General features: G+C 43.0%; 2 protein-coding genes and 1 pseudogene across 2 annotated transcripts; all 3 read right to left on the reverse strand.

Annotated features, from left to right (window-relative positions):
- Nucleotides 1-38,608: 38,608 nt before the first annotated feature.
- LOC126419457 (tachykinin-like peptides receptor 99D) lies at nt 38,609-462,517 on the reverse strand. The gene is made up of 5 exons (XM_050086645.1): nt 462,359-462,517; nt 132,556-132,656; nt 125,004-125,094; nt 56,282-56,504; nt 38,609-39,751 (listed from the first exon to the last, which is right to left on the reverse strand). Exons 1-5 carry the CDS (start codon nt 462,515-462,517, stop codon nt 39,552-39,554), a joined length of 774 nt encoding a protein of 257 aa, XP_049942602.1. The 3' UTR covers nt 38,609-39,551.
- On the reverse strand, nt 121,677-121,794 carry LOC126420082 (5S ribosomal RNA; annotated as a pseudogene).
- An 80-nt stretch (nt 462,518-462,597) lies between the features above and the next one.
- LOC126419458 (neuropeptide Y receptor type 1-like) lies at nt 462,598-879,121 on the reverse strand. Its single transcript, XM_050086646.1, has 5 exons — nt 879,007-879,121; nt 834,287-834,486; nt 624,556-624,704; nt 490,003-490,121; nt 462,598-462,602 (listed from the first exon to the last, which is right to left on the reverse strand). The coding sequence occupies exons 1-5, from the start codon at nt 879,074-879,076 to the stop codon at nt 462,598-462,600; spliced, it is 543 nt and encodes a 180-aa protein (XP_049942603.1). The 5' UTR covers nt 879,077-879,121.
- Between the last annotated feature and the right edge of the window lie 274,312 nt (nt 879,122-1,153,433).

Here is a 1,153,433-nt window from a genome sequence, read left to right on the forward strand (position 1 = left end):
ACTGTTACACTGCCAGATGCTAAGTTTTGTTTGTTTGCAGATGATACAAACATTGCAATAAGTAGCAAGTTAAGTACAGATTCAGAAATTGCTGCTAATCAAATTTTCATTGACATTAAAAACCAGTTTAAAGCTAATTCACTGTCATTAAAGTTTGAGAAGATCCACTATATGAAGTTCAGAATCTGTAAGAGATCTATTTCCAGCATGTGTATAACATATGAAGACATGCAGACCAAAGAGGTTGACAGTGATAAATTTCTGGGACTACAACATGATAATAAATTCAGTTGGGAAGGACATACCACAGAACTGCTTAAGTGCCTAAACAAATCTGTATTTGCAGTGACAATGATACCAGATGTAGAAGATATATATATAAAAAACTTGCATACTTTGCTTACTTTCATTCTATTATGTCATATGGATCATATTCTGGGGCAACTCACCAAACCGAGCAAAAGTTTTTAGGGTGCAAAAGCATTTGGTGAGAATCATTTGTGGTGCAAAGTCAAGAACATCATGTAGAAACCTGTTCAAGGAACTTTGTATTCTAACCACTGCTTCTCAGTATATTTTTTCCTTAATGAAATCTGTTGCAAGTAATACATCTCTGTTTCCGACCAATAGCTCGATACATAGTATCAATACTAGGAATAAGAACAATCTACATAAAGACCTAAACTCACTTACCTTGGTCCAAAAAGGGGTCCAATATTCAGAATACACATTTTCAATTAATTGCCAGCAACCATTAAAAAACTTGGTTTCAGATAAAGCACAGTTTAAACAGAGTTCGAAAGACTTTTTGATAGGAAACTCCTACTTTACAGATGAATATCTTAACAGAATGTTAAGCCAGCTTAAGTAAAAATGTATGTTAGATTTCACTTTTGACAGCACTTGGTCACAACAGTCAAGATGCATAACCATGTTTCATTCTGACAGTGTTTTAACTCTGTAAATATTAACTGTTCCAGTCTACCACATTGCATTCACCTATTTCGATAATCTCCTGACAGGTGATCAGGGTACTAAGTATTATATTCAGAAGTTTTATGTTTTTATGGTATACTATCTGACATGTTCCACAGCCACGAGCATCATCTCATTTTTTGGGTCTGTGGAACGAAAACTGAATCTGATCTCACTATGGCATAGCTTAGTTATGAGCTATTCGGAAAGTAATTTACTGAGAAGTATTCCCATATGTAAGTAGTAAGTATGCAGCATATGACAGATGGGATTCTAGAAGGGTTGCTTGACTGAGAATGCTATTTGCACATTCACCCAACAAACATTACAAGCCCTAAATACTATGATATCGCCAGTTGGTATTTTTGTGACCATTTGAAGGCATTTGATTGTGCAGATCACATTAGACTCTTAGAAAAACTTAAGTTTTATGGAAGTGGGCTTTACACACAACTGGTTCGAATCATACTATTCAAACAAATAAAAAAAAAAAAAAAAAAAGCTGAATAATTCAGTGTTGGAAAGGTAGAAAATTTTAGTGACTGGGGAGAAATCACAAAGAGAGTGCCACAAGGTTCAATTTTGTGTCCATTCCTATTCTGTATAAATGTTCATGACCTTCCATTTAACATTCATCAACCAAACTTAGTACTTTTTGCAGATGATACAAGTGTTGTAATAAATTCTGTTGGAGAGAAAAAACAAAAGAGATTGTTAATAATACTTTTCAAAGAATTATTAAATAGTTCCTTGAAAATTGACTCTCCCTTAGTTTTGAGAAAACACACTATATTCATTTCTGTACCATACACTCATTTCAATACATTCTGATGAAAACTTGCACTGGAAGAAACATGTTACTGAACTCATCAAACAATTAAGTTCAACTACTTTCGCTCTTCATATTATTATTAATACTTTTGAAAACAAATGAATCAAATTCCCAACATATTTTACATATTTTTGCTCAATAATGCCTCAATGAATAATTTTCTCGAGTAACTCATTACTTAGAAAGAAAGTATCAATTACACAAACGCGAGCAACTCAGTATGTTTAACCCGCTGTCTTCATGTAGGTATCTATTCAAGGAGTTAGGCATTTTAACTGCACCATCATAGTACATATGTTTGCTAATAAAATTCATCATAAAAAATCCGTCACAGTTTGAAAAGAATACTGATTTCCACACCTACAATACTAGAGGATAAAATGTCCTTTATCGCCATTTATTAAAGCTGTCAGTGACTCAGACATAATTTCAATATGCAGCAACAAAAACTTTTTATCATTTGCCCAAAACGTAAAATATTCAACAGGTAGCAAAGCAAGTTAAAAATCTAACTGAAAATCATTTCTACCAGACAGCACCTTCTATTCTGTGGATGAATTTGTATTTAAAAACTGGTAGCCTCAAAAAGTAGTATTAAGTGTAGTGGCATGAGTAGTATTAAAAAATAATGTGTAAACAGCCTGTAGACTGACTCTTCCACATCACTTCAGTAAAAGAGTCTGTGGGAGTTCACTCTAGCAGGGTGCGACTGAACTGTGAAACATTATCGATATAGATGGTATATAATCTGGGAACAAAGAATAGTGATGTTTGTTATATCTTTAGTGTTTAAGCAATTTGGTTTTCAACTCACATGTTCTTAAATGAAGTTAAAATCTTCTGGGTTATGAGACCGCGTCATAGTTTCTTCAAACGATCTATGGAAGATGAAACTAACTAACTACTGTACCTGTTTCGCAAAATTTCGGGAGAAATGCCAGACGTCTACACCTTGGTCCCACAATATTTCGAGGCAGAGCTTTTTGGCCGTCTTCGGGTGAATACTGACAGGAAAGACACTGAGCTCACGTATTTAAGACGTCGCCAGCACGTGCATGGTGTGACCACTTGGCGTTGCGCATGTGCTGTCTGTCTGTAAGGCTGTGTGCTGCACCGCGCGCCCTGCATGGTGAAAGCTGACTTCATCGATATAAAATCGATTGTCTTCGTATGGTAAGCGACGCTGGCTAAGTAGAGCACCAAGTTTTTCAGTAATGAAATTCCATGCAGAATTTAACTGGTAACCGCCATCTCGATTAATAAGTGTATGTTTCCACTCATTAATTAATGAAGGAGCTCCAATTAAGATGCATGGGCCACAATTTTCATTTGGGTGTATTTAATCAAACGACAAGTGGAAATACAGTGTTGGGCAATAGTGGACTTACTGGCTTGGAGGAGGCGAGTGTGCCGCTGATGTTCTATTAGCTCTGTTGTCTATGCTGACAAACCAGAAATTTTGGAACTTTTGGAGGCGAATATTTGTCAGGCTGTTGGAGACATAATGTCACTGATACTGGTTAGAGTGATTTACAATTGGAGCCATTGTATGGGGGCAGTGTGTTCAAAGCTGTGGTGGATATTGATCAAATTTTGTTTAGAACCTAATTGCAATGTCTAAGCCTCAAAATAAAGCAAAATTTACTTCGATACATCGAAAGGTTTATTTTTATCTTTTCAGATTTTGAAAACTATCACTATTAATGAAAGACTATATTATTGTAATTCAATTTTTGTTCTTACAGTCATTAAAAAAACGAAGACTAAATGAAGTTTCCATCGATTGAAACTGAAAGATGTCATGCAACATACAGTCAGAACCAATGGTGAAAAAAAAAAAAAGAAAAAGAAAAACTGTGGAAAAAGATCAAAGGAAAGAAGAGCAGAAAAAAGTGATTAGCAGTTCAAATCTGATGCGGTGGACTACTAGAATAAGAAGTAGCGGCTCCAAAGCCTGAAAAAGTCGACAACAGCTGGGAGGGCGGTGTGCTGACTTCATGCTCCTCCGTACCGCACCTGCATGATGCCTCAATATAGAGGACAGGGCCCACAGGAAATACAGATCCCCCCCTCCACCCCCACAACAATCTCTTGACGTCACACTAGTCGCCTTGGCCGATATACATTGCAAATTCGTAGCTGCGTTCGGGACCAGGCAGGAAATAAGCAAGTCAACGAAGAGGTACCCAGTAAAATCCGTAACTCTGTCATATGTTATGGAGAGCATGAGTCTGTTTAAATGCGCTACTATGAAGTTTTAAAGTGATCTCAAATACATTTCTTTCATCGTGAGAATAAACCTGATGTAAACAACCACGGATGACTGGTCAGCAGCCGTAGCTCTCATACACTGTGGTTCCACTGTTGGAAGTAGGTCATTGTGAAATAATCTTAAAGACATTCGTATGTAATAAATATATACCAGTTATATGTGTAGCGTAATCGGTAGTGGCGTGCATCGATAATCGTGTATACGAGCAGCTGGTGGATCGAAACTCAGTGTGGTATATAACTATTTTTTTATTCGGTTTGAATACCTAAATAATTTAAATATGAAATTCATCAGCTGCATGTTAACTAACTTGTACTTAATCATAATTTTTCAAGAAAAATACGCGTATTCTAGGTTCTAATCACACGCAAAAATTCTGTTTCCATTGCAAGTATAGATTTCTAATTATCGACATTTTACAAAAGCTTCTAAAGATTGTTGAGGTTAAGATAACATTACACAAATTAAATTTTCTGGAGAAAAGTGAAAAATCAAATACTCTTTATTTGAACACACACACTGTTTTGTAGAACAGATGTGGTCTCACACAAGCCAGAGTGATAAGCATCGTAGAAAGATGGCAAACAAATCATTTTCATAGCACCAAGCACACCATAGAAATGCTGCATATTTCACATTTGACACTGTACCATTACAATATGAATCCAACAGAATTGATCTGGAGCCAAGTTAAGGGATTTGTCGCGAGAAATAACAAGACTGTTAAGTTGCCAGAGGTAGTGTAACTAACCATGCAGCTTTTTCACACGTCGCTGCAAAATGTTGTGGTACATAGAACGGCACGCGTAGTGAATGGAGCAAATGTGGTGCCTGGGTCGCTTCATGAATTCCGTTGTTGACCGACCCGTTATCAAGCAGGAGATGACAGTTCCAGAACTGTACTTCTCGGTTTTGGATAAGGGAGGAGCTAAGGGATTACCAGATGACTGTAATTAAAACCTCAGTGGCTTCGTTTTCAGCAACACGGTGAAATTCCTGCAGTACGCTTTTGCATCACACATAGCTCGCTCAGAAAAGTGACCCTGTGTTTACGTTAGGAATTTTCATCAATCTTGTTTGTAAGTAGAATACTACGTTAGTTGGGAACGAAAGCATTTTATGTTTTCCGTCTAGTCACCTAAGAAGCGTGCGGTAGTGCTGGAGTTTTGCCGAATATTATTTCATTCTGACTAAAAATTAAATGAAGTTCGAAGCTATATTGTTTGGCGGCTCATCTCTTTTACGACTGAACTGCAACTGCTCACATCATTGTAGTTCACTTGTACCGGCTGGCTGGCCAGTGCCGTCCAAGTTAAATGCGCCGTAAAGCTGTTGTCCTGATTTATCGTCCAGTCTATGTGCGTGTAACGCAGCATAAAACGAATCCTTATGATCGTACTTGACTGTACTGGACACAGCTTGGCTTCATCCCTACATGAAACGAAATCCAACGAGATTCAAGCAAATGCGGAAGAATACATGGTGTAATGTTTACATCAGGTTTATTCTTATGATGAACACAGCATAGCCTATTTTTCTTGTTTTGGTCTGTACTACCTCCTCCCAAAATATGGAAAGCAAAGAGTCTTTGTGGAAGAGGTTTCAAGAAGAAGACGTGCTCATAGCTCTTGAAAGTATGCATTTTAGAGTCCATGTTTACTAGACTTTTTTGCTTCGAATGATCGTGCCTGTGGTAACCCTTAACACTGATCATTACTCCTGGGATACTTTGTATAAATCAAGTGACAGAAGGGGGGCCCAACCTGAAGCTAATAGTGCGTTCCGTTTAGTTATTTTTAGCAAATCATACAACTTTCCCTTACCTTTCATAGTTGACCTTTTTATCTACAAGTTATAGAACTACACTGATTTGATATCTTCATGTAAATTTTGTACGAAGAGCGGAAGATTTCACTTCACTTCGACAGCATCGTTATTTGTGCCTCATATACAGCTGTAAACAGCAGACCTCTGATTTGTAGTAAATAACTCAACGATGAACTGGCAGCTGTGTTGAACAATCCGTCACTGGTCGCAACTGGATTGAATTACACAATGAGAACACACAAATAATATTCATTCTGAGTAAGTAAACATTATCTTTTTCCTGCTGCGAGTGTATTTCAGTTCGTTAACGAGAATGCTGAGATGTAAATTTCCTTTTCCCTGTATAATGTGTATGAAAGGTATCTGAGTGGGTGATATACAGGGTGAACGAGAACTCTACCGGCAAAAGTTTGGAGACTTTTCAATGGTGATGTCTCAGTTGTCAGGTGTAACGGAACCATGGTCCATGGTGTCTCTCTCGAGTGATGACGTAACTCTCTCCGCCTGAACAGGCCTTGGAACGCCCAACGGTACCACAGTCGAATATATTAGACTGTGACGGTACCCACTGGCCGCCGTGCCCTCCTCGGCCAATGGGCATCACCTGGCCATCATCAGTTTTCGTGGCCTGAGCCGCTACTTCTCATCAAGAAGCTCCTAATTGGTCCGCTTGCCAACAGCACTCGGCAGACCTGGATGTCACCCAACCAAGTGCTAGCCAACACCAACAGCACTTAACTTCAGTGACATGACAGGAACACTGAGGCAAGGCTCTTGGCAGAGTAATTGTGTAATTATGATTTATTCAACCTGTCACCTCAGTTACTTTAATTTATGGAAAAAGCCTATATTATGACAACATAGATCACACAATAATGTAACAATCCTCAAGCAGATGCAAAACTAGTGTAATGGGATTGCTGTCCATGGGAGAACATGCCAGCATACTTAGTGTCTTTGTGTAGTTCTTCCACCGCATTCAGTGTACACATACATAAGACGCATTTCGAGAAACTCTCCACCTGAAACCTATCAATACTGAAGTGTATCATTGAAAACCGAACGACTAAGTCAGAAAAAAGAGAAGAGAGGAGAGAGAGAGGGAGAGAGCGAGCAGGGCAGTATTGAAAGCAATTTACAGGTCAAGGAGTAGAGTGAGCTTTACTTTTGTCAACAAGTATCATGAGTGAATCGAACAAGTGTTTCCTACAAGACACAAACTGGTTGCCGTCAAAATTTTCACTGTTGTGCAGGTCTTTTCAATGGAATAGAGATACAAAGATAAACGGGGGCAGGAAATGAAATGCAGTTATTTGAAAAATTTAATATTATCAGCTTAAGCTGCTGGTAAAATAGTTTATTTATAGAACTAGAATCAGTCACCTGACTATCATCAGGTTAAAAAAAAGTATTCACAGCATTAGGTTAGGCGAAATATAAAATTGCTATCGTCCTGAATAATCTACTGAAAAGTAAATACTCTGTAACGAGCCACCGGAGACCAGGGGTCTCTTGTACCAAAATACTCAGAAAATATCCCTGAACAATCTTAAAAAATCTTTATGTGGAATTCTGGTCAACCCTGTATATTTATGCAACTGGGCATCTGCATTAATATAGGATAGGTCTAAAAAGTCGACTGACAAATTTCGTGTTCTTAGGTCAAGAACATAATCAGGATTTGAGCTAGGTAAAAGGAGGAAGGGGTGGGGGGTATTTCATGTTAATTTTATGGAGAATAGCGAAATAATTCTGGAAGTTCACAACAAAAATCTCTGGACTTGTTTGCTGCTAGCCAAAGTTTATTAAATATTGTCGTTTTCTTCAAACTCATGCGAAATTTAGCTGGGTGGTTACGTGCTTGCCTCTCGAGCAGTGGACCCGGGTTCGATTCCTGGCCGGGTTTGAGATTTTGTCCTTTCGTGGATTGGGTGTTGTGTTGTCCTCATCATCATTTCATCTTCATCACCGGCCAATGTGGCATCCACTGAAATAAGACTTACACTCCGCGGCCGAACTTCCCCGGATGTGGACTCCAGGCCAACAATGCCATACGCTTATTTCCATTTTTATGGGTGCTTGTTGGCGAGGATGGCTGAGAGTTTGAGAGTTGATTTTTCTTTTTTTTTCACCGAGGACAGCTGCACTTCATGCCTCTTTCTGTGTACGCCCTTGTTTCATATTCTTACGTTTTGATGAAAATCAACTCGAATCACCACCTATTACCTGAGAAGTTAGTTCTTGTACCTAAACAAAGGGAGACATTAGTTGAAAATTGCGATCATTATTACTACACTGAACAAAATACATGATTTTTTAAAAAATATTTCCCCTATTTTTACAAGTGAAAGTAACTTATTGGTCAAAATTTACCTATGAAATGTAACTTCTGTTTGTTTAACGTATTTGGATTTGTAACTGTAGCAGCAACAATTAGACCCACTCACCGCTGTTTTTGCTGACAAAGAAATGAGTAAAAATATATACTGAACGCTATGATCTCTCCTAAGACATTCCTAATGTATGAGAATAAATAAAGAGACAAACACAACCAATCAAACTTTGGTTGCCGGTCTCTATGGCCGAGCGATTCTAGGCGCTTCATTCCGGAACCGCGCTGCTACTACCGTCGCAGGTTCGAATCCTGCCTCGGGCATGAATGTGTGTGATGTCCTTACGTTGGTTAGGTTTAAGTAGTTCTAAGTCTAGGGGACTGATGATCTCAGGTGTTACGTCCCTTAGTGCTTAGGGCCATTTGAACCATTTTTTGAATCTTTGGTTATCAAACAATAAACTTGTTAGGTTATCGAGACTTTCTACTCGGAAAAAGTTTTTTTTTTTGGTGGAAATAATGCTGAGTATTTCTTTAATTGTGCCTTTGTAGCTTCTGAGCTTTTGCAATTTGTCACTTGTATTTCTGCACTCGTCAGAGTAAGTCCGATCCGTTATCAACCTGTGGAAGCCAGACTTCGTGGCCTTCAGATCGGAGGATTCATTTTTCCCTCGGTAACATTTAGTACCACTTCAGTTCTGTTTGTGAGATAACTTACCACCTTCGAGGTAAATGTGCGAGAAGTAATTTGAGTTGGAGCCCATCTAAACGCCCATCTCATGTGCAATAAGATATTATCAAGGCCAATTAAAAAGTTACCATTCGAAGGCCGTAGAGCCCAGAATCGGTATGCCAACCAGGCAAAATCACAGTGAGCACTGCGGCAATCATCCCACTTATGCACCATGTTGAAGAAACCCGTTTGGTAAAACACTGTGTCATGTTGCGCGAAGAAGTCCATGACTGCCTGCTGCACATCATCCCCTAACAGGAATCGTCGACTCTTCGAGGCCTTTTTTAAGGGACCGAAGGCGTGATAGTCACATGGGGAAAGATCAGGACTACAGAGGTGGTGCTCGAGTGCCGAACACTTGAGTTGGCATAACTTCTGTGTTAAGACATTTACGATAATAGGATGTGCGTTATCACGAAGCATCCCTTGGTGCACCATTCCACAACGATGTTTTTCGACAGAGATGCTGCCTCATACACATACTTCATTCCCCGATGGATGTCTATCAGTGTTTGTCCTTCGGTAGCCAAGGAGAGAATAATCGCACGTTGGTTCAGTATGTACTGCTTGCACGTTGGAAAGACAAGAATGCCACACTAATCCCTTGGCTACATGACAATGCTTATACACCCGCATCGGAGCCTCATCACGTTACACATACACTCAGTGCCGTCTTTAACCTACCGGAGACCCTGGGCGCATTAAGATAATGGTGCCCTTTGACCTTGACAGAGCACTGTTTTGTTAAAATAGGCAAATAGAGTAGATAAGCGAGGTTCTAGATATATTTTTATTTCTTTGCAATTACGTTAAATGAGCAGATGATGTAGTATAATCCACAAAAGTGACTTTTTTAACATTCACAGGTTAGTGCTTAAAAATCTATGTTGATCGAAGAGGTACCCTTCTAGATTTGAGATGGGAAAATTGTTAATCACTTCTTCAGAATCTATATCCTTGAGCATATCTCATTCCATGGACATCAGCGATAAACTGGTTAATCTCTCCTGAAGCATTGCACTTCTTAATTCATTTTTTATTCTTTTCAGTTTGGAGAAGGAGCGTTCCACATTGCAGTTGGTTACCATCATGCTTAAAAAGATTTCTACATTTAGAAATGAATGTTTGTTTTCTTTTAAAAGGTGATATATTTTCAATACACTATTAGTTCCAATTTTCAAGTATGCTGTTAAACGCAGACTTTCCGTTTCCAATTCATGCTCATTAACGCCTTCATAACAAATTTCAGCAAATTCTTTGCAACTTTGTCTCAGCTTTTCGGGATTCAGAGTTTTCAAGCGAAAAAATGAACCAAAACGTTGACTAGTATTCTCATAAGAAATTCAAATGGTTCAAATGACTCTGAGCACTATGGGACTTAACTTCTAAGGTCATCAGTCCCCTTGAACTTAGAACTACTTAAACCTAACTAACCTAAGGACATCACACACATCCATACCCGAGGCAGGATTCGAACATGCGACCGTAACGGTCGCGCGGCTCCAGACTGTAGCGCCTAGAACCGCTCGGCCACCTCGGCCGGCTTCTCATAACAACTTAATCACTGTTTTAGATGAACGCTCAAAGTATCAGTTATGGGAGGGAAGGTTTATACTTTGAATTTCTCTTTTCCATTCAGTTGGAGTGCCAGTGCAGAACCATCAAAACAATTCTCGCGTGAACTTCTGCGTTTTGTTCTTCGAGACAGGTCCTTGTAATCAGATTCCAGGTTTCTTTCTTTGGCAGACGATTCGAAGTCATCAAACTTATCCCTGATGTTAATGATAAAATCATCAAGTGAAATGAACCAATTAGTTGCAACGTGCAGTGTTATTGTTTCTTTCTGAAGATAATTACTTGGTTTGTCTATTTTTTCCGATATAGAGCTCCAAATTCCCTTCAATGTAATAGATTCTAGCATTCTCACTTTTCTGGACAGACTATGGGCTTCGTCTCTAGTTTCTCTTGCCTGTTTTGTGTCTTTTGCGATGCACATAAAAGTTTCCTAAATTTGTTTATGACCTTCACACAAAGCGCTTACTTCATCAGCTCGGGCTGACCAACTGGTTTATGAAAGACTTTTGGAAACTTTTTTTGAACCTAAATGTTCCGTCAATATATTCCATCGGTAGGTAGAACTCGACAAAAAGCTGTACACCTTCTGAACCATTTCAAAAACTTCGTTGCCTCTGGTATACACGCAGCAACTTGGACACCTACCAAGTTTAGTGACTGTCCCGCAAATGGTACAAAGGTTGGCAAATCCACGTTTCTCCATGATTCTTGCTTATAGACCAGTATACTTTCCCAACATTTATTTATTTACTCAAGAAGTTCCGTACGACCTAATTGAGGAGCAAATCTCCAAGGTCATAGAACGTGTCAGTACATGAAATTACAACATAAAAGTAATAACAGATAAAAATAAAATGTTTATGAACCCCAAAAAAAGTCAAGCCATAAGTTTAAGTAAGAATCAGCTTAATTTTTCAAGGAACTCCTCAACGGAATAAAAGGAGTAACCCCACATTTGAAGCATTGCCGTCGCTTTGTCCTCTGCAATCTTTTATGAGAATGTCATGATTCCCTAAAAAATTCAATTTGGTTTCCGCTAAATACTCAGATTTGTGGTTATTTAATAGGTAAAAATTTCGAGAACCTTTCAACAGGAACACAGTCTTTTATGTATCGAATTATAAAAGTTAACTGGTCAACATGAGACAGATCGTGGGTACTGCCAACGCTAACGGAAAAATATTTTGCTAATTTAACTTCATTCATAATTTTGTTTTAGGAACTATTTTCCTATTATGTCAGCAAACTCTGTACAGTTATTCGCTGATAAATAACAAATGTTACCTTTTCCAGGATTCTGAAATTTTTGTAAGTGATCTGCAAAAAATGGATCGAATCCACTCAATAATTCCACACATCCCAAATAATTTCCATTGTTGGGAGATCCTAGGATTTCACTGTCACCGCGAAATGAAAGCCCTCTCGATGCCAAAAATTTTACAACAGGCACGATCCGCGTAAGTACGTTTCTCCAGTAATACACTTCTTTTTGATGATGAGATAATAAGCCTATATCTATTCTACCAACCGCTTTACTTCGAGTCAGATAAGTCATCATAGATTGCTTATGTACTGGGCTATCTTCATGAGTTTCAATCATTCCATACACTCGGAGAGCATGTATTTATATCAGAAGGGTTAAATAATCTGCATGAAAAACAGAATACAGAGTTTTTGAAAGGCGAGTACAATAAACATTTTCTTTCGACAATTTCATTCCCCTTTAATTCGCGAATAAATAATGCTTTGTTGAAATTCACCGAGAGCTGGGACGAAACATAAACAGTGTCACGTGAGCGACTACGCTAGTTTCCAGAGAAAGCATTCGGTGTTCACGTGATACGTAGGGGTGTGGAAAATCCTTGGCGCACGCTTTGCAGCTGGCGGCGTTCGGCTGGCTGTCGAGCTGTCACGGCGGACCGTGAGAAATCTGGGCAACAATGTACGAAATACATTTAACAATAATGTTACAATAATGTTGAAATGAGTTCATTCTATCGAAGCAGATTTATTTTCATTGAGGTTGCTAACAAAACGCTCCATTCAAACACAATTAATTGTTAATTTTAATGACAATACCAGTAATAATAATGATAAAGGACGAAACAAGGTTCACTGTGTCGAACTTGAACTACTTTCATTGAGGTTTATAACAAACCGCTCCTCTCTCTCTCCTCTATAATGCAGTCTAATTTCCACATATGAGTTTCCATTTTTTCTACGACGTGGAGGACGCACTTGTTCCAATCCTCTGCAGTCACTGTTTTACTGCTTCTTGTAGCAGTACTTTAACTTCCGGCATTTTGTATGTTTTGTTTTTCGCTGCAACATAGCCTTTGATTCTGGCCCACACTAACTCGATGGCATTTAATACACAGTGGTATGGAGGAATTCTGAGAACAGTTTACCCAGGATTCTTCGCCATTTCATCGATTGCGTATTCGTTGTGCGCTGTTCTGTGATTTTTAACTATATCTAAAAGTTCTTTCTTCAACATACCGTCTTCGAAATCGATGTTTTTAGATTTTAGCCACTCTGATATTTCGTGCTTATTGGAATTCGCATTGGGAACTTTCCCTTTACCTGATGGGCCCTTGCTTCCGGTGGATAATCCGGACAGAAACGCTTGTTTTGAGGAATTTGTAGTGTCATCTACCCAGACGTAACTTCGGGTATGTCCTGCGTTCACCCACGTCTCGTCCAAATAGTAAATGGGTCTGCCTTCATCTTTCAACCGTTTAATGGTTCGAAGATAACGCCGCCTCCATAAAATGATGTCATCCCTGTCTATTAGCATGCTATCGCGCTCACGCCGGACATGTTTGTAATTCATTTCTCTCAATAACTTATAAAATGTAGTTCTCCGAAAATTGCCCAGGTCTGCATCTTCGTTCACAACTGTAAGCACTTTTTCAATTGTTGGGAATTCGTTACGAAAAAAAAAATCGTGTACTTTCCTTCGTATCGCACTTCTGTCGAAGTCATCAACACTTTCAGAAAGTTTCTGTCGTAATTTTCCTTTCTTGGGAGACTTCAAAGAGTGTGGCCTTGTACTCACTTATCACACGATACACTGAAGAACGTCCAATACCTGTAGCTGCAGCTTTTTTCGAAACAATGTCACTCATCGACTGCTCTGGATGTAACAATTCCGTTTTATACACATTAAGCACCATGTGCTTCTCAGAAGAACTTAATGATTTCTTCTTTGCTCGCTTCTTTGGTGGACTCAGATTTGACACGTCGACCTCTCTCGCTGAATCCGTGGATGACATAATGAGGACAGCCGTATGTGATGCTAATGAAATAGTGGATATAAAAAATAAGAAACCATGCGATTCTACTGGATGCGCACATAAACAGTGAATGCTCAGCATGACTACAAACACATATACTTACTCTAATAATCAACAACTAGTCTTTCAAGCGTCTTTACATATGAACTTAAGATATCCTGAAATCGCCGCTGTACAACACCCACTAACGAGCTCACACCTGCAACTGAGACGGCCACACTGATTGAGCGCCGCGCCTGCGAACCGCACAATGCATCGCTCATAAAGGACAAACGGTTGCACCCATCACATTCGAAAAAACTACAAAATTAAATTCAAATCTTTGTGAAACTTTTCTCGCTTACACCCCACAAAAAATTTTAAAGGGGAAAAGTTTGTCGCTTACAATATTTCGGATGATGATTTGGTAAAAGTTCTGCATCAGACGTGAGATTTTAATTTATTACTTCACTATTGCTGCCTCTATTGGGGAGAAAATTTGCACACGTCATCAACATATAGTATTGAAGGCAATTATAAAATTATTTTGCTGTGCGACATACAGTTTAGGACATATGGCGTGATAAATATAGAGTAACGCGAAAAAAAAAACTTTTCCTGAAAGCTTAAATATTTCTCCTTCTCAGTGACAATAAATTTTAATGTAATGTAAAAAAAGGTGTCGGAAGGTAGTTATAGGATCACTTTATCATGTTCAGGTGCCAAATTATAAAAAACACGACTTTCATTTTTTAATTTCTGACGCCCCTGCCTTGTACACCCCTCGACGGCAGCGCCGTGGTCACGCGCCTTACCGTGTTCACAGTACGTCTCTTGTTTCGGTGAATGGAGATAGTTACTGATTTATTACCATCTTTGTAGGTTCTGGATGCCTCGGAAAAGCCAGAATCTTTATTTTGAAAATATATAGGTTCCTTACGAATCAAAATTTCGCAATTTCTTTCTGTAAAATTTTCATGAAAATAATCAACAGGATCGTGTGATATTTCTTCTGGATTGGAAAACTGTTGTTCAACTGACACGGTTGTCGGTGTTGGTGAAGTCACCGAAGGTGTTGCACTTTCATCATAGGGACGGTTATTTTCTGATTCAATTTCTTTTCCTAGATTGGTAGGAATCTGAAATTGGTGTAGAACATGAACATTCAGAAATTCTCGTAGTTTGTGATCACGTAGAAGATTTATTATTTGACTTCCGCTTACATAAGTTGTTCCAGTAGTAGAAGTGAAATATGGTTTTAATTTTGGTAACTTTTCAGTTACTTCATTCCGATTTACAGCTTTTTTTCCTTTTTGCAAATCCACTAGGATATCACCGTTTCGACATTTTATATTATAATTCAGTATTTATCTTTACACCGAAAATAGTCGCTAACGCAAAACAAAAGAGGTAAACGACAATTTAATCAAAGATTACCTCAGAGCACAGTCAGTAACAACTACAAACAAACGTCACAACACTGCAGACAAATACAAGGAATTCCCGGTAATAAATATCAGTTATCGTTTGGTGATTTGACAGGAACGAGGGGGCCCCTATCGATCGCGGGCGGGCCTTTGGGTGCGAGCTCAGAGGGCCCAGTGCGAACGAGGAGACTGCATACACTGAAACAACGTCCTCAATCGAGAACTTTTTGATCGCGTCTTATACAAACAACTTCACTTGATGCAAGACATTCAACATATTTCGGCACCAGTCTCTCTTCCATTTACTTCAAGAATGACTGCATCGGATTCTTTGGAGTCTCCTAAATCAGAAGATATGGAGTCGTGTGAACGGAAAAGAGAACATTATCCGGAGAAGATTCTCGGAGCACAAGAACATTCTCTAACGAAGTTCTCGATTTCGTATGAATAAAAACTTCGAAGCATATTCTTTGACGTGGGAGTCCCTTCTCACTACCTCCCCTCCTTCTTGAAACGTTGTCGGTGTGTGTCGTCTGCCGCGTCCGGTACAGAATGCATGCGTAATGTTACATTTCATTCAACTCGCTCAAACAGGCAAACTATTCAGTGTGTAAATATGGAACTGGCATCAATATGTTCTGAAAGAGATGCATTACATTTCGGTTTTACTTTTATGTGCAGGAACAAATTTTAAAGACGATTACGGACAGTTTAAGAAAATGCATTTCCTTGTTATGTCACAGAATTTTCCACATGCGGGAAACTTTTTTGTTATTGAAGTTAGGTGAACACATTATGCAAACGAAATTTTGAGAGTAAATGACTTTTCATCTACTCCAAACCGGAACTCTGTCAAAGTTCTGTAACACGAGATAATTTTTGTTAAATACGACGCATGTCAAGTACATAAGTAGCCGCCCTTTGAGTTGGTTAGATCGCTAGGTCTGTAATAAACCAGTTATAAATTTTTCTCATCCGCCTACTTATATCTAACATTGTTGTTGTTGTGGTCTTCAGTCCTGAGACTGGTTTGATGCAGGTCTCCATGCTACTCTATCCTGTGCAAGCCTCTTCATCTCCCAGTACCTACGGCAACCTACATCCTTCTGAATCTGCTTAGTGTATTCATCTCTTGGTCTCCCTCTACGATTTTTACCCTCCACGCTGCCCTCCAATACTAAATTGGTGATCCCTTGATGCCTCAGAACATGTCCTACCAACCGATCCCTTCTTCTGGTCAAGTTGTGCCACAAACTTCTCTTCTCCCCAATCCTATTCAATACTTCCTCGTTAGTTATGTGATCTACCCATCTAATCTTCAGCATTCTTCTGTAGCACCACATTTCGAAAGCTTCTGCGCTCTTCTTGTCCAAACTATTTATCGTCCATGTTTGACTTCCATACATGGCTACACTCCATACAAATACTTTCAGAAATGACTTCCTGACACTTAAATCTATACTCGATGTTAACAAATTTCTCTTCTTCAGAAACGCTTTCCTTGCCATTGCCAGTCTACATTTTATATCCTCTCTACTTCGACCATCATCAGTTATTTTGCTCCCCAAACAACAAAACTCCTTTACTACTTTAAGTGTCTCATTTCCTAATCTAATTCCCTCAGCATCACCCGACTTAATTCGACTACATTCCATTATCCTCGTTTTGCTTTTGTTGATGTTCATCTTATATCCTCCTTTCAAGACACTGTCCATTCCATTCAACTGCTCTTCCAAGTCCTTTGCTGTCTCTTGACAGAATTACAATGTCATCGGCGAACCTCAAAGTTTTTATTTCTTCTCCATGGATTTTAATACCTACTCCGAATTTTTCTTTTGTTTCCTTTACTGCTTGCTCAATATACAGATTGAACAACATCGGGGAGAGACTACAACCCTGTCTTACTCCCTTCCCAACCACTGCTTCCCTTTCATGTCCATCGACTCTCTAACATAGCAAAGATTTATGCAGTTAGAAGACATAATGATGAACTTCTGGGAATGCCACTAACATAGTAGTCTGGTGTATATCTAAGTCTTCTCGTAAATCAGTCTGAAAATTTGGGCGAGGTAAATAGCAATAAAAATGTTTTAATTTTCATTTCGATTTAAAGATCACCCCTCTTCTTTCGAGATTTTCCGAAAGTAAGTTTTCTTGCAACGTATATCTCTTTTGTCTTCTAAGCAACATAAATTCTGCCATTACTACCAAAAATTCGGTAAAACGTAACGTCGACAGGGCTTACACAGCTCGAAGTATGCTACAGAGCTCACTTAAAAAATGGAGAATGTTCTCCGCTTGTGTGAAGCTAGGGTGACCAGATGCAATTGTTTAAAAAGGGGGACAAACAGCTTCAAAAAGGAGGGCAAAGGAAGAAAAACAGAGGACGCATCAAACGGGTCAACTGCAGATGGGGATACCACCCGTCAGCTTTAGACAAGTCACGTGACTGCCGGGAATTACCGGTAAAACTAGTAGTTAATTGTTACTGGTGGTCAGGTGGTGATTCCCAGAGCAATATTTTTTTATTTTAAATTGAAAACATTGACATTGTGGTGACAGTGTGGCATCAATTACTTTTATATTTACGTGCACTACAAGAAGTCAAGCCAATACAAAGCGAAGATACGAAACGAAACTTTTAAATAATCGATATCTGAATTCGCTTATAGGTCGATCAACGATAACATCGACGATCCTAGTGCCACCTACTAACACCGCCTTCGTGCGTTTTTATCACGAAGGCTGTGCCAACAGTTAAAGTATTTAAGAAAAGAGCAATAGAACGGGACGAATTGTAAATTTAACTGTATCACGCTCAACTTTGCGAAAAGCCGGACACTGTAAAAATCCACCCGGACCCCGGACAAAGAGCTAAAAAGGAGGACATGTCCGGATTAATCCGGACGTCTGGTCACCCTACGTGAAGCTCCTCTAGTTTTGTTCATACGAAATCGGGAATGTTCTTTGTTTTGAGCAACTTCCCATACTGAGAACATTCTCTGGTGATATATATTCACCAACTCACTTTATTCTTGCGAACCAGAGAATGTTCTCCAAAATTTCGAGTATAAAGCATATTCTCCGTGTTATTCTCACAACCCATTAGGTATGATCCAGTTCAACACAGCAGTCAAATACCAATGCAGGAGAATGTTTCAGAGAAGTACGATCAAGAGAAAAACAACAAATACGCCACTGACACAGTAGGCCCTTTCTACGCAGTTCTGGAAGTTGGTTGGTTGTTTCGGGGAAGGAGACCAGACAGCGAGGTCATCGGTCTCATCGGATTAGGGAAGCACGGGGAAGGAAGTCGGCCGTGCCCTTTGAAAGGAACCATCCCGGCATTTGCCTGGAGCGATTTAGGGAAATCACGGAAAACCTAAATCAGGATGGCCGGACGCGGGATTGAACCGTCGTCCTCCCGAATGCGAGTCCAGTGTCTAACCACTGCTCCACCTCGCTCGGTAGTTCTGGAAGGTTGCTAGTGCAATGCTGGCATCTTTCACCCCATGAATCTGGGTAAAATAATTTTCTCCGCTAACCAGACCTTCAACATCAAATCTCCAACATTACATACTGCGTTCTCATGCCTTACCTCTCATGTGACAGTATCACAGTGTTCTTTTTTTTTTTTTTTTTTTTTTTTTTTTTTTTTTTTTTTTTTTTTTTTTTTTCCACAGGTCAGCGCTTGTCCACACATGCACTTGCCTCTATGAACTGTCTGCACTATGTTGAGATACTCCAATGGCCAGTAAGATCCCTAGATCGGTTCCTGATAGAACATGTATGGGACATGCTCGGGCCTCAATCCCATGCCACTGGCATTATCCAGGATATCAGTTGCAATAATTGTGGTGCAGCTTGCTTCAGGAGAGAACAGAACGGTCTGATGACATTCTTCTCATCAGAATCAGTGGAAGCATCCAGACCAGAGAGGGTGCAACGTCAGACCGATAAGTGAGCTCATACTGGCAATTGTTTGTAAATTTGACTCGATTTTGTACTAACTAAAATAACATCACACACCATCTCAACTTGTGACGTTTCTTTCTTTTTCTCCTCCCATTCAGGGTGTAGTTCATAGGTGAACGGCCCGATATCAGTGTTCAACGGGTACAATATTTCGGCAAGGGTCCACGTTGTTGTCATCATGTGCGCTGACGAACTGATTGCCTAGGAGCTGGCACGTGGCTTTTATTTGCCCCCTCCCCCTCCCCCAACGAATTACCGATGCGTGCGCGGTCCGGGCCGAAGGGGCAATAGTGGGTCCAATTTGTCCTCTGCTCCTCTTCCTGCCGGCATGTTGTTCCGTCCATGGTTCGCTCCTACGGATGCTTGCTGGCAGCTTCTCTGCTGTTTCTCCGTTCTTCCCCAAAGTCAGTTAATTGTCCCGTCCCCAGAGTCAGTTAATTGTGGGATATCTTCTTCCTCTTCTTAATCAAATTGTGGCATCCCAGAACTTACTAATGATATAGCCATCATCACGACTGATCGGTTCCCCTACTGGAACCTCGGTAGATTCATTAATAACAGAGTCCCACAAGTTAGACGTCTGTGTCAGAACCTCAGCATGGCAGTAATCAATTCCGTATTATTGTGACAGACAATGTTCCGCGACTGCCGACTTGTTATGCTGCTGTAGTCCTTTGTGCCACTGACGATGATAATCGAGAGTACTCGCTGAGGGATCTATTTATGTCACGCCATATTGACAGGCTATATGAAAAGCCCCGGACTTTCGTAGTGTGTGGTAGTCCTTGACATTACCAAGTTTATGTGACCAGCTGTATCGTGGTATTATCTGCAAGATCACATTACTGCCAAGGATCGTGTGACCATTTGGGCTGATGATCATGTTCATCACATCATACAAATGTTGGATCCCCAATGGTGATACTGTGTTGCAAGACGGCAGGCCCCTGTTCACACAGCTTACATCGTTTTGGACTGATTTTGTGAACGCGAAAATGAATTGTCGCATCTCGCCAGAGCATCACAGTACCCAGATCTCGATATTATTGAGCCTCTGGGTACGTTTTTGGAGAGAAGAGTGCATGACTGCTGTCTACCGTCATCATTGTTGCCTGAACTTGCCACTATTTTGCAGTAAGATTGGCATAACACTCCGCTGGAAACCATAGAAGACTTGGATTTTCCATCCGAGACGACAGTAAGCAGTTCTGAATGCCGACAGCACCGTTTTAGGGATGGTAATTTGTTGTTTTTTTATTGTTTCCATATTCTGCTTCTCCACCTGTAGTAGCCTGTCCTGCTGCAGAGTCCACTGCTTCATTGTCTCCAATTCCACAATAACCTTTATCCAGCCGAAGACGATCTTGAAACGGTGTCATGTAGTGTCGGACCTATTGGAAAGGGGGGTAACAGGGGGACACTTGTCAAGGTGGACGTTCCGACTTCCTCGCCCCGAGAGCGCGTGTTCTCTAGCGGGGAGCTGGTATCACGTCTCTGCCCAAAACTACGAAATTTCTTACAGTTCTAATTGCTACGTAGTCCGCCAGTCGATCACAGCATGGGAGAACAGTGTTAAAATAAGTTGGTGACACTCTTACCCATTTTCTCTGAACTCTGGCCTCTACAGTTAGACACAAACACCAAATCAACACTGTCTCTATACGCGCGTGCGCGTGTATGAAATCGGGACTGCACTAGAATCTGCTTCAAATGTTTGATCAAGAGGACGAAACGTGTTCGTACTTTATAAGTAACCTATGTGCAATGTTGTCAAGGAGTCTTCAGATTTCATGGGACTGTTCTTAGATCATACTTGGGATGATTCATTGGATTCAAAGTGCATTGGTATGAAAATTATTTCAATGTTTTCAGACATTTTAAAATTGTGTAAAATTTCAGTTTCCTCAGCTCATTCATTAGTAGAAAAACTTTTACTAAAGCAGCAAGTAATACGTATCGTTTAACATTTATTAGTAACTAGAAACATATATTTTGTAATTTTCAAATTAAAAAATAGTCTGATACGATTTTCATACGTTATATCACGTTAGGGGTTATCTCTCTGTTCCCATATGACGTTTTCAGTTTTTCCTCAATTGGTTTATACAGTGATTCCAGTAGGAATGCTCGCGCTTCTTCATTTTTTTCTCAGTTTATTGGCTTCCGACTTGTGCCACCTCAGTAACGGAAAACCAATACGACATTGTATTGGAGGACATTTTCTTGTCAGCTACGTCGATGGGAACGTAAGGACAATACAACACCCAGTCCCGGAGCAGAGAAAATATCCGACGGCAGGAAGCGGAAAAAAAGAGGGTTAAGTACTGCGTGTATTTGCCCGAAATGATGTGGATGACGGACTAGACGCGACATTGTATCGTGTGAGTGATGAATCTGGATCCGATTTCTCTGAGAATGTGAGTAGGCAGACTAACTGCTACTGGCCCACCGGAAATCCTTTTACTGTATGTCAAATTCCTCTTCACGATGAAAGAAATAGAGTTTGGTGTATGGGATTTAGTAGCTAAATTATCAGTTCTATGTTATTTCTAGCCGCTCTCAATACAGATACTTATCTTCAAGTTTCAAGTACTTCCTGCTCTCAATCGAAGGAATACAAAAAGTAGTACAAGGTGTCTATAAAGACCCACTACAATTTAAAAAAAGAACAAGATCATAACCTGGAAGCTACTAGAGACGGAACATAGTGGTTTGTTGTAAAATGTTTAGCAGCTCTCGAATTTCAAATGTTCAAATGTGAGTGAAATCTTATGGGACTTAACTGCTAAGGTCATCAGTCCCTAAGCTTACACACTTCGTAATCTAAATTATCCTGAATGCCCGAGGGAGGACTCGAACCTCCGTCGGGACCAGCCGCGCTCTCGAAGCGTTTTTTCTTTGTCCTTTGTTTCAGATTTGGCTATGAGTGCATCAAAATGGTGACAGACCACGAGAAGGTGCCTTGTGTCACCTGGTATACACAGTACAAATTTATAAAATCGATTCTACGCAGTTATCGACTCCAGTACCAGAGGACATCAACGAAAAAAAAACAAGCATAATGAGGTGGTTCAGAAACAGGTAGTGTCAAAGACTTTCCTCCAAGTGGACGTCCCTCTGTGTCTGAAACAAGCGTTGACAGAGTATAAGCTGTGTTTCAGCGAAGGCCACCAGATGTCACTTTGTCGTGCATCTCGCAAAGTGCAGAAAACGAGATCAATTGTCCATAAAGTATTACATAAGGTGTTAAGGATTTTTGCGTAGAAAGTGAAAATGGACCAAGCACTGCAGCCAAACGATCGTCCTTTGCGGTACGCATACGCGTGTTCCATGCAAACCTCCACAGTTGCTGACAAAGATTATCTGAAAAAGGACTTCTTTTCAGATGAAGCGTCGTTCCGTATTTCTGGATATGTGAATCGCCACAACATCAGGATTTGGGACTCCGAAAACCCATACAACAACCGTGAATACATCCGTTATAGACGGAAGGTTAACGTTTGGTGTGCCCTAATGCACGATAGGATGGTAGGCCTACTTTTCTTCGCAGAGAAGACCGTAACGGGCAAAGTTTACTTGGACATTGTCGAACAGTTCCTGCTACCACAGATCGAAGATGTGCTGACAGTATAATGGTACAGCCCCACATTGGAATCTGAACGTGGAGGATATGCTGAATGACACATTTCTTGAGAGGTGGAGGATCACATCGATAGCCAACGCGATCTCACGATGTTACTTCATTAAGACTCCTCTTTGTTGGGTTTGGTCAAGGATCGCATGTACACGATAGCAGTCAGTGACATTGCTACCTCAGACGATGGAATGCTGATCCGTTCATGTGAATAGCTCGAATGTCGCCTTGACGTACTACGAACACACTGAAATTCTGGTGTAAGAGTGGATAAACTTTGAGAGCTGTTAAACGTGTTACTCTGTTTCACAGAGTTTCCAAGTTATGAATGGCTCTGAGCACTATAGGACTTAACTGCTGTGGTCATCAGTCCCCTAGAACTTAGAACTACTTAAACCTAACTAACCTAAGGACATCACACACATCCATGCCCGAGGCAGGATTCGAAGCTGCGACCGTAGCGGTCGCGCGGTTCAAGACTGTAGTGCCTAGAACCGCTCGGCCACTTCGGTCGGCCCAAGTTATGATTTTCTTGAAATGGTAGCGGAAGTTTATGGACGCCCTGTACTGCTTTTTATAGCAAGATGGAGGTATGGGTTACGCGTTTCGTCAATCGCTGTCTTCACAGAGGAATGCGCAAGAAGGAAGGTTTGTTCCCGCATAGTTTGTCATTTCTATCCACGGGGATATTTAAAAAGAAAACTCAATAGAAGTAGCCCTAAAACGATAGTATAACTGAGGGACAATATTCGCAACAGTATTGAGATAATCAGTATTACAGTTCGGCTTAAAGTGAGTCTGAATATGATTTCAGGGGCACAAAAATGCATTGATTCTGTCGTTGAATGGGCTTATTACTGATGCGGGGATGCTTTTCATCTTGGATATGCGGCTGCTGTATAAACGGCTGCGTGTAGATGATACCCTACGCACACCATCTGATCAAAAATGTCGAGACACATGATAGTGAACTTATGGAAGTGTACATCTATTGCCTATATGACGGCTTGAACTCTTCTGGGAACACTTTCAGTGAAGTGGATAAATGTCTGTGAACATATGGCAGCCCATTATTACTCAAGAGCCGAAACTAGTGAAGGTAGTGATGTTGGACGCTGGGGTCTAGTGCGAAGTCGACGTTATAACTCATCCCACAGGTGTTCCATTGGGTTCAGTTCAGGACTCTGGGCTGGCGGGTTCATTTCAGGCATGATAATGTCCACATAGCCTCGTAGATGCTTCTTTACAACAAGGTGTATTGTCATTCTGTTACAATCATTGACTCTGAACTGTTCTTCTGCTATACACAGAGTACAATGTTGTCAATTGTGTCCACACCCTTCTGCATCCTTCTGCATTTAGCGTTTTCTTAAGCGCTATAACGAGACCATACCCTGACTTAGAAAAACACCACTATTCCATAACGCTACCTCCTCCGTCCTTCGCTGTTGGCACTACACCTGACGGATGGCTACCTTCTCGAAAACACAAACCCTCCCTTCGGTTTTTTCCATGTGTGATGTGTGTAAAGGGTAAAGTTACGATCGAGACTTGGATCCAGCACTGCAGCGCCAGGACGAAATCAGGCAGACACCAAAGTCGATCTGTGAAAGCCAGTGGACTGTGTGGTCGGTTGCTTCGCAACGCCTCTGTGACGACAAGCTGCATATGCCGACGCCGGTCCATCTTTCAGGGAGTATTGCTGCCCGGTTACGACAACTAGGTCGTCGCCCGACTATTCGGCGTGACACATCACCACTGCCACCTGAGCCAGCCTCGCCTATTTACTTGACAGATGTGCTTACAATTACACCGTATCAGTATGGCTAACACACCCACACAGCTATGGTGTTGTTATGGTTAGCACAACTGCCCAGGAAGCAGGAGACCTTGGATCAAGTCCCAGCTGTGGCAAAAAAATTAAACCCGTTCTTCAGCTTCTGTCATTATCGAAGATAAAAATGAGACTCATATGTTCAAGTTTTGAACATGGCTGCGTGGGCAGCTACTGTTTACAAAGTAAAATTAAAGCAACAGCAGCCCTCGATCGCAACAAGAAGTCTTTTGACCTTGGTTTCGGCACTGCTATGAGTGCCCTCATCAGAAGTAAATCACTTAAACTGGCATGTCACGTATAAAACTAAATATCAAGCAATAAAGCGTGTAATGGTACTTGAATTACGTAACCATTACGGCAGCTCACCTGAACCTCTCGATACCAGCAATATTCTACTGTGTTTCTGTAAAGTAGTTGACATATTTCTGAGACAACATTCAGATTTGATTTCATTAATGTAGAGGTGCGTTGATACATCGATATGTTTATGTTGCAATGATATTATTCTTATGTGTATTCTTTCTTTTGTTACTATGATCTTCGACGTACTTGTAACTCTTGATTTTTGGGCGCGTAAGCGATTATTAGTTAGTTAGTAGTTAGAGAGTCGGACCTTGAGAAGGTCAAGTCTTGGACGTCATGTTGGAAAGAGGCATATTGTAGTTAGCTTATAAAATGTGAGGAACATGTTTTCAAGTACGTTTTGTGTTGTGATGTTTTGTGTGTTACGTGATATTGCAACAAAAGCAAAAAAAAAAAGGAAGTGTAACTTAAATTCGGAGTGCTGATTACTTTTTTACATCACCATTGTGATAACTTTCAAACGTTTAATCTTCAAGAATGGTTTGTGAAACACATCTATAAAAATTTTGAATATCGCATAATAAAACCTAGGCCTCTTTGCATCCGAGCTTGGAATCATCACCACCTAGATTTTCGACGATTGAGCCATGATTTTACAACGAGATCAATGTGGGAAACACGAAAAGATGAGTGCCTAGTTCATTCATTATTACATGAAATTACTTTATTAACTGTGCTCTAATGACACGTGCCACATAATAACTTTGTTGTTGCCCGAAAATGTAGTATTTAGCAGCGTGAGCAACACCACAATCACTATTAAATTTTGACCTTTGTTGTGGTAGGGTTGTTGGAAGCTTTAGTCACAGAATTTTGAAACAGAATACATGCGACCGTAGTTCGACAGGTGTGAACAGCACATAGTGGCTTGCCTTCTATGTGTTCTGTTTCAAAACTTTGTGACTAAAGCTTTATCGCTTGATATTCAGTTTTATACATGACATGCCAGTTTAAGCGTTTTACTCCTAATGGAGGCACTCATAACAGTGCCTAAACCTAGGTCAAAAGAATTCATTTTGGCGACCAAGGGCTGCTATTGCTTTAATTTTATTTAGACTCGTATGTCTCAAAGAAATTGTAATTCCATCAGATCATCATTTTATGTGATGTCGAGCCGATGTTCAGCGCCACGACGATGATGCGGAACCTGTCTGCCTGCCTCCTAAGCATCTGGACACCAGGGGCAGTCCCGCACGTTGCCACCTTCTCGCGAGTACGACGTGAGAGTCTAGCCATCTCTGCCCTCGTAGGGTATCAAAAGACCACTACGCTCTGGGCCCTCAAGCGAGACGCGGTCCGACGTCCCTGTGGCCGATGTCGGTGGTCACTCTTACTACTACTGGGAATAAGGAAACACGGAGGCAAGGCAGCTGCATGAGCTTCAGTAGCAGAACACTCAGTCAGGAGACGGAGGCCGCCATGATATTCTCCGCACCACCAATCGGTGACTGTAAACAAGCCTTAATAAAGGAGCCATTATAACCAACATCGCTCTTCAGCTGCACAATCCACACTTCCTCAACAGAGAAGCCTAGCCCATACTAAGCCATCCTAGACAGACCATTAGAATTGACTTCAGAATTGTGCCCTCCACCTCTACCCAGTTACATCTGAGTCACCAGTCCAAATCAGTCGTTTGCAGTCATCCTCTGTGTAACTTTTATTCATAAAAGTCGTTTGATGTTGCAAACTAAATCTATTTTGGTTTCCTGTCTTAAACTTCCTGTGTATGGTAGTCGTTCAAATGGCTCTGAGCACTATGGGACTTAACATCTGAGGTCATCAGTCCCCTAGCACTTAGAACTACTTAAACCTAACTAACCTAAGGACATCACACACATCCATACCCGAGGCAGGATTCGAACCTGCGACCGTAGCGGTCGCGCGGTTCCAGACTGAAGCGCCTAGAACCGCTCGGCCACACCGGCCGGCATGGTAGTCGTCCTGAACAATGTAAGTGAACGAAATGATATCTGATAAAGATGAGTCTCCAAACTATCTGAAACTTCGTAACTGTATCCCCGCATTGCAATTAGCTTCTACCAAATTTATTAGAAAATCAAAATTGTAAACTAAGGAAACGATCCCCCGTAATTCTGTATTACGTAGTGCAGTAAACAGTGCTACAATGTGTGATGTCCCACTACGTGACTTGAAATGTCAACATACAAGAGTAAAAGAATAAAGATGCTATATTAAATTACGAAACGTATTTTGAAAGAATAAATAACCCAAACTTACCGTAATAAAGGCTGTAATTTTAAGAACGAAAACTGACTAAACAAATTTTCAAACTGTATGAAACACACACGAAAGTAACACTACACTGTGAGAATAAAATCGTCTGCATAGGAAATGCGATCTGAAATGAACTTTACCTAGTTTGGCCTTGACATTAATTTTGAAATGCAACACGTAATTATGAATGATCCTGTTGACTATAATGTAAATGGTTGTAACAAATTTTCATGGCTTACCTGTGGCAACAGAAACTTATTACTGCTCGAAGTTATGAACATAAATATGTAGCGCAGCAGCAAATTGGCTCAATAAAAGAAAAGCCTCGCGCAATGCACTGTAAGGATATGAATCTATGCTAAGCGGACCATGCTTCCTTTTTAAGCAACTGTGTTCCGCGCAGTGCAATGCGACGACCCACATCAACAGAAAAATTAAGTTTTGTAAGGAGAAGGTGGTAGAATTTAAGTTTACTAAATGACTGAAAGGAGACTAACCTTTTTCAAAGAATCACATTGTAAACAATGAAACTCATTCTTTAGCTGCAACAATCATCTTTACAAAAATTACCTCTTAATAAAAAATAGGACTCTGCCATGAAGTTAGTAACTGAAGCAGTAAAAGCACGGTAAATCTATAACTCCTGAGTGCAAGTCAGGTAAACTAATTACTTTATCACATCTGAACAATGAAACTAACTAACCCGAACCAGTAAAGAAAAAGCCTATTAAAACGTTCCGTTTCCCAAGCACATAACACTCCAGCAATAACAGTACCTCTAAATCTTCACTTCTCAAATTAATCTTAACCGAACCATATTTCCGAAATTCCATATCCTCTGTATCTTTATGTCTGTGTTCACCAAGGTATTTCCAGACCGCCCAGTGGCATGACCAACACTCATCTCACTCACCAGTTTCCCTTAGAATGCTATCGCAACGACAATGCTACTAGCAATCAAAGATCACATTGCTTGTGGTCAGAATCTCTGGGGCGTAACATATCGACTATTGCAAACCTCTCTCTGAAAAATATCCAATATAGAGATATGAAGTATGACACATCGAATGAAAACAGATTTTACATCACAGCATACCAAATATAACCTAGAAGCCTTACACCTTTCCAGTGGCGTCGTTCTTTGCATCACCTCCAACGTTGTTTAGCACTGACTGTTGAAACCTGTGGCTTATGAGGGGCTGCTTTACCATTGTATCCCATTCTTTTTAACTCGCTACGCACAGTCATTGTGCTAACTGGACTTTGGACTGCACGAGTGATCCGTTCCGTTGTCTTCATGTGATTTTTTGCAACCACCCTACAAAATGTTTGAAGGTCTCTTTTTGTCAGTACCTGATATGCGCCTTGTCTCGCTTTAGCTGCTGCTGTTCCTTCGCGTTTTTACTTCATAATCACATAATCAGTACCTTCAGGTTGAAATGTCTCTGCTCTGATGGATTCTCAAATTTGATACTCAGGTGACATCCGATGAATAAAGAAATGAAATTATCTTGTGGCATTGGTGGCAGGGAGGCCCCATCTGGGGAAGTTCGGCTGCCGGGAACAAGACTTATTTCAGGTGACGTCAATTTGGGCGACTTGCGCTTCGGTGATGATAAGATGATAAGGACAACACAACACCCAGTCCACTGGCGAAAAAAAATCTCCATCACAGCCGGGATTCGAACCCGAGGCCGCTGCAAGGTAGGCAAGTACGCTACCACTTTTTTATTATTATTAGGAGAATGACTTGGTACTGCCAAGACACTTCAGTAGACGATAGTCAAATCATCATGTAATGTAAGCTGTAAATGGGATAAAAACATAATCAACAAACCACCACCAAGGTCTCGTGATATGTATCAACAATTTTTATAGACTTTTTTGTATTTTAGTAATTTTTTAAATTTCTTTTTTTTATATATTTTAGTTTTTACATAGAATCTAAAAGCAGGACAACGAAATCAAGTTAAATTCTAAACAGCAAATTAAGAAAAATTCTAATTTGTATGCGAGGATTGTATACGCTCATGTGTATGTCTACTACACCTACACACTTTTTACAATATAACTGCTGCAGTCTGGAACCGCGAGACCGCTACGGTCGCAGGTTCGAATCCTGCCTCGGGCATGGATGTGTGTGATGTCCTTAGGTTAGTTAGGTTTAACTAGTTCTAAGTTCTAGGGGACTAATGACCTGAGAAGTTGAGTCCCATAGTGCTCAGAGCCATTTGAACCATTTTTTACAATATAACTGAAGCGATGCTGAGTCAAAACAAAGCAAAACGAACAGTGAAACGAGTAGAGAACAAGCCGAAGCAAATTGGATGGGAACATACATATCAAAGGGAAACACTTGTCATCAGAAAAGTGAAATTAACCAACACCTTGCCGACGGAAGACAAAATTCAACATGACGGCGAAGAGGTCTCGATATCGAGGAATTCGCAAGCATGTCCAATAGGCCGTGATCATGTGCTGTGTAAAGTTAATGTGATCTTCCCCCTCATATTCGACAACATAATGAACGAACTATATGTACTTATACGGATATGGTGTCTGTTCTTTCGGACATGTCCGAAACAAAAGACACAATTGATGAGCTGCAGCGGTCTAGAACGAAATTAGAATTATGTATTAATACCTTCAGCTGCTGACGGGCGTTGATATATATCAACGGGGACAGGTGAAAATGTCTGCCCCGAGCGGGACTCGAACCCAGGATCTCCTGCTTACGTGGCAGACGCTCTCTATCTATCTGAACCACCGAGGGGACAGTGAATAGTGCGACTGCAGAGACTATGTCGCGCACGCCTCCCGCGAGACCCACATTCTCACCCTATATGTCCACACACTACATTCGTAGTGTCCCTACCCAACACATTCATTACTCGTGGAAGACATTCTTACTAAGTCCCGTAAGATTTCGAGTAATATGTATGCATCCGCACAGAAGGTCATGGCTCGTATTGCCAGAACTATATATACTTATATGGATATGGTGTCTGTTCTTTCGGACATATATACTTATATGGATATGGTGTCTGTTCTTCCGGACAGGCGTAAGCAGGAGATCCCGGGTTCGAGTCCTGGTCGGGGCACACATTTTCACCTGTTCCCGTTGATATATATCAACGCCCGTCAGCAGCTGAAGGTATTAATATATAACTCTAATTAATGAACGAAGTGTCCCAGCAACCACATAACGATATGGGATTTCAACCGTGGAAAGAAGGAAGAATCTGGGCCCAATATGATGTCCGTAATGTGTACAGTCTCAGAAGATTGAGTAACGAAGGCCAATTGTGTTCTAGTCCAAGACCAATTTGCCACATGGTCTCCATAAGTAAAGCGATGTCTTATCTGTAGATGTACAACGACTACATAAATCCGTGTCGCTAAACCCAATACGGAAAAGTCGCTCGTTCGTTGGAATCAAGTTATTTACTACCTTATACCACGAGGACGCTACGCGCATCAGCAAAATCGGAAGACTAAAATTGAACCAAAGTGTCGCCCAAGCCATGAGTGCGATTCTCTTTCAGCGAGGTTCGGGTAAGGGACTGCGTTCCAACTAGACTTTAGGAATTTCATGGTGAGGACGGGTCTCCGTATATTGTCAGCCCTTAAATAGCTCACCGCAAGATAGAAGTCACGAATGTTTTTTAGCTTATACTTTATGCGACCATCAATAGGGGGTTCAAGACTAGCAGGACGGACACAGAGAAATAAACGAGACGTAAATGTGCTAGTTTCTTGGTCCATCGTCAAAACAGTACGACGCACATATAGCATCTGTGTCTTCCTTCGTATATCAGTCAGGCCCAATCCCCCAAAGGAACGAGGCTTCGTGTTCACCTCATACCGTAAGTGAAATATATGTCTTTTCCATAAGAAAAGACCACACAATTGTTGTAGTTTCTTCGCCATCATCGAAGGAAGCGGATAAACTTGGGCCACATAGTAAGCTCTGCATAAGACATAAGTTTCCAATATTCGGACTTCCTGGAGCAGAGTAAGAGAACGCCTTTCGCTCTTTGAAGATTTTGCGTAGCGGACTTCCAGTTGAGCTTCGCCATTTTGAGTGAACAACGATCAATGTTGATGCCAAGAGAAATATGCCGATCCACTGCAGTAGCCCATGGAACAACCGCTTCATCAATACCTCGCAAGGTAAGAAGCCTGCATTTACTTTCACGAAGTAGTGCACCTGAACTCCGACAAAAATCATCGATTACAGGCTTCAGTCGAGGTTTCTCCTTAGAATTGCGAAATAGAACCATCATGTCATCCGCGTATGCACGAACAGCTGTAGTCCCGCCTGTAAGCGTCCAGCCTGTCAGCTGGGATGCTAGCATCCGAAGTAGGGGCTCCAGAGACAGCACAAAGTCATTGATAGTGGGCTTCCTTGAGGCACTCCCCTACGGATATTTATCGAGGGCGGCAATTGGCCATTAACAACCACGATGGCGAAATAGCCTAAAACAGATCTGACAGCAGTCGCCGTGTGTCAACATTAAAAACAAATGCCTCCAGAATCCGAAGCAAACGTCGTGATTAACACGATCAAATGCCTTATCTAAGTCTAGAAAAGCAAGTGCACAAGGGACGGACGTTACAGAAGCAGCCGAAACCACGTCACGACACTCGACTATAGGGGTAAGAATGGTGCGACCAGGTTGGTAGCTTTGATGTTTTGCAATCCTACTATTAACAGCCGTCGCCATAGTCTTATAATCAACGTTTAACAAAGTAACTGGGCGAAAGCTATCAGGGACAGCCGGTCCAGGGCTTTTCGGGCTTAAAACAATTTTTCCCTCTTTGAACGAGGTTGGCACTACTCTTCCCTGTAACACATCATTCAAAAGGGACGTAGCACCTAACAAAGGGCAAAAGCGCACGTAAAATTCCTTGAGAAGTCCATCCGGACCAGGGGACTTTTGAGAAGGCGATCCCACAAAAAGTTGGTAAACTTCCTCAGGCTGAAAGGCAACTAAAAGCGTTGCATTATGTTCAGGTGTCATTGTCGTGTCTAAGATGCTGACTAGTGGGCCGATTTCATTGGACTCATCGGCGTCGTAGATGTTTACGTGGTTCTGGTGTAAGATATGCACTATATCAGCTTTTGCAATTACTATACGTCCATCATCTGTCGTGTGAGAATGAATACAAGCGCGTTGGCGACGGATCTGATGCCGAAGCAAATGATATAATGAAGTCAGTTGCTCCGTCCCAAATAAACGCGGTTTGGATCGGAATTTCAAACCTTCCATTTGTATTCTCTTCAAGGTCAACAATTTTCCCTTTAAACGCCGAATATCCGAAATTCGCAGAGGGACGTGATCCGAAGCAGGATGGAATATTAATATTCAAAGGTTCTCCTAAAGTGTTGCGCTTTGGCAGCACAGAAAAGTATCAAAGTTTGTTGGGCCTCGGTTTCGCTAGCTGTGTCTATCAGTTAAGGATGGAAGAACACTTGCCAGTGATCGTAGAGTACGTTCCCACTGGTTCGTATCACGTCGTGGAGAGAAGGAGCTAGGTGAGCGACGTTTAACATCCACGGAGGGCGAAACAATTTGACTGGTTGCCGTCCAAGTTGAGAGTTGTAGTCACAGCAAAGTTATCCATAAAGGAAGCTGGGTTGACTTCAACATTAAGAATACTATTGCTCAGGCAGTCTGATAAGTAAAACCTATCTAACCTGCAACTAGAAGTCGCAGTAAAGTGGGTAAATTTAACGTCGGTTATTTACATTTCCGGACGTCTTGCAGGCGTAAGGAGCGGACCAATTCATGTAATTCACGAGGGAAATTAAAATTTGGAGATTGATCTGCAGGACGCAACACACAGTTAAAATCACCACCCTACAGAATACCCAGAGGACTCTTAACGCAATGATAAACAATTTCGTCTTTGTAAAAACGTGAACGATGTACTGTGCGACCAGTGTCAGAAGGGGCATATAAAAGAACTAAGGTAAGATTAAAAAGTGAACAACCTATGCCCTGCCAAGAGTCTAACATTTCCACTTCAGCAATAGGAATGAACTTCGCGCAAGAATAAGGCGGTCCCCGCAGAATATTCGGGTGCGACGTTAAAGATCATACGAAAACCTGGTAAGGAGAAATTCCTAAACAACACATCCTGTAAGAACACTATGTTCGCGCATGAATCATAAATAAACTGATGCAGCGCTGCTAATCGCAATTCTGATTCCACACGATTAACATTTAAGGAAAGAAACGTGTAGGCTTGGGTCATTGATCACAGCCATACAGGGATGTACGGAACGTATCGAGCAGAATTAGGGAGACAGCTGAGCGTCAAGGTCCATTGCGGAGTCCACAGATGAGTCAGAAATCTGGTGACGAGAATCCCCGTCATCGCAACCTTTTTTCTTAGATTTCTTACATGCCACCACACGGTCAGCTTGTACACGCTGTTTCTGTCGGCTACGTGGCATGGCGGCCTCTGCAGACGAAGGTGTGGGAGGGGTCATAGGCACAGCTACCTGCCCTGCAGAACAAGGGACATGTAATTCAGGTCCAGTCACTAAGGCGGAAGCATTCTGTGGAACTACCAATGCAACAGGTGATACTTATTCTTCTTGGGAGTTGCTGTAGGCGGCAAATTCGGGAAACCGTCGGCGACTGAAGACGAAGAAGCAGGAGGATATTGCGTTGCCTCAGATTGTAACGGAGGACACAAAGACCAAGTGGGGGATTCCGCTCCCTCTCCACACACAGGAGGCTCAGAACGAGCCACTTCGCGAGCAAGAGGAATGCTGGAGATAAATTCTTCGCCCCCCGCCGTACTATGGACGGGAGGTAACGTAGCATCGAGAGGAGCAGGGGACACGATAGATGCGGAGGTTGGGGAAGAAGGCACAGCCAAATCCTCACCCTCGCCATATTGAGTGCGACGTCGCTTGTTTGTCACTGTTACAGATACTCTCCTGGGAGAAACAGAATTCTGAACCGGTCGCGGAAATTCATTTATACGGTTATCAGAGCTGACTTTTTGTTCATTATGATCTCAAGTGGAAGGAACAAAGTCAGCAACAGTCAATTTGCAACGCTGCACTAATGACGGCTTTAATAAAAAAACCCTTCACAGGCAATTGCATAGCAAGCAGGTTCCCTCTTGACCAGTATATGGTAACCACACACTTGTAAATGTGACGGAATATTGCGTTTGACGTGCAATTCCACGGAACGAATTCCACTATAACACCGTGTTGAGTAGACCAACGTTTCACGACGAACGTTCTTCACGTTACCATAATGAGTCAATATGTCCTTTAGAAAATTGTCAACAACCTCCGGTGGGAGGCTGAACACTCGAACATTGGCGTAGTTAATTTCAGCATTTGCGAGTGACGGCGGTGGTCTCGCGGTTCTAGGCGCGCAGTCCGGAACCGCGCGACTGCTACGGTTGCAGGTTCGAATCCTGCCTCGGGCATGGATGTGTGTGATGTCCTTAGGTTAGTTAGGTTTAAGTAGTTCTAAGTTCTAGGGGACTGATGACCTTAGAAGTTAAGTCCCATAGTGCTCAGAGCCAGCCTGCGAGTGACGGCTCTAAGCACTATGGGACTTAACTTCTGAGGTCGTCAGTCCCCTAGAACTTAGAACTACTTAAACCTAACTAACCTAAGGACATCACACACATCCATGCCCGAGGCAGGATTCGAACCTGCGACAGTAGCGGTCGCGCGGTTCCAGACTGTAGCGCCTAGAACCGCTCGGCCACACCGGCCGCATCTGCGAGTGACTCCATACTAACTGAAGTATCGGGATGCCTGAATAGGTCTAGAGAACCATGTCGCGACAGTAATCTTTCAACGTAAAGAGGATCCATAAATTTCACGTAAAACGCGTACTCGTCTGCGTCAAAATAAGCTGTGTGGACTTGATCAGAGTTCACATGAATTGCATCGACAGGTCGATCGTGGATTTCTGGAGGCTCGGGATGCACATGTCTCGTTGTTTTATCGAAAGTAAAGCTCATAGTACCATTTCGTGGAATACACGTGGAAACCATGATGGCCAAAGCTGCAAGTAGATGAACACAAAGACAGTAAGGCGGAGCGGAGGCGCTACGACTCACTCGGCAGACAGAACAACACTAACGAGGATAACTTCACACAAGCGACGATGCGGCAAGTGAAATAAATAAGAACCTTCCCGCCCGGCGCTCGAAGCTGAACTGTGCAGCTAAGCAGGCAGACATCCGATGAATTGATCATTTTCGAAGTGACTGAGCTTGCCTGATCGACTCTCTTTTATTTTTTCCTTTATTGAATTTCGATTATTACCAAAATGTGCTGCAATTTAGAACAATTTCTAGCTCACACAGCTTTGAGTACTGATTAATACTGTGATTTTTGAGTGTTCTCATCGTGGTCGGCTGATGATAAGACTTGGTTTTGGGGAACTGGACTCTTGTTGTTGTTGTTGTTGTGGTCTTCAGTCCAGAGACTGGTTTGACGCAGATCTGCATGCTACTATATCCTGTGCAAGCTTCTTCATCTCGCAGTACCTACTGCAACCTACATCCTTCTAAATCTGCATAGTCTATTCATCTCTTGGTCTCCCTCCACGATTTTTACCCTCCACGCTGCCCTCCAATACTAAATTGGCGATCCCTTGATGTCTCGGAATATCCCTTTTTCTAGTCAAGTTGTGCCACAAATTTCTCTTCTCCCTAATTCTATTCAATACCTCCTCACTATTTATGTGATCTACCCATCTAATCTTCATCATTTTTCTGTAGCTCCACATTTCGAAAGATTCTATTCCCGTCCAAACTATTTATCGTCCATGTTTCACTTCCATACATGGCTACACTCCATACAAATACTTTCAGAAACGACTTCCTGATACTTAAATCTATATTCCATGTTAACAAATTTCTCTTCTTCAGAAACGCTTTCCTTGCCATTGCCAGTCTACATTTTATATCCTCTCTACTTCGACCATCATCAGTTATTTTGCTCCCCAAATAGCAAAACTCATTTACTACTTTAAGTGTCACATTTCCTAATCTAATTCCTTCAGTATCACCCGACTTAATTCGACTACATTCCATGATCCTCGTTTTGTTTTTGTTGGAACTGGGCTATCGTTTTCAAAACATTTCTGTGACTTACCTGACGGTCCTCTTCGGGTACTCCGAGCAGCGACTTATTTTATGCTTGCAGTTGGACGTCAGCCAGATTCACAAATACGGAACAAGCTGGAAGCCTAAATCTGAATGGAAGTTTATAGTAAATAACACGTTTAAGAATGACATCTTGGGTTGTCAGGTGTTCTGCCGGAGCAGCAACGCTCCAGTAGGTCGCAGGGAATGGGCGCGGACCACAGAGGAAGCGCCTGCAGCCGTTGGTGGAGGGGGAAGGCCATAGGCATAAATACTGGACCAGGTCCACTCGAGGAGCAGTCTCAAGTCGCACCTGATGAAGGTTACGAGCTACGTGACCGAAATATCGTGCAAGTACGACGCTGATATCCGGCAGAACACCCGACAACCCAAGATGTCATTAGATCGCCGGGAAAGCCTGAAGAGTTACAGGTTTAAGAATAATGCTGGGAGTTTTGGGACACCGTATACTCCAAAGTCATGAGCCATGTATATCGTGAGAGGGGTGGTTATTGCTACCTGCTAATGTATCTATCACGGCTGTTGTTTGTCTCCCTGTTTCAGGACGTAACTGATGAAAGTCACTATGTGTGTAATCCGCTGAAGAGCCAAAGAAACTGGTACACCTGGCTTATATCGTGTAGGGCCCCCGCGAGCACGCAGAAGTGCTGCAACACGACATGGCATGGAGTCGATAAATGTCCGAAGTAGTGCTGGAGGGAACTGACACCATGAATCCTAAAAGCCTGTTCATCAATCCGTAAGAGTAAGAGGGGAGGGGGGGAGATCTCTTCTGAACAGCACATTGCAAGGCATCTCATATATGCTGAATAAAGTTCATGTCTGGGGAGTTTGATGGCCAGCGGAAGTGTTTAAGATCAGAAGAGTGTTCCTGGAGCCCCTGTGTAATAATTCTGCACGTGTGGGGTGTCGAATTGTAATGCTCTAATTGCCCAAGTCCGTCTGAATGCAGAATGGACATGAATGGATGTAGGTGGTCGTACAGGATGATTTCGTACGTGTCACCTGTCGGTTGTATCTAGACGTATCAGGGATCCGATATCACTCCAACTGCACATGCTCCACACCATTGCAGATCCTCCACCAGCTTGAACAGTCCCCCGCTTACATGCAGGGTTCACGGATTCATTTGCTTGCCTCCATACCTTTGCATGTCCATTCGCTCAATACAATTTGAAACGAGACTCGCCCGCCCACGCAACATGTTTCCAGTCACCAACAGTTCAATGTCGGTGTTGACGGGCCCAGACTTTGTGTCGTGCACTCATCAAGGGTACACCCACGCATGCCTATACCAGTTTCCATGGCGCTTCAGTGTACGTGTGTTGTGCAAGAATGTCATACTTCTCATGATTTGTATCCTAGGTAGTATATAAATGTTCACACCTTGCAACTAGGGAATCGTATTTCAGAGAAAAATGTATCCAGACACTAATTACTTATGAATTTTTACATAAATTTGTTTTGGGGTCAGATCGTGTAGTTCAATTTTGAAAACATTTGGAGTTCAGACAACGGCTATGATATGCCACTGTTAAAATGAAACTATAGTATTGTGCTTAATTGGATACATCTTTATTGCAACAGTGAGAGAAATAGAATATCAATAAATATAAATTCATACAGATTGTGAAGAAAAGTACATTTATGTGCTCTTAAAACAGAACACTTACACCGTATTTAGAGATTTTAACATCAAGGGAGAACTCTGTGCGGCTCATGGTGTAACAGGTAGCCAATTAGTGTCAACAAGTACATGATTTTTCACAAGTGAAAAAGTTGTCACTGATACGTGCGTGGCACACTCCAATGAATCCTTTCTTCTCAGAGGTTTCATTTTCAGAAACTTCCTTGTAGGCTCGGAAAAAGTAGCATTTGAAACACTGTGCTGGTTACTGATCTGTGGTTGAGCTAAGGCCATTCTGTCCCTTTGACGTACAGAACTGCAGGCTTGTTCTGTGCGTCAAGGCGACATAGCCCATCAGTGACTGACTAGGACAGTTAAAGAAGAGTAATTGCTTCGGTACCCGACAATTTCACTCATAGACACTGATTAGCTTGTCAGCAAATGTTCACAAATTCATTAGGTCTACAATTCTGCTGTATAAATTTTAAGAATTGCGATACCTGAGAAGACCGGAGGACTAAGCAGCGAGTAATATCGAATAATTTACTATGGATAAATATCAAGAGATCCAGTTAACAATATTGTTCCCATCTGGCGAGAAGTATTTGATGATATTGTAACAATTTTAGGTTTCACTCATTCAGATGCACTGTGATTACAGCAACACGCGGCGAAAGGCCGTTAAAAATGATTTTCTGTTAAATGTAAAACAAACCAGTTTTGTTCGACGAATAGGTATGAGTCACTTCACAACGAAACAGTTTCGGCGACCTCGAGAGACTTGATGTAGTGAAATGCAGGACCTTTTTCAGTAGCGCGCAGGTAACTCTCTCTTAGTCGAATTTTTTTGGCTGCCATTGGAGGAATGAAAAAGTACACAGAATGTTCCTTATTTCTCAGGCCAAGATCACGAATCGTTAACTATATCGAAGTTCTCTCAAGAACCACTGGCAGCGTCTTCTTCCAGATTGCAGAAACAGTCCTGAGTAGAAGTGAAACAGATACAGATACGTAATCTAACACCCTGAATTCCACAGTGTGTCCATAATATCTATAAGAAAATTTTTGCGGAATTAGTTGTCGTCGAAGTATCTGTACTTTCTCACTACTTTTTTTGCCTCTACCCCTGGATGGCAACAACTTCCTTCATAGACTGTAGGACTGTCACGAGAAGATATTGTTTTGTTATTTTTTGTTAGTGAAAAACATGTCACTCTACCAGGTTCTGCAAACATATTGAACTCCTAGGAAAATCTCACATGCATCGTTGTGGCAGTTTCATATCTGTTTCGAGCTCCTCAGTATAGGATTGTTTCAGAACGCCTCTTGTCGGATACATTAAAGCACAAAATGTCCATTATGCACATCTCTTACCCAGCTCAGAGGACATCAAGCAGGCAACAAACAAATGCCAATACATCGACTCAGAGAAAGCAGAGAAAATCTTTAATGGTTTCGACAGCCAGTAGTCTATAAGGAGCACAGTTCCTCCATGCTGGAAGTGATGTCCTTTTTGGAAAGGACTCCAGCTGCGGGAAAGATGTACATTTCCGTGGTGGCTGGGCACGTGGGGACCTTCCCATGGCCATTGGCGACGTCCGCTATCCGTTCCAGCTTCTCCTGCCGATGGGGCAGCGACCTCTGTGTCGTCGCGGAGCGGAGCAGGCTGGCTGCGAAGACAGAGAGAGCTGTATTACGGCACCAACATCAAGCAGCTTACTGTTTATGGCGCAACATACACAAAACCACTCAGATATATAGGTACTGATGGGTCACTAATATTTCCAAAGTTGAGCAGTTTGGTTTGATGTAGCACAGGGTGGGAATTAACGAGCATTTCGCTCTCATTTAAGTACGAGGCATGTTTTTTAAGTAAGTACCGTTTTGAAATTAAAAAAAGACGTGCTAAGATATCTCAATAATTTTATTTTTACATGAAAGCCTGTATCTTAATCTACTGTTCTACATAATTTCCGTCATATTCAGGCACTTGTCATAACGTTGTACCAGTTTTTGAATACCCTCCTCATAGAAGTCTGCCGCCTGACTTGTTAACCACTGCATCAACACTGTTTTGACTTTGTCATCGTCTTGATGAAATTAAAAAAATAGCCCAGTTGCGCTAGTGCGCTACCAACGAAAGTAGGATTGTTGTTCTAAGTATAAACTGGCGGGAAATTCAGGATAACGCATTGTCATGCTGGCTGATTTGGAACACTGACTCTGGTTCTATGGTGTCACAATCAGGGACTTTGAATGTGAGCACCAGCCTAACTATGACACCTGAATGTAAAATGGCTGACGTGGAATTTAAGATGGCGATCGTACATGGTGACTGGGGCATACTGGTGCAGCTCTATTAGATCACTTTCCAGCTCAGACCTGTTGGGCTATTTACAACAGTGTAGAATTACGGCATACTAGCTCACTCTTCAGTTACTGGCCCAGTTCTACTCTTACGTCAGAATCCGAGATGGGTAACCCGGAATACAAGATGGTGATCTAACGTGGCGACCGCCGGCCGAAGTGGCCGTGCGGTTAAAGGCGCTGCAGTCTGGAACCGCAAGACCGCTACGGTCGCAGGTTCGAATCCTGCCTCGGGCATGGATGTTTGTGATGTCCTTAGGTTAGTTAGGTTTAACTAGTTCTAAGTTCTAGGGGACTAATGACCTCAGCAGTTGAGTCCCATAGTGCTCAGAGCCATTTGAACCATTTAACGTGGCGACCAGGCCATACCCTGACAGTAAGAGTACGACGTGATGTTATGCGATTCCTCACATAGCACGCCGTCTACTCTATATGATTATTCTCGGTCAACCATCATCATTCCTCACTCATGATCCAGTGGATATATCGCAGATCTCTGATACACTGTCCAGATTGAATTGAGATAGAATGCATTACCAATACTGTTTTTTAACATGAGAAATATCCAGCTGCAGCATTAGGGAGTCTGAAATATCAGCATATTAACACATTCATTGTCATGAAGATCAGATGAAATGATCAGAACAACAGAAACACCCAGCTCCCGAGCGAAAAATATCTCTGACCCATCTGGGAACCGAACCCAGGATTCCACGATCTAGAGGCGGCGATGTTAATCACCGTACCAGTGTTTAAAGATTCGAAAATATCTGGCAGATAAGCCAATGCAACATGAACACCAGGCTTTCTAAATTCCACATACAATTCAGTTTGTTTGTTATTTTCCAAAAACTGCATCACTTCGTCTCGAAGTTCAAATAATCATCCTAGCATATTTCCTTTTGAGAGCCAGCGTACTTCTGTATGAAATAAAAGTGGTTTATACTCTGCTCCCAAGTCTTCACAAAGAGCCATAAATAACCTGGAATTTTATGGCGCAACATACGCAAAACCACTCAGATATATAGGTACTGATGGGTCACTAATATTTCCAAAGTTGAGCAGTTTGGTTTGATGTAGCACAGGGTGTGAATTAACGAGCATTTCGCTCTCATTTAAGTACGAGGCATGTTTTTTAAGTAAGTACCGTTTTGAAAGTAAAAAAAGACGTGCTAAGATATCTCAATAATTTTATTTTTACATGAAAGCCTGTATCTTAATCTACTTTTCTACATAATTTCCGTCATATTCAGGCTCTTGTCATAACGTTGTACCAGTTTTTGAATACCCTCCTCATAGAAGTCTGCCGCCTGACTTGTTAACCACTGCATCACCACTGTTTTGACTTCGTCATCGTCTTGAAGACGCTGACCGCCCAGGTGTTTCTTCAAGTTCAGGAGCAGATGGTTGTCACCGGGCGCAAGATCGGGGCTGTACGGAGGATGATCTAGAGTTTCCCATCGAAAAGATGTGATGAGATCTTTGGTATGATTCGCCACATGCGGACGGGCATTGTCTTGCAGCAAAACGATGCCCTTGCTCAACTTCCATGGACTGTTGCTTTGATTCTGGTGTGACGTAGGCCACCCATATTTCTTTGCCCGTAACAATTTGGCTTAAGAAATCATCACCGTCATTGTGGTACCGCTCAAGGAAAATCAATGCACTGTCTAAACGTTTGGTTTTGTGCACATCCGTCAACATTTTCGGCACCCAACGTGCGCACAATTTTCAGTAATTCGATGGCTCGGTCACAATGCCATACAAAACACTACAGGAAACATTAGGAAAGTCATCCCGCAAGGAGGAAATCGTAAAGCGTCTGTTTTCTCTCACCTTACTGTCCACTTCCTGCACCAAACTTTCATTAACGACCGAAGGACGTCCACTCCGTTGTTCATCATGCACATTTGTGCGACCATCTTTAAATGCTCTCACCCACCATTCCAATCCTCATAATGTTTTCTCCGTAAACTGCACAGATCTCACGATGAATATCGATCGCTTTTTAGGCCTTTTGCACTAAGAAATCTTATAACAGCCCGTACTTCACAGTCGGCGGGACTCACAATTATCGAAGGCATCTTAAACACTCAAAACACAACGTAAACAAGGAAGAATCAGACTGTAATGGCGTCAGTGCGTAGATTAAGGTACAGGCTATCATGTAAAAATAAAATTTGTGAGATATCTTAGCACGTCTTTTTTTAATTTCAGAACGGTACTTACTTAAAAAACACGCCTCGTACATGGCCGAAAGAGTCAGCCTTCAGGAATTGTGAAACGAACCCTGTCATCCAGGACCGTGTGCCACAAAGACTGCAGATTCACCACGAGATGGGGAAACTCACAGGCGTCTATTGGCTATTGAGGCCTAAGCGCTGTAGTGTGTGAGTGTGACAGACAAGAACCCAGTAGAAACCGGTTGTGGCCAGAGAGACGTAGCAGTGTTAAATATGACGGACCTAAGATCGGCCATAAAGGGAAACATTTATGGAAACTATTTAATTCTGTAGTAATGCAGGGAATTAAGCCACAGTTATTTTAATCTACCATCCTTCACAAATTTTCATGCTGATCACAATAAAATTTGAACATTGATCATATCTATAATAGTTTAGGACTTACTGTTAAAGTGAAATTAATAAGTTTTGTAACAAAGACCTGAATGCTAAAATCTGAACACTTTGGTCGATCTTAACGATCGACTTTTCATATAGAAGCGCATTATTAAAATGACAAACGTTGTAGATACCAACTCTGTAACTTGATTTGTTTAAAAGATACAGTAAACTTAAATTATCAGTATTTTCAGTTAAGCATCGCATCATTTCCTCCACAAAAACACATTGAACGACGACAGCATGACATCTTATTGAGTCATTAGGTAATAGAATATTTGTTGTAAATTTTAGTGCATAATAGTTACTTTTGTACTTTATTTATCAGAAAGCATATGGCCGCAAGGCTACTGGCGGTGGCATTTAAAGCTAAGAAGGTAATTGTATTGGTTTTATGTAAAAGACTTAAACGTTTATTATTTAATGGCTGTTATTGTTAGTTTATTTAGAACGTGAAAATGGTCAAGCCTTGATTATTTAAACATGTTAAAATGTAAAATAATTTAGAATAAGCTGTAACCTATCAGATGCACGACTTCAGGAAAGGGAACTGCCCTAGTCAGTTGAGCGAGGATATTCGGCACGCGGGAAACGCGGCCGGGGACGGGCACAGGGCACGGGGCACAGGGCAGTGCTGGTGGAGACGCGAAAACGGACAGTTCGGCTGGAGACACCAAAGGGTACAGTGTAGATTGAGACGCGAAAGTGGACAGTTGGTCTTTAGGCAGCTACGAAGTGAAACGACTTAGAAAATTTCGCGTTGTGCGGTATTGAGGGATTTAGTCTCTGAGCGGTGAGCAGCCGCTCACCTAGTGTGTACTCTAACTTTTCGCGTAGATAACTTGTATTTCGAGATGAGATTGTGAGTGATCGAACTGTGTCAAATGGATATGCGCCCAAGTGTGACAATATCTCTAAATACCAACACTTTCGCTATTAGTTTGCTTTCTGAATAAACATTATTCTAACCAAATCGCAACTGTGTGGCCTACGTCATATAAGGGTCGTTAATTTAGTTCTCGGTATTATTATTACTGTTATTATATGTTAATTTAACTTCGCATTTCGCAAACTTGCCATCAGACAGACAATTTGTCACAAGTGTCTAATTTAGGGCGTGTAATGCGACACGTGCGGTTCAACTCCGAGACGAGTTTGAGCCAAGACATTTTTACGAAGAGGAACCGCATGTGAGCCCGAACATCTCTGGGATGTTAGCTCGCAAGGGGTTTGTATTAGGTTGGTGCATAAGTTCGCAGCGTTTATCCATAAGTTCAATAACCACAACTGATACACGTAACAGAGGCTTTAATCATCTGTAATATATTCTCCTTCACTGTTTACAACGGTCTGCCAATGCTGGCGTAACTTTTCGATTCCGCGACTGTAGAAACTATGTGGTTTTGAGGCGAAGAACTGGTCTAGCCATGGTCGGGACGTATTCTCATCCGGAAAGGATGTTCCTTCAAGGTTATTCGATGGAGATAGGGAAGATAAATGTCTGCGGGCGCAAACAACGTGAGTGCGGAATGACTCCTCTATACTGTTTCTTGTCAGACTAGCAAAATGCGGGAGGCCGTTATCGTTATTTCACGCAGTCTTCCTGGTAGTTGCTCTCGGATTGCGTGTGCAAGACTTCTCAGTTGTTAAGAAAAAACATGTCAGCAGTAATGGCTCAACCTCTGTAAAGCAACTTGTAATACAGCACACAGTCGCTATCCCACCAGATGCGTAACATTATGTTTTGTGGATGAGTGCAGATCCTTGTACGGGGAGTTGCTGCTTTATTTGCCGTCAACCATTCCTTTCTTTTCCTTATGTTAGCATAAACACACCATTTCCATTCACCAGTAACTATACAGGATAGAAATAGTCGGTGTTGTTCATGAGCCAGTTGATGACGAGCAAGCAGAGGCACAAATGGTCACCGACTGATGTTTGTGGCTTTGACTTAGAGCATGCGATATTCATACACCCGGTTTTTAAAGCTTCCATACTGCATGAAAATGTGACACGATGATGAAATGATAGCAGTTCATCACATTTGCCCATTCTCTCGTACGCTAATGTGGATCATTGTGGATTAAGGCTTTTACACGATCTTCGTCAGATCCCGAAGGTCTTCTTAAATGACCGAGCGAGGTGGCGCAGTGGTTAGCACACTGGACTCGCATTCGGGAGGACGACGATTCAATCCCGTCTCCGGCCATCCTGATTTAGGTTTTCAGTGATTTCCCTAAATCGTTTCAGGCAAATGCCGGGATGGTTCCTTTGAAAGGGCTCGGCCGATTTCCTTCCCAATCCTTCCCTAACTCGAGCTTGCGCTCCGTCTCTAATGACCTCGTTGTCGACGGGACGTTAAACACTAACCACCACCACCACCATCTCCTTACATGTGGAGGGTCACTAATGTCAAAACAATGCTTGTTAAAACGAGAAAACCCATTTTCTTGACGTGCTCTCTCCAGTCGCATTATCTCCATACACGGCGCAAATGTTTTTGGATGCCTCCGCTGCTGTCAACCCTTGAACTCAAACAGAAGAATGTGTCCGAAATGTTTCGATTTCTCCACTTGGCACTCCATTTTGTAGCGTCCACAGCTCCACTCACTATCTCCAAATGACAAAATGACAATATGCTAACTCAAATAACAATAGTTAACTACAAATAAAAAATGATATTCGATAAATAAATCCGTAGTTACAGGAAAACCAACATGCAAAAGAAAAAAGTTACAACCTTGTGCACCAACCTAATATTACACCTTTTTTTTAAAAAACGATTCAGCACGTAATTTATCAGAATCAGACGCTGTGTTGCTTGCAGATGAAATCATCCTTTTTATGTACAGAAAAAGTGTAACTCCTTCACAGAAAAAAAAATCTCTTGAGGTACGGACAATAGGGATAACTTCGTAGCACTTTCTTTCATTTTTTGAGAATACTGGACCCAAAATAAATTACACAACACAACAGACATTGTAGCATTATACATCAACAGTTACTGAGTTCCTGGGGAAGTGTAAATGTATGCTGTGTCCTATTAGAGTAAAATTTCAATTTTAAAACGAGTACAAATTTATAGTGTCATTCAGAGTAATTTTAGACCAATATTAAAAACATTTTTTCCCTATATCTGATGGTCACGGTAAATTTAGATCGTACCAGAAGGGAGTGAGGTGTTAGTAAGAAGTAAAAAGAAAGAGTTAATTCACTGTTAGAGGTTAACATTGAAATATCAAGATGTATGTGTTGACCTATCACTGTTCGACTTAAATCACTGTTGCCAGAAGCCCTCTTCACAGCTAACGCCTAATCGCAAGCCTAAAAGCTTGTAGGAACGTGGAAAGACAACTGAAATTGTAACTAAAACACCACAGAGGTTATCAAACTCTTGCTTTTAGTACAAAATAATGCAAGTAGATTGAGCAGTAGCCATTTGAAATAAAAGTAGTAAGTGGTACAAAGATATCTTGATTGATAAAAAGTTCCTCTGATTGGCTGTAACAAAAGACGTGGAAAGTAGGGCGAGAGACAATTGTGAGGATTTGAAAGCCAAGAAAAGTGCATGGACAATTGTAAGGATTTGAAAGCCAAGAAAAGTGCATGGACAAGCCATGAAGATATAAGAAAAAAATTCAAGAGAAATACAGCGCTAAGAATATTTAACATTGAGCCAATATCTTTCAGAAAATTGTGCTAAGCAAAATAGTGTAATAATTTTAAACTGGATTTTGAGCGGTCACGAAGGTAGCTCCCAGGTTTTGATTGTACTCTTCCCTACATTTACATTCAGTTCCAACTAGGGATCGGAATTTCTCTCTCGAGAGAGTCTCGAGACAAGTAAGGAAATTCTCGTTAAGCATTTCGGGAGAAAGTGATTAGTACAGCATTGTCATAGGCACGTAGATCGCAACCTGTTGTTAGTGTTAGAACTCCTATCTTGAGGCGTGGCAGTTAGACTATTCCGAACAACCACATTTTCGATTGATCTGGCCTGAGACACATGAGAAATAGCTTTGACTTTAAGTTAGTACGAACAAAATCTCAGCTTAAACTATCTTCAGGGACAAATGTATTTTCCATTGAATAAAGCAGTGTGTTTCTCTTCCCTGGAACGAAACGAAACGAAATAAACATTTGTTACTATTTAAATTTTTCTGTAATGTGGATCATGCGCTTCCTGAGTTCGCTACAACGTTGTACTTTGTTCTCCGCGAAATATTCGAAAGCCCTCGATTTCATTTGGTTGTCATATAAGCACTAAATGTGCTACCTCCGTTAGAATTAAATAAATGTTCGATGTCTCCCATTCTGTTGTAACCCTTCCGATTTGATGTCATTTCAACAACTTTAATGCCTTTCCTTATCAAACAGTTCATTTAGTTTCATTAGCTTAGGAGGCAGAGTCTTTTCTGCCATCAGGAATCCGATCTGGAACTACAACATTAGTAGGTAGCTATGGTATCTATTAGCCTATACCACCATTCAGCATAGTACCTACTATCTTACATACACTATTAAAAAAAAAAGACGCATCATGAAGGAGTTATTCAAATTGGTATCGACAAAAAATGCAAAACTGTGAACTCTGGCGGTCGATAGATGATTGTGTGACGCTGCAGTGTAATTTCATCGTGCAGCTGGCAAGAATAGTGAACAGGGGATGTGCCAATATGAGGGTATAAAGTCTTTGCTAATTTAATTCAGTGTATTCATTTGGACAGGAACTCTGCCTCGCGTGAGAGGACGTCTCGATGAGCTCAAAGAAGCCCGCTGAAGTAAATGGTGAATCGACCGACAAATGAATAGGGGCAGTGCCACTATTCCACCATGTTGACAGGAATGGGAGAACCTCGGCCGAACGTAGCGTCAAGAAGAAAGCGGTCGACCTAGAGAGACGACAGAACTTGAGGACCGTGCAAGCGTTAGAGAGACCTCAATGCCCCAGACTCACCATATCATAGATCAGACGTGCAAGTGGTGCTTCTGTGACCTCGAGGACCATTAAATGGCGGCTCACAGAAAGGGGCGCCGCATGCGCCGACTGCCGTCCACCTCTGTACACTAACAAGCCCGTTTGCAGCCGTGTCGGACTCACTCGGCCTGGGATCTTATTGACAAGAATAGAATTGTCTTCAATGATGAATCCCGTTTCTAATTGAGCTCTGATGTCCAGCGAGGATGAGCCTGGAGAACCCCGGACTGTGGCGGGACACTAGCCTGACTGTCGTCCACCATACGGCCCAACAACCAGAAGCGATGGTATGGGATGCCACTTCATTTCATAACACGACTCCTTTGGTTGCCCTCCGTGGCACCCTTACAGCACAGTGGCACGTCGACGATATCCTATGCCCCAATCTGTCGCCTCTAATGACAAGCCATCCTGGGCTTACATTTTAGCAAGATGATTCCCCAGAGTTTCTACTGCTTGTCTCTGTTCTTGCCAAACGCTACGTGGGCCAGCAAGGCCGCTGGATAACTCCACAACTGAGAACGTCCGAAGCATTATGGCAGGGCCCTCCAACCAGCTCGGTATTTTGACGATCTAAAGGACCATCTGGACAGAATTTGGCACGATATCCCTCAAGAGGACAGCCAACAACTCTAAGAGACAATGCCAAGTCGAATAGTTTCTTGAACATGGACCAGATGTGGACCAACACGTTATTGACTTGTTCAATTTTTGAATCTCTATCTCTTGAATAAATCATTCGATTTTCCTGACATTTTAATCTTCTGTTTGTCTGATTCTTCAGTTTCTCCTGGCGTATTTCTTGCTCGAACAGTCCACAGGTGTACTGCCGGTCCATAGTGTCCAACGGGCACAATATTTCAGCGATCAGACATGTCGCCATCGTCAGGTGCGCTGACGAGCTGAGCTCCTGAGGGCGGGCGGCCGTATTAAATCCCATCCCCTCGCGAGGCGTTCTCTCCGCGGTCCGCACCCGCGCGTCAGCAGTCGCCGAGACGCTGGCGTCGGCGTCTGTGGTGGCGTCGGTGTAATTGCCTCATCCGCCCTAGTCGCCCGTTCGTCTCCTTTGATGAGCGCCTTTTTAATTAGACTCAGTGCTGCTTCCCATGCCCTGCTGAGGTTGTAGCCGCAATCTCGGTTGATGAGTTTGTACCTGGTACGAATTTCGATAGCCTCTCTAACTACGCTGTCCCAGTATTTAGATGTCTGTGCTAAGACCCTGGTATGTTGGTAGTCCATTTTGTGATTTTCGGACAAACAGTGCTCTGTGACCGCCGATTTGTTGGGGTACCCAAGTAGAGTGTGCGTCTGATGTTTTCGGCAACGATATTCGAAGGTGCGCACTATCTGTCCAAGATAAGTCTTCCCACATTGACACAACAGACGGTTCCTACTCGGTGTCTCCTCGATATTCGTCCTATTTTCCCCGATAGTGCGCCAGTATACGGTATATAGGCAGTGGCTACCTCTTCCTCCGTGACTTCTTCCGTCTCCACGCGCTTTACTGTAGAGGTTGGGTGGAGAGCGCTTCTGATCTGCCATTCCGAGTAGCCGTTTTTCCGGAATACAGTTTTGAGGTGTTCCAGTTCTTGGGAGAGACTCTCTGTGTCAGAGATGGCGCGCGCCATGTGCACCAGTGTTTTTAGCACCCCATTCCTCTGCGCAGGGTGGTGGCAGCTATTTGGGTGCAAATACAGGTCTGTGTGTGTTTTCTTCCTGTACACCCCGTGACCAAGGGTGATATCCACTCTTATTTTGACCATGACGTCGGCGAGAACGCCTCGCGAGTGTAGGGTTTTAATACGGCCGCCCGCCCTCAGGAGCTCAGTTCGCCAGCGCACCGGACGATGGCAACATGTCTGATCGCCGAAATATTGTGCCCGTTGGACACTATGGACCGGCAGTACACCCGTGGACTGTTCGAGCATTTGTGTGTGTATATATGTACATCGCTTCTACCGATTTCAATCCCATTCGGATAATTCCTTCGTGGTGCGTCGTTTGTTCTTATCCCTCTTCTTCTTCTTCTTTTTGTCTTAGAGTATATTAACATGAGTGAAAGATTCGACTTAGATGAAATGAATTCTTTCTCCTGTGCTGTGTGGTGTTGCAGACATGCCAAAGTCCAGGCACACACTCTTCACTGTTGAAGACAAGCCCAAACCTAAGTTCATGGGTTATCCTTTCCCTCCAATGGGCAGGACGTCAAAGTGTCTTGTTCTTAGTTTGCTACGTAACCCTGACGTCAGCTGTGTGCTTAGCTATCGACGAGCGCATTAGGCATGCTTTGTTTTAAAAGCATCGAGAAATTCTCGATCCTCTTGGAGGATGCGCACTTACTTCCCTTCCCTAAATTTTAATTCTACATGAAGCTAATTGTTACCCTCCCCCAAAAAGATAGTCATGTTCTCGAGCGATGGATTCGAAATATAATCGGTCAAGATTGTTTCCCACACCGATCGCAGAGAACACAATGCTGCCCCAAGCACCTCGTGTCTTTTCAGCAATGGTTTTCCCAGATGAAAAATCTGTGGGACGTACTCAAGTGTCACTCGCTACGATGGGCGTTTCAGTTGAGATGGGAAGCAAAACAGGGAGCGTGACTCCTAATAGTCCTTAAGAACTATCAGCACGCTTCTAAGTTGTTTCCATCCACACTCCGATTTAAACTGCTCGTTATTTTCCGCTTGTTAAGTTACGCTAAAGCTGCTGCCCTGTCTGGGATACACGGGCGCAACGACTCACTTCAGACGTTCCTTTACGTATGTGTTTCCCACAGCAATGTTGGCGGCGCCCTCCTTGGGAACGCAAGGCGCTGTGTCGGCAGGTGCTTGAAAGAAGCAGGCTAACGACGTGATCTATAGTGGTTAACTTTCATTCAGTTCCTAATGTAACCAAATTCTCGCAATGTGCATATCTTCAGGGAGTTTTATTCAGTTTGTCATAACAGTAACTATTTGTTGCCACAAAAGCAAACTTTCTAGAGGACGGGATAGTAACCTCATTTTTTATAACAGAGTGGTATGGAGCTTTATCGAGAAGAATTACCTATGGCTTTTCTATACTTGAAAGACAAAATATTTTCAAACTAATTTAAAAATGTTTCGTTATTGATTTCTTTGTTGTACTCAAGACAATTTCTACCAATGAAAATCAGTTGACTGATGGGAATGAAAAAAAAAAAGGAATATAACCTTCTGTAACAATATAGTCAGCATTTACCGATAGTTAGGCGATCCAAACTGTGTTCTGGAAATTAATATCTTTCACTTCTCGTAATCACTATAGAGCTACATCACTCATCAACATTTTAGGACCAAAAATAATTTTGTGTTTGAAACCGAGACCTCTGAGAACGAATCGCAGTGTCATATAGTATCGATATACTGACTTGCACATTGTCAAGCTTAAGGTCGTTGAACGCCAACTAGGACAAGCCAAGATGAGAAATCAGAGACACAGTGCAGAGAGTAGGGAAAATGTCAGCTTTTAGGTTATCGGGGATAGACAGTAACACTAGAGCTCTGCGAATTGCGGACACTCTATGCAGCTGTCCCAGGGCAGAACTTTCACTTCACAGAATTAACTGGTAACTCCATGTATCGCCTAGACGCTGGGCAAGCCAAGATGGGAAATCAGAGACACAGTGCAGAGAGTAGGGAAAATGTCAGCGTTCAGGTTACCGGAGATAAACAGTAATCCTAGAGTTCTGCGGATTGCAGACACTCTAGGCAGTTGTCCCAGGGCAGAACTTTCACTTCACAGAATTAACTGGTAACTCCATGTATCGCCTAGACGCTGGGCGTCACAGTGGAAGGTGGTCACAAAAAGGCATGTCTTAGCAGAGGCAGCAAGATTGGTTCTTGCCCTCAGAACCACAACGTCAGTGCGTTTATACAGGTTAGAGTGTTGCAACAGCAGTCTCCACTCACGAGAGGCCTCAGGGCGGGCCCAAGTGAGGCAAAACATTGTTATCGCTAGCCATAGTGGGAGTGGCAGTGACGTTTACCTCTCAGCTGTACGCTATTGCTGTGAATCTTGGAGTTTGCTAATGTAAAGGTCAGAAACATGTCTACCTAACGGAATAGGAGCAGGGGAGGAATCTCCATGTTGTTGGCCAGAGGCGCCTTGAAGGTGCAGAGTTGCTCGTCAGCCTTGCTGAAGCCTGTAAAGTGGTGGAGGGCTGGCGGGCCGACTGCAGGAAGGGAGAAGTAGTGCGTTGCCACAACCCTATAAAAATCCACGTTTTTGAATTCAAGAGTTTTCAGGCAGATCGCTGAGGTGCAACCTTCATGTCACCCGTTGTCGGCCTTGGGTAAGCTCCGACAAGTCAGATTCTCTCACTTGGAGTACTGCTCTCAAATTTGTACCTTATAGCGCCGCTTGTGATTGCTATTTCTGTTAGTTCTCGCCCGACGGACTCGGACGCTGATGTGCAACCAGTTGCATCCTTTGCTTTTTGTTACGTTTAGAAGTAGCCTTCAATGTAGTGTTTAGTTTGATAAAAATATGGCGTTACTCAGATCTCGGAGTATCCCTAAGTCCCCTGCTGCGAATATTCTATAAAGTGCCAAAATTCGCGCCTGTCATAGGTGCCCAGTGACAGTTTTTGGCCCTGATGCACGCAATCAACCTGCCTTCACTAGAAGTTAGTCTTACTGAATTTGCTCCTAACCGAACGGTAGTTAGAGACTGATCTATAACCTCCAGTCTTACCTCTATTCTGTGTTAGGGCACGACAATAAGAACTGCCACAAAAAGTTCTGTTTCATGTGATGTGGTAAGAGACGTATTCTTCTGTACATGTGACGCCGAATCTTGTGTGTAATGATACAGATTTTCTGTATGCTTCTGAACACTTCTTTTATTGCCTGGTGGTAAAAGAGGATCAGTTCCAACTTGCATTTTTCCTTTGTATACGACGTATGATGAATATGAACTGACATGGTAACACTTCAAGCGCAATCACTTGTCTAGCTTTCTTCGTTTTTGCGTTTGGATATGAACTCCAGCTCTGTCTCTCCTCTTTCATATTCCATAAGGGAAAAAAAACAAGAATGACGGACCATGTAGGAATTATCCGAACGCAGCCTTATACGCCCGTTAGAGCTACCATGGTTGAAAATATACTTTGACATCTGCTAGTCGTCATGAATGGAATCTGTATTCTTAACGCTGCTTCCGAGTGTAATGGATAACCGTCAACAATCTTTAACAAAAATATTGACAGTTTTATTTCATGAAAATCTATTTGTAGTGTATTATCCACTAGCAGGCCTCAAGCAATGGTACGTCGTCTCGACTTTGACTTTCTTAAAATATTCCCTCAGTGACTGAAAATGGTCTTAGAACTCAAGCATTTACTAGCTCATTTTATAAACCAAGAGACTAGTGTGACTGAGTGGACAGGAAAAGTAATAGAAGTGTAAAAGTGATCTGAAACACCTTTGATAAACTTGTAAGTAATTTCAAAATGAAGGTATCAAGTGATTATAATTAAAAAGCAGCTACTCTCGGAGATCCAATGTGAGCTGTAATTATTGTGCTTCAACGAATCTTGGTAATTATCCTAATGTGTTAGCGTGGAATTGATTTACGCTGTGTAAAAAATTTGTTTCAATTTTTGCCCCAAGGAGTAACTCTGGCGATGAGACTAAGAGAAAAATGTATATAAATGTTCCCATATATAATGGATTAGGAATGGGATGTGGGCAGAAAATGTCAAACAAGTGATAAAGGCATGACATCGATTTCATTATTAATTGACACTTACAAAATTTACTCAGTCTGAGCACTGGAAACATTTACAACATGCTGCATCTGTGAAACGATATGATTAACAGTTGCTTGCAGCAGTGTTGCCGTACACTGTCCTTCAAATCAGAGACTGAACTAGTCCCTGGTAAATGCGTTCTTTTAGATACCCCCAGAGTCAAAAGTTATATGGATTTAGATCACGTGATATTGCAGGCCACACATTTGTAAAACCTCTGGAGATAACACATTCGAGGAAGGCTGCATTAAGCAGTTCTTTCACTGAGTGAGCGACACGAAGTGTTACCCCATCTTGCATTAAAACTGTGGTTTCCACAAAATTGCACTCTTCCAAAGAAGAAATCACATGCTGTACAAGGAAGGCTCGTTAACGTACAAACATCACAATACATCTGAAAAGTCCTCTGGGTGTATTCTCTTCAAAGAAGAATTGACTGAAATTAAAGGTACTTGTCAATCCACACCACACAGCCACATGCGGCGAGTGCACAACATGCAATTGAACAGTACCCCAAATTCGGCAGTTCCGTGTATTCACTGCATGCTACAGTGTGAAATGTGCCTCCTCACTGCACAGAATGCGGCCTGCCCACATGTCATCAACTTCGATACATACCAGAAACCAAGGAGCAAATTCAGAACATTGCTGCAGATTCTGAAGTTTCAGCTGCTGTGCCGTCTGGATCTTGTACTAGTACCAGTGCAAAATAGACCACAGAATTTTCTGTGCTGTTGATCCTGGGATAGACAATTCTCGTCACACTGCATGAGCACTAACACTACCTGGGGCACATTTTGCATGGTCGTTTACAGGTATAGCAACCCAGTCAATTAGTGGTTAGCACACTGGACTCACATTTGGGTGGACGACGGTTCAAACCCGCGCCTGGTCTCCTGATGTAGGTTTTCCGTGATTTCCCTAAATTGCTTCAGGCAAATGCTGGGATGGTTTCTTTGAAAGGGTTCAAATGGTTCAAATGGCTCTAAGCACTATGGGACTTAACATCTGAGGTCATCAGTCCCCTAGACTTAGAACTACTTAAACCTAACTAACCTAAGGACATCACACATATCCATGCCCGAGGCAGGATTCGAACCTGCGACTGTAGCAGCAGCGCGGTTCCAGACTGAAGCGCCTAGAACCGCTCGGTCACATCGACCAGCCTTTGAAAGGATGCAGCTGATTTCCTTCCCATCCTTGCCTAATACAATGGGACTGCTGACATCGCTGTTTAGTCCCCTTCCCCAAATAAAACAAAAAAATAAATTCCACTGGAATTGGACGCCGCCCTCTTTCAGGTGCAACACCAAGCTCATATGTAACTGCTGCCATTCACATAAAACAGTTTCATTAGCAGTGCATTGTCTCTCTTCTCGGTAGCCATACTGTTCAATCATGTTGTGGCTTGTCAAATGACAGCGTGGATGTTGTACCATCACAGAAACAGTGTACAGCGCCAGATTTGCACCGGCTGGGCACAACTGGAATGCTTTTTCCAGCATAAATCGGTTCTGCATTAATGCATTAGTGTTTGTACCAAATTTTGCTGCCATACGATGATTATAGCCCACACTAGACCTCTGTGAGTAACTGCACTTTAATTGTAATCATCCAGTATCAGTGTGACTGAGGATCTGTAATTTACTGGAAACTGTCTACAGTCCTGAAAAATAGATTTTAAATGAGAAAAAAACAACTTAGAATTACTATGAACAATAAAGGGATGTATGATAGCAGCTGCCAGGAGAAACAGGAAGACAAATAGATCAGGAAACAAACTGGAGTGGAATACATAAATATGACTGAACAGTCATGAAGTGGAGATGGACATGCAAGTGTGTTAGATCCTTCATCTTGAATTGGAGGAGAGAGTGGAAAGGGGAGGTAGTAGGGGAAGAGAGAGTGGAGGGGGTGACTTCAATCTTGACATTTTTGACAGTGCCGTAGACTTCGAATAGCACCAGTACTTGCCTCTGTCCCCTGCTTGTGTAGAAGACGAATAGATGGTAAAAGGAAGAAAGAAGCTCTCTGCTGAATTGAAATAGGTAACAGAAGAAGACCTCGTGACAGCATAATGAAAAGCAGCTAAACTGCAATGGACAACATGCAAGAGCAACATGGATGCATCAACTGAAGACTGTAATAGGTGGAAAATAAAAGAGGTCTTAAACAGACAGTGAATGTCAAATGGCACATGAAGTTGATCTAATAAATCTTAGAATGTAATGGAATAATGATAATAGAGGTTAGTTTATTGAATAATTTATTTTCGTAAGTGTAGTCTAATCGAAGCCCCTATTTTACCCTTTATTAATTGTCTTCCACCCCACCTCCCTCCCCATTCACCCTGCCAGAGAGTAATTTGCCACAGATGAAGGACCACTGCGCGACCTGCAGTTTGTATACCAAAAGAAAGGGCGATTTCGCCGGCTCCCTGGCAGCGGGCGCTCCGGGTTACCTTTGGCCAAGTTGGCGGTGTTGCCGCGGTGCACGCTGCGCCGCTCGGCGGGAGTGGCCGAGTAGGAGCGCCTCCAGTCGTAGCCGGAGCTGCGCAGCGAGCAGCGGCCGGTCGCTGCAGCCCCGTACGAGCGATCCAGCTCCAGAGACTCAGTCACTGGAGAGGACGACCAGCCACGGGACCGCCACGGGAAGCGCTGCCGGAACTCCCGCTTGAACTTCTCCTGCGAGTGCAAAAAGTTTGTTAGCACACAGTGTAACGATACACGTATGCCTACCGTTATCGTTCCATAAAAATCAGTTTTCGTTTCATGAGTTGGCAACGCGTGCGCTAAGCGCAGACGATCTGTCTGAACGTCAACGCGAAGACAGCGATGAGTTATGTGTAACCCTATGACGTCTGGCGGTAGCAGCACGAATTAAAAAGGCGCCATGTTATCTGAAATCATGTGCTAAGAACTCTTGTGACGGTGCTGACACCTAGCGCCAAGTTCTGAAACAAAAAATTAAAAGAATGGAATTAGGAAGACCTGATGGTGTCAAGAATGACACAAACTGTTACACCAGACAGAAAAATTTCTGTCACATAATTCGTGACTGAATTATTGGCCTTACAGAAAATCCCAAGAAGTCTGAAAAAACTTGGTCTGCTGAGAGGAAAAGAGCCTGTTCTGAGAGAATTAAAGTAGTATGGGCAGAAAGTATACGAAAAATCTGAAAATGTCCTATGTTGTACATCGCATGGACCTGTAGGGCCCAGACGTGAAAAATTATGAATATTATATTTCTGCAGAATATTTCAATTAAAAAGGCCAGTTGTTTATTTGGATGAAATGTTGATTCAACACTTTAAACTGTGACAGTGTATGAGGAATATTTTCAAAGTAAAAGTGTCAGCTAGTGTGTACTTATAGTAGTGTCTAGGGCATTGGCGTGTATACCCTATGTGATCAGAAGAATCTGGAAACCTATTAGCGGACATTAGTATTGGGTGTGTCCATTCTCATCTTTATGATGACTTGGTATTTCCTTTTCTATGTTTCTGGAGGAATGGAGCCCATTAATCCCCAAGAGCCGAAACCAAAGAAGATAGTCATGTTGGATGCTGGAGTCTGGAGTGAAGTCGACGTTCTAACTCATCCCATAGGCATTCCATTGGGTTCAGGTCAGGGATTTGGGCAAGCTAGTCCATTTAAAGATTGTTATTGTCCTTAAAGCATTGCCTCACAGATGCTGCTTTGTGACAGTAAGCATTGTCATGCTGATACAGGTGATCATCATCTAACAATCACTCCACTATATGCAGAGCACAATGGAGTAAAATGTGTTCCTATCCTTCCACATTTTGCGTTTTTTAATGGAATAAGGGATCCATACCCTAAGCACAAAATCACCTGCATACCATAACACCACCTATTGACACTACACATGATGGCAGGTAATGTTCTCCAGGCATTCACCAAACTCACACCCTTCTATTGGATTGCCACAGGATACACTGTGATTTATTTCTCCAAATGACTAGTGTCCAGACAGCCACTGTCCAGTGGCATCACTCTTTTCGCCATCTCAAGCGTTGCTTAACGTTGACTACAAATATGTGTCCCTTTTGAGGAGCTTCTCGACCATTGCACCCATTCTTTTTAACTCCCCCAAGCACAGTCACCGTGCTAGCTGGACTGCCGGTAGAACTTCGGAAATCACAAGTTACTTCTTCTGCTGATTTCACAAAATATTTTACAGAGACCCTCTGCAGTCCAGTCACTGTCTATCAGCACGTTAGATCTGCTTGGTCTTGGTTTAGCTGTGATTGTGTCTTCATGTCTACATTTCAATCACATCACCAACTGTCGACCTGGGCAGCTATAGAAGTGTTGAAATATCCCTGGTGGACTTGTTACTCAGGTGACATCCAGTGGCTAGTCCAAGTTCGAAGTCACTGAACTCTCCTGGCTGACTCACTGTGTTGTTGCTGCTTCTCTACTGACGGCACAATATGGCCTGCCTGCTTTTATACTAGCGGGTCCACTTCTCGTGATACCTAATGGTCAAAACTGCATTACATAGAGGTGTCCAGATACTTTCAATGAAATAGTGCATGTGTAGGGTGCTGCAATGCTCCACTTTTAAGAACACTGTGGAGTACACATTTGATACCTGTTCTCCCTTTTTCCCGGGTGTAGAACTCTTCTGGTACCCTGGGCAGTCTTCAGCTTGCATTGCCTGACCAGCATTTGACTGTGAGGCATCGGACTTTGAAGTGACAAATCACCACACTTTGGAGCTATAATGTTCACATCCAGTAACTGCTCATTATGTTTACCAAAATGCACTTTGTTACACGACAGTGCATGAAAACTGCCACACAAAATTTATAGTAAATTAGAATTTTAGTTGCATACAAGAAGAATTGCTGACTGGGCTCTATTTCGTCATATTGAGGTGGCTAGTGGTGAGCATTAACATACTTCTACAACAAATTAACATGAACCCTTGAATCTGTCTGCTGTAAAGACTACTGACCATAAAAACAAGTAAAACACTTAAAAACGCACTGTATGTATATACAATCAGTATCCATAAGGTAAGGCTCAATGTGCACTGTGCTGGCTGTTAATTTAGTTAAAAAACTGAAATACATTGTTTTCTGATATATTACATTATGCAAAAGGTGTCAAAAATTCACTTGGTTGCAATTTTTTTAAACCTGATAATTGTCAGGACACAATTTCAACAGCCTGTATCTGTTCTGTGAAAACGCTTGAATTTCATTACACATAAAGAGCCCTTCACTAACCTTAATCCCCACAGTGTCTGTGCTGTTCCATAGTGAAATTTGTGCATTACATTTTGAAGTCAACTTCTTGGCATACTTCACAGCTAGGTGATACTTTCATGTAACAAGCTGCTTAATTATAAATACGATTCCTTGGCATTTTTCGATGTAAACAGTTGTTTTTCAAATGGCATCAGCTCGCCTTTGAAACTGTACATTCTGGGAAACAGCTTCAGTTATGGGAAACATAAAATTGAATACACACATGGTTTGTGAATTAAAACACATAACATAATTCTGTTCAAATGGCTCTAAGCTCTATGGAACTTAACATCTGAGGTCATCAGTCCCCTAGACTTAGACCTACTTAAACCTAATTAACCTAAGGACATCACACACATCCAAGCCCAGGGCAGGAGTCGAACCTGCGACTGTAGCAGCGTGGTTCCGCACTGAAGCGCTTAGAACCGCTCGGCCACTGCGGCCGGCACAATTCCGTGAATGAACCAACAATTATTCAAGAATCACACATCAGGGTGGAGAGAGGCTGGCTTTACATAAAAAAGGAACAATTTTACTTTCGCTAATGGCTACATCGCAACATGTCTACTAAATTTCACAACACTCATAATAAAAATACTTAAATGTTCAGTCGTTTCAGTGGACTTCAAATTGGCATCAATTGTAAGTGCTATGCAATTTCCACAAAACTTTATTAGTTAAACATTTAGCTCCAGAAAGCAGCTTGCAACATATACAAGCTGCTGAATCCTTTGTATAAAATACCAGATACAACCAATTATAAGCCTTCCGATGTCCATATCACTGTTTCAATACTGGCTACATGTTACATTCCTAAACTCAGCCAAAAATTACTCTGTTCAGTCGAAAAATGTTCAAATGTGTGTGAATTCTTATGGGACTTAACTGCTAAGGTCATCAGTCCCTAAGCTTACACATTACTTAATCTACATTATCCTAAGAACAAACACACACATCCATGCCCGAGGGAGGACTCTAACCTCCGCTGGGACCAGCCGCACAGTCCATGACTGGAGCGCCCTAGACAGTTCGGCTAATCCCGCGCGGCTGCTCAGTCGACATATAGGTTTTACATAGATGTCTTCTTAACAAGTAGCATTTGTAATCCGAGGCACAGTAAAAAATGAGCATTTGAGTTCACAAGCTACTTCTGAACAAAACGTCTTAAGGCTTACTAATCAGAAATGCCGGATAGTATAGGGTACATTCCCTAACCGACGTAACAACTAGTATTTTATAGCCATTGTTCTCTCGTTAAATACATTAAGATTTTGACAACATTGTTTTGGGGTTAGCATCAGCTCACCATGCCTTTCTGTCTTCGGCCTTCTTCGCCACCAGTCATGGAATGGGGAGAAACTGTCGTATGTGGTAGGTCTTGGAAAAAATATACGTTTCATGAATGATATTCTCTGGACCTGAGCTATGCTACTTGATAATTTTCAATCAATGCGCCATTGATTTTCCTTGCCACCTGCAACCAATTTATTGCTATAAATTTTAAAAGAGACATTGTCAAATATATTCCCAGAGCCTTGTGTTCACTAACATGGTTCGTCCGCTTAATGCGCAAGCTAGCAAGCCACTTTATATTCAGTAATTTACTTTTGTTTTCACATACGTAGCATCGCACCTGATGTGAAACATATTTTGTAAATACCATCTGCGACTTCTCGAGTGATTACTCGTACATTGTCCGCGTAGGCATCTACCACTTTGTTCCTTGAATGGTAATGCCTGTCAACCTATGCTCTAGTTGTCTCAGGAAGGTTCCAGTATTACAATGAGGAACCAAAGAAACTGGTACACCTGCCTAATACCGTTTAGCGGCCCCACGAGCATGCAGAAGTGCCGCACCATGACATGGCATGGACTTGACTAATGTCTAAAGTAGTGCTGGAGGGAACTGACACCATGAATCCTGCAGGGCTTCCATAAATCCGTAAGAATATGAAGGTGTGGAGATGTCTTCTGAACAGCACGTTGCAAGGCTTCTAAGATATGCTCAGTAATGTTCATGTCTGTGGAGTTTGGTGGCCAGCAGAAGTGTTTAAACTCAGAAGAGTGTTCCTGGAGCCACTCTGTAGCAATTCTGGGCGTTTAGGGTGTCGCACTGTCATGCTGGAATTGCTCAAGTCTGTCTGAATGCACAATGGATATGAATGAATGCAGGTGATCAGACAGCATGCTTACATATCTCTGTATTTGAATACGCATGTCTATGTCAATTTCTTGCGGTTCTGTGTGTTACAAACAGCACCATTGATAAAGGCTTCCTAGGGTAAAGTCTCTTTTAATTTCAATTTGTTTTATCCATTGACAATTAACGGAGATTTGTGCAGTAACACCCATTGCCACATTCTTAATGATGTCGATGGTTTGTGGTAGGAAATCCATTCGGCGCATTGGCTTTGAAAAGCATCGGTGATTAATTTGATCAGATGCCTTATGGAAGTCAGTGAAAAGCAGTCCATATTTTGTATTAGTTGTCTATGTTAGCACAATGACATCGCAGTACAAAGCCGCAGTTTATAAAATAGTTCTCCTAAAAGCACTTGTCTGCTGCTGGGTCCAATGTTATTAAGAGAATTCAAGGGGCCATCCGTCAGGTTCTGGAGATTTCCTAGCAGGAGATCTTCGTATGATTTTCAACATCTCTTCCTTGGTTACTTCCGAAGAAATGTTCTCATCGTCATCTCGCGATTATCGTGGAAGATGTGTGCCAAAGAGCTCATCATATTCATCTTCGTTTGTTTGCCTAGATGCACACGCGTGTTCATAGTATGTACAGATTTCTTTAATTATCCCCTTCTGAGTAGTGATTATGGTACCATCATCGAGTTGAAGTTCATCGACGAAAATTATTCTTCTGTTCTTGGTATGACTGACAAGATGGTACCATGCAGCAGTCTCATCTTCAGTGACTGACTTTTCTTTGGATTTTATCTTTTATTCCTTTAGTCCCTTACATTTGAAACTTATTAACTGTGCTTTTATTTGCTTGATGTCTTTTAATCCTGTAGACAGAGTATGTATCTGATCATACGGGTCCCTTAGCACATTAGAGAAAAATTCAACAATGTATTTCCTTTGTCTGGTCTTATCAATATTAAAAGATATTAAAATTTTATTTAGCTTTGGTTTCAAACGTCGAGTCCACCATTCTAGCGTACCTGGATAACTGTTCAATTTACGGAGATACATTTCCCAAGCTCTGGTTAGGCCACCTTCTATATCTTTTACTGATAATAAAGATATATTTAGATTACACTGGCTCCTTACTCTTCAAATAGGTCCTGCTGCTAGATTTTCACAGGTTAGCAAAGCACTGTGGTCGGAAAAACCAACGTGAACTGTTTCTACTTTCAACACTTCGTCTTCTAAGTTTTCCAATATGTAAATTCTGTCAGTCGTACTGCAGGTATTTGCAACATTACGAGTGAAGTTCACTATTGTTGGGTATTTTATTTCTCACACAGTTTTTAGTTTTCGATCAACAACAGGGTCTCTAAAGTTTGTTGAGTAATTGAAGTTGTAAGTTTAATCTTGAAGAATGAATACACGACTGAAATCTCTCCCGGGTATGAGTTGCAGGGGTTTTTTCGTCATTAAATAGATTACGCTTTCTGTAAAGAACGTAGCTGTCGCAACTGGATAAGTACTGCCAGAAGGCGCATATAAATTGACAATAGAACTCCTGCTACATTAATTCCAATACATTGTTCGTTTCTAATTTATAAACGTTATGTACCGGAATGCTTTCTGTAACTAAAATGGCCGTGCCAACGCTCGTTACAATGGATATATTGTAAAAACCAACATAACCCAAAAAAATTAGTTGTGGTGTCACTATTTCCCGTAGGAGAGCAATGTGTGTACCCGACTCATACAGAAACTGTTTCAAAGCAGCTGTTTTTAGCTCCGACTGTATCCTATTGATGTTTAATGTGGTAATCCTATATGACTGTAACGTTTGAGAGTGACTATATTTTTTCTAGTCCATCATTTCATGCTATTTCATGCCCGATCCTTCCTGAGAATCTGAACCTTTGTTTTTATTCTTCTTACGGTTTGTGCTGACACTGGCCTTCTCCGAATGTCTGCTCCGCCCACTCTCTGAGCGGTTTTCCGCGGAGGGCGGCGTCGGTGAATTGAATGGCGGTCGTGTGCCAACATCTCGTCTGCCGAGCGCGGCATATAAGCAGTTTGCACAAATTCTTCTGATATTCGGCCACTTCTGCGCGCACTGTCGTTTGCTGTTTGTCTGTTGTTGCTCTAGAATTCTGCTTGTTCGTTGTGAGATTGAGGCGGAGGCTTCAGGGCTTATTGCGAGTTACTCGCTACCTCGTCATGTTTATTTTCAGTTCTAACCGCTGGCGAGTCTGTTTGCATCGACTAACATTGCTGTACTGCAGTGCGATGTTGTGACGTAAACAGGGCCCACGCACTGCCAGCTGCTGGCAACACTGCTGCTGTCTACAGAACGGAGCTGTGACGTCACCTCAAGCTGCTCAGTTGCCTGTGGCGCACTCGATTGCGCTGCTAATATACTGCACTCTGAATCTGTGCTTACAAAATTGTCTGAAATTATAGTTTCTAACGCTGTATTCTGAATGTCACCTACAGCATTCAGCGACCGGTTGATTTCCTCTTCATCTGTACTACTGCCGTCACAAGTTCGACATCTCTTGTCAGTGGCTATACTACTTTTAACAACCGGATTGTCTACAGTGTCTTTCCAAAGTAAAGATGGAAATGCTTCAAGACTGTTTTGTGGCCTCTCCTTCACATTTACATTAATGCTGAAACCCCCTCCATCTGAATTTTGGAAATTTGGAAACTTTGGAAATTTGTGGTAAGTTCCTATGGGACCAAAATGCTGAGGTCATCGGTCCCTAGGCTTACACACTACTTAATATAAGTTAAACTAATTTACGCTAAGGACAACACACCCATGCCCGAGACAGAACTCGATACTCCGACGGGGGAGGGGGGGGGGCGGAGCAGCGCGAACCGTGGCAAGGTGCCCAAGACCACGCGGCTACCCCGCGCGGCATCTGATTTTTGGTCACAAGTTCAGCCAAGGTTAATCTTCATGTTTCTGTAAATTGTTCTGCAATGCATACACCTTTTTGGACAGTTTTATCGGAGATGACCACTTCAGTTACCTACGCGACAAGTGAAAGACTCTTCCAGAGGTTGACTCTCCAACGTAAATCACGTGTGCCTCGTAACCACAAACCAAAGCATGAGATGGGATGATGTTTGTTTGACATGCATATCTACAGACTGGACACCACTAAAGCAGTGCAGCACAAGATATGTTTGCTTGGCCATCGTTAGTTACGAATTTGCTTGATGTCACCATACTTAGCTAATACGCCTTTTAAGTAGAATCTTTCTATGTGAGGAGGCAAATTAAATACTGTGTCCTGTTCCTAATCAACATCAGTATTTAAAATAATAACTGTACTCGCCTAATTGTCGCGATGGCGAAATTCAAATTTCTGTAAAATCCGTTCCAGCAGTATTGTTCCATGTCGTAATAAGCAGTGTACGACTGATACGAAGTAAAGCCAATTATATCAACAATCCAGCCATGAATTACCAGTGAAATTGGTTGAATATCACAGGTTACTTTGTCAAATCCAAATCTTTAGAGTAAGCTTCCAGGGAAACATGGTAACCACAGCAGTAGGTAACAGCGGCCAAAACACTTAACAACAAGGAAACTCAAGACTTTATCTCCACAATAGCAATTAAACACAACACTACAGCGCATCCGCTCTGCTCGGCCGCAAAAGACGCTGCCGGCGTAAACGAAACTTTTGTATTATCTACATATCGAAAGGCTATGAACGCAATGAAAACCGCTTAAAGCCAACTGTCTGTAATATTGTTTCTGAGTGTGAATCAAACTATGATTCCCTGTTTACATTGCGAAGAGTAGGTTGCAACTGATTACGCCGCGAAACCGGTTGTGTACCAATAAAAGAATAATTCTATCAGCTGTCAGTAGAAATCTTCTTAAGATCAATTTGTGAGGGATTCTCAGTGTCATTTGGACGCAATGAAATAATAGAAATAATTATAGAACTGGTCATCGGCATAGCTTAAATTGATAGTACAGTAATTTGATTGATAAGACACATCGTAATCCTGATACAGTGTTTGTTTGACGCCATTACAATGACGCCACAAGGCTCTAGGCACTCGAGCAAAAGCGGCAGCCTGAGATGAAGGGGACCGTAGTAGCAGTTGTGGGAGAATCCTTCGCACGCTAGAGACAGGTGTAGAAGCAAGCTCACTCTCACATGTGTGCGTGTTTTCAGAAGGTCGCTGTGTTTTTCCCTAACGTGAGGGTCGCAACCCTGACATTTCAGTATAAAAATTTCATTGCCTTGTGCAATTGGTTTTGTACTCAACAGTAATAAACAAAAATTGGTCATAGTTTTTGTCTGTTATTTGTAGAGGTAGCATCGCGTTGAATACATTATGGAACCGTGGACCTACAAACCGTAACAAGAACGACCACAAAATATGATTTACTTTGGTGTGGAGCCACAGTCATATCAAACGTTTTGAAATATATAAACGATATTTGACAGTACAACAGGTTTTATTCCATAATATAGATTTCGGCCTTAGACCATTATCAAGTACCAAAAACCATTAGACTAAAAGTCATCGTCAATTTTTTTTCTTTATTGTGATTTCATTCCCATGCGCCATGGACCGGCAACGGTGCAATTCGACGCGCTTTAGCCAAGAGATTAGGTAACATACCAAAGGAGAACATTACATTTATAAAATGCAAGGATGAAAGATGAAATGTACACATGAGAAGGGGAAGCGATTGGAGTAAAAATATACAAAAAAGGAGTAGTTGGACAAGGCACATTAACGTAAAATTTACATAGAGTTAAAATGGTGACATGAATAGCACAATTAAAAACGGCGTTCACAGTATGGGACTACGACACTGAACGCACACTACACTGATGTTACATACATGGCGATCACCCAGACGTAACAAACTAACTGCTGTAAAATTTGAAGGGCATACCAAGGGAGGGGAGGTAGGAGAGGAGGGAGAGAGGAAAGATAGATGGGATGTTGTCAGGGGAGGAGGGTTGGTTGGTTGGTTGGTTGGTTTGGGGAAGGAGACCAGACAGCGTGGTCATCGGTCTCATCGGATTAGGGAAGGATTGGGAAGGAAGTCGGCCGTGCCCTTTCAGAGGAACCATCCCGGCATTTGCCTGGAGTGATTTAGGGAAATCACGGAAAACCTAAATCAGGATGGCCGGACGCGGGATTGAACCGTCGTCCTCCCGAATGCGAGTCCAGTGTCTAACCACTGCGCCACCCCACTCGGTCAAGGGCAGAGGGGCAAGAAGGGGGTGAGGGGTGGAGTTGGTAGCACACCAAGGGGCAGGAGATTGGGAGGGAGCGCAAGGACTGGGAATGTTCAGGGGGATGAGGGAGAAAACAGCAGAAAGGGGAAAGGGAAGAGGAGGGAGCCCAATGGAGGAGGGGTGGGGGAGGGTCAGAGATGGAAGAAAGGATAAATATCAGGGTGAAGCACACCACCTGGGATGGGGAGATGGAAGTTTCATTGGGAGAGGAGGTGGAGGGTGTGGACATGGAGAGAGGGTGGGACACTTCAGTAAAGGAATGGCAGCAAGCTTGGAGTGGAGAGAAATGGAGACACCATGGGTGAGGCAGATTGAGATGGTGGTTGGTGTAGAGGATACAGATTTGTTCAAGGAAAAGGAGAAGATGTAGAAAGGGAATGAGGTCATAGAGGATCCTTGTGAAGGATGGGAGATGGATATGGAAAGCGAGGCAGAGCACTTGCCTTTCATGGATTTTGGAGGGCTTAATGGAATTTAGGAGAGGTCGAGATCAAAGCAACACTGATGTAACAGTAGAATGGACGAATGGAAGAGGGGGGTAAGTTGGATAGGGAGATGATAGGCGGTGAGGTAGAAATCATAGCGCCAGAAGGAGAGGGTTGTACATCCTATAATTACTGCCTGGGTTTTGGATGGATTGATTCGAAGGAGCCACTGGTTGCACCTAGTGGGAAACTGGTTTAGGTGGGTTTGGAGGGGGACCGTTGAAGGGTAGGATAGAGGGCGAGGAAGGTCGTGTCATCAGCATATTGAAGGAGATGGACGGGTGGGGGCGGTTTGGGCATATCAGTGGTGTACAGGAGATATAGGAGAGGAGAATGTACACAGCCCTGGGACACCTGCAGTAGGATAGAAAGAATGGGAATTGATATTATGAACAGTAAAATGCTTTTTTATTCCAATCACTGATCACAATTTGAATTCTTTAGACGATGACTGGCTTCAGTCTGTAATGACCATCCTCAGATCTTTTTTACACCATATCCTAAAGTGATACGTCCATAATGGCACCGTCAAAACATATAAATTTAATCAGCATAGCATGGTCACATAGATTTAAGATATGGTGTAGAATAGGCCACATCGTCCACATAGTGATTATTGCCAACTAGCTACTGAAGTAAACTAGCATCCAGAAACCTGTTTGCCTACACACTGAATAGTGACATAAGAAGGACAGTTGGAGAGGAAGGAGAGTGAGATGGATAAAGTTGATAGGAAGGGTGTAGGTCTGGAGCTTGAAAAGAAGCCCAGAATGCCATGCACAATCATAGGCGTTCTGGAGGCCAAGCAAAACAAAAACAGCAGAGTTATGGGAATTATGTTGGAGGAAGAGGTGGAGGGAGAGGAGATGGGTGAGGTTAAGGAGCTAGTCGTTGGGGAAAAAGAAGGGCGAAAACCACACTGGATAAGAGGGAGGAAGTGGTTTGGAGTTAGATGGTGACAGATGTGCGGGAGTGGATGGGTTCAAAGACCTTACTGAACATGGAGGTGAGGCAGGTGGAGTGATAGGATGAGGTGTCAGATGGCGGTTTGTTAGGTTTAAAGAACAAGCTGGCTGAAGTGTTCCACAGGTCAGGGTAAAAATCAATGGAGAGGATGCTGCTGTACGGGGTGGCAAGGGCCACAAGGAAGCAGAGAGGGCATTCCTCGAGTTCAGAGTAGGTAATGCAATCATGACAAATGGCAGTGTTGCATTTGGGGTGGAGGGTGAATTTAATGTTGTGTGCTGTGAGAGGAGTGTTGAATTCTGAGGGCAGTAACTGGTCCAAGTACAGGAAGCTGGGGCAAGTGGTGGGACAACAGTGTCAGTGTGGTCAAGGACATTGGGGAATAGGAAGTAATCAAAGTGATGGCCACTGGGTATGGAGAAGGCTTCAGGCTTTGGAGAAGTGGGAAGAAAAGTGGTTGACTTTACTAAGGTTGTCAGGGGATGGATCAGTGGGTAATATGGGGTGGCATGGCTACCAGTAAGGCGCTGGAATGAAGACCAGTACTTGGTGGGTTGACAGGGAGTGTGGTGTTGAGTTGTGTGTACGTATGGCGCCAGTCCCGGAGCATCTTTGCAGTCAGGAGGTTTCGAATGTGTCTTTGTAATTGCCAGTGGTGGAGGTAATCATGAAAATCTGTATATTTGGTTATACAGACCAAATTGGTCAAAAGTAAATGCGAGAACTTTTTTGTAATAGGTTAATTTACCGGCAATTAGTATTACTTATTCATCTGATATGGTTGTGGAATAAAATAGAAGACTAAAACACAGGTTTAAACCTCGCTACACTGTGTCTAAGCAGCTATGGCTGGCTGTGATTTGGTCTTCTATTTTACTCCACAACCATATCAAGTGAGTAAGTGACGCTAATTGGCAGTAAATTAGCCTATTACACAAATGTTCTCACATTTACTTTTGACAAAATTGGTTTATATAAGGGAAGATAAGCATTTTGACGCTGATATGAGTTTTACCCAAGACTAATGATTTTTGATACTTTTAACACTTCAAAATGATAACAGAATAACATTGTTATCTGATTATAATTATTCAGGCACATGTACATAATGTGGAATTGACCACTAGATACTGGACATCCTGTGGGTTTGGGTCCCACAACTTCCAAATCATATTTCTGCTGCCTGGGCTACACTCAAGGGCGAAAGTGAAGTTTTGGAAGCGCCCACCCCATACTCTTCGCCGTCCGTCGCTGTCTGCTGCCATATGCCTCTGCTGCCCAGTGCTCGCTGCCACTGCATCTCAATCCTCGTTCTCACCTTCGCCTGTTCTGTGTCATCTCGCTGTTCCTCACTACCCTACCTCTGTGACATCCATCTTCGGTAGGCCCAATACCATTTCGACACTCCTAGCACTACCATCATCTACACCTCCTCCTTATCTGCCCCAGATTCAATTCATGGAGTACCTCCTCCAAGCCCCCTCCTTATTCTCAGCTTCCTCTTATTACTGTTTTCCACCTTCATCTCCTCCCCCTTCTTGTATCCCCACATTTATCAGCCTACTCCTGCTACTACTACTGCTCCTGCTCCTGCTACTGCTCCTGGTCCTGCTCCTGCCATTCCTCCTCATCAGTGTCGCCCTCTCCCCAGTCGCCCTACAACCCCTGGCACAGTTCCTACCTCACATGATGTGCTGACACCACCTTCTGTTGGCACCTCCACACCCAGAGAAGGGCCTGCCTCTGGTCATTTCCCACTCCAGTCTATCGTCACCTTTTTCCAAGGCCACCCTCACTAAGAAACCTGTTAAATGACTTATTGTCGACCCCACTCCTGCACTCTCCACCAACCCCCACCCCTTCTGACCCCCATGGATACCACCCCTATTCCCATATCCCCACTCCCCACCAAGCACACCTTCATTCTCTTCCACCCTGACCCCAAGTTCCTTGATGCCTGTACCCACACCTTGGAAACCTGCAAATACTTCCCCAATACCCCATTTCCCAACTCATTCTCTGCAAGGACTCCATCCTTATCAATTCCCCAATCCCTCCCTCCACAATGACCTCCACAGAAATCTCTCTCATGTCAGCTTTGGCCCTCATGCCACTATTACACCCATCCTTACTCAATCTTGTCCCCAATAGCCCCAACCCACTCACTGTCTGCCAGCCCTCACTGCCATGATCATGAAGGCCAGCTCCATGGTCACAGAGGTGGAGGTGTTGGTGGAACTGAACGCCCACCCTGCCCTCAAAATCCATCTTGTCCACCATACCTACAACAACTCTGGTACCACCTTCCTTATGTGTGTCTTCATTGAAGCTCTCTCCTCTATAGACCACCTCCTCACCTAGGTAGCCTTTATTTATAACCGCTGCTACCCTGTTGACCCTTCACATTCCCCTTCCGAGTCCTACTGGTGCCAAAAGTGCCTGGTCTATTACGACCACCTTACCTCTGCCTGCGAAAATCCACCCACTGCCCCCACTGCCTCTCAATTTCTCAAACAGTGCCCCCCCTCCCAACTGCCGTGCAGGATAGCCATGTGGTCTGAGGTGCCTGGCCACAGTTTGCACAGCTCCCCCAATCAGAGGTTCGAGTCCTCCCTTGGGCATCGGTGTGTGTGTCTGTTGTCCTTAGCGTAAGTTAGTGTGAGTTAGATTAAGTACTATTTAAGCCTAGGAACTGATGACCTCAGCAATTTGGTCCCATAGAAACTTACCCCGAAATTCCAATTCCCCCCCCCCCCCCCCTTCAAATCAGAACTCACTGTCCCTGTTCATCCCATTGATCAACCCCTGCATTCCAACAATTTCCTCCACCCACCCCCCGCAGCTGAAGACATCATCTGGATCCTTATCATCCAAAACATTCAGCCCCTTCCAATGCCTACACACTCTCCAGCAGATCTCCCTCACCACCCATTGTGTTTTTCACCTGAACACCTACGCCACCTACTCCCATTACCAGCCCACTTCGTTTTTACCTGCCTCAACACCCTTGTCTAAGCCTTTCTCATCTCCCCTCCTTCCCCTTCTTCCCTATCTGTCCTGGCACGATGACAGTATTATCTTCTGTATCAAAACATTCGCTCCTTCGCTGCTGACAAGCCCCTCTTCATGTGTGCCCTGTCCCAGCACCATGTTGACACCTTCATCCTCAATGAAACCTTCATCCAACCTTACCACATTGTCCCCACTTCTTCATATGTCCTTCACTGTACTGATAATCCCTGCCCCTTAGCACGAGGTGGGGTTGCTGTTCACCACCTTAAGCATATCCTCATCTGGCCACAACCACTGTTCAATGATCCTACCAGGCACCTGATCCTCAGCGCCCTTTTCCCCATGCTCACCGCCATCTGCGCCATAATCTACGTCCATCCTGCTACTCCCATCCATTATGACTTCCTCTCCCATATTAACCACACCTTCTCCTCCTATGCAATCGCTGCTGACCTTTACATTCATAGATGCCACTCTGCCACCCTCGGAGGGGGGGGGGGGGGCATCAGATCCTTTACACACCCAAGGCGACTTGGTCCTGCTCCCTTAGCATACTTGTCCTGAAAGAAATACAGCTCCTGATGTTGTCCTTGCTTCTCCCAATCTCCTTGGCCACATTATTGCAGAAGTCCTTGATCCCATTGGCAGTGACCATGACCCAGTCCTTCTCACCATTTCCTTTGCCTCTCGCCCTCCCCCAGCTCTCTGCTATCGCCCCTCCCAAAATCATTCGTGGCTACTGCCATGCAGACTGGAATGCCTACCAGGAACCCATCAATACCCAGGTAGGAAGCTACCCCATCCCCTTCCACCATCCTGATGACATCACTGAGGCCTTGTCCATCCTCCAGAAGACCATCTCTGACGTTGTGGTGGCCCACATTTACACCAAACTTATTCACCCAAGCAATCATCCTCTCCCTCCACAGGGTGTATTCCTTCCCTGTGAATCCTGCCAGCTCTACTGTCCCTTCCTCCACACTTGTGACTGGGACAAACTCCTCCACCACTGCCAATTACAAAGATACATTCGAAACCTTCTGACGGCAAAGAAACGCCGGGACTGGTGCCATACATGCACACTGCTGAACGCCACCCTCCCTGTCAAGTCCTCCAAGTACTGGTCTGCCTTCCACCGCCTAACTGGCAGCCATCCCACCCCATATTACCCACTCCTCCATAACAACCAGCCCTTCCCTGATAACCTTAGTAAAGCCAACCATTTTGCTTCCCACCTCTTTGAAGCCTTCTCCATAACCAGTGACCATCACTTTGATTACTCCCTCTTCCACGATGTCCTTGACCGCACCAACACTGCAGTCCTGCCACTTGCTCCCAGCTCCAGGTACTTGGAATAGTAACTGCCCTCAGAATTAACACTCCTGTCACAGCACATGACATTAAACTCATCCTCTGCCCTAAACGCAACACTGCCACTTGTCACGATTGCATTACCTACCAGCACCTTGAGTAATGCCCTCCCTGCTTTCTCGCAGCCTTGCCACCCTGTACAGTACCATCCTCTTTACTGGCTTCTACCCTGACCTCTGGAAGACTTACTATATCCTGCTATTCCTTAAACCTAACAAACCATCTTCCAACACCTCCTCCTAACGCCCCATCTGCCTCACCTCTGTGTTCAACTAGGTCTTCGAATCCATCCTCTCCTGCTATATCCATCACCACCTAACTCAAAACCACTTCCTCCTTCTTACCCAATGTGGTCTTCAGCCCTTCTTCACTGAGGACTATCTCCTTAACCTCACCCATCTCCTCTACCACCAATATAACTCCCATCACTCAGCTGTTTTTGTTCCCCTTGGCCTCCAGAACGCCTATGACCATGTATGGCATTATGGGCTTCTTTTCAAACTCCAGACCTACACCCTTCCTATCAACTTTATCCATCTGACTCCTCCTTCCTCTCCCGCTGTCCTTCCTATGTCACTATTCATAATACCAATTCCTGTACCTTCTACCCTACTGCAGGTTTCCCAGGGGTGTGTCCTTTCTCCTCTCCTAATCTCCTGTACACCGCTTATACGCCCAAACCACCCCCACCCATCCATCTCCTTCAATATGCTGATGTCACCGCCTTCCTCACCCTCTCTTCTACTCTTCAACGCTCACAGCACTCCTTCCAATCCCACCTCAACCAGTTTACCACTAGGTGTAACCAGTGACTTCTTCAAACCAATCTTTTGAAAATTCATGCAATCATTATGGATATACAACCCCTGCATCAGGCTCTATGATATCTACCTCACTGTCTATGATCTCCCTATCCAACTTACCCCCACCTTGAAATACTGTCATCTCACCGGGGCTCCCCATATCCTTACCATCCAATGCAAAACTCACAGTAGACTCCCTCCAATTCCTCTTCCAAAGAAACTTCCAATGTCTCCCTGTCCCGAAGGATGTGCTCCGCCCAGATATTTATCCTTTCTTCCAACTGTGACCCTCCTCTTTCCCTCCCCTTCCCTTCGGCTCCATCTCCTTCCCCTTCCCCCTCTGCTGTTTTCTTCCTCCTCTCCCCTGTCCATTCCCAGTCCTTGTGCTCCCTCCCCATATCCTGACGCTTGGGGTGCTGCCAACTCCATCTCCATCCCCTTCTTGCCCCCCCCCCCTCCCCCATCTGTAAACAGCCCATCCCTCTTTCCTCACTCACTCCGACCTCCCCTCCCTTGGCAGGTCCTTCAAATTTTACTGCAGTTAGTTTGTTGTGTCTCGGTACTCACCATGTATGTAACATCAGTGTAGTGTGTGTTCAGTGTCTTAGTCCCATACTGTGAACGCCGTTTTTAATTGTACTATTCGTGTAGCCGTTTTAACTCTATGTGGATTTTATGTTAATGTGTCTTGTCCAACTACCCCATTTTTGTATACTTTTACTCCAATCGCTTCCCCCTTCTTGTGTGTACATTTCATCTTTTATCCTCACATTATATAAATGTAATGTTCTCCTTTGGTATGTTACGTAATCTCTTGGCTGAAGCGCGTCGAATTGCACCATTGCCAGTCCACCCTGCCCCCATGGGGCATGGGAATGAAATCACAATAAAGAAAAAAAATTGACGATGACTTTTAGTCTAATAGTTTTTGGTACTTGATAATGGTCTAAGGCCGAAATCTAGATTATGGAATAAAATCTGTTGTACTGTCAAATATCGTTTATTTATTTCAAAACGTTTGATATGACTGTGCCTCCACACCAAAGTAAATCATATTTTGTGGTCGTTCTTGTTAAGGTTTGTAGGTCCACGGTTCCATAATGTATTCAACGCGATGCTACCTCTACAAATAACAGACAAAAACTATGACCAATTTTTGTTTATTACTGTTGAGTACAAAACCCATTGCACAAGGCAATTAACTTTGTACTGAAATATCAGGGTTGCGACCTTCACGTTAAGGAAAAACAACACAGTGAATTTCTGAAAACATGCACACATGTGAGAGGGAGTTTGCTTCTACACCAGTCTCTAACGTGCGAAGAATTCTCCCACAACTGCTACTACGGCACCCTTCATCTGAGGCTGCCGCTTTTATCGTGGATGTTCTTCCTGCACTATTGAATGAAGTGGCACTACGATTTTGGTAAAAATGTATTTGCAATACGATTGAGCTCCAACTGATTTTAATGCTAATGAACCGTGCGGCACCGCCTGATCACCACATACAAAAATCGGTGGCCCTTTAAAAGGGAGATCTTTTGCCCTGACCACCACGGTCACCAGATGTTACATCTGTTGAAGAGTTTCTGCGAAGCACTCTGAAGACTATGCTGTACAACACGCCTGTAATATGAAGTGACACCTTTCTTTGAATTAGTCCTCTAACTTGTTAGATGTGTCCTGCCAAGATCTTTAGTAAGGCTCCAAAAAATGGTTCAAATGGCTCTGAGCACTATGGGACTTAACTTCTAAGGTCATCAGTCCCCTAGAACTTAGAACTACTTAAACCTAACTAACCTAAGGACATCAAACACAGCCATGCCCAAGGCAGGATTCGAACCTGCGACCGTAGCGGTCGCGCGGTTCCAAACTGTAGCACCTACAACCGCTCGGCCACCCCGGCCGGCTTTAGTAAGGCTCATTTGAAAGTGCTGTGTTAACAGTTACGACGAAAATAAATATAGCTGCTAATGATAACATCATGTGCATCAGGTGGGCGACAGAAAATGAGTGTCTGGGACGTGGAGAGTTCAACCTTCTATGGGATTATGCATTAAACTTCACAAAATGGACGTAGTCGACATTCAGAAATGTTAAAAACAAACCATTAACTTAGCACCATGAACACTGAACGAAAAATGGAGTGCCACACTGATCAGAAAGGTCCGCACCATCAAGATCGAAGGCGAACTCCTTGGGAGTTAGAAACCTTAGAAAACGTTAAGCTAGGTATCCACTGTTAAAGAATACGTGTAGAATCACATTGGTGTAAAGTGGTGATGAGAACTGATGGAATATGATGACATGCAACCGAATGCGAAATATTCTGTTGTGGAGCTTATCGTGGTATTGGATATCCTTTAAGGCGTAGCTGCAGATAGTGCGATAATGTTTTACAGGCACGGAGAAAAAAAAAACATCCAGAGGCCGAATTTCGTCAGTGGTTACAGGTAGTACGAATTGCAGTGTTACAAACTTTTCAGGAGGGATAATTTGCCCTAAGGGAGAATGATTTTTATACGCAAATCAAGCAAAAGCAAGTTATTTTGACCAGCTATTGACCAGAAGCAGTACTTACACCATAATTGTAGTTCTATTATGCCCATTTTCTGATTCTTGTTGTTGTTTTGGAAATATTCCCTAGTGCCCTTGCAAGATCATGCACGCGAGAAAAAATCGCAGGGAGCAGAGCACCTCCAGTTTCTCAAAGCACAATTACTAACTTTCCAATCAATTTACCATCCGAATTAACAGTCGGAACCATTGTATACGATTGTAAGGCATTGATGTTAGTTGATAATAGTTGATAATGATACAACTCCCTTGGTACGTCAAATTTGTCATGGATCAGTGGGGAATACAGGGCGGGATGGCTACCAGTATTGCGGTGGAAGGACATTTCATACGGAAGCACATCATTAAAATGATAAAACGTTGTAAATATCAACTCTGTAACTTTATTTGTTTAAATGATATAGTAAATTTAAATTATCAGTATTTACAGTTAAGCATCAGATCATCATTTCCTCCACACAAAACAAACTGAACGATGACAGCATGACGCCTTATTGAATCATTAGGTAATAGAATATTTGTTGTAAAGTTTAGTGCATAATACACTCCTGAAAAATTGAAATAAGAACACCGTGAATTCATTGTCCCAGGAAGGGGAAACTTTATTGACACATTCCTGGGGTCAGATATATCACATGATCACACTGACAGAACCACAGGCACATAGACACAGGCAACAGAGCATGCACAATGTCGGCACTAGTACAGTGTATATCCACCTTTCGCAGCAATGCAGGCTGCTATTCTCCCATGGAGACGATCGTAGAGATGCTGGATGTAGTCCTGTGGAACGGCTTGCCATGCCATTTCCACCTGGCGCCTCAGTTGGACCAGCGTTCGTGCTGGACGTGCAGACAGCGTGAGACGACGCTTCATCCAGTCCCAAACATGCTCAATGGGGGACAGATCCGGAGATCTTGCTGGCCAGGGTAGTTGACTTACACCTTCTAGAGCACGTTGGGTGGCACGGGATACATGCGGACGTGCATTGTCCTGTTGGAACAGCAAGTTCCCTTGCCGGTCTAGGAATGGCAGAACGATGGGTTCGATGACGATTTGGATGTACCGTGCACTATTCGGTGTCCCCTCGACGATCACCAGTGGTGTACGGCCAGTGTGGGAGATCGCTCCCCACACCATGATGCCGGGTGTTGGCCCTGTGTGCCTCCGTCGTATGCAGTCCTGATTGTGGCGCTCACCTGCACGGCGCCAAACACGCATACGACCATCATTGGCACCAAGGCAGAAGCGACTCTCATCGCTGAAGACGACACGTCTCCATTCGTCCCTCCATTCACGCCTGTCGCGACACCACTGGAGGCGGGCTGCACGATGTTGGGGCGTGAGCGGAAGACGGCCTAACGGTGTGCGGGACCGTAGCCCAGCTTCATGGAGACGGTTGCGAATGGTCCTCGCCGATACCCCAGGAGCAACAGTGTCCCTAATTTGCTGGGAAGTGGCGGTGCGGTCCCCTACGGCACTGCGTAGGATCCTACGGTCTTGGCGTGCATCCGTGCGTCGCTGCGGTCCGGTCCCAGGTCGACGGGCACGTGCACCTTCCGCCGACCACTGGCGACAACATCGATGTACTGTGGAGACCTCACGCCCCACGTGTTGAGCAATTCGGCGGTACGTCCACCCGGCCTCCCGCATGCCCACTATACGCCCTCGCTCAAAGTCCGTCAACTGCACATACGGTTCACGCCCACGCTGTCGCGGCATGCTACCAGTGTTAAAGACTGCGATGGAGCTCCGTATGCCACGGCAAACTGGCTGACACTGACGGCGGCGGTGCACAAATGCTGCGCAGCTAGCGCCATTCGACGGCCAACACCGCGGTTCCTGGTGTGTCCGCTGTGCCGTGCGTGTTATCATTGCTTGTACAGCCCTCTCGCAGTGTCCGGAGCAAGTATGGTGGGTCTGACACACCGGTGTCAATGTGTTCTTTTTTCCATTTCCAAGAGTGTAGTTACTTTTGTTCTTTATTTATTTATCAGAAAACACATTGGTGCAAGAATACTGGCCGTGACATTGAAAATTAAGAAGGAAATTGTATTGGTTTTGTGCAAAAGAATTTAACGTCTATTATGTAATGGATATTGTTGTTACTTTATTTAGAACGTGAAAGTGGTCAAGCTTTGATTACTTAAATATGTTAAAATGTAAATTAACGTAGAATAAGCTGTAGACAATCAGATGGACGGCTTCAGGAAAGGGAACTGCCCTAGTCAGTTGAGGGAGGATATTCGGCACGCGGGAAACGCGGCCGGGAATGGGCACAGGGCACGGGGCAGCGCTGGTGGAGACGCGAAAGCGGGCAGTTCGGCTGGAGACATAAAGGGTACAGTACAGATTGATACGCGAAAGCCGGCATTTGGTCTTTAGGGACCTACGAAGTGAAACGACTTAGAAAATTTCGCGCTGTGCGGTATCGCGGTGAGCAGCTGCGCGCCTAGTGTGAACTCCAACTTTTTGTGTAAATATCGAGGTGGAGTATTGGACTTGTTTCGCTATGAGATTGTTGATGATCGAACTGTGTCAAACACATGTGCACTCGAGTGTAATAGTAACTTTCGCTATTAGTTTTCTTTCTGAATAAACACTATTTTAACCAAATTGGAACTGTGTGGCCTACATCATTTGTGAGTCGTTCATTTACTTCGCGATATTATTTTTACGGTTATTATATGTTATATTAACTGTGTATTTCGCAAACTTGCCATCAGTCAGACATTTTAACCTAAGGGTCACAAGAGTCTAGTTTAGGCCGTGTAATGCGACATGTGCGGTCCAACCCCTAGACGAGTTTGAGCCAAGAGATTTCGACGAAGAGGAACCGCACTTGAGCCCGGACATCTTTGGCGTGTTAGCTCGCAATATATCATTTTCTAAAGGATTTTACATCGGCCATTGACGGTAGAAATTAGTTATTTCACAACTGCGGTTTCAGGCTCTGAACCATTTTCAAGTGCCACTCCAAAAGATTTTCCTTCAGCCCAATCAGACTTTAAAACCCTTCGAAATGTACACATGTCATTGTCAAAAATAAGCCTTTTCACTGCAGTAATACGATAACATCCATCGAGTGTGAAGCTCTGTACGTTGTGAAATGATGCAAATTACATGAAATGTTAGCAATGTTGAATATCCTTCTCATAAATCACTAAAAATGAGTGTTCTGTCACACATGACTGTGAAACACTGGCCATGAGAAATCATAGACAATATCTCAAGATTCTCAGAAATGGTGATGATTCCTGATCAGAAGGATACTACAGTAGCGCAGTCTTTATTTAACAATTGAATACTTAAATTTGGGGTACCTGATGCCTTAGTTACAAAACAGAGCACAAAATTTTGCGTCAGACTTGAAGAACCCCATACTTAGAAATTTTGAACAAATTCGTTCCCTCCACAGACTAATGGCAGAAAAGAACTACTGCAAAGAGTAATCTCTAAAATGTGAGTCATAATGTTAACAGCAGTCATAAAGAGTGGGATACAAATCTGCAGTACGTAGTTTGCACATACAGCTGTGAAGTGCATTCTGGTACAGGTCTCCCACCTGGCCTCCACAGTCGAGTACTGAATGCGACATACATTTCTGACGGGGACCCGGGTTCGACAACTGGTACTTTGAAGGATTTTTCCTTGATGAGAGGATTAGACTGGGAGAATCTCAGCCTTGTGAAGTCAGTTGTGGAGCTACCTGATTGAGAGGTAGCTGCTCCAAGGTTGAAAATTCGACAATGAATGGGAGTACAGTGTCTTGACACCATGCCCCTCCATACCGCATCCAGTGATGAATGGCTGAGGAGGACAGGGAGGTCGGTCGTCCATCGTGTGGTCCTCAGGGGCTGACTGTGGCGTTTCTTCTTCTTTTATTTCTGCTGCTACAACAGTTCTTGACATGACTGAAACTAGCAGAAAAAGAATTTCCTGTGGAGTTACGACACACAGTAGAGATGGTGGAGAAAAACTTAGCAATATTTTACTATGTAGCAAACGTAGAAATAAAATGTCAGAAAGAGATATTACCACCACGGCCTTATTTTCAAAAGAAAGGAACACACTGGATAAACTCAGTCTTTGAACCAGAAACTGTAATTATGAATTACTAGAGGGAATGAAAACCATAGGGCATGGTAAAGTTCGATTTAAGCGGTAGTGGTACTTTGGTGAACGACACGATTTGTGAGATAGTTCGGGCAAGTTTCTGCCTCCCAGCAACACTCGCGGGTGCGACTGTATTCCAGTTCACCACCCCGCATTGTATTGGCCAGAGAAACCATTTGAAGTACTGACATAGCAAAATGAACTTACCTTAACCACACCTTGAATTCTGACCCCATACATTCCTTAGAAACGCTGATGGCATCTCAACAGGGCAACATTTCCTTGAGGAAAATGTTGCAACATATTCAACAATACCAGAAGGACCAAGACTGAAATGTGGTAACTGTAAGATTTATGACCACTAGTCTTGTTGTGCTACTGATAGAAATTTGAGTACTGTACTTTTGTCTCTCAAGTAGAACTATTCATTAATTAATACAGCTCGTAAGAAAGGAAAATAGGGATAATGGAACATAACTGTAAAAACGAGTGAGCATGCCAGAGCTTCAGGATCATAGTATAAAGTTGAGAAACTATCTATGTAAGTCAGCTCCCACAGGCGACGAAGTTTTACACAATGTACAAATACAGAATTCGATTTATAAGATTAGTGTACAGAATCAGCAGAAGCAAAATTCACGACGAATGTTTCGAAACAAGAGAAGAGTGTTGCGTAGCAGAATAATTTTATTGTGCAGGTTTAAAATTTTGTTAAAGTGCTACAAGGCGATCTCAGAACAGAATATGTCAGCAGTGGGCTGATGTCCCAATTTGAAGTCAACAAGGTGTACTGCAAATGTAACAGACGACAGAATGAGGCAGATAGAAATGTAAATGCTGCAGTGCTACTTAACAGGGCACTGTGAGGTAACACTATGTAACATCACAACCCAGGTGCCACTACGAAATCAGACATCGACAGAAAAGAACTGAGCTCAGTGAACGAGAATTGTTATTGAATTAGCACAGTGAGGCAAAGAGCACTGACGTCTCTGATAAGTGAGGACAAATGCGCTCATATACGCAGAGCCTCCACGTCATAGGCAGGAACTCAGCCCTTTAAACAGAGAGACTTTCGGAGCTCACGAACACACTCTGTCGTGATGATATTCTGAATGTCTCGCTAGAACCAAGAAGAATGACTACTGAATTTCAGTGAAATCACGACAGGCTGATCGATGACTTGCTTGCTTGCTGATGTCAACACCATGAGGCAGCCAACTTGCTACGCGCCACAGCCGTGGTATGCCATTACTGTCTACTGAGTCATTGTGGATGAGAAGACTGGTGAGTGGTCAGCCCTCCTCAAAATGGCTCTATGGGCTCTAAGTACTATGGAACTTAACATCTGAGGTCATCAGTCCGTTAGAACTACTTAAACCTAAGTAACCTAAGGATATCACACACATCCATGCCCGAGGCAGGATTCGAACCTGCGACCGTAGCAGCAGCGCGGTTCTGGACTGAAGCGCCTAGAGCCGCTCGACCACAGCGGCCGGGTTAACCCCCCTCACTACTGGGTCATCGCAGATGATCTGCAAGCTGTCATCTTCCCACCGACTATGCGAGGAGCGTCTGTGCAGCCTTTTGGCTGACTCGAGAGCATCTGCTGCAGTCACTGCCGATCAACGGCGGTTGAAAGGGCCCAATCTTCACAACTACTTACATCCTGGATCACAGTCGACAGAACACCGGAGCGCACGTTGGGCAGTCTCCGAGAGTGCTGAGGTGAGAGCTGTACTAGGTCACTGAGCAATGTCAAGGTGGGCACCGCCTTCCTCACCCAACCGCAATAGCACGTGGGTGTGGCACTGACCTACCGTAGTGAAGTCACGACGTGCTGACAGGATGTCAGCACTCCTTTTTGGCACATGTGCTTGCGCCTGGCCGCTGCTCTAAACACACTAATGTCTTTGTACACTCTGTGTAATAAATAAATATTGATGTTGTGCTACTGTACAACTGTTGCATCCAGGCATGTACTGGACCTCTCATCCTCACTCTATGCTCGACCTCATGATCATGATCATACCACCGCACATGGGTCACAACACAGCGTTAAAACCAATTAAGCAGACCAGTGTAGCATTTAATTGGCTTCATACACGGATTAGACTATACCTGAACAAATGCGATCTTTGGCTTATACACTCAACTGATGTTGAAAATCGGTCGTAGTATTATTTCCGGTTTCTCCCCCGGAAGAGAAGAAACGTAATTATTTCACTTGATACCATTTACTTTCAACTACTATGCTTCAGTTAAGACGGCAACCATTTGATAAGTGTAATTCGATGTACCCCATTAGTCAAAAACTTCCGAGGCTCGATAATTAGAAGTAGAGGAAAGTTAAGAAGGTGGTTTTAATGCTTCTTGTGTTCTACAAAGTGTCCCCTCATTTTAACACAATGCACAGGACGTGCATACAACAATGTGAAACTGTCAGAGGGATTCTTCTTTGGGACGTCACTCAACTCGCACGTCACATTGGCTTGAATGTCGGTAACGTCTTCAAACATTGACCCTGTTTTTCAATCAAGTCTCGGCAGACGTCCGTGTACGTATTCTTTTGAGACTCAAGCTGCACACATTTCTCTTTTTGGAGACTTTGTGGCGAATGTCTTGAAGACTTGATTCAGATATGTTCGATTCATCTCTCCAGTGCGATTTATGACGCAGCTGCGTTGACACAGTACTGCTGCACCTAACACTGCCTGCTCGCAAATGATTGGTCGAAAGCACATCTGTAGTTTACGGCTGTTAGTTCAAACTGTCATCGTCATTACTGTGCTGAAGTGGCTATTATGCTAGGAATAAAATCAGTGTCGGAACTTTTTGGACAGACGATGTATTTTCAGTTTGTTAGATGGTTTTCTATAAAAGCAACACACATGGAAAGATACTATTATTACGAAGATTTCAGCTAGTTTTGATTACTAGGACACGTCTATTGGCATCAGAATCTTGTGTTTCAGGCTACTGTGATTTCTTTCTGTCCTGCTGCCATTTCTTTCTTGAGCGGGGCACACGGTACGTTCTCTCTCCCGCTGCACGTAACGCAGCAGTGTAGATTTAAGTCTTTGTGTTTTCGTGTTGAAACCGTTTATGCTTTAGGGAACCAGCCTGGAATTTTCCTACGCATATTCGCTCAAACAGACAAAAGCGACACTCAACTAGGGATAAGCGAAGTTGGGAAATCATGAATGCTGATTTCGATAACATCACCAACATCCGAATATCGACGACCGACAATAGTCTATCCCACAACTCTGACATATTTAACGTCTATTTTAAATCACGTACTCATAAAATGTAAAGAGCAACATACAAGTACTTATAATATTTATTAATCAATAATCACAGCAATATTTAACATCATATATTCTGCAACTTTTTGTCTACAACTGTAATGCTTTTGTTATCACCCGTTAGTAGGTACAGTAAGGATTGGGGTGTAAACTGATTGTGACTGTTCATTCCACATTTAACGTGATACGAAACTCTCCGTCGATTTATGCAAAGTCTTTCGTAACAATGTAAGTATTAAAAAATAGAATATAAAGTATCTACAACTCGTTGAGATTGCTAGAAGGCGAATATGATGTTCCTACACTTCCGTATTATATCGTAGTCATATTTAATGTTAACGCAGATAGTTTGAAATTGAAAGACCGTTAAAAGTCACTGCAGCCGGCATACTCAACTTGTGAGAACCAGCAAGTGTATTAATATTTAAGATAAGTCTCATTTACTGTTTCCTCATTGTTGTACATTTATAATTAGATTATATGTTTCGACCACTCAGGATCATCTGAAGAGCATGAGTGATCGTAAACTGTAAACTAAATAAAAAATGAGACAGAATAGTAAATGATTATTATTTTAAACTGTTGAAAGTGTTTATTATTCGTAATAAGAATGTTTCAAAATAACAAACAAAAATAGTAAAATTATTGAAGAACTGACGGAACACGAACATCTGAAAAACCTTAATTGTAAATATGTCGGTTTCCTTTACGTAAGTACTTAAATTTACACGGATAAAACCTGACCTTACGTCTCATAAACAAAAAAAAAAAAATGGTTCAAATGGCCCTGAGCACTATGGGACTCAACTGCTGAGGTCATTAGTCCCCTAGAACTTAGAACTAGTTAAACCTAACTAACCTAAGGACATCACAAACATCCATGCCCGAGGCAGGATTCGAACCTGCGACCGTAGCGGTCTTGCGGTTCCAGACTGCAGCGCCTTTAACCGCACGGCCACTTCGGCCGGCGGTCATAAACAGAAAATGTGCTTACATAATGCAAAGTATAACTGTGAGCAAATAAACAATAAAACAATACGCATTCATAAGACTTGGCACCATTCAAGCCTGAACTGAATGAATAATGAAAACCATTAGTCCACTCTTAACTATAACAACAGTCATCGATACCACCTTAGGAAGTTCAAAAATATTGCCTCACTCCCATGGCCACGTTTGACAAGTCAGTAATGTGTTACACTGATGTAATTACGAGACATTTTCATAAAAGTTTTGGATTGAATGACGAAAAGGTTATTGACAGTGGAAAAAAGAGGCCCGGTTAGTTTGCCAACATCGAAAATCGATACTCATTATCGATACAGAAGCACGAGTAATAACCTCCCAGCATCAATATTTTGTAAATGTCGTTGATCATCGAAAATCCATACATTCAACCATATAAATGCAGCAGGCTAACAGTTGCAGATCTTGTACGAGCATTCAGTTTCTCATCGTTTTGCATTGCCCCCTGACATCTTTAGGTGATTTGTAAAAAGTCAAAATTATTACCATGTACATCTGTGTTCCTCAGGTGCGAACAGATGACATTTTGAGAGGCAGGATACTTCCGGTACCACTACGAAATTCCTCCTTTCTCGTTTGAACCACGAGGGGTGCATGGGAAGAGCGAATGTCGTTAAACCACCGATGAAGTATAATCTATCTGATTTTAACATCATAGTCATTTTGTGAGGTGTATGCTGGAGGAAGTAATACACGGGTGTATTTTTGGAACACGTATTACGTTCGAGTATAATGACTTTTCTGGGGACTAGAAATCTACTCTGTAGGAATCAGCATGGGTTTCGAAAAAGACGATCGTGTGAAACTAAGCTCGCGCTATTTGTCCACGAGACTCAGAGGGCCATAAACAAGGGTTCCCAGATCGATGCCGTGTTTCTTGACTTCCGCAAGGCGTTCGATGCAATTACCCACAGTCGTTTAATGAACCAAGTAAGATCATATGGACTATCAGACCAATTGTTTGATAGGATTGAAGAGTTCCTAGATAACAGAACGCAGCATGTCATTCTCAATGGAGAGAAGTCTTCCGAAATAAGAGTGATTTCAGGTGTGCCGCAGGGGAGTGTCGTAGGACCGTTGTTATTCAAAATATATATAAATGACGTTGTGGATAACATCGGAAGATCACTGAGGCTTTTTGCGGATGATGTTATAGTATATCGAGAGGTTGTAACAATGGAAAATTTTACTGAAATTCAGGAGGATCTGCAACCAATTGATGCGTGGTGCAGGGAACGGAAATTGAATCTCAATGTAGACAATTGTAATGTGCTGCGAATACATAGAAAGAATATCATTTAGCTACAATATAGCAGGTTAGCAACTGGAAGCAGTTAATTCCATAAATTATCTGGGAGTAGGCATTAGGAGTAAGCTAAAATGGAATGACCATATAAAATTAATCTTCGGTAAAGCAGATGCCAAACTGAAATTCATTGGAAGAATCCTAAGGAAATGCACCCCGAAAACAAAGTAGGTTACAGTACACTTGTTCGCCCACTGCTTGACTACTGCTCACCGGTGTGGGTCCGTACCAGATAGGGTTGATAGAAGAGATAGAGTAGATCCAACGGAGAGCAGCGCTCTTCGATACAGGATCATTTAGTAATCGCGAAAGCGTTACGGAGATGATAGTTAAACTCCAGTGGAAGACTGCAAGAGAGACGCTCAGTAGCTCGGTACGGGCTTTCGATGAAGTTCCGACAACATACCTTCACCCAGGAGTCAAGCAGTGTATTGCTCCCTCCTACGCAGATCTCGCGAAGAAACCGTGAGGATAAAATCAGAGAGATTAGAGCCCACACAGAGGCATACCGACAATCTTTCTTTCCACGAACAATTCGAGACTGGAATAGAAGGGAGAACCGATAGAGGTACTCAGGGTACCCTCCGCCACACACCATCAGGTGACTTGCGGAGTATGGATGTAGATGTAGATGTGTATGTGAAAATTTAAGGAATGGAGTCGCGTGCTCCTCTCGGATGAGAGCAGATTCAGTCAGACTAGTGATTCCGGACGTACTCTCAAGTGACAAGAGTTGGGAACACGTAATGTACGCAGAAACATTGTCGAATACAGTCGTTTTGGTAGTTCATGTGTTCTGCTGTGGGGATGCATAATGTACATAGTGGCTTACAAATCTTTGACCAAGGTACACTCACCGGTGATCGTTATGGTGATATGGTACTGCTTTCCCGTGTGCGTCATTCCAGGCGTGCATTTGGCACTGACTTCAATTTTATGGATGACAATCGAACTGCGCAAATGGAGGAGCTCTTGGAACGACGGGATATAGGACGAATGGACGGGCCTGCCCATTCCTCTAATTACACCACGTCTAGCATGTGTGGGATGCGATGGAGGAGGCGAATTGCAGCACGTTCACATATACCAACGATCGACCACCAGTTGTCAACCGCTCTGTTGGAGGAATGGAACGCCCTCCTCAAGGACTCCTTACCAGTCTTGTGGCCAGCGCGGGAACAGATTCAGAGCATGCACTGCTGCCCGTGATGAACATATAGTCTATTAAGAACTATGTCCCGCCTTTTGTATTGTTCAAGGACTATCATAAATCGCTACGGCTTCAGTATAGTTATTGTCTTCGAGTAAACGTGTCATTTCTGTTAGTCATATAACATATTTCTTTCAGCTACGTTCTGTGGTATACTGTAACAATTCTTTCTACGTGTGGTCCAAGTGTAATCGAGATATGTTTCTTGGCAGTAAGACATCACGCTTTCGTATGTATGTTGTGGACGTCAGTTTATGTAACCCAACTCTTTCTGTAAAGGCCGTAGCGAGTATTTTTGTAAAAACACCTTTACGTGGTGCACAAGACCTCACTTTATCGTCTGCTGCTGAATTTTGATGTGTATGTCTATGACGGTCTCGCGTTTACTAACCGAATCCGTGACGAAAAATTTTGCTTTTCTGTCTCATATATTAATCCTACCAGTTGAGGACCCTGGCTGACAGCCGGCCGCGGTGGCCGAGCGGTTCTAAGCGCTTCAGTCCAGAACCGCGCGACTGCTACGGTCGCAGGTTCAAATCCTGCCTCGGGCATGGTTGTGTGTGATGTCCTTAGGTTAATTGGTTAATTAGGTTTAAGTAGTTCTAAGTTCTAGGGGACTGATGACCTCAGATGTTAAGTCCCGTAGTGCCCAGAGCCATTTGTACTCAGACTGACACTACTAAGAAATCGGACGACTGGTAGTTGTGTAACAATGAGTCTCAGGCTGGCATCCGATTTTCCTGCAATTAGTTTTACGTATTTGTTACATTTTAGCTCGCTGTGTGCCCATATTCATATTTATTGCACGAATGTTAGTGTCTCCTTTGATTGATGGGTAATCTTGTAATCGAACAGTTGTGATTTGAATTTCAAATCCGCAATAAAATATTTATTGGCAATGGTAGCCGGTTTCGGTCAAAACGTGACTGTCTTCATACCATATTAGAGCATGACGGAAGGCGGGGGTGGTGAACGGAGCTGGTCTCGTAGATCCACAAGCGTCAACTCGTCTCCTGGATTCACGAGACATGCTCCGGTCACCACCCACGCCTTCTGTCATGGTGCAACATGGTCCGAAGATGGTCACATTTTGACCGAAACAGGTTACCATTGCCAATAAATATTTTATTGCGGTCAATGCTGTTTTTAAATGAATTTTAAATCACTTTGAAAGGTGGCTTTCATTTGTGACATTCATTTTGCAGATTATTCTGCATGTTTGGAGTAAATAAACCCATATAATGGTTAATTAGTCTTATTAGGTGGATTAGAAAGAGAGATACGTGATGATTAGACACATGTCTGAAATAATACGGGCTTTGGTAATGATAATATTTAGTTGCATGCTGTAGGTGTAAGCAAAGTGGATTTGCCAGTGGAGGCGGGGAGGCGAAGGCTGGTGAGCGCCGGAAGAGCATTGTGCAGGGGCCGGGGGTCCCAGGGGATGCGGCCACTGACCTGCAAGCATCAAAAAGGAACGCCGCTGGCTGTCAGGTGAGAGAGAGGGGGGAAATGTCGAGCAGACAGGAGCGTCCAACGTACTCGCTGGCGCCGCCCGGTCGCGTGCTGTTTTAGTGGCAAATGGGCTAAGCTCTGGTTGGGCAGTTCATAAGAAAGTGCGGGAAACGCTGAGGGTCAACGCCCGCTGTTTGGACAGAGAAATTTTTGGATAGTTGGAGAAATTGTGTCATTCAGTGAGGGAGATGTGGGAGGCCTTTGCAGCGTCGGGATTGGCTGATTAGAGTTTGGCGGCAAGATTGTCTCAAGAGCATCGTGCAGAGAGCGACAGGGGGGAGTTCGTCTTGTGCCGTGAAAGCGGACAGACGCAAAGTTCGGTAGCTCTTAGATTCTGAATACTGTGCTGTATGATTTAGAATCTGCAGCTACAGTAGGACATCAGCGTCCACGATAGGCATTGCATTGAGTTCTAGTATAATTGTAGTAGATTCCGCCTTATAGGCTGGCAGTCACCATTGAACGTAGTCAACCGGTGCCACAGAGCTGCCATACTGCTATTGCACGCTAGTACAAGACACACTGGGCTGCACCTCAAAGGTTGTTGAGCCAGTCTTGAAAGCGTTGTATACCATTTAGAGGAAATATAGGGCTTGTGGTATTAGTAGTTTCTGAGTAGTTTATTTTGCTCAAGATATTTGAGAGACTTATCTTAATTCAGCGACTTCGCAGCTGCAGTCGTCGCCCCAGCAGGATCGACGGAGCCAGCACGCTGGTAGACGGTATTGTAAAACTTGCAGCAGCGGCAGTGAAGTTCAGAAATAGTTGTTGGATCGTGTTCTTGCCATCCACTGACCATCCGTGCAGTTTTGCTTACGATTCGTTATTGGTTATTTGTATTTTTGCATGTTGTTTGGTTTGTTTCTTGGTGGTGGTGTCCGAAGTGCGTATTATTTCAGACACAAAAGATATTATAGGAACGCAGTCAGATCGCATTTACCATTTGCTTATCCAGGGGCATAATTAAATCTAATTTCGCATCAACTTAACATTGAGATTATAGGAACGCAGTCAGATCGCATTTACCATTTGCTTATCCAGGGGCATAATTAAATCTAACTTCGCATCAACGTAGCATTAAGACCTGAGAGCCAATCTTACCGGTGTAGTATATCTAAGAACAGTGTACAATTTGTTTAGTTTGTTTTCATTCATGATTTGTTCAATATGATCTAATTTCTATCGTGAGATAATTTACCTTAAATACAAGTTATTTACAATATCGATTTTGATTCAGTATGTAACGCCGGAAATACATATTCTCCTATTTCCATCTATTGCACTGCAATTTTTTTTCCTTATTTTGTTACCTGAAGATATAACATTTCTGTGTCTTTGTATATTGTAATTGTTTTACTATTTGTATATATTTATGCATTTATGTCGATTTATAATTTTTTTTTGTGAATATTATTTGTATTTAGACGCTGGGTCTGGCCTAGGGAAAACTATGCTATCGAACGAATACATCGATAGGTCGTGTGGAGAACCCAAGTGTTTAGGATCTTTGGTAGTGTTAACTCTACCGCGTGGAGTTCGGGCAGAGCAGAGGGGTCTGGCTGGGGTAGTGCAGTGGAGCAGGTGTGTTGTGTGACGCTCTCGCGAGTTGCTGCGCTTTCGGGGTTGGGCAGCATGTAATTGCGCTCGACTTGCTATGATAGGAGCGCGGGCAGAGCAGAGGGGTCTGGCTGGGGTAGTGCAGTGGAGCAGGTGTGATGTGTGACGCTCCCGCGAGTTGCCGCGCTTTCGGGGTTGGGCAGCATGTAATTGCGCTCGACTTGCTATGATAGTTTCTGACACGGTGTCGCGGACGGGAAGCATTAGCTGGCGCACATCAAGAGCCCGTTTCGCCTGGTGACCGTGTCGAGAAGAAGGCGCGCCAACATCCAGCTTCTGCAACAGCGACGGCCGACAATGAGTGACTGTCGCCACCTCCTCGATCGACGGCTTCAAACCTTCAATCAACCAACAAGGAAGACTGGAAGCATGTAAAGTTTTAGAACTGTATGGCAAACCTCAGCTTTTAAAACTGTTCAAATCACAAAATTACAGCAACGTAGCATGAACCTTTGTTGCTCATTGTCCCAATTGCATTACCGAGCAGGGTCCCTTCCTTTTCCGGAATGAACCCGAGTGTCGTTGAAATTCAAACGCCAGCATCATTCGATTTCACTGCTTTAATTTCAAAGTTCAGTTAAGGTATTCATAGCTGGCTACATATTTAGATTACACAAGCACAAATTAAGAGTGCGAGTTTTGTTACCGTATATTAGCTTACCTGTGACTGCAGCTCAGCTTGGTACGTACTAAATTTTACTATTGTTAATTGTTCAGAATCATTTAATTCAAGTTCAAAGTTAAATCTCTTATTTCTAAATTGCGTAGATTCAAGTAGCTTTTGAAATGATTGTTGAGGTAGTCCAAGACTAACCGTATCATACTGAATTTCGATGTGCTTCAGAAAGAAAGCTCACTGTTAACTTCAGTCACTAAATTAACTTTCGATTTTCCGGTTTTATTAATTCTTTTGCTAAATTAAGTCAGAGTGTAGCGAAATTTATTACTTCCGACAAACTTTCAGTTTTCACACTACACGTGTCAACCTTCAGTTGCCACGTTTCTAGCGCTAATTATATGTGTAATAATCTTTCTTTTTCAGTTACTATAGTAATTGTCCTTAGGACTGGCGACCGTAATTTCCCTCAAATCTCAAATATCTAATTACCGCTAGTTAATTGTTAACGTAACGGCCGCACATTTACTTTCTTTATTAACTTTACCCGTTTTCAAAATTAATTTCCACCGGTTTCATTTGCATTTTTCCTTTCATTTAGATGTAACCCTTTCCTCCCTCTTTACCGACAAATTAACTTCGGTGACGATTGATTTTCCCAAATTTCCATTAGGTACACGCGGTTTAATTTTTCACTGTCATTAAGGTCGATAAGTGAGGGGGAGGTTACAAGTAGTAGGTGGTAGTTAGCCGATACCGTCACATAATAAATTTTACTAATGTTTAACTACGGCCACTACCCCCCAAAGGAACCCCTACAACTTTATCGAGAGAGTTTAGTTGATCTCTTAACAATTTTACCTGATTTGAAGTTGGAAATTTATGTTAGTTTCCAATAGTTTCAATTTCAAAACATATTTAACTTGTAACTGAATTTTGCTAATATTTCTGTTTAAATTGATTTCACTTAGGGATTTATTGGTATGTAGAAGCGTAATAATGTAATAGACGACTAATTACCGTATTGACAAAATTTCCTCCATTTCAACACTTTCAGATTTGAATAGAACACTAGTTTCTAGGTAGATGACTATGCCGTTCCAGTATTTTAACAGTCTCAGAAAAACTTAGTTTTCTAGGGTAATTTTTCTAACTCATGAAAGTCGAGCCACAAGAAAAGCGAATGCAATCAGTTATAAATGAAAAAGGAAAATACGTTAAACTTCTACACTGACGGCAAAAAGTCGCAACACCAAGGAGAAGTTGTGCGACATAAATGGAAGTTGGTAGGCGTGTTTCTACATCTGAAAGATGATGTCTAATCGTATTCAAATTTCGCGCCAGCACCTCCAGTATAAGGATGCAAATCAGGTTTGCTTTAAATATACGCTGTAACGGTCTTGAGCGTCAGACAATTTTGAGACTGGACTTCGTGAATCGATGTTAGTCAAAATGTCTTTAAAGTGACAAAGACTCTATTATCAGTACCTCAGTGAGTTTGAACGAGATCGTGTAATAGGGCTACGAGAAAGTAGATGTTTGTTCTGCGATAATGCAGAAAGACTTAGCAGGAATGTAGCCACTTTGCTAGATTGCGGTGGTCATGAGATTGTACGGACGCAAGAAGTCCGGACTCCGGCGCATCGTACTGCATCTGCAACAGCAATCTGAGCAGCAGTTGGCATCACATTGTCACAACGAAATGTTATAAATTGGTTACTTCAAAGTCAGCTCCGAGCCAGACGTCCTGTAGCGTGCATTCCACAGACCTCACACCACCGACATTTGCGACTTCAGTGGTGTGAAGCGAGAGCTCACTGGAGGGCAGGGTGGAGATCGGTTGTGTTTTCCGATGAAAACTTTTTCGGCCTCGGTGCAAGTGATGGCCGTATGTTCGCGAGGAGGCCAGTCGAGGGCCTCCAACCAACCTGTCTGCGTGCTAGACACACTGGACTGATACCTGGAGTTATGGTCTGGGCAGCGGTTTCATATCACAGTATATGACAGTATATCCCGTGGAATCCGACTGCAAGTCTTTACGTCAATCTGGTTATTCGACCTGCTGTGCTGCGATTAATGAACAGCATTCCAGGGGGTGTTTTCCAACGGGATAATGCTCGCCCACATACTGCTGTTGTAACCCCACTCGCTTTACAGAGAGTCGACATGCTGCGTTAGCTAGCTCGATCACCAGATCTGTCTCCAATCGAGTATGTATGGAACATCATCACATGACAACTCTAGCCTCACGCACTTCTAACTTTAATCGTCCTGTATTGACCGACCAAGTGCAACAGATATGTCTTCCAGCACCTCCACAACACAGTTCATGCACGTTTGTATGCTTGCATTCAACTTTCCGGCGGTTACACCGGTTATTAAAGTACCAGCATGTCACATTTTCAGTGGTTTACCTCACATATACTTTAACCAGTAATCTTGCAATGTTAATCACTGAAGTAGGTTATCTAGATAAATGTATTCCTGTAATTACATCACTGTGCATTATTTACTTTGAGTATTGCGACTTTTTTCTGTCAGTGTGTTACAGAGCTGGGCAAAGGTGAAAGTCTGATGAGTGTGCGAAAGTACAACACTGTCCCCTATATAAAGAAAGGCGCACAAGTGGTCACAGAGTTGTTTGACTCATGACAGCGCATCATCAGAAATGTCGAATAACTTGAATTGGCAGACTGTTGAAGATAGTTGCAAGTTACTTTGCGTGAACCTACTTACTAAATTCCAAGAATCAGTAGTCAGCGAAGAATCTAGAGATGTTCTTCAACAATTACATCTCCCACTTGTCGGGTTGGTGAAGGCAAAATTACATTACCTTCGGAAGTCACAGAGGCATTTAATCAGTCATACTTCTCTCATACTGTACACAACTGGAGCAGACAATAGCTTGTGGTAACAGACTAAGCACCCTCTACCATTCGTTTCACAGTCGTGAACAAATCCACAAGATTTCCAACTTTATCATCCACATAATTTATAAATATTTGGAACAGTAACGGCCCTGTAACATTGCATGACGTATGTCCCAACTAATTTTTGCTGTTTTCACTATGCTACGAGGATTGTATAGAGTTGTCACTGCTAGAAATCCCTTGATCCAACCACACACCTTGTTGGACAGGGGTAACAATGTTGTACCAAGGTTTAACGCCTGTGATGCCACCAGGCAAGCGCATATCAGTGCTTCGAAGATGTCTATCACACAGGGGACATTTTGTATAAGACAGACGACAATGCTCCGGCCGTCTGCAAGGAGGCAGCCCAAGAGGCTGTGGGCCACACAGACCTATTCTCTTCAGCAATACACATGATAAAAGACAGGCTCGGCTGCATCCTAGTGCCACATCAGATAAATCATAAAAAGACAATAAATCTCAGATCGATTCCACATTCCTAGATATCCAGAAGGCTTTCGATACCGTTCCTCACAAGCGACTATTAATCAAATTGCGTGCATGTGGAGCATCGTCTCAGTTGTGTGACTGGATTCGTGATTTCCTCTCAGAGAGGGCACAGTTCGTAGTGATGGACGGTAAATCATCGAGTAGAACAGAAGTGATATCAGGCGTTCCGCAAGGTAGTATCATAGGCCCTCTGCTGTTCCTGGTTTACATAAATGATCTAGATGATAATCTGGACAGCCCCCTTAGATTGTTTGTAGATGATGCTGTAATTTACCGTCTAGTAAAATCATCAGACCATCGATTTCAATAACAAACTGATGTAGAGAGAATTTCTATGTGGTGTGAAAAGTGGCAATTAGCACTAAACAAAGAAAAATGCGAGGTCATCCACACGGGTACTAAAAGAAATCCGATAAATTTTGGGTATACGATAAATCGCACAAATCTAAGGGCTGTCAATTCGACTAAATACCTAGGAATTACAATTAAGAGCAACTTAAATTGGAAAGACCACATAGATAATATTGTGGGGAAGGTGAAACAAAGACTGCGCTTTGTTGGCAGAATACTTAGAAGATGCGACAAACCCTCTAAAGAGACAGTCTACGTTACACTTGTCTGTCCTCTGCTGGAATATTGCTGCGCAGTGTGGGATCCTTACCAGGTAGGATTGACGGAGAACATCGAAAAAGTACAAAGAAGGGCAGCCGTTTCGTGTTATCGCGCAATAGGTGTGAGAGTGTCATCGATATGATACGCGAGCTGGGGTGGCAGTCACTGAAACAAAGGCGGTTTTCTTTGCGGCGAGATCTATTTACGAAATTTCAATCTCAAACTTTCTCTTCCGAATGCGAAAATATTTTGTTGACACCCACCTACGTAGGGAGAAATGATAATTATAATAAAATAAATCAGAGCTCGAACGGAATGATTTAGGTGTTCCTTTTTCCCAAGTGCCAATCGAAAGTGGAATGGTAGAGAAGTAGTATGAAAATGGTTCGACGAATCCTCTGCCAGGCACGTAAGTCTGAATTGCAGAGTAACCATGTAGATGTAGAAAACTTGGATGACTACAAAAAATTGCTGTAAATCAGATATGGGTAAAAGCCTAATGGACATATTAAACTAGGCACTATATCGCAAAGATTGTTTGAATGATTGTTGTTATTTCACACTGGGTTAAACTTACGTCAGAAGACCAAACAACACAGATTTATGTTCACTGAGAGCTTTAGCTAACATCAAATGAAAACAGCTTCAGTGCAAAAGACATGTTATTTACGAACATTGTACTAACTCTCGTATTTAATAGAGCGCTAGAGCTAGTAGTTTAATACAGGGATACCAAAAATGAGAACTTAATTTACAAGTGGCCTTTCTTTAGTCCAGAATGTAGTTTTGACATTGTACTTCGCAACCTGTCGCGTTTTGTCGTCCACAGATAATTTTTTTATGATTATTTAGCTATGGAAAATAAATTCTTATCTACCATGTCGTTTTTGTAAAGTTTTCATTTTACGAGATTATAAAACGAATTCCTACACCAAGCGATGTGTGTTAAGTAGACGTAACTCTCTGAATAAAAACTCTGTCTGAAGGCGGGGGTCAGCTGGTCGGTGTGATATCGAAAATGTATTGCTTTATTTACACGTTAAATGGTCGCATATTTTATGAATTACACATACGAAAAATTGGAGTTAACAGCAAATATGCGTCGTAAAATAAATTCTAGCAAGTTGTGTTGCAACTGCGTGAAAAGCCAGCGGGCATTGCTCCCTATCAGGGCTCAGGTAGCTGCCTCGTGATAATGTGGCTCGCTTTTCAGAAGATTAAGGGAAATTGTCGCGCGCTCTACGAAGATGTGCTGGATTTCACAGAATTTCCCTGGGGAAGGGGTTTAAAAATATAGCACACACGGTGCCCATCAGTCCCTGGTGAGGCTCAACGCAACGCATTTCACACGCACATGGAGAGAATCGTGTGGAATGGCGCGGAGGTCAATGCAGGTGTCGTGTCGACAGTCGCACAGTGATATTAAGCATTTCCCTTAGTATAACATTATGCGGGGCAGTTAATGAAGAAAAGCAAGGACGTTGGAAACCGGAGGAAGAAATTATTTAGTGTCTTGGAAGTATTTTTTAATTACTACAACTAATGCTGTATCGTAAGGAGTTTGAAGTAAACAGGCATATAAAGAATAAAAAAATATTCCTTTGAATCAGATAGTCACTTTGGAATAGACTATCGCAAACAATCACCATAAAAATCTGTCATACGGCTGCCAAACAACGAGACGTGGTAATAATAAGAGGGCTGTATAATTTACCTTTATTCAGTAGTGCGGAATAACAATCAGAAAGTTCTCCACTGGATGTTTTAAATTACTAGGGCCAAAATTATACAGCCAGCAGGGATTTTGGGCTGCGCATTATCATCACATAAGGAACCGTTGATAAGAAATTAATATTCTTGGATACCCGCAATTCTCCACCACTTTCAAAATAGAAGAGGACCTCATTTCCTCCATGCCGATAGAGATGCTGTAATTTGTTTCGGAATAAAACAGGTACTCTACATTCCAATGTCGAATAGGATTCAGAGAAACAGTCCGAGTTTTGGAAGCGCGTCTTCCTAGTACCAATCCTATTTCCCTGTTCCTATTATAGTGCAATTCCATATTGGTAGTATACCTGTGGTTTATATTCAACGATTCTGATGAATGACAATTGTAGCTACAGTCACTGTTTATTAGACGTCAATTAAACTCAACAAAACCTCGGGTCTGCACTATCACTTGTTACCATCTGCACCACTAACCGACTGACACGGAAAACCAGTTTCCAGGTTGCTGCTCTCTAAGGGCTTCGAAGAGAAACAAAAACTTGAGTTTCAGTGTGTCATATAATTACTAACCGAACTTAAAAATTTAAAATGCTGTCTTAATCATCTTATTAAGAGGTATATCTTACGTTAAAGGTATAACACTGTAAGTCGAGTACAACTATGAGAAACTGTATACGTCACTCACGGCGAGCACCTTAACCCAGAAAACATTCATCCAGTGTTTGAGAATGAGAGCACTTAGCGATTACCAACACACTCTACGCAATCTCAAACCAATTCGAAACTTTTTCTCGTCGACAACCACCGTAAAATAATGAAAGGAAAAAAGTTACCGCTTACTATATTTTCACTGTTCTCGCAGTAGAACTTTAGCATTAATCATGACGTTTCAGTTTATTATTTCTTTATCACTAATTCTTTTCGCTACACGTTTTGAGAACAGTATCTAAATGTACTACTTGCGAAATTATAACACTGTATGACACATAGTTCAATAGATGAGACGTCGTAATGATTGAGATGCGAGAAAAAATTGTTTTCCTTAAAATGGATTGCAAGTTACCGTACCATCCAGCGAATAATGCGAAACTAATTGAGCCAACATAATTAAGGTTTTGCGTCTTCAACCATAACAGTTTTACATAATTAACAGAAAATACATAACACATAATTCATTTTTAAAGTAATCAGACACCTCAAGCTGTTTTACATGCGAGAATTCGGTTCTTGAAAGAATCATGGGCAGCGGGTTACTGGTTTCAACACTACTTCATTTAGGTTACTACCATGCTGGAAATTGCCACATGAAGATTACGAAAGATTATAGACTGAAGCGCCAAAGAAACTGGTATAGGTATGCGTATTCAAATACAGAGGTTTGTAAACAGGCAGAATACGGAGCTACGGTCGGTAACGCCTTGGTAAGACAACAAGTGTCTGGCGCAGTTTTTAGATCGGTTACTGCCGCTACAATGGCAAGATTAAAGTGAGTTTGAACGGCTCACAAACGATGCGACACAGCACCCGCGAGGTAGCGATGAAGTGAGGATTTTCCCGTACGACCGTTTCACGAGCGTACCGTGAATATCAGGAATACGGTAAAACAAATCTCCGACACCACTGCGCCCGGAAAAAAATCCTGCAAGAACGGGACCAATGACGACTGAAGAAAATCGTTTGACGTGACAGAAGTGCAAACCTTCCACAGATTGCTGCAGATTTCAATGCTGGGCCATCAACAAGTGTCAGCGTGCGAACCATTCAAGGAAACACTATCGATATGGGCTTTCGGAGCCAAAGGCCCACTCGTGTACCCTTGATGACCGCACGACACAAAGCTGTACGCCTCAGCTGGGCGCGCCAACACTGACATTGGACTGTTGACGACTAGAAACATGTTGCCTGGTCGGACGAGTCTCGTTTCAATTTGTATCGAGTAGATGGGCGTGTACGGGTATGGAGACAATATCATGAACCCATGGAGCCTGGGCGTCAGAAGGGGACTGTTCAAGCTGGTGGAGGCTTTGTTTGTAATGGTATAGCAGGTGTGCAGTCTCAGGTGACTCGTACGTAAGCATCTTGTCTGATCACCTGAATCCATTCATGTCAATTGTGTATTCCGACGGACTTGGGCAATCCCAGTAGGGCAATGCGATTCCCCACACGTCCAGAATTGTTATAGAGTGGCTCCAGGAACACTCATCTGAGTTTAAACACTTCCGCTGGTCACCAAACTCCCAGATTTGAACATTATTGAGCATATCTAGGATGACCTGACGTGCTGTTCGTACGAGATCTCCACCCCCTTGTAGTCTTATGGATTTATGGACAGCCCTGCAGGATTCATAGGGTCAATTTCATCCAGCATTACCTCAGACATTAGGCGAGTCCATGCTGCGTCGTGTTGCTGCACTTCTGCGTGCTCCCGGGGGCTCTACACTATATTAGGCAGATGTACCAACTTTTGGCTCTTCAGTGTAAGAAACCTCTTTATAAGGTAATTTCTGTTTCTCATCCAGCCAATTTTATTAACTTGGATCTCTTATATCTGAACGCTTCTTATTAGTATGTTTTCCCTAAGTTATGTAAGATTCCTAGGCTCGTACGAGGCCGGTTGGGAAACATATTTCCACGCAAGCGACTTACCATTTAGTGCCCTCCCCCATTTTCCTCTCGCACACCTTCATCTGTGTCATTTTTCGCCATTAATTATGATACACAGAGTATACAAATTATGCCCTCTCAGCTTGACGCCCCAAGGAGCGACTTGCGTCGCTTGAGCCTTAAACCGGCCCAGTTTTTGTAGCGCTTCCACTGCTTAACTCCCGCCGACATTTAACTCACTTTTAAAATTCGCTAGTATTAAATAAATCGTTGTTTCACCCAACATTCTGCTTCTCTCACTACGAAAGGCAGGATCATTCAAGAACAAATGCAACACATTTTTTTTCGGAAAGCAGGTTGGTTTTCTTCAGGTTTCCACTACACCATATCATTCCCCACTCTTTTGGCTACAAAATCCTCTTTTCCAATACAATCTCCGTTCAATGCGTCGGTCTTACGCCACGTTGCTAGGAGGGTCTGTATGCCCGTTGGTATCACTCTCCTGGAGTACGTCGGAAAAAGCGTCTTGCTGCATCAATAACCTCCCCATCACCCACTTACTCCTTCCCGCGGAGTGCTTCCTTCATTAGGCCAAATAAATGGAGGTCGGAAGATCCTGGCTATAAGGTGGATGAGGGAGAACACTCAAATGACATATTGTTGGTTCGTGCCAGATGCGCAGACTTGGATGAGGCTTTGCGTTGTCTTGGAGAAGGAGAAGTTAGTTTGCATTTTTGTGGCAACTAACACGCTGAAGACGCTTCTTCCCATTTTCGAAGACAGCACAAAATACTTCGTTTATGATCGTTGCTCCAAGAAGAAGGACATCGAACAGAATAACCCCTACAGAGTCTCAGATGACCGTCGCCATTGCTTTACCGATTGAGGGTGCGGCTTTGACCTTTTACTTCGGAGGATAGGCGGTGTGGCACCACTCCATAGACAGCCGTTTTGTTTCCGGTTGAAAGTGATGAACCCATGTTTCATCGTCTGCGATGACAAAAAATTTTCACATTCAGCCTCGTAACGTGAAAGCAATTCCGCCCAAATGGTCCTTCGTTACTCTTTATTGTCGTTTAGTAGTCGGTGAGGAAAGCGGGCACCCACCTTTGAGTACCCCAACAAGTGGAAGAGTATATTAGCACTACCAACAGAGAAGCCCAGCTGAGCAGCGAGATGTTTCATTGTGATCCGTCAAACTCCTCGAACGAGGGTGTCCGCACGTTCCGGCACTGCAGCAGTCACAGTTCTGTGCGGCCGAAAAACATGCGGGAGGCCGGACAGGCTTGCGCGACCTTGTGATGACGGACGCCTCGCCCAACAGCAAATCGTGCTTTTGTTCAGTGCTAGACCTCCGTAGACTTTCTGTAATTGCATATGGATATCTGCGATGCTCTGGTTTTCCGCCAAAAGGAACTCATTGACAGCTCTCTACTTGGTACGCACCTCAGTTACAGACGCCAGTTTGAAGGCTACGTATAGCGCTGCCACCTACCGTAACTCCATGAAACTAAAGGGGCTGAGCAGATATATTCCGCGATATTCCGCAACAAATTCCACAGTTCTTTCAACCGAAATGAGCCGCGTAAAAATATGTATTGTACCTTCCTGTATAAGGGGCATGAAGAGCGTCACTTATAAAGTCCATTGCAATACAAAAAGAACTAAAAACATTGAAGTTCATAGCACAACAGAAAGATTTCATCCCCACAATGATGCTCAGACTATTTGAACAGTACACACAGCCAAAATTACACGACACGCATAGAGAAATAACGCTAAACAGAGAGGAACGAATCACAAGTAAACCAACTTACGTCAGAGCACCATACACTGGACAAATTTCTAAAAATCTTAACAATCTATTCACAAAAGCGAAAATGAAGTCATGGAGGTCATGGAGGCAGCAATGCTACAAAGCTTCTTCCAGAACGTGTCAAGAGATGAGAGATGCCCATAGAATCTGAAGGAGATTATGTACAAAGATGTTACTTGGCATTTACTTTTCCTAATAAAAGGCTTGTTTAAAAATGTTTTTCCTTTTATCTTGCCCTCGTAGAAGCTTTAAAGGAAATTGTTTAAATATGCTGGGCCGGCCGGGGTGGCCAAGCGGTTAAAGGCGCTACAGTCTGGAACCGCGCGACCGCTCCGGTCGCAGGTTCAAATCCTGCCTCGCGCATGGATGTGTGTGATGTCCTTAGGTTAGTTAGGTTTAAGAAGTTCTAAGTTCTATGGGACTGATGACCTTAGAAGTTAAGTCCCATAGTGCTCAGAGCCATTTTTTAAAAAATATGCTGGTGTCCAAAACAAAAGCAGAAAAGGAAATTTTGGGACTGGTTTATTTTTCCACAAACCTGTATAAACGAGTGATAGTAATACAGAACGTAAACAACTTCAAGATATATAACGGTAGACAAAAATGTTCTTATTTTTTCCAGCTCAACGGATTTGCACACACATTCAGATAACTGGTTAATGTACTCAGTATGGGATGTGACCACATCTGGTAGCAGTACAGGCCTGACAACAGCGGGGAATCCTGTGACAGATGTCATATATGTCATGTTGAGGCAATAACGCCATTCTTTCTGCAGAGCTGCTGGCAAGACTTGAAGAGGGATAGGAGGATGCTGACGTGATGCCACCCATTTCCCTCCTGCATCTCAGACATCCTCTATGGGATTAAAATGGGGCCGGCCGCAGTGGCCGTGCGGTTCTAGGCGCTGCAGTCCGGAACCGCAGGTTCGAATCCTGCCTCGGGCATGGATGTTTGTGATGTCCTTAGGTTAGTTAGGTTTAAGTAGTTCTAAGTTCTAGGGGACTGATGACCTAAGATGTTAAGTCCCATAGTGCTCAGAGCCATTTGAACCATTAAAATGGGGACAGTGAGCAGGCTACGCCGTGTGTGCAACATCTTACGTTTCCAGAAAACATCAACTACTCGTGATTTCGTCCATAGCATGGAACCTGGGGCCACAGCACCTTCCAACAAACGCATATGACGTCCCAAGATCTCATCACGATACCTGTCAGCAGTTAAACCTTGGCAATTCACCCGTACAATTTTATGAAGAGCTTTTTGAGTGGTCAACATAATCCCAGCCCACACCACTAGGAATCCTCCTCGATACCGGTCTGTTCTGCAATGTTCGGGTTCAGAAATCGTGTTCCGCGTTCCCTCCATTTGCGAATATGTCAAGAATCAATCCCAGGACTCATCTGTGAAAAGTGCATTGACCCACTGTTTGTTCGTCCTTGTGGCATGTTGACGACTCCACTCTAGATAGCCGGCCGCGGTGGTCTCGCGGTTCTAGGCGCTCAGTCCGGAACAGCGAGACTGCTACGGTCGCAGGTTCGAATCCTGCCTCGGTCATGGATGTATGTGAAGTCCTTAGGTTAGTTAGGTTTAAGTAGTTCTAAGTTCTATGGCACTGATGACCTTAGAAGTTAAGTCCCATAGTGCTCAGAGCCGTTTGAACCATTTGAACCACTCTAGATATTCCCTTCTGTGAAGATGCGTCAGAGGTACACACAGCAGGTCTCCGACAGTAAAAGCCACTCTGCCGAAGCCTTCCCTACGCCGTTTTCCTCGATACAACACGACCAGTGGATACTGGTAGGTCAGATGCCAGTTACCGTACAGCACTTAGGCGGTACCGTCGTACCCTTACAGCCAAATAAAGGTCCCCTCTTTCTGATGTCACACGTAGTCGGCCCTGGCCTGGCCGTCCGGATACAGTTTCGGCCTCTATAAACTGTCGCCACATCCGGAAAACAACAGAACGATTTACATTAAGCCATCGGGCCACATCAGTTTCCGACTACCCTGCCTCCATTGTTACTATGGCCTTCCACTACAGAGAGTCCGGTAGGTGTCTTCTCTGTACTGTACTGCACCGTTTGTGACTGTGTACACGGCGATGGTTGTTGTGAGCGTACCCGACAAACGCTATCCCGTTTGATAGTTGCTCCGGCGTCAGCGTTGGCGTTGTTGTCCGTGGACTGGGATGACTTCTTCCGTGCGGAACACGATCGCACGGACATCTGTTGACCGTTGGTACGATTATATCGAGAATTAGACACAGGACGGAGGGATAGCGGTGTGTTGCTTTAATTATGGACACAAGTGTACTTAGTTAAAATTATGTTTCTGCATTCTCCGAAACTCATATCTATATATGTATAAAAGGCAATATCCTGACTGACTGACTCGTTATCGCCCACCCCACACTGCTTAAGGATTGAAACTTGAAATTTGGAGAGGGTGTACGTCTTATACCGTAGGCATCGTTTAAGAAGGGAGTGTTCGAAATTTCACTTCAAAGGGCGTTAAATAGGGTGAAAATATCGCTATTAAGACAATTTTGAGGCTAGAATTAAGAGAACTGGTATTTGATTCCTTAATCATAAATGAAAAATATGTGTTTAAGCATTTTTGGGAATTCAACCAAGGCGGTAAAATAGTGAGTGATCTTTGAATATAAGTCGTTATTAAAGAACTACTAAAGCATTTTAAAGCTAAATCCATGAAAATTGGTTTTTAACTTCTCAGTCAGAAATAAAAAAAAGTGTTTCACTGTTTTTGGAAATTTGGCTTCTCAAGGGAGTGAAAAGGGGGACGAAAAATTTTGTGAAATTACCTAATTATGAATGCATTTTTAAAACTATATCTATGATAATTTGTTTCCGAATTCTCCACGGAGTGAAAAGGGGGACGAAAAATTTTGTGAAATTACTTAATTATGAATGCATTTTTAAAACTATATCTATGATAATTTGATTCCGAATTCTTTGTCGGGAATAAAAAAAATGCGTATTTCACTGTTTTTGGAGATTCAGCGTCCAAGTTAGTTATACAGTGTGTTTCAAAAAGTACTTTACAGTTTTGAAAATTCATAAAAATTAACTCACAGTACCTACACAGGTTACTGCAGTTGAAACGTCCCCTTTGAACAATTATACATGACTGTGCTTAAACTGACACACAATATTTTTAGCGCAACGCAATCTGACTCTCAAAAAATCCCTACGAAAGAATGGCCCTGACTAACATTAACCTATGCGTTTCACAAATCGCTTACTTCACAAAAATCTTGGTTACTCGAACTACTACAATACAGCAGGCGCCACTACTGCCAGCTAAATAAAAGATTCAAACTATGGAAGGCACTAACTACTGATGAGGATAGTTAGCAAATGAAAGATATTAATAGAGAACAAACAATGTATTTACCTTAATATCATCAAAAGTCATAATATAGTATATAGGAGTTCATAACATCCATTTTTACAAATATCAAAACTCCGCCATTTCTCTGTCCACATCCACCACTGCTGGCGGCTCACCTCCAACTGCGCAACGCTACGCGCTGTTCACATCCAGCTGCCGCTGCCCAACACTACAATGGCAGACAACAATGCAAACTAGCCACAGACTGCACACAGCACAGCCAGTGATTTTTTCATACAGAGGTGGCATTGCCAATAAAAAAAACCTAAACAGCCTACTTACACAGTGTCAATTTGTAGGGAAATACATCAAGTTTTGTCTCTCATAGTTAGGTAGTGTCGAATCGTATCGTAACGAGCGCTAGCGGCAGTTGCGTTAAAGATAGCTGCCTTCACTGGAACCGAGCGTACTAGCAGTGTGTTTTGGTTTGAAGAATCGAAGTCAGCGACAACAGTTCAGCGTAATTTCCTTACCAAGGACGCTAAAGATCCTCCTAGTAGGCCTACAATTTATAACTGGCATAAATGTTTTTTTGTACATGGAGCAAGAACAAATTGTACGGCGCCTTTTTTTTCCGGGAGAGTACCATCAACGGGATATTGTACCTTGATATGTTACAACAGTTTCCACAGATCGAGGAGGACGAAATGCTTACTCTTGCAATATGGTGCACCACGCCACTACGTAGCTGCCGCCTGCGATTTTCTGTGACCGCTCTCCAGCTGAATGGATTGGCCGTGATGCGCCCGTTGCACAGCCCCGACGTTCTCCAGACCTGACACCACTTGAATTTTTTTAAAATTGGGATTCATATCGTGTTTGTACCTCCTTTACCGGCTTCTCTTCCTGAACTTAGAACAAGAATTTACGCCGCCACTGAGCAAGTTGCACCTGCAACGCTAGAGCGAGTTTGGGAAGAAATTGACTTCCGGTGGGATATGTCCCGGGACAACGGAAGCCACACAAAACGTCTTTAGTTTAAGGTAAAAAACTTGATGTGTTTCCCTACAAAATAATACTAAACACTGCTCTATATCTTCTTTCAATAAATTTATATGAATTTTTAAATTTGTAATGTCGTTTTTGAAACACCCTGTATAGAGGATGAAATTTTTTAAGAATATATTCAGTTGTATTAAAACATTTTAGAGCTAAATCTAATGAAAACTGGTATTTCTCTTCTCGGTTCGATATAAAAAAGTGTGTGATAGGGGATGAAAACTTCTGTGTCAATATTAACAAAAGAACGCGAAAGGCATGACTAACAAAAACCTTCGGCCCCAACTACCAGAATAGCTTTTTGACGTTGGGTGAAGACTGTGCTCCTCTGGCCTCAATTAGAGTGAAAAGTTTAGAAGGAGTTGCAATTTGTAAACAACATATAAATTCGATTAAAGAAAAACAAGAAAAGAATAATCTGTTCAGATCACACCGTCTACGCTAGTGAATGTGCGGGCACTAAGCTAGAATGCATATATATTTCTCCAACGGAACATGAGATGACGATAGCTATGGAAAGCCTGAGTCTCGTAACGGACCTATGAATGAGGTCTCCTGCAAGGAAATTTACTGACCTCATTCCTTGTTTGTGAATGCCGTCATTTGCGAGCAGCGTAAGGCGGGAGGAGAAGTAATTAAGCCACCTGACAAAGGAAGGCCGGCACAGGAGAAAGAAGCCCCGCTGATCACAGGAAATCCCCAATAGCTGCTGTTGATTGCACGCCACGGGGCTGTACTGGCGTGCACCCCAGGCTATTGCCCTCCTTTGCCCATCGACCGTGAGACGACTTGAAGACCGTGGCAGAAAAACCTAAATAAAAGTGTAGACTGAGCTGGATTCCTATCATTAAGTGACACTCTTCCTCTTTAATATTACACACACGCTGAAACCGATTTTGAGGAGAAACGTTGACACGACTTTCAACGTACACAAATTAAAGTCATTAGCTGTCAGTGCACATTGGTTTATATCACTGAGACAAGGTGAAACTTTGTGCTGGACTGGGGATCGGACCCGGGTCTCTTGCTTACTAGGAAGATGCGCTGACCACTACGCCATCCAGAAACAGCAGTCACCACAAGAACATGAACTGCCCTAGCACGCCTCCCGTCAGACCCGAAATCTCTACTTATACCATACACTACTGATGTGCCTCTGCTCATTAGCCTCACTAATCGCGGCACCTCACTGATTCCCGTAAGAGTTTGAGCTTGCTGTGCATCTGCACTGAAGGAATCATTGACCATCGTCTCTGTAACTGTATATGACCTGTTCGATAGAACAAACGGCACAAATTTTCATCTTGCCTCATTGATGTAAATCAATGCCCACTGACAGCTGCCGGCCTGAGTGGCCGAGCGGTTCTAGGCGCTTCAGTCTGCAACCGCGCGAGCGCTGCGGTCACAGGTTCGAATCCTGCCTAGGGCATGGATGTGTGTGATGTCCTTAGGTTTGATAGGTTTAAGTAGGTCTAAGTTCTACGGGACTGATGACCTCAGATGTTAAGTCCCATAGTGCTCAGAGCCATTTGAACCAATTGAACCACTGACATCCAATGTCTTTTTTCCTTTGTGTCTTAATTTATAGTGGCTGCAGGATCAAAATGGTGTACACTGAAAGTCCGTATGTAGTGTCTGTTCTTTCGGACATACGGACTTACAGTGTATTAAAGGTAATTTCGGGAGTACCCCATAGGAGTTTTACAGAGTCGCCAGTGTTTACAATTTATGTTAATGATCTAGTCTATAGCGTTGGAGGCTTCTTGAGCATATTTGCGGACATGCTGTTGACCATAGTGAGGTTGCACTTCCGGAAGACGGTAGCGAAACGCAGGAAATGGTTCAAATGGCTCTAAGCACTATGGGACTTAACATCTGAGGTCATCAGTCCCCTAGACTTAGAACTACTTAAACCTAACTAACCTAAGGACATCACACACATCCATGCCCAAGGTAGGATTCGAACCTGCGACCGTAGCAGCAACGCGGTTCCGGACTGAAGCGGCTAGAACCGCTCAGCCACAGCGGCCGGCGAAACGCAGGAAGACACTTGGTGTAGGGATTGCCAGTTGACCCTGAAAGTAAATAAATATAAGGTATTGCACATACATGATCCACTTGTAAGCATATTGTCATATCGATGGCTTAGCTGTGGAGTATCTTTGCGGGCAGCCGCATCTGCAGAGTCGAGCGCGGGACACGGAACTGTTATGTTGTGTTGTGTGTAGCTCTGCATGTGAGAGGCATTGTTAGTGTGGAAGTTGAAGTGCTGCTACAAGTGCTATTACAGTAAAGAGATAAAATAAGCAAATGATTCAGAGGAAAGTGCGTCAAGAAGTAATTTAAATAATGTGCAGTGCTGCTGATAACGTATTTGTGTATCCTCTCGTTGCGTGTTGTACCGTACTGTATCAATCATCATCGCCATGTTCGGTCTCCCAGAATGAAGTAATGTAATAAAAAAAATTAGTTACCACAAAAGAGTGCAGTCAAGTGCCAGTGTCTTGTAGCGAGCGTGAGAACGTGCGTTCGGTCATCGAGTTCCGCATTATCAACAATCAGCCGCGCCGCGACGGTTAGGCGCACGCTCGTACAAGTGAGAACTGAGAACTGAATAATTAACTCTATAATCAGTGTTATATCATTACTAGTGTCAAGGACGACTGGTACCAAAAGAAATCTGTGTATGCGTGACGAGCGTAAGAACTCTCGTGCGATCATTCGGCTTCCGCATCATCAACAATCACCCGCGTCGTGTCGGTTACGCGGACTCTCGTCCGAGTGATATTCTGGACTGGTAATCATCCATTAATTGGGATAAAGACTTATGAATTAGAATGTAAACCGTGCAGCTTCGATTTTCTTTAATCGTCTCAGAATATAGTTCAAAATGGTTCAAATGGCTCTGAGCACTATGGGACTTAACATCTGATGTCGTCAGTCCCCTAGAACTTAGAACTACTTAAACCTAACTAACCTAAGGACATCACACGCATCCATGCCCGAGGCAAAGATTCGAACCTGTGACCGTAGCAGTCGCGCGGTTCCAGACTGAAGCGCATAGAACCGTTCGGCCACCGCGGCCGGCTCAGAATATAGTTTTTCATACCAGACGTCGGACAGTATTGTGTTTCAACGTTGAGTGGCGCCCCTAAGCCCGCTTGCATATTTTGATAGACAACTTCACGCAAGCCATCAGCAGTGTGCAGCAGAAAGTACGACCGCCGCGGGATTATCAGGTACGTGGTGTGGACAGGGTGCACGGTCAAGGAACGACAACCACTTTAAGTTACCACCCCACCCAATTGTACCCCCTGGCGTGTTACACATTCACATTAATGCGACCACCACCTACATTCGACGTCAACGTGCAATAACCACTCACAGACGGCATGTGGCAGCACTAGCAATGGAGGGTGTGTAAGGCGTGTCGGGAGGACGCGGAAGAGCAGTGCGGACGTTGTCGCAATGCAGAAACGGAGCTATTTGGCACGCAGAAAGGCTTGATCGCTGGCTTTGGGCCAAAGGTGGAAGAGTTTCCGAAATGGCTAAGTTCGTAAACTGGTCGCGTACCTTCTTCATTAATCTACAATACGCATGGCAAAATGGCGCTATCCAAAGCCGGCGCCGAAGCAACTGTGGAGCACCGCGGGCCGTAGATGACATGGGTGGACGTCGGCTGAAGAGATGTGTACGGACGAACTGACGTGCAACTGTTGAGCAACTGATCACCGAGATGTACCAATGGGCTACCAGCATCGAGTGTGCAGCAAACGTTGCTGCGTATGACGATCTGCAGATGGTGCCTGGTTCGTGCACCCATGCTGACTGCCGTTCGTAGGCGACGAGGGCTGGAAATTGCACGCCAATACCGCAACTGGACTGGGTGGTGACAGGTGGCCTTTTCAGATAAAATCATATTTTATTCCTCATCAGAAAGATGGCCATTGGCGTGTACGGCGTGAAACGTCTCAAAGCAAACACTCTGCAACAATCATCTGGAGGATCCAGGCCGGAGGAAGGATCATTATGGTCTGGGGACTGTTCATGGTATTCCCAGGGTGATGCCGTCATTCTGGAAGGCAAAATGGATCGACGCAAGAATGCATCTATTATTGGGAACCATGTCCACCACTAGTTTTTCCTCGGCACGATGGCGTCTATCAGGAGGACAAGACAAAAAATGGTTCAAATGGCTCTGAGCACTATGGGACTCAACTGCCGTGGTCATAAGTCCCCTAGAACTTAGAACTACTTAAACCTAACTAACCTAAGGACATCACACACATCCATGCCCGAGGCAGGATTCGAACCTGCGACCGGAGCAGTCGCACGGTTCCGGACTGCGCACCTAGAACCGCGAGACCACCGCGGCCGGCAGGACAAGACAATGTATGAGGTACACTGAGGTTGCAAATGTCATGTGATAACGATATGCACATGCAGCGTCTCATACAACCCGCATTGTAGGTGCATGGTTCTACATCTAAATCTTCATATGCTTGGATACTCTGCAAATCACATTTAAGTGACTGGCAGAGGGTTCATCGAACCAGCTTCATAGATCTCTATTATTCGAATTTAAGAGTACGAGGATGAGTTATCGTGTTCCACTGGACACGATACTCTCCAGATTTTAACCCAATCGAGAACCAGTGGGACCACCTCGATCCAGCTGTACACAAGGTGGATCCTTAACCGAGAAAACTAGCGCAGCTGGCCACGCCACCTAAGTCGGCGTGTTCCACATCAGTGTCGGTTCTGTCCAGAACCACAATGACTCTCTACCTGCACTTCTAGCAGCGATCCGCTCAGGTAGAGGTGGTTGTTCAGGCTTTTGACTGATGGCCGTATTAATGTGACTGGACACACTACTCTTAGGTTACACTATTGGCAACGAATCTCTGGAAAGAGTAACTGCCATAAGATATGTAGGAGTAGCCATCCAGAGGCACCTGACGTGGGATGACCACATAAAACAAACGGCGGAAAAAGCAGATGCCAGACTGAGAATCAGTGGGAGAATCTCAAGGAAACAGCAAGTGGCTTATAAAACACTCGACCGACCGATTCTTGAGTCTTGTTGATCGGTTTCAGGCTCTTAACAAATCTGACTAGTAGAGGAGATGAAGGACATCCAACGAAGAGTAGAGCGTTTCGTCACGGTTGGTCGCGAGAGCGTTACACAGGTGGTCAACAAACTCCAGTGACAGAAGATAGAAGAGAGTCGGTATGTACCACTAAGACGTTTGCAACTGTAATTATGAGAGAGTACGTTTCGAGAGGAGTCGGACAACACAATACTTCCTCCCACACGTATCTCGAGAAATGAGCACAACGAGAAAACTAGAGTTAATCATTCTTCCCATGCGCCATTCGTGAATGAAACAGGAAGGAGGGGAAAAGATAGAGGTAGCATTAGTACTCTCCAAAACACACCGTTTGGTGGCTTTTGGAGTACAGGTGCACTGTCTTACAGAAGGCACCGTCAGTATTGGAAGGGAAAGTTTGCGTGCTTCGATGATGTCGAGAGCTGCGTCGGCAGCAGCGTAGCTACCAGTAAGTCACCCAAGCAGGAGAGGTCTCGACACAGGAGTCGGACAGAGTGTGTCACACAACATAGGCTAAGGACAGACGTAGAGGAGCAGTGAAACCAGCTTCCCTAGGACGGACAATCCCGATGGAAAACATATCAAAAGGGAAGGAAGATCCCTTAAGAACGGGCTATCTACCTGGGAGGAGATACTCAGATTTAAAACGCAGTCCCCCAGGGTGGGCTTTGTAAGACAGGCTGGTTACCCAACCGTATATAAAAAAAACTACAACTCATAAGTTTCTAACGAATAAGATGCATAGTCCTCCAAGACTACGGCAAGGTCACCATAAAGCAAAATACGTTGATATTACGACATTCAATGTGAAAGGTACGTGGCACATAAGAGGGGGTTTTAGCACAAAGAAATCAGAGTTCATAGACACACCGAAACAACGAAGTATTATCGTAATAAGAGGAACAAAGGAGAAACAAAGGAGAAACTGAAAGGAATAAATATTTGGAGAATTACACACTAATTTACAGAGGTGTCGTACAAACTTAACGAGCAGCGAGTGGAGTACGTAGTTTTATAGATGAAAAATGCAAAAAGATAGTTTTTTACAACTATATAAATGGGAGGATAGTGCTACATAAATTATTCCAAGATTTTTCTGTTTTTTATTGACACTTTATTTATTCATTTAATGTCTATAACGACGAGCTGGTTTTGGTAATTTTGCCATTTTCAAGTGATTCTGCAATGATGGTACAACTGTTCTTAAAAATATACTATAAATGTTGCTTACGTCTCTAGCATAATATAGAAATATATGGCTTACTTTTATGTTGATAGTTACTTGTTTTACGCCTCATATGTTATGACGAATGTTACATATTTGATCCCCGAGAGTCTTTTTGAATTTCTCTCATTGCTATCGGTCATTTTTATAGTAGCATTTGTGTAGCACTTATGTACGTCAGGCAGTTTTCTCTAGTGATGCTTACATATTTTTAAAATGAATGTTATCTATGGAAAATCAGCTATAATAAGTACATTACAAAGCTAGTATAATTTTTCGTTTCTCGTACAAAGTTATTTGTCTTGAGTATTCTACGGTCTTTTACGTGTCGTGAAGAAAATTTACCCTTTTTCTTTTAGGGTGTCAATGAAGTTTTGTAGATACTTTGTATGCTTTAGATCTGTTTACTTATTTAGAATTTCGTTTGGGCACGCGTTTCTACGGGCGTAAATCTCCACTTCTTCCAGCATTTTAGTTGCATGTTCTTATGGTACCTTACGTAGAATTTTTACTACATTTTCTATTTCTTTCTGCTTTGTGTTTTCTGTTTTGAAGGCGCGTGTAAAATGTATACTGATTGTTGTGACAGTCCCGCTTGTGTTCCTTCACCCTTATTCTGACATTTGTACCTGTTTGTCCAATGTAGGGTCTGCTGCAGTCCTCACAAGAGTTTTTGTAAATTCTTGGATTTGAGAAGTTGGGATTTTTGCTCTTTTCCTGATTGTATTCTTTTTCAAATTATTATTGGTACGAAATGCTAGTTTCATTTTCGTCTTTTCGAACAGATCAATGTATGGCGCTCTGACGGAAGTTGGTTTATTTGTGATTCGTTCCTCTCTGTTTAGCGTTATTTCTCTATGCGTGTCATGTAATTTTGGCTGTGTGTACCGTTGTGGGTACGAAATCTTTCTCCTGTGCTATGAATTTCAATGTTTTTAGTTCTTTTTGTATTGCAATGGACTCTATATGTGACGATGTTCACGCTCCTTATAAACGAGGTTGCAATTCATATTTTTACTCGGCTAATTTAGGTTTAAAAAAAGGTGGAATTTGTTGCGGGATATCGCGGAAAGTACCTGCTTCAGCACCTTTAGTTTCATGAAGTTCCGGTAGGTGGCGGCTCTATGCGTAGCCTTCAAGATGGGTTCTGTAACTGAGGTGCGTACCAAGTAGAGAGCTGTCAGTGAGATTCTTTTCGCGGAAAACCGGAGCACTGCAGATATTCATAGGCAATTACACAAAGTCTACGGAGATGTTGTAGTAAACAGAAGCTCGGTGAGCTGTTGGGCGAGGCGTCCGTCATCACAAGGTCGCTCAAACCTGTCCGGCCTCCCGCATGCTTGTCGGCCGGACACAACTGTGACTGCTGCAGTGCTGGAACGTGCGGACACCCTCATTCGAGGTGGCTGCCGGATCACAATGAAACATCTCGCTGCTCAACTGGGCGACTCTTCCACTCTTTGGGGTACTCTAAGGTGTGTGCCCGCTGTGTTTCTCACCACCTACTAGACGACAAAAACGAGCAACGAAGGACCATCTGTGCGAAACAGCTTTCGCGTTACGAGGCTGAATGTGACAATTTTTTGTCGAACATCATCACAGAGGGCGAAACATGGGTTCATCACTTTCAACGTGAAACAAAACGGCAATCTATGGAGTGGTGCCACACCACCTCTCCTCCGAAGAAAAAGGTCAAAGCCGCACCCTCAATCGGTAAAGCAACGGCTACGGTCATTTGAGACTCTAAAGGGGTTATTGTGTTTGATGTCCTTCCTGTTGGCGCAACGATCAACAACGAAGTGTTTTGTGCTGTCTTCAGAAAAGGGAAGAAGCGTCTTCAGCGTGTTAGTTGCCACAAAAATGCAAACGAACTTCTCCTTCTCTAAGACAACGCAAGGCCACTCGCTATAGCCATGATCTTCCATCTTCCGACTTACATTTATTTGGCCTAATGAAGGAAGCACTCCGCGGGAAGGAGTAAGTGGGTGATGGGGAGGTTACTGATACGGCAAGACGTTGGCTGCGACGTGCTCCAGGAGAGTGATACCAACGGGCATACAGACCCTCCCAGTAAGATGGCGTAAGGCCGACGCATTGAATGGAGGTTGTGTTGGAAAACAGGCTTTTGTAGCCAGAAGAGTGGGGAATAATATGTTGTAATGAAAACCCGAAGAAAACAAACCTGCTTTCAGAAAAAAATGTGTTGAATTAGGTCTTGAATGACCCTCGTAACCCACCGTGGTGGTAACAACACTGAACACGAGCCACGCTAATGACCTATGGTCACCATCCCGCTTATTTTAACGCTAATTGTTTACATACCCGCTGATGGTGTGCACGTGTACGAAGTTTACTGACATCCGATTGCGTCTTCTGCGTGCTTCACAGTTGTTGTCAGGCTGTGTGCTATAGTACGTTACAGATGGCTTCTAACAAACTGATACCAGGACAGAGATTTTAAAGGATATAATTTTCCGCTTATTGTTGTTACAGACCGTATTTTGCTACTACAATGTCAACATTATGCCACTGTCAGGCATAAATGGTTCAAATGGGTCTGAGCATTATGGGACTTAACATCTGAGGTCATCAGTCCCCTAGAACTTACAAGTACTTAAACCTAACTAACGTAAGGACATCACACACATCCATGCCCCAGGCAGGATTCCAACCTGCGACAGTAGCGGTCGCGCGGTTCCAGCCTGAAGCGCCTAGAACCGCTCGGCCACACGTTAGGCATAAAAATTGGAAATTTGTGATAAGGTCTTATGGGACGAAACTGTTGAGGTCATCGGCACCTAAGCCTACACACTACTTAATGTAACTTAAACTAACTTACGCTATGGACAACACACACACAACCATGCCCGAGGGAGGACTCGAAGCTCCGACGGGAGGAGCCGCACGGACTGTGACAAGGCTCTTACACCACGCGGCTATCCCGCGTGGCTGCATAAATATTCAATATCGTGACATGGCACAGATACATGTTATAAGTAACAGCATTCTTGTACATATAACATTTATCTTGGGTCCTAACATGGCTTGCAATGTTTATGCCTCACGATTGCGTAATGCTGACACTATAGTAACAGAATAAAATATTCAACAGTCGTTAGTGTTCGTTAAATGAAATGGAAAATGTCCTTTAAACAATTCGTACAATTTGCGGGACAGTATTAGAAGTACAATGGCACAAAGTTTCTTAGTTATCACAAAACTAAACAAACTGAAGACGATGTTGGGATGCCCTTAGACAGCCACCTTTTTTGGCGAGGGTTTTCTTCCCTTAGCGCGCCTCACGCAACTTCAGTGAAAGGCCCTACTAAAGAATTCGATCTACGAGACAAAGGATTCGTGTCACTCAGTCAGATGCGTGAACATGTCGACAGTAACACACGGACGGAAAAAAATCGCAGTAGCAAAAAGCAGATGTGTGGCATAAACACAGATTGGTAGGCGTGTATCTACGTCTGAAAGATGATGTCTATTCACATTTCGCACCAGTCGTCTAAGAGTGGCGCTACTGGTGCCACTATGAGGATGCAAATCAGGTTTCCTTTAAGTACACGCTGTAGTTGTCGTGAACTTTAGTTACATTTGGGATTGGACGTTATGAGTGGATGTCAGTCAAGAATGCCTTTAAGACGAAAAAGACGTCATTATCAACACTTTACTGAGTTCGTATAGTGGTTACTTTTGCAGTGTTGTAGAAGAAGTTGGCAGGAATGTAGCCAACGTACATGAATGCTAGCAGCGGTGGTCACAAGAAGACAGTCTCAAGATGACCGGTATCAAAAAAATAGAAATAGAACTTAGAACTAGTTAAACCTAACTAACCTAAGGACATCACAAACATCCATGCCCGAGGCAGGATTCGAACCTGCGACCGTAGCGGTCTCGCGGTTCCAGACTGCAGCGCCTTTAACCGCACGGCCACTTCGGCCGGCTGACCGGTATCCAATCGGTTACATGGCGTTATCGAGTGGGAAGTCCATCGTGTTCAGTGTATGGCTATGGCGCATTATAATGCACCTGCAGCAGCAATTTGAGCAGTAGTTGGCACCACAGTGACACAAAGAACTGTTACAAATCGGTTATTGCACAGACAGCTCCGAGTAGCGGACATTCCGCTAACGTTAAATCACCACCATTTGCTACTTAGTGGTGTCAGGAGAGAGTACACTTTAAAGCAGGATAGAAGTATGCTGTTTCTTGATGAAAGAAGGTTCTGTGTCGGTGCCAGTGATCGCCGTGTGTTGGTTAGGAGGGGACCAGGTTGAGGACCTGCAACCAAACAGTCTGAGTATTTTCCAACAAGATAACACTCGCCCAATACCGCTATTGTAGCCCAACATGCCCTACAGATTGTTGATATGTTGCCTTTGCCTGCTCGATCACCGTCTCCAATCGAACACATATGGGACGTCACTTTAGTGAGATCCACGAACAGCATTAACCGTCCCTGCACTGACCGACCAAGTGCAACAGGCATGATACTCCATCGCACAAACTGACATCCGACACTTGTACAACACGAAGCATAAACGTTTGCATGCTTGCATTCAACATTCTTTCGCTTACACAGGTTATTAATGTACCAGTATTTCAACATTCTTTCGCTTACACAGGTTATTAATGTACCAGTATTTCACATATGCAATAGCTTATCTCGCGCTTGCATTAACCTGTGGTCTTGCATGGAAATCAGTCAAATGTGTTACGTAGACTCTCTTTTAATTACTGTTTGGCGTTGCGATTCTTTTCCGTCAGTGTTTTACAAAACACCAGTGAGGAAATCTTTAGTTGTGAGATTTGTCACTGTTAGGTGTCATGAGATACATTTCACTTTTAGACCTGATTGAGGAATTTAAACTACTGCTTGGTTGTCACTCGGTACTTTGATTTTGAGTAGGACGCGAGTCTGTTAGAACGACAGCCAGCAGGCAGCTGGCCTGGTCCTACTTGGGCGAACAGCAGGTGCTTTCTTTGCACGCACAATAAGCCAGTGCCCATTTTCCACCTGCCTACTGCTACGTACAGCACCTCAGTACCGGTACACCGTTAGGTAACCTCGGAGCACTGCGTGGTAATACAAAGCTATAAAGTACCCGTCTTAAAATCTGTCTCTCAATGTTGCCTTTGCCTCAATGTAATAATGGAAACCCAGGAGAAGCGCTACTAGTATTTTCAGTAGTAATATGTGCATATGATCGTTTTACTTTTTACGGTTCCGTACCTCAGTCGCTATAAACGGAGCCGTTATAAGACCACTCTGTTGTCCGTCTGTCTATCTGACAGTTAAGAACTCTTTTTCTCATGAAGGGGTAGATGTATCAAGTTCAAATTTATGTCTACGGTCTTTTGGAGGTATAAAAGACATGGGATTCTAAGTCAGTGCAATCAAAAGACACGGCCATTTATTTCACATCAGTCATCAGAACCTATGGCGTACTTCCTGTTGACCTGGAATCATGAAATTTGGTAAGAAGCAAGGTTTCACAGTACACGTAAAGGATAAAATCCGGAAATTCTTAATTTGTAATTACGTCACACGAAAAAAATATTTTTTTTTATTTGTCATCCGACTGTCTGTCTGTCCGTCTGTTAACACTCTTTTTTCTCAGGAACGAATTGCTGTTGTTGTGGTCTTCAGCACAGAGATTGGTTTGATGCAGCTTTCCATCTCTATCCTATGCAAGACTCTTCACCTCAGACTAACTACTGCAACCTACATCCTTCTGAATCTGCTTAATGTATTCATCTCTTGGTCTCCCTCTACGATTTTTACCGTACACGCTTCCCTTCAATACTAAGTTGGTGATCCCGTGATGCCTCAAAACATGTCCTAGCAACCGATCCTTTCTTCTAGTCAAGTTGCGCCACAAATTCCTCTTCTCCCTAACTCAATTCAGTACCTCCTCAATAGTTACGTGATCTACCAACCTAATTTTCAGCATTCTTCTGTAGCACTATGTTTCGAAAACTTCTATTCTTTGCTTGTCTAAACTATTTATAGTCCATGTTTCTCTTCCATACATAACTACACTCCGTAAAAATACTTTCAGTAAGGGCTTCCTGACGCTTAAATCTATACTCGATGTTAAATTCCTCTTCGTCAATAACGCTTTCCTTGCCATGGACAGTCTATGTTTTGTATCCTCTCTACTTCGACCATCATCAGTTATTTTCCTTCCCATAGAGCAAAACTCATTTGCTACGTTAAGTGTCTCATTTCCTAACCTAATTCCCTCAGCATCACCTGATTTAATTTGACTACATTCCATTATCCTCGTTTTACTTTTGTTGACGTTCATCCGGGTAGATATATCAAATTGAAATTTGTCACATACCAAAGTCTACAGTCTCTTGTCAGGGTAAAAAATGTAAGCTTTTAAGTCAAAGCAATAAAAGATGATATTATGTCATATATTGTGGTTCAGTCGTTTCACTGTGTTGTCCGTCTATCAGTCTACCCGATCGTTAAAAATCCTTTTTCTCAGGGACGGTTAGATAAATCAAGCTGAATTTTATGTCGCATACTGCGGTCTATAGTCCTTTGGTGCTGTAAAGAAGTTAAGCTTCTAAGTCAGCGCAATCAAATGATACGGCCATTTATGTCAAGTATTTTGATTCTTGCAAACTCGCTGCCCAAAACCTATAGGGAACTCCCCGCTGGTCTAGAATCATGAAATTTGGCAAGACGAAAGGCTTCACACCACAATAAAAGATTAAATTCGGGAATTGTAAATCTGTTACTATATTAGATGAAATGAAAAAAACTGTCATTTGTTATCAGACTGTCTATTAAGACCTCTTTTTTCAGGAACGAGTAAACGTATCAACTTCAGATTTATACCGCCTAGTAAAGTATACGATCCCTTGACGGTGCAAAAATTTTAAGTTTCTAAGTCAATGGAATCAAAAGATATGGTCGTTTATGTCACATATTCTGATAGTCGCAAATTCACCCATCAAAACCTATGTTGTACCTCCCCGTTGACCTGGAGCCATGAAATTTGGCAAGAAGCGAAATTTCACAATATAAGTAAGGGAATTAATCTGAAAATTGTTAACTTGTAATTATATGACAAGAAAAAAATATTTTTTTTAATTCGTTATCCGATAGTCAGCTTGTCTGCCTGTGAAGAACCTTTTTCTCAGGAATTATCATAGCAAATGCGAAATTACACAAAAAATTTGAGCTTAAAATTAAAACATTCTCGAAAATATTGGTATTCTTCGGTCCAACATCGTGCCCGAATCGACAGCGATAACAGGCAAAACTCGTCGGGATTTTCGATTCCCGTGATGGATGAATTGTCTATACACATAATTAAGTTTGTACGGAGCCCTCAGATAGCGAGTCATATTTATATCTATAAATAAAAAAAGTTTTTTTTAAAAAAAAACTGTGGTTCATGGTGTGGGTTCCTGTTGTCATGTCCTAGTTCATGAAGCACGGGCAACGTATGAGTGGCCAAGTAAGTGGTCCTGACAGTCGGGATACCAGTTACTTTGGAATAAGGCTGGGCATCTCGGACATATTCTGAGTCGTGGTCACCTTTGTGCTCAGACGGCAAAGACTACCAAATCCACCGGTTAGTCCCTCAGCCGTTAGGGGTAAAACTCAATGGGACCCGGGGCAAGTAAGGCTAGCAACCTGCTTCCCTGGTGCTTTAAATATGATGCTGACAACAATCAGAGCAAAATGCCTCGGACCTTTGGAGGTGAAGGAGTCCCACCTCCAATTGACAAACCAGGGACTCCTAAGATACGACTCGGTAAACGAATGGTAACGAGATGGGGAGCTATTAATATCAATGGTGGCTACTCTGGGAAGAAGGTAGAGCTGGCAGAGGTTGCAAGTAAGATGGGGTAGGACGTTTTAGCTGTTAGTGACATTCGGGTAAGGGGTGAGAAAGAAGAGGAAGTGGGAGAATACAAGGTCTACCTGTCAGGAGTCAAAACAGGAATAGCACAATGGGGTGTAGGGCTTTACATCAGGAAAGAAATGGAACCCAGCGTAGTTGCAATGAGGTTTGTAAACGAACAACTGATGTGGATGCATTTGACAGTGTCTAGCAAGAAAATTAGGATTGTGTCAGTATATTCGCATTCTGAAGGGACAGATCAAGATAAGATGGATAGTTTTTATGAAGCACTCAATGATGTAGTTGTTAGAGTAAAGGACAAGGACAGTGTTCTGCTCATGGGTGATTTTAATGCCAGGATTGGAAATCGAACAGAAGGATATGAAAAGGTTATGGCCCAATTTGGAGAAGATATGGAGGCCAACAGCAACGGGAAACAACTCTTGTATTTCTGTGCCAGTATGGGCTTAGTAACTACAGACTCCTTTTTCAAACGTAAGAACATTCACCGGTATACTTGGGAAGGCAGGGAAGCCAGATCTGTCACTGACTATATAATAACAGATCAGGAATTCAGGAAGGCTGTGAGGGACACACGTGTATTCAGGGGATTCTTTGATGACACTGATCACTATTTAATCTGCAGTGAAATTGGTATTGTGAGGCCGAAAGTGCAGGAGGTCAGGTCCATATGTAGGAGGATAAGAGTGGAGAAACTTTAGGATAAGGAAATCAGGCACAAGTACATAACAGTGATCTCAGAAAGGTACCAGTTAGTTGAATGTAGTCAAAGACATATGACCGGATTCCTAGGAGGAAGTTATTGTCTGTGATACGAGATTATGGAATAGGAGGCAAACTTTTGCAAGCAATTAAAGGTCTTTACATAGATAGCCCGGCAGCAGTTAGAGTTGACGGTAAATTGAGTTCATGGTTCAGATTAGTTTCAGGGGTAAAACAGGGCTGCAACCTGTCTCCGCTGTTGTTCATATTATTTATGGATCATATGTTGAAAACAATAGACTGGCTGGGTGAGATTAAGATATTTAACACAAAATAAGCAGTCTCGCATATGCGGATGACTTAGTTGTGATGGGAGAGTCGATTGAAAGTTTGCAAAGTAATATTTCAGAGCTAGATCAGAAATGTAAGGACTATGGTATGAAGATTAGCATCTCCAAAACAAAAGTAATGTCAGCGGGAAAGAGATATAAACGGATTGAGTGCCAAATAGAAGGAACAAAGTTAGAACAGGTGGACGGTTTCAAGTACATATGCATATTCTCACAGGATGGCAACATAGTGAAAGAACTGGAAGCGAGGTATAGCAAAGTTTATGCAGTGAGCGCTCAGCTACGATCTACTCTCTTCTGCAAGAAGGAAGTCAGTACCAAGACTAAGTTATCTGTGCACCGTTCAATCTTTCGACCAACTTTGTTGCATGGGAGCGAAAGCTGGGTGGATTCAGGTTACCTTATCAATAAGGTTGAGGTTACGGATATGAAAGTAGATAGGATGATTGCAAGTACTAGTAGATGGGAACAATGGCAGGAGGGTGTCCACAATGAGGAAACCAAAGAAAAACTGTGAACGAACTCTATAGATGTAGCAGTCAGGGCGAAGAGGCTTAGATGGTGGGGTCATGTTATACGCATGGGAGAAGCAAGGTTACCCAAGAGACTCATGGGTTCAGCAGTAGAGGGTAGGAGGAGTCGGGGTAGACCAAGGAGAAGGTACCTGGATTCGGTTAAGAATGCTTTTGAAGTAATAGGCTTAACATCAGAAGAGGCACCAATGTTAGCACTGAATAGGGGATCATGGAGGAATTTTATAAGGGGGACTATGCTCCAGACTGAGCACTGAAAGTCATAATCAGTCTTAAATGGTGATGATGATGATGATTTAAAAAAACTGTGTGCTGCCTCTTAAAAGCTCATGTGTTAAAACTGTTCTGAGATTAATCTTTTACAATGTTTGATGTTTTTTAAATACTCACGTGTTAAACTGCATAGTTACTTCAAAAATTGTTTGAAAGGGCCTTATGAGATTCCTTTTGCCGTGTTAACTGTAATTCATCTTGATTGTAACTATTTGGTTTTAAATTTTACCCTGTGTGTGTTTTAGAATACCTAATCTACGCTGAATGAAGGGTCAAGCGATGACTGGGCTAAATTCAAGCTGGTCACCTCATGCCAATGCCTAATTAATCAGCAAACTGACCTAAACCCCTTCCGAACAGGTCTGGGAAGGCCCAGCGGTATCGACCGGCCGCCGTATCAGACCACAGGCGTCACTGGATGCGGATATGGAGGGGCATGTGGTCAGCACACCGCTCTCCCGGCCATATGTCAGTTTACGAGACCGGTGCCGCTACTTCTCAATCAAGTAGTCCTCAGTTTGCCCCGCAAGGACTGAGTGAACCCCGCTTGCCAACAGCGCTCGGCAGACCGGATGGGCACCCATTAAAGTGCTAGCCCAGCCCGACAGCGTTTAACTTCGGTGATCTGACGGGAACCGGTGTTACCACTACGGCAAGGCCGTTGGCTGATTAATCACCAGATATACATATTTCCGCTCGCTACATTAGGACTTACGGCAACGGCCTTGCCGCAGTGGATACGCCGGTTCCCGTGAGATCACCGAAGTTAAGCGCTTTTGGGCGTGGCCGACACTTGGATGGGTGACCATCCACCAGGCATGCACTGTTACCATTTTTTCGGGGTGCACTCAGCCTCGTTATGCCAATTGAGGAGCTACTTGACCGAATAGTAGCGGCTTCGGTCACGAATACCATCATAACGACCAGGAGAGCTGTGTGCTGACCCCACGCCTCTCCTGTCCGCATCCTCCTCTGAGGATGACACTGCGGTCGGATGGTCCCGGTAGGCCACTCGTGGCCTGAAGACGGAGTACATTAGGATTTACCGTAATACTGATAGTCTTCATTTTCAAAATTTTATTAATATTGATTCTCTCACAGTTTACCGTATTCAAAGTTATATGTATCAAACTTTAAAACATTTTTTAAAAGTTAATGTTGTTTAAATGCCAATAAGTGAATAAATGTTGTTACCTCTTATTTTGGTTTTAGCTCTGTTGTGTCCGCCTGGTAGTCGATTCCACCGCACACCAGACAGGCCGTGCGGGTAGCCGCGCTACCAGGAAGACGTGCGTAAACTGCTCTCATAAACACCGAGATAATTTCCGTGTATGGCCTGGGCTGTTTACAACGGGGTTACACGTTGCCTTCACAGTTCCGAGGGCGCCAACCTCACCGAAAGGCAGCGTGTCTGTCGCAGCAGAGATTACAGTCGGCAGGGCACTGCTTTGCCACATACTCTTGCAGCACCAATCGGATATCCATCTGCTCCGACTATTTAGGCCATCGCCGTACCGTGTGAAGTCAGTCATGCCCTGCGCCTCAGGTAGGCAGTCCGAGCAGCTCCGTCCGGTGCATCAGCCGTTCATTTGCAGCGCTACAAGTTGGCGGTACCAGGAGTTTCGTCCGACGCCTGTAGACCTGGCCAAGACCGTCTTGACCTGCACCAGCAATACCGCAGCCATCACACACCGGCATCAACGGCCCAGTAACGCTCCAGGTCTTCACGCCGCCAGCTGCCGCTACTCTTAGGCTTCTTCGTGTACGTGCATCACAGACAACGTCACAGGTGAGGCACAGGGTGTTCCACACAAAACCGGTAGGCCTCACGCTCGATATTCAACTAATTAAAAGAGAATAGATAATAGTAGCGTTGAAAAAAACATGTAGTTATCCGTTTGTAAGAGATGTTGGAAGTGGTGGCCATAAGCATCCATATATCACAGACATCCTATGGTGACGTTATCAGTAACATGCTGTAATTCTGAAGGCGTGATGTTGTTAGTTTCTCTAGTAATGTTCCGTTTAAGATCATCTGTTGTACAAGGACAGCATACGCTTTGCTTTTTAGTGTGCTCCATAAATAAAAATCGCACGATGTTAAGTCCGGGTACCTTGGCGCCAAAGGCATTTACTGACAAGACGTCTTCAGAGAACGCGTTGGTGATGTGTGCCATACTTTGGTTGGATATGAGAGCGTTTGCTCCATCTTGTTGGAACGCTACACACAAATTGTCTGCATCTGTTAACTGTGCATAGAAAGAGTCAAAGATCTCTAGATACCTGGCATTGTTTAAGGTGTAATTGAAAAAAATATGGAACCAATAACGCGCATGCCGGACAATGCACACCAAACACCTATCTTTTCTGAGTGGAGAGATACTGCATGCATAATATGGGGGTTGTCCAGAGACCAATATCTGCAATTTTGGGAATTTACGTAACCTAACAAATGAAACCCAGTGTCATTTGACATGAAGTAAAGCAAGGGGTTAGCGTAACAGTAACTGACGTTAACAGCCAGCTAGAATAATGAACTCTTTCTTGCTGAACCTTAAATTTCGAATCCTGCACCAAACTCACACGACAGGCTACTAATTTCATATCTTTTAGTACACGATGACACGATGTACGAGTTACACCAACATGCTCAGAAAACCTGCTTACCGACTTGCGGCGACTTCTTGTAAAATCTATGCAAATTCTCTCCCTAGTTTCAGGGGCCCTGGCTTTCGGTCGTCTATTTCTCTGCACGTTTTGAACGGATTCTACAGCCTTCCACATCAAGTAATATCTTGAATAGTGTTGATCATGGGGAGTTTCCTATCGGGATACATTCCTTGATGGAGCCTGTCTTTATGTAACAATATCAATTCACTGTTCTAGTGCCAACTGTCCCATTTATGTAATAACTCAACAAGACGAGCTCTTCACAACAACTGACGCACGAAAACAGAGCTGAACTCAACTTTCCGATAAAATGCAATGTAGCCAACATTCGGAACAGTGTTGCCACTTCACAAGCAGTACGACTAGAAACGATTAACCGGTTCTTGAGGTTTACCGGTTTTATGTGGAACACCCATTATTTCTGTTGTATCTAGCTGCGTGGATATTCACCCAAGGACAATATAAGTGAGTTTCGTTTTCTAAATAAAGTTATTTTTTTAAAGTGTCTTCGATCACTGCTCAGGACGAACATGCTTTATGCACCTTATCATTCCCAGATCAATGTTACCTGCCATTTCAACACAATTTAACTACAAGAAGAGAGCGATTGATAGGACGTATCCGAAGGTAACGATAACTCCTCGATTTGATAAAGGAACAGAATGTGAGGGGTAATAATTGTCGAGGGAGTCCAAAGCTTGTATTCAATGAGTAGGTGGAAGTGGGATGCAGATTGCAGCAGTTATTCCAAAACGAAAAAGCTTGCACAGGGTAGACTAGCATGGAGAACAGCATGATGCCAGTCTTCGGACTGAAGACTAAAACAATTAAATAGACAGTCACAACTTTTGATTTACAATGGTTTATTTATATAAAATCAGCATGTAGGACCAACTATATATGCAGAAATATAGCAACTTCTGTTATTATCTAATATCTCTAGTCTTCCTATGCTTATTTCATCAGCATTTGTGCCAGTCAGTTGCAACCTGATGATAGCCTAAGCCGAATACTGGTTCACAAAAGAAGTCACTGTGGAGCTTAAGAAAGTAACTTTTTCATTTTGCGATAGTTATCATGTTCTTTCAAGTATCGGTAGCAAATTCAATTCACGTCATACTTTTGTGATTTCAGTGAATATATTTAGAGAAATAATTTAAGTAGACACACTTTAAATTTTATGTCTGTAAACAAATACGACTTACATTGTAAATTCCGTAGATAAACGGGTTGTAGCAGCTGTTGCTCATGGCCAACCAGTCGCAACAAAACCAAATGATGTTGATGTAGTGATATCTGAAAAATGAGAAATTTTGGTTTATCACGACATAAGAAACTACAAGTTAAAATAAGACAGTGTTCTACAACAAGTAAGCCTACAAACATTTTTAGCTTTTATAGAATCTCTGAAAATAACTGAAATAGTAACAGAAAATAATAGCTGGATAGTAACGAAAATATTCTCTATTTGAGCGAAATAATGCAGGTAATGAAAGACCTGTCTAAGAAATCGAAGATGATGATAAACATGTATCAAACAATAACTGCTGCTGTTTTAATAAATGAAATAGTGTTACAAGGGCATATAAGGGTATATACTCAATATCTGTAATAATGACATTAATTGGATTTGGGTGACTTATCTACACAAAGATATTATAATATCAAAACCAGTATAACAGCAAATCCATAACGTAAAATAAGGATAAAAATAAAGGAAATCACTGAGGATGCAGTAACAATGCTGGGTACGTTTGGGTCCATACGGGGAAACAGTGTTTTGCATAACAGGTGGATCTTACATCCAGTAATCAAAAACAGCATTTTACATATTGCACATAATACTGAAACAAAATTATAAGTGTACTTTGGCACTTCTGTGTCAAACAATTTGTGTTTGATTTTCGAAAAACTAGACTCGTGGGCTAACGATTTGGTCTAAATTAAAGCCACTTGGGGCATTATGATTTTGGAACAAGTATTATATGTCATTTATTTGGTACGTCTGACTGGGTGCGTTTGGAAATATTTACGGCAACGTTCACAACGCACTGAAAAGTAAGAGCAGACCGTAAGAAGGGTATATTTTTATACCATAATGACTCCCCCAACGCTTCTTCTTGGGAACGAATGCCGTGTGGCTATAACACGTATTTATCAAAGACAAAGAATAATTTCTGGGAAGAACTGGTCGTTACATCGTAAAGGGAGCTCTGCGCTAAGTGGTACTTGTGGAGTCAATCCGATATAGACAACAGTACACGGTACCACGTGAGTGCGGGAAAATTTACAGTGGCCAAACTATTCGTACCGTCAACGACAGGTGTATTGAACATCATCGCCATACGCGATTGTTTCAACCAGATAAATCTGCGGTGGCTGAGGATTGCTTTACAGAGGGACACAGGATGCTGTACAATGAGACACAAGTAGCTGCAAATGCTTCGCGGTACTGAGATTGTGTTTTAAAGGAATCTGTCGAAATTAGAAAAATGGCTCTGAGCACTATGGGACTTAACATCTGAGGTCATGAGTCCCCTAGAACTTAGAACTACTTAAACCTAACTAACCTAAGGACATCACACACATCCATGCCCGAGGCAGGATTCGAACCTGCGATCGTAGCTGTCGCGCGGTTCCAGACGGAAGCGCCTAGAACCGCTCGGCCACAATGGCCGGCTGTCGAAATTAGACTAGCAGATAATATCATTAATCGTGATAAAAGATACCCGCTAAGTAAAACGTGGAGTCCTGTTTTATCAGATATGAAGAAACAGCGGTATCTGACTCGTCGGCTATGAATAATCATTTGTAACGATGTATCGTTTTCAACAGTATTCACCGCCGGAGGCGCTGCAACTCTCTTTGCGCAAGGGGGCAGCAGGAATGATTGAGCGCATGCGCACTGTAATTAGCGCATGTGCAATTGTACTTCCGATGTACATAAAGGTGCAGTCATTTGCGAGTGAAATCAGTTATCGGCGAGAGCAGCGTAGCTTTTCTCATCTGATGATGGCAGTCATGTGGATCTCTGAAATATTGTGTTCAGATGACAGTTTGATCCGGCTGGAAACCCGAGAAGAATTTGAAACACTACGTGGTAGGTGACGCGCGACGGCCCTCGTTAATATTAACTTTAACGCAGCATGTAGAAAAGATATAAGACGACCTAGGAAGTCACCAACAGACTGTCTGTGTAGATGAAGTGCTTTCTACTGAGTTACGGTGCACTAGCACACTGTTTTGAGTAAGCGTAAGAAAGACTGCAACCTCGAACGGAACATTGCGCCATGCGAGTATGTTCATCGAAAACTGTGGACTAGGGGTCTGGAATTATGGTTTCATTTAGGTAAACTAGATGTAACTCCTAAAAGTATTTCTAGCAATGAAAATAGCTGTACTTAAAATGTGGTGACACCATACAAAAAATAAACATGTGTAACAATATAATTTATGTCTTCTAATGCCCTCACGTATGCATGAAAGATATCAAAGAAAAAAGATGTCTGAGCTGTTGCCAACGTGATTTATGATGTATTTGTAGACAGGTGTCGAAAAACGTATTGCATATGGAATAAATATGAAGAGAAACAGGATATTGTATCAACTGTAAAAAGGCACTGCGATTTTGTAATACCTAAAGTTATGTGAGCTGCGTTCAGTAAGTAATGCAACACATTTTTTTCTGAAAGCAGGTTGGTTCTGTTCAGGATTCCAATGCACTATAAAATTCCCCACGCCTTTGGCTACAAAAGCCTATTTTGCAACAGAATCTACATGGAATACGATGGCCTTACGCCACGCCATCTTTTTGGCAGGGCCTGTATGCCCGCCTCGACATGACTGGGTTTTTGTGTTGTCCTCATCGTTTCATCATCATTCATGAAAGTAAGGAGATTGGACTGAGAAAAGGTTGGGAATTTGTACAGGCGCTGATAACCGCGCAGTTGAGCGCCCCACAAACCAAACATCATCATCATCATCATCATCATGTATGTCCGCTTGGTACCACTCAACTGGTCGACGTCGGAGCCAATGCCTTGCTCCATCAATGACCTCTCCATTATCCAAGTACTGCTTAGCGCGGCGTGCAAACTTCATTGGGCCAAACAGCTGGAAGCTGGAAGGTGTGACATGCGGGCTGTAGGGTGGATGAGGAAGGAGTCCAATGAAGTGCTGTGAGCTCCTCTCAGCCGCGTAGACTTGAGCGAGGCCTTGCGTTACCACGGAGAAGGAGAATTTCGTTTGCATTTTTATGACGACGAACACACTGAAGTCGTTTCTTCAACTTCCTGAGGGTAGTACAATACACTTCAGCGTTTATCGTTGGACAGGAGGGAGGACGCCGTACAGACCGTCGCCATGACTTTACCGGCTGAAGATGCGGCTTTGAGCTTTTCCTTCGGAGGAGATTGCCGTTTTGTTTCCGGTTAGAAGTGATGGACCCATTTTTCATCACCGTGACGATGTTCGACAAAAGATTCTCACGATCAGCCTTGTATCGCGCAAATAATTCCACACATATGGTCCTTCGTTGCTCTTTATGGTCTGCAGCTAGGCGAAGAGAAACCCAGTTGGCAAGCACCTTTGAGTACCGCAACTGGTGGACGTGTGTGCCAGCACCACTGACACAGACGTCCAGTAGTCGTGCAACGAGGTGTGTGTGTGTGTGAGATCCGTCGGTCACCTCAACTGAGAGTGTCCACACGTTCCAACATTGCAGGAGTCACAGCTGTCTGCGACCGGTCGGCACGCGGGAGATCGGACAGGTTTGCGTGACCTTGTTGTGATGATGACAGGCGCTTCACCCAACGACTAACCGTGCTTCTGTTCACGGCAAGGTCCCCATAGAATTTCTGGAATCGCGTATCTATCTGCGATGCTCTTGTTTTGAGTCGAAAGAAACTCAGTGACAGCTCTCTCTTGGACCGCACCTCCGCCACAGATGTCATTTTTAAGGCTACGTGTTGCGCCGCCACCTATCGGAACTTCATAAAACGACAGAGGCTGGAGCGGAATATTCCACGATGTTTCACAACAAATTCGACATTTTTTCAACCGAATTTGGCTAAGAAAAAATATATGCTGCATTACGTATTGAACTTCCCTCCTGCTTATCTATGAATTATAGACATGCAAAATATTGTGCTGACTGTTACGTATTCCTGAACACCCAGTTTATTTAGTGGCTAAATTTCGGATATGTGCATAAGATACGTGCATAATGACAATAGTAATATTTTGAAGAAGCCACCCTGTATTAACTGTCATCAAATTTTATGAATAAACAACAAACCTAGAGTTTGTGTTGTTTCATTTTTTTAATCAAAGAATAAAATCGTATGCATTGTATATGGAATAAGACAACCACCTAAATGTGAGACATACTACATAAAATTTATATAGAATGTTCTGTTTTAAGCCTCAATGATTAGTGTACATGATTACTGTAAGTGTCCTAACTGTTCATGTCTTCCTTACTTCTGGTAGACAGGGCTGAAGAGAGATACGTTAAGTGGCAAGGTAAGCACATGACACCACCAGCACCAGCACGAAAAACAATGCTGACAATGAAATATGAGAATTGTTCCTTTGTTTGGAGCAATTATCAGTTTAAATTCGACCTACAGAGTTAATCAGCTCTGAAATATTTAATGCGAATTAAAACCTCGGAACACTCTCTTAACGGTACTTATGCACTGCTAAAAGAATTGCGGAAAGCTAGAATGATATTTCCACATTCTCTGTCAGGGTACTTTTATTTACATGACGGGTTTAGAGGTTTTAAATTCTATAATGTTTCGTCTGTAGCCAAAAATCGGACTTCGATCTGATAACAGTGCAGCTGGTCGTGCTTGTTGTATGTTACTACCATTTACACAAGTTTATACACGGGAAAGAATTGTACCTCTATCCTTTCATTGAAGTAAAACAAATTGTTACCAAGATTTGAGAATTACATGTCAAATGTCACATAGGAAAGTGATGGTTAATAGACCTAGTTGCGTTGCCTAAAACTAATACGTGACTCTTTTCGCTATCTAATTTTAAATGAAAACGTTGCTTCGAAAGAAAAGCAGTTCATACAATTTACTTCGTCTGCTGAGTTCGTAAATAACACACTTCCTTAGAATGGCTAGACCCAGCTATCCTCGTCCTAGCGGTTAAATTTAGTTCCCCTTTCACACTGAAGGTTGCCATTGCTGTATCGAATTTCCTAATTAACGTATCGCGCTATAAAAGTACACGATAATCTTGATAATTATTTAAGTATTAATATAGCCCACCGACGGGTTATTTATTAAAACTGATGATACTGATTTGACCACTGGTTTCGTTTGCAATTACGCGCACGCTTCACGAATGAACTGATTAAGCACTCACTGTTATCCTACCATTCGATTAGAAACTTTCAAACTGATAGTTCATCAACATGCGCAAACTGTTCACACACTCAAAGAGAGAAAGAAAGGAAGGAAGGAAGGAAGGAAGAAAGCAAGAAAGAAAGAAAGGATAAAAAGATAAAACCGCTACACCATGAAGAAATCATCCGAATGAGATGAAAATCGGTAGACGTGATGTATATGTAGAGACAGACTACTCATTATGATTGCAGAGAATTTGGATGATTTATTCAAGAGAAAAAGTACAAAATTGTTAAGGTTTTCATGGCCATTTGTTGACCAACTCCCTGTTGGTTTCTGTCTGTATTTCTTCGCCCGGAGTTTGTTTGATGTTTTTCTGACGTTTCGCCAGCATGAGTGGCTGGTATTGTCAAAGCTTCACCCTCCGTTGCTGGTGGTGGACTGGAGTCGAGTTCGTGGCCGCAGACTATATGTATCTGGCGCACCAACGTCCAAGGGCTTTCTGTGGTCATATTCGGTGCGGTTCACTTCTTGCTACTTGCAACGGTCCCTCGCTGCACAACGGGAATTCAGGATCCATTCGCTCTGAGGCTTTCTTCTTTCTCATGTTTGTATATTGCCGTCGCTTCTCTAAACAAGCGAGTGTGGTAGTTCTTCTCTACAGCCAGAACATCCGTGCCGGAAGTCAGAAAAAAACAACAGAAAAAGCTTCATAAATTGAGCACGCCAATAACGCGTTAGTCCACCTGTGACCCTCATGCAACCAGGTATTCGGGATGGTATTGATTGATAGAGTTGTTGGACTTCCTTCTGAGTCATATCGTGCCAAAGTCTCTCCAATTGGCACGTTGGATCGACAAAATTCCGAGCTGGTTGGAGGGCCCTGCCCATAGTGCTCCAGACGTTCTCAGTTAGGGGAAGATCAGACCTTGCTGGCCAAGGTAGGGCTTGGCAAGCACGAAGACAAGCAGTAGAAACTCTCACCGTGTGCGAGTGGACATTATTTTCCTAAAATGTAACGACTGCTACGGTCGCAGGTTCGAATCCTGCCTTGGGCATGGATGTGTGTGATGTCCTTAGGTTAGTTAGGTTTAAGTAGTTCTAAGTTCTGGGGGACTTATGACCACAGCAGTTGAGTCCCATAGTGCTCAGAGCCATTTGAACCATTTGAACCTAAAATGTAAAGTCAAAATGGCTTGCCATGAAGGACCCCAAGACGGGGCGTAGAAGATCGTCGACGTACCGCTGTGCTGCAAAGATGGCGCGGATGACAACCAAAGGGGTCTAACTACGAAAACAATAGGCACCTCAGGCCATCACTCCTCGCTTCGGGCCGTATGGAAGGCGACCATTAGGCTGGTATGCCACCGCAGTCGTCTCTGGTCCCTGTGACTCAATTCGAAGCGGTAGTCATACCTGAAGGTAATTCTACTGCAGTGAATGAGTTTCCAGGCCGAAGACATATTTAGAGACGTCCCAGATGGCGATGGGATACCAATCTGACTGTAGTCCGCCATACTGCCCAACAACCAGGATTGGCATTTTGGGATGCCATTTCATTGCATAGTCCGACCTCTCTGTTTGTCACCTGCGGCACTGTTACAGCACAGTGGTACATGACGATATTCTACGATCCGTTCTGTTGACCTTCATGGCAAGACATTCTAGGCTTACATTCCTGCAAGATAAGGCCGCCCGGATGCGGCGAGAGTTTGTACTGCTTGTCTTCGACCTTGGCCAGCAAGGACGCTGGATCTCTGCAACATTTGGGGTATTATGAGAGAGGCCTTCCAACCAGTTCGTTATTTTGGCGATCTAACGCTCCAATTGGACCGAATTTGGCACGATATCCCTCAGGAGAATGTGCAACAACTCTATCAATCAATGCGAATAACTGCTTCCCCTCCACCCCTCTCAGCTTGGCACACTAAACGGTGACTATTTCACTTAGGTCTTAAATTGGCACTCTATACGACTGTTCCACAGAAAACCTGAACAACGACTGCCCTTGCCCCGCATAAAGGGGTGCGAACAGTAGCATTGTTAACCAACCAGGAAGACAATGGCTTCTACTGAAAAGGCTCGCACAGTTCCAAATGTTGGAGAGAACCAGCGATGGGTAAGTGGTAAGACTGACTACGTCGTACTACTGTTGATAGCCGTGCCGCTTACATATATCTTTGATCACGGTTTCGCCGAAAGTAGACAATGCCCCAGCGAGTGGATTCCTTTTTCGACTACTTCCACTGAGAGTGCGAGTTATACTCATGTTTCTTCTTATTCTGCTAGAGCTAGTGTGATCAATTTTACAAATGTATTATTTGGTTTGGGTACGTCGAATGATATTGAAACAAGGGAGGTGTAGACGGCCACTGTGTAGGCGTGTACTCACTCGTTGATGTAGGGGAAGACGTCTTGGAGGACGTTGTAAGTCTGCAGTGGCAGCCAGCAGACTGCGAACAGCGTCACCACGATTACCAGCATCTTGATCACCTGCACAGTGGAGAGCACAGCACATCTACAATCATATTACATTAATAACTCTACTGTTGAACACCAGTAGACTCTATATGTTTAATGCCAAGTGATTAAGATTTCATTTCAGGGTTGTCAGTAGACCAAAATCATTATTAATACGTTAGTCAGGGCACATTACGTTCATATTGTAAAACTGTATCATGACTGAAACTGTGGACTTCTTAAGTCTTGACACACAGCTCGCATCAAAAATGTTCAAATGTGTGTGAAATCTTATGGGACTTAACTGCTAAGGTCATCAGTCCCTAAGCTTACACACTACTTAACCTAAATTATCCAAAGGACAAACACACACACCCATGCCCGAGGGAGGACTCGAACCTCCGACGGGACCAGCCGCACAGTCCATGACTGCAGCGCCCTAGACCGCTCGGCTAATCCCGCGCGGTACAGCTCGCATCAAAAGTAACTAGATTACATACTGAAATATAGCCGTAGGGATCTACATGAAGAAGTGGCAGACTTGAAAATTATCTTTCTTTCGAAAATTGATCAGCAGTTGAATTCATTTATCAACTACAACATATCAGAGATTTTTACTTTCTGAATTGTTGACATCAGTATTTGATATATGAATGTAGCTCTGCAGTCATACAGCTGTAATTTAAAAATATACCGCAACGTTGCGTCTATCGGTTGAAGGCTGGTTAATCAATCACGAGAAAAATTTGACGCAAGTAGAGAAAATAATGTAAATATCTGAACAGTCATGATCAATATTGCACTTAAGTAGATTCAGTACACTATAAACACACAACTTCCAGTATAATGGATACATAAAATTTGGGACGTGCACCAGCAAAATATGAGCACCCATACGGGGTTTGGGCAGAACTATGGAAACACCGCGAGAAGTGAATGCTCGTACGTAAATAGAGACCCTAGTCAAGCCTGAAGGTTGCGCTGTTGTACTTGACCACGAGAGGTACCTGTGCAATGTCCTCAACACATTACAAGTGTAAGTCGTGGTCAGAACGATGTTCTGTATAGTTATGAATACATTATGTCGAATCAAACAGATTTTGTGTGTGGGCACTCTTGGTACTCGTTTGGATTGTAATTCTGTAACCAAGGTAGTCGGAGTGTTTGGAATTTCTAGCGGATCAGTACGCTGATTTACACCGCATACAGGGAAAGTAATAGAGGAATGTCATTTGTTCGGACGAGTCCTGTTCCACAGTGCTTCCTGCTTCTGGGCGAGTTTACGTCTCAAGAATGAAACACGGCGAGGGCTCTTTGATGATTTGTGCAGCCATATCGTGTTATTCCATGGGCCTGATGGTTACTCTTCACGATTATGTAACCATTTCTGCTGATCGAGTCCACTCCTTCGTACAATGTTTGCTCTTCAAGGGTGATGCTGTGTTCCAAGAAGGCTGTTCAGACTTCTCGCAAATCTGGGACTGGTTTTGCGAGCACGAGGGTGAATAGTCGCTTCTTCCCGGGCCACTGCAATCACAAGCTCTCAGTATCTGTGGTCTGTTTTGGAGGGAGATGTGTGTGGTCGCTATCCGCTCCCATAATCGTATCTGAAACTTCACTATACTGCTGGAAGAATGATATAAGATTCCCTCGAAAACCTTGCAGAACTTGTATTTATCCGTTGCGGGACGACTGGAAGTTGTTTTGAATGCTCACGGTTTGCGACCCCGTATCAGCCATGGCAATGTGTTGTATTTTGGTGTTTCGATGTTTTTGTCCACCCAGTATCGTTATGGGCTTCAAATGCTCCTGGTCGCTGCACGAATGCGTATTATAAACGGCAGGACACGAGGGATTAAAAACTGATGCACATACGGTTTATTATATCTTAATATAATATCGGTTTGTTGGCATCTGCAAATATTGCTGAATTAAAGCTCCACGTCCGCAGCTCGTGGTCTAGTGCTAGCGTTGCTGCCTCTGGATCATGGGGTCCCAGGTTCGATTCCCGGCTGGGTCGGCGATTTTCTCTGCTCGGGGACTTGGTGTTTGTGTTGTACGCATCATTTCATCATCATTCGTGAAAATAGCTGTATAAGGAATGGAAATTTGTACGAGCGTTGACAACCGCGATGTTGAGCGCCGCCGGCCAGAGTGGCCGAGCGCTTTTAGGCGCTACAGTCTGGAACCGAGCGACCACAACGGTCGCAGGTTCGAATCCTGCCTCGGGCATGGATGTGTGTGATGTCCTTAGGTTGGTTGGGTTTAAGTAGTTCTAAGTTCTAGGGGACTGATGACCTCAGAAGTTAAGTCCCATAGTGCTTAGATCCATTTGATTTGTTGAGCGCCCTACAAACCAAATATCATCATCATCATCATCGCAAAGCTCTATCTTCAGGATACACACTTTTAAATGTGGTGGCTCTACTGTGGCCGTACGTGGGGAAGGTATTACTATTAAAAGAACGGTTTTGCGGCATCGGCCTCAGGAAGGAAGTCAAAATCAGCCATGGAATGTGCAGGCTAGATATCTACGTAGTTCTGGAGATTGACGCTTCAGTAACGTTTGTGCAGTGCATTACCGGTGGACGGGATTGCTAAATACGGTGGCACCAAGCAGAGTGTCCACAACTGACTACAAGACGGGAACCGAACTCCAGTCGTAAATGTGGTGTCACCGCCAGACACCACACTTGCTAGGTGGTAGCCTTTAAATCGGCCGCTGTCCGTTAGTATACGTCGGACCCGCGTGTCACCACTATCAGTGATTGCAGACCGAGCGCCGCCACACGGCAGGTCTAGAGAGACTCCCTAGCACTCGCCCCAGTTGTACAGCCGACTTTGCTAGCGATGGTTCACTGTATACATACGCCTCCAGCTACGTCATTTGCTACGACCTAGCAAGGCGCCATATTCAGTTACTATTGATAGTGATATTGTGAATCATGTACCGTCAAGAGCGACGTTCATCATTAATGGATTAAAGTTAAGCATCAAACTAATTACGTCCGCTTTCTGAATTATCATTCCTTGTCATGTTCCAGACCTCACGTCAGTATAGTTCTTCCCTCCTCACACCAGCCTGCGTGAGCTAAAACGGGTGCATTTCGGCCTCCTCTCGTAACACGGTGTTGGCTCTTCTGCCAACACAACAGTAATACTCCCAGCTGGATCGACAATGTGAACTACTAGCTCAGCCATTAGCAGTGTTCCATTAATGCCATACATTGGACCGGTACAGCCTCTGCACCATTCATCAGCCACATGTGTGGTATAGCTGCTACAGCGTCATCGAGCAGCGTTATCAGCTGGGTTAAAGCTGGTCTATCAGCAGTCAACGAAGTGGATTCACTGGTAACCATATCGTGGTAATCTTCGAGAGTCCTGGGTTCAACTTGAGGCGTCCCCATGTTTCTACCAACTGCCTTGTGTTTCGTGCAAAGTACGCCGATCCCGCTGTGTAAGCACACTTGATGTGGAGATGACACCTGACCTGAGTCAGCAAGGGTGCCGTCGCAGCTGTTGTACTGCCTCAGAATTTCGCTGCGTCAGCACACTCACTCCCTATCTGCCAGCCACGGGCACCTACTGAGCCACAGCCATCGACCTCTTTGTTGTTACTGAGAAGCACCCTCGTAGACGTCCCCCGCGGTGGTACAGATTCCATCCCATAGTTTCCCACACACGCCACTTTGGAATGGCCACCCCGCAACACTCGTATTAACTGGCTGTGACGCTGGTGTCAGCATAGTGGTCAATGCACGACACGACGACTACATTGGGAATAATGCGTCAAACGTCAATTCAGAATCAACTACAGGACTATTAAGTACCTTTTGTATTTTGGGAAAGTCCCTCCATTGTTTATTCTCAATGGATTGCGCTTGCAACATTCTGTTTTTGGCATATATGTCGTAAAAAATTGATGCACTCAGATTTTGATGACACCGTCTTTGTTTGATACGTCGTGCAATGAAAACAAGAACACCCTTGAAGGTCTGTTATTAAAATTTTCAATTGACGGTCTAGTTCCGTAACGTTATCAAAAACAAAATGCACCTAATTTTTTACGCGGAATACAGTTGTTGCACACCAGTTATAGGTTGTCTCGCTCAGGGTTAACATGGTGAATGCTACTTTATTTTCTCTCGCAGGTATTATTAACAGTGAGCATAACAGAAATAGAGAAAAGAAAGCTTTTAATAATTAGTTGAGACAATGATTGAACATAATTGGCAACCAGTCAGAGGAACGAAAAGATCAGAAGTAGTTGAAATTTGAGACTATAGTATGTGAAATTACTTTATCCATTATATTTCAATAAAAGTATTGAGAACGGTACGCGTCTTTTCATTTAGTATGTATAACATGGGTGCGAAACGTTATCCACAAAAAATTTGAGCTTTAGTGAATGTCCAGGGCTAGAGCTAGAGTTGTATGTGTATCATTTTCTAGTGGTTATCCATATTATCTATAGTCTACTGACGCTCCGTGCGAGGCAGCGCACCTTCCTGGAAGCGTCTACTAATATAATTTATTTACTATTTTCGTAGCGCTTTTTTGGCTATGAGACATACCTGTCTACAGCTGCATTGTCTTCTAATCTAAAAAAAAACAAAAAAAAACTGATAACGTTGTTTACAAATACGTTTAAATACATCGTGGCAGCCCTGCAACCAGGCGACTAGCGCGAGTTTTGGTGTTCTCATAAAGATAAGTCATTTTAGATTATAAAACATATAGATTAGTACTGATTACGTGGTAAATAGGTGTATTAGTGTGCCTTTTAAGTGTACCATTAAAAGTTTCATTTTTCTTTACGTAATAAAGCAGAAAACGCGAGAACACCGTACAGTCGTATTTTCTGTTTACGTTCTGCTGCAGCAAATCTATAGAATTTCGTTTAGTTGTTCCTTGCTCTCTCCAACAATTTAAATTAGCGTACGTCTTCATTATTTAACCAGCATTTCCGGAAAGTAGCGGGTAGGCATGGCCTTCACCTCAACAGGAAACGGAAGGGTAAATTGGCTGGGGAAATAGCAGGAAAGTTAAGGGGAGAGGCACTGTCATGAGTGGTAAAATACCAGTGATTATAGGGTTCAGAAAAGACCCTTTTTAGGGTAGGGAGGACAGAAAGAAAGCAAATTTTAAGAGAGGTTAGAACTGAGACAAACCTTAAGTTTGAGAAAGAAATCAAAAAACGTAATTCCAGCTTATTACATCAGCATAAACAGCTATTGGATAAGAATTTTCAACAGTCAGCAGATATTATAACTCTACCAAATTTTAACTCCGTCAATGTGAAATGTCAGCTATTTTTATTGCATCAAAATATTCGAGGACTGAGAAATAAAATTAATGAATTAATTAAATGCATAGATGAATTAGAGACTTCAAACCCAGCTGACATAATCTGCCTCTCTGAACATCATGTGACCACTGGTATAGAACTTTTAAGTCTTACAGGGTTTAGGTTAGCATCTCACTTTTGTAGATCAGAAATGGAGAAAGGAGGAGTTGCCACATTCATTAGGAACTGTCATAAATTTAAGAACATAGACATTCATAAATTTTGCCTAGAACAGCATATGGAAGCATGTGCAACAGAAATAGAATTTCACAAAAAATCCTTCATAATATTAAGTGTATATCGAGCACCTGCAGGTAACTTTAGTCTGTTTGTAAACCACCTTGAAGCTGTACTGGCCCATTTAACAACCAAAAACAAAGAAATAGTGGTTGCTGATGATTTCAGTGTCGATTTCCTTAAAGACTCTCCCAATAAGAACTTATTTGTGTTAGTAATACTATCATTCAACTTAATTCCCACTGTAAAGTTCCCGGCCGGCTAGAGTGGCCGTGCGGTTCTAGGCACTTCAGTCTGGAACCGAGCGACTGCTACGGTCGCAGGTTCGAATCCTGCCTCGGGCAAGGATGTGTGTGATGTCCTTAGGTTAGTTAGATTTAATTAGTTATGAGTTCTAGGCGGCTGATGACCTCAGAAGTTAAGTCGAAGTTAATACGCATAGTGCTCAGAGCCGTTTTTTTTGTAAAGTTCCCCACTAGGGTAGCCACTTGCTCACAAACAGCCATTGATAATGCCTTTATAGAAACGTTCAATGAACAAAATTATATTACAAAACCAATAGTCAATGGCCTCTCAGACCATGACATGCAGTTCCTTCTGTTAAATGTTAATACTGAACAGGATATAAAATCTGTTAAATCTGAGCTCAAGAGGGTAATCAATAAGCCAAAAATTGATTATTTTAGGACACTCCTCAGAGACATTCACTGGACTGATGTTTACAGTGCTCATGGCATCAATGAAAAATATAACGCTTTTGCTAATAAAGTGCTTACCTTATTCGAACACTGTTTTCCCCCAAAACTTACCAAGGTTAGAGCAAAGTCTACAAAAAAGCCATGGATTACTCGAGGAATAGGGTTATCTTGTAAAACAAAAAGAAAACTGTACCTGTCAATCCGATGTTGATGCAATAGGACATTACAAGAAATACTGAAAAATATTAAAGACTGTAATACAGATGTCAAAGCAAATATATTACAAGGAAAAGATAGTCATATCAGATAACAAAATAAAGACAATATGGGATATAGTGAAGGAGGAGACCGGTAGAACCAGACATGAAGAGGAACAAATAGCATTAAGAGTAAATGATACATTGGTGACTGATGTGTATAGTGTTGCAGAACTTTTTAATAAACATTTTATAACTGTCACTGAAAAGATGGGGTTGTCAGGTTCGGTAGATGCTGCTATGGAATACCTCAGACCAGAAATATCAAGCAACTTCCATAATATGAATTTGACCCTCACTTCCCCAACAGAAATAATGTCCATCATAAAATCTTTAAAATCAAAAACATCTAGTGGGTATGATGAAATATCAACTAAGTTAATTAAAGAATGTTATTCTGAGCTAAGTAACATATTAAGCTATCTGTGTAACCAGTCATTTATCAGTGGAATATTTCCTGAATGGCTGAAATACGCTGAAGTTAAGCCACTGTTTAAGAAGGGAGATAAAGAAATAGCATCAAATTTCCATCCAATTTCACTGTTGCCAGCATTCCCAAAAAGTTTCAAAAAATTAATGTACAGTTGGCTTTATAACCATCTTATCTCAAATAACATTCTGTCAAAGTCATAGTTTGGATTTATCAAAGGTTCTGATATTGAGAAGGCTATCTACACTTACAGTGAAAATGTGCTTAATTCATTAGACAAAAAATTTCAGGCAACTGGTATATTTTGTGATCTGTCAAAGGCATTTGACTATGTAAATCACAATATCCTTTTAAGTAAATTAGAGAATTATAGTGTAACAGGAAATGCTGCAAAATGGTTGAAATCCTATATCTCTGGCAGGAAACAAAGGGTGTTATTAGGAAAGAGACATGTATCAAGCTATCAGGCATCATCCAACTGGGAACTAATTACATGTGGGGTCCCACAAGGTTCCATTTTGGGATCTTACTTTTTCTTGTGTATATCAATGAGCTTTCATCAGTAACATTACCAGATGCCAAGTTCGTTTTGTTTGCCGATGATACAAACATTGCAATAAATAGCAAATCAAGCATAGCCTTAGAAAGATCAGCTAATAAAATATTTGTGGACATTAATCACTGGTTCCTAGCCAATTCTTCATCACCAAACTTTGAAAAAACACACTACATGCAGTTCAGAACTTGTAAGGGGTGTCCCATGAGTATATGTCTAACATACGATGACAAGAAGATAGAAGAAGTGGACAGTGTTAAATTTTTGGGATTACAGCTTGATAATAAATTCAACTGGGAGGAGCACACCACAGAACTGCTGAAGCGTCTTAACAAATCTTTGTTTGCAATACGAATTTTGTCAGACATAGAGGATATAAAAATGAAAAAGCTGGCATACTATGCTTACTTTCATTCCATAATGTCATATGGGATTATTTTTTGGGATAATTCATCAAGCCAAGCTAAAGTTTTCCGGGCACAAAAACCTGCAGTAAGAGTTATATGTGGTGTGAACTCAAGAACATCCTGCAGAAACCTGTTTAGGGAACTAGGGATAATAACTACTGCTTCACAATATATTTATTCCGTAATGAAATTTGTCATTAAAAATATATCACTTTTCAAACCAACAGCTCAATGCATGGAATCACTACTAGAAATAAGAATAATCTTCACAAGGATTTAAAGTCACTTAGTCTTGTACAAAATGGTGTGCATTATTCAGGAACACACATTTTCAATAACTTGCCAGCAGCCATAAAAAGCTTAACAACCAATGAAGTTCAGTTTAAGAGAAGCCTAAAGGATTTATTGGTGGCCAACTCCTTCTACTCCACTGATGAATTTCTCAGTAAAACCAACTGATATACATACATACATACATATATATATATATAAATATATAAGTACAATATAACTTCTGCGCAATTTCAGTGCAGTAATGTGTTCATTGTAAATGTGTGTGTGTGTGTGTGTGTGTGTGTGTAAGTACATTCTAACTTCTGCACCAGTTCAGTGTAGTAATGTGTTCATTGTAAATAAGTATTATAGTAGTTGTATTACATGTTTATTACCTTATAAATAAATAAAAAACTTTTTTATTTTAAAGTCAGTGCATTAGTATTTGTAAAATGACTTTCTTATAGTGTTCATTAAAAAATGACGATCATTCCACTTGGGACCTGTGGAATGGTACATTAGCTTATTTGTTTTAGTTGTAAATATTTGTCATATATTGTTGTTTTTCTGACATGTTCCACATCTTGGAGGCCCTCCTCACTACGGATCAATTGGAATGAAAGTAAATCTAATCTAATTTAATCTATAGCATTATCGAACTTCCTTGAGACACTTCTTATACTGTTTCACTTCTTGCAGTCTCTCTATTAAGAACTAAACATTTAGTTCTCTTACCTGAAAATACAATGCAATCCAACCTCTTTCGGAACTCCGTAAGCTCTTACTTTGTTTACCAGGTGACAATAAGCCATCATATGAAAGACTTCTGGGAAATGAAGACACACAGTATTTGGATCTTGTGAATAAATAGAGCAATATGAGCTTCGCATCGTCGGTGTCTTCTGGAATCATTATTGCTTGCCGCCAAGAAGTCCTTTGATATTGTCTTCCTGTCCGATCACAAAACGTGTTTCGTAGTTATACATAATTAAGTTGTCAAACAGCTTTTCAGGAATAGTGGCCTATTTCTGACTATTCAGTGGGCAATGCGCTTACGAAAACTCATAGATCGGAAATCTGTCCGATTCTGGTTACTTGGAGAAGCAGAGGTGCCCGACGGAAGGCCAGCAGAAAATTCCACGAAGATCAATAGTTGGAATTTCAATGTATTGTCTATTTCACATATCTTTACCGACGGGAAATACTAGAATTAGCTGCATTAGCTGTAGGGGCTCGAGGAGTAGGGGCATGATATTCCCGCCCTCAAGCGAGAGGGCACATTTTCAGATTTCGTCTTTCCCCATTTTGAAAGCAATTTCAGATTACAATTGTATATATTATTCATTTTGTTGTCAACACTAATTATTTGGCGTATTGTAACGCAAATTTACTTAAAATTATTGAAAATATATGTGGTAAAGAAAGAATATAGTAGGGACGTTGGCAATCGCTAACCAAAAATAATCTAGGCACGGTATTAACATCGTTGATACTCGTGTGCGCGCACACGACGAGTTGCAAGTTGACAGTGAGCGAGACCAGATATGGGTACTGGCGAAAGCACGTTCAAAGTTGTATGTGTGAGAACTTCGTGGTATGAATGTCGGGCAAGAAGTTATCAAGATACGAGCCATAGCGTGGGCCAAAGAGACATAATTATTTGGGAAGAGTTTCAAGAGTATTAACGGCGGAAGTGCACTACGTGGCTAAATATATTTAATTCTGCTCGTAAATGGAAAGAAAAGCCTGTTACCTAACAGTTATCGCTATCAAATCATTGCACCGTGTCTACGGCAACTCCACCTCAAAGTAAGACTTTTACATATTAGATATTTAGAAATGTAAAAGATTTGCCAACGCATTAGAGTCAGATCTGAACAATATATATATTTTGTTAACTTTAAATTTTGTCAGTCTGAATAATTATCCCAAATAATCATACCAATTGCTGGATCCTTTTTCCATCATTAAACTAACCGAGTGTCACTTAAACGAAAAGATTTCATTTTAAATTTATTATTCAGTCAGTCAACCAATCTTAAGTTTTGTTATATCAGTAAAAAGTGATACTTTACGATTTAAATGGCAGTGTTGATTAACTGTCGCAGATCTAACTACTTCCTTTATCTTTCATTGCCTTTCTTAATGACATACTGTAACTTACATCGGACGGAGAAAGCTAATGGGAATCTGAACACGACTGATAATTTACCCTGTATATCAACAAGCAGGTATTGTTAGACTCAATGAAATATTTTCACTACAATAGTTACTCGGCTAATGCTTGCAGCAATTATCTTTTTTTCCGAATGAGCCATCTCTATGTAAAATTGTCTTAAATCATTGTCTATTCTCAGTTACACATCAGGGGGCATTTCATTTCTCTGTGTGGTACGTCCGCTATCGAAGCTCCTCACTCTGTCACGATACAACACTCTCTCCGTCGCTCCAACTGCTTTCGACACTTTCACTCACCTGAGCTCTACTCAATAATACTACAACCCTCGGCAGCCAAAAAATATGTATTAATCATGCGATCGGCCGTGCAAAGATGCGCATAGTAACATTCCAAACAAAGAGTCAAATATCCCAAACAAACTATCATTTAGTATGACATATACGTATTTCATAACCATTTCACCTAACATGCACACTTTTCATTTTATGAAAGAGCTAAAGGGTGTGCATACTTTTACAGCTTTTACGCCAGCACCTTCTCCAGCCGGCTCCACAGCCTGCAGCCAGGCGAGCTGGAAGTCTGCCTTCCAAATTCCGCGGCCAAAGTTGGAAAGTGCACAGTCAGCACGGCGAAAGCCTGTACTCCGACACTGTAGTGAACATATTTACCACACCATAAGCACTGACGCTTGCTGTCTGGGCCACGTACATGGCCGGAAACGGCGCCTTTTCATGGCGACACAGGGGTGAGAGAGTATAAATTATAGCCACTGTGACCATTCAGTACCTCTTGTGACTGCTGCCCACACTGTGACATCCTTCACTGCAGTCGTCGGTCCAGCGTGGATGATCCACTCTCGTCTCCATCTAGCCGATGCCTCTGCGAGACACTGGTCTATGACTTGGTGATGTTGGCGCCTGAATGGCACCTTACACATGGGGCCTTCTGTTGGCTGACACAAATCGATTCCTGGGTGCCTCAGAATGGTCCTTGGTTCGTAGTCTGTGTTTGAGTGGCTCCTGCACCAGACCCACTGGAAGCAGCTGGCTGGACATTGCTTTACACCTGGCGGCGGGCCGCTGTGTGCCTGGGATAAGAAGGCCTGACGTAGGCGGCACTCACTGAGGTGCTGACACCGCTCGTCTGCTGTGACCGCCTTTCCAGCATGGCATCCTTGTTGCCACCTCACGTTGCTGCGTACTTCGCTGGGCAATCACCAACGCCCTAGGTCATCTCAGCACTGGGACGCAGTCTACAGTGGCTGTCTAAAACTTGCTGTTGTTACCATTGCATTTGTGATTCAACGACGGCCGAAGAACTGATCTTTTATGTCTGCTAACCAGCTAACCATACTGCAACCTCATCTTAACATATTACGAGATGTGTGGGATAAGTAACGAGAATGATTTTTTTATATACCGACGTTTTCTTTTTTTTTTCCAAACAACAATATTGTCTCCTTCAAAGTACTTCGCTTCGGCAGCTACACAATTGTTTGCAATGTTGATAGTAGCGCTGAGAGTTTTCTACAGGTATGGCCTTTAACATGCCGCTCACATTCCTTTGAATTTTTTCCAGTGTCCCAAAATGACGTCATTTTAGGACATTTTTCAATTTCGAGAAAAGAAAAAAATCACAAGAACTCAGCTCAGGTGAACAGGGGGGCTGTGGAACAACAGTAACGCCTTTTGAGTCAAATGATCCATGACTGAAGTGGCCGTGTGACATGGGGCGTTGTCATGATGCCGCATCCACTTGTCTGCAATGTCCGGTCTCACACTCACTCGATTCACCCTTTTCCTGAGCCTTTCGAGGACATCTTTGTAAAACACTTGGTTGAAGGTTAGTTCTTGTGGAACAATCTCTCCAGATCACGCACACGTTTGGCGTTTTCGTCAGTTTTTAAAGCAGAAGATCTCTCTCTGAGTGAAGTTCATCTTTAATGTGTTCTCGGCCTTGAAATGTTCAATTGTGCTCTTGATAAGGAATGCTCCCCATAGGTCTGTGTTGACTTTTCAAAGGTCACATTCGCGAATGCCCAAAGTTTAACACAAAATTTGATGACATAACGTTGCCCTAAATTCCACTGCTCCATTTTCGTAACACACACACACACACACACACACACACACACACACACACACACACAATACACCACTTATGACGCTCTCAAAAATCACATGATGGCTGTACGGAGATGAATCTCGGACTGAGCACGCAGAACGGATGAACACACCGATTTACATAAGTAAAATAACACAGCGTTCCCAAATCGTTCGCAGTGTTGACTATCTCATTAATTTTCTCACACAGCTCGTATTTATTTATTGAACCTGATCTGATTAGAGCCATCAGGTCCTTTCTTACATCGGTATCTTTTTTACGTCATAGTGACCTAAGAAATAACTGTCTTAATATGATAAATAGTACTGAAATGATTTTACTGTCTATAGTGACAATGTGATTAAATAATACTGACCATCAATTAATTCAGTTAATACTGGCAGTACTTATATTACTGCTGCTGCGACTAATAGTGATCTTAGTAATAATTTAATAACGATAATGGAAATGGAGATGCCGTGTGACTAGGGCCTCCCGTCGGGTAGACTGTTCGCCTGGTGCAAGTCTTTCGAGTTTACGCAACGTCGGCGACTTGCGTGTTGATGGCGATGAAACGATGATGATAAGGACAACACAACACACAGTCCCTGAATGCAGAAAATCCCCGACCCAGCCGGGAATCGAAGCCGGGCCGTTAGGTATGACATTCCGTGGCGCTGACCAGTCAGCTACCTGGGGCGGACAATAACGATAATAACGACAGTAATAATAATAATAATGATGGTAGCTGGTATAAAATAATTTATAGGTGTACAATATAGTTGTTGACTTATAAAGCCATTTTTGGGGAAAGGAAGTTTAGGAAGACTGCATCCACTGAGGCGAAATGGTAAAGATTTGATTGGAAAGAAGGATGTACAAGGGTAACGAATGCGAAGAGGGACAATGCTAATCATTATTGTTGCTTTAGTAGATGTGTCAGGCACTTTATTGTGAATAGCAGAGTGATCACGTAATCCACGTAGATGTGGTAACCAGTGCGCGTGGCTGATGCAGCGGTCAGCATATGTGCCTAGTGAGCAGGAGAAACGGGTTAGAATCTCTGTTCAGCACATATTTTGAAATTGCTCCATTCCTATAAATCAATGCCCACTGGCAGCTAATATCTTTAATTCCTTTGTGTCTTGATTCATCAAAACACTGCAACACCAATACATTGTTTGGTGTTAACTGCGCACCATTCACTACGCCACAATTAGAACCTCCCGCTGAAATGCCCACATCATTAAGTAGCAGTAAATTGCTGCTGTATCATCTTCGTGGGAGAGGGTATGCCCATTATGCTCCTCGCCTTCTTCCTTTCTATCTCACGCACTCTGCACGTCTACTGCGAGAAGAGCTCCTCGTCTTCTGTTTCCGAAGTCCGCTTCCAGAGGCTTTGAAGCTTAATTTTCAATCCGGGCAGGAAATCTGCTTTCTTAACTTGCGCTGCGACTTCGGGAAATCCTTTGCTCCGTGCCAGAGTCGTCGGGCATTTAATTAAGGAGTCCTTAAAGCAGTGGAAGGGCGCCAAAAGCCCGGAGAGCCTAACGAAGCGTGTAACGCCGGGGGACGGAGGAAACCTGCAGACCGAGTGGCGAAAAATACGGCCGCGGAGCCGGATGAATGGCCAACTCGGAAAAATAAACTTCACTCGGATGAGCCGCGGATCGTCAGCTGCGTCCAACATTCAGAGAGATCTGTTTGGCAAAGTACTCAATTCCTAATTCCTTTAAGTTCACTCCTGCTGCTGCTCTTTTAGACACTATGATCAACAGATTTCTGTATGAAGTAGAACCTTAAGAGATATCGAATGACACAGCGCACAGAAATTCCTTCTGTAGTATTCACCAACTGCTGTCGTGAACACTAATCTTCACTAGTGATATTGTTGGAAACATTTCCTTAAGTTTGTTTTTATTGAAGTTTGTGATACTAAATACCGTAATGAAAACATGGAAGTTAGCTATTTAAAGTCTTACTGTGTTCTATTTAGCCGGCCGGAGTGGCCGTGCTGTTCTAGGCCCTGCAGTCTGGAGCCGAGCGACCGCTACGGTCGCAGGTTCGAATCCTGCCTCGGGCATGGATGTGTGTGATGTCCTTAGGTTAGTTAGGTTTAATTAGTTCTAAGTTCTAGGCGACTGATGACCTCAGAAGTTAAGTCGCAGAGTGCTCAGAGCCATTTTCATGTTCTATTTATATTACTAGGCCGTGTTTATCAGCTACTGTCACTTATTGCTTATGAACTATTAGGAGTTCTTGTGAAAAGGAAGTACAAGTATCATTAGAATGATGTCCGCCCCCGGTAGCTGAGAGTGGTCAGCGTGACAGAATGTCAATCCTAAGGACCCGGGTTCGATTCCCGGCTGGGTCGGAGATTTTCTCCGCTCAGGGACTGGGTGTTGTGTTGTCCTAATCATCATCATTTCATCCCCATCGACGCGCAAGTCGCCGAAGTGGCGTCAAATCGAAAGACTTGCACCCGGCGAACGGCAGCCTTTAGTCACACGACATTCAATAGTAGAGAAGGTCGAAAGAGTGACAGGATTTTAAATTTAATCTTCAGTAATTGGTTGTTGTAATCGACAGCTTGCTAATAACTGCCCCCTCACAAGCACGTTCAGACTCTAAGATGACAGATCATTTCTGTACTGGGTCGTGCCCGTGGTCTATTGGGCCGACACGGTAGCTCAGCGTTTTCGGTGAGAGTATTGGCCACCCTGTGTGAAAAAAAAAATGAGTCTAGTTCTCATCGGTGGAATATAAAAGTTGTTGTGCGTCGTTCACACAGAACGACTGACGAAATGACAAAGAAGTAGATCGAAAGGGGGAAGAAAGTGGAAGCGGTTTTGACTACAGTCGACGAACGTCCTTTGTCTCTAGTTCGATTCCAGGCACTGCTTAAAATCATCAACAATTTCGGCCGAAGACATCCGGTACCAAGAGTAGCCTTCGTTCTGCCAACGAACTTTTCAAAGAAGGCGGAGAAGAAGGCAGAGTTTCAGGGCGACCTCTTGCGCTTGGGTTGGGAAACTGTCTCTAAGCCGGAACAATCAGCAGTGATCAACGGCATGACACACAAGACAATACAAGCTACTGCATTAAAAATAGGTGAGGTTTAACCATATGACGTGTAGCATGCAAATGGAAAAAAGGTCATGATGATCTTTCCACTGGCAAAAGGATATGTATTAGTCTTCCACTGGGATCACCGGGAGGGGTCTGCCAAACAGGAGGTAACCGTGAGAAAAAGTTTGAGTAACCAACATTTTAGAGTGGGATTGTTCTATTAGAATAGACGGCTACAACAACAACGATAACAATACTAGTTCACTACCGAGCAAGGTGGCGCAGTGGTTACACACTGGACTCGCATTCGGAAGGACGACTGTTCAATCCCGCGTCCGGCCATCCTGATTTAGGTTTTCCGTGATTTCCCTAAATCACTCCAGGCAAATGCCGGAATGGTTCCTCTGAAAGGGCACGGCCGACTTCCTTCCCCATCCTTCCCTAATCGGATGAGACCGATGACTACGCTGTCTGGTCTCCTTCCCCAAACCAACCAACCAACTAGTTCACTTAATTTTACAGGTCCGTACTGATCATACAAGTTTTTATACTTCACTATTAGCGGTTTCGGCTACTGCCATCTTCAGCACATAAAATATTCTAATGTAGCATCAACGTCAAGCTAAACATTTAGGTACATAATGAGCACATACTATGTACCTACATGTTTAGTTTGACATTGATACTACAACAGAATATTTTATGATCTGAAGAAATGGTTCAAATGACTCTAAGCACTATGGGACTTATCATCTGAGGTTATCAGTCCCCTAGACGTAGAACTACTTAAACCTAACTAACCTAAGGACATCACACACATCCATGCCTAAGGCAGGATTCGAGCCTGCGACCGTAGCACTGATCTGAAGATGGCAGTAACCGAAACCGGCAATAGTGAAGTGTAAATGTTTGTGTGATCAAGACGGACCTGTAAATTAAAGTGCCAAAAATATGATCACGGACTCATTTTCAGACTTTATGTCATCAATTGATAAATACTGGTTCAGATATACATGCCTACGTCACAAGGAAAGACGAGCTACAGAAAGTATATGAGAGTACTGAACGGGTAATTCAGTATGTAAAGGGAGACGAGAATCTAATAATCATGGGGGACCGGAACACGGTTGTAGGGGAAGGAATAGAAAAGGGGATTGCGGGAGAATATAGGCTAGGCAGTAGGAATGAAAGAGAAGTTAGAGTAATTGAGTTATGAAATAAATTTCAGATGGGAATAGCGAATACACCGTTAAAAGATCACTAGAGCGGGACGTATATTTAGAAAAGGTCGGAGACAGGAGAAGACACTAGAAGGATTTCATCTGGTCAGAAAGAGATTCCAAAATCAGATGTTGCATTGTAAGGCGTGCCAAGAAGCAGACATACAGGATGTTCCAAAATGATCTTCATAGCTTTGATCACGTATGTTTCAGAAATGAGGATAGATATTTGGAAAGTGTAGTTTTAGGGATAATGTTCATACACCTAAAGGTTTCTGTTTGTTTTGCAGGTTGGTTATTGACGAAAATGGCCACTCATCAGCAGATGGCACAGTATGTGGACTTGATGATACAAACCAAATCTGACAGCCAGATCCAGCGGCGCTTCAGGACACATTAGAGAAGCACACCACCATCACCACCAACCAACAGAGAGTGGTACACGAGGCTCACGGAATACGGAAGTGTCATTGAGAGGATGAGTTACGGGCGTCCGACTACGAGCACAGCAGATGTGGAACGGGTGTAACAGGCATTTATCCGGAGCCCATCCAAATCAATCCGATAAGCGACTCCACGGTTTCAGCTTCCACCAACTACGGTGTACAGGATGCTATACAAGAGACTAAAGTTTCGGCCTACAAGGTGCAGTTGCTGCATGCACTTAAGCCTGATGAAAGGCCAAAGCGAGATTCTGAGGCGCGTCGACGATGACCGAGACTATCTGAAAACTGTGATGTTTCCGGATGGAACTTTATTTCATATGTACCGGAAGGTAAACCGACACAATATGAGGATCTAGGCCTCTGAGAACCCTCACTTTAGCACTGACATTGTGTACGACAGTCCGAAGGTAAACGTGTGGTGGGACAGTTTTCCTTTGCAGGGGAGTCAATAATTTCGACAGCAGTGGCGGTTCGTGAATATACGAGTGTTGGAAGTTAAATAGTGGCAGCTATTTATTCACAACATATGCAAATGAGTAACATGTTTGCACCTGTTACTGCGTTGTGTAGAACCTGTTGCCAGCGATGTGGAAGGTCTGGTATACCGTTAGCAGAGCCTGTTCTGTTGATGGCGCGAATGGAGCGGTCTACTGCCTTTCGAATCTCTGGAACGGTTCTGAAGCGAATGCCACGAAGTGGTTCCTTCATCTTTGGAATTAAAAGGAAAGTCACAAGGACGTACGTCCGGGGAGTATGGTGGACGGTACAGTACTTCCCAGTCCCATCGACAGAAGAGAGCAGTCACAGCTTGCGCTGTATGCGCCCGCACATTGTCGTGAAAAATGATGGGTGGTTTGCACAGGAAGTGCCGCCGCTACTTTCGCAAAGCTGGTCGCAGGTGATGCTCCAAAAACGAACAGTAATACTGTGCATTGGCGGTCTGCCGTGGAGGAACGTAATGCGTTAGGATAACACCATCACAGTCGTACACGAGAATCACCATAACATTAGACCGCTCCATTCGCACCATCAACAGAACAGGCTCTGCTGACGGTGTACTACGCCTTCCACATCGCTGGCAACGGGTTCTACACAACGCTGCTGATTACTTTGAAGGACAGTAACAGGTGCAAACATGTAGCTCTTTTGTATCGGTTGTGAATAAATAGTTCACACTATTTAAGTTCCAACCCTTGTACATTCTGGGTGTTCACAAATTTTTAGATTCAGATAAATCTGAGAGTGTGTAATTAATAGCCTCTGGTGTATAACAGTTACTCTTATGAACACGTTTATACAACTACAGCCACTGCCAATAATAATAAAAATAGTAATAAAAAAATTCGTAACTTATTTGACAAAAGAAACAATTGTTTTTGGGGAATTTTGTTGTTTTGTATATAATTAAGTACATTTTAGGGCCATAACGAAATAACGTGTAAGCTTTTCGCAGCTCTCTGTTACACAGTTTTGCATAAGTGGGAGATTTCGTGCTGTTCCATTTTTTCAGACAAATGTACAAGGTCCCTAACAGATGTATTAGTTCAGGATTTTACTTCCGGCCTGAAAATCAGATATTCTTACGTTGCATTCACACAACAACTTGTGCTAACTGTTTACTTGCTTATTAAACGTTCGCTTGTAGTCACGATTGCCGGCCGCGGTGGCCGTGCGGTTCTGGCGCTGCAGTCCGGAACCGCGGCACTGCTACGGTCGCAGGTTCGAATCCTGCCTCGGGCATGGGCGTTTGTGATGTCCTTAGGTTAGTTAGGTTTAAGTAGTTCTAAGTTCTAGGGGACATATGACCTAAGATGTTGAGTCCCATAGTGCTCAGAGCCATTTGAACCATTTTGTAATCATGATTATTCGATTTCTCAATCAAAGGATGAGTTATCGCAGGGTCTGGTTCCTTCGTAGCTAACTTTTCGTCGTAATTTACTTTTCTGTTCCCAGAGTGAGATTTTCATCTTGCAGAGAAGTCTGCGCTGATATAAAACTTCCTGGCGGATTAAAGCTGTGTGCCGGACCGTGACTTTTAACTCGGGACATCAGTCTTTCCTGTTCTACCAAATGAGCTACCGAGGCACGGCTCACGACCCGTCCTCACAGCTTTACTTTTCTCTTAGCATTTAAAATAGATTCAACCCAGCTCATGTTTATACTGCACACGAAAGCCGATTCCCGCATAGTAAACAGCCAACTCCAAACACAAAGTGCGGTTTGTGGGGATGAATAAACTCAAGTAGTAATGTCTACCAACATGGTCACTTGACCAGAATACAGATGAGGCGCTGCGATCCACAAGGGACTAAAGCACGCCACCGTCGATCCCACATTTAAGTGATTATCAGAGAAACCAGCGATACAGCTTTTTGTGAATTTTTATATACAGGGTGAGTCGCGTAAGACGTAACACCTCCATTATTCCGCGGGAGATTGCACATATCGGCATGCGGTTTTCGGTGAATCATAGCCGACTATGGGGCACATACGTTGGTACATGCACAATAATCACAACGTTTATATTGACCGAGATAATGAGGCAAGTACATGTTTTTTAAATAGGCCGCTATACTCTTTTTACCATTATTTGAAAGCTCTGGAAAAGACGCGTATAGTGATGTAACGCATGTTGCTATTGTGACTCAAACATCGCTTAAAAGACGTTGGGAAGTATTGTACGATTGAAGGTCGAGGCGGTCGGAAGCGGCTGCAGACTGTAAACACGCCTCGCGCGACCCGCAGGCCGAGTTGCCGTGCTCTATGCAGCATGCACGGCCTACGCTACGTAGGTAAATCCTCATCCTCCCTCTTTTAAGGAAAGTTTGAATCACAATAGCAACATGCGTTACATCACTATATGCGTCTTTTCCAGAGCGTTCGAATGATGATAAAATAAGTATAGCGGGCCATTTAAGAAACATGTACTTGCCTCATTATCTCGGTCAATATAAACGTTGTGATAATTGTGCATATACCAACGTATGTGCCCCATAGTCCGCTATGATTCGCCGAAAACCGTATGCCGATACGTGCAATCGCCCCCGGAATAAAGGGGGTGTTACGTCTTACGCGACTCACCCTGTATACAGTGTCGGCTTACAGCACAGATAAGACTAACAGATATCAGAAGCATGAATAAATGTTACAATCTCACAATCACTGGTGATGTGCTTTAGGCTCATTTTATTCTCAGAGCCTCAAATGGATTACTGTATGATAAAATTCACAACTTCATATATAACTTATTCACAACCCCACAAATGGATTTACTGCCAGTACAACTTTAACATACACTGACGTCCGATCTAATTTTACTACATAGCGAGTGAATTAACATATCTGAGGAGTGTGCTATCATCTAACAGGATTTAGCGAACGGAGTAGAAAGTCTGCCGCAATGTGCTACCACCTGGTGGCAGTGACGTAGTTCAGTGGCAAAGACTAGCTACGCACATTGTGAACCGTGCACGTTCTTTATCAAATTCGTACGTATTTGGCCTGTAAGGCAATTACGACACCTGAGGTGCTCATGTGCAAAAGCTCCTTGAAACGTGCACAACTGATGCTGTGCTCGAGACACTGATGCCAAGTTTCATGGAGTCTAGAGGGAGCAGTACCGCGGTAGATTTAAGTGCCGCATCTTTCAGATTGCAGCATCTATGCTACGTTTAACAGAATTCAAGGAAAAATAACCAATAATTTCGAGAGTTCAGGTGCACACATGATCTTGTGCTCCTAGACAGCAGCTGCCGCTGCTCGACAGTTTATCTGAACATATCGCAACAGTTTGTATTTGCACAGTTCGAAGACTGTCAAACTGATATCATGCAGCAGCACGATGGTACCCCTCCACATTGGGACTCTAAAGATAGAGAGTCAATGTCTACTAGATCCCGGAGCAAGACTTGCAGAAGCTACGATGTCGCATCAGAGCAGCAGCTGCACACATTAATGAGAACGTATTGGGTCGGACATGGGAGGATGTGGAATATCGCGAAGAACTGGAATATTTCTTAGATATTCTGCGCACCACACCTGGAGCACGCGCTGAAATCTGTTAACGGCTACTAAGCCTTTCGGTGTGTGTGAACATTATGCCTCAATCTGCAACTTTTTACCTATCACCATTTCTAAAATATATGTGATCAAAACTGCAAAGATCATTATGATAAACCCTTAGGCTTGGATCACAATTTCGTAATGAAAAGTAAGCTAATGCTTAAGAGACTCTTCTGGTATAAACAGTGTGGAAAGTAGTGGGATACTAACGTCGTCATAATCATGAAACGAATTTCTTTTTTGAGGCCATAATTACTGTGACGCATATGGGAGGACGACGGTTCAATCCCGCGTCCGGCCATCCTGATTTCCCCAAATCGCTCCAGGCAAATGCCTGGGTGGTTCCTTTGAAAGGGCACGGCCGACTTCCTTCCCCGTCCTCCCCTAATCCAATGACACAGATGACCTCGCTGTCTGGTCTCCTCCCCCAAACAACCCAACCCAAGCCAATTACTGTGGTAAGAACATCTCAGTATACAATTCATTCGAAGATGAATAGACAACTTTAAAAAGTGTAGTCATATAATTTGACACACAAATGTAGGTACAAGGAAGGGAACTGTGAAGAAAACTTGGATAAGAGACAGGAATACAGAAATATAGGTCACTTAAGAATGAAACAAATAGGAAGTACAGTGAATTCACGCAGTAACGGGTGTAGGAAAAATACGAGGAAATTGAGAAAGAAATAGCAGTCGGAAGGACAGGTTCAGGATAAAGAAACATCAAGCAACCTTCAGCGAGATTTAAAGCGAGAGTAGTAACATTTAAAATATTGTGAGAAATCTATTTCTAAAAGCACAGGAGAGGGCGGGTATGTGAAAAGAGTACATCGAAGGCCTTCAGGAGGGGTAGGACTTGTTTAATGACGTGGTTGAAGAAGAAATGGGAGTCAGTATGGAAGACGTAGTCAGAATTCATCAGAGGTATGGAAGACTTGATATCAGATGAGGCAGAAAGTATAGGTCACATTCTTTCAGAATGTCAAAAATCATTGGGGAATGTGCCAACCTCACGAATATTTGAGTTGGTGCGCAGAAGCTATGAGACGAAACATACCATCAAACTTCCGAAAAATATCATTCACATAACCCCGAAAACATCAAGGGAAGATAAATGGGGGAACTACTTCACAATCAGCTTAACACTTCTTGCGTTTAATTTGCTGACAAGACTAATATACAGAAGAATGGAAAAGAAAGTTAGGATCTGTTGGATGACGATCAGATTGATTTTCGGAAACTTAAAGGCACCAGGGAAGCAGCTTTCACACTGTGATTGAAAATGGATGGGAGACTAAAGAAAAGACTGATGGCCATAGATGTTTAGTCCCATAGTGCTCAGAGCCATTTGAACTAAAGAAAATCAAAACACATTCATAGGATTTGTAGACTTAGAGAAAATATTCGACGATGTAAAAAGTGAAAGATGTCCGATAGTTTGGGAGAACAGAAGTAAACTATAGGAAAAATGGACTCGAAAGCAACGTGGTGCGGAAACTTGAACAGATGAAGCAGAGTACCAAGCCGCCGCCTGTTCGATTGACGATATCGATACGACGCCTTGGAGAACAACTTCGAGTTTTAGGCTTGAGTCAACCGACAGAACAGCGTATTGACAATCAGGCTGTCATACACATGAGGAAGGATACCTACGAAGGTGAAACAACAAGAGGCAAGAGTCATATTGAAATTTCATGAAAGTACATTCAACAACACATTACAAAGACTATTAAATTCATACGTTTTGAAAGCTCAAGTTAACTAACTTGATTCGTAAACTATTTGAAGAATTAAGAAGAGAAATAATTAAGGAGGAATGTTGAGAGATAATTCGTTTTCTTTATTCATGTTTTGTTATTATACGTCGTGCACGATGTTTTTGTATATATGTTCCTTACCTCTTCAGGTAGTGTTCTCATAATTACTCTCTGCTCCGTCAGTTAGTTATTCTTGTTAAGCGCATTGCGCTGGAATGGGGTCTATTAAAGTGTACTTTTCAAATCTTGCTGAAATGGTTACTTATCATTAGTCAGTCAAGTCCACCGCATAAATGACTTTGCAATCGAATTATTTTGGAACGTCAGGATCTTTCAACATCGATACTGCCTCATACTAAGATAACAACAAATATTCTTAACATTTGATAAATTTATGTTAAAAATAATATTGCACATTATGCTGGAAAGTTTTATACTTTTCAGATTTAATACTACATAATTAGTGCCAGTATACAATGCTCCCTACCGTTGCGCATCAAATATGTTAGTAATAAAATCGGCACTAAAACTAATCTTTTGTGTGAGTATGCTGTTTAAACACATTTATTGCTTGGCTACTTGAGCCGCTGTGTCACATAAGCATATAAACTGGAGTTATAAATTATTGATGAAACAATCAGAGATGATCAAGTATCAGTCAAACAGATTTATCCCTCTGAGGTCTTCATTCTCAGTTCCCCAATAATGCAATACCAATCGCCGTTATTTAGGTTTAATTTTTAAGCTACCAGTTTCGACGATACATTACGTCTTCAGGCCTATACAGTGAATGTTATAACAGGGCAATAAGTACATATTAAAATACAGAGCGAATTTTAATATGTACTTATTGCTCTGTTATAATAGAGCGTCAAGAAGAAGCAGTCGACCTACAGAGACGAAAGTATCGTCCTATCGCCAGCGGCACAAGCAGCCTGCCAAGCCGAGAGGGCACCAGGGACGCCCAGGTGAAAAATTTACGTATGTAATAATAAGTAGCGAAAACGACCCATTCCCACACTCACTAGATTTAGATTTATTTTTAATGGTCTTATCAAGAGCGCAAGGAGAGGCAACTAAATTGTGATGGAGTGAGGGAAAGTATGGGGGCACCAAACGACAAGTTTGTGTAGGGAAAGGGAGGCGGGGGTGGAATAACTACAACCGCTGAGGAAGCTGTGATCTCTACACAAGATATTTTTGCAAACATAGTTGGATTTTGTCGTGCATTTAATGATAGATGTAGGCCCCGTTGTGGGATGGTGGGTACTTCCGCTCGACTTGTACTGGCGCACGAAGAACAATTCCTGTGCTTCGGGACCACCATTTCTTGACCATTCAGCGCTGATGAAACTATGTCCCTAGTCTCACTTGCTTCAGAGTGTCCGTGGACTCTAGCCTACGTAACAGCAAATTCACGATGTTAAATTACGAACTTCGTCTAGAGTTTACAAGGGGTAGTAATAGTGTTATAATCATCACCTCGAAAAAGTAACGTTATTACTTTTTTATTTGTTTGCCGGTAGATGTCTCCAGTTCTGACACGCAGTGAATTCCTTGAGCCGTGATAGGAGCCAAACCTGATTGGTGCAGTCTATTGATGAACTGACGTAACGTACGGTGATTCGTTTAAAGGTGAACAAGAATACAACAATGAATGTTATTCTTTGACTTTGTCAATTGTGATATACATGATCTGTTGATTTAAAACAAGCGTAGATAAAAATCCTACGTCAAGATCTTAGATTTTCTTTAGTGATTATCGGTTTCGACTCATTGTCGAGCCATCTTCAGATCTAAAATGAAATATCGTAGTTGGTTACACGAGCTGACAACGTTCATCACTAATCAAACATTGTTACAGTGCCCATGTCGCCATACATGTGTACAAACGATCGACAGCAATGACAATTTAAACAACCAACTATGGTTTTTCATTTTAGATCTGAAGATAGCTCGTCAATAAGCTGAAAAGGACAATCAATAAAGAAACTTTGCGATCTTAACGTAGAATTTTTATCTACACATAGCAACAATGAAGCCTGAGTTGGCGGAAATGTACGGCAATAATACACCATCATACTGGACTGATGTTAGGTGGCGCTGACGCTTCCAGCGTTCTCAGACGAGTCTGAATTGGCAGACCATGTCTCTGTGAAGAACCGGGAATCGCAAGAGAAATGGAGACACTGTTCTTTGATTTTATCCATACTGGATGAGAGGTCGTGGTTATGCATGTCAATGTTAAAAAATATATCGGCTCAACCACTTGTTTATAGAGTAAAACACTAAGAGTGACGCGTTTCGGAAGTCAAGCTTCCGTCATCAGAATAATAAAAGGTAAAAGAACCTGTTAAAACTCGCTAAAATGGAACATTTACCAGGCACAATAAAATTGATAATAAAATTAAAACATCGTGGCTACTTCCCTTGTTGCAGCCGTGTCTTCCAAGGTGCATCTCCACATAGTCGTCAAAATATAAAAAACTCTAAAATGGTGTCGCCTATGGTGTTCAACATCTAACCACATGGCTCTCTCCTCTATCGTCGTAAACCGCCCGTGCGTCTTCGTTAATACTACACACCAAGTAGCCGAACACGACACTGAAACGCGAGTGAGCTCTTACTTTCGCAGTCCTTATGCGAATGTTACGTTGGTGACAGTAGAATCGTTCTACAGTCCTCTTCGATTTCCGATTCTCTAAATTTTATCAATAGTGTCCCGCGAAAATAACTTCTTCCCTCGAGGGATTCCCATTTGAGTTCCCGAAGCATCTCCGCAACACTTGCCCGTTGCTCGAACCTGCCGGTAACAAGTCTAGCAGACAGTCTACGAATTGCTTCCATGTCTTCCTTTAATCCGACCTGGTACATATCCAAAACACTCGAACAGTACTCATGAATAGGTAGTACTAGCGTCCTATGTGCCGTCTCCCTTACAAATGAACGACAGTTTCCCAAAACTCTCCCAATAAACCGAAGTCGACCACCCGCCTTTCCTACGACAACCATGTCGCTTAGCAATGTTAGGCTCAGATATTTAAACGACGTGGCTGTGTCAAGCAGGACACTACTAACACTGTATTCGAACACTGTGGGTTTGTTTTTCCTACTCGTCTGCAGGTAACTTACATTTTTCTATATTTCGTAACACCAACTAGAAATTTTGTCTGAGTCATCTTATATCCCCCTACAGTCGCCCATCTTCGACACCTTCCCGTACTCCACAGCAAACAACCGCAGACTGCTGCCCACCCTGTCCACCAGATCATTTAAGTATATTGAAAATAACAGCGGGTTTATCAGACTCTCCTGTGTCACTCGTCACGGCACCCTTGTCTCTGGTGAACACTCGCTGTCGTGAACAGCGTATTTGGTTCTGCTGTTTGCGAACGCTTGGAGCCACTCATATATCTGGGAACCTATTTCATATGCTCGTACCTTCGTCAACAGTCTGCAGTGGGGCGCCGTATCAAATGCTTTTCGGAAATATAGAAATATGAAATCTGCCGGTTGCCCCTCATTGACAGTTCGCATTTTATCATGTGAGAAAAGAGCTAGCAGTTTCACACGAGCGTCGTTTTCTAAAACCGTGCTGAATCGCGGACAGAAGCTTTCCGGTCTCAAGGAAATTTTCTAACTGTTCTATATTCGAACTCAGAATATGTTCAAGAATTGTGCAGCAAACCGATATTGGTCTGTAATTTCAGTTCGTGGGAGACTCTTGACAATCATTTTTAAGGAAAGCTGACATTTCGCTTTTCAGATTTTCTCTTTCCTTGATTACATGAGACTCTGCACAGTGGTGTAGATTCCATCTGTAGTCCTCCGATGTTGCAGCTCTTAACACGCTTTATATAGAGAAAGAAGAAACAAAACGTGCTGAGGATTTCCAATGATAACGTTCCTATTGCATGGAGCACATATCTACTCCCTATTTGCTTCAATATACCATAAAATGTCGTCTTTATTGAAACAGATATCAGTTCACTAACATTTACCCTATGATAAACGAGCGTTCGTGAAATTATTCTTTTGGAACGGATACATGAAGCATATTCAACGACTTGTGTACTTTTAAACCCATCGCACCTAATGTAGCGTGCAGGGGTTCTTCACATTGTCTTGTTAACGTCTAATTAAAAAGGCGAAGAATATTATTAATGTACTGAAAGGTGGTGTCGGTGTCTTGATACTTGAATGGTTGCTTAACAGGAGACACAAGTATTTAAATAGGACCTCCGTGTAATGGAGAACGGAAAAGCTGGGGATGAAAGCTTTCAAAACTGCGAATAGAAGATTACCTACTTTTTCGTTAGCTAAAATGTTTTTCTAATCAAGGAAACACTCGATTATGAGGGAAACCGACCGTGCATACGGGCTGTATTGAGAGTAAACACAAACTGAGTGCATCTGCTGCGTCTGTAAACGTTGTTTCAGACAACAACTGCCGCTTTTATCATCGCTCGTCCGACAAAACGAAATGTGAAGCGCGTTTGGGATTTTGCCCTCTCAAAAATTTAATCTCCCATCTGGTCTCGTTTTCATTCAATTTGCAGAAGTACGCCAGATCACTACGAATCCAAATTAATGGAACAAGGATGGTAGAGAACGTTACCTACCACTGTACCAAACTGGAGTCTGGTATTTTAAGCTAACGAAAATCAGTGGAAAATCACTGCGTAATCGACTGGCGTGAAAAGTTAACCAATTAATGAACTTGTAAAGGCTGCACGGAAATGCGTTAATTCATTCATCATGCTACGTAAATACCACTAAGACGGATATTGAATAGCACTAGGTGTTTGTTAGCAAAAAGAGGAGAAACTCTTACAAACTTAATATGTAGACTGCAGTAACAACAATCTATCACCATACTGTGAATTTTAAAATTTTCCTGGCGAACTGAATACTCGAAGAAAATTCGGGCTTAAAGCCAGTCGTCGTCAACTATACTCCACGATGTTTCGACTGGGTATCTGCCATTTGAGCCATAGAGGACTGACGAAAACGTCTTCCGTTCCGCACTGTAAGTAATCCACGCATGTGTCAAAATTATGTTGACAGACGGACCACATAACTCGGTGGCAGCGCCCTCGCTGGTGAAACTGCGGAACTTAGCTGTCCTCGGCGTTGCCGGTCGTCACGGCCGTTGGCGCACTCTGTCGTCTTTGGTTCAAGCAACTATTTGTCATTTCTTTCCCTGTTTCACTGAAAAATAGAGCGAGGGAAAAACGACTATCTATATGTTTGCGTATGAGTCCTTATTTCTCGTTATATTATCTTTGTGGGCCTTACACGCTGTTTATGTTGGCGGCAGAAGAATCGTTCAGCAGTCAACTTCAAGTGCCGATTCTCTAAATTTTCTCAACAGCGTTTCTCGGAAAGGACGCCACCTTCCCACCAGGGAAGTGGCAGGGAGATAGGGTCCCCACCCCAATTTCGATATAAAATTGATGTGAAGATTAATTAAATCGATCAATTAATAGCACCCCCCCCCCCCCCCCCCCCCCGACACCCAATTTGATCATCACAGCCTGTTTCATGCAGTCTACGCACATGTGAGGAGAAACACTATCAAATGGCTCAAATGGCTCTAAGCACTACGGGACTTAACATCTGAGGTCGTCAGTCCCCTAGGACTTAGAACTACTTAAACCTAACCAACCTAAGGACATCACACACATTCATGCCCAAGGCAGGATTCGAACCTGCGACCGTAGCGGTCACGCGGTTCCAGACTGAAGCGCCTAGAACCGCTCGGCCACAACGGCCGGCGAAACGCTACCATTTCGAGGTTCCGAAACAAGCTATAATTCAAGTGATGTGTACTTTATAATTAGAGGTTACGGGCTAGGAAATAACATAGGACTTGCGGTAACACCAGTTTTTAAATCCGCAATAACAAAAATAGTCATGATTCCACAAGAATAGACACAGCCGATTTCTATTAGTTTTAATTCCAAAACTAGTTTAGTTTGAGAGAAGCATATGCATCCAAACTTTCACCAATTATACCATACTTTGTAATAGGACCTTCTATAATACTTTATCACATCTCTCTCTCTTGTGATACATCAAAAAACAAATACCATCTGACTGTTGACATCGAACATATTACATATACATTTGGCGCTCCAGCGAAAAGTCGCTTCCACAGATCTGCACAAAGTTTTGTTGATTCACTGGAGGAAGACGATATCCAACAGACTATCAATCACAAGAGTGGGTTCCAGTATTGTTCCTTCATAAACAGTTCAATGTATTGTTGTTTTGGCTGTAACATATCCAAGCTGTGTATGACTACAGCTTTGTACATTGCCATACGGTTTTTCCTTCTACCATGATTTCGAGGTCTGTGTCATGTGCTAGATCTACAGTAATACGTTTGATCTACTGGATCTCACAGAAAGCTGCACATCACATGGTGTAAACTATACAACTCCCACAACACACAGGTTGGTAGAAATAAAACACAAAGACGATGTTTCTCATTGATAATCATGTGGAAGACATCACAAGATATGGAAATTGGAAGAGTTTGCGGCATTGTAGAGCGTTTCCAACAGCTATCCAAAGGTGATGGCCTGTATAGTTACTCTCATCTTCCACAGTGACAGTGTAGCAGATGTCTCAGTGTTCTGTTTTGAAGAGCATCATTTCCTCATTTTGCAGTCATGTACATGATTACTGTTGTGGTGTTGACCATCGCCGGAAGGCGCTGTTCACAATATGCATGCGGTAGTAGAAATAAATAAAGACACTGTTATCTTACTGGTGAAAAAAGTCCAGGGCGTCGCAGTATATGGAAATAAGATGAGTCTGCAGTGTTGAGGAACACTTCCAAAAAACTGTCTGAAAGTTATGACCTCTACATTTTATCCGTTGTTATACTATGACAAGTAACAAATATCCACCAAGGCTCTCTCCAGCTCAAACAAGTGATATCAGTTAATCATTATGTGGTAATCAACAGCGTACCAATGGATGGATGGGATGGCAAAGACACCTTTCGTATAGGACAATGTACTGTAATATGCACCACAGTTGACAGCATCACCAATTTTAGCAATTTTACCAGCTGTTCCATAATTTCAGCGTCAGTCCATGACACAGCAGATTGCTTCTCAATTTCTATATCATCGCTAAATCACCCCTACACTACTTTGCAAGTACTATATACTAGATCGCGAACACAAATAGATGATTCTGGAGTACGGGCATTTAGTCATATGCACCATATACTAGATTTCAAATGCTGATAAATGACAGTGGAGTACGTCCATTCAGCCATATACACCAAAGTATACCAGACAGCATCTTATACCGATGCAGTTAGGTTATCTACATATTTGTAGCACGTCGATCATAGTGCAGCAATTAAGATTGTGACTGGCCATCTTCCCATGTGTGAATGGGCGCCACAGAGTAATGTCGCATTCGTAGGATAAAGTCAGAAATTGACATATCCTCCCCACATCGTCCTTGACCAATCCTCCGAGCAACACGGTTACCAATATAATCTGCAAATGAACAGAAGTATGAAGATCCCACACCCACTACATTCCACGTCTCGTGAAAAAACAGGGCGAGCTGTTCCGTAGCTGCTGTTCAGCGAAGAATTTTCAGCACCAGTCTTACCAACGGCACCCATCCATATGCACAAGATCTCTCCAGATGTGTGCATGTCGAGGAGGGTAGCACCCTTTATCGGTGTATAGTAGACATGAGAGTGTTGCTGTGATATAACAGATGGTTAAGAAGAAACGTGAGCCGACCGTTGTGGCCGAGCGGTTCTAGGCGCTTCAGTCTGGAATCGCAAGACCACTACGGTCGCAAGTTCGAATCCTGCCTCGGACATGGATGTGTGTGATGTCCTTAGGTTAGTTAGGTTTAAGTAGTTCTAAGTTATAGGGGACGGATGACCACAGATGTTCAGTCCCATAGTGCTCAGAGCCATTTGAACCATATTAGACCTGTAAAATGCAACGCTCTTAATACTCCAATGCGGTATTCATTTCTCCAGCATCAGACATGCAAACACCCTGCAAGTATCCAACCCCAATCACTACGCCGACAAACTTTAAATTGATAAAACTACTTCCTTCTACACCATTCTGGTGTCCTAGAACGGTATCGTCAGTGTGTCCGCCACCGGTAGCTTAATGGTCAGCGTGACGGATTGTCACTCCTCTGGGCCCGGGTTCGATTCCCGGCTAGGTCGGGGAATTTTCTCCGCCCAGGGACTGGATGTTGTGCTGCCCTCATCATCATCGTATCATCCTCATCTACTACAGGTCGCCGAAGTGGTGTCAAATTGATAGACCAGCACCTGGCGAACGGTCCGTCCGACGGGGGGCCCTAGCCATACGATAAAATAAAATAAAATAAATAAATAAATCGTCAGTGTATGTCCGCTGCTCGATCTGCTTATAAATCTACTGGAACGAAGTCAAGAGGCTGCTGTTTTGTCTCTTAGGAAATTAATGGATTTTGTACGTCTTTTAAAGTCGGAAATGTACATACCCTAAATCACACTTCCCACGTCACACGCTTACTATTGCACTACTGGCCATTAAAATTGCTACACCAAGAAGAAATGCAGATGCTAAACGGGTATTCATTGGACAAATATATTATACTAGAACTGACATGTGATTACATTTTCACGCAATTTTGGTGCATAGATCCTGGGAAATCAGTATCCAGAACAACCACATCTGTCCGTAATAACGCCTTGATACGCCTGGGAATTGAGTCAAACAGAGCTTGGATGCCGTGTACTGGTACAGCTGCCCATGCAGCTTTAACACTATACCACAGTTCATCAAGAGTAGTGACTGGAGTATTGTGACGAGCCAGTTGCTCGGCCACCATTGACCAGACGTTTGCAATTGATGAGAGATCTGGAGAATGTGCTGGCCAGGGCAGCAGTCGAACATTTTCTGTATCTAGAAAGGCCCGTAAAAGACCTGCAATATGCGGTCGTGTATTATCCTGCTGAAATGTAGGGTTTCGCAGGGATCGAATGAAGGGTAGAGCCACGGGTCGTAACACATCTGAAATGTAACGTCCACTGTTCAAAGTGCCGTCAACCCGAACAAGAGGTGACCGAGACATGTAAGCAATGGCACCCCATACCATCACGGCGGGTGATACGCCAGTATGGCGATGACGAATACACGCTTCCAATGTGCGTTCACCGCGATGTCGCCAAACACGGATGCAACCATCATGATGCTGTAACCAGAAGCTGGATTCATCCGAAAAAATGACCTTTTGCCATTCGTGCACCCAGGTTCGTCGTTGAGTACACCATCGCAGGCGCTCCTGTCTGTGATGCAGCGTCAAGGGTAACCGCAGCCATGGGCTCCGAGCTGATAGTCCATGCTGCTGCTAACGTCGTCGAATTGTTCGTGCAGATGGTTGTTGTCTTGCAAACGTCCCCGTCTGTTGACTCAGGGATCGAGACGTGGCTGCACGATCCGTTACAGCCATGCGGATAAGATGCCTGTCATCTAGACTGCTAGTGGTACGAGGCCGTTGGGATCCAGCATGGCGTTCCGTATTACCCTCCTGAACCCACCGATTCCATATTCTGCTATCAGTCATTGGATCTTGAAGAACACGAACAGCAATGTCGCGATTCGATAAGCCGCAATCGCGATAGGCTACAATCCGATCTGTATCAAATTCGGAAACATGATGGTACGCATATCTCCTCCTTACACGAGGCATCACAACAACGTTTCACCAGGCAACGCCAGTCAACTGCTGTTTGTGTATGAGAAATCAGTTGGAAACTTTCCTCATGTCAGCACGTTGCAGGTGTCGCCACCGGCGCCATCCTTGTGTGAGTGCTCTGAAAAGCTAATCATTTGCATATCACAGCATCTTCTTGCAGTCTGTTAAATTTCGCGCTGTAGCACGTCATCTTAGTGGTGTAGCAATTTTATTGGCCAGTAGTGTAATATCAGTACTGGTTTCGACAGATGCGGCTATGTCTCACTAGGAAACAGAGCGAGGGAAAACCTACGGGACTATTTTTGATATCTGATACGTTCAGGTATCACCCACGCCCCGCTGCATAAAAATGCACACGAAGAAGGTGCTACTTCTTACGAGGGAGTAAGCACACGATCAGTAGCCAAAAGAGATGTAATAGTCTTACTGCTGTTTACAGTAGCACTACCACGGCTCTGGTAGGATTCCTCTTGCACAAAGAAGTCATGGTCTGATGTTAGGTAGTTTTTCTCATGTGTAGGAGAATATAGTAATTTCGTCCTAACAGAATGTGTCTTGAATACATACACCTTCCTCACACTATTAAATGTGTTATATGTGGCATCGGTCAACTCTCCTACAGAACACTCTTGGGAATGTTTTTATTCTGATAAACACATTGATTCTTCTCCCTAATAGTTATGGAATAATACTGCTTGCGAGAACCAACCGTAATTTGGTAATATCTGTATTCGACTTCGTGTATGAGAACACAGTTATGGATTGGGCACCTGTGTTTTTCCTGCTTTAATATAGCGCCTCTGTGTTATACTTATGTCGCCTCTGTTGAAGTATGTGACACAAAAACCGGAGTGGTTTACGTGGGAAGAGGAGTTAAAACTGAATGCAGCCAGAGAATAATTTTTATGCTATCCACAGTCTTAACTGCAGCACTTAAGACGCATGTTCAGTTAAATGGTTGTAGTGTTGTGACGCTACAACGCCGTCCTTGCTATGAATTTTTTCGCTTACTTAAAGCATGAAACTGTTTGTATACGATGTATTGTCTAGTGTAAATATGTATTGTAAATACTATGTTTAAATTGTGTAATATTTAACATTGGCAAGTCAGGGCATATTTAGTTAACGTTGAAGTCAGAGAGATTGTTTTGTACTTTATAATCGAAGTGTTGCAGTTACATTCCACCCGACAATAACACCAAGTAGGTTCCTTCCGATCCTTACCTTACTGAACCGAGTGTGTCATGCCATTATCAAGAGAACATATGTTAATTATCAAATGTGAAGTAGTAGCAGTGACGCCGTGCTCGGAGTAAGACGTACAGTCGAGTGCTGCTATTCCTAGCTGTGTTACATCTAACGGCTAGTGTGTGCATCTAAGTACGACAGGAAAGTAATGGTCGGCATATCTGGAAGCAAGGGCGGGCAAGTTATTATGGATTAATGGGCATGGTGCTGAAGAAACGAGGGCTTAAATGTGAAACGCACTGTGGGCTCAAGTCGAAACAGTAAAAGCCCGCTGCCACATTGTGTCGCCGCCGTGGACTTCCGTCGGTCCACCGACAACGAGGGAAGTAAGATCTGTGTAATTTTCGTAGGATAAAATTGTAGAAGGTTTGCCAGTGACTGTGCTTTTCTCTGAAGTTGAACAATTAATAACAAGCACTTTATAATCGAAGTATTGCAGTTACATTCCACCCGACAATAACAACAAGTAGGTTCCTTCCGATCCTTACCTTACTGAACCGAGTGTGTCATGCCATTATCAAGAGAAAATATATTAATTATCAAATTATTTGCATAGACGGTGAAGTGTAAATTTGAGACTGTTTTGAACGATTGGTTATCGTAGTTAATTGTTGCACTTAATACGCTTATGCCAACCGTAGTAACGTAATAATAGACTTAAGTAATAGATTTGATTATTAAGATCTATTTCAATGCATATTCAGCTGAAGTTAGTTCAAGGATATTTCATGAAACTATAAAGCTTATTCCACCTGGCAACCGCCCAATTAAAGAATTATTATCATTCAAAACATAGTTAATCAATTATTGGCAATATATTTCCTTATCAGTAGATTAAAATATGCAAAGTACTTAATTTTAGAGACAGATTGACAGTCCATTATTCAAAATCTGTGTTGTCAGCGTTGCACTTAGCTGACAAATTATGAACAAAATAATTATCAAAATACTTATTGAAAGTTAACCATTATGGTGTGCGTACTGTAAGAACTTCGGTACACACACCATCAGATTATTAGACTTGTCGCTCTAACGAAGTAGGCGAGTGTCAGCAATATGTCTCGTGGTCTTATCATGGAGTGTTTATCTTCTGCCGTTAGCTCAGACGATAAAAATGCCACTTGCATGCTTAGAGTAGCAGATTGACGGTGACCAACTTTAAACAGAACTTGATTAATTTTCACACACATTTATTAAAATAATAAAAATCATAGACATTACTTAACTTGATTCTGAATGATATTTACAATTGACAATCTGAAGTTCCTTTGGTCTTGGTACGTTATTCTTATTCATACATATTTCTGATACTTGACAAAGTGTCTATTCATTTATCTTCATGGCTATGTACAGGAATATGATAATCTTCTTAGGTGCAGACTGAAACTTGACTATTGACTGGTACAGACTAACGCAGACTGATGCAGACTAATGCAGACTGATGCAGACTGACTAATCAGAGGTCTGTACACTCGTTATAATACCTTGCGCATTCAGGTATCACTGCGCGAGTGTGATCTGAGAGGAGAAAAGGTTCTACGTTAGCAGCAATATCATTGGCTGCGTCACATATTAATACGTGGATCGGCGGAAGCAGAATTTGGTCCATCTCTAAGACAGCGCCATCTCGTTGTGCGGAGACGGACGAGCGCTGCGCCTGGGCTGTTGTGCTTAGCGGGGCGCGCTCTAGTGGGAAAGTTGTGTACGCGCTGACTACGCAGAACTATGTACACAACAACCATTAATGTTTAAGTGTAGTTAGATTGTTATGACATTATTTTATATGACTACTGAGCCTGACACAGCACTTGCATAAAAGTTCCCGTTCCACCTGCTGCGCTACAAACAGGTAAACTTTATTTTTGACACCATTATTCATGTACTCAACAGTACCGTCGCTCATCAGTTGAGCTGGCGACCGATTTTTTAATTGCTTTTACAACTTAATCATTTCTTTTGGAAAAATTTCCACTGTCAAACTTTATTTCCAAATTGTTTCCATCATTTCATTTACCGTCCGTTAGTGAATGAAATTACTAATTCAATAACGATCAAGTTATAACGTCTCCTGTTTCCCGCGGAATAATCATTATTTACTTCGGATTCGGATGCCTTACCCCAACACGGGTCAAAATTCAAAATTCACGGTCAGTGTTAACTTCGCAAATCCTGGGAAGCAGTGGGGAGATATAGTGTATCCACAAGCTGACAATGGGACGGACGCTACACTTGAGCGGTCTGGTTGTCAAACATTGAAACCACGTCGGTACAGTCCAGATTATCCACCGCGCGTTTTTCACATCTGTGGTAACCTGAAGAAAGACATGCGTGGACGTCAGTTTCAGTTGGAGGAGGGCCACGTGGAGTGGCCGAGCTGTTTGTGGCGCCCTGTAACGGACTGCACGGTCCCTCCAGCCAGAGGTTCGAGTCCTCCCTCAGGCATGTGTGTGTGTGTGTGTGTGTGTGTGTGTGTGTGAGTGTGTGCGTGTATGTTGTTCTTAGCATAAATTGGTTTAAGTTTGTTTAAAATGGTTCAAATGGCTCTGAGCACTATGGGACTCAACTGCTGTGGTCATCAGTCCCCTAGAACTTAGAACTACGTAAACCTAACTAACCTAAGGACATCACATACACCCATGCCTGAGGCAGGATTCGAACCTGCGACCGTAGCAGCAGCGCGGCTCCGGACTGGAGCGCCTAGAACTGCACGGCCACCGCGGCCGGCTTAAGTTAGTTTAAGCAGTGTGTAAATATAGGGACCAATGACATCGGAAGTTTGGTCCCTTAGGAATTCACACTCATTTCAACATTTTGAGTTGGAGGAGGAAGTGCAAGCGTGAGTGCGGTTGTCAAGCCGTCAGCAGACGTCTATCAGTGGGAAAAATATCTTAACGCATGTGGTTACCACTACTGAATGAAACGAAACCATGGTCCCGTTCTGGCAAGTGCTTGATTTTCGTTTGACTGTGGCTTGCATATCGACTTTAAAGGGGCATAGCATATCGCATATCTTGGAGGCAGGCAAGAGCACTGGTCTCAGTCCATGTCTCTTCAACACACGTCCTATCGTGCTGTATGATTTCCCAAAGTACGGAGGAAACGCAGTCGGCTTGGCCTCTGCAGCCGACATACGAGGTATGCTTCGTCAGTGGACATGAAAAAGTTAGCAATGACTCCCTTGTTGTAACCATTTTATCTGAACATGCGTCTTAAGTGCCGCAGTTAAGACTGTAGATAGTCATCGCCATAAATAATCTTTGGTGTGTGTACTGAAGTGCTCATGACCGCTTTCCTGTGCAAAGCGTAGGGTGAAAGCTATTTGCGTTCAAGTAAATAAATGTCAGTCTACGTTTGTTTCCTGTACTCTGGATGATCAATCCGGCCTCGTGTTTTCTGCTCAGCTAAAACAGTTGCCAACTCTCTCTATCTCCATCCAGATATAACACATGGTGGATCCACCTTCGAACCCTGTCCCAAATGTAGCGCATTGTCGATCCATATCTACGCTCCGTTCGAGATATAACACAGGATGGATCCAGGCCTTCTCTGGGTCATGGGAGCCATCCACGACACATGAATGGACATAGATATACAGAAAATGGAGCAAATGCATTGCGTCTGTAGAATATTTGGTTTAGAGTGACCGGACGGGTTCGAGTACTGTGCTGTCCTATACTGTCCAACTAATGTGCTGTTCTATCTTGTTCATAACACTCACAAAGGACTGTCTCCATGCTTCCAACGGACATCTAGCATACAAAATAGCGGAATTGGGATGATCATTTGCCGTCATCGTGGATCTTTACGAGGATAAAAGGGGTGTGATAGGCGCAGCAGGATGCCTTGATTTGTTTTTAGTAATGGAGAATCTAGACAATATCGTTTACGAAATATTGGTAACGTATCTTGCATCGAAGATGTTATGCTCTTTAGCAGGATGAATTTAAGTCTGCTTACATCCCCTATAGAATCGTTTGGCGAAGTGTTTTTCGCTATTTGCTAGGCTGTCGAAAATAACATCCAAGCGGTTGAAATCTAGACTTCATGGTTCGTAATATGCTTGCATAGTCTGTATATGCATGAATGTAGAGCTGTCAGTGGCAGACGGTTGCGGATCGAATGCATAACTTGTTAACTATTCGTCTATAAATTACGTTGGCGGGGTGCGCACTTTGCACCTACAGGGAAAGCGAACCTCTCACGTTCTAGAAGGGGACAGGTGACAATTATTGAACTGTAATAAAAAAAAACGTAAATTAGTTACAAACTACGGCGTGCACACACTTTATTGAACATGTAAACGTCACTATAGATATTCCGATTTAGGTTGTGACAAGTTCCATATGCCTGCCATCACTAACGATGATGTGGCGAAGACGAATAGCGAAATTCTGTATGACCCGCTGAAGCGTCGGAACATCGATGCTGTCAGTGATCTCCTAAATGGTTGTTTTCAGCTCAGCAATGGTTTTGGGGCCATTGCTGTACATCTTGTCTTTAATGTAGCCCCACAAACAAGAGGTGCATGTGTTCAGATCCGGAGAATATGGCGGCCAATCGAGGCCCATGTCAGTGGTCTCTGGGTACACCAGAGCCAGAATGCGGTCCCCAAAGTGTTCCTTCAGGACATCAGACACTCTCCTGCTTCGATGGGGTCGAGCTCGGTCTTTCACACATCTTGTCGAAATCAGGGACACTTTGGATAATGGGGATGAAATCATCGTCCAAAAACTTAATTGCACTGTCCGTTAGTCACCGTGCCATCAAGGAATATCGCACCGATTATTCCGTGACTGGACATTACACGCCACACAATCACCCGTTGAGAATGTAGAGACTACTCGATCGCGAAATGCTGATTCTCAAAAGAAATGGTCCAATAATACATGTCGAAACGTAAGCCGAATTTTTTTTACACACAGAGAAGTCTGCGAAAGATATGCACTTTAGCTGCTAAGAGGCTCTGGAAGTAATTTGTAAAAAATGTTGAAGTTACACACTTTTGCCGCGCGAAGGACAGCTTGTAACAGCGGTTTCTACAGCCATGACCGCCTAACGCGCGATTCGTCGAGTCACTCACATAACGCCGCGTAGCGGAATTATCCGGAGTTCACAGACATCAATTTTAAGCACCTAAAGCCTGGTTTACAATGAACCGAATGGAAGCAAACAAGTGGGAATGAGCATTTGCAGAAAATTCACTACCATTCGCTTGTATATGATGAGAATGGTTTATACTAGAGCGAACGGAAAAGAACACGATGTTGCAAATATTACCTATAAGGCTCTGTTATTAGTGTTTAGTTTTTGGAACTAATATTCGATATATAGGATACGAATCTATCTTGTTAGGGACACAATGCTAAACTTTGCTATTCCATGTGTATTATTGTGCATGGCGACCGCACTGTTCTTGGCTGAGTATAAAAGACGGCGCAGGGAAGGAAGAATTTGTTTGTTTCAATTTGTACGGAAACGTGACATGCGTGGAGATCGTGCACTTTACATGGAATTCCAGCTCCATCTCTCCTTAGCACTGGTCAAAAATTTTCCTTGTATGTCGGCTGCCATTTTTGTCTGGCGTCTCGTTACCATTGAGGGGAAATTTGTAAAGATAACACTGATTACAAACGTCGAGCATCATTTCAAGAGGTGCCACAGGTAGTGTTTCCACTATACATGTAAGGTCTAACGGACATATTATTTTTTGCTTTTTTTTTTCTAAAACAAGAATGATCTAGTGGCAAAGTGTTTACTTCATGAACCAGAGAGCGTGGAATCAAATCCCGTTCAGACCACAGCTTTTTCACTACAATTTTTAACTGAACGTTCACTTCACACAGATGTTGGAATGGTCACGAAAGACACGTGATTCGGATTCCACGTTAAACTGCAAGTCTCCATTTTCCGATTAGGTAACTGGGGAAGGTTAGGGACACACAAGTAGCTGCAGTGGCGTCCAGTTGAAAGACCTGCAACAGGCCTACCGGGTACACCAGACAGAATTTTCCATTGCTCGTGCTCGTTAGCCTGTTTGCTCCAGGGAAAACCTGCCTTAAGCTATACAAACATTTTTTTGAATAACTTCATATAGACAATTCAATTCTTGTACTTGTAATTCTGATAAAAGTGACCAGCAGAGAAAATAAAATCATGGCAGTGTTCGATGTCACAGATGACTTACATCATGAGGATTTGTAATTTGTTGAAATTAAATGTCTCTTACAGTACTACATTGTATAACAATCCCTGTAAGCCATTCTTTATACTAATGTTTGAATGCTATACATGCTAAAAATGTTCAAATGTGTATGAAATCTTATAGGACTTAACTGGTAAGGTTATCAGTCCCTAATCTCACACACTACTTAACCTAAATTATCCTAAGGACAAACATACACACGCATGCCCAAGGGAGGACTCGAACCTCCGTCAGGACAAGCCGCACAGTCCATGACTGCAGCACCTAATCGCTAATCCCACACGGTGTACATTTCAAAAAATGGCTCTGAGCACTATGGGACTTAACATCTGAGGTCATCAGTCCCCTAGAATTTAGAACTACTTAAACCTAACTAAACTAAGGACATCACACACATCCATGCCCGAGGCAGGATTCGAACCTGTGACCGTAGTGGTCGCGCAGTTCCATAAGGAAGTGCCTAGAACCGTTCGGCCACAGTGGCTGGCCTGTTGTACATTTGACTATCAGTTAACCAGTTCTTTGTTTATTCCCTGTAGTTGTCACTAAAATGCAAAGTGTCTGTTGAATGGCAAAAATAAACATTTTTCCTGCACGAGGCACACCGGACAATGGAAAAATTGATGCAGTCAGGCACTTCGCTGCAACCACTAATTTTGTTTATACAGAACTGGGATGGAGTTAGAAATGGTCCAGGCCGTTGTTCTGCATATTGCGCTGCATACCAGGCGTTTGACATGTTGGCCCCTATGCCTCTGTGAAATGGACTTTGAAGTAATTCATAAACGAGGGAAGAAACATTCCAACACAGATTGCCTTAGTCGAAAGGTAGCAGTATTAAAAGCAGTAGGTCACGATGCAGAAGAATGGCAAAAAGCAAAGGCTTCAGATGCAAATTTCAAAAGATATGCAACACAATGGCAGTTTTCCCTACAGGATGGGGTCCTGTGTCGAACAACTAGATTTGGGCCAAGAATCGTGGTTACCAATGCCTCTTACAGCAAGTCGTGCAAGAGGTCCATGATCAAGTCACAGTGATCAAAGAGTTACTGAAAGATGTGATGCTAAATGTTTCTAGTGGGAGACGAGAAAGCACAATGTAGCGCAATACGTGAGCTATTGCATAGCATGTGCCCAGCGAGCAGACTATTGCTGTCACTGTATACTGTTACAAAGACAGCTGGAAGCATTATACCCATTGCAACTAATAGGAATGAACATGTATGGTCCATTTAATAGAACAGCAGCTGGGGATAGGCACATACTAACGATTATAGGTCATTTCCTAAGATATCTAACCATGGTAAGTCTCCCTAATCAACAATCAAACACCATTGCATAGGCTGTGGATTTTAAAATTCGTCTTACCAAAAGCACTTATAATTGACCAATGTAGTAGCCTCATGTCCAATCTCAAGAAACAACTTTGCTGTTTGCTGAAAGTACGTTACTCCCACAGACAAATGGACAGACAAAAGCGGCCACCGCCCCATCAGGAAAATGCTTAGTTATTTTATCACTAACCAACATAATAACTAGGATATTGTCAATCCATACTGTGTAAGCACATACAATGCCAAAGAACACAAAGGAACAGGCATGTCACTATATGAAGATGTTTATGGAAGCCGGATGCTGTCACCATTTGATGTTATTAAGCCCAAAGAAGGAAAGAATGGAGAAGCAGTTAGGAAATTTGTTTGGATCATTAAAGATGTGTGGAAAAAAGTACAGAAAGCAAATACCAGAGCATTAGAACGGCAAGAGAATCCGTATCCGGATTTCAAAATTGGATAATGGGTTTTTCTATCCACTCCCTATGCTGCAAAAGGAAAGACGAAAAAATTTGTGACAAATTACCAGTGTCCCTACCAAGTTGTCAAAATCGTGTCACCAGTTAATGTCAAGTTACAGTTACCCACGGAAACAACTACTGTTCATACAAGACATCTGAAACTTGTTAAGGGAGTAATAGATGTAGTGCCACCGTCGGGAGCAAATACTGTTCTGAAGCATGCTGGGCCGCGGAAACGGATGGCTGCTGATCCACCAACACAGGACACTCACTAGGCCCCATATAACCTTCTGCCATGCGCAGTCAATTACGCGTCCACAATACAAAATCTACCATTCTAATGCAAATGCAAACAAGCTTTGTATACTACAGATTTTAGCGATAATGTACTAACAGCGAGTTGGGTACAGAGAGGGGAATTAGCAGAACACATGAAGGTAAATTCTGGGTCTTAAATAATAGGAAGTACTGACATATGATTAGACACTATGTGCTTCAATAAATATGTCATTCACCAGAATTTGATGGTAAAAGTATGTAGATAATTCAAAGGGCACAATATTTTTTCTTTTGCCATCAAATCACAATGCGCTTAGCAATACTACTTTCCATATTACAGGCACATTGTGTTCTCTCTCAGGTGTGAAATTTCCTTCACCCGCAATCATAACCAGTACAGACATTATCACCTCATCGTACCCACTAATTTACTGACCAGAAACATGTATGCAACTACTGGCTACTCAAAATTTGTCTTAACTAAACAACACCCTTGATTCCTCAACCATTCAATCATCAGATGTTCTTACCACTGCACAACAAGGCCAGATTGATTCCAACACTATGATGCAGAATATTGTACAATTGTAAAAGGATCATAAAACGCGAATTGTGTCATTGGGCTCAGGTATTTCTGGAACCTTCTTGTTCAGAATGTACTTTGTGCTGTTTTCCTGTGTATTGGACGAGAACAACATCATATCACAACATAAAATTCCAGCTGTATGGCTACAAAAATACTGAGCATACATGTGTATTACTAAAATATACACAGAGGTAATTGTTGCTTGCTACTTTATTGTGTTGTTACTGATCGTCATTCTACCACATTTCTAACATTATTTACAGAAGTTTTCTTAATGCTGATGTATTTCAAGTTATTATGGAATGAATGTATTATGTAATTTTCCTGACAGACTATGGTTGCCACTGTGTTTTTATTTCTTGTTTGTTAGTCATTTGTAGACGGACATAGGAGAAAATTAGATGGCGAATGTTTACGGACAGGGGATTATTTATGGTTGTGTATAATAATTATGTGCTGTTTATGGATGTTCAAAGCAGAGATTCGGCAGAAAAATATATAAAGACTTATTATAGGTTAAGTGAACACTTTAGAGACTTTGACATGTTAAGCCACAATATTTGGAAGTGGCAGCAATCGAAGAAGGAAAGGTAGCATGTGTGTTCACATTGGTCACGTTTCTGCCCAAAATGAGATGCATAAATCAATGATTGAAGAGTCACTCACCACCACAGAATCTTCGCAACACTGAATAAATATCTCTGACAAATGGGGATGAGTCAGTCCTTTGATGGGACAAAGGAGGCAAGAAGAAACTTTGCCTGGACGGATGGACCAATGGTTAGTCAGCGGATGTCGAACTTCACTACAAAGACTTAGCTGCTACGCTTCTCAACACAAGGAGATGTTGATACCATGCCAATAGGCCAATGCAGAAGATATCAGCCCAGATGTTACCAAAAAGACGTCCATGTGATACTTAACCAGGTGGCTGGTGAGGATGAAGGGACTGCTGTCTCACCAAATGGGTCACCTGTGAACCTAGAGGTTGATGAACTCCGCCACAAGACGCTGAGGGTCGCTGTTTCGATTGCAGGATGGAGCATTCCACACCTTGCCGAAGCTGCTTGTTAATAAAGCAACAAGCAAATTCACAAGGACAAGAATGCGCCATCACTGGAACTCTGCCACTCGGCTGCCACAAGGAACTGAGCAAGTTAAAACATATTTCATTACCCCGTTTGTTTAAAGGGTCTTATGTCTCAATAAATGACCGTTAGTAGAATCACCAATGTTTCTCTCACACCTCACCCACTGAGTCAAGAAAAGAACCCAATCCACTGTCTACAAAATGTCGCTTTCCCTCCCACCATCCCTGATAAAAAAATGACCTTTGCTCCCCTGTATCATTGACGCAAAATATCTTGTGTCACTAAACCCCAACCCCTTACAAAACTAAAAGAAAATGAACTGCTCATAATTTCATGGGAAGAGGACATTTATTATCATTATGATTGTGTTTTCCTAATTAACTGATGCTCCATTATAAGAGATGAGTTGACATCAAATACAGTTATTATAGTGAAGTGTTTTCACATTCAGAACAGCAGGCACTTGTGGGGTGATGTAGGGATGGAGCAGTGTGTGTGAGTCCACTGACACAGCTGTGCCCCAACCAGTGGGTGGAGTGTGGATTGGAGTGGTGTCACTACGTTTTAGACAAACAAACAAGGTATACTTGGGGTGGTCCACATTTATGTAATATATTTATATCTCATCACAGCTCTTGGACAAAGATATTCCCACATTTTTTTAAAATTCCCACCAAAATTCGAATTCCCCGCCGAAATTCGAAATTCCCGCCAAAATTCGAAATTCCTGCCAATAGTGTAGTTAGGGGATGGGTAGGTGGAGGAGTAGTAACGGGGAGGTTGCAGGGATCCATATGCCGACTGAGGAAAACACATAATGTCATCTGGGGGTAAGAGTGTAGTGGTGGTAATTAATTTATCAGTTTAATTATTTTGCATATGAATTTGATATCGAAATTGCACCAGAACTCCCATCTCCCTACTACTCAGGGTTTTCCAGTTGAGTTCCAGAAGTATCTACTTAACACATGTTGTTTGAACCTACTGGTAACAAATCTAGCAGCCCACCTCTGATTTGCTTGGATGTCTTTCTTCAATCCGACCTAGTATTGATCTGAAATACTCCAGAATTACCCAAGAACAAGTCGCATCAGTATCCTATATGTGATCTGCTTTATAGGTGAACCACCCTCTCCTAAAATTCTCCCAATAAACCGAAGTCGACCATTCGCTTTCCCTACCACAGTTCTTACATGCTCGTTCCATCTCTTATCGCTTTGCAACGTTACACCCGGATATTTAAACGACATGACTGTGTCAAGCAGAACACTAGTAGTACTTTATCCGAACATTACAGATTTGATCTTCCTATTCATCCACGTTAACTTACTTTTTTCCACATTTGGGGCTTGCTGTGATTCATCACACCAACTAGAAATTATGTCTAAGTCGTATCTTCCTACTCAACTTCGACACCTTACCGTACGCCACAGCATCATCAGCAAACAGCCGCAGATCGCTTCCCACCCTGTGCTCCAAATTGCGAGGTAACATCCCGAACATGTCCGGGTTCACATGTGGTTCCTCGTCGTCGAAATGTCTTGGCTCAAACTCAGCGGTTGAACCGCACATGTCGCATTACACGCCCTAAATTAGACACTTGTGACCCTTCGGTTAAATTGTCTGGCTGATGGCAAGTTTGCGAAATTGTATGAACCATTCAAAGTTAATATAATTTGTAATAACAGTAATAATAATATTGGGAACGCAATTAACGACCCATAAATGCCGTAGGCCACACAGTTGCGATTTGGTTAGAATAATGTTTACTCAGGAAACAAACTAATAGCGGAAGTGGTCGTATTTAGAGTTACTGCTGCACTCGAGCGCATATGCATTTGGCACAGTTCCATCAATCACCATCACATCGATAAAACACAAGTCCTGTACTCCACCTCGTTATTTACATGAAAAGTTAGAGTAACACCAGGCACGCGGTTGCTCACCGCTCAGAGACTAAGCTCCGCTACAGCACACAACGCGAAATTTTCTATGTCGCTTCACTTCCTAGCTTCCTGAAGACTGACTGTCCGCTTTCGCGTCTGGACCAGAAATGTCCGCTTTCACGTCTGCGCCAGCACCGTACCCTTTGGTGTCTAGACCAGCATTGATCCTCTGCCTGTCTCCGGCCGCGTCCCACGCGTGCTGAACATCGTCGCTCAACTGACTAGGGCAGCTCCCTTTCCTGAAACCCTTCATCTGATTGCCTACAGCCTATTCCACATTATTTTACATTTTAAATATTTAAATAATTAAAGCTTGATCACTTTCACGTTCTAAATAAAGTAACAATAATATCCAGTACATAAAAAACGTTAAATTCTTTTACATACCACCAATATAATGTCCTTCTTAACTTTGAACGTCACGGCCAGTAGCCTAGCACCTATGTGGTTGGTTGTTTGGGGGAGGAGACCAAACAGCGAGGTCATCGGTCTCATCGGATTAGGGAAGGACGCGGAAGGAAGTCGGCCGTGCCCTTTCAAAGGAACCATCCCGGCATTTGCCTGGAGCGATTTAGGGAAATCACGGAAAACCTAAATCAGGATGGCCGGACGCGGGATTGAATCGTTGTCCTCCCGAACGCGAGTCCAGTGTCTAACCACTACACCACCTCGCTCGGTGCACCTATGTGTTTTCTGATAAACAAATAAAGAACAAAAATAACGATTATGCACTAAACTTTACAACAAATATTCTATTACCTAATGATTCAATAAGGTGTCATGCTGTCATCGTTCAAAGTGTTTTGTGTGGAGGGAACGATGATCTAATGCCTAACTGTAAATACTGATAACTTAAATTTACTATATCTTTTAAACAGGTAAGCTGACAGAGTTGATATTTCCAACATTTGTCATTTTAATGATGCGCTTCTATATGAAATATCTATCGTTAAGATCGACCAAAGCGTTCAGATTTTAGCATGCAGGTTTTGTTACGAAACGTGTTAATTTCACCTTAACTAGTAAATCCTAAACTATTATAGATATCAACATTCAAGTTTTATTGGGATCACCATGAAAATTTATGAAGGATGGTAGATTAATATTACTGTGGCTTTATTCCCTGAATTACTACAGAATTAAATAGTTTTCGTAAATGTTTCCCTTTATCGCGATCTTAGGCCCGCCATATTTAACATTGCTATGCCTCCTTGGTCACAAACAGCTTCTACGGGGTTTCCGTATGACATAGGTTCTCGCCTGACTCACTCGCACACTATAGCGCTTAGGCCTCATTCAGCACAATAGACGTAAGTGAATTTCCCCATCTCATGACGAATCTGCGCTCTTTGTGGCACACGCTCCTGGACGACAGGGTTCGTTTCACAATTCCCGAGGGCTGACTCCTTCGGCCATATACTTAAATGAGAGCGAAATGCTCGTTAGCTCACAAAATCATTTGTGTATATGGGGAACAACAGCGGTCCTATCACATTTTCTTGGGGCAATCCTGACGATACCCTTGTCTCTGATGAACACTCGTCGTCGGGGACAACATAATCCAGCTGGTAGCCACTGTCGCAGTTCATTAGGTTTTCCGTCATGCGTGTTTCCACGGATTCTTTAATATTGGATTCCCAAATAGACATTGCTGTTGCCAAAGCCTTTTTTTTCGTCGTACTACATTGAACGTCCGGTAGAGATGCAATCTTCGGCAATAGCAGACTTGCTTGGTTGCAAAAAGCGAGTACAGTGTCAATTGTTGGGTACAGCGTTAATTGATTTTCCCCATTAGACTACATTCTGTGTACTATCAGAGGCCTGTTTACAAAACGAAAACTACTTACTATAAAGCAGAGGGTGAAAACACCGCTTCAGTTGTAAGTTACTTTATTTTCACACGACCGGTTTCGGACTGTTATAAGCCCATCCTCAGGTGTCGCGGCTGTGGTGTGGTCCCCGAGCGCCGCGTGTACCAGGCGCGGTGTGGTGCCTGTGAGCGCAGAACAGGGACTGCCTGTTCTGAATGGTTTGCACGCTGACACTTATTGATGGCCCAGCATTGAAATCTGTAGCAATTTGCGAATCGAGGCACTTCTGTCACCTTGAACAATTCTCTTCAGTCATCGTTGGTCCCGTTCTCGCAGGATCTTTTTAGGGTCGCAACGATGTAGGAGATTTGATGATTTGCCCGATTCCTGATATTCACGGTACACTCGTGAAATTCTCGTACGAGAAAATCCCCACTTCATCGCTACCTCGGAGATGCTATGTCCCATCGCTCGTGCGCCGTCTGCAACACCGTGTTCAACTCACTTAAATCTTGATAACCTGTCATTGTAGCAGTAGTATCCGATTTAACAACTGCACCAGACACTTGTTGCGTTATATAGGCGTTGCCGACAGCAGCGCCGTGTTGTTCTTGTTAACATATCTTCATATTTGAATACGCATACGTGCTAAACCAGTTCCTTTGGCGTTTCAGTGTATAACGAAAGCAACTTTTCAAATGGAAAATAATCCCATGCTGCTGAATATTATCCTTTTTTAGTATACTTCAAGTTAAGGAATGAAGCTTAATGTAATACGGAAGCCTTATTTTGTCAATAGAAATTATCGGCTTGTGAGCCTACGCTTTTGGAGGCGAAAATGCCAAGTTCAACGACTACATAAATGGGAAAGCAGAAGCTAACCGAAAGAAAATCGAAACGGAGAAATGGTGCAGACCAACGTCTTATGAGCATCAGAAGGCTTTGGCCAGACGCGCATCACATTCGCACTTCACATCGTTTTGTTTGTAACGTTGTAGCAGAATAGTCGAAAAGAAGCTAATTTTCGTAGCACAAAACTGCATTATTGCAGATGGAATGTGAAGAGGGAGAAATGAATTCAAAATCATTTATAAGAAAATCGACATTTGTGTAATCTATCAACATGATTGCCTTAATAATAATAAACATAATCTTCATGGTTCCATTCAAATAATAATTCCAATATTATCCTCCTATCTCTCCTCAGGAGACCAACACCTCCCAGACGAACCGACTTGTAGAGAAAAATCTGTTTTCGGAGATCTTTCGTCTTCAATGCGTAAAAGATGCACGCACGAGTTACTTTTTGTTGTTCTAGTTTTTCGTTCTTAGTAATTGTCATTAATTCCTTTACGGTGTTTTCGTTTGTTTCATTTAGAGATAAATTCAGCCTTTCTGGTTAGAAACTGCATTCTCGCTGTTTCAGTGCTTCTGTTTTTCTCTTTATTCGAATTCTTACAATCATACAACAGCAAAAGACCTATCATTACCTTGAAAAATATCATTTGAGTTTCCTTTCTCGTTTTGTAGGTAAACATTCTGTTTATAGAACTAGTCCTCAGTTAGAATTAATTTAATGGTTTTCTACGATTTTCATCTTGATCATAGGATATCAAACATTGACTTGGTTACGCAATACGAAACTTTAAACTTTTCCCTACTGTCAGATGACATTTGTTCCCTGCTCTGCATTTAGAATCTTATGCTGATGTTCCTCACAAAGGTTTCCTGACATTTCCCTGGTGAATTCTCTGAGGACTGCCAGCTGTGTTTAAAGGTCATGCACTTCTCTCGAATTAATGTGACGTCAAGTTACTGTTATAATAGAGGTCGGTCTAAAAAGCTCTTAAGAAAAAGTTTTTCTTTGATTTTATGTAATCTGGTCGACAAAGGAGGGAAACACGGAGGTCAAAGTTAATAGGAGAATACAATAATTGGAGTTTACAAATTCGGTTTCTGAAGCTCTGCAGAAAACCGAAGACAGACTGCACTGCACTGCAGCAACTGAAGGATTTTGGGAAAGTGAACAATATATTGTAGGGCAATGAATGATTAAGAACGCGTATAGGGATTGCTGCAGTGAAATGAGTTTTCCTCTGTAGTAATAGCTAATTTTCAAAATTTATCATGACAGCGTTGTCATGAACACAAGCGTAGCATCATTTGGTGTATCAGGTACTGTTTCCGACACAATCGTTACTAGAATTACTCTTCATGTCATTCGCGTTACCATATAGAGCTATTGCATAATCATTAGTTTGGTACAAATAGGGAACAGCTATCTTAAGTAGCGTACGGAATTAGATGTGTCATCCAAAGCTATCAGCTATGAGGGCGTGCTGAAAAATAATACCTCCAAAAATTTTCTGTGAAAACTATTAAAGTCTTTTCAATACAAGAAACGTTATTAACATTCTCTTAGGTTGGTGCATAAGTATGCAAGATTTTTGTTTTGTATGTTGGTATTCCGGTTGCTATGGGTTTATTTACCGATGGTCATTTTTTATTTATAGTTTATTGTTGCTATCTGAGTTGACGTATTGTCATTTGGAGATAGTGAGTGGAACTATGGACGCTAGAAAATGGAGTGTCAAGTGGAGAAATTGGAACGTTTCCGACATACTCCTCTGTTTGAGTTCAGGAGAGGGGCGGCAGCAGCGGGGCAAGCAGAAACACTGACGCCGTGTATGGGGATAACGCCACTGGACATAGTACGGCAAGAAAATGGTTTCCTTGTTTTAAGGAGAATCATTTTGACATTAGTGACTCTCCACGTTCATGAAGAACTGCGGGGTTTGATGAAGATCGTTTAAATGCATTAATCCGCAAAGATCCACGTCATTGTATTCGAGAAATGGCGAATGTGATGAACGGTCATCAGTCAACCACTGCGTGACATTTGCATTCACTTGGAAAGGTTCAAAAATCTGCTGTATGGGTACCGCATGCTCGAAGCCAAAATCACAAAAATCCGCGGGTGGGTATATATGCATCTCTGCTTGCTCGTGAACAATTGGCACGGGAACAACACGGACCACTGTTATCAGGTATCGTTAATGGTGACGAGAAACGGTGTCTTTATACTAAAATAAGGAAAATGAAAGAATGGATGAGCCCAAACAAAGCAGGAACTCGCTGTACAAAGACGTGCGTATCCACAAAAGACAATGTTACGCATCTGGTGGAACAGCGACGGTGTGGTGTGTTATGAATTGTTTCCCCGAGGTGTAACCATTTTCGCTGAAATTTCTTGTCAACAACTGAGACGTCTTGCAGAAGCAATCCAAGATCAACGACCTGAAAGACAGCGTAAACTGATGGTATTCCACGATAACGCCCGCCCGCATTCTGCTAGGCTGACAAAAAACGGTATGCAGAAGATGGGTTGGGAAGTCATACCACACTCACCTTATTTTCCTGATCTCACACCCTCGGTTTTCTCCATCGAGCGACCTTCAAGGAACTTCTGTCTCGGACGAAAATGGGGTCTGAACATGGATCGACGAGTTCTTCGCCTCAAAACCAAGTGATTTTTACAGTCGAGGAATTTAAAAGTCACCCCCAACGTTGGTAGACTGTTGTAAATAGTAAAGGAAAATATATTATTGATGACTAAAGTGTCTTAAGTGTATCTGTTGTGTTATTAAACTTATCGAAAAACGCTACGAACTTATGCACCAACCCAGCACCTTTATTCTTCGTGTCTACGCGTTTGCAGACTTCTGCCGCTAGGGGGCTCTGAATTGTACCGTGTAACATGGCGCTGTGTCGGTACATGAGGAACAACGTAATGTAACCAAGTTTCGAATTCGAAGAGTTTGTCCGCACATGGAGCACTGCCTCCTTCAGCATGACAATGCCAGACCACATACGAGTGCTGTGGCGTCCGCAACTATCCTACGTCTCGGGTTCACCGTTATCGATTATCCTCCATACAATCCCGACTTGGTACCATCCGATTTACGCCTGTTTCCGAAACTTAAAGAACGCATTTCAGGGCTTCACTCAGGCAATCATCGTAGTTAGTACAACTCACTCCTTCCCGCTCCTGGATTTCTCCCTTACCATCTGCACCCGTCCTGTCCGCCTCTCCCCCACCCTCACCTACCTTGGCCACACCATTGACTGTCACCTCACATGGATCCCTCATCTCTGCTCCATCCAGTCCAAAGCCCACAACTGCCTCTGACTCCGCAAACTCCTCTCTCGCCGGGCATGGGGGTTGCACCCCACCATCATCCTCCACACCTACAAATCGTTTATCTGTCCCATCCTCTGTTATGCCTGTCGCACCTGGATATCTCCCCCCCCCCCACCCAAATTCTATAAGTCCCTCCAGGTCCTCGAGCGCCATGCACTCCACCTTGCCTTCCGTGTACGCCTCCCATCCCCCACGCGGATCTTCTACAACCTCATTCCTTTTCCCCATCTGCTCCTAGTCCTCGAACATATCCACATACTCTACACCTCCCGCCGCCTTGATCCTTCTCTCCCCCTGGTTGCTCCTCTCCTCTCCAATCCCTGCCCTCTGCCTCGACTTCACTGTTGTGTCCCCCCCTACCTTCCATCAACTCCCCCTCCTGGATGATGCCCTCACTCCATTTATCCCTCCTATCAACTCTGATCCTCACCCCCCCCCCTCCTTTGTCCTTTGCCTACTCTCTCTTACCCCCCTTCCATCCTGTTTTCTCCCAGCCTAACCTCTGTCTGCCTCCCTTCTCCCCCCCCCCCCCCCCCCGAGTCCTTTTGTATTCCCCTCCTCTGCCTTCCCCCACTCCCTGTCGTGTCTGCCCAGCACTCCCCCCCGTTATGGGTTCTCGTCCTCCATTGGCCCCTTTCCCCCCTCCCGCCACTTCGTTTTTCCTCTCCTTCCCCCCTTTTCTTTCCCATCATCTGTCCAGGTTCCCCCCCCCCCCCATCTGCCCTCGGCTGTGGTATGTCATATTTGTGCCAACTTTTTAGTGCAGTGTTCAAGAGAATGTTCAGTGCTGTCACTGGACGTAAATTTTATATCTCTTGCGAACAGAAACCAGACTGTCGTCGTGTTTTTTAATTGTCTGTCTATTTTACCTGTCTGCTTCATATGTATTTTATTAGCACCATCAACCCTTCGTTTTATGTTTTAAGTTCCACGATTTTCCGCCATTTTACCATTTAAGTCACCGATTTTATCACTTGTTTTTATTATTTATTATCTTCACCTTTTTAAAACAAATTCCCACTTCGGGGGGGAATGGAAACTCAGTAAACAAAAAAAGAAGAAGAAGGGCTTCGCTTTGATAGTGATGAAGCTGTGCAAGCAGAAGTGAGATCGTGGTTTCGTCAACAAAGTCAAACTTTCTTCAGTGACGGTATTTCTCGGTAGGAGAAATGTGTTCCTCGCCACTGTAACTATTTTGAGAAATAAACGTGTAGACTTGAAGAATAACGATTCAGAATGTTAATAAGAATGAAAATGGGCTACTGCAAATACATGGCTCAAAGGTAAGGGAGCCCAATTCAATTGCAGCGTGTTATTTTTCTTCGCGAGTAAGCTATTAGTGAATGTAATCAAAATGTTAGTTACTATTTCTCGTGTATTTTGGGAGGTGCGAAAGAGATGGAACTTTGGTAATGTTACTCATTAGTGGGTGATTTTTGATCTTACAAGGGGAGGCCGCCAATTGTGAAATTCAGATTCGATTCATACTGCGCATAATAAAAGCTCATGGCAAGAGGTGTAATGTGGCAAAGCACCAAGATGCACTTCTCAGCCGTTGTCGAGAAAATCGACAGTTAAAAGAAACCGTTGCCGTGAAATACTCTCTACGATTAATAACGTTCTACAGCGTCGTGGTGCAGCGGTAAGCGCTCGGGTTCGTAATCCTAAGGTCGCCGGATCGAATCTCGCAACATGCAACCTTTTTTTTTTTTGTATTTGTTTTTTGTAATTCAAATATATATATATATAATTCCCGGCAATCAGTTGCAACAATTCTGCATATAATAAGTTGTTGAGAGTCGTTTGTCGTGGAAAATCTGGCGACTTCGAACGTCATTATGTTTTCCGTAAAGAAAGTTGTATTTCACAAATGTTATTAATTGTCTTCATAATGTGAATAGAGACCCCACGAACACAAATTTGCTGTGGCAGGTATGAAATATAAACTCCGTTACTCGCTCGTTGCACTTGAAGAACAGACGTTGAATGGGCCGAAACGAGCCGCCGCATAACCAGCGTAGTTGCCTGCTAACTTCGAAAGAAGGTAGATGCGGTCCCTGGCGCAACTTATAATATCGTCGAAAATCAGTGCGGACGGGAGAGCTTTGGTACACCCTGTTAAACAAACGGAAAAATGGAGGCGGTAGAATTGGAGAGCCGTCCGCCTTCACCAACATGCATAAGCAATTCATTAATATTTGAATTCCAATAAACTAATTATAAAAAAAATTTCATGGCGCGAGATTCGATCTGGCGACTTTAGGATTACGAACCCGAGCGTTTACCGCTGCACCACGACGCTGTAGAAAGTTGTTACTCGTAGAGAGTATTTCCCCGCAACGGTTTCATTTACCTGTTGATTTTCTCGACAACGGCTGAGAAGTGCATCTTGGTGTTTTGCCACATTACACCTCTGGCCATGAGCTTTTATTATGCGCAGTATGAATCGAATCTGAATTTCACAATTGGCGGCCTCCCCTTGTTAGTGTAGCTCCTCCTAGTTTGTAGTTTTTAATTTTCACCAATATACCAGTGAGCTTTAGACAGTTTTCGTTCTATGAAGGAGGATGGAAGAAACGCAGGGTATGTCTACTGTGAGGAAGTCAACCTTATGGATGTGTAGATTTTTCTCAGACCTCGCTTATAAAAGTGATCTAATTTAAGCATGAACGTCCGTTTAGAGTTGCACAGTGGATGCGAGAATCAACGCCTGCATTGCCATCTGTGGAGTATACACCACATACAAATATGGGTATTTCAGTATGTGTCGATACCTGGTACCTGAGAACCGCTTGCGCTATTGATCTGCAGGTGTAATGATTTCACGTACTCCGTACGTACTGTTTCACCAAAATATTGTGAATGAACTGGAAATCTCTAAACGAGTGTGTTATTTTTTTTCGGCAGAGTATTATCTCTGACATTTTTAAATGTGGAAAACAAGGACTCACTAGTTGACAGAAAGCAGTCCTTAATAACTGTGCCACAGTCAAATGGTTCATCAGCACTTCTGATACACGAAATGATGATACGTTTAATGAAAGACTTGTTGTATTGGCTTTACGGGAAACGACTGCTGCGGTCGTAATTTACTTTTAAGATTAGAAATTTTCCCCCTCCTCAACTCTCTACTAAGAGCTGCTTCCGATTCCAAGTCTTGGTGAACTGTTTTAAAATGGTGTTCAATATTTCCCTTTTTAAGTATGAATAAAGTAGCATTACATATCAAATGTATACACCTGTCTTTATCCATTGCAACAAAGAATGTTCTTAACACTCACCATGGAGGACGTATGTTTTCCTGTGTTTCACTGCTCTCATGTTTCACAAACACGTCTCTAAGTGAGAACTATAACTTGGCGCGTTAACTCCAGAGTTCTGTTAGGTAGCAATCAGTAGCGGCAAACGTGGCGCCGTAGTGGTTTGGAGATGTTCTTTGCTATCTGTGCAGGATGCTATTCGTCGGTGTTGACAGCGTTGTGTCTGAGCTGTGTCGTCACTATGGTGTATACTGTCGCGTTATTTTTATCGCGATTGTTTCGGTGATGAGTTATGAGGTGGCTATTTGACATTCAGTACAAGAGGTAACCTCAGTTTCGATAACACGAAGTATTTAACTGGCCATTACGTTCTCGTGCACGTTGTTGTTATGTGGAAGCTCGAAACCAGAGGTTTGTGTTGCATACTAGAAGCGGGGCTTGTTCGCACCACAGTGCATGCCGCACGTAGCCTTCCATGCAGCAAACCCTGAGGTCTATCCCCGCTCAGTGCAATCCCTGCTCACAACGCGGGTAGTTAAAAGTTTACGACTAGTAACATTTCCATGTAGGAAGAAAGACTGTTGCTTCGAGCGAGTGTTAAAGGGGGTAAACTGCAGAAGGAGGCAAAACAGACTGAGAGAATGTCGTTAGATTTACCCCATAAAAATACCATGCGAAACACTTACTGTCAACAAAATGGTATTTTACAAAAACAACTCATTTAAATAGATTTAGGACAAAGGTTTTGAAATATCCACTCATTAAGTCATGGCAATTGGCCGGTAGATCGCGATCAACGTGGTTGAACACCCCTGTTGTAAGTTAATTAAATACCTGTTATCTTTGCTAACTGCATTATCAGGCTCGGAAGTCGTTGTTGGAGAATGGATGAGCTTGGTGACACAAAACCGTATTTTGTGTTAGATTTCAATCCAAGGAATGATTTGCATCATAATAGAAATAGTGATCGCACTTCGTTGACATTATAAAATAAAGGTTTGAATTGTGTACGTTGAAATATGGTGGAAACAATGACGCGTGATCTATGTCTCACCAAACCAATCACTTCCAACTACTTTATCAGCTGAAAGACACAAAAAACTTCATAGTTTAGAGGAACGTAAGTTTATGTGCATAGCACATTCAAATGAAACATAATTAAGTTGCAACTGTTCCCGAGAGTACACTACTTACAGGACCCGATTGTTCAATGGCTGTGGACAAGAAGGCAAAAGAGAAGACAAACTCATAAAAAAAAGCTACAATCAAAAATTAAAGAAAAATGTATTATAAAATCTGTTTTATGTACAACATTTTGCATCTGGCTTTATCGAAATTTAGGAGTTTCTTCTACTACCGACGCAAAAAAAAGTAAATAAACGATAGTTAATGTTACATGTTATATAATGAGGCCGTTCAGTTAAAAGGAGTGTGTAACGGGACATCCTCCTCTAGCTTTAATTTTCCCCAACAGTAGTTGCCGATACCAGTATTATTTTTCGAAGTTTGGAGAGGTCAGTATTACCTGAGTTGCTTTTCTGAAATCTTTCATATAATTTTATACACAGTATGTTACATTTTATGCTAAAATTTATGAAAAGGAATTACTTTATAAAATATTTTAATTTCGATTTTATAATCGATACGTACTAGTTCTGAATGAACAGTTAAAATTAAATATTTGAAATTACGAATTATTTGCACACTTAAAGTTTTTATTATTAATTACCCAATCCTGTACTTTTTACTATGTTTACTTCTGGATTCATTTATGAAACAATAATCGAAATTGATAATGTAACTAAAACTAGTAGGAATTCATATGTTAAGAAAAATTGTAAACCGTTTGGAAAATTGTTATTTCCGTAGAGTGTGAGAGTCGTAAGCTTGCCCCTGATGTGATCGGACGTATTTTTGTATAATAGGTATAATAGGTGCGAACAATGTAATTTAGGAATTGTTAATGTGTAAAATCAAAATACTGTGTGATATACTAAAATGCGAGAAAATCGATGGAAAATATATTTACGTAAAAAATTCTGCAACAACAATCTTCCAATTTATTTAATTCAAAGCAATCGTGAGGACTTTATGTTAGATTTTAAGCTTCAAGAATCAGACCACTAGACAAAAAGAACTGAAGCCATCTCAAGATGACAAGCAAAGTAAACTTGAAAGTTTACTGTAATATTTGCTCCTCTCAAAAGTTCATAAAAGAATTTGCTTATTAATTACTTGTTCTAAGCATTGTATAATGTGGACAATAGATGGAAGAAGAAAGGAGGGGGAGGCGAGATTACAAGTGCAAGTTCCGCAAGATGTGCAGGAGAACGTCTGTGAAGTTTGGTAGGTACGTAATATGGCAGCAGAAGAAGTAAGGCTGTGAGGGCGGGCCGTGAGTCGTGTTTGGAAAGCTCAGTCGGAGCCAGCACGGCAGCTCCGCGTGTACGGTCAGAGGAATGGGCGCCCTACTAAATAGAAAAACTGAGTGAAGTTCTCATCAGCTGAATTTAAAAGATGTCATGGCGACATCCGCACGGAAACACTGGTGAAACTTGACGAAGAAATAGATTAAAGGAGAGAAGATAAAAAGTTCGTGGAACAATTGCCTGCGAAAGGTAAACGTCTCAGGTTCGAGTTTTACTCTGCCAGTAAGTTTCAGATCAACCAAGGTTTCTTAGTTCTACTCTCAAGCAGAATTCGATTATCACCATTAACTGGTTAAGGGCTGGTCACATGGCTACCAACAAATTAATAGTAATGGAACTGAAGTCCTATGCTTCTTTTCAATGCATATGTGCATTCCCTTCACGTGTTTAAGCCAAGTATTACGCATATTTATGGGATCGGGAATGCTCAGTAGCAGCCAGGCTACATGTACAGTCGCGCTCAAAAGTATCCGAACGACCTGAATTGCATTTCGCCTCATTCGAATGCAACCCACATAGCGCAGCTGTCTAGCAGGTCCTCTAATCGCCCCTCGGTACAGTCGTTTGACTATTGAAAATGGTTCCAGCAAGTCACCACTAGAAAACACTGCTCTGCATCGCAATAACTCAATATGTAAAGTAATACCAAGGTACTACAAATATCAGGCAACATCTTATCACAGATAAGACGGTTCTTCAGGCTTGTAAGCTCACATTTATTACAATAAGTGACATACATGAAATGTTACCACGCTCATTATTACGTCAGATAGGTAATTCACGTAGTAAGTTCGTCGTATTCATGCTTTCCTCTTCAATATAGCACACCGTACTTATTATTTAACACACAATGACTTTAAAAATTTAAGTTATTCACGAGCAGCTAGTTGAGAATATGTATGACCTTCAAATGACACGACGAACCGTCTCGTTCTGCATATGGATTCAAACCCAGGTTATCCAGACTAAGCAAAGACTTCGTGACTGACGGAAACTAACAGTCATTACTGACTAGGCATACAGAGAGTGATATACCTCGATTTTAGACAGTATCAGTTAGCAAATATCAACTTTAAATTACATAACGTAAACATTGTTAACGGACGCGAATTCCTACCCAGCATCTATTGTCCTTGTTAACGCACTTCGAGAGATGTTAAATATTGCTTCTTCACAAGTAACTTACTTAAAATGCCGTGAGGTAAAGCTTTATGTTGGACAGGGATTCGAACCCAGAACCTAATTGGATTGTCATCGAAGCACAATCAACTGTGACATATCGGATTTTCTCGGCAGTAGCTAGATGTTTTAACTGAAATGACGAGACGAAACATTAATTTTTTTTTCCAGGACTCCAATCTGGCACCTATCGCTGTTATATTCTAGAGTAAACGAACGTTAAAAATGGGTTTGTTACACCAGCAGCGACATGTGAGCATGTTTGAACTAGAAATAATATGACGAAGAGTTCAGTGCTGACTGGGAATCGAGCCTCACACATATCGTTGTTGACTGCACACAAAGAAACGTCAGCTACCGAAATTTTCTCCACCAGCAGCTCGGAATAACATCCTTGAATTTACAATGATTTCGCAAACAGTTCTGTATCTCACTGGGACTCAAAAACGTCAGATACCGTTAGTGTTGACAGCGAATGAAAATACATTAAAAATCAAAATTATTACCCACCAGCAGATAGGTGTTCTCATGCTAGAGCTTCATAATACATAATGAAAGCTTTAGTGCCAGGCCAGGATTCGAACCCTTTCACGCGCAATATGTGTTGATGTTGAGGAATCTGCAGTTTTGAACAAACAACAAATTGCAGTCGAGCTGTATTGTCACGAAGGGATCAAATTCCGCGTTAAGGGTGGTCTGAGTTGCATTCCCAAATTAGAACCAATTTTATCGACATACAGAAGCTCAAATAAAAGATGGAATAAGTGTCCTGTGACCCTACATAGCGTTTGTTTCGTCACTAGAAATAAATAACTAGTATAAGAAAGGTTACTGTGGATAGAGTTTCTACGTGTCGCGACTCCTGGCTTTATTGTGGTTCAACCTAACGACCTCTTGGTAGAGAAGGAATATCGCGTATAACATGAATGTCAGACCACAATGCCGTTATATCTTCTTTACTTGGCGTAGCCAGAAGAGAACAGAATCTGTCTCTCCTTATCAAAATTCATCAACAGAAGTTGCAATCGAACCCAGACCATAAGTATAAGAACCTACCATCAATCCAAGAGACCACCAAATTCTCTTTTCTATCACTCATTTTTCTAATATAACAATGTGGCGCCGCAGTGGATGACAAATCTGACACACAGACTCCCTGCAGTGGTTTGTAGCATGTTCAGTACATTCATTTACTTGATTGACCGAATCGCCATGAACTAGCTGCCTCGGCTACCCAGTGCATACATTCGACTCTATTTTGTAATCACCGAAGTGAAATCACGTAACTGACACCTACACAGAACTGCCAATAGTGTAGGCTGCCGAAATTGAAACAGGAAGTGTTCCTTTCGACTTGAGCTACTCTATTGCGCTATCTGTCTGTTAAAAACGTCGTGCAGCGCAAAAGAAAAGCTGTCAATGTCTGTCACTCAGAAGTCTAGATCCGGCCATATGCATTATTTCACCGCACTGTGCAATGCGCATGTTCTGGAGGAATTGTTGTTGGGTTCTGGAGGTGATGTAGCTATGTGTCAGATAGTAGCGTAACGGTAAGCATCGCGCACTGTTGACAAGAGGTCGCGAGTTAGGGTACATTCAGTGCTACATTTTTTTTAACGCCATACTGCTTTCTGCTGAAGTTACCGATCTAATGAAACTTTGAACATGATTCCCTTCACTTCTCAACCCAAAGTAGTCGCATGTGGAAAAAGGGCTAACTTCTGCGACGTTTTGTTCTTTTCAGGTTTAATAGATGGCCAAGCTGCAGATGCATCTCGACACTTTTGTATTTTGTATGGGGGGAGCGCATCGTGAGAAAATCAGCTAGAAAAGTATTTTCTACATTAGCTGTCGTGTGGCAGTGGTATTTTATTCTTCATAAAACCTTGTTAGATAGCTTTAACTCAGAACAAGTTTTCTACATGCATATAATCAATAATCTGCATGTGCATTGTCAGACTGTTGTAGATAACATCAGAGAATTCGCATATATCGTTGATGATTAATTTCTCTCTCATGGTAACTAATGTTTTCACAAAATTAAAAGAAACCGTACGAACATTGTGCATTGTATTACAAGAAATGAAATAAAACTACCCACGATAACCTTACGACGAAAGTCTGTTTCAATAAAACTGAGTATCTGTACACAAGCGTGCCTCTATCGTCACGAATTAGTAAAATCCTAATCACTTAGACTTCGATTGGGTCTGTGTTTCATTGGTATGCTGTGTCATACTCAAGTGGTATGCAAATGTAGCATTTCATAAATAAAGTTATGTATTCCTAGAAACCCAAAATTTGTTTGTCAGCAGCGGAAAGAGGCGTTACCTGTTGTGCAGCATTGTAAGTTTTTCACCATTGCACTATGAGCCGAAAGTATTTTCTTGCGATTTCCTTATCGATGTGTGATCCGACTGCTTGTAGCTCTTTCACAGAAGGGATAGAAACGTCAACAGTCAGCAAGACTGGAACCGCAAACCATAACAGACGCTTTCTCTCAGATTAGCACGTTTCCACAGAACTAGGGAAGAGGCATGTTTCTACGGCTCCTCTTACGAGACCAGTAGTGGCTAGAACTCGTAAACCGCTATTTAAAGGACGAGATCAGATGCGATTTTCACGTGCAACGACTTTCCTGGGCAGAAAACCGTAAATTTACAATCTATCGTACAGCTCAAGCGTTAATAGTAACTTAGATTATTCAATGGAAATGACAGGAAAAATCAAGCGAACTTTGTGGCTTAATTCCGTGCACCCCAGGAAGTAACTCGTCGATTACAGAGTTGCCAAATATACCTTGCCTTGTTGCCAAATCTCAGTTACATTACCAGCAGGAAGAAGACGAACCGATGTGATCCTACAGTGGGCTGGGAAGTGACCATAGCTGACGTCTCAAAGACGCGGCTGGTACGGCCTGGAATACGTAATCTGTCCGATTCACATTCCTGTAACTGGGTTTAGGGACTGGAGCGTAGTTACTAATAATACTCAGAACTGACTGCAAACTAAGCTTCATAAATCAGTAACTCTTACAGTTGTTTTTGTATATCTTTCGTAAGTGTACTCAAAACTAAGAAAATCGTTGATGAACGTTTTCGTGCCTCGCCGATAGACGATCACAACAAACAAATAAAAATTAAAAAAGACTGTGTACATGTGTGTGTGTGTGTGTGTGTGTGTGTGTGTGTGTGTGTGTGTGTGTGTGAGAGAGAGAGAGAGAGAGAGAGAGAAAAGAGAGAGTGAGTGAGGGTGAGATATAAAAATAAAAAGGAATGAGAGAGAGAGAGAGTAAAAAATTGTTGCAAATAAACTGAATCATGGTATGTAAAGAAACCTCCATTGAAATGAAACGTTCTACATCATTACGAAATGTCGTATTCATGATCTATGGAACAAGTATTAATCTAATCTAATCTAATCATATCATACTGCTGACTAGTCATGAAGAGGCACGAATTACAGAAATTTTCACAATATTAGTAACCAAATCTAAACTTAAAAAAAAGACGACAGTTTTGTAATAAACTGGGACTCCTGTAAAGACCCTTTCGTCCCTGTTAACTAACCACGAAAGATGTGTGATATAACTCCATTCAGAAGGAACGAAGTGTTCATGCATTTAAAGATGAAGCGCATGATGTGCAGTTCTGTGACAGAGATACGAACCCAGCACGCAATCGGATTTATAACTTAGTAAAATCAAATGTTACGTATCGGTTTTTCTTACCAACTGCTAGATGTTTGAATCTAAAATAAGGATACAAATTTTTGTGCCTGAGCGACAATCGAACCGCACACCAACCGTCCTTCTTTATCATCCACGAACATAGCTGAAGTAACACTTGCTTACTCACCAACAGTAAGATGTGTGCGTGTTTGACCAGCAATAACGACTCCTATTGCGATTGTTGGCAACACATGAACAGACATTAAAAATGCACGTCAATTTTCACTAGCAGACTGGTATGCACGTGACAGGGCTTGAAATGAAATTATGAATATTTTTGTACTGGATCAGGATTCGGACCCACATACTTACCTTTGGAGGAGACCTAGAGAAGATCGCAGTCTTGGGAAAAAGGAACGAAATGATTGAGCTATACTGTTCCAAGACATTCAGATCCTCGAAATATGAAATACGAATTCGAATCACAGTCCAGCACCAAATTTTTCAACGTCCTTAGTTCAATCAAGTACAAGAAAAATGGCTATGGTTTCATCAAATAAAATAAAATTTTGTAATGTAAATAAGTTTACCGGAGACAGTATTTCTATTTACCATGATTTCCGCCCATGTAATTTCCCAACGTAAACCGGCTCTGCCCAATTGGTAATGAAGGAACGTGATGTTTAATGCGGATTCTGGATTAAAACGTCTTTCTCTTGAGGTTGCCAGAGGTAAAATAAATCTGTTTGTGCCTCTTAAAAGTACATTCCTGAACCCACGCATTGCACCTGTGATTGTTCGTTTCACCAGACCATTGTGGCCACATTTCCCAGCCCCAGGAGTGTGCTGTAACGGATGATGTGCTTAGCTTACAAAATTAGTCACGGTGGAAAAAATGCGAGTCTATTAAATGGTTAAGTAGAAGCAATCTTCTGACGTGGTGTTATGCTATTCTCATGTCAGCAGAATGGAAAGACTCTTCTAGGCATCATAGCCTCCATGTAAAGCCATTTTGAAATATTCACTAATTCAGCAAATTTCTTAGTTCGAGAAAATCCACTGTGAAGTGTGAAGTTACCGGACAATTCGATTATTACCGTCATTGCTACTATCATTTTCTTCATACCGTTGCTGCAGCACATGTGCTTGAAGATCATTTAATGCCTTTTGATCATTATAGAAGTAGTTGCCCAAGAAGAGGTTATTTCCCTGTCTACGGAGTCCTTTTCATGTTAACATCAAACATCAGCAATTACTCGCAGATTACATTAAAACTAAAGTAATTGATGAAGACGTTACTTGATAACAAAATCGCGCTGCCTTTCTTAATTTACTTGCGCCTAGAAATGGCTGTCGAATACTGCCAAACCAAAAGCCAAGGGATCTTGCTGCCTTCCGTTTTACGTCGCTGACAGTTCTTCCACAAGATTTGGTCGACGTGACCTGTTTCAAGTTGTGTATGGCAGAGAATGTTTTTGAAAATCAATTGTTTCCCTTTGCAATAATTAGAAAGATTTTCGTTGTAAGCTATCGAAGTTCAAAATTTTCCCATTATTAGTTCAGATTTGATATTCACTTCTATAATGCAGGAAAGTATTTTACAGTTGCAAAACCCGTATCCGACTCATTGACCGTATACTTAGTCGCTGACCATAAATTCTAGCTCGGAGTGACACCAGTTTAAGCCACCTAATGTAGCGAAGACTGTTTGGCAGTGCTCTTTTTCACCGGAAAATATGCAATTCACTCGTTGGGCTCCAATAGTACACTGTAACAGTAATTTCTGTGTGTATGCAATGCATGCGGATTGTGGAATTTAGTGTTGCTCTCTCTTCCACTCCTGTATACAATATGCCTGACCTAAACGGGCCCTTTATCATTACAGGCCCTGGGCAGTAGAACATCATTCTGACAACAGTAATGTGCTTATACTGACAGCCTCACTGTTCGTTTTAGCTGATTTTGTAATCATTTAAATAGAACAACTTGACCTTCCAGTGGGAGACATTTCGTCCCCCATTTCCTTGTGTGAAATTTGTCAGTAATCTTTTTGCCTTCCAACCAACGAAATGCGGCAGAGTACAGCCAGTAAACGATTCACAAACCACGATGTAGTGCCGTTAAGACGATTTCTTTAAACATTGTCGTAGCTGAAGGAATTTAGTTTCTTCTTAAATCGTGTTATGCAGCAACGTTCACAGATATCTCAAATAGGAAAAGCTCTTTCTCCAGGTACGAAGGTTGTAAAACAAACTTCCCACAGTTTGTGTCAGGTCGATTTTTTCGTCTTATAATACTGCATGAGTATTTTGTCTAAGAGGTATCACAAGTAGCGTTCCTGTAGCTGTAGGAATCATTGGTTGAAAACGAGTTTAACACCAATCGGTACAGTACTGCCAAATATTCAAAATGATTATCAACCTATGTCTGAGTTCATCCACAAACTCGTATTTGAAATACGATAGCTAGAATGTGTATCCTTGTCTTCCTTGAGTGGGCATTGCACACACGTACACAATACTATGAATACTTCGAACGCTGTAGTTAACGTTGCTCTCATAATGAAATTTTCTTTTGTTAATTTTTCTGGGTGTTCAGCGTGGTGGTGGTGGTGGTTGTTGGGATGTTTAAGGTGGACTAAACAGCTAAGGTCATCAGTCCCCCAGTTCAGCGTGCAATATGTGTTGTAAATACAGTCTTAAACAAAAAAATTGTCCGTAAGTTGGACAATACAGTCGTGCTGCCATCAGAATTCTATGTCGGGCAATATGCTCGATCTGGCTACCTTGTAGACTGCGTCACTTCCTGGGGGAAGTCTTGAGTGCAGTCTGAGTGCATAATTTTCCACTGCGACTGTAGTCTTGAGGTAAAACGCAGGACTAGCTACTACGTCATCTGGCAACCGAGAACACACGTCGACATAGTTTTTATCACCCCTTTCCTCTCGGTGCTGAAGCTATGAGTGTATTTCAAGCGAATCTACAAAATATTTCGCTTTCTGTCACATTGGTAATAACAGTTTGGTTCAACAATATTTTAATGAGAGATTTCCTGGCCGACCATCCGCCTCTGAACACCGCATGCGTCTTGAATTCTCTGTGACCCGTTTGCTGCCTACCGGCGGGGGCTGAGGCACTGCTCTGCCTTCTGCCGGCAACGTCTGCTCCACTCCTCACTCTCGACGATGTGAAATGCTTTAAAGTTGTTGAGTGGTGACCCATAAAATCTGTCAACAATTTGTGTTTCACACTCTATTGCAACGGAGGCACAAAACCGTTTTTATTTGTTGAGTATTTTATTACACTAGTATTCAATACAGCAATGTGTCACAGATTTAATTTCATTGTGATCCAGTGTGCTATAATTAAAGTGTCATATCCTGTTCTTTTTCCTTTAACAAGAGATTCTTCAAATAATTTTTTTTCATGGATTCAAATGTGTTAGTCAAGGCACAGAGAGTAAATGTAGTGTAATGTGTTTGGTTCCTTTCTTTGATTCCCTCTGGTAAATGGATGCAAAACATAGTGACAATACCTTTCATAACCTACTACATAGCTACTCAGGCATATTGCTTGTTTTGAGGTCTATACATTAATTAATGGAGAAGTGAACGCTGTTCAGAAGTGATATTTAAAATATTCAATTGGATTTAAGGTGACAAAATTGCCCATATTTGAAGCTACCCAGAGGAAAAGTAAGTCGCTAGAGCCGCTGTTAGTAAATGTCTGCAGAGAGTTCCTAACTGCTACTGTGGAAATTTAGCATAGAGGCCCTACAGTAATCAACAGGTTCATTCCCTTCGTACTTATCAGCCTGGCATGGGAGTCTTATGTGAAGAACAAGATTGAAATTCGTATCGTTGACGGTCGATTCGAATTTCTTCAGAGACGCTTGTATTGTGAAGCAGCTTGACAGTCAGAAAGCCAAGATCTATGAGCATTAACATAACTTACTGGGTCGAGTTACCAAGAGGACTTGAAGTGTAAAGGTTTTTCTTCCGATTTCGTTATAGAATTTTTTCTGGAAATTCGTAGCCCCATAAAATAAATCAGAAAAAAAGCGCGCACACGCTGGCTCCTACCACGGTTAGAACTGACGATTCATTGAGCCATTGCGACACGAGACACGGGCTGTACCACGGGGCTACGGATACACTGCTGCAAGAACTCCACTCTCATCATGGTATTGGTCGCTCTGCCTCATAACAGATCGTGAAAGACAATAAAAGTTGTCACTTATGTGAAGAACAGCATTTCTTTAGCCAAAAGATAGAGTTTTCAGTCTCAGTTTCTTAGTTTACATGAGGATTATATAGCACGAGTCATTCAAATGGAAAGGGAATATCAAGCGAATTTAGCGAGTCAATTCAGTACCATACGTGGAATTGATTGCACTATCACAGTGTTGCCAAATGTTTGTGACGGTGTTGCCAATACTGTGCTGTACTAGGAACAGCTCTGTAGCGGTATGTGAGGAGAATCTCATGCTCATGTCATAGCAGGATACGGGGAGGAGGCGTGTGGTTTGGTTAATATGCAGCGTTTTCTCCTACCAGTTGTGTCAAACATTCAGGTGTATAATCTTCCATAACGATTACAGTTTCCCACAAAATATATACAAATAAAACACTTACCTTGTTACTTTGTGACAAAAGATTATTTCAGTACAATAAAAAGTTTTTGGAAATAAACTTTGCCCACCTGTCACAAAAAGTAAGATAACAAACACTATGCACCTCGAAATCGATTGCATCTATGTGCAGTCTTGTGATCATACAGGTAGAACTTCATGAATTAAACGAGAATGTAGAAAAATGTTGGAGCGAATGGATGCTGAAAGAAACACAGTTAACTAATTATTCTGTGCCATGTAATAATCAACACCATGACGACGGACAAATTGGCGTCTCAGTGTATTTTGATTATAATACGTTAGCCTTTTTGCGACCTCGTTCTAATACCTCGTGGGAGCAGGCATAATTTATTGCTTTTTGAACACCGAGCAGTAACACACAAAGATAGTAGATGGAAGGGAACAAAGAAACAATCAGACTCATGGGTGTGGATCCACTTCATCATTAGAAGACTAAACAAGAGGGAAACGTTATGAAAGCAATGCATACGCTGATTTGTATACATTATTTGCATAGATCGGAAGAAGAAAAAGCGCAGATCTGCACAGTGCGCGCATCTGCCCTTTAGTTTCTGTCCACACCCATGAGTCTGATTGTTTCTTTGTATCCTCCCAAATTAGATTTGAGAGCAACGACAGCTACAGCGTTCGAAGTATTCATAGTATTGAATACGTGCGTGTAAATGTCTTCCAATGCCCACTCAAAGAAGACAAAGACACATAGTCTAGCTATCGTATTATAAATACGCCTCAGTTTGTGGATGAACTCAGACATAGGTTGATAATATTTTGAATATTTGGCAGTACTGTACCGATTGGTGTTAAACTCGTTTTCAACCAATGATTCCTACAGCTACAGGAACGCTACTTGTGATACCTCTTAGACAAAATACTCATGCAGTGCTATAAGACGAAAAGATCGACCTGACACAAACTGTGGGAAGTTTGTTTTACAACCTTCGTACCTGGAGAAAGAGCTTTTCCTATTTGAGATATCTGTGAACGTTGCTGCATAACACGATTTAAGAAGAAACTGAATTCCTTCAGCTACGACAATGTTTAAAGAAATCGTCTTAACGGCACTACATCGTGGTTTGTGAATCGTTTACTGGCTGTACTCTGCCGCATTTCGTTGGTTGGAAGGCAAAAAGATTACTGACAAATTTCACACAAGGAAAAGGGGGACGAAATGTCTCCCACTGGAAGGTCAAGTTGTTCTATTTAAATAATTACAAAATCAGCTAAAACGAACAGTGAGGCTGTCAGTATAAGCACATTACTGTTGTCAGAATGATGTTCTACTGCCCAGGGCCTGTAATGATAAAGGGCCCGTTTAGGTCAGGCATATTGTATACAGGAGTGGAAGAGAGAGCAACACTAAATTCCACAATCCGCATGCATTGCATACACACAGAAATTACTGTTACAGTGTACTATTGGAGCCCAATGAGTGAATTGCATATTTTCCGGTGAAAAAGAGCACTGCCAAACAGTCTTCGCTACATTAGGTGGCTTAAACTGGTGTCACTCCGAGCTAGAATTTATGGTCAGCGACTAAGTATACGGTCAATGAGTCGGATACGGGTTTTGCAACTGTAAAATACTTTCCTGCATTATAGAAGTGAATATTAAATCTGAACTAATAATGGGAAAATTTTGAACTTGGATAGCATACAATGAAAGTCTTTCTGTTTATTGCATAGGGAAACAATTGATTTTCAAAAACATTCTCTGCCATACACAACTTGAAACAGGTCACGTCGACCAAATCCTGTGGAAGAACTGTCAGTGACGTATAACGGAAGGCAGTAAGATCCCTTGGCTTTTGGTTTGGCAGTATTCGACAGCCATTTATAGGCGCAAGTAAATTAAGAAAGGCAGCGCGATTTTGTTATCAAGTAACGTCTTCATCAATTACTTTAGTTTTAATGTAATCTGCGAGTAATTGCTGATGTTTGATGTTAACATGAAAGGGACTCCGTAGACAGGGAAATAACCTCTTCTTGGGCAACTACTTCTATAATGATCAAAAGGCATTAAATGATCTTCAAGCACATGTGCTGCAGCAACGGTATGAAGAAAATGATAGTAGCAATGACGGTAATAATCGAATTGTCCGTTAACTTCACACTTCACAGTGGATTTTCTCGAACTAAGAAATTTGCTGAATTAGTGAATATTTCAAAATGGCTTTACATGGAGGCTATGATGCCTAGAAGAGTCTTTCCATCCTGCTGACATGAGAATAGCATAACACCACGTCAGAAGATTGCTTCTACTTAACCATTTAATAGACTCGCATTTTTTCCACGGTGACTAATTTTGTAAGCTAAGCACATCATCCGTTACAGTACACTCCTGGGGCTGGGAAATGTGGCCACAATGGTCTGGTGAAACGAACTATCACAGGTGCAATGCGTGGGTACAGGAATGTACCATTAAGAGGCAGAAACAGATTTACTTTACCTCTGGCAACCTCAAGAGAAAGACGTTATAATCCAGAATCCGCATTAAACATCACGTTCCTTCATTACCAATTGGGCAGAGCCGGTTTACGTTGGCAAATGACAGAGGCGGAAATCATGGTAAACAGAAATACTGTCTCCAGTAAACTTACTTACATTACAAAATTTTATTTTATTTGATGAAACGATAGCCCTTTAAAGGAACAGGGCTCTTATTTTTCTTGTACTTGATTGAACTAGGGACGTTGAAAAATTTGGTGCTGGACTGTGATTCGAATTCGTATTTCATATTTCGAGGATCTGAATGTCTCGGAACAGTATAGCTCAATCATTTCGTTCCTTTTTCACAAGACTGCGATCTTCTCTAGGTGTCCTCCAAAGGTAAGTATGTGGGTCCGAATCCTGATCCAGTACAAAAATATTCATAATTTCATTTCAAGCCCTGTCACGTGCATACCAGTCTGCTAGTGAAAATTAACGTGCATTTTTAATGTCTGTTCATGTGTTGCCAACAATCGCAATAGGAGTCGTTATTGCTGGTCAAACACGCACACATCTTACTGTTGGTGAGTAAGCAAGTGTTACTTCAGCTATGTTCGTGGATGATAAAGAAGGACGGTTGGTGTGCGGTTCGATTGTCGCTCAGGCACAAAAATTTGTATCCTTATTTTAGATTCAAACATCTAGCAGTTGGTAAGAAAAACCGATACGTAACATTTGATTTTACTAAGTTATAAATCCGATTGCGTGCTGGGTTCGTATCTCCGTCACAGAACTACACATCATGCGCATCATCTTTAAATGCATGAACACTTCGTTCCTTCTGAATGGAGTTATATCACACATCTTTCGTGGTTAGTTAACAGGGACGAAAGGGTCTTTACAGGAGTCCCAGTTTATTACAAAACTGTCGTCTTTTTTTTAAGTTTAGATTTGGTTACTAATATTGTGAAAATTTCTGTAATTCGTGCCTCTTCATGACTAGTCAGCAATATGATATGATTAGATTAGATTAGATTAATACTTGTTCCATAGATCATGAATACGACATTTCGTAATGATGTAGAACGTTTCATTTTAATGAAAGATTTCTTTACATACCATGATTCAGTTTCTTTGCAACAATTTTTTACTCTCTCTCTCTCTCATTTTTTATTTTTATATCTCACCCTCACTCACTCTCTCTTCTCTCTCTCTCTCTCTCTCTCTCTCTCTCTCTCTCTCTCTCTCTCTCTCTCTCTCACACACACACACACACACACACACACACACACACACACACACACATGTACACAGTCTTTTTTAATTTTTATTTGTTTGTTGTGATCGTCTATCGGCGAGGCACGAAAACGTTCATCAACGATTTTCTTAGTTTTGAGTACACTTGCGAAAGATATACAAAAACAACTGTAAGAGTTACTGATTTATGAAGCTTAGTTTGCAGTCAGTTCTGAGTATTATTAGTAACTACCCTCCAGTCCCTAAACCCAGTTACAGAAATGTGAATCGGACAGATTACGTATTCCAAGCCGTACCAGCCGCGTCTTTGAGACGTCAGCTATGGTCACTTCCCAGCCCACTGTAGGATCACATCGGTTCGTCTTCTTCCTGCTGGTAATGTAACTGAGATTTGGCAACAAGGCAAGGTATATTTGGCAACTCTGTGATGGACGAGTTACTTCCTGGGGTGCACGGACTTAAGCCTCAAAGTTCACTTGATTTTTCCTGCCGTTTCCATTGAATAATCTGAGTTATTATTAACGCTTGAGCTGTAACAAAAGCTTGTAAATTTACGGTTTTCTTCCCAGGAAAGTCGTTGCACGTGAAAATCGCATCTAATCTCGCCCTTTAAATAGCGGTTTACGAGTTCTAGCCACTACTGGTCTCGTATGAGGAGACGTAGAAACATGCCGCTTCCCTAGTTCTGTGGAAACGTGCTAATCTGAGAGAAAGCGTCTGTTATGGTTTGCGGTTCCAGTCTTGCTGATTGTTGACGTTTTTATCCCTTCTGTGAAAGAGCTACAAGCAGTCGGATCACACATCGATAAGGAAATCGCAAGAAAATACTTTCGGCTCATAGTGCAATGGTGAAAAACTTACAATGCTGCACAACAGGTAACGCCTCTTTCCGCTGCTGACAAACAAATTTTGGGTTTCTAGGAATACATAACTTTATTTATGAAATGCCACATTTGCATACCACTTGAGTATGACACAGCATACCAATGAAACACAGACCCAATCGAAAGCTAAGTGATTAGTATTTTATTAATTCGTGCCAATAGAGGCACGCTTGTGTACAGATACTCAGTTTTATTGAAACAGACTTTCGTCGTAAGGTTATTGTGGGTAGTTCTATTTCATTTCTGATAATACAGTGCACAATTTTCGTACGGTTTCTTTTAGTTTGTGAAAACATTAGTTACCATGAGAGAGAAATTAATCATCAACGATATATGCTAATTCTCTGATGTTATCTATAACAGTCTGACAATGCACATGCAGTTTATTGATTACATGCATGTAGAAAACTTGTTCTGAGTTAAAGCTATCTAACAAGGTTTTATAAAGAATAAAATACCACTGCCACACGACAGCTAATGTAGAAAATACTTTTCTGGCCTATTTTGGCACGATGCGCTCCCCTCATACCTAATACAAAAGTGTCGAGATGCATCTGCAGCCTAGCCAGCTATTAAACCCGAAAAGAACAAAGCGTCGCAGAAGTTAGCCCTTTTTCCACATGCGACTATTTTGGGTTGATAAGTGAAGGGAATTATGTTCAAAGTTCCATTAGATCGGTAACTTCAGCAGAAAGCAGTATGGCGTTTAAAGAAATGTAGCAGTGAATGTACCCTAACTCGCGACGTCTTATCAACGGTGCGCGACGCTTACCGTTACGCTACTAGATGACACATAGCTACATCACCTCCGCATTGCACAGTGCGGTGAAATAATGCATATGGCCGGATCTAGACTTCTGAGAGACAGTCATTGTCTGCTTTTCTTGTGCACTGCACGACGTTTTTAACAAACAGATAGCGCAATAGAGTAGCTCAAGTCGAAAGGAACACTTCGTGTTTAAATTTCTGCATCCTATACTATTGGCAGTTCTGTGTAGGTGTCAGTTACGTGATTTCACTTCGGTGATTACAAAATAGAGTCGAATGTATGCACTGGGTGGCCGAGGCAGCTAGTTCATGGCGATTCGGTCAACCAAGTAAATAAATGTACTGAACATGCTGCAAACCCCTACAGGCAGTCTGTGTGTCAGAATTCTCATCCACTATGGCACAACATTGTTATAATAGAAAAATGAGTGATAGAGAAGAGAATTTGGTGGTCTCTTGGATTGATGGTAGGTCATATACTTATGGTCTGGGTTCGGTTGCAACTTCTGCTGATGATTTTTGATAAGGAGAGACAGATTCTGTTCTCTTCTGGCTACGCCAAGTACAGAAGATATAATGGCATTGTGGCCTGACATTCATGTTAAACATGACATTCCTTCTCTACCAAGCAGACGTTAGGATGAACCACAATAAAGTCAGGAGTCGCGGCACGTAGAAACTTTATCAACAGTAACCTTTCTTATTCTAGTTATTTATTTCTCGTGACGAAACAAACGCTATGTAGGGTCACAGGACACTTATTCCATCTTTTATTTGAGCTTCAGTATGTCGATAAAATTGGTTCTAATTTGGGAATGCAACTCAGACCACCCTTAACGCGGAATTTGATCCCTTCGTGACAATACAGCTCGACTGCAATTTGTTGTTTGTTCAAAACTGCAGATTCCTCAACATCAACACATATTGCGCATGAAAGGGTTCGGATCCTGGCCTGGCACTAAAGCTTTCATTATGTATTATGAAGCTCTAGCATGAGAACACCTATCTGCTGGTGGGTAATAATTTTGATTTTTAATGTATTTTCATTCGCTGTCAACACTAACGGTATCTGAAGTTTTTGAGTCCCAGTGAGATATAGAACTGTTTGCGAAATCATTGTAAATTCAAGGATGTTATTCCGAGCTGCTGGCGGAGAAAAATTCGGTAGCTGACGTTGCTTTGTGTGCAGTCAACAACGATATGCGTGAGGCTCGATTCCCAGTCAGCACTGAACTCTTCGTCATATTATTTCTAGTTCAAACATGCTCACATGTCGCTGCTGGTGTAACAAATCCATTTTTAACGTTCGTTTTCTCTAGAATATAACAGCGATAGGTGCCAGGTTGGAGTCCTGGAAAAAAATTAATGTTTCGTCTCGTCATTTCAGTTAAAACATCTAGCTACTGCCGAGAAAATCCGATATGTCACAGTTGATTGTGCTTCGATGACAATCCAATTAGGTTCTGGGTTCGAATCCCTGTCCAACATAAAGCTTTACCTCACGGCATTTTAAGCAAGTTACTTGTGAAGAAGCAATATTTAACATCTCTCGTAGTGCGTTAACAAGGACAATAGATGCTGGGTAGGAATTCGCGTCCGTTAACAATGTTTACGTTATATATGGTTCAAATGGCTCTGAGCACTATGGGACTCAACTGCTGGGGTCATTAGTCCCCTAGAACTTAGAACTAGTTAAACCTAACTAACCTAAGGACATCACAAACATCCATGCCCGAGGCAGGATTCGAACCTGCGACCGTAGCGGTCTTGCGGTTCCAGACTGCAGCGCCTTTAATACGTTATATAATTTAAAGTTGATATTAGCTAACTGATACTGTCTAAAATCGAGGTATATCACTCTCTGTATGCTTAGTCAGGAATGACTGTTAGTTTCCGTCAGTCACGAAGTCTTTGCTTAGTCTGGATGACCTGGGTTTGAATCCATATGCAGAACGAGACGGTTCGTCGTGTCATTTGAAGGTCATCCATATTCTCAACTAGCTGCTCGGAATAACTTAAATTTTTAAAGTCATTGTGTGTTAAATAATAAACACGGTATGTTATTTTGAAGAGGAAATCATGAATACGACGAACGTACTACGTGAATTACGTATCTGACGTAATAATGAGCGTGGTAACATTTCATGTATGTCATTTATTGTAATAAATGTGAGCTTACAAGCCTGGAGAACCGTCTTATCTGTGATAAGATGTTGCCTGATATTTGTAGTACCTTGGTATTACTTTACATCTTGAGTTATTGCGATGCAGAGCAGTGTTTTCTAGTGGTGACTTGCTGGAACCATTTTCAATAGTCAAACGACTGTACCGAGGGGCGATTAGAGGACCTGCTAGACAGCTGCGCTATGTGGGTTGCATTCGAATGAGGCAAAATGCAATTCTGGTCGTTCGGATACTTTTGAGCACGACTGTACATTTAACAATTAAGCGTCAGCTAGGTGCATTAGTGATGAAATCATAGGAGGCAATGTTGTGCAACCTTAGTGGGGACAAGATCCGACCATTTTGAAGTAGGATCTTACAATCTGAGACAGTGACCCGAGAAAAACTTCCGTCACAATGTCCGCTAACATGACTTCAGATCCGCCTGGCAACAGCGTTCTGAACGCCAATTGGCTGAAAGTTTGTGTAGGAAACGAGAGGACTGTCCTTATTTGCTGAGGGAGAAAGGGGGGGTCTCTCTTGTCCTTCGGGAAGACTGGGCGAGTTAGTAGCGAGGCGCTACTCAAAAAGCACGGTCGAGTAACCAGGGGCGGCGCTAAAAGAACGGTCGCGAGTAAATATTCCAGCTGTGAAACGTGAGATAAAGTGAAGGTTAGTTATCAGTGAATGCCACGTGTCGTGGACAGTGTGTATTACGATTATAGATGGTCAGAAAGGTATTACTGTGTAGCCAAGAGCCGTCATATTGGAAATTCAGTGAATCGTGTGCCAAAGTATTTTCTTTATTAAAGCGAGTGTAATACAATTCGTTGTTGACATTTATCAACTGGCATCCCGAAACACTCCACTTTAGAAGGATCACCTACAATGAACCTGGCGCCTGAGCTCTAGTACTGTGCGACGAGGGACGGACTACCGAAGCAGCAAGACACCAGGTTAGTGATACAGAAACCAGAGAAGAAAGGCAGAGTCGCTTTCTTCTCGCTACAGTGCCACTCAGGGCGTTGTATCTTGAAAGAGCATAGGGGAACCATGCGGGAGACCCGCACCGATATACTAGGCAAGGTCCTATTGGAGGTGGTTTGCCGTTGCCTTCCTCCGATCGTAATGGGGATGAATGACGATGATGACACGACAACATCCATTCGTCTTGGGGCAGGGGTTAATCCCTGACCCCCGCTAGGAATCGAAACCAGGACCATGTGCTCGGGAAGCGAGAACGCTATCTCGAGACCACGAGCGGCGGACCAACAAACTAAACCTTTACTAAATTTAATACTTCTCATTCCTGTTAGGTCTACGTCAGTCGAACAATAAAGCCTGTAAATCATTATTGTAAAAAGTATCTTCATGCTAATTTTTTATTTATCATGGTCCAGTAACGTTGATGTGACCACCGACCATCATCCACGTCAATGTGCAGTAACCATTCACTGACGAATCTGGCAGCACTAGCTGTGGAGGATACGTACAAAGCGCTTTGGAAGCAGGCGGAAAACAGCTCGAGCATTGTCGTAATGGGAAAACGGAGCGATTTATTTGATATCCAATAGGGGGCATGATTATTGGCTTTCGGGCCAAGGTTGGAAGCATTCCCGAAACGACTAAGTTTTTTAAACTGTTTGCGTGCCGCCGTAGTTAAAGTATTCCATGCGTGGCAAAATGCCACTACCCAAAAACGGTACCGAGGTAGCTGTGGTGCACTACTGTCAATAGATGACAGGTGCGAACGACAGCTGCGGAGATGGGTACGGGCGAACAGACGTGCAACTGTAGAGGAGGTGACCAGCCAGATGAATCAAGGGGATACCCGCAATGTCTCCTCAACAACCGCTCAGTGAACTTTGGAGGGTCTGGGCCTCTGCAGCAGGCAGGTGGTACATGCGCCCACACTGACTGCTGTTCATCGGCAACGAAAGCTGCAGTCTGTACTCCATTTCCACAACTGGACGTCCACTGAGTGTCAACAGGTGGCCTTTTCAGATGAATCTCTTTTCATGCTCCATCGGGGAGATAACCATTGGCCCTGCAACGATCGTTGTGAGACATCAGGTTGGAGGAGGGAGCGTATCGTCTGGATGGGAGTGTTTTCGTGGCATCTCTTTGGTGATCTCTTCGTTCTGGAAGCCACAGTGGATCAACACAAGCATACATCTAACGCATAAATTCGATTTTTTTTCTCGGCAGGATGGCATCTTCCTGCAGGACAATGCAACGTGTCACACAGGTCGCAGTGTACGTGCGTGATTTTAAGAGCGCCAGCATCAGTTTACCGTACTCCCCTGGCCATCGGACTGTCCGTATTTAAACCCATTCGAGAACGTGTGGAACGACCTCGACTGAGGTGTTCGCAGCGTGGATCATCCGAGAAACAGGTCGTAGCTGGCCGTGGCACAGGGGGCGCCTGCGCTCCACATCCCTATCGCCACATCCCTATCCAGAACCTCACGACACTCTTCCTACACATTCGCGCTGGTTAGGACAACACGACACCAGGTGGTAGTTGTTCAGGTTTCTGACATGTGCACATTCGTGTGACTCAACAGTGTAATCTGCTTTAGATGAAACATCATTGAATTTTGTTAGCATTCAGGGCTAGAAGCTGCCCAGCTATTAAATTTTTCTATGTGTTCTGTGTCCTGTTTGCGATAAAACTTCAGTTTAATCTCACTGCCTGTTTTCTTCGGATATGTGGGACATGGACGAAGCTATTTAGAATCAAAATAATAGTAATAACTGCTTGGTATGCGGTTGGTACTGGCTCTTTCGATGATATAACGGTATTCTAAATATGCATCTTCTTTTTACAAGCGTTCTCAAAAAATGAAAATCATGGTGGCGTGCCTGTCGACAGTGTTACGCATTTTAGAACGCATTCATATTAATATTTATATTTTTTATCGGTTTCGGTGGTATCAAACGGTCATTTTCAAAACAACACTCATCACTGAATCCCCGATCTCGTCGAGAACCTTGGTTTATCACCGAACAGTATCAAGATATCAGTGATACATATAACCGTCTGATAAATTCAGACCTGTCAAGACATATAATTATTATTGTGGGTACGTGTGGAAGGAAATAAAATTTTTATCTACAAATATAGTAACCATTGTTGACTAGAATTTCGTTATGATGTCGTAAATTTTATTTACTGTAAGAATTGTTTGGGACGTTTTACGCTTTTAACTGCGAGCAGCAACTAACAGGGGAGTGACATTACGGGTGCTCTCGCCAGCGCGTCCAGTACCGCGTATTACGCTTGCGCAAAGCAACGGAGGTCCCTTTGCCTGTGGGCACCAGGTTTAATTAACTGGGCTAAACAGTGTCTGCCCAAGATCCAGCTCTGACAGGGAGCAGCCTTGCTCCCTGGTAACAAAGGAGGTATAACATCAAACAAACCTGCCGGAGACATCTCAGATAAGCGGAAAGTGATCCTTCAAACTACAGAAGCTTCACTTGATTTGGATCAGTGGACAACTTTCGAGTACAGTTTATTCTTCTTTCCACATTATATCCGAGAATACAAATTTTTTTCTATATGTTTCAAATTTAAATTGTGTCAGATAAGGCCTGAATTGAATGAATGAGGAGACACGAACACAACGCTATGGAGTTTACAGCAAAAGTAATCGCACGACCAGCTGTTCATGTCAACTCGACTAGTGTAATATACACTCCTGGAAATTGAAATAAGAACACCGTGAATTCATTGTCCCAGGAAGGGGAAACTTTATTGACACATTCCTGGGGGCAACAGACCATGCACAATGTCGGCACTAGTACAGTGTATATCCACCTTTCGCAGCAATGCAGGCTGCTATTCTCCCATGGAGACGACCGTAGAGATGCTGGATGTAGTTCTGTGGAACGGCTTGCCATGCCATTTCCACCTGGCGCCTCAGTTGGACCAGCGTTCGTGCTGGAGGCGGGCTGCACGATGTTGGGGCGTGAGCGGAAGACGGCCTAACGGAGTGCGGGACCGTAGCCCAGCTTCATGGAGACGGTTGCGAATGGTCCTCGCCGATACCCCAGGAGCAACAGTGTCCCTAATTTGCTGGGAAGTGGCGGTGCGGTCCCCTACGGCACTGCGTAGGATCCTACGGTCTTGGCGTGCATCCGTGCGTCGCTGCGGTCCGGTCCCAGGTCGACGGGCACGTGCACCTTCCGCCGACCACTGGCGACAACATCGATGTACTGTGGATACCTCACGCCCCACGTGTTGAGCAATTCGGCCGTACGTCCACCCGGCCTCCCGCATGCCCACTATACGCCCTCGCTCAAAGTCCGTCAACTGCACATACGGTTCACGTCCACGCTGTCGCGGCATGCTACCAGTGTTAAAGACTGCGATGGAGCTCCGTATGCCACGGCAAACTGGCTGACACTGACGGCGGCGGTGCACAAATGCTGCGAAGCTAGCGCCATTCGACGGCCAACACCGCGGTTCCTGGTGTGTCCGCTGTGCCGTGCGTGTGATCATTGCTTGTACAGCCCTCTCGCAGTGTCCGGAGCAAGTATGGTGGGTCTGACACACCAGTGTCAATGTGTTCTTTTTTCCATTTCCAGGAGTGTACATAAGAACAGAAGGACTAGTTGAAGTGCAAGTGCACTAGGATTGACCTGGCTTCTGCGTATCTGTATGCACGTGAGAAGGTAAGCCTGGAAGGGAGGATTAAAGAAAACTAGGTTATTTTACAACTTGCATAAGACTGTGCTGTCTGTGATACTACTATTTACTCTGTTACCGGTTTCGATTCTAAACCATCATCAACCCAGAAAAATTATCACATGTCATACGTGCTCTGACGTAAGTTACCACTGAATGTGCCATCATATTTTAACTTGTTACAATTTTTAATTTTTATTGACAATTACGCTTTTCAGTGGTAACTTACGTCAGAAAATGTATGACATGTGATACATCTGTCAGAAGATTTTTTGCGTTGATGATGGTTTAGAACAGAAACCGGTAGCACAACAAATAACAGTACCACAGACAGCACAGTGTTATGTATTTTGTAAAATTTGTACGTGCTGCTGACCATCGCCTAAGCAAGAAAACTAGATAAGCTGCGTGACAGTTGTGGAGCTGCAGATCGTGTCCAACCTTTGAAACCTTAATAGCACTTAACGTACCGCAGCTGTGTGAAGCAATGTAAACAGCTTACTGGTGCGTATTTCCAGCCAGTGCAACGGGTATTTTGCGAATGACCACGCATGTATGACGCGTAGGGTCTTTTATTGTAAAAATTTTGCTGATTTGTGTTGAATCATTTTAGTAATAGTTCCACAATAGATATGGCCCCTGGTTCGAGTAATGTCAATATTTCTGATAGTGTGAAAGAGCAATAAATACGAAGTAAAAATCACAACCAAGTCTGGTGATTCAGTAGTCTGATGACCCACGACATAAAAAAAAAACCTTTGGTTGTATTTTGCCGTGTAACTCATACAAGTACACAAGCTTATCACCTAGATCTTTTATTTTGAAGACGTACTAGCTCTTCACAAAATTTCTAATAAGGTATAGAAATACCAGAGAAATAGCTGCAAATATTAAAGTTCGTTACATTGCCTTCTGACCAGAAATTAGAGATAATTGAACAATAATTTATGTTCTATTTTAACAAATAGAACATGGTCTAATAGTGTGTGCCGCTATAACTCCGCAATAAACCCCCACAACCCCTTGGTGAGTATAGCGTATGGTAGCCCTCCAACTTCCATCCATGAAGAAGGTTTCGATTTTGAACTGCAGTGGTTTGATTTAAAATATGGATGTCAAAATGTGGACTTCTTGTGGCAAATTGGTGAAGCAGCTGTGCCAAAGCGGCTGAATCTGTACCTGAATATTCTAGAATGTTGCAGACGGAGAAAGTTCGAGAATATTATAGAATTTTCCAGAATGTTGTAGAATGTTCCACGGTGTTCTAGAATCTCCTCAAATGTTCGTTATCCTGATGTGGTGGGCATGCAATACGGCTCAGGAGGATATTACAGGTAATGGCAAGATGCATGTGCCAATGTTTACTTTTGGAAATCGATTAGAAGTGATGGAGGAAAAGTAAACGTGTTAGGAAGTGAACTAAATTTAAGGGAAAGTTAATAGTTTAAGGTAGTGAACAGTGTATTAAGTGAAATTTCAGTATATTAACTAATACTAACATTTAACGGCATGCCAAAATGTAAAAGAGCAGGAGATGTTGCCAGTGGTGAATTGAAAAGAAGGATGCAGGAAGAACAGCGAACAAAAGTAACAGATGAGGACCGAGAAACACATTTAGCCTCGAAATTGAAGCGAATCAGTAGATCGAGAGTAAATTTAACAGATAGACACTGAAATGAAATTAGAGAACAGAATGGCGTGCGACATTTAGCAAACAGACAGAGAGAAACTGCTGAAGAAACAAGATTACGATATGAACTTAGCAGAGGTACAAAAGGCTGAATTTCATGAAAGACAACGATTGTAAACACGTGATCAAAATATTAATGTACGAGAAGTGCAAAGCAGCAGAATTTGAGTTTGACGTATGAAGCATTACGATAAAGGACAAGCGAAGCGTTTTCTCAATGAGTCAGAAATAAAATTATTTAATGGTATCATTCATGTAGAGTATGTAGGGGTAAAAGTACGGGTGAGGAAAAAAGCACGCACAACTTTTCAGATCCCACAGTAGGTCACCATTCTCCCATCAGACAGCGCATATGTCATCATTTCCTCAGTTATGTTCTGGAACCTCGAGTCAATCGGACGCTTACAGTTGTAGTAAATGCGCTATGTTACTTTCATACGTTTCCGATGCAGAATTTGTATATTTTTGATTGAGTGATAGGTGAACCTAAATCTATTTGAAAAATAAATTCGTTACCAGAACCGGCGGCTATTAAGCTTCCAGTATCCATCTTGATCTCCATGACTCCCACTTCACGTTCCCATGCGGTCCAACGTCTGGACTCTGTCACATCTGAGAGTCCTAAAAATCTTGGTTCTGCACGATTCGACGAGTCGGCCAAATGAAGACCCAAATAAGAGGCTGTGGAGAGTTTATGAGGTACTGATAACATTGACTCATACGAGTACGCAGCATCTCAGAGTCCCTCACAGTGATCACTCACAATCAGACGTTGTTGACGTCCCTTATATATTCTGCCAGGCCTGGTAATAACCCTAAACACGAACGAAATTAATGCATTCTGATGCCCGTTTTACTTACCGCAGAGAATTGAAGCTCTAATCATTTACATACCGGGTGGTCATAATTAAACTGCAGCTTCTCAGTGAGTTATCGTGTGGTAGGGAAACTTGGTAGACATGCTGATGTGTTAATGCGGAATCGATTTAAGTAGAAAAAAAAAATTAGTTCCAATTTTGATAACCAGGTGCAAATCTGGCGCTATACAGCACCTCATCGATGTCTATGGTGCTCAGTGAACAAACTGTGTAAGTGACTTTTAAAAATAAAATCAGCATGTAAATATTAAAATCAAATTACACCTTTCTCAATTGTTTGATATATTATCCGCCCACATCCTGTTCCTAACCCATTACATATAGAAACATGTCCATTCTTCTTTCTTGCATTCACAGCGCTAGATTTGCACCTGGTGAATCGATACTACGTTAACGCATTAGAATATCAACCAAGTTTCCCTGTCATACGATAATTACAGGTCACAGTGGACCTCTGGGAGTAGCAGGATTTTAATTATAAGTACCTGGCACTTACTGATGGTGTGCAGATGTACGAAATTACACTGACATGCTACTGTGTCTTCTGGATGCCTCACTTTTTCTGACAGGCAGTATAGGATAATACAAGCGTTAAATCAAGCACCGTCTTTATTTTCGTTACATAACACAATTCTTAAGAATTTGGAGTTTTATGCTAGTAAGAAAAACGCCATTCGTATTCATATAATTTTTCTGTTGCGGGGGTCTTTTTTCAAGTGCGTTTTATTATTTGAAGTATTTCCCGGAGACATCAAACTTTTGGAACAGCTTTTGTACTTCATTACTATCAGTTTATCGAAATAACGTCAAGTTTCACTTTTGGTAGGGGCTGTCCTAGCTGCTGATTCAATAATTCTTGCATTGAAACTGCTTTAAACAACCGAAAATAAGTAAGTCGAATCTTGAAAACAGGGGAATTCCAAATGAACGAACTGGAAACGAAATGTTGACAGTTTTAGTGAAGAGTTGCAATTTTTTTTCGTGCAGTCACTTCACACGCACACTACTCGTTCAGTTGTTGGCCCGTTGATGCTTGCGCGTTGTTATTGAGAATGGTAGAACATTGTAATGCGGCTAGCATTTTGGGAAAACAATAAATAATAGCATCATTAAACATGGTATTTAATATAAAGTCCTTAAATTACTGAAAGCATCAAGTGAAAAGTATGGATCGAGTTAAGAAAGTGTCGCTGTGAAGATGTCAAGTGACAACACACAACACCAAAAAGTATCAATAAATGTTCCGTCTCTGTACAGTCGCACTGTACGTGAAATTCATGAAGTATTAAAGTTAAAATATTACGAGACATTTACCTCCTCTGAAAGAGCAGGCATATGAAGTTGGAGCGAAATAAACACTTAGAGGCTGATTCTCTAACTAAAGTGATCAATGCATAATGAGATTCTCGTTTCCAATTCTTTACGTAAGAGATTATTTAATATTAACAAGACCTACGTAGCGAGGATCTACCAACATTTTAACTTCCTACAGGTCGTAAAATTATTTTCTGATGGTGCCCAGCAAACTTTTTTAATTTAACCCACCATTAAAGCGCGACCCTAAGGGGCTCTCAAAGCAGTTAGGAATATTAGAGGTGTAAGTCCAACAATTAAGGCTTTTTTCAGATTAAAAAGCAAAAATGAAGTATAGTATGTGGCTTTAATAGATGACTGCTCGCTGGAGTAGCTGCTCTCCGCCTAAATACACTTAATGAGATCTTCTCTCTCCCTCTTCCACTTACCGTCAACAGCACGAAAAGAAAAACGAAGAACTACACTCTTTTCAAACACGCTGAGTTGGAGAGATAATTTATAACTGCCTGTTACAGCGCCAGGCAGCAGCGAAGACCATCGATAGAGATGGTGGAGAAATTCGATGATTTGCGATGGCAGTTTTGGAGCGCTACCAAATCCTAGCTATTCGCTCATGATGCGTACTTTTACTTCTTGTTAACTTTCCTAACGTGGGTGGCGTGGCGTAGCTTTGCACAATGCATCGGTTCCGGAATTTCGAACCATCAGTCTCTCCCTCGGGAAAGGCAGCTAATATGTCAACAGGCAGCTGATGGGTCATATGATTTGTTTAAAATGACGACGAATGGTATTCTGCTGACAAACAGAGGAATGGACAAAACCTTTCTCTGGGTAGAATACAGTGCAACATTCATAAACAGCAGAGAAGAAATATGCGATCTCTGGAATGCGAATGGAACTAACACTGCAGTGCCTAGTCATATAAGTTTTAGATAAAATAATTTATCTGGATGGAGCGCAATTCTATAGGAATGTCACCAATAAAAATTCAAAAAAAATGGTTCAAATGGCTCTGAGCACTATGGGACTTAACTGCTACGGTCATCAGTCCCCTAGAACTTAGAACTACTTAAACCTAACTAACCTAAGGACAGCACACAACACCCAGCCATCACGAGGCAGAGAAAATCCCTGACCCCGCCGGGAATCGAACCCGGGAACCCGGGCGTGGGAAGCGAGAACGCGACCGCACGACCACGAGATGCGGGCAATAAAAATTCCATTGGTTGAACTTCTGTCCTCAAATAATTTGGTTGAAAAATTCCGGGACACAAGTCATGGTTTTAGGAACGTGTCCAAAAAGGAAAAATAATTATTTTTGCCGCAACATGCTGCGTCTCACTGATTACTTCTTCAGAGTCAGTCGTGGAGAATCGAAAGTCACATCCTTAACGGCAAAAAGGAATCGAGAATATTTGTGTGAAGGAATTCGTTAAAAAAAATTGTAGACGTTCAAATTTAATTGTGTTTTAAAATATTAAGAGATTTTAATAAGAGTAAAAAGATCATATTACCTTTACTCTACTGAATGTAACTACGTCCTCCCCTGGTAGCTGAGTGGTCAGTGCGACGGAATGCTATACCTAACGGGGCTCGGGTTCGATTCCCGGCTGGGTCGGAGATTTTCTCCGCTCAGGGACTGGGTGTTGTGCTGTTCTTATCATCATCATTTCATCCCCATCGACACACAAGTCGCCGAAGTGGCGTCAACTCGAAAGACTTGCACCAGGCGAACGGTCTACCTGACGGGCGGCCCTAGCCACACGGCAGTTTCATTTTCCAATGTGACCATAAAATCTGCCGAAGTAGATATTCCAGTCACGAATGTAGATATTTAGCGACTGAAAGAGGATTTCAGTCTGAATGGGAAACAACGTCCCCTGCGTGCTGCTTCCTTCGGCATTGTTGGCAATAAAACGGAAACTAAATGTCGCATACGGCTTTACTCTGAAAATGTTCGCTGGCTGCTCGAATCCGATTATGGCATTGTGAAATCGTTGTACGATTTTACTGTAAAATCGCATAATCGCATAATCCCCATGCAGAGTGTGTTAGTTTTTCCAATTTTTTCCCGATTTAGTAACAGTAATACGATCCTTTGATTCAGATGAACGCAGTCACATGAGAATGTAAATGTGATTGCGTTCAGGATATAACTTTTTTTAACCCAATGTAACAACGACGAGTATCTTCGTACGGTTATAACGTCGTATTTCACAGGAAGAAATCGTGTCATATATAATACTTCGTCGTTTCTCTATTTCATTTTGAAACATAGTGTATATCCAGTGAAAGAGCCAAAATTCTTATGACAGAATTTTTATTGGTCAGTATTGGTGACAGCGTGGACAGTACCGATCATTAACCTTTTTGAGTTACAGTGAGCTGTGGTGATTGGAACGGTAGTCGCCCAGTGATCCGAATACCGGGCGTGTTCTATGTGGCTCAGCTGTGGAGTATATTTAACCAAGAGAACTCTGCGGAAGGGGGAGTCCCAAAACTTGTCATGCTACTCACATGTACTGTATTCAGATGGTTATTTTCGTGTCCCTTCCAGAGACAAATTCTGATAGTAGTTTTCTTTTGTAGCTGTTTGCATTGAGCAAAGATAGACGAATGAGGAACTGCAGTAATTTTGATAGGATGAGCGCATGTGTTACATTCACTTCTGGTTATTAAGTTTTTCTTGGCCGAGGTACCACATTAAATTAAATTGTTTCATTGTAAAGTTTTTTTGACATATTATTTTAAATAGATTATTTCGTGTTTTTAAAAGTTTGGTTTTAAGAGTATCAGTGGATTTTACTAGATGGTTAGTTACAGAAAAATTATGCTTAGAACTGTTGTATTACGCCTACCTCCTCAGCCACAGTCCTTCCACTTAATGCTCTGTTACATTATGGTAGCAGAGAGCTTGGTTGTGGTGTGAGGTGTGGGCGTGGTACGAAGTGTTACTTTTTTTAAATGACAGTTCACTAAGATTGAACTGTCATATTTTGTAAAGCGGATAATACTTTGGTGTTGTATTGTTTCGGCAGCCAGTGAGGTGACTGGGATGTCGGAGTCACGGAAGGAGGAACTATTGCACGAAGTAAGTGTACGGGGTGCCGATACATCAGGCAGTGTGGCCGAGTTAGCGGGGCGGCTGAGAGAAGTTGTTGATCGTCCAGTTGTACCGCCACAGCTGGTGGAAAGCGAGGTTAGTGAAGCCGTATCCAGCATTAAGTGTGCGCTAGCCGAGTTACAGTCGGATCATAGATTGTATTGATAGGGCGCAGGATCTGTATATCGTGATCCCGTCCAACACCTTATACAGGGTGTTACAAAAAAGTACGGCCAAACTTTCAGGAAACATTCCTCACACAAAAAGAAAGAAAATATGTTATGTGGACATGTGTCCGGAAACGCTTACTTCCCATGTTAGAGCTCATTTTATTACTTCTCTTCAAATCACATTAATCATGGAATGGAAACACACAGCAACAGAACGTACCAGCGTGACTTCAAACACATTGTTACAGGAAATGCTCAAAATGTCCTCCGTTAGTGAGGATACATGCAGCCACCCTCCGTCGCATGGAACCCCTGATGGGCTGATGCAGCCCTGGAGAATGGCGTATTGTATCACAGCAGCCCACAATACAAGCACGAAGAGTCTCTGCATTTGGTACCGGGGTTGCGTAGACAAGAGCTTTCAAATGCGCCCATAAATGAAAGTCAAGAGGGTTGAGGTCAGGAGAGCATGGAGGCCATGGAATTGGTCCGCCTCTACCAATCCATCGGTCACCGAATCTGTTGTTGAGAAGCGTACGAACACTTCGACTGAAGTGTGCAGGATCTCCATCGCGCATGGACCACATGTTGTGTCGTACTTGTAAAGGCACATGTTGTAGCAGCACAGGTAGAGTATCCCGTATGAAATCATGATAACGTGCTCCATTGAGCATAGGTGGAAGAACATGGGGCCCAATCAAGACATCACCAACAATGCCTGCCCAAACGTTCACAGAAAATCTGTGTTGATGACGTGATTGCACAATTGCGTACGGGTTCTCGTCAGCCCACACATGTTGATTGTGAAAATTTACAATTTGATCACGTTGGAATGAAGCCTCATCCTTAAAGAGAACATTTGCACTGAAATGAGGATTGACACATTGTTGGATGAACCATTCACAGAAGTGTACCCGTGGAGGCCAATCAGCTGCTGATAGTGCCTGCACACGCTGTACATGGTACGGAAACAACTGGTTCTCCCGTAGCACTCTCCATACAGTGACGTTGTCAACGTTACCTTGTACAGCAGCAACTTCTCTGACGCTGACATTAGGATTATCGTCAACTGCACGAAGAATTGCCTCGTCCATTGTAGGTGTCCTCGTCGTTCTAGGTCTTCCCCAGTCGCGAGTCATAGGCTGGAATGTTCCGTGCTCCCTAAGACGCCGATCAATTGCTTCGAACGTCTTCCTGTCGGGACACCTTCGTTCTGGAAATCTGTCTCGATACAAACGTACCGCGCCACGGCTATTGCCCCGTGCTAATCCATACATCAAATGGGCATCTGCCAACTCCGCATTTGTAAACATTGCACTGACTGCAAAACCACGTTCGTGATGAACACTAACCTGTTGATGCTACGTACTGATGTGCTTAATGCTAGTACTGTAGAGCAATGAGTCGCATGTCAACACAAGCAGCGAAGTCAACATTACCTTTCTTCAATTGGGCCAACTGGCGGTGAATCGAGGAAGTGCAGTACATACCGACGAAACTAAAATGAGCTCTAACATGGAAATTAAGCGTTTCAGGACACATGTCCACATAACATATTTTCTTTATTTGTGTGTGAGGAATGTTTCCTGAAAGTTTGGCCGTACCTTTTTGTAACACCCCATATAAAGAATTGTCTGAATCATCTCAGCCTACCTTAGGAGAAGTTGCGAGCGAGGCCACTTCTATCCCTGATTACTGATATTTTCGTTAAGCTGCCCAACCCTTCAGAAAAATTAGTATGGTATGCAAAAATGATATCATTAGATTTAATTGATCAGGTACTTAGCGCTTTGCATTTTCTATCAAGATTACAGGATAGAGGGGAATTTTTTGCCTTGCCCGCTTGTCATGTTTATCCGTTATTGAGTCCAATAGTGAGTGGGCGTCTAGAACAACTGTTAATGGACGCTAGGCGTCGTGGGTTGTCATTTAGTGTATTTTGGGAGTTAATCTGCCATATTTGTCCCCCCGAGTGCGACGTGAAGCTATTGGTACGGGATATCTTGAAGTCCAGCACGATAAAGAGCCGTTAAAGAAGTATGTGAGAAGGGTAAAGGATAGTGCCAGAAACGTATGTCTTATAGTGAAGTGGAGATAGTCGAGAATATTCTCCAGGGGATGCGTCTTAGCGATCGTTGCGGGTTGCGGGGCTCTGTTTTGTGAACGCACACAGTTTTAGGCAATTAGATGAATTGATGAGTAGGGTACAAGTCCTCGTCTACGCCGACCAACAACGGGGTAAGGGAAAAGATTCTCAACAGCAAGAGCTGGATAATTGTAGCCTCATAAGACAGGCGGGTTCCATGAGAGAAAGTGCTTTGAGTGTAAGAGCAGTGGGCATGTTGTTAGGAACTGTCAGTAAGGTGTTTCAAGTGCAAGAAGAGGAGGCATATTGCCGAGAATCGCCCTTAAAAAGGGGAAGGACAAGAATTTATGACGGTATTGTAGGCGGGGATCGCGTGGTAGGGCGTTCTGAAGGGGAATTGCAGCGGTTCCCAGCGATAATTCCTTTTGTTTGCGCAGCACTAAATGAGGAACCTATTTGTGCTCTGCTGGACGCCGGTAGTTCCTCATCTTTAACGGATGAAAGATGGGTGTCCGCACACCGCGGACACTGCAAGTTGCCGAACTTACCAGACAAAATTGGCCATTGCCAGCTGGCCAACTCAGAGAAAATACAAATTTTGGAGACAATTAAGGTTAAAATCCGAATCGGCGACATTACGTGGAAATTTCCTCTCCACGTGGTGCGTAATTTGTCGGTACTGGCTATACTGGGTGTCGATTTTATCGGGGAGGTAGGTCTGGTGCCCCAGTAGGGTAGGAGGAAGTTTTATTTCGAGATTTCCAGGGAAAAGCCTTAAACGTTCTGTAAACAACGTGTCCATCGCCGGATTAGTGGTTCCAAACACTTAATGAACGCAGTGGAAACAGTTTTCGCGTATGACCTGGAACATTTGTTTCCAGAGTAGAGACAGCAGATTGTCGAGTTGTGTACAGAGTTCAGTGATGTGCTAACCGATCAGTTAGATGAGATGAATGAAGCAGAGTACAAGATCTTATTAACGAACAACGTTCCCGTAAGGTTCCCACCATATAAGTTATCCCTGCCTCATATGAAAGCATTAAGGGGAAACTATTCAGGAAACTTTGCAGGACGGAGTGATTAGACCATCTAAATCCCTGTACTCTTTACCTAAATTCGTGGTGCTCAAACCGCAGTAGGGAGTGCGTTCGGTGTTGGATTATTGGGATCTTAATGAAAAAATTGTGCTACAATCTATACCTCTCCCTGATTTGCATTCGTGTTTTCCTGGTTCAACAAGGCAAAGGTTTTTACTACCTTCAACTTGAACCAGGCATATTAAGTGCCTCTAGCGGAATTTCTTTTCTTTTTACTTTATTGTTATTTTGAAACCTGTACAACAGGCAGGCTGTCAGCAGCATTCGACGCTGCTCTTCAGCCATAGAAGTCACAATGAGAAAAAAACAGTAAGAATACACGTAAGTTCCAGAACGGTGGGCAATAAAACAGTAGACACATAAAGACAAACACGGAGCAGTTCACACTCAACGATAATCCACTCGGCAAACTTTAGAAACGACACACAAACACTGAAGATGGCGATGGCACAGGTGAACGATGGAGTGCGACGGTGAACACTGAACACTAAACACTAAACACGACGGCACACACGAGACACTGAGGGCGATGATCTTCGGCGCGCGAAAGTCCACGTAGCGTGTGCGAGTCCGGGGACCTGCCAAGAAAGGGGAGGGGGGGTGGGAGAGGGAGAGGGGAGAGCAGAGATGCCATGGGTAGAGGAGAGAGGAGGAAAGGATGAAGGGGGAGGGGAAGTCCGGGGGAAGAGGGATGGAGGAAGAGGGATGGGGGGAAAAGGAGAGAGAAGGGAGGGAGGGTGCCTAAAGGAAAGGACACCGGAAGTGGGGGGGGGGCAGGATCAAAGTTGATAGGAGGGGTAGATGGAGGGGAGGAGGACATCATCAAGGAGGGGGAGCTGGCGGAAGCCAACATGGGAGAGGGTAAGGAGGGTGGAGAGATGGAGGCTGGGTGGGACGTGGGAATACAGGCGCAGTAGCGGGCGGGGGTGGGAGAGGATGGGCGAGGGAAGCAGGTGAGGAGGATCGAGTTTGCGGGAGGTGTACAGGATCCGTATCCTTTCAAGGAAAAGGAGGAGGTGGGGGAACGGAATGAGATCGTACAGGATCCGCGTGGGGGAGGGTAGACAGATGCGAGGCGGAGAGCATGGCGTTCAAGGATTTGAAGGGATTTATAAAAGGTAGGGGGGGTGGAGATCCAGGCCAGATGGGCATAACAAAGGATAAGGCGGATGAGGGATTTATAGGTGTGGAGTGTGGTGGAGGGGTCCAGACCCGACGTACGGCCGGAAAGGAGCTTGAGGAGACGGAGTCGGGAACGTGCCTTGGCTTGGATTGTTCGGAGATGGGGAGTCCAGGAGAGGCGACTGTCGAGGGTGATGCCAAGGTACTTAAGGGTGGGAGTGAGGGCGATAGGACGGCCATAGATGGTGAGATAGAAATCAAGGAGGCGGAAGGAAGGGGTTGTTTTGCCTACAATGATCGCCTGGGTTTTGGAGGGATTGACCTTGAGCAACCACTGGTTGCACCAAGCAGTGAACTGGTCAAGATGGGATTGGAGGTGTTGGGAGCGCTGCAGGGTGGGGGCAATGGCAAGGAAGGCGGTGTCATCGGCAAACTGGAGAAGGTGGACGGGGGGGGGGGGGGGGTGACGGAGGCGGCATGTCCACCGTATACAAAAGGTACAGAAGGGGGGAGAGGACGGAGCCTTGGGGCACACCGGCGGAGGGGAAAAAGGTGTATGAATCCGTGTTATGGATGGTGACGTAGGAAGGACGGTGGGAGAGAAAGGAGCCGATCAGACGGACGTAGTTAATGAGAAGAACGAAGGTTTGGAGCTTGAAGAGGAGACTGGAGTGCGATACGCGGTCATAAGCACGTTCGAGGTCCAGGGAGAGGAAGATTGCGGAGCGACGGGAATTAAGCTGGTCGGAAAGGAGATGAGTGAGGTGAAGGAGAAGGTCGTCGGAAGAGAAGGACGGCCGACAGCCACACTGGGTAACGGGAAGGAGGCGGTGCTGGCGGAGATGCTGGTGGATGCGTCGGGTGAGGATAGATTCCAGGACCTTGCTGAAGACTCTAGCGGAAGATTCTAAACCGGTGACAGCTTTTGCGACCGACTGGTCACTTTGAGTACAATAGTTCCGTTTGGGTTATCGATAGGTGCAGCTGTGCTGTCCAGTATCCAGACTACTCTCAGGCCGGTGAGGCTAATGCATGGTCCAAGATTCAGAGGTGCCCAACTCCGGTGGACTTGGTATTCGTGGGGGAGGTATGATCGCCACATGTCCGACGCCTTTGAATCCGCGCGCAACCTTCCCGCGCCGGTAGTACAGTGTGGCGCGACCAGCGTCACTCAGGTGTCGCCCTCTGCCGACTGCCACGAGGGACGGCCGGAGCCAGCTTTGGGGAGAACGGTTGTAGCCCGGGAGCGAGACGGAGGAGCGTAGCCACAGACTGCGTCAACCTGTTACACGACGCATTCCGGACAGAAGATGCCTTTGGTCGGTATCGGTGACACCGTGGAGAGTACCGATCATTAACCTTTTTGAGTAACAGTGAGCTGTGATGATTGGAACGATAGTCTCCCAGGGTTCTGAATACCAGGCGTGTTCCAAGTGGCTCAGCTGCGGAGTACATGTAACTAAGAGAATTCTGCGGAAGGTGGAGTCCCAAAACTTGTCATGCTATTCATATGTACTGTATTCAGATGGTTATTTTCCTGTCCCTTCCAGAGACAAATTCTGATAGTTGTTTTCTTTTGTAACCGTTTGCATTGAGCAAAGATAGACGAATGAGGAAGTGCAGTAATTTTTGTGGGATGAGCGCATGTGTTATATTCAGTTCTGGTTTTACAGTTTTTCTTGGCGAAAGTACTACATTAAATTAAATTAAACGTTTCACTATAAAACGTTTTGACATATTGTTTTAAATTAGTTATGTCGTGTTTTTAAAAGTTTGGTTTAAAGAGTGTCAGTGGATTTTACTGGATGGGTAGTTACAATAAAATTTTGCTTAGAAATGTTGTATTACGCCTACCTCCCCACCCCCAGCCCTTCCACTTAATGCTCGGTTACACTTTGTCAGTTGTAAATTTCGAGATTATCAACATTTATTAAATTTCCCGTTTTATTATGTCGTCAAAAACTTGTGGATTTTCTTGATGAACCCAGTACTCAATGTTACTCAGTATTTCGTCTCCTGGAAAGGGGCGGGGGAGAGGAGGGGTGATAGGATATCTTAGATCTTAGATTCACTATAGACCGTGAACCACTGTATACTAAACTGACTTATGTGAGATGCCTGCTAAATATATACAAATTAATGTACTCATAGTTACATAACTATCGAGATCATATGTAGGGTAAATGTACCAAAGAGTGCGCACTCCCAAAGAGCGCAGCTTGTGTTCTTGACAGCTGACTAAACTGATCAGCTTGCCACTGACGTAGTTGTGCTCAGAGTAGTATCAGAAAGACCTCGTAGAAGTTGTGTGAAGCAGTCCTGTGTTTCGGAAGTGAAACGGGTAAGAACACTTTTCAGCTTTCTTGATGTAGTTGTGGCACCCTGTTGCGTAAGTTATACACTGAATATGCAAGCAATAGCCTTTAATTCTTGATTGCATTTCGATTTCTGGCTTGCAGTCTTGGAATCATTGTTTCTGTACGAAAGAGCGCGCATATAACGTCCGCAAAGAGGGCGTGCGTTCTCTTTAGAGCAAAACTGCAAATTTGTACCTCTTGTGCGTTGTGAAGTCAGAATAATAGGTTTTGTTCCTTAATGACTTCAGCTTAGGTTGCCACTGTTCTTAATACGAAAGTCTGCTTTAAGGAAAATACTCAAATCTGCGAGTAGAGAACATAGATTTTGGCGTTTCCAGAGGACTGGATCCAGTGAATTAAGTATGGAAGATGTTGGCACGAACAGTGCTCTTCATTTGAGGACAATATTGCGCTGATTTGTGACATTTGCTAAATGCATACACTTTTGGCATATTCTGCGTAATCTCAAGCACAGGTGTACTAAAGAGTGCGCATTTCCTATTTTTTGAATTTTTGAACTGTTCAGTGAAAGTATTACCTCTCTGCTCCTGTAGTTTCCTGAACAAGTAGATTTTATGTTAATATAAATCTAAAATGGTTTTGTTTTTCTGTTGATAACCCATATATTTAAGGTTATTCCTTCAATGCGCACTCTTAGATATGGTTCCCTTACATAGATTCCAAAAAAATAAATTAACAAGACAAATTAACTGAGTAAATCTACATTCAGGTAACATTTCCCCAAAACGGAGCCACATCTAGGCCATTGTCTGTGGCAAGCAATAGCTCTTGCTCTGAGCATGAAAGTGAGATGAGAGGGCATTCGCACATGTGGCCGACTGTCACACTCAAAACTGCTGTTCTGTTGTGAAGCCCTATGACTTAAGCGATGACTTCTGCCGACACCAGTTCTTATTTGGTTAAGGACCTCAAAACATCGTAATCTTCGTAGTAGCTTTAAGATGTTCACGTGGCTCCATCACGTCCTGGAGTTTAGATATCCATCACGAATAGCTTACCTTATCTGGAGGTACTTCCGAAGTCGTTGATGCCTGGAATAAATTTTTCCTTGATTTCAACCTTGACTGAGAGTTTTGGATGACCAAAAATAGGCGAGCTTCAACGCTCTCAGCTTTCAGTCGTTCTTGATCAGCAGCGACTTCTCGCCGAATACTTGGACGTGCAGTGCCAGGAAGACCGTATATCATTTCAACAGGGTTGAGTTTTAGGCATCCGCTGATTAGCCTACAATCTTCATTCAAGGCGTGGTCTACAGTCTTGATACAGGCTGACCTATGGCACACACGAGATGCATTTCTCCAGCAGAGTAGCACAGAGCCAATGTTGTGATTCTAAGAACTTGTAGTTACGCATCCCGACATGTTAACTTCCTCAGGATGTTATTTCTGGCATGAACTTCATGCTTCATGTTTCAGCAGAGCGTTCGAAATGTGAGGGAGCTATCGAGCGTTATTCGTATGTGCTTTGGAGTGAGAGTGCTCCACGAGGGTTCCATTCTAGTAGATGTAACTTCCTTGAACTCTCTTTCTTCCCGAAGTGAAACGCACAGTTCCTTCAGAGTGCTATCGGGGATAAATTCTACCTCTTCAAAGGTTGCTCCCTTGCAAGTTGGAGCAAAGTCGTCTGGTTAGATAAAACGTCTTGTGTTGTTGGGAAGCGGTTGGTCATCAGTGTGAATATAGAATAGTAATGGAGTCAGCACGCACCCTTGGGAAAATCCATTTTTCTGTATTCTCCATTTACTTTGTTGACCTTTGAAGTAAAAAAAAAAAAAAGCACCTGCGATTCTGTAGCAAGGCTAACGTCAATATGGTAAGTTTGGAGTCTTTTGTGAGAGTAATAATTCCCAGTGCGACTCTGGTGTTGCATCTGTTGAAGACACACACAATGTAGCCACACTCAACAAAATATTCATCACGCTAATACCGTCTAACACAGAATCTAGCCTTGATACTGACCTGAGTCCAGATAGGAAGAGAGTCCACCAGTTTCTACAGGTACGTCATACCCATCTGAAGCTACTCGTTGCTTATATTATTAGATTCCGAAAAGCTATTAAATTATAGGGACGTAGGCTGCTGTTTCACCTGATGTTCCGAACTATCCCTGACATTTCTCGTGGAATTAACATAGGATGATTTAGTGAGCCACTAGAGGTGCAGTAGGGTTGCTGAGTGTTCGTCAAACCAAAAATGTATGCGTACAACTCTGTGGAAACGGGTGTTGTCATCTTGGAAGAGGAGAGTACAAAATAGTCGTCACGGTACCATGAATGAGTGGGTCCGGGACCTTATCCGAAAAACGTTTCCTAAACATCACAAACTGCCTTGAGCCTGAATTACACCCTCCATGTAATGCGTGGTAAAGAGACTAAGAACGCTGCAAGCGAAACAAGACTAGCGGCGGAAGCCTATAGAGAGAAGAGAAAAAGAGCGGACAGGTTTTCTAGGTTGAAGAAAAAACAGTATGAAAAGATGAAGATAGAACAATTGCATGAAACGAGAGGTAATAATGAGATACTAAAATTCTGTGAAAGATCTGTAGAAATGAAGAAAGGGTTCCAACGGAGAGCAGCTTTATTTAAGGCTAAGTATGGAAACCTACTTGGAGATAAAAGCAAAGCTTCGGGAAGATGGCAAGAGCACTTTTCCGAATTATTTCACGGAAAGGAGGAGAGGGAACAGAGAGGGAACCTTGAATTAGGTAGAGAAACGGAGTTTCGAATTGGAATTAGAATCAGACTTAGAGGAAGTGATGATTGCAATTGAAAACTCAATGAACAGTAATGCAACGCGAGAAGACGACTTAGATGCCGAATTATTGAAATTCGGAGGAAAGAGGATGAAGGCGGCTGTTAATCAATTAATAAAGGAAATGTGGATGAAGGAAGAAATGCTAAAAGACTGGAACATGAGAACAATCTGCCCACTGAATAAGAAAGATTTTGTCAAAGATATTTAGGGTGGTGAGAGAGGAAGAATAAGGACAAACGCAGAACTAGAGACACTTCTTGGCCACATCAATATCGTACTAAAAATCAAGCAAGGATGAATAAGATGGACTGGACATGCACAGAGAATGCCAAAAACTCGAAGTGTTAAGTGTTTTTAGGAAACATCGAAGGGTGAAGACACGACCCAGGAAGGGGTGGGTGGAAGATGTGCAGGAGTTCCTCCGAGCAATGGGAGTGGGGGACTCGAGAAGGAAAGCGATGGACAGAAGAATGGAGGTAGGCGACAAAGGAGACCAAGGTTCTACAAGGACTGTAGTGCTCACCAGTAAGTACGTAATGCATAGTGAACGTCACTATGGGCAGTGGGTGCTTGCGGCACCTTGCATCATTTGAAAAGAAGCAAACTGCGATCTTCGGACCACACTATACGCCTCCAGTCAATATCTCTTCAGATATCGTGTTGTTCAGTTTATTGAAGAGGTACAGCTTCATAAGGCACTGTGAGCAAGACACCCGACTCAGAAAACAACCGTGGCAACCGATTCTCTTCAGTGTCTGTTACGAAACTGGTTGAGATTAACTTGCATTCACTGACAGCAGAAAATCCTGTCGGGATTGGACCCGATCTTCTTTGATATGGCGTGTCACTCGTCTTTGGCTCCTGTCAGAATCTTTTTCACGGCCGCTGTTGTTACGCCGCGTTACGTGGCTGCGAGTGCTACACCGTTACTCGTAGACACGTTGGGCACTTTGTATTGATACGTCAACAAATCGGGCAGCTTCGTTCATATATCCTTCGTTCCATTCCGTCACGTCTCCAAGTCGATCCATCTTATTTCGGTCATTCCACACACTATATTGGATCATGCTGCCGTAACTTAAGTCAGCAACAGAGGGTCACGTGACCGCCTGGTACCAGTTTTTCATCATCTACAGCGCTCCAAACTGACAGAACGTCCTTTTAAGACGGTGATTACTATTTCCGCCTAGAAAAAGGATAGCAACAACAGTAATTTTTCCTAAAAAATTATTATTTAAGCAACTAGACTCGACGCTTAGTTGGCGCTATCTTCAGGCTCCTATACGTAAAGCGAATGGAGACATCGCAGCACTGGCACACATAAAACAAATACCACATACAAGGGTCTTGCCATAAGTCGTGACAACTATGGTATAGCATGTGAAAATGTGGCGTCATTGTAATCGCAGTAAATACACTCGAACGCCCGCGGCAAACAGTACCGAAATCAACCAACACATTGCGATTGCATGCAAGATGGCTCGGTACCAGCGCCTGAAACATTCTGTGTAAGCTCGGCCATGCTACTACACTGAAACACCAAATAAAATTGGTATAGGGATGCAAATTCAAATACACAGATATGTAAACAGGCAGAATACGGCGCTGCGGTCGGTAACGCCTATATATAAGTGTGGCGCAGTTGTTAGCTCTGTTAACTGCTGCTACAGTGGCAGGTTATCAAGATTTAAGTGAGTCTGAACGTGGTGTTATAGCCGGCGCACGAGCGATGGGACACCGCATCTCCGAGGTAGCGATGAAGTGGGGTTTTTCGCGTACGACCAATTCACGGGTGTACCGTCAATATCAGGAATCCGGTAAAACATCAAGTCTCCGACATCGCTGCGGCTGGAAAAAGATCCTGCAAGAATGGGACCAACGATGACTGAAGAGAATCGTTCAACGCGACGGAAGTGCAATCCCTCCGCAAACTGCTACAGTTACATTGCTGTTCCAGCAACAATTGTCAGCGTGCGAACCATTCAACGAAACATCATCGATATGGGCTTTTAGAGCCGATGGTCCACTTATGTACCCTTGATGACTGCACAACACAAAGATTTAGGCCTCACCTGGGCCCGTCAACATCGACGTTGGACTGTTGATGACTGGAAACATGTTGCCTGGTCGGACGAGTCTTGTTTCAAATTGTATCGAGCGCATGGACGTTTAAGGGCATGGAGAAAACCTCAAGAATCCATGGAAATTGCATGTCAGCAGGGGATTGTTCAACATGGTGGAGGCTCTGTAACTGCGAGGGTTGTGTGCAGTTGGGGTGATGTGGCACTCCTGATACGTCTAGATACGACTCTGACAGGTGACACGCATGTAAGCATCCTGTCTGATCCCCTGCACCCATTGATGTCCACAGCGCATTCAGACAATTCCAGCGGGATAATGCGACACACCATACCGCCAGAATTGCTACAGAGTGGCTCCAGGAACACTCTTCTGAGTTTAATGACTTCCGCTGGCCACCAAACTCGCCAGACAAGAACATTATTGAACATGTTTGGAATACCTTGAAACGTACTGTTCAGAAGAGATTTCCACACCCTCGTACTCTTACGGATTTATGGACAGCCGTGCAAGATCCGTAGTACCAGATCCCTCCAAGACTACTTCAGACATTATTCGACTCCATGCCACGTCGTGTTGCGGCACTTCTGTGTGCTCACGGGGATCTTACGCGATATTAAGGCAGGTGTATCAGTTTCTTTGGCTCTTCAGTGTAGATGTATGCAGGCAGTGTGGAACCGCGAGAATATGTGAACATTGCCTTTCTCGGTGGTAGAAATTCTACTTGGTGTAACGTAGAACTAAGAGCAGCTGTGGGTGAGGGCGAAAACGTTCGGCACTGCTGCATAATGGAGCTATACTCCATGATAACGCTACACCATACAGTGGAGATGAGAAGAACTGTGTACAACGGTGGGGCTGGGAAGTTCTCCCGCACCCACCCTACTCACCACATACCAGCCCATGAGACCTCGACCTGACTCCACAACTGAAGAAATAATTTTGTGATAAGCTCTTTGCACTACAGGTGGTACACACTGATGGCAGTGCCACTGGCATACAACGCCTTGTACATCGTTGGCAACGCTGTTCTGAATCCACTGGGGGACTATTTTGAAGGACAATAGTTGGTTTTGGTTCGTTTTTATTCCATTTGTACTCGTCCACAATAAATTTACCCAGAATTCCAGTGCATGTGTTTCATTTCACACTCTGGCGCGACCTCCTGTACCGGAAACTTATTTTATGTTGGCATCCAGATACACACTGCCTTCCTGGTTCAACACACAACGTGGAAATCCATGTCGTCGCATTATCGTAAGACTTGTTAAATGGCCCTCATATACTGAACTGGATACTGTGGACGTCTCTTTATTCGGCGTCTACACTCCAAACGTACGACAACAACAATATAACAGCAACTGGTCTACGTGAGCCACTGTTTGCGTGTCTCGATTTGTTTTTCGTAGCCGGCTGTTGTAGCCGAGCGGTTCTAGACGCTTCAGTCAGGAACCGTGTGACCGCTACGGTCGCAGGTTCGAATCCTGCGTCGGACATGGATGTGTGTGACGTCCTTAGGTTAGTTAGGTTTAAGTAGTTCTAAGTTCTAGGGGACTGATGCCCTCAGATGTTATGTCCCATAGTGCTCAGAGCCATTTGAACCATTTGTTTTTCGCATGGGGCAATGAAGATGACACGTCGAAACTGGTTACTTAAACAATAAAACTTTTTGGGAGAATTACAGCTGTTGGTATCCTTTTACTATGAGTTATTGATCAGCCGCACTCTCGCATCCACACCTATTTGACGCATTTTTTTCCTCGTGATCTTATTAAACAACTTCTAAATACGAAAGTTGTCGTACACTGAGTAAGTCAGTACTCTCAGTATGCCAGTCTGTTTATTAGTAACTTCTATACAGTAACTAAGATGAAATTATAATTGAGTTAAATATTAAACTACGGGGAAGAAATTTCAAGGTATTCTATGTAAGTTATTCCTAACTATGGGGCAGAATGAGAAAAAGGTACAAACGTTAAAGGGTTTTAGGCGCACAGTTTTTTGCAGTTGAAGTATACCGAAACGTGGAACTAAACGATTATTTAAAATTTTTAACGAATTCGTAATGGTTTAGCCTATCACGTAAGAATTGTGAAAGACATATATTGTATGAATAAAAGTCTGTCGACTGTCTGTATTTCGGTCTACATTTCCGGTACATATTTCGACGTGCGAGCTCCGTTATTAAGGTTTTCAAGTGTTAAGCGAGGCTTTCCGCCGTGGTAGCCATACTTTCATATTGTAGCATAACTCGGGTGAAATTCCTGTACGTGATTTGATTTTCATCACACACGTATCAACATCCTTGTAAAATTACTCTGACTTTTCATCTGTAATAAACACGAATGCACAAGTAATATTTTTATCTGATTATCCCGAACGCTTTTAATTCTGATAGCTTTTGCATGTGAAATACGATATTTTGTATTTTCTTGATGTTATGTGGAACTATTATGCAGTTTTATGGTGTAAAGCCGGCCTCTGTGGCTGAGCGGTTCTAGGCGCTTCAGTCCGGAACCGCGCTGCTGCTGCGTTCGCGGGTTCGAATCCTGCCTCGGGCATGGATGTATGTGATATCCTTAGGTTAGTTAGGTTTAAGTAGTTCTACGTCTAGGGGACAGATGACCTCAGATGTTAAGTCCCATAGTAGTTAGAGCCATTTGAACTTTTTGTGGTATAAATTGGGGTGTTGCTGTTCTGTTTGTAGGAATCAAAAAGCGATCAAAGCAAAGCTCCGCTTTTCAACTGTGAAGGGCCTAACGGGACTGGCCGACTGCCGTGTCATCCTCTGCCAGTGGCGTCACTGGATATGGTATGGACAACGGCGAACCTCCTCTTCTCTTCATCACTTCCAGGAAAAGTATTGATTTTGTAATGTTCAGGCCAGCCTTTGAATTCAGTAAACTTGATTAACATAAATGTTTTGCGGATAGTTGGTTGGGTTGGGTTGTTTGGGGGTGGAGACCAGGCAGCGAGGTCATCGGTCTCATCGGATTAGGTAAGGACGGGGAGGGAAGTCGGCAGTGCCCTGTCAGAGGAACCATCCCGGCATTTGCCTGGAGCGATTTAGGGGAATCACGGAAAACCTAAATCAGGATAACAGGCCGCGGGATTGAACCGTCGTCCTCCTGAATGCGAGTCCAGTTTGCTATCCAATGCGCCACCTCGCTCGATATTTGCGGACAGTGAATTACCTAATGCATACTACCTGGGATTGGTTCTTTTTCCCGCATCCTGTATGGAAGTTTAGCGTAGCGTTAGCTGTGATTTCTGTTCTTTTTTGTTATTTCAGAATCGCATATGAACGATAAACGTAGTAATTTGGTATTAATCTTTAGCTTCAGAAAGTATCTGTTGTTAGTGTGTGTACAGAAGTATTTTTACCTGGAATTTTTTCCGTGATTACTTATTAGAAAGTGAAGAACAAGTAGTTTCCTGTGTAAAGGCAAACACTGAAGAGTCACTTTATTCAAAATTCTGCATGTCCTTCTTGGACTGGCGACCGTAGATTTGTTGCGCTCCTCCACATTTACATTACAGACTCGCACTCATATGTAATTTAGCTATTTTGTATTTCGGGTTCTATGACCCGAAGAAAGGTGCACATGGAGAAGGAGTACAGTGTCACTATAAAGTTGACAGCCGAGTGTACCGTTTCGAAAGATTTGTATATCTGTGAAGCCAATGGAACATTATCCCTCTCCACACGATAACATCTGGACAGCCAAAACGAACATATTCGACAATATTCCTGAGTACATTACGTGTTACCACCTCTCGCTATATGAGGGTGCGTCCAGCATTGTCGAACATGACTGTATTTGTGGTCCAAGTGTTATAGTGTAGGGAAGCAGCACGTCGAATGGGCGTATTGATCTCCAATCCTTGAACACGTACGCTCACCGTAAACGTTGTTATAGTACTGAAAGTGCATCTTTTCAGGAGTGCATTCAGTCGTGACTTCATTTTCACAGATGACAATGCGCGACCGCACCGAACAACACAGGTAGAGGAGCTCTTGAAACGAAAGGATATTCGGCAAATAGATTTGTCCGACTTAAATACCACCGAATACGTGAGGGATGAGTTGGAGAGATGAATTGGTGCACGGCCACATGCACCAACGACCATCCAGCAGTTGTCAAGAGCGCTGGTAGAGGAATGGGACGCCCTACCACGAGGACTTACTACCAACTTTGTGGCCAGTGTGGGAACACTTTGCACAGCATGCATTGCCGTCCTTCGTGATCACACTGCAAGTTACAAACCATGTCCCGCCTTTTGCTATTTCCAAGGGACCATCAAGAATCGCTGTGATGTCATGTTTGGGAAGGAACAAACGGTTTGTACCATTAAAGTTTGTGTTTTGCGATACAAGATATGCGGTTTGTGACACAATGTGTAGCAACGATGGCTGTATAATATAATATCTCCTAAAAAGTATGTAAAGGTAAAAGAAACACAACACTATTAGAGGACGCCTCGTGAAGATTAATAGTATCGAACGATCCACTGTCCGGTTGTACGTATTATTCTTTTCTGTACATTTTACCCGTTGTCGAACTAAACGTCTGTGCAGTTATCGAGGAAGTGGGAACCAGTTTAAAACGTCTTTCCAGAAGGTTGAAAAAAGCTGAAGAAAAGTGTTACTTCCTCGGGGCGTATTTATTTTGTTACGTTGAACAGAAGTACCAGAGTTCCTTCACACGAAGCGCTACGTTTCGAGAAGCTTTGAGAGTGGAAGTAGAAGTGCCTCCTCATCGACGGGTATTAAGCGAGACGAATCAAGCGTTATAATAAGATTGCGAACAGGAAATTTGAATCCTATACTGCAATGCGGTGCCGGTTATTGCGTTTCGAGAGCATCCGATGCGATATAGAAGTTGGCTCTGAGCTGCTTAATTGAGAAGCAATCTTCGGCATACTCAACTAGGGAATAAAGTTTCCCTCTCCCTCTCGGACTGGTGTCAAATAGCAGAGATAAAAATTCTGCTTCCGTAGCGTGTTTCAAGACTTCGCTGGCGTACACTGAGGGGCGATGGTCGCACATGCAAGATCGTTTTTTGTTGAAGAATGAATCATTTTTAATCTTTCGCGTGTGAGCTGCACCCATTACTATGGCGCGCTGGTCATCGTACGCAACTAGCCGTAGACAATTCTTAGTTACACCTTTTCTGAACTCTTTACTATTTTCATGTGACTTCGTGGATATAGCGTGGACTGAGAACTGTTTGCACACATCAGTAAGATTATGTGTATCATTCGGGCGATGAGCAATAGGAGAGCACCTCACCGTATCTATAGGAATACATTTCATAACACATTAAGGACCAGATATTTTTGCTACAACCTACCACAGCGGTCGGGTATTGCCTGATTTGTATGTAGAGAGCACAACTTAACTGTATTGCAGGCCCTCTAATCTCCTTTCGGTACGGCCGTTTGACTACAAAACGGTATTTTTCTGATATATGTTTCGTTTTCGCATGTAACTTTAAACAAATTTCCCTAACATCAACTTTGCACAGCTTCTATTTTACACTGTCAGTGTTTGAACATAAAATATTTCTCCACATCATGAAACAATAATTTTATATGCATTCGGAAAAGTGCCTCTTTTTATAAACTACGAAGGTTATTGGGAAAGTAAGGACCGATCGGTCGCGAAATAGCAACCATTCCGAAAATCAAAAATGTTTCATTTGCAACAGTTAGACATACCTAACAGCCACTTATTTACATAGTCACCTCTCCGACTTAGACATGCGTTATAGCATTGCACTAGGTTTCCAATACCCTCGTCAAAGAAGCCAGCCGCCTGTGCTTTCCGCCAATTCTCGGCGCTGGTCTACAGCCCGTTGTCTGAGCCTAAATATTGTCTTCGCAGCCGGCTGTTCATACAAGCAGGAACGTAATTCAAAGAGAGCTAGTTACAGGCTATATTGCAGGTGATCACTTTGTAGGGAAGCAACCTACTCACGCTGTAGTAAATTCACATCAGTTTCCGTTGTGTGCCAGCCAGTCTGCTGTAACTAGCTCTGACGTCATAAATGTTGCGCAATACCTTAAAAATCAAGCAAATGAACTAAAACTTTTCTAGCATGTCAGAAATAATACTAAATTAATGTGTGTTAAATATCAGTTCGATAACTTCAGCCATTTCCGAGATTTGGACGCTTTTCTGGAAAAATCATTGGCGCAACAGAAAAGAGCTAGAGACTTCAAAATTTATATTTAGATTCATCTTTCATAATGATTTAATAAAAACAGTACTTTGGATTTCACAAATTAAGACTTTAGTGGAAATTCATGATTTTCTGGTTTTCGTCTCAAAACTGAAGGAAGCAAGATAGATTAAGTAGGCTAGTAAATAAGGCTAGGATGTTTAGATTTAAATAGGTTGGAGGTCCGCTATGATTATGAAGATGTGTAAAGTTTCTTTTTAATACCTATAAAATTATAGCGATAGCGGATCTCAAAAGGAACAGTTCAGAGCTCATCTGCTGCGTGCAGTATAATTTAATTAATTCTCTCGCTCAAAGTATTTAACTTAGCCACGTCAAAATTTTATTATCAATACTTACCTGCGTGCTGAATGCACGTGTAAATTAAGAGCTTCTTCGGCCATCAGCAAAAGAAGCTATAAATTATTATGTAACTTGAAGTGGTGCGTTACTAGCCCAGCGGCTAGTCGAGAGAGCCGAAAAGATCAGGCGTTCCCTTCGCCGTCCGCACCGCGGCTTTTTATATAAGGACGCTACGCGAGGAAGGAAGGCCCCAGTTCTCTCCAGACGCTGAATGACACGCCATCTGTGTCGGTAGTCGCGTCGCATCAGTGTATCTGCTACAAACAGCCTCGGGTGCCGTATTAAGTTACTAGAGATACGCGGAACCATGAAAACATTTCATGTGAAGTGTTAATTCTGGAATGATTTTCATTATCTAGCTTCAGCTTGCGTATTGTCGTATTTTCACGCGCCGTCGCGGGACAGACATTCTACCAAATATTTAGCGTGGCGTTTGATGAAATATTTTCATCAAATTATGGCGAGCATTCTTTTTAATATTTAATTCGGACATTTATAGTTGCCTCAGCGCATTAGACTCTGAACTGCTCTGTTAGTTAGGTTGTAGGGATACTTGTGTTTTTTATCAGTGAATTTCAGAATATACTCAACTATTTTGGAAAACCGTTTTTGATTAGAAATCCCGGACAATCTCCTAGTTCCTCAGAGCTATAAGCTGCAGCTATAATGGTATCTCAATTGAAGTGGGCACTAGGATATCTATTTACTGGCTCCAAGTTTTATTAAATCACTTTCTGGGGGTCACGGAGTAAATAGAGAGCCAGTGTTGAGAACGGCAAAAGACAGCAATAACAACATTCTAAAAGCTAGAAACTGATTCAACACGCAAGTATATATACAGAAAATTATATTTTTACAAACTAACATCCGCCGCCCCACATATGGTGCATCGGCCGGGAAATCAATTAAGTGAAAGTGATTTTTAACTATTCGGATTCGCGAGTGAAATGCGACACGCAACTGAGTATAGAACAGTGAATGTGTTACGTGTGTATGTGGACGACGCAATTGGATTAACAACGCCTCTGGATTGACGGAGCTGGCACTGAGTCTAGCGGTGCTGCCGGCATCGCGAGAAGCCAGTCTCGCCGCACCGCAGTCGTCCGCTGGAGCAGCCGGTGCAGAGCCTGCAATTGCGGGCCACGCAAACACACAACAGCCGTCGGAGAGCCGTCTGCAGTTCAACGTGCCACGTCGCATCAGGAATCCTGGTTCGCCGCGCCGGCAACGCCATACGTCGTGCAGAAGGAACTAAGTTAAGTGAAAAGCTGTTAAAAATTTTACTAACCTGCACTAAAAGACTGTCGGCGATGGAACCGTCAAAAGAAACTGAGGTTAAACTTAAATCAGAACCTATGTCTGTTGAGGGAACTGTAAATCCAGACAACGGTTCAAGTGTAAATATGCTTGAAAGTAGTAATGTTAAAGTGAAATATGAAGTATTGTCTCCTGACAGTAGTGTGCGAAGGGGTAATGATTCAATAATAGAGACCCCTGTAGTAAAGCGGAAAGTAGAAATGGTAAATTTATTGGATGATAGTTTCTCTGATGAATTAAAAATGAAACAGTCTTCAGAGATGGTAAGAGTGTAAGAAGGAGAAGTTAGATATGACTAATCAATCAGAAGTTTCAGTTAGTTTTGATGATTCTGGTGTTGGAGCTAGTTTTTCGTCACCTGAGTGTGATAAAAAGCCAGCTCGTGAGCAACCCAAAGATGCTGGGGCTGTTGATTTAAATGTTATATTACAAGCAATAGCTGCCAGCAATGCTGAATTAAAGTCTGAAATGGTGGCCAGTCAAACAAATTTTAATAAACGGTTTGAGGCAATGGACAATAAATTAGAATCCAATAATGCTGAATTAAAGTATGAGATTATGGCCAGCCAAACTAATTTTAATAAACGATTGGAGGTAATGGACGATACCTTCAAGGCTGGTTGCAATAAGTTGAAAGAGGATCTAGACAGTTTGAATTGTAAAATTGATTGCAATCATGAGGATATTAAGAAAAAGGTTGCTCAACAGTTTTCTGAAATGTATAAAACAGTTAAATCCGAAGTTGCTGAGGTTCGCAAAGACTTCCAAATGGAAGATGCGAAGCTGGAGCACAAGTTAACAGAAAAGATCGAAGCGGAATCTGAACTGTGCTCAGATAGATTTAAAGATGTTAATATAAAAGTAAACATATGTCAAGCAGAAGTAAATGCAATCAAAACTGATACTACTCATATTGTACAAAGAGTAGATAATGTTGAAATGAAAGTAGAAAATATCAGTACTAACATTGCTAACATTGAGAGTAAAGTAGCTTCAGTAATTTCTGGTAATGGTAACATACAACAAGTGGTAGCTGCAAACGCCGCTTTTATCGGGTGTCGGCAGTTCTTGCGGTTTGATCCAGATAAAAATATCCACCCGCTAGATTTCTGGAACGATTTTGAAGATGTGATTCCACCAAATTGGTCTGAACGAGAGAAAATCTCGTTTATTAGAAGCCATTTAGCAGGTGACGCCATGCGTTGGTCAGCTGATGTTATGTTAAAGTGTAAAACATTAGCGGAATTTAAAACAGCTTTTATTAATGAGTATTGGTCTAGCAATAAGCAAAATGAAGTGTTGAGAGAATTTTGGAGTGGGAAACGCTTCAATGCAAGCAAGGAATCAATTAAAGAGTTTGCTAGGTCATGGATTTCACGTTTGTCACATTTGACGGAAAAGCTAAAACCAGAAATGATTATACTAGGTCTGGAAGCTAAACTGCCATGGTACTGGCAAACTAGAATTATATCAGCCCCTAGAGACAATCTGGATCGTTTCATTGAGTATTTGGAACGTGTAGAACGTGTTGCTGCCAATGAGGAGCAAGCACGTAATAACAGAAATGCCAATAACAATAATAGTAGTAATTTTAGGAACGAGCAAAATGGCAATGTAAACATCAGAACAGTAGGTGTTCGTAATCCTAAGAGAGATAGGAATTGGGGAAATAATTATCAGAACCAACAATGGCGTCCAAGGGATAATAATTTTGTTCCAAACAGAAATATGCATGTAAACAACAGTACGGAAAGTAATGCTGTGCCAGTCAACTATAATGAAAATAAAGGAAACAGTAGTAGGCCGAGGCAGGAAAACTAGTTCCCGTCTATGAGGACACTGGCGCTCACCAGGCGGTTACTTTTTCTAAGCCAGTAGTTACGGGAATTGGTAAGACAGATCAGGATACTCAAACTGAACAGATGGATGAAGTGTCGGTAGCATCTAAGGATACAACAGAAATATTAGATCACTCACAGTATTTGATAGATACCGTATTAGAGACGCTTTCTAAGTGGGAAGAGAAAGAGAAGGCGCAGCTGTGTAACGATAGGGACGAGCTACAAAATACTGAATTGACAGGTGAAGAAGCAGAAGAAATTCATGCTTATATTTACGATGAGGATGATGTGCTCTTATCTAAAGTGCCTGTGCAGGATATTGATAATGTACTAATAGATTTAGGACAGGAGATAAGTGAGAATGTAGAGGGTAGGCTGTCAAGGGTCGATGAACCCAGTAGCTGTGACCAGTTGTCACTTGAGAAGGAAACCGACGATAATGGTAAAAGTGGTTTAGCTGTAACTAGTATTATGCCCGGTCTGGAGGCGCAGAATCGCTCAGACTACAGTAATTTGGGTTATGTTCAGCAAAATAAATGTAATGAAGTCGTGCGGTGTTTCGATTTAAAATTAATAGACCGACTGGAAAAGGCAGCTGAAAATGTAATTCAGGAAACCCATACACCCTGTGACCTAAATGTAATGAAGACAGATGTTGATCACTTTAGTTGGAGACAAATCCAAAAGGAACTATTGGATGAATTTGAGGAACCACCTGTACAGCCTAGAATAAGCCACCCTATAATAATAGTGAATATGTTGGGTATCAATGTACGTTGTCTCTTAGACAGTGGAAGTGAGGTGAGTGCAATATCTCAGTCCTTCTTTGATGCATTACCTGGTAAAGACAAGCTTACAGTAATGAGGGTCTCAGGACTAAGAATAATTGGTGCTACTGGCAAGGTTTCAAAAACAGTAAAGCAAGAAGCTTTACTGCCCTTTAACATTAATGGTAATTTAATTGATCATCCATGTTTAATTGTAAACAATCTCAGTATTGAGGTTTTAATTGGCATAGATTTCTTGTCGAAATATCAGAGTGTTGTTGATTTTGAAAGAAGCCAGTTAAAAATGGTCTTGCCAATAACCGGAGTAATTATAGTACCTTTTAGTGATAAACATGTAGTAACTGATGATGGAACTTGGGAGCTGCCTATACGAGTTCTGAAAAATAGGAGGTATTGGGACGAGGATGTTAATCTTGGTAACAGTAAGCTGAACACAGAAGAAGAAGAAGAAGCAATTATTTTAGACAAAATAGAAGCTAAATTGCAGGAAATCGATAAGATTTCAGACAATCAAAAGGAAGAACTGAGACAGGTTCTAAAAAGGCATCATAAAGTATTTTCAGATCGACGTGGCGTGGTCAAAGGTAGTGAATGAATGCTGTAGGGAGGAGGTTGTTCTGTAACCTCTACACAGTGTGGCAGCTGTGCAGTCCCAGCTGTGTGAGATCTTCTTTCCCTTTCAGGTCTCACTCATTCTTCATCTTTCCTATCTACAAAAATTTCGACATCTTCTTCCAACACATAAAATTTTCCGGTATGGTTATCTTTACAGCATTTAACCAATGAATGCTGTAGGGAGGAGGTTGTTCGGTAACCTCTACACAGTGTGGCAGCTGTGCAGTCCCAGCTGTGTGAGATCTTCTTTCCTTTTCAGGTCTCACTCACTCTTCATCTTTTCTATCCACCTAAAATTTCTAACCCTTCTTTACAGCATTAAACCAATGAATGCTGTAGGGAGGAGGTTGTTCTGTAACCTCTACACAGTGTGGCAGCTGTGCAGTCCCAGCTGTGTGAGATCTTCTTTCCCTTTCAGGTCTCACTCATTCTTCCTCTTTCCTGTCCTAAAAAATTTCGACATTTTCTTTCCAAATACTAAATTTTCCAGTATAATTATCAATACAGCATTAAGCTAATGAATGCTGTAGGGAGGAGGTTGTTCTGTAACCTCTACACAGTGTGGCAGCTGTGCAGTCCCAGCTGTGTGAGATTTTCTTTCCTTTTCAGGTCTCACTCACTCTTCATCTTTTCTATCCACCTAAAATTTCTAACTCTTCTTTACAGCATTAAACTAATGAATGCTGTAGGGAGGAGGTTGTTCTGTAACCTCTACACAGTGTGGCAGCTGTGCAGTCCCAGCTGTGTGAGATCTTCTTTCCATTTCAGGTCTCACTCACTCTTCATCTTTTCTATCCACCTAAAATTTCTAACTCTTCTTTACAGCATTAAACTAATGAATACTGTAGGGAGGAGGTTGTTCTGTAACCTCTACACAGTGTGGCAGCTGTGCAGTCCCAGCTGTGTGAGATCTTCTTTCCTTTTCAGGTCTCACTCACTCTTCATCTTTTCTATCCACCTAAAATTTCTAACTCTTCTTTACAGCATTAAACCAATGAATGCTGTAGGGAGAAGGTTGTTCTGTAACCTCTACACAGTGTGGCAGCTGTGCAGTCCCAGCTGTGTGAGATCTTCTTTCCCTTTCAGGTCTCACTCATTCTTCCTCTTTCCTGTCCACAAAAATTTCGACCTCTTCTTTCCAGACATGAAAATTTTCTGTCATGGCTATCAAGCCATGAGTTATGTAACCATTCTATCTACCGATTAGTGACAAAAAAATACCTAATGTGACAAACCTAATATTGACAAACAATAGAGAAGTATGATGTAATTAAGATACAAATGTATTTGAGTAACAATTATGTATAGTACCCTGGTAATATAGTAAGTACAAAGTGTTGTTGTATTGGAAATGGTCCACCAACAGTAATTTAAAAAAGATATATGAATTCAAGTACAAGCAGCATCTGAAGTGGTAGTGAAACCTAGTGTATGCTGTAGAGCTAACTAATTAATAATAAAAGAGATTGCTTAGTGGTATGAAAAATATGCAGATAAGTTGTAAGATTAAACTCACCTGATGTAGCAAGGAAAGGCAGTGTAATAGAATTGAGCAGTGTTTGTGGTTGAGACGTGAAGGACACGTCCCTGAAGTATTTATAAGGTTGGAGCTGGCCATTATTTTAGTGTAGTGTGTGACAGGATACACCTACACGTATTGAGGTTATGAGTTGGAGGCGTGGATGCGACCATAGGTACCCTTATGTTAGATGAGACAGAGCAGCTCATGGTGTCCTATAGGTTTAAGGAATTTAGCATTACGCTCGTCTATAATTACTTGATGCACTTTAGTGGTAGGTCTGAGAGAAACTACCTGAGGTTTCAGCGTCCGATCGAGTGGAAATGGATTGCCACGTGAGTAAACTAATCAGCTGCAGTACACTATGAATATGAAATAAATGTGCTATCCTATGCTTTAAATATTAATAGAATGAGTGTTAAATAAGTACATACACTAGCAAAATAAATAAATAACATAGTGACAGATGTGAAATATTAGTTTAGCTCAACATAAATACACTTCAAAGTAAGTAAGTACCTAAGTGCAGATGTGGAACTGACAACAGCAGAGGACCAATAAGTGGATTTAGTAGTCAACTAAACGTAGTGTGTTTTGAACACTCACAACTGTACTATTACCAAAAGTTACTCACATGTACAAAGAAGCTGAGAAAACAACCACTAATCATACTCATACTATTTCTAAGAATAAGGTAATCAAAGAGGAGTCAGTTAAGTAAATAAAATGCAGATTTGTCAGGAATGTACCGAGCATTGGTTCAGTGTTCCGGCCCAGAAATAATAAATTGAGGTTAAATATGATTTATGATTGTATGCCTTAGGAGCATAAATTTTCTCTAATACGTGACAAACGGCGTTTTGAGCCATTTGTTTACCGATTTTATGACAATTAAGTAACCGCGAGAGAAATACTGAAAAAGTTCTGTTAACTTTGTTCCAGTAACATATTGGAAGAGAAAATGTATATATCCCCATTTCATTGTGACCCACCCTTAGATATTAAGTGAACAGAGTCTGAGGCACTCTTTTTGTTTGTTCTACAGGACAAACCAGATTATGGCAGCCTGGTAGCTGCGTGAAAGCGTGGAGTGACTTGGACACAACTCACAGTGACCCCTCCCCTTTCCCCCATGTAATTTAGAGAGAACGTGAAGGATGCACACCATAGCAACTTCCCCTCCTCTACCCTTGTGAATGGAAGTGTAGGACGCCAGCCTAAGCGGCTACAACCACGTGTGTAAAAATTATTTGTGAACTTTTCTTTCAGGTTTAGAAAAGACTGCTAAGAGATAATCATCTGTTTATGTATCATGTTATTTTCTTTGAATTTGTGTATGTAAAAATGTATTTAATGGATCTAAGATTTTCATAAATTTTCAATTTCTATGTGTTTGTTTGTCTAAGGCAATATGTATGCCAAAATATTTCATGACTTTGTTTTAAAAATTTGAGTAATGACATTGTTTAAAAAGGCAGTGAACATGCCTACAATTTAAATAATTAATGTAGGTAATAAGTTTTCTTTAATGTTTCTACAGGTTTATTTTTCAATTTTGATTTTTCATAGGGAGTTAAACTGTACTCTTGCTTCCCTTTTTGTAATTAAATTTTTTTTTCATTCATTAACATTCATAAAAAAAAAATTTAAGTAGAGGGTGATGTAGGGAAGCAACCTACTCACGCTGTAGTAAATTCACATCAGTTTCCGTTGTGTGCCAGCCAGTCTGCTGTAACTAGCTCTGACGTCATAAATGTTGCGCAATACCTTAAAAATCAAGCAAATGAACTAAAACTTTTCTAGCATGTCAGAAATAATACTAAATTAATGTGTGTTAAATATCAGTTCGATAACTTCAGCCATTTCCGAGATTTGGACGCTTTTCTGGAAAAATCATTGGCGCAACAGAAAAGAGCTAGAGACTTCAAAATTTATATTTAGATTCATCTTTCATAATGATTTAATAAAAACAGTACTTTGGATTTCACAAATTAAGACTTTAGTGGAAATTCATGATTTTCTGGTTTTCGTCTCAAAACTGAAGGAAGCAAGATAGATTAAGTAGGCTAGTAAATAAGGCTAGGATGTTTAGATTTAAATAGGTTGGAGGTCCGCTATGATTATGAAGATGTGTAAAGTTTCTTTTTAATACCTATAAAATTATAGCGATAGCGGATCTCAAAAGGAACAGTTCAGAGCTCATCTGCTGCGTGCAGTATAATTTAATTAATTCTCTCGCTCAAAGTATTTAACTTAGCCACGTCAAAATTTTATTATCAATACTTACCTGCGTGCTGAATGCACGTGTAAATTAAGAGCTTCTTCGGCCATCAGCAAAAGAAGCTATAAATTATTATGTAACTTGAAGTGGTGCGTTACTAGCCCAGCGGCTAGTCGAGAGAGCCGAAAAGATCAGGCGTTCCCTTCGCCGTCCGCACCGCGGCTTTTTATATAAGGACGCTACGCGAGGAAGGAAGGCCCCAGTTCTCTCCAGACGCTGAATGACACGCCATCTGTGTCGGTAGTCGCGTCGCATCAGTGTATCTGCTACAAACAGCCTCGGGTGCCGTATTAAGTTACTAGAGATACGCGGAACCATGAAAACATTTCATGTGAAGTGTTAATTCTGGAATGATTTTCATTATCTAGCTTCAGCTTGCGTATTGTCGTATTTTCACGCGCCGTCGCGGGACAGACATTCTACCAAATATTTAGCGTGGCGTTTGATGAAATATTTTCATCAAATTATGGCGAGCATTCTTTTTAATATTTAATTCGGACATTTATAGTTGCATCAGCGCATTAGACTCTGAACTGCTCTGTTAGTTAGGTTGTAGGGATACTTGTGTTTTTTATCAGTGAATTTCAGAATATACTCAACTATTTTGGAAAACCGTTTTTGATTAGAAATCCCGGACAATCTCCTAGTTCCTCAGAGCTATAAGCTGCAGCTATAATGGTATCTCAATTGAAGTGGGCACTAGGATATCTATTTACTGGCTCCAAGTTTTATTAAATCACTTTCTGGGGGTCACGGAGTAAATAGAGAGCCAGTGTTGAGAACGGCAAAAGACAGCAATAACAACATTCTAAAAGCTAGAAACTGATTCAACACGCAAGTATATATACAGAAAATTATATTTTTACAAACTAACATCCGCCGCCCCACAACTTACCGCCGAAAACGCTGCTGGAGCATCTTCATTGCCCCTGCAGGTGCGACCGAGAATTGTCTTGAAGAAGGAAACGCATGAGAAGTATGTTATGTGGGCTGCATTACATCAGGAGAAATATCTCATAGGGTTCTCATACTTGGCGGGAGACTATTGTTCTCTGTATCTTTACGTGCTCACTGCGCGCACAGAACCGAGAAAAACGACGTGAAGCGGTCGACGGGCATACTAGAGACCCTGCCCGGCACATTTATGCAAAGCCTCATAGGATTTTCACTGTGGGTTACATTTCGTGCCCGATCTGGCCTTACTTTCCAAACAGCCCCTGGATAATCGTTATGTAATTGTAAACTACATATAAAAATAATCGTCATACTCCACCATATTAGTGTAGACAGCAATAAATGCATTACATCCCACAAAGAAAGAATACGCCTGTATCTGCAGTGTCCATTTGTTGATCTGCTCCTTTGTTATAAAATTTACTACCATTACCATAGAGGTAGCACTGCATTGAGACATAAGGATTGTGAAAATATTGCCTCTCAGCCCCTTTCTTTGATTCATAAAGGACACTTTACCATTTACAGTTACTATTATTTCATATTCACGTAGTTTAAACATAGCTGCGCTACAGCAATGGTTTCACGTAAATCAGACTAAGAACAGCCGACCAGTTGCAAAGGATAAAGCAATCTTTACCTAGGTTTCAATAGATATAAATCTATCTTCTTCAGAAGATGCCTGGGGACAATGAACATCGTAATATATATTAAGGTATGAAACATGAGTCAAGAATAAAGTTTAACATATATTAGGAAAATATTGTATTACAAGATGTGAGAAAGATTCTTGGTACTTACAGTATTATAACAACATGAAGTGATATGTCCTTATCGTTTAGGCAAACATCTGCATAGTTACATTAATCATATAAAATATAGCCCTGACAACAGGGTTTGTCAAACAAATAAAATAGGTACATAGAAGTTGCAGAGCGCCTAAGCGACTAAGTAAAATCGGCCAGCGTAGTAGCACAGCGGCCAGGGCAGGTGGCGCTCATGTCGCGAACTATGTGCCGATAGGCGTACTGAAGTAACATTTGAAACATCAATTTTAAATGCGTTCTTAAATAGAGTGATAATAAATAAATTGGCAAGCATTTGACACTCGCGTTATGACATTGTGGGAGGTATAGGAACAATAACGTAGATATATACATCAAAAAGACAGGTGGCGCTTCCGCCGTGAGTTACATGCAGTGGTCTATATAGCCAAAATATAAAGTTATATTACCATATTAGTGAAGCCCATAGAACGTATATAAGTCAAACCATCAAGAACAATCAGTAATGGCTTTTAAGAAAATTACGAGACCTGGTCTACAATCCAGTTACTACGTAATATAGAATAAGAGAAAATTACATGGGGGCCGCTGTAGTGGCAGCCATATATCGTGAAAAGAACACATTATATAAACGATAGTAAACTGGAGGATTTGAAAGTGCATTATAGCTTCCTGAGGAAATAGACTACTGAGGTTACTAACACAGTACGGGTTTAAAGCCTTCCATAAATTGTTTACAAGCAAGGTTCAACTGATCATTCAGAATATTGCCGTCTTTGAGCTCTAGATGTTTAAAAATAAATAGCTCTTCCCACAGATCTAGTCTCCGTCCTTTGACCTGTCTATGTAGGATAACCGTGTCTTCTAACTGTTTAGGCGTATGGCCGGTTATCAAGAGGTGTTCAGCAAAGGTAGAGTTGCGAATATTCGTTCCTTTTTTACCTAACAGATGTTCTTTATATCGTGTTTTCACCGCTCTGCCGGTTTGACCAATATAATAAGAGGGGCAGTTATTACAGGTTAGCTTGTAAATACCTGAATTAGAAAACCAATCCCTGGCAATCTCTAATGACTGTACAAGATTTCTTTTTAAACTGTTATCTGTAGAAAAGGAGACGTTACAGTTATATTTTTTATTCAGAAGACGTTTAATCCTATACGATAAGTTACCCAGGAAAGGGATGGAAATAAATTTTTTAGTTTCTGTGGTATCCGTGGGGAGAATATTTCTCAAAGTCGAACATTTTTGGGAGATTTTCTTATTGAGCAGGTAATCAATCATATTCTGGTTGTACCCATTATTAACCGCAATCGCTTTGATGACATTCAATTCCTTTTTTTGATCCGCAGGTGATAAAGGAGTGGTTACCATTCGATGAATGGCGGAATGAAAAAATGCCAATTTATGAGCTTTTGGATGGGTTGAGTCAGCAGGAATGACATTATCAGAATATGTTTCCTTGCGGAAGATATTAAAATGGAAGGAATTATCTTCTATAGAAATTGTTAAATCGAGAAAATTAAGTTCGTGTTTATCATTTCTATGTACCTATTTTATTTGTTTGACAAACCCTGTTGTCAGGGCTATATTTTATATGATTAATGTAACTATGCAGATGTTTGCCTAAACGATAAGGACATATCACTTCATGTTGTTATAATACTGTAAGTACCAAGAATCTTTCTCACATCTTGTAATACAATATTTTCCTAATATATGTTAAACTTTATTCTTGACTCATGTTTCATACCTTAATATTTATTACGATGTTCATTGTCCCCAGGCATCTTCTGAAGAAGATAGATTTATATCTATTGAAACCTAGGTAAAGATTGCTTTATCCTTTGCAACTGGTCGGCTGTTCTTAGTCTGATATTCACGTAGATTAGAGTCCACAGCTACACAGATGTACCTAATATTTTCTTAATGTGTGGTACTGCATAAAACATGTCTCTGTAAGTATCGGATCCGTACAAAATTTAGTAATATACCTTGTTTCACTTCTTTTCCCGTGAGCAGCACAAGCACTGCTGGCTCTGGTAGAAAATTTGTTTCTATTGTTTGAAATACACAGGTTCACGCTGCTTCATGTCACTCGACAGTCCTCCAGCTGGATTTCCACGTGGTGTTTTTCCTGTTCCACTAGCGGGTGGGCTGCCATATCTCTGTGTCTGGAGGACCTTCATTATCACCATCGTTAATCCAGTATTTCGCCACCGAAAGGAGAAACTGCTTATATTTTTTTTCTCTGGATTCAGGGCACTGTAAATTCTAAACGAATTGAAGAGTCTACATATACATCTACATGGATACTCTGCAAATCACATTTAAGTGCCTGGCAGAGGGCTTATCGAACCACCCTCACAATTCTTTATTATTCCAATCCCGTGTAGCGCCCTGAAAGAACGAACATGTATATCTTTCCTTATGAGCTCTGATTTCCCTTATTTCATCACGGTGATTGTTTCCCTCTATGTACGTCAGCGTCAACAAAATTTTTTCGCACTCGGAGGAGAAAGTTGGTAACAGGAATATCGTGAGAAGATTCTTCCGCAACGAAAACCGCCTTTGTTGTAATGATGTCCGTCGCAAATCCTGTATCATTTCAGTGACACTCTCTCCCCTATTTCGCGATAACACAAAACGGTTTGCCCTTCTTTTAACTTTCGTGATTTGCTCCGTCAATCATATCTGGTAAGGATACCACACCACGCAACAGTATTCTGAAAGAGGACGGGAAAGAGCAATGTACTCGTAGGCAGTCTCCGTAGTAGATATGCTACATATTCTATGTGTCCTGCCAATAAAACGCTGTCTTTGGTTAGCCTTCACCACAACATTTTCCATGTGTTCCTTCCAATTTAAGTTGTTCGTAGTTGTAATTCCTAGGTATTTAGTTGAGTTTAGGCCTTTAGATTTGACTGATTTATCGTATTACCGAATTTTAACGGATTCCTTTTAGCACTCATGTGGATTCACACTTTTCGTTATTTAGGGTCATTTGCCAATTTTCGCACTATACAGATATTTTTTCTAAATCGTTTTGCAATTTGTCTTGATCTTCCGATGACTTTATTAGTCAATAAACGACAGCGTCATCTCCAAACAGCCGAAGATGGCTGCTCAGATTGTCTCCCAAAACGTTTATATAGATAAGGAACAGCAAAGGCGAACGCCAGAAATCACTTCTGTTTTACTCGATGACTTTCCGTCAGTTACTGGGAACTGTGACCCCTCTGACAGGAAATAACGAATCCAGTCACATAACTGAGACGATATTCCATAAGTATACAATTTCACTACAAGCTGCTTGTGTGGTACAGTGTCAAAAGCCTTTCGGATATCCAGAAATACAGAATAAATTTGAAATACTTTGTTTATAGCACTTCGTGCGAGTAAAGAGATAGTTGTGTTTCACAAGGGCAATGTTTACTAAATCTGTCGCAGAACCGCTTGAGCCTCTGATTCAGACCCTCCACTCGGCTTTGTACCAGAGGTCTGCAATCGGTCCTGTCGACTATATTGCACATAGCCAGCTCTACTTTCATCTCACAAGCAAGACTGGCAGCCTTTACCACTTCTGTTAGCCGCTCGAAACCAGAGAAAATCTCTTCCGATCCAAAGTGACACACAGTTTATTAGATGAAGAACAAGCTTTTTTCCTATTTCGCCGATTTCTTTAGAACATGACAGTAAGAAAGGTCCAGATCCGTACGATCAACTTCTTTCATGTGGGCATTGTACTGATTTCCACACAAAGGCTTCAATACATTATCTCGGGTTTTCAATTTTTTTCGCTTATTTGAGACTGAAACGTCACGAATAGTTTATATCATTCTGACATCCTGCTTGTCTTTCCATACGAGGAGAAGAATGTCACCTTTTCTACAGAACACTGTGTCACTTTAATTTATTCATGAAGATTTGGCTTTCAGACTATACGGAAGACGTATATTCACTCTAATAGTATCACAGACTCTGGTTTGGGTTTTCAGTCGTAATTCTGCAGTAATAGTACTGTTATAATAATTATTCCTGTAGATATGGTGCCACATACCAAGATGAGGGCCAAGAACTGACAGAAAAAATTCCTCCAATTCTTCCCTTAACCAGGGTAAATCTCAATACTGCAGATACATATTTTGTCACTCTCGTGCTCCATCCTGACAATAAACCCATACTTCATATTCTTTGCAAGATTGTACGTTCGAAACCTTGGATGTTCAATCCATGGAATCATCCCCTCGTACAAATATAACTGTTGCTTTGGTTTGTAAAGCGTCTTGAATTTATTTAGGAAATAATTCAGCACAGGTTGAACTTTGAAGAGTCTTCAGAGCTATTGTTCAAATTCGTGTTATCATTAAAGCGGCAGAATGTTCAAATCTGTGCAAATCTATCGCCGCTCATTATCTGTGAAAACATTAGGGTAGCTGTTCCAGGGTCTGTTAACAAATAATCTTTCCATCTGCCTTTTCTTTTCAGCCCCATTAGAGGAAATGAGCCAAGGAATTTCATCATGTCTCTTTGTGTAACAGGAGGCCACTTGAGTGCTTTTGGAGACGTTTTACTTTTAACTGAGATTTGGCCTTGATAGATGGAAAACTCCTTGCAAAACAATTCAAACCAGTAGTCACCAAACATGAAGCTAATCACAGAGACTACCGAGTCACATTGCGTTGGAAATGTGATGATCCCAAGATGAAACGCAAATGGTTGCAAGTGTGGTTGAACGTCAGTTTCGCACTAATCATTGTTATCATTATGGCACCACGAATCATTCATACGAACAGAATCACCATCACTACTATCGGTATCACTTGACAACACTGCCTCCTTACGCTTTTTTACAGGTTTAAAGAGTTCATTGTCACTGGATTCGTCCCCAGAACCATAAATACATTCCCTAAAACAACCATCCAGACTTGTAAACTCACTAGGAACACCTGAATACTTGGCGGAAACCTCCGAAAATATTTCCGAGTCATTCATTTCCTTTTGTTTGCTAACTATAAAATATCGAAATATACTCACGATGATAAATAAGCCGAAAATTCATGAAGGGAATCACGTGTGCTACGTTGCTTACAGATATAAACTAATCATACGAATTTTACAGGCAGCTTGTAACAAACACAAATTATGTCACGATGCGTATCCAAAAAAAGGTGCGAGAAAACTCGGGATCTGTTCTCATTGTAACAGTAGAAATTGATATCACCAGATGTATACCGACACTTTTTAGAAACAAGGTGTCCAACAAAAGCATACCGTTATTGACAGGTGTGATCTGAAAAGGTGCCGATGTCGAGAGGTTTAGTAACGCAGTCAGTCAGTACACACGGTGGGCACACAAAATAGCTTGACCCATATCTGCACGAACGATGCAGTCGGGGAGGAGACAAGAGTCGTGGTGGGAGCTCCACTGTGACTGCCACCACATGGTAGGGGAGCAACTGAAGCCTGCACACAAAGCGACTGCTTGTAAGTATCGAAAATATCATATTAACAGGCTATGACATTACGACCAATAATTTGATAAATGTAAACACTTGCGTTTTCCCCATGGCTTCATGTGCATATGCATTAGACATACATACTGAATACACCTCCTTCTCACCCTCTCTGTGTCCTCCTCTTTCTCCCTTTGTCTGTCCACCTCATCCTCCCATCTGTTTGCATCTATCTCCTCCTTCCCACCGCCTGTCTCTTCATCTCCACCACCCCATTTCATTGCGTATTTTCTCCATTCTCTCTCTCTGACCATATCTCCCCTCCCCTTCTCGTAATCATAGCCTCCTCCCCCGCCCTCTTTCTATGTCTTCCCCTCCTCCTTCTCCACCCGGCCACTAGCTCTCTAAACTTTCCACTTGCCTCATGCATCTCCCCCTCCTTCGCTCTAGCTGTCCATTTTGTCCTCCCCTCAGTCTCTTTCTCTCCTCGTGTACCCATCTCAAGCTGCACCCCAGTTCAATAAAGCTACCGATTTTGGGGTTGGAAATCATTTATTTGTCCCAGACATGCAGGCCGCCATGCAAATCAGGATCACATAGGAGTCTGATACTATACCATCACGACACAGCTGTCATGTAGAGCAGACTAATTTCTTCTGAGTTACAAAAAAAAAAAAAAAAAAAAAAAAAAAAAAAAAAAAAAAAAAAAAAAAAAAAAAAAAAAAAAAACCTTGCCCCTGAAATGTAGGTTGTCATGCATAGCAGGTTGATTTGACTAATATTATTCCCACACAACATGCTTGTCATTTGTCATGCAGGGTAGTCAAACACCAGGGGATGGAAAAAACACGTTTCTACCAATATGTCCGCTCGTAGTGTATCTAGGAGATTGTAAAACCACAGTCCTGATTCTTGTGATGCCTTCTGTTTCTGTGAAAAATTTGACTGATGTAGATACAGGGGTTTTGGAGGAGCTCCTGGGCATACACACGTACACTCTGCTTTATATTGTTGCACCAGGGATCAATATAGCAGACTAAATCCAAAAATTTGTCAAAATTCTTAACTGATGACACCAGAAGCCAAGACACCTGTGTCAATGACCACAAACTGCCAACTAGAAGGAAATTCTGAGCAGGAAAATGCAACTGCAGGTGACTGGCTACGTGCCCAGTCTGCAAGTGAAGCACTGTTGTGCCATAGCAACAACAGGTGTAACGTCCCCTTAGAAAAAAACTTTATAAGTGACAGTCTTGGAAAACCTCTATGTTATTTGCTTCTCAAACAGCTGAGCAAAACTGAACGTACTCAGGCAATTATCTCTTTACTTATTCTGACCAACACTGAACTGACACAATATTTTTAGCGCAACGCAATCTGACTTTCAATAATCCCTACAAAAGAATGGCCCTGACTAACAATAACCTGTACCTTTCATGGATCAGTTACCTCACAAAAATCTTCGTTACTCGAACTACCACAATACAGCGAGCGCCAATACTGCCAGCTAAATAAAAGATTCTAACTACTGAAGGCACTAAGTACTGATAGCCATAGTTAGCAAATGAAAGATTTTGATAGAGAACAAACAATGTATTTACCTTAATAATGTTCAACAGTCATCATGATATCCAGTATTACAAATTTACTCTTTGTGATGGACACACGTCCAGATCGTCCGCTCTCAAAATTCTGCCATCTCTCACCCCACATCCACCACTGCTGGCGGCTCACCTCCAACTGCGCACCGCTACGCGTTGTTCACATCCAACTGCCCACCACTACACTAGCAAATATTCCAACAATGCAAACCAGCCACATACTGCACACAGCACAGTCAGTGATTTGCATACAGAGCGCTATGTGGCGTTACCAACGTAAAAACCTAAACAGCCTACTTACACAGGTATCATCATACTGGTGACAGAGCAGAGTGACACAGGAAAACCTAATTACAACGCAACAGTAACTGTTCAGCCACTGCTTCAGGAGAAAAACGCATCTGAAAGATGAATTTACGAAAGTATGAAGCTGATCACGTGAGAAAACTAGTACACATGATGTCACTGCAACCCTCATCACAGCAGAGCACTTGGAACGCTCTTTATAAATACTATGCCATTCTTAACCTTAACTGCAGTTGTTTCAATCCCATGGTACAGAGGAGGCCATGTCAGTCTACCCTCTGTGCGTCTAACCATCTACAATTATCCATGGTGTCGTCTCCCTGCAGAGACTCCGCCACAATGGGCTGCAGCGCCGTCATTCGAGTAATCACTGATACAATGCAGAGACCGCCATCAGTCTGCTGTTCTACTGGAGGCTTGACCAGCAGGGTTGGGAAGCAGTATGCCATCCGCCATCGTGAGAAGGAGCCACTGCTACTGCTTGTGCATCCCTGTAGCCGACACTGATGTTATTGGCTTCTGTCTCCTAACTCGAAGCTGTGGGTTAGGCTCTACATGACAATGAACACTTCAGGCTGGCTAGAGTGCGTCTCTCATATGCAAGCTTCCTCAACGAGAGCGCTTTGGAGACCAGCCCGCAGAGTTGCAGTCCACTGCTGTTGAGAAAAGGCTGTGCTTGCTTGTGACTGGGGACCACAGACCGATCCGTGACGTAAAGGCCACCATACGAGCCTTCTGCAATGCATCACAACCGCCAGCGACGTGCACTCGCTTCTGCTGCCTGGGTCTGCAGGGGTCTGGGTTGGTTCAAATGGCTCTGAGCACTATGGGACTCAACTGCTGAGGTCATTAGTCCCCTAGAACTTAGAACTAGTTAAACCTAACTAACCTAAGGACATCACAAATATCCATGCCAGAGGCAGGATTCGAACCTGCGACCGTAGCGGTCTTGCGGTTCCAGACTGCAGCGCCTTTAACCGCACAGCCACTTCGGCCGGCAGGGGTCTGGGAATGGACCCTCATGACATATATATAAAATGTAAAACATTCAACGTTTCTCACTAGAGAACTGACAAAGAACTAGTCACACAAACAAAGGATCAACCAAAGCAAAATAAGTAATGGAGGCTTGGGCAGCATTAGTAGTTATATCTTCTCCTTCTTTCTCCATTCTCTTTATTGTGTGATTAGAATAGCTAGGGGTTCCTGTAAAGGTCTCGATCAGCTTTAATGATATGTTTGCTTCCTCCTGTCCCTCTTCAGACATAAATTTAATGGCACTACATATTATCACAGGTGGCTGATCATGAAGAACTTTCGCTGCACATAAGGCGCACATAGACGGTAGTGCCATAACATGTAGTAACAAGTTAACAACAACGATCAAAGAGTGAAAGCCGGCAGACGACAGTCAACTGAGGCGGCAACCCCTTCGGAACAACTGGAGGAATCACCCAGCACTCAGGACGAGAATGCGCTTCTGTGCATGGACCAAGTTACTTTTCGCAAGCTCTGCTATGGGCAGAGTGACGTAACTGTTTGGACAGTAAGTCCGGAGTTAAAAAAAACTGTGCCCTATAACCAGAAATCGCAGGCTCAGTGACCACTTATTTTCCCGTTTCGTTTAGAGATGACTGTTGTATAGCTTGTTAGCCAAGAATAATTTAGTTTTTCAAGTAATTAAACTCCAGGAATTGGCTTAGTTTTTGAGGATTTCACCAGTTTTTTCAGTCAACTAGAAAAACTACTAGAGAAAAATACGAGGTGTTTACGGTAGCAATTTGCATATGTGGAAAATTCCATACAGGGGTACGGTTCGGATATTTCGTTAAACTGTTCTTCTCCTGGTAACTGGTTGAGGCAAAGCATCATAACTATGATCAAACCAAACTTTGCATAGAATACAGCTTTACCTTACGAAGTTGATGCGGTCCGTTCTTCACCAAAATGGTAAAACTGGCTTGGTTCAAATGGCTCTGAGCACTATAGGACTTAAATTCTGAGGTCATCAGTCCCCTAGAACTGAGAACTACTTAAACGTAACTAACCTAAGGACATCACACACATCCATACCCGAGGCAGGATTCGAACCTGCGACCGTATCGGTCGCGCGGTTCCAGACTGTAGCGCCTAGAACCGCTCGGCCACCAAAATGGTAATGATATTACCCTACACACACACATACACACACGTGGGCGCGCACAAACACACGTGGAAGTATACGATTCGTGTTAGAAATATATCAACTGAAAATTATCTTGACCACTAATAGCTATCACTTTTGCAACAATTATTCGTAGTGACAAACTTCGACATGTGCCATCTCTTAGTACTGGAACAAAGTTCTTGGTCACATAATGAATATTTCTGTAAATGTGCGGAGTATATTAATTAATTTTAAAACTCCAAGGTACTTGATTATTTATTGGCGTTTAGATCATTCGACATTAGTCACATATGGTTCCATTCCTCGTTTGGGGAGCATTTACTTCGTTCTGGTACTAAGAAAACGCCTGTTTGATAATGATGTCCGCATCGAAATCGGTTAGTTACAACATTTTTAAGGAACTGAGGGAATTGATCACATTCAATTCATTTATCTAAGCTCTGGATCCATGCTATAATTAACTTTTCTGTGAATATTTGGTCTGGACCTGCTCGTATTTGTTTTCTAGGGCCAGTACGTTTGCCACAACGCTTACTTGTAGCAGCTTACCACCATTTTCTGTCTGCCACATTGCAAAACTGTTGGGCACAATGCTGGTAATTTGAGCGCAGAAGCCTCCAGTTGGAGCGCTACTACCATATTTCAGTTTTGATGCGAGAGCGCAGTTAGTTTTCGGTTGTGGGAAGCACTGGATGATCGAGTAGGACCTCTTGGTTGTTTAGTGCATTCATCTGCTTTGTCCCCAGTTTTATTGTCGTCTTTATGAGAATATCAGCGGTGCGGAGAACAGTGCCCAAATTACCACCAAAGCTGACCAGACCATACAATAAATCATGCTCTTCATGACTGAAATAGAAATTTTCCTCACTCGCGAAAGTTGGACAGTCATTGCTGGGAAGGGATCAGACGTACACGGTCCAGCCACATTAATGTAACTGCCGACTATGTTTAACGTCAACGTGCAATAACCACTAAAGGACAGCATGTGGCAGCGTTATTAGTGGAAATACATAAGGCGAGGGGCCGTCAAAAAAAAGTACGGTCGTTGTCATAATGCAAAAACGGAGCTATTTCTTTGACGTCCGAAAGAACATAATCGTTGGCTTCTGGGCCAAAGATGGAAGCGTTTCCGAATCGGGCAAGTTTGTAAATTGTTCGGGTGCCACCGTGGTTAATGTATAACGTGCAGAGCAAAATCTAAAACCGGCGCCGAGGCGACAGTGTTGCTCCAAGGGCCGTAGTGGCAGAGGCGACGTGTACGTGCGAATAGACGTGCAGCTGTTGAGCATCTTACCGCCCAGACGTACCAAGGGGCTACCAACAGTGTCTCCTCAGCAAGTGTTCAGCGAAAGATGTTGTGTTTGGACATCCACAGCAGGCGCTTGGTCCACGCACCCTTGCTGACTGCTGTTCATCGGCGGCGAAGAGTGGAATTTGCACGCCAACACTGCAACTGGACATTCAATGAGTGACACCATAGAGTTTTCTTTTTCCTTTCCTCGGGACGATGGTATCTACCAGCAGCATAATGCAACGTGCCACACAGATAGCAGTGTACACGCTTGGTTCGAAGAACACCAGGATGAGTATACCGTGTAAGGTGGCTATAATTTCGCACCTTACAAGCACTCATCCGCATACTTTGCCGTAAACTACAATCACAATTCGATACCATTTGATAGGTTGTACATCGTATATATGTATATATAAACGAGACTGACATTGTCACGTATGCCTTGTAAATAATTGCATGAAAGGTGGCGGAGTGTCTTTATTATCAGAACGGCATAATGAATGATTGTCTATACTAGTAGATGCTGGAACGGCGGTGGAAATGAAACGGCAGGCGGAACTCAAGCCCTGGGTGGAAGCCCCACACAGGTGTGGTGGTTCAGTTCCACACAGGAAGTGCCAAGACGGACAGTCACGACACCTGGGAGCAAAGACACAATACAGGGGCGACCGGCCGGTTTCGGCCACTATTGTAGTGGGACTCGAAGGATAACTGGACAATACTTCCGAACTCTGCAAATCTTGGACGTAGGAGAGGAACGAAGAATCAGCATCTCGGAAAACACGCAGGCTGGGTTATTTTCAAGAATTTTTTACTCAGAAGTGTACCATTGTATAAGTATAGGTATTTCCTCGAAAACTTCCCGCGCTGGACGACAAAAGACTAAAATATGGTTGGTCGGCTTTCGGAAGAATCTGTAGAGAGGGAGAATATTCCGTGATTTCGGGAATATGACTCGTTTTCGGAATTACGAGGGTGGGGAGCCGAGCCTTGCTGGGAGGCCAGCGGTAGGGAAACGAGGTCTTCCGTTGTGAGGGCCCGTGTGTGACGGTCGCTCGATATCAGCTTTGTTGGTACAGACGGACTTGCTGTCTTTGCTCTCAGGAGAGTTTATAGTTAGAACAGTTAGGCACTGTACTGTTGCGAACGTATACGATTCTGGACTTCATCTCTGGTTTGGAAGCCGTCGTTGCGTATGCTGCGTTCAGTAACTGAGAGCACTTCCTCTACCTATACTTACGTTGAGGCATTGTCTGAACTCTGTCCATGTGGTTGGGAGTTGGCGTTTCTCATCTGTAGAACACAGAGAGGAGAAGACAGTATTAGAGTATATTAGTCATGGGACTGCCGCTCTAGTGTTTGAAAGCGTTTATTTGTGGCTGGCGTTCTTCCGTCGTCATGTCGAGAACGAGAACCATCACTTCGACGCAACGGATGCAGTACATACGGTGATATCGCATATTGCTTCGGTTTATTAGGGCTATAAAAGCTAAACAGCTGTGATCACGTTAGTTTATTTCCACTGAGGTTCCACACCATCGTAGATCATCTTTGTAAGTAGTGTTTTCTAGTGTTTGGTACGTAGATGATATCAGTCATTTCGCAGTCATAATAAGGGGCAGAGTTGGGCAATTGATTAGTAATTTCACTTAGGAAATATAAACTTTATAATATAAAGGTTTTTTTTAACCTACAATAAATAATAAGCAGGAACAACGTTTATCATTTAGTAGGATTAGTTGCCTTCATCATTCATTTGTTTAGATTGTAATTTACAGAATTGAGAGATCCTAAGATCTGCTTCAGGGGGTAGTCAGACAGGGCCAAATCTTCATTTTAGCGTTTATTACTCTCCGTTGCGCACATTCATTTTACACCCACCTGGAGTAGCATCTTGCAACCGTACTCCCATGAGTACCAGACTCTTCGGACGTAAGCCCAGTCGAGAATCTGTGGAACGACCTCGATCTGGCTGTGCGTGCCATGGGTCCTCAACTGAGCAACTTAGCTCAGCTGACACGGCTGCAGTCGCCATGGCTCCCCATACCTGTCGGTGCCTTTCAGAAACTAAGTGACTCTGCTCCTGCACGTACGGGGGCGGTGCGCGTTGCAAAATGTGGTTATTCAGGCTTTCGACAGGTGGCCACACTAGTATGAATGGAGAGTGTGTGGTTCTCAGGGCCGGCCGGAGTGGCCGAGCGGTTCTAGGCGCTGCAGTCTGGAACCGCGTGACCGCTACGGTCGCAGGTTCGAATTCTGCCTCGGGCATGGATGTGTGTGTTGTTCTTAGGTTACTTAGGTTTATGTAGTTCTAAGTTCTAGGAGACTGATGACCTCAGCAGTTAAGTACCATAGTGCTCAGAGCCATATGAACCATTAATTCTCAGGAAAGTCTGAAAACCTATTTCATATTTACTCAAACATGACTTTAGTGCAATATATTTTGTATACCACTTTTGCTTTTAACTCTGACATCTATGGCCGTCCCAGGAACAGCTCGTCAATGACTGGTTGAAGAGAGTGTATCATTTAACAAAACAGGGTACTCTGTGTTTGGCTTACTGGTTTTCAAAGTTTGTCCCTAAGATTCAGAAGCATCCTGAATATGGAAACAGAACTATGTCTCACAGATATAGGGATGATTTACTACATTTATTGATGATAGTGTTCAAATGGCTCTGAGCACTATGGGACTTAACATCTATGATCATCAGTCCCCTAGAACTTAGAACTACTTAAACCTAACTAACCTAAGGACATCACACAACACCCAGTCATCAGATGATAGTGTAAAAAGAGGACTAATTTGCGAACTCAGATAGCTTCTTGCATGGACAGACAATATCAAAAGATAATAAAAGGGTATATGTGCTTCCCAGTCAGGAAAACTAACAGCCGGGAGAGCGGTGTGCTGACTACATCCATATCCGTATCCAGTGACATATATCGACCGTTGATGACACGGCGGTCGGTCGATACCGCTGGACATTCCGAGGCCAATTCGGACGGAGAGTGTATAGGTTTCTGCAGCTGGTGTCAATTTCATTAAAAACCTTCTGATGTACCGTCACGTTATCTTATAAGTTAAAATGTTAAAATACTAAAATAACCGACTATGTGTACTACCTGAGGAATGCCACTACCACACGACCGAAACGTCGGTTATTTAATTACATTAGTATTTTGAATATTTCATAAAACGACACAGCAGATGGATTTTACAGAAAACTGAAGGAGTAGGCCGTCGATTCTGATTACTCCGGAAGTACACCGAGTGCTCAAAAGCCTAAAGGCTGTCCACTGATTGCGCTTTGTGTGACATTAGAGTATTTATCCGCGATTCAATTGTAAATAATAATGTAACATAAATATGCTATTAGGAAACACTACTTGTGTCATAACAAAATGCCTTCTTCTTGTGCTGAATTGGGTTGCCCCCGTTTGTCTGACACATTCCGTGGATGTACAGGACCAACTGCTGTCCCATCTATCGTGTCGTCGTTGGGGTTGTCATTCCCTATGCGGTCGCCCATGTTTACAAAATGTAGTTGGTCTTTTAGGATCCATCTTTTCAGCACGATCCTTACAATTTCTTTGTCTTGTCTTCTCCAATTACTTGTGTTTTGTATACCACAACGCTGTCTTTTTGAAATTTTTGTTCTTCTGGTTCGCATGTTTGCTACTTTGATTTGTCTTCGTTCCTTCATATCCACTGCTGTTACTTTCGATCTTTTTTCGTTTCTACTTTAGTTTCCGCTGCACTTTTCAAAAGAGGAAGCACCATTGTTTTATATACACTTTGTGATCAAAAGTATCCGGACACCTGGCTGAAAATAACTTAGAAGTTCGTGGCGCTCTCCATCGGTAAGGCTGGAATTCAGTATGATGTTGGCACATCCTTATCCTTGATGGCAGCTTCCACTCCCGCAGGCACACGTTCAGTTACGTGCTGGAAGGTTTCTTGGCGAATGGCAGCACATTCTTCACAGAGTGCTGCACTGAGGAAAGGTATAGATGTCGGTCGGTGAGGACTGGCACGAAGTCGGCGTTCCAAAACATCCCAAAGGTGTTCTGTAGAATTCAGGTCAGGACTCTGTGCAGGTCAGTCTATCACAGGGATGTTATTGGTATGCAACCACTCCGCCACAGGCCGTCCTTTATGAACAGGTGCTCGATCGTGCTGAAAGATGCAATAGCCATCCCTGAATTGCTCTCAAACAGTGGGAAGCAAGAAGGTGCTTACTACATCAACAGGCTTGTGCTGTTATATTTCCATGCAAAACAAAAAGGGGTGCAAACCCCCTACACGAAAAAAACAACCACACCTTAACACCGCCGCCTCTGAATTGTAGTGTTGGCACTACACACGCTGGCAGATGACGTTCACCGGGCATTCGCCATGCTCACAACCTGTCATCGGATCGGCACATTGGGTACCGTGATTCGTGACTCGACCCAAGGTTTTTCCAATGTCCAATCGTCCAATGTTTACGCTCGTTACACCAAACGAGGCATCGTTTGGCATTTACCAGCGTGATGTGTGGCTTATGAGCCGCCGCTCGACCATGAAATCCAAGTTTTCTCACCTACCGCCTAACTGTCATAGTACTTTCAGTGTATCCTGATGCAGTTTGGAATTCCTGTGCGAAGGTCTGGATAGATGTCTGCCTACTACACATTAGGACCCTCTTCAACTGTCGGCGGTCAGTCAACAGACGAGGTCGGCCTGTACGCTTTTGTGATATACGTGTCCCTTCACGTTTCCATTTCACTATCACATCGGGGCCAGTGGACCTGGGCATGTTTAGGAGTGTGGACATCTCATGTACAGACGTATGACACAAATGACACTCAATCACCTGACCACGTTCGAAGTCAGTGAGTTCCGCGGAACGCCTCATTCTGCTCTCTCACAATGTCTACTGACTACTGAGTTCGCTGTTATGGAGTACCTGGCAGTAAGTGGCAGCACAATGCACCTAATATGAAAAACATATGTTTTTGGTTGTGTCAGGATACTTTTGATCACATAGTGTATATATTTATTTTCCCCTCAGCTGTCATAAATTTGTTTTTCAGGCATCCGGCTACCCTTACTGCTTTTGTCATAACAAAATGTGTATAGTTGAACCACTATCTTTCATTTTATAGGCCACTGATGACGCCTGCTTTTCACAGATGAAACATGTCTGCTTCAATGTGTGATAACTATAGAAAACTTCACAAGTCAAGATCGCCAAAAAAGAATTTTATTGGATGACCGATTTCGGAGCTCCGATGACGACGGTATAGTTCTGTCGAAGTCGGTCGTCCAATAAAAAGCTTTTCTAGCGATTTTGGCTTGTGAAGTTTTCTTCATTTATCAAAGAAAACAGAATAAACATTCGGTTGCGAAAGCCTGATTTCTTATATGTTTCTATCTGTGTGATAAACATAAAGCGATAATTAATGACAATATCGCGAGGGGGCAATAGGGAGCGACAAAGAAAAAAATAAGACTTTTATGTTAGTCGCGAGATCATGGAAAAAATGAAGTCCCATGCTTCTTTACAGAGCGTAGGGGAACGATGCGGGAGACCCGCACCGCCGTACTAGGCAAGGTCCTAATGAAGGTGGTTTGCCGTTGCCTTCCTCCGACCGTATGATGAGGAAGACGACACATCAACACCCAGTCATCTCGAGGCTGGTGAAAATTCCCGCTGGGAATCGAACCCGGGGGCCCGTGTTCGGGAAGCGAGAACGCTACCGCGATACCACGAGTATAATCTCGGTGACATATCACAACGCACTCTTCAGCCCTCCTAGGCTGTTGGTGGCAGCCTCCTGCGCCTCGCAGATGTGGCAAAAAATAGGCCGACCGGTGTTAGGCGAGCGGTCTCTGGTGGAGACGGTGATCGAAGCCCCTGGTAATGTAGCGGTTTGGCCCGCAGCCACGCGTCGTAAACGGCAGGTACGCCAAGACGCTGTGCCCCTGCGTGCCTTGCAGTTTTCTTGTGGCAAGCGTGAAGACACTCTCTTACAACAGCCGTTTCTTTATCCAAAGCTTTCTCACTCTCCCTTACTGCCTTTTGGTTTCAAAGTGTATCCTGTCAGAGTCACGACGATTACAGAAGTAGTGGTGAATGGAGTGATACAAAGGAATGGGTTATGTCTAGATATGTGATTCGCAGATTGTCTTCAAACCGGTACATCATCATCTCCTACCAGTATTCATTTTGTAATGCTAAAACACTGGCTGCTTGCTTGTTTCTTTTTGAAACGGCGTTTATTCCTGTTTACAGCGGTACAGAATAATCGATGTTATTTCGAAACTAAAGAATCTCATTCCTATGTCGGTCTCCATAAATGCTGCATTTCCGTGCAGTCAAGAGAAATACTAGAGATCTGACGCTTTATTGTTGGTTTCTTTGGACACCGGTAAACATCATGTCGATGTTTTGTGCAGTGTTTACGGGAAGTGTGTAATATGGCCTCATTTAAAGAAGAAATATAGAAAATATCGACTTACTGTAGCAGAAAGATATCACAAAATCCATAAGAATGATAGGAGAATATGTTTGAGAGATGCAGTAATGATGAGTGGTAGCCTGCATCGGCTTGCTAACACAGATGGAAGTTGCCTGACTTTGAAATTGCAGTGACAAGACTACCAAACTTCTATGCTTCGTTTTACGATCAATAGAATAAGCATCAACACAAGTTTCATTGGCGACGCCATTCGGTTATAGAAAAATGCAAAAAATATAGGCTGCAGGGGCGTAGTTTGTACAAACACTTTGCGGAGGAAATGTAAAAGTGGGTTGAGCTATCTTTGGATGCGTGCTTGGTGATTTCTGAAAGGTGTTGGATGTGAATCACCTTTCAAGTGCATTATTGAGTGCTTTTCTTTTTAGTCCACGTGAATGCTTTCCACGGGAAATGATTAATGTATTCATCGTAGAAAATTTAGCAATTCATGCATTTCTTGTCGGTATTTTAAGTATAATATGACTTTTTCTGAAATTTAACAAATCATTATTTCGGTATTAAAGAAATGTGCTCAAAGGTTAGCTTCGGGAGAGAAAAATAAGTAGTTCACTGAAAATTTCCATTTCTTGAAAATGCATCAATATGAAAATACTCTCTTCAATTGTCATTACATTTTTAGGTGTATGTTTCTCGAGTGTTTGCTTAGCATCGTTATTTGCTGACAAACCCAAATGCTGAATGGAGCATTTTAAGGGGACATGTGGTCAGAAATGAATACTTAGACTTTTTCATGCGCATGAACGGTTCATATCTTATAGCCTCAACTTTAAATAACAACAGCTATTAATGATTAAGACTGCGTCTTAAAGCATGCATTACAAATGCGTGTAAAATTTCACCACGCTCTCTCAAACATCTCCGTCGCCCACTGTACAACGATACAGTCAACCGGCACTGTACTAAGCAGTTCCTCTTCAGTATCTTGGGATTCATGCAGCAAAATTAACATTAATGAGACAGTAAAAAATTCAAGTCACGCAGTGGGTGGGGAGAGAATATCCCTTAGATTTAGATGCACACAGTGATTAATATCAAAGTGGGACAGCTTATACGCATCCTTTTGTGGACAAAAAAAGGTAGTCTTCAACAATTAAGGCAGCAAATGTAGAATGAACTCCACGTAGCGTGCACCATTCAAACTTGGTAGTAGCAAGTGAGGTCCTGTTAGGAGATCTGGTACAGTCCCAGCATGCAATTTCAGCGAGAAATATTGCTGGTGGTCTGCGATTTTCATCACTCCAGACATGGATATTACGCCGGCTGAAAGATGCGTCATCGGTATCCAGCGCTGCGCTAGATAAGTGAACTCTGACTTCAGAATCATATGACCTCACTTCTGGCATGCTTGTTTCTGAGAGGGGTGTGATCGCTGCTCAACAAGTACTCTACATACGGTATTCGTGTGCATTTCATGAAAAAATGATAGGTTATGTAGAACAATCTTGCCTACGTGGTGTAGCAATACTTCTCGTATTCTATTGTGGAGAACATTCTTTGACGAGAATCTTGGTCAGCTCTTCCTAAACTACCTCGTTTCTCCCAAGTTTCTATCCAGTTTCTATCCACAATGATAAATTTATTCCTGTTAGAACGACGTGTGCATCAAGTTCCTGCAACAAGTCCTGCTCCATCTTCGGCACTCCGAGATGAACTGTATACTTTGGTAAACATCACAATGGCAGGTCACAGGCCTTTAGTCTTTGAAGGTACGCTGCCTATGTCGCAACATAACACGGTTATTGCTGGTGGTCAAATTTATCAGCAGGTATAGCACGAAAATGAGCTCAGAGTGCACGAAATTTAGGGGTCAATCATCACACCCAACCTCAACACGCAACATCGTAACAATCTCAAAGGGATTAAAAATAAGCTGTGAGTCGTTGTGGAATAGAAAAGGAGGTTGCTGTAGCACACAAAGGAAAATTTAGAGGCTCAACTAAGTTTTGGAGCCAACGGCCTTGCCACAGTGGTAACACCGGTTCCCGTCAGATGTCCGGAGTTAAGCGATGTCAGCTGGGATAGGACTTGGGTGGGTGACCATCCGGTCTGGCGAGCGCTGTTGTCAAGCGGGATGCACTCAGCCCTTGTGAGGCAAACTGAGGAATACTTGATTCAGGAGTAGCGGGTCCGGTCTCGAAAACTGACCTACGGTCGGGAGAGCTGTGTGCTGACCGTATGCCCCTCCAGATCCGCATCCAGTGAGACTGTGGGCTGCGGATGACACAGAGGCCTGTCGGTTGCGTTGGGCCTTCATGGTCTGTTCAGGCGGAGTTTGGTTTAGTTTTAAGTGCGCTCTGGAACCTTATACTCATCATAATTCTTCTAATAGTCAAAGTACAGCCTTGACTAGATTCCAGGAATGGTAAGTTAACAATTTCGGAACAGCAAATTAGATGTCTTTCAGACATCATGAGAAGGACTGTTGACTATATTCAAAGCATAAGAGGACCATGTTTCAGTTCTTCATTTTCCATTGTTTCTGCTTCCCTCCGGTACTCCTTCATCTTTTCACGATGTTTCACATTCCTGTCATTGATCTACTTTTAACCCTTCTTTTTCCTTCAAACTTTCGTATCTTTCCAATTTTAATACTTTTATTCTAAAACTGTATCTATTGTTTCTGCTCCTCCTATGTCGTACCTTCGAAAACGTTGACCTCGTGTACCAGCTTACCGTTGAATTCTTGTTTCACAAAGGTGTTTTTTTAAGATTCGTTTGGTTTGTATATTGTCGTCAGTTCTGTAAAAGTGAATAAAGATACCCATTTTCCGCTTCACTACTGTCTCTGTCGCATTTTCCATGTATTCAAATACTTCAGCATTGTTTCTCAGTTTGTAGGAGTCTACTGTTTTTACACTGCGCAATACAAAATATGACTTTTTCGAAACGCAGTAAATGTCTCCCATTACGATGAGTAAGTTTGAAGTTTGACTCAAAGTTGGCTACAACCTTCCTATGTAATGATACAAACGTGTGGCGCCCTGCGACGTCATTGAAGGGCTCGGCGAAGCTCGACACAGCAACGTGTCGACATGTGTGGAAAAGGGACCACAGCTCAGAAGTTCATGCGAGGTGTAAGGTGGGTTAATGAAGTCACACTGGCAGCAAATTTCAGCGCAATCCTGCGCAAAGCCTTCGTGGGTGTACCGCACTATGGGAAGCTCGTCAGATCCTCTCATACGCACATTTCACCCTTCTTCTGACGCCTCTGCGATGGAGGTCAGGAATGTGACATCCAGCGTTGAAATCAAGCGGTTTTCTTATGGGTGGCTGAGGAAAACATTTAGTGAAAATCAGAACGCATCAATATTAGAATATGACGGAATTCTAACTGCTGGAAACATCGTGAGAGGAAATGCCTGATTCAAGATCTCATTTAAGGGAAACTGAACGGTGTTGCACGCTATCGAAGATGAAAAATCAAGTTATTGAATGATTCAAGAAAAGGGAGACAGTACCAAATGATGCATACAGCAGAAGATCAATAGAATTGGAGAAAGAATTTTAAAAAGTACGTCACTGAACTTGGTGATATAACTAACTGCCATACATTGACTAAACGTCTGTAAGTTACATCAAGTTGCTTAACACTGCACTATTGTTCAGGCGGGCCATAAATAATTTTTAAATTAGGAATTACTTGAAAAATGGAGAGACCACGGTTAGAAAATACCCCTTCCGTCTTCACTGGGTCTGAACAGTGGGTACGGCTACATGCTAGAAAATACTCTGAAACGTATTTTCTTTTTTCAAATTAATAAAGGCGTGGGATGGATACTCAGACTCGTCAGAGTTCGACCAAGTACAGCCTTTTCACATTGCATTGGCTGAGCACAATCGATGGAAGATCTCTGGAGATACTGAGTTACTCGTATGTAGTTCCAGCCCCTGCATGGAGTTCCTCAGCGCTTATTGGTGGAAAATATAGTTCAGGAGAAGATCTGTTTAACCTGTTTCGTAAAAGGAAAGGTGAAGCGAAAGGCTAGGTTAAGGTTTAGACAGCGCAGAATGCTCATCAAACGATGTTTTGATTCCTTTTTTTCTATGCCGGGATGTATCATATTCCTCCAATTTCCGTACGCTTTCAAGCACAAAGACAATTGGTAATACTCAACCATCTTTTCTTAGAGAGCACCTTTGAGCGACGTGTATAGGGAAGTCATCGCTATTAGAGGTACCAGGACGTCCTTCTTAACCAAGGTATTAAGAAATCGGCTGTTCCAGTCACGACTGATAAACAAAAACTATCAATGTGTGCTTGTCACAGAAACTAGAATTCCCGTGTGAGACCCGAGTTTCTCCCAGTGTATGCAATATTCAAGTAACTTACAGGTGCGCACCCTGTCACTTTCAAGGCAAGACGACAGCAAGTATGCACTCTGCACAGCGGAGAAGCGCTTTGCACTTACACAAGGCTTACTTGCTGCATTTTTGCCTAGTAAATAAGAGGGTGTGCACCTGTCGAAATACCAGCTGTTGTCGACGACATCATCTGGTTCCATTCCCGGATGTTATTTGAACAACAGAATTCACGTATTCACCAATATGATACGGTAGCAATAGGAAATTTTGCTTAGTTTTCTCGCTAGAATCTCAGTGTGAATGTAGCATTGCCTTTGAGCGGTGGCGGATTTCTCGCAATGTATCGATCCACTATTCATACCATCTTTGACGAACGTGTTGCCGTTGGAGCGCAGCGCCTTCTGGTGTGGCGGTTCCGGGCGTGGTGGCCGGTTTGATAGTAGTATGAGCTGAGGAACGAGGCTGTAACGAGCTTTCTGTGGGGGCCCTTTGCCGTCGTGTTACCCGTGTATGTTATCGAATACCGACATGGCTTGTGCTGTGATTTATGAGAAGGGTGCCGAGCTGTCAGGGCAGTGTTCACTGTCATTTTGGTTTGACTTCCTTCTGTTTGTTGGATATGGATGTCTTCACAGTATTCGAAGGGCAGTGTGATTCCAAGGTCTAGTAGACATTTTAAACTGATTCATTAGCTGATATCTCATTATAATTTGTTTTATACGTTAACCTTATGTATCCGTGGTTGTTGTGAACCTTTAGCCAGTGTTAAGCGCCGTATTACAGAAGAAATGTTCTTATGAATGTTGGCCATGTGCATTGGTATATGCGTTACATGTTCTTGTCCGCCTTCCCATAGCTCTTCTGGATTTTAAAATAAATGACTCATCATGTAAATTTCAACTGGAGACGCAGTGAAATGTTTAGTACTGGGTGGATATAACTAAACTTTCCCTATTTAACCAGTTGTAACACGGAAAGTAATTATCGTACAAGCACCAAACTGAGTAGCATTGATGTCTGGAGTATGTGGTGCGTGATTTCCATGCGTCACAGCACCAGCGTCCAGTCCCAACTATGGCCACAAGGTGTCGTGCTCAGTCATGGTAATTCACAGTCTCACACATCTGACCAGTCGCAGTGCAATTGTTGGCGTGTCAACATGAGCTTGGACAAAAAGAGCAGCCCATAATTGGTGAAGCTCTGTTATCAAAACAGCAGTAATGCTGCAGCTGCACTTCGAGAATATCGCCAGCTGTAAGGGCTCCGGAAGGATCGTCTTTCTCCATCTGCTGTGCAGCGCATGACGAAAAAGTTCAAATCAGCTGGAGAACCCGGCGTTGTTCCGGGAAGAGTTGAACATTCCGTGGTCCACTGCACGGAAGGTGCTTCGAACCATTCTCAAATGGTATCCCTACAAGATCCATATCATACTGCAGCTTGCACCACATGACGCACAACGACGTGTTGACTTCGCTCTCCGCTTTCTTGCAAGGATTGCAGTTGATTAGGGCTTTCTCTGGACCATCATAAAGACGGACGCCCATTTTTGTCTGACGGGTGAGATCAACACACAGAATTGCGGAGTGTGGGGATTTTCACCTTCAGTCACTATGCATGAAGTTCCTTTGTATGATGAACGTGTCACTGTATGGTGTAGCTTCACAGCTACGTTTATCATTGGCCCATTCTTCTTTGAACAGGTTGGCGCGCAAAGACCAAAGAAGTGCAGTGTGACTGGCCACTGTTATTGCTTCGCCAGCATGTCATACCCACACTACAGCAGATAGACGCATTGAACTCAACAGTTTTCATGCAAGATGGCGCCCCACAGCACATCACTCGTGAAGTTCACCGGTTTCTCCGAAACACATTTCGAAACGACCGAATTATCAGCCGATCGTTTCTAAATGCTTTCATGCACGATCACCTGATCTCACTCCCTGTGATTTCTGATTGTGGGGGCACCTGAAGGGTTTACCAGGGGAACATTCACACATGTGCTTACCTGAAGCGCAGCATATAAAGAGGGGCAGGCAGCATACCTATGAGCATGCTTCGTTCTGCTGTGCAGAATGCAATCCTGCGCTTTCAGACTCTTGTGGACACTGATGGGCGCCATATTGAGCCGTTTTTGTAGCAGTAATGGTATCGGTATGTAATGGTATGACGTACCCTAGCAACACATTAAAAGTGTTGTAATTGAATTGATTGTATATTATTTCTCTTCCCAATGTCTTTGATATTAATGCTTCCAAGTTTGTTTCTCGTACGGTAATTACTCTCCGTGTTATAACGTGTTAAATAGGGGAAGTTTAATTATAACTACCCGATACTGCCAGTTACGATTCCGTGTTAAAACGTGTTAAATAGGCAAAGTTCAATTGTAACCACCCGGTATTACCAGTTACCACGGATGATTAATTATATGTGTCAGAATGTGTGTCTTATTGGCCTATTTGTAATTTACTTTTGTGTTCTGATTTCTTTTAAGCTAACGCAAAAGGCCTATGTTGTCTAAGAAATTATATAATGCGTCTGTACTATTTAAGCGGCTCAGATAAATTTTATTCTGTTCCAGGAGGGATTTGTTTTCCCCGAGCTGCAATGGACTAATGTATGTACTGATGAGTTTTGAATGTTATGCGAGTGTACTTGTGACTGTTTCAATGGTTTCGTAGAAAGGAAAACTTTCCTGATTTTATTATCTTATTGCTGAAATGTATTTTTAAACATTTGTAGCTGGTTTCCTAAATCCTTTGGTTAACTTGTTAAGACGTTTAAGTTTTCCGTTTTCCTGGGTTTGATGACAGCTCAGATTAATTAATTGTACCTTAGGAGAATTTCTTTGATGCACAGCTGTGTGTTGGAATTATGTCTGGTTCAAAATGGCTCTGAGCACTTTGAGACTCAACTGCTGTGGTCATAAGTCCCCTACAACTTAGAACTACTTAAACCTAACTAACCTAAGGACATCACACACATCCATGCCCGAGGCAGGATTCGAACCTGCGACCGTAGCGGTCGCGCGGTTCCAGAATGTAGCGCCCAGAACCGCTCGGCCACTCCGGCCAGCGGAATCATGTATAATTAAAATTATTTGTGATGCAGGAAACTGCCGTTAATAATCAATTGTACTTCATTGCTGGTACGTGCTACCAAGGGTCGAGTCTACTTGATCACGCCTCGGTGTATTGCTTAGCCGGCTGTTTACGCCATTTGGAGTACATACGACCTGCAGCTCTCATCTCTGTCTTTTGCGATGTTTCCTCCAACCGCAGCCGCCCTACTTAGTGTTCCTGTTCAAGTTAAGTTTACACTTGGAATAATTATGAATTTGTATCCGTTAGCTCGTGGCCTTCAGCTTAAGCTAATTTTGATTTGCGTTGGAATCCCAGCATATAAATTAATCTGTTGTTACTTAATTATTCCCGTGTTATTGAAAAAAAGGTATTAAATCTTCAATTGATGTTTCTCCTATGTTTAAATTTATCTTGCCTACGTACTGGTGTTAAACTGTTTTTCATTATTTTTGAGTGTTGTTTTAGGTTTTTTTAATCAGTCAAATTTTAATCATGTTTTGTTCCCACCATTTTAAAATTAATGTTGATCTGGTCCGTTCGGGTACTGTTGTTTAGATTTACGTCTGCCTTTATTACGCCTTTGCCTTATTACATTCTATGCCTTATATAGGGCACGTCTTTGGCTTAAAGAATATTAAGTTTTTTGGGGGTTAAAATTAATCTTAAATTTTTCTGTAAATTACGTAAATTGGCATTGAATTTTAAATAAGTTTCTCATTTCTTGGCATTTCTATTAATTAAAAAAGTTTAATCGGCTGCTATGTGATTGAATCTGTGTAAAATAAATTTGGGTTCTACCAGCGAATGAAGTGTGTAAAATCGCCACTGGTCCAGCCCATCCCCATTTTCCATTCCGGCTGAATAAAGAGGCTGCAATTATCACCACGCCAGCCTTTCTCGGACTTGTGGATGATACGGAACTATATCGTATATTTGGCTGTCGTAACAAGAAAAACGTGTAGATGTTCAGTAAAACAAATAATGAGAAGGTTATGTCGAATCTGAGGCAGGAATTGTAATCATTCAGGCAGCGAATATATAGCGGAACAGTTGCTCAAGTTCAGACGTATACTCGACGAAGTTGAAGAAAATATGTACCTAGTAGAATAATGGTGGAGATCCCCCTTCGTACACAGAAAACGTTAGGAAACATATTACGAAATACCTCCTGTTGTACAAAACATACGAGACAAATCAAAAATCATCAGATAGAAGATGTCTCTACACGAACATCCACTTGAAGATGTATGAATTTTAACACACGTCACCATTTCAATATCGGGCTACAATTGAATTTTTAACGTGTATCTTGGATTACAATCTTGACAATGTGTGTGTTCGGGATTTGGTCGATAGTGCTGAAGGTATCAACAGCTACACTATATGATCAAAAGTATCCGGACACCCACAAAAAATACGTTTTTCATATTGTGCTGCCACCTACTGCCAGGACTCCATATCGGCGACCTCAGTAGTCACTAGACATCGTGAGATAGCAGAATCGGGCGCTCCGCGGAACTCACTGACTTCGAACGTCTCAGGTGATTGGGTGTCACTTGTGTCATACGTCTGTACACGAGATTTATACACTCCTAAACATCGCTAGGTCCACTGTTATCGATGTGATAGTGAAGTGGAAACATGAAGGGACACGTCCAGTACAAAAGCGTACAGACCGACCACGTCTGTTGACTGATCGCCGACAGTTGAAGAGGGTCGTAATGTGTAATAGGCAGACATCTATCCAGACCATCACACAGGAATTCCAGACTGCATCAGGATCCACTGAAAGTACTATGACAGTTAGGTGGCTGCTCATAAACCGAACATCGTGCCGGTAAATGCCAAACGACGCCTCGCTTGGTGTAAGGAGTGTAAACATTGGACGATTGAACAGTGGAAAAACGTTGTGTGGAGTGACGAATCATGGTGCACAATGTGGCGATCAGATGGCAGGGTTTGGTTATGGTGAATGCCCGGTGAACGTCATCTGCCAGCGTGTGTAGTGCCAAAAGTAAAATTCGGAGGCGGTGGTGCTATGGTGTGATCGTGTTTTTCATGGAGGGGGATTGCACCCCTTGCTGTTTTGCGTAGAACTATCACTGCACAGGCCTACATTGATATTTTAAGCACCTTCTTGCTTCCCACTGTTTAAGAGAAACTCTGCGATGACGGCTGCATCTTTTAACACTATCGAGCAGCTGTTCATAATGCACGGTCTGTGGCGGAGTGGTTACACGACAATAACATCCCTGTAATGGACTGTCCTGCACAGAGTCCTGACCTGAATTCTATAGAACACCTTTGGGATGGTTTCGAACGCCGACTTCGTGCCAGGCCTCACCGACCGACATCGATACCTCTCCTCAGTGCAGCACTCAGTGAAGAATAGGCTGCCATTCGCCAAGAAACCTTCCAGGACCTGATTGAACGTACGCCTGCGAGAGTGGAAACTGTCATCAAGAATAAGGGTGGCCCACCCCATATTGAATTCCAGTTTTGCCGATGGAGGGCGCCACGAACTTGTAAGTCATTTACAGCCAGGTGTCCGAACATTTCTGATATTCTGATTTCAGATCCCTGTTTGGATTACTTTTGTTTGTATCGAAACCCACTCCACACACACACTATAGCTTAACGTAATGACGCAATGGACTGCATTATAATGAGTTCTGTTAAATGATTGGAATTAAGCCGTTTGTTCATACGCAAACTGAATCACATGAACAATTTTGCAGAAATACGTTTTTATTGCTATAGGATCACTTTTACGCAAATTGACAAAAATAGTTCGCTTTCCCTATTCCTCTATAGAAAGGTAGAACGTCTAATACAAATCTGGATTCTTGTGTCTTATTTTTGAGTCTAATCTCGACTTGGAATTCTGCGGCTAAAGTATCACCAATGCAGCTGTAGAGAATTTCTTGATTTTCAAGCACCAGTACATGTACGCCTTCCACAAACAGTAAACGTTATCGCACAAGTCCAGTAAAATGTAAAGGGAATCGAGGACGTGAAATGTCATATCTCCCTGCATTAATATGACAGCGCGGAAAGTCGACACAGAAGAGCAGAAGCTGACATGATGGAACTATAAAGTTCTCGACGTACACCTTCTGCCATTTGAGACATTTTATTGGTCAGTTCATGTCGTAGGAGAATCGGATTAGATTACTTTCGAGATACATCGATGCATTTGCAAATAATTCTGTGCTCTTCATATTTATCCAGCAACTACCTTGAATCCTAAGGAATATATTCAGATTCATAACAATATACAGATAAGGCCCGTTCTCAAAAATTCGTCATGCCTGCAGGTATCGTGCACTGGACCGTTAATAAACCCACAAGCATCGGTAAAGTTTCTCATTAACACTAAGGCTCACAATTACACTAATTCATGGGCAGTTTTTTACGACCCCCTTTTTCTCATTTACAATCTTGCAAACGCTCGTTTGGTATGTAATCACCTGAACAGATAATGGAATTTTTAAAACTGTCATAATATCTCGTTTAGAGTTAGTTGTAAATTTAATGGAATCTCTATATTATGCATGGATATAAGAGCCTGAGGCTGGAAGTAAAATTTCTGACAACGTGAGCGCCCATAACCTAGAAGTTATGGCAGAGGAGCAGGTGGATGACGTAAAATTCATAGTAAATGCGAGAAGCCTCGATGGGCACATTTTGTGTTTTATCTTGTGAAAGAACTCAGACTCCACGTTTGTTGTCTGAAGTGCAGGTTTTAAACGGGATTCTCTTGATCTCCTCTACTGTTTCGAAAACATGCTAACTTAAAATATGCTTCTGTCAAGCGTGTGGATTGTGTCGCCTACTTATTGTGTTGTAGTATGCTTGTTAATTAATGAATTGTCAAGAAGTTAGCAGCTGTGGCTGGTGAAATGTGGTTTAAACGTGTCACGTTATATTATCTGAAATCATGACTTATGAGACACATTTTAGGCTCCATTCCATGGTTAAGTAGTGTAAATTAACATTTTTTATCTTTTTTCCTTTTTAGTGATTATTTAAGACTTGTTCTGAGCTTAAGAGAACAGTTTCTTGCCAAGATATTAATAACTTTATTAGCATTGTGACAACGTTACAGTTTGTGCAGCTCTCAGAATCTTCATTTTTCTCATTTTCATTTACTATCATAGTCGATTATATGTTCCTTTCAAATGTTAATAGTTTTTGCGCATACTATCTCCTGAAGGTGAAAGCTTTACTCCCATAAAATAATATTGGCGTTATAGCGCGTAGAATGATATAAGAGAATTTTGAAATTTTGCTGAGAGGTGCTAGTCGTCTATTTATTTTTATCTTTGTTGTTTTGTTCTCACTGAAGAAATCTAAGTACCTCATAGAGTCAACCATTTTGAAAGTCCATTCAAGAGTGCATTAATTACTTTTTTCCTCCTTATCACCAAATATCTTCTCATTAACACATTTTGTTTTCTCAGCAATTTTATAATTGTTTTGCATTGTTATGGCCCATCCTGGCCTGGAATTCCTGAATAATGCTATAACATTCACGGAAGTTTAATCTACTAATGTATACACCTGTGGCATACGTTTTTACAAATTCGCTATCAGTCTTCACTAAAATTATGTTAAAAAAATAAGGTAGTGAGTGAAGGCCAATATAGAGAAACTATGGGAAAATATAGATTAAGAAAAAGGAACAGATTAGGATATCTTTGTCCACATATGCATTCAACACATACACTGAACACAAACCCTCCTCCCACCCGTTGTGTCCACTTCTTCCTCCTTCTATCCATCCACTGCCCATATCTATCTCCTCCACCCCAATAGGTCTCTTTATTTCCTCCTCCTCCTCTCTATTTCTTCCACCCTCTCTATCTGACCATATCTTCTTTCCCTCTCCCTCTGATCGTATCCTCATCCCCTATCTCCTTCCAAATCTGATCACTGCCCCACTATAGCTTTTATCTGCCTCATGCATGTATCCTTCATTCCCTCTGTCTGTCCATTTGCTCCTCCCCCTCGCTTTCTCCATTCCCTCCTCCTCTTTCCATCTCAACTTGTTCCCTACTCATCAGCACATTAAGCCCCTGCAATATTTGTTCAACAAATCAGGCCGATAACAGTCAAACAACATGCCTGTTATGCAGGGCAGGCTACATGTTTAAGGCTTGAAAATCGTTTATTACCCCTGACATGAAGGCATCCATGCAAAGCGGTTTGATAAAGCAGACCAATAAACTCCAATAAAAAAACATGCATTATGCAGGGCAACCTGCATCATGGGGTCTAGAGGACCATTTCTTGCACCTGGCATATAGGCTGTCCTGCATAGCAAGCTGATTTGGTAGGTCAATACTGTTCCCACACAATTTGCTCATTGAGCAGGGCAGCATATACTCCAGGGGCTGGTGAGCACATGATTTGCCTAATCTCTGCTCCTATTGGAACTAGGATGATATAACCTGCATTGAGCTGATACTCGTTAGGTCTGCTGCTTATGTGCCAAATTTGGTTGAAATCGACACAGAGGTTTGGGAGGAGAGCCCAGACATAAACAGACATACAAATACACTCTGCTTTATGTAACAGATACATATTATATAATCAACACACAGGGAGAAGATGAACTTAGATTAGTCCAATTGACTCAAATAGATACCAGACTGACTTCATTTTGATAAAGGTAAGATGTAATATACAAGAAGAAAAGGAATTTGAGTATCTGTGAGGTGATAATCAGTAAAGCTTCAGTAAACGTAAAGCACCAGAAAGGCAGTTCTTATTTTGTGCTTGATAATGAAAGTAAGATTAAAGAAAAATTAAGAAAACCTCACAGAAAAGTGTTCAGCTATGTAAAAATGGTGCAAGTAGTTCGAAATCCTTGGAAAAGTACATATAAACTATTGGAAACGATGGGTGAAATGTGACAGGTGAATATAGGGCAGACCTATTTCTTAAGAAAAGAGATATTAAACCACCTTTCCTATAAGAGAGTAAAATATGAGAAATAATGAGAGAAATGACTGACACCTGTAAACTTATTGCATATTTATTCCACTCCTTTCTTGCTATTAATTGTGTCACTGGTTATAACAATTCGCAGCAACTTTCGTAATCTCTCCGGTTTCTAAAGGATGCAAGCTTGACTTTTTGGCTTTGTCATCAGGCATAGAGATCACTGGCCAGAGAAATCACTTGCAAAAGTTTGCACTGGGTCCAATGTTTTGCAGTGTCCATTGAACTTTGGCAGAATGCATGTAGAAGAGCGAGGCACGAAGACAAAGAATGAGCAGAGTAGTAAGCATTCTTAGCTTCACTGTGACCACTGAGGTCCAGGGCTGTTACAATGCTGAAGCTAGTTAGCGAGTAACTGGCCATTTTCCTGTCTTTTCTGAGTTCAGTTTGTTTAAGTTGTTCTCTACGATTATTTCTGATGTTTCACAATTTTTCTTCTCGTTGCGGACTGTCTACTGTTGGCACCACTTCTCCTCCCCCCTCCCTCCCTCCCTCCTACCTCTGTCGCCATCTACTACTGCCTTGACTTTCATATTCCATGCTTCCATTGTTTCTTCCACAACATTTCGCAAGATGCGTCTTAAGCGACTTCTTTTCTTTCGCTGGGATGGTATCTATCATAGTATCCTATTTGGTATGCTGTCTTCCTTCATTCTATTCACATGTCCAAACCACATCAGACATTTTCGTTGGTTGTCGTCACAGATATCCCTACCCATTTTCATCCTTTGTCAAACGGCGTCATTTCTTCTCGCATCCACCCCGCTACAGCTAGAGCTTCTTGTGTTTCTTGTTTCACAGAACAGACTTCATTACACTTGTTGCAGCTCTTCCTTTATTAATCCTACTGGTGCCTTGTTCATTAAATAATACGCCAAGATATTTTGCCTTTTCCATCTATCTCCGATTTATTTACTTCTTCCGTTCCTACAGTCAAGATCTCATACTTCAGTTTAATCTTCTGGCCTGCCTTATTGAATTGCTCTTTAAGTTTTCTTACCATACATCTCAGATCATCATCAATCTGCTATTCCAGTCTGGTCATATGTAAAGTACAGGCTAAATACATGCCGTCCTATACTGTCACGCCCATAGCCTGGCATTTTTTATGTCATACGCAAGACTGCTGCTATATACAGCCTAAATTATTGTCCGATGTCCCTTTGGGATTCCAACCATGTTTGTCCAGGGCGGATCTTTGTTATGTCATGCTGATTCAAGCAGGTTCTTACAGTGCTTCTTGCTTAAAGAATATTTTTCAAAACTTCCGATAATTTTCGAATTTAATTTTCATATCTAAGCCTATTTTTCTTTGTGATTGCTTGCACGTGATACCAGACAGTCATTTATATAGCTCATTGTGTTACTCAAACTCCACAGCGTTTTTTCTTTGATAAAAATTGCTTAGTGGTTTTCTCTAGCATTTCCGATTATTTGCGAATTTAATTTTCGTAATTAAGTCATTTTTTGTGATTGCTTTCAAGTGGTACCAGACAGTGTATCATACAGGTCATGGTGTTAAACAAGCCCCCATAGAGTTTTCTTCTCAACTTAAATTGATTAAATTCTGATCTGAAATTATTCCCATCAGTTTGCGTGTGTAATTGCTGCGTCTCTATCGAGGTTTTTTTGTCAGCCGAAACACACGGCACTAGATACACATTTGAAGATGGGGTTGCTTTTGCATACGGTCCTATTGCGCTTTTTTTCTCAACATTGTTTAAATTCTGTTGTAATTTCACTCCCGATCATTCGCGAACGAAAGTGACACGATTTAACGGACGTTCCTTTGTGAGGCCAGGCACATGAGGGCATCGATGCACGTCGCTACTCAAACTGATACTCTTGCGTATTTTCATTATCCAGGTATTACAATAAAATCAGTCATTTCCTCGCAAATACGCTAGACGACTGGGCATGCAACGATACTTTCACTATGCATGACCTTCTGTTCCACATACGGGTGATTTATTAGAGTTATTGGGAAATATGTTTTCTTGTGATCCTTGAGTATATGGCTTGAAAGTTGTGTTCCTGTGAATATGAACGGTGTTTACGTTATTCATATGAATGAATATTGAGATTATTTCGTCTCCATCCTTCTACTTAATACTTAGCGATAAAATTCCCTTTTCCTAACTGATCGTTATGAATAAAGGGAATGTGTTTAGAGGCAGACTCGCTATTCTTGTACATCATGGTCTATAATTAAAATAAATGTTCATTGTAGTTACGTACATGAGTAACAGTCCAGCGGGCATATACTTAGAAGTCCTGTGCACACTTTTCAATGGCTTTTTGTACAAGTAACATATAATACGCATAAGGACCAAGAAGGAATAATGAGGATGAAAGACCAAAGACGTAGTGCTCGGATTCAAAAGATTGTGGGACAGGAATACAGCCAGACTGTCATCAAAGAAGCATTGTTGGAAATCAGGAAGGGGAGACGGTTAAAACTGACAATGAAAGAACAACAGTGACAATATTCGCCGATATCACTGCTAATCTCAGCAAAAGTAGGGAAAATTATAAGACACGATGAAAGTAATGTACCGTGTTGTATTTTTACAAGGCACTGGAGATAAATGTGAAAAATTATGATGAGTTAATTGACAATAACTTAAGTTACCTAGCGTGTAAAATTACGTGACAATATGGTTCAAATGGTTCAAATGGCTCTGAGTACTATGGGACTTAACTTCACAGGTCATCAGTCCCCTAGAACTTAGAACTACTTAAACCTAACTAACCTAAGGACAACACAAACATCCATGCCCGAGGCAGGATTCGAACCTGCGACCGTAGCGGTCGCGCGGTTCCAGACTGTAGCGCCTAGAACCGCACGGCCACCCAAGCCGGCCTGACAATATGTTATCAAGAAATAAAAACAAGGATAGCTATTGCAAGAGAATTGTTTTACTAGAGGAGAAGTATTATCTATGAGCCATTAAATAAAGAGTTCATGAAAAGATTAGTCAAATGTTTTGTATGGAGCATTGCCCAATATGATACGGACACATGAACACTGGAATGAAGATAGGACGAGTGCTTACGTGCTTTCGAGATTCGGATCTGGAAAAAATGGAAGATGTTAAATGGATAGATATAATGATTGGGGTTGTGTCACACACGGCGAATGAGAAAGGCAAAAAATTCGAAACAATTAAGAAGAGAGACAAAAATTAGCTAGGACGCTGGATAAGAGGAATCAGCTTAAAGAGTAAGTACTAGAAGAAATGGAGGGTGGGAAGACTAGCAGAGGAAGAAGAAGATACTAGTTAATTGTGATCGAGACAAATGAGTCCCAAGCAGTTATGAAAAGGGTGACGGAAAAACGGGTGAACTGCAGAATACTGCACTTACAGCAATAACAGACCTTACTAATGAGTAGCACAGATCAATGTCGTCATTAACAGGTAGGTGAAATGCCGTCGCGTTGTCCCTGGTCCAGTGCACCTCTTAAAATTTTCAATATCTCCTATGAGTTTCATTTCAGAAGAAACTTTCTGCCAAGTAAATACATCAATAAATGAAAATTGATGACAGTTCCCTATATTATTCGTTAATTTCTATGTTTAATACTCATACGTTGCCAGTCATGTACAGTAAAGCCTGTTCAAAATAACAACACCAAGAAGGATTGTAAGGTATTTTATTTCACCGATTGTCAGCCGTACGAAAGATTACGGCTCTTGTCGGTTTTTTTTTTCTTTATTGATTTTCAATTCCCCCCGAAAGGGGCGGGCTGGCAGCAGCTTGCTACGCTGCTCTACAGCCTACAGACTTTTTTTAAAAAAAGGAAGAAGAAAGAAACAAGAAAAAACAGGCGATAAAATGGTGATTTAAAGTGGAAAATGGCGTAAAAATGCGGAAAGTTAAAACAGAAAGCAAAAGGGGATGGCAATGTTGATAAAATACACAGGAATCAGATAAGTAACATAGTAGACACACTCTGAAAAAACATAGCGACAGTCTGGTTTCTGTTCGCAAGATATAAAAAAAAAAAAAGATAAAAAAAAAAAATTCACACCCAGCGACAGTATGATGGCTGTTCGCTACACTTCCCAAAAGACACAACACATAACACTCACTGGAAAAACACACCGTAAAACACTGCACGAAAATGGCGGCACAAATATGGCACTCCCGATGGGGAGGGGGGGGGGGGGACCTGGAGAAGGGGGACAAACAAGGAGGGAGGAGAGGAAAAAACGAAAAGGGGGGAACCAAGGAAGGAGAAGAGGACTAATAAAGGGGGAGAAGGGCAGACGCAAGAGGGAAGGAGAGGAGGCAGAGGAGGGAAATATAAAAGGACTCGGGGGAGAGAAGGGGGCAAAGAGAGGGGAGGTGGGGAAGAAAGAGGATGGAAGGGGGGGAGAGGGAGCCCGGGAAAAGGACAGAGGGAAGGAGGGGGAGTGAGGATCAGAGTTGATATGAGGGATAAATGGAGGGAGAGAGGGCATCATCTGGGAGGGGGAGTTGATGGAAGCCACCTTGGGAAAGGAGATGAAGGGTGTAGAGATGGAGGGTAGGGGGGACACAATGGTGAAGACGTGGCAGGGGGTGGGGATCAGAGAGGAGAGGAGCAACCAGGGGGTGAGGGGGTTGAAGACGGCGGGAGGTGTAGAGAATGCGGATATGTTCGAGGAATAGGAGCAGATGGGGGAAAGGAATGAGATCATAGAGGATCCGCGTGGGGGACGGGAGGCGAATACGGAAGGCGAGGTGGAGTGCATGACGCTCAAGGATCTGGAGGGACTTACAGAATTTGGGGGGGGGCAGATATCCAGGCAGGACTGGCATAACATAGGATGGGGCGGATTAAGGATTTGTAGGTGTGGAGGATGGTAGAGGGGTGCAACCCCCATGTCTGGCCAAGAGGAGTTTGAGGAGTCGGAGGTGGTTGTGGGCTTTGGATTGGATGGAGTGGAGATGAGGGATCCAGGTGAGGTGACTGTCAACTCTTGTCGTTCCCATCTCTTTGTATGTATTCAAGTTGTCCTTCGAGTCACTGGCTTGTGGTTGTAAACTATTTTTGGTATTGTGTTATTTCCCATCCTATTTAAATGCTTCTTCCATTTCCATCTACAATCGAGGTGATCGACGGATCACAAACATCTCACTGCTCACTGGATATTTCTGTTTGTAGTGATGGCACACTCGTCCACAGTTTGGGGTGTGTTCGTCGCAACAAAAATGCATAATAACTTCTCCATGACAGTGTAAGGCCTCACACAAATCTGTGCATCCGAAAGGACCTCACAAAACTTCATTGGACTGTTCCTCCTCCTCCTCCTCCTCCTCCTCCTCCACCTTACAGCCGAGATCTCTCATTTTCTGACTTACATCTGTGTGGCCCAATGAAGGATGCGCTCTGCGGGAAGCAGTACATGGATAGTGGGGAGGTTATTGATGCAGCGAGATGTTGGCTCTGACGTTGACCAGGCGAGTGGTACCATGTCGGCATGCAGACCTTCATTTTAAGGTGGCACAAGGCCGTCGCTAGAAAAATACTTTTTGGAGCCAAGGGAGTGGGGAATAACGTAGCATATTAGAATCCTGTGTATACCCAACTTGCTTCCAGAAAAAAAACTGTTGCACTACTTGTTGATCACACCTCGAATTTTATCTCACTACAGTCTTTCAGCTTTTTGCTGTCTAGATAGTTTCTTACCTTATCTAGACAGGTGTATCCTGTGAGTGATGTAAGGAGTTCCACTTCTGCCTCCTCAGTAGGGCTATACTTTGTTTGGTAGCCACTTTTCTATAAAGAAGTACTGACATAATATAACTTTATAACACTGCAGTTATGTTTCTATTCTTTTCCTTTTCTTTTCAGGTTGCTTATAATTCTGCAAATAGCTTGTGATTTATTTATTATTAACTATTTTACGTTGTCACGATTATAACTAACCGTTTAAATGATTAAAATGGTAAAATTGTTCAACTGGCTTATTACGAAAAATAATTTTTCATCTAAATGGGGATTTTACTAATGAATTAATCACTTTAATTTTATTTGTTAACATGAGTTCGTTGCAGCCATAATAAATCTGTTGACATTTATGTGTAACGAATTTATTCGTCTACAATGAAAAGTTCATCAGCAAAGGTAATCACCTGTAACGTCTTCCTGTCTTCAGTTTCCACTCCTTCATGCTTGAAAAAATGTTTCCACATTTGTAGGGCGTCGTCCAGATATGTTGAAAATTCGGCTGTACCCCGTGCGACAACTTCATTCGTAATGATTAGAAATGAAAACATCAGAGCTGAGTTGGGAATTTGTTCGGTTAACGAACTGATAAAATAGGAGAGAGTAAAATGGCTACAACATACCGAAAGGATGCCAGAAGGAAGACTAACAAAACAAGTATTGAGTTACAAACACTTGAAAAACTAGGTAATGGAAGACCACGGAAAAGATGGCTAGACTGGGTTCGGAATATGCAAAAGGCGTATTACAAGAAGAACAATAAGCAAAAGGAGATAGCGGTCTTTCCTTGTGGCCGCGATGTAGCAGCCGTTGGTTTGAATCTGGAGAGAGAGAGAGAGAGAGAGAGAGAGAGAGAGAGAGAGGGGGAGAGAGAGAGAGACAGAGACAGAGACAGACAGACAGACTCTTCATCAGCAAAGAAACAACTTGACAATGCAATGTTTTACTTGCTACAGCAAGAGAAGTTTTTCCGATGCAGATGAGATCGCAGGGCCTACCAGAGATGAAAGGACGTTCACAAGCTATCTTATTTTCTTTTTTTTTTGTATGGTGACCGGGAAGAAGGACATACCGCCTTTGACACCTGTGCTTTATTAGCATGACCACATCTGAACCATGTTGTGGTAGTAATGTAAGGAACCACGTCAGGTGTCGACTATGAACATTCCCTAACGTTGAGGCATCCTCCTGCAAGATAAGTGTCACAATGTCAGTATCGTGTTACAGGGGTTTTAAGGAACACGATAGTGAATTCAAGTTGATATTTTGGCCACCACATTAACATGATAAGGATCCGATAGAACAGATCGTGGATGGTATCAGGCGCCAGTTCCGCACCCACTAACTGTCCTGAATTTAAGGAAATTGCCTAGCCTGTATGTAGACAACTGGTGCACACATCTTCGGAAATCTACCACGCACGAGTGGAGTCCATGGCACTTTGAATCGCTGTCGTATTGCGCTCCAAAAGTGGACCGTCTGCTTGCATTTAATTAATGCTTGTCGGTACAGGAAAATCGTACTTGAAACTATAGTAATTTCACTTCTCAAGTAAAATTATAAAAGTCCTTGTAATAACTATCGTCGACCAAATTTGCTATATGTTGGGTAAAAAAATATGTAGTTACAAATTATTATTAAACTGACAGTGTTTCGAGTGCTACAGTGCGGGCTGTATACATCGCACAGGAGGCTGAAAGACCATAGGCGCGTTGAGAAATCAGAGCGCCCGTGGAGTATGCTGAAGAAATAATGGTTTCACTTTCTGTCACCAGATGAAAATATGGTGCTGCAAACAGTCAGAACGTTGAATGCTGTTTTTCGCTGTGTTGATTTGTTTTCTGAAGTGGCTGTTGGTATAAGGGATTAAGTAGGTTGAAGTGGCTATTGAGATGAAAGACCGTGCACGGCTGGTAAACCTGCCTTATCAGAACGGCAGCAATAGCAGCGCTGCACTGCGGTAATATCGCCGACAAAAACAGCTGCAATGAGGCCTCATGCCAATAACTGGCCTTAAGAATATGATCAAGAAATTTGAAGAAACGGTTGAATTAGCAGGTGCGTCACTGAGAGGGAGGTGGCCCATTCCCGTGGCAGTTGTTGATGAAGTTGCTGTAACTACAGCTGACCGTGCAGCACATGTCTCAAATTCTGCAGCCAGTGCTCGAGCTGTATCTCGGGAATTGTCTTACCCCGGTCAACAGTTCAAAAGAATTTGCGGCACAATTTACACTGGCACCCCTACGAGATTCAGAATTTACACTTAATGAAACTCCAAAAGTTAGGCTACAGCGCCATGACTCTGCCCTTCGTTTATTGGCACTCATGAAAACGAATGACATGTGGTCAGGAAATATTTTTCGGACGGACGTCGCACGGTGCTGTGAATGGACAGCCTGTCGGATATGGGGTTCTACTTTGTCACATGTTGTGCAGGAAGATCCACTGCACTCAGATTTTGTAACTGTGTGGTGTGGTTTCACAAGCTCCTTCATTCTAGGTTCGTTTTTCTTCGAGGAGATGACACATCGTGGGCCTGTTAGGTGTACAGTGACACCTACAGCTTACAAGGACCTCCTTGTGCAACCTGTGATTCCAACTTTGCAAGAAGACAGCTGTGTCCACACCACTATTTCCATGCAAGATGGGGCAACACCACATGTCGCTTGCCCTATGAAAGATTTGCTTCGACAAACCTTCGGTAACAACTGCATCATCTCTAGTCAATTCGAAAATGTGTGGCCTTCCAGATCCCCCACCCTAAATCCATGTGATTTCCTTTTGTGGATATATCTAAAACATCGTGTCTATTGGAGATATAACATGCGACCATATCCTTATAAACGTGCCAGAATCACAGTTCCTATGTGTTTGATGGTTCCTTCATTTTTCCTGCACCCACACCACATCTGTTTGCTTACAGAGCCATATTTTCACCTGGTGGCAGAAAGTGGAACTATTATTTTTTCAGCATAAATTTGTGAGCGCCCTGATTAATGTACCTTTCTACGATGTTCGGCGTCCTGCGATGTATACAACCCGCACTGCAGCACTTGGCACAGTGTCAGTTTAATTATAACCTGGCATTTGGCGTAAAACAGATACTGGAAACGAGGGGAGAATTTAACGTAAGTACCTATATCGCCTCCTTTGACTGCAAAAGAAAAAAAAAGATACCGCGAACATTCGATTCACCCTACCCAAGACTTGAAACTATCTTTCAGGTTAAAACTGTGTCTGAACAAGACCTGAGATCAAGACCTTTGGCTTTCGAGGACAAGCGCTGAGCCGAATCAGCTACCCAAGCACGACTCACGATGCGTTCTCATAGGTTTACTTCCGCCAGTACCTCGTCTGCTACCTTGCAAACATCACAGAACTTCTCCTGCGACACTTGAAGGACTAGCACTCTTGGAAGAAAGGATACTGGGGACACATGCCTTAGCCAGAGACTGTGGGATGTTTCCAGAATGAAGTTTTCACTCTGCAGTGGAGTGTGCGCTGCTATAAAACTTCAGGGCAGATTAAATCGGTGTGCCACGTCGAGACTCGAAACTTGGGCCATTTACCTTCTGCAGGCAAGTGCTTTTCAGACTTAGTTGTCAAACCACGACACACGACCCGTCCTCACAGCTTTACTTTCGCCAATACCTCATCTCCTACGTTCTAAACTTCACAGAAGTATTCTTTCGAGCGTTAGGGGACTAGCACTCCCTGAAGAAAGGACATTGGGGAGAAGTGACAAAGCCACAGTCTGAGAGACGTTTCCAGAACGAATTTTACACTCTGCAGCAGAGTGTGAGTTAATATGAAACTTCCTAGCATATTAGAACTCAGTCTGTAGAGCACTTTCCCCCTGAAGGCAGAAATTCAGATTTTGAATCCACGTCCGCCACACAGTTTTATCTACCAAGAAGTTTCATAGCAGCACACACTCCGCTGGAGTGTGAAAATTTGATTCTAGAAACGTGCTCCAGGCTGTGGCTAAGCCGTGTCTCTGCAATATCCTTCTTTGCAGGAATGCTATTCCTGCAAGTTTTGCAAGAGAACTTCGGTGAATTTTGGAAGATAGGAGGTACTAGCAGAAGTACAGCTGTGAGAATGAGTCCTGAGAGTTGCTTGGTTGGCTCAGTCGATAGAGCACTTCTCTGCAAGAGGCAAAGTTCTTGAGTTCGAGATTCGGTCTGGCAGACGGTTTCAATATGCCACAGAGTGAATATTTCACTCTGGTACACAACGTCTGTAAGCAAAGACAAAAATTGTTTTTGACCGGAAACATAGTAGATCGTGAAACATTAAGTAATTAAGGAGTATGCCAAGGTTTCGGCCTCTCTCCAAAGCTCTTCAGTATGAAATAATTAGAAACTGGAAGGAACATATGCATCCTGGGATAAAACAGAATAATAATATGTACATTAACCCTGTTCTTTCTCCAGACGATCAATCTATCCCACAGGACGATAAAGATAAGGCTTTTAGGAGAATCTAGTAAGACACTGATTGCATACGTAAAGAGAGCGATCGTTATGAGGTAACGCCCATTAGGTACACCTAACGAACAGGTAACGCCAAGACGACCTTAAATGACCAAAGCTACTAGGGGAAACTTAACGTAGTCTACAGTTATTTATGATAGTCTACAGTAGCCTACTGTAGTTCTACAACTCTAAGCACAGTCGCTTTCGCAAATGTAGCTTGTGTTCCGCCTCTGAACACCTCACCACGGAGGGGACTTAAATGCCTCACCTTGCTTCCTATCTTCCACAGATGTGCGGGCGATGTGTTGCGGTCTCGGCTTAGCGGCGTCTTCGGACACATGACGCTTGCTATGATGGTGAGCAGAGTGTGACGTCGCCGGCTGCCTGCCTGGTCCCACTCGGGCGGCCGACTCGCCGGTGCACGCGTCGCTGCCGCTAACGATCCACTTTGACAGCGGCACGGAGGCGATCACCGAAGCGCGATATTGTGTGTCGCGTGTTCCATTACCAGGGGCATATCTCGCGTCACAAAATGCCAGTCCAGATAAGCGTCTAAAAAACGGTATATAGCCGTAATATGGACACGTGCCCAAAGTTTTGCTGATAGCACAGACTGTTGTCTTTCGGCTCTGACATGTAATCACCCAGCATTAAAATTTCCGAAGATAACATGACTCGGTTGAAATTGGAACATATTACGAAAACAAAAAAAAAAAAAAATCTTCCTCGCTCTTTGGAAAGTTGTGTCGACGCTGTCACTGAATTTTCGGGATGTTTCAAATGGTTCAAATGGCTCTAAGCACCATGGGACTTAACATTTGAGTTCATCAGTCCCCTAGACTTAGAACTACTTAAATCTAACTAACCTAAGGACATCACACACATCCTTGTCCGAGCCAGGATTCGAATCTGTGACCATAGCAACAGCGCGGTTCCGGACTGAAGCGCCTAGAACCACTCGGCCTGCTTTGAGTCTTCAAGCAACGATGCTGCCTGTCAGTATCTCTGCTTGAAGACGATAAGCAGGTGCAATGTCCACATACAAAACGCAATCAAACTGAAAGGCCGCTTATTTGAAATCCTGTGGTTTTCTCCCATCCCAATGCGGAAGGTCTAAATTTGGCCCAGACCTGCCTATAACCATTTTCTGTGATGGTGTCAAGGTGTGGTGCCATACAATGTGATTATCTGGCTGTGATATCCATGTGAGTTGTAAGATGGACTCAATGACACACAAGCACACAATTTACCCTTCTGGATAGCTACACACGTTAAAGTGCCACTTTCGGGATCAGCACTTGCAGTGACTGTGGTTCGAAACTGCCCAGCAGAATGATGATAACGCCTTGGATGCAGTTTTTCGACTGTTTCCCACATTTCACCAGGCAAATACTGGGCTGGTACCCCTGTCTGTCCTCAGGAACAAGGTACACAAACATACAGAAATGTTCTCAAAATTCTACATAGAATTTACTCTAGCCAAAGACAGGTCTGGTACACTGATTGCGTCCTGTGGAGTGGATAGGAGACTGCAGACCTTAACTGTTTAGTCTCCTTAAACCCATAATCAGCAGCAGCAGCACCAAATAGCATCAGAATATTGTCCAGTGCCACTGTGGACGTGTCAAGCCAAGGGAAGGTCGCCACACCTCCCCTTACCCACATCTCACCTCTTACCTTCACGACTCTGCGACAGGGGTCAGAAACGCGATGCCCATACTTGAAATCACACTGTTTGCTTATGGCTGGGTGAGGAACACTGCCAGAAAATCAGGCAACCCTCTCGACAATCCCGCCTACTGGCGGCATGCGAAATACGAGGGATGTCTAACGTGTTGCCTATCCGTCGTCAGGAGGGGACTGGTGGACAGATGTCTCTCTACAGACACTACTGTGCTTCAAAGAGGCCAATAAAGATACGTAGGTCACCCCGAGGCTATGACAAAGTGATAGGTCTTATACGGATATTTTGCCTTTTTATTCACACGTGTGGTAATGTCGACCCTCCCATTTCCCGCCTCGCGTGCAAAAGCCATAGGAGGTTGCAAAAAAGAAGCGATGAAAAAGCATTAACACACTTTTCTACTTCTAATCAAAGGGTTGATTTCATGTTCAATGGAGATGCAGCCCTGTGATGTTCCTAGAGACGTTTGGGGGTGTCGGCAGTGGCAAATACACTGCTGGCCATTAAAATCATTAAAATTGCTACACCAAGAAGAAATACAGATGATATATGGGTATTCATTGGACAAATATATTATACTAGAACTGACATGTGATTATATTTTCACACAATTTGGGTGCATAGATCCTGAGAAATCAGTACCCAGAACAACCACCTCTGGTCGTAACAACGGCCTTGATACTCCTGAGCATTGAGTCAGAGCTTGGATGGCGTCTCCAGGTACAGCTGCCCATGCAGCTTCAACACGACACCACAGTTCATCAAGAGTAGTGACTGGAGTATTGTGACGAGCGAGTTGCTCGGCCACCAATGACCAGACGTTTTCAATTGGTGAGAGATCTGGAGAATGTGCTGGCCAGGGCAGCAGTGGAATATTTTCTGTATCCAGAAAGGCCCGTGCAGGACCTGCAACATGCGGTTGTGCATTATGCTGCTGAAATGTAGGGTTTCGCAGGGATCGAAGAAAGGGTAGAGCCACGGATCGTAACACATCTGAAATGTAACGTCCACTATTCAAAATGCCGTCAATGCGAACAAGAGGTGATTGAGACGAGTAACCAATGGCACCCCATACCTTCACGCCGGGTGATACGCCAGTATGGCCATGACGAATACACGCTTCCAATGTGTGTTCACCGCGATGTCGCCAAACACGGTTGCGACCATCATGATGCTGCAAACAGAACCTGGATTCTTCCGAAAAAATGACGTTTTGCCATTTGTGCACTCAGGTTCGTCGTTGAGTACACCATCGCAGGCGCTCCTGTCTGTGATGCAGCGTCAAGGGTAACCGCAGCCATGGTCTCCGAGCTGATAGACCATGTTGCTGCAAACGTTGTCGAACTGTTCGTGCAGATGGTTGTTGTCTTGCAAACGTCCCCATGTGTTGACTCAGGGATCGAGACGTGGCTGCACGATCCGTTACAGCCATGCGGATAAGATGCCTGTCATCTCGACTGCTAGTGATATGAGGCCGTTGGGATCCAGCACGGCGTTCCGTATTACCGTCCTGAACCCACCGATTCCATATTCTGCTAGAAGTCAATGGATCTCGACCAACGTGAGCAGCAATGTTGCGATACTATGAACCGCAATCGCGATAGGCTACATCAAAATCGGAAACATGATGGTACCCATTACTCCTTCTTACGCGAGGCATCACAACAACGTTTCACCAGGCAACGCCGGTCAACTGCTGTTTGTGTATGAGGAATCGGTTGGAAACTTCCCTCATGTCAGCACGTTGTAGGTGTCGCCACCGGCGCCAACCTTGTGTGAATGCACTGGAAAGCTAATCATTTGGATATGACAGTATCTTCTTCCTGTCGGTTAAATTTCGCGTCTGTAGCACGTCATCTTCGTGGTGTAGCACTTTTAATGGCCAGTAGTGGGAGAATGTCGTCCTGTTGCAAGTCGCACTGCAGACTGTCTTTTTCGACCCCGAATTGTGTGAAAATGAAACACACAGGGGATGGGATGGTTTCATGCGCAACCTGAGGGCTTTTCGTGTTGATTCTGAGCAGTGTTGTGTCCGAAATACTGTCCTCGGCCACCCATAAGAGAAATGCGTGATTTCACTCCTGGGTGTCACAGCTCTGAACCCTGTCACATTCAAGGAATGGGATCTGCGTAAGGGGAGGTGGGACGACCTTTCCATGGTCTGGCGCGTCCTCGGTGGCGTTGGCAGAACTGTAATGATATTTAGCGCCAATGTGTCATTATTAACTCTACTTACACCTCATCCGAGCTTCATAGATCTGGCCTTCTTCTTTTTGCGCGTATCGATACCCTGCTGTCTGAAGCGTCTCTAGCACGAGGGTGATGGCACCAGTACAGTGTGTCACGCTTTTGCACCATTACAATGAAAGTTGTAGATTTCTTAGAGCCAAATTCATAACTTTTGCGTCGCAAAGGGTCAAAATGACGGGTTTTTTTTAAAAAAAGTGGTCTTTAATTTTATTGCGCATTGTATATGAGAGTTCTAGTTAATATGTATGCATTTATTACGATGCGAACATGCCAAAAGAGAGTTATTATTCGTGACATATATTTTTTGTATTTATTTATTTGTTTGTTTGACGAATTACATGATACAGGGTCTTTCAAAAAGATTCAGCCAATTTCACGCGACTGTATCTCCTACACGAATTAAGGCAGATACTTGGGGTGACCTTGAACTTACTTAAAGAACACAAAGTTCTTATTTTAATAAGAACCAATCAATTTTACAAGGGTTTATCTTTTTTGCAGCACTTATAACTTTGGGGTACTTCATATAGCTACATAATATGATAGTTTCCATTTACCTTTAACAAACGTTCAGTGTGCTCTCTTGAATCTTGTATAGTTTGAGACATGAACGTCGCCTCAAGCCCGCCAGGTACATATGGAATGTCTGACTCACGGTTGGCATGGCGAGTATATTGTGGACTACGTGCAGAACTCTGTCGAATACATTTTACATCTTAAACGAGCACTCGGTGGTGACCTGTGGATTTTCCTTTACATAAATGACTTACCTTGAAACTGCTGGTCCATTGTTGAATGTTTTGAGCTGTAGGAGACACGCTGTCTCACTGTCAATGAAAATCGCACAGTACACTTGCAACTTACTTGAACATGTTAAAACACAGAAAGTATAACGCTTTTTTGTTGCTGTGTTTTCGTCACTAGACCCGACGCAGATGGGGGAATATACAAGCGAGCGAGTTAGCAGCACCAAAAGTGTCTCCCACCGGCAACAACACGAACCAGCATCTTACAACTGGCGCCAAGGTGCACTTTTTATATCAACGCGTTAGTTAAAATCTATTAAAAGTTTATATCGTCGTTAATGTTGACTAGAATGAACGTTTCTGAGTTACTGTCCAGGAATATCAGTGCTACGTCGTCACAGTTAGTCAGAGGGCATTTCAATAGGTAAGTTTCACACTATTAAAGCAGGCGAAGTAACTTTTATTGAATACCGATCTACACTTTAGAGCGACACAGACATATGACACTATTTATCAATATAAAATGACACAAATATAATATGATACAAATAAGGTGTTTGGAAAATTCATTAAGTGGTTTTCTGCAAATGGGCTTGCTATAAACATTGAAAAACACAGTACATCCAATTTTTCTGCTGCAAAAAGTACAGTTCCTTCAATAAATATAACACATCAACAGAAGTCAGTAGACAGGGCAGAGCATACTAAGTGTTTGCGTGCACATATAAATGAGAACCTTAATTAGAAAATTCATATTTTGGAACTTCTAAAGCGACTAGGTTCAGCAACTTTTGCAATCAGAATAATTGCCAATGTTGAGGGTATAGAAATTAGTAAGCTAACATACTTTGCATAATTTCACTCTCTGATGTCATACGGAATAATATTTTGGGGTAACTCAACATTTAGACAAAAAGTATTCACTGCTCAAAAGAAAGTGGTTAGAATAATGTGTGGGGTTCATAGTCGCATATGTTGTAGTTATCTTTTTAAAAGAGTGGGAATTCTTACAACAGCCTCAAAGTACATTTACTCACTAATGAGGTTTGTTCTCAACAACACGGACCAGTTTAAAAACAACAGTGACATTCATGATTATAACACCAGAAAAAAGAAAGACTTACACTATTCTTTACTCAACTTATCTTTGGCGCAGAAATATGCTGCTATAAAAATTTTCAACAAATTACCAGATGAAATAAAATGTCTGACAGACAGCAGTAATAGCTTCAAAAATAAATTTAAAACATATCTCCTTGACAACTCCTTCTATACCATAGATAAATTCTTGAATAGGAATAAATAAAACTATACATGTAGTATACAGGGTGTTACGAAAAGGTACGGCCAAACTTTCAGGAAACATTCTTCACACACAAAGAAAGAAAATATGTTATGTGGACATGTGTCCGGAAACGCTTACTTTCCATGTTAGAACTCATTTTATTACTTCTCTTCAGATCACATTAATCATGGAATGGAAACACACAGCAACAGAACGTGCCAGCGTGACTTCAAACACTTTGTTACAGGAAATGTTCAAAATGTCCTCCTTTAGCGAGGATACATGCATCCACCCTCCGTCGCATGGAATCCCTGATGCGCTGATGCAGCCCTGGAGAATGGCATATTGTATCACAGCCGCCCACAATAAGAGCACGAAGAGTCTCTACATTTGGTACCGGGGTTGCGTAGACAAGAGCTTTGAAATGCCCCCATAAATGAAAGTCAAGAGGGTTGAGGTCAGGAGAGTGTGGAGGCCATGGAATTGGTCCGCCTCTACCAATCCATCGGTCACCGAATCTGTTGTTGAGAAGCGTACGAACACTTCGGCTGAAATGTGCAGGAGTTCCATCGTGCATGAACCACATGTTGTGTCGTACTTGCAAAGGCACATGTTCTAGCAGCACAGGTAGAGTATCCCGTATGAAATCATGATAACGTGCTCCATTGAGCGTAGGTGGACGAAACTAAAATGAGCTCTAACATGGAAATTAAGCGTTTCCGGACACATGTCCACATAACATCTTTTCTTTATTTGTGTGTGAGGAATGTTTCCTGAAAGTTTGGCCGTACCTTTTTGTAACACCCTGTATACATTTTGTGGCATTTAAGGGAATGGGGTAAATAATAGAAATAATAGTATTTAACTCTGTATTGTAATATATATATATTAAAAATATTGTTTCATATGTGCATTTCTTGTGCACTTGACACCTCCCACATCATAACGGCTACCGTAGCGTGCGATTGATCAATGGAACACGCAACCAACTAACTAACTAACTAGCTATCAAGTCTCTGTAAGCAACAGCTTGAACTTGCCACGAATCTTTCGTTTCCTTGGTCGTGCAGATACTTGATAACCACTGTGTGAACGTCGTCTTCGCTGGATAATCTCTTTCCCTTTGCAAAAACTGAAAATGGCACTGGAGAAAATTTGCAATTAATGGTTGTAAAACAGATTTTTTACCAGCCGCCTTTACTGCACTAATGTCTTTAAAATGACCGGTTTCATTTAAGCGTGAACCATCCTCATTCCTGACTGTATCGGTTGCAAGAATAACCCATACACTTACCAGCAAACAGATACACTCAGACCTGAGGAGGCTTCATCTTCTACCAAAAGTGGCCATTAAAAAAAAAAAATGCAGTCAAACAAACACCGTCCGCACAGGTCTTTAAGACACAACGGTATCGACCGGCCGCCGTGCCATCCTAAGCCATTAGGCGTCACCGGATGTGCATACGGAGGGCCATGTGGTCAGCAAACCACTCTCCCGGCAGTTGTCAGTTTTAGTTACCGGTGCCGCTACTTATCAATCAAGTAGATCCTCAACTGGCCTCACAAGGCTAGTGCAACCACCTGCCAACAGCGCTCGGAAGACCGGGACGGTGGCCCATCCAAACCAAGCCAGACAGCGCGTAACTTCCGTGATCTGACGGGAACCGGTGTTATCACTACGTCAAGGTCAATAAAAAAATCTATTGAATATAAGTGCAACAGCAGCAATAGTTTCTGTCACGCTTTCGTATGAAGCAGATGCACAACGATTGAAATTCACGATATCCATTTTTATGGCGCTGTACGATAAGTTCGTTTATTCTAAAGAATCGTATGGGGCCCAAAGATGGCCAAATGAATTGCCGAAACTAACTGCTTTGAGAATATCTTAAAGTTTATTGACACTGAAATGTGCCATTCTTGTTGTGCAATGGACTTAGTGTGGGACAGTACGTGTAACGTACCACCTGAAGCGCCTACGTGTAAGACAGCCATGGCAATATTCAGCCAGTTTCAAATTTCTAACTCTTAACTTTTTTACGAAATTATAAATGATCATTTGGCTGCAGTTCCTTCTCTAAATCCTCGCACAAACGAAAAAATGGCTGACATCGAAATAAGTGTCCAAGGCATAACAAAGCAACTGGAATCACTCAACAGAGGAAAGTCCACTGAACCTGACGGGATACCAATTCGATTCTACACAGAGTACGCGAAAGGACTTGCCCCCCTTCTAACAGCCGTGTACCGCAAGGCTTTAGAGGAACGGAAGGTTCCAAGTGATTGGAAAAGAGCACAGGTAGTCCCAGTCTTCAAGAACGGTCGTCGAGCAGATGAGCAAAACTATAGAGCTATATCTCTGACGTCGATCTGTTGTAGAATTTTAGAACATGTTTTTTGCTCGCGTATCATGTCGTTCCTGGAAACCCAGAATCTACTCTGTAGGAATCAACATGGATTCCGGAAACAGCGATCGTGTGAGACCCAACTCGCTTTATTTGTTCATGAGACGCAGAAAATATTAGATAAAAGCTCCCAGGTAGATGCTATTTTCCTTGACTTCCGGAAGGCATTCGATACAGTTCCGCACTGTCGCCTGATAAACAAAGCAAGAGCCTACGGAATAAACAGACCAGCTGTGTGGTTGGATTGAAGAGTTTTTAGCAAACAGAACACAGCATGTTGTTTTCAATGGAGAGACGTCTACAGACGTTAAAGTGACCTCTGGCGTGCCACAGGGGAGTGTTATGGGACCATTGCTTTTCACAATATATATAAATGACCTAGTAGATAGTGTCGGAAGTTCCATGCGGCTTTTCGCGGATGATGCTGCAGTATACAGAGAAGTTGCAGCATTAGAAAATTGTAGCGAAATGCAGGAAGATCTGCAGCGGATAGGCACTTGGTGCAGGGAGTGGCAACTGACCCTTAACATAGACAAATGTAATGTATTGCGAATACATAGAAAGAAGGATCCTTCATTGTATGATTATATGATAGCGGAACAAACACTGGTAGCAGTTACTTCTGTAAAATATCTGGGAGTATGCGTGCGGAACGATTTGAAGTGGAATGATCATATAAAATTAATTGTTGGTAAGGCGGGTACCAGGTTGAGATTCATTGGGAGAGTCCTTAGAAAATGTAGTCCACCAACAAAGGAGGTGGCTTACAAAACACTCGTTCGACCTATACTTGAGTATTGCTCATCAGTGTGGGATCCGTCACAGGGTTATTTGGTAACCGTGATAGCGTTACGGAGATGTTTAGCAAACTCAAGTGGCAGACTCTGCAAGAGAAGCGCTCTGCATCGCGGTGTAGCTTGCTCCCCAGGTTTCGAGAGGGTGCGCTTCTGGATGAGGTATCGAATATTTTGCTTCCCCCTACTTATACCTCCCGAGGAGATCACGAATGTAAAATTAGAGAGATTCGAGCGCGCACGGAGGCTTTCCGGCAGTCGTTCTTCCCGCGAACCATACGCGACTGGAACAGAAAAGGGAGGTAATGACAGTGGCACGTAAAGTGCCCTCCGCCACACACCGTTGGGTGGCTTGCGGAGTATAAATGTAGATGTAGATGCAGATGTAGACTTACGCAACTATTCTCAGATTTCTTGATGGGTTTATGAGCACGAAATTAACGATATTTAGTAATAGCTTATAGAAAAATAAAGCCTAACATCTCAAGAATACAAATTGGACCCACTCTCCACTGAAAAAAAAAAATTCGCAGTGATCTTTTCTGAACATTTTGCTACAAGGAACACCTGATTTCCCGTGGTTCATTAAGGTGTATATATTTAATTAGGATTCATTCGGTTTCTTAGCTAAATTACCTTTGTTTCTGTGATAATACTTTCAAGAAAAGTCACAATCCATGTAATATGATATCACCAAAACGTGTAACACAAAAGACAGATGAATGCAACATTCAGCAGGAGCAATTGCATCAAAATTCAACATAGCGTCGTTTTTCAGCTTTTCCATGTAGTACAGATACAAAGATAAACGGAGTACAAAATCAAACGAAATTATTCTACCGTGAGTACTCCGGAGATCACTTGTCCTTTATACCAAAACTAGTCGTTGACGAATAGTCGGCGTTGTCCAGGTATGAATTTATTCCAGTCTTCTATTAGTCCGTCTTCTCGTTGACCCTCTCTTTGTCCATCTCCCCTCCGCCTCCCCCTCATTCTCCGTCCATTTCCTTCTCTGCACCCTTTTCCTGTCCATCCTTCCACCGAGTGAGGTGGCTCAGTGATTAGCACACGGGACTCGTGTTCGGAACGAGGACGGTTTAATCCCGCGTCCGGCCATCCTGTTTTCGGTTTTCCGTGATTTCCCTAAACCGGGATCGTTCGTTTGACTTCCTTCCCCATTCTTCCCTAATCCTATGAGACCGATGACCTCGAATTTGGTCTCCTCCCCAAATCACCTCCCCTCCAACCTTCTATACCCTCTCTCCGTCCTTTCTCCTCCCCTTTCTATGATCATCTCCTCCTCTCCCCCTCTTTCAGTCTCCTCCCACCCCTATCTATCTCATTCTCCTTCTTACCCCTCCTCTCACAACGTTATCACTCAACTGGAGGTTGCTGGTCCTTACTCCGCACGGTATTTCTGTCCAGATAGTATTTGTGTACCAATTGTGGCTGAAATCGATCCGGGGATTTAAAAGTACCTTTTAAATGTGACCGCTCATGTGCACGGATCTCTCACATATTTCACATATTTTGAACATATTGAACACATAGTTCACAGATGTGTTCACGCATTTCACCTATATTTCTAGCGAATTTCGCCCTGCAGTTTCATTTTCACACAGCTCAGTATTTACGACGTCATAACTCCTGAATTATGTGTTGTAAAACTGTATAACTTTGCACGTACGTTCAGACATTCAGTAGTTTATTTGAATACTGTCTGCAAAATGTTTTGGAAATATAGCAAGTAGTAAAGAAGAAATAAATGATTAGGTCATGGGTGAAGTATCAGTTTTACTACACGAACAGCGAAAATTTAGTAAAGGATAAACCTTTTTCCTTTCATCATTTTGTGGAGTGTCAGCGAGAAAACACCTCCTAAAGGTTCGAAATTATGTGGGGTTGCAGGTCACTAGTTGCTCTCCTTTTTTAATACTGAATGAATATAGTCTGGTTATTTGCGTGTCGTGAGCTACGCTTCTTTTTTCACCCCTACCCCCACCTCCACCCCTTTGAGAGGTAGGTGGTTATTACCCCTACAGTGATTCTTTTCAGACACTAAGTGATATGCGTATCAAGTTCATTTGAAATCGATTCAGTGATTTAGAAGGAGATGTGGAACATTCATACGTACATACACTGAAGCACTGAAGAAACCAGTATAGGCATGTGTATTCAAATACTGAGATATATAAACAGCCAGAATACGACTCTGCGGTCGGCAATGGCTTTATAAGACAACAAGTGTCTGGCACAGATGTTAGATCGCTTACTGCTATTACAGAGACAGGTTATCAAGAATTAAGTGAGTTTGAACATGGTCGTATATCGGCGCACGAGCAATGGGACACATCACTCCGACAAGGGATAAAGTGGGTATTTTCCCGTCCGAACGTTTCATGAATGTTTCGTGAAAAAGACTACTGAAGACAATCGTGCAATGTGACAGAAGTGCAAATTTGAAAACTGCAGATTTCAGTGCTGGACTATCAACAAGCGTCAGTGTACGAACCATTCAACGAAACATCATCGATATGGACTTTCGGAGCCGAAGGCCCACTCACGTACCCTTGACGACTGAACGACACAAAACTTTACACCTCGCCTGGCCCAGTCAACACCGATACTGAACTATTGATGAAGGGAAAAATATTGCCTTGTCGGACCAGTCTCGTTTCAAATTGTATCGAGCGGATGGTCGTGTACGGGTATGGAGGCAACCTTATGAATCTATGACCATGCATGTCAGCAGGGGACTGTTCAAGCTTTAATATGGGCTCCTGATACATCTGATATGGGCCCCGACGGAGTCGGGCAATTCCAGCAGGTCAATGAAACCCCTCACTCGTCCAGAATTTCTCAGAGTGGCTCCGAGAAAACTCTTCTGAGTTTAAACACTTCCGCTGGTCACCAAACTCACCAGGCATGAACATTCTTGAGCATTTCGTGAATGCCTTACAACGTGCTGTTCAGAAGAGATCTTCACACCGTCGTACTCTTACGGATTAATAGACAGCGCTGAAGGATTCATGGTGTCCATTCCCTCCAGCACTACTTCATTCAGACGTAACCGAGTCCATGCCACGTCGTGTTGCGGCACTTCTGTGTGCTTGTGCGGGCCCTACACGGTATTAGGCAGGTGTACCAGTTTCTACGACTCCTCAGTGTATATACAATAACAAACACTGCGTCTTCATAGTATGAATGGATACTTAGAAAATACTCTTAATCACCCACTGAAATTTTGCTGGTAAATTTGTTCGCCCTCTATAAGCAGAATATTTCTGGATTACTTTCTTCTACTAGATCTCGTTTCCAAGTCTACAACACAGGTAGGGAAACATTTTAAAACATTTGAAAAAGGTGAGCTCGAGCTCTGTAGTCTGGAATAGTTCTATGAACAAAAGCGAAGAATGGGACACTGTGCGGAGGAACGCCGCTCGCGGTATGGGCGATACAAGACGTTACATTTACTTGATGTATAGTGGATGGAGATTGTGCTCTGCGGGCATCTTTGTGTTACTCGAGCGAAGTAGGTTACGAGCTGGTTTTGTAAAGCATATTGCAAGACTGGGTCCTCTAGAGGCGACAGACGAGAGAGTGCTTCCGATTTACATAACTACCGTTGATCAAATCTTGTCGGGCATCCATCCGGGTAGCTGCGTCGAATATCCGCGACGTTTCGATGAGTCGCGTATTTTCGACGCAACTACCCGGATGGAAGCCCTAGAAGATTTCATCAGCAGTATTCACAGGGAAAGCCTACATTCACATAACTACTGTTGATAGAATCTTTCTCTAGAGGGCCCTCTGTACGAGCATTAAAGGCATTCATCCAGTATAATAGCTTCTATCCATCAGTAACGTTATCCTAGGCGGAGAATTTCAAATTTATTTTCCAATATCTTGCCATTTGTTAATATTAATTTGTCCTCATGCAGCAAATTTCGTATGTTTTCTAAAATACTAAATATTTTTCTTTGGCATCGGTGACGCAAAAAAACATACAGTTTATTCTACTTTCTGCCTCACCATAGCGACGTATGAGAAATGAGGTTCTAAAGTAGGAAACTAAAGTAGAAAATAAGTTTGGAAATCACAATGAAATCCACAGTAACTGTGACAAAATTCACACTCTGTGTCATGTGCAGTAGCTGTACTCAAATAAAGGTACCTGCATGATAATGAGCAAATGTTACATAGTTTTCATTTATAGAATCGATGATACATTTGTGAAGCTAGACATATTTTTACTTCAATAAATTTGTGATAATTTTAATCACCACGTGCAATATTATCGGCGCAAGCTCGGAGTTCTCCATTCTCCCCTCCTCGTCTCTATTTTTTTCGTTTTTCAGTATGGCGAATCTTTGCTAATTCAATGCATGCCGTGTCTGGAATGCAGCCATAACCAGTTTCTCTCTTCTTCCATTATTTCGGCTTTGAAACAACCAGATATCTTCGAATGAGTCGCAAGCACACTCACCTGCCGTATAAGCCGGTGGATTTCGACGACATGCATGCAGCTGCGGGCAGTGGCAGCTGCAGAAACGCATCTCGGTCGCTAGAAATGCACACTATCTGATCAAAATTATTCAGTCACCTATTAGTGCATATTAATATGGAGTGCCGGCCGCTGTCAGCGAGCGGTTGAAGCCGCTTCAGTTCGGAACCGCGCTGCTGCTACGGTCGCAGGTTCGAATCCTGCCTCGTGCATGGCTGTGTGTGATGCCCTTAGGTTAGTTAGGTTTATGTGCGCTACTGGCCATTAAAATTGCTACACCACGAAGATGACGTGCTACAGACGCGAAATTTAACCGACAGGAAGCAGATACTGTCATATGCAAATGATTAGCTTTTCAGAGCATTCACACAAGGTTGGCGCTGGTGGCGACACCTACAACGTGCTGCCATGGGGAAAGTTTCCAACCGATTTCTCATACACAAACAGCAGTTGACCGGCGTTGCCTGGTGAAACGTTGTTGTGATGCCTCGTGTAAGGAGGAGAAATGCGTACCATCACGTTTCCGACTTTCATAAAGGTCGGATTGTAGCCTATCGCGATTGCGGTTTATCGTATCGCAACATTGCTGCTCGCGTTGGTCGAGATCCAATTACTGTTAGCAGAATATGGAATCAGTGGGCTCAGGAGGCTAATACGGAACGCCTCGTATCACTAGCAGTCGAGATGACAGGCATCTTATCCGCATGTCTGTAAAAGATCGTGCAGACACGCCTCGATCCCTGAGTCAACAGATGGGGACGTTTGCAAGACAACAACCATCTGCACGATCAGTTCGACGACGTTTGCAGCAACATAGACTATCAGCTTGGAGACCATGGCTGCGGTTACCCTTGCGCTGCAACACAGACAGGAGCGCCTGCGATGGTGTACTCAATGACGAACCTGGGTGCACGAATTGCAAAACGTCATTTTTTCGGATGTATCCGGGTTCTGTTTACAGCATCATGATGGTCGCATCTGTGTTTGGCGACATTCGTCATCGCCATACTGGCCTATCACCCGGCATGATGGTATGGGGTGCCATTGGTTACACATCTAGGTCACCTCTTGTTCACACTGACGACACTTTGAACAGTGGACGTTACATTTTAGATGTGTTACGACCCGTGGCTCTACCCTTCATTCGATCCCTGCGAAACCCTACATTTCAGCAGGATAATGCACGACCGCATGTTGCATGTCCTGTACAGGCCTTTCTAGATACAGAAAATATTCGACTGCTGCCCTGGCCATCACATTCTCCAGATCTCTCACCAATTGAAAACGTCTGGTCAATGGCGGCCGAGCAACTGGCTCGTCGCAATACGCCAGTCACTACTCTTGATATGGTGTCGAACCTGCATGGGCAGCTGTACCTGTACACGCCATCCAAGCTCTGTTTGACTCAATGCCCAGGCGCATCATGCAGTTATCACGGCCAGAGGTGGTTGTTCTGGGTACTGATTGCTCAGCATCTATACATCTAAATTGCGTGAAAATGTAATTACATGTCAGTTCTAGTATAATATATTTGTCCACTGAATACCCGTTTATCATCTGCATTTCTTCTTGGTGTAACAATTTTTATGGCCAGTAGTGTAGTTCTAAGTCTAGGGACTGATGACCTCAGGTGTTAAGTCCCATAGTGCTCAGAGCCAATTGAACCATTAATATGGATTGTGTCCACTCTTCAACTTTATGAAGGCTTGAGCTCTGCAGGGGGACACTTTGAATGACGTGCCTTAATGTTTTTGGAGGAGTGGGAGCACATTCTTGGCCAAGAGCCGAAACCAGTGACTGTAGTGATGTTGGACACTGGAGTCTGGGGCGAAGCTGGCCATCAGGCTCATGCAAAGATGTTCCAATGGACTGAGGTCGGGATTCTGGAGAGGCCAGTCCGTTTCAGGAATGTTATTGCCTGACACATGCTGCTTTATGACACAGTGCACTTTCAAACTGGTATAAACTATCACCGTTTGTGAACTGTTTCCATTCTGCATGCAGTACACAAGAGTGCAAAATGTGTTCATATTCATCCGCATCTAGAGTTTCCTTATGTGCCATATGGAGCTCACTTCTAACCACGGGAAAATCACTCATATCGTAGTATCACTCTTCTGTACTTCACTGTTGGCACTACATCTAAGTCTACGTCTACATCTATGTGATTACTCTGCTATTCACAATAAAGTGCCTGGCAGAGGGTTTAATGAACCACCTTCAAGCTGTCTCTCTACCGTTCCACTCTCGAAAGGCACGTGGGAAAAACGAGCAATTAAATTTTTCTGTGCGAGCCCTGATTTCTCTTATTTCATCGTGATGATCATTTCTCCCTATGTAGGTGGGTGCCAACAGAATTTTTTCGCAATCGGAGGAGAAAACTGGTGATTGAAATTTCATGAGACTATCCCGTCGTAACGAGAAACGCCTTTGTTTTAATGAGTGCCGCTCCATTACACGTATCATGTCTGTGACACTATCTCCCCTATTTTGCGATAATACAAAACGAGCTGCCCTTCTTTGTACTTTTTCGATGTCATCCGTCAGTCCCACCTGATGCTGATCCCACACCGCACAGCAATACACCAGAATAGAGCGGACAAGCGCGGCGTAAGCAATCACTTTATTAGACCTGTTGCACCTTGTAAGTGTTCTGCCAATGAATCGCAGTCTTGGGTTTGCTCTACGCACAATGTTATCTATGTGATCGTTCCAATTTAGGTTATTTGTAATTGTAATCCGCAAGTATTTAGCTGAATTTACTGCCTTCAGACTTGTATGACTTATCGCATAATCGAAATTTAGTGCTCTTGTGAATAATTTCACGCTTTTCTTTATTCAGGTTCAATTGCCACTTTACTCACCATACAAATATCTTATCTAATTCATTTTGCAAGTCGTTTTGATCATCTGATGACTTTACAAGACGGTAAATGACAGCATCATCTGCAAACAATCTAAGACGGCTACTCAGATTGTCTCCTATGTCTTTAATATACAGGGTGTTACAAAAAGGTACGGCCAAACCTTCAGGAAAGATTCCTCACACACAAATAAAGAAAATATGTTATGTGGACATGTGTCCGGAAACGCTTAATTTCCATGTTAGAGCTCATTTCAGTTTCGTCAGTATGTACTGTACTTCCTCGATTCACCGCCAGTTGGCCCAATTGAAGGAAGGTAATGTTGACTTCGGTGCTTCTGTTGACATGCGACTCATTGCTCTACAGTACTAGCATCAAGCACATCAGTACGTAACATCAACAGGTTAGTGTTGATCACGAACGTGGTTTTGCAGTCAATGCAATGTTTACAAATGCGGAGTTGGCAGATGCCCATTTGATGTATGGATTAGCACGGGGCAATAGCCTTGGTGCGGTATGTTTGTATCGAGACAGATTTACAGAACGAAGGTGTCCCGACAGGAAGACGTTCGAAGCAATTGACCGGCGTCTTAGGGAGCACGGAACATTCTAGCCTATGACTCGCGACTGGGGAAGACCTAAAAGGACGAGGACACCTGCAATGGACGAGGCAGTTCTTCGTGCAGTTGACGATAACCCTAATGTCAGCGTCAGAGAAGTTGCTGCTGTACATGGTAACGTTGACCACGTCACTGTATGGAGAGTGCTACGGGAGAACCAGTTGTTTCTGTACCATGTACAGCGTGTGCAGGCACTATCAGCAGCTGATTGGCCTCCACGGGTACAGTTCTGCGAATGGTTCATCCAACAATGTGTCAATCATCATTTCAATGCAAATGTTCTCTTTGCGGATGAGGCTTCATTCCAACGTGATCAAATTGTAAATTTTCACAATCAACATGTGTGTGGGCAGACGAGAATCCGTACGCCATTGTGCAATCACGTCATCAACACAGATTTTCTGTGAACGTTTGGGCAGGCATTGCTGGTGATGTCTTGATTGGGCCCCATGTTCTTCCACCTACGCTCAATGGAGCACGTTATCATGATTTCATACGGGATACTCTACCTGTGCTGCTAGAACATGTGCCTTTACAAGTACCGACACAACATGAGGTTCATGCACGATGGAGCTCTTGCACATTTCAGTCGAAGTGTTCGTACGCTTCTCAACAACAGATTCGGTGACCGATGGATTGGTAGAGGCGGACCAATTCCATGGCCTCCACGCTCTCCGGACCTTAACCCTCTTGACTTTCATTTATGGGGGCATTTGAAAGCTCTTGTCTACGCAACCCCGGTACCAAATGTAGAGACTCTTTGTGCTCATATTGTGGACGGCTGTGATACAATACGCCATTCTCCAGGGCTGCATCAGCGCATCAGGGATTCCATTCGACGGAGGGGGATGCATGTATCCTCGCTAACGGAGGACATTTTGAACATTTCCTGTAACAAAGTGATTGAAGTCACTCTGGTACATTCTGTTGCTGTGTGGTTCCATTCCATGATTAATGTGATCTGAAGAGAAGTAATAAAATGAGCTCTAACATGGAAAGTAAGTGTTTCCGGACACATGTCCACATAACATTCTTTGTGTCTGAGGAATGTTTCCTGAAAGTTTGGCCGTACCTTTTTGTACCACCCTGTAGATCAGGAGCAATAGAGGGCCTGTAACACTTCCTTGGGGAACGTCGGATATTACTTCTGTTTTACTCGATGACTTTCCGCCTATTACTATGAACTGTGACCTTTCTGACAGGAAATCACGAATCCGGTCGCACAACTGAGGCGATACTCCGTAGGCACGCAGTTTGGTTAGAAGACGCTTGTGAGGAACGGTGTCGAAAGCCTTCTGGAAATCTAAAAGTGTGGAATCAATTTGACATCCCCTGTCGATAGCACTTGTTACTTCTTGAGTATAAAGAGCTAGTTGTGTTTCACAAGAACGATATTTTCTGAATCCGTGCTGACTACGTGTCAATAAATCGTTTTCTTCGAGGTACTTCATAATGTTAGAATACAGTATACGTTCCAAAACCCTACTGCAAATCGACGTTAGTGATATAGGCCTGTAATTCAGCGGATAACTCCTACTTCCCTTTTTGGATATTGGTGTGACTTGAGCAATTTTCCAGTCTTTAGGTACGGATCTTTCTGTGAGCGAGTGGTTGTATATAATTGCTAAATATGGAGCTATTTTATCAGCAAACTCTGAGAGTATGCTGATGGAAGGTAACATTCTCGAGGTATCCGCCAAACGCAAATGCTGCCGTCGGATTGCTACAGCGTATAGCGTAATACACCACACCAAATAACTCGCTTCCAGTCATCCATCCACTGGTGGTGTCGCTCATTACACTGCTTCCAACATCGCTTGCTTTGATCACAGAAATATGTGGCTTATGAGTCGCTGTTCGACCGTTGCATCCCAATCTTTTTAATCATACGCGCACTCACTGCGCTAGTTAGACTGCTAGTAGAACTTTGGAATTCACGAGAAATTCCTTCCAATGGTGTCACGTGATTTTACAATCACCCCCCGCAATGTCTGACAGTCCCCATGCCTCAGTAGATGATGACTTCCTGAGTTTGGTTTAGCTCCATTTCTTTCCTCGCGTCTTTTAGAGTTGAAATGTCCCTGATGCTTTCGTTACTCAGTGACATCCAATGAACAGTCCACAGGAGAGGTCACTAAGCTCTCCTGACCCTCCCACTGTGCTGTTACTGCTTCTCTGCTGCCAACACAGTACTTCCCTCATCCTTTTATATTGGCCGGTGAGACTCTCGAGGCATCTGGTAGTCAATTCATACAGAGAGGTTACCCGATAAATTTGATATGATACTGTATGCTAACTTGAAGCCCTTAAGAACGGACGTCTTTGGTGATAAATTAGTATTACCCCACATCGACTTGGACGCTGTATCGTTGTGTATGAGAATTAAGTACCGTTAGCGACTGGACAAGTGTTTCCTCAAGTGCATCAAGGATCTGGAAATACATCCTCAAAGCATATTCACTTTTCACAACCTTAAAAATGGCTGACAGCAGCAAATGTAAATAAACTTTCAATAAATTATGTATATAGTCAGTTGTTTGCATATAGTTTAGTGTTGTTGTGGTCGTCAGTCGAGAGACTGGTTTGATGCAGCTCTCCACAATGGTTCAAACGGCTCTAAGCACTATAGGACTTAATATCTGAGGTCATCAGTCCCATAGACTTACAACTACTTAAACCTAACCTAAGAAAATCAGACATACATCCATGCCCGAGGCAGGATTCGAACCTGCGACCGTAGAAGTCGCGCGGTACAGCTCTCCATCCTACTCTATCTTTCGCAAGCTTCTTCATCTCCGAGTAACTACTGATATCTACATCCTTCTGAATGTGCTTAGTGTATTCATCTCTTGGTGTCCCTCTACGACTTTAACCATCCACACTGCCCTCCAACACTAAATTGGTGATCCCTTGACGCCTCAGAACATGCTGTACCAGCCGATGTCTTATTCTGGTCATGTTGTGATACAAATTCCTCTTCTCCCTAACTCTATTCAGTACCTCCTCATTAGTTATGTAATCTACCCATCTAATCTCCAACATTCTTCTGTAGCACCACATTTCGAAAGCTTCTATTCTTTTTCTTGTCTAAACTATTTATCCCCCCCCCCCCCCCTGTTTCATTTCCATACATGGCTACAATCCGTACAAATCCTTTAAGAAAATACTTTCTGACACTTAAATCTATACTCGATATTAACAAATATCTCTTCTTCAGAAACGCTTTCCTTGCCATTGCCAGTCTACATTTTATATCCTCTCTACTTCGACCATCATCAGTCTTTTTGCTTCCGAAACAGCAAAACTCATTTACTACTTTAAGAGTCTCATTTCCCAATCTAATTCGCTCAGCATCACCTGATTTCATTGCACTACATTCTATTATCCTCGTTTTGCTTTTGTTGACGTTCGTCTTATACCCTCCTTTCAACACAGTCCATTCCGTTCAACTGCTCTTCCAGGTACTTTGCTGTCTCTGACAGTATGGTGATTCCATCGGCAAACCTCAAAATTTTTATTTCTTCTCCATGGATTTTAATTCCAATTCCAAATTTTTCTTTTGGTCCCTTTACTACTCGCTCAATATGCAGATTGAATAACATCGGGGATAGGCTACAACCCTGTCTCACTCCCTTCCCAACCACTGCTTCCCTTTCATGCCCCTCGACTCTTATAACTGCCATCTGGTTTCTGTTCAAATAGTAAAAAGCCTTTCGCTCCCTGTACTTTACCCCTGCCACCTTCAGAATTTGAAAGAGAGTATTCCAGTCAACTTTGTCAAAAGCTTTCTGTAATTCTAGAAATGCTAGAAACGTAGGTTTGCCTTTCCTTAATCTGTCTTCTAAGACAATTCGTAGGGTCAGTACTGCCTCACATGTTCCAACATTTTTACGGAATCCGAACTGTTCTTCACCGAAGTCGGCTTTTACGTTTATCCATTCGTCTGTAAAGAATTCGTGTTAGTTTTTTTGGAGCCGTGATATATTAAAATGATATTTCGGTAATTTTCACACCTGTCAACACCTGATTTCTTTGGGTTTGGAATTATTATATTCTTCTTGAAGTCTGAGGGTATTTCGCCTGTCTCATACATATTGGTCACCAGATGGTAGAATTTTGTCACGACTGGCTCACCCAAGGCCGTCAGTAGTTCCAATAGAATGTTGTCTACTCCCGGGGCCTTGTTTCGACTTAGGTCTTTCAGTGCTCTGTCAAATTCTTCACACTGTATCGTATCTCCCATTTCATCTTCATCTACGTCCTCATCCATTTCCATAATGTTGCTCTGAATTACATCGCCTTATATACATCCTCTATATATTCCTTCCACCTTTCTGCTTTCCCTTTTTTGCTTGAAACTGGTTTTCCATCCGAGCTCTTGATATTCATATAAGTGAGTCTCTTTTCTCCAAAGGTTTCTTTAATTTTCCTGTGGGCAGTATCTACCTTACCCCCTAGTGATATATGCCTATACATCCTTACATTTGTCCTCTAGACATCCATACTTAGCCATTTTGCAGTTCCTGTCGATCTCATTTTTCAGACGTTTGTATTCCTTTTTGCCTGCTTCATTTACTGCATTTTTATATTTTCTCCTTTCATCAATTAAATTGAATATATCTTCTTTTACCCAGGGATGTCTACTAGCGCTCGTGTTTTTACCTATTTGATCCTCTACTGCCTTCACTACTTAATCTCTCAAAGCTAACGATTCTTCTTCTACTGTATTTCTTTCTCCCATTCTTATCAATCGTTCCTTAACGCTCTCTCTGAAACTCTTTACAACCTCTGGTTCTTTCAATTTATCCAAGTCCCATCTCGTTAAATTTCCACCTTTTTGGAGTTTCCTCAGTTTTAATCTACAGTTCATAACCAATAAATTATGGTCAGAGTCTACATATGCCCATGGAAATATCTTACAATTTAAAACCTGATTCCTAAGCATCTGTCTTTGCATTATGTAACGTAGCTGAAACATTCCAGTGTCTCCAGGTATCTTCCTCGTTTACAACCTTTTTTCATGATTCTTAGCTATGATTACGTTATCCTCTGTGCAAAATTCTACCAGGCGACTTCTCTTTCATTCCTTACCCCCATTCCATATTCACCTACTACTATTGCTTCTCTTCCTTTGCACTACTTTGGTAGGCGTAGGCTTCGTGTCTATCTTGGCTACAATAATGCGTTCACTATGCTGTTCGTAGTAGCTTACCAGCACTCCTATTTTTTTATTCGTTATTAAACCTACTCCTGCAGTACCACTATTTGATTTTGTATTTATAACCCTTTATTCACCTGACCTGAAGTCTTGTTCCTCCTGCCACCGAACTTCACTAATTCCCACTATATCTAACTTTAACCTATCCATTTCCCTTTTTAAATTTTCTAACCTACCTACCCGATTAAGGTATCTGACATTTCACCGTTCGATCCGTAGAACGCTAGTTTTGTTTCTCCTACTAACGATATCCTCCTGAGCAGTCCTCGCCCGGAGATGGGGGACTATTTTACCTTCGGAATATTTTACCCAAGAGGACGACACCATCATTTAACCGTACAGTAAAGCTGAAAGGCCTGGGGAAAAATTACGACTGTAGTTTCCCCTTGCTCCCAGCCATTCGCAGTACCACCACAGCAAGGCCATTTTGGTTAATGTTACAATGTCAGAACAGTCAGTCATCCAGACTGTTGCGCCTGCAACTACTGAAGAGGCTGCTGTCCCTCTTCAGGAACCACACGTTTTTCTGGCTTCTTAACATATACCCATCCGTTGTGATTGCACCTACGGTACGGCTATCTGTGGCAAGGTCCATGGGGGGGGGGGGGGGGGCAGAGTTTATTGTAATAAATCTTATTACAATCCATCATCCATTACCTTAGTTCTCCCCTGTAATTATATTTTATGCTTCATCCTTTTGAATACCTTATCATTCCTTTTCTTCGTAGTTCACATATTTTTCTTCCTCCTGGAACACATTTGAAAGATTCCATACACTGCTCTTCACATCTTCGTAATGTTACATTTATGACGGTACGTTTCATTCACGTTTTTCTCAACGCCTTGTCCAGTCTCCCAAAGAAAATTTTCTTTTCTTCAAAACGTTTTCTTGTGTTTTTGTATCCCATGTGCTTTACACTGTCTGCTTTGTAATTGCTCTTCAAATTTATATATTATTCTTTCTCTCGTTGGTATCATTATTACTTGGGTTATTTTCACTGTCACTTGCAAACCATGCCGTTCAAATTTCCTAAATTCTTTCAAACTGCTGAAGATTGTCTACAGATCTAGATGTAATAATGCTATATCATTAGCCACTCGTATGAATTTCATTCCGCTGTTTCTTTCTGAAAGTTCTTCAGAACATCAGCTAAATTTTTCTAGGAAAATCCACCGATTTAAAGCTCTATGTTTTATCTTACTCAGTTCTTACTGTTGTAACGTCATATTATGATATGTGACTCGGGAAAGTTTGTTGAAACTTGGAACTGAAAGAAACAATACTCTATAGCACTAGTAGTAGCTGTACATCCCTAGCCTGCAGAACTAGGGACCGATAACCATAGCAGTCTGGTCCCTTTAATCCCACAAACCAACCAACCTGCAGATATAGTTAGTGTGACTAACATATCTATTATATGTAACTTAAATTCTACAGTGTTCCTTTAGCCTTTAGTGAACTCTGTGAACTTAAGAGCCACATTTCGCTCACAGGAAGTTCCCATCACGGGCACAAACAGCTAGGCCGCCGGTGCTCAAAGTATTGGCCAGGATCCAAAGGGCAACGAACAACAGACTAACAGACTATCGCAGCTGTGTGGGCGTGTCCACCACTACTAAATTCTACGGCTGCTCGATCCAGAGTTAGGCTCCTTATTTACTCGCCGAAGTGCCCATTCCTTTACGGACGCGTACACAGGGCATTAAATTACGCTGGCCAGCGCGAAGGAGACCCCAGATGTTTTTCGCAGGCTGCTGTTTCTGTTCTTTTCCCCTCAACCTTACTTTTTAACACCTCCACCCCTCTCCTGCATCGACGAATTCTGTAAGGCGCGCAGAGAATAATTCCTGGGAGACAGTGCCCGCTGATAAGACTTGTTGTGCGGTATTCTTCATTTTTCTTCTCTTCTGCCTCCTCCTAGAAACAATTTCGGAACGTTATAAAACTTTCCCCCTACCTCCTGTCCCCATCCCGATTTTGTGTTAGGGTTATCAAGGTGACCCTGCATTGTAGATTTTGCATCTTTAATCACAGAAATGTTGAGAATTGGAGCAAGCAAAACTCGGTATGTGCGGTATACCACCTTAGTGTCATGGCTGAAATGTAAGAGCCTGAGGGAATCTGTTAATTGAAATGAAAAGTGTTCATTAATGGCTGCGTACTGATGATGAACAAAACATACAGGTACGTGTAATGGAATTGCAACTTGGATTTCGAAAATGAAGGTTTAACACTCGCTCTGTCGACCGGGAAAAAAAAGAGTTTTAATTTGCCAACATATTATTTATTTGTTAGTCCTTTGGCACGCCTGGAAAGGTATAATTTCCAGAGACAGTAGTAAACGAGGAACATTAGCAAGTTTAGAAGTATCATAAATTCATTTTGTTGGTATAACGCTGTGAAAATATGAACTTATAAAACTGGTGCTCTCATATCCAACAGAACCCAACAAATCTGACAGTGACGTATTATGTAACTACACTCCTGGAAATGGAAAAAAGAACACATTGACACCGGTGTGTCAGACCCACCATACTTGCTCCGGACACTGCGAGAGGGCTGTGCAAGCAATGATCACACGCACGGCACAGCGGACACACCAGGAACCGCTGTGTTGGCCGTCGAATGGCGCTAGCTGCGCAGCATTTGTGCACCGCCGCCGTCAGTGTCAGCCAGTTTGCCGTGGCATACGGAGCTCCATCGCAGTCTTTAACACTGGTAGCATGCCGCGACAGCGTGGACGTGAACCGTATGTGCAGTTGACGGACTTTGAGCGAGGGCGTATAGTGGGCATGCGGGAGGCCGGGTGGACGTACCGCCGAATTGCTCAACACGTGGGGCGTGAGGTCTCCACAGTACATCGATGTTGTCGCCAGTGGTCGGCGGAAGGTGCACGTGCCCGTCGACCTGGGACCGGACCGCAGCGACGCACGGATGCACGCCAAGACCGTAGGATCCTACGCAGTGCCGTAGGGGACCGCACCGCCACTTCCCAGCAAATTAGGGACACTGTTGCTCCTGGGGTATCGGCGAGGACCATTCGCAACCGTCTCCATGAAGCTGGGCTACGGTCCCTCACACCGTTAGGCCGTCTTCCGCTCACGCCCCAACATCGTGCAGCCCGCCTCCAGTGGTGTCGCGACAGGCGTGAATGGAGGGACGAATGGAGATGTGTTGTCTTCAGCGATGAGAGTCGCTTCTGCCTTGGTGCCAATGATGGTCGTATGCGTGTTTGGCGCCGTGCAGGTGAGCGCCACAATCAGGACTGCATACGACCGAGGCACACAGGGCCAACACCCGGCATCATGGTGTGGGGAGCGATCTCCTACACTGGCCGTACACCACTGGTGATCGTCGAGGGGACACTGAATAGTGCACGGTACATCCAAACCGTCATCGAACCCATCGTTCTACCATTCCTAGACCGGCAAGGGAACTTGCTGTTCCAACAGGACAATGCACGTCCGCATGTATCCCGTGCCACCCAACGTGCTCTAGAAGGTGTAAGTCAACTACCCTGGCCAGCAAGATCTCCGGATCTGACCCCCATTGAGCATGTTTGGGACTGGATGAAGCGTCGTCTCACGCGGTCTGCACGTCCAGCACGAACGCTGGTCCAACTGAGGCGCCAGGTGGAAATGGCATGGCAAGCCGTTCCACAGGACTACATCCAGCATCTCTACGATCGTCTCCATGGGAGAATAGCAGCCTGCATTGCTGCGAAAGGTGGATATACACTGTACTAGTGCCGACATTGTGCATGCTCTGTTGCCTGTGTCTATGTGCCTGTGGTTCTGTCAGTGTGATCATGTGATGTATCTGACCCCAGGAATGTGTCAATAAAGTTTCCCCTTCCTGGGACAATGAATTCACGGTGTTCTTATTTCAATTTCCAGGAGTGTACAATACTGGCCATTAAAATTGCTACATCACGAAGATGACGTGCTACAGGCGCGAAAATTAACCAACAGGAAGAAGATGCTGTGATATGCAAGTGATTAGCTTTTCAGTGCATTCACACAAGGTTGGCGCTGGTGGCGACACCTACAACGTGCTGACATGTGGAAAGTTTCCAACCGATTTCTCATACACAAACAGCAGTTGGCCGGCGTTGCCTGGTGAAACGTTGTGTGATGTCTCGTGTAAGGAGGAGAAATGCATACCATCACGTTTCCGACTTTGATAAAGGTCGGATTGTAGCCTATCGCGATTGTGGTTTATCGTATGCGACATTGCTGCTCGCATTGGTCGAGATCCAATGACTGTTAGCAGAATATGGAATCGGTGTGTTCAGGAGGGTAATACGGAACGCAGTGCTGGATCCCAACAGCCTCGTATCATTAACAGTGGAGATGACAGGCATCTTATTCGCATGGCTGTAACGAATCGTGCAGCCACGTCTCGATCCCTGAGTCAACAGACAGGGACGTGTGCAAGACAACAACCATCTGCACGATCAGTTCGACGACGTTTGCAGCAGCATGGACTATCAGCTCGGAGACCATGGCTGCGGTTACCCTCGACGCTGTATCACAGACAGGAGTGCCTGCGATGATGTACTCAACGACGAACCTGGGTGCACTAATGGCAAAACGTAATTTTTTCGGATGTATCCGGGTTCTGTTTACAGCATCATGATGGTCGCATCCACGTTTGGCGACGTCGCGGTGAACGCACATTGGAAGAGTGTATTCGTCATCGCCATACTGGCGTATCACCCGGCGTGATGGTATGGGGTGCCATTGGTTACACGTCTCGGTCACCTCTTGTTCGCATTGACGGCACTTTGAACAGTGGACGTTACATTTCAGATGTGTTACGACCCGTGGCTCTACCCTTCATTCGATCCCTGCGAAACCCTACGTTTCAGCAGGATAATGCACGACCGCATGTTGCTGGTCCTTTACGGGCCTTTCTGGATACAGAAAATGTTCGACTGCTGCCCTGGCCATCACATTCTCCATATCTCTCACCAATTGAAAACACCTGGTCAATGGTGGCCGAGCAACTGGCTCGTCACAATACGCCAGTCACTATTCTTGATGAACTGTGCTATGGTGTTGAAGCTTCATGGGCAGCTGTACCTGTACACGCCATCCAAGCTTTGTTTGACTCAATGCCCAGGCGTATCAAGGCCGTTATTACGGTCAGAGGTGGTTGTTCTGGGTACTGATTTCTCAGGATCTATGCACCCAAATTGCGTGAAAATGTAATCACATGTCAGTTGTAGTATAATATATTTGTCCAATGAATATCCGTCTATCATCTGCATTTCTTTTTGGTGTAGCAATTTTAATGGACAGTAGTGTACATACGAAAAACCTGCCATACAAAGCTCTTTTGAAATAGTGAGTGTAATTACACTAAATTTAACACTAAGAAATTAAACACGAAGTATGGACAAATGAAAAGGGTCAAACACATCAAGTAGTTGAGGAGACGAATCAACGTGGCTATAGAAAGAAGTACAGAAAGGTCGATAATAGAAACTTAAGAGAGCTTAAGAACGAATTGTGTGTGTCCACAAATACAAAGGTTAGACAGTACAACAGTGGTGATCTAACCTGTGTCTCTGTACTCGAGGAAAATTTTAAATATCGACAGAAAAAGCGATACGTAAAAAACCCAAAAGGACGAACGAAAGATTATGAGGAAATTCCTTGGCCCACAAAAAACGGAGGACGGATACAGACTGAAGTCCTGTCAAGCAACAGAAACATTGTCACACTTTGCAGCAAAATTAAAAACAATGATTATGAGAATCGTCGGAAAATTAAACATTATACAATGGATTCATCAAGTTTAAAAGGATCTCGAAAAAGCCGAGACAGAATCAGTGGCAGTAGCAGACAATAATCTGGCCAGTCAAAAGGTAAAATATTTATTAGTACAGCCAGAGAATGAGTCTCCAAAGAAAAAAAAAGAGAAATAAAAAAGGAACCAAATCGCTTGGAGCAATAAAAAGGTCCACGGAGAAAGATTGACACCCATATGGAAGATCTGAAAAACAAATCTAAAAGCACTACACGAACCAGTAGGGTCCATACGCAGACAATAATAATAATAATAATAATACAGGAAGAAATAATCAGAAGAGAAATTTTTAGTATAGGAGGTAATTCAAGTGCCCCTGCCTATGGATTTTATGCAATCCTCAATACCATCAAAAAGTATGTGCAAGATTTTCATATTCTCTCAGTCGCTATGTGCAAACTTTTAGTACAAGAGAAAAAGTGAACAGGATCTCTTTGTGGGAAATTTAATGTAGTAAAACTTGATAAGTTTTTGCTGGAGGCTATGGTTTTTGAAGATGTTGTGATTACATAAAATCCATAGGTAGGGACAGATGAGTCATCCTGTATATACGATTGACCAATTTTCTATGGGAAGGTAGCAGTATTAAATAGATGGGACAAAAGATAAACTGGGGCACCAGATTAATGCATTAAAACTGTGGTTCGTAACCTGAGGCTAGTGACACCCCGAGTAAATTAAGTTTTCTGAAGCCTAAAAACTAAAGGGTTTAATTGTTTCGGTCATGAAACTGAATTATTATTAAAATATCAGTACTATTACCACTCTCTCGTCTGTGGGACTGATTATGTAAGTTACCACGTTTTAAAATCAAATACTAGCATTAATGTATTATGCAGTGTGGTGGAGGCTATAGCTTGTCACACGGATATGCGAACATTATCTTCCTCACATATAAATAATATAGATGCACCTTGACGGCGAATAATGGTACTCTGAGAGCGTATGTACACTGCGTCCAAACTCTAGCAGAAATCAGTTGAAGCTGCGAACAATAAGCATAATAGAAAGAAGACGCTATGTGTGTAGTATGTAACAAATTGAGAACTTCAGTGGGATGGAAAGCGCGCTTGTATAGCTGGCGACCGCTCGCTTAGAGCGAGAAATCCGGGTTCGAGTCGCAGACTAGCACAAGTTTTCACTTGTCGCCGTTGGATTTATTTCAGTGCCCAAATGCGGCTGAGGTCTTAATTTCTCTTACTTTCTCACACAGTCCACCCACTTACGCACGTACCATACATGTATGATAGTAAAATTGTGATACATATCTCACATAGGTATGCTTAGATATCTCGTAAAAAGCGTTCTCCTTGTCATAGGTGGTTCGTGCAATAGACTACAAATAGCTTTCTTGTTTGCTTCGTAACAATAAATGAAATAATTCTTCATTTCAAAATTTAATTTGGCGCTATTGTTGATGTTAGTAGGGGGAGGGAGGGGGTGAGGCGTTAGGTACTATTTCGTACCTGATTGCTCTAAGGCGTAAGGTTCTCAGAAATGTTGGGAACAACTGCATTAAAAAAAAGAACCATCTACGAAAATAATAGTGTTTCATGATGAAAACCAACTAGGGAAATTACTTAGTGAATATTTAGTCACTGCACGGAATGGATTTGTACCCGTCGTCTTGGGGTAGCGTCTTTGATTCGTAATCAAAACGTCTTCGGTCCCGGGTTTGAATCCCGCCACTGTTTAAATTTTGATTAACAAACAGCATTGGCTTCCAAAAACTTCCGGCAGAAGAAGTCACTCAACCTCATTCTGCCAACGGCCTTGTCAAAGAGGGCTGAGGAGCGGACAGAGGTTCAGGGAACTCTCTTATCCTAGGGGTGGGAAACTGCCCCTAAAGGCGGAAGAATCAACGAAGATCAACGGCATGAGAATGCAGAACGCAAGGGAAACTACTGAATTAAAGACACGTAACGTGTATCCATAGGACATGTGACCTGTGATTGAAGAAGTGTCATTATCATCTCTCCATTGACAAAAGATTCAGGAATAGTCCCCTATTCGGATCTCTGGGAGGTGTCTGCCAAGAGGGAGGTTACCATGAGAAAATATTGAATAATCAACGGAAGAATAACGTTCTACGAGTCGGGGCGTGAAATGTCAGAAGCTTGAACATGGTAGGGACACTAGAAAACCTGGAAAGGGAAATGCAAAGGCTCAATCTTAATATAGTAGGGGTAAGTGAAGTGAAGTGGAAAGAGGACAAGGATTTCTGATCAGATGAGTATAGGGTAATATCAGCAGTATGAGGAAATGGTACATTACATCATGGTCAAACAGAAATTCCGAAATCAGGTACTGGATTGTAAGGCGTACCCAGGAGCCGATATAGACTCAGATCACAATATAGTAGTGATGAAGAATAGGCTGAAGTTGAAGACATTCGTCAAAAAGAATCAATACGCAAAGAAGTGGTATACGGAAGTGCTAAGAAACGACGAGATACGCTTGAAGATGTCTAAGGCTATAGATACAGCATCAAGGAATAGCTCAATATGCAGTACAGTTGAAGAGGAATGGACATCTTTAAAAATAACCACTGACGGATGGAGCAAGGACATCAAAAGCAGACTAGCAATGGCAAAAAGGGCGCTCCTGGCCAAGAGAAGTCTACTAATATCAAACATCGGCCTTAATTTGAGGAAGAAATTTCTGAGGATGTACGTCTGACGTACAGCATTGTATGGTAGTGAAACATGGACTATGCGAAAACCGGAACAGAAGAGAATCGAAACATTTGAGATGTGGTGCTACAGACGAATGTTGAAAATTAGGTGGACTGATAAGGTAAGGAATGACGAGGTTCTGTGCAGAATCAGAGAGGAATGGAATATGTGGAAAACACTGATAAGGAGAAGGGACAGGACGATAAGACACCTTTTAAGACAAGAGGTAATGACTTCTATGATAGTAGATGGGGTTGTAGAAGGCAAAAACTGTAGAGGAAGACAGAGATTGGAATACATCCAGCAAATAAGAGAGGGCTTAGGTTGCAGGTGCTGCTCTGAGATGAAGAGGAATTCGTGGCGGGCCGCATGAAACCAGTCTTATAAACAAAGCAGAAAAAATTCAGAGAACCGTAGCGAAAATTTAAATCCGTCGAATCGTAAATCTGAATAGGAATGTTACGAAAATCGCACGACCTAATTGAAATACGTGGACTGCTACACGGAACAGCAGCTGAACTCTAGCATCAGTCCATACAATGCAGATTGAACTATATGAAGCTACTGCGATTATTCGCCAGGTTATATACTGTTTCATTAATAATTAAGTAAACAGATCAGAGAAGAATTAGGTGTCCAGTATATTACGGGGAGATTATCAGTTGACTGAGTATCGCCGGCCGGTATGGCCGTGCGGTTCTAGGCGCTTCAGTCTGGAACCGCGTGACCGCTACGGTCGCAGGTTCGAATCCTGCCTCGTGCATGGATGTGTGTGATGTCCTTAGGTTAGTTGGGTTTAAGTAGTTCTAAGTTCTAGGGGACTGATGACCACAGATGTTAAGTCCTATAGTGCCCAGAGCCATTTGAACCATTTTTTGACTGAGTATCCAGCCAAAAATATTTTTCAGAAGCCTCATTTTACTGCCATGTCCGGTATCGGACCTTTACGCCCACCCTTGGTAGAATTTCTGAAATCGTTGGGGGGAGTGGCAACCAAGCGACACTTGCAGTTATTGCGCAGAACCTGGAGACATACCATCAGACATTCGGAAAACTCACAACCACACAATCGCGAAAATAGCAATGGCAGATAAGTGAGGGAACTACCGCACACCCAGCTTAACGGCTCATGTATCCAAGATGCTGACAAGAATAATATGCAAAAGAATGGAAAAGGAAACTGAAGGTCTGTTATCAGGCGGTAAGTCTGGCTTTCAGAAAGGTTAGTGCACCAGAGAGGCAATTCTGACGTTGCGACTGATGATGGTTCGAAATTCTGAGAAAAATAGGAGTAAGCTACAGGGAATGAAGGGCTATATACTTACAAGAACTAAGAGGGAACAATAAGCATGGAAGAACGAGAACATAGTGCTCCAATGAAAAAGGGTCTTAGTCGGGAAAACAGTCTTTCGCTTCTACTGCTCATTTCATACATCAAAAAACTAATGACAGAAGTAAAACAAAGATTCAAAAGCAGGATAAAAATTGTGGGTGAAAAGATACCAGTGATAAGATTCGTTGAACACTTTGCTATCGTCCGTAAAAGTCAACAATAATTACAGTACGTGCTGGACGCAATAAACAGTCTCAGGAATACACAATATGGATTTAGAGCGAACGGAAGAGAAAACGAAGGTGTTTAGGAATAGCAGAAATGACAGTAGTGATAAACTTAACAGCAGAATTGGGGACCACCAAGTAGACGAAATTAAGAAATTCTACAACTTTGGAAGCAAAATAATGCGAATACATGACGGCCGGGCAAGGAGGACTTAAAAAGTTGAGTAACACAGGCAAAGAAGGGTCTTCCTGGCCAAGTCAAGACTACTAGTATCAAACATCGGCTTTGATTTGAGGAAGAAATTTCTGAGAATGTACGTTTGGAGCACAGCATTGAATTATAGTTAATCACTGACTGTACGAAAACCGGGAAATCGGAAGAGAAGAGAATCGTAGCGTCTGACTACTGGATTGCCTTTGCGTGGGTGTCAGCAGCGACAAAACATTCAGGATTAGGAAGCGTATAAAACATAAAGCTTTCGTTTTTCTTATACAGGGTGTTACAAAAAGGTACGGCCAAACTTTCAGGAAACATTCCTCACACATAAATAAAGAAAAGATGTTATGTGGACATGTGCCTGGAAACGCTTAATTTCCATGTTAGAGCTCATTTTAGTTTCGTCAGTATGTACTGTTCTTCCTCGATTCACCGCCAGTTGGCCCAATTGGGTAATGTTGACTTCAGTGCTTGTGTTGACATGCGACTAATTGCTCTACAGTACTAGCAAAAGTACGTAGCATCAACAGGTCAGTGTTCATCACGAACGTGGTTTTGCAGTCAGTGCAATGTTTACAAATGCGGAGTTGGCAGGTGCCCATTTGATGTATGGATTAGCACGGGGCAATAGCCTTGGCGCGGTACGTTTGTATAGAGACAGATTTCCAGAACGAAGGTGTCCCGACAGGAAGACGTTCGAAGCAATTGATCGGTGTCTTAGGGAGCACGGAACATTCCAGCCTATGACTCGCGACTGGGGAAGACCTAGAACGACGAGGACACCTGCATCGGACGAGGCAATTCTTCGTGCAGTTGACGATAATCCTAATGTCAGCGTCAGAGAACTTGCTGCTGTACAAGGCAACGTTGACCACGTCACTGTATGGGGAGTGCTACGGGAGAACCAGTTGTTTCTGTACCATGTACAGCGTGTGCAGGCACTATCAGCAGCTGATTGGCCTCCACGGGTACAGTTCTGCGAATGGTTCATCCAACAATGTGTCAATCCTCATTTCAGTGCAAATGTTCTCTTTACGGATGAGGCTTCATTCCAACGTGATCAAATTGTAAATTTTCACAATCAACATGTGTGGGCAGACGAGAATCCGCACGCAATTGTGCAATCACATCATCAACACAGATTTTCTGTGAACGTTTGGGCAGGCATTGTTGGCGATGTCTTGATTGGGCCCCATGTTCTTCCACCTACGCTCAATGGAGCACGTTATCATGATTTCATACGGGATACTCTACCTGTGCTGCTAGAACATGTGCCTTTAGAAGTACGACACAACATGTGGTTCATGCACGATGGAGCTCCTGCACATTTCAGTCGAAGTGTTCGTACGCTTCTCAACAACAGATTCGGTGACCGATGGATTGGTAGAGGCGGACCAATTCCATGGCCTCCACGCTCTCCGGACCTCAACCCTCTTGACTTTCATTTATGGGGGCATTTGAAAGCTCTTGTCTACGCAACCCCGGTACCAAATGTAGAGACTCCTCGTGCTCATATTGTGGACGGCTGTGATACAATATGCCATTCTCCAGGGCTGCATTAGCGCATCAGGGATTCCATGCGACGGTGGGTGGATGCATGTATCCTCGCTAACGGAGGACATTTTGAACATTTCCTGTAACAAAGTGTTTGAAGTCACGCTGGTACGTTCTGTTGCTGTGTGTTTCCATTCCATGATTAATGTGATTTAAAGAGAAGTAATAAAATGAGCTCTAACATGGAAATTTTCTTTCTTTGTGTGTGAGGAATGTTTCCTGAAAGTTTGGCCATATCTTTTTGTAACACACTGTAGATCACTCCGGCTTTTCGCGGATGATGCTGTAGTATACAGAGAAGTTGCAGCATTAGAAAATTGTAGCGAAATGCAGGAAGATCTGCAGCGGATAGGCACTTGGTGCAGGGAGTGGCAACTGACCCTTAACATAGACAAATGTAATGTATTGCGAATACATAGAAAGAAGGATCCTTTATTGTATGATTATATGATAGCGGAACAAACACTGGTAGCAGTTACTTCTGTAAAATATCTGGGAGTATGCGTGCGGAACGATTTGAAGTGGAATGATCATATAAAATTAATTGTTGGTAAGGCGTGTACCAGGTTGAGATTCATTGGGAGAGTGCTTAGAAAATGTAGTCCATCAACAAAGGAGGTGGCTTACAAAACACTCGTTCGACCTATACTTGAGTATTGCTCATCAGTGTGGGATCCGTACCAGGTCGGGTTGACGGAAGAGATTGAGAAGATCCAAAGAAGAGCGGCGCGTTTCGTTACCGGGTTATTTGGTAACCGTGATAGCGTTACGGAGATGTTTAATAAACTCAAGTGGCAGACTCTGCAAGAGAGGCGCTCTGCATCGCGGTGTAACTTGCTCGCCAGGTTTCGAGAGGGTGCGTTTCTGGATGAGGTATCGAATATATTGCTTCCCCCTACTTATACCTCCCGAGGAGATCACGAATGTAAAATTAGAGAGATTAGAGCGCGCACGGAGGCTTTCAGACAGTCGTTCTTCCCGCGAACCATACGCGACTGGAACAGGAAAGGGAGGTAATGACAGTGGCACGTAAAGTGCCCTCCGCCACACACCGTTCGGTGGCTTGCGGAGTATCAATGTAGATGTAGATGTAGATGTAGATTAATGTCATGGGAAGATTTGAAAATGATACTCATACAAGGAATCCCCAAGACACCTTACAGAGCCCATGTGCAATAAATATGGCTAAATGCGATTATCTGGGCTCGAGAGGATTATTTCATGCATTTGTACACGAGAGACACATGGCGGTTTCACTGGCAGTATTTCACTGCCGTTAACTGCAGAATGTTTATCACCTTCGCAATACCTGTATTCTGACTATTTGAATGACTATGTCCGTTACTAACAATCCTACGTAATATGTTACGTTGGCTTATGACGCTTGATGAATTTTTTTCAACAATGAAGTTTGGAAAGGAGTGTAGATGCATTTTCAGAGCATTTATAAGCAAGAAAATGCAACCATCAATGTAGAACAACGCCAGCCGTTTGAGATACGATATTTTTGTGTTGGATTTCAGTCGGCAGTGTAAATATGAAATAATCATTGTAGTTTCATCTGGATGTCCTATTTATACACTGTTATTGTGTCTACACATCAGATCAACGCCGTTACAGCATACGTAGCTACTACCATTACTTACCCTCCAATCTATAAAGGTAATAACAATGTGTGCCGAATGGATTAGTGGTTAACGCACATGCCTAGCAAGCAGGAGATCCCAGGTTAGAGTCCCGATCCGGTGCACATTTTCACTCATCACCGCTGATTGCGCGTAACGTCCCGATGCAACTGACATCAGTAATCCATTTCCTTTCCTTTCTTTCCAACTTCACCTTCAATTTACGTATCACCACCTTGTCCGACGAGCTATGAAGTGCTGTGTGCATTACGCTATACCGTCACATAATTAACAAATAGGGAATATTCCTGGAAGAAAGTAATAGTAATTACATGTGGGGTCCCACAAGGTTCCATCTTAGGGCTCTTAATTTTTCTTGTCTATGTCAATGACCTTTCATCAGTAACATTACCAGATGCCAAGTTCGTTTTCTTTGTCGATGATACAAACATTACAATAAATAACAAATCAAGTTTAGTCTTAGAAAGATCGGCTAATAAAATATTTTTGGACATTAATCACTGGTTGTTAGCCAATTCTTTGTCACTAAACTTTGAAAAAACACACAACATGCATTTCAGAACTTGTAAGGGATGTCCTGCAAGTATATGCCTAACATATGATGACAAGCAGATAGAAGAAGTGGACAGTGTTAAATTCTTGGAATTACAGTTTGATAATAAATTCAGCTGGGAGGATCACACCACAGAACTGCTGAAGCGTCTAAACAAATCTCTATTTCCAATGCGAATTATGTCAGACATAGGGGATACAAAAATGAAAAAGCTGGCTTACTATGGTTACTTTCACTCCATAATGTCATATGGAATTATTTTTTGGGGCAATTCATCAATACAAGGTTATGTTTCCACATGCACAAAAACATGCAATAAGTGTTATATAAGGTGTGAACTCAAGAACATCCTGCAGAGACCTGTTTAGGGAACTAGGGATACTAACTACTGCTTCCCAATAAATTTATTCTGTAATGAAATTTGTTATTAAAAATACATCACTTTTTCAAACCAACAGCTCAGTTCATGGAATCAGGACTAGAAACAAGAGTGATCTTCACAAGGATTTAAAGTCACTTACCCTTGCGCAAAAAGGTGTGCATTATTCAGGAACACACATTTTCAGTAACTTGCCAGCATCCATAAAAGCTTAACAACCAATGAAATTCAGTTTAAGAGAAGCATAAAGGATTTATTGGTGACCAACTCCTTCTACTCCATTGATAAATTTCTCAGTAGAACCAACTGATTTTGTGTGTGCGCGTTGCTGTTGTTGTTGTTGTTGTTGTGGTCTTCAGTCCTGAGACTGGTTTGATGCAGCTCTCCATGCTACTCTATCCTGTGCAAGCTTCTTCATCTCCCAGTACCTACTGCAGCCTACATCCTTCTGAATCTGCTTAGTGTATTCATCTCTTGGTCTCCCTCTACGATTTTTACCCTCCACGCTGCCCTCCAATACTAAACTGGCGATCCCTCCATGTCTAAGAACATGTCCTACTAACCGATCCCTTCTTCTAGTCAAGTTGTGCCACAGGCTCCTCTTCTCCCCAGTTCTATTCAATACCTCCTCATTAGTTATGTGATCTACCCATCTAATCTTCAGCATTCTTCTGTAGCATCGCATTTCGAAAGCTTCTATTCTCTTCTTGTCTAAACTAGTTATCGTCCACGTTTCACTTCCATACATGGCTACACTCCATACAAATACTTTCAGAAACGACTTCCTGACGTTTAAATCTATACACGATGTGTGTGCGCGTATACAATGAATAAGCGCAATCTAACTTCTGCACATTTCAATGCAGTAATGTGTTCATTGTAATTAAGTATTGTAGTAGTTCTATTATATGTTTATTAGCTTATAAATAAAAATGCTTTTTTCTTTTTGATTTTGAATTCTGTGAATTAATGCGATCTAGTAAATGAATGTTATAAAATGATACTTTCATATAGCGTTCATTAAAAAAATGACGATCATTCACTTGGGACCTGTGGAGGGTACATTAGCTTATTTGTTTTAGTTGTAAATATTTGTCATGTATTATTGTTTTTCTGACATGTTCTACATCCTGGAGGACCTCCTCACTACAGATCATTTGGAATGAAAGTAAATCTAATCTAATGTGTATAAGTCGTTTAATAGATTTAAATATTATCCGCATTAATAGGCTGTTGCAACGTGATACACTTCAGTATTTTATTTCAGACAATTGATTCGTTATACTACTACGAAACTTCGTGTATAATGATGAAGTAGCTTGTTATGGTTTTTTGTGCTCTAAATATTATGTGTTTCAGGCATTTGTGAGCTCTATTCCTATGATTTACTGTAATTACGCTCATGCCATCTTCATAATATATCAGTCGATTACGTAAAAGCTTTTCGCGGTAGTGAAAGGGCTTCCGCACCTTACCTTTCCCCTTTAATAGTGGCTGTAAAGATTTTATACGGCGTGTTAAATTCTGCTATCATAAAGGTGCCTGCCATATACAGGGTAACGGTTAAGTCTATAGTCATATCAACTGCCTGGTGAGGGCCCCTTTCCAGTGTCTAAAGTACGCAGTCCGAGCGATATGTTGCAATATCATAAACACGTAGGGAGTGATGTTACTTAAACCAATGCTATAACATCAGATGTACTGTGGGTTCTGAACCTGTTAGTTTTTCTGATACCACTTGTCTCTTGGCTTTATTACTTGCCATTCTCTTCATTGCTCAACATCTGTTACATCCTCACCAATTATTAGTTTGTGCCATACACATTGTACATTATCTGGCCCCATACAAATTTTCTCACATGAGCTAATATTTTCTTCTTTTTAGGCTTGGAGTTTTGCATAAAACATTTCCCTCGTCTATTTAGTGAAGTCTAATTTTCGCTAGTGGACGCTTAAACACCATCCAGGAACCCATATTTAAAATGCTTGAGTTTAATTTTTATACTCTATTTAATTGCTCTGACGTTTAAATTTCATACACCCCTGTAGGGTTTTAAAAATTTATTGCTCAGTATAATGCAGATATTTTTTGGAGTTTGCTAGAGACAGAAAATTACTTTTTCGAGAACCGATACTATTTCTACTGTTTGTCAATATTTAGCAGAATTAGTGTACCAAACCATAGGGTCGCAAAATAGGTTTTGAACATCGCAATGCGTTAAGGGCTATAGTTAAAACTTATCTCCTTATGATAGGTAAGCCTTGCATCTATACAGTTACGTGGAGAACCTATTGTTGTTGCTGTGGTCTTCAGTCCAGAGACTGGTTTGAAGCAGCTCTCCATTCTAATCTCGCCTGTGGAAGCTTCATCTCCAAATAACTACTGCAACCTATATCCTTTCTAATCTGCTTAGTGTATTCATCTCTTGGTCTTCCTCTACGATTTTTACCCTCCACGCTGCACTCCAACACCAAAATGGTGATCTCTTGATGCCTTAGAACATGTCCTATCATCTGATCCCTTCTTCTAGTCAAGCTGTGCCACAAATTCCTCTTCTCCCCAATTCTATTATTTTACGTGAATCAGTATGACTTTGTGATTCTGTCTTTAAAACTTTGAGAAAAATGACGAAAATTATTGTTACCACCTGGTTTTTTAACCCGGTTCCATGAATTATGGACTATGAAATTAACTTAGGTCATCAGTTATTAGTCTTTTTCTTTTTTCCATACTAGCGTCCACTGTGCTTCTCTTTATCTTTACTGCATAGACCTATTAATGAAACATGACCATTAGGGTTTGCAAAAGTGAACAATCTAAGATTTAATAAAATGTTGCAAACAAATAATTATGCCTTTTCTGATACCCGCTTACTCTGTTATGATCGGTAAGAAGGCCAGGTGGAACGTTATTGGGCTGGCGCGAAGATGTCGTAGATAGCTGTTAGTTTTCCTTGTTACGTTGGTACGTGCTAACCAATAACTGCAACCAAGTGCCAATTTGATCTGTGAAATAGTTCTGTTTAAGTGGATTGTGTAGTCTTTCTGTTCATGATTCAGTTAATGGATACATCGTTATAACTTGACACCGTGAATTCACTGTTGTAGTTGGTTTAGTGTCAACAGAGCTTACACCAAAGTTGACGATGACTTGTAATTGGAGAAAAATGACGAAAATTATTGTTACCACCTGGTTTTTTAACCCGGTTCCATGAATTATGGACTATGAAATTAACTTAGGTCATCAGTTATTAGTCTTTTTCTTTTTTCCATACTAGCGTCCACTGTGCTTCTCTTTATCTTTACTGCATAGACCTATTAATGAAACATGACCATTAGGGTTTGCAAAAGTGAACAATCTAAGATTTAATAAAATGTTGCAAACAAATAATTATGCCTTTTCTGATACCCGCTTACTCTGTTATGATCGGTAAGAAGGCCAGGTGGAACGTTATTGGGCTGGCGCGAAGATGTCGTAGATAGCTGTTAGTTTTCCTTGTTACGTTGGTACGTGCTAACCAATAACTGCAACCAAGTGCCAATTTGATCTGTGAAATAGTTCTGTTTAAGTGGATTGTGTAGTCTTTCTGTTCATGATTCAGTTAATGGATACATCGTTATAACTTGACACCGTGAATTCACTGTTGTAGTTGGTTTAGTGTCAACAGAGCTTACACCAAAGTTGACGATGACTTGTAATTGGAGGACTCCTACTGTTTCAAAAGTTAAGAAATAAATGGTATGAATTCAAGCATGGGCTTTTGACGTTTACACAAGTAAACATCGTTACAAAGTTGCAACTACACGTGAAAACGTCAGGAAAGTGCACAAAATGGTAATGGGCGATCGGGATTTAAAGGTGCAAAATTATTGGAATGAGATAGGAACATATTACATGAAGAATTTACTACATAAATCTTTCTGCAAAATTTGGTACTACGTTTATTAGCTGATTCGAAAACTAAAACGAATGCTCTGACTGAGACCTGGATTCACTTCTGAAAAGCAGACACGAAACAGTAACCTAACCACTGAAAGAAAACCAGTGACCGTAGGTCAAACAATCGATTTCAACGTCCGGAGAAATGATTATCTATACGTTCCCTGCTACTAAAAGAGTTCCACCAACTGGATACATTACGAAGGGAAATATAACTCGTAACTCCTATGGAGGACATCTGAAGCAACTGGGAGACTTGCAAATGAAAAAGTCGTCTCGTATGAGAACAATGAACCTGTCCGTAAAACTCCTCGGGATTGGTGAAAGCTAGGGATTTAAAGTGCGAATTGTTATGCAAGATATAATTGTTATGCAAGTTATTCAGTATATTTGGATCCCTCCGATTTGAGTACAATTAAGTGATTATGGCAGCAACAGACGGATATGTTTCAGACCTGGGAGTATTTAATTTAATGATATCAGTTTTTTGAAAACGTTCCTATCCGCTGCTACTTTCTCTTTACTTTTGACCTTTTAATTTAAAAAAATTGTGATCCAGTTTTTATTTTTATTTTCCCGAAGGCAGCAAGAACTCTTTTTCGTTCTATTGTTATTATCCAATCTGTACGAATCTCTAAAAATATTAATTTTCTTTCCTTTGTTATTTCTGTTATATTTTTAGCTTTCTGATGTATTTTATCACTGCTTCTTAGCATAATTACTTCTTTGTTTATTACTGAGCAATAAACTTGTCTTACAATTATTTTATTGACTGTTATCAATTTCTCTAATTTATTATTAAATCTTAGGCATTTACCTTCATCAACACTTAAAGCTTTTCTTCTTTCTCTTTCAAAGAGTTGTAGTTTATGAAATGCCTCTGTCGTTTATTCTTTTATCTATGAGAGATCTATGAAGTTTTTCTCTCTCATAGAGCCAATAACTGTTTGTCATTTTCTATTCGTTCAATATCTATTACTATCAGTTTCGGAGCTTTCTTCTATCTTTGTTGGTTTCCTTGGAAATATTCCTGGATCAACTCTGTTTATGATCTTTCTCGTCAGAGAGATCGTCGGCACTCTGTATTAATAGTCTTTTTATTTCAAGTGCAAATAGTCGGTGAATGCAATACTGTAATATACAGTTCAGATTACTGATACTTTTCTCCAAAACCCAATTCAAGAGGACAGGAGATAAACGGTTGTTAAATACTAGAAAACCTGAGAGATCACAACGATTATCTTGTCCGATTCCCTCATTACTTTAAAATGACTTGGGCCCACGTTTTACAGATTACTTTTGCCTATTTCAATTTTTATGCAAAATTTCCTAATTACGCTAGCAAAAATTTGTCAGCGTAATATTTGTCTTTTTGAGAGCCAAAGATATTGTTTATTCAATGGAAAAATCAAGCAAAAATTAATAAACTCGATGGTTTCAATCGTCACTAGTCGCGTTTGTATCTTGTTTCTGCCTTGGCAATACAGTAACAGATCTTGCATTTTGAAAGACGTGCGGCGTCAAGATGGGTGATTTTGTGGTTAAGTAGCCAACATTTTCAAGTGAATCAAATCACGGTTACTTAATGTTGTGCATTACGAAACGTTACAACTATCTGTTAGTAACTGGAACGAGGCTGGAGATTTCAAACTGGACGTCTGTTCAGAGCAGATCCGGACTTTTCTGAATCAATTGATAATCGGTTCAAATGGCTCTGAGCACAATGGGACTTAACTTTTGAGATCATCAGTCCCAATTGATAATCGGTTCTGCAACACTATAAGTCAAATTCTTCAGACATCTTCCGGATTTTCCATGACACTTTCACTCCACTCATTGTTGTGTTGTAGGCCTTCAGATGTTGTACCTCTTCCACATTTACAGATCAGCGTATAAAAAATTGAAGAAAGATTTCTTTATCTCCGCCAGTCTGCTGGCGATATCTCCCTTTGCTTCTGCACGCTAATCTAATCTCAGTTCCAAGATAAAGTAAACGTAAAATCCGTTCACAGTTCCTGGCGGGCCCATAGGTACCGACCGGTCGCCGTGTCATCCTTTGCCAATGGACTGGTGGATGGGAGGGGGGGGGGGACTGGCGTCAGCACAGAATTCTTTCGTCCGTTATAGGTTTTCAGGATCTGGTGCCGCTACTGCTCAGTCAAGTAGCTCGTTAACTGGCATCACGTAGCTGAGTGTGCCCTACCATCAAGGAAAAATCCCTGGAGCTACCGGGAATCGAAGCCGCGTCCGCCGCATGCCAGAAGCAGCGCTGACCACTCAGATACTGAGGTTATCAGACTTTTCAGCTCTTTATTGCAGCTCCTGTTTCTTCCAAATCAATGTTCTTGCACTTTTGTACCCATGTGTAGGGCAGATCTTCTCTGTAGGAGGAGGGGTGATCAATCAGTAATGCAACACTTTTTTTCCTGGCCTGGTTTTGGTTGAAAAAATGTGGAATTTTTTCTACATCGAGGAATACTTCCGCTTCAGGCCTTATAATTTCATGAAGTTTCGATTGGTGGCGTCGCTCCAAATAGCCTTTAAAATGACGTCTGTTATGCAGGTGCGATTCAGGCAGAGAGCTGTCATTTAGTTTCTTTTGGCAGGAAACCAAAGCACCACAGATATTCATAGGCACTTACAGAATGTCTATGAAGACCTATCAGTGATCAACAGCACGGTGAGCTTTTGTGTGAGGTGTCTGTCATCGTCGCAACACGGTGGAGCAAGCCTGTCCTATCTCCGCACACCGGCCAGTCGCACACAGCCGTGCTATTCTCAGGCAACTGAAGAAACGGAATCAGCGTGTTCACTGCCAGAAAAATGCAAACGGACTTCTCCTCCTGCATGAGAACGCAAGGACTCACAGAGGTGTGCGCACCCGAGAACAGCTGGCAAAATTTCATTGGACTGTTCTTCCTCATCTGCCCTACAGCCTGAATCTCGCATCGGGTGGCGTGCGTCTATTTGGTCCATCGAAGCAGCATGTGGATGATGGAGCGGTTATTGATGCAGCAAGACGTTGAATGCGATGTGAATCAGTAGAGTGGTACCACGCTGGCATACAGGCTCTCCAACAAAGGTGGCGTAAGGCCATCGCACTGAACGGAGATTATGTTGAAAAACAGGAAAAACAGGGTCTTTTGGTCACAAGATGGTTGGTTGGTTGGTTGTTTGGGGAAGGAGACCAGACAGCGTGGTCATCGGTCTCATCGGTTTAGGGAAGGAAGTCGGCCGAGCCCTTTCAGAGGAACCATCCCGGCATTTGCCTGGAGTGATTTAGGAAAATCACGGAAAACCTAAATCAAGACGGCCGGACGCGGGATTGAACCGTCGTCCTCCCGAATGCGAGTCCAGTGTCTAACCACTGCGTCACCTCGCTCGGTGGTCACAAGAGTGGGGAATAATACGGTGAGTTGGAACCCTGATTAAACTAGGCCTGCTTTCAGAAAAACAGTTTTCCGTTTTCTGTTGAACGCTTCTCGTAGATTTTTCCATTTTATTTCCGCCAGTTATCTGCTCAGTCTTCTGAAATTAAAAGATCTTCTTACCTACATTTCACTGACAAACTTCTAATTTCTCGCTTATGTGGGAAATGCTCAGTCCATCCCTAATCTGCGTCATTTTTCCTTCGACCTTCTTCATTTCTTACGTGTCTATTTCATACATTCCTTCTTTGTCACTCGCTTCATATCAGCGCGAGCTTAGCCCCTAGGTTTCCATACCATGCCCTTGGATTTTTGTACTTCTTTCTTTCAGCAATAAATTTGCCTATGAGTTGGCTGTAGCTGTGGTGGTTTCTCTACCCTTATTTAGTACAAATTATTTCTCCTTTATTTAGGTTAGCAATTTTACTGCCAATATAGTCAAAGCCACTGGTCAGTTCCAGTTCGTATAATTCTTTTGCAAGTTGTGAATATCACACTTCCCCGGAGGATTCTGCATAACACATGAGTCGCAGGTGTGTAACTAAAAGTTTCCACCTGTAGGACGAATATTTGCCTTGGGACTTCCCTGGAAACGAATTGCCTTCATACGCACGTTAACAACTGTTTTGCAACTGTTGGTTGTCTGCTATTTGCAAATTCTGTAGAGAATTACTCCCTAAAGCCCCTTTACGTTCAATGGGCACTGCGTAGCGAAGTTAAATTCAGAAGTAAATTCATCGAGGCGTAGACGTGAATACAGCGTCACAGAGGAGCAGAAAATGCCAGAAACACGACGCCAGTAAAGTTACGTCATCAGACGGGGCTGGAGCTTATTGTGATGCTGCATCAGTGACAAGGAAATATAACAGGAGGGTGCTTGCGTACGACAGCACCGAGAGGAGGTTGGTAGGAGGTTCCACTGTGGTTCAGAGTACTTTATAAAGGGTCCGACGTCCAGGCTACGGAGATGGAAGCTAACTACATTTACGTAACCAGCTGTCTTCCTCATTATTTTAACAGCAGGTGATAAAAATAGGTAAATTTAACCATCTGGAATGATAAAGTTCATTGACTTTACTTCATGCAGTGTTAGTGTGTCAGTAGGAGAAGGGGTGTGAAATTAATCGCTAACAGCATAGAGAATCGCCATGTTTTTCTTTTGTGAAGTGAGGAGAACCGAGGAAAAGAAATGGTTCCGATTCGGGCAGTATTGTAGGTCTACGTTCGTCAGTAAATGCACCTACGTAATGTAGTGGGAATGCTCTTAACATAAGAATAACACAGTTAAATGCCTGAGATGTTTACCATAAAAATTTTGTTACTGACATGGCTTTCAAAATGGAAAAGTTATAGCGGTTAGTGGATCCTCGATGAGGTATCTTACATTGATGTGGTAACTACACAAACGCGAAAACTTGAAAAGACCAAAGGGAGCAAAATAAGCCATACAGGAAGTTAAGAAAGAGATCCAGAAGACTTGGAAGGCCTAAAATATCTTTTTTAAAAAGAACGTAAAAAAAGTGTTTGCTAATGTCCCTTGCTGCGTACCTACGGAAATATTTCAGTAAATGTGCGGTCGGCTCATCATATCTTGTGGAAGCGAAACGGCAAACTGGAAGAAAGAAACTAGATTCGTTTAAAACGTGACATAGCAGATAGTTGGTTAAAAAGAAGAAGAGATAGTAGGAAAAAAAAAAGTTCAAATGTGTGTGAAATCTTATGGGACTTAACTGCTAAGGTCATCAGCCACTAAGCTTACACACTACTTAACCTAAATTATCCTAAGGACAAACACGCACACCCATGCCCGAGGGAGGACTCGAACCTCCGCCGGGACCAGCCGCACAGTCCATGACTGCAGCACCTAAGACCGCTCGGCTAATCCCGCGCGGCTGAGAGATAGTAGAACAAACTAATCACAAGTTTATCGAAAACTTTCAGCGGCAGCGGCAGCGGGGAGAGTAAAAAGAACAGAAACTGCAGAGCATATCGAAGAGTATGTTACGAAGTACAAACATCTGCGGGCGTTGGATACAAAAGGATATGATGACTTTTGGCACATCATATTTTTTCGTTTCTGCAAATATGTTGGCGTCCAGTGCCCTCATATAACTTACATATGACAGTAATACTTATAGTTAATTACCAGAATTGCCGGCCGAAGTGGCCGTGCGGTTAAAGGCGCTGCAGTCTGGAACCGCAAGACCGCTACGGTCGCAGGTTCGAATCCTGCCTCGGGCATGGATGTTTGTGATGTCCTTAGGTTAGTTAGGTTTAACTAGTTCTAAGTTCTAGGGGACTAATGACCTCAGCAGTTGAGTCCCATAGTGCTCAGAGCCATTTGAACCAAATTACCAGAATTATGTTTTAAAGACTACGATTAGTAAAATGGTAACACAGCGTATTCCGAATCCCGTTTGTTATGATACTCCCATCGATGATGAAAGTAATTAAAAATGGAGTACAATCTTCGACAGGGAAAACTTATTTTGTCTGCAGGACCTGCAACGTATTCAAGGGTGGAAAAGCTCAAATTAACATGCATTGTAAGACAGTCTTCAATGCTCAATGAGATCCGCTTGTTGAAAGGTTAGTTATTAGGTGGAATAAGTGCGATTCAAACTACAACCGCATTACGTTCATCAAAGGAACGGCTCCAAGTTCAATCCAGACGTGAATGTAAGATGCCACATTGTCATGAATTAAGTAGTAGAACTGATTGAGTCTGAAAGTTAATAAGAAACCCTACTTTTTAACGAGAGTGAAGATTTAAATATTGAGTTGACGTGTCTCTCGAAGGCGACCGACAGAATATGATAAAGTAATGATGTATTACATCTAAAGGAGTATTTTTCCCTGATTTCAGCGAATCGATAGCAAATTGAATTAATAAAATACAAACTATCGTCAAGAAGGCGATTTCCATTAAAATCAAGTCTTCCTGTAATAAAAGCACACCATCACGTGTGGACAGACCTGCAAGGCGAAGTTGGAAAGTGGAAATTTGTGGTAAGATCTTAGGGGACCAAACAGCTGAGGTCATCGGTCCCTAAGCTTACACACTACTTAATCTAATTTAAACTAACTTACGCTAAGGGTGGCACAGACACCCATGCCCGAGGGAGTATTCGAACCTCCGACGGGAAACCCGCACGGACCGTGACAAGACGCCTGAGACCGCGTGGGTACCCCGCATGGCAAGGCAAAGTTGATGGTAAAATGTTGCTATAGTATAGCAACCTAATATCATCGATCGTTAATCTCAGAACTTGCAGTTAAGGCACAGAGCAGTTGGCCGTTTTTTGTTGCCATAGCCTAGCAACCTAATATCATCGATCGTTAATCTCAGAACTTGCAGCTAAGGCACAGAGCACTTGGCCTTCTTTTCTCAAGTCCAAAATCTTTCAATTGGATCCGAAAAGTGCACTCGCATAAAATTTTTAGCTGCTCTTAGGGAAAGGACATGCACTTCCGCGTTTGTTATAGTCTGGTTGCAGTTCACACGGACCTACAGTTTAGACGAAATGTCTGTAGATGTTCACCTGAGTGCTGAAGCTTCAAGAGGCCTAAGGAAGCTATGAGCTTTCAAAGAGAATTCATTAGGTCTTATTATTTTCGACGAGCTATCATTGTAATCATGTTATTGCCTTAAATTCATGGTAGTTGGCGTAGTAAAAAGAATCACGAGCAAAAATAATCGCGATACCTTAAAAGTACGATCTCCACCGACCCTCGAGGTCATCCATGCTGTCATTCAAGTTCAAAATGGCTCTGAGCACTATGGGACTCAACTGCTGTGGTCATAAGTCCCCTAGAACTTAGAACTACTTAAACCTAACTAACCTAAGGACATCACACACATCCATGCCCGAGGCAGGATTCGAACCTGCGACCGTAGTGGTCATGCGGTTCCAGACTGTAGCGCCTTTGACCGCTCGACCACTCCGGCCGGCTGTCAGTCAAGTACCGCTAGATATAATACCACCGTTTATAAACGTACAGTGCTATCGCAGCCCGTCTCAGAATCGATCGTTGCCTCTCTCTCGAGTGCGCGGTGTATGCGAGCGTACGCCATGAATACTGCGAGACGCGTAGTCCACAAAAATGCCAACTGTTGCGACAAAAACGGTTCAAACATACACCATTGATGTTGCATGTGTTATATCAGTGGTCAACAGCAAAAGCGTCTGTAATTATTATGAAAAGTATCCTTTCCGCATTCGTGTGTCGTGTTGTTGAGGTAACAATCTTCCGCGGCGAGAAAGCTACGAAATGAAAAAACGTGAACTTCATCAAAATTCAATGAACGCACTGTCTTAGAGAGACCTATAAACTGAATGCAGTTATAATTCACGACTGCAAGTACTCTCGATTCGTGTCACGAGACCAACAGGCAGCCGCGTCACGGAACGGTTTTGGTACGCTCATAAAAAAGGTCGATAGCATAATTCAGATATGAACTGAGAAACTGTGTCGCCTGTCAAAACAGAGCTAAATATCTGAACAGTGACTTTCAAAAAGTCGAGTTGGTGTGCCCGGATGTTGTGTACATAGTTCCGCATAGTCAGCGCGTACACAACTCTCCCAATAGAGCGCGCCCCGCTAAGCATAACAGCGCAGGCGCAGCGCTCGTCCGTCTCCGCACTACGAGATGGCGCTGTCTTAGAGACGGACCAAATTCTGCTTCCGCCGAACCGCGTATTAATATGTAATGCAGCCATAAGATTACTGATAACGTAGAAGATTTTCTCCTCGCGGTTCACACTCACGCAGTGATACCTGAACGCTCGAGGTATTATAACGAGTGTACAGACCTCCAATTAGTCAGTCTGCATTAGTCTGTAGTCAAGCTTCAGTCTGCGCATAATAAGATTATCATATTCCTGTGCATAGCCATGAAGAGAAATGTATAGACACTTTGTCATGTATCAGAGATATGTGAGAATAAGATTAACGTACCAAGACCAAAGGAACTTCAGATTGTCAATTGTAGATAGCATCCAGAACCAAGTTAAGTTATTTTTATGCTTGTTGTTATTTTAATAAATGTGTGTGAAAATTAATCAAGTTCTGTTTAAAGTTGGTCACCGTCAATCTGCTACTCTAAGCGTGCAAGTGGCATTTCTATCGTCTGACCTAATGGCAGAAGATAAACACGCCACGATAAGACCACAAGACATATTACTGACACTCGCCTACTTCGTTAGAGCGACAAGTCAAATAATCTGATGGTGTGTATACCGAAGGTCTTACTCCGAACAACATGACAATAGCTTTGTAATACATCACCAATAGGCCACTTTGGTTGAAGTGCTAATTATAAGTTACAGGGTGACAATTATTGAACTATATGGAAAAAAAAGTAAATTAGTTAAAGACTACGGCGTCACACTCTTTATTCAACATGTAAACATCGCTACAGATATTTCGATTCAGGTTATGACATATTCGATATGCCTGCCATCATTGGCGATGATGTGGTGCAGAGGAATAGCAAAATTCTGCACCACTCGCTGAAGCGTTGGAGCATTGATGCTGACAATGACTTCCTGAATGGCTGTTTTCAGCTCATAAATGGTTTTGGGGTTATTGCTGTAAACCCTGGCTTTCATTTAGCATCACAAAAAGGAGTCGCATGTGTTCATATCCTGAGAATATGGCTGCTAATCGAGGCCCATGCCAGTGGTCTCTGGGTACCCTAGAGCCAGAACGCGATCCCCAAAGTGCCCCTCCAGCACATCTAACACTTTCCTGTTTCGATGAGGTCGAGTTACGTCTTGCATGAACCACATGTCGAAATCATTGTCTCTTTGGATAAAGGGGATGAAATCATAAAATGTTCAAATGTGTGTGAAATCTTATGGGAGTTAACTGCTAAGGTCATCAGTCCCTAAGCTTACACACTACTTAACCTAAATTATCTGGCCGAGCGGTTCTAGGCGCTTCAGTCTGGAACCGCGCTACTGCTGCGGTCGCAGGTTCGAATCCTGCCTCGGGCATGGATATGTGTGATGTGCTTAGGTTAGTTAGGTTTAAGTAGTTCTAAGTTCTAGGGGGACTGATGACCTCAGCTGTTAAGTCCCATAGTGCTCAGAGCCATTTGAACCAGCCTAAATTATCCTAAGGACAAACACATACACCCATGCCCGAGGGAGGACTCGAACCTCCGACGGGACCAGCGGCAAATTCCATGACTGTAGCGCCTAAGACCGCTCGGCGAATCCCGCGCGGCGATGAAATCATCTTCCGGAACCATCACGTACCTTTTGGTAGTCACTGTGCCATCAAGCAATATCGTAAGTTTATTCCGTGACTGGACACTGCACACCACACAGTCACCAGTTGACGGTGAAGAGATCCTCGATCGCGAAATGTGATCTTATAGCGTGGGTGTATCCGGTTGTAAGCCATATTTGCGGGCGGCACTGCCGGCGGCAAGGTGCCGGACGCCTCCGGGTGTAACGGTCCAGAGAGACGCTGATGAACTGCGTCTTGTAAGGGATGGACGTGCAGTGTCACCGCGTACGTGATTGGAAGAGCGGTTGTGGTTCGGTCGGTGTTCGTATCGTCGTGCTGTAGTTGTGTGATGCGGCGTTGCAGGCATTCATTACGGACACGGCTTTATTTGCCACACCCAGAACATGTTCGAGGTTGTCCGTCGTAAATGACCACCGCACGGCAGCCGCCAATAGAAATGTTGTGCCGTTTGAGATCTATTCTGACTTGTCTCACACCATTAAGCACTGGACGCGTCGTTAACTGTTCCCTTGTCTCAGCCACTGACTTTGGACTTTTCTCTATGGGCTTAGCGCCGCCATGACTTCATCTTCATTCACCTCGAAAGGCAGTTCGAATACACGGATCGTTCGAAAGCTAAGTCCTGCATGGTCGACATATACAGGCCCGACGTTGCCGTCGGAGAGTCGAACGTTTAGTCCATGTCGCGTCCGTTGAATAATCTCGTTGCGGGCAGAGTTGGAAGTCATCTTAACATAAACGTCGCTGCTAATTATCGATGGGTGTATGCCGATGAGATCGTCATGGGGGATCTTCACATCTTCGCGTAGGAAGCGTTCGACGGTCAGTGCTTTGGGTGTCAGCATTCATTTGACAAGGTGAACTTAAGAGTTGGCCATTCAGAAAGTAAGGAACGATAGGTCCCGAAATGGAAACCACAGTGAAAATCAAAACTCTTTTATATGCAATAGTTAGCTACAACTTCCAGCCACTTATCTTCATAGTCGCCGATCCGAGTTAGACGTTTGTCGTAGTGTTGTACCAACTTTCCAATACCCTCGTTATACAAGGCAGTTGATAGTGCTTTCCGTCAATTCTCTACGCTGGCCTACAGCTCGGCCGGCCGGAATGGCCGAGCGGTTCTAGGCGCAACAGTCTGGAACCGCGCGACCGCTACGGTCGCAGGTTCGAATCCTACCCCTTGCATGGATGTGTGTGAGGTCCTTAGGTTAGTTGGGTTTAAGTAGTTCTAAGTTCTACGGGACTGATGACCTCAGAAGTTAAGTCCCATAGTGCTCAGAGCCATTTGAACCTATAGCTCGTTGTCTGCGCCAAAATGTTGTCGTCATAGCCAGCGGTTCATCTGAGCAGAGATGAAACTCAAAGGGAGACCAATACGAGCTGTGTTGTGGGTAATCAAGCATTTCCAATTGAAAACGATGCAGGAGCAATTTCATTCCCCGTTGTAGAATGCGGCTGAAAATTGTCTTGAAGAAGAGAACGCACGACAGTTATTTAATGTTGGCTGCATAGCTTCAGGCCAAATTTCTCACCATGCCATTGTACTTGGCGGGAGGCACTATTGTCCCTTTATCTTTATGTGCTCCCTGTGTGCTCAGAACTAAAAAGAACAACGTAACGCGATCGACGGGCATACTAGATACATTGCCCAATACACCTGTGCAAAACTTTATCGGACATTCCCTGTGGTTTTCATTTCGCTAGCGATCTTTCCTTACTTGCCGAATAACCCTCGTAGCTTGTTCGACTGAGAAGTTCGGTGACGGGGAAGTAAACAAACACTCCGTCTGAGCAGCGGCGTGGACGGCCGAGCGCGGTCCGCACTGCTGCCCTGCCGAAGGCAGGCTGTCCGACTGAGCCATCGAGGACGCAGAGGATAGTGCAACTGCAGGGACTTATCTCTGGCACGCTCCCCCTGAAAACCACATTTCCAACTCACTGTCCACACACTACATTTGTAGTGCCCGTGCCCACTAAACTCATTACTCGCGGCAATCAATCTACAGATTCCCGTAACAGCTTGAGCAATCTGAGTGCATCCGCACTGAAGAATATCACTGGCCGATAAGCATTATATATATATGAAGTTGGTATCTGTTCTTTTGGACATGGCCGAGGCTTGTGGATGGGAATGTGGAAACCATCGAGGATGCCGTCTGGTAACTGACATAAGGTCCTGACAAATTTCCGTCCACATTTGCGCCAGAAGGGAACGAAATACTCTAGTTGGAGGCCGTGCCCTGTTCGTAGAACCCGGATGGATAGCATCATGGACTTCGTCCTCTGTGACGTTAGCAACCAGATCTATCATCGTATCCACGGGAACCAAGTCAATGGAAGTCTGGAGATCGCCGTAATGTTGGCAGGGTAGTGACGTTGTTCAGAGCACAGCATAACATAATCTGCGTAAGAACATTAATCAAGGTCGTCTGATGGTGGCATCGCTCCACCGTGACATAATATGTAGATGGACCGTCTTGCACTAACCCATCGTGGGTGCGTGCCCTGACGATAGCTCCGTCAAGGTGACGGCGAGAGAGAGATGTGAGCTGCACCTTGGCATGATTCACCATCGCCTGGCACTCTGGCGAATACGACATCATAGTACATTCCCAGAGAATGGTGAAACAGAATTCCTGAGTCCGTCGCCGGCATGCCACAACCTCCCTTCCATAACCAATTAAGGACTTGTGGAGGGCACGCTTTGCACACAGCACCCACCAAGACGGGGCAAACTGATAGGCATCATGGCGTCGACGACAATCTGTCCTCGTGCCCTCGATGAGCTGCCGGTAGTCGAGTGAAGTAAAGTGGATTTGTTTAGTTCCAATGGTCCACGACCGCGCCACGCCCTTTTTCGACAGAGGCTGGCGGTGCAGATAAATGTGCCATGGTTAGAGAACGCAATGGGCCAGACTCCAGCGGCCTGCACCCTACTGACAATATCGCGGCAGGCGCGATCCAGTTGGCTGGAAGAATGGCTAGTCAAATGCGTAAACCCTAGACGATGGCCATGGACGTACTCCCAAGAATCCATTAGGCTGAGGTGCTGGAGTACTGTCGCTAGCGCCGCGTGTGGAGAGTGAAGTGGTAGTTGGTATTTCGGCGCGTGGGTACAACTGAAATCGCCTCCTATGATCAATGCATCCCGCCGACCCAGGAAGAGAGTCTGTCTCTGAGAAGAAGGTGGAACGTCCCTACCGCGGCGACCCGAATCAGATGGCGCATAGACATTGACGATCCCGACGCCACTGGACGTGAGAGCCATACCTCTGGCATCAGGGAGACAGGCAACTGCATCAGCGACGACACCGTCACGTAAGAGGATCACCATCCCGCAACCAGTAGAGGAAGCATGAGAAATATGTGCTGTAAAACCATGGGGAGCACAGAAAATTGCAACGTGCACCTCCTGAAGGAGAGGAACCTCAACATCTGCGGCATGTCATGCAGTAAAACCCGTTTGTGGCGTACGCAGATGATGTTGACATTGGCTGTGGCTATGGGATATGTGTGGAAAGCTGCCATCGCCAGGAGGATGGGCGATTCAAACACGGAAGAAACACAGAGAACTCCCTGTTAGGCCCCAATGGAAGGGCGCACCAGTGTGATGGGGAGGGAGCCGACGCCTCCAAGGGGGGGGGGGGGGAAATCTATCGCTCTGTAGACCTCCAGAATGTCATACTCAGTACCGATGTCCTCCGCGCAGGAGATAGACGTCTCACTGGGACGGTTCAGTGGAACATTGTCAGAGGCGCGCCCATAGGTACCGTCAGACACGGAAAGGGAGGCAACAGCGTCAGACGCAGGTGGGTTAAGGTCGGTGTCCCGAGGTGGACGCTGACTGGAGAAGGAGGCGCGGTAGGTCATCGCGCTGTCAGGTGTCAGGGCGTCCGAGTACAGCGCACATCAGTAGCAGGGTCGTCATCCTGTGCAGACATCCGATGGAGGCAGTCACCAGATCGGGTACGGCGTTGTCTCTGCCGTTCCCTCGGCGACTGTTGCTTCGAAACATTCTGTTCCGTTTCGCATGGCTGGCGGCTATTATCCGATATGTGGTCAAATGGCAGAAAAGCGGAGGCAGGTACAGCTCCATGACCAACAATCACGGAGTCGGGACTGGCAGCTTGTGCCTGTTGAATCTCATTATTCATTTGTATTGCCTCTAGCAGGAGTGTAGGAGAGACAGGCAAAACGTCCATCACGCCGTTGAGAGGAGTCGAGGCCGGTACCGACTGATTCAGAGGGAGCGCACCAGACAGCATCGCCACAGACGCGTTAAAATAGAGGTAATACAGCAGGCGGCATAGGAAGAGCGTCGTCTCCGATCAGCGTCTGAACCAGTCTACGTTGAAGACTTTCAGAGCGTCCAAACCAGGCGTGCAGCTTGGCATCGTACGTGACGACAGCCCTGCAGCCCCGGTACGTGACGACCAAGTAGGAAGGCACGTGATTCCGTAGTTCAATTTTTATCTTACAGACACCACTGAAGACATAACCCAACAGGGCAGCCGAAAGCGCTAATGCGCTCTTCCTGGGCTCAGGTGGGCGCGCCAGCACATTAACGAAGAGGGCCAGTATGCTGGCCCACCTGGATGTGGTTTTTAGGCTGTTTTCCACATCCCACTAGGTGAATACCGGTCTGGTCCCCATGTTCCATACGGCTCACAGACATTTGAACACATTCTCACTATTTCATGGCTTCCACCAGATGCAGACACCTGGGGTACACTACTTACGTCCCATGGGGTTCGGGGTGGCGTCAAGAAGGGCATCTGGCCACCGTTGTCCCTAACACTGCCAAATCCGTCCGTCCCGTGGCGCGGGACAAGGCCTAAAGAAAGAAAGACAGACAGCATACAGAGACCACTGAAGACACAGTATATTTCGAGCGTCTCCCACGATTCATCCACGTGACTGACGACGTTGGCGTAAGGTTTAATGGCGACCACCACAACATCCGACGGTACTTCAAACGGCAGTTCGAAAACCAGCAACTTTCAGAGGCCAAAACCAGCTTGATCAACCACGACAGTTCCCATACGTCTGTCAGAGTATCGGGACTTGAGATCGCTAGCGTGGTGCCGCTTTATGTTCACAGAATTACTGAAGATCGAAAAATGAATTACGGGAACATCTTGCGGCTGGAGACGCATTTTATCCCTTATAAAACGTTCCAGTGGAACAGTTAATTTAATTATGGCTTGGTAGTAAGAAAACGTCATGAAGGTCGATGAAGTCGGACTCCGAGACAAGCCGCTACGCTGAAATAAACGTGCGCTTGCTCGCAAGCATCATAACAGGCGAGACGCCAACACGGCATGCGCGCCTCACCGCAGCCAAAGGCTGACTGCCATTAGACCACATGCTCAGCTATGGAGGATGCTTTGTGATATTGGTCATTGTATTAAAGCAGATGACGGATCGTTGGATGATGATTAATGGGGTAGACAGTACATATATACGCTCAGGTGACAAAAGTCACGGAATAGTGATATGCACATATACAGGTGGCGACAGTATCGTATACACAGGATATAAAAGGGCGTGCATTTTCGGAGCTATCTTTTGTACTCAGGAGATTCATGTGACAAGGTTTCCGACGCGATAATGGCTGCACGACGGGAATAAACAGATTTTGAAAGCAGAGTGGTAGTTGGCGCTAGATGCATAGGACATTCTTTTTCGGAAATCGTTAGGGAATTCAATATTCCAAGATCCGCAGTGTCAAGAGTGTGCCGAGAATACCAGATTTCAGACATTAGATCTCACCATGGGCAACGCAATGGCCGATGGCATTCACTTAACGACTGAGAGCAGCAGCGTTTGCGTAGAGTTGTCAGGGCTAACAGACAAACAACGCGGCGTGAAATAACCGTAGAAATATATGTGAGGCATACTACGAACGCATCCGCTAGCAATGTGCGGCGCAATTTGTCGTTAATGGTCTATCGCAGCAGACGACAGAAGCGAGTGCCTTTGATAACAGCACGACATCGCTTGCAGCACCTCTCCTGGGTTCGTCGCCATGTCGTGCGGATGCACACGAAATTGCCTGAACTCTTACGGGACTCGGTGGATTGTCTGCCGCGAGTAATGGGTATAATGGCAGGGGCGCTACGAATGTAGTGTGTGGACTATAAGGTGAGAATGTGGGTCTCACCGTGGGGTGGGGGGGTGACGGTGATTTGATTGATAAGTCCCTGCAGTCACATTACACATTATCCTCGGTGGCTCAGATGGATAGAGAGTCTGCCATGTAAGCAGATCCCGGGTTCGAGTCCCGGTTGGGGCACACATTTTTAACTGTCTCCGTTGATGTATGACAACGCCTGTCAGCGGCTAATGGTATTGATTTAATTGTAATTTCACTGACTGGAATGGTTGTGTTCGACTACACGGGGACTATTTGCAGCGATTCACGGTCATGATCCCAAACAACGATGGAATGTTTTTGCATTACGCTGCACCATGTGAGCATAGAATTGTTTTTCACGGTTAGTTTGAAGAACATTTTGAGCAATTCGAGTGGATGGTTTGGTCACCCAACATGAATCTCACCTAACATTTGTGGGACGTAAGAGGACAGTTCGTGTACAAAATCCTGTCCGGCACTTATGACAGCTGTGGAGGATGCATGGATCAATATTTCTGCAGGGGACCTCCAACGACTTGATGAGTCCTTGCTGCGTCAAGCTGCTGCAATACACTTAGCAAAAGGTGACCCGACACCATATTAGGAGGTATCCTATGAGTTTTGTCACCTCAGTGTATATATACACTCCTGGAAATGGAAAAAAGAACACATTGACACCGGTGTGTCAGACCCACCATACTTGCTCCGGACACTGCGAGAGGGCTGTACAAGCAATGATCACACGCACGGCACAGCGGACACACCAGGAACCGCGGTGTTGGCCGTCGAATGGCGCTAGCTGCGCAGCATTTGTGCACCGCCGCCGTCAGTGTCAGCCAGTTTGCCGTGGCATACGGAGCTCCATCGCAGTCTTTAACACTGGTAGCATGCCGCGACAGCGTGAACGTGAACCGTATGTGCAGTTGACGGACTTTGAGCGAGGGCGTATAGTGGGCATGCGGGAGGCCGGGTGGACGTACCGCCGAATTGCTCAACACGTGGGGCGTGAGGTCTCCACAGTACATCGATGTTGTCGCCAGTGGTCGGCGGAAGGTGCACGTGCCCGTCGACCTAGGTCCGGACCGCAGCGACGCACGGATGCACGCCAAGACCGTAGGATCCTACGCAGTGCCGTAGGGGACCGCACCGCCACTTTCCAGCAAATTAGGGACACTGTTGCTCCTGGGGTATCGGCGAGGACCATTCGCAACCGTCTCCATGAAGCTGGGCTACGGTCCTGCACACCGTTAGGCCGTCTTCCGCTCACACCCCAACATCGTGCAGCCCGCCTCCAGTGGTGTCGCGACAGGCGTGAATGGAGGGACGAATGGAGACGTGTCGTCTTCAGCGATGAGAGTCGCTGCTGCCTTGGTGCCAATGATGGTCGTATGCGTGTTTGGCGCCGTGCAGGTGAGCGCCACAATCAGGACTGCATACGACCGAGGCACACAGGGCCAACACCCGGCATCATAGTGTGGGGAGCGATCTCCTACACTGGCCGTACACCACTGGTGATCGTCCAGGGGACACTGAATAGTGCACGGTACATCCCAACCGTCATCGAACCCATCGTTCTACCATTCCTAGACCGGCAAGGGAACTTGCTGTTCCAACAGGACAATGCACGTCCGCATGTATCCCGTGCCACCCAACGTGCTCTAGAAGGTGTAAGTCAACTACCCTGGCCAGCAAGATCTCCGGATCTGTTCCCCATTGAGCATGTTTGGGACTGGATGAAGCGTCGTCTCACGCGGTCTGCACGTCCAGCACGAACGCTGGTCCAACTGAGGCGCCAGGTGGAAATGGCACGGCAAGCCGTTCCACAGGACTACATCCAGCATCTCTACGATCGTCTCCATGGGAGAATAGCAGCCTGCATTGCTGCGAAAGGTGGATATACACTGTACTAGTGCCGACATTGTGCATGCTCTGTTGCCTGTGTCTATGTGCCTGTGGTTCTGTCAGTGTGATCATGTGATGTATCTGACCCCAGGAATGTGTCAATAAAGTTTCCCCTTCCTGGGACAATGAATTCACGGTGTTCTTATTTCAATTTCCAGGAGTGTAGTTGCAGGAAAGTAAAATTTTATAGTAGCAGTAAGTAGCGAACAGCCAACATTGTGTATATGATTATGTGGCCTATTTTGGTTAAGCAGATAATGAGGCATAGCTATGAAAAAATAAATAACTTTAAGAAATATGATTTACATGTCTAACGTACCTTAATTGCTGTCGAAATCATTCAAGTTCTAACTGTATAGTAGCTTGGTCTATACAAGACTAACATTCTCTTGGCTATCAGTATTTTTCAGAATGGGAGAGAGGACACCATTAAGAATACCTCTTGTTACAACCGACTGAAGCCAACAGTTAACTTGAAACGGCAAGGACTTGATGTAAAAATGTCTCTTGTAACGTTTTATTCAGCGTCGACGACACATAACCTTCAGTTCTTCACAGATGGTGGTAATATCTGCATTCTCGATGGATGGAAAACAGCGTTGAAGGAAGCAAAGCCAAAATTTAAATAGAGTACATGACTGGCATCGTATTCATTATGGTCATCCGTATGCAGGCTGTGGTCATTGTGTTAGCCGGCTATTCCTGGAAGAGGAAAGCGACCGGAATAGATCTGACCGACTGAGGCCGGATGAAGCCGACTGTGACGACGGGAAGTCGCTGCAGTATTAACGCCCCCGCAGTGCCGTCCGTTTCATGGCTGACAATGAGTGGTTGGCAGTCGTGCATTTTGTAAGGCCATCCAGTGTTCCAGCGGACTCCACAGCATAAAACATTTGTCAAACGAAATATCTCGCGGGAGTGAGCCACATTTAATTTACAGAGGTAAAATTAAATTAAATCCTAAGAAAGAAAACGACGAATTAAGTGATGTGACAACTCCGTTTAAAATTGGGAACGATTTACGCAAAAGGTAATATTGTCGAGTGAGAGTACAGACACTTTATTTGCTATACAAAACCTAAGGAAGTCGACAATTTAACGACAAACTTAGTGAATGACTTTGGAATAGCAGGGGTCAATGAATACAGCGTGCGATACCCATCTGTTTAAACTGCAAACAGTATTCGCTGTTGCGGGTAAGTGCAGTGCATACATTAGTTCTAATGGAACCAGTTTATGTTTTGATAAGTTGGTAAAATGCTTTTACATTGTACTTTCTTCTTACGTTTACCAGCGTAATGGAAGAGTGTTGTGTCACCTGGGAAATGGCAGATAAGATCTATTATGGTCTGGCACATGGAGAGAGCCTTCAAGCCCTTATCCTGTAAACTGAAAAATATCTAGAAAGCAGGGTACCATCTGTCTTTTTCAGAGACTAGCAGACTCGAACACCGAAACTCCAACAATTAAGGATCGTGGCATACTTGACACTATTCGCACTCCTGTTGTGGTGGAGGGATTAATGCGACGAATGGTAGGAGCACTTGGAAACAGCGTACGCAGAATTCCAGTATGTACTGGGGTTTAGTCATCCTGTAATCTGAACGATGCTGCATGGGCTCTTGCTATGGACATGGCATGTACAATGTGCCCTTTCCGTCACAATATCAGCCTGTCGGAGTGGAGTTCTGCCAATGACATCTGCAAAGATGTGTTGAAGATCCACTATTCACAACGAAGATACGAAGGTTGCCCAGAAAGTAATGTACTGCATTTTTTTTCTTCATCAATTCTTTATTGAACATAATGAGACTTACACACACGAAAGAACGGTGATTTATCTACATACCCTGTTTTTTCACGTAATTTCCATTCCGTTCTATGGCGTTTCTCCAGCGTGAAACAAGGGCAAGTATGCCTTGTCGGTACCACTCCTTGTCCTGGTGGCGGAGCATGTGATTCACTGTGTGAATCACCTCCTCACCATCGTCAAAATGTCTCCCAAGAATGACATCCCTTAACGGTTCAAACAAGTAGCAGTCCGGAGGGGCCAGGACAACGTTGTCACGTGTGACAGCCGTGGATGGTCTCCCCGACCACTGCAAATCGTGGAGCTGCGCCGAACCGTCTTCTGATAACTTCACCCTCCGTGCCCAGCGACTAACTGTACTTCTGTCGACAGCATGTGATCCATAGACCTAGCACAAGCGTTTCTGATTATTCCCCACAGTGTATTTCTCTGCAGTGAGAAATTCGGTGACGGCACGGTGCTTGTAATGTACATCACCTACAGACGCCATTTTCAAACTGTCCTTCAACTACGCTATTTGTCGGAAGTGACGGAAACTTAGCACGCTCACTCAGGAGACTTCAAATCATACATACGTAACGTTTCGCATTCGTGACATTGTTTTCGGATGAGAAAAAAATGCGGTGCATTACTTTTTGGGCAACCTTCGTACTTTTCACAGGCGACTCTGGTTGTGCATGAGATTCGCTTGTTAATTTTCATAACCTACCTGTGTATCCTAATGCAAATTGACGAGCAGTTGAAGCAGCTAGGCATCAACGACGAGTTTCAAGGAATGTGTGGGCTGGAATTATTGTTGATAGACTAACAGAACATTACGTACTACCAAGCAGGTTGTATGGGGAACGGTATCGTCAGTTTCTTTCAAACGACTTTCCTGTCCTGCTAGAGGTGGTACCATTCCAACAACAGTCGGAGATCTGGTTCATGCTGATACAGGACTAGCTCTTTTTCTCTGGAATGTTCAAGAGCACCTCACACGGACATTTAAAGAACAATGGATTGGTCGAGCGGGTCCAATGCGTTGGCCAGCTCGTTCCCTAGATCTTAATTCGTTGGATTTTTGGTTTTGTGGGAACACGAAATTTTTGGTGAATAAGTGCCCCATTAATAATAGGAACACGTCATCAATGCCTGCTAGCGATTCCGTGATCAATCTGGAGTCTTTCATAGAGCGCGTAATTCCCCAAGACGTCGGCAGAAACGTATCTTACTATAAATAGACTCCATATCGAGCATTTACATTGGCAATGAGTCACATGCGTAGGTCATAGGTAATTACAAGCAGGTTACAGTAGAAGCTTTACTCTTTCACAGTAACAGACTAATTTATTCTCATTTCTTTACTAACTTGTTTACTGCGTTCTGCAGGTCGTTTGTAATAGCCAAGAGCTTGCAGTAGAACAAATGTGTTTCACACCAGCGAAAATGAACGAATGTATATTGCTCTGACAGTACGCGTTATTAGAGCCCATGCTTACTGGACATTTTTGTCTTGCTTTAGTCAATACTACACTACTGGCCATTAAAATTGCTGCACCACGAAGATGACGTGCTACAGACGCGAAATTTAACCGACAGGGAAAAGATGCTGTGATACACAAATGATTAGCTTTTCAGAGCATTCACACAAGGTTGGCACCGGTGGCGACACCTACAACGTGCTGACATGACGAAAGTTTCTAACCGATTTCTCATACAAAAACAGCAGTTGACCGGCGTTGCATGATGAAAACTTGATGTGACGCCTAGTGTAAGGAGGAGAAATGCGTACCATCACGTTTCCGACTTTGATAAAGGTCGGATTGTAGCCTATCGCAATTGCGGTTTATCGTATCGCGATATTGCTGCTCGCGTTGGTCGAGATCCAATGAATGTTAGCAGAATATGGAATCGGTGGGTTCATGAGGGTAATACGGAACGCCGTGCTGGATCCCAACGGCCTCGTAACGCTAGCAGTCGAGATGACAGGCATCTTATCCGCATGGCTGTAACGGATCGTGCAGCCACGTCTCGATCCCTGAGTCAACAGATGGGGACGTTTGAAAGACAAAAACCATCTGCACGAACAGTTCGATGACGTTTGCAGCAGCATGGACTATCAGCTCGGAGACCATGGCTGCGGTTACCCTTGACGCTGCATCACAAAGGGAGCGCATGCGATGGTGTACTCAACGACGAACCTGGGTGCACGAATGGCAAAACGTCATTTTTTCGGATGAATCCAGAATCTATTTACAGCAGCATGATGGTCGCATCCGTATTTGGCAACATCGCGGTGAACGCACATTAGAAGCGTGTATTCGTCATGGCCATACTGGCGCATCACCCAGCGTGATGGTATGTGGTGCCATTGGTTACACGTCTCGGTCACGTCTTGTTCACTCTGACGGCACTTTGAACAGTGGACATTACATTTCAGATGTGTTACGACCCGTGGCTCTACCCTTCATTCGATCCCTGCGAAACCCTACATTTCAGTAGGATAATGCACGACCGCATGTTGCAGGTGCTGTAGGGCCTTTCTGGATACAAAAAGTGTTTGACTGCTGCCCTGGCCAGCACATTCTCCAGATCTCTCGCCAATTGAAAATGGTCAATGGTGGCCGAGCAAGTGGCTCGTCACAATACGCCAGTCACTGCTCTTGATGAACTGTGGTATCGTGTTGAAGCAGCATGGGCAGCTGTACTTGTACACGCCATCCAAGCTCTGTTTGACTCGATGCCCAGGCGTATCAAGGCCATTTTTACGGCCAGAGGTGGTTGTTGTGGGTACTGATTTCTCAGGATCTATTCACCCAAATTGCGTGAAAATGTAACCACATGTCAGTTATAGTATAATGTATTTGTCCAATGAGTACCCGATTGTCATCTGCATTTCGTTTTGGTGTAGCAATTTTAATGTCCAGTAGTGTATTTTCTCGTGTCGTTTCGAGATTGTGCTCCACCTCTAGTGATGTCGTTGTGACGTGATATTAAACACTAATCCTCCTTCCCTTTATCGAATCTTTTATGGCAACCAGCAATAAGATGATTACTTATACAATTTTAAATCTCTCGTTGGTATGGTTAATTCATCAAAATAATATAAAGCCAATATCAGTTAAATTAACTAAATTACTATCTGCGACTTTTGTGGCAGCAGGTAAGAACCTTGTGGAACAAAAAATGCCTCTCTCTCGGACCAGACATTACGCAGCTTTACTACAAAGCATCCGTGGACGACCGAGTACTCTCTTCGCACATGTCACAGAAAGTTTCCAGTCACCATGTTCCGCCTCCGCTTTAACCGCGGACGGTTTCGACTGCACCTATATCATCTTTGATTGCTTGACTCATTTCTATGCTACTGTGGCTCCGAGAATGACATCAAGCACATTATTTTCGGCTACCCAGTGCGATACTACACGACAGTCAGTTTCCTGCAGTGTTTAGTGCTTCAGGTGCAACAACTTTCCACTTGGGTCAAGACTACTCACAAGCAAGATGTGTCGCTGTATAAACGTACAGGGCGATCCGGCTGCCCCTACCGACGTCGTTTTATGCAACCCGCAATGTCATCTGACCTTCAAAAGACACCCGCGAGATAGTCATATTCTATCGCTTGCTATGCGCGAATTGATAGCCCCACAGAAAAAAGGAACAGAACCTTTTTGTAGGATATTTAATGTAGTTAAACTTTGCACCAGGATACATTATGGCTAGAGGCTCTAGTTTTCGAGATATTTAAGAAAAGTGTAGAAAAGTGACCTTCGAACACACGCCCACGCTGGCCCCTGTGGCTAAGCGGTTCTAGTAGCTTCAGTCCGGAACCGCGCTGCTGCTACGGTCGCAGGTTCGAATCCTGCCTCGGGCATGGCTGTGTCTGATATCCTTAGATCAGTTAGTTTCAAGAAGTTCTAAGTCTAGGGGACTGATGACCTCAGATGTTAAGTCCCCTAGTGCTTAGAGCCATTTGAACACACGCCCACACACACACACACACACACACACACACACACACTCACACACTCATCCGCCACCGGTTAGCATTTGTGGTATGTTGCTCATGACATTCCATTGCAGAAAAATTTGCGACTGCACTAATTATTTCCCACAATCGACTTTTCTTGGTTTCCACTGACAGGCCTTATTATTCCATCGGCTTACTCGAGCACATAGAAATTATAAAATTGAAGACTGGTAAATTTTACCTAACAATTTCTTGAATCTTAGCAGCATAAAGTAAAGAATTACATAGTTGTATTCGTCAGGCCTCATTACTACGAAACTACCGTGCTTGTAACAGTTGATTTTGGATTGAATTGCCAACGTAAATAGTTTTAGCGTAACGTTTACGAAAGTCATTTTTCTTTCATTACCATGAAGGGGCCGCTTAAATGAATAACATTAACGAAATAGCCAGCTATACTGGTGGCGTAATAACCAAATATATACTGATCAGAAAAGGTCGAATATCGCGAATAGTTCGTGTAGTCGGAGTCATTTAATTTCCTACACATCATTTATCAAAGGCTGTAACATGATCAGGAGTGGATAAAGTCTGAAGGCAACAAATAACGTGCAACATACTAGAAACACTAAGTGCTGAGGGGTGAATGTGGGAGTGGAGGTGCGCTTCAATGTCACTTTCGTACGTTTTTCTTGAATAACTTGAAAACCGTGGCCTCCAGCGAAAACGTATCCCAGGACAAAACTTAACCACATTTAATTTCATACAAATAGGTCCTGTTCATTATTTTCCGTAGGACTAATAGTCTGCGTATAGCGAGCGAAGGATATAAAAATCAAGCGCTTGGCTTTTGAAGACCAGATATAGAATTGCTGGTAGCGTCAAACCACATCGGTAGCGGCAACAACTAAATCACATCGTACATATAACTTTTAAGCGACTGTACTTATCATGACATAATATGTACGTTTAGATCCAGTGTTGATTATCTATGTGAGCCATGGGTGTGCCCATGTGTGTGTGAATCGATATGTCATTTAATTTGTTGCACATCATTTATCAAAGGCTGGAACATGATCAAGAGTGGATAAAGTCTGAAGGCAACAAACAAATAAAGATCGTCTGTAAAAAGTGAAGCTCCGTAATTAATGTTTTGTCTGTTAATAAATATGTTTACAGTTTGGTATACACCGAAGTTTTGGCGCCACGGAAACATAGCACAGTCGACAGAGGTGCGAGAACTTAATAACGCTTCACATTGATGAGAAGGGCTGCACCATCTCGTTTCGACATCTCTATCAGTGTGCTGCGGTATTGTGGCGTCAAGATTCCGACGCGTGCCATGACTGCAGCCAAACAAAAAAATTAATTACTTAACTCTATTCATTTCTAGGTAGTAACTGAAACATTTTGGCTATCCCTCATTTAGGTATGGACAATGAATCTCGTTCTTTCAGGCGGAATGTGCGCTATTTTGAAACGTCTTGTTATCTTAAAATTATGCAGGACCTGAACCAAGACCCTTGCCTTCCGAGGGCAGTTCTCTTGCCGCCAGAGCTATGCAGGTACAACCCATGACCCAACCTCACTGTGAGTCGTGCGCGCCTGGACTGTTCGCTCGACATGGTGCAACTACATACCTTGTCTACTGCGGATCCTCAATGTTTGGAAAGTGCCACGCAAACGAAAACAGATGTACGGGTGGGAATTTTAGAATGTATTGTGAAATGTAAGAATTGACAATCATGTGTGGGCGTATACATACGTGGCCTTGTGCACAAGGTGCTTGTTAACTTTAAATGTTTTATTTCTGACAAACTTTTGTATTAAGAGCCATATTTTATCCACCAAAACGACAACTTTGCATGAGGCTCTAACTCACAATGATCATGTTTAGTTGCAAAAACTTATGAAGACCAGAAGATGACAGTTATATATTTTCAGTTGTCAAAAATAAAGACAAATTTATGCGTTCCTGGCTATTGAATGTTTTTTTACCAAGCAAAACACATCGTTTCTTGTAATTTCTCAACATCAGAAAATTAAATCAAATATAATTTTCATTAGACTATAATTTCCTCCCCCCATGAACCATGGACCTTGCCGTTGGTGGGGAGGCTTGCGTGCCTCAGCGATACAGATAGCCGTACCGTAGGTGCAACCACAACGGAGGGGTATCTGTTGAGAGGCCAGACAAACGTGTGGTTCCTGAAGAGGGGCAGCAGCCTTTTCAGCAGTTGCAAGGGCAACAGTCTGGATGATTGACTGACCTGGCCTTGTAACAATAACCAAAACGGCCTTGCTGTGCTGGTACTGCGAACGGCTGAAAGCAAGGGGAAACTACGGCCGTAATTTTTCCCGAGGGCATGCAGCTTTACTGTATGATTAAATGATGGTGGCGCCCTCTTGGGTAAAATATTCCGGAGGTAAAATAGTCCCCCATTCGGATCTCCTGGTGGGGACTACTCAAGAGGATGTCGTTATCAGGTGAAAGAAAACTGGTGTTCTACGGATCGGAGCGTGGAATGTCAGATCACTGAATCGGGCAGGTAGGTTAGAAAATTTAAAAAGGGAAATGGATAGGTTAAAGTTAGATATAGTGGGAATTAGTGAAGTTCGGTGGCAGGAGGAACAAGACTTCTGGTCATGTGACTACATGGTTATAAACACAAAATCAAATAGGGGTAATGCTGGAGTAGGTTTAATAATGGATAGGAAAATAGGAATGCGAGTAAGCAACTACAAACAGCATAGTGAACGCATTATTGTGGCCAAGATAGATACGAAGCCCACACCTACTACAGTAGTACAAGTTTATATGCCAACTAGCTCTGCAGATGACGAAAAAATTGAAGAAATTTATGATGGAAATAAAAGAAATTATTCAGATAGTGAAGGGTGACGAAAATTTAATAGTCATGGGTGACTGGAATTCGGTAGTAGGAAAAGGGAGAGAAGGAAACGTAGCAGGTGAATATGGATTGGGGCTAAGAAATGAAAGAGGAAGCCGCCTGGTAGAATTTTGCGCAGAGCACAACTTAATCATAGCTAACACTTGGTTTAAGAATAATGAAAGATGGTTGTATACATGGAAGAACCCTGGAGATATTCAAAGGTATCAGATAGATTATATAATGGTAAGACAGAGATTTAGGAACCAGGTTTTAAATTGTAAGACATTTTCAGGGGCAGATGTGGACTCTGACCACAATCTATTGGTTATGACCTGTAGATTAAAACTGAAGAAACTGCAAAAAGGTGGGAATTTAAGGAGATGGGACCTGGATAAACTGAAAGAACCAGAGGTTGTACAGAGTTTCAGGGCGAGCATAAGGGAACAATTGACAGGAATGGGTGAAAGAAATACAGTAGAAGAACAATGGGTAGCTTTGAGGGATGAAGTAGCGAAGGCAGCAGAGGATCAAGTAGGTAAAAAGACGAGGGCTAGTAGAAATCCTTGGGTAACAGAAGAAATATTGAATTTAATTGATGACAGGAGAAAATATAAAAATGCAGTAAATGAAGCAGGCAAAAAGGAATACACATGTCTCAAAAATGAGATCGACAGGAGGTGCAAAATGGCTAAGCAGGGATGGCTAGAGGACAAATGTAAGGAAGTAGAGGCTTATCTCACGAGGGGTAAGATAGATACTGCCTACAGGAAAATTAAAGAGACCTTTGGAGATAAGAGAACCACTTGTATGAACATCAAGAGTTCAGATGGAAACCCAGTTCTAAGCAAAGAACGGAAAGCAGAAAGGTGGAAGGAGTATATAGAGGGTCTATACAAGGGCGATGTACTTGAGGACAATATTATGGAAATGGAAGAGGATGTAGATGAAGATGAAATGGGAGATACGATACTACGTGAAGAGTTTGACAGAGCACTGAAAGACCTGAGTCGAAACAAGGCCCCCGGAGTGGACAACATTCCATTGGAACTACTGACGGCCTTGGGAGAGTCAGTCCTGACAAAATTCTACCATCTGGTGAGCAAGATGTATGAGACAGGCGAAATACCCTCATACTTCAAGAAGAATATAATAATTCCAATCCCAAAGAAAGCAGGTGTTGACAGATGTGAAAATTACCGAACTATCAGTTTAATAAGCCACGGTTCCAAAATACTAACGCGTATTCTTTACAGACGAATGGAAAAACTGGTAGAAGCCGACCTCGGCGAAGATCAGTTTGGATTCCGCAGCAATGTTGGAACACGTGAGGCAATACTGACCCTACGACTTATCTTAGAAAATAGATTAAGGAAAGGCAAACCTACATTTCTAGCATTTGTAGACTTAGACAAAGCTTTTGACAATGTTGACTGGAATACTCTCTTTCAAATTCTAAAGGTGGCAGGGGTAAAATACAGGAAGCGAAAGGCTATTTACAATTTGTACAGAAACCAGATGGCAGTTATAAGAGTCGAGGGGCATGAAAGGGAAGCAGCGGTTGGGAAGGGCGTGAGACAGGGTTGTAGCCTGTCCCTGATGTTATTCAATCTGTGTATTGAGCAAGCAGTGAAGGAAACAAAAGAAAAATTCGGAGTAGGTATTAAAATCCATGGAGAAGAAATAAAAACTTTGAGGTTCGCCGATGACATTGTAATTCTGTCAGCTGTCAGAGACAGCAAAGTACTTGGAAGAGGATTTAAATGGAATGGACAGTGTCTTGAAAGGAGGATATAAGATGAATATCAACAAAAGCAAAACGAGGATAATGGAATGTAGTCGGATTAAGTCGGGTGATGCTGAGGGAATTAGATTAGGAAATGAGACACTTAAAGTAGTAAAGGAGCTTCGTTATTTGGGAAGAAAATAACTGATGATGGTCGAAGTAGAGAGGATATAAAATGTAGACTGGCACTGGCAAGGAAAGCGCTTCTGAAGAAGAGAAATTTGTTAACATCGAGTATAGATTTAAGTGTTAGGAAGCCCTTTCTGAAAGTATTTGTATGGAGTGTAGCCATGTATGGAAGTGAAACATGGACGATAAATAGTTTGGACAAGAAGAGAATAGAAGCTATCGAAATGTGGTGCTACAGAAGAATGCTGAAGATTAGATGAGTAGATCACATAACTAATGAGGAAGTATTGAATAGGATTGGGGAGAAGAGAAGTTTGTGGCACAACTTGACCAGAAGAAGGGATCGGTTGGTAGGACATGTTCTGAGGCATCAAGGGATCACCAATTTAGTATTGGAGGGCAGCGTGGAGGGTAAAAATCGTAGAGGGAGACCAAGAGATGAATACACTAAGCAGATTCAGAAGGACGTAGGTTGCAGTAGGTACTGGGAGATGAAGAAGCTTGCACAGGATAGAGTATCATGGAGAGCTGCATCAAACCAGTCTCAGGACTGAGGACCACAACAACAACAACAACAACAGACTATAAGTTATGAAACAGATAAAAATATCAAACGAAGAGTAGACATGAGTTTGTTCTAGGTACTGAAACTGTGTCCTTCCTGAGGAATATACGACTGTATTTTACCTAAATAATAGAACAGGCCTACACTCCCTCTCATTCTACAGGTATCATAAATACCGTATGTAGGGGAGAATGCTGCACCACGGAACATATGATACCTGGTCGATGCTTCAATCTAGTGTCTTGCTTTAGAATCACATGAGGGAATGCACGCCAAAAACCGCCGTAAGGAGATTCCGGTTTTTTTCTTTTTCTTTTTTTTTCTATTTTTTTTTTGTCCGCAGCTCGTGATCTAGTGGTGGTCAGAATAGAGTGAACGGATCAACGAAGAACCTGAACGGGTGTCATCGGACGTCCGTCCCAAACAAATTCAACGAACAATCGAACAATATTGAATAAAATGAGATCTATAAAAAAAAAAAAAAAAAGTGGCCAGCGTTGCTGCCTCTGGATCACAGGGTCCCGGTTTCGATTCCTGGCCGGGTTGCGGATTTTCTCTGCCCGAGGACTGGGTGTGTGTGTTGTTCTAATCATTACGCCACCATCATCATCATCATTCGTGGCAGTGGATATATTGGATTGGGTAAAAAAATTGGACAGTGTAAAAGTTGGGACTTTGTACGTGCACTGATGAACGCGCAAATGAGCGCCCCACAAACCAAACGCCATCATCATCTGTTGTTTTTGTTGTTGTGAAACATAAGGTGTTCAGTGAAGCTTGTGTAAATATCGCGGGTTCTGCATATTTAAGAGCCGCATAATGTATTAAAGCTATTCTGAAGGTACTGTTAATTCTTTGCAGACCTTCATGGTGACTAATATTCTGTATATTTTTGAAACTAGCTACACAACACTGGACGTTTATGCCACACTTCGCTGCCGTGCATCAAATGGCTCTGAGCACTATGGGACTCAACTGCTGTAGTTATCAGTCCCCTAGAACTTAGAACTACTTAAACCTAACTAACCTAAGGAGCGCCGAGAACCGCACGGCCACCGTGGCGGGCGCCGTGCATCATCTTGTGCCTTGAGACAAAAGGCAGTTAAAGATTTTCCTATCTTGAAAATGGAAATTTGAGTCAGTTGACAACGGCTTCTATTTCAAAAATCTTTTAACTTGTAGCTGTTTTCTGGTAACACTTAGTCTTGATTTGATTTCAGTTTTCCATTACTGATGGGTAGTAATAATGTAACACACAGGCCATTAAATACAGTATTTGCAAGATTTTAAATTTGAATAATATATTTCTTCCTAGGTATATGACCATGTTGCACCTTGGACCAGTTTTTCACGTTTGGGAAAACCTTAGTTTTCCGGAGTAATTTTTGTACTTTCGGAATAGGCTCCAGCAGACATAAAGTGAATGCTACCATTTCAAAACTGAGTAAAAACTATATTAAACTTCTCTTACAGGGGTGGCCAGAGGCGGAAGTCTGGAAAGTATTCCCAGGGAACAAAAATCTCCCCTGTAATTATAATACTGATATTATAACTACTCATTTCTAGCTGAGGATCTGTACAATGAAACAGAGTATATATTTCTAGCGTTTGCTAAAAGTCCTCGTAGACTTTTGCCCTGCTCAGACCATAATTTTGCTTTTGTATTAGAATTAGTGGGTGAGCAAAGATGTCTAGAGAAAAGTCTTACTATAAGAATGGACAGCTTGGAGGAACATGAGCTACAACATCGAGGAAGACGCAGATTGGCATTGGGACTAGGTATTCTGTGTAAATACTACAGTGACAGATGGTTCAAATGGCTCTAAGCACTATGGGACTTAACTTCTGAGGTAATCAGTCCTCTGGACTTAGAACTACTTAAACCAAACTAACCTAAGGGCATCACACACATCTATGCCCGAGGCAGGATTCGAACCTGCGACCGTAGCAGCCGCGTGGTTCCGAACTAAAGCGCCTAGAACCCCTCGGCCACAAAGGCCAGCACTACAGTGACAGACAGACGAAGATAGGATTACATGAAAAAGATGACTTCCAATAAATGTGACAGAAAGGATCCATTAAGCGATTCTTGAAAATCATTTACACACAGGGAACAGGTTGTTGAAATTTCCTGTCGCGTTATAGGTACGAACTGCTTTGCTTCGACAGGAAGAGGTAAAATGAGATGAAGAGGTCGACAAAGAAACACCGACGACTCCAGAAGACTTACTACATAACACAGGTCTATGCTGCGATAAATTCAGATGAAATTCGACGTGCATAATTTCCTGCCCAGAATCGGTTTATAACATGCGGAGAATCACTGAATACAAAAATTTGTTTCCACGGAAGTATGCCAATACAGCTACGCGGTTTGTTGCAAATGGTGGCTTAGTTCAATAAGCTTTTTATGTATACAGTTCCACATCTTTAGACGATTTTTTGTAAGTGGCAGTTTAATCTGTGTAGTTTTTATGCAGACACTTCTAGATGTGCTCTAATAGTGTCTAATTTTCCCTTCTCGCTCTTTCTTGTTAGAGGTACAATAATTTGGATGTGCGAAGGAAAGAACACAATTAGACGTGGAGTGACTGACGGCACTGTTCGTGTGTACAGATTTTCAATATTGTCCGCGGAAATTCACGGGTCGTCTTTCCAGAGAAACTGGCATACCTCAGCGCACTGTGGTGAAGATTTTACACAGACGGCTGCGTTTCCGTGCGTGAAAAGCACGACTCCTGCAACCTCTGCAGTCTCATGACAGATCCAGACGTGCTGTGTTTGCTGGGAACGTTAAGGAGCTAATCGATGCAGACAATGGTAACGAAGTTTGTTCATCCGATGAAGCGACTTTTCGCCTTTCAAGGAAAGTATACAGATGCTGTAGAGACAGTGACGGAAAATATGTCGGCAAAGACATGGAGGGAAACTGAGCATCGACTAGATGACCTACAGGCAACAAACAGAACTCATATGGAAGTGCATCCATAAAAAACTTCATCAGTTAAGTTACCATTTGTGGGAAAGACATAGCTGTACCTGGTGGTAGAATAATGTTTTTCAGCACTGTGATGTTTAAAGCTTTCCCGGCGTACTGATTGTTCCATAAAAACACGGCAGAACTGCCGGATGTCAGTAACGTCCTGCCACGATATTTCTGCGTAAATCAGGTGTTTACAAAATTCCGTGTGAATGCGGCAAATCATATATAGGGCAAACAACACGAACCGTGCAGGAGCGCATTGTGGAACACCAACGGCATACTCGCCTTCTCCAACCCACCAAGTCCGCAATCGCCGAACATTGTATTTCCACAGACCATTCCATGAATTACAACAACACAAAAATTTTGGCCCATACATCAAACTTTTGGAGCTCGGTTATCAATGAATCTGTGGATATAAGATTGTCTGACAACGAGACTCTCATCAATCGAGATAGTGGTTATCAGCTAAACTCTGCTTGGAATCCTGTTACAGAGAAACTTCGTAGTCGACGTAGCTATCTGCATAAAGATGAAAATCGACCTGGTATCGATACGGCAAGCTGTCACCGTGGAGGGCGCGGGGCGCAGCGCACGGAGTTGTTATGAGCGCGCACTCTGAGCAGCACATGCGCAATGTCACCTCAGTATGGCTTTAAATAGCAGAGCTCAGCACGTACTCGCCAGAACTACTAAAGTGGTACTTATCTGAAGATCGCCAGAAGACTCTGCGCTGAAATATCGTAGCAGGACATTACTGACATCCGGCAGTTCTCCCGTGTTTTTATGGAACAGCATTTTTCAGCACTGTTTGATCATGACTAACCCACATTATGTCGGCGAAGTCCTCTCGGAATGCTTTTTCCAATGGCATAGAAAAAGTATACAGTGGAAATAAAAAAAAATCGAGAAGAATTAGACGAATTACGACATTGTCCCCTATAACTTGTCGAAAATCGCTCCTCGAAGCGTCAACTCGTTCTGGACGTATTAGCTGTGTATCTCTGAATATGGTGTATGCTGAAACAAGGTTGCATAATTTTACTAGCCTAATTTGTTAATTTTAGCATTGTCGTGAACACTGCTTCAGAAGATTGTAAAATGAATTTTTTGCTTATAACTGAACATAAAGTGCAAAACCATCACGACAAGCTGAGCAGGCAGATAAGGCTACGGGCTATTGGATCCTTAAAAGTCTTGGAAGGCTCAGTTACTTCCTCTACAGGATGGCCAGCCGTCGAACTCAAGGCACCAGCCCGTCTCGCAGTATGTGTGGTTGTTCTCGGAGCAGTGAAGGCAGCGCAGTACCTCCTGTGAACTGCGTGCCGCTGGCTCCTGTGAGCCCGCCCCTGTGACTTATTCTTCCGGGCGCACTCAGGTGCACTGTACAAGCTCGTCTTCCCCCCCTCCCCCACCTTCGCCACTTGCTGTTTCTCTTTCTGCTCCCCGAGGCAGCGCCATCGATGGAAATGGAAAATGAAGCGAGCGAGGGAGTCCGACCTTTGATATACAGAGAAGATGCGTCGCCAGCTCTATAGCGTGAGCACGGTGCAGTTTCGAATATAGGCATGGATTCAAGAGGAGAATAGTGCTGGCGTGGAGTCATGACATCTCCCTTCCGCCCCAAAAAATGTTTAGTAGTAGCATATTTTTTTACATACACTACCTAACAAAAGAAGTGAGGCGCCCAGAAGACGTGATCGGATACCAGTGTACAAATACACAACATAGGCGGCTATGTCAATTAATAAGGTAGCAATTCTCTGTGATAGGTAGAATAACTACCATAGTACATCAGTGTTGTTCATAGTTAGTGTTGTTACCAGACCTGATGAGATATGTAAGGTGGCGCAAGCAACAACAAATGCAGAGCGATCGCTTTGAAGGATATGAGGATGCTGCATACTGATGTGAGACAGCGTTATCAGCACCTGACAGGGTTTAAAAAGGGCCTGATTTTGGATCTACATATGGCTGTCAGGTTCAATCGTGCACATTTTAGTTTTGTAGGACAGCAAGATATGACGCTGGCCCGAGGTTGGGCTGCTAGGGAAGATGAGGGCAAGCATACCGGTCGTCTAGGTTCCAATTGACAGTGTCAGACCGTCACAATGGAGATCAATGAAATATGCACCAAGCACATCGTAACACCACTACGTCTGTGCCTGCCACCCGAGAACAAGTGATGGACTCACAGAATTTTGCAAGTCATCCCACACCATTTATTACACACTAGCAGCAGCAGGATTAAGGAATTACCTCCCCAAGCGCTGGATGCCGTAAACACGAAAATGTAAATGGCTGTCTTTGAAGAGTTGTCGCGCCAGCGAAGCACTGACTGTTGATGAACGGCGTCGCTTTGTGCGCAGCGATGAATCGCGTTTCTGCACTTCCCCAAATGACCATCGCCGACAGGTAGGGGGGCGAGACGACTTGCGGAAAGGGCTCATTGTTACAATGCTTTGGAGAGGCACAACGGTGTCACTCCCTGTTTTCATTCGGTAGTGTGGGGAACCATTGGATATGACTCCAGGTCACGGCTGATAGTGACTGTGGGAAGTCTGGTAGTACAACGGTAAGGAACAAACATCAAGCGTTAACCTCCCATGGGACTGTCTGCGTAATTTTAAGGTTAGCCAGAAAGATCACCAGACCTGTTCCCGTCAGAACACGGCCAGTATCCAAGACATCCTGGACCAGTCGCTGTAGTTATGGGTCTTGCTGACATCAGTATTGGGTACGGCAGTTCTATGACACAAGTCTCAATCGAATTAGTCCATGCATACAGATCAGAGAGGGTGGAACATGAAACTAATAAGTGGGCCAATATTGACAAATTCTCTGTAAATTTGACTGTAGTTCCTCATCACTGAAATAACAATACATACCCTCTCGACCGGTGAAGTTTCATGTCGTTTCCTCCTCCCTTTCTGGGTTATTTTCTTTTTTTGCCAGGCAGTGCACATTAATTTACAAATTTCCTCAGCAAAATTTCAAATATTAAGGTATTGTTAAAAGTAAAAGTTTCGAAAATGGCGTGGAATTCCAGGATCTAGAATCCACGCTTAACTAACGATACTTCTCAAATGGTTCAAATGGCTCTGAGCACTATGGGACTCAACATCTGAGGTCATCAGTCCCCTAGAATTTAGAACTACTTACATCTAACTAACCTAAGGATATCACACACATCCATGCACGAGGCAGGATTCGAACCTGTGACCATAGCAGTCACGCGGTTCCGGACTGAACCGCCTAGAACCTCTCGGCCACCGCGGCCGCCTGATATTTCCCAGTTGCTCGCATTGCTTGAAGGCCTTCCTCGGGGTCGCGCTTGGCATTTACCCGATAACATTACAGTCAGGTTAAGGACGCATATGCACAGGCTGACCTCTCTGCTGTGATCAAGACATCCGATACGGTTCATAAATCCACAGATAGAACCGGGCAAACCAAAGTTGGTATAAGGAAAGACACAATGAGAAAGACCATCTTCCAAGAAAGAAAATGACAATAAGTCTGACTTCTCGATCGCAGGACGAAACTACTGAAAGAAGTAACACTGCCGTCATTTACATGCTCGTACAGCCATAGGTTGCAGACCAGTGTTCATGGTCGTAGTGCTTAGTGAAATACTGGTTATGCTCACTGTACACTTCCTTCTTCTATTGTGCAGATTATGACATTGTGGAAGTTGGAGAGTTTGATGTTATTATAGTTCTTAAATTAACGGCGTGATGACGGCGTGACGCATGTACTTCTCAAGCTTTCAGATGCACGCTTTTCAATGCAGCTGGCCGTCTTCTCAACAACCATTCAGCGAACATTTTTGCTTGTGGGCTACCGTAGTAGGCGCTTCGTTGACGCAACTTTGCTGACTGCTATTCATCGGCGGCGATGAGTAGAATTTGCCCATGAGCTGCACATTCCGTGAGGTGTCAGGTCAGAGGGGTGTTCTGAACACAATTTCGACACAAAGCAGCTCAATAGGCTGGGGAGTGGAAGGGGTTGGCAAGCAATAGAACAGTGCATCACCATTGACTAGACACTCATTTATTGAAACATAAGTCAGGTATTACCCAAAAGGAACAATCAGTACAAATTACAAAATAATATTCTTTTCCTTTAAGTCACTCAAACATTTAAACAGGCAAATAGCAATCATTTAACGGAAAGCCTTTTAAGAAAGCAAGATTAGAAAATTTGAATGATGAGTTAAAATCATATTTAAATAGGCTCTGACCGAGCACATATTTTAAGACGAAATACTTCCTTTAAGGAAGCAGCGATCAAAATTAATTACATAATCCTCAACAACCATATTACATCCAAGACATTTAAGATTAAACAGTAATATATAACATCAGAGAGCTGCAGTCCCAAGTTTTAAGCAGCACGTTTCAGATGGACTGCACTGCAACAGTACAATACAAGTCCCACGGAGGATCTCCCCACACAGGAAGTTATGGCCGCAATCGACAAAATATCAACATCATTCCATCTACAGGCCTAAAACAAACTAAAATTCCTCTTACGTTTGGTACAGTTAATTCCCTTTCAACATAACATACATCACAAGTCTAGCCCTAGGACAGCACTGACACTCCGCAATTTAGCACGCGAGAAACTATAGCGATGCACTCAACACGTATCCTTACAAAATCCAAGAACAGGGAGCTGGCTCCCCAATAGCGGAACATTTAACCACGCGCATCGTGCGGGTTTGCGGGATGCTGATCTCGCCCTTAACCTCAACACCAGTTCAAATACTAGTCAGCCTGCAATCTTGAACCACCATACACATTCCTTCAGTTACTGCATAGAAAGCCAATGTGATGGGCAAACAGACCAGCATATGATAAAGGCTTAAGCAATTTCCTTACTAGACAACCCTTATGAATAGTAGCCGTAATTTTTTTTTAAAGTGAGCACAGCCACAATCAAAAGACAAAACACGCAAATCATAAGGACAGTAGCACATAAGCAAGTAGCAATGGCAACTTCTGCTTTGATTGGCTACAAATCAGCACGTGATTTAACACACCAGAGAACAGTCTTTACAACATAACCATCAATGCAATAGCGAATTACTCACACGTGTACTCCTCCACGATTTCTATTCGCAAAGCCATAGACAACAGGTGGAGAACGTTTCACTTAGACCAACATAATGGTGCTCCCTCAGTTACCCCAAATAACTGACTCCCTTAGTTGCACAGGAAAGAACCAGACCTAATGAAACCACCACAGTTTTCGCCTCTAAATTGTCACAGTACAAGCGAGACTCAATCACAAATGCAATTTTACATCACCAGTTCCCGTATAGTCAATACAAGCGCCTGATTTTCACCCGTTTATAACGGCAGGCAGCAACATCGTACGGAAAAGAGCGTAGACACAAGCTCTTACCAATTCTCTTCTCCGAAAACAGTCACCGCAACTCTCGTGAACCACTGTGACATCCAATGCAAAAATCGTTACTCCTTCACACAAATTACAGGACGCCCGCTTCCCGCTGCTTGCTAGGGCGCCTTCCGTTCAGAGCCAACTTGTATATCTCCATGCGATAGGTCCGGTCCCACACTCGCTGCGTCAACCCGACAACTGTCTTCCACCACGTCCCGGAGCACCCCCCCACCCCCCACAGGACCTCCTCGTTACTCCTCGCGTAGGTCCCAGAGGGCGCTGCTTACCGCCCTGACCGTGGCAGGAAAGATAAACCACTAAAGTGGCACTATCGATATCAGCCGCCACGGCTCATTCCCCATCTCTGGAATGTTCCAGACAACAGCTTCTCCAGGCAACAAATGCACGACAGTTGCATGTCTGTTCGCCCTTACACATCTCCGCAGCTGTCGTCCACTCCTGTGATCTGTGGCCACTGTGGCTAAAGCATTCTGTGCTTGGCTTGGCAAAATGGCGCTGTGCAAAACCGACACAACGCAACTGTTGCGCACCTTGGGCCATAGATGACATGGGTGAAGAATGGCTGCAGAGATGTGTATGGGCGAACAGACGTCCAACTGTTGAGCAGATGACCACCCAGATCAACCAAGGGGCTACCAACAACGTCTCCTCAACAACTGTTCAGCGAACTTTGCTGTGTATGGGCCTCTGAAGTAGGCGCTTGGTCCACGCACCTTTGCTGACTACTGTTCGTCAGTGGCGAAGAGTGGAATTTGCACGCCAATACCACAACTGGACGTCCACCGAGTGGGAAAAGAAGGCTTTTTCAGATGTTCCTTTGGAATGTAGGCTACTGACGAGTACGGCGTGAAAAGTCTGAATGCAAATGCCCTGCAGCAGTCGACAGAAGGGTCCACGCCAGAAGGCATCCGCTCAGTGATCTCGTGATTCTGGAAGGCGCAATGGGTCAACAAAAGTATGCATCCAGCCTTGTGGACCACGTTCACTACATGCGTGGTAAGAAGAGAACCAGTGTGACTTTACCGTATTCCCCCGGTCACCAAACGCTCCGGATTAAAAAACCAATCCAAAATCTGTGGAGCCACCTCGACCGGGATGTTCGCGCCATGGCTCCTCAGCCGAAAAACCTAGGTCCAGTGATCACGGCACTGGAGCTGGCATGTCTCCAAATCCTTGTCGGTACCTCCCAGAATCTCACAGATTCTCTTCCTGCACGTCTCGCATCGGTCAGCGCATCAAAAGGTGGTAATTCAGGCTTTTAACAATTTTTCACATTAATGTGACAGGACTGTGTATTATAGTAATATCAGCGTTATCTGAATGTTCCGTCAGTGCTTGACAGGACATAGTAACAGAAAAAAGGGTGGTTTCGTAAGAGGTCAAAAACTGCGAAAAGTTAATGTAGAACTATGGTCTTTTCCGATTTCAGCTTATGTTAACAACAAAGGAAAGAGAACATGACTTCACAAAATGTAACTAGATACAGAAACACCGCAAGTTAATTGTGCGCCAATTTGACAAAGAAGTAGTGTTTTTAACCCATATATGCCAAAGTGTAAATACATGTTGATGGTGTTAGGACAGCAACCAGCCACAAATTTACTTTCAGTTCCTTTTTTCAAAGGGCACCGTTAGCGGTTTCGAATCGTTGTGATTCATCCTCAGATGGTTTACACGCTTTCTTTATGATACGTTGTGTGTTTTTTACAGATTAACTGTCCTAAAATTAAATAATACATAATTATAAACACGCCACACACAGATGGTAGCGTTACAGATTTTCGTTGCATGTGACTTACGTGAAAAGTCGGTTTGGAGTGTTTGTTTCCATAACATTTGTCCAAGAGATGTAAATGCATTCCCACTGCATTCTTATTGTTGCACACGTAAATTGTTCTCACTAAACACTTTAGATTTGTCACTGAGAAGATTTCTACCACGCACCACATGTTTTGATACATACAAAGAGCTTACAAACATATGAATATCACAGATGCTATGATATATCGTAACATTTGACGATGATGTCCTATGTTTGGAAAGGATCATATATTCATTTACGCAACTGTAATGCCTTTTACACTAGTACAGAGACATTGAATTTTTGAGTTGATATTTTTAAATTAATTATAAAGTTTTTTTTTATAGAGCTGTATAGGTAAAATAGCGAGAACAATTTACGGGTGCAACAGTAAGAACGCAGTGGGAATGCATTTACATCTGTTGGACGAATGTTATGGAAACAAACACTGCAAACCGACGTTTCACGTAAGTCACATGCAACGAAAATCTGTAACGCTACCATCTGTGTGTGGCGTGTTTATAATTATGTATTATTTATGTTTTAGGACAATTAATCCGTAAAAAACACACAACATGTCATAAAGAAAGCGTGTAAGCCGTCTGAGGATGAATCACAACGATTCGAAACAGGTAACGGTGCCCTTTGAATAAAGGAACTGAAAGTAAATTTGTGGCTGGTTGCTGTCCTAACACCACCAACATTTGTCTTCAAACAACAGCCACGGTCTCCATCATGTCATCATGTGAAAAATTGCAGAAATACTTGTATGTATGTGGTACCATATTTCCAGAACGATCACAAAAGATGCTTCATAAACAAAAGCAAAATGTGTCTGGTAAGAAATACTCTCTACTTGCACTAAACATTATAAAATTTCAATAATAATTCATCACAACAGCTGCTACAGAAGCTGACAATGAAAACAAATACATTTTTATTTGTTTCACCTATAAGCGTTCCAATGATGCTTCATCATCATCAGTGTATTCAATTTATATTTATCTCGGACAAAAAGTAAAATGGCACTTGGGAATACACGTACTTTCGGAATTGTGGCCGTAATATTCAAAATATCTCAAGAAAATTTAATACCTTACTAGCACATGCTGTTGTCCATGTAGCTCTCTGTTTTCTGCAAAGTAGCTGGTATTTCACTACAAGTTGCCACCTATAGTTAACAATGGTTTCTATAAGTACAGTACGTTGTACCAATTAAAATAAGACTATTCTTGTTTGGAATATTTTACGATTTGTTAAGTTGTTCTCACTACTACTATTTATTTCCCAATTTCTGCTGTCAACACTAGTATTTAAAAAGAGAGACAGAGAGACGGACACAAGTACAGATGCACCTCTGAAAGCCTGCAATCAAAACAAAGTTCGAACTCTCTCTCAGAACACATAATAGAGGTGGCGGAACAGTCGAATGTTTCGGAAACAGTGATGAGTCGTGTAGAGGCCTTCGCCTCTGTCGTATCTTTGACTCAGTAGTCTAGCAGGAGGTGCCATCGCGTCCCACTAGAGTTTTAGAGGCCCCTCTGCAGAGTTCGCCCTCAGTCTTGTGCAGTTTTTGTTTTTCTGGATGAACTACTGAGTTTAAATAAATAATTTGTTTCTTTGGAACAAATATTTCTTTGGCTGGCACTTCCATTCCCAGCTCCCCTGTTCCAACCTTTGAAGCGATACTATGCATGTTTACATGTATAGTTTCATAGTGTCTTGGCGAGGTGGAAACCACAAAATGCAAACAAGAGCCGGCCGTGGTGGTCTAGCGGTTCTAGGCACTCAGTCCGGACCGCGCAACTGCTACGGTCGCAGATTCGAATCCTGCCTCGGGCATGGATGTGTGTGATGTCCTTATGTAGTTAGGTTTAAGTAGTTGTAAGTTCTAGGGAACTGATGACCACAGATGTTAAGTCCCATAGTGCTCAGTGTCTTTTTTTTTGCAAACAAGAACACATTACCTACAGTTCCCATATCATGACCATCATGTTTTAACAACAGTTACATGAGCATCATGTTTTAACAACAGTTACAGTCACAAGTACAAAACGATAACTGTAACTAACCCGCCATACTGACTCCAAAAATTAACAAATAAATCGGAACAGCAAGATAAATGATGTCATCAAAGCACGAAATAACCTATAAGCCAATAGTTTCCATTTACTCCTAAATGTTTCGTTTCACACCAACCTAAGTACTTGGACAAATCATTATTGGTTGAAGATAACAAAACGATTTCGATTCGCAAAGCCATAGACAAAACGTGGAGAACGTATGACTTAGACCAATATAATGGTGCTCCCTCAGTTACCCCAAATAACTGACTCCTTTAGTTGCACAGCAAAGAACCAGACCTATTGAAACCACCACAGTTTTCGCCTCTAAATTGTCACAGTACAAGGGAGACTCAATCACAAATGTAATTTTACGCCACCAGTTCCCGTATAGTCAATACAAGCGCCTGATTTTCACCCGTTTATAACGGCAGGCAGCAACATAGTACGGAAAAGAGCGTAGACACAATCACTTACCAATTCTCTTCTCCGAAAACAGCCACCGAAACTCTCGGGAACCACTGGGACATCCAATGCAAAAATTGTTACTCCTTCACACAAATTACAGGACGCCCGCTTCCCGTTGCTTGCTACGGCGCCTTCCGTTCAGAGCCAATTTGTATATCTCCATACGATAGGTCCGGTCCCACACTCGCTGCGTCAACCCGACAACTGTCTTACACGTCGTCCCGGAGCACCCCCCCCCCCCCCCCCCCCCCCCCCCCCCGACATACTGACTGCAAAAATTAACAAATACATCGGAATAGCAAGATAAATGATGTCAACAAAGCGCGAAATAACCTATAAGCCAATAGTTTCCTTTTACTCCTAAATGTTTCGTTTCACGCAAACCTAAGTACTTAGACAAATCCTTATTGGTTGAAGATAACAAATTGTACTGAAAATCGGCTGTGGTGCAATATTCGCTGCACTGCAGGTGGCAGACAATGACATGGTAAGCAGCATGAGCTATTTGGAGATATATTATTATTAAAATATTTTGAAAATACTGACCTTGTGATGATGCCACCATTAAACGTGCCACAATTATTCTTCATAATAACAATTCTATGTGGTGTTTCTTTGTGTTGCAACAGTTATTTCCTGGGTTAAGGATGGGATTCAGTACATTGCAATAATAATTGGTACTTACCTTTTCATGATGGCTTCAGTGTCTTTATCTCTTCTCCTGCTTCTAAATAGTCTATAACCGGAGGTACTGGGTGTTAAATATTAACAGTATGTGAAGAATTAACATGTTCAGTTTACCAGAGCTATTTTCATTTGAGCGCACGTATTTTCATAAATACTGCGTAACCATCTTCAGAAAAACACAGACAAAATGTATGACTATCTTGCTCATACACTCCAAAACCTTTCATCGAAAATGTGTGATCGAAAAAGCAACATGAACCAAATTCTAAAAACGTCAACCACACTGGCGCCAGAAAGTTTTCTTTATACATTATACACCAAGGTTTCAGAACCTTGGCTAACTTCAATGCTAGTTAACTCAGAAATGGTACAACATTAAAATAACTTTCATTATTGAAACTGGTTTTCGGTTTTGATTTATGTATTATTTTCAGAAAATAATTATTTACGTGACGATTTATAGGCCTAATGGTGAATAACAAAAGTTGCAGATTTTGAAAACATTAAAAACATAAGCTTCTTGTTATTTTATAACTGATTCCATTATCGACAGTAAAATTATAAGTGGAGACAATTATTTTATTTACAGTTAATATTGAAAAATACTACTTATTTTGTCTAACATAGACTTGTTTTCAGACCCTATACTTTTAAAATTGTGACTATAAATTTTCATGGTGTAAGAAGAATACCCGATGATATCCTGAGATAGAAGTAGAAAAATATATTTAAAGAAAAATTGTACGTGACGTTTAGGTGATTTTATAAGCTTTCCTAGATAAGAAATAAATAAGTTACATAAAGTCAACTCATATCAGGCGAAAATTTAGAAGGTATCGAAAATTTCAATACTTGAGTAGAAGCTCCGAGGAGGCTAGATTCATTATATATAACCTCGATTCCAAGAGTACGTACAGGGTGGTCAGAACAGTCTGCAAAGCTTGTAAGCAAGGGCACCCATACCCAGGGTCAAGCGGGTCAGAACCCCCCCCCCCCCCCCTACCTCTCTGGAACGGAAACAAATGTAGTGTCGCTTCATTTCCGAGTTGATTACCACTGAAGTAAGCGTCAGGCCATCCCGCAGACAAATTCAAGAGACCCACAAGAGACGGTGTCGCCAAACGTGTTCTTTGTTTAGATTCCTAAAACCGAACAGGGAGAGCGATACAAAAATCGGACCTGGAACAGTAGTAAGGATCGAACACCAGCCAAGGGCTGAGCAGTATCGTGCGCTGTCATCACCGCTATGAGAACATCTGACCCTAATTATAGTCGGCGGGCTGATCGAATTTTCGCGCGCAATGTCTGGTTGGCTAACTTCAATGCTAGTTAACTCAGAAATGGTACAACATATCGAGTTTTTTCTTAACAGTTATTCCTCAGCACACTCCTACAAGCTTTTCAGACTGTTTCTCGTTATACATTATTACTCGCTGTATGTAAGATGTACCTTGATACACTGATGGGCAACGTACGATGGCCTATAAGGCTTCCTGAACTGAAATATGAGCCGTCGACAAGGGAGCACGTTGCTCGGTTTTCGCAGCAGCGCCCTTAATATCCCTGAGCGTCTGATACAGGACGCCACGATCGGCTTCCGCTATGCAATTCCGCCCGTCGTTCACGAGACAGCCACGTCGAGTGTTTCTGAACAGCTGTCTCTCCCGCAGATCCAAAGGGAAAGGGATCATTACCCCCGGCACTCAGATGGAACTCAATGCTTTCGTGGCCACTTTATGTAGGTTTACGTAGTACATCGATCATCCGAGGCTTCTGCGGAAGTCAATTTCTCTGTACTGAATGAAGATTTGGACTGACGAAGGAATGGAAAACGTGTCGTAGAAACAGTCAAGAAAGAAAAGGAATCATCGAGGCCATTGGGAGTATCCAAGCCCAGAAATAACCAAAAAGTGCTGTTATGTGCCGTTTTCAGAAACAGACATTAAAATGGATCGTAATATAGTGCTTTTCGCCACTGCTTATAAATTCTCATTCATGTGTGAATCAGAAGTAATGATATCAAGATTTAGAGTTTACACTTTTCGTTAGTTGCACAAGTAAAATGTTTCATTAGTATTTAAATATGTTGAAACGACTGAGATACTGTTGTAGAATTTTCTGAAATCGTTGTATTTCAGAAATTTTAATTATGCGAAGTGAATAGTTTTGACTGTGACAAACCAAATGAATATATTAGTTAATGTCTAACATTTCATACAAAAGGTTTTTTGACCTTCTATAAATTGTAATCACCATGGTATTTTAAATATCAGCAAAAACTCCTTCACAGTTCGCTATACAGGAGCAAATAACATTGGGAAAACGCGCACGTACTTTGTTCTTTTACTAATGACACAAGGGTTGCTACGACTGCACCACCTGCAAGAACTGACTGAGGGTAATGGCCACATTCCGTTCGTTTTCATTGGAGTCCTTGTCAGTTCCGAATGGAGTTATTATGACTTGCTCGAGACTGGACGTGTTTTTCATAGAAAGTTACCTACGATCGTTATTTATTCAAAAATGGGCTTTTTGTCTGCGTGCCCATCGTTCGTTTATATCAGGATGACCTGTTTCTGGCCATGTCACCCATCTCCAGAGCTCTTAAATGATAAAAATAAATTACAGTTTTCTAGAAAAATTTATCACTTTAACATACAAAGCGCAAGTCTCAGAAATAATTATAAATGCTTTCCAGATAACGTAGCCGTATCATATCGGAATGAAGGGTACATATAAAGCTTTGTAAAAAAGAAGAAATATAGTTATTCCAGGGTTATTTAAGCTAAACACATAAATGGGCCAACCAAAACGGAAGAAGGTTATTTGAACTCTGAAGGATATTCAGTCTTCTAATCATGTCAAGACATTAAAAATCATGAAAACAGGTGATATAGAGATCACCAGACACACTCATTGGTGAATTCCAAACTGACCATGGAGCAAGAAAACAGAAAAGTTGTAAACGTTCAAGTCAGGAAGGGTACGAACAGAAATTCAGACCATTACCGGACAAGAATAAAACAAGGTTTAAAATCTCAGAGGGTCGCGAGAAAGATGACACAAATCGCAAAATTTGACCCTAGCAGGATCCATATATCTTTCACGGCAGAACTAGACAAAGTCAAATAACTGACATAAACTCAAAGGCTACTGATCGAAACAGCACAAACACTAATTCCTCTGCAGAAAAAGAAAAATCAGCACACATTGTGGAACAATAGATGTTTCGGAAATGATTACATGACTGGACCGAAAGCTAATAATCATGGATTTTAGATGTCAGACAAACGATTCCATTTCATGTTTCCGACAAAGATTGAACTTTTCGCGTCCCCCCTCCCCCTTCCGACGTGTTTCGTATACACTTCTGTATGTGACATCATTGATCAGCTCAAGTACGGTCTGAAAACCTTGTCGAAAAAGGTACAAATACCAGGTGTATCGGTATGAAATGAGCGTTAAGATTCAAATGTGTCGATAGGGAACATTTGTTGTGAACGAGCCTTAATTTTTTTTTTGTTTGGTTGGCATAATATCTGTCAAAGATATTTAGTATATATCAAGTCATGGAACAAACAACATCATATGTTTTCATTGTGTTAACAATATCGAATTTTGTACCAGAAAGTGATGATTTGCGGAAAGAATTAATTTGTTGTTTTCATCTGAAAAAAGTGCTGCAGAGTCGCATCGAATGCTTGTCGAAGCATATGGTGATCATGCTCTATCAGAAGCAATATGCAAAAGATGGTTTCAACGATTCAGAAATAATGATTTTGATGTAAGAAATGAAGAACGTGGAAGACCACCAAAAAAGTTCGAAGACGCCGAAATGCAAGCAATATTGGATGAAGATGATAGTTTGGGTCAGAATCAAATGTCAACATTGCTAAATGTTGCACAACAAACAATTTCTGACCATTTGAAAGCTATGGGAAAGATCCAAAAGTGTGAAAAATGGGTGCCACATGAATTTAATGAAAGACAGATGGAAAATCGAAAAACCATTTGTCAAATTTCGCTTCAAAGACATGAAAGAAAACCAATTTTGCATCGAATTGTTACTGGCGATGAAAAATAGATTTATTTTAAGAATCGTAAACGGGAAAAATCATGGGTTAATCCGAGACAACCATCAACATCAAATGAAAAACCAGATCGATTCGGCAAGAAGACAATGCTCTGTGTTTGGTGGGACCAGAAAGGTGTGGTGTATCATGAGCTTCTAAAACCCGGTGAAACTGTGAATACTAATCGCTACAGACAAGAAATGATCAGTTTGAACTATGCATTGATCGAAAAAAGACCAGAATGTGCCAGAAGACATTGCAAAATAATTTCTTTACACGATAATACACCTGCGCAGAAGGCAAAACTGGTTCAGGATACAATCAAAGTACTTGGCTGGGAACTGCTACCCCACCCGCCGTATTCACCCGACTTGGACCCTTCCGACTACCATCTGTTTTCATCAATGGTGCACGCATTGGCTGAGAAACACTTCGATTCTACGAAGAATTCGAAAATTGGGTTTGCTTCAAAGGACGAACATTTCTATTGGCGTGGTGTTCACAAATTGCCAGAAAAGTGGTCAAAATGTATAGAAAGCAATGGCCAGTATTTTGAATAAAATGTTTTTACTTTTCAATTCAAAATTAGTGTTTCATTTTCACAAAAAAAAAAAAAACGCTCATTTCATACCGGTACACCTGGTATAAAAGACAAGAACATTTTCTTAAAACTGAATTTATTTTACTAACAGCAGGAGAAAAAGTCGATTATTGATAAGACGGGAAGTAGTCGTTCAGGTGGACCGTGACAAGTAGCTTCGAAAGAAAACGTTCTCTACCGCTAACCCCGCATGGAAGATAAAAAAGGAAGTGGATGCGGCCGCTGCCAATCACACAAAGGAGGGCGAGTCGGCCTTTGTTTCAGCCAGGAGAGGCGCAGGTCCGGGCCGCAGAAGAGCTGTCAATATCTGGCCTGTGAGGACGCCAGGCCGCCCGCCCGCTCCGTTCCATAACTTCCCGCAATATGTGCCCATCTGCCGGTACGCTCGCAACGGTCTCCCACAAAGACCCGGCAGGCGCCATCACAGTCGCGGAAGAAGAGAGACAAGAGCAGGAGGCCCACAAGAGCGGGAAAACCAAAAAGGGAACAAGTCCTGCCGGAGCCGCTGCGTAGGGGCTCTCGTTCCCCTGCTGGCGCAATACAAGCGCTACTTTACATCCGAAAGAGGTCCCGGCGGTATTGAGCGCTTGTCTACCTGGGCGTGAAGTTGATGCGTGGGACGACAGTGGGCGCGCAAATTTTTTATATGAGTAGTCCTAGCGGCGGGCGGCACCAGAGGGCTGCAAACCGCAGCACGCTCTGATAGCGTCATCACTTGCTCCAAGATAGGCCACTGAGCACTTGATCTCGCCGATACTTTGCTCCTGCTACTCATAATATCTTTCCAGCTTACGCTCCAATGTAACAAGCCTTTACTTTCTCTTGAAAGTGGTGTTTTGTCATCTCAGATCGGTATGACGGAGTGTCCGTGACCTGTGTTATGATATGACGAAGCTATAAAAATTTTATTGCTTATTACGTCTGAAAACTGCGAGGTCGTTAGGGAAATAGTCATGAAACAAGACACAGGAAACGTATAAATCTAGGGCTGATCTACACATCCCTCCCTTGTAAGTAAATACACTTACAGTCGAACAAGACCTTCATTGTACAATAAGATAATGATCGTTGAGTTTGGGCACTGTCCAAAGCGATAACACCAACGAGAACAACAAGCTTAGAATTGCTGTACGTTATATTTATTGTGGGTCGCCTAGCAATTGGAAAGTTGTTAGACAACTGAAAGGATCTTGTAATTTAAATGTAGTCTAAAAGATGCTCTACTTTTTGGAATCAGTACGGAAGTGGTTAACAGGGGCAAAGTTTTCTAAAAAAAAAAATGATTCAAATGGCTCTATCACTATGGGACTTAACATCTGAGGTCATCAGTCCCCTAGACTTAGAACTACTTAAACCTAACTAACCTAAGGACGTCACACACAGCCATACCCGAGGCAATATTCGAACCTGCGACCGTAGCAGCAGCACGGTTCCGGACTGAAGCGCCTAGAACCACTCGGTCACAGCGGCCGGCAAAGTTTTCTAAAAATTCTGACCGAATTCACACAAAACGGATCGCTGTGGAAAAGCACAAATTATACGGAAGATTGCGTGGAAAAAAAATGCAACACATTATCCTCATCTGGTAGCTCGTGAATTCAGCGTTAATGGGACGGAATCACAAATTATAGTCAAATGGGCAACTCAGGTTGCATCCAGAACAAGTAAGTAGTGTGTTGCTCAGAATACAGATCCTGCTACTGTAGACTGAGGAACTTACATTTATCCAAAATCATCAAAGTGTGCACACATCAGCGCCAGACGGTGTCCTGTGTGTTGTTCTTAGCATAAGTTAGTTTAAGTAGTGTGTACGTGTAGGGACCGATGACCTAAGCAGATTGGTCCCTTGTGAATTCACACACATTTGAACATACACAATTATGAATACACGTTAATTAACAGGGGTCACTGAGAATAGAATGTATCACCTACAGGAACAGACTGTAATGGCTAAATTACAAGAAGGCAACGCCCAATCACATGATGCTACCAATATTTGCGATTGTAACGGTGGAACAGGGAGACCTTAATGGATCATTTCTTCATTTGTCTGCGCCACTTAATGCATATGTAATCACTGTGAACAATAGACACTTACACTGCCAATGATGTTCAACAATAATTAGCTGAAAAATGTGGACCTACAATTGCATCACTGCCCATTTACAAGAAAGAGTGAACTGTTTCCTATCCTATTCAGACGTTAGACCAGTCAACGAAGGAAAATTAGAGGAAAACGTTCCTGTAGTCGCAGATTTGTGTGCAGTGGTAGGCGGGAGTGCCATGAACAATGAAAACCCTATTAAGAATCTTGACCGGGAGGGTTTAAGGAAGGAGGAGGAGGGGGCGTTTAAATGGAAGTTTTTTAAGGTTTACTTGAAAATTCGGAAACTAAGACATACGAAATTAAAGTACATTATCTTTCTTAAAAAGCAGGTCCCATTCATTTTTCCCTACAACTAATAGTTTCCAATTGCAGGACGTGGGAAAGTCGTCGAAGATTACTACAATATTGTTTTAATGGCATAACATTAATTTTTATTGTTAAAGGCAGCTGATTAAAAAAATAATATTAAAAGTGTTCACCAGATCTAAGTGCCCTGGTGCAGTTTGCTAGTTATTGGGAGCTCCAATGTTAGGCGCGTTATGGAGTCCGTTAGGAAGATAGAGTTCAGGGCTGGAAATAAAGCCAGCGGTGCACTCGGTAAGTCTGCCGAGGGAGGCCTCATCCAACAAGTGGAGGCGGCCTTGCCTGCAGGTTTCGAGCGTACAGGGTGCAGTCATCTGCAAGCTGTCGGCACCAACGACGCTAGTCACATGGGTTCTGTGGCCACCCTCAGTTCTTAAAGGCGGAGATGGTGAAGACTACTTGCCACACACGCGGGGGCAAGCAGAGCTCACAATTTGCAGCGTCATTCCCAGAATTTATCAGGGGCTTTGGAGCCGAGTGGAGCATCTCAATGAAAGGCTTCGTCGTCTCTGTGACGGTCCTGGGTGCAGATTTCTGGATCTGAGTTATCGGGTGGGGATGTGTAGGACTCCCTTTGACAGGCTATGGGTGCACTACACAAAGGAAGCAGGTACTCAGGTAGCAGAATACTTGTGGAGTACACATTGGCGGGGTTTAGGCTAGGCGGCAGTTTGAGGTACTCTCATGAACGCTCACCAGTTGATACGCATGTAAGGAAATCAGACCGCGTTCAGAGTAGAGATAGTTCGACTGTAAAAATTTTATCAGTAAATTGTCGCAGTATTCGTAACCAATTTCCCGCATTTTCTGCCCTCCAGAGACGTTCTCAGCCTCAAATGATTCTGGGGACTAAGATATGGCTAAAACTCGAAGTAAAAAGCTCTGAGATGTTTAGAGAGTATTGGAATGTTTATCTGTAAGACAGATTAGACGCAGTAGAAGGGGGAGTATTAATTGCAGTCGACAACCTCCACTGAGGTTGAAACGAAGTATGATAGTGAAGTTACCTGGTTGCACATAACAAGTCTACGTGAAAACCAGTTAACTGTTGGATGTTTTTACCGACCACCCGACTCCGCTGTGGCCGTTGCAGAGTCATTCAAAGAAAGTCTATGGTCATTTGTGCATAAATATCCAGGTCACCCAGTACGAATAGGTGGTGACTTTAACCTACAAAGTATCGATTGAATGTATGGATTCATTGCAGGGGGTACAGACACACAGTCTTGTGAAGTTCATTTGAACACGTTTCCGAAAAACTGTCTTGAGCGGCTAGTTCGGCAGCCAGCGCGCAATGGAATTCTCTTTGACCTTGTAGCTACAGACAAGCCGAACCTTATTGATGGCGTCAGTATAGAGAGGGGATAGTAGTCATGATACAACTATAGCGACTACGTATATGAGTTAATAAATCAGTCAAGAAGGCTAGAAAGAGCAGATAAGCAGTTGTTAACATCTCAGTTAGGCAATTAACTGCAATCTTTCAGTTCCACAATGATAGCCATAGAGAAATTATGGGCAAAGTTTAAACAGACTGTAAATCGTGCTTTGGACATGTGTGTGCCTAGTAGCTGGATTAAGGACGGAAAAGACCTACCGTGCTTTAATAACGAAATTCGGAAAATGGTGATTAAGGAAAGGCTCTTGCACTCTCGGTTCAAAAGAGGACGCTGAAATGACGACGGGCAAAGATTATTAGAGATTCGTGTGTTTGTGAAAACATATATGTGTGAAGCATACAACAGCTACCACCGTCATAACTTGGCTAAGTCGCCAGGCCCGGATGGAATCCAAATTCGGTTTTACAAAGAGTACTCTACGCCATTGGCCCCTTACTAGTTTGCATTTATCGCGAATCTCTCGACCGGCGCAAAGTGCCAAGCGACTGGAAAAAAGCGCAGGTGAATCCTGTATATGAGAAGTTGAAAAGAACGGACCCGCAAAGTTACAAACCAATATCCTTGACATCTATTTACTACAGAATTCTAGAGCATATTCCAATATTACACTTTTCCTAGAGACCGAAAAGCTCATCTCCATGAATCAGCACGGCTTTAGAAAGCATAATTCGCGTGAAACCCAGCTTTCTCTTTTCTCACATGATATACTACGATCTATGAATGGCGGGGAGGCAGTTTCATTCCATATTTCTAGATTTCTGAACAGAATTTGACACGGTATCCCACTGCAGACTGTTAACGAAGGTAAGCGCATGCGGAATAGGCTCCCAGATATGTGACCGGCTCGAAAACTTTTTAAGTAATCGAACCGATATGTTGTCATCGACGGTGAGTGTTCATCATGAAGAGGGGTGGTTGTGTCGTGTGACTAGAGCCTCCCGCCGGGTAGACCACTCGCCGGGTGCAAGTATTTCGATTTGAAGCCACTTCGGTGACTTGCGCGTCGAATGAAGAGGGTTAACATCAGGAGTGCCCCAGGAAGAGGTATTGGACCGTTGCTATTTTCTATATAAATAGATGACATGGCAGACAGGGTGGGCAGCAATTTGCGCTTGTTCGCTGATAATCCTGTACAGAAAGTTGTCGAAGATAAGTGACTGTAGGTTGATACAATATGACTTACACAAAATTTCTAGTTGGTGTGAGGAATGGTAGCTTTCTCTTAATGTAGAACAATGTAAGTTAATGCGGATGAGTAGGAAAAACAAACCCATAATGTTCGGATACAGCATTAGTAGTGTGCGTTTTGAAGCAGTCGTTTAAATATCTAGGAGCAACGTTGCGAAGCGATATGAAATGGAACGAACATGTGAGGAGTGTAGTAGGGAAGGCGAATAGTCGACTTTGGTTTATTGGCAGAATTTTGGGAAAGCGTGGTTCACCTGTAAAGGAGACCACGTATAGGACGCTAGTGCGACCTATTCTTGAGTACTGTTTGAGTATTTGGGATCCGTTCCAGATCGGATTGAACGAAGACCTCGAAGCAATGCAGGGGCGAGCTGCTAGGTTTGTTATCGTTAGGTTCGATCAGCATGCAAGTGTTATGGATATGCTTCGGGAGCTCAAGTGGGAGCCCCTGAGCGGAGGAAGACATTCATTTCGAAAACTACTACTGAGAAACTTTAGAGAACCTGCATTTGAATCTTACTGTAGCACGATCCTACAGCCACCAACGTACATTTCACTCAGGGACCACGAAGATAAGATACGAGAAATTAGGACTGATACGGAGGCATATAGACAGTCGTTTTTCCCTCGCTCTATCTGCGAGTGGAACTGGTAGTGTTGTTGTTGACATCGTAGGGTAGACAACTTTGAGAACAGGTGGTATGGACCAAAACAAGTTTAAAATGTCGGGTAAAGATGGGCTCTAAAATGCTTACCTTTAGAGCTACGAGCACTCTTTCACCTTCAATGCTGTGAAACATCTTTTCTATTGCAAAGTCTTCGGTTTCGATATTTTTTGAAAGAGGTAGTAAATGCATATCTTAAAACACCTATTTCTGACTGGAAAGGTACTCATAGCTCTTAAAGTATGCATTTTAGAGCCCATGTTTACCATAGATTTTTGTCTTGTTTTGGTCCATACTGCCACTTCTGAAAGTTGCCTACCCTACAATCTCAGCAACAATGGTACCGGTACATGTATTCCATCGTCAGAGTTATCAGAACGATTTTCGGTTATAAATTTCGACTCAGGCGTTTCCAGACCAGGGTCCCTTGAATCAGATTGAAACGTTTACCTTCCCTCATCATGCCTGAAAGTTTGTAATATCGTCAGGGAATCGTTCCGAATAGTGGTTGAATTTGGAATGTAGCCTTGTGTGTTGACAGAAGTTTTTGTGGGTTGACATTTGGAAGAGGAACGAGTGATCTTCCGACACTCTGTAGATTCCCTCTGGCTTGGTGGAGGAACCCATATCACTTAAGGATGCTAAAGAAACTTGGTAGAGAAAGCAATAAGAGTACGGATTTTCTTGTACATTTACACATGGAATACGGAAGAAATATGAAAAATACATAAAATATGAAAAAGAATTGGATGTGAAATGGGAACATATGATGTCTCTATTTACTAAAGTAGAGCGGTCTTTGACATACTTGCAGAAAGAAATTATGCTTTTGAAGGTGTTTAGCCCCAGCCTGAGTGGCCGAGCAGTTCTAGGCGCTACAGTATGGAACCGAATGACTGCTACGGCCGCAGGTTCGAATCCTGCCTCGGGCATGGATGTGTGTGTTGTCCTTAGGTTGGTTAGGTTTAAGTAGTTCTAAGTTCTAGGGGACTGATGACCTCAGAAGTTAAGTCCCATAGTGCTCCGAGCCATATGAACCATTTGAAGATGTTTACTACATGCACATTAGTTTACATGACACTCTGGACATAGAAGATAAGTATGAGTTTTGTATAATCTGTATAGTTTGTAATGATTTGGAGATATTTTGGTGGAGTTACGAAAAAACTCAAATCTGAAGGATGTGGTGTTTTTTTTTTTTTTTTTTCTTTAAAGTGAGACACCACTGACTCATAGATATTCTATACAGAGATAGATAATACCTAGATAGGTCAATATTTTTAACGTGATTACATCACAATCATTTCACTTCCTTCGCTAAAAGTGGCCAACATTATGGAATCATGACAGACAATAACATACCGGGACGGACTTTCGCAGGGTTAAAAAGATGCCATTTTATCACTTGCAGAATGCTATTGCTAAAACACTTGTTAACAAGCGCTTTTTGATGAGAGAACAGCACGTCCGAGGCATCTTGTACTGCACACTCTACTACACTAGTAGCGACCTGATCTTATATCGGAATGTGTCGTATGGAAAAGTACCTGATTTTCGTACGACACAAACCATCTGCAACATGACCTACAGAGATCAGCGTTAAATAATTGTGAGTTTAGTGTCAAAAGATAGACAGTACCTTCATTTGTCGTTGTAGGATGTCTCCCACAGGGTTAAAAACAACCTCTTATTCCCTGCAGAATACTCTTGGTTAAAATAAGCTATATCGTATGTAAATAAGTGCTTTCTGCGGTGGTAATAGCACACCAAAGGTAACTTGCATACTCTGATAAGCCGTATCTGAGCGCTTTGCATGCACGTATCAGTTATAATTGGCTACCTACACTGATTTATAGATACTCATATACAGTGGAAATAATCGGAATTTGCGGTAGAAGCTAGGAGCACCAGACATGCGTGAGAGGAATGACACATCGTATGTATACTTTAACTGGGGGAACATTCCAGATACGTTGTGTCACGACGAAACTAACATTTCCCTACACGGGGGCAGTACTGTGGTAGCGAGAGGCAGATTGCGTAAGAAGGAACAGACACCACGCATTCATGTATTCGATTCTCCTTAACGGAAATTAATCAACCACCTTGAGTGTGGATGCATCATAACGTCCGAGCTCCTGGAGGAGTCTCAATCTAGCGAGAATAAAAGACACGGACGGGGATTCTGCATAGGTGGCGCTAGGTGGGACTGTAGGTCGGTTGAAAGGCGTGCCGGGACAGTCCGCGCAATTGTTAAAAGCCTCTGTGTCCGGGTGGCGAAATGGTTAACACAACTTACTAGTAAGCAGCAGATCACGGGTTCTGATCTTGGTACGACACATTTTAATTCGTCACCGTCGATTCCGCAAAAAGTCCCTATGCAGACGACATCAGTAGTCCCTTTTCTTTCCTTTCTATCCTGTCTACTTTCACTTTAAATAATATGCATCACAGCTGTGAATTTCGCGTTGTGTGCTCTTCCAGAAATGCGCGAAAGAAGCGACACCATGCATTCGTACAACTAATTTCTCTAGCCATGACTCTCGAGGAAGTATGGGCTGCCATTCCTCTACAGACATTCAAACACGTCACTGCAATTTTCCCCAGCTGAGTGCTGACCGCCATGAAGTAGAAGGGTGGACACACCCTATATTAATGCTCACTAATAGATGTCGAGATACGTTTAATGGGATAGTGTATCAATGGAGTACTGCGTGTGGTTTCGCAACCTTCCACTATACACGCGCCAAGAGTGTCTGTACCTTGTACCTGGGTTCGATATTGTACCCTCTTTGTTGTGGGGGCATTTGAAAGTTATATTAAATCGAGGCTTGCTTCATGAAGTAATACATCTGGATTTCAACACGAGGCGAGTTGATGCAAGTATCAACGCCAAAGGAAAACATTTTCCAAACTTTCTTGTAAAAAAGAGTTTTTATGGTATTCTGATAAGGTTTGCTCCCGTAGAATTAATTTACTACAACGAATTATAGAAAATGCGATAAAGCGTTGAAGTAAAGTTCTCTTTATACAAGTCGCGAATTATCCGAACCACTCTGGTGACCATCCCGTCTGGCGTCGACGTTTTCCTCTTACAAACTGATAAAAATCACTTCCTGTAGGAGCCACTTCGTGAGGAAACGGGAAATGCTGCTAGCGGGGTGGTCGGTCGAAGGCGAGATGATGGAGTTGGCAGTGCATTACTGACTCAAGGGCTAACAAGCCTCCAGCGAATCCCTCCGGCTCCCTTCGGATTCGCCGTGTTCGATCGCCTTATTCGGCATGCTTTTAGACGCACGCTGTGTCAATACGGGAAGAAACTCAACAGGAAAGGAAATGGAAGCGCGGTTTCCTGACTTCTGCGTTCGCTGTAAAGTCCGCGAACTGATCAAACATCACAGTTTTATTCGTTGTTACTCTCAATAATATTTGAACAGCAGATGCGCATACAGTGCTCAGTTAATCCATCCTTTTTATTTCTTCACTCTTCAGTTTTATTTCTTTTTCAAAAGACATCTATTGAACTGGAAAACGTAATTACGCTACACTTCAGGAAGAGAAATTTTTACTCCCGCAATTCTTGTAATCTGCAAGTTTTGCACAAGTGTGTCCAGACTAAGGTTGCCAGATTAAAATGCAAAATTACCGAACATGGCCTGGCGAAAGGATTTGTTGTGCTGAGGGCGAAAACAATAAAACAGTAAGCATAAAAAATTGCGTTTATTCTTGCAAATTACAGCTTTAAAAAAATTTTTGCTACCTTTAATTTCAAAATTCAAATTACTCTGAGCTCTATGGGACTTAACATCTGAGGTCATCAGTCCGCTATAACTTAGAACTACTTAAACCTAACTAACCTAAGGACATCACAAACATCCATGCCCGAGGCAGGATTTGAACCTGCGACCGCAGCGGTCGCGCGGTTCCAGACTGAAGCGCCTAGAACCGCTCGGCCGCACCGGCCAGCTACCTTTAATTTCTTGGTAAAAGTTATTACATGTTACAAAGTTCAAATTACAACGAATATATATTTCTACTTTTACCATATCAACACTCAGTTTATATCTAACATCAGAACATAAAAGATCCATGTCCTACCTCACATGCCTTGCTGATGTAACCGCCATCACAGTTTTGATATTTTTTTGTTAGGCGTTTCGACTTCTTTTAAAAACTTTTTCGAGGGAAACGAGTTTGTGAACGTAGAAGTTTGACTTTGTATTTGTTCCAAGGTTCTATTCCGTATACGGATCTCTTCATATAAACTTTGTCGATGTCTTTTTCAATGCCAACCACTTTTGATGCGTGTACATGTTTTTCATACATCCACGTAACTGAAAATCTTAAAAGCACAATTTTCCTAGTCAGAACACCTTTTGAGATAATCTTCGGCTCTTTGGTAGGCTACGAGGGCTTCGTAGTTCGGTACCGAACAAAGGGCTGAAATAGTGACCTGCCCGGAAAAATAGAGGACCTGGCAACCTAGGTCAAGACACGTTAGCGTATTAGATTACTAATACAGGGTGACAATTATTGAATTATAAGAAAAAAATGTAAAATAGAAAGTACAGCATCTACACACATTATTCAACATGTAAACGTTATGAAGTATGCTATTTGAACGCAAGCCGTTCGGATGTAATGACGATTTTGCCCGCAGCTCGTGGTCGTGTGGTAGCGTTCTCGCTTCCCACGCCCGCGTTCCCGGGTTCGATTCCCGGCGGGGTCAGGGATTTTCTCTGCCTCGTGATGGCTGGGTGTTGTGTGATGTCCTTAGGTTAGTTAGGTTTAAGTAGTTCTAAGTTCTAGGGGACTGATGACCATAGATGTTAAGTCCCATAGTGCTCAGAGCCATGTAATGACGATTTTATTTCATGCAGTTCCATAACTGTCAACCTGTATCTCAGAGTGAGGATGTTTTGGATGGAAGTTGCGTAGAATATTGGTTGCATGTTCCAAAAAACGCAAACCTGGGTAAAAAATTACATACAGAGGTAAAAAAAGGAAGATGTGGAAATGCGTTGTCGGAGCTGGATACGTGGTTTCAGAAGCAGTCAGTCGTCAGACACTTCTAAAATACTTTCAGAGCGCAACAATTGCAAAATTAAACCAAAATGCGATACGTCAACGATAGAACATGAGTCAGTAATGTTTTGAGCGTAAATGCTCAAACGAGGGACTGGAAATCAGAGAGTACAGAGGGGATTAGGCATAATATTCGATCAGCGTCACCCCAGTACAACTTGCTATAGTCTGCTGGGTGAAGGAAAGGAGGTTGAAACAACGTATTATACGATTGGCAGGGAGCGAAACCCTTCACTTGTGACTGCAGCAACGCTGTAACGTTGCGCATCAACGTATTTTGAATTTCAGACAGTTGTTACACAAAGTAAGTGATAAATAGCAGCTATCTTTGATACTTTCCGTCCTTTTTTCGCATGAACGAAGAGTACCGTTTAAATTTCCCATTATTTTAACTTATTACGTATTGGGCGTATATTTCAATTGTTACATGTTATGTGTGGTGTCACCGCCAGACACCACACTTGCTAGGTGGTAGCTTAAATCGGCCGCGGTCCATTTAATACATGTCGGACCCGCGTGTCGCCACTGTGTGATCGCAGACCTAGCGCCACCACAAGGCAGGTCTCGAGATACGGACGAGCACTCGGCCCAGTTGTACGACGACATTGCTAGCGACAATACGGACGAAGCCTTCCTCTCATTTGCCGAGAGTCAGTTAGAATAGCCTTCTGCTAAGTCCATGGCTACGACCTAGCAAGGCGCCAATTGTAACAGTGCATGTATCTTACGACTCTCATTTGTATAGCCAAGAGAGATGTATCACAAGGAATAAATAAAGTTAAGTATATTCCAAAGCTACGTATTTTCTTGATAGCAGTCATAACGTATCTTGTTCCAGACTTGACGCCAGTCGGCGTGTGTGTACGCGTGCCTTTCTTTCGGCTACTTCAGTGTGGCGTAACAGTCTTGTTACGTCACAACATTATGAATGGCTGATTTCCACCATTTTGACATTTTACCTGACACAAGTGAGTATTTTCCTCAGTCTTGGGATTTTACATAGTACAAGTAGCCAATTTCGCCAGCTTGGACTATTTCTCGCTGGAGTTCCAGGAACGCAGCATGATGTGTAGTGTGGAGAGGCGGGAAGAAGAGGTAAATCTGTCAACACTGTAGACCAGGAACTTGCTTTTAACAACTCCCAGCCAATCTTTATCCTATCTGACCCTGGCCTTTGTTTGTAACAACTGTTTCTTTAACGGTCCTGAAGGAAATGTAGATTAATTTAGTGCCTAGACGGTATTAATATTTCAATAGCATACGTAAATTGCATCCTTTTACGTTATTAATATAAAAATGGATGTCATTCTTTGATTGAACCATCTGATATTACAGCCTCATACGATTAAATCAAGGGATCAACAAAAATGCGACATAAAAACCATTCCATGTACAGATGCAGAGGAAAAATTGCCGAGCGCTTTTGCGAAGCTCTCCAATATAGTGTCTGCCATCAGGTTTGGCGGGAACGCGATATACTCTGTCCACAGCTGATTTTAAGCCGGCCGAAGTGGCCGTGCGGTTAAAGGCGCTGCAGTCTGGAACCGCAAGACCGCTACGGTCGCAGGTTCGAATCCTGCCTCGGGCATGGATGTTTGTGATGTCCTTAGGTTAGTTAGGTTTAACTAGTTCTAAGTTCTAGGGGACTAATGACCTCAGCAGTTGAGTCCCATAGTGCTCAGAGCCATTTGAACCACCAGCTGATTTTAAACGACCAGTGGCTGAACTGTGACAGACAACGCGTTTTGTAGCGGTGAATATACACTAGTGTCCCAATCTAACCACAAGCTCTTGAAGTGCAATGCAAAACGGCGGTCAGCAACCTGCAGCTGAACTATTAATCACGCTCGCTTTGCACCCAGTTTTTAAAGCTGACTTGTACGAGGAAACTCAAGACGTAAGAAATTCATTTTCAGAGCTAAAATGGTAAAGATCTGAAAATGAAAAAAATTATCACCCAGCGATATTCGAATCCACATACTTTTACACCATCGACTGTGACGTTAGCACTGCACTATGAAAGAGCTTACAGATGTTTTTTAAATTTACTTATACAGGGTGAGTCAGGAGGAAAGATACATGCTTTGAGGCGTGATAGTAGTAGTGATTCTGAACAAAAAACGTCATATTGACATATGCACTATTGCGAACGGTTTCCGAGAGAGAAAACGTTTAACATCACTTTTTTTCGTTTCTCTTGAATAACTCGAAAATCATACCCTCCGACGAAAACGTGTCTCAGTACACAATTAACCTAAATGAAATTTTCTACAATAAAGGTCCTATTTATCTTTTGTTTGGGACTAACAATTTGCGCTGTAGCTTAGGTACTTTTTGTAGGCCAGTTCGAGGTAGTTTTCCGATTTGATAGACCACAAGCGTCCTGTATCAAAATGTTCATCTCACCTCCTTCTATACTACTGTGGTACGTTGTAAACAATGACAATAAATAATACAGAAAATAAATGGAAATATACGTTAAAAGTGATCTATCACGGAAACCATTCGGAATAGGGCATATGTTCACATCAAGTTTTTTGTTCAGAATCACTAATGCTATTACCCGTCAAAATACACTCCTGGAAATGGAAAAAAGAACACATTGACACCGGTGTGTCAGACCCACCATACTTGCTCCGGACACTGCGAGAGGGCTGTACAAGCAATGATCACACGCACGGCACAGCGGACACACCAGGAACCGCGGTGTTGGCCGTCGAATGGCGCTAGCTGCGCAGCATTTGTGCACCGCCGCCGTCAGTGTCAGCCAGTTTGCCGTGGCATACGGAGCTCCATCGTAGTCTTTAACACTGGTAGCATGCCGCGACAGCGTGGACGTGAACCGTATGTGCAGTTGACGGACTTTGAGCGAGGGCGTATAGTGGGCATGCGGGAGGCCGGGTGGACGTACCGCCGAATTGCTCAACACGTGGGGGGTGAGGTCTCCACAGTACATCGATGTTGTCGGCAGTGGTCGGCGGAAGGTGCACGTGCCCGTCGACCTGGGACCGGACCGCAGCGACGCACGGATGCACGCCAAGACCGTAGGATCCTACGCAGTGCCGTAGGGGACCGCACCGCCACTTCCCAGCAAATTAGGGACACTGTTGCTCCTGGGGTATCGGCGAGGACCATTCGCAACCGTCTCCATGAAGCTGGGCTACGGTCCCGCACACCGTTAGGCCGTCTTCCACTCACGCCCCAACATCGTGCAGCCCGCCTCCAGTGGTGTCGCGACAGGCGTGAATGGAGGGACGAATGGAGACGTGTCGTCTTCAGCGATGAGAGTCGCTTCTGCCTTGGGGCCAATGATGGTCGTATGCGTGTTTGGCGCCGTACAGGTGAGCGCCACAATCAGGACTGCATACGACCGAGGCACACGGGGCCAACACCCGGCATCATGGTGTGGGGAGAGATCTCCTACACTGGCCGTACACCACTGGTGATCGTCGAGGGGACACTGAATAAGTCACGGTACATCCAAACCGTCATCGAACCCATCGTTCTACCAATCCTAGACCGGCAAGGGAACTTGCTGTTCCAACAGGACAATGCACGTCCGCATGTATCCCGTGTCACCCAACGGGCTCTAGAAGGTGTAAGTCAACTACCCTGGCCAGCAAGATCTCCGGATCTGTCCCCCATTGAGCATGTTTGGGACTGGATGAAGCGTCGTCTCACGCGGTCTGCACGTCCAGCACGAACGCTGGCTCAACTGAGGCGCCAGGTGGAAATGGCATGGCAAGCCGTTCCACAGGACTACATCCAGCATCTCTACGATCGTCTCCATGGGAGAATAGCAGCCTGCATTGCTGCGAAAGGTGGATATACACTGTACTAGTGCCGACATTGTGCATGCTCTGTTGCCTGTGTCTATGTGCCTGTGGTTCTGTCAGTGTGATCATGTGATGTATCTGACCCCAGGAATGTGTCAATAAAGTTTCTCCTTCCTGGGACAATGAATTCACGGTGTTCTTATTTCAATTTCCAGGAGTGTATGTACCACTCCTCTCTCACCCTGCATATATAGAACTAGTTGCAATGATCATCATCTGCCTTCAAAAAGTTCAATTTTACACCTTATCATATGAACTTTACCTCCTGTAGGCCGATCTCTGTGATGATAACTGGATATGTGAAACCGAATCGCGTCTTGTGCGAAAGAATCCAATAGCCTTTGGCTAGTTGTGTGTACGAAATGTGCTCATTTCGTTACCGTCGTTTGTGTGTGTGTGTGTGTGCATACGTGTTTGTGTGTTTTGTGTGTATGTGCATGTGTTTTTTTGTCACTTGCGATGAAGTGCGAAATGAAAGGCTCTCTCTCAGGATTCAGGATAAAAAAAACAATATGTAAAAAGAGCCACACAATGAATTGCAATTTAACTGACAGTTTGTTGTGGCAGTTTGACAACGGTGAACAGTTCAGGCGTGACATAGAGTGCTCTGATTGGAGGAATACACCTCGAACATCTGAAGTGTCAACTATCAAGTAATAGTCTATAGCAGTCGTTCCTCGCCCGGTGACTCGGCTATCTCCTGGACGGTTTTATATCGACGGTAGGTCGGTGGGCGTAACGTTCAGTTTTGTTACGGAGTAAAGTAAAGCGCCGGCACGCCAGTCGGGAATGATAGAGAAGAGATGGCTGTGAGAAGACGTCAGCCAATCCCACGCTGACCGACCTCTGTCCAGGACGACATCACAACAGCAGCAGGCCCTACGTGGAGAGAATATGAGCGCCGCGACCGGCTGGTGACGGCCCAGTTGAATAGCAGCTTCAAGATTAGAGAGTTGCATAGTAGAATCAACTCTTGTTACTCCACTTGTACACCCCATGAAGGAGAGACTTGGAATTGTTTATACTGAAGAATTTTGATGATTTCGTATGTCGCCCTTTGCTTGCGACACATCTGTGTAATTGGAAAATTTGGAAACTTGTGGTAAGGACTGTGGGACCAAACTGCTGAGGTCACTGGCCCCTAGGCTTATGCACTACTTAACCTAACTTAAACTAACTTATGCTAAGGACGACACACACACTCATGCCCGAGGGAGGACTCGAACTTCCGCCGGGGGGGGGGGGGGGGAAGCACGAACCGTGACAAGACGCCCGAGACCGCACGGATACCCCGCGCGGCTTGTGTAATTGGAAAAGTTAATTATTTTAAATTCTTTATTGTAATGAAACTTATTAATATGATTTGTTTGATTGTATGTCTGGCGAACCGAGCACGCAGGTTTCCAAGACACTATAGATTTATGCTGCTTTATGACAGGGTGCACTGTCACGCAGATACAAACACTCGTCATCTCCTAACTGCTCCTGTACTGCACGCAGTAAGGAGGGGTGTAAAATGTGTTCGTATCTTTCTGCGTTTAGGAGTTTCTTAAGCGCAATAAGGGGACTTCAATATAACGTTGAGAATCACCGTCGGTTCTTTTTACAAACCGAAACCGGTTACCTATATCATTAAAACATAAATGGTGTGATCAAGACTGAACTTTAGTCAAAATATAGAAAGAAGTGCTAAAACGAACGGAAGGTTCTCTTCATTAAACTACACGTACAGAAAGTTCGATTTCTCCTGTATACAAGACTACCGTGCTAAGATGATGACACGGAATACATAAAGACGAAATGTCAAAGTTTTGACAAAACTTTCAGCCGCGATCTAGCAACTGTATCCAGGAATTTTGGACTGCAGAATGCAGCTATCAAACTGAAGATAAGAAGAAATATTGCAGCGAATTCTAAAATATGGTGACGAATCTGTCTGCCAGTGTTTGAGGGATGCTGTCAAAATTATGCAACCAGCCGTTTTCTCCATCGCTGGCTGCGAGAGATCCCTTAGCAGTCATGAGCTCGTATTTTCGTACCACAGAGAACCTATGGGACAAATTTGGCACACTTTAATACACGTCCTCTTGAATTGTAGCACTGACGGCGAGGGGACGAGGGGAGAGAGAGGAACGTAGTTTTCTATGGAGTACTTGAGCGAGTAGCCGCAACGAACAATACAGTAAGTATTTTCTATTTTCTGATTAAATAAATCATCTCTGAGTTCAAATATGGATAAAGTTTTAATAATTTTATTTCATGTTATTACAGATCTAATGCAATCATTCCCTGCAGCAGAAACGCAGACGTTCTAACGTTATTTTACTGTCTTGTGAAAAGATTGCTCTAAGGAGCTTTTCCGATACACAAAGATGACAAAACTGTTTTTAGCGATCTGATATTTTATAAAAACAAAATGAGTTTACTTTTGACTGCAATTTTAGCTTTCGTTGCCGTATAGTGTAGGAATATTGCATAGGGGCAGTGAGTTTTTATGTTAAAGAAGGTACAATGACCGGAAATCGTAGAAAACATCTGTTCACAAAAAGGTTGTGAGCCGCAAATAATCTCCAAAATGATTTGTCTGTTGGCTGTTTCTCGTACCCGCGCTTTGCCTCGGTACAATTGGTCGCGATCGCCTATGTAGACGCACGCACGAAACGATTCAAGCTCCGCCCCATCCTCTGTTACGCCTGAATTTCAGCCCCTCCTACCTACTACAAGTCCCTTCAAATCCTGGACCACCATGCGCTTCACCACGCCTATCGCATCCGCCTCCAATCCCCCACGCAGCTCCTCTACGACTTAATTCCTTTCCCACACCTTCTCCTCTTCCTCGAACGGATACTCAATCCCCCTCACCTGCTTGTCTCTCTCGTCTCTCCCACCCCAATCCGCTGCCATATCTGTACTCCTGCATTCCACCCGCTCTCCATCTTACCACCCTCCACACCCTTGCCCAAGGTGGCTTCCGGCAACTCCCTCTCCCATATGATTCCCTCGTCCCCTCCATCAACCTCGCCTACTGAGCTCTTCCACCAGAGCTCCCTCTTTCCCTTCTCTCCCTCCTAACTTCCCACCCCTCCTCTCTCCCTCTCCTCCCCCACCCCTGGGCTTCCACACCCAATCCTACCCTCTCCCCTCCCCCTCACTTCCTGTCTCCCAGTGGCGACCTCCCCACCTCCCTCCTACCATCCCCTACTCCCTTTTGCGGCCCCCCTTTTTCGTGCAATAGTGTGTGCAGTGTGTCGGAGATCATCATCAGTGTTTTCTGTGCAGTGTTTCTCCATTCCAGTGAAACTGTGTCTCTTCAGTGTCCTCCACTGTTCGACAGTGTACTCATTGTGCCTTGTTTCTGCATTCAGTGTCTTCGGTTCGAAGGTCTTCGTTATTATCAGTATTTGAATCACCTGTTGTTTTATATTCATATTTTCTGTATATCTGTCTAAGTGTTATCTGCTCTCTGGTTTTATGTGGCCGAAGAGCGGTGTAGATAGGCCGCTGCCGGCCTACCTTTTGTAAGGTATTAAAGTAACAACAAAGAAAAAAAACGATTCAAGGAGGTCCATCTCCAGTGAGGTTGGAGAGAGTTACGAGCTCGTCAGGGAGAGGGCAGTACTCTCATGTACTGAGTGTAGTTCGGCTACAGCGGTCCCAGCTGATAGTCAGCCCTGGAGCAGTCCGGCGCCGCTGTTGGTTTGGTATGACTCGGAGGAGGGATACTCCTTGAGTGGGTTGGGCGGCGAGGCCACATTATCGTATTGGAACTGGGGTTAGCAGCGTCCGTGGTGGAAGCCATTACTGTCTGAGGGCGATTAAGGCCTGTGTGTGGCTGTAGCCTCTCCTGTGGCAACACGCAGTGTCTTCAACCCATGTGCTGCTGTCACTAACTGTTGTTTCTTGTGGGTGAGCCATCTTAAGTTCTGCTCTCCGAAATACCAAGTTATTGGCGGTTATTTTTCTGTTGGAAACAGTACCGTGTTGTGATTGCACTGCTGATACACCAGCGCCCGAGTTCTGTCCCTTTTACACTGCTATTCATATTTAAATTAGTTTGTTGTAAGAGTTTGTGTTGCCTGTGTTCATGGTTGTGCCTTAGAAATGAGTTTCTATGGTTGTGCCAGGCACATACCATGTAATGTGAAGCCTGTATATGAACACTAAGCATCCATACTTTTGTTACTGATTCTTAAACTACATTCAATTTGGATTGTGTCATTGTAAACACTGAAATTTACAAATCATTCTGCCGAAAGTCAGGGCTTAGTTAAGCTTCATAATCACCCAGTGCTTCTGTAACTTGAATTATGTAATTAGATACTAATATGCTGTCAGTTTTCACTGTGATTTAAAGAGGATAGGTAGTATCCATAGTTAATTTTCACCTCCTTCTGTAAAAGTTGGTATTTATGAGCCAAACCGAGCTCTGTGTTATTTACCAAATAACTGATTCATCTGATCGGTTAATTCAGTGTTTGCTACCTTAATTCGGCGCTATGTAAATGACTCACGGCATCACAAGAGTGGCTTGGCTATAAATTTATTGCGTTTTTCGTATGTTCTAGAGGGCAACTCGTTTGTCTGCGTCGTCCGGGACTGCCGTAGGTGCTGCTGCTGTCGGGCGCAGTCGTTGGGGCCTATGCTATCTCAAGGGTGCTGTAGTGCAGCAACACAATGTTGATCAGAAAATGCTTTCTTTCAAAAATGTTTTTTTATTTTCTTTTTTTGTTTTCGACCCGCCAGGTCAGCCGACAGCGCTAATGCGCTGCTTACTGGACTTGCGTAGGCGCACTGGCCCCGAATCGAATCCGCCTGGCGCATTAATAACGAGGGATGGTGTACCAGCCAGCCTGGATGTGGTTTTTAGGCGGTTTTCCATATCTCATTAGATGAATACCAGGCTGGTCCCAACATCCCACCTCAGTTACACTACTCGCAGACATTTGAAATACGTTCGCACTGTTTCATGATTTACATTAGACGCAGACAGCTGGGTACACTGATTCCATCCCCGGGGGGTACAGAGTGGCGGCAGGAAGGGAATTTGGCCACCCATTCGAATTAACCACGCCAAATCCGATTGTAACAGAGTCGACTCTGCACAATCTGCGGGATAAAGGCTCAAGCAATAGAGAAAAAAGGTTTTTTAGTGGTAAATCACGCTATTTTAAGGAAGAGGAAATAGAGGTTGCTGACTCTACTGGGTCCATCAGGCTGCAGAATAGACAAACTAAAATCGCTGTTTGTAGGATGTCGTGTTTTTCTATTTTTCACTAAAATAAGTTTATTTAAATGCTGTAAAACTGTCTTGCTTAAAGTCCCCGTGAGAAAGGATTGGTTGTATCCTTGTGATGATTAATTTTTTTATTGAACTGCTATATTTGAATCTGAAGTTTAAATTCAGTTGAGATATAATTTCACTAGCCGTGGCTAGCGGTGATTTTGATATACAAAGAGGCATTCATAGACAACCATACTATTTTTTCTTAAGAGTTTACATTTTTAATTACCGTGTGTCTTGTTTTTCAAGGTGGCCCCAACCTATAAATTCAATGTACTGTCTGTTTCAGTTTTTCATTTTATTGTTACACTTTGTTTAATTAAAGTTTACTATCTAAGAAACGGTTACTGTAATCTGAATATCTCTGATAATACCAGTGTGTCATGCTATTATGCCATTGCGATGTGGTAAATAAACTTTGTTGTTAAGAATCACCTATGGACTTAGTCCTTGCTGTCCCCAAAGCCTTCAGAACTGATGATAACATATCAGGTTGAGTTTTTAGTGTACGTTTTTTGTGTTGAAACATTATGCAGATTATTTTTAAAACCTAAATTACTCCGTGTTCTCTCTATACAGGAATATAAATTTAACTTTCAGGTTTCCTGGTACCAAAGAACACAATGCAGTAGTACCCCAATTTATGCTAATCCGTTTTATGCAAATCCAAAGTTACGCTATTCGTCTGCTTGAGGGCTGCGCACCTTTATTCTCCCACTCTGCACACAAAGTGTTCGGCCGTGTTTCATGCGGAACCGTTTTCTCCAGCAAGCTAGCTTGATTGATAGATTCTGTGACATCCAAACGAAGCAGAACTGATTCATTTGCATCCAGCAAGAAAAGATAATCATTATTTATGGAATGTGAACTTAATTTTCTGGAAGACTTCGATGCAAAAATTAAAAATTGTGAACTGGCAAAAGAAGTTTGATCTACCGGAATCAACAGTCAGAACCACTACCCAAGGCAAAGAAAAAATTATCTAAGCTGTGAAAAATGTTCAGTCTTTGAATTCAAGTATCATCCGTAAATGTAATGGCGTTATTACTCAGATGGAAGCAGTGTTAAAACTATGCTGCGATAATAAAGTTAACTTTTGAGAGACTGAAAGAAGAAACTGGGGAGGCGGCCAAAAATGAAATGTTTAAAGCTAGAAAAAATTCGTTTAGCCGATTCAAAAGTCGATGTAACTGGCATAGCATCGCAGAGTGTGGAGAGGCGGTAAGCGCTAATACAGAGATTGCATCACTCTGCCCAGAGAAATTCAATGCTATAGCAGAAGAATGATCCTATACCAGCCATATCATATTCAGCGTAGATTAAAGTGGGCTGTTCTGGAAGAAAATGCTTAAAAGGGCTTTTATCGGTCGTGAAGAGAAAACCTCTCCAGGTTTTAAAGCAATAAAACATCGACTGACAGTGATGGTTGGCGCGAACGCAACTGCTGATTGTACACTACTGGCCATTAAAATTGCTACACCACGAAGATGACGTGCTACACACGCGAAATTTAATCGACAGGAAGAAGATGCTGTGATATGCAAATGATTAGCTTTTCAGAGCATTCACACAAGGTTGGCGCCGGTGGCGACACCTACAACATGTTGACATGAGGAAAGTTTTCAACCGATTTCTCATACACAAACAGCAGTTGACCGGCGTTGCCTGGTGAAACGCTGTTGTGATGCCTCGTGTAAGGAGGAGAAATGCGTACCATCACGTTTCCGACTTTGATAAAGGTCGGATTTTAGCCTATCGCGATTGCGTTCTATCGCATCGCGACATATCTGCTCGCGTTGGTCGAGATCCAATGACTGTTAGTAGAATATGCAATCGGTGGGTTCAGGAGGGTAATACGGAACGCCGTGCTGGATCCCAACGGCCTCGTATCACTAGAAGTCGAGATGACAGGCATCTTATCCGCATGGTTCTAACGGATCGTGCAGCCACGTCTCGATCCCTGAGTCACAGACGGGGACGTTTGCAAGACAAAAACCATCTGCACGAACAGTTCGACGACGTTAGCAGCAGCATGGACATTCAGCTCGGAGACCATGGCTGCGGTTACCCTTGACGCTGCATCACAGACAGGAGCGCCTGCGATGGTGTACTCAACGACGAACCTGTGTGCACGAATGACAAAACGTCATTTTTTCGGATGAATCCAGCTTCTGTTTACAGCATCATGATGGTCGCATCCGAATTTGGCCACATCGCGGTGGACGCACATTGGAAGCGTGTATTCGTCATCGCCATACTGGCGTATCACCCGGCGTGATGGTATGTGGTGCCATTGGTTACACGTCTCGGTCACCTCTTGTTCACACTGACGGCACTTTGAACAGTGGACGCTATATTTCAGATTTGTTACGACCAGTGGCTCTACCCTTCATTCGATCCCTACGAAACCCTACGTTTCAGCAGGATAATGCACGACCGCATGTTGCAGCTCGTGTATGGGCCTTTCTGGATACGGAAAATGTTCGACTGCTGCCCTGGCCAGCACATTCTCCAGATCTCTCACCAACTGAAAACGTCTGGTCAATGGTGGCCGAGCAACTGGTCCGTCACTGTATGCCTGTCACTACTCTTGATGAACTGTGGCATCGTGTTGAAGTTGCATGGGCAGCTGTACCGGTACACGCCATCCAAGCTCTGTTTGACTCAATGCCCAGGCGTATCAAGGCCGTTATTACGGCCAGAGGTGGTTGTTCTGGGTACTGATTTTTCAGGATCTATGCACCCAAATTGCGTGAAAATGTGATCACATGTCAGTTCTAGTATAATATATTTGTCCAGTGAATACCCGTTTATCATCTGCATTTCTTCTTGGTGTAACAATTTTAACGGGCAGTAGTGTAATTTAAATTCTCAGAAAATCCAAAAATTTTTAATAATACATCTAAAGGTGGGTTGCCCGTGAGTCAAGGGCTACAGCTTGGGCGAAATCTTCAATTTTTCAGCACTGGTTTGGTCAGCACTTCATACATGAAGCTGAACGTTATTGCCAATTAAAGCAAATCCCATTGAAGGTGATACTATTAATCAGCAACGCATCAGAGCATTCTTCTCATACTCTAATTAATATCGACCCTTGTGTGAATGTTGTAATAGAACCAGCTTGCTTCAATCGTTGGACCAGACAGTGATTAAAACATTTAAAGCTTACCATATGAGACGATCTTTTGTGCGTCTGCATGAAGTAATGTGACGAAACAACCAGATCTCTGTTCAAGACTTCTTGAAACAATTCAATGTTTTACAAATCGTACGAATTACTGCGCAATCATGGAATTAAATTTCACAAAAAACTTTAAATGACATCTGGAAAAAACAGTTTCCATTATTTTCCACCACTGAAACTCAGGGTGATCGTCACCAGATCCTGATTATATTGATAATGTGTTTAAAGAAGTAGTCTGTCTTGTCAGGCAATGGATGGTGATGACGTTCAAGAACTACTGGATTCACACGATCAGGGGCTGACAATTGATAAGCTAATAGAAATGCGTTTGCAAGAGCAAAACATTGTACAATGTGTTACTTTAGACACAGTTCAATCAGACGAACACATTGCGGTTGTAAACTTGACAAAAGGCGTCAGTTCAATCGAAAAAGGGTTACAAATTTTAGAAAAAATAGACTCGTTGGAAATGCATATTTCTGCTACAAAACGGTGAATAAGGGATTTGTTAGCATTGTGTGAGGAAATTTTGAGCGAAAAGAAGAAAAAATTGACTCGTCAGACGAACTTGATAGATTTTAGGAAGTCTTCTATGTCATAGTAACTTTGGTTTATACTGTTGCAATGCATAGCACTGTAATATAATATAATTTGTTGTGTTGTTGAACTTTTATTAAACATTTTTCTTCCAAATTACATTTTTTTTTTTTTTTTTTTTTTTTAGTCTCTGGGTCCAGTTTAACATAATTTGTGTGAATTTATATGCGCTTAAGTCTGGGATATTACTGTAACTAATTAAAGGTTTGTAGCACCCAAATCATAACAACACTTAGTTATTTGTAATTATTTAAGTTTTGGCTCAGTACAATTCCTCGACTAAATGAGGGCAGCATGAAAACTAGAGGCTGTGCTACAATGTGTTAGCGCGATGTATCCTAGAGTTACTAACTTTTTGCTTGATGTACTTATTTCACAATCTGAACAGAGTATAGTTGCATATGCTGGAGTTCTGTGGCTAGTACCGAACTGTATGTTTCGAACGTGGCCCAAATATAACAACAATCTGTTTGTCTTGAAATGTTTACAGCGAATCTCTAACCAGTAGCAGAAAAGATAGGGGAAAACAAACTAGCTAACACTATACAGCTTTGTAAAAATAACAACTACAATGCTCCCTAAGTTCCTAAGGTAACGAAAAAACAAGAGAATGTGTTTGTTACGCGTTTACGCATTTTCAGTCTTATGGAGATCAGCGCATATTACTGAGGAGGTCAACGCATACTACTGAAATCCACATTTAAACGTTCCTGTGTCACTAAGATCAACCAATGGTGCTTATGCCAACGTTTACATTTAAAAGAATGTCACTGAATTGAAACGGCCGTGAAAGAGTGCACAGATTCTCTTCCCAGAAATACCACACTTTAAGAAAAAAAATATTGCGGGGAAAGCGAGCCCGATGCGTAGGAGTCGGTTAAGAGACCATGTGCTAGTCCCACTAAAGAACAAAGAAAGGATTTTTTATCTGCCCACCTCTTTCGTCGCGCCTTTACATCTTTTTAATCTCAAGAAGATCAATACATAATGCTGAAAACCAAATTTAAAGGTTCCCTTTTGTGACTACGATACATGGTACGGTTTATAGTTGAGCCCGTGTTTACATTTAAAAGAAGGATGAGAAACTATTAAAACGGTCGAAAAAGAGTATATGGATTTCGCCTGTCAGTAATACCAGCTTTTAGGGGAAAATGTTGCCGTTAAAGCGAGCCCTCCTGCGTGGGAGTCAGTTAATGGACCCAGTGCTCGTTCCAGTCAAAAACAAAAAAATTGTTTCTTTACCTCCCCACCTCTTTTCCAACTCCGGCGACACAAACTGCGCAGTTAATCGAACAGCTTACGCAGTAGAAAGAACGGCGATCTATTTGCGCGTGGGCGTCTGTACGCGTAGGCCGTAGTTGAAACTTGGCGGCTCTTGGAATCGTGCGGCAATACATTTATTGAAATACTTCTAGAAATAGAATTTCCGTCCAGTGCAACGCTAATTTTTCTGCAGGAAGCATCAGAACCTCAGAGGAACGCGTAATGAACGCTGGCATTTTTAATGTATTAAATAGTGTCTGCTTTCACGATACGGGAGGGAAATTAAATCTGAATAAAACTGTGGAATCCAAGCCAAGTAACATTTTCACATTCAGAGTCCGTATAGCAGCAAATTTTAAAGGACGGTGAATGGATACGCATTAATAATTTCCGCAGGTTAAATGACATGGATGTAGATACGCTGTTATTCACAAAACAGGAACATCATTTTACACAAAGTGAGTTCATTTTCTTTTATACGATGGAAACTACAACCAACGCGAGGTTGATGGCTAAGATTCAGGAAGCCATTATTGGCTTCAAAGATGTTAATCATTTCTAACATTCAGAGGACCATCGAGAGTGGCGAATTTTGAGTGAAACCTAAACATTTCCCTTGTTGTCCTGTAAAAATTTGCTTCTTTCCCAAAAGTCAGTTGAGTTTACACAGTGTCGCCTCACTAACATGTGTTACAGACGAAATCGCGAGAGAATTCTGAAACACTGGTTTATTCAGTTTATTAAGTGAGGAACTGAGGAAAAGTAGGGTCAACAGCTCACGAAGAAGCACATAATCGGTTCAAAGTAAACGTGTAATTTCTTATGTTGTGCCAAAACCCGTAGCATCTCTCGTTTCGTCAGCTGTCGATGGCACCTAAAAATTACATTCTTTCATTGAAAAAGTCTGTAGTTAGTGAAATAACAAGGCAGATAATTAAGTTTTCCCCAACAACCATATGGCAAAATACTCTCCTCTTTCCGTGCTATCATTTGCTAAACCTCATTTTCATATCTCAAACTGATTATGAAGTATAAGGAATGTTGTGGATATTTCACTTTTCCCTTATCTCTGGAGCAGCACGATCGCAAATGAATGTGCTACATTAGATCAACTTGTTCGAGACTGGTGAAGATGGATCAGTTTTCTCGAGATTGGTGACATATAGAGACCTCTACTCAAGTCAACAGAAAAGTTCTGTATGTTAGCTAAATTTCACATGCAGCAACATATTACGTAATATGAACCAAACTCAAAATCAAAGCGATCTCAATTTTTCACTGCAAACTTGCAGCTCGAATTTGAACAGTGTCATAATTCCATGTAAATGTTGTTGTTGTTGTGGTCTTCAGTCCTGAGACTGGTTTCATACAGCTCTCCATGCTAATCTATCCTGTGGAAGCTCCTTCATCTCCCTGTACCTACTGCAACCTACATCCTTCTGAACCTGCTTAGTGTATTAATCTCTTGGTCTCCCTCTACGATTTTTACCCTCCACGCTGCCCTCCAGTGCTAAATTGGTGATCCCTTGACGCCTCAGAACATGTCCTAACAACCGATCCCTTCTTCTAGTCAAGTTGTGCCACAAACTCCTCTTCTCCCCAATTCTATTCAATACCTCCTCATTAGTTATGTGATCTACCCATCTAATCTTCAGCATTCTTCTGTAGCACCATATTTCGAAAGCTTCTAATCTCTTCTTGTCTAAACTATTTATCGTCCATGTTTCACTTCCATACATGGCTACACTCGACACAATTACTTTCAGAAACGACGTCCTGGCACTTAAATCAATACTCGATGTTAACAAATTTCTCTTCTTCAGAAACGCTTTCCTTGCCATTGCTAGTCTACATTTTATATCCTCTCTACTTCGACCATCATCAGTTATTTTGCTCCCCAAATAGCAAAACTCCTTTACTACTTTAAGTGTCTCATTTCCTAATCTAATTCCCTCAGTATCACCCGACTTAATTCGACTACATTCCATTATACTGGTTTAGCTTTTGTTGATTTTCATCTTATACCCTCATTTCAAGACACTGTCCATTCCGTTCAACTGCTCTTCCAAGTCGTTTGCTGTCTCTGACAGAATTACAATGTCATCGGCGAACCTCAAAGTTTTTATTTCTTCTCCATGGATTTTAATACCTACTCCGAACGTTTCTTTTGTTTTCTTTCCTGCTTGCTCAATATACAGATTGAATAGCATCGGGGAGAGGCTACAACCCTGTCTCACTCCCTCCCTTTCATGTCCCTCGACTCTAATAACTGCCATCTGGTTTCTGTACAAATTGTAAATAGCCTTTCGCTCCCTGTATTTTACCCCTGCCACCTTCAGAATTTGAAAGAGAGTATTCCAGTCAACATTGACAAAAACTTTCTCTAAGTCTACAAATGCTAGAAAGGTAAGTTTGCCTTTCCTTAATCTTTCTTCTAAGATAAGTCGTAGGGTCAGTATTGCCTCACGTGTTCCAACATTTCTACAGAATCCAAACTGATCTTCCCCGAGGTCGGCTTCTACCAATTTCTCCATTCGTCTGTAAAGAATTCGTGTTAGTATTTTGCAGCTGTGACTTATTAAACTAATAGTTCGGTAATTTTCACATCGGTCAACACCTGTTTTCTTTGGGATTAGAATTATTATATTCTTCTTGAAGTCTGAGGGTATTTCACCTGTATCATACATCTTGCTCACCAGATGGTACAGTTTTGTCAGGACTAGCTTTCCCAAGGCTGTCAGTAGTTCTAATGGAATGTTGTCTACTCTCGGGGCCTTGTTTCGACTTAGTTGTTCTCTTTTCTCCAAAGGTCTCTTTAATTTTCCTGTAGGCTGTATCTATCTTACCTCTCATGAGATAAGCCTCTACATCCTTACATTTGTCCTCTAGCCATCCTTCATTAGCAATTTTGCACTTCCTGTCGATCTCATTTTTGAGACGTTTGTATTCCGTTTTGCCTAATTCACTTACTGCATTTTTGTATTTTCTCCTTTCATCAATTAAATTCAGTATCTCTTCCGTTACCCAAGGATTTCTACTAGCCCTCGTCTTTTTACCTACTTGATCCTCTGCTGCCTTCACTATTTCATTCCTCAAAGCTACCCATTCTTCTTCTACTGTATTTCTTTCCCCCATTCCTGTCAATTGTTCCCTTATGCTCTCCCTGAAACTCTGTACAACCTCTGTTTCTTCCAGTTTATCCAGGTCCCATCTGCTTAAATTCCCACCTTTTTGCAGTTTCTTCAGTTTTAATCTACAGTTCATAACCAATAGATTGCGGTCAGAGTCCACATCTGCACCTGGAAATGTCTTACAGTTTAAAATATGGTTCCTAAATCTCTGTCTTACCATTATATAATCTATCTGAAACCTTCTAATATCTCCAGCGTTCTTCCATGTATACAACATTCTTTCATGTTCTTGAACCAAGTGTTGGCTATGATTAAGTTATGCTCTGTGCAAAATTCTACCAGGCGGCTTCCTCTTTCATTTCTTAGCCCCAATCCATATTCACCTACTACGTTTCCTTCTCTTCCTTTTCCTACTGCCGAATTCCAGTCACCCATGACTATTAAATTTTCGTCTCCCTTCACTAGCTGAATAATTTCTTTTATCTCATCATACATTTCATCAATTTCTTCATCATCTGCAGAGCTAGTTGGCATATAAACTTGTACTACTGTAGTAGGCGTGGGCTTTGTGTCTATCTTGGCCACAATAATGTGTTCACTATGCTGTTTGTAGTAGCTTATCCGCACTCTTATTTTTTATTCATTATTAAACCTACTCTTGCATTACCCGTATTTGATTTTGTATTTATAATCCTGTATTCGCCTGACCAAAAGTCTTGTTCCTCCTGCCACCGAACTTTGCCAATTCCCACTATATCTAACTTTAACCTATACATTTCCCTTTTTAAATTTTCTAACCTACCTGCCCGATTAAGGGATCTGACATTCCACGCTCCGATGCGTAGAACGCCAGTTTTCTTTCTCCTGATAACGACGCCCTCTTGAGTAGTCTCCGCCCAGAGATCCGAATGGGGGACTATTTTACCTCCGGAATATTTTAGCCAAGAGGACGCCATCATCATTTAATCATACAGTAAAGCTGCATGCCCTCAGGAAAAATTACAGCTGTAGTTTCTCCTTGCTTTCAGCCGTTCGCAGTACCACAACAGCAAGGCCGTTTTGGTTAGTGTTACAGAGCCAGATTAGTCAAACATCCAGACTGTTGCCCCTGCAACTACTGAAAAGGCTGCTGCCCCTCTTCAGAAACCACATGTTTGTCTGGCCTCTCAACAGATACCCCTCCATTGTGGTTGCACCTACGGTACGGCCATCTGTATCGCACGCAAGCCTCCCCACCAACGGCAAGGTCCATGTTTCATCGGGGGGGGGGGGGGGGGGGGGGAGGTTCCATGTAAATATCACTATGAATATGAGCATTAACGAAATGATGGGCACGTTATCATGAACCTGATTTGTAAAGCTATAAGGAAGGCAAAAATGAAACTTTTTTACCATATAGTTTCTACAAAATCTTTTGAGAAATATAGCTGGGCGCACGCCTCGATTCTGACATCACTGACTGGCTCTAAGGTGGCAGACACTGTTGGACTCCCCTTCTGAACACACAGATGAACTCGCCCGGCGCACTGGACGAAAACTGGTAACTGCGCATCGGCCACGGTAGCCTACACAGACTCTACTTACTGCACATGTCGGTATCGTACTCCCCCTGGCAGCGCGAATGTGGTTGTTGAAATTTATGAAATCGTGAGTGCTGCTATGTGGTCATGGGCAAACTTAATAATGGTTTGTATATTCTGGACATTAAAATCACCGCCAAACAGTCGCAATCAAGCTGAGTTACACTGAAATAGTATATACGTGCGCTTCATGTGGAATAAATCTGTGGATTGTTATACAAATATTATTAACTTACGAGTACGTGTGTCGTGTCTTGAAGATTAACAATGCCCTCTAACAGAGGCTGGGACAGAGGTGTTACCTCGCCCACCTGTACCAACTGAGACTCATCACTTTTGGATCCTGTGATCAGGACACAATGGCGGTGGCGGAAATGAACCATGTGATATTGGTGTGTAGCCTATGCGCCCGCACCGGCGGTCTTGTACAAAAAATTGGATGTGAGGGACCACCTCAACCCTGAAGTGTAACTGCTTCACTTTATCGATTCGAAACATGCAGGTATTATTTGCTCACAAACTATTTGAAAGATTTCGGTATTTAGCTTTGATCTATAAATTGTGTAGATATTGTCCTTCCATCAGAGCAACCCAGTTCGAAAACTGGGGCATCTGTTTGTGTTTTTACTTTGCCTTAAAAACTTATATTAGTAAACGATGCCGTTGTCCAGCTTTCAGTTGCTACAGATGTCATTCTGGAATCGGTCCAGTTCAAACCCTGGGTCGTGATTTTGTGTTTTCTAATGTATACAACAAACTTGCCTTTGTACTTCATACTCTTATCATTGTTCTATTGTTCTGTTGTAACAAATGCATTAATGTTAACTTGGAGCTGCTGTAACTACTGCTGGCTGTACGGTGTTCTTCTTTTAGTGTTTTTATTTTAGGTTAAGAACTTACTTTTGTACACAGAACTCTTTTTATTGTTCTTCTGTGGAAATTGATTAATATGTCACTTTTCTAACTACTGTTGGATGTATGGTCTTTGCTGCTCAACGCCAACACTAAACAGAAAAATAAATAAATGAAAACTCCTGCCCCCTCCCTCTGGGACGGTTTTGGGAAACGTCGGTGCCGAGGGCTCCCGCCAGGGTCAAAGGGGCACAGGGACACAAAAGAGAGAGAGAGAAAGAGAGAGAGAGAGAAAGAGAGAAAGAGAGAGACAGAGCGACAGAGAGAGATTTAAGGGCTAACCAGCGAGTGTACATTGAATTCCTCTACTTCCTGGTCCCAGCCTCTGCCTACGAGGAGAGTCTCTTCCCTCGGCCCGCGGCTGTATACGGGCGCTGTTGTCACAGTGCCACTGTTGTCTAAAATTTCAACTATAATAGTCTGTATTCTACCAGTTACAATAAAACGATAAAATACGGAAATGATTTACATCTACATTCTAAAACCACAACATCTTGGGATTGTGCTATCTTCATAATCATTGTGCTGCAACTGCGTTTGTCTTCTGTCACTGACAATGCTGGTGAGCTTTAAGGAGCTGCTGGAATTCGTTGTAGAAGCGTGAAAAACTGTCGAGGAATTTCTTATTTCGTAACAGGTTGAATCAAACTGATCAGCAGTTTATCTTTCTCGACGTACAGTACTTGCCGATATAGTTAAGAAAATTCATTATTCCACATACTTTATAAATTCCATGCACAATAAAGACTAGGTCAAAATTTTAATTTAAATTTCACATTTTGTATAGTTATAATGACATTTTGTCCATTATAATTATCCGGGCTGTTATGCCGTGGTCGGTTGATGAATTCTGTGTCGATTCCCAACGTTTCGTCTCCGACTGCGGGAGACATCTTCAAGGGGGTCCGTAGCTCAATGGAAGGTCCAACACACCCACTGGCTCGCTACTGACTGCCGCTAAATTCCGTGTCCGCGCGCTCCCACGCCGCGGCGTGACGTCACGTGTTTTGAAAACGTCAGTGCAATTGGCCGCTGTCCGTCGCCGTCGATCGCCGTTGCCGTCACCCAGTAGTGGGAGGGTGGTACACATCTTCTTTAACACCGCCATCCATATGCCGTTTAATTTCACACCCTCCTCCTTACGGTTGAAATTAGTTGGGTGTTTAGCGATTTCGATTGCCTCCCTGTAGAGCCTTTCGTAATATCCGCTTGTGGCCGCTAGTACTTGCGTCTCCTCGAAACGAATATTGTGGTTCCCTGGCTGGAAAGCATGCTCCGCAACAGCTGATCGTTCCGTTTCTCCTCTTCTGCAATTTCCCTTATGCTGTTCCAAACGTTTAGAAACAGTTCTTTTAGTGGTACCCGCATAAACATCACCACGGCTGCATGGGATCCTATACACTCCAGCTTTTTCCAGCGGTTTGCGAGCGTCCTTGGCAGGCTTAAGGTATTCCTGTATCTTCCTGGTGGGCTTGTAAATTACGGTAATATTCCGCTTCGTCAAGATCCTCCCTATTCTTTCCGTTACATTTTTAATAAACGGCAGGAAAACCTTAGATTTTGCAGTAGCCTGTACGTCAGTATGATTTCTGCGTGGGTGCCTCAACGCACGTTTTATTTCGGCGGACGAATATCCGTTCTTCGTTAGTGCATTGTGGAGATGTTCCATCTCAGCGTCGAGCAACTCAGGTTCACAAATATTTCTAGCTCTGTCCGCTAACGTCTTGATAACACCCCGCTTCTGTTGTGGGTGGTGGTTCGAATCCCGGTGCAAATAACGGTCCGTGTGCGTGGGTTTGCGGTATACTGAGTGGCCCAAACTACCATTTTCGTTTCTAAAAACAAGCACATCGAGGAAATGTAACTTGCCGTCTACCTCCTCCTCCATTGTAAACTGAATTCTCGAGTTTATACTGTTCAGATGTTCGTGGAACCGGCTTAGTTCCTCCCTACCATGTCTCCACAGCACAAACGTGTCATCCACGTATCGGAACCATACATTTGGGTTTTTGCTGGCAGTACCTAAGGCCTGTTCTTCGAATTTCTCCATAAAGAAGTTTGCAATTACGGGACTTAGGGGGCTTCCCATAGCCACGCCATCCGTTTGCTCATAAAACTGTTCATCCCACTTGAAGTATGTGGTCGTCAAACAACACTTAAACAGTTCTGAAATATCGGCAGGAAAAATTCGATCCAGCTGTTCCAATACATCATTAAGTGGAACCATGGTAAACAGCGATACCACATCGAAGCTGACCAATACGTCCTCCGGCTGGACCACTATGCCAGTCAATCTGCTGATGAAATGTGTCGAATTCTTAATATAAGAGTCCGATCGGCCCACATGTGGTTTTAGCAGCGTAGTCATAAACTTGGCTAACGAGTAGGTGGGCGAACCAATGGCACTTAGTATCAGTCTTAACGGCACATTTTCTTTATGAATTTTGGGCAATCCATAAAGCCTCGGTGGTAGCGCAACCGAATTGCAGAGACCTTTCTGTACACTCTCTTCAATGGAGGACTTTTTTATTAACCGCGACACAGTTCTGAGAACGCTGTTAGTGGGATCCTTATTCAGCTTCCAATATGTTTGTGGATCCAGTAGATTAGTAATTTTACTCCGATAGTCGGCCACATCCATAACCACCGTTGCGCTTCCTTTGTCAGCTGGGAGAACCAAAATACTATCGTCGTCATTCAGGAGTTTTAAAGCTCTTCTCTCACCCACAGTTATATTACTTTTCGGCGGTTTTGCATTGGCTAATATTCTTACTGTTTCTATACGGATTTCTTCAGCTGTTACAGAATCCACACTGCGAATTCCTGCTTCTACACTGGCTATAATTTCTTCCGTGGGCACAAAACGCGGACTAACAGGATAATTTCCTCCCTCGGCAAGCACAAATGTCTCATCGTCAGATAACGAACGTTTGGACAAATTGATAACGGTCCGGGAAACGTCTAAATGCCGAACAGTCTGATTAGGTAGAAAATTACCAAACTTCTTCTTCTGTCTACTAGACGTTGTCAACATACGCTTCCCCATGGTATCATGCAGTGGTCTATCAATTTTATCCCAGTCACCGCTGCACAGTTTATTACTGATCGTAATGTGGAGAGACATTAACTTACAGTTTGTGCTTGCCAAGTCCCGTCGGGTCTGCTGAATGCGCTCTCGTAGTAAGGCCTCCTCAGTCCGTTTGAAAATGCGTTGTGCCTTTCCCGAATAGAACAGTCGCTTTATCTTCAGAAACCTCGGTATAACGCCGACGGCTCTGCAACGAGACAGGAATGTGAGGGAACACAAAAGCTGCACTCTCTTCTTGTGGAGTCCTTCCAGGCGTCACACTTCTCTTGACATCTCCTCCCCGTAGAGGCATAACAGCCCGGATAATTATAATGGACACGATATTTCCGGCCGTGAAAGTCTACATTTTAGTATAATGACATCAGTAAAATAATTTTATACACATACAATATATAGGAAATATGTATTCAAATGATGGGGCCGGCGAAAATAATATTAATTTATATTATTTTTCAAAAACTAAGCTATTTTATCATGTATTGCATTTATTTCGAGATTTACTTAGCGCATTTTACTTTTATTTGAAATAACTGGCATGGAAGGTGTTAAGTATAAACTTTTAAAATAATTTCGGAGAGAAGAGTGTCGCTAAATAACTCACCTGTTACGTAAAAATCTACTTGGTACATGTATAATCTTTCTTCTTCTTAGTTAGTAGTTGGGAGTCATGAATTGGCTAGAAGCAGATATAGTTGGTGCATGCTGCCGTGTTTAAAAATTATAATATCAGGATTTTATACTTGGAGGTTCATCCAGATTACTCTGTATGATGAAAATTTCCAGCGTAATTACTCATTGATGAATTGTTTACCTTATATGAGAACTTTTAAAGATAAAATACAATTGTTAATTTGTGAAACCACTGTGAATGGTTGTAATAGGAAAGTTCTGACCTCGAAGCCACTTTGGAAATATCAAAGGCAAAAAATCAACAGATGGGTACACCTTAATGACGCAATGTTTCCACTTGAAAATCTAAACCAGGATCGTATTGCCTAGATGCAAATTATTCTTTCCGCGAGCCACGTTTCCATCGGGAAGCCACAAGAAACAGATGAGTAGAAAAATTTTTATTGTGCGACTCTCTTTCTCAGGCTTTTTGGCTGCACTATACAGCATTACCACTGATAAAAAGTGCATTTGATCAACAAAAAATGAAATGACCATGTAACAGTACTGACTGGGAGATTCAACTACGGATTGTTCGGTCACCTGCTGCTAGTCCTTCTATTTGACGCGTTGCATGACGTTCAAGATGAGACAAAATGATTAGAAGAACAGAAATACCCAGTGCACAGGCGAATGAAACTTTCTACACGGCTAGGAATCGATCTCGGGACGCTGGAATTTAGAAGCAGCGGTGTTAACCACTAAATCACGAGCTGCAAACATGTAAACAACAATGAAAGACATTTCTGAAGTATGTACATTTATAATTGCGTAGGCTTCCTCGGCCAGAGTCAATCGACATAAATGTTTTCTGGGTGTGGACCACGTCATAACGTATAAAACTACTGCTGCTGGAGAAAAACCAACGTTTCGGCCACGGTTGCAGCGGCTTTTGTCACACCATAGCTCTAATGCTCTACTAATTTATTTTACCTTTTGTTTTATTTAATGTTACATCGTTGAACTTCTGTAAATGTGTTTGATTGAATCGATAACACAAAATTGTATACTCCTTTCTTTGTAAAAACTTTGATGTCTTTTACAGGGTAGGAAGTGTAATGTCTGTAATATGCACAAAATGAGAAAATTATATGTTTTGTCTTTGTCATATAATCTCTTTGGTTATCTTTAAAATTAAATAATTTTATTTAAATAATTTTGTGTAGAACTACCAATATGTGCAAATGTTCTGTTTTATTTAAAATGTTTCTTTGCTGTTATGTAAACTGCTGACCTTCACTTAGGGTTCTTAGTTATTTTGTATGTAAAAGGTTTTGTGGTTCCCCTCGCGAACGGAACTGTGTAGCGCGCGCAAATTGTTGTTGGCCTAGGTAGAAAAGGTGGAACAAAGAGTGAGTCGGCGACGAGCTACCAAACTATCAACTGCTCATGTAAAAGTTGTGTATTGTGCTGGTTCCGAGAGAGGCTTTTCCTGACGCTTTCCAATGCCTCGAATGGATGGATAAAGAGCTGGAACTATTCTGGAATTGATATCTATCATCGCCACCAAGAAATGACAGAGTCCAGCAACTCTACCTGCTAATCCACCTACCAACATGCAATCGCCACCACGTTGTGCAATCACTGAAAAGGAACCAAGGAATAGCAGAAATGTATGGTGAAGGATCAGCTCATTGGATGTTTTAGTGTATGCAAATATAAGGCAACTTATAGTCGAACTCTTATAACTACCTTGATTTTTTTATCCCTAGTCACCGTCACAACCACCTAGGGTCCTTCCCATGTCAAAAATGCTTACCGAGCGTCCATACTGTGAAAATAAGAAAGCCCAGTGTTTTACTAATTAATGCCACTTGAACATAGTAAAAAGAAAGTTAAAATTTATGAAGCAGAACTGAGTAATATAGTAAATGATGCTTGTTGAACATAATTTTTCTATTAAAACTGCTTATCAATATTTTGTTGCCAACTTCTAAAGTGAATGTTCTCAAAATTGTGGCTTACAGAGCTATGATCACAGCGCAGTCTGTTGAAAATCACCCAAAGGTGAGTTATTGTCTTATAAAAACATCAAGTTTTGTTCTACTGCAGCAAAAGTGGAGAACTATTACAATTGGAAGTTATATGTCCATGTCTGGTAAGGGCTTGTTTCTTTAGTGTATTGAAATTGTGTTTAGTATGCTCTGCTACAGTGGTCAAGATTAAGGCCCCCCTCCATTGAAAGTAGTTTAAATGCACAAAGTTACTTAAATATAGAAAGTTTCAATTACTCTTGCTATTCAAGTGAAATTCTGTACAATATTGGGTTCGTCTTGTGCATTAAAAGTGCATATTAATGGTGTAACAGGATCAACAGTTCGTCTATTGTGCTCATGCTAGATAACGATTAATAGAAAGACCAATATCTATGAAAACAATAATTTCTTTATTCAAAAGAAAGTGAGAAGTAATCTGTTAAGGAATTCCATTTAATTTTCATTCTAAGTAGAAAGGTGTTTAGTAGTGAGAGACTTAATCTTTGCACAGTAACTAAATTTGCTGTGGACCATATCCATATTTCAAGTCAGATAGGAATTTGTTTGAAAAGTAATATTAAACCGATGTCCAATTTACGATTCTACAGTGAATACTAATAGTAACGTTATTGATATCATTCAGTTTGACTAGGCCCTCAAGGTAATAGTGTATTTTGTTATCTGTTATATTTATGCAAATAGTTTGTTCTGATTTGTTAGCTCCAACCTTAACATGAACATACTGTATTCAGGTGCCAGAGTTCATTGCACTCGCGTGTGGCAAAGTATAGGTTGTGTTTGTCCATTAAAGTTACTCATACCTATATTCTTGAACAAGGATGACAATCATTCTCTTATCTTATTAGGCTGGCGACCGTTTGTTACTGTTTAAATATTTACGTAATTTTCACTTCCGATAAGCCACCTCCGTTAGGTACTACACGGCCAACATAACGAAATTCCTTTCAGAGCATAACACTGCTCTGTTGCTTTATACCATAATTACTGGAATAAAAATAATTTCACTATACGAACTGCCGCCAACTTTAAGGTTATGGTATAACAGTATCAGACGGAAGTGGTATACGTTGCTTTTCCGTGACAGGACTATTTGTTCTGTTGGGGCATAGTGCGTAATAAACCACATTTGGTACATTGATAGCACAAGCTACGTAAAAGCAGTTGCAGTGCTATACCTTCTTGTGGGCCATGTACTGGGTCTTGTACATTTATTTTATGCGTTAATAGAGGGGATAGCTGAAGTACAGTATATGTTAATTTAAAACTCCTTCGGACGAAACTTCTAATTTCGCTTACTAACTTCGAAATGATGCATCGTTTATTGAAGCAGAGATGCTGTATTTTTGCAGACTGAATTTTTTACAGACTGGAACAACTGCAAATGATAATGGAAGGATCTAGTGATTCATTGTAAGACTTGTGCAATACGCTATAACTGTAAGAAGAAGAAGGAGAAGGAAAAAAAAAGAAAAACGAAAAAAAAGGAAACCAGCGCACCACGGAAGAATTATCTGAATCTGTAGATGTGGTACACGTGTACAGAAAAATAATAGCTCACAATTTCAGAAAACTTTCTGTCATTTAAGAGAAAGGGATTCTCAAATAGAGCAAGTCAATAACGCTTTCGTCCACCTCGAGCACTTATGCAAGCAGTTTTTCGGCTTGGCATTATTAGTAGCGTTGTCGGATGTTCTCCTGATGGATTTCATGCCTAACTCTGCCGAACTGGTGCGTAAGATCGTCAAAATCTCGAGCTGGTTGGAGGGTCCTGCCCATAACGCACCAAACGTTCTCAACTGAGGAGAGATCCAGCGACCTTGCTGCCCAAGGTAGGGTTTAGCAAGCACGAAGACAAGTAGTAGACTCTCGCCGTGTGCGAAAGCGGGTATTATCTTGCTGAAATGCAGGCCCAGGTTGGCTTGCCATGAAGAGCAACAAAACAAGGCGTATAATATCGTCGACCTACCTCTGTGCTGTAAGGGTGCCTCGTATGACAACCAGAATGGTCCTATAACGGAAAGAAATGGCACCCCAGGCCATCACTCATGGTTGTCGGGCTGTATGGAAAGCGACAGTATTCCACTGCTGTATGTGGCTTTTCCAGACACGTCTTTGGCCTGGAATCTCAATGACTGGAGTAGAATGGTGTTCAGTGACGAGACCCACTTCGAACTGAGCCCCTATGAACACCCCACAGGAGGCTAATCACTCTTTGGTGAGTGAATACTTTGCTACCACGGGATCCCAGCCTTTCCAGCTCTACTTCCTCTTGCTATGCTACCTACAGGGTGTTTCTAAAATGACCGGTATATTTGAAACGGCAATAAAAACTAAACGAGCAGCGATAGAAATACACCGTTTGTTGCAATATGCTTGGGACGACAGTACATTTTCAGGCAGACAAACTTTCGAAATTACATTAGTTACAATTTTCAACAACAGATGGCGCTGCAGTCTGGGAAACTCTATAGTACGATATTTTCCACATATCCACCATGAGTAGCAATAATATGGCGTAGTCTCTGAATGAAATTACCCGAAACCTTTGACAACGTGTCTGGCGGAATGGCTTCACATGCAGATGAGATGTACTGCTTCAGCTGTTCAATTGTTTCTGGATTCTGGCGGTACACCTGGTCTTTCAAGTGTCCCCACAGAAAGAAGTCACATGGGTTCATGTCTGGCGCATAGGGAGGCCAATCCACGCCGCCTCCGGTATGTTTCGGATAGCCCAAAGCAATCACACGATCGAAATATTCATTCAGGAAATTAAAGACGTCGGCCGTGCGATGTGGCCGGGCACCATCTTGCATAAACCACGACGTGTTCGCAGTGTCGTCTAAGGCAGTTTGTACCGCCACAAATTCACGAAGAATGTCCAGATAGCGTGATGCAGTAATCGTTTCGGATCTGAAAAATGGGGCAATGGTTCCTTTGGAAGAAATGGCGGCCCAGACCAGTACTTTTTGAGCATGCAGGGACGATGGGACTGCAACATGGGGCTTTTCGGTTCCCCATATGCGCCAGTTCTGTTTATTGACGAAGCCGTCCAGGTAAAAATAAGCTTCGTCAGTAAACCAAATGCTGCCCACATGCATATCGCCGTCATCAATCCTGTGCACTATATCGTTAGCGAATGTCTCTCGTGCAGCAATGGTAGCAGCGCTGAGGGGTTGCTGCGTTTGAATTTTGTATGGATAGAGGTGTAAACTCTGGCGCACGAGACGATACGTGGACGTTGGCGTCATTTGGACCGCAGCTGCAACACGGTGAACGGAAACCCGAAGCCGCTGTTGGATCACCTGCTGCACTAGCTGCGCGTTGCCCTCTGTGGTTGCCGTACGCGGTCGCCCTACCTTTCCAGCACGTTCATCCGTCACGTTCCCAGTCCGTTGAAATTTTTCAAACAGATCCTTTATTGTATCGCTTTTCGGTCCTTCGGTTACATTAAACCTCCGTTGAAAACTTCGTCTTGTTGCAACAACACTGTGTTCTAGGCGGTGGAATTCCAACACCAGAAAAATCCTCTGTTCTAAGGAATAAACCATGTTGTCTACAGCACACTTGCATGTTGTGAACAGCACACGCTTACAGCAGAAAGACGACGTACAAAATGGCGCACCTACAGACTGCGTTGTCTTCTATATCTTTCACATCACTTGCAGCGCCATCTGTTGTTGAAAATTGTAACTACTGTAATTTCGAAAGTTTGTCCGCCTGAAAATGTACTGTTGTCCCAAGCATATTGCAACAAACGGTGTATTTCTATCGCTGCTTGTTTAGTTTTTATTGCCGTTTCAAATATACCGGTCATTTTTGAAACACCCTGTATCTACTCTTCGTCTATCTCTTACCTCCTCTGACTTTCCATTGGATCGTCCTTTTGGTGCAGACTGTGTCTGGACTACTTACACGATTTTAGTCTTGATGTCCAGTTCCACTCCCAATGCTATCTTCACCTTCCATTAACGATTATACGGTGCCCATCAGAGGGCTTTACCTGCCATTATTCCCAAACCTTACAGAGGTATATGTCGCACAGGAACTGTGGTGTATGTTCCACCTCAGTGCCCTTACTTTTGCTGTAGTACACCCAGAACACAGCATTGGAGTCATCCCATTGACGGGAGGGGGGGCGTCAAGTACCTGCTCGATGATAGCCCCCTGACTACATAGCGACTGCACTGTTAGTGCTGGCACTGCACACTCCCCTTGTATGCCATGGAGTATGTTCCCATCATGATAGGGGCACAGGGACTCCCAGCAACAGATTACTGGCCAGGTAGCTGTTGGTGTAGTTGGGTGGCACCCATGAGGAGAGCCCCTGCTCAGAGTGGATGGCACCATGGCACATGGTTCGCACATGAAGCGACTTCTTCTCAATGGTGGTCATTCAGCCCCAGCAGTCTCTTCAAATGGAAAGGCCTCATAAAATGCAACGAAGTACGATCCCAAAGCATTCCCTTCCCTGGCCATGCCATGGACTAATACAGGACTAGACGACAAGGAGCAAAATCCTCCCCCCAACACCTGGTCTGTACCAGGACTGAGAGGGACACCTTTCTGGCCCCAGAGTCTTTACTTTTTGTTGAACACACTGAAGACAAATACAGGGAAGTTGCAGCTATCTTTAAAATGAAGAGCAGTTCCCTCCTGATGAAAATATCGTCTCCTGCCCAGTCACAGATGCTGCTCTCTTCTGAAAAGCTGGATGACATTCCCATGACTGTCAATCCCCACAAGAGTTTCAATAGGGTCCAGGGCATCATCTTTCTGTGTGATCTTCTCTTGCAGTCTGATGATGAGCTGCAGACCAACTTAGAGCGACAGGGTGTGCACTTCAACTGTCATGTCCACAGAGGACCAATGGAAAACAGAGCTGCTATCAGAGCCTTCATCTTGGCTTTTGAGGGTGGTAATTTGCCTGAGAAAGTCAAGGTGATGGTCTATTGGTGTGGCACGAGAGTCTATGTTCCTCCTCTATGAAATGTTTCAGGTATATGAAGTTCGGACATATGCTATCGCTGTATGCAGGAACTGTAGATGTCCAATGCATGTGAAAATTCTTTGTGCCCCCATATGTGTAAGCTGCGGCGAGCTCCTCTCTCCCTGCTAACAAGACATCCACTTTTGACAGTAAGAAGGAAATACGCAAGTGTAAGGTGGTGGACAAGCTCAAAAATCAAGGCGCCAGAAAAAGTGTAAGCGTCTTAGTCCTGTACAAATAACACAATCTTACACTACAGCTGCGCCGTCGTCTCTTTCTCTGTCGATAGTGCCTTACTCTGTTGCGCCTCTTACATTGCGCCTTCAGAGCTTCCCACTGGTACCTACCACCCATGTAGTCCAGGGCCCTTCTCATGCTTCCATGGCACCCACTTCAGCAGCATTGGCACCCCAATGCTGAGAACACCAGTCCCATACCACAGTTGGAGGCATCTCAACCTCCTCTAGCTTTACTAGGTAGGAAGAGGTCTCTCAGGACTCTTCATTCCACAGTTCCTGGTGATCCACAGCCAATCACCAACCAGTGGCTGAAGGAACCGCAGGCTGCTGACGATTGGGCTTCTTGTTCTTCCTCTGTCCCCAAAACCAATCCAGGGACACCTTTCCAGCCCTTGTCTTCTAAGGAGAAGAAGGCAATGGAGTATGTTCCCATCATGACAGGGACACAGGGACTCCCAGCAACAGATTACTGGCCAAGTAGCCGTTGGTGTAGTTGGGTGGCACCCATGAGGAGAGCCCCTGCTCAGAGTGGATGGCACCAAGGCACATAGTTCACACATGAAGCGACTTCCTCTCAATGGTGGTCATTCAGCCCCAGCAGTCTCTTCAAATGGAAAGGCCTCATAAGATGCATCGAAGTACGATCCCTCTAAGACGAAGGAAGCTGTGGTGGCCCCCATGCCACCGGACCCTGCATCTACTCCTTCTGTGCCCAAGGTGGAGATCCCTGTGGCGCCTGACACACCAGATCTCCGCAGGTAACATGGCACAGAACCTGTCTCTGAATCCCCTGACATCTCAGCCGGTGGCAGCTCATGATCCTGGGTCATAACCTGCCTCTTTTTCTACCGTGAGGATGGCCAGTGACCGAAACCAGTCGTTATAAACAAGTACTACATGACAGCATTTGTCATGCATTTTTCCAAGTAAGCACCTAGGGATTAGAATTACCAACAAGTAGGGGGGGGGGGGAGGCAGAACAAAGGCAACAGGTCTACTATAAGAAACTGCCTACAGTACGCTTGTCAGTCTTCTGCTCGAGTATTTCTCTGCACTGCTGGCTGCTTACCAGATAGGATTAACGTCGGATATTGAAAAAGTGTAAAGGATGGCAGCTCGTTTTGTATTATCACGAAATAGGGGAGAGAGTGTCATGAATATAAAACCGATTTGGGTGGCAATCACTAAAATGAAGGCATTTTTCAATGTGGGAGATCTTTTCACGAAATTTTTGGATCAGAAGCTGTCTCCTCTGAACCCGAAATCATTTTAGTGACAGAAACGTACACAGAGGGATATGATGACCGTAAATAATCAGAACTCGCATGGAAAGACTTAGGTGTTAATTTTCCTCACACTTTGTTCGGAAATGGAACAGTAAACAAATAGTCTGTAAGTAGTTCTCTTAAAGCTCTGACAACCACTGAGTCGTGAACTGCGGAATAATGTTGTAGTTGACGTACATGCAGACCTCTGAGAGCACCTTTAAGTTACAAGGAAGGTAGTGAAATTTCTGTATTGTTGCGTAACTTGCTCCTTTATGTGAGAGAGTATGGTTGTGTTGTGGAAATTGGAGCCAAGTTTAATTTCTAGTGTTATAGTTGTAAATTTATTTTCGACTTCTGGCTGTTTCTTCAAACTTAGCTACACAAGAGGTGACATGTATTATGAGGTTGTTGTTGCTATGCCTAATATTCTGAACAGTTGTCCTCATGAAGTTCGGAGATGCTCACCAGATATTACCATTACTAAACGTTTCTGGGCAATGAATACTTCGTTTCTGTATGTGAAATTATCCCAGAAAATTAATTCTTGTGGTATCAATGAACAGACATGTGCAGATACAGCTAATTTTGCAGAGCTTTCATCACCTAAATCATCAATTACACTTAGAGCAAGGGTTGTTGGACTCGAGCATTCGAAAAGATCTACAACATGTGATTTTTAATTCATGTTCTGATCAAAACATACACACCCAAGCATTTTGAGCAGTAAGTTTTCTATGTGTATTTTCTTCAGTGCTATACTGTTAGTTAACACGATGTACTGCATCTTGCCATGTATGTAACTGAGATTTTGTACTATCGACCATCCGTGGGCACCGTCTCCTGTATAACGGTAACATCTTGGGTTGATCGTAGCTGTAGATAAGACTCCTTGCTCTTGCAGGGTGGAAGCGGTTTAGAAACTCATAATTATTTCTCATAGTTTGTGGCTGTCCTCTACCTCTTCCTGTGTTGTGCTTTAAGCTACTTACGTTTGTTAACGACAAGTAATGTACATGAGTACAGGAAAACTGCGACCAAACAGACAAATTAAAGTAATGCTCTGAAGTATAGAGTTTCCAGTTAGTGGAATGACGTGTTGCGCCATTTGCATGAATATTCTGAACATACATTATAACTGTTTTCATTTGCAAAACTTTGTTCTGATAATCTCAAAGTGACTTTCCTGACTGTAAGGGAGGTGCATCTTGTTACCCGCCGAGGAGTGATGCGTTAGTGCTCGTGGCTTCTACCTTGCACAAAGAAGAAAAGAAGGAGCAACACTGGTGTGTTGTGTTGTTGACTGTTTGTGGAGGGGAGTTCGACGAGACACGACCCGGCGTCCCTGAGCAGTCAGTGTGAATGAATACCAAGAAATACTCTCGTGATCAAAGTACCGAACCACCAACAGCAGATGTCTTCTGCTGGAGTTCTTAATCAGGATCCTTTTAATAGCACAAGAATAAATCGAAATATTTCATATCAGGGGTAAATTGCCCAAGTAGGAGAACGTGTTTAATAAGTATCTTTTCTCTCCTGGCGCTCGGGAAAAGTTCGCACTTGGTATGTAAATACTTTTGTTTGTGATGCTCAGATATTGAATCACGACATTACTGTTGTTTACAACTGTTTTTATTCTTGAGCAGCACCCTTGAGTTCCCTTCTTATTCTCGGAAAACTCTGTATACCACAGGTGTAGTATTTAATTCAAAGAAATAAATGTAACAGATTTTTACTTCTCACACCCAAAGTACTTAAAAATGTTGACTAATCAGAGATTACGTTTTACATCCCAAAACGCTGGTTAAATAATTTTTCATTTATTTTTTGACAAGAAAATGCTGTATTTCTTCACTTGTCTGTGGAGACTTACTTACCCTCTTGTCTGTAGTTACGTTGTGTGGGAGCATACTACCTGAGAAATAGCCTGTTTACTGAAAACCGTGGTGGGCTATCACGCGCTGACGATTACGATTGTCTTCTTTGGAATTCAATTTTTATGGGATCTTAAGTGACTGTAAAGAAAACCATCATAACGACCGGGAGAGCGGTGTGCTGACCAAACACCCCTTCTCTCCGCATCCTCATCTGAGGATGATACGGCGGTCGGATGGTCCCGATGTGGCCTAAAGACGGAGTGCTTTAAGTGACTGTAGAGACCAATCCTATAGATGAAAATTTTTCCGCATTGTTGACACGCGTTTGTTCTGGTGGGGACAGGCTGCGTATCGCTGCTCGTCTTCAAGAGCTGCCGGTGTTTCCTAGCATTGCACTAGTCAGTTTCTGTCTTCTGCCTCGGTTGCTCGAAGCGCTGAATACCTTTTCAAACACTGCGATACCGTAGTGGACGGTTAATTGCAGTAGTTCTGAGTTATCAGTTTCAGGTTGATATCTTCTCATTTTGTGCTATAGCAAATCTTTGTATTGTTTCTATGGTCTTCCTAGTTTTCTTTGACCATCCTTTAGCTGGGATACATAATTTGTTTTGGTAGACGAAATTCAGGCATATAGACAATGTGGCCTGTTCAACGGAGTTGATGTTTGATGATCACGGTTTCACTGCTGCTAGAATTTACTTCTTCCAGAAAAGTAACGTTAGTGCGCCGAATTTGCCGTTGCAGCCTTGGGATCCTTGAGAGATAGCGCTGTGGTACTTTTCCAGAGATCGTATGTGCCTTTTCTAAGTAGTCCATGCTTCAAAATTCGCATCCATATGTGAGAGATGGTATAACAGTACCCTAGTATACAAAGAGCTTTGTCTTGGCGATGATGTTACGGTTATGAAACACCATTACCACAAGACGACCAAAAGCTGTACTGGCATATCTGAGGCGATATTGTGTTTCAGCATCAGCATTTGTTTTTGCTGAAAGATGACTGCCAAGATATGGGAAGTGTTTTGCAGAACGTTGCCTTGGACTGTGATTCTTTAGGGTATGGCGACAGAGCTGGGAGCAGGTTGATGTAGGATCTGCGTCTTCTGCATGTTAAGGCTTAGACTAATGCTCGTATATGCTTCAACAAATGCGTTTAGGATGGCTTGTTGATCTTTTGAGTTGGCAAGAGCGATGTTATCACCTGCATATTGGCGTTCAGTGATTATTATAGTACACACATCTTGGCCCGTAGCCTATTGAGATTGAACAAACCACTACCAATATCCTGATTCTATGCCCCTTGGCAGCTTGCCACCAACAAGTGTAGTTCCAACAAATATTCAAAACGAAGTGGTAGCTCACGCAGACTTGCTTCACACCCCGTTGTGATTTAGAAATTCTCTCCAGGGATATATGTGACAAGAACCACGCCATTAATGTTATAGTGCAGTAGTCTAAGAACGTTAATGTACGTTATAGGACAGCATGTTTTAGTTAAGATCTTCCACAACCCATCTCTCACGACTGAGTCGACTGCGTTGATGAGATCTACGAATGCTATGTACAGGGGAAGTTTTTGTTATTTACATTAACCTGCATTTATCTGGCACAGAAAATCACATCTGTATCACTGCGATCAGGTCGAAATCCACAGTGATTCAGGTAAGCAGACTTCAGAGAGAGGTAGCAAGCCAATGGACAGAATTCGAGAAAGTATTTTTCCAGCAGCAGATAGAAGCGATATTCCGCGCTAGTTATCACAGTGAGTTCTATCGACTTTTTTGAAAATCGTAACTATCACTGCATCTCCGAAAACAAGAGGAATGGTTTCAGTGTTCCATATTTCGACAATAAGAACTGGTACACGTTTAGCGAGGATATGTCCACCTTGCTTGAGAAATTCAGCGAGGATTTCATCTGTTCCAGTGGCTTTGTTGTTTGAGTTGTTTAATAGCTTTCTCAACTTCTTGTAGAGGAGGGATATTGCCAAGGTGTGGTTTTGTGGGTTCTTGCGGAATTTTGGAAACTGTTATTTCATTGGTGTATGGGTCTTTATTCCTTTCTCAACTTCTTGTAGAGAAGGGATATTGCCAAGGTGAGGTTTTGTGCGTTCTTGCGGAATTTTGGAAACTGTTATTTCATTGGTGTATGGGTCTTTATTCAAGATATTGTGGGAATGGTCCTACCGTCGTCTGTTAATCGAGTTGCTGTTCTTCCGGAGGTACCTTGAGTTACTGGGTCGTATGTAGTTTTCGTCATGCTGAAGAAAGCTCGAGTGTTGTTAGTTTCTGCTAGATGTTGTATTTCTTGAGATATCATCGTCCACCATTTGTTTTTAAAACACGAGTTTTCCTCTGCACTTCCGCCTTCGCTTCTTGATATTCTCTTTTCTGGGTAATTGACTTAGGATTACTCTGCCAAGCCTTGTGTGCCTTTCTCTTTTTGTTTTGTAGTGCCTGAGTTTCACGGTCACTTTGGTCAAACCATTATTGCAGCCTTCAGTGTTTCCCAGTGTTCTTCGGTGCTTTCAGGATATTTAGCCAGTAGCCTCTCATTCAAGTTTCTGGAATTTTTCTTCATTGCTACGATTCTTAAGATGGCCTGCGTTCATTTTAGATTTTGCAAGGTTTCTCTGTTTCCTACGTTGTAAGCAAATGTGAAGGGTCATCACAGACGGTATCTGTCTGTGGTCCATCCAGCAGTCATCAGCACTTGTCAGTGCTTTTGTAATTATGACATCACGTTGATCTCTGGCACGCACGTTTACATAATGAGTTATGTGCCAGTGTTTTGACCATGGATGTTGCCATGTGATTTTAAATGTATCCTTCTACCTGAAGATGGTATTAGTGATAACTATGAGTATTTTCTGAGCAGAGGAGTTAGAACTGCACTTCCCTACTTTTGTGGCGGCGTTCGTAGCGACAAGCAATTCGCTGTAGAAACGGCTTACGAAGTCACCGCCACACTTTTAACAGCGGGCCGACCGGTCCGCTGGAACAGTGAACAGAAAGATGAAAACCCAAACACTCTGATTAAATAAAAGTCGGTACTTATCTTTATTAGCGAAGATACAGAAACACAGTAGTGAACTCGGTGTCTACAGAAATCTGTCTAGTTCGAGTCGGAGCGGCTAGGTCAGCGTCGGCTGACGACAAACATCAACTCTGCTGCGATGAACACACAACTGACTAGCAAGTACACAATTCGGTGGCGAGTATACAACTGAGCGGCGAATACAGAACTGTCCTAGCGCTCGCGACTCCAGCGCTTAAGAAACCAGAAGCCAGCGGTGGCGCGCGCAGACTTGCGGCGATTTCCTGTCTCGCTGGCGCTGCTTATGCGGACGGCGTCCGGACTTTGATGCTGCCAACCTTTTGGCAGCGGGCTCGGGTGGCATTACTGGCTAGGATATAACACCTACCACTTCTTTTCCAGTTACTTTGGACCAAAATGTTGGGTCTCTATCAACTCGTTCACTGAAGTCTCCCAAGAGAGTGATTTTGTCAGCTTGGAGTATTATTGTTAGAAGCATTTCAAGTTGGGAGTAGGTGGTTTCCTTTTTATCGTCTTTGGAAGTTAGGGTCGGGGCCTACGCACTGGTAACTGTAACACGTTGGTCAATGGTGAGTTTTAGGGCATAGGCTCAAGAGTCTTTCATCTGTGCCAGAAGGTATTGCTGAATAATTATGAATTTAATTTATGTAAAAGTTTTTTATTAGTAGAAATATTTGAAGTACCTTTTTTCTTTGTTATTAATTAATCAAAAGCGTAATTAATATTTTCAAAGGAGACCGACTTCATCAGGACTGCAGCCGCATTATTCAATGACCAAACGATTTGAGATTAATATTGGTTCTGTCATTAATCAATTTCGCATTATAGGATCGGTTTATCTTTGTCAGAAACGAAGTCCGATTACATAATTTTTTACTATTTTAGGTGTAAGAATTTCATTGAAGTTTTGCAGTCAAAAGTTACTGAACAATGACGGGCGGCATCCACAACGCATTTGTCTGATCATTCACCGAATATCGAACAAAAGTGACAGGAACAGAAACATAAATTTCATTTTTTAATCACGGTATAATGAAAGGACCTATTCACAAAAAGATGTAATAGTGGTATATACTCTTATCTGTGATGGGATGTGTTATCTTGACCTACTAATTACGCACGCGAATCTTTTAAATTATCCACATCTTTTAATGTCACTTAACTGGAAGATTTTTCCTTTGAGTAATTTTCTCTAACACGAAATCACATTTCACTGGGTCGTATTTTCTCTGTTCTGTCTATTGTCACTCACCTGTTGTCCAACAACAAGCGCCTACTCTATCCTTAATGTACTCTCAAGACCTTAAGCCAATTAGTGCCGACTACTTTAAATTTTTCACAGGGATGATGATCAACATTTAACGCACGCATACAAACACAAACAATTTTAACTTTAGTCCGTGACTATGAGAGTTCCCTCTGGACATCAGGCAAATGTTGGAACTAGAAATCCCCTGCAGAATATTCCCAAATGGAAACTCGTTTGTCCCACTCCCATCCCGCTACGATTTGTCTGAATATAACCAATATTCACCTCAGCCCTCCCTATGACCAGGGGAGGGAATGATTTCTTTTATAGTTAAAAAATACCGTCCTCTCATTATAAGTCAACATGCCCAGTACAGAGTACATACACCACACCCCGTTTAAGATATTTTGATAACTTTGATTGCTCTGCTTGTCTGTAGGCACCGAAGTCTTGCTAGATCGATTGCAGCTCTATTTTCAATCATAGAAATTTTGTATATAAATTCAGTTAAAAGGAATAGAGGAAATCCTTCAACAACAACTGCACACGAAAGTGTAAAGTCAATTAAAACAATTTTATTTGCAGCACTCCGAAGTTCCCGATATAGAGCACTGGTAACTTTATATTATCCATTTTGAGTAAAATAACAGAGAAAATATTAAAATTAGTCAACCAATCAACAGTAACTATTCTAAATTTATATCGTATGGATGTATGCAATTATGATGTTTTCAATTTCATCAGATAACAGAAAGTCTTCAATTTCATCAGATAACAGAAAGTGGGATTTCGAACCAGAAAGATACGTTAGCGAGCTTATGGAATTAATAAAACCTATCTAAAAGCACGACAAGAACTTTATGGCTTTATGTCTAGTAAAAGGGGGTGTTGGTCCTAAAGTTCGAAAATCTGTGCAGCGATAGATTTCATTTTAGTGACAACTACGATACGCCAGTCCTCATTTTGTCAGCACAGTGTTTAGCTCTGATGAGATTGCCAGCAGAGCCCGCGTGGATTTTGGAAACGAAGAGAGTAATCGTCAAGTTGTAACGTCTCGTCTGTCCTCAGCCGTGCTGGAGTCAAAGACTTTTTTCCTCATCAGCTGCTTGACTGCTTTGATATGGTCCAGCACTACGTCATTCCCTGTACCAACCTCTTCATCTCCTAGTAGCACTCGCAAGTGACGATCTCAGTTACTTGTGGGATACATTCGGCTTCTGTCTTCCTCTGCTATTTTTGTGTCAACAGCTGTTTCTGGTACCACGAAATTATTATCTAATGCATTAAAACACCTACCATTCTACCTCTAGTGCGTGAGGTACGGACGTGACACAGTATAGAAATTTATTTCGCAAATACAACTGATTTATATCAGTAGACTTCCCCTTGCGAAGAACTGTCGTGCTCTCTGTGTCTTCGCTATTCGTCACGTGCTATGTTACTTCCCAGGTAGCAGATTGCCTTCCCTTGATCTGCGACGTGGCCCATAGTTTTTATGTTAAGTTTGTCACTAATATTATTTTCTTTGGTTTATTTTTAATCCGTAATTTATGAGCAGTGGACCGTTGACTCCATGCAACAGATCCTGTAATTCTTCCTCACTTAAATAGAGGACAGTAATATAATCAGCGAACCGCCTCGTTGATATCCTTTCATTCTGAAAAAATGGTTCAAATGGCTCAGAGCACTATGGGACTAAACATCTGTGGTCATCAGTCCCCTAGAAGTCAGAAGTACTTAAACCTAACTAACCTAAGAACATCACACACATCCATGCCCGAGGCAGGATTCGAACCGGCGACCGCAGCAGTCGCGCGGTTCCGGACTGATTTCATTCTGAATTGTATTCCAGCTTCTGAGTCTTTCCTTTATTGTTTCTTCGATGTAAAGGTTAAACCCAGGCGGAGAACGCTGCATGCCCACCTAGCGCCTTTTGTGATCCGAGTACTTGTCTTTTGGTCTTGGCTTTTGTACGTGTTGTATATTGCCTCTCTTTCTCCGTAGCGTAAAAATCAATTAGCAGCTGGAATTTACACCCAGCGAACACTTCTTTCGGATGAGGAGGTTTCAATGCGTGGAGAAACGAGGGGAGTAACAGAGGAGCATCTCTTTACTTTGCTTGGGTTCTGTTTTCCAAAGGTCGTTAACTGGGCGACTTTTCGAGAGAAAGAATGCACAGCTATAAATTCCACTTGGTCACTGTAACAACGGAGCACTACCACTTTTGAGACTATAAATCCAAACTCCTGCTTGACAGTCAGGAAATTAAATCCACGGCCTCCTCCTGCTGCTGTACTTGCACTGTGGTAACAGTCCAGTAATTCTACCAGATGTTAGTAGTTTGTGAAACAGTTACACTGAATTCCCTGCTCATTCCAGAAATCAAAGATCAATTACCACGACTCGATCTATTCCTAATTTACTGCTTTTGAGGCAAGGCCTTTTTTCATTATAATCTAAATTTTTCACTTAATACAAGTTCGTCTGATGTAAAGTAACAGAGATTTTTGGCCACTCTTTCAATGTTCTTTTTTCATATCGATCTTGCGATTTATATTTACTGTATCAGTTGTCTTCGTGTGGTTCAATAGTTTCTCTTTCCGAAATTATGCCCAGGGCTACTAACATATTTTGGAACTCAGAACCATCTCTTATTCCCAGTGACATAATAAGTGCCGCGTGGGATTAGGCGAGCGGTCTAAGGCGCTGCAGTGATAGACTGTGCGGCTGATCCCAGCGGAGGTTCGGGTCCTCCCTCGGGAGTGGGTGTGTGTGTTTGTCCTTAGTATAATTTAGGTTAAGTAGTGTGTAAGCTTAGGGACTGATGACCTTAGCAGTTAAGTCCCATAAGATTTCACACACATTTGAGCATTTTGACATAATAAGTTTTTAGATTAACTTAATAACTGTTAAAATCACATTTATTTCTAACGGAACAACCAGTTTTGCCGAGAGTGGCCACCTTCCGATATTCGGAATAAATTTTAAAAATTAAAGTAGAAGTGTACACAAAATAACGTGAAACCAAAGCACAAAATACACGTCTTCTTTCAGTCCCAATCCTCAAACTTCGTGCCCCCCTACGGGACAGCGAACCCCGTATATACACTCCTGGAAATTGAAATAAGAACACCGTGAATTCATTGTCCCAGGAAGGGGAAACTTTATTGACACATTCCTGGGGTCAGATACATCACATGATCACACTGACAGAACCACAGGCACATAGACACAGGCAACAGAGCATGCACAATGTCGGCACTAGTACAGTGTATATCCACCTTTCGCAGCAATGCAGGCTGCTATTCTCCCATGGAGACGATCGTAGAGACGCTGGATGTAGTCCTGTGGAACGGCTTGCCATGCCATTTCCACCTGGCGCCTCAGTTGGACCAGCGTTCGTGCTGGACGTGCAGACCGCGTGAGACGACGCTTCATCCAGTCCCAAACATGCTCAATGGGGGACAGATCCGGAGATCTTGCTGGCCAGGGTAGTTGACTTACACCTTCTAGAGCACTTTGGGTGGCACGGGATACATGCGGACGTGCATTGTCCTGTTGGAACAGCAAGTTCCCTTGCCGGTCTAGGAACGGTAGAACGATGGGTTCGATGACGGTTTGGATGTACCGTGCACTATTCCGTGTCCCCTCGACGACCACCAGTGGTGTACGGCCAGTGTAGGAGATCGCTCCCCACACCATGATGCCGGGTGTTGGCCCTGTGTGCCTCGGTCGTATGCAGTCCTGATTGTGGCGCTCACCTGCACGGCGCCAAACACGCATACGACCATCATTGGCACCAAGGCAGAAGCGACTCTCATCTCTGAAGACGACACGTCTCCATTCGTCCCTCCATTCACGCCTGTCGCGACACCACTGGAGGCGGGCTGCACGATGTTGGGGCGTGAGCGGAAGACGGCCTAACGGTGTGCGGGACCGTAGCCCAGCTTCATGGAGACGGTTGCGAATGGTCCTCGCCGATACCCCAGGAGCAACAGTGTCCCTAATTTGCTGGGAAGTGGCGGTGCGGTCCCCTACGGCATTGCGTAGGATCCTACGGTCTTGGCGTGCATCCGTGCGTCGCTGTGGTCCGGTCCCAGGTCGACGGGCACGTGCACCTTCCGCCGACCACTGGCGACAACATCGATGTACTGTGGAGACCTCACGCCCCAAGTGTTGAGCAATTCGGCGGTACGTCCACCCGGCCTCCCGCATGCCCACTATACGCCCTCGCTCAAAGTCCGTCAACTGCACATACGGTTCGCGTCCACGCTGTCGCGGCATGCTACCAGTGTTAAAGACTACGATGGAGCTCCGTATGCCACGGCAAACTGGCTGACACTGACGGCGGCGGTGCACAAATGCTGCGCAGCTAGCGCCATTCGACGGCCAACACCGCGGTTCCTGGTGTGTCCGCTGTGCCGTGCGTGTGATCATTGCTTGTACAGCCCTCTCGCAGTGTCCGGAGCAAGTATGGTGGGTCTGACACACCGGTGTCAATGTGTTCTTTTTTCCATTTCCATGAGTGTATATCGGTAAGCAAAGACCTTCTAAGGGCACAACCCACAGATACCAGCTCTTCCTCATAAATATTGGCAGTGGGACCGCAAGAGGGATAGTCGATAATACACTTGAGCCAGTGGCGCCAGACAGAACAGTCTACTAACTCAATGGTGCCAAGGCTACCGGATGGCTCTTTGCAAATTTAATTACGCATATAGCTAGTGCATCCATTCCGGGAATCGGGAATCTCGAGAATTTTTGTGTCATCCGTATCAATACTGGAAAGATATCGATCCTGGGAATTCGAAGACCATATCAAAATCTCGACAGTAGTTCCCCAGGCTGTCCCGGATATACATAAAGAAACATCAGTTTGCGAGTGTAGTGAGAGAAGATTTAATAAACTTTTTTTTTTTTACTAAAACATGACTACGACTAACATTTTACATTTTCATGCAATAATTTTTTATTATATGTTTGACGGATGATGTGTGCAATGTAAGTTCTAATGACAAAAGAATTTTTTTATGCGTTGTAATTAAAATTTAAAAATATTCGGATTTTGCTCTTTTCATGTACCGAGAGAGACATTGTTTCTTGCCAAGTGTCTTGATTCTGGATCAACAGATTTGATGAATGAGTTTGTGAGTTTCAAAATATGTGAGATAAATTTTATGCATCATCAAGCGACCATGGACTTTGGTACGAGTCACGAATTTCAAACTGATACGTCTACCCGTTCCTGGGAAAATGGGGTCTCAATAGACGAACAGGCAGACAATCGGATAACAACTGACAAATAATTTCTCCGTGTGATGTTATTAAAAATAAATGACTTTAGAATCTTTTTCCTTTACTTATACTGCGAAGCCTTGATTCACACCAAATTTCATGACTCAGGGTCACCGGACATACCCTATAGGTTTTAATGAGTGAGTTCACGAATATCAAAATATGTGACGTAAACGGCCATATCCTTTAGCTGCACTGACTTAGAAACTTAAATTTTTTCCAACTCCAAGAGGATATTAGTACGTGACATAATTTTCAACTTGATAAGTCTACACGTTCCTGAGGAAAAGGGTTATTAACGGTCGGATAGACAGACAGACAGATACACAGACGGATGGACAATAAAACGATCCTATAAGGGTTTCGTTTTTATGGTCTGGGGTACGAAACCATAATAATGAGGCGAACATTTGTTTTCCGGAAAGAATTTTATTAATTCGTCTATATCAATGTTATCCCCTTCGAAATAGTTCCTATTAAATGTTTTGACAGCATACAATACCCGAAACACTTACGGAACTCGGGGATAGCTTTCAGCTCTCTCAGCGACACACTTTTAAGTTCATTTATCCTCGTGGAACAACATCCCTTTAAGGTTTTAGTGTTATTTTAGAACAAAAAATAAATAAATAAACACATGGGTCCATGTCTGGTGAAATACGGTTAACAATTGATTAACAAACAACGAAAGTGCGAGCAGGTGCATTATCGTGGTGCAAAAGCCCCGAAGGAGGTTAAGGAGAAAACTGGAAAGGGAATAAAGTTCAGGAAAAAGAAAAGCAACATTATGATGTGCCAGTGACGGTGGAATTATTCAGGGACGGCTAAGGGTTTGGTAGAGTTCTGGAACTGTATACACTCAGCTTCGCGAGGGCAAATGAGGTGTTTCAACAAAGAAGCCGTGCAATCGACAGTATTCATCTGCTGGAAATAACTGCTGGAGGTATTGGGGACATGTTACTCATATGTTCCACGACCATATATGGCTCCTCTCACTGTCTTGTAGTCAGTCGGAGTAGGCCTGTCTGATCTGCGAGTGGTGTTTACGTTTACGTGCTGTTACTATGCTCACTTGATAACGAACGGAAACGCTCGAGTAACACTCCAGAATAGGTCTCTCTAACGTCCTTCAAGCTATTCCCGCAGCAAGTTGAAAGCTACTGTCTAAGCCCACTTTCATCTTCTGTTTAGAGTTTTGTCTGGTAGACTCGTGTATATTCTGCACAGATGGTTCCTTTTGTGTTGCAGTCCTTGGGAAGAGAGTACGTATGGCGCGACAATGTTTGTATTGAGTAATGATCAGCAACCTTTCCTAAACCACTCTATAGCCCCATTAAATTCTGCAAGTGTGAATGTTCGGCTATATGTGTTCGAATCTATTCGTGAAGAAAACAGAGTCTCTTTTGTTGTCTGGTAGTGTAGTGCCAGCCTTATTAAAATTCTCCAAAGAGATCAGGAAAAGTGCTTATTTTTGAGTCAAATCATTCCCGCTGGTTTCTCTTCTAATGACTGGCAGTGAGAAACACCCCTTATCATTTTAGAAAAAAAGACTTGGATTTGAGACAACCGCCGTTGGCTTGACTTTTTGAACGGTTGACAAAGTCTAATTCTCTCTGAGTCAGAGCGTTTCCCGTTACTCTGAGGTTATTCTGTCTACAGGAGCCACTGGATATCCAACCCAGATCCCTAACACAAACAACAAGACCCCATGGCAACGACTACTGGCCGGTGGCGCAGGATGTCTGAACTTTTGTGTGGTAAGCACGAGGTTCTTCGGAACTTGTTTTGGTACACATCTTAATGCTTCGATTTATGAGAATAGATACTCGTTTTGGTTAGGAAACGGCTTAATTTATTTCATTAAGCATTCGGGTATCTTGTATTCGTTTCGAATCGTGAAGTTATTTTTGATAAGTTCTTATGGTTGATGGTTGAATTAGTTTTCTCTCTTTGTTCATGCCAAAGTGGCCCATGTGGCATTAGCACTTCACTTAAAGAAACTTCAAGTCTCGTTTAATATGTTGCTTTCCTAAATTCGCAGCATAGCGGTGCTGATATAAATTTGATTCCTTGGTATAAGCAATTTGCTGATTTCGAGTAATGACCCTCGTGCATATCCAAGTTAAGGTTTGCGTCTGCTCGGCCCGAGTAAGAGCATTCGTAATCTTGAAGTGAGTTGTGTGTCTTGATAACGAGATTTGAATTTTGTTCCTTCAATATTGCAGTAGGGATTTTTGCATGGGTCAGCCACTATGTGTGCACAAAGCGAAAATACCACATGCATTACGCTTATTAATTGTAGGACAGTTAATTCCATGCAGAATGAACCACAATTTATATAACGATTTTTAAATGTGGGAATTACGGAATCTACTAAATTTCGTGGGAAAGCTTTGACTTCGACTTAAGTCTCTCTGTACCACGACCTCTCGCACCGGTTTCATTCGGTAGTGGTGGAGGAAGCTTTATTCCTTTAATATTAATGAAGGAATATTCACCTTTTTTATGGATTTCCAACTTCTACGTCATTACCTTTGAGACCACCGACACTAGTTGTCCCACGTAACTTCATTTAAGTCTGACATCTACAAATGGGGTTCCTATAAATTTTATTGTCAATCCAACATTTGGTTTTGTGTTACCCAGGACTGCTCTATTTTTCTTAGGTTTTAAAAAGAGTACTTTTCTCAGAGGAAAGATAACGGAAAGGTCCACTTGATTATTCAGTTAGTAATTTTTAAGAACCCTGCCCAAATTTCAGGATGTTAGCTTTTACAGTTCCTGAGAAAAGTTACATTATAACTCAAAAATGTCGGTTTGTGGCAATTTTGATTTAAAGTTTGTATTTCAATTTTTAGAATATTGCTATACTTCTAGCGACTAATGCTGTCTGTGTCCATAATCTTTATTCTCTTCCTAGTCTTCCTGGTTTAATCTTTTCCACTGCCTCCTTTTCCTAACCCGCTTTTGCATTTTTTCTTCTGCTGCTTGAGATTTGTCAGGTAGTGTTTCATCGATGTTTCTGAGTACCGTCAGTGGCATGCACCTGGATGGAAGGCTAGTCTCAGCCGGCACTTAATCCTACCTACATTTCCACTATTTGAACACTAATCAGGCATCACATGCAGCTATTTCCACAACAACTGAGAACACACATACTGTTTTTGGACAACGCAACCCATGTAACGTGATTGTAGCTCTCATTTGTATTTTGTGTTTTCCGATGTAAACATTTCTTCAGCAGTTCAGGATTGGCTAGGTATCTGAAAGTTGGTTTTATAACATCTAAAACAGCAAATGGCAAACACTGTTAGTGCCTATATGGCTTTCCGCTTGCTTCTGCCTGAAGATATTTGCACCACAATATGTTGCAAAGGGAATGTTGAGGATTATCATCTATGGAAAGTCTGTGAAAGAGTGTTGCCCAAAAGGCTTGCTGCATTGTTTTCACACTAAGTGATCCCTGATAGCTTTTCCATAATATATTTGTAAAGTGTGAATTCCCATGTCTGTCAGTCTGTTGTCATCCCCCCACCCCCACCCCCCAGTGTGGCTTTCCATCTTCTAAAAACTACGTTGTAAGCAAAGGAACAAGCAAAGATAATCTTTCTCACATATACTCATCTGCAGTTCGCTTCGATTGTGTGAACGAAAACTACGCACAAAAAAATTTTTGCCTAAAGAAGGTGTGGACCACGGCATAGAAAGAGGGGGCGTGGTTGGCGCAGATGCCCAAACAAACTTTTTGAAACATTTTGTTTAGCCAGAATTCGATTATGAAACTTTTCAATAATATTCTTAAAGAATCAATCAATCAATCGCACACCGCCGTAACTTACTAGTTACGCAATAAAAAAATTAGAAATTTTTCCCAATTTTGCCCTACATATGCCCTTACGTCATGGGTGGCCGAGATGTAGGTTCGCGGGCCACACCAGGGCCTGAGTGCCAAAGTGATCAGCCTCGCTTCGCATTTCTCACACCGCCATCGCCACGCTGTCTGGTCGCGGGAATGAATAAGACGAGGGAAAACAGCGCATGGGCCGCATTTAAATGGCAGAACAGTCGTACTGCGTACGTCTTGGTTTTATATTTCACCTTTATCAACAACATAGATCTGAAACAAAACAAGTTTTCAGTATTAATTATTTTTGGCGCACTGAAGGCAGTATAATGTTTATCTGGTACAAACTATCGGGATATGGACAGATGCAGAAAATCTCATATGGTTTTGCACTCAAGTTGCCAATCATGACTTATTTAGTTTAATAATCGAAAAAAGGGCTTCAAACAAATACTTCGATCGAAATATTATAGCACTTTTACTACCACATTATGGGAACTTGAAAAATATCTGAGAAAATCAATGTTGATGTTCTGGGCAGTTTTAATGCAAAAAAGGTTTGTAATTAAAACTGTAGTTACCTTGCAGGTCGATCAGTTACATCTGTATACGCTCCGGTGTGCTTTCAACTGAAAAGCAAAGGTCTGAAAAACAGATGCATGATTGGCAGTGTTCTCAATGCGTTTATAAAACTATCGTTGTAATTCTTTCAAGGCCACAATGAATTCTTCAAACCTTGCACTTTCTTTAACGCCAGTGCTGCTTAAGGAACTGGATTGTCTTTGTTGCAATGAGTCCCCTCTATAACGCGATTTTCTTTTTAAATGCATCCCCATCAAATCAGAAAGTAATTACCTTGCAACGTCTTGCTGTGGGCGGTATGCTGTCAAGTCCACTTAAAATACGAAGTCCGCAATCCATTGAGGCAAGTTCTCACTTTCGTTCCTGCACACCTTTTTCCTTCATAATCTCAATAATAGCGAGATTAAATATGAAAAATCACTCCAGGAATGCCCCTTAACTTAACCAGTGTACTTAGCAGTAATATCTGAAATATCTATACTCTTTGCTTATTGCCATTGAAAACTCTTTCAACTGAAAACTGAATAATGGGTGTGATTTCAGGAACTCTACTATTCGTACCACTAATTCCTTCACGTGCTCCTTGCCTGATAATTTTGGACAAAGTGTTTCTTGATGTATAGAACAGTGAATCCCGTCTGTCGATCGTTGTAATTTTAGGCATTCGTTGTCATCTAAAAGCTTAAATGCTTTCTGCATGGTACTATAACGTGCTTTCGTAGCAAATAAGCAGTACCCATCTTTTACAGCCCGCCCGGTTGGCCGTGCGGTCTAACGCACGGCTTTGCGGGCGGGAAGGAGCGCCGATCCCTGGCACGGATCCGCCCGGCGGATTTGTGTCGAGGTCCGGTGAGCCGGCCAGTCTGTGGATGGTTTTTAGGCGGTTTTCCATCTGCCTCGGTAAATGCGGATTGGTTGCCCTTACTCCGCCTCAGCTACACTATGTCGGCGATTCCTGCGCAAACAACTTCTGCAAGTACGCGTACACCACCACAACTCTACCACGCAAACATAGGGGTTACACTCGTCTGGTGGGAGACGTTCCGTGGCGGGTCCACCGGAGGCCGAACCGCACAATAACGCTGGGTTCGGTGTGGGGCGGCGGAGGGGAGAAGTGGACTGCGGTAGTCGTCGTGGAGTTGCGGACCACTGCGGCTGCGGCGGGGCCGGAGCCTCTCCGTCGTTTCTAGGTCACCGGTTAACATAACATAACCCATCTCTTATGCGAATTGAGAATTCTCATCTCTCTCTCATGTCACTCATGTTCATTTTAAAGGGTAGGGACGATAGATCGCTAGACTGCGTCTTCTAGTGCAGAGAGCCACTGGAGCTGTCAATGTCCTTCATACCAGGAAAAAATAGCTAAGTGTAAACAGCGCTGACACCACGATTCCGCCGAACTCGCAGAGTTGTGCCGACCACAAAATGTCGCACTGCAATGTTACATGAAAAGTCGCGGTGTTCCGTGCACTTCCAAGAAGGTCCATGCAAAGCCGAATGACAGGGCAGGGATTGATCCGCACGCGACACACACACACACACACACACACACACACTGCACGCGTGAAGTCTGGCACGCCGTGGCCGGCCCTGGTTTACGTATAGCCAGAACTTTAGAGGTCCCAGTACTCTTCCTTGCGGCAAACCCGATGTTACACTACTGGCCATTAAAATTGCTACACCACGAAGATGACGTGCTACACACGCGAAATTTATCCGACAGGAAGAAGATGCTGTGATATGTAAATTATTAGCTTTTCAGAGCATTCACACAAGGTTGGCGCCTGTGGCGACACCTACAACGTGCTGACATGAGGAAAGTTTCCAACCGATTTCTCATACACAAACAGCGGTTGACCGGCGTTGCCTGGTGAAACGCTGTTGTGATGCGTCGTGTAAGGAGGAGAAATGCATTCCATCACGTTTCTGACTTTGATAAAGGTCGTCATTGTAGCCTATCGCAATTGCGGTTTATCATATCACGACACTGCTGCTCGTGTTGGTCGAGATCCAATGACTGTCAGCAGAATATGGAATCGGTGGGTTCAGGAGGGTAATACGGAACGCCGTGCTGGATCCCAACGGCCTCGTACCACTAGCAGTCGAGATGACAGGCTTCTTATCCGCATGTCTGTAGCGGATCGTGCAGCCACGTTTCGATCCCTGAGTCAACAGATAGGGACGTAAGCAAGACTACAACCATCTGCACGAACAGTTCGACGATGTTTGCAGCAGCATGGACTATCAGCTCTGAGACCGTGGCTGCGGTTACCCTTGACGCTGCATCACAGACAGGAGCGCCTCCGATGGTGTACTTAACGACGAACCTGGGTGCACGAATGGCAAAACGTAATTTTTTCGGATGAATCCAGGTTCTGTTTACAGCATTATGATGGTCGCATCCGCGTTTGGCGACATCTAGGTGAACGCACATTGGAAGCGTGTATTCGTCATCGCCATAGTGGCGTATCACCCGGCGTGATGGTATGGGGTGTCATTGGTTACACGTCTCGGTCACCTCTTGTTCCCATTGACAGTGGAAGTTACATTTCAGACGTGTTACGATCCATGGCTCTACCCTTCATTCGATCCCTGCGAAACCCTACATTTCAGCAGGATAATGCACGACCGCATGTTGCAGGTCCTGTACGGGCCTTTCTGAATACAGAAAATGTTCGATGCTGCCCTGACCAGCACATTCTCCAGATGTCTCTCCGATTGAAAACTTTTGGTCAATGTTGGCCGAGCAACTGGCTCGTCACAATACGCCAGTCACTACTCGTGATGAACTGTGGTAACGTGTTGAATCTGCATGGGCAGCTGTACCTGTATACGCCATCCAAGCTCTGACTCAATGCCCAGACGTATCAAGGCCGTTATTACGGCCAGATGTGGTTGGTTTGGGTACTGATTTCTCAGGATCTATGTACCCAAGTTGCGTGAAAATGTAATCACATGTAGTTCTAGTATAACATATTTGTCCAATGAATACCCGTTTATCGTCTCCATTTCTTCTTGGTGCAGGAATTTTAATGGCCAGTAGTGTATATTCGTTTCATTGGAATATTCACCGTCCAGCTTAAACAACTGAGTTCCGTGAGTCAAAAATCGTCGACCACACCGTATATTTGTGAAGATACTCCGTATGACCATACCTTGATTATCTATCGAGAACGTGGTACAGTGTCAGTAGCCTTGTAACATAGTAGCTTAGACGACAACTATGCTGCAGCGTTCACCTGCGCATGCGATATGGTTTAATATCTAACTGTATTGATTTATATTTAGTTTTGCTTACTCTTACTTACATATGTGGATGATGTCGCTCATGATGCATTTTCTTTATACTGTACTGATTATAGAGAAGGTTATTACTTTCATGCCGTGTGGTTATCTAACAAGACCGAATCTACTAGGTTTGGACAACAGCATGGAAACAGCAAAACAGCAACTCATTATCATGAAAAATACCGTGCAGGAAACCAATTAGCCTTCAAAACAACTTCAGTCCTCTCAGAATCGACAAATACAAGGCTTGAATGGTTTTTAGGAGAGTGCAGGAAACCAGTTTGCCTTCAAAACGACTTCAGTCCTCTCAGAATCGATAAATACAAGGCTTGAATGGTTTTTAGGAGAATCTTATATTCTTCCTGGAAAAAGTTCAAGTAACGATGATGGAAGTGGGTAGCGACCATGCACCATTCCGTGACTGTGGTAGGTGGCCAGGGGAGATGAGACGATTCTTCCTGGTGCTCACAAATGCAGTCCGAGGTGATGCGAGTTATGAAAAGGGACTCTGTCGTCCACGAACTCTGGATCACGGTTAGGGAACAAACACTGCAGCATGAGATGGTCCTGAACAGCCAACGTGGTAACATAATCCTTGGCAGTACTGTGATCCTGCAGAGTAACAATTGAGGCCCATGCAACACCGCGATGTGGGTGCCCAATCATCACCGAACCGCCCCCCCCCCTCGCCCCCCTCTCAAGATTCATTCTTGGGAGGTAAATTCAGCCGGATGTCTGGGACGTAAATTTAGCTAGAAGATGGAAACAGTGTAACACGAGTCTCCTCTGACACCAAATGAAATTCTTTCACAGGTTTTATGGCTTCAACACAACATATTGCGGATGCTGGCTTTTGCATCCCTCATGTGTGTTTTTGGAATTCCGGCTCACCCTGCAGTTTCCAGCTTACGGACAGAGTCCTCGAGTGCGACATTGTCTTACAGTTACTTTTGTAGCAGTCAAAATGTGTGTGTGAATTCCTGGGGGACCAAACTGCTGAGGTCATCAGTCGCTAGGCTTACACACTACTTAAATTAACTTACGCTGGAGACAACACACACACCTATGCCCGAGGGAGGACCCGAACCTCCGGCGGGAGGGGTCGCGCAATTCGTGACATGGCGCCTCTAACCGTGCGGCCACTCCGCACGGCTTGCAGCTGTCGTCATCTTAATTTTCGTCACAGTCTTCTTCTCCGACCTTCCATCACGATCCCTCAGCACAACTTTAGTCCGCGCTGTGGCTTATATCGGATGCGGATGATGTTTACCCGCTGTCTGTATATGCGGTATAAATCTTCGATACGATGCCTGGTGAATCACCAAACACTTGTGCGCCCTTGGTTACGGAAGCATCCAGAAACAATTTGCTCGTGTTCGAATTCACTTAGTTCCGACATACTGCTACGTAGAACACTGTTCTGACCACGATTGACACTTGCAACTTACTGAGGGTGTTGCACAGGTGACGTTCTCGGTCAAATAGAATGTGATGACCTGCATGCATTTCTTGCAGTGTTTCCATATATTTGTCGAACTCCTGTGCATGTTCACCTACAGTAACAGCAAAATAATGTGCATATATAGATGAAACTTCGGTTCACACTACCAGTTTCTCTTATATCCGTGTTGTTGCAAATGCTAGTGTATTTAAAAGCTACTCTATGACATCGTTACAATAGTTAATAGTTAATATACAGGCTGTTACACTGATATTGTAGTTTTGAAGGAGTGAGGGGGGCGGGGGGGGGGGGGAGGGGGGCAGGCCTTGCTGCGAGAAAATGATAATCCGAGTGTCTGCTCTTGCATTAATGTCCTTTGCTTTTGAATATTGTGTCTAAGTCATCCAGCTATAATTGAGCACACACAGAGAAAATGGTATTGAATTGATCTTCAAGTAAATTTCTGAATTGAAACTTCCTGGCAGATTAAAACTGTGTGCCCGACCGAGACTCGAACTCGGGACCTTTGCCTTTCGCGGGCAAGTGCTCTACCATCTGAGCTACCGAAGCGCGACTCACGCCCGGTCCTCACAGCTTTACTTCTGCCTGTATCTCGTCTCCTACCTTCCAAACTTTACAGAAGCTCTCCGGTGAACCTTGCAGAACTAGCACTCCTGAAAGAAAGGATACTGCGGAGACATGGCTTAGCCACAGCCTGGGGGATGTTTCCAGAGCTTCTGTAAAGTTTGGAAGGTAGAAGACGAGATACTGGCAGCAGTAAAGCTGTGAGTACCGGGCGTGAGTCGTGCTTCGGTAGCTCAGATGGTAGAGCACTTGCCCGCGAAAGGCAAAGGTCCCGAGTTCGAGTCTCGGTCGGGCACACAGTTTTAATCTGCCAGGAAGTTTCATATCAGCACACACTCCGCTGCAGAGGGAAAATCTCTTTCTGGAAATTTCTGAATTTATAATTACGTGTCCCATTGAAGGAGGTAAAACATCACGAGAAGTGACCGCTAATCAGCTTTCGCAGTTGGATATAGAAAATAACACGAACACTTACGTGATTCCCTCGATTTCAGCTTTTAGACACACAAGCACGTACGACTTTGTGATCTAATTTTTGTTCATTATGGAAATCGTTTTGTTTTGATCACACCTTTATGTCGTTGTAGTTATTGTTGTGGCCTTCAGTCCGGAGACCGGTCTGATGCATCTCTCCACGCTAGTCTATCCTGTGCCAGCCCGTTCACCACTGCTTAAGTGCTGCCGCCTAAATACACTTGAGCATGCTTACTGTAGTCAAGACTCAGTCTGCCTCTACAATTTTTACTCTCCACACACATCCTTACATTAGCGACTCGACCATTTCTTGATGCCTCAGGCTACATCCTATCAACCAGTCCCTTTTTTCATTCAAGTTGCGTCGTAAGCTTCCTTTCTTCCCTTTTATATTCAGTACCATATCAACAGTATTACCGTATCAACAGTATTTCGGTCAATGCAACTGGTCTTTAGCATTATTCTGTAGCCCAGATTTTACGAGGTGCGTTCATCAAGTAATACAACACTTTTTCTCTACCACTTTTGGTTAAAAAATGCGGAATCTGTTGTGAGACACCGTGGAGCATTCTCTGTAGTTTCATGACGTCCCGATAGGTGGGTCCATAGAAAACCTTCAAAATGACCTCTGTAACGTAGGTGCATTCCAGGAGGAGAGCTGTAACTAGGTTTCTTTTGGCGGAAAACCAGAGCATTGCAGAGATTCGTAGGCGCTTGAAGAATGTCTACAGAGACCTGGCAGTGGAGAAAAGCATTCTGAATTGCTGGCCGAGACGTCGTCATCATTGTAACAAGTTCGCACGGACCTGCCCCACTCCCCACCTGCCGGCCGGCCGCACACAGCTGCGACTCCTGCAATATTGGAACGTGCAGACACTCTCATTCGAGGTGATCGACGGTTCGCAGACACCTCTCTGCTCAACTGGACGTCTCTGTTGGTAGTGCTGATACTCTCGTCTGATGGTGCAGCTTTGAACTTCTTCGGAGGGGAGATGGTGAGATGACACTCAACAGATTGTCGTTTTGGTCTAAATGATGAACCCACGTTTCATCGCCTGTGACGATGTTCAACAAAGAATTGTCAGCTTCGTAACGCGCAACCAATTCCGCAAGACTGTTGTCGGTTGCTCTTTATGTTCTTCCGATAGGCGGCGAGGAATCCAGTGGGCACACAACTTATACGCCTCGCTCAGGCCGCCCAAGGGCTACTACTGCAGTGAGAAACCGCTACCAACGGATTATGGCTCGGGAGAACCATGACGGCACGCCACCATGTTGAATAATGCTTTTCATACAGTCACAGGACGTCGTGTTACGACTCAAACTGTGCGCAATAAGCTGCATGATGCGGAACTTCACTCCCGACGTCCATGGCGAGGTCAATCTTCGGAACCACGACACCATGCAGCGCGGTAACAATGGGCAGAGCAACATACCGAATGGACCGCTCAGTATTGGCATCACTTTCTCTTCGCCGATGAGTGTCGCATTTGCCTTCAACCAGACAAACGCCGGCCGCGGTGGTCTCGCGGTTAAGGTGCTCAGTCCGGAACCGCGCGACTGCTACGGTCGCAGGTTCGAATCCTGCCTCGGGCATGGATGTGTGTGATGTCCTTAGGTTAGTTAGGTTTAAGTAGTTCTAAGTTCTAGGGGACTGATGACCACAGATGTTAAGTCCCATAGTGCTCAGAGCCATTTGAACCAGACAATCGTCTGAGATGTGTTTGGAGGCAACCCGGTCAGGCTGAACGCTTTAGACTCACTGTCCAGCGAGTGCAGCAAGGTGAAGGTTCCCTGATGTTTTTATTTGGGGGGGGGGCATTATGTTGTGCCTACGTACGCCGCTGGTGCTCATGAAAGGCGCCGTAACGGTTGTAGGATACGTGAATGCCATCCTCCGACCGTTAGTGCACTCATATCGGTAGCATATTGGCGAGGCATTCGTCTTCATGGACGACAATTCGCGCCCCCATTGTGCACATCTTGTGAATGACTTCCTTCAGCATAACGACATCGCTCGACTAGAGTGGCCGGCATGTTTTCCAGACATGAACCCTATCGAACTTGCCTAGGATAGATTGAAAAGGGCTGTTTATGGATGATGTGACCAACCAACCACTCTGAGGGACCTACTGCGAATTGTCTTTCAGGAGTGGGACAACCTGGACCAACAGGGCCTTGATGAAATTGTGGATAGTATGCCACGATGAATACAGGCATGCATCAATGCAAAAGGACGTGCTGCTGGGTATTAGAGGTACCGGTGTGTACAGCAATCTGGACTACCACCTCTGAACGTCTCGCTGTATGGTGCTACAACATGCAATGTGTGGTTTTCATGAGCAATAAAAAAGGCGGAAATGATGTTTATGTTGATCTCTATTCCAATTTTCTGTACTGGTTCCGGAACTCTCGGAACCGAGGTAATGTAAAACTTTTTGAAGTGTGGTTAGAGAGACCTTTTCAAGTACTTGCACTTGAAGTAGTTAAACTTCAACAGTCTCTTGAACTACTTAGTTTCATTTAATTAAGGCACCTATGTCTGGGTTTCCCCCGTTTGTTCGATGTTGAGGAGCTATTCCAATACAGTTGGAGAACCACTGCAATGCGGTTCGAATTTAAGGGGAATATCAAGTGGTCTGAGGCTTGAATGACAACTTGGACTGTGGAGGGAGGCGTGTTAGGGAAGTCCGTGGAGTTACAGCAACATAGCGGATATTATCAAGAACTGCTAGAAAAAAATTAAGAGTTGAAAGTGTCATATCGTATTGTAGAAGAAAAGTGTTCTGGTAATTCAGTTATACACCCCAACAAAAGTTTGGAATGTCATGGAGTTAACTACAATGACTTCTTACAATGCACCCGTTGAGGTTTGTACAATATCTTGTTAACGAACTAGACATAATTACTTCAGAAAATAAGAACGATTTTAGTTAATTATAAAAATCATTACAAAATAACGCATGCGCTCTCCTAAGTGTATATCTTGTAAAACCAAAACAGAGAAAGTGTTTGCTTGATTATGGTTATTATCTGTCTTTAGTAGTGTGTATGTCTTGCCAGCACAGGGATGAGTTCTTCCACTCTGCGAGGCTTGCTGTTGATGAGACCATCAAGTTTATCTTTGCGTTTGAGGCTTCACTGCTCAATGGCAGCTCCAGTGAGGTCCTGAAGATTGTCAGGTGGATTTAAACGCTGTGAAATGGCCACCTTTAACAGGTCCCGTGCATGCCCAATTGAATTCATGTCTGGGATCTGTGCTGGCCAATGTATTCGGTTGATGTGGCATCTTTGAAGATACCGAGATACTGCTAGAGTACGGTGCGGTCTTGCATTGTCGTCAACTAGGATGAAGTTGTCGCCGACGTCACATCTGTAGCGCCTTACAATCGTTTATAGGCCATCTTACAGGTATCGACGACCATTAAAATTGCCATAGATGGGAATTAGAGGGGTCTGCCGTCCCATCATTATTGCCGCCCAGAACATTACACTTCCAACTGCAAACGGATGGACTTTCGTAACGTATCGGCGTTCCCGGTGACGTCTAGCGCTTCTACAAACCCTAACAAGTCCAGTGTCCGATCGCAAACCAATCCTGGTGTCGTCAGCAAACATGTCATTATTATATTATGCAACGGCGCAATGTTGATGTGCAAGAGCCCAGGTCCTTCGACTGCCTCTTTTCCGTTGGTTCAGAGCAAAACTTTACAATGGTCTTCTGCAATAAAGACCATCCTAATGCAATTTTCTACGTACTGCTTGGTCTGAGATAAGAATGCGTGTTGCCTGGGAGAAGTCATTTCCAAATGTTGAGCGCCTGCGAGCAGACAGATGGAGGAAACAATCCTGCACCGGTGTTGTCATACGAGAATGACGACTGCGAGGTCTATCGTTCATATTTCCGGTCTCTCTGTCTTTCTCCTCCCCTTAGACACACCACTTTCAGTGACATATAAACGATCGCCAACATTTTGCTGTGTATGACCTGCTGAAAGTGAAGGTACTATTCTGACTCTATCAAAGACCTAATGCCTCTAAATGGCAGGTTACTGCAGTACTCAACACAAACTGAATGAAAATTTTGTTACTGCACTTCTCGCGGTGTGCCGCTGCGGGAGCGGTACGTTTACATGATTGGGAAAGGGACTAAAAGCATGCCAATAGTAAACGCCGTCCAGTACATGGGCTCAAATTGGATAGTGCATGAAGTGCCTAGGTCGATAACCTTAAGTATCGCATAGCCGAAGCAGGGATGGTGGTTATAGCTGAAACAACTGGTTTCGGATTTACTGGATTTTTTCATTTCCATTTTAACCTGAAAGTTGCAACTGCTAAAAATAACCGCTTTCTGAAATAACAAATTTCGTTTTTTTATTCCCATTGTTTTCAATAATAAACGTCGACAGCGGACAAAGACTGAAAAATTCGGAAGACTCCCTTAGACTTTTTCGTTATGCGTTGAAAGGTGCATGAACCAAAATATCAAATAAAATAGGTACATAAGGGAAAATTTAGTCCGTCCAACGTTCGCTGCTTTTCTCAAAAATGCACCAGTATTCTCCTATTGGTTCTAACTGTTTGAAACTCTACCGAAAAGTCATGTTGTATTGGAGGATCTTGTCAGTATTTGGGCATGACGAATAGTCAGTGCTAAAGGGTGAAAACTCAGTTTGCTAGAATTTTGCTCAGAGCAAAACGTAATTATAGCTAACGCTTGGTTCAAGAATCATAAAAGAAGGTTGTATACGTGGAAGAATCCTGGAGATACTAGAAGGTATCAGATAGATTATATAATGGTAAGACAGAGATTTAGGAACCAGGTTTTAAATTGTAAGACATTTCCAGGGGCAGATGTGGACTCTGATCACAAACTACTGGTTATGAACTGTAGATTAAAACTGAAGAAACTGCAAAAAGGTGGGAATTTAAGGAGATCGGACCTGAATAAACTGAAAGAACCAGAGGTTGTACAGAGTTTCAGGGAGAGCATAAGGGAACAATTGACAGGAATGGGGGAAAGAAATACAGTAGAAGAAGAATGGCTAGCTCTGAGGGATGAAGTAGGGAAGGCAGCAGAGGATCAAGTAGGTAAAAAGACGAGAGCTAGTAGAAATCCTTGGGTAACAGAGGAAATATTGAATTTAATTGATGAAAAGAGAAAATATAAAAACGCAGTAAATGGAGCAGGCAAAAGGGAATACAAACGTCTCAAAAATGAGATCGACAGGAAGTGCAAAATGGCTAAGCAGGGATGGCTAGAGGACAAATGTAAGGATGTAGAGGCTTATCTCACTAGGGGTAAGATAGATGCTGCCTACAGGAAAATTAAAGAGACCTTTGGAGAAAAGAGAGCCCCTTGTATGAATATCAAGAGCTCAGATGGAAACCCAGTTCTAAGCAAAGAAGGGAAAGCAGAAAGGTGGAAGGAGTATATAGAGGGTCTATACAAGGGCGATGTACTTGAGGACAATATTATGGAAATGGAAGAGGATGTAGATGTAGATGAAATGGGCGATATGATACTGCGTGAAGAGTTTGACAGAGCACTGAAAGACCTGAGTCGAAACAAGGCCCCGGGAGTAGACAACATTCCATTGGAACTACTGACGGCCTTGGGTGAGCCAGTCCTGACAAAATTCTACCATCTGGTGAGCAAGATGTATGAGACAGGCGAAATACCCTCAGACTTCAAGCAGAATATAATAATTCCAATCTCAAAGAGTGCAGGTGTTGACAGATGTGAAAATTACCGAACTATCAGTTTAATAAGCCACGGCTCCAAAATACTAACGTGTATTCTTTACAGACGAATGGAAAAACTGATTGAAGCCGACATCGGCGAAAATCAGTTTGGATTCCGCAGGAATGTTGGAACACGTGAGGCAATACTGACCCTACGACTTATCTTAGAAAATAGATTAAGGAAAGGCAAACCTACATTTCTGGCATTGGTAGACTTAGAGAAAGCTTTTGACAATGTTGACTGGAATACTCTCTTTCAAATTCTAAAGGTGGCAGGGGTAAAATACAGGGAGCGAAAGGCTATTTACAATTTGTACAGAAACCAGATGGCAGTTATAAGAGTGGGGGGGCATGACTGGGAAGCAGCGGTTGGGAAGGGAGTGAGACAGGGTTGTAGCCTGTCCCCGACGTTATTCAATCTGTATATTGAGCAAGCAGTGAAGGAAACAAAAGAAAAATTCGGAGTAGGTATTAAAGTCCACGGAGAAGAAATTAAAACATTGAGGTTCGCCGATGACATTGTAATTCTGTCAGAGACAGCAAAGGATTTGGAAGAGCAGTTGAACGGAATGGACAGTGTCTTGAAAGAAGGATATAAAATGAACATTAACAAAAGCAAAACGATGATAATGGGATGTAGTCGAATTAAGTCGGGTGATGCTGAGGGAATTAGATTAGGAAATGAGACACTTAAAGTAGTAAAGGAGTTTTGCTATTTGGGGAGCAAAATAACTGATGACGGTCGAAGTAGAGAGGATATAAAATGTAGACTGGCAATGGCAAGGAAAGCGTTTCTGAAGAAGAGAAATTTGTTAACATCGAGTATAGATTTAAGTGTCAGGAAGTCGTTTCTGAAAGTATTTGTATGGAGTGTAGCCATGTACGGAAGTGAAACATGGACGATAAATAGTTTGGACAAGAAGAGAATAGAAGCGTGCGAAATGTGGTGCTACAGAAGAATGCTGAAGATTAGATGGGTAGATCACATAACTAATGAGGAGGTGTTGAAGAGAATTGGGGAGAAGAGGAGTTTGTGGCACAACTTGACAAGAAGAAGGGACCGGTTGGTAGGACGTGTTCTGAGGCATCAAGGGATCACAAATTTAGCATTGGAGGGCAGCGTGGAGGGTAAAAATCGTTGAGGGAGACCAAGAGATGAATACACTAAGCAGATTCAGAAGGATGTAGGTTGCAGTAAGTACTGGGAGATGAAGAAGCTTGCACAGGATAGAATAGCTTGGAGAGCTGCATCAAACCAGTCTCAGGACTGACGACAACAACAACAACAGTTCTAAGTCTAGAGGACTAATGACCTCAGATGTTAAGTCCGCGAGCCGGCCGAAGTGGCCGTGCGGTTAAAGGCGCTGTAGTCTGGAACCGCAAGACCGCTACGGTCGCAGGTTCGAATCCTGCCTCGGGCATGGATGTTTGTGATGTCCTTAGGTTAGTTAGGTTTAACTAGTTCTAAGTTCTAGGGGACTAATGACCTCAGCAGTTGAGTCCCATAGTGCTCAGAACCATTTCAACCATTTTTGTTAAGTCCCCTTGTGCTTAGAGCCCTTTGAACAGCATCGTACAGCGTGTCCTACGCCTGCCTTTTGCTCGTACAAGGAACGTACTTCGTACGTACTAGGAAACCTGTGGAACTTCGGATACTGTCTCAACTACCTCGGATGTGAACTGGAGTGCACTGGGCTTGTGTACTTGCTATGGATTGTGAAGAGCTATTGTGAACCAGTATCGTTGTGAATAAATCATTCAAGTATTTTGAATTTTATTGTGTTATTTTGATATAACATTTCCATCCTCCTTTATCATTTCGTAGAAAATGAGACAAATAATAAGCTTTTGTTTAAAATCTGTAACTTTCTTTTTCTTCGATATTTGGAATGAGAAATTCTGTTTGTGGTTAGATATATTTATTTACTTTTTTAACATGAATATGAATGAAGTTGATATTAACTGACAAAACCAAAAATTCTCTTTCAAAAAATTCACATGAACACTTTATATGGTAGGAAAAATACAGCATCTACTAGTTAAGATCTTAATAACGAATTAATCCATTGGATAATATTTATTGTCCAATCTTGTAAAGCAAGCTGAGAGTAAGACTTCCAGAGTAGGGATGGCGCCATACTGCAATATAGCCATTGGTTGGTAACGACAGAGTGACACTACCGTATAGACCACATGAGGGTAAGTCTTGTACACTGTCCAAACACGCGTACCATCTAATACGGTAACAGGTACGTTATTGTCTCAGCATTATTGTCTCACCATTGTGTTAGTTGTTCGTTCCAACTGTCCGTGTTGTTATTCAGATAGCACTGACCGCGTTTGTCATTTTTACAATAACCCAATATTTCAGAGCAAAGTAGATAATACAGATCAACACTGCTCGCTTTTTAAAAAATACTTCGTTTAAAAACTAAAATCATTAGCACATTTTGTGATAAATTGATAATATATGTTTTAGGTGCTTATTAGCGAAAAATAAGAAGTATTTGTTATTGTGGTGTCACCGCCAGACACCACACTTGCTAGGTGGTAGCCTTTAAATCGGACGCTGTCCGTTAGTATACGTCGGACCCGCGTGTCGCCACTATCAGTGATTGCAGACCGAGAGCCGCCACACGGCAGGTCTAGAGAGTCTTCCTAGCACTCGCCCCAGTTGTACAGCCGACTTTGCTAGCGATGGTTGCTGCTATAAAGACCTTGTCCTGTTCCAGACCTCACGCCATCCTGCGTGAGCTTAAACGCGTGCCCTTCAGCCTCCCGTCCTAGTGGTGCAAATGGCTCTGAGCACTATGGGACTTAACATCTATGGTCATCAGTCCCCTAGAACTTAGAACTACTTAAACCTAACTAACCTAAGCACAGCACACAACACCCAGCCATCACGAGGCAGAGAAAATCCCTGACCCCGCCGGGAATCGAACCCGGGAACCCGGGCGTGGGAAGCGAGAACGCTACCGCACGACCACGAGATGCGGGCCCCGTCCTAGTGGATTGACTGTCTTGCCAGTCCACAAAAGTTATAACCGAGACCAACTTAATAACGAGAAACGCCTGCTATTCAGAAATAAAATACCGGTACCGGCTTTAAATGGTCCGTTTTTCTAATCCTAACGCCGAAGCATCTGTGAAGATGCGGAAGCCGTGCACCGTGCCAAAGATATGATAGCAAAGATTGATCACGAAACGAAGCTACGTAAAAACAGAATATATGGATGATGGGCAGCTATAATGGACACCCTTCAAATATTTCCAACGGATCTCAGCCTAGCAACTACGTTTCCCCTGAGTCATATTTCATGTAGCCCTTGCAGTTTACGTCATTCTGAATGGTTAATTATAGATCTTTTACGGGTGTTATTATTTTTAGTAATTTATCGCTAATACTGTAAATTTCTCTTATTTTAAGCGCAGAAAGTTCCATTAATTTACGTTCAGAATCAGCTGCTTATACTTACATAGATCGGGGAATCTCTATGGGTCTTCCAGAATTTGGTAACAGTTTTCTGTCGCTGTAACTTCCGTACGTACAACAACAGCAACATACGCGAACTGTCTCACCAAATTTTCCAGGTTAAACACCAGATCATTAACAGTTTCAAAAACTGTTTGGATTAAGACTAGAAGCATTTCAAAGTATTGTCTTCAGTATAAGTTACATTCAGTATTTGTGTTGTGTATGTTTCTGCCCCTTTTGCAAAACCATGTTGCAGCTTAGAATTTTTTTGCATTTCGTTGTTACTAAACCGTGTAAGTTACACACAGTGCGTCACCCATGTCTATAATCCAATTAAATATACTAGTAACGTCAGGGTGGAAAACATCAGCCAGTGATATATGCAGTATCTTTAATGAAAACATAAATTACGGTGTGTTAAACGTGCAATATTTGTCAAAAGCCACCAGTGAAGGTCCTGCGTGGTTGTTTGATGAGTGGATGCAGCAATGAAGCAGCCGTGAATTTTTTCTTTGATGTTTCACATAGAAAAAGCAGAAAAAGGAAAGGTCACAAATGTGAAACGGAGAACGGTTAATTTCACTTATTGCACTTTCCCACGTAATATTGTTTGAAGCCGGCTGGAGGCACAGGGGATAGCAGTGACCTCTCTTATGTAGCGTACATTGCAATTAACTTTGCTGCTCATTAAAATTTCGGGTACTCTTTCAGCTTTCAACGGTCAAGCAAGGTGGTGCAGTGGTCCAAACATAGCACATCTATTCGAAAGGAGAGAGTTTGTATCTTCCTAATTAGTTACTGCTCCGTTCCTCATGACTTCAAATTTTTCGTGGCTATAAAAAGTAGCTCTTCTTCTCACAAGCTAGCAAGAAAAGGTAGTAATAGTTGTTAATTAGTCTTGCCAATTCCCTATAGAGGACGCAATGAGTGGCAGATTTCAGACGTGGGTGACCGCTGGAGATATCAGCTAGTTGGAAATTACATTCAAGCTGCTACAACTTCTGAGTTAGTTAAATGGGTCTCACAATTACTGGCCCTCTGTCTGCCATCCCTTGTTTCCTGTTTATTTACTGTAACAGCAGAATAGCTCAGACGGACTTTGTGCTTTATCCATCCTGATCCAATGCGTTATCCATATCTACAGGGTGAGTCACTAACTATTGCCACCGAAAATAACTCCGAAAGTATGATAGGAGCTGAAACACTTGTGGGACAAAAGTTGCATGAGACAAGGGAGTCATAATATGAAGTTGGTTCTTTGTTCTTAGGTGGGGTGGCGTCAGAGATATGAAGGTCAACCTTTCTTTTTTTTTTTTTTTAGGTGTATGCTATATTTTGGTACTTATTTTCTGATAGTTCAAAAAGGTGGCATGAACGACCATTTACAGAAGGTGTTCGAAGTGATGACCATTGATATCAATGCAGTCTGCAATCTTCTTACCATGGATTGAGTGGTATTCCTTATCACATCACCACTTATAGAAGCACCTACTCTGACAATTCTCTCACGCATATCTTCAGGTGTAGTTGCAGCGTCTTCATAAACCATGTCTTTTACCAATCCCTACAAGAAATAAATCCAGAGGCGTCAAGTCTGGCGAACGAACCGGCCACGACACATCTCCTCCACGTCCAATCCAACGATTTGGGAATTGTCTATGCAACTCATTTCTAGCCATCAGAGAAAAATGTGCTGGACATCCATCGTGTTGATACCAAATTCTGTTCCTTGTTCAGATGGTTCAAATGGCTCTGAGCACTATGAGACTTAACATATGAGGTCATCAGCCCCCTATAACTTAGAACTACTTTAACCTAACTAACCTAAGGACATCACACACATCCATGCCCGAGGCAGGATTCGAACCTGCGACCGTAGCGGTCGCGCGGTTCCAGACTGAAGTGCCTAGAACCGCTCGGCCACATCGGCCGGCTGTTTGCTTGTTCCTAAAGGTATTTCTTCCAATAATAGACCTAATGTTTCTTGCAGGAATGTGGTGTACTTCCTACCATTAAGATTTCCTTCGATGAAACAGGGGCCTGTAATTCCGTCCTCCAGAATCCCACACCGTACATTCACCGACCACGGTTTTTGGTGTGCAACTTGCAGCAGCGAACATGGATTTTCAGTTGCCCAATAATGCATGTTATGCAAATTAACATTTGCATGGTTCGTGAATGGACCCTTGTCAGTAAATAAAATCAAATTAATCCCTCTGAATCTGAAGTTTTGAGTCCATCAGTGCGACGCATACAATTCGTACCAGTTAATTATTGGTGGAGACTGACATGGTAAGGATGATATTTATGGCGATGCAGAACACGAACAACACTACTCTGGCTCATGCCGGATTCCACTGCGATTTGACGCGAACTAACACAAGGATCCCGAACCACAGTGGGAAGAGTACCAATTTCCGTTTCCTCGTTAGTAACTTTCCTTTGCCGGATATGTTTCCGACGCGTTAAAGATTCAGTTGTTCTCAATTTATCATACACATATTTAAGTGTACGAAGTGTAGGGTGATTGATTTGAGGATATCTTTCAGCGTATAAGTTTCTAGCTCTCACTGAATTCCGTTGGCATTCTCCGTAAAGGAGAAGCTTATCGGCTTGTTTTTCGAAGGAATACATCATTCACATTCGCTTGACTCGACGATACTAGTCTTACCGTTCCTATGAGTGATGTATTGCGAAACTGTCGGATGGTGTTTACATGTCAACGGCACATTTGATGGATACGCCGTATTCGGCGAATACTCGCAATTTGCACGACATACGAGAGAGAATCGTCAAAGCAATTGCTTCGATAAGTGCCGATTTGATAAGGAATGCCACTCAATCCTTGATAAGAGGATTGCAGCACTGCATTGACATCAATGGTCGTCACTTCGAACACCTTTTGTAAATGGACTTTCATGCCACATTTTTTACTTTCATTGACCTTCAAAGATCTTACTGTTACACATCGTTGGATTCGCCTCGATAGCCACTATCAGAAAATAAGTGCCAACATATAGCATCCCATTAAAAAAAAACTGACCTTTATACCTCTGACGCGATCCCATCTAGCAATTAAATGCTAACGTCATACTATGGCCCCCGTTGTCCCATGCGGCTTTTGTCCCACAAACTTTTCAGTTACTATCATACTTTTGGAGTTATTCTACTTGGCAGTAGTTAGCGACTCACCCTGAGTACTAGGTGAGAAAAACGTCGTTGCCTGGGCATTTATTTATTACAACCTTCTATTAGTCCATTTCGTCCTCCCCCTCTCTCTGTCTCCCCCCTCGTCCGCCCGCTATATGCCTATCTCCTTCTCCCCTCTGTGTCCATCTCGTCCTTCCTCTGTCTCTTTCCATCTCTCCCTTTCTCTCTGTCTCTCCATCTTCGCATCCCTCCTCGCTCTGTCCATCCTCTGCTTCCCTCCTTCACTATCCATCATTCCGCTGAAATCGATGCAATGACTTACGAGAGGGACTTACGAGGAGATGTTGAACACACACGTTTCTGACATATATGTCTGATTCTTCTCTATTTTACACCATACAACTCCAGAGAGATAGCTAATTTTTTTCTGTGGTGTTCAACCGTTTGGCACGATCTTAGATCCCGAAATACCTTGACAAATTAATTGGCTATGTAGTTGACACACAAAACAGTACAAATAAAAGACAAATTGCACTTGCACTCTTAAAAGTATTCCAGGTTAACTGATACAGGAAAGAAATATCAGCAGGTCGTTTTCAAAATGTCTCTGAGCACTATGCGACTTAACTTCTGAGGTCATCAGTCGCCTAGAACTTAGGACATCACACACATCAATGCCCGAGGCAGGATTCGAACCTGCGACCGTAGCGGTCACTCGGCTCCAGACTGTAGCGCCTAGAACCTCACGGCCACTCCGGCCGGCCCAGGTCGTTTTCGAACACTTTACCTTCACCCCTATTCATCCAGAACTCCACTCCTAGTGGCAGTGGGGAATCATAGTCTTGCAGTGTTTTTATACAAGTTAAAAATCATGTACTTAACAAATCTGACTGAAATAGCTGCAGGTGTTCCTTATTTATAGTGCAATGTCATCCCATTTTAATTTCCATTCCTATCTGATATAGGTGGTTGTTAACTCCACTATGCTACTTTGGGGGTAGTAAGTAACCAGTAAACAAACGATTCTTTAAAGATTTGAACTCCCCTGTATATAACAACTTCAAACCTGTGATTAATTCACAAATAAGATGATTTGTTAAATATTTTACGTGAAGCCTGCAAGCGCGGAAAAGTTTGAAATTAGGTTGTAAGTTTGGTGCTGTCATTATGAATCACTAGATGATTATAGAAAGGATTATTTGCGCTCGATTTCTATAAAAGCTAGAAATAGTGTTTATGACGTCAGCTCTTCTGAGCTATGGGAGAATAATATAAATTTGGAGGTACATTCAGTGCTCTATGCGGGTACTGTCTGCCAAATGTGTTCCCAATAGAGTTAGTAGTAAAGAAGTAATAAATTAAATCATCATACCTGATGCGGTAGTTTTATGGCATGAGTAGTGAAAACGTGGTCGTTAAACTTTATTCATTTAATCATTTCGCGGGGGGTGTCAGTGAGAAAAATTGTAATAAAAGTTTGAAAATACGTGAAAAGTTTACTGCAAGCCACTAAGTGCCCTCTTTCTCATACACAGGATGAATATAGTCTGGGTATTTGGGAGCGGTGCGTTACTCTTCTTTTTCACCCCCACCACTTGGACAGGTAGGTGGTTCTTACTCTCACACTCCGCCTTTACAGTTAGTAGATGGTACGTGGTGTACTAGTTTCGGTTGAAATCGATTCAGTAGTTTAAGAGGAAGTGTTGAACATACACTGAACAAAAGAATTAAAGGGTCACTTCTTTGAAACCCCGTCATTTTAATCCAATGCGACGCAGAAATTTGAAATTTGTCTCGAAAGTGCCTTCCTCTGTAATGGTGCGAAAACTTACCGCCTTGTGACATCACTCTCAGGCTCGGTGAAGTTTCAAACAGCAACAAAGTGGACACACGCAAAAAAAATACTGAAGTTCATAGGTTCACGTGAGATGTCACGTGGGTTAATGAGGTCACCTTGGTTGGCACCAGAATTCTGACCAACGCCACCGTGGACGTTTCAGACGATGGGAAGGCCGTCAAACCACTCACCGCCCCCCCCCCCTCCCCGTTAGCTACATCTAAATGGTTCACATGGCTCTGAGCTCTATGGGAATTAACATCTGAGGTCATCAGCCCCCTGCACTTAGATCTACTTAAAGGACATAGCACACATCCATTCCCGAGGCAGGACTCGAACCTGCGACCGTAGCAGCAGCGCGGTTCCAGACTGTAGTGCCTAGAACCGTTCGGTCACAGCGGCCGGCGAAATACATCTCATCCTTCTTTTAACGCTTCAGCGATGGACGTCAGAGCCACGACGACCAGTGTTGAAATCACACAGTTATCTCACGGATGGCTGCGGAAAACATTTCAGACGCACCATCGCTGAGAATCGATAAGAAAGGCATCAGGAGGTGTCATAGAGCACGTCGCTGAGTCTATTCCTTCCCTTATGGCGTTGATATACACACATTTCGCGGGCGTAAACGATAGTTTGCAGTACGATGTGCAACAGAACAATGTTCTGAACAGCCTTTGACACTGCCGATACCCCAAGCACCGTTAACGGCTTCTCTGCGGACATCGTGAAGCTGCAATCTCACTGATAGTGATTTGACTCCTTTGGAATGTAGCACAACTGCAATTTTTGCTCTGGTATGCAGGGAGGAAACATGACGGATCGTTCAAAAGCATTCTACGAAATATGAACGTGATCGGAAACAGCTCTCCTGTTTTGCCATCCTCTTAGGAGTGATCAAACGGGGAAGGAGGCAAAGCCGGCCGCTGTGGCCGAGCGGTTCTAGGCGCTTCAGTCCGGATCCGCGCTGCTTCTACGGTCGCAGGTTCGAATCCTGCCTCGGGCATGGATGTGTGTGATGTCCTTAGGTTAGTTAGGTTTAAGTAGTTCTAAGTCTAGGGGACTGATGACCTCAGATATTAAGTTCCATAGTGCTCAGAGCCATTTGAACCATTTGAAGGGGGCGAGGGAGGGGGAGGCGACACTGACATTGCCACTTGAATGAATAAAACAACGCTAATGTGTTCCTCTAAGACTTCCATCCCCATTTTGGCAATACCCTTGGTGCCAATCACTCAACTTCGTTGAGCATTTTAAACGAATATATCTGTACAGCGACAACTCTTCACCGTTTTCGTAGGTTCCTGTGTATAGGTCTTCGATCCCTTAGGTAATGCATGCCTGAAGAAGATGCTAGAGCAACAGTGTAGCGCCACTCAGTTGTAAGATGTTGAAGGAGGAGTGTGCAGGCGTCAAGAAATCGGTCTGTTGTTGTCTCTGACCACGTACATTTGTAAAATGCTCAACAGAGGTGTGCAGGCGACACCATGGGTGTTGCCGAACTGAGGGGTCTTAGAGGGACCCTTGGCCGTTTAATACATGCACGTGTCAATGTTGCACCCCTCTTCTCCCCTAGGTCACGCCACTGGATGTTGCAAAACAGGAGGACTGAAAACAGATAAACACCCTTTGCTGCTTTAAATCGTATTCAAATTGCGTCGAATTTTTCTGAAATGTTCCTAATGGTACCATCCTATATACCAGAACAAACACTGTAGTCGTATTACACTCCAAAGGAATGAGATCACATTCAATACTGTTGCAGTCCATCAATATCCTTAGAGAAGGGGTTAGCCCTCCAGGAAGTTGTTAGCAGCTGCAACAGTTGTCACGAACGTCGTTTTGTTGCACTTAGCACTGCAAACTGTCTTTATATTCTGAGTGGCGATGTGTTTGAAACGTTTTCCTCAGCCACCTGTAAGAGTAACTTGTGATTTCAACGGTGCGCCTCGCGGTTCTGACTTCCAAGGCGGAAGCATCAAGAAAACGGGTGAGATGTGGTTAAGGCGATGATGTGACGACCCTTCTATCGTGCGACACGACCGCGGTGGCGTTGGCCAGAATTTTGGCGCAATTTGGTGCCAATATAATATTTTTTACCCGTCTTGCACCTCACATCAGCTTCTGACCCCTCTCATTTCTTTCGCATGGGTCGACATCTCTCGTCGCCCTGCCCGAGAGTGACGTGGCAGAGTTGCATGGTTTTTTACTGTTGCCGAGGAATCTCAAAGCACCATTGAGCCTAATTTCACACTTCTGTGTCGCAAGGCGAGAATATGACGGGGTTTGAAAAAAGTGATCCGTAAATTCTTTTGCGCTGTGTAAATTTTTGTAATATAGACATGATACGCCAGGCCTCACCGACCGACATCGATAGCTCTCCTCAGTGCAGCACTCCGTGAAGAATGGGCTGCCATTCCCCAAGAAACCTTCCAGCACCTGATTGAACTTATGCCTGTGAGAGTGGAAGTTGTCATCGAGGCTTAAGGGTGGGCCAAAACCATATTGAATTCCAGCATTACCTATGGAGGGCGCCACGGACTTGTAAGTAATTTTCAGCCAGGCGTCCGGATACTTTTGATCATATTGTGTATGTGGCTTGTCGTATTCTTGGCCCATTCTGTTAGCATAGCCTTTGTATTGAGAAATATGAATACTAATACACAAAAAGTATTCACATACAGAGTGATGATCCGCCAGCACCTTCTTTAAACTGGGAACTTACCTTCTGTTCTGAAACTCCATGCAAAGAAAATAAGGCGACGCTTATTGCTCACTGTAGTCACTGAAATATGCCTATGTTGATGGCAATGATAGTTTAGCAAGGTTGCTAACTTTGATGAAGCCAGGGTGAACATAAGAGATCAGAATTTGAAAATAGCGGCAAGGCTTCACGAATAACGTTTAGAACATTTGATAAAAAATATGTAATTGCATAGAAAGCGTTATTTTGCCACCATGACACGTTCAACATACCTCCATGTAAGACATGGTTCAATTAAGTCACTACTCGTGAAATAAAGGAACAAAACACAATCTATACGTATCTCCAAATACTGAATCAAACTCATTACACGGGAATGTGATGAGTCCAAAAGACGTAATATTCGGCTGGATTAAAGGAAAACAGGTTATGTGTTGTGCTTAGAAAGTAACCCGTCTTACAAAGACACCTGTGTATCATCTCAACATAGAAATGATAAGTTCTGAAAATACTGTGAATATCACCACGTCAAGCCTTGCAATAAAATCCAGAATGCTGGCACTAATTTAAAGCACATTATCAACGAATCGACAACAGATTCTAAATTTAATTGCATAGTGGAAAGTGAAAAGATTATAAATATCGAAACACAAATCTCAAATATGTCAGGAGAATTAAGAAACAATGCAAAATTCTTTGTACAAAACTCATTTATATCCAAAAGGCTGAGAAAGTATTCTAATAATACAGAATTATGCAGATCACTGCATCACCGCAAAAAAAGAGACCAATTAGAGCGTACATACTTTATTAAAAACGTTCTAAGTGCCATACCAGGAAAATGGCTGATTATAGGGGCCAATAAGAAAGTATTTACAAGCTGTCTTTCAAAGAAGTAAACAGCAGTAACTGTTACTTGTTTTTCTTCCATCAACTAATGTAAGCAATAGAAAATGTAATATAAACATGAAGAGCCATCGTAAAATGAATACGTCGGTTAGAAACCGGTAACGGCGCTATTTGTGTAAATAAATAAGATTATTAACAGTGTCTGGTTGCCGTTATTCTTTACAAGAATCAGCTTGTGCGCAGAAAAAAACCATGGTCTCAAAAATTTCAGATTTAGACACGATAGCAGGAAGAAATTTGATATTCCAAGAGCCACTAATACTGAGGCACTACATTTTATTTTTGATAATACAAGTACTATTACAGAATTAAGTATTAACTAGTAGAACTCTAATCAACAATAATTATTTCTTATATCTCTTGAAATTTGGAACTCTTGAGGGAAGCAGCCGCCCTGAGGCGGACTGTCCCTGACTCGCTACCCCTGGTGTTAGGAGACGATGCCTGAGCTGCTGGATTAGTTTCTCGTTTTATACGTGAAGCGAGTTTTTACCACTCTTTTTAACGGATGGCCACTTCACGTTATCGGCCATTTGAGGGGTTGGGAGAACACTCCGTTGCCTCCTCAGCCCAGGCCGGGCTGCAGCTGTCTGGGCTTGGTGGTCCAGCCCAGTCCTCAACATGCCTTCTCTTTTTCTCTTCTTCCCCTCTCTCCAGTGGTCTGTTAGACTTGTTCATCTTTTGACTCTCTGTGCTTCTCTTGCCCTGTCCGTGTTGATAGTCTTTCCTAGGAGATTTCTGAGCGCAAAGCGGCCGGGGCTAGGGATGTATGCCTCTCGAACTGTCCAGAATGTTCTTCATTCCAATCGCGAACTATTGCGGACGAGAGGACCAGTAAATTCCATGTAACCAGAGCCCACACCACTGTATTGTATGGTATGGAACTGGGGACCTAGAAACGACGGAGACGCTTCGTCCCCACCGTAGCCCGCAGTGGTACATAACCCACAACAGGCTACAGCAGTTCATCCACCCCACCGCCGCCCCACACCGAACCCAAGGTTATTGTGCGGTTCGGCCTCCAGTGGACTGTAACCCCAATGTTTGCGTGGTAGAGTAATTATGGTGTACTCGTATGTGGAAACATTGTTTGCGCAGCAATCGCCGACATAGCGTAACTGAAGCGGAATAAGGGGAACTAGCCCGCATTCGCCGAGGCAATTGGAAAACCGCCATGAAAACCACCCACAGACTGACCGGCACAGCGAACCTCGACACTAATCCGGGGACCGGCACGCCTTCACGCCAGGAAAGCAGTGCGTCAGACCGCACGGCTAACCAGGCGGGCCGCCCATACCATTATGGAGCCACCACCAGCTCGCACAGTGCGTCTTGGTAACATGAGCCCATGGCTTCCTGGGGTCTGCGCCACACTCGGATCCTACCATCAGCTCTTAGCAACTGAAATAAGGACTCGTCTGATCAGGCCACTGTTTTCCTGTCGTCTAGAGTCCTTCCTAAACAGTCACTATCTTAGAACAGGCGCTGCATGCGATGTCGTGCTGTTAGAAAAGGCCATTAACGCCAGATTTCGCAGCACTGCCCTAACGGGTACGTTCGTCATACGTGCCACATTATTTTCTGCGCGTATTTCGTGTAGTGTTTCTTGTCTGTTAACGCTGACAACTTTCCCCAAATTCTACTGTTCTCGGTCGTCGGCAACTGCGTTGTCCGCGGTGAGGAGCAATACCTGAAATTTGGTATTCTTGTCACACTCTTGATATTTCGGATCTAAGAATAATGAATTCGCTTACGATTTCTGAACTCCAATGTCCCATGCTTTTTGCTTCAACTACCATACGGCGTTGAAAGTCTGTTAATTCAATTCGTGTGGCCACAATCACGGCGCAACGGTTTCTACATGAATCCCGTGTATACAAATAACAGATCCGTCAGTGCACTGTCCTATTATAACTACTGATATATCGCCATCAACATGTATGTGTATATCGCCATCCCATGAATTCTGTCCCCTCAGTATAATTTTTCATTTATCGAAGAAATTCTAAGATCCATTTTAAAGTGTAACTTTTTGGTTAAGATGGAGATGAACTTTCTGCTCTGATCAAACTGAGTTTCGTTCTGTGGTTTAGATGTAGTATTTTACTAACGGATTATACTTAACTCCATTTTTTCCTTTTAAAAGAATTGAAAAATTTTAATGAAAGACTATATTTCCTTATCTTAAATGAATTTTGAAGGTTTCTTTCATCGAGGTAGTGTGATAATGTATGTGATATTAAAAGATCTGTTTTGTGAGTTTTGTGAAGAACATTCCATGCAAATAAATGCACAGAATAAGGTCCACCCAGTGTGGGTGAGTCAGACCAGACAACTACCATAACCCTTTGACATAATTTCTTTAATTGTTTTGTTCAAATTCCAAATCGTTTAAGTTTATCAACTGGTACAATGTTCTCAACCATCGTGAATGATATAGCTTATGTTTCATGTTATAGGCATCCTGTTCGACACTCTAGAGATCTGTTCACTGGAAAAACATTTGACAAAGTACTTGATGTTTAGAAAAGATAAGTACACTGCTGGCCACCGTAAATGCAACACCCTGAAGGAAGCATCCGAATCAAGTGAAATTTACACCATGAGTTTGCAGCGATGAGATATGCAACTGATTAGAATTTCAGCGCAGACGCACATCACGCGCGCCTGTGGCGCCACCTCATAGCGCCATTTAAGGCTTGGCAATTTCGACGAGTGTACGTTCGGCACGTGTGTTTACCTTGTGGTTGTTTCACAAGACGATCAGTTATGCCTCGTAGACAACAGCGAACATCTATTGATCAAGTATCCGAGTTCGACAGAGGAAGGATAGTGGCTTACCGAGATTGTGGATTATCATACAGAAAAATCGCTAGTCGTGTTGGACGAAACCAAACAACTGTAATGCGGATATGTGACCGTTGGATGCAGGAGGGTATGACGGACCGACGTGGTCGATCGCATTCACCTCGGTGCACCACTGCACGTGCTGATAGGCAAATTGTGCGCATGGCAGTGACGGATCACTCAGTGACATCCCGAACCATAGCACAGCACATTGCGTCTGTAACGCATCATCCAGTGTCTGCGCGTACCATTCAACGCCGTTTACAGCAGAGTGGTCTGTCCGCAAGACGTCCATTGCTTCGTCTACCATTGACGCAGAACCACAGACGTCTCCGTCGCCAATGGTGTGATGACAGACGGATGTGGACGGCAGAATGGAATGACGCTGTCTTTACTGACGAGGCACGCTTCTGTCTGCAGCACCACGATGGTCGGATTCGAGTGTGGAGACACCGTGGAGAGAGGATGCTGGACAGCTGCATTATGCGCCGTCACACTGGTCTTGCACCGGGTATTATGGTATGGGGCAGTATTGGATATTACTCTCGCACGCATTGCCGGTACTTTAAATAGCCGGCGCTACATATCCGAGGTGCTGGAGCCAGTTGTCCTTCCTTACCTTCAGGGCTCGGCCACAGCCATATTTCAACAGGATAATGCGCGACCACACGTGGCACGCATTGTCCAAAGGTTCTTCGCCAATAACCAGATTGAAGTGCTTCCCTGGCCAGCTCGCTCTCCGGATCTTTCGCCGATAGAAAACATGTGGTCTGTGGTTGCTCAACGAGTGACCCAGATTACATCCCCAGCAGCCACACCAGATGGTCTTTGGCAACGTGTGGAAGCTGCTTGGGCTGCTGTACCCCAGGAACACATCCAACGTCTCTTTGACTCAATGCCGAGACGTGTGGCAGCGGTGATCTCCAACAATGGCGGCTACTCTGGCTACTGATTCTGGCAGGAACCGCATGTCACAGACGTCTGTAAACGTAATCATTTGATACTTGGTCAACATGCTATCTACAAAATAAATTTTGTTGTGCTACCTCTTGTCTTTCTTGGTGTTGCATTTACGGTGGCTAGCAGTGTATATTTGGGATTTAAATGGTACAGTGTTACACTGTCGTGGAAATTTTCATAGTGGCCTAGTAAGCTACAACTATGATTGCTTGCTTATGTGAAACAGATGCGTGGTGTTTGATGCGTCGCGCGTCTTGCTACGACGCAGTAGGCGCAGCAGCGCCGGTACTCACCCGCTTCTTGTTCTTCATGAGCGTGGCGTCTCGGGTGTCCTGCGCGTTGCCGGGCGCCTTGGAGCCCCAGAGGCGGAGCGCCATGCGCGCGTACACGTACGAGATGATGCACAGCGGCGTCAGGTACTGCACCAGGAACAGCACCATGCGGTACGACATCATCGCCTCGTTGGACAGGTGCACGTTGATGCAGAACGGCTTCGTCACCACGCGCTCACCTGCGCACGGGAGTCGTCGCTTCACTCTGTGCAGGAGCAACCCGTCACTCAAGCGGAGTGTGCGGTACTTTGCAACTTTCTGACGGGATTAAAACTGTGTGTCTGACGAGGACTGAAAAGGCAAGATACCTCTTTCGAATGCTGGTTCCGCATCTACGAGGGCTGTCCAGAAAGTAAGTTCCAGTTGATCACGACATGGAAACTACAGTGAAAATCAGAAATGTTTTATTTGTTACAGTTAGCTGCTGTGGTGTGCGCACTGTAAGACCTTTGGTAAACACACCATCAGATTATTTGACTTGTCGCTCTAACGAAGTAGGCGAGTGTCAGCAATATGTCTCGTGGTCTTATCGTGGCGTGTTTATCTTCTGCCGTTAGGTCAGACGATAGAAACGCCACTTGCACGCTTAGAGTAGCACATTGACGGTGACCAGCTTTAAACAGAACTTGGTTAATTTTCACACACATTTATTACAATAATAAAAATCAAACGTTACGTAACTTGATTCTGGATGCTGTTTACAATTGACAATCTGAAGTTCCTTTGGTCTTGGTACGTTAATCTTATTCTCACATATCTCTGATACTTGACAAAGTGTCTATACATTTCTCTTCACGGCTATGTACAGCAATATGATAGTCTTATTAGGCGCAGACTGAAACTTGACTATAGACTAATGCACTGTTATAGACTGGTGCAGACAAATGCAGACTGACTAATCGGAGGTCTGTACACTCGTTATAATACCTCGCGCGTTCAGGTATCACTGCACGAATGTGATCCGCGAGGAGAAAAGGTTCTACGTTAGCACCAATCTCATTGTCTGCGTTACATATCAATACGCGGATCGGCGGAAGCAGAATTTGGTCCGTCTCTAAGGCAGCGCCATCTCGTAGTGCGGAGACGGACGAGCGCTGCGCCTGCGCTGTTGTGCTTAGCGGGGCGCGCTCTAGTGGGAAAGTTGTGTACGCGGTGACTACGCGGAACTATGTACACAACAGCTGCACCTTCCAGCTGCTTCTCTACGTAGACGTCGTTCTGAGTTACACATTTGTCGTAGTGTTGTACCAACTTTCTAATACCCCCATCACAGAAGGCAGCCGCCAGTGCTTTCCGCCAATTATCTACGCTGGCCTACAGCTCCTTGTCTGTGCAAAAAATGTTGTCTTCATAGCCAGCTGTTCATGTGAGCAGAGTTGAAACTCAGAGGGAGACAATTACGGTCTGTATTGTGGGTAAGCCGGCCGGTGTGGCCGAGCGGTTCTAGGCGCTTCAGTCTGGAACCGCGCGACCGCTACGGTCGCAGGTTCGAATCCTGCCTTGGGCATGGATGTGTGTTAGTTAGGTTTAAGTAGTTCTAAGTTCTAGGGGACTGATGACCTCAGATGTTAAGTCCCATAGTGCTCAGAGACATTTTTGTATTGTGGGTAATCAAACATTTCCAATTGAAATCGATGCAGGAGCATCTTCATTGCCCTGCAGGATTCAGCTGAGAATTGTCTTGAAGAAGAAACTGCACGACAGTTATGTAATGTTGGCTGCATAGCTTCAGGCGAAATTTCTCACCAGGCCCTCGTACTTGGCGGGAGACCCTATTTTCTTGACATCTTTACACGCTCACTGTGAGCTCAGAAATGAGAAGAGCGACGTGATGCTCTCTAGGGTCATATTAGAGACACTGCCCAACACATCTGTGCAAAGTTTTATTGGATTTTCATAGTCGTTTCCATCTCGCGACCGATCGGAACTTACTTTCTGGACACCCCTTGTACACTGTTGTGCAAAACTTAAGGACGAGAATACAATAAGTTTTGCATGATGTGTCACTGCCGAGTAACATAGTTGAATGAAACTTGGACAATACATAGAACTGCTTCAGTATAGTCAAAAAGGTAATTCAAAGAAATACGCCATGAGGCGAATAGAAATGACTCTTTTATTCAAAGACAATAACTACACACTGCGATTTACGAAGGTCCCCTGGACATTACAAAAGGCGGAATATCGTTTTTAATAGGTTGTGTGATCACCATGGACGGCAGTGCATGCTCTGTACGTGCTGCCACTCTGGTCACAAGATTGGTGAGCAGTTCTTGTGGTATAAAGTTCTGTTCCTCAGCCAGGGTTATTGACAACCACTGGATGGTCGTTGGTGTTGTACTGTGACTCCTGGGTGGTCTTGGGTTTAAAAATATGTAAACTAAATATTACGATTAATTTCATAAACAACCGAGAAGTTACGCCAAGGAAGACAGATAGAACTACAATGGACATGTCATTCCATGGGCTCTTGCGCTTCTATGTATGAACTATCTTTCCCTTGTCATTCGCTTATTTTATCTGCTTGGGTTCGGACCAAAGAGGATGTTGTTGTGTAAATCTGATCTTTCTGTACCAGCTAATAATGTAAGTTGTACTTAAAACCAGAAAAATGGTTCAAATGGCTCTGAGCACTATGGGACTTAACATCTGAGGCCATCAGTCCCCTAGTGTTGCCCCCGGTAGCTGAGTGGTCAGCGCTACAGACTGTCAACCCTAAGGTCGGAGATTTTCTCCGCTCAGGGATTGCGTGTTGTGTTGTCCTAATCATCATCATTTCATCCCCATCGACGCGCAAGTCGCCGAAGTGGCGTCAAATCGAAAGACTCGTACCAGGCGAGCGGTCTACCCGACGGGAGGCCCTCGTCACACGACATTTTTTTATCAGTGATCTAGACTTAGAACTACTTAAACCTAACTAACCTAAGGACATCACACACATCCATGCCTGAGGCTGGATTCGAACCTGCGACCGTAGCGATCACGCGGTTCCAGACTGTAGCGCCTAGAACCGCTCGGCCACACCGGCCGGCACCAGAAAAATATAATCGTTACTTTGTCAAAAGAATTTATGTATGCGTCAATCAATCTGTAATCTGATAAATGTATTGTCCTATGGATATATGGGCCTTAACAAAGAAAATTCATCTTAGAAAATCTTTAACATTTTTCTTTTAGCTCATCTATGAGACGTGCCGTCGGTTAGGACAACTAGCTTTCTCTCAGATCCTACAAGCCCGGCGGCCGCTGATAATAATTTAACAATTTTTACTTACAGCTTTTCTTTATATCACGAGATAACATCCCAAGCAGAAAAGGTTAGGTCACAGGATTCCATTTCCGTTCCATTATAGGATTTCATTTGTAGATGCTACTCTTCTTATCTTATACTGGGGGAATCAAGACGAAACCATGATATTAAGTTACGTATTGCAGTAGTTTACATCGAACAGACTTGTGAAATATTCTCTGGTGCAATAAGCACACGACTTCTCACGAGCCTGGAATAATATCTATGGTGTTGGGTAAAGAAGGAAAGGACAATTAACCATCTACGATTATGAAAGTGCCCTGAGAACTGAGCTAGTTTATTAATTATTGATCTGTGTCGGGCTAACTTGAAAGATATTGCACTATTAAGAATATTCTTGTGAGTGATTTTCAGGGAGGTGTTTTCAACCGCTACTATTGAGTCATTAAGAATACGATTACATTGGCAGACTGCCGTATATTTTTTACATACCACTGTTTTTATATTTTTACATTACAGTGTATACGAACGTCCTGCAATACGATTCACCAACGCATCCCTCACGTGCTCGATGGGATTTAAATGGGATATTGGGCTGGCCAGTCTGTTTGCTGAATGTTATCTCCTTCCAGCAGCTTCCCCACCTACGCTGTTCTACATCTGCATCTATATGACTACTCTGCAATTCAAAATCAAGTGCCTGGCAGCGGGTTCACCTAACCAACTTCACCTATTTCTCTACCATTTCACTCTCTAACAACATGCGCGAAAACGAAAACATAAATCTGTCCACGCGGACTCAGATTTATCTTACTTTAATATGGTGATCATTTATCCTCCATCAATTCTATCTGGTAAGAATCCCATACCGCACAGCTATGCTCTAGCAGAAGATGAACAAACACAGTGTAGCAATCTCTTTAGTGGACCTGTTGCATCTTCTAAGTGTTCTGCCAATAAAACGCAGTCTTTGGTTTACCTTTCCCACAAGATTTTCTTTGTGAACGTTCCAGTTTAAGCTTTTTGTAATTAATCCCTATATATTTAGTTGACTTGATAACCTTCAGATTTGTATTATTTATCGTGTAACCGAAATATAACGGATGCGGAGGACCTCACACCATTTACTGTTCAGGGTCAAATGCCACCATAAAGATATCTTGCCAAAATCTGTTTTTAATTTATTACAACCTACTAATTATTTGACAAGACAGTTAACGAAATCGTTATCTGTAAACAGTCTGAGGACTGTTCGCATTGTCTCCCGAAACATTTATATACACTCCTGGAAATTGAAATAAGAACACCGTGAATTCATTGTCCCAGGAAGGGGAAACTTTATTGACACATTCCTGGGGTCAGATACATCACATGATCACACTGACAGAACCACAGGCACATAGACACAGGCAACAGAGCATGCACAATGTCGGCACTAGTACAGTGTATATCCGCCTTTACAAGCAATGCAGGCTGCTATTCTCCCATGGAGACGATCGTAGAGATGCTGGATGTAGTCCTGTGGAACGGCTTGCCATGCCATTTCCACCTGGCGCCTCAGTTGGACCAGCGTTCGTGCTGGACGTGCAGACCGCGTGAGACGACGCTTCATCCAGTCCCAAACATGCTCAATGGGGGACAGATCCGGAGATCTTGCTGGCCAAGGTAGTTGACTTACACCTTCTAGAGCACGGGATACATGCGGACGTGCATTGTCCTGTTGGAACAGCAAGTTCCCTTGCCGGTCTAGGAATGGTAGAACGATGGGTTCGATGACGGTTTGGATGTACCGTGCACTATTCAGTGTCCCCTCGACGATCACCAGTGGTGTACGGCCAGTGTAGGAGATCGCTCCCCACACCATGACGCCGGGTGTTGGCACTGTGTGCCTCAGTCGTATGCAGTCCTGATTGTGGCGCTCACCTGCACGGCGCTAAACACGCATACGACCATCATTGGCACCAAGGCAGAAGCGACTCTCATCGCTGAAGACGACACGTCTCCATTCGTCCCTCCATTCACGCCTGTCGCGACACCACTGGAGGCGGGCTGCACGATGTTGGGGCGTGAGCGGAAGACGGCCTAACGGTGTGCAGGACAGTAGCCCAGCTTCATGGAGACGGTTGCGAATGGTCCTCGCCGATACCCCAGGAGCAACAGTGTCCCTAATTTGCTGGGAAGTGGCGGTGCGGTCCCCTACGGCACTGCGTAGGATCCTACGGTCTTGGCGTGCATCCGTGCGTCGCTGCGGTCCGGTCCCAGGTCGACGGGCACGTGCACCTTCCGCCGACCACTGCCGACAACATCGATGTACTGTGGAGACCTCACGCCCCACGTGTTGAGCAATTCGGCGGTACGTCCACCCGGCCTCCCGCATGCCCACTATACGCCCTCGCTCAAAGTCCGTCAACTGCACATACGGTTCACGTCCACGCTGTCGCGGCATGCTACCAGTGTTAAAGACTGCGATGGAGCTCCGTATGCCACGGCAAACTGGCTGACACTGACGGCGGCGGTGCACAAATGCTGCGCAGCTAGCGCCATTCGACGGCCAACACCGCGGTTCCTGGTGTGTATGCTGTGCCGTGCGTGTGATCATTGCTTATACAGCCCTCTCGCAGTGTCCGGAGCAAGTATGGTGGGTCTGACACACCGGTGTCAATGTGTTCTTTTTTTCATTTCCAGGAGTGTAGATTAGAAATAGCGAAGGACCTACAACACTCCCGTGGGGAACGCCGGATATCTCTTTCGTTTTACTCATAACTTTCCGTGAAGTACAACGAACTGTGTCCCTCCTAAAAGGAAATCACGAATCCAGTCACACACTTGTGACGATACTACAGAGGAACGCAGTTGATTAGAATTGGCCTCTGAGGAACGGTCTCAAAAGCGTTCTGGAAATCTCGAAAGATGGAATCAAACTGAGATCCCATGTCGATAGGGCTCATTACTTCGTGTGAATAAGGGGCCAGTTGTCAATCACGACAGGAGTATTTTCTGAATCCATGCTATATGTCAATAAATCGTTTTCTTCGCTGAATTTCATAATGTTCGAACAGTGTATAATCACTGATTAAGAATAAATTTAACAGGAAATATTTCATATTCCTGATCGTTTGAAATAGCATTGTTACCATTTCTCAACTCTTGTCACATATAAACATTTTGAAGTTTTATTAACATTAAAAACTGTAATGTGTCAGTTGTGAGAAGTTTTGTTATTCATGACGAAGTTTTATTTTGCCGTATTGCCGTATTTGAATTTTACTACAGAATGTGAAGGTGATTGTAGGTGACAGCTGTTGCAGTCCCAATGAAGACTGTTTTACAGTAAGGTCACAATGAAATGGATCGTGCAAAGACCATTTTACTTAAGATTTTACTGAGAAATGCTAGTGCTAGAGAGTGTAATGTAAGAATGTATTTGTTCTTTTGTGTTTGTATTTATAGCACTGAAGAAATGAACCACTGTATCTCACGTTCTACTTTTATTCATACATCACTGAACGAACCACACAGGAACTGAGAAAGTAGAAAGATGCAGTGGTGACGCTGGACCTGTAGGTAGCCTCTTCCAGTCCTAATGGTGGAGGGTAGCTTCATGACTAAGATATGGCATGGGAAAGCAAACAGAAACCGTGTGGGTACAGCTCCTGATCTTAAAATTGCAGGCCACAGACCTCGGGTAATCCCAGTTCTGTCAAAAGTATCCATGGGAATTACGAGATACGTCATTATGAATTGTTTTTCCTTAGTCAGGTGGAAATATTAAGCACAAATTTCCTGTTGGTGTTATTCAAGGTGGCGGTGATGACGTCATCCAAGATGGCGGCGTGTAGACTTGGCAACAGTGCATGACGTCACCCAAGATGGCGGCTTTTGGCGAGAAAAAAAGGCAATTGTGCTACATCCACAAACCTAACCTCCAAAAAAATGGCGGGGATTTTGAATTTTGGCGGGAAAATAGGCCAATTGGGCTATGTCACTAACCAAAGCCTCCAGATGAAATTGGCGCAAGAATTCAAGTTCCAACAAGATAATGCATGCAAAACCTTACTTTTATTTATTATTATTCATTATCATTTATTATTATTATTATTATTATTTCTTTCCTTTCTCAGACGTTATGTCTGGTTAAAAATGGAAAGTGACACGGACCTTGATCAAGTGTGACTTCCTCTTAACTGTATGGTATATGTTACATTGCATTTAGGAACTTTCGGGTAATTGAACATGTATCAATGATTACAGATTTCTATAGTTGTATATACAGGGTGTTTCAAAAATGACCGGTATATTTGAAACGGCAATAAAAGCTAAACGAGCAGCGATAGAAATACACCGTTTGTTGCAATATGCTTGGGACAACAGTACATTTTCAGGCGGACAATCTTTCGAAATTACAGTAGTTACAATTTTCAACAACAGATGGCGCTGCAAGTGATGTGAAAGATATAGAAGACAACGCAGTCTGTAGGTGCGCCATTCTGTACGTCGTCTTTCTGCTGTAAGCGTGTGCTGTTCACAACGTGCAATTGTGCTGTAGACAACATGGTTTATTCCTTAGAACAGACGATTTCTCTGGTGTTGGAATTCCACCGCCTAGAACACAGTGTTGTTGCAACAAGACGAAGTTTTCAATGGAGGTTTAATGTAACCAAAGGACCGAAAAGCGATACAATAAAGGATCTGTTTGAAAAATTTCAACGGACTGGGAACGTGACGGATGAACGTGCTGGAAAGGTAGGGCGACTGCATAAGGCAACCACAGAGGACAACGCGCAGCTAGTGCAGCAGGTGATCCAACAGCGGCCTCAGGTTTCCGTTCGCCGTGTTGCAGCTGCGGTCCAAATGACGCCAACGTCCATGTATCGTCTCATGTGCCAGAGATTACACCTCTATCCATACAAAATTCAAACGTGGCAACCCCTCAGCGCCGCTACCATTGCTGCACGAGAGACATTCGCTAACGATATAGTGCACAGGATTGTTGACGGTGATATGCATGTGGGCAGCATTTCGTTTACTGACGAAGCTTATTTTTACCTGAACGGCTTCGTCAATAAACAGAACTGGCGCATATGGGGAACTGAAAAGCCCCATGTTGCAGTCCCATCTTGCCTGCATCCTCAAAAAGTACTGGTCTGGGCCGCCATTTCTTCCAAAGGAATCATTGGTCCATTTTTCAGATCCGAAACGATTACTGCATCATGCTATCTGGACATTCTTCGTGAATTTGTGGCGGTACAAACTGCCTTAGACGACACTGCGAACACCTCGTGGTTTATGCAAGATGGTGCCCGGCCACATCGCACGGCCGACGTCTTTAATTTCCTGAATGAATATTTCGATGATCGTGTGATTGCTTTGGGCTATCCGAAACACACAGGAGGCGGTGTGGATTGGCCTCCCTATTCGCCAGACATGAACCCCTGTGACGTCTTTCTGTGGGGACACTTGAAAGACCAGGTGTACCGCCAGAATCCAGAAACAATTGAACAGCTGAAGCAGTACATCTCATCTGCATGTGAAGCCATTCCGCCAGACACGTTGTCAAAGGTTTCGGGTAATTTCATTCAGAGACTACGCCATATTATTGCTACGCATGGTAGATATGTGGAAAATATCGTACTATAGAGTTTCCCTGATCGCAGCGCCATCTGTTGTTGAAAATTGTAACTACTGTAATTTCGAAAGTTTGTCTGCCTGAAAATGTACTGTTGTCCCAAGCATATTGCAACAAACGGTGTATTTCTATCGCTGCTCGTTTAGTTTTTATTGCCGTTTCAAATATACTGGTCATTTTTGAAACACCCTGTATTTCTATATATATATATGTTTGGATATAGCTGTATTGCGTTGATGTACTGGTGGATATTGTGTGGTATGACTCCTGTAGTTGATAGTATAATTGGTATAATGTCAACTTTATCCTGATGCCACATGTCCTTGACTTCCTCAGCCAGTTGGATGTATTTTTCAAATTTTTCTCTTGTTTTCTTCTGTATATTTGTTGTATTGGGTATGAATATTTCGATTAGTTGTGTTAACTTCTTCTTGCTTGCTGTAATATCTGGTGTTTATTGTTTGATCCTGTATTGCAATCATGAATCCTTCCATTTCGCTGTATATGTTGCCTTTTCTTAGCCATGTGTTGGATGCGTCTTGATTGATGTGTGGCTGTGTTAGATGATACAAGTGCTTGCCATTTAGTGTTTTCTTTTTCCAATTTCCTTTCTTTGTATCTGTTGATGTTATGTGATCTAAAGGGTTGTAGAAGTGGTTATGAAATTGCAGTGGTGTAGCTGATGTATTTATATGAGTGATTGCTTTGTGTATTTTGCTAGTTTCTGCTCGTTCTATAAAGAATTTTCTTAAAATGTCTACCTGTCCATAATGTAGGTTCTTTATGTCGAGAAATCCCCTTCCTCCTTCCTTTCTGCTTAATGTGAATCTTTCTGTTGCTGAATGTACGTGATGTATTCTATATTTGTGGCATTGTGATTGTGTAAGTGTATTGAGTACTTCTAGTTCTGTGTTACTCCATTTCAATACTCCAAATGAAAAGGTCAATATTGGTATGGCATAAGTATTTATAGCTTTTGTCTTGTTTCTTGCTGTCAATTCTGTTTTCAGTATTTTTGTTAGTCTTTGTCTGTATTTTTCTTTTAGTTCTTCTTTAATATTTGCATTATCTATTCCTATTTTTTATCTGTATCCTAGATATTTATAGGCATCTGTTTTTTTCCATCGCTTCTATGCAGTCGCTGTGGTTATCCAATATGTAAGCTTCTTGTTTAGTGTGTTTTCCCTTGACTATACTATTTTTCCTACATTTGTCTGTTCCAAAAGCCATATTTATATCATTACTGAATACTTCTGTTATCTTTAGTAATTGGCTGAGTTGCTGATTTGTTGCTACCAGTAGTTTTAGATCATCCATGTATAGCAAATGTGTGATTTTGTGTTGGTATGTTCCAGTAATATTGTATCCACAATTTGTATTATTTAGGATGTTGGATAGTGGGTTCAGAGCAGGGCAGAACCAGAAAGGACTTAATGAGTCTCCTTGGTATATTCCACACTTAATCTGTATTGTCTGTGATGTGATATTATTTGAATTTGTTTGGATATTAAGTGTAGTTTCCCAATTTTTTATTACTATGTTTAGGAACTGTATCAATTTAGGATGTACTTTGTATATTTCCAATATCTGTAGTAACCATCAGTGGGGTACACTACCAAAAGCTTTTTGGTAATCAATGCATGCGTAGTGTAGCGACCTTTGTTTGGTTTTAGCTTGATATGTCACCTCTGCATCTATTATCAGTTGCTCTTTACATCCTCGTGCTCCTTTACAGCAGCCTTTTTGTTCTTCATTTATAATTTTGTTCTGTGTTGTATGTGTCATTAATTTCTGAGTAATGACTGAAGTTAATATTTTGTATATTGTTGGTAGGCATGTTATGGGGTGATATTGTGCTGGGTTTGCTGTGTCTACTTGATCTTTAGGTTTCAGATAAGTTATTCCATGTGTAAGTGTATCAGGGACTGTGTATGGGTCTGCAATGGAACTGTAAATTAGTTAGATGTGCGTGTGTTGAGGTGAACTTCTTTAGCCAGAAATTTGCTATTTTATCTTTTCCAGGGGCTTTCCAATTGTGCGCAGAACTAATTGCTCGGGTGACTTCATGTTGCAAAAATATCACTTCAGGCATTTCTGGTATCATCTTGTATGTGTCTGTTTCTGCTTGTATCCACCGTGCATGTCTGTTATGTTGTACCAGGGTTGACCATATGTTGCTCCAGAAGTGTTCCATGTCTGTTATGTTTGGTGGATTGTCTATTTTAGTGTGTGTGTTATCTATTGTCTGGTAAAATTTCCTTTGGTTTGTGTTGAATGTTTGGTTTCGTTTCCTTCTATTTTCACTCTTTTTGTATCTTCTAAGTCGTTTGGCCAATGGTTGTAATTTCTTCTTCTTTTCATCTAATTGCTCTATCGCTTCTTGTTGTGAGATTTTACCTAACCTGTTTCGGTTTTTGTTTGATATTTCATTTCTTATCAATTGTGTTAGCTGTCGGATGTCTTTTCTCAGTTTTTCTATTCTGAACTGTAGCCTGCGTTGCCGTGCTGGTTTTGTGGGTATCTTCTGAGTGTTGGTTGGTTCTGATCTCTGCCTAGTGTGTATATATAGTCTAGTGAGTGCTCCTATATAAACCAGTAGTTGTAACTCTTCCATAGTTGTATTTTCATTTATTTTGTTGTGTATGATTGTGTTGATAGTTGTTATTGTTGTTTCGGCTTGTGGGTTATTTGGGGGTCTGTGCAAGAATGGTCTAATGTCTGTATTTGTGTCTTTGTATTCTATATATGTCAGCTGAAATTTTTCTTCTATATCTAACATGTGTGTCACTTCGTGTTCCATTTGTGCTTGTTCTGGTGGCTGTCTTAAGATTTCGTTTTCCTCTGATTGTTTAATTGATGTGTGTTGCTGTTTGTTTGTTTGCTCTGGGATGTTTGAGTCGATTACTGTATTTACTTCTTCTTCTTCTTCTTCTGATTGAAAATTATTTTGTTCCAGTATCTGTTGTACTTGTTGTTTGACATTTCCTAATTCTGACTGGGGTACCCTGTAATTTTTTAGTATTACACAGATCTGATCAGTTAGTCATTGTTCTGTTAAAAATTTTTATTCTGGGTATCTGGTAATAAATGTTGTGTACACTTGTGATCTATATCCAGTTGTGTTGGATCCTAAGTTTGTTGCTTGGTAATAACAGAACACGAGGTGTCAGTTCACTTCATCTGACCATCTCATCCTCTGTCTTTGTTTTCCTTCTAGAGTGGTTGCAGGAGGCATATCCTTCAAAACACCTCTATTTGGATTTAAATCACTTTCCGTGTGGCTAGCAGTGTCGTTACCATTGTGGACGGGCATCAGGTTTCTAGCGTCATCCCCGACCATGACAGCGCTTGTCCGAGGCTTCATTAGTTCCGTCCTGAACTAACTAATCACACTAAAAGGGCGTTTAGCGTATTAGTGGTTTGTTCTTTTCGTCGCCTTTTACGACTGGCAGAACATACCGGAGGCCTATTCTTTTCCCGGGTCTCCACAGGGTTTGTTATTATTATTATTATTATTATTACTATAATCATCATCATCATCATCATTATCATCATTATTATCATCATCATTGTCATTATTATCATTATAATTGTCATCATTATCATTATTATCATTATTATTATTGTTATTATTTATTATTATTATTATTATTATTATTGGTCTACCTCCACTAGAAAATTTGCCCCAAATTCAAATTCCAGCACGAAAATGGAATCAAAACCGTACTTGTCTTTATTATTATTCATTATCGTTCATCATTTATTATTATTTATTATTATTATTATTGGCCTACCTCCACTAGAAAATTGCGCAAAATTCAAATTCCAACACGATTATGTCTCGAAAACTGTACTTCTATTAATTATTATCATTTATTATTTATTCAACATGTCCGATTTCGGTGGGAAGAAATCCATTTGCGTTACATCCATAACAAAAAATCTGTCAGAAATTCAAATTCCAGCACTATAATCAATCACAGGTACGAAATAGCCCACATCCTACGAACTTTCGCGCTCATTTATCCTTTCAATGCTAAACGACGAAAATCGCGCCAAATAATAAGGTGCACTTATAGTAACCTAATTCACATCCTTTGATTCTGTGTTGGAAAAACGGCTGACGTCTTTATTTCAAGCAGTACGGTCATCACCTGTTCTCCGACACAATGAGTACACATCTTAGAGATCCCACTGCAGTCGCCACGACGTCCACACTACAACTGAATCAGTTGAAATCGTCGCCGCCCCTGGCCCCGTCTCCCAGGCGCCACGGTCGCCGAGCGAGCGGCCGCACAGCCCCGCGCGCCACAGGTAAGGGAGCGGCCGCATCGCCCTACGTCATGGCCGATCCAGCGCTCTCGTCAACAACATGTTTTCGTGGACAGGGGAGTCTGCCCCACCGACCAGTTGGCGCCAAAGCTGTTTGCTGGACACGTTCAAACGTGTCGATGCCGACCATTCAGCGTCCACCACATGTCTTTGGGCGGCCGAGAACGCCTGGAATCCGCCATGACTCTATAACAGCACGTTTGGTCGCCAAGAGAACGATCGCTAAGTTAATTGACTCTCCCTCGCACGCGCGTTATAACCAGAAACTCGCCACGCCGCCGCCCCACTGACGTACGACCGCTTACGACACACACCCTCGATCGCCCCCTACATACACGCGGCGGACATAGTCTTCTGCAAATAAGCTAACTCCCAAATCGCTCATCTAACCTATCAATTACCTAAGTACTTAATTCCATTCCCATTTTAATCATATTGAATAATTCAATTTACAATTTCATATACATATCCAAAGGTGTTCAACTACCTACTTTCAACTACTTTTCGAGGACCAGACCACCACCTTTTCCTAGGAACCCTCGCCGAGTTTAAATTCTGTCAGTAAAAAAAGTCACTTGCGCTTTCGCTACCAAACTAAGAAAATTGCATGTAAAAAAGGGCACTTGTAGTAATCTCATCCACCCGACCGCCACTTCCTCCTAGTTTCAGGCGCCAAGTGTGAAATCTGCCAGTAAACAAAGCTCACTTGCGTCATTACTACCAATGGAAGAAAATTGCTGAAAACGAAGTCTACCACCAGCACCACTTCCTAGTGGGTGGTTGGTAAAACGACTCAGCTCGCACTAGGCTGATGGAAGGAGGAAGGAGTGTACTTTATTTAATTGGGAGCAATTTATTTAGGGATGGAGCATATATATGACAGAACACACGCTCTCACATGCCCTCCCCCCCCCCCCCCCCCCCCCCCCATCATACAGACCTGCAAACTACTCCTACATAACTCATGTATAACGCTCTACACACACGCTTGCTAACTGCAAACCATCAAAAAAGTCACTGCACAGCCTACAGACGTGTGAAGCACACCTAAATAATTCAAAACATTCACGCCCATAGAACCGAACAATTGTTAATTTCTCCATATAATTGTAAACCGTAAAAAAAGTCACTCCACAGCCTACAGACATTTTAAGTACACCTAAATAATTCAAAACATTCACGCCCATAGAACCGAACAACTTTTAATTTCTCTAAATAATAATCCATCTAAAATACCCTGCTCTCTAATCGTCAACTTTTCAAAATCATACACCTGTCTTTATTTAAACAACTAGAGATAGACAGCACCACCACCCTCTGTATTGGCCACTCAGTCCACGGTCCAGCTGACTTACAACGCAGGACACCCCCTCCGCCCTGACATAATATGTTAATAGTTTCACATATCTTTTTGAAACTTTTGCTTCTTATAAGTTTCGATACGTAAGGCTGACCTGAGGCAGGTTCTGAACTCCAGTAGTGCATTACACTTGACAACACAACCACACCCATCAAGTTATTCATTGCAATACAGGCGTGTAACTCCTCTACAGATAAATTTGTCCAGTTATTTGCTGTATGCTGGCGGGGGGGGGGGGGGGGGGGGGGGGCATGTGAGAGCGTGTGTGTGTTCTGTCATACATATGCTCCATCCCTAAATAAATTGCTCCCAATTAAATAAAGTACACTCCTTCCTCCTTCCATCAGCCTAGTGCGAGCTGAGTCGTTTTACCAACCACCCACTAGGAAGTGGTGCTGGTGTTAGACTTCGTTTTCAGCAATTTTCTTCCATTGGTAGTAATGACGCAAGTGAGCTTTGTTTACTGGCAGATTTCACACTTGGCGCCTGATCCTAGGAGGAAGTGGCGGTCGGGTGGATGAGGTTAGTACAAGTGCCCGTTCTTTACGTGCAATTTTCTTAGTTTGGTAGCGAAAGCGCAAGTGACGCTTTTTACTGACAGAATCAAACATGGTGAGGGCTCCTACGAAGAGGTGGCGGTCTGGTCGTCGAAAAATAGCTTACGTATATGAAATTGTAAATTGAGTTATTTAACATGATTGAAATTGAAATGGAGTTAAGTACTTAGGCAATTGATAGATTAGATGAGCGATGTGGGAGTTAGCATATTTGCAGAAGACTATGTCCGTCGCATGTATGTAGTGTGTGACGTAAGCGGTCGGACGTCAGTGGGGTGGTGACGTGGTGAGTGTCCGGTTATAACGAGCGTGCGAGGGAGAGTCAACTAACTTAGCTAGCGTTCTGTTGGTGACCAAACGTGCTGTTACACAGTCATGGCGGATTCCACTGTCGAGCAAACTTTGGCGCCAAAAGCATAGCACCGTGTTCTCGGTCGCACAAAAACACGTAGTGGACGGTGAACGGTCAGCATCGACAGGTTTGAACGTGTCCAGCAAACAGCTTTGGCGCCAACTGGTTGGTGAGTGCAGACTCCCCTTTCCACGAAAACATGTTGGTGACGAGAGCACTGGACTGGCCATGACGTAGGGCGATGCGGCCACTCCCTTACCTGTGACGCGCGGGGCTATGCGGCTGCTTGCTCAGCGACCGTGGCGCCTGGGAGAAGGGGCCAGGTGCGGTGACGATTTCAACTAATTCAGCTGGACGTGGACGTCGTGGCGACTGCACTGGAATCTCGGAGATGTGCAATGATTGTGTTGGAGAACAAGTGATGACCATACTGCTTGAAATAACGACATAATCCCATTTTTCCACAGAAAATCAAAGGATGTGAATTAGGTTACTATAAGTGGACTTTATTATTTGACGCGATTTTCATAGCTTAGCAGTGAAAGGATAAATGAGCGCAAACGTTCGTAGGATGTGGGCAATTTCGTACGTGTGATAGATTATGGTGTTGGAATTTGAACTTGTAACAGATATTTTGTTATGGATGTAACGCAAATGGCTTTCTTCCCACCGAAATCGGACATCTTGAGTAAGTAAGAAACGATAATAAATGATAATAATAAATAGAACTACAGTTTTCGAGACATTTTCGTGTTGGAATTTAAATTTTGCCAGTTTTCTGGTCGAAGTAGGCCGATAATAATAATAATAAATAATAATAAATGATGAATGATAATGAATAATAATAAATAATAATAAAGACAAGTACGGTTTTGCAGCCATTACGTGCTGGAATTTGAATTAGGAGCGAATTTTGTAGTGGAGGTAGACCAATAGTAAATAATAATAATAATAATAATAATAATAAATGACAATAAATGATGATAATGAATAATAATAAAGAATAGTAAGGTTTTGCATGCATTATCTTGTTGGAATTCGAAAAAAATGGTTCAAATGGCTCCGTGCACTATGGGACTTAACATCTATGGTCATCAGTCCCCTAGAACTTAGAACTACTTAAGCCTAACTAACCTAAGGACAGCACACACCACCAAGCCGTCACGAGGCAGAGAAAATCCCTGACCCCGCCGGGAATCGAACCCGGGAACCCGGGCATGGGAAACGAGAACGCTACCGCACGACCACGAGATGCGGGCTTGGAATTTGAATTTGGCGCCAATTTCTTCTGGAGGCTTATGTTAGTGGACGTAGCCCAATTGGCCTATTTTACCGCCAAAATTCAAACTTACCGCCATTTTTTTCTGGAGGCTTAGGCTAGTGGACATAACCCAATAGATCTATTTTCTCGACAAAATTCAAAATTCCCGCCATTTTTTTTGGAGTTGAGGTTAGTGGACATAGCATAATTGCCCTATTTTCCGCCAAAAGCCGCCATCTTGGATGACATCATGCGCTGTTGCCAAGTCTACACGCCGCCATCTTGGATGACGTCATCGCTGACATCTTGAATAAAGTTGGCAACAATGGAATGTGGGGTTACACAAAGGTTGCCCCGCTACTTGTATTGAGGCTTGATTTCGTCGACCCACTTTGGCGTGGATACCTCAAGCAAAACATCACCCACTATATGCAATCATCTACAGTAATCATACATACACTTAGCATATAACATTCGCATCACAAAGCTATAGTTAGTCAAAATCCATCAAGCCATAAATCTATAACTTCATCTACATTCATATTCTGCAAACATCTGCGAGGTGCGTGGTAGAGCCCCCTTCCCATTCTAGTAGTTTTTAGAGCTTCTTCCCAATCCAGTGATGGATGGAGCGTGGGAACTGGTTGTTTAAATGCCTCTGAGCGCATTGTAAGTAATCTAATCTTGCCGTTACGATCTCTACGGGAGAGATACGTAGAGTGTGGTAGTATGTTCCTGGAGTCTTCATTTAAAGCCGGTTCATGGAACTTTGTAAGTAGGCTTTCTCGGAATAGTTATGTCTATCTTCAACAGTCTGTTAGATCAGCTTCTTCATCATCTCCCTGACACTATGCCATAGGTCAAACAAATATGTGACCATTCGTGCTGTCCTTCTCTCTATGCGTTCAACATGCCCTATTAGTCCTATTTGGCACGCAATTGAGCAATATTCTAGGATGAGTCACTCGAGTGATTTGTAAGTAATTCCCTTTGTGGACTGACTGCCTTTTCCTAATATTCTACCAATGAATTGGTCAGCTACATGCTCCACTTACGGCTGAATCTGTGCGATCGTTCTATTTCAAAACTCTACAAATTATTACACGCGCTATTTGAATATTAGCTGACAGATTGCAAAGGTGGATCTTTGATACTACAAATTATTACACGCGCTATTTGTATATTAGCTGACAGATTGCAAAGGTGGATCTTTGATACTGTAGCCGTAGTACAATACGTTTTTCGTTTTGTGAAGTGCACAATTTTAGATTTTTTAACATTTAAAGTAAATTGCGAATCTTTGAACCGCTTTGAAATGTTATCTAAATCTTACTGGATATTTTAGCAGTTTGTTTCGGTCGATACTTGATTATAGAAATGCCGGAAATCTCTACTTTTATTGTGTGAAAAGTCGTTAATATACAACATGAACAGCAAGTCTCTCAACACACTTCCGTGGGACACATCCGAAGTTACTTCCACATTTGTCAATTGTTCTGTATCCAAGTAAAGATGGTGCGTCGTCCATAACAAAAATCGTTAATCAGTTTACAAATTTCGCGTGAGACTTTCTTTTCGGAAATCTAGTTACAATGCATCTACCCGACTGCTGAGCTCCATGGTTTTCAAGATTCCGAGCGAAAAACGTGCCAGTTGCGTTCCACGTGATTCATGTTTTCGGAATCCATGCTGATTGGCATGGAGGAGATCACTGCGTTCAAGATACCTCACTACGTCAGAGCTCGGGATTAGTTCTAAGATTCTGACACAAAATGGATGTCGATGGTATGGACGGTGGTTTCGTGGATCACTTCTGCTAGTTTTCTTGTAAACATTTGGGACCTGTGCTTTCTTCCAACTAGGGGACACGGTCTTTTGTATGAGGCGTGTACGGCAGCGGCAAATTTAGTTTTGTTCAATTTTTGCGATTTCAGTTTTTTTCTCAACATCACTGCCGCTAACATCTATATCACTCGATTTTGGAGTGATGCGAGAATTATTAGGTTACTGCATAAGTTCTAAGGGTTTTTGTTTTGCGTGTTGGTACTCCGGTCACTATGGGTTTATTTATATACTGTCATGTTTTCATTTGTAGTTCACTGTTGCTATTTGAGATTACATATGGTCATGTTTTTCAATTGGAGATAGTGAGTGGAGCTGTGGAGGCTAGAATATGGATTACCAAGCGGGGAAATCGAAACATTTCCGACGTATTCTTCTGTTTGAGTTCAGTAGAGGGGTGACAGCAGCAGAGACAGCCATAAAACTTTGCGCCGTGCATGGGGATAATGCTATTCGACAAAGCACGGCAAGAAAATGGTTTTCATCTACATCTACATCACACTCCGCAAGCCACCTAATGCTCTGTGGCGGAGGGTACTTTCGGGACCACTGTCTGATCCCTCCAACTCTGTTCCACTCGCGAACAGTGCGTGGGAAGAATGAGTGTCGGCAAGCTTCTGCTTTGGCTTTAATTTCTCGAATTTGCTCCTCGGGGTCAGTATTCGTGATGTATGTGGGTTTGGTTTGGTTTGTGGGATTAAAGCGACCAGACTGCTACAGTCATTGGTCTCTTTTTCCAAATACTAAAAACACCCACAGAGAATAAAAACGAGTAATAGAATAGATCACAGATGACACAGAACAAGACAAACTGAGACAAAGACCAGACAAGACGAACTAAAATCACACAGAGTGTGATGGTGGTTGGCCAACCATAGAAACAAAAAAGGAAAAGCCAACCACCGAGAAACGCATTAAAAACTCAGATTAAAATCTTAGGCCAATGGCCAGAATCAACACGAAAGAACATAACAAACACTCAGATTAAACGAAAAAACCCCTGCCCGAATAAAACGTAAAACTAAGCCAGCCATAGCAGGGTCATCAGATAAAAGGGCAGGGAGCATATCAGGCAGCGCAAATGTTTGCCTGACCACAGCTAAAAGGGGGCAGGCCAACAAAATGTGGGCCACTGTCAAAGCCGCCCCGCAGCGACATAGAGGAGGGTCCTCCCGGCGCAGTAAATAACTGTGTGTCAGCCGGGAGTGGCCAATGCGGAGCCGGCAAAGCACTACGGAGCCCCTGCGAGTGGGTCGCAGGGATGACGGCCACGCAGCTGTCATCTCCTTGACAGCACGGAGTTTATTACGCGTTGTCAGTTCGCGCCATTCATCGTCCCATAGCCCAAAAACTTTGCGGCGTAAGACTGCCCGCAAATCAGTCTCTGGGAGGCCAACATCCAGAGATGGTTTACTGGTGGCCTCTTTCGCCAGGCGGTCAACATGTTCATTTCCCAGGATACCGACATGACCGGGGGTCCACACAAAGACCACAGAGCGGCCGCAACGGGCAAGAGTATGCAGGGACTCATGGATGTATGTGGGGGGGAAGTAATATGAGGACTGTCTCCTCCTGAAATGTGCTGTCCCGAAATTTCAATAGTAAATCTGTACGTGATGCACAACGTCTCTGTTGTAACGTCTACCAGTGGAGATAGTTTAGCATCTCCGTTATGCTCTCTCGCCAACTAAACGATCCCGTGACGAAACGTGCCGCTCATCGTTGGTTCAACTGGCTCTGAGCACTATGGGACTCAACTGCTGTGGTTATCAGTCCCCTAGAACGTAGAACTACTTAAACCTAACTAACCTAAGGACATCACACACATCCATGCCCGAGGCAGGATTCGAACCTGCGCCGTAGCAGTCGCACGGTTCCGGACTGCCCGCCTAGAACCGCGAGACCACCGCGGCCGGCGCTCATTGTTGGATTTTCTCTCTCTCTCCTATGATCTCTACCTGACTGGGATCCCAGATAGATGAACAATACTCAAGATTCGGGTGAACAAGTGCCTTACAAGGCATTTCCTTCGTGGATGAGTTACATTTCCTTAAGATTCTTCCCATGAATCTGAGTCCTGTGTCTGCTTTTCCCACTACCTGTTTTATATGGTCATTCCACTTAAGGTCGCTCTGGATAGTTACGCCTAGATATTTTACGGCAGACGCTGTCCCCAGCTGTTTGTCATCAATAGTGTAGCTGTACAACAGTGGATTTCTTTTGCTATGTATGCTCAATATATTACATTTATATACGTTCAGGGTCAACTGGCAGAGTCTGCACCACTCATCAATTCTCTGCAGGACGTTCTGCAAATTCTTACTATCTTCTGGCATTGCTACTTTAGTATAAACAACTGCATCATCTGCGAATAGCCTTAAAGAACATCGGACGCTTTCTACTAGATCATTTATATATATTGTTAATAGCAACGGTCCTTTGACACTTCCCTGTGGTATTCCGGATATTACCTTTACATCTGTCGATTTAGTTCCATTAAGAGCGACGTGTTGAGTTCTGTCTGCAAGAATGTCTTGAATCCAATCGCAGGTTTGCTCCGATACTCGGCAAGTTCGCATTTTTTTCATTAAGCGGCAATGCGGGACGGGGTCAAACGCCTTACTGAAATCAAGGAACACGGCATCAGCCTTATCGCCTTTGTCCACTGCGCTGTGGATCTCATGGAGGAAAAGAGCGAGCTGAGTTTCGCGGGATCTCTGTTTGCGGAATCCATGTTTATTTTTATAGAGGAGAAGTTCATTTTCCAAGAACGTCATAATTCTTGAGCATAAAACATGTTCGATAATTCTGCAACAGATTGACGTCAACGATATAGGTCTATAATTGTGTGATCCGTCTTACAGCCTTTCTTAAAAATGGGAATGACCTGTGTTTTTTTCCAGTCGTTAGGTACCTTTCGTTGCTCAAGCAATCTACGATAAATTACTGCTAGAAGGGGAGCAAGTTCTTTCGCGTAATCTTTATAGAATCTTATAGGTGTCTCATCTGGTCCTGAAACCTTTTCACTACTAAGTGATTGTAGCTGATTTTCAATTCCGCGATCGGCTACCTCAATATCTGCCATTTCGACGTTCGCACGACGATTGATAGGAGGGACAGTGTTACGATCTTCCGCGGAGAAACATCTTCGGAAGACCAAATTCAATATTCCGGCCTTCTCTTTGTTATCTTCCGTTTCTGTGCCGGTGTCGTCGCTGAGAGATGAACAAATGATTTTGACCCACTTACTGATTTTACATACGAACTAAATCTCTTAGGGTTTATACTCAGGTCGGTTGACAACGTCTTACTTTCGAAATCCTTGAACGCTTCTCTCATTGCTCTCCTTACGCTCATTTTGACTTTGTTCAGCTTTTGTTTGTCAGCTAGATTTTTACTTCTCTTGAATCTGAGATGAAGTGCTCTTTCATTACGTAGCGATTTTCTAACAGGGCTATTAAACCATGGTCGATCTTTCCCATCCCTTAGGACTTTACTCGGAACGTACTTGTCTAGGGCATATTGAACGATGTCTTTGAATTTTTTTCAGTTTGTTCTCAACATCTTCGTCCTCATCGCAGAATATTTGATGCTGACTGCTGAAATATTCTGAAATTTGTATCCTGTCATCCTTGCTGAGCAAATATATCTTCCTACCTTTCTTAACATTCTTTGTAGGTCCCGTCGTTATAGATGCTGTCAGAGCCTTATGATCACTGATACTTTCGTCTACCTTAACTGATTCGATAAGTTCTGGTCTGTTTGTTGACAGGAGATCTAAGACGTTGCCATCACGAGTTGGCTCTCAAACAATCTGTTCAAGGCAATTTTCTGACAAAACATCTAGAACAACGCCACACGATTACCTGTCTCTGGCACCTGTTTTGATGGCGTAACACTTCCATCTATATCTGGCAAGTTGAAGTCTCTCCCTATTACAACGGCATGATCAGGAAAATTACTAATGATATTTGCAAGCTCTGTCTGAATCGCTGTACAACTACAGATCCTGACTCAGGTGGTCTATAAAAGTATCCGATCACCAATTTTTACCGTTCTTTGATACTCAATTTCCTCGTTTTAAGCAGGATCGTTTTGAAATTAGGGGCTCTCCACGTTCAGGAAGACCTTCGCGGTTTGATGAAGATAGTGTAAATGCATTAAGCCACAATTGTCCACGTCAGTATACTGGAGAACTGGCAAATGTGATGAGCTGCGGTTATTTGACCATCGTGCGACATTTTCATGCAATGCTCGCGTGTATGGGTACCCCATGCTCTAAGCCAAAATCACAAAAAAAATCAGTGGGTGGCTATATATGCATCCCTGCTTGATCGTCATCAATTGGCTCGTGAACAACGCTAAACATTCCTGTCCTGTGTTGTTGCTGGTAACGAGAAAGGGTGTCTTTGTGTTGACATAAGCAAAATAAAGTGGTGGTTGAACCCAAACAAAGCAGCAATTCTCCGTACAAAAACCTTAGCTCTTTCATAAAACATAATGCCTTCTCTGCACGATAGCAATGGAAATATTATCGACGACAGTGCTGAGCAAGCAGAGTTACTGAACACAGCCTTTCGAAATCCCTTCACGAAAGAAGAGGAAGTAAATATTCCAGAATTCTAACTAAGAACAGCTGCCAACATGAGTAACTTAGAAGTAGATATCCTCGAAGCAGTGAAGCAACTTAAATCACTTAATAATAGCAAGTATTCGGGTCCAGACTGTATACCAATTAGGTTCCTATCAGATTACGCTGATGCAGTTGCTCCATACTTAACGATCATATACAATCGCTCGCTCGACGAAATATTCGTACCCAAACACCGGAAAGTTGCACAGGTCACACCAATATTCAAGAAAAGTAGCTGGAGTAATCCACTAAATTACAGTCCCATATCATTAACGTCGATATGCAAAAGGAATTTGGAACCTATATTGTGTTCGAATGTTATGAATTAACTTGAAGAGAACGCTCTATTGACGCCCAGTAACGCGGATTTAAAAAACAGCGTTCTTGCGAAACACAGCTAGCTCTTCAAGCACACGAAATGTTGGATGTTACTGACAACGGAATTCAAATTGATTCATTATTTCTTGATTTCGAAAAGACTTTTGGTACTGTACCACACAAGTGGCTTGTAGTGGATTGCTAACTAACGCAAAGTCGTCTCAGTTATTTGCCTGGATTCGTGATTTCTTGTCAGAGAGGCTACAGTTCGTAGTGATTGACGAAAAGTCATCGAGTAGAACAGAAATGATTTCTGGCGTTCCCCAAGGCAGTGTTACAGTCCCTCTGCTGTTCCTTACCTATATAAACGATTTAGGAGACAATATGAGCAAATGTCTTACGTTGTCTGCAGATGATGCTACCTGGTAAACTCACCGGGTGAAAAAAAAAATTGCCAAATGGTTTAGAAAAGATATCCGAATGGTGAGAAATTAGCAATTGACCCTAAATAATGAAAAATGTGAGGTTATCCACGTTAGTGCTAAATGGAAAGCGATAAACTTTGATTACATGGTAAATCAGTCTAATACAAAGGCCGTAAATTCAACTACATACTTCAGAATTATAATTGCGAACAATTTAAATTGGAAAGAACACATATAATATGTCGTGGGCAAACCAAAGACTGCGTTTTATTGGCAGAACACTTAGTAAATGTTACAGGCCGGCCAATGTGGCCGAGCGGTTCTAGGCGCTTCAGTTTGGAACCGAGCGACCGCTACGGTCGCAGGTTCGAATCCTGCCTCGGGCATGGATGTGTGTGATGACCTTAGGTTAGTTAGGTTTAAGTAGTTCTGAAGTTCTAGGGGACTGATGACCTCAGATGTTAAGTCCCATACTGCTCAGAGTCATCTGAACCATTTGAAATGTTACAGGTCTACTAAAGAGAGCGTCTACATTGCGCTTGTCCGTCCTCTTTCGGGGTACTGTTGCGCGGTCTGGGATCCTTACCAGATACGATTAACAGAGTACATCGAGGAAGTTCAAACAAGAGCAGCATGTTTTGTACAGTCGCGAAGCAGGGGAGAGAGTGTCACGGATATGATACAGGATTTGTGATGGACACCATTAAAACAAAGACTTTTTCGTTGCCACAGAATCTTCTCCCGAAATTTGAATTAGTAACTTTCTACTCCGAATGCGAAAATATTTTATAATAAAACAAGGGGAATCAGAGCTTACACGGAAAGATATAGGTGTTCATTCTTTCCGCACGCTGTTCAGTAATAGAGAATTATTGTGAAGGTCGTTCGATGAACCCTCTGTCAGGCACTTAAGTGCGACTTTCAAAGTATCGATGTACATGTCGATAGATAATGTTAAGCTTCTGGTGGATCAGCGACGGTGTGGTGAACTATAAATTGCTTCCCCGAGGTTTAACCACCACTGCCGACATTTACTGAAAAACTGAGACGTCTTACATACGCATTCCAAGAACAACGACGAGGAAGACACCGTGAAGTGATGCTACTCCACCGCAACTCCCACCCACGTCCTGTTAGATAGACAAAAAACACTATGTTGGGGCTGAGTAGGGAAGCCATTCCACTCCCACCTTATTCACCTGATCTTGCGTCCTCAGATTTTCACGTTTTCCGCTATCGAACAAGCTTTAAGCAACTTCCTTTCCGGATTAAAATGCCCTCCAAACAGGGGTCGACGAGTTCTTCGCCTAAAGACCACTTAATTTCTACAGACGCAGAATCGAAACGCTATCCCAGCGTTGGCAGACTTCTAAATATTGAAGGAGAATATATTATTGATGACTAAAATCTTTGTTACGTGTATCTATTGTGTTTAGTAAACTTATGCAAAACCGGTACGAACTTATGAAGCGACCTAGTACTTTGGAACAATACCCCTAAATTTTTATTTTTAAAGGAACGTTTGAAGACCAGATTCAGCGTGTCTGCTTTACGTCAATATTTTTAGAACATGCGATCATGCGATATTTCTCGGAGATTATACATACTCGACAGTATCAAGTTAGTTGGCGATCTAGATTAACATAGAAACAGAATTACAGCTTCAAACAGCTAAAATGCTGTTGTACAGCATTTATTGTGATAATTAGTTCAGCAAACTACATTGTCATAATCAGATATGTAAAGCACAGAGCAACATATTCAAGAACACGGGGATCAGATGGAAAGGGGCGTAACACAATTTTACATAACGATGGTTTACACCATGGACTATAACACTCCTTCTGCAGCACATTTCACTGAATCATGATCAAAGGTATATTATACTGTGTCATATCATAGAACGATATTTCATAGGCATGAGAACAATATACCGAGCGAGGTGACGCAGTGGTTAGCACGCTGGACTCGCATTCGGGAGGCCGAAGGTTCAATCCCGCTTCCGGCCGTCCTGATTTAGGATTCTATGATTTCCATAAAATGCTCCAGGCAAATGCCAGGATGGTTCCTCTGACAGGGCAAGGCCAACTTTCTTCCCCGTCCTTCCCTAATCCGATGGGACCGCTGACCTCGCAGTTTGGTCTCTTCCCCCAAACAACCCAATCCTAACAACAGTATATCAGCAAGTCAAGCATAAAATAAATATTACATAAAACTACGCAGACTCTGCACCGATTACACAAGCTCATGTTCGTACATTAGCAGAAGAAAGACTGAGAGTCCGAAGACGTTACAATCAGCAACAAGGTGGCACAGTTGTAGCAGTTACAAAAATACGTCCCATCATACACTGTATAAGGAAAAACCAAAGGTCCAAGAATCTTACACTGCAGACGTACAATAAATATTATTGATTGGCGACTCCATGTTGTCTTGTGCACTACGACCAGATAACAGGTATACTTGAAAAAAGAGACAGCATTGGTCGTATATTTTTTACTATTGCAAAATCGATTTTCTGTCACTGAGTGACCATCTTCAGTCCTATATTGTATAACTTAAATTGGGATGCACTGTTGTCACTAAGCTTACGGCAATCACATAGAGTCTATGTGATTGCCGTAAGCTTAGTGACAACAGTGCATCCCAATTTAAGTTATACAATATAGCACTGAAGATGGTCACTCAGTGACAGAAAATCGATTTTGCAATAGTAAAAAATATACGACCAATGCTGTCTCTTTTTTCAAGTACAATAAATAATTCAAATCATGGTACGTTACACCAATTTTGTTATAATAATTTTAAATTAATTTGTATAAAATTTAATACCACTTTCAAAACACGACAGGATGCACTGTACCTTCAATGTACCGTCTGAGACGCAAGTAGTGAAACCAGTCATATTGCCCGTTCGTATTATGAAAACAAAATACAATAACAATAAACATGTCATAACATTACAGTGCAACCTGGTGGCTGGTTGTAGCGTCTGTGATGTTTACTTGAGATTCTCAGTCTTCATTCTGCTAATGTGCGAAAATGTTGTTGTGTAATCAGTGCTTTATCTGCGTTGTTTTATGTAATTGTTGTTTTATTCTTGACTTGCTGATGTACTATTGCTCTCGTGTTCATGAAATGTCGTTCTATGATATGGCATGGTGTGATATGCATTTGACCAAGATTCAGTGAAATGTTCTAAAGAAGGTGCCATGGTGTAGTCCATGTTTACGTAAAATTGTATTACGTACTTTTACCTCTGATTCCAGTGTGCTTGAATATGTTGATCGATGATTTACAGATCTGATGACGGTAACGTAGTTTACTGAAGCCGGTAATCACAATAAATGCTGTACAATAGCGATCTTGACTGTTTTAAGGTCTACTTCTGTTTCTGTTTCTCAGAGAAATGGTACGAGCGCCAGATGTGATTTGTGAATGTAAGTGGTTTTGTGTGTGTGTGTTTGTGTGTGTGTATGTTTGGGCCGGCGCGCACGCTCTTGCGTGCTTGCATCCTTGAGTGCTTGGAGAGGAAAATAGGAGGTGAGAGTCACTGAGAAAGTAGTGGCGTTAGAAGGAGTGGTCGAGTGACAGAGGGTTGGTGTGCGCTGCGCCATGCGACCAGGAGGTGGAGGTGAGGATGACTCACCGACGGTCTCCGTGACGACGACGACGCGCAGCGCGGCCGCCATCGGCGCCGCCAGCGCGCCGGACACGCACCAGATAGCCGCGATGCACAGCTTCGCCCTCAGCTTGGACGGGCGCGCACTGCACACACAGACAGAGCAACGGTACGAAAGCTGAATGACAGACTGCTATCCAGTATGTAGCGCTCCACGCAGATACGTTTCTTTGTTTCTTGCTAAAATAGTAATTACAAATACACTACTGGCCGTTAAAACTGCTACATCAAGAAGAAATGCAGATGATAAACGGGTATTCATTGGGCAAATATATTATACTAGGACTGACATGTGATTACATTTTCACGCAATTTGGGTGTATAGATCCTGAGAAATCAGGCCGTAACAATGTCCATGATATGCCTGGGCATCGAGTCAGACAGAGCTTGGATGGCGTGTACAGGTACAGCTGCCCATGCAGCTTCAACATGATACCACAGTTCATCAAGAGTAGAGACTGGCGCATTGTGACGACACAGTTGCTCGGCCACCAATGACCAGACGTTTTCAATTGGTGAGAGATCTGGAGAATGTGCTAGCCAGGGCAGCAATCCAACATTTTCTGTATCTAGAAAAGCCCGTACAGGACCTGCAACATGCGGTCGTGCATTATCCTGCTGAAATGTAGGATTACGCAGGGATCAAATGCAGGGTAGAGCCACGGATCGTAACACATCTGAAATGTAACGTCCGCTGTTCAAATTGCCGTCAACGCGAACAAGAGGTGACCGAGACGTGTAACCAATCGCACCCCATACCATCACGCCGCGTGGTACGCCAGTATGGCGATGACGAATACACGCTTCCAATGTGCGTTCACCGCGATGTTGCCAAACACGGATGCGACCATCATGATGCTGTAAACAGAACCTGGATTCATCCGAAAAAAATGACATTTTTCATTCGTGCCCCCAGGTTCGTCGTTGAGTACACCATCGCAGGATCTCCTGTCTGTGATGCAGCGTCAAGGGTAACCGCAGCCATGGTCTCCGAGCTGATAGTCCGTGCTGTTGCAAACGTTGTCGAACTGTTCGTGCAGATGGTTGTTGTCTTACAAACGCCCCCATCTGTTGACTCAGGGATCGAGTCGCTGCACGATCCGTTACAGCCATGCGGATAAGATGCCTGTCATCTGGACTGTTAGTGATGCGAAGCCGTTGGGGTCGAGTACGGCGTTCTGTATTACCCTCCTGAACCCACCGATTGCATATTCTGCTAACAGTCATTGGATCTCGACCAACGCGAGCAGCGATGTCACGATACGATAAACCGCAATCGCGATAGGCTACAATCCGACCTTTATCAAAGTCGGAAACGTGATGGTATGCATTTCTCCTCCTTACACGAGGCATCACAACAACGTTTCACCAGCCAACGCCGGTCAACTGCTCTTTGTGTATGAGAAATCGGTTGGAAACTTTCCTCAGGTTAGCACGTTGTAGGTGTCGCCACCGGCGCCAACATGGTGTGAATGCTCTGCAAAGCTAATCGTTTGCATATCACAGCATCTTCTTCCTGTCGGTTAAATTTCACGTCTGTAGCACGTCATCTTCGTAATGGCCAGTAGTGTATAAGGTTGGAAACATTAGTTTCAAATTTTTGCAAGGAAAATCGCCAAACAGCCGTTTGTTTTGAGAAATTACATTATTTTATTTTGACAATCGGTTTCGGCATTCCGTTAAGGCATCTTCCGGCCTCTTACGAGCTTCGTGTATGGACAATCAGATGTTTGTATATTCATCATGTTACCTCCCATTCAGAAGGCTGTTGCACTCAGCGACTGTTATATTGACTCGTAAATAATAGATTTCAGCTATCAGTCGTCCTTTTTAAATTTTATTGGCGGATCTAGATTTCAGCTAAACTAAATCTTCACTATGAATTCGTTATTCGAGTGCTTGCTTCGAGGAATTGACAACAACTGAGCGTACACGCAGTCCCGGACTGTGTGAAGTCTTCGAAGGATGCACTCCATTGAATGAACTGTAGATGAAGCCCGACCAACAGGCATTACATGCATTGATCAAAAATGATAGTGCATTGAGAATGACTAGTTTAGCTGAAATCTAGATTTGCCAATAAATTTTAAAAAGGACGACTGATAGCTGAAATCTATTATTTAGATATGTTTCGACATTGATATTCTGGAGCCATCAGTATCTGGAAACCGTGAATTCGTTATTTGTGTGCATCTTTCTAAGACTTCACACAGTCCGAGACTGCGTGAGTGCTCAGTTGTTTTCAATTCGTCGAAGCAAGCATTCGAATAACGAATTTATAGTGAAGGTTTCCTTTAAAAATTATTTTTGTTTGATCTTGAACTTGTAACAACAACAACGCTGTACTGATTTTCGATAAATTAGTGTAATCGATGTTCTGATTTCATTTCTTTCCTTTCCAGTCATTACGTTAAAGAAAACTGTAAACAATTTTCGATGTGAAGATTAATGTTTATGTCAAATTGCAAGCAATATTATAATAAAATGGAAATGTAAGAAATCTTGAAAGTGTTGTAAGATGTTAAAGTTGTAATTGTGCACCTGGTCCATACGTAGGCAATGTATTAGGATATGTAGAATGCAAAACCTCGGGTGAATACCCTGTCTGTAGGGGAGCGGTAAAAGGTGGATGGCAGGCGCGCGCGGGAAAATGCACACGGGCGCGGCACGGCATAACGGGCTCAGTAGTAGTAGTAGTAGTAGTAGTCGGAGTTTGGCTTTGATCTGTGCAACACGTTCTGGATCGAGGAGGCTCTCCTGGAAAACGTGATTTCGTTGAGCCTCGGATGTGCCGTTTCCGACGACTATACAGCATGGCAAAATTCCATAGGCACTAAATGGAAAAATATTGCGACGCTATGAAGAAGTAAAGTGCCGATACATTAAGAGCCATAGCTGTGATTGTATGTGTGCTCTGCGCCTCGCCATCTCGCCGCCCGCCAACCGCCACATAGACACGAACAGGTTGAAACTATTAGTACTGTATTCGTGTGGACCAGTGTTACGTTTGTTCCTTACTGTTCAATAACAACTTAACTTTTACCAGAACAGTCCTATCATTTAATTATCCTAATCACTAACCTAGACAGGGTCCTTTCCACATGTTGTGCAATCCGAGTGTCCCGAGATGAAGATTTAAAGTTTATGTTAATAATAATTACCTGCAGACCTATCTATGTTAGAATGATGTTTAAAGAACTTTGTTGTTAATGAATTTATAGGCAAATAGTATAGGTCTGACAAAGTTAGAAGATAATGTTGAAATTGGTTTAGTAATGAAGGCTAATTAATTTGAGACAAAAATAATGGTAGTTAAATGAGCAAGAAATAAGACAAAAAGGGTAGTAACTCATATATTGGAAATCTTGAGTGCTTAACAATTTCGATAATCAAAAATTTCAGTACAGTGATCATAACAGTTTCAGGGTCACCCCCCCCCCCCTATTCTTTTCTATTCATTTAAATTCTGAAGTGTACTGAACTGATTTGACCAGCAAAGTTAAAGTCAATATAAAACCAAAATTTATTAGTGTTTTACCCTTTTCAAAATTGACATTGTATGTGTGTTTCGAAAGTGCTATTTCTAGGGTAACCTATGCCCGATTTTAATCAGATCCATAGACAGTACGAAGTTTGTAGTAAACATTATAGTGTATTGTTGTGTATTTATGGCATGTTCATATTAGTACAGAAAGTGAAATTATTAGTTCAGTTGATTTTCTGGTTCTAAAATTTACCATATTATGCAGTGTTATTACGTGTTGTTTTGCATACACGTACTTCAACTTGTACAGGGAAGAAACTCAATTAATGCCTAATTAGGCTGGCGACCGTTTTATTAACAAATTGGTAGCATCTGCTGTGTTGTTTCTTGTCCGTCCTAACGTGTAGTTGCACTTCAGACTTGCTTGACGTATCATTGTTGTTACTGAGTGGGTGGAAGTCTGATTTTGCCTCCATTCAGGTACATGCGGTCAACATATATACCAAAATCCTTTCTTATAAGGTGAAGCCCGTCAACTTACCATAGTACAGGCTTTAATAAGTATCGTGCGCAGTAGCGTAGGGTTACAAGTGGCTTCCCGGTGACAGGACATCCAGTTGTTGTCGACCACAAATTAACGTGAATACCGAACAGTGGATGTTCATTGGCACGAATTGCAATAATAATTAGTAAAGTAAATATCAGTGAACGTCAAGTACGATAGTGTGGTGTAATTTGCGTTCAGTATGGACAAGAACGTAGAAACAGTAGACGTGCCGAGCGTAATGGCAAACGCGGCTGGCAGTAGCAGGAGTTTACGCGGCCAGATAACAGATGGCGTTAGCGGAAGACAATTGGCGTACATACAATATCACGAACATGTTAACGAACAGATTGAAAGGTCGAGAGTGCCTCGAACACAGCAAGGGATGAAACAAGAAGTAGAGGATGACTTTGTAGATGATAGTGGGTATGTGAATGAATCCACTGACATGTTTGATTCACCAAAGATAAAGAAAGAACCGAAAGAAACTTTTGAAGTTGGATCGGAACACACCGATTCCGTAGAACAAAACAGTGTGAAAATTTTAAGCATGAACGATTTATTTGAACAATTAATCAAACAAATTGCAGGCCAGAATGATCAGCTTCAAAAACAAGTCAGTAATCAGGTTAGTCAACTTAAAAGACACGTTGATGAGCAGCTTAAAACTCAAAGTAATCAGCTCAAAACTCAGAATGCTCAGCTTAAAACACACGTTGACGAGCAGCTTAAAACACAAGTTGGTCAGATTAAAGCACAGGTCGAAGAACAAGGAATTAAAATCAGTAAACAAATAGAACAGGTAGAACAAAAAGTGGGTAATTTGAGTTCTGTGGTAAATACTATGAAGTTTGAAATTAACACAATTAGTAAAAATATGGATACTATGCAGGAGGAAATTGAAAACATTAAGAGTAGGTTTGATGTTGAAATTCTCAACATCCAAGAGAAAGTAGAGCCCCTAGTTGAAACAAAAGTAAACGAAAAAGTTTTCGGTCTTAAAACTGAGATCGTAAACGAATGTCAACATGGAATATCAGAGTTGAAAAAGGCAGTATCAGACACCGAAAGAGATTTAGGCGAAAAAGTGACCGGATGTGTGCAAAAATGTGAACAAAATACTTCAAAAATTCAAGGCAAAATTTTCGATCTTGAGAGTAAAATTAAAGATAGGCCTGGTGTTGTCTATAATGGCACACCACTTACGAAGCTTTTGGAAGGTGAGGAACACTTCGATCCCGCCAAGAAACATAACGGATGGCATCCGTTAGATTTCATCAAAAATTGCGAGAGGATATTTCCTGAACACTTGTCTGATCAGGAAAAGATAAACGTAGTAATTAGCGCTTAGCAGGTGACGCTAAGCGCTGGGGAATTAATATGAATACCGAACGAATGACGTTCGAAGAATTTAAGCAAAAGTTTACGGAAGAATATTGGTCCGAACAAAAACAGGATCATTTGTGGCGCGAGTGTATCATGGCCAAGCTTCATGATAACAGGGGCAGAAATTGTTTGAAAGATTTCTGCGAATATTGGTACCGAAAATTGACACACTTAAGAGGGAGAAGATCCGATTCTGAAATAATATGGGAGCTATATAAAAAGCTTCCAGAAAATTCAAAGAGATATGTGGGAAGCAATCATCGCAGCTTCCAAGCGTTTCTCGAAAGGGTCGAAGACGAAGACCACTGGCGCGAAAGTCGTGCCAATTTTCAGAATTTTGGTAACAGGAATAACCGCAATAATGACGAGAGAAATGACAGCGATGGGTTTCGCGTCAACGTAATACAAAGAGGTAGAGGCAGAGGAAGAGGAAGAGGAAGTTATTCAGGTCGCGGTAGAGGGTACACCACGCAAAATAATAACGAAGCGGGAAACTGATTTCCGCGAACGTTGCGGGCCAAACGGAAGCGGACAGTATATACCGGCCCCGATTTAAGAAATGTTACCGGACTGACAGTAAAATTATGAGACAGGTTAGAGACAGGCGTGGAACGACGCAACGTGTCGTTGCGGAACAAGCGTCAGGTGCGGGCACAGATGACTCATCTTCGCTGCGCAGAGTGCTACATATTAACAGGCGAGTGGAGCATCACGGGGCAACGACCCAGCCTAGCAGAACAGCTGTTCAGAGAGAAGCCGCTAGCAATGCGGCAGCATTAGGTACGAACATAGCCGTAAGAACTGGTGAATACATTAAGAGTGGTAATTCCGTTGCAAAGGAAATAATAGACGAAACTGTGGATACACTGAGAGGTGCGGTTAGCAGTATTAGCAATAAAGTAAAAGGCGAGAATGAATTAGCGGAAGTCAGTAATTGGCGTGTGCAGATCGACGATCTGTACAAGGGCCTCAAGCAATGTGAGTGGGAGGATTTTAAGAAGCAGTATGAGGCAAGGAGGTTAATTAGTGAAAAAGGAGATAGTAGGGACGTCGATAAGGTGACGGAACCAGAGTTTGAAGAGGAGAGAGTAAATAGCGCCGCGCAAAGTACGCGTGCTGCCGATAGGACGAAGGTTAAAGGTAGGAAGGAATTGGAGGATGAAATCCTAAGCATTGACGAGGAAGTAACATCTGTTAACAATCCGCCAACAGTACAAGCTGCTACCGAAAGGCACCGTGAGGAAGAGGCAGGTAATTACCTGAAAGTAATTGAAGTCCACGAGGATTACACTAAATACGAAGTAACAGTGCATGTGAGTAAAGCTGATAATGAGGCCGTTTTGCCGAAAGAGGATACTGAATTAAAATTAAAGCCTGACGAAAATGCAGAGGGAGAACTTAATGCCTGTCTCAGAAAAGCTGTTGTGTTAGAACCTGAAAGCGATACAGAATGGTCGGCTTCTGACGATAGTTCAGATGACGAGTATTTCGGTAATAATGAAAATAATGGGAATACAGCTAATTGCGATATTGTACCTAATGATGACGAAGTTTCGAAACAAAATACAGATGTTGAGACTGAACAAAGAAAGAAAGAACCACCGGACTACTCAGTGTTTATTTTGCAACGAGTTCAAGTAAGTAAAGACTTTGAACTCCAGAAACCGAGAAAGCCACCAGATATAAATGGTTCACAGGTCAGGAACGTATCTTGGGACGATGTCACAGTCGACCAAGGTGCGTTGTGGAAAAAACAGGAAGGGGTATGATTTAGAGTCTGGGGCAGATTTATATTGGACTTTGAGAATGTCATGAAAACATTACATCATGAAACTACTGGGTTCCCACCGGAAGAAATTTTGTTAGGCAGCAGAAGTAAAAGTTTAATTGAAGAAAAACTAGAGTTTCCACCTTGTACAAGCTTGGGGTTGAGTCAAAAGAAAGAATTAGTCAGAAAAAGGGCAAAGCAAAAAGCTGAATCTAGATCTAAAAGACGTGATAAAAATCTGAAAGTTTCAAAATTTAAAATTGGGGAGTATGTTATTTTAAAAACCCAGGAAAAGTATAGTGAACTGAACCATGAAATTTCCAAATTTAAATATATTTATAATCGACCGTATATAATACAGAACATTCCACACGATAATGCTTACTACCTGATCTACCCAAAATCCAAAAGACCTTTAGGTGTAAGAAATGTTGTGGACCTGAAACTGTATGTTTTCTAGGAGTGAGTGACCTAAGTACACTCAGAGAGCAATTTGCCGTAAATGTGCTGTATCCTTATGCTGAAACTATTTTATTCCAAATGTAACAAATCCTTGAAAATGTATGTATACCAATGTCAGTGTGCTAATGTAGTTATGTGAGTTTCAGATTACCAAATGTACTGTAAATGTAAAGATGTATGGAGAAAAGAGCTGAAAAGAAAGGGTAAATGCTGCAAGCCAAATAAAAGATGGGACTGTCAAAAATCAAAGTGGGCAGTATATGAGTCATAATATAAAGGACTGCCAAACACCAAGGAGGGCAGATAAATAATCAATGGAGAATTGTAAGTGTAGTACAGGTGATCTGGTAAAATGATGCGAAATGGACTGCCCAAACCTGAATAATAGGCAGCAAATATATGTAGTGATTTTTCTAATTATTATTGTGTGTTTTTTTTTAGTAAGTAAGGAAATGAACTGCCATTCAAGCGAGCAGCAACAAATTGTCTTATAGATATTTGCATTTGCGTTTGTAGTTAAATGTTTGTGTTCCAGATTTTGAAATTATTTCTTTGAGAAATTTAGTAAAAATGAGTAATTTGCTATTTAAATAATGTTGTGATAGGAGGTTGGACTGTGCCAAAGGCACTTAAGCAAACGGTAGGTAAATGTTCTTGATATGTTAAAAAGTATAGACATGGATAATGTGAGTGAAAGGAAGTATGTGGTATAAAATTTTTTGATGGGACATTCACACAAAGATACAGAACCACTGTATATATATAAAATTTAGTGTTCCCATCAAATTTGCACTTAGTGAAATTTACTGGAAACAGGGGCATGTGTAACAACAACAACGCTGTGCTATTGTACATATAAAAATTTTTCTTCTGATTTTCGATAAATTAGTGTAATCGATGTTCTGATTTCATTTCTTTTCTTTTCATGTCATTACTTTAAAGAAAACTGTAAACAATTTTCGATGTGAAGATTAATGTTTATGTCAAATTGCAAGCAATATTATAATAAAATGGAAATGTAAGAAATGTTGAAACTGTTGTAAGATGTTAAAGTTGTAATTTTGCGCCTGGTCCATACGTAGGCAATGTATTAGGATATGTAGAATGCAAAACCTCGGGTGAATACCCTGTCTGTAGGGGAGAGGTAAAAGGTGGATGGCAGGCGAGCGCGGGAAAATGCACTCGGGCGCGGCACGGCATAACGGGCTCAGTAGTAGTAGTAGTCGGAGATGGGCTTTGATCTGAGCAACACGTTCTGGATCGAGGAGGCTCTCCTGGAAAACATGTTTTCGTTGAGCCTCGGATGTGCCGTTTCCGACGACTATACAGCATGGCAAAATTCCATAGGCACTAAATGGAAAAATATTGCGACGCTATGAAGAAGCAAAGTGCCGATACATTAAGAGCCATAGCTGTGATTGTATGTGTGCTCTGCGCCTCGCCATCTCGCCGCCCGCCAACCGCCGCATCGACACGAACAGGTTGAAACTATTAGTACTGTATTCGTGTGGACCAGTGTTACGTTTGTTCCTTACTGTTCAATAACAACTTAACTTTTACCAGAACAGTCCTATCATTTAATTATCCTAATCACTAACCTAGAAAGGGTCCTTTCCACATGTTGTGCAATCCGAGTGCCCCGAGATGAAGATTTAAAGTTTATGTTAATAATAATTACCTGCAGACCTATCTATGTTAGAATGATGTTTAAAGAACTTTGTTGTTAATGAATATATAGGCAAATGATATAGGTCTGACAAAGTTGGAAGATAATGTTGAAATTGGTTTAGTTATGAAGGCTAATTAATTTGAGACAAAAATAATGGTAGTTAAATGAGCAAGAAATAAGACAAAAAGGGTAGTAACTCATATATTGGAAATCTTGAGTGCTTAACAATTTCGATAATCAAAAATTTCAGTACAGTGATCATAACAGTTTCAGGGTCACCCCCCCCCCCTATTCTTTTCTATTCATTTAAATTCTGAAGTGTACTGAACTGATTTGACCAGCAAAGTTAAAGTCAATATAAAACCAAAATTTATTAGTGTTTTACCCTTTTCAAAATTGACATTGTATGTGTGTTTCGAAAGTGCTATTTCTACGGTAACCTACGCCCGATTTTAATCGGATCCACAGACAGTACGAAGTTTGTAGTAAACATTATAGTGTATTGTTGTGTATTTATGGCATGTCCATATTAGTACAGTAAGTGAAATTATTAGTTCAGTAGATTTTCTGGTTCTAAAATTTACCATATTATGCAGTGTTATTACGTGTTGTTTTGCATACACGTACTTCAACTTGTACAGGGAAGAAACTCAATTAATGCCTAATTAGGCTGGCGACCGTTTTATTAACAAATTGGTAGCATCTGCTGTGTTGTTTCTTGTCCGTCCTAACGTGTAGTTGCACTTCAGACTTGCTTGACGTATCATTGTTGTTACTGAGTGGGTGGAAGTCTGATTTTGCCTCCATTCAGGTACACGCGGTCGACATATATCGTAGTGGAAGCACTGAAAATTCTCAGAGTAAGTTAGTCCACGTTATTTACTTGCTGAACATAGTAAGTTCCTTCATATGGCCCCAAAAGTAAAAAATCCAGTGGATTTAAATCAGGACTGCGTGCTGACCATCGACGTGGACCAAAATGTTCTATCCATGTATGTTAACTTTGAACCTCTGGGCGTATAAAGACGTCGGAAAAGGGTTCGGGTTCCCGTAAGAATATCATCTTAACCACATATGGTAAAAATTTCGACGGGCTGCCATGAATACAAATTATATATGTGATCATCCCCACAATTAGTACTTTTCATATCCAAAAATCATGGTTCTTCTTTATTTTCTCAGGAACCGCCCATGAACAAATGATGCTCTTATAAGCCGTCTGAAGTTCACCATAAACCACACCTGATGCAAAAGAATCCATTGATTTTCTCTATTTGCCTGGGCTGGAAGCAGTGTGTAATGTTTAAATTTGGACCCATTATCGTAGGATGGGTAGAGTATGCCCGTTCTTCCGGTAGGAAACCAAATGGTCACTAGGTCAAGCGTTATCCAGAATACTTGACCCGTTATCTCTGCGATAAACAGAACCCGAGAAATGACCCGCTGACAAATCTCATTTTCGGGCGCAGTTTTTGAAACATATTGGTAGGTGCACTATCGTGCAAAGAAGTTCTGTTCAGCCGTTTGGTACTGTCAGGAGCTTATCGGAGCACCAAGCAGCGAAATATTGATAAAAAATCAGATGCGCAGTCTACTTCTCCAGTTATAATTTTTATACAGCTGTATTAACTTTTCGCGGCGACTTTTATTTTAGACCCTTCTTGGCGGCCGGGCGGTGTGACCGAGCGGTTCTAGGCGCTTCAGTTTGGAATCGCGCGACCGCTACGGTCGCAGGTTAGAATCCTGCCTCTGGCATGGATGTGTGTGATGACATTAGGTTAGTTAGAAATATTTAAACTTAAGTTCTAGGGGACTGATGACCACAGATGTTAAGTCCCATAGTGCTCAGAGCCATTTGAACCATTTTTTTTGTAGAATTTTGGAACACGTATTATGTTCGAGCATAATAACTTTTCTAGAGACTAGAAATCTAGTCTACAGGAAGCAGCATGGGTTTCGAAAAAGACGATCGTGTGAAACGCAGCTCGCGCTATTCGCCCACGAGACTCAGAGGGCCATAGACACGTGTTCCTACGTGGATGCCGTGTTTCTTGACTTCCGCAAGGCGTTCGATACAGTTCCCCAGAATCGTTTAATGAACAAAGTAAGAGCATATGGACTATCAGACCACTTGTGTGATTGGATGGAAGAGTTCCTAGACAACAGAACGCAGCATGTCATTCTCAATGGAGAGAAGTCTTTCGAAGTAAGAGTGATTTCAGGTGTGCCGCAGGGGAGTGTCGTGGGACCTTTGCTGTTCACAATATACATAAATAACCTTGTGGATAACATCGGAAGTTCACTGAGGCTTTTTGCGGATGATGCTGTGGTATATCGAGAGGTTGTAACAATGGAAAATTGCACTGAAATGCAGGAAGAACTGCAACGAATTGACGCATGGTGCAGGGAATGGCAATTGAATCTCAATGTAGACAAGTGTAATACGCTGCGAGTACATAGAAAGAAAGATGCTTTGTCATTTAGCTACAATATAGTAGGTGAGCAACTGGAAGCAGTTAATTCCGAGGATTATCTGGGAGTAGGCATTAGGAGTGATTTAAAATGGAATGATCATATAAAGTTGGTCGTCAGTAAAGCGGATGCCAGACAGAGTCATTGGAAGAATCCTAAGGAAATGCAGTCCAAAAACAAAGGAAGTAGGTTACAGTACACTTTTTCTCCCACTGCTTGAATATTGCTCACCAGTGTGGGATCCGTACCAGATAGTGTTGATAGAAGAGATAGAGAAGATCCAACAGAGAGCAGCGCGCTTCGTTACGGGATCATTTAGTAATCGCGAAAGGGTTACGGAGATGATAGATAAACTCCAGTGGAAGAGTCTGCAGGAGAGAGACTCAGTAGCTCGGTAAGGGTTTTTGTAGAAGTTTCGAGAACATACCTTCACCGATGAGTCAAGCAGTATATTGCTCCCTCCTACGTATATCTCGCGAAGAGACCATGAGGATAAAATCAGAGAGATTAGAGCCTACACGGAGGCATACCGACAATCTTTCTTTCCACGAACAATACGAGACTGGAATAGAAGGGAGAACCGATAGAGGTACTCAAAGTACCCTCCGCCACACACCGTCAGGTGGCTTGCAGAGTATGGATGTAGATGTAGAACCACACGTACTCCTGCTCCAAGAGAGGACCTGGTCAAGTATGGTCAACTACATCAGCGGATGACCACTAGATAGTGCAACATGCCAAGAAGGCACGCTCATCATACATCGTGTGCACTTGCAACGATATTTAACTCGACAGTAAAGCACGCAATTTTACACACCACCGTGGCAACGCGACTGCGTGGGGATGGCATTTCTTTGCCCGCCAACGAGTACGTTAGGTTTCGTTGACACCCTCGCATCAGCGTCACCGTTTGCGGCGGTGCCAAGAGCATAGGAGCTGGGGTAACTTGCTCTTCTCCCATAACAGCAGATTAAGTAGTTCAAATGGTTCAAATGGCACCGAGCACTTTGGGACTTAACATCTGAGGTCATCAGTCCCCTAGAACTTAGAACTACTTAAACTTAACTAAGCTAAGGACCATTACACACATTCATGCCCGAGGGAGGATTCGAACCTGCGACCGTAGCAGTCACGCGGTTCCGGACTGAAGCGCCTAGAACCGCTCGGCCATCACGACCGGCGTCTAAGTAGTGATTCTGGCTGTAGCCTCATACATCGAGAGGTGGAAACAAGTACTGTAACCAGGAACATTGTCAAACATGATCGTTTTGATGGTCCAGTTATTATGGCGTGTAGAGCCACAATGTTGTATTGGCATACTGACTTCCAGATCCTTTAACATGGCACTCTCAACGGTGAACGTTACTGACACGCTGTCCTCCTTCCCGACATGCGTCTTTTCAGGATGCATTCGGCCCTGGCTTCATTCTTATGGATGCCAGTGTGTGACCGCATCGAATAGCGAAGATGGAGGAGCTCTTGGGCGAGAGAATATTCGGCGAATGAACTGGCCTGCCCATTCCCCCGACTCAAATACGTGGAGCACGTGGGGGACGCATTCTGGAGACGTATGCAGCAGGTCCACATGAACCAACGTCGATACAGGAATTATGAACCACAGTGATAGAGGGATGGAACGCCCCACCACATGAACTAATTACTACCTTGTGGCCAGAACGAGAGCACGCTGCAGAGCATGAATTGCCGTCTGTGAGAAACACACACCCTATCGAGAACGATATCCCATCTTTCGTAATGTACAGGGGACCATCATGAATCTTGCTGTCTTCAAGCGATTATTGTCTTTTAATGATGGTGTCATTTCTGTTCATCTCATCACTTATTTCTTTCAGTTACTTCGTACTATACTGTAGCGCTTCTTTCTACATATGGTCCAAGTTTCGTTGAGCTACGTTACTTAGCCAGGACTTATCATGCAAAACTTACTTTGTTCCTAAGTTTTTCACACCAGTGAATGCTACGGCAGTCATGCTAAAACTTTTCAGTGTACTTCGTATGTGTTAGTAGCTGAGAACACTTGTCTTTGTTATGGGACGTTTTTCCAAAAACAGTAACGCAACATATGCAAGTTCATTATGAATGTCCGGCATGGGTGTGTGTGTTATCCTTAGAGTACGTTAGTTTAAGTTAGTTTAAAGCAGTGTGTAAATCTAGGGACCGATAACCTGAGCAGTTGGGTCCCATTTGATCAGAATGTTTAATTGAAACCAAATAATATGATAAAAAGCAGCACTAACAATTGCTGGCAACTAATTAATGCAACCTTATAATTCTTTTGCTATTAATTCGAATTTGCATGCCTTGTAGAAGTTAAAATATGCTGAAAGCATTCTGAAAGGTGAAAGGCATGTCGACAACTACTGGCAGTAGAGCTGAATATTCCTTAGAACCATTTTCAGAAAGGACTTTCAAGAGAGAATGAGGGACAATAACCCACCTGTCATCAGTCACGGTGCCGCCATGGGATGTCTGCTCTCTTGTACACACAACGTACGACCTGGGAGTGGAGTTAAAAGGCTTTTTTTAATTTTTTAATTTTTTTAGCGTTAGGCACCATTGTGCTCACAGCGTAGAAAACTAGCTGTTTCTCCAGGAAGCAAAGATAAACATCCTTGGCCTCTGATATTGTGAGACACTGCTGAACGTTACTGGTTAACTAGTCAGAGGTAGGGGCTCATTTTTTGTAAGGAGAAGTTTTATTGGTCGGCGGTCAGAAGATATGCGGCTAAGCCAATCAAAATTCAGTAAGAGACGCCAAACACGTTTCCTTTTCATTAACATTGGATCAGAAATCCCTTTGTCTTCCATCACCAACTCCAGTTGCATCTTCGGGAGCTTCCTTTGTCAGATTTCCTCGCTACACCATTGACTCCGTCAGCCCACTGTGCAGTCTGAGCTGACGTATTAGGAACTTGGAAGATCTTCAGGATTATCTGCGCTTAGCTGCTGCAAGGGTCGTAATTCCGGTATTGACTGACTCCGCAGTCAATTCAGCCTGCACTTACAACATTTTGTCGAGATCGAGCCACAACCGCGAGACAATGTGTAGGGACATTAAAATCATTTATAGTAACTTCAAGCTTCACTCTGAAGACTTGTAATTTATCGCCAGTAGTCAGTTTGCTTTCAAAACACACCACAGATGTGACGTGTTTCCTACTGTAGTACTATCTGTTTTCAAGTAATATCACAACAGGCACTGGGAATTTCATTACTGCAATTAATTCACTTGCGCAACTATCAGCATCTTTCCTCCCGACCCCCTTATCTCAGACAGGGTTGACACAAGCTGCCATTTTGTTGGAATTATATTAATGTTGCCACAGGTTACCTTATTAGAATAAATCAAGTAATTGTAAATCGTGTGTCATTTAGTAGTCATAAGTTTGTCCCGTCATTTTATTTTGGAGGGCACCCTTGTCTTTTTGTGCGACGTCTCCCAGAATACCAAATCACTTACCTGCAGCATCAAATTACAGATTTTAGAACGTCCCACAGAGTCTTCTTGCAAACGGGCCTATTTATTGACTCCAGTGACATAGCTGTACGATTCTGTGCGGCCCAACAAACAATATGGCTGCTAACAATTTTTAACGTTGTGCAGCCCTGTCAGCAACTGGGTGATAATTGAGCGTGTAACACGTCAGCCTCAGTTGCAAATAGAAATCAAACTTTACCCAAGTTACAGCCAAAATAATTTAGCCTTCTTCAGAAGCTTTATCTTCAGCCCAAGTAATGTAGATTATGGCTGGTTACTACGGTGCTATTGTTTTATACTTGACATGACCAGACTTTGGCATGCAGTAGTTTTGTGTCACTCGCTTCTGAAGTAGGCCAAATTATTTTGGCTGAAACCTGGGTGAAATTTGTTTTCTATTTGCAGCTGAGGATGACGTGTTACATGTCCAATATGGCTGTTCTGTCGGGTGCTTGTCGCATGCGATAGCCGAGTTCCTGCTTGATGTTGAAGCAATCGAGTCCGTATGCCAAAAAGTGCCAACATCAGTATCGTGGAGCAGTGAACCACAATCTCACAGGACTACGATCCTGCTGCTGTGAAATTCTGACACGTGGTGCTGGTAGACACTCTCCTACTTACTCGAGATATGACACGATTATGTCACAATGAGCCAACATTTAAACGAGATTTTTGATAAACTTTAATCTATGTACGAAATGTAGACGGCGTAACTCGTACCTATGTTTGCGGTTGCATTGAAATGCTAATCATTTGCGTTTCCAAGCGAATGGTAAATGTCATGCCACTTTTTTGCATGCCGCTTTTCTGCTTCCACAGTTTTAATAGCACGCAGTGTAAACGTTATCGATTGAGAATAAGATGAAAGCTATCCATTGAAGTAAAGTTTATTTTTACATTATGGATTGACAGATACGCTGACGGAAAAAACAAATTGGTGCGTCCTTTTAGCGGTTTCCAATTCGCTCAACATTTTTTGTTGCAACAGTGCATTTGGAGTACAAATCAACAGCACAAGCGGTTCTGAGGTAACAGGTATCGACCCATGTTGAAACATCCCTACCAGTACGTGGTGTGGCCTCGACGGACGGTAATGTGGGAGCTGGCTCTGACATCCAGTCGATCGTAAGATGGCGAATACTTATACCGTGACGTAGTTGTGTTGCATTGTAAGGCTCCACGTACACCGTTTGTAAATGTATACGTGTTTGTCGTCGTTGTCATCTCTTCTTTCCCTCGTCGATATCAGAGCATGAGAAATGTTTATGTATGTGTTTACCTATTTGATGTTGACAGCACACAACTACACGGCCCCGGTACCACCTGATTCCAGAATAGCTAGTTTAATATGGTATAAAGATAGCGGGTTTCGATGCAGCGTTATTGAAGTGTGATTTTATTCTTCACTGAACCTTTGAGACTAAGAACAACTCTTAATCAGGCCCAAAATTCGACGAAAGCACTTACGATCAGTCTGCCACAATATTAATAATGCGTAAGGCTCTACACCACTATCAGAAAATATCACCGTTCATGAAATGACAAAATATACGAATAAACTTCTTTATATCTTTCCTTTTATTCAATCCAATGCTTTCAAATGTTTATTTCGCACCCACAAATCATTCACACCTCGATGTAGAGTGTAAACGTTTGCATGAATAATAGTACACTGTTACTGCTTATAACCACGTATTAGCTTTTTGGGTTGCTAGGCTACTTCGATCAACAGGATTTATATTGGATTTTGAAATTGATCTTTCTATCCAAACTTACGTCCTCCACAATGGCCCATCAACAGTGGGATAACCATCAAATATTCTACCCTTTCGCGATAATTAAGAATTCGCATAAATTGTATTTTCGCGAGTTTAAAACAAACCATCGGCGGCGCGAAAGAAGTGTTGATACTGCGATACACTCGCACGCTTACTAGCCTGTCACGAAATGGAGCTGCATGCATCTACAATCAATTCCAAGGTCATAATTCGCCCCACGCGATTGTGTGCAATTGAACTTCGTCAAATCAATTATTCCTCGAATCGTAATCACTGATCTCGACACTGACCGTCCATAAATGCACAATTAACACTCTTTTTTCCCTAAGAGTAAAAGAATGAGATCACATCTACATAGTTATTAAAATATTATTCCAAATGACCTCAAACATTTATCATCATTATATTTTAACGGTAATCAGAAAAAAATGATTTATTATCGGAAAATAAAACATAGCAGATCCCAGATCGCACAAACTAAATAACAGCTTTGCATAGCGTCGGGACTTAATCACGCAAAACTACGTAAAGAAATGCCCGAAATCTCAATTTCTCCATACCAACTGACAGGTACAGATAAGATATTCAAGACCTCATAGATCAATCCCGACCTGAAATGTTATACACTGTCCTGAGAGACGTTACTCCACTCCTGATTGCCCTCTTCATATGGTTCTGTGAGAGTTGTTGGTTGAGGAGTCGCACGAGTCACGTTTCGTCCCATCATATCCAACACGTGCATGATTGGAGACAAGTCCGTATAACGTGCTGGGCATATAAACTGCTGCACGTCTTGCAGATCACTTTGAGTTTCACGGGCTGTTTGTGGGTGAGAATTATGTTTTTTGGAAGAATGTATCACGTTCCAGTTGCAAGAACAGCAAAATAACAGACCAACAATATCAATATTCTGCACGTAGCGTCCCTTCCAGAAACATCAAAAGTGAACGAGAATTGTAGCTTATCGCACCCCAGACCGTAAAGATTGGAAAGAGGCCATTGTGTCTTGGACAAATGCACTCTGAGACAGCTATCACTGTGACCGTGCCGTAAGCGCAAACGTCCGTCATTGGCGTGGAGGCAGAACCTGCTTTCATTGCTGAAGACCACGGCAAGCCAATTCATCCTCCAAGTGATCCTCTGACGGCACCAGTAGAGCCGTGCACGTCGAATAACCGGTTCGCAACAGTTCGTGTCGAAACGTATGAGTTCACAAGCGCTCTTATCTGCGCTGTGGTAGCTACTCGATCTGCCACTGCTGCCCTTATAACACGACGATCCTGTTCACATGACCACTGATACCAGCATCGTTGAACAACTGACGCAACACTTCCAACACGTGTCGCAGCTCTCCGAAACGACCATCCCGCTACTTGGACGGCCACAATTTGTCCCCTCTCACACTCGCTCAGTTGGCTGTGGGTAGCACGAGTGCGTCTGCACCGCATGGTTGCCTGCTCGCTTCACACGTTTGCACCACACTGAGCCTTCTGGTTGTCAGGATTTCCTATTAAAGGGTGGACACAGATGGCGCTCTGGTGGCTATGTCACTACCCTATCTCTTGGCGGGCAACGTTGAAGCTATTATCAGTACATCTCATATTCCTTAGGTGGCAATGCCACCATCGGATCAAAATCGACATCGTTCCCACCTGTACTAGTTTCTGGCAGTGTATACTCAATACAGGTTTATGTTCGACCTCAAATAAAACAATTGTTGATGTCAAATATTAGGTGGCTTAATAGTTGATTGATCGCAGGATTTATTTAAAATTAATAGGTAAAATGATCCAATGATGCAATTACTGGATAAGTATCAAGGTTAATTCAAAGTAACTCCAGCATCACCTAAGTACATTATTCAATAGTTCGTAATTTGAATTTAATAAGCAGCGAGCAAGTCTCTGATAAATAGTGCACATTCGAAATATTCGTTCCTTGGTTCTGGGTCAGGCTCGAAGTATATGGGTCACAGCTTAAATCTGTTAATAATCAACGTCATTAGGTTACTAGGTTAATTACTTTACCAAATAAATCTTTACTGGATGAGAAAATAAATGCGTGCACTTGCGTGTGTTTGCACAAGGAAAAACAATGTTGGATGTATCCCACGGAAGAAAGACTGGGTTCAAAATGGTTCAAATGGCTCTAAGGACTATGGGGCTTAACATCTGAGGTCGTCATTCCCCTAGACTTAGAACTACTTAAACCTAACTAACCTAAGGACATCACACACATCCATGCCCGAGGCAGGATTCGAATCTGCGACCGTAGCAGCAGCGCGGTTCCGGACTGAAGCGCCTAGAACCGCCCGGCCACAGCGGACGGCGAAAAACTAGGGTGGGTGGCATGAATTACCAGCAGTAACAGTGAGATTCAGTTTAACTCGTACTGAACATTTATTTTACCATAAACATTTAGAAAGTCACTGCACATTTCTCTACAAACGTAACGGTTGCTGGTGCGTCTCTTACGTAATCACGCGATCATAGCAGATAATCCGATACCTTTCCCGATGGGCTTCTAGAACATTAGGGCTTCAAGGAATATGAATAACGCAAAATAGGTAAGGAATCACACACGCACGTCGTATTCACACTAAAACGTTGCAGAAGGCATAAAAGAAGTTAGATGAATTACAATATGCGCCACAAACTCATATAGTTGCACGAAAAAGGTTTGCGTCAAAGGGCTAACGCATAACATGGAAAACTCAGGCGGTAGAAATGAACTAGAATTACGATCCTAAATACAAACCAGATCGGAAACTCATGTGAAACATAACACGCATATGCAGGCAATGCAATTTACGTGTTACTGGTGGAGAACAGAACAGAAAACAGACGAACTGACTGGTCATTCATTTTTCAAACGTGTGGCCCAATCCAGACCAAGCTAGATCAAAGAAAGTCTGTTACCCCATGGAAGGAATTATCCTCGCAAGTAAATTACGGAGGACAAACTGCAAGATGAAACGGTTTCCGAGAACTGGGGGCACAAATCAACGCTGAACACGTGAAGTTTAACAAACAAAGAGACACGTACTAAAGGAGAGTAATTACTGAATACAGATCAAACGAACGAAACAGAACAATAAATAATATAAGAAACACACGTACACGGATATTCACACTGGGAAGCACCTCGTTCTCACATTTCTAAATTCTTGCCGAACAAAGTAACTACCAGTAAAATCAAACAACTGCAAAATCTCTTTCACTTATTATTCTGAATAAAATGTTTGGTATTATAAAAGTCTGACGCTGCCAGAGAGATGGGCTAAGACTTCAAGTAGCGTGGGATTTGCAGAGACTCGATTAGCATATTCAATAATGTAAACGAACTCTTACGAGAAGCCAGGGGCGCCGACTTATAAAAATATTGGGCGGGCCCATACTGGGGGTCTTGCCCCGGGAAATTTTCTAAATTTTAGATGAAAAATATTGAGGTTTAAAAATTGTTTAAAGCATTTTAGGGTAATATGATCAACATCAGAACCCCGAAAACTGGACTCTCGATAACTCGACACTCCGGGAAGCTCGACAAGCCTGACACCTTTTTTGGCTTTCAAAAAAGAAACAAAACATAAACACGCATGGTATTTTCGTAAGAAGCTAATTTGATTTACAGTAATAATCATGCTTGTAGACTATTACAAAGTAGTGAACATATAGCTCTAAAAAGACTGAAATTATATTTACATAAGTCCTAAACTATCATTAAAAGAATAAAACACAAAATATTGCCGTCGCACAGTAATAGCACTTTGATTAATAAGTGAAATAGCTAATTTAAGCATACTTTGAATAAGGCTCAGGGTTCATTAAATAAAAGCAATGTCTCAAAGTTAATGCTTTAATACAGTTAATAAAGTTAATACAGTATGCCTAATACTTTCAGTCAAAAAGTATGTAAATAGCGAGTTTTAATTGGGTCTTACACCCTAAAAATATTTTTAGTATTTATAAATAACAAATACAGTACTAATATTTCGAAACTGAAAATTTAACATTATGTACGTACCTAATTCTCTTTTTTATGAAGAATTTTAATATTGCTCTGAATGCCTTTATTATGGCTAGAGTGTCTTTAGAAAGGTGCAAATGTCGATCGTCTGACTGGACTACTGAATATGACGTAGTTGATGACTGGTCGGATATCCAATTCATCCAAAGCATCTCGGTGGGCATGAATAACAGTAAGTTGTTCAATCGCTTCTGTCCCATTGTTGATCGGAGTTTTGATTTCAGACATCTAAAGGTGCTAAATGACCGTTCTGCTATTGCTGTCGTTATTGGAACTACTTGGAGAAGCTTAATGCACTTCACTACTTCACATAACATTTCTCCAACTGCAGGCTCTTGTGTAATGTACTTCCTTACATCATGCATTTTTTAAGACCAGCTTTTTAATTAGTGATATTGGCTAACATATTCAAGTGTAAGCGCAGTCTCTCAATGTCTAGGCCATTTTTTAAAAACTCATTTGATTTTTCCAAATTTATTTCACCTCTGTTTACTAAAAGCAGGCACTCTTTTTCAACTCCAATGACCTGTGTGAGTCCAGTTGAAGCAAATCGCTTAGTAATACAAGATTACAAGATTGCACCGTTTCACAAACTACGATGTAAATAGCTTTGTAGTATTCATTTGAGGTTTTAAAAGTGTGCGGTGAAATGGTTTCGTTGTTTTCATACTTATTTGGTATACTTCGATTCCGAGGAAGCGAAGGATCATCAACTTCTGAAAGTTTTTCTTTTTAACACAATTCCCAAAAGTGTTCGAAACTATCGCATCTTCCATTCAATATACAAATCTAGCCCTCATATTTTTTTCCAGATCAGGAACACTTAGATGATGGCACTGCATGGGTTCACTGCATGGCAATAAACACGTAAAAAGAAACAAGTCTTGAATTGTAACATTGACTCAAGGTAGCCTGCACTTTTGTAACCTGCCTCCGTTTTGTCCTCTGCAGAAAATGTTTCGAAAACTCTAGAAGTTCTTAAAAGTTTTTGAATATTCTCAAGATATTAAAAGTTCGCATAGTCCCTCGAGTCGGGCAAAGGGGTCCTAGACCAGCTTGGCCGTTGGCGCTCTCACACCTTATGCTTCTGGAAAGTCCCATCCCTTTGTTGGATTCCCTTACGGTGTCTATTAAGCCCTTAGCTAAAACCATAATATCCCTCATAGATGTAAGATGGCGGAGACTGTCTATAACTGCCAAGTCTAAACTGTGAGCAGTGCAGTGCACATAAAGTGCTTTTGGTTGTATATCCAAAACTAACTTTTTTTTAGTCCTTTGAACTTACATCTCATATTCGAGGCACCATCATAGCACTGTCCTCTTAAGTTACCCACTGACAAATCTAGACTAGCAAAAACGTCTTTTAAATGGCTCTGAGCACTATGGGACTTAACATCCATGGTCATCAGTCCCCTAGAACTTAGAAACACTTAAACCTAACTAACCTAAGGACATCACACAACACCCAGTCATCACGAGGAAACGTCTTTTAAAATACCAAACAGAATTTGTGATTCATTGTTGGGTGTCTCATATAAGCCGATAAAGTCCTCGTTGATGATTAAGAAATCATCGACAGTACGAAAACAAAATGACACTTTTTCGAGAATCGAAGAATCACTTATTTCGTCAACAATAATAGAAAAGTGTTCAGTCTTCTTGACTGAAGCCAATACCTTTTTCCAAAGCCCTTTTCCAGTTAGAAAACCCTAAGGAAGTAAATGCATCTTCTGTTTTAGATGGAAATTGTAATAGATTTTTAGCATCTGCCTCTTTGCAGGTTTTGGAAGAAACTTTTTCTGTAGATGATTCTAGCCATGTATATTTGATCATCGAAGACTTCGGAAATGATCTTCCCTTACCGGCTTGTCCAGGTTTCGGCTGTGAACGGTTCTCGCCTGAAGACGACTAAACAATTGACGACACAATAATTGTTGGAGGTTGACTTGTAGTATCATCAACTTCTAAGCGCGCCTTTTTGGTGACAAATTTATCAATTAGAAACTTAATTCACAATACGCTAAGAGACTAAAGTAAACGAATAAATTTTAGTCATATAAAATAGTCCACTAGACACTAAAGTCGGAACACTAAACACGTCTGCAGCATGCACTGAACAAAACTATCCACACTGAATGAATTCGACAGCAGAGAGGGCTTTATATATCCGCTGCGTCCTAATGTCTCGAAGCGTCAGGGCGATGCAGGGTTCCAGGCGCTTCTGCTCCAGTCCTTTTGATGTCGCCACAGCCGCAGCGCTGCTCCGCCGGCGCCAGACTTTGGTTCAAATGGCTCTGAGCAGTATGGGACTTAACATCTGAGGTCATCAGTCCCCTAGAAGTTAGAACCACTGAAACCTAACCAATTTAAGGACATCACACACATCCGTGCCCGAGGCAGGATTCGAACCTGCGAGCGTAGCTCGCCTAGAACCGCTTGGCCACAGCGGCCGGCCGCGCCAGACTTTACCCGAAGGTTCGCGCACCGGGACAAATTCTAAGTGTGTCTGCAGCACTGTAACACTATCATGATTCGCACCACTCGTTCCAGTTAACCTGCTTACTACCGTAATAATTATTTGTTGTAACACATTACTAAATGTATTTTAAAAGGTAACTATCGTCAAACAAGGAAAATAAAAAATTACAACATAATTTTGTGATTTTACAAAGCATAATATAAATAACAAAACGAATTTTTGAGGGGGCTCGGACCCCTCAGGGCCCATGGAGTCGGCGTCTGTGCGAGCAGCTTCTCTTTCCAAAGTCCCAGGAACGAGTGAAAAACATCCTAACCGAAATGGGGTACTCACAGGTAGCGCAATTCGTCAGAGAAAACCCTTTCTGCACCCCGAGAAGTTAGACACAACAGCGATTCGACCAAGAGGAATGAAAACCTTCCCTGCCTCTCTCTAAGCATACACAAAAGTTAGCTAAAGTACCAGAGCAGCAGCTAAAAAGCTTTCCCACCACCAGACACTATGAAAACTCAGTATCCAGATGCATTTACTCACTGTGTTAGTCGAAGAATTTAGGAATGGAAAAGTATAGTAGTAAAACACTAAAACATCATACTGAAGTGTGAGGAAGGTGGAGGAAACATAGGAACCTGGTAACGTAAAACAGATTCAGACCAAAAATATTTCAGAAGATCTGACTCAGCATATTGACACATTTTTTACTGAGTAAATTTTCTTTAATTGCGACGTTGAATGGTTCCACATAATGGAGAGGTTAAATTCCGTGCAGCAATTATGTTCCATAATCATACAATAATTAAACTAACAGTATTATGAAACGGGAAGATGCTTCTCACCATATAGCGGAGATGCTGAGCCGCAAATAGGCATAAGAAACAGACTGTCACAAATGAAGCTTTCGGCTCGTAGGGCCTTCGTCAAAAATAGACGACGACGACGACGACGACGACGACGACACACACACACACACACACACACACACACACACACTCACACACACACACACACACACACACACACAAATGAAACTCACACATGACTGCAGTCTAGGGCAACTGTAGTCAGTGTAGTGTGGCTACAGTAATTACTGATCAGAGAAGTATTTAAACAGTAGTGTGTTTCATTGACTTAAGTTACTGACCAACAACCACTATACTGTTTCGTCCTCAAATTTCGTAAATAATACCGCTCGCCTTTCCGCAAAATAAACCGAATGAATAATCACTTTTACTTTTACCCTATAAACCGACGTTATACTTTCAAATTATAATCATGGGCATTGTTGACGGTACAAGCAAGAGGTGCCCCTGCCAGAGACGAAGTACTCTCACCTTCGAAAATGCCTGAAGATAGTGATCAGTAAGGAGTACCATATCACTACATTGTAACACCAGAGCGGGCAGTACCCCTTACAACACACAAAGGTTTTTGAGAAAGGCATAGTATAGCTGGCACACCTTTATGAGAAATCATTAGAGTGATGAAGCTCAAAAACAGAAGCACATACGTATTGTCATCACAAAAAACCTTTGAAATATTTACACCTGCTATGATTTCCAGTGCTGTTGCAGGTTAAAGAAAATCTCCAACGTGTAAGAATATCAGTGACGTAGGATATAGGTAACCTTCTTATGATAAATAGAATAATAGCTGCGAAAGGTGTTCTGCCAAAGCGATATTACCCTACCAATGTTCTTCACCCTTACCGTAAAATATGTGATGAATGCTTGCTATACAACGTTGAAAGTATCAATCTTTTACTCACATATTTTAGAGACTATGGTGTCGCACACTATGGACAACTGGCCAGGTAGACCACATAGAGAGGTTGACAGTAACTCATGTGGCTGTCCCACCAATCCGTGGCCAGATTCGACGCCCACTCTCTATAGTACAGGTGGCTAATACCACCATGGAAATGACTTAAGAAGGCTCCAGTTGGTTGATCTGGGGAGGCAGGGGAGGGACCTGACAGAAAGGTCATCGGTCCCACGATCTAGAAGGGCATAAATCAAGGGAGGAACAACAAAATCCAGTGAAGGGAAAGGGATAACATGCAAACAAAGAGAGAAAAGGGACGTAGGGCAGCAGGACGAGGAAACAACAGGAGAGGGTTGAGTGGAAACGGGGAGAGCAGGTGTGCCCCAGAAACTCTACGTACGGTGGGGCACCAGGGAAACAAAACAGTAAAACAGACCAGACAAAATGTAGGGAAAAGGCGGGGAGGCGAACCTAGCCGGAAAATTCAAGGACCCATGCCTGAGAGGACAAACCACTTTCGCAAGGAAAACGGATGTAACCATGTGGGGGTCGTCAGATAACACCCGAAACAAGGAAGGAGGGAGGGCGTATTTAGTGCAAAGGTCCAAAAGATGGGGTCAGTCCAGCAAAATATGTATCACCATGACGGGAAAAGAAAAATGAGGAAGATTGAGCTTAACATCACTTCGATATCGGTGTCATTAGAGATGGAGCACATGTTCGGTCTGTGTCAAGAATGCAGCATAAAATAAAAACTGTTCAGCCTATTAACATTTTTCTGGGGAATGATACCTACAATATAGAAAATTTGTTAATATTAATTATTTTTTTATCAAGCCATAAAAATGAAAAAACCTCCCAAAAATTGAACTCAAAGTTCGAGTTAGCACCATTCGTTAAATTGAAGGTTATTTCATTATGGGTAGGTCTAAGCTCCCACAAATTTAATGTAGTATCGACTGATGTTATCCATCATCGATTTCAGACAGCTCTAGAGGAGCTACGTTGCATTCAGTCTGCATACTTCAAACTCGCAGGCCCTTGATCAACCTATAATTACGAATGCCATTTTGTTTTTTGTATTAAAATCTATAGTGAAGTTCACAGTATGGCCAGTCATTATCCTGAAACAGATCCTATCTATGTTTTTCCATTATCTCAAAAAATTTCTAGTCTTTATCTATTTTTTGCTCATTTGAATGGCCCTGGCCTTCAGATGACACAGGTCGTGATCCACAAGAAATTGGTCTGTGAGGAGCCACCAGCTAGATGAAAACGCACTGACCCACAAAGGGTGATGGGCATTAAAATTCCCAAGGTGGAGGAAGGGATGGGTGAGTTGCAGAAGGAAGGCAGTTAGGGCAGCAGATATAAGTAGTCTGTCAGGAGGGAGATAGAAATTGCAAATCATGATCACAGAGTCCAAGTGGACCCAAATGGCAACTGATACAATGGTGTATGAAGTGGAATCCATGTTCTAAAAATATCCATGTGGACCAACGTGCAAACGCCACCAGATGCCCTCAAAGGGCCAAGCACGTTCCGACAGAATGGAAGGATCTCACGAAGGGCTGGTGAGTTGCATCGGTAAAATGAGAGAAATGGAGGATGACACAAGCTTCCTAGTAAAAGGAAATAAGGGATTGCAACTCTGTTAGGTGACAGTAGTTTTCAGCACAATTTCACTGAATAAGCATGGCGTGGGTATCCATATGGGAGGCGAATGGCTGGAGCCAACCATGCCTTTTGGTCACCATTTGTCATCAACAATGAGAGCGTGACATCCATAAATAAGAAGCCAGACACAGGTTGCGAGGGAGAGACGACACCTCTGGGGGGATTGTGGAGGTGGGCCTGTCCTGAGACTTATGGTTCTTCTTCTTCTTCTTCTCTTTCATAGGTTGAGGAGGGCAGGGCACAGAGCGAGAGCAGGGTTCTTCAAGTTCCAGAACCAAAAGAGAGCAGGTGACATTGGGTTGCACTGATTGTGTGCCCTGTGGCCCAGTTGTGGCAGCAGGCCTCGAGCTTGAGAGACGCCGAGGAGAAGGATTCTGGGAGGAGATCCCATCAACAGTGGGCGCCAAAGAAGGGGGAAACTTCTTTGGTTGGGGACGGGGAGCGGCACCTGGAGGGGACGGTGTGGGAACTGCAGAGGAGAGGAGAGGGGGGTATGGGACTGGGGTAAGGAAGAAGGAGGAGGGGCAGGACGTAACAGAGACAAAAGTAGAACTAATTGCCACAGGACGAAGTAGGTCAAATTTCTGATGAGACTCAGTGTAAGATAAACGATCCAGGGATTTATACTCTAGTATCTTCTTTTTTTTTTATAAGCTGGGCAATCTGGTACGTCTGGAGATGGTGTTATCTCCCTCAAATGCCAGAAGAAAGACACCAGTAGCGGTGCGATAGTCCTTACATTTTTCTGCACACGCCAAATAGTATGAATGCCCTGTCGTTCCAGATTAGCCTGGGGCTTCTTATTAGTTTGAAGGATGAGGTCCCTATGAGAAAAACTCTGTGGACCATATTCAAAGACTGGGTGGGTGTAATGGAAACTGGGACGTCGCCAAGTTGATCACAAGAATGAAGAGCTACAGACTGTCCGGCAGAAAAAGTTTTGATCAACAGGGAACCTGACCTCATCTTAGTAAGAGATTCCACTTCACCAAACTTGTCTTCGATATTTTCCACAAAAACTAACGTCTTTTTGGTGCTGAATGTATCGCTGTCCGTCCTAGTACAGACCAGGTAGTGGGGAAAGTGTTTAACACCAACCTAGTGAGCCTGGCCCTTCTCTGAGGGTGTAGCAAGAGAAGGGAAGGCCACAGGGTCATAAGAAGCAGTATTCAGTTATCTGTTAGCATCGAAGAGACAGCTCAAGAAGAACAGCAAGATTTTTGGAGCTCGATACCTTTAATAGGCAATGCATTCACCCTGATACTATCCATCCTAGTCAGGGGCTCTCCTATTAGTATCACCCAGCCACAGAAAGGGCTGTATGGCACATATCAGAAGCGTGACCTTCGTTATTTTGGGGCTCATTCAGATGGGTACATAACAGCACCACCAAACAGAGTGGCTACACGTGGTGGTGACCTTGTGCGGCGGAGGGAAGGTATGGCACGGTAGGAACGGAGGAAGGAAAGCAAGAGACGAATCCACACCGTAGAAGCTAGGGAGGAAGTTCTTCCCCAAATGGCTCATGTTAAGACAGAATATTTAGAAGCTCAAACACCATAGGGGGACCAAAAACGTCAAATTGGAAGTATGAAAGAGAAAGAGGGATAAAACCGGAAGGAATACTGGAAACCAAGTGGATAACCAGGTCGACATAAAGTAAGAACACCGAGAGGGGGAAGAAGTGGGAAGCGCGGAAGGAGGGAGGATGGAAAGGGAGAGGCATGGGAAAGGAAATGCAGCTCTTGAAAGAAGAACAGGTTGCAGTAGCTCGGGGTCCAGTGGGCGCCACCTACGAACTCAGGAAAGAACCGTCAGCCCCTTGGGGAAAAGAGGACTCCACACCGACTTCACCTCAGTCTGTTCGTGGACATCTGCTGTGCATTCGAGGCCTCACTAATTAGCCTCTGTTATTATATACGGCGAACCAGCCTGTCTGGCTGAACTATTGAATTATAATTGGATTTGCTGACATCAAAGTTAAGTAGACCAGAATTACGTACATACTATGTGTGCTTTTCATTAGTTTTGCTCTCCATCTCGGCACCCACCTCTGGATCTATCTTTGGGCCGACGCAACAGAGATGACACAAAAGCTTCAGGGGAAACTAAATGAGCTGAATCAAGTGTTGGGTTACTTTTTACAATTATGTTTAGGAACACAGCTTTCATTTACTTTTCACAAATGTTCAATGTGAACTCCACTGGCTGCGCGACGAGCATCCAGATGATAGCAAAACTTGTCCCTCACTTTGGCGATCATGTCTGTCTGCAGTTACTGCATTAACTGCCGCTGTTATGCGGCGTCGCACTTGTTAGAAGTGGAGGCACAAAGAAGAAGCCTTTTACGAAGCAGCACAAAAAAAAAACACTTACCGCGAGATTAATGACCTTGTAGGCCTATAAGTGGAACACGAGACCAGTTATCTGTACACCCTTTAAAGTACAGGCGGTGCAGTGCTGCACTCTCACCGAAAATCACCCCTTGCAGTTGTAACTAAGCTGTACCTCTTGAATCTGAAAGTGACAGCAGAGCACAGCAAGATATTTAGCATGTATTTTGTAGATGACCAGACTGTACTAGCAGAAGATGAAGATGACCTCAGCTATGCGATAAGAAGAAAACTTAAAAACTAAGATAATAAGGGTGTGAAATAGCAGTGCCCATGTTATTATGTAGTACGATGCAATGTAACTTCGGATGTGCATCCATGATGGTAGGAATATTGGGCTGTACATCTTAGTAATCCTGTTATTTCGTATTTATTCGCCAATACCAGGCCGTCTACTCAAAAAATGTATGCTTCCTGAACGGGAATAGAGGTAACGTACGAATGTAGGTTGTAACACGTGGACGATCACATGTGGAAGTTTCGGTCTGACCATGATCCCTGCACGGATAGCCGAAGCGGTTAAGGCGACCGCACGTGTAAATCGTGAAATCTGGGTTCGAGGCCCGGTCCGGCACAAATTTTCACTGTCGTCATTCTAATATCCAGCCGATGGTGGTTCATATCCGCAGCTGTGAATGCATTTCCTGTACAATAAGGGTGGCCTGAAGACGAGCATGAAAAAGTGTGTGTACCTGGCCGTTTGGAACGGAAAAGAAAATGATTTAGAGGTAGATGGATCAGTAATTGTAGGTGTGGTGAAGGCAGAATATCTTGGGGTATTATGTAAAACACAGGGCACAAGTAATGATGAAATCACTGGTAGATTCATTAAAGGACGAGCTTAAGAAGACTTGCCACTGAGATGGATTATTTAAGACGAAGCACAAGCTGTTCTAGGATGGATATGATAAGGAATCGCCGGCCGGGGTGGCCGAGCGGTTCTAGGCGCTACAGTCTAGAAATGCGCGACCGCTACGGTCGCAGGTTCGAATCCAGCCTCGAGCATGGGTGTGTGTGATGCCCTTAGGTTAGTTAGGTTTAAGTAGTTTTAAGTTCTAGGGGACTGATGACCTCAGAAGTTAAGTCCCATAGTGCTCAGAGCCATTTGATTTGATAAGGTATCACGTAATCCAACAAAGGATGAACATGAATTGGAATATCTGTGACATAATCCAAGAAAAACAGCTGATATGGTTTGGCCATGTGAATAGGATGAGTGAAGGCAACACACCAAGTATTATATTACGATGGATACCATCCCAGCGGAAGAAAATGGGACGCCTATGACGCAACTGGCAAAGTGATGTGGAGGAAGCAATATGCCAACAAGGAATATGAACGTTGAGGAAAGTCAAGACAGAAGAAGATGGTGACTGAGGGAGGAAAAGCGGCTCCAGCCACAGATAAAACGCAAGACGAAGATGCAGATTTTCTCTGCCTCGTGATGACTGGGTGTTGTGTGATGCCCTTAGGTTAGTTACGTTTACGTAGTTCTAAGTTCTAGGGGACTGATGACCATAGATGTTAAGTCCCATAGTGCTCAGAGCCACTTGAACCATTTTTTTGAAGATGTAGAAGAAGAAGTAGGAGAAGAATCGGGAAACGCAAACGCCTTTTGTTGCTGCGTTATCGCCATCTCAACCGTAATGGACGAGCGAGCAGGCTAGTTGCAGAATAGAGATTCTACGGGAAGCCACATGAACCAACAAAACTGGCGCCGCGGTAGTAAACTTTCAGCTTCGATGCGTAAGTTAATGTTTACCCTTCTTTTATATCTTTGTTCAAATAGAAGTTATAGTTTTTTGGAAACACTCTATTATTGATCTAGTTAACGTCAACGTAGGCAGAACGGGTTTGAGAAGAAATCAATAACCGCGGAGTTCCTACGCAGCAATATCAACTCATATTTTTTATGTCTGATATTTTACTTTCAGCGTTCGAAATGTAGTGCTACAGGAGAATGCTGAAAATTAGATGGTTAGATCACATAATTAATGAGGAGGTACTGAACAGGATTGGGAAAAAGAGGAATTTTTGGCACAACTTGACTAGAAGAAGGAATTGGTTGGTAGGACCCGTTCTGACTCATCAAGGGATCACCAGTTTAATATTAGAGGGAAGCGTGGAGGGTGAAAATCGTGGAGGGAGACCAAGAGAGGAATTCACTAGGCAGATGCAGAAGGATGTAGGTTACAATAGTTACTCGGAGATGAAGAAGCTTGCATAGGATAGAGTAACATGGAGAGCTGCATCAAACCAGTCTCCGGACTGAAGACCACAACGACATTTTACTTTCATACAACAAGCGGAGGTAACTTCCAACAAAATTAAATTAACGAATTTAATCATTAACAGGTGTTATAAACTTTGCTCTCTCAACCATTATTTTATATACGGGGGTCGACAATACTATGGACACACCGCAAGAAATACAGGCTTGACCATGAAAAATGCAGGTGCCAGTCAACCTCGCAGGTTGCGCTTTTGTATTTGATCACGAACGGCACCTGACCAACGTCCTCAATACGTTGCAAGTTTCAGTAGTGGTAAGAACAATGTTCTGTGCAATTGTGAGCGCGTTATCTCGGAGCTAAGTGAGTTCGAACGTGGGAATATTGTTGGCGCTCGTACGGTGTGTGCTTCCGTAACCAAGACAACTGATGTTTTCGTTGTTTCAACAGGTACGGCATGGAACATTTATACTGCAGACAGGGAAGAAGGAAAAACATCATCCGGGCTAGGTCCCAATGCGGAAAAAAGTGTGTTGAGTGATCGCGACGAAAGAGGACTGTGGCGAAAAATGAGAGGACGACAGCTGCAAAATTCACTGCAGAACTAAATTTCGCACTCACGAACGTTGTCAGCACCAAAAAAACACGAACAGATCTCCAGAAACATGGAATTACCGTGGGAGTGGGGATTCTAGAACAACACATTAGTGATGTAAATGTCCGTAGCAGGAGAACATGCTGCTAAGCCATAAAAACTGAACTATAGCGCAATGGATGATAGTCACTTGGTCGGATGAGTTTTACTGCATACTGCTCCCAGCGTCTGGGCTAGTTTACGACCTGAGAGTGAAATATGGCGAGAGTTCGGTGACGATAGGGACAGCTGCAACGAGGTTTTCCATGGGCCCCATGTATACCCTGCAACGCTGCGTTACTGCCAAGGATGATGCGACCAGTTTGGATGATGAGGTGCAGCCCGTGATACAAAGTGTGTTCTCCAGTGGCAATTCTGTGTTCCAAGACGACAGGCTCCACTTCACACAACTATCATCATCCAGCACTGGTTTTTAGAGCACAAGGATGAATTGTCGCATCCTGACTGGCCACCATAGTCACCAGATTTCAATATTATTGAGCTTTTGTGGTCTACATTGGAGAGAAGGTTCTCGTCGGCCCAGGATCGAATCCAGCCACGGTTTAAATTTTGAATAAAAGACATCAGCAATGGCGGCGGAAGACTTCCGCCATAAGAAGCCACCTTCAACGTGCCAACTGCCTTGTCAAAGAGGGCGAAGCAGCAGACAGAGGTGGGAAACTGCCACTGAAGGTAGAATAATGAGAAAGAATTAGTGAAATCTGGTTGCGCAGGATAGAGTAGATCAGGTTATGGTTGTGGATGGGGCCGTAATCAGTTTCTGTCAGTTACACAAAACACACAAACTTTTGTTTTCCTAAGAACCACTTAATTACACATTGCCTTAAAAGGATCAAAATAAAACAATATAGCTGAAGGCCTAGTTAAGAAAACTTGAGATACGTCCTGGGCTGAAGGCCCACAACCACAACAAAAACAAGAACGGATGAAGACCTGAAAAAAAGTTATAAAAAAATTCCTTTAAAGAAGGCCTTACTTAAAAATATTTCACGTAAGTACTTAGCTGAAGACCACACACAAGACATTGAACAACTCAAGGCTTAGGGCCTGGATAACAAGTATTTCAGATAGAGCAATTTTTAAAAAAAATTCTTTTTAAACAAATGAGTCTCAAAATTTTAATTTAAGACAGCTGAAGGCCTTATCTTAAAAATATTTCACGTAAAAGCTCGGCTGAAGGCCACACACTGAACAACTCAGGGCTTAAGGCCTGGACAACAAAAATTTCAGATAGAACAAAGTTTCCAAACTTAGTTTTTTTACAAATCAGTCTTCACATTTTAATTTAAGTCGACTGAAGGCCTTATTTTAAAATTAAAACAAACTAAATTAATAGACGACTGAAGGCCTTGTACAGTGCTTAAGACTAAAATGAAAATCACAATCTAAAACCAACAGAACAGTTGCGGTCAGAAGTGTTCCAAGGGTCAGCCTGAGGAGATAGCTCTAACATAAGCCGAGGTGAGTCAGGCAACCAAGAGTAAGGTTAAATAATTAGATGGCAACCCGACCCAGGGACGGCTGAAGGTCCAGTCAACAACCTAATTAATTCCCTTCCACCCGACCAATGGCACGACAACGGAAAGTATCAGCCAGCAGCACTATGTCTTCAAAATTGGCGTCTAAATATAACCACGGCAAAATAACGACTCTAAGAAAAAAATATGAACTAACAACTAAAAGGCTATCAAACTACACACTGTGACAGACAGCATCGACATGGCGAGGAAAAACACACTGCCAGAAAACTACACTAAAGACCAGGGCAGGTTGCTGGGGAGTTAACGGCCACCAGGCAGAAAATACCGCTGGTGCACTTAACTGATAAGTAACAACCAATTTAACAGTTGAAGACCATACAGGAAGACAGCTACAGAATTTCGCCGACTCCAACACACCATACGTTGCTGCTAGCCAGAATGGCCCAGCAAGCAACAACTGGCAATGAACGAGGAGATGTCACAGCAGATGGGGCTTCATAACAGGTTAACTGATCACTCAACTTCAGTGTCCAGGTTCGGTGGGCTAAGAACTTTGTAGCTCTCGCAGCTAGCACCTCACACAATCCGACTGCGCATGCACGCCGCCAGCGGTGCCGGCCTGACCCCGCGCCACGGAGACTTCCTCCCTGCTCTGTCCCAACCGACCGACTACATGCTGCACACAGACAGCATTAAAATAGCTGCTCAGTCAAAACCACACAAGCTACACACGGTTCCACGAAAGCACTTCCACAACAACTCGAACAATACTAAACCCAGTGACTGTGGAACAACTAGGACGAATCACAAGTCGACTCTTATGGAGAACCCAGAAGCGGTCGGCGGCCAAATACACGTCGTCCGATGAGATTACCGACCGAATGACCAACCGAGGTCGTCCCAACTCAAATCATATGTGTCGGCAACGGTCGGGCGAGTCACGGCTGTCCTGACCTCACCGCTGCTCCGTGCCGACTGAACTCGCGATATACGACGATCCAGAAATACAAGCGGTCGCTCCAAAGGTAGTATGACAATGCTCTTATCGGTAAGCGCTGCTGCTGCCACTCGATAGCATGCAAGCCAGCAACTTAGCGACGGCAGTAAATCGAATAAGAAACGGGACGGCAGTACCGCGAAGACAAGATGTTAACCAATAAACGGCACAAACACGAGCCACGCACGGCTCAATTAGCAATGATCAACAACATGAGGATGCAGACGACAATGGAAACCACTACATTAAACCCACAAAATGTGTATTCACAGTACACGTGATCTGTAATTGGAAAAGTGTCATGACGATCTTTCCATTCGCAAAAGATTCCGGAGTAGTCCTCCATTCCGATCTCTGGGAGGAACTGTCAAGGGGGTGGTGGCTATGAGAAAAAGACTGAATAACCAAAGAAAGGATAACGTTCTCCATGTCAGGGCGTGGAATATCAAAAGTTTGAACGTGACAGGGAAGCTAAAAAATCTGAAAGGGGAAATGCAAAGACTCAGTATAGGTATAATGGAGTCACTGTAGTGAAATAGACAAGGATTTCTGGTCAGATGAGTGTACGGTAGTATCAAAAGCAGCAGAAAATGGTGTAACGGGAGTAGGAATCGTTATGAATAGGAAAGTAGCGCAGAGAGTGAGTTAATGTGAACATTTCAGTGGTGGAGTTGTTGACATCTACCGGTTTGAGCCCCATTCCTTTGTTGTGTGCCTTTTTTTTGTCTTAGAGTGTAATATGTAAGATGTGGCGTACCAAAAAACGGAATTACGACTGTAGTACTTTTCAGATGTTGGAAAATACACGCAATGTCAGAGAAACTGAAGAGGAATACCGCCTTATGCAAGACACATTTTTTGTTGTTTTGTTTTCACCCACTTCGGGCATTTTTTGTGCTGTTTTCAGTGGGTTTATTCGTTTATTTTCTTCCCCACACGACGCTACTGTGTATGTTGTTAGGCTTAGAACTACTGCACAGTTTACAGGTTATCATAGTTTTTGATGTAGTGCTTTTTCCCTTTTTTGTCGTGGTAGCACGCTTGCTTATTTCGCCGTTGTCATTAAACATGCGTTTTTTACGAGCTGTTCGCCAGGCACAGAGCTCTGCCGCCATTACACAAAATGATTACAATTTCGAGTCAGTGACATATTATATTGAATGGTTTGTAAATACCAGTAGAATAAACATTTAACTGTCGACAGTATTAGTATTTCTAAGTGAAAATTGCTGATGCTTACTTTTCCCCCGAGAGGTAGAGCAGTGAGCCGGCGGCCTCACAGGTAGCGCTTGTGTTGCTACTAGGGGTGGGGGGTGCGGGGGTTGGGCCACCTCTGAAAGCAGGTAGAGCAGCATACAAGAAAGTGGTTGTCGGTGGTTGGAGTCTGTCGCACAGTAGCAATGTTGCGGCTGCAGCGCTGCTAATGGACTGGATCGATAGCGTCTGAAATTACTGCTGTATCCCGGAGGAATGGACGCGGTTACTATCGATGTTCCTCGGCCACGGCCGCTGTCCGAGTAAATCCTTCTCCTTTCACTGACCACTGTGAGCCGCATCATGACCGGCGCGCGTAAGATAAGCCTCAGGATGTTGTCAGCAACTCGCTGGCGCTGTGGTGATGCGTCGGTTTTTCCAGAAAGACAGTCTGCAATGTAGTTCATAGTATCACGAAGTGTAAAGGTAAGATTTTTATTTTCCCGCTTCATCCGTACAGGGTAGGTAAAAGAAATTTTTTATTTGTACTTTTTTATTTTCATAATGACCAACTAGGATCACGTAACAACTTTGGTCTCTCTTCTTGCTCTATTGCTTCCAATTTTTCCAGTACATCCTAACCTTCCATGTGGTCTCTTCCTCTGTCTCTGTGGATGTTGTTCCCAATTTCTTATTTATCTTCCCTTGAATCCCTTCCAACTTCAGTAACTTGTTTTTAAAATGGTTCCCTTCCATAATTTCCGATCATTCTTTCTGAAATCCACGCTTTTGTCAAATTCTTTCTCCAAATATACAGGAATATTAGTTACGTTAGCCCGTTCTCACTCTTTCGGTACAGGTGTCAAAAGAAGATTATTTTTCGCTTTGCCATTATTTCTGTTTTTTTTCACGTAATTTTCTAGATGTAAATACTTCTCACTATCGCATCATCTGTAGTATGTATTGCATGTTTATTTCCTAAAAATCCATCTTCCTGGAATCTCTGTTCTTCCCAGCTTAAACTTTGAGGACAAACGTCATGGGATACCTCCTAATATCGTGTCGGACCTCCTTTTGCCCAGCTTAGAGCAGTAACTCGACGTAGCATGGACTCAGCAAGTCGTTGGAAGTGTCCTGGAGAAGTACTGAGCCGCCTGTAACTGCGAAAGTGTTCAAATCGTTCAAATGGCTCTAAGCACTATGGGACTTAACATCTAAGGTCATCAGTTCCCTAGACTTGAACTACTTAAACCTAACTAACCTAAGAACATCACACACATCCATGCCCGAGGCTGGATTCGAACCTACGACCGTAGCAGCAGCGCGGTTCCGGACAGAAGCGCCTAGAGCCGCTCGGCCACAGTGGCCGGCTACGAAAGCGTTGCCGGTCAGGATTTATGCACGATATGACCTCTTCATTATGTCCTATAAATGTTCGGTAGGTGGCCAAATCATTCGCATGGATTTTCCAGAATGTTCTTCAAACCAAACTCAAACAATTGTAACCTGGTGATATGCCCCACTGTCAGTCACGAAAATTCCATTGTTGTTTTGGAACATGAAATGCATGAATGGCTAAAATGATTTCCAAGTAGCTGAACATAATGATTTACAGACAATGATCGGTTCAGTTGGACAGAGGACCTGGTCCACTTCACGTCACACCATTATGTTGCCACCACCAGCTGGCACAGTGCCTTGTGTCCATGGCTTCGTGAGGTCTGCGCCACATTCGAATCCTACCAACAACTCTTACCAACTGAACTGGGGAATTGGGGACAAGGTCACGGTTCTCTATTCGTCTAGGATCCAACCGCTGGGATCACGAGACAAGGTGAGGCGCTGCATGCCGTGTCAGGTTGTCAGCAAAGGCTCTCTCGTCGATCGTCTGCTGCTATAGCCCATTAACGAAAAATTCCACCCCACTATCCCAACGTTCGTCGCACGTCCCACATTGATTTCTGATTTTATTTCACGCAGTGTTGCTTGTCTGTTAGCACTGACAATTCAACGCAAACGCCGCTGTTGTCGGCCGTTAATTGAAGGCCGTTGGCCATTGCGTTGGCCGTGGTGAGAAGGATTGCCTGAAATTTGATATCTTCGGCACGCTGTTAACATCGTGGATCTCGGGATATTGAATTCCATAACAACTTCCGAAATGGAATGCCCCATGTGTGTAACTCCAGCTACCATTCCGCTTTCAAAGACAGTTGATTCACGTCATGCGACGCCTTTTCACATGTATCACCTGACTACAAGTGACTGCCCTTTTATATGCTGTGTACGCGATACCACCGGCATGTGTACATGTGCATATCGCTATTCGATGACTTTTGTTACTTCAGTGTACAGCTCTTTGTTAAACGTTTACATACATATAAATATTCTGATCTTAACACTAGGCTATAGTGTTTAAGGTAAGTTTTTCTAGATTTGCTTTTCTTGTCGATATTTTTTTCTCAGTGCATATTCCCTTTCCATTCTATTAAATCTTACATCTACCGCACATTTCTCTAGTCCATTGTGGTGTATAGTTTCTCCAAAATATTTAAATTTACTGACTCGCTCTAGTTCACCTATTTGTGTTTCTACGTATTCTAATACGCTTTTTATATTTTCAATGATTTTTTTCAGCTTAAATTCTTAGAACAGATCTGTTTGCTGTTTTTCCAAAAGACTTTTTTGGGTAATTACCGTTTTCAGAGCTTCTGAAAGCATTGCAAGATACTGGGCAAAAGCCAGACAGTGAAAAGCTAATTCTATTTATTTTCCTCCCCTGAGTTACAGGTTCGACTTGTTTAACATAAGAACGATTTCTGTCATTATGATTTGTGTTTCATGGTCACCGTGAGAGACGGAATCACAGCCACCGTCCATCCGGCGTAATCTGCAACGATACCACAGAAAAGAACCACTAGACGAATTCGCAGGAATTTGCGATCGCGAGAAAATGGGCGTCGGCTGATTGCGTCATCGGAAATTGTTACGACAGTGGGAAATTAGAAAGATTGTAACTGAAATATAGTATGTCAGTTGGTTTTACGACGCCCTATGACTTACATCAGTTTGTACAAAACTGCGGCCGGCCGGAGTGGCCGTGCTGTTCTAGGCGCTACAGTCTGGAGCCGGGCGACAGCTACGGTCACAGGTTCGAATCCTGCCTCGGGTATGGATGTGTGTGATGTCCTTAGATTAGTTAGGTTTAATTAGTTCTAAGTTCTAGGCGACTGATGACCTCAGAAGTTAGGTCGCATAGTGCTCAGAGCCATTTTTGAACAAGACTGCGTACAGCGTGTTTACCAGGACGATCAGTTTGGGTTTAGGAAAGGAAAAGGCACCAGATAGGCAGTTCTGACGTTACTGTCGATAACAGAAGTAAGACTAATGAAAAATCAAGACACGTTCACAGCATTTGTAGACCTGGAATAAGTGTTCGACATTCTAAAATGGTGCAAGGTATTTGAAGATCTGAGAAAAGTAGGTGTAGTCTATAAAATGGTTCACATGGCTCTGAGCACTATGGGACTTAACTTCTGAGGTCATCAGTCCCCTAGGACTTAGAACTACTTAAACCTAACTAACCTAAGGACGTCACACACATCCATGCCCGAGGCAGGATTCGAACCTACGACCGTATGTAATCTATAGGGAAAGACGGGTAATAAACAGTGCTCTGATTAAAAAGGGTGTAGGACAGGAATGTATTCTTTCGAACCTACTTTCCAATCTGTATATCGAAGAAACAATGACCGAAATAAAAGAAAGAAACGTTCAAGAGTGGAATTAGTATTCAAGGTGGAAGGACAGCAATGGTAAGATTCGCCGATGACATTCCTACTCTCATTGAAAATGAAGATTAATTACAGCCTCTGCTGAATGGAATGAACAGTCAAATGAGTACAGTACGTGGACTGTAAGTAAATCGAATAAAGATGAAAGTAATGACAAGCAGCAGAAATGAGAACAGTGAGAAACTTAACGTAAGATTTGCGGACGAAGTCAAGGAATTCTGCTATACTGGCAGCAAAATATTCCATGGTGGACGGAGCAACGATGACATAAAATGCAGGCCAGCGCTTACAAAAAAAAAAAAAAAAAAAAAAAGGATTCCTGGCCAAGAGAAGTCTACTGGTATGAAACATTGGCCTTAACTTCAGAAATACATTTCTGAGAAGGTACGTTTGGAGCGCAGCATGTATCGTAGTAAGATATAGACTTTGGGAAAACCGAAAAAAGCAGTTGAAAAGTGGTGCTACAGCGTAATGTTCAAAATTAGGTGGACGGAAAAGGTAAAGAATGATGAGGTTATCCCTAAAGTCGGCAAGGACAGAATACATGGAAAACACTGATAAGAACGGGCAGGACGATAGGACACCTGTTAAGACTTCAGGGAGTAACTTCGTTGGCACAGGAGAGGAATTCGTGATGGGCAGCGTCAAACCAGTCAAAAGACAGGCAACTCAAAAAAAAAAAAAAAAAAAAAAAAAAAAAAAAAAAAAAAAAAAAAAAAGTGTACCAATAAGAAACTATTAATAATGTACAAACTACTCAAGGCATGGGCACAGACTGACCACAACCAACTCAACGTATGCTGTACCAAAGAGCGAGCGGAATTTATTCCCGGAATCCCTAACCTCAGATTGTGGGGTAGCCTTTGCGAAACTCGCAAATCTGAAGCTTTCTCTGCCTCTGAAACGTGCTGTGGTAGCCCAGTATGTAGACTAGTTCTTGCAAAATTCAAGTGTGTAAGTTGAAATTCCAATCTGGTGTGAAGTTATAATATTTCATATACGAGGGGGTGTCGAAAAACAGCCGGAATCACACTGAAGTCCCGAAGTAACTGGTATAGGCATGCGTATTTAAGTACAGAGATATCTAATCCGGTAGAACATGGCGCTGCAGTTGGCAACGCCTATATAAGACAACAAGTGTCTGGCGCAGTTGTTGGATCGGTAAGTACTAATAAAATGGCAGGTTATCAAGATTTAAGTGAGTTTGAACGTGGTGTTATAGACCGAGCACTAGCGGTGGGACACAGCACCTCCGAGGTAGCAATGAAGTGGGGATTCTCCCGTTTCACGAGTGTACCGTGAATATGAGGAAACCGGTAGAACACCAAATCTCCAACATCGCTGCGGCCGGAAAAAGAACAGGACCAACGACAACTGAACAGAATCCTTCAACTTAACAGAACTGCTACCCTTCTGCAGATTTCTGCGGATTTCAGTGCTGGGTCATCAACAAATGTCATTATGTGAACCATAAAACGAAACGTCATTGATATATGTTTTCGGAGCCGAAGGCCCGCTTGTATACCCTTGATGACTGCACGACACAAAGCCTTACGCCTGGTGTGGACCTGTCAACAACGACATTGGGTTGTTGGTGACTGTAAACATGTTTCCTGATCAGACAAGTCTCGTTTCAAACCGTATCGAGTGGATGGACGTGTATGGATGTGGAGACAACCTCTTGAATCCATAGACACTGCATGTTAGCAGGGGAATGTTCAAGCGGGTGGGGGCTCTGTATTGGTATGGGACGTGTGCAGTTGGAGTGATATGGGACCCCTGATACGTCTAGATACGACTCTGACGGATGACAAATATGTAAGCATCCTGTCTGATCACCTGCATCCATTCAAGTCCATTGTGCATTGCGGCGGACTTGAGCAATTCCAGCAGGACAATGCGACACCCCACACGTCCAGAACTGCTACAGAGTGGCTCCAGGAACACTCTTCTGAGTTTAAACACTTCCACTGGCCACCAACCTCCCCAGACGTTAACATCATTGAGCATGTCTGGGATGCCTTGCAACATGCTGTTCAAAAGAGATCTCCATCCCCTCGTACTCTTACTGATTTATCGACAGCCCTGTGAAATTCATGGAGCCAATTTCCTCCAGCACCACTTGTGACATTAGTCGAGTCTATGCCAGGACGTGTTACGGCAGTTCCGCGTGTTCGCTGGGGCTCTACACGATATTAGGGAGGTGTACCATTTCTTTGCCGGCCGAAGTGGCCGTGCGGTTAAAGGCGCTGCAGTCTGGAACCGCAAGACCGCTACGGTCGCAGGTTCGAATCCTGCCTCGGGCATGGATGTTTGCGATGTCCTTAGGATAGTTAGGTTTAACTAGTTCTAAGTTCTAGGGGACTAATGACCTCAGCAGTTGAGTCCCATAGTGCTCAGAGCCATTTGAACAATTTTTTTTGTACCATTTCTTTGGCTCTTCAGCGTATTTATTTACTGGAAAATGCTGCTCAGTTTTATTCAGACTCCATTACAGACCTTCAAAGTAATCTCCCTCGGACACAAAACAACGATACAACTGTTCTATCGTTCAGTCCAATGTACAAATCACTCCCTGAAGCCCCTTTTTTAGTCTGTTCAGTACACTCGAAATTTAATTGTTCAGCTCTCGATCACTTTGAAAATAACGACCCCGGAGCTCTTGTTTCACTGCAGGAAATATGTGGAAGACGTACGGCGCTACGTCTGGTGAATAAGGCGAATGTGGCATCACCTCAATGCCTAATTCAGTGATAGTTTCTTGAGTCTTGACGGCGCGCTGAGCTGCTGCATTTTCCTGATGAAGAACCAATCCTATTTGAGAAAGATGTTGTTGTTTCCTTGCAATTTTCCTCCTTAATAGCCCCTTCAATGCGCCATAATAGCAATTCACAGGAACATGCCTTGCTTATCAAAGAAGTCAAGATGCATAACTTTTCCTGCATTTGGTTGAACTTCGGCATTTTTGGGTCTTGGACTTGTAGAGTGTTTCCATCGAACAAAGTCCTGTTTTGCCTCTGAGCCATAATGATGAAACCAGGATTCGTCGCACGTGATAACTTTGTTAAAAAGAGTCAGGTTCTCGCTGAAGCCTTCCCTTTCATTGCTGACACGCCATCACACGGCGTGCCTTTTGTTCATCACTGACCACAAGACACACCCATTTTGCTACAACTTCTCTGTATCCTAGAACATTTCGCGTAATCTCTGCGATCTTTGTTAATGATAAACGACGGCTAGCCGCAACATGACATTAATTGTGTTGACATTGCTTTCAGTCTTCGAAGTTGAGGGCTTCCGGTGCGTGGAGTATGCGCAAGGTCAATTTTACTCTCTCGAAATCGCTTACACCGCTCAAAAACTTGTTTCCCCCATGGCTTGCTCTCTGTAGGTTTGCTGCAACATTTCCAATGTTTATGATGGAGTATTGTCAAGAAGGACGCAAAATCTAACTGACGCGCTGCTGGAACTTGGGATCCATGGAGGGTACAGTAAACATGCCCTTACACTTTCCCTGTTCCCTCCAACTGCGTTCCACCCTACGGCTGACGCGTATGGTTATACGTTACTCATGGTCAGACTTCTTCAGTACTGCCAACATAAATCTTAAGTACAGTCGCATTAAAATGAAAAAAAAAAATCCGGTTATTTTTTGACGCCCCCACACAATCAAGTTGACATAATTTCTAAATAGTTTTAGGTAGAGCCACGATCTGATTAGGTAATATCCGTCGCACCAGGTTCGGCTGCATAAACTGGTACTTCAAAAGGGGACTAAATCGTAGATAAGATGTAATACATGTATTATGAAGTGCCATCGTGCTTGCAGTTTCCACAGAAGTGTAGTGCTTATAAAGGTGGCGAAGAATGAGTATAAAGAAAACTGTACCAGCCAGTTCTCGTGTATGACAGAATTAACGGAAGCTGCAAGCAAGATCGGAATTTGAACAGTAAACTGTTCAGACGTTTGTAAACTGAAAGCGCGTCCTGAAACCATTATACATTTAAGCCCCCACTTTTTATGTATCTTCTGTCATTACTCAACCGCGAAGTTTATTGACAGTATGTTCAAATGGTTGAAATGGCTCTGAGCACTATGGGACTTAACATCTGAGGTCATAAGTCCCCTAGAACTTAGAACTACTTAAACCTAACTAACCTAAGGACATCACACACACACCCATGCCCGAGGCAGGATTCGAACCTGCGACCGTAGTAGTAGCGCGGTTGCGGACTGAAGCGTCTAAAACCGCTCGGCCATCGCGGCCGGCTAACCGTATGTTCTTAGTGTAGTATAAGTCCCGAAATTGCAACTAAATTAAAGCTTTTATTTGGTAGCCAAGCGCATTTCACTTCGTTTGTTTTTCGAAGCATCATGAGTGGCTATTTCACACGGTTGTTTCTTCATATACAATGTGTTTATAGTTAAACTTTAGTTCCTTGCGCCAGTACAGACGGAGAACTATTTACCACATTAGTATCCAACTTTATAAGAAAGATGTTCAGACTTTTCACTGCAGGGTTTGCATTGTTAATAGTGTTAGTGTCATGATTTGTCGTTAGGCGCCGGCACTGGTACGCTGACGTAGGAGTCAAACAAGCACCAGTCAGCATTAGAGTTACAGTAGGTCGACATGGGCCTGGACAAGGTGAGTGGGACTTAACTCGTAAAGCTGTTTTATCAAAATAACATCAATAGTGCTGCTGCTTTTCGAAAGTGGCGACGCATTAAAGGAATACGGAGAGGTCCTCTTTCTGCGGCGTGGTTGAAGCATGTGATTCGGAAGTTCGAATTAATTGGCGATTTGGGAATTGCTCCTGGGATGGGCCACTGGCAAATTGCGTACAAATTTTCGAATAAGTTGCTGTTGCCGTCGCTGAGAATCAAGGACGAAATATGAGCTCTTCAAACAATACACGAGCTGTGTCACGACGGCTGTACATAGTCCACCTTTCGCAAAATGCTGTGAACGATTGTGATATTATATCTCATGCTCTCGTGGATGCAAGATGGTCGTCACTCTGAGCAATGTTTGTAACCTGGAACGCAAACGAGGTACGTAATTAACAAATAAAACCCTCTCATTTTGAAATCTAAATGTGATTCTGTGATTGGTTTGTTCGTAAATTCTCTTCCGCGTGACATTAAATTGTTTCCACAATGTTTAATTGTCCTAATATCACTCATTTTTTCATTGGGGCCCTTCTCAAGCAGCGAAATTTTAGTCACAATCTCCTTGTATTTGTCGCGATGAAACGGCGGTTGTTCTATACAGTCCAACATGACGACTGCGTTCACATTTTTCTAGATATACTTCCCATTTAGACAGTGTGAGAAAAAGAAACATGGAACATATGTACTGAAGTACGGTACTGAAATGTGCCAGCAAATGTCAAGAACAGGACATGCTGGACTGTGTATCACAACCCTGGTTCCATCGCGGCAAACCTATGAAGAAACGATCAGAAGAAATCCCACTGAAGATGCTTCGAAAATGAAAGAAGCAACTTCCATTTAGTGTCAAAGACACTAGGAAGACATTAGTAATTAATGTCCCACTTTCATAAGATTATGAGGAAAAGTCAATTTATTTTATATACTTATATGGATACGGTATCTGTTCTTTCGAACATGTATACGTATATAGTTCTGGCAACACCGGCCATGACCTCCTTCTTATGTGTGGATGCACACATATTCCCCGAAGTCTTACAGAAATTGGTAAAAATGTTTTCCACGAGTAATGAGTGTGTTGGGATGGGACAATACCAATGTACTGTGTGGACATACAAGGTGAGATTGTGGGTCTCGCGGGAGGCGTGCGCGGGCACGAAAGGTCAGCGTGTTCGGACAGAGGGCTGCGTGGTCTCTGTAATAAAAGAAAACTGAGTCAAGGCATCAACTTAAACGGATGTCTTGTGACGTCCACCCAGAGAAAACGCAACGAACTATATCGAACAAAATGGAAAAAAAGATGGATAGAGCGTCTGCCATGTAAGCAGGGGATCCCGGGTTCGAGTCCCGGTCGGGCCACACATTTTCACCTCTCCCCGTTGATATATATCAACGCCCATTAGCAGCTGAATTCTAATTCCATTTATTTTATAAGATTAATGAAAGTTTGGTAAAAGGAATGGAACTTATATGCTGCAACTCTGAATCTACACTCAGGAGAGAGGGACACCATGAAGAAGACATATCTTCGCTATCATAATTTTGTCATGTCTGAGCCATTGGGAAATACTCGTAATCGACAAATTTCACATTCTCTTCAACATTTCGTTTTATAATCACTTGCTGTTACTATTTTTCTCATATGAATCACATGTAACACGAAATACACTACTGGCCATAAAAATTGTTGCACCACGAAGATGACGTACTACAGACGCGAAATTTAACCGACAGGAAGAAGATGTTGTGATATGCAAATGATTAGCTTTTCAGAGCATTCACACAAGGTTGGCGCCGGTGGCGACATCTGCAACGTGCTGACACGAGGAAAGTTTCCAACCGATTTCTCATACACAAACAGAAGTTGACCGGCGTTGCCTGGTGAAACGTTGTTGTCATGCCTCGTGTAAGGAGGAGAAGCGCGTACCATCACATTTCGGCCTTTGATAAAGGTCGGATTGTAGCATATCGTGATTGCGGTTTATCGTATCGCGACATTGCTGCTCGCGTTGGTCGAGATCCAATGACTGTTAGCAGAATATGGAATCGGTGGCTTCAGGAGGGTAATACGGAACGCCGTGCGGGATCCCAACGGCCTCGTATCACTAGCAGTCGAGATGACAGGCGTCTTATCCGCATGGCTGTAACGGATCGTGCAGCCACGTCTCGATCCCTGAGTCAACAGATGAGGACGCTTGCAAGACAACAACCATCTGCACGAACAGTTCGACGAAGTTTGCAGCAGAATGGACTATCAGCTCGGAGACCGTGGCTGCGGTTACCCTTGACGCTGCATCACAGACAGGAGCGCCTGCGATGGTGTACTCAACGACGAACCTGGGTGCACGAATGGCAAAACGTCATTTTTTCGGATGAATCCAGGATGTGTTTACAGCATCATGATGGTCGCATCCGTGTTTGGCGGCATCGCGATGAACGCGCATTGGAAGCGTGTATTCGTCATCGCCATACTGGCGTATCACCCGGCATGATGGTACGGGGGTGCCGTTGGTTACACGTCTCGGTCACATCTTGTTCGCATTGGCGACACTTTGAACAGTGGACGTTACATTTAAGATGTGTTACGATCCGTGGCTCTACCCTTCATTCGATCCCTGCGAAACTCTACATTTCAGCAGGATAATTCACAACCGCATGTTGCAGGTCCTGTACGGGAGTTTCTGGATACAGAAAACGTTCGACCGCTGCCCTGGCCAGCAAATTTTCCAAATCTCTCAGCAACTGAAAACTTCTGGTCAATGGTGGCCGAGCAACTGGCTCGTCCCAATACGCCAGTCACTACTCTTGATGAACTGTGATATCGTGTTGAAGCTGCATGGGCAGCTGTACGTGTACACGCCAGCCAAGCTCTGTTTGACTCAACGCCCAGGCGTATCATGGCCGTTATTACTGCCAGAGGTGGTTGTTCTGGGTACTGTAACCTCCCCACAAAAATTTGAAAGAAAGAAACACGACAATATTTAATTATGAATGCTAATGGACATTGCGCTAAGCGTAACCTGCCCACAATGAAATGTACTGACAATGGCAACAAAAATGTGAAATTCGCAATCTGACTCAAATATAAGTTCTTCAAAAAAAATTAAGGTCAATTCAGTGATAAGAAAATTCAATTAAACCGAAATATCGGTCTTTGGCCCTGTGCAAAACAATCAGAATTAAAGTCTTACCTCAGAATAAATGGATGTCACATTTCTGCTCTTGTTGTTGCGCACCGCTTGGAGGAACTGCATTGCAAATAATAATATTCTCTTTTTTTTTGTGATTCTAGTGAAATTTTTCTTCAAAAGAAGTGGAATGAAATGGGAAGTGCAACGAAATCTTTAGTTCAATAAAAAATTAAATTTTTGAAAAAATGCTTTTGAAATAAAAATTATTATTGGGGGACTTGTTGGAGAATAATTACAATAAATAAAATTTTTCATTATCTAATGATTATATTAATTAACAGTATACCTTATTCACCATCTTGACCAGTGTTGCCGACCGCCTACATCACACAACCGCACTGGGCTGCTACTACTGACCGACCGCTCTGCATGACGACTATTAGCGTACTGCACTGCACGACTACTACTAGAGTACTGCACTCAACTAGACAGAGCTACAGACTCGCAACGACTGACTGACCGACTCGCAACGACTGACTGACCGACTGAGAACCGCTCGCAACACTCGCGCGGTCAAGCGCAAACTCTCTGGTCACAGATGCTACAATGCCTCGCCATCGCTGCTATGTTACATACGTGTTTCATAACCCTCCACTGGGGGGGCAAAAATTTGGCAGCGATGGTGAGTCATTTGGACTTGCCAAGCGCGGCAAAATTTTTCTTTAATTAACAAAATTCTACAACTTACAGAATATTTAAATGTTGTGCACACGCACTAAGTACAAAATATATCAGACAAAGACAAAATGTGAATACAAAACATAGTAGCAAATCAGAAAAATGTATATACAAATTTTTTTGACAGATAACAAAGTGCACAGGCACTGAAAAAATTCTTTAGCATATTCAGAACAAATAAACAGACTGGCAAAAAATATTATGTTGACAAGTGACATGAGTGCACATGCACTGTAGTTCAGAAAATAAAAAAAATGTATATACAATATAAAAGACAAGAGTGTATATATACTGTACTTCAGAACAAATCGAAAAATGTCTTTAGCATTTTCGCAATAAATAAACATAATGGCAAGAAAATCATGTCCAAAGTGCACATGCACTGAAAAATGTCTTTAGCATTTTCACAACAAATAAACATAATGGCAAACATCATGTCGACCAGTGACATAAGTGTACTCGCACTGGAGTTCAGCGAATCGAAAAAAAATGTATAACCTACGAACAGAAATGATGTTACCAAAAAAAATGATTTTCATTATGTGACAAGAATTAGGATAGGAAAGGGAAGGATTGCATCATGGTTGTAGCACTTTAGATTGCACACAGCTGTTCTGAAAGTCCATATCTTTCCACAGAAGTACAACACCAAGTGACACAACTTGAAGTTCTTTTCCCATCAGAATTTACCAGTGTAGCCAAGACACTGAACTGTCGTAGTTATGTTCCATGTTTTCATTTTGGCAGTACATTAGGTACACCAAACAGTGGGATCATAATAACGTCTTCATTGCTCACGGTGGTGGACAGCATGTCGTGTCAACACCACGCTCTTACAAGGCACACCACGTAGAATTAGTGCAAAACCAAATATAGTGCTCCATGATCAGTGGGATAAACAGGACAAATGGACATTGCAGTAATTCAGGGTAGTTAACTCATGAGGTGAAGGACATTATGTCACATAATATTGACAATTACAGTCTTCATTGATAGTTTGTGGCATTCATAGCCCAGTTATTGAACATTTCTGTACCAAGTATGTAGTATTACAGAAAAATGTTCATTAATTGTTTTACATAGAATCAGTAGCCTTCTTTTCCTGGTTACAAAGCATTATGAAATAATCGCATTCTTTTTTGTCACAGAGTATAATTAAGAATCATTAACCTTCTCCTAATTACAGGTAATTAATCATTTGTCATTAATTAATCATTTGTCGTTAATTAATCATTTGTCTAATTACAGTTAATTAATCATTTGTCGTTAACTAATCATTTGTCTAATTACAGTTAATTAATTAATCATCTGTCATTCCAATATAGTAAGACTTATTAGCCTTAATTAATTACAAAGCATTATTAAACAGTACCATAGTTAATTAATTATGTGTCATTACAATCTATTAAGAATCACTAGCTGGCATCATGGGTAATCGTATTACAATAAACAGTGGCGGTCCTTGGCCAGTTACAAAGTATATTTAGTAAGACAGAATAATGTTCATCAGAAGCCTTAATTGAAAAGGAGAGTCAATTATTGGCCTAGCATTAACATAATACATTGAGTGATACAAATTATTGGCACTCATTGGCCATTAACCAAAACATGAAAACTCAACATGGGGAAAAAAAGGGCTAATTAATGGCATAATTAATAACAATTCTTCAAGTGACATTAATTATTGGCACTCAGTGGCCAGCAAGTATTGAATAGAATAAAACATAGTTCATCATTCAGTATTATTTAGATTACTACGAAGTCATTATTAAAAATCAGTTAATTACAGTCATAGCATTAATAATCACAGGCATTATAAGTAGACTCATTACAATAAATAGTGGCAGTTATTAGCTAGTGACAAAGCATTATCTTAAATATATACTTTTTTTTTTGTCTCATTAAGATGTCATTACTCAAGTGACATACTATTCAGAGCTAATCAGTATTATTCAGAATTTTCTCAAACTGGTATCCCTACTTGGGACTGGTAATACATTTTATTATTTTTTTTTTGTTAACAATGCATTGCGTTGGGATCGATAATTAATTGCTGAGACATAACACTATTTGCTTTTGACCTATTGCTGCAAATGAGGACAGGTAACGTCATTCGTCATGAGTCAGCTGTAGCAAGGTTATGTAACAAGGCAGTATATGTGATCATATTTATAAATGATAGACACAAATGGGTAAAAAAAAAATGCAAGTACTAGAACAGGTATAATAACTAACAGGTTTAGTAAGTATCATGAAAAGCTTCTCCTGGAAAAAATACAAAAACGGATTATTGACCTGAAAGAAGAAACGCACACGATGCTGAAAAGTAGTGAACTTCGAATTAACAGGCAGTGAAGTGTGTATAAAAATGTGTTCCATAGCTGTCCTTTCCAAAACTTTCAGTCATCCTACTATGCAATGTAACACCTGCTGTCAAAGCAAACTGCAACAAATACTTAAATAACTACGTAGCATAAATACATAACTTCAACATTATCCTCATCTGTAAAGAAAAAAACTTCATTATCCATATCATCATAACTTCACCATTATCGTCACCTGTAAAGAAAAACTTCATTATTCATAATACCATATCCTTCATCATTATTCATCAGTATTCATTATCATCTGCAAAAAATCACTTCATTACTCATTACATAACTATTCCTTATCTCTAGCATATTTCATCACTAAAACTAAGATGTGTAGTTCTCTCTGACAGCCTGCATCAATCACCTTGTAATCTGAAAGAAAAAATTAGTTAAGACTGCTATTCTGTGATGAGTACAGTATAGTCTTGTTAATGCTTGTTAATCCTGATCCATTTACTCTTCCTCATAAAGTTATTGCATCTCCTTTCGTTTATCCCGTAGGTGAAATTCCCATTTCTGTTGAATTTATTTCTTACATGCATCATTTCTTTCTGAAATTGATGAGCAGAGATTTATGTCTTCCATTTAAATCATATACTCACTAAATAATGACTGGTTTATGGTCACACAATTAACCATACAGCATAACCTGACAGAAAACGTAATATGTTAAAGACGTTGACAGTGTTCAGATGCAAAAATGTACACAGAATAATACAATGCAGTAGCAAAAAAAAAAATGTAAAACAGTCACGATGTTGAGATGTCATAGGGCAAAAAAAATGTCAAAGTCGACTGGTGTGTGTTATATCTTAACTATTTCACAATACATACAAACAAAACTGGAGTACAATCATATACACAAAAAAAGTGGAAAATGTGCACGGTCTGATGTGTAACGACAAGAAAAGCGACCTGCTAACCTTACCTTGTCGGGCACTTGCCAAGAAAAAATACGATAATCATCAGTAATTAGTCAGGTGAATTAATTGCATTAGTAAATGACATCATAGTGTGTTGAATCATACAGTGGTTTCACTCAATAAACGGTTTAATGTTTGAGATATGGTGATTGCCTTTCGATTTTCTGGTTCTCAAAGTTTCGACGTGTACAACATTGGGGTGAGGGATGCTGCGAATCCGATACGGACCTGCGTATAGAAGTTCAAATTTACTGCACTTACCTTTTAATTTGCTGGATAAATAGTGTGTACGTACTAATATCTTCTGTCCAACGTGAAAGTCACGGCGTGTACAAACCTGTTTTTGCTGTCTTCTCCGGCGCTCTGCGGCACGTTTGATGTTGTTCAGCGCAATGTCAATTATTTCGTGGTGTCGTAATCGACGAGATGTAGGAAATGTTATTAATTCTTTAATTTTGTTAGGTGGTTCAACGTTTTTTAGTACAACAGACGGAGATAGCATAGTGGATTCATTTGGAATGGAATTAATTATATCTTGGAATGAGAGTATGTGTGTATCCCAATCAATATGTCTTTTGTGGCAGTATATTCTACACAGTTTACCAATTTCTTTCATTAATCTTTCACAGGGGTTCGAAGAAGCGTGGTACTTGGATATATAGATCGGAGAAATGTTTCTAGCTCGTAACATGCGTGTCCATACGCTACTACGAAATTGTGATCCATTATCAGAAATTACTTTCATTACATGCCCTACATGAAATAGAATATGTTTTACAAATGCTTTCGAAACAGTTTTAGCAGTAGCTTTGCGTAACGGAGTGAAAGTAACAAATTTTGAAGTGAGCTCAACAGCGACAAAAATGTAGCAAAAACCTCTGTTAGTTCTCGGAATCGGACCAAAAATATCTACAGCGGCCATGTGTCTTAATTTAACAGGTATAATGGGATATAAAGGAGGAATATGTGAAGTGGTGTCTGATTTAGCTTTCTGGCAAATTTTACAAGACGCTAAAACTCGTCGTATACGTTTCTCCATGTTAGTAAAATAACAGTTCTGTCTCAATACAAGAAAACATTTTCGTGCTCCGTAATGTGCGTAACTTAAATGAGTGTACCAAATTAGTTTGTTAACCAGTTCGTCAGGAATGCATAATAACCAATTGTTGCTGCCAGGATGAGAGCGGCGAAACAAAATGTCATTGCGTACAGTGTAGTGGTTCCTAATCGTAACATTATTCTTATCTTGCCAAAGGTGTTTAATTTCTTTCCACAGATTGTCTTTATTTTGCTCCTTTGCTATGTCCTGTAATGACGATGAAATAAAGTTTTCAAATGCAACTTGCTGAATGTACATGACACTGAAATTTGTTTTGCAGAAGTTGGTTGCTACGTCTTGCTGATTGTTGCCGAGAGAACGCGATAGTGCGTCTGCTATAACATTTTGTGTGCCGGGAATGTGAACAATTGTAAAATTAAATTCCTGTAAATAAAGTTTCCATCTACTTAACCTGTCGTGAGTAAATTTAGCCGAGAGTAAAAATTGTATCGCTCTGTGGTCTGTGTAAACGGTGGTATGTCTGCCATAAAGAAAGTGCCGAAATCTCGTAAAAGCCCATACAACACATAATGTTTCAAGTTCTGTAACGGAGTAATTTCGCTCAGCAGGTGACAGAATGCGGCTTGCAAATGCGATGTTTTTGATTACTATTGAACCATCTTCTTCAATTTCCTGGAAAATATGTACGCCTAAGGCGGTGTTGGAACTGTCGGTGGCAATGGAAAAATTTCTAGTAAGATCTGGGTGCGATAATAGTGGTGCATTCAACAAAGCATGTTTCAGGTTCATGAATTCAGAGTGTGCTTGCTTATCCCAAGACCAAATAGTGTTTTTACCTGTTAATTGGCATAATCTGGGTGTGTCTAAAGCAGAGTGATGAATAAATTTACGAAAAAAGTTAATTAAGCCCAAAAAACTGCGTAATTGCTTCTTCGTCGTAGGAACACTAATGTCACGTAGAGCTTGAAGTTTTTCCGGATCAGGTGCAATGCCTTCTGCTGAAATTACGTGTCCAAGAAATTTTATAGAAGTTTTGCCAAAGTGCGATTTACTAAGATTAACAGTAATTCCTTGTGCATGAAAAGTTTGTAACAGTTGTTCAAGAATCCGATTGTGTTCGGACCAGTTAGCTTCTGCGATAAGAATGTCGTCTACATACGTCGTAATTCTGTCTTTAAGTTCTGTCGGAAGTATTGTGTTCAAACCGCGAATAAAAGCTGCAGAAGAAATAGTTAAGCCGAACGGTAATTTGCAAAATTGATAACAGTCACCGAAACAAAGAAATGCTGTGTATTTTCTGCAGTTCGGATGAAGTTGAATTTGCCAAAATCCCGATTTCAAATCTAGTGTAGAATAAATAGCTGTACCGTGAAATTTCTGTAAAAGTTCCTCTAGTGTCTGTGGTCGATCTGTTTCATTAATAATAATGTCATTAATGTGACGTGAATCAAGTACAAGGCGAAGTGAGCCATCTTTTTTCTTAACAATATGTAGCGGGTTTATGTACGGACTAACTGCTGGTTCTATAATTCCTTGGTCGAGCATATGCTGCAATTCTTTTTTAACTTGTTCTCTGTGAATATACGGAATAGGATAATGCTTAGCTTTAAATGTGTCGTGCGGTTTGACTTGAAATTCATACATAAAGCCGGACATAGTACCAGGAATGTTGTCAAAAACTGGAGCTTGCTGTAAAAGAATTTTGTGTAATTGCGTTCGTTCGTCGTCTGTAGTTGCACTGCTTTGTCTAACTTTATCGGAAATCATTTGCATTACGTCGTAGTCGGCTTCGTCTGGAGTATTATAGTTGTGTACGTACGTATCCGTGAACAATGTGGGATTACAGTCTATGTTACGTGTTGCGGAAATGACCTCTGTGCGGTTAATTGTTTGTTCTTCCGCAGATAAAGAGTGCTGAAATTCTAGAGCCAATTGTACATTTTCATCCTTTAACATTAAATAAGAATTCTGAAAATCGATAACTGCGTCGTGTTGTACCAGAAAATTCGTGCCTAAAATAATGTCTGTTGTCAATAACGGAACAATCCAAAAATTAGAGTGGAAAGTATGACCTCCAATACAAAATGATAAATGCGTCTGTAATTTAACGTCTACACCTTTACTCGATACTGCTCCTTTCACTTTTGTTTTGCCTAAAGGTAGTGTCGGATAGGTATTCTCTTTGTTGCACTCGTTGAAAGTCTCCTCATTAATTACTGATATAGGTGATCCGGAATCGATTACTGCTGAAAATTTCGATGAACCAATTTTAATTTCGATAACAGGATGTGAAATGGTTTTCTGAATAACTGGTCTTTCCTGTAAAAGAGTGTCTCTGATGTCGTCAAAAGTAATTACATTTTCGTGAACAACATTTTGCGTGTCTAAGGTAGTGCTTGTATTATTGCAAGATGCGTCCTGTACATTATCTAGTCAGATTCTATCTGACGTGTTATTATTATTAGGAGGATTCTGTGGCATTTCGACTATTTGAACTGTTCTATTACTTCTTCCAGACGTGTTACGCTCTGGATGGTACCTACTGTCGGGTTCATTCATGAGAATATGTTCTTGCGTATGATTTTGCTGTTGGTGGGACCGACTGTTATTATATGTACGCTGGTAATTGTGCTCATCGTTTTTACGTCTGTCGTAATAGTCATTCTTATACGGTGTATTGCGATGGGAATTGAAATACTGTCTTCTTTGTACATAGTTGTTTCTCTGCTCCCGTGCGTTACTATTTGTTGGACCAGGGGCTATACGTCCACGCGGCGAAACATTAAAGCCTGGTTGACCTTGTGTATTCCATTGTTGGTTAGGTATGCTAACCGGCTGGTTTTGATGTTGTTGTTGTGAAACACCTCTATTGTTACTAAAGTGTGGTTCCTGTTGCTGAAAATTTTGACGATATTGATAATTAAAATTTTGGCTGTTATTAGAATTTTGGTAGTTGCCGTTCCTAAAGCGTCTGTTATCTTTCCTATTGAAATTACGTGTCTGATCATAATTGCTGTACTTTTGTTGACCTTGGTTATTATAAGAAAAGTTTTTGTTTATAAAAGAATAATCAGATTGCTGTACTTCCAAGAGCTGTAAAAGATCTCTGAACGCTGAAATATTTTCTTTTTGCTGACCTGTTAGAAGTGACACTCGTAACGACCGTGGTAATTTGGAAATGCATAGTTGTATAAGTGCGGATTCACTGTACGGCTCACTTAGGTACTGGTTTTGTTGGACCATATGCTCAAAAAATTGCGTCACACTGGAAAAATTTGAGTTCTCGTAATTCGGCAAACTAATTAACTGATCTTTAATTCCGCGCTGTGTCGTCTTCGACCAGTACGCTGACAGAAAAGCATTCTGAAACTCTTCTACTGAATAGCATTGCCGCGCGATCGGTCTCATACGAGTTGCCGGTTCGCCTTCCAAAAAACTGCAAATAAATTCAAGTTTATGTGTTACAGGCCAAGTCGGTGGAAGAGCAAAGCTAAATTGTTGAATCCAATCCAGTGGGTGAATCTGCGTCCTATCGTTTTTGAAAACCTTAAACTTTCTCACTGACAGAAAATGTTTGTAGTCGAAATTATCATCTCTGTGTGATGGAACAGGTTCAGGATCGTAAGAGAATCTATTGAACTGTGGTTGATCGGAATCTAAGTCCCGTACTCTCTGTAGATTACCCAAATTATACGCGCTGCGTGAGTCTGACACATGTTCATAAAGTGGCGTCTGTTGTGGCATGTTATTAACTGAAATGTTTTTCATCTCTGTTACTTCTTGTTGTAAATTTGATAACTTCCTACGTAACGTGTTGTTAGATGAATCGATCTCATTAATTGTCTGCTGTAAATTTTGAAATTCAGGTGTTTGGATAAATGAAACCGGTGCAGTATCGTCTGATTTATTGTCATTAGCATTTTCGATAACATCAATACGACTGGCCAACTCATCACATTTTCCAGTCAGTATTTTAACCTGATCATCGGTTTTAGAATCAGACGCATTAATCTGTTTTTGCAACTTACGCGTAGTTTCGCTCAGTTTTTTAACATCAGCTTTGATAACATCACAATCCTGTGTTAGATCTAATTGTTCGAATCTGTCTGTCACTGTTTGAATATTTACTGTGTGTGTATCTGTTTTTAATTTAAGATCAGAAATTTCATCCCGTAATTCCGCGTTCAACTGTTCTATGGTGTTAATTTTGTCGGACACTGTAGTAATATTATTGTCTACATACGTCTTCGCTTTCGCGAACATTTTACGTTTGTCTTCTTGTCTTTGTGCAGTGATTGTTTCCATGACTTGTCGTTTTACTTTGTTTTGATCTTGAATAAATCTGCGGAAACGCGTATCACTGTTTTGTATGTGCTGATTAAAGCGCTCGTTTATCTGAGTGTTCTGCTGTTCGAATTTCGCGTCTATCTTTGCGTCCACTGTGCGCGAAAGTTCTACCGTCATTGCTTTAAACTCGTCCCGTAATTGTGTAGCTTTTTCAGAGCATTGTTTAGCGACTCCGCTAATTTCGTCTCTGAGTGTTTCTGTTGCGGCTGTTTGCATTTCCCTTAATTCTTGCGCAACAGACTTAATTTCTTCGCTATTTTTTTGTGAACAAGCCTCAATTTCCACGCGCAACTGTTCCTTAGTGTCATGGCACTGCGCGGCAACAGCTCTAATTTGTTCACTAAGCTGTCTGGAATTGTCGTCTAATTTTTCATTTTGTTGTCTGACCTGTTCACTAAGTTGTTTGAGATTTTCGTCATTATTGTCAAGTTTTTCATTTAAGTGCTGTTTGAGATTTTCGTTATCTTGCTTGCTATCTTCCCTCTGTTGTCTGACCTGGTCACTAAGTTGTTTGGTAAGGTCGCTCTTAAACTGTAGCATTATTGCCATAAATTGATTCAAATCAAAGGTAGCAGTTGCATTCTCAGTGCTCTGTGATGGAGTACATCCAATTGTCACGCTCTGTGTGACCATTTGGTCATTCCGTAATTTGCAAAAAGATTTGTCAGTCGAACGTACACTGTCAGTCATTATTTCGGAATTAGATAGATCCGTCCTACGTTCAGTACACTGACCATTTTCACTCGAAACATTTGTCTGTACGTTACTTGAATTTTCTAAATCGGGTGTGTTAAGTTCGGCAGCGCTCATTACAATAGATCGCTCCGCGTCATCAATTGTCGTCAAATTAACAGAAGAGACGATTGAGTTCGTTTGTTCATCATCAGGGTAAAAGTCATCACTAGTGGTTGGAATGCATTGATTGTCAGTGAACGCAGGATTGTCATCATTACACTGCGTGTCACAATTACTATTGGTCACGTTGTTTAAGTCGGTAATTTCGTTCATAATACCTCGCGATACACTATTCACAGTCTTTCGCGGCATTTTTGCAACAGTCACAAATATTCACAAAACAATAAGCACAAATGCAAAAGCAACACACAAATACAATAGAGCAACGAATTGCCGTTGACCTGTAGAAAGAAAGTCACAAGTTAATAAAAGCGTTGCGCCAAATCCTAATTATATCTAAGCAAATAAGAGCAGATATCTGACTGTCGCTCAAAAGACTCTCAACGAAATACGATCCTGGACTGGGTGTCGCCAAGTGTAACCTCCCCACAAAAATTTGAAAGAAAGAAACACGACAATATTTAATTATGAATGCTAATGGACATTGCGCTAAGCGTAACCTGCCCACAATGAAATGTACTGACAATGGCAACAAAAATGTGAAATTCGCAATCTGACTCAAATATAAGTTCTTCAAAAAAAATTAAGGTCAATTCAGTGATAAGAAAATTCAATTAAACCGAAATATCGGTCTTTGGCCCTGTGCAAAACAATCAGAATTAAAGTCTTACCTCAGAATAAATGGATGTCACATTTCTGCTCTTGTTGTTGCGCACCGCTTGGAGGAACTGCATTGCAAATAATAATATTCTCTTTTTTTTTGTGATTCTAGTGAAATTTTTCTTCAAAAGAAGTGGAATGAAATGGGAAGTGCAACGAAATCTTTAGTTCAATAAAAAATTAAATTTTTGAAAAAATGCTTTTGAAATAAAAATTATTATTGGGGGACTTGTTGGAGAATAATTACAATAAATAAAATTTTTCATTATCTAATGATTATATTAATTAACAGTATACCTTATTCACCATCTTGACCAGTGTTGCCGACCGCCTACATCACACAACCGCACTGGGCTGCTACTACTGACCGACCGCTCTGCATGACGACTATTAGCGTACTGCACTGCACGACTACTACTAGAGTACTGCACTCAACTAGACAGAGCTACAGACTCGCAACGACTGACTGACCGACTCGCAACGACTGACTGACCGACTGAGAACCGCTCGCAACACTCGCGCGGTCAAGCGCAAACTCTCTGGTCACAGATGCTACAATGCCTCGCCATCGCTGCTATGTTACATACGTGTTTCAGTACTGATTTCTCAGAATCTATGCACCCAAATTGCGTGAAAATGTAATCACATGACAGTTCTAGTACAACATATTTGTTCAATGAATACCCGTTCATCATCTGCATTTCTTCTTGGTATAGCAATTTTAATGGCCAGTAGTGTCAAAATGAATTTAGAAATGATTGATGGCTAGAAATGACACGCAATATTTCGTTTGTAGATCTGATTTCGCACACTGAAGCCAGAGAGTGCAGTAATGCCTCTTATAGGGAGTATTTCATAAGGAAATAAATGAATGCATGCAACAGACAGGTGTCGATTTCTTTCTCCTTAAGTGATGGATATGTTTGGTTTGTGGGGCGCTCAGCTGTGCGGTCATCAGCGCTCGTACGAAGTCACAATTTTTTCACAGTCCAGTTTTGTTCACAGTCCAATCTAGCCAAAGTCACGAATGATGAGGACAACACAAACACCCAGTCCCCGAGCAGAGAAAATCCCCATTCTGGCCGGGAATCGAACCCGGGACCCCGTAATCCAGAGGATGCAACGCTAGCCACTAGACCACGAGCTGTGGACTTCCTCCTTAAGTACTGTGACAGTACCGTGACAGTACTGTGCAGCACAGTGGGGTTCTGCATCATGCCTGCTGTGGCTTTCTTGCAGCCATCGCTATATGCTTTGTTAAGTCCTCGACATTGTCGCCTTTGAGCTGTCACTGTCATTCCTGATGCGAGGTTTCTGTTTTCTCAGATGCCACTTCATGTGTGACTGGTACATGTTTGGTTTGTGGCTCAACAGCACGGGCCAGCGTGACTGACGGGCCGAAGAAATAGTTGCGGGTGACACTTTGGAAGAGCACCGTTGTCGAAATCAGAACATCATGATCCAATATACGAGTACAGTTTCCCGTTATAGTGTTCTACAAACAAGACCGTGGACAAGCTTTTTCGATGCATATCATTCTGGCCGGTAAAGCTTGCAGGGAGTCAGGAACGCAGCAGTAGAAATACAAAGAACGTGATTCGAGTAGCTGTCTGTCAGGAAACTCCATTTTAAGGTGTACAATACACTGGTTTGCTTCGTGAATACTAAATACCCTCAGGCAAAGCATTTCAAAGATTTACATGATGGGTGAGATAGGGTGCTGACTCCAAAATCACAAATATATTAACACCGTGAAACATCGTTACTGCCCCCTCTCCCTACTACTGTCTCTCTCTCTCTCTCTCTCTCTCACTCGCTCTGTCTCTGTCTCTCTCTCTCACTCGCTTTGTCTCTCTCTTGCTCTCTCTCTCTCCGTCTCTTTCTCCCTCTCCCTATCTCTCTAAACTGTCCATAAGAGAACATTCACTGTCACACGAACTTCCACCAACCAAGAATATAGCGCTCATCCAGTAGTGAGTGCGTCATCAGCACGACCAGGGCAGAGCTGTGGACCAGAGCGTGGCTTACACCGAGTTAGTCCCCGCTCTGAATTACACAGGGTAGAGGTGTGGGTTTTGTAAAAACGGTCCAGAGAATAGCTTCCGCTTGTCCCCTATAAATCAGCAGCCCTGCAGTTATTAGCTCGAACCGTTTTCGTCGCACGCCGCTGTGTCCTATCTATTACTAGCAGAGAGCGGGCGAGTGCTTTCCTGAAAGGTTAAATGGCTTGGAAGAGCTCCGCTATTGCGGGCCCTGCTGCCGCCGTGTGAACCTATAATGTTCTTTTCCTAGTTGGAACAAGCTGCACGTTTCACGACAACTGTAGTATAGATCTCGTTTCCGCTGTAAAGCGTATTTTTAACACGCCGTTAGATTCAAAGACGGGACTCTGACGTACCTATTACTCCCTCATTTATTCGTACATCTGTTGCTGCGTGATATGCGAGACCTCGCAAAAACTAGCAACGTTGACATATGTGCAAAGGGAATGAAGAAAAATTCGTATTGATTTAGTCAGGCGCTCATTTGGCAGTGCACAAATGTAGTCACACTGGAAGCGGGCAGAAACTATTTACTAGTAAGCACTGCCACAAGCATGAGACTGACGGCGTTATGCTATTAGTGAAATGAAGAAGGCATCAGTGTGTAATTGGCGACAAGCTAAGACGTCAAACGTACAATCTAAGAAAATAAATAAATAAAAGAAACGACGCACCACGAAGTGATTATCCGAATGGAACGGAGATGCGTATACGTCACGCACGCTTACAGACAAACAAATGATTACAATTTGTGAAAAACTGGATGAGCCATCTCCCGGTCTTTGGCTTGGCATTGATCTACAGAATTGTAGAATGTCCTGATGATGGATATCATGCCAAATTCTGTCCAATTGATGCTTTAGATCCCGAACTGGTTGGAGAAAACCGGCGACCTGGCTGGCCAAAATAGGGTTTGGCAAGCATGATAAATGTAAATGTCGTGCGACTAGGGTCTGCCGCCGGGTAGACCGTTCGCCGGGTGCATGTCTTTCGATTTGACGCCACTTGGCCAACTTGGGCGTCGATGTGGATGAAATGACGATTATTAGGACAACACAACACCCACTCCCTGAGCGCAGAAAATCTCCGATCCAGCTGGGAATAGAAGCCGGGCCCTTAGGATTCACATTATGCCGAGCTCACCACTCAGCTATTGGGGGCGGGCGGCAAGCATGATGACAAGCAGAGGAAACTCCCACCGTGCATGTCTCAGCCATCATGTCTTGTCATGAAGTGCAACAAACCGAGTATAGACTGTCGCCGACGTACCGCTGCGCTGTAAGGTGCCGCGGTTGACAACCAAAGGGATCCTGCTATGATACCACTGACCATCACTGGCGGTTGTCAGGTCGTATGGCGGGCGACAGTCCGGTTGATATCTCAATGCTGTTCAGGGTGTCTCAAGCCACGTCTTCGACCTGGAATCTCATGGACTGAAGTAGAATTGTCTTCAGTGATGAGTCCCGCTTCGACCAGCGAACCACCCATAAACAAACGGCGCTTTTGTAAGTCGTCTAATGCCCACGCTAGCCCGCAGAAAATGCAAAAGAAACAATCAAATTGCTCAATTTTTCTGGAATGGGGGAAGTGTGCAATATTTAAAGTTCGACCGTGTAGGGTAGCTACAGTATGACTTTTCTTCCGGTAGGTATGCACATGACCGCTGGCTAAAAGCTATCCAAAACACTATCTCTGTGACCAACAGAACCCGAGATGCGACCCCTGAAAAATAGTATTTTCACACGCGGCTTTTTGGAATCTATTGTTTTTATCAAGAACATTATCATCAGTGACGTATAACGCAGCACTGCCAAAGAATGCATAGCAATTCAAGTTAAATATATCTCGATTGTTAAGTGTACATACTATAAATAATGTGTTACCTTTTTTGGACAACTACTTCAATAACTAACACATCAGATGCCTCAGTTTTCAATTATATGAGTATTACGGAGTGAAACATTAAAAACAGTCGACGTGTCAGGAGTGTGTTTGTTCTGTTGCTCCATATCCTCTTGCGTTTCAATAGACGCCGTAAATGAAACCGAAATGTACGTCAAAGTATACTGCTGTACTGTATGTACTGGTATGACACTGCCGACCGCACCTCCCTTTGTGTATTTCGCCATTACTTTGTGTACTAAGCAAACAAAGGTGCTCAGATAACGTGTGGTTTGTTGAAGAAAGTGACGTGTTACTGATCACCACCCCACCGTCTGTTCCCTGTGTTCGTGAACCACAGCGGAGGTTGCACTGGCAGTAGGCAAGACTCTTCATGCAAGACAGCGTCCACCGCTTGCAACAGGCAATTTGTGGGTAACTGCTGTCCATTGATTCTTTACCACAGTTGATGTCGGTGAATTGTCTGTGACAGCCGTGACGAGACGACCCTCTCCTCCCTTTCCGACACACAACTGTGAATCCTGTACCACGGTGCCACGTGTCTGCCGACTTCAGTTGACCCCTGTTTTCATGCCTGGATGGCAGCACTCCGGGAAGTTTGAATTAAACTACTCGCGTCTCAGCTCGCATCTGCATTGCATATGTCGTAGAGTTCAGTATCCCAATATGCAACTCCATTATATGACTGCCTGCAGCGTCAATATTCAGCGGAGAGCTACACTTACATACACTAGGGTGTTCCTTGTTTTGCAACTCCAGTATGTCTGAGCACTCATCCTCCAGTATTGCTTGAATGACTAAAACTGTTATTCCTAGATGTCATGCTGACGGAGGTGTTTATTTTTTTACGGTTCGTGTCGCACGTATTTTTCGGTGTTTATCTACGATGTCACATCAATTACGCAGCACCAAGGAACGTGTGTTTTTCATGGGTGGTACAAAACATTAAATAACTGGACACAAATTACCATCAAATACACAAGAGCTTGAGATTTTATTTTATACTTGCGATCCCGACAATGATCTGCAGTTGTTAAATATTTATGGGAATTAGATATACGCCCTAATCTCCCTCTCTCTTTATCCTTAACCAGCTCTCCGCTTTATCTGCCCTCTGCCCATCTTCTCCTCCGCACTCTCTCTTCCATCTCCTCCTATCCCCTCTCTACGTCCATTTCCTCGCCTCCCCCCCCCCCCCCAACCTTCTCTGGCCATGACCTCTTTCCCATTCTCTCTCATCTTGAGACTTGTTTATTGTTTTTGCCAACGAAACCTTCATTGGAAATTCAAGTCGCTTGAAATGAACCGGTAAATCGGTTGGGATCATTGGTATGCAGAGTATGAACAACCCCCCCCCCCCCTGCTGTTGGATCTCTGGGGATATACCTTCAATGACAGTGTTTCATATGATCTGCAGGCGGGTAGGATTACAGAGTTTCAGACGATTCAGATTCCATAATAATATGCCAGTCATAAGTCGACAAGCCATAAATACAACTTAACTGTTTTCCGTTGAAATCGACTGCGAGGAAGAAAACAAGACATCTCATAGTTGTGTATACAAATTTTATGTAAAATTATACATAATGAGAAAGAATATTTATGGAAGAAACATTCTCTATGATGGTTTAAAAATACTCTGCTATCGTAGTTAACACGGAGTGCGAAAAAGAAAACGAGACCTCACATTTTCAACACACAGCATTTTCCTTGATCGCAGTTGGTATTAACCGAGAACCTGTACAATATTGTAATATGGTATTCGGTAAATTACTCGCACTAGAAACCAGCAACAAACGCCATTTATATTGTAATTTACCTCACTTTTGCACACGAAACCTGCAACAAACACCACCTGACATTCATTTACCCTACTTTTAGCTTGTTAATGTCAATAAGCATTGTTCCATTTAAGAAAGTAGATGTTTCACAAAAAAAAACACACTTTCTAAGTACTATTAGAATCTGTTTATATGCCAATATGATGTCTCGTAAACTACTCGTACTAAAAACCTGCAACAAACACCACTGATACTCTAATTTACGTTACTTTTAGTGTGTTAGTGTCAATAGGTATTGTTACGTCTAAATGGTTCAAATTGCTTTAAGCACTATGGGACTTAACATCTGAGGTCATCAGTTCTCTAGACTTAGAACTTCTTAAACCTAACTAAACTAAGGACATCACACACATGCATGCCAGAGGCAGGATTCGAACCTGCGACCGTAGCAGCAGCGCGGTTCCGGGCTGAAGGCCTAGCACCGCTAGGCCACAACGGCCGCCTACGTCTAAAAAAGTGTGTGTTTGCAAAAAAACACACTTTATGAGTACTATTACAATCTGTTTGTTGTCTAACTGACTACCAATCCATTATGGGAAACCCGCACATCAATAGCACTTCTATTTCCGCAATATTTGCGATTCAAATTTTGGGTTCGGTAACATTGTTAAACGATGGATTGTCTTTATATAGTAGCGTGGATCATACGAGGAGTAAAATTAACCGTTAATGATCGTGGTAATTTTATGGTTAGCGACTACATTATATTTTGTGAGAAAGCAAGAACTCCGACTAGTGATATTCAGCTTTGTCCGCAGAAACTTATTAATTTGCATTCGGAGTGAAAAAAAAGCAACGCAAAGAAGTGTCAAGATTTTACCGTGAACAGAATTTATAAATAATTTGGACAATTTACTTAATGTTGAACTTGCTTTACAAACCATCAAGTTAGAAGAAGACAGTATGCCTTTACGACAGAGAGAGCCAGGGCGTAAAGGTAGGAGTTTACTGAATATTTAAGGATAAACAAGAAAGGGCGAGGCAGAGAAAATTGGAAGATGAAAACTAGCTAGAGAAACAAAAGAGCACAACGTCTACTTCTACATCTTCTGCCATACTTCCTTATTCAGCGGCTGAAGAATCAGATAAGACGTTGGTGGTGGCGAGTTTTTAGAACGTACTTCTAAGGGTAGCTCATTGGAGAATGCTGCAAGGAGAGGTACCAAAACTTTATTACTGAAAAACTGGCGGCTGCCTTGGGTAGATGTCAACTGAGTGTAAGACATCCTGTATGAATTCTTCAGGGGATTGACATTGGACATGGACCAGCAGCACTTCATTTTGATCGCTAAAATGATAGTTAACGTGTTAAAAGCTGTTAATAACCCTGCTGAAGGGTGTGTTAAATTAATGCAGGATTGTCACGGACTATTGACCATAGACGATAAAAAGAAATTTTATTGTGTTGTGCTCAAGAACGTGATAGTGTACCCAGATTGCGAGACATAGAGTGAAAAGAAAATATCTAAGGAATACTAAACGAATCCTAAAATGCAAATAGGTAATTAATTTTGATTTTATATAGTCAACAGTAACTTTTACATTGACTAAAAGCTAAAAAACCTAAAATTTCCAATACTAAAGTTTGTCATCTAGTCGGCGCGGATCGGATGAAAACATTCAAGGGAGAATCAGAAAATGAGGGACACCTAAACACACATACTCTGCAAGTCGGCATACGGTACACGGTGTAAAACTAATCATTCTCTTTCGTGTTCCATCCGTAGATGAAGCGAGAGAAAAATGACTATTTACGTCTACATCTACATCTACATCCATACTCCGCAAGCCACCTGACGGTGTGTGGCGGAGGGTACCCTGAATACCTCTATCGGTTCTCCCTTCTATTCCAGTCTCGTAATGTTCGTGGAAAGCAAGATTGTCGGTATGCTTCTGTGTGGCCTCTAGTCTCTCTCACTGTATCCTCATGGTCTCTTCGCGAGATATACGTAGGAGGGAGCAATATACTGCTTGACTCTTCGGTGAAGGTATGTTCTCGAAACTTCAACAAAAGCCCGTACCGAGCTACTGAGTGTCTCTCCTGCAGAGTCTTCCACTGGAGTTTATCTATCATCACCGTAACGCTTTCGCGATTACTAAATTATCCTGTAACGAAGCGCGCTGCTCTCCGTTGGATATTCTCTATCTCTTCTATCAACCCTATCTGGTACGGATCCCACACTGCTGAGCAGTATTCAAGCAGTGGGCGAACAAGCGTACTGTAACCTACTTCCTTTGTTTTCAGATTGCATTTACTTAGGATTCTTCCAATGAATCTCAGTCTGGCATCTGCTTTACCGACGATCAACTTTATATGATCATTCCATTTTAAATCACTCCTAATGCGTACTCCCAGATAATTTATGGAATTAACTGCTTCCAGTTGCTGACCTGCTATTTTGTAGCTAAATGATAAGGGATCTATCTTTCTATGTATTCGCAGCACATTACACTTGTCTACATTGAGATTCAATTGCCATTCCCTGCACCATGCGTCAATTCACTGCAGATCATCCTGCATTTCAGTACAATTTTCCATTGTTCCAACCTCTCGATACACCACAGCATCATCTGCAAAAAGCCTCAGTGAACTTCCGATGTCATCCACGAGGTCATTTATGTATATTGTGAATAGCAACGGTCCTATGACACTCCCCTGCGGCACACCTGAAATCACTCTTACTTCGGAAGACTTCTCTCCATTGAGAATGACATGCTGCGTTCTGTTATCTAGGAACTCTTCAATCCAATCACACAGTTGGTCTAATAGTCCATATGCTCTTACTTTGTTCATTAAACGACTGTGGGGAACTGAATCGAACGCCTTGCGGAAGTCAAGAAAAACGGCATCTACCTGTGAACCCGTGTCTATGGCCCTCTGAGTCTCGTGGACGAATAGCGCGAGCTGGGTTTCACACGACCGTCTTTTTCGGAACCCATGCTGATTCCTGTAGACTAGATTTCTAGTCTCTAGAAAAGTCATTATACTCGAACATAATACGTGTTCCAAAATTCTACAACTAATCGACGTTAGAGATATAGGTCTATAGTTCTGCACATCTGTTCGACGTCCCTTCTTGTAAACGGGGATGACCTGTGCACTTTTCCAATCCTCTTCTAGAGACCTCCGGTACACCGCTGCAAGAAGGGGGGCAAGTTTCTTCGCGTACTCTGTGTAAAATCGAACTGGTATCCCATCAGGTCCAGCGGCCTTTCCTCTTTTGAGCGATTTTAATTATTTCTTTATCCCTCTGTCGTCTATTTCGATATCTACCATTTTGTGATCTGTGCGACAATCTAGAGAAGGAACTACGTGCAGTCTTCCTCTGTGAAACAGCTTTGCAAAAAGACATTTAGTATTTCGACCTTTAGTCTGTCATCCTCTGTTTCAGTACCATTTTGGTCACAGAGTGTCTGGACATTTTGGTTTGATCCACCTAACGCTTTGACATAAGACCAAAATTTCTTAGGATTTTCTGCCAAGTCAGTACATAGAACTTTACTTTCGAATTCATTGAACGCCTCTCGCATAGCCCTCCTCACACTACATTTCGCTTCGCGTAATTTTTGTTTGTCTGCAAGGCTTTGGCTACGTTTATGTTTGCTGTGAAGTTCCCTTTGCTTCCGCAGCAGTTTTCTAACTCGGTTATTGTACCACGGTGGCTCTTTTCCATCTCTTACGATCTTGCTTGGCACATACTCATCCAACGCATATTGTACGATGATTTTGAACTTTGTCCACTGATCCTCAACACTATCTGTACTTGAGACAAAACTTTTGTGTTGAGCCGTCAGGTACTCTGTAATCTGCTTTTTGTCACTTTTGCTAAACAGAAAAATCTTCCTACCTTTTTTAATATTTCTATTTACAGCTGAAATCACCGATGCCGTAACCGCTTTATGATCGCTGATTCCCTGTTCTGTGTTAACTGTTTCAAATAGTTCAGGTCTGTTTGTCACCAGAAGGTCTAATATGTTATCGCCACGAGTCGGTTCTCTGTTTAACTGCTCAAGGTAGTTTTCAGGTAAAGCACTTTAAAAAATTTCACTGGATTCTTTGTCCCTGCCACCCGTTATGAATGTTTGAGTCTCCCAGTCTATATCCGGCAAATTAAAATCTCCACCCAGAACTATAACATGGTGGGGAAATCTACTCTCTGCTACTACGGTCGCAGGTTCGAATCCTGCCTCGGGCATGGATGTGTGTGACGTCCTTAGGTTAGTTAGGTTTAAGTAGTTCTAAGTTCTAGGGGACTGATGACCACAGAAGTTGAGTCCCATAGTGCTCAGAGCCATTTGAACCATTTTTTTGAAATCTACTCTAAATATCTTCCAAATTATCCTTCAGGTGCTCAGCCATAACAGCTGCTGAGCCAGGGGGCCTATAGAGACATCCAATTACCATGTCTGAGCCTGCTTTAACCATGACCTTCACCCAAATCATTTCACATTTCGGATCTCCGTCAATTTCCTTCGATACTATTCCACTTCTTATCGCTATAAACACGCCTCCCCCTTCACTGTCCAGCCTGTCTCTGCGGTATACATTCCAATCTGAGTTTAGGATTTCAGCCAACTTTCTGTCCCTAGTACTATATAGGCGTTGTGACCGTTCATTAATGAGAGCAGTTCTGGGACCTTTTTATAGACGCTCCTGCAGTTTACTATTAGCACATTAATATTGTTATTCCCTGTTGCATTTTGCCTTCTCCTACCTTGCCGCGTCTCAGGAGGCGTCTTGTCGGGCCTAGGGAGGGAATTCTCTAACCTAAAAAACCCCAATGTGCACTCCACACGTACTCCGCTACCCTTGTAGCCGCTTCCGGCGTGTAGTGCACGCCTGACCTATTCAGGGGGACCCTACATTTCTCCACCCGATAGCGGAGGTCGAGAAATTTGCACCCCAGATCTCCGCAGAATCGTCTGAGCCTCTGGTTTAAGCCTTCCACTCGGCTCCAAACCAGAGGACCGCGATCGGTTCTGGGAACGATACTACGAATAGTTAGCTCTGATTCCACCCCGCGAGCGAGGCTTTCCGCCTTCACCAATTCCGCCAACCGCCTGTACGAACTGAGGATGACCTCTGAACCCAGATGGCAGGAGTCATTGGTGCCGACATGAGCAACAATCTGCAGTCGGGTGCACCCAGTGCTCTCTATCGCCGCCGGTAGGGCCTCCTCCACATCTCGGATGAGACACCCCGGCAAGTAGACAGAGTGAACACTGGCCTTCTTCCCCGACCTTTCTGCTATTTCCCTAAGGGGCTCCATCACCCGCCTAACGTTGGAGCTCCCAATAACTAATAAACCCCTCCCCCCGTGTGCCTGCTCGGACCTTGCTGAAGGAGCAGCCACAGGCAGAGCGGGCGATGCCACACGGCCAGCCTCCACATTTACCCTCCGCCTCCTGCGCCGCGAACGCTGCTGAACCCGCCACTCTCCTTGGGGAGAGGGTGGCCCAACCGCGCCCGGTACCCGCGAAGATGTCTCGACAGCAGGGACAATGGGTGAAGCAAGTAACACCTGGGGTGTACCTTGCGACGCACCAGACTTCCCACTGCCGCTACACTCCGAGGCAGCAGCCTGAAGACGGCTGACCGCGGCCGTCAACACGTTCAGCTGTTCGCGAACAGTGACCAGCTCCTCCTGCGTCCGTACACAGCAGTCACACATTCTATCCATCCTAAGGAATCAGTTTACTGAAGAGACTTAACCAACTTTCAGCTAGACTGATAATTCACTAAAGACGGCTGATATTGACTAAACCGTGAGTGCTAGCCACTTCTTGTAGAAAACAATGAAAATACCACTACCTGCCTCTGGACTGTATTCAAAACAAACACTAGCACTACTGGTCCACTATATTCCCACGTGAGAGCCATAATTTCTTTTTTAACGGAGGTCTGTACGCGAAATGTACGTTGGTATGTTGGCAGGAATAGAATTCTTCCACAGACAGCAACAAATGGCAGATATTTAATTTTTCCCTTCTCCAAAAGTGGTACGCCCAACAGACGAGTTCAGGACTTCATCAAGGGCCGCTGTGTGGACACACCAAACCCAGTGCAGCAGTTGGTGTATTTTTCCGGGCAAAAGGAATGCGATTCCAGAGGAAATGCAGACAGGGTTCCGTGATTGCAGTAAGAGCACTAATAGGTTGCTTTAGTGACCAACAGCGGTATTTGGGTCGGCTGAATGTGGCAACACAGTGTACACAGAAAAGTACAGGCTATACATTCAGTCTGGTGAACTATCCGTAATTTTCCACGTGGGAGGTCAATGTGTACATTGCGGCATGTTGACATTACTCTGTGTTGGCACGTGGGCGTGCGGAAGTTACCCTTGAGCAAAAGCCATACTGATCTTGTTGATTTTACGCTGTGAGCGTGATGAATTGTATGTGAACACACAGAAAACTGTCACGTTACTATTAAGCTGTGACCGTGATTGATTGTGTATGTGCTAAGGTACAGAAAATTGTAATTGCGAAATTTGGGTAGGTAGTTGTATAGTGATTGTAGCATTGTTTTAGTGAGTAGTTGGTGATGGGAGAGTTGAGATCTGATGCAAGTAAGCCCTTATTAACCAAAATATTGTCTTATGAGTTTTTTATTGTTCTGAATAGTTATTTGCGGAGGCTATTTTTATTTACCATATTGGTGTGTGGCTAAGGACCATACATTGTGAACTGTTGTTGTTTTTGGTCCAAGTCTCCTTATTGGGGCGAAGTCTAATTTGAATTTTGTTCTATTGTGCTGAAGGAATTTTATGTTGTTATCTCCTTAGTGAGTCCCGCCTTCGAGAACTTTAATTGGGCTGCATATTAAAGTTCGATTGTAATACTTATTGTCCGTGATTAAGGATATTTTATGTTTAACAGACTGTTTGCAAAACTGAGTCCACAACCACCCAAATCCTGCGCTACAGGAGCAAGCTCCCATTCATTCCATCAAACAGAAATTATTTCTAAATCATCCTGTACCTTATTGCAGTCACTCAACGACGACGCTTTCCAGTACACTACACCAGCATCTGGAAGCAGTGAGATTATATACGTAGGTAGATAACTGGAGCAATGCTGTCGCACTTACATGGGACACTAATGACGATATGCCCATCTCTGATGAACACTCGCTGTACAGGACAACGTACCGCGTTCCATAACTTACGAAGTTTTCGAGTTACACACATGTCTGAGAACCTATTCCGCATGCTCGGACATTCGTCAACAGTCTGCAGTTAGTTGAACGATTATACGATGAAAGATGTCTCATCACAGTAAGGTATAATTTCATGATTAACATGCTAAGACATTGAGAAATAGTAAATTTGATAATGGAAGTTAGCGGCGCACTGGTGAAGACACCAGATTCACGTTGGGAAAGAGAGGAGGTTTACGTCGCCTAGATAACAAGTCGATTCAGTTTTATTGCACTTCCCTGAAATCGTCCTACTCCAGTGCCAAATATTTTAAAAATGAAATAGTCGATTTCCCATTTCATACTTAGTTAAGCAACGTTTATTGCATGAATCGGATGACCCCATCATCGAAGGCGCTTAACATTAATATATTGCTATTTGCAAAGTGCTGTACAGGCGAGGAAAATTGTAGGACAATACGAATATGAGAATATGTTAAACGGATAATCGAGAACGGTGATTGTTGTAGATATGATGAAATGGAAGACCCCACGGTGTCGACAGCAGCAGATATGGAAGTGAAATGTGGTCGATAAACACCACAGACATTAAGAGAATAGAAGTTTTTGAATTGTGTTGCTACGGAATAATGCTGAAGAAAAGATGAGTGAGGGTCGACCATAGCATGCCAAACACAGTCTGTTATGTGTGCAGTGTGCTTAACGAGTACGGTTCACAACCTGGTCTGCATCGACATTACTCAGTACGTCTCGGGTAGTAGGATGGCAGCATGATTTCAGCTGAACTGTATTTCGGCCTTATTTCTGGGAAGTAATTTGCATGTATTTCCATTCTGGGCAGGTCTACCTCCTGCACATTACGAAGGTACTGGCCACTACGCTCTGTAGTTTGAATAATTAGCTCGAGCCCCCACGTTCTATGGCACGAAAATATGTTATTTGTTACAACCAGCTTAGTTAAGAGGCCCAGAGATGTGGCTGGCCTCAATGTTTGGCTACGTTTTTCGTTGTAGGGCGCCAGCTCACACCTGCCGTAAACTCAATTTTTAAGCTGTAATATAAAAACAACGTAGGCAGGTATTGCGAATTTAAAATATTGAGTCACTCACAGTGATTTATAATTTGAACAAGTAGTTTATTTCCACGAATAATCTTCAATATACTGACTAAACACTTAAAATGCAATCTGAGGCACTTTTACGTAAAGGCGGTCGTTAATAACTGATGCTACAACACTTCACTATAAAATTCCTATGTCGCCATCACGGCACTCGACAGTTTGTTAACAGTTCACAAAATACGCTGTTGTCTGCTGTCCTAAACCACTATATTGCGCTCAAATTGATTGTTTTTGAACGTCACTACATACATACTTGTCCCAATACTACCTCCACTATCACACTGGACTCGCATTCGGGAGGACGATGGTTCAATCCCGCGTCCGGCCATCTTGATTTAGGTTTTCTGTGATTTCCCTAAATCACTGTAGGCAAATGCCGGGATGGTTCCTTTGAAAGGGCACGGCCGACTTCCTTCCCTAATCTGATGAGACCGATGACCTCGCTCTTTGGTCTCTTCCCCCAAACAACCCAACTACCTCCAGATGGGCGACATGTCCGGCTCTTAGCGTCGCTCAAAATCAACTCTCCTGTCATCAAAGATGGCAGCCCTATGCACGCTCGAAACGACTGCCTAATTCAAAACAATGTTTCACAAAAAGAATTATGAATACTCTCAAACTAAACACAAAGTCACATATGATACATTGAGCCCGCATCTCGTGGTCGTGCGGTAGCGTTCTCGCTTCCCACGCCCGGGTTCCCGGGTTCGATTCCCGGCGGGGTCAGGGATTTTCTCTGCCTCGTGATGGCTGGGTGTTGTGTGCTGTCCTTAGGTTAGTTAGGTTTAAGTAGTTCTAAGTTCTAGGGGACTTATGACCACAGCAGTTGAGTCCCATAGTGCTCAGAGCCATTTGAACCATTTGATACATTGAAAAATATGGAAAACTTCGAGGCAATAACAATTTAAGGCCCAATTTTCTGTATATGCCACCGTTTCGTCACAAATAATGTTCTTGTGGCGTCATATTCCGTTTCCCGGATTTTTTATACTAAACGTAAATAAATAAATAAAAATACATCCTTAATTACTCATCTACCTCTTTGAACTTTAGAATGCTGCCTCCAGTTTCGTCTCTTTAAATTTATTTATACCAAAAACACAGTTTCTCTCAGTCGAATCCCATATTCTGACCTTTCATTCGAAAATGGTACATATTTGCCAAATCGGATATAATTGTTCGATGCAGGTCTACTAGCCACATCCATAAACAATTTGTTCTTAGTAATCGGCCAAAGCAAAACCGAGATATTAGCTTTTGAACTTTCATAAATTTACAATTCTTTAGACGACAATAACTTTTAAACGATTATATATTTTTGTGGCGCGTCTAAATAATTTGGCCTTGCATATTTTTCTGTCCATGAATGCCAACTCGCCTCTTCATGTCATTCGTAGCTTTGTTTTTATCAATTTTTCTCTGGCATATAAATTCCTCCAAGCGCGAAAACACGCCCATACGAGCTCCTGCCAAGCTTTTGCTCGGGTGTTTCCAAGGCCGCGTAGACGCTGGCCGCACGCCACGGACCCGTAGCAGCCGCCAGCCACGTGTTCTTCGGCGGGAAACTGGCGCTCTAATTTCCCCTCTCCCCTCCCCCTCCCCAAAACTTTTACGCTCACAGCACACACACACACACACACACACACACACACACACACACACACACACGTGTGCATACACTGATGAGTCAAAGAAACTGGTACACCTGCCGAATATCGTATAGGGCCCTAGCGAGCACGCTAGGGAAGTTTGGTGGCCAGCGGAAGTGTTTAAACTCAGAAAAGTGTTCCTTTCCTGGAGCCACTCTGTAGCAATTCTGGACGTGTGGGTTGTCGCATTGTCCTGCTGGAATTGCCTGAGTCCGTCGGAATGCACAATGGACCCGAATGGATGCAGGTGATCAGACAGGATGCTTACGTACGTGTCACCTGTCACAGTTGTATCTAGACGTATCAGAGGTCCAATATCACTTCAACTGCACACACTCCACACCATTACAGAGCCTCCACCAACTTGAAAAGCCCCCTGCTGACGTGCAGGGTCCATGGATTCATGTGGTTGTCGCCATACTCGTACACGTCCATCCGCTCGATACAATTTGAAACGCGCTTCGTCCGACCAGGCAACATGTTTCCAGCCATCAACGGTCCAATTTCGGTGTTGACGGGCCCAGGCAAGGCGTAAAGCTTTGTGTCGTGCAGTCATGAAGGGTACACGGGTAGGACTTCGGCAGCAAAAGCCCATATCGCTGATTCCTACAGAGTAGATTTCTAGTCTCCAGAAATCCCTGTAGTGCAGGTCGTTGATGCCAGTACACGCTATTGCAACTGATGGAAAATACTTCACTGCTCTAATTACACATCTAAATTGTTTTGAAAAAAAACAAAAACCAGCATTCGTAATGAATGGTCATAACGCAACACGTGTACTGGGGAAAATTGTCGTCCCAAAAGATTGCAGAGGAGGCAGTAGTTGAACGTGTGTTCTCCTCAACGTACAATCACACACTGCCGAAATTAGAGGCCCTCTCATTCCCTATCATCACTTCCCATCTCTCCCACCCTCCGTCCACCTGCTGTTGGGACACAGGCTTTTTCAGTCAGTTAACTATTACCAAGTGCTTCGCGGTTTTACTGCGACCTTCCGCAGGCATGCTAGGAGCACCCGGCCTGCCTTACGATTACAGTCCAGCATAGGCACCTTCCCAACACAAAAGGATCTACATCTACATCTACATCCATACTCCGCAGGCCACCTGACGGTGTGTGGCGGAGGGCACTTTGAGTACTTCTATCGGTTCTCCCTTCTATTCCAGTCTCGTATTGTTCATGGAAAGAAAGATTGTCGGTATGCCTCTGTGTGGGCTCTAATCTCTCTGATTTTATCCTAATGTCTCTTCGCGAGATATACGTAGGAGGGAGTAATATACTGCTTGACTCCTCGGTGAAGGTATGTTCTCGAAACTTCAACAAAAGCCCGTACCGAGCTACTGAACGTCTCTCCTGCAAAGTCCTCCACTGGAGTATATCTGTCATGTATAGTAAACTAAACAATAAATGATAAATGTAGGGTCACCCCAAGTGCAACTTGTTTGTTCACTTAAAATACAGTGACACAGCCTCACCCCACACGCTGCTTCCTGGTTGGAGCAAAACTGCCTATAGTGACCCAACACCACCCCAACAAGTGTCCACCATACTGAAAGTGAAACACTGCACTCGAAAACTTGTATTTAATGTCAACAAACCTCCTGTCATCGATCATCTGTTAAAAAGGAAAACACAATTGGGACGTTAATGAAAGTCCTCACATGCTGCGACATGGTCACGAATTGAACAGTGACGTGAAAATAGAATAAATTTCCTTTATTTCACGTCTATGGTCACAAATTTTTGTGTCATCAGACTACTGGTTTCGGTCTATAAAGACCACATTCAGATCTGCAGCAAAATGTGGAAAGAACACAAATACAACTAGCAGATTATGTACAGTTGAAAACAATAAAATAGACCATGATGAAAAGTATTACTTACATACATGTGCATTTGTGCACTTTAAGTATAATGGCGCATACCTGTTTTATCAAAACAAGTCCTACTATACTGTAGGCTTCCACATATCAGGACATGTTTTTATAAAACAGGTATACTTCATTATATTTAAAGCACACAAATGCACATGTATATCAGTAATATTTTCATCATGGTCTATTTTACTGTTCTAAACTGAACACAATCTGCTAGTTGTATTTCTGTTCTCCCATATTTTGCTGCAGATCTGAAGGTGGTCATTATAAACCGAAACCAGTAGTCTGATGACACAAGAATTTGTGACTATAGACATGAAGTTCCCCCCCCACCCACCCCTCCGCCCCCTCCATGAACCATGGACCTTTCCGTTGGTGGGAAGGCTTGCGTGCCTCAGCGATACAGATGGCCGCATTGTAGGTGAAACCACACCGGAGGGGTATCTGTTGAGAGGCCAGACAAACGTGTGATTCCTGAAGAGGGGCAAGCAGCCTTTTCGGTAGTTGCTGGGGCAACAGTCTAGATGATTGACTGATCTGGCCTTGTAACACTAACCAAAACGGCCTTGCTGTGCTGGTGCTGTGAACGGCTGAAAGGAAGGGGAAACTACAGCCGTAATTTTTCCCGAGGACATGCAGCTTTACTGTATGATTAAATGATGATGGCGTCCTCTTGGGTAAAATAGTCCCCCATTCGGACCTCCGGGCGGGGACTACTCAAGAGGACGTCGTTATCAGGAGAAAGAAAACTCGCGTTCTACGGATCGGAGCGTGGAATGTCAGATCCCTTAATCGGTCAGGTAGGTTAGAAAATTTAAAAAGGGAAATGGATAGGTTAAACTTAGATATAGTGGGAATTAGTGAAGTTCGGTGACGCAAGAGGAATAAGACTTTTGGTCAGGTGAATACAGGGTTATAAATACAAAATCAAATAGAGCTAATGCAGGAGTAGGTTTAATAATGAATAAAAAACAATAGGAGTACGAGTAAGCTACTACAAACAGCGTAGTGAGCGCATTATTGTGGCCAAGATAGACACGAAGCCCACGCCTACTACAGTAGTACAAGTTTATATGCCAACTAGCCCTGCAGACGACGAAAAGATTGATGAAATGTATGATGAGATAAAAGAAATTATTCAGGTACTAAAGGGAGAAGAAATTTTTACTAGTCATGGGTGACTGGAATTCGATAGTAAGAAAAGGAAGAGAAGGAAGTGTCGTAGGTGAATATGGATTGGGGGGCAAGAAATGAAAGAGGAAGCCTCCTGGTACAAATTTGCACAGAGCATAACTTAATCATAGCTAACACTTGATTCAGGAATCATAAAAGAAGATTGTATACATGGAAGAAGCCCGGAGATACTGACAGGTTTCAGATACATTAGATAATGGTAAGACAGAGATTTAGGAACTAGGTTTTAAATTGTAAGACATTTCCAGGGGCAGATGTGGACTCTGACCACAATCTATTGGTTATGAACTGTAGATTAAAACTGAAGAAACTGCAAAAAGGTGGGAATTTAAGGAGATGGGACCTGGATAAACTGACTAAACCAGAGGTTGTACAGAGTATCAGGGAGAGCATAAGGGAACAATTGACAGGAATGGGGGAAAGAAATACAGTAGAAGAAGAATGGGTAGCTTTGAGAGATGAAATAGTGAAGGCAGCAGAGGATCAAGTGGGTAAAAAGACGAGGGCTAGCAGAAATTCTTGGGTAACAGAAGAAATATGGAATATAATTGATTAAAGGAGAAAATATAAAAATGCAGTAAATGAAGCTGGCAAAAAGGAATACAAACGTCTCAAAAATGAGATCGACAGGAAGTGCAAAATGGCTAAGCAGGGGTGGCTAGAGGATAAATTTAAGGATGTAGAGGCTTATGTCACTAGGGGTAAGATACATACTGCCTACAGGAAAATTAAAGAGACCTTTGGAGAAAAGAGAGCCACTTGTATGAATATCAAGAGCCCAGATGGAAACCCAGTTCTAAGCAAAGAAGGGAAAGCAGAAAGGTGGAAGGAGTATATAGAGGGTCTATACAAGGGCGAAGTACTTGAAGACAATGTTATGGAAATGGAAGAGGATGTAGATGAAGATGAAATGGGAGATACGATACTGCGTGAAGAGTTTGACAGAGCATTGAAAGACCTGAGTCGAAACAAGGGCCCGGGAGTAGACAACATTCAATTAGAACTACCATCTGGTGAGCAAGATGTATGAGACAGGCGAAATACCCTCAGACTTCAAGAAGAATATAATAATTCCAATCTCAAAGAAAGCAGGTGTTGAGAGATGTGAAAATTACCGAACTATCAGTTTAATAAGTCACAGATGCAATATATTAACACGAGTTCTTTACAGACAAATGGAAAAACTGGACATATACATGCATCACTCCGTTCGAGCAGGTGGCCAGTGCTTGAAGTCACTTGCACAGATCTACGTAAAGTTTTGTTGACTGTACTGGAGGAAGACCATATTCAACACAGGATCAGTCAATACAGGGTTCCTGTGCTGTTCCTCCAAAAGCTGTTTAATACATTTTTTTTCAGCTGTAACACAACCAAGCAGTGTATGACTACAGCTGCATACCCAGCCATGTCGTTTGCTTTCTACCATGGCTGAGGTCTATGTTGGGTGCTAAACCGACATTTAACATATTAGGATCCGTTGGTTCTCACAGAAAGCTGAACATCACATGGTGTAAACTATGCAGCTCCCACAACACACTAGTTGATAGTAACAAAACACAGAGGTGATGTTTCTCGTTGACAAAAATGTGGAAGACATCACAACGTGTAGAAACTGGAAGCGTTTGCTTCACTATAAAACGTTTCCGACAGCTATCTGAAAGTGATGACCTGTACAGTTAATCTCATCTTCCACATCGAAGGGGTAGCGAATGTCTCGGTATTCCATTTTGAAGAGCATTGTTTCCTCATTTTAGAGTTATGTAAATGATTACTGTTCCAGTGTTGAACATCAAAGGAAAGTGCTGTTCACAACACACGCAAGGTAGTAGAAATAAAAAGAGGTACTGTTACCTTATTGATGAAAAGAAAAAAAATGTGGAGGGCATTGCAGCATATGGTTTCTGAAGTATTAGTCGTGTGGAATGCAACGCTCTTAATAATCCAATGCAGGATATATTTGTCCAACATCAGACATACAACCGCCCTGCAAGTTTACTACCCCAACCCATAACGTCAAACTTTAAAATGATAAAACGACTTCCTTGTACACTATTACAGTGTCCTAGGAAGGTTGCGACAGTGTATATCCGCCGCTCGACTACAACAAAGTCAGCAGACTGCTGTTCTGTCTTCTAGGAAATTAATGGATTTTATACATCTTTTCAAGTCAGAAACGTATGTACCCTCAATCATACTTCCTGCAACAGTCTTGCTTATCATGAGTAGTAGTAGTAGTAGTAGTATTAGTAGTAGAATTGGTTTTGATACATGCAGATCACTAAGAAATAAAGAGAGGAAAAACCAACATGAATACTTTCAATAGCTGGTACATTGGTGTAGCATCCACGCCCTGTTGCACGAAAATGCACACAAAGATGTAACTTCTTAGAAGTGAGTAAGCATCATGATCAGTAGCCAAAGGGAATGTGACAGTCTTATTGCTTTTTATAGTAGCGTCACTGCAGCTCTCTTAGCATTCCTCTTGCACGAAGAAGTTCTTGTCTGGTGTTATGTCTAGGTATGTGTTGCAAATGGCTCCAATAAACCTGACCCAGTCTTCCTGCTGGTGGATCTACCACGCATTATAATCAGAACGGTGTCTAGAGGGTGGTTGTTCGCAATGTAGTACATCCGAGATAGTGTTCAAATGTGAATATACCAGCGAGAGGACTGGGTGAGGTTTATGGCAGCCATCCATGACACTCGCCAAGATATAGATGTAGAGAAAATAGAGAAAATGCACTGCACCTATAGAATATTTGGTTGTGAGTGATTGGACACATCCGAGTACAGGGCTATACCTTCTGACGAATGTGCTGTTCTGTACCATACATGAAAATAACACTCACAAAGGACTGCCTCCATCCAATAGACAGCTAGCACTCAAAATAGTGGAGTTGGGAAGTTTATGTGCCATCACTGTGGATCTCTAAGAGTATAAAAGGATATGTGATAGGTGAAGCAGATTGCCTTGGTTTGTTGTTATTACTGGAGAATCTAGATAATATTGTTACGAAATATCGGTAATACAGCTTGCATCAAAGATGTTATGCTGTTTTGGAGTATGAATTTGAATGTTCTGACATCCCCTACAGAATCGGATTGCAAAGAGTTTTTCGCTATTTGCAGGGCTGCATCACTGTCAGAAATAAAGTACAGGTGGTTGAAATCGAGATTTTGCGATTGGTAATATGCATTCATAGTCTCTGTATGTATGTGTGTAGAGTTGTCGATGGTGGACAGTTGCAGTTCATATGCATAACTTGCTAACTGTTTGTCTATAAATTACATTGCTGGTGGTACGTACTCTGTAGGTATGAGGAGGGGAAACTCTCACGTTCCAGGATGCTAAGTGCAATCGACACACTGTCAGCTAACAAATCATTTACTACTAGGACAATAAAAAAAACTATATCTACAAGTTATAGATGTACTGACATGGTTGTGGGACATATCAGAGTAGGAAGGTGTAAACAAAAGCAGCGAAGCTCATCTGGCAACAATAAGAGCATATATTTATGGCAAGAAAGTATCAGAGCAGCAGCAGAAATCAACTCTGTACATATGTCAACTCCCTGTTGCAGATCCTTACACACTAGAGTGGAAGTTAGATGAACATGTAGAGCTGTGCCAGACTCTGTTTCCATCTAGTTCATTGGTACATGAATCTGCAGACAAGCTCTCTGATGCGCGTCGCAGTACACGGACTTGTTTCCAGAGTATGAATTTCGAATCTGCACTGGTGGTTGAGTCTCATCTAGGTATGAGTCGAGTATTACTATACGTGTCATGATCCTCTGATCCAAAATGCATGCCAGTAGATCATCAGGAAGAGGGGGATTCTTAGAATTTTTAGTATGCCACTGTACAGGACATGCAAATATCCTAGTAGAAATCAAACAATGCATGGGCATGCCGGCAATATGACCACATACATACGAAAAATATCAAAATAAAATAAAAAACTACATAAAACCGGTAAAAATCGAGGAAAACCTGGTATAATTACAACAAATTGATGGGAAATACGTAAAATTGTGGAAAATACGATGAAATATGAAAACCGCGAGAAAACTTACTGAGACTACATAAAATTAGAGAAAAAGTATCACGAAATGAGGGGAATTGAGGTGGGTTGGAGTACCTGGACACAGAGGACTGAGAAAAGTTTAAAAATTATGCTCTGGCTGCATTAACTTCTAACCCTCCCCCTCCCCCGGTAAACTATGTGGGTTTTCTAACACATACTTGAACAAAGACGACATAAGTACTACACGTACTTCACAGAGGCATCATATTAAAGCAGGTAAAACATATGTTTCCCAATCCATAAGTGTTTTCTCACACATGCAGTCTAACTTAGATATTAGCGAAAACGATTGGTTCTCACACTCAGTGTTATTCCTTAAGTATTAGGGAGAAGACTCAATGCATTAATCAGACTTAAGCCATTCCCTAGAGTGTTCTGTAGGGCAGTGGACCGATGTCACATTTAGCACCTTTAATAGCTTGAGGTGGTGTGCTCTAGAGATGTGGTGTTAGGACGAAATTGGTATATTATCCTACATATGAGCAAAAGTAGCTAACATCAGACCAGGACTTTATTGTGCAAGAGGAATACTATTAGAACTGTGGTGCTGCTGCTGTAAACAGCTGTAAGACTGTTACATTTCCTTTGGCTACTGATCGTGGTGCTTGGGGAAGAAAATGTGTGGGGTGGTTGTATGTCTGGTGTTGGACAAATACATCCCACGTTAGAGTATGAAGAGCATTGCATTCTGAATGACCAACACCTCAGGAACCATACAGCTACAACAATATCGCGTTTTCAGATGCAGAACGGTGTAACCATGGAGTGTGTGTTCATGCTCTATGACTATTTCTCTCATCCAGTACCGTCCTGGTACTGACCCCAAGTAGTGGACTAATACTTCAGTGTTGATAGAACAGCTAATTTACATGACACGTTGCAAACTGCATCCGTCTGGAGCTCCATCATATATAAACCACACATTTGTTCTTAACTGTCTGTTACATTACTGTAACACTGTCATGTCTACTATACAGCAATAAGAGGTGCTACGCTCCTCAACCCCATGCATCTGGAGAGATATTGTGCATTTGTATAGGTGCTGTGGGTAAGATTGGTGTTGCAGAGAGGATTGGTCAAGGACAATGCGGAAGAGATGGTCAGTCTCTGACATTATCCTACGAATGTGAGAATACTCTGTGTTGCAAATCCACACAGGGAAAGATGACCAGTTGTACTCATAAATTCTGCTCTATGATGGATGGTCTGGAAATATGTAGGTAACCTAATTGCGTCAATATAGGACACTGTCTGGTATAGCTTGGTGTATATGGGGAAATGGACATAATGCACAGTCATCTATCTGCATTCGAAATCTTGTATATAGTATTTGCAAAGTAGTGGATGGGTGATTTAGTGATGATACAGAAACTGGGAAGCAATCTTCTGTGTCATTGGGTGAATTTGGAATTATGGAACAACTGGTGAAATTGCTAAAGTTGTTTGTGCTACCAACTGCAGTGCATACTACAGTACATCGTCCCATATCAATGGTGTCTTTGTCATCCTGTCTGTCAACTGGTACACTGTTGATTACCATATAATGATTGATTGATACCACTTGGTTGAGATGGCTGGAGCTATAGCAGAACACTGAATATCCGATACTTGTCACTAGGGAGCATGGGATTTAATGTAGAGGTCATCACCTTGAGATGGTTCTTTGGAAGCACTTTTTTGTGCCGCAGACTCGTCCTAATTGTAAATGTTGCGATCCCTCCACATCTTTATTCTTTTCATCAACAAGATAACACTACATCTTTTTCTTTATACTGTCTCACATGTGTTGTGACCAGCACCTACCTGTAATGGTGAACAGTGGAACAGTGATCATGTGTGTTATTGAAAAATGAGGAAACAATGCTCTTCAAAATGGAACATCGAAACATCTGCTATCCTGTCAATGTGGAAGACGCTGGAAACGCTTGGAAACACTTTACAATGAAGTAGACACATCCAGTTTCTATACGTTGTGATGTGTTTTACATTTTTGTCAACGAGAAACATCGCTCTATATTTCGTTTCCACCAACTTGTGTGTTGTGGAAGCTGCATAGTTTACACCTTGCGATGTTCAGCTTTCTATGAAAACCAATGCATCGAAACGTGTTACTGTTGGTTAAGCACCTGACATAGATCTCGGAATCATGGTAGAAAAACTAAGTATATGGCTGGGTACAAAGCTACAGTCGTACACTGCATGGATGTGTTACAGCTGAAAAAACACTGTATTAAACTGCTTATGGAGAAAAAATACAGGAATCTTCTAATGTGATAGATGTTTTGTTGGATGTAGTCTTCGTCCAGTACAGTCGATAAAACTTCACACAGATCTTTGCAAGGAAGTATCAACATATTTGTGTTTTGGTGTATCAGAAGAGAGCCATTGTGAAATCCTATAGCAAGTTCTATTAGAAGGAGTGGTATAGCTCTTAAAGTCTAGATACAGGTATTTCTCTCAAAACTATACCGATATTGCTTATAAAACTAAAAGAAATCGATTGTACCTGTTCTTCTGGGATCATAACTGTTTCTACTATTATTGTCATGACTGCATGTGTAAAAAGATTGCGTTACTGCAAGTCGTGTCTTATTTGATACCTCATAACAAATTAGACACCACTTGAATTCTAGCTAGTTGTGGAACCTAGAAATGATAGTGTTTTTTCTCCCCAAAATGTGAGTAGATTGCATGAAACAGACTGTGATAAAATTACATACAAAACTAGAATGCAAGAATCTGCTGCTTGGTAGAAACGTTACAGACATTTTGGTAGAGGGGAGTTCTAGAGTAAAAATGTCAAATGTAAGCACGCAGACTGTATTTGATTTCGATGTGTTGAAAGAGAGAGATGTGGTCAAATCTTATAGAAGGTTCTATTACAAGACAGGCTCTCACGATTTTTTTTCGTAAGCGCCAGTGTGAGACAGCATTACACTGATAAAATGGGACTTGCCATAGTGTACAAAACAGCAACATCCTCTTGAATTATAGCTTGTTGATGTAGAACATAAAATGATTGTGTTGTTTGTTCCGACATATGACTACATGGCGTGAAAGATTGTAATATGTAATGTTATTTCAAGTATTTGACATGTTTGTAATACACATGTGCATTCAAGTTTATTTTAAAAATCTCATTTGAATATGAGAGATGATGAAGCATCTGATACTGAAATAAATTGCTTAATATTTCTGTTTTTCCCTTGGAGTATACATTCTGGCGTTTTCTTGACTTTCATGAAGGTTTCGGAATAATGACGGCATTCTGTGGTGATCAGTAGTTTTTGCAGCAAAATTGTGGAAGTTTTTTCCCCAGTTTTATGGAGGGTGGTCACGTATAGGGGTGTATAGCTCGACCACTGAATTTTAGCAGGGATGCACTTCATTGGATGTTGCAAAATAATGAGATACGAATTATGTTCTGCAATGAAACATAAAAACTTTACCGATTTCGCTCATATACCAAAACAAAGGGGACTGCATCTATTTTTGTGTAAAGGACATTTATTATTTTCACAGTTGCCTATTTCCTTTTTAATAGGTGATCGATTATAGGAGGTACGTTGAAGTTAAATACAATTGTTACAGTGTAGTGTTTCACATTCAGAATGGCTGGCACTTGGGGGGGGGGGAGGGGGGGGGCAGTGAGGGGTCGCCCTAGGCAGCTGCGTCCCAACTAGGCAGCAGTGTGAGGCAGGGCTTTGTCACTATATTGTAAACGAACAAACAAGTGGCACTTGGGTTGGTCCTCGTGTTATCTCCTCTTGTTGAGTTGACTACACATCCTTTTGTGTTGGTGAAAAGTCGGCTATGGACCGTCGTCTTAAGACAGGTGGGTGTCGCTCGTCTGCCAGTGGAAGGTCACAGAAAAACCGCGAGGTCCTCGGTAGCAGTTTAACTGTTCGAAAAAGCCTGTGTCCCCACCATAGGTGGACGGCGTTAGGGAGGCAGGGAGGGAGGGAGGGATGGGGAGACATAATGCGAGAGAAGAAGGCGTCTAATTTTGGCAGTCTGTGATCATATATTATGGAAATCGCACGTTCAACTACTGCCCCTCTGGAATGTTTTGGGACGATAATTTTCCTCAGTACATGTGTTTAATTATGACCATTCAATACGAGTGCTGCTTTTTTTTCACGACTATTTCGATGTGTAAGTAGAGCAGTGAAGCATTTGCCATCAGCAGCGGTAGTGTGTATTGGTTTCAATTAAGTGGACTGGAGGGTGATTGTCGAACAGGCGTTCTACCGAACTCTGACATCAAACAGGATAGATTCAGTCCTCAGCCGTATGTTTACATGTAATACACCCATTAAACTCCTCTCTTTCCAATGCCAGCATCTCATCACTTGAACATTAATTTTAATTCAACTTGTGATAAATTCCTATTGGAGCAAACTGCTGAGATCATCGGTCCCTAGGCTTACGCACTACTTAATCTATAACTTACGCTAAGGACCACTCACACACACCCATGTCTGAGGGAGGACTCGAACATCTGACGACGGATGGGGGCGGGGGGGGGGGGGGGGGGGTGGAGCGACACGAACAGTGGCAAGGCGCCTTAGACTGTGTGGGGTAGTGGAACAATAGAAAGCCTGTTTTCTCGCTGGATTGTAGATGAAGTGTAGAATTTGAGTACATCTGCGACTATTTCGAGTCATAGTATGCAGTTTTTTTCAGCTGGATAACACCAGTTGTATGGCATCGTCAATTTTTGAGCTGTATTGCCATTGTAGGAAGTCCTTCTATAGTGCTGCAGTTATAGTTGTGTAATTAGGACCGACCTTTGTGAGTAATTACATAATTAGGATCGATCTCTACTTCAGAGTCCCAACCAAAATAAATAAAATACACTAAACTAAGCTTCCTCTCCAGCATTTGGACAGTTTCCATGTGTTGTGGGGTGCACTTGAGCTCTCCATCCAGAAGGACCAGGGTTATGCCTCTGAGCACTAGAGGACTTAACATCTGTGGTCATCAGTCCCCTAGAACTTAGAACTACTTAAACCTAACTAACCTAAGAACATCACACACATCCATGCCCGAGGCAGGATTCGAACCTGCGACCGTAGCAGTCGCGCGGTTCCGGACTGAGCGCCTTAACCGCTAGACCACCGCGGCCGGCCCGGACCAGGGTTAGAGTTCCAGAAAGGGCACTGCCATTTTTAATTTCTCACCAGTTCCCGGGTGGAGGGTGGGGTGGGACTTCAGCACAAAATTCGAAATCCCTGCCAAAATTTGAAATTCCTACAAAAAATTCAAAACACCCACCAATAACGTTGGGGGTGGGGGGGGGGGGTGGGGGGTGAGGGAGGGGAGAGAGAAGAGTTGGGGGTGGGGACCCACAAGTCAGTTGAGGAAAAAACATGACGTCATCTGGGGTGGGGATGAGGATAATTAATTGATCAATTTAATTAATCTGCAGATCAGTTTGATATCGAAATTGGGGTTGCAGCCCATTACCTTACTACTCGCAGCGGGTATGGTATTGCTGTGCTGAGTCGTCAGTTCCACTGCAGTCTGCATTTGGTGAAGTAGTGTGCATTGTGACTGCAATTCACAGAAGTTGCAGATCGATAATGGTGATGTAACTAACTCGGTGTATAAATATGTACACATACAGGGTGTCCCAGCTATCTTGTCCACCCAAAATATCTCTGGAACAATAACAGCTATTGGAAAACAACTTTCACCGGTATCAATGCAGGGCTGGGGCCCATGAATGTACATATTTGGAAACATTCTAAAACGAAAGCATATGTGTTTTTTAACACAAACTAATGTTTTTTTAAATGGACCACCTACATTTTTTCTTCAGCAATCCATAGCTTCGCTTATCGTTAATCCGTTACTATAAAGGTAATGCCGTTCAACGTTAAAACTTTACTTTTCTGTAGATCTAGCGCAAGTGACAGTTAATCATTCACTCGTAATAGTAAAATTCATGTTGATGGTTTTAGTGAAACGAGCAAGTGGACTAAAAGTTTTACCGTTGTTTCGGACCTCTTGATAAGTATGGAGGTGTGATTACACATGTCAATCACATCGCGATTACGGCAGCATGGGGTTCACGCCTGAGCCTCAGGACATGCGCTAGCAGCGCATGTCGGGTGTTTCAAGCGTCAATTTCGCGTCTTAATATCTCGGGATGAAATGGGAATATTACGATGCAATCAACGCCATTGTGTATGTGCTTTGTCATGCTATGGATTGCTGAAGAAAAAATATAGGAGGTCCATTTTAAAAAACGTAAGTTTGTGTTAAAAAACATACATGCTTTCGTTTTAGAATGTTTCCAAATATGTACATTCATGGGCCCCAGCCCTACATTGATACCGGTGAAAGTTGTTTTCCAATAGCTGTTATTGTTCCAGGGATATTTTGGGTGGACAAGATAGCTGGGACACCCTGTATATAAGTGTAGGAGGCAGACCTGTACAGAATGGAAGTTTATCCAAATTACTTTCCAGAACCAGCATCTCAATACATTTCTGCTGAAATCATGCCAGGACCAGTGTGGCCTAAACACAGAGTGCATGAATCTAGATTAAAATTATTCAACGAGTGGCATTTTGCTACTAAGTAGTGAGCAGGTCAGCTTAGTGAAATGAGATAGTTTAACACTGGTAATGGTGATGAAACAGCGTGTTTTCATTGTGGTGGTGGTCTGAAGCACTGGATACAAAGGATGATCCTTGGGCAGCATACACTCTGTGTTTCTCCAAATGCTTGTTTCTGATTTGTGTAAAGGGCACCGACTTTGTGGGTAGCATCCGTTGAACGAGAAATGCGATGATTACAGCAAACGATGTGTTAAATACTGCACTGGTGGCAGATATTCTGAGCAAAGCATGTGGGTGAGTGTACTCGTCGGTGTAAAATTAGCTTCCAGAACGAGGTGGGCGTAATGTTACATCCATGTGGACGTCACCAGCTGTGTTAAATGTGCACTCTCCATTTCCTTATACGAGTATGTTCTGTGCTGCGGGCCTATAGCATTTCCAGTTAGAGTATTTATTCGACGGAATTAAGATAATATCAGCAAATAGTGCATTTTTCCCCTTTGCACCTTATTTCACAAATTAATATGTATCTGTTGTAAAGCAATATGAATGTTTTTTGTAAACAAGTTCATCTATGTAGCTATATGCGGTTCATAACCCTAGCTAGCCACTTACTTCATAATGTGAGCACTATGCAACATGTATTGGCTTGTTGATCATGAACACTGTTGAGCTCCATCTACCTGCTACAGGAAAATCGTGTACAGTATATGATAACTGGACGACAGATGATGTAGTGTCACTCAGTTAGTATTGGAGCATCCTATACACTAATTTATCTTTTTCACTTCTATGCTGTGACTGCAGCAGTTCTGCTAAAATTTGGTCTGAAGTCTCTTGGGCTGCAGTGGTTCAGGCATTACTACGTTGCGATTTGACAGTGGTGAGTGCTGAGTACGAAATCCATTACTCTGTGGCAATTGCTTCCACGGCGTGTCAAAGAACATGTAAGTGGTGTTGAACAACGTTACCGCTGTTTGCCTACTGCCATACAGGTAGACCAGTAACTATATCTGCATACAGCTACAATAAGCTACTCTCACTACAACATAAGTGCTATATTAAAACATAGGGAACATTTTCCACAATACCGTCAGTGGTGCGGTCTGTCTATCGCAATTTGATGGCTCTAAGCACTATGGGACTTAACATCTGGGGTCATCAGTCCCCTAGACTTAGAACTACGTAAACCTAACCAACCTAAGGACATCATACGCATCCATGCCCGAGGCAGGATTCGAACCTATGACCGTAGCAGCCGCGTGGCGCGATTTGATATTCTGACAAACACGAATTGCGAAATATACTATGACTTTCCCAAATTCCTTTATTATTCACTGCCATTTTTTGTGGAATGTGTTGTTACGGCATTTTTCCTAGGTGAAGCGTGATGTTTCCTTGGAGGCGACATTTCGCTTATACAAACTCACCTAGGGTTACATTACATGATAAGGCAGTTAGGGTTGACTTTTTAATGTGGGCCACCTCCAGTTGTTGAGTAAAATTAACATAATGTATTATATATGTCAAAGCACAAGCCTAGGAATAGGCAAAGTCATTGGAAACCACCTTATAGATTTTATAAAGGACGACATATGTGATTGTAGGAAATATTTTAAGTCTTACTTGGCTAATGAGCATGATCTTACCTGGTTGGAGACCACTGCCGTCTGGATTGTGTGTTTGTTATCTGTTCAAGACTGTTCGAGTACGTATTCGTTGTGCTAACTTCCTTTCAACTACTCTTGTTATGGGACGTAATTATGTCACTTTGGCAAGTATTGGTAACGCCTCGGCGCCGTTCTTTCTGTAATCACATTATTTTGTCTATGTATTTCATGTATTACAATGTCCATTCTTCATCTCTGTAAACTGGCACTTCCATGCTGTCACACTGCAATGTCGAGGTATTTTGTTTAAGTTTTGCTTATTGGAGGTGCGAACGCGAACAACGTGGGTGAGAACTTGATATTAAGCGTGTATTTCAGCTGAGGCAGCGTCATGGGTCGGTGGAATCTAACATGTTTTCCAGTTATCATCGACTAAATTTTTAAAACACGATGAATTCAACATTTATATCTACTTAGCTGTACGCTATAGAGAATAACATCACTTTAATATGTGTTGTATTTGCTTAGCATTTATAGCAATGGAGGCTGGTCGTACAATGTTCTGTGTTGGGCGTTGGGCGTATTTTGAGGGCTCTTTGCGCATGCAATGTATACGAAACCGCAATTTCTTAGCGATTTACCCTATATTATATTAACATGACTTTGAAAGAGTTAAATGGAAAATTAAGATGTCTCACGATATATGATAAGTAGTTCTATTTTTTCCTGCGATATCGAGCCCTACTTTGTCTTTGTAAATGTCACAGCTCTTACTTTCACCGCATTTGGTCATACGTTTCCTAGGAGTCTTTATTTTTATGTAGTCTAACTAATATTCGGTAATACACTCCTGGAAATTGAAATAAGAACACCGTGAATTCATTGTCCCAGGAAGGGGAAACTTTATTGACACATTCCTGGGGTCAGATACATCACATGATCACACTGACAGAACCACAGGCACATAGACACAGGCAACAGAGCATGCACAATGTCAGCACTAGTACAGTGTATATCCACCTTTCGCAGCAATGCAGGCTGCTATTCTCCCATGGAGACGATCGTAGAGATGCTGGATGTAGTCCTGTGGGATGGCTTGCCATGCCATTTCCACCTGGCGCCTCAGTTGGACCAGCGTTCGTGCTGGACGTGCAGACCGCGTGAGACGACGCTTCATCCAGTCCCAAACATGCTCAATGGGGGACAGATCCGGAGATCTTGCTTGCCAGGGTAGTTGACTTACACCTGCTAGAGCACGTTGGGTGGCACGGGATACATGCGGACGTGCATTGTCCTGTTGGAACAGCAAGTTCCCTTGCCGGTCTAGGAATGGTAGAACGATGGGTTCGATGACGGTTTGGATGTACCGTGCGCTATTCAGTGTCCCCTCGACGATCACCAGTGGTGTACGGCCAGTGTAGGAGATCGCTCCCCACACCATGATGCCGGGTGTTGGCCCTGTGTGCCTCGGTCGTATGCAGTCCTGATTGTGGCGCTCACCTGCACGGCGCCAAACACGCATACGACCATCATTGGCACCAAGGCAGAAGCGACTCTCATCGCTGAAGACGACACGTCTCCATTCGTCCCTCCATTCACGCCTGTCGCGACACCACTGGAGGCGGGCTGCACGATGTTGGGGCGTGAGCGGAAGACGGCCTAACGGTGTGCGGGACCGTAGCCCAGCTTCATGGAGACGGTTGCGAATGGTCCTCGCCGATACCCCAGGAGCAACAGTGTCCCTAATTTGCTGGGAAGTGGCGGTGCGGTCCCCTACGGCACTGCGTAGGATCCTACGGTCTTGGCGTGCATCCGTGCGTCGCTGCGGTCCGGTCCCAGGTCGACGGGCACGTGCACCTTCCGCCGACCACTGGCGACAACATCGATATACTGTGGAGACCTCACGCCCCATGTGTTGAGCAATTCGGCGGTACGTCCACCTGGCCTCCCGCATGCCCACTATACGCCCTCGCTCAAAGTCCGTCAACTGCACATACGGTTCACGTCCACGCTGTCGCGGCATGCTACCAGTGTTAAAGACTGCGATGGAGCTCCGTATGCCACGGCAAACTGGCTGACACTGACGGCGGCGGTGCACAAATGCTGCGCAGCTAGCGCCATTCGACGGCCAATACCGCGGTTCCTGGTGTGTCCGCTGTGCCGTGCGTGTGATCATTGCTTGTACAGCCCTCTCGCAGTGTCCGGAGCAAGTATGGTGGGTCTGACACACCGGTGTCAATGTGTTCTTTTTTCCATTTCCAGGAGTGTAAGAACACATTATTCTCCAACCATCACTAATAAGACAATCGAGTTTCGTATGTGTGTTTGCGGAGGTGTAGTTTGTTACAGAATTTTATTTTTGCGAGCCATAGTTTCCAGAAATGCAACTGCATAGACTGAATACACATTTTAGGTATTTAGATGCCACTACGGCATGAGCATCGCATTTTTCCCGTGTCTGACGTATTTTTAGAATATTGTGAGCAATAATATCGGACAGGTGTAGTCTATAAAGCTTTTATAGACCCTTCTGAATGCAAACTGCTGTTATTTACGTAGCCTTCAAAGGCTGTGTCATTTATAACAATTGCAATAACTGGCAATGAATAGCATCGCTTATGTTTTTCTACTGATCAACATAATGCCTTATCTCCCGCTCTTCTAAAATGGTGTTTGAGAACAATTTAAATTCAGAAATATATACTTTGACGATGGGTTCTGATTTATATAGTGTTTACGCCTAATTAGTTACAGACAGTCTGTCCAATTGCCTGCTTAGCATAGTATTTTCCCGCAATTATAAGCCTGGCTGGTCAGGTCAGTTTCATCACATTGAATTATTGGGTCTAGATTCTCAACTGTCAACTGTTGTTAGGGGTAGAACTCTAGCACTGCCCCCTGCCGCAGATGCATACTTTAGAATTTTGGGAGCCTTAATTTGCTAAATATGTGAATATGTGGAAATTAACTCTCGCTTCGTTTACGTTGCAGATGGATGTTGCGTCACGGTAACTGATCGAATCTTACAGTGTTTTTGTCATGTATCAATTGGGGGCCGAACCGCACAATAACCCCGGGTTCGGCGAGGGATGGGTGGACTGCTGTGGCCTGTTGTGGGGTTGTGAACCACTGAGGGCTACGGCGGGACGAAGTCTTCTGTCATTTCTGGGTCTCCGGTTTCAATACACAATACACAAGCCCCAGATATTAAAAGTAAACATAGCCCTTTTTGCGCTGCCAACGTATTTTGCAGACGTCTTTGAATACTGCAACGTCTTAGGAGTGGAAAATAGTTAATTTATGACATGTGTTTTTCACTGCAGAAAAATCTGTTGGTAACATTGGGTACTACTTACTCATGGCGCAACCAACGATCTAAGGGCAATTTTAACAGTGGAGCAATCTATGGTGTGGTAGGGTGAACGAACTCAGGTCCTTTTTTCAGTGCAGCCATCTGTTAGTGACAGGAGGAACTGGGATATGAAACTGGATTTGCTAGAATTTCACATTTTCTGGGTTTTTGGGACAATATTTAAGGTAAAATTCGTATTGAACAAATACCAAATCCTAATTCGTTATTTATATTTTATAAGCAGATTTTTTAAACTGTTTATAGAGAAATATGCTGCCTGCCCATTCCTGTATTTCACGGCGAATTTATATATACCTTCAAATCAAAGCAACCAATGTGGCTGATGAGTCTGTCGTCAATCGAATTGATGGAAGTCAGTAATGCAAGCATAGGTGAGAACTTTTTCGGCAATTCAGATACATATCCGTAAATGGCTACAAAGCGGAAGCACTCGGTGTGGGGGTGCTAAAAGCATAATTCTCAGTGGCTTGGGTTCAGGGGGCGGGGGGAAGTGTCGACTTTTCTTATTTTGGGAGGATGTAGTATGAACCAAAACCAGCAAAAATTGTCCAGTAAACGTGAGCTTTGAAATAAATATTTTAAAAGCTATGAGCACTTGATCCGTGCCGAACAAGTTCTGAGGCTCTTCGAATATGCTCTTTAGAGCCCATGTTTACTGGAGATTTTATTCTTGCTCTGGTCCATACCACCACATTTCAAAATATGGAAAGCAAAGAGTTTGCAGAAGAACATAGTTGTTTCACAATGTCTAAGATGAAGAAGTGACCTTAGCTCTTAAGGTATACAGTTTAGAGACATTTTCACTAGATTTTTTTTCTTCGAATAAACAGAGGAACAGGACGCTTTGAAGGACGGTGGATGGGTGGAGGAGAGTGAAAAGACTTTTGTTGAACTGATTTTGTGTGTGTGTGTGTGTGTGTGTGTGTGTGTGTATGTGGTTCAAAAATGGTTCAAATGGCTCTGAGCACTATGGGACTTAACATTTGTGGTCATCAGTCCCCTAGAACTTAGAACTACATAAACCTAAGTAACCTAAGGACATCACACACACCCATGCCCGAGGCAGGATTCGAACCGGCGAACGTAGCGGTCGCGCGGTTCCAGACTGTAGCGCCTAGAACCGCATGCCCAACCCGGCCGGCGCGCGCGCGCGCGCGTGTGTGTGTGTGTATGTGTGTGTGTGTGTGTGTGTGTGTGTGTGTGTGTGTGTGTGAGAGAGAGAGAGAGAGAGAGAGAGAGAGAGTGTTATGCCGAGGACACCAGGAATGCGTTTCAAACTTTGTGTGCTACACTTCAACAAGGAAGGATCTAATTTAAAAAGGGCATTTATACAAATTATGTTGGAGAAAGAAAGACATCAACGAGATGTTTAAGTGTAAGGTGATAGTACGTCAAATTTTGTGCGATTCGTAGTAATAAACGATCGTACATTTGTTCAAATAAAAACTTGGTGAGCAATCTATACTAATGAAAGTAGCGGCTGTGCCACAGCAACGCAATATTTTTCTTCAAGTTGTAGTAAATTTGATTTTCAGGAACTGCCAAATTACAACTATCATCATTCAACTATTGGTCATCTGTAATCATGACAGTGAATTTTGCGATATCTAAGGAGGAGTTTGGTATTGGATACAGCAGAGGCAGCGGGACGGGGGATTGCAGGTTCACTCGCTGTCATTATACGCCCGAGGTATTCGCAGTTTCATCACAGGAAACATATTCAAATTTAAATGGCTCTGAGCACTATGGGTCTTAACAACTGAGATGATCAGTCCAACAGAACTTAGAAACACTTAAACCTAACTAACCTAAGGACAGCACACACATCCATGTCGTAGCAGTCGCGCGGTTCCGGACTGAAGCACATATAACCGCTCGGCCACCGCGGCCGGCATAAACAATGAAAGTGAACCAAAAATACACTGCGTCTTGTGCGCACTCAAAGTGTAATAAGCATTACTATTTTGGACCAATATACAGATTAAAGACCTCTCTTATTTAAACATACACATCATTTTAGAAGTATTCTCGCAGGCTAAATACCTTAAAAATATTTTGTATTCACATAGCGGTGTGTCAACGGTGGAAGGTAAATGTCAATAAAATCTTCTCACGTCACTACTTGTAGAAATGAGGCACATGCGCGAGACGGAAAAACTGCTCATTAACTAGGGTTATTTAACGCCACTACTTGTAGCAATGAGGCACATGCGCGAGACGGAAAAACTGCTCATTAACTAGGGTTATTTGAAACAATCCTCTCACGTCACTACTTGTAGAAATGAGGCACATGCGCGAGACGGAAAAACTGCTCATTAACTAGGGTTATTTAACGCGCCACTACTTGTAGCAATGAGGCACATGCGCGAGACGGAAAAACTGCTCATTAACTAGGGTTATTTGAAACTTTGACCTCACATGTTATATTGAATTAAATTTTGCAATAGGCCTTTCCTCGTTTATTGATACTAGATAATACGTTCCTATTCAGATAAAAAAACTATACAGTAATTTGTTCAAATGAATGGTTTCAGATATTGCGCACTATTTCACTTGACGATTGAAGCATGTCAGATCTCTCCCAATGCTTAGCTTTCAGTTATGTTCAGTTCTGGTAGTGCATTATGGTTGTAATTGCCGGTTAGGGAGTGAAATTCAAATCTTGTCAGCTTTGGCTTCAGGCTCCAAGTTCAGAGATTTATAGACCACTGGCATATAATCTGTTAATTATTTGCAATTCCACGTGTGCCGTTGATCGGCAAGCTCTCGATCTTGGGGAGAAATTGCAGCTTTATTCAGTGAAAGGGTGCAACTAGTCTCTCTTTCCGGAGCCCATGCGGCCAATATCTGATAGCAAGCGACGTTTATCACAGGAATGAGAACTTCAGGAAAGGCAATCACGGCACCAGAATGAGATTTTCACTCTGCAGCGGAGTGTGCGCTGATGTGAAATTTCCTGGCAGATTAAAACTGTGTGCCGGATCGAGACTCGAACTCGGGACCTTTGCCTTTCGCGGGCAAGTGCTCTACCATCTGAGCTACCCAAGCACGACTCACGCCTCGTCCTCACAGCTTTACTTCTGCCAGTACCTCGTCTCCTACTTTCCAAATTTTACAGATGCTCTCCTGCGAGCTTCTGTAAAGTTTGGAAGGTAGGAGACAGGTAAAGCTGTGAGGACGAGGTGTGAGTCGTGCTTGGGTAGCTCAGATGGTAGAGCACTTGCCCGCTAAAGGCAAAGGTCCTGAATTCGAGTTTGGTCCGGTACACAGTTTTAATCTGCCAGGAAGTTCGAATCACGGCACATTTTATCTTTCACAGACAGTGATCCAGAGACATGAAAACGTGTTTTTGTTCATATGTCACGATAGTATTTACAGTTACTTCCTGACAAGGATTTTGAGAGGCTACTCAAGAAGGCACAGCGTAAGCACAAGATACACTGATGAGCCAAGCCTTTAGAACACCTACTTAAAAGAGTGTTGGTCCACATTTGGTACGCAGTAGAGCAGTGATTCTGCATGTCATAGATTCGACATGCACTTGGTAGGTTTTCAGAGGTTTGTGGCACCGTTGCGTACGGAACGCAAAGTTCATACACTTCCTGTAACGCACGGCTTCGTGCGCGCAGAGCTGGCACCCGATAGCGTCCCAGCTGTGTTTCATTGGATTAAAATAACCCAAATTTGACGGCCAAGACATCAAGTGAGTTCGCTATCCTGCATCTCAAACCACTGCAGCACGATTCTGACCTTGCGACACAGTTATCCCGTTGGAAGATGCCATCGATGTTATATCAAGCATAAAGGGTTACAGGAGGTCCCTAATAATATGCACGTAGTCCACAGCTGTTTGGTTCCTTTGATTACTATCGCAGATCCCATGGAACCCTAGGTGAATTCCCCCTATAACATAGTAATGCTCCCACCGAACAGCGTCCGTGGCGCTGTGCATGTTTCGAGCAACCATTCGCCTAGATGACGACGACTCCGAACACAACCATTGACCTGGTTTAACAAACAAAAAAAAACATGATTCATCCGATTGCAGTCTACAGGCTCCATATATCCGTCGTTAGCTTACCGAACCTCAGTTGACTTTCTTCCTGCTCTTCCACACTGTAAAAGGTGGTTATTCAGGCTTTTCACTGGTGGTCAAATTAATATAACTAGACCTTATAGCCGGCCGGGGTGGCGGAGCGGTTCTAGGCGCTACAGTCTGGAACCGCGCCACCGCTACGGTCCCAGGTTCGAATCCTGCCTCGGGCATGGGTGTGTGTGATGTCCTTAGGTTAGTTAGGTTAAAGTAGTTCTAAGTTCTAGGGGACTGATGACCTCAGAAGTTAAGTCCCTTAGTGCTCAGAGCCATTTGAACCATTTGAACTAGACCTTATATATGAGATCTGAAATGTTCTTTCATCGGTGGCGGCAGGAGTTCATGCAAGGGCCAAACCCCCGGTTCAGCATCACTTGTAGCTCACAAAATCAAGGTTTCGTGAAAACACTTAAAATTTTATTTATTTGAGAATGAAGTGGAAAGCCAATTAACAACAATCAGTAACCACAGAGCGTCAAAAAGGCTTAAATATTTGCTTTGAAATTTATCCCCTTAGAAAAATTGCAGGAAAATCTATATCAGTAACCACAGAGCACCAGAAGGCTTACAAGTTACTTTAAATTTTACTCCAACAAAAATTTGCAACAAGATAAAATTCAATAATCACCAAGCGTCTGAAGTATTAGAAATTGCCTTGAAATTTTTCACTATCATAACAACGCAAAGATAAATACAGAGCCCACAGAAGGCTTAGAAATAATCCCCTTTTTTTGAAAAAAACGCTTTAACAGAAATAGATCACGATATTTTACAATTCCTCCAAAACAATTTGGGAGAGCAAATGCTCTGCCTTAAAACAACTAGGTCACGATGATGACTACCAGAAATACAGCAAATACAATAACAGTGATAGCAAGTAGGCCTGTAAGGGCTTAAACGTTTAATAAACTGGCAAAATACCGTTTAACTTGGTGAAGTTCAGTATCTGATAGCTTGAAATCTTACTATCTGCACAATTTTGAGGCTTGATTCCGGGAGGGAAGGCAGGCGAGGGCAAATTTAACGAGGGTTGGAAAACTACACTACTGTCCATTAAAATTGCTACACCAAGAAGAAATACAGATGATAAACGGGTATCCATTGGACAAATATATTACACTAGAACTGACATGTGATTACATATTCAAGCAATTCGGGTGCTAAGATCCTGAAAAATCAGCACCCAGAACAACCACCTTTGGCCGTAATAACGGCCTTGATACGCCTGGGCATTGAGTCAAACAGAGCTTTGATGGCGTGTACAGATACATCTGCCCATGCAGCTCCAACGCGATACCACAGTTCATCAAGAGTAGTGACTGGCGTATTGTGACCAGCCAGTTGCTCAGACTCCATTGACCAGACTTTTAGTTGGTGAGGGATCTGGAGAATGTGCTGGCCAGGGCAGCAGTCGAACATTTTCTGTATCCGGAAAGACCCATACAGGACCTGCAATATGCGGTCGTGCATTATCCTGCTGAAACGTAGGGTTTCGCAGGGATCGAATGAAGGGTAGAGCCACGGGTCGCAACACATCTGAAATGTGACATCCACTGTTCAAAGTGCCGTCAATGCGAACAAGATGTGACCGGGACGTGGAACCAATGGCACCCCATACCATTACGCCGGGTGATACGCCAGTATGGCGATGACAAATACATGCTTACAATGTGTGTTCACCGCGATGTCGCCAAACACGGATGCGACAATCATGATGCTGTAAAGAGAACCTGGATTAATCCGAGAAAATGACTTTTTGCCATTTGTGCACCCAGGTTCGTCGTTGAGTACACCATCGCAGGCGCTCCTGTCTGTGATGCAGCGTCAGGATCAAGGGTAATCGCAGCCATGGTCTCCGAGCTGATAGTCCACGCTGCTGCAAACGTCGTCGAATATTTCGTGCAGATGGCTGTTGTCTTGCAAACGTCCCCTTCTGTTGACTCAGGGATCGAGACGTGGCTGCACGATCCGTTACAGCCATGCGGATAAGATTCCAGTCATCTCGACTGCTAGTGATACGAGGCCGTTGGGATCCAGCAAGGCATTCCGTATTACCTTCCTGAACACCCCGATGCCATACTCTGCTAACAGTCATTGGATCGCGACCAACGCGAGCAGCAATATCGCGATGCGATAAACCGCAATCGCGGTAGGCTACAATCCGAACTTTATCAAAGTCGGAAACGTGATGGTTCGCATTTCTCCTCCTTGCACGAGGCATGACATCAGCGTTTCACCAGGCAACGCCGGTCAACTGCTGTTTGTGTATGAGAAATCGGTTGGAAACTTTCCTCATGTCAGCACGTTGTAGGTGTCGCCACCGGCGCCAACCTTGTGTGAATGCTCTGAAAAGCTAATCATTTGCATATCACAGCATCTTCTTCCTGTCGGTTAAATTTCGCGTCTGTAGCACGTCATCTTCGTGGTGCAGCAATTTTAATGGCTAGTAGTGTAAGAAGATCCCAGGGACAGAGCATCGCAATAAGCATATGAACTTAAGTGACCAACGACCTGCGACCACAACTCGGCACGGAACAAAGGTCCCAATGAGATATTCGTACCGGCCTCCACCCAGAACCGCGCCCATTTACTCTCCTGTCAAGCCGGCCGGCTGGTGAGGCACTCCGGAACAATTTGGTGGCCGGTCGGACAACCAAGAGCTGGGTCAGCGTACAATATGTCTAACTAGCCTAGCCTGCCCCCCACCTGACAAGCTGATACTATTATATTATTGTTAGATCACCTTAGACAGTAACCACGTAAAACACAAGTAGAATTCACCACTTGAACCTTTTGCAGATTTGCAAGTGAATCGCCAACTGACAGTTTGTTACCAAGAGGTCACTTTGTCGGGTGGCAACACAATGGGTGGAGGCAGCAACACTCTTTCGATGGAAAGTAAATAGCCACCAGCCTCTCGGAAGGAAGCCTTTGGTCACTTCCCGAATAATCAGCCAGCCGTCGTCCCGACTGCTTCAGCTCGGAGCCCCGACTTCCTCCCAGCGCTGTCCAAACGGGACTCATACGCCGCAAAAATTCGGCGCTCTGGTCACGATGCAGCGGCAGCGCCACCGGACGACAAGAAGAGAAACCATGCAAGGGAAGTCACACGGAAGAGAAATCGATACGAGCCGACACGGCTCAATGCCAGTGAAGCACTTCAAAAAACAACCTATGAAGTAACAAAACAACAAACTTGAAGCACTTCATTTCCAAAATCGTTGCGAGTGACTGCATTGGCCTTTCCTCTTAGAAGATACTACACAAATATAGGATTTAAAAGGTTATTGCTAATTGGAGGAATGAATGGGTGGCGAATAATGAAACTGTCCATGTGAAATAATTAAGAATGTCTTATCCTTGTACTACTAAAGTTCAATTGGCAAATTAAACGTAACTATTGTAAACTGTCGTAACGCCGCACTTAAATTGTTTCCTTATTTTCTTTTTGCCCCATTAAGGGCGACATAATGGCAGATTCGTTAGATTCAACTGTTGTGCAAAAAAAAAAAAAAAAAAAAAAAAGGTGCACGAAAGCTGCTACAAAGTTGTGAGTGCAAGAGACAGTGCGTCTATTGCGTCCGTTAGCCATAGGTTTTGCAACTTTCCCGACAGCCTGACCGGAAGGGTGCAGCACGAAAGGTGCGCCCGGTGCTTTTGGCACTATGTGGCCGCGTCTTGCCAACTACGGGGTGCGCTTGTTCTTCAGCCAGGTGATGGGAGAGCCGATCAACGGACTACGACGCTACAAAGTCGCCATCGTGTCACTGTCGAGGTATGAGTCACTCATTCTCTCAGCTCATCTCGATCGACGTCGCCATTAAAAGTTTGTGAATGGCCGCGCAAGCCTGTGAGCAGCTGCTTCACGTGGAGTGAGTCCGTTTCGTCGCTAAGCCGTCTTCACGCGGGATGAGGCAGCTAACGTTAAAGTAGATGTGGACGCGACATCCGACCTGACGAGAGACAGCGCTGGCGGCACACGGGACGAAAATGGACGGGCGTAAAATAGTTACGTTAACTCCATTGGCGATTGTTGAGGATGAGCTGTTACGGCACAGAAAAATAAGGGGTAGAAATGGGAAAAAAATGTTGTTAAAATTCACTCACCTTGTCACAGCCAAACTGAAGTCATGCCAGAGACAGGGGCGGAAACAGAATGCAAGACAGTATGTTGCCCTCTCTGCCGAGTAAGTATTCAGCAGAAAGGAAACTGCGACAGAAAACCGAAGGAGCTCGCAAGGCATGTTGCAAGAAACAGTACCTCTTTCATAAGAGCACATTGCGAGGAACCGGCGCAGCAGTTAACAGCCTCTTAAGTGAATATAGCAGAATAAGGAGGAGATATTCGGTCATCAAGTGCCGAACCTTGCTCCGTAGCCTCACTCCAGTTCCCTTTAAATACACCAGCTCTCCAGCCCTCGTGACGAGTTGATCATTGGGATCGACGGCATCCACAATAATAGTACCGGATTCCATGATTGCGATACGGTAGTGAACGTATGTACCTAGATGCTCCAGCACAGCCCATGAAATAACCGAATATGTATTCAAGATGATGGACTGCACCTAATGAACTTCATGCTGCTCGCCGCCATCACCTTCTGATGGAGAAACTGATTGTTTACCGACAACACCACATTGCAGAGGGCTGCCAGTACCGGACTGCAGCGCGGAAGCCGGCAACAGCGCCTCTTGGAGTCCACGTCCCTGTTCAATACCCAGGCGTCGGGTGCCGAAACCTACCAGGGGTAAGGAGGAGATCAACCTGCCACACGACTGCCTATAGCAGACACATCGCGGATGCTTCGTCAAGGGTCATCGTACAATACGGAATGGGACCGAGTACACTCCAGCAGCCAGCCCGAAACGACCGCACCTGCTCGTCGGCGGTCTGCCACGGCGCCAGGGTTGCAGGCGTCACCTCCTAGGCGAGCAAACGCTGGACTACATCTACATCTACATCTACATTTATACTCCGCAAGCCACCCAGTGGTGTGTGGCGGAGGGCACTTTACGTGCCACTGTCATTACCTCCCTTTCCTGTTCCAGTCGCGTATGGTTCGCGCGAAGAACGACTGCCGGAAAGCATCCGTGCGCGATCGAATCTCTCTAATTTTACATTCGTGACCTCCTCGGGAGGTAAAAGTAGGCGGAAGCAATATATTCGATACCTCATCTAGAAAGGCACCCTCTCGAAACCTGGACAGCAAGCTACACCGCGATGCAGAGCGCCTCTCTTGCAGAGTCTGCCACTTGAGTTTGCTAAACATCTCCGTAACGCTATTACGCTTTCCAAATAACCCTGTGACGAAACGCGCCGCTCTTCTTTGGATCTTCTCTATCTCCTCCGTCAACCCGACCTAGTACGGATCCCACACTGAAGAGCAATACTTACGTATAGGTCGAACGAGTCTTTTGTAAGCCACCTCCTTTTGTTGATGGACTGCATTTTCTAAGGACTCTCCCAATGAATCTCAACCTGGCACCCGCCTTACCAACAATTAATTTTATATGATCATTCCACTTCAGATCGTTCCGTACGCATAATCCCAGATATTTTACAGAAGTAACTGCTACCAATGTTTGTTCCGCTATCCTATAATCAAACAATAAAGGATCCTTCTTTCAATGTATTCGCAATACATTAGATTTATCTATGTTAAGGGTCAGTTGCCACTCCCTGCATCAAGTGCCTATCCGCTGCAGATCTTCCTGCATTTCGCTGCAATTTTCTAATTTTGCAACTTCTCTGTATACTACAGCATCATCCGCGAAAAGCCGCATGGAACTTCCGACACTATTACTAGGTCATTTATATATATATTGTGAAAAGCAATGGTCCCATAACACTCCCCTGTGGCACGCCAGAGGTTACTTTAACGTCTGTAGACGTCTCTAACATGCTGTGTTCTGTTTGCTAAAAACTCTTCAATCCAGCCACACAGCTGGTCAGATATTCCGTAGGCTCTTACTTTGTTTATCAGGCGACAGTGCGGAACTGTATCGAACGCCTTCCGGAAGTCAAGGAAAATGGCATCTACCTGGGAGCCTGTATCTAATATTTTGAGAGTCTCATGAACAAATAAAGCTAGTTGGGTCTCACACGATCGCTGTTTCCGGAATCCATGTTGATTCCTACAGAGTAGATTCTGGGTTTCCAGAAATGACATGATACGCGAGCAAAAAACATGTTCTAAAATTCTACAAAAGATCGATGTCAGAGATATAGGCCTATAGTTTAGCGCATCTGCTCGACGACCCTTCTTGAAAACTGAAACTACCAGTGCTCTTTTCCAATCATTTGGAACCTTCCGTTTCTCTAGAAACTTGCGGTACACGGCTGTTAGAAGGGGGGCAAGTTCTTTCGCGTACTCTGTGTAGAATCGAATTGGTATCCCGTCAGGTTCAGTGGACTTTCCTTTGTTGAGTGATTTCATTTGCTTTCCTATTCCTTGGACACTTATTTCGATGTCAGCCATTTTTTCGTTCGTGCTTCGACGGACGCCAGCTACAATCCAACACGCAGCCGAATGAGCAGCAGCCGAGGCTTGTGCTGAAGAACAGCGACTTGTTAACATTGTGAGTAAATAACTGACCTCTAATAATGTTTTTCTAGCGTCGAGGAAGCTTCACAGTTTCCCAACGGCTATCCAGGCTTCACGCAGAGACGACTTCTATCGGCAATTCGTAGAACGGAGAAAATCGCGAAGAAAATTCTAGACTCGTCGATGGCTTGACAACGAGTTTATAGTAGAAGAACACTTTATACTGCTGTACAACGATTTGAAACATATTCTACTAGAAGTTATTCGTTAACTCAACTGAATTATCATAACAAATTTGGTTTTAATCTAAATATAGTTAAGGTATAATGTCTTTTAACAGTCTGTGCACGCATAATATCCATATTCACGATGTTATTTTGACTGCCAGCAATCTAAAATAACTTGGTTCATCTTATAGATTTCAAGATCGAGATTTGTTTCGTAACTTCATTCGAATGGAAAAAGAGATTTCTTCGAAGCTGCTCACCTTCACTGAAAAAGATATTTACTGGCAGTATAAAAACGTGAACTAGTCCATAATCCTAGAGATATAATATACAATTATATTTGTAATAATTTTTTACAGAAAGTTTGATAATAGCGAAAACTTCTAGTGTATAACATGTATTTACTTTCAAAGAGACTGGCCATCACAAGATTTTGAGCACTGGGGAAACACTCCAGTCGTTGGCCATTGCAACAAGAATTGCAGCAAATACATTATTTATTATAAACAGTATCTATTATTGAGAAAATACTTCCTTAAATAAATAAGACAGATCCACAAACAAAAGGTAAAAGAAAAGGAGGTGGATGCGAACCTTCTGGCTTTCTACTCACTCCGCGAGAGGTCAAGATGCTACCAACTGCGCTACAGTTTCAGCATAGCTTTCTTGTCACCGTATATGACACACACTGTTTAAAGCTTGAATCTACCGATCTTATTATTTGCTATTTCAGATGAAATTTTGCCGAAAATTCACGGTTTTGCTAGGTTATCATTGCGGCCTAGCATTGAAATCTTATGCTTTCGTAGCACACAATGAAATCATATGCTTTCGTAGCACACAAGTTATAACACCAAAACCATTAATAAAAGGAAACTTTTAACTACCGATACATATTTTCCTGTTATTTTACTCGTATTATAACAAATAGTAGCTCAAAGGACGCGTTTTTCTGAGATCTTGAATTTGCTGTTTCTTTGAAACAGCTTATATTCATACCACGTAAACTGTGAGAAAAAAACAACAAATACGTTCCAGAATGAGATTTTCACTCTGCAGCGGAGTGTGCGCTGATATGAAACTTCCTGGCAGATTAAAACTGTGTGCCGGACCGAGAATCGAACTCCGCTGCAGAGTGAAAATCTCACTCTGGAAACATCCCCTAGGCTGTGGCTAAGCCATGTCTCCGCAATATCCTTTCTTTCAGGAATGCTAGTTCTGAAAGGTTCGCAGGAGAGCTTCTGTTAAGTTTGGAAGGTAGGAGACGAGATACTGGCAGAAGTAAAGGTTGGAGGACGGGGCGTGAGTCGTGCTGGGGTAGCTCAGTTGGTAGAGCACTTGGCTGCGAAAGGCAAACGTTCCGAGTTCGAGTCTCGGTCGGGCACACAGTTTTAATCTGTTAGGAAGTTTCAACAAATACGATGTTTAACACCATTTAATATGATGATTCTTATGTACTGTTTGTGGCGTAAAATCCTGTCGCATCTCATGGGCCACGTTCGTCTCCAGGAGGCAAAAACCTGACTTGCCAGATTCTTTATCTCACGCTACGCTTGTGGAATGTGAAATTCCACTCTATGATGTCACCAGCATCTCGTCCACTTGCGTTTTAACGTTCCACAGGAGGACGGCTTCACCTTCCCTCGCTGCTCGCACCATCCTCTAAACTCTGCATAGGCCGTCTATCAGTGTAAGAGCAACGCGTTATTTCTATTCTCTCTCTGTCTCTCTCCTAGTCTCCCCCTCGCTCTCCCTCCCTTCCTCTCTCTATGTGTGTGAGTGTGGGTGTGTTTTTGAAAGGCGGCTGTTTCGGAGCGAGCGCCTTTCATGCATCAAGAACTGCAGCCTCCCCCCCCCCCCCCCCGCCCCCTTCCATCGCACCACCCACACCACATCCTCCGGCATAAGTCGCTTTGTTGATCACAGTCCACCACGCCTCGCCTCTGGCAATGAAAGAGAGGCATCATTACCAAAAACAAGGAAATGCTGTTTTTACTGTGAGATCAAAGCTTTGACAGGAGCTGGCGAATGAGAACGCTAGCTGTCAGAAATCGTTTTACTTCCATCATGCCCTGAAAGACAATCTCGTCTCGTCCTCCGTCCTCGCCAACACCCTATAGCAAGCAGTATTTCGAACATTTGTCTTGTGTCATTTCCATGCATTTGCTCAAAATCCAACCGAAAAGACGTGACGTGTTCTTGTAAACTCGTGGTCACCCATGAACTGGCGTCATACCCTCTTAGGTGCCCTTACTATGGATGCGTGGTTACTCACTGGGTAAAGAACGATGCTTTTACTCTTTTTATGCATGTGAAGCGATGAATGTTTTTTTCCCTCGCATGCCTTCCTGCCTTTCCTGCACCGTCTGATGTTGTACGAAGTCATTGGCGCTTAGGTAAGTCAATGTTTTATTTATTTCCTGTATTAAGCAGGACACGTAAATTAATAAGCAGTGTAAAAATGCTCCTACCGGAGTACAAAAATGGTTAAAATGGCTTTAAGCACTATGGGACTTAACATCTAAGGTCATCAGTCCCCTAGACTTAGAAGTACTTAAACCTAACTAACCTAAGGACATCACACACATCCATGCCCGAGGCTGGATTCCAACCTGCGACCGTAGCAGCAGCGCGGTTCCGAACTGAAGCGCCTAGAACCGCTCGGCCAGAACGGCCGGCTATCGGAGTACAAAGAAAGGTGAATATGCTCCTGTTTAATAAAAGGCTCGGACTGAGAAGTATGGTACCGGCTGCCTCATTCTATTTGCCTCAGCATCTTTAAAATTTTTCCCAATAATTTTGCCATGCGAACGCTTTTTTATGCAGAGGGAGAAGGAGACAGTTTCAGTGGGAAAGAGATGGAAACGTAATAAGTACTGAAAAATAGTAGACAGTGAATGTGATATAGAAAGATCGAAGGAGACAATGGCATTGTGTGAAAAAGAGAGGGACACAGCGGCAGTGGAACGTAGTTGACAGTGATAGAACAATAGCCACGCGGGGTAGCTGCGTGGTCTGGGGCGGCCTGCCACGGTCCGCGCGGCTCCCCCCATCAGAGGTTCGAGTCCATCCTCTAGCATGGGTGTGTGGGTTGTGCTTGGCGTAAGCTAGTTTAAGTTGTGTGTAGGCTTAGGGACCGATGACCTCAGCAGTTGGGTCCCATAGGAGCTTACCACAAATCTCTCTCAGAACAGTACTAGGAAAAGACTGAAGGAGACAGAGCCAGTGGGAGAGGAATAAAGAGGAAGGGAAAGTGGAAGTGAGTGAGAGGCAGTGATAATGACAGGCAGTCTATGACAATGACAACGAGGAAGAGAGAGCAGTATGAGAGGACAGGAGTGAAAGAGTGACAGTGATACAAGGCAGTAGTAGTATGACAGAACGAAGGGCTGTGGCTGTGAGGTAGGAGACAGTGCCAGTTAGGGAGACGCAAAGAGGCAACGACAATGAGATGTGCTGAATGAGTGAACGAGAATGGACAAGTGGGAGTGGATGGATGTGAGCGACTTACAATGATGAACTAGTGGGTGTGAGCGAGTTACAGATAAGGGAGCTTATGGGAGTGAGATGTGAGACGCATGTTAAAAAGGTTATGAACGTGTTCGCTTGCCAAAATTTTTGGGAAAATTTGTAACCGTGTTGAGAAAAGTAGAATGATGCAGTTGGTACTCTGCTCAAGGTATTTTAAAATAGGAGCACATTAGCCTCTTTTATGCTCCGATAGGAGCATTTTTCAGCTGGTTTCATTGTTTTCCTTCTACAGCAGGATATGTAACTCATATGAAAAGAACCTTAACGCGCCAGTAAAATTCTGATAGTTTAGTTACGTGAAACTGAAATAACGCAAAACTAACTTTACACCTCAGACCGGATTTTACGTGCACAAAATTTTTCTTGTGCTTCAGTACTAAAACATGGTGTTTTCAGAACCCCCTAACGACAACGGAATCGCTTTACAGCCTATTTCTCGGCGATACGTCACTCTATAAATTACGTTTGCGCCTCACACCGAGTATTACGTAAGTATTTTACGTGTACAGGTAGGATCAGTATAAGTCATTGTATCTCGGAAACGGATAAAAATAGCAAGAAAATCTCCAAGGTTGATTGAGGCCGAGATGTTAGGAATGTATCGTAAGAATTGCAGCCATTTGCTGTGCATAGCCGTCAGGGAATCCGCGATTCGGTTTTGGTATCCAAAAACCGTATTTATCAGGTTTTCTTAGCAACCCGCCATGAGCTAAATGGCACCTTCATAACCCTTTAATGCGCACTAGACTATAAATAATACAAAAGAACAAACCGATTTGCATCATTTGCTTAAGCTGGAGGAAACGTATAATAATCAAATTTTAGCCTTGTGTTGCAGAATAGTCACAGTAAGACAATTTTATGTTGGGTATACAAATGGTCTCCTAACCAAGGGCTGTCCAAAACGCTTGACCCTACCTTTCTATCACCAATAGAACCCGAAGTAACAGTACCGGAAAAATCCCATTTTCATGTGTGGCGTTTCGAAACAGTAGTACCCAGTAGCGCATGCTTTCACAGGCGTACCAATTACCATCAGCTAAGGTCGCGACGTTTGTCATATGTTAACAACAATTACGGTTGACCTCTGTAGGATGTGCGTTCCTTTGTATTATTAACCTCTTGTCAGTCTCATTCAAATCAACCATGGTATGCATAATAGACCGAATAAAATTGAGGTTTAAGGTCAAGAACACCCCTTTAGACTACGATGTCGGACCAGATCGTATCCTACTTCGGAGGATTTATGCCCTCTTATTATTAACAGCTATTTAGGGAAAGATATTTGTTGAGATCAGAAAATGCCAGTGCAATGTGAGTCCTGTGCTTAAGCGAAGTGCTTCCCTCACGCCTCGCTACAACCCTCCACCGCCCTACATTCTGCACCAAAGCCACACCACCCCCAGCAGGGTCAGCTTCACTACTGTACATGTCTTAAGGAAGTAAAATGAACCAGATGTTCTAAAACTGACAGTTATAACACATGTAATACAAGAGGAAAATCGTAATAATGTCACAGGGAAATATGAATGACCTATCAGTTCAAAAGAACATGGCTGAACCAACCACTCTGATAACACATTAAAAACTTATGGGGAACAAGTAAGACATTCACAAAACCTTAAAAGTCGTACCACATTCCCTTGACACAGTCTACGTAAATGTAGCGTACTGTGATCCGTACACCACAAGCGCGACACACTGGAGGGTCCTCCCACCGGAGCAAGAAGTCACGTGTCATTTGGCTGTGTCCTATGCGAAGACGAGAGACAAACACTTCGTCCCATCTGATGGCCGAAAGGAGGTAAGGTAAAGTACCCAAATATGGCCCTATTTTTCCATTATCACCTGTAAATTTATCAAAATGGAGGAGAAAAGTAGAGTGCATGCTTCATTAGACATCCAAGTACGTTTGCTATATGTGATAATACCAACTTTTGTAACATCTCAAAGAAGAATGTAAAAAGTAATGATAATACAAAAAAAGCAGCATTCCTTTATTTACGAGAAAGGTGATCCAGATATGACCCCTACGTATTAATGGCACGCAAAACGCATAAGGGCACGCTAAACACATAAGAACATGCAAAAATTTGTTAATGCTAGAAAACACACAAGTATTAACATTCCAGTTTCAAACTAAGAGTGCAAACAAATTTAATTGTATGTAAATTTCGTCCATTGCATTTTTCATGGCGACACAACAAGAACTGTAAGCACCGAATGCATTATTGTCCTTTGTTGTCCGGAGAATACGGTTTATTGCACACTGGACAATTTGCACAGTCACGGTCGCCACTTGCGCCACATGTACGTTACCAGAACTCGAACTGAAACCTTGTTCAGCGTCAGAAGCTTCAGAGGATTCAGAGAAAGAAACTTTTCACCCCTCTGGTTTCCACAGCCTGTCCCGTTTCTTGCAGCTGATTCCTCCTTATCTTGCTCCTTGTGATGCAACTCAATAATATTACTGATACTGTGAAAAGAGTAGCTGAACTTCGCCGGTTTTGAAGTGATTGGTTCAATGGGGGCAAAGATCGAATGTTCTGAGATGGTATGCATCGATCATGAACCTCACGAGCAGATTCTGGTTGCATAAAGTGTGCATGGAAGATATTGTCATCCAAGGAAAAAATTCCCTTCTATCTAAACCCATTGACGGCCGTTGACAGAAGGATGACCTGCAGCAATTAATTGTACATGGAGAAGTTCCGTCAAGTAATTCACCCTTCAGCAGTTCTTGCTTGGATAAATCATCGTGGGTGGAATAAACTATCCGGATACAGACATGCACGTTACAAGAGTCACACGAGAACCACGTTCAGCAGAAGAAGTGAACTTAAACTTTCTTGCGTTTATGCTAAACTATCCTGTTTCATCAACGTTAAAGTTTTTCAGAGGACTGTGATTTATTTTCTTCTTTTCCGTTTTTAAAATCGCAAAAAAAAAAAAAAAATGTCCACGGTTTCCTACGGGAATCTCTGACATCTAGCTTTAGAGGAGAGCAGCGATGTTCTGAAGGAGATATCAGAATGGCGTCTCCTGCACACTTGCAACTATTTTTCACTTGTGAGTCCTTGTTGAGACGTAAAAGGATGATCAATATTATTTCTAATGGCTGTCTAAAAAGTCACACGTTTAAAATCGTAGGTACCTAAAATGTAATAATTTTTCTTCATTTGTTTACAGTACTCGAGGAGCTGTCTGTATCTTAGGAGGGAAAGCCTAGCCAAGAGCAACGTTCAAATCATCTGCAGATTCAGTGGTTTGCAATTTCAGAGTCTTCAAATGGGCCCTCAATGTTGCTCTCGGTATTCCAAATTTACGTACTGCTTCCAGAATGAGATTTTCACCCTGCAGCGGAGTGTGCGCTGATATGAAACTTCCTGGCAGATTAAAACTGTGTGCCGGGCCGAGACTCGAGCTCGGGACCTTTGCCTTTCGCGGACAAGTGTTCTAACACCTGAGCTACCCAATCACGACTTTCTCCCAGGAGTGCTAGTTCTGCAAGGTTCGCAGGAGAGCTTTTGTGAAGTTTGGAAGGTAGGAGACGAGATACTGACAGAAGTAAAGCTGTGAGGACGGGGCGTGAGTCGTGCTTGGGTAACTCAGTTGGTAGAGCACTTGCCCGCGAAAGACAAAGGTCCCGATTGCGAGTCGCGGTCCGGCACACAGTTTTAATCTGCCAGGAAGTTTCTTTCTTACGTATTGCTTGTTTAACCGGCACATATTCCTCTTAGACAGCTTTAATCGCATTGAACATTGAACCTTCATCCCAGTTCTGTCTTTGTGCCATATGACAATAAGAAGAGCAACTACTTAAATACATTTACCCAAATACGGCCCCAGAGCCGTAATTAGATCTGGGTTCGGTGGTATATTAGGGGAACGGGCCTGCATTGCAAATGGTGCGTAATTTTAAAAGCCACAGACGATGTAAAGTAATTCAACAAATCCAACATAAAATCAAAAAGTTGAGACTTTCTGTTGTTAAAAATTGGTTTTCTAGTATTTATTCTTCTCAATGAAACACATTTGTTACTACAACGTACCAAAATTTCACGTTTGCTCTGAAAAGAAGACACAAGATTCAGAACTGTCACATAGAGAGCTGCTTCTTTCACGCATTCTACGTGACTCACCAGCGCCCTCTGAAGAAGTTCAAGGGAATACCGCATGAGTGCGTCACTTGCTCGAGAGTTTAGATAGGGTTGCCATATTTGGGTAAAGATCCATATTTTTGTACATTACCTTACGTCATGGCCAAGTGGTTCATTCTATTAGTCGCAGCTTACTGGCTGTCACTTCAAGCCACTATTGCCCCCATCTGCATATGACTCTGTGCCTCAATATTAAGACGATACCGTTTAGCGGGATGTATGCTGAAATATCTGATTACTATGACACACCTCCTTGGCAGCTAGATCTGCCACAGCCTTTCCCTTAATATACATGTGCCATCGGCAAAAAAACATCTGTTCAACCTGCCTTTGTAGGTGAAGAAGGGCGTTCTGGATACCTGCTTGGTAATGTGCTGTAGAGGGTCTAACGCCACTAAGCGTGTTGAAACACACGAGAAATTTAGCAGTCGCAACACGTCTTATCTACTCCAGCGTCTGCAGGATTGCGTTTCATTCTGCATCGGAAGCGGTATAATTTTGAGGAATCGGATCTTGAGGACATAAGGGAGTCCCCCCCCCCCCCCCCATTTTAGACATCCGTGAATACAGCAGTACTTTATTAGCGGTGCTAATTTAAAATGTCATAAAATATTGTATTACACTGAAGAGCCAAAGAAACAGGTACACCTGCCTAATATCATGTAGGGCACCCGCGAGTACACAGAAGTGCCGCAACACGACGTGGCATGGACTTGACTTATGTCTGAAGCAGTGCTGGAGGCAACTGAATCGTAAATCCTGCAGGGCTGTCCATAAATTCTTAAGAGAATGAGGGAGTGGCGATCTCTTCTGAACAGTACGTTGCAAGGCATTCCATATATGTTCAATAATGTTCATGTCTGGGGAGTCTGGTGGCTAGCGGAAGTGTTTAAACTCTGAAGGGCGATCCTGGAGCCACTCTGTTGCAAATGCTTCAAATGGCTCTAAGAACTAAGGGACTTAACATCTGAGGTCATCAGTCCCCTAGAACTTAGAACTACTTAAACCTAACTAACCTAAGAACATCACACAATCGGCTGTGGTGGCCGAGCGGTTCTAGGCGCTTCAGTCCGGAACCGCGCGGCTGCTTCGGTCGCAGTTTCGAATCCTGCCTCGGGCATGGGTGTGTGTGATGTCCTTATGTTAGTTAGGTTTAAGTAGTTCTAAGTTCTAGGGGACTGAAGACCTCAGATGTTAAGTCCCATAGTGCTCAGAGCCATTTGACATCACACACATCCATGCCCGAGGCTGGAGTCGAATCTGCGACCGAAGCAGCCGCGCGGTTCCGGACTGAAGCGCCTAGAACCGCTCGGTCACAGAGGCCGGCCACTCTGTAGCACCCTGGACGTGTGAATTGTCGCCTTCTTCTCCTGGAATTTCAAAATGCGTCGGAATGCACAATGGACATGAATGGATGCAGGTGATCAGACACAGTACGTGTCGCCTGTCAGAGCCGTATCTAGACGTATCAGGGGTCCCATATCACCGCAACTGCACACGCCCCACCAGCTTCCACCAGCTTGAATAGTCCCCTGCTGACATACATAGTCCACGGATTCATCAGGTTGTCTCCATACCCGTACACATCCATCCGCTAACTACAATTTGAAATGAGACTCGTCCGACCAGGCAACATGTCTCCAGTCATCAATAGTGCAATATCGGTGTTGACGGGCCAGGGAGGTGTAAAGCTTTCTGTCGTTCAGTCGTCAAGGGTACACGAGTGGGCTTTCCGAAAGCCCGTATCGATAACGATTCGTTGAGTGGTTCGTACACTGACGCTTGTTGACGGCCCATCATTGAAATCAGCAGCAATTTAAGGAAAGGCTGCACTTCTGTCACGCTGAACGACTCTCTTCAGCCGTCGTTGGCCCCGTTCTTACAGGATCTTTTTCCGGCCGCAGCGATGTCGGAGATTTGATGTTTTACTGTTGTCCTGATATTCACGGTACCCTCGTGGAATGGTCGTACGGGAAAATCCCCACTTAAACGTTACATCGGAGACGGTCTTGGAACGACTATAACACCACTTTGAAACTCACTTAAATTTTAATAACCTGCCATTATAGCAGCAATAACCGATCTAACAACTGCGCCAGACACTTGTTGTCTTATAAAGGCCTTGCCGACAGCACCGTCGTATTCTGCCTGTTTACACACTATATCTCTGTATTTTGAATACTCATACGTATACCAGTTTCTTTGGTGCTTCAGTGTAAAAGCCGACGGCGAAGTGCGGGCTCTCCTGGACCAGAGTGAATCTGAAATTGCTCTGGATGTCGGCAGCTTCCAGGATATCAGTCAGTTCTAATTATGCATTTGGGTCTGTACTTGTCCCACACAAAGTGACTCCAGCTCATTCTTCACGCTGATTCCAAACGGTCTTTTAACTCGCGGATGACTGGACAAAAGGTGTTCTCTACTCGAACGAGCATCATTATGGCGTACTGGCGAGGAACTCATATGCTTGTGCACCTTGACGAGCTGCCGCCTGTTGGGGAGTGGCGGTTCAAAAAAATGGTTTCTAAGCACTACGGGACTTAACTTCTGAGGTCATCAGCCCTCTAGAACTTAGAACTACTTAAACCTAACTAACCCAAGGACATCACACACATCCATGCCCGAGGCAGGATTCGAAACTGCGACTGTAGCGGTCGCGCGTCTCCAGACTGTAGCGCCTAGAACCACTCGGCCACTCCGGCCGGCAGTGGCGGTTCACCAGCCTCAGCACGGACACTGGTATGGTCGCTGATCAGTATACTCGGCACCCACTGTCTAGTCGTGACCGCAAGAAAGCCCTACAGAACTGTAGCAGACAAGCGTATTCTGCGACTGAAGACCTGTGGCTAAGGCGCTTTAAGCTGTTGAGTGCTTCCTAGGTTCCTGCCTTCAGGTCCTTTAGGTTCGGTAACCATAACAGTCTGGAATAAAAAATGAGGCTCAGAACGTCACTGACTATTTAAGATGTAGGATGTTGTTCCTCATTTGCGAGTTAGGCACATTAAAACACGAAGAGGACGATTAAAATGAACACACACACACACGCACAAACACATTTACCTGTGGAAAATATAAAACTTGTCTTCGTCAAATTGCTTTTCTCTGTAAGTTGTAACTGACGAATCACTGTTACAGTGTTGGAGGCAGAATAGAAAACTAAAAAATCGTCCACGTGTAAGGGGCACTACACAAGAATCCTTATTGTAGACGTTATACCGTTAATGGCTACGACAAACGAGTGACACTTAAAACACTAACCTGGAGAACACTATTGCCCCGCTTAAAACTATCTGACAGCACGTCTCCATCTCGGTACCTAAAAAAAGCATTTCGATAAGAAGAACCCAATGAATATGAGGAGAGGGACACGACAGTATGATTTATGGAGCTGTCCGAGAATACTGTGCCTCCAAGTAGAGTAACTGGTATTAAAAAAAAAAAGATCCATATACAATGCCTGCATAATAGCAGCCTCTAGTGGGGTCAGGTAGTCAACAGTGGATCGATATCTCCCTAATCCACACCGACAGCGGCCTGGAAGCTGGCTGGTGTGCCGCTTTGCAGCAGATTTTCGATTATCGTGGAGCTGTTTGCAATCCTTGGCTCCGAACAGTGACGCCATATGGCTGATGAAACCGTGGAGGATGTCCGGAATTACTTTTTATATGCTAGCGGTGCGTTCTGACCGTCTCTTCATGTTGTTGTTGTTGTGGGCTTCAGTCCTGAGACTGGTTTGATGCAGCTCTCCATGCTACTCTATCCTGTGCAAGCTTCTTCACCTCCCAGTACTTACTGCAACATACATCCTTCTGAATCTGCTTGGTGTATTCATCTCTTGGTCTCCCTCTACAATTTTTACCCTCCACGCTACCGTCCAATGCTAACTTTGTGATCCCTCAGAACATGTCCTACCAACCGGTCCCTTCTTCATGACAAGTTGTGCCACAAACTCCTCTTCTCCCCAATTCTATTCAATACCTCCTCATTAGTTATGTGATCTACCCATCTAACCTTCAGCATTTTTCTGTAGCACCACATTTCGAAAGCTTCTATTCTCTTCTTGTCCAAACTATTTATCGTCCATGTTTCACTTCCATACATGGCTACACTCCATACAAATACTTTCAGAAAGGACTTCCTAACACTTAAATCTATACTCGATGTTAACAAATTTCTCTTCTTGAGAAACGCTTTCCTTGCCATTGCCAGTCTACATTTTATATCCTCTCTACTTTGACCATCATCGGTTATTTGGCTCCCCAAATAGCAAAAGTCCTTTACTACTTTACGTGTCTCCTTTCCTAATCTTATTCCCTCAGCATCACCCGACTTAATTCGACTACATTCCATTATCCTCGTTTTGCTTTTGTTGATTTTCGTCTTATATCCTCCTTTCAAGACACTGTCCATTCCGTTCAACTGCTCTTCCAAGTCCTTTGCTGTCTCTGACAGAATTACAATGTCATCGGCGAACCTCAAAGTTTTTATTTCTTCTCCATGGATTTTAATACCTACTCCGAATTTATCTTTTGTTTCCTTTACTGCTTGCTCAATATACAGATTGAATAACATCGGGGAGAGGCTACAACCCTGTCTCACTCCCTTCCCAACCACTGCTTCCCTTTCATGCCCCTCGATTCTTATAATTGCCATTTGGTTTCTGTACAAACTGTAAATAGCCTTCCGCTACCTGTATTTCACCCCTGCCACCTTTAGAATTTGAAAGAGAGTATTCCAGTCAACATTGTCAAAAGATTTCTCTAAGACTACAAATACTAGAAACGTAGGTTTGCCATTCCTTAATCTATTTTCTAAGACAAGTCGTAGGGTCAGTATTGCCTCACGTGTTCCAACATTTCTACGGAATTCAGGCTAATCTTCCCCGAGGTCGGCTTCTACCAGTTTTTCCATTCGTCTGTAAAGAATTCGCGTTAGTATTTTGCAGCTGTCACTTATTAAACTGATAGTTCGGTAATTTTCACATCTGTCAACACCTGCTTTCTTTGAGATTGGAATTATTATATTCTTCTTGAAGTCTGAGGGTATTTTGCCTGTCTCATACATTTTGCTCACCAGATGGTAGAGTTTTGTCAGGAGTGGCTCGCTTAAGGCTGTCAGTAGTGCTAATGGAATGTTGTCTACTCCAGGGGCCTTGTTTCAACTTAGGTCTTTCAGTGCTCTGTCAAACTCTGCACGCAGTATCGTATCTCCCATTTCATCTTCATCTACATCCTCTTACATTCCATAACAATGTGTTCAAGTACTTCGCCCTTGTATAGACCCTCTATATACTCCTTCCACCTTTCTGCTTTCCCTTCTTTGCTTAGAACTGGGTTTCCATCTGAGCTGTTGATATTAATATAAGTGGCTCTCTTTTCTCCAAAGGTCTCTTTAATTTTCCTGTAGGCAGTATCTATCTTACCCCTAGTAAGGTAAGCCTCTACATCCTTACATTTGTCCTCTAGCCATCCCTGCTTATCCATTTTGCACTTCCTGTCGATCTCATTTTTGAGACGTTTGTATTCCTTTTTGCCTGCTTCATTTACTGTATTTTTATTTTTTCTCCTTTCATCAATTAAATTCAATATTTCTTCTGTTAGCCAAGGATTTCTACTAGCCCTCGTCTGTTTACCTTCTTGATCCTCTGCTGCCTTCACTACTTCATCCCTCAGAGCTATCCATTCTACTTCTACTGTATTTCTTTCTCCCATTCCTGTCAACTGTTCCCTTATGCTCTGCCTGAAACTCTGTACAACCTCTGCTTTAGCCAATTTATCCAGGTCCCATCTCCTTAAATTGACACCTTTTTGCAGTTTCTTCAGTTTTAATCTACAGTTCATAACCAATAGATTGTGGTCCGAGTCCACGTCTGCCCCTGGAAATGTCTTACAATTTAATACCTGGTTCCTAAATCTCTGTCTTACCGTTATATAATCTGATACCTTCTAGTATCTCCAGGATTCTTCCACGTATACAACCTTCTTTTATGATTCTTGAACCAAGTGTTAGCTACCATTAAGTTATTCTACCAGACGGCTTCTTCTTTCATTTCTTACCCCCAATCCATATTCACCTACTACGTTTCCTTCTCTCCCTTTTCCTACTCTCGAATTCCAGTCACCCATGACTATTAAATTTTCGTCTCCCTTTACTATCTGAATAATTCTTTTATCTCATCATACACTTCATCAATTTCTTCATCATCTGCAGAGCTAATTGGCATATAAAATTGTACTACTGTGGTAGGCGTGGGCTTCGTATCTATCTTGGCTACAATAAGGCGTTCATTATGCTGTTTGTAGTAGCTTACCCGCACTCCTATTGCTTTTTATTGATTATTAAAACTACTTCTGCATTACCCGTATTTGATTTTGTATTTATAACCCCGTATTCACCTGACCAAAAGTCTTGTTCTTCCTGCCACCGAACATCACTAATTTCCCACTATATCTAACTTTAACCTATCCATTTCCCTTTTCAAATTTTCTAACCTACCTGCCCGATTAAGGTATCTGACATTCCACGCTCGGATCCGTAGAACGCCAGTTTTCTTTCTCCTGATAACGACGGCCTCTTGAGTAGTCCCCACCTGGAGAGCCGAATGAGAGACTATTTTACCTCCAGAATATTTTACCCAAGAGGACGCCATCATCATTTAACCATACAGTAAAGCTGCATGTTCTCTTCATATAACCTCTTAACTGTAGATTGGAATTTCGGCGTGTTTCCTATTCTCAGATTTCGTACTTGGATTTGACTGTGTGCCGCAGTGTTGGTTTCCAGTCGTTTAGTGCTGTTCGTGATTAGTGTGTTTCGTGTTTTTCAGTGCCCATATCGTTTGGCCAGTGTACGTCTGTCATTGGGCTTTTTCGCCTGGCCGGTCTTAAGAGGGACCCATCGTGGAGTTTGCTGGAGAGAGCATGCCTGGCTGCTCAAGGAACACCCGCTTGTGCGGAGCCGGCAGAGGTAGTCGGAGCGTCGCGGGCAAGCAGTGAACTGGGTTTCGCCGTTGCAATGTGAGGTGTACCGCGATGAATTGCCTTCAGTGTGGTCCGTGTGAGCTGCCATGCTCTCCTATTCAGACTCCGTGGTGCCACTCCGCCTCGCGTGGCTTTGGTTTGCCGCCCTGCTGGCTACTACTACTACGCTGACGGAAAAGAAATCGCAACATCCAAAAGCAATTAATATAGAGCAATAACATTTCTGGAATACATTTGTCTAGGTAAAATATTTCAGTGGTTAACATTGCAAGATCACAGGTTAATGTAAGCACGAGATAAACCACTGCAAATGTGAAATTCTGACACATTAATAACCGGTGTACTTTCCAGAATATTGAACGCAAGCTTGCAAACGTGCATGCGTTGTGTTGTACAGGTGCCGGGTGTCACTTTGTGGAACAGAGTTCCATGCCTGTTGCACTTGGTCGGTCAATACAGGGGTGGTAAATGCTAAATATGGATGACGCTGGAGTTGTCGTCCGATGACATTGAATATGTGCTCGACTGTGAGATATTGTGAAGCTTGTTGGGGTACAATAGCGGTAAGTGGGCGGTCGTTATCCTGTTGGAAAACACCACCTGGAATGCTGTTCGTGAATGACAACACAACATGTCGAATTACCTGACTGGCGTACAAATTTGCAATCGGGATGCGCGGGATAACCACGAGATTACTGCTGTTGCCATACGAAATCGCATCCCAGACCATAATTCTAGGTGTAGGTCCAGTGTACCAAACACACTGACAGTTTGGTTGCAGGTCCTAAACTGTTCCAGGCCATTGTGGCCGATCGGTACTAGACACTTCAGTCCGAAGCCACGCTGCTGCTGCGATCGCAGGTTCGAATCCTGCCTCGGGCTTGGACGTGTGTGGTGTCCTTAGGTTAGTTAGGTTTCAGTAGTTCTAAGTCTAGGGGACTGATGACCTCAGATGTTAAGTCCCATAGTGCTTAGCACCATTTTAACCTCAACTGGTGTACTTCTAATCAACATATGCTTTCATCAGGAAACACAACAGACCTCCATGCTGCTCTCCAAAGAACTCTCGCTTGACACCACTGAAGTCGCAAATGGCCGTTGTTTGGGTAAGTGGAATGCACGCTACAAGTCGTCGGGCTCGGAGCTGTTCTTCAAGTAAACGATTTGTAACAGTTAGTTCGTCACTGTAGTGCCAGCTGCTGCTGGTGTTGCTGCTGCAGATGCAGTACGATGCGTCAGATCCAAACATCAGACACGATTGTTTTCCCTCTCAGTAGTGCTACGTTGTCTTCCGGAGCCCCGTCTTCTTGCTACCGTACATTCTCGTGACCGTCGCCGCCAGCAGTCATGTACAGTGCGTTGGTTGTGCCCAGGTTCTTTAATCCCGTCGAGCGTGTTACAGAACTTCTTGGTTATTAATTTATAGTGGTATCTACAGGTTGCTTCCGTAAGGGCACGCGAAAATGTAACAGGGCAAAGAGAATTCTCCGACCTCAGGTTCCCTACCTTAAACTGTTCAGTGTAACACCTACATCTACATAATAATAACACAGATTAAGAGCCAACGCCCGGCTTCAAGAAGACACAGCTCTTTTAAATTTAATTTAATTAGTTTATAGTTACTGAGTGCGATACCAATGAACAACAGCCTGTGTCGACGTAGCTATCTGGCCTGCACTGTTGATTCTGATTTCTAATTATGGGTTTGCAAAGTTTATTGTCTGTCCTACATTTTTGTTCTTTAGATAGGCCAATAAATATTCATTAACAAGTCATGAAAAAGTTTCAGTTAGTTCTAAGTTAACGTCCGAGCAGAGATTCTAACAGTCTATAGTACGGGAATTTTGTTAATTTTTGTACATATTTACACTAAAATGTAGTTAATTTCACCTTTTCTTTGCTCTTGATAATTCCATTTAACGTGAAATATCACAAATCTTCAGTTCTAATCAGTAAAGAATCTGTCTTTCTCTCTCTCTCTCTCTCTCTTTAAAAAATCAAAATCTCTGAAACTGTATCTTTGGATGATGAAAATTACGCCGACTTAGGGCAGGTAATACTTTTGTTAAATGATCGGTACACTTCTTAAATTAACTTGGTATGTTTTTAATACTTCCTTCTAAACAACCCACAATATTATCAATCGCAACAACCGTAATGACTTCACTCGCAGGACATGAATCGGAAGAGGAATCGGAATAGTGATCGGAATAGTAATGAGCTAACAATGATGGTTACGTGCATGTATAGGCAAAAACAAACTATGGTGCTACTGCTTTGTTAATCATATCAGTTTGTGAAAGAGCTTTAGATCGGTGTTAGCAGAGGCGCCACTGCGGACTGGTTACTGTGCTTATGCACGCAGCGAAGGATGCACTGATGCAACTTGAGTGATGGAAATTGTTTTCACTATGGGTGTTTGAGTGAATGGTACATTCCCCACTTGTAGGGTTTACTGGGCAACACCTAACCTTGGTGACTGCTGTGTTATGCTGGCTTAAAATTTTGAATTACAGAGGTAGACAGAAACTGTAATAACTCTTTTATAGGCAGTTAGTATGAGAACTTGGTTTGAGAACTTATTGTATGCATTTGCGTTAAGCAATTTGTTGTTCGTAATTAATTTAATAATAAATGTGGCTCGCGTTGGTTTTAAGGCATTGCTATGCCGCTCATGTTACTCACTTTATAAAGAATATTTTAAGCTGTTTCACTGGCACAGATGCTTAAGGTTTACCTCCGAGATAGGAGTGACCTTTTAAAATATTGTATACATAATATTCCTGAGGATGTTAGGGATTTGGACTGTGAGATCATATCTTGACCATGATAGAATGCAATCTGGTCTGCAGGGGCAATGAAGAGGCTCATGCATTGTTTTCAATTGGAAATGTTTGATTACCCATAATACAGGCCGTAATTGTCTCCTTCTGAGTTTCGTCTCTGCTCACATGAACCGCTGGCTATGAAGATAACATTTTGGCACAGACAACGAGCTGTAGGCCAGCGTAGAGAATTGGCGGAAAGCGCTGGTGGCTGCCTTCTACGAGGGCAGTTCAATAAGTAATGCAACACATTTTTTTTCTCGGCCAATTTTGGTTGAAAAAACCGTAAATTTCTTGTGGAATATTTTCAAACATTCCCGCTTCGTCTCGTATAGTTTCATTGACTTCCGACAGGTGGCAGCGCTGTACAGAGCTGTTAAAATGGCGTCTGTAACGGATGTGCGTTGCAAACAACGGGCAGTGATCGAGTTTCTTTTGGCGGAAAACCAGGGCATCTCAGATATTCATAGGCGCTTGCAGAATGTCTACGGTGATCTGGCAGTGGACAAAAGCACGGTGAGTCGTTGGGCAAAGCGTGTGTCATCATCGCCGCAAGGTCAAGCAAGACTGTCTGATCTCCCGCGTGCGGGCCGGCCTGCAATGGCGGAGCGTGCAAACACACTTGTTCGAGATGATCGACAGATCTCCATCAAACAACTCAGTGCTCAACTTGACATCTCTGTTGGTAGTGCTGTCACAATTGTTCACCAGTTGGGATATTCAAAGGTTTGTTGCCGCTGGGTCCCTCGTTGTCTAACCGAACACCATAAAGAGCAAAGGAGAACCATCTGTGCGGAATTGCTTGCTCGTCATGCGGCTGAGGGTGACAATTTCTTGTCAAACATTGTTACAGGCGATGAAACATGGGTTCATCACTTCGAACCTGAAACAAAACGGCAATCAATGGAGTGGCGCCACACCCACTCCCCTACCAAGAAAAAGTTTAAAGCCATACCCTCAGCCGATAAAGGCATGGTTACAGTCTTCTGGGACGCTGAAGGGGTTATTCTGTTCGATGTCCTTCCCCATGGTCAAACGATCAACTCTGGAGTGTATTGTGCTACTCTTCAGAAATTGAAGAAACGGCTTCAGCGTGTTCGTTGGCACAAAAATCTGAACGAACTTCTCCTTCTTCATGACAACGCAAGACCTCACACAAGTCTTCGCACCCGAGAGGAGCTCACAAAACTTCAGTGGACTGTTCTTCCTCATGCACCCTACAGCCCCGATCTCGCACCGTCGGATTTCCATATGTTTGGCCCAATGAAGGACGCAATCCGTGGGAGGCACTACACGGATGATGAAGAAGTTATTGATGCAGTACGACGTTGGCTCCGACATCGACCAGTGGAATGGTACCGTGCAGGCATACAGGCCCTCATTTCAAGGTGGCGTAAGGCCGTAGCATTGAATGGAGATTACGTTGAAAAATAGTGTTGTGTAGCTAAAAGATTGGGGAATAACCTGGTGTATTTCAATGCTGAATAAAACAACCCCTGTTTCAGAAAAAAAATGTGTTGCATTACTTATTGAACTGCCCTCGTATAACGAGGGTATTCGAAAGTTGGTACATCGCTACGACAAACGTCTAAGTCGGATCGGCAGATAAGTAGCTGGAAGTTGTAGCTAACTGTTGTAAACAGAACAGTTTTGATTTTCACTGCGGTTTCCATTTCGCGACCTATCGTTCCTTACTTTCCGAATAGCCCTCGTATTCGCAAAAGCGGTGGGCAACCCTTCGGGCACCTCGGACACGCGTGCAGCCTACGTGGCCCCTGCACGCACCAGGGTAACGAACTCGCCTAGTCGCAAAAATGGATAGACACCAGACGGCGGTACCAGCGCTAGCAGAGGCCTCCACTTCCAAGGAATCTATTCGCGGCACAGACGTGACCAGAAAATAGTGCCGCGAGTATTCCGCCACCGGCCGTTGTAAAGGTCGGCGCTAGAGCTACAAAAGTCAGTTCTTCCGGCTTCTAGAGCCTCTCCTAGCCTAAGGGTGGGTGCTACAGACCATATCGTCTTAGAATGCTCTCGAAGTCCGTTGTAGGCACCGACGCCGCTGTATTCAGCATTAGTCGTTGTTTACCTTGGTGCAATCAGCCTGTATCCAGGATAGAAGTTTCTGTTCCTGTGTTGGTGTTAATCAGGACAGCTCCATCGAACGTAGAATATTTTCTATACGAGTCTGTCTGTCTACGGAGATCCTAGTTGTGTTACTTTGTCAGACTCTGAAATCACCATACTGTCAGGTCTTCGTACCTGTGAGACACTGCAATTGTGATTTTGTTATTATTGTCGAAGCAGACATTTCTCTCCGTGGTCAATAAACGTCCGTAAACTTTGTTCACTGTTTTCCCTGTATAGGTGTGTACGACACATCAGTGACAAGCTTCAGACAGTGCCGAATCCATCCCCAACGTCGGGAAAGGGAAGCTGTATGACTCAGAATTGTTGGATGTGAAATCCATCTCACACATTACCATCGTCTCACGGTTGCGGTGGAACGCTGGGTCGTCCCTGGCAGTGACAGTAGACGTCGTACAATGCACTGCTGTTGTAGGTAATCGACTTGTCTCTACCAGATATCCACCAGTGGTTTCCCATACATTCATAGAACAATTGCAAGACATAGGCCAGAAACGAGTGACATGAAGTTTTCTTGCCCTCCTTGATTATGCGTCGAGCCTTAGCTCTCGCTGCTCAAAAGACGGCGAGTTTGTCTGCTGTTGGGTGGCATTTAAACCTCCGCAGAGCTGTACTCCTGATTGAGAATTCTGAGCGGTATGCATCAATCCACAAAGTTACAGGCTGTCTTCTAAGATGATCTGAGGACTTCAGGGTGGATAATTCGGCGGCAGCGTTGATCCCTTGTGTGATTTAGTCCACCCATTCCTGGACTCTTCCTCAGTTTTCAAACGCAGCCAGTTGACTGAACAGCGACTGGTTAGCTCCAATGATCATCCATCTTGGCGGCTTCTATTCATGGTTTTCTACATCTGGTAGGTGAATCCGGATTGGAAAGTGGTTAGTGGGCTGAAGATCATCAGTAACTTCCCAGTCAGCAAAATATGCGAGAGCTGGGAAACAGAAAGAGAAATCAGTGGCTGAGAAGACACAGTAATAATGCTGAAATGAGTGGGATTGCCTATATTGTAAATGCACAGCTACAGGAACAGTATGGGGCTCTCTAATCCTTGACGCTTGGAGCACGTAGAGAGAGAGCCCCACAATATACCATGAGCACTGAAGTATGCCAGTAGAAGAAATGGTATTGGGAGTTGTACTGTAAGATCAATGAGAGCCTCGGAATCAATCCGTTACTGTGGTGGTAAATACAGAGAGGTTATAGTGATCCTTTGATCCACGAGAACTTTATCGGCTACTACCTGCAGGGCAGTAAAACAGGAATAGAGCGAGGACTAGTTGGTACAACACAGCTACCCCTCCCTTCATCCTTTGCCCTTGGGGTGGAGTGTATAGCCCCGTAGCACAGGAGCTTCGGTAGGTATAAAGGTGTTTCTTGTAAACAAAAGCAAAATGACATTTCTGCTCTAGGAGTTTCAGTTCCTCCACATGCGTTCTGAACCCGTTGATGTTGGACTATATGATGGGAGCCATTTATCGGTCGCGTTTTCCCTTCACCCTTGCTCTCCAGTGGAATGGGGATCCTGAAACGGTTGGAGGCCTAGTATGGGGGCAAGACGGTTGCTCCAGTCAGACTTCACATTCCATTGTCTCCAAAGCAGAATCATTGGAACCGTCAGATAAGATGAGATGTACGTGATCTGACGGTTTACAAGGTGCTTTCTTCTGTTGTTGCCGCTTCCGATTTGATCTGTTTGTCAGATGAGGCCTCTCAAGAGCGTACGTGGCAGTGATAGAGCCGTAGTGGCAGTGCTGGCCTATCAAAGGAGGTGATGGAAGTCTTACAAGGTCGGCTACTGTCAGTTTTTCTAATGTTCTGGGTGATGCTATACGTTGACGTACTGCAGGCGCTAGCAACATTCGTTTGTGTTGAGACATCGGCTTTTTGAATAAGCTTTGTAAGTGTGAACGAATGAAGTAGTGAAACTAGGCATTTGCATAGTCTTATAGAGCTTTCTCTTCTCACCATACGGAACACCCTTCGTCGTGTTTAGCTCCTATATCTTCCTTTCTTTAAGATAGATGCTGCTCCAGTCAGGGTGATCCGCAGAATAATTAAAGCACTTTTGAAGAAATCAACAAATGACCCCTCACATTTACCCCAAGTTACTTCTACCTTACAAGCTAGAGTGTTGTACCCAAAGCGCTGCTATTTAAAACAACGCTTTGGGTTGTGGGCTTAGGCGTGCGCGTTTAAGCGATAGAAACCTCCCATGATATGCCCCAACGGTGTTATGCTACTGAATGAAACAATAAAGGTGTCTGATTTGGCAGTTCACCATCTATCCATTTAATTATACGTTGCACATCAGTAACACCTTCCTGAGTCCACTCATCTTTGAATTCCTCTTTGGGAATATCTAATACCTCCGCACAACACAACACTGTTGCTCTAGTTCAAGGTAGCGTGTAGCTCTGTTTCGGCTGGATGTTTCCCGAGGCATTTAACTGCCTGGAGATTCGTTGCTTGTTGAAAGCGGAACGTTACAACAAAAAGTGTCGCAATCGCTTTACAGATTTTAAAGTGACAGTAATGCCTTCTAAGCCCTTTTGAATGTAGAAAGGTGAAAATTCCTCATAGCAGCTCTATTTCCTTTTACCTATTAGGAACACACTGTGTAACAGTATGTGCTCTATTACTATAAACGAAAGTACATTGATTAATTCCTGCGTCAGTAGGACTGATTATACGAGACCTTTAGTTACTATCCTCCAGCGATAGACCCATTTAGATGGGAGCTGACGAGGATCGATTCGACGATTCCCTCTAGGTCTCACTAGCAGCTACAGAAATAAGCTCCCCTGTATACCTGGGTATGCCTTACACAACTGAGGTGTGGCAGGTTGCCGAGAAGTTGTCCGCCAACAACTGCTCCGCCTCAATAACAATGCGTCTGATCAGCGCACTGAGACTGAGGTTTTGGTATAGAGGTTTTTAGCATCATCATGCATCGGGCCGTTAAGTCAAGATTCCCATTCCCGCGACACGTAACGTTCCACTGCCGCGCCGCACGGTGGTCGCTGAAGCATGCCCAGAGTTTGCATTGACAGAAGAGGGGCAGTGGTTACCAGTCCCCAGCTCAGGAACCCGGAGGTCGCCAAGCCCACACCCAGCAAACGAATTATGAGCTCTCTGAGGTGCTCACAAATTAGAGCAACCCAGGGGTTAACATGTAGGACTTCATCGAACATGCCATCCCTCGCAGTAGTTTTCATTTTTGGAAACAAATATTTTGTGATTAACTCTATTCTTTGTAGGCGTGTTCTGGAGATTGCCACTCCAGAAATTAGATGATGCTGATCGGTACCAACAAATAAATGAGCCGTGTAGCACTTCTTTTTTACATTAAAAATAATTTATTTGCAGAACAGTATTATGCACTACGGACGAATCGAACGAAGCTGCACAGTTTTAAACAGATTGTCGTCTCATACAGGAGGATGGAGGCTCCAATCTCCTTCCTGGTTTAGGTTTTCGGTTGTTTCCATACATTACCTCAGGCAAATGTTGGCAAAACATCCTATCTAAGCTACACTTCTAGGTACACTATGTTGTCAAAGGTATCTGTATACTCCGGTGTAATGCAGAACTGACAACTAGGTATCACGAGAGGCGGAACCGACGGTATAAAAGGAGCAGGGGGTACTGTGTTGTCAGTAGAGTTGTGGCAGAATGGGCCCTTAAGGAGAGGTCAGTTACTTCGAAAGTGGGATAGTCACCAGGTGTCATCTGGGTAACATATCCACCAAGGATATTTCACCTCTTCTAAAGCTGCGCAAGTTGACTACTCGTGAAGTGATAATGAAGTGGGAAAGCGAAGGAACAACCACAGCAAAATCAAGACGAAGAGAACCTCATGTGTTGACGGATAGGGACTACCGAGCACTGCAGAGAGTGACTGAAAAATATGACAAGAAATCAGCGGAAGGAATCACTCGTGATTTCCATACTGCTACTAACAGTCCAGCTAGCACAGTGAATGCACGAAGGGAGTTAAAAAGAATAGGATTCAGTGGTCGATCAGCTCCTCATAAGTCTCATATTTCAATACTAAACGAAGCATAAGGTGGTGTCATGAGTGACGCCACTGGACGGGGGATGACTGGAAAGGACTGATTTGGAGCGATGACTCACGGTATACCCTGTATAAATCCGATGGAAGGATCTGGGTTTGACGTATTCTTGCAAAACGTTACCTGCTATAATATTTAGTGTGAACAGTGAAGTACTGAGGAGGTGGTGTTACAGTATCGGGGTGTTTTCCGTGGTTATGTTGCGGTCCCCTTATTGCGCTTTAGAAAAAGCTAAATGCAGAATGATATGAACGCAATTTTCCTCATTGTGTGCTAAGTACAGTAGAGGAGCCGTTGGAAGACGATGACTGATTGAATTAGAATGACAGGGCACCTTGCCATAAAGCAGCACCTTTACGAAATTGGTTTGTGGGCCATAACATTCATGAAATGAAGTGGCCTGTTCAGTCGCGAAGTGAACCCAGTGGGACATTTTTTGTTTTGAGTTAAAACGTCGACATCGCTCCAGACACCAGCTTCCAACACGTCTTCCCTGGTTTCGGCTCTTCAGGAAAAAGGGTGCACCTCCTCCACAGACATTCGACAACTTCATTAAAACTGTTTGCACAAGAGTGCAAGGCGTCGTAAAGGCGGAGGGTGGTTATTGTGCGCCTATAGGTGTCCGGATACTTTTGAGCAGACAGCGTATGTGAGTGCCTGTGTATACGATTATAATTTTTCGTTCCTAAGTTGTGATACCACGTTGTATATAATATCCATGGATGAATAAAATAACCGAAACTACTAGTGCTATAGTACAACCACTACGGTGTTGGCAGCTAGAGGACGGAAAAGGTGAAACTACAAAGACGAGAGAAAAGATCCCAGCAAATATTTGAATTTAACATTTCCTTTGGTTATTCAGGCAACGACGATGGGCAACAAGATGTCACCTCTCCGGTCACAGTGACACTGGCAACCCAAATGATATCATGTAACGGTTGTAGATGAAATGTCTTCGCGGTGCGAGGTGGTTATCGTCGCCGTTGGCGGCGCAGTGTTGCTGTGTACAAGTCTTTGAAAGCAATAGACATTGACTTTGCTGGCCAATTCAATAAGCAGCAGCTTATTGGTGGTCCAAGTGTCTTTTGTGGACTAAGAATGTAGTTCACGTGTGATGTATCAGCTGTCTATGGAGGCAGTACGTGGTTGACCTTGGCTGTTGTATGGCATAGCCATGCAGGTTATGGTGGCCTTGAAGCTTTCCCTGATGCAAACATTTTGGCCTGGAAGACGTGGAGTATAGCGGAGATTACAGGCCTACCAGCTAAGGCTCCCTATGGTACATTGTTCCAGACAAGCCCTTTACTTTGTTTGCAAGAAGAAAGAAGAAGCTGAATGCTGACGAATACCCCTGTATTTGGGCCAAAGTAGGCAATAACAACTGTGTGTCGTATTATAGACAGTAAAAATTCCTTATCTCCTTTCCTAATTCCCTATCTTTCCAAAAAGAAAAAAAATACTTTGACTTACGTGCGCTTTTAGCGCATGGTTACGCGCTAGCCGTAGTGTGACTTTGAGGCAGCTGATGTGTTTTGTGAGGGAATCACTGCACTGAGCGAACTGAAACAGATTGACAGATTGCACGAGAAGCGTAGACGGTGATAGAAGTTTTGGATAACATAGAGGGTAGGATCATTTGGAACGTTCTTTCATTCGGGGGGGGGGGGGGGGGGGGGGGACCAGAGTCATCAGGAATTTTTTGAAAAAAAAAAAACAAAGATAGTTCGCCATTTGTCTGTTAATTATTCATATATTTTACACGATCGTAATTTCGGCTTTGCAGTCCTTCTCAAGTGCGTTTTGAAATGGCCAGATATTTTAACATTCCAACATGCACTTAAGTATGGATATAAAGCCGAAATCATGAGTGTTCGAAATAAATGAACAGTTAACAGCTAAATGACGGAAATTTCTTCCAAAATATTGGGATACTATTTGGGGGCAGCAGTAGCCCACCCCCTAGCGTAAGGCATCAGTGGCAAGGCGTGTAGCTTACGGCTCCTTATTGAATGTCGATGCTATTGTTCCAAGTTAGTCGTTCTGGAGGTGACAGGCAACCCTTGTTTACACAGGCCGTCGCGGAAGAGAAACAAAGGCGGCCGCCGAAGCCTTGCGAACACCTGAGCGCAGCACAATGGACCTATTCACCCAGCACTGTTTTCTGCCGAGCACATTGTCCCGGGAAGTCGTAAATGCCGAATTATTTACCTTCGAGCAGCTTTTGTAAGGTTGCCTGCTGCCTCACGCACCAAACAATACTTCTCGTGATTCCGGCAAAACCTCTGCTGCTCTATCCTAGTTCACTTGTTCGATTCACCTTCCAGATATGTAACTCGCGGAAACTATTGTACAGCTCACAGTGGAGGTCTTCAAGGGAAAGAACAATTCTATCTCCACCGGAACTACGTTTTTCCCAAACACAAGAGTTATCTGCATCCGAAAATATTACAATATTACGAACCACTTTAAACCATTGTGTGTGGTGGAATTCTCGACGGTAGGCTTGGGCCTGACCCTAGCAATTTAAATTCCATAGAATGGGAATGTCGATGTCGATGCAAATGCAAATGAGTGACATTGTAGGCTAGGATATCCACTGGGTGAGTTCAGCTGAATGTCGGAAGGCAATTTCTTTCTATACGCACATTGATTTCCTTGCAGGTATGCGACAGTTGTGTCGTGCGTGTTTTTTGTAGTATAAGGGAATGTAATGGATACGTGTATATTGTAGTCTTATGTTTGTATTTTACGATGATGATGAGGGAAGGGAGAGGTTGAAACTCAGTGCTGGCACATACCCTCCTTCTTTCGAATAGCACCAAGGGGAACGTCCAGCCTGATGTCCCCATCATACGGATGGATCACCATCAACAGCGTCACATGTCCTCGCTTCGTGACACGCTGCAAAGAGGTCTGGAATGTGATCCAGGACATTGGCTCCAAGACTGTTAATCAGGAGCTTTACACACCACCTCCTCCCCCTTACTGGCCAAATACAGACAGCAAAAATTTCATCGACCACCAGGATTCCAACCGAATTACCTTTGAGGCGAGCACCACCACACAGGCACACGTTAGTGACCTCGTCTACGGTGGCGGGTGTAGAGTGATGATTAGAAATGAGGTCCGTCTACATCTACAACTACATCTACATCTGCGCTCTTCAACTCACTGTGAATTACATGGCAGAATGTTGGTCCCATTGTACCAATTATTAGGGCCTTTACCCGTTCCGTTAACGTATGGAGCGCAGGAAGAATGATTGATTCAGGGCTTCGGTGTTTGCTGTGATTAATATAATACTGATTTCACGATCTCCACGGGATCGATATTTGGGCGAGAAGGGGGGGGGGGGGGCTAGTATGTTCCTAATCATAATTTAGAGTCAGTACTTCAAATTTTGTTACTAGACATTTTCGGGATAGTTTCCTTCTATCTTCAGGAATTTGCAAGGTCACTTGTTTCAATACTTCTGTGACTCTCCCTGTGACTCTCCCTGTGAGTCACACAAACGTGTGACCGTTCATACTGCACTAGCCTGTACACATTCAGCATCATCCGTTAGTCCTATATGGTACGATCTCGCACATTTTAGCAATTTTCTGGGATAGAATGAACAGTAAATTGCAAACAATCTCCTTCGTAGAGTGATTGCATTTCCCTAGTATTTTGGCCAGCCGATGTGACCGAGCAGTTCTAGGCGCTTCAGTCTGGAACCACGCAACCGTTACGGTCGCAGGTTCGAATCCTGCCTCGGGCATGGATGTGTGTGATGTCCTTAGGTTAGTTAGGTTTAAGGAGTTCTAAGTTCTAGAGGACTGATGACCTCAGATGTTAAGTTCTGTAGTGCCCAGAACCATTTGAACCAAGTATTTTACCAATAAACTACTGGTCTACTCTCAACAGAATCCGTACCAGCCATGGGCGATGCAGGGATGCTCTCTTTAAGTGGAACAAGCTGCCTGATCCAGCTTGTGACTGCGGGGCTCCATACCAGACTGTTCACCACATCGTCAGTGAATGCAGGATTCGAGCCTATCACGGCGCCAAAGAGGACTTCCTGCTAGCAACTCCAGATGCAGTGCGCTGGATTGAAGGACTGGATATTCAGTTGTAAAAACAAACTTAAGTTTCTTGTGTGCCAATATGTACATATATATATGTAATTTCATGATATGTCTGTATTAGCCATACGCTAAATAAATAAATAAAATAACCAATAAACTTAAGTCTACCACGACACAGACTGCATTATGCCACAAATAAACACATTATCCAGCTCATTTTTTTCTCCAACGATTCCTTGCCTGAGAAAGGCAAAGGTCACGAGTTCGAGTCTCGGTCTGGCACACAGCTTTAATCTGCCAGGAAGTTACAGTTTTTAAATTGTTTTACAAGTTATAGGTGGTTCAAACTATAAGTTTCCAGCTATACACCTAGGGAAAAATAGTAAAAAGAGCAACGGTGGCTTTTTCTCGCATTCGAGCCTTTTTAAGAATCTTGAAGACAGAGCGTTTTATGCTGGAAGTCGCTGCGCCCTTCCAGGAACAAACATTAGGGTATCTTACGTTCTCTTGTGTGATGAAGGTTATCCATTAAAGACTTACTTAATGAGATCATACCCAGTGTCAAAGCATGGGCCAAAGCAAACAATTTTCAACAAGCGCATTTCCAAGGTTCTACAAGTGGTAGAATGTGCGTTTGGAATAATGACTGGTAAATGGACATTGATCTAAAGAAGTACTGAAATTGAAAAGCTTAATGGCTCTGACATTGTCAAACGTATGTGATCTTTACGCAGCGTCATATTTGATAAGGAGGGGGAAGAACCAGCAGCGCCATTTACTTGCCAGCTAACACAGTTGACAAGAAGATGTGCATCTATCGGCGAGAAACTTAGTGTCAGTGCAGCTTATTCCATCCGAGATAAATTTATTAGGTTTTTTTTTTTTTTTTTTTTTTGCTGAGAGAAAATGCACACATGAAAGCGGTTTGAGTATTTCACAGAATACTAGTTATATAGAGTGAAGGTATTGTTGAAGGTGGTGTTCTCATTTTTGTTTTTAAATACAGCTATTAGAACGTACACAGTATTTCAAGTATTATTTGTACTAGTTTCCAGTAAACATGTGGCCCATATTAATTAAATCTGATGGCACAATATTATGTCCCGTTACGGTTAACGCTTCAACTTCTATATCCACGTCCTCTGCAACTTTCAACGATAATTTGCTCTGTAAGTCGCGGTGGTGATACTTCTTGTTCTCCATACCCCACAGTGGTCTGCTCTCATTCGCAGTACTTATAAGATTACGGTTGGTAATTAAGTAAAAAGCAAAGCCAGACACAAGCACCAACAAGTGCTCCTCTGCGCAGACTAAACCGGACTAACTCCAGTTCACTGGAATCCGTCTGTCAGCCAGCCTCGTGCGATAGTACGCGGCCAACTTATTTGTGTGCAGTGGACGCGGGCGAGCGCCGCTACAGGTCTTGGGAATACTAGGTCGAATGCGTTCACAGTGGCACCGACAACGGTCGTCAGGCTATGTTGACAAAGGTCGCCCAATAACATCGGCCGACAACTTGGTCACAGTGTGCCCGATCTCCGTCTGTTTTTGGCGTAGTCAGGAAGGTTACGTTAGAATCTATTCTACGTACGAAGTAGTTTATATTTTAACCTCCTAAGGCTACCACGACGCCTCTGAGCTTGGAGCCGGCCGGAGTGGCCGTGTGGTTCTAGGCGCTACAGTCTGGAGCCTCGAGACCGCTACAGTCGCAAGTTCGAATCCTGCCTCGGGCATGGATGTGTGTGATGTCCCTAGGTTAGTTAGGTTTAAGTAGTTCTAAGTTCTAGGGGACTGATGACCTCAGAAGTTGAGTCCCATAGTGCTCAGAGCCATTTGAACCATCTGAGCTTGGAAATGAGAACTGCATTCCGCCTTTTGCTCTCGAAAAGACACTAGATCTTTGCGAACGACCTATATCTGTGTCGAAAAGAACGTGACGAGTTCTGCACACTATGTCCTCAGTCGTCAGCGTAGCCATACAAGTTTTACGAAATTATGTTGTGTTGTATTTGTTTGAAGTTGTGTAGCTATACGCCAGTTAACCATCAGTGCTGTCATTCAGCATACGTGTGAAAGATTTAAGCTTAAAGTTTAGAATGAGACTCTGAACACCTACACCACTGAAAAACAGAAACACACACAACACATTTGCAAACCGTTTCATGCAGAAGAATCACAACACAACTGGCATAAGAACACCAGAAAGCAGTAATAATGATTTGTAGACAGCTAATGCCCACCTGCTACAACCCAAAAAATATCCACTGCAGTATAACCATAAGATACGCCATCCTTCTCACTTGAACAATTTATTTTTGGTACGTTATAAATTTCGTCTAAAATTTCCGATAAAGAAATGATTCAAATGGTTCTGAGCACTATGCGACTTAACTTCTGAGGTCATCAGTCGCCTAGAACTTAGAACTAATTAATCCTAACTAACCTAAGGACATCACACTCATCCATGCCCCAGGCAGGATTCGAACCTGCGACCGTAGCAGTCGCGCTGTTCCAGACTGTAGCGCCTAGAACCGCACGGCCACTGTGGCCGGCCTCCGATAAAGAATTAGCCTACTTGTGGTTTCTAATAAACCTGCATTTTTAGTTCTTACTTTCGAAACTTACGATAGTTTTCATCCTCAGGATGGCACAAACTCACTCTTTCTTGGACTAAACTTATCAGTTTCTTGCACGATTGACGTCCAAAGCCTCTATTTTCGATTTACAGGGTACAGTGTGACCGCGCACGTAATGGCGTATTTATTTGAAAAGACCGGCCAGTGTCCGTCGTCGTCGGAGTACAACGGTATCGGTGCCACTTGTGACCGCAGCCTAACTAGGACGAATACAGTTCCTGCGGACGCTGAGTCCGGCTGTCAGGCGGCGGCTGTGGGTGTAAGCGCGCGCTGGCAGACACTGGCGTGACTCACCTCAGCGGGTTGAGGATGGCGCGGTGCCTGTCGATGGCGATGGCGGTGAGCGTGAAGATGCTGACGTTGACGCTGAGCACCTGCACGAAGGGGCAGAAGGCGCACATGAAGTGCGGCAGGTTCCAGCGCTGCAGCAGCGCCGCCTGGAACTGCACAACACACCACTTGCTCACTCACTCACTCTCTTCTTTTAAGGGGAGACATAAGGCAAGTGGGCTTAAAAAATTCGATTTTTAGATTTTAGCATATTTGAAATTCCTGGCCTTTCCTGCGTGAAACAGTTTTTGTTTTATATAAATACGACAATTTTTTCGTGAGATATTGTGGTTTTCCTGACGCTCTGTGCAGTCTGGGGACGGTGACAACAAGGCTTACGACCTGGTCTGTGCGGAATAACCCTATGGTCCTAATGTCACAATTTCTAAATTAGAGTGCATTGGGCATGTCCAGAAGAGAATGGGGTCCAGGTTCAGAAGATAATTGAAAGAAAAGTCAAAAATAGTATTGGAAGATAGTAAGAAGATAGGTGGTAAACGTCGCCTGACAAATGTTGAAATAGATAGATTACAGAATTATTATGGCTTTAGCCATGAGAAGAAATGTAGGGAATTTAGAAAATACGAAAAAGGTTGTATGGGCTATCTTTTTCCATAAGCTTTCCGCAAGTGAAAATCCAGTGCACGGTCTTTACCCGAATGATCCTGACACTTGGTGCAGTACAGGAGAAGTGCCAGATATGACCACAAACATTCTTTACCTGCATCAGTAATGAATAAAATTAAACCCATATTTAAAGACCTTTGTAAAGATACCTTCTTGAAGAAATGTATTCACGGGAAAACCCAAAATTTAAATGAATGCGTGAATTATGTCATTTGGAACCGGTTACCTAAAACTGTATTTGTTCAGCTTACAACCCTCAAATTTGGTGTTTGTGATGGTATTTTACGCTTCAATGATGGAGTAATTAGAAAACTGGATGTTTTGGAATTATTTGGCATAAAATCTAGTTGAAATACTGCAAAATCCTTGGTGCAAATAGATTAAGAGAGAATCAGCAAAGCAGATATTGCTAATTTAAAATGCACAAAAGAAGCCAGAGAGAAAAGAAAAGGGACCAAGAGAAGAAAAGAAGATCAGCATGATTCTGATGATGCTCAGTATGGTGCAGGAAAATATTAGTGGTCAGTAATTCTCTATACTAGAATTGCAATATTAAACTTTAAATTGATATTTCTCAAAATTAATTTTTTTTATTTTCAGGTTCCATTAATTGGTAAACTTACAGGGTTAGAAACATGAAATTTGGTCAGTTTGTACTGCAGATGATAATAAGGTATTACAAGTAAATTGAGAACCACCAAACAATCAGAAACTGTTTTATAATAATTAATGTACAAAAAAGTTAAATTTTACTAGAGAAAGAATAATTTTTTTTCTTAAAAACCATAAGAGGTATTACGTTCATTTTACTTGTAAATTGAGGCATACATATTATATATATGCAGTAAAAATTTCATTTTTTTATCACTTAAGGTGCTTTTGAAAAGTAAAAGTGTACATATTGAAAGGGTAAAATAGCATTGGCAGAATAGCGATAAAATTTGCCTTCCGTCTCCCCGTAAGAAATAATCCGCAAATTCTTCTTAGTTCGCAGAACTGCTTGACATTAACTCTGAACAGCCATACAAGCTGACCGAACAAAATAATAATCATCTCCTCAGAAGAGCATACTGATCGCTTTGGAAAGCTGTAAGTGGTGTGTAAGACCCTCCACACACACGGAGCGACAGAAACGAAACGCGTTAACGCCGGGAGTCTTTTCCTGTATAGTTAAATAGGTTATCTCAGACTGCGCGATTGTAAAGTGACTCGCATAAAATCGTTTGCAACATGTTGCTAGCCACTTGGCAGTATTGGCATACTGGGTCTCCCAGAACACTTTTGATATCAAATTGATATGCCAAGTAATTAAACGGATTAATTAATATGGTCTGGGGAACGTTTTCGTAGGATTCCCCGGGTGATATCGTCGTTATGGGAGGCACAATAGATCAACACACTCATGGATCTACACTTGGGGACCTTTTCCACAGCCGACCGAAGTGGCCGCGCGGTTCTGGCGCTGCAGTCTGGAACCGCGAGACCGCTACCGTCGCAGGTTCGAATCCTGCCTCGGGCATGTATGTGTGTGATGTCCTTAGGTTAGTAAGGTTTAACTAGTTCTAAGTTCTAGGGGACTAATGACCTCAGCAGTTGAGTCCCATAGTGCTCAGAGCCATTTTTGAACCTTCTCCACCCCCACGTGCAGTTTGATCTTCCTCGGCACGATTGCATCTACCAACAGGATAATGCAACATTTCACACAGCCTGCAGTGTATTGGCGTGGTTCGAAGAGCATCAGAATGAGTTTATTGTTCTTCTCTGGCCACCAAATTCCTCGGCGACCGGGAAGTTCTCTCCATGGATCCTTAACAGTGTAACCTATATCAGCTGCCCACGACGCTGGAATAGGCATGGCTCGAAATCCCAGTCTGCACCTTCTATAACCTCGCTGACTCTCTTCCTGCGCGCCTCGCATCGGTCCGGGCTGCAGAAGGTGGTTATTCGTTCTGTTGGAAGGTGGTCACATTAATGTGACTGGACAGTGTAAAAGTAACTCCGCTTTAAGGCGGAAGAAATTAACTGTGACAAATCACTATAGCACTGTTAGTCTCTCTTCAAAATGTTATGAATTGGGAAGCTGTCTGTCAAATCTTCTTAGCTGCTACAAATAGTCTGCAATTAATGTTTCTAAGGGTGCGTGGAAGAATCCAGAATTTACTTCATTTTCTCATTGGCGTGTAATGGTAATATACGGTCAGGTCTTCCTCTGAGCATGAATGTCTACTTGAAATGCCGAGAGTGACTAGAAGATGTTCGGGTGTACTCTCTCTTCTGCAAGTACGCATACGACTACTGCAGTTCGTCGTTTCAAAGTAGGCCAGTTGCCAGTTTAGATCGTCTGCCTGTTGTGTTCCCTTCCAGTCGCTCTATGTGCGAACTGTCTAACTGGTACCAAGCGAACATGTGAACCTGCGTCACTGACTTAACGGCAGTGAAGCGATGTGTACGTTCTTTCATTTGGGGAAAACTTTATTTTCCGAAGTAATTTTTGTAATTTCAGAAAAAGACTGCGACACTTGAATATTTGAATTCCATCATTTTAAAAAGGAATATGCTGTGATGACAAAAGTCAGGGGATAGCGATGTGGACATATACAGGTGGCGGGAGTGTTGCGAACACAAGGTATAATAAGGCGGTCCACAGGCGGAGCTGTCATTTGTAATTAGGTGATTCAAGTGAAAAGGTTTCTGTCATGACTATGGCCGCACGACTGGAATTAGCAGATTTTGAACGCGTATTGGTAATTGGAGCAAGACGCATGGGGCATTCAATTTAGGTAATAGTTAGGGAACTCAAAATTCCGAGATCCACAGTGTCAAAAGTGTGCCGACAACACTGAATTTCAGGCGTTGCGGATAGCACGACGTTACCTGCAGCGCGTCTCCTGGGCTCGTGGCCATATTGGTTGGACCCTAGACGACTAGAAAACGGTGACCTGGTCAGATGAGTCCCAATTTCAGTTGGTAAGAGCTGATGGCAGGGTTAGACTGTGGCGCAGATTCCCCGAAGTTGTCAATGAGGTTCGTTGCAATCTGGTGGTGGTCACACAATGGTATCGGCTGTGTTCACATGGAATGGACGGGGTCCTATAGTTATTTTCGGCTACTTGGAGACAACTTGGCAGCCATTCACGGACGTCATATTGCCAGACAACGATGGAATTTTTATCGATGACAATGTGCCATGCCACCGGATCGCAGTTCTTCGCCATTAGTCTGAGGAACATTCAGGACGATTAAAGCGAATGATTTGGTCATCCAGATCGCCCGACGTGAATCCTATCGATCATCTATGAGACAATTGAGAAGTCAACTCGTGCGCAAAATCCTGCACCGCCAACACTTTTCAATTATAGACGGCTGTAGAGGCAGCAATGCTCAATATTTCTGCAGAGGACTTCCGACAACTTGTTGAGTCCATGCCCCTCGAGCTGCTGCGGGCGGGAAAAAGGAGGTTCGACAAGGTTTTAGGAGGAATCCCATGGCTTTTGTCATCTCAGTGTATGTTTAACGTCTATTACAGCGCTGGATAGAGGTTAATATCTGGAAAGCGTTCCAAGCTACGAAAGTCTCCACTGCTAGGCGAAGCAGGCAACCAAAGAGTTCCAGACTTAAGATTAGTCTTGCCTAAAAATCTCAACGGTTAATGAAAAGCGCGTATTGTACTGTCGCATTAATATTAACAAATCAATAGCGGCGGATGGAAGGAGGGATGGAGTGGGGTTGGCAGAGGAGAGAGGGAGGGATTCCGTAAGTTCGGCAAGTTCTGCCCAGGCGTCACTAATCCTACTTATGCGGCGTTGGCGAGCGTGTGCTGACCCTGAGAGTAAAAGCGGGGCCGCAGCATAACGGGAAAGTACAGCACTCCACTACCTCGCTATTACACCGTGTACAACAAAGTGAAACGTAAAGACTGTTCTATACGCTTCCTCACATGCCCGGATCACTAAGTTGTGGACGATTTTTCAAGCTTTAGAACCACACTACGTTCTAATTTGATGATATTACTCTGCTCAAATAACTTACTTACTTCAATTAACCACAAGCACAACAAAATGACGTTGTGCAAAGAGCAGACACATAAAGAGAGACACACAATCAGTAGAGGACTACAGAAGTAAATACGCAGCCTCGTTAGAGTAAGGTGCTTAAACAGACCAACATATGAAGCGAAATTTGAATCAAGAAATTGTTACATAGCTATTTACAAAATTGATTAAAAATGCAAACTCATGAAATTAAATCATTACAACATTGCACTCAACGAATGATTCCAGTTGTGAAAAGAGCCAGCTACAAGCCTTGACTGAACGGCACCAGCTACCTGCGATCATCTTTACACAACAGTTTACAATGGTATGGGCAGGAATTTTTGAAACATACATCAAATAAAACTATTACCACACAAGAAATATTTTAATAAACCACTGAGTTACTATAACACGGAGATTACGAGAAAAGCCACTCGAGCTCTACACTATATGTGACTTAACGAACAAATGGCAAATAATTAACATCACTTAAACGAGGTAAAACACATACACTGCCAGAAGGTGCAGAGACTAGCACGAGCTTAAGAAAAGCTATCTATAAAACAAGTGAAATTTTCGAGCAAGCAGGCGAGTATAGTAATTAAAATTAAAACTTTAAATAGCCATACTAACTATTAGGCCCTCTCTTCTCCAACAAACTACGAGTAGGCAAAGTTGTGAATTAAATGAGCCAGAATTTGCTTTAAATCAATAATGAACAAATAAAGCTGCACGTGGCTTGCCACTGCTGCTTTGCAATTTGAAAGGAACAATAAAACTTTTCAAGACCAGCACGCTGCACAAGCACCGCAATACGGCTCGCTATCATTACACGGAAGCACGTATCTAACAGGTCATTACAATTAATACGATATTGCAGTGCCTGTACTGTGCCCAATAACGATGCAGAGTTCAAAAAATGGCTCTAAGCACTATGGGACTTAACATCTGAGATCATTAGTTCCCTAGATTTAGAACTACTTTAACTTAACTAACCTAAGGACATCACACCCATCCATGCCCGAGGCAGGGTTCGAACCTGCAACCGTAGCAGCAGCGCGGTTTCGGACTGAAGTACCTAGAACCTACGGCCACAGGGACTGGCGATACAGTGTTCCTTCAGACAGGCATGTATGTCTGAAGGAACAGGCCGTGCGGTGACTAAGGCCATTATGAAATATGTTGTTTTCGCAGTTGCGAATGTAGACAATCATCAGCTGTGTAATGGAATGAAGACAATGAAACTTTGTGCCGCGCCGGGACTTGCACCCGGATTTTGTGCGTAGCACGAGCAGTCGTCTTACCATTAGGCTACCCGAGCACGACTCACCCAGAGACCCAAACTTCCATGTGTCGTTAACCATTTGTCTACTGCCTGTACTCGTACAACCAGTATGTATATTCCCGTGTAGGGAACTGCATTTTAACTGAAAGTCGCTGACTGGTATCGGCGGATAAATACGACACTGCAGTGCCTGTCGTCATTCCCTTGTATAGCTGACTGTTGTTCACACTTGCAGTTGCAAAAACATTTCGTGTATTTCACAACGACCGTAGTCGCAGCAGTGCTTGTTCCTTTGGACATGCATGCAGAAGGAACACTGCATCCTAATTCGTAATAACACAGGCACTGCAACGCCTTATTTATTTGCCGACACCGGGTAAGCGACTTGCAAGTAAAACGTTGCCATGTACAAAAAAATTTAGGAAGTTTGTGGTAAGTCCTATGGGACCAAACTGCTGAGGTCATCGGTCCCTAAGCTTACACACTACTTAACCTAATTTAAACTAACTTACGCTAAGGGCAACACACACACCCATGCCCGAGGGAGGACTCGAACCTCCGACGGAGGGAGCCGCGCGGACGCCTCAGGCCACGCGGCTACATCACGCGGCCCCCCAGTACAGGAATACACATAATGGATATACAAGCACACGTTGTAGACAGGTGGTTGACGACATACAGAAGTTTGGGTCTGTCGTGAGTCGTTCTGGGATAGCTTAATAGTAAGGCGACCTCTCGTGATAAGCGTAAAATCCGGTTTCGAGTCCCAGTATGGCAAAAATTTTCAGTGTCATCATGCCGTTACACAGCTGATTGTCGTCCATCAGCGAATACATTCCAAGCATTACAATTAAAGCGTAATACTGGCGACGTGAAGGGACAGCACCACTTTTAACCATATATCTCACGGGAAGGGTACAAAATCATTTACATGTAAACTGATCTATGCACACCGTTTTCGAAATGCAATGCAGTAGAATCCATGAATCAGTTTGCCGTCCACTGTGAGTGCTCGACAACCGTGACGACAGGATTTAGCAGACAGCTCCACTTATCCAAACTGAATCCACCAAACTCCTTTTACTTCGGACGAATTCACCCACTTAAAACGAAAGCATTCAGACAGGCTAACACTTCAGCCAGTGCACAAGGCAGAGCGCACAGACAGACAGGTCCCCAACCCAGTACGCGTACCAGGTTCAACTACGACGGCACGACTTGCCTGCCTAATAGTGGGCAGCGATACCATGCATCCACTAGGTGGAAGCAAATCTTTGGGATTGGCTGCGGACCAACTCAATTACTATTACCTTGTCTCCAACTATCTTATGCGAGGTTTATGTTGATGGCATTATGATTATTCTGTAATCTGTCCCAAATTCCGTATATATACTTTCTCAACAGTATCTCGCGAAAAGACTTTCCTCCAACTATTTCAGTTAACGTAGCATTTCCGTAATACTCGCGTCTTGAACGAAGCTACCGGTAACAAAGCTGAATGTCTTCGATGCCCTCTTCTAATTCGCCCCGGTGGGGATCTCAAAATTCGAGCAGTACCCTCCAATTGACCACACGAGTTTCTGTGCGTTGACCCCTTTGTACATGAGCCACAGTTTCCTAAAATTCTCCAAACAAACCGAAATCAACCATCTGTCTTCCCTACAACCGATCTTACGAACTCGTTATATTTCTTTTCACTTTGCAACGTCAGGCTTTCGTAATGAAGAGGAGAAGGTGTACTTGAAAAAGGCCGGAAGATACGGGAAGTTTTCAATTAGATTACATCATGGTCAGGCAGACATTTAGAAATCAGATACTGGATTGAAAGGTAGATATGTAAACTCAGATCACAGTTTAGTAGTTATGAAGAGTAGGTTCAAGTTTAGGGGACTAGTGAAGAAGAATGAATGTGCAAAGAAATGGGATACGGAAGCACTAAGGAATGAAGAGAAACGCTCGAAGTTCTCCGAGGGTATTGATACCGCGATAAGGAATAGCTCCGTAGGCAGTTCAATTGAAGAGAAATGGACATCTCTAAAAAGGGCTATTAGTGTTGCTGGAAAGGAAAACATACGTGCAAAAAGGTAACTGCGAAGAAACCGTGGGTAACAGAAGAATACTTCAACTGATCCCTCGATGAAAGAAGGAGGTTCAAAAATGTTCAGTGAAATTCAGGGATGCAAAAAATACAAGTCGCTTAAGAATGAAATAAAGGAAGTGCAGGGAAGCTACGGTGGAATGGATGAATGAAAAATGTAAAGAGATGGAAAAGAAATGATGGTCGGGAGGATGCCTCAGCACACTGAAAAGTCCAACTTTCAGTGAAATGAAAAAGCAAGGGTGGTAACGTTAAGAGTGCAATGGTCGTTCCATTGTTAAATGCAGATGCGAGAGTGGGTAGGTGTAAAGACTATACTGAAGGCCTCTATGATGAGGAAGATTTGTTTGATGACGTAGTAGAAGAACAAAGAGGAGTCAGTATAGAAAAGGTAGGGGACCCAGTAATATATCAGAGTCTAAAAGCGCTTTGGAAGACTTAAAACCAAATAAGAAGAAGAGACAGATAATATTCCATTGGAATTTCTGTATTAATAGAGGGAAACTGGCAATAAAACGACTATACAAGTTGGGGTGTAGAATGTTTGCGGCTGGACATAGACCATCTGACTTTCGGAAAAACATCATCCACACAATTCCGAAGATTGCAAGAGCTGACAAGTGCGAGAATCATCGCACAATCAGCTTAACAGCTCATGCATTCAAGTTGCTGACAAGAATAATACGTACGAGAATGGAAAAGAAGGGATGTGTTAGATGACGATCTGTCGGCTTTAGGAAAGGTAAAGGCACCAGAGAGGCAGATCTAACGTTGTCGTTGGTAATGGGAGAAAGAATAAAGAAAAATAAAGACACTTTTATAGGATATGTCGTCCTGAAAAAAGCGTTCGACAACGTCAAATGGTGCAAGATGTTCTAAATCCTGAGAAAAACAGGGGTAAGTTATAGGGAAGGACACGTAATATACAATGTGAACAAGAGTCATAAGAGTGGAAGACCAAGAACGAAGTGCTGAGATTAAAAAGGGTGTAAGACAGGGCTGTAGTCTTTCACCTCTTCTGTCCAATCCAAAATACAGAGTGAACTGAAGAAAGACGAAAGTGAGCCTCAGGATTGGTGATCACGAAGCAGATGAAGTTAAGGAATTCTGCTGATTAGGCAGCAAAATAACCCAAGACGGACGGAGCAAGGATGACATTAGAAGCGGAATATCACTAGCAAAAAGGGCAATCCTGGCCAAGAGAAGTCTACAAGTATCAAACATAGGACTTAATTTGAGGAAAAATTTTCTGACACAGTACGTTTGGAGCACAGCATTGTACGGCAGTGAGACATGGACTGTGGGAAAACCGGGAAAGAAGAGAATCGAAGCGTTTGGAATGTCGTGCTACAGAAGGATTTTGAAAATGAAGTGGACTGATAAAGTAAGGAATGAGGAGGTTCTTCGGAGAATCGGCGACGAAAGGAAGATATGAAAAACACGTCCAGCAAATAAGTGAGGACTTAAGTTGCGAGTGATATTCTGACATGGAGAAGTAACAAGTTTTCACAGGAGAGGAATTCGTGGAGAGCAGCATCAAACCAGTCAGAAGACTGGTGACCAGTGACTGTGTCAAGCAACATACCACTAATATAAATATTCATTCATACTCTCAGTGTATTAGTCAGCGAACTCATTGATTAATATCTTCTACTGACAAAAGTTCAACTACAGTAATGATCTTCCTACAGAACGTGTTCAATCATGATTTAGTGAGTTTAAGTTTGATTTCTGCTAGGCACAAGTCGAGAAACGATGTAGTTCGCAACCGAAAGAACGAGCGTTGAAAGCTTTTAACGCACGCAAGAAAGGAGTGGAGTGATACACGCACATGAAACCACAAACGGGTGGCCTGTCGGCATACCCTAATGCAAACTGTGTGGCGGGACCAAGTGTCACCGTTATTCGTGCGCAGCGCGACGCAAGAAACTGAATATTAACGCCTACATCATAGCAGCGTGGCTGCCCGCCAGACGGCACTGCGTTGCAGTATGACATACGCTGTGGGGTTAAATCCTGCCGATTCTCTTTGTGCGCCAGTGTCCAAATGTTAAACATAACAGGAAAAGATGGAAAATGGCCTGCTCATATACACACATCAAAAAAAGTGTTGCATCACCTCGGTTCCGAGAGTTCCGGAAGCTGTACAGAAACCTGGAATAGATATCAACATAAACATTATTTTCGCCCTTTTTATTGCTCATGAAAACCACACTTTGCGTGTAGTACTACCATACAGCGAGACGTTCAGGGGTGGTGGTCCAGATAGCTGAACACAGGTACCTCTAATACCCAGTAGCAGGTCCTCTTGCATTGATGCATGCTTGTATTCGTTGTGGTATACTATCCACAAGTTCATCAAGGCACTGTTGGTCCATATTGTCCCACTCCTCAACGGCGATTCGCGTAGACCCCTCAGAGTGGTTGGTGGGTCACGTTGTCCATAAACAGCCCTTTTCAGTCCATCCCAGGCATATTCGATAGGGTTCATGTCTGGAGAACATGCTGGCCACTCTAGTCGAGCAGTATCGTTATTCTGAAGGAAGTCAGTCTCAAGATGTGCCCGATGACGGCGTGAATTGTCGTCCCTGAAGACTGGTGCCTCTCCAATATGCTGCCGATATGGTTGAACTATCAATTGGAGGATGCTATTCACGTATCGTACAGCCGTTACGGCGCCTTCCATGACAACCAGCGGCGTACATCAGCCCCACGTAATTCCAACCCAATACACTCGCAGCACTCGCATTGAACCTCCATCTTGCTGCACTCGCTGGACAGTCTGTCTAAGGCGGTCAGGCCGACCTGATTTGCCTCCAAACACGTTTCCGACGATTGTCTGGTTAAAGGCATATGCGATACTCATCGGTGAAGAGAACGTGATGACAATCCTGAGCGGTCCACTCGGCATGTTGTTGGAATCATCTGTACCGCGCTGCATGGTGTCGAGGTTGCAAAGATGGACCTCGCCATGGACGTCGGGAGTGAAGTGCGCGTCATGCAGCCTATTGCACACAGTCTGCACAGTCTGAGTCGTAACACGACGTCCTGTGGCTGCACGAAACGGACTATTCAACATGGTGGCGTTACTGTCAGGGTTCCTCCGAGCCATAATCCGTAGCTAGTGGTCATCCACTGCGCTAGTAGCCCTTGGGTGGCCTGATCGAGGCATGTCATCGACAGTTCCTGTTTCTCTGTATCTTCTCCATGTCCGAACAACATCGCTTTGCTTCACTCCGAAACCCCTGGACACTTTGGCACAAAGTAAAAATGCGGACGCGATCGAACCACGGTAGCGACTACCTATGCACTATTGAACTATAGACAACACGTGCCGTGTACCTCCTTCGTGGTGGAATGACTGAAACTGATCGGCTGACGGACCCCCTCCGTCTAATAGGCTCTGCTCATGCAGGGGTGCTTACTTCGTTGGGCGGGTTTAGTGACATCTCTGAACGGTCACAATGAATGTATCTGTGATACAATATCCACAGTCAAGGTCTATCTTCAGGAGTTCTGGGAACCGGGGTGAAGCAAAACTTTTTTTGATGTGTGTAGCCTAATCGTGTGAAGCCCGCATCCTGTCCATGCCGTCGATTAACGACTGTTGGTGTGACACACCCAACCGACTGACTGTGCATTTCAGACGGTTTTTCACGATCGTTTCGGCAAATGCTGAGGAGAAAATACCGGATGGTTCTAAATTATACTGTAACTCAAATGGAGTCAGTATGTATCTATTAAATATGCACGAACTATGTGGAATATTCAACTTCAGAATAAGAACTGGCTATTCAACCACTATTGCTGAAAGACTCGCTGTTTTTCTTTTATATAGCTGATGATCCGGCTGACTGACTTACATATAAGGAAAGAAGAAGTGCAGAATGCCTTTCGGAAGTATATGGTGCACCGACTGTGTCCGTTGAATGTTACAGGACCGATTTTCACTGTACCTACAGTGTTTCACAAAAGTTTGTACCATTTATCAAAAGTTTGCGGGATCTCGAGCAGTAGCGTACAACTGCCAAGGAAATGGAAGCCGTCCACGATAAGAAAGATCTGAAATGAACATTGTTGTCGTACAGCAAGTTAGAGTAGAGACAGCTGCTTTTGAATCCTCAATGTGTCATTGTATTAGAAACAAGTTAACGCATGTACAACGATGGTAATTTCATAATAATCTATGACCGTACAAAACATACTGCATATATGAAAAAATTCGGTTTATGTTCAATGAATTTATGTCTGTCCACATGTGTATAACTGGGCATAATTAAAGGTCATGGGATATCCTCCAAACACACCGTTCCAAATAACATCTATTACTTTTTGAGGTACGAAGTCTGGTCAGTGTGTTGAGAATCAGGCATTGCTTGGATGGAGACACCAGTATTGGAAACGCATTACAGAAGACAAAGCGGAGCGACCTGCAGCCAGGGTGGCGCTGTAACGAGAATCGGACACGCTAGCCGCTGTAGCATCCAGATATCGAGATGCTGAAATTAATTTACAAGTCGCAAAAGAGTGCAACTGAACAACTACTCGTGCCACTTGTATTTCTGAATTGTTTTTAAATAATATTTTATCTGTATTTGGTTCATACTTTCTTAATATTTATCTTACCGTGCAATTTTGTACTGAATGTGGACATTTTCTATACGTGTAATACACGGTCCAGTCACATTAATGTGTGTCAACGTGCAATAATTATTGAACACTAACAGCGGAGGGTATACAAAGCTTATCGACGGCACGGGGCAAAACAATGCAGTCGTTGTCACAAGGCGGAAACACAAGTGATTTATCTGACGTCAAAAAAGGCATGATCATTGGCTTTCGGGCCAAGTGTGGAAGCATTTCCGAAACGGCTAAGTTTGTAAACTGTTTGGTCGCCGCCGCGGCTAAAGCATACCATGAATGACAAACTGGTTATAATCAAAACCGGCGCCGAGGCAACTGTGGCACCAAGGGCCGCAGGTGACTAGGTGAACGCCGGCTATGGACATGCGTACGGGTGAATAGCCCTGCATCCGTTCAGCAACTGACCGCTCAGATGAACAAAGGGGCTACGAACAGTTTCTCCTCAATGACCGTTCAGCGAACGTTGCTGCATATGGGCCTCCGCAGCAGGCACCTTATTTTAGCACCTATACTATTAGCTGTTCATCGGCAACGAAGACTGGAACCTGCCCGCCTATACCACAGCTGGGCGTCCACTGCGTGGGGACAGGTGGCCTTTTCAGATGACTTGACGTGTAAAGCGTGAAACATCTGAAAGCAAAAACCCTGCAACAATCGTCGGAAGTGTCCAAGCCGGAGTATGAACATTATGGTCAGGGAAGTGTTTTCGTCGCATTTACTGGCTGATTTTCCCATTCCGGAAGGCACAATGGATCAACACAAATTCTTGGGAACCATGTTAAATGTCAACCCCTAGATGCTGTATATTTTTCCTTTAGCACGATGACATATACCAGCAGGATAATGCAACGTGTCACATAGCTTGCAGTGTACGTGCGTGATTCGAAGAGCATCAGAATGAGTTTACCGTACTCCCTTGGCCACCCATCTCCCCGGAATGAAACCTAGTACAGAATCTGTGCGACCACCTCGATTGGGCTACACGCGCCTTGGATCCTCATTCGAAAAACCTAGTGCAGCTGACCACTCCTCTGTAGGCGGCATGGTTACACTTCTCTGTCGGTACTTTCCACAACCACAATGATTTCTTCCTGCACGTCTCGCAGCTGTCTGTCATGCAAAAAGTAGTTAATCAAGTTTTGATCGGATGTCACTTTAATGAGACTGGACGGTATATAATCTCTAAAATATTATACAGTATTATACAGGGTTTACATAAAGTCCGGGAACACTTTCAATTATTTATTGCACGAGAACCAAATATTGTACAGATATCATACATACGTCATTTTGAAGATAAATCCTGAAAGGTTTTTTTTTTTTTTTCATGTATACCGCCACAGCGTAGTTCGGTAATCTGCCGATAGCCATCGCTAGTCGCAGACGTGGCGAGTTCAGGTGCGTAGCGAGCTTTCTGTGTGTTGGAGTTAGACAAAAACAGATGTGCTACAGCTGTTCAGCGGATGTTTAGAACCAAGTACGGTAAGAAGCCACCAACTAGGAAGCCCATTTACCATTGGTACAACAAATTCGTTACAACGGGTTGCTTGTGCCCGGCAAAGAGAAGCAGACATCCCATTGTCAGTGAAGTGAATGTGGAGCGCGTACGAGAGACGTATTGACGCCTTCCAGGTCACTCATGGTTCGCATATCGAATGTTTGTAAAAAAAGCTTTCAGAGTTTCCCTTCAAAATGCAATATGTATGACATCTGTACAATGTTTAGTTCTTGTGCAACAACTAATTGAAAGTGTACACCCTGTACATGTATAGGGTCGAAGTTAAAATTGTAGCAGTAGAATAGTAATAGCAAAAAGGGAAGTCCCTGTATAATAGGAAGGCAAAAGAAAAAGTAGGAGGGTGCGAAGAAGGTGCTACAACTGAGAACGAAGTAGAACACCGGTCGGTAGTTAGCTGTCAGGTCATGGATCAAATGGCTCTGAGCACTATGGGACTTAACATATGAGCTCATCAGTTCCCTAGAACTTAGAACTACTTAAACCTAACCAACATAAGGACGTCACACACATCGATGCCCGAGGCAGGATTCGAACCTGCGACTGCAGCGGTCGCGCGGTTCCGGACTGAAGTTCCTAGAACCGCTCGGCCACCAAGGCCGGCTGTCAGATCATACACATACCTATGCGAATGCGCGGTTAAGTATCTCCAGTTCCAAGGAATTACGTCCTCGGATGTAAGCTGAGTCTGCATTTAAAGATGGAGAACGATAATATTATGTTCCATGGTAACTGGTATCTGGATGAAGACTGATGTGTTAGCCATGAGATACTGACGCTATGTCTACGTAATTCTGGCCGACGCCGATGCAGCAATCTGCATTTTTGCCTTCAGGCAAAGTACTTTTTCCATTATAATTGTAGATGTGTATAGGTTAGTGCTGCATGTGTGCTTTTTTAAACATATTTACAGAATTAAATTACCTGTATTTGCAGACAGATGAATTAAGTCATGACACCTGTGATTAGTATCTATTGTACAACAGTGAAAGAATTCTGACAAAGACTGTCAGAGATAAGTAGAGTTAGCTGAATGTGATTGACAGGTTCAGCTAAGCAAAAACAGTTTCAAGTGAGCTATTGCGCAACATGGGAGTGAAATGTGAAATTCATTAAACTAGTCACTAACTTGAAAATAAAGTGAATCTGACCGTGCTGTTTAACAAATCTGAGGTAACTGTTTACACTTTGTATAGTATTCCATTGTTATACACGGGACAAGACTATGCTCATTCACGTGTACAGTATTTACGTGAACAAAGTACACCCGAAAGCTAACTTCGACGATAACTTTAGACGTTGATTTATTCAGAACTATCAAGACTGTTTTCATAATATTTAGCGTAAGGAAGTGATATTCTTGATAATTACCATCCCATAGTAAAAAGCAGATGTAATACTACACTACTAGCCATTAAAATTGATACACCACGAAGATGGCGTGCTACAGACGCGAAATTTAACCGACAGGAAGAAGATGCTATGATATGCAAATGATTAGCTTTGCAGAGCATTCACACAAGGTTGGCGCCGGTGGCGACACCTACAACATGCTGACATGAGGAAAGTTTCCAACCGATTTCTCGTACACAAACAGCAGTTGACCGGCGTTGGCTGGTGAAACGTTAATGTGATGCCTCGTGTAAGGAGGAGAAATGCGTACCATCATGTTTCTGACTTTGATAAAGGTCGGATTGTAGCCTATCGCGATTGCGGTTTATCGTATCGCGGCATTGCTGCTCGCGTTGGTCGAGATCCAATAACTGTTTGCAGAATATGGAAATGGTGGGTTCAGGAGCGTAATACGGAACGCCGTGCTGGATCCCAACGGCCTCGTATCACTAGTAGTGGCTGTAACGGATCGTGTGAGCCACGTCTAGATCCCTGAGTCAACAGATGGGGACATTTGCAAGAAAACAACCATATGTACGAACAGTTCGACGACGTTTGCAGCAGCATGGACTATGAGCTCGGAGACCATGGCTGGGGTTACCCTTGACACTGCATCACAGACAGGAGCGCCTGCGATGGTGTACTCAACGACGAACCTGGGTACACGAATGGCAAAACGTCATAATTTCGGATGAATCCAGGTTCTGTTTACAGCATCATAATAGTCGCGTCCGTGTTTGGCGACATCGCGGTGAACGCACATTGGAAGCGTGTATTCTTCATCGCCGTACTGGCGTATCACCCGGCGAGATGGTATGGGATGCCATTGGTTACACGTCTCGGGCACCTCTTGTTCGCATTGACGGCACTTTGAACAGTGGACATTACATTTCGGATGTGTTACGACCCGTGGCTCTACCCTTCATTCGATCTCTGCAAAACCCTACATTTCAGCAGGATAATGCACGACCGCATGTTGAAGGCCCTGCACGGGCCTTTCTGGATACAGAAAATGTTCGACTTCTGCCCTGGCCAGCACATTCTCCAGATCTCTCACCAATTGAAAACATCTGGTCAATGGTGGCCGAGCAACTGGCTCGTCACAATACGCCAGTTACTATTCTTGATGAACTGTGGTATCGTGTTGAAGCTGCATGGGCAGCTGTACCTGTACACGCCATCCAAGCTCTGTTTGACTCAATTCCCAGGCGTATCAAGGCCGTTATTACAGCCAGAGGTGGTTGTTCTGGGTACTGATTTCTCAGGATCTACGCACCCAAATTGCGTGAAATTTAATCACATGTCAGTTCTAGTATAATATATTTGTCCAATGAATACTCATTTATCATCTGCATTTCTTCTTGGTGCAGCAATTTTAATGGCCAGTAGGTATAATAAAGAGTTGATCCAGGAATAGTTCTCTCATGAAACTAGCAGTGAATGAGTTAAACTTAAGTGCTGAAATTTTGAGTTTAAAGAAAGCAGTTGTCTCGTTTTCTAAAATATATTCTTGTTTAGGATTGGCGACAAACCTATTACCCTTGCAAAAACTAGGTACAATTGCTTTGTGTGACATAGCTTGGAATGGCCTTAACTTTAAAAACAAGAGAATGGTAAGAGAAAATGTAACTTATTAGGTTACTAGTAACTACTTTATAATCCATTTATCATATATATATATATATATATATATATATATATATATATATATATATATATATATATACAAACTTGTATTACAGACCACTGTAGATGTTTCATAAATAAAAGACGGGAAACACATATGGAAAGAGGCAATCGATTTTCATTTATCTGATTTAGTTGCAAAAACGGAACACGCTTCCATGAATAACAAAAACGTTCCAAAATCCGCATTTTTCTGTATACTGAGTATGGTGTGTTTCAGAGACGACTAAATAACGTTTAGTATGATTGCCTCAGCACACCATTAGTAACATGATCAAGGTCAAAGAGTGTGTTATAAGAAGTGATACAGAGAAGTTTAATTTGACTTTTGAAATTATAATAGCTTTCACTGCATAACAACAAATATTTAAAAATTTAAATTCCATCTTGTTGCATTTTTCTGTGCACAAAATCATTAATTTATGTCACTATTCCAGTTTCATTCATGTCACTTTATCATGCCATTAATATTGCTTAATTTTTGGCTACCAATAATATTTAACCTTCTACTGATAACCAATACCTGAACTGCAGAACTGAGCAACGGCTGCTTAACAACTCTGTTAATGTGTGCTGTAGGGTGTTAGAACTGAAAACAGTCACGTCTTACTGCACTTTCCAGTCGTATTTCATAAATGTTTCTGCACTTCACCGTATGTTTATGTTAAGGTTGAACGTGGTACAAAACGTGATACTGAACTGCTGATATGAATGTACACATGTGAATGTGATTTTATTTCAACGTTCCTCTGTGCCCAGTTCATGAGTGTAGTTGCTACTGGCAACTGCATTGTCCTGGCGTCATAGTCATGCTTGATGTATCGTGATGTTCATCAACAACTAAGGTTTGTTTTTGTCACAGGATCATCTGAAAATTCGGTCATTTTTGGAGTCTCTGACCATTTGTGGGAGAAATTTTGAATTAATGAGCACAAATAGTACGGGGTGGAAACTTCTGATGCAGATGTAGCTACAAGCTTACACCAAAGGAGTATTAATGGACCATTACTTCTTGCAATGATACATGTAAACGACCAAGCAGATAATGTAAGGTACTCCGTGAGGCTGTTGGTGGATGGCACTGTTGTATATAGAGATCTCACAACACTTCGTAATTGTGGCGAAATCAAGAACGGCAGAGCATCAACGCTTTTTGCAGGGATTATGATCTGTGTTCAGAGAGATTTGAAGTTGAAACGATGAAATAAAACTAATTAGAGGATAAACATTTGCTATAAAATGGCTCATTGAGCAACTGAAGTCCACCCACAAAGTAGTTAGCTCCATACCTGAGTAGTGATCCTGACTCTGGGATCTTAAATAGGAGGGACTGGTGGAGGAACTTGAGAAGATTGAAATAAGATCAGCACTTTTTATCATGGAGATACTCATCCAGCTCCAATGACAGACGCTGGAAGTGGGGGATGGGCTGAAGTCAAAACTCCAAGAGTTTATGTACCTATGTAAATAGTGTAAAATATACTCAGTCCACTCACACTAATGTGACTACCGCCTATGTCCAGTATCAACGTACAATAACGAGTGACAGACGACAGTCCACAGCACTAGCAGTGAGGGGATGTAAAGCGTGCCGGCGTACTTAAAAAACAGTGTAGTCGTTGTCGTAATGCGGAAATGGAGCTGTTCTTCTGGAGACGAAAACAGCATTGTAGTTAACTTTTGGGCAAAGGGTGGAAGTACACTACTGGCCATTACAATTGCTACACCAAGAAGAAATGCAGATCATAAATTGGTATTCATTGGACAAATATATTATACTAGAACTGACATGTGATTGCATTTTCACTCAATTTTGATGCGTAGATCCTGAGAAATCAGTATCCAGAACAACCACCTCTGGACGTAATAACGGAATTGATATGCCTGGGCATTGAGTTGAACAGAGCTTGGATGGCGTGTACAGGTACAGCTGCCCATGCAGCTTCAACACGATACCACAGTTCATCAAAAGTAGTGACTGGCGTATTGTGACGAGCCAGTTGCTCGGCCACCATTGACCAGACGTTTTCAATTGGTGAGAGACCTGGAGAATGTGCTGGCCAGGGCAGAAGTCGAACAATTTCTGTATCCAGAAAGGACCGTACAGGACATGCAACAAGCGGTCGTGCATTATCCTGCTGAATTGTAGGGTTTCGCAGGGATCGAATGAAGGGTAGAGCTACGGGTCGTAACACATCTGAAATGTAGTGTTCACTGTTCAAAGTGCCGTCAATGCGAACAAGAGGTGAACGAGACGTGTATCCAATGGCACGCTATCCCATCTCGCCGCCAGTATGGCGATGACAAATACACGCTTCTAATGTGCGTTCACCGCGATGTAGCCAAACACGGATGCGACCATCATGATGCTGTAAACAGAGCCTGGATTCATCCGAAAAAATGACGTTTTGCCGTTCGTGCACCCAGGTTCATCGTTGAGTACACCATCGCAGGCGCTCCTGTCTGTGATGCAGCGTCAAGGGTAACCGCAGCCAAGGTCTCCGAGCTGATAGTCCATGTTGCTGCAAACTTCGTCGAACTGTTCGTGCAGATGGGTGTTGTCTTGCAAACGTCCCCATCTGTTGACTCAGGGATCGAGACGTGGCTGCACGATCCGTTACAGCCATGCGGAGAAGATGCCTGTCATCTCGACTCCTAGTGATACGAGGCCGTTGGGATCCAGGACGGCGTTCCGTATTACGCTCCTGAACCCACCAATTCAATATTCTGCTAACAGTCATTGGATCTCGACCAAAGCGAGCAGCAATGTCGGGATACGATAAACGCAATCGTGATAGGCTACAATCCGAACTTTGTCAAAGTCGGAAACGTGATGGTACGCATTTCTGCCCCTTACACGAGGCATCACATTAACGTTTCACCAGGCAACGCCAGTCAACTGCTGTTAGTGTATGAGAAATCGGTTGGAAACTTTCCTCGTGTCAGCACGTTATAGGTGTCTCCACAGGCACCAACCTTGTGTGAATGCTCTGAAAAGCTAATCATTTACATATCACAGCATCTTCTTCCTGTCGGTTAAATTTCGCGTCTGTAGCACGTCATCTTCGTGGTGTAGCAATTGTAATGGCCAGTAGTGTAGGTTCTAATTGTCAAGTTTGTAAACTGTTTGCGTGGTGCTGTGGTTAAGTTATACCACGCTTGTCAAAATGGCGTAATCCAAAACCGGTGCCAAGTGAGCTGTGGTGCATCAAGGGCCATTGATGGCAGGAGTGAACAAAGACTGCAGAGACATTTGCGGGTAAGTAGACGTGTAACCGTTGAGCAGCTGATCATTCATATGAACCAAGGGGCCATGGGCCATCAGCAGCGTCTCCTCAACCACAACTGTCCAGCGAACGCTGCTCCGTGTAGAAGTCAGTAGCGGTCATCTGGTTCATGCGACCAGTACCGCAACTGGAGGTCCACTGAGAAGTGACAGGTGACCTTTTCAAATGAATCACATTATTTCTCCGTCGGACAGAAGGATGTTGGCGTGTACGGCGTGATGTATCTGAAAGGAAACACCCTGAAACAATCTTCGAAAGGATCCAGGCGGGAGAAGGAAACTTGGTGTTCTGAGAAATGTTTTTGTGGCACCCCTGTGTGAGCTCGTCAGTCTGTAAGACAAAGTGGAGCAACACGAGTATGCATCTATGATTGAGGACCTCGTTCAGCTTTACATGCTGTTCATTTATATTTGGCACGATGGCATCTACCAGCAGGATAATGCAACGTGGTGGGGCAGCTCACAGTATACTAGTACGTGCGTGATCTCGAAGAGCACCAAGATGAGTTCATCCTGGCCACCATACTCCCCGGATTTAAATCCAGTCGAGAATCTCTATATGTCCATCTTTTCACAGATGTTTGCCGGACCTTGGCTGTTTAGTATAGAATATCAAATCAAACACCTTTCGGTCCTCTAAATTTCCAAATTGTAATTTCGTTGAGCTACCAGTTCCAGCGATGTAGTACACCATTTTCAGGCCCCTGACAGACGTGTAGGAAGATGCGCGTATTTGGTCCAGTCAAAATAGACGCTATTCAATGACTGGTGTCTGTAGATTTTTGAGACAGCAATGGCTTCAAACGTCACCAACCGATCAGGTGATGTTGTAAGTGATCGCTGTCTCAAAAATCTATGGAGAATCTGTGGGGCCATTGAGATGAGGCTGTTCGCTCCATGGACTGTCAATGGAGAAACCTACTGCAGATGGCCACGGCACTGGAGTCGGCATGGCCTCGCTTCCCTGTCATTGACTGTCAGGTCTTGCAGCGTTTCACGCTGAAAAAGGTGGTTATTCAGGCGTTTACAGTATTTCATAGCTGTAGAGGTGATCGTATGGGTAGAAACAAAAGTTTCCAGTAAACATGGGATTCAAAATACTTGTCTATAAAGCTACATGGTATGAGCACTTGTTCTCCTTCGTTACTGTGAAACACATATCTCTTCTGCTGTAAGCTCTTTGCCACTATGAACGAGCTATAGAGTTGAATATGGTTAAATAAATGAGAACAAATTACTTCGTTTCTGTGAAGCAAAAGAGCTTCCTATGTAATCTGATTTTTGTTATAAACGACCTGCACTTGTGAGCCATCGATAAAGGTGGTGTTCGATATAGTATTGATTCAAAAAAGGCTTTCTTCTGTTAGTCGTCTCCAGGAATCACGCACTCTCTGAAAATCTTCAGGTTAATCATGAATGCACTGGCGGAAAATGACGGAGCGTTCTTGTCGTATTTGTACATCGTAAATGAGTCTCGCGTACTGTAAGTGTCCCTGCAACCAAAAATCCAAGGTATTATTATCGAGTGAACGAGATGACCCACGTACTGTATCTACCCGTATAATCCAGCGTCGTTTCCCAACAGATAGCGCACTGACATAGCTACCAGAGTGCCACATGTGTCTACTCCTCAAAAGAAAATGCTCACAACCAGAAGGCTCACTGTGGTGCAAATGTCTGAAGCAAGAAGGCAACCATGTTTCCTACAGCCAACTGAGAGAATTTGAAAGAGGTCAAATTGTATCCTTCCGAGTAGAGCTGCGGAATGGTGTTTTGGAGAACTGCCACACAAATTGAACCTGCTGCGTCATTTGTGCAACGATGCTGGTATCGGTGGTCTCGTGAACATTCTCACAACTGTAGACAAGATTCACGACTTCCACGCAGCACAGACGCCCACCAGGATCGTCGTATTGTGAAGGCACCAGTGGCAGATCGTACAGCTACCACGGCACAGATAAGAGGGCTTGTGGTCCCAGACGTGTCAACACGAACTGTCTGGAACAGGTTGTTAGGAGTGGGACTACTGGCACGCACACTTCTAACCTGTCTTTCACTCAAGTCACAGCATTGACGTGCACTTCTCGACTGGTGCCGTCAGAGGGTTACTTAGGAAATAGAATGGTGCGCCGTGGACTTCTGTGATGAATGTAGATTCCGCTCCAGTTCATCTTTGGTGTGTCTAGAGGAGACACTAACTAGTGCACGGTAAGTGCAGAATGTTGTTAGCCCGTTCTTTTGCCGGACTTGCAACAGCAAGGTGATTTGTTGTTCCGACAGGACAATGCTCGCCCACAGACTGCCCGTGAAACTCAACGTACTCTGCAAGACGCGCAGCTATTTCTCTGGCCAGTAAGATCTCCAGGCTTCTCTCCATTCGAGCATGTGTGGGATATTATGTGACGAGAAGTTACTCGTGCGTCTTGTCAACAGATCTTACTGATCTACGTAAACAGGACGAGGAGACGTGGAATAACGTATCCCAGGACAGTCTTCGCCATCCGTACGATCGAATAGATGCATGAATCAACGCCTGCATTGCCACCGGTGGAGGCTATACACGTACTAATATAGGTGTTTCAGCATGAATCGATAGCTGGTATCTCACAATCGCTTGTGTTATTGATCTCAAAAGGTAATCGTTTCATGTACTCCATATGCACTATTGCAACAATAAATCTTGAGTCAATTGGAAAGCTGTGAAAGTGCGTACTAATTCTTCTCAGCAATGTAGTTTCCGATTACAGTATCTGATCTACAATTGCCCTTGCTATCCTACGTCTGAACACGAAAAGAGCTGCTCAGATTAATTTTCGGTAGATGACTTTAATTAACCTGAAAAGTATTTGACTGTCTATAAACTAGATTGGAAATAAATACCGGCTATCAAGAATATTCATTATGACTTTGTCAAGAAACAGTCACACACAATGGCTAACTGTTGGATAACGCAAACGGAGTCCCGTTTGGAAAGGTATCTACTGAATTCCCTAAATGTTGATTTAGGCCCTACAGTTATTTCTCACCGTTGCGACGGATAATTCTGCCCTTACTCATTCTGCACTCCCAGAATGATGAAAGATATTACTGCGTGGCATTTTGCCTTCTTACATTATTTTTATTTTATGCTATTTTTGTAAACTAAACCTTAGTTCCTTCTCTGAAAATATGATTCACTGTCCCCGCAGTAGCGTAAGGCGCGACGGTGAGGATTTGATCAGATACACTTTTCATGTCATAGTAAGGATAAGTTTCAGTCAAATGTTTTGTAAATAAACAAAATCGTATTTTGGAAATTAGATTAAATGGTTTGAATGACTCAGAATGGACTTGTACTAACATGAGCTATAACTTCCTCCTACCAGTGTCATACATCAGCAAGAATACTTTAGTACAAAATTTACATTACCTCAGATTTACTATTTTGCACTCCTAATGGAATATCTTTTAACTAATCGTGGTGTGCGAAGCAAATTATAAATCTGAAGAGATGACTGATAGATAGTTCTGGATATCAACACATAGGTATTATTAACCACAATGAAATCTTTGCACTACAATAATTACTAACTAGCGCTTGCACCAAAATAAATTCAATGTAAGTTACCTCCTTTCTTTCCATGCGCGGTCTCTCTATCCTATCAAAAATCATTCCCTATTATCAAATTACACATCATGGAACATCTCTCTCTCTCTGTCTCTCTCTTGCTCCGCGACACGACCCCTACTGCTAATAACTGCAGCTCTGCAATCACTTCCTTTGCTCGCCCGAGCTGTACTCAATAATACAACCTCAGGTAGCCAAAGAATACATCACTCACGTGTTTAGTCTTTGCAAATATGCTCGTAGTGGTAAACATTCGAAATAAACTGACATTTTTCTTGATAATTACATCTGTACAACCATTTCTTATAATGTGATTAACTATCACATTATGCACAGACCACATATCCTTATTTGAATGGTACCTACTCTCGCAGGACGGGCAATTCATTTAACAGGAACTGACGATACCTTCAACCAATCTACATCTTTGTGGTATGCAAGGTCATGTTAGTCTTGCAGTAAAAGAGATGTATTTTTCTGAAGCGAAGATGGACAACACATAGTCTTGGTTTGGGTATACTACCACCTCTCAAAATATAGAATACCTTTCTTGTCAGCTTGTATATCTCGCAAACAGATAAGGGAGATTCAGTCTCGAACATGGGCTTACCAGCAATTGTTCTTCCCGCGCACAGCTAGAACCTGGAACAGCAATGTGGAAAGTGACAAATGAACATGTAGTTGCGAGCATTTCTACGTAATTCGTAAGTCGAAATCCAGTTGGTACAAATGGAGAGTTCTGGTTGACAAGAGTCGGATGTTGAAATTCGTGTTTGTCTTAGACTATTTCCAAGACGGATAACCTCTTATTTTGTAGTTCTGCTTTACAGATTTCAAATTATAGTACCGTATATAATGATAATGGCTCAGACAGATCGAACATGCCATTTATGATATTAAATTAAGTCACTTACACGCGGTGTCAAAACTGTCAGTGGTATACCAAATGGAAATCTTCGTTGATCCACAATAATGGAGTTATCATATAAAGGAAACAGATGCGTCTCTCTCCCGTGCAATTTAGATTCTCAGGGGAAGAAACCGTTCCTTAAAATTAATCCTACAGGACCTTTAAATTTCTTTAATTAATTACAGTACTCTGAATAGCTTTTGAAAAGTAACGTTACGAAGAAAGCAAGCAATAGTAATTGTAAATAGGTGTGCCTAGTTCTTTCCTATGACAATGTTCATTTAAAGAAATATTGAAAATAAAAAAAAATATTTACTGTAGTTATCCATGTAATAAATTGTCCCTACATAAAATGCTGTCAAATTATTATATAAACTTAAATTAGCACTGATTCAGAGGAACTAAGTTTGCTGTTTTAATTATACCGCTGTTATTGCCAGATAAAGTTTTCCGTAAAATTAAGGTCCAACGATATAAAATGTGATTGAAAGTAACGGTGCTTCATTGTGAAACCCAGCAACATAATTATTCATAGCTGCGAGCCGGCTGACAAAGCAAGGCAACTGGATCATGTATTTTTGTTTCCAATTTGCAATTTATTACATTCAAATGAAAACACACGTAGAATAATTACTTTACGTGACTTTTATTCAAAATATTTTCGCGTCTATAAAACATTTTCTATTAAAAGTTGAGTCCTGCTTTCATAGGAATTAACAAATTAAACTTGGCGCAATATTGTCAGCCAGAGTTCCCGAAGAAATTTATCCACGGCGGGGCAAGATCGTAAAACTCATATTTTTAATGTCGCGGAGAGTGTTGTAACATGGAACCCTTTTCAGACTTTCGCCTGAGGTCAGTCCTGTAATAGATATTTAACACCTTTTCTTATTCCCATTTTAAATTATGGCATCTGCTTTTCTTTTTCTGAAATTACAGACAATTTCTTCGAAAAATTATAGTTTCTCCAAATGAAAAAATGTGTACTTACGAACAAATAATCTTTTGAAATTTAAAAGTGTTGTCATCGAGAAAAACTTGTCAATTGTGTGTTTAATCTTCTATCTATCGTACCGTTGTTCTGCTACACACCAATAATCAATATGTGAAAGCAAATTAAGCAGAAATGCTATTAAAAACCAGTAAGAAATTAAATACATTTTGAAACAGAAGTTACTGGAAACTAACACAAATTTCCATTTTCAACATAGTTAAAACTGTTTGGATATTAAAAAAAGTCAGTCCATTTGCAGGTATCATACGTTACATGGCAAAAGGCATTCTTCGTTTTCACAGTATAAGATAGTGTACAACCGGCGAAGTATTTCTTAACTGCCTACGTAGTATATAAAGAGATCTAAGATACGACAGGCGCTCAACAACTAATGCAACCCATTTTTTTCTCGGCCAATTTCGGTTGAAAAACTGCGGAATTTGTTGTGGGACATCGTGGAATAATCTCGCTTCGAGCCCTATAGTTTCATGAAGTTTCAGTGGCACTATATATAACTCCAGAATGTTGTCTGTCATTGAGTTTCTTTTGCGCAGAATGTCTACGAAGATCTGGCAGTGAACAAAAGGGAAAGAAAACCAATGTGCACTCCGTATGCATACCTGGTGGAGACATTCCAGATGTGTAACGGGTCCTCCCGGATGCCATGAAGTGCACGGGGTGTAGCCAACTGCAGGTGGTTGCTCACGTCGGTACCAATGAAGTGTGTCGATTTGGATCAGAAGAGATTCTCTCTGCTTTCGACCGGCTAACATAAGAGGTAAAGGCTGCCAGTATCGCTTGGAAGCTGAAACCAAAGCTGACCGTTTGCAGCGTAGTCGACAGGATCGATTGCGGAACTCTGGTACAGAGCCGAGTGGAGGCTGAATCAGAGGGTCAGACGGTTCTGCGGCCGTGTAGGCCGCAGATTCCTCGACTTGCACCAAAGGGTTGTTGGGTATCGGGTTCCGCTGAATAGGTCAGGTGTGCACTATATGCAGGAGGCGGTTACACAGGTAGCAGGAGCAGTGTTGCGTGGACTGGGCGGTTTTTTAGGTTAGAGGGTCTCGGGAAAACACAATAAGGGCTTCAGTCACAAAGGTTGCAGGCTGAACGCAGGAAGAACGTAGATACAGGAACCATCGGCACAGCAGTTGTAAATTGTCGTAGCTGTGTTAGGAAAGTACCAGAGCTCCAAGCGCTAATAGAAAGCACTGACGCTAAAATCGTTATAGGCACTGAAAGCTGACGAAAGCCGGATATAAGCTCAGCCGAAATTTATGCGAAGAACCGAATGGTTTTCCGAAAGGATAGGCTAAACACGGTTGGCGCTGGCGTGTTTGTTGCTGTTAGAAGTAGTTTATCTTGTCCCGAAATTGAAATAGATACTTCCTGTGAGTTAGTATGGGCAGAGGTCATTGTTGACAACCGGGATAAAATCATAATTGGATCCTATTACCGACCTCCCAATTCAAATGATACAGTTGCTGAAAGGTTCAAAGAAAACTTGAGTTTGATTTCAAACACGTACCCGACTCATACGATTATAGTTGATGGTGACTTTAATTTACCCTCGATATGTTGGTGAAAATACATGTTTAATTCCGGAGCTACGCATAAAGCATCATCCGAAATTGTGCTAAACGCATTCTCTGAAAATTATTTCGAGCAGTTAGTTCATGAAACAAAGCGAATAGTAAACGGTTCTAAAAACACACTTGGCCTCTTGTTGTTGTTGTGGTCTTCAGTCCAGAGACTGGTTTGATGAAGCTCTCCATGCAACTCTATCCTGTGCAAGCTTCTTCATCTCCCAGAACCTACTGCAACCTACATCCTTCCGAATCTGTTTAGTGTATTCATCTCTTGGTCTCCCTCTACGAGTTTTACCCTCCACGTTGCCCTCCAAGACTAAATTTGTGATCCCTTGATGCCTCAGAACATGTCCCACAAACCGATCCATTCTGCTAGTCAAGTTGTGCCACAAACTTCTCTTCTCCCCAATCCTATTCAATACCTCCTCATTAGTTATGTGATATACCCGTCTAATCTTCAGCATTCTTCTATAGCACCACATTTCGAAAGCTTCTATTCTCTTCTTGTCCAAATTAGTTATTGTCCATGTTTCACCTCCATACATGGCTACGCTCCATACAAATACTTTCAGAAACGACTTACTGACACTTAAATCTATACTCGATGTTAAAAAATTTCTCTTCTTTAGAAACGCTTTCCTTACCACTACCAGTCTACATTTTATATCCTCTCTACTTCGACCATCATCAGTTATTTTGCTCCCCAAATAGCAAAACTCATTTATTACTTTAAGTGTCTCATTTCCTAATCTAATTCCCTCAGCATCACCCGACTTAATTCGACTACATTCCATTATCCTCGTTTTGCTTTTGTTGATGTTCATCTTATATCCTCCTTTCAAGACACTGTCCATTCCGTTTAACTGCTCTTCCAAGTCCTTTGCTGTCTCTGACAGAATTACAATGTCATCGGCGAACCTCAAAGTTTTTATTTCTTCTCCATGGATTTTAATACCTATTCCGAATTTATCTTTTGTTTCCTTCACTGATTGCTCAATATACAGATTGAATAGCATCGGGGAGAGGCTACAACCCTGTCTCACTCCTTTCCCAACCACTGCTTCCCTTTCATGTCCATCGACTCTTATAACTGCCATCCGGTTTCTGTACAAATTGTAAATAGCCTTTCGCTCCCTGTATTTTATCCCTGCCACCTTCAGAATTTGAAAGAGAGTATTCCAGTTAACGTTGTCAAAAACGTTCTCTAAGTCTACAAATGCTAGAAACGTAGGTTTGCCTTTCCTTAATCTAGCTTCTAAGATAAGTCGTAGGGTCAGTATTGCCTCACGTTTTCCAATATTTCTACGGAATCCAAACTGATCTTCCCCGAGGTCGGCTTCTACCAGTTTTTCCATTCGTCTATATAGAATTCGCGTTAGTATTTTGCAGCTGTGACTGATTAAACTGATAGTTCGAGAATTTTCACATCTGTCAGCACCTGCTTTCTTTGGGATTGGAATTATTATATTCTTCTTGAAGTCTGAGGGTATTTCGTTTGTCTCATACATTTTGCTCACCAGATGGTAGAGTTTTGTCAGGACTGGCTCTCCCAAGGCTGTCAGTAGTTCTAATGGAATGTTGTCTACTCCCAGGGTCTTGTTTCGACTCAGGTCTTTCAGTGTTTTGTCAAAGTCTTCACGCAGTATCGTATCTCCCATATCATCTTCATCTACATCCTCTTCCATTTCCATAATATTGTCCTCAAGAACATCGCCCTTGTATAGACCCTCTATATACTCCTTCCACTTTTCTGCCTTCTCTTCCTTGCTTAGAACTGTGTTCCCACCTGAGCTCTTGATGTTCATACAAGTGGTACTCTTTTCTCCAAAGGTCTCTTTAATTTTCCTGTAGGCAGTATCTATCTTACCCCTAGTGAGATAAGTCTCTACATCCTTACATTTGTCCTCTAGCCATCCCTGCTTAGCCATCTTCATCTCTCAAAGCTACCCAGTCTTCTTACTGTATTTCTTTCCCCCATTCCTGTCAATTGTTCCCTTATGCTCTCCCTGAAACTCAGTACAACCTCTGGTTCTTTTATCCAGGTCCCATCTCCTTAAATTCCCACCTTTTTGCAGTTTCTTCAGTTTTAATCTACAGTTCATAACCAATAGATTGTGGTCAGAGTCCACATCTGCCCCTGGAAATGTCTTACAATTTAAAACCGGGTTCCTGAATCTCTGTCTTATCATTATATATTCTATCTGAAACCTGTCAGTATCTCCAGGGTTCTTCCATGTATACAACCTTCTTTTATGATTCTTGAACCAAGTGTTGGCTATGATTAAGTTCTTCTCTGTGAAAAATTCCAGTCACCCATGACTATTAAATTTTCGTCTCCCTTCACTATCTGAATAATTTCTTTTATTTCATCACACATTTCATCAATTTCTTCGTCAACTGCAGAGCTAGTTGGCATATAAACTTGTACTACTGTAGTAGGCGTGGGCTTCGTGTCTATCTTGGCCACAATATTGCGTTCACTATGTTTTTTGTAGTAGCTTAGTAGCTTACCCGCACTCCTACTCCTATTTTTTTTTATTCATTATTAATCCCACTCCTGCATTACCCCTATTTGATTTTGTATTTATAACCCCGTATTCGCCTGACCAAAAGTCTTGTTCCTTCTGCCACCGAACTTCACTAATTCCCACTATATCTAACTTTAACCTATCATTTCCCTTTTTAAATTTTCTAACCTACCTACTCGATTACGGGATCTGACATTCCATGCTCCGATCCGTAGAATGCCAGTTTTCTTTCTCCTGATAACGACGTCCTCCTGAGTATTCCCCGCCCGGAGATCCGAATGGGGGACTATTTTACCTCCGGAATATTTTACCCAAGAAGACGCCATCATCATTTAACCATACAGTAAAACTGCATGCCCTCGTGAAAAAATAAGGCTGTAGTTTCCCCTTGCTTTCAGCAGATCGCATTACCAGCACAGCAAGGCCGTTTTGGTTAGTGTTACAAGGTCAGATCGGTCAACCATCCATACTGTTGCCCCTGAAACTACTGAAAAGGCTGCTGCACCTCTTCAGGAACCACACGTTTGTCTGGCCTCTCAACAGACACCCCTCCGTTGTGGTTGCACCTACGGTACGGGTATCTGTATCGCTGAGGTGCGCAAGCCTCCCCACCAACGACAAGGTCCATGGTTGTTTGGGAGGGGGGGGGGGGGGGCTTGACCTCTTAGCAACAAATAATCCTGAGTTAATAATGAGCATCAAACCCGATACAGGGATTAGTGAACACAGAGATGTCGTAGCGAGATTGAATATGGTAACCCCAAATCCTCCAAAAATAAACGAAAAATATACCTAAATTTACTTGATGCCTTCCTGAGAGACAATCTACACTCCTTCGAAATTAATAATATAACTGTAGACCAGATGTGGCTTGAATTCAGAGAAATAGTATCGGCAGTAATCGAAAGATTTATACCAAATAAATTAACAAGCGACGGAGCTGATCCTCCTTGGTACACAAAACGGTTCAGAATACTGTTGCAGAAACAACGAAACAAACATGCCAATTTTACACGGATGCAAATCCCCAAGTTTGGCGAAATTTAGAGTGGACTTCATTGCGAGATGCTTATATCAGTTTCCACAATGAAACTTTGGATTTTCTGCCTTGTTTCGAGACAAAGATATTCTGGCCGTATGTGAAGTATGTTAGCGGCAAAAAACAATAAATGTCTTCTCTGCACGATAGCAGTGGAGATACTATCGAAGACAGTGCTTCCAAAGCAGAGTTAATAAACACAGACTTCCGAAATGCCTTCACAAAAGAAGATGAAGTAAATATTTCAGAATTCGAATCATGATCAGCTGTTAACGTGAGTAACGTAGAAGTAAATATCCTAGTAGTAGATCAAATTGACTCTGTACACTATGGGACTTAACATCTGAGGTCATCAGTCCCCTAGAACTTAGAACTACTTAAACGTAACTAACCTAAGGACATCACACACATCCATGCCCGAGGCAGGATCTGAACCTGCGACCGTAGCAGTCATGCGGTCGGGCCTTGGAGTAGTGAAGCAACTTAAATCACTTAATAAAAGCAAGTCTTCTGCCCTAGTCTGTATAAAAGTTAGGTTCCATTCAGAGAATGCTGATGCATTAGTTCCATACTTAACAATAATATACAAATGTTCGCTCGGCGAAAGACCCGTACCCCAAAGACTGTAAAGTTGCACAGGTCACATCTATATTCAAGAAAGGTAGTTAATTACAGGCCCATGTCGTTAATGACAATATGCATCAGGATTTTGGAACATATATTATGTTCGAACATCATGAACTGCCTCGAAGAAAACGGTCTATTGACACACAGTCAACATGGGTTTAGAAAACATCGTTATTGTGAAAAATAACTAGCTCTTTATTCGCAAAAAGTGTTGAGTGCTATTGACAAGGGATTTCAGATCGATTCGGTGTTTGTGGATTTCCGGAAGGCTTTTGACACTGCACCACACAAGCGTCTTGAAGTGAAATTGTTTGCTTATGGAATATCGTCTCAGTTATGTGACTGGATTTGTGATTTCCTGTCAGAAAGGTCACAGTTCAGGTTCTTCACATAGTCGTCCCACTACACACATATGTTGTGCTTTGTCCCGTACATCTATGATAAGTGAGAAATAAACCTAACAAATGATAAATATCTCAAGAAAGTTGTAGACGTTACCTGCAGTAGTCCAGAAATTACTGCACTACTTGCATCCAGACAAATAAATGAATTAATTGACTTCACTACACAGCAGTAACTACATTAGGGATTCTATAGCATGCTATCATATTATTATTAATACTATTACTATAAGTGGCTGTAGTCAGATACAAAGCATTAATAGCGTGAAGTCTTCCGATTTCTGCCATTTCAGAAGTAAAATAAAAAATGTCGTGTGACTAGGGCGTCCCGTCGTGTAAGCCGTTCTCTGGGTGCAAGTCTTTCAATTTGACGCCACTTCGGCGACTCTCGCGTCGATGGGGATGAAATGATGATGATTAGGATAACGCAACACCCAGTCCCTGAGCGGAGACAATCTCCAACCCAGCCGGGAATTGAACCCGGGCCCTTAGGATTGACGTTCTGTCGCGTCGACCACTCAGCTATCGGGGGAAAACATTTCAGAAGTAGGATGTGCAGCAATTAAGTCATTTATGAACAGTAAGCACAATGCACAAATTTTAACTTAGTTGATTTTAAATGGGGTTGCAGTGTGCTGGTCAAGCAAGTGCCGGAATGGAGAGGAGAAATGCAAGGGATGTATGTTTTGTAACAAACATCTAACCTCTCTGTGGATGGATAGTTAGCTTTCTTATCTGCGAAAGAGTCGTGGGTAGCACTTGCGATGCACCTTGAAAACTCCTTCGTTATTTATTCTAACACACACACACACACACACACACACACACACACACAGACACAGACACACGTACATACGCTAAGTATCATTCACCTTCTATAATTTTAAAAATAAAAGTGTTCCGAGAAAAGTCCGCAGCTCGTGGTCGTGCGGTAGCGTTCTCGCTTCCCGCGCCCGGTTTCCCGGGTTCGATTCCCGGCGGGGTCAGGTATTTTCTCTGCCTCGTGATGAGTGGGTGTTGTGTGATGTCCTTAGGTTAGTTAGGTTTAAGTAATTATAAGTTCTAGGGGACTGATGACCATAGATGTTAAGTCCCATAGTGCTCAGAGCCACTTTTTTTTTTGTTCCGAGAAAAGTCATTCATTCCAATGTTTAACAGTTCGTGATAATGTAGGGGGTAGGGGGTGAGGGGTACTAGCTACCGTCTAATTGCATTCAGGGGTTATGGTCTAAGAAAGGTTGAGAACCACTGCTCTAGGTGGAAATCTCACCACTACCGTGTTTGGTGGGTTTGAGAACATATGATAACCCAAGAACTAAATTATACAGGAAGTGCTCAAAAGTTATTTTATCTTAATTGATTCATAGTTACTCACTCAATATTTTTGAGGTGGATTACTTTGACAGCCAAACAGCAAACATATTGTTGTGTGTAAAGCATATATTTTATATTATTAACCATCCACATTTTTAATTAAATGATATGAAATTACATCGTCATTTGTTGCATCCAAGATAACCTAAGAGTCAGGAAATAAACTGCAAAATATTGAGAAAATTTTTTGGTCCTTTATTAATGATTTTGACGCTGAAAATTAAATATGGGAGACAGAGAGAACGCTGTTAGGCTCAACATAAAATTAATGCATTGACTACCTGAGGAAAGGACAGGAAAACAGATTGGGGACTCTGTACAGGAAACGTTACGTTAATCTTCACATCCACCTTGACTACAGGATAGCGCCGAAATGGCCGAAGAGCCAAGGAAAAGGAGTAAATCCCCTTGAACAGCCTGATAACCAAGCAAACGCAAGTTATAAAGCGATTGGTAAAGCTACAATATGTCCCTTTCCGAATTGGCCATCTGCTCCGCTATGTGGGCAGTTAGAGCGCGTGCGCTATTCCTTCAGATCTTCACAGGTTGTGGCTATAGGCTTCTATTTTGTCGTGTCGTCTTCGTTCCCTTCTCGGCTTTCTGTCTTCTCAATGCCACCAGGACTGGCAGCTTATGGGACGCCGAGGGCTAATTGGCCTGTCATCACTGCTCCCTGGTGCGGACGTGGTTGGGAGTGTGTGCTGGTCGAATGGGCAGTCGGCTCTCTCCATTGTCTCGGCAGCGTGAGACATCAGTGCTAAATCTGCGCCTCATTAGAATTGCAAAATATGATTTCTATAGTTTTGTAATAAATAATATTCTGTTCCCAGATTGTAGGGGACGAAACGTGCGCCCTCTTGTCTCCCCTTGCGGACGCCTATGCCAAGTGGCGGCTCGTAAGTACACATTCTGGGCGTTTACAAATTTTTAAATTCAGCTAAATATGATAGTGCGAAATTAATAGCATCTGCTGTATAACACACTTATCAACATATTTATAAACTTCAGCGGCTGCTAATAACAACAATAATAATAATAACAGGTGGAGTGGCCGTGCGGTTCTAGGCGCTACAGTCTGGAACCGAGCGACCGCTACGGTCGCAGGTTCGAATCCTGCCTCGGGCATGGATGTGTGTGATGACCTTAGGTTAGTTAGGTTTAATTAGTTCTAAGTTCTAGGCGACTGATGACCTCAGAAGTTAAGTCGCATAGTGCTCAGAGCCATTTGAACCAATAATAACAATAATAATAATAATATCTATAACTTGTGCGAAAAAGAAAGAATTGCTTTTATGGAATTTTATTTGTTTGTACATACTTAAGTACAGTTTATGGCAAGAACGAAATAATATTTAGGCGTTCACTACGCTCTGTTTCGCATTTTTGTGTAAGCCCTTTTTTATTTTTTCGGGCAAATGTACAAGATCTCTAATGTATTAGTTAATGAATTAACTTCCGGACTGAAAATCAGACATTCTTACGTTGTACCCACCAATAACAGACGATCCTGCCTCGGGCATGGATGTGTGTGATGTCCTTAGGTTCGTTAGGTTTAAGTAGTTCTACGTTCTAGGGGACTGATGACCACAGATGTTGAGTCCCATAGTGCTCAGAGGCACTTGAACCAATAACAGACGCTTATTACACAGTTATTTGTTGAATGTTCACTTGTAGTCACGCTTTTCTGATTTAGTTACTTCGTCAGACAACGGATCTAGTCTGGGAGGCCATAATCGCTTTGCGGCTAACTTTTCCTGGTAATTTTCTTTTCTGTTAGCACTTAAAACAGATACGACAGAGATCGTGTTGACAAGGCACAGGAAACAACCAACTCCAAACACAAACTGCCATCTGCGGAAATTATTAAATTCAAGTAGTACTCATATGAGGCACCGCGGTGCTGCTACGGTCGCAGGCTAGAATCCTGCCACGGGAATGGATGTGTATGATGTACTTAGGTTAGTTAGGATTAGGTAGTTCTAAGTCTATGGGACTGATTACCTCAGATGTCAAGTCCCAAAGTCCCATAGTGCTTAGAGCCCTTTGAACCATTTGAACAAATGAGGCGTGGAGAGCCATAAGAGGCAAAAGAATCCAGTTTTCGACCCCACATTTAAGTAAAAATCAGAGAAACAAGTGAGATAACTTTTCGTGGATATACATATGTACATACAATGTGAGCCTACAGTCAAGATAAACCCGACCTACCGTAATATCAATAGTTATCAGGAGCAGGAATAAATGCTACAGTTTCATAATCGACGATGATGTGCTTTATGGTTCTAAGCGCTTCCAGTTGATTACTGTATTATAAAATCCACAACTTAATATTCTGTATCCCATTCAGAATCCCACAAAATAAGTATTCCTATACGTATAACTATAACATACACTGATGTCCGATCTAATTTTACTATATAGCGAGCGAAATGCCGTATCTGAGGAATGTGCTACCGTCTAGCTGGATTTGTGCCAAGGGAACGGGGATAAAAATCTGCTGCAGCGTGCTACGACCTTGTAGCATTGACGTAAACCTGTGAACCGTGCACGCTCTTTATCAAATCTATATGTATTCGACCCATAAGGCAATTACGCCACCCCAGTTGCGTATGCGCAAAATCTCTTTGAAACATACACAACTGAAGGTGTGCTCGCAACTCTGATGCCTGCTTTTACGGAATCTAGAGCAGCAATATGTAGCATAGCTCTACAGATTTAGTGCCGTGTGTATCAACTTGCCGCTACATTACGTTTAACAACATTCAAAGAAAAATCGCTAGTAAATCCGCAAGCTGTCAAAAGTTAGGGTGTTCACGTGCGCTTCTGCTCTTACATAGCGACCGCCACTGCCTATGCATACCAGTAGCATACCGCCTGGAAATAATTCGGTAAAAGAAAATACTTCTAACAACTGTAAAATAAGAGGTATGAGTTTTTGTGCTTAACTACCAGTTGCAGTGAGGCGAGTGCTCGTAGTTCCGATATTAGGTGACTATCTGTACAGGCTAGATGCGGGCAGGTGCTGCTTTGTCATATGAATTTACATGGTCCAGTCACAGTAATGTGACCGACCCACCAGGATATCCGAGAGCGTTAACGCTCTGCTGCCTGGTTCGGGTAAGCGCGCCGGCCTCGAATCGATCCGCCCGGCTGATTAACGACGACGGCCGGTGTGCCTGCCAGACTGGATGTGGTTTTTAGGCGGTTTTCCACATCCTACTAGGTGAATGACGGGCTGGTCCCCACGTCCCGCCTCAATTACATGACTCGCAGACATTTGAAACACATCCACACTCTTTCACGATTTACACTAGACGCAGACAGCTGGGGTACACTAATTCCGTCCACGGGGGTATGGGGTGGCGGCAGGAAGGGCATCCGGCTACCCCTTAAACTTAACCATGCCAAATCCGTCCTTAACCCTGCCGACCCTGCGCACAATGCGGGATAAAGGCAGTAGCACAAGAAAGAAACAAAGACACAAGTCACAGTAATGTGACCACGGCCAATATTCGACGTAAACGTGCAATAAACACAAACAGACGGCAGCAATACCATTGGGGAGAGCATATAAAGTATGTCGGGTCGGGGGGATGCGGTAAACGGTGGAGTCGTTATCGTAATGCGGAACCGGAGCGATTTATCTGACTTACGAAAGGGCACGAGCATTAGTTTCCGGGGTAAGGGTGGAAGTATTTCCCAAAAGTCTAAGATTGTAAATTGTTCGCATGCCGCCATGGATAAAATATAATGTCCATCGCAAACTGGCGCTATCCAAAACCGGCTCTGAGGCAACCGTGGTGCACCGCAGGTGGTAGATGACATGGCTGAACGATGTCTGTGGAGATGTGTACGGGCGAATAGACGCGCAAACACTGAACAACTGGACGCCCAGATGAATTAAGCGGCTCCCAATAGTGTCTCGTCAACGAGCTTTCTGCGAACGTTGCTGAGTATGGGCCTCGACAGTGGACAATGGTTCTTGCACCATGCTGGTTGCTGTTAATCGACGACGAAGGCTGGAATCTGTGCGCCAGTACCGCAACTGGACATCCCCTGTAACAATGGTCGGAGTGGTCCAGGCCGGAACAGTGAGCGTAATGGCCTGGGGATTTTTTTCGTGGTATTTCCTGGCTGATCTCATCATTCCGGAAGGCACAACGTATCCGTCATTAGGGACTATGTCCACCGCCAAAATGCAGTTTGTTTCTTCATCGGCACGATGGCATCTACCAGTAGGACAATTCAACGTGTGACACAACTTGCAGTGTACGAGCGTGTTTCTAAGAGCACCGAGATGAGTTTCCCGAACTCCCCTGTCCACCAGTCTCCTCGAATTTGAACTCAATCGAGAACCTGTGGGATCACATCGTTCACGCTGTTCGCGCCACGGATTCTCAATGGAGAATTCTAGCGCTGCTGGTCACGACAGTGCAGTGGGCACGAGTCCACATCCATGCTGACACCGCCTAGAACTTCACTGAGTCTCTTCCTGCACATCCGCGCTACAAAAGGCGGTTACTCGGGCTTTTGACGGGTGGTCACATTAATGTGACTGGACAATGTAGATTGTACCGGATAATTTATTTGGAGGGGGGGGGGGGGGAGGATTGCACTACCATACAACGCAGACAAGGATACAGAAATCAATTCGGATGGAGTGAGGGTTTTTAGTTCATTACTGTCTTTGTCTTCTCTCCACATCACCAAACAAAACTTGTCTTTACCCTCGCTGCTAACGTGGCACAGACGTATACTACTTAAACAGAAAAATAAATTTTAATTTTTTAAATATTATAATAATAAATTATTTTATTAAAATGTAATTGTTGGTGGTTGTGATCTCCAGTGCGAAGATTGTTCTGATGCATCTTCCCACGCTAGTTGATGACGTGTAACGCTTTTCATCTCTGAGTAACTTTTGCCACCACATCAATTTGAACCTGTTAATGGTAGTCGTGTCTTGATCTCATTCTACAATTCCTCCACCCATTAGTACGAGGTCTATCAGTGGAGTCTTTCCTTTAGTTCACTTATCCCATAAATTCCTTTTTTTTCCTTTCTTCGATTTCGTACCTCCTCACATTTATTCGATCTACCCATTTAACTATCAATATTCTTCTTCAGCGCCACATTTCAAAAGTTTCAATTCTCTTCTTGTCATAACTACTTATCTCCACGTTTCACTTCCACACAAGCCTGTACTCCAGACAAATGTCTTTAGAAAAGAATTCCTTAACGGCAAAACTATATTAGGTAATAACAAAATCGATTTTTTTAGAAATTCTTTTCTATTATCAGTCTGCACTTTACGTCCTCTCTACTTCGGCCACCATCAGTTATTTTTCTGCCCAAAAGCAAATTTCATTTACTGCTTGTTGTGTCTGATTTCCTAAATTATTTCCTTCAGCATAACTTCATTCAGTTCCACTACATTATATTACCCTTGTTTTACTTTTTTGGCGTTCATGTTACAATCTCTTTTCAAGACACAATTCATTCCGTTCAACTGCTCTTCCAAGTACTTTGCAGTCTTCGAGAGAGTTAAATGTTGTCGGCAAACCTCAGAATTTTTATTTATTTTCCTCGAAGCTAGATGTCCTTTCAAAATTTCTTCTTCATTTCTTTTCCTGCTCGTATGTCGAGACCTTGTCTTACCCCTTAAACTTACTGCTTAATTTTCATGTTCTCCTACCCTTATAATAGCAGTCTAGGTTGTGTACTAGTTATAAATAACCTTTCCCTTCATGAATTCTGTAGTTGTTACCTAAAATTTCAAATAATCCAGTCAGCATTGTCAAAAGCTTTTTCTAAATCTACAAATGTGAGAAATGTAGGTTTGCCATAAGTATGTTTACCCCCTTCACACATTACACTCAGTATTTGCAACATATCAGTATAAAATAGAATATAATGCATATGTCACTGTTTAAGTAGTAAGTGGTGCTACTTGCAGAAGTTATCACAGCTTGATGTTAATAACCCAATCCGCGAAAAATGTTACACCTCTAACTACACCCGAACTCTTTGGTGAACCATAGTGTGCCGGCCGGAGTGGCCGAGCGGTTCTAGGCGCTTCAGTCTGGAACCGCGCAACCGCTACGGTCGCAGGTTCGAATCCTGCCTCGGGCACGGATGTGTGTAATGTCCTTAGGTTAGTTAGGTTTAAGTAGTTTTACGTTCTAGGGGACTGATGACCTCGGACGTTAAGTCCTATAGTGCTCAGAGCCATTTGAACCATTTTTTTAACCATACTGTCATAAAATCCTTTGGCCATATTATGGTTTCACGTGTAAGTGAACAGTGTGAATGATAATTTGGGTGTGTTTTAATTTCTACAATGAAGGAGGCACGTTACCTGTAAGTGCATAGACAAAAGGTACTATTCTGTAACATTAGCCTGTAATATTAGACATAAGATTTATATTTTCTGATTGTAGTGAAACCCTATAAACGAGACTGTAGGGTTAGAGAGGCAGACTAACATAGATGCAGATATCACATAAAATACAACTGTAAATGAGAGTAAGTTCTCTCAAAGCATCGTGCTACGCATGAGAAAGAAACATAACTGGTGCAGTGCTTTATTATATCAAGGTATAAAGACAAGAAATTCCAATAGCACAAGTCAGGCATCGTAAGGTATACGATCCGGAGTATGCTGATGCATTAGCTCCATACTTAACAATCATATACAACCGTTCGCTCGATGAAAGATCCGTACCCAAAGACTGAAAAGTTGCACAGGTTACACCAATATTCAAGAAAGGCAGTATGAGTAATCCACATGCCCATATCGTTAACGTAGATATGTAGCAGGATTTTAGAACATATACTGTGTTCTAACATTATGAATTACCTCGAAGAAAATGTTCTATTGACACACAGACAACATGGGTTTAAAAAAAAATCGTTCCTGTGAAACACAACTAGCTCTTTATTCACATGAAGTGTTGAGTGCTGTTGACATAGGATTTCAGATCGATACCGTATTTCTGGATTTCCAGAAAGCTATTGACACTGTACCACACAAGCGGCTCGTATTGAAATTGCGTGCTTATGGAATATCGTCTCAGTTATGTGACTGGATTTGTGATTTCCTCTCGGAGAGGTCACAGTTCGTAGTAACTGACGGAAGTTATCGAGTAAAACAGAAGTGATTTCTGGCGTTCCCCAAGGTAATGTTATAGGCCCTTTGCTGTTCCTTATCTATATAAACGATTTTGGAGACAATCTGAGCAGCCGTCTTCGGTTGTTTGCAGATGACGCTGTCGTTTATCGACTAATAAAGTCGTCAGAAGATGAAAACAAACTTCAAAACGATTTAGAAAAAATATATGAATGGTGCTAAAAGTGGCAGTTGACCGTGAATAACGAAAAGTGTGAGGTCATCCACATGAGTTCTAAAAGGAACTCGTTAAACTTCGGTTACACGATAAATCAATCTAATCTAAAAGCCGTAAATTCTACTAAATACCTAGGTATTACAATTACGAACAACTTAAATTGGAAGGAACACATAGAAAATGTTGTGGAGAAGGCTAACCAAAGACTGCGTTTTATTGGCAGGACACTTAGAAAATGTAACAGACCTACTAAGGAGACCGCCTACACTACGCTTGTCCCTCCTCTTTTAGAATACTGCTGCGCGGTGTGGGGTCCTTACCAGATAGGACTGACGGAGTACATTGAAAAGGTTCAAAGAAAGGCAGCATGTTTTTGTATTATCGCGAAATATGGGAGAGAGTGCCACAGAAATGATACAGGATTTGGGCTGGAAGTCGTTAAAAGAACGGCATTTATCGTTGCGACGGAATCTTCTCACGAAATTCCAATCACCATCTTTCTCCTCCGAATGCGAAAGTATTTTGTTGACACCGACCTACATAGGGAGGAACAATCACCACGATAAAATAAGGAAAATCAGAGCTCGTACGGAAAGATATAGGTGTTCATTCTTTCCTCGCGCTATGCGAGAATGGAATAATAGAGAATTGTGAAGGTGGTTCGATGAACCCTCTGCCAGGCACTTAAATGTGATTTGCAGAGTATCCATGTAGATGTAGATGAACCTTAGCTCTGAAACTGACAAGAGATGAGCTAAACGGTTATCCACCGAAATAATGTATCCGGTTGAAAGTTAATTTATCAATACCAAATGTTATTAACTGTCAATTACTTGGGCTGTGGCTGGTTGATGTTAGGAAACCAGACAGATGTCATATTGAATTACAGCTTCGCGGAGCTAAAGTTGCGCATTTGGAGGATTTAATGTTTAAACCGAAGTGCTACAAAGGTTATTGTTACCATGTAATTGCAGACAAAAGAAAACCCTTACAAATGAATCTTTCGAAAACTTCAGGGAATGTGACGCTGTAAGCGCCAAGAAGCCAGTGTATGCAAGATTTACAGTTTAATTTCTGGTGCTGTCAGCTTACTGGAATGCGTGTTGTGCAGCTGAATATCTCATAAGATCAGTAACTGAAAAAATTTGAGAGCAGAATAATTTGCTTCTGTACGAGATATAAGCACACGCACAGGCATTCTCTCTCTCTCTCTCTCTCTCTCTCTCTCTCTCTCTCTCTCTCTCTCACTCACACACACACACACACACACACACACACACACACACACACACACACACAGACCCACACACACAAACTGTGTCATCTCGAGAGAAATAACTACAAGCATCATTTAATACCGTGTAAGGTCGCCCCTGGACTTGACAATCGCCTGGATACGGTTGGGAACTGAGTCTACTAGGTTCTGCGGGTACGTCGCATTTACGTTAACCAACTCGCTGAGGATTTGATCGTGCGATTCCACCAACAGTACATAATCTTCCAGCCCAATGAAATTCGTTGTTGTCGTCTTTATGTGCCTATGTCAGCAATTGCCGCTTTCGGCATGACCGGTTCCAAATGCTCATTGCTTGCAGCTCCCATCGAAATGTTTTCTCGCTAACAATTTGGATGGATCTTTATTAACTTCCCGCAGAAACTCCTGTCGGGTTTGGAATGGATTTTGATTCACAAGACGTGAAACGCGTCTCCGGTCTTTCTCAGTCAGGACCTTTCCCGACAACGATTCTAACGTCATGTTTCGTGGCCACGCGTTTTACACCACTGCTTGTAGCCACGGTGAAGAGTCCACTGCGAAACAAACAAATCCAGCTACTTCACACACAGTATGACAATGGGAATGGCACCCACAATTGACTGTTACTGCCACTCTGTCACGTCTTTACACGTGTTTACGTACTGCGTCCGCTTGAAACATAAATGTCTCATTGATCGCTAATGACCTATGCTCTCTTAGAGGCAGTGCGCTCGTGATTGAGCGCCTGACTCAATCGCTGCGCCGTCTGTGAAGGCTCACCGATTCATCTGTGCGTGTACCCTCGGGTGACTTAACTTTCTATCCGGTGAGCTTATATCGTTTGGGCAAGCTATAAGTACAGCAATAAAGTTTTAAATGACTTCATGAAGCTGTTCAGTTTCGTCAGCTAAGTATTATATTCCATACAGTGAGAATAAATATTTCTACGTGTATTACATTTTCTTACACCCGAGACGCCTAAATGCTTATGTTAAAACGAGAACGTGACTACACAATATCAGCTGCCGAACAGGTAGTATATTTCTGTGTTGTATGCGAGGTCGCGAATTCAAAACGTTCCATTTCCATACATTTTTCACTCAGACATAAATTTCCGTTGCACGCCATGTAATGTGACAGGTAACAGATCCCGTACTTTCATTTATCATGTTCCTAAAATATTCAGTATCGAGTTCACATTCGAAAAGTCAGTCAGAAACCTTCATTGTGCTCGTAATTGTAGCACTAGTAGCGCTATGCATGTGACTAGTGAATAATAGATAAGAGTAATGCCTACAGCCGTGGAAATTATACCGCTAACAAAACACTTCAACCGGACCATAAATTTTAGCATGCAACCTGGCTATATAGGGTGAGTCAGGAGGAACGGTACGTGCTTCGAGGGGAGATAGTATTGGTGAACCTGAATAAAATACTACAAATGACCAAATGTCCCTGTCTTAAGCGTAGCTCACATACAGCTTTTTGAACCAACGGGCGTCAGCCGTGCTGAAAGTACTGACGACGTCGTGTTGCCAAAGGAATTGTCCCCAAGTATTCTGGTAATACATGTTGAAGGAAATCGAGATACCGTACTCCATTACGTCAGTTGTCTACAACAACAATAATGCTGACAATGGACGTTCGTTGAGAAACGTAGCTGAAAATTTGTTTCCACAGTTGGGTGCAGAATTTTCATTTGCCCACACGCGAGAGTTGCATGTGTTATTGCTGCCCTCGCTACTAAACGGTGACTCATCACTCAACCGATTACGTGTAGCGTTCCATACTAATGAGCGCAGATCAGCAACACAGCCGCTGTTCTACAAGAGTTGGACTTTTTGAACATATTTTGTGTGGAAATGTACACAACAGACAAAACATCAGATCACAGTGTTTCATTACATTCACCTTCATCTGTCCTGTTCCCCATTGTTTTCATTAGCTTCCACGGAAACATAAGAATAAGACATGTGTTCATATGACGTTTTATGTTCAGAAACACTAATAGTATAGCCCATCCAAACATGTACTTTTCCTCCTGACTCATACTACATAAATATCTACGCTTTCCAATGCGATTGTCATCCTGTATTGTAAAACTTTGTTTTCCAGTATCGTAACCAAAGCTTGATACTTAACGAGGAGTAAGATTATTACGCTGAGTTCATAACTGAACTTCATAATGAATAACGATTTTAGGCATAGCTTCAATGGATCTGCAACGAATGCTTGATAGTGACTATAAAAAAAAACCGCTCTAAATCGCGTTTCTTTACTGCTGTGAGTGTTTTTGGTCAGCAGAGCGTCATCAGTCACGTCTGAAACAGCAGCGACGTGGCTATCGATGTGATACCGGATGTCTGCCAAATTGCACAGCAGAGGTCAACACATACCTTTTGGTATTCTCTCCATACCAACTGCGGTGTTACCTCGAATTTGTCTGATTGTGGTCTACTCCCTGAAAACGGTCGCAACACTAAATAAACAAAACTGAGACTGGTTTTTTTATCACAATTATCATAAAGAAACTTGGGAAGGGCTTTGGAATGTTACGTCACACCAAAATTAACTCTCAGTGAAAAAAATTGAAAAAATCCAAAGAGCAAGTATTAAACGCCAGTTGATCCTTAAACATTTTACGATACCTTTATCTTCTTTCAGTTGTGGAAATGATGTATTAACTGCGAAAATGCCAAGTCAAACAGTGTTTCGAGGTCTGCATTAAAAGTAGTTCAAAGGCCAGCAAGGATGTACTACAGTCGAGGGTCACTGCCAGTTCTGGACAGAAATTGAAATAGGAAAGCCCCTCAGTCAACCACGCAATTCGCCTAAAGGAGTGGGTTCACTAGCAGATAAATTATACATGCATGGCTCTGGTACCTTAAATGACGATAGGAAAGCAGTGGTACCGGTTTACGCACTGCAGCAGGCGGAATGTCCACCTGCAACAAGCTGGAGGTTGAGCAGAAATGACATCTGCATTCCCAGAATTCCTTCCCCCTTTCCAGAAATTTCCCCCCTCCCCCCTTCCCACCGCGGCCAGTATGACATGTGTGTGTTGATGGCATAATGCTCTCAGCAAATAGTGTTGCAGCACTGCAGCACCTATGTTTCAGCCAGTGGTGTGAAAATTCAGCCCCAAAGACATGGAGTAATTTTAATTTTTATAATTCCATTGTGTGTCATTAATTACAGTAATATTACCTACTATTTTTAAATACGAAAGCTCCATAGCCAACCACGCAATTCGCCTAAAGGAGTAGTTGGACTAGCAGATAAATTACACATGGATGGTTCTAGTACCACTTAAATGAGGCCAGGAGAGCAATCGTACCGGTTTACACACTACAGCAGGCGGAATGTCCATCTGCAACAAGCTAGAGCTTGAGCAAAAATGATAGTATTGGGACAGGCTAACAATACTGTAACATATGCAATCACTAACGAATATTCACAGCTCCCGAATATTTAATTTACATGCAATGCATAGACTCGGTGAATGCGGAGTGCTTACAGAAAATATTGAATACTTTGCTGCTAATTGCGTTAATTATCATACGAAAGTCAGTAACTACGGTAAAATTAACCACCATTATGGATCTCAGCAGCAAGTGATGACGTTGTCATAACTCAGTCAGTGCCGCTACTCGTTGGTATGACGCCGGCGCAAAGCCGTTGTTACGGTGACGGCACGTTGGTTTTACGCTAGCATATGTACCAGAATTTCGCACATACATCGCGCATACATAGGTGTGACACTGTTCCATCATTCGAATACTTTTGGTGCTCAGGTCGTCTCACTGCGTTTGATGCCTTTTGCCTAGCGTTTTGCAGTGTGTGTAGTGACGTCATTATTTTATACTGTGTGCTTCTCACTAAAGAATCGCTTGAGTGGTAATAAAAATTGTTTTTTTGTACAAATACCCAAGCACTAAGCTAGAATGGAAAGCATATTGCTCGAAAGCAATGGGAGACGCTTCATTCTCGAAGTGTAGATAGCAAATAAAGGTGTCACCAACCAAATTATAAAAATTAATATCTGCGAGACAGGTTAGGGGCTGAACTAGCACGCCATTGGCAGAAACGTTAGTGCTCTGGATCTCCGACGCTATCAGCTGAAAGGATAATGATGTCGACGCACATAGCCGGCCGGTGTGACTGAGCGGTTCTAGGCGCTTCAGTGCGGAACCGCGCTGCTGCTACGGTCGTAGATTCGAATCCTGCTTCGGGCATGGATGTGTGTGATGTTCTTAGGTTAGTTAGGTTTAAGTAGTTCCAAGTCTAGGGGACTGATGACCTCAGAAGTTAAGTCCCATAGAGCTCAGAGCCATTTCAATCATTTTTGGACTTTGTTTTTAAGTTTCGTCGTGGCAAAGACTTTCGCGAAGAGCAACGAAATAATTAAAAACAGAACTGAAATTATAATCCTCACAATAGATCTCTTACAGATAATGACCGTACGTGTGTAAATGTTTTTGGTGTCTGTATCCTACAACATTTAGAGAACTGAAAAATCTGAGCTAGTGTGACGACACGAAAAGAAGAAATTCGTCTTCAGTGTGTTGTGTCTCAGATTTCAGCTTCGTCAAAACTTACCCGTATACCTGAAGACTTTATTTAATAAAACTTCCATCACTGCACTTTATTCCCTTTTGGCTTCAAATGCAATTTAAGTAGTTCCTGAGTGAAAAATGTGGAGGTATGGAACGTGTGCAAGGTCAAGGTGGACATGGACTAAGGGGAACGAAAATATGCTCACAAGACTCACAAATTACGTTCACATTTAATGTAACGTTCAATAACTGAATAAAAGAAATATATTCCGTGTACTAAGCCAATTCAATGGATCGGTGTCTTTACATTACCAACCATGCAAAATAGACGAAATAAAATCACCATATTTTAGCACTAACGCCAGAAGCATTGTCTTATGAGTGTAAGAAAAGTAAGCTAAGCGACTAGAAACCTTGGATGACTGAAATAAAATCGGATATTAATGCTACAACTTCTGAAAATATGTGTGGTCGAACAAACATTTTATATTTCCCATGTTAATGTCGACTACAAAAAACGTATCTCGGAAAGAAATCTGTTGCTGTGTAGCCGGAAAATCATGTAACGTAAAATAAAGTAAATGCTACGCAAGCACGCAAGCCAGCAATCAGCTCACCATTATCCAGAATGGAGTCGGCTAAAAATGCCATATGCAGTATCACAAGCCAAAGCTACTACGAGGTAGAGGCGGCAAGTCGACGTCACAGCAGGAAGCGGGAGGTAGGATCCTGGAGAGAAGAGCGGCCCTGTGGTTGCAGGCCAGGCAGCCTCGCTAACGCTTCTGCTGCCGAGCTTCGCTATCGGCTGAGTCCTACCAAAACTCCGACGACTCGCGAAGACGTAGCTCAATGTTTCCACCCAGAGGTGTACCACCCTAGCAGACGGCAAAGTGGCTACAGTTTCTCTGAGGCAGAATAGTGCGTATCGATGAGCGCACGAATACGCGACCAGAAAGAACATACGCCCTTCAAAGTTGTATTTTTTATACTGTGGACGGGCAAAATAAACGTTATAGCATCGCAGTTCCTATGTTACTAGCCAGCTGCGACGCCCACCACCGCTTCCCTCACCTTTCCCACTTCTTAAAACGTAAGAACGGAAACTATTTTTCGAATTCTACTCACACTAACTTCAAATAATTACTTTTAACGTATGCTATTGTTTGCGTTTTTTACGAATACTTTATCAATCGGCTACCCTATCGGGTCAACATTTGAGCGAGAAGATTGCATATTTTCGAAGGAAAAATGGTTCAAATGGCTCTGAGCACTATGGGACTCAACTGCTGAGGTCATTAGTCCCCTAGAACTTAGAACTAGTTAAACCTAACTAACCTAAGGACATCACAAACATCCATGCCCGAGGCAGGATTCGAACCTGCGACCGTAGCGGTCTTGCGGTTCCAGACTGCAGCGCCTTTAACCGCACGGCCACTTCGGCCGGCTTCGAAGGAAATACAGAAAATTTCAATAGGTCACTATTTGCTCTCGTTTACGTTGCTATTGATTGAGCCTCAAGAGCAGCGTAAGCAGCAGCCACGTGCGGACTCCCTCGAAAATGACGTTCGTGGGCCAATAAGACCCTATTGACATAATGACGGCTGTAAATTTAAACGTAAGCGCGTTAAAATGGTTCAAATGGCTCTGAGCACTATGGGAGTCAACTGCTGAGGTCATTAGTCCCCTAGAACTTAGAACCAGTTAAACCTAACTAACCTAAGGACATCACACACATCCATGCCCGAGGCAGGATTCGAACCTGCGACCGTAGCGGTCTCGCGGTTCCAGACTGCAGCGCCAGAATCGCGCGGCCACTTCGGCCGGCGTCAGCGCGTTACGTGACGATTTACTGACGTTAGACTATGGAATACTCGGGGTCTTTTTGAAGGTGCAAGCAGTACCAAGCTCCACAGATATTCTGAACGCGCTTGAAAACGTGAACCAGTGCAATGGAAGAATGCCACCTATGTCGAGTCATATGGCGTTTGACAATGTCTGTTACCCCACCGCTGTCCGTGTAGTCTTCATTGGTCATCGGGGCTCAGTTCGAAACGGGTCCCACCACCGAAGACAACTATACTTCAGCCAGTGGGATTATAGACCGAAGACAAGTTTGGAGACGGTCTGGACTTGGCGGGATATCAACGTGAGTGTCACTCGACATACGGACCGACAACCAGGAATGATGGTCTAGAATGACAGTTCATTTGATAAAAGGATTCCTCCCACATGTGTTCTATCGGGCCCAGATCTGGCGAGTTTGGGGACGGGGTGGGGGGGGGGGGGAGGGGAGAGGGGGTGGACAGCACGTCAACTGGAGATCGACACCGTGTTCCTCGAACCACTCCATCACACTTCTGACCTTATGGACAGCGCATTATCTTATTGAAAAATGCCACTGCCGTCGGGAAACATGATCGTTACGGAAGGTTGTACGTTGTCTGCAACCAGCGTGCAGTACTGCTTGGCTGTCATGGTGCCTTGCACAAGCAACACAGGACGCATGGAAACCCACGTGAATGTTCCCTAGAGCATAATAGAGCGGCCGCCAGCTTGTCTCCGTCCCAGGTATACGAGGGTCGTTCAGTAAGTAGCGCCCCACATTTTTTAAAAAAGCCATTAACATAGATAGGCAAACGCCCTTGTTGGCACTTCACATTTGATGTTGTTCTGTGCGCCGGTGAAGTCGCTAACCGTTCTGGTAGATGGAAGAGCCGTAGTACAGCGTCAAAATGGTGTATACATACGACTCACGTTACAAGCAGCGTGCTGTTATTAAATTCTTGTGTGCAGAAAAACAAACCGTGGTGAACATCCATAAGCGTTTATGTGCAGAGTATGGCGATGCTGTAGTTGATAGGAGTACAGTTGGGCGATGGGTAAAGAAAGTTACAGCCTCAGAAAAGGCAGAAACAGAGCTCCAAGATCAGCCACGCTCGGGACGTCCTGTCACAGCCACTGCTCCAGAGATGCTGAATCGTGCGGATGCCATCATTCGTGCCGACCGGTGCATCACAACTCGACAATTGGCTCTACAGTTATCGGTCAGCATTGGAAGTGCGTCTGCAATAATCGAGACTCTCGCATATTCAAAGAGGTGCTCATGAATGCTCCCAACAGACGAAAAGATTCTAAGAAAGGCAATTTCATCTGAATTGTTTGAGACCGACGGAGAGGCCTTTCTACCACAAACGTCTAAGATGATGAGAGTGTCAGTCATGCAGTGAAAACATGGCTACGCCTACAAGACAAGAGTTTTTATCAAAAGGGAATACATGCTCTTCCACAACGTTGACGTACGGCCATAGAACTTGATGGAGACTACGTAGAAAAATAGGACATGCAGAAGACATGTTGATGTATATTGTCACCAAATCCTGACTCTTAACAATAAATACGTTCTGAATAAAAGTGGAGCATTACTTATTGAACGATCCACGCAAGTGTGAAGGAACTGTTCCCTTGGAAGACGACGTATTCGCGGCCTCCCATCGGCCTGATGAATAAGGTACCAGTATTTATCATACCGTACTGCCGATGGTCACGTGCCCATTTCAGTCGTAATTGCCGATGTCATGGTGTTAACGTTGCCACATACATGGATTGTCGGCTGCAGGGGTCCATCGTTAGGAGTGTTTGGTGCTCTGTGTGTTCAAATGTACTCTGCCCAGAGTTAAAGTCGATGTCAGTTCCGCCACAGTTCACCGCCTGTCCTATTTTGCCAGTCTATCCGACATCTGTAATGAGGGTTGGCCGCCCAACCTCACGACGTCTGGACGTGGTTTCACCATCTATTGAAGACACAAACCACAGCAATCTTCGAACATCTCTCATGTCGTGCATTTTCCGAAATGCTCTGGCTGAGCCTCCGGGCCATCACAATCTGCCCTCGGTCAGACTCGGCTCGATCGCGAGCCTTCCCCGTTATACACACGGACAGCTCACTCACTGGTACTACATTTACCGTGCGTGTGACTGACTAGCAGTCACTCCTCGCCAGGTGAGGCTGCTATCACCTGAGCGGGTTTATAGTGATAGTAGATCTGTGCTCATAATGTTCTGGCTGATCAGCGTATCTACCGATTTCTGTTACAATTCGGCTACTTTTTTCGTGGAACGTCTTTTTTTTCCTTAGAATGTGTATCCCTTTGTTTGATAAACGCGAGAGACTAGCGTGAAACGTGAAGAATGTCATTGAAGTCAAAAGCGTAATTACTGTAAGTAAAAGTTATTACGAAATTCACCAGTATTTGTTGCAGGGCTTCACAGCCAGCACGCTGCGCGATCAGATGGTAACAGCTTGCCTACGAGAAAAGAGTAGCATACCTCCTCCTTCGTCACAGGGAACATGGAGGGAAGCCGTGTGGAGTCGGGTGTAAGCAGGAAAATCGATCCTTAGGGAAATGCTTGGAGGAATCTAGAGTGCCGTTATACTCCCTGTCGCATTGCAGATCAATTGCTTCAAGCTGCAGATCAGCGGGAATTGGGTAGAGGAAGCATTTTCATTTCCCCATTCAGTTGAGCTACGAATCCCGATTTCTTTTCCAATGTGCCTGGTGCTCTGTTTGTAGAAACATAAATTAATAAATTTCTAAGGCCGCTACGGTCGCAGGTTCGAATCCTGCCTCGGGCATGGATGTTTGTATGTCCTTAGGTTAGTTAGGTTTAACTAGTTCTAAGTTCTAGGGGACTAATGACCTCAGCAGTTGAGTCCCATAGTGCTCAGAGCCATTTGAACCATTAATAAATTTCTGTATTTGCTACACTTTCTTCAACGCTGCTAAGGATTTGACATCGAGCTGCGTGACTGTGATATCTACTCTTCCATAAACTGTTAAATAATATGTATCAAACTCTTCACAAATATTTCGCAGTGTGACCCCGAACGTCGTCTACCATAACCTGTGACGGACGTACGATTGTCATGATTGATATCGACACCAAGCGCAACTTCCTACCCGAAGTGGACATAAACGTTGAGGTGCAACTGCCATATGTCCCTTTATCAAATTACCATCCGTGAAATGAAACAAGGACTTTGTTAAAAGTAGTTCAGTATTATAGTTCTTCTGAAGGACTCGCTCACTTGATTTTTCTTCCTCTTTTTCCTCCTCTTCAGACACCTTCCTTTTAAGTTCAAAAACTTTTTGTTCATTCTAAGGTCCTTCACATTTTGCTTTTCAGTATTCTTTGACCTGGTAAGACACATTGCGCCTTTGTAAACGGAAATTCCTGAAAGTATTTATTGTCTTGTGATGCGTACCCATCATTTTGTGTAAATCGATAAGGACCCTCGCACTGCGGAGAGAAATCGGAAGACGTTGTCAGTGATACACAATTCCGACTCTTCATTGCTTCTGTTAAATGACTCCGTTGTCAACACTGACCTTTTGCTATTACACAACTGGCGCTTCTCCCGTGCTGCCGCGGCCTCATGATACCCGCCCATTTTCTTCACTCCCCACCAAGCCGCATCTCATCTGCTCGCGAGTAAGAGCTTGAGCAGGCGCGCTTTATTAAGCCTGGATCTCTTGGGAAAGATACGTCGGTATTTACACAAACGTGTACGTCTACAACATCATGAAATTACCACAATAACGCAGCAGCTCGTGCATTGCGAACATCGCGCTTGAATTCCCCTTGTACAGGGAAAAGGTACTTCTAGAATTGTAAAACTAACGTAGGCTACCGTAGAGCGTAGACTACGGTAGGTTTTCTAGTACAATTTGTCATTTACGATCGTATCAGCAATACCTGTACGTTAGGTGTTGTGCATACCTATTCGGCATTATCTCTTTTCAGTTGCTTTTTTTGCTTATGCGATCAGTGTCTTAACAGATTCTCCTAGAAACCGAAAGCGGTGAACTCTCTCGAAGCTGAGTGAAGATATACAAATGGCCGTGTAATCTACGGAACATTTTTGAGCATGCGATCAGTGTCTTAACAGATTCTCCTAGAAACCGGAAGCGGTGAACTCTCTCGAAGCTGAGTGAAGATATACAAAGGGCCGTGTAATCTACGGAACATTTTTGTTCGACATCGTTATCCTCCTGTCAGTTACGTAAAGATAAACAGTATTTATAGCAAAATTGAAAATGTCATTGTTTAATTCAGGTTTTATTCGAAAATTGTTGAGGTGTAAAGTGAAAGAGAGGAATGCTGTAGTAAAAGCAAAAAACCAATGCAGATTCATTGCATAGCCCTAGAAAACTCAATTTAAAAAACCGCATAACAAGAACGTGTCAAACATCGATTTAATATTTCGACGGGCTTATGTAATACATGTTTCTGTTATTCATAAACAACTTCCGAAGCCGCGCGGTCTTAGGCGCCTTGCCACGGTACGCGCGGCTGCCCACGTTGGAGGTTCAACACCTCCCTCGGGTATGGGTGTGTGCGTTGTCCTTAGCGTAAGTTAGTTTAAACTAGATTAAGTTGTGTGTAAGCCTAAGGACCGATGACCTGAGCAGTTTGGTCCCATAGGAACTTACCACGAATTTCCAACTTTCGAAACTGCCAACAGTAAACGCTTGCCTTCGGTCATGATGAAAAACGTCATATTGAGTACAAAGTGACAACAATAATTATACAGATTTTGTTATGTTTGCACATGTAAACTGCATTTGCATCAAATGTAATTACTATGGTTACGTAAAAACACAGAATTTACTCGCCCAACTAATTTTTATTACTTATAACCTGCAGTTTGCATTTTGTAAGGATATAAAATACATAATGGACTAACACTGAAGGATATGCGGTAGTAATTATGTACAAAACTAACAAACAAACAAACAAAAAACAAAGAGAAGTCATCGGCTGCCAGTTTCTCTCTCATGTATTCATCTGTTTCTTTCCCTATCAATGCTACCAATAGTACTGGTAATCCTACCATTTACTACGTCGTTTATGTACTGTACCAAAACATCGAACCGTAGTTTCGGTATAGCGCAACCCTACATACTTCGCATTTGGGAAGTATTTTCAGAAACTGGTCGCGCGGCCAGGAAACGAAGAAGAATTGCGATTGACAGCAGCAAATATTATCGTAGGTGATACGTGGGGAGTCGCTGGCGCCATCGCTTTCTCCGTTCGATTCACCCGGATCGATTGTTTCCCTCTGGCGTTCCTTATCTTTGCCTCGTTGGCCGGTGGTGGTGCTGGTGGGCAGACTGGGTTTTGGCTTTGGAACAGCCGGTACGTGTCGCTGCTCAGAGAGTGAAACTTGTGTTTACGTGGAGTTAGGTGGATTTGACCGGTGTATGTGGCTCGGAGTGCGGAAGCGGGCCTGTTATTGCAAGTTCTTGAGGCGTGATTGGGCCATGGTCTTGGACACAGGTCGCTGAGCAATGTGTTATTCATTTTGGCTAGTGGAGTTGAACTATGTACCACGCAGCTGTCTATTGAAGTAGTAGACATACAAGTTTTCTAGTTTTGCACTCGGGCCTACCCGTGTTATCACTAGATTCTACCTTTTCTTATGAGTGCGAATATTGTATTGGAACTGCGACGTACTGGTGTAATAATATAATGCTTTGTCTTATCGTTGCCCTTTTGCAACTATTCTGTTTGTGCTGGGGAAATTTTGCATATTTTGAAATTTGATGTATACAGTTAATTCTTTTAACCATTTTTTAATTTGCCTTTGTCTTGATGTGATCAATTTCCGCAGAATTTTATCTTACTATATTCTGGGCATGTTAACATTGTTTTTCTTCTGTGGCTGTGTATTTATGCTTTATGTTGCAGCAGTGCAGCGGGCACCTAGTCCATGTCTAAATCGATGTCCGGAGTCCGACACCTTGGCCGACCAGTACCAGAGGGAACGGGAGGTTCTTTTGGCCGCGGGGAAAATGGCAACCGATACGGCGGCCACTGAGTCCTTCGGGTTGCAGTGAGTGGGGATCTTGCATGAAGTTAAGTTTCCTATGCATTGCGACGCCAACGTGTCTGTTCCGTTTGCTATACTGATTATATATTTACCTTTAAAACCATAAAGGAAGCAGACTAGTGTTCTGAATTATACCTTACGTGCAGCGGGAGGTGAACTTACGTACATGTTAAAGAGAAATACTTGATGGGTAGCGGAAATTGAAAATTATGCGAATTGTCCTATTGCGCTTGCCCAGCTGACCTATTTAAAAGAAACTTATTTCACCTTTATTATTCAAGTGCCCTTTGTTAAATGAAACTGATTTTACCTTTTATTATTGAAGTGCTTACAGTTAATATGGAAGTTATAAGAAGTACTTGTTTGCAAGTAATTCAATTAGAATGGTTTTGTGTAATGTACTGTTCTGACTTGTGAATCTGAGACACTTGTAGAATATTTTTGGTAAATACTGTGCCCTTTGGGTTAAACTGTTGATCAGTAATAAATTAGCTCTATCTTGCAAGTCCTCTGTACTTGTTATTATTTCACTTGTCACCGGTTTGCACGTAAACTCCACATACCAGTAGGCTACAAGAACCCAAACCACACGTTCTGTGCCAACAGACGATTGGTATCACTCAAAATGTTGTTTCAGAACATGGTTTCTAAGTTTGCAATTGGTTTTGAATGTGGTGGCGCCTTGGCTGGTCAACGTTGTTTGTATAGGTTGTTGACATCGAGTTACAGGTACCGTACGAACGTTCAGCAGCATAGTGAGGACATGTCATCTCGTAGCACTCTCAATGCCACGTCTCGTGTGAAGGCCGCATAAAAAGGTGTGTTTCACATGCCACGGTTCGCACTGTTCTGCAAATCGCCAGCTTTTCCGAGAGCCCACAGCATTAAACTGAGGTTTTCATACGCTGCGCCAAATAGCCGGAATACAGCGAAACTGCCGTGCGGCGGCCGTATGTGGTTGTGCCGTGTATCTGCAGCTGCCTACGGCCGAAGGGCACACCTGCCACGTCTGGCAGCACTCGCCCGTGTGAGGCGGTGGTGGCCTTCAAACACGGCGCTACTACTTGCGTTATGTCTGCGAGTACAATGAGTTTAGTTGGATAAAATTATTAAAATCGAGGCCCAAGAACCTTGGTACATTGCTGTCCGATGGGACAACACTATACAGGCTGTATCATAATTAATAGCTTAAACAAGATACTAGAAGCAAAAAAGTCTTAGTAAACATAGGGCCGAAAATGTATACCATCAGAGTTACGAACAATTTTTCATCTCATCTTCGATACTATGAAGCAAATCTCTTCTACTGAAAGCTCTTTGCTTTCCACATTTTGGGAAGTAGTAGTATGGACGAAAACAAGAAAAAATGTCCAGTAATCATTTGCTCTAAAATTGATCCCTCAAAAGTTATGAACAATTGTTCATTAGAAGAGTTGTTTTTCCCAGTAGCGAAAATGAGGACGTGCACATAGCTCTTAAGGTATGCATTTTAGAGCACATGTATACTGGACATTTTTTTCTTGTTTTCGTCCACATTACCGTTTCCCTAATATGGAAACCAAAGAGCTTGCTGTAGAAGCGCTTTGCTTCACAGTATCGAAGATGAAAAAATTGCTCGTAGCTCTTAAGGTATGCATTTTCAACCCTATGTTTACTGAGACTTTTTTGCTTCTAGTATCGTGTACTTTGAACTTTATGCTTTTACGCCATTAATTATGATACACCCTGTAGACATACACAAAGACTGCAGTGCCCATCAGATGCCTGGAGGGAAGTGTGTGCATTTCTTAATGAGGAATTTGAAGCCCTAGAGCAGTGGTTTATAGCCTGGAGTAATTACTACCTGAGCAATGAAATGAAATTTTATAAGGGGTGAAAAGCAAAAGGGTTAGATTGTGTTTCGGCCACGAAACTAATGTGTTTTCAAAAGATCATTTCGCATTACTATTATTACTATTTTGTATCATTAATATTGATGAAATAAGTTAGCAATAACTACATTTTCTCAAATACCAGCATCAACAAGTGACAGAATGTGGTGGAGGTTACAGCTTGTGAATCGAATATATGAACATCATCTTCCTCACATAGTCAACCCACTACACAAATATAAAGTACGTTGTACCATGAATCTATAACAGTAAAACTGAGAAATAAATCCTTAATGTCAGATGAAAATGCCGAGTTGTAGGTATTCATTGCAATGGACGAGAAACTGGTTAATCATTCTCTTGACAACACATAAACGAACTACTTGACAGCACAACATAACAATATCTGTGTAACGTCTCGGACGTTGCTGTAGGGCCCACACACTATTATTACTATTACTATTATTATTATTGTTATTATTATTACGTCCGCCTGCTTAGCTGGGTGGTAACGTGCTCGCCCCCCACGCAAGCGGGCGCGGGTTCGATTTCCGGCTGGGTTGGAGATTTTCTTCGCTGAGGGGCTGGGTGTTGTCCTCATCATAATTTCCTCCTCATCACTGACGCGCAAGCCACTCAGTGTCGCGTCGACTGAAATAAGACTTGCATTTGGCGGCCGAACTTCCCTGAATAGGGGCCTCCCGGCCAACTCTGCCATACGTTCATTTCCATTTTATTATTATTATTATTATTATTGGTATAACAGTAATAATAATAATAATTATAATTATTAGTGACATTAGTCAAACACAAAGCATTGTAAGCCTCAAGTCTTCCAGTTTCTACCAGCCCAGCAATCAAGTGATTTACAAATAGTGTCGTGCATTTGGCTGATTTTAAGGGGGTGCAGAGTGTGGGTGAGACAAGTAGGTCCTGTCGATAAGGAGAGGATAAGTGCAGAGGATGCAGGTTTTTGAAAAAGTGTCTACCCACTCTGTGAATAGATAGCTTTCTTTTCTGGGAAATTAGAAATAAGCAGTATCAATCGTTCCATAGTTTTATTAATTCGTAGATTAATAAAAACCCTACAAACACTAAATAACATTCGTATTTCATCGTTTCAAAAAAGACAAAAAATTCAAAGAAAATTGTTTTTCATTTTAAAGTTAGACTCTAATTTTAGTGTCGGTGGAGGCAGGATGTGTACCAGATAATAACTAAGTAGACTCAGGGGTAATGGCATCAGAAAGGGTGGGAACCACTGCACTAGAAGCGTGACAAAATGTGTCCGCCGCTCGTGGTATGGCGGTAGCGTTCTCGCTTCCCGAGCACAGGGACCCAGGTTCGATTCCCGACGGGTTAAGGGGTTTTTCACGTCCCCAGAGATGACTTGGTGTCGTTGTAGTCTTCATTATCATTCATCCCCATCATGGACGGAGGAAGACAACAGCAAACCACTTCCAAACCTTGCCTAGTACGTTGGTGCAGGTCTCCCGCCTCGTTCCCCTATACCCTGACACTTCCATTTTACGGTAGCATTACCGCCTACCAAGCAGGGGGACGGGTTCGATTCCCGGCAGGGGACTGGTGTGTCCTTCATTATAGCCGGCCGCTGTGGCCGAGCGGTTCTAGGGGCTTCAATCCTGAACCGCGCAACTACGGTTGCAGGTTCGGATCCTGCCTCGGGTATGGATGTGTGTGAGATGTCCTTAGGTTACTTAGGTTTAAGTAGTTCTGAGTTCTAGGGGACTGATGACCTCAGATGTTAAGTCCTATAGTGCTCAGAGCCATCTGAACCATTTGAAAAAATGCATTTAGTGAGTAGGTAAATACGTGTTAACGCGTTCTACGCATTAGCTTCAGTATACCTTATAAAGAGCTACAGTATTTGCTTCATTCAGATTCAGCACATGTATTCTGCAAGTAGAAATTCTTATCTGTTGGTCAGTCCGTGGTATATGTTGCTTTTTATGCCGTGCGGGGTAGCCGTTCGGTCTATGGCGCCTTTTCACGGTCCATGCGGCTCCCCCCGTCGGAGATTCGAGTCCTCCCTGGGGCATGGGTGTGTGTGTTGTCCATAGTGTAAGGTAGTTTAAGTTAGATTAAGTAGTGTGTAAACCTAGGGACCGATGACGACCTTCGCAGTTTGGTCCCATAAGACCTTACCACAAATTTCCGAAATTTTTGCTTTTCATCACGTATGGCATGAAAATGAAAGTATGAGCGCAACAGGAACTGCTATTCTTTCTCACTTTACGACACTGGACAAACTTCTCGTTCTGCTGGCACGCACAAGTAAGCAACACATGAAGAGTGTAGACACACTGAGAAAGAATAAATGCAATTCCTGAATGTGTGATATTCTCGTCTTGCGAAACAATCTGCAAATAGAAAATCATAATTTGTTTATGACCGTAAGCTTTATTTTGACACTACCTGAATCAGTTGCAGTCGAGGAAATGAGCTTGCCGAAGTTATAATCGAGTAAACGTTACTTCTAAACCACAAGGAGCCAAGAGAGGCTTTTAAGAAAGTTAACAGTTTGGATATAAACTGAGAAAACTTACTAACTAAATTATGTAGGTTTTTTAGAGGCTGTTATAGGAAAAGCAGGAAAAGTGCCACTGGAACGTTAAAAAGGAGAGCACGTCGATCTTTGCTCAACTTTAAGTCATCCTAGTAAGCCACATGGATGCTGCCTATACAACATTCAGAAATACCCGTCGCGTATTCGTATTCATTTAATCAAACACTAATTCGCGTAAGCTTAACTACTAGATTATTATCATTATTATTCTCATTATGATTATTAACCTTACTGGCGTCGGTAGCTGAGTGCTTAGCGATCTGGCCTAGCAAACCAAGTCCTGGTTCGCAACCAGTTGCTGTGTAAGGTTTCCTCAGAGTGAAGAATGCACTTTATGCTATCTGTACCAGAATGAAGCCTTCAAACAAACCTTGGAATATCTGTACTGTACTCCCTGTAAATTTTAATCATAGGATTTCACATCTAAATTCCCAGCTGTGCCGTGGAGACGGAAATGGAATTGGCGGGAACTTTCTTTCACATGGAATCTTCATCTACATCTACATACGAACAGCGCACACCACTGTACGGTATATGGCGGAAACTACCTTGTACCACTACTAGCTATTACCTCTACTCTTCGACTCACAAATAGAGGGAGGGAAAAACGACTGTGTATATGCCTCCGCACTGGCCCTAATTTTTTGTATTATATCTTTATGGACCTTCGCGAAATGTACATTGGCGGCAATAAAATCGTTCTGCAGTCGGCACCAAATACCGGTTCACTAAATTTGGATAATAATGCCTTTCTTCAAGAGCATCGTTTTTCTTCCAATGAATCCCATTTGAGCACACGAAGCATCTCCGAAATACACTACTGGCCATTAAAATTGCTACACCACGAAGATGACGTGCTACAGACGCGAAATTTAGTCGATATGAAGAAGATTCTGTGATTTGCAAATGATTAGCATTTCAGAGCAGTCACACAAGGTTGGCGCCGGTGGCGACACCTACAACGTGCTGACATCAGGAAAGTTTCCAACCGATTTCTCATACACAGACAGCAGTTGACCGGCGTTGCCTGGTGAAACGTTGTTGTGATGCCTCGTGTAAGGAGGAGAAATGCGTACCATCACGTTTCCGACTTTGATAAAGGTCGGATTGTAGCCTATCGCGATTGCAGTTTATCGTATCGCGACATTGCTGTTCGCATTGGTCGAGACCCAATGACTGTTAGCAGAATATAGAATCAGTGGCTTCAGGAGGCTAATACGGAACGCGCTGCTGGATCCCGATGGCCTCGTATCACTAGCAGTCGAGACGACAGTCATCTTAGCCGCATGGCTGTAACGGATCGTGCAGCCACGTCTCGATCCCTGAGTTAACAGATGGGGACGTTTGCAAGACAACAACCATCTGCACGAACAGTTCGACGACTTTTGTAGCAGCCTGGACTACCAGCTGGGAGACCATGGATGCAGTTACCCTTGACGCTTCATCACAGACATGAGCGCCTGTGATGGTGTACTCAACGACGAACCTGGGTGCACGAATGGCAAGACGTCATTTTTTCGGATGAATACAGGTTCTGTTTACAGCATCCGTGTTTTTCCGACATCGCGGTGACACACATTGGAAGCGTGTATTCGTCATCGCCATACTGGCGTATCATCCGGCGTGATGGTATGGGGTGCCATTGGTTACACGTCTCGGTCACCTCTTGTTCGCATTGACGGCACTTTGTACACAGATGTGTTACGACCCGTGGCTCTACCCTTTATTCGATCCCTGCGAAACCCTACATTTCAGCAGGATAATGCCCTACAGCATGTTGCAGGTCCTATACGGGCCTTTCTGGATACAGAAAATGCTCGACTGCTGCCCTGGCCAGCTCATTCTCCAGATCTCTTACCAGTTGGAAACGTCTGGTCAATGGTGGCCAAGCAATTGGCTCGTCACAATACGCCAGTCACTACTCTTGATGAACTGTGGTATTGTGTTGAAGCTGCATGGGCAGCTGTACCTGTACACGCCATCCAAGCTCTGTTTGACTCAATTCCCAGGCGTATCAAGGCCGTTATTACAGCCAGAGGTGGTTGTTCTGGGTACTGATTTCTCAGGATCTATGCACCCAAATTTGCTTGAAAATATAAACACATTTCAGTTCTGGTACAATATATTTGTCCAATGAATACCCATTTATCATCTGCAGTTCTTCTTGGTGTAGTAATTTTAAATGCCAGTAGTGTACTTTTAGCAATTTTAATCGCCAGTAGTGTACTTGAGTGTTGATCGAACTTACTGGTAACATATCTGGCGGCTCACCTCTGAATTGCTTCGATATCTTCCTTTAATCGGACATGGCGGAGATCCAAACACTCGACAAGTACTTAAGAATAAGTCGCACTAGAATTCAATATGCCGTCTCCTATGTGGACGAGCTACACTTTCCAAAAATTCCCCCAATAAAACGCAGTCAAACATTCGTCTTCCCTACTAGTAACGGCCTGCCAGAGTGGCTGAGCGGTTCTCGGCCTTCTGTCTGGAACTGCGCGACCGCTACGGTTGCAGGTTCGAATCCTGTCTCGGGCATGGATGTGTGTGATGTCCTTAGGTTAGTTAGGTTTAAGTAGTTCTAAGTTCTAGGGGACTGATGACCTCAGATGTTAAGTCCCATATTGCTCAGAGCCATGTGAACCATTTGAGCCCACATTCTGTGAAGAGTCGTGGACGTCAACCATGTAGCTCCTACTCGACGTTTCACTGTCCTTCTACCTTTTTCCGTTGATGCTCACGACATTAGGACGTGAATATTCGAGCAGCTTCGCCTTTTTCGACGTCCTTGTTCACGGGCTCTTTTGAATAATAATCTGACCTTTGTCAAAGTCACTTATCTCAGTGGGTTTCCCTATAATCAGCTCTGTTTACATACTTTTGCTACCGCGTCACGTGCCCAAAGCCCCACCATGCAGCTTCCAACGTCGTTGTAGGCAGTGGTAATAATGTTTCGGGTTATCAGTGCATATTTTTATTCATTTAGAGCGAGGTACTATTCACTACGCCAACTGTCACTCAACGACAACAATTTCCCGTACACGACCGTGTCATCAGTAAATAGCCGTAAATTGCTGCTCACCCTGTCAGTCTGGTCATCTGTGTATACGGAGAACAAAAACGGTCCTATCTCAATTCCCTGGGGCACTCCTGACTATGCCCATGTCTCTGATGAAATCTTACCGCTGAGGACCACGTACTGATTTCTATTACTTAAAAAGTCTTTGAGTCACTCAGATATCTGGGAACCTTTCCGTCTGCTCGGACGCTCGTAAACAATCCACTGTGGCGCACCATGTCAAATGTTTGCCGGAAATTTAGCAATATGAAATCTGCGTGTTGCCCTTCACTTGTGGTTTCTGGGATACTATGAGAGAAAGGGCAAGTTGAGTTTTGTAAGAGCGATGCATTCTAAATCAGTGCTGATTTGTGGACGGAAGTTTAGTGCCAGTAATAACGATGAGTACTGTTATATCTTGACTTCTCATAAATCTGACATTTGGTGATTTGCTATTGTATCTATAACGACGGGTTCTACAAGGAATGTTAAGATAGGTGGGAAGATATATTTGCTCAGCGAGGGTGACAGGATACAAATTTCAGAATATCTCAGTAGTCAACATCAAATATTCGGTGAAGAGGACGAAGATGTGGAGAACAAATGGAAAAAATTCAAAGGCATCGTTCAATATGCCCTAGACAAATATGTTTCGAATAAGGTTTTAAGGGATGGGAAAGATCCCCCGTGGTTTAATAACTGTGTTAGAAAAGCGCTACATAAACAAAGAGCACTTCATCTCAGATTAAAAGAGAAGTAATAACCTAACTGACAAACAAAAGTTGAACGAAGCGAAAACGACCGTAAGGAGAGCTATGAGAGAAGCGTTCAATGATTTTGAAGGTCAAACTACCCTAAGAGATTTTGGTCGTATGTAAAATCAGTAAGTGGGTCAAAATCATTCATTCATGCTCTCAGCGACCACACCGGCACCGAAACGGAAGATGACAGAGAGAAGGCCGAAATACTGAATTCGATATTCCGAAGTCGTTTCACTGCCGAAGATCGTAACATTGTCCATCCTTTCAATCGTCGTACGAACGCCGTAGTGGAAAGGCGTCAGGACCAGACGAGATACCTATAAGATTCTATGAAGTTTATGCGAAAGAACTTGCTCCCATTCTAGCAGTAATTTATTGTACATCGCTTGAGCAACAAAAGATACCTAACGACTGGAAAAAAGCGCAGGTCACTCCGTTTTTAAGAAAGCCGTAAGACAGATTCACACAATTATACACCTATATCGTTGATGTCAATCTGTTGTAGGGTTATTGAACTTGTTTTATGCTCAAGAATTATTACGTTTTTGGAAAATGTGCATCTCCTCTATAAAAATCAACATAGATTCCACAGAGATCCTGCGAAACTCAGCTCGCTTTGTTTTTTCATAAAGTCTTCAGCGCAGTGGACAACGGCGCTCAGGTTGATGCCGTGTTCCTTAATTCAGGTACGGCATTTGACACCGTCCCGCATTGCCGTTTGATGAAAAACATACGAGCTTAAGGAGTATCGGAGCAGACCTGCGACTGGATTCAAGACTTTCTTGCAGACAGAAGTCGACACGTCGCTCTTAACGGAACTAAATCGACAGATGTAAAAGTAATATCCGGAGTACCACAGGGAAGTGTGATAGGACCGTTGCTATTTACAGTATATATAAATGACCTAGTAGAATGCGTCGGCTTCTCTTTAAGGCTATTCACAGATGATGCAGTTGTCCTATACCAAAGTAGCAACGTCAGAAGATAGTAAGAATTTGCAGAACGACCTGCAGAGAATTGATGAGTGGTGCAGACTCTGGCAGTTGACCCTGAACGTAAATAAAAGTAACATATTGCGTATGCATAGGAAAAGAAATCGACTATTGTACAGTTACACTACTGGTGAAAAACAGATGGAGACAGCGTCTGCCGTAAAATATCTAGGCGTATCTATCCAGAGCGACCTTAAGGGAAGCCACAGGTGCCTATGCTGCCCATGTTAAAATCACTAAGTTTGAGGAACATTTATGAATAAACTACCAAATAGAAAAATTTGAATTTTTTTTACATATAGTGGTTTAGTACTGCAGTTATGACAGAGGGATTTTGGAGTATCTTTTCTAGTTTCCTTCCAATTATTTTTTTATTAATGACCCAAAATTTTTACAAATAATTGCTTTATAACTAAACTGAAATGAAACTACTGAGCATATTGCCAAATGGCTGTGTTACAATGTAAGTTTGACCACTAGGAGTGCTGTATAAAAATTTCATCTCACTAGCTTGAGTGGATTTTGAGAAAATGTTCCTTATATTCGAAAAATTCTAATTTATGGGAAATGGCTGTCAAAGTTTCTCAATACATTCCTGCACCATAGGATGGATTATCAGGGTCTTCTTCTTCATCCTCCAAAGCTTCCTCTTCTGTCTTCTTTTCTGGCCTGTTGTTCCATCATACTTCATATGCCTTTCTCTTCTTTCTGCTCCTCTTATCCTTTCTCTGTCAATGTCTCTTAGTGCTCGTACAGTGTTCACCCCAGCTGTAAATCCTAATGCCTTCAGAACTTCACACTTCACACTGTTCCCTTGGTTGTAGGTTGCTATTGCTTCATAAATGCCAAAGTGCAGTGTTTTTATGCTTACAAACACCCTTTTTGGAATCACTTTCCAAATCAAATTGTTTATGCTCTCATTAGGATTCTGCGTCTTTCCGTGCAGACATTTGTGTAACAATTCTGGCTGTGCTAAGTCATGAAAAATTGGTTTTATTGCATTTATCACAGCTGCTGGCAAACCATGTTTGTGATCATAGTCCTTTTTTGCATTATATTTGCACCAGGAATCTTTTGGGCACAGGCAGTGTTGAGGGTATTCATTGGAAGAGGCAGTATGAAGGAACAATGCCCACACCGCTTTTCGCATGTCACTAACATTACTAGTATTTTGCCTTATAGCATACCCATAGTATCTCTGTAGGCGTTCAATCACCTCATCAGTAAGCCTGCCTCTCCCTCCTATTGTCTTTCCATCACTGAGCTTACTTGAACCCAAAGTTTGTTTGAGCCTTTGAAGCTGTGCACCCATACGCTTTTGCACATGCCCAATACATTCCAACTCTTCAACTACAAATTCATTTTCATATTGTTTCAGTTCCTCTATAGTCTTGAAACCTTTGGAGTCACCATCCCAAAGGTAGTATTTGTACCTAACGTTGTGTCTGGGAACTGAACGCTCAAAAATTTGTTTCACTCCATCCACTTCCATTGCTCCACTTGATCCACTAAAATTTGCCTCACAGGTTCTACTGTGCTCTCCTTTGATTTTATTTTTGCACCTACAATGTTTTGATAATATTGCAAAATCTATCACTTTTAACCATCTAATGCCACTACCAAATCCCTAGAACCACCGTTCATTTCTACAGGTTCCTCCACTGCTTCCTTCATGGTTTTCAAAGCCACATCTTCAACAGAGGATCCTACCAGTTTACAGTAGTGCCCAAATTTGCTTGGAGGCGATGGCAAGTTCATAATACCACAAAACAGTTTACCAGCAGCAGACCCTTTTCCAATGGGTCGAAGACCATACACAAGTCGAACATTCACATCAAACACTCTAGACCGTCCATTTTCACCAAAGAGACTGGCATGTGAATTGTAGAAAGTCACTTGATACTTGCAACATGCACAGATTATCTTCATCTCACTAGCTAAACCAAAGTGCTTTGTTATCTCTAGTCCCACTCCTACACTTGAACACATTTTGCACACAACACTTTTTTTCAGCACAGAAGATAATAATCCAATATTCAGTACTTCGTTAATATCATCACTGTCACTAACATATTCACGAAATCTGTCACTTCCAGCAGTCAGCTTCTTGCTAGAAGATGTCACAGGGCTATGGCCGGCCATGTGTTGCTTACCAGAAGAACGCACTGTTTCAGTAATTGTAGTATCGCAACTTGGTATTAGTGTTAATTTTCTTTTCCCTAAGTTCTTCCTCTTCTCATATACACGGTTACTAAAACGTGGCATCGTAACCAGAACAACGCTTTACACAAGAAGTATAATACTACCAACAACAGGCGCAACACTGAACTAGTTCGAAACGGTAAACAGCAAAGAGACGATGTTCCGCGCTCTTAGGGCTTCATTTGTCACAGAAAACAATGTAGCCAACCCTTGCACACTCGCTGTATGCGTAACATAAGGCGCTGTATGCGTAACAGGCCGAGAAAATCCCAAGCAGTTCGCCAGGAAGTCACGAGAGGGTGTTAGAGGCATTCAGCGGCCGCCCATTTTCTCTGCAGGCGTGGGGGAAAATAGTAATAACTCCACTTTTAAGGCGAGTAGAACAATAATTCAAAGTTTACATTAAACAGGAATGTTTCAATTAATTTTCGGTAGCAAAAAAAATCGTAATTTTTTGGATTTGACCACCTCCGGCTCCCCTTAAGTGGAATGACCAACTAAAACAGATAGTGGGAAAAGCAGACACCACACTCAGATTCATCTGAAGAATCTTAAGGTAATGTAACTCATCCACGAAAAAAGTGGCTTATAAGGCGCTTGTTCGTCCGATTCTTGAGTATTGTTCATCTATCTGGGATTCCTATCAGGTAGGGCTGATAGAGGAGATAGGGAAGATCCAACGAAGAGCGGCGCGTTTTGTTACGGGATCGTTTAACTGGCGAGAGAGCGTTACGGAGATGCTAAACGAATTCCATTGGCAGACGTTACAAGAGAGGCGTTGTGCATGAGGAAGAGATTTACTATTGAAATTTCGGGACAGCACTTTTCAGGAGGAGTCGGACAACATATTACTTGCCCCCACATACATCTCGCGTATTGACCACGAGGAGAAAATTCGAGAAATTAGAGCCAATGCAGAGGCTTACCGACAATCATTCTTCCCACACACTATTCGCGTGTGGTACAGGATTGGATGGATCAGATAGTGATACAGAAAGTACCCTCCACCACACAAAATTAGGTGGCTTGCGGAGTATGACGGAGATGTAGATGAAGTAGTGATCGATTTATTGCCTTAGGCACTTTTATTTTAAACTCTTTTATTCCTTTCAATGATCATATCATCATCATCATGTGGATTAAGAAGTGTTTAAAATATGAGATTTACTTGTGATTTGCACTTGCGTCGACGAATGCGAAACAAAATGATATGTAATGTCTACTGCACTATGGCAGCATACAGCGCATGATTGTTATTCAGCTTTGCATTAAGTACAGGTTGTACATACACGTAGAACTGTACGTAACATCTTTCGGTATTGTGAATTATTTTTCAGTGCAAGACTAAATTAACGTCCCATGGACATGTCACGAGTAAAGCCTAATTCCGTCTGATGATGATGGTATGATAATTCCGACGCATAAAAGCGTCTGCAGAACTAAGTTCATGATGCTATTGTTTTCTCTTAAGTTGTTGCGAAGAAAGTTCCGAAGCACTGCAATTATTGTGTAATCTGTCAGTGTTAGTCAACTTGGCACCTACCTACCTACCTCTAGTGGGCATTCCAACTATTGTGGCGGGGCGCATGTAGCAGGGATTTTAAAAATAATGTAATTAGGTTTCCATAAAATTCTATATTCTTTAACTTGCTGTTCCTCTGCTCTATTAATTTTATAACGTAAAGTAACTTCCCTTTTTTATAAATCACCATTACTGTGGAAACAGTGGGTCGTCATAAAATTTTATTACTAACAGAGATGTAAAAGTGGGCGATAGGTGGCAAATATTGACTACTCTAGATGTAAACAATACTTCGTTTTAGAATGGAGGCTTAGGATCGAACACAGGATGGCCCGGGAGGGGGTGGCGGGGTAGGGGTGTTGGAAGGGTGTCTAGTTCATTATTATTAGTCTAGGACGCCAAAGAGTCCATAATAGAGCCGGCCCAACCTATTCATCCGATAAAGCCGCGTCCACACCGTACACAATGCGCTCCGCACAGTTGAACCAACAAAAAAGAGGTCCGACGTAGCGCCGCGCCGTGCGTCCGGTGTAGACAGCTACATTCACCGCACTGCGCGTTATCGAGGAACAGCGAAAAAGTTCCACGCAGTGTCTGCACATCAAAGGAAGTAGCTCATTCATGTGTGTTGTATTTGGACACGGTTTCCTGCTACCGAGACAGAACGAGCCAGTTGTGTGCCGACAGGAGATGTAAAAATTAATTGACATTCTATTTCGCAACGAATTTCGAGTGGAATCACCAGAAGGTAGAAAAGAACAAACGAAGTTGTGGAATCTGAATTATGATGAATACCGCATAAAAAATAAAACATGGTTAGGATCGCACTCTTAAGCACTATCCTGTTCAATACAATTCTGACCCACGGGCCCGCCAGTCACTTCTGACCTCTTCACGAATGTGTTCTCTTCATTAGTTAGCCCAGTCACTCCTTCAAGTACGGCGTCATGTACCTCTCCATCAGTTTTTTGGATGGCTCTTTACAGGAACTCATAAATACACACATAAAAAAAATTGCATCATATCTGTTCCGAGAATTTCGGAACATGTATAGAAAACTGGAATAGAGGTCAACATAAACACCACTTCCGCCCTTTTTGTGCTCATGAAAACCACACATTCCATGTTGTAGCACCATACAGCGACACCTTCAGCGGTGGTGATCCAGATTGCTGTACAAGCCAGTACCTCTATTACCCAGTAGCACGTCCTGTTGCATTGATTCATGCATGTATACTATCTACAAGTTCATCAAGGCACTGGTGGTCCAGATTGTGAGACTCCTCAACGGCGAATCGGCGTAGAACCCTCAGAGTGGTTGGTGGGTCACGTCGTCCATAAACAGTCCTTTTCAATGTATCCCACGCATGTTCGATAGGGTTCATGTCTGGAGAACATGCTGGCCACTAGTCCTCAAGGAAGTCATTCACAAGATGGGCGCGATGGAGGCGCGGATCGTCGTCTATGAAGACGAATTCCTCGGCAATATGCTGCCAATATGGTTGCACTGTCGGTCGGAGGATGGCGTTCACGTACCGTACAGCCGTTACGGCGCCTTCCATGACCACCAGCGGCGTACGTCGGCCTCACATAATGCCACCCCAAAACAGCAGGGATTCTCCACCTTGCTGCACTTGCTGGACAGTGTGTCTAAGGCGTTCAGCCTGACCGGGTTGCCTCGGTATTGATGAGCCCAGGCGTAAAGGTTTGTGATGCGCACTCATCAGGGGTACACGAGACGGCGTTCGTCTCCGAAAGCCTATATCGGTGACATTTCGTTGAATGGTTAACACGCTGACACTTGTTGATGACCCATCATCGAAATCTGCAGCAATTTGAGGTAGTGTTGCACTTCTGTCATGATCAACCATTCTCTTCAGTCGTCGTAGGTCCCTTTCTTGCAGGATATTTTTCCGGCCCCAGCGATGTTGGAGATTTGATGTTTTACTAGATTCATGATATTCGCGGTACATTCATGAAATGGTTGTACGGGAAAAATCCCACTTCATCGCCACCTCGAAGATCCTGTGTCCCATCGCCGGCGCACCGACTATAACACTACGTTGAAATTCACTTAAAACTTGAGAACCTGCCATTGGAGCAAAAATAATCGATCTAACAAATGCGCCAGACACTTGCTGTCTTGAGTAGGTGTTGCCGACCGCAGCGCCGTATTCTGCCTGTTTAAATATCTCTGTATTTGAAAACGCATGCCTACAACAGTTTCTTTGGGGATTCAGTGTATATCATGCAAATTAAATCCGAACTCTTGCTACAACGGGTTATGGAATGATTCGATTCAAAAGCAAGCATCACACGCGTTAAGACATTTATCCCACTGGGAGAGGAGTCGATCAATTCTTGTTTTGTAGTACGAGGTTGGTCGCTAACGGATTCACAACTGCACCCACTCTTGCACTCCCTCTTCCGCCTGGAACTGACGTCCACGCATGTTTTTCTTCAGGTCACCAAACACTTGAAAATCACAAAGTGGAAGATCCGGACCCTACAGAGGATGTTGCAGTGTCTCCCAACCAAATCGCTGGAGCGCATCCTTCATCCAGTTGGCAGTGTGGAGACGGACGTTATCGTGGGTATTTTAGCTGTCTACTTAGTCACACAGATCCACAATCTAATATGAATTTTAGCGCTGAGCAGCGAAGTTTAATCAGTGGCTTTCAGTTATCCGACATATGGAGGATATAAAACCCAGATGGAGAGTCTTGTTCGTGTATCACAACAAACACAGCGAGTCGGTTAGACCTCATCTACTTATCACAACACACAAGCAATATATATGCAGCAGCATTTTTGTCAATAGCCTTTTCAGATGATTCCGTCTGTCATGTCATAATCTACATCTAAATCTACATCTACATCTGCTTCTACATCTACATAGCTATTCCGCGAACTGCCGTACCGCGTATGGCAGAGGGTACCCGATACCCTTCCTTGTCATTTTCTTTCGTGTTCCACTAGAAAACAGAGCGAGGAAAAAGTGACCGTCTGTATACCATCGTATGAACCCTAATTTATCTTCTCTTATCTTTATCATCTTTACGCGCATTGTTTGTTGACGGCAGTAGAACCATTCGGCAGTCACCTTCAAATGCCGGCTCTCAAAATTTTCTCGTTAGGGTTCCTCGAAAAGAACGTCGTCTTCCTTCCACGGATTCCCATTTCAGTTACCGAAGCATCTCTAACACTTACGTGTTGTTCGAACCTACCGGAAACAAATCTAGCAGCCCGCCTGTGAATTGTTTCGATGTCTTCCTTTAATCCCACCTAGTACGGATCCAAAACGCTCGAGCAGTGCCGAAGACCAGGCAGCCGCAGCGTCCTGTACGTGGTCTGCTTTAAAGATCAACAGAAATTACCCAAAATTCTCCAAATAAAGCTTAGACGACCATATGCCTTCCCTAACACAGTCCTCACGTTCTCGTTCCATTTCATATCGCTTTGCAACGTTAAGGCCAGATATTTCAACGACGTGACTGTGTCAGTCAGGACACTACTAATGCTGTATCCGATCACTACACCTATGTTTGAAGGCATTTAGTGGTATTTCATCAGTGTGAATGCACCCTAGGTCCTACGTGTTGCGGGAACGATGATAAATGCTGTGAGCAATGAGGACTATGGACAGGGGGCACTACGGAAATTGGGTCGGTCAGGAAGCATGTCTGTATAGCCGAAGCCATTAAGGTGACCGCTTGCGTAAAGCGGGAAATCCGGGTTCGATTCCCAGTCCAGCATACTTGTTCGATTGTCGCCAATGAATTATTTAAACGCCCTGATGCAGTCGACGTCGCTAATTCTGTTTCACCAGTTACAATGTAGAAATGACTCTGTAAGTTTAACTTACAGGATTAATTTCATAAAATGAAATTGATTTAGGCATGTTGATTTTGGTTCTAGTGGATCCTTCATATTCGTTGAATAAGCTGTGCCGATCATGTTGCTTATTAGTCAAAATTTGACTGAGGTCATATAATTACGCATTTTACTGCACATATGTATGGGGAGTGGGCGACTGCCATTACGTCACCAGCCTGCTGCCTTCTGGGTAGAGCACGGTGTGCGATTTGCGCCACATGGACGCTGCTAGCTGCGGCCACCCAGACCTGTAGTCACTGCTAATGTAGGCAGTTGCGTTATGGACCTCTGTTCAAGGCTGTGCTGTGTCAGACGTTCATGGCAACAGCATACAGGAGGCTTCTGAACGCCGTAGACAAGCTGCAGTGGGGTGCCCTAATAAACCACTTGGAATTGTTGCACCCTGTCACAGTCAAATTTCCTCACAGAAATTGGTCACAAATATGGAGAAAGGTTTTACTCACAAATTTTAGAGCTGTGTGCCTAGGTTTTATTCATGAAACCTACCTAACGTTTGTTCAGATATATAAAAGCAAACTGACCACCACAGGCTTATGCGAAGCTTGTAGTATTGAAGCAAACAAAGAACACATACATCTTTGCAAGGAAGCGATTAGTTTTGGAATTGGATAAAACGAAAACTCTATTATCATGAGAACCGCCATAGATAAGATAAACTTCGACCAAGTTGTCTGACCAGATTGCGTATTTTTTTCCTGATGGTAAACACAACGCATTCTCCTGGCTTGTTGGACACGACATTTTCCCACCAAAGTAAAGAGCACTTTTTGTTGTGGTCTTCAGTCCTGAGACTGGTTTGATGCAGCTCTCCATGCTACTCTATCCTGTGCAAGCTTCTTCATCTCCCAGTACCTACTGCAACCTACATCCTTCTGAATCTGTTTAGTGTATTCATCTGTTGGTCTCCCTCTACGATTTTTACCCACCACGCTGCCCTCCGATAATAAATTGGTGATCCCTTGATGCCTCAGAACATGTCCTTCCAACCGATCTCTTCTCGCCAATCCTATTCAATACCTCCTCATTATTTATATGATCTACCCACCTAATCTTCAGCATTCTTCTGTAGCACCACATTTCGAAAGCTTCTATTCTCTTCTTGTCCAAACTATTTATCGTCCATGTTTCACTTCCATACATGGCTACGCTCCATACAAATACTTTCAGAAACCCTGACACTTAAATCTACACTCGATGTTAACAAATTTCTCTTCTTCAGAAACGCTTTCCTTGCCATTTCCAGTCTACATTTTATATCTTCTCTACTTCGACCATCATCAGTTATTTTGCTCCCCAGATAGCAAAACTCCTTTACTACTTTACGTGTCTCATTTCCTAATCTAATTCCCTCAGCATCACCCGACTTAATTCGACTACATTCCATTATCCTCGTTTTGCTTTTGCTGATGTTCATCTTATATCCTCCTTTCAAGACACTGTCCATTCCATTCAACTGCTCTTCCAAGTCCTTTGCTGTCTCTGACAGAATTACAATGTCATCGGCGAACCTCAAAGTTTTTATTTCTTCTCCATGGATTTTAATACCTACTCCGAATTTTTCTTTTGTTTTCTTTACTGCTTGCTCAATATACAGATTTAACAACATCGGGGAGAGGCTACAACCCTGTCTTACTCCCTTCCCAACCACTGCTCCCCTTTCATGTCCCTCGACTCTTATAACTGCCATCTGGTTTCTGTACAAATTGTAAATAGCCTTTCGCTCCCTGTATTTTACCCCTGCCAACTTCAGAATTTGAAAGAGAGTATTCCAGTCAACATTGTCAAAAGCTTTCTCTAAGTCTACAAATGCTAGAAACGTAGGTTTGTTTTTCCTGAATATAGGTTCTAAGATAAGTCGTAGGGTCAGTATTGCCTCACGTGATCCAAACTGATCTTCCCCGAGGTCGGCTTCTGTTATACCGGAATTTACTGACTATTTGTCGTTGCAATACTGGAGCCTTAAATCTCTCATGGAAACACGATATGGACCTTCAGTGGAAAATTATCTGCCTGTGATCCTCGAGACTAGTTAAGAAATGAAAATGATCATAAAGACTATGCTTTTGTCAGTAAGATAATGACCTGATGGAATAAAGCGTTTGAGTAAATCATTTTGAGATCACAAGTGAAAATTGGAGGGCAGGTTGGAGGGTAAAAATCGTAGAGGGAGACCAAGAGATGAATACACTAAACAGATTCAGAAGGATGTAGGTAGCATTAGGTACTGGGAGTTGAAGAAGCTTGCACAGGATACAGTAGCATGGAGAGCTGCATCAAACCAGTCTCTGGACTGAAGACCACCACAACAACAAGATTTCAATTCCCGTCGTGCGGCCATAATCACGCCGGTAACTTTTCACGTGAATCACCTGAGTACAAATGACAGCTGCGCCAATGTATTGCACTTATACATCTTACGTACGCGATACTACCGTCAGCTGCATAGATGCACATCACTATCCCATGACTTCCGTCGCCTCAGTGTGTCTCACTCGCTGCATTGTTCTACCGGTAGACAGTACCGCACCGAGGAAAACCAAACTACATGTAGGGTTGGACATGGTTACCAAGGATAAATGCATACTTATTTTGATCTATTGTGCCTTCCATGATAATGATATCACCCAGGGAATGCCACGAAAACATTCCCCATACCATAACGCTCGCTCTTCTTGCCTGCACCCTTCCGACGACTGTTGTAGGGCCATACACGCCGAAGGTCTTCTGTCCAATTAAGGCAATTAGGGCCACCTGTCGCTACTCAGTGGGTGTCCAGTTGCGGTAGTGGCGTGCAAATTCCAGCCTTCGTCACTGATGAACAGCTGTCAGCATGGATACATTGAGAGAGGACAAGTTACTCTCTCACCTATTTTTCGCGTAGGAAAAATTATCAATGATTTTATTACAACATGATGCACCTTGAGCGATTCTCCGCAAAGTTAACGGCCTGAGCAGATGTTGATAGAGCCTGGTAGTGTTCTAAAAGCATGAGGTATTTTTATGATTGTAATTCATAGAAACAGCTTTAACGAGTTGAAAGCAATTGGCTGCGAGCCCATCCGTTAGTAAATCGTGCCGGATAAGTCCACAGCTGTACAGGGAAAACAGGGCAGCCTCTCATTGGGACAGGGATCCAGCAGAACAATGTCGTGATACCTACTGTGGCGCCAGCAGAAGCCTGGAATTGGTCTAAAGGAATGCGTCTGCATGGTGGAGTCATAAACCGCGCATTGTGTGCAGAGCAATGTGCAATGAAAATTCACAGGTGTTCGTGTTTGTCAATGTTGCAAGAAGGTCAGTGAGCCACTTACCTGAGTTTCTCCTGTTGTATAAGAAAACTCCGGCATCTGATAAGCGTGTAGGGATGGAATCTTTGTTACACATGATAGCTAGGACTCACAAGCTCCAAGGCACAGGCGATTTAGATAAGGATGTTTGAGATTGTATCAGTTAGTTTGCTGCCGTGGGAAGAGGCACAACTTCAGAGAAAATCATCTTCTCACCCTCTCCGAAAACTTAAAAAAGCGAGTAATTGGTGGTTTCTTTTTTTCAGAGATGCAGGTTTTTTAACTCTTCCGCTGGTTCGACATGAGTGGGGGGGTGTCGTTCGTGCACTTCACGGGAAAAGGAATTTTTTTCTGGGTAGATGGGAAGCACTCGGGTGCATGACTTTGGTCAGGTAAGCTCTTCTGGTCGAAGCTCTGGCATGTGTGATTTATACTTGGGACCTATCCTGAGACTGACTTCACTTGCGAGTAATTTAGACTGGGGAGCCTGTGGTGAATTTCTTACTGTACGGGCAGTGTGACTTCAAACATCTCGGACTACTCGTTTGCGAGGGCAGCTTATTCGTTTCTGGATTACCAGTCTTGACGTTTGGTATGCTTGTGCCTCTGTCGTACAAGTTAGCCAAATTGGTCCTTGGTACGACCAGTGAACGGATGTGTCACACTGAAATCTACTGTGATTTCAGGGCTCTGGTAGAGAGCAATTTGCGATCCGTCTGCATGATCGCTAGACCGTGACATTTATGCATTTCTTTCATAGCCCAATCGATTCACAGGTGCCGCCACTACGTCTCGCCTTCTCCACCGCACACATCTCGCCAGCTGCAAGTCAAGTCGCTGCACAAAGTAAACATGGTAACGTACTGCCGCTCCGACGTTGTCAAGGCGTACAGACCTCAATCGCCACTGGCTCTCAGCTGCATCTATGTAGAGAAATTTTAGTTGATTTGATCAATCAAAGTCTTCCCGGCGTCAGATCAGTTCAGCTTGCGTTATCCACATTTTAGAGCCATTGACTCACTGATCACTTAGTTAAACTGTCTTTGCCAACCAGGCACACACCCAGTGGAGTGTTTAATCATGTGTTAGTTGTTTAGGGATTCAATCTATAACTGGTTTAGTATAATTTATGTCTTGTTTGGTAAAATAAATGTTGTTAGTACACGAAATTTTGCCAACATTCTCATTCAATTAAATAGTCCAAACAAGTTATCTTTCACTGTGGCGTCCCATGCATGGATCTCAGATCGATGACACCTTCTGTGACCGTCAGATCGCGTTGCCTAGCGTGGTCATTCAGTTTGACGTCACTTGCTCAGAATTTTGAATTTATGGCACCTTCTGTGACCGTCAGATAGTAGACAGTGGAGTTTCTGTTCTTATGTTTAATGTGGAGCACTGGGCAGAGTAGATTAGCGTTGCTGGCGCCTAGACATCGTACTAATATTTAATTATTGTTCTGACGGCGAACGGCGTTGTGCTGACTTGTTAGGATAGATTGACATTTTCGTTTGTTAGCGTAGACAAGTGAGCCGTTATTTGAATTAGTTGTCAGGAGCTAAGAATCAGTAGCTCGCGGGAGCGCAATTTAGAGTAGAATATGTGTGGCATAGGAATGTGCAGTGTTTAAATTCGTTTGGGTCAGAATTAGTGCGTATGCTTACAAGAAGCAAGACACGTTTGCTACAGAGTAGCGGAAGTAATTTTGTTTTGATAACCATATGTCCACGTCAGATTATTAGCAGTGATCAGGCAAATTTTACACAGGATTCTCAGGTAAACGCAGTTGCAGACCGGGTAGAAATGTCGAATGTAGAATCTGCAGAGTATGACGACATGTCTCAGTGAAGTGACGAAAGTGAACGGGAGACCGCAGCAGAGCGAAATGTAGGCGCTGCTGGTACGTGACGCACCATCAGTGAGACTGGGAGACCAGATTCACGAACGAAACGTCACAGAATGATGGAATATCGTTCATCTAGTCCTGGAGTTGTTAGCGGTGGATCTCAGTTAGAGGCTCTCATGCAATTGATGCAAGATGAAGAAAGGAAGAGACAAGAGGCAGAGAAAAAGACAGATGGAAGATGAGGAAAGGCACAAATTAGTTATAAGAACGCTCACAGAAGGTATAGATGGAGTCGCGAAAGAGATCGTAGGAATACAAGAAGAACTAGAGGATGTCAAGAAAACGACAGCAGAAAAGCGTGAGGTCACGGACCAGGCGACGCGCGATGCCAAAACAACGCGATTGGTAGCGCAAGTAGCAGGAAAGGACGCATCAGTGGCCGAATAATAAGTTAAACTGGCAGGAACTGAGGTGTGTAAGACAAAAAAGGCACTTACAACTCTCCAAACGCAAGGCAAAAAAATAGTTCAAGAAACGCAGGAAAAAATGAGTGAGGCTGCGAAGCGAATCGAACAGATAGAAATCAAACAGGCCGAAAACTCTGACGTTAAATATCAGCAGACCCCAATCGGCGTGCAACAAAACGAGTTGGCTAAGGGCGTTCGGCAGGCACATGAGCGGGTCCCGCAATTGTAGACACAATATCAACCAGTAGAGCGCCATCGAGAGGATCACAGAAGTGAAGAAAATGTTTTGTGACTCTCCGAACCGCTACATGAGGACAAACCCCCTGCTCATGGGCGAATGCAGCAGGAATATGCTCCTGCTGCGGCGAAACGCGTAATAGAGCACGCTCCATCGGTAACACGCAGCATGTCAGACACTGAGCCGGAAAACAACTGTACACGTCTAAGGAGGTCAGAAACGTTATTGCAACATAAGGGGATACCATAACAGTGCACGAGGATCGTTTGGGACGGATACATGGAATCAAACGCTGCAGGCGAGAGGGAAAATTCGTACGGCTGATACCTCGAACCTTTCGACCACAAAATTTTCTTGACCATCCAGAATTTTCAAGTCTATAAGGATGCAAACGCATTACATCCAAAGACCTGGATGCAGCAGTACGATCACTTGTCTACTGAAGTACAAGCTCCAGATCATCTGTGGTTTCTTTAAAGGGTCGATTGCAGAACAAATGCGCGGAGTCGCGGAGATTTGACGCTACTACCAAGAATTTAAGGATGCATTCCTTAGGACACACTGGTCGAAGACACACAGGAAAGGATAAAACAGGAGATGATGTTAGGAAATTCTTAAAATCCCTGGTCATGAAGAACCGATTCTTGGATGAACCATACAGTCACAAGGAAATTATAAGGCACTGCTACATTAAATTACCTTTACATTACCAGCAACTGCTCATCGGTAGATGCAGTGATTCAATCGAAGGTTTCAAGAGAGCCCTGTGTAAACTCGGTTACGTGAATGAATTTCAAAACTCGCGGGGAAAAAGTAGAAATAATGACCGTAACTGGCCAGATTCGCCAGAGAGGAATGACGAGGGACGAAATTTGGGAAAACATCGACCAAATCGAAACCAAAATTCAAACTTCAATGGGAGTAACTAGCCATCATGAGAAAATAACAACAACTACCGATGAAACGCAAAATGGAGAGAGCAACAGAACTCGAACCAGGGCCAATAGGATTCTAGGGACCAACAGCAAAGCAATAGCAGGACATACAACGGTCAGGGTCAATGGAATGAACAATGTAGCGAATATGTGGTATTGAGGCCACCTACCCACATCGCAGGGGTCATGCAGAAACAATTCAGCTCAAAACAGTGCCGCAGAAACTATCAGAACGAGTGATATTAACCTGTTAGAATACGAAGATACAAGAGAACTGCTATGGGAAGAGAAGGAGATCATGAAACAACCGGATTTACACCCCATCATTCACATCACAGTCGGCAAGGTCAATATAACCGGGATTGTAGAAAGTGGAAACCAAGTGATGGCGATATCGGATTCAGCATACAAGGAATGCACTGCGAATCATTCTTGGTCGGCACTCATGCAGAACAAACCCAAAATCACCGGCGCTCTGAGATGGAAGCATACAGAAATGCAGTTAACAATCAGGTTGACGTTCAGCTGCCAAGGGCACACCTTAGGAGAGAACTTTCTGGTCGTCCCTTCATTGGAAATTGAGATAACATTTGACACCGATTTCCTAAATCAACAACAGGCCTTATTGGACATGTGGTGAGGAAAACTGACTTTACATAAAGACGGCGCCATGTAGATTTCCTTCGCCGACCACGCAATACGTGCGCAAATCCCAGCCGAATGCCTCAATCTAAACTACACAGCAAAAAGAGGGGAAGGAAAAAATCAGTCGTGGCACTATGAGTGTAGCCGCACCACTCAAGATGTTGAGAAAATTCGACAAGAGATGCGCAATGCTAATGGCCACATGCTAGGGAATTTAGTAAACATCCCGACACAGGAAAAGAAGAGCTAGAAGGAATATTAAAGGAAAATGCGGATGCCTTTCTACCGAAAACCGGAGCAATCCGAAATTTCATGTATGCATTTCGGGTGCGGAAACACACTAAATTCTTCGTGCCCCCTTGCCAAATCTCACACGGCTACAGACAGAAGGTTTTTCTCGAGATCGAGAGGATGCTTGACGAAGACATCATTGAACCAACAAGCTCTACGTCCAACAACCCACTCACAGTGGTAGAGTAGGCTGACGGTTTGATCCGTTTGGTGCTGGATTCGTGCCAATCAATACAATCATTAAGCCAAAGACAGATTGTCCAGAAAAGCTGGAGGAACTCCTGCAAAATTTCGATTGTGTTACGGTTTCTTTCATCGCTTGACTTACAGTCCAGTTTCTGGCAAATTTCTCTCCACCCACACTGCAGGAAATACACGGCGTTCCTTGCATTCGAGAAATGCTATCGATTTAAACGTCTACCATTCAGGCTAAACGTGTCTTCATGTGCCTTCATCAGAGGACTTGATAGCATTTTAAAGGATTCCACTAAGCAAAAGACACGATTTACGTGGATGACCTCTTAATAGCGCAACCGACGTGGGGAGCACACGATGCGATCCCCAGAGAAATCCTACAGACCTTCAAAGAATGCAGCGTAACCACCAACATCACGAAATTATGGATAGGAACCTCTCTAGTAAAATTCCTCGGACATATCGTTACTGCGGAAGGAATCACACTACACCCGAGCAAAATAGAGGCAATTACGAAATTTGCCACGCCAACAACCAAGAAGCATCTACGTGGCTTCCTTGGCATTGCAAATTTTTATAAGCGATTCGTACATGTGAAGAAATTAACGACACTTTGGCTAAGCCAGCTCACAGGAAAAAAGACGCCGTGGGAATGGGACGACTTGGCGGAAGATGAATTCCAAAGCCTCAAAACCGCGCTGATTAATGCGCCAATTCTTTCGCACCCCAACCTGGAGGAGGACTTTTGCATGGGATCAGACAGCTCCTACTCTAGGATTGCTGTAGTGGTTTTACAACAATATTAGCAAGGCGGAAACACGGTGCACACAACCATTGCTTTTGGAAGCCGAGTCCTCAGCAAGTGCGAAAGAAATTTTTCGGTGACAGAGTTAGAAACTTTGAAGGTTGTTTACTTCGAGAAATTTCGTTTTTTCTTGTATGGGAGAAAAACTAGAGTATAAACTAACCACAAAGCCTAGGAATTCCTGCTCACAGCGGAACTCCGAAACAAACATCTATTGAGATGGGCACTCTTTCTCCAGGAGGATGACTTTTCAATCACACACATATCAGGGAAGAACATCAATGCGGATGCTCTGTCACGTTCACCTGTGGGGCTAGAAACAAGTGAGGCCAACCCACTGGAGGACGAACACTACAGCTGGTTCTATATGAAGAAGGTTGCATTTGAGAATTATGTAACCTCGAATTTCAAGGACATCAACAAGGAGCAGGACAAGAATTCAGGTCTGCTTGCTCTAAAACACAGGGTGAAAGACAAGAAGGAATTAAAAATGAGGCAGTTTTACGTGGTACGAAAAGGCATTCTGTTCTTCCATAGCGAGGCAGGAGAAGCACCCTGGCGCGTTTGCATTCCAGATGAACTGGTGAACAAGATCATCTGGCACACGCACCTGAGTTACGCACATTTTGCACTCAGGAAGTGCTACTTAAAATTACGCACTCTGCGCCATTTCAAAAATATGAACAGAAGAATCTGGAGGGTTTTGACTGTCTGCAAAGCGTATCAGAAGTCAAAGCACGTCACTGTGGCAACTGAAGCACCTATATATCCCATCATCCCATCAAAGTTGTAGCACCTTGCAGCAACAGGTTTAATGGGCCCACTAATGCGGACAAATTGAGGATACTGCTACATCTTTGTGGTAGTAGAGCTGACATCCAAGTATGTCACTTTAACCCCACTCAAGAAAGCAACTGCGCAGTCAGTATGTAGAGCATTCTGCAAGGATTTCCTAACGCAAGTCGCCATGTCGACAGGATAATCTCCGACGATGGACCTCTGTTCCGGTTAGAGAAGTGGAAAGAGATGTTGCGAAAACACAGAATAAAAACTCACATTCGCTTCCATACGACATCCACAATCGTCGCCATCAGAGAGAGTGATGGAAAGTCTGGAAAACCTCTGCCGTATCTACTGCGCCAAACGACACGCCACCTGGAATGATTTCCTCCGTGACTTCCAGGACGTGATGAACGAGTTGCCACACGGTGTCACCAAAATAGCACCAGTAACAGTTCTCAAGAACAGGCAACCCACAGATCTCATCCGTGAAGTTGTAAAATTTCTCCCACGAACTCGAGAACAACACCAACAAGTTTTTGACCTTGTACTCAGGAGATTGCGTGAGGCAGGAGAGAAACAGACAGAGATGGAATAGAAAAGCACTCGAGAGAGAGAGTATCGAATTGGCCAAAACGTGCTCGTTACAAGTTTCCGTCTATCTAACAAACAGAAACAGCTGCGCCACAAATTCTATCCCATCTATTATGGACCTGTATGTGTCCGGAGAATCGCTCAATTGAACTCTCTGGAGCTAGAGACCTTGAAATCAAGGAAATCTCTTGGCATCCACCACGTCTGTCATGAAAAGCCATTCGTAGAATAAGTGTGCATAGCAGATTTATTGATCAGAGAAGGTGCAGCATGTAAATAGTCTCCGTGGATGAACTGTTTAACTTAATTTAATGTTGATATTGTGTTGCTTAGCATAATTTTCCATTTGTTCTATTTCGGTGTTATTTTGTTTGCTTGTCATTTTCATTAGTTTTAAGCATGAGTCCTTATTGAACGTGGTCAAATGGGTTGCGTATTTGTGAGATCTTCACGCCAACATTCACTGGCAGCAGGCAGATTGAATTAAAAATTCCGTTGCAAGTTATATCTCATCAACAATTGGCACTTTTTATTTCATACCAAACCAGTCACGTTGAAATACTGAATACCCCAAACAACTGAGTACTACTATTATTTCTTTGGACCTCACAATTGTCTGATTTCCGCTCCCAGGAGGGCAGGGAGATCTGTCTTAATTTGACCGCAAATGAGCATCGTACCCTGTGGCAGCTTCTCGTAGAACAGCCTTCATAAGTATCACCATGGCCAATGAAATTATTTCTGTTTACTTTCCGTGGTTTCTTGTGCGTGACTTTATGTTTGTTCGTGGTATCAAGACGGTAAATCGTGCCATAGAGCATGTGCGACTCGATTTTGGGATGTGTTTCGTATGGTGTTAGCGGTCCACGCTTTGGGTGCGTGTGGACGCTAAGACTCAGTGTGTTATGAGACATTGCCTGTAGTGCGGTGTAGCATGTCTTATGGTGGAATTTGGCCAGCGCCGTCGGCGGAATATTGTGCATGGAGAATTAGCATGGAGAAGTGCAAGTCACGCTAGAGTGTCGAACCCCAGACCTGGAAATAGGAAGCAGAAACGAAATGATGGACCTTTGATAAGACTTATATTAGAAATAATGCAGTATGCTTGTGTGTCATTTCAGCGGCAGCGATCCTGACTGAGGACACAGGAGACATCCTTGTACTACGTAAAATTATGAGTACACAATCATAAGTGCCACTACAAAGATTTCAGGCAAATCACCAGCACCTGAGTGAGCAGACGCACTTCCTGACCACTTCAGCGTCAGCAGACAACACCGCCGAACATCGAAAAATAAAAGAGTAGTATACAAGGAATAAAATATGGATGAAATTTGGCTTCGGTATTATTAGTGAAGGCATAGGGTAATATAACATGTACCCGTGGTCTAGGGGTAGCGTCTTTGATTCATAATCAAAAACGTCTTCGGTCCCAAGTTCGATCCCCGCCACTGGCTAAATTTTGATAAATAATCAGCAATGGCGGCCGAAGACTTCCGGCATAAGAAGTCAGCCTCATGCTGCCAACGGCCTTGTCAAAGAGGGCGGAGGAGCGGATAGAGGTTCAGGGCACTCTCTTGTCCTAGGGGTGGGAAATTGCCCCTAAAGGCGGAAGAATCAGCAATGATCAACAACATGAGGATGCAGAAGGCAATGGAAACCATTGCATTAAAGACACGTAACGTGTATCCACAGGACATGTGGCCTGTAATTGAAGAAGTGTGATGATGATCTCTCCATTGGCAAAATATTCCGGAATAGTCCCCCATTCGGATCTCCGGGAGGGGGCTGCCAAGGGGGAGGTTACCATGAGAAAAAGATTGAATAATCAACGAAAGGATAACGTTCTACGAGTCGGGGCGTGGAATGTCAGAAGCTTGAACGTGGTAGGGAAACTAGAAAATCTGAAAAGGGAAATGCAAAGGCTCAATCTAGATATAGTAGGGGTCAGTGAAGTGAAGTGAAGTGGAATGAAGACAAGAATTTCTGGTCAGATGAGTATCGGATAATATCAACAGCAGCAGAAAATGGTATAACAGGTGTAGGATTCGTTATGAATAGGAAGGTAGGGCAGAGGGTGTGTTACTGTGAACAGTTCAGTGACCGGGGTGTTCTAATCAGAATCGACAGCAGACCAACACCGACAACGATAGTTCAGGTATACATGCCGACGCCGCAAGCTGAAAATGAACAGATAGAGAAAGTGTATGAGGATATTGAAAGGGTAATGCAGTATGTAAAGGGGGACGAAAATCTAATAGTCATGGGCGACTGGAATGCAGTTGTAGGGGAAGGAGTAGAAGAAAAATTTACAGGAGAATATGGGCTTGGGACAAGGAATGAAAGAGGAGAAAGGCTAATTGTGTTCTGTAACAAGTTTCAGCTAGTAATAGCGAATACCCTGTTCAAGAATCACAAGAGGAGGAGGTATACTTGGAAAAGGCCGGGAGATAAGGGAAGATTTCAATTAGATTACATCATGGTCAGACAGAGATTCCGAAATCAGATACGGGATTGTAAGGCGTACCCAGGAGCAGATATAGACTCAGATCACAATATAGTAGTGATGAAGAGTAGGCTGAAGTTCAAGACATTAGTCAGGAAGAATCAATACGCAAAGAAGTGGGATACGGAAGTACTAAGGAATGACGAGATACGTTTGAAGTTCTCTAACGCTATAGATACAGCAATAACGAATAGCGCAGTAGGCACTACAGTTGAAGAGGAATGGACATCTCTAAAAAGGGCCATCACGGAAGTTGGGAAGGAAAACATAGGTACAAAGAAGGTACCCGCGAAGAAACCATGGGTAACAGAAGAAATACTTCAGTTGATTGATGAAAGGAGGAAGTACAAACATGTTCCGGGAAAATCAGGAATACAGAAATACAAGTAACTGAGGAATGAAATAAATAGGAAGTGCAGGGAAGCTAAGACGAAATGGCTGCAGGAAAAATGTGGAGACATCGAAAAAGATATGATTGTCGGAAGGACAGACTCAGCATACAGGAAAGTCAAAACAATCTTTGGTGACATTAAAAGCAACGGTAGTAACATCAAGAGTGTAACGGGAATTCCACTGTTAAATGCAGAGGAGAGAGTAGATAGGTGGAAAGAATACATTGAAAGACTCTATGAGGGTGAAGATTTGTCTGATGGGATAGAAGAAGAAACAGGAGTCGATTTAGAAGAGATAGGGGACCCAGTATTAGAATCGGAATTTAAAAGAGCCTTGGAGGACTTACGGTCAAATAAGGCAGAAGGGATAGATAACATTCCATCAGAATTTCTAAAATCATTGGGGGAAGTGGCAACAAAACGACTATTCACGTTGGTGTGTAGAATATATGAGTCTGGTGACATACCATCTGACTTTCGGAAAAGCATCATCCATACAATTCCGAAGGCGGCAAGAGCTGATAAGTGCGAGAATTATCGCACAATCAGCTTAACAGCTCATGCATCGAAGCTGCTTACAAGAATAATATACAGAAGAATGGAAAGGAAAATTGAGATTGCGCTAGGTGACGATCAGTTTTGGCTTTAGGAAAAGTAATGGGACGAGAGAGGCAATTCTGACGTTACGGCTAATAATGGAAGCAAGGCTATAGAAAAATCAAGACACATTCATAGGATTTGTCGAACTGGAAAAAGCGTTTGACAATATAAAGTGGTGCAAGCTGTTCGAGATCCTGAAAAAAGTAGGGGTAAGCTATAGGGAGAGACGGGTCATATACAATATGTACAACAACCAAGAGGGAATAATAAGAGTGGACGATCAAGAACGAAGTGCTCGTATTAAGAAGGGTGTAAGACAAGGCTGTAGCCTTTCGCCCCTACTCTTCAATCTGTACATCGAGGAAGCAATGATGGAAATAAAAGAAAGGTTCAGGAGTGGAATTAAAATACAAGGTGAAAGGATATCAATGATATGATTCGCTGATGACATTGCTATCCTGAGTGAAAGTGAAGAAGAATTAAATGATCTGCTGAACAGAATGAACAGTCTAATGAGAACACAGTATGGTTTGAGAGTAAATCGGATAAAGACGAAGGTAATGAGAAGTAGTAGAAATGAGAACAGCGAGAAACTTAACATCAGGATTGATGGTCACGAAGTCAATGAAGTTAAGGAATTCTGCTACCTAGGCAGTAAAATAACCAATGACGGACGGGGCAAGGAAGACATCAAAAATAGACTCGCTATGGCAAAAAAGGCATTTCTGACCAAGAGAAGTCTACTAATATCAAATACCGGCCTTAATTTGAGGAAGAAATTTCTGAGGATGTACGTCTGGAGTACAACATTGTATGGTAGTGAAACATGGACTGTGGGAAAACCGGAACAGAAGAGAATCGAAGCATTTGAGATGTGGTGCTATAGACGAATGTTGAAAATTAGGTGGACTGATAAGGTAAGGAATGAGGAAGTTCTATGCAGAATCGGAGAGGAAAGGAATATGTGGAAAACACTGATAAGGAGAAGGGACAGGATGATAGGACATCTGCTAAGACATGAGGGAATGACTTCCATGGTACTAGAGGGAGCTGTAGAGGGCAAAAACTGTAGAGGAAGACAGAGATTGGAATACGTCAAGCAAATAATTGAGGACGTAGGTTGCAAGTGCTACTCTGAGATGAAGAGGTTAGCACAGGAAAGGAATTCGTGGCGGGCTGCATCAAACCAGTCAGTAGACTGATGACCAAAAAAAAAAAAAAGTCTGCACATTTGGTGGAGGTGTAGAGGTAGCGCCAGAGTAAAATTAGGGTGCATGACAGGAGTACAACAAACGAAAAACCAACAAAAACACGTGCACACTCAAACAAAGACATCTCACACCACATAAATTATACAACATTTTCATGGCCCTACAGTCATTAAATTTATTTTTGGATATTGTGTCCTTCGTAATATTACACATGTAAAAAAAGAATTATAAAGTAAAAAAAATTTACTCTTCATTATTTTTTCTGTAAATTGATTATATAGAGCCTGCCGATGTGACCGAGCGGTTCTAGGCGCCTCAGTCTGGAACTGCGCGACCGCTACAGTCGCAGGTTCGAATCCTGCCTCGGGCATGGATGTGTGTGATTTCCTTAGGATAGTTAGGTTTACGTAGTTCTAACTTATAGGGGACTGATGACCTCAGACGTTAAGTCCCATAGTGCTCAGAGCCTTTTGAACCATTTTGATTATATCGATGTAATGACATTTGTGAGAGACTATGGCACTTGACCTCTCTTGAGGATTGTGCAGATCCGCCATTAGGCAGACAGGATGTCATGGCCCACGCCAGCCAGTGAGGGGGCGAGTGGATCGGGCAGCTGTAGTGAGTCAGCTGTAGGAACCCTGGTGAGGGGACTGCCCGCAGCGACAGAACCAGCCTTTGCCAGTTGATGCGCCTACGTCATGCAGCCCGGTCGCCTATCAGTGGAGGTGGCACGTCTCAAGCCAGCAAAGGCAGCAGGACGCCACCACACGCTGGCAATAATCCCTTAGCAGCCAACGATCCACCATGCTGCTAATTGAGGGTCAAGCGAGTCATGTGACACCGCAGTTGACATGCGCGCGGAGCCGAACTGACTCAGTGGGGTGCCGAGAGTAACGTGTCCTGTCGACAAAAGGCGAGCTAATCCGATATCCTGCGCTGGCAGGCACGCGTTCTGATGCAGAGGTGAACAGGAACAGTAGGGCTGTCCCACGTCCCACTAACGCTGACTGGATTTCTACACCAGGGGGTGGGTTGCACGTCAAATGCAACGCTGTCCTGCCAGTCCCTGACGGCTGACTGTGGCTGGACGAGGATGAGGCCAACGGTCCGGTGCAGTCCAGAAGCTTCCAAAGATGCCAGATGCTGCCAAGACGCAAGATGCAGCCAGAGACGAGAGGGAACACCAGAGATGTCTGCCGCCACTTCTGCCACAACATGTGCTTTGTGAGAGGCCATTCTACTCTTTTGAAAATTGTTATTCCTCAGTTCTACCAGCTCACAGTTTGTGCATGTGCGTAAGTGCCATGTTCTCAATTCGTGTGACATTTTCAAACCCCAAGGATCCTTGTGAAAGGAGCAGTAGGATAACTTCCTATAATATCTTTTTGTGTTTCTTGTATGTATTAATTAAACTGTTGACTGTGAGGTCTATGTTTTTTTCTGCACATTTATAGTTTGCTCTCGACAGTAATTATGTGCCTGTATTTGTGTTCATGTTTTAGAAAATAATGTCTGCCCCTGGTAGCTGAGTGGTCAACATGACAGAATGTCAATCCTAAGGGCCTGGGTTCGATTCCCGGCTGAGTTGCAGATTATCGCGGCTCAGGGACTGGGTGTTGTGTTGTCCTAACGATCATCATCATTTCATCCTCATCGACGCGTAAGTCGCCGAAGTGGCACCAAACCGGTAGACTTGCACCCAGCGAACGGTCTACCTGACAGGAGGCCCTAGTCACACGACATTTATTGTTATGGAAAACAATACACAATTTTTCACAACTTAGGTAATAAGACAAACAGTTTACACTTGTTATTTCCTTGTTCTGTGAGAATTTGAGAATGTAGGAGTTTGATCATTGAGACTAAATGAGTGATAGAGCAGGGGTAAATCAGTGAGCAGAGAACAATTCATACTCCAGGACAATGTAAATGATTAGGGACGTTAGACATCTCCGACATCAGGATATAGTGTGAATGGGTACATTTCTTTGCTGCAAGGCCTTTTAACTACATATCAAATGTTTAACGGAAGTCTGTGATGTAGCAATGACCCCTGGGTCTAACGTAATTTATACTACTCACAGTAATGTTTACATGTACTCTTGCTGGCTTGCAGCTTCATGTGAGTGAATGACCCCAGGAAGACTGGTAAACCAAAAATCAATAGGTGTGCCTTCGGCAAACGAGTACTGTCAGTACAGTAAGACCTTCACCACAGGCTCCCCAGTCTAATCTAAACTACTCGCAAGTGCAGTCAGTCTCAGGGCAGGTCCCAAGTATGTGCCAGAGCTTCGACCAGAAGTGCTTACTAGACCAAAGTCCCACACCCGATTGCTTCCCACCAATCCAGAAAAAAAATCCGTTTTCCCGCAAAGTGCCCGCACGACACCGCCTTCCAACCGTCTGGAGCCAATCACAAGGCTCTAGAGGTGCTAAATCTCCCTTCCCACACGACAGCACAAACCCATGTCGAACCAGGGCAAGAGTAAGGAAACCTACGTCTCTGAAAAGAAAGAAACCGCCAATTACCGGCTTTTTTAAGTTTTTACAGAGGGGAAAAGATTATTTTCTCCAAAGTTGTGTCTCATTCCACAGCAACAAGCGAACAGATACAATCTCAAAGATCCGTATCTAAATCACCTGTGCCTTGGAGCTTGTTAGTCCTAGCTATGAGGTGTAACAAAAATTCCATCTCTAAACGTCTCTCACAAGGGAACTGTTATAACCTTTAATCACTAATAAAGTGCGTGGAGATACAAAAGTAGAAACACTCGCGGGTTACATGTTACTAACTCCGTATCTGTCACTCGACTCCGGGCCGTGACATGCGGCCGGCGCCGTTCATAACCAGGTGGCGCTCCCGCGCTCGGCCGAGCTGCGGAGCGCCTCTATCGCCGTGTTCGCGTACTAACGTAGCGGCACTTTTGAATGTCGTGGCACTGTCACAACACTTTTCCCCCCTTGAAAAAAAAAAACGCTCACTTTCGTGGAGACACGGACAGTGCGGAGACATCCATGGCCTCTTGGGAGGTCCCGAGAAGATCCCGCGGAGAAACACGAGAGTATGGTCGAAAATGTCCAGGACGGAAGCTGGCGCGTGGAACGTGCCTCCTGGACGAGATGATGGGTGAAAACTCCGGAGCAGCATCCATAGGTGTCGTGGACCTGTGGGTGTGCTCCAGCGAGATGGGTCCCGGAGAAGGCGGCGTCGCGACTGGGGCCGGTTCCGGCGTACTCGGAAGCGGTAGCGACGGCGGCGGCAACAACACGCCCGGAAGATCGGCAGCAGCGACAGGACTGGCTTCTCGGACTGGTGGAGACGAAAGAAGGGGCGGTGGTACCGGCGTGGCCACCACTCGTGGGCGCATCTGGTCGTAATGGCGAACAACCATGCCGCCGTCCGTACGTATTTCACAAAGCCGGCGGCCGCGAAGAGCCTGGACCACCCCTGGAATCCATTTAGGGCGAGATCCATACCCCCGTGCCCACACGTCGGCGCCCACCGGGTATTTTCCCGCACTAGGGGACACAGTACAAGGCCTGACAGGGTGAAGCAGACGCAGTAGGGTGCGCGGTTGGCGGCCATGCAAGAGTTCAGCAGGGCTGCGATCACCCAGAGGCGTGAAGCGATAAGAACTCAGAAATTGCAACAGAGCGTCATCTGTGGAAAAATCACTAAGGAATTTTTTCATTTGGCTTTTGAAAGTGCGGACAAGGCGCTCGACCTCCCCATTCGATTGCGGATGGAAGGGCGGTGCTGTAACATGATGAATCCCTTGTCCAGTACAAAAATCACGGAAGGCCTGCGAAGAGAACTGAGGGCCATTGTCCGTGACAATCGTGGATGGAAGACCTTCTAGCGCAAAGATTTTTGACAAAGCCAGCGTCGTCGCCACAGTGGTGGGCGACGGACAGCGAACAACAAACGGAAACTTCGAGAAGGCGTCAATCAACAGTAGCCAATAAGTGCCGAGGAAGGGGCCGGCAAAATCAGCGTGCACCCGTTCCCACGGCTGCGCCGGATCAGGCCACGGAGAGGGCAGAGTACGAGGCGCAGCCAGTTGTTGAACACACTGAGCACACGCAGCGACCATGTGGGCGATGTCCGAATCGATACCGGGCCAATAAACGTGCCTGCGGGCCAGGGACTTAGTCCGAGAAATCCCCCAATGGCCCTCATGCAATAGTTTGAGAACAGCTTTGCGAAGAGAGGCGGGCACCACAACCCGTGGAGATGCGCCATCCGTGGCCAGAAGAACACCACCCTCACGAACAGACAGACGAAGGCGCAAGGCATGGTAGTTGCGAAGGGGATCCGACGCCCGGCCCTTGGTCCTGTCCGGCCAACCCCGCTGAACAAAACCAATCACCTGACGCAGGACCGGATCCCGCGCAGTAGCCGACGCGACCTGCGAACCTGTAAGTGGAAAACCCTCGACCGCACGACGTTCTTCCTCATCAATGTGGAAACAGAGGAGTTCATCGCGATCGAAAACCGGGTCGGGGCCCATCGGCAAACGCGACAACGCGTCAGCGTTGGCGTGCTGGGCCGTGGGGCGATAGTGAATCTCATAGTGAAAACGAGACAAGTATAAGGCCCAACGTTGCAGGCGGTGAGCTGCCTTATCCGGAAGCGACGCCGAGGGGCTGAACAGAGAGACCAGCGGCTTGTGGTCGGTGATGAGGTGAAACTTAGAACCATACAAAAAAACGCTGAACTTTTTCAGAGCATAAACGATAGCGAGCGCCTCCTTTTCTATTTGAGAGTAACGCCGTTGGGCATCGTTGAGGGTCTTGGAAGCGTAGGCGATGGGTCGTTCCGACCCATCCTCATACCGATGGGCGAGAACAGCCCCTAGGCCATACTGTGACGCGTCAGTCGCCAGAACCAAGTGCTGACCCGGACGGAATGTGGCAAGACAAGGCGCCGACTGCAAATGAGCCTTCTGGCGGACAAAAGCCTGCTCACACTCGGCGGACCAACAGAAAGGAACGTTTTTGCGTAACAGCTGATGCAGAGGATGAGCCAGCGCCGCCGCGGAGGGAATGAATTTGTGATAATAAGCAACCTTGCCTAGAAACGCCTGAAGTTCTTTGACCGTAGACGGCCGGGGTAGAGCGGTAATGGCCGCAACGTGCTGTCGTAGAGGACGTATACCCTCAAGGGACAAGTGGAAACCAAGATACACAATGGAGGGTTGGAAGAACTGAGACTTGTCCAGATTGCACTTCAACCCTGCTGAATGAAGAACCCGAAACAGTGAACGCAAATTGCGAAGGTGCTCCTCAGTGGAGGCCCCCGTGACAACAATGTCATCCAGGTAGTTGATGCAGCCGGGAACGGAAGCCGTGAGCTGTTCCAAAAACCGCTGAAAAATGGCCGGCGCGCTAGCGACGCCAAATGGTAACCGCTGGTACTGATACAACCCACAAGGAGTGTTGATGACGAGAAATTCCTTGGAAGATGCATCCAGCGGCAACTGATGGTACGCCTCCGATAAGTCAAGTTTGGAAAAGAACTGGCCCCCAGCGAGCTTGGTAAATAACTCCTCAGGACGGGGAAGAGGATAAGTGTCAATGAGGCTTTGAGCATTGACAGTGGCTTTAAAATCACCACACAATCGCAGACTCCCGTTTGGTTTAGAAACCACCACGACGGGCGATGCCCATTCGCTGGAGGTAACAGGAAGGAGAATCCCCGAAGCTGTTAACCTGTCTATCTCAGCTTTGACAGGCGCACGCAACGCCATCGGAATAGGGCGTGCCCGGAAAAACTTAGGGCGAGCCGTAGGTTTAAGAGTAATGTGGGCTTCAAAATCCTTGGCCCGACCCAGACCCGCAGAGAACACGGACGAGAATTCAGAACACAAGCCATCCAGCTGTTGATACGGAATGTCCTCAGATATGAGGTGCACATCATCATCAATGGAAAACCCGAACAACTGGAAAGCATCATAACCGAACAGGTTTTCAGTGCCCGCATGATCCACCACATAAAACGTGAGGGGCCGAACAACAGACTTGTAGGCAGTGGAAGCATCAAACTGGCCAACGATAGGAATTTTCTGCTTATTATAAGTTCGTAGATTTCGCGTAACTGGAGACAAGGAAGGGGAGCCTAACTCCAAATACGTGCGAGAATTAATGAGAGTTACTGCAGAGCCAGTGTCCACTTGCATGCGAATGTCTTTATCCAGAACACGAACAGTAACAAACAACTTATTCGTTTGAGAAAGCACACAGTTAACATCCATGTCCGATGCCTCGTCCTCGTCGACAGGAACTTTAGGGGACTGACACACAGAAGCAATGTGGCCTTTTTTCCTACATGAATTACACGTGGCCCAACGTTTTGGACACGCGGCTCTGTCATGCTGTACGAAACAACGTGGACAAGAAGGAAGGGCGGAACGAGCCTGCTTCTGTGGTTGCTGTTTTCGCTGCGAGCGTGGCGGCCCAACGCGACGTTGTTGACGCGAGTGCACCGCCGCCTGTGAAACAGGCACATTGTCTGCGTCGAAAGTGGTGTGTACAGCGCCTACATCACACCACGCGTCTATTTGCGCACCAGCAGCGTGAGACACTTCAAACGATTGAGCGATGCTGAGAACTTCCGACAACGACGGGTTTGGCAATTGTAAGGCACGTTGCCGAACTTCTTTATCAGGAGCAAGCCGTAAAATAGCGTCCCGAACCATTGAATCAGCGTAAGACTCATGATGAGTGTCCGTGACAAACTGACATTTCCGACTCAGACCGTGTAGTTCCGCCGCCCAAGCCCGGTAAGATTGATGGGGCTGTTTACGACACCGGTAGAAAGCCACGCGGGCGGCAACGACATGGGTGTTTTTTCGGTAATAGTTAGACAATAAGTCACACATTTCTTGGAAGGACAGAGGGGCAGGTTCCCGCAGAGGGGCTAACTGAGATAACAGCTGATAGATCCGTGGGGAAATCCAAGATAGAAATAACGACTTACACATAGGAGCGTCGACAACACCGAAAGCCAAGAAGTGTTGCCGCAAACGCTTCTCATAATCCTCCCAGTCTTCAGCGGCCTCGTCATAAGGAGGAAACGGAGGCGGAGAAGAGGAAGACAGACGATGAGTAAGCGACGTCGACAACGCCTGAATAGCAGCCGTCAGCTGTGTTTGTTGCGCCTGAATAGCAGCCGTCAGCTGTGTTTGTTGTTCAATAAGCGCTTGCATAAGCTGTTCCATGTCTGCCCCGACACGAACACACAAGTCCACAACGCAGGGGAAAAAAAAATATCCGACCTCGTCGCCAAAAAGTGTTGTAACCTTTAATCACTAATAAAGTGCGTGGAGATACAAAAGTAGAAACACTCGCGGGTTACATGTTACTAACTCCGTATCTGTCACTCGACTCCGGGCCGTGACATGCGGCCGGCGCCGTTCATAACCAGGTGGCGCTCCCGCGCTCGGCCGAGCTGCGGAGCGCCTCTATCGCCGTGTTCGCGTACTAACGTAGCGGCACTTTTGAATGTCGTGGCACTGTCACAACAGGAACCTCCCCATCGCACCCCCCTCAGATTTAGTTATAAGTTGGCACAGTGGATAGGCCTTGAAAAAGTGAACACAGATCAATCCAGAAAACAGGAAGAAGTTGTGTGGAACTATGAAAAAAATTAGTAAAATATACAAACTGAGTAGTCCATGCGTAAGATAGGCAACATCAAGGAAATGTGAGCTCAGGAGCGCCGTGGTCCCGTGGTTAGCGTGCGTAGCTGCCGAACGAGAGGTCCTTGGTTCATGTCTTCCCCCCCCCCCCCCCCCCCCCCCCCACTGGAAATTTCTCATTTTTTATTTTCACAAAGTTATGATCTGTCCGTTCGTTCATTGACGTCTATGTTCACTGCAATAAGTTTAGTGTCTGTGTTTTGCGACCGCACCGCAAAACCGTGCGATTAGTAGACGAAAGGACGTGCCTCTCCAATGGGAACTGAAAACATTTGATCGCAAGGTCATAGGTCAACCGATTCCTCCACAGGAAAACACGTCTGATATATTCTATACGACACTGGGTGACGGCATGTGCGTCACATGATAGGAATATGTTGTCGACCCACCTAACTTGCACATGGGTAAAAAGATTCTTCTACCTTGCCCGATTTAGGTTTTCTTGTGGATGTGATAATCACTCGCAAAAAAGTGATGAAAACATAAGAGTTTGTCACATAAACTGAAAATAAAAAGTTAAACTTTTCACTCGAGGGAAGACTTGAACCTAGGACCTCTCGTTCCGTAGCTTTTCGCTAACCACAGGACCAAGGCGCTCCTAGACTCCCATTGTCCTTGTTGTTGCTTATCTTCGCATGGACTACTCAGTTTGTATATTTTACTTTTAATTTTTTTCATGGTTTCACACAACTTCTTCCTGTTTTCTCGATTGATCTGTGTTCAGTTTTTCAAGGCCTATCCACTGTGCCAACTTATAACTAAATCTAAGGGGGGTGCGATGGGGAGGTTACCTTGTCAGATGCAGGAGTTTTCTTATACAACAGGAGTAACCGAGGGAAGTGGCTCACTGGCCTTCTTGCAATATCGGCAAACACGAAAACCTGTGAATTTTCATTACGCGTGGCTCTGCACACAATTCCCGGTTTACGACCCCACTGTGAGACGAGTTCCTCTAGACCGTCGGCCCTGCTGCTCTGACTACCCTGTACGACTGTCGACCTGTCCGGCAAGATATACTGAGGGATGGGCTCGCTGCCAATTGCTTTCATTTCCCAACAAGCCGTTACTACGAGCTAAGAATCATAAAAATACCTCACGCTTTCAGCGCCCTACCAGGCTCCATCAACGTCTGCTCAGGCCATTAACTTTCGCCGGCCGGTGTGACCGAGCGGTTCAAAGCGCTACAGTCTGGCACCGCGCGACCGCTACGGTCGCAGGTTCGAATCCTGCCTGGGGCATGGGTGTGTGTGATGTCCTTAGGTTAGTTAGGTTTAAGTAGTTCTAAGTTCTAGGGGACTGATGACCTCATAAGTTAAGTCCCATAGTGCTCAGAGCCACTTGAACCATTTGAACCATTAACTTTCTAGAGTCTTTTATCAGTTTGTAATAAAATGTTTAATAATTTTCCGTATGGGAAAAATAGGTGAGAGAGTAACTTGTTCTCTCTCGGCGTGAATCAGGCGCCCGCTGCGGAAGCCAACACGCAGCAACGTCTGCCGAACGTTCGTTGCGGAGAAGCTGTTAGTTGTCCCTAGATTCATCTGGGTGGTCACTTGCTCAAAAGGTGCACGTCTATTCAACTGTACACATCTCCTCAGCCGTCGTTCACCCCTGTCATCCATGGCCAGTGGTACAGCACAGTTGCCTTGGCGCCGTTTCGGATAGCGCCATTTTAACATGCATGGTATACTTTAGCCACGGCCGAAGGCGATCAGTTTACAAACTTAGCCGTCTCGGAAACGCTTTCAACCTTGACCCGAATGCCAATGATCATGCTCTTTCTGACGTCAGAGAAACTGCTTCGTTTCCGAATCTCTACAACGACTGCACTATTATCCGCGTCAGCCGGCCGAAGTGGCCGTGCGGTTAAAGGCGCTGCAGTCTGGAACCGCAAGACCGCTACGGTCGCAGGTTCGAATCCTGCCTCGGGCATGGATGTTTGTGATGTTCTTAGGTTAGTTAGGTTTAACTAGTTCTAAGTTCTAGGGGACTAATGACCTCAGCAGTTGAGTCCCATAGTGCTCAGAGCCATTTGAACCATTTTTATCCGCGTCCCTAGGATACGCGTTATATTCCCTCCACTGCTACTTCTGTCACCCACAGTCTGTCAGTAGTTATTGCACGTTGATGTCGAACATCGATGATTATCACATTATGTGGGGCAGGATGATAAAAGTAAATGTTTACAAAATATAAACGTTCATTGCCGGAAATGTCAATTAATAAAATGTTCCGGGCTATTATGCCGTCGCCGAATGGATTTCACCTTTAAACCCAATGTTTCGTCCCCATCTGCTGAGGATATTTACAAGGGGGATCGTAGCTTCTTTGAATGTCCGATTTACAGCCTGGTTCGCTATCGACTGCTGCAAAATTCTGCTTCCACCCACTTCTGTTTGCTTCCGAGCACGGGCGTGACGTCACATGTTTTGAATGCGCGAGCGTAGTTGACCGTTGTTGCTATTATCCCATAGTGGAAGACTGGTACACACCTTCTTCAGCACCAGAATCCAGATGTCATACAATGTCATGGCCTACTGCTTCCTATTGAAAATCCTGGGATGTTTTACAATCTCTATGGCCTCTCTGTATAGCCTTTCATGGCATCCGCTTGTGGCTCCCAGTACTTGAGTTCTATCAAAATGAATTTGGTGGTCTCCTGGCAGCAAATCATGTTCCGAAACAAATGACCTATCAGCCTTCCCTCTTCTGTAGTTGCCGCTGTCCTCCTCTAGTCGGTTTCTGACCGTTATTTTTTTAGTACCCACATACACCTCCCCACAACTACACGGAATCCTATAAACTCATTACTACGGCGTCCCGCTTTTTCAAGATTTTTCCTATGCGGTTAGTAACATCCTTAATGCAAGGCAGGAAAACTTTCGATTCCAACGGGGCTTGAACATCGCTATGATCTTTACGAGGTGGTCTTGACGCTCTTGTCACGTCAGCAAACGAATAACCGTCTTGGGCAATCCATTGGCGAGATGTTTTAATTCTGCGTCAAGCAGCACTGGTTCGCAGATTTTCCTTGCTCTATCAACCAACGTTTTTATGATACCTCGCATTTGTTGTGGTTAGTGGTTTGAATCCCGGTGTAGGTAACGATCTGTGTGTGTGTGGTCTATCGGTAAGCGGTGTGGCTCAAGATACCATCTTCTTTCTTGAAAACTATCACATCATAAAAATTTAATCATCCGCCTGTCTACCTCTATGGTAAGCTGAATCTTCGGATTCCCGTTGAGATATTTGTGAAAACGACCCAGTTCCTCCTTGGCGTGCCACCACAAAACAAACGAATTATCCACGTATAGGAACCATATGATCGGTTTCCTGTTCGCAGTTTCTAATGCCCGTTCACTGAATTTTTCCATAAAGAAGTTCGCTATAATGGGCTTAAGGGGCTCATAGTAGCAACATCATCTAACATGATGTGAATCTGAAACTCAAAGATGCCACGATGTCTCTAGAAAACGTCATCCGCAGATTGGGACGAAACTTTGGGTTTTAAAGTGAAGTCCATTCGACAGCTGCGAAATATCCCAAACACATTAGTAATTGTAAAAATAAATGATGAGATGCCGCAGTTTTGTTTACTTTCATGTGTGAAAGGTCTGAATGGAATAACATCGCGTATGGATTTCGCCATCCATGATTTGTGGAAATTATGTTGTACATGTTTAATAAAATATTAAAGTAGTAATTCAGTGAGTGTCCTCAATCTGGGATAAGAATCAACGTCCATGAGTGGCGAAACTCCCACACTTCTTCCGCAACTTCGTGACTTCGTTACTGCAGCTCCGCCAAGCGGCAGGTGTGTATGAACACACTGCGAAACGATTGGTTATGTATTGTGGAGAAGCACATTGAAATGGATCATAAGGTCGTTTTAAGGACGTTATTGGAGCGTTATAAATGTGGAAAAGCGATTTATAAAGTGGGATGAAATAAAATGTTTTTCTCTCTTTTAGGCAGAGTTGTATCGATAACATAAGAGATGGAAACCGACTCTCTTTCTTCAAAGCAAATTGGAATAGTCTGTACTGACATATTTGTATAAGAAGTCGAAAGCTGTAAACGAAGTTCGCATCAGAGGGTTGGATCCCCTCAGTCGACGACGTCAGGTTGCAACGCCTGGGGTGCTCTCAGGTTGTAATCTCCGTCTTCGGCGGTTGTGTCTGTCTGTCTGTCTGTCTGCCTGCCCGTCGCTTCCTGCTGTCGCTGTCCGTCCGTCCGTCCGTCCGTCTGCCTGTTCGCTGCCGTCTGCTGTCCGTCTGTTCGTCGCCGCCGCCGCCGCCGCCGCCAGCCGGTGCCCGCCGCCGCCGCCGCCGCCGCCGCCACCGCCGCCGGTGCCCGCCGTCGCCGCCGCCGCCGCCAGCCGGTGCCCGCCGCCGCCGCCGCCGCCGCCGCGGCCAGCCGGTGCCCGCCGCCGCCGCCACCTTCCGGTGCCCGCCGCCGTCCTGACCCTGGTCTACGGCCGTCTTCGTCTTCATCCGTCTTCGTCTTTGTCTGTCCCCAGTTTCTGTCCTTTCCTCTTCGTTCTGTTCGTTATTGTTTCTCTCTACCGTCATGTCCGCCCCCACCACTGCTGCCACCGCTACCACCACCGCCATAGTTTATACTTCCCCTTCCGCCGCCTCCACCACTATAACTTGGTGTGCCCAGTCCCACCCCCCTTCTTCCATCCCACCTCTCCTCACTCTCCCTTCACCCTCTATCTTTGTCGCCCCCTCTCCCGCTTCTTCCTCTCGCTCCTCTCGTTCTCATCCTTTCCCCCCGCTCCCCCTGCCTGTCACTCCAGCTCCGGCTCAGGTGGTGGCCCGTCGGGCCACTGTCCACGCCCAGCTCTCCCCGTCACCTTCGCCATCACCGCTGCCGTCGCCGTCGCCGTCGCCGTCGCCGTCGCCGTCGCCGTCGCCGTCGCCGTCGCCGTCGCCGTCGCCGTCGCCGTCGCCGTCGCCGTCGCCGTCGCCGTCGCCGTCGCCGTCGCCGTCGCCGTCGCCGTCGCCGTCGCCGTCGCCGTCGCCGTCGCCGTCGCCGTCGCCGTCGCCGTCGCCGTCGCCGTCGCCGTCGCCGTCGCCGTCGCCGTCGCCGTCGCCGTCGCCGTCGCCGTCGCCGTCGCCGTCGCCGTCGCCGTCGCCGTCGCCGTCGCCGTCGCCGTCGCCGTCGCCGTCGCCGTCGCCGTCGCCGTCGCCGTCGCCGTCGCCGTCGCCGTCGCCGTCGCCGTCGCCGTCGCCGTCGCCGTCGCCGTCGCCGTCGCCGTCGCCGTCGCCGTCGCCGTCGCCGTCGCCGTCGCCGTCGCCGTCGCCGTCGCCAACTCCAGCCCCGGGACCTGCCCCTCCCCGCCACATTCCCGTTGTTCCCATCCCCCACACCTCCTCCACCGCCGTCAAGCGCCCCAGTGGCACCCCTGCCCCCTCTGCTTCCAAAAAGGCTCCGCCTCGTCCTCCTTCCCCCACCCATGATGCCATGGATGTCTCCCCGCCTGTCCCTGCCCCCTCATCCTCCTCCTCTACCCCCTCCTCCTACCGCTACCTCCTCTCCCGTCCTGATCCCTCTCTCCTTGAAGCCCAGAACCTCACCCTCTTCCTTCGCCAGCATTGTCCTGGTGCCCCCATCTCCCTCCTCACTCCTCGCCGTGATTCGGTCCTCATCTCCTCCCCCAGCCCCACCCTCCACACATACCTCCTTTCCCGCATCCCTGTCACCCGCTTTGGCCCTCATGCCTCTCTCACTCCTGCTCCTTCACCACCTCCCTCCCGCCAACCCCAACCTCCACGTCGCCCACCAACTCTCACCGCCGTGATCACTCGGCTTAGTCCAGTGATCGCGGAGGAGGAGGTGTTGGCGGAGCTCAAGGTGCATCCCCATTTGGAGGTGCATGCGGTTCGCCGCATACATAACGCTGCCGGCCCCACCCGCCTTATGCGGGTTTTTTCTGAGCACGCCCCCTCCATTGACCGTCTCCTGAATGAGGGTGCCCTCCTTTTTAACCAGCGGTACAAGGTCGACCCCTCCCGTTCCCCTCCTCAATCCCTGTGCTGCCAGAGGTGTCTGCGCTATAACGCGCACCCCACAGCTGAGTGCCGCGAGGCCCCCACCTGCCCGCATTGTCGGCAAGCGCACTTCCTCCGGCAGTGCCCTAACCTCCAATCCCCTCCTTCCTGCAATACCTGCAATCTCCCCCATCCCACCTACTCCCAAAAGTGTAAAGCCCGACCCCCTCCAACCACTCTTGAACTCACTGTCCCTGTCCGTCCCCTGGACGCCCCCACCCCTCCTGGCAATTCCCTTCGTCCCCCCCCCCCCCCCACCGCTGAGGACGTCATCAGGTTCCTTACCGTCGTCCTCCAGAATGTTCATCCCTTTCAGCACCCTCACACCCTCCCTTGCTGCCCGTTCCATCTTCCAACTCAAGATGTACGCCACCTACTCCAACAACCAGGCCCATTTCACCTTCTCCCGTCTTGACACCCTCGTTTAAATCCCAGTCATGGCGCAACAGCAACGTATCCTTTTCAACAACATACGCTCCCTTCCCGCCAACAAAAACCTCTTCCTGCACACCCTTGCCACCCACCGCGTGGATGCCTTCCTCCTCAATGAAACCTTCCTGCAACCCCACCACACAGTCCACACTTCGCCCTACCTCCTCCACCGCTCCGATAATCCCGTCCCGATTGCGCGTGGCGGAGTTGCCATTGGGCACCACCGCCAGATCCCCGTTCGGCTCCAACCTCTCCTTCCCGACCCCACCGAACACCTGATCCTTAGTGTCTTCTTCCCCGGCCTTACCATTACCTGCGCCACCATCTATGTTCGCCCCAACGCTCCTCTTCCCTTCGACTTCCTCTCCCACATTGACCGTACCTTCTCCTCCTACGTGATCGCCGCCGACCTCAACATCCATAGTCGTTCCGCCGCCCAGTTACGGCGGTGGCATCGGTTCCTCTCCTCCCTTCAAGGCGACCTCATTCCCATCCCCCAGCACACCCGTCCCGAATCCAACTCCACTCCTGATGTTGTCCTATCCTCCCCCAACCTCCTTGGCCGCATAACGGTGGATGTCCTGGAGCCTATTGGTAGCGACCATCTCCCTGTCCTCCTCACCATTTCAGACGGTCGTCGCCCTCACCCCGACCCTCGTACTGCTACTCCCCCTAAGTATGTCCACGACTATTCCCGAGCCGACTGGAATGCCTACCGGGATACCCTTTCCACCCAGGTCAATAGCCACCCTCTCACCTACCACCACCCTGACGATGTCACCCATGCCGCCTCCTTTCTCCAGCAGACCTTGTCTGAGGCCGTGGAGGCCCACGTTCCTACTGTCGCCATCCACCCCCACCGTCCTACCTTACCCCCACAGGCCGTTCTCCTCCTCCATGAATCCCGTCGTCTCTACCGTGCCTTCCTCCGCACGCATGACCCGGACACACTACGATGCCACCGGCAACTCCAGCGACACGTTCATAATTTGCTCGTGGCTAAGAAACGCCGGGACTGGCGACAGACATGCACCCGTTTAATTGCAACCCTACCAATCAACTCGTCCAAGTTCTGGTCGGCCTTCCGTCACCTTACCGGAACTAAACCCTCCCCCTACTATCCTCTTCTCCACGATGATCACCCTTCCCTGACACCCTTACTAAGGCCAATCACTTTGCCTCCTACCTCTCCGATGTTTTCTCCATCCCCGACGATCCCCAGTTCGATTACTCCCTCTTCCTGGATATCCGCGATCAAACTGACACCTCTGTCCCTCCCCTCGCTCCTGGTTTCCAGTACTTGGACAACATTACACACACGGAACTCAATGCCCCTATCACTACACAGGATCTCATTGATACACTCCGCACCAAACACAACACCGCTCCTGGTCACGATCGTGCCATCTACCGTCACCTTCGTGAAGCTCCTGTCTCTTTCCTCTCCACCCTGGCCAGGCTCTACAATGTAGTCCTGTCCACTGGTTACTACCCCGACCTGTGGAAAACCTCCCGTATCCTCATGTTCCTTAAACCTGGCAAACCGCCGTCCGCCGTCTCCTCCTACCGTCCCGTCAGCCTTACCTCGGTCTTCAGCAAGGTCCTGGAATCTATCCTCACCTGCCGCATCCACCAGCATCTCTGCCAGCACCACCTCCTTCCCGTCACCCAGTGTGGCTTTCGGCCATCCTTCTCTTCCGACGATCTGCTCCTTCACCTCACTCATCTCCTTTCCGAACAGCTTAATTCCCGTCGATCTGCAATCTTCCTCTCCCTTGACCTCGAACGCGCTTATGACCGCGTCTGGCATTCCGGTCTCCTCTTCAAGCTCCAAACCTTTGCCCTTCCCATTAACTATGTCCGTCTGATCGGTTCCTTTCTCTCCCGCCGTCCTTCCTATGTCACCATCCATAACACCGATTCCTACACCTTTTTCCCCCTCCGCCGGTGTGCCCCAAGGCTCCGTCCTCTCCCCCCTTTTGTAACTTTTGTACACGGCGGACATGCCGCCGCCGTCGCCCCCCGTCCACCTCCTCCAGTTTGCCGATGACACTGCGTTCCTCGCCCTTGCCCCCACCCTGCAACGCTCCCAACGCCTTCTCCAATCCCATCTTGACCGGTTCACCGCTTGGTGCAACCAGTGGTTGCTCAAGGTCAATCCCTCCAAAACCCAGGCGATCATTGTAGGCAAAACCACCCCTTCCTTCTGCCTCCTTGATTTCTGTCTCACCGTCTATGGCCGTCCTATCGCCCTCACTCCCACCCTTAAGTACCTTGGCGTCACCCTCGACCGTCGCCTCTCCTGGACTCCCCATCTCCAGACGATCCAAGCCAAGGCACGTTCCCGACTCCGTCTCCTCAAGCTCCTTTCCGGCCGCACGTGGGGTCTGGACCCCTCCACAATCCTCCACACCTATAAATCCCTCATCCGCCCTATCCTTTGTTACGCCCATCCAGCCTGGATCTCCGCCCCCCCCTACCTTCTATAAATCCCTCCAAATCCTTGAACGCCATGCTCTCCGCCTTGCCTATCGCATCCGTCTCCCCTCCCCCACGTGGATCCTGTATGATCTCATCCCCTTCCCCCACCTCCTCCTTTTCCTTGAAAGGATACGGATCCTGTACACCTCCCGTAAACTTGATCCTCCTCACCCGCTCGTGTCCCCGATCCTCTCCCACCCCCGCCCGCTGCCGCGCCTGTATTCCCACGTCCCACCCGGTCTCCATCTCTCCACCCTCCTTACCCTCTCCCAAGGTGACTTCCGCCAGCTCCCCCTCCCTGATGATGTCCTCGTCCCCTCCATCTACCCCTCTTATCAACTTTGATCCTCCCCCCCACCTCCTGTGTCCTCTCCTTTCGGCACCCTCCCTCCCTCCCTCCCTCCCTTCCCTTCCCTCCTCTTTCCTTTCCCCCCTCCCTCCTCCCCTCTCCACCGGGCTTCCCCTCCCCCTTCCTCCTTCCCCCTCTCTCCTTTGCCCATGGCATCTCTGCTCCCCCCTCTCCCATTCCCCTTCCCATTCCTCCTCCTCCACCTCCTCTCTTGGCAGGTCCCCGGACCCGTACACGCTCAGTGAACATTCGCGAGCCGCAGAAAGTCGCCGTCAGTGTTTCGTGTGTGTGCCTTCGTTTGTGTGTAGTGTTGTTCGCCGTCACGCCCCCACCGTTCACGTGCCGTCGCCATCATCCATGTTCTGTGCATCGTGTCGCCCAGTGTTAGTGATGTTTCTCGTCCAGCGTGAACGGCTACATGTTTTTTCGATTTTTAGTCTACATTTTTTTTGCCCACCGTTTTTACTGTCTACTCTGTGCCACCTTTATGTACTACTTGTTGTAACACTCAAGGCTGAAGAGCGGCGTATTGTGCTGCTGCCAGCCCGCCTTTGTATAAGGTGTTAAAATCACAATAAAGAAAAGAAAAAAAAAACGAAGTTCATTGTCATAACTGATGTTTATTGGTTCACTAAAAAAGGAATGAACGACTTTTTGTTGTTTGTCAAGGACAAAAAAGCGGTGATGCAGCAGTGGACTAAAACTGTGTTTTTGCTAAATGTAACTGATCACGTGGTAAATTTAAGGCAAGGTACGCACATAAATAAGAAGTAAGCGTCACAGCCGCTGGAGGACTAAATGTTTCAGCCGAGAAAGACAATCTAGAAGATTCACAAAAGAAGACGAAGTAAATATTCCAGAACTCGAATCGAGAGTAACTGCCAACATGAGCAACGTAGAAGTAAATATCCTCGGAGTAGCGAAGCAGCCGGCCGCGGTGGTCTAGCGGTTCTAGGCGCGCAGTCCGGAACCGCGCGACTGCTACGGTCGCAGGTTCGAATCCTGCCTCGGGCATGGATGTGTGTGATGTCCTTCGGTTAGTTAGGTTTAAGTAGTTCTAAGTTCTAGGGGACTGATGACCTCAGTAGTTAAGTCCCATAGTGCTCAGAGCCATTTTTTTGAAGTAGTGAAGCAACTTACATACTTAATAAAAGCAAGTCTTCTAGTCCAGATTGTATACCAATTAGGTTCCTTTCGGAGTATGCTGATGCAGTAGCCCCATACTTAACAATCATGTACAACCGTTCGCTCGGCGAAAGATCCGTACCCAATGACTGGAAAGTTGCACAGGTCACACCAATATTCAAGAAAGGTAGTAGGAGTAATCCTCTAAATTATAGGCCCATGTCGTTGACGTCGATATGCAGTAGGATTCTAGAACATATATTGTGTACGAACATTATGAATTACCTCGAAGAGCCCACATCTCGTGGTCGTGCGGTTGCGTTCTCGCTTCCCACGCCCGGGTTCCCGGGTTCGATTCCCGGCGGGGTCAGGGATTTTCTCTGCCTCGTGATGGCTGGGTGTTGTGTGCTGTCCTTAGGTTAGTTAGGTTTAAGTAGTTCTAAGTTCTAGGGGACTGGTGACCGTAGATGTTAAGTCCCATAGTGCTCAGAGCCATTTTACCTCGAAGAAAACGGTCTATTGACGCACAGTCAACATGGGTTTAGAAAACATCGTTCCTGTGAAACAGAACTAGCTCTTTATTCACATGAAGTGTTGAGTACTATTGACAAGGGATTTCAGATCGATTCCGTATTTCTGGATTTCTGGAAGGCTTTTGACACTGTACAACACATGCGGCACGTATTGAAATTGCGTGCTTGTGGAATATCGTCTCAATTATGTGACTGGATTTGTGATTTCCTGTCAGAGAGGTCACAGTTCGTAGTAATTGACGGAAAGTCATCGAGTAAAACAGATGTGATTTCTGGCGTTCCCTAAGGTAGCGTTATACGCCCTTTTCTGTTCCTTATCTATATAAACGATTCTGGAGAGAATCTGAGTAGCCGTCTTCCGTTGTTTGCAGATGACGCTGTCGTTTATCGAGTAATAAAATCATCAGAACATCAAAACAAACTGAAAAACTATTTAGAAAAGATATTTGAATGGTGCGGAAAGTGGCAATTGACTCTAAATAAAGAAAAGTGTGAGGTCATCCACATGAGCGCTAAAAGGAATTCGTTAAACTTGGGTTACACGATAAATCAGTCAAATCTAAAAGCCGTAAATTCAGCTAAATAACTAGGTATTACAATTACGATCAACTTAAATTGGAAGGAACACGTAGAAAATGTTGTGGGGATGGCTAACCAAACACTGCGTTTTATTGGCAGGACACTTAGAAAATGTAACAGACCTACTAAGGTCTACACTACGCTTGTCCGTTCTCTTTTCAGAATACTGCTACGCGGTGTGGGATCCTTATCAGATACGAGTGACGGAGTACATCGAAGAAGTTCAAAGAAAGGCAGCACGTTTTGTATTATCTCGAAATATGGCAGAGTGTGTCACAGAAATGATACAGGGTTTGGGCTGGAAATCTTTAAAAGAAAGGCGTTTTTCGTTGCGACGGAATCTTCTCACGAAATTCCAATCACCAACTTTCTCCTCCGAATGCGAAAATATTCTGTTGGCACCGACCTACATAGGGAGGCACGATCACCACGATAAAATCAGGGAAATCGGAGCTCGTACGGAAAGATATAGGTGTTCATTCTTTCCACGCGCTATACGAGATTGGAATAATAGAGAATTGTGAATGAGGTTCGATGAACCCCCTGCCAGGCACTTGAATGTGATTTGCAAAGATGTAGATGTAGATGTAGAAGATATATTAGGTGTGTGCATAAGTTGTAACGTTTTCTCGTTACAGTGACTCCAGTCATTGATATTATATTCTCTTTCAATACTTACAACCATCTGCCAGCACTGGGGTAACTTTTAGATTCCACAACTATGGAAGTCACATGGTTTTCGGGCGAAGAAGTCATTGAGCCATTTTCGGAACGCATTATCATCTGGAAAGAAACGTTCTTGAAAACTGTTCGATAGAGAGCGGGAAAGGTGAAAATCTAAGGGGACGAGATTAGGTAATAAGGTGAGTGTGGAAGGACTTCTCAACCCAACTCCTGTACAGTGTTTCCTGTCAGTCTAGCAGAATGCGGGTGGTCGTTATCATGGAGTAGTATCACTTCACGCAGTCTTCCTGGCCGTTGTTCTTGGACTACGTCTACAAGACGTCTCTGTTGTTGACATTAAATGTCACCAATGATGGTTACAATTCGGGAAGCAATTCGTAGTGCACCACACCGTCGATGTTCCACTAGATAAATGACATTATCATTCGTTGATGCACCCAAACCTCTGTATGAGTTGTTGCTGCTTTGTTTTGGCGCAACCATTTCTTCCTTCTCCTTACGTTAGCCTGAAGACTCCATTTCTCGTCACCAGTATTGGTACAGGATAGGAATGATCGGTATTGTTGACGAGCCAAATGATGACGAGCGAGCATAGATTCACATAGGCCACCCACCGGTTTTTGTGATTCTGGCTTAGAGCATGCGATATCCTTACAACCAATTTTTGCGTCTCCCCCATTGCGTACAAATGTCGCACGACGTTGGAATGATGAGAGTTCATTACATTTGCGAGTTATCGAGTACACTAACGGGAATGATTGTGGATTAATGGGTTTAAACGATCTTCAAATCCTGAAGGTCTTCCTGAACGTGGAGGATGACCAATGTTAAAACGACCTTCCTTAAAATGAAAAAACCACTTTCTTGCTGAGTTATGTCCAATGTCATTTATCCCATACACGATGCAAATGTGTCCGGCTGCCTCCGCTGCTGTCACCCCTCTACTGAACTCAAAAAGAGGAAGGAATATGTCAAAAATGTTTCGATTACTCCACTTGGTGCTCCAATTTTTGGCGTCCGCAGTTTCACTCACCATCTCCAAATGACAAAACGACAATACGTAGACTTAAACTGAAACAGTGAACTAGAAATAAAAATTGACAATCGATAAATAAGAACATAGCAACCAGAATATCAAAATGCAAAACGCCTCGAACTGGTGTATACATTTTGATGCCTGGGAAAGGAAACAGATAAACATGGCAGATACACGCAAAGAATAGAACCAAAAACAAGGCTAAAAGGTCGTTTGTAAGAATAAATCACGGCTAATGTCAAAAATTGCAAAAATTGTTCCTACTTTTGAAAGTATTGAAAGACGGTCTGAAATCCGATAAATAAACTCGCGAAACGAACTACAGTTCGGGCAACGCGTCAGAAAATACGTGGAAACATAATATATTCTCTAAGCAGTTCGTTTTGTAATTAAACACATTAGGTCACAACTCATTTCTCGTGTTAAAGGATTTTCCATGATACGACTTCAACTTGGCTACTGTCAGTTGTATGCATTTCACTGCACTCTGATTTTATTATTATGTTACCATTAGCAGGATGTGCGATTTTAGTTTAACTACATTTTCCTGTTCGTACTGGAATAAATTACTTCCCTAGTTAATGACTGGGAAATATGGAAGCAATTTCTAAGTTCATATCATGCCAATTGCTTGGAGCACTAGCATCGCCGCAGCCGTCGAAAGGTTGCTCATTTTGCCCTAAAGAATTTCGGGACTGTTTGCCAAAGCCTGTGCTTATGTGGACGATCACGGTATGTCTATTTTTTGGAGCGAAAGTTTGACTTTGCCAATTGAGACAAGCGCAAATAAATAGTCTGTAATCTGCATCATTAAACTTAAATAATTACTATCTGAAAATAATTAAGTTCAGAAGTGTTAAAGGATTAGTTGCCTCATACCTGAACGTTATTTTGCGACTCTTCCAAAAAGAATAAACGAAGAAGTTATATAAACATTTCCTTATTATTACATTAACGATATTAATAGAATTTAAAGGTGAGTTCCTAATCCTGTCTCAAGTCTGTAGTTCCTAGATATGCTCCACGTTTAATTACCTTTCCTGAGACGTACGGATTGTAAGTACAAAAGCAACTGTGGGTCTTATATAATGGATGCTCGATATTGTCTAACCAGTACTTTCCTGAGGTCGCATAGGGCCACATCAAAGGAACCCAAAGTAATGGGTATTGTAGTATGGATCTATACAGTTCAGTAATGGAGTTCTTTATTATTCCATACAATGCAAGTCTTATTTTTCGCTTTCAGTTCAAGGATGTTTGTATGCATTATCACTAACAGGAACTTACATGTTCACGAATGACGTTCGGCGTAGTGATGAAGTTATTCGTGAGGCAGTCTGTTAACAGTTTTGAGGACGAGTGTTGATGTGTTGTAGTTACAGAGGGGCTCGTTAAGAAACCGCCGAGCCATTGTTTAGAAAATTTTTAAAGTGTCTGTGATGCAGATCAGTTGCAATACACAACATTAAAGGAACCTGTCGTGAGAAAGAAAGTTCATCTTGGTGCAGCTACTTCTCCTCCATGTAACGACACGACACTTTCTGATTTTGGCAACACTGATGCGGTCCGTAGAGACCGCGGTAACGACCAGTGCCACAGAGTAACATATCTTTGTCTGTGCCAGTGCGCAGACTTCTGCCAGCAAGAATGGTGCTTAAGTGAGCTGCAACCACATCCACAGCGACAGTAGTCTCTGAATGGCTACAATCGTGCTAGATAGGATAGTTCTCAATTTCAGTACATAGTAGCCCCCAGAGCTGTTGTGTATGCATGTACGTATGTTAGTATGTGCGTGTGTGTGTGTGTGCGCGCGTTATGGACGTTGGGGGTAGGCTTCCGACCACTGTTGCCATCAACAACGACCAATAACAGCACGACAGACGAAGTGCTCTGTACAGAAGATAACTCTCCTTTGAAATTATCTCCTAACCATATTGTAAACAACGCTCTTCCTCTCCACTTTTATCTACACTCTCCGATCAAAAGTAACCGGGCACCTATTACTGGACATTAATATGGGATGGGTCCACCCTCCGCCTTTATGACGGCTTGAAGTCTGCTAGGGAGTCTTTCTATGAGGTGTCTGTGGTGTCACCGCCAGACACCACACTTGCTAGGTGGTAGCCTTTAAATCGGCCGCGGTCCGTTAGTATATGTCGGACCCGCGTGTCGCCACTATCAGTGATTGCAGACCGAGCGCCGCCACACGGCAGGTCTAGAGAGACTTCCTAGCACTCGCCCCAGTTGTACAGCCGACTTTGCTAGCGATGGTTCACTGACAAATTACGATCTCATTTGCCGACACGATAGTTAGCATAGCCTTCAGCTACGTCATTTGCTACGACCTAGCAAGGCGCCATTATCATTTGCTATTTATCTTGTGATGCATGTACCGTCAGACCGATGTTCACCAATTATGGATTAAAGTTAAGTATTCCAGCAGCTACGTACTTTTCTTGCTAGTATAACTCCTTTAACTGTTCCAGACCTCACGCCAGCCTGCGTGAGCTTAAACGCGTGCCTTTCGGCTACCCGTCACTGTGGATTGGCTGTCTTGCCAGTCCACAACAGTGTCTAAATTTCTGTGGAATGGCAGCCCATTCTACCTCTAGAGCCGAAACCAAAGAAGATAATTATGAACGTTGGGTAAGGAGGGAATTGTACGTTTTTAATCACTCATATGTTGTTCCATTTGGTTCAGGTCGGGACTCTGGGCAGGACAGTCATTTTCAGGAATTTTATTGTCCAAAAACCATTGCCTCATAGACGCTGGTTTATGACTGGGTGCATTCTCATACTGATACAAACAATCAGCGTCTTCAAACAGTTCCTCTACTGTACGCAGTACGCAATGTGTTCATATCTTTCCGCATTCACGTCTTCTTAAGCATCATAAGAGGGCCCCACTCTGACCATAAAAATACCCCCATACCGTAACGCCATCTCGTTTGTACTTAAGTGTTGGCACTACACATGGTAACGTTTGACAGGCGTTTGGCAAACACAGACCGTTGCATTGCATCGCTACAGGGCGTAACGTGATTAATCACTCCAAATCACTCGTTTTCATCGCTCCAGTATCCAGTAGCGTCGCTCTTTACATCACCTCAAACGTCGTTTAACATCGACTGCTGAAACGTGTGGCCAATGAGGAACTGCTCGACCACTCTGCCCCGTACTTTTAAACTCCCTACACACAGCCGTGCTGCTAGTTGGACCAGTGATAGCATTTTTGAACTCAAGAGTGATTCCTTCTGCCGATTTCAGGTGATTTTTAAAGCCGTCTTTCGCAATGCTCGGCGGTCCCTTTCCGTCAGTACATGAGGTTTGCCTGATGATAGTTTAGCTACCATTGTTCCTTCGCGTTTCCGTTTCACAGTTACATCACTTACAATCAGTTCGAGCTGCTTTAAAAGAGCTAAAATGTCCGATGAATTTCTTACTCAGGTGACCTCCAATGAGCAGTCCATGTCCGAAGTCCTTCTTTATTTTCCCATTCTGCTGTTACTGCATCGCTACTGATAACATAATACTCTCCGCTTCCTTTTACACTGCCAGGTTCACCACTACTGACAACTGGTGGTCAACTCCACATTACATAAAGGTGTCTGGATGGTTTTGACTAGATACTGTATACTCTACAAGCCCTCTTACTGTGTGGCGTTGAGGGTACTCCTGGCACACTGCCATGTCAACTATACCCTTTACCACCCGCGAAAGGTGAGTCGGACGACCCCTGTCGTAAAACTCCGTATAACCTCAAATTTCTCTGATTTTCTCTTCACTTTCATTTCGTGAGAATTATGAGGATCGAAGTAATACGGAACGTTGTCCGGTTCTTCTTGGAACGCACACTCTTATGGATTATAACAGTAAACCTTCTGTACCTCACCTACAGTGTCTGCCACCGGTATTGAGCAACTCTGTGATGCTTTCGTATTGACTAAACTAACCCGGACCGGCCGCTGTGGAAGAGCGGTTCTAGGCGCTTCAGTCCCGAACCGCGCTACTGCTACTCTCCCATGTTCGAATCCTGCCTCGGACATGGATGTGTGTGGTGTCCTTAGGTTAGTTACATTTAAGTAGTTCTAAATCTAGGGGACTGATGACCTCAGGTGTTAAGTCCCATAGTGCCTAGAGCCATTTGAACCATTTTTGAAACTAGCCTGGAACGAAACAAGCCGCTCTTCTTTGTATTTTCTACTTCTTTTATTAATCGAACCCGTAAAGAGTCCCAAAATCACCAAAATTACATTTATATCTTTTGATTTATATCAGTCACAAATCTGGTGTGATACTCTTTGAGCCCCTACTTTGTTCACTAAACGAAAATGCGGAACTGTATCGAAGCCAAGCAACGCGGGCACCATTATCTTAGGCTCTCTGTATTTCATGGGTGAACAGTCTCATAAGATCTCTGTTTGAGGACTCCACATTCTATCATGGAATTAAGTGGTTACTTCTTATATTTGGTTGGTACATAAGTATGAAAGATTTTCTCGTACATTTAATAAACACAACAGACACATAACGGAGGCTTTAGTCATCAGTAATTTCTTCAACGCTGGTCACAACAATCCGCCAACGCTAAGGTAACTTTTATCGCGACTATGGATATCACGTTGTTTTGATGCGAAGCACTCGCTGAGCTATCTTCGGAGAGAATTTTCTTCAGGAAAGGAAGTTTCGTGAAAATTGTTTGATAGAGAGCGGAAAACATGAAAATCTGAGGACCCAAAATCAGGTGAATAACGTGGGTACAGAATGACTTCCCAACCCAAGTCTGTTATAGTGCTTTTTTTTGTCAGTCTAGTAGAATGTGGGTGGGCTAGTGGTGTACCATCACTTCACGCAGTCTTCCTGGTACTTGTTCTTGGGTTGCGTCTGCAAGATGCCTCAGATCTTGACAACAAATATCAGCAGTGAGTGTTACAAATCAGGGTATCAATTGGAGTCCACCACACCGTCGCTGTTCCACTAGAGGAATGACATTATCTTTTGTGGATGTGCGCAGCTCTTTACGCGGGGAGGTCTGCTTTGTTTGGGCTGAACTATTCAATTGTTTTCCTTATGTTGGCATAAAGACACCATTTCTCGTCACCAGTATCGATACAGGATAGGAATGGTCAATGTTGTTCACGAGCCAGCAGAGATGCACATATGAAAGTTCTCGTACTCTGAGGTGGATGGTGGTGCATTAATGTGTTTAAGCGATCTTCATCAAACTCAGAAGGTCTTCCTAAACGGGGAATCGCTAATTTAAAAACAATCCTCCTTGAAACGATAAAACCATTTTCTTACCTTTGTCGATCCAATGGCATTATCCCCACACACACCGCAAATGTTTCTGGCTGCCTCTACTGCTGTAAACCAGCTGTTGAACTCAAACAAAAGAATACGTCGGAAATCTTCCGATTTCACTTACAAACATTCCATTTTCTAGCGTCCGCCGATCCACTCACGATCTACAATTCGCAAATGACTATACATAAACTTATATAGCAACAGTGACTACGAACAGAAACTGAAACTCGATAAATATACCCATAGCAACCGAAATACCAACATACAAAACAAAAACGCTACGAACTTATGCAGTAACTTAATAAAAGAATTGCATTGTGACACTGCTACCTATCTCGGCAGTTTCAGCGTGAGCTTTCCCCCTCGGATCCATTCGCCGCCAAGACTGATATGATCGAACCGAGCGAGGTGGCGCAGTGGCTAGCACACCTGACTCGCATTCGGGAGAACGACGGTTCAATCCCGCGTCTGACCATCCTGATTTAGGTTTTCCGTGATTTCCCTAAATCGCTCCAGGAAAATGCCGGGATGGTTCCTTTGAAAGGGCACGGCCGACTTCCTTCCCAAATCCAATGCGACCGATGACCTCGCTGTTTGGTCTCTTCCCCCAAACAACCCAACCCAAACCCAAGACTGATAAGCGATCCATTGACACATCCTTTGGCGTGGGGCAGCTGCATCAGTTTGACTTATTTCACCTGACTTCTTCTCGGTACCACTGCCATGTCTGAGGGTGGAGCGATATAGCAGTATGTGCATGAACGTACGAGTGAAGAGACAAATAAAGAACCACCTAACTAAGTACACAATTAACTAAAATATATCCGTCCAGTTGCATGTAGTAAGGGTTAAGTTTATCACGTCAGCGTCAAGTTGGGCTACGTGTAATCACTGAAATATATTAAAATGGTATGGGAAGAAAGGTGACGGTGACATATGTGATCTTGGTGTAAGCATACGGAACAGAAACGAGAAAAAGTGTTTTCTATTAGGTCAGAACATTACGGGATGAAACACGTGAGACACAAATGCTGTCACAGAACAGATGATGGTGTGTGATATTCGTATCAAAGGAAATATAACGACGGGAACTATTTTAACAAAAGAAACTGGTTTCGTAATATGAAATTATGCCGTTGAAATCATAGCGACTGCAGCAAGTTTGACAAGCTTATTTAGATACAATGAAATTGTGTAACTTACTCGTAGCTATAATTTTTATACAGTGTTACATATTGAAGTTCACACAGAGATCAGCATATAATGTTATAAATGCAAAATAGTGTGTGCTGAGCATTGTTAAAATTAAACCTTTGCCGCCCGTCGTCATTTAAATGAATGTTGCACGAGGCATCGTGTCGACCATTGTGTGAGTTTATCAAGAACAGTTATTGCTAATCGCTGTTACCATGCTAGGATTTTAATCGTCATTTATAGAAACCTCCGTGCGTGGGATATACCAATAGTTAATTTTCGTACAGTTTGGCCAGATTCACCTGTGGAGTGGTTGAATAAACGTGCGTGTGTACACAATCCACGTACTTGACAGGAGAAGCAACACAAAAGACGTTGGCTGGGAAAATTTGAGTAAATATATGTAACACATTTTATGTACTTAAAAGGAGAAGCAACACAAACAGGTTGGCTGGGCAAACTTGACTAACTATACTTATTATACATTGTTTTAGGCCGCCTGCAGAATCGACGAAGAATGGTATTGTGGAAAGAGTGAGAAGACGAGGGAACGTGACATATATTAAGACGTCAGGGAATAATTTCCCTGTACTACAATTAGCCGTAAGTGGCAGAATTTGTAAGGGAAGTTAGCGATTAGAATATATTCTAAATAATCGAGGACGTTGTGTGAAGCACTGTAGTGAGATGAAGGAGTCCTCACAGAAAAGAAAGTACAGTAATACGGCATTAAACCGGTCAGGAGACTTATTATATACTACAATAGGGGAACAAATGCGAGATACCTGGCTACTCGATCGATACGGCGTGTAGTGGGCCTCTTTCAGGGTCGTAGTGCCGCAGAATGCTATAAAAAATGGGGGTGCTAGAATATCCGTTTGATATGCAGTAGAATGGGCCACAATCGCACGTTACTGCTGTCTGTAGAACTTTCCAACGACCGCCTGGAGCCTTTGGTAAAGTTTTCGGCAGCTATATGGATGTTGTCTTTACCGTAATATACAGCATGAACCCGCGATGTCGGCCGGTGTGGCCGAGCGGTTCTAGGCGCTACAGTCTGGAACCACACGACCGCTATGGTCGCAGGTTCGAATCCTGCCTCGGGCATGGATGTGTGTGATGTCCTTAGGTTAGTTGGGTTTAAGTAGTTCTACGTTCTAGGGGACTGATGGCCTGTGACGTTAAGTCCCATAGTGCTCAGAGCCATTTGAACCATTTTTGAACCCGCGATGATGTTACAAAATTTCCGGGGTGACGGATGGAGTAAATGTATCCATTCTGAAACCCCCTGACAGTAGAATACATCTGCCACTAATGCTGTTGCAAAGATGTTGCAAAGATTGCAGGGTAGGCAGCTTCCGAAGGTGGTAGCAAAGGACACAAAAAAAATCCAGTAAATATGGGCTTTGAAATTGTTACGCTTAAGAGTTACGAGCGTTTGTTTTGTTCATCTTTGATGCTGTGAAACACGTCTCTTCTACTGTAAACTCTTTGGTTTTTTAAGAAGGTAGTCCGGACCAGAGAAGAAATAAAAGTACAGTAAACGTGTGTTTTAAAATGCATAGCGTAAGAACTATGAGCACTTGTTCATCTTAGATACTGTGAAATATATCTTTTCTGCTGAACGAGTGCTCATAGTTCTGAAATTACACATTTTAGACCCCATATTTACTAGACTTTTTGCCCTTGTTTTGGTTCATACTATCACATGTAAAAGTTGCCTACACTACAGTCACGACAACAACAGTACCGCTACATGTATTCCATTGTGAGAGACATCAGAACGATTTTCGCTTATAACTTTCGACTCTTATCATTTCCGGACCAAGGTCCCTTACTTCAAATTGACGCATTTCTAATTCCCCATCATCCCTGAAAGTTTTTTATATCATCACGGAATCAACATGTAGACTGTTCCATTATATATTCTATTTAAGTTGTTTAATAGTTCAACCAAACGAACATCTGAGATGCACTCTGATTTTTATGTGAATGACTCTGTGTCAGTATATCTGCAGCGACATTCTGTCTTCTTTGAGCAGTCAATCAGTTGAGTAGTATTCTACCTTGCTTTCATGGGTAGTTGAATGCTTTCCATTATAGCAGTGAACAAAGCTAAATAGTAGTTCCACAATATGATTCAAGGTCTTTGACGGTCTGTGAAATCATCTTGTGTGCGGAGTTAATGATATTTCTGTCAGAAATATCTTACATACGTAGAGAACACAATATTGCAGAGTTATGATAATCCCGGCAAATCTCTTCGCATCGTCCAACACTCCCGCTGGAAGATCACGCTTAATAAATCCGGAAAACTGCTACAGTGTTTCCGACAGAGGAAATTGAATTCTTAATGAAACACTGGCTGCCTCGGACGGAACTGGCAACAGGCTTGGGCGAAACAAAGCAATAACGTTTTTCACTGGAAATCCAAACTGAAGTTACGACTGGATATCCTATACGGACGCAAAGTAACGAGAAATCTAATCTTGTGTGCGTCACTGGTAATTCAACTCAATTAACGTCAAACGTATTAGCAAGGTACTTAGCTGTATGCGTCGACAGTGAGTTCTGTGTTCGTCGTACTAATGGTATTTAATATTAACAACGAAAGACTTTTATGTTGATCTGCAAATATTATTTGTCATGAAGGGGCTTTCACCTTCTTGGGACATTGTCAGTTGACAAATGAACGTCGCAACCACAGATAAAATGACCTGCTACCTACACAGATATTATAGATATAGGTAACGAAAATCAGGAAATGAGGAAAAACTGTTTGTTTAGAAAGGAACGCATTGTGTTATAGTACGTAAGTATTGTATTATATCCTCCCGTACCGAACAACCTGGACAGGGTTTTTTAGCGATTTCCCAGGTTCCACTTGATGAATACGGGCTACTACCCCAGTCTTGCCTCAGTTACACGATTCGCAGACGCTTAGAAAAACTTTCTCGCGCTTTCGTATGAATAATACTGCTCGCAGACGGTAAGGGCATCTGGCGATCCCTTAAACAAACCATGCCAAATGCATTACCGAGCGAGGTGGCGCAGTGGTTTGACACTGGACTCGCATTCGGGAGGACGACGGTTCAATCCCGCGTCCGGCCATCCTGATTTAGGTTTTCCGTGATTTCCCTAAATCGCTCCAGGCAAATGCCGGGACCGTTCCTTTCAAAGCGCACGGCCGACTTCCTTCCCCGTCCTTCCCTAATCCGATGAGACCGATGACTTCGCCGTCTGGTCTCCTTCCCCGAAACAACCAACCAACCAACCAACCAAATGCATTAATAACGATGTCGACCCTGCGCCGAAGCGGGACAAAGGCACGCGAAGAGGAAGAATGTAAGTAGGGCCAGTTATACCATGTGGAAACCGTTACATTTAACAGAAAGTGAAGAATAAAGTTTGTAATCTAAGTGGAGAAAAAGGAAATTGTATGTGGTCGCTTGAAAGTAGGTCGCTGTCTGTGTTAAATGTACATTGATTTCATGTATCTTTCTGCTGTTCTGAACAGCATGTAAAATGTGACGTTCTGCATCGTAAGGACGGTTCTCGGTTAAAAGTTCCATAAAGTTTCACTTTGTCTTTCCTAGTGACCTGCTTCTCTCATGTTCTCATAACCAAACTAAAGCTGAGTTTGTTTGTGACACTCTTTCCCAAAGATTTCTTTGGGTCTTTTGTTGTGTACCACTTCGTACACAGCAGTAAGGAAGGGTGGGGTACAGAACGATATAGCAACTGTCGTCGTAGGAAAGCTGGAAACGAGCAGAAATGATTAGCAAACAAGTTAACGCAGCAAACAGAAGATTTACTTACCTCGTATTTCTCCAAGCGAACGAACACTAGTTGCAAACAACCCAGCAAAAATTAGAGTCCAGCTGACACTATGTCAACTAGGATGAGACTCACTGTACGAAGCACGAACGACTGTGTTGTAGCTAAGACCGCTCGTGGCACTAAGCCTCTGGAGGCCTGGCTCAGCGGGCACGCACCATTGGCTCCATTAGATCCCGCGCGACCGCTTTCGACGTCCCACGGAAACTTGCAATTCCGTTGCCAACGGTGACGCCTGTGGGGTTATATCGGTACATGATACCACATCTTTAACGCCGAATAATGCCGCCGCTGGTGGTCTAATGGAAAAGTTGCAGAATCGAATCTCGGCCGGAACACCGACAAGTTTAATCTGCCTTTAACCACTAGTCTTCATGTGTCAGTGTCGGAAAGAACCGTTAATAACGGCACCTGGCTCGGATTCCAAGTTAGAACTGTAGATTCCCTTCCCCTGGATGAATAACTAGGGCAGCTTCGGCACTTTTAACAGACCGTTTTGCCACACGCAGTTATTGTTATCACTGAATAGTAATTTTACAATAACAACACATCAAAACTATTATTTAATAGTAGAGACACAATGAAACCTTTGATAAAAAAAAGCGTTAGAACGAGCAGCACAATGGGATGGATTCGTAAATTTGATATGAAAACACAGTTTGCAGAGCGATCATTGCAATGGGTCCAGCGAGCCTTAAATTATCTCTTCGCTCCGATTTAGAATTCCTACTTAGAACACCAGTCAACGAAAGTCTCATGCTTCCACGTATGAGATTCCCTCGGTAATACGATTTCATCACATTTGTTGGAGGTCAGACGTATAGCGGGGATTTGTGACATTTTAGTTTACTGGACATGAACTTCCAAACTGCTAAACACCAATCAAAGAAATTTTCATGTTTCCATACGTGAGATGCCCATGGGAATAAGATTCCTTCGCGTTCGTTGGAAGTCAGACATAGAGGGTTTTTTGTGACATTCTAGTTTATGGCACAAACTTCCAAACTTCCACTTTATAAACAAAGCTTATACAGGACGTCCAAACCTTAAAAGTCAAAATTGTCCTAAGCCGAGCGATCTGAGATAGGACCACTGGTCGAAGACGAAAATTTTAGGTGGTACGAGGCTTGTAACGAGGATTGTGTGTGAGGCTCGCGTTTCTAAACTACAAGATTTTTACTCTTCAGTCATCTTGTGCCATGTACGTCATTTTTTATACGTCAGGTTTAGCATACCACGTCGAGTTTACGTGATTTGCGATGTTTTTGAGCTTTGCAGCGAACCTGTAAGAATCCAGAAGCGCGGTGTGTGCGAAATCTAAACTCGCTCTCGTCCTTCAAATTTACTCAGTGCATTACGAGAAATTATAAAAAGCCATTAAGGCCGTTTTTTTATTTCCCATTCCTTTCTCAATTCGTATTCCGCATCTGTTATTCGTCTTGGCTGAAGTTCGTCAGGTGTATCATTTACTATGAATAAATATTCGTTCTAGTCGAAAATCAAAAACCGTTGTCCATTATGTCGGACAATAACTGACACTTTGATGATAATAATTTCTATTCAACAGTATTTTGTTGCATCATGCGCATATATTTAGTGTTAGTGGAGTATTGTTGTGTCTGATGTATTTGAATATTTATTTGGTCGCGCTACTAACTGAGATGTTATATGGTCATTTTTCTTCCGTCGAAAATTCGAACCTTCATCTTTGTGATCCATTTAAAAAAAATTTCCTTTTCGGTTTACAACTAAATTAATTTTCTTTTACGTCTTAACCCATTAGACAGAACAAGCACATCTAATACCATTTATTATGCTTTCAGATTCATAGGGCATAAACAAAAACCGGTCCGGTTTGTATGTGCTTACTGAACATCACTTGTTTTCGTTTCTGCATATTCCGAATAGGTGCTAGTATCTGCTTGAAGTAAGATGTTTATCGCAGTGTCAGTGTGTCTTGGAGAAACAAAGGTGATTTCTTTTTGTTTCTAGTAATTTCGAACTGGAATAATTTAATAATATGCTGCAAAATGCTAATATATCGTACATTACAGATAATAATAATTTATTTCATCACACTAATGCAACGATATATGATTTTTTTCCATTTGGCACATTCGGGAGCGAACTGTACTTCCCGCATTACACTGTCATTGTTTCAATAATTTTTACGCATTTCGTACAGAGTTTTCGGAGCATCGCATATATATTCACTTATTTTGTAACATTAATATTAATCGTTTCCAACATATCGTGAATCACACAAATTTTTTAAATTTGATATTTTGATCTTATTTTGCCCCACAACAATAAACTGACAATCAATATACACTCCTGGAAATGGAAAAAAGAACACATTGACACCGGTGTGTCAGACCCACCATACTTGCTCCGGACACTGCGAGAGGGCTGTACAAGCAATGATCATACGCACGGCACAGCGGACACACCAGGAACCGCGGTGTTGGCCGTCGAATGGCGCTAGCTGCGCAGCATTTGTGCACCGCCGCCGTCAGTGTCAGCCAGTTTGCCGTGGCATACGGAGCTCCATCGCAGTCTTTAACACTGGTAGCATGCCGCGACAACGTGGACGTGAACCGTATGTGCAGTTGACGGACTTTGAGCGAGGGCGTATAGTGGGCATGCGGGAGGCCGGGTGGACGTACCGCCGAATTGCTCAACACGTGGGGCGTGTGGTCTCCACAGTACATCGATGTTGTCGCCAGTGGTCGGCGGAAGGTGCACGTGCCCGTCGACCTGGGACCGGACCGCAGCGACGCACGGATGCACGCCAAGACCGTAGGATCCTACGCAGTGCCGTAGGGGACCGCACCGCCACTTCCCAGCAAATTAGGGACACTGTTGCTCCTGGGGTATCGGCGAGGACCATTCGCAACCGTCTCCATGCAGCTGGGCTACGGTCCCGCACACCGTTAGGCCGTCTTCCGCTCACGCCCCAACATCGTGCAGCCCGCCTCCAGTGGTGTCGCGACAGGTGTGAATGGAGGGACGAATGGAGACGTGTCGTCTTCAGCGATGAGAGTCGCTTCTGCCTTGGTGCCAATGATGGTCGTATGCGTGTTTGGCGCCGTGCAGGTGAGCGCCACAATCAGGACTGCATACGACCGAGGCACACAGGGCCAACACCCGGCATCATGGCGTGGGGAGCGATCTCCTACACTGGCCGTACACCACTGGTGATCGTCGAGGGGACACTGAATAGTGCACGGTACATTCAAACCGTCATCGAACCCATCGTTCTACCATTCCTAGACCGGCAAGGGAACTTGCTGTTCCAACAGGACAATGCACGTCCGCATGTACCCCCGTGCCACCCAACGTGCTCTAGAAGGTGTAAGTCAACTATCCTGGCCAGCAAGATCTCCGGATCTGTCCCCCATTGAGCATGTTTGGGACTGGATGAAGCGTCGTCTCACGCGGTCTGCACGTCCAGCACGAACGCTGGTCCAACTGAGGCGCCAGGTGGAAATGGCATGGCAAGCCGTTCCACAGGACTACATCCAGCATCTCTACGATCGTCTCCATGGGAGAACAGCAGCCTGCATTGCTGCGAAAGGTGTATATACACTGTACTAGTGCCGACATTGTGCATGCTCTGTTGCCTGTGTCTATGTGCCTGTGGTTCTGTCAGTGTGATCATGTGATGTATCTGATCCCAGGAATGTGTCAATAAAGTTTCCCCTTCCTGGGACAATGAATTCACGGTGTTCTTATTTCAATTTCCAGGAGTGTAAATATTTCATTCCTAAAATATAAGCTCAGGTGTGAAAAGGTTGTACCGAACGACTGCCGGCCGCATCGATGTTGATGGTACTGCCATAAAAGGAAGTACGCCATCGATTGCCATGTGTCAGTGGTAGAGATTACTGCGGATCGTCATTCATGACAGCCTACGAACAGATGGTGCATTACTCAACAGAAAGTAAAGTTACAGAAGATGAAGTCCTACTGTCTAGCAGAAAACCACTACATTGTCCAGTGTGGTGTAGTGGTTAAAAACACCGACTCGTAAAGCACAAGACATCTAACCTCCTGGAAGCACACTGAGATGATGAAGAACATAGCATATCTTCTAACATCGTGTCGGACGTCCTTTTGCCCGGCGTAGTGCAGAAACTACACTTGGTATGGTCTCAGCAAGTTCCCCGCAGAAATACTGATACATGCTGACTCTATAGCCGTCTATAACTACAAACGTGTTGCCATTGCCGGATTCGATCTCTCGACTATGTCCCACAAAATAATGTTCGATGCGATTCATATCAGGCGAACTGGGTTGACAAATAAAACACTCGAACTGTCCAAACTGTTCTTCAAACCAATCGCGAACAACTGCGGCCGGTGACGTGGTGCATTGGCATCCATAAAAATTCCATATTTTTTATGAACATAAGTCCATGAATGGTTGAAAATGGTCTCCCAGTACCCGAACATAGCCGTTTCCAGTCAATAATAGATTCAGTTTGACTAGAGGACCCGGTCCATCCCATGTCAACACAGCCCACACCTTTATGGAGCCACCGCCACCTTGCGCAGTGCCTTGTCATAAAATTGGGTCCATGGTTTCGTGGGTTTTGTGCCACGCTTGAACCCTACCATCAGCTCTTACCAACTGAAAGAGGGATCCATATGACAAGGTCGCGGTTTTTCAGTCATATAGGGTCCATCCGATATGATCAATAGAACAGGAGAGACGCTGCAAGTGACGTCGTTTTGTTAGCAAAGGCATAATATCGGTCGTCTGCTGCCATAAAGCATTAACGCTAAATTTCGCCACACTGTCCTAAACGATGCGTTCGTCCTGCAGTTATTTCACACAGTGTTCTATTTCTGTTAGCACTCACAAATCTACGCCAATACCGCTGCTCCCGGTCGTTAAGTGAAGGCCGTGTTCCATTGCGTTTTCCGTGGTGAGAGAAAATGCCTGAAATTTGGCATTCTCGGCACACTCTTGAAACTGTAGATCTCGGAATATTTAATTCTCCAATGATTTCCGAAATAGAAATACCTATGCATGTAGCTCCAGCTACAGTTCCGCGTTCAAAGTCTGTGTTAAGCGTCGCGCGGCCATAATGCGTTGGAAACCTTTTCATACGAATAATCTGGTTACAAATGACAGCTCCACCAATGTACTGCCCTTTCATACCTTGTGTGTGCGATACTACCGCCATCTGTATATTTGCTTATCGCTGTCCTATGACTTTTGTCACCTCAGTGTGTTTTTAATGTGATATTTAAGAGTTCTTCACTAGAAACTTTCTGCCAAGTAAAATGCGTTGATTGAGAAAAACTAGTGTTGAGTATAATTTGCAGCTTTCTCCGTGTTCGAGGTAATTCGGATAAGACTACACTTTGTGTTTTGTCTGTGTGACTGACCATCTACACTCCTGGAAATGGAAAAAAGAACACATTGACACCGGTGTGTCAGACCCACCATACTTGCTCCGGACACTGCGAGAGGGCTGTACAAGCAATGATCACACGCACGGCACAGCGGACACACCAGGAACCGCGGTGTTGGCCGTCGAATGGCGCTAGCTGCGCAGCATTTGTGCACCGCCGCCGTCAGTGTCAGCCAGTTTGCCGTGGGATACGGAGCTCCATCGCAGTCTTTAACACTGGTAGCATGCCGCGACAGCGTGGACGTGAACCGTATGTGCAGTTGACGGACTTTGAGCGAGGGCGTATAGTGGGCATGCGGGAGGCCGGGTGGACGTACCGCCGAATTGCTCAACACGTGGGGCGTGAGGTCTCCACAGTACATCGATGTTGTCGCCAGTGGTCGGCGAAAGGTGCACGTGCCCGTCGACCTGGGACCGGACCGCAGCGACGCACGGATGCACGCCAAGACCGTAGGATCCTACGCAGTGCCGTAGGGGACCGCACCGCCACTTCCCAGCAAATTAGGAACACTGTTGCTCCTGGGGTATCGGCGAGGACCATTCGCAACCGTCTCCATGAAGCTGGGCTACGGTCCCGCACACCGTTAGGCCGTCTTCCGCTCACGCCCCAACATCGTGTAGCCCGCCTCCAGTGGTGTCGCGACAGGCGTGAATGGAGGGACGAATGGAGACGTGTCGTCTTCAGCGATGAGAGTCGCTTCTGCCTTGGTGCCAATGATGGTCGTATGCGTGTTTGGCGCCGTGCAGGTGAGCGCCACAATCAGGACTGCATACGACCGAGGCACACAGGGCCAACACCCGGCATCATGGTGTGGGGAGCGATCTCCTACACTGGCCGTACACCACTGGTGATCGTCGAGGGGACACTGAATAGTGCACGGTACATCCAAACCGTCATCGAACCCATCGTTCTACCATTCCTAGACCGGCAAGGGAACTTGCTGTTCCAACAGGACAATGCACGTCCGCATGTATCCCGTGCCACCCAACGTGCTCTAGAAGGTGTAAGTCAACTACCCTGGCCAGCAAGATCTCCGGATCTGTCCCCCATTGAGCATGTTTGGGTCTGGATGAAGCGTCGTCTCACGCGGTCTGCACGTCCAGCACGAACGCTGGTCCAACTGAGGCGCCAGGTGGAAATGGCATGGCAAGCCGTTCCACAGGACTACATCCAGCATCTCTACGATCGTCTCCATGGGAGAATAGCAGCCTGCATTGCTGCGAAAGGTGGATATACACTGTACTAGTGCCGACATTGTGCATGCTCTGTTGCCTGTGTCTATGTGCCTGTGGTTCTGCCAGTGTGATCATGTGATGTATCTGACCCCAGGAATGTGTTAATAAAGTTTCCCCTTCCTGGGACAATGAATTCACGGTGTTCTTATTTCAATTTCCAGGAGTGTATAACTACTAAATACTGGTTTTCAGTAAAGACACTGTTCTCGTATTCCTCGCCCGCTTCTAGCGATCTCGTGATGAGATTTGGCGGAGACTCTGTGCACTTCTTAACATCGGCACGTCGAGATTCCAATTAAAATTTTATAAATGATGGGGGTGAAAAGACAAACTGTGAAACAATACTAAATGCCTTCTCTGAGAACTACCGAGCTGAGATAGTTCGGATACTCGCTCATGATGGAAATACGAGCTGCGACAGTAAAGTTATGAGACTGATGTGAAAAAAAATTTTGCTTATCGTTTTAGTCAAGTTTAGTGTTGTTTCCTTCAGAGTAGTTCCCTTCTGATAGCACACACTTTTTCCAGCGCTTCTCCTATTGATGGTAACATTTCTGGAACTCATCTTCTGTAATATCCTCCAAGCCCCTCGTCACAGCTTTTTGGACATCTTGTGTTGTTTGAAAATGGCGTCACTTGATAGCCGTTTTGACTCTTGGAAATAGAAAAAAGTCGCATGGAGCGATATCTGGTGAACAAGGTGGCTGTGATAGTGCTGAAATTTGTTTTTGGGTTAAAAATTGCTGTACTGACAGAGCAGTATGGGATGGCGCACTATCGTGATGAAGAATCCATACCAAGATCTCCAGTTATTATTAGACGAACCGTTTCTCGATTGATGTTCAGTTCTTCTGTAATCATTTTCACGGATAATCTTCGATCAGATGTTACGAGTTCACGCACCCTGGCGAAGTAGACATCCGTCCGTGAGGTTGAAGGTCGTCCACTGCGGTCTTCATCTTCAACATTCGTTCTGCCTTCACTAAACATTTTATGCCAGCGAAAAACTTGAGCTCTTGACATAACCTCCACTCCAGAAGCCGTCTGAGGCTTACCGTAAGTTGTCGTCGCTTTTTCACCCAATTTGACGCAAAAAGAAATGGCATACCGTTGCGCAATACTACGTGGTTCCATTTCCGTGACGAGAGACACAAGCACATGTTAACTTATTACAGCACAACTCACGACTGAGTAGTTCCATCGAGATGCCGCTTGTCCGCAGCTCGTGGTCGTGCGGTAGCGATCTCGCTTCCCACGCCCGGGTTCCCGGGTTCGATTCCTGGTGGGGTCAGGGATGTTCTCTGCCTCGTGATGACTGGGTGTTGTGTGATATCCTTAGGTAAGTTAGGTTTAAGTAGTTCTAAGTTCTATGGGACTGATGACCATAGATGTTAAGTCCCATAGTGCTCAGAGCCATTTTTTTCGAGATGCCGCTTGGACTAGAAGCAGCTTATAGACCAAGGTCAACGATATCGTGCCTACGCAAGCATGCAGGGTTGCCACATCTTGCAAAGAAAATCAGTCTCATTATTGTCACACCTCGTATATTTGATCGAATGGCAACAAACAGACCTGACCGCCTGGAGAACGTCAGCACTGAAACTAGTATCAGTGACCATGAGGCAGTTGAGGCGACGATGATTAACGTAGTTCAAAGGGTAACTAAAACAGGTTGGAGGTTTTTTTATGTTTAGTAAACTAGATCAATTGAGAGGTTGTGGGAAGGCAATAACGCTCTACTTCCAAAAGGACCATGCCTAGTGAAGAACTGTCAACGGCCGTGCCAAGGTGAAATCACTGGTTACCGGCAGATCACCTAAGTTAAGCACTGTCGGTCGTGGCAAGTACTTGGACGGCTGACCGTCCGGGTAAGGCACGTGCTGTTGACAATTTTACTTTTGTCTTTAGGGTAGAGAAGTAGCAGGGGTGGTGGTGTGAAGTCGTTCATCAACAGTTACTGCGCCTATGTAATGGATTAATTTCCAAATCTCTCCGTGGTGTCTGGTGAAGTGAGCGCATGCGACAGTGCTGAAGGTGACATCTCCGTCGGACGGGAACGTTAAGCTCGGCGGTTAAGTTAGTGATCTTTGAGAGGAGTAGGCTATGTGCCGGTATCGGATTTCACCCTCTCACCACCTCCAACAAGAACATTATACTACACTGTTGACACAACCGTCACAGGCAGCTACATTTAACAGGTAAACCCACGTACATTCATGTTTAGCCAAACAAAGGTGCCTGCGGGCATGAAGGATAGAGAAAATCTTTCCAATTAGGCTGCTGAACCTGACCTTCGGGGTATATCAGTGGTTCAAGATAAACAACGTTACTAGTGAAGGACTACGACGTTCAAACCAACGTTCATGTTGATGGTAGCTTTACCTTTTTTGAACTAGATAAAGAAGCCCTAGTGTTACATCTTATGGAAAAATATCGTTTAACTCTGGGCATGGGCGTTAGCATGGTCACGTAGAGGAAATCTGGATCAAATCTAGAAGAATAACTGCCCAATCACTAAATATATGTGTACGTGGTAGATACACTCGTGATGGGAGGGACCCTATGAGGTATAATTTCTCTGTACAGGAATTTCTTTAGAAACTACTGCACAATTAGTATAAATCGAGATGCAGGACTATAGGTAGATATTAAAGGAAACGAGTTCGGCTGTCAGCAGAGCAATGCGTGAGGCTGTAAAGAATCGGAATCTTATGGAAAGACCTCTCTCAAAACTCAAACAAATTCTGGTCCTGCGTGTAGGCAATCAGTACCACAAAAATTAGAGACCAAACCCTCATGCGTTACAACAAAAGTTAACCCAAAGTTAGCAAAGCACAGCTGAAACGTTTAACCCCGTTTTCCAATACTATTTTGCAATATAAAAACCTAGAACCTCTCCAACTGAGCACACTCACCACTGTAAAGTTGAGTGATTTAGGCATTAGTGTCAGTGCCGTTGAGAAACAGATGAATGCGCGTAAGTTAAACAAAGCGCCAAGGTCCGTTTTAGGCCCTATTAGATTTTATAGAGAATTTGTACTGGAGTTAGCCTCCATGATAATCGTGATATACCATAAACCCTTGGAACAAATGCACTTTGGCCGTTAACTGCAAAAGGCACAAGTAATGGCCATCCACAAGAATGTCAGCGAAAGTTATCCACGTACATACCGTCCCATACCTCTTACGTACATCTGTTATAAAATCTTTGAAAATTATCTGAGTTCAGATGCAAAGAGGTGTCTCGAAGAGAATGACGTCCTCCAAGACAAGTAGAATTGATTACAAAGACATTACTCATAGAAACCCAGCTCACACTTTTATCACATGACATCCTGAAAGTCAAGGAGCAGGGCCGTCAGATAGATACAGTATTTCTTGACATTCAAAAAGCATTTTACTCCGAACCATACCGGCGCTTGTTAATGGAAGAACGATGTCAAACGAAATTAGTGACTGGGATGACTTCTTGCTTATGGATGAGAGAAGTAGAAGTAACTTAAAGCGTGCTGCAGAGAAGTTTGTTGGGATCGTTGGTGCTGATATTAATGACATGGCAGACAATATTGACGCAAACTGTGCTGTACGCTGTGTGACGTAGTAACTAGCGTCGCTAGCTGGTGTGCTATGGGTCGCCATATCATATTTGATCACCGGCAATAGCTTGGTACTAAGTATGTATCATTTCTGGAAGATTCTAGAAAGTTTTTGTGTTTGTACTGGATGGTTATAATGTAACTGACGGTGTAGCGAGTACTGCAGAGTGGGCTGATACATCACAGGACGCTGGAACATAGTAGACATCTACGATCATTAATCGGCGCACTCGCAGAGTAAGCTGAAAAAATAACATTTCCAATTCTTCTCGCTAGGTGAAAATATGACGCTGTGGGCAGTCAGAATGTGGTATGGATACAGGAAAATGGGAAGAACAGTCAAACACATCATAATCGTAGAGCTGGCACGTTTATTAGGATATGGTCACAAGCTCCAACACGTGTTCAGTACGATCTTCAGACTTTGCAATTATGCTGCACCTGTAACAAGGCATGGTCGACAGTTGCTCGCAGCACATCTGGTGTAATCAGAGTGACATGTAATCGTTACTCGCAGCACATTCGGTGTAACCAGAGCGATATGTCATCATAAGCTATCCTTCACATCAGTCCGGAAACACCCTTGAATGACACGATCTTTCAGATATAGCCACAACCTGAAGTCACAGGGATTTAGGTCGGGGGATCAGACAGGCGCCCGCATCTCGTGGTCGTGCGGTAGCGTTCTCGCTTCCCACGCCCGGGTTCTCGGGTTCGATCCCCGGCGGGGTCAGGGATTTTCTCTGCCTCGTGATGGCTGGGTGTTGTGTGCTGTCCTTAGGTTAGTTAGGTTTAAGTAGTTCTAAGTTCTAGGGGACTGATGACCATAGATGTTAAGTCCCATAGTGCTCAGAGCCAGCCAGCCAGCCATCAGACAGGCAACACATCTTGAAATTGCCTAGAGATGATACGGTTGTTATTAAAGCTTTCTTGCTGTGGTGCCACCCCAACTTGCATGAAAACAGTGGTGTGGAACAAAGTTGCGTTCTTGCAAAGCTGCAACCACGTGTAGCACAAGCAGGTCCTCCTAACGTGCAGATGTCACTGTACACCTAACAGGCCCGCGAAGTGTCATCTCTTAGAAGAGAAACGGACCGAGAATGAATGAACTTCTGAAACCACACCACGCAGTCACATAAGCTGAGTGCAATGGAAGTTTCTGCACAACATGTGGTGGAGTGAACCCCACATATGACAGTTCCGTGCAGTCATGGCACCGCGCAGAGGAAAACGTACCTCATACGTCTGAAGAACTTTAACCGGTAACATATCATACAATTTCATGCGTGGCCAAAAACGAAGTGAAAAGTTACGGTACTGTAGCGTATCTTGGAGCTGCATTTAGTGCACATTCTGCATGTTGTAGGGATATCAATGTAAAACGCGCTGCAAAATCTTTCTGACTTGTTGACCCAGGGAGAGTCAATGCCCGTGACAGACCGAGCTCCGGCTGCAGGATTTGAGGCATGAGCTGGAGGTTTCAAAATCGTTCAAATGGCTCTAAGCACTATGGGATCTAACATCTGAGATCATCAATCCCGTAGACTTAGAACTACTTGAACCTTACTATCCTAAGGTCATCACACACATCCATGCCCGAGGCAGGATTCGAACCTGTGACTGTAGCAGTAGTGTGGTTCCGGACTGAAGTGCCTAGAACCGCTCGGCTACAGCGGCAGGCTGTGCTGCTGGGTCGGCTATAGTTACAACTTCTTCACCAACTGCCATGGGAATAGGCCGCTGCTCTCTACCTACTGCACCACCTAATTCACCTGCTTCTTCAAATTTCTTGATAATATTCTTTACAACCATTTGTTGACAGGGGGTCTCTTCGTAATAGCTTCTGTCGTCCATTTTCCCGTTATGCAGTGCTACCATTGCTGCCGTTCTGACAAAACAATTTCAACGACAGTACACGGTTTCCCTTCTCAACAGCCACTTCATTTCGTACGGAAAACGTCAACCTTCTTGACCCTTTACACCGAAAGTCACTTCAGAAAAGAAATCAACACGCGTCACCAGGCGACAAACTTCTCATTGTTGTCAAAACAGCAAGCATTTGACATTGTGACTGCTTGCAGCACCATATTTTCACCTGGTGGCAGAAATAGGAAGTACTGTTTTTTTCAGCTACTCCGCAAGTGTAACAATTAACGACCATACTTATGATGTTTCAGAGTCGTCTAATGTGTACAGCCCGCAGAGCAGCATTCGGTATATTCTTGAATATCAGACGTTTGTATAAATATTGGTGCCGGCCGAAGTGGCCGTGCGGTTAAAGGCGCTGCAGTCTGGAACCGCGAGACCGCTACGGTCGCAGGTTCGAATCCTGCCTCGGGCATGGATGTTTGTGATGTCCTTAGGTTAGTTGGGTTTAACCAGTTCTAAGTTCTAGGGGACTAATGACCTCAGCAGTTGAGTCCCATAGTGCTCAGAGCCATTTGAACCATTTTTTTTATAAATATTGGTTGGTGCATAAGTTTGTAGCATTTTTCCATAAGTTTAAAAAACACAACAGATTCAAATAACAAAGATTTTAGCTGTCTGTAATATATATAAAACAGTCTGCCAACGCTGAGCAACTTTCCGATTCTTCCACTGTAAAAATCACGTGGATTTGAGGCAAAGAATTACTCGGGCCTTGTTCGGAGCGCATTTTCATCCCAAAAGGAAGTTCCTTAACGGTTGTTCGAGAGAGAGCGAAAAACGTGAAAGTCTGAGGGCGTCTAGCTGAATGCGGGCGGGCGTTACGGTGGCGTTGCATCACTTCACGCCGTCTTCCTGGTTGTTATTCTTGGACTGTGTCTGCAAGATGTCACAGTTGTTGAGAATAAAGTCACCTCAATGAAGCAAATCGCAGTACACCACACCGTTGCTGTTCCACCAGTTGCAGAACATTATCTTTTGTCGATACGCGCACGTCTTAGTAAGGGGAATTGCTTCTTTGTTCGGGTTCGACCATTCCTTTCTTCTCCTTATGTTAGCATAAGGCACCATTTCTCGTGACCAGTAACGATACTATGTAGGAATGGTCGTTTTTTTTTATGAGACAGTTGATGACGAGCAAGCAGAGGTACACATCGATATTTTTGATTTTGGATTAGGGCATGCGGTACCCTTACACCCGATTTTTGAGCCTTCCTCATTGCTTGCAAATGTCGCATGAAGGTGAAATGATCACACTTCGTCACATTTGCCAGTTCACGAGTACACTTACGTGGATCATAGTAGATTAATGCTTTTAAGCTATCTTCATCAAATCCCGAATGTCTCCCTGTCTTAAAACAAGAAGAACGTTTTCTTATCGTTCCCTGTCCAATGCCATTTACGCCATAGGCGGCGCAAATGTTTCTGGCTGCCTGTGCTGCTGTCACCTCTCCAATGAAGTCAAACAGAAGAAAACGTCAGAAATGTTCCAAATTAAAGGACAAAATAACAATATATAAACTGAAATAGCAACGGTGAACTACAAATAAGAAATGACAATCGATAAATGAACCCATAACAACCGGAATATCAACACACGAAACAAGAACGCTACGAAGTTTCGCGCCAGCATAACATATGGTCTATAGTTGAAAAATGAAGATAAGCTCACTACACGAGAGAAAATTTGGGTGAAAATTAAAGAGAAACGAACCTCCGTTGATGCCCTCTTGTGGAGAGAAAATTAGAAGAGCGAGTGAGATCAGGTAGTCGTATACACTATGAAGCTATTTGAACTGAAAGTAAGGTGCAAAATATGTTGCATGAAAGGTGAAGGAGCCGGCCGCGGTGGCCGAGCGGTTTTAGGCGCTTCAGTCCGGAACCGCGCGACTGATACGGTCGCAGCTTCGAATCCTGCCTCGGGCATGGATGTGTGTGATGTCCTTAGGTTAGATAGGTTTAAGTAGTTCTAAGTTCTAGGGGACTGCTGACCTCAGCAGATAAGTCCCATAGTACTCAGAGCCATTTTGAAAGGTGAAGGGGGATTTTTCTTTGTTGGAGGGATTTTGCAAATTTATGATGCATTTTCTAGTGAAATCACATACAAAATGCTAGTGCGATCAATCACAGAGTACTTCTAGAGTTTTTGGGGTCTTCATTAAGTGTACAGTAGCCATCGAAGAAATTCAGAGATTTATTGCTAGAATTACAGCAGGTCGGAGTAATAAGCGCCAAACTATAAGGGAGGTGAAACTTTCTGGCAGATCACAACTGTCTACCGGACTGGGACTCCAACTTGGGACATTCGCATGTCGCGGACAAGTACCCTGTTGACTGGGCAATCAAAATACTGCTCACAATTCGCCCTCACAACCTTAGTTCCTCCAGTACCTTATCTTCTATCTTCCCGTTTTACATTCTGCTTAGGCGAGAGTCACCAACAAGTACAAACTTCAAGAGTTACATGCCACACCAGTCTTCTGATTGGATTGATGCAGACCGCCATGAATTCCTCTCCGAACCAAAATTTTCATCTCAGAGTAGGACTTGTAACCTACGTACTTTATTATTTGTTAGATGTATTCCAACATCTATTTCCCCCTAAGATTTTTACCCTCTGTAGATCCCGCTAGTACCGTGGAGACTACTCCCTGATGTCTTCCTACACGTCCTGTCATCATATCCTTTCTTCTTCTCTGTGTCTTTAGTTGACTTCTCTTGGAAAGGAACATCGTCTATGCCACTGATGATATATTTCTTATGTCCTACTTTCTCCATCCGTTATGGGTTGTTTTGCTGCCTAGGTTGCAGAAATGGCTCTGAGCTCTATGGGACTTAACATCTGTGGTCATCAGTCCCCTAGAACTTAGAACTACTTAAACCTAACTAACCCAAGGACATCACGCACATCCATACCCGAGGCAGGAGTCGAACCTGCCACCGTAGCGGTCACGCGGTTCCAGACTGAAGCGCCTAGAACCGCACGGCCACACCGGCCGGCTAGGTTGCAGAATTCCTTAACTTTGTCTGCTTTGTGGCCTCCAACTCTGATGTTAAGTTTATCGCTGTTGTCATTTCTACTACTTCTCATTACTTCCATCTTTCTTCGATTTACTCTGAATCCAGATTCTCTACTTGTTAGACTGTTCATTAGACTCAACAGATCCTGTAACACTTCTTCACTTTCACTGAGGATAGCAATGTCATCATAGAATCTATGCACTGACATTGTTTCACTTTGAATTTTAATCTTGGTCTTGAACATTTCTTTTATTTCTGTCTTTGCTTCTCCGATGTATAGATTGAATGGCAGGAGGAAAGATTACAACTATACGTTACCTCTTTTTAATCCGAGCACTTAGTTCTTGGTTTTCCATTCTTATTGCTCCCTTTTGCTTTTTGTACATATTGTATATTACCTATGTCTCCCTAAGCTTACCCCTAATTTTTTCAGACTGTCGATCATCTTGCACAATTTTACATTGACGAACACTTTTTTCCAGGTCAACAAATCAAATGAACTATCTTCAGTCTTCCTTCTATTATAAAGTGCAACATCATGGGTGCCTCTCTGATGTCCGTACCTTTCTTAAAGTCAAACTGATCGTCATCTATCAGAACCTCAATTTTTTCCCATTATTCTGTATATTACTTTTATCAGCAACTTGGCTACATGAATTCTTAAGCTGACTGAGCGACTATTCTCGCACTTGCCGGCTCTTGCTGTCTTCCGTATTGTGTGGATGATGTTTTCCGAAAATCTGATGATACATCGCCTGTCTCATACATTCTACACATCAACGTAAATAGATTTCTTGTTGCCCCTTCAAATGGTTCAAATGGCTCTGAGCACTATGGTACTTAACTTCTGTGGTCATCAGTCCCCTAGAACTTAGAACTACTTAAACCTAACTAATCTAAGGACATCACACACATCCATGCCCGAGGCAGGATTCGAACCTGCGACCGTAGCGGTCACGCGGTTCCAGACTGAAGCGCCTAGAACCGCACGGCCACACCGGCTGGCGTTGCTCATTCCCCCAGTTATTTTATAAATTCCAATGTAATTTTATCTATCTCTTCTTCCAGTTTGATTTTATGTCGTCCCAAGCTGCTGTAAATTCTGTTTTTAATAATAGACCCCCTATCTCTTCCCTGTCGTCTCCTATTTCATCTTTCTTCATGTATCAGCCAAGTCTACCCCCCCTCCCCCCCCTCCCTCCCACAAAGGCCTTCAATGTACTCTTTCCACCTAGCTGCTCCCTCGTCTACATTTAACTGTAGAATTTCGATTGCACTCTAAATATTACCGCCCTCGCTTTTAATTTCACCGAAGGTTGTTTTGACTTTTCTCCAGGCTGAATTAGTCCTTTCGAGAACCATTTGTTTTCAATTTCTTCACATATTTCATATAGCCTTTTCGCCTTAGCCATGTACTACGAGTGCGTTCAATAAGTAATGCAACACTTTTTTTCTGTGAAAGCAAGTTGGTTTCATTCAGGATTCCAATGCACTATGTTATTCCTCACTCTTTTGGCTACAAAACTCTGTTTTGCAACATAAACTTCGTTCAGTGCAACGGCCTTACTGCCACCTTACTGGGAGGTCTTGTATTCCCACAAGGTACCACTATATTTGTCGTCGTTGGAGCCAACGTCTTGCTGCGTCAACAAACTGCACTGCTTCCAACGGAGTGCGTCCTTCATGGAGCCAAAGAGATGGAAGACAGAACGTGCGAGAACCGAGTTGTTACGTGGATGAAGCATTACTGTCCAGTGAAGCTTTGTGAGCTGTCCTCGGAGCCGCAGACTTGTGTGAGGTGTTGCGTTGTCATGGAGAAGTTCGATTGCATTTTTGTGGCGACGAACACTCTGAAGTCGTTTGTTCAATTTCCTGAGGATAGAACAACACATCTGCGAGTTGATCGTTGCCCTGCGAGCGAGAGCATCGAACGGAATAGCCCTTCAGAGTCTTTGAAGACCGTTGCCATGACTTTACCCACTGAAATTTCGGTTTGTACTTTTTCTTCGGACGAGTGGTGGTGTCGCATCACTCCAGAGATTACCGTTTTGTTTCCGGTTGGAAGTGATGAACGCATGTTTCATCGCCTGTGGAGATGGCCGGCAAAAAATTGTCAAGATCAGTAACGCGCAAGCAATTCCGTGCAGTGGTTCATCGTCGCTGTTTATGGTCTCCTATTATCCAGCAATCACACATCTTTGAATAGCACAATTGGTGGACGAGTGTGTTAACACTACCAACAGTGACGTCCATTTGTGGAGCGAGATGTTTAATTGTGATTGCCTCAAATGAGAGTGTCCGCACGTTCCAACAGCACAGGAGTCACAGTTGTATGCGGCACGCCGGCACGCGGGAGATGGGGCAGATTTGCGCGACCCTGTTGCGATGATGATGGACACCTCGTGCAACGACTCACCGTGGTTTTGTTCGCTGCTAAGTCTCCGTAGACATTCTGCAACCGCCTATGAATATCTGCGATGATCTGGTTTTCCGCTGCTATAAACTCAGTGACAGCTCTCTATACTAGTGTATTTAAGATGTCATTCAGAAAAGCACGCAATACCATTCAAAGAAGATCATATTTGCTTTAATATGTTGGTTAATACATGAGTTAAAAATATTACCCCTGCAATTAAATTACATGCCCCTTGGAAGAACCAGAGCCTTCGATACCATCAGTCGAACTTTGTCATTGTAGTAACAAACCTCAAAATGAAACAGAACTTTGATCTCAAAATGGTGACCAATGAGATCACTGGCCCTCATGGCGTGAATGCATAAACATCAACCAAAGACTGTAAAAATTCTTAATACCGTATAATGAAGACAAAGGGAAAACTATAAGAAATTGAGGATTTTGGTTAAAAAAACGAAAAAATCAAGAAAATACGGGGTAGGTGAGTAAGACTGGCCTGGAAAATATTTACAGTAAGACTGAGCACGGACTGAGCATCTAAGATGATGCTGGAAAGGGCCAGTGTTGCCTTTGATGCTGCAGCGATGTGCTCGATTCATAAAACTGCCTGAGGGATAGCATTTGGCTGTAGAGTAAATCTAACACTTCAATTTGTCCCGTAGGTAAAAATCACAGGGTGACAGATCAGGCGATCGAGGTGGCCAAGAGATTGCGTTGTTTCTTCTGACTGTCTTCTCCTCACCGAATAGTTCTTACACCTGTTACCAGATTCTCAGGGCTGCGTGTGTGTTGTTGCTGAAAATATCTACGTAGTCATTCGTCTTCTGTGAGTTGATACACGTATGGATTAAACACTGTGGACACATCTGTTAGCATTGGTCAGTTTGGTAAAGGAATCGTTTTTTTAATGCAGAAACCACACACTGCGCAGGAAACTCCAATCTTGAGATTATGCAGTGTGTCTTCAGAGTACTAATCGGTATCTTTTGATACACAGTAGTGAATATTCTGTAAGTTTCAATACGCTAGCAGGATAAACAAGGCCAGATCTGAAGAAATGAGAAACTGGGGATCCAGAACTCCTGATTTCCCTTCACTCAGAAGCCATTGGCAGAAAGTACTGGTGCGCCGAAATAAGGCTTTCCAGCACGTTTTGTGCTGGACAATATTTCAGTTCATTAACAAGGGTCAGTTACGGTCACTCTTAAAAGTAATTTCCCGATCAGTCCTTCTTACTTACCCTACAATAAAATATACAATGTATTTTGTTTCTTATCTTCTGTTTTATTTTCATAAAACACCGAAAAGGTTATTCCAGAATAAGTTTTGGTACAATTATATTTCTGTTGATGTAATGTAGTTGCTATAAATGTGACTGTCATTTTCATTTTTTGTGGCGTTGTCTATTTGAATTCATTTTCTACAGACAGCAGCAAATCTTTGAAAATGTTACGTGATGTATGAGCGAGATGTATGAGCCATGTGAAACTATATCGACAGGTCGACAGAAGCAGATACCAAAAAAAAATGTGGCACGAAGAGAACACAGAGATTGTCGTGCTGCACGTATACTGCTAAACATTGGTTTCGTGGCCGCTGAAAAATTTCAGTGACTTAACAGTGCTACATTTATGATTTAGACGTGTACCGCGTTAAAGTACCAGTAACTTTACGTGTCGAGTTGATTATTAGACGGAGCTGCAGTTTGACTCATTGAGCTAAAAACTCTGATTTACAGGCTGTAAGCTGTGTGCACGCCGTAAAGATACTGTTTTCAATAGTAGGCAGCACAGACTGTTTAGTACGTACGACGGATTGTGAAAACAAGCAGAACATTCGGTAACGCGTTTTCTTGTCACATAGTGGTACAAATAACTCTAACTACAAATGTACGGTGTGATCATAGACGCGTAATTGAAGTGATCACGTAGATAATTGTGCGCGACACGGGTTGTTAGGTATAAACTGAGGACTAATGATTCAGGTTACAATTAACTTGATAATCTTTCGTAGTGAGGACGGATATACTGTGTATAGTGCCTCGCAGCGAACTAATAGTAAAGAATAGTTCTGGAAACTGTAGCTAAATTGTCTAAAAGTCTATAAGACATCGGGTTAAATTACACGTTAAAGGGAACAAGGATGTCATATTGGTGGCTGCATACCTATAGTGAAACTGGAAACAATTCTGCAAGCATCTAGAGTTCCTATTACCTTCGAAACAGGCGCCCGTTCCTGTTACGTTCGCAACAGGCGCCCACCATCAAGGAAATCAGCAATGCGACACCAATTATTGGAATTTTCCGACAGCGTCAGCTAAGTGGACGCTGTTTTGAAGGAACATTAGCTAAGGGCCATCGTGAATTATATTGTTCTAATCAGTGACGTAGGGCTCAGAATGCGTAAGCAACAATAACTTTCTATGGTCATTTATTTTATGTAATTGTAAATTCTCATACTGCAATGCGATTATCATTTCTTTTCAGTAATAATGCTCAGAATAATGATAAAAACCTAACTTCGCTCATTAACTTCTTTCTATAATCGTAGAAGTTCTGCAGACCCATCAATATCCAACACAATCCCATTATTGGAAACAGTTGCAATCGGTGCTAGCGAAGTAAATGGTTAACAGTTTCATTCCTTTCTATTCCCTTTTAACTGTCACTATTTCTTTATTTATGTAGTTTGTAAATGTTCACCTGCATTTGCATGTCTTATTGTTTTGTATTTGGTCTCCTCTGAATTATTGCGCTGTGCCCAAGAAGTTTGCACACTGTGCATTATTGTCCATTACAGTCACTAACACGACATGAGTTGTTCAGTTAACTTCGAAGAACATATTATCAGTAGTAATCTGTTTGATTTGGACAACTGAGTGATCAGTAATTACGTGCATGCACGAATGTACTGTTCAACTAAGTTGAGAGAAAATTAGAACATTCGTGGTTTCAGTTATCTAAAAATTCCAGACACGAGATATTAGAAGAGACGGATCAGCATATTGTCAGTCTGAGTAGTTGAACAGGGTCAGTTCTAGCTCAATCGATATTCAAGGAAGTACTGTTTCTGATGAAATAGCTACATTTTGTGACACCACTGACCTGTTATCTTCACAGAAACCATTAGAGGACCACATTCCAATTGTAGATTTGGTAGACGAATACATAAAGTTTGCACTAATCGTCTACAATTACTATTGGAAACATTATTTGACATATGTAAAAAACGATACCAATAGATAAAGCCAAAAGTCTACAAGAGTGAAGAAGTCAGTAAAGTAGCACCAAAACAGACAGGCAAAAACACAAAAACTAAGGAATTTCATTATTAGAAACATCACTTGGCTAATATAGCTCAAGTTGAAAACGGTGATATCAGTACAGAAATAATAGGAAGATCCATTCCTGTGGGAGTAACATATAAAAATTGAAATGGTAGCTGAACACATTCACAATTATAAATATTGTACATAACTGAACAACTGTGGGAAGTTTTGGGTAGTGATAAACTAAACTATGCACTAACAACAAAATCACGATGGAGGGACATGTGGTCAACACACTGCTCTCCCGACCGTTTTGCGGACTTTTGAGACCGTGGAGCCGCTATTAGCCAGTCAAGTAGCTCTCAGTTGACGTCACAGGGCTGAGTGCACCCCATGCAAGCCCTCCAACCAAGGAAATATCCTTGTTAGTACTGGGAATCGAACTTGGACCCTCTGCCACCCATTTCCGCTGACCACTCAGCTGTGGAGGTGGACCAGAAGAAACCTTCTTCAGACACATATGAATGCAATGTACACGGCATGTACAGCATTCTCCAATACACCCAATGTTTGTAATAATTTAATAGTCGACTCCTGATCCTCCATCTCCCACCATGGGATGCATTTAGTAAAAATTACAGTGTGATAACAGGAAAAAATAAATTAAGGGACTAAAATGAGGGAATAAGACAAAGATACAAAATAGGCATTCACTCTAGATAACTAAACCCTGGTAAAATTTGTGACTGGAATAGGGTATAAAACAGGAATGTAAACTGAAGACAGAGAGGGAGAAGGGAAAGGATAGGGAAAGAACTACTGACATTAGCTGTATTGGCGCTAATGAGTGAAAATGGGTGTCAGTCCGCACTTGAATCTGGATCTTCTTTTTCCTAGGTAGTTGTGTTAACCACTGCACCTCCTGGACACAGTGCATACTACCAATGTCTGGACAATCTCACCATGGTCCCTGACTGAAGCACACTCCCACCTAGCACCACCTACCTGCAGTCCCTGTCCATGTTCTCCATGCTTGCTAACTTTAGATTCCCATTGGAGGTAGAACGTAAATGTGCAATATGGACTGAGGGTTGTGGATTCATAGCTCATCGAGGCAAATCAGTTATATGAATTAGCTGAGTCTGCTCTTCTGGACATGAATGGGAACTGTGGATAGGTGGCGCTACGTGGGAGTGTGGGTTGGCTGGGGAGCCTGCCGAGATAGTCTGAATATTTGTGATAAACACTGTGTCAGAGTGATGCAGTGTCTAGCTTAACTGTGTAGAAAGCAGGAAATCCGGGGTCCAAGCCCCGGTCCAGCACACATTTTCACTCATCGCCATTGATTCCAAATAAAGTCCCAATGAAGCTGATGTCATTTGTCCTTCTCTTTCCTTTATTTTCTCCCCATCCACCTTCAATTTATATAATATATATCACAGCTTCAGGTTTCACATGGTGTCTGTTCTTTTGGTTGTATCCAAAAAAGCAGACACCATACTTTCACACAATAAAACAGGACATTTCGTACCTAATTTGGTATGTAATATAACATTGGAATCTTATAACTGTAATTAACTAGTGCATAACATATAAATTTTGATTTCTTTGGAATAAAACTTGGAGTAGTACACTTTACAATGGCTTATTAGCAATATAACATCCCCCCCCCTTAGTCTTCTAAGGTTAACAGGCTAACAAATAATGTCCCCTGCGACAATACTACATCATGGTCCAAAGCTGATGGGTGTTATTGAAGGCTCAGTTTGTCCATGCTCGTTTGAAAATTATCATGTGCTGAAGATCATGCTCCAAGACCTTGAATCGGTCATGAAATGAAAGGGGTTGAGTTAGTAGGTGATTCGCCCTGAAGAATGTAGATGCAGCGTTTTGGCACTGTGACAACAGTGCACACTACCTGGTGAGTCACTACCCATTACCACCAAGAATAACTCTGAAAGTATGATAGGAGCTGGAAAGTTTGTGGGACAAAAGTTGCATGGGACAATGGGGGCCATAATATGTCATTGGTTTTTTGTTGCTAGGTGGGGTCATGTCAGAGATATGAAGATAATTTTTTTTAATGGCATGTTATAGTTTGGTACTTATTTCCTGATAAGGTGATAAGGGCTGTCAAGACGAATCAATTGATGTGTAACAATAAGGTCTTTGAAGGTCAACAAAGGTGGCATGGAAGTCCATTTACAGAAGGTGTTCGATGTATTGACTATTGGTATCAATGCAGTGCTGCAATCTTCTTATCACGGATTTGTTCCACAAGCTTTTCAGCTACTATAATACTTTAGGAATTATTCTAGCGCCAGATTCCAGTTGCACCTTGTGTAGCTGATGTCTCCTAGGGGCAACAAAAATTTAATTTTCAATATGTTACATAATTGTTGAAGACGTTAAAAAATTTAAAATGCTCTCTTAATGTTCTCATTAAGTGGTTTAATCTCATGTTAAAAGTTTCCGACAATAAGGCCAATATAGCAGTTATAAACTGCGTGTATTTTGTGAGCCAATGTAACTCACTGCATGCTTATTATCCAGACTACATCCATCCAGTATTTGAGAACGAGAGCATTTAACTACTTCCATCAAACTATACAGATAATTTCAAATCATTTAGAAACTTTTTCTTTTGCTGACAACCCCAAGAACATGCCCGCCCGGCTAGCCATGTGGCTAATGTGCTGCTTCCCAAGCGGAAAGGCGTACTGGTTCCTGGCATGAATCTGCCTGGCGGATTAGTGTCGTGGTCCTGTGTGCCGGCCTGCCTTTGAATGGTTTTTAACGCTGTTTTGCATCTGCCTCGGCGAATGCGGGCTGGTTCCCCTTATTGCGCCTTATTTACACTATGTCAGTGACTGCTGTGCAAACACTGTCTCCACATATGCGTACGCCATAATTACTCTACTTTGCAAACATTTGGGTTACACTTGTCTGGTATGAGATCCGGGAGGGGGGGGAGGGGATAGGGGAGTGGGGGTCCACTGGGGGCTGAACCGCACAATAGCCCTGGGTTCAGTGTGGGGCGGCAGTGCGGTGGGTGGTCTGCTGTGGCCTATAGTGGGCTTGTGAACGACTGAGGGCTACAGCGGGACGAAATCTCTCTGTCGTTTCTATGTCCCAGCTTAATACACACAATACACACCCCAATAACATAATGAAAGGAAAACTAAGCTCAGCGCTTGTTGTATTTCCACTGGGCAAGCAGTAGACGTTCAGCATATGGCAGGACAGTTTGATTTGTTACTTGTTCACTAATAACTCTATTTGCAACACACTTTTTAGACAGTATCCATATATACCGCTGAATGTACCTGGAAAATTGTATCACATGTGACGCATAGTTCAAGACATATGACTTCATAAACGCTGACATGCCATAAAAATAGCATTTTCTTAAAACGGAGCATAAATTTACCCAGAATATACTCATACAGTGTACGCCAATCAGAAGACATAGCCAGTTCCAAAATATTTTAAACATAATCTTAAATATTTTGTAAACTCTCTCATCCTTACCTGCTTACCGTCAAATAATTAACACACTAACTCATTTGTAAGGTAAGCAGATGTTTGAAGCTGTTTGGTACATGGGAGTTCAATTTTTTAACGAATCGGGAGTGCAGAGGGGGGAGGGAGATTGCTTGTTGTGTGAGGTATACATATTATTTTCGTCACACTGTAAATTCTGTCTCTTGCGTGAATATCGATATGCATAGCTCTCACTGAGCAAAATCATGTAGCTAAGTAATCTTTGATTATAGCTACAATATCTTTATGTTGCTACACCTCTTCCACAGTGTTGAGCAGCAGACATATTTTGAAGGATGGTCAAGAAATTTACCTTATAAGTGTGCTATGACATTGATGGACTAGGAGTATGAATGATTTTGAAGCAATTATGGAGAGAGAAGCTAAGAGTTTTCCTGGAATGCTGAGAGATTGAGGTGAACAAACAAGAGAGTAGCATTGTTTTGTGTTGTTGAAATTATAGTAGCGGACCTCAGATAGTAGATTTGTTATATGGATTGTTCTGATAGGAAGATGAGATACGGCTTGCTTAAAGTTATTTCTTAAAGTCATGTTACGCAAACACTATTGTGAATATTCAGTCGATTTTTAAAACCTTATTTTTGAATATAGTATTTCATTTGAATTTTGTGGGAAGTCATTTCTTACAAGTTACAATTCCCATCCTTAATTCGGTTAACTATGTACGTACACGCATTACACTTTGTGGTACAGAATTTTCAGTAGTAGTTATTTACTGTCGCTTTGCTGCTGTATTCTGTGTGCTACCTTTGAAAAAACGGCAAAAATGTTTGTCAGAACACGAAGCGAGTGAAAATGCAGTATAGGGCCGGGATTGTAAGTTCAGTCGCGCTTTTATTTTAAAAATCCGTTACACTTCGGGTAACAATGTATCATTATAGAAACAATTAGCTTAAATTTGCAGACCTTATTGAACAAACCATACTAAGTCTATGTACAATTAAGCGTAGTCAGAATTTTGTGCAGTACACAAGTTTAAATTCGGAATTAGTTTGTTTGGTAATCATTTTTGAGAAGTTTTGGTAGATAGTTTTGCGAATATTCACTCAGAGAGAGAGAGAGAGAGAGAGAGAGAGGGAGGGAGGGAGAGAGAGAGAGAGAGAGAGAGAGAGAGAGAGAGAGAAGCAGACAAGCGGTTAAGCTAGAGTTGATGTGCTGAAAGTCATAGCAGAAGAAGTGTATGTACCTGAAAAATTTAAACAGACGCAAAATCCCCAAGATTGGCGAGTTCTTACAGAAGGTCGAAATTTAGAGTGGGCTTCATTGCGAGATGCTTATTATAGTTTCCACAACGAAGCTTTGTCTCGAAACCTGACAGAAAAATCCAAAGAGATTGTGTTCGTATGTGAAGTATGCTAGCGGAAAGACACAATCAATGCCTTCTCTGCGCGCTAGCAATGGAGATATTATCGACGACAGTGCTGGAAAAGCAGAGTTGCTAAGCATGGCCTTCCAAAATTGCTTCAACAAAGAAGACGAAGTAAATATTCCAGATTTCGAATCACGAACAGCTGCCAACATGAGTAACATAGAAGCAGATATCCTCGGAGTAGTGAAGTAACTTGAATCATTTATTAAAAGTTAGTCTTCTGGTCCAGACCGTGTACCAATGAGGTTTCTTTATGATTATGCTGATGCAATAGCTCCATACTTAACTACCATATACAACCGTTCGCTCGACGAAAGATCCGTTCCAAAAGACCGGAAAGTTGCTCAGATCGCACCAATATTCAAGATAGGTAATGGGAGAAATCCACTAAATTACAGGCCCATATCATTCACGTTGATAGCCTGCCGAGGTTGGCGAGCGGTTCTAGGCGCTACAGTCTCGAACCACGCAGCTGCTACGGTCGCAGGTTCGAATCCTGCCTCGGGCATGGGTGTGTGTGATGTCCTTAGGTTAGTTAGGTTTAAGTAGTTGTAAGTTATAGGGGACTGCTGACGTCAGATGTTAAGTCCCATAGTGCTCAGAGCCATTTGAGCCATTAACGTTGATAAGCAGCAGGAGTTTGGAGCATATATTGTGTTCAAACATTATGAATTACCTCGAAGAGGTCAACACGGATTCAGAAAATATCGTTCTTGTGAAACACAACTAGCTCTTTAATCGCACGAAGTGCTGAGTGCTATTGACAAGGGATTTCAAATTGATTCCGTATTTCTGGATTTCCGGAAGGCTTTTGACACTGTACCACACAAGCGACTTGTAGTGAAATTGCGTGCTTATGGAATATCGTCTCAATTATGTGGCTGGATTTGTGATTTCCTGTCAGAGAGGTCACAGTTCATGGCAACAGACGGTAAGTCATCGAGTAAAACAGAAGTGTTTTCTGGCGTTCCCCAAGGTAATGTTATAGGCCTCTCGCTGTTCATTATCAATATAAACGATCTGGGAGACCATCTGAGCAGCGGTCTTAGGTTGCTTGCAAATGACGCTGTCGTTTACCGACTAATAAATTAATCAGAAGTCAAAACAAATTGCAAAACGATTTAGAAAAGATATCTGAATGGTGCGAAAAGTGGCAGTTGACCCTAAATAACGAAAAGTCTGAGGTCATCCACGTGATTGCTAAAAGGAATCCGTTAAACTTCGGTTACACGATGAATGAGTCAAATCTAAGCATCGTAAATTCAACTAAATACCTAGGAATTACAATTACGAACAACTTCAATTGGAAGGAATACATAGAAAATGTTGTGGGGAAGGTAAACCAAAGAGTGCATTTTATTGGCAGGACGCTTAGAAAATGTAACAGTCCTACCAAAGGTACTGCCTACACTACGCTTGTCCTTCCTCTTTTAGAATACAGCTGCACGGTGTGGGATCCTTACTACATAGGATTGACGGAATGCAACGGAAAAGTTCAAAGTAAGTGAGCACGTCTTGTATTATCGCGAAATAGGGGAGAGAGTATTATTGAAGTTATACAGGATTTGGGATGGACATCATTAAAAGAAAAGCGTTTTTCGTTGCAGAGGAATTTTGTCATGAAATTCTAATCACCAGGTTTCTCCTCAGAATGCGAAAATATTTTGTTGACGCCGACTGACATAGGGGAAACGATCACCATGATAGAATAAGAGAAATTAGAGCTCGTACGGAAAGATATAAGTGTTCGTTCTTTCCGCGCGCTATACGAGATTGGAATAATAGAGAATCTTGAGGGTGGTTCGATGAACCCTTTGCCAGGCATTTAAATGTGACTTGCAGAGTATCCATGTAGATGTGGATGTGCCACTGCTTCCTGAATGTTTAACACACAGAGATAATTCACCGGAACGGAGTAGATTGAGAGAAGTTGTACTGACTTAGGAACGTGGGTGTGAAATATGTTAAAATTTCGATTCGATAACAGGACAGACATGAAGAAAAGAGGCACGGAAGTTTCGTGGCGGTTGTAAATGTTGAACCAGGACGGCAATAGGCAGCAGCGAGTTTTCAGGAAGAAGTTCACCTACATACGGCACGCTGGGCGAAGCACATGTTGCGACAGCATTTTTTGTGGTGTGGACGTCACCGTAAGAAATATACTGCGCTCTAAAAAGACTGTGTCTGTCTCTCGGTATTGGTCTCGAAACTGGTGATCTTTATATTCGGTTTACGCTTGTCACCTCTATTTGGTGGAAAGCTTCACTTTGTGGGCGGGTGGAATGTGTGGATAGTTTGTTACTTTACAGACGCGGTGACAAGCGCAGACAGGAGAACGTGCACGTCACGGAATAGTCGAGCCGCGTGGACACGGCGGTCGAACAAGCCTCTCTGATGGACCCGTCATGTGTGATTTACGGCCTGACGCGACACCGAACACATCTCCCACAGGTAATGCTATACCCGACTGCTGCAGTGCTCCTGCTGCTGTGAGGTATTTCTTCGTGCACTGGTGGCAATCTAATACCGGAACGAATAGCTATTAAAAAGAACTGTGGAAATGACCTAAACAGTGTTGGTAGTGAATTGAAATTTCTCTTACGAGGAGAACACGGCAAGTACCATAACCTTAGTTCCCAGAAATAAGGAGTCAACATAATTAATATAGAGGCCTTGTATCCCCTAACTTGATAAGAAATATTCGCGTAGTAAGGTTCTATGAATACGGGTGGACAAATGAAAAACAAATTAAATTAAATAAACACAGTAAATGGGTTTCGAACATGGGAAGCAGAAACGTAAAGGCCATGATGTTCACAATTGGACAGATCCTATCGTGAGCTTTAAGGTATCTTAACCACGTCGCAAACTTTGATGGTCGTTGTCTCAGAAACGGTCCAGTACCTAAGGATAAGCCGAGACTCATTTTCGCTTATTTTGACTCCTCTTCCACTGAGCGAAGTTTCTGGGGAATCAGGTTACGGCATTTGCCCTCTTCTCCTCGTTAGCCGTAGAGTAAGAACATAATTCTGTTTGGAGAACACACAGACAAAACTGTGGGGGATCTCTAAATGGCATCGCTGGATTTGCATTTGTATCTCTGCATTTGTTGCCAAAGTAGTTATATAACTTATATGATCTGCAAGTTCTGTGTAAATATTGTTGTATGTTGACTGACGGTGAATCACTTTCTAACCATTCCCAAATATTTTCTGGTACCGAAATCCTGAAAGGCACCAGACACGGAAACTTTGGGAAGCTCTGGGAAATCTGCGATAGTAGAAGATGACTTACGAATCGAATTAAAGCGACTAAATGGTGGAATTTCTTCATTTGTAACATACAACTCTCGCTCTCAGCTAAGTCACTTAAGCACGACGACCTTCAGCTTGCTTGCATTCATTACTGTCACTCATTAGCTTACTGCACTTATATTAGCAATTAGACTAAATATTTGAGTAGAGATAAGAACAACAGTTATAAAATTATATAATAAGTGCGTAGCTGACCGCTAGTGATGAAGTTTAACGTTAAGGCTTGTCAAGTACTGTCACATATTAATGAGAATACAAATACAGCTAAACATGAGTAAAGATACTGAAACCAATGACTTTCTCTGTATTGAAACGCAGCCATGGAGCACAACGTTTCAACGCTACACGTTTCGTTAACCAACGAAATTTTTTTGATAATTTCATGCTCAAGAGTGAGCTGGAATAATTCAGCATCGTATTTTCTCTTCACCGAACGCTTTCCGACACTGTCGTTGCACCCTCACTGGATGTACTGTTTGTTCCGATGCTAATGTTAATGTTACAGAATTTGTTCCTTCTTTCTTCACGTCCACATTTATGAAATCTAATGTCGAGAGTGGTCTGATACAGTTTTACTTTGGCTTATGAAATTGTTGTAAATTCTCCTTCTTTTTCTTCGTTAATATTTCTATTGATGTCAGCTCTCCACCTGGATAAAAAAAAATGGCTTTGAGCATTATGGGACTTAACTTCTGAGGTCATCAGTCCCCTAGAACTCAGAAATACTTAAACCTAAGTAACCTAAGGACACACACACATCCACGCCCGAGGCAGGATTCGAATCTGCGACCGTAGCGGTCGCGCGGTTCCAGACTGTAGCGCCTAGAACCGCTCGGCCACACCGGCCGGCCCACCTGGATCAATTAGAAGCTAATTTCTTCATGTCTGGATTATGCACAGCTTGTTTTAAAAATGACAGTCAAAGTTCTCCCCAGGTTATCTTCACTTATAATGTTCCTTCTGCCGGCCTGTGTGGCCAAGCGGTTCTAAGCGCTTCAGTCTGGAACCGCACGACCGCTACGGTCGCAGGTTCGAATCCTGCCTCGGGCATGGATGTGTGTGATGTCCTTAGGTTAGTTAGGTTTAAGTAGTTCTAAGTCTAGGGGACTGATGATCTCAGATGTTAAGTCCCTTAGTGCTCAGAGCCATTTGAACCATTTTGTTCCTTCCAAAACATTTACAAGAAACTGGTTTTGTAGTATTATGCAATCAGTGCCTCGTGTCTTTTTCGCTCTGTTGTCCTCCTTAAACGATGTTTCTTCGCCATTTCTTTTCAGGAGCTCCTATTTATCTGTCCACTTCATCTTTAACGGGCGTCTCAAATGCTCCAGCTTTCGTTTCATTTCCGCTTATTGTGCATTTGCAGATCTTAATCATTTTTTCCTAACTTCAGTATTTATATAGTGTGAACAAGGCATTTTTATTTTTTCATGAACATTGCTTTTACTTCTATAACGCTCTTTTTTATGTCTCCTTTGCTTCTTCCTTTTTGGTTATCTTACGTCCCAAATATTTGTATGATTTCGTTTGCTCTAATTTTGATATTTATTTACATCAAAATCTACATCTACAACCATACTCTGCATGCCACCTTATGGTGTGTGGTGGAGGGCACTCTGTGTACCACTACCATTTCTCCCCTTTCCTACTCAAATTGCGAATGATTCACGAGAAGGAAGATCGTTGGTAGCATTCGTGTGACCTCTAATCTCTCTAATTTTACGTTCATCAACTTTTCACAAGATTTATGTTGGAGTTATATTTGTGCTTGCCTACATGCCAGGGGAAATGATGACATCAACAATCTCGGATGCATGTCGTCATCAAGATGGTGGATATCAAGAGATCTAAATACCCAAGATGGCGTATAGTAATTAATTTAAAAATTACAAGATGGCAATAGCCAGAAATTTGCAGACTGCAAGGTGGGGCCAACGGATTTTTTTTTTCAGCGTCCGTTAAAATTGAAACAGTCAATCACATCGCTTAAAAATGGATATGGCGCTGGCAGAATATTTTTTAGTATTCACTCAAAATGAAACAATCACAGTGCTTGAAATGGAAGATTGTGGTGGCAGGGAAATATAAAGAAAAAAATTAGTAGCATCCATTAAAATGAAGCTACCAATCACAGGGCAGTATACCAAGCATTAAAACGAAACAAAGGTGATGCTTCCAGGAAAATATTATCACATTCATTAAATGTGAAACAGTCAGTAATAACGCTGCATAGTATCATTTCACACATTTTAGCTCAAGTGTTTTGGGCAGTTAAAGTTAGGGAACTTTCAGATGAAATGAATAAAATTGGTGTATTAGATGTTTTTCAAGTAATGAATTAGTTACAAATCAGTTGAAAAACCAAATTTTTAAAAGAGAATTATTTGGAAATTTGGTAGGTACTGAATTGAAATGGCTTAATGTAGTCTCTCATAAGCCAATAGCAGTGAGAATAGCTAATATATATACTTGAAAGGGCCATTTATAGACTCTTGTACTAAACAAGTTCCCCTCAAAGCTTGTAAGACTGTGTTATTGGGATACCAGTTGGTTAGTATTTCAAGTTACACAATAAATACGAATAACGTCCCATTTGTAAATGAAAAGAGTGCTGGATGGGTTGAACGAGGAACCTACTGAATATGTCGGTCTATGAGCTGAAATGTATACACTGGAGACTTAATCAGGGCACGTAATGCACAGAGCAAGGTGTGTGAAATAATCTCCTGTTAAATAGTTAACCGTTAATGATTACAGGCAATACTTGTTGAATTCCATCGATAGAACAGCTGTAAACCATGTTGTTCAAACTCATCATGACTGGATGCTATGACAGCATGACTGTTTCTAAAAGCTGAATTCACACACACACACTCTAGACTATCGTAGTTGATTTCAACTAGCGTCGTATATGGAAAATTCTCTGTTTATGACTTAGTCTACTGATCTGTCTGTACCATCCTCTTCTTCACCAACAGATTGCAAAGAGGAGATGTCACAGTATTCCGATGTGCGAAATCTCTCGATGACACCTGTACAGACGATAGCAACATCAAGCAACTTACCTCCATTAGTGCCTGCTTCGCTTTGTTACCCATCTTTTGGGTTAAGCAGCCAGTCAATACTTTCACAATTTCCACTCTTACTCTTACTCTCCTAGCGCCACAAATTACGGTCAGTTTTTGGCCTCGTCAAATAGCGTCTCCCACAGCGTTCTGGCCTTGGCGTCTTCCCTTGCTCCAAGTATTTGATGATCCCTGGCCACCTGGTCTCTTCACCTTATTTTAGGTCTGCCTAAAGTTCTTCGCCCTTGTGGTTTCTTGTCTGACACTTCTCTCAGTCCTGATCCGTCCTCTCTTCTTTATGCATATGCCGCCGATCTCAGCCTCCTTGTCTTGGCTTCCGCATCTACGTATACAGGCTGTTACAAAAAAGTACGGCCAAACTTTCAGGAAACATTCCTCACACACAAAGAAGGAAAATATGTTATGTGGACTTGTGTCCGGAAACGCTTACTTTCCATGTTAGAGCTCATTTTATTACTTCTCTTCAAATCACATTAATTATGGAATGGAAGCACACAGCAACAGAACGTACCAGCGTGACTTCAAACACTTTGTAGCAGGAAATGTTCAAAATGTCCTCCGTTAGCGAGGATACATGCATCCACCCTCCGCCGCATGGAATCCCTGATGCGCTGATGCAGCCCTGGAGAATGGCGTATTGTATCACAGCCGTCCGCAATACGAGCACGAAGAGTCTCTACATTTGGTACCGCGGTTGCGTAGACAAGAGCTTTCAAATGCCCCCATAAATGAAAGTCAAGAGGGTTGAGGTCAGGAGAGCGTGGAGGCCATGGAATTGGTCCGCCTCTACCAATCCATCGGTCACCGAATCTGTTGTTGAGAAGCGTAAGAACACTTCGACTGAAATGTGCAGGAGCTCCATCGTGCATGAACCACATGTTGTGTCTTACTTGTAAAGGCACATGCTCTAGCAGCACAGGTAGAGTATCCCGTATGAAATCATGATAACGTGCTCCATTGAGCGTAGGTGGAAGAACATGGGGCCCAATCAAGACATCATCAACAATGCCTGCCCAAACGTTCACAGAAAATCTGTGTTGATGACGTGATTGCACAATTGCGTGCGGATTCTCGTCAGCCCACACATGATGATTGTGAAAATTTACAATTTGATCACGTTGAAATGAAGCCTCATCCGTAAAGAGAACATTTGCACTGAAATGAGGATTGACACGTTGTTGGATGAACCATTCGCAGAAGTGTACCCGTGGAGGCCAAGCAGCTGCTGATAGTGCCTGCACACGCTGTACATGATACGGAAACAACTGGTTCTCCCGTAGCACTCTCCATACAGTGACGTCGTCAACGTTACCTTGTACAGCAGCAACGTCTCTGACGCTAACATTAGGGTTATCGTCAACTGCACGAAGAATTGCCTCGTCCATTGCAGGTGTCCTGGTCGTTCTAGGTCTTCTCCAGTCGCGAGTCATAGGCTGGAATGTTCCGTGACGATCAATTGCTTCGAACGTCTTCCTGTCGGGACACCTACGTTCTGGAAATCTGTCTCTATACAAACGTACCGCGCCACGGCTATTGCCCCGTGCTAATCCATACATCAAATGGGCATCTGCCAACTCCGCATTTGTAAACATTGCACTGACTGCAAAACCACGTTCGTGATCAACACTAACCTTTTGATGCTACGTACTGATGTGCTTGATGCTAGTACTGTAGAGCAATGAGTCGCATGTCAACATAAGCACCGAAGTCAACATTACCTTCCTTCAATTGGGCCAATTGGCGGTGAATCGAGGAAGTACAGTACATACTGACGAAACTAAAATGAGCTCTAACATGGAAATTAAGCGTTTCCAGACACTTGTCCATATAACATCTTTTCTTTATTTGTGTGTGAGGAATGTTTCCTGAAAGTCTGGCCGTACATTTTTGTAACACCCTGTATAGTTCATTATATACAGCCCAGCACTCTCTCGTTTTTCTTCTTCGCCGTTCTCCTCCCTGACAAATGGTCCAGATATCTCCCACAGGTTCAAAAAATTGTGTCTTTCTCTCTGTATATTTATCTCCTTTCTATATTTCTGTCCCATTAATTCTGGTCTGAATGTAGTTCTATATATCCTTGCATTTGTTCCTCTTAATAAAATTTTGGATGACGGCAGTTTGTTGAGTTAATAAGATGCTCTGTACGCTCATCGTCTCTATTTCCTATTTCTCTCCAGTTCTATTATTTACTCCATCTCTTCTGCTTCTCCAACTCCTCTGATTCTTAAAATATGTGGTCACAATCTGTATGGTTTGTAATTTCTTTCTTTTCTCATGAATTTTGCTTTTTAGGAATTTATCTCTAACTTCCTTCGCAATTTGAAATAGTTTTCCTGTCAGTATTTTAAAGTCGTCCAAATTTTCAGAAATTAATGCTATATCATCCGCAAAGGCCAGTACACACATTTTTATTCTTATGGCAATTGCCTGCTGTGCTGCATTAGCTGCATACAGTGCGTTCTCTATTATTATATTGAACAAGAGTTACGATGTTCCATCTCCTTGCCTGACTCCTGCTTGTATGTTGTAAGGAGTGTGTCAGAACTCTCCATTACATAAAGCAATACATCCAACTTAACGCTATTCTTTGCATTCTGTAAGCACTCAGATATCGATAGTAACAACCTGAGGGCGAAAGATGGGAACGCGATTCCAAGCACTGTCTGGGAGAGTGGAAGAGTAGTGCCGGTCGAGAGCTCGGAGACAGAAGACGTGTCATGCTGCACTCACATCGGTGACAGCAGATCTTACCACACTCGAGGCCTGATTCCATTTATAAAACCACGAGGGATCTAGATGACTTAACTACGCTTGAAGATGGAATTCAAGGTAATATTCGCAAGCATAGAGCAGAACCAATTGCAGGGTTAGCCTTGTGATTGTTAGTCCGAGTTTGCAACAATCCCATGTTGAAAGAAGCCTCCTTATCCTACAAATAATAATAATTATTCTCCACATCTAAATGGGTTGGGTTGTTTTGGGGAAGGAGACCAGACAGCGAGGTCATCGGTCTCATCGGATTAGGATGGGGAAGGAAGTCGGCCGTGCCCTTTGAAGGGAACTATCCCGGCATTTGCCTGGAGCGATTTAGGGAAATCACGGAAAACCTAAACTAGGATGGCCGGACGCGGGATTGAAACGTCGTCCTCCCGAATGCGAGTCCAGTGTCTAACCACTGCGCCACCTCGCTCGGTCCACATCTAAATAATATGCTGTGGTTACTAACTGTTAATGTAACTTTGAAATGGAAATAATTTGTCAGTCTAGTTCAAAATGGTTCGCATGGCTCTGAGCACTATGGGACTTATCTGAGGTCATCAGACCCATAGAACTCAGAACTACTTAAAAATAAATAACCTAAGGGCATCACACACATCCATGCCCGAGGCAGGATTCGAACATGCGACCATAGCAGTCGCGCGGTTCCAGACTGAAGCGCCTAGAACCGCTTGGCCACACCGGCCGGCTGTTACTCTGGCACTCAGCCATTATTGAAACATATGTCATTTGTTATTGTCATTATTAATACTTGTTCATGATGATTCTGAAGTTTTAGATAGAGATAATTAATGAAATCCCTTCTAGAAAACTATTTAATAGTTAACAGGACCCAAATTTTTTATTAAATTCATTCTTAATACCAACAAGCTTTAGCCGCTACTGCTGCATGCTGCAGCGCATTGCTGTAAACCACATGAAAAAAGGCAGTCATCTAAAGAGGTGAGTGCCAAAACAGAGACACTAACACACCACAAAATGTCATGTACTCTAGTCTAGTAAATGGCGTTGCACAAGTCAGATTCTGTATCACTTGTAAATTCTTGTTCAAATACGCAGTCAGACAGCTTATCAAAATGTTAGTTTCAAGTTTTTCATGTAACGATCTGTTGGGCTCTTAAATGGCAGTGAAACTAACACTCATACAACACACACAAAGTGTTATGCAGCTTAGATGACGGTTACTGATAGCTCAGGTTGCTTATCGAGTCCATTTTCCCTGACGAACATAGGTAATATTGGCTGTAGCTACTTTACATTTGTTGCATATATATTTAATGTCAAACGCATTTAAATATTTTCCATCCATTTTCGATAACACTTTTGAGCCTTCCAGTACACCAACACTGTTAAGACTTTCGTGGCCACTTGTTAACAAACTGCCTGCTGGCTTCTGCCTCGTTTTTTTTCCTTTTTTTGTTGTCGACGTTTGTTTGAGGATTTTTTTGACGTCTCGCCAGCTCGCCGGCACAACTGGCTGGCACTGTCAAAGCTTCACCCTCCATTACTGCTGGCCAGTCCAAAATCAGCAATGGATTATAAAGATTTGATAATGCCAACTACTCGTGCTGGCAGGCCGTCGTAAAAATTGTCAAATAAACATCGGCCGAAGAACCCGAGACAGAAGCCAACAGGCAGCTTCGAGTACAACTTTTACACAATTTGTAATCTTTTCTGATATTCCAAACTTCTGCATTTACTCCTAAAAATGCTATTGTAGCCTTTCTTAAAATCAGCAAACAATATTGTTGTATTCTCGGAATTTAGATATGGCTTCTTTCAGTATAAATATCTGATCAGTGGTGGATCGATTCTTCGTAAATCACGCTTGCTTCTTATCTATTATCTTTTTTAGATATGGTTCCAGTCTTTTCTGAAGAATCTTGGAGAACACTTCGCAGGTTGTTTGGATTGGTAATACGGCCGTTTCTTTGCTCTCAGATGGCATTCTTATTCATTTCAAATATTGGTCACTAGTTTGCGTATCTCCGCCCTTTTTAAGTAATTCAGCTGCTGGAGCTTGTTGGTTTTTGATATTCTGATTGCGTCTATTGTCTCTTTTGACGACGGTGGTGCAACTAAGGGCTTTACGTTCTAATATTAATGTTGTTCCTTCATTTCTGTACTTCCATCTTCAACATTTAAAATCTCCTCAAAATATTCCTTTCAAATATCCATACCTTTTGTTCTCTCCAAAAACTGTACTGCCACTTTTATCTTTAATGCTGTGCATCCGTGGTATATATCCTTTTCTGAAGAACCTGATTGACTTGTAACAATCTCTTATGTCTCTGCAGTTTCATCCTCTTGTGTTCTTTTCACTGGACTTTCGACATGCTCTCTCTATTTCCTTCTGAGAATATTTTTGGTTTCCCTATTAGCATTTTCATATACTTCTTTGGTTTCGTTGGAATCTCCCAGTAGGTGTTTTTCCTTGCTACTCTTCTTTCACTTACAATATATTTCGCAATCTCCAAGCATGTCACATATCGCCGACCTAAGAAAAATGCATGTATGCTTTTCTCAGAGAAGCCAGGGTAAGTTGCGGTTTGTTTCAACAAGCAAAAACGCTTCGTCAGCGACTTCATGCTCATTTCTGCCAAAAAGAAATTGGCATGTATGTCGCATTATGTCGAGCAAAGAGTCAAATGTATTGGCAAGAACAGTGAGCTACGTAACGAGATTTTAAACACTATCCAAAATTATTTATAGGAACATTAATCGTAACTTCGTCAAGAAACAGTTACAGACCTATCGTTAACCGACGACCATAACGTATGTAGAAGGTCTGTGATCGTTGATAATGATGAATAATTGAACGTTATTAAAACTTCCAACACATTGTTGGTATATTTTTGGACATAGCACCAATTTGCAAAAAAAAAAAAAAAGAAACCTCATATCAGTTGGATATCTTTGAACATGACCCTAATTTACGCCAAATTTTGATTCTTTTGTACTTGACAGCCTGCTTTACTGTTTGTCTGCCACATAGTTTTAATCTGCCAGGATGTTTCAACAGGACACGGTACTTGGATTATAACTTTAAAACAGCTGATGACACACAGGTCCAGATTTAGATATGCTCGAAATCTGTGGAAAATAGTAAAGACTCGTGTTCTATAACAATTTACATTGCACAGAAAGACAATATGATGAAGGCAGTTTCAGAATCCTTGGCCAAAATATCGCCAGAAGGCTTCAAAATTGATAGATTTAATTCACAAATGGTTTTGAAAAGTACTTACGCAGAGGATACAAGTCATCTGTTAACCGATGGTACTCAATAGGACACAAAGTGCACTACATATTGTTTTAAGTGTCCTGCCATATTTTCATAAGTATCTATTTCACATTTTCAGCCATCTCTATGTGTTGATACTGTGGCAATAATTCATCTCCACAGAAAGTTCAATGGCAAATTGCCTTTGTCCCAAAATAAATTTTTTAAGTTCCCACAGACATTCAGTAAACGTTAGCATGAGATTTTCACGAGGATAGCTATTACAAGAAAAGTAAATCGTCAGATAGTTCTCGTACTTCTGATATGTAATACTATTTATCCTTCACCCCTGTAATATAAGTATCACTATTAGTCAGACCTATGGTAGTAACATACAAAGAGGAAAAATTAATAGCTGACTCTGATTCTTTTGAAAGCTTTCTAAAACAATACGATGATGATGAGGTCTCATACTCCAAGGAGCATAGGGAACGATGCGGGAGACCCGCAGCGCCGACTAGGCAAGGTCCTAGCCGAGGTGGTTTGCCATTGCCTTCATCCGGCCATAATGGGGATGAATGATGATGATGAAGTCATCTCGAGGCAGGGAAAATCCCTGACCCAGCCGGGAATCGAAAGCGGGACGCCGTTCGTGGGAAGCGAGAACGCTACCGCAAGACCACGAGCTGCGGACAAACTAATATATTGGGAACAAATACGACATTGTAGTTTATCTTCTGGGTCATGTGTGAAATATTGGAAGGTCCATGAGTTCATCGTCATTGATGTCACACTACGAGCATCGAGTTCAGTATAACTTTTTTGCACTCACACGAAACGAGTGATACGATTCAAATGAAATGACGAGATTTTCATTAATGGAATCTCCTCATGTTACCAGCGGAGTGGTGACGTCGTGCTGTCGTACCATTTCAACGAGTTTCCTACTCGTCATCTTCGCCTGAAGAGGTCAAGTATGTAATTTGTTGAAACGTTGCGACAACACATACGTGATAACCCAAGATTTCTTCAAGGATATTTTCCTCGTGTGTTGTTTGACGTTGTGGACGTACCATATGACACTATGCTCTTCTCTGAGAGTAGAAAGCCAAACCCCTGTTTAAGGTTCAGTATACTGGCCCCTACCCCGGGTCGTTCGACCCTGTTGTCCTCAGACTCTCTCTAGTGTCTCACGGAATTGTGACGTCTAAAGCTTATTGACATTCCAGAGATTCTCTTGAGGCATGCTTTACGAGAAATATATATATACAGAAATTCTCGAGTATCTCCGGATATTCTTTATTATTTCCCATTCTTACGTGATATTACGGGAAACAGTAACGAGCAGAGACGTATGGAGGTAGTCATTATCTAACAGTGGATGCCATATGGATGACGATGTTGGTGATGATGATATAGAAATACAACTCGTAAGCTGTCACCGCGTTCATTATTTTACCTTTTAAACCGATATGTCACACGGAAAAAAGTTATAATTTAACAGAAACTTCTAGGCAGATCAAAACTGCTTGTCGAACTGGGACTCAGAACCGAAAACATTGCCTTCCGCATGCACGACTCACAGTGTTACTTCTGCCGGTACGTTTGCGCTACATTGCAAATTTCACTGATGGTTCCCTTGCATAACCTGCGTTCGTAACACTGTCGGAACAAGCATTTTACAAATGTCTCTTCACTGATGTGATTCATATTAACAGGATGTGCAGCGCACGACTAGGACATACCATTATGTAAACAGGATGAAGCAACTCTCAACCGTCTCCGAGAAAAAATAACTTGAAAATTTTCTGCGTGCCCATATACCACGGGAGTTCAATAAGTAATGCAGCAATTTTTGTTCCTGAAAGCAGGATGGTTTTACTCAGGATTCCACTGCACCATATTATTTTCTACTCGTTTGACAACAAAATACCATTTTCCTACATAATCTCAGTTCAGTGGGATGGCCATGCGCCACTTTACTGGGTGGACCTGTATGCCCCCCATGGTACCAGTCTATTGGTCGACGTCGGGGTCAGCGTCTTCCTGTATCAATAACCTCCCCATCATCTTCGTACTGCCTCCTGCAGAATTCATCCTTCATTGGGCCAAACAGATGGAAGTCGGAAAGTGCGAGATACGGGCTGTAGAGCGGATGAGAAAGAACAGTTCAATGAAGTTTTGTGAGCTCCTCTCGGGTACGCAGAGTTTGGTGAGGTCTTGGATTGTCATGCAGAAGGAGAAGTTCGTTTGCATTTTTGTGGCACGCTGAAGTCGTTTCTCCTGGGTTAATAACCAGCATCAAAACCGATATAGGGATAAGTGAACACAGGGTTGTCGTAGCGAAGAATGAATATTGTAATCCCCAAATCGTTGAAAAATAAGCGAAAAATATACCAATTCAAAAAAGCAGATAAAAATTCACTTGACGCCTTCCTGAGAGACAATCTCGATTCATTCCAAATTAATAATATAAGTGTAGACCAGATGTGGCTTAAATTCAGAGAAATAGTATCGGCAACAATTAAGAGGTTTATACCAAATAAACAAACAAACGACGGAGCTGATCCTCCTTGGTAAAAAAAAAAAAAAAAAAACTGGTTAGAGCACAGTTGCAGAAAAAACGAAACAAACGTGCCAAATTTAAACAGACGCAAAATCCCCAAGATTGGCGATGCTTTACAGAAGCTCGAGACTTAGCGTGGAGTTCAATGCGAGACGGCTATAACAGTTTCCATAACGAAACTTTGTCTCGAAACCCGGCAGAAAATCCAAAGAGATTTTGGTCGTATGTGAGGTATGTTAGTCGCAAGAAACAGTCAATGCCTTCTCTGCGCGATAACAATGGAGACACTATCGAAGACAGTGCTGCCAAAGCATATTTGGTTCTCATGGTTCAAATGGGTCTGAGCGCTATGGGACTTAAAATCTGTGGTCATCAGTCCCCTAGAACTTGGAACTATTACAACCTAACTACCCTAAGGACATCACACACATCCATGCCCGAGGCAGGATTCGAACCTGCGCCGTAGCGGTCACGCGGTTCCAGACTGAAGCGCCTAGAACCGCAAGGCCACACCGGCCGGCAAAGCAGATTTGCTAAACATGACCTTCCGAAATGCCTTCACAAAAGAAGACGAAGTAAATATTCTAGAAATCGAATCGAGAACAGCTGGCAACATGAGTAACGTAGAAGTAAGTATCCTCGGGGTGGTGAAGCAACTCAATCACTTAGGAAAAGCAAGTCTTCTGGTCCAGACTGTAGACCAGTTAGGTTCATTTCGGAGTATACTGATGCATTAGCTCCATACTTAGCAATCATATACAACCGTTCGCTTGACGAAAGATCCGTACCCAAAGACTGGAAAGTAGCACAGGTCACACCAATATTCAAAAAAGGTAATAGGAATAATCCCAAAAATTGCAGGCCCATATCGTTAACGTCGATATGCCGCAGAATTTTAGAACATATATTATGTTCGAACATTGTGAATTACTTTGAACGAAACGGTCTGTTGACAAACAGTCAACATGGGTTTAGAAAACATCGTTCCTGTGGAACACAAATAGCTCCTTATTCACATCAAGTGCTGAGTGCTATTGGCAAGGGATTTCAGATCGATTCCGTATTCCTGGATTTCCGGAAGGCTTTTGACACTGTACCACACAAGCGACTCGTAGTAAAATTGCGTGCTTATGGAATATCGTCTCAGTTATGTGACTGGATTTGCGATTTCTTGTCAGAGAGGTAGTAATTGACGGTAAGTCATCGAGTAAAACAGAAGTAATTTCAAGCGTTCCCCAAGGCAGTGTTATAGGCCCTTTGCTGTTGCTTATCTATATAAACGATTTGAGAGAGAATCTGAGTAGCCGTCTTCGGTTTGTTTGCAGATGACGCTGTCGTTTATCGACTAATAAAGTCATCAGAAGATCAAAACAAACTGCAAAACGATTTAGAAATAATATATGAATGATGCGAAAAGTGGCAGTTGACCCTAAATAACGAAAAGTGTGAGGTCATCCATATGAGTACTAGAAGGAACTCGTTAAACTTCGGTTACACGATAAATCAGTCCAATCTAAAAGCCATAAATTCAACTAAATACCTAGGTATTACACTTACGAACAACTTAAATTGGAAGGAACACATAGAAAATGTTGTGGGGAAGGCTAACCAATGGCTGTGTTTCATTGGCAGGACACTTAGAAACTGTAACAGACCTACTAAGAAGACTGCCTACACTACGCTTGTCCGTCCTCTTTTTAGAATACTGCTGCGCGGTGTGGGATCCTTACCAGATAGGACTGACTGAATATATCGAAAAAATTCAAAGAAAGTCATCACGTTTTGTATTATCTCGAAATATGGGAGAGAGTGTCACAGAAATGATACAGGATTTGGGTTGGAAATCATTAAAAGAAAGGCGTTTTTCGTTGCGGCGGAATCTTCTCACAAAATTCCAATCACCAACTATCTCCTCCGAATGCGAAAACATTTTGTTGACACCGACCTACATAGGGGGGAACGATCACCACGATAAAATAAGGGAAATCAGAGCTCCTACCGAAAGATATAGGTGTTCATTCTTTCCGCGCGCTATACGAGATTGGAATAATAGAGAATTGTGAAGGTGGTTCGATGAACCCTCTGGCAGGCACTTAAATGTGGTTTGCAGAGTATCCATGTAGATGTAGATGTAGTTTCCTGAGGGTAGCACAATACACTTCAAACGGAATACCCCTTGAGAGTGTGGCTTTGAACTTTCTCGCCGAAGGAGGTGATGAGTCCATGAATTACTGTTTTGTTTCCGGTTGGATGTGATGAACCCACGTGTCATCGCTAGTGACTTTATTCCATAAAAAATTGTCGCGATCAGTCTCGTAACGCGCAAGAAATTCGGCTGATGGTCCTTCGTTGTTCTTCATGGTCTTTGTTAGGCAGCGAGGAACCCAGCGAGTACACACTTTTGAGACCCCCAATGGGTGGACTAGCGTGTCAGCACTACCAACAGAGACATCCAGTTGTGCAGCGAGGTATTTGACTGCGATTCGTCGGTCGCCTCGTGTGAGAGTGTCCTCACGTTCCAACACTGCAGGAGTCACCACTGTGTGCGGTCGGGCGGCACGCGGGAGGTGGTACAGATTTGCGCGACATCGTTGCGATGATGAGCGATACTTCGCCAAACGACTCACCATGGTTTCGCTCACTGTCATATCTACGTAAAAATTCCGCAAACGCCCATAAATATTTGTGATACTCTGCTTTTCGGCCAAAAGAAAGTCAAAGATAACGCTCTACTTGGAACGCACCTCCGTTACAGACGTTATTTTGGGGGCTACGTATGGCGCCGCCACCTATCTGAGCTTCATGAAGCTATAGGGGCTGAAACAGAAATATTCCACAATGTCCCACAACGAATTCCACAATTTTTCGAGCCGAAATTGGCTGAGAAAAAAATTTAATTTGTAATTGAACGCCCCGCATACTTTGTATGAGCTCTAGTGTTCAAAGAGTCCGCAGCTGAGCGAATAAGACTCGAGTTCTTTGGGCTGAGTCTTTCTAACACTACTTCTTTTCGTTCCCTCGTAATTCTAACGAGAGATTTATTGTGACTCTGCAAATTATCAATATTTAATGATCTATTGTATTATTTTCATAATCTTTATCCTGAAAAGCGGAGAATATTTTTCCATAACTAGATTGTAAATAAAAATAAGATACAATACAACTTCCAGTCAAATCAGTAAGTTTATTTATACCTTATTGTATCTACATGGAGCACTGCGCGAATCAACTTGATACTGATGTCAGAAACATGCGAAACAATAATTATTGCGACATACAGCACACATGTATTGAATGTCGAATTTTTGCATCTGCACGGTTTTTTCAATATGATATCTGATGGTCTACGATTGACTGAGTTTTTGTGCAATCTTCTCAGACAATATCTTTCTGTTCTGTCAAATATTGTGTGCACAGTTATGTAGTCGTTTCATAACGTGTTTCATCTGCTTGTAAAAAAGGTACGTATAGCGAAATTCGACCCAAAGACCTCGCGCTTAAGAAACTAGGCGCTCACTCTCTCTGATGCAGACACTTTGAATGATAGAGAGCATACAAAGTAAATAAAGAAAGCCAAGCTCAATTTTCACGAAAAACTGTTAAGAGTTGCGTCTTACTGTTTACATATGTTCAAGTCCTAGTCGTGCTCTACACAATCTGTCAGTACGAATCAAATCAGTGCGCGGAAGTTCGTTCGGTGCCCTTTTAAACCATAGTCCAGAGGAGCTTTTCCAGAAAAAAAACACTCCTCAGTGCAGTGTGCTCATTTCTAACTTCTTCACAGGTTAAAACTGTGTTACTCAGCGAGAAACGAACTCGGAAGACTGCCTTTCATGCGGAAATGTTCTACCCACTGAACCATTCTCGCACGATTCACGATTCGCTGTTACAGCCTCATTAGTATTCATCTTATGGACACAATCGTCCACAACAGTTTTATTTCACATTTCAGTCCCTTCCTTAGACTGTTTCAAGAAACATTTCTACGTTGCTTCTGTGAGGCTTTGAATGTTAGAATGAGTTATTCCATATAAAACTTCGCTAAGAGAGAAATTGACAGTTAAGTGTTACTGAAATTAATGCTGATAATCCTTTTGCATCTGATTCACTCTTAATGTGAGATGTATTATGGTTAAAGGACAGGTAAGAAGTATGGTTGTTTCTTATTGGATTAACATTTAGAGCTCAGACCACTCTACTATGGGCAATCGGATGCTGTTTTACTTTACTGCATAGTGTTTAAATGACCCTTCAGCGTAGGCAGCTATCTGGAATATTGTCACCTAGGATAAAGATAGAGTACCAAATGGGATACCTGATCGTCAAGTAAAACTGATACTTCACACATAAACCACGTTCATTAAGCACACAAGAAAGTATACACGATGCTAAACTACCTGCTTACACATACACTCTCTGATAAAGTGAATCCGGACACCTGTTAGTGGACATTGATATGAGAATTGTCCACCATACGTTTTTATAACGGCTTAAAACTTCATTTCGGCCATTTTCGATGAGGTGTATGAATGTATGTTTAGCAACGGCAGCCCACTATTCGTCAAGAGCCGAGACGAGAAAGGTAGTGATGTTGGACGCTGGAGTCTTGAGTGAAGGCGACCTTCTAACTCGTCCCAATTTTGTTCCAGTGGGTTCAGGTAGGGACTTTGGGGACGTTTGTCCGGTTCAGGAACGTTATTGTACACAAACTATTACATCCCATTGCTGCTTTGTGACAGTGTGCATTGCGAAGGTGATGTGAACAATCATCGTCTCCGGACTGTACTTTTACCACACGTAGCACGCAGTACCTTTAAATGTGTACATATCTTCCCGCATTTAGCGTTTTCTTAGGCAAGATAAGGAGACTACATCCTGACCGCGAAAAGGACTCCCGTATTATCGTAATACCTCATCCGTACTTCGCTGTTGGCACTAACAATGACGGCAGGTAACGTTCTCCAGATGTTCGCCAAACCGGAATCCTTCCACCGGATTGCGACAGGACATAGCGTGATTCAGCGCTCATTTCCCGTCATCAACTGGTAAGTAGAGTCGCTCTTTACATGAACTTCATCGCTATCACGGACTACAGACGTCGGTTTTTGCTTCGGAGGATCTGTTCAATTATTGTAACCCATTCTTTTTAGCTCCTACGCACACTCTTTGTGCTAGTTGGAGCCCTGGTAGTACTTTGGAGCTCACGAATGATTTCTTCCTCTGACTTCAGGGGAATGCTCGGCGATCCCTGTCCCTCAGTACGTGAGGTCTGGCTTGTCTTGGTTTAGCTACAGTTGTTCCTTCGCGTTTCCACTTCACAATCACCTCTCCAGAATCAGCTTGGACTGCTTTAGATGGGTTTAAATGTTGCTCAGGACCTCCACTGCGCTTGAGTCCCCGAGCTCTCCCGACTGATCCATTCAGCTGTCACTGCCTCTCTACTGACAACACGATACTTCCTGCCTCCTTTTGTACTGTCGGGCCCGCCTCTCGGGACAACTGGTGGTCAATTCCGCATTACAGGGGCGTCCGGATATTTTTGAAGAGATAATTTACGTCCGACGTTGTAGGACGTGTGGCAAGACACGAGGAAATAATTTCCATGTTACCAAACGAAACAGAAGAGGGTAGAAACTACAGAGGAAATCAGATTCGAATATATCTAACAAACAATTTCGTTAACTGTAGGTGTTAATTTGAGATGAAGAGGCAGGCTTAGGAGAGGAAGTCGTAGCGGATGCATAAAATCAGACTAATGAAGCGCCCTTGCCCAGTCCAAAAATGTAGGTTTCAGGAATTACAATAATCCACAAATAAATCCCAGAATCTTACGCAAATCACATATCTATAAAGAACAATGATAGCAGGAAGTAATCGAACCAGAATCCTGCATGCTGTCAGGCAGTGACTGTAGCTACCACATCATCGTGGACAAAGCATAGCACACAGCGCTGTATTGAGATTTATATTCATCATTTTTCCAAAACGGTACTGTAGTCGTATTAATAAATTTTGCCTTCCAAAATATGCAACCATTACTGTCTACTTTGTACGTGATAGTTTTCGATCTTCCATGATAATCGAGTCCATCAACATCAGGTGGCAAATTTGAGGTAGCCAAGAAGGTGGAAACGTGGGTTCTACTACGCCAAGACTGCTTGGTAGCTACAACAGGAAAATACAATTAATTATCAGGAATTCAAAATAAGAAAGTATTTATTACTTAACTTTGCTGTAGTCCATGATCATTTGGTTGACAATTATGGAAGACGCGACTAGACTAAGCGTCTGTAGAATGACATAATTTACAAGTCACAAATCCTACAGTGACGAATTAATCTCTCGTAATCTTCAAGGTCGCATCCGGTGAATTTGAAGACGGACCTGGAAAGGAGCTACAAGGGCTTGATGACAGCAATGACTGAGCTGCAGACTATGACTAACATCGTCTCTGGCTAGCCACTGAGCGCGGCTACGAACTGTAGACTGGCACAACTGCACTACTCTCCTGCCGCACATGAAGTGGCCTAGCGGCGCCTCGCGGCGAGCATAAGTACTGCGACTGGCTGTGTACTCTTTGGCTAGCACAGCCGTTCTTCTGTTCCGTTTATCGAGAGAATCGCATCCGGAAGATCGATCTCTCAGGTGGCGGTGTGGTCGTATGACTGACTACATCACAGTATGAGAAGGAAAATTTTATCAACAAACCTCCAGAAACCAATCTGTGGGAACTTTCAAATGCGGTAAGTAAGCTGGACCGTTTCTCCCTGCGTCTCTCTCACATTGGTTCGTAGAAGAAATTCGAATCGAATAGATCTATTTCTCCCTTGTGTATCCGTACCACAGCAGCCGTAGGTCGTAAGCAACATACTTAGAAATGAAACTGATAGATACGAGAATATTCGGAGTCTCCACGTTACGCTGCACATTTAATACGCTCTTGTATTGACACAGTTAACCAGTAGGAAATATGAAACAGATTGCGTGGTACACTGACATGAACGTTTTGATATGGAACATGCCAAGAAGGTGCAATATAAAGTATCATAATACGGAAACTCAAAATACATAACCATTTTTAGGGTTTCGTATGTCAGTAGCTAAAAACGGAACCGTTATGGGATCACTTTGTTGTCCGTCCGTCTGTCTGTATGTTTAGACTCTTTTTTTTCTCTCAGGAGCGGGTACAGGTATCAAGTTGAAATTTATGTGAAATATTAATGTCTGCGGTCCCTTGACGGTGTAAAAAATACAAGCACGTAAGTCAGTGCAGTCAATAGGTACGGCCATTTATGACAGATATTATGATACTCGCAAATTCTCTCATCAAACTGTATAGGTGAAATACCGATATACATATTAAGCACGATACTGCATTGCCTGTGTTGTTAAGAAGAACGATGAAATTTTCCTTTGCACATACATGCAAGTCCGAAGAACATTTCATGGTTCTTCTTAACAACACAGGGGCCGTGATATCGTATTTATCCATCGATTCTAGGCAGCGACTTTCATTTACGTAATGTTTGTACGCGTACAGGTTGCGACGCAGGAGCGATGACTTATATGGAAGTTTGAGTCTGGACGTGGATCGTACACCGACAGCCAATGCGGTTAAGTCGACCACTCACGTGAAGCGGAAAATCCAGGTTCGAACCCCGGTCCGGCTCAAATTTACAGTCTCGTCATTCCTTTGTATAGCGGATGCTTGTTCGTAGTCGCATCTGTGAATATGTTCCATATATGTATAATGAAATTTGTATGGAATCTTCAGAGCGTGAGTCCCAGTCGTACTTGTCCTGATTTCCTTACTTATTTATTTCACAAAGCACCTGCAGACACCTCGAATTCCTATCTCCAGAGAAAGTCGATGGGATCAGCCTCACCCACACTCGTGCCGTTTCGGGAACGGGCCTTCTCTGTCAGACGTCTCGCTCCCCTACCTCCCCCTTTCGAACTGTGCGTGTTAATACAATATGCGATTAACGTAGAATAATAGCACAAGCCCGTGACAGACAGTGGGATGCTACAACTGTTTTTTTGTAAAGGGAATTCGATAGCGTAGGATGACGCTTACGAATACCAATGCTAAAAGAAGTGAACAATTACTTTCACGGCAAAACTCTAACAAAATCCATCTCAATTTATATGCCACAGTCTCTGATTCCAATGAAATACCTGATAAATATTACGCATTTCAAATATCTTCGTAGTTCCACCCGCTAATGGATAAGCAATTAATTTTTGTAGGCAATCACTGATTGGAAAAGTTTTTATAGTGTTTATTAAACGGATGTAATTTAATATTGGGAAATACACTGCCATGTTAATGAGACAGCGGTTTTTGCACTCGAAGAAATACCCAATGCCTCCCGACTTTTTTGCGTTTTTATCCGGTGTTTCAATTAAGCTAAATTACTGTCCCCACTTCCCTAATTAGAATTTAAAATTCCACATTCACAGCTAGTACAGTTATAATGGTTGTGGTTAGTTTGCTACTGTAGCTCTGACTTCGTTATTTATATATTGTATTATTTCGACTGCTGATAGTGTGCGAGGTGGTGCGTTAGTTAGGTTACAGGACTTTATTCAGGATAAGCAGCTTACACATCGATTTCCTATCGTCACTCGAGATAAAAGTCAGCTCGTTTCATTAGGTAATGTCGTAAATGTATACTAGTCAGTCTCGCTGGCTTATGGTCAGCGTGTCTATGCGGAGGACCTAGGTTCGATTCCCGGTGTTGGCAGAGATTTTTCCTTCATGAGAGGACTGGTACCTAGTCAGTTCAGTCTCTTGATGCCAACTGAGGAGCTGTTTGAGTGAGAAGTAGCGGCTCCAAGGTCTGGTAAGCCGACAACGGTGGCGAGAGCGCTGCACTGCAATGCGCTACTGGACGACACGACGGGGCCAGTAGAAGGGGTTCTGGCTTTAATAAATGCAAGGTAGTGTGGTGGATCCCGATTTAGAGAAATAATGATAATAAGATACGCATTTCGAGTATCTGACTGGCAACTAGAGAACTGGATGGAATGTGCAGTTCGTGAACACTAAGCTTAAAAGTCGTCACTCACTCCGCCTCTCATATACACTCCTGGAAATTGAAATAAGAACACCGTGAATTCATTGTCCCAGGAAGGGGAAACTTTATTGACACATTCCTGGAGTCAGATACATCACATGATCACACTGACAGAACCACAGGCACATAGACACAGGCAACAGAGCATGCACAATGTCGGCACTAGTACAGTGTATATCCACCTTTCGCAGCAATGCAGGCTGCTATTCTCCCATGCAGACGATCGTAGAGATGCTGGATGTAGTCCTGTGGAACGGCTTGCCATGCCATTTCCACCTGGCGCCTCAGTTGGACCAGCGTTCGTGCTGGACGTGCAGACCGCGTGAGACGACGCTTCATCCAGTCCCAAACATGCTCAATGGGGGACAGATCCGGAGATCTTGCTGGCCAGGGTAGTTGACTTACACCTTCTAGAGCACGTTGGGTGGCACGAGATACATGCGGACGAGCATTGTCCTGTTGGAACAGCAAGTTCCCTTGCCGGTCTAGGAATGGTAGAACGATGGGTTCGATGACGGTTTGGATGTACCTTGCACTATTCAGTGTCCCCTCGACGATCACCAGTGGTGTACGGCCAGTGTAGGAGATCGCTCCCCACACCATGATGCCGGGTGTTGGCCCTGTGTGCCTCGGTCGTATGCAGTCCTGATTGTGGCGCTCACCTGCACGGCGCCAAACACGCATACGACCATCATTGGCACCAAGGCAGAAGCGACTCTCACCGCTGAAGACGACACGTCTCCATTCGTCCCTCCATTCACGCCTGTCGCGACACCACTGGAGGCGGGCTGCACGATGTTGGGGCGTGAGCGGAAGACGGCCTAACGGTGTGCGGGACCGTAGCCCAGCTACATGGAGACGGTTGCGAATGGTCCTCGCCGATACCCCAGGAGCAACAGTGTCCCTAATTTGCTGGGAAGTGGCGGTGCGGTCCCCTACGGCACTGCGTAGGATCCTACGGTCTTGGCGTGCATCCGTGCGTCGCTGCGGTCCGGTCCCAGGTCGACGGGCACGTGCACCTTCCGCCGACCACTGGCGACAACATCGATGTACTGTGGAGACCTCACGCCCCACGTGTTGAGCAATTCGGCGGTACGTCCACCCGGCCTCCCGCATGCCCACTATACTCCCTCGCTCAAAGTCCGTCAACTGCACATACGGTTCACGTCCACGCTGTCGCGGCATTCTACCAGTGTTAAAGACTACGATGGAGCTCCGTATGCCACGGCAAACTGGCTGACACTGACGGCGGCGGTGCACAAATGCTGCGCAGCTAGCGCCATTCGACGGCCAACACCGCGGTTCCTGGTGTGTCCGCTGTGCCGTGCGTGTGATCATTGCTTGTACAGCCCTCTCGCAGTGTCCGGAGCAAGTATGGTGGGTCTGACACACCGGTGTCAATGTGTTCTTTTTTCCATTTCCAGGAGTGTATTTTTGTGGTTTTGCCTTATTAAATTTGCAGACTATATTTCTTCAAGGAAGATCTCTCTGGAAACTTGAATTTGCGCTTCTTCGTTCCCATCCTTATTACAAGTGAAATTCAATACAAAATGTACCTATTACCACCAATCCCAAACATGGATGCTTGTTCACTTTGAACGAATGTGGTCATAGTAACAAATGCATGCAACTAGACAAATTAAGGTGGAGGCTCTTGGTTTAGCTTTGCAGTAGCAACCTGGGAAGGAAGTTGAACGTTATTTTCGAAGTCAGCATCGTTGGCGTCACGTCGGTGCGACTGCGTGTCGCCAGACGCAGCCACGCATCTCCAGGCGTTCGGCTATGTGGGTGGTCGTTTCGTATCCGAGCGCTGGGTCTCCATCTCCAAAATTTAAGCCGTTCGACAGCATGGGAAATTTTAGGCCGAGAGAATCGGACATTTCCTATCCTGTGTTCTGATTGTAGGAAACGCCTACTCTTCGTAAAGGAAGCAGTTTGGGGATCGGTCGATATATCCGCATCAAGTTTTGTCGCTATGTGTATGCAGAGGCGATGGAGTTTAAGTTTTGGAGAGAACTTACCTGGACGTGAATAAGAGCTGTCGCAGCAAGCTGTCAGCGATCCGTGATGAAGCAAGTAGTAGATTTTGGATGGGAATGAGATCGCTTTAGGTTTAGATTTCTCCGTAACGATGTTACTCCATCATAGGAGCACTGCGGAATACTCGCGAGCTACAGTTTCAGAATCGTTTTTACGTAAACTCTGATGGAACCGAATTCGGCGTTTGATCGATTACGAAGCACTCCTCGCAACGTATACAGAGTTGATCACCATAGTTCGTTTCGTAGTCAGTTATGAGCCCACTTTGATGGTTCAATTATTAATGGAAAGTGGTGAATTTTGCTTTCGAACTTTTGTGTGTAACTGCACATCCATGTTATGCTCCCTTCGCCCACACGTCCTTTTACTGGCAAATGATCGGTATGGTGGTTGTTTACTCGTACGGAACCATGAGTATGGTATCTTTAAGTTTGTTCCATGTGAACGTACTCTCATGAGTACACTCCATTTTTGAAATAAGTGTTATTAATCCATCTACGATGTTTGTTAAACGCCTCCAGCAGTGTCCACACCAAGACATGTCCCCATATACTGTAATGTATAGCGTCCTGTTCCCAGTGCGAGAAAATTACTGAATATACTAGCAAAATGTGGTCCCAGATCCGTTGTTCCTGACTTCAATTACTAAAGTTCCGTTGCACAGTTTCCTCTTCGGGATATAGAGAGCAGAGTAAATGGTTCAAATGGCTCTGAGCACTATGGGACTTAACATCTGAGGTCATCAGTCCCCTAGAACTTAGAACTACTTAAACGTAACTAACCTAAGGACATCACACACATCCATGCCCGAGGCAGGATTCGAACCTGCGACCGTAGCGGTCGCGCGGCTCCAGACTGAAGCGCCTAGAACCGCTCGGCCACATCGGCCGGCAGCGAGTAAATAATCAGTTAAAATTTCATGGATATTCAGGTGGCTTGGCACTCAGGGAGCTGCTCGCTCTGCAGTTAACGTCGGATATCGAACTCAGAAGCGTTACGTCTTCTACAAGTTCCTTCTAATATATTAATGTCTGAAAGAACACCCACTGTTGATAACCCACAGCTGAAAAAAAAAGCCAAAGTTAAAATAGCTGTATGCGACTTCCTTCACATCAGCTGTATTAGGTGTAGATCTACTAAGCAGTAGTGATATACGAAAATTTGTGTCGGAACGTGACTTGAACCCGGATTTCCCACTTATCTCGAATGGTCGGCTTAACTGCTCCGTCTGTCCGTGCACACTCCGCAGACCGATCCAAATCTCCATGTCATCCTGCCTATGACCTTTTATTGTGGCCCATGAATTCATTAGCTAATGCTCACAACATTACTTGGATTCTTGTAACAGGGAGAACGAGAGAACGAGGAATCAAGAATAATGTTGTTACATAGTGTGCCCCAGTGATTTCCTACAGCTGTCCGTCGTAAAAATTATATGTTATTTCAAACTTGTATCTAAGTATTACAAGCCTAGGCAGGCACACGATAACAACAACATTAGTCTCCATTCCCCACTGTCTCGTTCTTGCTGTTGCAGGAATTCAAGTAATGTTGCAAGTATTAGGTTACGTTCAGTGGACTACTATATAAAGATGTAGACCGTGGGACGTGAGGTGGTTTGGGTCGGTCGAGGGAGGGTTCATGGGCAGCCGAAGTGGTCAATGTGGCGACTCTGGGTTTCACCAACAGACAGTCTTCCTGGCCTCCTGATAGCAGAGGTGGCCCCACACACGCTGTGTCCACCGATACCTGCTGGACATTTATCGCCCTCGCTATCACATATTAGGACGTTTTTCGTGGAGCGCAGCTATACGTTGGGGGTTATACCAGAGAGACTGAATCCGACAGTAAAGATTTATTATAGTGTTCTCCAACGCTGGAATCCAGCTAACGACACGTTACGACGCCACCACATGGACGACTGGACGCGTGTTTGGTGAGCTATCCGCGCGCCCTTCCTGTCAACTTTACTGTGGTCGACGTGGTGTGTGGTCACTAAGGAGAAATTTCCGACCCGACGAAGGATACATGCCATTCACCTAACTGACGGACCCTATGTGCCCCCGTTGGGCGACGGTAGACACGGTCGAACACTGAACTGTGGCCCACACAGGAGTGCTGGAAACTGATCCGCCAGATACTGGCTTTCCTGGTACGCCGCCCCTATGTTTCGATTGTGCCCCTGGACCTCTTTCTTCCCGACGCCGTCTATTTCCCGATGACTCGGATGAATGCTGTCAATTGGGTAAAAGGAATAGCGATACGGAACATGTACCGCGACGGCGAAAAGAAAGTCCTCGATTTGTGGCAATACACAATCAGCGAGTTCCTGGTCTTATCGAACTGAAAGGAACACCGGAACTTTTTCGCTATCTATTTGGGATCGTCATTCATGGACCTATCGCCCAGCTTGGGTGTGCTGGGTGTGAGAAGAAAATGACTTGCAGACGTGATGTTTCCACGATTCCTCTACGGTGACAGCAACAGTCTCTGCCTGTGTGCAGTGGCCACGGACGCTCCGACAGTTGATGACTGGTGATGTCCATTGCAGTGACGACCGCGTCTTACTGGCCACCCGCTTCTATAAGGCGAACCCAGGGGGCAAGATGGCCCTTTTGAGTTCAAATTATCGACATAATTTTTGGCGTATGGCTCTCTTGTTTTTGTTGCTCCTTATTAAAAAAAAATTGTGGTGGTGCGCTTAAGCGGTAGGAGGAGGGAAACATCGTAGCTAGGCCTCGTAATTCGACCCCTACCCGCCTTGCCTCCCCCTCCAGCCTGCCGGTGACGCTGCTAAAAAAATAAAAAAATAATCGTTTTTGCCATAAAGCAGCCGACAAAACCTCTCTCTTTTTTTCAATTAAAAAAAAAGACAAATAAAAAAATGTCGGTAGAGCACTTGCCCGCGAAAGGCAAAGGTCTCGAGTTCGAGTCTCGGTAAAAAGAAAAAAAAAGGGAAATTAAAAAGTGGTTAAGGTGACTCCTCGCGAGGAGTGGGAAATCCGAGATCGAGTCCCGGTCCGGCATAAATTTTCATATCTCACTAATCGATAGCAGATCTGTAACTAATACAGCCGATTTCTAGGAATTCCCAGCCAAGGAATTAATTTCGGCCGTCCGGAGTGGCCGTGCGGTTCTAGGCGCTACAGTCTGGAGCCGAGCGACCACTACGGTCGCAGGTTCGAATCCTGCCTCGGGCATGGATGTGTGTGATGTCCTTAGGTTAGCTAGGTTTAATTAGTTCTAAGTTCTAGGGGACTGATGACTTCAGAAGTTAAGTCGCATAGTGCTCAGAGCCACTTGAACCATTTTTGAATTAATTTCGAGTTATTCCTTCTAACTGTCTTCCTGTAATTTTTTGAAATCCTCATAGTCTTCCTGCCGAATAAAATAGAACAACGGAATACAGCAGCAGGTTCGAGTGGCAGAGACAATGACCATTCAGCCTTAACTGCAGACTTACACTTTTTTTGTGGGTCAGCACTCTTCTGACTGGTTTGATGCGGTCCTCCACAACTCTCCAGTTATTCCTTCAGGTCTTAACGTATGTCCTATGGTGCTGTCCGTTCTTCTTGTCAATATTTTCGCATGTACCTTTCTTCGATGATTCTGCCAAGAACCTCATTTCTTTCCCTGAGAGTCCACCTCTTTTCCAGTATCCCTCTACAGATCCTCACCTCACACTTTTGAATTCTCTTCTTTTCCCGTTTTCCCATTGCCCACTACCGACTTCTACACAACGTTGTGTACGAAACGCATACTCTCAGTAATTTCTTCCCCAAATTCAGGTCGATTTCTGGCAGTATTAGAATTCTTTTTACGTAATCTGAAAGAGGAGAGCGAGAAAGGTAAGAGAAGGGACTATTAATATCAACTGGATGAGGACTTTGTGACTATATGTGGCAGACCGGGATTAGAACCCGGGATCTCTTGCTTACTAGGCAGTAGCGGTAACCACAGAGTCACCTGGACACAGTGTACATCGCAATACGCGGGCTATCTCGGCACGCCTTTCGGCCGACGCACATTCCCACAGAGCGTCACCTATCCGCAGTCCCTGTCTATGTCCTTCATGATAGCTACCTTGAGATACTCGCAGGAGGACAGACGTACTTGTGCATCCGCACTGAATCTGGTGGATTGATTATCTATCGAAGCGAATCAATTATAAGAGTGCGGAAACACCCCTGTATTCATAAAAAAGACTTCTTTTTGCTGGGGATGCCCTGTTTGCTTGTAATAGTCTATTTTTTATTTCATCGTAGCTTCCGCTGTCATACCTCCCACTACGGACTGCACGTTAAACCTATGACCAGTTAAATCAGAGACTTCACGGCAAACACAGATTCGAAACCCACTCCTCCCGCATACGCACCCCGCGTTGTAACTGTTGCACCATCTCTCCCTGTGCCTATATCGGAGAACAAGAGAGCAGAGGCACCCTTCGTGTCTCTTGCTCGAGCGTAATACAATCAGACGCAGCTCCTCCTAAGGTATCCAACGCGCTTGATGCGATGAAATATTCACGTACCTTCATGTGACGCCGTACCTGTCGTCCGACCAAATGTGTCGCGCTCTGTGAGACGCTCTCATTCATAATTCACCTCAGACCGGCAGCAGACCCGTAAGTCCGCCACTGCATTCTAAAACGAGGCCACCCTCTCGAAGGCTTGAAACGGCATGGAACTCTATCTGAGCTGGCTCTGTCAACTGAGGTTCGCAATGCTCGACCCTTAGGTAGTAATTATTCTGATCTGTTGGCGATAAGCTTTCCCGCTACAAGCGCGATAGTGCTATGGATGATGCGATACGTTCGGATTCGAGAAGAGACAAGATTCTCACCCGGTTATCCGTTTCTAGCTTTTCAGTCGTTCTCCTAATTCACTTAACGCTTTCAGATCCACTGGCCACAACTGTGTACATTAACGATAACTGTGTCTTAGCTGCAACAGAAGTATTTTGTCTCAATATAAACCTGAGGTACACATTTACGAATGTTAACCTTCTCACGCCACCTGCTGTACGAGAAAATATCAGCAAGTCAATGTAGCAGAGCGTAGCAGCTCGTGAGCATCATATTACATGGATATAGTTGGTTCTCTATATTCCACCGTACAACTGAATATTGTTGCTATTTTGCATGGTATTTATTGAATGATCGTCTTACTATTTATTAAAATAGCAAACATTTGGTAATTAGTTATTTTAGTTCACAAAATGAAGCCGAGTGTACAAAGTATATTTTGAAGACGGTTTCTTATTTTTGTATAAATCTTGCATCTAACATGATTAAAAATCAACTAAGAGCATTACCACAGAAAGAAAAATTTTGCGTCTTCCATAAAATTCCAGAACTCAAAGGGTTACGCAAATGACTCGATTGTTATCATTGAAACGAACGTAGACGATTGCTTCTCTCTCCCCCCCCCCCCCCCCCCCAAACACACACACACTTGTCCAATCGTCGGAGCCTGTGCTCCGTCTTCTTTTCTCCTCCTATTTTTATGTAGCAAGGAAATTGTCATAAGTGATCTTATAGGTTTGGCACATATTTTCATTCATTCCTGTTTTAAATGGGTGCCTCTGGGATCTATGCAATCAAGCTTTCTTACTAAGGCGAATTTGCTGACCCTTCAGCTTAGTGGAGCCGCGACGGAAGTTCACCTGTATCCTACCACCCAGTATGAAAAGAATTTGCACACCTTCTTGAAAGGTGTCTGTCTTAGCCAGCTTTCATGAAGGTATTACTTGTAATTATTAACTTTGCTTCATCTAGTTCAGCAGATTGGTTTCCTGCTATTTGATTATCTTACAGCCACGCCCGGGATAAGGATTACGTAGGGACCCAACTTTATTGATTTATTTTATTTAATTTCCTATGAGCATCTTACGTCACCGTTTATCCATATCGTAAACGTGGCTCTGTGATGTATAAATATGTTGTTAATTGAGAACGCATGTGCGATCGTAGAATCAGTACAGCTTTCTTTACTCTCGCTGCAGGAGCATGGGAACGACCATTGAATTTTAGCTTTCAAAGCGGGCTTGTGGCACGACCAGACTAAAGAAAATACTTTGATTTGTTCTTTTAAAAAAATCAGTTTGCTATTGGTCAGTCATACCAACTGGCGAACTGTAGAATTTAGCATGCAGCCGAGTGGCCGAAACTACTGGCCGAAACTTAGGCTAAAACATTTTGGTTGGCAATCTGGTTAGACGTCTCGTTTAATAATGTAGAACTAGATAATCTGTGGAGTAATTAAATTCAGTTATCGAGAATTTCAGTAAATTTATTCGTCAAGTGATTATCTAAGATAATCTAAGGGGTTAATTAAAGTATATAACATCTTTTGCGTGTGCAAATTTTGTCGGTTTTCAACTTGCTTTTTGGAAGAGCGACTTCTTTCTCATTATCAATCAGTGTAATAATTTCTCCATTGTGCTCTGCAGAATTTTTTGAGATGAATAAACTGTAACAAGCCAGGTTTGACGGTAACCGCTCGCAGTTTGTAGGAATTATTAGAACTTCCCTTGACTGGCGTACTTACCTTCCAGTTATGGTGAATGTTTGCGTTTTAATACGTTCACAAGCGCACCGTATCCCATACATCTGACGAAACGATTTTCTGCAAATAGAATAATGTCCAGGGACGTGTTTCTTGAAATGTTCCCGGCGGGGCGAATATTCCATCATTTTCGGGAGTGCATCCGAATGCATTCCCGAAAAATGATGGAACGAATGTCCAGAGAGTTTATTAAGAAATCACTGCCATAATCAATGATAATATTAAGATGATTTTTGCATTGTTTTCAGGATGCCACATTGAAGGGGACAACAGGTTGTGCAAATGAACATTATTTTTCATGGAGTATAGTTGGATAGTTTTTTCTCCTACCTTCGTTTCACCGCTCCTTTCAGCTCTTGTAATCAGTGAAGATAGCTGCCTTGCTTGAGAAATTTCTTTTTGACTTACTAATGAAATTCATTCCCAGATCCCCAGGCTGAAGTCGTTCAGTCAGATTCTGTCGACGTTATACACCGAGATGATAAAAGTCATCGGATATCGATACGCACATATACATATGGCGGTAGTATCGCGTGCACAAGTTATAAGAGGGCAGTGCATGGAGGAGCTGTCTTTTGTACTCAGGTGATTCATGTGAAAAGGTTTCCGACGCGATTGTGTCCACACGATGGGAAGTAAGAAACTCTAGACGCTGACTGGTAGATGGAGCTGGACGCATGAGACATTCCATTTCGGAAATCGTTAGGAAATTCAGTATTCCGAGATCCACAGTGCCAAGAGCGTGCCCAGAATACCAGATTTCGCACTACTTCTCACCACTGTCGATGCAATGGCCAATGGCCTTCACGTAACGACCGAGAGCAGAGGCGTTTGCGTAGAGTTGCCAGAGCTAACAGGCAAGCAGCCTGCTAAAAATAAACGCAGAAATCAATGTGGGACGTACGACGAACGTATCCGTTGGGACAGTGCTGAGAAATATGGCGTTAACGGGCTATGGCGTCAGACGACCGATGCGAGTGTCAGCCCGACATCGCCCACAGCGCCTGTTGTGTGTTCGTGACCATATCGGTTGGACCCTAGACTACTGGAAAACCGTGGCCTGGTCAGATGAGTCCCGATTTCAGTTGATAAGAGCTCATGTTAGGGGACGAATGTGACGCATGCCCCACGGAGCTATGGACTCAAGATGTCAACAAAGCACTGTGCAAGCTCGTGGCGTCTCCATAAAGGTGCGGGCTGGGCTGTGTTTACATGAATGGATTGAGTCCTCTGATTGTTCGGCTACTTGGAGACCATTTGCAGCCTTTCATGGACTTCGTGTTTCCAAACAGCGATGGAATTCTTATGGGCGACAGTGTGCCACATCATCAGGCCACAATAGTTCGCGAATGGCCTGAAGAAGATTCTGGGCAATTTGAGAGAATGGTTTGGCCATCCAGATCGTTAGACACGAATCCCATCGGACGTTTACGGGACATAATCGAATACACTCCTGGAAATGGAAAAAAGAACACATTGACACCGGTGTGTCAGACCCACCATGCTTGCTCCGGACACTGCGAGAGGGCTGTACAAGTAATGATCACACGCACGGCACAGCGGACACACCAGGAACCGCGGTGTTGGCCGTCGAATGGCGCTAGCTGCGCAGCATTTGTGCACCGCCGCCGTCAGTGTCAGCCAGTTTGCCGTGGCATACGGAGCTCCATCGCAGTCTTTAACACTGATAGCATGCCGCGACAGCGTGGACGTCAACCGTATGTGCAGTTGACGGACTTTGAGCGAGGGCGTATAGTGGGCATGCGGGAGGCCGGGTGGACGTACCGCCGAATTGCTCAACACGGGGGGCGTGAGGTCTCCACAGTACATCGATGTTGTCGCCAGTGGTCGGCGGAAGGTGCACGTGCCCGTCGACCTGGGACCGGACCGCAGCGACGCACGGATGCACGCCAAGACCGTAGGATCCTACGCAGTGCCGTAGGGGGCCGCACCGCCACTTCCCAGCAAATTAGGGACACTGTTGCTCCTGGGGTATCGGCGAGGACCATTCGCAACCGTCTCCATGAAGCTGGGCTACGGTCCCGCACACCGTTAGGCCGTCTTCCGCTCACGCCCCAACATCGTGCAGCCCGCCTCCAGTGGTGTCGCGACAGGCGTGAATGGAGGGACGAATGGAGACGTGTCGTCTTCAGCGATGAGAGTCGCTTCTGCCTTGGTGCCAATGATGGTCGTATGCGTGTTTGGCGCCGTGCAGGTGAGCGCCACAATCAGGACTGCATACGACCGAGGCACACAGGGCCAACACCCGGCATCATGGTGTGGGGAGCGATCTCCTACACTGGCCGTACACCACTGGTGATCGTCGAGGGGACACTGAATAGTGCACGGTACATCCAAACCGTCATCGAACCCATCGTTCTACCATACCTAGACCGGCAAGGGAACTTGCTGTTCCAACAGGACAATGCACGTCCGCATGTATCCCGTGCCACCCAACGTGCTCTAGAAGGTGTAAGTCAAGTACCCTGGCCAGCAAGATCTCCGGATCTGTCCCCCATTGAGCATGTTTGGGACTGGATGAAGCGTCGTCTCACGCGGTCTGCACGTCCAGCACGAACGCTGGTCCAACTGAGGCGCCAGGTGGAAATGGCATGGCAAGCCGTTCCACAGGACTACATCCAGCATCTCTACGATCGTCTCCATGGGAGAATAGCAGCCTGCATTGCTGCGAAAGGTGGATATACACTGTACTAGTGCCGACATTGTGCATGCTCTGTTGCCTGTGTCTATGTGCCTGTGGTTCTGTCAGTGTGATAATGTGATGTATCTGACCCCAGGAATGTGTCAATAAAGTTTCCCCTTCCTGGGACAATGAATTCACGGTGTTCTTATTTCAATTTCCAGGAGTGTAGTTAGTTCGTGCACAAAATCTTGTACCGTCAATACTTCCGCAATTATGGAGGGTTATAGAGGCAGCGTAGCTCAATTTTTCTGAAGGTGACTGCCAGTAAATTGTTGAGTCCATGTCACATCGAGTAGCTGTACTACGCCTGGCAATAGGATCTCCGATACGATACTACAAGGTATCCCACGACTTTCGTAACCTCAGTGTAGATAAACCATTGTGTCAAATCTCATTATTTTATCATACCGAGTTTAGACGATATTCCACTCAGTGGCACGTACCAATAGAGAGGTGATATCTGCTCGTGATAAGTGACACAGGAGCTTCATGAGGTCCGTTAGACATGGTAAAAAATGTATCCCGCGTTTTCAATAGGTTCAGAATTAAACGGGACCAGACGATTTTAGGCACAATGCGCACGGTTAAATCTAAATGGAAAAACAACTGGCTTATTTTACTGTTTCCAGGAGAGATTAAATGTAAAAGACACAATCACAATCGAGAACAACAAAACCCATGCTACGCCAAGATTTTCGTCAGGGGTACAAAGGCTCTTCCAAACCTGTCACCATCGAGTCATGTGGCACAGTCCAAAGTCGTCAACAGTACAATCTCTGTGAAACTCAAACAGGTACCAATAGAAGTAGGTAACAATTCCATCTAAACCTGGTATGACATGGAGAAAGTCACCGCAGTTAATCACCAGGCAACGAACGGCCTAAGGTACTTCTCCTATTCTAGTACGCTGAGTAAGGCGGAAGCGCTGCCAATGTGACTATCGGCTGATAAAATTTTTTTTCCATATTGCCATTCAGAGGGATAGCTAAGTGGACTGCAATATCCAGCACTGGCAGAAAATAGTTGCGTTCAGCAGCTCCTCTCCTTTTGAGTGTCTGTCACATGTAGGCAAGCCGTATCAGAATGCATTTTCCAGCCATGTTGCATCTGGTTAGAGCTTGGACACCAGTCTCTCTCAAGATTAATGGATCAGTCGTGAAACCGTAAATGTAGCTGCGTACACTGATTCGAGGTGAAGTCTGTTTGCTCACAGCATGATACGTGAATTGGTGTGACAATCATTAAAACAAAGGCGTTTTTCGTTGCGACGGGATCTTCTCATGAAATTTCAATCACCAGTTTTCTCCTCCGATTGCGAAAACATTCTGTTGGCACCCACCTACATAGGGAGAAATAATCATTACGATAAAATAAGAGAAATCAGGGCTCGCACGGAAAAATTTAAGTGCTCGTTTTTTCCGCGTGCTGTTAGAGTGGAAAGGTAGAGAGACAGCATGAAGGTGGTTCATTGAACCCTCTGCCAGGCACTTTCTTGTGAATAGCAGAGTAATCACGTAGATGTAGATTTAACATCCATAATTGTTTCATCACTCTATGAAACGGTACAGATACAATTATACATTCGTAGCTTTTTACTCACCAATTCAAAAAAAAAAAAAAAAAAAAAAAATGGTTCACATGGCTCTGGGCACTATGGGACTCAACTGCTGAGGTCATTAGTCCCCTAGAACTTAGAAATAGTTAAACCTAACTAACCTAAGGACATCACAAACATCCATGCCCGAGGCAGGATTCGAACCTGCGACCGTAGCGGTCTTGCGGTTCCAGGCTGCAGCGCCTTTAACCGCACGGCACTCACCAATTCCATCCAGCTCCCCATCGTCAATGTTGTCGGAATCAGCGAGGAAACCATCTTCATGGTCGTCATTACCAGGATAAATCATTAGCTGTTCATGATCACTAATGATTACGTCCATTGTCTGTTCTGATCGAATGAGTTTTTCAACGTGCTCGACCGTTTACCTACGTGAGGCTGCATCCATAGTTGCAGAGGCTTCACGCAACAGCGTTTCCACCTCTGTTGTGTACAGAACTTATTATTGTTCCTTACGTATAATGAAACTGCTCCTTTTAATGTAAAGAGTGACTGTTGTGGTAAAACTTGTACTTTACTTGATTTTAAAACTCCAGAGTGAAACTGAACGTACTGACACAGTTCTCTCTTTAATTATTCTGATCATTTCTAAACTGGCACACAATATTTTAGCGCAACGCAATATGACCTTTAATCATCCATACAAAAGAATAGCCCTGACAAACTATAACCTACACCCTTCATGAACCACTTACCTCACAAAAATCTTCGTTACTCGAACTACTGCAATACAGCGAGCGCCAATACTGCCAGCTAAATAAAATATTCTAACTACTGAAGGCACTAACTACTGATAGGCATATAGTTAGCAAATGAGAGATTTTGATAGAGAACAAACAATGTATTTACCTTAATAGTATTCAAAAGTCATTATATATTCTTGTCATCCACTTTAATAAATTTCCTTTTTCTGACGGAGACTCGTCCAGATCGTCCGCTCATATTAACATCTCAGAACTCTGGCATCTCTCTCCCCACATCCACCGCTGCTGGCGGCTCACCTCCAACTGCCCAACGCTACGGGCTGTTCACATCAAACTGCCCAATACAACACTGGCGAATAACTTCTAACAACGAGTCCAACCAGCCACAGACTGCACACAGCGCAGTCAGCGGTTTTAATACAGAGTGCTACGTGGCGTTACCAACATAAAAACCTAAACAGCCTACTTAGAATGTCTTCACGTCTCACTGCAGGAGCCTCCACGAAGATTGCTTTCACCACTCGAACAACAAGCAATCGGGCGTCCCCTGGAAACGACCTAGTCGGCCAATCCTGCAAACACCGGAGCACCAAAACCAAAGATAACAAAACAACTCTCCGAAGAGACTCAAAAAAGGCCTTTATCAAGACCATCACTAGTGACAACTTCCTGCAATATTGAAGCCTTATCTGTAAATAAAGAAATTTTATTATCTGACATGTGCAAACGAAACAACTGTGATGTTTTAGTGTTACAAGAAACACACACCAACTAGCCATAGACCAAAAATACAGGGCATGAAATTAGTTCTTGAGAGACCACACGAAAGGTACGGAAGTGCTATACTTGTGAAGCCGAACTTAGACGTATGCTCCTGTGCTCTGACCTGCGAAGAAAATATAGAAATTTTAACTATTGAGCTACATTCATGTACTGTAACATCCGTGTACAAACCACCCAGTGCGAGGTTCAAATTTACGGAGCCTGGAAATTTCCATTCAAAAAACATTAAAGTTGGTCTAGGAGATTTTAACTGTCACGGTCTCGCATGGGGTTATAGAGAGACAAATGACGATGGCGAAATGCTGGAGATCTGGGCAGACCAGGCTAAACTGAAATTGATACATGACCCAAAGTTGCCTGCATCATTTAACAGCGGAAGATGGAAACGAGGATATAATCCAGATAACATCTTTGTCTCCGAAAAGGTATCCCTGCAAACTGTAAAGCAAATCGAGGACCCAGTTCCAAGATCGCAACACAGAGCAACAACTTGCTGCATTACTGCAGTAATCAAATCAGATGTAATGCCCTTCAAGAGACGCTTCAATTTCAAAAAAGCTCATTGGGAACTTTTCACAGAGGACCTTGATAAGGAGATCTTGGAAATTAAACCAGAGATACAATCATATGAAACTTTTATAGACCTTGTCAAGAAAATCTCTCGACGGCGCATACCTAGAGGGTGCCGCGCCCAGTATATCGCTGGACTCAATGGTAGCAGCAAGGAAGCTCTGAAAAAGTATGAAGAACTGTACAATAAGGAGCCCCTCTCAGAGGAAACGATCCAGGCAGGTGAGGTACTGATGTCTGGTATCTCCGAGGCGAGAAAGGAAAAGTGGTGTAACCTCCTACAAGAGACGGACATGAAGCACAGCAGTAGGAAGGCATGGAAACTGGTCAAAAGTCTCAACAACGACCCAACAGAACCACAACCAAATTACAGTGAAATTACACCTGATCAGATAGCTCACAAACTACTCATGAACGGAAAAACTAGAAGGAAGATCAGGAATGGCAAAATTAAAAGAAGATTGAATGAGGAGATTAGCTTCCTAGCTCGCCCGTTCTTCATTCAGGAGCTACAAGTTGCCATCAACGATTTGAAAAACAATAAGCCCGCTGGTCTCGACGATCTGAGATCTGAGCAAATTAAACATTTTGGACCGGGAGTACAAGCATGGATCCTAGAGCTAATGAATAACTGTATCACAACAATGCAAATTCCTAAACTGTGGAGGAAAGCTCGGGTTATTGCGTTATTAAAACCAGGGAAAGACTCAGCTGAAGCTAAAAATTTCCGGCCTGTCTCACTGCTTTGTCATTTATTTAAAGTGCTGGAGCGAATGATCGTCAAACGCATAGCTGATTATGTGGATAAAGCCCTCATTAACGAACAAGCTGGATTTCGACCAGGAAAATCATGCTGTGGGCAAATCCTTAATCTCACACAGTACATCGAAGACGGCTATCAGAGAAGAGAAGTAACTGGGGTCGCATTCCTGGATCTCAGTGCTGCATATGACACAGTTAACCATAAGTTGTTTACCCAGAAAGTGTATAATGTCACTAAGGACTACACTCTTTCTATGTTCGCGCAATGCATGCTACAGAACAGACGCTACTATGTAACCTTACAATCTAAAAACAGCCGATGGAGGACACAGAAAAATTGACTTGCACAGGGTAGTGTCTCTTCTCCAATATTATTTAACATCTATACCAATGATCTTCCCATCAGCCACCAGACACGAATGTTCATATATGCTGATGATGCATCAGTGCCACTCAGGATAAAACCTTTGAACAAGTGGAGGAGAATCTCACAGGAGCCTTAACAGAACTTGCTACCTATTACGACGGCAATAATCTCCAACCAAACCCTAGTAAATCTCAAGTATCCGCCTTCCATCGTAGGAAAAAGAAGCCAAACGGAAACTCCGAGTCATGTGGCAAGGGGAAGAGCTGAACATACAAACAGCCCAAAATACCTGGGAGTAACACTGGACAGAGCACTTACTTTTAAGCAGCACTGTCACAACACTAAAAAAAAGGTCTGTGCCAGGAACAACATACTGCGGAAGCTAACAGGTTCATCGTGGGGAGCTCAACCACATAATTTGCGCACCACGGGTCTGGCGCTGAGTATCTCAGCAGCGAAATAAGCGGCGCCAGTTTGGAGGAACTCTGCTCACACTAAGCAAGTTGGCGTCGCCGTAAACGAAACTGTACGTATTGCCACAGGATGCCTCAAACCAACTCCCACAGACATCATTTATCCCATCATAGGCATAGCACCACCCACTATCCGCAGACAAGTAGCCGCCGAGATCGAAAGATCAAAACAAAAGAATGATCCTCGACACCTAATGCATAAGCACCGAAAACAACGTGTCCGGCTGAAATCCCGCAGGAGTTTCATTGAAACTACTGAAGAGCTTGCCACCAAGCCCGTCGCAAGGCGGCTATATCTTTGGGAAGAAATGGTGCCACACTCCACAATGGAACTACTTGAGGAGGGATCTGCAGGATTTCAACTACCTTTTACAACTTGGAGGTCATTAAACCGGCTGCGCACTGGAGTAACTGGGTGCAAATCAAACCTATTTAATGGGGTTACAGTGATAGCGATAGGTGTGAATGCGGAGCAATACAGGACTTGGACCACCTATTGATTTGCCCAGATATGTCTATAACATGCACTAAAGATGATATTTTGAAAGTCAATGACAAAGTAAACTACGTTGCTAAGTACTGGGAAGGGAAGATATAATTGGTGCATCCGGATACGGAAGAAGAAGAAGAACTCCATAATAACACGATGGGGTTGAAATGACAGTGATATGGTGGTAACCCTATTACAGTATAGTGCTGATCCTTGGCGATTTAGTCTACTACATAAGTAGTCATCATGGGCTTATTGTCTTCAACAAGTGAATAAAACAAAAGCTTCTTCATGCTCATATCCGTAGCAATATTTATTGCCTGTAACCACTGAATGATAATTTCTGTGCGGTCGTTTATTGTTACTGCTTTGTTCAGTATCACTGAATGATATGGGGCATTGTCCATTACGCAAATCGTATGTGGTCCGTGTCTTCGTGGTAATCACCTGTCTTTTTCGCCGAAAAACTAGAAGTGCATAAGGAACAAAATCACTGGAAGATCCTGCATCGACAACAGTTAATCTTGCTCCTGTCTCCGTCAGCTGATGACCACTACTGCTTAGAATAATTAAATCAAGCTGACGACAGGCTTTGATACACATCAACGGGGACAGTTGAAAATGTTTGCTCCGACTGGGATCTCCTGCTTACATGGCAGACGCTCAATCCATCACTTTTTTTTTTTTTTTTGATCGTTGTGTTTGGCCGTTGCGGACGTCACATGACAACCGTTCAAGTTACTTGTTGATCCTTTCACTCAGTTTTTTATTACAGAGGCCAACCATCTCTCTGACCGAACACGCTGAGCTACAGTTCCGGCTAAATGTCTGCCTGATCAAGACTTCTTTTGGTTTTTCTTTTTTTTTTTTTTTTTGGTTTTGTTCTAGGCGCTACAGTCTGGAACCGCGGGACCGCTACGGTCGCTGGTTCGAATCCTGCCTCGGGCATGGATGTGTATGATGTCCTTAGGTTAGCTGGGTTTAAGTAGTTCTAAGTTATAGGGGACTGATGACCTCAGAAGATAAGTCCCATAGTGCTCAGAGCCATTTGAACCATTTTTTTGTTTTGTTGATCTCATTTTGTTCGGCACTATTCGTTCTGTTTGTTCGGGGCGGACGTCCCATGACGATTGTTCAAGTTCATCAGTGACCCATTAACTCAGTTTTTTTTATTACAGAGAGCAGCAAACCCTCTGACCGAACACGCTGAGCTACCATGCCGGCGATTTTAATGTTATAAAAGGTTTCTATTTACAACGGCACTGCCCCACTTTCTTTTTTGTTTTGTTCTTATTTTGTTCGATGTTGTCCGTTGCATTTTCGGTGCGGATGTCCCATCACGCTCGTTGAAGTTCAGTGTTGAGCCGTTGACTCAGTTTTTTTTTATTACAGAGGGCAGCTAACCCTCTGACCGAACACGCTGAGCTACCGTGCCGGCTGTCTGAGCCACCGAGGGCACAGAGGATAGAGCGACTGCAGGGACATCCCTTACACGCTATCTGTGAGACCAACAATCCCACGTTAATATTCAGACACTACATTCGTAGGGCCCCTACTCATTACACTCATTACTCGCGGCAGACAATCTTATCGAGTCCCGTAAGGGTTGGGGCAATGCATGTGCGTCCGTATAGAAGAAGAAGGTCAATGATCGTTTATCTGTTCTTTCTGGTATCTGTTCTTTCGGATATTTCCGAAAGAACAGATACCATCTTCATATACTACTGCTTGGTGTGCCATCCATCCATTTACTAACAGCTTCCCCTGCATTAACTCACGTTTCGTCTAACCATATTATGGAATAAATGACCTTGCTCAGAGTTTTGTGCAAGAATATGCTTCGAGCCGTTTCAGTATGCGCGTTTTCTAATAGGACTTTCCGTCTGTCTAGCGCTTTGTAATGGAAACTCATACTTTTCAGCACAATTTTCAGAGAAATTTTCCCACCCCTGAAATGTTCACATTCTTTGAGCGACACGAGCCACTTTGCTACAATAGGATACTCTTTCCTGCTCTAGCCATCACAAATATGCCTACCAATAGCATCAGTCTGGAATCATTCTAAGTCGGTGACGGAGTGAGGCTGCTTTTTCCGTTTTCCATAGTCGTTAAAAACCCATTATATGGTCCAGAAACCTGGGAATAATTACGGTTCACGTTCACATCTCTCAACTTTTGCAGCAACTTTCCCTTACTTACACTTCATGCACTATATCCTAGAGATTTTGATGTGCGTTCCACTACTTCATCGGCAGGAACCGACGGCTCTACATGAATACTTACGTACTATTTCTCATGCTCGTAAAACTCACGAGATCACCGTAATAACTCCAATGCCTGGCTCTTAAGCGGCTCGCCTCGATGCAACGGATTGTCAGTAGGCGAACGAACTGTTTTCCGTAGCACATTTCACATATCACAGTTTTCTAAGGCACAGAGCAACGCAAACACACGGTACAAAACCAACCACAACGCACATTGTTTCAGTACACACAAAACAAAGCCGGCATCGCGAGAGCTTTAACGTCACGACCTGTGCCGCACGCCTGGAGCCTCTCGCTTCTCGTTCTTCACTTGTTAACCTGTTAGGCTGCCAACTTGGAATGCATACTGCAAGTGTAAAGTTTCACCGGCCTCCATGTAATTCACTTACGGTTTATGACGATTTACAGTTTATTATTTTACAGCAATTATTTATAGTTGAATTCGGACATCTAACAATTTCACTATCCTCATCATTGTAATTTTTTCCGATCATTCAGCAGTATAATAACTGCAAAAGTTCTTGTCCAGCATTCGATGCAACAAAACACTGATTAACAGATAAGGCAAAAATAAAATTTCTCACTCTCATTTCTTTACAGAACATTACCTCATTAATAAAAAGGAAAGAGTTTTAAACTTCTTCATACAAGACAAGTTAATTTCATTAAACTATATTTGAAGTACAACACAGGATAAATCTTGAATATAAGCTAGACTTCCACTGATATGCTGGGTGACTACAATTAAACTGTTTGTGTTCCAACTGCTGCAGTCTGGGCTGTATATACCACAGGATGTTGAGACGTAATAGATCTGTTCATGAATCAGTAGGTTCGTGGAGTATGCCACCTGGTGAAAACATGGTCCTTTAAGCAGTCAGAATGTCGAACGATTCCTGTTTTTAACTCAGTATGTTGTTTGTTACTTGGCGGCATGTGCTGGTTTCTTTTGTGAAGTGACTTTTGGTGTAAAGGGTTAAGAAGGTTGTAATTTTCCGTGCGAAACGCAGGAATATCGCTAACAGAAACAGTTGCAAAGAGACCTCGTGACAATAAAAGAGCTAACGAATGTGGTCAAGAAGTTTGAAGGAACAGGTGAATTTGGTGGTGCAGCAGGGAGAGGGAGACAGCCCATTCCCATGGCAGTTGTTGATCAAGTTGTTGTAACTGTAGCCGACTATGCAGCACATGCTTTAAATTCTGCAGCCTGTACTCGAGTTGTGTCATGGGAATTCTCCCTCCTTTGGTCAACAGTTCAAAAGATTTTACTGCGTATTTTACACTGGTATCCCTACGAGATTCAGAATGTGCAACAAGTGAAGCCCTAAGACAGGCTACAATGTTGTGCCTTTGCCCTTCGTTTTTTGGCACATGGCCGGGGATTATTCCTTAGACGAAAGAGGCATATTTTACTATAGCGGCGCCTTGAATGCACAGAACTGTCGCTTATGCTGTTCTACTCCGTCACATATTGTGCAGGAACATCCACTGCTCTCAGTTTACGTGACTGCGTGGTGTGGTTTCACAAGCTCCTTCATTCTCGATCCGTTTTTCTAGGAGGAGATGACACCTCGCCGGCCTGTTTGGTATACAGTGACATCTGCACTTTATAAGGACGTCCTGGTGCAAAACGTAATTCCAGCTTTGCAAGAACGCAACTGTGTCCACACCGCTATTTTCATGCAAGATGGAGTGGCACCACAGGTCGCTTGCCAGGTGTCATCTCTAAGCAATTTAAAAATGTGTGGCCTTCTAGGTACCCCGACCTAAACCCATGTGACTTCAGGTAGTGGGGATACCAGAAATATCTTGTCTATCAGGGATGTAGCCGGACACTTTCCGATCTGAAGAATAGCATATGACGACATATCGCTCTGATTACATCGAATATGTTGTGAGCAACTGTCGACCATGCCGTATTACAGATACAGAATGTTGCTGAGTCTGGAGACCATACTGAACACATGTTGTAACTTGTGATCATATACTGACAAACGGCCTAGAAATACCGCTATCATGTGTTTGATCGTTCCTTCCCTTTTCCTACACCCACAACACTTCCTGACTACTAACAGCATCATATTTCCACCTGGTGTCAGAAAGTGGAAGTATTATTTTTTTCAGCGTACTCCGCGAGGGAATAATGAACATACGTACGATGTTTCATCGTCTTGCGATGTACGCAGCCCGCACGGCAGCTCTCTGAACACTGGCAGTCTGATTATAACCACCTGGTATATCTCATGTATAAGTCGTCAGAACATTGACATCCATCAGTGACATACATGATAGCTGTCGGTCGACAATTTTTTGTGTGTTACATGTATGTATGTACATAGTGTGTGCCTTCTAAGAGCCATCAGACGCATTTTCTCTGAAGCTTCAGCAGGTATTTGCAATTTCGTTTCAGCGTTGTGTAACTGGTGTCAGACCAAACAATAGTGCTCTTTAGCTCTTCCATACCACACTCAGTGTCTATGGAAATCATCGCTTTGTTTCCCATCACAAACAAGTTGTTTTCTCTAAAGCGGAATTTTAAGAGCCAATTCGATAGGGTGGCTCCTGGTTAGTCTTGTGCAATACGTGTTTTATCGACGTGTTTCAGCGGCAACAATAAAACTAGAGGCATAATCAGTACTCCTGCAGTGACAACACCACCGTGGCCCTCGCTGGCTGCTACCGCCAAGCATGGAGCGTTACGGAATTGCTTCTGGATTACAGATTATTCTCTTTTTACTGTCCTGATTAACACAGACCGATAAAACAAATATCGTGGAAGAACTAATCTAGCACAGTTCTGTCGAATGGGAACGTAAAATTCCACTTTAAAAATCATTTTATTTGTAGCGTGAAACACACCGACGCTTTCCGTCAACAGTGCGCGTCACATGAAAGTGATCGACACTGATTGTCTGGGCAGACCCCCAACTACACAATGTAAAAACGAAATTACAAATAGCTACTGAAACATCAGAGAAAATGCGCGTGACGACTCGTAGGTGGGGTGCAGTAGGTGGTATAGCACTTAGGAGCCCCAGCAGTAAAACAAATCAGTAACAGCTTGCACTGTACGTGCTTGAGCATTGTCCTGCAAAATGATGTTTATGTTCTGCAGAAAGTGTCATCACTTCTGTCTCTAGGCCGGTCGTAGGCTGTGTTCCAAAATTGAACAGTATACAGACAGAAGTGTTGACACTTTCTGCAGAACATAGCCATCATTTTGCAGGACAATGCTCACGCACGTACAGTGCAAGCTGTTACTGATTCGTTTGACTGATGGGGCTCCTAAGTCCTATACCACCTATTGCACTCCCCCGATTCGCTCCCTCCTAAATTCAACTCGATTTCTAAACTGGAGGAAACACTTCACATCATTCGCTTCAGAACTGCTACAAATTCGTCGGACAACAGACCGCGCCGCTCGAACTGTCAACACAAGTGGCACTGCTAAGACTATCCTACGACTTCCACATCGCTGTCAACGGGCTATACACAATGCTGGTGACTACTTTGAAGGTCAGTAAAACTTTGAAACACTTATCTATTTTGTACGAGCTGTAAATAAATAGTTGCCACTATTAAAGTTCCAACCCTCGTATATTATTGAAATTGAGAATGTTAAAAATAGTTTGTGGTTTATTAAAAACAAAAATTAATGGCACTCTTTATAATATTATATGAATTATGGGCATAATGTGGTTCAGTGGTGCTTTCAAGAGTGGGTGTGTGGGGGAGGGTGTCGCAGTTTAGTTACTGGGTCGCTAGGGGAAGTGTATTGTTTAGAGCAGAGTGAGGCGGGAGACATGGGATTCGGGATGTGACTCAGATGGGGGCAGAGGGAGGAAAACAATGGAATGGGAAAGAAGCGCGATATCTGGCGTGAGAAACTGTCCAAATGAATAGGTTGGATACTATAAAAAAGATAAAAGTCAGGGTGGACTTCGTTGTCAGGAAGGCTGTGGAAATTACGTTGGGAGAGGGTATGGTGAAGGTGTCAGAAACTGTTCGTATTGAAACGGGAGCATGTCAAAATTGGTGACTAAAGAGGAAACGTAAGAGTTATGCGGGTCAGTTCATCGGGATGTAGAGAAAATTACGGATAACATTTCAGAGTCTTTTTAAGTACCTTCCATGTGGATAATCTTGGGAAATTTGGTGCCATGATACATCTAGCGGAATGACCGACACACGCGCTGGGGTAGTGTGGGCCGCCTGTGGGATATTGTCACATCTTCCCGATGCGACTCCCTGGATTCCAGTTTCTCGGTTTGGTGTCTGGTGGTGAGTACTGCAACCAGCCGTCAGAGGCAACGCTGCAGTTGAGGACGGTCTTCTCCCGGAGGTGCGATGGGATGGAATGTTCTGGCCGCCGACGACAAACTCTTCGGACAGCCAACATCACATAAGCTTCTCCGCTACTGCGCCACTGCGGATAAATCACTGGCAGCGGAAATGGAGACTCAGCACTTTAGCTTTCACTGCTCAAATCGCTGGAAAATTCTTGTCGTCGATGACTTCCTCACTTTCCGACGCTTCCGGTGGACTATATACGGACGAATTATTCAGGTGATAGTTATTATCTTCGCTCAGAGATTACAGTGGCTCGCGTTGTTGGAGAACTTGTGTTTTGTTGTCGACGACCGGAGTGTGTTCATTAGAGTTTGTGCCCTTGACACTGTAAAGTTACATACATCGATACGACTACGATGTATCGAATCTTGCTCTCACACCTTTCTGCTCGATCCAAGATAGCAGGCAGCACGACGATTCCCTCTCGGCTGGGGAGTGGTCTGAGCTTTTAGCGCTTGCAGAAAAAGGGTGTAGACACTTGGTTTGCTGGGTCAGCTCACTGAGTGAAGAAGCTCGAGATAGGGGGCGTAAATTTTGGCACGAAAGGTTTGCGAAGTATTTGTTCCTTGATTTCTGTTGTGCAGTACTGAGCAGGGTGTAGAGGAGTATCTTTTTCGTTACCACGACCGAACAGAATCAAAAAGCGCGATGCTAAATCAATTGAAGAATGTGAGTAGTGCGCGTGTTCATATATCCTGAGAGGACTATATATCGAAGTAGGAGCTTTTAATGAACTCAAGACATAATCAACTTAGCGTTTATCGTTAACAGTTTAATTTCGTAGTACTATATTTACTGAGTCAGTCATATTGAAGAGTGGCAGTAGCAGTTTCGGAGTGTTCTTGTGAGAAAGGCACACATTTACGGAGCTGCCGCTGCTGCTGCTGATTGTGAGTTTAAGTAGACTAAATATCTAATGCCATCAGTTTCCTATTGACTCACCTCTCCCAGGACGGGATCAGTTTACCCCATCTGTCTGTGTCCAGGGCAAATTCTATGTCCAAGTATTAGAAAACGGCCTAAATCTTGAAGAAAATAAACACCGATAGCCGTAATTTTAACAGTTATTTTTTTGGACTACTAGTTTCGGTGCCTCATTGGCACCATCTTCAGCTCCCTATACACGTACATATATGTCATCTAAACGTCCACGCTATTGTAAGGAACACTAATTTCAACATTCTTCCGCAGGTTTTTAAACCTTATCTGTAGACTTGGAAGCCAGTTGAAATTAATGATTCCTACAATAGCGTAGAGATTTCGATGACTTATCTAGCTACGTATATAGGAAGCTGAAGATGGTGCCAATGAGGCACCGAAACTGGTATTCGAATAAATTAATTGATAAAATTGCAGCTGTTGGTATTTCTTTTCTTCAAGTACCGTTCAATTTATACAAGATGCAATTACAAAATCTTTTGCGTAGTGTGTATCTGATGCAGGACGTGGGTATCTGCCCAGTATTCACCTGGCGAGATGTGGATAACTATCTAAAATCCATATCCAAGGTGGCTGGCACACAGGCCGTCGCCGTTAATCCACCGCACGCCTCCCCGTCCTGGCTATCATTCGGCTATGTTAGTCATTACAGTGATACAGGAATAAGTTTTAATAAGTTTTGCGGACATGCTGCATACAAACAGACCGATGCCATATGAGTACGGCAGCAAACAACAGAGCAAAGGTCTCAAGCTGCCAATGAAGATTTTATAAAATCGTCTAACGACTGGGCAGCTTACAACATTTTGTATAACACATTGCAGTACAATGATCATCAACATAATATCGACAGAACTTGCTCGTTTTCCGTAAAGTGTACCTAGCTAAGTGCTCTTTCATATTATTTTCAGCCACTGCTGTTCTTGTCCAGGCCCATGTGGACTCTTCGGAGGTAATGGTTCCCAATGTTGAACTTCCGTATTAGGATGTAACTTACTGTTGCAGGATATTCTAATCGTTACTTGGTCCTACAGATTTCTCCTCGTCTGCTTCTGTCAGTACCAATATAGTGTTGTTGTGGTCCTCAGTCCTGACACTGGTTTGATGCAGCTCTCCATGCTACTCTATCCTGTGCAAGCTCCTTCATCCCCCAGTACCTACTGCAGCCTACATCCTTCTGAATCTGCTAAACGTATTCATCTCTTGGTCTCCCTCTACGATTTTTACCCTCCACGCTGCCCTCCAGTACTAAATTGGCGATCCCCTGAAGCCTCAGAACATGTTCTACCAACCGATCCCTTCTTATGGTCAAGTTGTGCCACAAATTTCTCTTCTCCCCAATTCTATTCAATACCTCCTCATTAGTTATGTGATCTACCCATCTAATCTTCAGCATTCTTCTGTAGCACACCATTTCGAAAGCTTCTATTCTCTTCTTGTGTAAACTATTTATCGTCCATGTTAAACTTCCATACATGGCTACACTCCGTACAAATACTTTAAGAAACAACTTCCTGACACTTAAATCTATACTCGATGTTAACAAATTTCTCTTCTTCAGAAACGCTTTCGTTGCCATTGTCAGTCTACATTTTATATCCTCTCTACTTCGACCATCATTAGCTATTTTGCTCCCCAAATAGCAAAACTCCTTGACTACTTTAAGTGTCTCATTTCCTAATCTAATTCAGGAACAACTTCCTGACACTTAAATCTATACTCGACGTTAACAAATTTCTCTTCTTCAGAAACGCTTTCGTTGCCATTGTCAGTCTACATTTTATATCCTCTCTACTTCGACCATCATCAGCTATTTTGCTCCCCAAATAGCAAAACTCCTTTACTACTTTAAGTGTCTCATTTCCTAATCTAATTTCCTCAGTATCACCCGAATTAATGCGACTACATTCCATTATCCTCGTTTTGCTTTTGTTGATGTTCATCGTATACCCTCCTTTCAAGACACTGTCCATTCCGTTCAACTGCTCTTCCAAGTCCTTTGCTGTCTCTGACAGAATTACAATGTCATCGGCGAACCTCAAAGTTTTTATTTCTTCTCCATGGATTGTAATACCTACTCCGAACTTTTCTTTTGTTTCCTTTACTGCTTGTTCAATATACAGATTGAATACCATCGGAGAGAGGCTACAACCCTGTCTCACTCCCTTCCCAATCACTGCTTCCCTTTCATGTACCTCGACTCTTAAAACTGCCATCTGCTTTATGTACAAATTGTAAATAGCCTTTCGCTCCCTGTATATTACCCCTGCCATCTTCAGAATTTGAAAGAGCGTATTCAAGTCAACATAATCAAAAGCTTTCTGTAAGCCTACAAATGCTAGAAACGTAGGTTTTCCTTTCCTTAATCTATTTTCTAAGATAAGTCGTAGGGGCAGTACGGCCTCACATGTTCAAACATTTCTACGGAACCCAAACTGATCTTCCCCGAGGTCGGCTTCTACCAGTTTTTCCATCCGTCTGTAAAGAATTCATGTTAGTATTTTGCAGGTGTGACTTAATAAACTGATGGTTCGGTAATTTTCACGTCTGTCAACACCTGCTTTCTTTGGGATTGGAATTATTATATTCTTCTTGAAGTCTGAAGGAATTTCGCCTGTCTCATACATCTTACTCACCAGATGGTAGAGTTTTGTCAGGACAGTCTCTCCCAAGGCTGTCAGTAGATTTAATGGAATGTTGTCTACTCCCGGGGCCTTGTTTCGACTTAGGTCTTTCAGTGCTCTGCCAAACTCTTCACGCAGTATCATATCTCCCATTTCATCTTCATCTACTTCCTCTTCCATTTCCATAATATTGTCCTCAAGAACATCGCCCTTGTATAGACCCTCTATATACTTCTTCCACCTTTCTGCTTTCCCTTCTTTGCTTAGAACTGGGTTTCCATATGAGCTCTTGATATTCATGCAAGAGGTTCTCTTTTCTCCAAAGGTCTCTTTAATTTTCCTGTAGGCAGTATCTGTCTTACCCCTAGTGAGATAAGCCTCTACATCGTTACATTTGTCCTCTAGCCATCCCTGCTTAGCCATTTTGCCCTTCCTGTCGATCTCATTCTTGAGATGTTTGTATTCCTTTTTACCTTCTTCACTTACTGCATTTTTGTATTTTCTCCTTTCATCAATTAAATTCAGTATCTCTTCTGTTACCCAAGTATTTCTACTAGCCCTCGTCTTATTACCTACTTGATCCTCTGCTGCCTTCACTATTTCATTCCTGAAAGCTACCCATTCTTCTTCTACTGTATTTCTTTCCCCCGTTCCTGTCAATTGTTCCCTTATGTTCTCGCTGAAACTCTGTACAACCTCTCGTTTTTTCAGTTTATCCAAGTCCCATCTCCTTCAATCCCCACCTTTTTGCAGTTTCTTCAGTTTTAATCTACAGTTCAAAACCAATAGATTGTGGTCAGAGTCCACATCTGCCCCTGGAAATGTCTTACAATTTAAAACCTGGTTCCTATATCTCTGTCTTACCATTATATAATCTATCGGAAACCTTCTAGTATCTCCAGGGTTCTTCCATGTATAGAACCAAGTGTTAGCTATGATTAAGTTATGCTCTGTGCAAAATTCTACCAGGCGGCTTCCTCTTGCATTTCTTACCTCCAATCCATATTCACCTACTACGTTTCCTTCTCTTCCTCTTCCTAATGTCGAATTCCGGTCACCCATGACTATTGAATTTTCGTCTTCCTTCACTATCTGAATAATTTCGTTTATCTCATCATACATTTCATCAATTTCTTCATCATCTGCAGAGCTAGTTGGAATATAAACTTGTACTACTGTAGTAGGCGTGGGCTTCGTGTCTATCTTGGCCACAATAATGCGTAAACTTTGCTGTTTGTAGTAGCTTACCCGTACTCCTATTTTTTATTCATTATTAAACCTACTCCTGCATTACCCCTATTTTATTTTGTGTTTATATCCCTGTATTCCCCTGACCAAAAGTCTTGTTCCTCCTGCCACCGAACTTCACTGATTCCCACTATATCTAACTTTAACCTATCCATTTCCCTTTAAATATTCTAACCTACCTGCCCGATTAAGGGATCTGACATTCCACGCTCCGATGCGTAGAACGCCAGTTTTCTTTCTCCTGATAACGACGTCCTCTTGAGTAGTCCCCGCCCGGAGATCCGAATGGGGGACTATTTTACCTTCGGAATATTTTACCCAAGAGGACGCCATCATCTTTTAATCATATAGTAAAGCTGCATGCCCTCGGGAAAAATTACGGCTGTAGTTTCCCCTTGCTTTCAGCCGTTCGCAGTACCAGCACAGCAAGGCCGTTCTGATTAGTGTTACAAGGCCAGGTCAGTCAATCATCCAGACTGTTGCCCCTGCAACTACTGAAAAGGCTGCTGCCTCTCTTGAGGAACCACATGTTTGTCTGGCCTCTCAACGGATTCCCCTCCGTTGTGGTTGCACCTACGATACGGCTATCTGTAATGTCGAGGCACACAAGCCTCCCCACCAACGGCAAGGTCCATGGTTCATGGGGGGGGGGGGGGGGGGGGGGCGGTGCAATATAATTTTGTCTTCACTTTATTTTCAGAGCACCGCAATTCCACAATTTTACAGTTTCTTCCTCTCATTTATTCCCACGGTCCACGTCTCTCATGAGCATACCACCAAGTCTTCACTTCCTTACAGGCAATTCTTAAAGAAGGGAGACAGTATCTGAAGTCTCCGCAAATTCTCTAAGTCTTAATATTAGTGAGCACGTGTAGAATCGTTCATGTTGACTCTCTGCTCGTCTGTTTCGACTGTGTATTGTGCAAAACCGGCAAAAATGTGTTAAGGATCGCTGCGTCTAGCTGTCCCAGTGCACACCCATTGCTTTACTATTGAGATGGAAGAAAACATTATTTCGTAGTTAATGATAAGAACTTATAAGAAGAAGGCATATTTCTGGACGCTCAAGCAGACAAAAGATTTTATTTTTGTTTACAATGTTTCTACGGTTGAGGGAGTCGTATTCGCCAGGTGCTGCAGGAAAACATGTATTTGGTTCTTGGGACACGAACGTTGACAAATATCAGGCTTAGAATCAACATTTCGGACGGAGACTAGAAAATATAGCACCTAACATTACAGTCTGACGAGTTACAGTGTTCAAGAAGCTTCTTCTGCTTCTCATTCAGTCCTATTACTCGCACATACTGGAATCAGCTTCTTCCACTAGTAGTTTCTTTTATTTTCTCACCGCACTTCACTCACTGCGTGCGATATCGAGTTTGATGGCACAGTGGTTTAGACAGTACACCCTTATTTCAGAATTTAGAACACCGTCTTATTTAGATTCTATGTAATTTTCCTAATTCCTCGATTACCGTCCCAACACATTCTTTTGCAGCCTCGTTCGATTAACTTGAGTAACTTAGTGATCAGTTTTTAATGGCCTCCGTGCCGAAGAGAAGTTAACTTGCAAGAGGTCTCCTTCTAACTGGCATCGAATACGATAATACTCTTCTTGTCCTCAGCTCTTCCACCGCCAATTAACAGCTTATTGCAATGTGAGATCTCCTTCAGTCTCACTGGGTCACTTGAATATACATTTTATTGCAGATTCCTCCATTAAAGAAAATATCCTCTTTAATTTTTCTCTTCGTATCTTCCATGATGTTATGCAGCGTCGCGCTACTATGGAATGCACAATAGAGAGGAAAAAATCCGCTTATAGCATAATATGTCTAACCTAGTGGTTAATGTCGGAAGTTGAATGAGGCCTATCGCACATGATGCTGTTGTATACACAGAAGTCGCAAGGCTAGAGAAGGGTAGCGAAATACAAGAAGACCTGGAAGGGATGGATGCTTGGTGCAGGGCTTGGAAGTTGAACCTCAGGATAAACAGATGTAACGTATTGCCCATAACTAGACAGAAAGACCCATTACTGTATGATAACGTGACTGCAGAACAATCGCTGGAAGCAGTCACATCCATAAAATATCTGCGAGCGTCAGTACAGAGCGATTTAAAGTGGAAAGGCTACATAAAACCAATTACACGCTAGGTAGATGCCAGACTGGGTCCATTGGAAGAATCCTCAAGATGTGGCACTCACCCACAGAGGAGGTAGCTTACAAAACCCTCGTTCGACCAATGCTTGAATATTGCTCATGAGTCTCGGATCAATACCAGACAGGATTTGTAGATGAAACACAGAAAATCCAAAAAAGAGAAGGAAGTTCCGTTACAGTCCATTTTATAAGTGCGAAAGTGTCTTTGAGATGCTCAACCAAGTACAGTGGCAGGCGCTGCAAGAGAGCCAGTCTGCATCACGGTGTGGTTTACTGTTAACGTTCAGGGATTGAATGTTCCTAAAAGAGTCATCCGATACACAGTAACAGCTTAGCGCCAGCTAGTTTCCTCTTGTACACTGTATTGTTTGCACAGGTTTCTTTCGTTTTTCCTGTTATCGAATTTGTGTGTTGTTACACCCATGGCCCATTAGTAAATCACAAATTATAAAAAAGTTAGACACTTTTCATGGCTGCCACACTTTGCACAATTGAAATGTTCCAACAAATTTCATTTAATTTCATAAAGAGAATCAAAAAAGAAAGAGACAATTCGAATAAGTGATTCTGTAGTTTTAGCGCCAGCCTTATGCCCCATACTGAAACGTCATAGCATTTAAACGTGGAATATATTTTGTCATCATTAGTAATTAGTTTGCGTAGTAATTACAACAATTATGTAATTTTATAAACACATATTAAGCCCTCTAACAATTAATGGATTACAGGTCCGTTTCTTTTCCTATGCCATTCTGACAAATCCGATTTGTCGCTGTGAGTGTTACATAGCTTCCTTTGACTTAGTACGCAAATTGGGACACATTTTGGATATTTCACGCTAATTAAAGCCTTAGAAGCATGGTATATACCGAAAAACTTCTGATGAAAAAGTGATTTTGCTTTCATAATGAAATATTTTCATAAAACTTTTCATCTCCTGTCTCATCTCCTTTGCGGTTAAATTTCCTTAAACACAAATACACATTATTTTATTTGCAGCCGAGGAGTTAAACACCGATTTCATAGATGTAGCTTTAAAAAGGCTTCAATAGTTCTTTCGTAACGATTTATTTTGAAAAAAAATGTCAGCCGCTATTTAACCCTCTTTAAGGATTGAATTTCCGAAAATACTGAAACGATTTTTTTCTTTCTACGAAGGAATCAAATACCAATTTTCGTACTCCTAGCTTCAGAATTCTCTTGATAGCAATATATTTTCAAAAAAATTTCATCCCCCATTTCACACACTTAGGGGTGAAATATCCAAAATACCTTCTTAACCAATGCCTACAATACAAAGCGTATTCCAGTTTTCGTAGTTCTGGGTTCAAAATTGTCTTAATAACGACAAATATTCAAAACCTATTTAATCCCCTTTTTTGGTATACATCATAGAATACACGAGTATATAAAGCTACTTTTAATTTTCTTTATCTCTGTTAGTAGAACAAAGAAATGCGTTATCGTCAAAGCAGAGTAACGAAAGTTTCGACTTCTCGTTTTGTTTTTATATCGGTCTGATCCTTCAAACTAATGTCAGGATTTTATGTTATATATATGAAAATTTCTATTTCTTCCAGAATATTTAGTAAACCACCTTTTTCGCAACATGTAGGGCGGGTAGGCATTGTGTCAGGTCACTTGGCTACATGTCTTTGTTGTTCTAAGTGTGTACTAAACGAAGACAGGGCCGCGACAGTCAGATTAAGATGATGTTTAAATCTTGTTTTGAAAATTCATCCAGTTTGTCCTATGTAAACGTTGTCACAGTTATTGCATTTTAATTTATAAACACCTCTACGTGTAAATTTACAGGATTCTTCTGTGCTACGAAAAATTTGTTATCGCTATGTGTTCTGTTTTCTGAAGCCTATTTTTAGGTTGCTTTTCTCCAGTGCAAATCTGAAATTATTTGAATTTTTTCCCCAATGTGGTACCACAGTGAATTGGGTGTGTTTGCTATCATTTTCCCTTGGTGAGGTAATGCTGCCTTTTATTTTCATTTGCATGTAGTTTTCCCGTATAAATTTTGTCTGTTAGGGTGGAATTTTAACGCTTTTTTTAATCTTCTTAGTGTCTTTAATTCATTAATGGATATTTTATGCCTCTCTATAAAGGTTCAAAACAATGCCTCTTTGTGTGCTTTTGGATTACAAGAGCTATTATGTGTTACAAAGTCTGTGGTTGTTTGTTTTCGGTAAATGTTGAATTTGTGCAATGCTACATTTCTTGCGATTTCGAGATCAATAAAATTTATTTTATTACCTTCTTCATGTTCGATTGTAAATTGTAAGCGTGATATTTTTGTGTAGGCTATTCCATTTTGAGTGGAAGATGTTTATTTCATTTTCTGTCCTTTCAAATAAAATTAGTGTGTCACCTAGGTATCTGCGGTAGTATTGAATTTTATTGACTCATTCTGGATTTTTTAACACTTTTCTCTATATACTGAAGAAAAATATTAGCTAGTGAACCTGAAAAGAAATTTCTCATTGCTAAACCGTGTTCTTGGTATATAGTTGGTTTTTGAACTTAAAATAGTTATGGGAGAGTGTCAGTTTCAATAAAGTTATATACCCTTCCATTTGAATTGTGAATATTTTACCATGTGTATGTAAACTATGTTCGATAATTTCAAAAGTTTCATGAACGGATACATTAGCGTACATATTTGTTGTGCCTAAGGAAGTAAATTTGGCATTCTCTGCAACGAAAATATCTTTAATTTGTTGTGTCAGGTCGAAGGAGTTCTTTACTGTGTACCGATTGTGTATAAAACTCTAGACTGTATCCTATAAGTAATATATACTAAGAAACATGTGTCTTCTCTGTAGTATAGATGCTGCTAATGGCGGAAAAACTTCGAAACTAGTCTGATGAAATGAAATACTACCACATAGCAGCTTTTTGGTCTAACAGTTAATTAATAAGTTGACATATTCACATTTCCATAAAAGTTTTCATATCCTATCCAGCCCCTTAGCGATTGAATTTCCAAAAAACAGCGAAACACAGAATTTTTTTACTTGTAGCCGAGAAGCAAAATACAAATTTTCATAGACTTAGCTTTAAAAATGCTTTGATGATGAAACATTTTCGTTAAACTTCATCTCCTATTGCATCCCATTAGCGGTTGAATTTCCAAGATCACTGAAACACGTAATTTTTATTTCCGGCCGAGAAGTCAAACACAAATTTTCACAGATGTAGCTTCAAAAAGGCTGTAGTAGTTCTTTAACAACGTTTTATTTTCAAAAAAAAATTCACTTATTGTTTCACCCACTTAGGAACTGAATTTCTAAAAATTGTGAAACATGTTTTTTTTATTTCTAACCGAGAAAGTAAATACTAATTTTCGTTGGTTTATTTTCAAAATTGTCTTAACATTGACATGTTTTAGAAAACTTTCATCCGATGTTTCACCTCCTTAGGGGACGGATTTCGAAAAATCTCTTCTTAAACTATGCTTATGGTATAAATCAACACCATAACCAAATTTCAGGTGTGGACTGGGCGATGATGACTCAATCAGTCAGGACATTTCATTTTATATATAGAGATTGCTTCGTTGTATGTATATCGCTCGGAAAGACCATGAAGGTAATATCAGAGAGATTCGAGCACACATGGGGGCTTCTCCCCGCAAACCAATCGAAACTGAACCATGAAAAAGGAGATGTAAGAGTGCTACACAAAATAATCTCCGCTACTCACCGTAAGGTCGCTGAGAAGTAATAATGCAGATATAACTGTAGATGTAGCACACGTGGTTGCTTATGACGACTGGTTTCAATGAAAGGATAATTGTCTTCAGGTTTTCAACACGGAATATGTTACACAAGCAGCGTGTTCTCTCAAACTCTGACTCTGTGCCCGAAGGGAGAGAATGATAGAAGGGATGGAGCTTCGTGTTACCCAACATGTATTTTCGAATGGGCTGCTATAAGTGTGCAAAGGCACCAGTAAGGTCTACTAGCAGATGTTCTTATCTTCATTCATCGTAACATTCATGCGGTGAGATGCCACCATCAAACGATTTGGCTACAGATATCGTCTGTCGAAAAACCAGCACAATTTAGAAAGCATTGCTTGTGAGAAACTCAGCTTTCCCTTTGCTGAGATAGTATCCTGCGAACCATGGATGAAAGGCAATAAGTAGATTCCATATTCCTAGATTTATATTTATTTGACACGGTTCCCCAGAGCCGACTGTTAACCAAGTTCCGGGGATACGTATTAGGTTTCCAGATATGTGAGTGACTCAAACACTACTTCAGCTCTCCACGAGAGGCAAGCGTATCGTCTGGAGTATCCAGGGGAATTGTGATAGGAGCCCTCTTGTGCTCTATATACGTCAATGATGTGACGGACATGGTGACTAGCAATCTGGGGCTGTTTGCTGATGACGCTGTGGTGTGCGAGAACGTATCGTCGTTGAGCAGCAGTAGACGGATACAAGATGAATGATTTAGACAGAATTTCTAGTTGTCGAGGTGAACAGCTTTCCTAAATGTAGAAAATGTAAGCTAATGTAGGTGGGTAAGGAAACAATACTGCAATGTTCGAATACAGAATTAATATCGATCTGCTTGGAAAAGTCACGTTGATTAAACATCTATGCGTAACGTTGCAGAGCAGTATGAAAAGGAAGAAGCACGTAAGGTCGGTAGCTGGGAAATCCAACGGTCGACATCGGTTTATTGGTAGAATTTTAGGAAAGTGTAGCTCATATATAATGTATGCCACGTATAAAATACTATACTGAAGTGACAAAAGTCGTGGGATAACTCCTGGTGTCGTGGCGGATCTCCATTTGCTCTTTGTAGTGCAGCACCTCGACATGGCAAGAACACTAAAAGTCGTTGGAAGTCTTCTGCAGAAGTACTGAGCCATGCTGCCTCTATAGCCGCCCACAATTGCGAAAATGTTGTCAGTGCACGATTTTGTGCATGAAGTGACCTCTCGAATATGTCCCTTAAATGTTCGACGGGATTCATGTCGGACGATGGACGATTTGGATGGTCAAATCATTCTCTCGAATTGTCCAGAATATTCTTCAAAACAGTCGGTAACAGTTGTGGCCCAGTGACATGACATCGTTGTTTGGGGACATGAAGTCAATGGTTGGTTGACCTGGGGGAGGGGACCAAACAGCCAAGTCACTGGTCCCACCGGAGTAGGGAAGGATGGGGAAGGAAGTCGACCGTGCTCTTTCAAAGGGCCCATCCAGGCATTTGCCTGAAGCGATTTATGGAAATCACGGATAACCTAAATGAGGATGGTCGGACATGGGTTTGATCGTCGTCCTCCCAAATACGAGTCCAGTGTAGGCAAATACTCAGAGCACTCAGGCCATGTCATGTAAACACAGCCCGCACCATTCAGGAGCCACCAACCAGCTTGCACTGTGCCTTGTTGGCAACTTGGGCCCATGGCTTTGTGGGGTCTGCGCCACACTCGAACCCTACCATCGACTCTTACCAACTGAAATCGGAACTCGTATGACCAGGCCACGCTTTTACAGTCGTCTAGGGCCCAGCCGATATGGTCACGAGGCGACAAGAGGCAATGCCAGTGAAGTCGTGCTGCAAAAGCACTCGCATCGGTCATCTGCTGCAACGCCAAATTTCTCGGCACTTTGCTAATGGATACATCTGTCGTAGGCTCACGCTGATTCCTGTGTTTATTTTATCACAGTGCTTCTTGTTTGTTATCACTGACAATTCTACGAAAACGGCGCTACACTCGGTCGTTAAGTTAAGGCCGTCGGCCACTGTGTTGTCCATGGTGACAGATAAAGCCTGAACTTCGTATTCCCGGCTCACTTTTGACACTGTGGGCGTCGGAATATTGAATCACCTAAAGATTTCCGAAATGGAATGCCCCATGCGTCTAGTTCCGGCCAACATTCCGTTGAAAGTCTGTTAATTTCAAAGCGACCATAATAGTGTCAGGGATCTTTTCACATGAATCACACTGAATACAAACGAGAACTCCCCCAATGGAATGACCATTTGTACCTTGTGTACGTGAAACTACCGCCATCTGTATATGTGCATATCGCTATCCCATGTCATTTTTCACCTCAGTGTAATGTGACGCATTCTTGAGTATTGATCGAGTGATCGGCACCAGAACGGATAAGAGAAAGGCCTTGAAGCAATTCAGAGGCGTGCGGCTAGACGTGTTACCGGTAGGTTCGAGAAGCAAGCAGTTATTACGCGTAGGGAACACAGAGATAAGGTAAGAGAAATTAGGGCTCGTACGGAGATATAATAGTTTTTCCCTCGCTCCATTTGCGAGTGGAACTGGAAAGGAAATCACTAGTAGTGGTACAAGGTACCCTGCACCATGTACCATGCGGTGGCTCATGGGGGATGTAGGCAGATGTAAATTGTGGCTAGTGGCATTTTCGTAATTAGGCATTTAACTGATAGTTTAGCAATTAGACTTACCGCGAACGTTTCACTAATGACTGTCGGTCACGTGACGACAATGTTGTTGCATACACGGTATGGGCAGATGATCCAGATAATCACAGATAATTTCGAATAGGAAGCTGGTAACTGCATGCATTATCTACCTGAGCCCGCACTGCTTCCTATATTAAAGCCATTGCAGCAAGCTCAATTACACTAACACACAGACACAGCAAATGCTAGAAACAATGCCTAAAACATACGAAATGACAGGAACAACATCTGAAATATAAGGACAATGTGTAAGTATGGTGCTTTCTTGTTGCATACGTTACAGTTAGGTATTCATTAAGATCTCTTGAGATACTCTGTTTCGCAGTTTACGCAAATTAGGAAAGAAATACTCCGTGTTACGACAAGTTGAAAAACAAACAAGAAGTTCGCATGATGTTTGTTTATTATCATCCACCGTAAAATAAACGTCATTACATTTAAGTATGGTCGTCGTCACTATTACAGGTCTACTTCATATTAGAACTGAATATACAACGTGTCAGCTAAAGCTGTTTCGCATCTGTCCTAACTCACCTAAAATCGTTACCAGAACTGCTCTAAGATGAGGGAGCGTCTTTCATTATCGTAATAAGTTACGTTATTCTTATGACATGAAAAAAAGCCGTACGTCGGAATTAAGAAGTGCCTCTTGAATAAAAAAATAATTTTTAACATGTGAAAAGTGGTTGAAGGGAAGTTCCAAACATGATTCGGTGGAGTAAAGCTTAATTCGGGGACCTTTACATGTTGCCGATTCTGTTCGCACACTAATCATACTCATAATATGTTGAATAAATCAGGGTGACAGGAGGATAGAAGAGTTGAGAGCTTCAGAATACTTTTTTTTAAAGAAATTATCAAAAAGTAAACTGAGTAGTGTTCTCATATCAGGCATTGTGGTTTAGTTCACGGGGGCTCAGAAAACATGTTATGTCATTGCGAATAATAGGTATTTCTGACTTCCAACAGGTGTTAGCAGGGCTTGGGATAATTTAGAACAGTGAAACAAAATGGAAAATTGGAATTAAACGAAGTAAGCCGATGAATCAAATACAAGGACCGATATGAAAAGAAGCAGATAATTTCAAGCGATTTTACGTTGTATCCCACATGAGCCACCTTTTATTTACGTGGGCATTTAGCTTATGACTTACAAAGAGTTCGCCTTCTCAAATGAAGCGCCGCCATTGTTTTTCCTCTCTAGTGAGTAAGGGAGCAGCACAGTCTCAGTTGTGACAAGAGGCCATGGGAAGAGGTACATGTCGATCAGACCAAAACGTCGTCACGACGTTAGAGGTTGTACTTCCACCGGTCGATTTCCACTCTGTGGGCCGATCTGGGGTTTCGCAGCTCAACAAAGTCGACACAGTAGCAAGGCAGGAAGACTGAGGGTCTAAAAGGCCAGTTACTACATCTCCGAGTTACGAGCTAATTATAGTGTATATGGTTGGAAGCAGTGCTTCGACAAAAAAGTAGATGTCGAAATTGTATAGATGTCCGTCATTTTTAGCCAATAATATCTCAGTCTGGCAACACCATTTCCAAAGGAAGGACTACACTAGGTGCTGGAGCGACATGGTTCTGCATGCAGCCCTCTTGGTCTGCACAAATGATGGGCATACTATTTGTTATAAGTCCACCACTGTGGACTTAGCACCCTCTAGTTGGTGAGCCATCTCTCGGCTCACTCCAGCGACTGTCCTGGAGAGGAGACGTCTAAGTCCAGGACAGTGCAACGATTTCCCCAACTACACCTGGGTGTGCATACTGATGCTCTCCACCTCCGCTCGCAAGGCAGGCACCAGTGCTGGGGGCAGTCTGCCACTACAAGAATAAATGTGGACTTTCTTCGCCTGCCGGCGTGTCCTGCTCTGAGTTTCGGCGTCGTGCCGTGAATTTACATGTGTGCTGCGGTTTCCCATGTCAGCAGTCCCACCCCACAGCTGACGTCAAGCCGACAGCTGGTTGCCTTTTGCATCAGCGCCACCTCGGTTGGTGATCTCAGCACACGTCCAAGAGGGGTTGGGGGAGGGGAGGCATTGGCACCGTACAGCATCGCTACAGGAGTTCTAGTTGTGTGGTAATAAAATGTAAGACTGTTAATAATATTTCGTTGAGCAATCATCGATCATCATGCTGACGTAAATCCATTGACACGACGCAACCCTGCCACTGTAGAAGTCCTCTATAGTGAGCCTCTACAGAAACAGTCGACTCCATATGAATCGAGTGTTTGCAATCTATCTTCTCCTTGCGTGAGCTACACCTCGAGGATCTATGCAGTTTTGGCAAACAAATATTACACCTGTAACAAGGCAAGTGCGTATTTGTAATTCAAGGATATTAAATCGCTTTTAAGAGCCTACGGAGGAAAATCGTAACAAAATGTTATAAAGCTGTATTTCTCGCAAGTACAGGAGATGACCGGACGAAGTAGCACATTTTACGCAAAAAGTTATTCTGAAATTCCTTAGGGGGTTAGTGTCATCTTTCTACGAGTGTGACGCTTCTACATCTGAACTTAACACTTGTTATGTTGCTTGAAACCTGTTCTGTTCATTTCGTAATACAAATGCAATTCTTCCGAGTGATATTCTTTTATCTAAAAATATCAGCTTCATAGGATTATAAATGTACTACAATGAGGTGACGAAAGACGTATACAAATGGCGGTATTATTGCATAGACAAGGTATAAAAAGGCAGCGTATTGGCGGAGCTGTCATTTATGCTCAGGTGATGCACATGAAAAGGTTTTCGACGTCGTCATGGTTGTACTACGCGAATTAACAGTCTTTAGAAACGGAATCGTAGATGGAGCTAGACGCATGAGACATTCCATTTCGGAAATTGCTAGGGAATTCAATATTCCGAGAACCATGGCGTCAAGAGAGTGCCGAGAATACCAAATTTAAGACAATACCTCTAATAACGGACAACGCAGTAGCCGATGGCCTTCACTTAACGACGGAGAGCAGCGGCATTTGCTTAGTGTTGTTCAGTGCTAACAGATAAGCTAACTGCTAGAAATAACCTCAGAAACGAACGTGGGACGTACGATGAAGGCACTGGCTGCGACAGTGCGGCAAAATTTCGCGTTACTGGGCTGCAGCAACAGACGGCCAACGCGAATGACATAGGTAACAGCACGACATCGCCTGCAGCGCCTATGCTGTGCTCGTGACCATATTGTTTGGACCCTAGACGACTGGAAAACCGTGTCCTGGTTAAATCAATCCAGATTTCAGTTGGTAAAAGCTGATGGTTGGAGTGGAGTGTGGTGCAAACTCCAGGAAGCCACGAAACGAAGTTGTCATCAAGGCACTGTGCAAGGCGGTGGGTGCTCCATAATAGTGTGGGCTTTCTTTACATGGAATGGACTGCGTCCTCTGCTCCACCTGAAGCGATAATATACCGGAAATGGTTACCTGAAGACAATTTTTTAGCCATTCATAAATTTCGCGTTCCTACACAACTAAGTCATGTCACTGAGCCACAATTGTTCGCGACTGCTTTGATGAACATTCTGGATAATTTGAGTGAACAAAATGGTCACCTAGATCACCCGACATGATTCGCATCAAACGTTTTTGGGACATATTCGAAGGTCACTTCATGCATCTGCAACGCTTTTGCAATTACGCACTGTTATAGAGGCAGCATAGCTCAATATTTCTATAGGGGCCTTCCAACGACGAGTCCATGCCACATCAAGTTTCTGCATTGCAACGGGGAAAAGGAGGTCCGACACGCTGTTAGGAGGTATCCCATAAATTTGTCGCCTCAGTGTATACAAAATTCAGCTTTGACCGATACAGCTTGTGTATGAACTAGAATGAGAATAATGGTAGGAGCAACAGTTAAATATAAAACAGATAGCAGACAAATTAAATTATTACTTTGTATAGGTAACCTGTTACAGCAGTTGAAAATTTTAAGAGGAAGATTTTCATAGCCACTAGCTGTACACGTCTAACTTTATTATTTACCGGTTTCGCTTTTTCACAACCGTCATTACTGTAAAAAAGCAGTAGATCAGATGGATGAAAAATGATAACTACTCATACATGACTCATTAGCATAGCAAATACAATGTCTCACAGTGGTATGTAAAATACTTGTAATTAGTCATTGTCATTAAGCATACACAAAATTTGCGTAAAGACTGCTGACAGTTAACAGGTGACTCATACGTTAACTGTCAGTAGTCGTTAGGGAACTTGAGTGTGTGGTCTACGACGTGGGATAAATTCTGTATATTTTATGTATAGAGTGAGTCATCGCTGTATTTGCTATGCTAGTGAGTCATGTACGAATAGTATGCATTTTTGATCCATCTGATGTACTGCTTTTTTACAGTAATGGTGGTTGTAAAAAAGCGAAACCGCTAAAGAATAAAGTTGAATGTGTCCAGCTGATGGCTATAAAAATGCTTTACTTCAAATTTAAATTAGCCCGGTCTTCTTTATCTGGACTAACATCCATTATGGAACTGTGAACCGCAAATTTTTTGAGGTACATATTGTTCTGAGTCTTTACCTACTTACCTAACTATCTCGTGTTGTATCAGTCCCTTGGTGGTCAGTCATTTCTTATTTTCCCCACTAACTTTGACTTTCCACAACTGAGAAACCAGCTTGAAAAACTTACCCAACTAAAGAGGTATCCCAAACGAGGACAACTTCTAGCCATCTACCAACAATGAGTTTGCATCCGAAGCATTGTAGAGTGAGTATGAACTTAAGCTCCAAGACTGGCAGACCTGCCTCCTACCGAGGCCAGGTTATTCCAAAATATCGTGACCACGTTACAACGTTTCGTAAACCTGCCTGTGGCTGAATGCGTGAGATGTGGTACTATTCAAGGATGTTTACAGCCCAATGGACGGGAAGGTGTAATTCTCTCTTCATCAAAGCCCAAACTCATAGGGGGATGAAGAAAGAGTGGCTCAGACCTAGACATCGGAACTGTAGCACATATCAGGTATAATTTCAGCTTAAAACGTACCTGGAAAGGTATGGCGAACAAGCCGATGACGATGTCAGCGAGCGCAAGGTTGGCGATGAAGCAGTTGGTGACGTTCTGCATGCGGCGCGAGGTGGCCACGATCCACATGACGAGCGAGTTTCCCACCACGGCCAGCACCGAGATGGAGCCGTAGCACAGGGACAGCAACGCCACCACGCCGCCGGGAACATCGTACAGGCCTGCCAACACCACAGGCGCCACTACTCAAACCAAGATAAACTTTTGTGACTCCGAAAAGGTGTAAAACAAACTATCGTGGTGGGAATTCTGGAATGTCTTGGAGAAAGCTGTCAAAAGATAGCGTATACTAACTACCGCAAATGTGTTGCAAAATAATATACCAGTTTATATAACAAACAGCTTAATTAACAAACTGACAACTACGAATAACAGAACGCCTCAACCAATGACTATAGCCCAGTCCTGATTCCTGCACCCCATTTTAGAAACAAAAACTGAAAATTATGCCCTTTGTGGTTGTTCGGAGGAAGTGATGATCTATCATCTGCTGAGGACAGATATTACGGAATTGTTAAAACACTTCCATTCTGAAAGTAAAACTGAATGGTATTGTGAGGTACCTTACAGTGCCATATGTTTTGAGCAGTGCACTTGAGACTATACTAGTAGATTACAGCGGAGTGTATTATATTACCTGTCTTGACTGAAATAACTTCTGTATTTATCAATCAGGATGAAACGTAGCACTTAGGCTGGTTGACCTTGAATGTAACTGAAGCGTAAAAAGTGACTCCAAGATTCATGTGTAGGTCACAGCTGCGAGATATAGTTCCATGTCCTCAACTTAGCAAACAAAGAGTGAAAACTGAAATTGTTGCAGCCCTGGAGATCAATTAACATCTGACCCACAGTTCCAAATTAGTATCAAATGATGAAACTCTCCTTACTATTTCTCCACTGCCTGCTCCATTCTGTTCTCTGTTTACTTTATTGTGGTACTCAGTACATCCTGACCTTTTAAATATTCTGTTGTTTCATCATAGATACATCTTCCTTTCAGTAAGTGTAATTTCTCAGACAAACTGCTACTCACATGTACATCTGATCTTCTGTTGATTGTAATTCTTCGTTCGGTTGTACACACACACACACGTTTTCTGGAACGAACTTTTACATTTATTTGCTTTTCAGATATGACCTTCACTGACGATATTTGTTCTGTTTCTGCATCTACTTTTCCATTCATACTGTCTTTTTCAGTGTTGTTCTCCAAGACTGTGCAGTTTTGAAACTAAAGGATGTCAAATAACTGACGACAACTGTTTTATTAATTTTGAAGTGGGATTAATGTTTTAAATGTGAGACATAGCCTTGACGACAACTTTACTCAGGGTGCCTGGAACGAACATGAAGTGGTATCATATTAAACATTTGAAAAATACATATTTTACGTTTGTATTTCGTTATTCTGACGTCCTCTGTATACGCAAGGGGATGTCCTTACTATTAGCCAAATAACTGACAACTGCTTTATTGATTTTGAAGTTGGATTAATGTTTTAAATGTGATACATATCCTTGAGGACAACTTTACGCAGGGTTCCTGGAATGAACATGAAGTGATATCATATCAAACATTGTGAAAAATACATATTTTACGTTTGTATTTTGTTATTCTGACGTCCTCTGTATACTCAAGGGGATGTCCTTACTACTAGCCTTTATTCGACTTGAAGGGAACTCAGGGTCTTACTATGGGCCTGAGGAACGAGGAATGAATAATTTTAGTTTAATGAAAAATATTTGTGATCAACTAGTCGGTCACAATTAGTTCAAAACAAGATGTGTTTGCGGTCCTTGTAATAATATCCCAGCAAGCTTGATGAAAAGACACCGTACGGGCAGTAAGACTACGAAACTAGCACGTAAATCGAAGCCTGCGTCGTTGGAGGTCTATTAAACAGTAGGATTATCCTGAATTAGAAATCACATTTGCGGAGTGGAAGGTGAGAAGTAAAACTGCAGAAGTAGGCAGTATATTGCGCAGAGTACAACAAATGTAGTGTGTGGACAGTAAGTTGGGAACGTGGGTCTCACGCAGATCGTGCCAGGGATAAGTCCCTGCAGTCGCACTGTGCTCTGTGTCCCCGCTGCCTCAGACGGATGGAGTGTCTGCCATGTAAGCAGGAGATCCCGGGTTCGAGTACCGGTCGGGGCACACATTTTCAACTGTCCTTTTGATATTTATCAGCGCCTGTAAGCAGCTAAAGGTCTGGATTTCATTGTTATTTCATTATTACTTTGGCAGACAAGGTCTGGAGGGGAGTGGTAGAGCGTCGTCATCCACACGCGTCCAGGCAGCTTCAAGTTTTTCCACTGTTTGTTATCCCACAGTGATTTATTTTTAGTTCGCTGCTTCGGTGCCGAGACCAAGCAGCTTTCGTAAGAACTGGCCTTTCTACCCGCCGTGAACATGATAACTGTGACTGGATCACTTCCTGTGAGGGTTTGTGTCCTGCTGTTTCTATTTTGGACTCGGTTCAGTTGTTGTTGTATCTGTCCTGTGTCTGGCCGAGCTATTTGAGGAGCGTGTCGCTCGTAACAGAATATAACAGCTTTCATTTGTTAATTGTCATGGAAATACAATTTGATTGTGTTTTAAATTACTGGGGTTTTGTAAATTTCTTGTATGTTCAGTGTCATTAACTGCGACGTCCGAAACATATTTCTTGCCTAGTGGGTTGTGTACTAAATCGCCAAGTCTCTTTCTTTAGTTATTTGGAGCCCGCAAGCTTTTGCGCCTCACCGGGACAGATCTTGTTGCTTCTATGTTCGTGGGTTATACTTCCATGTAAAGCTTGTGTTTGCATAGGTGACGTTCATCAACCAACCGTTCGCGTCTTCCTTCCACCTATGTTTTCCGTCCCGCGCGACGGTAAAATATTTACCGCTTCCTCCTCGTTGCGTGATTTGAAACTGAATCTCGGTTCGTCGTTGAATTTCTATACTATGAGGAGTAAGTGGAAATGGTTAAATAGTTGCCTATGCCAGTTACCATACCATCTTTTAGCAGTTTTTCATAAATGTTTGTCTACGCTGCCAGCTTGTAATATGATGACGTAAGTTTTACTCGTTTTATTTCGAAATTGCTTCCTTGTTCATCAGGCCATGACTACAGTATGTTTGTGACTTGGGGCGTGTTCCCACTGGTTGCTTAGGAAAGGAGGATTGTGGTGAGGACCGTATCGTGCCTGCCATAAGTAATTTCTGGTCCGTTCGTCGCGGCCACATTGCCCGACGTGTGGTAGTTTTATCTAAAGCAGCTTTAACTATTTTTTCCCTTTTAATGATCTCCTTTTTAGGTAAACCGCAATTGTTTGTTATATTTTACTCAAACATATGCTAAAGATGTTTGTGGTCTACCTATATGAAGACAGTTTTCTCAGAACCTTTGAAGAGACTGTTACGTAACTTCAATTGGTAAAATATTATCTTACTTATCTTATTAAGATTTGCAACAAATATTTTGACAATAGTGAGCAGTGGCACACAAGATGTGTATATTTTTGAAAAGAGAACAGCATTTGTTGTTAATTTAAATCTTCAAACTTCATATTCCCGTAAGTGACTATTGGAGAGCTGAGAACAACAATTCGAATTACCACTACAACCTTCTATTATTTGATCCCATTGAAATGTTTGATGATATTGGTGATCAGTTGCAAGTAATTGTTCTTAAGTAAATGTATTTCCCAGACGGTGTAGCTGCGCGGTCTCGGGCGCCTTGTCATGGTTCTCACGGCTCCCCCCCGTCGTAGGTTCGAGTCCTCCCTCAGGCATGGGTGTGTGTGTTGTCCTTAGCGTAAAATAGTTTAAGTTATATTAAATAGTGTGCAACCCTAGGGACCGATGACCTCAGCAGTTTGGTCCCAAAGGAACTTACCACCACCAAGTAATTTTACTTACTTTAACAGTTTTGCCTTAATATGTCAAGGTTCTGTTAGCCTAATTAATAAATGTATTTTTCTGGCAAGTATTAATAAAAATCTTCATTCGAATGATGTTGAACCCTCCTTCCACCCCCAGAAAATTTATGCTAGTAGCGTGTACCACAAAGCTGAAAGTAGCGGTAAGTGACAAAAGAAAAGCTGGTTTCGAAACCTGAACTATGATTTCGTAACCTGACATTTGTCCACTGTCCAATGAATTATAAAGCGATGATTATTTGTAAGTACAAATTAATAAATACATGACTCGCGTTCAGCGTTTACAAGCTACTATTTATACGTAATATAAAACACAAAGGGAGTGAATATTTTTTCCGTGGGAAGCTTTGGTTGAAATTTCCGTCCTTTTTATGCGACAGTGTTAATCAGTAACTATTGTTATAATATCTATAGAAGTCTTAACAAAATGACAGCTTGGTACATATAATGAAATTACAGTGAAATCCAGACCATTAGCTGCTTATAGGCGTTGATAAAGAACAATGGGGACAGTTGAAAATGTGTGCCCCGACCGGGACTCGAACCTGGGATCTCCTGCTTACATGGCAGAACCTCTACCGGATTTTTTTTTAACATTAATTTAAGGAACAATGTTACACATTCCAAATACATACTAAATACATGTACTAACCATGCACACATGTTAAATATGAAATGATTTAAACAAAATCAGTTTGATCATTGCAATTATGCTGATGTTAAAGAAATACAACAGAAGATTGTGTTACTGACTAAATTACTAGAAAAAATTAATTTGAACATCAAGGAAAGTTTTTAAAGACATTCAGACTTCTTAAAACATGAATAAATAAAAAATTGCATTTTGAATTACATGTGCTCCAATCTCTACAGAAGTATAAATAACACTTTATGAAGGATATCAGCAAGTTTTTAGGATAATTTTTAATGTATTAATGTACACAAGGAAATGGTCTCTCTGAGGGAAGAAACTGATCTTTAACCTTCTCAGCTTAGTCAGACTAGCTATGAGTATTTCACACAATTGTATGGAAGTCATCAAAACTTATACAGAATATGGAAGATTTATGCCCATTGCACATAAAAGCAATTTAATAATCATATTAGACAATCACTTAAATACTTAAGAATTGGGGAAAAGAGACGGTATAAAGTTGATTAGCCTTCCAAGTACACTTTCTGGATATCAATGGAATGTTAATTAACTGATGTGATCAGACCTACATAATAGATCATTCACTTGAAAACTGACTTACACATCACAGTGCAAAAATGAACAGGGTAATTTGCCAGCCATTGAATATTTCATTACATCAGATATAATCTTACAGTTTTAACCACTCGATAAAGACATTTCCATAAAAACTGTCGATTTTCATATTGATCCTGTCAACCAATAATGCAGCTGTAATATTTTGTGTTTTGACGCTATTAGACACACAATGTGACTGTCACATAATTGCTGTACATTAGCTTATAAAATTTCAAAAAACTACTTTCTGAAGTAGAAAAAGCACACACCAAAAATTTACAGTAAACATTTAAATAATATCCTTAAGGTAACTACAATACATCACTGACAACACAGTCTTCTTTTTTCATATTAACCAACGCCCATTCTTTGAAATATAATTTTCAACATATTACTGAACCTTTTCTTGTGATTCGAATACCTTCTAATTTTGTGGTATTCACACAGCATGTCTACCTTGAACTTTATGATGCTGTCGGAGCCTAGTTTGTTAATGACGCAATTAACAAACTTTCCCAGCGACCGGTACACAGCGTTATTTTAGGTCTCTCGGAAATCGCGTGCTTCAGGCCTGTGTATCAATGACAGCGATATACTCTCAAGGTACGTCCTTCTAATCAGAGCTATTTGCTCTCGGATCCACTTCCAACTATTCTTGAGACCGCTGCAAGTGTATGTATGAATTGTTGTGCCAAATAGATGGCATTGTTGTCATAATTTTGTTTTCCAGAGTCGGATTGCGTACAGTCTTTCATTGGTGCTAACTATGATGTTAACTATCTTGTACCATGACGTTTTATATTAGATGTGAACACTAGAACTAATGTTTTTCCAAATCTCAGTCCAATCAATGCTTGGAAACTGTCGTTCTATTTTGTTCCTTCCTTCGATTTTCTTTCGTTCCCGCGTTTGGCTCTTGATGTTAAGTGTCGTGACTGTCTGATTTCATCACTTACATAACTGAACTCAACACAGAAAACTCTCACACCTGTAAGCGACTGTTGCTATTATGCACCTCAATCGGAGGAAGCAGGCTTCGAGGTTTAATGATCTCGAAAAGTTGGCTTGTTATGCTTTCTCGCGAGTCTCTTATTAAATTAACTTGCCTTTTCATAAAAAGTGCAGAGGCTTTATCCGAAATATCGGTTAATCGTAGTCCACCATTTTTAGGATCTATAGTGGCTACTTTAGCAGGTACTGTAAACACTTTACCTTTCCACAAAAAATTTGTGATTTTGGACATTATTCGCCTCGCTATCATTCTCGGTATTGGAAACAGCTGGGCAGTATAATAAGCTTTAGCAAGGATGCATGAGTTGATATACTTTGTTCTTTGAACTTGGTTCGTATATCGAGTAAAATTCTCTATAATGGCTCCTTGCACTTAATATGCTGCAACTTTTCAATTTGAAGCTGTCATTTTCACCGGGCATGCAGTCAGGGTGATGCCAAGTATTTTATGTTGTCGGACTAATTTTTTACCTCTTCATTATTCCTTATAATGACCCCTATATCGTCAGCATAGGTTCTTATAACTGTTTTATTTCCTGGTAATGTTAAGACTTTTAATTTAGCATTGACACGTCGGAGGAAAGGTTTCAGTCAAATGGCGAAGAGCGACATGGATAGAGGACTTCCTAAAGAACACCTCGTTTTATTTGTATCGGCCTGGATTGTTGACAATTCACAGCTGTTTTTGCATTTATTCATGTTTCTACGTTCTTTATTAACTGTATGCCCCTATCTTTGAAACCTATTTTTTCAACGTCGTAGAAGATTTTCATGGTTTCCTACATCGAAGGATTTATAAAAAATTAAAAAGTAAGGCACACTTTATGTTTGTTACAGAAGTTATTGCAGTGATATCCCTGAATTCTTCAAAATTGAAGAATGGTTCTGCCTTGCGCGCAGTTCTGAAGTTTACTAATAATTTTATCTGTAAGGTATGAAATTCTCTTATTTACTATTCCAGCTATTAATTTATAATCAGAATTCAGCAGTGAAATTGGTCGAAAATTATTTAAATCTTTCTCTCCTTAAACTCAGCCGGAATCATTTTACCCTGAATAACCTCATTTACAATGTCTGTGATTTTCGCACCCAGTATTGGTCAGTAACGGATGTATAACTCTGCTGGTAGACCATCCGGTCCTGGGAATTTTTTGGTGGTGAGGCTCACTGAGTCTTATACACGTTCTCTTCACTGACTACCTCGAGAAAATTTTCGTTGTCATCTTATGTCAGCTGTGGGACTAGGATGTCAAGGAATTCTTCTAAGGATGTATCACTACTTTGATTTACAGAATATAGCTAGAAATTATTGCGATAAATCTCGTCCATGAATCCTGCTGGGTTCTTTTTCTTCTCGCGCCTGTAGCACGAATCCTAGGCTCAATTTCACACGCGCGAATCGTAAGTAAGGAGTGAATTAAACGTTTCCAGATGGTATAAATATAATATAAGTGTTGTTGAATTAGTGGAAGTGTTAGTGAAGTGTTAAAGAAGATTAAACGGGGTAAGAAGTTTATTTTCCTTCTCGCGCCTATAGCATGGATTTTAGATTTAATTTCACTCGCTCGTATCGTAGGTAAACAATGACTAAAACTTATATGTAATCACCAATTTTTTATTCAGTGCTCTTTCAATTTATTTATATCTGCCTGAATAGTTTCTAGGGTCCTTCGTTTACGTTTTAGTCAGTACTTAAATCAGTTTGTACGATGTCTGTTTTTACCATGAGTGAGAAGTGTGTGACATGGCGTAGGATCGTTAGTTCCGGGATGTGGTGAGATGGGTGCTGTAGTTTCTTTCATTGGGGCGAATGTAGTAGCGTGGGAAATGGGGACATAAATGAGGCTCACCAGTTGTATTGTAGGATCTGCAGTAGAGACAGGAAAATACTGGAACAGGAAGGGAAAATTGCAGCTCTTCAAGCTGACTTAGACAAGGCAAGGGAAGATCTAGACAGGTTAAAGAGGGAGAAGGGTGAACAGAGGTGGGAAGTGGCAACAGGTAATAGGGGGAACAGGCAAAGGAGAGTATCAGACAGCTTTGTGATAAATCTTGAAAATAGATTTGACCTGTAGCCTCAGTCAGAATCGGATGTGCCTCATGTAGCTGAAGCTGTAGAAAGGGCACAACAAGCTTTCAAGGACTTGAAAGAGGTAGGGAAATTTGTAAAGAGAAAGAAAGTTCTGTCGTTAGGTAGTTCCCGTGGTAGAGGTGTTGGCCAACTACTGCAGGAAAATCTAGGTCCAGAGTACCAGGTTACAAACTTTTTCAAGCCTAGTGCAGATCTGGGTCAGGTAACACAGGATGTAGGTTCTTTGTGCAAGGATTTCACAAAGGAGGATGCTGTGGTTATAGTGGGTGGTCCAGGAAATACTATTGACAGAGACTCTGAATATTTGATGGAGAGTGACCTGAAGATAGCACCAGCAACGAAGCATACGAGTGTGGGATTTCTGTCTGCGTTGAGACGCCATGATCGGCCTCATTTGAACTCTTCTGTCGGGAGGGTGAACTTGATTCCTCTGGATGTTATCGATAGTGGGACTACACTAGGCATGGCCTTCACCTCAATAGCAAAGGGAAGGGAAGACTGTCTGGGTTGATTGCAGAAAACTTAAGGGGGGACACTATAACAAGTGGTAAAATACCAGTGGCCATAGGTGTCAGAGGGATGCCTTTTTTATAATAGGGAAGGGGGAAAGAAAACGAGTTTTAAGAGAGATTGGCAGTCATACTCAATGTGAGAAAACAGATGAACAGCAGTCAGATTTTAGCATGCAGCCTCCATTTAAACAATGTTTAACAGAAAGTAATCAGAAACTGCCAGTTCATCTTCACCAAAACAGTTATAATACCATTAGTATGCAGTATCAGTTATCGTTATTACGCCAGAACATTCCGGGACTCAGAAATAAAGTTGATGAACTACTCATTTGTATGGATGAAATGAATTCATCTAACCAAATTGACATAATCTGCCTCTCTGAACATCAAGTGACGACTGGTATAGATATGTTAGACATTTCAGGATTTAAGCTAGCTTCCTACTTCTGCAAAGTAGATATGGTTGGAGGAGGAGTTGCCACATTTATTAAAAACTATCTTAAATTCAAGAACATTGATATTAATAAATTCTGTTTAGAGCAGCATCTAGAAGCATGTGCAACAGAAGTAGAGTTCCATAACAGATCCTATATAATAGTAACTACTTACCGAGCACCTGCAGGAAATTATAATCTATTCAAAAATAATCTAGAAGATCTTTTGGGTTATTTAACAGGAAGAAACAAAGAAATTTTGATGGCTGGTGACTTTAATACAGATTTTCTAGTGCAATCTTCCAGTAAACATTTACTGCAGTTAGTAATGTTGTCTTTCAATCTAACTCACACTGTAAACTTTCCAACTAGGATCACTAAATCCTCGAGGACAGCCATTGATAACATTTTTACAGACAAATCAAAGGAGCAAAATCATATCATAAAACCTGTAACAAATGGACTATCAGATCATGACCTGCAGCTCCTTGTTTTAGATGTAAATTCTAAGCAGATTATCAAGACTGCTAAATCTGAGTACAGGAGATTACTCAATCAACCAAAAATTGAGTGTTTTAAAAACTGCTCAAAAATATGAACTGGAAAGATTTTTGTAGTGCTCATGACATGAATGAAAAATATAACACATTCATGAACAATGCCAGTACCATGTTTGAAAACTGTTTTCCTCTAAAAGCTACTCAAATTAAACAGAAGTCTATAATAAAACCATGGATTACATAAGGAATAAAGATTTCCTGTAAGACAAAAAGGAAAATGTATCTGTCGACCAAGAATAGCTCCAGTGCTGATGATTTAGCTAAATACAAGGATACTGCAAAATATTAAAAAAAGTAATTCAGACATCTAAACAAATGCACTACGAGAAGAAGATTCCAATGTCAGGGAACAAAATAAAAACAATATGGGATATAGTGGAAGAGAAGACTGGTAGAACCAGAAAGGCACAGGAACAAATAGCTTTCGACTGATTCTTGAATCGGCGAACTGGCTTGAGATTTATGCAAGCTAAGACACTTGAATTGTCTGAAAAGTACGTAGGAATGGTTTCTAGTTTTGTTACGGAAGTTTCAAGATTTTTGGAAATATATAATCTATCAATACTGCAACGATATGTTGCCGTGACATAAGTGAACTCAAAAATGGAGAAGATTTTATTTCCCATCTATCTTTTAATTCTAAAACAGTAACTAGTTGTTTTAGTTCACTTGAGAAATTAAAATTAAGTAACTGATCTTTTCGATTTAAAACACAATTAAAATCACCTCCAAGTACTAACTGTCTTGGATTTTTCCTTAGCAAGTATATCAGTTCATCTTTGAAGAAACGTGCCCTGTCAGCTCGGGGAGAACCTCCTGAAGGGGCATACAAGTTGATGATAGTCACATCATAGATATTTAGTCCTATTTCCCTTCCGGATTCCACCTCACTTACTGGAATCCGTTCCCTCACCAAAACAGCTGTTCCAACACTTGTTTCGTGAGACAAAAAAATGTTCAAATGCGTGTGAAATCTTATGGGACTTAACTGCTAAGGTCATCAGTCCCTAAGCTTACACCCTACTTAACGTAAATTATCCTATGGACAAACACACACATAGTTTCTCTGACAATTCATTTCATGTTTAGTTTCTTTTTCAGTACTCTTGCCTGCTTGCTTACAACCTTGAAAGTACATGGTCAACACATCAACATCCAACACTTTCCCATTGTCGATGCTGATAATAGATGTACATGAATTCTCTGACTGGAAACCTCTTTTTTTCAGGATCCGTCGAATGATATTGCTATGACAGAACTACCATTTTCTGCTACAGCCTACTCTGCTGGTGTTGTCATTGACTCCATAGCACATGCCTTGACTCTGCTTCTTACTATGGAGTTCTATGTGATAGATTTTGTAGGGGGACTAGGGAGGTACCAAAACAGCTGTTCCAACACTTATTTCGTGAGACAAAAAAATGTTCAAATGCGTGTGAAATCTTATGGGACTTAACTGCTAAGGTCATCAGTCCCTAAGCTTACACACTACTTAACGTAAATTATCCTATGGACAAACACACACATCCATGCCCGAAGGAGGACTGGAACCTCCGCCCGGACCAGCCGCACAATCCATGACTGCAGCGCCTGAGACCGCTCGGCTAATCCCGCGCGGCTTTCGTGAGACACATTTACGTAACTGACATAACCGGGAACTACTAAATCCGACATTAGAACTTCTTGTAACAGGGCTATATCAGTCACGGATTCGTACAAAATTTCCTTAAGTGCCGATAATTTCAGACCTGACGTAATTTAATTTGTGTTTATATTGGTGACAGACTAAGATTGCGTCATTGCGCTGTCACTTTGTAGTTGTTTTGATTAACTAATTTAGTTTCCTGTGGTTGAGGGTTCAATTAAATTATCAACAATTTTCTCGGAAGGCTGAACGTGGAATAACACGTCAATTAGTTTATTAGTTACTGCCCCCCTTTTTCTACTTCTGAGGTTTTCTCTTGTACCGCTAGCAGACTAATTTCCTTGTAAACTTCCTGATTTTTCCTCCAGTGACTCGTGTAGGACCGTTTCGTACCGAACATTCATTGGACGTGGGTCCATGTATACACAACGGACCCCGCTGAAACATTGCCAGGCGACCATCTTTCATTTGCAATTGATCTAACGTCACCGTAATTTGAAATAGCTTCCTTAACCTTATCATTTTCAATTTCAGTCGGATGATTCAAGGCCCGAACGGTTTTGTAAGCAACGTCAGCTTTATGGATGGAAACCTCACTTCTATAACCATTTCTATGCAGAAAATCTACTTCATAGCCCCAGTTTCGTAACACTTTATCAACAGTCGCAGCACTGAATAACTTGACAGAAACATAGTATTTTTCCTGGACCAGTTGCTAGGTTTGGACGGTTTCAGAATTGAGACCAATTACCTGTGTAATCCAGTCATCTATTTTTAAGGACGTCGGCTGAACAGGACTGGATTCCTTGTCAAAAGAAAATATCAGAGTATTCTTCCTGAGGTTTGTGGCCATGGTTAATTCAGCGACGAAATTTAGGTTAAACAACCGAAATTCCGATTAGCAGCAGCACCACCATAGGGAAGAATCAGGTCACAAGGAATATCAACGAACACGGAGATTAACGAACGGACAGGACTCGGCGAAGAACAAGCAAAGCGATGTAAAGACGGAAGTGCAGCGCAGCAGTAAACAACGTGCACTCGCTAGCGCAGCTGAAACGGAACTGTGATCCACCGAAGACACAGATGATAGTGCGACTGGATGGACTTTTCTCTGACACGCTCCGCATGAGACACGCATGTCCACACACTACATTTGTAGTGCCCCTGCTCTTTGAGAGCTGCAGGGTCACTAATGGTATGTCCGATAGAACAGATATCATGTTCATATATTCATATTGGTACAAATACAAATACCTTTGCATTACTCTTAAGGGAGGAAAGTACGAAATTGTCTACTGCTGGAAACGAAGAATAAGTCCCTTTCTTTATTATTTGATTAATGAATCACAACTGAAGTCAGTCAGGTGACGCAAATATCTAGATGCACCAGGCCGTCGTCATGTGAAGCGAAACGACAACGGACGTAGAGTCGAGGGTAAAGTAAATAGCACGCTTCAATTCAAAGGCAATATCCAATTGCTCATAAAATACTGTCATGTTATACAATACATAACTCCTTAGTTCTGGGGGGGGGGGGAGGAAGGTTACGACTGAACATCTCTTTTAGGAAAAAAGTAACACAATTTGCAATTATAATAGTTTCTTCCCAACTACGGCAAAAGTGGCATTCCTGTATACCTATTCCTTCTTTTCATCCTCATATTCCTCTTCCCTAAGCAATAAATGCATAATTTATTATTCTGTAGTTGATATCTTCTATGTGATGTACCTCCAGGAAATGCTAAGTAACGAAAATCTCGAATGACCATTTTTAGTACTGACTGCTTCTGCTTTTAGCGCCATCTTCTACGAATCGGATTTATTGCTTTGTTTTCTACAACGTATTTTATTTCTGTTTTTCAAAACTTTCGATACTGAATATTTCTGACAGTGTAACAGAGGTAAATATGAAATACATGTAATATAAATCTGCTGTTCCATCTAACAACTCAACATTTTTCGGCGTCTACTTCATTTTACAGCGTTATAAATATTGGAATATTGCGGCAGGAAAATTTTGCATTTATTTTTCTTGGATTATACATCCTACAATACTTGGCTTTGAAAACTACATTTAGAGATATTGCTCTATTGGGATTTGTGATACAACAACGTTGACACTATACGATCACACGCCTACTACATGACACTTCTTCTCATGACTGACTTGTCGAATGCAAGTCTGTTGCTCACAGTTTTTCAAGCTGCCAGTGTAGTTAGTTTGGAGAAGTCACTCATACGCCAGGAATAAAATCAGCCTCGGAATTTTGTGAACAGATGGAGAATACTGCACAAAATGATCTAGGAGATGGTTGCTGTATGTTCTTTTAGGTTCAGGATGCACCAGAATATCCGCTACAGTGAGCAATTCTTTCTTACATTATGAACGTTTCTACGATAAAGTACCACAGTTCTAGTTTTGGTTCGGTGCCATGTTTTTGTCAGTTGGTGGCACATGAATTTATTTTGTGCTGTATCCTCATTTTCGGAATCCAGACGTTTGACGGTGTTACGTTTACTTGGTATTACATTATTTATTGCCTTATGCCATGTACCTATAACAGAGTTATGTAATTAATCCAAGTGAACATTCACCCAAGGTTTCTTCATGTTTATGTGTTCCTGATCCACCAGAGCACTGTACATCTAGGTGGCATTGTAGTTTCTTGTTTCAAGTAATTTTGGTAAATAAAAACATAGGAAAATGTTAAGTTTGTAATTTGTGTAGTTCACTTATGGTTTTAGATCAACACGACTCACTTCCACACTAAACACATTTGTCGTGAGTAAAGTTTTGCATTTTCCGTTAAATCTATTAATTCTAAACCACCTTTGCCTTCTCGTATGCTTAATTTTATTTACATTCAACACGAAAATTTCTCCTCTCTCCGACAACAGTCCCAATGCCAACTGATCCTCTTACTGATTTGTGATGACAGTGTACTGTCCATTGTCGCAAGACGATGTTAGTTCGGTTTGCGTATGACCTGTTTTTTCAAGTGGCGAGAGAGGGGGGCCGGCCGCGGTGGCCGAGCGGTTCTAGGCGCTTCAGTCCGGAACCGCACGCCTGCTATGGTCGCAGGTTCGAATCCTGCCTCGGGCATGGATATGTGTGATGTCCTTAGGTTAGTTAGGTTTAAGTAGTTTCTAAGTCTATGGGACCGATGACCTCAGATGTTAAGTCCCATTAGTGCTTAGAGTCATTTGAACCATTTAGAGAGGGGGGCGATTAAGCCTCCCGTCTCTGCCTTTCGCTGGGTACGTTCCTGTTCTACAGTTACAATTAATTGCCTTTGTATCAAACAAAGAACCGTTCATTAAAGCCAACAGAAGTATGAGAAATATTAGACATTGCTCAAGTAAGAGAAGTTTAGAACAGTATAGGAAATATAACATTACCGAGAAGCTCTAAGCTTAATGTCTGTATTTGTCACGTAAGAGACTCCATACCGAGTTCAACTTACAGGGATAATCCATCTGTAGAAAAAAGGACAGTAAATCATGGCAGTCTGAAACTTCCTGGCAGATGAGAACTGTGTCTGGACCAGGAATAGAACTCCGGACTAGGGGTCGCGAATCGTCCTTGGGCAGCTCAGTCAGCCGGATCGGTAGCTCAGTGTGTTCGGTCAGATGGGCGCTGGCCCTCTGTAATAAAAAAAACGGAGTAACGGAATCAACGATCGACTTGAGCGGATGTAATGTGATGTCCGCACAGACCAAACGCAACGAACAATATCGAACAAAATGAAAAAAACGACGGTAGAGCACTTGCCCGCAAACTGCAAAGGTCCCGAGATCGAGTCCCGGTCCGTCATATAGTTTCATATCAGCGCACACTCCTCTGCAGAGTGAAAATCTCATTCAAGACAGTCTGAATTGCTACATTATAGAAGATAGAGACCTAATGTCAAACAAAAATCTTTTTGGAAATTTCAAAAAGTAGTTTTCGGGGGTGAAACCTATGAATTTTATGAATTTCGTCAGCTCCCTACGTACTATACCCACACGTTCCTTGAAGATAGGTAAACTGCAGTTCGCACACACACACGCGCGAGCAAGATATTTTCTGCGCTTCATATATGAAGGGAACGAGAGAAACACTTTTTACACGCTAACAAAAAAGTCGTGCTACGTTCTTTACAGTGGACTTCAGAGAATACAACATGTAAATGCAAAATTTACCGCCTAGAGTGAGATGAAATCTCATCGTTTCGCGCGGCAGACGTCCTGTTCAAACCGGCCTGCCCTGTTTTACAGCTGCTGTCGTGCAGGCCGCAACACCCCCGACACATCACCACGTAAGCTGCAGGGCTCAGCACCGCCACCGCTGACGGGACAAAGTCCCCAGAGTTACATACACGGACCTGGACCAGTGACAGGCAATTTCCTGTGGGCAGTGTTGGTAATCCTGCAGGGCCTGGAGTACCATTGCGCTTGCGCCAGAGATCTAAACTCCAATGGAAGTCTGCGGCAGAGTATATGTATTCATGGCGGGACGGTTGGCTGTTGAACTTCAGTGCGCTTACTGCAGTATTCGCGACAGGTTGTGTCTCCAGCAATCTACATGTGTGTTTTGTGAACGACCAGACAATTTCGCACATGATTCTAACACTGAAGCCGTAGTTTTTCACCAGATTGCTGCACACTTTATTTTGAACAAAACATAGGAATGCTGGCATGTAAAATATACCGTGCTGGTGAAAGATTCTTGACTTCAATTGGTGTCCGTCACAAAGAGGCCACAAATTCAACAGATCGTATATTAGAGTTACTTTTACTAGTTTTATAGTGATTAACCTTCTTGGTCTCCTTTCCTTTATGCTCTGACACAATCATGGTGGAATTTGTTTTAATTTTTCAGGAAACTGGTCAATAATTGATACCATTAGTTTTCATTTTTTGAGGGGAAGGCGGGCTACGCGAATCCATCTGGCATAAATCGACGATCTAGTTGTGTCAAAGATAGTTCAGTTTATGCGAACCATGGCGTACTGTCCTATTAGATGGGAAGAGAAGCGTTCACATAACGATACAGAAACGGTTTGATTGCAAAGTATATTATTATAGGCCCGCGCGGTTGGCCGTGCGGTCTAACGTACGCCTTTCCGGGCGGGAAGGAGCGCCGGTCGCCGGCACGAATCCACCCGGCAAATTTGTGTCGAGGTCCGGTGAGCCGGCCAGTCTGTGGATGGTTTTTAGGCGGTTCTCCATCTGCCTCTACGAATGCGGGCTGGTTCCTCTTATTCCGCCTCCACTATGTCGGCAACTGCTGCGCAAACAAGTACTCCACGTACGCGTACACCACTACTACTCTACCACACAAACATATGGGTTATACTCGTCTGATGTGAGACGTTACCGCCGGCCGGAGTGGCCGAGCGGTTAAAGGCGCTACAGTCTGGAACCGCACGACCGGTACGGCCGCAGGTTCGAATCCTGCCTCGGGCATGGATGTGGGTGATGTCCTTAGGTTAGTTAGGTTTAAGTAGTTCTAAGTTCTAGGGGACTTATGACAACAGCAGTTGAGTCCCATAGTGCTCAGAGCCATTTGATCCATTTTTTTGAGACGTTACCGGGATATCCATCGGGAGCCGAACCGCACAATAGCCCTGGTTTCGGTGTGGGGCGGCGGAAAGGGTGAAGTGGACTGCGGTAGTCGTCGTGGGGTTGTGGACCACTGCCGCTGGGGCGGGGACGAAGCCTCTCCGTCGTTTCTAGTTCCCCGGATAACATAACATATTGTAGTAGTGTAGCTATTAGGTAAAATGTCAACATAAACACTTCCTTCATTTTTCCGTTGACGAAAATGAAATTTTTCGTTTACAGGTATTTTTTTACGAATTTTTGCGTGTGGCGAGCATGCCGAATTGAAATTTATTACTGTTTTAATGAGATGGTATGTCAAGTTAGTGCATGTATCCAGTGCAACTTTAGACTCATATCAAAATCGTTACGGAATAAAAGCAGTCTACGTTTTTCCTGTGCTTGCTGACGGTGCTGTCTCTTGATACGAACACTGATGTGCAGAACTTACGGACGAAAGTAATGTAGCCCATTAACGTGGCTCGATGAAACTTGGACAGTACATAGAAATATCTGTTACAGTATGGTACAGAAGGTAACTGAAAGAAATACGGCATGAGACGAACAGAAATATGACACTTTTATTGAACGACGATCGTTATATGGAAGTCTCTGCGATTTATGATGATCTTCTGGACATTACAAAATGCAGGCCATGGATCTTAATAGGGCGTGTGGTCATCACAGAGGCAACAAACGATCTGCAACGCGGTCTCAGCTGATCACAAGGTTGGTACGTAGTTCTTCTGCTAGGGTGTTCCATTCGTCCACTAGTGTGGTTGATAGATGCTGAATGGTCGTTAGTGCATGTGGACGTCCACGGGTGCTCGATGGGATTAATGACGTGGGGACGAGCATTCCAGTCGATTCACCGAATATCCTCTCGCTCCAAGAGCTCTTCCCTCTGCACTGTTCGATGCGACCGCACGTTATCATTCAAACAAATATAGAGAGTCCCAAATGTACCCGTGAAGAAAGCACTTGAGGATGGAGTTCGGTGACACAACAACGTTGACCGGTCACTGAACCGTGTTCATAGATTTAGAGGTGAATACGCCTATGCAGCATTATGTATCCTCACACCATAACACCTGGAACACCAAAACCATCATATTTGACATTGCTCCTGGGTACTTTACCTGTTATCGCCATATAAGGGTACGTCCGCCATGTGATGGTACGTCCAGACTCACTATTAATACTGATTCTGCTCTCACTGAGTGAGGAGGTGAATCGGTTGGCACATTGGTTTGACATTCGGGAGGACGAGAGTTCAAAACAGCACCCTACCATCCAGATGTAAGTTTCCCGTGATTTCTCTAAATCGCTCCAGGCAAATGTTGGAATGGTTACTTTGAAAGTGCATGGCTGATTTCTTTCCCTATTTTATAAACAGTCAGAGCTTGTGCTCAATTTCTGATGATCTCGATGTCATCAGGACGGTAAACGTAATCTTCTTTCCTTTCTTTGAATCTGCTCCGAGGCGAGAAGACCACTTGAACCCGCTTCTCTTTGTTCTAGTTCAATTGTTCAAATGTGTGTGAATGCCTAAGGGACCAAACTGCTGAGGTCATCGGTCCCTAGGCCTACACACTGCTTAAGCTAACTTACGCTAAGAACAACACACACGTCCATGCCCGATGGAGAACTCGAACCCACCGCGGGACGGGCCTCTCAATCAGTGACATGGCGCCTCAAACCGCGCGGCCACTCCGCTCGGTCTTTCTTTTAGTTCCTATCCTCTTGGCACCAACGCGAACGGTGCCCCCAAAGTGCGGATGTCAGTATAGCACAACGTACTGGTCGTCGGGCAAAGACACGACTCCCATGCAGTCACCGCGCCACTGTGGAGCACGAGATTACATGCCTTGTAATCCTGTTAAGTGTGGTTGCAATTGCACGTGCTGTTTTATTTTGAACTCTTCGTGGCTGTTGGACAAAGTAGCAGTCATCTGCCGTGGTCGACTAACTCCTCTCCTTCGGGCAACAGTGCCTGTTTCAGAACGCTCCCCAAGCATTTGAAACAGTGCTGTGAACAATATAAAAATCCTGGATAACACTCGTCACGCCCCCTTCTAGATTCTCGATGCGAAGTCATCCAGCTGTTATCTACGTGTCACGCTATAATGGAGGACACTACCACAGTATACCATAACCGTTCACTGGATGACAAGCCCTTTTTTTCGTTCCTTGAACTGCCCCCTGCTGCGGGCCCAGACCCATTTAACGCTATAGCCACGCTGTCCTCAGAGCTTGTGACGTCCAGCTTTCTGTACGCCACTGGGACACCTCTGACAACATGGCCCTGCACTTTTATTCATTTCCGCCGAGTAGCTATTTATCTCGGCCTTAAGTTTTGCAGAGCGGTGGGATAAGATGCAGGGAAGAGTAGGGTAATTGCGAACACTTACGGGAACACTGAAATAAGACAGAACCAGGTAAAAAAAATGGTTCAAATGGCTCTGAGCACTATGGGACTCAACATCTTAGGTCATAAGTCCCCTAGAACTTAGAACTACTTAAACCTAACTAACCTAAGGACATCACTCGCACCCATGCCCGAGGCAGGATTCGAACCTGCGACCGTAGCAGCCCCGCGGTTCCGGACTGCAACGCCAGAACCGCACGGCCACCGCGGCCGGCAGAACCAGGTAAAATTTCGAACACTATTTAGTACTGAAACTTTACTTAAGCTCACATAATCAACGTAGATAAATTTTCAATACAAAAAACTGATGTCCGAGATACAGACAGTGGGATAATTATGGATAGTGTGTGGGATAATGACGAACTTAGTATAATCATGACATAAGTCACTGATATATCCTCTTGGTTTGTTTCACCATTCGTGCAGTTTCCGCGAGCCCCTAAATTACATTTGCAGCATTTTATCCAAACTTCAGTGTATCTTCATACTTTTCTTCACAAATTAGGTAATAATATCAATTCTCCATCGCTGTTCGTTCACTGACCTTTGTCTTCTTGCTTAGTATGTCCTTTTCTTGAACCTTCATCTTAATGTTATCATCTCCAAATGCTTGAAGGTTCATCACACCTTTCTGACATATGCTTCTTATTGTGTCTATTTTTTTGTAAAATGTCTTTCTTATGAGAACCGGTTACTAAAGCTAAATGTGGTTGTCTACCTTTTTTTACGTTTCAGATGTGGCAGTTTGGGAACATTAGGCCCAACAATGTCGTCAAGTGTAATTGATTTGTCCAAAATAGTTACAGGGGTTACTGACCTCTGCTGCACAATTAATGTCGATACAAGGCCCATCTGCGTATCAAATGCCACTGGTCTTTGCACATTTTATGTCATAGCTGCGTGTGCATCAGGTGTCGCTAATGCCATGTCTATGAAATGTTCATCAAATTTACTTGCATCTATTTGCAAAATACCCGCCGCTCGGAAACCGTATACTGCTTTCTCTGTACTGCTGGTGTGACTGAAAGACTTTCGTGAAAAATTCGACAACTTAAAACTGTGTAATTCATTTGAAGCCATGTACAAGTCGCATTCTCTATTGTATGAAGTCTTGAGAGATCCAGAATGTCAGGTCCACTGGTTGCATACGATGCGATGTATGCGATAGAAAGGATAACAATCTTATTGCGTTCTGGCGCAAAGAACAGAGCTGGCGTTCGTGAGTAGAACGGGTTCTGCAACAGTTGACTTAGCGTAGGAGATGAAGTGGTGTAGTCAGTCTATGAACAGGTTCTCGCCGATCCAACCCGAATCACTAACTGCTGCCATCACAGCAGTATTGCCTCCACGCAAGAACCGAGAGTTCATTCACTTCCACTTAAAAGTAAAAAACTGAGGAACATACTTTCTGAAACATTAAATGCTCAAACAACTGTTGTTGTAGTGCTCTTTCACCAATTGTAGCCATGCCAATTGTTTTCGGCCCTTTGATGCTAAAATTCTTGAATTTCTTTTGATATTAGAAATGTCTGTCTCTTCAACATTGTACATGCGTTTAGCATCAGATTGCTATTTTGTCTGCAAAGCTTGCATGTCGTTAAAAACATTTTCACTACCGTATCATTAAAAGCTGTAATTCTGTTGACGGAAATGGACTCATTTTTCCGTAGTGAAATACAAGCATGCCTTTGTTTAAATGAATAGAACCAGTCTTTCTTCTACCATTTGCGATGATTTGTCAAAATTATGCTTCAAATTATTTACTTCAGGAAATTTGAAACCTATTTTCCGAACAGTCTCTATGGTTAACACATAAAATACTTTACTACATTTTAAGATTTGTTGTTCTAATTCCTTTTGTTGTTTTTCGGAGAATATAGCCTTATGTCAAGGCTTTGGTTCATGTATAACTTCTTTCATGAGGTGGCCTTGTATAGTATCGTTTGGAACGGAGTAAGTAGCAGCTGCTTCTCCAGATGAACGTGTTTTGCTCGTGACGTCCTTAATGGCTTTCTGTAAGACGTCTGATTTGTATTTGATCTTCGTCTTCATGGTATCTGAAGCAGAAGTGATTAACTTTGTAGGGGTGATTACGGCGGTAGGGATTATCCCACTCAAAACGGCCGGCATTATACAGCACTTACAGTAACGCAAAACAATGTTTTTATTTGAGGTTAGTCGCGGCGAGTAAGTAAAACGTTGCGCAATTGAACATCAATTCTCAAAAACGATATCCCGTTTCTATGTTACACCTAATATATTACTCACCTGTTCATTTTTACTCATACGTACATGAAATTTTAGAAAAAATTTGAAGGAAACGTAGTTAAATTCATAACTGTTTTTTCGGCACTGGGCCGGCCGCGGTGGCCGTGCGGTTCTAGGCGCTACAGTCCGGAACCGCGGGACTACTACGGTGGCAGGTTCGAATCCTGCCTCGGGCATGGATGTGTGTGTTGTCCTTAGGTTAGTTAGGTTTAAGTAGTTCTAAGTTCTAGGGGACTGATGACCTAAGAGGTTAAGTCCCATAGTGCTCAGAGCCATTTTTGTCGGAGTGAGTACACAGCAGGGATGCACAGATATCGGCGAGCTGGTCCATGCGGCCCAGCGATCTGATGGCGGTCCGCCCCTCACGGTTCTTTCTTGTAATTTTTTTACTCGTCTTACATCCACTGCCCCTCCCCCCCTCCCCGAAATCTAGAGAGCGAGCCCCTGTAGAACTTAATTAGTTTGAGCGCAGTCTAATTGGTACTGGGGTAGGGCAATTCCAGTTCAGAAAATGAACTAGCCTCACGGCATGATATTTTTAATTTCTAGACTCTACGTAGTCACAGTGGAGGGTTTGCGGTCCACGTTACTAGCAAGTCTGTACGGCCATGGTGTACAGTACATAGAGTTTTCATAAAATTTCCGTTTCTACTGGACCGGGAAATTTATAATCACGTTATTTCGCCACTTTTGAGTTCCAGCAGTGAGACGGAGAATACCAATTAGAAAACCACTAAGCAAATTGAGGGTTACTCAGTCTACAGTTGAGATACGCAAGTCGGGAATTACTAAGAACGACAAGGAAAAAAATGTTGATCCGAAAATAGACTTTAACGAAATGGAGACGGTGATTACATGTAGTCAGATAGAAGGATGCCAAGAGACAAGAAAATATCGAAACGACAGTGTGATGGAATTTTGGTAGGTGAGAAGAGAAAATATGCAGGAGCAACAAGGATGTTTACAGCTGAAAACGTAAATCATGGGCAAGCCTTGAGGAGGCAGTAAATGCCAAGTGAATGATAAGGAACTCAATGCAACCTTGCACCCCTTTACAGATTAACCACAAGATTATTTTAACTGCCATGTTTAACATTACGTTAAACTTTATGGTATAAGTTTCCAATCTTTCGCTTTACTCTTCGCTTGTAATGAACAGAAAATGAATGGTAAACACTTTGGGCGACCATCGTGGTTATCAGAGTATTCTGTTTCTTTCAACATGAAGTACATGATGAAATGGTACTGTTACACGAGTTTAAAATTTGTACTGTTTGGTATTTGTCATATTGTGTTCCTCCTGGTATGGTTGTGGTTGTGTCTGTTCGTGTCTGAATGATTTTTAGCTGCTGCAAAAATTTAAAATGTTTTCGCGGTGTTTATACAACTTTCAGGAACGACATAGAAGACCATTTCATTTGTAAGGTAGCAGATTTTGCACCTTACATTATGCTAAATCAGCACTAATACACCGAATAATAATTGATAATTGGCCCACCGGTAGGAGAGAATGGACACAGAAAAGGAAGTTCTGTGTGTCATGTCAGACTAACAAGATGGGCTCAGAGGCTGGAACACGGCCGGAACCCCTAAGGAAGGTGTTTATGTCATATCAAACTAACGGGATGGCCGCGGCCGGACCCCTTTGTCGGCTGGCGCTTCAGACCACCAAATACGTTCGGAGAGGCAGGACCATCACAACAAGAAGCGAGAAGGAGCTATATGCGAAACAGAGAAAGACGATTTCGCGCCACAGTGGAAAATTTTCGGAAGACTGTGACGGGACTGGCGCAGAGCACGTAGAGATACGTGTTAAAAGTTTGGCGGCAACAGTAACCGCGGGAGAATTCTGTGTCGTGGTTGGGTACAAACGCGCACGGATACATGGAAGTCTGTGTCGTGATTGGCTACCAACGCGCACGGATCCATGCGGCGAAGAACGGCCAGGTTTGCAAAAACTCTGATGGAGGACTCTGGGGACGGCTGTGGAGGAGAGTAGTCGCGGTGTCTGGCTGCCCTGCTTGGAGAGCGTGGAGAGAAGTATGTTGGAGAAGTTACCGGCATTGAATCCAGTAGTTACTCTCCAAGTCTGGATAGTGTAGAGCATACGACTTCACACACGTAGCATTATCTGTTCCTCTGAGAAGAGAAAGAGATTTATGCTAACTTGTGGTGTTCAAATGCAATCTGAAGTGTACCTTTGCTGCCGCGCACTTGAGTCGACCAACTGCTCTTGGCATATGTGCAAGTAGCTTGAGTATTGACTAGTGACGGACTCCGCAATTGAACACTTACGTACAGGAGTTTACGGACGCAAACCACGTCCACGTTGGAAGTTAAAGCCAAGCTCGCTCACGGAAAAGACGGCATCGCGACGTTGGCTGGGCCGACTGTCGTAATCATCACGGAGAATTACGGTGATATTAGCAATCATCAACCAAAGTAGGGCACTGTAATTCTAAATGAGTTCTTATTCCGCTAGCTCTTTGACTGGCGCTCTCTGAGTCAGTGTCCGTTCAGGCAGAACTTCAATAGAGTCACTTGCGGGTTCAGTGTTGACTTAAGTAGCTAGGAATTGTGCCAATGATAGGCTAGTTAGGTTAGTGTGTGTATTGTATTGTCATGTTATGCTAGAAATATTGCTTATCCTATTCTGAATAAATCTTAATTTGGTATCATATGATAATCACCGCATTATTGATTTCTTAGCTAGCAATCACCATTTTTTGTTTAATAATTAGAGTGTAATCATAATTTCGATGCAAATGATACTGGGGGCATAACCGCGCGTTTAAACAGAGCCAACGTAAATCAGATAGCAACTCAAGGTCGACTAAGACTACCAATAGATATTTTTCAATATATCAATAATTTTACAATAAACCCCTGTACGTACACATTTAAAATGCTACGATGTTGTTAGCTGATTTTATGGACTGTCTGTAAATGTGTAAGCATATGATATACGTCCATCACGGTAATACTTACACTGAGGTGACAAATGACATGGGATAGGGCTATGCACTTGTACAGATGACCGTAGTATCGCATACACATGGTATAGAAGGGAATTGCATTGGCGGAGCTCTCATTTGTATTCAGGTGATTGGCGTGAAAAGGTTAACGAAGTGATTCTGGCCTCACCGTGCCAATTCACAGACTTTGAACGCGAAATGGTAGTTGGAGCTAGACGCACGGGACATTCGATTTCGGAAATCGTTACGGAATTCAGTCAGTGTCAGTGTCAAGAATATTAAATTTCGGACATAAACTCTCACCAAGGACAATGCAGTGGTCGACAGCCTTCACTTCACGACCGAGACCAGCGGTGTTTGAGTAGAGTTATCAGTGCTAACAGCTGAACAACAATGCGTGAAATAACCACAAGAAATCAATGTGGGGCATACGACGAACATATCCGTTACAACAGTGCAGCGAAATTTGACGTCAATGGGCTGTAGCAGCAGGCGACCGACGCGAGTCGCTGCAGCGCATCAGCTGCGTTCGTTACCATAGCGGCTGGACCCTAGACCACTGGAAAACCGTTGCCTAGTCACACGGGTCCCGATTTCAGTTGGTAAGAGCTGGTGGTAGGAGTCGAGTGTGACGTGGACACCACGAAGCCATGGATCCAATTTGTCAAGAAGTCACTGTGCACGCTGGAGGTATCTCCATAATGGTGTGGACTGTGTTTAAATCGAATGGACTGGGCCCCCTGGTCTAGCTGAACCGATCACTGACCCGGAAATAGTTATGTTCGGCTTCTTGGAGACCAATTGGAGCCATTCATAGACTTCATGTTTCCAAACAATGATGGAATTTTTACGGATGACAAAGCACTATGTCAGAACATTCAGGACAATTCGAGGGAATGATTTGGTCACCCAGATTGCCCAACACGAATGTCACGGAAGGTTTATGGGACGTAATCGAGAGGTTATTTCCCGCACAAAATTCTGCACAGTCAGCACTTTCGCAATTATGGGCGGCTATAAAGGCAGCATGGCTCAATATTCTTCCGATGACTTGTAAGGTCCACGCCACGTCGTATTACTGCACTAGGCCGGGCAAAAGAAGTTCCTACACAATGTTAGGAAGTATGGCTTGACTTTTGTCTTCGCGGTGTATTATTAGTCAATGTTATTCCTGATCTTTTCGATTGTTCACATGGTACCACTCTACTGGTCAATGTTGTAGCCAACGTCTTGCTACATCAATAACCTCAATATCATCCATGCACCGCTTTGCGCAGATTTGAATCGGAGAGCGCAAAATCCGGGCTCTATGGTGGACGAGGAAGAACAGTCCAAGGAAACTTTGAAAACTCTTCTCGGATGCGCAGACTCGTGCTATGTCTTGAGTTGTTGTGGAGAAGAAGTTTCTTTGTACATTTGTGATGACGAACCTGAAGTCCAACAAAGCAGGAGTCACAGCATTATGGTCGGTCGGCACGCTGGAGATCGGACAGGTTTGCAAGACCCTGTTGCGATAACGTTTACTCTCTGTTAGATCTCCGTAGACACTCTGAGTATCTGCGACGCTCTGCTTTTCCGCCCAAAGAAACTCAGGACAACTTTTTGCTTTGAAGGTACCTCCATCACAGATAAAATTTTGAACGCTCTTCATAGCGGCGACACCTTCGGAACTTCGTGAAACTATAGCTTCTGAAGCGGGAACTTTTCACGATGTCCCACAGCAAATTCCGCAATTTTTCAACCGAAATTGGGCGAGGAAGATATAAGTTGCATAATTTACTGAACGCCCCTCCTACCATTGTGTTTTCTTATTCAAAAGTATTGTGTTTACGTTGTTTAAGATACATCGTTGCTTCGGTCTTCAGTCAAGAGACTGCTTTGATGCAGCTCTCCATACTACTCTATCCTGTGCAAGCTTCTTCACCTCCCAGTACCTACTGTAACCTACATCCTTCTGAATCTGTTTAGTGTATTCATCTCTTGGTCTCCCGCTTCAATTTTTCCATTCCAAGCAGCCCTCCAATACTAAATTGGTGATCCCTTGATACCTCAGAACATTTCATACCAACCGATCAATTCTTCTAGTCAAGTTGTGCCACAAATTCCTCTTCTCCCTAATTCTATTCAAAACCTCATCATTAGTTATGTGGTCTACCCACCTAACCTTCAGCAATCTTCTGTAGCACCGCATTTATAAAGCTTCTATTCTCTTCTTTCTAAACTATTTATCGTCCATGTTTCACTTCCACACAAATATTTTCAGAGACGACTTCCTGACATTTAAATCTATACTCGATGTTAATAAATTTCTCTTCTTCAGAAATGCTTTCCTTGTCGTTCCAGTTTACATTTTATATACTCTCTACTTCGGCCATCATCATTTATTTTGCTCCCCAAATAGCAAAATTCATTTACTACTTTAAGTGTCTCATTTCCTAATCTAATTCCCTCAGCATCACCTGATTTAATTCGACTACATCCCATTTTCCTCGTTTTTACTTTTGTTGATTTTCATCTTATATCCTCCTTTCAAGACATTGTCAATGTAATTGCATCATTATATACTACATAAAATGTGTCATCAACGTAGCTCTTGCCATAAATTATACTTGTGGACAGCTATTGAACTGAGAAGATTGCTCCAAAAGACTGATATATAACTGTCAGCAATTGTTCTAGCTAAACTGAACCCATTACAAAATCCTTTTGTCGCGCATCCTAATCATCTTCATTAAACACTTGGATTGTGCAACTTCGACTGTCCACTTTTTTTCTTTCTCACGTTAAATAATGCATAGTTAAATTGCACTTTTTAAAAAAATCTTTATTAATACACTACAGTAGTAGTTATACAACATAACCCAGCACCTAAACTAATTAGTGGGTCTTTAGTTGATACAATAACAAATGCAGCTTCTACTTGATTAGTGACCGGCACAATTCTGTGCACAAGGTTAATCTAATCTATTAAGCTACACTAATGCTAATCTATTCTGCATTACAGATGTGCCAGCTGAGCTACACACCTACTCTTTGTGGCCTGCCCACCGAGCTAATCCCAGTGGGCGTGCCCCTAGCACTAGGCTGGCCTTAACTGAAAAGCGTTGCAGGTCTTTCAGGAGTATCCTAAGGACTATATTCTACTAATGGAATCCACCTACTAGGGTCATAATTAGTGTAGGGTGTCTAGGTTGGGTAAGTTCACACCCTCCCATCAATCCAGGACGTGGCGGATCCCAGTCGTCACGGCGGTCGGCCAGTCCACGCCCTGGCGGAATGGGATAGGTGTGTAATGTCGTTTTATTGCTCTTCAATCACACTATCTCCCTTCGGTATTCACGCAGGACCTTGACTGATACCTTGCTGGCAATTCTGTCAATGATGTTAAAGGTGAATGGGTTCCTGATCAGGTGAAATGTGTCTGTGTGTGGTTCCTTAAATCCGTGGCAACATCATCAAACATGGGGCACTCGTAGACGACGTGGTCCGATGTACCTATCCCGGCACCACAGTCACACGAGGGAGTCGCCCTTTTCCCGAACCGGCAGAGATATGCTGGATACGGACCATGCCCCTTGAGGAAGAGCCGCAGCCCTTACTAGGTTGAAAATGTTTCATTTGGAGACGTTACTTAATGTTTGGAAGTAGCTGGTAGGTTCTTCTGCCCATCTCGTCCCTATACCAGAACTCTTGCCATAATTCTTTCCCCCTTCTTCTGATTGATGGTTTGTCCCCCACTCGCACCCCTAAGATGTCTTCGGTCTTTTCAATTTGTCCCCTTTTTGTCCAATACCAGGAAGCCTGCTCCCTGATTTTTACATCTAGGAGGCACAAACCCATGAGAATCAGTAGTGCTGCCCCTGGGGATGTGTGGTAGGCTCCAATAGATCGCAGTAGCATGTTGCGCTGCACCCTTCTCACGGCCATAGGAGGAAGGACCCTCGTGAGCCTGTGAGCCCAGACTCCAGACCCGTCGCCCACGATGGAAGCGAGGATGGTGTTATGATACAATTTGATAAGTTGTGGAAGAAGATCGAATCGCCTATGCCCGATCATGATGAGATTGTTCAAGACCTCTAGCGACCTGTGTGTTGCCACTTCAATATGCCGTCCAAAGCTCCATTTCTCATCCAGAATAACTCCTAGGTATCGTGCCTCTCGACGGCGTGTAACCGGGGTGCCCTCAGTCCTAACAGTTGGGTTTCTGGCCAATTGGCCTTTTAAAAGCAGGTAAGTTGACTTATTTGGCGCAACTTTAAGTTTGGTCCTGTGGCACCATTGCGACAATGTGGTCATAGTTCTTTCGATTTTAGGTTCAAGTTCCTCTCGGCTACGGCCGCCAACCAACAGGAGGAGGTCATCGGCTCTTGTTAGTATTTGCTAGTGTCAGCCATTATGATTGTTGATTCTGAGTGGTGGTATGTCTCCCATAACAGAACCGGTTGACTTCGACGTTGGGCGTCGCAGTTGTGACGTCCATCGCAGAGGCGTCAAAGCAAGCGGTGAAGTGTGAGTAAGAAGGCGTATGATGACCTTCCTATCACGTGACACGTCCACGGTGGGTTTGGGCAGAATTGTGGTGAAATTTGGTTCCTATATGATATCATTAATCTCCCTTACTCCTGACATGACCTTCTGAACTCTAGCCTTTTTTCCGCTTGTGTTGAAATCTTGCTGTTTGAAGCGTCACCGTGCCCGTGGTTGGGGTCGCAGAGTTTCACGCTTTTGTACCGTTACAGAGCAAGGTTGTAGACACCATCGAGACAAATTTCAAACTTATGGGTCATAATGGGAGAGGATGACGTGGTTTAGAAGAAGTGGTCCTTTAATTGTGTTACGCAGTGTATTTGTCTGTGCTGTCGTCAGTTTTATGGCATGGTCTCTCTTTCTCGAGCAGACTTTTGTTGTGGGGAGACAGCTTATTCCTGTTACTTGGATCTGTGCCTCATTTTTATGTACTGTAAGACTTTGTATGAAATGTGAAATAACTACGCACAATGTACAAAAATTATATAACAGGTGTTGTTTGATACCGGCTGGGGTGACCGAGCGGTTCTAGGCACTACAGTCTGAAACCGCACGAGTCCTACGGTCGCAGGTTCGAATCCTACCTCGGGCATGGATGTGTGTGTTGTCCTTAGGTTAGTTAGGTTTAAGTAGTTCTAAGTTCTAGGGGACTGATGACCCCAGAAATCCCATAGTGTCCAGAGCCATTTGAACCATTTTTTTGTAGTTTGCTGTATTTAATTTGTATTTTCATTCATCAGTTGGTGTCACGAGGGAGATAGAGAGAGTTAGCCAGACCGATATATATATATATATATATATATATAGAGAGAGAGAGAGAGAGAGAGGTAAAAAGAGGTAAAACGGGAGAAAGTATCAGAATTGTTGAAAGAAACGTACGGCTCTTAAGCTTTTTGTAAACGCAAGCGTCAGGTACAGCGATCGACCACTGTGTACTTTGCGCTCCCGGTGCCTAAACGCCCGATATGGCAGCATGCGTGGCCGAGATCTGAGATGGGTACACAAAGCAAGCGAAAGTTCAGAGGCACCTACCGCATCCCCGTGAAACTGGTGTTCGCGGCAGACAAGCAGCAGCAGCTGTGTCAACAAGCGCTGTCCGGTGGTGTTTGTTCGAGGTGGGATGACAAACAGCCGCTGTTGAGATTCAGTCACCTGACCAAGCAATAGCGGGCTGCCTTGTTCCAAGGTAGTCCCCAAACTCTACCGAAGCGACTGGGTAGCCTGTAGATAGCCGTCTGTTGGCGATACTGGGGGAAACACTGAACTCGTGCTGGCGTCGCTACCTTGTGAGGCGGAGGTATCAGGTTCTAAATCCTCAAGGGCACGAGTCTGAATAGTAAACATATCTCGTTACTGATGTCCGCCCTTAGCAAATATCGACGTAGTAACAGATATTTAGGTAGTAAGGATGGCACCTTCTGCTCTATTTACAGGTCTTCTTTCATTTGCAGCAATTTCAGTGTCAAATTAACAATCTTCAGGCCTCTCTTTGGTAATGAGATGACAGTTGAAGGAAGGAGGAGGATGTTAGTGTTTAACGTCCCGTCGACAACGAGGTCATTAGAGACGGAGCGCAAGCTCGGATTAGGGAAGGATGGGGAAGGAAATCGGCCGTGCCCTTTCAAAGGAACCATCCCGGTATTTGCCTGAAACGATTTAGGGAAATCACGGAAAACCTAAATCAGGATGGCTGGAGACGGGGTTGAACCGTCGTCCTCCAGAATGCCAGTCCACGGTGCTAACCACTGCGACAGTTGAAGGTGTCATCCCTACTACATAAAGGAAGAGTAATAGCTGGCGTCCCTTGATACCGGAAGATGGGCGAACGGAGACAAAGACGTTCTCACATATACTGGGAGCTGATAACCTCGCCGTTTAGAATCCATATGCTCCGAACACACACACACGCACACACACACACACGCGCGTTTTTGCATACGTGGGTTAGACAAAAATATGGAAAGACAGCGAGAAAAGTCGAACAAAATTCAGATGATAGACAAGCCTGCAGATGACACTGTGGCTTTTGACGACGAATAGCACTTGTGCGATGTGTTCAATACATTTGCAAGTTTAGCCGTGGTCGGGACAGGTCTGGATGCATTATGTCGGGGCTAAGTGCATTCGAAAGTTGGAAAACTGTTGGTCCTCCTATTGTAGATGCATCTTTAACTGAAGTAGCAGAGGTCTTTCGTGTTCCATGTCGGAAACTTATGCTGCATACTGTGAAAAAAAAAAGAAAAAACATCATCCGTTAAGTCACAACGCATTATAAGGCCATTATAGAGGATTTTGACAAAAGAATAAAAGGACGACTCTTGCAAAAATAATTACCCAAAACAATACAAAGGGAATTCTATTAGGAAGGAATTGGAGGCGAGCTGAAATTCCAGAACCACTCATCGGTGATGGAAATGTCCGTTACAAGAAAACGTGGTGCCGAAGCCTTAAAACCTGGACTTTGGCGTGTTGCCAACTTCTGGCCGTTTACATCCCAGGAGTGAAAGATGGCACGGGTTTGGTGACGATTTGGACAGCTATATTGTGGTATTCCATGGATCTCATGGTTACTCATTAAGTTCGCATTACTACCAAGGATAATATAACTATTTTGGGCCTTCAGGCCCATCTCAGGGTGCAGTGTTTGTTCGCGAATGTTGATACTGTGATCCAAGACGGCAGGGCCCCTGTTTATAGAATTCGCTTCGTCGAGGATGCTTTTGAGAGCAGAAGGTTGTTATTTACCCCCACTGCCCATCGTCGTCACCAGATCTCAATATTGTTTAGCCTTTTTCGGTCTATTTTGAAGAAAAGGATGCGTAATCGCCATCCACCGACATTATCATTATCTGATCTGGGCACTGTTTTGGAGGAAGAAGGGTAAAACATTACCGTGAAAATCTTACAGGACCTGTATGTATCCATTCCGAAACGACTGGAAGCGGTTTCGAATGATGACGCGTTTCCTTCACCGTATTAGGCATGGGAACTGGTTGTGTTTTTGGTGTTTCCGTATGTTTGTTCAACTTCTGTAGGTCTGTACGAAGATATGCCGACTTATATAGCGTAGCTAGGATATGGAAATCGGTGCGCTTGCCATGGAAGCCGTTTCCGCGGAAGCGCATATTTGTAACAGGCAAAAAAGAGGGGAAGACAGAAGAGCAAAAAAGGGGGCAGAAAGAGGGAGAGCGTAGTAGGAATAGGAAAAAGTAGGAACGGAAGAGTAAGAAACAAAAAAGGAAGAAGTGAATGTACTAGCGAGGGATAGAATCGAAAGGTAGTGGAATGTATGAAATTATTGAACCATGGAGAGAGATCGGGATTGGACTGTGCTGAGTAACAGTTCCGCAACACCTAATTTCCCCAGTTACGGAGACGCTTGTTTTTAATTTTCAGCTACCAGATGGATCCACTCTCGTTATGTTGCTGCATCGAAAGTGTAAGGGGTAAATTTTGCGTTCAACCTTTTGCTTGTTCATTTTGATATGTTTTTTGCCAAATGGCGTAATGCTGAGATGTGAAAAAAATCCCAGTCATGATGTTGCATTGTTGGGAGACAGTTAAGGCAAATAATGCGGTATATGGAACCTCGTAATGTTGCACGATATCCGATAAACTTAGTTGGGCGGCACATATAGCGCAGTTATCACGAGGTGAGCGCATGTTCGATCAGGCGAAACGACAGACAAATACGTTTTCTCGACTCCCATTGGCCGTTCAGAGCACGCTCTTCTATGAAAGTGTTGCCTTTTGTCGCATCTGATTGGCTAGCATTTGTTAACAGAGACTGCCAGAACGGCCTGACTTCAGGGGGTGGCGACAATATGAGGATGAACGGGCAAGGAGAAAGATGTAGATAGTGCGAGATGGTCCTTCATTCTGTTTCAGTTGCATGTCATTTTCTTCAAAGCGATTCCGAGTGTGTCACATTCCATATGGACAGTTTGTGTGACAAATAAAAAGAACCTGGGGACCCCTTCGAAACTTTCGCAGTTTCATAATGACAATACTTAGAATATAATATGTACTGACGACATTTAGAATAAGTATAGTCGCCGGGATAAGCGTAGTTGCCGGAAAGGAGAGGAAACATCTTTAAAAATGAACCGAACGACGTGAAATAATAATCATGAATTTATGATGCATCCTTTTGTATACATTTACATGTGTAAAAAAATGTGTTTTGCATACAGAACGACCGGCCGGGGTGGCCGAGCGGTTCTAGGTGCTACAGTCTGGAAACGCGTGACTGCTACGGTCGCAGGTTCGAATCCTGCCTCGGGCATGGATGTGTGTGATGTACTTAGGTTAGTTAGGTTTAATTGGTTCTAAGTTCTAGTGGACTGATGACCTCAGCAGTTAAGTCCTATAGTGCTCAGAGCCATTTGAACCCATACAGAATGTTTGCGCCGGCTTGTACGACGAGCAGAGAGAAGGGACTGTCAGTAGGGCCACATAACTTATAAATTTAACTCGACTAACATTTTCAGTTGGACTAAGAACGTTAGGGCACAGTAGCAATTGGTTAACTGCAATTCAAGGAGGCTATTACAATTACGTTTGCTGTTTTAGAAAGTATATCCATTTAGGAAAGTCAGCTAGTACGACAGGCACAGAGAACAGACTACCGCAGGTGCCACGTTTGCTATCACTGACAATGCTGCATAAAAATTAACCATTTAATAAGTACTTTTAAAAAATAAAATGGTTTTTGTAATAAGATAATATAAAAAGCGAGTCTCTTATTAGTAATTAATAAGTTAGCTTCGTCAAAACAGGTATGAAGCTGGGCATCCATGATATCCTTTTGCCTTTTATTTCAAAATTTTTCAAAAATAGCAAGTTTTAGCGTGAAATTGATATTTAATGTCAAAATCGTTCAAATGGCTCTGAGCACTATGGGACTTAACGTCTGAGGTCATCAGTCCCCTAGAACTTAGAACTACTTAAACCTAACTAACCTAAGGACATCACACACATACATGCCCGAGGCAGGATTCGAACCTGCGACCGCAGCGGTCACGCGGTTCCAGACTGAAGTGCCTAGAACCACACGGCCACACGGGCCGGCATTTAATATGAGACTCAGGTTAAAAAAACCTTTCTATGCAGTGCCAGAAGCTGGTTGAAAAACCTTTCTAACGAAACCTATTTTATCCCTGTACAAATAGTATGTGTTGAGTAAAAGAGATGTTGACTTGAAAAATGTGAAATATGACCATCGCATCCCAATAGAAAAAAATATTTAAATAAACATAGCCAGAACCCAAACAACCTAGGAAATTTATAACGCTATACTCTACCGTCAAGGTGCATGCTGTCAACATATCTACGACAGTGCAATACGTTCTTCATAGGTGACACAGCTGTAGACGACGTATGGTGGGTGGAGAGAACGTTTCCAACTTGTGTGTGTCTCGTACATGCATAGCCGGACTGCGGTGTTCTTGTGCCCCAGGAATAACCACCAACCCAGCGCCGCTCCCCTCCCCCCTTCCCCCTCCCGCAATGCGCCACAAATTTCCCTTTTTCCAATTCAGATTTAGCTAATTTTATTGCTTTGTAAGTAGGTTTAATAAAAATGAAACATTGCTGAAAATGTTACTTACATTAATACTATGGTGTGCGAAAGCTTTAGGAGAAAAGTAAATTTCGCATGATGATCTACATCTACGTTATTGCTCTGCTATTCACAATAAAGTGCCCGACAGAGGGTTCAATGAACCACCTTCAAGCAGTCTCACTACCGTTCCACTCTCAAACGGTGATAAGGAAAAACGAGCACTTAAGTTTTTCTGTGCGAACCCTGATTTCTCTTATTTTATTGTGATGATCGTTTCTCCCTATATAGGTGGGAGCCAACAGAATGTTTTCGCAATCGGAGGAGAAAACTGGTAGTTGAAATTTCGTGGGAAAATCCCGTCACAACGAAAAACGCCTTTGTTTTAATGATTGCCACTCCAACACACGTATCATGTCTGTTGCACTGTCTCCCCTATTTCACGACACTACAAATCGAGTCGACCTTCTTTGAACTTTTTCAATATCACCCGTCAGTACCACCTGATACGGATCTCACACCGCGCAGCAATACTCCAGAATAGGGCGGAGAAGTATAGTGTAAGCAGTCTCTTTAGTTGATCTGTTGCACCTTCTAAGTGTTCTGCCAATGAATCACAGTCTTCGGTTTGCTCTATCCACAACATTATCTGTGTGATCGTTCTAACTTAGGTTATTTGAAATTATAATACCTAAGTATTTAGTTGAATTTACAGCCTTCAGATTCGTGTGACTTATCGCGTAATCGAAATTTAGCGGATTTCTTTTGGTACTCAAATGAATAACTTCAAACTTATCTTTATTCAGGATCAATTGCCACTTTCCACACCACACAGATACTTTATCTAAATCATTTTGCTATTTATTTTGGTCATCTGATGACTTTAAAAGCGGTAACTGACAGCACCATGTGCAAATAATCTAAGAGGGCTACTCAGATTGTCTTCTATGCCGTTAATATAGATCAGGAACAATAGAGGGCTTATAACACTTCCTTGGGGAACGCCGGATATTATTTCTGTTTTACTCGATGACTTTCCGTCTATTAGTACGAACTCTGATCTTTCTGACAGGAAATCACGAATCGCACAACTGAGGCGATATTCCATAGGCAAACAGTTTGGTTAGAAGATGCTTGTGAGAAACGGTGTTGAAAACCTTCCGAAAATCTAAAAATATGGAGTCAATTTGACATCCCCTGTCGATAGCACTAATTACTTCATGAGTATAAAGAGCTAGTTGTGTTCCGCAAGAACGATATTTTCTGAATCCGCGATGACTGTGTGTCAATAAATCGTTTTCTTCGAGGTACTTCATAATGTTCGAATACAGTGTATGTTCCAAACCCTACTGCAAATCGACGTTAGTGATATGGGCCTGTCGGAGTGGCCGAGCGGTTCTAGGCGCTTCAGTCTGGAGCCGCGCGACCACTACGGTAGCAGGTTTGAATCCTGCCGCGGGCGTGGATGTGTGTGATGTCCTTAGGTTAGTTAGGTTTAAGTAGTTCTAAGTTCTAGAGGACTGATGACCTCAGGAGTTATGTCCCATAGTGCTCAGAACCATTTGAACCATTTTTGATATGCGGCTGCAATTCAGCGGATTATTCGTATTTGCCTTTTAGGGTATTGGTGTGACTGGAGCACTTTCCAATCTTTAGGTACGAAATTCCATAACATAATACAATGTAATTTGGACCACATGTCGAAATAACTGGAACAATATAACATATAACTGAAAGCAATACGCAAAGAGACGAACAGAAATGCCACTTTTATTCGATGACAATAATTACAAAGCAGTCACCTGGATTTATGATGGTCGCCTGTACATTTAAAAAGGTGGAACATGGTTTTTAATAGGGTATGTGATCACCACGGACGACAATGCTTCCACTCTGGCCACGAAGTAGGTACGGGGTTCATGTACACCTCCATAAACGCGGCTGGTGACTGCTAGATGATCAATGGAGCAGTGGAAATGCTGCAAAGAGTATCCTCTTGTTCCAGTGTCTCCTCCCGCTACACCATTTGATGCGGTAGGGCACTGTCATACATAAAAATGAGGTCAGCGTCGAATTCATCCCCGAAAAGACGCACATGGGGAAGCTGTACAGTGTTACAATAACGTTGCCTGGTTACTCTACTGTGTTCACAGATATGAAGGTCAGTACGACCAAGCAACATCATGTCTCCCTACACCATAACAACTGCACCTCCAGAACGACCATGTTCGAGAATGTTCCTGGCTGCATCAGGTATTCCCACCTCTCACCATGTGAGGACACGCCCACCATTATCGAACACGATCATAAGAGTGACAATGGGCGATCGCGTAGAACAGTATAGGTCGGAGGCACTCTTGAAACGAGAGAATACTCGGTGAATAGATTGGTCTGCCCATTACCCCGAGTTACATTGCATCGAGGACATGTGGGATGCATTGAAAAGACGTACCGCATCACCTCCACTGGCAGCAACGGCCGATCAGCACTTGTCAACGGCGCTGGTGGAGGAATGAAAAGTACAGCCACGAGAAGTCCTTAGCAATCTTGTGGTCAGAATGGCAACATATTGCAGAGCATGAACTGCCGTCCGTGGTTATTGCGTACCTTGTTAAGAATCATGTTTCGCCTTTTGTAATGTACAGGAGGTAATCATGAATCGCGATGACTTCAATGTAAATGAATGAAACTGTCATTTATAGTCCTTTTGACATGCAGCATGTTTATACCAAAACAAATACCCTCACAGACACCAGCTACATCACAGAACATTTCAAGCCCTTTAGGGAGTTAGTATGATCAGACAAACACCCCAATAAGGGCTTGAAATGTTGTGTGGTGTGGTTGGTATCCGTGAGAGTACTTATTTTAGTTCAGCTGTGCTTCCTCTCAACCATTTCCACCTGTTTGGCCGTACACAATCACCATCTAGGCTCGTTGCCGTCATGAATACCTGACCATTCTGCTACTTACAGTACGCTGCGTCAATCACAGAGCCTGCAACACACAAGGAACACACGGTACATAAACAGAGGAACTGTCATTTTTCAGCGCCATCTACCATAGCAACGATGCATTTCCGGACACTTGTTCATCGGACCTTTTTTCCTCCATTTCCAGTCAAGAATCCGTCGCTGCAGTTTGTCGGCTTTATTAATGTTGCCCATACATATACAGGGTGTCCCATTTATGTTGACCACCCTGTATATTGAGCAAGCAGAAAAAGAAACAAAAGAAAAGTTCGGAGTAGGTATTAAAATCCATGGAGAAGAAATAAAAACTTTGAGGTTCGCCGATGACATTGTAATTCTGTCAGAGACAGCAAAGGACTTGGAAGAGCAGTTGAACGGAATGGACAGTGTCTTCAAAGGAGGGTATAAGAGGAACATCAACAAAAGCAAAACAAGGATAATAGAATGTAGTTTGATTTAAGTCGGGTGATGCTGAGGGAATTAGATTAGGAAATGAGACACTTAAAGTAGTAAAGGAGTTTTACTATTTGGGGAGTAAAATAACTGATGATGGTAGAAGTAGAGAGGATATAAAATGTAGACTGGCAATGGCAAGGAAAGCGTTTCTAAAGAAGAGAAATTTGTTAACATCGAATGTCAGGAAGTCGTTTCTGAAAATTTTTCTATGGAGTGTAGCCACGTATGGAAGTGAAACATGGACGATAAATAGTTTGGACAGAAAGAGAATAGAAGCTTTCGAAATGGGGTGCTACAGAAGAATGCTGAAGATTAGATTGGTAGATCACATAACTAATGAGGAGGTATTGAATAGAATTGGGGAGAAGAGGAGTTTGTGGCACAACTTGAGCAGAAGAAGGGGTCAAATGGTTCAGATGGCTCTGAGCACTATGGGACTTAACATCGATGGTCATCAGTCCCCTAGAACTTATAACTACTTAAACCTAACTAACCTAAGGACATCACACAACACCCAGTCATCACGAGGCAGAGAAAATCCCTGACCCCGCCGGGAATCTAACCCGGGAACCAGAGCGCGGGAAGCGAGAACGCTACCGCACGACCACGAGCTGCGGACAAGAAGGTATTGCTTGGTAGGACATGTTCTGAGGCATCAAGGGATCACAAATTTAGTATTGGAGGGCAGCGTGGAGGGAGAAAATCGCAGAGGGAGACCAATAGATGATTACACTAAACAGATTTAGAAAGATGTATGTTGTAGGTATTGCGAGATGAAGAAGCTTGCACAGGATAGAGTAGCATGGAGAGCTGCATCAAACTAGTCTCAGGACTGAAGACCACAACAACAACAACCCTAAAGAACTGTTTGTCCAGATGAAAATTACAAAATGTTTCAAGCAAATGTTCTTGAGCCGTCAGGCGGACATCAATCAGCATTATTGCCTTCGTTGTAGCTCCGTTTTTTACAAAGATATGAACGGTGGTATGACTTATTTAAACGGCACCCTGTACTTTTACTCGGTAATTCATTTCCTCTCCTAAAGACCTAATCGGAAATGTATCACAGTGTGCCATTCACTGAAACACATTGACGTTGACGCTCCCAGCGCTTAGTTCAGGTACTCGGGGTAATGGAACACATGCACGTGTTGACGATGACAGAGGACAAATGTAAACACGAGTAGAATGCACACCTGTCATTCCGTCAACCATCGTCAGTTGAAGAAACAAATGGCTCTGAGCACTATGGGACTTAACTTCTAAGGTCATCAGTCCCCTAGAACTTAGAGCTACTTAAACCTAACTAACCTAAGGACATCACACACATCCATGACCGAGGCAGGATTCGAACCTGCGACCGTAGCGGTCGCGCTGTTCCAGACTGTAGCGTCTAGAGCCGCTCGGTCACCCCGGCCGGCTTCAGTTGAAGAGTTGTGTGAGTAGAATGTACACCAACGAAGAGAAGATAGAAATGCTACTCGTCTATGGGGATTGTAAGTTAGCAGAACAGTAATTGCAATACTGTTTTCTTATGTACGGGTACATTTGGTACGGTAGCTTAGTCCTGTTAAGTACTGTTGTGTAGAGTAGGCATACAGTAAAGGCTGCCCTTTCTGCAAACTGCAGGGATAAAATGTTTCTTTTATTGTTGTTGTTGTAGGTAGGCGAAGTGCCACGCAGTAAGCAGAACTGTACGGAGAGCGATATGCTGACAAGAACCCACCTTCATGACGGATGTTTTCTCGTCTTGTCGCGACGCTTCAGGAAACGGGACATTTCAGCCCACGACAGCGCAACGCCGTAGCACTCGCACAGACGAACCTGCCGAAGTTACTGTTCTCACTTCCGTTGCTATGAATCCACATGTGAGCACACGACATCTTGAACACGAGATTGTCATTCCTAAAATCAGTACATCGTATTCGTACACGTCACCGGTTCCATCCTTAGCATGTACACCTACATAAAGAATTGCATGGGAATGATTTCCAGAATCATGTACAGTTCTGTCAGTGGACACAGCAGCACACCCTCGCCTACCGGTAATTCTTCTCCAATGTTCTATGTACCGATGAATGATCCTTCTTAAACAAATGACAGGTAAATACAAGGAACATGCATTTTAGTCCAGCGACAACCCACGATGGCGTAGACAGATGGAGCTTAAGCATCAATGGAGAGTTAACATCTGATGTGGGATGGTTGGTACTACAATTATTGGCACTTATTTCATCAACGGCACAGCGTATGCCAACTTCCTCTGACGAATTCTTCCTCCTCTTCTGGATGAAATGCCGCTAAGAACCAGAATGCTTATGTGGTATCAACACGATGGATGTCCGGCACATAATGCCTTGCGTGCACGTCTTGTTCTGAACCGAAGGTATCCTGCCAGATAGATTGTTCGAGGAGGAGCAGTTATTTGGCCTGCTAGGTCTCCTGATTTAAATCCTCTGGACTTTTTGCCTGGGGATGCATTAAAGACGTTGTCTGTCGCGATATTACAACAATGCCAGAGGAAATGCAGGAAGGTTTAGTGCTTGCTTGTAATTGTCTTCAGCGGGCAACACTGGGAGCAGTAAATAATTCTTTCATTCAACGAGCGCACCAGTGTATCGGTTTCCAGGGTCACCACTTTGAGCACCTTTGAATGTTCTACTGTTGGTCAATGGTTCAGGAGAGTCAGTCAGTTTTGTGTTATGTTTCATTTGGTTTTCATTTGTTTTCTGACAACTCCAGCAAGTGGACGAGTTTGTGATCCCAGGCTCAAAGTTAACGTTCTGTCATGCAATTAATAACGCTGTGTTTCAGTGAATGGTACACTGTGATACATTTATCAATAGATCTTTAGGAGAGGAAATTAATTACCGAATAAAATTACAGGGTGCCATTTAAAAAAGCCATACTGCTGTTCATATGTTTACAAAAACAGTACTACAACGAAGGCAATCACGCTGATTGATGTCCTCCTGACGGATAAAGAACATTTGATTGAAACATTTTGTTATTTGCATCTGGACAAACAGTTATTAGGGACGCCCTGTATAGTGGCATTAATTATGTACACTTTGTTGAAATCTTCATTCATTTCAACATCAGCAGATGTAAGATGGTTTTGATATATTAATATGTTCTGCTTTTATTTTTTGTTTATGATATCTCCTACTGAATATTCATTATTTTTAGTGAACATGATTCTGTTTCTTTTTTTAATATGAATAAATAGCCTCAGCTGACAACGATTAAAAACATCTTTTTCCTACCTGCTTGTGTAGTTGTTTTTAATTTGTTCTTCCGACAAATCACTCAGTGGAAGAGTTATTTCGTTTGATTACTTATTTGGTTAGTTACCTGTTCTAGAGATCATTTGAATGATTCTTTTATCGAAATGATGTGCAACGAGTCGATTTGCAGAATAGGGATATGTAATTTGTGTTAATGTTAATGAACGTTTAAACAGTTAGGCATATCATGCAATCACACTTAAAACTGTTTTCCTTATACAGGTTGTCAGTTTTTAAATAAACGTTCGTGGAAAGCGTGGTTTGCAGTCTGTAAGGAATGTAACAAATGGGCTGATGATAAAAAATTTTTATTGCTGCACAATGAACTCCACTCTAAGCACTTGAAAGCTTTAATAATGTTTAATGAAGGTCACTTCTTTCCTCTAGCATCGTAGAATTGAATATCTTCTGAAACTGCGACGTATTATCTATGATTAATTTCACTTGGCAAAATATGTATTGTGCGGTGCAATTAAAATGTATAACTCCTTGAAGAGGTGCCTGAATGTCGTCCGTGGGTGATCGTCACATGTTGTTCTTACTGCTCGCTTCAGTGTAATCAATACTTTCTTTCTAAGTTATGAGTTACACAAAAATTATTCCATAATACATAATTGAGTAGAAATGTGAAATATATCTTAAGAGGCTGATTCATTTGTTTCCAAGACTAGCAATTATAGGAAGAGCAAAAGTAGCTGAACTTAATTGTTTGAGCAGCTAAGTAACATCCTAATTGACGTTTACATCAGTATGTAAATCCAAGAATTTGGAGTATTATATCCCATTTACTGACTCCTGTTCGTCTGTTAAATCAATTGTTGGTATGTCTCTTTTTGTTGAACAGAATTCTATGTAACGTATTTTTCAAAATTTAGGGAAAATCCCTTTTCAGAGAACCACTTAATAATACTTTGAGAAACATCATTAATAATCGCTTTTATTGCATTTTTGCTGATCAGCTTATTACAACTAAGTATAGTCTGGAAAAGGTATCACGACTGCTTGATGAATGTTAAGTGGGAGGTCATTCACACTTCTAAGGAGTAGGAGTGGACTAAAACTGAACTTTGTAGGACTCCCTTTGCGATTCCTCCCTATCCCCCCCTCCCCCCCCCCCCCCCCCCCCAGCTTCCCCAATGTCACTAAAATTCGGCCGCCTTTCAACAATGTTTGAATTGGTCAACACAACTTTGGCATACTTTTTGTTGAGTATTATTCAAAGTAGCTGTGTGTAAAGGCATAAGTTCCATAAAGCTTAAGTTCCTCTGAGAGAACATCATGATCAACGCAATCAAATGTCTTGGGAAAATCACAAAAATACGAACGGCGATATTCTATTATTTAAGGCCTGTGATATTTGCTGAGCGAATGTATGATCGGCATCCTCAGTCGAGTAACTCATCTGAATTTCAAACTGTGATGTAATAACAGCGTTGCCAGCTAAAAAAATAACTTACGTCCGCTATGAAAATACTGAGATCTGCGAAGTTATGCTACAATATCAAATATAATTTACAGTTTAGCCAACATAAATTGCTGACGATATACCTGTATAGCCTAAATGACGAACGTAAGCTATGAACAAGCCCACACCTTTATAGTTATTCCATTTGACTATCATCGACACCAAGGAAGACAGTGATAAGCTTGAAAATCGTGGCTCAAATCGTGGCTTATTCAATATGCCGCTGTTAATATATTGTTTGACACAACAGGCACTTACCTCTTTGTATGGGATTTGAAGTTGCGAAGATACAAGAAATTCATTCACAAGGAGGTTTTGCTAATTTTGGGTCTCAAATGTCTCAGTGTTTCTTAAAATGGCAGTGAAATATGTGAACTTGCAAAAATGTTAGTTGAATTCAATTATAGGCATCAGAGCTTCGACAAAGCTTGTGGACTTGCTACGGGAACAAATGCCGAGTGAGAACAAACAGCCCATTAAAATTACCTCAGAGTTTCCATTTAACAGATAGTTTTTGAATGATTCATTCTTACCTTAACATAGCGTGGGCACTATCATCGCAAAACCCAACCTACGGAATGTATTCTTTTGACCTGGAATCATGAAATTTGCCAACACGCAAGGTTTCTCTGTACAATTTAAGGAAAAAAATTCGAAAATTGTTAATTGGTATTTATATAATGCTGAGATTTTTTTGTTATTTGTAATCTGACAGCATCTCTGTCCGTCGTCTGTTAAGAGCTCTTTTTTCGAATAACGCGTAGGCCTATGAAATTGTAGTTTGTGTCTCACACTGAGGTTTATGGTCCTTTGGTGGGGTAGTGTATGTAAGCTTATAAGCTTACGTAAACAAAAGATTGGGATATTTATGTCACGTTCTTTGATGGTTGCCAACTAACTCATTAAAACATGTTGGGTACTTCCCATTGACCTAGAATCATAAAAGTTGGCAAGAAGCAAGGTTTCAAGTACATGTGAAGAAAAAGGTGAAAAATTTGTGCTTTTGTAATTATATCACACCAAAAAATATTTCATTTGTCAGGACATCAGGTGTTCAGTATAAAATGTCGAATCAAAACACCTTCAGCCGTCTAAATTTTCAAATGTTATTTTATTTGAGCAACGAGTTTCGTAGTTACATTACGCCTTCTTCAGGCCCCCTGACCGTAGGTGTAGGAAGAATCTCACCTCTGGTCCAGTCAAAACAGGTGCCAGCATTCAGTGACTGGTACAAGTAGATTTTTGACAAGGCGATCCCGTCCATCATCACTTGCTGATTGTACATAAGTTGGCAAGAGACCTATGCGTCATGGAGCCTGAAGATGGCGCAATACAGCGCTGAAACTGGCTGCTCAAATAGAATAACAACGGGAAATTTAGACAACTGAAGGAGATTTGATACGACATTTTGTTTAAAGTTAAAACATCTTCGAAAACTTCGGAATTCCCGAGATCCGTACCTTTCCAGTATCAATGACGATAACAGGCAGAAATCGTCTAGACTCTAAATTCCCGAGATGGATGAACTGTCTATACTTACAATTAAGTTTGTAGAGAACGCTCAGTGCGCGAATCCTACCCATGCCTGGCCAATTGTTTTTTTCCGGCGTCTGTCGCCCGGTTTGATGCCGTCCTCCAGTTTTTCGTAACGCGTTCTGATCTTATCATGTGAAAGTAAGTGTTGCACACAGAATAAGAAAAGTATTTTCATCCTTCTACTTACTGGAGTCTGATCCGTTGGCGGCGACCACATCGTGCGTCCAGCAAGAGTTGAGGCTGAGAGAGCAGTTCATGGCCGCAGCAGCGGCCGGAGGCGGTGTCCGGGGCGGCGGTGAAGAGGGCTCGCGGTAGGTGGGGGCGGGTGTGACGGAGGGGGAGGGGCCGCCTCCCGCTCAGGTGCCGGTCGGCTGTGGCCGCACTCTCTGCAGCTGACAGCCGCCTGCCTCTGGAACAGCGACAGGCAGCGGCTGTTACATTTTACGACCAATGTAGATTTTATGATTATTACTGTTGTAAACTGTAAGGCCCCTTCATCAAAAATTATTTTTTTTGTGTGTGTAAAATTTTGTGTATGCTTGTGCAAAGGAACATGTAATTGATATTTTGATTGAGGACAAGAGCGTCCATATGCCATTATTTATACTGTCTGTACAAACAAATGAGGGCGCTGCCTTCAAGCTAGGAGATGCCTGGCTCTTCGCTTTTGCCTTTTACCGTCGTGAACTTGTTACGTAAACATCGTTCCCTGTAGCTCTGAATAATTTCCAATATAATGAACTTATTTTAATATAAAATGTGTTTAAATACCTTACTACAGTACCGGTTCACATATTTATTTATTAACATTTGTATTAATAATCACTGTACTGCTAGTTCCATTTTTCGGCTTTTTTTGCGAGACAAGCAACATTTCGACGTCGCGCAGATCCGCCACTGACGTGACTTTGTTAATATTTTCAATATAATTTTTCTCTTATCGTACAACTTAAAACTGCAACCATTCGAAGAAGAAGCACAAGAATTTTAACTAATTAAACACCGCAGAGCCGTTAGTCGGACCGTGACACGCAATTTTAATTTTCTAAGAATCCATCGGTTCGCGTCTTTAGTTGCGCTGCTCAGAACACCAAACTGGGATAATTATAACGTGCATTACTTCACTGTTTTGGTACTTATTTAGTGAGTGGAGGTGAAAGCCGGCTTGGAAATCCTTTCTCGAAAGTGATCACCAGCAGCTGTTAAGAATCTTACGACATGTGTGACATGCAGCAGGCAATGTATTCTATGTTGTTACCACTGCTTTTGGCTAGAAACCATCATCATAATATCCATGTACATCAGGAGGGAAAAAAAACATGAAACAACCAGAAATCCAATCAGTTATCCATGAGGTGGCGTAAAGTAACAATTTCGTATTTTATTTTCGTATCATGTCACGTTATGTCATGTCATTGACAGTGTCTTTAATACAACTCCATCAGAAATGTTGAACATAAAAAAACAAGAAAAAACGATTATAAATTAAAGTCCCCATTCGCGTTTTGCGGTTTGTATCTGAATATTAATCTCATGCACTACTGCACAGATTTTTATACGGTTTTCACTAATAGTAGACGGAGTCACGAGAAAGGTTTGTGTATATAAGTCATTACGGTTAACCGTGACAAGTTGTCTAGCAGTAGGATCTGAATACTACCCATGTGAAGCTTGGACTGGTCGCTAATCCGCTAATCCTTACTAAAGAATGTGCAAGCACAGTTATGACTGGTCATTCGTTAGTTGTAAACAACTCAGAGAGTAACCTTCCACAGATATATGCTACGAAATACAAGCCAAAGTAAAGACGCAGGATGTGGCGGGTTCGAGAGCAGATACTTCTGTTGGTGACTTAGGATTGTGTGCTATCGGTACTTACTTCATTTGCAGACTATTAATTACAGCTATTAGGAGTATTATGTTTTTAGCTTTGTCAGTATTTCCAAGTACACGTGTCAAGATCAAGCCAAGAATGCTTATTTTGCCCCTGGCAGCAGGACAGGGTTTGAAGAGTTGACTCAAAACGGTGGATCTATACAGACTGGCGCAGTCTACCTTTCTTAGTGGTACAGTTACGATCGCGCAGAAAACATCAAGTGTAAAATTGTGACTTTGTTTGCGGGAAGGCTCTTCGATGCAGAAAAAAACAACCTACACACTGATGTGTGTATATATTAAGGTACCATGTATAAAAATATCTGCACTTACAACCGTTATACCTTGTACCCATAGTGCTGCTTCCTGCCATAAGTACTGGAATTTACCAAAACGTGTCGCAAGAGAAATAAATTCTACAGAGAAATAGGACGAGATGTAGTAAAAAGTTGAGTTGTACAAAAATATGATGAAAAATGGCAACATCTGACAGCGGATGATATTAAAATGTAAAATAATAATGTTATACATTGGTATATAAGTGTAAGTGCAGATAGTGAAAACGTGTAAGGTGTACGCTTTAAATGACTGTATCATAGTTATGTATTACTTAAACACTCACTCACTCACTCACACACACACACACACACACACACACACACACACACACACACACACACACATGTTGATATTAATCATACTAATATTTAACTACAAAGAAACAGGTTGGGAAAAAATTACGGTCAGTGTAAAATAAATATACTATCCATTTTATCCTGGAAACAACTAACACATAACGCGAGCAGACAAAAGGGTCATGGAACAAAAAATAAAAACGAGAGAACGAGAGGCCAAAACATAAAAATATCATTGTCATCGTGTCATGTTTATTGTGAAAGGTGTACTGTACAACACTGTTGTCTCTGGACTTCGGAAAAGTGAATCATATATAGATTTTCTTTAAAGATGACTGTTATTTGATTTAATTAACTAGAATACAGGTTGAGCATGAAGTCTTTCTCTGACTGCCAAACATTACTAACAAGCAGCTGTACTAGATACGTTTATGAATTTGTCTGCAAATGGTGACTAAACTGTTGAAGCTTTTTAGGGCTAGAGTTCTACATATGCTCCGTTTGTTGTTCAGAGAAGAGTACCTAATTTCTATTCGGGCCTTTGTCAACATCTCTTCCAGCAAGGCGTCTCCACTATCGCATCATCGTGACGTAAGTGTTGGCATATCAAGAACTGGTAAACCGAACACTTCACCTTTAAGATAATCCCCCGCCCCCTCCCTAAAAGAGATCAAGAAGGGTTGTGTCTGGTAAAGACAGTGGTCATGATGCTTAACTATCTGTACCAGTCTATCTCTCCAGGCAGGTTTCATCCAAATACTATCGAACTAATAACGAAAATTGTGGCAGCGCACCCGTCTTTGAAATTCCTGTAACTTAGGTGCAACGTTAGTTAGCTTTTAACTGTTTTCTCTGAGTTTATTAGCTAATGAGTTTCATTACTCAAGTAGAAAACCAGCCGAATAATTCATTTTATTATAATTTTCTGACCTCAGTTTGATTTGTTATTCGTGAGTGATAGACCCATGCTTTAATTCAAATGGTGTAAAGTCGTGAAAGATCCTAAGTATTCAGTAAATAAGTTGGTTTCAGCGGTTTTACCGTAACGTTTGTGCGTGTTTTAGGTCGAACATATAGTATTTCAATAGTCGTTTCCTGATTTCCAATAAAGATTAGCTACATTCTAAAGTAGTGAGAGGAATGCGAATAAAACTAACTCTCATAAGTGTAATAAAATTGTAACTGTTAGCCGTTTACCAAATTTAATCAATTTTATGATATGACCATTCCTCCAAGTAATTTGGGATAAAAAGAACTTGGGTAAGTATGAAAACATTTTCATGAGTCAGGATTTGTCGATTTTAAGGTAATTTATCTGTGAGAGCTCGAACTCGACTATCATTCCATGATCCCTGATGCCCAATAGCTTTCTTATAATGGTGTAATTGAGCAGAAATCGCTGTAGTTTCTCTTGTGTATGATTAAACGAATCATGATGCAGTATAATTCAGTTCTTATGGATTTTTATAATTATTTGAAGTTGTTAAGCAGACAATCTTTACTATAGATATCGGCCACAAGTAGTATTAAGTCTGCCATGTTTATGAGATATAGCATTTTTGTTTTGCTATTTAAATTATATAATTTCTTTTGTTAATATTCATAATTCCTAACTTTATTTCAATAAACAAAACAGGTTGACGTTGTTTTTTTTTTGTTTTGCTTTTACTGTCATGCACAGACTTGCTTTCATTTATTCTGGGTGTGTCTTCCTAAGAAATACACCTAATTTGCAAGCCCACTATTACCTTCACTGAAATCACATTCAGGATCACATTCTTGCTCGCTGTAGCCAATGGCTTCATCTTCTTCGTGTGAAGTGTTCATCATCCCCATATACATACTCCCTTAGCTTCGGAAGTCGTATTGGACAGCTCATAAAATTTGTTAGCTGTAACGTTTTTACATGACCCCAACGAAAAAAAAGTGTTTTGTATTTTATAGACCACTTTCATACAAAGCCAGACGTAGGCCAGCAGCTATATTAACAAAGGCATAGAAACTAAATACGATAAATTTTACTTACATGAACAGGTGCTCGGTGTATTTTGTACCCCAAACGTGACACAGTCACTTTCAAACTTCTCACAAATGCACTACAAGTGTTCGCTAATCGACACACATATCACCACAGTAGCAGAAGCCTTAATCAAGGAACAGCTGTTTGTTCAAACCAAACAATAGATCTGAACTCTCAAAAGTTTAACTTAATTTGCATTTGGCGTAATTTACACTTCCGCGTGCTCGCTGCCAGGTTAATATTTTATTTGTAGAATACTCTAATCGTTTTGTAAAGTAGAAGATATATTATGGTAATAAACAGCCAAGTTATTCATCCGTAATATCTTGTCTGACTTTATCTTACGGACATGTCACCTTTCCTTATGCTTCCTAGCACTTCATCTCCTAGAATATTCAAATGTGGGAAATGTGAATGCTAATGGATGACTTAGCAAAAAGAGAATTGATTTTGGTTTGTAATACATTTAGTTAGCAAAATATCTTGTAAACTTCGGCTCAACATGGGCGACATGCATTCCCAATTCTAGTACAAAATTCTATAATTATTAAAAATCTGTAGGTATGAAAGAGTTTTGCTGTATATTTGTGCTAGCTGATAATTAGTTGACTCATTTGAATAATAACTATATGACATTCAAAACTGTTCGGCTTAATTGTTCATCGATAGTTTGAAACTTCATAAACTTGCTGCAGTTGTGTTCTGATTGAACTATTGGTAATGGAGACTATGTGTTATTGCAGAGAAATGCAAAGCTTCTTAATACAATCGAAGAGATGAGACAACTTTTGGGGACGAATCAGTTACGAGTTTTCATTGTGCTCGTGAATCAATAGAGACGACAAAATGCGTACAAAGGGGAATGGGTAAAAGGAAGCAATCTTCAATAATCTATGTAATGGTATGTATGTCTGTGAAAGTAGTTTTCATTTAATATGTCTATGTAACCTGAATTAATTGATAGAATTTATCAGCACTTTACTATACAAACAGATACAAACACAAAAACTTTCTATAACAACCCTTAATGTGGTACGTGCATGCTACACAAATTCTCGCCCATTATACTTACGTGCGATACATTGGAGCGGGGAGGGGGGAGGGTGGAGGGAGGGACAGTGTGTCGTTGTAAAGTAACAGAAGTGGACAACATATCGCGAAACTATATAGATAACTGAACATACTTTGCAACTTATTGATTTATTGTAGTGATGAAATTAAGTCATCTGAAGATAGTTTTAGACAAACTAAGACGAAATATAATTAATTTATAAAAAGATCTAATCACTAACTGAAAATATGTGAAAACAAATGTCAGTAGAAATCCAGTTTAATATTCACAAAATTAGACTGCACTTACAAAATTAGCAAAGAAGAAGATTAGAACATTATTGTGAATCCATATCTCATGTAATTTGGTCATGAGGATCGCAATATTTCAGGATGCTAAATGTTCCATAAACGCTGTTCTGGATTGTTGCACCGAATTGTGTGATCAAGTTTGTAAAGGCACTGAAATCTTAACTGTAAAGTAATAAAAACTCTGAACCAATGCATAAAACAGTTATATCATTGTGAGGAGCACTACAGAGTGATTTTTTCCATCGTCTACAAGCTCTAGGGATTGATTGATGAGAGGATACGGAACAAAAGAGGTCTAACGAACTAATGGGGGGTAGAGCGTGGTTTCCACGCTAGAGACAAGTTATTGAGTCATACTTAGTTCAGAGACTACGGTCTAATACGCGCTGTACCATTCAGCTACAGTTACAGTACGTGCTGAGAATGGTTTTCATTTGCTTCAACGTACGCGTATACGCGCCGTAATGTATACTGTCTCACACACTGCGCTGCATCTGAACAGTGTCAAAGGCAGCATGAGTATGCTGCTCCAGTGTTTCCACATCTTTAATGAGCTCTGCATACACGACGTCTTTGAGGCGGTCCCATAGTCAGAAATTGCGCGGTTTGAGATCCGGTGAACGTGCAGGCCATGCAAATGGACCTCCTCGTTCGATCCATCGACCAGGGAAGACACGACTGAGATGCGTTCGGACGTTAACGGCGAAGTGGGCTGGAGCATCATAATGTAGCAGTCACATAACCCTTCGAATCACCAATGGCACTTTTTCCAGTAGGGGGGCAAAGTCACCCGCAAGAAACGCCGAAAATTCCGGCCTGTTAGGCGACGTGGAAGGAAGACTGGTCCCAAAATACGGTCGCCAAATATCTCGGCCCACGCATTCTGCATACTACTCCACAGATGCCTGTTATACGAAAGTTGAAGATACCACTCTGTGTAAGGGTGGCCTCATCTGTAAATGGGATGGATGAGACAAATCCCGGAATCGTGGTTGCCTGTTGAAACAACCAGTGACAAAATTGCTCTCGATGTGGAAAATCTGTCGCTAATAAGCCATACACACGCTGTAAGTGATAAGGCCAGTAACAATTTTCATGGGGAATTTACTACCTGCTACTGACATGGCGGTGACCTTCCACGGTGTTAATCACATTTTGTTTCATGTCTGGGGTTCGAGCATTTCGGGCACGTCATTCAAGATTTCCTGCTCCCTGAACGCTGCTGATCTGTTCTGCTCTATATCACCCGAAATAGTTAAAAATTTCGTTTCTTATTATTTAAATATCAAAATAACTTTATGAAATTTGGTGACTTTGTCTGAAAATGCAAGGGGAATATGTTTTTCAAATTTTAATATATATTATAAGTCATCTGGTCATAAAGTGTTACATACGTAATGTTTGGGTGAATGTGACCCGACATTAATATTATTTCTCTAACGTCAAATACTTTCTGATTGTCCCGTATTTTATAGTACTAAAGACTTCCAATGTTCATACTTACTCTCAACAGTCAACAAAGGCGCTACGTTTACATCTATGGACTTGTCATTACGACTTGTCAGCTGTCCAAATTATCCATTGTTTCTGCGCAGTTTGTGTACTCTATCGCTTGTGGTCAGTATGAACTTTGGCATCATGGCGATTACATTATTGACTGACGCTGAATTGGAAGAATTAGTAAATAGTTCAACAGATGAAGTTCGAAGATCATGTCAATAATACATCTGAAAGAGAGTGTTCTGATGACATTGACGACAGTGTACAGCCTGTTCAAAGAAGTGTAGCAACCACCAACACAACAAGGCCGCCTAACTGCTTCCAGTGTCATCAGAAGTACCCCGGGAGTAATCAGGTATCCAGGCACCAGAATAAGTGATGTAACAAGTTAATCTGAAGTATTATTTTCTACAGCACTTCAGAATGAAATAATAGAGATTTCAAACGTTGAGGGGCTACGAGTTTATAATTATCATGGACAAACATGGATGATTCTCTTTTTCACGCATAATGGCCCTGAGCACTATGGGACTTAACATCTGAGGTCATCAGTCCCCTAGAACGTAGAACTACTTAAACCTAACTAACCTAAGGACATCACACACAACCATGCCCGAGGCAGGATTCTAACCTGCGACCGTAGCAGTCGCGCGATTCCGGACTTAAGCTCCTCGAACCGCTCGGCCACCGCTGCCGGCTTTCACGCATAGTTAGGGCTCCTATTCCTTGCGGGTGTATATCGTTTAAATGAGGAGTCAACAGAAAGCTTGAAGGATAAAGATACTGGGCGGAACATATTTCGAACAACCCTGTCACTAGAAACATTCTGTAAAATATCGTGCGTCTTGCGATTTGATACGAAATCCTCGAGAGAGGAAAGCTGACGTAGTGATAAACTCGCACGGTCTGGGAGAAGTGGTTAGGGGAAAATGTGACCGTTGACGATCAGCTGGTAGTATTCAGAGGCCGCTGTCATTTCAAGAAGTAGACATCAAGGAAACCGGCAAAGTGTGTGATCTAGACATTGATTCTGCGTGACAGCAAATCTTCATATGTACTGAAAGCCCAAATTTATACAGGAAAGGAGTGGAGTGCCATCAGAAAAAAACATCAGGGAGTGATAGTAGTTGCTGGTTGTACCTCTGCTTAGCGAGGTCAGAATGTAACATGTGACAATTTTTTTTACGTCATAAAATTTGGGACAGCTGCTCCTGACAAGGAAACTGACAATGTTAGGAAACCTGCAAAAGCATGTCAGAGCTTCCACAAAATATGACTGACAAGGAGGTTCCTATCTCTTCATTTCACTCACAAATGACACTACGGTGGTTAGTTATATTCCTAAGAGAAATAAAAATGTTATACTAATTAGCACCCTCCACCATGTTGGGGAGGTAAGTGACAGGGCTGATAAAGACCAAAAATGGTTTTAGATTGTAATTCAACCAAAGGGACTGAATACGTACTCGATCAGCTAACAGGTAGATATAGACGCGCACGAAAAACCACTAGATGGCCCATGATAGTTTTGTACAATATTCTTGACGTTGCTACTTACAACGCACATGTTTTGACCGTAACTGAAATCCAAGAAAACTGACCAAAAGGATAATAATTTTCGAGGAACTTGGAAAGTCACTGGTTGCAGAGCACATTGCGCCAAGGAAGCATTTTCTAAGAACAGTAGACTGTTTGAGAGTGGTCAGGAGCAACTAAGACCCTCAAGGAGTGGCAGGTCTGGCTAAATCAGAAACAACAGGAAACTCTACTAATCGTGCACGCTGTAAATTCTGTCGTTCAAGCAATGACAATAAAACAAACAAGTTGAATGGAAAGCGTAATAAACACGTATGCAAAACAAAAGTCACCTACTTGTATCCAAAATGCAGTGAGTATGAAGGAAAGAAAGTGATTGGGCGGACGGACAGATGTCAGTTGAGAATGACTTTTTGGTGGAAGTGTCTGTTGTTCCTAATATACCCTGCATGAATATTAAAATGATAAAGTTTCTTTAGTGAAGTTCGGTGTATAACTATTGTTATTATTTTTACTATTAGTATTATCGCTGTGATGAATAACAACATACTGTAATATAACAACGACGTCGATAGCTTACAACTGTAAGAAAAATTCGGGTCAGTAGAAGTTCTTTTTTTTTTTTCATTTCATGATGTCGGGTCGTATTGACCCCAACAGTACATTTGTATAGTAAAAGTGAACAGAACAGGAGGGTTAAACGAACCTGCCTCATACAATCGGCGAAACACTATTGCAAACATTGAATGCTGTGGCTATTGTCGGCGGCGATAGGTCTCCTGATGCAACCTTGCCGCCCGCTGCCTGTTGCCATTTGCCTTTCCGTAAGTAAACACCGTGTCGGAAGCTCCCGATTCGAATGCGGAACAATTGCGTACAAAGCTGTATCACATCCATCAGAAGGTAAGTCAGCAAGATAAGTGAATCGGACACAACATTATCAATTACTGCGTCAGGAGTGGGCGCTAGGACATGACATATGAAAAACAGTATCACTCTCTAGGAGGAAACCATGCATACTGCAACTGTGGCTGCATGGTACAGCGCGTATTAGACCGCAGTCTCTGTAACAAAGTATGACTGAATATATGGTCTCTAGCATGGAAACCATGCACTTCGGACATATGCTCACTAGATCATTTTTTGTTCCGTATCCTCTCATCGATTAGTCCCTTGAGTTGAAACACGGTGGAGAAAATCGCCTTGTATGACGGAAAGAAGCAGTAACTATTGGGGGAGGGTCTTACGTCATCTTTTAGACACTATACCTGCGTCTGTCTCTGTAGGCTTGTGATGGAATAAACGAGATGAAAAAGTATTCAGACTTTTTTGGCTTCCTCGTTTATTTGATTAACCTGACACGCAGCTCCTGACATACATTAACGGGCCCAGGTTATATTACAGGTGGAGGAAATGCAACGAAGAAGATTTACACGTCTCGTTGATGAGAATCGACAACTTAATTTGCTGAACTGTAGCCACGAAAGCTGGTAACGTTTTTAAAATTCACTTTTCATAATTTAGCGAACAGGAGAAGAACAGCGAATTGTTGAACGTATAAAGCAGGTGTCCCCCGACTAATGGACAAAAGACAGGAGGTCATAGGCCCTATAACGGAGGGTTTCCCAAACTATGTTCCGCAGAAGACTGTTTTCCAAAGGGCGTGAATAAATACTCCGCGAAAAATTATTAATAACATGTCTTTTTTGCGACTTTATGAAGATTCTGTTTTATAAATTTTATTCTCGCTTCTTGTCAATAGTTATGATTTAATAATGAAGTAACTGCTGAATAAAATAAATATTTCTCATTTTTAAAAATTTTATTAATCTTAAAAATAAATAAACTGTTCCAAAGAAGTACCGAGATTCTCAAAGTGTTCCATCAGAGGAAATGTTTGGGTACCCCTGCTCTAATGAAGCAGATCGTGCGGGTGTTTGGGAGGGGAGAGCCTTATCTCACCCACATAAATACTCTAAATGCCCAAAGTATGTTAATGACCTGTTCGACATCATTTATTGCAACCTAGGGCGTTTACTGGTAAATGCACTTCTCTGTAACGTAATACTGACTTAAGACAGGTACACAAATATTCAGGCAGATAATGATTATATCCAGTATCGGTTAATTATTGGCAGATTACATTTAATGTTCAGAACTCTTAAACTGCGCTCTTCACAATAAGCTTAAATGTATCAAACTGTTACGAAATTAATTTGTGAAAGAAACTCTCCCATCGCAAATGTTACTACTGTGCCTATGCAGTGTCCTAATCCGAACTGAGACTGGATCGGAAAATATCCCCAAGTTCTGTAAATTTTACTGACTGGCTATTGACTGCAAGTAAATAGTTTCATTGCACTTGTCTGAGAGGTGTCTGTTCTTAATGTGGTACTGATGGCAGAAATGAATGTGACTCGGATATTCATGCATAGGTTTACTATTAAATGACGTAGTCGAAAACTCGCAAGGAATGCCACTTACTTTACTCAAGACACTGGCGTTTGTGAAAGTAACAAAATCATTACCATGCAGTCCTGTGCTCTGAACCACTATCAATCTATAACCCAATTGCAAGATAATCCATATTTGTTGCAAGAATATTTTTATGCACAATAAGCAATAAGTAACTATCCTAAGAAGTAATTATTCTGCATTGCTCCTTGAGTAGCTTCAATAGCCAACCGCACTGCTACAGACAAGGCGAACACCCCACTAGTAACTACCAGCGCCGATCATTTCAGATTTTCTAGATTGAGTTCTCGAAATTCGCTCATAGCCGATAAAAAAATCCTCAAAATGATACCTTTTCGGCAACTTTTCTCGAAACATCTTAAACCTAGTTGGCCCCTATGCCACCGGATACCGAATCATTATCACTGGGGCCTCTTGTGACCCTACTAGAACCTATTTCTTATTGAGGATAATTTTAGTAAGTGTTGAATATAATCACACTCCTTATAATTTTTTCACGGTCTAAAACTTGATGGTGATGGAATAAACACAAATAAAACTGGAAAATTATTTTCACCCCTTTATTTGAAAAAAGGCTAGAAACTATTTTGATGAAACTACAAATATTTTTGATCAGATTCCAAAGCGACAATGTTAAAAATCAGAAATTTTGGCAGAAAATTTCTGACTTTTTAACGTAACCTGATGATGATCTACCCGCGCGAAACACGTCGTTGATGAGTTGATAAAGAACACTGTGCAACCGAGAACTGCTTCTTAAATAGTGTTGGCAAACGTAGTGAGGAACTAACACTGTCTAGTTTTCTGGCAAAGAGTTGCTTCCCTTGTTCTATGAGGAATGCCCACCTCTTGTAGTTACTCCTTTCTGCCTAATCTTGTGCAAGTTGCAGCAATATTATAAATACGTTCAGTCCACTAATATCAATCACGTTGTAAAATAGTATTATAGCCCACCTTCTGCTCACCCCTTTGTAGTGTACGTTCTGACTAGCCCGTCCATTGTCTCTACTTGTTTTATTATGATTTAGAATAATTATGGGCTCATATCTTTCACGATCTTCCACTTCCTTTCTCGAATGCATTGTAATGAGTTTAGTTACAATTCTGCCATTCTTTAGACAGTACGGAACAATTATTTCATGCTCCAGGAACCCAAAATTGGAGGAATATTTGATTCGATCTTTGATCTGGGTGAAAACTTCTAGGGTTCGCCTTTATTTTTCCTGACTGCCCCTAAAAGTGTGAGATTTTCAAAACTTCTCTCCTCAAACTACGGTTTGTGAAAAAAAATTAGCTGTTACGTTTCTGCTACTGTTGCCAAAGCCTTTCACCATATCTAAAGCAAATGTCTAGCCTTCACTTCAGGTGATTCAGTTTCTTGTCGACCAATGTAAATCTACAGAATGAGAACGTGAAATGTTGCACTATTAAATGCAGCGCATAACTTCAACCAATATTTTCCAGGTTTTGAAGGAATGTATTGTCGAAAAGGGCATCTACCATGAAATGTCTTAAGTTATTCCTCAATTGTTACGTTTCTGTGAGGAACACAAGCATCTTGGAATGTCTTTACCAACGTTTCAACTATTTCTCCGATTGTCACATGCACGACTGCAACGTCTCGCATCAGCGTCGTAAAATCGTATGCATTTTGAAATTTGCGTAAAACTATTTGTAGCTATTGCTTCTCTAAAAGTGGATCTATCAAACTATTTACTCCACAAATGTGTAATCGCATTATTATGGGCCTTGTAACCACCTGGTAGCAACAAGACACTGATAAAGCACTTCAGTTTAGCGTCGTCTACTGGTGTCCATCTACCACCATAAACAAGGCTTCCCTCTTTGTTAATCCACTTTAGTATTTCATCAACTATGTCTTTCCGAAGAAACAACTGAAAAGCTGATTCCATAGAGTCCACAATTTTTATGGGAGTTTTGCTGGGCCTGGCGTTACGCGTATTGTGTTGCATCTTTCCTTTCTTCCACAAGTTCTTCTCAACTCGTGTTTGTGCCATACGTCTTCTGTTTTTTGACCTAGTCGAAAGAGATAAAAATATATCTCGTAGCACTGGTATATAGTAACTTAAAAGACTATAAGTACCTGCCTATAAAAGTCAGAAGTGTGTGTCAATCCCTTTGCATGTTGGGCGTACGCACTGCCCAAATCTTCTTCCTAACTACCATCTGATTCAAGAATATTCGCTTCTAAGACGTCTATTTTCCATATCAGTATTTGTCTCCCCCGGGAGAAGATTATCTTGCAGTAATATTTTGAGTTTCCTTTTCGGAAAGATGACAAGCCATTTTCAACTAAATGCAACAGGCACAAAAATAGTCTCCACATGCATGCAACAACTAACTAACAGCTTATGCAGTCCTGTCAACAATCGCACTTTCCAACAATACTTCCAAGAATGGAACACAGCATATACAGCAACAATTTTACATTGTAAAACAAGATCAATGTATCATAAAACCCCAAAAGAGAAGTGGGGTCAAATATGACCAAAAACTGTTATTAATGCGTTTTTTAAACTACTACTTATTTCAGGAAAAGTCCCATTTTCCATAATTTTGAGGAAAATAAAAGAATCATCGTTATACAAAAAATTACGCTCTTGGGTTACTACAGATCTTACCGTATCAGAAGGTATAAATTATTATTTGTTACCAGTGTTGGCAGTTTGAAGAGGTGGAATAATGCGTTCAGGCTGTAAAACTATCCTACACATTAAGAAATTATAGTACGTAAACTAAACATTTTAATTTGAAAATAAAAACAGTAGCCTGACCAGAAAAATTGAGAACCTGCTCTAGGGGCACAACATTTGCTTTCTTCACGCTTTCTTCATTCTTAGCTGTAGCGCAGCACCTAAACTACTTCGCAACTCGACACTCTTATCCACTTAAATCTCTGTCATTACCTTACATTTAGTAATAACATATAATAGTAATACTGATGCGTTTTCGAGAGTGGCTCGATATCTGAAACAGTGTACATTCATAGAGCCGAGGTTACAATATAAAACCCATTAAATACAAACTTTAACTAAAACTAGGAAATCCAGTATGGTTTCTCCTGAGAACTCGATATGAGCACGAAAGTGGACAGTTGTCCTAAACGGTCGAAACTGGGCAAGTACACGTCATAGTCACGTCACATTGAGGTATCACCTCGGTGAGCCTAATGTTTTCCAGAAAAAGAAAGCTCCATCGATTGACTAGAAGAAAGACTGACATCTACTGAAAATCTAATGAAGATATCAGTGATGGCGTTAGTAGTAGGGCTAGGCAGATAAAATACTTCCCCAGTTTCCCTGCTACCAAAATTTTCTTTGTCAAAAATTTCCCCAAGTTTTCCGTGCCCTGGAAATTCCATTAGAAAAATATTTTTCCTCAAAATTGCGAATAAAACAGAATCTGGAGTCGCTGTCACTTCCTGGGGCATTGTTAGTGACAACCCGACAGCAGACGAAGTGAGTTAGGCTGTTCACATCTTCCCTTGTTTTATAACTGTAAGAGTCAGATTATTTTAATATGAACGACCGAATGAGTAGGTTAGTGAGAGACCTTCCTATTTGACATCTGGTTTAATGAAGAAGTTAAACGTTTTGGCGCGCTATCTCTGCTGCAGTAACGTATCAGTCATAGCAGACTCCACTGGTTCCAGGAGCTCACTGAGCTGTGGTGTGAAGTGCAATCTGAGATGTGGCAGCTTTCGTTCCTCGTGGACAGTGAAGACGACACTTTATTAGTTACAGTGCGCACAAAGGCATTTAAGCATTCCTTCTTCCCGCGCTGCGTAAGCGGATGGAATAGTAAGAATTCGTAATGTGTGACACAACGCCACGTATCTCCCAGGCAACCATTTCACTGGGGTATGAATGTTGGTGTAGATACATATAAGTAAGGGATACAGAAACTTGCTGAATTGGTGGCAAGAATTTAGTGGTTAATACACTAGCCCGTCACATTAATGTGACCACCTGTCAGAAGCCTGAAGAAAAGTATTTTGCAGTGCAGACCACTGCGAGATGTGCAGAAAGAGAGTAAACGAGGTTCTGTAAGATACCGACAGGAATGTGGGACCATGTCGACTCAAGTGCTGGCCGAGCGATTCTAGGCGCTTCAGTCTGGAAGCGCGCGACCGCTACGGTCGCAGGTTCGAATCTTGCCTCGGGCATGGATGTGTGTGATGTCCTTAGGTTAGTTAGGTTTAGGTAGTTCTAAGTTCTAGGGGACTGATGACCTGAGATATTAAGTCCCATAGTGCGCAGAGCCATTTGAACAATTTTTGACTCAAGTGCCGTGCCCATCAGCGTCAGGTTACCCTATTGATGATCCATGGCGCTAACAGCTCGATAGAGGTAGTCCGGCAGATTCTTGATTTGTTTTAAATCTGGGGAGTTTGGTGGCCAGGTGAGCACGATAAACTGAACCTGGTGCTCTTCGGACCACGTACGCACACTGCGAACTGAGTGACACGTTGCATTGTCGAGGCCGGCCGCTGTAGCCGAGAGGTTCTAGACGCTTCAGTCTGGAGCCGCGCTGCTGCTACGGTCGCAGGTTCGAATCCTGCCTCGGGCATGGTTGTGTGTGATGTCTATAGGTTAGTTAGGTTAAAGTAGTTGTAATTGTAGGGGACTGATGACCTCAGATGTTAAGTCCCATAGTGCTTACAGCCATTTCAACCTTTTTGCATTATCCTGCTGGTAGCTGCCATCGTGTCGAAAAACACAAACTTCATGTAGGGAAGGACATGGTCCCCAGTGAAAGATGCATTGATTCAGTGTGCCTTTCAGAATGAAGTGATAACCTAGGGAACGCTACGAAAACATTCCCCAGACCATAACGTTCGCGCCTCCGACGTGGATCCTTTGCTTTCAGACTTTTCACGCCATACACTCCAAGAACCATCAGTCTGAGAGAGCATAAAAAGTGATTCATCTGAGAAGGCCGTCTCTCGCCACTTACTGGATACACAGCTGCGGTTTTGGCGTGAGAACTTCCAGCCATCGTCTGCGATGGACAGCAGCCAACATGGATGCATGAACTAGGCGCTTGCTGTAGAGGCTCATAAGGAGCAACGTTCGCTGAACGGTCATTGTGGAGACGCTGTTGGTAGCCCCTTGGTTCATCTGGGTGGTCAGTTTGCTCGAGACAGTCCGCAGCTCGTGGTCGTGCGGTAGCGTTCTCACTTCCCGCGCCCGGATTCCCGGGTTCGATTCCCGACGGGGTCAGGGATTTTCTCTACCTCGTGATGACTGGGTGTTGTGTGATGTCCTTAGGTTAGTTACGTTTAAGTAGTTCTAAGTTCTAGGGGACTGATGACCATAGATGTTAAGTCCCATAGTGCTCAGAGCCATTTGAACCATTTTGCTCGAGACATGTACGTCTATTCACCCGTACACAGTTCCGCAGTCGTCGTTCAGCCGTGTCATTTGTGGCCCGTGGTGCACCAGAGTTGTGTCGGTGTCACAACTTAACCACAGCCGCACACGAATAGCTTACAAACTTGGCCGTTTCTGAAATGCTTCCACCCTTGGCCCAGAAACAATCGATCAAGCTCTACTGGAGGTCAGACAAATCGCTCCATTCTAACATTACGACAACGACCGCGCTATTTTCCTTGCCCTACCGACTCGTTTTATATAAGATCCACTGTTAGTTCTGACATCTGACGTCTGTGAATGGTTATTGCACGTTGACCACGAACATGGACGGTGGGCACGTTAATGTGACTGGACAGTGTAATATTTCGCATATTTTGTAGTTGTTTTTAAAACTATCAGTTCACATACAGGCAATTCACTAACTAAACGAGGTTTAATTTTATCCATATTTTTTAGCTTCAAACGTGACTGTACTCAGCGCACTCGAGGTATGAATTAAAAAACACCTTCAGTCACAATTTTTCATGTTCTATTCAGTACACGATGCATTTCGGACCCTGTGGGTCCATCTTCAGGTGTAATTCATCTTAATACATGCTTTATTTGTTCTCTTGAATGAGATGAAATGCATATTCCTATCACGAAAAGGTTTAATGTTAGGTTACGAATTTAGAAAGTCAGACGCGGAAAATATGTGTAAAATAGTGGAAAAGATGAATAGTGTAACAATCCAAGAAAAGCGTTTTAACGTTTTAGTAACAGCATAAGCTTTTTCTTCCATCGTTTTCAAACATATCACTTCATCCAAGAGGCACATTCGCAAACACAAACGAGGTTTACTTTCAAATTATGTGATATGGATAAAAATTCAGTTGATGATACACGAGTTACAATTAATCAGTAGTCTAGTATACACACGACCTCACTCAAAGGCATTTAGCATTTCCTGAAAACTTCGACACTTGAGAACTTGGAAAAATGGGGCAGGTTACTCTCCTATGGAAGCGGATTCAGTTGCCACAGAATCAACAATAACGAATGAATGCGATTGTTTGAAATTGTGAGCTAGCATTCAGATTGGTAAGAGGGATTTAGAGATTCGGCTCAGTGTGGCCTCAGTCTCATACCACGGGGCAGATACAGCCATTCATTGCATTCCAGAGGTCGAGTATCGGCTAACTGTGTCAGTTAAGTGGAACATGCCAAACGTTGCGGCTTCGCGCCTGCGGGTAAACAGACTGGGCGTGCGACACGAAATCCGTGGAATGTGTGAAAGGGACGCAATTGACAGGGCACCAGAACTGGGGTGTTTATTCCCCCCACTGCCGGCGACTACGATATGCACATCACAGAAGGAATGCTTCTCATTGCAAGACACCAAATGGCGATCAGCGAGTGTGGTAACAGCAATACTGTCCTCCATGAAGTCATGATGCTTCACAGGGCATGAAGGTGACTTTGCTAAGCGATCTGAAAACCACACCGTACTGAATAATGAGTAACATTATCAAGACATGATATACAGGATGTATAGGATTTTCATACAGTTTCACAAGACTGTATCTTCTACATGAATGAAGACAGAAACTTGTGGTAGACTTTAACTTAAGCATGAGACCACAAAGTTTTTACTTTTCGAAACAACCAAACAAGTTTGTAAGGATGTTTCTTTAAATGCCTTTACATACCACCTAAAAAAATATCTGCATCATGAGAAATGGCTGTTTTGTTTGGAACGCGTGTCATTATCAGCTTTTTTGGATACGTGAACACGTCAGTTATATGATAATATTTGGGTACCAGAGGTTGTATTATTAACGGATGACGTCACTGTCATTCTACTCCGAGTGTCTGTGTCGAGTGGTCGGTAAGGTAAATCTGTTGTGATTCCATTCAAAAAAACTGTAAATTCGTATTCATTATCAGTAGAGCTTTGGTAGCTATTCTTCAAGTTAAAAGTATTTAATAAGAAGAAGTAAGAGTAAATTTACTAATTGAAGTAATGTTTATCCGAATGAGATCTCATTCCAGAATGAGATTTTCACTCTGCAGCGGAGTGTGCGCTGATATGAAACTTCCTGGCAGATTAAAACTGTGTGCCCGACCGAGACTCGAACTCGGGACCTTTGCCTTTCGCGGGCAAGTGCTCTACCAACTGAGCTACCGAAGCACGACTCACGTCCGGTACTCACAGCTTTACTTCTGCCAGTACCTCGTCTCCTACCTTCCAAACTTTACAGAAGCTCTCCTGCGAACCTTGCAGAACTAGCACTCCTGAAAGAAAGGATATTGCGGAGACATGGCTTAGCCACAGCCTGGGGGATGTTTCCAGAATGAGATTTTCACTCTGCAGCGGAGTGTGCGCTGATATGAAACTTCCTGGCAGATTAAAACTGTGTGCCCGACCGAGACTCGAACTCGGTCTCGGTCGGGCACACAGTTTTAATCTGCCAGGAAGTTTCGAGATCTCATTGTTTATGAAAATGCCAAAGGAAGAGTATACTTTTCAAGTTAATATTATCAGTTTTAGGGTTATTAAAAAATCGTAATGCAACTTCTATATGGAGCAATTTTTAAGTTCATTTGCCAAAATTTCATTATGTTTCTCCTCATAGTTTGAAAGTATATTTTGACAAAACTGTGCTGATATGCCTTGCACTATTGCCTGGCCGGCTAGCTGTATTTACTGCGAGAAGTTTTGAAAAAGTCTTCGACTTAATTTAAAATTAAGTCAATGTATTCTTAAAGAATACTTGCCACGGCGTGATTTCTTTCAAGGAAGTGCAGTTCTCTCACAATTTTTAGCAGAACAGAGCGGAGCAGATTTGTACATTGTGCAGGTAAGGGTCAATCGTAGGGCCAAGACGAACTTCGTGAGGTGGAGTTAGTAAGGTGTATTCATTTTGTAAATTCTTCCCATAATTCACTGAGTGCATTTTCTAATAGGATGCGGATTCAATACGCGACAGTCAGCCAATGTGATGTGATTGATGAAGCTATTCTGTGTATTACTGATAGCAATCATTTTCATTTAGAGATTGTCAGGTTCAGTTTGGTGTAATTTGCATCACACTCATTAAATGAAATTTGTACATTTAATATTCGCATATGATAGTGCAGACAAAGCTGTTCCAGTCATATCACATTCGCGATACTGTAATTACAATTTAGAGTATTTGCTTTGGCATTGCTAACAATACATTGAGATTCTATAGTCTTGCTGCATGAAACAACATAATTTATTTTATGAAACTACAGTCCAGAAGTAACACTGGAATTGCATTGGAACAATTTAACTTACATTTTTTGGAATCGTTACGAAATTAGTGAAGCCCACTAAAAAATTATAGAGAGATAAAAATAAAAGTACATACTTCTGCTAAAATGCACGAACTATACAGAAACAGTAATTAGGAACATTATTAAGTAAGAGGTTTTCCATACACTGTCTCCAGTTAGAAGCATTCGGATATAGCACTTAAAAATCACGCGGGTTTCAGTTACAAATTTTAAGCTGATCATTCACAAGTTACAAGTATATGTAACACACATGCAGGCAAGTTAAAACTTTGAGGTACTTTTTATAGTTAAATTTAGGATCAAAAATTTCACTTACCGTTTACAAACGTTCAGTGTACCCTCCATCGGACGCATGATAAACATAAGACGACAGTATTTTTGCGAGCAACTGTTGCCGTTGTTGCATTCACCTCTGTTGCCACGCCCTCACGAAAAATGAGATTTTCGGCATATTCTCGCTATTGCCCTTTTGTAGAGTAAGCCAGAACTCCACGCGTGTGATTCAGCACACACACACAAAAAAAAACACCAGACCATAAATATTTCCTCGGGATACGACGCAATACACACGAAGATTTTCAGTGTATCTCACCTGTTCCATTGTGGCTGCTGTGATCACTGTATTCTGGTCTCATAATTGAACACTAAACTTGAAAGGAAATGACACTGCCCAGTCAAATTAATGGAACCACATGTCAAAAGCCTGAATAATCACCTTTTGCGGCAAATACTGCTGCGAGACGTGCAGGAAGGGAATCAGTGAGTTTCTGGAAGGTACCGACAGGGTTTGGAACCAGGACGACTCCAGTGCCGTGGTCATCTACGCTGGATTTCTTGGTTGAGGATCCATGGCGCCAAGTAGTCACGCAGGATGACGTCAAGCTGCCGGTACACAATTTGGGATGTCCCAGCTGAACAGTCAGTATTCTGGGATGTGACCGGAACAATCATCAGAAGCAGAAAAGGCTAATCAACATCGGCTGTAAAATGCGTACCTTAAGAGCTATGAACACTTCTACATTTTCGATATCGAGAAACAAATCTCATCTACTGCAAGTCCTTTGCTTTCCACATTTGGTGAAGAGGTAGCTTGGACTAAAACAAGAGAGATTCCCGAATACTGACCATTGCTTCTGGGACACTCTGTGTATCAACATAGTTTTCTGGAATAGAGAGTTGGTCTTTGAAGAGAGAATCACATTATGTAACCTGGAGATATTGACATTTGGGTTTGAAAATTTTTATTCAAAAGCTACATTATTTTTAAAAAAATAAGAAGGGGTAAGAGTCTTACGTCTGCGGGGAAATCAGAAAGAATATTTAGAGAAAAAAAATACCTTGGTTACTCTGGTGATGTGATAATATCAAGAAGTCATAATTGGAGAAAACCATAATGTGTTGAAAAAGTGAGAGCTAGTTTTGGACAAAACATACAGAAATTAAGATTTGGTGATCAACATACAGTCGTCTAACATTCGCTTAGCTGATTCGGCGCAAGAAGGGAAATCAAAAGGGAAAAAGTACATTATTCTGGTAGTGGCACAAACACTTGGGAAACACTAGCCATAATGGGTTTGTTTCAACGTTATTTCCTGAGAAAACCTTTCCTAACGAAGTGGTAAATTAAAACTTTGCATTAGAAACAAAAAGAAAGTCGGTTCTTAAACATACACCAGTGTTACAGGCGCAACGTTAATGACTCCAGGAGGCGGAAGAATAAAACTGATTACACGGATTACTCGTGGCAGAGTAACCAAAATGATAAATTCAGGGCTTCGTGGAGGGTGACGTGCTTTGAGTAAAGAAACGTGGTGCACAGTGACTTGCTTTGTATGTCTAGTAAGCTGTATTAATTAATTTCGTTCCTCAGGCTCCATTAATTAGGCACTTCACATTTTATCCATGTTAGAAAATAGAACGTGCATTACTCTTATGAACAGTAGGAGAAAGAAAAGCTAATTCGAAGAAGCTGTGAACTGCAAGAAAATGTTCAAAGTGTAAGCAAAGTGCAAAGTGAACAGACATCAACGTTAAGATTCGCGGGAATTAGTGTTTCTTGTAGAACACAATGAAGAAAGATAAGACATCTTTGATGGATATGTAGAATGCTAAGCGCAGATTTTAGACTGAGAATAAGCAAATCAAACGAAAAAAATTATAAGGCTGATGAAGACCAGTATAGGCTACAAGAGCAAGCTACTAACCATTGATCGTGGGGACGCTCTAACTATCTAGAAAATAACTAAATGAACTAAGTTAATTACTCTACAGAAAGAGTAACGTTTCTTAGTTTACTTATCTAAATAAACATTCTTTTTTGGTATTATTTTGCTTGTTATAGAGAAAAATATCTTATAGGAAACACGTTATAAGAATTTTCGCTATTAGCAAGTGGGTCTGAGCGTCACGCCGTAGGAAAAAACGTTAACCGAAATTGTTAGTTCATCAGCGGGGTTGTCAAAATACACGCCCTCTCGTCTTAACAAAAATACTAGACCAACGCTCTTGTTAAAGTTTCGTTTGGCGTATATACTAGTACGAATATTAACAGTTGCATTGAGAAATCCCACCTAACTATTGGAGATGAAATAACCTCTTCACACACTGGTTATATAACACTGCCGTTAGCTGTTCTCTACAGACCTTAATTCACACTAATTCATACGTAACAAAAACTGCTTAGCCGTCAGTTTCCGACACTGAAAAAACTAATAAAAAGTAACGCTTATTTTTATTTACGACTGTAACTGTAGTGACACAATAAAGTACAGTTACATTGGAATGTTTTGATCTTTGTCGCTTTAATATCAGGAGTGGGTAATGTGTTCGAAACAATTGCAGCTCGTTTCACTCAGCAAAATTATGCAATGTCGAAGTGACTTGAATAGAATTCCGAATAAATTGAATATTTTTTCTGTTTGACATAAACACACTTGTGGTTGAGAGCTGCATTATCAAACTGAAATATCAGTATATTTTATAAAAGAGACTGATTTCGTTCTAGGATCAGAACATCATCGGCTCCATTGTACCAAAGAAGAAAAAAACCATACAATAAGTATGTAACATTACAGTACATAGCTATTGCGTGAATAGACATTAAATGTATCACATCACTTAACGATACAAAAGAGTACTTACGAAAATAACTCAACTATGCATTTACACAGTTTGAATAAGAGTTTTCAGTTTAAACCGTTTTGCATTAACCTCAGAGACACTTTTGTGTGGTTGTTATCATGAGTTAAACGGCGTAGGTCGAAGACCATTTGAGAGAGACTTTACTCAATGAAAGGATGTAATAGCTACTAATGAAATCGACTGTGAGCACATCACAGATATCTGCACTACACATAGCGCAGGTAATGGATGCATATACTAGATTTACAAGGTTATTATTTCAATTATAGTCTATTTGAACTTATGGCCATTGTACAACAGTGGTGAAAGCATTATGAGGTAGACCTAAGTCAAAAATGCCGAGAAGCTAATAAAGGTATTTTTGAGTTAAGTATATCTCGCAATTTTCCTATTGATTTTATACAGCGACCATTAAATACAAAACAGTCTAAAACTGAATTAACAATGTTGTAAAGCTAGTGAATGCGTTCGTTGCTTGAATCATGGGAATGTTGGTATTTCTGATGTGCTCACAGTCGATTTAATCAGTGGCTGTTGTATATTTTCAATCCATTAAGGTCTCCGTCGAACGTTCTTTGATCTACTCCGTTTAGAGCATGATAAGAAGCACACAAAAGTGTCTCTGAGGTTAATGGAATGTATGTGTTAAGCACATACAGCTAAAATTAGTCATGGAACAGTCCGCAACTGGAAACTGTTTTTCAAACTGTATAAATGCATAGCTGAGATGTTTTTATAAGGTGTCTTTTATATTATTTTGTGATACATTTAACATCTGTTCAAGTAATAGCTACGTACTGAAATGTTACACACTTGTTACACGTGTTTTTTGTTTCTCATTCGTTGGTGCAGTGGACCCAAGTATTGTCTGATTCTAGACCGAAATCAATAATCTTAAATGAAATATACTCATACAGCTGTGTTTTCATAATGCAGTTCGTAACCTTCGTTAAAATGCATAACAGCAACTACACAAAATATTTCCAAATACACTTGTATTAATCTATATTTTTTATAATTTATCAATTCAATCTGATATTTTTAAGCGAAATGAAGCCGTTTGGGATCGTAGACATAGGCGTCCACAAGGGGCGGCTGGGATGGCAACAAGTGCACTTGTCTATCCTAGAATTTGGTTAGAGACTTTTTATTCATTGCAGAATTCCTTAGAATTTCTGGAAATCTTTGTCTGTGGCTTCACTAAACTGCTGATTTAACATTTCCGACCGCGACGAGAAATGCTGCAGCTTTAGCGATCACTGTTTTATATCATGGGTTTTCTTAGTCGTCACTCTGTTCACGGAAAATTATGGAAATTCTTCGGTGTGACTGCAGTCTCGACGATGATCTCCAGTCGAGATGGATACGAATCTTTATAGAACCATGTCGAAATAATGCCTTCAGTCTGTCGCTTCCTCGTTCAAACTTTACCGAGATGCAGAGAGGATCCCGTCGCCGATTCCCAACACACAGCCGGTCGGTGTGGCGGTGTGGCGGTTCTAGGCGCTTCCGTCTGGAACCGCGTGACCGCTACGGTCGTAGGTTCGAATCCTACCTCGGGTATGGATGTGTGTTATGTCCTTAGGTTAGTTAGGTTTAAGTAGTTCTAAGTTCTAGGGGATTGGTGACCTCAGATGTTAGGTCCGATAGTGCTCAGAGCAATTTGAACCATTTGAACCCAACATACAAACCAGAAAGTAGCGTACATACAGTCACATATCCCCAGTTCTCATAAGGGCGCCCCTCCCCTTGATACATGGTGGAATCACAGCTATGGTTTACCATTTGTCTGTGGAAAAAGCAAACTCATGGTGACTTGCAGATTACGCATTCACTTCTACCCGACAGAGGTATTGTACGAGGGGCGGTCAATAAGTAATTGAACGCTTTTTTTTCTCGGCCAGTTTCGGCTGAAAAAATGCGCAATTTGTTGTGTGACATTGCGAAATATTCCCGTTTCAGCCCCTATAGCTTCATTAAGTTCGGATAGGTGGCTGCACGATATGCTGACTTCAAAATAACTGCGTCTGTAACTTAGTTGCGTCCCAAGCAGGGAGCAATCACTGAGTTTCATTTGGCAGAAAACCAGAGCATCGCAGACATGTATTGGCGCTTGTTGAATGTCTTCTGAGACCTGGCAGTGAACAAAAGCACGATGAGTCGTTGGCTGCGGCGTCTGTCATCATCCGAACAAAGTCGTGCAAAACTGTTCGATCTCCCTCGTGTCGGCTGGCAGCACACATCCTCAGGAAACTGAAGAAACGACTTCAGAGCGTTCGTCGCTTCAAAAATGCAAACGAACGTCCCCTTCTCCAGATCAACATAAGGCCTCACACAAGTCTGCGCATCTTTAGCCCAATGAACGATGCACTCCGCGGGAAGCAGTGTGTGGATTATGGAGAGGTTCCTAATGCAGCAACGCTGACTAACTCTGACGTCGACCAGTAGAGTGGTATCATGGAGCCATACAGGCGGTTCCAGTAAGGCTGCGTAAGACCATCGCACTGAACGGAGATTATGTAGAAAAATAGTGTTTTGTAGCCGAAAAAGTGAGGAATAATAAGATGTGTTGGAATCCTGAATAAAACTAATCTGCTTTTTGTGCTACATTTATTATTGAACATCCCTCGTAGTACACTCGGAAGAACATAGCCCCGCTATATCGTGGGCGTATTCATCTATAGTTAGTCAGAAAAACAGCACTAAAAATGTGAAGAGAAAAAACAAATCTGCACTGGAGGAGAGGGAAAAAGGTGTAAATTTTCAACATCTACAAATGTGCTCTCCGGACCCAGGAACTTCTCAAAGTCTATAGGTGCAAAACAGCGCCACATACAGTCACAGAGCTAAGAATACTGCGTTCCAGTTTGCAAGCTGAACAACAACGTGACAAACTGGGGAGATGAGGATTAACTTGGAACAGGTGTAGGCTGTTAAGAGTTGATCTTACCGGCTCATTAGAATATGGTTTAGGGAGGTTTCCGACATACGTCTAATCATATACTGATCCCGAGCTACAGTTTAGCTAAACAACCCAAAATAATGTGGCTTTCAAAACATATTTTCTTCATCTTGACTTATGCCAGTCAACACGAACAAGTAGGAATGAAAGTAACGCAATAAACCCGGTAAGATGTACAACTGAGAAGTTTTAAAAACAAACAAAATATTAGAAAATGCATCAAAGTTGAAGCAACCTCTCTCAAAGTTTATTCCCTGTTTCTCAACTCCAGAAGGTATTAATATGGCATTTACGTTAATGTCCAGCAGCTTTCTCTAAATCTTTATTTTAAGTTTTCAGTTTCAACGTAACATTTTCGCGAAAATTTTCTGGCTTTATTTCTCAACTTGTTGGATACCATGAATTTAATCGTATTTGGGTGTAAATTCAGGTCGTTGGCATCATTAGTCATGTTAACAACACAATGGGCTGTACTTTGCATACACTCCTGGAATATACTGACGATTTTGAGCCAAATCAAACTACTATAAAACAGTAAATATATAAACATAAATATTTTGAGATGGAGTAATTGTAAGTACTCACTGTCAAATTTAGTTCTTGGGGATCAACACATTCTTAGAATCATAGAGTCATTTATTATCAAGAGTAGAAAGTTTTGAATCTTGCCCCCTCTTGGAATAATTTCTGCGGACCCTCACGCTTACGGAGTAGAATGATGAAAGTGAAGGTGAAAATCCGCTACAATAAATCGTGACTAGAGCTTAAAGTAATCCCAAGATATGCTGAAGTACCAATTAAGAAACAGTCATTTGCCTTATACGGCTAAGCAGAAATGTGAGTCAGCTTGGGTGATAGCTAAAATGAAACAAATCTATAGAAGTAAAGAAAAAATTAAACAGACAGTGTGTACCGTATCCCACTCTTAATGCTCGAATCTGAGCAGACTGTAATACAGTTTAGCTCGATTGTGGAATAGATAAGAAAGAGAATTGTTATAGAACATGATACTTATGAATTCTTCCGTTATTTCTTGATAGGACAATTCCATGTTTAAGATTTAATAACAGTGTACTTGTTATTCAACCTTAAATAATATAAAAACAAGATATGACACACTTCAGACGCGGTAAAAAAATTTCTAAGATAAGCAGAGAAGACCATAACATCATAGGCGCTATTTACTCGGCTACATACAACTTCCACGACGTAACAATTATCTTATCAAACGTTATCTTTACAACTCAAAAACTAAACTCACTATGAGAAGAACTAAGAAACAACTAACCTGCTGCTCTGTGTCCTAGTAACGTTAAGAAAATTATTGCTGAAATTACCGCAGTTAATTCAGTGACCGAAGTGGGTGCGAATGCAAGAAATAGTGTAGCAGCAAAACTGAAACACAAATTAAAAATCAAACGAAACGAAAAATACGAAACGAGAATCCTAAAAAAACATAAATAAGAACCTTTTAGAGCAGATAGTGGCTCAAATGGCTCTGAGAACTATGCGATTTAACTTCTGAGGTCATCGGTCGCCTAGAACTTAGAACTAATTAAACCTAACTAACCTAAGGACATCACACACATCCATGCCAGAGGCAGGATTCGAACCTGCGACCGTAGCGCTCGCTCTGCTCCAGACTGTAGCACCTAGAACCGCACGGCCACTCCCGCCGGCTAGAGCAGACAGTCATCGTCAGAAAAGACGAAATAGAAAACATCATTGTGGCTGTAAATGCCACTGATCTTTTTAATTATACAAAAACAAAAATATAGTTACGCAAATCTCACACATAGAATATTATTGTTGCCCTTTGTTAAAAAATAATACTGTTGACTTCAGAGCCTTTAATGTAACAAATCACCTTTAAGCAGTAATCCCATTTTACATGTTTTCTACATCTACATCTAGATTTACATCCATACACAATAAGTCATTGTATTGTGTGTGGTGGAGGGTACTTGAGACGGAAGTTAAGACGGGGAAAAACTTCAATTTAGAATAACACTTCCTTTATGAAGTGCAAGCATCCTATGACTCGACGTTATGCTGTTCTCTACGCATATGGCTACCTGCATATTGCATGAAGTACTATTATGTTTGCATTGTAAACGAAATTTTGATCTTTATATCCAAAAACTACGCATCCGAAATCTTATTCGAACGTTGGTCAAAAACACCGTTTTCTGTAGGCCTGGAAATTGTTAGGTTAATCTATCTGGAGTCAGTTCCATTACAGTGATCACAGAATGCGCTTCCATCGACTGGTATGACTTGTAGAAACAAACAAAACAGAAATTTCTGTTTGCTTCTTAAACAGTTTCTTAATTTTAATTTAAAGAAATTCATTCTGTGTTCCCCATATTATTTTGTATATAAGGTTTCAGTATGTATATTTGCTGCAACTTATTTCCTCTGATAACAAAATGCGCTGGAAAATTAACAACCCTTCTAATTGAAAAAAAAAAAAAAATCCACCAAGATGCTGTGACAAAATATTTCCATACAAGTAAAAGAGGTTCGGTGGTAACTGTTAAGTTTGCAAAAAGTCTATGATTAATACTTTGGGGACGTTAGCTTTTATTTCTACCAACAGAAAATCATTCCTGGAAGCAATGGCTGCTGTGGTGAAGTGTTACCTTACAGACAATTTCTGACTGTATGGAGAATGATGTATGCACAACGCTAACAACTCCCTTCTCTGAAGAGCGAGGGGAAGTTCCATTTCCGCCAGATCAAAGCAGGGCTGCTTAGCAAACTGATATTCATTATATCTGCGGCGACTGGCGCCGAGAAGCTTATGTTCGCTTTCCCACTAAGAGGCTTTCAGAAGGCCACCAATAAACGGAAACGCGGGTCACACCGCTGACGGAAGGGGAGAAACACATTACGGAGGTTACGTACAGCTCGGCATATCGCGCTGACATAGATACTGCATTACACTGGTTCAATAACAAGCATCTGAAATCAATAAGACGCTGGCCAGCATGATCCAGGTTTCATTTGCGACTGTAGCAGACGCCGAGGAAAGTGAAACAGATTCCCTTCAAGTATATATTCACGCTGGGGAACATCCTAAAGCAATTACGAAACTACACTACTGGCCATTAAAATTGCTACACCACGAAGATGACGTGCTACAGACGCGAAATTTAACCGACAGGAAGAAGATACTGTGATATGCAAAAGATAAGCTTTTCAGAGCATTCACCAATGGTTGACGCCGGTGGCGACACCTACAATGTGCTGACATGAGGAAAGTTTCTAACCGATTTTTCATACACAAACAGCAGTTGACCGGCATTGCCTGGTGAAACGTTGTAGTGATGCCTCGTGTAAGGAGGAGAAATGCGTACCATCACGTTTCCGATTTTGATAAACGTCGGATTGTAGCCTATCGCGATTGCGGTTTATCGTATCGCGACATTTGCTGCTCGCGTTGGTCGAGATCCAATGACTGTTGCCAGAATATGGAATCGGTGGGTTCAGGAGGGTAATACGGAACGCCGTGCTGGATCCCAACGGCCTCGTAACACTAGCAGTCGAGATGACAGACATCTTATCCGCATTGCTGAAACGGATCGTGCAGCCACGTCTCGATCCCTGAGTCAACAGATGGGGACGTTTCCAAGACAACAACCATCTGCACGAACAGTTCGACGACGTTTGCAGCAGCATGGACTATCAGCTCGGAGACCATGGCTGCGGTTACCCTTGACGCTGCATCACAGACAGGAGCGCCTGCGATAGTGTACTCAACGACGAACCTGGGTGCACGAATGGCAAAACGTCTTTTTTTCGGATGAATCCAGCTTCTGTTTACAGCATTATGATGGTCGCATTCCTGTTTGGCGACATCGCGGTGAACGCACATTGGAAGCGTGTATTCGTCTTCGCCGTACTGGCGTATCACCTGCTGTGATGGTATGGGGTGCCATTGGTTACACGTCTCGGTCACCTCTTGTTCGCATTGACGGCACTTTGAACAGTGGACATTACATTTCAGATGTGTTACGACACGTGGCTCTACCCTTCATTCGATCCCTGCGAAACCCTACATTTCAGCAGGATAATGCACGACCGCATGTTGCAAGTCCTGTACGGGCCTTTCTGGATACAGAAAATGTTCGACTGCTGCCCTGGCCAGCACATTCTCAACATCTCTAACCAACTGAAAACGTCTGGTCAATGGTGGCCGAGCAACTGGCTCGTCACAATACGCCAGTCACTACTCTTGATGAACTGTGGTATCGTGTTGAAGCTGCATGGGCAGCTGTACCTGTAGACGCCATCCAAGCTCTGCTTGACTGAATGCCCAGGCGTATCAAGGCCGTTATTACGGCCAGAAGTGGTTGTTCTGGGTACTGATTTCTCAGGATCTATGCACCCAAATTGCGTGAAAATGTAATCACATGTCAGTTCTAGTATAATATATTTGTCCCATGAATACCCGTTTATAATCTGCATTTCTTCTTGGTGTAGCAATTTTAATAGCCAGTAGTGTAGTATTGTTAGCATTTCGTGATGGGGTGGACGTTTGGCTTTTACAGCACAAATAATCCGTACTGACATTCTCTGGATAATTTTGTTTCACCATGAAATCTAGATCAAGAGAAACAAAATAGAAGAGACTCCACAAGGCAAATGGACTTTCTGTAAAATAAAATAGCTGCCAATATGCATAAATTCAATTCTAAAACCAGAAAAAGTTTCAAGAAGAGCTTTCTTTGCACCACAGATCTAAATGGTTGGGGAACATGGACAGTGAGGAAGATAGAATTGGTACGGTTAGAAACCCTTGAAATATAGCATTACAGCAGATAGTTGAAGATCAAATGAACTGGCTCTGAGCACTATGGGACTTAACATCTATGGTCATCAGTCCCCTAGAACTTAGAACTACTTAAACCTAACTAACCTAAGGACAGCACACAACACCCAGTCATCACGAGGCAGAGAAAATCCCTAACCCCGCCGGGAATCGAACCCGGGAACCCGGGCGCGGGAAGCGAGGACGCTACCACACGACGACGAGCTGCGGACCTCAAATGAACTAATCGGGTAAATACCAGAGAAATCATGTAAAGCGCCAACGAGAAAAATTGCCTAAATGACATAATTAGTCGAGGAGATAGAATGGTAGAGCGCTTATTATGACTATATTCTTTTATTTCCAATCTGTGATAGGAAAAAATGTCTTCAGATTAACGATTCCGGTCTGTGGTGACCATCCTCATATCTGTAGAAAAGGGGGACACCAAAAAAATAAAAGTCGCACCGCCGCACCACGAAGAAATTATTTGAATTGGATGGAAATCGGTAGATGTGATGTATATGTGAAGCTGAACAAATGATTATGATTCCAGAAAAACTGTCGATAATTTGTTCAAGAGAAAGAGCTTCACAAATTCAATAGGTCAATAACGCGTTGATCCACCCCAGGCCATTATGCAAACAGTTATTCGGCTGGACATTGATTGACAAAGTTGTTTGCTGCCCTCCTGAGGAATGCGACACAATACTGTCCAATTGGCAAGTTAGATCGTTAAAATCGCGAGCTGGATTGACAATGTGAGACGCCATTAGGACTGAATTTGGCACGAGGACCCTTAGGAAGACATCAAACAATTTTATTAATCAATGCCAAGAGAATACCTGCTTGCATAAGGGTCAGGGGTGGAGCAACGCATTATTGACTTGCTCAACTTGTGAAGCTATTTTTCTTGAATAAATCATCCACAATTTTTCTGAATCATTTGTTTATCTGTACCTAAACATACACCTACCGATTTCTGTCCCATTCAGAAAATCCCTTCGTGGTAAGATTTTTTTCTTAGAGTGCATTTCTTGCGTCGCAATTGCAGCCGAGTTTTCTGTGAACAGAACCACCGTGCACGGTTGACTCTACAGGCCCTGTAGTCCAGTTGGCACCACATTATCAGTTGTGTCTCAAGATGCTCATGCTAATTTTGCTTTCATATGACGATGCCACTCTGGCATTATTATATTAAGATACGCTTGAAACAAGTATGTCTCGTCACATTTTTTAAGGTCATGTATTATAAACGCATGGAATGAGAACCTTATTTTCCTTACTTGCATAAAAGAGATTGTCCATTAGTTTTATTTGATTTTCCTTTTATCTGGAGATCTGAAGATGGCCATTACATGTTAAAATCGATACTCAGAACAAACCTTCTTTCATCATAGACTGGAAATAAAGAAACAGACTAAACTTCCTGGAACATTGTTCACTGTTTTTGGTCGTGACTATATCTCAACTTCTAAAAGAGTTACGACATAATTTGTAGGTGAAAACTGCAGTTGCAAGGATGATGGAGGGATCCAAATGCAGTTGTCCTCCTAGACAAGAATTTATAAGGTAGATCGTCAATTATACGGGAGAAACAGTTATGCTGATATGAAGAGAACTGCAACAGTAGTGGAGAATACCATCAAAACAAATATATAAAAAAACTTCTTGGTGTCTTTAAGGATCTGAAACAGGAAACGTCTTCTTCAGAATACGATTCACATTAACATGGCAATATATTAGGATGGTTCGTTAAACTGGCTGATTCCTGCTAAATAATAGTGTATCAAAATCTCTTGGCTTTTGTGATTCTGACGTAGGAGGATTTAATCTCCTTCTTTCATTTTCTAAAAACACTTGAAACGAAAATTCCTAATAGATGGAATGAGTTACCGAACAAGTTAAAAAATTGAGAGGTTATATACGTATCTATTTCTCATAGAAAAAATTCCTGACTGATTAAGCTACATTGTTATCGAAAATAGTACTTAATATAAATACTTTGTCAAGTATATCGAATAGCAACAAGAGGATTAGACCCCAGGAAGTCACAAAAATGGAAACAACTGAAGTTTTTATGAAGCGGTACTTTTCGGTTTGACACTATCCAACAATAAAATTCATTGTTGCCTACTACTGACCCTCCTTCGTAGCCGAGTTCACTAATGCACGCCTGTGAAGTACGCTTGTCTCGTGAGGTTCGAATCCTGGTGGCGAAAGAATTTTTCATCGCTAGCATCTAGGTGTCAAGGACGAGGAGGTGGTGTCTTCGTTACAATGTCCTAGGTTAAGTCCCATACTTCTCCGATATGTCTCACGGATAAAGGACATGTGACACTGTTATTGGTGATCAGTACGTCAGACTGGGACATTGGGCACAGAAATCACTTGATGCTGTTCGGGAGTCATAGGGTATGTGCCGATACCGGATTTTGTTCGGACGCTGCCTGTTCATCCAATATTACACAGAACAAGTATTCATCATAGTCATCCATACAACACGGACGCCAGCAGTACCGGAACGGTAATGCGAGATCCCCTGACCGTGGACTGTCTTAGCTTAAGGTCAAACATTGGAGGACACACGAGACAAATTAAGATCTATCTTTTCACAATGCGAGAAAATGACAAGGAAACCAGTATAGTAGGGTAAAAATTACGTGCACTATGACTTAAAAACCATTTCCCTTTTTAGTGACGGAAATGAAAATTTAAGGAATTACTACGTGTTCGGCGTAAGGTTGACTCTTGAAGCTGTATCAAACAATAAAGTTAAGATTAGAAAAAGTGTGATACAAGGTTGCTCTTCAACAAATTACTTGTTTAACCTTTCGTGAAGAAAAACGAAAAATCTATAAAGATCTTCAAAGCAAATACGTGTGCAGTTAAAGCGATATTTATTCTCATTAGCCCCCTAAAATTTGTGGATGATATGGTCCTAATAGATGACAATGAGAAACATAAGCAGAATTTAATTTTTAAATTTACAGTGGCTCTGAAATAGTTTGAAATTAAAACTGATTGTAAAAAAAATGAAATAGGATGAAAGATAAAGCGGAAAAATTCCGGACCCAAAATACAAGACAGTTCCGAAGAATTTTATTCACTGATGGAGCAATTTACTTTCAAAAAAATTTTGTGGACGTGTAGCACGATTGGACGATTTACGATTAACAATGGAAATCTTTAACATCATACACGACAAACAAATGTATGGTGACTAGCAGACAACGAAATGATCTAGTGGGTGTCACTGTTGACACACTAGCAACTGCACGGCAGATAAACAGACAGAAGAACGACTCTCGTACAAACACGTAAGAGAAAGACGTTTTGAAGTAAAAAGCATTTAGGCAACAGGACCTATAATGTTAGGTTCTGTATGCACTTCAAAAGGACCGAACGATTTAATAATAATAATTTAAAAATTTAAGAAAATCATAGTTTTGTTATTAAGAAAATCAAAGACGAAAATGACATTGCCATCAGACTGAAAGTAGAAAGTAGAGAGTATTGACAAATTTTCTTACTTCGGCATTTTAGTTGCAGTTGTCAACATGTGCTCAATGTAAATAAAAAAAAAAAAAAAGAATTGTAACAGCCAGGCGTAATTTCAATGAAAACAGTTATTACTGAATAAGTCATTTGGTATAGGAACGGAAAAACAATTTGTGAATGTGTTCGTGTGGATAGTACTCCCGTATTGCTGTAAAATCAGGACGCAAAGATAACACATTGAAGCTATGGAAATGTGACGTTTCAGAAGGTTAACTAGTACCTGTTGGACACAAAAGAAATCCAACGAAGATGTCTGCACTGATTTTGCCAATCCAATATTACACCTTGCGGCCCCTTCCGGCTTCATCATCTCTTCCTCAGCCTGCCCCCATATCTTCTACCTGTGAGGTTGTAGTGCGTTGCTTGTCGAGGGATTCTCTGAGGTGACAAGCGCAATATGTTGTAAGGTGCCTGTTGGTTAGGAATTAACTGGGTGGGCGTTCGTATGCCCGCAGAAATTTGCCATGATAAAAATGTCCTTATTTCTACGAATGTTGACCCATGAAAACACTATTTCAGCGAAATTTGACTTTATGAATAATCTAACACGGGCAAACTTACTTGGCCCAAAGGTTAAATTGTGTACCTGTACTGACAAATTCTCCGTAATAATTAAGTTTGGTAATAACACGACTAACACATTATCTGACAAGTTTTATACCACCCATTTTATGAGCAAAACACGTTTGATGAGCATGCTTAGCTCACAGCTGTAATAGAGAAGGCTTTTCTACAAAGAACAGGATGAAATTGAACATTCGCTGAACGCTGCATGGAACCTGGCATAGTAAGTCCTAGTCAAAGAGAACTTACCTTTTGCAACTTGGAAGAAATCTATCAAGAACGTGGCAATCAATCTTACACTGTCGAAAAGTATGTATGTGATGAAAAGTAATTCTCAATGAAGTAATGATGGTGGGGAAAGCACAAGATCACAGCCGGCTAACATTACTGAGCGATGCGTAAGTGGATAGCCTCATGGCTCCTCAGACTGAATCGTTACGATGGGAAGGAATGTAAATAAATGAAAGAAATTTCCTAGTTCTTGATAGCTGCAGGAACCAAGAAGACACAGTGGCTTTTTATGTAATACCAGAGTCAGTATTACAAGAAGCACGTGTTGCTCATACCGTAGCAAGACAAACACTTGGTTTACAAAGTACTCCCGAAAGTACCGAGAGTGCCAAAAAGTGCTAGGTGAATGAGAACAGTTCGGTTACGAATGCAATATATCGTACAGAGGTCACGAGAACTGCCCCACATCATTCGTAACTGTAAGTCTCACATTGTTACTCATAATGGGTCAATGCACACAAAAACATCTTCTTACAACGTTTCTCGAAAGGAACGCATTTGCAGCAAATATTTCCTTGTTTACCGCTGTACAACCACAAAGAAAATTCTGTTCACAGTGCTCATAATATTAACACAGATACAAATGCAGGCTGCAAATACACATCACTCTACCTCATTCTCAAAATACTTCAGAGCAGCCATGTTTCTTGTCACACACCAGAACCGAATACCACCAGAGGCAGAACACTATAGGAATCTTTGTTCTTGTTCAAAATTACAGGTATGCCATCTCTGTGGCATTTCTCATTGGCGGGGTCACCGCTCGCCCCCAACACCTTAGTTAGGATATAGTAGCTACGCAGTTTAAGAAGTGAATACGGATATCGACTATCGGGCACAGACATCTTAACAAAGACTGCTTTCGAGATAATGGGCATATAAAACCTGATAACTATGAAGTTGACAATAATAACAGCCAACTTTCAACGTATCCTACCAGTCCTTCTGTTGTTGGATTTCTTTTCGTGGTACAGTCTGTACTCCCAGTTCTTTCCTTATTTCTTCATTTTTTGTTTTGCCTTATCTTGTGCAGTCTTTCTCAGATCTAGCGAATTTCGTTTCTGATGTTTCTAATTGCCTTAGGCCTTTTCACCATGGAGTCCAACTTCCTGTTCCATGTAATACTGTTGGGGTTTCAGTGCTGTGAATTTCTTTTGCTTTTCTTTTCTCATTTTACCCGTTAATGTTTCCTTATAGTGGCACTTATAGTTTGATATGCGTTAATTTATTATTTATGTATTTCACTTTTTCATAAGTTATGTCATAGCCTACATTTTATAAATAGGACATATTTTTTATTAACATCTTACTGATGATTACCTTAGTTATTATGGGATATTTTGCTAAATAGGCTATTGTGTTCCTTTTTGTCTTTGTCTTCAGGTTATAATATGGGCTTATATCGTTTAATACATATATCGCTATTTGTAACTTCTCTTCATTGTCTTTAAGAATACCTGGTAGTCAGCAGAAAGTTTCACATTCAGATATTTCTCTCTTCCATTGCATATATCTTGTATTCTGTCCTTCACCTATTCCCTGTCCAGATACTCGACGTACAAGTTGAATGGCGATATACAAAAGCATTGCCTTACTTTCTGATTTATCTCTATTTCTGGTGTCAGCAATTTACCGCTTTCTGCTTTATTTCGTCGTTTTTACATAAACCTTGGCATACTTTCACCAGGTACCTGAGGAAACAACTTTTCTCCATTGTTGTCTAGAGATTTTTCTCAGTGGATGCAATCACATGCTTTTTCTTAGTCGATAAATGTTAGGCGTGTTTCCAAATCGAATTCTCATATTTTTTTATAATTTATTTCAGCGTGAAAACTTCATCGACAAAGGATATTCGCTTCTGAAAGCCTGCTTGCTGTTGTAAGAGATGTTTCGAAGCCTTTCATTAATTATTTTGATGCAAATTTTATAAGAGGAAGTCAGAAAATTGATTAGTTGTGTTATTTCTATCCTCTTTTTAAAACAGTGAAATAACTTTAGTGCATCGCCAGCCTTTTGGTATTTCACCTTTACGTGAAAACAAGTTATACACGTTCGTGGAGATATGTACCGTCTGTGCAACTAAATGAAGGCAGTTTGCTTCTTTCCATATTCGTTTCGCTTCTTTTATTTGGGAAGCATCATCAGTGGCCTGAACTACATGTTTCTTTTTATACATACAATAAAACGCACTATGTGGTAGGTATAATATGCTGCTATATCCAGGACCACACACATGTGTTAACAGCTCTGGAAATCGTAGGTAACACCGAATGATACATTCACAATGCGAAACTTGTGCTACAAAAGTTGCTTCTAATCCAAAAAGCAAGAGAAAAACACGACTAAATGTAAGATAGCAGCATATTATATCCATCACATAAGACGTTTTCTTGTATGTATAAAAGAAACATGTATTTCAGGCCACTGATGATGCTTCCGGCACTATCTCACCGACTCCCACTTTCACTGACCGAGTGAGGTAGCGCAGTGGTTAGCACACTGGACTCGCATTCGGAAGGACGACGGTTCAATCCCGCGTCCGGCCATCCTGATTTAGGTTTTCCGTGATTTCCCTAAATCGCTCCAGGCAAATTCCGGGATGGTTCCTTTGAAAGGTCACGGCTGACTTCCTTCCCCGTCCTTCCATAATCCGATGCGATGAGACCGGTGACCTCGCTGTTTGGCCTCTTCGACCGAACAATCCAAACCCACCCCACCTTCACTTCTCATCCGTCCCTCAGCTGAACTACCCTTCGAAATTTTCTCCTGTCACGGCGTTGGCACTGACGGACTCAGTTTACAGTGTGCCCGAATAGCTGATTATCGGTTCATGACCACGCCTCACCGTGCAGGGTGGAAGTTTCCTATCTTGCGTGGGCTGGGGTGTGACTCGGTAACTGGCGTCTTTGTCACGATTTCACATTCTTACGATGTTTTTCTGCATTCCGAAGTTGCCGTGAGAGCAACCACACAACACTTCTCTGTAACCACTATCTCTGCGTAAGGCCTAGACAGACTCGTGTTTAGGCTTCGTCCGGGAGTCTGCTGGTATCCGTGATTTACAAGGAACGTCCTTACTGTCCAGAAACCTGATTTATAAGAGGGCCGACTTCTTTCACACGCCTCTCTGTGCGAATTCTACGCGCTTTGTGTACGCTCCTCCCGATGTCTTTGGGATGGTGGAATTGTCGCCACATCTCTGCTTTCTAATGCAGCTAAAACGACTGCTGCTAGGCCAGAAGAAATCACATGCTTTCGCGTATACATTCTTGGCCTTCCGTTCTAATGGGTGCAGGGGTCCATCAGTTTTCGGCACGCTTCTTGTTGTCCGCCAGGCTCTTCTAAACATATTCATTCTTAAGAGAGACGAAGGCGTCCGCCGGCTATCCGCTGTGTGGTTGCAGAATGGCTCCAGTGTGTGCTTCTCGGCGCTTGCGCATTGGGTTCGGCTCCCTCCTCCTCCTACTCGGCTGCTGATACCGCGAGTTGGCGAAAGTGGCCCCGGGCGGAAGTATCCACTGTTATGTTCAACGAGATAGTGGTCCACACTCACGTTTCTCCTCCTGTATACTTTTATATATATACTTTTATATATATAACCTTTGAAGCTAGATTTATTTTCTATTGTGTAATCAATAAGGCATCTGTGCCGATGTGCAGATCACGAGTTTTATATGTGTATCTTTCTTTCAAAAAACTATTGGTTACTTTCAGTTCATTAAAGGTGACAAAGTGTCTTGGATTTATTCCATTGTTGTTAATGGTATATTCTCCATAGTTGTCCATCAACTGCTGTATAGATCCTTTACCTGTTCTAACATTTTGGTTTCCTGCAAAGATGACGTGGTTAGTGTCGAGCATTTTATTGAAGTGTTTCTGTAATTGCTTGCCATACAGATTTGCTTCTTTCTTCTTTCCTTCCGCTGGTGAAGACTTTTGAGAGGAATCAATGAGACAAGTAGCCTGCTCGTACCAATCAAGAAACGAGACTTATCAGACACTTATTTAGACTCCACAAGTTTTTAATAAAAATGGTGGCTCTCCCGCCGGAGGTTCGAGTCCTCCCTCGGGCATGGGTGTGCGTGTGTTGTTCTTAGCATACATTGGTTTAAGTTAGTTTAAGTAGTGTGTAAGTCTAGGGACCGATGACCTACGCAGTTTGGTCCCTTCGGAATTCACACAAATTTGAACATTTTTGAAAAATGTTGGTCCACCGGGACCAAACAAATTAGGTCAAAGTACAGGGTGATTCAAAAAGAATACCACAACTTTAAAAATGTGTATTTAATGAAAGAAACATAATATAACCTTCTGTTATACATCATTACAAAGAGTATTTAAAAAGGTTTTTTTTCACTCAAAAACAAGTTCGGAGATGTTCAATAAGGCCCCCTCCAGACACACGAGCAATATCAACCCGATACTCCAACTCGTTCCACACTCTCTGTAGCATATCAGGCGTAACAGTTTGGATAGCTGCTGTTATTTCTCGTTTCAAATCATCAATGGTGGCTGGGAGAGGTGGCCGAAACAACATATCCTTAACATACCCCCATAAGAAAAAATCGCAGGGGGCAAGATCAGGGCTTCTTGGAGGCCAGTGATGAAGTGCTCTGTCACGGGGTGCCTGGCGGCCGATCCATCGCCTCGGGTAGTTGACGTTCAGGTAGTTACGGACAGATAAGTGCCAATGTGGTGGCGCTCCATCCTGCTGAAATATGAATTGTTGTGCTTCTTGTTCGAGCTGAGGGAACAGCCAATTCTCTAACATCTCCAGATACTGTAGTCCAGTTACAGTAGCACCTTCGAAGAAAAAGGGACCAAAAACTTTATTGGCTGAAATGGCACAGAAAACGTTCACCTTAGGCGAGTCACGTTCATACTTAGTTGTTTCCCGCGGATTCTCAGTGCCCCACATGTCGTCGATTCACTTCTGCCGTACTCAATAACACAAAAAGCTTTCTGTTGAGCGGTCGCCATCTTAGCATCAACTGACGCTGACGCCTAGTCAACAGCACCTCAAGCGAACAAATGTACAACTAAATGAAACTTTATAGCTCCCTTAATTCGCCGACAGATAGTGCTTAGCTCTGCCTTTTGTCGTTGCAGAGTTTTAAATTCCTAAAGTTAGGGTATTCTTTTTGAATCACCTTGTATATCTGTGTGTTAAGTGAACGTCCCCTTTAATCAGTTTCACTGAAAGTGACGAACGCCAATTAAACGTAGCAGCACGTTTGTTTGTTTGACAGTGTCTGAAGGAAAGTGAAATTCTGACTGTTGCTATCAATGGCTACGAGAGTGTTTGTGTTATTGAGTACTCTGGCTAAAACGTTCTCTGATTCTAGCTGCCACAACACTGAAGGTAAATGTTTACACGCTGGCTTCCTGCTATGACGCTTTTGCAAATCACACATCGAAGTCCATGTTGATCGACCTGTCACTGTGACATGGAAAAAGTACCGGCTGCGAGAGTGCTGAATCATGCCGACAGAATACTTCACATTTTCTATGTTTATTCATTCACATTGATCGCTGAGCATGACACTCACAATTTATTGAATTCATTTTTTGGTAGCTCCTGTTTTTCCCATATTACCTTCTCTGTGTGTTCTTTTGTTTCCTTTCTACCGTTCATACTGCTCATCTTTTATTAATTTCTCTGCTTTGGAATTCTCCATAAATTTTCTTTCTTAATTTTCTTTTTTGCATTATTCCTTCCTAGAACTTTCTTGACCTCTTTCATGCAGGTCACATTTGATTTTTTTTGCCGATGAAATACATGAATCGTATGTGATTGGTCGAATCCCTGAGTACGCATAGTAAAACAGTGAGCAGCACCCGAAGTGGACGACTGCTTTTGTCATGCAGAAAAATGAAATCGACACCAGTGCTGGAAAACTTGTAGCACATCATTAACCAATCGCTCAGAGAAAACACGAGGGATTACACGGAAAATTTTTCTTGTCACAGTGATTAGCACATAAATAACAGAATCTGTAATCTAAAACATTTATATAGAAAGTAACTGCCATAATTATCAGTTTTATTATATTATTGGTATGAGTGCAGGCTACGTAATAATGCAAGCACTTTTCCGAAGAGCTTGTTTTGATTAGTACATTACGTAGCCACGGTTTTACGTAAAGTAGTCTATATATTGGAACTAGAACGATTAATAGAGTGTCGGTCTGCCTAGCAATGATACATCCGAGATTTTTGACATTATGCGAGAACGTTATTTGATGCAACTAAGTACAGTGCCAAAATCTGCAAACGATAGTTATGACGAACAGGAAGTTTACCACGTTCTCGCCTGGCATAGACGTTTATTGCAGTCCCCATTAATTGAGTGAGTGGGCTGAAACACCGGGTGAAGTTCTTGCAAATGTTCTCCAAAGCACGGCATAAACAACAGAGACGAAGTTGTAAACGTACCGGCATGCTGTACAGCGCTTTGTGTGACCTGACCAACAAAATTTGAGAACCATTAGATCACATGTACCAAATCCCAATTCTTGGGATATGTCTAATGATGATGTCATCGACTAAACGGTCCACTCTGGTCTTTCACTCCAGTTTATCACATTTATATCGAAATATTTGAGGAATCCATTGCCATCTGACCTAACAGAATGGTAGAGCATCAGACAGGAGGAATTCAATAGTTTCATGGAAACCAACATTCAACGTGAAGCTTGGTTTGTTGTTGATACAAGGATGGTTAAAAAATTACACTAACAGGTCGTCCATGATGAAAGGTTTATTGCTGAAACGAAAACGACAGACAGAGTTACAAAGCCCTGTTACACATTACTGTTCCACATAGTTGTGTAAACAGTTGTTACATCGGTAAAAAGTTCTGTCGAAGCCATTACAAATGAAATAACGCTGTAGATGAACGAATCACTTACCAACAAAATCTTCTTTAACTGTCGGTGGGTATAAAAATCATTTGGTGCGAAATCAGGGGCGTATGGAAGGTGTTCTAACAAAGACCATCTGAAACGCCTGACCAAAACTTAAGTGACTGAGGCCATACGTGGCTGGGTGCTGTGCGTGCAACAATACGACACATTTAAAAGCAGTCTCGGTCGTTTCTTCACAATCACCCGCTGGAACGGTTTCAGTGTGGCACAATAACTAGCAGCATTCGTAGTCTCTGTATGGGTCAATAAATAGAACAGCAGCATACCCCACCTGTTTCCCAAGAGACTGAAGGCCTGACTTTCTTTGCCGAAACTATTGTTTCGAAATTCTTGAATGGTGGTGTGGGGGAAGTTGGTGAGATGGGGGGGGGGGGGGGTCGAAGAACGGGGTTTGCCTCCATAACACTGATGGCTTTTAGCTATTTCGTCACAGGTGTCATACGGTTTACCCTCGTTTCATCCCAAGTGCTGATATGCTACAGAAATGGCACATTCTCGACTGATGCTACGTTAATTACTGGAGAGACAACTCCAATCCTTTGACTTTATTCTTGCCTGGGACTTGTTGTGGTACCCAGCGGGAACACATCTTTCGTTAATTCAATATGTCATGCACAACATCCAATATATTGCTTGCCACTGGAGACTTATTCCTGTTCAACCTGCCTAAACTGAATCAGAGATTGGACTGAATCAATCCCTCGATATAAAATACGTCCTCGCAGATGGACATGGTGGACCACCAGGATCCGTCTTTTACGTCTTTTCTGACTATTCAACATTTTTGGCAACATAAACGTATCTGTTTTCGTGGCGTTACACTCGCTCCATGAACGTCCACTGTGCTGTATCCTAGGGTACGGCTTTACAGCAATACAGGTACGTCCGTCGGGTTGCATAGACTGCCAACAGAGCGTAAATACAATGCATAACAGAATTAAATGATCAGTTTTTCGAAACCCGTAACTCCCACGCATTGCAATGCTTAAGTTTGAAATTTGTCCCAAGCGAGGGGCCCCACCATGTGACTCTCGGGTCCGACGACGCTTCAGAGACCAATGCGTAACCACATGCGAAAAAAACGTCACAACTCAGAAGTTCGTGTGACGTATGAAGTTGGTTAGTAAGGGTTAATAACATCACACTGGCGCCAAAGTTCACCACATTTCTCGTTAATGCTACCATCGACATGTCACACGATCAGGAGGTCGTCACACCCCCTCTTACCCATTTTCACCCCTAAATGTGAAGCCTCTACAGTGGAGGACAGAACTGCGACGCCCAGAGTTGAAGTCAACCGGTATTCTTCTGAGTGGCAGAGGAAAATATTCCACACACATTGCCGTTCAGTATTGGCACGAAAAGGCGGCAGGGATGGTATAAAGGACCTCAATGAAACCACACCTTTCCCAAGCGCGTTGATTCCCACACCTTTCGCGCTCGGAAACGATAGTTTGCTGTGCAGTGAGGAACAGGAAGAAGTTCTTGACAACCTTTGACACTGTTCACATGGTCGGGCTTTTGAGCCCTTCTCTTAGGATGCTGCATCCCGATTTAACATGATCTCACCCCTTAGGAGGGCAGTGAGACCGCAAATTTTGCTCTGATGCACAGGTTGGAACCACAGCGGACCGTTTAACAACACCATTAGGCGAAATCTGAACTAGATCTGTAACAACTGTGAGTGCTTATGCTTTTACAACCCTGCTATTTCGCCTCCTCCTGTGACGTGATCAAGGGGCGTTTTGCCGTGTTATTCACGCATGTGTCAATATCTCACCCCCACGGATTCCCTGTGATCACGCCACAGGAGGACACAAAATAGTAGCGTTGAAAAAGCATAAGCACGTTAGCTGCTTCGGATCACGTTCATATTCCATCTAATGTTTTTGAATGGCCAATAGTGGTTCCACCCTGCACTGGAAACAAAAAATTTGGATGGGAATGCAGCCGCACAAAGTCGTTAGAGAAGGGCTGATACGCCCAACGGGGTTAGCAATGTCAAAGATTGTCAAGAAGATACTCCTGTTGTCTATCACACTGAAGACAGTCACTACGACCACGAAATATGTGGAAATTAGCGCCACAGGGCAAGGGTTGCTTTCAGGTATGTGCTTTATGCCACACTCTGCGACCCTTTCAAGCATATTCTGAGTCGCGGTGCGTCTGGAATGTTTTCCTCGGCCTCTCACAAAAAAAGCGTAATTTCAGTGCTGGATGTTGCGGTTTTGTACTCCATCGTAGAGACATCAAAGGAAGGGGTGAAACATGGATAAAACGGGGTGTGACGACTTTCAGACCGTGTGACGCGTCTTATTTGGTACTGTGAGGAATTGTGGTGAAATCTGGTGCCAATCTGACATCATTAACCCACCTTAAACGTCACATGAACTTCTCAAATGTGACCATTTTATTCCTATTGGGCGACGCCTTACTGTTTGAAGCGCCGTCGAGCTCGAGGGTGACGTCACAAGGCATCACGCTTTTTCAGAATTTCAGAGAATATTCATATGTACCACTGACATACATCTCGAACATATGCATCGCAATGGGTGGGAATTAAGAGGTTTCGAAAAAGTGATACTGTAATAATTCTGTTGCGCATTGTAGCAACACGTTTATGAGCTGGGTTGACGAAGAATCCATTCAGACCGATGGCGCCAGGATCATAACTCATTTCCTTTGTACTGGTTTTGCTAGGACTTTTTACCGATGGAAGAAATGTTTACACAATGATAGGTATTAACGTGAAAAAGTAATATGTACTAGTGCCTTCGTAACTTCGTTTATAGTTTTCGGCTCAGCAATAAACCCTTTCTCAAAGAGGACCTGCTACTGTCATTTTTGAACTATCCTCATATTAGCAGTTTTGGGCTAGAATCAGACGTGATCATTGTGTTTGAACTTTGTGCTAATATATGACTATTCACCAGTTCAACTGTATAAACTGTGACTTGATAAATGTTCAGATATTTGTGAAACTGACAGTAGTGGTTATGTACTCACCTTAGGAATAAATAACAATTGAGAGAGTGCATTATAGCATCCGGTGACTGCCGTAACAGTACATTACTTGGCCACGAATGGCCGCTAGAGGGGTTTTCTTTAAATGTTAATTCCTTATTACACTTCGCACTTCGACCATGTATCAACGCCTGTATCTTGAAACTGTATTTAGAATCGCAGAAGCACAGTTATCTTCAGTTGCTGGTGTCGTCTGAAAGCTTTGGTCGTTTCTTCTTCCTAGGATTGGAATTTAATTCACACGAGAAATTTGTTAACCTACTTACTGAACCACTCTCGTGTTAGCACTTATTCTATTCCTCTTCGTTGCCCACTCATATATGTTGGATGCAAGACAAAGTGGACGCTGACCTTTGCGTCGCCGACACGGCATACATGTGAGTCTGACTTGCATCGTCTGGTGTGTGCATTCCAGTCTTCGATCGCCGAGGTGTTGTCCTGGTGTGTAAATGTTTGCCGCTCTATTCTGGCGCAATCACTTCCCGCCCCACCTAGTGGTAAACACAGGGGCCGCGTCGAAATTACTTGCCTCGTGTCCGGCTAGTGTGGCGTCAACGTGGCGTGGGAAATGATAGGGGTCACACCATGTACTTCACGGGAACGACAGTATGTGATCGCAGCGCGTTGCTGTATAGCCCAGAGAAGTGACCGGCGCAAGGGGTCGCACGAAAAACACTCGTACTTTGGCACCAACAGGCCAGTTTGGAAGTTCTGCATTTGCCACAACTGTGATAAGGTACGATTCCTTTCCTTTTGTATTTATACTGCTTAATGCGTTGCTACGAGAGAGATTATAGGCTGAAAAGTATCTCAGAAACGGGAAAAGCTTTAGAAGAATCAGGAGATGGTTCGCTCTGATCGGTTATCGCAGTACTCGTCAATATTTGTGAATGATCCAACTGCTTTTTAGTTAGCAGTCCACACACTTCGATAAAATGAAACTAGTTTTTTGTTGTCTTACTTCGATAAAATGAAACTAGTTTTTTGTTGTCTTGTACATTTGGCGCTCAGCAGCTTGCAGAAATTGACATGTCACATTATCAATTAATCGTTCGACGAAAGCTGCTTTATGGTACTATTTTATTTCACCGGACTGGTTTCTGGGGTTGTCTATCACCAGTGGTATCTGTATTATGCGAAAGATACGTATTTCGTGTAATAAGTTACTTACAGTACATACTGTAGTGGTTTCATACATTCGATTTGTCTTGTATGTGGTGTTCACAGGATTTTCCCAATGACAATATTTCGTAATGTTCATGTGATAATAAGATTACATGGCTTCTATTTACATACATGTAATCAGCGTAGACATTTTTTCTGAAATATGTGCAATGGTCATTGGCAATTGCTGTATGTTCAAAGATAACTTTTGGAATGCAACTTAGAATATACGAGTATAAAACGCTACTTCCAATTTGTATTATCTCTGTTAGCAGAACAAAGAAATATGTTTTCATGAAATACGCTAGGGAACTTTTTGATGAATTTTTAATCTTTTAGATCGGTCTGTACGTTTAAAATTATGTCATCATGTTTCATTATATATGTGAAAATTCTATTTCTTCCAAAACGTTTAGTAAGCTGCCTGTTTGGCAATATGTGGGACTGATAAGCATTGAGTCAGGTCACTGGCCGTGTGGTTTTGTTCTTTAAAGTGTGTAATAAACGAAGACAGATTCGTGCCACTTAGGTTCAGATTTTCTTTAACTCTTGTTCTGAAATTTCGTCCAGTTTGTCCTGTGTAAATTTTCTCTGTCATCACATTTTAACTTACAGAGATCTGAACGTGCATATTTACAGGATTCATCTACGACACGAAAAATTTTTGATCGCAATATGTGCTCCAACATATTTTTAGGTTGCTTTTCTGAAGTGCAAGACTGATTTTATCTGAAAATTTTCTCCAGTTTGGTATGACAGTGAATTGTGTTCCCTACACTTTGTTCTTGTTAAGTTAACACTATCTTTCATTTTCTTTTAATCTGCGTGTATTTTTCTGGTACAAATTTTGTCGACTGTGGTGGGACTATAACCATTACTTTGCCACCATTATTTTTTGCTGTTGTTCTTAGTATCCTTAATTCAGATGTTATGTTTGAATTTGTCAATGGATATTTTTTTAGTCTCTCTATACTGTTTGAAAGTATGTTTCTTTCTGTGTTTTTGTATGCCTAGAGATAATATGTATTATAAAGTCTGTGGTGGTCTGTAATTTGTGCATTGGTCTGTATCTTGTGATTTCGTCATTTAGATAATGCTCTTCAGAAAAGTAATCTAAAAATAGGCTTCAGAACACGAAACACATTGCTGTCAAATAGTTTGTTGCAACATAGAAGGGTACTGTAAATTTGGACTTCCGGGTGTTTATAATTGAAAATGCGATAACTGTGAGAAAATTTATACAGGACAAATTGAACGAAACTTGAAAACTAGATTTAAAGAACATCTGTACCTATCTGGCGCGTGCCTGTCTTCGTTTAGTACACACTCAAAAGAACAAAACCACACAGCCAGTGACATGACACAATCCCTGTCAGACATAGATATTGCCCAAGAAGGCAGTTCACTAAATATTTTGGAAGAAACAGAAATTTTTGCGTGTGTAACGAAACAGACTGACATTGTTTTAAATGAACAGACCGACCTAAAACATTAAAAACTCATGGAAAACTTCGTTAGCGCACTTTAATAGGAATACATTTCCTATTTTTGCAAATAAAATGGTGAATTTGATAAGTAGCGCCATATATATATTCTGTGATGTGTACCAAAAGTAATTTATGCAAGTACAGTAATTGCCAATGGAAACTGCATATATTTCGTAAAAAAATTATTTATATTGATTATACATATGTGTATATAAATCTTGTAATCGTAGTAGTACATGAACATTACAAAATATTCTCATCGGGATACAGTAGATACCATTTCATATCTGGTAAGCCGAACTACAATGAAGTGTGAAATTGCATATGCATAAAACCACTACAGTATACTCTAAGTAACAAATTATAAGAAATATGTGTCTATTTGTAACAGATACTGATGATGATGGGCAAAGCCCAAAACTAATCTGGAGAACTAAAATAGTGCCACAAAGAAGTTCTTGTTGAACAATTAATTAATAATATGACATATTTACAATTAGCTTATTATTGTCAATAGATTTCTATTAATGCCATTAAATAGATGGACGTACACAAAATCTAATCCATCTGCAGTCAGGGCAAATTACTGTAATTTCCTATTATAGATGAAGTTGCAGTTACATTATTTGACTGTCAGATAACGTAGATATTGCTTGATTTTGAGTTTCCAATTTTTTTGTCGTTTGGGAAGCTTAATACGGCATACGGTGAAGATGTACCCAGCGTCTTGCTTTTCTCTTAACCATAAGTTCGAGACGGAATGCTAGGACATCTATTGTTACTAATAGAGTGTAGTTAGATACTGAAGCGGTATCCGTCATGTTCCCTGAAAGAATGGATTCGTAAGTCGTGTACACATCTAAGAATACTGTTTGCTCCTCATGGCTCTTCAGATTTTGTGGACGATTGTGTGAATGAAAAGACGATAGAGGATACGTGAGTCATTGTTCAGAGACATACCATACCGAACTTGAATATAGCCATGGAAGTCAGCGTCGTCATCATTACGAAGGACCATGCACTCTATTCCGTTCAAATAAGTTATAGGCCTCATTCTAAGATTCACGAAGTAGACATTTGGGATTAACCCAGACTGGTGGTTAGAAATTGTTCGCCTCCAGTTCTGCCCTCCACGCTGCTGATATTCCAATTGCGATAATTTATCAATCGTCAGGGTTCTAATTGATGTCTGCCATACGTAGATAACCATGGCGCTAGCGCTCTGAATTCATTGTTATTCTCTTATATATTTGGAAGCTTGATAGTTGAACCTACGTCTGTCGTGTTTGTTGTGTATTGTTCATCTACTGTCGTGTCGAAGCTTACGAATCTCAATTAGGACACATTATTGGTAGCCTCTTAGTTGGTGTATCAGTGGCAATAGTGGCAAATGTACTAGAGACACAGTACCTAGTATCATAACTCAGTATGTTAGATCACGTTCTTTGCTGAACACAACAAAGGAGTTTAAGAAAGTCAGTTTGGTTATAGGGAGAGTTTCAGAAGCATGTGAAAATATGTTCTTTATTTACGTAATTGATTTTGCTTGAGACTTTTGCTTGCTGTATTAATTTGTAATCAGTGATTTGAAATGTTTGCAGCTCTGTGATTTTATTCTGTTTCTCAAACTATCAAATGGAAAAAAGACATGATACGCATCGAAAGCATCTTTCCAATCGCAAAACTATAAATCTGTGTGTTAGTTTATACTGAAAAGTTCCACATCAGAAATACTATTGCTGAAGACGGCGAATACCAATTCCCACTATCCTCTGCCCCGAGTCCCAGTAATCAGCTGTCTTCAAGTTCTCTATGAAGACCATCGTTGTAACAAATTGTCATGTCTGCACCAACAATATTTTGCGTAAGAATCGGAACATACTGCGTTTTATCGCAGCTAAGATTCTATTAGCTGTAAACGAAGACTTGCTTCTAAGCAGAAAATGATGTGCGATGTTACTGAGATCTTGACTTAAATATATAACAGTTATGTTGCATTATTCGCATGCAGTACTGTTTTAATTTACCAACAACAGATAGAAAGCAGTAGGTATGTAAAGAAATTACGTTGCTATTGGTCGCAAACCTACTACGAGAGAGTAAAGCAACGTTTTGCTTGGTACTCTTTGAATAAGCCATGAAGAATGACGTTTGTTTTAAAACGTGTATGTAACATTTAAAAGGCACTAACAGCCCTTTTTAAATGCAATACGGGGCGTTTATGCTACAATTTTGGTTTGCATAAAAACATAATGAAGTGGATGGCATATCGTCTATAACTGATAGCAGAAAGAAGTGGGCTGTTATCACGGATCAAAAGAGTACATAATCCAAAGACAAGAAACTTATTTTAAGAAAGTTGAAAAGTAAAAGGAACACAATAATAAAAGTAAGAACGGAGAATTTCACTTAAAGAAAATAATGAAAATACATACAATTGACAACATATCTACAAAGCAAGTCGGCAGAGGATAGTAAACAGCCACCTTTTACAGGGTGGAGAAATATTGTGTCACGAAATTTTAACCCTGGGTAGCTGATGCCAGTAGGAACAAAAATTCCTAATGTTGTGTTGTTCGACTACGTATAATTTTTGGACTACGGAAACTTGGCGCGACGCGCTCCGATTGGCCACGGGATTCCCCTGTTGCCGGATTCTCTGGATAACGCATGACCGCGGAACATCGCCGACGCCCCACGGGTGGCACGGGTGGAGTTGGCCCTTTATGCCGACGACACGGCGTTGTTCACCCGCAGCATGAACGCGGGCGAGATGCGCCGTCGCCTCCAGCTCGGATGCGACGTCCTGGGCGCCTGGTCCACGAAATGGCGTTTAAAGTTCAACGCTGCGAAGAGTAAGGCTGTCATCTTCAGCAGAAAGAGGCTGCCACCGGACCTACCGCCGGTCACGATCATGGGGGCCCCATCCCATGGTTGCGGACCGGCAAATACCTCGGAGTGACGTTGGACAGGTACCTGACGTGGCTGCCACACGTCCGAGACGTCAGAGGGCGGGCAGTGGGGCACCTTCGTACGGTTTACCCACTGCTCAACCCTTCATCGACACTTCCTCCACGCCACGGCCTCACCATGTATCTGTCCCTTGTCCGGCCGGTACTGGAATACGCGGCCGTGGTGTGGGGTAACGCGGCAGCGACGCACATTGCGACGCTCCAACGCGTGCAAAATGGGGCGCTGCGACTGGCGCTCCACAAGCCGCCTCGCTACCCGACGAGGCTGCTCCATGAGGAAGCTGGCATCCCCTTCCTGCGGGATCGCTTCCGGCACATCGCCAGAGTGTTCTACAGCAATGCAGAACAGTCTGGCAGCGGCCTGATTCGTGGTCTGGGCCGCCAGGTCCACCACAGGCCAACGACTCGTTGGCCAGACCTACTGCGAGAGTAATCATCTCTTGTAGCCCGATGTCGATACAAAGGGCGTCACAATGAACGACGCCCAGTGAGGACAGCTCAACCCGTTAGGTCCCACGGCACCCCAAAGAGGTCACCGCAGGAATAGCAGCTCCGCTGCTTAAATTGCCCCCACACCTGGCATATGTAGCCAGAGTTTTAGAGCGAGCGAGCGAGCATGACCGCGGAACGCTTTACGTGCCAGAGATCGCGATGTATCCAAGGCGGCCCGAACGCTCGGAGGTATCACGCCAGTCTTCCACTCTGGGGCCTGGGGGAAAATCCACTAGGGTCCCGACACGTCCATTGTAGCTTCGTGATAAGACGTACCGGGAACAAACCCATCGACTGCTGTTACTTCGCGTACAGAAAGTCTTTTACAAGTTGTGTCGGCCCTGAAAAGGGCCTTTTTTTGGAGCTAGAACATTGTTTACTAAAAGCAGGTGCTCGATCGAACTGGCGACCCTCTGACGCGACTCACGCTTGGTAACTTCGAACTGTGTTTTTCCGGACTCTTTCAAAGATTCGTGGCATTGTCCTGATATGATTGTCAGCATGTTGAATGCGATTCATTAAGTCCTCTTCATTTCTAGGTGGTTCGCGTCCGGGTGGGTGAACTAGAACTTTGACGAATCCCCACAGGCAAAAGTCCTGTGGCGTGAGGTCTGGTGATCGCGGGGGTCATGTCCTATGAGCACCTCTGCCACTTATCCGGCCGTCGAAGAGTTCATTTAAATATCCGCGTACAGCATGACTGTTATGTGCGGGCCCCCCGTCTTGTCGCTACCACGTGCGTAGCCATATGCCGAGGGTAACATCTTTCAGCAGTCCAGGTAGAGTTTCTTGCAAAAAATGAAAGTAACTTGCTCCGGTAAGTCGAGGAGGTAGACGGACCGACCCAATCAGATGGTCACTCGCAGTTCCTGCCAAAATGTTGAGGGAAAATCATTCCTCGTTACGTGACTCGAGGATTTCCCCTTTCCCAGTAATGAACGTTTCGAGTGTTGTAAAGACCATCCTGAGGGAAGGTGCACTCGTCGGCAAATAACACAATGGTGGGGGAGTCGCTACAGGATTTAGATCTTGGGCAGGGTGGAAACTAAATGGATAGTGGCTCTCATTCCTCAAAATCTCCCAGACCAACCAATGAGTGACCCCCATGTCGTGTCTAACCGCTCGAGTACTTGTCGTAGGTGCTTCCTCGAAGCGCTCAAGAACAGTCTTTTCAAATGCAGCATCCCGTTCTGTTCTAGGTCTCCCAGCCTCAATGACGAACCTATTTCGGCAAGTCGCCGGTGAAATGCTGTAAACATTTGCGGGTGTGGATGGCGTCTTGCTCGGTACAGTTCCTCATGCAACCGTCCAGCTTCAGGCGCATTACCGTCGGCTAGTCCATAAACAAAAACCATATCTCGTTGTTCTTCAAACGAATACTGTGACCGCTATGCTTACTGTATGACTGTAATGCAGTTGACGTGTGTGTGCTCCGAAGCGAAGCTTACGTATGAATGCCTCTGACGTGAGGTATCACGTTGGGTCAGTGACGGGGCGAGGGACGTTTGTATGTGTGAACCGACAACCATAGCGCTGCCCGTCAATCGAGGAACGGCAACAGGGCAATCCCACGGCCAATTGGGGCGCGTTGCGCCAAGTTTCCGTAGGCTAAAAATTGTACGTAATCGACCTACGCAACACGAGTAATTCTAGTTCCTTCTGGCATCAGCTATCCAGGGTCAAAATTTCGTGACAAAGTTTTTTTCCACCCTGTATATATATGTAATGTAATCGCAGTTGTGAATACCAACAACCATATATTGTATAATGGAGTGACAACATTGAAAATTTGTGCCTGGTCGGCACTCGAACCCGGATTTCCCGCTTTACGCTAGCGGTTACTTCAATCACTTTGGCTATCAGTGCACGACCCACAGCCATATCCAGACTTAAATACGGCGTTGATTTTACGTCAGAATCTGCATGCATGCTTCGCCAAAGGAACAGTGTATCGTACATCTGAACAATAAATGCACTGCAGCATCTTATTATCCTTGTATAAAGTATAAAAATTCAGCCTGCTTATGTGTGTGTTCGCGGTACTCAAAACAATCGTCTTTCGAATGATTTGAAATTTTGAAATAACGTTGCATGAGAAAATGTGGATGTTTTATGCACTTGAAAAAATTGTTATCGAAAGTCTAGAAAAGTTCTTAAGCGATACGAAAAGTTATTACCTAGTGCCTGTATTAAACATTCCTATTGACATAGACTTCATATTCTTTTAAACAAAAATTTACAGTTTTTCTGTTAAAACCTAGTGCTAATGTGAAAATGTTCTACTATGCTGTGCAGTATAAATGTCCGGTTTTGTTTCTTTTGTCGCAGACGGTTTTAATTACGATAGTGGAGCATTTAAACCTTCAGCTACATTTTTTCTCCCACACATACTGTTTCTCATTATACGTATTTTTAAACAGAAATTCTAAACACGACAATGTGCAGTTTTACTTTCTTCCTAGCATACGGATTTCACAGAAAAAAGGGAAGTATTTCTGTCTTACCGGTATACGATTAGAGTACTGCTACAGAATCTGAATTAGCAATAGCAATATACAAGGCTTATGGTCAGAGGGGATGGAGGGGGGGGGGAGAGGAACGGAAGGGTGTGAGTAAGAGGTGACAGACAGAGATACTGGGAAGGAGGAGGAGATAGTCAAAGGGAGGGTGAGGAGAGGATCGTCAGAGGCATGGAGGAGAAGGAGATTAGGAGGTATATCTAATTCCCGCACATATTAGAAACGTGTATTTTCTCTTTTCTTTTTTTGCCGTTTAACCAGACTGAGCCAAAGGACTGCGTGGCCGGGTACAGCTAGTTAAATATAAACCTTTGAAAGAATGAGGAAAAAGCTATTACAGGAAGAAGAGAGAACTATACAAACCTTCTTCTGAGGAATGGTATTTAACCTGTTTAGTTGGAAAGGCGTTTACCGCGAAAATAAAAGTGTTAAGGAATTAGAACTTTAATCAACATGACGCTCGGGCACGGATTTTTCACATTAGACGCAAGCACTGTGGCTGGAACCAATACATGTTAGGCCGGCTCCGTAGATTGCATACGTTCCTCCCCGGTATTCAGACCTTGATAGGGAGCGCACCGATTTTAATCAAACTAGAAGAGGTAGGAACGAAGTTGGAAAGATGTCTGAGAAAATCATTGCAACATTTAGCAGTACCACCTATGTGTCAAAATTGTTAAAATGTCTCTAAGCACTATGGGACTTAACATCTGAGGTCATCAGTTCCCTAGACTTAGAGCTACTTAAACCTAACTAACCTAAGGACATCACATACATCCATGCCCAAGGCAGGATTCGAACCTGCGACCGTAGCAGCAGCGTGGTTCCAGACTGAAGTGCCTATAACCGCTCGGCCACAGCGGCTGGCACCTATGTGCCAGTTCCACCTGCGCAGAGCTCTTTGAGCAAAGTGAAACAAATGGTTCCTGTCGTCTATAAGATCTTGTGATACTGTCATGTAGATTGGCGGTTTCTGCTGCTGTATTGTGCTGCCTGAAATAGCTGTACATTTCCTGATTAGTATTAAGAAAGTAGCGACCCACGGCTCGTAAACGTTTGAAGAACGTCATGATTTACCACCAAGAACTGCTGATAAAATTTCTTTATTGAATAACTGTATTCGGTACATGGAACAACATCAGGTTCACACAACATCAAACTAGGCGTTACAAAACCAGTGGCGACACTTAATAATCTCCAAGAATTCCTCATTGCTGTCACATATTAACAGAACTTACAGGGTCAGTCATAAAATATGCCAAACAGTGGACTCATTCCGGCAATAAAGTACAGTCGAATGAAAACGAAACACGTGAAAAAAGTTAGCAGAATGTTTATTATTTCAAAAGTAATCGCCGTAACTATTTACACATTCATCCCACTGTGAGACAAGGCGGCCAATGCTTTAATGGAAAAACGTTTGCGATTGCCTGCGGAGACCTGAATGTAGCCAGGTGTGCATCTCTCCGTCCGAAGCTCATAGACGGCCATGAATGTCTTTCTCCAGAGCACCAAAAATATGAAATCGCGAAATTCCATTGGGAGGGATCCTGAGTGTATAGAAGATACCTGAAGGCTTCCTAGCGAAACGTCTCGAGCGTAGTTCACAGAACCCTGAGTGTAAGTGGGCGGGCTTTACATCTCATCCTGTAGAGGCTGCTGATCTAACTGATTCCGATTTTCAAGACTCCAATGTGTCTTGTTTTGCAGGTACACGTATCCAAATAAAAGCTGTCACGTGCCATCACAGCCGAAGACAATTTCATCATCAACCTAACCATTACGCACGATCTTCAATAGCTATTACCAGTACTGGCGTTGAACAACATTTGTATGTTTTTGCTCCGCACTGTCCAGCCATATTAACGTAACCAGCCAGAAGCCTGGACAACCACCCTTTCTCGCGCGGACCACTGCGAGGCGTTCAGGAAGAGAATCAGTGAAGTTCTGGAAGGTACCAGGAGAGACGTGGAACCATGCCGACTCCGGTGCCTTGTTTAGCTGCGCTACGTTTCTCAGATGAAGATCCGCGGAGCGAATAGCTCGATTGAGGTGGCCCCAGATCTCGACTGGGTTTTAATCCTGGGAGTTTGGTGGCCAGGGGAGTACGGTAAACACACCCTGGTGTTCCTCAAACCACGCACGTGCACTGCGAGCTGTGTGACACGTTGCATTGTCCTGCTTGTTAGATGCCATCCGGCCAAGGAAAAACGAACTGCATGTAGGAGTGGACATGGTCCTCAAGGATAGACACATACTTGTATTTATCCATTGCGCTTTCCAGACTGAGAAGACAACCTAAGTGTGGTGTCACCGCCAGACACCACACTTGCTAGGTGGTAGCCTCTAAATCGGCCGCGGTCCGTCAGTATACGTCGGACCCGCGTGTCGCCACTATCAGTGATTGCAGACCGAGCGCCGCCACACGGCAGGTCTAGGGACACTGCCTAGCACTCGCCCCAGTTGTACGCCGACTTTGCTAGCGATGGTTCACTGACAAATTACGCTCTCATTTGCCGAGACGATAGTTAGCTTAGCCTTCAGCTACGTCATTTGCTACGACCTAGCAAGGCGCTATTACCAGTTACTATTGATGCTGTAAAACATGTACCGTCCGGAGCGATGTTCACCAATTATGGATTAAAGTTATGTATTCCAAAAGATACGTACGTTTTTTGCTAGTCTCAATTCCTTGTCCTGTTCCAGACCTCACGCCAGCCTGCGTGAGTTTAAACGCGTGCCTTTCGGCTCCCTCGTAGTGGGTTGGCTGTCTTGCCAATCCACAACACTAAGAATGCTTCGACAACATTCCCCAGACCATAATGCATGCGCGATGTTTGGTTTCAGACGTTTCACGCCGTACACGCCTGTGACCATCCGTCCGACGGAGCATAAAACGTGATTCATCTGTAGGACCACCTTTCGACACTAAGTGGACGTGCAGCTGCGGTGTTGGCGGGAAAATTCCAGCCCTCGTCGTCGACGAACAGCAGTCAACATGGTACCAGGCACAAGTTGCGGAAATGTTGGATAGCACAATTTTGCCACGCCCGGTATACTTTAACTTCGGCCGATTCGATATTGCTTCCACCCTTGGCTTGAAAGCTAATGATCATATGCTGTTGGATTTCAGCTATATCACTCCGTTTCCGTAATACGACAAGGACTGCATTGTTTCCCGCGTCTCCCCAACACGCCTTATACACCCTCCACTGCTAGTGTTGCCACCTGGTACTATGACAGCTTATTGCACGATGACGCTGAACAAAGGCGGTGGTCACATTAGTGTGACTGGACCGTCTGTAAGCAGATGTTATTGACAAGTATGAAGTGATAAATAGTGCAACAGTTTCCTGAAACTTATTTGCAAGTAAAGCCGATACGGCACCTCACAAGCTCCGAGCAACACCAGGAGTATATGTAGCTTTCGCAGCCTTCCAACACAAGGTTAGACACATTAAAGCCATTGTTTTAGTTTTGTAGACAGCGAGGCTGCATTAATTAATTCGTCCCTGGGTAATTGACGCTTGCGGCTTTTGAGCTGGCACGCGCTGTCCGCTCGAGATGCAGATCGGGTGACGTCAACTGTGGTAGCCCACATCCCTGAAACGGCCTTTGTTGCGGTGTTCTGCACTGTTGGACGTCACAGGCTCAGTAGGTATTGCGTTCCGGAGCGCCCTTTGTGTTCGGTAGTACGCCACGTGGTTACGCTCATCGTCCGGGGACTAGACCAGGCCGCTTGCCTGATTATACCGACACGCCTCACTGCTTATCTGATGTCGCACTGACGACTGAACATCGCCTAGGAGAGGTGATCGTAAAGTCTTAATTAACATGCCGAACATATCAAGCTTCGACCGTGCAAGTGGGTGTTTATCCTTCTCGACTTCTCCATCCTTCAGTGTCATTGATTCTCTCCTAAGATGATTGATCTGGTTTAGACTTCGGTCGTAGAGGTCTGCTTTTTCAGGAAACCCCCCCCCCCCCCCCCCCAATTTCCGAAATCACCTCGTCCTTATTTGGGGAATGAGTGCCATGCAATGGTTCCTTCATACTAGAAAATAGAATGAAGCCAATGGGTACTATGTCAAGAGAATACTACAGTCAACGCAAAATTTTATAGCTGGAATATATTGCGTGTATAACTGTGTTCTACGCAGAATGAGCTGAGGCATTATCATGGAGCAAAGGCACCCCTCCAGAGCTTATCGCGAGGCTGTGTGCTGACAGCTTACCATTACCTTGTCAGCATAATTCCCTAGTACAGTTACAAGACAGTTTGCCCCTTACAGTCATCACACGATGAAATGAAATGAAGTCCCATGCTTCTTTACAGAGCGTAGGGAAAGATGCGGGAGACCCGCACCGCCTTACTAGGCAAGGTCCTAATGGAGGTGGTTTGCCGTTGCCTTCCTCAGACCGTAATGGGGATTAATGATGGTGATGAAGACGACACAACAACACCCGATAGCAGTCCCTAAAAACATCCAAATACGTTTGTGTCATGAGGGTTGTGTCTTAGACTTTTTCAACTGTGGTAAATGTGAAATTTCTGCCTCTGTGAGCCATTGTATTCACTCCTTAGTCACTTCATAAAAGAGAAAGCGAATGTTAGCTGAGGTATGACAGAAGATGCGTGGCAAGATGCAGACATATTTTCATTTTCTAACATTTCTTCAGTATAGATCTGATGACACGCCTTGCAGAAATCCTCAGTAATATGATGTCATACTTTACTCAAATTCTTTTCATTAACAATATTCCTTACTTACTTTGGAGTTACGTAATGCAGAGTAAGCACTTGGTGCACCTTCAGCCCACCAACAATGTGTGCCGAACGATATATTTCGGGCTGACTACGGTAGCCGAGTCTCAGACAAGCCAATGAGTGCAACATCTCTATGGTACGGTTTAGGTGGTACGTCGCATGTACAACATCTTATTTGCTTGCCATCCATGTAAATATTTTAACGTACTGAGTATCTGAGAGCAATGCAGAGTGGAGTGTAAGTAGGAATAATATTTTCATACTATCAGTAACCCAAGGCTGCGTTCGCATTTCAGTAGTTTTGATGTGATGAATTACTATTACTACTCCTCGGCTCTGCAGCCCTTGTAGAGCCTTGGCCTGCATCACACTATCTTGACATACTATCCGGTCCATGGCTTTCCGTCTCCATCCTCTGGCACCCAGCTTTATCATGTCTTATTCAATTCCGTCCATCCATCTCTTTCTGGAACGTCCCTTCCGTCAACTGCCTGCAGCCTTGCCATCAAAAATCTTCTTACATGTTCTGTCTTCCTCTATTCTGACCACGTGTCCTGCCTGTCGCAGTCTTCTTATTTTAATGGTACTGACAGTGTCAAAAATTTGTTCTAATTCTGCATTCGTCCAGATGCGACAACCTTCCTGATCATATATTGGGCCGTATATTTTACGCAGAACCTTTCTCTCCCAAATGCTATGGATCCTATCCTCATTTGCAGTCGTGGTTCATGGATCGGCACCATACATAACAACTGGTCTTATGATTGTTTTGTAAATGAGGATTTTAGATTTTCGTGATGGAAGTGAGCTCCTAAGCATGGGTAGTATGGCAAAGTAGCATCTGTTGCCTGCTGCTATTCTAGCTTTCACCTCGTTGCCGATGTCATTTGTCTCTGTAATAGTCGATCCGAGGTACTTGAAGTCTCTCACCCTTTCAAACTCCTTGTCGGCTATCCTGAGATTTGGTAGGTTTCGCTGGTTGATCATTTCCATATATTTGGTCTTTTCGACATTGGCTACCAGGCCAAGTTCTCTTGCACCCCTCTCCAGTTGTTGACAGCACGGCAGTGTTTCGTTCCAGCAATGCCACATCATCTGCGTAGGGTGTGATGAATGTTGGTCAGTAAGTTTGCTACTGTCCACGCAGTAACATCAGCCGCCTCACGTGTTTGCCAGTATGTGTAAGCATAGGTCGTCATGTGCGACCTACTCTCCCCCCTCCCAAACTATCCCCATGCACGATGCATTGGCATGCTCATTGTTGCTGCCGAGCTGTGCACACAAAGGGTCATGGACAGGAGTGCGTAGGTATGCACCTAGCTATTAAAGTAGGTATGTACTATACAACATGTACATTAGGTAACAAATAGCGTCTAACTATGGGTTAAACACAATGAAGATTGTGCAAGCATTCTATTCATTACTTTGAATAGGTTGAGGTAGCACATATCAACCAATAAGATAAAGATCGTAAGTCAAAGAGTAAATAGCATTTTCAAAGAGTAACTATTATTTCCTAATTCGCGTAATATGTTTCAAATCAATACGCTTCTTGCACCACATACTTTCTAAAGTAGCCTGAGTTCATCATCAGTGTTCAGGCTATATCCATATCAAACTTCATCGTAATCGGTTGAGCGGGTTTGTGGTGAAATAGTAGCAAACAATGTTCCCTTCGCATTTTTAATATAAGTATGGATAAAAATTCCAGTTACGATATGTTTATATTTCGTGATCCGATTTTGATGAAATAAAGTCTGTTCGGGTCTCCAAGCTGTGCTCGAGTTATCTGTGAAAACCCCATAAATGAGATTAGCGTGTTCTAACCGTCAATCAAAGATGAAAGGTTTATAGTTTTACCAGCATAGACGTGCCTGTAAATTATGTAAAGTGTTTTACTGACAAAGATTCACGGTGTTACTGTACACTGTGTGGATCTGTAGTCTAACATTATTACATGGTTTGTTATTAGTTTGTGCCTTCTCTACTATGCGATACGTTTGTTTATTAGAAAGTCACTGACATACCTACTTAATTTTACTTTATCATTTAGCAGCAATGAGAGCCTTAAACCACTAACCAGTAAGTCTCTTGGAGCCTCCTATCAAGAAACACGGTTCCACGACCTAAGTAAGCTGGTTCTGCGCAGGGCACCTCTAAAAGCCGCTGTGTGTTCTGCTTTGATGCGGCAGGGTACAACTTGGCTCCTCGCATGCACTGCATCCACAGCACAAACGTGGCTAGGCGCTCGTTATTTGTAGAAGTACAGAGGAGCAACTACGCAGGACGCTGGTTGCGCTGAAAAACTGATTTTGTTGCCATTTTAAGATGCAACGGTTAATCACTTTCGAGTCTGTCAGCGCTCCCGATGTACGAATCTACGTATTTCCGCTGTTGCTTCGCTCCACTGTCTCGGGATCATATTAATTCATCCAGCATTCATCCATGTTGATTACATGGATAGAGAAGTCATCTGGAGTGGACCGACACGGCTGTAAAATTTACGCTACCGCTTCGGATTAGACGAGTTTTGGAACGGGCGTGAGCAGTCACAGGACGGTGGAATGTGTCATAGCAAAAGTGTCCTGCAAGATCTTGCTCTGGTTTTCACTTCGCTGTCCCTTCGGCTGTGATTAAGCTGCCTTCGAGAAAGAGCTTCGACAACTCTGAGGTTTCCCGATTCTTCACAAAGATGATCTGCCAGCGCGTACGTCGCCAGTCAGATTTATTTTATCACCACGTGTGTCTGCGTCACCAAACGGCTGGGGCATTTGACGGTGCGTTGTTGCCATACACTGCTGAGTCTGGATTACTGCAGCGTTGTTTCTCTTCAAATGCAGAAAGCCGATTACCACACAATGGGCTGCGCCATTCACTGCACTCACGAAACAGTACAATCTTTTTGTTCTAGCAAACGGTACTGAGCACGTCACTAAATTCAAAACAAGTGAAATAACAGTTGAATAATTTGCTACAGGAGATATCTTTGATTCAAAAATTTCTTTGACTTCTTATTTTTTTAATTGGTAAGCTTTCACATACTCTTAGTTTTATCAGTTGTGTAACACATTTTTACTAATGAGAGATTCATTTCATAAGTTTTTCACAGTGCAGTATGGTATTGAAGAAAATAATTTATTTTACAATATACGTTTACAGGTCTTCAATGTAAACTCCATTCTTGCTTACGACAGCTGCCCAATGTTTCGGCGGCGTTTGTACTTCGGACAGGGCACCTTCAATGTTCAGCTGTCTGGAAGCTTCATCACTTATGTCAAAACGTTTTCTGCGGAGATGTTCCTTTAATTTGGGAAACAAATCAAAGTCTGGTGGGATCAGAGCAGGAGAGTATGATTGGTGGAGAAGTATTTGCCACCCATATTTGTCGAGCGTTTCTCTCACTGTTAGGGAAATACGGGGTCTTGCATTATCGTGCAAAATGAGGACACCAGCTGCAAACATATCAGGCCTTCTTTGATGGATTTTCGGGCACAAAACATTTTGTAGAAACATCTTGTAGTACGCCATGTAGAACGCGCGTCGTGGAGATTTAGAACTTTTCCATTGTGACGACTGAGACTTCAGTTCTGCCTTCAAATCTCGTATCAAGGTCTCAAGTACAGCAACCCTTTCACAAACTGCTCTCCTTCTTTCCGATATTGTTGAAGATACTCTGCAATTCTCTTACGACTTGGTTTCTACTCTTCGGAACGCACCTGGCAGCAACTTTTCTCATATTAGGATTTGTCACTTATGCTTATGTAAACTGAAATGACAGCATTCTGGCTTCATATGCACTTTCCTCACATGTTTTTTTCGTTGGTTCTCTCTCAAATTTTCCCTAACAGTAACCTGAGAGATGAAGTCTGTTGCAATTGATGGCCTCCCACATCTTGGATTGTCCTCAGTGCATACCCGGCCTTCGCGGAAACGAGCAGACCACCGTGATACTACGTTATGATCCGCTACACTATTCCCATCTATCTCCCTCAAAGAATTGTCGCTTTCTTTCCACGTATATATTCGATTTTGATGCAAGAACACTGGTAACTATGAGTAATCTGTCCTGATTTGGTTCAGCTTCCATTTAGAAATGAATAACGACACAACCGCGCCAACCAGCAAACACACATACGACGATCACGCCTAACGTCTCTCTCATAGCTGACATGAATTTCAACTTGACCATCACAACATAACGGTCTTGCAAGAGTACTCTGCAGGAGTTTTGAAATGACCCTCGTATTCTGAATATTGCAATTAGGATTTGAATTGTGGCCAGAGAACACGGGCAGCCTGCGACCTTTGTTTGTAGATAAAGTTACGGAGACCTCAGAGATGTGGCGTGGCAACAGCATTTAAATGTAACGGTTACTATCCAAATTATTAACAATTGGAACCAGGACTGATAGTGTTGTGTAAACAACGGAAACCCATAGTGTCACGCCAGGTGCTGAGCACATATGACGATGACGATGAATGCAGCGATCAATAGTGTCACGCCAGGTACTGAGCACATATGACAATGAATGCAGCCTGGTAATGTTCGTTCTCCTGAGACTCTCAACGCACACATGCATTCATCGTGATGCTGTGCGAAAACCTGGGACTAGCCTGAAATGACCTGGTGCCAGTCACACGTCAAGTGCTGTTGCTGGGCACACCACATCCGGCTTGGCTGTCGCCGCTGCAACGCCAAGGAAACACGCTTTGCTGGCAATCCACAGTCCTCCAGACGTTCTCTGTCGGGGCACATGTATTACTGAAAAAAAAAGTCCATTTTCTGCCTCAAGGTACGTGAAGGGGGCTGTACGATCCCGAAAGACCGACAGAACGGCGTGTTTGTCCTATCAAGAGCTACTCTCATGGGGGCGCTGAACTCCTGCATGGCGTTGAGTATGGCTCTGTCGAACCCACCGCTACCATATCCGCACGAACGTCGTAGCGTACTGACTAACTTGAGCAGTAAAATCGCTAAGCGATGAACCACAGTTCCAGTAAGCTACAATTGAGCCACTGACGAATTCAGACACTTTTTGGTGTAGTTTTTCCTTATTACACGAGTAGTAACACCATCTCACAAAGAACCAACATTTACTGCTGTTTCTGAATGAGAAACACGCTACTGGAATTTTTTATGTAGATAACACAGATGGCGTTATTCCTCCATATTTTTAGTGGTTTCATTGAGAGGCTAATTATTGGAAACATAAGCAAGTAGTACACATCAGGATTTTTTGACGTTTGGTACATGCTTCTGTCACGGTTTTCCAATTTCAATGGGCTGCAGTGTATTTGCAAAGGGAACTTACCACAGTAGTTGCTACTGCAAACAGAATAGTGAAACTGAAAATACCACTGGTTTATTTAAACAAGATTATATACACATAACTTACATTAGGCTGCGAATTAATACTGGAACTGTGATTTTGGGCAAGGAGTATTGTCAAGCCAAAGTACCGACCACTGACTGATTGTTGGTGATTGTTAAAGTATGACGTCAGTCCACTTTGGAGGTAAACCGTCAATTTTTACTGTCAATTATCTTTGATGATTATTAATAACGCAATACGTCGCCGATTCTGCGTACCATGGATTCGACAGTTTGTTGGTAGGTGGCACCAGACGTCCACGCACAAGTCATGTAATTTCCTTAAACAATGGGAACGCAGTGATGGTGCCTGATAGTGACACAAATGGATACCACTGAATTCACATCAAGCGAATTTCGTGGCCAAGACATCAAAGTGAGTACACTATCATGCTCCTCAAACCACGATTCTGGCCTTGAGGCACGGACAGTTATTCTGATGGAAGATGACGTGACCACCGGGAAGGACATCAACCATGGAGGGGTGCAGGTGGTCCACAGCTGTCAGCATCTCTTCGGTTGCCACCAAAGATCCCATGCGTGCGCAGCAGAATGTCTCCCATAACATACTGTTCCCATCAGTCTGCGTCCTTGGCACAGAGCACATTTCGAACCGCCGTTGGCGTGGATGACAACCATCGACTTGATTTAACAAAAAGCGTGATTCACCCGACGAGGCGAAGTCTTCCATTGATGAACGGTCCAACCCCAATGATCCCGTGGCCGCTGCAATCGTAACTGATGACGTCGTAGGGCCATAATGGCGAGTGATTTCAGTAAATCGCTTAAAACGAAGGCAATAATGGTTCCTTTGAAAGAGTTTTTCTTCCCTAATTTTCCTTAATTACATTTTGTACACCGTCTCCGATGCGGTAATAATGGGAAGCTATACCCTAGTCTTCCCTTCTTCGCTCATGTCTAAAACATTGATTCACATGTGCGCATGAAGGAAGAAATTCAAAATTTGTAATTAACGAATATATCTTGTAATTTGAATGCAAGGGCAGATTACATATATCTGTAAACAGATGGCACTTATAATACGTAGACAGTTATGACAATTACTCCCCAATGCAGGTGACACGTTATTGCAATGGCCACATCTGATTATTGTGCGTTGATGTCGAACATAGACGAAGGTCACGTTAATGTGACACGGCGACGTACTATTGTCGCGTTTAAATGAAACATGGTTTGAATCACAGAAAATGGTTAGAAGATATTTTAATTTAAAGTTCAATGTTAGTTACCGATTTAAAAATTAGACATCTCCGAACACGGAACATAATGCTCATCGCTGTAAAAAACACAGTAGAATTAACACACAAGTATAGTGAATATGAACTTGTTACTGCATACTCAAAAAAATGGTTCAAATGGCTCTGAGCACTATGGGACTCAACTGCTGAGGTCATTAGTCCCCTAGAACTTAGAACTAGTTAAACCTAACTAACCTAAGGACATCACACACATCCATGCCCGAGGCAGGATTCGAACCTGCGACCGTAGCGACTGCATACTCAAAATGATTCGATCTTTTTTACTAATTTGGGCCTTTAGAGAGTTGGACCTGTCATTATATGACATCATGATAATCAAAACAATATACAGCAAGAATCAATTTGAGTTAACTTCTGGGGAAAAAATGATTTTTGTTTACTGTTGTGATATCAGACAAGATTTTTTATGGTAATGGTAAAATCTCGTGCTGGCTCCATCGGCTCATTCGTCACGCGTAAGGGGATGCAGATGATTCGCAATACTATTTTAATAGTCCACAGCCATCATGGTGTCTTCGATTACTACCACAGAGCCTGCAGAAGCCGATCTGAACGTTCCCCCTTGCATAATGCTAACCACAATGGTCTGCGCCCGTCGTGCGGTGCCTGTTTCGAGTAGCCTTAAGGCTGAATGACAGCCTATGTGGACACTACCATCGACCTAGTGGTACAAGAAACATGAATCATATGACCAGGCAACACTTTTCTACGGACCCACGGTCCATTTTCGGTGATCCCATGACCACGGAAGTCGTAATTGATTGTGTCTTCTGGTGAAAACTGAAATATCTAGAGGTCGCCTACTGCGAACCCCAATGTTCAACAATGTGCACTTTATGTGTTCTACGACAAACTTGTACCTACAACAGCATTGTACATTGTCGTCAATGTGCCATAGGTCGCCACTTATCCTGCTAAACAGAGCTAGCACACCACCAAAGTCAACATTCTGGGATGTGGTGTGGATGACCAACACTCCGTCTCCTACTCGTGGTTTCAGCTACGACCTTCCATAGATGACCACCGCAGCAGCTTGTGAACAGTCGCCCAACTTTGCCACGAAGCTCGTTGCCAGGCGTCGGAAAATAAGAATTTGCCTATCGGCAAAGTCTCTTAGGTCACTGAATTTCCCCATTTGCGATGCATATCGTATGTACACTGATTCCCCATGCGCCTCTGAGATGACTTGGAGGTCCAAAGATTTGGAGGTTTCTATGATTCTAGGATTTGGAGGTCCTTATAAAAGTGGGGGGTTGGAGATTCAGGCAATGCTGGCACAACAGAGGATAGGACAGATGAGGGATTTGTAGGTGTGGAGGATGGTGTAAGGATGAAATCCTCATCTCTGGCCAGACATGAGTTTCAGGAGGTGGAGGCAGGAATGGGCTTTCTACTGGATGGTCAGGAGATGAGGGATCCAGGTGAGTTGATGGCTGAGCGTGAGGCCAAGGTATCTCAGATTGGGTGTGAGTTGGAAGGGATGACCATAAATGGTTAGGTAGAAATCATGGAGATGGAAGGAGCAGGTGGTGTCGCATGATGATTGCCTTGGCCTTGATACCACTGGTTACACCAAGTGGTGAACTGGTCAGGGTGGGTTTGGAGGGTGCATTGGGACTGTGAAATGGTAGGATGGAGAGCCAGAAAGGCGGTATCTTCAGCATATTGGAGGAGGTGAACAGGAGGGGGTGGCTTGGGCATATTAGTGGTGTATAGGGGATAGAGGAGAGGGGAGTGGACGGACCCCTGGAGGACACCAGCAGTGGGATAAAAAATACAGGAGTTGGTGCCATGGAGGGTGACATAGAAAGGACAGCGTAAGATGGAGGAAGCAATCAGACAGACAAAATTGATAGGCAGTGCGTATGTTTGGTGTTTAAAGAGGAGACAGGTATGCCATATGCAGTTGTAGGCATTTTGGAGGTCGAGGGAAACAAAAATGGTAGAGCGAGGGAAGTTAAGTTGGAGGGAGAGAAGGTGGACGAGGTTAAGGAGTTTGTCTTCAGTGGAGAAGGAGGGTTGGAAGCCACAGTGGGTAAGGGGGAAAAGGTGGTGTCGATGGAGGTGGTGATGGATACGATGGGAGAGGATGGATTCGAAGACCTTACTGAAGATGGAGGTGAGGCAGATGGGACGATGAGAAGAGGTGACAGAAGGGGTTTGTTGGGTGTGAGGAATAAGAGGACATGGGACGTCTTCCACAGGTCGGGGTGGAAGTTGGTAGAGCGGATGACGTATAAATTGGCAAGGACAGTCAGGGGGGGGATTATCTGAGGTGGTGGTAGGTGACACAGTTGTGACCAGGGGCCGTGTTGCGCTTTGACCGGAGGATAATTTTAATGTCTTATGCTGTGATTGGAGTGTTGAAGCCGGAGGGGGGCAACTGCCCCAAGTACTGGAGACTGAGAGCAAGTGGAGCGACCGAGGTATCAGTGCGTTCCATGATGGTGGGGAAAAGAGAATAATCAAAGTGGGGATCAACAGGAACGGAGAAGACTTTGGAAAGGTGGGAAGCGAAGTGGTCGGCCTTACTGAGGTTGTCGGGAAGGGGGGCAAATTACTCGCAAGTCTAATACGTATTGTGGTGTCATACTATTTCCACAATTGTCTCCACTTTTGCAAGTACTGTTATTTTGCTTTTTGTATGTACAAATGGTTCAGTATATTTTCTTAAATCTTTTCCATCACTTGTTACTGTTGGAAGCCTACTAGTCAGTAGGTAATATTGCATAAACGATCTGTGGTTGAATTTGTAATCGCAGTATGCCTTTCTTCCCGGCCTCTTCAGCCGGCTACGTCAGGGCTGTTGCCGCACTAGTGACTGCTAGCGACTGGCTAGGGGTCGCAGTCGGTGGCGTTTGTGGTGCGGCTAGCGCCAGTCTGAGCATTGATGGGGAGGCGCCAGACGGAGGAGAGGCAGTCAGGCCCGAGTGCCGTGACCGCGGGGTAGTTAACTCGAAGCGGCGGCCAAGGTTGCTGGGTAGGCAATTTTTGTAAGTGCGGACATTGAAGGAAAAGATGTGCTGACGACAGCATACACCTACGCCAATAACCATGGTAGAATCCGCCCTGGATGCCGTGGTCAGTAGATACGCAGACGGCAGGGCACGCTTGGGGAGAGCGGTTGTGGTGGGGTTTACTGGCAGGGTAAGTGTCGTTCTAAACTGTGCCCCTCTGTAAATTAAGAGGGGCACATCCACCTCCACACTTGCTTGGAGACCATTCAAAAAGATCTATCACCTTTGGTTAGTATCTAAAAAGAATACCGCCAAAAATGAAGCGATTTATTTTCTCCTGGCTTGTTAACCATTCATAACTTGGCTCTGAGCACTATGGGACTTAACATCAATGGTCATCAGTCCCCTAGAACTTAGAACTACTTAAACCTAACTAACCTAAGGACAGCACACAACACCCAGTCATCACGAGGCAGAGAAAATCCCTGACCCCGCCGGGAATCGAACCCGGGAACCCGGGCGTGGGAAGCGAGAACGGATTCATAACTTCCAGAGAAGAGTCGTGAGTGCCGAATTTTGACCTTTAAAAATTCCCAAAAACGTTTGTAGTTAGCGGAATAACATGCTAAATAATGAAGTTTTGCAGAATAACAATAAGGAAAAATACTGTCCTTGTGTGCTATCATTTGCCAAAATCTCATTTCGATTTCTCAAACCGTTTGCGAAATATGAAGAATCTTGTGGTTATTTCACTCTGGCATTATCGCTGGAGTGGCGCGATCGCAATTGAGTGCGCTACGTCATATGAATTTTCTTGAGACTGGTGAGGGACAGACACCTCTACCTAAGTCTAAAGAAAAATTCAATATCTTAGCTAAATTTCGTACGCAGCAATATATTATGTAATATGCACAAAACGCGAAATCATAGGGACTTCTATTTGTCATTGCAAACTTTTCCGAATTTTGCGTAATGTCTTCCTTCCACGTAATTATTTCAGTAACTATGACCATTAATGAAATGATGTGCACGTCGTCATAAACCTGACATATAAAGGTATACGTAGAAACAAATGAACTCGACCAGCGTTTTGGACGAAAAATGGTCACTGCGCTTCGACCACTGTATCATGCGTGAAGTCTGTCTGTGATTGACGAGTAGTGGTGAGGTGTCGGGCTAGCTATGGGGCATTAGCCCGACGCGACTCAATTAGCGTAGCAGGCCAAGGCTGTCGCTGTGGCCGCTGTTGCAGCTGCGGTGTGGAGACGTGGACTATTCAGTCTGGTGACAGCCGAGAATGAGATGTCACCTCCAAAGCTCGTGAGCCCGGGTGCCAAGTTAGAGATTTCACTAACAGCCAGCATGTGGCGTGCCCACCAAGTGGACACAAACAGCGCAGTGCAACGGTTGGTGTCTTTTCCCGGATACACAGACAGGGGCTTACACATTACAAGAGGAGCACTAGCACAAGCTGTAGGAGCAACAGTGGCATTGTGGTCGGTTGAGTGTTGCAAAAGGTGTGCATTCAAAGTGACAAACTGTCAGCAGTACTCCATACGGAAGGTCCGTGCGTGAGGTGCAGCGTGTTGAGTTTATTCTGTGTTGGTACGCCGGGCATACGATTGTTTTCTGTAAGCGAAAGCCATAGTGGTCTTGTTAATTTTACGCTTTGAGGATGACTGATTTTGTGTATGTTCCACGGAAAATTACTGGGGTGGTTGCTGTGATGAGTGGCAGCAAGCTCTAAATGTAGGAAAATGTGAGTAAATGCCGCTGATTAGGGAAAACTAACCCGTGATGTTCTGATACAGGATTAGTAGTGTCTTACTGGACACAGTCATATCGTTTAAATATCTGGGCGTTACGTTGCAAAGCGATATGAAATGGAACGAGCACGTGAGGATTGTGATAGGGAAGGCGACTTCCGTTTATTGGAAGAATTTTAGGATAGTGTGGTTCATACGTAAAGGTGACGGCGTATAGGACGCTGGTGCAACCTACTCTTGGGCACAGCTCGAGTGTTCAGGATCTGCACTAGGTCGGATTGAAGAAAGAGATTGAAGCAATCCAATGGTGAGCTGCTGGATTTTTTACCATTAGGTTCGAACAACACGCGAGTGTTACGGGGATACTTCGGAAACTCAAATGGCAATTACTGGAGGGAAGTTCTTTTGAGAAACAATATTGAGGAAATTTAGTGAACCAGAATTTATGGCTGACTGCAGAACGATTCCACTGCCGCTAACACACATCTCACATAGGGACTGCGAAATTAGGTGTCATACAGACAAACCTTTCCCTTCGCTCTATTTTAGTGTGGAACAGGAAAGGAACCGACTAGTAGTGGTACAAGGTATTCCCCGCAACGCATCGTACGGTAACCTGCGGAGTCAGTATGTATGTAGATCTAGGTATATTTTATTGCTGTTATGCTGAGAGCGTGGTGATTGTGTATGTAACAATGTATGCTTAATTACCTTGTTACCCTTTTAGTGGGACTTAATTCGTATGTATCATTGTACAGAAAACTGTTACTTCGAAATTTGCGTAGTTGGTACTGTAGGTAGTGGATAGTAGCATGGTTCTGTTGGGTAGTTGTGATGGGAATAATTGTAGATCTATATTTAGCAGAGTGCTAATGTGAGGAAGCCTTCGTTAGGGCAGAGAGTTGTCTTATGATTATTTTTCTGTTTTTGGTTGGTTGTTTGTGGAAGTTGTCATTTGCCATTTTAGCGTCTGTGGACAATGGCCAAAAATCGTAAACTATTGTTACTGGCCCAAATTTCTTTGCTGGAGCGAGGTCTAATTTAAACTTTATTATGTTATGCTGAAGGAATTTTACGTTGTTATCCTTTTATTTGAAGCCCTGCCTACAAGAACTGTAGTCGAACTGCGGGTTTAACTTCAGGTGTATTATATGTAGTCAGCTGTCAAAAATGGCATGTTAAATAAATTGTCTATAAAATTGAGCGCACGCCTGCAAAACCCCCAGCCCGAACTCAACTCCATCCAAACGTTATGCTACAGATTTCTACTGCGGTTTAACTGATTGATGTGGCCTACGAGCCGTTACCCTGTGCACTCAGAAATATCCACTTCACAGATGACGATATGTTAAGCAGTTCGGCCTTTTATTTCATAATACTTGGGATACAGGTTCTCCATCACTATGAAAAACAAATACTGCAAGTCCTCAGCGAGTTTGCTAGTGTAAGGTGCAAGAGTCTATCCTACGTTCAGTTGACGAAACTCTACAGTACAACTCAACTAGATCCACACAACTGACTGCACACTATATAACGCTCATTGCCAGACTAATGTATACTTAGGATGCTGTAATAGAAAAAGATATCAAAATATTCTGTTAGCCATATCGACGGAGTTTCGGTGCAGCCATTGTGCTCACATCCCCACATCTTTCAACATCATTTCTGAACAAGTGTTCATTATACAGGTAGCGTGCATTTCGATACACTCGTTTATTTGACTTAGTTCTAGCGTCTCTGTGAGGACCACGACATCTCAAAATATTCTACATTTTTCAGCACCTTCAAAGCCTCGTACTCCTTTTCAAACTTAATCTGAATACAGAACTGGATTGACGTCAGTATTAACGCCCTGAAAATATACCCCTTCTTATACAAAATTTTGATCCATGAATGAATATTAACACGAGATGATTCTATTTATGAAAGACATCAAAGTCAGAATGACTTCCGTAGTGCAACAATAAACATAAGGCGGATGCATGAACATATGCATGGTGCAAGATTATTTCCTATACACACAAACTTGTTAACACGATCTGAAAGTAAACTAAATCATCTCATAGAGAATGAGCATGTAGTGAAGATGTAGGTCCCACGCTGTACAGCCTAAAACCTGTTCACGAGAAGCATTAATTACAACTGTCATTATCAACATATTCAAAATCGGCACGTTCCTAGAAGTTCTCAACAGCCCATACCTATCTTATATTTGCAGTAATAGGCATTCAAAGAAATCAAATATTGTATGTGTACCTCAATAATGATTCCACTGAGAGTAGACTCCTTTCAATGAACTGAACTCGCTTCAACTACGACTTTAAGCAGAGAATAAGTGAGCACAGGGGAGCTGACCATGGGGATGTGATAAATAATAAATCACTTCGGTATAAAAAATAATTGAAGAGAATTCGAAATTACTTTTGCTTATTATAATTGTAGAAATAAACAAGAAAATTATCTAATGAAGTTACATATGTCCTCCATGGGACCCAGAGGAATACAAGACGACAAATCATGAAAAATAGGACCTGACTCATGTATTAATATTAAATAAGAGATATAGTAACTTGAACCATTACTTGTATTGGCGAATGAGTGAATGAAAGAGCGATAATTCATCCTGAAAAAGTTCTCTAGCTCCGAACAACATATTTAAGTTTGATCACAAGGAAATCACTTCTATGAATCTGAAAACCATGCGGATAGAATATTACAACAGAGAGCGATGGTAAACAATGTTCTCTCCATAAATTCATATACGTTGTAGCGTAGAATGTGAACAAACAGAACCACAAAAATTGCAAGCAACGTACGCGCAATGTTCCTATAATAGATTACTAGCAGTCATGGAACCCGTGGAATTACGCTTGTAGACTTTCAAGAACGTTCACAAGCTCTCGGAGAATGTGGAACTGTTTCCCTAATTGCATGGTCTACCGAGTATGTTATCCAAAAATAGATACAAGAAGAGTGAAGAAATTATGAGAAGATGAGTTTTGAACTATCTGAACTGACGCTGGATTAATATTCGAACTACCGTAAGCAAACTGACAGTTAATCGTTAGTGGCACAGAAGATCTGATGAGAAGGAAACCTTCATAGCTGCGCTCATCTGTTTAATTATTTGGACATAATTTTATATGCTGATCTGAATGAGGAGTGCATGTGTGTTATTGTTATTTTAACGATTTCTGTGTCTCATTTGCAGTGACGAAACAGCGTTGATATCTTCGGTAAGGATTTTTATTTGCATTTAGTTACGCAGGATGATAAATACAGAGTGAGTCACTAAGTATTGCCACCCTAGAATAACTCCGAAAGTATGATAGTACTGAAAATTTGTGGGACAAATGTTGCATGGGACAACGGGGGCCCTGATATGAGATGGTGTTTTGTTGCTAGGTGGGGTCGCGTCGGCGATATGAAGGTCAACTTTGTTTTTTTAAACGGGATGATATAGTTTGGTACTTATTTTCTGATAGCGGCTATCGAGAAGAATCCAATGGTGTGCAACAGTAAGGTCAACGAAGGTCACAAAGGTGGCATGAACGTCCATTCACAGGAGGCGTTCGATATGTCAATGCAGCGCTGCAATCTTCTTATCATGGATTGAGTGGTATTCCTTATCACTTTGGCCCTTATCGAAGCACATGCTCTGACAGTTCTCTCTCGTATATACCGCATATAGTAAATATACGCCGAATATGGCGTATCAATCTAACGTGCCACTGCCATGTAAACATCATTCGACGGTTTCGCAATACAACACTAAGAACAACAGTAAGACTAGTATCGTCGAATCAAGCGAATGTCAGTGATGTACTCCTTCGAAGAACAAGTCGATATGCTTCTCATTTACGTAGAATGCCAACGAAATTCAGTGAGAGCTAGAGCCTTGTAAGTTGAAAGATATGCTCAACGGTCTGACCCTACACGTCGTACATTTAAATATGTGTATGATAAATTGAGAACAACTGGATCTTTAACGCATCGGACACATATCCGGCAAAGGAAAATTACTAACGAGGAAACAGAAATTGGTATTCCTGCCACTGTGGTTTGAGATCCTTGTGTTAGTTCGCGTGAAATAGCAAGGGAATCTGGCATGAACCAGAATAGTGTTGTTCGTGTTCTGCATCGCCATAAATATCATCCTTACCATATCGGTCTCCACCAAGAATTAACTGGTACGGATTTTATGCGTCGCATTGAATTCTGCCGACTGACTCAACTTCAGATTCAGAGGGATGACACATTTATGAATTTGATTTTATTTACTGAGGAGGCTACATTCACGATCCATGGAAATGTTAATTTGCATAACATGCATTATTGGACAACTGAAAATCCATGTTGGCTGCGGCAAGTTGCATAGAAAATACCGTGGTCGGTGAATGTACGGTGTGGGATTCTGGAGGACAGAATTATAGATCCCTGTTTCATCGATTGAAATCTTAATGGTAGGAAGTACATCACATTCCTGCAAAAAACATTAGGTCTTTAGGAACAAGGAACAGAATTTGGTGTCAACACGATGGGTGTCGGGCACATTTTTCGCTGACGGTTTGAAATGAGTTGCAGAGACAATTCCCAAATCGTGGGATTGGACGCGTAGGAGATGTGGCATGGCCGGCTCGTTCGCTAGACTTGACGCCTCTGTATTTTTTCGTGTGGGGATTCGTAAAAGACATCGTTTATAAAGACGTTCCAACTACACCTGAAGATATGAGAGAGAAAAAAAATGGTTCAAATGGCTCTGAGCACTATGGGACTTAACATCTATGGTCATCAGTCCCCTACAACTTAGAACTACTTAAACCTAACTAACCTAAGGACAGCACACAACACCCAGCCATCACGAGGCAGAGAAAATCCCTGACCCCGCCGGGAATCGAACCCGGGAACCCGGGCGTTGGAAGCGAGAACGCTACCGCACGACCACGAGATGCGGGCACATGAGAGAGAGAATTGTCAGATAAATGCCGATGTGATAACGAATACCACTCAATCCATGACAAGAAGATTGCAGCGCTGCATTGATACCAATGGTCATCAGGTCGAACACTTTCTGTAAACGGACATTCATGCCATCTTTGTGACCTTCGTTGACCTTGAAAACCTTACGCTTACACATCATTGGATTCGTCTCGATAGCCGCTATCAGAAGATAAGTACCAAACAATAGCATTCCATTTAAAAAAAAGAAGTTGACCTTCATATCTCTGAAGCGACCCCACCTAGCAACAAATAACCAACGTCGTATTATGGCCCCCGTTGTCCCATGCAACATTTGTCCCACAAACTTTTCAGTTCCTATCATACTTCCGGAGTTATTCTTGGTGCCAATAGTTAGTGACTCACCCTGTATATAGGGAGCACTAAACAAAATTTAGCGGTTTAAATTTGTAACTATAGATTTATGTACGGTTAGCTGCGGTTTTTGGGAGGTAAATTAAAGATCACTGATTAGACGTCAAATTAGGCAATATAAGTTATTTGATGCGAATACTGCCTGAAAAGGAGTTACCATTATAATATCGACTTTATCTAGGGGATAATCGTAAAAGGACTCAGTGAAAATTAAAAGTGAAATTTAGAACTATTACATAATGTGTCAATGCAAAACAATTTCAGTATTGTGGCTCACACCGTAGTACCGGAAGTGGTTGGAATACGTCGAACTATATGAGCAGAATGATACCCTTGGTAACCTTAGCATCATAGACATTTACATCGTCATTTCTTACTTTTTCGTATTATACAGTAATGCTCAAGCCCAGGTAGAAAATCGCTTGCTTTTGTGTGTTGGAAGGAACAGACCGCTTAGATAATGTCTGTCAATACGAGGACAAGGTGAGGAATACATCCTTATCACAGAGAAAGACTGCGCTTTTCATGAAAAAATTTGAATTTTTTGTAGACACTTCCATTACATGTGAATGGAACGAGGTCTCAGTTGCACAGGTGCGGATAAGAAAGAAAAAGAGAAATACGGAGACACACTACACACACCACACACACACACACACACACACACACACACACACACACAGATAGACAGAGAGAGAGAGAGAGAGAGAGAGAGAATGAGTGAGGGAGGGAGAGTTTTCATCCGAGTTGCCCAGTATTGAGAGAGGGGGGCGGTACAGCAGCCCCAGAGCTCAGCAGTGAAAAGGATTCGCAGAGTTAGGGGAAGGAGCAGACGTTGCCTCACACCAGACGACGTGAATGGAAGGCAGCCGCCACAATCTACGAAGAGTTGACTCCTACGCTGAAGGAATCGCCTCCCAACGTCGAGTGAAAAGTGTAGACACCTTGTCCAGAAGCCGCCGTCTGCTGTGTGGCACGATTCATTCAATTGATATCGCTTACCAGGGTACAAATGTGCTCTCAACAGAACGAAGATAGTGAACGATTTGTTATGGTGTCTGCTGCAGGGAATTTGAGATAGGCGATAAATCTGAGTAATACAGTACCAATAACAACAGTGACAGAGTAAGGTGCTTCAATATTTTAAACATAACTGCCCAACAGCAACGGTTTCACGTAATAAAATTATAAACAGCCGACCAGTTGCAATGGATAAAGAAATTCTTTACCTAGGTTTCGACAAATATAAATTGTCTTCTTCTGAAGGTAACAATTTTACTTTAGTAAGGACTAATGTACCATCGCCGTTTTTACAATTGTCGGCATAGATCCACGTATCAAAATACAAAATACAGCCCTAAAATTAGGGTTTCTCACGTTAATATATAATAGCTCATGGATCTTGCAGAGCTCACAACAAGTCCATTGCAACTGGTCGGCTGTTCATAATTTAATTAGAGTAAGGTGCCCGATTTTCGGAAAGCTGCGTAATTCCCGATCGTTGGATATTTGCTCCTTGGACAGCGCTGCAGATTTGGAAACTAACTAAATTCCTTGTGCTTCCACCATTTTAGTGTCCTGCTAGCCGTCAAGCGCATCAGTCGCTTTCCGTGCTCGCAGCTGACATTTTTTTCTTAACAACGTAGACCGAGCGAGGTGGTGCAGTGGTAAGACACTGGACTCGCATTCGGGAGGACGACGGTTCAATCCCGCGTCCGGCCATCCTGATTTAGGTTTTCCGTGATTTCCCTAAATCACTCCAGGCAAATGCCGGGATGGTTCCTCTGAAAGGGCACGGCCGACTTCCTTCCCCATCCTTCCCCAATCCGATGAGACCGATGACCACGCTGTCTGGTCTCCTTCCCCAAAACCAACCAACCAACCAATCTTAACAACGTACATTTGAATGTAATATTTTGTAGACATAACCTAAGAATCACAGCTGCATGGTGAGTAGTTTGATATTTTAGTTTTATCTGTTATTGAGACATCATACTTAATGAAACTTGTGACTAGCTTTTCAGTGCAATAATTCATTACATGCTTCGTCAGTTCCGCATTGTTTGCCAAGTGGTGCAGGTCCCTAATTTCGGATACTTATAAGGGCCCTGATTTCGACCATCCGACAAATGGGCCCCTTTAAAGATTTTGGTTTTTATTACTTTTCAGAAGACGGCTCGGAAGAAAAAGTGTTGAGCAGAGGAAAACAAGAGGATAAGGTGTTTAGGATGTTTGCGTTTGGTATATGAACTGTGTGCTAGGACTGAGAAACATGGCTGGAAGACACACAAATGTGAAAACTGTAAGTGATGGTCTCAATGTAGTAATGTGTATCATTACTGCAGTCATACTAGAATACCTAAACAGTACTTTTTGTAATAAAAATGTTCCTTTAGGTATGCAATCTTGAATTTTCCTTATGAAATAACTCTATCCGAAATTAGGAACCACTGTATCTTAAATCGTGCAAGCTTTACGCTCTCCAAAATGCACGTTTCGTTGACTTGAATTATGAAATTTAATCTGTTGACTTTCGCTATAAAAGATCATATATAACAAAATCTCTTATGTGTTACATACGTCAGTCATTTTCGGGAGCTTTCAATTGATTTTTAACCAACGACATCCTTAGGTTTCCTAAGCTACATGAAAACAGGCCACCTTACCCTAATAATAAAGCCTATAACAACAAAATTCATTAAAATCACATTGGATATCGTCGCAAACCGTAATAATTTGACTCATACTGACGTTACACACTCACGAACCGATGGCCTGTCCTCATGCCTCAGACTGCTGAGATCAAGGCACTACATCATTGTGCATTGTCCTATTGGAGATGTTGTGCCCTGTTTTCCTCTGAACTTTTAATTGACTTACGCAGCCTGTAGCATAGGACATACATTTCATATTGGACTCTGAACCTTTGGAAAACTCATTCATTTCTGGCGTTAACTAACAATTTCTAGAAGTGAAAGAACGTATAAATAATAGAAATAAATCTAAGACCTACGGCGAATCAAGCTCCGACGCTGCAACTGACATATCAAGAAGAAAACTGATCATTTAAAGAAAACCTCTTCATTGTTATGAGGTCAGGTAAATTAAGTTATAGAATACTGCAAAATCTCATAATATTTCAATTCCTGATATGGATATTGTAGTAGTTCATTAAAAAATATATTGAGTGCTTCAAACACAAGTGATACATTTAAGACAATGTATAAAGAGAAGAATCCATTGTGTGGCGAATACTTAGTGCTCAAAATTACAGCCAAAGAAATTATTATTGTGTATCATATTTTGCTAATCATTTGAGTTCTCTTGAGCACACTACGCTCGTTTCTTTCTTACATGAATCTCACTTCTCTTGACGCTCGATTCTTCGGATGTACGTATCGTGTAAAAAGCTGTATATCAATAACAGCAGCATTTTACTTCAAACGTCTTTAAAAAAATTTATTTAAAAATCATTTCCTTCACTATATTACACATATCTATTCAACGTATTAGAAATTCTCGGCCGTATAAAAAGCTGGGACCGGGTTGTTTAGCGGTTAACACGATCGTGCGCCAGTCGCGCACTGTAGATAAAAATATTCATGTTTTTCACAAAGGACCTGTTTTCATACAAAATGGAGTTCGATTCTATTCCAATATGCATTTCATTGCTTGAGAATTTCATTAAGGTATGTGGTCAAATGCGACTAAACAGCGTTGGGAACCAACATTGCACATTTTCCTAATTCGAATAATTTCCGATGGAAACATTTTTGAAAAGTCATTTTAAAGTAACTTTTATATCTTTACACTAATTTTCAGTTCCATTGCTTATGAAGTGTGCCTACTAGATGCGACCACTTATAGATACGATAATTTAACGTAAATATTTATTCTTTGCAGCCACAGAATTAGAGATGAATTCTAAGGTTACTGTAAAATAAAGGCGAGAAGGTACGCTTCCGTTTAAATTTTTTGCATTGCTTCATATCAAATTCAAATCACAAGGAGTCACTCACACAATATGCACATCGCAACATAATTTCAACAACCCAATCTTATTAAAGTTTTCATACTGCATCGGAAAGACTCGAAAAACGTAGAGAATACTTACAAAAGCCACCTAGAATGACACATTGTGTATTTCAAATAAAAATTCTAAATTAGTACCACGTAATTCCTTTGTGTTTTCTTCCAGTGAAAAGATTAGATCCCTGAAGTGCGAGTTGTGCAGATCCGCAAAATATCCACAAACGGCTTTCATAAGCTCTTAACTGGACTGAAAACGTTCTCAAATACAGTTTGCTTCACGTCTGGAACAGATCATAGATTGATCGAACTGGTGTGTCAGGTGCGAACTGAAACTGTACTACAAATCGCTACGGTTTCCCATTCCAATATAATCTTTTATATGAGGAAACCTCACTTGTACCTCCGTTTCTTTAATCTGAATAGTCCAAAATGTTTGCATAAAAACTGGCAGTTACGTTCTGTAAGAAAGCTATTCAACAAGGTGCATCCCAATTCCATCACAGAAAACGCTGACCATAACCCTTCAGTAGCTTAAATAGACTGTTATTGTTGTCGTGGTCTTCAGTCCTGAGACTGGTTTGATGCAGCTCTCCATGCTACTCTATCCTGTGCAAGCTTCTTCATCTCCCAGTACTTACTGCAACCTACATCCTTCTGAATCTGCCTAGTGTATTCATCTCTTGGTCTCCCTCTACGATTTTTACCCTCCATGCTGCCCTCCAATGCTAAATTTGTGATTCCTTGATGCCTCAGAACGTGCCCTACCAACCGGTCCCTTCTTCTTGTCAAGTTGTGCCACAAACTCCTCTTCTCCCCTATTCTATTCAATACCTCCTCATTAGTTACGTGATCTATCCATCTAAACTTCGCCCATCATCAGTTATTTTGCTCCCCAAATAGCAAAACTCCTTTACTACTTTAAGTGTCTCATTTCCTAATCTAATTCCCTCAGCATCACCCGACTTAATTCGACTACATTCCATGATCCTCATTGTGCTTTTGTTGATGTTCATCTTATATCCTTTCAAGACACTGTCCATACCGTTCAGCTGCTCTTCCAGGTCCTTTGCTGTCTCTGACAAAATTACAATGTCATCGGCGAGCCTCAAAGTTTTTATTTCTTCTCCATGGATTTTTATTCCTACTCCGAATTTTTCTTGTGTTTCCTTTACTGCTTGCTCGATATACAGATTGAATAACATCGGGGAGAGGCTACAACCCTGTTTCACTCCCTTCCCAACCACTGCTCCCCTTTAATGCCCCTCGACTCTTATAACTGCCATCTGGTTTCTGTACAAATTGTAAATAGCCTTTCGCTTCCTGTATTTTACTCCTGCCACCTTTAGAATTTGAAAGAGAGTATTCCAGTCAACATTGTCGAAAGCTTTCTCTAAATCTACAAATGCTAGAAACGTTGGTTTGCCTTTCCTTAACCTTTCTTCTAAGATAAGGCATAAGGTCAGCATTGCCTCACGTGTTCCAACATTTAAATAGATTACCCTTTTTTCATGTGTTGCATTATCAGCTTTTACGTAGTGCGGGGGCGTCAGCCAACCAGTTAGTTATAACGTTACCTTGGTTGTTCACAACATATACGCTTTTTCTAGCAATAATTTATTGTAGTTTATTTCTGTTTGTGTGAACTGGTGTGCCAGCACTTAGACTGGAGCTTGCCGTATACTCCCATGTGTAGCAGTTACCGTGGCATGTTTCTATGCTGAAATACGTGATATACCAATAATATTTTAGAGAGTAATTTTTCTTTGTAGTTTTGGTATTTCGCATATCACAAGGTGTCTATTGACTACTAACCCCTTTATCGTACCACGTTATAGTTAATGAGGCCTGGATGTGTGCTGTTTTTACCAAAGACGGATTCTGACTCTAAATTTGTAGGAATTTTCAGTTGTCTGAGTCAATCTTGATGCGTTTGTATTTTATTAACTATGGGAAGGTAATACCTTCGTGTCACATAAGTGTGCAGATCTCTTCGGAGGTTCATGGAACAGAATTTCTGTACATTGTACGTCATATAATTTGCTCTGTTATCCATTCCATTTCTGAATATGTAAATGAACGTAAACTGCGTGAATTTATTTTAAGAATGGGATTTCCTTTGTTTCTAAATGAATGTGATGAACATGGGTGCGTTTAGCTAAACGTAATACGAGCCTTAACGTTGAGAATGAGACTAGTGTGCCTGTTAATCTGTATTGGAATCAATATACCTTGCACTTGTTCATTGCGTGCTAAGTATACGGTTGCAGCTTCGATACTTTTTGTTAAAACGGCCCTTTGGCTGAAAGTTAAGGCATTATTTTTGCAAGAGAATCAAAAAGAGAATATTCAGATTAAGACAGCAAAAATCTTAGAAACAACATGGTCAGAACCGAGTTAGTCCATTGCACCATCACCTGTCACAGGACATAGCACTGCGTCACTCTACTTTCATTTTTCTGTTTCGGTGCAGAGCGGGGTACAAACACCATGACAGATAGATGACTAATTGTCCTCTAACTCCACAGTGTTGGATGGATCCTGCAGATGTGGTTACGTATAGAACAGTGAAACAGATGAAACGGATAGTCTTCGTGCAGTCAGAACCGCTACTTTATGTGCACTTTTGCGAGACGTCGTTTGATCTTTCGTGCATCTTTAGTGGGTCTTACCGGTCAACGTTTTGATGGATCAAATTGCCTTCCGTTGCGCTTGAACTATAAATCATAGCAAATGCTATATTCAGATTTGGTGAGGTGCAATTTAACATGCGCTTTATGGACCAGTTTTAATCAGTTGCACTTGAATGACCAGTATCATTCTCATGTGTTTCAGTATTCTGTCCCATTCTCACTACTTCACAAGCAAAACTATAGCTTTCACTGGACGGCATTTACTGTTGCAGAAGTCCTCAGCGAAGTCCCGTAGGTCGGCCAACAAGTAAGGCGTTGAATGTTTCAGCAGAGAGTTCGAAGTACCTACTGCTCCGTCCTAGGTTACCAGCGACTGTTGGGATCTAATTAGTAGGGGAGGGGGAAATTACCAGCAATAAGAGTGTCCTCCACCACACGTTGAATGAGACTGCGATGAACAAAATATCGGTCGGTTCAGAGCCTAGGTGAAGCAATTCGGTTCGACGCCACTTCGGCGGTTTGCGTGGCAATGTCGCTACCTCATTATTCAGGAAACTTCGCCGTTGGCTCCACAAGGCAGAGTGGATCCTGTTGTACACCATTCCACCGCGTACAAATTTCAGGTGGTGACCGACAAACGGTTTCAGAGGAAAACACAGACTGAAACATGAAAAACAGATTACGGAAGAAGCTTAAAGTGAAAGGGCGCAGATATTTTGCGGTTTTCTCAGAGTAACGTACAGTGGAGTACGGCTACAAACAGTCCAGAAGGTTCAAATGGTTCAAATGGCTCTGAGCACTATGGGACTCAACTGCTGAGGTCATTAGTCCCCTAGAACTTAGAACTAGTTAAACCTAACTAACCTAAGGACATCACAAACATCCATGCCCGAGGCAGGATTCGAACCTGCGACCGTAGTGGTCTTTCGGTTCCAGACTGCAGCGCCTTTAACCGCACGGCCACTTCGGCCGGCAGTCCAGAAGGCACAAATATCTTTAAGATAAAATTGCCTTCTGCTTGCAGCTGGAATACCTTACCCGCCCATCTAACTGACTACACCGTTTACTACATTTCACAGTGATGGGCAGTACATAAATGATCTGGCTAACAGGATAAGCAGCAGTCTGCTACTATTTGCTGATGATGCTGTGGTGTATGCTAAGGTGTCGTCGTTGAGTGACTGTAGAAGGATGCAGGATGACTTATACAAAATGTCTAGCGGCTTGATCAATGGCAGCTGGCTATTAATATGGAAAAATGCAAGTTAGTACAGATGAGTACGGAAAACAAACACATAATATTGGAATACAGCATTATTAGTGTGCTGATCGACACTGTCACGTCAATTAAAGCATTATAAAATGTAGGAAGCCTGTAAGGACTGTATTAGGGAAGGCGAATGGTCGACTTCGGTTTATTGGGAGAATTTTAAGAAAGTGTGGTTCATCTGTAAAGGAGACCGCATATGAGACGTCAGTGCGATACACTGTCTAGTACTGTTCGAGTGTTTGAGATCCGCACTGGGTTGGATTAAAGGACGACATCGAAGCAATTCAGAGGCGGTCTCCTAGTTTTGTAGATTCGAACAACACGCAAAGATGACGGAGATGCTTCGGCAATTCGAATGGGGTATCACTGGAGGGAAGGCGATGTTCTTTTCGGTGATCACTATTGAGAAAATTCAGAGAATTGGCATCTGACGCTGACCACCGAACGATTCTGCTGCCGCCAACATACATTTCACGTAAGGCCCATGAAAATAATATTAGAGAGTTTAGGGCTCTTAAGGAGGCATGCAGATAGTCGACTTGTGGTGGTACGGGGTATACTCCGCCGTGCACCATTCAGTGCCTTGCCAAGTAGATGTAGCTAAGCATCCTGTGTGTGTGAGGTGTGCTTGCCCCTGCCGATGTCTGTTTCTTTTCCTTTCTGATGAAGGTTTTGGTCGAAAGCTCAATGTGCAACAGTTTTCGTTCTGCATACCGCCAACTCAACGTGTGATCTTCACAGTGAGTAGCAGTTCATCCTTTTCATACTGTTTTTCATATTCCAAGCTGGAATTTACACTAATTAAATAATTAATTAATGAGACTGAGACAAGGAGTGTTCTTGCCGTGACATTACTGAGTCGGACATGCTAATGGAGAAAGTTGACCAAGTAACAACGACAAGGTCCAGCACACCTGCAAGCTCTCTGATTTACCGTAAAGATGTCTTTTTTTTTTTTTTTTTTTGCCTCGTATCTTGTAAAGTTGTCGCGATGTCCCAGTTGGTCTTTTTTTTTGCCTGTCGTGGCTCCACACGAGCATATCTACATCTACATCTACATCCATACTCCGCAAGCCACCTGACGGTGTGTGGCGGAGGGTACCTTGAGTACCTCTATCGGTTCTCCCTTCCATTCCAGTCTCGTATTGTTCGTGGAAACAAGGATTCTCGGTATACCTCTGTGTGGGCTCTAATCTCTCTGATTTTATCCTCATGGTCTCTTCGCGAGATGTACGTAGGAGGGAGCAATACTCTGCTTGACTCTTCGGTGAAGGTATGTTCCCGAAACTTTGACAAAAGCCCGTACCGAGCTACTGAGCGTCTCTCCTGCAGAGTCTTCCACTGGAGTTTATCTATCATCTCCGTAACGCTTTCGCGATTACTAAATGATCCTGTAACGAAGCGCGCTGCTCTCCGTTGGATCTTCTCTATATCTTCTATCAACCCTATCTGGTACGGATCCCACACTGCTGAGCAGTATTCAAGCAGTGGGCGAACAAGCGTACTGTAACCTACTTCCTTTGTTTTCGGATTGCATTTCCTTAGGATTCTTCCAATGAATCTCAGTCTAGCAACTGCTTTACCGACGATCAACATTATATGATCATTCCATTTTAAATCACTCCTAATGCGTACTCCCAGATAATTTATGGTATTAACTGCTTCCAGTTGCCGACCTGCTATTTTGTAGCTAAATGATAAAGGATCTATCTTTCTGTGTATTCGCAGCACATTACACTTGTCTACATTGATATTCAATTGCCATTCCCTGCACCATGCGTCAATTCGCTGCAGATCCTTCTGCATTTCAGTACAATTTTCCATTGTTACAACCTCTCGATACACCACAGAATCATCTGTAAAAAGCCTCAGTGAACTTCCGATGTCATCCACAAGGTCATTTATGTATATTGTGAATAGCAACGGTCCTATGACACTCCCCTGCGGCACACCTGAAATCACTCTTACTTCGGAAGACTTCTCTCCATTGAGAATGACATGCTGCGTCCTGTTATCTAGGAACTCCTCAATCCAATCACACAATTGGTCTGATAGTCCATATGCTCTCACTTTGTTCATTAAACGACTGTGGGGAACTGTATCGAACGCCTTGCGGAAGTGAAGAAACACGGCATCTACCCGTGAACCCGTGTCTATGGCCCTCTGAGTCTCGTGGACGAATAGCGCGAGCTGGGTTTCACATGACCGTCTTTTTCGAAACCCATGCTGATTCCTACAGAGTAGATTTCTAGTCTCCAGAAAAGTCATTATACTCGAACACAATACGTGTTCCAAAATTCTACAACTGATCGACGTTAGAGATATGGGTATATAGTTCTGCACATCTATTCGACGTCCCTTCTTGAAAACGGGGATGACCTGTGCCCTTTTCCAATCCTTTGGAACGCATACAATCAACTGCGAATAAAGGACTGGCAAGCTTGTAAATACCAAACTACCAACGCTACCTTAGTAAATGTCTCCGTATAATGGGAATACTACCTTGTTTTTTAACAGAAAATTTAAGTAAAAAACAGTCTTCAGAGCCTGCTTAACAGTAATACCGGAACGTAGACTTGCTGATGCTAATTATCACGTATCGAGTACCATAACTAAGTTAATACATTTACCTTCACGCGACTTTAATGACAGTTCTACTCCAAGTGGCTCGCTCGCTAATTCACAGGTAAAAGTTCTCCGAGACACCTTTAATCACGAAAAAATTCTCCCACTGAAAAGTTATTTAATTGGTCGGTTTAATCGTCCAGTGACCGACAATCTTAAATCAAATTCTAATTACAATGCGTTTAATGTTGCACGCAGAAGATGAAACAGGTACTACCATAACCATCAATATTGACCCTTCGCTCAACTCTACGCACCTCAGCCGCGCGGTCTGGGCGCCTTGTCACGGTTCGTGCGGCTCTCCCCTTCGGAGGTTCGAGTCCTCCCTCAGGCATGGGTGTGTGTATTGTCCTTAACTAAAGTTAGTTTAAATTAAATTAAGTAGTGTGCGAACCTAGGGACCGTTGACCTCAGCAGTTTGGTCCCAGAGTCCTTACCACAAATTTCCAAATTGCGCTCCTCAGATAGTTGCATCCCGAACAACATGGTTGTGGAGATGAAGCAGCGATTAGCATGATTAATCAGTTATTCAAAAACAGTCTTTATCGCTTTTATTATTATTATACCGCCAACCGGTTTCAACCCGACGTAGGGGTCATCTTCTGGGCGTTTACACTATGAAATTATAGATATCCGTCAGAAAGACTCCATTATACAACAGCTAAAATTTCGTAAATTTAAAAATATGTTACCCATTGGTCGACTGCTGGTGGCGTCACTCCAGTCTACATAACGGCAGGAAACTATGCGAGACTAACCCTCCGTATGGGCTTAAATAGCGTGCTGAGATCACGTGAATAGACGGCAACACCCCCAGCGGCGATCAACGGCATTTAATACAGTTTATTATATGTAATTACCAGTCACCTTGGTTTAACATAAATTGAAGTGACAATAAATAACAGAAAACGGAACCATTCCATTTAAAAAGAGTTAAAATTATAGTGATAATTATAAAATAATAACAAATGTTCCGTAGTCAACTCGTAAAATTCGTAAAAGTATTTTACCTCATGTGCCATAATATAAAGTAAAACCGTTTGTGACACACAAAAACTGGCGTCGTCTTGTATTACAATATATATCTATTCGTACATTTACGAAGACAACATTTGAGTCAGTTTGCTAAAAGGGCTAATATGGAAGGATGGAAGGACTACAATGCCCTCTACTCTTTGTGGTCAGGACGCCGTTGCCAGGGATTATAAAGCGTAAGCCCATACGAAGGGTTAGTCTCGCATAGTTTCCTGCCGTTATGTAGACATGAGTGACACGACCAGCAGTCGACCAATGGGTAACACATTTTTAAATTTACGTAATTTTAGCTGTTGTATAATGGAGTCTTTCTGACGGATATCTATAATTTCACAGTGTAAACGCCCAGATGATGACCCCTACGTCGGGTTGAAACCGGTTGGCGATATAATAATAATAAATGCGATTAAGACTGTTTTTGAATAATCGAGTTGCATTCCGCTTCATCCCTATCCACCTTACCTGCAGATATCTGAAATTACGATTAGCGTGTGCATATTCGATGAAAGAAAAACGATAAGTTTACTTTAATCTTAAAATAACATCACCACGTCACTACGATATTAGTTTGCACGAGTACTTTATTAACCACTAAAAGCTAGTTATGTGAGAGTGCTCATTTGGAAGTCCACAGATGAATGTAGACTACTAATCTTCATAAATATTTTAATATTTATTTATTTTATTTACTTGATCTGATTATAGCCAGGATTTCGCATATAGAATACCTTTTTCTACATCATAGGTACTCAAGAAGTAACATGTACAGATTTATAACACGGGACGCCACAGCCGTTGAAATTCGTGGTAAACTGAACTTGTATAAAAGAGCAGACAGCTGGTAAGTGATTATTTATTCACGACCGTTTCGCTGCGTTAAAGTAGCATCTTCAAGTGGTTTTACATTTAGTACTGTTCTTATGTCACAGCGCCTCATCCACTGCACTATTTGCCCCAATGTTCTGCCGGTTATTGTTTGTTGACAACTTCCGCTCCTCATGGGGTTGAATTCTGACTACGAACGTTGGGGACGTCTCAGTGTGGTAATCTATGTGACTCTGTTGTAAGTCCTTTTGTTTAGGTTTACTTTTACTGGCTGTCCATGAGGAATCTTTTAAATATATGACTGACAAGGATGCTTTCCTTTCCATGTAGATTCACCTGGAGATGCTGCTTTAACAGGTCATTTAACAGCTGTCTGTGATTTTATTCAAATTCAATTTACCGTAATAAACAGCCTTTTTAATGTGACAAATTGTATTAAAAAGATTTTAGTGTCTATAGTGACAGTAACTGACTATAAATTAATAAAGTTACACTGGCGGTACTTGTACTACTGATGCAGCTGCCACGGAAATAATAATAATAATAATAATAATAATACCATCAACAGATATGAAGAAAGTAAATTGGAAAAAGAAAACACTACATGGCAAGCACCCGTATCATCTAACACAGCCACACATCGATCAAGATGCATCCAACACATGGCTAAGAAAAGGCAATATATACAGTGAGACGGAAGGATTCATGATTGCAATACAGGATCAAACAATAAACACCAGATATTACAGCAAGCATATTATTAAAGATCCCAATACCACAACAGATAAATGCAGACTTGGAAACAACAAATAGAAACAGTAGATCACATCACAAGCAGATGTACAATACTAGCAAATACAGAATACCCCAGAAGACATGACAATGTAGCAAAAATAATACATCAACAGCTAGCCTTACAACATAAACTTATAAAACAACACGTTCTCACATACAAGTATGCACCACAAAGTGTACTGGAGAATGATGAATTCAAATTATACTGGAACACAACCATTATAACAGATAAAACAACACCACATAACAAACCTGACATCATACTCACCAATAAAAAGAAGAAATCAACACAACTAATCGAAATATCCATATCCAATACAACAAATATACAAAAGAAAACAGGAGAAAAAATTGAAAAATACATCCAACTGGCTGAGGAAGTCAAGGACATGTGGCATCAGGATAAAGTTGACGTTATACCAATTATACTATCAACTACAGGAGTCATACCACACAATATCCACCACTACATCAATGCGATACAGCTACATCCAAACTTATATATACAACTACAGAAATCTGTAATTATTGATACATGTTCAATTACCCGAAACTTCCTAAATGCAATATAACACATACCATACAGTTAAACGTAAGTGACGCTTGATCAAGGTCCGCGTCACTTTCCATTTTTAACCAGACTTAACGTCTGAGAAAGGAAAGAAATAATAATAATAACAGAAATGATAGTAGCAAACATAAAAGGAATTTATAGGTGTACAAAATAGGTCTTTCCTGATACAGCGAGTTCTGGGGAAAGGAAATTTACAGAGACTGCACAAGCTAAGAAACTGGGACATTCGGAAAATCTGGTTGCAAAGAAGGATGTCTAAGGATAACGAGTGCGTACAGCGACGATGGTAACGATTATAGCTGCTTTAATAGATACGCCATAAAACTGTCTTCTGTAGCTGGAAATGTCATTCACTTCTCAAATATTACGTGAAAGAGTATTCCAAAGTCGTGTTGCTGCTACTGAGAAGCACTCTGATAATGTGGCTGAACGATAGTGAGAGAGAAAGAACTTTACTTTGATGGGATCGAGCGTTTCTGCTTTGTTGTTCAGGAAAGAATGTTAAGGTCGAGGAGATGTATGGGGGACAGTGTACGTTGATAAGACAGTAGAGAAAACAGAGAGTGTGAAAATCTCTGCACTTATCTGAACGCAGTCAGGATAGCTGTGAATATGATGCTGAAATATGATCAGAGAGTCGAACATCACAGGCATAACGAACAGAGGCACTCATAACCAGTTCCAGACGCCGTGAACTTTCCTGAAAAAGGCTTTGCAGGATACCATCACTGTAATCAATAAGTGGAAGTATAAGTTTTTGTACAAGTTTCTTTTTCAGCCAAGAGAGAAGAGCTTTTTACATATTTGGAGGACATGGAGAGATGCTGATTCCATCTCTTACACTGCAGTTACGTGGCCAATCCAATTTAGATTTTCATCTATTATAACTTCCAGACTCTCTACTGCCGGAGAGAGTTGACATTTGTCCCATGTAGGGTTAAAAATTGCAGACATTCCCGATATTTCCGGATAATGAGCATAGAATGATCAACCAATACCGCTTGGGTTTTCGATGGGTTGGGCTTTACTGTGTACTCTTCGCCCATTACAAAATACGGGGTGTTGAAAGAAAAGTATTTCACATTTTATTTCAAGATACGGAATACTTTCAACACTCTATAAACTTACAACAAAAATCATAAACTGTACACAGTAACGCAAAGCATGACCGTATCAACGGAACTCTGCATGACATGTGGTATCTATTAAATTGGATGAACCGGAAATCTACCGCCAAAATTTGGAAGTGTGTTTAGAGATGTTTTCTAAAAAGTTGGATAAAAAGGGCCCTTGGTGTCTGGTGTCTGGTTACTGAGGGAAGAACGTAGTTATGATCATTGGTGTCCTACCACAATTACCTTTATTTATGTGAAAATATCTCCACAACAGCTACGAAGTTTGTAATAAGCAATCACCAATACCTACGACACAACACACAGAGTAAAACAGCAATCCTTAGATGCAAAAGTACTATGGTGTGTTTGCCGCCATTGCGGGGACAGGTTAACACAACGTCGTTGCGCGACTGTTCCATCTCATTCAGTGACCCCATATACGAAGAGCACATCGGCCAATCCTTCATCAGTAAGCATATAGATACTGCTATGTACCACTTTTACCGTAAAACTAACACTGCCGGAAAATCAGACTCGTGTCAGATCCGAGCAGTATTGCAAGCAATTTTGGCGACGAAGAGTAAAGTGGTCAGTACTATTGTTAAGAGCAAGTGTGTGAATCGAAAAAGTTTGTTTCCAGACGAGACACTTTGGGCACACCGTCGATGTTTGTACTGTTTTTCAAATATTTTCTGTGCAATAAAGGTACAAAGAGATAAATGGATGTAAGAGATCAAACGCCGGCCGGTGTGGCCGTGCGGTTCTAGGCGCTACAGCCTGGAACCGAGCTACCGCTACGGTCGCAGATTCGAATCCTGCCTCGGGCATGGATGAGTGTGATGTCCTTGTGTTAGTTAGGTTTAATTAGTTCTGAGTTCTAGGGTCTGATGACCTCAGAAGTTAAGTCGCATAGTGCTCAGAGCCATTTGAACCATTTAAGAGATCAAACGAAATGAAATTACCCTGCAATGAGCCACCGGATCCACGGACAGTTTCTCCAAAATACTGAGATAATATACGCGAACATCATCCGAAATTTTGTGGTAGATTTTAGGTTGACCCTGTGTAATAAAAATCGCGTACCATGAAGAGTTATCCATGACTTGCCCGTAACTGCTCATAGCTTGTGATTTTTTTTTTTTTTTTTTTTTACAGAGGTACTCATGCACTTGATAACTGTGTGCTTGATCGAAAATAGCTAGTAGTGCTCAGTAAAGTAGTAATTTAAACTAACAGCATTTTGAAAACGATGTAGTTTCTTGATTTTATAGAGACTTTAGTACCAACCTAGAAGAAGTCAGTTCTTTGAAACTGGCTTGGACTTCATGTGCTTCAATATGTGGTTTTCTGTCCGTACTCTGTCATAGAGGTAGTTCGGTTTGCTAGAAGCATTTTATTTCCTGGGCTGTAATTAAGCTTCCCAATTACACGCGATGTTTGAGGATGCCCTCAATTACACGAGCTGATTAATGAAACCCTCAGCTGCTTTAAGTAGCTGCTCTCGTCGTGACTAGGTGAGAACGACCATGAGTTACTTAAATTATGCCACTTGAGTAAATTGGTTCGCAAAATTGAGCATCACCTGGTGACATTTCACCCATCGCTTGACACACAGACGGCTGGCAACATTTATACAGACAAAAGAAAGCTTCTTGCTAGAAGAGGAGGTTCACCTCAAGATAATTTCTGATAAGAAATGCATCCCTTAGTCATTTTTTCTCTTACAAAACTTGGTTGACTGTTGATGTTGTCTTGTGCAGAAGTTTTCAGTCTCTTGATAAGTTTATCTGAAGTGTTGCGCATTTTTTGCAGGTTCATTTAGATTTATAACTTCATTGTCTATTGTGTTATCCACAGTATTACTTACACGATGAATAATATTTTCTTCTCCTTTTGATACCTGTAGGTCACCAAAAGTATTTCCTACGATTTTATTGATTTATACAATTTTTAGCGGAGAGTGAAAATGGAGTGTTTCCTGTTTTTTTCGCAGTTCTGGTTTTTTGGATATTCCTCAATTTTAAGTATCTTATGTGAAGTATTGCTTCGAGAAAACATTAAGTAAAAGGTGTTTATTTAAAAACCGGTGAAATGGATATGCTTTTGGTCCTGTAAGGACACTTTTTTAAAAAAAAACGAGAAATTTCGAAAAGTGTGCTCATAGCTTCAAATTATTTCTGCTGAAGTGGTTTCATTATTCTAAAAGGTAAATCCATTTTCATAACATATAAATGTTCTTAGGATGTAAAGAACGGGAAGTCTACACATGAAATTGGATGATCTTAGCATATTTATTGTATATTTATAAATTATTTCTAAAGATTTTTGCAAGTTCGGTAAATTTCGTTTGTTTTGATTTAGCATAGCAGTTGCGTAAATATCAGCCTCTTTATCTTAACCGTAGCGTGATACCTCAGAAACAAAAAACGAGAAAAATGTGGTCCCAGAGAAAAGGAGTTACAGTAGACGTGAAGACGGGAAGGTGTTTGCTTTTGCATTAAGATATACTCCAAAGTGCCCTCGCACTTTCCGTTTGTATGTATTTACAGGGTGAGTTTAAACTCTGTCAGATTTCAGAACTCAATAAGGTTCGTGTGCCTACGGTTTCGATATAAAATACTGGAATCGCCGCAACACAGCCTCGACCACCACATCCATCATTTAGTGTGGACTTACTTTTCTATTAGTCGCCAAGTGTATTAAGTGACAAACAGAAAAAAATTGTAAGATAATGAATGCACGGATAAGTTACATATACTGCAAAAGATAATAATCATGCGATTGAGACAAAGAACCCATCCTTTGATCTTCTGCAGTGGTATCCGTTGCCTGAGATGGTCACTTGGTAAAAGCTAATTGTCCGTAAATATAAACATTCAACAACAGCTATTGAAGGTTTCGCGATGCCTTTCCTGAAATACAGACGGACTGAGGCTGTGTAGAAATATTTACCGGAAGTATTTTGTAAGAAATATTTACCGGAAGTATTTTGTAAGAAATATTGCAGAGTGATAGTTGAATAATTCTCGAGTCTTTTAGGTGATAGTAGAAATTGGGAACAACTCAGTAGTAGAACAAGTGGAAGGATGAAACTTCCTGGCAGATTAAAACTGTGTGCTGGACCGAGACTCGAACTCGGGACCTTTGCCTTTCGCGGGCAAGTGCTCTACCGACTGAGCTACCCAAGTACGACTCACACCCCGTCCTCACAGCTTTAATTCCACCAGTACCTCGTCTCCTACCTTCCAAACTTCACAGAAGCTCTCCTGCGAACCTTGCAGAACTAGCACTCCTGGAAGAAAGGTAGGAGACGAGGAACTGGCGGAATTAAAGCTGTGAGGACGGGGCGTGAGTCGTGCTTGGGTAGCTCAGTCGGTAGAGCACTTGCCCGCGAAAGGCTAAGGTCCCGAGTTCGAGTCTCGATCCGGCACACAGTTTTAATCTGCATGGAAGTGTCACATCAGCGCACACACCGCTGTAGAATGAAAATTTCATTCTAGAAACATCCCCCAGGCTCTGGCTAAGCCGTGTCTCCGCATATCCTTTCTTCCAGGAGTGCTAGCTCTGCAAGGTTCTCAGGAAAGCTTCTGTGAAGTTTGGAAGGTAGGAGACGAGGTACTGGCGGAATTAAAGCTGTGAGGACGGGACGTGAGTCGTACTTGGGTAGCTCAGTCGGTAGAGCACTTGCCCGCGAAAGGCAAAGGTCCCGAGTTCGAGTCTCGGTCCGGCACACAGCTTTAATCTGCAAGGAAGTTACATATCAGCGCACACTCCGCTGTAGAGTGAAAATTTCATTATAAGTGGAAGGATTCTTCCATGTAGCATGTGTGATTACACAGGATAGATGAAGCAAGGAAGATCTCAGAAATAGATATACATAGGCGAAGTAAACTTCCTTCAAAAATAATTTTAAAATGTTCTACTGCTATAGCCACCTTCAGAATTTGAAAGAGAGTATTCCAGTCAACATTGTCAAAAGCTTTCTCTAAGTCTACAAATGCTAGAAATGTAGGTTTGCCTTTCCTTAATCTATTTTCTAAGATATGTCGTAGGGTCAGTATTGCCTCACTTGTTCCGACATTTCTACGGAATCGAAATCGATCTTCCCCGAGGTGGGCTTCTACCAGTTTTTCCATTCGTCTGTAAACAATTCGTGTTAGTATTTTGCAGCCGTGGCTTATTAAACTGGTAGTTCGGTAATTTCCACATCTCTCAACACCTGCTTTCTTTGGGACTGGAATTATTATATTCTTCTTGAAGTCTGAGGGTCTTTCGCCTGTCTAATACATCTTGTTTTCAGTAAAGGAAACAAAAGAAAAATTAGGAGTAGGAATTAAAATCCATGGAGAAGAAATAAAAACTTTGAGGTACGCCGATAACATTGTAATTCTGTCAGAGACAGCAAAGTACCTGGAAGAGCAGCTGAACGGAAGGGACAGTGTCTTGAAAGGAAGATATAAGACGAATATCACCAAAAGCAAAACGAGGATAATGGAATGTAGTCGTATTAAATCGGGTGATGCTGAGGGTGTTAGATTGGGAAATAAGACGCTTAAAGTAGTAAATTACTTTTGCTATTTGGGTAGTAAAGTAACTGATGATGGTCCAAGTAGAGAGGATATAAAATGTAGACTGAAAATGGCAAGGAAAGCGTTTCTGAAGAAGAGAAATTTGTTAACGTCGAGTATAGATTTGTCAGGAAGTCATTTCTGAAAGTATTTGCATGGAGTGTGGACATGTATGGAAGCGAAACGTGGACGATAAATAGTTTGGACAAGAAGAGAATAGAAGCTTTCGAAATGTGGTGCTACAGAAGAATGCAGAAGATTATTTGGGTTGAACACAAAGCTAATAGGAGGTATTGAATAGAATTAGGGAGAAGAGATATTTGTGGCACACCTTGACTAGAAGAAGAAATCGGTTGGTAGGACATGTTCTGAGGCATCAAGTGATCATCAATTTAGTATTGGAGGGCAGCGTGGAGGGTAAAAATCGTAGAGGGAGACCAAGAGATGAATACACTAAGCAGATTCAGAAGATGTAGGTGGCTGCAGGTACTGGGAGATGAAAAAACTTGCACAGGATACAGTAGCATGGAGAGCTGCATCAAACCAGTATCAGGACTGAAGACCACAACAACAACAACAACAACAAAAACAGCTGTTATAGCGTGGAAAACACAAAATCATGGATGTTGTGCAATATTAACGTCTTTAGATAACTTTTTCGGATTTTCATTTATCAGCCGGAAAGAATACAAGGACGGAAGAATCAATTAACTCTGCTGATATGATACATTGTCCGTGCAAGAAGTTACGAGACCGACTTTATTCCTGACGAATAAAGACGTCAAATAGTAGCTACGGTTGCAGCTTGGACTTAGAACTGTAAACGACAGGTGTTCATTCTAACAGTCAGTTGTGAGTAGGCAATGTTGCGTAGTGGACGTGTGACAATAATGTGTCCGCGTTTGGTGTCATAGAAGCGAACCATAATAAAGGGTGCCTACACCAGTTGGCACGAATAGTCACCATAGCTCCACATCTCTCAGGAAAAGGAAAAAATATAGTGTACTCAGATGTTCCTCTTCCAAAAGTTCCACATGGTTCCATGAACCCAATGTGTGTTGCACTCAAGTGTGGAAACAGGCTTTGTAGAAAACTTGAAATACTAAAACCACCATCTCAGGCTTCCTCTATTTTTTATTAATCTAGTATGGAAACTTCTTCGGCTGAAGGGAATATCTATATTAGTAAATTGCTAATTTGGTGCACTATTTCAGTTGCAGGTTGCCTATCTAGCGACTTTCAGAGATAACAAAAATGTGATTTTAAATATTTCGTGCAACTATTGATAGAATTATAAAATTTAAAATGTTGTCATAATCTACTCATGTTAAAGGTTTACCGCTGTAACAATAGTATTAGAATTAGAAACAGAGTGTACGTGTTGAGGCAGAAATGACGCGGAAATTACCCAGACTATATCCATTCAGTATTTGGGAATGAGAGCATTTTAGCGCCTACGAGCAGCCTTTACACATAATTCCAAACCTTTGCGAAACTTTCTTCGCCAACACCCACCTACAAAATGATGAAAGAAAAAAGTTTTATCGCTCATTACGCTTTCACTATTCACGCAATAACACTTCAGCATCGAGGATAACCTCTTCATTTATTAATTCTTTATCGCTAAAGCTGCCCACAATACACTTGCAGACGGTATCCACAGATTCCACTGAATGTAGATGTAAAATTATGTCATTTTATCACACATCATTGAGATACGATATCATAAACATTGATATACGTAAAAAACTATGTTTTGCTTAAAATGGAGCGAAAATTACCGATTCTATACTCGTGCCATGTTTGATAACATGTCCAAATACTTTGGACATGTTTCAAATCTTTTCTAAACTTTTGCTCGCTTACATGGTTAACATCAAATACTAAACGCATTAAGTCATTTATAAAGTAATCAGACGTTTCAGTCTATTTGGTAGACGTGAGTTCTTTCCTTTAAAGAGTTAGGAGTGGTGACCTTCACTGGGTGATACAGAAACGAGGGAGGAATTCGTGAATGTGTACTTCTGTAACAAAGCACTGTACAGCATTAAAACGTGACCAGAAGAAGGAAAAAGCTTCGGAAATGTGATGCTGTCAAAGAGTGTCATCAGTAAGGGGCGTAGATGAAGTACGAAATGAAGAACTTACAGAAGTAAACGAGGGAAAAATAACACCAGAAGACGGCGCAGGTGGGTGTAACCTTTGCTTCTACATCCAAAAATAGTTAATTTGGCTGAAGAAGGAACGGCAGAAGCGATGAAAAGTAGTCGCAGACAAGGAACAGAGCATGCTAAGCGTATTATAGAAGCTGTCGGTGTGGTAGTTAAGTAGAGATGAAAATATTAGCACAGCCTAGCGAGCGGCAGTGTAACCTAGTCTAATCTAGTCTGCGGGACTCACCCGAGCAGCCGTGTGAGCAAATGCGACCGACCAACTAGGGAGGGATTACACGCCCTGATCCTCTGGCCGTTTCCTCTGGCGCACAAGCAGTTTTGCACTTGTCCTGTAAGTACTCTTCAACAGCGGTGAGAGTTATCACCATGGATATTGCAAGATTTAAAAATGTTTGAGCGGTAAAAGACAGCAGATTTACTAGAATAACCAATAGCATTCAGTCTGCTGCTCTTTTTCCTCCAACTTTTTAACACGCTCGCTCTAGCGCTGATGGACACGCCACCTACCAGGTGCCGATCTAAGAGGGAAGGAGAGTGGGAATGGAGAGGGGCGGGCTGTGAAGGCCCTTGTCTAAAAGAAATTACCAAAAGCATTTATCTTGTTACATGAATAAATTTCAAAATTTGTCAGCTGACTTTCAGATAATAAAGTAGAATTAAAACTATATGTATTGAAAATACAAGAAATTCTAGAATTATCCTTTTCCCTTTTTTTCAGGTGGGAGGGGGAAGGGAGGGGGAGCGAGAGTCGCCAGTCTTATGACTGGTTCGATGCAGCCCGCCACGAGTTCCACTTCTGTGTCAACCTCTCCAGCTCAGAGTAGAACTTCCACCAAAAGTCCTCCATTATTTCTTGACGTTTTGCAGTCTCTGGCTTTCCCTACAGATATTACCCTCCACACCTCCCTCCCCCTCAGGGGGCTCAGCATTTAGTTTCTCGGTACGGGCTTGGCGACCCCAGGGTCCCTGAGCTGGGTAGTGGGAGGCGCCACCAGTCCTCAATACCATAAGCTCTGAGCGTCCTTCAAAGACCACCGTAAGGCGCGACAGTGGAACATTGTACGGTACAGAGCCCAGGGATCTTGGCTTAACTGCCTGGGTCGCGACGATGGTATAAACCTCTATTGAAAAAAAAAACCCTCAATCTCAAGGTGTGCTGCGCGCTGAGGAGATGCATGGCTGTCGAGGTAGAACAGTTGCTAGTGGGCGACCTCTGGGGAACCTGCCGCCCCCTGGTTGTATTAGGCTTACCCAAGCAAGCGGGGCTCTGTCTGGGTGGACATTCGTTCCCCTAGCTGCTCGTAGGACCACCATGAAACGAAATACGAATAGTGCGCAAGCACGAGTCTCTAAGAAAGGAAAGTTCAATGCTTTACATTATGACCCCCAATCGTTCCCTTCCCTGTTCACACCAGGGGAGGAACGGCGGTCTAAATTACCTGGTGAGATGTATTCTCCTCGATTTCTGGTTTGCAGCCAAACAGATGGGGACTCATTTCTGACCACAAAGCCTCAGTTTTTTGTGGAAAATTTAGAGGACAAGTTCAGAGAAATTGAGGGCCTGTCTAAAATGAGGTCTGGAGCAGTCCTCATACAGACAGCATCCCCAGCACAGTCACGGGCATTGGTTGCTTGTGACAAGCTCGGTGATGTTGTAGTCTCCATTATGCCTCAATATGGTTCAGGGAGTTGGAACGTCGCAGTGTCCACTTTGTACGACGTGTCTTCAGGGGACCTAAAGATAATAGGGTCGCCACTGGTGCCTTCATCTTGGCTTTAGGGGGAGACACCCTGCCTGAGAAGGTCAGGGTGATGATATATCGATGTGATGTTAAGCCTTACGTCCCTCCTCCCATGCGCTGCTTTCAATGCTGGAGGTTTGGGGATATGTCATCGAGATGTGACGCCAACCCTACCTGTTGGGATTGTGGACGTGCCACCCAACCCAACGTCCCGTGTTCGCCGCCCCCTGTTTGTGTCAACTGCGGACAGAAACATTCATCTTGCTCGTCAGACTGCACAGTTTATCAAAAAGAATGGAAGATTATAAAGTATAAGACCTTGGACAGGCTCACTTACACAGAGGCTAAATGCAAGTTTGACCGACTTCACCATGTGCGCATTTCATCGACGTTTGCTGCAGCAGCTTTGATGTTGCCATCCCTGTCGATGAGCCCCCAAGCTCAGCTGCTTTTTGTGGGCCCCCCAGCCTGACGGTCTATTCCTGCCCCCTAGGTAGTTGGGGGAACACCCTATTCGGTTGCTCCCCTGTTATCAACATCGGGAGTAACAACCCCTCTTCTTTGGGGACTTCAGTCCCCACCTCTGATCCTGAGAAGTGCCCGCCTCCTCCAGTTTCCCTCACGCAGAAGGGATCGCTTGGTGTCCTCCCTTCCACGGTTACTGCCCCTCCAAATGTCAGCCAGTGACTGAAAAAGCCACCACCTGACGGCTGTAGGGCTTCCAGGTCTTCCTCGGTTCATGAGAGTGGTTCAGAAAAGCCCACCTAGCCTGATAAACCGAAGGACAAACGGGACCCTACCAAAAAGAAGAAAAAGCAAGAGGAGAAGGCTATAGAGACAGAAAAGGAGATCACCACTGCACCTGAAGATGATGTGGAGCATCTAGCATCCACTCAGGAGCTGGACGTTGCTCGACCTGCAGCTCCCATGGAAGTTGATCAGGCTACTTCGCAATCGGTGGCAGCGAGCGCTTCTAAGGTATAACCTATCCCCCCCCAGGTTCTTTCATGTCTTGAGAGTCGGATATCATTATCCTTCAATGGAATTGCCGTGGTTTTTTCCAACACCTTGCTGAGTTGAAACAGCTTTTGTGCCACTTTCCTGCCACTTGTCTGCTGGCCCTATAGGAAACCTGATTTCCGTTTCAGCGGACTCCTTCCCTCTGTGGCTACTGGGGTTACTATAAGAACCGTGTAGAATATGACAGTGTGTCTGGCGGTGTCTGTGTTTATGTTCTTGCCACTGTTCCTAGTGCCCCAGTGCCACTTCACATGGCTCTCGAGGCTGTGGCTGTTAGAATCCGGGCAGGAATAGACCTTACCATCTGTTCCCTCTACCTTCCCCCAGATGGGGTTGTCCCTCTTGCCGTCCTAGCTGCCTTGTTTGCCCAGCTCCCCCCGCCATTCCTCCTTTTGGGGGACTTTAATGCCCACCACCCTTAACGGGGTGGGGCCCAGATCTCGGGCCAGGGTAGGAACGTTGAGGCTCTCTTGGCACAGCAGGACATTTGCCTCCTTAACACTGGTTCTCCCACATATTTTAGCTTGACTCATGGCACATACTCGGCTATTGGCCTCTCTCTTAGTAGCCCAGGTCTTCTTCCATACGTCAATTGGAGGGTCCACGACGACCTCTGTGGTCACTGTGGCCATTGTTTCTGCTGCCGAGGCAATTGTCCCCTGCTCTTCAAGTACCCCAAGGCGTAAGTCAGTCCCTTGGTGGACACCAGAGATTGCAGAAGCTATCCGGTACTGCCGTCGAGCCCTGCAACGACACCGGCGTCATCCTTCCATAGAGAATCTGGTTGCCTTTAAACGACTGCGGGCCCGGGCTCGGCGGTTAATTCGGCGGAGCAAACAGGACTTCTGGGAACGATGTGTTGCCACCATATGTTCTTGCACCTCCCCATGTCAGGTGTGGTCGCTGCTTCGGCGCATTTTTGGCTTTCGCCCTCCTGCGTCTGTCCCTTGCCTTTCTCTTCGGGGTACACTTTGTACTGACCCAATCACCATCGCCGAACGTCTGGCAGAGTACTTCGCTCGTATTTCTGCAACAGCAGGCTACAGTACAGAATTCTGCGCCATTAAAGAGCAGGCTGAGAGTACGCAGTTGTCGTTTCACATGCACCGTTGGGAACGATACAACGCCCCATTTAGTGATTAGGAGTTCCAAAGTGCCCTTATAGCTTTCCCCAATACCTCTACAGGTCCAGACCGAATTCACAACTAGATTCTTCACCCTATCTCGGCTCACTGTCAGGGTGAGTTACTCGCCCTGTTTAACCGCATCTGGATGGAGGGCGTTTTCCCAACTTGTTGGCAGGATAGCGTTACCATCCCAGTGCTGAAACCTGGTGCAGATACGCTGGTGGTTAATAGCTATCGCCCTATCAACCTTACCAAAGTTATGTGCAAACTCCTGGAACAGATGGTGAGTCAGCGTCTCATGTGGATCCTCGAAGCTCGGGGCCTCCTAGCCCAGCAACAGGGGGCTACCGTCAGGGCCGCTCAGCGATCGACAGTTTAGTCTCGCCAAAGTCGACTATTCATACAGCTTTATCTAGGCTAGAACTTATCGTTGCTGTTTTCTTTGGTCTTCGGAAGGCGTACGATACCACCTGGCGCTCCATCCAGAGCTCTACCTTTCCAGTGAACTCCTTTGTATTGAGGAGACGCATCGCTTCCTTGGCATGCTGTTCGATGCTCAGCTCACTTGGACACCTCATCTACGCGAGCTTAAACAACGGTGCTGGCGGCGCCATAACATCGTTCGCTGCTGCAGCCACACCGTTTGGGGGGCTCGGGAAACAACCCTCCTACAACTCTATAAGGCCTTAGTCCAGTCCCGTCTCGACTACGGGAGCGTGGTGTGTGACTCAGCAGCACCTTCAATGTTGCAGATCCTCAACCTGATTCTCCGTTGTGGCGTCAGACTGGCCACTGGTGCATTCCGCACTAGTCCGGTGACTAGCCTTCTTGTAGAAGCTGGAATCCCACCCCTACGATTCTGCCGACAATAGTTGCTTGCGTCATACATCGCCCACGTCCATGACTCCCCCGACCACCCAAACCGCAGCCTCCTTTTTCCATCTTCTGCACTCCCCTCCCCACGACGGCGGCCTAGGTCGGGTCTCCTGATCGCGTTCCGCGTTCGTTCCCTTCTCTCGTCACTCGAGTCCTTTCCCCTTCCTCCATCCTTCCGGCCCTATTGTTCTACCCCTCCTTGGTCCCTCCCTCGCTTGCGGCATTGCTTGGATTTGTCCTGCGACTCCAAGTCCTCCGTTCCACCTGCCAGTCTTCAACAATTACTGGCTCTTCTTGCCTCGTTTTGCCTTGCAGATGTAGTCTACTCCGACGGTTTTGTGGTCGATGGACGCACTGGGTTTACTTTCATCCATGGCGACTACATTGAGCAGCATTCCCTGCCTTGTGGGAGCAGTGTTTTCACTGCTGAGCTGGTTGCTCTTTATCGTGCACTCGCTCACCTTTCCTCCTGCCCTGGGGAGTCATTTGTCATATGCAGTGACTCCCTGAGTGGATTGCAAGCACTCGACCAGTGTCTTTCTCGGGACCCTTTGGTGCACGCTATTCAAGATGCTGTTTTTGCTCTTGCCGAGTGTGGTCGTTCAGCGACGTATGTGTGGACTCCAGGCCACATCGGCATTCCAAGAAACGAACGTGTCGATCGGTTGGCCAAGCAGGCCACCACTTCGCCATCCCTGGAGCTTGGTCTCGTGGAAAGAGACCTCTGGTCAGCACTACATCGCAAGGTCCACGATGTCTGGAGCTCTGAATGGTCTGTCTTGAACACGCCAAATAAGCTCCGCATGGTCACGTCGTCCACGGCCGAATGGAACTCATCTTTGAGGGGCACACGTAGGGACTAAGTTGTTCTCTGCCGTCTCCAAATTGGACGTACGCGGTTGACCCAAAGCTATCTCCTTCGTCGTGAGAACCCGCCCAAGTGTTGCTGTGATGCAGGGCTGACAGTGGTCCATCTTCTGCTGGACTGCCCCCTTTTAGCCCCCTTGCGGCAGTCCTTTAATTTACCAGCTGCACTTCCTTTAATTCTAGGTGACGATGCCTCTATAGCTGACTCAGATTTACGTTTTATCCGTGCAGCTGGGTTTTATCACTCGCTCTAGTGTGGGTGCTCTCGCATGATTTCTCATGCTATACCCACTCCAGTGACTTTTAATTGTGACGTGGATACCAAAATAGTGTCTTTTATGGTAACAAGTTGCAGATGTACCTCTGTCAACGCTTTCCAGCTGGAGGTTCTTCGTTTGTAGTTGAGTGGTTGACCTTTTACCTGATCCATCAACCACTGTAGTCTGTTTTACTCTAGTAAACTATTTGCTCTGCTCCTTTTAAGTGTCCTCTATTTTGTGTTACTGCGGTGTTCATTTTAGCTCTGTACCCCTTGGTGTTCCTTCCTCTGGGTGCAGAGGTTACGCATTTACTGTATAGGCCTTTTACAAGTATGTCTGTTTGGAACTGGGGACTCATGACCTCGATGTTTAGCCCCCATCAAACCCAAAAACGAACCAACCAATCACACCTCCCTCTAGAGCCATAGAGATTGTTCCCTGATATCTTAACTCATGCCCTTTTAGCCCGCTCTTCATCGTGTCTATATTGCCCATATGTTCCTTTCTTCGCCGATTTTCCTCGGAGAACTTCCAGATTTAACTCCTCATTAGACAATTTAATTTTCATCATCGTTCTATGGTACCACATCTCAAGTCTTCTTTTCTAGTTTTTCCACAGTCCATGACTCACTACCATGAAATACTGTGCTCAAAACTCACATTTTCAGAAGTTCCTTCCTCAAATTCAGTTCTATTTTGGATACAACTAGCAGTAAACTAATGTTGATCAGGAAAGCCTTTTTTGTCCAGGGTTTGTATGCTGTTTGTGTTCTTGCTTGGTCCGTCATGTATTACTTTCTTAACGATGTAAGAGAATTACTTCGTTTCACCTACATAGTAGTCACCGATTTTGATACTAAAATTGTAGCTAGTCTCATTTCTACTACTAATCACTTGCATCTTTCTTCGGTTCACCAACATTCTGCAATCATTAGATAACTCCTTTTCAGTTGCAGTGACTATCGCAATGTATTCAGCGAACCTTAATGTTCGATTTCCGTTCTCGCAGGACTATAATGTAACTCCCGAAACTTACTTTTGTTTGCGACATTGCTTCTTCAGTGCATAGGTAAAAAAATGGGGGTGGAAGACTGCATCCTAGTCTCATACCATTTTAATGCGAGCACTTCGTTCTTAGTCTTCATTTCATGTTTTAACCTCTTGGTCTTGGTGCGTAGTGATCACTTCCCACTTGTCCCTACAGCTTCGAATATCTCGCACGGTTTTTTTCTAGGTCGAAAAGTCCTGTGAACTTGCCTCATTTTTTCTTAAGTCTTGCTACAATCATCAGCTGCAACATCAGGTCTGTCTCTCTCCTACCTTTACGTTCCCTGCATCCAAACTGATCATCTAACACTCAATTCCTTTTCTCCATTTTTGTGTGTTCATTCACGTCAGCTGACATGATGCACGAACTGTTAGCCCGCTTGAGCGATAGCTGTAGAACTTATCTACCATTGGTATCTTCGAAATTTTGCCAGTCATATTTTTCTAAATGGCTGATGACTTGTAGCCAGTCTCAGTGATTCTACAAACCAGCATGAACAGTCGTCTGACTGCCACGTCCTTCAAAGATTACGAAAATTCCAAAAGAATGTCATCTAAGCGTTTCGCCTTTTCGATATCATTGCTTATAAACTTCTGTTAAATTCTAACACTGGATAATTGTATGTTCTATAATGACTACCTTTTCTTCTGTCGCGTCACCTGACAGTTCCTCTCCCCCGTAGAGGCTCTGATCGTAAACTTTCAAAGTATGATCTCTTTCCGTTGGGTTAAACAGTTGATTTCCTCTTTTAATATTGAGGACTTTGTCTTTAATTTTAGCGAAAACTGTTTTGACTTTCCTATGAGCTGAATCTCTCGTTCAGATGCCAGCTCTTTTTCGATTTCTTCGCGTTTCTTTCTGCAAGCACTTTACTTGCACTGTATCGACGAGTAACATAATGATGTGAATGTGTGTGGAATGTGCATGGAAATTTATTTATAGACACTGATTTGAACGCGAGGGACGCTCTCAAACCATGTAATTTTGTCCATCAAACGGAAAGAAGTATATTAACATTGACTTTTTTCCCCTCGGAGTTTAAACTCGCGCTTCTTTACTCCAATTAAAGTTTCAAAGTCACGACGACATTCCCTTAGTGATCAGTAACGTCTGCAGTAAAATAGTGGAATGTTTTTTTCGATTTTAAGCAGGGTGGACATGTGTTGGAGATGTGTGACAAGTTACTACATCTGTCAGATGTATTGCTATAGAGCTCCGACTTCTGGAATTTGACCATATGTAATTGGCGGAAGTGCTGCAGTTTTGTTTTCTTCTACACTTCGCCGGGTGTTTCAGAATAACGGAAAGCAGGGAGAGAGATGAGAATTGTAAAATGGTTCAAAAGGCTCTGAGCACTATGCGACTTAACTTCTGAGGTCATCAGTCGCTTAGAACTCATAACTAATTAAACCTAACTAACCTAAGGACATCACACACATCCATGCCCGAGGCAGGATTCAAACCTGCGACCGTAGCGGTCGCTCGGTTCCAGACTGTAGCGCCTAGAACCGCACAGCCACTCCGGTCGGCTGTGAATTGTATCCTGCAGTTAAACATAAAAGGTTAATTATATAGAGGCCAATCTATGTTCATAATTCAATCGTCTGAAAAGAATGTTATGCTCTAGTGCAAGACAATTTATAATTTGAACACGATGAATGCTCTCAAACGATACCGATTTTGGTCATAAAACTAACAGAAAATGAACTTCCTCTATTTTTTTGGGAACAGGGCTATTCTCTATTGTCATTGCGACTGTGTTTCTTTTTAATAGGTGTTCGCTTATAACAAGTGCGTTGACGTTAAATGCATTGGTGACAGTGAAATGTCTTCCCCCTCAGAACAGTGTGAGCTTGTGGGGGCGCGTGCTGGCGGCATGGGGGCGTATCTTATAGGCAGTCGCAGCTGCAATTTTAGACAAACGGCTCACGGTTGCGTTAACCGTCATTTATCTGACTTTGTTCTGTGTCTCAGCTGCTTCTTGGACTATTGTGTATGTGTAGCTTTTGTTGGCATTGATAGCACTGACCTCCTGGACTGCCTGGACCTCTGGCTATAGTTGGCCACGCCTGGCTGCTGGAGACTGCTGTGCACTCAACTATGGCAGCTGGCAGTGGGAGGTGGATGGCGGCGACAGCTGCCTGTTTCCCAACAAGCGGACGTTAGAAAAAGCGATCTGGAGACTTCTCCAGAATTTCTTTGCTGTTGCAGGGGGCGCCAGTGTTTCCAAGAAATACGTTTAAGGGCGTTTAGGAGGAGCCCTGTTCTTTCTGTCTATCTGCGACTGATTTCTGCTGTCCAGAGACAGTACATCATTGCCACCAGATGGATCTCTTCGTGGACCAACAGCGGCAGGAGGAGAGGGGAAACGAGTGATGGCTGGAGGTGAGACTGTCCCTAAGGTGGCTAGTCCGTGACTCCACATTGAGGAGAACAAACATTCAGCTGCCGCCTCTCTCTCCTGGTGCGATCTTTCGTGGTCGTTTGCCGCTGTAGTTGTGTTATTACAATAATTTTCTGATTCTCCACTAAATGTGTTACTTTATGACCAGTAGTTTACTAGTACTGTTTTTTTTCACGATAATTTCGGTGGGTAATTAGAAAAGTGAAGCATCTTCCATCAGTTGTGGTAGCGTGTATTGGCCTTCCTGAATTTTGAGCATCAGGTCTGCAGAGTGATTGTCGAGCAATACAGCGGGAAGGATCTGTAGCGAATTTTGGCGTCAAACAGCGATATATGTAGTCTTCAGCTGTTCGATTACAGGTAATACACTTATTACATGCCTCTCAATCCAGCACCAACATCTGGTCACTTGAATACACATCTCTCCAAATATAAATATTCTTCTACTTCAAACATCTTCCCATCAGTTTGCAGGTGGGTTCATCCTGTGTAGAGTTTGAGAATGTTTGCCACTAGTTTCGAGTGGTAATGTATATTTTTTTCCGAGGAGAATAACACCACTTGTATGACATCGCCAAGTTTTGAGTCTTATTGCGATTTTAGGCGCTCCTTGCGTAGCGCTATGCATGTAGATGTGTTCAAATGGTTCAAATGGCTCTGAGCACTATGGGACTTAACATCTGTGGTCATCAGTCCCCTAGAACTTAGAACTACTTAAACCTAACTAACCTAAGGACATCACACACATCCACGCCCGAGGCAGGATTCGAACCTGCGACCGTAGCAGTCTCGCGGTTCCGGACTGAGCGCCTGGACCGCTAGACCACCGCGGCCGGCTGTAAGGGGGGGCGGGGGGGTGCACTCAGGCTTTCCACTGAGGACTGGGGTTCGAGTCCTGTAAAGGGCACTGCCATTTTGAATATCCCGCTAGCTCCCAGGTTGGGTGGCGGGGGGCGGGACATCAGCAAAATCTTGAGTCAAATTAATTCCCGCCATTTTTGAAATTCCCTCCGATTTCTGAATGTCCCACCAAAATTCTAAATTCTCACAAAATCCTAAATTCCCACCAATAGTGCAGGTATGGAAGGGGGAGGAGTGGATAAGGGGATGCACTGGGACCCACGTGCTAGCTGGGAAAAACCTATGAAGATCCAGATGGTGGGGTAATTAATTGATAAATATAATTAATTTGCATATCAGTTTGATCAGAACCCCATCATCTCACTACTAATAGAGCACCCTAGGCACAATTTGGTATAACGACTTAATTCCAGATCCCAGTGTCCAACACCATTACCTTCTCTGCTTTCGGTTCTTGAGGATGATTGTGCTATCAATAATCCATAGACATTCGAACACCTCACTGAAAGATCCCCGACAGCGTTTAGGCCCTCTTGAAGGCAAAGAGCGCATACATCCCGTGTTGATGTCCACTGATAGATGTCCGGATACTTTTGATCAGATGGTTTACACAGCGGCACGAGTCACGAGCTGTCCTCTAAGTTTCAATTCTCACTACGCCTCTCTCCCATTTCCGGAAACGTCACATTGTGTTTGGACGGAGGGGATCTGGATTCGAGTAGCAGCCCAGTAGGCCTACCAGTTTTGACCTGATAGAAAGATTCGAAATAGCACACAATAGGTTACAGAATGAAAGTTTCAATCTGGAAACTGTAAAAACTGTAAAAAGTGAGCACCAGAGATTTAAAATACTACACGTGTGCTAAATTACAACGTAGCTGGAAGGGATGCGTTTCGGCACCTAAAATTTTAGAAATTACCTACTGATTGGAACAATGACTAAAGCGTTTTAAAGTTTGCTTCCGCACAATAAAGATTTTCTTTTTCCTTGTGGGAGGACGACTCGTAGAATAATCAATGCAGCACCGCTAGTATTCCATCTTCTTCACTTTATGTCTGTGTTTGGTCGTAAATGACTTTACGACTGAGTTGCCACAAACGGTGCTATAATCGTAAACTTAGATACTTCAGCAGTAGCGCGGTATACTGTCTTACAGTTACTCTGAGTTTCTCCCCATCTTGGTTAGAATCATACTGAGGGTAATTACATTACATCCCTAATTACAGTTCTGACAATTCATCTTCTCAAGGCTCTCAAGCAGCTCGAAGATTTGTCAATATTCAGACCCCTAATAGAATAACTGCTAACGCGTTTCTTTAATAAAGACATTAAAAAGTGTGTTATTTTAGTGCCGGCCGCTGTGGCCGAGCGGTTCTAGGCGCTTCAGTCCGGAACCACGCGGCTGCTACGGTCGCAGGCTCGAATCCGGCCTCGGGCGTGGATGTGTGTGATGTCCTTAGGTTAGTTAGGTTTAAGTAGTTCTAAGTCTTGGGGACTGATGACCTCAGATGTTAGGTCCCATAGTGCTTAGTGCCATTTGAAATATTTTGTTATTTCAGTCCTCAGTTCGAAGACTGGTTTCATATAGGTATCCACTCTCAGTAACTTTTCATTAGTTACGCGATATACACATGTAATCCTCAACATTCTTCTGGGACATCTCAACACCATGTCATTAGTCATGCGATATACACAAGTAATCCTCTGAATTCTTCTGAAATATCATATTTCAAAACCTTCTAGTCTCTTTTTGATCATGATGCTTGAAGTTTGAGGGCTAGAATAGAATACTTTGGTAAGAAATATTAAATAAAACATACAACGGCATTCCTTTGTTAATTAAGTTTCAAATAGAAGTTTTGTAAAGCAACTTCTGCACTTTGTCGAACTGGAGACAGCCATGCGACAAATCGAATGTTGAGATTTGTGACTGTTGTTCAATAGGGTGTAATTGGAAGAGTATCCTTTCATTGTAGAAAATATTATCAGGACACTAGCTGTTATGGAGACAAAGGTGAACACGGTACTTTTTCCCAAACCTACTAGAAATTGATTACAGTTTGTGCAGATAACTCCAAATTTACGGACCGTTTCTGATCGCTGTATTACGAAGCTATCCCTGCATCTAAACTTAAGCTTCTCCGGTGCTCGTTATGTAGAAACGGAGAATGAATACCTGTTCATCCACCATATGTCCAGTAACTTGTTGCTAAAGAGGAGATAAATCAATGGATTGGGGGATTGGAGTAGGTGGAACACGTGCAGAGAACTTCTACGATATAGTCTACGTAGAAAATATTTATAAGGATTTACTTGAACAGCCGAAGTCAGAAGAAATGAAGGATGGCTGCGTTATGCAGTCAAGTACAGGATGCTTAGAATGAATCTTTCGCTATTTGGCCGGCCGGAGTGGCCGAGCGGTTCTAGGCGCTTCAATCAGGAACCGCGCGACCGCTACGGTCGCAGGTTCGAATCCTGCCTCGGGTATGGATGTGTGTGATGTCCTTAGGTTAGTTAGGTTTAAGTAGTTCTAAGTTCTAGGGGACTGATGACCTCAGCAGTTAAGTCCCATAGTGCTCAGAGCCATTTGAACCATTTCGCTATTTCAGGTAGCGTAGATGGAAAACTGTTTGCCGTATGGGGTGCACAACTTTTTCTGCGTGATGTTCAGAGTGTTTGCTGCAGGATTTGCACTGTTAGTATAGTGCCATGAGTGCCGTTGTGCGGCGGTACTGGTACGGTGACGTACGGTTGACACTCTAGCATTAGTGTACATTATGTACATTAGATTTGCAGACAGTCAACACGGTTCCGGACAAGGTGATCAGGGCTTTACTCGTAAAACTATTCTATCAAAACAACAGCAGTAGCATTGCTGATCTTCACTAATACGACGCATTAAAGTAATATGTACATGTCCTCTTCCGTAACGGGATTGAGGAACATGGTTCGAAAGCTCGAATTACCTGACGATTTGGGAATTGGTCCTGGGAGACCCCGACGGCAAATTTCGCCACAAACTGCTGAATAAATTACTGCTGACACGGCTAAGAATGCTGGATCCAATGGGCAATATACAAGCAGCTGTCGTGGATGTAGATGGTCGTCACACTTAGCATCGTTTGTAACTTGGAACGTAAACACGTCACGCAGTTAAGAAATGTTACCCCCTGTAAGGGATCCGTGATTTCACGAACATAAATATTAGTCGCCGACGTCCAGGTCGATAGCAGACAGAGGTCGATTGTCGAGCGCTGCAGGAGGCAGTGAGGTCAGTGTCGAGTGAGATATAGTACTGGAGAGACGGGCAAGAATGGTGGTCGAGTGAGTAGTAAACGGCAAATTCACCGAAGTGTGACAAATGAGCACGTCCCCCTGATCGTCGTGGGGTTTACCTTCATGGATTCCGATTCGCGAGTGATATAAACCAAAAGTGAGAAGTGCCGAATTACGCATTTCGCGTCAACCGCGGCCAGCAACGACCATGGATTCCAGTGAGGATTGTTGTGAACGTTAACCACCATCATTGCGTGTGACGAAGTACCTAAAATCAGCAACCAATAAAAGATATAACCGTAATTAGACGTGTAAGGCGAAGGTAGCAACTGCCTCAGAATATGGGTGTTAGTAGAAAATACATGTCAGTTTGTACATGGCACGTTTACGGTCTTTAATAATAGACAAACTTTCAATTATTAATTATTCCGTCTAAGAACAGCCGCACTCGGTTGAAATACCCCCGAAACCACAGCAGAAAAACCGATAGCCTTTCATCCATTAAGCACACGGTCATATAATCTTAATACACTACTGGGCATTGAAATTGCTACACCACGAAGATGAAGTGCTACAGACGCGAAATGTAACCCACAGGAAGAAGATACTGTGATATGCAAATGATTAGCTTTTCAGAGCATTCACACAAGGCTGGCACCGGTGGCGACACCTACAACGTGCGGACATGAGGAAAGTTTCCAACCGATTTCTCATACACAAAGAGCAGTTGACCGGCGTTGCCTGGTGAAACGTTGTTGTGATGCCTCGTGTAAGGAGGAGAAATGCATACCATCACGTTTGCGACTTTGATAAAGGTCGAATTGTAGCCTATAGCGACTGCGTTTTATCGTATCACGACATTGCTGCTCTCGTTGGTCGAGATCGGATGACTGTTGGCAGAATATGGAATCGGTGGGTTCAGGACGGTAATATGGAACGCCGTGCAGGATCCCAACGGCCTCGTATCAGTACCAGTCGAGACGACAGGCATCTTATCCGCATGGCTGTAAGGGATCGTCTCGATCCCTGAGTCAACAGACGTGGACGTTTGCGTGGCAACAACCATCTGCACGAACAGTTCGACGACGTTTGCAGCAGCATGGATTATCAGATCGGAGACCATGGCTGCAGTTACCCATGACACTGCACAGACAGGAGCGCCTGCGATGGTGTACTCAACGAAGAACCTGGGTGCACGAATGGCAAAACGTCATTTTTTCGGATGAATCCAGATTCTATTTACAGCATCATGATGGTCGCATCCGTGTTTGACGACATCGGGGTGAACGCACATTGGAAGCGTGTATTCGTCGTCGCCATACTGGCGTATCACCCAGCGTGATGGTATGGGGTGCCATTGGTTACACGTCTCGGCCACCTCTTGTTCGCACTGACGGCACTTTGAACAGTGGACGTTACATTTCAGATGTGTTACGACCCGTGGCTCTACCCTTAATTCTATCCCTGCGAAACCCTACATTTGAGCAGGATAACGCACGCCCGCATGTTGAAGGTCCTGTACGGGTCTTCCTGAATACAGAAAATGTTCGACTGCTGCCCAGGCCAGCACATTCTCCAGATCTCTCACCAATTGAAAACGTCTGGTCAATGGTGGCCGAGCACTGGCTCGTCACAATACGCCAGTCACTACTCTTGATGAACTGTGATATCGTGTTGAAGCTGCATGGGCAGCTGTACCTGTACACACCATCAAAGCTGTGTTTGACTCAATGCCCAGGCGTATCAAGGCCGTTATTACGGCCAGAGGTGATTGTTCTGGGTACTGATTTCTCAGGATCTAAGCACCCAAATTGCGTGAAAATGTAATCACATGTCAGTCCTAGTATACTGTATTTGTCCAATGAATAACCGTTTATCATCTGCATTTCTTCTTGGTGTAACATCTTTAATGGTCAGTAGTGTAATTAACTGTTTGTCGGCTTCGGTAAATCACACAAAACCCAATAATGGGCATAACGCGGGTGTTTCATCCCTCATGTGGAAATTAACATGTGTTTTTTTCATTGGTTTATTCCCTGTATCTCTTCCACAAAGTTTAATTGTTCCAAGATCACTCGTTTTCCTTTGAGGCCCTCTCGAGGAGAGACAATTTAATTATAGTCACCCTATACAACGAGCGTAATATACACTGATCAGCCAAAACATTGTGTCCACTCTCCACCACGACGCTGAATGTCATCTGGTGGCGTTGCGGGAGCGTGACGCTGCAACAGAAGTAGCACATGTAAGCGGAGCAGACACGGCCGGGGGATCATCATAGCGAAGACGAGGGCTGCAAATGGGGAGTCCATTGAGATAAGCGACTTTGACAAAGGGCAGATTAATATTACGCCGTGCCTGTGAACGAGTATCTCGGAGACGGCAAAGCTTTTCGAATGGTCACGCGCTACTTTCGTGAGCATCTACGGAAAGTGGGAGATGGACTATGAAACTACCACTAGGCGCTAAATGGTTGGACGTTCACGACTCTTAACAGAACGTGGGTTGGTTGGTTGTTTTGCGGAAGGAGACCAGACAGCGTGGTCATCGGTCTCATCGGATTAGGGAAGGACGGGGAAGGAAGTCGGCCGTGCCCTTTGAAAGGAACCATCCCGGCATTAGCCTGGAGAGATTTAGGGAAATCACGGAAAACCTAAATCAGGATGGCCGGACGTGGGATTGAACCGTCGTCCTCCCGAATGCGAGTCCAGTGTCTTACCACTGCGCAGAACGTGGGGCTTTGGGGCTTGTCTGCTCTGTAAAGTAACATCTGCGGCGTCTCTGCCAAAAGAGCACAAGACTGGTGCACGAACTAGTATTTTAAAGCACACCATGCATCGTACATTCTTGAACATGAAACACCGCAGCAGACCACTCCTACGTTTCACATGTTGGCCCAACGTCGTAGTCAGTTACGATTTCAGTTGGCACGGGACCATCTGGATGTGATCGTTGATTAATGGAAACATGTCGGCTAATCGGGGAAATCACATTTTTGCTACACTAGGTCAATGGTCGTCTCCACAAACACCGTCATACAGGTGAACGGCGGCTCGAAGTCTGCAGCAAGCCACGGACGTTGGCTGGTGGGACCAGTACAATGCTATGGGAGACATTTTTCCACGATTTCACAGGACCTGTGGTAGTAATCTTTGACACGCTGACTGCTGCAAACCACGTGCATTCCTACATGCTTGATTTCTTCCCCGACGGTGATGTCATCTTCCAGCAGGTATAACTGTCCGTGACTCGGAGCCAGAACGATGCTACGGTGGTTTGAGGAGCATTATAGTGGACCTACGTTGATGTCTCGAAGATCAAATTCGCCTGACGTAAATCCTGTGGAAGCCATTTGGGTCGCTATAGGACTTCATCACCTCGTATGCAAATCAGGTGCTCGGTATTTGCGCGAATTTCTAATGCCACGTACCACCACAAACCTAAGAACAAACTGTCGGATTAATGATATGCAGAATCAGTGACACATTTCGTTCCAAAGGCGGATAAACAAGCTTTAAAGTAAGCAGTTGTAATGCTTTGACTCATTAGTGAATGTTTGAGAGTGGATACAGCCTGGGCGTTTAGGAGCATAATTTATGAAGCGAACGTATTTAAGGCTCAGAAGAAAATTTTTGGGCGAGTATGTGAGATATGTTCAAAAAATAGCCAAACTTTTCTTTCAGTATTATTTTTATCCAAGTTACTGACGTTCAATCCTTGCGTTCCACAAGCGTTCCCCTTGTGTTTCCGTTGTCCACTCTAGTGTTCCAGCGTTGTTTCCATTTTGCCATGGAGTTCTGGCGAACTTATTTCGGAATTTAGTTCATTGTCAGTAATGACTTCTTCTCGATGACAAAAATGGCATCGAAGTGGCAAATCATTTTAATTTTCGAAATACAAAACAGTCAGGTATAGCAACAGGGAGTAGGCTGAGTGGGACTTGTTTAAGGAATTACTTGTCACTGTTCACTCGGTGTACATTTTGTTCATAGGTCACCTAATGACGAAGAAATGTTGATGCATCTCTATGCATCTTCAGTTTATTGCTTACAATCTGTTTCTGTGTACGAGTTAAATCTCCAGTTTTGTCTGCAAGATATCTGAAAGATGAAGGTTGGTAAGTACCGGTAATATTATGCAGATGTGAGAGCCACAAATTGAGGGCCTACCTGCTCCAGCATCGCCTTCTATTGAGTGAATAGCTCCCTCTGACTCAGGAGAATCCTTCGTACCGCTGCTCAGGACCGATAGGGTCATATGCGAAAACTTGCTTAACTCTAAAGTTTGCTCCACTTTCGCCCAAAATTTTATTGGCGTTAACTTCTCCTGCAGTTGCCAAAACCTCCCTGAGCATTGTAGCACTTTCCACTTGAATTACCATAGATGTGAAATTAATGAGACCACGATGTAAAACAATGTGATTTTTTGGGAGGTTGAAGGGTATCAAGTGCTGCCACCAGTAAGTCACTAGGACGATTCGTTGCCACATGATGAATGGATCAGTTATTTTTGGAATAGACCTCGTTTATGGTAACTAAATGTGTAATCTACATCTACATATACATACATACTGCACAAGCCATCGTATGGTGCGTACCACTAACAGTCATTTTCTTTACTGTTGCACTTGCAAATAGAGTGAGGGGAAAAGCGACTATCCATATGACACTGTACGATATCTAACTTCTCTTATCTTCACAGTCGTTACGTGATATGTACGTTGGCCGCCGTAGAATCGTCCTGCACTCAGCATGAATTTAGGTTCTCTAATTCTTCTCAAGAGTGCTCCTCGAAAACAACGTCACCTTTCCTCCAGGGCTTCCTATTTTCCTTGTCAAAGCATCTTCGAAATAGTTGCGCGTTGTCCGAATCTACCGGTAACAAGTCTAGCAGCCCGCCTCTGAATTGCTTTGATGTCTTCCTTTAAGCAGACCTGGCGAAAATCTCAAACACTCTAACAGTACTCAAGAATGCGCCGCACTAATGTCTATGTGGGGCCTCCTTCAGCGACGAAGTATTTCATATTGGCAAAACGCTCCCTCAGCACAGGCAGCAGCATTTGCCGAGCAGTACAGCCGTAACAATGGTCGCCCCCAGCACGGAGTGTAGAAAGCACGTCCGTAGCAGCGAAAGGTTCGAGTGGTTCAAATCGTTCTGAGCACTGTGGGACTTAACATATGAGGTCATCAGTCCCCTATAACTTAGAACTACATAGACCTAACTAACCCAAGGACACCACACACAGCCGGCCGAAGTGGCCGTGCGGTTAAAGGCGCTGCAGTCTGGAACCGCAAGACCGCTACGGTCGCAGGTTCGAATCCTGCCTCGGGCATGGATGTTTGTGATGTCCTTAGGTTAGTTAGGTTTAACTAGTTCTAAGTTCTAGGGGACTAATGACCTCAGCAGTTGAGTCCAATAGTGCTCAGAGCCATTTTTGAACACCACACACATCCATGCCCGAGACAGGATTCGAACCTGCGACCGTAGCGGTCGCGCGGTTCCAGACTGAAGCGCCTAGAACATTTCGGCCACACCGGCCAGCCTGGTAGTACTGGTACGAGGAACCTTCCGTTACTCATAATACACGTGGAACACGTGAGGCAATACTAACCTTACGACTTATCTTAGAAGAAAGATTAAGAAAAGACAAACCTACGTTTCTAGCATTTGTGGACTCTTATAACTGCCATCTGGTTTCTGTACAAATTGTAAATAGCCTTTGTCCTTAGGATAATTTAGGTTAAGCAGTATGTAAGCTTAGGAACTGATGACCTTAGCAGTTAAGTCCCATAAGATTTCATACACATTTGAACATTTTTTTCTACCTGTTTGTTTACTTCCCTAGGTTGAGTGTTCACAAATTGTATGTAAATGATGGAGGGAAGCAGGTTGTACACTCCTGGAAATGGAAAAAAGAACACATTGACACCGGTGTGTCAGACCCACCATACTTGCTCCGGACACTGCGAGAGGGCTGTACAAGCAATGATCACACGCACGGCACAGCGGACACACCAGGAACCGCGGTGTTGGCCGTCGAATGGCGCTAGCTGCGCAGCATTTGTGCACCGCCACCGTCAGTGTCAGCCAGTTTGTCGTGGCATACGGAGCTCCATCGCAGTCTTTAACACTGGTAGCATGCCGCGACAGCGTGGACGTGAATCGTATGTGCAGTTGACGGACTTTGAGGGAGGGCGTATAGTGGGCATGCGGGAGGCCGGGTGGACGTACCGCCGAATTGCTCAACACGTAGGGCGTGAGGTCTCCACAGTACATCGATGTTGTCGCCAGTGGTCGGCGGAAGGTGCACGTGCCCGTCGACCTGGGACCGGACCGCAGCGACGCACGGATGCACGCCAAGACCGTAGGATCCTACGCAGTGCCGTAGGGGACCACACCGCCACTTCCCAGCAAATTAGGGACACTGTTGCTCCTGGGGTATCGGCGAGGACCATTCGCAACCGTCTCCATGAAGCTGGGCTATGGTCCCGCGCACCGTTATGCCGTCTTCCGCTCACGCCCCAACATCGTGCAGCCCGCCTCCAGTGGTGTCGCGACAGGCGTGAATGGAGGGACGAATGGAGACGTGTCGTCTTCAGCGATGAGAGTCGCTTCTGCCTTGGTGCCAATGATGGTCGTATGCGTGTTTGGCGCCGTGCAGGTGAGCGCCACAATCAGGACTGCATACGACCGAGGCACACAGGGCCAACACCCGGCATCATGGTGTGGGGAGCGATCTCCTACACTGGCCGTACACCACTGGTGATCGTCGAGGGGACACTGAATAGTGCACGGTACATCCAAACCGTCATCAAACCCATCGTTCTACCATTCCTAGACCGGCAAGGGAACTTGCTGTTCCAACAGGACAATGCACGTCCGCATGTATCCCGTGCCACCGAACGTGCTCTAGAAGGTGTAAGTCAACTACCCTGGCCAGCAAGATCTCCGGATCTGTCCCCCATTGAGCATGTTTGGGACTGGATGAAGCGTCGTCTCACGCGGTCTGCACGTCCAGCATGAACGCTGGTCCAACTGAGGCGCCAGGTGGAAATGGCATGGCAAGCCGTTCCACAGGACTACATCCAGCATCTCTACGATCGTCTCCATGGTAGAATAGCAGCCTGCATTGCTGCGAAAGGTGGATATACACTGTACTAGTGCCGACATTGTGCATGCTCTGTTGCCTGTGTGTATGTGCCTGTGGTTCTGTCAGTGTGATCATGTGATGTATCTGACCCCAGGAATGTGTCAATAACGTTTCCCCTTCCTGGGACAATGAATTCACGGTGTTCTTATTTCAATTTCCAGGAGTGTAGATCGTATCAATAGATAATTCTCTCCCTGAGCGAACTATAAGGGAAGAAATAGACTGTAACCGCATCGGAACATCCGTGACAACGGACACTTGTAGTGAATCGGTCAAACCATGTAAAACAGAAGTCGTGCTGGTGGGAGTGATATTAGAATTCCGTTCCCGATGACTGTTAGTCCAGTGTGCTGACCGCAGTTCCAAACAGTACGTATTACCGTACGTTTGAAGATACTGCGACGGGGTCAGATAGTAAAATAAAAAAATAAACAGGTGCATCAAACATCCTCAAGTACTAATATTTACAACATATCGCGTCAGGAACAAATTGTCACGTTGAAAATGCTCTTATTGATTCCTTTCAAGTCCGTGCGGGGTCCCATTCATGTTGAGATGTATGGGACTCGTGCTCCGTGTGTGTGTGTGTGTGTGTGTGTGTGTGTGTGTGTGTGTGTGTGTGAGAGAGAGAGAGAGAGAGAGAGAGAGCAAATTTCGCTCGAGGAGCCAGAATAGCCTGAACGCCTGTGTAGCGGCGCCGGATCACAGACGCGAGAAGCATTCGGCAGAGGCCAGAAACGGAGTACATCTCGACGCAGCCGTGACGTCGTGAATGGAGAGCGGCTCCCACAATGGACCGAACAGTTCACTCCCATCAGCAAAGGGTCGCTGCCGGAGCTGGCTTCCTGGCTCCATTCAGCTAGCTGCTGTACACTGGCCTTGTGTGGGCGTTCTGAGGCGGGACCCACACAAGTACTGCTGCTTACCAAGGCATCGGACATCGTAGCTCTCTTGTCAGGAGTGCAATGAACTCTCTGCTATTCGGTCTACTGGAGTTCAATAAAACACAGTAACGTGAAAGATATACAAATAAATTCTGAAAGACAGAAATTTTCATAGCGTTAGGAAAATTGAGTGTGCTTTTCGCTTATGTAGAAGTTTGGGAACGCAAAGCTTTTTATGTATTAGGAAGTAATCCGTCTTCAGAACTAGCCGTGTTGCAGAATATGTGATTAGCCTTGACAAATCAAGGTGTCTTGACATAAAAATGTTAATAATAATAATGTCGTTATTAATAACAATCGCAATATTCCTTTCTGAAGGCCACTTGCAACAGGTACTCGAGCTTTGTAAAAGTACTCCACGTCCGGAAAGTAAGTAATATTTTAGGAAAAAAATATTAAAAAACTATATTTCAAATAAAAATTAATTTTTAAAACAAAGTGCATTTCTTAAACTATAAGTCTACATGTATGAATGTGTGGGATCCACACAACCTCATTACAGCCCCGGGTCCGGCTATTGCGAGACTGGCGCGGGCGCGGACGAGAGATCAAACCATCACCACATTTGGTGAGGACGACAGCACCAGTGACGTCAGGGCCAGCAGCGCTGAGAGGCCACGGCGACAGGGCAGTCATTAACCACTTGACAATGGCCGAGGACACCTAGTTCGAAAGCTCGTGAGGTTTTAACCAACTGAAGCAGCTGGAAGCCCGAGAAAATTTTATTTCTGCGCATTTGCCACCATTGTTAAGACATTTGTCATTGTGGAGAACCAACTCTTCTATGCCCTCTTCATAGAAAGATGCCACCAGTGAAGAAAGCCACTGCTGAACATTTTTTGCGTTGCCAACGATGTCAGTGCGCCTACCTTCGAAATCAGTCTTGAAGATCAAGAACAAGTGTTAGTCACAAAGTGACCCAACAGCTCCTAACCGAAATGTTGAATATGGGTTTGAGTGACACCACAGGGACGGGGACGTGCGTTATCATGAAGAAACACATTGTCTTTACTGAGCATTCGACGCCTTTTGTTTTGAACTGCTCGCCCACTTTTTTCTCAGTGCTTCACTGTATGGTAGTACGTATTGAATGTTTCATCTCTGGAAGGAACTCAACGAGCAGAAAACGACACGAAAACGCTCTTCAGAATTCAGTGTCCACCTTTCTATGAAGAGGGCATGGAAAAGTTGGTTTCCCTCAAATGTCTGAACAACGGTCGCAACTTTCTCTTTCTTGTATTAATAAATTTTTGTTTTAAAAAAAGGAAAAAGTAACATGAACTTTTTCGAAAACGGTACCCTGCTTTCCAGGCATGCCTCGTATTTACAAACAGGCTACGGCCTGGGCAGGATAACTACACAGAATAGGTAAACTGTTGGCCTGACTTGTCAAGGATTGTCACTTTATGGTAAAAAGACGTTATTAACATGAAATTGGGAAAACTGAATCTCCAGAATGTTTCACTGTCTCATATAGTACAGATATCACAATTTATTGGCATTAGATGATGTCTAATTTGGGCCACAATTTGCCGCGCACGTCAGTCGCACACATTCTAGTTACTACCAGTGGATTTCCCCACTGCATTCTTATCTCACTCAAGTTACATAGCTCTACTTAACTTTGTACACTCAACAGTACAGCAGTGAAAGGATCAGTGGATCAGCAGGACATTTCTCTGTCTGGCAGTATGAGACTCCTTTTTCTTTTTAGATGAAATACACTACCTTCACAACGAGGCCGTCACACCATGCCCAACTCTTTTACAATGCTTGAGATAATTCTCATTTACTAGCCAGTCTCAGTTACACATTTCTAATGAGATTGCATGTTTCAGTCATTTCAGATCTAACAAGGGGAGGCCACGACTTTGTGATCACAGATTTACGTCCAACACTGTACACCTTTATTAGCCTATTAAAACAACATAATGTGCAAGTAGCAAGGTGCATTACTCTGGCAATTCTGAGAAAGTCGCAAGAGAAATTTTACGCGCCTGCTATGTAACTGATGTAACTACGCTTAGGCACAGAATGTTGGAGTTCATGGTGTTCAAGTAGCTTCAGCATTCTTCTGTAGCACCACATTTCGAAAGTTACTATTCTCTTCTTGTCCGAACTATTTATCGTCCATGTTTCACTTCCATACAGGGCTACACTCCTTCTCAGAAACGACTTCCTGACACTTAAATCTATACTCGATGTTAACAAATTTCTCTTCTTCAAAAACGCGTTCCTTGCCATTGCCAGTCTATATTTTATATCCTCTCTACTTCGACCATCATCAGTCATTTTGCTCCCCAAATAGCAAAACTCCTTTACTACTTTGTCTCATTCCCTAATCTAATTCCCTCAGCATCACCCGAATTAACTCGACTACATTCCATTATCCTCGCCGAGCGGTCTAAGGCGCTGCAGTCATGGACTGTGCGGCTGGTCCTGGTGGAGGTTCGAGTCCTCCCTCGGGAATGGGTGTGTGTGTTTGTCCTTAGCATAATTTCGGTTAAATAGTGTGTAAGCTTAGGGACTTATGACCTTAGCAGTTAAGTCCCATAAGATTTCACACACATTTGAACATTTTCCTCGTTTTGCTTTTGTTGATGTTCATCTTATATCCTCCTTTCAAGACACTGTACAATCTGTTCAACTGCTCTTCCAAGTCCTTTGCTGTCTCTGACAGAATTACGATGTCATCGGCGAACCTTACAGTTTTTAATTTTTCTCCATGGATTTTAATAAAAAATGGCTTTGAGCACTATGGGACTTAACATCTGAGTAACCTAAGTAACCTAAGGACATCACACACATCCATGCCCGAGGCAGGATTCGAACCTGCGACCGTAGCAGTCGCGCGGTTCCGGACTGAAGTGTCTAGAACCGCTCGGCCACCGCGGCCGGCGGATTTTCATACCTATGCCGAATTTTTCTGTTGTTTCCTTTATTGCTTGCTCAATATACAGATTGAATAACATCGGGGAGAGACCACAACCCTGTCTCACTCCCTTCCCAACCACTGCTTCCCTTTAATGTCCCTCGACTCTTATAACTGCCAGCTCGTTTCTATACAAATTGTAAATAGCATTTCGCTCCCTGTATTTTACCCCTGCCACCTTCAGAATTTAAAAGAGAGTATTCCAGTCACCATTTTCAAAAGCTTTCTCTAAGTCCACAAATGCTAGAAACGTAGGTTTGTCTTTTCTTAATCTAGCTTCTAAGATAAGTCGTAGTGTCAGTATTGCCTCATGTGTTCCCATATTTCTACGGAAACCGAACTGATCTTCCGCGAGGTCGGCTGCTACCAGTTTTTCCATTCGTCTGTAAAGAATTCTCGTTAGTATTTTGCAGCCGTGACTTATTAAACTGATAGTTCGGTAATTTTCACATCTGTCAACACCTGCTTTCTTTGGGATTGGAATTATTATATTTTTCTTGAAGTCTGAGGGTATTTCGCCTGTCTCATACATCTTGCTCACCAGATGGTAGGGTTTTGTCAGGGCTTGCTCTCCCAAGGCTGTCAGTGGTTATAATGGAAAGTTGTCTACTCCCAGGGCCTTGTTTCGACTCAGGTCTTTCAGTGCTCTGTCAAACTATTCACGCAGTATCAAATCCCCCATTTCATCTTCATCTACATCCTCTTCCTTTTCCATAATATTGCCCTAAAGTACCTCGTCCTTGTATAGACCCTCTATATACTCCTTCCACCTTTCTGCTTTCCCTTCTTTGGTTAGAACTGGGTTTCCATCAAAGCTCTTGATGTTCATACAAGTGCTTCTCTTTTCTCCAAAGGTCTCTTTAATTTTCCTGTAGGCAGTATCTATCTTAGCCCTAATGAGATAAGCCTCTACATCCTTATATTTGTCCTCTAGCCAAGCCTGCTTAGCCATTTTGCACTTCCTGTCGATCTCATTTTTGAGACGTTTGTATTCCTTTTTGCATGCTTCATTTACTGAATTTTTATATTTTCTCCTTTCATCAGTTAAATTCAATATTTCTTCTGTTACCCATGGATTTCTACTAGCCCTCGTCTTTTTGCCTACTTGATCCTCTGCTGCCTTCACTACTTCATCCCTCAAAGCTACCCATTCTTCTTCTACTGTATTTCTTTGCCCCATTCTTGTCAATTGTTCCCTTATGCTCTCCCTGAAACTCTGTACAACCTCTGGTTTAGTCAGTTTAGGTCCCATCTCCTTAAATTCCCACCTTTTTGCATTTTCTTCAGTTTCAATCTACAGTTCATAACCAATAGATTGTGGTCAGAGTCCTCATCTGCCTTGGAAATGTCTTACAATTTAAAACCTTGTTCCTAAATCTCTGTCTTACCAATGTATAACCTATCTGAAACCTGTCAGTCAATTCCGTGATATCAAAAAAATTGCATTCACAGTATTAGTTCTTGCTCGATTAGTAACGTTTCACCGCTTCGCAGGTTAAATGTCATATGGGACCTGCCCTGTGTCTGCAGTTCGAAGCGTGGATGTGCAAAGCAGTTCCGGATACCTTATCGGTTTGCATGTATAAGTGATTTCGCAAATCACGACGGGTATACCTTCTCAGGAAAGCGCTATGTCTTTCTTCATTTACTTGTCGATATTTACAAATATGTTTGTTCTAATAATTAAATTTAATTAAAAGTAGTAAGTGGTCAAATCACATAAAATTCACTAAAACTTCATGCAAACGCGCGTGGTTGTTTGAGCTATATTACGTCCCAAATGTCATATAAATTAAATAATATGACCAGTGATGAAAACAAAAGGGATTAAAAATTAGGTTTGATCAGGAATCGAGTTGTCAACTTGTAAACGTTTGTTTTACGAAGCTCGAACGCTAACCACTTAACCACCGTGAACTGTAATATCCGTCATATATACACAGATACGTCAGGTACATAATGCACTCGTAAAACTTCTCTTGCGATTTTCTCGGAATTGCTGGAGGAGTGCATCTTAGCACCTTACGACTTGCACATCATTTTGTTTTAACGGCCTACTAAAGGTGTACAAAATTTGAGGTACATCTTTGATCCCATGGTCGTGGCCTCCCCCTGCAAGTAGTGGCGCCAGCAATCCGTCTTGCCTGTTCAGAACCACATATCAGAATACTGAATGCTCAGTAGTGTACTATGATATGTGATTCAGAATAGACAGGACGGGTTACGGATGCAACTACGTAGATCAGTTGACGATACTGAGTGATCAAAACATGTAATGCAATTAAAAATGTGCAGCTGAGACTGGATAGTAAATGAGAAATATCATACATATCCGTACAGTTGCTGATTCGCACGAGACGACTATGTCGCCTTTTACAGTGTGCAGATACCGTCTTAGAAGCATGTTTGCACTATACAAAACATTGATCAGCCACTATTTTCCTCAGACGTGCGGAAAGGTGGAAATAAGAGCCTCATTGAGAGAAAATCAGTTGAATTCCTTTCGAAATGGACCAAACATTGTTGAAAAATTAGATTACAAATTTGATTTTGATACGTTACTCATCAAAGGCACATCTGAGCTGTTCACAGCGTTCGATTGTTTAATTTTTCAGTAAACTGTGTCGTTCTCTTTATTCTGCTCTCACTGTAGCGTCAGCCATTTCACACACTTTTAACAGTCGGGAGTCTAATATTCTACGAAGCATTTTGTGGGAACTACGTCACTAAGCGGCCTGCGTAGATGGCACCGGAGGACCCGTTTCGATTCCCAGAACTTCCAACGATATTTACGTGGCGGAAGGACTGCAGCGGGATCGACTCAGCCTCTTGATGCCAACTGGGGAGCTACCTGACTGAGCAGTTGCAGTTCCAGATCTGCTGACCCGACAACGGCCGGAAGAGCGGTGGGATTCACCACACAGCTCTCCATGGCGCATCCAAGTATTGTCATGGATAGATGGATGACACGTCGGTCATTCGCGCTCGATTTTTCCGTCTGTGGCAAGAACGGCGGACCTTTCCCTATTCTAAATCAATCATGCGATAGATGCAATTTTCTGCATAGAATTGGAGATCCCTAGTTACACCAGAAGTCAAATTTGAGTGAATGTAGATACGTCAGCATAAAACTGCTGTTTGATGGGGCTAACAAATATTAATAATCAAATAAAAAAACGTATTTCTTTAAATTTCTCGGTTTGGACGCAGCACTGGACCGTTGCTTATTTTATCCAAATTGAAAAAGTATACATTGGATATTAGGCTCGATTTCTTTTATAGGTAAGTAAACCAACATATGATCAAGCGAAGAAGGTGGAAAAATGAAAACTTTAACAACGTCTCAGTTATATTAAACTACAGGTTTAAATTATAATCCGTTCACCATAAATTATTGCCATAAGCTCAACTGCATGAAAAATTACAGATTTGAAAGGTGTCGGCCATTTAGAAAAGCAAATGTGTTATCTATTTTCTCAAATATGTTTGTCTCATTGTGGAAAGCACCATTCTTTTTCTTCTGCTTTTCCTATGGCGTCAATTTTATGTAGCTATTGTCCTACGCTACATTATGTATTTTGTATGTGTCCTACAAGTTTTTCGCGGGACAATTCCTGAACAAATTTATATAAGTATTCAAAGCGCGTGGGTGCTAATATGGTTACCGAGCTTCGACAGTTCGCTGCACCATCGTATTCAGAAGCGCAAGTCACTGACGGCCGATGTTGGCTCAGAGTTCTGCTTGTATAGGATAGGAAGCAGTGTCTAGTGTCTGGAAGTTTCTAGAGGAAGACCGATGGGATGTATACACAGGAAGGCGAGTGAACAGCTTCTGCTCGCCCCCGGGACCAAATGACGTCATGAGGCAGACAGGGATAGACCCCACACTTGAAACTGCCGCTCCCGCAAACTTAGTATTATGTGCGGACTCAAGGTAGCGTTCAGCGACGGCTGCCTTCTCAGTCTCAATCTGTCCTACGTAGCTCGTGTGTTCAGCACGACTAGCAGCGTCAGGGCTAACTGATTGACTCAAATAGTTCCTGCAACATTCACCAAAAGCACTCTTTACCTAAAGACCTATGCTGCCATTAGCGGATCCTTTCAGTAATAATCGAAACGTCCCGGATTTAATGCCACCTACTGCTTAATCTATACAAATAAAAATTAAATACTTTTGGTTGGTAAGCGCATCAACTGATAACGGATGGACCAATTTGGTCCATTAAACATTTTAGTAACAGTCGAAACAAAGCTTTTAGGGAAAGAAAAAATAGAAAAATGATCCGTAAAATTGGGGAAAACCTGAAAGTGCTTTTTCTACGGGATTTTTGTATTAACTCAAGACCACAAACCACGATCCGAAAGATAAATACGTGTAATTCTTTTTTCTTTGTTCTTTATGATCCTACAAACGTTTACAAAAGAAATATTCACGATAACGACAAAGCTGGAAAATTCGGACCAGCTTCAAATATCGTAATTCTGAATGCATTCTCGTTAATAGCTGACAATAGGGATATTTGATTGATTCTTTTTTTGTTTTGTTGGTTATGCTCCCGAGATGGAAGTAAGTCGATTGAGAGAAATCTGGAAAAAATTAATTCCAGCCGGAATTAAAATAAAGTTATGTTTGTTTTTACTTTGATTCATTTCCTTATCTTTCCAACGAATGTAGTTATTTCATTTCTATTCCAATTACAATTGCTCCCAAGTACACGGTTGTTGTCTGAGAGCTGATTGACAAATTGTGAATCAACTAATCGGTTACACAGTGACGATACACAGATGATTTTTAGTTCAGTTGTGATTCTGTTTAATGGAAGAAAATAATTCATTTTTTTCACATTACATTCTGACTTAAACTGGAACTTCAATTTTGGAACAAAACTGCATGGTTCGAAGTCGATCACAATCCAGGTACATCACACAAGTCCAGCATTTCAGAGTTGTAATGCTGATAGACTGCATCTCGCATGTAAAATTTTAAAATTTCACATGTATGCTTTTATATGTGCTCCTCGTTAAACTGAATATCCATGGCCACAATCGATAATACATACCATTATCTCTCAAAATACATTTTTCCTCATTTTTACTTATTTTACGCATTTTCAATAGACTTTCAGATTCACGAAATGTTCCCAAAGATATGTATTGAAATTTGGACAGGCCAACGTAGTTTTTTGAATAAAAATAATCAACGTCAGCCGCAGACTTCCGAAATAAGGAGTCACCCTTGTTCTGTCAACGCCCTTGTCAATGAGGACGGAGGAGCGGCAGAGGTTGAGGGCACCATCTTGTCCTTGAGTGGGGAACTGCTCCCAAAAGTTGGAATAATTGGCAACGATGAGAATGCAGAAGGCAAACCACTGTATTAACGACACATGAGTTGTCACCACAGGACATACGGTCTGCAGGACGATTGGCGAAAGATTCTAAATTTGTCTCCATGCGGATCTCTGGGAAGGGACTTCCAAGCGAGAGGTAAACATGGGAAAATTATTGAATAACCACCGAAAGAGTAACATACTAAAAATCCGAACGTGGAATTTCAGCAGTTTGGGTGTGTTAGGGAAGCTAAAAAATCTTAAAAAGGAAATGGAAAGGAATGAAATGTATGAGAATGAAGGGACTGCCAGTCAGACGAATACAGGACGATGTCAACATCAGCAGAAAACTGTATAACGCGAGCAGGTTTCGTTACTAGTCGGTAAATGGACAGTGAGTGACTTACTGCGAGCCGGCCGATGTGGGCGAGCTGTTCTAGGCGCTTCAGGCCGGAACCGCGGAACTGATACGGTTGCAGTTTCGAATCTTGCCTCGGGCATGGATGTGTGTGATGTCCTTAGGTTAGTTAGGTTAAAGTAGTTGTAAGTTCTAGGGGACTGATGATAGCGCTCAGGGCCATTTGAACCATTTGAACTTACTGTGAACAGTTCATTGATCGATTTCTCATCAGAATCGTCGCGTACCAGCACCAGAAACAGGGGGGGGGGGGGGAGGGCGCGCGGGTGGACTTATCTGATAATATGACAGGAAGTAATGGGAGTCGAGGTGGAAGACGTAGGGGATCCAGTAGGAGAGTTATAATTTTGAAGAGCTCTGGAAGACCTGCGATCAGATAAGGCAAGAGGCATACATAACATTCCTTCGGAATGTCTAAACTAATTGGGGAATGTGCCAACCAAACGATTATTCAGAGTGGCACGTAAAATATATTAGACTGGGGATATACCATTAGACTTTCGGAAAATATCGTCCACACAAAGCCGAAGATAGGAAGGTCAGGAAAGAATGAAACCTATCGCACGATCGGAGTAACAAATTATTCATCCAAGACGCTGGTAAGAATAATGAACAGAATAATGGAAAAACAATTACAGATGTGTTAGATGACAATAAGTTTGAGTTCAGGAAAAATGAAGGCACCAGAGAGGCAGATCTAATGTTGCGCTTGAGAATGGATGCAAAACTTAAAAAGGCAAGGAAACTTCGTAAGCTTTGTCGACAAGTACAATGTAAAATGGTCAAGTTGTTCGATATTCTGAGAAAACTACGTTATGTGGGTAATATACGTGTATAATATTACAAGAACATAGAGGGAACAGCTAGAATGGAATACCAAGTTCGAAGTGCCCGAATTAACAATGATGTAAGGCCCCTAGCTTACAATCTTTCGTCCCTACCGTTCGATCTAGCCATCGAAGAGGCACTGATGGAAATCAAATGTAATTTAAGATCACGATTGAAATTCAAGGTAAAAGGATATCAATGCCGGGATTTTTTGAAGACGTTGCTAATTTCAGTGAAAGTGAAAAACAATTAGAGGACTGGAATGGCATTCTACACTGAGGTGATAAAAGCCACTGGACAGCGACAAACACATACACAATTGGCGATAGTATCACGTACACAAGGTATAAAAGAGCAACATGTGGAGACCTGCCATTCACTCAGGTGAACTATGTGAATACGTTTACGGTGCGATCATGGGCGCGAGACGAGACTTAACAGACTTTGAATGTGGAATAGTGGTTGGGGATAGATGCATGGGATATTCCGTTACGGAAATTGTTAGGCAATTCAGTATTCCGTGATCCACAGTGTGAAGAGCGTGCCGAGAATACCAAATCTCAGGCATTATCTCTCACCACGGACAGCACAGTGGCCGATAGCCTTCACTTAACAACTGAGAGCAGCGGCGTTTGCATAGAGCTGATGGTGAGATTCGAACCTGGTTCAGATCCCACGGGCCCATGGACCCAGTTCCTCAACAGGCGGTGGGCAAGCTGGTATTAGCTCCATGATGGTGTGGGCTGAGTTTATGTGGAATGAACTAGGTCCTAAGATCCAACTGAAACGATCATTGACGGGAAACGTTTACATTCGACTACTTGAAGATGATTTTCGACCATTTTTGCACTTCATGTTCCCAAACCACGATGGAATGTTTATGGATAACAATGTGTCATGTCATTGGGCCACAATTCTTCGCAATTGGTTGAAGAACATTCTGGAGAATTCGACCGATTTGTTTGGCCACCCAGATTGCCCTACATGAGTTCCATCGAAAATTTATGAGATGTAATCGAGAGGTCAGTTTGTGTACAACATACTTCGCCGGCATCAGTTTCGCAATTATGGACTGCAATAGAGAGAGCATGGCTCAATAATATTTCTGCGAGGGACTTCCAAAGACTTGTTGAGTGCATGCCATATCGTATTGCTATACTACACAAGAAAAAAAGGAGGTCCGATAAGATATTAGCAGGTACCACACGACTTTTGTCACCTCAGTGAATTGCATAGAGAATATGGATTGAGGATAAAACTAATAAAGAAGAAAGTGATAAGTAGTAGCAGCAATGAGATTATTGCTGAACTTACTATTAAAATTTGTGGTCATGAAAACGATGTAGATGAAGGAAACGATTACTTAAACCTTGGAAGCAAAATAATGCATGATGAACGATGCAAGGAAGAAACAAAAATAGAGTAGCACAAACAAAGAGAACTGTTGTGGTGCGCGAGGAATACCGAGATGCAAAGGAATTACGGGATCTAGCGATTCACTTACTGTCCTCGAGGCACGTGGCTGACGATACGTATGGCAAGACTATTGTAACATTCCGTGGACTCAGAACTGGGCCAGTTGGAGGTGCATACCATCGTCCCCTGACAGCCGAACAAACTATCACCGGGGCGTTATTTAGACAAGCCGGTTAAACCACAAACAGATTCTAGCCAGCGGCCATTACGAGAGGGCCGTCGTGCTGCTGAACCACCCAGCATCCGTTGGACAGTAATGGTTAGCGTCAGTCCATCGTGTGTACGCCGAGGTCTGCGTGTCGGGGTGTTGTGCCGCGCTGCCTACACTGTGTCAGTTATGAAGAAGGAATAATGGTAAATCTGGCTCTGAGTTGACAAGCTATGGAGGGATATGGAAGACCTACCCGCTTTTGTGAAGTGGTTATTGTGTGTTTGTTAAATGAAGTTCCGGTGACTGCTTTATTTGTCCAGATTCATTAGAACTGGGCGACTAGTACTGTGAACTGGTGCTGGCATCTGCTGACGTTTATAATTGTATAGTAGGCTCTTAGCATGAATAACAGTAATCTGAGCAGCATTTCATTTAGTCATTTGAATGTAACATTGTGTAAAGGCTCTAAAAAGACAGTGTACCACCTGGTCGGATTCGCTACTGAGAACTCTTGACTTGTACCAGTTAACATCACTAGAACGACAGCTGGTCTTCGAATTTGAATCTCAAATGTCCCACAATGCTAACAACCTGCTGATACACCTAGTAGTCATAGCTCCTATTTTTCTTATTAGCAGCATCTCTCGGAAGATCGTCTGGCCTAATATATAGAAAACGGTCAGAATGATTTCACTGTACTTGACCACCTTATAATATTTGCACGACTGTGCAGTTACCTTCAGCAAGACATAAAGCAACGAACCGCAAATCGAATAATCCATGTACGATTAGACTTTACTAAATTTTGCTGAGCGCCTACAACTCCATTATCACAGCTCAAGAGCTTTTCAGTAAGAGAACTCCATAAAGAGAGAGTGCAGACCCTACAGATAAGAAATAGGTAGCGCAATAGTGTCGTGTCCGATTTCTACCAAGAAACTTTCAGAGTTATAAGTGAAGTCGTTTTCTACTTCATTGCTCGTAATATCCACATGAAAGGTCTACACGTGTTAGACAGTCAGCTGATTATGGCGAACGGAATGTGTTTCCAATCTTGATCACTTATACAGGCATGTTTGCGAAGTAGCTTTCAGTTATTAAAAAGTACACCACTATTTACTGACAAATTAATTCCGTACTATGTGCTGGCAGATCGTACGTTTGTGTCCAAGTGTAGGTGTGGTCTCGTCGTGGGCTGCATGGCTACACATACAGACACCAGTTGATGTGTAAGACGCGGGACTGTGTGTAATTACTGTAACCAAATGTAGAGAAAAGAAATTGAATTGGCTGTTTTGTACAGGATATGGACCACTGTTCAAGAACACTATGAAAAACTGTCATAATTTGACTAAGTCTGCTGGCTAATTGGTTTTGTATGAGGAACTCTTGATCTTTAGTGGCTAGGTAGAGAGTGGTTTATCTCTATTCACTTCCTTGGACTGGGAATAGCACACACCTGCATGTACATTGTACATCCTGTACGGAAGAAAATTACATTGGCTTATGTTTCTAGTTTTCACATTATAGGTAAATGGTATGTTAATGGCCCCATGAGTTTCGTATCCTTGTTAGATTCTCACCTAGCTAATGGCCCATTAGAGGCTACCACTCTGATCTGCATCACTCAGCCTTCTCGAGTAGCAAATGTCTCCACACAGACTCGGTGAGAAACGAAAGGCTGTCACGAAGTGGAAACATTAGAATATTTACGGCACCAACAAATGAATCCAGGGCGTGGTCCTTACAAAAATCCATAGTATAAAGATGTGTGGGTTTTATGTAGTAGCTGCAATTATAGAGTGGTCCAAATAGATCCAAATTTACTATCATCACAAGTGCGAGCAAAAATAATGAGTTGATAACAGCACAATATTAATTGCGAGCAATCAGAGATAAAAAATTTAAAACATTAAGTCTTTAAACACGCTCAGTTACGCGTGACTGTAGTATGACAAAGGATTAGATTAATAACTCGTAACTCATTAAAAAAATATAACACATACAGGAATCCACTGAGGACATGATTGCTTCGGTCTGCGACTGATGACCATAGATGTTAAGTCCCATAGTGCTCAGAGCCATTTGAGCCTTTGGTCTGCTGTCGGGTGATGGATATCACATGCAGAACCCGAAATGCCTGAATCATTAGTAGGCTGCCACTTATTTAGTTCAATTCTGAAAGATACAATCAAGTTACAGAAGTATTTCCCCATTCTCCTAAGTATTCTCATCTCCCCTTCGCCTTGGCAGCAATTTCTTACCATATTCCTATTCCGCTGCCACGTTGACTGCATGCGACGTCTTACCACTTATGGATCGTGTCTGAGTAAGCCATATGTGAAGAATGAAGTTTTCAAATGTGTCTCTATCAACTATCTGTCTTCGCCGCCTCGACTCCCACTTCAAGTTCCTTGTGTAGCTGCAAAATCCTCTCTCCTTCCAGTTCTTCAAGGACACCCTACCAAAACACACTCGTCTTCCAACCAACAAGTGTGCAAAACTTGCCCTCTCTCCTTCAAAAATAGTTTGTTTAAACTCTAGCCAGTATTCATTTTTCCTAACAGGTAAAATCTTAATTTAGCAACAATTTCGGACTCTTGAGAAAAGTTACTGCGCTAACGAACGCGAGCCGTACCCAAGCTTGCAGTTATCGGAAAATAGCGTCCGATCTCCTATTCAAGCTACTTTTTTTAAGCACTGACCAGTTATCATTCTTCCCTTCACTTTCTGCGGTGCTTGGGTCGACAAACTATGTAACTTGGTGACAGACTGTTGGCACACAGGCTCTTTGCAAAGCGCCGCTGACATTTCACTCCCAGATCAGAGTTTTGCACTCTCACGATCCCGGTAAGAGGTTGTCTACCTTATCAGCCAGCTTCACGTCGTTCTTTTACGACCAGCGTCCAGCCTGCGGCGAGCAAGCATTGGTTGTGGCCGTTGTAGCTGAACAGAGCACCACGTAGAGAAACCCACAGGCCCAATAGTCCCAGCCTTCTCTTTAGCGCTCATCGCTAAGGTCCTTTCGGCGACGACTGACGGCCAGGTGCCTCCCGAGTTTCTTCGAAAACCAAGCGGGCGGTACCGTCGTGTCACCGTATACACAATAGCACAGACCTGTCAACCACGGGCGTACGTAACCGGTCTCTCTCTGGGGCATCACCCAGCACTCTGCGGAATGGTGGTTCATATCTCAGGTTAAGTTGTGCGCTGGGGGAACACCTCTCCAGCCTGTGGGTAGCAAGTTGTTTCTATTTCGACAGTTCCGAAGACTCCGCCCAATTCTCCAGCCCAGTATTAGATACAAACTAAATATATTTAAGAGATAATCAAATTTAATGTATAGAGAAGTGGCTTGATCTATGCAAAACACCTATATCAGCAGTTTTGTTACAAAGCTTGAATTAATCAAGAAAAAAGGAAATCGAACTGTCACACTGATAATTAATGATAATCAGAATGAAACAACAGTCCGACACCAGCTAGGTTTGTTACATCTTGTCAGTCTCTATTATACAGATGAATCTTTTTAATTAAGAGTCAAAAATGTGAAGAGAAAATGAACAAGAAATAATAAAAGTGGTGTTCTTACTGTCATTGTACACAGTCCATTCACATTAATGTGACCATCGCCTATGTTCGATGTCACCGTGTAATAACCACTCCCAGACAGTGGGTGGCAGCACTAGCAGTGGAGGGTATATACAGCTTGTAGGGAGGGCGCGGAAAACTGTGCACTCTTCATAGACAAGTGAGAGATTTATTTGACGTCCAAAAGGGTATGACCATTGGCTCTCGGTCCAAGAGTGGAAGCATTTACAGAACGATTAAGTTTGTAAACTGTTCGCTAGCTGCCATGGTTGAAGCATACCGTAGGGGACAAAATGGTACTATCCAAATCCGGCCCTGAGACAACTGTAACGTACCGCGAGCCACATTACAGGGATAAATGATAGCTACAGTGATGTGTACGGACGAAGAGACGTGCAACTGTTGAGAAACTGACCACCGACTGGAACCACAGCGCTACCAACATTGTCTCCTCAACGGCCGTTCAGAAAATGTTGCTGTAGCAGGTCCCTGGTTCATGCACCCATGCTGACTGCTATTCGTCGGTGACGATGGCTGGAACTCACACCCCAGTACAGTAACAGGATGCCCACTGAGTGGCGAAAAGTAGCCTTTTCAGATAAACCACATTTTATGCACCATAGGATAGACGGCCGTTGGCTTGTACGGCGTGAAACATCCTGCTTGCGTTAAGATCTGGTAATAGGTTTTGTTGCATTCCCTGGGTGATCTCATTCAGTGAGGCACATTGGATCAACACAAGTACTTGTATCTTTGGGGATCGTGTCCACCCCTTTAAGCAGTTTGTTTGCCCTCTGCACGATGGCATCTACCAACAGAACACTGCAACGTGTCATACAGCTCGTAGTGTCCGTGCGTGGTTCGGAGAGCTCCAGTATGAGTTTACCGTACTCTCCTGACCATCAAAAGTTCCGGATTTCAACCCAGAGGGAAATCTGCTGGACCACATCGATCGTCCTGTTCGCGCCATCGATCCTCAGCCTGCAAACCTACAGCAAATGGTCACGGCACTGGAGTCGGTATGGCTCTACACTCTGTCGGTATCTTTCACAACCTCATTTACTCTTTTCCTGCGTGTCTCGCAGCAGTCCGCGCCGAAACGGTTGTTTATACAGGCGTCTGCCACATTGTCACAATGTGACTGACCACTTTATGAACTAACCACACTGATGCTCATAAATTAAGTATAATTGCAGAATGTGGTGCCACACAACTAGCGCAAATAGCATAGGCACATAGGGAACACACACTACACAGATCTGTAAGTCCACGGTATTGGCAATAAGTTAAGAAAACCGTCCCGAAACACATGTGCTACGAAACACCACTATTTCCTACGCATGTACCCCGACATCAATATGGGATATGATCACCATGCACACATACACGGACCGCACAACGGGTTGGCATACTCTGGATCAGGTGGTTGAGCAGTTTCTGTGGTATAGCCTCCCATTCTTGCACCAGTGCCTGTTGGAGTTCCTCAAGTGTCCTAGGGGTGTGAAGACGTGCAGTGATACGTCAACTGAGAGCATCCCAGACGTGCTCGATGGGGTTTAGGTTTGGAGAACAGGCAGGCCACTCCATTCGCCTGATATCTTCTGTTTCAAGGTACTCCTCCACGGTGGCAGCTCGGTGGCGCCGTGGATTATCATCCAATCAAGAGGAAGGTGGGACCCACTACACCCCTGAAAAGGCGGTCATACTGGTGCAAAATGACGTCCCGATACACCTGACCTGTTACAGTTCCTCTGTCAGCGACATGAAGGGGTGTACTTGCACCAATCATAATCCCACCCCACACTATCAGACCATGACCACACTACGGGTCTCTTTCAAAGACATTAAGGGGTTGCTATCCAGTTCCTGGTTCACGTCAAGTGAAAACGCGGCGAGAACCACTGTTCAGACTATACCTGGGCTCATCCGTGAACATAACCTGGGACCACTGTTCCAGTGACCATGTACTGTGTTCTTGACACCAGGCTTTACGGGCACTCCTGTGACCAGTGGTCAGTGGAATGCACCTTCCAGGTCTCCGGGCGAATAAACCATGTCCATTCAGTCGTCTGTAGACTGTGTGCTTGGAGACAACTTTTCCAGTGGCTGCGGTAAGTTCCTGAGCTAGGCTACCTGCAGTACTCCGTGGCCGTCTGCTGGCACTGATGGTGAGATATCGGTCTTCTTGTGGTGTTGTACACTGCGGACGTCCCGTACTGTAGCGCCTGGACACGTTTTCTGTCTGCTGGAATCGTTGCTATAATCTTGAGATCACACTTTATGGGACACGGAGGGCCCGTGTTACAACCTGCTGTGTTTGATCAGCCTCCTGTCGCCCTAGAATTCTACCCCTCATAACGTTATCAATATGTGTTCTTTGAGCCATTTTCAACACACAGTCACCATTAGCGCGTCTGAAAACGTCTGCACACTTACTCGCTGCACCGTACTCTGACATGCACCAGCACACCTCTCCGTGTGTGGACTGCTGTCAGCGCCACCTTGCGACGACCGCACGTCAAATGCACCGCGTGGTCATACGCCGCCCACCAGTGCGTTGTTTCGCCATAATTCAGTATTATCCTTAATTTATGAGCATGAGTTTATAACACAATCTCATGTGAGTTAGCTAACAACTAAATACGACGTGGCGTTTCTCTCTGGAGAATACACACAGACGATCCTATTTAATTTTCGAACGCAGATCACCTTTTTGGAAGCTGACGAGGAGGAGGAGGTGGAGATTGGTGTTCAACGTCCCGTCGAGAACGAGGACATTAGACACGGAGCGCAAGCTCGGGTGAGGGAAGGATGGGGAAGGAAATCGGCCGTGCCCTTTCAAAGGGCCGGCCGAAGTGGCCGTGCGGTTAAAGGCGCTGCAGTCTGAAACCGCAAGACCGCTACAGTCGCAGGTTCGAATCCTGCCTCGGGCATGGATGTTTGTGATGTCCTTAGGTTAGTTAGGTTTAACTAGTTCTAAGTTCTAGGGGACTAATGACCTCAGCAGTTGCGTCCCATAGTGCTCAGAGCCATTTGAACCATTTGAACCTTTCAAAGGAACCATCCCGGCATTTGCCTGAAGCGATTTAGGGAAATCACGGAAAAGCTCAATCAGGATGGCCGGAGACGGGATTGAACCGTCGTCCTCCCGAAAGCGAGTCCAGTGTGCTAACCACTGCGCCACCTCGCTCGGTTGGGAAGCCGACGAGAACTGAAATGCGGTTACGACTTTTGAAGAGGAATAAGAGTGCGTCAAGGCCAGTAGGAACGTTTTACTTGTCTCTTCATCTCTGTTTTCTCCTTATTATTCATACTGTCTACTTTCTGCTATGATACAGCAGGGAAGAACGATAAGATCATTAGAGACGGAGCACAAGCTAGGGACACGGACGAATTTCGGCCGTCATGTTCCAAAGAAACCTGTAACGCCAGAAATGCATATCCTCCTATTTCCATCTATTGCACTGCAAATTTTTTTCCTTATTTTGTTACCTGAAGATATAACATTTCTGTGTCTTTGTATATTGTAATTGTTTTACTATTTGTATATATTTATGCATTTATGTCGATTTATAATTGGTTTGTTTTGTGGATATTATTTGTATTTATACGCTGGGTCTGGCCTAGGGAAAACTATACTATCGAACGAATACATCGATAGGTCTTGTGGAGAACGAAAGTGTTTAGGATCTTTGGTAATGTTAACTCTGCCGCGTGGAGCGCGGGCAGGGTAGAGGGGGTCTGGCTGGGGTGGTGCAGTGGAGCAGGTGTGTTGTGTGAAGCTCCCGCGAGTTGCCGCGCTTTCGGAGTTTGGCAGCATGTAATTGCGCTCGACTTGCGATGATAGTTTCCGACATGGTGTCGCGGACGGGATGCATTAGCTGGCGCACATCAAGAGCCCGTTTCGTCTGGTGACCGTGTCGAGAAGAAGGCGCGCCAACATCCAGCTTCTGCAACAGCGACGGCCGACAATGAGTGACTGTCGCCACATCCTCGATCGACGGCTTCAAACCTTCAACCAACCAACAAGGAAGACTGGAAGCACGTAAAGTTTTAGAACTGTATGGCAGACCTCAGCTTTTCAAACTTTTAAAATTGTTGCATCACAAAATTACAGCTACTTAGCATGAACCTTTGTTGCTCATTGTCCCAATTGCATTACCAAGCAGGGTCCCTTCCTTTTCCGAAATGAACCCGAGTGTCGTTGAAATTCAAACGCCAGCATAATTCCATTTCACTGCTTTAATTTCAAAGTTAAGTTAAAGTATTCGTAGCTGGCTACAATATTTAGATTACACGAGCACAAATTAAGAGTGCGAGTTTTGTTAGCATATTTTAGCTTACCTGTGGCTGCAGCTCAGCTTGGTACGTACTAAATTTTACTATTGTTAATTTTTCAGAATCATTTAATTCAAGTTCGAAGTAAAATCTCTTATTTCTAAATTGCGTAGATTCAAGTTGCTTTTGAAATGATTGTTGAGGTAGTCCAAGACTGACCGTATTTTACTGATGTGCTTCACTATTAACTTCAGTCACTAAATTAACTTTCGATTTTCCGGTTTTGTTAACTCTTTTGCTAAATTAAGTCAGAGTGTAGCGAAATTTATTACTTCTGACAAACTTTCAGTTTTCACACTACACGTGTCAACCTCCAGTTGCCACGCTTCTAGTGCTAATTATATGTGTAATAACCTTTCTTTTTCAGTTACTATAGTAATTGTCCTTAGGACTGGCGACCATAATTTCCCCAAATCTCAAATATCTAATTACCGCTAGTTAATTGTTAACGTAACGGCCGCACATTTACTTTCTTTATTAACTTTACCCCTTTTCAAAATTAATTTCCACCAATTTCATTTGCTTTTTTCCTTTCATTTAGATGTAACCGTTTCCTCCCTCTTTACCGACAGATTAACTTCGGTGACGATTGCTTTCCCAAATTTCCATTAGGTACACGCGGTTTAATTTTTCACTGTCATTAAGGTCGATAAGCGAGGGGGAGGTCACACGTGGCGACCTGGTGACAGGACAATCTTCAGATTTGAGGTTGTTCTGGACACGAATTTTGCATTGTGCAAATCTCGTAACAAAGTACTGGTTACGAAATGGTCGATACGTCAGCGATAATATTAGTGTGAGGAATCCTAATAAGATTTGAGATTTGGCATTTATATTGAAAAATATTAAAATGAGTGAAGGCAACAATTACCAAAATTTGGTAGACTTGGATACGGAACAATCGGTCGAACAGTGGGAAACGCGCGCCGCGGTACCCATTGTTCAGGGGCAGGCGTCTAGAATGAAAGACGCGACCGCCGAAACGCAACAAAGAGCAGAAATGGAATTCCAAACTTTACAAATTGTTTCGGAATCAGAAGTGAAAATCAAATCTGAATCCCTTGATGACGAATGCGGGGGGACAATTAAAGAGGAAGCCGCTGCGGAAGTAAAACCGGTAGTTTCCGGGAATTTAACTGATTTATTGAATGTTTTGATTAACGAAATCAAGAGTCAATCGGCAGAAATTAAAGCTCTGTCTGCCAAGCAAGAAGATCAGGCTGCCACGCAAGAAGCTCAGGCTGCCAAGCAAGAAGCTCAGGCTGCCAAGCAAGAAGCTCAGGCTGCCAAGCAAGAAGCTCAGGCTGCCAAGCAAGTAGCTCAGTCTGAAAAAATTGAACGAATGCTAGACAATCAGAACAAAGCTATTAATGTTGTTAACAACAATGTTGAAGTTAACACAAAAGTTGATAAAATCAAAGACGATATTGTCGTGATTAATACCGAAATCGGTAATCTTAAACAGGAAATGATAGGCGTTCAGGCGGAAATTGCGAGCATAAATACTCGTTTTGATTCCGAAATTAGCAGAATCGAGAAAAGTGTAGGAGACGCAGTTGCTCCGATCATCGAGAATAAGGTGACGGAACAAATTCAATTAGTGAGAATAGAGGATCAACAGAAGGTGGAAACTTTAAAGGCTTTAGTATCCGAAGTAGATACCAAAGTGACGAAGCAGGCTAATACCTGCGAAGAGAAAAAGAGGGAAGTGGAAAGGCTTACGACAACCACTTGCCAAGTGATTTCGAGGGTGTCGGAATTAGAAAGGAAACTTGACGAAAAACAGAGCTATGTGCCAATCTGTGCACATAGTTCGGAGTTGTTGACGAAAGAGGAGCGGTTCGACCCCTTGAAAAAAGGCGGTATACACGCGACGGATTTCATTAAGAATTGTGAAGGAGTTTTACCCAGATCATGGACTAATGAGAGAAAAATTAATGCGGTTATTGATGCGTTGGCTGGTGATGCCAAGCGTTGGGGCTTAAACCTCAACATTACGAACCTGACTTTTGACGAATTTAAAAATTTGTTTCTGGCTGAATACTGGTCAGAGCAAAAACAGCAACCTGTCTGGCGCGAATTTGTCGTATCGAGGCCTTTCGATGCGAATTCGCGCGCCTCGATGAAGGAGTTTTGTGAGGGCTGGATCCGCAAGTTGGAATATTTGCGTGATCGCCGCACGGAATCCGAAATAGTCTGGGAACTCTACAAGAAGCTTCCAGATGATGCAAAACGCTACATAGGAAGCAATTACAGGACAATCAATGATTTCCTGGAAAGAGTTGAGGACGAGGACAATTGGCGCAATAATCGCGACAGTGGTAGAGGCCGTGGTAACAACAATGGGTACCACTACTACGATAACCATGGGAATAATGCATACTGCAACCTTGGCAGCAATAACAATAGTGGTTCGGGCCGTAATGACAATCGGTACAATGCAAATAATAACAGGAATGACGGAAACCAGTATCATACTAGCGTGATACGGACTTCACAGAATAGTAATAACGCCAGAGGGTGTGACCAGCCGCGTCAGCAGCATCCAGGGAGCGTATCTGCTGGGACGAGACAGGGAAACCATTAGCCGCGCCGGTGAGGGGCCCACCGGGCGTGGAGAAATTTTGGCGGCCCAATAACAGGAGAAAACCCAGGTGTCGTCGTTATGAAAATTCCGTACGGAATAATCAACGGCGGGAGAGTGTGCCAGTGTTAGGAGAAAGGAGTGCACCCACAAGTAGGAGATCAGCTGTATACACGGCAGTAGAAAAAACATTCACTGTCAGTGAGAACAATTGAAGTAGTGTTCCGGAAATCGATTATAAAGTGGCAGCTGTAATACCCACTGCGGAACTGGAGATTGAGTTTAAGAATAATTCGCAAGTGTTGAGAGAAGATCAGATGTCGGATAAAACGTCCGTCATTGAGCGAGGGGATGCAGATAGGGATGAGGTCTGGTTAAGGCAGTTCGGTCGCTTATACGACGAACTAAGAGATTATATGGGCCTGTACGGGAGAAGTGTTTATAGGGAGCGCGGGCAGGATTTGCCGCGTCTCGTCCCACAGGAAGATAGTAGTTGTGAAGTGATAGAAAGTTCTGGCCCTAACCGGCAGACTTTGCTAGAAATAGTTGATGTTAATGGGGAGCACGAGCAAGATGCGTCGTGTTTCGTCCCGCAGGAGTTGAATGTTGAAGTAGTAACGGAAAGTTCTGGCCCTAACCGGCAGACTTTACCGAAAGTTGTAGTGGTAGAAGTAGCCGACCCATCCGACGCGAACATCCAGTTTAAACATTGCGACAGTAATAAGGAGAAAGATTACGAAAATTTTACTGATAGCCGGACACGATTGGTAGAAAAGCACGTAGATTACAGCGTGTATGAGGTTAGAGCTGACGTTATGCGGTCAGACGGTATCAGTGTGGGTTGCGCAGATCCAGAGGAAGTAATTTCAGATGCTACTGGGCACATTCCTCCAGGTAGATTGGCAGATGAGATCAATCTGGCCAAAGAGGAATCAATAAAGGTGACAATTAGTGAATTGATAGCAAAGCAACACTCACTAGTTGACGAGTTACAGGAAAAGGTTTCGGTATTGGAGGCGAAGCTACAGACTAAGCCTCAGGACAAACGTGTTGAAATTAAAACTGTATGTGAACAGAGGCTGAAAAAGCCGCCAGATAAGCCGAATTTAGGATCAAAGCCGGATGGTTTTTTCTGGAATGACCTGGATATAGACGAGGATTTACTGTGGGAAAATAAAGAAACAGTCGAGGACAAGTGTAGACAGATAGTAGTGTCTGTTAATATGCACGACCTACGACTAAACGTGTTGATTGACACCGGTGCAGAATTGAGTGCTGTATCTGGGAAAATATTTGAGTTACTGAAAGACAGACCCGGCATCGTAGTTATGCCAGTAACAGGAGTGAAAATTTCGGTGCTACTGGGAAGGCCAGTAAACCGGTCACAAAACAGATTTTTGTCAACTTCGAGATATGTGGGGCACGATTTGAGCAAGAGTTTGTCGTCCTGCCAGACTTAACTACGGAAGTAATTATCGGGTTCGATTGGCTATTAAAGTACCGTGCAGTGATTAATTGCGAAAGCAAAACTTTGACATGTACGTCCCAAGATAAAACAATAGTAGTTAGTTTTGACGAGGCAGGAGACGGTGTGCATAGGCAATACCAGCCTATACACATTGTTAACTGGCCGGGTGACACTGACGCAGGAATGAATTTGAACTGCTGTAACGTGAGGAATCTCAGCATTGACAATAGAGTAGAAAGTGAATTGGAAAGTATTGTAGACGGTGTGTCAAACGTAACACACGAACAAAGACGAGGCCTGTATGAAGTAATAATGAGGAATAAGGGTGTGTTTTCAGACAAACCGGGACTAGTGGAAGAGATAATCAAATTCCCTCCACGGATTGACATTAGTATTGGTGTGAAAAAGGATCGTTTGCGAGAAGTAATGAAGCTAAAAGCCGATGCTCGCATACGTCGTCATGACGCTAAAGCGCGTTTTGCTAAGTTTGCAATCGGAGACTTAGTACTTGTAAAAGCTCATGAGAAATCGAGCGAGATAGACAATGAAATCTCTAAATTTAAGTTTGTTTATAATGGACCATATAAAGTCATTGGTATACCTCACACAAATGCTTATTGCTTAGAGTCTCCAAGCTCTGGAAAACGATTAGGTATACGGAATATTGTAGACTTGAAATTGTACCAACCTAGGATTGATTAATACCACAGAATGGGTAATTTGTACAGTATGTAAATATAGAGTGTAAGATTTAAGGTTTGCTAGATTGCCATGCTTTTCCTGACCAAGAGGACATTAAAGAAGTTGTAATTAATAAGTAATTAAATTTTACTAAATGATTTAAGAGAGAGTGATTATTAATCAATCGAAAAATCCAAGCTGCTAGCTTAAGTTTTCAGCTGAGTCGCGGTAGATGAAGCATTGTAAATACGATTTTGTAACTAGCTGTAAGATTTCACGAATGTGTGTTTCACTAGTCATTGCCGATGTACTTAGACGCTGTTTTAAGTTTCAGGCTAGTACATGCGTGTGATGATGGACAGTGTTGAGTTATCCACTGTGATAGTGTTAATGGACTCCTTGAGATTACTCGGGAGTGAGTTCTTCCCAAAGAATTCAGTGAAACGGACGTTCTGGAAATGCCGTTACAAGGGCGAATGAGATCAAGCGTGCCGCACAGGCGGGCGCAACAATACTGGCGAGGCGGAGCCGCTGTCGGCTCTTGTGCCACTGTAGGCTCTCCGTGCCGCTGTCGGCATTCTTTGTACTTGCGAGTACGGAAGGTGGAGTTGTTTTTCTTCCCGGACGGCTGAAAGAATTCTGCTGTCAATATTTATGTTTTTTCGATCTGATGTGTATTATTTTCTTGTTTACCGTTTAAGTGGACTCTCATGGCGAGAGTATTATTTATGAAAAGGTTATATAAAATGTGTATTCTATGTAATTAATTATTAATTTGCATATTTGATATGCCTGTTTTTTATGACCATGTACTCTGATCAATTTTGTAAATAGTATTCCATTTCTTGATACTGTTAGGAATTTTGACAATTTTAGAATAGCTAAACGATTTTCTATGTCTTCTATGAATTTTAATATGTTGTCAACCTGTTTTATTTTGTGCAAGATGACAGAGTGGAATAAGATTAGGAGTGTCTCCACTCAATTATTATGGTTCAAAAATTGGTTTATGGTTAATTAAACGAATGATAAATTTTGTTGATGTTTTGAGCGTATGCATTTCCGCTGCTTCTTTTTTGGGACATTTTCTGAGTCTGTTTAGGTTACACGAACATCCTCAGACAATGTGGGGCACGTGTAACGCCGGAAATACATATCCTCCTATTTCCGTCTATTGCATTGCAAATTTTTTTCCTTATTTTGTTACCTGAAGATATAACATTTCTGTGTCTTTGTATATTGTAATTGTTTTACTATTTGTATATATTTATGCATTTATGTCGATTTATAATTGGTTTGTTTTGTGGATATTATATGTATTTATACGCTGCGTCTGGCCTATGGAAAACTATACTATCGAACGAATACATCGATAGGTCTTGTGGAGAACGAAAGTGTTTAGGATCTTTGGTAATGTTAACTCTGCCGCGTGGAGCGCGGGCAGGGCAGAGGGGGTCTGGCTGGGGTGGTGCAGTGGAGCAGGTGTGTTGTGTGAAGCTCCCGCGAGTTGCCGCGCTTTCGGAGTTTGGCAGCATGTAATTGCGCTCGACTTGCGATGATAGTTTCCGACATGGTGTCGCGGACGGGATGCATTAGCTGGCGCACATCAAGAGCCCGTTTCGTCTGGTGACCGTGTCGAGAAGAAGGCGCGCCAACATCCAGCTTCTGCAACAGCGACGGCCGACAATAAGTGACTGTCGCCACATCTTCGATCGACGGCTTCAAACCTTCAACCAACCAACAAGGAAGACTGGAAGCACGTAAAGTTTTAGAACTGTATGGCAGACCTCAGCTTTTCAAACTTTTAAAATTGTTGCATCACAAAATTACAGCTACTTAGCATGAACCTTTGTTGCTCATTGTCCCAATTGCATTACCAAGCAGGGTCCCTTCCTTTTCCGAAATGAACCCGAGTGTCGTTGAAATTCAAACGCCAGCATAATTCCATTTCACTGCTTTAATTTCAAAGTTAAGTTAAAGTATTCGTAGCTGGCTACAATATTTAGATTACACGAGCACAAATTAAGAGTGCGAGTTTTGTTAGCATATTTTAGCTTACCTGTGGCTGCAGCTCAGCTTGGTACGTACTAAATTTTACTATTGTTAATTTTTCAGAATCATTTAATTCAAGTTCGAAGTAAAATCTCTTATTTCTAAATTGCGTAGATTCAAGTTGCTTTTGAAATGATTGTTGAGGTAGTCCAAGACTGACCGTATTTCACTGAATTTCGATGTGCTTCAGAAAGACAGCTCACTATTAACTTCAGTCACTAAATTAACTTTCGATTTTCCGGTTTTGTTAACTCTTTTGCTAAATTAAGTCAGAGTGTAGCGAAATTTATTACTTCTGACAAACTTTCAGTTTTCACACTACACGTGTCAACCTCCAGTTGCCACGCTTCTAGTGCTAATTATATGTGTAATAACCTTTCTTTTTCAGTTACTATAGTAATTGTCCTTAGGACTGGCGACCGTAATTTCCCCAAATCTCAAATATCTAATTACCGCTAGTTAATTGTTAACGTAACGGCCACACATTTACTTTCTTTATTAACTTTACCCCTTTTCAAAATTAATTTCCACCAATTTCATTTGCTTTTCTCCTTTCATTTAGATGTAACCGTTTCCTCCCTCTTTACCGACAGATTAACTTCGGTGACGATTGCTTTCCCAAATTTCCATTAGGTACACGCGGTTTAATTTTTCACTGTCATTAAGGTCGATAAGTGAGGGGGGAGGTTACAAACCAATCCAAAAATAGCCTTGTACGATTTACTGAAACCAGACGAAAATTAAATGTAGGTGACTGGACGGAGGTTCGAAGCACAGTTCCTTTATAGAACAGTGCATGTGTAAATACTGTGCCATTTCGCTCATTGTCATTATATATCGTCCCCAGTGAAATACTACGACATGACTTAAAATCAATATAAAGTAGAGACATTTAAAAATTGAATAATAAGTGGACACTAACTGCTCAGGCGAACATGTATTTTTCTCATGTATCCATATTATAATAATTTCTGTGTGTAAGTTTCGAGAGCAAAGAAATACAAAGATGCACTCGAAACAAAGTGATCTAAAGAAACGATGCATTCTTTTGTTAACTTTTTAGTCGTCTTCACTTCTTCTATTTTCTTGGTTGCGTGTGGACGAACATTTTGCGAATGTTGGAAAAATGTAAGCATATTTGTACTAATTAAGCACATAATATATTGATTAAATATTAATGTTCATTTTTAATTTGTAAGAGGTGATCCCGTAACATATGTCACGGAACAGCCTGTCATTGTTTTCTCTCGTTGGCAACAATGCCTACGTTTGGAGTGGATATTGTATGGCTTTCAGATAAGGAGGGTTTGTTATTCATGTTTAGGTAGGTTTCAGTCAGTTGCAAGCATTATGTGGTTAGTGGCTGGAGCCTCAAGTACAGAAGACTTTTCTGAGTGTCATATATATAATGTATCTTGGAATAAGAAGTAAATATAATTTTTTATCGCAAACTATAATAGAATTTGTTTAAATTATGGTTGATTATAATGTTAAAGGTACTGAAATTTATGTTAATGGTTATCTTCAAAATGAAATTCTTATTTTTGTGGTTACAAATACAGTTTTAATTTTGTGTCACACTAGGCAAAACAGTGAAAACAACGACTCGTTCTCTTTAGAGGTCTATCTCTCCGTGAGATCCTGGCTATTCTTGAAGGGGAGGAAGAAGATGCAACAGATATATTTATTGAACCTCCTGAAGATAATGTGGATTCGGGTGAATATTCTGGGGAAGAAGATGGGGGAGGAAATGTTGATAATCTTGGACCAAGGCAACTCCAGGCTGGTGCAGAAGTGGTTTTAGCAAGTAAAAACAGGTTAGGTAGTGCACCAGAGATTAATTTCTCTCCTGATGATAAACCAGATGAACAGGAAAAGTCACAGATCTTAAAAACTGTAATCAGAGTTTGGAAAAAAGACGATCTGCGTAGTGTTAGTTCTGTATTTCCTGAGAGTGATTATAGTAAATACAGAAACTTGTCTGCAATTCAGTGCTTCGAATTGAATGACGAAGTAACTGAACTTCTTCCCACTGAATCGACTATGTATTCTTTGTTCAAGAACTGCTCAGATCCAAAAATAACATATGAAGAGATAAAAGGTTTTCTAGGAATTCTAATTCTTTCTGGCTATAATCCTTTACCTAGCAGAAGATATTTCTGGGATTCAGGGTTGGGCATGAGAAATGGAATGGTCCACAATACGATGAGAAGGGACAGGTTTGAAACAATTATGAGATTCATTCACTCGTGTGACAACACAAAAATGGATGCTAATGATAGAATATGGAAACTTCGTCCATTAATAAATATGCTAAGAAAAAGTTTGCTCTCCACTTTCAGCCTGAGCAAGATTTGTCATAAGATGAGAGCATGATAAATTTTGGCAGACATGGATGTAAACAGTTTCTGAAAGGTAAGCCCATTAGATTTCGGTACAAAGCATGGTGTCTAAACACAACCATGGGTTATCTAGTGGACTTTCAGATGTACCAAGGAGCTGATCCTCAGAGGAATGAAAAATATGAGAAAGCATTTGGAAAATGTGCTGCTCCTTTGATTCATATTATCGATTCTCTTCCTGAAATGAACAAATATTTTCCCTACAGGTTTTATTTTGACAACCTGTTTACATCACAGACATTGTTGATTTACTTGAAGCAACGAGGCTTTGGTGCAACCGGGACTAATCGTGAAAATCGTCTGCCTAAAGAGTGTCATCTTATACCTTCTAACACTATGTCCAAAAGGAATAAGAGAGGAGATTTTGATTACAAGAGCAGCAAGGAAAGTGGAATAATCATTGACAGATAGCTAGATAATTCTACAGTAACAATTGCTTCCACAAGCCATGGTATCAGTCCAGTCAGAACCGTTGCCCGATACTCTAGACAAGAGAAGAAAAGAATACTTGTACCTCGACCTAATGTAATTGAAGAATACAACAAAAATATGGGAGGAACTGACCGAATGGATGAAAATGTAGCGTTATATAGAGTGAGTGTCAGAGGAAAGAAATGGTGGTGGCCAATTTTTACATGGCTTCTAGATATCTTTATACATAATGGGTGGCTTCTTCATAGAAAGACTGGTATAAATTTGCCTCAGCTGCACTTCCAGCGCTGCATTGAGAAATGTTACCTGACTTCCAATGCTGCAGTACCAAGAGGTCCTGGACGCCCTGCAGGTAATTCAAACCAAGGCAGATGCTGAATGATATTACATATGATGAAACAAATCATCTGGTAGCCATGGTGCCACAGAAAAAAAGACGCTGTTCGGCGGAAAACTGCAAAAGAACCCCAAGAACAATGTTCTGCAAATTTGATGTTGGTTTGTGCACAGAAAGTTTTGTGCCATATCACAGTAAGTGAGTACTGTCTCCTGAACTTGATGTAAATCACATACAGTGTATTATTTTACTTGCTGTCATATATTCTGCCTAAAATGTATGTTCTGCCTAGCGTGACATATATGTTACACCCTTTTTGTTTCAATTATTGATTATTTTTTTGTTTTGATTGTTGTATTGCTTTTCTTTGATGACAATAAACACATAAATATCTAATTTGTAGAAATCAGAAGAAAAAAATAATTCATGCAGAAATGGGTTAACATACATTCGAGTAATGTACAGTGCAACAATCGCAGCGGCCGATGCAGCCAACGACGCCATTACGTGGCGATATTAACTTATAAAAATTAGCAGAAGCGAAAAACTCGCCCGCTGTTAACAATATACATTTTTCTCCGCAGCCGCCCGACTACAATGCAATAGTGAACGGCAGGAAAGAAAAGATACTCTCGCACGTGTATGGGCCACAGTTGTAATTGATAACTAAAGATCTTTTGCTTTAATGTGAACTGACTAACCGAGGAAATTAATATGAAAAGTTTATTAGATTGTAAAACTTACATGCTCATGTTTTAAGATTCAGCGAGTTTTACAGTTATTAACGTAACAAACAATTTCCATTGAAGATTAATATTGTTAAAAAAGAGACAACTTCACAAAAGCATTTAATTGTAAATCAAAATTTAATGAAATTTCTTTTTGATTAAGGCCTCCCAAGTAAGTCGGCAATAATCACCATTACCAATCAATTTGTGTAGTAAATAATAAATTAAATTATGACGGCCGACTGACGCGAGAACTACCAAAGTTTCGAAACACAGCAAGGATGGATGCCTTGAGGCTCTTAGCCACTTCCTGAAGGGTATTCATAATGTTTTCTGTAGTTTATTACCATAACTGAACAATAACTGCAGATTTTGTTGTCTACGTAACGTAATTTTCCATTACAAAGTTGAAATCAATATTTCGTTGTGGATATTACCTGTTTTATTATATACATGTAGTATCTGTGACTGAGTACAGGGAAACTGATTTTTATTGAAATGTACAAAGCGATTGTCATCTTCTTGAGACTAATTACGTCAGCAGTAACTGAATTAAAAACACTGCACTTTCGCGAGAGAAGTAGATTGAGAAGTTTTTCAATTAGAGTAAATCGAAAGTACAGCGAAATACAACAATGTTTTCATTTAACTATGTGAGTTACAGTAAAGCTGAAGCTCTGTAAAGCACAGCCGTATATGGAAAGTAAATGATCACAGTTACGGCAAAGAGTTTTTTTAAATTTTTTACGACCTCGTGGCAACTAATCAAACATTTATACTCATACTAGGCGTGAAGGACCGGCCAACCTCCTGAACTGAATAAATGTGGAATTAATCATTTCATTCATATGGAACGTAGTTTATTTATATTATATTGATATATATTTCTTTCCGAGTTTTGTTTTCGTGTGCGTAGAGGAATAAATTTTGTGACTGTCCAAAACGTGAACACTTCATGTACAGAAGTTCGTGTGAGAAATACAGTTCGTTCAAATTCATTCTGCACGATTGGAATGTTTGCTCTTTTTCCTTATTATTAATCATACTGTGCGCTAATATTACCGCAGATGGCAGTCTCTTAAGGCTCATTGGTAAGTTGGGCGAAATGGGCGGAATTCGTGGTATGAATAGTAACTAACTAGCGTTTTTCTTTTAAGGTTAATAGTTGCGGTTCTGTAACGTTATTTATAAATTTTCTTAGAGAGCATATGGGGAACATTGAGGGAACACCCTTGTGAAGTTTATGCTTTCGTCCTGGTTCACCATTGTATCAAGAGATTTAAATATTTTCTGCTTCCCCTTCTATCATAATCGGTTTTCATTAATTTGTTTCTTCACCTAAGTCGTGTTTTGTTGCTAAAATTATTCGCTGACACAACCATTACTTGTTTACGTAGTTTTCTTTTATAAGCGGATCCACTCTTTCGATGAGATAATCTTCTGGCCTTACTAAGTTACACATCTCAAGGTTAAGATATTTTGCCCAACTGAGTACCAGTGTAATATGTGCCGTTTCCATGTTGTATTCTAGAATATTCGGAAACATTCGTTAAGATTCGAGAACATTCGTAATTACTCATCAAAATTAGCGAACCATCTCGAATCCGACAGGTGTCATAGTGCATATCTCGACGTGATGGTAAGTACTTCACACGCTCGTACCTCCACACCTACAATAGAGCACACCGAGGGTAGCCGCGGGACTGCTACGGTCGCAGGTTCGAATCCTGCCTCGGGCATGGGTGTGTGTGATGTCTTTAGGTTAGTTAGGTTTAAGTAGTTCTAAGTTCTAGGGGACTTATGACCTAAGATGTTGAGTCCCATAGTGCTCAGAGCCATTTTAGCCACACCGAGGGTACCGACAGACACAAAACCCAGTGGTCGGTTTTGGAGGCATCGTCACCTTCACGCAAATGTCTCAGGTGAAACTAGGAATAATGAGTTTCGATGAAGCTTGGTTCGTGCCTCAGCAGTTCCTGTTTCTGCTGTTTACAGCCTATCTCACAGAGACGCAACAGAATTCCAGAAACAGATGGCCCTTTGCCGGCAACATCAAAGGAAGGTTGTTTGAATGGCTGCGAGGAGTAACTCCTGCAGCAAATAATATTGCTGCGCGCTGTGTGTAGGCTGCGTAGCGAAGCGCTCAGGCACTCATTTCTGAGTGAATAACTGTGATGCTTTCACTCCATTCCAGGCTGGTGATTTCTCGTCTGAGAATCTCGTGTAAGCTTCGACAATGTTTTGCCAGTGTGTGTATTCATGTTCCTGCAGATGAAAAAGTTGTTTTCTAAGAAGAATACGCAATGGGAACCACTGAAGACTGCGTGCTACTGATAATTTCTTGGATCCACGGCAAAACAGAATACCTTGAAGCTACAATATTTTTGTAAATATATAAGAGTATATGAATATAGCCTTTCGGAATACGTAACACTGATAAATATTAAAAAATGAAGTAATATAGACAGTGAAGACTATTAAAGGATATGGCAATCAACATCAAATTCTTTGGAATCGATTTTATTTCAGTATTTCATACTTCTTTACTACAAATTTGCATTTGAGTCGGAGGGAAAAAATAATTACATTCATAAGCGATACACATAAACAATGAACACCCGCCTAAAAGTTGTCTACTGTTTTTATTATTAGAGGCTTTTCAACAGATAATTAATACAACCACTGGAGGAGTGCAGAGTATTAGCAGAAACGTCGCTATTTTTCCGAATTATGTGAGAGACGTACAGTAAATGAGAATAGTTGCCCGAAACCGGCTACAGCGATAAAATGAAAGTTCGCCAATATCATTTGTGTCTATTTTAAACAAATCAAAACGTACAAGCGTTACAGGTGACTAGAAAAACAAACGCGATATTTAGTGTGCATTACATATCAAATTGAAGTTGACAAGGGATGTCACAGACATCCACACATTCCCTTGAAACAGTTTTATTTGGTGATAAATTGATAATATTTCTGTAAACTAGATAAGAAATTTGGAAGTCAGCTACTACGCTCTTCGCAATCAGCTGCATCTTCAATGAATAATAAAGTAAATAAAGTAAAATAACCACACAGAAGATGAGGAGGAAATGAAATGTATCTTCACGAGTTGAGAAGGTGTGCTATGTTACTTCAGTTACTGCAAAAGCGCCAACTTTACAAAGAACTTGGCATTCTGGTCCTATCTACCAATATGACGTTGCACCATCTCTGGCCTGAACACATGCTCAGACAAGTTAGAGATTATAACGATTTACTATCCAATTTAAACTTACTGCAACATCAACCGAGGCCGACATTCCGTTAAGACTACTCATAGCCGTGGGAGAGACAGCCATGACAAAAATCTTCCATGCGGGATGTACGAGACAGGCGAATACCCTCAGGCTTCAAGAAGAATGTAATAATTCGAAACAAAGCAGGTGCCGACATGTGTGAATATTAGCGAACTATCAGTTTAGAAACTCATGGTTGCCAAATACCAGATCGAATTATTTGGAATTTAAAAGCCAGTAAACGCGACCTGAACTGTAGGAGCACGCGAGGCAGTACGGAACTGTTTCGTATCTTAGAAGATAGGTTAAGGAAAACAAGCCTCCCTTTTTTTAGCGTTTGTGAACTCAGAGAAAGCGTTTGACAGTGTGGGCTGGAATACTCTCTTTGAAATTCTGAAGGTAGCAGGGACAAAATTCAGGTAGCAGAAGGCTCTTTACAACTCGTACAGCAACCAGGCGGCGGTACAATAGTCGAGGGGCATGTTAGGGAAGCAGTGGTTGAGAAGAGAATGAGACAGGGTTGTAGCCTATCCCTGATCAGTCTTTACATTGTGGAAGTAGTAAACTAAGCCAAGGGAAAATCTGAAGAAGGAATCAAAGTTCATGGAGAAGATATAAAAACTTCCAGGCTTGCTGATGAAATTGCAATTCTGTCAGGGACAGCAAAGGACTTGGAGGAGTAGTTGAATGAATGGACAGTGTCTTGAAAGGAGGATACAAGCTAAACATCAACAAAAGCAAAACAACGATCATCGAATATAGTCGAATAAATCAAGATATGCTGAGGGAACTAGATTGGGAAACGAGACACATAAAGTAATAGATGAGTTTTGCTGTTTGTGCAGCAAAATAATTGATGATGGGCTAGCTAGAGAGGATATAAAATGTAGACTGACAATGGCAAGAAAAGCGTTTCTGAAGATGATAAATTTGTTAACATCGAATATATATTTAAGTGTTGGGAAGTCTTTTCTGAAAGTATTATTATGGAATGAAGCCTTGTATGGAAGTGAAACATGGATGATAAGCCTAAACAACAGAGACAAGAAGAGAATAGAAGCTTTCGGAATGTGGTGCTACAGAAGAATTCTGAAGATTATATGGATAGATTGCGTAATTATTGAGGAAGTACTTAAAAGAATGGGAGGAAAAGAAAATTTTGAGTAAAAGAAGGGATACGTTGATACGACACGTTCTGGGACGTGAAGGGACATGTGGAGGGTAAAAATCGTAAAGGGAGACGACGAGATGAATACACTAAGCATATTCAGAAGGATGTAGCTGACTGAAATCACACCTGCGACAACCAATATTGTACACCTTACATTTTTAAGCCGATATAACCCTCCAGAAATTTAAATGATGAAAATGCTAAGAGGGGAAAACATTACAAATTCAACTAAGATGTATTTTTATGACATCGAGTATTATTATTCTGTTAAGAAATGTACCATATTACTATTTACCGAGAAAAATGTCCCAAACCAACCTTTAAAAATATTATAACTTCGAAAATCTTGTGTGTCCGCCATTTACCAACCTGCCGCTAATTTAGGTTTCAGTGCTGTTAACAGCTGCAAGGTACGAGGGCTATTCGGAAAGTGAAGTCCGATCGGACGCGAAATGGAATCCACAGTAAAAATCAAAAATATTTTGTTTGAACAGGCTGCTACACCTTCTAGCTACTTCTCTATGTAGTCGCCACTTCGACGTAGGCGTAGACTAACATTGGAATACCACTGCGATAGAAGGCAGTCGCCTGCATTTTCCGCCACTTCTCTACGCTGGCCTACACTTCTTTGTCTGTGCCAAAATAATGTCTTCGTAACCAGCGGTTCAAGTGAGCAGAGATGAAAATCAGAGTGAACCACGTCCGGTCTGTATGTGGACGATCAAAGACTTCGCATCGAAAACGGTGCAGGAGCATCTTCGTTGCCCCTCCAGTGTGCTGCCACGAATTGTCTTGAAGAAGGAAATGCATGATAGGTACGTTATGTGGGGTTGCATGAAATCAGGCGAAACCTCGCAGCGGGCACTCATACTTGGTGAGAGACGCTGATGTTACGGACATCTTACGTCTTCCCTGTGTGCTCAGAACTGAAAAGAATGGCGGCACGCGATCGACATGCATACCAGATATACTGACAAACACATCTCAGCAAAGCTTCAGCGGATTTTCACTATCATTTTCATTTAGCGACCTATCGGGCCTTACTTTCCGAACGGCCCTTGTACATTGGCAAAGCTCAGCACCGAAACATACGTTTTTAGTTTATTTGCATCTATGGCGATACTCGAAAAGACACATTATTTGTCATACAACACACATACTGCTAAAAGCTGCAGTAGTGTAATAACAGACTAAGAAGGGCACAGAGAGTAGTTTTTCCAACGAATCGTCCATGTAAGGAGGATCAGATGAGACTCGCACGAGGCATCCTTCGCAGTGCACCATACAGTGACCCGTGGACAACAAATGCTCTTACTTCCGGTCGCAGATCACGACATTCGTACGCGAGAATACGGCGAGACACATGGTACCTCGCCCGGAATGAATGAAAAAAACCGCTATGTGTGGGCCGTGTTTCCTGCGGTGACAGGATGTAGGTGGAGGGCGGAGAGAATGTGGCATTTAAGGGCCGACAGCAGCAGACACACTGTGCGTAGGTGGATTTGCTCGCAGTCGGAAAAACCTCTGGCTGTCCCAGCATGGCGGGTGAGCCTGTGTAAACCGCCGGGAAGAAGGTGAGGTGGTAACACTCGGAGCAGACTGCCAGCTGCTATATGTCGCGCCGGGGTAAAAACAGATGGGAGAACTGGCACGAAGCCCTGACCGACATTTGCACCGTGTGTGACAACATAAACGCGAGAGGACTAAGCGTGTAAAAACATGTGCAAATACGAATCCTTTTTTATCTACAAGAAAACTGATATACACAGATTTTCTGAACTCTCTAAAACCAAGCGAGGTGGCGCAGTGGATAGCACAATGGACTCGCATTCGGGAGGACGACATGATTTAGGTTGTCCATGATTTCTCTGAATCTCTTCGGGCATATGTCGGGATGGTTCCATTGAAGGGGCACGGCCGACTTCTTTCCGCATACTTCGGTGGGACCGATGACCTCGCTATTTGACCCCCTCTCCCAAATCAACCAACTCTAACCATAATTCTGAAGCTATATATTTAAGAAATGAAAGTTAATAGCTAAATAACAGTAAAAATATAATGTTCTGGAAGTTAATTAACGTAGATTGGGTAATAAAAACAAGAGGATGTGTAATTATCTATAAATTATGAGACATGAAAATTGTAGTAAGCTTTTGGTAAAGTTAGAAGCCAAAAAACTGATAATGAATAACTAATTTAAAGTAATACAGCGTGTTTATAAGTTGGTTATACATAAATAACTTCCAGTCATGAAACTAGCAGAAATATTTGATACAGCACTGAATGCAGTACATCTTCACCTTTTATCCCCGCCTAGCTCTATTAGTTCCCGACGTTCCTGCTAGGTGGCCTGCGCTATAAGTTCCTGCAACAGCCATTATGGAACCGTATAAAAGTGCAGAGCTTGCGCAGCGTTGTTCATGATTTCATGATTTAAACTCGCTTCAGCAGTTCTGAGATTATTCAGGGCTAAATATCGCAGGACACCATCTCAGAGGCAAACTGTTATTAACTGGAGAAACTACGCCGCGTAATCGAATATGTATGGGATTCGCCTAACGCTTTTTCTTCTTTTCTTCTGCTGTGAGCTGTAACAAGGTTTACGGTCCTTTCTTTTTTGCCGAGTCAACTGTAACTGGCTTATCGTATTTGGACATGCTTGAACATTATCTAATGCCTCAATCACGTCGGGTATGGTCAAAGAATTTATTTTTCACCAAGATGGCGCGCCACTACATTATGCTCATGAAATTGTCGTGTATCCACGAAGAAATGTGTAGACTTGGACTGGGTGTCGTGGACCAATATCCTTGCCATCACGATCACCTGATTCAACCCCTATGGCCTTCTGTGTGCAGGATTACATTAAAGACACAGCGTTTGTCCCTCCGCTTATGGGAAACGTCAGTGAACTGGAACAGTGGATAACACAAGCGTTTGGCACCACGCATCAGGACTTGCTTCATTGGGTTTGGCACGAAATTCGTTACAGATGAGACATTTGTCGTGTTACAAAAGGTAGCGACATTGAACATTTGTAAATAAAACTTAGAGATATTCTGCATTCCCTGTTTCAGTAAGTTACTAAGCTTTTTGACAATTAAAGGTTACTTCTGTACAACTAATTTCTAAACACCATATATTTTAATGCTGTAGAAGTCAATGAATCTCATTGAATAATAAAATGAAGAAAACAAAAATAAATTATGAAATATGAAAGCTATAGTAGGTTTTTGGTAGTGGACAACTAACTGTAGAAAAATTAATTTTGTTTAAGTTACAACTGGAACAATTACAAGAACAAAGTAGCTGACTCGTTGAGATTGAATTGTTATGTTTGTCGAACTGACATGTTATATTTAGGAACGATGTTTCTCACGACGCCATTCTTGTGTTAAAAGTTATTGATATTGTTGCTGAGTAAATAAGAGTAAAAACTCATGGTTTCGACTTTAATCACCGTCGTTACCGTCAGGAACAGCTCACTGTCGACATGGTGCCAGAGAACGTGTTAAAGTCTGCGATGCTAGTGGCGCCCGTCGAGCATAAGTAGTAGGCAAATTTCTCTCAGCGTCAGGAACCGCTTCCATGCAGCAATGAGATTATTACCGCTGACTCGGTTAAATTCATTGCTACACGTTATGATAACTAAAAACTCTTTCATTACAGAATGCCCGTTGCATGATGCGTGGCATAAGCTTTTCGTTTAGAAAAATATACTTTTATATTTAGTCATGGAGCTCGTCACAGAAGATGCGGAAAACATTTTATTTTTAATGTGACGCTGATGTTATGCCCGTGGTTCTGAGTGTGTCCACTTTCACTCAGCAATGATGTGGTTTCCGAAATGACTAGAAATAACAGGCATCGGAAGGTGTAAGAACATCAAGGAGACGTCACATTGTACAGTGTAACGTAAGGTAACAGCATTGACCGATCTACTTAGAAATGATGGCGATGGCATTAAAATTCTTTGAAGTTACCCTGTGCGGATAACATTGAGAGATCTGTCTAAACTAACTTATACAGGGTGCTGTAAATTCATCTTGACTCAATACGTACATCACTTGTTTTACAATTCTACTCATTGATAGCCAGAGAAACAAAAATGATACTTAACCAGTTTTCACAAACACTGTTGTTTACAGTTACACCGTTACTGTCCTTTATCAATAAGAGTTAGCATTCTGACTCACTACAAGTAATGTTCCATGTGGCGACCACCAAGTTGTGTACACACTTTCAACGTACGCATGATGTTGAGGTAAACACTCTCTATCACACCTTGTGACTCTGTAATCCGTCCTGCAGCGATATGCCACCAGATCTTCTTCCATCACTACAAGAGTCTCATAAACCAAACTCTTCACTTGGCCCCAGATGGAAAATTTCAGTGGTGTCAAATATGGTGATCGTGGAGCCCATGCAGCTGAACCACCTCAGATTGTCCATCTGTGCCCTTGGTCCAGATGGTCCCGGACATGAGGTGAAAAGTGAAGAGATGCTTACTCATGCTGAAACCCCATGTCTTGACGGACGTTAAGTGGCACAGCATCTACCAACACGCCCAACACTTGTTGTAGTAAGGTCAAGTAGATGGGACACGTGAGCTTGGATGGAAGTATGTATGGTCCAATCACATGAGCATCCTGAATACCCGCCCACCTATTGATACCAAATCTATGTTGAAATCCACGGACATGCTGGCATGTGGGTTTTCAACTGGCCAAACACGGTTGTTTAGAGAACTGAGAGCACAATCCCTAGTAAATTTGTGAAGATAATGCGCAAAGGAGGTGTTAGGGGCTCGTTGAGGCAGCAGTGAAGAAACTGTGTGCAGAACTCAATGCGTAGTTCAAAATCGTTGGTTCAGATGGCTCTGAGCACTATGGGACTTAACATCTATGGTCATCAGTCCCCTAGAACTTAGAACTACTTAAACCAATCTAACCTAAGGACATCCACAACATTCAAAATCGTCTAGCATTATTGACTTTATCCTTTGGAGGTGGTATGGAAGTAGTTTCTGGTATTTAAAAAAATACCAGACGGTGTCAGGACCAACTTTCATCGCACGGGTCCTCTTGAACGTGATGCAATACTGCCTCTTCCAACTCGAGTGTTCAGGTTCTCCTTGGAGCACCACAGTCACGCCTGCTGACAGTGAAGGTACCTCTTTCTCGTAGCTGTTGCGTAACTGTTGCGGTATGAGAGGAAGTCGGACGTTGTGGATAACGATCCTGATAAAGACGAAGACCAGCTCTTCCACGACGACGAAGGATCATGGCGTGCAAACGTGTACTTAGCCATGTCGCTCTAACACACAGACTCGAACTACGCCATAGAGGTAGGACGCACATCAAATGACATCAGCCGATCCTATATAAGCACCCCTCAACTGCCCTCCCCTCCCCCCTTCCTCCACCAGCCATGACTACCCCGTTGCATACCCACATAGAAAACTGGTTTTCAAACGGCTGTAGCACGGAAATGGTACGTTTCCAGACATGGGTCCCAGTTCAAAATATTCCACAAGTCCCTGGATTTTTTAAGGGAAATTGTAGAGCTCCCTGTATACAATGAGGAGCCGAAGCATTATGACTACCTCCTTCATAACTTGTTGGTCCACCACTGGAACTCAATATATTAGCGACTATTCATAGCATGGATTCAGCAAGCCCTCGGCAGGTTTATGAAGGAATGTGGCATCAGTTGTCTGTGCACAGGTCTCGCATTTCCCGTAAATTGCGGGCTGCTGTTTTGCGGGTACGTCACTGGTGACCGACAGCATCACAGATATGTTCCATGCGTTTTAGATCAGGAGAATATGATGGCCAAGACGCCAACTTGAGTTCACTATAATGTTCATCGAAACGTATCACGATTCTGTCCTTGTGATGCGGACATTTATCACGCCATTCGATAGGGCATTAGTCACAAGTGGACGCAGGTGTTTCGCAGAAATATTCACGTACTCGATGGCTGTAACTTTTCCTTCGATAAGTATCACAGGCCCCATGGAATACCAGATGATTGTCCCCCGTACCATAAAAGTGCCCCCATTGGCCTGCGTGTCTGGAGCATATTCGTCTGGATGACAACTCACCTAAACCTGGTGAAACAAGGAACGCAATTCATATGACCAGGTTACAGCTCTCCATCGACCCATAGTGTCTACGCCAGTCGTAACTGACGATGTCATTGGGTCAACAAGCGAAAACGTAGGTCATCTGCTGCGAACTCCCGTATTCAACAATGTGCACTGGATGGTGTGCTTCGAAATACTTCAAAAAATGGTTCAAATGGCTCTGAGCACTATGGGACTCAACTGCTGTGATTATCAGTCCCCTAGAACTTAGAACTACTTAAACCTAACTAACCTAAGGACATCACACACATCCATGCCCGAGGCAGGATTCGAACCTGCGACCGTAGCAGTCGTACGGTTCCGGACTGCGCGCCTAGAACCGCGAAATACTTCTGCCTGCACCAAATAGCACTATGCCACGAGATTACTGTCTATCCTGCTTTAAGAAGTGGGCAACCTTGCGGCAGCAACTTTCTGTGATGAGGCGTGAACATTAAGCGACGTGGTTTCGTCGACCTATAACTAAATTTCTCAGATGCTCACGTCAGTAGCACACATTAGTGGACCGGTTTCACCGTCTGAGATGCTCGTTCCCAGGCTTCCCAGGTTTCCAGATTTGGACAGGACGTAGTAGTGAACAGAGCAATATTGCAGGAGGCTGAGCAAAGGACACTTGAGTCAATTTTAAAGGGGCTGACTACAGAAATTTTAAGAAGAGTGCAAGCAGGAGTTTTGGTAGATTTTTCACTCAGTTGTTAGATTGGCAGTAGAATGCGAGGAAGCAGATGTGTCGACCGGATTACAAGGCAGATGGGTCGCATTTTCAGATTATATAACAAGTTACGGGTCTGGACGGATGGCAAATGTGCAGAGGCAATGTCACTAGGTGCAGAACAATAGAAGTAAATACAGAGGTCTATGTAATGGTGGCAGTGGTTTCAAAGGTAATGGACTGGGGAAAAACAGGAATTAAACAGGAGAGGGAACCCGAAGTCCCCCTATGGGCATCCCCACTAAAATTAGACTCTGTGAAGGTGTATGTATTTTGTGGTGCAAGGAGTTGTACGAGAGAACACTTGAAGGATGTTATTGGACAGAGTGGCACATCCCAGTTACAAGTAGGGTCCTGGTGAATCAGAAAGAGTGGAGCCTACCACATATACGTTACAGGGGGTGGGGGTGGTGACTGGGGTCAGTGGACATAGATTTCTGTTTGTGTGCAGTTCAGTTCTGTCAATATGTAGAAATAGTGCCACATCTAAGTGAGGGCTGACAGGTTTCTGGGGATGGACTTCTGGCATCAGCGTTGTTCCAAAATCGACATTCAGCAACACATGGTGGAGCTGGATGGAACGATGTTAAAGTTAAGTCAAGCTCTTACCAGTGTAGGTCTGTCATGAGGGGAGTGTATCACGTGTGACAAACCAATTACACAGTGAACTATTGCACTAAGAGTTGATTCACATGATCGTGTAGCCAAGGGTGCTGGGAAATCGGTTTGGATTAATGCTGAGTTTAACGCGATTGTAGAGATGTATGTGGTGGAACCATTAGAAACAAATGAAGTATTGTATCCGGCAGATTGTTTAGAAAAGAAGTTTTGTATGCATGTAAGAGACGAACTGGCAAAAAGTTGTACCGGTAATCATAGATAATTTTAAGGCCAAGGATTTAACGTTAACGAAATGGTTGTTAACTGCTAGCATGAGGAAGCGTGAGACTTGATAGGTGACAGGCAATGGCAATCGTCAGACATCGCTGAAACTGCATTACGAGGAAAAGTGAAGCATCTGAAGGGGAATGATAAGAAGCAAATGGAGGAATTGCTGGTGAAGTTTAAAGATTTGTTTTTTCCAAGAGGGCTCTTGCAGCAACGCATATTACACAGCACTGGATATCAATGGAAAGTGAATCGCTATTAATCAACAGCTGGAGGATGGGATTATTGAGGAAAGCAATAGCACATAGGGTGCAGGAACTGAAATGCCAAAAAATAATTGGTGGGATCACAAAAATAGAGGCTCTGTTGCGGTTAACGAGACCTGAATGTCAAGACTGTAACTTTGCCAAACGTTTTGAAAACTATACACTATCTGGGACAGTGTAAATGTTTTTCGACAACGGACTTGAAAACTGGTTACGTTCAGCTAAAAGTGGTTCTGGAACACTAGCTAACGATAACGTTTTCTTCACTGTTGGGACATTATCTGTTCAGGAGGATAAGTTTTGGGTTGAAAAAAGTAACTGAAAAATTTCGGAGATTGTTAGATAGGGGCTTAAGAGGTTTAAAACTGTGTGAGTGTATGGTATATCTGGGAGATATAACCGTCTTTCCAAGTGACTTAGAGCAGCACAGACAACACTTAAGGGAGGTATTCTCGAGGTCGAAGTCAGGAAATTTGATGTAGAGTAATGACAAATGTATTCTTGTGTAAGAAGAGGTGGTGTATCCAGGCCACATAATTAGTTAAGATGGGGTACATACAAATCTGAAGTTAGTGAAGGCCGTATCTGAATACCCAGTACTAAATCAGTGAAGGAACAGCGATCGTTTCTTGGAGCCAAAAATTACTATTGGAGGTTCGTAAAAGGATTTGTGAATATTGTCACAGCATTCAAGCAATTATTGAAGAGAGGTTAGAAGCTTGTGTAGACAGGATATTGTGAGAATGCAATTGAAAAGCTGAAAGAATTTGACAGGAAGTCCAGTTTTGGTGCTTCTTAATTTCAACAAGTAGATCATTCTTTCATGTGATGCAGCCAACCACGCATTTGGCTATCTTTTGACTCGAGAAGTTGAGGTCATGGTATATCTTGTAGCCTATGCATCGAGACTGATGAATTTTCCAGGAGAGGACTACTCCACGATGGAAAAAGGAACGTTGTCTTCTTGATGGAGTCACCTACATTAAGCGTTATCACTATGGAATGAAATGTCGAGTCATAAACTACCATGCAGCATAGAAGTCTTTTCTGTGGTTGATGGATCCATTTAGAAGATTGGGCAATACGACTGAATGAGTTGGATTATGATGGGCTACGCAGACCTGACAAAAAGCATGGGAATGCAGACAGATTAGGTGGAAAAGCATTGGCATTGCAAGTACGAATGCAGTAATGAATAAATGGAATGGCAAGTAGCGCAGAGGACGGATGACAAATGTTTTTCATGACAAATGTTTTTCATTAGCAATCGTAGTATTGTGTACATCATGGATTATTACGCAGAGAAACTGTGTTGGGACTATGGGTAGTGATGCCAGCAAATTTGAGAAGAAATGTATTGAAGGGGAGAAATGATCACATGTTAACGGGTCACGGGGGTATGAGATATATCACCAGAAGTCTATCAGAGTGGTACTGGTGGAAGAAGAGAAACATGTACATGGATCAATACGTACAGAATTGTATACAGTATGCACAGAGGGTGGATTCGTGTCGAAAGAGAGAATGCACTGTTTCAGTTACTTGGGATCGATGTCTTCTGTCCTTTCAGCAAAACATCTGGAGGAAACAAGTATGTGCTCACAATTATTGATCATTGTTATGTGGAAATGGTTTCTATACCAAACCCGATCAGGGAACCTACTTAATGTCGAATTTCTTCAAAGAGTTTTGTTGGTTGTTCTGTGCAAACAAAATGAGAACTAGTCTCCTGCAGCTAAAAGCTAATGGAAGATGGGAAAGGGTTCATAGAATGTTAAGGAAAATGCTACGATACTCTGTGGACACAGTTGGCGTATCAACTGAAAATGTGTCATCGCAGAATTGAACACGAAACAGATCACCAACACTGGCTTACGCCGTTATGATTTACTGCATGGGAGTAAGATACCGTCACCACTCAACGTAATAAAAGGCGCTAAGGGTAAGATGGGGTAACGTTTTAAAGGATTTTGCATGAGTGATGAAATAAGTATGGAATAGTGTGAGCAGAGCTAACATAAAGGCACTACAGAACCAATAGGAGGCAGTGAACTGCACAAGACGAATGCCACAGTACAATGTGCATGGTGTCGACCCCATATACTCCATAGGGGAAGAGAAGCAATTCGTTAAGATATACCGGGCACAGTATCATGTTGTAGAAACTTTGTTAACAGTAAACACCAAGATCCAATTACCTGCAAGGATGCCGTTTGTACACGTTGGACGTTTGAAGCCTTTTCTGGGAAATGTGGATGTTATTCTAGGAGTTGTGAAGTGGGGCAAAAGAAGAAAGGGTAAATGAAGGTATGGAAGGGCGAGCAGGAAGATAAGGACGAGCCAAGGTGATGAGGCCTGTATGTGTTGAGACCTCGGAATAAGAAAAAAATTTATTTTCTAATATTTTGATTATTTGGTGCAAGTGTAATGCATTATTATAGTGCAAGCAAAATGAACTGCCCCAGAGAAACAGGGGTTTGGAGGAGGAGGAAAGGGTAATAGAAATCCCTGTCATAGGATGAAAGCAGGCATGCAGAAATGAAGGAAGCAGAGCTGCAGACACACTATAATGGTCAAGGTCACAGTCTATCCAAACAGGGTTGTGAGAGAAGGTCGGAACTCATGCTGCAGTGAAATTGTTGTTGGGACAGAAAGAAGGGAAAGGCAGTATGGAAGCAGTAATGAAGCCTGACTTATACGTCCAGTGATTTGAGCAGCACTGGTTGTACTCTGTCTGTAATAAAGTAACAGCAGTAACCGGCTGCTACGAGTAAGCGAAGCTTACGACTGTAAAAAGGGTAGTACTGGATGGGAGTTGACTGTTGATAAATGGGACGCTAAGTGAAATAGTGAGGTCTGTGTTCCTGCTACCTGTCACAGTCTCAGGAATGACACAGCTGAGTATTTCTCAGCCTCAGTTGTACTGGCCAGACGTGATTATAGACATGCTACCAAACGCAAATTTGACTGTCCAAAATCGGACTTTTAGACCATAGGTAGTGCAATACGTAGATAAGCCCATAATCTAGCAGGCTTTGCGAATCACTGCGTAAATGCTAAGGACCACAGAGAACGAAACATGAAATGGTGGACGGAACCAGATACTGTTCAAATCCCAGAGCCTAGGAGGCAAGAGAGGAAATCGTAGATGCAGGTTAAGCAATAGTGCAGATGAGCTAGAGGAGGACGTGAAGAAACTGTCACAGCTCAGGGTGAGTTGTGGATAAGAAAATAATGGTGGTAGGACTAAAACTGAACTGAAAGCGGAAGCTTTCGCGGAAGCGGAAGCGAAAGCGGAAGCGGAAGTTTGGCCCAGCCGCCGAAGAATTTGTTACTTTACGATGTACAAGTACATACTGGTTTTAAGGCGACCCAACGGACCATACCTTGCTGTGGGAAAGGGTAATGTAGTTTACCAACCATACTTGGTCATAAACGCGCAAATATAAAAGAGAAATCTAGCAGCACCTACCACAGGTGAGCATGGTGCTGTGCTTTATCAAATACAGCTTAGTCGTCTCAGTGTTGTGAGGGGGTCAGCCTAGTTCTGTTTGGAAGTAGTTAACTCAGCAGTACAGAAGCAGTAAGGTGTCACAAGCGTTTCCACTATGGGAGTGGCTGAAGTGTTTAATATATGTACTAAAATGGGTTCCACAATCCAAACATGTCCAGACCGAAAGTGTATACAAGCTGAACATTAATAAAACCGAGAAGAAAAAATGGTTCAGATGGCTGTGAGCACTATGGGACTTAACGTCGGAGGTCATCAGTCGCCTAGAACTTAGAACTAATTAAACCTAACTGACCTAAGGACAACACACATATCCACGCCCGAGGCAGGATTCGAACCTGCTACCGTAGCGGTAGCTCGGTTCTAGACTGTAGCGCCTAGAACCGTACGGCCACTCCGGCCAGCACCGAGAAGCAGCAGGGCCGGATTCCAGAATGGAAATGGAGGAAAAAAGGTCCCCCGAATACGTGTCTGGAAATGGATGGGGTGCAACGACAAGAAATCACCGCAGAACGTAGTACAGAACTGCATCGCATCTGCGTCACATGAAATGTTCAAAGTAGCCTCCATGGGATTGCAGGTGATAGGAATGGTAGCGGTAATGAAATGATCGTATGTCATTTATTGGCTGGGATATCCCCTTCGGGGTTCGGCCACCGTATTGCAGGTCTTTTTAGTTGACGACACTTCGGCGACTTGCCTGTCAATGATGATGGAACACAACACCCAGTCCCCTGCGGGGAATCTAACCCGGGCCCCCTTGCTTGGTACGCAGTAACGCTACCGCTGCGCTACAGAGGCGGACATAGTAGCTGTTGTTATGTAGGATACACATAATCGTACTGTGGCTTGCACCACGTTGGAAGGCTACTTGCCGGGGATGGTACTAGCGTTCCTCTCAATACCCTCTAGAATCTGGTCCTCTAAATCTGGTATATTCATCGTCCGCCATCTCCCTGCACGTACGGCTGTCTGAAAGGACTCACGATCTCACAATCGCCCAAAAATGGCTTGAATTGTGTGATGCGGTTGGTATCTATGAGGATACATTTTGGTATAGCCATGCTACCTCTCGACCGTTTCGATATGCTTGGCCGTACAGGAACACCACCTCGGCTTGTTCCCGACGTGAATACCGGACAAGTCTGCTGCTTACAGTACCCCGCGTCAATTTCACAGCCTGCAGTGCAGATACACGCCAAGATTGATCTCTTACGGGAATCGGCGAGATGTAACGAATGATGACGCTAATGAGCAGGGGCAATACATAGCGGTGTGTGATTTAAGCTTAGATTATGGGTCTAATGGCAGGCATACTGGGGTAGTCCATGTGGTTGTGGTGATCGCTATGTCCGGATGGTGTAGTGGTCAGTGCATCAGCCTACAAAGTAGGAGACCTGAGTTTGAATCCCAGTACGGTATAAATTTTCAACCTTCCCCATTAATATAAATTAATGCCTACAGGCAGCTAATGTCTTTAATTCCTCTACGTCATAATTCATTACACTGTAACATCTTTGACAGCTATCGATGTGGCACGGTGCTAAGTAACCGGCAGCACAATGTACATCCAGATAGTTCTGTAGAGGGCAGCGCAGTAGCGACATTATTGGGCTCTTACTTTATTATTTTTTGTTTTAATATGTTGTATTTTACAGCCGAAATTATAATTAGATGCCATAAGGAAGGAGGTAACAAAAACTTTGAGACACATAATGCACGTCGCTAAGTAACCAGTAATGCCTTGTACATACTTACTGTCCCGTTGAGGGCAGTGTAAGTTATTGGATTTTTATTGTATGCTAGTTTAAGTTTTAATTCTTTGCATCCCATTTATATTAGTGGTTAACCTTACAACCAATACTATAAAGACATTTAATTTTTACGTTAGTAGCTTAAGTTTTTCGTTATGTATTCAAAAACACAGTCGTTATGTTGGTTATGAGTGACGTTTGTAGACGTCTACGGGGCTGAGCTTTCGCAGTTAACCACATCACATGGTTGCTTCTCCGGTAGTTGACAGCGTCTGAAGATTTCTGCAGTTTCTGCTCCATAGTTCCGTCTCTACACACAACTTCGTATATTTTTATTTAATTGTTTATATTTTAGCTGTATGTCCCTCTATATTTGTAGTACTCTATATTTCAGAGTACGAGCCGTTGTACTAAAACCGCTCGCCAATAAATGTGATTTGTTGGACCTAGACTGTTTTCCTAACTACAATTGCCAAATTATCCGCTGTTTTCCCAAAATGTTTTCGAAAATATGGAATGATAACCTAGTTGAGTCTGCAGCCAGATCATGCAAGCATCTAGCGCAGTATCTAAAGCAATTAATTAATCTTTGCAGCACAGAAGCTATTATGACTTTCTATACCACATCACTGATTGAATCATTTGTCTACTGCCGATGTGCGAGTTTTCTGTTTTCACTCTTTCTGCTATCGACACTGATACGAGCATGACACAGTCTTGACTGCTTTCGTTAAGTACGCATTATATGTATAATATACAGGGTGTCGCAGGAGGAATAGCCAATATTCAGTGATATGACAAGAACGATGATTGCAAGCAAAAAAAGTGTACTAAACACGGGCTACAAATCCATGTCTTAGGACTATGACTCTTTCATCTTCGATACTCTGAAACACACATCTTCTACTGCTCATAGGTCTCAAGTGACGCATTTTAGAGCCCATGTGTTTTAGTCATTCTTCTTCTTGTTTTGTCCTTACTGGCTCCTCCAGAAATATACAAACGTAAGAGTTCACTATAGGTAAGATTTGTTTCATAGTACCGAAGATGAAAAAGTGCTCCTAGTACTTTAGGTATGCATTTTAGAGTTCATGTTTAGCCGATATTTTTACTTCGAATGATGGTCCTGTCCTATCACTGAATACTGACCATTCCTCTTGGGACACACTGTGTGGATACCAGATTGGTGTGCAACGCCAGGCACTTGGTGATTTATGTAAAGCATGTAGACGGGGGTATTAAAGTTAAGAATAATTAATTGTATCAAGTAATCTGCATTGTAATAATTGTTCAATAATGTCTTTTTCTGTTCAGTACTATCCTCAATATTGTGGTGTTCGCAGGTTCGCAATTTAGGCAACTGCTAGAACCAAAAAGTAAACTACACTAATGTGACTTTGTATCTTAGCTGACTGCTTTGACTGCTACAGTGCCAAAGCCGCCTGCAAACAAATACGGTCTGAATGTGATTTATATTTCAAGCCAACGAATACCAAAATGTTTATTAATTAATCATATTTAATTAAAGTATTTTAATGTTAGATACCAAAACCAATAATATTCTATATTTTATATTACGCGGAAGTTACGCTAGACACAAAACATTTCGGTTCATCTGGCCACTATCTTCAGGTTTACAGCAACTGATTCATACCGTGAACGGCGGCCTTTTGTTACACCGCGGAAGAAGAAAAGCGCGTGCGCCAAAAACCGTCGCCACTGCCCTCTAAAGGAAGAGAAGATACGGTGCCTCACTAGTGAAGGCTGGCAAAAACGATAATCCGCTATTGAGTGTCGATACATTCTGCTGGCCGAGTCGAAGACCGTTGCTTTTTAATGTCAGATAAAACAGGTTCGAAGTTTTACTCTTTTCTGTTGTATCTGTAATGTTGCGTGCCACTATAATTTCAATAGACTGTTTTAAAGCATAACCCAAATAGCGAAACCCAGAGACAACCATTTGTGTCTTATGTGCACACTACTGGCCATTAAAATTACTACACCAACAAGAAATGCAGATGATAAACGGGTATTCATTGGCCGAATATGTTATACTAGAACTGACATGTGATTACATTTTCACGCAATCTGGGTCCATAGAACCTGAGAAATCAGTACCCAGAACAACCACCTCTGGCCGTAATAACGGCCTTGATACGCCTGGGCATTGAGTAAAACAGAGCTTGGATGGCGTGTGCAGGTACAGCTGCCCATGCAGCTTCAACACGATACCACAGTTCATCAAGAGTAGTGACTGTCGTATTGAGACGAGCCAGTTGCTCGGCTACCATTGACCAGACGTTTTCAGTTGGTGAGAGATCTGAAGAATGTGCTGGCCAGGGCAGCAATCGAACATTTTCTGTATCCAGAAAGGCCCGTACAGGAACTGGTACATGCGGTCGTGCATTATCCTGTTGAAATGTAGGGTTTCGCAGGGATCGAATGAAGGGTAGAGCCTAGGGTCGTAACACATCTGAAATGTAACGTCCACTGTTCAAAGTGCCGTCATTGTGAACAAGAGGTGACCGAGACGTGTTACTAATGGCACCCCATACCATCACGCTGGGTGATATGCCAGTATGGCGATGACGAATACACGCTTCCAATGTGTGCTCACCGCGATGTCGTCAAACACGGATGCGTCCATCATGATGCTGTAAACAGAACCTGGATTCATCCGAAAAAATGACGTTCTACCATTCGTGCACCCCGGTTCGTCGTTGCGTATACCATCGCAGGCGCTCCTGCCTGTGAGGCAGCGTCAAGGGTAACAGCAGCCATCGTCTCCGAGCTGATAGTCCATGCTACTGCAAACGTCGTCGAACTGTTCGTGCAGATGGTTGTTGTCTTGCAAACGTCCCCATCTGTTGACTCAGGGATCGAGACGTGGCTGCAGGATCCGTTACAGCCATGTGGATAAGGTGGCTGTCGTCTCGACTGCTAATCGTACGAGGCCGCTGGGATCCAGCACGGCGTTCCGTATTACCCTCCTGAACCCACCGATTCCATATTCTGCTAACAGTCATCGGATCTCGACCAACGTGAGCAGCAATATAGCGATACGATAAACCGCAATCACGATAGGCTACAATCCGACCTTTATCAAAGTCGGAAAAGTGATGGTACGCATTTCGTCTCCTTAAACGAGGCATCACAACAACGTTTCACCAGGCAACGCCGGTCAACTGCTGTTTGTGCATGAGAAATCGGTTGGAAACTTTCCTCATGTCAGCACGTTGTAGGTGTCGCCACCGGCGCCAACCTTGTGCGAATGCTCTGAAAAGCTAATCATTTCCATATCACAGCATCTTCTTCCTGTCGGTTAAATTTCGCGTCTGTAGCACGTCATCTTCGTGGTGTAGCAGTTTTAATGGCCAGTAGTGTAGCATTCTGGGCTACAGAACAAATATAATATTACTTTATCAGAAAAACGTGTTACTGTTTCGCTAGTGTGAAGTACAGGAGAAAAGTTTAAAATGTATTGCCCTATGTTTATTGTAAAGAGCGTATTGTCACTTGGTCGGCTCAGCCACTCGCCCTGATAAATAAAACCCGAAGTTCGTAAATAGCCTCACTCTTATCATATCAACTAATAAAGCCGTCAGCCGATATGATAAGGCTTGCAAAAGCTGAATAAGCTATCAGCTTCACTGTAATGCACGTCTATGAGTCAGTGTGATGGTAGAGAAGGGAACGTTTTTTCTTTCCGCAGACGTCTAGGTCATTATCGACGCTGCACAGATTCGGCAGTGGTCAACTGAAACGAACAGTCCAGACATTCACCAAAGTTTTTAGGGAAATGATAAAAAGCTCTTATTTAAAAAAAAAAAAACAACAACGAAGGGTTGTTTCATAGGTGACGAACTGTCTGCTGGCAGCTATCCGAGTGTACAGGAAGTTCCTTATTTGCTCTGTTTCTCTGCTTGTACTAATCATATGTAGTAAAGAAGTATTCATTCTCCAGACTAAAATGTATTTCATTAAAAAAAGGAAAGAAAAAGAAACCATCCTCACCTCAGGATGCGCCTGCGTGTCCAGTCGTCTGTTAGTTTTAGTTACACCTAAAATTGTCGAGAAACAAGACATGGTTATCGTGCAAAGAATAGCGTGATCATTTTAGGTATTATTTCGATTTGCTTATTTTAGATGTGTTATAGAGCCACAGTGTTAATTCCAGAAGCACTTATTGGAACTTCAGTTTGACATATGCACGATAATATCGTCGTAAGAAAGTTTCAGGATTATGCTAAGGCTTATCCGAAACCATGTGCAATGGAGAAGTAGGATGCACTTACATTGTTCATATTCGTAGGGCATTTAGTTGGGTGATCAACTGTTTTAAATTGTATCGATAGCCGGCTGCGGTGGCCGAGCGTTTCTAGACGCTTCAGTCCGGAACCGCGCGACCGCTACGGCCGCAGGTTCGAATCCTGCCTCGGGCATGGATGTATGTCATGTTCTTAGGTTAGTTAGGTTTAAGTAATTCTAGTAATTCTAGTTGACTGCTGACCTCAGATGTTAAGTCCCATAGTGCTCAGAGCCATTTGAACCATTTGTATCGATACCTGCTTATAGTACTAGAAGCAATTACTTATAGCGCAGCAATAATAATGAACCACAGTTTACATCCTAAGAAGACAGCTGAAGCGTTTGTTAGGTGTTGTTGATGTTGTTGAAGAGGGTTTTCGAAAATTACGTGAGGTGATAACTAAGAAGGTTTTCCACCAAACCGATGAGTAAGAAAATGTCTGGGAAAGTGTAACGGGAGTATGGGGCAGGACGTTCTTATTTTGAGTCTTCGGACTGGCTTGATACGGCTCGCCATAAATTCCTCTCCTGTGCCAACATATTCATTTCATAGTAGCAATTGCACCCTACATCCTCAGTTATTTGTTGGATGTATTCTAACCTCTTTCGTCCTCTACAGTTTTTATTCTATACAGCCCCCTCTAGTACCATGGGAGTTATCCCCTGATGCCTTAACAGATATCCTTTTATTTTGTCCCTTATTCTTGTCTGGGTTTCTCATATGTTCCTTTCGTCCCCGATTCTGTAGAGAACCTCCTCGTTTCTTACCTTATCAGTCCTCGCAATTTTCAACATTCTGCTGTAGCACCACATCTCAACGGCTTCGATTCACCTCTGTCCTGGTTTTCCCACAGTCCATGTCTCACTACCATACAATGCTGTGCTCCAGACTTACATTCTCAAAAATTTCTTTCTAAAATTAAGGCCTATGTTTGACACTAGAAGACTTCCCTTGACCAGGGACGCCTTTTTCGCCAGTGGTAGTGTGCTTTTTACATCCTTAACTGTTCAAATGTGTGTAAATTGAAAGGGACCAAACTGCTTAGGTCATCGGTCCCTAGACTTACACACCAGTGAAACTAACTTGGACTAACTTACGGTCTTATGCTAAGAACAACACACACACACACACACACACACACACACACACACACACACACACTCACCCCGATGCCCGAGGGAAGACTCGAACCTCCGGCGGGAGGGGCCGCGCAGTCCGTGACATGGCGCCTCTAACCCCCCGCCACTCGGCGCGGCTTTCACGTCACCCTTGCTCCGCCTGTCATACGTTATTTTGCTGCCTAGGTAGCAGATTGCCTAAACTTCGTCTACTTCTTGATAACCAATCCAAATGTTAAGTTTCTCGCTCTTCTCATCTATGCTACTTCTCATTACTTTGGGTTTTCTTAGATTTACTCTCAATCTATATTCGTACTCATTATATTGTTCATTCCATTCAACACATCTTGCAGTCTTCCTTCACTTTCACCCGACGATAGAAATCTCATCAGCGATATTGATATTCTTTCACACCGAGTTTTAATCCCAATCTGAAACATATATTTACTTCATTTGCTCCTTCGATGTATAGACCGAACAGTAAGGACGAAAGACTACATCCCAGTCTTACAGCCTCTTTAATCAGCGTACTTCGTTCTTGGTGTTCCAGTCTTACTTTTCCTACTTGGTTCTAATACGAATTGTGTGAACCGTCTTTCCCTGTAGCTTGCCCTTATTTTTCTCAGAATTTCTAACATCTTGCATGATTTTACATTGTCGAACGCTTTTTCCAGGGCGACAAATCCTATGAACGTGTCTTGATTTTTTTCAGTCTTGCCTCCATTTCCAACCACGACGTGAAAACAGCTTTTCCGGTGCCTTTTCCTTTTCTAAAGCCAAACTGACAGTCATCTAACAGACCTTCTATTTCCGTCTTCATTATTCTGTATATCATCTGTTGTCACTTCTCCTAATGATTTTAGAAATTCCGAAGGAATTATCTATCCCTCCTTCCTTATTTGATTTTAAGCCTTCCATCCCTCTTTTCAATTTCATTTTAATACTGGATCCTCTATCTCTTCACTGTCGAATCCTGTTCCTTTTTGTATGACGTCATCAGACAAGTGTTCGTCATCGAAGAGGCCTGCAGTGTACTCTTTGCGGCTGCGCGGTATCGCCGCGCGGTCTTAGGCGTCTTCTCACGTTCCGCGAGGCTGCCCCCATCAGAGGTTCGAGTCCTCCCTCGGTCATGGGTGTGTATGTTGTCTTTAGCATAAGTTAGTTTACGTTGGATTAGGTAGTGCGTAAGCTTAGGGACCGATGACGTCAGTAGTTTGGTCCCGGAAGACCTCACCAGAAATTTCCAAATTTCTAAGTACTCTTTCCACCTATTTGCTCCCTATTCTGCATTTAACAGTGCAATTCCCATTGATCTCTTAATGTCAGCACCCTCGCTTTTATAATTACACCGAAGGTTTTTCTGACTTTCCTATAAGCTGAATCCGTCCTTTAAAACAATCATTTCATTTTAGATTTCTTCATATCTTTCATGTCTCCATTTTGCCATAGCTTCCCAATTTCTTTCCTAAGTGGCTTATATTTCTGTATTCCTGAATTTCCTTGAACATTTTTGTACTTGCTTCTTTCATCAATAATCTGAAGTAGTTCATCTGTTATGCATGGATTCTTCGCAATTGTCTTTCTTGTCCTACGGTTTTCTATCCAACTTCTGTGTTTGCCCTCGTTAGAGATGTCCATTCCTCTTCAATTGTACTGCCTGCTGAACTATTCATTTTCACTGTGCCTACAGCCTCAGAGATCTTGAAGTCTATCTCTTCATTACTTAGCACTTCCATATGCCACTTCTTTGTGGACTGATTCCTCCTGACTAGTCTCTTAAGCTCCCGCCTACTCTTCATCATTACTAAATTGTGATCCTGGGTACAGCTTATAACCCAATATATGATTTCGGAATCTCTGCCTGATCATGATGCAATCTAAATGAAAACTTCCCGAATCTCCCGGCCGTTTTCAAGTATACCGCCTCAACTTCTAATTCTTGAACAGTGTATTCACTATTACTAATAGGTACTTGTTGCAGAACTCAATTCGTCTTTCCCCTCTCTTTTTCCTACTACCAAGCCCATATTGATCCGCAATCCTTTTATTTACTCCTTCTCCTACAACAGCATTCCAGTCCCCCATGACTGTTAGATACTGAATTAACCGTTCAGTATCCTGAGACTCATTTTCTATCTTTTCATCTTCGTCTTGCGACGTCGGCATGTATACGTGAACTATCATCGTCGGTATTGGTTTGCTGTCGATTGTGACGAGAACAACCATATCAATGAACTGTTCACACTATCTCACACTCAACCCTACCTTCCTGCTCGTAACGATTCCTGCTCCCATTATAACATTTTCTGCAGCTGTTGTTACTACCCTATACTCGTCTGTTCAGAAATCCTTGTCTTCCTTGCATTTCACTTCACTGGCTCCCACTATATCTAGACTGAGTCTTAGCATTTCCCTTTTCAGGTTTTCCAGTTTCCCTACTAAGTTCAAATTTCTGAAATTCCTCACCCTGACTCACAGAAAATTACCGTTTCGTAGGTTATTCAAGCTTCTCTTCGTGGTTACCACACGTTGGCAGTCCTCTCCCGGAGATACAAATGGGGGACCATTCCGGAAGCTGTTGGCAATGGAGAGATCACATGTCCTGTGGATACACATTGTGTCTTTAATGGAGTGGTTTCCATTGTCTCGTGCATCCTCATGCTGTTGAGCATTCCTGACTGTTCCGCCTTTAGGGTTAATTTCCCACCCCAAGGGCCGCGGGGGTTGACGCTCGGTCTAGGGCGTCTTGTGGCAGTTCGCGCGGCTCCACCCGTCGGAGGTTCGAGTCCTCCCTCGGGCATGGGTGTGTGTGTTGTCCTAAGAATAAGTTAGTTTAAGTTAGGTTAAGTAGTGCGTAAGCCTAGGGACCGGTGACCTCAGCAGTTTGGTTCCATAGTCCTTACCACAAATTTCCATTATTTTCACCCCAAGGGCAAAAGAGTGCCCTGAACCTCTGTCCGCTACTCCGCCCTCTTTGACAAGGCTGTTGGCAGAAGGAGGGTTGACTTCTTACGCCAGAAGTCTTCGGCCACCATTGCTGATGATCTTTGTTCATAATTTAAGCGCTGGCGGCTTTGAAACCCGGGACCGAGGACGTTTTGATTGCTAATCAAATACGCTACTCCTAGGTCACGGATGCAGTGTGGCAGGATTTTAGGGCATGTATTAAGAGACCAGATAACTGCTTCCCTGATACTAGAAAGAGTCATAGAGGAAACAAACTGTAGAGGAAGACAGAGATTGTAACATATTCAACAAATAGATGGACATTCAATAAGTAATGCAACTTGTTTTTCTATCAGTAAATTCCGGTTAAAAATGAGGAATTTGTTGTGGGACATTGCAGAACATTTGTTCTTTATCTTATACAGTTTCATGAATTTCCGATAGGGGGCAGCGGTATACGTAGCCTTCAGAATGACGTCTGTAACGGAAGTGCGGTCCAAGCAGAGAGCTGTCATTCAGTTCTTTTGGCGAAAAATCACAACATCGCAAATATTCCTAGGCACTTGCCGAATGTCTATGGAAACTTGGCAGTGAACAAAAGCGCGGTGAGTCTTTGGGCGATGCTTTTGTCATCGTCTTACCAAGGTCATGTAAAGCTCTCCGATCTTTCGGGTGAAGGCGCACGAGTCCACAGGAAACTGAAGAAACGACTTCAGCGTGTTCGTCTCCACAAAAATGCAAACGAACTTCTCCTTCTCCATGACAATGAGAAGGTTCTCTCAGTAAGATGGCGTAAGGTCGTCCCACTGAACGAAGATTATATTGAAAAACAGGATTTTGTAGCCATTAGAGTGGGTAATAACATGGTGCATTTTAATTCTGAATAAAAGCAACCTGCCTTCGATTAAACAAAGTGCATTGCACTATTTACAGATCCCCCATTGTAATTGAGGATGCTGCGTACAGCGAAAGGACGAGGAAAGACACTGTCGGCGTCCTTTGAATAGCCGTCATCCTTGAATTCACCTTTATCGATTCAGGAAAAGTTAAATCTGAATAGTCTGGGATTTCAGTCCCTGTCCACCGGCCAGGCCGGGGTGGCCGAGCGGTTCTAGGCGCTTCAGACTGGAACTGCGCGACCGCTACGGTCGCAGGTTCGAATCCTGCCTCGGGCATGGATGTGTGTGATGTGCTTAGGTTAGTTAGGTTTAAGTAGTTCTAAGTTCTAGGGGACTGATGACCTCAGAAGTTAAGTCCCATAGTGCTCAGAGCCATTTGAACCATTTTGTCCAGCGGAATGCGACGTCATTGGCTACACTACTGCATCCCCCTACGTCTATATGTGTGTATAAAATCAGCACAATTGAAATGAATGCGCCAATAACAATTATTATTATGATTATATCTGTTATTGTTATTTGCATGAGAGTCTCTATGCAGAGTGTAATTTCATCTGTCAATAGAAACTACACTGTGGAACCAAATTAAAAGGACAATTTTTACGTACAACATAATTGTCTCCCATTCCCAAGTGTAAGTTTAAATTTGGCTCAAGGTGTCTGTAAACTTCATCTGTAACGGTGCGAAAGTGCTGCGGCCTGTGACGTCCACTTCAGGTTTGGCAGCGCTTCAATCAGCATAGTGTCGACATATGCGAAAAAAAAAAAACAACCGCACTGCACGGAAGTTCTTGCAAGCTGTAAGGTGGGTTCATGAAGTCACATTGGCACTAGATCTCGCCAAAATTATGCACAGAGCCACCGCAGACGTGCCACACGATGAGAAGGTCACCATAGAACCTCTTATCCACATTTCAGCCCTTCTTTTGAAGCCTCTGCAATGGAAGTCAGAACCGCAACAGCTAGCGTTGAAATCACGCTGTTTTCTTATTGGTGGCCGAGAAAGACATTTCAGACACATTGCCGCTCAGAATCGACACCGGAAGGCCTCGGGGGGGGGGGGGGGGGGGGGGGCATAAAGTGCTTCAATGAAACAATCCTTTCCCTGGGGCGTTTGTTGCCACACATTTCGCGGTCGAAAAACACAGTCTGCAACAGGGAGATGTTCTTGACATATTTGACCCTGCTGACACCCTCGAGCGTTTCAACGGTTCTATAAGGACATTGGGTGGCTGTATACCCACTGAACATAATCGAACCACTTTGAAGTGCAGTACGCCCGCAGTTTTTGCTGTCGTGTACAGGGTGGAACCACTAGGGACCTTCCAAAATCGTTAAACGAAATTTGGATTTCATCCGAAGCAGTAACGAGTACTTATGCTTTTTCAGCCCTTCTGATTTCCGCCCTCCTGCTGTGGTGTCATCACGCGGCAGTGCAACATTGACATGTGTGTGAACAAAACGACAAAGGGGTCCCTCTAGGAAACCACAGTTCGACAATCCCCCCCCCCCCCCCCCCACCCCTCGGTGCACCTACACACCTTTGTTGAGCACGTTATAAATGAACCGTCCGTATCAGAAACTTTGACAACAATTCAGCCTGTCAGCTACTCTAGCGTTTGAAGGCTATGCAACCCTTTCGATTTCCTCTGGGTGTGGTTTGCCTAATTGAAACGCTTTCCTCTGCCCTTCATGAGAAAACAGCGTGATTTCAACTCTGGGTTTTGGAGTTCAGACCTCCATCGCAGAGGCCTTAGAAGGATGGGGGGGAAATGTGGGTAAGAGGGTTGTGACGACCAACTATCCACGTCCACGGTGGTGTTGAGCAGAACTTTGGTGAAATTTGGTGCCAATGTGACATCATTACCCCCCTTAAAGTTCACACAAACTTCCGAGCTGTGCTCTGTTTTTCGCATGTGTCGGCACCTTGCTGTCTGGAGCGTCGTCGAGATCAAAGGTGACTTTGCAGGGCACGACGGTTTTGCAGCATTACGGAGGAAGGGTTGTAGGCATCTATGAGCAAAATTTGAAACTTATGCGTCGGAATGGGAGACAAGTACGAGGTTTCGAAAAAGTGACCTTTCACTTTTGTTGCGAGGTGTACAGTGATGCATGGTAAGGTGTGCGAGACGCTGTGAAGTTTCGTAATTTGGCAGATAGTATAAATGTGTGTCATACAAAATATTCAATATTTCATAATGTGATGAAGGTTATTATTTATTAAAATGTTATACGGTTTTATACTAATACGAAGTACGATTTATTACCATTTTACTGCGCCATTTTCCGATAGCTTACACTGTATCTCGAAAGGATATTTCCGTCATTTGACTGTATACAGGGTGTTACAGAAAGGTACGGCCAAACTTTCAGGCAACATTCCTCACACACAAATAAAGAAAAGATGTTATGTCGACATGTGTCCGGAAACGCTTAATTTCCATGTTAGAGCTCATTTTAGTTTCGTCAGTATGTACTGTACTTCCTCGATTCACCGCCGGTTGGCCCAATTGAAGGAAGGTAACGTTTACTTCGGTGCTTGTGTTGACATGCGACTCATTGCTATACAGTACTAGCATCAAGCACATCAGTACGTAGCATCAACAGGTTAGTGTTCATCACGAACGTGGTTTTGCAGTCAGTGCAATGTTTACAAATCCGGAGTTGGCAGATGCCCATTTGATGTATGGATTAGCACGAGGCAATAGCCGTGGCGCGGTACGTTTGTATCGAGACTGATTTCCAGAACGAAAGTGACCCGATAGGAAGACGTTCGAAGCAATTGATCGGGGTCTTAGGGATCACGGAACATTCCAGCCTATGACTCGCGACTGGGGAAGACCTAGAACGACGAGGACACCTGCAATGGACGAGGCAATTCTTCGTGCAGTTGACGATAACCCTAATGTCAGCGTCAGAGAAGTTGCTGCTGTACAAGGTAACGTTGATCACGTCACTGTATGGAGAGTGCTACGGGAGAACCAGTTGTTTCCGTACCATGTACAGCGTGTGCAGGCACTATCAGCAGCTGATTGGCCTCCACGTGTACACTTCTGCGAATGGTTCATCCAACAACGCGTCAATACTCATTTCAGTGCAAATGTTCTCTTTACGGATGAGGCTTCATTCCAACGTCATCAAATTGTAAATTTTCACAATCAGCATGTGTGGGCTGACGAGAATCCGCACGCAATTGTGCAGTCACGTCATCAACACAGATTTTCTGTGAACGTTTGGGCAGGCATTGTTGGTGATGTCTTGATTGGGCCCCATGTTCTTCCACCTACGCTCGATGGAGCACGTTATCATGATTTCATACGGAATACTCTACCTGTGCTACTAGAACATGTGCCTTTACAAGTACGACATGTGGTTCATGCACGATGGAGCTCCTGCACATTTCAGTCGAAGTGTTCGTACGCTTCTCAACAACAGATTCGGTGACCGATGGATTGGTAGAGGCGGACCAATTCCATGGCCTCCACGCTCTCCTGACCTCAACCCTCTTGGCTTTCATTTATGGGGGCATTTGAAAGATCTTGTCTACGCAACCCCGGTACCAAATGTAGAGACTCTTCGTGCTCGTATTGTGGACGGCTGTGATACAATATGCCATTCTCCAGGGCTGCATCGGCGCATCAGGCATTCCATGCGACGGAAGGTGGATGCATGTATCCCCGTTAACGGAGGACGTTTTGAACATTTCCTGTAACAAAGTGTTTGAAGTCACGTTGGTACGTTCTGTTGGTGTGTGTTTCCATTCCATGATTAATGTGATTTGAACAGAAGTAATAAAATGAGCTCTAACATGGAAAGTAAGCGTTTCCGGACACATGTACACATAACATATTTTCTTTCTTTGTGTGTGAGGAATGTTTCCTGAAAGTTTGACAGTGCCTTTTTGTAACACCATGTATAGTACGGTTATTTCATTATCTACATTTTGGCCTTGGGCAATTTTCAAGTGTTACAACGTGAAAAATCCACCGACTTGTGCGAACTGTGTTTGTCAGTGAATACTTTGTTCCTTATTTGCACTATTCAGTGAACTTCGGGCCCGCATCTCGTGGTCGTGCGGTAGCGTTCTCGCTTCCCACGCCCGGGTTCCCGGGTTCGATTCCCGGCGGGGTCAGGGATTTTCTCTGCCTCGTGATGGCTGGGTGTTATGTGATGTCCTTAGGTTAGTTAGGTTTAAGTAGTTCTAAGTTCTAGGGGACTGATGACCATAGATGTTAAGTCCCATAGTGCTGAGAGCCTTGAACTTCGACTTTCCTTTTCCCTTCATTCACACAGGGGATGCACAGACCGTGGCCCACAATTGATCTGATTGCGGCCCGCCCCTCACCTTTCGGTCTTGTGTTTTTTACTCACTCTCCATTCCATTCCGAAATGCTGAGAGCGGAACCCTGTAGAACTAAGTTCCTTTGTGCCCAGTCTAGCCGGCACTGGGGCAGTAGAATCCTACAAATAAATTATCTCATGGCCCGATATTTTGGAATTTATGGCCTTTACATAGCCACAGTAAGGAGTTTGTGGCCCGCAGCTCTCTTAAGTTTGTACACCCGTGCTTTTCACTATAGCTGTTGCTCGACTGTCTGAAGTACGGAATCCAGTGCATGTAAATATTTCCGTCAGACGACATTTAGGCGAATTAGCCCACAGTTTCCAGTGATGTAGGTTTCTGATATAATCTCGTTTAAGTGGACTCGTGTGCTGCGACCCAGGAGGTGGTTTCTACAAATATAGAAACAAGATGTCGATTACCAGAGAAGCACGAATTTGCAGAGGAACTGCTTGCATAACCTGACTTGAATTGAAGCATTTGCATCTTTGCGCCACCTGGAAGCCCGTTATGAATAATTCACTTAACTACAGACGGGCTGGGACATAGAAGTGAGAAAGATTAACTTTGGACGACGAATAATGCAACAGGTAACGAAAAAACCGCAATAAGGCTTAGATAGTAAACAAAAAGAGAATAAGACAGAAAAAAGTATATAAGGGAAATTATGAGCATGTGTAGCAACTAAAAGACAGTAAAAGTATCTTAGTCAATGAGAGTGCTTCGTGAGAAGAAGAAATTCGAAACGAGAATGTCACCTTCATTTTTATACGTCAAGTGAAGCAAATGCATATTTAGTGTGGAGAATAGACAAAAAGGACAAAAACGGTAAAATTCACCACAGAGGAAGGCTGCGCTGCAAAAAAGAATATTTATGAGACAGTAAAAACTGCTGAATTGTTTATGCAGAAAGTAAATGGCAGTTACATTTAAGGAAACAACAGAACCATGTTACATTGAGTCCCTCAGTTTTGCATGCGAAATGACATTGGGTACCTGGATAACACCGTATGTAGACTGTAAGGTGGCAACGGTCTTGCACCTTACATGAGTCCATTTAACGTGACTGTAATCACTTTGCGAGCATTTTAGCTCAATAAAAAACGACTGACAGCGTCGCAATCGCTTTATAGATAAGTAGTTGTTGTTTTTTGGAGTGATACTCTAAATTACGTTGTAGGAAATCTGTGTGGAAACGCATCGGCACCCTGGCTAGGTAATACAGCGAGAATTCCACGATTTTGTAATTCTAAGATTTTGCAAGCGAGACAGAGCCCGGCTACCTCCCCGGCAGCCGCCGAAGGCCACAACCTAACGCCATGAATGGTGAACTGGGGAAGTTCTGTAATCCGTTTAGAGAGGCCACAGCAGCCGCCAGCCTCTGAGGGATGCGGGGCTGCAGGTGTTCAAGTGTTTATCAAAGCAGAGCAGTGGATAGGTGGACGGGCTTTCCTGTGCGTGCTCTCGCCTATGTCCCACTAATTTTACGCCTTCGAGTAACTCAAGTGGAGGCCAGGAGTTCCGAATAACAAAACTTTCAATGTAGGAGTCTGTGTTCATTACGACGGGGAATCTTGCCGGGAAAATCTATAGTGGTCCCTTAGGAGAAAAATTCCAGCAAACGTGTTATTGCCTACAGCTGTGCTTCTTCCCAGTCTGTTTGGCGGAGTTTACTTGTGAAATTTGATAGAAAGGGAAGAATTGTGGAAAAGAGTTCTATTCCCATACCGTACATTGGTCGGCACTGGCAAACTGGGTATTTTGAGAGCTTCTAGTGATGTGATTCGCTCGGTAAAAGTTGAGGTGGGAAAACAGAGGTGAACAGCGATCTTGCGTTAACTCTCTGTAGAGGTCTTCCGTTTTGGGCTCACGTACAGAGAGGACGTTAGCCAAGTCGTCTCCCCTCTTGGTATTTTGATCTGAGAGGACGTTAGCCGCGCCAGCTCATTGCTGACGGAAACATTGTTGCAATTAGAGAAGTTTACGGACAGCAGTCTGTTGTCCGAATACTGTAGGATTGTACTTTGCGAGACGCCGCACGCCGACCGCCGCTTAAACAGGAATATTACGGTGAGATTGCTCCTGCTTCAGCCTGTGTTAAGAGTAACGTTAAATAGTTGGATCACGTGCAATTGCTGTTCCCACAGAGGTTTCACGATACTTTGGGGTTTAGTGGTTCTTCGTATTTTACGTTTGTGCCGATGTCAGTTGGTCAGCCAATTTGTGGGAGATCCCGTCTTGTACCGATTTTGTCACAGTTCACTGTCAGTGCCAATTAGGAGGGTAATTTGTAAATTGTTCATTGTGTTTTATTCAGCATTGATCTGAAGGTTATAATAAAATTATTGTGATTCAGTAGAGCCGTTACTTACAGTAGTTGATCCTGAATTTACCCTTATGCTTATTTTTATTTTTGTGTATGTATTTGATGTCATTGAACACCCTGTGTTCGTGATCGTTCATGTTTGGCAGGGAAAAATGGGCGTGATTTGTCGTCAAGCCTACCACCGCAGATTAATTAGGGGTGACAGGACCACATTTAAATCTAGCGTTATCCATTTTTGCGTAGGGTTCCACTCCCAATTTATCTGTAAGTTGTTTGTCACACGCAAAATCGGGCAAGCAACAGGTGAGGTGTTACAAGACGCACAGAGGTAAGTGAATATTGACATTCCCCATACAGCGCAATGCAGACGGCTAACAGAGAAAGAATCACGAATAACACCAGTAACATGCCTGAGATTAACTCCTCATTGCTTAAATGAGGAGCTCGTCATCATAGGCGAGAAACTTTTTTTTTCAGAATTTGGATAGTAACTGATTCCAGTAGCACTTTTCAAGATGAAAATAAATCTTTTAAAGTTTCGGAAACAGACTGAAACGTGGATTGTGATGAATGTGAATCGTGATCTACGGAACAAAATAACACAACAGCATTACAATTCTGCTTCGTATTCCGGCAACACCAGCAGCAGCCAGTAATGACAGGAACGTCTCTCTGTCGTACCTGTACTGTATCTCACATCGAGCATGGTGAAGCCTCCAGCCGGCCGGAGTGGCCGTGCGGTTCTAGGCGCTACAGTCTAGAGCCGAGCGACCGCTACGGTCGCAGGTTCGAATCCTGCCTCGGGCATGGGTGTGCGTGATGTCCTTAGGTTAGTTAGGTTTAAGTAGTTCTAAGTTCTAGGGCACTGATGACCTCAGAAGTTAAGTCGCATAGTGCTCAGAGCCATTTGAACCTTTTTTTTGAAACCTCCATTTGTAAGACATTGTACACTGAAGAGCCAAAGAAACTGGCACACCTGCCTAACATCATGTAGGGCCCCCGCGAGCACATAGAAATGCCGCAACACGACGTGGCATGGACTATTTTGGAAGCAATACAACTCTCCTGAAGAGCTTTGACGATCGTGATAGTTGCCCAAATGCATGTACGAGAGGTGTTTGTAAGTAATGGATAACTTCTTTCTCTGAAAGCAGGTTGGTTTTACTCAGTATTCGTGTACACCATATTATTCTCCACTGTTTTGGCTACAAAATCCTATTTTTCAACATAATCTCCGTTCAGTGGAACAGCTTCACGCCACCTTATTCGGAGGGCCTGTATACCCACACGGTACCACTCCACTGGTCGACATCAGAGCCAATGTCTTGCTGCGTCAATGACCTCCCTATCATACACGTAGTGTTGTCCGTGTAGTGCATCCTTCATTGGGCCAAACAAATGGAAGAGGAAAGGTGTGCGATGCGGGCTGTAGGGTGACTGAGGAAGATCAGTCCAGTGTGATTTCGACTCAGGTGCGTAGAGTTGTGTGAAGCCTTGCGTTGTCATGGAGGAGGAGAAGTTCGGATGCATTTTTGTGGCGCTTGACCGTGTCCGCACGTTCCAACATTGCAGGACTAACAGCTGCGTGCGGCCGCAGGAGATCGGATAGGTGTGAGCTACCTCGTTGCGAAAAGGCAGACACATCGCCCATCGGCTCACGGTACTTCTGTTCACTTCAAACTCAACTGACAGTTCTCTGCTTGGAACACACCTTCGCTACTGAAGGCATTTTCAAGACTACGTTTGGCACCACTACCTACGAGGGGCGTTCAGAAAGTAAGCTCCGATCGGTCGCGAAATGGAAACGACTATGAAAATCCGATAAAGCTTTGCACAGATGTGTTGGGTAGTGTCTCTAGTATAACCCCAGTTAGCATCACGTCGCTCTTCTCATTTCTGAGCTCGCAGTGAGTGCGTAAAGATGTCTAGAAAATAGTGTCTGTCGCCAAGTACGAGGGCCTGGTGAGAAATTTCGCCTGAAGCTATGCAGCTAACATTACATAACTGTCGTGCTGTTTCTTCTTCAAGACAATTCTCAGCCGCATTCTGCATGGGCAATGAAGATGCTCCTGCATCGTTTTCAAATGGAAATGTTAGATTACCCACAATACAGTCCGCAATTGTCTCCCCCTGAGTTTCATCTCTGGTCACATGAACCGCTGTCTTTGAAGACAACATTTTGACACAGACAACGAGGTGTAGGCCAGCGTGGAGAATTGGCGGAAAGCACTGGCGGCTGCCTTCTATGATGAGGCTGTTGAAAAGTTGGTACAACGCTATGACAAAAGTCTAAGTCAGAACGGCGACTACGTAGAGAAGTAGCTGAAAGGTGTAGCTAATTGTTAGAAGTAAAACATTTCTGATCTTCACTGTGGTTTCAATTTGGCAATCAATCGGAGCTTACTTTCTGAACAGGCCTCCTATTTCAACGGAAGCGGGAGTATTACATGATGTACCAAAACAAATTCCGAATTTTTTCAGACAAAAATGGCCGATAAAAAAATGTGTTGCATTACTTATTGAACGCTACCTGTTTATAAGAAACTGTGAAGACCATATCGGCCCAGATGGTATGCAACCGTGCCCACACGATCAATTTGGCGTCTAGGTGTCCATAACAAACAACATTACTGAGCCATGACTTCCTGAGATGCTCCTGGCAGGATAGTCCTCTGTCGAAGTTGCGCGGCGTTCTGGTTGGCTAGCACCCTCTATTTAGGTCGGCCGCGGCTCACGAGGAGAGACTCCGTCGGCGGCAGTGAGAGAGGGAAGACGGCGCTCCGAACATAGTCAGGCGGCCATTGGTGTACTGCGAGGACGGACGGTGTTGACATTCCGGCGCCTGGGTCTAGTGGCGAGCGGAATTGTAGTGCGAAAGCAGTTACTGGCCAACATAGGGTCTGAGTAAGAGTTGTGTCTATCTCGAATCCTGAGGAGAGCGTGGGTGTTTACTCTGGCGCGCGTGTTAACGGCGTGCTCCTGGACTAACTTTAAATGGAGAGCCCTTTTGTAGTGGAATCTTTGGATGTCATTGCTCCGTGTAGGCACTCTGAATTTCGTTAGTCATTCTTGGACGTGGGTCCGGGGTACTTCGTATTGCAAGTCCATCTAAATGTGCTGTGCCCTGGTACCGTTGCATTACAAGTGAGACCGGTATTCGACGATTCCTTTTTTTAAATTTGCTATTGTTAATATGTTAAGTTCATTCTCTGTATAAAACTTCATCCGACAATTTAAATTGGAATTGCAAACATCTTGTTGTCAACTATCATAGTATCAATTTTGCGCCGTCAAACGGTGCTATGGTATTTCAGGTTGTGTGCGGATTGTCTGGTCATTGTCGCCTTGAGCTAGTTACGGTTTATAAATTTATCAAGTGAAATTTCATGTCTTTGGAGATTGTTTAATAGTAACTGCGGTTGTCACACGATAACGTTAACATTTCTTCCTGTATTTGGCGCTACCCAGTGCTTGTCTGTTGGTTTTGGTATTTTAGTGAACTGTATATTAACAGTGGGTTTGTGTGTTCTAGAAGCCGTTATTGGTGTGCGCAGGCCCTCCTACCTGTTGTTTTCACTTGAGCTCTCGAGCACGGAATTCAGACAGATGTGAACGCCAAACGTTAAGGAATGTGCTGATTCCTGTTTAGATCTTTCAGGCTATCATGACGTTATATTGCCGAATGTTTTCCATAATAATTAATTCACTTATTTATGAGATCTTGATATTTGAGTATTTTTGAAACATAACAGCTTTTACAAATTATTGTTTTTCATATTCACAACTAGTGAGCTCAGATGTGCGGTTATGTTAAAGTTATATTTGTGTAAACTAATTTCTTATGAATTTAAAGTTGGGGTCATAAGGCTGTTTTCCTTTCAAATTTGTTTTTGAATTATTCTCATTGCTTTTATTCAATTGAATTATCGGTGTAGATCACCGCAATTTGCAAATTCTAACTAATCATTGTGTTGTTACCAGTGCTCTGTTTTAATTAACGTGGTGTAAATAAATTTTCCTTTCCTTAAATGTGTTCAGCATTCCACTCCAGCAGCCCATGTACCCTGCTTAACAATCCTCAACCTTACCAATTACAAGTCCAGGGAACACCTGTCAGCCTGACATTTACTACGTTAGCGTATAGTGTGGTACAGCAACGGGATATACTTCAGAGATACTTTCATTTCGTTCACTGTGCGTGAGGGCATGGGACTGAAACCATAAAAAGCTTAGAAATCGAATGCAAACAACGCAAACAAGAAACACAGCTTACTTTAAAATTAGTATGAATTTGTCCTCTGTGTCCCAAAATAAAAAGTTCACAGCTGACGTCCCTATTATCCAGCTTCAAGCCGACATAAAGACCTCGGCGGCTGTCTGCTGGGGACGAACGGAGCTCGTACTTTCATTGGATAGTTATTCTGAAATTCCAGATAACACGCAGATGGTCGACGCTTTGAGTTAAGACCAGCAATTGACCCTTGCAGAAGAGAAAGTAATGCAGTTCGCAGAAATACCAGGGTTACCCAAAAAGAAATGCAGATTTGTTTTTGTTACATCCAATCAGTTGTCTATTCTTCAGGTATTTTTAGAGTTATTGCTACAGTCTTGAGAGACAATCTTCATTTTTTCATCTAATCTCCGTCCACCTCAACTGCCTTACGCCACAATGGAACTAAAGTCTATATACCTGCTCGGAGGGAGTCAGCGTCAGCACGTCTTAGTCGCTGTTTAGCTGCCTCCAAAATCGAGTCATCATTTGAAAATCTTTTTCCCGGAAGGGATTCCTCAAATTTGATGAAGTTTTGTTACTGACATGGTGTCTATAGAATGGATGATCTTTGTGATGTCGGTATTGATTTTTTCGCTTCGTGGCCAGGTTTTATGATGCACCTGCGCAACATCTTCGCTCTGCGTCTACATGTACATGGATACACTGCAAATCACATTTAAGTACCTGGTAGAGGGTTCATCGACCCACTTCACAATTCTCTATTATTCCAATCTCGTATAGCACGCAGAAAGAACGAACACCGATATCTTTCCGTACGAGCTCTGATTTCCCTTATTTTGCCGTGGTGGTCGTTTCTCCCTATGTAGGTCGGTGTCAACAAAATATTTTCTCATTCGGAGGAGAAAGTTGGTGATTGGATTTCGTGAGAAGATTCCGTCGCAACGAAAAACGCATTTCTTTTAATGATGTCCAGCCCAAATCCTGTATCATTTCAGTGACACTCTCTCCTATTTTCGCAATAATACAGAACGTGCTGCTCTTCTTTTGAACTTTTTCGATGTACTCCGTCGGTCCTAACTGGTAAGGATCCCACACCGTGCAGCAATATTCTAAAAGAGAACGGACAAGCCTGTGTAGGCAGTGTCCTTAGCAGATCTGTTACATTTTCTAAGTGTTCTGCTCATAAATCGCAGTCTTTGGTTGGCCCTCCCTATAACATTTTCTGTATGTTCCTTCCAATTTTTGATGTTCGTAATTGTAATTCCTAGGCATTTAGTTGAAATTACGGCCTTTAGATTTGACTGATTTATCGAGTAACCGAAATTTAACGAATATTTCTTAGCACTCATGTGGATGACCTCACACTTTTCGTTATTTAGGGTAAACTGCTAATTTTCGCACAATTCAGATATCTTTTCTAAATCGTTTTGCAATTTTTTTTATCTTCTGATGACTTTATTAGTCAATAATCGACATCGGCATAAGCAAACAACCTAAAACGGCTCCTCAGATCGTATCCGAAATTGTTTATATAGATAACGAACAGCGTATGGCCTATAACACAACCTTGGGGAATGCCAGAAATCACTTCTGTTTTACTCGATGACTTTCCGCCAGTTACTACGAGCTGTGATCTCTCTGACAGGAAACCACCAATCCAGTCACATAACTGAGACGATATTCTATAAGCATGCAATTTCACTGCAAGCCGATTTTGTGGAACAGTGCCAAAAGCCTTCCAGAAATACGGTGTCGATCTGAATAACGAGGTAGTTGTGTTTCACAAGAACGATATTTTCTAAATCCATGTTGACTGTGTGTCAATAGACCGTTTTCTTCGAGGTAATTCATAATGTTCGAAAGCAATATATGTTCCAAAATGCTGCTGCATATCGACGTTAATGATATGGGCGCGTAATTTAGTAGATTGAATATTGGTGTGACCTGTGCAACTTTCCAGTCTTTGGATACGGATCTTTCGTCGAGGGAACAGTTGAATATGTTTGTTAAGTATGGAGCTAATGCATCAGCATATTTTGAAAGGAACCTAATTGGTATATAGTCTAGACCAGAAGACTTGCTTTTATTAGGTGATATAAGTTGCTTCACTACTCCGAGGATATTTACTTCGCGTTACTCATGTTAGCAGCTGTTCTCGATTCGAATCCGGGAATAATTACTTCGTCCTCTTTTGTGAAGGCATTTCGAAAGGCTGTGTTTAGTAACTCTGCTTTGGTAGTACTGTCTTCGATACTATCTCCATTGCTATCGAGCACAGAAGGCATTGATTGTTCCTTGCCGCTAACATACTTCACATACGACCAGAATGTCATTGGATTTTCTACCAGGTTTCGAGACAAAGTTCGTTGAGGAAACTACAATAAGCTTCTCGCATTGATTTCAGTGCTAAATTTCGAGCTTCTGTAAAAGATCGCCAATCTTGGCAATTTTACTTCTTTTTAAATTTGGCAAGTTTGTTTCGTTGCTTCTGCAACAGTGTTCTGACCCGTTTTGTGTACCAAGGTGGATCACCTCCGTCGTTTATTAATTTATTTGTTATAAGTCTCTCAATTGCTGCCAATAATATTTCTCTGGGTTCAAGCCACACCTGGTCTACCCTTATATTATTAATGTGGAAGTAGTGGAGACTGTCTGTCAGAAAGGCGTCAAGTGAATATTGATCTGCTTTTCTGAATAGTTATATTTTTCGTTTATTTTTGAAGGATGTAGGGGTTACAATATTGAATCTCGCTACGACAACCCTGTGTTCACTAATACCTGTATCCGTTTCAAAGCCCGTTATTAACTCAGGATTATTTGTTGCTAAGAGGTCAAGTGTGTTTACAATTCGCATGGGATCATGAACAAACTGCTCAAAATAATTTTCAGAGAATGCGGTTAGCACAATTCCTGATGATGTTTCATGTGTACCTCCGGAATTAAACATGTATTTTCGTCAACATATCGAGGGTAAATTAGTCACCACGAACTATAATCGTATATGCGAAACTAGTTTGAAATCAAACTTAAATTTTCTTTGAACTTTCCAGCAACTGTATCATCTAAATTGGGTGGTTGCTAAAAGGATACGATTATTATTTTGCCCCGGTTACCAACAATGACCTCTGCCCATGCTAACTCACTGGAAGTATCTACTTCAATTTCGCAACAAGATAAGCTACTTCTAACAGCAAGAAACACGCCAGCGCCAACCGTGTTTAGCCTATCCTTCGATGTTCTCGAACACGACATATTCGACCCTGGAGTCTTTTATGAGTCGTCATATGTACTTCAGAATTGATAGTGCTTTCTTGTGACATGATGTCCAAAAGCAATAGCCCTTCGGAATCACAAACCACAGAAGCCATCAATATTCCTGCAGAAGGCGCATACAAATGGAATAACGTCTCAATTTTGTAACTGGTTGCGTGAGTTCCTGTTAGAGAGGTCTCAGTAGTGATTTCTGGCGTTCACGTGTTAGTGTTAATGTCCCTCTGCTTCTTCTTATCTGTATAAACGATTTGGGAGATAATCTGAGCACACGTCTTAGGTTGTTCGCACGTGATGCTGTCGTTTGTCGTAAAGTAAAGTAACCAGAAGATCAAAACTAATTACAAAACGATTTAGAAAATATACCTGTATGTTGAAAATTGGTATTTGACCCTAAATAATGAAAAGTGTGAGATCATCTGCTTGAATGCCAAAAAGGACATGCATGTATATTCGAGGTAATATTCCATCATAGTTCAGAGTAACACACGCACTGCAATATCGTATTCATCCACTGACAGCGGACAAGCGACTTTCAAGTAAAATGTCTCTTCTGTTCGGGAATATACATAGCGGATGTACGAGTACAGTTGTAGACATATGCTTAACGATATATGGAAATTTGGGTCTGGCCGCGGGTCGTACTCACACTGCCAAATTGTAAGGCGACCGTTCGCGATAAGCCGGAATTTCCGGTTTGAGTCTCGGAGTGGCACAAATTTTCATTCCGTTATGCAGCTGATGGTTGTCCATATTCGCAACTGCGAATACATTTCATGTATTTCATAAAGGCTGTAGTCACCGCAGTTTCTGTTCCTTTGACATGCATGGAAGTGCAAAACAACATTGTCTCGTAATTCGGAATAACATGGGCACTGCATTATTGTATCAAGCTCGAGGGATTTCAGGTGATACCCAATAACGTTCACGGAGTCCAAAGCTCTTGTGGCGTCATCGATTACTACCGCAGGTCCTACGGAAGTCCAGGTGAGTGTCCCCCATAACATGATATCGCTCCCACCGGCCTGCGTCTGTGCGCGCTACATATTCCGGGCAGCCGTTCGCCTAGACGACGGCCCATCTGGACACGACCATCGACTTGGTTTAACAATAAACGAGATTAATCCGACCAGGGGATGAGATTACATGGATCTGTGGTCCAATCTGCATGATTACGTGCCCATTGTAATCAGAAATGTTGATGTTGTTGGGTCAACATGGGAACACGTAGGGGTCCTCTGCTGCGGAACACCATGTTCAACACTGTGCGCTGAACATTGTGCTCCAAAACACCTGTGCCTCCGTCAGCATTGTACTCTGTCGTCAGATCTGCCTCAGATCGCCGCCTATCCCGCTTTAGTGAGAGGACAAGACTCCGATCCCTATGCTCCGTGGTGAGGTATGGACGTCGCCTACTCGTGTTTTCACCATTCTTCAGTCAACTTCCTTAGATGCTCACGACAGTAGCACGCGAATGGCACTTGTTCATTTAGATACTGTGAAATACACGTCTTGTACTGCAAGATCTATGGTTTTCATTCTTTTGGAGGCGTTAGTATGTACGAAAACAGAAGAACAGTATAGAGTAAATACGGATACTCAAATGTTTACCTTAAGACTATAGGCCCTTTTGTCAGTAGAAAAGACGTGTTTCACAATGGTGATAATGAACTAGTTCTCATAGCTCTTAAGATATGCATTTTAGAGTCCACATTGACGCCACATTTTTTCTTGTTTAGGTCCATATTACCAGTTAAAAGCTGGGCTACCCTACAATCTTAGGAGCAACAGCACTCCATTGTCAGAGGTACTAGAACGATTTTCGCTTATAACTTCCGATTCGGTCGTTTCCATACAGGGACACCTTACCTCAAATTGATACTTTATCCTTCTGTATCATCTCTGAAAGTTTGTAACATCATCGCGGAATCACCCTGTCTATCACTAGACTCGTTTATCAGCAAGAAACTGCAGAGGGACCTGTTATTAGAATGTCGTTCCTCCGAAAGGGAGACTTCGAGTATACAGGTGAGGGAATCCGTAGGGATACGTAGTGTGATCGCACCATACGTACTGTGGACGACAGGAAACGTACGTAAATATAAATCGAAAACCGACGGAGTCATAAATTAAGACAGGATTCTCTTATGCTTTTTTTCCGAAGAACGTGCTGTATGACAACTCATGCTGTTGGAGACTTTAGCAGAAACAGATACTCATCTTTCCGATGGTGCGAGATAATCTTTCCGATAGTGCGAGATAACAGTTGCGCATTTGGGCACCTCTGGTGGATCGACTGATAGCTTAACACAGGTCGCAGAAACGTGGAGAAATTTTTTTTGACTCAGTGCGTGACGAATTTCATTTAGCCCTTGAAACACAGACTGAACCGCAGATAAAAGAATCGAAAAGCATGAAAGTTGTGAAGAGAGTGAAGAAGGAGCCTATCCCCGATGTTAAAAATGTTCAAATGTGTGTGAAATCTTATGGGACTTAACTGCGATTTCTACATCAAAAATTAAGAAAATTACTGCAATTAAGAAGAATCGAAGTGAGGTCATCAGTCCCTAAGCTTACACACTATTTAACCTAAATTTTCCTATGGACAGACACACACACCCATGCCCGAGGGAGGACTCGAACCTCCGCTGGGACCAGCCGCACAGCCCCGATGTTATTCAGCCTGTACATTGAACAAGTAATAAAGGAACATGGAGAAATTGGGAAAGAGAAATACAGTTTTAATAAAAATGTGATGTTTGTCGATTATGTTTAAATTCTGTCAAAGATGACAAAGAACTTAGATGATCAGTTTTCAGAACTGATATCGTCTGATAGAGAGTTTGCGTACAAGAATCAACAAAACGAAAAATGAAATAAAAATGACTGCAGTAAAATGAAGTCAGGGGTGATGATGGAATTTGCTGCAGAAATGAGACACTATGAGTCGTAGACACGTTTTGCTGATGTGCACCAAAATAACTGTCGATGGCCGAAGTAAAGATGATATAAAATGCAAACTGAGAACTCTTTCCCTCGACTTCCTGACAAACAGAAACTTTTTAACATCGAATACGTATTTATGTGTTTTTCTGTACGTATTTGGAGGAAAAAAAGCAATCTTGTGACGTTGCAAGCATGTAGATGAGATATTCGTCCGCCTAGGGTGGTATTGTAGAGAACTAAATTTGTTTGCTTGGCTGCGTGCAAGTCGGGGGACGACTACGTTGCTCAGCCACTCCAGGTGATTTCAGGTGCGGTGACAAGGGACGGGTGGCCGAAAAATATATAGCCGGCCGAAGTGGCCGTAGGGTTAAAGGCGCTGCAGTCTGGAACCGCGGGACCGCTACGGTCGCAGGTTCGAATCCTGCCTCGGGCATGGATGTTTGTGATGTCCTTAGGTTAGTTAGGTTTAAGTAGTTCTAAGTTCTAGGGGACTAATGACCTCAGCAGTTGAGTCCCATAGTGCTCAGAGCCATTTTTTTCGAAAAATATATAAATCCCTGGAAGGAGAATTTTGACGCTTAGGCGGACAGACAATGCTACAAGAAATGGCGGAGTGTTAGACGAGCTGAAAGGTGGGTTCTAACAGCTCTTCAAGAATCGGTAACAGTTCGCACTGAAGTATTAAAGGAAATCTGAACACATCAGTGATCTCAGAAAAATGAGGTGTATCCAGTGCCACAAAAATATTTCAATATCTTTAAAACTACAGAAGTTAAAATTTCATAGCAAATAAACATTTTCACCATGTGCTTCTAAATTAACAACTTTTAAACGCTTCATACGATTTCAATACACATATCTCAGATGACAGCATTGCACTAAAGCTATCTCTGAAAGCTATTTATCTGCGTCTATTTTATTTCTTGAAAATGTTTTTCAGAAAATCCTATCCTCCACAATTAGATCTACTCAGTAAATAAATACAGCACGAATATCTCACATTTCGTGATATGTTTGTATTTAGTGCATGAACAGTTTACTATTTTGCCGGTAATCTTATTTAGATATTGATGGCAAGTGCTATTAAAAACGTGCTAATTGAAAAGTGGTGAGTCGCATGTGTTAGCGGACACCACAATTGAAAAGAGAACCAAACGATGCTTGTGTCAAGAAATTATAAATACACTCCTGGAAATAGAAAAAAGAACACATTGACACCGGTGTGTCAGACCCACCATACTTGCTCCGGACACTGCGAGAGGGCTGTACAAGCAATGATCACACGCACGGCACAGCGGACACACCAGGAACCGCGGTGTTGGCCGTCGAATGGCGCTAGCTGCGCAGCATTTGTGCACCGCCGCCGTCTGTGTCAGCCAGTTTGCCGTGGCATACGGAGCTTCATCGCAGTCTATAACACTGGAAGCATGCCGCGACAGCGTGGACGTGAACCGTATGTGCAGTTGACGGACTTTGAGCGAGGGCGTATAGTGGGCATGCGGGAGGCCGGGTGGACGTACCGCCGAATTGCTCAACACGTGGGGCGTGAGGTCTCCACAGTACATCGATGTTGTCGCCAGTGGTCGGCGGAAGGTGCACGTGCCCGTCGACCTGGGACCGGACCGCAGCGACGCACGGATGCACGCCAAGACCGTAGGATCCTACGCAGTGCCGTAGGGGACCGCACCGCCACTTCCCAGCAAATTAGGGACACTGTTGCTCCTGGGGTATCGGCGAGGACCATTCGCAACCGTCTCCGTGAAGCTGGGCTACGGTCCCGCACACCGTTAGGCCGTCTTCCGCTCACGCCCCAACGTCGTGCAGCCCGCCTCCAGTGGTGTCGCGACAGGCGTGAATGGAGGGACGAATGGAGACGTGTCGTCTTCAGCGATGAGAGTCGCTTCTGCCTTGGTGCCAATGATGGTCGTATGCGTGTTTGGCGCCGTGCAGGTGAGCGCCACAATCAGGACTGCAAACGACCGAGGCACACAGGGCCAACACCCGGCATCATGGTGTGGCGAGCGATCTCCTATACTGGCCGTACACCACTGGTGATCGTCGAGGGGACACTGAATAGTGCACGGTACATCCAAACCGTCATCGAACCCATCGTTCTACCATTCCTAGACCGGCAAGGGAACTTGCTGTTCCAACAGGACAATGCACGTCCGCATGTATCCCGTGCCACCCAACGTGCTCTAGAAGGTGTAAGTCAACTACCCTGGCCAGCAAGATCTCCGGATCTGTCCCCCACTGAGCATGTTTGGGACTGGATGAAGCGTCGTCTCACGCGGTCTGCACGTCCAGCACGAACGCTGGTCCAACTGAGGCGCCAGGTGGAAATGGCATGGCAAGCCGTTCCACAGGACCACATCCAGCATCTCTACGATCGTCTCCATGGGAGAATAGCAGCCTGCATTGCTGCGAAAGGTGGATGTACACTGTACTAGTGCCGACATTGTGCATGCTCTGTTGCCTGTGTCTATGTGCCTGTGGTTCTGTCAGTGTGATCATGTGATGCATCTGACCCCAGGAATGTGTCAATAAAGTTTCCCCTTCCTGGGACAATGAATTCACGGTGTTCTTATTTCAATTTCCAGGAGTGTAGTTGATTAAACAATATTTAACGACAATTCGTTGTCATATAAAGTAAGCGCACTTGCGCAAGAGTACTGGCTTATTTATTTATTAATAAACCTCTATCTGCAATTATTGTGAATGATAACATTTATTTAATTACACATCGTTGTATTATGTTAGTTTAGTCCAAGACGTTGTCAAGTTGAGTCAAATTATGTCTGTAGAACTTGAGCACGATGCATTTTTGGTTGGGACAACCATCAGTGAAAGGAAAAGCAGACAGCAGCGGAACACTATGGGAGTCAAATGGAGACTGCTACTTTTTCGAGTGAAGAGCTCTCATGAAAGTGCTTTTGGGCACTATTAGGCGAGTTCTGGAGGAAGGCAGACATACCTGTGGTAGCAAGCGGTATTCGATCGTGTAGGTGATTCAGTGTAGGCGGTGAATGGCCACTACCATACTTTAACTTTTGAAGGGACTTGTAGTTAGTGAGGTTTGAATGTGCACCAGCGTAGCAATCTAACGTTTTCCTCTTTTATTACAGAACTGAGGACAGGCAGAGTGTGACCTACGATTTCTTGTATCATATGTGTTAATTTATGAATTAACATGTTTAACTCGGAACTGTTTTCAGCTGGTGAATATTTCGTGTATTGTGATTACGAAATGGGCTTAGTTTTCACGTATCTTTGATTACTTTGGGGATTTTATTACCATTCTCGTAACGCTCTCAACGTAAGTTTAATGCATTTGATTAAGATGTTTTCTGTCTGTATTTTAGTTACATATCGTGGGACTACTTCCCATTAATTTGCGATGTCCGTTCTTGAATAAACATTATTCAACGTAGCTCCCCGTCGTCTACATCAATTACAGACGTTGAAATAGAATCCTTGTTATTAAATTTGTTCATTTAACTTTTGTATTGTATTTCAGTATATTTTATTAATCCGCAATCCTAGTCAGTGGTAGACTATATGACTGCAGGATCACAGCTACAGATTATTATTTGCACCGTATTAGCTGCAGTGCATGAAAGCAGACTTGATCGAGCTATTCTTTTTAAACAGAGCCATACACAGCGGAAGTACCTAAAGTTAGAATAACCACAGGTAAAGCTGCAATTTGTTTGGTTTTATGGTATGCTGTTTAGAAGAGCAACTCAGCAGCAGAAAAGTGTTAGGTATCGCCGCAGTTTAGACGGGAAGATTGTTAAACAGGTATTGAAAAGGTTTGGAAAGAAGAGACCGTTATGACAAAGTCTCAGAAAAGGAAGAGATGGGTTGATAAGACACATCGTGGACAAATATCCGCCTAAGTACGGAAGTGTGGGGCGAAAAAATTGTGTGTAGGCGGAACAATGCTTGACTACAGAGGATGTAGGTTGCAGCAGTTTTGCAGTTTTTATCCAATGCCAAAAATAAATAACATGATAATGAAGTTGTCCTCATGAACATAGGCGTTACTAACACAGAGATAATGGAGAGCTCCTTACCACAAAATAGCCTCCACTGAAATATAGCATCAGAATTATTTGAGTCTGAAAAATGGAGTGCATAGCCGGAAGTCTGTATACAAAGATGGACTCTATATTGGATCCGTAGAAAATTCTTGAAAGAGAGAAAACTTGAAGGGACTGGGATCTGCACTCAGCAATTACTCGCATGTCAGTAGTCAGAGAGAATATCGTCATTGCAATAGCGTTTTTGAAACTATGGCTGATATCGAACGAAAATGAGTCGCGGATGGTGAGTAGAACAATAATATCATTTAACAACAACGAAAAAGCTAAAGAACGAATAAATTCTTCATTGAAAGCCAATTCAATATTGGAATCCCTTTTGTACGGAATCCTCAAACTAGCTTTGTTATAATCCATATCACAAACCGTGTACCTCTAAATGTGTACAATAAAAATGAGTCTTCGATCATACAAACGGAATCAATTCAGCCACGAATGGTGGGAGTTTCTTTCCAGCTGTCATGTCTGGAATGGGAAACCTCGTTCTGTCGTGACGAAAGGCATTGCAGGACTGGTCTCTTTGTTCGTGAATAAACTGCAGCGTGACCAAAGTTGGAAATCTGTGTTGTCCTGCGAGAGGTATCGCCTAACGTTAAATAGCTGCTGACGCCCAAATTTCTGTTTCTATACTGCTCTTATTTTAGTATTTGTAATTTAATATTTGATTCGTGAGGACTTCAGAAACAGGTGAATAAAAAAAATAATGCAATTACTCCAGAACATTTGATGTTGTACATCTCCAATTCCCAGCCTGTTCACATCCTGGTGACTACAAAAGAGTTTCGGTGTGAGTTAATGGTCGTTCTATGTTCAGGAATATTGATAAAAATAGTGCCCATGTGATTGCTAACCAAAATCGTTATGTTTGTGGTATAGCATGTCAAATAGAGATCTACTTTGACATGAATTTCTAGAGCCCATTGTTCCATTACTGAGATTTTGCTCTGAGGATCGATATGAAACAGTCAGGTTTCATCACGATTCAGGAGTCCATGAAAGCATTACGGGCAACCCCCACGATACACTGAAGCGCCAAAGACACTAGTACACCTGCCGAATATCGTGTAGAGCTCCCGCGAGCACGCAGAAGTGCCGCAACACGACATGGCATGGACTCGACTAATGTCTGAAGTAGTGCTGGAGGGAATTGACACCATGAATCCTGCAGGGCTGCCTATAAATTCCTAAGAGTACGAGGGGGTGGAGCTCTTTTCTGAACATCACGTTCAAGGCATCTCAGAAATGCTCATTAATATTCATGTCTGGGGAATTTGGTGGCCATCGGAAATATTTAAACTCAGAAGAGTGTCTCTGGAGCCACTCTGTATCCATTCTTGACGTGTGGGGTCTCGCATTGTCATGCTGGAATTGCTCAGGTCCGTCGGAATGTACAATGGACATTACCGGATGCAGGTGTCAGACAGGACAGTTATGTACGTGTCACCTGTCAGAGTGGTACCTAGACATACCAGGGGCCCCATACTAGTCCAACTGCACACGACCCACTCCGCTACAGAGCCTCCACCAGCTTCAACAGTCCCCAGTTTTCATGCAGGGTCTATGAATTCATAAGGTTGTCTCCATACCCGTTCTTGCAGGACCTTTTTCCAACCGCAGTGATGTCGGAGATTTGATGTTTTACCGGATTCCTGGTATTCACGGTACTCTCGTGAATTGGTCATACGGAAAATCCGCACTTCATCGGTACCTCGGAGATGCTGTGTCCCATCGCTCGTGCGGCGACTGCAACACCACGTTCAAACTCACTTAAATCTTGATAACCTGCTATTGTAGCAGCGGTAACCGATCTAACAACTGCGCCAGACACTTGTTGTCTTGTATAGGCGTTGCCAACAGCAGCGCCGTATTATACCAGTTTACATATCTCTGTATTTGAATATGCATGCCTATATCAGTTTCTTTGGCTTAGATGGCTCGCTGAAAGCTTGTCACGTGCAATTTATTATCTATACGCTACCTCTGGCTCAAATGAAATGTTTCTGTGACGCAACCGGTTTTGTGACGTGTTCATTCCATCCTCAGGAGTATACACACTACTGTGCACGGCGAAATTCTAACAGAATAGCTCGAATGCCAGTGGGCGCCTCGTGACGGAAGTAACCTATTTCATTTGGATCGCAAATACTTTTGCCGTGCCTGAATACTAAAGGATACATCTCGTGGTGATGAGTCTGACATTTTGATGACTCCTTATAGAGGTGATTTTGACATGGATGGTTATGGTGGTCATGGTTGCTGCAACCAGAATATCGAATCCTCTGGAGCGATTGAATCATATTTCTGTAATTACTTTGGTGACCCGTAAGTTGTTCAATAGCTTACCTCGACGCCACTGCACTGAACGATGTGCCGATTTGTAGAGGAAATCGATCACTTCACCTTAGTGTAGTAGGATGGCAGTTTCATCTTCCGTGGTGGCTTACCTGAAACAACAGGCAACACAAAACTGTGTAAGGTTTTAAACCGATAGTGCTTGCAAAACTTAATTTCCTAAACTTTACCTGCATCTACAGGACTACTCTATAGTTCACACTTAAGTGCCTAACAGCAAGCGGGGAAAATACACTCTTTTAACACTTCCCTTGAGAGCTCTGAGTCTGCTTATTTTATTACAATTATCAGTTCTCTCTATGTAGGTCGGTGTCAACAAAATATTTACGCATTCGAAGGAGAAAATGATTGCCACCCCTTTTTGCGTATCATATCCACGACGCTGTCTCCCATATTTCGTGATAGTACAAATTGAGATGTCCTGTTTTGAACTTTTCCGATGTCCTTCGTCAATCAAATCTGGTAAGGACCCCTTACTGCACGCCAGTATTCTATCAGACGATGTTTCATCTATCAAAGAAAACAGGATCAGTAGCAAAACGCAAAGAACCACAAGGAAGCAAATTGATGGGAGGACGGGTGAGCACAGATGTAAGACTAGATACAGGAAATCATTACATTGTGCCAACTAAAACACAGAAGACATGTCCTTACTGCAAGAAAAAACAACAAAAAATTGTGATAGGTGCAATGTTGGTGTACACGACAAGTGTTTTGCTTCATTTCATACTGAATAGACATTCAATAATATTAAAACATTCTATATTTATTGTTTGTGTTGTTTCTTACAATATTATGCATGGAGAATAAGATTGTGAATTTGGTTAGCGCATTTGGCCAATGTTCCAAAAATGGGACGGTCTGTAGTTTTTGTTCTAATAAGCTGAAAATTTTCAAAACAACTTTTTATTCAATTAATAGCTCAATGTAACGTATTTATGTATAAAAGTTTGCAAAAAAATGATCCGATAGAGATGATCCGATAGAGTTTTGATCAGTAATGGGTTAAAATGTCAGAAGGGTATCTCTCTTTTGTTTTGTTCAGCAAACTGATGATAAAATACCAAACCATGACCCGCTTTCCTCCTCTCATCAGCAAACATGGAGCGTTGCGGATGTACCAAGTCGTTAGGCTGTTCAGTTTCTGAATTTTAATCGACTCCCTCTCGAACAAAGAGAGAAGCTTGTTTTCGCATCTAAAGAGCTGACGTTCGAGTTGGACTCAGCAGTTTTAGGGAAAAGCAATCGACGGCACGTAATTGGAAAACTTTTTCCTTGATTTCTCCATCGGGAAAAATAAGAAAATAATCATTACAACTTCACCGTTTTGCTAAAGTCAACAGTTTTCTTGTAGGATGACAGGTACATTTTTCGATATTTGCAGCTGGCATCTCTCTGTAATCACGCAACCTTACACTTTTCGTCTACATTTCATCAGGTTATTATTTTCTCTTAGTTTTCTGTAACGATCTGTCCTTGTGTTACGTTCCTTAGGGCGCGAACACATTTACACTATGCAAAGTGTCTGAAAACTTTATCATTTGATTTGATTTTATGGCAATTTCAGAAAACAGCTTGCTGAGCCCCGAATTTTTTTTTATAAATCTAAACGTGTATATGATATCTAAATACACGTGCCAGCAAGTCTAGTATCTTTGTGCACAAGTAAAAAATTAGGTTTTTCTGCTAAAAATTAATACTGAAAATTTTGTAATCAAAATACACACATCAGTAAGCTCAATGATTAGACTTGCGTGAACGGGTAACCTGTATGAGACGCATTCACATTTTCAGTTAACAAGCAACTACACGATGTGCTGTAAGCAGTCGAAATGCGGATGATCTGATACACAATAACTACTGCCTAGCATACTATCACAGATCCACACATGTACTATAATCATTTCCTCTTGTTCCTTCAGCAGCTTTTTCATTAATTAATGACTGGTTACCACCAAGAAGTGTCATCGTGGGAACTAAAGGACAGTGACCTGTCTTGGAGACATTGTTGGATATTATTGGTGAAACGATAAGGAATGCAGTGTTACAAGATGAAAGCTCCAGTACACGCAGAAACTGTTCAGTGTAATCATTTAGCCTCGAGGACATAGAAATAGCAGCTTTTTTCACACGTCAGAGCTGCTGTAAATTGTGATGTATTTCCTGGAAGGTGATTTTTACTGATAGTATCTTAATTGTGTTTGTCTTCATTCCTTCTGAACTGTAACAACAAATTTCATTGGATAATATAAGGACTGGAAAGTTACAATTAAAATGCTTGATTCGTTATACTAACGTACTGAAGATTCAGGTCGACATGTCATTTCAGTCTTTCTACATTCCCAAAAGGCATCGATAATGTGACATCTAGCCCACTGACAGCGAACATATGATAATGTGGAACAGTTTCTCTGATATGTGAGTGTCTCGAAGATTTTTTGACTGATTGAATCCAAAACCACTGGATGTAGCCGTTTGACAGAAAACAGCTCATCGCATCGTTTATATATCTGGAAATATTTGTAATAATGTATATGAAACCAGAGGAATACATGAAATCAGTTGTAATCCAGATGAATATAGGTCTCAGATTTGTTAGAGGGTTTCTGGGAAATTCGCGAGTGGAATACGATAAGAAATCGCTAATATTTATATAAAGTACACTGCTCTGCACAGTGCACAAGCTTGTGGAGTATTAATATAGGTTACTTCTGCAGATGAAGAATGTGTCGTGAGATCAATGAAACATTCAGACAGTTACGGGAACGAGAATGTAGTTGGGATGTTGGTCTGGAACTCGATTGAAGTAAAAGAAATGGAAGGAAAAATAATAGGAGAACATGGATTGGGTGAAACTGTAAAAGAGAAAGAAGCCCGTTAAATTGTTGCACTGGTGACAGTTTAAGAATCTGTTGACACACCGAGACAGTACGTAAATGGGAGTCAGCGCGAAAGCGTAAGCCAAGAAATGGCTCTGAGCACTATGGAACTTAACATCTGAGGTCATCAGTGCCCTAGAACTTAGAACTACTTAAACCTAACTAACCTAAGGACATCGCACACATCCATGCCCGAAGCAGGATTCGAACCTGCCACCGTAGCGGTCGCGCGGTTCCAGACTGAAGCGCCTAGAACCGCTCGGCCACACCGGCCGGCAGTGTAAGCCAAGAACGCACTGAACTGCCTTCGTTGCTCTCGTAACACTAACTGAGATGCACTAGACAGCATGCTATGATGCACATCTGGACCTGACTAGGCAGTTACGGACGGTACTGAAACAAACCGGTTAAGTAAATTTAGCAGAACTAGAGACCGCTGACCACTGTCCATAAATTGGACCGAATCGGTCATTACGAATGACGAAGTACAGCAAAGCCTCTCCTGCGTTCAGTAAATACCCCGAACAGTTAGCTTAGATGCAGTCGATCATAGGATCGATGGCGTCCATACCTCTCACATTCGATTCTCTGATTGTTGTAGGGTAACATCCTGTGTGAGGCTTTTTCAGTATTTTCACTCTGTGATTCTCGCTGCCTTGCATAATGACAGCATTTACGTAATGATGGATAACTGATGCTGAGTCCAGCAGGACTGAAGCTGCCCCTGATGGGTAGTCCGCGGGTGCACCAACACTATTCCAGTTCAGGGCATAAGCTGCTCTGATACTTCGGCATCGTACGGACTATAAGGTGCAACAAACCAGCGAGCCAGGATCAGCGTACATCAGACACCATGGTACACGACACTGCAGTATATTTGATTGGACGACGTGGGCGATGACCAGAGAGGTACGAGGTACTCACAGAGGGGCGTGTGCCTCAATCACACACGCACCGTTGTGACTCGATATGCTGCTCGGTACGCGCCTAGGGAACGGAATGCGGAGAACCCGCCAGACAACGAGTCGCCGGCCTATGCTACGGGTTGACCCAGCGTCCTCCGGGCAGCCTTGAGTCTGCCACTGACGACAGCAGACTCCACTACGATCTATACAGTAACAGACTGCCGCTGAGGCCACAGTTAAGAGATGTATACTGAACAATAAAATGGGTGATAACTAATCTCTTTTTTTTTCTTAAATTAAATTTTCCCTGAGAGATTTAAGTCTCTAGTTTATCTATGATAACGTTGAAAGCTGACCATTACACCACCACAGCATGTCTGCCTAGGAAGCAAGAAGACCTGGGTTCGAGTTCCGGCCGCAGAACAAATTTTAATTCACTTCTTCAGCTTCCAACATTATCGTAATCGGTTTCTATTTGCATCAAACGACACACTACGGGTCGTCAGACTACATACCCTGACAAAACAGCGTGACTTTCCACCCTGGGAGTGGGCGATGCTTACAGATCTTCATGCACACTTGGACGAATCCTAGAGACACCAGAACGATTTAGACAGATTTCATACCGCTAACACAGATTTCAGAACCAGGTATTTAACTTCAGAACATTTCCATTGGCAGATATAGACTTTGAAAATTAGGTTTTGGTTATGAGCTACAGATTACAACTGAAGAAGTTGCAAAAATACTGGAAACGAAGTTACTATAGCCTGAGTAAACTGAAGGAATTGAAAGTTGTTGCAAGTTTCAGCGGGAGAATGTAAGGCAATGATTGACTAAATTAGGGGAAACATGTATGGATATCGACAAAAGATGGAATTTTAGATTTGAGAGATGGAACAATGAAGGCAAAAGAGGATAAAATAGCCAAAGAGACAAAATCTAGAAGAAATCTTTGGATAACACAAGGGATAATGAATTCGGCTGTCGAAAGGAGAATATATGAAAATGCAGCAAATGAAGCAGACAAAAGAGAGAACGGACGTATAAAATACGAGCCTGATAGGAAGTACAAAATGGCATAGCAGAAAAGACTAAGGAGAAATGGAAAGCTGAAAAGCATGCATGACTATGGGGAAGATACAGATGCTACCTATAGAAAAATTAAAGAGAGATTTTGTGAAAATGAGAAGCAGCTGTATGACAGTCTAGAGCTCAGATGTCAGACCAGTGTTAACCAAAGAAATAAAGGCTGAAGGGTGGAAGGTCTAAGCAAGGGAAACGAGCTTGAAGGGGTAAAACATGACCCCTAGAATAGACCCCACTCCATCAGAATTACTGAGACCCTGCAGAGAGCCCCCAGAGACATACATATTTCACCTGGAAGTAGGTGAAATACTCACAGCCTTCAAGACGACTGTAGTGATTCAAATCCCAAAGTAAGCACGTGCTGACAGGTGTCAACATTACCGAATTCTTAATGCAATAAATCATGACTGATAAATACTGACACGAATTACGAAGGGGCTTCATAAAGTCGGCTAAACGTCTAAATTGCAAGGAGATTTATCGTGAAATTCTGTCTCTCAGTCCAAGGAACAGGTCGCTATCGTTTAGAACCTGCCGAATGTTTTTTACAGAGACCAGTGTTATGTATCTGTGTCACTTTTGACTGCAGTGCAGGCTCTATTGGAAGCTATTTGGCCTCCCATAATATTGTGGAACTTACTTTTTGAGGTTACTTCGTATTTACGGGATTATGGAAAAAGTCTTGGAACTTACCCTTGGTGAAAATCCATTCGATATTGCAGTTCCTGTGTTGTTAAGAAGAACGATGCAATGTTTCTTCGGACCTGAATGCATGTCGGAAGAAACAGGCATTGAAAGCAGAGCTCACCACCTGCAGCATCGTCGACAGGACTGACTGCGGACCTCCGGTACAGAGCCGAGTGGAGGGTCTGAATCAGAGGCTGAGACGGTTCTGCGACCGTGTGGGCTGCAGATTCCTCGACTTGCGCCATAGGGTGGTGGGGTTTCGAGTTCCGCTGGATAGGTCAGGAGTCCACTACACGCAGCAGGCTGCTACACGGGTAGCAGGGGTTGTGTGGCGTGGACTGGGCGGTTTTTGGTTAGATAGCCTCGTGAAAGTACAGAAAGGGCAACAGCCTCAAATGGTGCGGGGCAAAGACAGGACATGCGGGGACCAAGCAGCAATCGGTATTGTAACTGTAAACTGTCGAAGCTGCGTTGATAAAGTACCGGAACTTCAAGCACTGATAGAAAGCACCGAAGTTGAAATCGTTACAGGTACGGAAAGCTGGCTGAAGCCAGAGATAAATTCTGCCGAAATTTTTGCAAAGGCACAGACGGTGTTTAGAAAGGATAGATTGCATGCAACCGGTGGTGGCGTGTAGTTAAGCAGAAGTGGATAGTTCTTGTGAATTATTATGGGTTGAAGTTACACTAAACAACCGAGCTAGGTTAATAATTGGCTCCTTTTACTGACTTCCCGACTCAGCAGCATTAGTGGCAGAACAACTGAGAGAAAATCTGGAATACATTTCACATAAATTTTCTCAGTATGTTATAGTCTTAGGTGGAGATTTCAATTTACCAGCTATAGACTGGGACACTCAGATGTTTAGGTCGGGTGGTAGGGACAGAGCATCGAGTGACATTATACTGAGTGCACTATCCGAAAATTACCTCGAACAATTAAACAGAGAACCGATTCGTGGAGATAACATCTTGGACCTACTGATAACAAACAGACCCGAACTTTTCGACTCTGTAAGCTTGACAATGTTGAGTGTTTATGGAAAAAGTTCAAGGCAATCTTAAAATGCGTTTTAGACAGGTAGGTGCCGAGTAATCCTGTGAGGGACGGGAAAAACCCAGCGCGGTTCAACAACAAAGTTAGGAAACTACTGCGAAAGCAAAGAGAGCTTCACTCCAAGTTTACAAGCAGCCAAAACCTCTCAGACAAACAGAAGCTAAACGATGTCAAAGTTAACGTATGGAGGGCTACGCGTGAAGCGTTCAGTGAATTCGAAAGTAAAATTCTATGTACCGACTTGACAGAAAATCATAGGAAGTTCTGGTCTTACGTTAAATCAGTAAGTGGCTTGAAACAGCGTATCTAGACACTCTGGGATGATGATGGCATTGAAACAGAGGATGACACGCGTAAAGCTGAAATACTAAACATCTTTTTCCACAGCTGTTTCACAGAGGAAGACCTCACTCCAGTTCCTTCTCTAAATCCTCGCACAAACGAAAAAATGGCTGACATCGAAATAAGTGTCCAAGGAATAGAAAAGCAACTGAAATCACTCAACAGTGGAAAGTCCTCTGGACCTGACGTGATACCAATTCGATTCTACACAGAGTACGCGAAAGAACTTGCCCCCCTTCTAACAGCCGTGTACCGCAAGTCTCTAGAGGAACGGAAGGTTCCAAATGATTGGAAAAAAGCACAGGTAGTCCCAGTCATCAAGAAGGGTCGTCGAGCAGATGCGCAAAACTATAGATCTATATCTCTGACATAGATCTGTTGTATAATTTTAGAACATGTTTTTTGCTCGCGTATCATGTCATTTCTGGAAACCCAGAATCTACTCTGCAGGAATCAACATGGATTCCGGAAACAGCGATCGTGTGAGACCCAACTTGCTTTATTTCTTCATGAGACCCAGAAAATATTAGATACAGGCTCCCAGGTAGATGCCATTTTCCTTGACTTCCGGAAGGCGTTCGATACAGTTCCGCACTGTCGCCTGGTAAACAAAATAAGATCCTACGGAATATCAGACCAGCTGTGTGGCTGGATTCAAGAGTTTTTAGCAAACAAATCACAGCATTTTGTTCTCAATGGAGAGACGTCTACAGACGTTAAAGTAACCTCTGGCGTGCCACAGGGGAGTGTTAGGGGACCATTGCTTTTCACAATATATATAAATGACCTAGTAGATAGTGTCGGAAGCTTTTCGCGGATGATGCTGTAGTATACAGAGTAGTTGGAGCATTAGAAAATTGCAGCGAAATGCAGGAAGATCTGCAGCGGATAGGCACTTGGTGCAGGGAGTGGCAACTGACCCTTAACATAGACAAATGTAATGTATTGCGAATACATAGAAAGAAGGATCCTTTATTGTATGATTATATGATAGCGAAACAAACACTGATAGCAGTTACTTCTGTAAAATATCTGGGAGTACGCGTGCGGAACGATTTGAAGTTGAATGATAATATAAAATTAATTGTTGGTAAGGCGGGTGCCAGGTTGAGATTCATTGGGAGAGTCCTTAGAAAATGTAGTCCATCAACAAAGGAGATGGCTTACAAAACACTCGTTCGACCTATACTTGAGTATTGCTCATCAGTGAGGGATCCGTACCAGGTAGGGTTGACAAAGCAGATAGAGAAGATACAAACAAGAACGGCGCGTTTCGTCACAGGGTTATTTGGTAAGCGTGATAGCGTTACGGAGATGTTTAGCAAACTCAAGTGGCAGACTCTGCAAGAGAGGCGCTCTGCATCGCGGTGTAGCTTGCTCTCCAGGTTTCGAGAGGGTGCGTTTCTGGATGAGGTATCGAACATATTTCTTCCCCCTGCTTATATTTCCCGAGGACATCATGAATGTACATTTAGAGGCTTTCCGGCAGTCGTTCTTCCCGCGAACCATACGCGACTGGAACAGGAAAGGGAGGTAGTGACAGTGGCACGTAAAGTGCCCTCCGCCACACACCGTTGGGTGGCTTGTGGAGTATAAATGTAGATGTAGATGTAGACTACAGCCGTTATCAAATACAACACAGGCACTGAAATATAACATTTATCCGCCGATACCGGTCAGCGACTCTCAAATAAAATGTCCTCCTCTGTCCGGGAATTACATAATGGATGTACGAGTACATGTTGTAGACATACTGTTGACGACATGCGATAGTTGGCGTATGGCCGTGAGTCGTGGTCGGACAGCCTAGTGGTAAGGCGACTGCCCGAGATAAGCCGGAAATCAGGGTTCAAGTTTGCAGTCTGGCACAAATTTTCAATTTCGTCATTTCTCTTTACACCTGATGGCTGTTCGTATTCGCAATTGCGAACACATTTCAATATTGGGAAAAATCTATTTGGGTGCCAGAGAAATGGAGGAACACGAGAGGCAATAGTGACCCTACGACTTAGTTTAGATCATAGACGGAAGAAAGACAGATTTACGTTTATAGCATTTGTAGATTGAGAGAGAAAGCTTTGACAGTGCTGACGGTGAACATTCTCTTTGAAATTCGGACTGCAGTTGTAAAATTTGGTGGGAATGAAAAGGGGAACAGCCGTTAAAAAGTGAGTGGCAGATGGTTGCAGACTGTTCCCAGTTCTATTCGATCTGTGCAATCAGAAAACTGTAAAGGAAACCAGGGAGACATTTGAGAAGGGAATTAAAGTTTAGAGGGTAAGATATAAAAACTCTGAGGTTTACCTATAACAATTTAATTACGTCAATGACGGTAAAGAATCTGAAAGATCAGATGAACAGAATGAGGTGTCTCTAGAAACAAAGTTATAAGATGACAAATAAGAAAAGTAAAAAAAAAAAGGATAATTGAATGTGGTTGAAGTAAATCATGCTGTTGAAATGCACCCGGCTGTAGTCAGGTTGACGTCAGATCTTTATTGAGCATTTGAATCGAGGCACGGAGAACCATAAGGTCTCAAAGCATAGGGACCAATTTTTTAGGAAAATTGATGTTTGTTAAAATCAAATTTATAGTCAAACCATCAGTCTCATAGGTATGACTTGTCTTATTATTCATCATAAGTCTCAACATCCTATATCTGCTATAAAAATCAATTTACCCACTTTGTTATGAAATTTTAATTAATATTTAGAATTACAATTATTAACGATAATCCAGAAAATATTCATGTATAGGATAGTGGCAACAATGTCTTTTTGACCGTCGTGCAGCTTGTAATTATTGTGAAACTTCAATCAGGACATAAAGAACATACTGAATTTACTGCGCACACAATTATAAAGTATCCCAAACCTCGCGTTCTGTGGCTTGAGGTCTTTGTGTTTCAAGGTTGATATTTGCCTTCCACCTAGGCATCTGGGCCAACGTTTTTGGACACTAGATTTTGCAAGTCGTCTACAAACTGCAGGGAATGACAAATTGTGGTCTCCGTCGACATAACTTAAAGAAAATGGTGACCTCCCATGACTCAAACGAAGAATACGTTACTTTAAAAAACAGTTCATAGAAACCTGTTATTAACTTCATCAGTGTAAAATTTCTGAAACATTCTTTGTTACCATGGACATCAGATTTTCGTTTGATAGTCCCGTCGGTAACATTCTTAAAGGTTCTGAAAGCCTCAGCGTCCATTTCACAAACTGGAATCCTGATGCATGGAACGTGAGGTTATGGTGGGGCATCCTAAAAGAACTTCCAGCTTTGCTGAAGAAATGGGCGTCAATGTCGCCAGTGAGCTTTCCTAAAGCTACGAATATTTATGCTTTGAGCCCTTATGGAAGTGAATTTCAGAGATTTGGGTGAGACAACTACTCGCAAATGTTCATATACACAATGTAGGTATGGTTACAAATCGTCCGGCTTTTTCCGGACTTGTCCTGAGTTTCAAAGTTTTTATTAATATCCAGCAGGCATTTCTGTTTTTCACAAGATGTTCGTTTTTCTGGTAACGAAGTGGCATTTCATCACCTAATGAATGTCGCTGTAACATAACAGGACTAAATTTTAAGCTGCACAAAGTTGGCTACATTTATTTTTCACGAAGTTTGCTACCAATGCAGAAACCGTTTGGAGAAACATTGTGTATATAGCTGACGTTTTCAGTATATTATTTTATGGTCACAGTGAGATTAGAGAGTGTTTGCTATCTCACTGTGTAAAATATAAACAGATGAGTCTTTGTAAAATAAATTGTCAGACTTTTTTGAAGAAATGTTCTGCTTTTTGTGAAGCATTGTGCTGCTTTTTATAATTTTGAGTTGCTGACCCTATGTGTTGGGGTATGGCACTGATAAAGCTGGTTCATTGTAAGATCATCAGATGCCAGGAGCATGCTAAATGCTACAGTGTCAAAATCGACGACGGTGTGCTTTAGCTGCAGTTTTTCTGTTGCTAAAGTAATAGATAGGTAGTGTAAAATGATTCGTGTATGGGGCAGGAATGATGAATGGGGAGGTCACTCTTCCCTATTTTGTAATGTTTCTTTCTTTGGTGGGTCGGTATATAGTTAGTGGTCTAGCAGCAGAGCCGTGGCCAAGGCGGTTCCTTACGATATAAATAATTGCAGCTATGGCTGAGGGCCCGAAACGCAACAGGATCTGGGCTCCTGGGAGTCAGTGGCAAGCCGACGTCTCGTCCCGTCCACTCAGGTGAGCGGACGTCAAGGGCCTTTTGAAGGGATTAACGTTTCGACGAACTGGGAGTGCCAAGGTGGTGCGCTCCTCTTACAGTCAAAAGCAAATCCGCAACGTTATGACATTTATGAACAGTGTGTCTCACAACTCCAGGGGACCTCATGGAAGGGGGCGGGAGCGATCGACTTCGGGCTGTGAACAGCGAGCATCTCCTGCCTGTGCAGCATGATAAGATCGGCCCATAGTTTGGGAAATGAATAACATCACCTTAAATGACAACTCCGCAGCCTGCCGAAGCCCTGATGGCGCCGCTAGTTGTGGACATCCGAAGTGGAGTTCTGACACGGAAACCAGACGGTGTTCTATTTGGTCGGCTTTCGCAAACAATAGAAACAGATTTCTGTCGGAATTCACAACATTCTGAAGCATCAGTCTTCCACTACTCTAGGATTAGATCGTCTAGAGTTTTGCCTAGTATGTTTAGGAGAGAGGTAGATATGTAATTCTGAGGAAATACAGGATTTTTGTCAGGTTTATCGAGGGTGGTAACCTTTGCTGCTTTCGAAGACGATAGGAAATGGGTATGCTTGAGGCAGAAGTTGCAGATGTTTGTTGGGAACAGGATAGCTGAGAGAGGTAGATGTTTGCTTGGTACTGGCCCTATACCATCAGGAGCTGGGGATTTGGAGTTGAAGATACCGTTTATGGTACTTCCTGGCAGATTAAAACTGTGTGCCCGACCGAGACTCGAACTCGGGACCTTTGCCTTTCGCGGGCAAGTGCTCTACCAACTGAGGTACCGAAGCACGACTCACGCCCGGTACGCACAGCTTTACTTCTGCCAGTATCTCGTCTCCTACCTTCCAAACTTTACAGAAGCTCTCCTGCGAACCAGGTTCGTAGGAGAGCTTCTGTAAAGTTTGGAAGGTAGGAGACGAGATACTGGCAGAAGTAAACCTGTGCGTACCGGGCGTGAGTCGTGCTTCGGTAGCTCAGTTGGTAGAGCACTTGCCCACGAAAGGCAAAGGTCCCGAGTTCGAGTCTCGGTCGGGCACACAGTTTTAATCTGCCAGGAAGTTTCATATCAGCGCACACTCCGCTGCAGAGTGAAAATCTCATTCTGGACCGTTTATGGTAGACTGTGTGGTACAACACAGGCTGGAATTCCGTCTGAACGTCTGCTTAGGATTCCTGGAAATGTTCTAGTGACTGTTTCTTCGTGTTCATCCGTGTACTCGTCAATTATTATATTCTCCCTAAATTGAAGTTCCACGGAGTTTGCCATCGCTTCTGCTTTGTGCTTATTCGGTTGGTGGGATGTCATAGACAAGGCCATTTCCGCCGAGGAGTGTCTTGATGGACCTGGCAGTCTCCCTTCAGGACTTTACTATCCGCCAGAACTTCTGAGCGCTGTCATGTGTCTCTCGAATACTCAGCCCCGCGCGTGCACTTCCGTAGTCTTCCAGGTGGACCCTTAATTTCTGTGCAAGTGCACTCGCGATTCTTCGTCTATGGGTTTTCTGTACCCCTGCTACCGCGGTTTCGTGAGGAGCATCTCTTGAATTTTTTCTGGTGGATCTTGACGTCTATCTTGCCACACACACTCGCTTAATAAAAATTCAAATAAATCAGGATAAGGCTCTTAGAATAATCGCGGGCGCACCCTGGTCCGTCCCTAACACATTAATATGTAGGTACACAAATATGTCATCAACACTACAATCATCCACAACAAATTCAATCATTTAATTCAAATATGTTAATAGTAAGCATTATAATAACGCATTCGTCAGACACTGTAGGTGTAACAGTAAACAAAAACACACACAAAAATACACATGCTTCAATAAACCCTGTCTGAGACAGAAGGCATTATCCCAAAAGACACAAGTCCTTCCAGACTACGTGGGCTCGAGCTCAGACATGATGACGTGATGATCTCCCTTCTTGGTTGGTCTAGTAAAGGCGATACCACTGGTAAGAACTGTAGCAAAATTTTGCATACGGAGAGAAATGTTGCAGACGGAGCTTGACAATGCCCTTTTGACTGACTGACATGTAATTATGTGTTATCGCGAACGGAGATGCGGTGGAACGCAATTTTTCGCCGCTTGCAGTGATTCACGATTTCACAATTCTGAATTTAGTCAAGATCCAAGTTTGACATTCTAGATTTTGGATTCGACTGCATTCTATATTCGTCATTTGGGTTAGAGATTTCGACTGCCATGTCCGACATTCGAGAGATGCGCAACAGCCTTCTGCAGTACGCCAACTGCTGCAGCGTCAGCTCACCATCCATCTCCACGAGACGAGTCAGTAGTACTGACGAGGAAGTAGGCGCGTCTGTATGTGAAACATAAATAGCGGCGAGTCGATCATGCATAATTAGTTGAAGCCCTAGCCATGGATTTGCTATTTCGTCTTCACGCATAAATGACCCCTTCAATTTTCCGAATCGATGCTATCATCATGACCAATGTGATACCACATTTGCTATTCAGTTACACATATCATGAGTTTATTTCCAGAGTTCCCTCCTAAAATCATTCAAAATCCAAGTTAAAAGTTCAAATGTGTGTGAATTCCTAACGGACCAAACTGCTTAGGTAATCGGTTCCATGACTTACACATTACGTAAACTAAACTTATGCTAAGAACAACACACTCACCCATGCCCTCCGGCGGGAGGGGCCACAAAGTCCGTGAATGACCCCTCAAACCGCGCGGCCACTCCGCGCGGCCAAAAGCCAAGTTCGCATAAACATTTCTTTTCTTAAAAAAAATAAAGAAAACAATTTCGACAGATTTTGTTGTCATCTTCAGGTCTTAAAAAAATATTTTTGTTATGAAACGTTTTCATTTTAAGTTCGAATTCACGCAAAGTTGTCATGCGGATAAAAAAAACAGCACAAACACTTTTAAAGTACGCTGCTTTTTATCCATATGACAATTTTGTGTGAGATCCAACCTAAAATAAAAACGTTTCATAAGAAAAAGATTTTTTAAGACCGACAGCAAAATCTGTAGAAACTGCTTGTTTTAAATAAAGAAATGTTTATGCAAACTTGGCTTTTGAATGTTTCTAGCAAGTAAAACGGGACGCTCCTTCTGTCTTCTCTAAATGAGAAAATTCAGTTAAGAGTTTCTTAAAATGTTCAAATGTGTGTGAATCCCTAAGGCTTAAACTAACTTAATGTAACCTATGCTAAGAAAAAACACATACACCCATACGCGAGGGAGGACTCGAACTTCCGGCAAGGGCCGCGAAATCCGTGACAAGTTACTGCAAAACTGGACTAAAAAAGGAATCGGTTTATAGGACACATCTAGAGGCATCAATAAATAGTCAAATTGGTAATGTTATGTTTATATTTTTGTTTGGTGTGGAGGGGGGAGGGCTTGAAATAGTAGACGGAGACCAGGATCCGACTGCTGCGACCAGGTTCAAACTGATGTCGGGGTGCAGCAGTTGTGCTGAAAGGATAAAATAGCATGGAAAGGTGCTTGAAGCTAGTTTTTGGACTACAGATAACAACAACAACAACAACAACAACAAAATGGCTCTGAGCACTATGGGACTTAACTACTGTGGTCATCAGTCCCCTAGAACTTGAACTACTTAAACCTAACTAACCTAAGGACATCACACACATCCATGCCCGAGGCAGGATTCGAACCTGCGACCGTAGCAGTCGCGCGGTTCCGGACTGCGCGCCCAGAACCGCGAGACCACCGCGGCCGGCAACAAGAACAACAGATATAAAATACAGTAATGCAGTGTCTGTGAAATTGATATTAAAATGTCTGCATCTTCTCCTTCTTCTTCCCCTTTCTTGGCTTACCACATGTCGCCACGTGTCGGCACCTTATTTCGGGTACTGGCATTGTTAGTGCACGCTATCGCGCATTGTGAACTTTCATTCTTAAATATGATGCATACCCTAATATAATTCCTTTTTCTGATCTTCTTACCTACGCGTCGACGTTTCGACACTATGGTATGTCCTACGTATTAGCGTCGCTCGACAGGGTATACACGTCCTTTCTCTCTGTAATGCTTGTCTTTTATATTTCGTACTATTTTTCAGTACACGACAGTTCTTACATATGGAAGACCTTTTTCATAGTGGTTCCAGATTTCGTAAATATTTATGTGTAGCATATTCACTGTCATGTCAGATTAATGTGACCACCTGTCAAAAGGCTAAACAATCACGTTTTGCAACGTGGTCTGCGGCGAAATGTGCTGAAAGAGAATCAGTGAGGCTCTGAAAGGTACCGACAGAGTTGTGAAGCACTGCCGACTCCATTGCCGTGGCCGGCTGCGCTAGGTTTATCGGTTGAAGGCCCACGGGGCGAACACAACGATCAATGTGATGCCACAGATTCTCGATTGTGTTTTAATCCGAGGGGGTTGGTGGCCAGAGAGTAGGGTGAACTCGTCCTGGCGCTCTTCTAACAACGCACGTACACTGTGAACTGTGGTAGACGGTAGATGCCATCGTGCCTACGAAAAACAAGCTACATGCAGGGATGGACATGGCTCCCAAGGGTAGATGAACACTTCTGATGATCCACTGTGCCTTTTAGAATGACGAGAACACTCAGAGAATGCAATGAAAGGTTTTCCCAGACCATAAGGCTCCCCCATCCGGCCTGGACCCTTCTGACGATTGTTGCAGGGTGTTTGCTTTTAGACGTTTCTGGTCGTACACGCCAGTGAAGTATAAAATGTGAATCATCTGAAACGGCCACCTGTCTGCATTCAGTGGACATCCAGTCACGGTACTGGCGCGCGAATTCAGCCATCGCCGCCGATGAAAAACAATCAGCGTCGGTGCAGGAACCAGGCACCTGCTGCAGAGGCCCACACGCAACAATGTTCGCTGAAAGGTCGTTGAGGAGACACTGTTCGTAAGCCCTTGGTTAATCTGGGAGGTCAGCTGCTCAGTTGCACTGCTATTCTCCCGTACACATCTCCACAGCTGTCGTTTACCCACGTCATCTAACCCGTTGTGCATCACAGTAGCCTGATCGCCAGTTTTGGATAGCGCCATTTTTCCATGCAAGGTATAGTTTAACCACAGTGGACGTTAACCGCTTACAAACTTAGCTTATTCGTAATGGCTTCCACCCTTGGTCTGAAACCAGTCATTATGCCCCTTTCGACGTCAGGAAAATGGCTCCGTTCCCGCTGTACGATAATGACTGTACTGTTTTCTGCGTTCCCCCGACACATTTTATATACCCTCCACTTTAATACTGCCTCTTGTTATCTGACTGGTTACCGCACATTGACGTCGAAAATAGACGGTGGTCGAATTAATGTGTCTGGACTGTGTATTCTGATCTTATTTTTCCTTCAGAATAATCCCCCCGGATAACCATGCGCGTTGTCACATCGCTTCCAGGGAGGCGCGCCCGATACTGGATAGCATCCGTGTGAAGGATTACAGAAGAGGGACGGTCAGTCGCCCAGCCTGTATTTGATTTTTAGGCGGTTTCCACACCCTACTAGGTGAATACCGAGGTGGTGCCCACGTCGCTCCTAAGTTACACGATTCGTGAACATTTAATAACACTAGGCACAGATAGTTGCGGAACACAGTTTTCGTCCTGGTGGGAATGGAGTGGGGTGGGGAGGGAGATGTGGCGACAGCAAGGGCATCCGGCCACCCTCTACTTCCTGTATTGCCACATTCTACAATTAACATGCTTACACCGTCGATATACCATGCGACGACTAGTAAAAACATATTTTCTTCCGAAAACGGCCAGTCTTTATTTAATCACATCTTTACTGCCGAATTGGCAATTTCGGCACAAATACCGGGTGATCAAAAAGTCAGTATAAATTTGGAAACTTAATAAACCACGGAATAATGTAGATAGAGAAGTAAAAATTGACGCATATGCTTGGAATGACATGGGGTTTTATTAGAACCAAAAAAAATTTCACAAAATGTCGGACAGATGGCGCTGGACAGAAAAACGTCAGTGATGGCGCATGACAATCGTGTATAAAAGGAGCTGTAATGAGAGAGACGATCAGATGCGCCAGCAGTCGCAGCATGTTGATGATACCTGAAAAGGTGCTTTTAGTGAAGCTGTATTATCAGAACGGGGAATGTGCTAATTCAGCGTTACGATCCTATCGGCATAGTAAGGGGATTCGAACGGGTAAAGGTCCGTTGACAAATGCAGCTGTGGCGACAATGATTTCGAAGTTCGAAGCCACGGGTTGTTTAGACGATAGACCCCGTAGTGGCCGACCGAGCACAAGGCGTAATGCTGCTGAGACAGTTCAGGATGAAATGGAGACTGTAGCGGGTTCGTCTATGCACGGGGAAGTCAGCGCTCGTGCAGTCGCACGTCGCACCGGCATTCCATACACTACTGGTTGGCACTGAGGCGTACCCTCCGATGCTATCCGTTCAAAATCCATCGGCATCATGAACTGTTACCTGGCGATTTAGTGAAGCCGAGGGCATTTGCGGTGTGGGCGTTTCGAAAGATGGCGGAAGATGACGATTGGTTAAGCAACGTGTTGTGGACCGACGAAGCTCATTTCAAGCTCCGAGGGTCTGTCAACGCCCACAACTGCAGAATTTGGGCTACCGAAAATCCTAGAACTGTCGTGGAAACTCCATTGCACGACGAGAAAGTCACGGTATGGGTTGGATTTACCACATCAACTGTTACCAGGCCTTTTTTCTTCGAGGAAATGCGTGATTCTGGTTTTGTAACTGCTACCGTGATGGGTGAGAGGTACGCCGATATGTTACAGAATCGCATCATCCCCAGCCTGGCTGATAAACTCCTGCTGGAACGTACGATGTTTATGCAGGATGGCGCTCCACCCCATATTGCTAGACACGTGAAAGATCTCTTGCGTGCGTCGTTTGGTGATGATCGTGTGCTCAGCCGCCACTTTCGTCATGCTTGGCCTCCCAGGTCCCCAGACCTCAGTCCGTGCGATTATTGGCTTTGGGGTTACCTGAAGTCGCAAGTGTATCGTGATCGACCGACATCTCTAGGGATGCTGAAAGACATCATCCGACGACAATGCCTCACCATAACTCCGTACATGCATTACAGTGCTGTTCACAACATTATTTCTCGACTACAGCTATTGTTGAGGAATGATGGCGGACATATTGAGCATTTCCAGTAAAGAACATCGTCTTTGCTTTGTCTTACTTTGTTATGCAAATAATTACTATTCTGATCAGATGAAGCGCCATGTGTTGGACATTTTTTGAAATTTTGTATTTTTTTGGGTCTAATAAAACCCCATGTCATTCCAAGCACGTGTGTCAATTTGTACTTCTTTATCTACATTATTCCGTGATTTATTCATTTTTTAAATTTATACTGACTTTTTGATCACCCAGTAAATACGATGGCCAAAACGCTAACCCCATTTAAATTGCAAACTGGCTGTCTAATGGTTTCCAGGGAAACAAAAATTTGATTTTCAGTATTTCATGTAGTTATTGACCCAGTTTAACAATTTAAAATGCTATCATTATCTGCTTAGCAGCTACAGTCTTACGTTAACGTTTTAACACAATAAGACAAGTATTACAGTTAGAAGCTGTGTATACAGCTTTAGGCTGCGTACCTCTTGGTTGTTGTTGTGGTCTTCAGTCCTGAGACTGGTTTGATGCAGCTCTCCATGCTACTCTATCCTGTGCAAGCCTCTTCATCTCCCAGTACTTACTGCAACCTACATCCTTCTGAATCTGCTTAGTGTATTCATCTCTTGGTCTCCTTCAACGATTTTTACCCTCCACGTTGCCCTCCAGTGCTAAATTTGTGATCCCCTGATGCCTCAGAACATGTCCTACCAATCGATCCCTTCTTCTAGTCACGTTGTGCCACAAACTTCTCTTCTCCGCAATTCTATTCAATACCTTCTCATTAGTTATGTGATCTATCCATCTAATCTTCAGCATTCTTCTGTAGCACCACATTCCGAAAGCTTCTATTCTCTTCTTGTCCAAACTAGTTATCGTCCATGTTTCACTTCCATACATGGCTACACTCCATACGAATACTTTCAGAAACGACTTCCTGACACTTAAATTTATATTCGATATTAACAAATTTCTTTTCTTCAGAAACGCTTTCCTTGCCATTGCCAGTCTACATTTTATATCCTCTCTACTTCGACCATCATCAGTTATTTTGCTTCCCCAAATAGCAAACCTCATTTAGTACTTTAAGTCTCACATTTCCTAATCTAATTCCCTCAGCGTCACCCAGCTTAATTCGACTACATTCCATTACCCTAGTTTTGCTTTTGTTGATTTTTATCTTATATCCTCCTTTCAAGACACTGTCCATTCCGTTCAACTGCTCTTCCAAGTCCTTTGCTGTCTCTGACAGAATTACAATGTCATCGGCGAACCTCAAAGTTTTTATTTCTTCTCCATGGATTTTAATACCTACTCCGAATTATTCTTTTGTTTCCTTTACTGCTTGCTCAATATACAGATTGAATAACATCGGGGAGAGGCTACAACCCTGTCTCACTCCCTTCCCAACCACTGCTCCCCTTTAATGCCTCTGCCATCTGGTTTCTGTACAAACTGTAAATAGCCTTTCGCTCCCTGTATTTTACCCCTGCTACCTTTAGAATTTGAAAGAGAGTATTCCAGTCTACATTGTCAAAAGCTTTCTCTAAGTCTACAAATGCTAGGAACGTAGGTTTGCCTTTCCTTAATCTTTCTTGTAAGAAAAGTCGTAAGGTCAGTATTGCCTCACGTGTTCCAACATTTCTACGGAATCGAAGCTGATCTTCCCCGAGGACGCCTTCTACCAGTTTTTCCATTCTTCTGTAAAGAATACGCGTCATAATTTTGCAGCTGTGACTTATCAAACTGATAGTTCGGTAATTTTCACATCTGTCAACACCTGCTTTCTTTGGGATTGGAATTATTATATTCTTCTTGAAGTTTGAGGGTATTTCCGCTGTCTCATACATGTTGATCACCAGATGGTAGAGTTTTGTCAGGACTGGATCTCCCAAGGCCGTCAGTAGTTCTAATGGAATGTTGTCTACACCCGGGGCCTTGTTTCGACTCAGGTCTTTCAGTGTTCTGTCAAACTCTTCACGCAGTACCGTATCTCCCTTTTCATCTTCATCTACATCCTCTTTCATTTCCGTAATATTGTCCTCAAGTACCTCGGCCTTGTGTAGACCCTCTATATACTCCTTCCACCTTTCTGCTTTCCCTTCTTTGCTTAGAACTGAGTTTTCATCTCAGCTCATGATATTCATACAAGTGGCTGTGTTTTCTCCAAAGGTCTCTTTAATTTTCCTGTAGGCAGTATCTATCTTACCCCAAGTGAGATAAGCCTCTACATCCTTACATTTGTCCTCTAGCCATCCCTGCTTAGCCATTTTGGACTTCTTGTCGATCTCATTTTTGAGACGTTTGTATTCCTTTCTGCCTGTTTCTTTACTGCATTTTTATATTTTCTCCTTTCATCAATTAAATTCAATATTCCTTCTGTTACCCAACGATTTCTACTAGTCCTCGTCTTTTTACCTACTTGATCCTCTGCTGCCTTCACTACTTCATCCCTCAAAGCTACCCATTATTCTTCTACTGTATTTCTTGCCGCCGTTCTTGTCAATTGTTCCTTTATACTCTCCCTGAAACTCTGTACAACCTCTGGTTTAGTCAGTTTATCCAGGACCCATCTCCGTAAATTCCCACCTTTTTGCAGTTTCTTCAGTTTTAATCTACAGTTCATAACCAATAGATTGGGGTCAGAGTCCATATCTGCCCCTAGAAATGTCTTGCAATTTAAAACCTGGTTTCTAAATCTCTGTCTTACCATTATATAATCTATCTGATAGCTACTAGTATCTCCAGGATTCTTCCATGTAGAGAACCTTCTTTTATGATTCTTGAACCAAGTTTTAACTATGATTAGGTTATGCTTTGTGCAAAATTCCACCAGAGGACTACCTCTTTCATTTCCTAACTACCAATACATATTCGCCTACTATGTTTCCATCTCTACCCTTTCCTACTATCGAATTCCAGTCACCCATGACTATTAAATTTTGGTCTCCATTCACTGCCTGAATAATTCCTTTTATCTCATCATACATTTTACCAATTTCTTCATCCTCTGCAGAGCTAGTTGGCATATAAACTTGTTCTACTGTAGTAGGTGTGGGCTTCGTGTCTATCTTGGCCACAATAACGCGTTCACTATGCTGTTTGTAGTAGCTTACCCTCACTCCTATTTTTTTATTCATTATTAAACCTACTCTTGCATTACTTCTATTTGATTTTGTATTTATAACCCTGTATTCATCTGACCAAAAGTATTGTTCCTCCTGGCACCGAACTGCACAAATTCCAAGTATATCTAACTTTAACCTATCCATTTCCCTTTTTAAATTTTCTATCTGCCCGATTAAGGGATTTGACATTTCACGCCCCGATCTGCAGAACGCCAGTTTTCTTTCTCCTGATAACGACGTCCTCTCGAGTAGACCACGGCCGGAGATCCGAATGGGTGACTATTTTACCTCTGGAATATTTTACCCAAGAGGACGCCTTCATCAATTAGCCACACAGTAATGCTGCATGCCCTCGGGAAAAATTATGGCCGTAGTTTCCCCTTGCTTTCAGCCATTCGCAGTACCAGCACAGCAAAGCCGTTTTGGTTAGTGTTACAAGGCCAGATCAGTCAATCATCCAGATTGTGGCCCCTGCAACTACTGAAAAGGCTGCAGCCCCTCTTCGGGAACCACATGTTTGTCTGGCCTCTCAACAGATACCCCTCCGTTGTGATTGCACGTACGGTACGGCCATCTGTATCGCTGAGGCACACAAGCCTCTCCACCAACGGCAAGGTCCATGATTCATAGGGGGTGGTGCGCAAATAAGCCACACTATATTCATCCATTACAGGGTTATTACAAAAGACTGAAGCGATTTCACAGATTTGCTTTCGCTATGTTACGTGACGTAGTGTCACAGTGCTTTATACAAACTCGGAAAAACTCGAATGGTTTTTCTGACATATAAGTGCTCCACACGTGTTCCGTATTGATTCTGCAGATATCAAGTCGTTAATAGAATTCTTACCTGGTTTCGTGCAGCGTGTGCCTATCAATCTGTTCATAAGCAGTGCTGATGCGGTCTCGCAGTTCTGGTAGGTTTTTTTGTGGAATAGGCTTAAATATTGAATCTTTCACTTCACCGCACATTAAAAAACCGCATGTGGGTTAGGTCTGGGAGAGGGTGGAGGCAATGACATGTGACAACTGTGCCGAAAATTAAAAGCACCTGACCTTCTCATTGCGAGTCAGTGCTTGTAACTGTTGCAAGCGGTAGGTTTGCAGAACTCTTGCAGACAGTGTTAACCCTTTCTTCCAGCCGGCCTGGATGGCCGAGCGGTTCTAGGCGCTACAGTGTGGAACTGCACGACCGCTATGGTCGCAGCTTCGAATCCTGCCCCGGGCATGGATGTGTGTGATGTCCTTAGGTTAGTTAGGTTTAATTATTTGAAGTTCTAGGGGACTGATGACCTTAGAAGTTAAGTCCCATAGTGCTCAGAGCCATTTGATCTTTTCTTCCATCACTGCAGGCTGATCCACTGATCCTCTTCCAGAGGCGTCATGAAGATTTAAACTGCGCACACCCTCACAAAATGGACTTGCCAGTTGGTGGAGCTTTGTTGAACTTCGTTTTCAAGTTCCATTGCATTTGTACGCCAGACTTATGTCAACGCATTTGAAGTACAACATTATGCTTTCTCGGCACCTGGCGCCATTTTGTCTAAGCACTCGCTGTTGCGAACTCGTGGCAGAAATGTGAAGTGTTGCAGCAACAATACAAAACTTTAAGATTTTTTTCTATGTGAATGTTGACTTTTGTGACAATGTACCTACTTTAAACTTATGAAATCGCTTAAGTCATTTATAATGACTTGGTATTTGCGAATGAGAGGACTTCGCGACTTCCAACAGACTTCCTACGCGACTTTTCATGGTTTTGAAACTTCCTTTCCCTGACAGCCCTGCACAACATAATTACAGGAAAAAAGTTTACCCTTACAGTGCATTCGCTGTTCAATGTACCAAACTTTATCAAAAGGCATGAAGCTTTAATTTATTAATTCTTTTACATAATCAACTTCTACCACTAACTACATTGCCAACAGATTTTGCAGACCGCATCCACGTATGCCACTGATGTACACGCAAAATAATATCATTGTACAACACATACTTCAGGAGATCTGACATCAAAATTATTAAGATGCTTGGAAAACTAGAAGTCTTCAAACCATTTTACGTGTTAAAGGTTATATATTTAATACATTGTCATTTGTAATGTCATTTGGAATGTTGAAACTGGGAGTGAGATTCTTTAAAGAAACTGCTGTAAGGGGGGAGGGGGGGGCTGTGGAGGTCATCTTCACACACATTTTACCTGTGCCATGAAAAAATAGGTAGAAGGCGGGTTAGTCTTCTATTGACGCCACAGGTAAAAGGTGGGTGTCGGAATTCTCTCTCAGGCAGATATCCACCAACTTTCACTTTCTTCATTCATGTATCCTTGTAGGCTCAGATGCACTCGTACAACCAGAGGAGACAGAACTGTGTCGGTAGCGGACTTAACCCTGTAAGCATTTATGGGTTCCCCGCTTTAGACTATTACTGAAAGGTATTGAGTAAATCTGAGCTGTTTCGTCGGCGAGATGTCGCTAGGGCTGTGTACAATGTTGTAGCTCAGAGCACCTGGTAGACGTACGGCTGAGTTCCACGTGGCATATTCCGCAGAGTGGCACGTCTCAGGGCGGCAAGCACGTCTTTATGAGAACACAGGCGGCCCTGTGTCTGCGACACAAGGCGCCCTTAATGAAAACCCGGACCGGCGGCACATTGTTCGCCGCCTACGCGCGCAGCGCCTCTGCAAATGGAGCCTTCAGTCTGGATTGGTGGGGATTCACAGCGGAAGCTCGCGCTCTGGCAGGCAACAGAGCGCGGTTCCCCGCCTGCCTGAACACTGCCGTGTGAACTATGTAATAACTGTACGTAAACGGCGTGGCGAGTGCTGCCGCAAGCGTCTGTCAAGCGTCCTGGAGTTCTCTGTCACCTGTGGACATGTTATATCCGTGGTCCCCAATCTGGGTTTAATTAACCCCTGAGGACTAAAAAGAAATTTTCTGAGGGGTAAAACGAAGGTGTTCGGTATGGTCTCTGTCACGAAACTAAATTCTACGTAGAAGTGACTACTATTATCACTATTTCGTTGGACTGTAATGCTGATTACGCAAGCTACCAATATTTTTTTTTCAAATAATAGCCTTACAGTGCAATACAATTTCGAGAAAGTTATAGTTTGTGCGCCGAATGTATGAAAGTCTTCGTTACATATTCCACCCACTACATGCGTAAGTTTTACTTTGTACGAGGCATCTGTAACTGAAATTGAGATACACACATCAAATATGAAGTGTGATAAGAAAGTAACTGGAATTTTTGCTTTTCTTCAAGAATCTCCATTTACTCACTAAAGTCAACTTTGTCCCCTTCAAGGTAATCACCCTCAGATATAACACACTTTTGCAGTGCTTTTTCCAGTCTTTGAAGCACTTCAGGAAGTCACTTTTCGTTTTGGTGGTCCATTCCCTCAGCTATTCGGTTTTTATCTCATCAATGGTGGCAAAACCACAGCTTTCATAGTTCCCTGCAGCCTTAGGAATAGAGAGAAGTGGTAGTAGGCCATATCCCACGAATACGCCACAGAAACGTTTCCCAGGCCATAACGCTCCAACCTCGGACCTGGGCCATTACGATTGTTGAATCTTGTCTGCTTTAAGATGTTTCACACTGGACACGCCAACGGTGATCTGTCCGATGGGGCATAAAACATGATTCATATCAAAAGGCTGCATTTAATTTCTTCATACTACTAATCACTTTGCCTGCTTCATCTGAATTTATTTCCTGAATGTCATTATTTCCGTTATAACTACCTTTGTTTCTAAATCATGTATGAACTAATCAAATCTTTGAAATTAACATAATTACTGTACCATCTGACATCTTAACTAATTAAATGTGACGTTGTAACCTCCTCACAAAATAAAAAATAATATGAACCCCCGCCAAATAAAAAATAATATGAATAATATTCACAAAAAGTGTAACCTCCCAAAGAATAAATTGCGTAACCTATCAATAATAAAATGTGACTAATCTCTTAGCAAAAATTTTGTCGCTCACTTATAACCTATCAATAATTGACTGTGAATTTAACCTGGTAAATTTTGCACGTCAGCAGTGCTGCGTCATGGCCCTGAAAGATCATTCTGAATAAAAAAGAAAAATTCTTACCTCAATGAAGTCGCCGGATAACGCATCTATATCTGCTCTTACAATAAATTTTTCTGGCACAGCCCTGTGCAATGCTGGCCGATAGATTTGTCATTTATGAAAAGAAACAACTGATTTTTCTTTTGCAATAATCGGGATGATCATGGATTGGAGAAATCAGTAAATTGTTTAAATTGAAATAAATGGTTGTTAAAATTTACTTTTTATGAGAAAGATTATTATTAGGACATTTTTAAAACATTTACATGGGACTTGAGATAACAATACTACATATACGCGAGGCTGCTTTTACCTTATACGATAATGCTCAGGCTCCGGCATCGCTGCACCACGACCGGCCCAGCCAACACGATACACCAGACCAGACTAGACTGCTCGCTAGCAACAACTTACTCCTACAGCTACACAGTTCCTACTGCAGTCAACACTGCTCTCTGGTCTGAGATTCTCTTATACCTTACATATCGCAGGCAGCGCGTGAGCAATACATGGAAATTACATCTGGTCGGACCTCTTACATAACCCTCCACTGGGGGGGGGGGGGGGGGGGGGGCAAAAATTTGGCAGCGATGGTGAGTCTATTGAAATTGCCATGAGCAATTTTTCTAAAATCTATTTAGTTGCTAAGTCTACAGTCACAGAGTATATACATTATTGATAAATGCAGAACATATTAAGTAATGAAATAGAGTGCACACGCACTGAGTACAGAATATATCAAGAAATGACAAAATCTAAATCTAGGGGACTGATGACTTCAGATGTTAAGTCCCGTAGTGCTTAGAGCAACTTGAACCATTTTTCTGCATAAGAACCTTTGGCTTCTAATGAGTCATTGTATTTTAAAATATCACTTATTTCCTGCTATTTGCTCTTGGCCACTTACTTGTGTCTCTTCTAGGGCTTTCGAAAGGGAAATCTCTGTGCCAAAATACACTGTACTTTGTAACTGTCTCTTTTGTATCGTTCAAACCCATCTCTCTGGATGACAGCAACTGTAATGTTTTCCAGGAATTTGCATTTTCTTTTACTACTCGTGGCACGAAGAGGTAGCTGTCTCATTCCACAGACATATGGAGTGCCCTCAGCGTACTTGAATTTAAGAATGTTAATTTCCTCTTTTCACCAAATTCCTCAAACAAACAAGTGGTATCGCTTAACCCCTATGCAATAAAAATTATCCTCATAGTAAATGAAAATATATTCCTTAGTGTCCGCCATAGGGAATGTTTCTTCTCTTCCCCATGTTGCCAGATGGTGTGATAATGGTAAGAGTAAGCTGTACACTTATCTTCGGCTATATGTCCTGCTCTGTTTAAACCAGCGAGCACATATTGCTCTATAACTTGGCCGTACTATGTTATACGACGCAAATGAACTTATACCATCGCCTCCACTGCATTTAATTTGCTAGACCGACTCGTGGAGATAACATCTTGGACCTACTGATAACAAACAGACCCGAACTTTTGGACTCTGTATGTGCAGAACAGGGAATCAGTGATCATAAGGCCGTTGCAGCATCCCTGAATATGGAAGTTAATAAGAATATAAAAAAAGGGGAGGAAGGTTTATCTGTTTAGCAAGAGTAATAGAAGGCAGATTTCAGACTACCTAACAGATCAAAACGAAAATTTCTTTTCCGACACAACGTTGAGTGTTTATGGAAAAAGTTCAAGGCAATCGTAAAATGCGTTTTAGACAGGTACGTGCCGAGTAAAACTGTGAGGGACGGGAAAAACCCACCGTGATACAACAACAAAGTTAGGAAACTACTGCGAAAGCAAAGAGAGCTTCACTCCAAGTTTAAACGCAGCCAAAACCTCTCAGACAAACAGAAGCTAAACGATGTCAAAGTTAGCGTAAGGAGGGCTATGCGTGAAGCGTTCAGTGAATTCGAAAGTAAAATTCTATGTACCGACTTGACAGAAAATCCTCGGAAGTTCTGGTCATATGTTAAATCAGTAAGTGGCTCGAAACAGCATATCCAGACACTCCGGGATGATGATGGCATTGAAACAGAGGATGACACGCGTAAAGCTGAAATACTAAACACCTTTTTCCAAAGCTGTTTCACAGAGGGAAGACCGCACTGCAGTTCCTTCTCTAAATCCTCGCACAAACGACAAAATGGCTGACATCGAAATAAGTGTCCAAGGAGTAGAAAAGCAACTGGAATCACTCAACAGAGGAAAGTCAGCTGGACCTGACGGGATACCAATTCGATTCTACACAGAGTACGCGAAAGAACTTGCCCCCCTTCTAACATCCGTGTACCGCAAGTCTTTAGAGGAACGGAAGGTTCCAAATGATTGGAAAAGAGCACAGGTAGTCCCAGTCTTCAAGAAGGGTCGTCGAGCAGATGCGCAAAACTATAGACCTATATCTCTGACGTCGATCTGTTGTAGAATTTTAGAACATGTTTTTTGCTCGAGTATCATGTCGTTATTGGAAACCCAGAATCTACTATGTAGGAATCAACATGGATTCCGGAAACAGCGATCGTGTGAGACCCAACTCGCTTTATTTGTTCATGAGACCCAGAAAATATTAGATTCAGGCTCCCAGGTAGATGCTATTTTTCTTGACTTCCGGAAGGCGTTCGATACAGTTCAGCACTGTCGCCTGATAAACAAAGTAAGAGCCTACGGAATATCAGACCAGCTGTGTGGCTGGATTGAAGAGTTTTTAGCAAACAGAACACAGCAAGTTGTTATCAATGGAGATACGTCTACAGACGTTAAAGTAACCTCTGGCGTGCCACAGGGGAGTGTTATGGGACCATTGCTTTTCACAATATATATAAATGACCTAGTAGATAGTGTCGGAAGGCACTTGGTGCAGGGAGTGGCAACTGACCCTTAACATAGACAAATGTAATGTATTGCGAATACATAGAAAGAAGGATCCTTTATTGTGTGATTATATGATAGCGGAACAAACACTGGTAGCAGTTACTTCTGTAAAATATCTGGGAGTATGCGTGCGGAACGATTTGAAGTGGAATGATCATATAAAATCAATTGTTGGTAAGGCGGATACCACGTTGAGATTCATTGGGAGAGTCCTTAGAAAAGGTAGTCCATCAACAAAGGAGGTGGCTTACAAAACACTCGTTCGACCTATACTTGAGTATTGCTCATCAGTGTGGGATCCGTACCAGATCGGGTTGACGGAGGAGATAGAGAAGATCCAAAGAAGAGCGGCGCGTTTCGTCACAGGGTTATTTGGTAAGCGTGATAGCGTTACGGAGATGTTTAACAAACTCAAGTGGCAGACTCTGCAAGAGAGGCGCTCTGCATCGCGGTGTAGCTTGCTCGCCAGGTTTCGAGAGGGTGCGTTTCTGGATGAGGTATCGAATATATTGCTTCCCCCTACTTATACCTCCCGAGGAGATCACGAATGTAAAATTAGAGAGATTAGAGCGCGCACGGAGGCTTTCAGACAGTCGTTATTCCCGCGAACCATAAGCGACTGGAACAGGAAAGGGAGGTAATGACAGTGGCATGTAAAGTGCCCTCCGCCACACACCGTTGGGTGGCTTGCGGAGTATAAATGTAGATGTAGATGTAGATAGTACGTGTTTCCATTCACTTCGTGTTTACACTTTAAACTCCGTCTGTGCTTACCTGTAAGAAACGACAATATAAGGAGGCATAAACGTTGTATGTAAGTAACTATTTACTCAGGAGACACCCGTAGCTCCATGATTCTCTGGGCGTTATAAGCGTTTTTGGCTAACAAGGCTATTGTGTATACGGCACATTAAGCAGTCGGTAAACGTTGCGGCCACATGGATATGGGGCAACCAAGTCAGCCCTAACTCCTTTACGTGGCTCTAAATAGGTACTTCGCGGATTATGGGATCGAACGAAGAGACAGTCATCCCATCGACCGCGACACAATCCAACAGATAACGGTATTGCTAACCATGAGTAAGTGCTGTCGAGTGGTATTACTATGTTGAATCGAAAACCTGGTAACGTTCAGAGATCGCGACGCCGCACCAAAAGCCGAATCGATACCACAGACATCAGCGAGGGCTCACTGCAGTCCACAGCGACTATTGTAGGCGCTCTTGAAAACTACACCTCCCTCTCAGCAACTACAGTGCCTTCACGCTGACTTCAATGTAGTGTAACGCATGCAACAGCTCTGCCTCAGTTCGACACCTCATCTGAAGGAGTCTCAAAAAATGGTTCAAATGGCTCTGAGCACTATGCGACTTAACTTCTGAGGTCATCAGTCGCCTAGAACTTAGAACTAATTAAACCTAACTAACCTAAGGACATCACAGACATCCATGCCCGAGGCAGGATTCGAACCTGCGACCGCTGCGGTCGCTCGGTTCCAGACTGCAGCGCCTAGAACCGCACGGCCACTCCGGCCGGCAAGGAGTCTCACATCACAGTATATGACCAACGCGACAGTTAAGGTCTCTGATAGGGTTTGTTCGTTTATATGTTGCACATTGTACCTCCAGAGAACAGTTTGTTAATTAGGGCTTCAAGTGGTGTTTTGCTAGTGCATGACATTGGTAAATTATCCAGTACTCCCGAGGCAAAAATGTGTGTCAAAGTTAAGCAAATCTTTTATTCATTTATGTAATAAAGTGAACTAATATTTCATGTGTTCTAGCTCGATGAGTATTCTCCAGGAGCATTTAAAAAACCCATAGTTGTGGCCGAACGTACGTAGTTTCGCATGTTCTCAACAGAAAATAGTGAGATAGAGACTTTCAGAATACTGACACTGCTACGCATTGAAGGCAAGTACGTGACTATACGGAGGAGTAGAATATGGACGGTATGTAGACGAAATATAGGTGGAGCGGGACAAATCTGCGGCAACAGGCACCTCGCCTCCCATTAGTCTTCTCAAGTTCTGCATTAACCTTTTCCTTGATACCACTGAGTTCCACTATAAATTCTTGTTTCCACTGATGAAGCAGATCATTTGTATCTGAGCACAAAATGTCTCCACAGCAAACAACTCCCTCGCTCTTGTACCCTAGTAATTGGGTACTCGCCAAGTACTTAAGCACTTAGCAGTTTGTGTACTTACACATCTCTTGCAGTTCGAGTCTAGAGTGTGTCATTTCGTAATCTCTTTACGGACTGAGTAACTCTACTAACAGTGTTTCTTGTTAAGGTCCAGATACCTCCGAATCGACGTAGATGATGCTGGGACAAGTAATGTAATAGGAGACACACGGGACCCCAAATGTCCGGCAATACCCCAAAAGTGGGTGACAAATGTTGAACATGTGACGTCACCAGATGATGTACCTCAGCGCACTTGTAACGGTTGAGCCTATCAGTTTATTGCACCTGATCATCTCAAACAAAGTCAAATATTCACGTCGTTTTGATTCTGAGCCCACGTTTGCGGCTTTAGCGCGTGGAGCTCAGGTTTCAAGTCTTGCGTCTGGCAGGCAGTATATTTTAATTGCATTACACAATTATATGTTTAGCCGGCCGGTGTGGCCGAGCGGTTCGAGGCGCTACAGTCTGGAATCACGCGACCGCTACGGTCGCAGGTTCGAATCCTGCCTCGGGCATGGATGTGTGTGGTGTCCTTAGGTTAGCTAGGTTTGAGTAGTTCTAAGTGCTAGGGGACTGATGACCTCAGAAGTTAAGTCCCATAGTGCTCAGAGCCAATTGAACATTTTGAAAGCATGCCTATGATATGGTACAAAGGCACTGGTGCTCACCAGCCCCCAGGTCGTTAATGCCTTGTTCGCCATGGCCATGGGCAATCATTACTGGCTGCGAACCTCATTGGAGTGTGCAGAAGTGAGATTAGACTTGCACTTTAGAAACAGAAAAGGGAAAAGATGTTTCATGGTGGAGGAGCAGTCCGTAAATTTCTCATTGCTACAATCGCTCTGGGAGTACCTCAAAGTAGTGGACTGTCACATACATGTAGGGAATACAGAACTTAAACAGCAACTGGCACGCCCCCTGCCAAAGGACTTCTCTACAGAGGAACTGAAAAAAGTCACAAACCCTACCATGACTGAGCGATTTTCACTTCTTTGTCAACCAGAAGAAATGCATGCGTGGACGTCGGTTTCAGACGGTCGACGACGTCTACGGCCGATCCCGTTCTACGAAGCAGGAATTGATCATCTCGTCTCCCAGTGGGATAAATGTCTTAAAGCGTGTAGTGACTACTACTGAATGGAACCATTCCATGGTCCCGTTGGGCCTGATGTTCAGTTTCCATTTGACTGTCTCTCATATCTAACAAAATAACACGCTGTAGCAACAAGAATATCATATCCAAACGGCAAAAACCTCTGTCAATACTCAAAGCAAATAGGTCGTTGTGTGATGGACGTACACATAATATCTCTTTCACTGTATTCTGCGTATGTGTCACCGTATTCGTCTTTATTCTCTGTAACATTCTGAGGCACTGGTACTGGTAGTTCTTCACTGTGACGCATAGACCCTATAGCAGACGGCAAATTACGATACTGCACAGATTTCCTTGTTTTCAAGATGATTCAGTCTGTTGTCCTAAAGAAAATTGATGACAGTTCGTTGTGTGGTCAGGAGGTTCCCTCCAATTCATGGGCATGGCAGAGGACGTGGGATGTGATAGTTTTAACCAGTCCCTCGCGACTGTGGAGCATGACAAATACCATACTTGGGAGGAGCGCACTTTGTTCTGATCGCTAACGTTACAACTGAAATAAAGTTTGTAACACGTATTTAGAAGGGGAATAAGTTTCCGTCTTCGCTAGTACAGAGTTAACTTGTTACAAATAAATTAAAAAAAAGAGTTTCGCTATTTACACAGATACGAAGCATTTGTTCTTCTCAATTAACACGTAACACATGGCATACACATTTACGATCTTTCAACAACAAGCAATTGCGTTCAACTATTTTCACAGCTCACAGTTCTGAGATGCACGTTTCAACAAACACAGGTCATTGAGTGTGTTCAAGTGTGATTACCTTCATGTCCTTGAGATAGATTTCTAAACTGGGGACTCTTGTGTAATAATTCCTTGTACATGTATCGATCACTCTTCAATAGTTAACTCGGTACAATATTTAAGCCAAAGAAGAATAACCAAAATGCATGTCACAAGAAAATCATGCTGGATAGCACAAAATTGATCTTGTTTTTGAATTCAACAACCACGACCTAGCACAGAATACTATTCACAAATGCTGCCCTTGTAACAAAAATAATGTTACCGTTGTAGTTAACTGATTGTACACCGTACTATGTACGCTTTCAAGGCAAGAAGTTATGCAAATATTAAAACTTTTTGCTGTTAAGCCCTAGCCTAATGGATTTTATTGGAAATTCCAGTGAGTGGGTTCCGAGTTTTCCATATACAGCAACGGTGGCCCGCTGCTAAGTGAAATTGCGTTGTGAAATACATCTGATATTCGCTCTGGCGAGTGCGTCGCAAGTTTTGAAATCCTTTTTCAGCCCCCTCGCCTCTCTGCGCCCTTGATGGTAAAGTGGTAGCACCGGCAACAACCGCCAGCAGCTCACTGCGCACGAATTTCGAATTTCAGAAACAGGTGACGTCACGCTCTAGTGAAGATGTGCCCTGCTACAAGGTTCCATTTCACGCAGTAGCGGGTCGTGGTGTGCAGTGAATGGAAACCAGCACCCTGTACCCGCTCTCGCAGGCACCTGACTGAACCTCCCTGAGGTTGTCCTAAGTGGAGGAGGGCGAAACCCTGCCAAGAAAGTTCATTCAAACACTGTTTAATATCCCATCAAATTTTGATAACTCAAATTTAAATGCCCTCTCTTTGTGTTCCTCTTTAAAACAGTGCAGTTCATCAACTTAATCTGGGAGTTTGTAAGTTTATAACATCAGTATTTTAAACTGCAAATAAAAATCGAATTTTGCATTTAATAACTTAGCATTGGAGGGCAGCGTGGAGCGTAAAAATCGTAGAGGGAGACCAAGAGATGAATACACTAAGCAGATTCAGAAGGATGTAGGTTGCAGTAAGTACTGGGAGATGAAGAAGCTTGCACAGGATAGAGTAGCATGGAGAGTTGCATCAAACCAGTCTCAGGACTGAAGACAACAACAACAACAACAACTTCAGCTTCAGTCTTACGCTTCTTTTCCCTGTTCTCTGTCCACTATCTTGACGGGATTAGCGTGTTAAATTCCGGATTTGGCAATGTTATTGGTAGATAACGGCATGATAAATTCCCTGTCACGAACTGTTCTCCCACCAGGTCGAAAGTTGTATATCTCAAAAGTACGCGTCTAGTTTTATCCCCCCGAAAGTAGGCGAATGTTTCCTAAGGGTTTGCGAGTCGTCTAACAGGCGGGACGTGGGTGCTACGTCGATGATCGCCTAATCGAGTGCGAGGAACATCCTAAAAGCCACACCCATTCTGGCCGGCAGAAGGTCCTCGTCGTTAATCCGGCGGGCAGACCGCGACCCCGGGACGGCGCTCCTCCCCGAATCCCGGAAGCAGTGTGCAGTCACACGTGGAATATCATAGTTAAATAAACGCCAGAGGGCATACATAATCTTTGAAGTTGGAGACCAGTATTCGACACCATATTTTGTGTATCTTTTACCCCTATTTATGGTATTCGATAGTTTTGACTTTCGACGTTGTGTTGGCGCAGTTAAGCTGAGTAATATAGTTTGAATTCACTACCGATAACGGGAAATGATGCACTCGTAATACCGCAATTTTACGTTGATGGAAACATAAATTACATTTCGTGATATTTGGAGACGAGATGTTATTGGAATGTTTCTCGTTTCTTACCGCTTCAGATGTGTTTGTTTACTCAGGCTTTCAACGTCTTTTCCTCTCCTCAGGAGTTGATTCGTAATAACCTGCCGTATTGTACTTTCGTGCGGAGTTGGCCGAACTATGTCATGGAGATGTAAGTAATTCATAGGACTCATTCTGTTTACAGAGAACCTCTCATCTTGCATACGTAATATCTACCCCGCCCACCCCCACTTGAAGATATCAATATTGTCATTTTCGAGATGAATGACGATCTGTCGGTGTTCAGACGGGTACAGAATCAGGGATACATACTAAATGATGCTACCAGATACTAATCAGTTCAGAATTGGCGGAAGCAGTGGCCGAGCGGTTCTAGCCGCTTCAGACTGGAACCGCGAGACCACTAGGGTTGCAGGTTCGAATCCTGCCTCGGGCATGGATGTGTGTGATGTCCTTAGGTTAGTTAGGTTTAACTAGTTTTAAGTTCTAGGGGACTGATGATGTGGTGTCACCGCCAGACACCACACTTGCTAGGTGGTAGCCTTTAAATCGGCCGCGGTCCGTTGGTATACGTCGGACTCGCGTGTCGCCACTATCAGTGATTGCAGACCGAGCGCCGCCACACGGCAGGTCTAGAGAGACTTCCTAGCACTCGCCCCAGTTGTACAACCGACTTTGCTAGCGATGGTTCACTGACAAAATACGCTCTCAGTTGCCGAGACGATAGTTAGCATAGCCTTCAGATACGTCATTTGCTACGACCTAGCAAGGCGCCATTACCAGTTACTATTGATACTGTAAAACATGTACCGTCAGGAGCGACGCTCATCATTAATGGATTAAAGTTAAGTATTCCACTAGCTACGTCCGTTTTTCTAAAGTCTAATTTCCTTGTCCTGTTCCAGACCTCACGCCAGCCTGCGTGAGCTAAACCGCGTGCCTTTCGGCTTCCTCTGGTACCCGGTGTTGGCTCTCCTGCCAACCCACAACAGATGACCTCAGATGTTAAGTCTCATAGTGCTCAGAGTCATTTGAACCATTTTTCAGTTCAGAATTCCACGAACAACTGACTTCTGTTCTTCTAGACGGCATGCCAATAACAGGTCAGAAAACTGAAAAGGACTTGGATGTAACATTAGTTGAGAACTTCAGCTGGGTAATCCAACCCGCCAGAAGTAGTGAGAAAATTAGACACTTAGAACAAATCACAAATGCATGTTTGTGTCGCGCCTGGAACACCCAACACATTAGAGCATGTCAGTGTTTCATACGACCAGTTAGGAAGGTTGTGACCAGACAAGCTACGTGACTTAGCATATGCTATGTTTGCTTCGCCGGCTTCTCAGTGCGTGCGTACCAAATTGCCTCACATCAGGGATGAAGTGCCAGTCATCTAATCTTAAGCGAAAGATATGGTCTCACTTATCTAGTACCCTAGATGTGTCAATCCATAAAACAAATACAATCGCAATGCGTTTTCTGTTGGAAAGTCTTGGCGAAATAAAGGACAGTTCTGATGGTTCTCAGCGCATCTCTGGGTGAAAGGTTTGGAACGAACAAGTTTCGTGGACCACGACCACACAACTCAGAAGCTTCACTGCCAGGTAAGACATCCAGTCGGGAAGGTCTTCATCGTGTAAAAACACCAGCTGAGTACACGGCATTACGCAGGTACGTATTTATTCCAAACTCGTGTTAGATTTGGAAAGAACAATTTTCGTGGACCACGACCACACATCCCGGAAGCTTCATCACCAGGTAAGACATCCGGCTGGGAAGCTCTTCACTGTATAAAAACACTATATGAGTACCCATCATTTCCCAGGTACGTGTTTATTCCTATATTCAATCCATCTCCTCTTCCCCCATCTCGCCCTCCATTTCCTTCTCCTCCTCCTCCTCCTTTCTTGTCCATCTCTTTCATTTCTCTGCATCTCCTCCTCTACTTCCTTTCTGTGCACCTCTTCCCATTTCATGTTCAGTTCTCCTCATCTCTCTTTATACCTACTCCCTGTCTCTGCCCATACTACCTGCCCCTATCTCTGCCCATGTCCTCCTCTTTCCTTTGACCATCTGCTTCTCCCCCTTTGGCCATCTCCTGCTCTAACTTCTGTTGCCCCCTCTATCTAATTATCAACTCCTCTACCTCCTCCTTCTCTCCTCTCTGTCCATCTTCTCCTTATCCTTGGTCTGTCCACCTTTTCCTCTTCCCTTTCTGTCAATTTCCTCTCCTCCTCTTTCTCAGTCCATCTCCACCTCTCCACAATCTATCTCGTTCCCCACCTTCCTCTTCTCGATCCATCTCCTCCATCTCACCACGTCATCATACCTAATCCAATAGGAGGAGAAGTTTGGGGTTGCTGGTTTTTATCCATACAATATTTCTTTCTACATAGTAAGTAGTATGTATACCAATTTGGGTTGAAATCGAGTCACAGGTTTAGGAGAAGCTTTTTACATATGGGTAGGCCCATGCGCACACATGTCACATATATTTTACATATGCTTGACATATATCGCACGTATTTCTACTCATAGATCACATGTATCTCTGACGAATTTCGCCATGCAGTTTCGTTTTCACGCAGCTCAATGTTTATGATGTTACGTCTCCTATACTATGTGTCACACAGTGATATACTTCATGTAGGTACATTGAGCGGCATATGTGAATAGTCTACGAAATTTGCTGCGAATAGAAATGGTACGAATGAAGTACTGAATTTAAACATCGTACATGATACAGCAGTTTTTCACGCATCTCAGTGTTCACGAGGTCATTTCTCCAGAACTGTGACCTGTGCAGTGACACAGTTTTGCTGGTACATTCAGCGGATTCCGTACATCTTGTCTCCAAAATTTGTTGTGAATAGAGTTGGTGGGAAGAAATTAATAAATTTAAAAGTCATTAATGATGCGACAGTTTTCCACATAGCTCAGTGTTTATGATATTATATCGCCTGAACTACATCTTGTTTTATGGAATATAATTTTTATGCACATTTAATGGCATATGTGGATACTCTTTCCAAAAGATGTCAGGAATACATTTATTAGTCATTCCTGATAGGGCAGTATTACAGGATGAACAACTAAAATGTAGTAAACGACAGATTTTCGTGATTCACAGTTTTATTGGGGTTGTTAGCGGGAAATAGTTTCGTAAAGGTTTGGAATGATGTGTAAAGTTGGTAGTAAGGATGCTAAGTATGCTCTTCCTCATATACTTACTGAATGAAGTACGGGTATTCGCGCGCCATGTAGGTGGTTCTTATACCAAAGCAATTCTTTTCAGACAGTAAGGGATGTGTACCACGTTTCTTGAAAATTCGTCCATTGGCTTAGGAGGAGATGTGACATACATATGTACATTTCTATGATACATATAGACTCGCAAGCCCATTAGGCGGTGCTGTCGCCAGCCCGTGGAAATAGCTATCCTGCACCCTGTGCTCAGTATGGTGACCTGTAACTTATAAGAAGAAACTCAAACACTTGCTTCTGTAGACTCATACCTTTTCTCCAGAAATTAAGATATAAGGCCAGTTAACCTTCTGTCATGTATTAAAGCAAATGCTTCTGTCCTCTCCCACTGTAAGACTGCCGTGTTTTGCCCCCATACACGTTATTTCATACCAGTGTACTTGAATATTTTATTCGGTATGAGATCAAGATTTACGATGGGTGATCGGATAATTGTTCATTTCCTTGATTGATACTGGGTAGCGCCACGTAGTAATATTTTCTGTAGTGTTGCATGCATGGCGATTAATTTCAGCTAGACAGGTTTACAGCGTTCTAGAACAGTGTTCTATACGGAGTTTGAACGGCAGGGGATTAGCTGGCAGCTTCATGACCTTGTGGTGGGAGGCACTCCTTTTGTAATGGGTGTGGGGATTCGTCTTGGGGAGCACACACGCAGACACCACGAGCCGTGTTGAGCCTTACTTGAGCTCAGTTTCTGTTCCTGGCTCATGAGCAAGCAGAAATCTCCACTCGTGTTCGGTGTCATACTTAAATAATTTCAGCTCTAGGAGTTTGTTGACAGTATAATACGTCCAATGTGCACACAGAATTTGTAGACATACAAAGTATATCCTCTGCACGCGATCAACACCACCGTGTTGAGTTCGATTTGCTTGTTCTCTGAGCTCTGTACCATGAGAGCCAGTCAGGGTGGAGGCCTTTTCTCGCCTTTTCTTTCTTAGGACTACTCAGTATCAGCCTACCTATGTGTCCAACTAATATATGGTGATGCGATTTTGTGGAACGTCTCAGATGTTTCAAATGTTCTGCCAATCTCAAAGCTAGGTTAAGAGTAGTATTTAACATCCTATATCGAGTTTAAATATTTACATTTTTCTGTTCCTCGACAATAAATAATTCTGCGGTATATAGTTGCATTCATGTTAGCAGGATATCTATTTAACATTGTCGATTTCCTAATTAAGCTAGAGCAAAATGTCATCACGACTACATATCTCATCCAATGTATTCATTCTAGCACGATGTCTATTCAACATTATCGATCTCTTAATTACGTTAGAGTAAAATATTATCACGACTACATATATCATGTAATGTATTCCTCTACGTGCAGATTGTCAATGGCAACGCTGGTTTGAATTCATTGATAGGCGTAATATTGCCAATGCAGTCACAACATTAGGAAACCAAACATACACGCATTGAATGCACAATACACCATTGAAGTTTCTTGCTGTTTTTATTTGTCAGCCAGTGACGCTAGTCTGTTTTCCGATATCTAAAAATCTGTTCTTTTATCACTTTCCTCTATACGTCATTGTTTCACCTCTTCTCACGTCCAATAATGTTACCAATCAATCCTTACAACTACTTGCCTCTAATTTGGCTTTATGACAGTTCTCGCTCTGAACGAATACGATCTCTGTTTTTAATACTGTGAATGCCGTACACACCCTAATATCACAAATTTTCTAGGCCACCAACGAATAGGCTCTTCGGTGCATCACGACAAGCGACGAGGCCCAAAGGGATTGGTGCGAACGTTTGCCTTTTGGAGACGTGCACGTCCGGTATTAAGGTTTTATACAAAGGTTGCAGCAGATCTTCATCTTGGCTCCTAGAGAATCCCAGAATTATTTTAGAGTGACGAATTTTAAGAAAGATTGCACTCCATATTTTATTTTTCAATCTATGTTTTTAAAACATTTTTAGATAGGTTTTAAATTCGGGTAATCGTGTTCCGTAGCGTGTCTTCAGGAGTCACCTTTCTTGTCACTGTACTGTATATTCCACAGAGTTTCCTGCAATCCTGTGGTCACTGGAGGAGATGAGGCGTCTTCAAAGTAAACAATTTCTCATCTGCTCCGATACCCTTGGTGCCCTACAATTGTTATGAAACATGCATTCAGCAGAGCAGATGGTCTAGCTCATTCATGACCAATTCTACTTGCTACAGCGGTAGAAGAAGGAGGTGTCATTGTGCTGCGTGCCAAGGCAAGTGGAAATTTGGGGCGATGAACAGGAAGACAAAGCGGCCAAGGAAGCCTGCAGGTATCACAACGTTAGAAAACGTGTCGTTACCGTCCAAACTGTCGTCTCGCTGGTGAGTCGCAGATCTATGCAGTCTCAAATGTTCAAATGTGTGTGAAATCTTATGGGACTTAACCGCTTAGGTTATCAGTCCGTAAGCTTACACACTACTTAACCTAAATTATGTTAAGGACAAACACACACACCCATGCCCGAGGGAGGACTCGAACCTCCGCCGGGACCAGCCGCACAGTCCATGACTGCAGCGCCTGAGACCGCTCGGCTAATCCTGCGCGGCCTATGCAGTCTTTGGAGGGGGATTATCTGGTAGTGACGGACAAGAAGCTGCAGTTAGTGAAGATAGCTATCCGGCCGCAGCGTTGCTCATGCCGGTGACTTGGGAAGCGGTCTTGACCCGCCTCCTGTCCCCTAAAGCGTAGCTTTTTCCTCCTACGACAGGACCCGCCTACCTGCGAAGCCTATGGCGTGCAAATAACTGTACGCCACGTTTCAAGTGGGTGCATTAAGCCTTAACTGACGATGTGACTTTTATGTAACGTATACTACGAAGTGAGGTCTCTGCGCTCTCTATGTTTGGAACCAGATTTAAGGCACAAATCCTTTGAAATTTTTAATGTATGTTCTATAACATTTATTTTTACAATTGCTTAAGTGTCGTTTAAATGCTGCTCCTTTATTTTATTTCACCAAATAAAATCTGTCACATTTCACTGTTTATCATACAAAATCACATACTTTTCTGTCGTTTCTTAAATAGTGCACATAAAAGGAGAGCTGGAGAACTGAATTTCCCATTCTTAAAAATTATGCCATATCTGCGGTAGGCAAATTTACACATAAAACTATATTTAAGGCTTTAAATTTGCACATAAAAATTCCACTCGATATATACAAAAAGTAAGTCTGCAAAACTGACATTCACTGCTGGGAGCTATAGTTTACTTAAAATGACTCCGAACACCTTTGATTTTAACCAACGCTTTAAGTATTTTATTGGAGAAGCAATACATCCCCATCACGATTCTGCTGAATTTCTTCCGCTGAATGATGTTCTTATTCGATAGTTGAACTGTGATCACTAGCTTTTGTAAAGTCTTCTCTTTAGTCCATTCTTGATCTATGTCACTGACACTTTCCTCCATCCATCGCTAACAGTTTCATCAATCTCGGGGAACTTAAAACTAACATTTTCCTACATATATATTTTGTACTATAACGGACTCAAGAAAACAGGTACTTAATTCAAGAGACACACTCTAGGAGACCCTTACGCATGTCAATAACACTTATCAACAACAAAGAGAGAAGGTGATAGCGCAATTTAAGGAGAGTAGGAGGTGTATAGACGCATTCCGCCATAACTAACCTCTGAGTGCGAGTTCGGTAATTCTCGGCGCGGTTTCAGAGACCACGCTTTGTGAGTTAAGGGATTACGGAATCAAGCTTTGGTGAGGCTCGGCCCTCTATTTTAGCTGTTGACGAGACGATAGTGGCTCAAAATGGCTCTGAGAACTATGGGACTTAACATCTGAGCTCATCAGTCCCCTAGAACTTAGAACTACTTAAACCTAACTAACCTAAGGACATCACACACATCCATGTCCGAGGCAGGATTCGAACCTGCGACCGTGGCGGTCGCTCGGTTCCAGACTGTAGCGCCTATAACCGCTCGGCCACCACGGCCGGCAGACGATAGTGACTAAGCTTTTAAAACTTTGTGACGTGTCTGGACTCTGGCCTAAGCTTAGGTTGGAGATTTTATTGTGTTTCAGGGTGTGTGGCTCATCCCTTTTAGTCCGAGATCAGCCAGCCGCAGGTATGTGCTATCTTCTTTTAATTATTTTCACTGTTTTATCTCTTTTTACTGGGTGTTAGGTCTGACGACACGTTTTTCGTTGATTTGTATGGGTGTGAGTATGCTCGTGCTCTTCTCTCTCTCTCTCTCTCTCTCTCTCTCTCTCTCTCTCTCTCTCTCTCTCTCTCTGTGTGTGTGTGTGTGTGTGTGTGTGTGTGTGTGTGTGTGTGTGTGTGTGTGGCCGGCCGCGGTGGTCTCGCGGTTAAGGCGCTCAGTCCGGAACCGTGTGACTGCTACGGTCGCAGGTTCGAATCCTGCCTCGGGCATGGATGTGTGTGATGTCTTTAGGTTAGTTAGGTTTAAGTAATTCTAAGATCCAGGGGACTGATGACCACAGATGTTAAGTCCCATAGTGCTCAGAGCCATTTGAACCATTTTGTGTGTGTGTGTGTGTGTGTGTGTGTCTGCTCAAATTTTTTGAACGTTCTCTGCTTTTCTTTGAAATGATTTTGTGACTTTTATCGACTATAACATGCTTGTCGTAACGAATGTAATGTAAAACATATAGAACGCCTGGTTAAATGTAAGAGAGGGACTGATCGCCGCAAGCTTAAATAAATAAATACAAAAAGAAATTAGTAGGGATGTTGATTCTGTTAGACGGTAGATTACCCAGAATCTCTGCATGGAGCACACGCTACCATGAACCACTGCGTTTGTAGCAACAGCCCTGGTTAAAGCCAGTTTTCTTTTTTGACCTCAATGGCTTCTCTAATGACAGAACACCAGATTCCCCGTTTTGGTCCGCAGCTCGTGGTCGTGCGGTAGCGTTCTCGCTTCCCGCGCCCGGGTTCCCGGGTTCGATGCCCGGCGGGTTCAGGGATTTTATCTGCCTCGTGATGACTGGGTGTTGTGTGATGTCCTTAGGTTAGTTAGGTTTAAGTAGTTCTTAGTTCTAGGGGACTGATGACCATAGATGTTAAGTCCCATAGTGCTCAGAGGCATTTGAACCTATCCATTTCCCATTTTAATTTTTCTAACCTACCTGCCCGATTAAGGGATCTGACATTCCACGCTCCGATCCGTAGAACGCCAGTTTTCTTTCTCCTGATAACGACATCCTCTTGAGTAGTCCCCGCCCGGAGATCCGAATGGGGGACTATTTTACCTCCGGAATATTTTACCCAACAGGGGGCCATCATCATTTAACCATACAGTAAAGCTGCATGCCCTCGAGAAAAATTATGGCTGTAGTTTCCCGTTGCTTTCAGCTGTTCGCAGTACCATCACAGCAAGGCCGTTTTGGTTAGTGTTACAAGGCCAGATCAGTCCCAGACTGTTGCCCCTGCAGCTACTGAAAAGGCTGCTGCCCCTCTTCAGGAACCACACGTTTGTCTGGCCTCTCAACAGATACCCCTTCGTTGTGGTTGCAACTACGGTACGGCTATCTGTATCGCTGCGCTGAGGCATGCAATCCTCCCCGCCAACGGCAAGGTCTATGGTTCATGGGGGGGTATAATTAATGTAGAGTAATGAAATTTCGGGAACATGTGTGTCTAGGTAACATTTAAGTGATTCACATCGCAAGATGACAGGTTAATGTAAGCGCGAGATAAGCCATTCCAAAAGTGAAGTGCTGGTACATTAATAACATGAGTTACCTCTAGAATGTTGATTGCAAGCATGCAAACGTGCATGCATTGTGCTGTGCATGTCCCGGATGTCAGTTTGTGGATGGAGTTCCACGCCTGTTGCACTTGGTCGGTCAATACAGGGACGACTAAAGCTGGTTGTGGATGACGCCGGAGATATCGTCCAATGATGTCCCGTGTGTGCTCGACTGGAGTCAGATATGGTTACTGAGCAGGCCAAGGCAACATGCCAACATTCTCTAGAGAGTGTTGGGATGCAAAAGCAGTATGTGGGCGAGCGTCATCCTGCTGGAAAACACCCCTGTAATGCTGTTCACGAATCGCAGCACAGCAGGTCGAATCACCAGACTGACGTACAAATCTGCAGTCAGGGCGAGTGGGATAATCACGAGAGTGGTCCTGTTGTCACATGAAATCGCACCCCAAACCATAGCTGCAGGTGTGACTTTCCCGGCGTAATAAGTCTTGAAAGTCTCTTCGGGTTTGCTGCCAGATCCTAAAATCAACTTGGCTCGATCCAGCTGGTCGCAATCTTCAGGAGAATGCTGCTTCTGCTGATGAGTTCCGCTGAGAACTGACGCCAGGCTGCAAATTTACGTCCCATGTAGTTCACCGTTCAGTACACGGCGCATGCGCCGCCCATCACGGTTGCTACCCTGCAAGACAGGGAGGAGGCGCCGCCCTGAGTAGAACACTGCTGGCAACGATATATCGCACTCAGGGCCGCACCAAAGAACGTTCAGTTTTGATGCGAGATAATACAGGATTCCACGTCTTGCTAAGAGGAAACCCATTGTCTCTGTTGACTAAATTATCCGAAAACCTAATTTCAATCGCCTCTTTATAGACACTGTTCCAAAAACCGGAAATGTTGGCAACTACCACAGTTTCGTCAAATTTCATACTGTGTTCCTCATTTAAGCAGTGTTCTGCTACTGCTGATTTTTCTGGCTGTTATAGCCTCGTATGGCGGCGATATTCCAAACACTTGTCATGCACTGTGCGAATCGAACGGCCAATGTAACCCTTCCCACATTGGCACGCAATTTTGTACACACCGGGTTTCCTAAGCCCCAAATCATCTATCACAGAGCCGAGTAGTGCCCTAATCTTAGAAGGTGGACGGAACATACTCTTAATGTTAAAATTTCTTGAAATTCGTCCAATCTTAAACGATATCTCTGCAGCATAAGGTTCAAATGGTTCAAATGGCTCTGAGCACTATGGGACTCAACTGCTGAGGTCATTAGTCCCCTAGAACTTAGAACTAGTTAAACCTAACTAACCTAAGGACATCACAAACATCCATGCCCGAAGCAGGATTCGAACCTGCGACCGTAGCGGTCTTGCGGTTCCAGACTGCAGCGCCTTTAACCGCACGGCCACTTCGGCCGGCTGCAGCATAAGGAAGAAGGTCCACCGATTTATGTTCCTCTTCATGCACCTTCAGAGGTGGTCCAAACTCCATAGCCCAACGAATCTGCTTCTCGGAGTATCCAGTTTCCCTAAAAATAGCCATCAAATGCGCAAGTTCTTGGGTTAATCTGTCCACGTCGGAAATGGCATATGCTCTCAGTACCAAAGTACTAAGGACGCCACTGCGTTGGTGTGGTGGATGAGAACTCCTAGAACGCAGATACCGATCTGTGTGCTTCGGCTTTCGGTGAACACTGTGTCCATAAGTAACATCTGGTGTTTTATGAACTATAACATCTAGCTGCAGGTGTAGATCAAGTGTGCCTAGCGCGCAGGCGGGCTGGTTCCAGGCGCTGAGCTGGCCTCCGCCTAACCAACAAATAACCATCACTGGCACCGAGATAGAACTAGCGTTCATCATAAAATATAACAGACCTCCACTCCGCCCTCCAACTAGCTCTTACTTGACACCACTGAAGTCGCAAACGGCGGTGGTTCGGGGTCAGTGGAATGCATACTACAGATTGTCTGGCTCGGAGCTGTCCTTGAAGTAACCGATTTGTAGCGTTGTGTCACTGTGGTGCCAACTGCTGCTAAAATTGCTGCTCAGATGAAGTTCGATCCGCACGAGTCATACACCGAAAACCATGATCTTTTCTCTCAGTAGTGCCACACATACGTCCAGAATCCGACCCCTTGCTACCGTAGAATCTCGTCGTCACCGCTGCAAGCAGTCATGTACAGTGGCTACATTCCTGCCAAGAATGAGCATCCAGCTTCTCATAGCCATACTATAAGACAACGATGATACTCAGTGAAGTGTTGATATTGGCGTCATTATTTCCTTAAAATCATTCTTGGCTGTCATCAGCTCACCACATTCAATCTCAACGGTAACTAATGCTCAAGAACGTTACAGCGTGATCCAAAGGAAATCTTATCTGCGCGCTCATAGTGGTGCTACTAGCAGTACTCTTATGCGACTGGCGCACAGTCTGAAGAGACGTCATCTTTCAGATGTAGAACCACTCCAACTGCCTTTCATTTATGTCGCACAACTCCTTCATGGTGTTGCGATTTTTTTCCGTCCGTGTACATACCTGTACGGGGCCTGAATGAAGAGTTTTGAGATCAGGTGTGTCACTATTTCGCGTTAGGAAATGGGACCGTTCAGTTCATGGGGGAAACATTGTGAATGACGTACATCTGCTAGCTTTAACTCTGAAATTGCAAATAACTGAGCTTCAGTGGAGAGTTACAGTTTTGATCTTGGGGCTCTGGAGCATATGGCGAATAAACTGCAAATTTGTAGCGCTTCCGATTACGCATGAATTGTTTCAGTGTTCCCATCAAACCAACTTGGTCAGCACTTCGTGGTTAATCGTCTAGATTCGAATCTTGGAATATGGCATTCAAAATTTCCTAACCAGTGACGTTTTCAATTATTATCACACTGGACTCCCGTTCATGAAGTTGGGGAGGGGATAACGCTGTTTACCTAAATCGCTTAAGTAAAATGTCAAGATGATCTCTTTAGTTTTATAACCAATATTTCTGTGAGTCCGAGCTTTTGCATCGCCGCAAATAATCTCGTCGGACCGGCCGCTGTGGCCGAGCGGTTCTACGTAATTCAGTCTGGAACCGCGTTGCTGCTACAGTCACAGGTTCGAATCCTGCCTCGGGCATGGATGTGTGTGATGTCCTTAGGTTAGTTAGGCTTAAGTAGTTCTAAGTCTAGGGGACTGATGACCTCGGATGTTAAGTCCCATAGTGCTCAGAGCCATTTGAGCCATTTTGTGATATCGTCGGCGATGGTCCGTTAAATCCTAATTTTTCCTGTTTTCAGTTCTCAAAAGTACTTATTATGTTGGTGATTAAGAGCCTCAGCGTTTACATCAATGCGCAGGGCATACGAGTTTCCTCGATTGCGCTCCCACTTTCACCCAGCACTACTGTCGTGCTGAAATAACGCCCTTCCCCCTCTCCAATCAGTAGCTGATCTTTATGTCGGTGTTCGTTACACACACACACACACACACACACACACACACAGAGAGAGAGAGAGAGAGAGAGAGAGAGAGAGAGAGAGAGAGAGACAGAGAGAGAGAGAGAGAGAGAGACAGAGAGAGAGAGAGAGAGATACTGAGGGAAGGAGAGTGGGAGGGTGAGAAAAAAAATTTTGTTGTTGGTTTCAGCAGCATTTCCATTTAACGGCGAAAGCCTTGATTATGACAATGCGGAGAGCGAATGAATAAATAGCTCAAGTTATACTATGCATTAGCACGTGATGAACCGACAGAATAACCCTGCTCCCTAGAATCGTTCTGTTATATCCTAGCCAGTAATGCCACCCGAGCCCGCTGCCAAAAGGTTGGCAGCATCAAAGTCTGGACGCCGTCCGCATAAGCAGCGCCAGCGAGACAGGAAATCGCCGCAAGTCTGCGCGCGCCACCGCTGGCTTCTGGTTTCTTAAGCGCTGGAGTCGCGAGCGCTAGGACAGTTCTGTATTCGCCGCTCAGTTGTATACCCGCCACCGAATTGTGTACTTGCTAGTCAGTTGTGTGTTCATCGCAGCAGAGTTGTTGTTTGTCGTCAGCCGACGCTGACCTAGCCGCTCCGACTCGAACTAGACAGATCTCTGTAGACACGGAGTTCGCTACTGTGTTTCTGTATCTTCGTTAATAAAGATAAGTACCGACTTTTATTTACTCAGAGTGTTTGGGGTTTTCATCTTTCTGTTCACTGTTCCAGCGGACCGGTCGGCCCGCTATTAAAAGTGTGGCGGTGACTTCGTAAGCCGTTTCTACAGCGAATTGTTTGTCCCTACGAACGCCGCCACAAAACTGGCGACGAGGGCTTCCGAACTCGTGTGCAGGGCTGGTTCAACTTGTTTCTGGTTATACTAATTATAGCGGCCGCCACAAAACTGGCGACGAGGGCTTCCGAACTCGTGTGCAGGGCTGGTTCAACTTGTTTCTGGTTATACTAATTATAGCGATAAAATTTTGGGGGCTGGTTTAATTTGTGTTCACGATGTCTGCCGAATTACAACAGTTGGTCTTGTTACAGAGTCAGCAAATACAAAGTCTGGTGGAAGCAATAGCCAAACAAGCGGCTAATCCTCCAACACAAAAGGAACAAGCACAGGCAGCACCACCTTTCCGTGCTTTTGATGCATCAAGAGAAGAATGGCGAGAATATTTCGCGCAGTTGCAGGCGCACATGACAGTCTACAAAATCACGGGTACTGAGCGGCAGCTTTATTTAATTTCCACTGCAGGCGTGGAAGTCTATCGACTACTTTGTAAGTTGTTCCCGGAATCCAAGCCAGAAGCTTTAGACTATGACGTTGTTGTTAACAAGCTTGCTGAGTATTTCGAGTCGCGAGTTCATGTGGCAGCAGCCAGATTCAAGTTCTTCAGATTAAAGAAACTGCCACATCAATCTAATAAACAGTGGTTAACAGATTTACGGGGCCTCACCCGTCAGTGCCGATTTAATTGTGTGTGTGGAGCTTCCTACAGTGACGTCATGTTACGAGACGCTATTACTCAAAACATTGCAGATTCTCGTATTCGTGCTGCTATCTTAAAGTTGCCTGACCCGTCATTAGAGACTGTGATGAACATCATTGAAGCCCAAGATACTTTTGACTATGCTGAGTGTGAGTTAGATCAGCCATGTATTTCTCAAATTTCCTGTGCTAAGCAAGTTATGTCACGCCCGCGGCCCCACCGGCAGAGTCAGACTGTAAACACTAGCCGGCCGCGTCATGTTAAACACATTCGTCAGCCGCGTGTGCAAAATGATAGAGTTAAGTCTTGCCCTAAGTGTGTTCTTGCTCATCCTCGTGAACGTTGCCCGTTGAGAAACGCGGTTTGTCACTTTTGTCAAAGGAAAGGACACATCCAGACTGTTTGTTTGCGTAAACGCAAGAACAATTCTAGTGCTGCCCAGCCCATGGATATTCATGTTCTTCAAAGCCAGCCCGCCCAGAAGGTCGCGTTTAAAGACTCTTCCACGGTTCGTGTGGGTAATAAACTTGTTCGCAATAAGCCACCCACCCAGCCCTCTGCTATGCGACCCAGGTGTAATTCAAACGCTGTAAAAAGTAATGTACAGACTGCAAGTGAAGCGGGAGTTGTTGTTCCACCCGCCCAACCCACGAGTTGTCGTAAGCAGCGAACACGCGCTAAACGCGCTGATTTTGTGTCTTCCGCCTCCACTGCACCGATCCAGAGACAGTGTAATAAACTATTTGTGAAGCTACGCATCCAGGATAAGACCTTAAATTTTCAATTAGACACTGGTGCGTCTGTGACTCTCATAAATAGTGTTACATATGCGGCTATCGGCCGCCCTAAACTTTCAGCGGCAAAACATTCTTTGGCTACTTGTAGTGGAGAACAAATTCCTGTGTTAGGTGTATGTAGCGTGCCAGCCACATTCCGTGGCAATACAAAAACAGTTTCATTCACAGTGCTCCGCGCTACAGACAGTGTAAACATTTTCGGATTAGACTATTTTGACTTGTTTGGCCTGTCTATCCAAGACAATGTGTTGCAAATTAATTCTGTTGTTGTTCCTCAAGACAGCATAACCGATTTGTGTAAACAATACAGTGACATATTTAAAGACGAACTAGGTTGTGCTGCGAACTTTGCCGCTCATATTACGTTAAACGATAATGCTCAGCCTCGATTTTTTCGTGCTCGCCCAGTGCCTCACGCCCTCCGGGCACCTGTAGCAGCTGAACTTCGTCGTTTGCAAAACAACGGCGTTATTCAACCCGTTTCAGCGAGCCAGTGGGCTTCTCCCTTAGTTATTATAAAGAAACCGTCTGGCAAGTTACGTTTGTGTGCTGATTTTAAGTCGACAGTTAGTCCTCAGACTGTCATTGATTCTTTTCCTTTGCCTAGACCGGACGAACTGATGGATACGTTAGGGGAAGCTCGTTTCTTTTCCAAAATTGATCTCCGTGAAGCATATTTGCAATTGCCCCTCGACGAGCAATCACAACAGTATTTTGTCATAAACATGTCGTTGGGGTTGTTCCGTTTTCTGCGTTTGCCTTTTGGTTGTGCGTCAGCTCCAGCTGTTTTTCAGCGTTTTTTGTCACAACTTCTGGCTAATGTGCCATCGTGTTGCAACTATTTAGACGATATTGTTGTGTCCGGTCGGACGCCTGCTGAACATTTCCGTAATTTGGAGTGTTTGTTTACAGTGTTGTCTCAGGCAGGCCTACGTTGCAACATCGATCAATGTTCATTTTTCCTTACGGAGATGGAGTATCTGGGACATGTTATTAATGCTCAAGGCATTCATCCCTCCCAGTCACATTTAGCAGCTATTCGTGATTTGCCCGCCCCTCGCAATCTGCATGAATTGCAAGCAGTTCTTGGCAAATTGACATATTATATTAGGTTTATACCTAATGCATCACAGATTGCTGCACCGTTGCATCGTCTCCGCCGTAAGAATGTTCCGTTTGTGTGGTCAGCTGATTGCCAATCAGCCTTTCAGCAGCTTAAAGAGGCTTTATTGAATGATCGTTGTCTGGTCCATTACGACCCTAACAAGCCTCTGGTGTTAGCTTGTGATGCCTCTTCTTTCGGCCTCGGTGCTGTGTTGTCTCACCGAGTCGGTAACACCGAACGTCCTATTGCGTTCGCATCTAAATTGCTAAACAAAGCTCAGTGTAATTATAGCCAATTGGACAAGGAAGCGTTGGCTATTGTGTTCGGTGTCACAAAATTCCATCACTACCTCTATGGTAGACCATTCTAATTAGTAACAGATCACAAGCCCCTGACGTCACTGTTTCATCCGTCTAAACCAGTTCCTCAGCGGACAGCTCAGAGACTACAACGTTGGGCTCTTTTGTTATCACAATACCAGTATGAGATACTGTATCGCCCTACAGCGCAGCATGCAAACGCTGACGCGCTTTCTAGATTGCCGATTGCTGCGGATGATGTCTTCGATTCCTCTGACGACTCTTGCCATCAGATTGACGCCGATGAGCATCAATCCCTCCGGGATTTTCCGATTGATTATCGTCAGGTGGCACGTGAGACAGCTACGGATCCTCATCTGAGTTTACTATTACGTTTTGTTCAACGTGGTTGGCCGTCCAAGGCAAAGGACATATCGGATCCTGTGGTTCGTCGCTATTATCCGCAACGTCATCTGTTGTCTGTTTCGCACGGAGTTTTGCTGTTACGCACCGAGAATGACCAGCTTCGTGTAGTGGTTCCCCAAGTGCTCCAATCCAAGGTCCTCGACTTGTTGCATCAAGGTCATTGGGGAGTGGTCCGCACCAAGCAGCTTGCCCGCCGTCATTGTACATGGATCGGCATTGATAAGCAGATTACGCAGATGTCTACAGATTGTTCGACGTGTGCCGAACACCAAGCTGTTCCGCCTCAACGCTATTTTGAGTGGGCACGCCCTGCCGGTCCCCGGCAGCGAGTACATATTGATTTCGCTGGTCCATACTGGAATTCTCGTTGGCTCATCGTGATAGATGCATTTAGTAATTTTCCGTTTGTTGTGCCCATGCAGTCTACAACGTCTGCACAAACTATACAGGCGTTGACTTCAATTTTTTGTATTGAGGGTCTTCCAGAAGTTTTAGTGTCTGACAATGGTCCACAATTTACCTCTGCTGAATTTGAAAGTTTTTGTTCTGCCAATGGCATTCGCCATGTTCTTACTCCGCCGTTCCACCCTCAATCGAATGGTGCAGCGGAACGTTTTGTACGCACATTAAAGGATCATATGGACCGCCTTCGTGCTACGCACTCTCGTCAGCAGGCCCTCATCACGTTCCTGTCGTCGTACCGGACCACGCCACGCGACGGCCCTTCGCCTGCGGAGCTTCTCCACGGCCGTCGTCATCGCACCCTACTGCGGTTGTTGCACCCCCCGGATCGACCCTCCGCTTCTGAGCATCGCACGCGTTTTCAGCGCAACGACGCGGTTTTTTTCAATCACGGTCGCCGTCGTTGGGAACGTGGTACCGTGATAAGTGTCCAGGGTCGCGGTTTTTATACTGTTCAGGGTGCTACTGGGGTGCACAGGAGGCATCAGAACCAGTTGCGCCGCGCTGGCCGCCCGGATTCTGCCGCTCGTTCTTTATCCACAGATTTGGTCCGCGGCGGGTTCCAGCCGCGCCTTCCGACTTCGCTGCCGCCCCCAGGGCAGCAGCAGCAGCCGTCGCCGCTACCACGCCGACAGCCCGTCCCGTTGATGCCTCCCGCGCAGCTTCATCCGGGAGCGCCCCAGGTGGTCGCTCCGGCGCCTGCGGTCCCTCTTCAGTCGCCACCGCCTTCGGAGCTGATGGACGTCGACCCCTCAGCGGGGCCGCCTTCCCAAGCGGTGGCTGTGCAGCCTGTCCTGCAGCCGCTTTCCTTGGGCACCCCCAAGGAGTCTGACACCGCAGCGCCTTGTCCGGCGCCCACTCAGCAGCCGTCGACGCAGCGTCAGGAGACGCTGCCTCTCTTCGTGGGTCCCGACGCCCCGTCGCGTCCAGTACCAGAAGCTGCGCCCGTGGTCACAGGCGTGCACCCTGACCTCGGTTTTCAGTCGGTGTTTCCCGAGGCCCCGCGCAGCCAATGCTGGGGTGCGGACCGGGGACTGCCACCGACAACAGTCTCCGCCCCGGTCTCTTCCGCTACGCCTGCGGCCAGACCCCTCCCCCGCCGTCGACGCTCGCCACGTCATTATTCAACGACGGTGCGGCGATTTGGGGGGGGAGGAGTGTTATGTCCTAGCCAGTAATGCCACCCGAGCCCGCTGCCAAAAGGTTGGCAGCATCAAAGTCCGGACGCCGTCCGCATAAGCAGCGCCAGCGAGACAGTAAATCGCCGCAAGTCTGCGCGCGCCACCGCTGGCTTCTGGTTTCTTAAGCGCTGGAGTCGCGAGCGCTAGGACAGTTCTGTATTCGCCGCTCAGTTGTATACTCGCCACCGAATTGTGTACTTGCTAGTCAGTTGTGTGTTCATCGCAGCAGAGTTGTTGTTTGTCGTCAGCCGACGCTGACCTAGCCGCTCCGACTCGAACTAGACAGATCTCTGTAGACACGGAGTTCGCTACTGTGTTTCTGTATCTTCGTTAATAAAGATAAGTACCGACTTTTATTTAATCAGAGTGTTTGGGGTTTTCATCTTTCTGTTCACTGTTCCAGCGGACCGGTCGGCCCGCTATTAAAAGTGTGGCGGTGACTTCGTAAGCCGTTTCTACAGCGAATTGTTTGTCCCTACGAACGCCGCCACAAAACGTTCAGATCAATGTTGGTGGAAAATTATGAAATTAAATCACTTTATCACACAAACACTAAACCGAAGGTTATCCGTGAAGTTTCAGATATATTTGACGTGAGAGCAAGAGTTAGGCGGAGATATCAATTACCACCTGTGCTCTTTAAGTGAATATTACGTAACGTTATTTGCGAATGCGAAAATACACTACAAGAAGTTCGAATATATCTCCAACTAAAATTGGGACCAAAAACATAAAAGAACCAGAATCAATTGTCTTGCTTTCGAAGATGGCTTAACGATCCTTGCCAAAGCAATAAAGTCAGCCATGATTCGGATTATTCTTGTAGAAAATATTCCTAGGGAAGCAGGCCTAAAAATATCTAAATCCAAAATGTCCGTCCGGCTAGCTGCGCAGTCTAACGCGCTGCCTCCCGAGCGGGAAGGCGTGCCGGTCCTCGGCACGAATCCGCCCGGCGGATTAGGGTCGAGGTATGGTGTGCCGGCCAGCCTGTGGACGATTTTTAAGGCGGTTTTCCATCTACGTCGGCGAATGTAGGCCGGTTCCCCTTATTCCACCTCAGTTACACTACGTCGGCGATTACTGCGCAAACACTGTCTCCACGTATGCGTACACCATAACTACTCTACCACGCAAACATTTGAGGTTACACTCGTCTGTTCGTCTGGTATGAGACGTTCCTGGTAGTGGAGGAGGGGAGGGTGGGGGGGGGGGGTCCACTGGGGGGCAGAACCGCGCAATAACCCTGAGTTCGGTGTGGGGTGGCGGAGGGTGGGTGTGGGGGTGGACTTCTGTGGCCTGTTGTGGGGTTCTGAACCACTGAGGGCTACGGCGGGACGACTGGATGATCCACAATACTTGGAAACAAATTGGAAGCATCAACGAAGTTTAAAATTGAAATATTTTGTAGAAATTGATCAAATCAATGGATTAAATAAAGGAACCAAGGACATCAGAACCATTAAGATTGAGAATGCATGCCAGTACCCCAAGTACCTCTAGAATAAAAAATAAATCACCATAAATGCAAAAATAGCAGAAGAGGACAAATGGGGAGAATACAAAAATAGAGAAAAATCCGTGGAGAATTATGCAGCCAGAAATTAATGAAGCGGGGAAATATACTCTAAGAAACAACAAAATTCTGTATAGAAAACTACAAAAAGTTTTAGCTACTTCGTAAAGAAGAACTATTTTCTTTGTATCTTGGAGGAAACCCGACTATGTAAAATATTACAATAATTCAGCAACAGAAAGAACAAAAATTTCTAGTTTATTGTAACTAGAGAAAGCCTATACGAAATGTGAAACTCTGGAGGATTTATGTTCTCCTTCTATGTCCTAGTTATTTCGCTTTGTGACCGGTTGCTCTTTTCGACGACAAAGTGACCAAGGTAACACAAAGCTGTCGTCACTCGGAACGTGCACTAGAATGTCAACGTTGAACGTGTGGAGTTTCTGACTTCATGGAGTGGAATAAGCACACTGCGGAGCACTTCCTAAGGTGCAGAATAATATGAAGGATATCAAATATTCTGAACACGCTTTTGACATAGACCAACGAGATGGAAGAATGCTGCCTACGTTCAAAGCAGGTAATATCTCCATCTGAATTTTCTCATTATGAGAGTACTGAAAGGCGATTTGTTTTAATTGTTATAAACTATTCAAGACAAAGATCGCACAAAATATTTTTTATTCTACACAACCTGCTTCGACAGTCTTATCTGTCATCTTCAGGTCCGTAAGAAAATGCGATACTTTGAATAAGTCTCTCAACTTATGAGACACACTTCAAGTACTACATTTTCTTACAGACCTTAACATGACACCTAAGATTGTTGAAACCGGTTCTCTTGAACAAAAAATATGTTGTGCGGTATTGGCTTTTGATTTGTATTTAACATATCTCCGTCTGTCTCTTTCGAGCACACAGTTGGGAGACGCCATACTGGATTTCAGCTGTACGCACATTTTGTGGGTTTTATATTAGATCCTAGGAACAACCAGTTTCAACGGTGTTATCTGTCATCTTCAGATCCGTAAGAAAATGCAATACTTGGAATAAGTCTCTCAAATCTTATAGCTTAACTTATGAGACATCTTCCAAGTATTGCATTTTCTTAAAGACCTGAAGATGACAGCTAAATGGAGCACCGGTTTCAGAGCAACAAAACGTTGAAGATCTCTCGAAAACACGTCGTTATTGGTGCGATTTGTTGTAATAAAATGATGATGAAAGTCATACTGGTGGTTAAGGAATTTTTATATTTAGTGGTTACCACACTGTAATCTGCGTGTAATGAAAGTATGCCGTTTCGAAGCATCGGCATATTGAAGAACCATGAAAAACATGTTGCTCTAGATATCATTTGTCATTATTAAATATCAGTTAACATCATACTGGCGATTGAAGTCTTCAGGAAATGCTAAGATACAAAACATGGTCCTGTAATGTAGAGCTATGAGCTGTGTGGTGAATAGAGACGAAGAGTTAGAAAGGAACGCCAGATTTCGCCACACTGTCGTAACGGATACGTTTGTCGTACGTCCCGCATTCTTTTATTTCACACATTGTTTAAATGGTACAAATGGCTCTAAGCACTACGGGCCTTAACATCTGAGGTCAATAATCCCCTAGACTAAAAGCTACTTAAACCTAACTAACCTAAGGATATCACACACATCCATGCCCGAGGCAGGATTCGAACCTGCGACCGTAGCAGCCGCCTGGTTCCGGACTAAAGGGCCTAGATCCGCTCGGCCACAGCGGCCGGCCACGCAGTGTTACTTCTCTGTTAGCACTGACATCTCTGCACAAAAGTCGCTGTTGCCGATCGTTAAGTGAAAGCCGTCGGGCACTGCTTTGTCTGCGGTGAAATTTTGTATTCTCGGTACCAACTTGACGCTGTTAGGAATTGCCAAACGATTTCCGAAAAGAAATGACCCATGTGTCTAGCTCCAACTGCCATTCAGTGTTCAAAGTCTGTTGATTCCCGTCGTGTGGCATTAATGTTGTCAGAAACCTTTTCACGTGAATCACCTCAGCACAAATGACAGCTCCGCCAATACACACTGCCCTATTATACCTTGTGCCTCGATGCTACCGCCATCTGTATATGTGTATATCGGTATCCGTTGTAATAGGTCCATGACTAAGGAATTTATTGCTAGCGCACTCGAGCAGATGCAACATCGATGGATTGCTGATGTGCTGCCTGCGGTATGTAAGCTACAATAGAATCGCAGACCAGAGAGTAGTGTCGGCTGCAGTAGTAGTAGTAGCTCGCAGTCGGGTGGTTGGGTCAGGCCGCTTGAAGAGAGCAGTAGTCGAGTTGTATACCTCAAAGAGAGCACTTGTGTCCTGTATGGAATTACAAAAACCGGTCGTGGAGAAGAATGGCGGTGCCTGAGCGATGTTGTATGAGGTGTAAGCAAAATAATTGTTATTTATTTCCGCACGCATATGTTAATTGCTGCAACTGATTTTGTATACTGTTATATCAAAGTCACTTGTAAATATTTTTCAATAATTTTTCAATAATAATCTTTCTCATAATGATAACTTTTGACAGTCATTCATCTGAATTTAATTTTTTTACTAATTTCTTCTATCGATAGTCACGCCACTTATTGTAAATAAAATCAGATGTTTTTCATACATAACAAATTCTAGTGGCCAGCATTGCACGGGGCTGCGCCGGAAAACTTTCTTGTAGGAGCAGATTTATACGCGTTATCCAGCGACATCATTGAGGTAAGAATTCTCAGTTTATTCAGAATGACTTTTCAGAGCCATGACGCAGCACTGCTGACGTTCAGATTTACCAGTTTAGATTCACAGTCAGTTAATTATTGAAAGGTTATGTATGGGTCACATTTTTATCGGGAGGTTACGAAATTTAACTTTTGGGAGGTTACACCGTGACTTTTGTCACTTCAGTGTATAACATGTTCATGGACGTTAAAGGTTTTATTTATGGACACTACAGACAGAACATCACGACTAGCGTACAGACAAGGAAGGAAATGTACGTTTCATGGAGGTAATGAATGAATGTTAAGCACGTTCATTTGGTAAACAAAGTGTGCGATTCGCGAACCTATAAACTGACGCTGGAGAGAGTTGCAGTAGCAACTCACCAAAGTATATTTTTTGTTCTACGAAGGCAAATCACATTAACCAGCACATCCAATTTGGTGATATACAGTGTCTCATTTTGTTGACTTTAACGTCCGCGTCCATGTTGACGTGAGCAGCTTCGTCCCGTGTAAGGACAGCTTTAAAGCTATCGCACCTCGTGTACTTCTGTCCATTTCGGGAACACGTAGGTATGGTGTAGTTGGCGCTCATCACGTGTAGCCGCAAATTGCCGCTGGAGCGCGCTGCGGTCGCGTCTGCCATGTTGAGGCACACGCCGGTGTGCACACGCCACATTGTTTCTGAGCCTGAAGCTGACTGTGTCGGCCGGTTTGACAATGGCTTACAGGAGGGGACTAGTGTCGACTGTCTGTCTCTGAATCGTATGAACGTTGTTGTGTTTGTTACCGTATTTTAAATGTTTGCGTGGGAAGCAGCCCAGAATTTGCCTAAATGAGGACGGGAAACCTACTGGAAACAACACACGGTGTGGCGTGTGCACCAGACGACGCTCTTTAATCCAACATAGGGATTCCATTAGCGTCTGCCTCTCCCCCCTGTTATGGAAGCTAACGCGCAGTGCAGGACTCTGAAGGAGCAGGTCTTCTGGCGAAGATATCTAAAACAGTGAAGACGCCAGAAACAAAATTAACAACACAATTGAAAGAAAACAGCCCTCGGTCACTATTTTTAACGAATTAACCGGGTGTCAACACTGCTAGGAGTGTCTTCCTCATAATTTAAATCAAAGAATGGTCTATGACATGGTCACAGAATTATGACTAAAAAAATATGACACAGAGTATAAGCACAGAATCATCGTGAAAGACTGGCAGTACTTATATATCATTTATAAAATAATAAATATGCCAAAAGGGCATTAGTCACAAAGATATTTAAGATAAGAAATTGTGATGGCGGGCGGCTAAGGGCTGCTCGTTACTTACGCGGTTACAGGGGGAATCTACATCTACATGATTACTCTGCAATTCACATTTAAGTGCTTGGCAGAGGGGTCATCGAACCACAGTCATACTATCACTCTACCATTCCACTCCCAAACAGCGCGCGGGAAAAACGAACACCTAAACCTTTCTGTTTGGGCTCTGATTTCTCTTATTTTATTTTGATGATCATTCCTACCTATGTAGGTTGGGCTCAACCAAATATTTTCGCATTCGGAAGAGAAAGTTGGTGACTGAAATTTCGTAAATAGATCTCGCCGCGACAAAAAACGTCTTTGCTTTAATGACTTCCATCTCAAATCGCGTATCATATCAGCCACACTCTCTCCCCTATTACGTGATAATACAAAACGAGCTGCCCTTTTTAGTACCCTTTCTATGTCCTTCGTCAATCCCACCTGGTAAGGATCCCACATCGTGCAGCAATATTCTAACAGAGGACGATCGAGTGTAGTGTAAGCTGTCTCTTTAGTGGACTTTTTGCATCTTCTAAGTGTCCTGCCAATGAAACGCAACCTTGGGCTCGCCTTCCCTACAATATTATCTTTGTGGTCTTTCCAACTGAAGTTGTTCGTAATTTTAACACTCAGGTACTTAGTTGAATTGACAGCCTTGAGAATTGTACTATTTATCGAGTAAACGAATTCCAACGGATCTCTTTTGGAGCTCATGTGGATCACCTCACACTTTTCGTTATTTAGCGTCAACTGCCACCTGCCACACCATAGAGCAATCTTTTCTAAATCGCTTTGCAACTGATACTGGTCTTCGGATGACCTTACTAGACGGTAAACTACAGCTTCATCTACGAACAACCTAAGAGAACTGCTCAGATTGTCACCCAGGTCATTTATATAGATCAGGAGAAGCAGAGGTGCCAGGGCGCTTCCCTGGGGAACACCTGATATCACTTCAGTTTTACTTTACTACGAACTGCGACCTTCCTGACAGGAAATCACGAATCTAGTCGCACAACTGAGACGATACCCCATAGGCCCGCAGCTTGATTAGAAGTCGCTTGTGACGAACGGTGTCAAAAGCTTTCCGGAAATCCAGAAATACGGACTCAACTTGAGGGAAACAAATACAGAGTTAACGTCCCGACAACAGTGAGGTCACTAAAGACGAAGCATAAGTGCGAAATGAGCAGACGAAAAATTTTGTCACAACCCTGCTGCTCGATATTCACTAGATATAAGTCACAGGAACTACCGAAACTCTACACTGTTCAGTCACATTAATGTGACCACCTGTCAGAATCCCAAATAACCACGATTGGCAGCTCTGAGAGACTTTTAGGAAGAGATTCAGTGAAGTTCTGCTGACTTGGATTTGTATCTTGCCGACTACAGTGCCGTGGCGACTTGCATTAGTTTCCTCGGTTGAGGATCCACGGCGCGAACAGCCCTATCGAGGTAGTCGCACGTATTCTCCAGTGGGTATAAATCGGGGGTGGGGGGAGGGGGACCGTTTGTTTGCCATTGCAGTACGTTAAATTCATTCTGGATCACTTCGAACCACGCATGTACACTGACAGCTGTATCACACGTTGCATTGTTCTAATGGTAGATGCTATCAAGCCGAGGTATACCAGCATTTAAGGGTGGATATAGTCCTGAAGGATAGATGTATAGTTCTGGCGAACCAGTTTTTCTTCCAGAATGAAGAGAGAACCCAGGAAATGCATTGGAAACATTCCCCAGACGTTAATACTGTCTCCTCTGAACTGGAAACTTTGTTTTCAGACGTTTCACGACGTACACGGGTAACGGCTGTCCGATGGAGCCTAAAACGTGATTCATTTTCAAAGGCCACCAGCTGCCACTCAGCGGACGTCCAGTTCTGGTACACGCATGAAAATTGCAGCCTTTGTGGTCGATGAGCAGCAGTCAGCGTAGGTGCGTGAACCAGGCGCCTGCTGCGGAGACCCATATGCAGCAACATTCGCTGAACTATCGCTGAGGAGACACTTCTCATAGCTTCTTGGTTCATCCAGGCGGCCCGTTGCTCAACATTTACTTGTCTAATCTCCCGTACACGTCTCCGCAGCCATTGCTCGTCCCTACTATCTATGGCCTGTGGTGACAACGACTGCACTGTTTCTCGAATCCCAGCCTCCACTGCTAGTGCTGCCACATTCCGTCTGTAAGTGGTTGTTGCTCGATGACTTCGAACATAGACGGTGGTCCTGTTAACGTGTACGGACTATGTAATGTGCAAAACCAAACGTGTGGTACGCTTCACGCCAATCTGATGACAGTTTCATTCTGCCGTCGTGGTTTTGCTGTCGTAAAGGCCAGCAATACATATGCGTACGAAAACTGAATAGGCTGTCTACGAACTACGTGTATCTCAGAAATACAGTGTACCGTGGTGCAGTTAAGTAGGGAGGACGCAGATATTGCTTTGTTACCACAACATCCAAACCTGAAATGTCAATAACTATGTATAAAATAAATTATTTGATTGTGTGATACTAACAATGACCCGTAGTCTCTCATGTTGGACCGGCAGAGCTCTTAGACAGAGATGTGAATGTTGGCTTACAAAACACACCTTGTGCCAGATTGGCATCTAATTTGCGATGAACCAAGACAACAACGGAAGAGGGGAATCGGTATTTTTCAGCCTCATGGTAAAATGGATGTTCTTTCGAGTGGAATTCAGATTGTTCAAGAGCTGATAAAGTGTCCCCTCACGATGGGACCACACTACAATATCGCCGTCCACATACAAACATGGCAGGGTTAAATCTTGGAGAATCCAATGTTTTTTTCTTTCCACAGGAGAAGTGGGACACCAAGGGATGACAATCCCATCAAATTTCTTCTAAATTTTTTGTTTAATAAAATGATATATTGCGGAGAGCACATGCTGAAACGAGGTTGTAAAAGTTTTATCATCAAAGATAAGGACTCTAGGAGTGGAAATTTGGTAAATAATGACAATTTGAAAACTGATCTTCAAATCTGGACTGCACAGCCTCAAAATCCACAGATTGTTGATAACATCTGCTGCAATCGGGATACAGTGAGGACACTTCCCAGAAAAACGATTCAAATGGCTCTGAGCACTATGGGACTTAACTTCTGAGGTTATCAGTCCCCTAGAACTTAGAACTACTTAAACCTAACTAACCTAAGGACATCACACACATCCATGCCCGAGGCAGGATTCGAACCTGCGACCGGTGCTGTCACGCGGTTCCAGACTGTAGCGCCTAGAACCGCTCGGCCACCCCAGCCGGTGGACACTTCCCAGCAACTGGTCTCAAGAGCGAATCTAATTGTGTAGCTGCGTAATATGTATGAGACCCATTATTACTTACCATGGGCCACAAAGGTACATCCTGGTTATGGATCTTTGGACTCCGATTTTTTTTGTTGGCGTCCTGCGTTTTTAATCTGCTCACAATTGTTTTAGGACACACTCAGTAACTTGGAAATTAATCAAACCAATGAGTCAGTACGACCCTTATACACGTTGTGACATGCATACAGTTCAACGGACTGTACATCTTAGAATTTCTAGACCTCATGTGATATTAACACAGTGGTAGGCCTACTATCTTTATCGGTATGAAGAACAAGATATACACAGTGAGAACATGAAGAATCGCTTGTGATAGTAAGGGCACATTTCAAATGATTGTGTTTATAATCAGTAACAAAAAGAGAACTGCTACGCATCCAGTTGTAGCTCCTTTAATAGAATAAACACACTGCAAACCTAAAATGTTAGCCGGCCGAAGTGGCCGTGCGGTTCTAGGCGCTGCAGTCTGGAACCGCGAGACCGCTACGGTCGAAGGTTCGAATCCTGCCTCGGGCATGGATGTGTGTGATGTCCTTAGGTTAGTTATGTTTAACTAGTTCTAAGTTCTAGGGGACTAATGACCTCAGACGTTGAGTCCCATAGTGCTCAGAGCCATTTGAACCTAAAATGTTATCCAGGTTATTTTCAGAAGCCCCAGTATTATGACATGTCACATCATTTATACTTGAAATGTGTCAGGAGTAAAAAATAAGATTGCCATTAGGATAGGAAAGAGTCGCTTTGGAACGCTGTAGGTTTTCTCTAACTGGTACTGCCGGTCACGTGAACGTACGTAATTTTTCTGAAGTTGGTTGTATGGAATAAGTGTGATACGCTATGTCAACGAGGAGACTTAAGACAAAGCCAGAAGGCAGCTATAGTGTTTAACCTTAACCATTATCATTCCGTGAATGAGGCTGCCCTATTTTTGAAGCATCACTCTGGACTGTCTAGCGTGTCTAGAAGAAGTGGTGTATCAATCGCCACACAAAATGGTGTGAGAACAGTGGCAGTAAGAAGATCCTCACACACAGAAGCTGGAGGCGAGTGTCATACTGTGTCAGTGACAATAGATGCCATCTCAACTATTTTCCGTGTGAATATTGCATGCTCTGGACATTTGGAGCCAGGTACCTCACAAATCCATTGCTGACATTGGCAATTACATGGGGACTGCGTCTACACAACATCACCGAATTCATCCAGATTTGTGCTATATACAGGGCTTCGCCAGAAATAAAACTAACAAAAGTGGGAATTCTAGATGGCTAAGCGTTAAGAAAGGAACAGAAAAGAAAAGAAAATACATTTTTGACACGAGACACATGAGTCATTTATTTTAACATGGTTTTCAGGTACTTGACGGTGCAGCGGAAAGAATACAGAACGATAATCTGAGGGCTGTGGGTTCCAGTACCTCTGGTGCAATCAGTTTATCTTTTTACGTAACTTATTCTGTAAATAAACCGAATTAATGATAATATGTCGCATTTCTTAAAATTTTCATAAAAGAGATGAAAAGGAAAGGCATAGAAAAACGTGGTTTTGTAAATAAATTTCCGGGAAGGGATTGTAAGGCATTCACAAGAGCTTCATATACAAACGATAATGATGGAAGCTGAAAAAATGAATTAAAATTTGTGAAGTGGCTGGAACTTGAATCCAGATCTCGTTACTTACGAGGCAGATATGCTAGCCGTTACACCACCACAGCATTGTTAGTGATATACTGCACAGACTAAATTACTCCAACGCACTCTCTAACATAAACTTTAATTCACATCTTCAGCTGATTTTCGCCTTCTTAACTGCTCCCCATTGCTGTGATAGGGTAATGGGTAGCATACCTCCCTTGTAAGAAAGGAGACCTGGGTTCAAGACCCGGTGATGCCACACATTTTAATTCTTTTTTTCAGCTTCCATCGTTATCGTAGATAAAGATGAGACTCAAATGTCTTGAGGAAAATTTAATTATATTGGATCTGCAGGTTCATATATAAAATTAGTTTAATTACTTTTATTATTCGATAGTTGATGATTTGCACCTGGTGGGGTAACACTCATAGTAAAATCAGCGGACATTGTAATTTTCTCGATATCTTATGTGCACTGTAAATGCCGTATTTTTACAATTACCCAGTTGTTTTAAAGTTTCTATACAAAACAAAACTTAATTTATATGAATAAAAGGTTCTCTCTCATTGAAAAGTCTTGCAGAAAACCACGCCAAATATTGGCAAGTACCTCGTGTAGTACAATGGAACGCTACAGATGTGATTTATTTTTTCCTCTCTCGATGTATTAAAAGCAGATTTGAATATTTTCAATCAAATTCTTTACGTAACCATAAAAACAGACATTGCAGGGTTCCGCTAGCGGAATGCATTTTGGGGGAATTACTTGAGCGCTGCACGATAGCGGGCTTTCTTCATCTCGAAAAGTCTCGCCATATAATTGTGGATTTGTTTGTGCTTCCCATGAGTTAATTAACAGAGTAAATTTGTTCTCCTGCAAGTAAGGCTTCATCACATCAGTCAAAAATGACTCTTTCAGGCTGCTGTTAAGTTTCACACATTCTAATGGAATAATGACGACATCGATATATATTTTCCCGCGTACACATTTACCGTTTATTTAATCCTCAGTTAAAAAGAGTAAGTGCTCTCTCGTAGGCCCTTGTAGACTGTTGGCGATAATTTTCCCGAAACGGTTACAGCATTGGTTCATGTTGTTCGTATCCTGTCGTTTCAAGAGAACTACTCTTGTCCGTCGATGGTACAGGGTTCGGTGGTAAGTCGATTGGTCCCGGCGAGATCCGAGGAGAACGTTCCAATGGTAATATTCTCTTACACGTGACGCTAAAAAGAGTCCTTCGATTGATATTCACAAAGGCTGTTACCTTCACAATGTTCACACCGAAAATAGTTGAGATGAGGTCGATTGTCACTGATAAGGTGACACTCGTCTTCAGCTTCTGTGTGTTAGGTTCTTTTTACTACCACTGTTCTTACGCCGTTTTTCATCGACTTAGCTGTTCGATAGAAAAGTTTAATTACGATCCCTTTGTGGAATGTTATTTGCAAAATCCTTTTGGAACCCTAACTATAATCCTCTCTTGGAAATTTATTTCAAATTCCAAATTTTCGTTTGTCTTTCCTTTCCATGTCATTTATAAAAATACTAAGAAATCTGTGCATATTACAAAAAAGTATGTACGTATGTATATCTCCCTCCCTCCCTCTCCGTCTCTCTCTCTCTCTCTCTCTCTCTCTCTCTCTCTCTCTATCACTATCTATGTGTGTGTCCCACACTACCTACTAAACTACTGGACCGATTTCAATCAAATTTGGTACTATATGCCTTGTCACGCGACCTTTGCTGTTGGAATAAGAACCACCATACACAAAATGGGTGTGGTGGGGTTGAAAACAATCATAGCTCATGATACAAGAATTCCAAAAGTTTATTCATCCAGTATTAGAGAATGAGAGAACTTAACGAACTTTACACATACTTTCAAACGTTCAAGAGGTTTTTCGTCGCTGACAACCCCTACAAAATGATAAAAGAAAAAATGTTTATCACTTAATGTTTAGTGGATCAAAATCTATATCCATCATCCGGTACAAGATGAGATTACTGTAGATTGGAAGGTCCGGAATAATTGCGAACTGCGTGAAATTTACAGTAGGTTGAGCATTGTAGGCCTTATGAGAAGCAAGTCGCTCTATGCACAGAACCTGTAGCTCGGATTAATAATAAACACCAATGGCCTTTGAAATGTACAGATTTTCCTATATACAAAGGTAGACCGTTACGACGGCCAAAGAAAAGGTTCAGATATGCAATCTACGATTACTTGCTGCAGATCGGGGTAGAGAGCGAATGGTTACAGAGAGCACAAAATAGAATCTGGCGGTAATGGAGACTTGTAGCTGCGGGAGTGATCGCGTCAAGTAAAGTACAGGTTGACAATAATAATAATAATGGCGTGTGACAAGGGCCTCCCGTCGGGTAGACTGCTTGCTTGGTGCAAGTCCTTCGATTTGACGCCACTTCGGCGACTTGCGCGTCGTTGGGGATGAAATGATGATGATTAGGACAACACAACACCTAGTCCCTGAGCGGAGAAAATCTCTGACCCAGTCGAAAATCGAATCCGGGCCCTTAGGATTGACAGTCTGTCGCGCTGACCACACAGCTACCGGGGGCAGACAGGTTGACAATTATTCAACTACATGAAAAAAACGTAAATTAATTACAAACTAGAGAGTGCACACACTTTATTTAACATGTAAACGTTCCTACAGATATTGGTTGGTTCAAATGGCTCTGAGCACTATGGGACTCAACTGCTGGATTGACAGTCTGTCGCGCTGACCACACAGCTACCGGGGGCAGACAGGTTGACAATTATTCAACTACATGAAAAAAAAACGTAAATTAATTACAAACTAGAGAGTGCACACACTTTATTTAACATGTAAACGTTCCTACAGATATTGGTTGGTTCAAATGGCTCTGAGCACTATGGGACTCAACTGCTGTGGTTATCAGTCCCCTAGAACTTAGAACTGCTTAAACCTAACTAACCTAAGGGCATCACACACATCCATGCCCGAGGCAGGATTCGAACCTGCGACCGTAGCAACAGATATTGCGATTTACGTTATGACATGTTGGATATTACAGCCATCATTGGTAATTATTTGATGCAGACGAATAGCGAAATTCTGCGTGACCCGCTGAAGTGTTGGAACATCGATGCTGTTGATCACCTCCTGTTTTTAGCTCAGCAATGGTTTTAGGATTATTACTGTACAGCTTGTCTTTCATATAGCCGCACAAAAAGGAGTTGCTTGTGTTCAAATCCTGAGAATATGGAGGCAAATCGAAGCTCACGCCAGTGGCCTCTAGGTGTCCCAGAGCCAGAAGGCGGTCTGGAAAGTGCTCCTCTCTTGCTTCTATGGGGTCGAACTCCGTCTTGTTGCATGAACCACATCTTGTCAAAATCTATGTCACTTTGTATAATGAGGATGAAATAATGTTCCAAAACCTTCACGTACGGTTCGGTGGTCACCTTGCCGTGAAGGAATATCGCACCGATTATTCCGTGACTGGACGTTGCACACCCCACAATCACCCGTTGAGGGTAAAGAGACTTCTCAATAGCGAAATGGGGATTCTCAGCCCCCAGATGTGCCAAATTTGCTTACTGACGAACCTATCCAACTACCCAAATGAAATTGGGATTCGTCGCAAAACCAAACAATACTAATTTCCATCATGCCCCGCAGCAAACCGTGCAGTTTGATGTCCTAAAGCAAACCGTTCAGAAGGTAGGACGATTTTATTTCATGTAGTTCAGTAAGTGTCACAAGTTGCCTGTGTGTGTTACGTTTCAGTGGGGTATTATAAGAGAGATTAAGATTACACCAAAGATCTTCAACCACTCCATTTTCGACGATCTTCATATACATTTCTAAATATAATTTTTCTGGTTACAATTCACTTAGTGTCACCATTTTAATCTTAAACAACAATATATTGTTATGTAATTACTTTGTATTCTACTTAAATAAGACGTACGACTAAGACGTGTATACAGATTCCTCTCCGAGACCAGTTACATATGATTCACAAAAGACAACGCTAAAACATAGTAGTTGGAAGAACATCATACGGGGATTCCCGTGGCAATGCTGCCGGCCGGTGCGGCCGAATGGTTCTAGGCGCTACAGTCTGGAACCGCGCGACCGCTACGTCGCAGGTTCGAATCCTGCCTCGGGCATGGATGTGTGTGATGTCCTTAGGTTAGTTAGGTTTAAGTAGTTCAAAGTTCTAGGGCACTGATGACCTCAGAAGTTAAGTCCCATAGTGCTCAGAGTCATTGGAACCGTGGCAATGCTGTATAGTATCTTTCTCTGGACCACTGACCACATCCAACTCCAACTATAGTCTCTCTTGAGCAATAAAAAATATGCAAAGCAATAGATGTATAGTGGTGATGCTAAGTATGAAAGTCAAAAAACGAAACTTTTTACACAGTGACTGAAGGCTTTATGCTTACCTTACTTTCCAGTTTCAGTTGTATCACTTTCTTTATTACTTTTGTATCTTCTCATTATTCTCTATAGCTTGCCGGTAACAACGCATCTATAATATTCCTTATTAGAGAACGTCACGAAACAGATACGTAAGGCTAAAACGTAAAGGCAAACTTTCTCCCGTATGAGTATAAATAGTATGCTATGTTACGCAAACAGCCCAAGTCGTCAGCAGTGTAAAAATACGTCAGAAAAAAACTTAGATTTTGTATGAGCGCCGGCCGGGGTGGCCGAGCGGTTCTAGGCGCTACGGTCTGGAACCGCGCGACCGCTACGGTCGCAGGTTCGAATCCTGCCTTGGGCATGGATGTGTGTGATGTCCTTAGGTTAGTTAGGTTTAAGTTCTAGGGGACTGATGACCTGAGATGTTACATCCCATAGTGCTCAGAGCCATTTGAACCATTTTATGAGCTTAAAAGACTCGATGTCAACACAAACATCTTACATTAAAGAGAACTGATTTCAGGGAGGATAAAGATTATCATTAGTTTCTAATTGATGATTTATTTAATTTGATCGTACATGGGACTGCCCAAAGGTAATGGCCCACTTAATAAAACAAGGAGAATGATATTAAACTAATTATCTATCTAGAATCATCGAAGAAGAGCTTGGAAGCGGAGGTTGGGTAAAGAGGCTATGAAGCTGTGGAATCTCTAGAATTCCGCACGATATGATGTTCGTCATCCACATACGGGATGGCATGTAGAGTCTTCGCGTCTATTCATTCTAAATTCTCAATCTGGTAACTACGTACCCATTTAAGGCTGACTGTTGAAAAGTAGCTTAAGGCTGGTTTAACAGCGTGGACATGAGGTGGAACGTCATAATTTATCACTAATTTTGATACAATCCAAGTAAATTTTTCCTATTTTATTTTCTGGTTGTTTCGGCTGTGCCGTCTTCACCAGAATGTTATTACGGTGGCAGCGCAGATGGCATTGAAACTGCAGTGCCCTATGCTGGGCAAAAGAAACCACTACAACTACACTCCCTTCAGTTCTCTTGATCATGGATAGCGAACGGATGAAGCTGGAAATCGGTCCTGTTTTGTGGTTTTTTCTTTTCCATCTTCAAAAAGGCAGGTTAGGTCTACTTTATAACAACGCTGTTCTGAGTATTTATTTCAATGACTTAGCATTTGAATAATTGGTGACGTAATAATAATATGAAAAAGTTAAGATGATCAGAAAACTAGCAAGTATTGTTAACTAAAGTGTGAAATAGATACGTTTTCGTACGATACATTGACATAAGATCACAGAAGTTTGCAGATATCCTCGTATTTAATAAGTACAACGTCAAATATGTGTACGTGAAACTTTGTTTAGCAGCAAATATGGATTAAAAATCAGGATTCGTAAAATGAATTTATATTTCTTTCATTCAGTACTTTCTGAACCGTAAAAATAATAAAGTTTGAGATTTTTCTGCAACCAATGTTCTTAGGAATCAGACATTTCGAATGGTTCCTCGGAGGATGCACGGAAGTACCTTTTAGTTGTTTGTGGAGTTGCAGCAAATCACCGTGAAAAGACTGTTATGCCACTTCGTTGAAATTAGTCTGCCAGTATTAACCAAATGACAATAATGACCTTCCTAGGTCTTTTCCGATACAGTTTTTACAGAAACAGCACGTCTGAACGTTCTTAGCCCTAGGAGGTCGTTCTTTGAGCTCTCATTCCTCTGGATATACGGAGTTGTAGTGCTGGCTCCCAGGTGTGCATTGAGATCTTACGTATATATTTACAAACTCTACAAGTCAAACTCTACACATCACTTCAACCCCGCATCCTACATATTTCACTCAGTGTTTGAGAATGAATCACCTATAATCATTATCATATTCTTATGATGTTTATAAGAGACGTACGACGAAGACAGATAATGATTTTATAGCATGTCTCGATTATCAGTCCTTAAAATTAGTCCAACGGTTTCTACGAAAGAAAAGATTTTATTTCCCAAAATAACTGTTTATGATTCTTCATGAGATTCTTGTACTGATTCAGCAGCATATTTTCAAGCAGAACACCTCTGGACTCCTTCCGCCTCTTTCTTTAATTCTACCAGGTGGATATAAAAAAATTCAGGAGTTCTAAAGAGCAATTTAGTTTTCAAGAGTAAACTCCTTTTCCTAATAAAATCGAATTTGTTAGTTTAGGCTCCCAAAAATTAATTTTATTGACTCATCCAATTTCAGAACGCTTTCATGATATCATGCCTACATATTCAATCAATTTACTGCTACAGTTGCATGTGTGCCCTGCAATGAACGCAACTTTTTTTGGCGTAACACCTCACGTTCCACTACGTTTCCCTCTTTTCTGTTACATCTGAGCTCCATTCGTTACGACTATAGCTGATTTGCTCTCCTAATCATGCAGCATATATGACTTTTGCGACATATTTCCACATAATGCGTAAAGTAATATTGTGCAGTTAACCGTAGTGAAAACTCTAGACTGTTAGGACTAACTATGAATACTTGTGTGCGTTACATACACAACTTTCGTCCATTTGAGCCTATTAGTGCTTCATATGGTGTGAAGGTCGTTCGCGGCCAGATGAGTTAGGTGACCACAAATGCTGTGCATACTTCATCAGTTCCTCAGTGTGTTTGCACACCCACTGCTAGGTTACAGTCAAGTGATTGTAAGTTGGACATATGTAAATCTGGCCCACGTAAAAATAATTAATTATTAAATAAATGACTTAAATGAAACAAGAATCACAATCAATTTAGTGTAGTTCGTTAAAGACCACATTTGAGAAGCAATGATAACATTACTCGGGTAACAGCTGGGCACATCTGATGAAAAGGTCCAGAGTAAGATCATAATAATCACGTAAATTAAACAATTTCAATCGCAAAGTGTACCCTTACTGTCGTGACTGTAGTACAAGGCAGATATAAATTTAAAGAAGGAAACGTGTTGAACCTATGTACAGTGTTGAAAACAAGTTTCTCATTGAGTCAAAATGGCAGTCTCCAGGGTAAAACATGAAGTTATGAAATTATATAAAATTAATTTAATGTCCGAAGGTGTAATCTCACTGTTGCAGGTCTACCTCGTCATAGTAAATTGTAGGTGAAGGATGAAGCGACTATAGAAACAGTCGCTGATGCCACCTTTGTATCTTACCAACGGCTAAGTGTAAATCACCCCGAAATATAAGTCCGCCTATACATCTGCTCTAGCAGTGGACCCTAACGGTCAAAACTCTACAAAGAAGACCCTAGAAGGAGCCTGGAGAAGAAGAAATTTTGTACCGAGTATCCTCTAAAAGGAAAATTCGCATTTCCGAGTTTTTGCTATTTACTCTATTCGGATTGCTGGGCTACAGATCTTCCGAGTGCCCACCAGGAAAAGTGTTCCTTAGAACAAGCTATATGCTATTCCCCTTCCCTGGGCCATTCTTTAGGAGGTTAACCAGCAACATGTGTTCTACCACTTAGCACTGAAAAAAGGCATCTCACTTTCTTTTCTCTGTGGCCGTTGAGTTGGGCCTTCACTGGCACAGTCCAGTTTCTCTGTCTAACTTCTAGTTTATCCATATTACCAAATCCTGGCAGGTAGTTACGTGGCACAAACCTTTTGTTTTTGTGAGTTCAACGATCAACTATGTCTCGCACCTAAGTATCCCAAAACTGCGTGCGTCTACTTAGTTTTCGAGATTGCAGGGGAAACACAAATTTCTATGTTTTTCACGCAGTAGTTCCGTTTTAGATTTTGCTGAAAATGAAATTCACTCTTATTCCACTTCTAGGTTGTAAAAATAGTTGCAGCTTTGGGACTTGTGCCACAGGATATCTTGTATGTGTTTCACCGAGGTACTTCGGGTGCCCAGCGGCGGCACTACGAAAGACCGTCCGGTGGCCTGTGAACCATTAAAATGCGTACCTCCTCGCACTCCCTTCTGAGAACTGATCCAAGGATGACGGCCTAAATGACTCCAAAGCGCTGTCGCCTCGTCCCAATCTGCTTTCGAAGTCCTGTCATTTATGTAAGACACGCAAATTTGAATAAAAGAGTAAATGAAGAGTAAATGACATTAGTTAACTAGTGGCAGTCACTAGTACTGTTATGTATCACATTAATCACTGTCGATTACTTACTCGAATCAAATGTGTCTATGAAGCATGTTACGAGATTGTTTCCAAAAAAAAAAAGGGTCACATAACACCAATACCTCGATCAGGTCATCTCATTACAATCGAACTCATAGTCTTACTTATCTAGTTTGTTAGCAGTGCTCATTCATAAAAGAAAAGCCCTGCAATCCCCTTCTCTGTTGCTGCTATGCATCTCTGAAATAACTTTTTCGGCCCTCTGGCGAACAATTAAATGCTCTGTTGCATTTAAGAAGAAGAGAAAGCAGTTGCTTTTTTCAGTCTCGTAGCATTTTCCCAAAAAATTAATGTCTTTCCAAACTCCACCTGTGAGATAAGCAGATGCTACCTCCTTCCTGTTACGCTTCCTTCTATCTTCATTTATCAATCTGTCACGTCATTTTCTTTCGACTTTTCTTCATTAACTATATTTTGTCACTTCCTCTTTCCCTCCCTATTCCAACCCTACTGTCACTTCCATTGCTGCTGGCGCTAACTGCTTAAATCTCCTTACCTGTATGTGATCGTTGTTCTACCTTTCATGAACGAACGTAAACTTTGTTTCTTTTCTCCATCAAATTTCTAAATGTTGGAGCCTATATTAACTACGGCTTATAATAGTCTTATCTTAAAGAATATTTGTCTTTTCCCCGCAGATTAGCTCTCATACGTGTTTGACATATTTTGCACACATCTTCTAAACCCCTGCCTCGGCCCATCTCATCCTCTTCTGTGTGGCCATCTCCTCCTCCCTTCTGCCTATCCATCTCCTCCTCACCCCTCTCTCTGTTCATCTCTACCTGACCCCCTCTCTGTTTCGTCCTCCCCTATTCTCTGCCCATCTCTTGCTTCCCCTTGCCATTCATCTCCTCCTGTCACTTTCTGTCCATCAGTGCCTCATCCCTCCCTGCCCCTCAATTCTCTGTTTCCATATAATCTCCCCTTCTCTACCTCGTCCTCATCCTCTCTCTTTCTCAATGGCTTTCTTCCCTTCTTACCTCCATCTATTTCCTCCTCCTGCTCCCATACAATTATTCATCTTCTCCTGACCCCATCTCCATCACCTCCTTACCCTCTCCCTTTCCATCTACTCCTCCTCTGCATCTGTCCCCCTCCTTCTCCCATCTCTGTGTTCATCCCCTACTGCCATCCCTCTCAACCTATGCCACCTGCCCCCTTCTCTCTGTTGATCTCCCCCTCTATCCATCTCAACATTCAACCAGCTGGGCATGCGGTTCTAAGCGCTTCAGTTTGGAACCGCGTGACCGCTACGGTCGCAGGTTCGAATCCTGCCTCGGGCATGGATGTGTGTGATGTCCTTAGGTTAGTTAGGTTTAAGTAGTTCTAAGTTCTAGGGGACTGATGACCTCAGTAGTTAAGTCCCATAGTGCTCAGAGCCATTTGAACCATTCAACCAGCTGTGTTCATCCGCAAGTCTTCTTGTTAAAAAAATCTTTATCACCTGAGATATGTCTTCAAGTGCCATTAAACTGGTTGTGATTTTTAATAAAACGTATTTTACAGCAAGATGGAGCATTTCTTTCAACATATGGAAATATGGCTGCACTTTCTGCAGTTTAAAATAACACGCCAATGCTAAACTTGTAGATAAAGCAGGAAGATACTGCTCCCACAACATACTTGGGCAGCCTGCACGTCTTTCTCCACTGACATGTAGGAGGTCCTGAGAAGCAGGCCAGTAACGTAGTCTGATACTATTCCCAAGCAACATGCCTGTCATGAAAGGCAGTCTATATGCCAGGGGATGGGTAAACACGTTTTTTCCCCTTTTTCTGCTCGTATTGGAATGAGGAGGCTATAAACCCACAGTGATGATACTCATGAGGTCTAATGTTTCTGATCCAAATTTGAATGAAATCGATCCCGGGATTTTGGAGAAGAGCCTGAACATACATACACATGTACCACCAACTATACATATTATGTATGCGATGCTTAATCTCTGTGAGCTGCTCATATTGACAGACAAGTCGTTTGAATGTTGTGAGAACAGTAATAGTTCATGTTCACTACCAAAGGTAGCTTATAAAGTCATATTTGCTTGTAATAAGCATTCGCTGTTGGAAAATGTTGGGCAGTTGGAGCAACAAATCAGGACAATATACAGGCAGCGAGAAATATTTTGTCGGAAGATACTGCCCCAAGTAGAAAATCCTTCCAGTAGTATGAGGTTCAAGTAGATGAAGGTCCAAGGAACTCGAGCCTGTGACTTATGTTGCCCCAAGGAAGAACCATGTAAGTCCTGTATTCGGATCTCTGGGAGGGGACTGCCATGGGTGAGGTGAAGACGTCAAAAAGCTTGAATAACCAACTAGACGGTAACATACTACGAGTCAGAGCGTGAATTTCATAAGCCTGAATATGTTTGGAAACGCAGAAAATCTGAAGTAAAGATTAGGTTTAGATATAATGGGGGCAGTGAAGTGAAATTGAGAGAAGATAAGGGTTTCATGTCAGACGAGTATAGAATTATAACAACAACATCATTAAATAATATTAATAGATGTAGGAGTCGTCTTAAATAAGGAGAGCAGAGGGTGAGTTGTTGGAACAGTTCAGTGAGAGGATTATTCTCATCAGAGTCTACAGAAAATATGCCCCGACAACAGTAGCTCAGGTATATACGCCTGTGTCGCAAGCAGAGGATGAAGATAGACAGAGAAAAAGAATACGATGGCAATGAAAAGGTATTGCAGAATGTAAAATGAATTGAAAAACTAATTCTCATGGGGAAATGCAACGCTGAACCGGGTGAGAAAACAGAATAAATAATTAGGGAAGAGAGTTGGATTGTGGGAAAGCAGAAAAAGCGATTGTGTTCTGAATCAGTATCATCTAGTAACAGAGAATACACTGTCCGAAAATCACTGTGGTATATTTTGAAAAGGCCTGACACACGTGAAATTCGTGTGTAGACTACATCATGGTCAGACAGAGCTTCCGAAATCGGATACTTGATTTTAAGGCGTACGCAGGAGCAGATACACATTTAGATCACAGTTCAGGAATAATCAAGAGAAAGGTGAAGATGAAATAACTGTCTAGAAGAATCAATATGAGATACTAAGAAATGATGAGAGTTGAATTTGAAGTTCTCTAAGGGCATGTATAGGGCGGTAATGAATACCACAGTATGCAGTTCAGTTGAAGAGAAACAGACGTCTCTGAAGAGAGCAAACACATGACTGAAGCCAGAAGAAAAAGTATTTGAATGCCTGATGTCTGCTCCTTCGAAAGAACAGACATCACGCAGATCCCACAGCTGTGAAACACTATATATAAATTAAAGGGGGATTACTGCTACCAGCTGCAGCGGGAAATTATGCGGAATCAGCGGCGAGCGAGTCAAAATGTGTACCAGACCGGGATTCCAACTCCGGGACCTGCTGGTTACTTGGCAGGTGCGGTAACCATCGCGCCATACGGGACCCAACGTTATCGCAGCTGCACGATCTCAACACCCTCAAGGCCGATCCACTTTGCCATCGAGTTCCACCTATCCGCGGTCCCTGTCTATTATACTCCTGTTGGCTACTTAGATTCCCATGGGAGGCAGGACGTATTTGTTCATTCGCACTGAAGAAAGTGTATCTATTGCCCATCCAGGCTTATCAATTATTATTTGAATGTCTGGTGTCTGTTCCTTCGGAAGAACAGCTGTGAAACATTATATCTCCAAGTAGCGAACTATATCTCTAAGTTTTGAGTAACACTGTATCCCGCATGGCGCAGTGGTTACCACACCAACCTACTAAGCAACAGAGCCCGGGTTCGAATCCCAGTCCGGTACACATTTTCTCTCGTCGCCGCTGATTTCGCTTTACGTCTCGCTGCAGCTGGTAGCGTTCAGCAGTCAGCACAGGTCAGAAAACCGTTGCCCTCCTCAGGCACTAATGCACAT

The sequence above is a fragment of the Schistocerca serialis genome, chromosome 9 (assembly GCF_023864345.2).
Source record: "Schistocerca serialis cubense isolate TAMUIC-IGC-003099 chromosome 9, iqSchSeri2.2, whole genome shotgun sequence".
NCBI classification, from domain to species: Eukaryota; Metazoa; Arthropoda; class Insecta; order Orthoptera; family Acrididae; genus Schistocerca; species Schistocerca serialis.

Coding starts and splice junctions, on each gene's coding strand:
- LOC126419457 (XM_050086645.1), bottom strand. CDS start 462,517: ATGTCGTACCGCATGGTGCTGTTCCTGGTGCAGTACCTGACGCCGCTG. Junction 132,657..462,358: donor TCATGAAGAACAAGAAGCGG/GTGAGTACCGGC, acceptor TCCACTGTGCAG/GTGATCAAGATGCTGGTAAT. Junction 39,752..56,281: donor CACCGCCAACTTGGCCAAAG/GTAACCCGGAGC, acceptor CTGTCTTCGCAG/CCAGCCTGCTCCGCTCCGCG.
- LOC126419458 (XM_050086646.1), bottom strand. CDS start 879,076: ATGAACTGCTCTCTCAGCCTCAACTCTTGCTGGACGCACGATGTGGTC. Junction 624,705..834,286: donor TGTTCGCCATACCTTTCCAG/GTACGTTTTAAG, acceptor TGTGTTGTGCAG/TTCCAGGCGGCGCTGCTGCA. Junction 490,122..624,555: donor GCCATCCTCAACCCGCTGAG/GTGAGTCACGCC, acceptor CTGTGTGTGCAG/TGCGCGCCCGTCCAAGCTGA.